This window comes from Rhineura floridana, chromosome 7 (genome assembly GCF_030035675.1).
Source record: "Rhineura floridana isolate rRhiFlo1 chromosome 7, rRhiFlo1.hap2, whole genome shotgun sequence".
NCBI lineage: Eukaryota > Metazoa > Chordata > Lepidosauria > Squamata > Rhineuridae > Rhineura > Rhineura floridana.
In genome coordinates, this window is record NC_084486.1 from 11,173,057 (window position 1) to 12,254,858 (window position 1,081,802).

Consider the following 1,081,802-nt stretch of genomic DNA (forward strand, 5'->3'; position numbering starts at 1 on the left):
CTCTCTTCCAACACCACATTTCAAATGAGTTGAAAAGAGCATACAACATGTGTTTATTAGGAGAAATTCACACTAAAATGCTAAAGACTTTTCATGAGGATTTTAAAAAAAATCCACAAATTGCTACAAAAATGTGGAGAACTGAATTTAAGATTGGAAAAATGAGAAATGGAGAGAATCAGAATTGACAGATCTTTCCACCTCTAGTGGCGTCACCTCAGAAAGGATATTGCAGAGCTGGAAAGGGCTCAGAAAAGGGCAATCAAAATTATCAAGGGCCTGGAGCCTGGAGTTCAAAGTCACTGAAATTAGTCAAAATTATTTATTTGTAAAGCACCTAAGCTTTCTTGGCATACACAAAGATAAAAAAGACCGTTCCTGCCCACACCTTATACTTTGACATGATACAAAAGCTGTATTTTAAGGGATGTGGAAGAAAAAGGAAAGCAAGCACATTCCAGCACTAATTCTTCATGAAGTTACAGCAGTGTTTAATGACCAGGTATAATGGCCACTGAGGCAAACATTTCTGTTGCTTGAGATGGCTGACAAGCAGGTGGGCACTTGGCACTTTTAAATTTTATTAATTTTTAATTTCATTAACATTTTAAATACATTAAAATAACTTTAAACATATTGGCTCTTCACTTTGGCTTATGACTTCACTCGCCCTGAGTGCCTTTCTGCTCTTCATGATAACATTTCTGGAGAGAGTAATTCTAAGCTCCCAGAAAAGGCAGCTGGGAAGCCACTGGATGCTGGGTCAATGAGCTGAGGGAAGAGAGTGTACAGTGCACTCAGTCACCTGCCCCCCCGGATGCACAGTGCGAGCTGTCAGAGACTGCTACTATGGACACACACCCCTCACCCATGTCTCAGGTGCCACCTTGTCAGCTTGCTGATCCCCAGCCAGGTGCCCAGCCACTTCCCACGCCAGAGCAGGTTGCTAGCCCCAGAGGGGGAAGCTGAGATCCACCCCCCTTCGCCCCGTTCTCGATGGCTACTGAGGCGCGAAGACCAACATCCGGGCTTAAGGGGGAGCCAGAGCCTCCAAAAGTCAAGCCTTCTTAAGGAGGCACATGGGGGTGTTCTTTGCTGTGTTAACATCTGTGGCTATGAAGACATGCTTAGTCAGAGTTAGTTAGGGAAATTAGTTCCTAGAAAGCATAGTTAGGTGCTTTTGAAGTTGCTGTAGCCTTAATAAAAAGAGGAAAACTCACAGAACCAAGTGTGTCTGAATTTCTCGGCTTCGGGCAGGACAGTGGTGTTCTAAGGGCAGCGTCAAAAAGACAGCAGAAGTGGGGAGGCTTTAGATCTTCCAGATCCAAAGAAACCTCATTCTCCAGATATACCTCCAGACTGAGGGCAAACTAAGTCAGTCCTGAAGCTGGCATAGTTAGATTTGTTGTTGTTGTTTTAAAAAAGAGGAACTGGTCAGGACGAAGGAGGAGGGAAACACAGGTAAAGAGCTACACTCAATTCTCATGGGCAGTTTGCTTCCACTAGGGTTTTTAAAATGGTGGTTCCTCTACCACAGTCGCTCCCCACCACCAGCCTCTGTAATATTGCCCTGTCAGTCTACAATCCTGGAGTAAGCACCAATGAACTCATTAAATGGCACTTAGGGAGTTGTAGTAGCAGAGTAGACAAGTATTGGTTGGTGCTGAAAAAGGCTTTATTCTCACCCTATCAGGACATACAATTTGTACTGAAAACTGCAAAATCTTACCATTTCCATTTCAAAATTTAGACCTCAGACTTTAAATAAAGAGTTTTACAGCCAATCCTGTTAGAATTGGAAGTTTGATTTTCTGATCCAAATTAAATTATGCTCTATTGAATATGTTGTTTAGCAGTTCTGCCAAAATCAGCTGCAGCAGAGAGAGCCCCAGGCTGTATTTGTCTCACCTCTAATTTCTCTATTTTTTATACACACACACACACACACACACACAGAGAGAGAGAGAGAGAGAGAGAGAGAGAGAGAGAGAGAGAGAGTTTCTTTTTATAAGAGCAAGAATGAATAATGACAGCCTAAGGAAATATGAAAAGTATTTTTTTATTTAATTGATTTTGAACACAAATGTCATCTTTGGTTGTTTAGTGGAAGAAAAAAAGACAACAGCTAATGGCAATGCAACCTTTTGCAAGGAAATTTTGCTATTTAAACAATAAATTTCAGTATTGTAGAAATGTCAACAGTCTTTATTCTGCATACATGTTTTGAAGTGAACCAAATATCATTTAGTCGTCAGTATTTTACATGCAAATAACTAAATGTTTGTCCTAGATCATGCTCCAAAGGCACAAGAAGTTCTTCTACAAAGGTCTAGCTTTGCAAGCCTGGATGGGAGACTGTCTGGGAACCATATTTATGATACTTTGGGAGGAAGAGTGGAGTAGAAAAAAGGGGGAGTTAGAAATTGTAGTAACACTGGACATGTGGAAGAATGTGTGTGTGTGTCTGTGGGGCAGGAAATACTGGCTTCAGTTCAGTTTAGGTTAGCCATACTTGCCCCATTGAAATGAAATCAGAGTAGTAATAACTAGTTAAATAGATCAGGGCACTGAAAAACATGTGTATTGTACAGATACCCTTATCAAGAAGCCATGACTGTCTGCAGTTCCCTGCTGTGTGTGCATGCAATAGCAAACCTGGGTTTACCAGTATGTAATTTCTGAAATAGCCCTGTGGCTTTGAGATTTCAGAATGCAGGCAAGGCCCTTAGTGTTATATTTATTTGTTTGTTTTAAATTTCTAAACTGCCCTTCATCCAAACAGATCCCAGGGTAGTGTACAATAACACATACAATAATAACCTTGTTTTCTTTTGCCATGATTTTCTTTCCACCACCTCCCGACAAAGGTGTTACTTTTGAACAACAGATGCTGCTGTCCTCTTCCAATGTGTTTATTTCTTAAACTAGCCAAGAATAATTTATTTCCCTTTCCTTGGTTTCTCTCTAATTCCTCTGCCTTTTTACCAGGGCAGCTCTTAATTGCTCACTTTTCAAACGAGGTTGAGTCTTATGTTTAAAACTCTGTTGCCTTCGACCAAGAAAGTTTGCTGCCCTTCTTCTCCCTTAATGAATGCCAAAATCATCATGAAAACATACTTCATGAATAATACATTGTGGCCCAATTAAATGTGACTGCTGCTTATTTATTGCAAGGGGTATATGATGCCAACAGCTACCCAGTAGTCAGTAGCACTGTGTTTTGACAGACAAATGGACAACCTGGAAACGATGTAGCTGGAATTGTATAAATTAAAACTGCTCCTGTTTAAAAATCTTCATCTTAAATATGATTTCCTCTCAAATACATTAACCACAATGTTTAACTTAAAAATGTGAAACTATCTTCATCTATCTTTACACTAGCGGCGCTTGCAATACAGAAGGATCTCACAATGTCAAAACACAAGAAATGGTGATGAGGGGGATTCAGATGGTTCTTCCAAAATAGCGTTGTGAGGTGGAGCTAGAATTGCAATTTGAACTGAGATGGAGACAGAGAAGCCAAGAAATGTGGATTGGATAAAAGGGGATACACCTTAGGTACAAAGGCTCTCTTTGGAGATCCAATGCAGGGTTGGCTGATATGCTGCCTGCAGTAAGACTGTTGGTTTTCTTCCAATAAGCTCGGCATGTATATTTGTAATTAAAACAAACATTCCAAAAGATGCCGTGAGTCTTCAGTGCTATCTCATCCAGTGGAAACTAAACTCTGTAGTGCCGCCCTTGGAGCTTTTCACCATATGGAGAAGTGAGATACAGATAAGTATACCTTATCATTTGTTGGAGGGAGCACACATTCACTTTTAAGGTAAGAAGTAAGGGCTTCTCCATGATCACTTTAATGCCCAATAAGTGACAGGTGCCATATACAGAGGGCAGAAACTTTGGTTAAACAAGAGTTGGGCAGCAAGCTGACAAGGGATACAAGTTTCAGGGTAGCAACAATTCCTTTGAGAAACAAAGGATGCAGCAACTACATCAAATCCAAGTAATGTTGACCACTGCTGCTATTATATCAACTGAGCTGATGCAAGGGATTTAAAGAGGTGGTAGTGCTCTGACATTACAACCATACACTATGGCACCATTAGATGGCCCCAAATTGTGCACATTTTCTTATATGTCCTCCAGAAATGTAATGCTCCCCTCACAAAAAGCTTCCTGATATGCTACTTTACTATTTGTACAGGGGTTTTTTTTATGATGAAAAGCATTAAAAATGCAATACCCAGTTTGCATTCTGAAATGATACAGCTGAAGGACATTGCCACATGATTTTGTTAAGCATGTAATTCAGCTCTTAGAGGTCCTTGATGTGCTATTATGTACTTTAAAAATAGTTTGGGTTTCTATAGTTTAAGAAAATGTGTATTTTTTAAATGTGGAAATAATCTTGTGTAGGTAGATCTATCACTGTTGTATGACTGTATAAAGACTATACAGATAATGAGGCTAAATTTGCAGTTATTAGAGGAAAATAGTGTGGTGTTTTTAGGAAATATAATTTTTCCTACATTCATTAAAAAAATTATTGTACAGTAGCTCCAAACTTAGAAAGCTTAATGGAGTACAGTCATAACTCATGCAAAGAGTTAAAAAGGATTTGAAAGACTGGGTACATCTAACACCATCCTGGATGAGAAAGATGGCAACTGTTAAAATGGCGATATTGCCTAAAATCTTGTTCCTGTTCTTAAATGTCCCATTACAAATACCATTATTAAGTGGCAAAAATTATTTTGTATAGGGTAGGAAAAAGCCAAGAGTTACTGAAAAGACTTTGTTTAGAGCCTTTGAAAAAGGTGGATTGGCATTCCCATGTATTCCCATCAGGGGGCGGGACTTCCAGTACGGGGGGAGTTGACTTAGGGTGCAAAGGTACTATCTTCGTGTGTAGTCTGGATATAATGAAAGTAAAAATCAAGAGCTGGCATGGCGTTGCCTCCTGGCTCTGGGTTGCTAATGATGAGAACTGTGGCATTTGCTGAAAATGGCTGCTGCCCAGACTGTAAAGTGCCAGGAGATGACTGTCCCCTGGTGTGGGGTTAGTGTTCGCACTGTTTCCACATGCATTGCATTCCCAAGTGGCTTAACTCCCAGCAAGTCCAGCAGCACTCTCCAATGTGCCGACAGGAGTGGAAGTTCAAGCAAGATTTCATGGCAAGATTTCCATGGCAAGATTTCTTCCTCCCCTTGCAACCCTTGGATTTTATGGACTACTGATAAAACTTTCTAGGGATTTATTACCCTCCCCCTCCCCCAAGCTTGGAGAACTTGCTTGTTTATACAGTGTTTTATATTCCTTCTGCCTTCCCAGAGCTGCTGAAGTGTATTTTGTATTTGTGTTTATTTTTTATTTTTTGTGAGCTGCCTTGAGGGCCTTTTGGCCAAAAGGTGGCATAGAAATTGAATAAATAAATATCTCAAAGTATTTTGAGGTGGCTGTGTAAGATTTTGGTACCAAAATAACAAATCTCTGATTCTTGAACAACGTGATTTGACTTCCGACTTGAAATTTTTATTATGGCCTCAAAAAGATAACAGAGATAAGAATTTTTGCTTTAAAAAACTTGTTTAATATTTGGTATAAATATGGAAGGAAAGTATGTCGAGACTGTCTCCATGCATAGCAGTATACTACAATGTAATAATTGAACATCCAACTATTCTTGGAAAATTAACTCAGTGGAAAAGGTACCATCTAATTGAAATAGTGAAGTTAATGACTAATGGATTGATCAAGTTATATATGGAAATTGTTAATATAACGGGAATGCCCCCTTTATTTCCAGTATCTCCAGCTCAGGAACATAATAAACAGTATAGTAACTAAATATGGCCCAATGTGTGAAAAATCACAGTTTGAAGATCTAGTAACAAAGCATATATTACATAAACCACTAAGGCTACAATAAACATTTACCTGGAAGTAAGTCCCATTGAACCCAATGGAGCTTACTTCTGAGTAGATAAGTTTTGGATTACAACCTAAGTAAGATGTATAAAATAATTACGAGCTTAAATACAACAACAAATAACTATCAGACTAATTGGGAAAGAAATTGGGGACAGCACATTCTTGAAATTACATGGAATTGGTTATGGAAAAACATTCCAAATCAAATGGTTACCTTAAAGGATTCTCCCCCCCCAAAAAAAACCATTTTGTTTAGATTGAACCTTACACCAGCCAAGTTGAATCAAATATATGGTCAAGGAATACCTAATCACTTTGAACGAGTTCAAATCTCCAGGGCCCAATAAACTGCATCCTAGAGTATTGAAGGAAATGGCTGAAGAACTCTCAGAACCGCTGTCTATTATCTTTGCAAAATCATGGAGGATTGGTGAAGTGCTGGAGGACTGGAGGAGAACTAATGTTGTCCCTATCTTCAAAAAGGGCAAAAAGGAGGAACTGGGGAACTACAGACCAGTCAGCCTAACATCAATCCCTGGAAAAACTCTGGAGCAGATTATAAAGCAGCCAATCTGTAAGCACCTTGAAAGCAATGCAGTGATTACTAGGAGCCAACATGGATTTATGAAGAACAAATCCTGCCAAACTAATCTCATCTCATTTTTTGATCGGGTAACCTCCCTTGTAGACTGTGGGAATGCTGTGGACATAATATATCTCGACTTCAGCAAAGCTTTTGACAAAATACCCCATGATATTCTGATTAGCAAGCTAGCTAAATGTGGGCTGGGTGGAACAACTATCAGGTGGATCCACAGTTGGCTCCAGAATTGTACTCAAAGAGTGCCTATGAATGATTCCTTCTCAAACTGGGCAGGGTAATGAGTGGGGTACCATAGGGCTCGGTCCTGGGCCCGCTGCTCTTCAACATTTTTATTAATGACTTGGATGAGGAGGTACAAAGCATGCTTATCAAATTTGCAGATGATACAAAGTTGGGGTCATAGCTAATACCATAGAAGACAGAAACAAAATTCAAAGGGATGTTGATAGGCTGGAGCATTGGGCTGAAAACAACAGAATGAAATTCAACAGGATAAATGCAAAGTTCTGCACTTAAGAAAAAGAAACCAAATGCACAGTTATAAGATGGGGGATACTTGGCTCAGCAGTATGACATGTGAGAAGGATCTTGGAATTGTCGTTGATCACAAGCTGAATATGAGCCAACAGTGTGATGCAGCTACAAAAAAGGCAAATGCTATATTAGGCTGCATTAACAGAAGTATAGTTTCCAAATCGTGTGAAGTACTAGTTCCCCTCTATTCAGCACTGGTTAGGTCTCATCTTGAATACTGCATCCAGTTCTGGTCTCCGTACTTCAAGAAGGATGTAGACAAACTGGAACGGGTTCAGAGGAGGGCAACAAAGATGATCAGGGGACTGGAAACAAAGCCCTATGAGGAAAGACTGAAAGAACTGGGCATGTTTAGCCTGGAGAAGAGAAGACTGAGGGGAAATATGATAGCACTCTTCAAGTACATGAAAGGTTGTCACATAGAGGAGGGCCGGGATCTGTTCTTGATCGTCCCAGAGTGCAGGACATGGAATAATGGGCTCAAGTTGCAGGAAGTCAGATTTCGACTGGACATCAGGAAAAAAACTTTGTAACTGTTAGAGCCATACGACTATGGAACCAATTACCTAGAGAGGTAGTGGGCTCTCCGACACTGGAGGCATTCAAGAGGCAGCTAGACAGCCATCTGTCGGGAATGCTTTGATTTGTATTCCTGCATTGAGCAGGGGGTTGGACTCGATGGCCCTATAGGCCCCTTCCAACTCTACTATTCTATGATTCTATGATATGTGACCTTAAATAACAAATGTTGGACATGTGGTGATGTGCATGCAGATATCCTGCACATTTTTTGGTCCTGTTTGAAAATAAAACTATTTTGGGTAGAAATACTAGTAGAGTAATATATTACAGGTTATGGTCTACCAGCAAACCCTTTGATAGTTCTTCTGGGACATATTAAAAATCAGTATTCCCGGATGGTATTAAAATTGCAACTTACCTGTTAGTAATTGCTCATCTCACAATAACCTTAAAGTGGAACAAAATAATCCCCAACCCTCGATAACTAGATTACAAAACTATTAACCAACAGAGTGAGGGAAGGTCGGCAAGTAGATTATCATTTCATTGAAAGATGGGCACCTTTTCGTTATGTATTGGGCTAATAAGATACAGAATAGGTGGAGCTGCAAATCGTACTAGGAGTTTTGTGATAATTTTTTTTAATCCTTTACTGAAAAGATGAATTCATGGAGAAAAAGTATATAAATAATAAGGCTACTTGTTTGAAGTCATTCATCTGTGTGATGAAACATTTTGTATTTTTATGTTTTGCTTATTAGGTTGGTTGTTTTCTGTGTTCTTTTTAATTTTTATTTTATTTTTACTTTATCTTTTTTGTTTTGAATGCTTTGCATGTTTGCCATTTATTGTTGCATAAGTTATATCATGTGATTTTGTATTTAAAAATAAATACATATCCTCTCTCAAAAAGAATAATTTGTTAGTGTTCAGATGTATAAGTTTAAGGCTTTTCAAGATTTAACAAAACAGTGTTCATAGCTGCTGATGAAGGAGGCTTTTCTCTGAAACGTATCAAGCTAAATAAAAACTTATTATAAGAAGCAAAAAAAAAATTGTAGCATGATTCTTCACACTCATGAGCACATGCCCACAGAAACACCCACCCACACCCACACATACTAATATTGATAAGCAGTTTAAATGTGAATTAATCATCAAGTTCTGGCAACATTATGATTCATGCCAATTATTTCAACTATTTTGCTGGAAATGATTTGAATTAATTGCTACCGAAACAAAAAGATTCAAGAGCAACATCCTGCTTTTGGAGTGACAAGACTCTCAGTTAAACTCAAAAAATGTAATGCTTCCTTGCAGCAAGAGGGGGGAAAGCGTTATATCATTTGGTTTCCAGATCATGTGAAAATTACAGCATCATCCTAATGAAATAATTCATGATTCATATCAATGAAAATACTTATGATAATCTTTGAAAGAATTGGTCTGATAGTATCTTCACAAGTGGTATCTGAAACAATATGTTGTCACGTATCCCACTCCTTAAGAGGAGTTTCTCCTCTTTTAGGGCTCCAGCCAGCCTGGAACAGAAACCTTGTAGACTTGTTGGGGTATGGAAGCGGTGGTGTTGGGGAGAGTGGGAATTTTAAGGAGGGGAAAAAGGGAAAATTAGCCTTTTTTCTTTCCTATCCCTTGAGGACTTCCCCTTCTGTGATATACAATAATAGAGGGCTTAGGTTAGGGGTCCTTAAATCTGAGCATTTTATAGCTATGTAGGGGGGAAGAGAGAGGGAGGGATGAGAGTGGGTTTTCTTTCCTTTCTCCTGAAACATCCCTGTACAGTGCAGGGCCAGGGAGGGGATTGTTTCTTAACCACACAGCACATATCTCCCCAATCCTAATCCCTCCCTTCAGAATATTTACTATAAGGGACTTGAACAGGCTCTCTTTCTCAACCTCAACCTCCTTTTCTTCCAACAGCTATCACCTTAACCTTCAGTACATCCTGGAGGCTTACAGGTACTTGTCAGGCTCTGGGTGTATGTGTTTAAAAATACCCTGTTAATTCACAAATACCTGGGCTCAAGCCTGAGTACACAGCCAGGAGCCACTATCCCGCTGTAATGAGTTTGCTGGACACTTCCAGAATAAGATCTTATGCATCCGCCGGGACTTAGACTCCCAGTTTATAGCAGATGATTTGAATGAGGCGTCCGGAGCACAGTCTTGTCATGTTTTATTGGATGAGTTTCAGTTGGTTCAGCTCGAGGACGTGGACAAGGTGCTTGGACAAGTACGTGCAACCACTTCAGTACTGGATCCTTGCCCCTCTTGGCTAATAAAAACTAGCAGGGATGGAACAGCCGGCTGGGCCAGGGAAGTGATAAACGCCTCTTTACGAGAGGTAGTGGTCCCTGGCTGTCTGAAAGAGCCGGCAGTGAGACCACTTCTGAAAAAACCTTCCTTGGACCCAGAAAATCTCAACAGCTACAGACCAGTAGCGAATGTTCCATTCCTGGGCAAGATCTTGGAACGAGTGGTTGCTGGCCAGCTCCAGGCGCTATTGGATGAAACCGATTTTCTAGACCCATTTCAATCGGGTTTTAGGCCCGGTTTTGGCACTGAGACAGCCTTGGTCGCCCTGTATGATGACCTATGTCGGGAGATGGACGGAGGGAGTGTAACTCTGTTGATTCTCCTTGATCTCTCAGTGGCTTTTGATACCATCGACCATGGTATTCTTCTGGAGAGGCTCGCAGAGCTGGGAGTTGGAGGTACTGCTTGGCAGTGGTTCCGCTCCTACTTGGCGGGTTGTCTCCAGAAGGTAGTGCTTGGGGAACATTGCTCGACACCGTGGGATCTCCAATGTGGAGTCCTGCAGGGGTCAGTTCTTTCTCCCATGCTTTTTAACATCTACATGAAGCCGTTGGGTGCAGTCATCAGGAGTTTTGGAGTGCGCTGCCATCAGTATGCTGATGACACGCAGCTCTACTTCTCCTTTTCATCTTCTTCAGGTGAGGCTGTCAATGTGCTGAACCGTTGCCTGGCCACGATAATGGACTGGATGAGAGCTAACAAACTGAGGCTTAATCCAGACAAGACTGAGATGCTGTTGGTGGGTGGTTTCTCTGATCAGATGGTGGATATACACCCTGTCCTGGACACTCCCCCTCATAAGAACATAAGAACATAAGAAGAGCCTGCTGGATCAGGCCAGTGGCCCATCTAGTCCAGCATCCTGTTCTCACAGTGGCCAACCAGGTGCCTGGGGGAAGCCCGCAAGCAGGACCCGAGTGCAAGAACACTCTCCCCTCCTGAGGCTTCCGGCAACTGGTTTTCAGAAGCATGCTGCCTCTGACTAGGGTGGCAGAGCACAGCCATCATGGCTAGTAGCCATTGATAGCCCTGTCCTCCATGAATAAGAGGAACTCAAGAAACGGGTTCATAGTCTGGGAGTTTTTTTAGGTCCTTCCCTGTCACTTGAGGCTCAAGTAGCCTCGGTGGCACGGAATGCATTCTACCAACTTCGGTTGGTAGCACAGCTACGTCCCTATCTGAGCAGGGAGGACCTCACATCAGTTGTACATGCTCTGGTAACCTCGAGATTGGACTACTGCAATGCGCTCTACGTAGGGTTACCTTTGAAGACAGTTCGGAAGCTACAGCTTGTGCAAAACGCGGCGGCCAGATTAATAACGAGGACCAAGCGGTCTGAGCACATAACACCTGTTCTGGCTAGCTTGCACTGGCTACCAATATGCTTCCGAGCTGGATTCAAAGTGTTGGTCTTAACCTATAAAGCCTTATACGGCGCGGGACCACAATACCTGCTGGAACGCCTCTCCCGATATGAACCTGCCCGTGCACTGCGCTCTACATTGAAGGCCCTCCTCAGAGTTCCAACTCACAGAGAAGCTCGGAGGGTGGTAACAAGAACTAGGGCCTTCTCAGTGGTGGCCCCCGAACTGTGGAATAGTCTTCCCGATGAGGTGCGCTTGGCGCCGACATTGCTATCTTTTCGGCGCCAAGTTAAAACCTTCCTCTTTTCTAAGGCATTTTAATCTAATTTTAATCTAGTTTTAAAATTTGCTGTAACTGATTTTAGATTTCTTTTCTTTTATATATGTTTTTTGTATTATATTATGGGAACTTATTGTATATATCTGTATTTTGTTGTACACCGCCCAGAGAGCTATGCTAGTGGGGCGGTATAAAAATTTAACAAATAAATAAATAAAAAATCTTAATTTTGTGTAGCCCTGATTTGCTTCCAAACTAGTGGGCTCTCAACTATCTGTGTTTGCTATTAGAGGGGATGATGAGCAACTCATACACAGAGATCCTAAATATATTTATTCAGAATTAAGACCCACTGAATTCAGTGGGTGTTAGGTTTATTCTACACTGCAAGAACTCTGAGCCTGGCTACATGTTATACTCACCACATGACAAGTAGTTTGGCTAGTGCTAAGTATTTGGGCTTCTGAAGACTGCGTCCCAACAGGTGAGGAAAGCTGGAGGGGCTTAACTTTATACAGAGAAGGAGGAAGATGCTCACCCTTCTTAGCCTGTTATTCACTAGTTATCTTGTTAAGGCAATTATCTCTCCTATGCCTCCTAACTGCTGGGGGAGATTAGCTGAGCAAGATATCTAGGGTAATAGAATGGAATTGGTCACTGGAATGTCTCCCCACCATCACCAAGGTAAGCCCTTCTAATGTTCCTGAGGCAGGAGGAGCCTTCAGAATTCTGTAGAGTATCAACCTGGATGCTTTTCTTATGGTGAGTGTAATGAGATTTATTGTATGTTAATGAAAGATCAATGGAAAGAACACTGATCTTTAATTAATCTAATTAAGGCATAGTTACAAAGTCCCTGAATATATTTGACAGTGATTTTTAGATAACATTGACTCATTCCACATTGGCTTAGGCTGTAGGGGAAGGGCTGTAGCTTCGTAGCAGAGCATCTGCCTTCCATGCAGAGAGTCCCAGCATCTCAAGGTAGGGCTGAGACAGAACCCTGTTGAAATTCCGGAGAGCCACTGCTAGTCGGTGTAGACTGTACTGAGCTAGATGGACCAATGGTCCGACTCGGTATAAGGCAGTTTCCTACATTCCTATGGGTTGCATGACAGAGAGGAAATAGCCTTGCGTCAATGAGTTTGTAGAAAATTGAGTGTAAATTAGTGATGGGATCCATTGGCTGGTACCAATGCAAAAGGATTCTGTCAACCTAACAGGCTGGTATTGATTTAAGTTCATTTTTTGTCCACAAGCTGCTTCTTTTACCAATCTGATTTTCCCTCTCAGAAAAAAAATATTGATATCAGTATCAATCTTTTTAAAGGAAATGTCAATATTTTTAAAGGAAATATCGCTAAATTAAAGAATGGCTAGCTCGACCAGTCTTAAGACTTACATAAAAAAGAGAAAGAAGATTGAGTATCAGCTGGCAGTGAATTCCTAGAATAAGAAAGAATAAGAGAAAATGCAGACAACAATAACATCCCCTGTTGTTTGTCACCAGCACCTGATATTCAGAGGTATTCTTATTCTGAAACATGGAGGTTCCAGTTAAATATTATGAGTAACAGCTGTTGACAAGTGGGGCTCTTGTCTGCACAAAATGTTGCAATATGAAGTGCTTCTCCATTTCCAGCCATTCAATTTCTTTCCCCTTTCCCCCAGTTTTCCTCTCCCTGCCCCCAATAGTTAGCATTCCATGGGCACTGAGCATGCTCACTCATTGGCCTGCTTTGAGTTTTCCTCCTCCGTTTTGATTTGAGGGGGGGAAGGTCAGGGTGGGATGGACATACTTGTGCCCAATCTTAGATATATTAAAATCTTGATCTATTGATATCTATAGGTTTTTCTCACTTGTCTTGAGGAACATTTAAAAATAGCTTCTAAGTGTGAACTAGGAGATAACCTATCCAAACAATGAAAAGGTTCTCTTTGTCCTTTTTATATCTATGTGCAGGGCCAGTTCTAAAGGGCGGCTAGGTGGGGCACTGGCCAGAGGGCCCCTAGGGCTACAGGGGCCCCTCTACTCCCCTTCCGTGATTCGTGGCAGGATCGCTGCCGCAGATCACATGGCGAGAGCTTTGGGGCTCTGCCATTCCCTTGCTTAACCTACCTTGTTCTGCAGTTGCACATGCAGTGCTACCCTTAACAAAGATGGCGGCTGAGGTTTCCCTATGGGGCTGAAGCCTCTGCCGCAATCTTGGCTGATGGCATGCATGCATGCTGCACGCGCGCACCCCTACCATGAACCAAGATGGCAGCAGAGGCTTCAGCCCCATAGGGAAACCTTGGCCGCCATCTTTGTTAAGGGCAGCTCTGTATTTGCAACCGCAGAACAGATGAGAAAGGTCAGTTAAGCAAGGGAATGGCAGGGTGTGCAATCCGCGGCAGCGATTCTACCACAAATCACAGAAGGGGAGCGCTGGGGCCTGGGGCAGGCTTGTGCCCAAGGGCCCCAGCATGTCTGGGGCTGGCCCTGTCTATGTGTATCTTCCTCCTACTTCCTTTATCAGCCACTCTATTCAGGCCCAAGACATTTTGCTCACTGGGGTGAAGGACTATATATTCAAAAACTGACTGGACCGGCAGTTAAATTTTACTTCTTTAGGGATGCGGCAGCACCCTCCATTGTATGTGAGGGCAGCAGGCTAGCTCAAGGGGCACAGCGCAGGCTCAGAGGCCAGGGCTGACACAATCAGATGGCACCCCCCCCATTCCAAATACAGAATGCAGTATTATATAGGATCTGACTCCATTTCATTCCCTTTCTCATCTGGATGCTAAAGCTAAGCAGGGTCAGGTGTGGTCAGTGCCTGGATGGGAGACCGCCTGGGAACCATATGTAAGCTGCCTTGGGTTTCAATCATAAAAAGAAAGGTGGGGTGGAAATGTAAGAAATAAATAAATAACCAGAGCTAAAACTTGCAACCTTTGGATCTGTGTGCTGCTGCCTGCCTGCCTGCCCCCCCTCTCCCCCTCCCCCTCTCTCCCTCTCCCTCTCATTTATAAAGCCCTTAACGGCATCGGACCGCAATACCTGGCGGAACGCCTCTCCCACTATGTACCTACCCGGTCACTGCGCTCGATGTCGAAGGCCCTTCTCCGGGTTCCAACGCATAGGGAGGCCCGGAGTGCAATAACTAGAGCTAGGGCCTTCTCAGTGGTGGCCCCCGAATTATGGAATGCCCTCCCTGATGAGATACACCTGGCGCCTTCTTTGTTATCTTTTCGGCGCCAGGTAAAGACCTACCTCTTTGCCCAGGCATTTTAAATTTTAAATTTAATTTTCATTTATTTTAATTTTAATCTTTTGTCTTAATTTTGTTTTTAAAAATGTTTTCTATTGTATTGTACTCATACCCACATGTATTTTAATCTGTTTTTACCCTGTTGTACACCGCCTTGAGAGCTTGTTGCTATAGGGCGGTCTAAAAATGTAATAAAATAAATAAATAAATAAATAATTTATATATCACCTCATAGCCGAAGCTCTCTGTGCAGTTTACAACAATTAAGAATATTAAAAACAAGTATACAAATTTAAACCATACCAAATTAAAACCCATAAAAACCCATAGGCAAAAAACACATGCTATTCAAATGTTGTTAAAATGCCTGGGAGAAGAGGAAAGTCTTGACCTGGCGCCGAAAAGATAACAGTGTTGGTGCCAGGCGCACCTCATTAGGGAGATCATTCCATAATTTGGGGGCCACCAAAGGCCCTCTCCCTTGTTGCCAGCCTCCCAGCTTCCCTCAGAGTCGGCACCCAGAGGAGGACCTTTGATGTTGAGCATAGTGTACGGGTCGGTTTGTGTCGGGAGAGACGTTCCATCAGGTATTGTGGTCCCAAGCCATGTAAGGCTTTATAGGTTAAAATCAGCACCTTGAATGGGGCTCGGAAACATACAGGCAGCCAATGCAAGCGGGCCAGAATTGGTTTTATATGTTCGAACCGTTTAGTCCCTGTTACCAATCTGGCAGCTGCATTTTGCACAAGCTGCAGTTTCCAAACAGTCTTCAAAGGCAGCCCCACGTAGAGCACATTGCAGTAATCTAATTTGGAGGTTACCAGTGCATGGACAACTGAAGCCAGGTTATCCCTGTCTAGATAGGGACGTAGCTAGGCCACCAACTGAAGATGGTAGAAGGCACTCCGTGTCACCGAGGCTACCTGAGCCTCAAATGACAGAGATGGTTCTAGGAGAACCCCCAAGCTACGAACCTGCTCCTTCAGGGGGAGTGCAACCCCATCCAGGACAGGTTGGACATCCACCATCCGGTCAGAAGAACCACCCACTAGCAGCATGTCAGTCTTGTCTGGATTGAGCCTCAGTTTATTAGCCCTCATCCAGTCCATTGTCGCAGCCAGGCACCGGTTCAGCACATTGACAGCCTCACCTGGAGAGGATGAAAAGGAGAAATAGAGCTATGTGTCATCAGCGTACTGATGGGAACGCACTCCAAAACTCCAGATGACGGCACCCAACGGTTTCATGTAGATGATGAACAGCATGGGGGACAGAACTGACCCCTGTGGAACCCCATACTGGAGAATCCACAGGGTGAAGCAGTGTTCCCCAAGCACCACCTTCTGGAGCCAATCTGCCAAATAGAAGCAGAACCACTGCCATGCAGTCCCTCCCACTCCCAACTCAGCCAGTCGCCTCAGAAGGATACCATGGTCGATGGGATCGAAAGCTGCTGAGAGATCAAGGAGAATCAACAGAGTCACACTGCCCATCTCTCTCCCGACAGAGGTCATCATACAGAGTGACCAAGGCTGTTTCCATGCCAAAACCAGGCCTGAAACCTGACTGAAATGGATCCAGATAATTGGTCTCATCCAAGATTGTCTGGAGCTGGCCTGCCACCACTTGTTCAAGGACCTTGGCCAGGAATGGAACATTTGCTATCGGCCTATAGTTATTAAGATTTTCTGGGTCCAGGGAGGGTCTCTTCAGGAGTGGTCTCACTACCGCCTCTTTCAGGTGGCCAGGGACCACCCCCTCTCACAGAGAAGCATTAATCACTTCCCTGGCCCAGCCAGCTGTTCCATCCCTGCTAGCTTTTATTAGCCAAGAAGGGCAAGGATCCAGTACAAAAGTGGTTGTAGGAACCAGTCCAAGCACCTTGTCAACATCCTCTATTTGTACCGAAACTCATCCAAGAAATCAGGACAAGGCTGTGCTCTGGATACCTCACTTGATTCACCTGCTATAACACTGGAGTCTAAGTCCTGGCAGATGCTAAAGATTTTACTCCGGAAGTGCCTAGCAAATTCATTATAGCAGGTCTCAGATGGTTCTACCATGTCCTTGGGGCCAGCATGTAATAGCCCCTGGACAATTCTGAAGAGCTCCACTGGGTGGCAGAGTGATGATTTGATAGTGGCAGCAAAATATTGTTTTTTTGCTGCACTCACTGCCCCTAAATACAGTTTACCATAGGCAATTACCAGTATGTGATTGCATCCACCAGGAGTTCGTCTCCATCTGCACTCAAGTCATCTCCTATACTGTTTCATCGCTCTCAGCTCTGATGTATACCATGGAGCCGTACGAGCTCTACACAGGAGAGGGCTCTCAGGAGCAATCATGTCAACCACCCGGGTCATTTCTGTATTCCACAGTTCAACCAGGGTTTCGACAGGAGCACCAGCCCTATCAGCTGGAAAACTCCCCAGAGACCTTTGGAAACCATCCGGATCCATTAGTCTCTGGGGGCAGACCAACTTAATAGGTCCCCCACCCTTGCAGAGGGGAAAAGCTGCTGTAAGTCTAAACTTCAGCAAGCAGTGATCTGTCCATGACAAAGGGACTTATAAGGCCCCCCACTTTCAGATCACCATCTCCATGTCCAGTTGCAAAAACCAAGCCTAGAGTATGCCCTGCTACATGTGTTGGGCCAGTGGCATATTGGGACAGTCCCATGGTTGTCATGGAGACCATGAAATCCTAGCTGCCTCAGATAAAGTGGCCTCAGCATGGATGAACCAATAGTCTGGGGGATCTCAACAATACACCCGAGACCACCTCCGTCAGTTCAGCTAAGGAGTCTGTTGGGCAGTGGGGTGGGCAGTACATCAACAGAATCCCCAATCTGTCCCGCTGACCCAACACAAGGTGCAAACACTCCAGACCAGTAGTCACATGGACAGGGTGCTTGCAGAGGGAGATGGAGCTCCTATAGACCACAGCAACCCCTCCTCCCTGACCCTCAGGTCTATGCTGATGCTGGACCAGGTACCCTGGCGGACATAGCTGGGAGAAACTGACTCCTCCCTGCTCACCCACCCAGGTCTCAGTTATACATGCCAGATTGGCTGCCTCATCCACAATTAAATTGTGAATGAGGGAGATCTTATTATGCACCAATCTGGCATTTAGGAGCAGCATTCGGAGGTCTGAGAGCTGGCTGACAGGGCAACCAACAAACCTGCAGGTATGGGGAGGACCGGAACAAGGCACAGCCGTTAACTGCCTGGGCTGCATTCCCCTTACCTGGCAAGTCCTCCTCACAACGCCATATCTCCCTCGACCCGTCACTACACTAATTGGGGGCCCTCAAGTCCCCCCACTTGGCTCCGAGTCCTCTCTCCCAGGCACATAACTCAAGATCCACAAATCCCACAAAAAGCCAGGCAGTCTGCAGAGCAGAAGTCCTGGGTACTTGGGGGCCTGGTCCTGCAGGACGTGACAGCCTGCAAAGCAGAAGTCCAACAGGGAGAGGGCAGTGGTGGTAGCCGAGCAGCAGCAACAAGTCAGCCAGCCAGCACAGCAAGCAGGCAGGCAAGCCGGCAGCAGCAGCAGACGGCTATCCTTCTTCCCTGGGTGGTGGTGGTCCCTTTCCTCCTGCAGGCACTGGGTCTCTCCAAAGCTGGAAGGCACACGAAACGCCTATAGGTGTCGTTCCACTATATTTATAACTGAGGCATCCTGGTGAGCACATTGTGTGGCGCCCTCCTGCCCCACGCTCTGCTCCTCTCGCTTGCCTCTCGCTTGGGTTCGTTAGCCACCATGAGGCTGCAAAGATGCTGGATACGCTCGGGGTTGGCGGGGGGCTGGCCGGCTAGGCTCGGGGTATGCATCCCGGCAGAGTGACTGCTGCACCCAGGGGTCCCTTGCTTGCAGTCTGAAGTGCAGACCGCGCTGGAAACTCATACTCTTGGCAGCCTGATAGTTTGATGCAGTGCTTAGTATCCTGCTAAGATGAAGCTCCAGACCTTCCATCACTGGAAGATGTTCAGGACGCAGGTGGAGCCCCTCAGTCAGACTCAGGGAGTCTCAGTCAGACTCAGGGTGTCTAACCTCTGTCACTGCAAGTCAAGAGTTCCTCCTTGGGCTATAATGTGTTCTTATACTCAAGGGTGATTTTACTTATCCAGGCAAGCCATTAATTCCCCCTGATCTGGAAGAGACTATGAACATTTTGTATAAAGATATGCAGGTAAGGCTGGGCCTTTGTCTAGCAAATAGCAGATTCACCTATGCCTGCTTAGCTGTGCGACTTCACTCTGTAAGAGTGTTTGATTTGCGGTAAATAGCTGATGACTGTGGGAAAATGAACAAATATATTAAGGGAAAATAAGGCAATATAATAAAGTAGTTGTCAGTTGAGACATCTTGGGGGTTTTATGCCATTCCTCCCAGCCCGTAATGAGAATGCCCAACAATATTAGCCCTTAGATGAGTCCTACCCTATAATTCCATTCTTCATAGCATCACTACAGGAAAGAATTTAGAGATGGGTAACTTCTTAAATCCATCTGATGGTATTTTCATCTCTGTGGAAAGAATCTAAAAAGAGGGCTCTGGAAGTTGAAACACAAGATGACTTCTAAACAGTATTCTAATCAAGCTGAAAATAGGAAGAGCCTTTGCCAAGACATACAGAAACCATTGCTGAAACAATTTATCTTTTGTTCTAGAAATAGGTTTCAGTCCATCCCTTGATGACAGAGCAAGATGTGAAAGACAAGATAAGGGGAGAGATGACTGACTTAGGGAGGAAGAGGATTGGCCAGTCCAGCTTATACTTCTTCCTACTTCTCATTCAAAGCTCTCATCTGGTGCTTTGACAGGACAGAGAGAGAGAGAAGATGATGTCAGGAAGAGGAACAACACTCTGGGCTGGAGAATCTCCTTTCCCTCCCTTCCCCTCCCCCCTCCCCCAAATCTTGGTCTTTACCACCTTCTCATCTTCTGCACAGAGAAGAAATGGACTGTAGCCATAGTGACTTTATAGTGATCTTTTTATCTTGTTAAAATGTTTTCATAGTATTCACTCAAATGCTTTCCATCTTAGATGGGCAGAGATTAATTTGCTCCAGTTGTTATGCAATTAATTCCTCAGAGGAGCCTTCAAAATATTGATGGCAGATGTGCAATCACACAACTTTACAGGCCAGAAATATAGGAAGAACAGTGATGCCATGCACACCTGGCATATAATCCTGGGAGTGGGAAGACACCTGTATGTTCCAGTTTTAGGTCATGGGAGTGCTCCCACCAAGAAGTTCCTCTAGACAAACAGTCTATCAGAACAGCTCCAGGGCTGTGCCACTTCAGGCTCGGGGTGAGGAACTCTAGCCTAGCTGTCTCCCTGACATTCTAGTGTTGTATATACATGGACTCTCTCATACGATCTTCTGTCTCCACTTCCTTTAAACATTCTACACAGATCTTACCTGAACAGGATCAACCTAACTTGCCACAAAATTTGGATTCTAGCAGAATTCAGTTTATAGCTTAAAGACACAACCCACCACCCAATATTAAAATATATGTAATACTTTATTTTCTTAGTAAACTTACCAATGCTCACTCTCTTACTAAACGTGAACTTATTACGTTAAGACCCGGGAATGCATTGTGCACGTAAAATCATACTGTTTGGTACTGCACTGCTTGCACACTTCCCCAGGGCACAGCTCTTACGGGGTTTGATCTTCCTTGGATTAAGATATCGCTGGAGACTAATGGTGTTTTGTGAAACTATGGAGTTTCTCGCCTCCCTTGATTCGGAATCGGCTAGACGCTCCATCGAAACCCGCATCAATGATATAGATTTTCAAACTGCTCTCCCGATGGCTGCCAAGACTTGCTCCCCCACAAACTTAGGTTTAAGATTCACATTTCCTTTATTTGCCCGGTATCTAGAATTTTTAGTTATTCCCAAATACCGCCAAGCTTTTTCCAAGGCCAGGTTTAATTGCTTATTTTCTGCACTCCTCGAAGGTCGCTTCCAGGGCATCCCCTTTGAACGCAGACTTTGCCCCTGTAGCCTTGTGACCATTGAATCTTTGTCTCACGTTCTTTTTGACTGCCCTTTCTATACTACTGAACGTTCCAGATATTTAGAATCAGTAATTAAGAAATTTCCAGGCAAGCCACCTGACTCACTGTTGAAATCCCTGATGTCAGGTTCCGACAAATCCCTTACTCTTATGGTTGCCAAATTTATCAATGCTGCTCAAATTATTCGTCAGAGATTTAATCATATTGTAACTTACCCTTGACCATGTACTTTGTTATCCTATTTTAGTCAATGACATTGTTTTCTTTTATCTGTACTTAATCTATCCTGTACCGTCTGTACTATGGGTCTGTGACCGCAATAAAGAAAAAGAAAGAAGAAAGATATTTAAGTTTATTTACAAGTATACAGGTTGGGCATAAGCGGAGCCAGATAATGTAAACCCTACAACAGCAAAATCCACTGCCTCACATTGCATTTCTAGAAATAGATAGCCCCAAAGGTACTTTCCAGAACTCAGTCAAAGCTAACCCACTGCCTCTTGCTCAAAACTGCTGTAATTGCTTTCCTGATAGACACAGATCTTGCTTACATCATTCTTAGCTGAAGGGGGAGAGAATTGTATGTATATTGCCAAGATAATTTTCACCTTCCAAATATGTGTCCACCTAAGTATTTGTGGGCCATTTATCTGTATGTCCCCTAACAAAAGATGTGTCTGACAACTTTGCCAATGACTGTTCAAGAAGTTTCAAGCAGTCCTCTTGGATCCATTAACCCTCTCTTATCCCAACCTCCAATCCTACAATATATTTATGAAATCTAAAGTATAAATGCCTTACTCAAATTAAGTTATAATATACTTGGTGTTAGATATGGAAATGCAAGCTGCTGCACCATAAGGTATCTAAGTATAGAAACAGTATGCAGTAGTGTTGATGTTGATAGAAGAGTTCTCTCTCTCTTTTTAAATGCCTTACATTTGAGGGGACTGGCAGGACAAAAGGGGTTTGAAAACCTTGTCAAGTTTTCAGAGGGACAAAATTAGGTATAGGGTGGAACTCACCAGTATAATCTGAGTGGACTTGGGGGGGTGGCAGCAAGAAGACCACTGATGATGCTGGTGACTTCCCCCCTGAGAATCCCCAAAATGTCATCCCCAATTTTGTCACCTGTAAACAAGATTTCTGCTTGCCCTATGTAGACCTCTGCTTGCCCTCCCCTCCTCCTCTCTCCCATCACCTCCTTTTTGCCCCTTCCCTCCCTCTTCCTTCCCCCCTTCCAATCCCCTACTTCCCCCTTGCACTCCTTCTCTTCCCTCTCCCCCTTCTTCCTTCCCTCTACTCTCCCCTCCCCCACCTCCTCCTCCACGGTCAGTTTTATCTATCCTAGTCATGATTGCACAAGAGTAAATCCCATTGAACTCAATAAGCATGCAAATGATCAGACCTGCCTTTCCCCTCCTTCCCCTCTCATCTCCCTTCTTCCTCCCCTCCCCTCTTCCTTCTTCCTCCTCCCCTGCCCACTCCAGGCCTCTCTCCCCATGGTCAGTTTTACCTATTATAAGCATGATTGCATGGGAGTAAATCCCACTGAACTCAATAAACATACAAATGATCAAACCTCCCCTCCTCTTCCCCCTCCTGCCTGCTCCCATGCCCTGTAGTCAGTTTCACCTATCCTAGGCATGATTGCAGGGGAGTAAATCCCACTGAACTCAAAAAGCATGCAAACTTGCACAGGATCCCATTTCTTACTTCCCGGATTAAAAAGCAGAAAAATTCACTAATAGGCAAAAAACCATGCGGTTTAAGAAAGTACGTATAACCAACAGATATTTCTATCAAACTTTAAAAAGCAGGGAAATTGCCCAGCTATAGTGAATGCACCAGGAGAGCAGGAGACCTGACATCATCTCTGAGATATTGTACTGCCCTACAAATTTGTAAAAATGCAAACACAATGTGGGTTGGTCTTTCAAAATCCAATCCATTTCCTGTGTAGCTTGGAAGAATTTGGTAACATGTGCCTCTGAGCATATGGTGAGTGGTGGCAACACCTGCACTCAGCCCAAATAATAGAAAGAAGGCATGTGCTGTGCTGATCTTGCTTTAGCAGGGACGAAACAACAATATGAAGACAGTTGATATAGTTCAGATAGTCACTTTAAATATGTTTGATTTACTTTGCAATTTTAGTGAAGTTTCCTATAGGAAATCATTACTCTTTTGCTTCTGTTTCTGTGAATATGTGAAGTACAGCAACACTTTGCAACACTGAAAAAAATCTCCAAAAACAATTGTGGAATAATTGCACTGACTGTTCCGCAGAATAGTTTCCAATGGACATGAGGAGGGTCTCAGTTTGCACAAGATAAAACAGTGGGAGGTGAAATTCTAGGTGTGCTCTATGGTTTTAATTGACCATGCCCACCATTCCTTAAGTGGAGTAGTTTAGGCATAGCAGGCTGAAAACGTGCATCTTGGGCAGGCCAAGTTTGTTGTCTCCAACAGCTAGAGTCATTGCTTAAGTAACAACATATGGTAGTCTGATTTTACATCAACTGTTAATGCACCCCAAATAGAAATAGAGCATAACCTCCAGTTTGAAACACAAAAGGCTGTCTTCACCATCATTTGACATTGACCAATAACAAGGCTTTGAAATTAATAAAAATAAATTTGACACAGATTTCTAGGATGAATAATGAGAAAAATATAATTTTCTGGGTTAGACTCTCTGTAGAAACAGTAGTAACACAGAAAAGACCATACAAAAATGTAATTCTTCATCTTTGGAGATGGCAGGTGTTGCCCCCACTCACCATATGCTCAGAGGCACCAAATTCTTCCAAGCTACACATGGATTGGACTGTGAAAGACCAACCCAAATGGTGTTTGCATGTTTACAAATTTGTAGGGCAGTACAATATCTCAGAAAGGAGGTCAGGTCTCCTGTTCCCCTGGTGCATTCACTATAGCTGCCCAATTTCCCTGCTTTTTAACATTTGATAGAAATATCTGTTGGCTATAGGTACATTCTTAAACCACAAGGTTTATTTTGCCTATTAATGAATTTCCTATAAGGCCTACATCCATTCCTCTGTTCAGGCTAGCTAGAAACGTCTTCCCTGGGCCAACTGTATGAGAGTGGCACCTGTCAAAGATGCAACCTCTGCATTTGTTGTAACCTTTTCTAATGCATCTCAGGCAGTCACAGAAAGCTATGTGTGTGCAAGTCTGCATTATGCATGATGAATGACTCCTAACCCTCATACCCTGCTTGCCTGAGCGGGTGCTTCTTTTAAATCACCCATCTTATCTTGAAGAAACACATCTTGTTCTGTATCCGAACCAGGTTGCTTATCTCACCTCCAGAGACTGCCCATCAACATGAGGGTGTGAAGTGAAATGACTTTGCCAGCTATCGGCTCAATTTGCAGTGAGCAGCCCACATCTCTATACCAACTCATAATTCAGTTGGTTTTGGCAGATTGCTAAAAGAAATGCTAGAATCACACTGCCAGGGACACTGAATTATATCAACTTGAGACAGAATCTGAGCCCTGCAGACCAGGATTTGAGGACGCTAAAGGAAGCTGAAGCTTATATTTGCAGCAGCTAATATTTTGACATGTGGACAAACAGAGCCCAAACTGTAATGGTGATTGAAGTTAACCTTCCTCAAATTTTTGCAGAAAGAATTAAATACAATATTAATGTTATCAGCTACAATTTACAATTCAGCATAGAAAGAAACAGATGTATAGGTTGTTCCTCAGTGTATTTCAAAATATGATCATTGTCAGGGGAAAAAAGATTCTTATATTATTCCTAAAACTGGTAAGAAGCTGCTCAAAAATCCTTCGTAGCTAAAGCTAGCTCAGGCAGGCAATTTATAGCCTGAGACCTTAAAAATTGCTGGGCATATCTCTACCTATACTCAAGGCTGTGTTTTGCCATAATTCCATGAGAGTATAGAAAAAGCACAGAATGGAACACAATATTTCCTTGTGAAGTTTCCTGAGGATGTCAACCATTTTTAAAAGCAAATTTCTAGCCCTTATGAAGATATGCTTGTTAAAATGCATGGTCAATGCCTTCTGAACTCTCAGCAACCAGAGAGATGATTAAAATACACTTCCAGTGCGATTTCAGTATCCTGTAGAGCTCCTTCATACGCTCCTTTACCATTTTTTGTCATATCCCTTTGATCCATTTGCTTGCAATTCCTTTTCTGAATTGGCCCTGGGTTAAATTCCCCTGCTTCCCATGCCACAACAAACTCTGTCCCAAGGCTTCAGCTTTTAAAATCAAATAAACCAAGTCACTGAGAGTAGAACATATTGTTATGGGGCTGTGAGTGGGGCTATTGGTGAAAGTTGCCTGGGACAATACTTGGACACACCATTAAAATTTGACAAAAGAATACTAACAACCCAGTGATCTGAAGGTGCTGGTTGACACCCCTCCTCCAAGTTCTGAGAGAGATCTGTTGAAGTATTTAGCTACACCTGCACCTATACTCTATTTGTAAATACACAAATAGTTCAAAATAGCAATACATCTCCAGTGACCTTTCCAAAGGAAACCAAACTTGAGTAAGCATTGTTCCCCTGGAACTCAGAAAATTGTGGCATGCATAACAATATACTTTTAATTAACAGTGGGCCGAAGTTGCCTTCCCATTTTTGCAGGACCATTTATTACACGTTGCTCTCCTAATTCAGATGGGGAAGGGATGAAAGAGTGGACCATTCAAGCTGATAGCTCGTGCAATCCATGCTTTCAAAGTACTCTCAAAGTGTTGCTTAAAAATACCCTTGAGAGCCACACTACAGTGATCATGTAGCATATCTCCCAGGAACATTATGGCCAAGCCTCCAGAAAATGTGGCCCTGCCTCATGCCACTACAAGTGGTTGAGGCCTTTTTTTAAAAAAAAGGTTAAAGAGCCACTGTGTAAATCTAAACAAGGTAAGCAGGGCCAACCCCTCACCGAAAACTTTTGGAAAATTTCTCCTGCCCCCTCCCTTTATTAGGGGCTTCATGAACAGCAGAAAACAGCTGGGACAAAAATATTTACCCCACATTTCTTTTTATTCCTCACAATTAAAAAAAAAATTGAATGGCAGTGATCCAACGATAAATACCCATCTAGAAGCACTTTTAGTTTTCCAGTGTCAGAAAACATTTTATCAGGTAACATTTTTGCTCACCTGTACTGTCACATGAGAACCAAGTTCCATGCACGTGTGGACAACCCTTCACATCTTGAAGTGTGCTTCAGATCACAGTTTCAGATGTGTGGTTTGACTGCAATCCAATACCCACTTACCTAGGAATAAGCCTGAATGGAGCTTACTTCTGAGTAGATATGGACAGGACTACACAGTCAGTGAACAGCAGCTCTGTAACAAGGGAGGGTGTTTTTTTTTAATTTTGTCATTCCAGAATCCCACTTCTTGCATTCAGCTGCTTGCATCCATATTGATGGAGAGCAGGATAAACAGAACAAGCTAATTTGTAATCCCAGATAGAAAATGATGGCTCGACTGTTTCCGTCATTGAGCGCTCTGCCAGTTTAAACAGCTGATTAGTCAGCTTCTGTGGAATCGATCTGAATCAGTTCCACCTCCATGCTCCCACCAGGAGCCACTTTATTGTAAATCAATCATTCTGAAAACAACTCACAAAGGGGCCAGTCCTCACTAACAAGCCATCAATTTGACCTGTCTGTCTGGAGCACACTGCCAATTAGGAGTGCAACAAACATTTATTTAAAAATTATGGGCAAGTTTATATAGCTTATTTTTCTTCTTCTTAAGAATATATTTTGCTATATCCTGTTTTTTTGTAAACCTTATTTGGGGAGGGGCAGTTTCCAGAAATCACAACATAACAGAGTTTTTGGAATGTGCCTGAGAAAGAAAACATGTTCAGAATTTTAGCAAACAGATGGGACAGTTAGCCTTTATTATTACTAAAAGCCAATGTTAGCAGGAACTCAGAAGCTTTATGTCCTGCCCTTGAGGCCCTAGGGTGTAAAGATCAATCCTGGAAGTGAGAGAAGTTCTTCTCAATGTTTGACATGATGAATTGCTAAATTTTGTCCTTACAAATAGTGGCTCATCCACCTGGCTGTGGTTAGAGAAGCTGCCTTAGGAGAGATGTGCAGATATATGGGTTGGTCTTTCAACTTTTCTTTTAAGATAGTTCAAACTATACTAAATAAAAGGGAATGACAAACATATATTCTAGTTTTCTCCCCTTTCTTTTTCTTGTTTTTAATTGGCCTGTCTGGGCAGTCCATTTGTGTTGACACAAAAAGTGCAAGAACAGTGTTTGGAAGATGTGTGTCATGTTTAGCATCTCAGGAGTCTGAGTCTTAAGTCTCAGCCAACAAGGTGAAGGAGGAATGGGCGGGCCTGGGAGACACATATTGCTGTGAGCTTTAATGCCAGTCTTGGTGCTCTTATAATGTAGTTGAGTACGGTACTAACTGTATTGTCAAACTGTGCTTTGTAACTTGTAAGAAGTATAAGAGTAACTGGAATACAGGAGGCAGCAGCCATGCAAATGAGGCTCTGTAGATGCAAAGCAAATTTCCCCAGCCTTTTTGCGAAGGAGTAACATACAATGGCTGATTCCCCATCTGTGGAAACACAAAAACCAGCTGCTTAAATTATTCAAATAATCAAAGAATACTGTTACATAACAAAGTAAGACTGTCTCCATTTGCCATCAGGATAAAATAATTTATAATTGCTGCTGCTGAAAGGCTGAGAGAAGAAACCATCCAGTATGTGCCCTTCCTCAGCATCCAGAGACTGAAGCAGGAAATTGCCAGTCCTTCTCATGTCTCTTCTCTTGGCACTACTTTATTACCACTGCAGTCAGCCCATTCTTCAGAAATGATGAAAGTCCAAGGAAAAAATAAATGGATTCTTTGGCCTGTACTTGTCCTGCCAACTGATCCTTGGAATGCATTTTGCCATAACTCACTTTCATTCTAGGTTGAAATTATGGATGCTAAATGCTGAAAAGCGGCACCAAATGCTTTGTAAATCCTGTCTCAATGACTTTCACCATTACCCTCAGTTTGCAAGTAACGAGAGCTAGGCAGGGGCCTGGATAGGATAGGGAAGGATTTACAGAATCAAACTGAGCTCAAGCTCTGTTCATAAGGTCAGTGGGACTTACGTCTGAGTAAGCACACATAGGATAGGGCTGTACCTGTCAGCTAGGATGGGGAACCTATGCCCCTCCAAATGTTGCTGGACAACAACGCCCAATTTTCCATGACCATTGGCCATGCTAACTGGCAGAGGTGGATGGAATGGTGAGGTGGAACTGTCCTCCGAACACCAATATGGCTGTAGTGTACCTGATCTGTGCTGGGATAGGGCAGGGTGGCAGTCTAGAGCTGTGCAGATACACCAGCAGATTACACATTTTGATTACTGGAAAAACAAACCACATCCTTCAAATATTCTAAATTTTGCCTTTGATGTGTTATAAATTGCACACACATTCTACCTATATTCCTTCAGGTTGCAGATGTGGTAAAACAGAATAATTCTTGTTCACATGTGATGGCAAAATTCTTCAGCTACAGGATCAAAGGTTGTGCTTAGCAAAGGGTTTCTCTCGCGCCGTGTCTTAATTACAACTTATATTGTTCTTACTGGGAAGAGTGAGAGAATAGACTAATCTACTAGCAGCAGATGGCTGGAGCCAAAGCAAAGGAGTGACAATTTTAATAAGAATACACCTCTATTAGGTAAGCATCTCAACAGAAGCAGATGAACTAAGGCAGAGCTGTGGCCTTGACTGAAAGGAAACTTCTCTTTAATGTGTATTTTGTATTATCCCCCCCCCCGCCCATGCAGTATGCAGGCATGGCATGGTTCATGCATAAAGAGTTTATGCTCATACACAGCTAGATAGGGCAGGTAGGGTTGACGTCTGGCTGGCAGCAGCAGTGGATGAGCAGTTGCCACGTAACCCCTGTTGCCATTCCTAGCTTGTCATTAACTACTCATACCAAAAGTCCCTGTGTGGGTACTTCAGGAGTGGGCAGAAGCACTGCCTGGCTCACACTCACTTCGTGGTGGTGTTTGTAAGACATGGTGTCTCCACATTGGGGCTAGATGCACAACAGTCACAATCTGAGCAACAACCACGCATATAGCTTCTCACAAATGGCTCTTGTGTATGAAAAGAACCCAGCCCTGAGGCTACAGTGTTGGTCCCATGCGCTCCTGACTCTACTTTTTTTTTTTGGAGCAGGGCAGGGGGAGAGGCATCGTAAATGTGAACATAAGGTGAGCCTTGTTGGAACAGGCCAAAGGACCAGCATCCTGTTTCTTACAGTGGCCAACCAGATGCCTTGGGGAAACTAACAAGCAATACGTGGAGCATTGGTCCTCTCGTTTTTTAATGACTGGTATTCAGAGACATGCTGCCTCTGAACCCGGAGACTGCATATAGCAATCATGACCAGTTGCCCTTGATACACTTTTTGTTCATTAATTTGTCATTTAAATCCATCTAAGCTAATGTCCATCACTATATCTTGTGGCAGCAAATTCCATAAATAACTGGGTTGTGTAAATAATTGCTTTCTTTTGCCTGTCCCTGAATTTTCCTGTCAATTGCTTTCATTGGAAGACCTTGGATTTTAGTACTATAAGCAAGGGAGAAAAACTGCTCTTTGTACACTTTCTTCATGCGAACCATCCCGTTTGTCTCTCTGGATCAGTGTTCCTTAAGTTTGCCCATCTCCTGCTTCCTACTTCTCTCTCTGTCATGCCCTCCAGTTTCATTACTCTGGCACTAGATTACCTGTAGCTTAAAGTCTAACAAAGTTTGGACTTGAAGCAGGAGACCTGATGTTTCATCTAGTGCAGGGAGGTGAATAAATGGTCATACTTTCTTCCTAGCTGACTATAGCATAGCCTCATAATCCTCAAGAGGCAATTGTCTGGCCATTACTATTTGCTGCTTTTAGAGCCAGAAAGAGTCTACTTCTGATGGCAAAAGAAAAATGCTCTTGCTACTAGGGATTTAAAGGCAAATTTTATTTAATTCACACTTTCTGAAACAATATGTGAATTATAACACAGACATCCTTTGAAATTTGCACTAGGACTAGGTGTGCCAGCCCGAGCCATTCTTCTCTCCCATTCCTGCTGTGAACTCCTCTTCTGTGTTCACAGAAGCCTGATGACTACTTGTTTACTAGGGAAGGAGAAGAGCTCCCTGAGTTCTGCAGCCAGCACAGGACCCAAGTGGTTCTGTCCCTCCTTCACCAGTCTCTGTGCTGGTTGTTGAGAAACAGAAGCCCCTGCCTCTGCCACCAGCACAGAAACCAAGCAATCTGCTGGTGGAAGAGGAGGAGCAATCTCTGTCAGCCTCCTTGGTTTCTGAGCTGGTATCTGTGTGTTTGTTTTTCTGCCAATTTACGTGGGAGAAAAGAAGGGAATACAAAAAATGTGCAAAGGGGTAACAAGACTTGAAGACATGCCCAAGGCTAATGGGAGGTTGTGTGTGTAAGGAACTAGATAGAAGGGGGAGAAAGAGGGGGGATTTGAACCCCAAGTAGCATATTATTGGCTTGAGATGGAGAGCAGATGAGCGAGAGGGAGAAAAGCCTCACCCCCCACTCAAGGGAATGAGGCCCTTGACGACAACAACAACAAAGGTTTTGCACTCCTTGAGCAATGGAACAATGTATCATTTTGTCTTCCTTTTGGTAGTAATGTACTTGTTAAATCTCTTCTTTTGTTTCTAATATCTCACTGTAGTACAGTAGCTCTGCAACCCTTCTCATGCATTTTGTGATAAAAGGAACACATTTACACAATATGTGGCTGTACATAAATGATCATTTTTGGATGTTAGTGCTATTGCACTTGTGTGTGCATGCACAGTCTATTGCAATATTGTTTCTTGCTTGAGCAGGCTGTAACTAATGAATGCTAACTCATATATGAAACAAGGTTACAGCATCACAAATAATATAATCATTAAAACAATAGAAAATTTGTGCACATGCACAAACATTTGAAATAACTTGTCTATGCTAACCAGGTATAATACTGAACATATTCACAGAAATTAAGTAGAAATTTGGACTGAAGTTGTTAAAAAGTGATATTAATTTTGCATTTAACAAGCATCCATTCTGAGCAAGATTGTTTATAGTGTCGATGTGAATGTTCCCATCCACATTTGTCCCCCTGAAAGGGGGTATTCAGTGACTTTGAGGAGTTGGGTGACTTCTGTTATTTTTTGGGAGGGAGGCTTGCAATTTTTTTTAAGATAAGGAGGTAGCGCATTTCTACTTTTTCTTTCTTTAACAGCAACAAAAGCTTTGCCACTGTTTTAAGTGGTGTTTGAGCTGCAATGAGTAGCCTGGCAGCATTCCTTATTTACTGCAACCATCCTGTGACATCCTCCTAAAATGATCTTTTTGTGTTTGTGATTTATTTGCCAAAATTGACAATAATCTATTGGCCAACTATTTCATCTCAGCCACTGTAGGAAGAAAGGAGCCTAGTGTTGTGGAGATGTTAGATGGGAGCACTCAGGAGTAAAGATGGATGCCCCCTGAAGGCTGCAATGCTAACACACTTACTAAGGGACTAAGCCCCATAGAACTCAATAGGACTTACTTCTGAGTAGATACGATTTGGATTGTGCTGTTGGTAAGACTTGACTAGGGATCCTCTGCAAAGATATTGATATTCAAGCAGGGTTGGCAACTCCCTGCCTGGAATGGCCGCTATTGGGCAAGAAACAAACCGACATGCAACCAATAAGGTGCATCATCAGTGGGTTTAAGGGGGTTGAGGTGAGCACATGGAACTACTGTGGTTGCTTCTATGGATGTAAGGGAGTGAGGTTAAAGGTAAATGAAATGCAAATAGGAAAAGAAAAACAAAAGACAGTGTTGATTTCTTAAATGCAATACCATACTAACCACAACAAGATTCCTATGAGTAAGGCAGAAAACTCAGCATCCCACAACCAATCAGGACTCCTAACCAAAACAACCCCCCCAAAAAATAATCCTGGCAGCCAGTCAGCCAAGGTCACAGAAATCCCTATGTAGCACAACCTAACCCAGAGGCTGCAGTTAGTGCAGAATGCTGTGGCACGATTGCTGACATGAGTGAGACCCTATCAGCACATAACACCTCTGCTCTGGTTGCCAATTTGGTACCTTCCCAGGCATGTAGAAGCTATGATGTTTTTTATGTTTTTAAATCATGGTTGGTTTTTTTATTTTGAATGTTTTTAAATACCTGTCTTAAACTGTTTTTGCCAATAATTTAATTGTTTTAATTCCTTCTGTAAACCTCTTTGAGGTTTTTTTTTACAATAAAGAGGTATATAACTGTTGTACATAAAACATAAATAAATTTTGGTGTCACTGTGGCCCTTGGGCCTCTTTCCACTTTTAGGAACAAAGGAATCTGCCTTATACCAACACAGGCCATTTGGTACCATCTAGCTCAGTACTAATCACATGGCATAGCATTTGCTGTCCAAGATTCCAGCGAATACTCTTTTCCAGAGACTGGATTTTGGACCGTTGCATGCAAAGTATATGCCCTACCACTGAACTACAGCCCTTCCTGTTTTAAAAAAAGTATCTTTTAAAATGGTTCTTTTCAATTCACTAATGAATGCACTGCATACCTAGGGCAGATCCACACCATTCATTTAAAACACATTCAACACACATTTGAAGCACATGAATCGCACCACAGAACATGGGAACTGTAGTTTGTTAAGGGTGGTGGGAACTATAACTGTGAGGGGGAAACTACACTTCCCAGGACTGTTTGGGGGAAGTCATGTGCTTCAAATGTGAATTGGATGTACTTTAAATGTATTGTATGGTTCGATGTCATAAATTTTGCCTGCATGTAAATTGTTTTAATTTTTTTAAATGGAAATGAGCAGAGCTTGGAAAAGTTACTTTTTTGAACTACAACTCCCATCAGCCTAATCCAGTGGCCATGCTGGTTGGGGCTGATGGGAGTTGCAGTTCAAAAAAGCAACTTTTCCAAGCTCTGGGAATGAGCTATAAAGGAGACCATGGGCTACTCACCATCTCTCAGCCTAATCTGCTGCTCAGGATGAAAACAAGAGAGGGGAACCATGACCACCCCAAGGAAGAAGAGCACACTTCAAATGTAGAGGAAATTATGCACAGCCACATTGAGACAGAGTATGAAAAAAAATTAAATAAGCATGACTATTAAAGATATGTATTATTTACACAATCTGTAAAGATATTTATAGTGCAATCCTATGCATGTTTACTCAGAAGCAAGTCCCAATGTTTTCAATGGGGCTTACTCAAAGAGGGAAATGTGCACAGAACTGCAACCTCACAAACCCACACTTCAGAATCATGCCACTTTTTGTAACTGTTTTGTAACTGTTTTATACTTGTTTTTATGGTTATTAGATTTTAAAGTGATTTATTTCTTGTTGTGAGCTGCCTTGGTTTCCAATCGGCACTCCTGCCTCAAAGGGATGTTGGAAAGACTCCATATACACACACACTGGAGATGTAAAATACATACACCACATATAGTAGTTTATTATCAAACCAGTTGGTCATTGCAGAACTTTTTTTTTAAATCACCATTCGTTTCCTGTGTAATAAAAGCAGTGACGCCTAAGTAAGCCCTGCCTAATTACTTTAAAAATAGGATTGGAAGGGAAGAGAAAGATTTACAACACAAATACAATCCTTGGCTATGTTCACTCAAAAGTCCCATTAATTTAAGAAGTCATACTGAATTCAATGGAGTTTACTCCCAGTATGTGAGATTAACATTGCAACTTTACTCCCAGAAAAACAAGCATAGGCTTCAAGCTTTATATTGGGAACGTTTTCAAAACACTGCCCTGTTTAACAGCCCAGGAAAATTTAAACTTGTTTGACCCCTCATAATTATAAAAGCATAACACGTTGCAATGGCATTAAGATCTCCTGCACACAAGACAGAAAAAACTTTTGCTATTGATGAAAGCTATAAACTTACTGAGATTTTCAAACAAGCAGGAAAAAACAGTTTTTTTGGCCTTGCAGTGGGTTTTAGCTATTGCCTCGACGTGAACAAATTCCTTGTCAATCACAACCCTGACTTCACTTATTGGCTACAAACCTGAAAGTGTGGGGTTAGAGCAGCCAGCTATGAGCTAATTTAACAGAAGTTGTGGGGGCAGCTGCTGACATTTTGGTCTTTTCTTTTGAACTAGACCACCTACAAACTTAATTTTTGTTTAAATGAAAGCTGAAAGTCTGGAGATTTAAGTGACTCACCTGGAAACCCTTAGGAGACCCCAAAAATCTGGAATATCTAGGCAAAAACCGGAGACCTGGTAACCCTAGTTACATTGCAGTACAAAACACACAGAACTTAATTGTTGATGGGGGTACATGCATATACAGTAGGTGTTGTATCAGTAGATTCTTGATGTTCATCAAAAGGTGTTGATGAGAACTTAGCTGCAAATATTGTGTTGGCAGGTGGTACATGAGGTACATCAGCTAGCAGAGCCACTGTAGGTAATGATTTTGGTGAACTGTTGGATGCTGCTGCCCAGAGCTGTGGGGAGTTGGTTTTGCACCAGCAGTCTTGAACTAATTTTTCCCCCGTTCTGGTTTAAAGTTGTACAACAATTGACTCTGGAAAAAGAATGTTTAGGTTGAAAGAATATATACAAAAGATTAGCAAGTAAATCAACTGATTGGAATGTACAGTAGGACCCCAGTTGTCAGCGCCCTGCTTTTTGGCGTTCTGCTAATACAGCACCGCCAGTGGGGCAATCAACTGTAGTGCAGGGAGCTCCAGCCACCACACTCCAGCTGACAGCTATCAGCTGGAGCATGTGAGCTCCCCATACTACAGCTGATCACATGTTCCAGCTGACAGGGATCAGCTGGAGCGCACGAGCTCCCCACGCTCCAGCTGATCGTGCGCTACAGCTGACAGGGATCAACTGGAGCATGTGAGCTCCCCACGCTCCAGCTGATCACACGCTCCAGCTGATCAGCTGTAGCGTGGGGAGCTCGAGCACTCCAGCTGATTGCACACTTCAGCTGTAGCGCAGGGAGCTTGCGTGCTCCAGCTGATCACTGTCAGCTGCAGTGTGGTGGCTGGAGCTCCCTGCACTGCAGCTGGTCGTTCAATCAGCTGTAGGGTGGGAGCTTGTGCGCTACAGCTGAGTAGCGCCCCCCTTTCTGGTGTTTTTCACTTTTCGGTGGGGGCCCAGAATGGAACCTGCCGTATGAGTGGGCCCTACTGTACAGGTTAAAAGAAAACAGTAAAACCAATTTTTCCTCTCTGTCCCTATCTCAACATTGCTACAAATACACACTTTGTGCTTCTCCTTGCCAGCAAGGAACTCCAGAGGGAAAGTGGTGCAGTTTAGTGTTCAGCAGCCTGTGGTTCAACATCTGCAGCAGCTTACAGTTCTCCTCAGGCCTTGAAGTACCTCCTTCCTGCTCAGCCTTTCAGTTGGCCAGGTAGCACAGTTAGTTCTGTCTCTTTTAACAGGCAGCTTGGAAAATCACAGGACAGGCTCCTGACCTTTATTTCAGCCCTGAGTGGGGATTCCTTGTTCTTCCTTCTCCAACCCTACACTTTTCTTTTCTCAATTAAAAAACTTCGCATAGCGGAACGCATTGACTAACATTGTCTAAAATGGTGCCCGATGTCCGAAAAACGCCATAAAAATGGAACAAGCACCATAGGAGCAGGGCCTTTCTGCAATTGACAGCCATCTTATCAGTGGAACGCTGCAAAGCGGAGCGCTGCAAAGCGGGGCCCTACTGTATTCATAAGTGTGTGTCCTGGGCCTTATTGTAGACAGGTTTGTAAATAACGCATGGGTGAGAGACCCAACAGGCAGACAGGCTTTGAGCAACCATTTTGTGAAGGCCTTCCATTAACCCTTAGTATACCATAACAGCAAATATAAACAGAACCTTCAATATATTTTATAAGAATAATAGCCATTTTATAACGGTGGGCAGATCCTAGTAACAAAAGTTATAATTTGGGGTAGGGGCTTAGCTTCATAGTTATGCTTTGCGAGGGAAGGGAGTCTCAGTACCTAACTATAGGTTAAGGAAGGGATATTATATCTTCCCCCAAATAATTGGAGGGTATCCCCTTACTCACCCATTCTTTTCAAGGCACCTCTATTTTTCTTGTTGCCACACTGTCTTTTCATTTCCCCAAAATTCCTCTTTCCTTCTGTTACTTTCCCCCCTTCCTGTCTCTTTCTCTGTTAATTCTTATTTTCTCTTCCATCTTTCATGTTATTTCTTTGGTTTACAAAAAGTTTCGGGGTGGGCAGTGTGTTGGCTGCCTGTACAGTAGGAGAAAAGCTTAGAATAAACCCTGCAATGTAGACCATTGTTAATAATGCAGGTCAGAGGTAGGACTGAGGATGGTTTGGATTTCCAGAATACATCCACACCATACATTTAAAGCACTCTTGTACCACTTTAATAGCCATGGGTTTCCCCAAGGAATCCTGGGAACTAGCATATGAGGGCCAGTGTAGTGCATTGGTTAGAGTGGCAGCCTGGGATCTGGGAGATCCATGAAGCTCACTGGGTTACCTTGGGCCGGCTACTATCTCTCAGTCTAACCTACCTCGCAGGGTTGTAGGGAGGAGAACCATGTTTAGCTGCCACCTTGAGCTCCTTGAAGGAAAGGTGGGATATAAATGTAAAAAGAAATAAAAATAAAATAATTTTACATATAATTAGTCATTGGTGGTTTTTAAAACAGAACAAAATATGACAATGCATGAGTGGCTCATACATAAGTTGTTGATCAATGCAAGAGGTAACCCAATGTAAGCAAAGATTAGGCCAGAACCACCAAATTCCATGTATAAATCCATTTATATTGGATTCCTTCTCAATATCTGGTAGGGGGCTCACCAGTGACTTTATGGCCTGAGGCCTAAAACATCCTAGAACCAGGCATGATTGCCAATCTATGTCACCGCTGTTCTTGTAGCCTGCAGGTGTCAATACAGGCACCAATAAATATGAACCAAAAAGGATAAGGAAAGGAATTTAGCAACATGAGGAAGTGTGTGTTGTGGGGGGAGAATATATTTTTCATGCATAAGTCGATCAAATTCAGCAGCCTGCTGTGATGGGAAAGATACATAATATGATAAAGCTTGGTAGCAAAGACGTGTGTGATTGAACAAACCAATGAAGAGATAACATTTGAAAGCTTTACAGCTCGGAAAGCTGTTAGCAAGCTGGGGTCCCCTTCATCATTTTTAATTTTAGTTTTACTGCCCTTCATTTGCTTTGACAGGTTGATGTTGCCATGGTGCAGTTGAAATTCTCATAAAAGTGCTGTTACCCTTTGCAGGATGGCTATTTTTTTCCAAGGGTTTATGCCACATTTTATAGTTATGTCAGAAGGTTTACTTGGTTTATGAATTCTGCAAGCGGTAGGATTGCTTTGAAAACTCTGGGTTGCATTTTGGCTTCTGCCATCTAATGGTTTAAGCTTTAAAAAAAATCACATCAATGTGTTATGTCCTTTCAATAATTAAACTCATTACAAATTTATCCTTTCTTTAATAAGGGCACATAAAAACCATTCTGTGCTTACGCTACCCATTTAATACAAAAAATATTTGCTGCAGGATTTTTCTGTGTGCATGTCTGTGAGCTGTCATGTATCCTTAAAGCTTTTAAATGATTATCAGATATAGGAAGTATAGTAAGCAATGATGTAACAGGTATGCTTTTACTGGCTGCAAAAGAGCATGGCTGATTCACACTCGGGACTAGATTAATCATTATGCTAAATTTGCTAGAGCAGGGGCAGGGGACCTCTGGTCTGGGGGTGGGGGCAAACATGGCCCTTCAGACCTCTCTATTTGGTCCATGGGACTCTCCCCAGGCCCCACACATCCCCACCCACAGGCCACATGCTCCTTCAGTGCTTTTGAGTGGCTAGAATCTATTCATCCATTGCTCTCCCTACTTTTGCATCTGGCCTTGTTCCCTACTCTTTTGCAGCCTCCAGAAGGTTGCACACAAGGAAAAATGCAGCCATTGGTGCTAAACGAGGTTCTCCACCCTTGTGCTAGACGGTTAGGGTCCCTGTTGATATTAGTAGGATTAAAAGTGATTCTTGAAGAGAATGTGACTGTCCTATTTCCACTGAATGAACGGTTTAAAGCTGTCCACAGCTAATTGTCTCTGCTGCTTGACTCCAGAACACTGTTAATGGCTGTGTTTTGATTCTCATTTTATTTCGGGAAGGGCAAATTTGATTGACTTGGTTTTGAGAATGAACTGAATTGAATTTCTCCTCATCCCTACCTGGGAGTAAGCTCTATATAACACTTCTAAATAAACATGCATAGTATCAGACTACATGGATGGATGCAATCCTGCATATACTTGCTAGGAAGTAAGTTGCATTGAAGTAGGTGAGATTTCTGTGTAAATCTCCTTAGGATTGCACTGTAAGCGACTTGGTCAAAACATCACAAAAAGCCTGCAGCAGAAGACTACTAGTAGCTTAATAGACTATTAGTAGGCTAGTAGCTTTACTGCTGATGCACATTTCTTCTTTTTCTATTTTGTGGGGAGGCGGTATAAAATGTATGTCATTACATTAAAGGCATCTCTGATTCAAACTTTTTGTAATAAGAGCACTCTCATTATTTGTACCCCTCTCTCTTCAGTCACTTAGGCAGGTCACTTTTGTTCAGAGCTTGGAAGTAACTTGTTATTTTTAACGAGTTACTTGTAATTTGTTACAATTTTAAATAATGAGTGGGTAATTCCATTACATTTGGCAAGTAACGGAACGACTAGTAATTTCCCTACTTTTCAGCTGCAACTTTAACGTTTCCACGTTAGGTTGCACGTTACGTGGGGGCGGGAACAAGGGGAAGACAGCTCCTGGCTGTGATTGGTTAACACAAGACATGTGCCTCACACTGATTGGACCTCTGTGCAGACTCTCTCTTCCCTCGTGATCTGTGTTAGGATGCACGAGGGAACAGGTGAATAGGCAGGGCCTGCTAGCATCTGAGAGGACAAAATGGATGCTGGAGGAAAAAGCCAGGGCAAGGACAACGGAGGAGAAGGCAGCAGCAGAATGGCAAAGAGCTGTGGAGGTGAGTGACGATGATTTGTGTGTGTGTGTGTGTGTGTGTGCCCCCCGTGGCACCATTCTGCCCCCCCGCCCCCCCACAGCACCGTTCTGCCCCCCCACTGCCTCTCCTTGCCTCTGCCGCCCCCTCCATCAATCACAAGGCACTTCCGAAACTTCGGCCTACTCAGAGCTTGGAAAAGTTACTTTTTTGAACTACAACTCCCATCAGCCCTAGGCAACATGGCCACTGGATTAGGCTGATGGGAGCTGTAGTTCAAAAAAGTAACTTTTCCAAGCTCTGGCCTACTTCTCTTCCTTCCCCCCCCCTTTTGAACTCTCGCCCTTGTTTGCTGTATTTATCCAGACAGAGCACTCCTGCCTTTTAAAATGCCGGCTAGCTTTTTATTGTATATTTATTTGAACTCCATCTTTCTTTTTATTTGTATTTTTGTCCTGTTTAATCACAAGACTGAATTGTATGTGGGACAAAAACTGTCTCAGTAATAATAATAATAATAATAATAATAATAATAATAATAATAATAATAATAAAAATCATTAGGTGTATAATAAATGGTTTAAGGCTGATTTTTTTGTTCTTGGCAGAGATGAGGTGAGAAGTAGGGTCCTTGCAGCTCCTCCTCTCAGTCCCCCAGCTCTCAAACTCATGTCCTGTGAGAAAGAGAGAGATTCCCAGTCCCAGAGAGAGATAGACTGTTGACAATCTCTGCTAATATCTATACAAATGTACATAACATGCATCACCTGAACTCACATGATCTAGAGTTACCTTAGAACTTGCAAGATTTGCAAATGAGAAGCAATAGGGTTTTATATTAGTTCTGATTGTCTATTGGGCTATCATAGGTTATATGTTTTTTTCATTTTCTATGGCAATAACTCCAACTTCAGTGGAATTTATGTGATGTGTTCTAATCATTTGAATTTGGCTAATGAATGCTTTATTCTTTCATCAGAACTTTAGCAGTAGTACTAAAATATTAATAAAAAAGAAAAGGGAAAGAAAAAATACTTTACATACATCATTCAGCTGTATTGCTAATTATAGATATAGATATAAAAGATAAACGGCATTTTGTCAAAAGTATATTTGTCTACATTTTATACCTCATCCTTGGTTTTCCAAGCTTGGCATGGAATGCTTCTCATACAGAATTAATTTGAAATGCTGCATATTTATTATCATAATCATCATATTCAAAATAAAAAATATATGTACCGCCTTCAAGTTGATTCCAACTTATGGTGACCCTATGTATAGGGTTTTCATGAGGCTGAGAGGCAGTGACTGGCCCAAGGTCACCCAGTGAGCTTCATGGCTATGTGGAGATTTGAACCCTAGTCTCATTTTGTTCTCACAACAACCCTGTGAGATAGTAGGTTAGACTGGCCCAGGCAGGGTTATTCAGTGAGCAAAAATGATGCAAATAGGATCTCTTTTAATTGTGCTATCGACCTGCTTACTTCCACTCTGACTGGGGGATCTTGCAGCATGGGGAAGAGATGGGGGCACATCACAGCTGAAGTTCACCCATATAGGAGCATTATCTCTTGTTTATTACAGAGATGCCTGTTGCAGGTTTTGCTGCTGAGAGCAGTAGTCAGTTAGTGCGGCCACTTGAGTCACAGCTTGTTGATCCCGAGGAGGCAAAACTAGAAAGTGAGGTTCAGAAAGGAGGCCCTGTGCACGAGGAGGAGGAGGGCATGAAGCAGTGCCAGTTGCCCACAGCCACATCTGCAGAACAGCAAGTACCATGGTTTGGCTTTGAGAAAGCTTGTACATTTGTGAGCCAGAGTGGGAAAAATGTTGTTGTACAATGCAATTACTGCCTTCCAAGGATCAAAAATCTGAGATCAGCTGTTTCCTCCTCATCCAATGTGAAGAAACATTTTGAGGTAAGCCTTTGTCATGCTGGTCCTCAAAGAGTGTCCATTGTCTATTTATGTTTAAATTGTGAAGTTCCTCTTCCCTTTTTTCTTGGATTCATGCTTTGTTCTTCTTCCTCAGAGGGCACACCCTGAGAAGCTGAGAGCAATTGAAGAAGCAATAAAGGCAAGGAGACGTGGCCTTCCTGAACCAATGCATGACACCCCTCCTCCCAAAATGCTGAAGCAGCAGCAGACAACCCTTGAGAGGTGGGGGTTTGGCAGGGAGCCTGTCACCCAGAGCAATCTCGACAGGAGAACCATTGATTTCATTGTAGAGGAGACATTACCACTTCAGACTGTGGACAGACCATCATTCATTAATCTGGTTCGCATTGGACTCCCCAAAGATCTCACCATCATATGTGCCAAGACTCTGAGAGACAGAATTGAGAAGAGAGCATGCCACATGAGAGAAACTCTTGCAAACCAAATGGGTGCTGTGGCATATATAGCAACCACTGCAGATTGTTGGACCAACGGCAAGAAGAGTTACTTTGGGGTAACAGCCCACTGGATCAACCCAACTACCCTGAAACGTGAGGTCGGGGCCTTGGCTTGTAAGCGTCTGAAGGGGCGCCATACATACAATGTCCTTTCAAAAGCACTGCATGATGTACATGTGCAGTACAGGATCCACAACAAAGTTATGTGCACTACTACAGACAATGGCTCCAACTTTGTGAAAGCGTTCAGAGTTTTCATGGCCAAAGAACCAGTGGAAGCTGCAGGCACCAGTGATGATGATGGTGATAACTAGGAGGAGGAGGAGGCTGAGGTGGAGTTTGTGCCTATCTGTGAGATCCTGGACACAGGACCTGAGGCAGAGGAAGAAGCTGCAGACTCAGGAGAGGATTTTGTTTTACCACCACACCAGAGATGTGTTAGCCACACCCTCAACCTTGTGGCAACACAAGACATAGAGGCCATGCTTTCTGACTCCTCCAAAAGTAGTCTTCTTGGTCCTTTCAAGAAACAGTTTCGTTCCTTGATGGGAAAGTGCAGCAAGTTGTGGTCCAAGCAGAACCAGTCAGCTCAGATTGCTGAGTATATCCATGCGCAATGCGGTGTGTATCTGAAGGTACCGAATAAGACCACGTGGAATTCCACCTTTGATGCGTTGAAGCAACTACATGAGCTCCTGTCAACTGTGCCACTAAAAATGCATGCCATAATGGACCACTGCTCCTTGTCCAGGATCACAGCTGCTGAGATTGAAGTGGTACAGGAATACACAGAGATTATGGAGCCACTAGCCCAGTCCCTAGATATCCTGCAACGGGAGAACGGCATGTTCATGGGGTATTTGTTACCAACGCTCTGCAATCTGGACCGCAAGTTAGAAGGACTGGAAAACAAACCTGAGAGGTACACATAGTGTTTTCAGCTGCTGAGAGGTGTGCGCGAAGCCCTAAGAAAGTGGTTTGCAGCTATCTGGGAGGACAAGAGGCTTCTTCTGGCAGCCTGCCTACACCCTCGCTTCAAACTAGATTGGCTGGAATCGTGTCAGGCCGCCACCCATACCAACAAGTAAGAACATTAGGGAAGCCCTTTGGGTGGATTACTCCAAGGGAAATGTTGTCTCAAGGGAGGCATCAGAGGGCTTAAGGTGGTAGGCAGGGGCTCGGCCTTTTCTTCCTGGGGCTCCTCATCACAACCTTGGGTTGCTGCAGGTAATCCTTAAGGGTCTGCTGTGCTGCCCCATGAGTGTGGTGACTTGGTCACCTTCCTACCTTCCATGTCATCATCCACAGGCTCAGGCTGGACCCTGAACCAGGGGACATGACAAGCATCAGGAAATGAAGAGCAGATGATGGTTTCCTAACATATATGTGTTACCATATCCTCTCTCTTTCTTAGATACACAATGGAAGCCTTGTTGAAAGCTGAAATAAAGATGGGTGTACTTAATGAGGACAGTGATCAGTCTTCAGATAAAGACCAGGAAGGAGATGACTTAGCAGATGACTTCTTTAACTTTCTGCCCCAGGGCAAGAAGTCAGCAGTGGACACTGCTGAGGAGGAACTGGTGGGGTAGCTGAGGTCTCCCAGCAGGGAAGTGTCATCACTCCATGGCTTTCCATGTGTGCTGCGGTGTTTTTTGCAGCACAACACAGGCATGCCTTCAAGCGCCGCAGTAGAACGCCTGTTCAGTACTGGTGGCAATGTAATGACTGTAAAAAGACATTCCTTGTCTGACATGCTCTTTGAGCATCTTTGTTCTTTTGAGACATAACAGAAACATATTATAAAAGCATTTCAAGTGTAAAATCTGATTTCAAGAGTTGGGGTATCTTCATTGCTTGGGGGGATGTGAGATTCTGTTATGCCATTATGTTAATCTTATGGATAATTTTTTTTATTCTACTACCCCCTGTGTGTGTGTTTATTTTTAATATTGTTTTAGGCTTCTTAGATGTGCAGCAGCCAAGGCCAGCACCTTGTAGGAGTTTTTTAAAAAAAGTAACTGAAATGTAATTGTAGTGATTACTTTTGAGAAAAAGTAAAGTAATCAGTTACTTTCAGAGCAATTGTAATTGTAACGGCAATTACTACTTTTTGGGCCAAGTAATTGTAACTGTAATTTATTACTTTTAAAAAGTAATCTTCCAAGCCCTGCTTTTGTTGCAGCTTTATAATCATGCTTTGTCTTTAAAAACAGTACTCTGCCATTGGTCCCTCCTTGCTCAATACTTTCCTTCTTAATTGTCTTTCCATTCGAGCCAAAGATATATAGTAGCGACTGCAGTATGGTGCAAAAAAACCCATTCATTGTTATCAGTCATAGAGCCTCCTACAGGAGCACCTTAATAAGAGCCATTTCACGACGAGTTGAAGGCACAAGATGGATGATGTTCATAGTTTATTATTTGAACAAGGGTATCTGACTTATGGCAAATCTATCTGAGAGTGTGTTGTAGAATTCTATTTTATCTTTAAGAATGGTGTTTTATAAAAGTAAGATATTTACTTCTGTTGCAGTGAAGAATTTAAGTAGAAAAATTCTCTCTAATGTTTGTTTGAATCATGCTAAAATGATGAGGCAGGACCAAGCCATACATCAAGCAACCAAAATGGAAAAAAACCCCGTAAGGATTGTATTTTATTTTGTATCAGAAGAGGAAGCCCCATGCTATTGCTGGCCATGTTTTGTCCTTTAAAAACACACTCATTGTCAATGGAATGAATGTTCTCTTTTCTGCTTGGCCATTCCTCATATTGCATAAATGCCAATGTTTGGTAAGTGTTCTCTCAACAGTTCCAGCTGTTTTATTTCTCTCTCTCTCTCTTCTTCCCTCCCTGTGCATGTTTGTGTGTTTTCCTGGCCACACCAGGTGTGATAAAGTCATGGGAAATAATTATTAAGTTCATAGGCATAGTTAGATTAGATAAATAGCAGAAAAGGAGGGGAGGATTCCCATCTCTTAGAATGGTTCAACACTAGACTGCTGCTATATCAAGTGATAACTTCCAGGTGTGAATGAGCTATAATAAATATAACATGAGAAACAGAATATCTCATATTGCTTCACCTCACCTTCTCTGAGGAGACTCAGCTAGAGATAATCAGATCCCTCCCATCTCCTCCATTCCATTCCTTTATTGTTTGCGCTGCTTTGCATTCTGCTCCTCCAGAACTGAAATTCCAGAACTGAAACAAGCACAGTTTGTTGTAGCTTTCTGTTCCTTCATTTCTTTTGAATCTCCTACTCTCTGCACTGGTGATGGACACTAAAAAAAATTATCTTGATGAGATTGTCCATATGATTGGATCAAATCCTTTTTGTGCAGTGTTTTACTGATGTGCACATGTGCTTCTGTACACCATGCAAAATAATCTTGATACAAACTAGCCTGTAATGACCTTGAGATTGGTTTGTTGCAGTGTTTTATCACTACTCACAACTGCACATGCATGTTGGTAAAACACTGCACAAGAAGAATCTTGAATCTTGATAATATGTAGGAGCACTTAAACACATAGGTTTTTTTGTATCATACGAGCAACCCCCCAACCAACCAACCAAACACACCCAGAGAGCATGTGCACTCTGTTTAGGTGGGGATGGGAGACATGAATGGTAGGAACTGAAAGCTGAGTGAAACTGAAATTGAGTATAAGCTGTACTCTGTACAAAATTTAAAAGTAAAAAAATTGAACTGAGGATCCCTAATGCATCTGTTCCACTTGGAAAAAAAGACAAGACACAGTAAAACCTTGTTATACTGTAGGGGTCAAGGGACACAGGATGCACCTGCAATTTTGGGGTTCTGCCTTGTAATGAAAACTGCACTGTAAGGGTTAAAGCCAATGAGTTTTGGAACGTAGTGCCTAGAGAGGCAGAAAACAAACACACTGTGGCTGAGGGAAGGAAGAAGTAGGAAGGGGTAATGGAGGGAAAAACCAGTGAACAAAAAATTACACTCCATAGACCAGCCTTTCCCAACCAGTGTGCCTCCAGATGTTGTTGGACCACAACTCCCATCTTTCCTGACCATTGGCAATGCTGGCTGAGGCTGATGGGAGTTGTGGTCCAACAACATCTGGAGGGACACTGGTTGGGAAAGGCTGCCATAGACAGTAACCTGATAACTTGAAGAAGGCTTGAGAAATAAGCATCCCGTAGGGAAAAAATGCCAGGAAGGAAAAGCACAGGAGGGGAGGGGGATGTCAGGAAATAGATTTTTAAAAAGAACACTCAGAGGAAAAAAGACTCAGAAACACCCAGGAGAAGCAAACTGGAAACAAAGACAACAGAGAATTAAAAAAAGAGTATACAGTATTTTACTCGGGGAACATGGTTACACCCACAGCGTATCTGATTACGCGATACACTGAGATGCATCATGGCAAGGTTCAATATCTGATGAGGTATTCAAATGGAGACAATTTCAGAAGCATGAAGCTTCCCCAGCCTCTTATAACAAAGGTTCACAGTGTTTAGCTTTAAGGGTAACGCCAAGGGTAACTGCAAGCTTCAGATCCAGGAATGAAGGCTATTTGGGTTTGGAGAGTTTTATTGAAGAATTAACTTTCTCAGGCTCATATCAGTCCTAAACATGCAGTTGACGAGCATTTTATCATAGGAAAAACCTGAAGCATTTGAAGAAGTGTCCTGATACTGAGCAAGTGACACTGCTTTGCAGTGACGACTCTGAAGTGCAAGCATATCACAAATCATTTGGGCTGCAGAAGCATAGCTGAACTGATGTACATCAAATGGCAAATGTGTTGCCATTTAATGTGGCTTCCCAGCAAACCTTTCATAAAATTCATGATTGTAGCTGACCTCTGTTACTGGGCTCTTGTCTCTTTCTTTTTTAAAGGCCTATAAGCTGGCTATGAAAAACTGTGCACTGGAAAAGTGATGTGTAGAGAATCATGTTCTCTTCAGCAAAAGATGCAGGAGGTGAGGCCCCAGTCAAACAGTTGATTAAATGTCACAGTGCATTGCGCCATCTTCTAGACCGTGATAGGATTTATTTCATTCTGTCTGCACAAAAAGAACCTGATCCTGCACTCTTCTAACAATATAGCTGCCACTGGAATTCTGAGTGAAGTCAATTTTATCTATTAATTTATAAAATATATTGCCAACTCTTCTCCCAAAGGTCCCAGGGCAGGTTATGTAAAAAGTAAAAACAAAAAACCTTTTTTTATATAATTACAGTAAATATACAATAAAAACATCAATACAGCAGAGAGGGTTGAGATCTAAAAATGTTACCTCATCCTACCCCTTCAAAAGACTAGGCAAAGAGATGCAGCTTTGGAGAAGCGATCTATCTTGGGAGAGACATCTTAGGAACTTTAAATTAAATCAACACATTTTGGTAAGACTAACAAAAAAATTCAAGAGTTTCTCCTCACATTCCTCATCTGCCATGACATGGAGATATGCTTTTCATTACCATCAGTTAATTATCACTAGGAGTGTGCAGAACCAGTTTTGTCCAGATAGCTGTTGATTGTGGCTTCTTGTCCAGGATCTAGCATCCTTAGTGGGAAGCTGCTCTGGAGCACCGTAGTCACCACTTAGTCCTGCTGATTGCCATCTTTTATACGAGCTCATCTAAACTGATTCCCATATAGGGGAACTTCTAGGACCAAATTGAATGCCCTCACTAAGCTGGACCTCCTCTCAGACACTCTTTTCACTTCCTTTAGTGCAACATTTTATCAAGCAGATATGTATGTAAAAAACTCTTTTTGCTCCCACAGTTGCAATAACTGGGAAGAGAGTCCAGCCACAGGGAGCTTTCAAGTTCCTTTCCATGAGGTCCTCTATGTGTTTATCGTGGATGTGTACAGGAGACCTTCTGAGCCCTATAAGGAATCCAACAGTGAAAAGTGTTATGGTCTCCTTGGGCATAAATACTCAAGGGTCCCCAGGGAATTCCTCATCCCAATACGTTCGGGCAGACCACACCACCACCACCTGGTGCTGGAATGGATCTTTAGCAGATTCTGATGGCAACTCTAGTCACCTGCTAACTGCTGCATATCAAGCTGCAGTTAAAGGCACAATTACAGAGGCCTGTTAAAAAGTTGGCAGCCTACGATCAAGGTGTGACTGTGGAAATGAACCTTGTAGGCAAGCTACTTTGGACATTGAGCCTTGGCTTCCTGTCCTTTCTCAGTCCCTTCTCAATGCCAGTCCTCCAGCAAAACTAATTAATGCTGACCAGAGTTGAAATTAATAGAATATTAGGGGAGAATTTGGAGGGTGAACATAAGAACATAAGAAGAGCCTGCTGGATCAGGCCAGTGGCCCATCTAGTCCAGCATCCTGTTCTCACAGTGGCCAACCAGGTGCCTGGGGGAAGCCCGCAAGCAGGACCCGAGTGCAAGAACACTCTCCCCTCCTGAGGCTGCAGGCAACTGGTTTTCAGAAGCATGCTGCCTCTGACTACGGTGGCAGAGCACAGCCATCATGGCTAGTAGCCATTGATAGCCCTGTCCTCCATGAATTTGTCTAATCTTCTTTTAAAGCCATCCAAGCTGGTGGCCATTACTGCATCTGGTGGGAGCACATTCCATAGTTTAACTATGCGCTGAGTAAAGAAGTACTTCCTTTTGTCTGTCCTGAATCTTCCAACATTCAGCTTCTTTGAATGTCCACGAGTTCTAGTATTATGAGAGAGGGAGAAGAACTTTTCTCTATCCACTTTCTCAATGCCATGCATAATTTTATACACTTCTATCATGTCTCCTCTGACCCGCCTTTTCTCTAAACTAAAAAGCCCCAAATGCTGCAACCGTTCCTCGTAAGGGAGTCGCTCCATCCCGTTGATCATTCTGGTTGCCCTCTTCTGAACCTTTTCCAACTCTAGAATATCCTTTTTAAGATGAGGCGACCAGAACTGTACACAGTATTCCAAATGCGGCCGCACCATAGATTTATACAATGGCATTATGATATCGGCTGTTTTATTTTCAATACCTTTCCTAATTATCACTAGCATGGAATGTGCCTTTTTCACAGCTGCTGCACACTGGGTCGACATTTTCATCGTGCTGTCCACTACAACCCCGAGGTCTCTCTCCTGGTCGGTCACCGCCAGTTCAGACCCCATGAGTGTATATGTGAAATTCAGATTTTTTGCTCCAATATGCATAATTTTACACTTGTTTATATTGAATTGCATTTGCCATTTTTCCGCCCATTCACTCAGTTTGGAGAGGTCTTTTTGGAGCTCTTCGCAACCCCTTTTTGTTTTAAAAACCCTGAACAATTTAGTGTCGTCAGCAAACTTGGCCACTTGACTGCTCACTCCTAATTCTAGGTCATTAATGAACAAGTTGAAAAGTACAAGTCCCAATACCGATCCTTGAGGGACTGCACTTTCTACAGCCCTCCATTGGGAGAACTGTCCGTTTCTTCCTACTCTCTGCTTTCTGCTTCTTAACCAATTCCTTATCCACAAGAGGATCTCTCCTCTTATTCCATGACTGCTAAGCTTCCTCAGAAGCCTTTGGTGAGGTACCTTGTCAAACGCTTTTTGAAAGTCTAAGTACACTATGTCCACTGGATCACCTCTATCTATATGCTTGTTGACACTCTCAAAGAATTCTAATAGGTTACTGAGACAGGACTTTCCCTTGCAGAAGCCATGCTGGCTCTGCTTCAGCAAGGCTTGTTCTTCTATGTGCTTAGTTAATCTAGCTTTAATAATACTTTCTACCAGTTTTCCAGGGACAGAAGTTAAGCTAACTGGCCTGTAATTTCCGGGATCCCCTCTGGATCCTTTTTTGAAGATTGGCGTTACATTTGCCACTTTCCAGTCCTCAGGCACGGAGGAGGACCCGAGGGACAAGTTACATATTTTAGTTAGCAGATCAGCAATTTCACCTTTGAGTTCTTTGAGAACTCTCGGGTGGATGCCATCCGGGCCCGGTGATTTGTCAGTTTTTATATTGTCCATTAAGCTTAGAACTTCCTCTCTCGTTACCACTATTTGTCTCAGTTCCTCAGAATCCCTTCCTGCAAATGTTAGTTCAGGTTCAGGGATCTGCCCTATATCTTCCACTGTGAAGACAGATGCAAAGAATTCATTTAGCTTCTCTGCAATCTCCTTATCGTTCTTTAGTACACCTTTGACTCCCTTATCATCCAAGGGTCCAATCGTCTCCCTAGATGGTCTCCTGCTTTGAATGTATTTATAGAATTTTTTGTTGTTGGTTTTTATGTTCTTAGCAATGTGCTCCTCAAATTCTTTTTTAGCATCCCTTATTGTCTTCTTGCATTTCTTTTGCCAGAGTTTGTGTTCTTTTTTATTTTCTTCATTCGGACAAGACTTCCATTTTCTGAAGGAAGACTTTTTGCCTCTAAGAGCTTCCTTGACTTTGCTCGTTAACCATGCTGGCATCTTCTTGGCCCTGGCAGTACCTTTTCTGATCTGCGGTATGCACTCCAGTTGAACTTCTAATAGAGTGTTTTTAAACAACTTCCAAGCATTTTCAAGTGATGTGACCCTCTGGACTTTGTTTTTCAGCTTTCTTTTTACCAATCCCCTCATTTTTGTGAAGTTTCCTCTTTTGAAGTCAAATGTGACCGTGTTGGATTTTCTTGGCAATTGGCCAGTTACATGTATGTTTAATTTAATAGCACTGTGGTCACTGCTCCCAATCGGTTCAACAACACTTACATCTCGCACCAGGTCCCGGTCCCCACTGAGGATTAAGTCCAGGTTTGCCGTCCCTCTGGTCGGTTCCATGACCAACTGGTCTAGGGAATAGTCATTTAGAATATCTAGAAACTTTGCTTCTTTGTCATGACTGGAACACATATGCAGCCAGTCTATGTCCGGGTAGTTGAAGTCACCCATTACTACCACATTTCCTAGTTTGGATGCTTCCTCAATTTCATATCTCATCTCAAGGTCTCCCTGAGCATTTTGATCAGGGGGACGATAGATCGTTCCCAGTATTAAGTCCCTCCTGGGGCACAGTATCACCACCCACAAAGATTCTGTGGAGGAGTCTGCCTCTTTTGGGGTTTCGAGCTTGCTGGATTCAATGCCTTCTTTCACGTATAGAGCAACTCCACCACCAATACGTCCTTCCCTGTCCTTCCGATATAGTTTATATCCAGGGATAACTGTATCCCACTGGTTTTCTCCATTCCACCAGGTCTCCGTTATGCTCACTATATCAATGCTCTCCTCTAAGACCAAGCACTCCAGTTCTCCCATCTTGGTTCGCAGGCTCCTAGCATTAGCGTACAGGCACTTGTAAGCAGTGTCTGTCTTCAAGTGTCTTTGGCACTTGTGGTTAGGCCTGTGGTAATTTTGCTTTTCTGAATTGATATCCTGTGCCCCTGCTCTCACAATGCCTACTTCTAGGCCTACCCCTTTTAAAATTTCATCATTTCTTTGGTTTTTATCCCAGGGGGGAGGTTTATTCCGAACCGGACCTTTCTCAGCTCCTGTCGGATTTCCCCCTTCAGTCAGTTTAAAAGCTGCTCTGCTACCTTTTTAATTTTAAGTGCCAGCAGTCTGGTTCCATTCTGGTTCAAGTGGAGCCCATCCCTTTTGTACAGGCCCGGCTTGTCCCAAAATGTTCCCCAGTGCCTAACAAATCCAAACCCTTCCACCCGACACCATCGTCTCATCCACACATTGAGACTGCGAAGCTGGGCCTGTCTGGCTGGTCCTGCGTGTGGAACCGGTAGCATTTCAGAGAAAGCCACCTTGGAGGTCCTGGCTTTCAGCATCCTACCTAGCAACCTAGGTGGTGTTGGTTTCTTAAACTGTGATGAAATGCTGATGATATTTGGTGAGCCAGACAGTGTGCTGAGTGGATGGAGGTGGATGGAGCTAGAGATAAACTTTGGTCTTTTTGCTAAAGCATATTATGTATAATTTGATCCAGTTTAATATCAGTGTCTTTTGAACACAATTACATTAAATGGAATCCATGCTATGTTTAGCCTGGTCCAAAAACTGAAGAGTCCACATTCTAGTTACTAGCTTCCTGGGAAGGGAAGGGAAATTAGAATAGGCAGAAAAAAAGGCTTATCCACATGGAAGCATAACTTTGTGCTAAAGATGCTGTTTTTACCTCCATTTTCTGTTTGCACCATCCATAGTAAGAGCTCAATGCCAGCTGCAAACATCGTGTTTTCTAGTTACACTTGAGGGGAAGCATCAATCACACAGTTTCCTAAAGACCACACCCTCTAATTTAACATTTCCACTACTTCTGGTTACCTGGCAACCGAGCATTCTCAGTTTGTTCTACCAATAAGTTTCATTTTAAAAAAAACCAACCTGGAAGTGCGTTTATTTGTATTTTCACTGGTACAATACAGCTGAAATACAAACCTTAGTCTGAGGAGTATTATACTTTTGTGCACAAGTGTGGGGGGGGGAAATAAAGGCACCATTTGCAAGAACATAAAAAAGGCTTGCAGAATGGGAGAAAGCGGCGGAAGTTTCTCTTCAGCCCTCAGGAAATGAAATTAAAGGGAGGAGGAGAGAGTGAGCATGTAGAGGGGAACAATTGACACACCCACCTAAAAGCATCAGAGCAAAGCATTTGCAAGCCCCAGAGATACGGAGTGAAGACGTTTTTTCTTTCCTTTTTGGATTATCAAATGATTGGGTTAGTACGGATTTATAGGGGGAAACTGTACGATAGCTTCCGTTTGCCAGTAACATCATGAGAACCATGAGAATTAAAAGGGGATGCAAGTAGCACCAGACACACAGTAAAGCCCTGTGTAGAGGGTGTGGGAATTGAGGAAAATACAAGTGAAGGAGAGGCAGTTTGGTTTAACATCTTCCCTTTAAAAACAGTTTGCTTTTAACATGTAAAGAAGCAAGAACAACCAGTCAGGAATATTACATACCATAGCAATAACCAATCCACTAGATGCCAAACTGAAAATAACACAAAATATAATACCTGAAACTGCTTGCTTTAGGTGGAACTCAATTGGTTGGTATGAAATTACCTTTTAAAAAAGAATTAAGGAATGTTGACATGAGCAAATGCTCTTTGCCCCATCTCTTCACTTGAATAGTTAACAAGTAAGAGCATATGGCAAGGTGTTCAGCATAGGCAAGGAATATCCACCCCCACTAGGAACTTTTGAGAGAAATAGCACTGTTTTTTTTCTTCCTTTGTTACATCAATAGCCGTGACCTCAATCCATATGCAGCTGAGATCTGTTTGAATGTTGCCTACCAACAAATCTGAGATAAGACATGAGATTGGTGCAATAGCTGCTGGTGTCACAAAAGGCTCTGCTTTCATGCCTGCTATACACATACCTAGTCACCAACCTTAAGAATAGGGTTGCCAGGTTCAGGGCCTGAGACTGATCCTGTACCTTTAGGAGAAGAGAAAGTCAGCCAAGTGCATGTGTTCTTACAACACTGTAATGGGAAAAACCAGAAGGTGGAATTCTCCCCCCTGCACAACTTTTAAAGATACAGAAGACCTCTTGGTTGCCAGGCACCAGGAATTCCACCTTGTGGTTTTTCCCATTACAGTGTTGCAAGAACACCTGCACTTGGCTTACTTTCTCTTCTCCTAAAGATACAGGATCAGTCTCAGGCCCTGAACCTGGCAACCCTACTTAAGAACCTAAAGAAATTTATCAGAATCAACCCCAACATTCTGTCAGCCCTATGTAAGGAAGTAGGAAGAGATGGTTGGGAGGCTGGCAAAGATAGTTGTTACTGCTGCATCTTGTATTCCAGTTTGATCTTACTAACATTTGTACTGTTTTCTTAGATCATCTGGCTGCTCCTGACTTGACACTGGATTTCTCCATGCGGGAAGGGAAGAGAAGAAGAAGGCTTGGGTCTGAGGAGGTAAGGCAGCAGACAGAGGGAAAGAAAGACAAGGGCAAAACAGGCTGGGAAGGGATGTGGCCAACAGTACCACCACATTTCCATTATAATTGTGGGCTTCCTGCTAACAGTTTAACCAGAGTAAGGAACTTTTTTCAGCCCAAGGTCCAGATTCCCTTCTAGATAACCTTCCAAGGGCCACATCATGCCAATGGTAGGTGCAGCCAGAGGCAAAAGTGGGTGGAGTCACATAAGTAAAATTGACCTTTATACAGGAGGCTAGTTTACACAGAGAGAGAGAGAGGGAGAGGGAAAGCGATAGAGAGCAAAAGCTCTGTATCCTCCATTGAGGTATACAAGAGCCATTATCAGAGTGCAAAGACACATTCCAGCCAGGTAAAACCACTCTGGAGTGTGAAGCAGGGGCAATGAGGGATGTGATCTGGGGAGAGTTCTGAGGGCCAGATAGAGAGGCTTTGAGGGCTGCATTTGGCTCTTGGGCCTGAGGTTCCCCATCCTGGAATTAAACCATAGGCTTTTTATTGGCCCCATGCCAGAGGTCAGCCATTCTTCATCAGTTAATGAGAACAGAAATTCCATTTGAAATTATCAAAGCAGAGAAAAAGTTTGGTGGTGTGGGTTCTTGTTGCACTTACCTTACTTTTGAGGTGGCTGAGGGTTTTGTGAGAGCTCTTTTTTTCATTCTACCGATCACCTTTCTAGTGATCTGCATTCTGCAACTTTCCTGGATGCTACGATTCCTGAAAACCCAATGATATCCTGAGCTGGGCTTTCCTGTAACCACAGGAAGTTAGGGAAGCTAACTACCATGCTTCTAACTTCTTCTTTTTTAAGTGAACTCTTTATACTTTAAGAGAAATCAGTGCACCCCCCCCAATAAATAAATAATAAATAAATAAAAAGGAAGGGCTACCCTTAAAAACAAAATCAGTGAGCTGTCCAGTCTTGGTCACTTGTTAGCCACTTTCCTTAGCCTGTACTACAAATAAAACTGAGGGAAAGACATCATGAGGTAACTCTTCCTATGGAGCTTTTTCAGATCAGGAGGTGTGGGCAGCTGGAGGAGCAAGGAGATCAGTGGAGAAATGTTTTATGGAGATAAACACACACATGACCCTTGTCTACCTTGCAACGATAATTCTACATCTACCAAAATTCTAAAGAAATTCTAAAGCATCCTGGGAATAAGCCAGAAAAACAGAAGCCAAAACAGAAGTGAGGGAAGAACATGTTTGAGAAATTAGAGAGCAGGTTTCAGCACAGCACTGCATTTCACTCTGGCAGCTGGGAATAAAGAGCAGCAGCCAACTGTGGTTATTCCATTGTTCCTTCATTAAATGATAGCTCTGCAGAATTTCCTCAGTCCCATCCCAGTTCCCAAGATTAGCAATACTCAGTGGAAACCTTCATCTGATAGGGATAGGGGGGAAATTAGATTCAGTTCGCATTTGAAGTTGAATTTATCAAATTTGCATTTTCCAAAACAACACAAGAACCGAAACACAGCCAACCTTTGAAATTTGCACTTATTTTGCAATGCTATTCTCCAGCCAACTAATGTTTACAAAAATACATATGTTAAAGGAAAGGTGCTTAAAAATGGATATATTAGTGAAAAAAATATACAAAAATGCATTATATTAGAAGAAATTGCTTGCAAAAATGCCTGCATTAGTCAAAACTGCATACCAAAATATGTTTATAAGGAGAAATGTGCACTAAAATGCTAGAGAATTTTCATGAAGATTTTTTTTTTAAATTGCAAATTTATGCAGAAATGTGGAGAATTGAATTTAAGACTGGAAATATAAGAAACTGAGGGGACTGATAATAATAAGGGTATAAAGCAGGGATAGGAAACCTGTGACCCTCCAGGAGTTGTTGGACAACTCTGACCATTGGCCAACTCCCTGACCATTGGCCAGGCTGGCTGGGGGTGATGGGAGTTGTAGTCCAACAACATTTGGATGGCACCAGGTCCCCCTGTTCCTAGTATAAATATATATTGAAATAGAACTATTTTTGTAAAAGAAAAAGAATGCTAGAACCACATTTTAAGCGTCTTTATTTCTACTACCAAGCTGAACTATCATAGCTGCCACCTGCTTTTACTGCCTTCCTTCAAATAAATATGAGTGGGTTTACCTGGCAGGCCACAGTATGCAGCTCGTAGACTATATTTGGATTGAAGGTTCACAAGGTCTGCAGGCTTGCTATAGCAGAGTTTACTGTCAAAATGCAGGAAATTCATGTAAGCTGTAATTCTAGAGGGAGACGCTTGTTTCAGCCATTAAGGGCATAAGGCAGGTTTGTGCGTGTATTGCCGAGTTCTTTGAGGCTGGCAAAATCTCCTCTTTATATTACAAAAACTATATGCTTTGTACATTAGTAAATGGTGAGGACAGTCCCGAGAGTGACTGCAAGGGCAAATTAGCAGGACATAATGGCGAAGTGCAGTCTGTTAATTGTAGTAGCGGAAAAAGCAGTACTACATGAACTAGCTCCTCAGCTGCCATCCTCAGCCCAGACAATATAAATGTGATGATGTTAAATGCTTTCATTTATATATGAGGATACAAAAGAATGATCTTTAATTATTTCTGGCATATGTCCTTTAAATTCAAAGCTGGAGAATTGTAGCAGGCAAAGGGTAATACTTCTTAACAGGTTACACTTCCCTTAGGATTTCTTGATTGACATCAAAATTGGTTTCCCCCTCTCCCCATCTGATTGACAGGATGGCAGGTGTGAAGTGATGGTGGAGTGCTATAATAATGTGTCAGAAGACCTTAAATCAAGACTAATGTGGCTTCCATGATAAGTTCCCAAATGGCTGCTATGGAATTACAGGACGGACTCATCCAGAGACTGTTATTTTTGGAATATCTAGATTATTTAATAGTTCAGTCCTGAAGATGAATTTGGACATCGCTTTAAGAAAAGCATTTCTAGAATTTGACTGGGGGAGTGGGCTCTCTTTACGAAGATGGGAGAGGTGTGAGGGGGTGGGAAATGCACAAATCTTTATGAGCTGAACATAGGAATGTGAAAAGTTTCTTTGGGAAATTTTATTATTCTGGACTAGGGATGGGCAAGAAATTTGATTCAGTTTTTATTTCAAGCCGAATCTATCACCTTTGCATTTTCCGAAACAATATGAGCACCACAACACAGCCATCCTTGGAACTTCACAGTTATTCACATTTTGCAATGTAGTTCACCTATCAAACAATGTTTACAAAAATGGATATATTAGGGGAAAATGTGCATAAAAATGAATGAGTGAAAATTAAGATACAAAAATGCTTTATATGATGAGAAATTGCCTGCTAAAATGTGTGCATTAGTCAAAACTGCCTAAATGTGTTTATTAGGAGACATTAGCACCAAAATGCTGGAGAATTTTCATAAGAGTGAAAAAAATGCAAATTGTGGCAGAAATGTGGAAACAGAATTTAAGATCTGAAAAAATGAAACTGAGAGAACTGCAATTAACAGATCTTTTCATCTCTGTTTTTCACAAAACTCTCTCTATAGCACAAAGTGCCAAATTCACCTGAAAGTTTTACTTCAGATGAAAGTTGGGAGCAACTTTAGTCAGAGGCCTTATCAACTTTTCCCACTGCATGGAGAGACTTTTTCCCCCCATCAGCGCTGAACTTCCAATAAGGACATTCAGCACGTGTGAGAGGCCAATGGTACCCACAGCACAGTTTGACTATAAATGTTTACTGTATGCCTAATATCTCTCTAATATATCCAGTATCTCTCACAATGCTCTTAAGCATCCCTTGCAATATTACAAAGTTTTACCTGAGAAGGAATCTCAAAATTTACCTCAGATGTTCAGTTTGGTGAGCGTTATTTATTAACTTTTCTGTCACTTATTATTCTGCTTACTTCCACCAGTATTAAAATGTACTTAACTTTCTTGTCTTCTGTAGACTAAAGCAAAGATAGGGGTTTGAAAGAGGGGAATAGAGACAGCTGTGATGTAAGGTTACTGTTTCCCAATCAATATGAGATCTGTTCCATTGATGAGCAAAACGTTTTATTTCTCTTTTTTTCTCGTTATATTTTCTCATGTTACGCACAAAGTATCTTTATTAATGGACGACAACAACAATGACTACTACTACTACTACTACTACTGATATATAACAAAGGCTTGTTGTGGTAATCTAGTAGGCTCACTTTACAATACAAATATTGTTGTTCTGCTGGTGTGGACTATTTTTCCAAAGCAGATTTCTGATTCTGTCCCGTGAACTTTCTGTTATGAAAATATCTGAAGGTATATGCACAGCACAGACCTTTGTGCAGGGCCGGCTCCAAAGGGCAGCCAGGTGGGGTCCTGAGTGAGGACCCTGCACTCCACAGGGCCCCCTGAAGGGTCCCTCATTATGGTGGTGGAGTAGCGCTCTCCTTCCACAGTAGGCTCCCTGCTGTGGATCACAGGGAGAGAACTGCCTGCCCGCTTGCCAGCCCGCCCACACTTGCTCACTCGCTCTCACCCCTGCTCATCCTCTGCCCTTGCCCACTGCCTCACTTGCCCTCCCCCCACCAGCTCGCCCTCCCCCACCCACTTGCCCTTCTCCCACCAGCTCACCCTCCCCCGCCTGCTCGCTTGCCCTCTCTCCTGCTTGCCCACTGTCCCCCTGCTTGCTTGCTCCCCTGCTGTCCCCCCACCCACTCTCTCACCCGCACTCCCCCTGCCACTCGCCCTCCTCCCCACCCGCTTGCTTGCTCACCCTCCCCCCTGTAGAAGTTAAGAAATAGATTTCACACAGCCCAAACAATAACAATAAATAATAAATGGTCCCATGTTTACTGTAACTCAGCCTGTAACCAAGGTCAAGCAAGTGAAACTAAAACAACCACACATTGCTTCCCTGTTGATCCCCCTGCCTTAATTTCTTTCCCCTTCCTCTAATGTTTCCCCTGTGCTGAATTTCAGGTTTGTCCACTCTTCGGAGCAGGGACCTATCGTACTATGTTAAGCACCATGAACACAAATCGATTATAAATCTCACCTCCTTTTTCTTGTGGGGGCACTACTAATATTAAAATTCACCAGTGGACTGCACCTGGTAGCTTATATAACAGTACATAAAGGGCACATCCCACCCCAGATTAAACACTTTTCTGTTCCATTTATTTCAATGGGAATGTTTTAAACACAGGCTTAACTCTCCAGCTGAAATCCATGGAGCATCACTGTCATTAATTTTGATGGGACTGCTTTCCCTTTCATATACAGTCACTGACAGAAGCATATGCACTCTGGCTACAATCCAAAATGATGTCTGAGAAGCACAAATTCAGCACACCTGCTATGAAAAGTATGTTGTTCTGTCTTGTATGGATATGCCTGTTTTGAAATAAATAATTTAAAAATGCCCCCAGTAGGATCTGCCATCAAAGCCCATTAAGGGAGTGAGTCCCATTTTCACTTAATTGTGTATCAGAATAACACATTTCTCTAGAAGTCATACATGTGTATTTGTTTATTCTCACACAGTTTCTCTTAACTCTTTCACAAGAGTAGTGCAGACACAGAACAACAATGGTCTGGGTCAAAAGAACTGAGCATATAATCCCATACATCCAAAGAGGCATCAAATTTGTCCTTCTCTAGCAGCGGTTTCTGGTGTTGCATGGCAAACTGCTTTTGAAATCAGGGGAATCTGTAACAAGCATTTGTGATGTGGCATGACAGTTAACTGTTCAAAGAAAAAAAGAGAGAGAGTAGAAAATCAGCTGGGTGTTGCCAATTCCTTGGCATATTTAAAGTAGCTCATTGAGTTTCAGATTGCAGATGGGGGGTTACATGAATGAATGCTCCATATAAACAAGCAAATAAAAATCCTTCCATGCAGAAAACCAGATATCAGGAAGGAAGTCTCTAGCCTAGTCTTTCCCGGTTGTCTATATGAAGGCAATTCTTTTAAGGAGAAGCAGTCAATTGTGTGAGGTTGCACCTGCAATCTGAAGTGGTACAGTGGAGGGGGTGAAACATCCTCCCTCTTTGATATTTTTGAAGCTTGTGGTGCAAGCTTTGGAGGTGATGAAACACTGGATCTGTTCAATGGTCTCTCAAGCTGATTTCTCAGCTGCTACGAAAAAGTTGTGTGTATGGGAGGGGCGGCTACCATTTCCCCTCAAAATGGATCACAGTATTCTGGAAAACCATAAATGGAAACCACCAGCCTGACAAGAGTTTTGAAGAGCTTTGATAGGTTTTGACCACCCTCTCAAAAATTCACCCATTACCAGACTGCCATCCCATTTAACCATGAATGCCATATAATTGGGGGTGGATGAGATTGTCCAGCCCTAGTAAATTCTCAGTGAGAACTAGGCCTCAGTTAACTCTTCAAAGAAAAAAAGAGAGTGGAAAATCAGATGAAGGGGGTAACCAACAGGGATAAAATCTACTTCCACAAAGAGAGTGTGCCAGTTGGATTGTGTAAGCCATCCATCCATCCAGTAACAATGCCACAGGGTGATAATTTAGACTACAGTGTTTCCTTGTGTACCAGCTTCTTTCAGTCTTGCTAAATGTGTCATGTTCCTCAATAAAGTTGTCTCTGTTTCCATCTCCAAGTTTTCCTTCTGCTTATCTTGATATTTTTTTATTTTCAGTAGACACTAGCAAAGTGGCAAGATCCACTTCCCACCTGACAGACTGCATTGTGTCAACCAAATAGACAGATGCAGGTATGTGGGTAAGTGTTTTCTTTGCAGAGGTTCATTTTATCGATTTGGTTCCAAAAAAACCCTATGAATGCATACACACAGTGTACAGGACATGATAGATAGAAGCTGTAGACAGAGGATATGATTTTTTTTTTTTGCATCCTCGTACAACAATGCTTTTTTGAATAGCTGACAATAACGTGGGCCAATCCAACAGTATGCATGAACTTTGAAAACGTGAGTATCTGTGTGGTGCTCGTTTGCTTTGTACAATCCTATTGAACTTTGTCAGATTTCTCAGTTTTGTGGCTAAAACTTAATGTACTGTAAATGGACTCTGGCCTTTCTTTGTGTCCATGAGTTAGCCTTACATTAATTACAGCTGTATGCTGTCCTCTCATCTTCTCTCTTTCTCTCTTGCTCCTAGTTCCCTTAAGAGCAGGCTGTTTCCAAATATGAATAAATCTGAATGTCAAACCAAGCTTCCCTTACTGCTTCAAATACTAATCTGAATATGAATGTCAGGACCCTGCACATGCTTAGTTTTTTGTATGAGCATTTCTTGCCCATCTGGAGGAGCGATTTGACTTCTCTGTATTGCATTAGACCACTGTCATTAACGACAGGGGTGTCATTTTGATGTGATCTGTGAGGCAGCCGAAGCTTTGAAGTTGAAAGATAGAACAGACACGGATAAATTGTGCTCAGAGTATGCTGCTATTGCAACCATTATTGCTGGCAATTATTTCACCAAGTGACACATCTGATAAGAAGTCATCCGGCTTGCTGAAAGGGGGGGGGAGGGTGACCTCCATTCATTGCAAAAATGTGGGAGATCTGTTGATTTTTTAGGTTTTAAAAACAGTCTGATAAAAGCTCATTAGATTTGAGAATTGGTTCTGCACCCGTTTTTTTTCTTGTGCTGTTCTTTTCTAAAATACATTTTATTTATTTATTTTTATTATTTATTAATTATATTTCTATACCGCCCAATAGCCGTAGCTCTCTGGGCGGTGCACAACATAAAAACATCCAATATACAAGTAAAAACATATATCAACAACTTAAAAACAATATACCAAAAGTAGTAAAACATAATTAAACATATAAACAACTACAACACAAGCCTAAAAAATATTAAAAACGTATTAAATCAGTTAAAAGTATTAAGATGTTAAGATGTTAAGTAATTAAGATTACTAAAATATTAAGAGCGTAAGTGCAAATGTAGGTGTTACAATAGATGTTAAAAATGTTAAAATGTTGTTAAAAGATCGCAAACATATGCTGGATAATGGAACAGACCAAGGAATTTCAGAAGAAAATCACCCCGTGCTTTATAGATTACAGCAAAGTCTTTGACTGTGTAGATCATAAAAAACTATGGAAATGGGGGTGCCACAGCATCTGATTGTCTTGATGCACAACCTATACTCTGCACAAGAGGCTACTGTAAGGACAGCATATGGAGAAACTGATTGGTTCCCAATTGGAAAGGGTGTGAGACAGGGGTGTATTTTATCACCCTATTTGTTTAATCCAGTGTTACCCAACCTTTTTCAACCCAACGCCCCTTTGCAAAATCTTTTCGTGTCCAACGCCCCCCTCAGATTAAGTATATGCCAATGCTTCCTATTCTTTCCTTAAAATATGAGTAATGCATAAAAGGTATTTTCAATTATCATGCCTTTTTATTGCACTTAGATTGCACATTGAATTCTTAGTATGATTTATTAATATACATACATAGTTATAGAAAAGTAAATAATAATAATAATAATAATAATAATAATAATAATAATAATAATAATTTAATTTATGTGTCGCCTATCTGGCCAATGGCCACTCTAGGCGACGTACATCTCGGTTACAATGAAATACATCATAATAATACAATACAAACAATAAAAACTATAAACAGTGACAGTTCAGAGTAATAGGCAATTTGTCATAGAGATTAACCCTCCCCGGAAGTCCCAAAGGCCTGTCTGAAAAGTCAGGTCTTCAAGGGCTGGCGGAATACATTCAGGGAAGGGGCATACCGAAGATCATACAGGAGGGAGTTCCAGAGAGTGGGGGCCGCCACTGAGAAGGCCCTCTCTCTAGTCCCCACCAACCTAGCTGTTTTAGTTGGCGGGACTGAGAGAAGGCCCTGTGTGGCTGATCTTGTCGGGCGGCATAATTGGTGGCGTTGGAGGTGCTCCATCAGATAAACTGGGCCGAGACCGTGTAGGGATTTAAAGGTTAATACCAACACCTTGAATTGGGCCCGGAAAACAACTGGAAGCCAGTGCAGGTCGAACAGCACCGGGGTGACATGCTCCCGGCGGCGACAGTTTGTAAGTAGTCGAGCCGCCGCACCCTGCACAAACTGCAACCTCCGGACCGTTTTCAAGGGCAGCCCCACGTAGAGCGCACCACAGCAATCCAAACGAGAGGTGACCAGGGCATGTACCACCAATGAGATTTATTATAAAATACTAGTGTGATCCTTGAGCTTGATGAATTTTGGCTAACATCACAATATCTGGCATATACTTGCAGTGGCGGACTGGCCAGGGTGTCAGCTTGCCCGATGGCAAGTGGGCCCTGTGGGCCCCTGATGAAGTGCCCCCCCTTAAACATTAGACAATATGTTAAAAATGTTAATGACCTTTTAGTAGCTTGAAAATATAATAGAAGTTCCAATATTATTACTGTATGCAACTAAAATTTACGTTGTATTACTATTTTAATAAAAAGGTAGGGCTTCCTGTCACTGTTGATGACCTTGGGTCAGTCAGATTTACCTTTCAGCATTTTGGCCACCTCTCTTATCTTTTCATGCCTGCATTTATGTATGTTAACTTATATACAATTTCATTTAATTTTTATCTGCTCATTTAGGCATGAGCAAATCCCATCAGATCTCCTTTTAGTTCAGACTTAGTTTATTTTCCTGGATACTGAAAGAGTACAAAGGATTTTTTTTTTCATTTTTTAAAATTGGGTTGTGATTGTCTCGGCCATATGGACCATGCCAGCACAGCTCTAGCCTACCCAGCCCACCTTTCCTTATAATATCCATTATACACTGTGTGGGTACGGCACAGCCTTGAAAGTGGGCAGAACTAGTTGGTTCTGGAAGTGAGCTCTGAACAGCCCAGTACTGTTCAACATCTTTACTAATCACTTGGATGATAGACTAGAGGGGATGCTTGCCAAATATGCAAACTGAAAGTATAGCTGATACTTTAGAACAGAGTTCTTCAATCATGGGTCCCCAGATGTTATTGGACTACAACCCCCATCATCCTATATTCTTCTGATTGGCAGAAGAGGGGGGCTGACTGACTGTGCATGTGTGTGTGCACGTGCTGTATATGTGATGAGTGTGCATGGGAGCAGGTGGGTATTGTCCACTTTGGCAATGTCCACAGCTAGCATGGGAATCTCAGAGGGTTGGGCAACCCTCAGCGTGACTTGGGCTGAAAAAGTTTAGCCACCTCTAATTTAGGGGTTTTAGGAGAACAGAAGCTAATCATGAATTAACTGTTCAGTGCAAAGCCAAAAATACTAATGCAATTCTAGGCTGCATTAACAGCAGTGCCAGATCATGAGAAGTACAGTCCCGCTCAGCTTTGCTTAGACCTTCCCTGGAATACTCTATCCAGTTCTGTGATCCATAGTTCAAGAAGGGTATCAACTAAGATGAGGGCAACAAAGATAATGTGGGGCTACCAGTGGTGGCTGGTGCCCATTGAAACTGGTAGGGTGGAAGACAAAGAGGCCAACAGTAGGTGGAGTGAGAGCTAATGTGAGGCAGAGCCAACTAATTCTGATTTTGTCTCCACCCACCTCCCTACTAAGTTCTATAATGGCTACACTGAGACTAAGGAGTCAGTGCCACCCTCCTGGACTGAATGTAAATAACAAGGCAGGAAGGTGGGGGCTGAGGGCAGACTGAGGTTGGTGGGGCAGTACCCCATCTGACCTAATGGACCAGCCTCCATTGGCAGTCACCACTTCCTGTGATGAAAGGTCGAAGGAGCTGGGTACAGTTAGTGTGAAAAAGAGATGATTAAGAGGTGATAAGATATCCAGATGATGGGCCAAATGTTTTTCATTGGGTTCAAATTACAAGAAAGGGTTTAAAAAAAACAAACACCTAAATGTTAAGAAGAACTTCTTAACAGCTGCTTGACAAGTGAAAGAGACAGCCTCAGAAAGTGGTGGATTCTCTTTCATTGGAGATTCTTAAACAGAGACTGGATGGGCCATGTATTTTACTGAATTTTGATTTTATCATTTTAATTTATTTTTTTTCACTGTATCGAGTTTTTTTGTACACCACTTAGAGATGATAGTAATTAAGTTGTATTGATTGTCTAATAAAAATAAACAAATATCAGTGAAGTTTTAGCAGTGGATTTCCTTCATTGCCATAATGAGATCAGACTAGATGGGCTTCCAACTCCAGATGAAGTCCCTGTGGGCTCAGTGGTTCTCATTTTGGGAACTCTAAATCAACATAAATATTTATTTGCTTGTCTGGAATTTCTGTTCATGGGGTAGATACACTATTCTTGGGGGGGGGGGAATAATACAATGCAATGTTTCCCAATCATATATTAGAAGCAAGATGGCTTGTGAGCCATATTTCCTGCTGATTTGTCTGATCTCCACCTCCCATTTTAAAATTAGGACTGATGGTTTCAATCTGCCTTTATAAGGGACATGTTTCCGTTATTTTGTCTTGCCTCCCAAATCAGAGTTGTTGCCCACTGTGGAAGCTTTGTCAAGCAGCATTAATTCTGCTATCCACACTGTGATGGCACAAAACTTTCTTAGTAATAATAAGGCACATTAGCTTCTACACAGCTGTTTTATATGATGCTGAAGGAGATTCTTCTTCTGCAACCAGCTACATTATATTTGGATAGTTTAAAAATACTGCAGGCCCTGGAGTTATTAGAACTGATTTAAGGTCAATGATACCTCCCTTGTTTATTGCTTTACAGAACAATTATTAACAGAAGAACAAAAGCCTGAACAGACAAAGCCCTCCCTTGAAAGGCATTCTTCCTCATAGTGGTTAATGTGTAAAAAGAGAGGTGTCAGATTTTGAGTCTGGACTCATGGGAAGTTTTTTCCAAATCTAGATGTGGAGGGTGTTTTCTCCATTCTAGGATTCCTCAGGCACACTTCTGTTGCCTAAGCAAGGCCAGCGTGCCAGGCTCCTGGTATTCAAACAGAGCGCACCTGACCAATCCAGGAGCTTCAGGCTGTTTGCCAATTGTGGGGACCAATATTGCAGACTCCAATTCCCTTCTGAGCCCTATGCATGCATAGCTGTGTATCAGCTAAAGAGATTTCTGATTCATACCTTGACTAATGTTCATTATTACTCTCTGGTAAAGAAAATGCACTCGGCACACATGAAGAGACATCCTCTCATTTGTTTTTAAAAGCTGAGCTCAGGCTGTTCCAGGACTGAGCACTGGCTCAAAGCAAGCCCATTTGTTGCAGCTATATCCTGCTAAAGTTGACATTTGGGCCTCCATGGGCGGATATTTTAGTATCTCTCTGTCCTTCTTGCTATATGAACAGCATTGGCACAGGAAGCCCATTGTCATATGGGGTCCAGTCCAGCTGCTCCAATGTCTCTTTGCAGTAACCTGTCCAAAGGTGTACAAACAAGCCAGTTCTCAGAGAGCGAGCGAACAGGGAGCTTAGCAGAAGAGGTGTTGGGAGGAAGAGACGAAGTCAAAAATGGCTCTGAAGTTATGTGCTCTGAAGTGCTCCATAGCAGCTTGATTAGAAGAGGTGTGGCCTAATAGCTGCAGAGTACAACTAGGAGCAGCTGTGTGTGCTGGGAGTTTTCATTCTATTTCCTGACTCCTAAGTGAGCAGAGCAGAGGGAGCTGTGTGTCTTGCCAATTGGCTAGGTTCTTGTGGATTCAGAGGCAATAAACTGTTGGCTTGTGTGCGTTGTTGTGTGAAGCAGCATACATTACGTTGGAGTTAAGTTGAGCAAGAAACTTCTTCAGAGCATGTTAAGAGTCTTTTTATTGAAAGACATTAAGGCCAGAGGCTTAAGAGTAAATACTTGTAGAGATTCTTCAGTCACCCCCCTTCTCTCTCCATAGATAAACACAAAAGACAGCCTCTCAGCTCAGAGGCATAATTCAGAAGAGAACAACACATAGACTCTGTTAGAACTTTCCCAGTCGCTATCAGATGGCTACCATAGCAATGACCCTGGCAGTCCGTTCCCAGACAGAGCATAGACATAACTCCCCCTTAACCACAGTTATGTCTTCACACTTGCAGGCTTCATGGAAAACTACTAGAGACAGTAATGCCTACTGGTCACCAGCCCAACAGCCTCCCTTTTTTCCATTAAGACTGCAAAATACACATGAAATACATCTCCATAATACATAGTCATACAGTCATACATTTCTACAATACCTCTTGCAATACATTTCAGTACATTGCATTTTCAGTTCAGTACAGTTCAAACTTACATCTCAATACATAGCAGTACATTTCAGAAACGCTCTGTACATTTAGCTAAAACGTTGTTCAATCAAACTTTGGTTCAACACATGTCAAATAAAGTGTCTCAGGATCCATGTCTACAACTTTATTCATGCCAGGACTTGTTATTAATCCCACAGTAAATCTGTCAGGCGGTTTGCCTAAATTCGCTCTCGTGGAGCGTCTTAAAGGAACCAGAGCCTCGGCTCTCTCTGCCCCCCCATTTGTGCTTGTGCTTGGCACAACCTGCACAGGAGCTTCCATTTCCTCAGCTTTTCGTTTCTTTGATCTGCGTTTCCCAGAAATGAGCTCATGCAAAGCATCTCTGAGAGGTATTTGTGTACCTTCCACTTTAATGTCAACATCTGGCTTAAATTTCTGTGATTGTGTTCGTGTGTCATTTGTTCCTGTAAGAAGGACTGTCTCCCTTTGATCCCAAGGCTTTTCTGAGACTTTAATGCTTCTGCTCAGAATTAACTGCTGTGTTTCTGGACACCAAACTCTGAAATATGCATTCTGAAATCCCAAAACAAAACCTTGCTGTGGTCTGGGCGCAAGCTTGCCCCTCCTTTTTCCCTGTGGAATGTGGATCCAGCACCTTGCCCCGAATTTTGGAATGTGTTGTATTCTAGGCTTTCTGCCAGTAAGTTTCTCATAAGGAGACATTCCAATAGCACTGTGTAACACCCTGTTGTGAATGTAATTCGCATAAAGAATTGCTTCTACCCAGAAAGAATTCCCTAAACTGCAATCCAGCAGCATGGCTCTCATTGCTTCCCCAAGCACCCTATTTTTTTTCTCAGCAGTTCCATTGGAAAACGGGCTGTGTGGAGCAGTGAAATTCTGGTTTATTCCCTTACTCTCCAGAAAGTCACTCAATGCTTTACTCGTAAATTCCCCACCTTGGTCTGAGCGTATAGCCCCCACCGTGACCAAGTGTTGAGTTTCGATTCTCTTAATGAACAGTTTCAGCTTCTGCTCAGCTTCACTTTTATGCTTTAACAGAAAAACATGACAAAATCTTGAAAAATCATCTACCAGTACCATGTAGAATTTTGCACCTCCTCGTGAAGCATTTATTGGCCCTGCTAAATCAACATGTACTAGCTGGTAGGGAGCTGTTGTGGTTCTCTCAGCCTCCCGGTTTATTGGTGCAATAGTCATTTTAGCTTGATTACAAGAATCGCAATCCATTAACTGCCCACAAGCTTTTAAACGCATGTCTTCACTGTGCAAAGGGGTTTTCCTTATTGTATCAAGGTTTGCATGCCCCAGCCTTTGATGCCATTCATGGACGCAGCCCTGATGTACCTGTGCCTCAGCGTTTAACACAGCACACCCTCCTTGACTGCTCTTTATTACAAACTGTGAATCATTAAGGCTTCCCTGCATGCACATTTCATCTCCCCTCATTATAAAACATTGGTCTTTGTGGAACAAAATTGAATAATTACAACTCACCAGTTTGCCCACTGTTAAAATATTATGAGCCAAGTCCAGAACGAACAAACAGTCTGTCATTATGCCAAGTTTGTCAAATTTAACCAGACCACATGCTTTCACGGATTTCTGTGATCCATCAGCAAGTAAAACAAAGTCCTGCTCATCTGTAGACGTGTAAAACAGACTCCTGCCTTTAATTAGTATATGGCTTGCTCCGCTGTTGAGCAACCAGTTCACAGGTCGTAAATCTTGAGAGTTCTGTTTACAAACAAAGTTCACACTTCCCTGCTTCAAGCCTCCGTCCCTGGAGTTTCGCTTGATTGCACAATCTTTACGGAGATGCCCACGGGCCCCACAGGCAAAACAAGACTTCAGCCGCTGCTGCTCCCGCTTGTTTTCCTGTCTGCTTTCGGCAGCCTGCTCCGGTTTGGCACATTTCTCCTCCTTGCTTCTGACAGTTTCCACCGGCTGGGCTCTCTGCGCCTCCTGCCTCCGCTGCCATTCCTGGGACAAATCCTGCAACGCGCCCCACATCTGTTTAGCCGATGGCTCATCTCTCACACACATCAGTAGAGAATCCGATAGAGCCAAGATTATAAACGCCTGCGCCCTCTGGTCTCGACGCTTCCAGGCCGCGGTTAGTACCGCCGGGGGTTTTTCCTTAATCACATCCCATAAATCCTCTGTTATCAGCAAAGCCCTCATCCTTGGCTTCCAGCTGGCAAAATTCTTTTCATTAAGACGTTCCATCGGCAAGCCTCCCCCAGACAGGTTTACAGCCATGTTGCTCACCTCCGTCTGGTACAATCAATCAAGCTGCCCTCTCTGGAACTCCGTCTGCCATTCAGACCAGCAACTTACTCCGGTGTAATGCACTGTGGAGCGTAACCATCCTCTGCTACCACTGTTGGCTTGTGTGCGTTGTTGTGTGAAGCAGCATACATTATGTTGGAGTTAATTTGAGCAAGAAACTTCTTCAGAGCATGTTAAGAGTCTTTTTATTGAAAGACATTAAGGCCAGAGGCTTAAGAGTAAATACATGTAGAGATTCTTCAGTCACCCCCCTTCTGGTACATCTCTCTCCATAGATAAACACAAAAGACAGCCTCTCAGCTCAGAGGCATAATTCAGAAGAGAACAACACATAGACTCTGTTAGAACTTTCCCAGTCGCTATCAGATGGCTACCATAGCAACGACCCTGGCAGTCCGTTCCCAGACAGAGCATAGACATAACTCCCCCTTAACCACAGTTACGTCTTCACACTTGCAGGCTTCATGGAAAACTACTAGAGACAGTAATGCCTACTGGTCACCAGCCCAACATAAACACACAGGTAGGTGGAAGTCAACGATTTTATTAAATAGCAGGCAAAAGGATACAGACAGCAAAATCTACTGAGCTTACTTTCTCCGTTCAGTTGTTGGGAACTCCAAGAGAATGAAAACAGAGAACCCAGCTGATGGCCTGTATGTAGTACCTCACCAGTCCAAGGTCTGTGCTGAACGTCCCTGGGGCAAAAATCTTGGGAAAATATATGTAGTTAAAAGCCCCAAAGGCTATGTGCTGATTCTCAACAACTTCATCAATCACACCTGTGGTGACTATCATGTTCTTAGTCTTATCATTAATTCCAAAGATAAGTCTAGTGAGTGGCAAATTACCAAGATATGTTGATACGAGATCCTCCCAGACTCCAAGGTTGTACCATCCTGAGCAGATGGCCACTTTTAAGAAAACAACAAATTAAGGGAAAAAACCTTGCAATCTCTTAGAGAGTCAGGCATGAAGGAATAATGATCACAGGTCATTCTATGTCCTTGATACAATTAGTCTACTGGTCAGTTTCCCTACACTCCACCTGTTGACAAGTGCAATTTTCCCTTCATGTCTTTCCATTTCTTTTGGTCTTGCCATGCCAAATAAGAGTCTGTACTTTTACATGTAATTGTTTAACTTTGATATGCAAAATACACACCAATAGAAATAATATTACAATAGCTATTAAAAAGAGAATTGTAGGATGCCATACTAAATTCAGAAAGTTTTTCATTGTTGGAGAAGTGGCATTGGCTAGTAAAACCAGGAAGTGGCCCCTGGCCCTTTCCTGAGAACCTCTCCTACTTAATCTGGTTGATTTGGGTAGACACTCACACCTTTTGTCCAGGGGTACGATTGGCATCTGTAGCGCCAAATCCCCTACCTCCACGGCTTGTTGGTTGGCCAGGACCTGCTATCTGCTGGATTGCAGGTATATTGAGCTTTTCACAAATTAGCTGGGCCACCCGCGGGCCAGCTTGAAGGACTACATAATCAGCATGAGTGTTATGTAACAGCACCTTTATTTCACTTTACTCCACCACCCCTCCTAACACCTGTATACTTTTAATAGCTAGCCCAGATCATGGTGCAACTTGCCCATAGATTCTGTGGGGTGTTGTAACTCCTATGGCCAGGAGTACAGTGACCCACTTTCCAGCAGGTACCACCACCCCTTCTGGCATGGTGAGATCAGCTCCTGTACTGTCAGGTGTTGCCTGGAGGGGCAGTACACCATATGGCTGAATCTTCCACACCTTTAGGTGTTCAACTGGTGTAGGTGCTGTTAAACCAATCATTCACTGCAAGGGTGTTTGGCCCATATTTAAGGGGTGGTTATTAAGGTCAAAACCAGCTTGTTCCGAAAGAGCTCCCCACTTTTTTAAGGTATGGTCCAGAATTAATTCGTTTAATTTGTTTCAACAGCGCATTCATTCTTTCAATTAACCCAGCTGCCTGGGGATGATGGGGAATGTGATATATCCACTGGATATTCCATTCATTAGCCCAGTCTTGCCAGTGAAATGACTTCTATTGAAGGAGAACTCTATATCTTCTTATTAAAAGGTCTAACCCCTTGATAGTATTCTGCTGAGTTGCTCGGGCACACGGGTATACTAATAAATATCTTGAATAGGTGTCTATCATTGTCAGTAAATATTGCCACCTCCCAAATTGTGGCAAAGGGCCCACATAATCTATTTGCCAAATTTGTCCTGGCCCCTTACATCATTTGTCCCAATGGAACTCTTGAGACAGACATTTGTTTGAGTTTTGAGCATAGCTCACATGTGGTGGCTGTTGTAGCTGCTGCATCCACAGGGCAGGAAATGCCTCTGCACAAAGCCCATTCCCAAGTAGCCTTGGCACCTAGATGCACAGATTTCTCATGAGGCCATCGAGCTAATACCAGCATCTCATCTCCCTGATCATGCACAGGCAATGCAGCTCAAATTTTAGCCAACTGGTCAGCATCCTGATTATACAAAGCTTAGGTGTTCCCAAAGCATGCCCATCCACATGACCCATGTTCACTTTAATATGTTGAAGCAGCCAACTGAACTGCTGCCATAGCTACTGGCCCCATAAGGGCCAGCTATGAATACAACACCCATCCTTCCACTTAGGAGATGTTGTCAGTCCTTTATACACTGCCCATGAGTCAGTGTATATGTAAACTGCATCCCCATGCTGCTGCACAGCATGTTCATTTACCATCATTACTGCCATAAGTTCAGCATACTGGCTGGACTTGCCTTTTCCAGCTCTGGTTAATGTGATTTTTTTTTTTTAGGATTCATGGCTGCAGCTCACCATATTCTCTCACTCCCCTGGTATCGGGCAAACCCATCTGTAAACCAAGTCTCATCTTGAGTTATTTGGGCATATGGTGGGGCCTCCCTCACTGGAGATTCCTCTGTTTCCATTACAGGGGTTTCTGGAACCGCCTTCTTAGTAGGTGCCAGGGCTCATACTTGTTCCTGAAGTGCACTCACCCCGTGAGGGCCAGGTTTTGCTCACTCTGCAATATACCATTTCCACTTGACTATGGAAGACTGCTGTGCCCATCCAAACTGAGGGCTGGCTGACTCATCTTTTACCCTTGCCATTATTGAGATAGAAGGTCTCAGCATTACTGGGTCTTGACCAGTTAACAGCTCAGTATCCACAAGGGCCCAGTAACTTGCTAAGAGCTGTCTCTCAAAAGGAGAGTAGTTGGCATTGGGTAGTTGTCAGGACCAAAATCCCAATGGTATCTGTTTACTTGTAGGTCCCTTCTGCCATAAGCTCCATACAGCCACTTCAGAATTTGTCGACACCTGTAGCTCAAAAGTCTGCCCTTCGGTAAGCAGCGGTAACGCAGCCGAAGCTCTGCTCACGGCCGGAGTTCGATTCCAACGGAAGGAGGAAGTTGAATCTCTGGTAAAAGGGGTCGAGGTCCATGTGACGCCCTTCCCTGGCTCTCCCTGTCAGGTTCCTACCTGCGCGTGGCTACTGCCTGTCACTAGGCACCACCAGGGACTCCACCAGTCCGGACTGTCCTTTTCTATTGTTTCTCTCCCCGCTCTAGCACAGATCTCAACAGATCCCCCTGCTAGGCAACCACCAGTCACGTCCTAATATTAGTATTCCCAGAGACTCTGAATACTGGTATTGTTATTCTCTTCACCGCTGCCACCATTTGTTACAGTTTCCCTTCAGCCTTGGTCATTACCTTACCCTCCCTTCTGGTCTGTGAAACCCCAGCCAAGGATCAGGCCTTTGGTAAACCAAATTAAGTATTTATTAAAGATAACAAAGATAACAAGATTAACAAGATTTCTTCTTAAGGCACATAAGCATATGGTTTTATCTAATACTAATCCAAACTCCACCCCCCTCCTTCTCCACGCTCTCCTGACAAACCACTCTCTCAAACCCACCAAACAACCCACTCTTTCTCTTCTCCCCCCCAGATTCCACTGTCACTCTTCCTTTTATACTGTCAGCCATTTTAAATATTCAGCCAATCATCCAGCATTCTACTGCCCATTCACTCCCCCTTCCTCTTACATTCCACTTACCATGTATCTCCTATACAAACAGCACTTACCATATATATAATAATAGAGGATCATCACATTTCCCCCCCCTTAAACAACGGCAGTGTATTATTCCTGTTCCAGGATTTATACGTCGCGTTAACAAATAAAAGTCTCTATGGGGAAAATGTCTTTCTTTGTTCCTCCGTCTGGTCACGTCACTGCAGTCCCAGCCACTTGCCTGGAAAGTCCATCGGCCAGTACATTGCCCTTGCCTTTGATGAACTGGAAGTCCACTTGATAGTCCTGTAGGGCCCAGGACCACCTCTGCAACATAGTGTTATGGTTTTTCATAGTCTGCAACCATAACAAGGCCCGATGATCCGTTGTTACCGTGAATCTTCATCCCCACACGTATGGGCGCAACTTGTTCAGTCCCCACACGACCGCTAGGCACTCCTTCTGGACCGACGAATAGTTTTTCTCCCTCGGCGTCAGCTTGCGACTCAGGTACGCCACTGGATGTCTGGTGCCTTCTCTCTCCTGTAGCAAGACGACTCCCAGCGCCAGGTCCGACGCCTCTGTAGCCACGATGAATGGTTTCTCATAGTCTGGTGCTATTAATATGGGTCCTTGGCACAAGGCTTGCTTCAGTAGATCAAAAGCCTTCTGACATTCATCCGTCCATACCACACGCTCAGAACACTTCTTCTTTGTTAATTCATGCAAGGGGGTTGCTATTTCCCCAAAATTTCTCACAAACTTAAAATCCAGCCACACCCAGAAATGCCCTTACTTGTTTTTTGGTTAAGGGGATCGGCCACGCTTGTATTGCCTCCACCTTGCTCCATAAGGGGGTGATTTTCCCACTCCCCACCTTATGTCCTAAATAGATTACTTCCTTTAGTCCAAACTGGCATTTCTTAGCTTTTATTGTGAGGCCTGCTTTTCTTAAGGCCTCCAATACTGTTGTCAGGTGTTGGACATGCTTAGGCACCGACTTGCTAAAAATGGCCACGTCATCGATATAGGCCACTGCAAAATCTGACACGCCTCGCAACACAGTATTGATTAGCCTCTGAAATGAACTTGGTGAGTTCCTTAGTCCCATGGGTAAGGTCACAAACTCATATAACCCATCTGGTGTACTGAAGGCAGTTTTGGCTCTGGATTGCTCGTCTAGTTCCATTTGCCAAAATCCTTTACAGAGATCTAGTGTAGAGATAATGGTTGCTGCCCCCAATAACTCTAACATTGCGTCTACCCTAGGCATAGGATACGCATCTGGGATAGTCATTTTATTGATTAGCCAATAATCAATGCAAAACCTTGTCGTTCCATCTTTTTTCGGAACCAGGACAATACTTGAGGCCCAGGGACTGATGGATTCCCTGATCACTCCTAATTCCAGCATATCTTCCACCTCCCTTTTGATCTCATTCAAAACTTTCCCATTCACACGGTACGGAACAGATCTTTTTGGGGCATGATCTCCAGTATCAATGGAATGTATAACTATACTAGTTCGGCCAGGTTTGTTGCTAAAGAGATTCCTATAGGTTTTCAAAACTCTCAGAATCTCTTCTTTTACTTCCTCCTTCACCTCCTCTGACCATTCCACTTGATCTACCCCTCCTTTGTCTTTGCTTTCCTGTACCAAATCTGGAAGTTCAGGCCCACTTCCCTCAGGGAATAAGGTAACTTGCAACACCTGTGCATCCCTGGTATGGTAAGGCTTCAACATATTTACATGAACCACTTTGCTTTTGTTTAATTGGTCTGTGGTGATTACATACGTCACTGTGTCAAGCCTTTCTCTGATGGTATATGGTCCTTCCCAGTTAGCCTGTAATTTGTCATGTTTCCTGGGTATGAATGCCATAACCATATCTCCCACATCATACACATGATTCCCTGGCTGTTCTGTCATACCAGTAACGTTGCTTCTCCTGTGCTTGACTCAAATTCTTTTCCACCACCTCCATCATTGATGTTAATTTATTGCGGAATTCCAATACAAAATCTACTACAGATGTTTTGTACTCTCCCAGGGTTCCTTCCCATGAATTTTTTAATAGTTCCAAAGGTCCCCTCACTTTTCTAGTGAACATGAGTTCGAAGGGTGAGAAGCCTGTTGACTCCTGAGGGACTTCTCTGTATGCAAATAAGAAGCATCCCAACCGTTCATCCCAGTCTTGTGGGTGATCTTGAACATAGCTTCTCATCATGCCACAGGCCTAACCACAAGTGCCAAAGACACTTGAAGAGAGACACTGCTTACAAGTGCCTGTACGCTAATGCTAGGAGCCTCCGAACCAAGATGGGAGAACTGGAGTGCTTGGTCTTAGAGAAGAGCATTGATATAGTGTGCATAACGGAGACCTGGTGGAATGGAGAAAACCAGTGGGATACGGTTATCCCTGGATATAAACTATATCGGAAGGACAGGGAAGGACATATTGGTGGCGGAGTCGCTCTATACATGAAAGAAGGCATTGAATCCAGCAAGCTTGAAACCCCAAAAGAGGCAGACTCCTCCACAGAATCGTTGTGGGTGGTGATACCATGCCCCAGGAGGGACTTAATACTGGGAACAATCTATCGTCCCCCTGATCAAAATGCTCAGGGAGACCTTGAGATGAGATATGAAATTGAGGAAGCATCCAAACTAGGAAATGTGGTAGTAATGGGTGACTTCAACTACCCGGACATAGACTGGCTGCATATGTGTTCCAGTCATGACAAAGAAGCAAAGTTTCTAGATATTCTAAATGACTATTCCCTAGATCAGTTGGTCATGGAACCGACCAGAGGGACGGCAACCCTGGACTTAATCCTCAGTGGGGACCGGGACCTGGTGCGAGATGTAAGTGTTGTTGAACCGATTGGGAGCAGTGACCACAGTGCTATTAAATTAAACATACATGTAACTGGCCAATTGCCAAGAAAATCCAACACGGTCACATTTGACTTCAAAAGAGGAAACTTCACAAAAATGAGGGGATTGGTAAAAAGAAAGCTGAAAAACAAAGTCCAGAGGGTCACATCACTCAAAAATGCTTGGAAGTTGTTTAAAAACACTATATTAGAAGTTCAACTGGAGTGCATACCGCAGATCAGAAAAGGTACCGCCAGGGCCAAGAAGATGCCAGCATGGTTAACAAGCAAAGTCAAGGAAGCTCTTAGAGGCAAAAAGTCTTCCTTCAGAAAATGGAAGTCTTGTCCGAATGAAGAAAATAAAAAAGAACACAAACTCTGGCAAAAGAAATGCAAGAAGACAATAAGGGATGCTAAAAAAGAATTTGAGGAGCACATTGCTAAGAACATAAAAACCAACAACAAAAAATTCTATAAATACATTCAAAGCAGGAGACCATCTAGGGAGACAATTGGACCCTTGGATGATAAGGGAGTCAAAGGTGTACTAAAGAACGATAAGGAGATTGCAGAGAAGCTAAATGAATTCTTTGCATCTGTCTTCACAGTGGAAGATATAGGGCAGATCCCTGAACCTGAACTAACATTTGCAGGAAGGGATTCTGAGGAACTAAGACAAATAGTGGTAACGAGAGAGGAAGTTCTAAGCTTAATGGACAATATAAAAACTGACAAATCACCGGGCCCGGATGGCATCCACCCGAGAGTTCTCAAAGAACTCAAAGGTGAAATTGCTGATCTGCTAACTAAAATATGTAACTTGTCCCTCGGGTCCTCCTCCGTGCCTGAGGACTGGAAAGTGGCAAATGTAACACCAATCTTCAAAAAGGGATCCAGAGGGGATCCCGGAAATTACAGGCCAGTTAGCTTAACTTCTGTCCCTGGAAAACTGGTAGAAAGTATTATTAAAGCTAGATTAACCAAGCACATAGAAGAACAAGCCTTGCTGAAGCAGAGCCAGCATGGCTTCTGCAAGGGAAAGTCCTGCCTCAGTAACCTATTAGAATTCTTTGAGAGTGTCAACAAGCATATAGATAGAGGTGATCCAGTGGACATAGTGTACTTAGACTTTCAAAAAGCGTTTGACAAGGTACCTCACCAAAGGCTTCTGAGGAAGCTTAGCAGTCATGGAATAAGAGGAGAGGTCCTCTTGTGGATAAGGAATTGGTTAAGAAGCAGAAAGCAGAGAGTAGGAATAAATGGACAGTTCTCCCAATGGAGGGCTGTAGAAAGTGGAGTCCCTCAAGGATCGGTATTGGGACCTGTACTTTTCAACTTGTTCATTAATGACCTAGAATTAGGAGTGAGCAGTGAAGTGGCCAAGTTTGCTGACAACACTAAATTGTTCAGGGTTGTTAAAACAAAAAGGGATTGCAAAGAGCTCCAAAAAGACCTCTCCAAACTGAGTGAATGGGCGGAAAAATGGCAAATGCAATTCAATATAAACAAGTGTAAAATTATGCATATTGGAGCAAAAAATCTGAATTTCACATATACGCTCATGGGGTCTGAACTGGCGGTGACCGACCAGGAGAGAGACCTCGGGGTTGTAGTGGACAGCACGATGAAAATGTCGACCCAGTGTGCGGCAGCTGTGAAAAAGGCAAATTCCATGCTAGCAATAATTAGGAAAGGTATTGAAAATAAAACAGCCAATATCATAATGCCGTTGTATAAATCTATGGTGCGGCCGCATTTGGAATACTGTGTACAGTTCTGGTCGCCTCATCTCAAAAAGGATATTATAGAGTTGGAAAAGGTTCAGAACAGGGCAACCAGAATGATCAAGGGGATGGAGTGACTCCCTTACGAGGAACGGCTGCAGCATTTGGGGCTTTTTAGTTTAGAGAAAAGGCGGGTCAGAGGAGACATGATAGAAGTGTATAAAATTATGCATGGCATTGAGAAAGTGGATAGAGAAAAGTTCTTCTCCCTCTCTCATAATACTAGAACTCGTGGACATTCAAAGAAGCTGAATGTTGGAAGATTCAGGACAGACAAAAGGAAGTACTTCTTTACTCAGCGCATAGTTAAACTATGGAATTTGCTCCCACAAGATGCAGTAATGGCCACCAGCTTGGATGGCTTTAAAAGAAGATTAGACAAATTCATGGAGGACAGGGCTATCAATGGCTACTAGCCATGATGGCTGTGCTCTGCCACCATAGTCAGAGGCAGCATGCTTCTGAAAACCAGTTGCCGGAAGCCTCAGGAGGGGAGAGTGTTCTTGCACTCGGGTCCTGCTTGCGGGCTTCCCCCAGGCACCTGGTTGGCCACTGTGAGAACAGGATGCTGGACTAGATGGGCCACTGGCCTGATCCAGCAGGCTCTTCTTATGTTCTTATGTTCTTATGCCCTTCAAAACGCCATTGAATCTCTCTGTTAACCCATTAGTGGCGGGATGGTAAGTGGTGGTCTTTAGATGTTTTAGACCACAACATTTCCACATACATTGCATCACTTCTCCCATGAATACACTACCTTGATCCATCAGCACTTCATGAGGGAAACCCAGCCTCATAAAGATTTTTAATAAAGCCTCTGCCACTACAGGGGCTTCTACAGATCTTAGTGCTTCTTCGTCTGGGTACCTGGTGGCAAAATCCACCACCACCAATAGATATTTCTTGCCATGCCTTGTGGGTTTGGAAAAAGGGCCCACCAAATCTATTCCCACTCTATAAAAGGGTTGTCCAATTATAGGAAGGGGCTTTAAGGGTGTCTTAGTCTTTACTCCACTTTTCCCCACCTTTTGGCATATTCCACAAGATAGACAATGTTGTTTTACATCTTTGGAGATGTTTGGCCAATAATAGTGTGCCGCCAATCTCCTCTTGGTCTTTTTTATTCCCAGATGTCCTGCACATGGGACATTGTGGGCTACCTCTAGCAATCTGGTTCTGTATTTGCTAGGTACTATCAATTGCTTCACTGGTTCACATTCATCCTTTCTCTCAGCAGGCACCCACAGTTTATATAAAATCCCATTCTCACACACAACTTGACTCCTCAGCTTGTCAGTGAAAGGAATCTGTTGGGTCAGGGCTTGTTCCTTTATTTGGTTCAAACTTATATCTTTATGCAGCTCTTCCCTGAATTGATCTGCTTCTTTATTATCAGAGACCACTTGATACAGTTTGTCTCCTTCAGCAGGCCTGCTAGTGGTTGCTATGGTGACCTGAGGCTGGTTAACAGATTCCACCCTGTTTGTTTCAGCCCCCCTTAATATGGCTTCTTTTTCTCTGCCAATTTGCTGTCTGGTCACTACATATATCTTTCCTTGGGCTCCCATTACATCTCTTCCCAGTATTACTGGTTCTTGTTGCTGGGCATTAATGCCTACTTTATATTCTCCCCCTTTTCCTCTCCACTCCATTTTCACCAGGACCACAGGCAAGCTTTCTGGTTGACCCCTCACTCCTTGGATAGTCACAGTTTCCTGAGGTAATATTTCCTCAGATTTTATTAAATCTGGCCTCAGTAATGTCTGAGCGGCACCAGTATCAAGCAATGCCCAATAATTTGCCCCTTGAACACACACTTCCTCTCTTAGACTCGAATCCAAGTCTGTTACTTTTGTCCAGTTTATCTGACAGAACTGAACCTTTTTCGCTGTTTCTAAAGCCTTGGGCTCTATTTTCACTGTTGTCTGAGCAGGATTACTAATGGGGTTGGCAACCTCACATTGAAAATGTAGGTGGCCTGGCTTCCCACATCGGTAACAGATTTTGTCCTCTGTTTTAGGGAACACAGACCCAAACTGAGGTGTCTTGTGCCCTTCTGATTTTATTTGAGGGTTTACTCTCTGTGGTACCACATCTTTTCTGCCATTGTTATTTGGTCTAGCTTTAAAATCTCTTTGTGGTTTTGCCATCCACCCAGATCTGTTTGAGGTGAAATGATCGGCCAGCTCTGCTGCTTCTGTTACAGTTTTAGGGGAACGATCTTTCACCAGCAGCCTAATTTTGGGCGGCAATTGATGGTACAACTGATCCAATATCATGAGGTTTTTCACCTCCTCCACAGACTGAGCTTTTGCACTTGTCAGCCATTTCCCAAATATGTCCATCAGTTTTGCCCCCAGCTCCACGAAAGACCTCCCTGTCTGTATCTGGCAGTTTCTGAAAAGCTTTCTAAAATAATCAGGCCCCAGTCTGAATCTTTTAAACACTGCTTCTTTGAATTCAGCATAGGTGACGGGCCTGTCTGAGGGGAAATATTGGTATACCTCAGCCAATTCCCCTTTAATCAGGTTTCATAAATACTGCATAAGAACATAAGAACATAAGAAGAGCCTGCTGGATCAGGCCAGTGGCCCATCTAGTCCAGCATCCTGTTCTCACAGTGGCCAACCAGGTGCCTGGGGGAAGCCCGCAAGCAGGACCTGAGTGCAAGAACACTCTCCCCTCCTGAGGCTTCCGGCAACTGGTTTTCAGAAGCATGCTGCCTCTGACTACGGTGGCAGAGCAATACAGAGCATGTATTTATCTTCAGGTAGCCCCCACAACTGAGCTGCTATTTCAAAGGTGCTGAGGTAAATTTGAGGATCTTGACCAGGCTCATAGACAGCAAAGTCCTTTGGAGTAATTTTTATTTTTGCTCCATCTCTGTCCTTTCTTGTTTCATCAGAATGAAACTTCTCTCTTTCAAATTTTAACTTTTCTACTTGTAATTCGGCATCCACTGCTCGTTGCTTCTCCCTCTCCTCAAACCCCATTCTCATTCTCTCAGTTTCCAACTTCAACTTCTCAGTTTCCAACTCCCTCTGCTTGTCTTTTTCCTCAGCCTCCCATCTTAACTTCTCTCTCAAGTACTCTATATAAGCGGGATTGCTTAAGTATCCTTCTCTGACAGGTTGTTTTTGCTGGGCAGTAGCAAATCCTATAAGTGCTACCCTCAATTCATCTACCCCTTTACCCTCGTGAGGTAAATTGAATGTTATGCACTTCTCCACCAGCTCCTCTCTTTTCATTTTTATGTATTCAGCCATGGTGTTTGAGTTCACTCACTCTTTGCCACACACTCTTTGCCAGTCACTCTCACAAGAAATCTTGTTTTGTTATTTCTGTTTGCCACACCACTGTTAGGGATTCTCTAGTATTCGTATCTGGATTCTCTGTTGTTCGTATCCCACCGCTACTGCCACCACATGTGACGCCCTTCCCTGGCTCTCCCTGTCAGGTTCCTACCTGCGCATGGCTACTGCCTGTCACTAGGCACCACCAGGGACTCCACCACTCCGGACTGTCCTTTTTTATTGTTTCTCTCCCCGCTCTAGCACAGATCTCAACAGATCCCCCTGCTAGGCAACCACCAGTCACGTCCTAATACTAGTATTCCCAGAGACTCTGAATACTGGTATTGTTATTCTCTTCACCGCTGCCACCATTTGTTACAGTTTCCCTTCAGCCTTGGTCATTACCTTACCCTCCCTTCTGGTCTGTGAAACCCCAGCCAAGGATCAGGCCTTTGGTAAACCAAATTAAGTATTTATTAAAGATAACAAAGCTAACAAGATTAACAAGATTTCTTCTTAAGGCACATAAGCATATGGTTTTATCTAATACTAATCCGAACTCCACCCCCTCCTTCTCCACGCTCTCCTGACAAACCACTCTCTCAAACCCACCAAACAACCCACTCTTTCTCTTCTCCCCCCCAGATTCCACTGTCACTCTTCCTTTTATACTGTCAGCCATTTTAAACATTCAGCCAATCATCCAGCATTCTACTGCCCATTCACTCCCCCTTCCTCTTACATTCCACTTACCATGTATCTCCTATACAAACAGCACTTACCATATATACAATAATAGAGGATCATCACAGTCCACTCAGCCTTCCATCCATCCGTGGTCGGTAAAATGAGTACCCGGCATATGCTGGGGGGTAAAGAAAGGCCGGGGAAGGAACTGGCAATCCCACCCCATATATATGGCCTGCCTAGTAAACGTTGCAAGACATCACCCTAAGAGTCGGAAATGACTTGCACTATAAGTGCGGGGACACCTTTACCTTTTTATTCGATAATGGTTAGGCCCCATCTTGAGTACTGCATCCAGTTCTGGACACCGCACTTTAAGAAGGATGCAGACAAACTGGAATGGGTTCAGAGGAGGTCAACAAGGATGCTCAGGGGACTGGAAACAAAGCCCTATCAGGAGAGACTGAAAGAACGGGACATGTTTAGCCTGGAGAAGAGAAGACAGGGGAGATATGATAGCACTCTTCAAATACTTGAAAGGTTGCCACACAGAGGAGGGGCAGGATCTTTCCTCAATCGTCTCAGAGTGGAGGACATGGAATAATGGACTCAAGTTGTAAGAAGCCAGATTTCGACTGAACATCAGGAAAAACCTTGTAACTGTTAGAACAGTATGACAGTGGAACCAATTACCTAAGGAAGTGGTGGGCGCTCCATCACTGGAGGCATTCAAGAGGCAGCTGGACAGCCACCTGTTGGGTATGCTTTAAATTGGATTCCTGAATTGAGCAGAGGGTTGCACTCAATGGCCTTATAGGCCCCTTCCAACTCTACGATTCTATGATTGTATATTTGATTATAAAGGGTTGTCTGTGTTCTGTGGAGCTGCAAGTTCATGCAGAATCAAGCATCCCTCTGGAAGCTGACTTCAACATAACTTTATAAACGTAACTAGCACATGGAAGAAGTATCATGTACAGAGTGATCTGGTTGTGGGTGAGATCAATTTATCAGCAATGTGCATGTTAACTTTATTGTCGTGTATCAGAAGCAGAGGACAGGGACTTCTGCCACCTGCTTTTTGTACTTTCCCCCCATAAATCACAAAGGCTAGATATGGGAATTTGATTGCAAGAGAAAACTTAATAACAGGTGGGGAGTATCCAGTGAAGACTTGGGAAGCAGAGAGAGAAGGGTTAACTTCGAGCAGCCAGGAATTGTGCTGTGTTTATTTTACCCTGCTCTGTCAGCCTTTTTTCCTTCCTACCCAAAGACTGAGGATGAATGAAGAAATGCCAGAGGATGCCAACTCACGTAGGGTCTGGGGATAGAAGGGAGAGACCTGTTGGCAAGATAGACAGTGTGGTATAGTGGATAGAGTACTGGACTTGGACGTGGGTTCAAATCCCTCTGAAGCTTCCTGGATGAACTTTGACCAGTTGTATATCTTAGTCTAATGTACCCCACAAGGTGGTTGTGTGGATAAAATGGCAGAAAACCATGTATACCACCCTGAGCTCTTTGAAGAGTGTGAAGAATGATGATGATGATGATAAATAGATAAGTCACCTGGAACTCTGTGAATCATGGAAGCAAAAGAGGAAAATGCTGCCTTTTATCTATGGATTGTGCTGGCTTAATGAAATGGCTTAGAGCAGGAGTGAGGAACCTTTGGACCTCCAAAAGTTGCTGAACTACAGCTAGGGTTGGGGCTTGCTGGCTGGCCCTGGTCTGACTGCATTTCCGACAAACTGGAATGCAGTCTTGTCCCATTTTTTTTTCATTTCCACTAAGTGCTGCTTTAATCCTGCTGGAGGAAGATTTGCTCATGGAGTGCTAGCTAGCAAGCAAGCAACTCTCTTTTTCTTGCAAGCAAGCATCTCTGTCTTCTTGTAAGGAAGTATCTCGCTCTTTCTTGCAAGCAAGCAAGCAAGCATCTCTCTTTCTGTCTTTCTTACAAGCAAGCAAGCAGGCAAGCAAGCCTCAATCTCTCTCCCTTTTCCATTTCCTATCAATTAGCCAGTGTGGTATAGTGATTAAGGTGCTGGACTATGGCCTGGGAAACCAGGGTTTGAATCCCCACATAGCCATGAAGCTCACTGGGTGACCTTGGACCAGTCTCTGCCTCTCAGCCTCAGAGGGAGGCAATGGTAAACCTCCTCTGAATGCCGCCTACCATGAAAACCCTATTCATAGGGTCGCCATAAGTCAGGATCGACTTGAAGGCAGTCCATTTCCATTTTTCAGCTTGCTGTTAGTATCTCCTATTGGGATAGAACAAAAGGCAGAAAGTCTTGCCTGCTTGTGGAACACCGCCCCAAACTCTCTGGCTTCTCTCTCCCTGTTACCAAGGGAGGAAGGCAGGCAGGAGGCTGGGGGTGACGTCCTTTATCCCTGCCTAATAGCAATTGCATTGGACAAGGACATTCCACCTTCCTCTAGCTCCAGAGATAAAGTAAAGGGAGCATTAGAGTGATATCTCACTGAAGCTTTCTGAGTTCACTACAGAGGAAAATCCAGTAACAGGGAAATACTGCAGAAACTGGAACCCTCCAGGATCAATCCGCAATCAGAACAGACATACGAATTATCAGGAAGTTCAACCCCAAGTCCGATTTTTGCGAAATCGGACTCCATCTCTAACTACAACTCCCATCAGCCCCAGCAAGCATGGCCAATGGGATGATGGGAGTTTTAGTTGAATAACGTCTAGCAGAGCAAAGGTTCCCCACCCCTGACTTAGAGCATACACTGTGGCTCAGAAAGTTCATGGTTCAAAACTCACCTCATTTACAAGCTCATCAGATGGCCCAAGGCAAGCCATTATTATCTCAGCTCCTTTTTCAGTATAGAAATAATATGAACTTACTATCATTATTTAGTAAGGCTATGGTAAGGATTCCTGCAATAACGGAATTGACACAGTGTGAACACTTGAAAATACAACGTTACTCTATTGTGATGCTAATGTAAGTTTGTCAGCAGGTCTCTTGTTCTGTATAATTTGCATGTAATTTGTTGTATTAATCGACCACCTAGAATCTCATACTATTTATGAATTACATTACTGATTTTTTAAAGTTCAGAATCTCATTTGATCAATATTTGGTCATTCAAAGAACTTTTATGCAATGATACATTATGACTAAAGGCATTACAGGAGAAACAAGTGATAGTTTTATTTTAATATATTTTGTGTTACTATTTCATCGGGTTCTTTGATAGTTTTGTTTGGTAAATTCCCAGAATAACTCAGCTCAGAAAGCTCACTTTTGAGGTCTCACACTGACTGTGCATTGTGTCGGCCACCATATCATCTGACAGATGGAATGTGATTGCTCAGCTTTCAGACATGCTGTCTGGGATCTATATTGGTTCTCTTCTTATAATGTTAATTCTTTCTGCATGGCTCTGACTAGGTTTTTGGGCTTCAAATATAACCATTTTGAATAAACGAGAGAAATGATCCTCTATTTTCATGGGTATGGATCGTTATGGTAAATACAGTTTTGGCTCATTTTGCCTTCGAAAGAGAGGCAGTTGCTGGAGCATCAAAAGGGAAGGATGGCCAGACAGTGCTCTTTTATCCAGGATTCTGCACTTAATAATAATAAAAAGGATCTTTCATAGCATTACAATATAGTATTTATGTAGCTTACCCTGTAGATTTCTGGGCAAAATGCCCACCAACTTGGCTTTCAAGTGGACATTGGTAAAAATGATTCTAGGAAGGCCTGGTGACTATGTTGAGTTGAAGGAGAGAAGGATTCTGCCTCAGGCAAGTGCCAGGCACAAGGCAGCATCAGAAGACTCTAGAATAGTCCCCCACCCCAACCATTTTGCGTCTCTGGGTACATTTGCAATTTTAAGAAAGTGCCATGGGCATCCCCACAAAGCAACCTATAATTTGATGATAGTTTTGGCAGGGTCCCTTAGAAAAATCATGAAGATCCATAAGGATTTGTGCCTTGCATCCATTTTTTTTTGTGCCATGGCAGCACAATAAAGCACTGAATCTTTGATTGTTACTTTGCAATCTATAGATAACTAATGTAAGCTCTAATGGTTTGGAGTGGGGAGGGTGATTCATGTAAAAATCAGGCAAATGCAAGAGGAATTTAATTTTACCCGAAAGGTAAACCCAAAGCAAAGGGTGTGGGTGAGTGCGCTCTGTGTGTATGTGTGTAGGGGGGTTCTCACTTGTTCCGCTTTCTTCCGCTTTTCTGTGGGCCTTTTTTTCTCTCTGGGTGGGTACTTTTTCTGTCTGGCTATGTCTGTAGGTGAGTGCTGTGTATCTCTACCTCTTTTACTGCTTGTTGCTCTACTTTTCCTCCTCCCTCGCCCCACCCCCAGACATTGTTACCTGAGTGGGTAGCAGCAGTGCTACTGTATTGGAGCCAATTGGCTCCCATTCACAGTAAATTATGGCTATCTCCCAAAATGTATTGCCTGATTTTCACAATGCAGGGGGATCTAAGATGGCTGTCATTTATCACGGATAGGAGCTGAGCAACTCTCAAACAATAGTGTCATCGCCTCCTTGGGTGAGGACATCTGGGTGAGATGGGTGAACAGCAGCAGGGATGGGGGCAGTAATAGTCTCATGGGTGCCACAGATGTTGCATTGAGGAGAGATGCTCTAGAACCTCGGCCCATACCTAGTTATGGAAGAGCCACTTTGATGGGATATGGTAGCTTTTAGGGCCTTCCTCTTTGCCTAACCCTTTCTGCATACCTCTCTTGCTTCTGGAATGGTAATGAGGGGAATTAGACTTGGCTCTGGGATCTCCAGCTGCTGATGCCTTCTTTTAAGTGATAAAAGAAAGTATCCTTGCAGCAGCCAATCCTCTCTGGATGGTTGAGTGCCTATGAGCATGTGGAGATGGACTAGGGATGGAAAGATCTGTCAATTTCAGTTCTCTCAATTTCCCATTTTTCCAATCTTAAATTCAGTTCTCCACATTTCTTCAGCAATTTTCAGTTTTTTTTAAAAAAAACCCTCATGATAATTCCCCAGCGTTATAGTGCAAATTTCTAATAAACACATTTTTGTAGGCATTTTTGACAAATGTACACAATTTTGCACACCATTTCTCATCATGCATTGCATTTTGGCATGTTATTTTCACTCATATATTCATTTTCATGCACACTTTCCCCTAACATATGCATTTTTGTAAACTTTGGTTGGCAAACTGCATTGCAAAATCTGAGTAAGTGTGAATTTTGAAGAATGTCATTGTTGTTCTGGTTCTCGTATTGTTTTGGAATATGTGAATTTGATAGATTCTTCTTCAAATGCAAACTGAATTTCTCACTCATCCCTAAGATGGACGTAGACATGGTAAGGTTTGTTCTTGGCTCATAAGTTTAGTGAGGAGAGAGCTTAAGCACAAGTCCTGGTTTGGGGGACACACTAAGCCAAAACTTTGCTTAGCTCAGTGGAGCATGGAAGGGAAAACAACCAAGGAAGAGTAAAATGGGTATGAGCTCATCTCTGGGAGCCCGCATGTTCACATGGTTTCAGAAAGCAGTCATTTGGCTTATCATGTCACGTGAACCAGCTCACTAAGTTTTCAAGGGTTCTTTATAGAAAAAACCTGTTTCAGTGAAAATGAAGCTTTCAGTTGCAGAAATGCCAGTCAGAAATACTTTATCATTATAGTTATACCCCACCTTTGGTTACACACACACACACACACACACACACCCCTACCTGTTATACACGGTGGTGTGAAAATCAGTGTGATATAGAGAGTGCTGGACTTGGACTAGAGAGGGGGTCAAATTTCTGCTAAGCTGTGAAGCTAAATGCCTGGCCTTGGACATATCACAGTCTCTCAGCCTATCTGACATGAGTTACTGTGAGGGAATAATCCCACGCAGACCACCCTGAGCTCCTTTGAGGAAGGACACAATACAGATATATTAAATATTATTTATACAGCTGATCTTTAAAACACAGCACTGATAATCCTTCTTCAAGCATTTATTATTTTTGAGCCAGTATTCCTATAAACTATTAATTCCTGAAAGTAAAATAGGCAGTTCAGGTGGCTTCCTGATGACCTGCCTATTGAGCCTTCATCCTGATTTGGTTGCATAGTTTATGGGGAGGGTGGGCAACACCAACTATTTACTGAGCATTCGTTCTGATTTGAGACATGCTACATGATATTGCATCAGGCCATCATTATCCCACACTTTCCAGTGCATTTTCCTGTCATTTTCCTTATCACAACTTAAATAGCACCACCTGAATTTGCTAGTATGTGATTGAATTCCTCCTAAAAATTATGAGGGTCTGGAACTGCCCTTATTTTGATGAGAAAATGCATAACAAACGTAGTGGTGCTCCCCTTTCTTTCTTTCTTTCTTTTAAGTATTAAAAAGTCCTTGCTGAAGTGGAGCATATACGAGACTGATTATGCCAAGGCGCAGGGCACTGAAAAGAACAGCATCACTGTGTCAAAGTTCTTTGGCCTTCAGCTGATGATTCTTGGGAACTGGGCTGGATCAGAAGATCTGGTTCCAAATGGGCTTTGTGCCATAGCTATTTGCAGGGCACATAGCAACACATTTGGTTTATGAATGCATAGATGCTTCACACAAACCCATACTAACACTACACAGGAATATACTAACAGCTTTTATAATTGATATAAGTCAGCAGACAGCCTGTCTGATTGTATGGAGCCGTATTAACTGTGTCAGTTTTTGGTAGTGTCCCCCTCCCTCGTGTGACTGTGGGTAGTTTCTACCAGGTTAGAAGGAACTTCTTGACAGTAAGGGCAGTTCGGCAATGGAACCGACTGCCTAGGGAGGTGGTGGGATCCCCTTCGCTGGATGTCTTCAAGCAGAGGCTGGACAGCTATCTGCGGGAGATGCTCTAGCTGTGGATTTCCTGCTGTGAGCAGGGGTTTGGACTCAATGGCCTACAAGGCCCCTTCCAACTCTATGATTCTATGATTCTCTAATGGCAGAGTAGCCAGATCTCCTGAACCTTCAGGATTTTAGCCTCTTTTTCAGGGCCTACAGGGGAAGGGCTAAAATCTCAGATGAAGGGTCCAAGTCAAGAGGGCAGGCTGTTTTCTGCTTGACTTGAGAGCTTTTACTATTTGCTCCACCTCCACGGCCATTAAGATTCACCCTGGAGGTGCCTGGAACAGCCAGGGTTTCCCCTCAGCCTCCATCAGGTACCACCAGGCTCTGCTATTAGACTCCACCCTGGAGGTCTTAAGTTCTGAACCTGAGACCTTGAACCCAGTGTGAGAGAAACATGCCTAAGAACCAATCAGAGTGCAGACCACAAAGACCAGGCTTTGCGTTTTACAGCAAAGTGATGGCTGCTTTTGGTCACTGAAGATTTGGAAAAAGGAATCGCCTGCAAGCTTCCTTTCACCAGCTGGGATCTGTGTACCTTGGAAAATGAAGGGAAATAGTTTTGTTCCATTGCCACTGTCACTCAGGACACCACCCACAAAACAGACTTTACAAATACTAAGTGGGGAGGGGGGCTTGCTTTCCATTGGTTCAAATACATAATCTCCCTAACCTCTTTTTCACTGTTTCCCCACCTTAAATGTTATTTATAAAGTTGTGTCCTAAAAGGCTTGGAAGAAAGTAGAGTTTGGCAGTGAATCCTTGACAGATGGGGCAGTTAAGAGTTTAGGGGATCTCAGGTAAAGATATTGTGGCAAATTAGAACTCAGGACCTCTCATTCTAATTCATTTTCTTTGGGGCAGGAATAAAATGGATTTCTCAAGTTACAAGGAGATTGTAAATACTGCTGACTCACCTTACAAGGTTGTTGTATGGATTACTGAAACCATGTATGTGAATACTTTGAACTCTCAAAGCATGATTAATTTAATTTTAGTTGACTGTGAAGTCATTAGTCATTCAATTGCAAGATGATGGGTTAGGGCTTCAATTTATCACTGTGCAGAGCAGTCAGGGCTACATTCCTGCAGCCCTATAAGATACGATGGAATTGCACTTAGCTTCCTGCTCCAACATCTAAACAGATGAGTGGCACAAATGTACCTTGTTTTATATATGGTAGATATGCTGACAGATTGGGCTAGAAATCATGTGTGGTACTTGTGATGTCCCTGTATATATAATACTGTAAATATGGTAAGTGTTGGTTTATTAGAGTATATGTAGTAAGTAGACTGAGTGAAAGGGGGGAGTACATGGGTTGGAATGTTGGAGAACGTTGTAAGATGATTGGCTGAGCGTTTGAGGGTCTGAAGGTATAAATGAGAGGATGACAGCTGAGAGGGGGTTCGTTCGGGTGGTTCTGTGGGTTGGTTTTAGAGAGGGTTGTAGGGTGGATTGGATTGCAGGTGGTGAGGCACGTTATTGATGACTAAGAAAAATAAATGTTGACTATACCTTTAAGTAATCTTGTTATTCCCTGTGTATATAAATAAATATTTCTTGGTTTACCAAAACGCCTGATCCTTGGCTGGGTTTACACAGGCCAGAAGGGTGGGCAGGACATATACCAAGGTTGGGAAACAGTATCAATGGTGGCAGCGGTGAAGAGATAGTGTAACATCATCAGGTATCCAGAGCAACCCAGGGCTGTATTCTTTATAGGCACAAAGATACAGGGGGGTTGAGGCCTGCAAGTGCACCCAGACAGAAAGTAGCAATAAGCCACGAGGAGACGAAGGCAAGGTCTCAAGGCAATATTGTTTACAGGGAGTATCTGGTGGTGCTGCCTAGCAGGGGGATCTTGAGAGATCTTTGCTAGAGCCGGTGAGAGAACCGTTTGGAGAGCAGAACCCTGAGGTGGGACCGTGCCAAGGCGGTAACCACAGGAAGGGGCCTGACAGTACTCATTTACACACATATTTCCCTAGCCAGCTGGGGATATGTGTGTGGATGTCTTCTTCTTTACGCATATGGCCCCCAACCTAAACAGGCATGAAACTCTTTTACACAAGACAACAATCATAGAGAAAGAAAGAAAAAGGCACAGAGATAAAGCTCCATGGTTTTTAGAACACAAATACATAAATTTTTAATCTGAGAAAAATACAAAATGAAACCATGTACAAGTTATGTACAAACCCTTTTTACAAGACAATATATTTAATCACTGGATATTACATATGACAAAGTCAGGTAGATCATTTCTGAGCACCAGCATTTGCACACTTTCTCTTTCTCTCTCCAATGCTTAGTCAAACAAAAGGGAGGAAATGATGAAACCACACTCCTTTTTCTTGATGAACTTTGAGATAATGCCCCTGGCTTTTTCTGTTGTTCCTTTGGGAGAAACAGCTGGCTAAGACAGTTGACTCTGTAAGTCATAGTCCTGTATTTGCTTCATTGATGGGGCGTAGGGAGAATGGGTAGGCCACCTTTGATAGTTCACTAGATTTTTAAATCTTAATTGCAGGGTTTACATGGCAATCAGTTTAACATTTGCCATTTCTATTAGATATGTGCCATGGACACTATCCCAAAAGAGGGTTTTTTTTTTAATGCATTGAAAACATAACACAAGTCTATTAAACCTCACCTTTGGAATGTCTGAGGACTTTTCTTGAATGCTTTCCCCCCCTATTCTGGTATTTCTTACTAAACTACATTAAGATTCCAATTTAGTATTTTTTCTTGAAATTTAATTAGATGCATTTGTGTATTTTTCTTTTCTCATTTAAAAGCCTCTAGACCAGAAATTAATTGGGAATGGAAATGAACCTGGACTAAATGGAACATGCCACAATAGCTGTCACAAAACAATACAAAAATTTGCTTGCCTCTCAAACCCACTGGAAGCATGTTTGGGTGATCAGTGCAGAGAGAACGGAGCACGTTGCTGCAAGATTCTAATGCTGATGCCTGCTGTCGGGGGGCACTTCAGCGTGGGCATGTCACCCAGTCAGTGAGGAAGCCTGCCAAAGTGAATGCAACTAAGCAGCCTTAAGAGGGCTTCACTGGTCAGTGCTAGAGTGTTGTTTGCATGTAGGGTTGCTAGGAAACAAGGAATGCTTTGGTCCTGTAGTAACTGAAACCAGGATAGTTCTTTGTGGAATCTGTGGAAGTGTGCCCTGCAGGAGTAAGGGAAACCTGGTTACCCTGATCCAGTATTGAAGCAAGCTGCCACATGTACAGCTGCATCATGCTCATCTGACACTCCATGTTACATTCTCCGGAACTGTGATATTCTGGAATAAGGGGCGATCCTTTAAAGTATAAGTTAGCTGGTGACCCCGACAGCTGCATGCCACAAAATGGAGCCCTTAAACTGATGCTACTGTGTGGTGTACTTGTTTTTGAAGACCATGTAAGGTACTCATAAGGAGGAGATGGCCAACCTAGCTGTGGACAGTGTTGTGCATACTCAAGTTTGAAAGCATGGCTAATTGACCCAATTATAAGTTATTGCTGTTGTTATGTGGTCGGTTCTGCAGCTCATTATTGCAAAGTATTTAAGCGCATGTTTCTGCAAATAAAGCCCTCAAGTTTATCCATTTTGTTTGCCTCTCAGGGGCATCCACACCAGGTTAAGAGTTGGAAGCGAACACTGTTTCCTGAATTTCCTTAAAAATATAGTGAAAGCTTTCTCTGATTGCCTTCTGTATCACTGCTAAATAGTGTGCTTGAAGGAATGTTTTTCATCCTTGCATCCTTATCTGCTGTTGTTTGCTTTACTTTTCATCCTTAGCTGAGTCTTAAGAAATAAAGAAAAATGCATAAGTAACAGGTGTGGATTTGGCAAAGTAGGCAGGGAGGGACTGAGGGGAAATGATATAACTTCTCCCTTGTGTTGCTCCTATTAGTTTTTCAAGGCAAATTGTTCTGATCTGTTGGTTCCTCATTTCTGTGGCCATTTCCTCTAGATCTAGTATGGCTAATTATTTGAATGGAGAAAGATCTCATAGCAGTTTCTTCCCCAATGATTCTTATTAAATAGTTTTGGAGGGAGCTGAAATGAATGAAGAAAAACTCTGCTATAATTCGAAATCACAACTGTGAATGTCACAGTGCAAGAATTCAACTAAAAGAAGCAGCTAATTGCACAGTGTGCATTTTAGAACAGAAGAATCTCTTTGTAGTCCATTTAATCCAGCCCTCTGTCTCCAGCAGTGACCAAACCCATGCAATACAGTAACGAGCAGGGCATAACGAAGATAACCATCCCATGTTGTTGTTTTATCTGGAATCTAGCAGTTAAAGTATACTGTCTCTCAACTTGATGGTTGCATTTTTGGCTAACTTGGATTATGTTTAATGTTTAATCCTTCATAAAATCCTGTGTGCTTCTTGAAGTATTCATGTCTTGGGGAAAAAAACATTAAGAGGCTGAATCTTGAATTTTATGGTGTGGTTGGTGTTCCAGACAAATTCTGATTTTATGGATGCATAATTCAAGGGGTGGGAGTAGTACATTCATTAACTTTCATTTTCCACCACCAGAACAGAGGTTTGACTGACTATAACAATTCACCAATATGCAAATCAGAGTGTTTTTTTAAAAAAATGTGTGACAGTTCCAAATTTGTATAATTTTCCTTTTCATTTCATCATCACCTAAAGCACAGAAAAGATGTCTTTAGACTTGGTTTTAGCCTTCCACGATTCTTAGCACTAACAAGCCCACCAGCTAGCCTTTAGTTCTTTAGCTCTGTGCACATATTCAAAGTGTGTACTGATGGGCACATGGAGATCATAAATTGGGGCCATGTCTGGCAGATCTCTATGTGTTGTGGTCCTATCTGTGCAGCAGCTGATGTTTGTAGTCTTTGCCTGTGAGAGAGCTACTCTGAGGTAACTGCAGAAAAAGATCACTTTCTGTTGGATATAGGGATTTGTGAATATGTCCATAGCTGACTTTAATTTCTCTGTTATCTAGACATTGGAAGCTGGTGCCCATTGGGACTGGTAGGGTGGAAGACAGGATGCCCCAAAGTGGGTGGAACATCAACCAACAAATTCTAGTCTCGTCCCCATCCTCCTCCCTAATAAGTCCTGCAAAAGCAGAACTGAGACAAATGAAGGCGACAGTAAGTGCCAGCTCCTGAACTGGTTGTAAGTAGAAGGCAAGCAGATGGGGGATGGCTGAAGGCAGACTGAGGTTGTTGGGGCACTGTCCCATTCGCCATAATGGACCAGCCTCCACAGTATCTAGATTTGTAGGCCCAGTTCACATTCATGGTAAGAATAAACCTTGATTATAGCTAGGGATAGAAGGATCTCTCAATTTTGGTTCTCTCAGTTTCTCAGCTTTCCAATCTTAAAGCAGTTCTCTAAGGCCTGGGACTAAAATTGCCACCAACATTCACCTCAGGGTGAATTTGGCACTTTGTGGTATAGAGAATTAACGTTTTGTCAAGAATAGTGATGGAAAGATCTGCCAGTTTCAATTCTCTCAGCTTCTCATTTTCCCAATCTTAAACTCAATTCTCCACATTTTTGCTGCAATTCGCATTAAAAAAACAAACATACTTGTGAAAATTATCCAGCATTTTAGTGCAAATTTCTCCTCATAAGCACATTTCTATGGGCAGTTTTGACTAATGTATACATTTTGCTAGCGACTTCCCCTTATATAATGCATACTTGTATGTTATTTTCACTCAGATATTCATTTTTATGCACACTTTCCCCTAACATATGCATTTTTGTAAATACTGCTTGGCTGGAGAACTGCATCACAACATTCGAATGAGTGTGAACTTGGAAGGATGGCTGTCTTTTAGTTCTCACATTTTTGAATGTGTGGCTTTAATAGATGTGGCTTTAAATGGGAACTGAATAGAATTTCTCCTCCATCCTTACATTTCATGGTTTGTCTGGAGTGAGACAAGCCACAAGTGTGGTTTCAGACTTAATGCTAAGCTAAACAATGGCTTAGCCCTGGATAACACGGAGGCACAGGAGCTGGGGGAGAAGCACGCAGGCCATGATATTTGTTCTGGGAACCCATGCATTTGCTTGTCTACACTAAACCATGTCTTGCTTAGGTGTTACACATCAGATGAGTTGTAATTATTCATCATCTTTGCCTAATAATGTTGCAAAAACACTCTCCTGGCTCATAGTCTGAAGGCTCTTGATGAAGCTAAGCAGGTTTGGAACTGGTCAATGTCTCTATGACTGACTGTCTGGAAACACGTACACTGCCTTACGTTCTATCATGGAAGGAAAGTGAGATATAAATGTAACAGTTAAATAGAATATCACTTGTAGAATAGATCAGTTCACACATGAACCTGTCCTCCTCATATGGCAATTTCCAATTTTCCCAGGATGCATGTTCATGTGAACAAATAGTGTATGAACAGGACAATCATGGCAGACAGCAACTCCTATAACCATGGAAGAAATGCTGCTGTTCTTAAAGGAATTGTTACTGATGAAGTCTGAGCTGGCTCTTCCTCATGGGTGTGTGTACTTTATGCTGATATAACGTATTAAAAATCTGTAATCGCCCAGTCTAAATTCTCCACCCAAAAAGCTGTGATTTTTACAAATCATGCAAATTCCCCACAATTTCTCTTACTCTGCATATGTGATTCTGCAATGTTTGTGATCTTGGATAATGTATTCTGCTTTGCTAGACTTGGGGAAGGGCAAGAAGCTGTGCTTAAAGGGCATAGAAGCCTCTTCCCTGATTTTTGAAAATTATGTCAGCCTTTCTACCTGGTGGGTGAGATTTCAGCATACATTACTTATAACCAGATACTTTCAAACATACCTTCATAACAGTAAGGGCTAGAACCTTGTTTATAATACATAGATACATAAGAAGAGAGCCAGTGTGGTGTAGTAGTTAAGGTGCTGGACTACGACCTGGGAGACCAGGGTTCGAATCCCCACACAGCCATGAAGCTCACTGGCTGACCTTGGGCCTGTCACTGCCTCTCAGCCTCAGAGGGAGGCAATGGTAAACCCCCTCTGAATACTGCTTACTATGAAAACCCTATTCATAGTGTTGCCATAAGTCGGAATCAACTTGAAGGCAGCCCATTTCCATTTCACATAATAGAAAGTGACCTGAGTTGCTCAGGAACTTTGATCTGAACCCAATGCCACATCCCAGGCATGTTAGCATGTGTTTTTAAATTGCTTTTTTTAAAAATGTGTTTTTAAATTTTTATATTTGTTTTTAATGTTTTTAATTGTTGTAAACTGCCCAAAGAGCTTTGGCTATGGGGCGGTATACAAATGCAATAAATAAATAAATAAATTTTGCACTTTTTCTCAACCAACTGAACTGAAGTACACAGTCCTCATTTAACCGTATTTATATATTCAGAGCTATTAGCAGTCACAAGAAGGAAATAGTAAGAAAGCTTCCATTATAATTCCAGTCTGCATTCTTCTTTGTATGGATCTCTTGGTTTGTTGTATTTATTTATATACTTGGACTGACCCAGTATTTACTAACATAAAGATGTACTGTACTGCTGAGCTAGGAGTGTCACCATCTACTATTCCAACGTTATTGTTATGAAACTTTCTGTTTTATGTAATGTGGCCTAAGAAATGGAATGATGAGCCTTTTTTTGAATGTGCTTTGTCTGATTGTAAGAGTTCCTATGCTTTGCTCTCAAAGCAAACAACTTAAAAAGACCCAGTACACATGGACTGAAACTGAGTGAATTCTCTTGGCATTGAAATATATTGTACTTTTTGTGTCTTGCAGTTCATGAATGAAAAAGGAGTACAGACTCAGGCGCAATCCATATGCTTTTGTTCAACCTCCATAGGCTGCAGTTGGGCCATCCCAGACAGTCTTGGTAGATTGTGCCCTTTGAAGAAATTGTTTTAAATGACCCAAAGCAAAATCCAAAATACAAATTGCAGCCTACCTGTAGATTTACACTGGCAATACCTCTCAAAGTGAAAAACCCACCTTGTTTTGAGATATTGTGATATGGGTAGGGAAAGAACAAAACTGCCGTTTGTTTGCTCATGTTTAGAAAAATGGTGAAATAAGTACTTTTGATAAGCAGTCCAATTTTCCATACATTATATTCACAGTTCTGTCTCTTTTGAATAGCTAATTCTACAAAGCATAATGATAAAGTAGTCACAGTCCAAGAAGTCACTCCGGAATTAAGCCTATTAGGTGTGAGTATGAATATATTTGTACTGCAGCCAGTAGACAAACATTAAAGCTGAGATAATTTTAGCTTAAAATATTGGGTTATATAGTGGACACCTTTATCTGCTCAGTACTTGTTTGATTCACTGATATTACTCTAATGATAACAATATCACAGAATGTTTAATCTCGGCATTTTTACAACTTTGCACAATTACAAAGCCTAAAATTAGCTTGTGTAGTGGAACCTGATTCCATCTTTGCTTCAGCCTGATTGTCCCCCTTGTCTTCAGGAGATCATCTGCCCCAGCCCAGCCTAGATCAGCAGTTTATAATTTAAACCGCAGAGAATTGCTAAATTATTTAGAGCCTCAAATGCTGGAGAGACAATATGCTGCAGCACAGATATGAAACATCACCATTTTGTCTGATGGCTAGAAAGCTTGTCAGCTGTTTTGTGAAAAACAACAACACTTGATGGCCTTTCCTATAGGCCTTTTGTTTGTTCATTGAATACATTCATTATTCTCTGTTACTACGTTTATGGTTGTTTTGGTATTACCTTTATGGGAAGAATCCCAAAAGCCTGGAAATTTAAAAGGAAGACAGAAATTAGTTGGCTGTAGCATAGCATGAGCGATGCCTGAACTACAATGTTTGCATCACAGTTAGGGCTCATCTAATAACAGGTCGTGAGAGGCTGGATTCAGCTTTTACAAGCACAAGAGGCCATTGGCAAGTTATGTGCTGCATTTTTGTTTTATGCCAATGTCCACTACTTTATTGCCACTGACGATTATCCATTTATGTTATATTGGACCTTATATTACCTGTGAGGAAGATGCTTTGTATGAACATCTGTAGTAACTATTAGTGCAATCCAATGCACATTTACTCAGAAGTAAGACTTATTGTGTTCAAAGGTGCTTACTTTCAGGTAAGTGTATATGGGATTGTGCTGTCTCGTAGCAGATCAATAGATAATTTCAGAAGGATTGTTAATTTTACAAAAATATGACGTTTCCACTTTATTCAAAATAAATAAGCTTCAGTTTATTAAGAGCTGGTGTCAATGCTAAACAAAATACACGTCTTCCAGGAAAGAAACATTCTAGTATGCTCTCTTTGTTACTTCTTTGATTTACTAAAATACAAGGTGGACCTTTTTAAAATACATTATTTATCTCTTTAAATACATTTTTGCTTTGAGTTGTGACCATCATTCTCCTGAAAGACATGAAAAGGAGCAGGAATATTATATTATTGGAGTCTGGCCACATTTGCAGCTGTTTTGTTAAGGGAAAATAGTTGACAATGAAATAAAGAAAAAATATATTTTCTTTTTAATAAATAAAAATAATTTAAAACACTAGAGGCTATACATGACTGCTTTGATTATGTTGTTTTATAAATGAAATAGTTTCCAAAATACATGGAAGCAAATATTAAAGGCAGATAAACAAAGATCTGTCTACTTTGCTTTCTGGCAAACACTTGCCTTTTCTTAAACTTTTTCCACCAGTGGCTCGGCATGAAAGAGGAACAAATGTCACATCACCATTCATGAAGTCTGTCAGGTTTTTTTTTAAAATAGTTCTGGCCTTCTGTGAGTCAACATTCATCTTCAACTTCTCTGATTGGTGGTATCAAGCTGCTGGTAGACTTATACTGATTGATCTGATTGGCCATATGTGTACTCATGGGCTTGATTTGAATGTTTCTTGGATACACATTATCCGGCTCATCTGTAAACCATTTCTTTTCTGCTAAAGAGCAAAATGGATAGAAAGACAGAAAAAGGGAAGAGGAAAATGAAAAGTTTAATTAGTGCCATGCCAAAAGCAGTTGAGAACAGTGCATTTAGGGGGGGGGGGAGCAATCAATAGAAAGTGGCTTTGAATAATGGCTAGCAGTGCAGTGCTGTAGAATTTCTAAACCCAAGAACATTGATTAGAAGAGAGGATGAAAAGTTTGCAGTTGTGAAGGCAAAGGGTTAAAAAGAACTGGCAAGTGACAGAGCTTTTAGGTGACCAGAGTTTTTAACCACAGTGTCAGAAGTGCTGCCCCCTACTTTAATGTGATTAGTGAAGTGACTAGTGATTGACTTTTAGGAAGGCACTACATGGTTTAGATTAGAACTGAATGAATTTACTCTGATAAATTTCTCCTGAAGAATCTTCACTATGAATTTCGATGTCAAATACTTTCTGAATATTTGGTTATCTGAATTTCCTTGGTAGTGGTACTTGATTTCAGTGTTTGATATTTCACATCTGAATTTAATGTTTGACAACTGACATTTGACGCCATTAGAAAGCTAACATGCAAAGAAGAAAAACAAAGAAAAATAACACACAATTTTTATTTGGGAGTTGACATACTGTGGCTGTATCTGATAGCTGACATGGTGCAGTGATGATGTGCAATGATATTAGTATCTGACAGCATTTGGTAGATAATGTATAATGGAATTTGATAGATGACAATTCATGAGATTTTAATTTGATGCCTGCAAGAATCAAGTTCAAAGACACCAAAATGTCCAAATCACACACATTTTGAATTTTGAGATTTACATTCAGAATAATTTTATATTTCAAATGTGTAGTGTCAAATTCAATCTCTGAATAGCCAAATTGAAACATGCACAATTTCAGCTAGAGCGAAATCTGGCTTTTGGAATTCCTTCTGGACTGGGGCTATTATACGTTCCAGCATTTATTTATTTATTTTTTAAAATAAAATAAATTTATTGACAAATAGTTGCTGTTATCTGTTCCTACATTTCCTCTGTGGTAAGATGCAGTAATCCCATGACACTGCAGGAGACGTGCTTACCCTGAATACAGTTGTGAGCAGCTTATTAAGCACTGAGGAACCTATAAGGATAATCCCCTTCATCAGATCCCCTATTCTGTAAATAATTAGATATATATAAAATCAGTATAAGGTTTGAAAGAGATACTGCTCATACAATGGTACACACAGTGGGCTCATTCTGTGCAATCAGGAACTCTGCTTTATCAACAGAGTTTCTTTCAAATCTTATCATGAACATATGGACGAAGAGCATGCAGGATCCCACTGCCTTATAGTGGGATAGTTAGTGGTTAATTTTACTAGTTCCTAATGTGCAGATTAGAATTTAGCTGTCTGCTGTATTTCACACTTCCTGAATGTTCTGATGAAGTTATTGGGTCAAAAAAGCATTAAAACATTTTAGGGTGCAATCTTTTGGTCGTTAGGAGGGAGTTCCAGGGGCCATAGGATAGATCAAATCTACCCATAGAAAGCTCTGATGTCGAAGAGGTGGATCTGATCTGATGTCAAAGTAGATCCTTCCTCCCTGCTGCTGCTGGCTCTTCTGAAATCCTAAGCCCAGCTAATATTATAGGTTCAGTGTTGGAAGCCCCCCTAAGAGGGTGTTATGGAGGTATTCTGGAAAGCAGCTTGGATGTGAAGGATCCAAAATGCCCCCTGTTCCCTAACATGCCCCTAAACCAGGAGGAAATGTAGTTATTCTGGGGAGGAGAGGGGAGGGAGTTAAAGTAGCCTTTTTTCGAAGCTTGGAAATGGATGGAAGAATTTTATCCAGTGCCCTACTGGGCTTCACCAGCAGGCAGCTGCAGTTGTCCTTGCCAGTGCAACCAACCCCAAAACACAGACAGTAATTTAATGTGCATGGGAGCATTCACACAACTCCTGCATAGAGGAACTAGAGTTGGATTCCTTTGGATGTTTTACACAGAGAATTGTGTCTGAAGAAGTTGCTGTGGCGGTGTCAATCCAGTATAATTATTTATGCACATGATACCCACAGAAGTCACTCCTGAGCCCTGCTGCGGGTACATATTGCTATTACTCTGGAATTGAACCTGGCTTTTGGGGAATGTGTGTTATTTTTCTCAGATGCGCAACTTAAATATATGTGCTAGAAAATTAGCTGATACATGGAGGTTTTATTTGTGTAGCAGCTTCTTATGTATAATTTTATGTTGCTTCTGGAAACTTTTTAGTTAGCTAATTATAAACTGAAATTATCCTCCGATTTAAAGAAAGAAAAAGCTAATACATTTTCCTTTCTGCATTAAATATATACGTATATAGAGTATGCTTCCTTACTCAAAAAAGTATGTATGATTCTGAACCAGGTTCTTCACTCTCTAATTAGGTTTGCTCTGATTTGAACAGATTGGCTGATAGGAATTCATAATGTTAAATCCTGCACAGCAAAGCTAACTGATTGAGTGCCTTAAATTATTCTTCCTGACAAAATGATAAAGTTACAGTCTGTTCTAAGATGATCTACAGCTTGCCAGACTCTTACAGCTTCTTTCTATATTCATTTATCTTTTTTGTCAAGCTGGGTTTTATACATACACATATAGCTATAGATCTTTTAAAGTCATCAGAACATCTGAATTGTTAATGAGGCTTTAAGGGAAAGATTTCTGACGGGCTGGTTTCAGAAAGGTTGTAGGGGGGAAGTTCTGGGAAATGTGTACACATCAAAATAATTTCAGCTCCATTTAAAAACCATTTAGTTCAAGTGTGACACATGAACCATTATGCATTTGTGGAAACCAATTTTGTATGATCTACGATTAAACTAACCTTTCAGAGAGGTGTTAAAATGCAGTGGTTCTCATGTTTTAAAAGCCTTGCAAGATCACACAAACAATTTCAAACTAGCAGTTTTTCAAATACTTTATATTTAAATTGATTTTGAGAGAAGTTAAGCATGTGTACTTTTTACCTCTCTTTTTTATCATTACTTTTTGCCAGGCATGCTGCTTTACAAACTTTGCTTTACACAAGGGAGAACTTGGGGGCAAGGTGTTTAAAGTCTGGGAGTATCCGAAGATGGAAATAATGTTGCATTCTGATCCAGCAGGAGAAAATGTGCATGCTGATAAATGTTGTATGTACATTTCCCTGTGCTGAAAAGCTGGGACTCTGGGTCTGGTCATCTGAATCTGCTTCTACTCCCTCCCCACAAAGAGGCAATCAGCTCCTGGAATGGGATTTTCGCCTTGAGGAAACTTGTATGAAGAACCTATTTGGACATGTGTTTCCTCCTGTTGGGATCTGTCTGTTGTAATGGTGAATCATAAGCTGCCCTGAAATGGGCAAATGGTTGTTTCTATGGCCTGAATGTTAGAGGTGTACAGCACTTTCCTGAGACATTTGGATGGTAATCTCAAAATTCTGTTTGCTTCCTTTGAAATTCCTCAGATATTTTCCCTGACCAAGACCTCAAATTTTGGTTGAAGCACAATTTGGTAGTAACAGTAGAATTTCAGGTGAATTGTGTCCTGAGTTCTTAGGATACTTCACTTTCCAACAACTGTATTGTAATTTCGGTGCTACCTATAATTAAATCCTTTCTTCTTCTTTAGTAGTGACCCTTCCTGAAAACTGGATGAAGTTATCAAATGAAATGAAGAAAGCAAGCTCGGATTGTTTTGGAAGGCTTTACATTCTAGGTTTGTGCTGCAAAATTACCAATTGGTTTGGGACTAGAATGTGGTTCATTCAAAACCGACATGCAACTTTCTTCCCAGGATTCTTCTATTATTGGTTGGAGCCAGACTAAGTAAGTTACATTTTTGTCTTAAATCAGTCACAATGGGACTTCAGTTAATCATGTTGAGTAGTTTGTCCTATTGATTTCAATGGGATTAAAGCTTTACAAACTTAGTCTGGATCCAACCTGGAAAAAGAACTTGAAAACAGTTTAAAAAATCATCTGAGAGCTGTTGCTCATTTGCATCAGGTAATCCTACATGCCGCCCTTCATGGATCTTGGATGCAATCCAAAGATTTTTTCCCCCAGTCCCCTTGATGTCAGTGGAAGAAATTTAAGTAGGGGCTACTGTGCTTTACTATGACTAATTATATTCTTAAATTTTAATTTTTTTCTAAAGAATTTATAGTTAGATGAAGGTGTGATGGGTATACGGAATACCACTGGGCACAACCTTTCCTGTGGACTGTAGTTCCACAAAATACATATTTGTTACAGGAGAGAGAAAAATACTTTGCTTTTGTTGTTTTTTTAAAAATTGGTATGTATATAGCAAAAGTAACAAGTTTCACAGCAGCATATGTACAATTAAATAGCAAACTGTGTGTTGGGGGATACCTTACATGAATTTTTCTCCCCCCCTCTAAATGGTATATTAAAAGTTCTACACCCCCAAGCTTGTTTGTTTGACAAGAAGCATTTTATATGCAGTAGGGAAGTGAAAGTGCTCTCATTATCTCTGAACTCCTTTCATGATTCCTAACTTAGTTTTTCTTTGCAAATATGTTTTATGGCATAAATGATTTGGTGTTGAAATAAACAAAGATGCCCTATAAAGCTTTCATCTTCCACAAGATTTCTACTCTGCTTCACAACTGTGGAGTGGTAGGTTGCTTCTTCTCTCACATTCCCATCCCAGGTTTAAGGCTTCATCTTCTTCAATTTTCTAAGGGCCAAATGAGAAGAGATTACCAACTGCATTGCTTAAGCATGTGTCAGTCTCCATTAATGTATAAAACAGGGTGTATGGCTCCAGTTTTACCCCTTTACCCATCTTCCATATTGGGAGTGATCCTGTCTAGGAGAAAAATGAATTGGGTGCTGGTCCACATAGGGGAAAAGGATGAGGGTTTCAGCAGCCCTTGCTCAGTCACCCATTTTGATGTTAAAATCACATATTTTAACTTCTCTGTTTTACACATCAATAGGACAGGCACATGATTCAAGAAATGTGGCTGCCACCATCACTGCTAGTTTGATCCTGAAATTGGGAAAGTTTTCATTTTTCAGTCAGTGATTTTTCTGACTGAAGATCGGGACCTTAGTTCTCTCAGGATACACATCCACCACTTTCTGTTGTGTTTTTTGGCATGCTTTCCACAGACTATAAATTGACACATTATCATCACCACCACCTTGTATTCTTATATCATTCTAGTCTTCCTGTGCTTGTGGAGCTGGAGCCAAAACTGCACCCCACCACACACACAACAGAGAGATATCAGGCTCAGCAGACTCAAGGTATCCTCAAGGTTTGCAGACAGTCTCATATCTTTATAAGAAAACCCTAAGACAGCAAAACAGCTCCATAATAACTCAGTGGCATGGAATATTGACTGAATGGAAATGGGGGGGGGTAGGGATGGGTGAGAATTTCGATTCAGTTCACATTTCAAGTAGAATTTATCAAATTTGCAATTTCCAAAACAATATGAGAACCGAAACACAGCCATCCTTCGAAATTCGCGTTTATTAGAATTTTTGGATGCAGTTCGCCAACTGAACAACATTTACAAAAATGCATATATTAGGGGAAAGTGTGCAAAAAAATGAATACGTGAGTGAAAATAACATGCAGAAAGGCATGAAATTATAAGCAATGGCTTGCAAAAATGTGTACCTTTGTCAAAACTGCCTAAAAATGTGTTTATTTGGAGAATTTGCACTAAAATGGTGGAGAATTTTCATGAGGCTTTTTAAAAAAAAAAATCGCAGATCGCTGCAGAAATGTAGAGAACTGATGTTAACATTGGAAAAATGAGAAACTGAGAGAGTCGAAACAGGCAGATCTCTCTGTCCCTAGGGAGGAGTGGCAACTTGGTGGAAGAAGGGATGGAATGGAGTAGAGTTGGTGAAAAGAGAAAAGACCTTTTAAAATTAAAAAGTAGAACCACCTCATTGTTTGGATAGATCAGTTCCTGATTCACACTGAAGAGTTATTTTAAAATATGGATGGACAGCATGAAATCAATAGAGAAATTGCCCCCCCCCATTCAAACAGGCCAATGAGGGGACTGAGCACATTCAGTTGGGCACAAAATGCTGACTAACTGTTGGGGGAAGGAAAACTGCTGGGGAGGATAATGGATAAACCCCTGAACAGAAGCATTCCATTCTGCAACATTTTTTTACATTTAATATTTGTTGAAACATCAACACACACAGTGTGAAAGGGGTATGACACATTTGAAGTTTACTAAAGTCAGATCATGGACTAAAGCCTCTATGTTCAGAGGTGGATAATGTAGACCTGTAATAATGTAAGAGTAGCTTGAGAATCCCCAACTTTCATTTTCAAAACCAAGTATTTATCTAGCCCGCATTGTCCTAATTCAGAGATGTTTGAGGCCAGCACCCTAGCATTTTGTGCCAGTGCAAATTCAAAATAAAAACAGTTGGACAACACATCTACCAACTGCAGTTTAACCATCATTCATGTTAAGAAAAATTATGTGCAAAAGAAAAATTAGGTGCAAAAGATGTTCCTGTTGCTGAAATATGCAAACTAGCTGTGCCCCACTAGCTCGTGAAGAGTTCTGCCTTCAATGAGGAACTAGCTGTCCACGTCTGATCTCAACATAAATGCCCAGCCCAATTCAGCAAGGGAAATCACATTGCAATCATTATCTGGGCCCTAGTGAATGTTGCTGGGTGCATCTTTCAGTGTGGATAGCTGTCTTTCAGCACATCTCCATTCCCATTTCATGCCACCACTTGTCTAGTTGCGTGTACAGAGCTCAGTGTTTTGTGATATGTCCAGTATTAGAAGTTACGCTTAGGGCTGAACATTTACAGAACATTTTCAGCATGAAAGAAAGCTTGAGGGCTCAAAAATGTTCTCTAAAAGTTCCCTGCATGTTTGCCTTTTTTTTTTTTTGCACTGGTTTGGAGCATCTTCACAGTGTCAATTGTCTGCTTCTGCTGCAGTGCCATTCATTTTCTAAAACATGTCTCTCTACCCCCCCCAACAAGCAAGTCAGCATATAGTCAATCAGATTTGACATCATCACTGAGGGCAAACAAAGATAATTCAGAGTGAGGGTAATACTTCCTGACTCGCTGCCTCTGCTGGTACTTTTTAATAGTGCTGCTGCGGCAGCTGATCACGGCTGTGAGGATGCTTCCTCTGGAGTCCAGGAAAGGGAGTCTGTTATGTGTGTTGGTGTTTGCCCCTTTTGAGCCCTAGCCTCTGTATCGACATGTGGAAGACATCAAGGACTGTGCAAAACCAGTCAGTTCTGGTAAACATCTTGGGTAAGTGTGCAACCTGGGATCCAAGAAATACCCTGTTCAAGTCCTATCTAAGCCACAAACTCAGTGAGCAGTCTAAGGTGAGCCATTCTATTTATTTAATTACCTTTTATACAACCCTTTGCCAAAGGAGCACAGGGTGGTATACACATTCCTCTACAACTTCATTTTATCCTCACAAGGGCACGCAGACAACATCACTGCTGAGTGGGGATTTGAATATAGATCTCCTTGATCTTACGCTGACAATCTAAATAGTACACAACACTGTTTTAACTTGAGCTCATCCCACTTTCTGCTATATGGAGATGGTAATACTAACCTATGTTACAGAGCTGTTCTAAGTATTACTGAGGTATTATATGTAAAGCATTTTGAACACCTGGAAGTGCCAAATAAATGCTAAGTATAACTGAAGATTCTTAACATCCTTTGTCATCTGCATACCGTACCCACAAATCTGCTAAGCCAGGGCACCTGAAATTACAGTCCAAATTAGATGAAGGGATACACATGGAATGTAATAGCATTTCAGATGGGAGACGGCAAGGATAGGAGGAAAGAATAAGCATATTATTTGGTGTTTCCCCACACAGTCTTCACATCTGTTTTATGTTACAAAGCCTTACGTGCTTAAACACTTTAAAAACACTTGGGCCTTTATTCAAAGACAAGGTTCTCCAAATAAATAAACAAATCAACAAACAATCCCATGCACACTATCTCTACTAAATGAAGCTACTTGTATATTGAAAGCAGTGTAAAAATGGGTGGTGAGATAGGGCACAATCCGGCAAGCAAGGAGGGCTAATACCACTCTAGTGAATGTATTGTGTTCCTGTGCTGGATCTCATTGGGAAAAAATGGAAAGGTCCTCTAGCAGCAGCTGTATTGCTGGACTGAGCTCCGTAGAGGCCCAATTTAAGCATTTTCCGGTTCTTTCTTTGTTTCTTTCTCTAATGCCAACAAATTATCTACAATTGCCTCAATTTTTAATATACAATTATACATTTCCTCCAACACGTTCTTTGCTGTCAAATTCATGTGACAACTGCTTTCATATCAACATTCCTTCCTCAGCTGGAGGAAACAGGATGTAGCATTAACAGAAAAGCAGGTCAGGGGTCAAACAGGGAGTGGCATCTCCACCCCCCACCCCCAAAGTTAGTGTAGATAAATTGATAGCATAACGTCAAGTCAATATCCGCCACTTGAAAGAGAAAAATGAATGATGGTGAACATACACTCGGCAACAGTGGTGGGATAAAGTGACAAGATGGCACCACAGGAAAACAGTTTCGCCACTGAGCACCTAGGTGGTCAGTAGGAGGACACATGCAGTTGGAAATGAAATGCAAGCAGCTGAAAGGGTTGAAAAACAAAATCACAAATGAGAGTTGAGTAACAGCAGCAGCAATAGCCAGTTTACTTTGGGTTTAAAAATAAAGCAATAATAACAATAATAATAATAATAATAAAATTACTACAAAATTAAAATTAAAAAACAAACTGAATAACTGAATCAAGTTTGGTAATGTAGTTTTTAATGTGTCACATGTTTCCACAAGGACAAAGTTATAGAAGGAAACCCCACAGCAGTTTTCTAGCTCATGCAGAACCATCAATTGTCATACCTTGGCCCATTCTATTCATCCTTGTCGCACTTTAGAAAGAGAAGTAAGCTATGTAAGTTTTACAATGCTTTTAAACTGTCACGCGTTCTGTTGAGCACTTTAACTGGCACATCCTTGGTGTGTGTTTGAAAATGCCTGAAGGCAAACATCAGGACCTTCTTTTGAAAAAGTGCATAAATTTATCTTCAAGATCAAATTCAAGAAGAGGAGGATGGCAGAACGGCTTTGGAGTTGGGGCTGAGGGTGGCTTGCTGATGGGAGAGGGTCAATATTAGTCTGAAATGTTTTCCAATCAACCAACTTACAGACACCCTTCAGTATATGTGATTGGGAATTCCCATCACCACGAAGGAGGAAATGCTTTACGCATAACCCACATTGTCCCAAACCACAGGTTGTCAGTAAAAGTGCTTGGCTTCATTGTCAATGCACACAGCAAGCTTCTATAATCATCATGCTTTTTTGGAGCAGGAGAGGGAGGAAAATATTTATATAAAAACTCCCCACATCCCCAATATAATTTCTAAAACATAGAGCACATGCCAGGCAACCAGCTAGCTAGTATTTATATATAGGGAAGGGATAGGACAGGGGAAGAAGGCGACAAGGATTGGTGTGCTTGCAACGAACTAGCCGCCTGCAATTGATAAATAAGGTTGTGCAGGACTCCAAGGTGCAATCCTGATAGTTTAGAAACATGTTCTGTGAGCATTCAGTCCTGATTCTATTCCTGTGAACCACATTTAATTCTCTGTAATATTATTAGCTTGGCCAGCATCTTGCTGAACTACACTATTAAGCACATGTTTCTGAAACTACTGAATAGGATTTATTGACAAATGAGTTTAGGAACTGTATATGAATTACTGATCTGTGCAGAGGGTTACAAGATGTCAGTTCAGAGATCTTGCCTTAGTACAGCGATTCCCAAAATGTTTGCTGAGCACACCAGCAGACCGGAAGGAAGCCTGCCTTGGAAAATGAAGCCATTTTGGTTGGTTACATTCACCCCTCTGTGCCTGTTGCTGCAGGGAGGCCTGTTTCTCCTCCCCCCCTCCGCCAATTTATGGGCAGTGGAAAAATAGGGAGCTGCCTTATACTGAGTCAGATCATTGGTCCATCTAACTCAGTATTGTCTCCTCTGATTGGCAGCAACTTTCCAGGGTTTCAGGCAGGGGCATTCCCCAGCCCTACTTGGAGACCAGGGATTGAACCTGCAACCTTCTGCATGCTCTACCACTGAGCTATGTCAATGACATAATTCCAAGGGCAGGGGAGAGAGAACATACCACAAATCCCTCACATAGCCCTGCCTGCACTACAGCTGGTAAGTGAGGAAAAATCCATGAAGTTTCACCAATGTCCAGAAAGTATGATAATATTAATTTCTCAGAGTCTTCCTTGATTGGTCAAAAGGGAAAACAGGATACTGGGGGGCCATGGTCAGGGCTATTCCCAGTTCTAAGCATGTCTGCTGCTTTGGTAATGGATTGGAAAAAGCATATCTATCTTTTTGGAAAAGAGAGTGAAGCATTCTTCTAATTTTAATCCAGAAACAATTGTTCCCAAATCTTGATAATTTGGGAAACATTGTCTTAATATTGTTGTGCCCCAGGTGGAGGGAGAGATAGATCAGGGAGGGGTCAGATGAGGATGAGGCTCCTTGGGGAGCTGGGGAAAGGAGATTGGTGGGGAGGATTCTGGCAGCCCTCAATCTCAGATGCCCAGCACCTCCACCGAGGAAGCTCCTGCCCCGCCTGCGAGTCCAGTGCCCAAGCGGTTGGGAAGCAACTCTCTGATCTCACTATCTGCTCCCGAGCAGGAATCCCCACCAGGAACTTCAAAAGCTTCTCGGCCAATCAGCAGCCCACTTCCAGAGACTGCGCTGTCACCTAGCGAAGCCCTGTTGTCGGATGGGTCATCTGAGACTCGCCCCCCCTCGCCCCGTGCGAGGAGGTGCGAGAAGAGAGACTTTCAAAGGGTGAAACTCAGGCTTACACACAAAAACCTTTCCTACTTAAGCCGGTGTCTCCCAAGGCACTAGTGCTGAGTCAACTCTTCCCCAACACTGCAGAGACTGCTCAGTCAGGATAGTTAGAGAACGTAGTGAGTCAGAGTAGACAGGTATATGAAGCGCACCGCTTTGGATGTAAATATAATGTTAATAAAAGGAGATAAAGACTTCACTTTGCCTCAGTCTGAATCCTTGCCTCTGGCCAGGACAACTTGACTAAGCCGCCACCTGCCTTCACCAACGCTCCCATGACAGAACCCATGGAGGCTGGTGGCCGCGCAGAAGGGGGTCTCCAGAGAACAGTCGAAGCCTTGTATACAGAAGTCCAGAACATCTGCACATAAATTCAGAGTCTCCATCTTGAGAATCAAAACCTCCAAGCCGTTTACCCAAGCTGCTCAAGGGGGCACGCCTGAAGTGGCCACACTGCCCGCCCATGTCAAAGTGCCAGTGGGATTGCCCCGTCTGTTATGGTGGCCACAGTGGCCAGTTTGCCATGTTCCTTGCCCAGTGTGAACTGTACATGCGAGTGTGTCACGCCGAGTTCCAGAATGATGATGTGAAGGTGGCTTTCGTTATCAGTCTCTTGGAAGGGGAAGCTGCCAAATGGGCTACTCCATTTTTGGTAAGAAACCAAAGTGGAGTGGAGACCCAGTATACCACGTTTGTCAATGCCATGACCAAGATGTTTTGTGATCCTCAGTGGAAAGAGACTGTGTCTAGGCAGTTGGGAACCCTGAAGCAAAGGAAAAGCACTGTGGGGGTGTACACCAACACTTTTCAGGTATTAGCTCAAGAGGTGGACTACAACAACTCTGCCTTGATGTACGTCTATTGGAATAGACTCAACGCAGAGGTGCTGGACGAACTGGCATGTACCTCCCTGCCGAGCAGTCTTGCAGAGTTGTTCCAGTTATGTCTGCAGACAGCCAGCTTGAAGGTCGCCACTTGGAGCGCAAGGCAGAAGCCCCTCATTCCCAGGCTCCTATACCACTTCTCCACGCCTGTTTCATCCCTAGCGTGGAAACTTCAACCCCGTTGGGGATGTAATCCATGCAGATTGGAGGGGCCAGACCACGCCTGTCAGAGGAGGAGAAGCACAGGAGGGAGGAGCTGTGTTTGCACTGTGGGAAAGGGGGACATCTATCTCAGGGATGCCCCTCCGAAGGAAAAAAGGCTCTGGTGCAGGAAAACTCCAAATCCCAGCTCTCGTAGAGGCCAATGAGTTGGAGGCAGAGCAAGCACAACAGCCTCGCCACCAGCCCCTTCCACCGCAGCCAGCACTCCGCCTGCCAGTCCGGCTGGTTCTGCCTTCGAGACAGAGCCTCCATGTCCACGCCATGATCGCTTCTGGAACTTCCTCGAGATCTATGGACTGGAGTTTTGCTAAGGAGCATGGAGTGCCCACTCAGACACTAGAGAAGCCCTTGTCTGTTGAAACCATTGATGGGCGGTCCTTGAAGTCGGGAACTGTTACTAAGGCTACAGAGACACTGTTGGAAAGCAGCATGAGATTGAAGTTTGCACAGATCATCAGCATCTGGAGAATCTTCACACTTCACGCAAGCTGAACCAGAGACAAGTGCATAGGGCTCAATTCACTTCAAAATCCATTACATTCCACAGGCCCAGAATAAGCAAGCAGATGCGCTGCCTCACAAGCCGGAATATCTGGAGAATCCAACTTCGAGGCCACCACGACTCATTATACTCAAGAAGATGGTGTCAGGACTCCTGGGTTGAGGAACTGTGCATGGTGCAGGAACTAGATCCTTTTGCTAGGGAGAAGTGGCAGCCTCCTGGAAGCGCCGCTGACTTCGCAATAAGAGGGGGGTGTCGTATCATTATGAAGCTATGTATGTGCCCCCGGGAGACTTGATAGCCAAGGTCCTATGCCAGTGTCATGATTCGCCTACTGCTGGACATTTTGGAGTTTTTAAAACCTTGCAAGCAATTACAAGGGAGTTTGGTGGCCATGGATGAAACTGGAGGTAGAGCATTACATCCAGTCTTGCCCCACCTGTGCCAGAGCCAAACATGCTATGGGCTGGCCAGCAGGACTCGTAGACTGCTCCCTACGCCTGAGAGACACTGGCAAATGGTGACCATGTATTTAATCACTGACCTTCCCCAGGGCCGTATTAAGCTGAGGAGGGCCCCTAGGCTGATTGGTGTTTGGGGGCCCCTATCCCCACGCTTCACCTACCTTTCAGGTTTTTTTATGGTGTGCGCAGGTTTGCCATCAATCAAGATGGCGGCAGAGGTTTCCCTAAGGAGCTGAAGCCTCTGCCGCCATCTTGGTTGATGGCAGCGACGTGCGTGTGTAGCATGCATGTGTGCCATCAGCCAAGATGGTGGCAGAGGCTTCAGCCCCTTAAGGAAACCTCAGCCGCCATCTTTATTGATGGCAAATCTGCACACTGCAAAAAGCAACGGAAAGGTAGGTAAAGCGGGAGGATAGCAAGGGGATGGAGGTGTGCGGATGCTTCCACGGATTGTGGAAGGAGAGTGGAGGGCCCCCTGTAGCTCCAGGGGCCCTCGGGCCAGTGCCCCATGGGCCCCCAAGAGCTCCGGGCCCCTAGGCTTCAGCCTACTAAGCCTAATGGATAATCCGGCCCTGACCTTCCCTCCTCCCAGGGGAAAACAACAGTCTGGGTGGTTGTGGATGCCTTTACTGAAATGGCTCATTTCATTCCATGCTTGGGGCTCCTACACGCACGGGAGACAGCTCAACTATATGTTCAGAATGTTTACCGCCTACACGGGCTCCTGAACAGTTTGGTTTTGGATTGGGGCCTGCAACTTACGGCTCGGTTTTGGCACGCTATGTGACAACTCCTGCAGAGTGAGCTGAGACTGTCGTCGTCTCATCACCCACAAATGAACAGGCAGACGGAGAGAGTGAATGCCACTTTGGAGCAGTACCTCCATTATGTCAATTACCAGCAAGACAACTGGATGTCCTTCCTGTCTCTAGCAGAATTTGCTTACAACAATGTGGTGCATCCTACCACACAGAAGACACCTTTCTTTGCTAACCTGGGTTATCACCCCCGTTAGCCTGGCTAACGTCAGTCCAGCCATTCCAGCAGCTCAGGACTTTGTACAGGAGCTTTGGGCTATGCAGCAGCTGCTGAAAGAACAGTTACAGAGGGTGAAGACCGAATACAAGACAGTAGCTGACCAACATCGACAGGAGGGACCCGAAATTCTGGTGGGAGATAACATGTGGCTATCTACTTGCTATTTGCCAATTTGGGTGTGATGTCATAAACTGGAAGCCAGAAGATTGGGACCCTTCAAACTTGAGGCTCAGATCAGTGGCCTTTCATCTGAACTTGCCTCCCTCCCTCAAGATTCACCTGGTGTTTCATCACTCTTTGCTCACTCTGGAGCAGCCCCATGACCCCCATAGGATACAAGAAGTGCCACCTATAGATGTGGACAGGCAGGAGGAGGACGAGGTGGAACAGATTTTGGACTCGCAAAAGCGCTTAAGGCAACTGTGATACTTGATCCATTGGAAGGAGTATGACCCGGCTGAGCATTCATGGGAATCAGCAACTGACGTCCATGCACCAGATCTGGTAAGAGAGTTCTGTGAAGCCTATCCAGATGAGCTCAACCCTGGGGAGTGGGGGGAAATGGAGCATGGAGGGAGGGATGATGTTGTGCCCCAGGTGGAGGGAGAATTAAATCATGGAGGGGAGTCAGATGAGGATGAGGCTCCTTGGGGAGCTGGGGAAAGGGAAACGAGTGGGGAGGATTCTGGCAGCCCTCAAACTCAAGATGCCCAACACCTCCACTGAGGAAGCTCCTGCCCCGCCTGCGAGTCCAGTGCCCAAGCGGTTGGGAAGCGACTCTCCGATTGCTCCATCTACTTCCGTGCAGGAATTCCTACCAGGAATTTCAAATGCTTCTCAGCCAATCAGCAGCCCACTTCCAGAGACTGAGCTGTCACCTAGCGAAGCCCCGCTGTCGGATGGGTCGTCTGAGACTCGCTCCCCCTTGCCCCATGCGAGGAGGTGCGAGAAGAGAGACTTTCAAAGGGTGGAACTCAGGCAGGGCCGCTGCTTATGCACAAAAACCTTTCCTACTTAAGCCGGTGTCTCCCAAGGCACTAGTGCTGAGTCAACTCTTCCCCAACGCTGCAGAGACTGCTCAGTCAGGATAGTTAGAGAACGTAGTGAGTCAGAGTAGACAGGTATATGAAGCGCACCGCTTTGGATGTAACTATCATGTTAATAAAAGGAGATAAAGACTTCACTTCGCCTCAGTCTGGGCAGGCCAAATAGGTCTTAGGCACTGGAATCTTGCAACCCTATTTCAAGAATTAGTAATGTCTGGCAATCTGTTCTGTGAGTTCCTTAAATCTTTCACAGTAGCTGGCTCATTGCCATGAAGTTCAGCAGGCGTTATTCAAGCTATGTACCTTAGCTAAAGTCATCAAGTAAACATGACCCCAGATTTTCTTAGTTTTTATTGCACAAAATTAAGCTATCACTGTAGAAAGAAGTCTGTCGCTCAGCCCAGAGGACTGATGCGTAACCAAGGAAAGCTACTTGCTGTTTCTCAGTACTATGAGCATGATCCTTTGCTTTGTGGGGAAGGATTTGTACCCCATTTATTGGGTATGTCAGGTGACTAATCTACCTTTTAATAGATATAAAAGTCTCAGGAAGGAAGATTCTAATGAGCTGCATTCAATATTTATGATACACATGGCTTTTCATCCCAAATGTCAAAAGTGAGAAAAAATATAGTTATTCATGTGACAGTATAGACAGAATTTAATATGCAATTAGAATATTTAAAAATATTACACACCTGGTCATATTTAGCATTTTTGCATTAAAGTGAAGAAGGCACTCATTTTGTTAGGAAATCTTCTATTTTTTTAAATGTTGTATGTGCAAAAGAGACCCTGATATTGCTTTGTTATATTAGCAGGTGCAGCAGAACTATATAAAATGGTGTGAGGCTCATGCTGTTTCCAACACTAAAGACTGAGTCCCCCCCCCCCCATAGTACATTTGTCTGAAGCTTAGAAAGCTAACCAGTTAGGAGATGAGCCCAAATGTCATGTGTGTTCTTTATTTTTACATAAAGTCCCCCTTTTACTACATCATCCTTGCATTAAAGAACTTTCTGTAACCGACATCACAAAGTCGCTGTTCACACTACATGTACTCTATCCACTGACACCCAGAGCGGTTCTGGTGGGAAATTATTCACATCTGCTCTTAACTTTTCCCCACCTGCTCTGCGTCATGAATAATGTTTGGTCCGTCTGTTTTGTTGCTGTTGTGCTTAAGGGGTTTATGGTATTGAAATAAAAATGACAATCACATGCACACTTTACATATGTAAAATATGTGTAGGAAAATGGGAACTCTGCAGGGGAGGACTGGGGAGAACAAGGAAGCTACTGTTGGACACACAAATGGGAAGGAGAAGGGTGGTGGATACAGCTTCACACACGGTGGGAGTGGGTACACATATCAAAGTCTATCTTCCTGCACGTACTTCTGCTTTTCCCGGGAGTCCCTGGTCTTAGTGCGATTCTGTCGGTTTGCGGTTGCTGGGATAGAGTGAACCGAGGAGCTTTTCTTGCTAGAAGTATAGGAGGAATGGGAAGAATGGGAGAGACTGGCTCGGGATTGGCCAGCATTGTGGTCATACTGCATCAAACAGAAGATCCAGTCTGTCGGCACAAGCTCAAACTCATAATGTGGGTTGGCTATAACAAAACTGAAAAAGAAAAAGAAGAGCAGTTTTACTTCCTTTCCATGCTCCAAGCTGTCACTAATAATATTATCAGCTTGAGCTCCTAACGTTGTAAGGCCTAGAATGAGCTTGCATTTTACAGTCATGGCACAGGTATCTATTAAAGGCTAAAGAAGTGCTGTAGGGCTACTTTTCCATATGTTCCTCCCATAGCACTACTGTAAAGGTTCATAATGACATGTGTGGTGCCAATCATGAGGGTCTTGCCTTTGAAATCTACTGCATGTGAAACATACAAAGACTTAAAACAGTTTCAATGAAAGAAACAACAGTTCTCAGGGTTTTTTTGTTGTTGCAAATCTATAGTTTACATTTTGTTAATTGGAATTTGAAGCAAATCTAGAGATCCCTCCTCAGGTAAATCATCTAAGGCATTTCAAGACATGCCCAAAGATTATCAACAAGCTTCTCAGAATTTCTCAGAATGTTTCTGCACATTGCTTGCCACCAAAATAATGGGACATCCTTTGACATTCAGGAGGATATGTGCATTAGCGCAAGAGAGAAAAAACAGCTGATGAGATCAGTTGCAGTTGGGTGACTAGTATCGAGGTGGCTTCATCTGTATTTGTAATTACTCTTTGCACTGATGGGGTTTCCGCCATGAAGTTTTGCTCTCTTCATCACTGCAAAATATTTCTGTCAAAAACTGGTGGCAACATGGTGGAATGGCCTGATCCACAGAACAGCTGCCATGCAGATGCTGTTTCAAGCAGCCTCCAGCATTCAGAAGTAACATCACACAAGTCACTGGTCAATTTGGTGGAATGTTGTTCCTCTGACCACAATGAGATGAATTCATTTTGGAGTGGGCTGCCTTGATTGCCATAGCTGATAACCTTTCGTATCCACTAAATATTGATATCCTCAACATGAGCGGTATTGGGAGTGGCAGTTAAAAAACGTCCATACCATCAGAACCAAGATGGCAAAAAATGTAGTGGCCCAGTCACCACTGGTCCCTTAATTACTATATATGTGATGGGAACTTGGGAAATTACATTTCTATTGCCCCTTTTCCCATCTCTGTACCTCTGTCACTGGTTAAATTGTCTGAAAGATAGAAAAACACACAACTTCTGCTAACACTGCCTTACTGCAGCCTTTCCCAACATGGGGTCCTCCAGATATTTTGGACTACAGCACCCATCATCCCTGACTATTGGCCATCCTGGCTGGGACTGACAGGAGCTACAGTACACAACATCTGGAGGGCACCAGGCTGGAGAAGACTGCCTTACTATCACAGCAGCCATATCTGTAGCAAACTGAGATTTCTCACACTCAAAAGCTGATAGGCAATACAGAGAATTGCTATGAAGTAAGAAAAGGTGGGCTGCATAGGCTTTTCTGTCTCAGAAGCAGTTGCCTGTAACGTGCTAATGTCTGGGATTGTCCTCTGTGCTGGATTAAAAAGGCTTCTGCTCTGCCACAATGGGTGGGGCAGAAGAGCTTGTCCTGCAGTCTGTGGACATTTTGATCAGTGAGGAATATAGACTTCTATTTATATTTTGTTGTTGTTTGCATCTTCATCCTTTCTGCTTGTTAGGCTTACCGTCAGTATATCCTTCTCCCTAGTTTTCTTTTCCCACCCCTTCTCCTCCTTGACCTTCACTAACCAGAGAATTGCAGAGGCTTTTGGAGATGAGCTTTAAATCCTATGCCTGTTCTAGAGGCAAAAACATTGTTAAGAGCAAAACAGAAAACTGGGTGATCTTGTTTGTGGCTGCTCACTGCCCACCCCTCGGCCCCTCAAATGTTTTGGAAAATGTGAATGCTTGCATCTGCATGGTGAACGTTAGTTAGGCCTGTGAGAAAGGGTTGTCTTTCTAGTGGCTATATTTTATATTTTGCCTCTGTGCCTGGACAAGAGGATATCTGCGGCCATGAAAGGACATTTAATAGACACTTGCTGCTATTGTGAAGTTTACAGGAATGGTTGAAAACACCACTACCAATAATGACTGGCCAAGAGACTAAAGTTTTGCACATACCGCTTGGTGCATTGGCTAGGTGTGCTTAGATTGAAATCTCTCAATCGGTATATTCCAAAGCAAAGCATATTGTATGTTTTCAAAGCTTTACAAAACAGATCTCCATAACAACCACCATCCTAGGAGACAAAAAATAGAACAAAATTAAGAGGATTCCCTGTCCCCCTGCCCCAGTTACAACAATTATAATGAAGTGGAGGGAGATATTTTAAGTCTGTAGTTCTATGCCAAGGGGACACGGTGTGATGCAATCTGATTTTTACTTGTCACAAGTGAAAAACAATTAGTCAAGGAGCTGTCTAATTTAAATATTTAATCTTGAAACCAGCTAATAAATGTGTACATGGGAATGTGTGTAATCCCAGTGATTGTACTGCCAAAAAACCCCCCAACCTGAACTGAGAACAGTGACTAACTCTTATTTTAATGGAACGTGTAAGCTTGGGGGCCAGCGAACAGCTATTCCACAAATTAAGAGCAATGTAGTCTGAACTACTGGATGATTAAGAAGGTGTGACTTTTTCTTTCTTGCTCCAGTCTTGGAAATTACTGTGTCATATGGCTCAGTTTATTTAACTGTGTTGTCAATTTTCACCAAGATAGTTTGAATTTCACTGGGGATATTAACACTTAGGTAAGAATTCCCCCTTCACCCTTGAAAAAAATTATAATTAGATAAGGGGGGCAGGAAACATGTTTCCCACCTATCAAGATTGCCTTTTGTCCCTAAGCCAAGCATTTGTTTTGATTAGGGGACTCAGTTGGCATTCAGTATGGCAGATACACTGGTGCATGTATATAGCGAATCGAACTTTTAGCTTCAGCATCATGTATAAGTAACATTAAACTTAGAGCAGGCTTACTGCTTCACAATTTCACTTCAGTTTAGTAACTGCCTGAAGTGATCACCATTGAAAGAACAACAGGGCAATTCACATATACAAATAAAGTTTCATGAGAATCCTTTGTGCACGAAGAAGCATCGGGGCATAGGATGTAATTTATGATTCAGGAAGCATACACATATCTCTATATTCTCATTTGTGTAACCATTCTTTCTACAAATGAGGTGTTATGGCCTGAAGCTTGGAGGAGGAGTCATCCAAGTCCAGGGCTGCTTTATACCACCAACTGGGGAATTGAATCAGGCTCCTGATTCTGGTGTTTTAGAGACAACAGAGCCTAAGGCTATTGGTTTGGAGCCCATGAAACCTAAGGCTGGTGGCCCAAAGCCTGCAGACCCTGAGCTGGGACCTTCACAGATGTGCTTCCCTGAACCTGACTCATCAGAAGAATCAAGAGCATCTCATGCTATCACACCTGCCCAACAGGTGTATGGAACATTCCAGGCAAGCCGGAGAATTGACACTTTAAGAGCCACAGTTCTAAGTCAAAGGGGTAGTGCCTGGGAAAGGTGGACCGGAGGAAGAGATTTATACTCCTTTGTTGGAGTATGTTGCCCACATGGAGCAATCTGTGGTGCTGCAACCACAGGTCTGCCTAGCACCTGATTAAGATGGGTCAGAACAATAAGGGGAGCAAGAATCAAGTGTATGAACATATGGATGTGAAATCTTTTATCTGGTTTGGTTTTATTCCATTTACATGACTTGAATTGTCACTGAAGTGAGGTTTGACCCACTGCAGATACAGATGGGGATTGTGTGACTGAATATTCTTCCATATATCTCTGCACATAGAGAACTAGAATGTCAGGGAGAAGGTTAGAGTTGAATCATTTCTGCTTGACATTGTTTTCTATGTTTTTATATAAAGGGTCATTCAGTCATGTTTCGATGCTACCACCAGCAGTGCTATAGATCCCAGATTGAGGTTTACTAAGCCCAACTCTCAGAAGACCAGTTCAGGTATTTATTCATCTATTTATTTAAAGAAAATTTACTCTGTTTTTCTGTATAAAATAAACCATAAAATTAAAAATATTAGCACAGTTAAAACAGCAGTAATAACTAATAACCAATCAGTGCAACAGAAGCATAGTAAAGAGGAAGTGATCCATCCCAATTGGAGCAAATAGAAAGGAACCTCCCCATGAAACTATGTTTTTGCAAGGTTGCAAAAGGAAGATAAAATGGGGACTGGGAGATCTTCCTTGCGGACGACATTCCCTAATGTTGGTGCCACAACTAAAAAGGCTCTGTCCCTTGTACATACCCACTAAAACTCAGCCAGTGAAAGAACCCAGAGCAGGACACCAGATGTGCTGATCCAAGTGTGCAGGAGGAAAATATGGGAGAAAGCTATTCTTATGGTACCCAGGTCCTGAACCGTTTAGGGTTTAAAGGACCAGCTCTTTTAATTAATCCCAGAAATAGACAGGACAGGAAGTCAAAGGTGATCATACAAGACCAAAATATGCTCTGTCTGGGGACTACATGTTGGACCAAGTTCTCAATCATTTTTCAAGGACAGTCCCTCATAAAGCATGTATAGTTCCAAGAATACTCTCTGTGTGAACGGGCAAAATCAAGTGAAACTGATCTGAATAAAGATCAGATGATTACAGAGATAACAGAGACTTTGAAGTCTCAAGTACTGACCAGTTGGCAGCCCCCGAGTCAAGGCAAAGCCAAGAATTATAAAAATGCTATCTGTATTGTTATATTTATGATGCCCCATCCTCACGTGAACGTTATCACTTCATACAGTAGTGGTGAACTAATCTTTAGTGCATGGGTGGGGAATCGGGGAATCAGGGAATCAGGGAATCTTAAGTTCAGGGGCCAAATGTGATCCTCCAGGCTTCTCTGTCCCTTGGGATTCTCACCAGGCCACACACTCTTCTCAGCCACACCCCTTCCCCTCAGACCACACCCCTCACCAGCCTTGCTTCACAGCCTCCTTGAGTGTTTTTGCCTCAAGGAATGTGTGCTTGATGACTGTTGCTCATCTGGATAAAGGATAAAGAGGGGGGTGTCTGTGAAAAATAGCTTACTGTACAAAGGTAAAATTTACATTAATTGTTCCACCCCCTCTTGCCTCTGGCTCCCAGCAGGTACTCAGTGAAATTGCCTACACTTGAAGGTTAGTACCCATGTGCTTTTCTGTGTGAAAAGCAAAGCTTTTCACTGAACTGAAATGGAAGATGAGTTACATCCCTGAGCCACCACCAGTTGCCTATCCTGAGATTAGTAGGACATACAGTCCCAAAATGGTTCTGTTCATTCTACAGCTCTGGGTGGGAGAATCAGAAAAGAAAGGTTACCGTTGCCTCGAGAGTTATATATCCTATCCATAATGATCAGTGAGGAGACAAAGGCAGCTATAGAATGGCTTCTTTAGTTTTCCTTTTGCTCTCCCGGTCTTACCCCGAGGTCTGCAAAAGGCCCATCTAGCAACGCCAACTGAGCCACCCGACACCTGTCTCTGTTTGCAAGTGTCTGGGGTGTGCTGTAGCCTCCTCTCAGCGCATTCTCCTCCGCAATCAGTGACTCTAGCTCCGGCGTGGCTCCTCCTGTTACCAATGTACGTATCAGTGTGAGAATATTGTCATTGAAGTATGTCTGCAGAGAGAAAAGAAAGCTCTTTATGCAAACACCATTGAAGTCACAACTGAAGACATCCAAATTACAACTTTTCTGGGTTTTCGCTGTTTAAAGTTCTTGGCTTGTCTCTTCAAATAATTTCCTATCGGAAGTGAAAAGACAGCAGCCCCCAATTACTCTATTTTCTTCGGTCCCATTAGGCTTCTGCTCAATCTTCCTCCCCCCACCCACTTTTTTTTATAATCCAACTCACGGCTGATTTTTATTAAAGAACAAAAATGTAAATCATTTATGTTTCCTATAATTGGTGTTAGTGGTGAAGAAATGACTGCCTTCCTTCTCATTGCCTTCATGTCTAATAACAGCCTTTAGGACATGTAATTGTAAAAATCCAGACCACATTTAAAGCTTACACAAGCTAGATTGCCTTTTTATCCTTGTCACCAATCCATTGGGGAGCCGCCTCTGTACTTGGGATGTCATTACTTATTACTGTGGCTGGACCTGAGCAGTCTTCCCAATGTATTGTACTAAACATCTTATTATGAGACTTGACAGTGTTCAGACACAAGCATGTATCAATTAAACATTCTGAAATGATTCCAGATAAATGTATGATGAGTTTAGGGTCCTGCTGGTCCTTTAAAAAAACACTAGGGTATAGGGTAAGTGTAGTTTATTAGGGAAGATTTTCTCCACAGTGACATTTTGCCAGCATCAGCAACTGCTTTGGCCTGTTAGGCAACAATGGGCATATTAAATATTAATTAGATGCCAGTGGAAGGAAGTTCATTTAAAAGTGCACAGGTCTGGTAAAAAGATGCTTCCTTACGTAGCTAAAATCTATGACTGACAGAGTACAATAATTTTTTTAAAAAATACAATGATCTCTAATCCTAACAATGACCACTGTATTGCCATGGAACACACCCATACATTGCTTCAGATTTTGCTTAAGGTAAAATTGGATGAAAATCAGGGATAAATAAACACCCTAGCTTCCCTCAAATTCTTCACAATTCTTCAAATTTGCTTAGTAGACACATTTTTGTTAGCAACTCTAAACTACTGTCTTTCAAGAAATTTTGCAGATACAGCAGGATCAGACGAAACCTATCACTGACAGGCACCCTGATCCAAAACATTTAAAGTGCTGCATGCAACTGACGTTGCCTTGTGGACTGCAATGGCATGGTTTGTGATGATCAAAATGCCTTAGACGTTTGCATTGGTTGGCACAGGAGGTCTTGCATCATTAGTCTCCAACTGGTGGATCAGAATACACAAAAGGGCCACACCTACTTCAGGTAGGTCATAGCAGTGGTGCTGCCACTATTTGCTTCTCTCTTAGTTTTGGATTTTTAAAGAGAAGAAAGAAAGATAAAGACCTGATCTGTCCCATGCAGGAGAATGAGGTGGTAGAGTGGACGTATGCTATTCCATAGTTCACCACAGTCTGAGGTAGAAGTTTCTGCTCTACCACTTCACGATACTACTATCTCATTCCTGTCTCATTCTAACGCTCTGTAAGTAGACTGGGAGAGGGAGGACCTTAATTAAACAGAGACAGTGCTCCTTAGAATGGTTGTGCAGAAGTGGACATTTCAGCAGGTGTAGCCTTTTCCAGCTCTGCATGTCAAGCTGCACATACAAAAATGTCCTCTTCTACATGCAACCATTACAGGTGGAGAAGATAAGGGAGATCAAACAATTGGGCCCATGTTACAAGTTAAGGTTAAAGGCAGATCCTGGGTTGGAAAAGACCGAATGGTCTGAGCAATGTTGGTTGCTAGGGAAACCGGATGCAGAGGGTGGGGCTTCTGTTCCTTCAGTGGCTGTGTAGAAGAGGGAATTGTGGCAAATGCATCCCTGCCAAACAGCCTCTGTTCTATCCAACTGTAAACAGTGTGAGAACCCTACACTATGAACAGCAAGGCTGTTGTTTGTGGTTAAGAAGATGATTGTTGGTTTGAGTTTCAATAGGAACGGAGTAGAGGTGGCATCACAGAGACTTCATGCTGTTTGACAAATATGTTTTTTACAGAGCCAGATTAAGTATTTTAACTCCCAGAGAGTTATATCTCCTATATCTCTTACTATCCAACTATTTTATATTTGGTAGAAAAGGTAATTTGGGCAGATGCAGCTTGTAAAACTGAGGTAACAAAAGTTGTTACCTGTTGAAATTCCTTCTATGTAACTGTTAAAGATATGTTCAGTAACCCTGTCCTTTGCATCTAACCACCCTCTTGTTTTTTTTATCGCAGTTCAATTTACTTTGGTAGTGTGGGAGTTAATGTTTAACAATTAGATGATGATGATTGCTACCACTACTGCTACTATTAATAATAATAATAGAGTAAGAGTAAGTCTTCAAATGTAAACTCTTGTAGCTGCCCCAAACTCCAAAAATTCAGAACATTTTAGGGAACATTTTACCATTGTATATAAAGTTTTTGACCTATAAATATAACAGTAAAGCCATATGGAAAAATGAATTTGAAAACTATTTTCTGATCCATCTATGGGAGAGGCCACACAACTGAAATCTGCTACTCAGAATAAGAAAATATTCTGAATACATTTAGAAAGGTCTAACTAATACAATCCTTTTAGACCAAATTCCTGTTTACTATGCAGTAGTCCCCGCTAAAGACTTTTTAATCTGCAGCCACAGTTGCTAAGTAGGAAAATCATGTGAGGTTGCCTGCAACTGTTCCAGCGTGAGGAACAAAGGTAAGCACAACCTAGACTTACTATAACCTGGGTGAAAGACAGCTGTTTCTGATCTCTATATTTGAGCTTGAGTGCCACCTAGCCCCTTTTTCTGCATTTTGTCAAACCTCTTTTGGAGCAAACATATGGGGCCTGCTTTCTGGGTCCCCCCCCCCACTATTTTTAAAGTAAAATAATCGTAAGATCTTATGGTTCACCATTAATGCTGTCATGCTTTTTAAACTAATTGGTCTCTTACAGAAAATTTAACTGAAAATTAACAGATCTCTTTAATACATTCTAATGACATTTTGCCTTTCATTTATAATTACTCTAAAACTGTCGTTTTCTGTGTCATAGCTGCCACATTTAGCTTAAATTCCAGTGTCTTTAGTTGTTCTGGGTTTTTTTGTCAGTATTTCAGACAAATCATGATATATAAATGCATTTTTATGTGTGTAGTCTCTTTGAAAAAGAACAGATCTCCAAATGCTGACAGTCCTGAATTGATGTCATTATCTTAAAACTAGTGACATTACAGGGAGTGAACCCTTAACAGAGCAAAAAGAATAATACTTTCTAATGTATTATCCTATAAATCTACCACACAGTAGTATAAGGTATTATATGATATTACCATAAGATAAACCAGTGTGTTTTATTGCCTGATAATCTTTCTGAACAGCAGGAAACAACAGTGTAAGTCTTGTCTTTTCATTGTGGTTGTCAACTAACATTAAAAAAGATCTTATCAGATGTATTGTCTTGCTTTTGACTAATTGACTAAATGTAAATAAATTTGCATACTGCAAAATCTAAATGAAGACACTTCTTCAAGGATCGTGAATGAAAAGATAGTTTCTCTTACACATGAGAATTTATCTTATTAGGGAACTATTACTTCCCCAGCAGTGGTTCTTGTCATGCCTGTACTTGGCCATATTCCTGCACAACAGCTTTGCTAGACTGCTTGCTTCTACCATGTCCTTTTACCCTTGAGACGCTAACAATTCTCCACTGCTTGCTTTGGCTCCTTATCTCAGGTACCTGCCTCTTTCCCATATTCAGTTTAGGAGAGCTCATATAGAGCCATCCATGAACATGTATAGAATCATGTTGAGGGACAGATTAATTCTTGCATTACGAAAAAAGATTCTTTAACGGGGAGGTGGGGGTGTCCTAAACCCTACAGAATGAGTCCCTGTGTCCCAATGCCCTGCCCACTCCTGCAGGCATTTGTTCCCATGGTAGCAGTAGCAATTCCAGACCTCCTATGAAAGGCAATGATTGTTCTCTGCCCAGGCTATAGGCAGTACATTTGAGCTGAGGTTGCCAGGCAACATTTGAATTACATAGCATGGAAGAAAATTAGTTAGTTGTAGGTGTTTCTAATCATGCAAATAGTTGTGGGCTGAAGAACAGAGGCTTGGCTTTATGTCATTTGAGCCACCAGTCTCAGATCACCTTGCTTGTTTGTCCCTATTGCAGTTCCTATGGCAAATGGAACACTGGAAGGCTTCCTCACAGGTGAAAAGTTGCATGTTCCCTAAATGCTGCTTATGACCTCCCCTTCCCCACAGGTTTCCCGTTGTACCTCTCCCACCTGTGCTGATAGAAAAGTTCAGGATGTGCAGGCAGAGATGCACATACAAATGTGAGACATCAGATAGATACAGGTTAGAATGGTAAATTTTCAAGCTGGGAGGAATGTGGAGCTGTGATTGGAATGGCAGGTTTCAACTCTCTCTGTAAGGATGCTTACTGCGCTCATCAGGGAATCCAACACGCTGACCGCAAATGCAGTTCCACAGGCAAAAGGCTGTGTGAGATAAAGTTCTGTATCAGGGTCGTCATCATCATCTTGGTCCAGAAACTGAACGTTTGAATCATTCACTAAAAAGATAACAATTTAAAAAATTATGTTTTTTTTTCAAGTGCTAGATTACCTTTTTATGTTACAGGTGAAGAAAAAAAATGTTTGTGTGTGTCCAGAAACATAGGCATGTCTTGTATGTTAATGAGAATGAAATAAAAATGGATGTGAAATTAGCATTTGAAGAGGAAACAAACACATACCGATTGATCTTTATGAATGGTGAATGTCCCTGAAGAGCAAAATCAACTTTTTCGGGTGTGGAATCTCTTGGCACCATCAGGCATTCAGATATCTAACTAAGGCCAGAACTGCCTTGTCAGCAGGAGGGAACAACTCCAGTTATACCATATGCAATAGAGATCACACAAATTACTCTCTTAGCTCAAAGATAAGTAAAGGCCCAGTTGGCTTCCTATAATAGTTCTGTTGTGGCACATTTGAGGAATTTGACTTGAAATTAAATTGTATCTCAAAAATAGGAACAGTATGGTGAAGATTTTTTTAGCAGTTTTATTAACAGATTTATGGCTAGGGGCCATCGAAGTGGTGTACAAGATAAAAAAGATGGCCAGAAGGGGCAATGAAAAGAGAAAAGGCATTGTCCTGAACAACATTCTCTGGCACTAATAGCTGGGAATCCCTTTCTGGCTGGGTTTCTCCTCTACTGTGTATAGAATAGCCCATGTACAAATAAAGGTTACACAGTATAACACCACAATGTGCTTTACATGTCTTATTATGGGCACCACTTCATCCGAGGCAAAATTCTGGCAATCTTTTGATACAAAATTAGGCTTAGTTCACGCTAATATGGTTGTGGCTGGGCCCTACCATTACAGGCTGCAGTTGGGAACAAACCCAATTACCTGCTGTTGTTTTCATTTTAAAAATCACTCTACATAGAAAACGATGGTATGGAGATATGTTCTAGGCTTCCCTTCTCACTGACATACTAGTTTTTTATGTATAGGAATCTCTTTTTGAGGAGAAGCATTCCCTGAGCTATCACTTCCTGGCTGATGTACAGCCCAGGCTCATGAGCACTATCCACACGATCACCGTGAATCCAAATGCGTGGAGTGGAGACTGGGGCTGCACCTACCGACCTTGTTTGTATCACTGCAACTCAAGTCCACAAATTCTGCATGACATCTGGAAGGTACACCTATGCACTATTAGTTAAACTGATCTAGCAAGATTCGCAATCATGTGGAACACCTACACTCACACAGCTGTACACTGAATGCATATCCTGTTCCCCTCTTGATGCATTTAGTGTATGCCTGAAGTCTACTGTGAGTAAAGCCCTAAATGGCTCTTACATCACACAAAACAAATTTGTACCACTTTAAACCGGGGTTGAACAGATGTGTTAGAATTCTGGTACCACAAAATTCTTCACTTTGTTCTGAAGAATTCCCACCTCACTACTTTTTTTTTTGGTCTTTTTCTTTCAATAAGCTGGTGGTTACATTGTGTCCACATGATCTAATCAATCACACAGTATCATGGCTAAACCCCTTGCTGGATCGTCACCTTGTAGTGGTGAGTGGGCTTGCGTGTTCCAATGAACCCTGTGAGTGATGCTGTTGGGAGTCATGTACTCCCAGGAGGGTCACCCATGGCGGTAAGGTCAAAGGAGAAGAACCAGACAAAGAACGATCCAAGAAAGTCCTCAATGGCAGAACAGGCGGAGGATAACAATGTGTACGTTACAATGGTTGTGAAGGCGGTTGAAGCCTGCAGCAGATAAAAGACTTCCAATCATCGTGGTATCCATGCCATTGGATCAAAGCCTTTTTCTGTCAAGATTGTATGTTGATCGTCGTGAGCCGATCTCCCCACATAAAACAAATTCACGCACAGGCATTTTCCAAGCAAACCAAACCAAACCAAAAGTCCCATGGCGATTGGCGAATGGCAATGGGGGCAGGACTGTGAAATCCAGAAGCCCCTACCGGCACATGGGCGGTGGATACAGACTCAGTCATCCTGGTTCAAAGACCGAGGCAGTTGAGTAGTTCGGCAGCTATATCCACGACTGAGCAGTCCTATTCAGGATCCACTCTGCTCACCCCATATGGGGAAGGGGCTAGAAAAGGTGCCCTAAACATAATCTGCCTCATCTCTCTCCCTGACTGGATTACCACGTTCAGTGGGGTCACCACTTAGCAGTCGCAAAAGACAACTGAATTTTGGAACATGGAATATATGGACACTGCTGGACAATACAGATAGTGAACGTCCTGAATGCAGGACTGCCATAATCGCGAGGGAGTTGAGACGTTTTAATACAGGCATACCCCGCTTTAACATACGCAATGGGACCGGAGCGTGTATGTAAAGTGAAAATGTACTTAAAGTGAAGCAATTATCTATGCATGTACTGCACTTCAATCGCCACTAGATGGCAGCGGCGTCATGCCATTAAGTGTCCGTTATTGCGAAGCGCTTACGTTAAAGTGGGGTATGGTGGAGTATGGAGCATGTACTTTATAGCGAGGCAACTTTAAATGAAGCAACTTTACGCGGGGTATGCCTGTATTGACATAGCAGCACCCAAGAAACTCGAAGAGCAGGAGAAGGGCAACTGAAGGAAGAAAAAGGAGGTTATACCTTCTTCTGGAAAGGACTGCCTGAACAAGAATGACGAATACATGGAGTAGGCTTTGCTATTAAGAATAATCTTGTGAAGCTCTTGTCAGAAGTTCCTATTGGCATTAATGAACGACTCTCAACTCTCCGGTTAAAACTTGCCAAAAACCAGCAGGCAACTATTGTAAGTGCTTATCCACCAACATTAGATGCTGATGAAGACATCAAGGAAACTTTTTATAACCAGCTGGACACCATCTTATTAGAGATACCTAAGGAGGATAAAATTATCCTCTTGGGTGATTTCAATGCAAGAGTTGGGCGTCATTTCGATTTATGGCCAGAAACCATTGGGAAAGAAGGAGTTGGCAATAGCAACCTGAATGGCATTCTACTTCTGACTAAATGTGTAGAGCATAATCTTGTTATTACAAACACAGTCTTTCATCAGAAAAATAAATTTAAAACATCATGGAAGCACCCTCTGTCAAAACACTGGCATCTCCTGGATTATGTAATTGTCCGTGCCAGAGATTGTCGTGATGTACTCCTCACTAGGGCCATGACGAGTGCTGATGACTGCTGGACAGATCACCAATTAATTCGATCCACTATGGCCATTAATATTGATCCGCAACGTAGGCTCCAAGAAAACCAAGGTGTAAAATGAACATCCATGCCCTTCAAGATTCTCTTAAGTGAGCGTGCTTTCAAACAACTCTCAAGAAACATCTACCGATGAGACTCCCTGAAAATGTCGAGGAACACTGGATTAAACTGAAGACATCCATTATTGCAGCATGTGAACAAACTATTGGATACCAAACTAAGAAACATCAGGATTGGTTTGATGAGAATGATAGCGAGATTGAACATATTATCGACAAGAAAAGGAAAGCCTTCCAGAAATGGCAGAAAGACATAAACTGTGCTGCTAAGAAAAACATCTATGCCAGTGCAAAGGCTGAGGTCCAAAGAAGAACTAGAGAACTTAAGAACACCTGGAGGATAAAGAAAGCTCAAGAAACCCAGCACTTTGCAGATGCTCACAATGCATGGGGTTTTTTAATGCCACAAAGGCCATCTATGGACCAACAAATTATGGTACAAATCCCTTACATTCAATGGATGGTTGCAAACCTCTTAAGCATAAAGAGTCTATTGCACTGTGCTGGAAAGAGCATTACCACGACCTCCTTAATCATAACTCTATTGTGGCTGATGAGGTCTTTTCGCAAATTCCACAACAACAAACTAGAACCAAACTTGCAGTTTCTCCTAATTTGGATGAAGTCAGTAAAGCCATCAATCAAATGAAGAACAACAAAGCTAGTGGACCTGATGGGATTCCTGCTGAGGTCTTTAAAGAAGGTGGGCCTGAACTTACACAACAACTTCATAAGCTCATCGAAAAAATCTGGATGAGGAAGGAGATCCCAGAAGACTTTGGGGATGCCATAATTATCACCCTTTTTAAGAAGGGTGATAGAACAGATTGTGGGAACTATCGAGGTATTTCTCTTCTTGCTACTGCAGGTAAAATCCTTTCAAGGATCCTCGCAAATCGCCTCCTGCCAATCTCAGAGGAAGTCCTCCCCAAATCTCAAAATGGTTTCTGCCCTTCCAGGGGCACAGTGGACATGATCTTCACTGCACGACAGCTTCAAGAAAAATGCCGGGAGCAGAATCGACCTTTATATGTGACGTTTATTGATCTGACTAAGGCCTTTGACACTGTAAATTGAACCGCTCTATGGACCATCCTTCTCAAAACTGGATGCCTTGATAAATTTGTGAATATTTTGTGACTCCTTCATAACAACATGACAGCAACAATTTTGGACAACAATGGCTTTCAGAGCGATCCATTCAGAGTCGGATCAGGCGTAAAACAGGGATGCGTCATTGCTCCTACCTTATTTGCTATCTCCATTGCTATGATTCTGCACCTTATTGAGGGGAAACTTCCTACTGGTGTGGAAATCATATATTGAACAGATGGAAAGCTTTTTAATCTCAGTAGGCTGAAAGCAAAAAGTAAGGTAATGTCAACCTCTGTCGTAGAACTTCAATATGCTGATGATAATGTAGTCTCTGCACGTTCAGAGAAAGTTCTTCAAACTATCCTAAATGTCTTCGCAGAAGCATATGGAAAGCTTGGGCTCTCACTTAATATTAAAAAAACCAAAGTGCTTCATCAACAGGTGCGAACTAGTCCCTCTGTAGCACCATCCATCCAGCTTAATGGTATGACACTGGAGAACGTTGATCACTTATCTTGGCAGCCATCTCTCTGTAAAAGTTGACATCGATGCTGAAATTCAACATCGTCTGAGCTCTGAGAGTGCCGCATTCTCCCAAATGAAGCGTAGAGTGTTCGAGGATCGGGATATTCGCAGGGAGACCAAAACGCTTATTTACAAAGCCATTGTACTACCGACCTTACTGCTGGATCTTTCCTTCCCTAATTCCATGTCTCTTTTCCCTTTGCTATAACTAGTTTAGATATAGCCAATGAATAAGAATAAAGCAGATTCATTTCCAGAACCCCTCTAACAATAAAACTGCTTTTATTGTACAATAAAACATTCTTAGGTTTCTTTTCTTTTCTTTTGGAGGGGGGGAGGGAAGCAGATGCCTGTTTAGGAGAGAGCATTCCACTACAAAAATGGACCTCTGGGAAAGAAAGAGCCTTTTCTCAAATGGTAAATTAAACTAAGGCACAATTTTCAGTAGCACTGTACATTCCGCTTACTACTAGTAGACCTGAAAGACTAGTAACTCACACAAGGCTAATACCTTGACACAAAAGCTTTTCCACCTGTGACACGGTGGCAGTTTCTGAGTCACAGCAAAATCTCATGTGAACGTTGCAAGGGTAAGCCTCTGCCTCCAGCCTCAGTAGTTTTATCTTCATGGCCTACATTCTCCTGCTAGGATTAGTATGAAAGGTCTCTGAGTTAAGATGGGAGCAGAAGTGGGGTTGGTTTAAGAGTGCAGAGCTTCACCACAGGAAGTGCTAATCAAAATTTCACTTTCCTGAAGAAGTCTGTCTAGAAGCTTAGCTGGTTTCAGGACTTGAGAACCCTGAGCTTCTAAGTGGAAACCTAGCCCACAAACAAACAAACAGCTTAAGGGAAGAGATGAGGCTGGGGTTTGTTTCTCCCCCATCTAAAATATTTTTTATTTCTTCTTTGGCTCCTCTGAGAGTTGTGAAGATATGTCAGTCAAATTGACAGATGGCTAGAAGTTAAAAAAAGAAAGAAAAGCAGAAGAGAGAAAAAAGGTCTAGACCAAAGAAAAATGATTTGGTGTGAAGATGCTATGGAAACAGCCGGCAGGTCAGATGAATGTGATCAAAGATTTAGTGATGCTGCATATGGGGGAAAAAATCATTAAGAAAAGCAGGAACAAGACAGTCGATTTCAACTGGAATAAAAAATAAAACACATTCAAAGCGGTGCTCTGAGGGTAGGCCCCTCTGATACAGCCAGATAAATAAAAGAGAAAGCCGATGATGGTAGGAACAACAATAAAACAAAAGATATCTGATGTGAAGGAAAAAGACACTTCTTACCCAGTTCAGTTATCATTAGTATGTGAGTTCCACTGTTTTTTTCCTGACTGATTGAAACCAAAGGCAGAAGTTTGCCAGGCTTAGCTAATAAGTAAAGTATTTAGGAGGGGATTGGGGTGGAAGGGGAAAGAAGGCACAGAAAGAGAATAAAGTAAGGGAGTAAGACAGGTAAGGTCTAAAACTAAATGGAAAGAAAATAAAAAGGACAAAAGGACTGCAAATTAAGCTTGTCTTTACCATGAGAAACAGAATGGCTTTCACACTTCACACAGCTTGACAACACTCACTATTCTAATGCCGCAGCAGAAATGGAAACAAGCAAAGGGTCGCCACATTCTCCATAACAGCACTCCCAACGCTATTATGGAACAAATGGCTTACTAATTTCTTGGCGTAAGAGTAGAGGGATGCACGACTATATCTTCATTTCTAGTTAAGACACAGGTAGCACAGGGCTACTGGCTGCATTTCCTCTGCAACCAAAGAGCCACACTGACTATGGCACGTCTGCCCTAATGAACACCTGCAATCCTCGATCTACCCGCAGCAGTGCTGTAATACAGAGGGCAAGCGTATGGGAAAGCTCTCCCCCCCCAAATTGTGTTCAGGTGGTTTTGCTTGTAGTCTTGTAGCCCAAAGGGAAGATAGCAGTGTGGAAAGGTGGGCAGTAGCCTGTGGACCTTCCAGATTTTCTTCAGGCATGCCACAGATCCCACTGCCCATGCCAGTCACGGCAATTGTGCTGCAGATTGGCCAGCCATGTTCCAATGCCAGCAGAGTACTGCAGTGAATGACTTTGCCTTAATGTAATGGTCTGTGCCCCATTCTTAGCACTGATTCCTCCCCCCACCCATCCATGCTGCAGTTCGTTGTGTTATGGAACAAATTCTGATGTGTTTTAGATTGTCACCAAACAAGGGAAGAAGTAAAATTATGTTAAGGCTTCAGTGAAAGAGCCTGCTTAATCATTAATTTTTTTTTCCTTCAGAAGGATAATTAAACACCAGCACATTAAACGAAAGGTATTATGAACAATGTTCATTTCCTTAGGTTGGCAAAAAGGGAAAGAACATAGATGCAGAAATGAACATATAAGGATAGAACTCTTTTAATTTCTCTTACCTAATTCTGTTATAATAGGGATATCAATTCCTGTTGTAATGGAGTGTTGGCGTAGGAGGCCGTGCACTGGGCTGTTGTCTGGTGATGACCTGTCCATTCCTGGTGGTGAAAACCCTGCAAATAAAACATAATGGCACAATTTAGATGTGCCATAATGGCAACGAGACACCAGTTCTTACACACCTTCAATGGTTCCTGGTCCATTTCTGGGCAAAAGTTGCACTGGAAATTTTTATTTGCAAGATGGGATTAAAACCTATCAAATGAAATTATTTCCCCAGCAACTAACTATTTCAGAGGAAAAATTACAGACTTGTGTTTTGTGATAGATGGGCAGCCTGATCTACACCCTTTGGGTGTCAGTGGCACTAAGCTTAAACCAAATTCCAGTACTTTTTGTGGATTAGTTGTAACTGGTTCATACATGTGAAAGTTCTCTACGTGGCACAGTCCTGTGCAATATGTGGAAAAGTATCATGAGCAACAACACTGGCAACCAGATTGGCAGGAGCAACTTCTCTATGCCAATGCATGCAAGTTGGGCAGTTGCAAAAAATCCTCTATCCGCTATACTGCTCTGGTTGTGATTGTTCCAAGGATCTCAGAATGCTAAATTAGGGATTCTCAGGTGAGTTGTAGTACTGACCAGACCTAATTCACTTCAGACATAACAAAGGCACCTGCAGACCACTGAATGGACTTGGAATTACCTCTACTTGTGCATTTGTACCCACTGTTCTTAGTGAACTGAGATCTCTGTATTACCTTTATGACTTTTGGACCATAAATCTTACAGCCCTTATCATATAACAGCATGGTTAATCAGTTCAAAAGGTAGTTAAAGCTTTCTCCCTGTGATGAACCTGGAAAAGAACCATGCTGCTCTCCCTACCCCTGGCATCAGGCACTCTATTGGTGCCACTTCCTGAACATCCATATGATGATGCAGACATCTATAGGGAGGAAATCTATGTGTTTGCATCTCCTGATCAAGAAGTGAAACTCTTCGACATTTTTGCTTTATTGTTGTCTGAGTGGGGAAGGCATGTGGCTCATGTGTAGTTCCTGCACAGGGTGAGAGCCTGTGCAGTGAACTGAATGATAAGAGAAAGTCACCAGATGCCTTCAGAGTGAGAGTCTATAACTGGCAGAAGGCTGGCCCTCCCTGGGTGTGAGACGGGGGGAGTAGATGTGCCCTGTGTGAAAAACACTAAGTGCAACTTACTGTTCCTAATTCTCGCAGAAGCCTACTGGGATAATTGGCACAGGTAGGTTTTGTTGGTGGGCTCTTGTTGGGTCCATATCAGGTGTTTAGGAGACTTAGTAAGGAGGGACATGGGTGACGCTACCCCCATTTCAGTGATCAAGGGTAGAGGAAAGTATAGCCATGGGGATGTAGTGAATTACCATAGAAGATGAAGGCAAGGCTATCTGCACCTTGTTCCTTGCTGCCACTCCTCTCATGGATGGGTTCCTTGTTGCTCATCTGCTGTGCCCACTGGCCTGTGTGTGTTGTTGTTTAACGCCAGATCGGTATACAATAAGACCACTCATCCATTATCTGATTATGGATGAAGGTGCTGGTTTGGTGTGCCTTACCGAGACCTGGGTGGGTGAGCTGGGAGGAATAGATCTGACTCAGTCTTGTCCACCTGGATACTCGGTGCAACACCAGCACAGGGATGGGGGGATGAGCTGCTGTGGTCTACAGAACTTCCATCTCTGTCACCAGGAAACATCTCAGTCTTGGAGCTGGCTGTGAGGGCCTGAACCTGGTGTCAGGCTGAGGAGACAGTAAACTAGGGCTCATGCTGGTGTACTGTCCACCCTGCTGCCCGGCAGCTTCTGTGACTGAGCTGGCGGAGGCCATCTCGGCTGTGGTATTGGAGGAGCCCAGAACGATAATCCTGGGTGATTTCAATGTCCATGCTGAGGCTGCCTCTGTGTTCCAGCTCGGGACTTCAGGCCTGCATGACAACCATGGGGCTGTCTCAAGTTCTCACCGGCCTGACGCACAGGGCAAGGCACACCCTCGACTTGGTTTTTTTCCAGATGGAGGAAGGGGTGGTCTGAAGATGGGGGGGATGTCACCCCACTATCATGGTCAGACCACTTCCTAGTGAAGTGAAGTTTAGTTTAGCTCCAATCCTTCCCTGCAGGGGTGGTGGACAGATTAAGATGGTTCGCCCCTGGAGACTAATGGAATCCACTGGATTCCTGCATGCCCTGGGGGAGTTCCCAGTAGACAGAGCTGGTGACCGTGCTGAAGCCCTTGTCACGCTGTGGAACAGCAAGGAGCATCGGCCTCTTAACATGGTTGCCTCCAAGTGCCCTCTCCAGCATTGTGGAGCCCGGTTTGTACCTTGGTACAAAGTGAGTTAAGGGCAATGAAACAGGCTGGATGATATCTAGAGCGCAAATGGCGAAAGATGTGCTGTGATGCTGATAAGGCACAAGTAAAACATCATAACCGTGCCTACTGTGTGGTGGTGAGGGCGGCGAAGAAGGCCCACTTCTGTACCTCCATCGCATCCTCAAGTAACCGTCCAGCGGAGCTTTTCCATATTGTCAGGGGTCTGTTGACATCAACTCCAGGAAAAGGAGTTTTAGACCCTTCAGAGGCCCACTGTGAATTGTTTGCAAGACACTTTGAGAGTAAAGTTGCTCGTCTCCGTAGCAGTCTTGATGCCCCATCCACATCTACTGTAGTCCCCAATGAGGTGTCCAGTGCAACGTCTGCAGCAACTTCTTGGGAATGGTTTCAGTTGATGTGGCCTGATGACATAGACAAGGTGCTTGCGATGATGTGGCCAGCAATGTGTCCTCTCAACCCATGCCCTTCTTGGCTTATTAAAGCTTGCCCAAGGGGTTTAACCGAGTGGATCCAGGGTGTGGTCAATGCATCATTGCGGGAGGGAGTGGTTCCAGCCACCCTGAAAGAGGCGGTGATCCGACCACTCCTGAAAAAGCCCACCCTCGACCCACTGGTCTGAGACAATTACCAACCGGTTGCAAAAACCCCCTTCTTAGGGAAGGTAATTGAAAGGGTTGTGGCGCAGCAATTGCAAGTACTCTTGGATGAAACCCATTATCTTCACCCATTCCAGTCTGGGTTCAGGCCTGGTTATGGGACTGAATCGGCCTTGGTCGCCCTGGTGGATGACCTTTATTGGGAGAAGGACAGGGGGAGTGCGACCCTATTACTTTTACTTGATCTCTCAGTGGCTTTTGATACCATTGACCATGGTATCCTTCTGGGCTGACTTGGTGAGCTGGGTATTGGAGGCACTGTTTTAGAGTGGTTCCGATGCTATCTCCAGGGTCATTTTCAGAGAATAGCATTGAGTGATTGTCTTTCAGCCCCCTGGCAGTTGTGCTGTGGGGTGCTGCAGGGTACTATCTTGTCCCCCATGCTGTTTAGCATCTATATGAAGCCCTTGCGAGCAGTCATTAGGAACTTTGGGGTGAGGTATCAGCAGTACGCTGACGACACCCAGCTCTATTTCTCTGTAACATCTGAATTGGGAGAGGCCATGGAAGCCCTGGACCACTGCCTGGACTTGGTGGTAGGCTGGATGAGGGTCAATAAACAGTCTGAATCCAACCAAGACGGAGGTGCTGTGGGTTGGTGGTGCCCAAGTTCAGATAAATGGTCAATTGCTTACTTTCGATGGGATTGTACTCCCTCTGAAAGAGCAGGTCCATAGTCTGGGGATGCTCTCGGATCCATCTTTGTTGCTAGAGGCCCAGGTGGCCTCAGAGGCTAGGAGTGCCTTTTACCATCTTTGGCTGGTAAGACAGCTTTGGGCGTTTCTGGACCGGGATAGCCTGACCACTGTTGTCCACACACTGGTAGCCACTAGGCTTGATTACTATAATGCGCTCTATGTTGGGCTGCCCATGAGGTTGGTCAGGAAGCTGCAGCTGGTGCAAAATGTGTGGCAAGACTGCTCACTGGGGCAGGGTATCACCAACATGTCACCCCGCTGCTGAAAGAATTGCACTGGCTGCGCATTTGCTACCGGGTCAAGTTCAAGGTTCTAGTGTTGCTGTACAAAGCCCTATATAGCTTGGGACCAGGATATCTGAAAGACCATTGAGGAAAGATTTCTGATCTCTGGATCTTTAACCTACTGAAAGGGGAAAGTTTCTTTATGCTTGGCGTCTATTAAACTCTTTATTTTGGCTATTTGAAGCTACAAACTTAATCCCTACTGCTTTTAAAAGTATCTCAACGTTTACCGTTTTAACAAAGTAAGCCTGCCTGGAAAAGAAAGTATGAAACATTGTGACCTTGTGAAGGTCTGCGGTTAAGCTAGGATGATAGCAGAAGGACACCAAAGGACAACTTCAAGTTAGAAGAATAAGGGAGGTTTTTGGCCTAGTTTATGAACATTGAATGTAACATTTTAGGATAACATCAGGGACTTCCCTTCTTTGACACATGGATGGGCAATGCTGGAATGTGCCAGGGTGACTACTCAGGTGGGAGGGCACGGGCATAATGATTGGTAAATTGTATCTTAATTATTAATGTATGCATGATGTAATCACAGTATAAAATGCTATGCACAACCTGATTTCCTTTAGAGTAAGTTCTACGGAACTTCTCTCCCAATGCATTGGTCTTTGCTATCTGTTCTTTTTTTTATGTTATCTGTTTTTGAATAAACTCTGTCCTTTGGAGCACAATAAATCGACTGGAAAGTTTTTCCTTCCACACCATCTTAGCTCTTATATACCCAGTCAATCACTGTGCTCTGCAGGTGAGGGCCTCCTGCAGATACCATCTTATCAGGAGGTCCGTTCTGCACAACATAGGAAACGGACCTTTAGTGTGGCAGCACCAACCCTGTGGAGTTCCATCCCCTTAAATATTAGACAGGCACCATCTCTGTTATCTTTTCGCCGGCAATTGAAGACCTTTTTTAAAAATATGTTTTTAACCTTTTTTTAAAAAAAAGATGTCTTGAAATCTTTTAAAAAATGTTTTTAAAGATGTTTCGTTTTAATGTATTTTAAAGTCTGTTTTTATGATGTTTTAATGTGTTTTTAGTGCTTTTGTTTGCTGCTCTGGGCTCCTGCTGGGAGGGCGGGTAGGATATAAATCAAATAAATAAATTTTATTTATTTATTTATTTATTATATTTCTATACCGCCCAATAGCCGTAGCTCTCTGGGCGGTGCACAACATAAAAACATCCAATATACAGGTAAAAACATATATCAACAACTTAAAAAACAATATACCAAAAGTAATAGAACATAATTAAATATATAAACAACTACATCACAAGCCTAAAAATATTAAAAGCGTATTAAATCAGTTAAAAGTATTAAGATGTTAAGTAATTAAGATTACTAAAATATTAAGAGCGTAAGTGCAAATGTAGGTGTTAAAAATAGATGTTAAAAATGTTGTTAAAATGCCTGGGAGAACAAAAAGGGTTTTACCAGGCGCCGGAAGGACAGCAATGTTGGCGCCAGGCGTACCTCGTCAGGGAGAGAGTTCCATAGTTCGGGGGCCACCACAGAGAAAGCCCGTTTTCTTGTTGTCACCTTCCGGGCTTCTCTCTGGGTGGGCCCCCAAAGGAGGCCCTTTGATGTTGAACGTAGAGTACGGGTAGGTTCATATCGGGAGAGGCATTCCACCAGGTATTGTGGTCCCAAGTCGTGTAAGGCTTTATAAGTCAAAACCAGCACTTTGAATTGAGCCCAGAAGCATATAGGCAGCCAGTGCAAGCGAGCCAGAATCGGAGTTATATGTTCACATCTCCGAGTCTCTGTTAACAATCTGGCCGCTGCATTTTGCACGAGCTGCGGCTTCTGAACTGTCTTCAAAGGCAGCCCCACGTAGAGTGCATTGCAGTAGTCCAATTTTGAGGTTACCAGTGCATGGACAACTGAAGCAAGGTTTTCCCTATCCAGATAGGGGCATAGTTGGGCTACCAACTGAAGTTGATAGAAAGCATTCCGTGCCACCGAGGCTACTTGTGCCTCTAGTGACAGGGATGGTTCTAAAAGAACTCCCAAACTACGGACCTGCTCCTTCAGGGGGAGTGCAACCCCATCCAGAGCAGGTTGAGCCTCTCCCATCTGGTCAGGGGAACCACCCACTAACAGCATCTCAGTCTTAACTGGATTGAGCTTCAATTTATTCACTCCAGTCCATTACCGCAGCCAGGCATCGGTTCAGCACCTTGACAGCCTCACCTGAAAAAAATGAACAGGAGAAGTAGAGCTGCATGTCATCAGCATACTGGTGGCAACGCACGCCAAAACTCCTGATGACCGCACCCAGCGGCTTCATGTAGATGTTAAAAAGCATGGGGGATAATACTGACCCCTGTGGAACTCCGTATTGGAGGACCCAGGGTGCCGAGCAAAACTCCCCCAGCACTACCTTCTGGAGACGACCCGCTAATTAGGAGCAGAACCACTGCCATACAGTACCTCCAACTCCCAAATCAGCGAGTTGTTTATTGCTTATACAGTATATTGTGGTATTTGTGGTAAGAGTTGGTTGGTAGATAAACAGTGTAGGTTCAGTGTTTGATTATTATTTGGGGTTAACACTGAGGAGAGGTGGAGGTAGATTAGGAATATTATAGAGTGAGTAGGATAGGTAGGATTTTAAGAGTTTAAAGAACTTCTGATAACTTCAGTGAATGACCAAGAGGAACATATTGAAGCCATACACTTATGAACACAAAGTGAATTTGTTATTTTTAATAACATCTGTACTTAAAACAATATTTAAGTACAATATTAATACAAATTAACTATACGTTTTCACACATACTTTATCATTGGCTACTCTAAGGGTGAATCAGATCCATTTACCTGTGATGCCGGCAAGTACCTGAAGGGGTCATATAGTATCAGGTTACAGGGGCTCAACTCAGAGCTGTGGGCTTTAAAAAGAGAAAGTGCTGTGGGGGAGTTGAGGCATGCCTAGACCCCTGAGTCATTATAGCAACAGGGCTGAGGGAATGTAGAAAGGAATCCCTAACAGAGCATTGCTATATTTTGGTGTGTAAAAGTAGAAAATGTGTCTCCCTCTGCTTAAAATAGTATGTTAGCAAGGTGGAGACATGACATTGCCCATTAAGTGTGTCCCACTTGCAGTGATTGGAAGAAGAAAGTCTTTGTGAACAGGAGAAAATCATGCTAATGTAGTTGGCTGTGTTATGCACTAATTCAGAGTCTTTCCAAGACAGAACTGGCTATTCCTTTACATTCTTCCCTATATTGCAGAATATGGCTGCAATATAAATATGTGGACTTTTCCTACTCACTGCAGCAAGCCAGCTTTTAGCCTCACACCTCATCCCCTTTTCCAATGTTTGTTTGAAACACATATGACATTACTGTGAGACAGACTGTCAGCAGCTTTATAATTTCAAATTGCATACACACAGCAAAAGCAATAAAGAAAGCATATTGCACAGCCTGCATTTTCTGCCTAAATGAAAGCTAGTCCTATACAATTATATACTAATGTATTTATTTATTTTAAAACATTTATGACTAACTTTTTCACTCCAGCAGAGCACTCGATGTATTGCACAAATATAGGGGTTGAAGTTATTCAGCTCCCCACGTCTATAGAATCTATTTAAAAACCAGGTGTGCCAGGAGGTAATTAATGAAAAATGGATCCATACAACCTGTCAGATTTCTTTGGCCTTTATGTATGTGATTAGATTATTTTACTCTTGTGTGAAGGACTACAAATGTGCAATAGGGCCAATAATTCCAATTAATTTATTTCCAGTTGCCTATGAACATTTATCGGGGTTTTCTCCTCGAAGAAGCAAACCGGCTACAAAACTGCTAGTATTTGCCTATATCTGGTTCTCAGATTTACAAAGCCAAGCAGCTATGGTTAAAGCTTGCAGGGTTAGCTATATGAAAAAGTCAATTTCCAAGGTTTAGGGAGAAGTGTTGAGGGCATCCTCCTCTTTACTTTTGTCAGCAGAGAGGGAAAATCACCACTGTCATTGAGGGAAACCCAGGGTAGAAGTGTGTTTCTGCCAATCTCCTAACCTTGTGCTTTTACACTGTTCCCTACTGTATACATTTTAAAGCACAAAAACACTTGTCACCACTTCTGGTTGGCAGTTAATACTTAATATTTAATAATTAAAACTTCTATTTCAGCTCTCTACAAATTTGGAGATGCCAGTTTCTCTTACAAAACCAAAATCTTTAAGACAGGTGTAGTCAATGTGGTACCCTCCAGATGTTGCTAGACTACAATTCCCATCATCCCTGTCCATTGGCCAGGCTTGCTGGGACTGATGGGAGTTGAGGTCCAACATCTGGAAGATTCCATATTAGCTACCCTGGTTTAAGACACTGTTTTTCAACCTTGGACCCCCAGATGTCCTTGGAGTACACCTACAGCCAGCTTAGCCACTAGTCAAGGGATCAGAGTTGTAGTCCAACATCTGGGGACCCAAAGTTGAAGACTGCTTGTTTAATATATAGGAAGGTGTAGAAGATTAATCCAAAGGCAAATCTTAGGAATGTAGGTTACGGGATTCATAACATTAACAAATGTATTTTGAGAAAGCTCTCTGCTGCTGGAATATAGAGTACATATTTGCTTGAGTTAGAGGATTCTAAGTCAGAGTTTCAAGCCCTGTCCAGAACACAGGACACAGACAATCCTTCGTTGCTCCAAGCTTTATCTGGGAGAATAAACAAACAGGAGAGGGGTTTTACTTAAAAGAAAAAGCATCTCCAAAAGAAAGTTCCAAAACAACTTTCTAACTGAATCCTCCTGGGAACCTTTAATATGGAAAACTTGTCACAATTGGTGAAAGGGTGACCACACAACCCTTACAAGTTCAAGAAGTGTAGCTTTGCAAAAGTCAGTCTGGGATGCCCAGTGTAGAAGTCCCTGAATTAGTTTGACCAGGTATCAGAAAATTCCCTTACACCACTTATAGATACTAAGGATAACTGGAGAATGCATGGAGAGCTACACAAACTGCCTTGGCTACCAATCTGTTACCTTTATGATGGTGCTGACATACTAAGAAATACACATAATACACAGTAGCATGGAATTTGCCAGCTATGGCCCTTCCTGGACAGAGATAGCCTGGCCATAGTGACACATGCTCTAGTAATCTCCCAACTGGACTACTGCAATGTGCTATATGTAGGGCTGCCCTTAAGATGAAAGTCTTGATTTTAACAGAAGCAAAAGCTGAAACTAGCCATATGAGCACCCTGGACTGCAGGAAAACTAATTTTAATAAACTCAGAACAATTGTAAGTACAGTTCCATGGCAAGCAATCCTAATGAGAAAAGGACTTCAAGATGGGTGGGAGTTTCTTAAAAAAGAAATTCTAAAAGCCCAATGGCAAGCAATTCCATCGAGGAAAAAAGGAGGAAAACGGCAGAAGAAGCCAATGTGGCTTCACAAAAAGCTTAGAGATGACCTGAAAACAAAAAAAAAACACATACAGGAAGTGGAAAGAAGGCCAGGCCACAAAGGAAGAGTACAGGCAGGTATCACGGAATTGCAGGGATGGCGTCAGGAACGCTAAAGCTGAGAATGAGCTGAGGTTAGTGAGAGATGCTAAAAGCAACAAAAAAGCTTTCTTTAGGTACATCCACAGTAAAAGACAGAGACAAGAAAAGGTGGCACAGCTACTCAATGAGGATGGCAAAATGATAACAAATGACAAAGAAAAGGCAAAAGTGCTCAATTCCTACTTTGGCTCAGTCTTCTCCCAAGAAAGGGTCTATGACCTTCCCAGGAAACATGAAGTGGAAGGGGCAGGATTGGAGCCTGAGATTGATAGATAAACAGTCACGGAATACCTAATCACTTTGAACGAGTTCAAATCTCCAGGGCCCGATAAACTGCATCCTAGAGTATTGAAGGAACTGGCTGAAGAACTCTCAGAACCACTGTCTATTATCTTTGCGAAATCATGGAGGATTGGTGAAGTGCTGGAGGACTGGAGGAGAACTAATGTTGTCCCTATCTTCAAAAAGGGCAAAAAGGAGGAACTGGGGAACTACAGACCAGTCAGCCTAACATCAATCCCTGGAAAAACTCTGGAGCAGATTATAAAGCAGCCAATCTGTAAGCACCTTGAAAACAATGCAATGATACTAGGTGCCAACATGGATTTGTGAAAAACAAATCCTGCCAAACTAATCTTATCTTGTTTTTTGATCAGGTAACCTTTCTTGTAGACTGTGGGAATGCTGTGGACAAAATATATCTCGACTTCAGCAACGTTTTTGACAAAGTGCCCCATGATATTCTGATTAGCAAACTAGCTAAATGTGGGCTGGATGGAACAACTATCAGGTGGATCCACAGTTGGCTCCAGAATCGTACTCAAAGAGTGCTTATCAATGGTTCCTTCTCAAACTGGGTGGAAGTAACGAGCGGGGTACCACAGGGCTCGGTCTTGGGGCCAGTGCTCTTTAAAATTTTTATTAACGACTTGGGATGAGGAGGTACAGACATGCTTATCAAATTTGCAGATGATACAAAATTGGGGGGCACAACTAATACCCTGGAAGACAGAAACAAAATTCAAAGGGACCTTGATAGGCTGGAGCATTGGGCTGAAAACAACAGAATGAAATTCAACAGGGATAAATGCAAAGATCTACACCTAGGAAAAAGAAACCAAATGCACAGTTATAAGATGGGGGATACTTGGCTCAGCAATATGACATGTGAGAAGGATCTTGGAATTGTCGTTGACCACAAGCTGAATATGAGACAACAGTGTGATGTGGCTGCAAAAAAGGCAAATGCTATATTAGACTGCATTAACAGAAGCATAGTTTCCAAATCGCATGAAGTATTAGTTACCCTCTATTCAGCACTGGTTAGACCTCATCTTGAGTACTGCGTCCAGTTCTGGTCTCTGCACTTCAAGAAGGATGTAGACAAACTGGAACGGGTTCAGAGGAGGGCAACAAGGATGATCAGGGGACTGGAAACAAAGCCCTATGAGGGGAGACTGAAAGAACTGGGCATGTTTAGCCTGGAGAAGAGAAGACTGAGGGGAGATATGATAGCACTCTTCGCGTACATGAAAAGTTGCCACACAGAGGAGGACCGGGATCTCTTCTCGATCGTCCCAGAGTGCAGGACATGGAATAATGGGCTCAAGTTGCAGGAAGCCAGATTTCAACTGAATATCAGGAAAAACTTCCCAACTGTTAGAGCCATACAGCAACGGAACCAATGACCTAGAGAGGTAGTGGGCTCTCTGGCACTGGAGGCATTCAAGAGGCAGCTGGACAGCCATCTGTCGGGAATGCTTTGATTTGGATTCCTGCATTGAGTAGATGGTTGGGCTTGATGACCTTATAGGCCCCTTCGAATTCTACTATTCTATTCTATGATTCTATGGTCTGGAAGCCATAGATGGTGTAGAATGTAACCACTTGTGTTGAGAGTGGTGCAGCAAGAAGGGAACTTATCACACTGATCCTACACAAAGTGCCCTGGTTACCCTCTGCTATCATGCTCAATTCAAGGTGTGACTTTAACATACAAAGTCCTAAATGACTTAGGATCCAAATACTTGATTAAACATATCTCTTCATATCTGCCACATCAGACCTTGAGGTCTGCACAGGAAGCTCATCTCACAGTCCCTTCAGCAACTATGTGGTGACATGAGAGTAACACTGCCTTCTCAGTGGCACCCCCCATAGTCAGTGGCACTATTGATACAAAGTTGTCCCCCTCCATGATGACATTTAGACATCAGCTTAAAACACATCTGTTCACACAGGCCTTTGGGAGGTTAGTGAATGTCCATGCCCATTTGAGATGTGAAGTATGTAATGTTTTTATTCTGTAATCCTATCTGGGACTTGCTATGAAGAGTGGTATATAAGTTAAAAAAATAAAACAATCATATAAGTCAGTTAGGACTAATTGCTGTACTATGGGCACTGTAAAATGGCAGTAGCCATGCCTAGTGATCTAGGTCAGTGTTCTTCAACCTAGGGTTCCCAGATATTGATGGACTACAACTCCCATGATCTCTTGACCAGTGGCTAAGCTGGCTGGGGCTGATGCGAGTTGTAGTCCAAGAACATCTGGGGACCCGAGGTTGAAGAACAGTGGTCCAGAAATCACAGCCTCTTCTTCAAAGGGATACTTCTTGAGAAAAGAAAGCATTTCCTTCAGATAGGCCCTTGAAGGTCTTATATCCATCAGGCTTCATTTTTCTTTCACTTACTGGCAATGCTGGACATCATGGCCTATCAGGGAGGACTTGAGCTCACAAAAGAAACTAGTATGTATGTGTGTGTGTGTGTGTGTGTGTGTGTGTGTGTTCATGGTTTTGTGCATTCTTCAGTATATCTACTTTTGATTATTTATACTGACATTTCTTTCATTAAAGTGTGAAACATATGCACCATCGGTTTTTAAAAAAACATTTCTCTTAGCATAGTGGTGAACAGACTGAGTTTTAAATCAGGAAGTCCCTAGTTTGAATACAATGTGTGTCAAGAACTCTGTCTTAGGTGAGCCAAGCTCTCCCAACTCTCCCATCTACAATAATGCTTGCCTACCTCACAGGAGAGGCAGAAAAGCCCTCTTTTTTGCCCTCCAGATATTGCTGAACTACAGCTTTCATCAGCCTTAGCAATCCTGGCCTCATGAGGAGCTTCAGGGGCCAAAAGCTATCAGCTGGAGTGTGGCGGCTGGAGCTCCTCGCGCTACAGCTCTAGCGCACTACAGCTGATCACGCCGGCGCAGCAGCAGTCTTCGATCAGCTGTAGCACGGGGAGCTCCAGCCGCCGCGCGCCAGCTGACAGCACTTGGCCCCTGAAGCTCCCCACTCTACAGCTGATTGTGCCACTGCTCCTGGAGGAGGAGAAGAAGGGGGCGGAGGATGGGGCTCATGCCGTATTAGCAGAACGCTGAAAAGCAGGGCCCTACTGTAATTGTATTGCCTAATTCACTGTGTATGAGTGCACAGCTGAGGAGTGGAGGAGGACAAGGAGAATGTGTAAGAGAAGAGCATTAATCTCTCTTGTTCAGGGTGTGTGTCTCAAGTGGAGAATGAGAGTATTTTTTATGTCCGTGGGGGGACATAATGGTGAATGGAGTGGGTTGCCAATGACCTGTAGTAACCATTCATAGACCTTGCCCCCCTCCTAGAAATATTTCTGCAGACACTCTTGGTCACATGGGAGGGAATGAAGGGGTTGTAGCCACCAAATGTTAACTAGAATAAAATATTTTTAGCATTCTTCAACTGCTAAACAAACAAGTCACCAGTGGGGTGAATAATCTCTCTTGGACTCTTTTTCCCATAAGCAAATAAATTAAACTAAACTTTTCTATTTCTCCTCTATAGAGAAGCCAAAGGTATTAGTATCTTAATTTTTTCAGGCCCACCCAAAATGCTTTCTTTTCCTGCAGCCTAAGCTTAATGTTCATAAATAATTTCCATTGGGTTTACTCTTCAGTAAATTTGCAGTGGAATGCAGCTTCACCGGCTCAGTTGCCCAGCAGTGCCTGCTCAGTAACGTAAAAAGGCTAAATTATGCGCGTGTTTTTTGTCTTCAAAGTGGCTGGCAACTCCCCACAAAAACACGTAAGAAAAAAAAGTTGCCTGGTTTGTCAATCAAGGAGGTATGCCATTTATTTTTCAATAAAATAAGTGAGTGAAACCTTTCTTCCCCCCCTCTTTAGGAATGGAACAGTCCACTCCATAGTTGCTGGGAAAAGCTATTTACTTTAAAAGAGCTATTTAAATGTTAAATATTATTATTTCCATTCTCTTAGAAAGGTGGCAGGGAGAAGAGAACCAGGCAGCAGGTCCTCATTCCAACCTCAAAGAACATTTGCTTTGTAGCCAGCTTTCCAGCCCAAAGCATAACTTTTAGATGCTGTCCATTTTCTTCCTTAAAAAAAAAAGTGAAGGAAACAAACTCTTTTATCACCACTTTCATTTGAAAGTATGAAAAACTGCAAGTGACAGCTGTGCGAATTCAGTGAATGTGAAGTTTTAAAATTTCTTCAACTTGACAAGTAAACACCTTAAATCGGTAATGCTCTATATGCATAATACATGGCCTGTATTTTGACATCCATCATCAAATGCTGACTTGAGAAAATACAGATTTGTACATCAAGGAATAGCACCCACAAAGCAGGAAGAAATTCAGGTCACAGGGTATTAGGGAAGAGGTATTTCATTACAGCACCAGAAACAGGCCAAGTCATGAGATGTATGAGCTGCTTAAGGATGTGAAAAGATTCTCTTCTACTTCACAGAGCCTTCCTTCATTCAGAAGTGACATACTTTACTCAAAGACCCATTTTCATTTACCTTCTCATATTTTCAGTCACCCAAACTCAAATATTAGAGCTCATAAAACTGAAGAGAGGAGACTACTATTGTTGATTTTCCTTTGATTCATAAAATGTGCCCACATTAATTAGGAAATACAGTGCTAGCAATTGCTTCTTTCTATAGTCTAGAACAGCAGCTCTTATACTTCCCACCGTCCTTTGCAAGTCATCTGAAAATGGCTAGGGATCTTGGCAGACCATATAATAAAACTTTTTCAGCACCAGCATCATAATCAAAGCTATGGCCATATTATGGAAATTATAGGACCTAGGCCTGAGAAAAGGGCCCTTTTAACTGGTAAATTGCTAGAGAAAAATTAATAAATAGTACCAGCATCATATTATGGTAACAACAGGCTGTAGGCTATGTCGTTAGTTTTTTCAGTAAACCTGGCCCTAGTCAAAATGACCTCTCTCTATTTATATTCAATAAAAATGAATGGAGTGAAGATATTTTCCAATGTTCACAGACCACTGTTTGATAACCTTTGATCTTGAAGTCATACTGCTAAACATATTTTCAGAAAGACTGAGGTCAGGGCAAGAGATGCAAGGTATGATTATGAGTTTGCAATTATGAAGAGGGAGCACCCCTCCCTGTCACTTCTTTGTCACTGTGTGTGTGTTTGCACTTATTTAACATTTTCCTTCATCTTTGTCTTGCTAGATGAGCTCTCCACCTTGTGTTGGCTGGAACATATATAATCTACCTACCCAAATATCCTATCTCCAACAGTATACAGAGGTAGATGCTTTTGATGAGGAATTCTAAAGCAACAGAAGAACACTTCTGTCTCTGTCAATCACCTCTAACATTCAGCAGTCCAATGGCTGAGGAATACTGGGAGATTATCCAGTTGACTCAGTTAACAACATTTCAAATGTTAGCTTTTGTCTCAGTCTGAAAATAGCATGATGTGTTCAGGAGTTTCTGCTGATTACATGTTTTAGTTTATTTAATCACCTGCCTTTTAATCAATGCAATTAATTAAATTAAATTATTCACTTTAAAATTTCATTTTGCCAAAAGCTGTATATGGGCCCTTCTTTGAGCTACTGTAGGCAGTGTGGGGCACCTTATAATTTGATAGCTGCCACTCATTGTTGGAAGGAAAGGCCACACTTATCATTTTTAAATAGTATTGAAGGCATTGGGTTGGACCCCATGAACCACAAAGCTATGTTCCACTCAGGCTATGGGCTTTCCTGCCCCATTTCACCTGTAGCCTCTAAGCAGCCACTCCTGATGGTCACAGACTCCAGAATGTGTGGTCAGAATGTGAAGTGGAGCAGAGGGCAAGAGCAGCAACTTCCTGGCACAAGCAGAGTACCTTCCAAACATGCAAAAGGCTCTTTGGATCCAACCCACAGAGATCCAATAAAAGACACCTTTACTGTTTTCTTTTAATCCCAATTACAGCAATGCACTAAACTAAAATAGCTTTTAAAAGCTCCAGTTATGTTTTGGAAGTTTTAAGGGAATATATTGTTTCTGTTTCCTGAAAGGGCACATACACTTGAAAGCAGCATTACTTTTTACTCAAAAGACCCATTTAACCTCAGGCCCTCTGTTGTTCAGCTTCTGCTAACTTTGTGGGCACCCCGTGAACACACTTTTAGGAAGGGTTCAGTCCAACTTATACACCTATCATCAAGTAAGTAGAAAAACTAAGTTTTACAAGCCAATTTCATAGACTACATATGGGAATCACTTAACTCACCACTAAGGTGTACTGAACTCTAGGGCAGTGTGCTCCTTAACTATTAAACTCTGCACAGTAGACAGCAGTATTTCTGAGGAGAGACAAAAGTGAGTCATGTATTTAGCTAGCATGGACATTACTGCTTCTCAAACTAAAATCAACCAGACAGCTAGGGTTAATAGCTATATTCTAGCTATTGTTTTTTGTGCCACTCTCACATATATACTCAACATCTAATGGAAAGAGTGGAGTAAATACTTTCAGATTCAAGAATGCTGAAATATAAGAGGAAAGTCAGGATATCATTTTTGTACAGTACTATGCAAAGATACACACATACACATCCCATGTTCAATATTTGACCCAGTTTTATCCCTTGTTTTCATATATGTGCCCCACAAAACGTGTCATCTCAAAGCTATTTCACATTTAGATAGCAACTGTTTGTAGCTAAATGTTAAAACGTTTAACAGCATTGCTGCATTTCAAAAGTTTAACAATGGCTATGGGGGGCTCAAATCCAATAAGGGCTACAGGACCAGGTGTTTAATCCTCCCCCCATTTCCCAGAGGGGAAACGAATACAGGAATGACACAGTGTATGTTTCTCCTTCAGGACAGCTCCAGAAGGGATTTGCACAAGGAAACAGTAGGCAGTATGGTGGGCATGACCTATTAAACCTTTAAAACAAGTGGTAAATCCTATCACAGCTCTCCCAGTATAACATCTAGTTGTGCCTTCATTTTTTAAAAAAAGTTGTCATTGAATTATTACAGTATTCAGAATAAATTTGGAGGTTTCTGTTCAACCAAACATACAAGGTATTTTGAGGGGAGCTAAAAAAGTTTCAACAAAAAAATTATTGGGATGGATGGATGGATTGCCTTCGTTGATTCTGAGTTGCTTATATGCCTAAATACATTTCCTATGGATGTATTTAGTCTTGGTATTAAATAAGGGTGGCCTGTGCTCACCTATTCAAATAAATAAAACTGCTTCATGATGTTTGCTAAGACTGGCAGTCAATAAGTGGCAAAATGGAAAGTTCACTGTTTTAAAAAGAGTTCCTTTTAAACACAAGTTAGAGAAGCATTCTATATGCACCTGGCTTCTTTTTAATGAGAGTGAGGACAGTGGAGAAAAGCAAAATAAAAACAAAAACATCAGTGCAAACAAAGAACAAAACATTTTTTTTTTCAATAATTTTTATTCAAATTTTCATAAAACATACAAGACGAAATCATAAAACATTCAAAGACAAAAAACAAAATCAAAAATAGTTAAACAAAAAAAAAAATAAAAATAAAAATAAAAATAAAAAATAAAGAATAAAATATTGACTTCCCATTTGTCAAAGATCAGATCAGTTATAAGTCTATAATATATAACAATCCTGTCTCTTAAGTCATATTATAAAATCACTTTCCTCCAATAGTTATCTTACTTAATCATCAAATCTCATAAACATTACTTTATTCTTTCCACAAAAAGTCAAAGAGAGGTTTCAATTCTTTAAGAAATATATCTATCAATTTTTTTTCCAGATAAGCATATCGATTAATCCATCTCATTACTAATTATGATAATCTTATTGTCATAACCATAGTCAAAATAAACATTTCAATTAATCCATCACATCAGAATCTGTTAGGTTCAGTAATTTCAGTAGCCATTGTTCTATTATCCCTATTAGTTCCATTTTCCCTCTTCCATCTTCAGTAGTCTTGTTAAGTCCAGTAATTTCAGTATCCAATCTTCCATTATCAGTATTCCATAATAATCTTGCTGTCAAAGCCATAGTCATATAGTAAGAGTCTGATGGGAATTACCTCTATCCCAAATATTTTCTTGCCATCCATTCTAGATAGGTTGCTGAAATACTGCTGTAAAATCATATCTCTGTTCTTTTTTTCAAAATACACTGGGTCATCTCTTGAAAGTTTTTCCATTGTCACATGGCTGCAGTTAATTCCATAGATTTTCTCTATATTGGGCTCCATCACGTCATTCCAGTCCAGAAGACTATCCATGCCATTGATAACTTTATCTCTAGAATCTTCATTAATTTCTTCAGAGATAACATTGAGTTCCAAACAATAGATTTTATTTCTAAAGTCCATAGACTCCAAATCTTTTTCCTGTTCCACGTTTGTTCCAATCTCCGGGGTCTCCTCTCTCACAGGGACCCCTGTTCCAGTCTCCAGGGTCTCCTCTCTCACAGGGACCCCTGTTCCAGTCTCCAGGGTCTCCTCTCTCACAAGGACCCCTATGTCTTTAATCTCCTGTGTCTCCAAACAATAGATTTTATTTCTAAAGTCCATAGACTCCAAATCTTTTTCCTGTTCCACGTTTGTTCCAATCTCCGGGGTCTCCTCTCTCACAGGGACCCCTTCCAGGGTCACCTCTCTCACAGGGACCCCTATATCTTTAATCTCCTGCGTCATTTTACTCAATTCAATTTTCAACTCCTTACAACCCTGTCGCAGGTTTTGTTTCGTTATCTCAATCTCATCCATTATTTTCTGAAACATAGTTATTTCCAGATTCTCAGCCACTTTCTTAATTGCCATTTTAAAAGAAAAATATAGGAAAACCACTTCTTATTTCAGCAACAATTGGGTTAATACTCCAAACTTGGTGACATCACAGTATAAACAGAGCAGACAGCCTTATCTCTCCATAGTTAAGTAAACAAAATGCAGTTCCCAGGATCGAAACAATTAATGGCAGTCGTCAGAAAACAGATTCATCAAAATAAAATAGACCAAAAAGAGAGTAGTCTCAGACAATATAATATAATATTCTTCAAAATAAAAATCTGGAATAGAAATCCCTCTTCTGTGTATATCTTTAGAATGCAAATCCAGGACAGCTTTTTGCAACAAAAACAGAGATAAGCTATTAATTAGTGCGTAGCAGAGAGAAGTTATGGCTCCCCAGTGAGATGTCAAAAACCGATCAATCTGGCAAATCTCTTTTAAACAGCAACAATTTAAGTCAAGTAAAAGAAAAATATAGAAAGAAGGGTGCTTGCCTGTTAGTGCGTTCTCTCTTAGAAGATAAGGTGAACGTTCGCTTTATCAGATAGAGCTTGCTGTTGAAAATCCGTCCCACCTTCGTCGGCTGGACCTCGTCCCATAAATTAATGAGATCTGGTCGCCCCAACAAAAATAGGCTTTGAGGTTAATCTCTTCGTTTCTCCCTACCCGGGAGAAGTTTAATCAGTCAAAAAAAAAGAAAAAACTGACTGATATATCTGAATAAGCTTCTTTTGAGGCAGGAGCCCGTCTCAAAAGCAGGCACAGGCTAAGTTATTTTGTTAAGTAAACGCAACAGTGCTGTTTAACACATGATTGGCAACTACTGAAACATAAATTATAAAAATTTCCCATTGCCACTTACGGGGAAATTATGCAGATTAGAATTTGATTAGGCTTATTTCATGAGACTCAGTTTGGACTTTTAATCTATTAAGCTCCAATAAATGAGGCATCTGAATAGCTCCCCTGAGCAGCAGCTGTAATAACCACAGCAGTCTCCCCCCCCCTTTTGCAATATGTATTCCAACAATTTCTTTAGCAGATGATGTTAACGGAAATTCCAGGTCTCTGAGTACAATTACTTCTTAACTAGTATGAAAATGTCAGGTGTACAGGGTAAGGCAAATGGAGCCTTAAAATGTGCTTAAATGGCATTTTTATGGACCTCAACATTCATCACATTTGCTGGTGCTACTGTTTCCCCTCTCCATTTTGATCAGCTTCATGTAGTCAGTAGAGCCAGCAGATGTGTAAATGAGTGAAACTGCAACTGAGTTACAATTAAACCGGCAAAAAAAAACACCATTATGCCAGGCAGTGTGTCCATGGAGGGAGGGCCTGCATACTGCACTCCCCCCATGGGAGACTCTTTTCTGTGATGACTTGTTAGTGGAGCCTCATTCTGGGTTCCATGTCTTGATTAAGCTAGAGCAGGCTTGGGGCCAGACCTGTATGTGGCCCACCTTCTCAGGGCTAAATGGGTGAGGCCAGAAGCAGAGGGAGTTGGGCCAGAGGGGAAAGCATACACAAAACACTATTTTATTAATTTCACCCTTTTCTCCCATAGAATCTTATTAAATTCATAATAGTCAACTGGGGATGGAAGGATCTGCCAATTTCATTTCTCCCAGCCTCTTATTTTTCCAATCTTAAATTCAGTTCCCCACATTTCTGCAGCAATTTGCAATTTTAATGCCAATTTCTCCTAAGGTACACATTTTTTGTACGCAGTTTTCACTAATGTACACATTTTTGCAAGCACTTCCTCCTAATATAATGCATTTTGTATGTTATTTTCACTAATATATTCAGATTTGTGCACATTTTCCCCTAATATATGCACTTTTGTAAACATTCTGTGGTTGGAAAACTATTGCAAAATTCAGATAAGTGTGAATTTTGAAGGATGACCATGTTTCAGTTCTCATATTGTTTTGGAAAGTGCAAATTTTATATTTTTGGTTTTAAATGTGAACTGAACTGAACTTCTCTCCATCCCTATTGCCAACTAACAACTATCCAAAGACTCCGGTGTACCAACATAAGATACAGCTGTCTGAGGTATGACTACTTGTCACTTTATTTATTAATAAATGAATTAAATTTGATGTAATTTTATGTCATTGGTACTTATACACATACCACAGTTAAATGGGAATGCACCATATATGGGGGGGGTGGCTGCTTGTGAAGGGTGGGGGTGGGTCAAATCAAAGGCTACCTGGACTATCTTGGAATACAAAAAGTTCTAAAGAAATGCTATAGTTAAGTTGACAAGACAGAGCAAGTTAAATGGATAAACGAGTAAGCAGTATGTGTTGCAATGAAGACCCTCTCCCAGTTGTCCTTAAACTTCTAGTATCACAAGACAGTATGCAGTTCCAAGGACAAGTTGTCACTGTGCAGTAAAACAGTCTACTCATCAACCTATTTGGCTTCTAGAACAAAGTTGACTACAGCCCCCTAATAGTACATATATGAATCCTAAGGGTAAACATGTTCATAACATTTGTAGAGCAGGGGGAAGTATCGAAGTACCCTCACTATATTCTGTCTAAATATATCCAATCTGCCTCGCCACCTCTAAGGATGAGCTCTGGGGAGCTGGGAGGAGGGGGATACAGTTCTGCAAATTTGCTGTTAAAGCCACTTGAGGATGGCACTGATTCGCTACTACCATGACATCATTAAAACACCTCCCCAAAGCGCTTTTTGCAACTTACCGAATCACTTATTTATTTGTATAATGTATCCAAGGAGCTCAGGGTGGCATACATGTTTCTTTCTCCTCCCCATCCCCATTTTATCCTCACAACATCCCTGTGAGCTAAAGTTAGAATAAGAGATGGCTGAAGGTCTGCCAGTGAAGATGTTTCCTTCTTAAAACATTGAATATATGCATGGCTAAGTGCAAATGTGCACATTTTTTGAAGGGAGGCAAGTTCTCTGAAGCACAGGTGGAGGGGAAAGACTCATGGCTGACCCACTATTCTAACTGATAGAACGAAGGTCTGCATCGTATATTGCAAGACAAGGAAGTCAAGCTCACACTGCTGGTGAAAAACCCATGTATTTTCTCTTTATCTTCCTCCTAAGAGCAAGAATATCTTATACATTTGTATCTCCATGTCAACATGAAATATAACTGGCTTTCATCACATGATGCCAGGCACAGGCAAATTGTAAACTTGCTATGGAAGAAATAATGGATTCACAATTTTGATTTACCAGAATAAACTCCAGGAATTTTTTTAAAAAGTGATTATGATCCTCTTCCTTGACTGATGCCAATCACAGCCCATAGTGGATGAGACAATTAAGGGTGCTAGCTTTTTTCTAGATTATCTATGGCACTTGTTGCCCATTTGGACCATTAGTTGGCCTGAATGCCCAGCTTTCATTTTAAAAAAGAGTGAGTTTCCAGTCCAGGGATGAGAAATCTGTGGCCTTCCATTATTGCTGGGACTCTAATTCCCATCATTCTCAGCCAGCATGGTCAGGGATGATGAAAGTTGTACTCTAACAATATTTGAAGGTCCACAGGTTCACCATTCCTGTTGCAGCCATGTAGAAGTTGAGATACAAGTTAAAATGTCCTGGCAGTATTCTGCCCAACCATTTTATGAGAAGTGTACCATTCCCACTTTCTACTATTCTTACCCAGTAAAGGAAGTCACAGCTATAACTGACATTAATGAAAGCCATGATATCCATACCGACAAAAAAAAAAAAATCTAGAGTGAGACAATCACTGTCTGGTGAAGACACTTTCACCAGAGAAGGTGAAAGGGACTGCTGACAAGACAAAGCATCAGAGAAATCCAGGATGTTATACGGCTCTTTGGGTGCCTATCAGAAACACAAGGAAGCAACAAATACTATAATTCATGCTCTTTCTGACTCAGATCTTATTTAATATGAAAAACAACAACAATACTTTTGTTTGTCATCACTGGATATATTACCGCATCAATGCAAATGGAAATAAAGTCCACTGTTAATATACCCATATTGCAAGTTACGGGTAGGGGAAATATGGCTGAGAAAACATGTGAAACCAAGTTTGCATATGGGGTGGGGTGTTGAGAAAGTGGTGCACAACCATCTGTAGTGCAGCCCCCAAACAACAAACAATTATGTACAGTTTGAGCTTCAACCAGCAGACCCTGTAGTAGAACCCTGTAGTAGACATTCTTACAACCTGCATCACCTGGTCTTTTCTGTCAAAGACTGGTTGGGATTTCCAGCCAAAAACATCCCCACCGACCCACACGTTGGGTCACAGCAAAGATCAATATTGCTCAGTTGCCCTCTCAGAACCCTCCCAGCACAAATTGAATGCTCAATTGCATGCAGAAACCTTATGCTTCATTGACTTGTGCACAGAGTTTTTGCACTTTAAACTGCTTATAAAACTCAAAAAAGTACATGTTCCACACAAAATTGGTATAATGAGCAAACAATTTGCACAATATGTAAATTAAGACTAACTAGACTTGAGGAACTGGAACATGACAAAAACCATAATTTGAATGCCATTAAGTAGCCACAGCCAAACATTCAAGGAGGCAGGCCGAAAGCTGTTGTATTGTTACATGGCCTGGCAATGCAGATATAAGGATACTGCAGACGGCCTATATGGAATGAAATGTGGTTACAGAATTATGAAATTGTCCACCCCTAAACTGCTATTAATCCAGGCATCCCAAGGCTAACAGCAGCTTTGGTTTGGGGTGGGGGGGATAATTTTCAAGTGGAATGAAAGGGGGAGGGGAAAGGATTATCACTCTCCCTGTGACCTGATCCTGCTTTCTCCCTCCTCCCCCCACCAGCTGCTATTGTTAAAAGGAAAGACATGCATGTAAACGCATTCATGTATTTCACATCACATCTGTTTTGTCCCTAAGTTGTGTGAAGGGCAAGAGGTTTTTGTAGTTACACAGAAAACAAAGGAGATACTGAGACAGCATAAGAATGAGATTAATGGACCATCTTATCAGGAGGTTTGTTCTGCACAACATAGGAAACGGACCCTTAGTGTAGTGGCACCTACCTTTTGGAATCCCCTCCCCTTAAATATTAGACAGGCGCCGTATCTGTTATCTTTTGGGTGCCTACCAAAGACCTTCCTCTTTCAACAAGCCTTTTAAGTAGAGACCTTATCCCAGTCTGCATCTGTGTTGGAATTGCTTTTTAATGTTTTTAAACCTTTTTTTTTAAAATTAGATGTTTTAAAATCTTGTTTTTAAAAAGATGTTTTTAAAGCTCTTTTTAAAAAAATGTTTTTAAGGATGTTTTAATACATTTTAAAGTTTGTTTTTATGATGTTTTAAAGTATTTTTAGTGCATTTGTTTGCTGCCCTAGGCTCCTACTGGGAGGAAAGGGCGGGGTATAAATCAAATGATAAATAAATAAATAAACAATAGCCAGAAGATGATAGGTGCTTTGTTTGTGCTTTTATAGGGAACAAACAAATATAGGGAGATTTAAGCTTCTCTTGGTTCAGCCTTGAGGGAAAGGGTGAAGTGGCAAGGTTTGGATGTGAGGAAAAATGGACTCCTATAGTTTTTAAATACTGAATATAGTGATGTTGGGCTGAACCTTGCGTCCAGCATACCATTTTTTCCCCTTTGGTCAATACAAGTACCTTTAGTTATATTTCTGACCTACACGGCAGCCATAAGGGAGCTAAATATATTAAGCAAGTGCTGTGTAAAAAACAAAAGTACTTCCTCATAATTGGGATTAAAAGCGCTAATAAAATCTGTATCGTTTGCAAGGGTACTGAACAGAAATGAGACCATTTTCAGGTCTTCTTTATAGTGAAATATAAAAAACACTTCAGAAGCATTATGCTCCAGTGCCCCTCACTGAAATACCTATTATGCCACTGTCTTCCATTAAAATAAATACCTTTTACAAGAATATATGAGAGTATGGATTTATTTTACCTGATAATAAGTACAGCTTGATGGATAATAATGACTGTTATTATTGAACAAGAGTTTTATACTACATATGATGGCTAATCATCAATTACTTCATGCAGGAATGACATTGTTCTACAAGTATGAGATAAGTGAAGCCTCACTTTCTTATACACACATTATCTCTGTAACTTTTTCAGTTATGCTTTTAAGATGGCAAAGGCTATCAACAGGAAGGCTTTATTTGTGCATAGTCAATGAGCAGGGACACAATTTCCTGGGCCAAATGGAAGGGCTGAAGCTCAGTGGCAGACCATGTGCTTTGCATGCAGAAGGCGCCAGGTTCAATTTTTGGCATCTCCAGGCAGGGCTGGGAAGAGACTTCAATTTGAAACAATGGAGAACTGCTGCTAGCAGGGCTGGCCCCAGGCATGCCGGGGCCCTTGGGTACCAGCCTGCCCTGGGCCCCTCTGCTCCCCTCTGCGATCCGTGGAACTTAAGCATCCACAGACCTCAAGACAGGAGCTTCCGCGCTGCCCACCATCTCCCCACTATCCCCACGCTTCACCTACCTTTCTGTTGTTTTTTGCGGTGCACGCAGGTTTGCCATCAATCAAGATGGCGGCAGAGGTTTCCCTAAGGAGCTGAAGCCTCTGCCGCCATCTTTGTTGATGGCAGCAATGTGCACATGTAATGGACTGCGGAAGGAGAGTGGAGGGCTCCCTGTAGCTCCAGGGGCTGTTGGGCCAGTGCCCCACCTGGCCGCTCTTTAGAACCGGCCCTGGCTGCTAGTCACTGTAAACAACACTGAGCCTAGAGGGACAAATGATCTGATTCAGTATAAGGCAGCTTCCTCTGTTCCTGTGGCACCATTTCACATTTCAGGAGAAGAGGCCTAGAGACTTCAATTTGGTTTGGGGATGTGAGGTGGGAGCAAAGATCCACAACAAGTTGCAAATGTGTAGGCTTGGATACATTCAAAATTAAATTGCAAGAAAAATAATTAAAAACCCTTCCAATGGCCATAGTTGCATTAGGAGAAGGGATGTGCAGAGGGTTCAATGGACCCTGTTTCCTCCCACTGCTTGCTCTTTGTCAGTGTAGGTATTCAGCACTGTGGATGTCAGAAAAGACCCTGAGAATTTTCACTAGTATTATACAAAATCTTTGCTTTCCTTTAATTCCTCCCAAACACGAACTTCCAGAGTTAACTCAAAAATTTTCTTTAAGTGAAATTTGGCACACGCCCTAGCTCTTATCAACTTTGTGTACTGTATGGAGAATGTCTTCACTAGTTCCAGGATTCCAATAGGAATCCCAGGGCTAGAGGGAGGCAGATAGCACCCACATGTTTAGATTAACAAATGGTTCCCGATGACCCATGGGAAATGTGCATCTCCCCACTTGGAGAAATTTTGTGAAGCCTACCAAACTCCTTTTTGTTTCTGAGCTGTTTTGCCAAGTTTGATTTGAAGCTTCACTTTAGGTGGTATCAGTGGCAAATGCTTATGTGAAGTGTGCTCTGAAACTGGGAACCTACTACTCATGTGAGTAAGTGAGTAAATGCACATCTGCAGACAAAGGGGATGTGTGAATCATCCTTCAAAGTCCATATGAGATGCCTGACAGGGAAGTTTGAGGAGGAATTTGATCTTTACAAACCTGACCTAGTCTTACCTCTCAACCCTGCAGATTGGAACATAGCTATCATGGGATTTCTGAAAGTTTTAGAAACATATAATTTTTTAAAAAACAACAACATTAAATGTGTTTCTAAATATGATTTTTAAGTATGACTTTTCATGTGGACTTTAAAAACAAAATCCACAGATTAATGCAGAAACAGGATAGAACAGACAGAGTGCCTAAGTGAAATGGACTGAAAATAGACTGATCCAAACATCTCTACCTGAGCTTTGGATCTTTTTTGATGGGGCAAACTATAAAATTTAGAAATACTTTCCAGCCCCCCAGTCAAACATGAGTCTTAAAAACGGATGGCTGGCATCTCCTTTTCAGAAGCCCACATATTCACAACATAGAATGTGATCAGTGTCGCTTCTCCAAGTGCAATTCCAGAAGTCTTATGATTTGAGACAGTCCATGGCTGACAGCTGGAGAGAGTTGAGAGGAAGCAAAACAGATGTTTTGTATGCCACGTTCAATCCCTAACATCTCCAGTTAGAAGATAACTAGTTAAGGCAGGAGCGGGGAACCTTTTTGGTTCTGTGGGCCAGATCAGTATTGGCCTTGTGGACCAAATTTGACAGGTGGGTGGGTGTTCACTGTCAAAAAAAAAAGCCTTTTAAATGCAGGCTTCTTTCTTTCCTTCAGCCCCACCCAGGGGGAGGGGGAAATAAACTGCTTTGGTAAGTGCAGAAAAAGAACCACTATGAGAGGGCTGATCCTTGCAAAGAGGGTTCTTTTTCCTCTGCTTAGCCTGCACCTTTCTCTCTCCCTTCCTTGGGGGGTGGGCAGGAAGAAGCCTGCTTTATGTTTCGGCTCTCTTGGTTTCTCATTTTTCCAGTCTTAAATTAATTTATCCACATTCCTGCAGCAATTTGCAATTTTTTAAATCCTCATGAAAATTCTCCAGCATTTTATTGTGAATTTCTCCTAATAAACACATTTTTATAGGCAGTTTTGATTAACGTACAAATTTTTGCAAGCAATTCCTCATCATAATGCACCTTTGTATGTTATCTTCACTCATATATTCATTTTTATGCACACTTTCTGCTGACATATGCATTTTTAAAGTGTTGTTTGGTTGGAGAACTGCATTTCAAAATTCAGGTTAGTGCAAATTTTGAAGGATGCCTGTGTTTCAGTTCTTATATTGTTTCAGAAAGTGCAAATTTGATATTCGGCTTCAAATGCAAGTTGAATTGAATTTCTTGCCCATTCCTATTTTATGCAGGAATCTCTGAAAGAGACTTCATCATGCAGAAAATGCAGAAAAAAATCCAGGTCTGCTTGCTTTCACTTCACGTACCTCTTTCCCGTTTTTTTAATGCTTTCTTCAGCTGTCTGCATCAACAGGCGCACTAAGCAGGATTTAAGTCCCACATCAGCTGTTGAGCAGAGGTTAAATCCTGCAGCTCTGGTTGTGAACACTTGCTCCTTGCTGAATGTTCAACTCAAATGTCTAACTGAACAACACATCACAATAATCCCATATCATACTGTAAGATTTTTGGATTACAATTATGGCCATTATAAATAAGCATAACTTCTCATTAAGACCAACTATTTTTGTAATACGGGGAAATTGGAGGGAACCAGACTCGTTCACTTTTAGAGTAAGCTAAGACATGCTGGGGAAGCTGAGGCCTGTGAGACATATAGAAAAAATATGAAAGACAGAGTTGTCTTCCAGTGAATCAAATTGAATGAACCACAGAAAAATTCCGTGAAACTAGAATCAGGCAACTAAAACCACTGTGAAATTCCAGCTAAAGTGAAAATCAAAGCTAATTAGGGGATCTATCTGAGGGATTTTGAAGGAAGCTAAAAGAGTTTGTTTTGATGAGCTTGAGAGATGTTGAGTGGGGACGTGTGAGGGTACTTGTTAATTTATATTAAGTGCTATGTATTTGTATTATAGTTTTATTACAGATGTTTATAACATTTGTTGTTGTTTTACCCTTCCGTACACTGCTCAGAGATATTTTATATATCTATTAAGTGGTATAGAAATAGCCTAAATAAATATTATTTATTTATTTATCATTTGATTTATATCCCGCCCTTCCTCCCGGCAGGAACCAAGTAAAATATATAACATCTTCGACTAGTGAAATTTTTCAGGAGGGTTCTGAACATCCTTAGGTTGTCATTAGATTTCATTATCATCTAAAGTGAAATTCCAAGTTAATCTGGAGGGTCTTCCTCAGGAGAAATGTTCAAGAGAAGCCAGAAGAGTTTCAATAAGAGTAGCAACATTTCACAGTAGGCTTCTGCACATCGATACTGCCAATGTAAGTGTAAACTGAAGCCACTTGGGGAAATGTGGGATCTAAGGCATGGTGGTAGCAAAAAGAAAAAAGGTGCAAGTTCCACTTCAAATTCTGAGTAGTTCAGATCCTATTGAAATTAATGCTACTTACTTCTGCATAAACATACACTGGACTGGACTGTAAGACTGAGGTATTACTCTCCAGTTCTATGCATACTAAGCAAGACTATGCATACTATAAAATGGGGCCAGCAGGCCAGAACCTTATTTCCATATACCCCTCTGGGCCATGTTTGACAGGTGGATGTAAATGATGTCCAGGGTATAGGGCAAATGGGAGTGGCTTGGCCAAAATGGCCTCATGGTACAAATGGGGAGGCCTGGAGGCCTAACTGAGCCAGAGGTTCTTCAGCCTGCTATAAAAGAATCCAAAATTTACCAGCATAATCCAACCAAAATCAGGATTATGCACTAGAGGAAGCAACATGAACATATGTTGTGCAGCAGCACTGCCTGGTCAATCATGCACTAAAACAATAACATGGACACCCAACTTCAACAAAGGCTTTTGTTCCTCCGATTGTATCTTGAGAGCATCTTGAAGTTAACATTGCTTTAGAAAAACATTCTTTTGAGCCAAATAGAAAATGCTGTATTTTTAACATCATGAACTGGCCTAAAATAATTGCCCAAATGCATATAAATAACCATTTATTAAACAAACAATATGTTCCAAAACAAGGAAACATCCTGGAATTATGCTCGGGAGGATGCCTGCTATCAGCCATAAGTTCAAACCTCTCTCATAATCTTGAAATATATTATCGATATGTTCCATTTTGTTGAAGCTATCTTCATAATCAAGATACTATCACAGCCGCCATGGGCATTGGAACTATTTTTAATTTTAATTTAAAGAGCAATTAAAGAAAGACAATGGATACACAAGATAATAAAGAAAGTGATTAGCAGCATGCAAATGACACTGGCTTAATGATAATACCTACTTCTATTCTCTAAAGGACCTGTCAAGAGAACCCTTTTCCTACTCAGGGGTTGTTCGGCTAATGTGCCTCAACCTACAATTACAACATTGCTGACACCATTAACCACTGAAACAACAACACTTCGCGAAACCCTTGTTGTCTCATTAAAATGTAAAGGGTCAGGTAATTTACCAGCTTTGTAGGTCTAGTTTTGTTGTTGATAATTAGCAAGCATTACCCAGGATACACTCCCACTGGGAACTAGTGAAACTTTGTGAAATATTAAAGAGGAAACTCTTTACATTTTATTGAAAATTGAAAAGGTTTGCAGTTGGCTCTGACAATAACTAGACACCTAAAAAGAGGATGTGCCATTGTGCTACAGCTCAGTGATAAGTAACAATTTTAATTTTATAAAAATAAATGATGATGAATTGAGTCAACATAGGCAAGTTATAGATCAACCCACTGAGAATGGCTTATACAGAGGTCGCACCATAATGAACTCAGAAAGAACACAAAGCCAAATTCATACATACACTTGGAAGTAAATTCCATTAGTTTCAATAGATTTACTTCCAAGTAAAGGTATTTAGCAGCATTAGATTAAGAGTTTCTATGCCTCAATGTGATTTAGTTGCATTTGTTAAAACAAGGAGATTGAAAGAGTACATTCTGAAATGCCCAGTCCCCTTTTTAATATAACTTTCCTACAATAATTTTAAAACAGCTCCAATAACATTTACCATCAGTTAATATGTTGTCTGGGAACTGAGCAGTGTCCTGTTCTTTAAATGGATCTTTTGGAACATAAACCACATTCCAATAAAAAGTGAACAGAAAATTATGAATTCATTAAACCACTTTGGTATCTTTGGTACTACATATAATATTTATATTCCAAATCCTGTAAAAATATGTTTTAATATCTTTAGGCAACTATAACAGCTTAAATATTTATAAAATGGCTAAAGATAAAGCATAGCCCTCTTATTCCAACATACAGATGATGTAAGGCGTGCAATCAAAGACAATAACACTTTCAACCCATTTGTCATCTTAAAGGAGCCTTTCGACTTTGGTTCCCTTGTGTGCCATCTGCATGAGAGTTGTTGCCTGCACAGGGCACTCCAGAGGAGTTTGCTCCTTAAAAACTACCAAGAGTGCTATACTTCACATAAAACAGGGTTTTCGGAAAACGGAGACAAAACTATAAATTTGCAGGTAAAACAGCTCCAAGAGGGACTTCAAAATACTGCTGTATTTATCTCTGGGACAGCTGGGAAACAGGAAGCATTTGATTTAATATTTCATAACACAGAGGCAATTGCTTCCTTGCCTGGTGTATAATTAATGCTCATAAAGAGCGGTTATGTGTGTGTGTGTTTAAATTGTATTTCTCAGTAACAGATTTATATATATATATATATATATATATATATATATATATATATATATATATATATATATATATATATATGCACCTGCATATTAAAAGGTTTTGTTTCCCTTTTGAGATGCCAAATAAATACAACTAAGTCACAATTTGTTTTTCTGGTATTATTATTTATGTTTGCAGTTAATGGGCAACACCGTATGCTCAGTAGTAGATTATATCCCTCCTTTGTCCATTTTCAGCTTTTTGGTTTGTTCACTTGGCCAGAGCCGGCTTGCCTTTAATTAGGAGCAGAGAGGCTGTGATCACAGATGTCAAAGGTGTACCCAACTAAACTCAATTGATTTTCATACAAACCCATCTTTTTTCAGAGTCCTTTGTTTTTTTCTCCCACACACAACTGGGCCAGTGGAGACATAATGCTGCCACCCTGTTCACTGAGGTTAACACAATGGGAACCACCCTCAGGAGTGCACATTCCCTTCCTTCAGACATTTGAATTTCCCTAACCCCAGGATCTGAAACCCAATTCATACTGCCATTTTAGATCCTTGGTTAATAGAAAAATCTGGTTAACATAAGTGATGATCATCGACTTGTCCACAGTTAAATGGGGAAGGTGGATTCAGCTCTAGGGAGATGAGAGTTGGTAGCTGAATTGCTGTAGCACCAGGAAACTGGAGAAGACCTGCCCTAGGAGAGTACTTGAGCATCTGGGTGCTTGCTTGCTTGCTCCTTTGGGTTGCTGTCTCTGGAGACAGCTCAAGTCCCTGGTAAGAGCTGCAAGGACTGGGACCTCCTGCCTGACCCGGACTCCAGAGAGAGGCTGCAGTCAATCTTGCAGCCTACTGCATCAGCTCCTGGTTGGGTAAGGAGTCATAAAAGCCCAGCTGCCCTTCAGAGGTGGGTCTGCTGCCACAGGGGTCACCACCGTAGGAGCAACACCAAAGGATGTCATCCCTTGGGGATCCTCAAGGAGTCCCAAGGGTGAAGGCACTACCCCCTTCTATTTTTAAAAAAAACAATCCAGAGGAGATTGGTAGTGAGGAGGGCATACAATGCATGTGTAGTTTCTATGCAGGATGAGAGCCTGTGCAGTGAACGGAATGATAGGTAAAAATTGCCAGATGCCTTCAATTGGCACAAGGCTGGCCCTCCCTGGGTGTAAGATGGGGGTGGGAGTAGATGTGCCCTGTGTGAAAGACATTGGGTCTGACTGTTCCCTATTCTCCCAGAGGCCTACTAGGATAATTGGCTCAGGTAGGTTTGGTTGGTGGGCTCTTGTGTCCATATCAGGTGTCTAGGAGGAATCTTAGAAAGGACATGGGTGATGCCACCCCAATTTCAGTGATCATAGGCAGAGGGAGGTATAGCGATGGGAAGGTTGTGAGCTACCATAGAAGATGAGGGCAAGGCTATCTAATGCCTCATTCCTTGCTGCCACTTCTCTCATGGATGGGTTCCTTGTTGCTCATCTGCTGTGCCCACAGGCCTGTGTGTGTTGTTGTTTAATGCCAGATCGGAACACAATAAGACCACTCATCCATTATTTGATCATGGATGAAGGTGCCGACTTGGTGTGCATTACCAAGACCTGGGTGGGTGAGCTGGGAGGAATTGATCTGACTCAGCTTTGCCCACCTGGATACTCGGTGCAACACCAGCACAGGCTGCAGGGATGGGGAGAAGTAGGGATTGCTGTGGTCTACAGAACTTCCATCTCTGTCACCAGGAAACCACTCTGTCTTGGAGCTGGTTGTGAGGGCCTGCATCTGGTGTCGGGCCAAGGAGACAGTAAACTAGGGTTCCTGCTGGTGTACTGTCCACCCTACTGCCCAGCAGCTTCTCTGACTGAGCTGGCGCAGGCTTTCTCGGTTGTGGTATTGGAGGAGCCCAGAAGGATAGTCCTGGGTGGTTTTCAATATCCATGCTGGAGCTGCCTGTAGTGTTCCAGCTCAGGACTTCATGGCCTCCATGACAACCATGGAGCTTTCTCAAGTTGTCACCGGCCCGATGCATAGGGCAGGGCATACCCTTGATTTGGCTTTTGCTCCATATGGAGGAAGGGGTGGTCTGGAGATAGATGGGGTGGATGTTATCCCATTGTTGTGGTCAGACCACTTCCTGGTGACATTTAGACTTACAGCTCCAATCCTCCCCTGCAGGGGTGGTGGACAGATTAAGATGGTCCGCCCCCAGAGACTAATGGAATCCACTGGATTCCTGAATGTCCTAGGGGAGTTCCCAGTAGATATAGCAGGTGATCCTATTGAAGCCCTTGTCATGCTGTAGAACAGCATGGTGCGTCGGGCTCTTAATACGGTTGCTCCTGAGAGCCCTCTCCAGCATTGGGGAGCCCAGTTTGCACCTTGGTGCATCAGTGAACTAAGGGCAATGAAACAGGCTGGATACCAGTTAGAGTACAAGTGGTGAAAGACATGCTGTGAGCCTGATTGGGCATGAGTAAAACATCATAACCGTGTCTATTGTGTAGCGGTGAGGTCGGTGAAGAAGGCTCTCTTCCCTGCCACCATCACATCCTCAAGTAGCTGTCCAGTGGAGCTTTTCCGTATTGCCAGGGTTCTGTTGACATCAACTCCAGGAAATAGAGTTTTAGACTCTTTGGAGGCCCACTGTGAATTGTTTGCAAGGCACTTTGAGAGTAAAGTTGTTCGCCTCTGTAGCAATCTTGATGCCCCCATCCACATCTACTGTAGTCCCCCGTGAGGTGTCCAGTGCTATGTCTCCAGCAACTTGTTGGGATCAGTTTCAGTTGATGTGGCCTGATGACGTGGACAAGGTGCTTGCAATGATGCGACCAGCAACATGTCCTCTCGACCCATGCCCTTCTTGGCTTATCTACGTTTGCCGAGGGGAATTGACCGAGTGGATCCAGGGTGTGGTCAATGCATTGTTGCGGGAGGGAGTGGTTCCAGCCACCTTGAAAGAGGCAGTGATCCAACCTCTCCTGAAAAAGCCCACTCTGGACCCATTCGTTTGTGACAACTACCGCTTGGTCACAAATACCCCTTTAAGGGATGGTGATTGAGAGGGTTGTGGCACAGCAATTGCAAGTACCCATGCCAATCTTGGTTCAGGCCTGGTTATTGGACTGAATTGGCCTTGGTCGCCCTGATGGATGACCTTTATTGGAAGAAGGACAGGGGGAGTGCAACCCTGTTATTCTTACTTGATCTCTCAGCGGCTTTTGTTACTATTGACCATGATATCCTTCTGAGCTGACTTAGTGAGATGGGTATTGGAGGCACTGTTTTACAGTGGTACTGATCCTACCTCTAGGGTCATTTTTAGAGAACAGAATTGGGTGGTTGTCTTTTGGTCCCCTGGCAGTTGTGCTGTGGGGTGCCGCAGGGTACCATCTTGTCCTTCATGCTGTTTAACATCTATATGAAGCCCTTGGGAGCAGTAATCAGGAAATTTGGGGTAAGATGTCAGCAGTACACTGATGATATCAAGTTCTATTTCTCTGTAACTTCTTAATTTGGAGAGGCTGTGCAAGCTCTGGACCACTGTCTAGACTCGGTGGTGGGCTAGATGAGGGCCAATAAACTGTCTGAATCCTAGCAAGACAGAGATGCTGTAGGTTGGTGTTTCCCAAGTTCAGATAATTGGTCAGTTGCCTGCTTTGGATGCGGTCATACTCCCTCTGAAAGAGCAGGTCCGTAGTCTCGGGGATGCTCCTGGATCCATCTTTGTCAGAACAGGCCCAGGTGACCTCAGTGGTTAGGAGTGCCTTTTACCAGCTTCAGCTGATAAGACAGCTCGGCCATTTCTGGACCTGGATAGCCTAATGGCACTGGTAACCTCCAGGCTGGATTACTATAAGACACTCTATGTGGGGCTGCCCTTGAGGTTGGTCCGGATGCTGCACCTCGTGCAAAATGCAGTGGTGTGACTGCTCAGGGTATCACCAACATGTCACCCCACTGCTGAAAGAATTGCACTGGCTGCCTGTTAGCTATCAGGCTAAGTTCAAGGTTCTGGTTTTGGTGTATAATATCTTATACAGCTTGGGAGTAGGATAACTGAAATATTGTCTTACCCCTTATATACCAAGTCAATCACTGCACTCTGCATATACCATATTATCAGGATGTTGTTCCGCACAACATAGGAAGCAGACCTTTAGTGCAATGGCATCTACCTTTTGGAATTCCCTCCCCTTAAATATTAGACAGGTGCCATCTCTGTCATCTTTTTGGTGCCTTCTGAAGGGCTTCCTCTTTCAACAAGCCTTTTAAGTTGAGACCTTATCCCAGTCTGCGTCTGTGTTGGAATTGCTTTTAAGATGTTTTAAAAGATGTTTTGTTTTAATATGTTTTTAAAGATTTTTTTTGTAATATATTTTAAAATCTGTTTTTATGATGTTTTAGAGTGTTGTTAGTGCTTTTGTTTGCTGCCTTGGGCTCCTACTGGGAAGAAGGGTGGGATATAAATCTAATATATAAATAAATAAATAAAAATTGGGTAAAAAAAGGTGTCTCCGCACTTGTAGTGCGAGTCGTTTCCGACTCTTAGGGTGACGTCTTGTGACGTTTACAAGGCAGACTGTATATATGGTGTGGGATTGCCAGTTCCTTCCCCGGCCTTTCCTTACCCCCCAGCATATGCCGGGTACTCATTTTACCGACCATGGATGGATGGAAGGCTGAGTGGACCTCGACCCCTTTTACCGGAGATTCGACTTCCTTCTTCCGTTGGAATCAAACTCCGGCCATGAGCAGAGCTTCGGCTGCGTTACCACCGCTTACCATTAAATCTGCCCTGGGCCATTCTGCCTTCCACCATGCTGGGAACAACTACCCTCTCTGTTAAACTTCCCTCTTCTTTTTCAAAACTTATGCCTTTAAGAAAGCCATCTCTGAGCCACCACACCTTTTCTGCTACTTGGGCTGTAGTGAACCCTACTCCATTTTTGCTACTGCTTACACAGCCTTCCCTTGTGTATTGTTCAATTTAGACTGTAAGCTAACAGGGACATAGGCAGTTCTCTTGTGTTTGGCATAGTGTCTAACATACATTTATGTTAAACAAGAGTTCAACAGTTAACAGTGGTAGTGATCACATTGGGTTAAATAATTTAAACAACTTCAGATTGTATGGAATGCTAGAAGTTGGGGACTGACTACAGAGGTTAGCTATCACTATAATGTTCTGCTGCTTGCAAGATCCCAGGGGATACCTGTCTGGCCATGATGGTGATAATAAAACTGGCCCAGATAGATCACTGGTCTCTTATATCTTATGGGGGTGGGAAATGCCATTTTCTGTTCTCAACTGTAAACTTTATGTATGTGAATTACCACAAATTCTGGGAAACTTTCAACATGAATTCAGTTTCTCCACTCTTAGCGCTAGATGAGGAACAACTTTCCTCTTTCAACAAGCCTTTTAAGTTGAGACCTATCCCAGTCCGTGTCTGTGTTGGAATTAGTTTTTAATATTTTTTTAAAAAAACAATATGTTTTTTAACCCTTTTTAAAAGATGTTTTAAAAGCTTTTTTTTTAAAGTTTTTAAGGTTGTTTTGTTTTGGTGTACTTTAGGGTCTGTTTTTATGATGTTTTAAAGTGTTTTTAGCGCTTCTGTTTGCCGTCCTGGGCTCCTGCTGGGAGGAAGGGTGGAATATAAATCAAATAATAAATAAATAAATAAACATACAACTGTTTGCAACTTGAATGCTTACTATTCCAACTCAGACTACACACAGACTATAATGCTAATACTTATCTTATAGGTATTATTTATTCATTTTCTATCCTGCCCGTCCTCCCAAAGGAGTCCAGGGCCACCACACAAGATAACTGGGGGACGCAGGACTCCGGCCACCCTCCGGCTGCTGTTATGTAATGCCAGGACTGTAGCACAAAAACCATCCCTCATCCATGACATGATCTTGGATGAGGGCGGAGACCTGGCATGCATTACGGAGACTTGGTTGGACGAGGCCTCAGCTCCTACACTTGAGGCCATGTGTCCACCGGGTTTCCAATATGCACAGCAGCCGAGGGTGGGAAGGCGGGGAGGGGGGGTGGCAGTTATCTACCAGGGGTCCTTGGTTTTCACCAGACCGCCTCTCCATAAGACCAGGTTTATAGATTGCATGTACTGGAGGTTGGGCCCGAAGGGCAGTTTGGGGATTCTGCTTGTGTACCGCCCACCCCGCTGTGCAGCAGAATCCCTGACCGAGGTGCTGGAGGTGATCTCAGCTGTACAAACGAGGTCCCCTGAACTGTTGGTGATGGGTGACTTCAATGTGCATGCTGGGACCGCCCTCCTTGGAGCCCCTTGGAGCCCCTCGGGATTTCATGGAAACCATGACTTCCTGGAAACTGTACCTTAGTACTACTGGGCCCACCCATGTAGCCGGTCATGCGCTTGACCTTGTGTTTGTCCTTGGAGAGGAGGGAAGTGCTCTGAAGATAGGGGCTATTTCTTCTACCCCTGTGTCATGGTCAGATCACTATTTGGTGCACATGGACCTCTTGATGCCACATACCCTCCGCAGGGGAAAAGGACCCATTAGGATGGTCCGCCCCAGACGCCTGATGGATCCGGATGGATTCCAGAATGCCCTGGGGGAATTGGAGCCTGCCGAAGGACGCCCGGTCGAAACCCTGGTGATGGAGTGGAATAGAAAACTCGCCCGGGCATTAGACCGGGTGGCTCCGAAACGTCCTCTCCTCCTGAATAGAACTCAATTGGCGCCGTGGTACACTCCAGGACTGCGAAAATTGAGACAGGAGGTGAGACGACTAGAGTGCCGGTGGCGGAAATCTCGCTCCAAAGATGATCAGACACAGGTCAGAGCAGCAATAGCTGCCTACCATGTGGCAACAAAGGCAACAAAGAGGGATTTCTTTGCTGCCTCTATTGCATCTGCAGAGTGCTGTCCCAGGAGGTTATTCCAAGTGGTCCGAAGTCTGGTCGGTCCAGTCACTCAGGAGCCCATGGAATATTCCAAAACCTCCTGTGACATATTTGCAAAGCACTTTGCCGATAAAATTGAACATTTAAGGAGCTTAATCCCATACACCGTGGATGCAGTAAGCGGTCCAGAGTCGGCCAATTGCAATCCAGTCTTGTGGGTTCGATTTCAGCCTCTTCCTTCTGAGGATGTGGACAAGGTGCTCTTAATTGTGAAGCCGACCACTTGTTTACTTGATCCTTGCCCATCGTGCCTCATTATGAGCTGCAAAGAGAGGTTGAGCGAGGGAGTCAAGGCAGTGGTAAATGCATCCTTGGAAGAGGGTGTAATGCCATTAGCCCTCAAGGAGGCAATAATAAAACCCATCTTAAAAAAGTCCTCCTTGGACCCCCAAGATCTGAACAACTTTCGCCCAATCTCAAATTTACCATTTCTGGGCAAGGTGATTGAACGAGGTGGCCAATCAGCTACAGACACACTTGGATGAAGCGGATTATTTAGATCCATTCCAATCGGGCTTCAGGACTGGACATGGAACTGAAACAGCCTTGGTCGCTCTGGTGGATGAAATGAGGAGGGCATTAGATAGGGGTGAATACACGTTCCTTGTCCTCCTGGACCTCTCGGCAGCTTTTTTTTTTCTTTTTTTTTTTACAATAATTTTTATTCAAATTTTCATAAAACATAGAAAACAAAATCATAAAACATTCAAAGACAAAAAACAAAACAAAACAAAAATGATTAAACAAAAAAAAAATAAAATGTTGACTTCCCATTTGTCCCATATCAAATCAGTTATAGGTCTACAATATATAACAATCCTGTCTCTTAAATCATATTATAAAATCACTTTCCTCCAGTAGTTATCTTAATTAATCATCAAATCTCATAAACATTACTTTATTCTTTCCACAAAAAGTCAAAGAGAGGTTTCAATTCTTTAAGAAATATATCTATCAATTTTTCTCCAAATAAACATGTCAATTAATCCATCTCGTTAATAATTATAATAATCTTATTGTCATAATCATAGTCCAAATAAACATTTCGATTAATCCATCTCATCAGAATCTGTTAGGTCCAATAATTTCAATAGCCATTATTCCATTATCCCTATTAGTTCCATCTTCCATCTTCAATAGTCCTGTTAGGTCCAGTAATTTCAGTGTCCAATCTTCCATTATCAGTATTCCATAATAATCTTGCTGTTGTAGCCATAGTCATATAATAAGAGTCTGATGGGAATTTCCTCTATCCCAAATATTTTCTTGCCATCCATTCTGAATAAGTTGCTGAAACATTGTTGTAAATTCATATCTATGTTCTTCTTTTTTAGAAAATGCACTGGCTCATCTCTTAAGAGTTTTTCCATTGTCACATGACTGCAGTTAATTCCATAGATTTTCTCTATATCAAGCTCCATCACATCATTCCAGTCCAGAAGATTATCCAAGCCATTGATAACTTTATCTCTAATATCTTCATTAATTTCTTCAGAGATAACGTTAAATTCCAAACAGTAGATTTTATTTCTAAAATCCATAAACTCCAGATCTTTTTCCAATTCCACATTTGTTCCAATCTCCAGGGCTTGTATCTTCCCTTTATTTTTTCTTTTCTCATCTCTGATCTCATTCTCCTCTCTCACAGGGTCCCCTATTTCTTTAAACTCCTGCGTCATTTTGCTCAGTTCAATTTTCAGCTCCTTACTGCCCTGTCACAGGGTTTGTTTCGTTATCTCAATCTCATCCATTATTTTCTGAAACATAATTACTTCCAGATTCTCAGCCACTTTCTTGATTGCCATTTTTAAAACCACAAAAACAAAGCAAAACAAAAATAAAGAAGAACCACTTCTTATTTCAGCAACAATTGGGTTAATATTCCAGGCTTGATGACATCACAGTATAAACAGAGCAACCTGCCTTATCTCTCTATGTTCAAGAATGCAAAATAAATTTAGTTCCCAGCATCAAAACAGTTAGTGGCGTCGTGAAGAAGCAGATTCGTCAAAATAAAATAGACCAAAAAGAGAATAGTCCCAGACAATATAATATTCCTCGGAATAGAAATCAGGAATAGAAATCCCTCTTCTGTTTATTATCTTTAGAATGCACTTCCAGGACAGCTTTTTGCGACAGAAACAGAGATAAGCTGTTAATTTCGTGAATAACAGAGAAGAGCTATATCTCACCCAGAAGTTGTCCAAAGCCGATCAATCTGACAAATCTCCTTTTGCTGCAACAATTTAAACCAAGTAAAAAAAAATAATAGAAAGAAGGGTGCTTGTCTGTTAGTCCGTTCTCTCTTTCAAGAAAAGATAAACGTATCGCTTAAGCAGATAGAGCTTGTTAGGAAGTCCGTCCGGCGTTGTTGGCTGGACCTTATCTCATAAATTAATGAAATCCAGTCCTCCCAACAAAAACAGGCTTTGAGGTTGATCTCTACGTTTCTCCCTGCCCGGGAGAAATTTCATCAGTCAAAAAAAAAAATGTTCTGACTGATTTATATCTGAATAAGCTTCTTTTGAGGCGGGAGCCCGTCCCAAAAGCAGGCACAAGCGAAGTCACCCTTCCCGGAAGTCGACCTCTCGGCAGCTTTTGATACCGTTGACCATGGTACCCTGTTGGATCGTCTGGAGGCATTGGGTATAAAGGGCACCGTTTTATGGTGGTTCCACTCCTTTCTCTCCAATAGACACCAACGGGTAGCATTGGGGGATGAGGTCTCTGACCGTTGGCCTCTCACTTGTGGAGTGCCACAGGGCTCTATCCTCTCCCCCATGCTATTCAATATCTATGTAAAGCTGCTGGGGGCCATCATCAGGAGATTTGGGCTGCAGTGTCACCAATATGCAGATGACACTCAGCTCTATCTCTCGTTCAAGTCCTCACCAGAGTTGGCTGTGAAGACCATGTCCAATTGCCTGGAATCCGTGAGTGGTTGGATGGGAAGAAACAGACTGAAGCTAAACCGTGACAAGACTGAGGTGCTACTGGTGGGAGACAAGGCAAGGTTAGGTGATATAGACCTGGTATTCAATGGGGTAAGATTGCCCCTAAAAGACCAGGTTCGCAGCCTTGGGGTCATTCTTGACTCCCAGCTGTCCATGGAGGCTCAAATTTCTGCGGTGAGCCGGGCAGCTTGGTATCAATTACATCTTATACGAAGGCTGCGACCTTACCTTCCTGTTCATCTGCTCCCGCCGGTGGTACATGCCTTGGTCTCCTCTCACTTGGATTACTGTAATGCGCTCTACATGGGGTTACCCTTGAAAACGGTCTGGAAACTGCAACTAATACAGAATGCGGCGACACATTTAATTAAGAACAGCCATTGCTATGATCACATCACCCCAGTGTTGGTAGATCTACACTGGCTGCCAGTTGCTTACCGGGCCCAATTCAAGGTGTTGGTGATGACCTTTAAATCCCTATACGGTCTCGGCCCAGCTTATCTGAAGGAGCGCCTCCAGTATCACCAATTATGCCGCCAAACAAGATCAGCCACACAGGGCCTTCTCTCAGTTCCATCAGCTAAATCAGCTCGGATGGTGAGGACTAGAGACAGGGCATTTTCGGTGGCGGCCCCTACTCTCTGGAACTCCCTCCCGTTCGATCTTCGTCATGCCCCTTCCCTGAATGTTTTCCGCCGGGCCTTAAAGACCTGGCTCTTCAGGCAGGCCTATGGGATTTCTGTGGCGAATTAGTTTTGCTGCTGCTGTTAATTATAGTTCTTGGTTTTAACCTATTAATTATTGTGTTTAATTATTGTTATATTGTATTTTATTAATGGATTGTACGTCGCCTAGAGTGGCCGTTTTTTGGCCAGACAGGCGACTCAGAAATAAAATTTTATTATTTATTATATTTATTATTATAAAACAATTCCCATACAGATGCAGATTGGTAAAGATCTGAACTTGAAAGGCTTATTTAAAAAGGAAAGTATTCAACAAGCACCGAAACGACAACAGACATGGCACCTGACTAATATTTAATGGTGGACATTACAAAGGGTTGGTGCCATGATACTAGAGGCCCAATTTCTACATTGGATATTCAATGCTAGTTCCACTTAGACTCATTGAGGTTAGCAGACATGATTCATTTAGGTGTATTAGTTTCAGTGGGTCTACTCTGAGTAGGACTTAGTTGAATACAACCCATTGCGCAGAATGGATCTCCTAATAAGATGGCATCTGCAGAAGGCCCTCTCCTACAGAATGCAGTGATTGATTGAATGTATAAGATGCTCTTTCAAGTACTTCACCACAGGACTCCAGACAAAACCATACAGAAGAAACCTCAACTCCACTCCAGCAACTGAGGGTATAGGGACTAGGTAGGCAAGGGAGGGGAGAACCATAACTCAAAATGATTATTGCATATGCTTCTCATGTTCTGCACACACCCCACTTTTGTAATATGGGGGATTTTATTAGCTGAACAATAATCCTTCCCTTAACAGTCAGTAATACTGCTTCCCACACAAGGAACACAGAGCAAGAATGTACTGTTCAGAAGAAGGAGCACATTGGCCATGAACCCCCAAATGCAAGTAAGCTCCCACCATCGACCATTGGTAGCCCTGTGCTGATCATTTCAACGAGGTCTTTTCCCCCCAGACATTCATGGTAGAAGGGGTTACAAGAAATTGCCCTCAAAAACTGGGGAAAGACATTTTGGTGATGTTTTCAGGGGTGTGGGATTTACTGAGGGACTTATGATGTTACAAGGTGGCTGAGAGTTATTGTGTCCTTCCTTTAACACATTTGTGTTCTTCCTTGCTCTGAGTGGTATGTGTGTTTTTCCTTTAACTTAGAACAATACAGTATTTATGTAGTGCTCCTCAGCTTCCCTGGCTACTCATGCTTCCTGGAAGGCATTCCCCATTGGAGGGCTGCCACTCTCAGATGCTCTAAAGGCCGCCTCTCTGAATATCCTTTCATGGAGAATGCATTCCAGGAAGTGTGGGCAGCCACCGAGGCTGCAGAGTACTACACAAGGACTGCAGGGGAAAGGGCATGCACATGCCCTCATTCAGTTCACTGTGCTAATAAAGTAGCTTCCATGCCAACCCCCCTGTGTTCCCCTCCCCCAAAAATCACCTTTTGCAAAAGAGGGAGAAAAAACAGCTGCCCAGTCTCTCTGTCTCTCTCTGTGTGCGTTTGTGTGTGTGTGTGTGTGTGTGTGTGTGTGTGAGAGAGAGAGAGAGAGAGAGAGAGAGAGAGTTTCCTGAAAACAATGGGTGAGATTCGGTACAGCATTTTCAGGAAGGCAATGGGAGTCACACCCACTTTTCTGGGTGAGCATGAGTCACTCCACTCCAAGTATTACTTCTAGCCAAATGCAATCCCTTGGTTATTGGTGGTGTGATAAACCATGAAGCTGGGCTGGTGTGGAGAGGGGAGAGAGGAATTAAGGTCTGCTGGGACAATAAGCAATAGTCGCTGGCAGTCAACCATATGAATAAGGGAGAGCTATGGCTAGATGGGATGACATGCATCTTAAGGCATGTGAGAGCCAGGAAATTGTGTGAATGGGACCACTAATCTATATACTGTTCCCTTTGATCAACTATGATATGGCACTGCATTGCATAGTGGAGGGTATGGTGGTATCTTTGTGTCTGCCTGGTTGTGCTGTCTGTGTGATTGGCAGGGTGATATAATGGGATCATTCAGCCATCATCATGCATTGACTGGGGATCCTTCTATGCATGGATAATGTGGGGGTGTCATTGGTGCAGAACACCATGATCAAAGGGTGCTATAGTGTTGATGCTACAGAAATATCTGTCAGTGTTGCTCTGTTATCTGTTTAAAGTGGTATCATTTTGCTGTCATCTCTGCTGCTGGGACTCCATAGGATCCCAGTTACATTATGCCAACATAATACTGCTGGAGTTAGAGGCTGCTGGCATTGGGAGAACCATAGGATTGCCTAACCTGAAACTCATTTTCTCTGACTCATCTATTTTCCTCTATTTATTTCCCTTTACACTTGTCGCAGGACCTATTGCAAAAATTGTAAATGCAGCTCGCAACTGCATTACTTATGTGGTTGAAATACAGTTCCCAGGGAAAACTCTCATAAGTTGAAGTCATTCAGAGAACTGTTCTCTGAATGTTGCTGTGCTGAACTACATCTGAACTGTTACACTGCAATCTGTCTTATAATGCCTTTGGGGGGGGGAATGTTACTGTGCAATCCCTTCCACCAGCACCCTGCAATCCAACTTCAGAAGTGCTCAAAGACATAAGGTGGTTTTATTGTTTGAGAAGTGGCTTTTAATGAAATGCATTGTTTTTATTCTTTAGGATTCAAAAAAACAGCTCAAATCATTAGACAATAAACTAAAATTATTGGACTAAGTATCCAAAGTTACTACCTGGAGGCAAATCCACTACAGTACACATAAAATTCCTAAACAGTTAAGTGTAATAATTGTCTTTATGTGTTTTGGCCAGGAAGCTACCATGCAGTTTCTGTTACAATATGGGAAGAAGGCAATGCTTTGAATTTGCTCCATTTCAGTAAGTACCAGCAGGTACATAAGAAAGATAAGAAAGATACATAAGAAATTTAAAGAGGGAATGCTAAAAAAAAAGAGGGGGGATAGGTACTATATTTGTGACAGTGTTGTTATGTAGTGTGTACAGTCTGCTCCAACTTTTCAGTTCACCGTTGTTGCACCATCCAATACTTATACTGATAGCCCCTTCTCCTAAAAACTGTTGATCATGCAAGATGGCTTGCATATACGTTCATGGCCCACACTAGATGACAGCCATATAGCAAATGATGCTTGCACATATGAATGGGCTATCACACATATTGACAATATAGATGGAATGTGCACTTCACATCAAAATCAATTCTTTTCAAAAAGAGTCAGTTTACACATTCAGTTACCAGTGATCAAGTGTACAGGAACCAACTAAAGTGCAAGTGTAAATCAGACCTATGCCTCCCCTGTGGCTCTGAAGCAGCAGGAACTTTAGAGTGAAGTGAAGGCCCTAACCCTCACCACTTAACAACTGGCACCTCAAGGATGCTGATTCTGTGGAAAGGACCCACTGATCAATGTAATCTATCACCATGGGAAAATGGCTCCTATACGGTTGCATCTGGGGTACTTGCGTCTTTTCCTGGGGGTGGAAAAAGAACTTGGGTCAATTTTGAGCAGAAAAACGGCCAGGGGAAAAAGGATTCTGTAGATTCTTTCTCCCAGCAGTCCTCCACCAATGACTGCAACCTCCTGCAGCTGCTTTTGGTTAAAAAAATGTTGTGGAACGCATGCATGCAACTGTGTGGCATGTATAGTTTCAGCTTGAGTGCAATAAACTATATTCGTATGTTGCCCATTTTCCAAGATTTCTCAAACCAGAGTGGTGATTACAGAACTTGATGGAAGGATACACCTGATGAGCAGTCACTAATGGACAGTGTACCAAGCTGGGAAAAGGTACAAAGTGATGTAACACAGAAATTTCTCCTGTATCTAAAAGTCATTCTTTTGTACTGTAAATCTTTGTAAATCGACTTGAGACACATGTAAAAAGCAATTAATTCATTAATCATTCTTAAAGCTCATTCAATAGTTTGAATGAAAGAACTGTGAGTGGAAAGTATGATCATTAGTTTTGCAAAAGGATACAAAACTAGGAAGAAACTGAGATACAGGATTGCAATTCAAAATGGCCTTGGTGAACTGGAATACCAGGCTGTAAAAAGGAATAAAATGGAATTCTACAAAGACAAATGAAAGGTATTAAACACTAGAAAGAAAATCAATTGCAAAAACACAAAAGAGGGGGAAACTGGCTGGGTTCTGCAATTGTACAATTTTCTCTTAGTTTAAGAGAAAAAAAACAGGTAGAGTTGGTCCAAATTCTGTAACAAACAGAGAAACCAAGAGCTAAGGCAAACAGTGTATTTTGAGTTTAATTAACTGTCTGTTCTCCCAAAAGTGCTCAAATGATATTAAGCAAAGATGCTAAACCATGGCTGGCTAAACACAGAATGAAAGAAAAGCTGGGAAGAACAGTAATACCTAACATAGAGTCGCCACTGAAGTTTACTAAAAAAGAAATTTTGAGTCAAATTTGGAGGCTCCTTATTAGCTGAAACATCCAAATAACATCATGTTATCTCATTTCTTTGTATATCCTGGACATCACTCAGCTGCCACTGAGATTTGCTTACAGTGAAATTTTGAAGCAAATTTAGAGGTTCTTGCTTAGGTGCAAGGAATTTTGAGGTAAGCAAAAAGAATTCTAGTTGTTTAATGAGTGAAACTTACCAAGGGAAAGAGAAAGGGGAGGAGGTAAAATTGTGTCTTTGCCTCCCTAAATTGCCATTGTGTTTTGTCTACAGTGGAATGTTAAGGCTGTTTGCACAAAACATACAAGGAATATTGTGAGAATCAAAAATACTAGAGATGAGACTAGTAACATTTCTCAGAAGCCTCATCTAGGATATGGGGATGGGCTAACAGGTCACTGGGGACAAAGCAGTAAGTGCAGATAGCAAAACAAGCTGGGGGGGTGGGGGATTGAGTGAAATCCAAATATCACAAGAAAGTCTACTGATCACATGCCTCAAAGGGAACTATAACATAACAACAGGGTCCAAAATGTATTTATATGGAGTGAGTCATACACTCTTTCTAGCTTGGCAACTGCTGGGTGCAGAGGACAGCATCGTGCATTCAAGTGGTTATATGACTGTTGATTTTGTGTGCAGAGTTTGGTGAGAGTAATTGACAAGAATAATATTCATTCAGTGCCTAGTCCCACCAGCAGCACACAGGATTTCCTACCCTGGCAGCGGTCATGTCACTTGGCTCTCAGTGATGAAAAAAATGAACACTTATGACTGCATTTTAGCTAAGTTATTTGGTTGTTTACCACTCCATATAGTGAAATTCAAAGCAAATTTGTGAGTTCTTTCTTCAAGTAAAACATGTAAGAAAGTTAAAGAGAAGTTGTAACCATTTCAATTCCACTAGTATTGTCAACTTCCTTCACAAGCAAAACATTTGAAGGAAAGAACAAATGAGTTTCAAGAAGACTAGTGAAATGTATTATGGGGGTTTTGCTCATCATTGCCTCAGAGTAGACTTTTGTTTCTCAAAATGTTCCTGTCCCTGTCTGACTGATTCTGGCTCATGTTTTCTAAGTGTAGTGGAATGTCCATGATTAAAGCAGTCAACTATGTGAGAGAAATGCCAAAAGCCACTAACAATCCTCACAGTTCCCAATGTTATGCAGTTCCTTTAAAACAAGTCATGGAAATGCTTCATGTGCTCTGTTTGTAGATACTCAGATTAATACTGAACTTTAAAAATAATTAGCCACTTTTATAAGGAAAACTATTTATTGGCCTTTTTTAAAAAGGAAGACTAGAACCCCTCTTTTGTAGGGCAAAATTTCAAAAACGCATGTTACAAAGGGGTTCCCCCTTTTATAAACTTATCTTAATAAGAGATGGGACTGCATGTTTTAAGTTTGTTTGTTTGATCTTGTCAGTTTCAAAGGTGTTCCTTAACATTCTTTTGAAAAGCCTGTTAAAGTCCAGGTTTTAAAAAATATGTTTTTGAAATGACTATTTGGCTCTAACAATGATTTACTGCCTCAGAATAAACTGTTAGGATTACAAACAGCTGTTGAAACAGTTGATGGCAATCCAGCTTAGCTCTGTGCTGGTTTAGGGAGAGGTGAAACTGACAAATTATGGTTGGGACATTTTCCCTCACTGTCAGACAAGAATGTAATGTACAAAGCAATCTATATAAAGCAGTTTTAATTTGTCAGGATGCACCTATAGGGAGCAGATAGATGCCCCCACTCACCTCTGCCCACACTTAACCAAGAGGGACTCCCCATTCTGCAGTGCAAAATGGGGAGGATAAGCATGGGGGGGCAGCTGCCCTCACTGGGCAGGACAACAGTTGCCACTGAAATTCTACATAAAGCCAAGCCCAACGTGAATTTCTTTGAAATTCCTCAGTGAAACAGCTAAGGGTTTTCTAGGGAAGCCAAAAGAATTCTGAAGCTAACATTTCTGGGGAATGGGGTGGGGGTGGGAGTGGGACCCCCACTATCCCTAATTAGGGTAAAAATTGGAGGCTCTCTCTCAGGCAAAATATCTGAGAAGTTTTCACGAGAATAATTAATGGGGGGGGTCACATGCTTCTAACCAAGAGGATTTACTGTATAATGACACCTTCCAAAGATGTAAAAAAACCCGGAAGTAAATGAACAAATAGGACACTGAATGGCATCGGTATTCCATCATATCAGAAAATCAAAGTATAGCAAAATCAGCAAATACTTTGGTGCATAACAAACAAGACATACATTTCTGTCCCATAAATGGTTCAAATTACTTAACGCTGTATTAGTCCTTCTTTGCAAATGCTAATTACATCAATTCCAAAATGGTCATCACATGTAGGCTACAATTCTATACTCACACACACTTAAGTGGGAGTAACCAAGTCAATGAGACTTACTTAGGAATATATATATGGTTATCCAAAGAGATTCTGAAGGCAAAATTCACTTCAGTCTATGCAATGCTTTTTAAATCATACGCATTGTTACAATGAAATTTGGCATCCTTTGGTTCCCTCCCTTAGTTGCTGCTTCTTCTCGGCACCATTTCCTTCCTCTTTTGTCCTCACAGTCTTTAGCTTAGTTTGCCCACACTTCTGGTTGAATTTACTGGCTACAGTGACCCACTTGACTTTTGTTTACAAATCGTATGGTGTTCTCACATCAGGAGTCCTTGCATCACAATGATATGTTGTGATGTCATTGACAAAAAAACAAGTGGATGGATTCGTGGAGGCTAAGGAGGAGGAAGAAAGAAGGTGTATCACACAGGCACATTCAACAGAACTGTTTGAATCAGCTGCAGCTTTCTGTTGAGTGTACAGTTGGTGGCCAGACTGGAAACTACATACTGCTGTATAATATGTGAAACAGTCAAAGCCTTTGGTCTGACCCAGCAGATGGACGGTGGGAGCAGAGGGGTGCTCAACCATTCCAACTCTGTGCCCATTCAAAAGCCACCTCTCCCAGCTCCATTCCTACTCATAAAGGGGAACAATTCCTGCATTCTCATATCTTTCTCCCTGTGTGGAGAACTGCAACTGGAGAGGGCAATCGGGAATAGACAAATGGCGGGAGACATTGCCAAAAGGACACCAGTTTGCATAAGTTATTTGCATATGCTAATGTATAAATCTATAGAAGCAAATTTTGAAATTATTACTATAGTTTAAATACAATACATTTCAATACAATAGTGGGGAACACTGGTACCAGGTGGCCTGTATGCCTGCTGGTTTGTCTGCTGTTCGGGTGCTAAATGTTGCCGGGCAACTTTATCACTCCTATTCTCCCCTTGTATGGTCCTTTATCTTTAAACTGGACTTGGACCAGATTCCTTTCAAGTAGGGAACTATATAGACAGTCTTCCAGGGTAGCTTTTCTGTAAAAAAGACCCCACCAAACTCTCAGGAGACATTTGATGCATCTTCTATATAACATCTAGTTTGTCCCTTAGAAAGTGATGAAGAGCTGGAGGGATGGGTGGGTAAGAAGAGGTCCTGCTGATGTGACTTGGGGAAACAAAATAATGAAGGATAGCACATTCAGATATGATAGTGAGGGACAGTTTTAGAAATTAAACACTAACCTTGCAGCTGCCTCTCAACAAAACTGATGCTTTGTCAGCAATAAATTGGCATGTGGTAACTGGCCTCCTCCTAGGTGGGTAGCTAGGCTGTTCAACTCATTTAAGTTTGATCTCTTCATTCTATATTTGTAGGTATATACTTACAGAACCCCACAAATTCATGTGACCAGAGCATTGCCACCATTATTCTTGGTACAGTAGGGCCCCACTCATACAGCAGGTTATGTTCCAGACCCCCACCTAAAAGCAAAGCCCCCCGAAAAGCAGAACTCCATCAATAAAATGGCACCCAACGCCTGAAAAATGTCGTAAAAGCAGAACAAGCACTGTATGAGTGGGGCCTTACTCTAATTGAAAACTGCAGTATTAGTGGAATGCCATAAAGTGGGCCACTGAAAAGCGGGGCCCTATTGTATACAAAAATGAAGTATGTGAGGTTTTTCTAGTCCCTGTCTAAGAACATTTCTGGGTGTCAAGCTGCTATTAAAAGCTCAGAAGCATGGCCCAAAAAATAAAAGGTAGCAATGATATGTGGCCACTCCCTGCAAAGAAAATGAGAGAGAGTGAGAGTGCAAAATCTCACCGCCACCCTTCTGGTGCAAATCCAGCTGCCCTGCATTTCAAAGCAGAAAGCTATGCCAAGCAATGGATCAGGGTTTGTACCAAATGATGTGAATCGAAATGTTTTCCCAGGATAAATAATGCACAAACTTGTAAGCAAAAGAAAAGTGACAGCCAGTTCTGCAAATAAAAGCACTTAGTCGCCAGTAAAGAGCTACAAAGTGGAGATACTCTTTGCTGATCAGCAGAAACAGGACCGCTGTGTGTGTGTGTGTGTGTGTGTGTGTTGCTGCCACTGTGCATCTTGTATATTAAGGACAAAATCTGTGGGGAGGGGGAACTCTTCTGTGCAAGCCCCCATTGACATTAATATTCAATAGGAGCTTGTGCAGAAGAGGTTTTTTGCTGGATGGTATACTAAAACTACATCTCACAGACAAAAATGTCATTCCAAATACAATTTCCAGCAAAGTTTATGCCACCCCTTTGATCTAATTGCTTTTGACAATGTGAACCATGGTATTTAAGTTCCTTCAAGAAAATCTACTGCTCTGCTGTGAAAGCACAAAAACAAGATCAGACGTAGTGCAGACATAAGTGGCACAAACCTCCATGAAGCTAAGTGTTTTCTTACTGGGTACTTTGGAATTTTAAAGAGTCATCTCTGAGCACTGTTCCCACTCAGAGTTGCCTGGCTTACTGCTTGTGAACCCCCATTCTCAATCTGACCAGGCCCTTTTTTACTCCAATCTGGGAACAGGGTGAATAGAGACAGGGAGATAAGAATATTTTCTGGTCTGTGTCAGTTTCACATATATTCATTTGTGAGTCATGACAGACATTAATATGCAATTTTTAAATTTAAAAGACTACATGAAAATTCATATTTAAATACATATTTGAATGTATTTTCTTCCAAAATACACATTCCTGAATTTATTTTCTCCCAAAGTACACATTCTAAATTCTATCCTAAAATACGCACTTTAATATGCATTTCGGTATGTTTTTAGGCTATAATTTTATTATCATAAATTTCAGCTAAATACGAAATCCAAAAAATAACTGCTTTCTGATTAGCCTTGGAGCCATTAGCCTTGGAGCTGCAGAACAGGCCAGTTCGTATCAGAATACATGAAGAATGAATTCCTCAAGCATTCTTAATGTTGAAATGCTAGGTTTACAACAGATACTGGAGTGAGTTTTTGAAGTGGCTATAGTATCATCAATGAGTAGTTCAGAGAGTTAATACAAACACCTTGTTTGATCCCAAGTATTTGTGATCAAATAGCAAACCTCACTAACATATCATACTTACAATGGCATTGACTGTTAGACCAGATTACAAGGGACACACAAAAGAAATCTAATGAATGCACAGAAACATCTAATTTGGTTCCTAGACTCACATTTGACCCCAACATTTAATTTTTTACAATATAGGTATGTCTGATGCTCCTCTCTCTGCTTCCTTTTCCTTCTCACTTTCCTCTTAAAATACTTAAAACAACAAGAAGAATTGTAATAGTGACCACTAGTATGATCAGCCTTAGGTTGGGTTATGACCCATCAGTTAAAGATTCACTATTCTATTAGTGATTATAATGATCCACCAACTCCAACCCATATAAGGTGCAATGCAAACTATTGGCCACGTGATTAATTGACCCCAATTTGTCTAAATAGTTTCCATGTATAAGCAATGTAAGCAATATGATGAAGAACCAGAAATTTTAGAATGTGAGGTGAAAGCTGCTCTTAAAATACTTGGAAGAAACAAATCACCGGGAATAGATGGCATACCAACAGAGTTGCTACAAGCTACTGAGACTTAATCTGTCCAAATTTTGACTAAAATCTGTCAAGATATATGGAAAACTAAACAAAGGCCAACAGACTGGAAGTGTTCCATAGACATCCCAATTGCAAAGAAAGGGGAACCCAGGGGATGCAGTAATTATTGAACTATTGCCTTAATATCCCATGCAAGTAAAGTAATGCTCAAGATTCTACAACAAAGGCTATTGCCATATATGGAATGAGAAATGCCAGACGTCCAAGCTGGATTTAGAAAGGGAAGAGGCACCAGAGATCATATCGCAAACATATGTTGGATAATGGAACGGAGCAAGGAATTTCAGAAGAAAATCACCCTGTGTTTTATAGATTACAGCAAAGCCTTTGACTGTGTAGATCATGAAAAACTATGGAATGCTTTAAAAGAAATGGGGGTGCCACAGCAACTGATTGTCCTGATGTGCAACCTATACTCTGGACAAGAGGCTACTGTAAGGACAGAATATGGAGAAACCAATTGGTTCCCCATCGGAAAAGGTGTGAGACAGGGGTGTATTTTATCACCCTATTTATTTAATCTGTACGCAGAACATATCATACGGAAAGCAGGATTGGACCAAGATGAAGGAGGTGTGAAAATTGGAGGGAGAAATATCAATAATTTAAGATATGCAGACGATACCATACTCTTAGCAGAAACCAGTAATGATTTGAAACGAATGCTGATGAAAGTTCAAGAGGAAAGCACAAAAGCAGGACTACAGCTGAACGTCAAGAAGACTAAAGTAATGACAACAGAAGATTTATGCAACTTTACAGTTGACAATGAGGACATTAAACTTGTCAAGGATTACCTTGGCACAATCATTAACCAAAATTGAGACAACAGTCAAGAAATCAGAAGGCTAGGACTGGGGAGGGCAGCTGTGAGGGAATTAGAAAAGGTCCTCAAATGCAAAGATATATCACTGAACACTAAAGTCAGGATCATTCAGACCATGGTATTTGCGATCTCTATGTATGGATGTGAAAGTTGGACAGTGAAAAAAACGGATAAGAGAAAAATCAACTAATTTGAAATGTGGTGTTGGAGAAGAGCTTTGCGGATAACATGGACTGCAAAAAAGAAAACTAATTGGGTGTTAGAATAAATTAAACCAGAACTATCACTAGAAACTAAAATGATGAAACTGAGGTTATGATACTTTGGACACATAATGAGAAGACATGATTCATTAGAAAAGATAATAATGCTGGGAAAAACAGAAGGGAGTAGAAAAAGAGGAAGGCCAAACAAAAGATGGATTGATTCCATAAAGGAAGCCACAGACCTGAACTTCCAAGATCTGAACAGGGTGGTTCATGACAGACGCTCTTGGAGGTCACTGATTCATAGGGTCGCCATAAGTCGTAATCGACTTGGAGGCACATAACAACAACAAAATAAGCAATGTAAAATGGATTAAGTCATCAATGGAACTTCTGCTAGCAGGACATGATTTGATAATCAAATTGCAGCTCATGGAAGTCACCACTGCATATTCTGTGAGGACTATCCCACATGCTCATGAGAGCTGACCACTTGGCAATTACTTATGCAAACTAGGGCCTATTTAGAACATATGAATCCGTTCTTGATGCCACAATGGATATTCTGCACTGAAGTTGAGAGTCAAAGTATATCAGCTTTTATATCTTACAAAACAAAACCCAAGTTTCTAGCTCCTGTTGTTATGGTGCATGGCTTGACAAACAGGTGTATGCATGACACATTGCTATACTACCTTGGAATGCAAACGGAGTTACTGGCTTGAACAGATTTTCCAACATGAAATGCATCCACAATATTAAAAGCTTTTCCAGCCTTCTGAAATGTGAATAACCCATGTGGATGGCAAGCTTGATATACGTGAATGTTCAAAGCAAATACTCCTCCATATACATTCTGAGGAGTTGCAATTATGCAAAGAATGTGCCCCATGATTGCCTTATATTTTCTCTTAGGCCGCATTCATAGCTGCAGTGATTCACATTGCTGGCTGCTCATAACACAACAGAATGGGCAAGAACTCCACATATGCAGTTCTTCTTATGAGGTTCTGGCAGGTTTTCAATACACCAACGCAAATCCCTGAAAAAAGAGGCTATGTTTCAATTTGCCAAACCTCACAGAGGACTGTTCACAAAGGGCTTTTCTAGCCAGGGAGTTCCATACAGTTACATTGTGAGCAGCCACCCAGTGGGATTGTAGTATACCAGAATGAGAATAAGAAGAGAGAAGGTTGGACAGAGCTGCGTAGATATTCTTCCTTTCCATAAGACACTTTGATTATTTTAAACAGGCAAGTGGGATATGAAAAATGATTGCTGCTACTACTATTTATTATTAATTAATTATTAATTAATTAATTAAATTGATATCTTGCCCTTCCTCCCAGAGGGAGCCTAGGGAAGCAAACAAAAACACTAGAACACTAAAAAACACTAAAAACATATTTAAAATATCTTTAAAACAGAACACCTTTAAAAAAAATTCCAACACAGATGCAGACTTGGATAAGGTCTCTACTTACAAGGCTTGTCCAAAGAGGAAAGTACAATTATATACTCCTCCTCTTGGCATCTCATCTCCACAGGCCATCAAAACTTCAATTTCTATATCCAACATCTCCATTTTCCATCCTCTTCAATTCCATTTCAATCCAAGCCTGAACCTTATATATTTGGGTTGGCTTCTGGAGTGTCAGTGAAGAATGGAGATTTTTTAATTATCAGTTCAAGGGGAGGTTGCTTTTGTCACCCTGAGCCTTCAATATAGAGTTGGTAACACACACACACTCTCTCTCACACACACACACACTAAATAAAATATTGTTTGCCACAAACTCCAGAGATTTGTACTCATTTTGCATAATTTATATTGGTTTGTTTTTCCACATTGCAATATTAGGATCTGATGGGAGGCACTTAGGAAATGTCCATTGTTGTTTGTGTATTACCATTTTATAGTGTTTGTTTTGCTTTTATAAGTGTTTTTATCCAACCTACAACCTTGGGATAACTGACGAAAAAGAAAATAATGTGGAGGCCCAGAACAAGGACTGTATTAATCCTCCATGCTTTCTGATCTAGAAATCACAGAGAATTTTAAAGAAACTGGGAATTTTCATGCAGATTTTATAAAGCCCCCTCTCCAAACTCTTCCTGTTATTCTTCTTTTCCCCCCTTTAAAATGTATTATTATTTAAAATGTGCTATTATTGTGCTGTGTTGCATTTGGCTGCTATATTGCAGACAAAGCAAACACCCTTGTCAGACAGCGGTTGCAGTTATCCTGTTTTGCATCCAGCGTGGGGACAAGCCACCTCTGGCTATGCACTGTGTAACAATGTGCCTTTATTGCTACAAACTTGGAGGCAGCAGAATTTTACAAATTTAGCAATCACCCATCTGAGAGTCAAATTAAATTAAATTCTCCTTCAATCAATTTTTGCTTCCTTGCTAGGATTGCCAAAATTTGCTTTTGTGTGTGCCCGTGAATGTATGGTGCAGTGTTGCAACCGTCCCTTTAAAACCCATCATACCAATCAGCAGGTTAAACTGTCAAGCAAGCTGATGTAAGGTCCCTTTGAATTACTGAGTGAGGGATATTCTTCCTGCCAGGTTCTGTCCCCTGTAGGCACTATGGAGAAGTATTATAGGGCAGTTCTTACCTTGGGAATTAGCCTGCAAGACCCCAATGCTGTCATCAAACTGCATAGACTTGATGTTGAGTGATGCCAAGATGCATTCCTTGTCCTGCAGCGAAGTATCATCAATATTATTCTGATTGGCTGACAGGATTACGCACATGTCGCAGAGGTTGATGTTGACAGCCCTTAAATCAGCTCGACTTAATGGTGTACCCTTCGGCAGAGAGTGAGAGAGAGAAAAAAGAGAGGGGTGGGAGAAGAAATGGAAAAAAACAAATTAAATACTGAGAAGGAGCTTTGGGAAATTATATAACAAGTATCTTTTTTATGCTCTGACATTAAGCTGGTCTAACTATGTGCCAGGGAATAGAAGAAATGTGCTAATCTAAAGGGTAGTTGGTGCTGATGGCAGCATTTTAGCGTTAAGTCTCAATACTCAGTCAAGCTATTTCTACAAACAAGAAATAGGAATGATGTCAGCACTCTGCATCTTGTCTGCAACTCAGAATCAACTTAATTCCATTCACCCTTGTGTGGCAAGGTCTGGCTTTCTAAGCATAGCAAGGGGTATGTTCAGATATCAGCTATTCAAAATGTCAGGCCATGTTAATCCTAGGAAAAAGAGTAACCATTTAAGTAGGATGCTTTATATACCCAAATGCAAACAACACACATACTACTTGAAGCAATTCCAAAGAAATTGGAATCCTTTCCTAGTCACCCCCCATGTGCTTAAACAAACTAGTATTTAAAAGTGTGTGATTAAGCCCTTTAAAAGAAGAAGGAACCACCTGTCATTCTCCAGAAGCAAAATTACCTATCAGAAGTGAGGTTCTGGGTGCAGCCATGTGCTGGGACTAGATTGTGGGGTTGTGTGGCTGACCCCACAATGAGGAAGGGAGCAGCTCTTGCTGGTTCTTGTGAGAGTGCTTTGACCTCACAAGAATCCCTGGGATCTCGTGGAGGGGCAATGCTACGACTCCTTAAAAGGCCTGGCACCATGCCATTTCACCCTCTTCTTATCTCCCTTGCCAAACTTGCCTAAGTCACCCACTTTCAGTTGGAGAGCTCTCACGGAGGCTTTATGCAGTTGCTGGTTGATGGGGCCAGAAAGGATTTTTTATTCCCAAATGGATTTTTTCCTTTCTCTCTGTGAATAGCTATGTTTTATTAGCCATTACCTTCATTTGTCACAACTCCTGTGGAAATGGCATTGGGCAGGATCCCTGACATAAGCAGGACCCCCTCATAGGGTGTGGGAGTAGCATTTAGAGTCCAGCCTGAGCTTGGGGGGAGGCAAAGCTGAAGACATGTTGCTCAGGTTGCCAGTAAGACTCCAAATGCCTGGCACGCACCACTGGGTCCTTTTGTGCTGTCCAGTGCTGAGGTGCTCCTCAGCAGACATGCTGAGGCACTGGTCAGATAACAGTCATGTTGTTATAAAGGATTCAGATCCTGCTCCCATGCCATGCCAACCCTGTCTACATATTGTAATCAATAAAGTTGTGGCCTGCTTCAACCCACACCTGGTTTCTCATTCTCATTGCCATGAGGGGCAGCACAATGTGCGTACAACCACGATATAGCAAAATGTTGTGATGCTCTTATGGCATTTACTGACATTTACTTGAAAATAAGGGATCATTAAATCATAATGGCCCCTATGTGAAGGCCACCAAAATGCATTTATGCACTTCACTGTTCCAGTTTTAGAAGGTCCTTTCCCAGTACAATGACACATGGATGTATATGAGCCACTGCAAGGGAAAAATACCAGTGTGCTATGCCATCTACTTCATGTATGACCATAGATGAGTGCCTCTATTTAAATAACAAAAAAGTTCACATTAATTACATTCACACTAGGGCTAGAAAGACCTGTCAATTTCTCTTGTCTCAGTTTCTAATTTTTCTAATCTTAAATTCGGTTCTCTACATTTTTGCAGCAATTTGCAAATTCTCCAGCATTTTAGTGCAATTTTTTAAACTAATGTACACATTTTTTCAAGCCATTTCTCATCATATAATGCATTTTGGCATGTTATTTTCACTCATATATTCATTTTTATGCACACTTTCCCCTAATATATGCATTTTTGTAAACATTGGTTGGTGGAGTGCATCACAAAATTCAAGGAAATGTGAATTTCAAATGATGGCTGTGTTTCAGGTCTCATATTGTTTCGGAATGTGTGAATTTGATACATTTGGGTTGAAATGTGAACAGAATCAAAATTCTCACCCATCCCTAGTTGATGTATAGTATTTACATGTACAGTATTTACTATATATGCTAGCATGATTTACATCTAAGCCATAGCTGGTGTGCAAATACTGCATGGATAAGGGTCAGCGGTCAATATAAATATAAAAATGTGTTGCTGAATTACAGGGAATGTAACATAGGTATGTGCATTACACATGCCCAGCACCTTGGAGAAACTGGGTGTGACTGAGAGATGCATGAGTAATTCTTGTTAGTTGTCTTTTGTTTTGTGACAGTGGGGTGACTCCTCATGAGATAGCTGCAGCTTTAAGAAGAAACATGAAGCAGCTTGGACAGACTGCAAGCTGGGTTTTAAGCCTTGTCGCTTTTAGGCAGAAAAGAAAACAGGCAGTATTAATGCAAAGCATTTGATGTGGAAATCATCACAATACTCTTGCTGCCTTGCCCCTTGTCCGGTGGGTGTAAACAGCAACTTAATAGAAATTTGCACTATCATTAGCAGTAAAGCATATACGGCAACACCAAGTAGTGAAGAATTGGGGCCCTTTCAATTCAGGACTCACTGTGTTAGTAAAACATTTGTATCATCTGACTGTATACCTCCTTAAAAAGATGAAATGCCACTGTCAGGCTGTTAAATAAAGCAAAGCCAGCAGGCCAGCCTTTCAAAAGTCTTTATGGATGCAGATAGATAGACAAATATTACAAAAACATTTTCAAAGGTTTCATAGGCATAAATAATGCCATAAGTAATGACTGTCATACTGTCAGAAAAAAATCATAACATCAAAAATGGCTGCATGCGGGGCACTCAAGCAAGTGTTTAATAGATAACATCGCTAACGTATTTGATAGCAGCTGAAATTCATCCTTGACGAGGGACTGAGCACGTCTGCAAATTTCTTCTAATAAGGTCTCCCAGGGCTTAGTTTTCACAGATACAACAAACAGGGAAAAGGCCGTCCTGAGGCCTATAACCAGATAAAAGAAAAGAAGCACAAGATCAAAGCTAGTGTGATTCTGTATTTAAAAGAAAGAAAGAAAGGCTTTAGACTTACAGGCAAGATTGAGACCTTGGGGAAGTTATGCATTGTCTCCCATTCTCTCCTCAAGTATTCAAGGGAGCCCACAAACACAATGTGCTTGAGCTCATGGTAGTGGAAGTTGCTGGCTCTTAATGGCATCACAAAATTTCTTAGTCCTATCAGTGCTGATGTCACATCTCCAAATATGCAAACCACCACATGGCCACTTAACACTGTCATGGCTGCTTCACTTCGAGTCTGGAAAAGGAAAACAAATTCAAGAAAGAAGGCAATAGAGAAGAAAATGAGTTTGTTTATTTTTAAAATATAAGTCTGGCCTTGGAAACTGAAGGCTGATCTCTGAGTTACATACTTAGGCTTCTTGTATCCATTTTTCTGGCAGTAAGCTTCACTGAACTCAATGGAACTTACTTCTGAGTTGTATGGGATTGTATGGGTTGTATGTATGGGATTGGACAGTGACTATCAAGGTAATACAGTTGATCATAATACCAGGGCAGGGGGATGACATATGTAGAAAGCAAAAGTTGATTTTCTGCAAAATGCATACTTTAAGGTCCACCTTTAGAGAAGCAATCTCTATGGGCCACACAAGCACACTGTGTGTTTTCCAGGATATCCGGCATGGGAATCATTCACAGGAGTACGATCCCCCAACAGAAAAGGAAATGTCTAAATCAGCCCTAAATCTTATGAATGCAGTGGAATTCCTTTCGATTTAATGCATAATTTATTGCTGGCAATCAGATATTCAATGGGAATTGATGGACCATTGCTGCTGTACTAACATATCCCATTGATCTCTGTTATCCTGTTCTTTCAAGAGTGGCATAGGAGGCAACACACAGGAAATAGAACACTTTGACAAAATCTCCTGCCCTAGCCTCTTTAATGAGCAACCAGCTGGAGAGAGAGAGAGTGTACACATGCCCATCCACATTTCTATATATTATTTACTGCTGTTCACATATTTGCACTATTGGCAGTCACGCAGAGCAAAACTAAATAAATTATTTCAGTCTCAATCATCATCAGCAAAATTGTATAGATAATGGTTTCAATTACAGGGCAATCCAAAAAGACTTGGCAACAGTGACTATTGCATAGATAGGTTAATCCTACCTCCAATACATATACAAAACAGAAATATTTGAATATTAAGTAACTCCACTCTTCCATCTTTTTTCTCAGCCACAAGAAGGTCTCTTGCTGTTGACACAAATCTAACCTTTCTTCTTCACCATCCCCTTTGTGTGCAGCTCCAAACTGAATATGGTCAGGGCATTATCTTTCTCTCTCTCTTCTCCACTTCAAATTTATCCTGAAAACCTTTTTCATGAAGCCTTGGCTTAAAAATTGATTACAGCTGGAATGAGGATTATGGTATTTACATATGGGGCATTTGCCACCTTTGCCTCTATCTTTAGGAAAAGGCCCATAGGTCAGTGGCAGAGCATCTGTTTGGCATGCAGAAGATCCCAGCTTCAATCTCTGACATCTCCAGGTAGGGCTGGAAGAGAACCCTGCCTGAAACATGCGGAGCTGCTGCCAACCCGTGTATGCCAGGGGTAAGGAAACTTTTTGGCTCTCGTAAAGATCTGGTCCCACTCCGTGGCCAATTTTGTCAGCTGAGAGGGGCAACCCACCTGTCAATCACATGTCATGATGATGTCCCACCCACCTGTCAAAATCCCCTGCACAGAGTTCCCAAGCTTGGGAACCACAATGCAAGGCTCGTTGCCAGCCCTATGGTTTGCAAGCTTCCTTGTATTGCTCCTTTTCACCTCCGATGTTGCAGGTGGAAAGAAGGAGGGCAGGGAGGCTTCAAACAGCAGTGCTGGGATGGAGAAATGTTTTCTATAGAATGGAAACCGCTTCCCTCAAGCAAAGGTTGGGAGTGTGCCTTGCTCCAGCAAAGGAACAACCAGGAACCCACTTTAAGCTCCTTATTATTCATTTGAAACCCCACACTTACCCACCCCATACCTGATGTTGTGTATGACATCAGGTGTAGGGTGGGTGAGCATAGCTTCCTCAAAATTGCCTGGCAGGCCAAATGGTTTTGCCCATGGGCCAGAGGTTTCCCATGCTGTGTAGACCATACTGAGTTAGAAGGATAATAATCTCACTTTGTATAAGGCAGTTTCCTATGTTACCTCCCTCTGTTGATTTCCCTGTTGTCTAGTTTAGATTGTAAGCTCTTTAGGGGCAGCAGGTATTTTTTTAATCCCCAAAATTTGGTAAGCTGCCATGCACAGTAATTGTGCAACCATCACCATCATCATCTTTATCCAGCTTTGTCACTAGAGACCAGAGTGGGTAGGAATGCCTCTCACCAGCTCCTGCTGGTACAACAGCTGTGGCCGTTCCTGGATCAGGACAGCTCAACCACAGTAGCTGAGGCACTGGTAAATTCAAGATTAGATTATTGCAATGCACTCTATGGGTCCCTTGCATTTGGTCCAGAAACTGCAATTAGCACATAATGCTGTGCCATGATTGCTGACAGGAGTGAGACCCTGTCAGCATATTACACCCCTGCTCAAAGATCTGCACTGGTTGCTGATTTGTTACCAAGCCAGATTTGAGGTGCTAATATTAGTATATAAACCCCTCAACAGTTTGGGATCACTTTGAGGACTGGCTTACCCAATGTGCCAATTCAACCACTTAGATCTGCAGAACTGGCACTTTTACTAATGCCATATAATATTTGTTTCACATTTGCAAGGAATCAATCTGTTAGTGTGGCAGCACCTATTCTTGAATCTTCCTGCCTATTAATATTAAGCAAGCTGCTTTGTTGTACTTTTTCTGATGCCTACTGAAAAACCTTTTTGTTTAGGCAAGCCTACCCGTATATGTGATTTTATTATGAGGATTTTCTTTTTAAAGCTGTTGGTTTTATCTATATTTTAATTATTTTATTATGTCTACTTGTTTTTAATGTCTGTTGATTTTATTGGTACTTCCTTATGGACATTTTATATTATTTTATGAAACCTGTTCAGAGGATTTTTTAAATCTATGTTATTAAATTTTATAAAGTAAAATAATAAGAGCAGACCTGGGAAAGATCATGGCAAGGATCTCAATAAGCGATAAGCATACACAAAACCAAAGTGTATGTGCAGATCCTTGGTTGCAAGTGGCCTGACTTTTAGAGGGCACTGTTGCAACAAAAACAGAAAATGTAACCTGGCTGCACATGCAGTTGTTCCCTGCAGCCATTCCCTCACACATATGCATCTCTTATTGGGACCATAGCACATCCCCAAGAACCAATTTATTTAACTCAGTACAAGCCAGTCCTGTGTAGCAGGGCTATCTTCTAATGTTAAAAAAAAAATACAGCCAATCCCACTGAACGAAACAGACATAAGGGGACTGTGGATTAAACTGAAATAAAAAGTAGGACTGGAGACAAAGTATTTTTTTCAGATAGTTGAAAGTAACATGAAAGAGCCATCACTGCCTGTAGTATATGCACACTCATTTTTTCAAAGTCATCTGTCTCCAGAGGTGACATTTTGCTCACACATGTTCTTAACAATGCATATGTTGACTATTGTCAGCTGATTTTAAGTTATTATTTGTATGGTTGCTATGAAAGGGGTCTCTCTCTCTCTCTCTCTCACACACACACACACACATACACACACACCCCTTTTCCATGTGCAAATGAAATGAAAAATGTTGTGTCACAACCAGACCAGGAGGCCACCCCAATGTCATTTTTTTCACACACAAACTTTTTGAAGTGGAACATTAAGGTCATTAGCGTCATGTCTGTTTGAAATATATTTAAAATATTCTAGTTGACATCTGTCGCCCTCAGTTATTTAAGAACATAAAGGAAAGTTGTCTCTGGTGGTCTAATGAACACTATGGAGTGCATATCAGTTTAAACAGTTTTGAATCAAATTCGTAACAATTTACTCAGTGGAATTGACTGGTTTATCGATTGCTTAAATGCCAATATTGCAATTCTAGACAATGTCATGGTTATTATACAAACTCCCTGAGGAACCTGAGGAACAAGGTTTTGTCTCCCAATCGTTAGACTAAACCAGAGCTGTCACCATTATTGGTTGCACCATTTAGTGGTGCAGGGAAATCTTGAGGAAGCAGACGTTAAAAAAAAGCTGCATCAACTACAACAGAGTGAAAACTCACCAGGGAGTTCATTTCACATGTCATCAGTTTTGTCTATGAGATGCGGAGTTGCTACTCTTTGATTCAAGCACATGAACATAACGGCAGAAACTTTCACTGAACCTAACAAACTAGAAAAGGCCTTTTAATTATATTTAATTAGTTGAGTCAGTTCGATGACTGGCCCCACAAGGAATAAAAGGAAGATGGAGAGTGCCCAAATTAAGGACTCTGATAAGAAGAATAGCAGCAATACACTTCGGCTTGCTGGTCTGAGGTTAGAACTTGATGTTGTGGGAGGCACAGGGCTATTGCTAAAAATGGCACTCTGTCTTAAAATTCTTTACCTCTGTAGCACATAGAATTTCTCACCCGAAGTCGCCAATGCTGTGCAAAGTGGAGCAGAGGAACACACAATGCCATGATGTCACGACACAGGGTTTTACTACATGATACAGAGCACGAAGGGCAGAACTCAACATGGAAACGCTGTTTATAGCATCAGCCTCATGTTTCTTGCAATGTCTAAAATTGCCCTGCAAATGTGTGAAACAGAGGTCACTGCTTAGTGATAATGGATAAACATGCTGGCTATTGGGAGATCCAAGATAAAAATATTTTCTTTTGCATTGTCACCTGGTTCTGAAAGACCAGCTGGCACATCTAGGCTTTTAAGATGCATACACATTTAATCTAGTGAAGTTCTTGAACTTTATCATTTGACTGGTTTGAAAAGAGAATTTCAGTGCTGTAGCTATGGAAACTTACTTTAACTTGCATGTAGCAGAAGAAGAGCTCAAAGGACACCATAGATATTACATTATGGTAATCAAGGCTGCGGCATTGATCAGATTAACTGTAGATGAATCAGCTAACTCATATATCACATTTAAAATGCTGATTCTGAACTGGACTTTAATATTATGAAGGCTATTCAATCATGCTAACTGCACAGTTGTAAAGTATCTGTAGCAAAAGATACACGCTAAGGAATCTCTTGATCCTATTGATTTTCCATATAACAAATGACTTGTTTATATATATTTAATTAAGAAACCCATAAGTGAAGTCTCAAATTATGTGAACACTCAGTATTGATGTAGGTATTTTATTCCCTACAGCTACTTATAGCTCCCAAGTTGTGAAGGTACAGGATCTAAAGGTAAACTTGTGGTAAATAATTACATCAGGCAGCATGAAAAGTAAAACTTGACAGCAAAGTGGGAACCACAGTTGTAGAACATTGACATGGAACAGGAAACCTCATTGGGCTGCGCACCAAAACTTTTGGACCTACCAACAGTCAGGAAAATGTGTTGTATAAGGCACAAATGACCTACAGTCCATAGATTTTTCATCCTGAAGTTCATTAATCACTGAATTGGTTATAAGCAAGATAATAAAAAAAACTGCTAACAAATTCAACATAGTGCGGTCTGATAGTATGGTATGACTTAGGAAGCGCTACTTCATTCCAGATACCCACCAAAATAACCTTGTCAATCTCCTTGGCTGGAGACCAATGAAACATTCCCGTGGAGTCATATTTTTTCACATTGCAATCCATGTTGTCAACTTGTTCATTGCCGGGTATTAATAAGGGGTCATGTCTAAAGAAGAAAAAATGTCAAGGTGAATATCAGTGGAGCAGTGTCTGTAATATGCTTTGACACACCTGTTTTTAAGATGCTAATGAAAGAATGAAGTTATATTTAAAGTTGGGGAATTCAGAGGCAGAGAAAAAAGAAATAGTCTCACAATAACCTTTTATGAAAAATAAGTAGTTCCCGCACCTTATGACCCATGAATGTCCCCACTCCACCCTGGTCTTCCTTCCTTCCCCAAATAAACATCAAAAGAGTCCCTATCAGCATCTGCAGTGAAGCAGAAGGGATAGGTACGGAGCCTCCATGCTGGCTGACTAGCATGAGGATGGGAAGCCAATTGCTTGCTTTTACTGCATACAACTTCTGACGTAACACTCTTCGAAGTAAAAGCTTTAACAGGTTGCACTTTAAATATCTTAGCCATTTGCCCAATTGTATTTTGCTTTCCCAAACTGAAGCCCTTTAAAGATTCAGCAGTGTGTCATTTTACGGCAAACTGTCTAACAAATGCCCACATCTAGAATACATGATTTTAATACTAAACAAAAATGCTCATTTTTATGACAGTTATAGCATGTGAAACAACCTTCAAAGCATTTCTGGCAATAATAATAATAATAATAATAATAATAATAATAATAATAATAATAATAATAATAATAATAATATCACCCTCACATATTGAAGGGAGGCCAGGAGGCAAAAAGACTGAAAAATCTTCCACAATGCCCATTCCTAGCATGCTGCATTGATCATGCCCCCTTGGGTTTCCAGCTTTAATGAGGTTAATTAACTAACCGAGCATATTTTAACTTTGATTTCTGAAGAGCTAACCAATTTTGTAAGTCGTATAGCAGGGATGGGGAATCTTATGGCTCTCCCAATGGTGCTGGACTCCAAATCCCATCAGTCCCAACCAGCATAGACAGTGGTTGGGGATAGCAGAGTTATAGTCCCGCAACATCTGGAGGATCACATAATTCACCATTCCTGTCATATAGCCCCAGTGATTCTCTGATCCTTCTGGTCTTCCAATCTTGGCCTGTTCTCTCCCCTCGGCAACACTGCTGGCTCTTTCTAATGCAGGACATTGTAGTGGAGCCCTGCCCCTCCTCCCAACTGCCTTTCCCAGAGAACAAAAGGAGAGCCCTACTGGATCAGGCCAGTGGCCCATCTAGTTCACCCTTCTTTTCTCACAGTGGCCAACCAGGTACCCATGGGAAGCCCACAGGCAGGACATGAGCACAATAGCACTTTCCCCTCCTGCAGTTTCCAACAACTGGTATTCAGAGGCATGCGGCCTCCAACCATGGAGGAACAGCATAGCCAACGTGGTTAGTAGTTATTGATAGCCTTGTCCTCCATGAATTTGTCTAATCCTCTTTTAAAGCCATCCAAGTTGGTGGCCATCATTGCTTCTTGTGGGAGCAAATTCCATAGTTTAACTATGTGCTGTGTGACGGAGAACTTTATTTCGTCTGTCTGTCCTGAATCTTCCAATATTCAGCTTTATTGGATGTCCATAAGTTATGAGAGAGGGAGAAAAACTTTTCTCTATCCACGTTCTCCACACTGTGCATAATTTTATACACTTCTATCATGTCTTACTCACTTTTTTCCTAAACTAAAAAAACACAAATGCTGCAACCTTTCCTCATAGGGGAGTCACTCCATCCCCTTGATCATTCTAGTTGCCAATTTCTGATCCTTTTCCAACTTTACAATATCCTTTTAAGAGTTGGAAAAGTTTCAGAAAAGGGCAACCAGAATGATCAAGTGGATGGAGCAATTCTCCTATAAGGAAAGGTTGCACCTGCAAAAAGACTTCTGGGTGAATGTGTGGGTCCCATCCAGGTGTTGGCTGGTGTCTGGGATCACCTCCCAGGCAGTGTGCCTGCCGGTTGTGGCTGCTAGCACAAAGTGTGGGGCCTGGAAAGGCCAATTCCCCCCCTCATGGTTCTGATCCCAAGTCACTCCAATTCTATATTCACAAGTTCCTTTTGTGGAGGTGAAGCTTAATGCATAAGCATAAAGATTTTCAAAATGTGTTCTGCAGTCCAAGGTTCCTCGGAAGCATGTGAATTGTTTGTCAGTGAAATCGACAGTAGTGTTGGAAAATCTTAGTGGAAAACACATTGTCCACCATGACCAATTTCCTCCTGCAATGCACGGCCGCAGAGGAGTACTGGGTGGGTGCGCTGAAGGGTATACTCTCAGCTACTCTGCAGCAACACCGAGGCCCCATAGGCTTGGTCAATGCCCCAATGCAAAGTAAATGCATACTCTGAAACATACCATAAAATGCTCTATAATGCACACAGGTTCTGTGGCAGATAAAGTTTCTTAGTAGACATACTGACGTGAAGTGTTTCTGAAGCTGAAAAGTATGAAAGCCACTGGGTTTACAAACATAATTAGATCCCACATATTTGGGGAGTTACTTCAAATCTTTATCTCCTCACCCCCTGCATGCTTGCACAGGATTTGGGCCAAATCAAATGAATGTTTCCATCCTCAATCTAAGTGTCCTTATCAATGAATGTAGCTTGGGGTAAGTTGCAATGCTGCAAAGGTGGTAATGGGGAGTTTGTTAAAAAAAATCCTGCAGGAGGGGAAGACCCCCCTCACATGTTAGTAATTAAGATCATTATTTTAACCCTGATGGCCAGTAAAATGTAAATGTACTGCCTTCAAGTCAATTCCGACTTATGGCGACCCTATGAATAGGGTTTTCATGAGGCTGAGAGGCAGTGACTGGCCCAAGGTCACCCAGTGAGCTTCATGGCTATGTGGGGATTCAAACCCTGGTCTCCCAGGTTGTAGTCCAACACCTTAACCACTACACCACACTGGCTCTCTGATGGCTAGAGGCTGTAGGATTTCAGTGCATAGCAATATCCATCATTTTGTGCAAGGAAATAAATAGAAACCAATTGTATGAGCTGCAGAAAAGCTATCAAGCTACTTTTCTCACATCTATATCTCTAACAATATATATAGTTTCTCTGTTCTTATGGCAAAAATTATGTGTGCCTGAGTTAAAGTGCAGAGGAAAGTACAGTCTTTTCAGGGTTTTGCGGAGCATATAATGCCACTTATCAATTAAATTCAAGAGCGACACTAAATGCCATGCTACAGCTGCAAACCCAAAAAGCCTGCCTGGAAGACAACAGCCTAAAGCAAAACCACAAATCCTTTTCCCAGCAAACCTGCTGCGAGATAGCTGGCATTATATTTTAAAGAGCCCTTCTCCCCTTGCAGCATTTACAAGTACTCTAAACAGATTCAATTGGCGTTTTCAACTTTGGAACTTTTCTTCTGACTGACCTGGAAATGGGGGGAAAAGTCAAAAGAATGAAAAAGGCTCACGTCTTTCTTTTCTCACCCCCCCCAATTCTATTTCATTCCTTTTACCCTCTTCAAAAAATTAGCCCTCTGTATTCTGGGGGTTCTGTTAGTTTAAGGCAAGGATGGCTAATTGGGCCTTCAGTGGCCCTGCCACATTTTAATCAGGATATGTATAAAAATAAAAATTGATCACAATTTCACTTGTATCAAAAAAGGTGAGCAAAAGTACCATGTAAAAGCTTTGGCTGGTGGCCGAGCTGCAACCCTATCTGGAGAGGGACAATTTAGCTTCAGTTGTCTGTGCTCTGGTAATCTCTAGGTTAGATTACCACAATGCATTATACTTGGGGCTGCCTTTGAAGACAGGTTGGAAACTTCAGCAAGTGCAGAATTCAGCAGCCAGATTACTGACTGAGACCAGAAGGTCTGAACATATTACACTGATGCTTGCCTGACTGCACTAGCTATCAATTAGTTTCAGGGCTCAGTTCAAAGTGCTGGTTTTGGCCTTTAAAGCTCAGGTTTTGGCCTATACAGCTCAGGGCTGCAATAGCTCAAGGACTGCCTCTCCCCCTATGAACCAGCCCAGATCCTGTGGTCTTCATCAGAGGCCTTTCTCTGTGTACACCACCCAAAGGAGGTTCGACAGATGGGTGCCTTTTCAGTGAAATATACCTGGCATCATCATTGTCAGTTTTTAGGCAGTAGAGTAAGACCTTTTTGTTTACCCAGACCTTTGGTAATGAAGTTGCCTCCTATGGTGGTGCTCATCTTTTCGTGGTGTGGATAAGATTTGTCCTTATTACTGGATAAGCATTGTATATATTTTGTATTGTTCATTGTTTTAAAATTTTCTGGTTTCAAATTGCTATGATGTGATGTATTTTATCTTGTCAAGTCACACTGAGACTTTTTCTTTTGCATAAAGCAACTGAAAATGGAAATGGACTGCCTTTAAGTTGATCCCGACTTACGGCGACCCTATGAATAGAGTTTTCATGGTAAGCGGTATTCAGAGGGGGTTTACCATTGCCTCCCTCTGAGGCTGAGAGGCAGTGACTGGCCCAAGGTCACCCAGTGAACTTCAGGGCTGTGTGGGGATTCGAACCCTGGTCTCCCAGGTCGTAGTCCAACACCCTAACCACTACACCACACTGGCTCTCAAAGCAACTGATATATGTAATAACTAAATAAATAGTACAATAATGAATTACAACGGTATGTTTTGGAATTCTGTTAGGAACCAACTATTAAGAGTTGTGGCCACATGCAACTCAGTGAGACTTGCCTCTGAATAAACTACAAGCATAAAATGTATCAACAGTGCCCCAGCCAAGAATCAAAGGATGACCGCATGGTCTTATGATACTAACATATCTTATGGAAATTTGCCCCCAATGTTTGGGATGACAAATCACTCACTCCATGGAAGTCAAGGGGGTAAAGGCCTCATCAGCTCAAAGAATCATAGAATGGGAGGGCGGTCTTGTAGGCCATCCAGTCCAGGCCCTTCCTCCATGCAAGCAATCTAGAGAGACAGCATCCCCAGCAGAGGGCTGTTCAGCCTCTGCTTGAAGATCTATTGGAGATTTTATTTTTTTATTTAACAAATGTATATATCACTTGAATGTAAAGACCTCTACAAAAAATATTAACAATTGTCAATAAAATAGTTTAAAACAAATAATTAAAAACATATTTAAAACAAGAAAAACAGCTGCTAACTAAGATTAAAACAGATAAACATCTAAGTATCTGGAAAACTTCTTCTAAGACAGTTGCCAAGTAGTCAGCAAACACCTGTTGTGGTCTCCTGATCTTGCACAGCCTTAATCTACTGTTCCTTGCCTCTCCCATCCAGTCTTAAGCCACTGTATACCTCTTGTGTCAGTCTTATAAAATTTATTGCACAGCTACCTTGTGAGCATTAAGGACAACTCCTAATCTGCTTCTTAAGAAGGTGTTTCATTCTTCAACCTCTTTTCAGTAGGTTCATCCCAATTGGATGTGCTCTGTGTAGGTGAAACATGTCTTGGAAAATGACACTGACTTTATAACAGTCTGACACCCTGTGAATGAGTTAGGGTTGTTCCAGCCCTCAGGGTTGTTCTTAGTCTTCACCTGGAGATGTTCCCAGTTAGTGAACAGAATGGCCCCTAAAACACAAAAGTTGGCCATTCCCAACCAAAGGCTATATGCTGATGCCCGTCTTGTATACTGAAGTGCCAGTATTTATTTATTTGTTTATTTAAATAATAAATATTTATTTCACCACAAGATCCCTGGGTGGGTAACAATAATATAATCATACAATATTAAAATCCAATAAAACAACTTAAAACGAACCAAAGAATGTACATTCAACAATAGAGACAGTCCCACAAAAATCACACACATTTTAACTGTCAAAGACCAGGATAAAAAAAGAGTGTCTTCAGTAAATGAGGGTGCCTGACACACCTCTATGGGGAGGCAGTTCCACTTTTTGGGAGCTGCTACAGAGAATGCCCTCTCCCAGACTATCACTCCAATGCTTCCAAGACAGCTTATAGTTTGTTTGTACATATTAATTTGCATATTTCTTGTTGAAGGTCATGATCTCAAGGTAAATGATGCAACAAGCTCATTGAACGTAAGAAGGTTTGGGGCCTGGTTAGGACCTGGATAAGAGATCACCTAGAATCCCTTTGCATTCTGTCATCATGGCGAAAAGACAGGATATAAAGAAAATATATTTGCAGCCATTCAAGTTAGCAAGTAAAATGCTGTAGTAACTTTTGGCTGTCTTCTAAAGAAAACTCCTACGTTATAACTATATACATCATTATTACTGAGAATCATATTCACCATACCAATAGCACTATTAGAATGCAGAGTATACATTTAAGCCTTATTCCCATTTACATCCCCCATATCATAGATGGACAACCGAGACCAAGAGATAGTAGCTGAGGACATAATCAAATTATATCCAACAATATACCCACTAGATCAGTGGTTCTTAACCTTTTCCACTGCCAGCACCCCTTGGATTTCCAAAATATGCTCTCGCATCCCCTGAAAAAATACTGTTCATTTTTTAATTTAATTTAATTTAAATGTGTGTTTTAGCCTAACTTAGCTAAGATAAATGACAGTTTTCCAAAATCTTTGGTTGTTCTCTTGAACAACGCCTCGCACCCCTAGAAAAAGTGTATTGCACCCCCGGGGGTGCATGCACCCCAGGTTAAGAACCACTGCATTAGATCATACTGGCTTCGGTTAATGGAAAACCTCTAATATGACAATCAGATTAGATGCTTGTCTTGCCTCGCGAGGTTACCAGGCTTTGCTTACCTCCTAACTTGACTACTGCAATATGCTTATGTGGGACTACTTCTGAAGATCATCTGAAAGCTACAGCCAGAGCAAAATGCAACTGCCTAGATACTGGTGGGGACCAGAATATCTGAACATGTAACTTTAATTTAATTTAATTTTCAGTAGATTTCCAGGCCCAATTCAAAGTGCTGATTTTTAAAGCCCTAAATAGCTTGAACCCAGGTAATCTGAAGAATCACCTTCACCCATATAAGCATGCCTGCACACTAAGTTCTACTTCAGCAGTACTTCTTGAGTGCTCGCTGTTAAGATCAGCTAGACTGGCATGCCGAAGAGACAGGACCTTTTGTGTGGTGGCCTCAAAACTATGGAGCTCCGTTCCAATGGGCTTGTGCCTTGATCCTTCAACTCTAGAATTTAGGTAGGCCTTGAAGATCATCTTCATGACTGCCTTTTGTTATTAATAATGTACATCTTCAGTACAGCTTTTCATTTTAAACTGTACTTCTGTTCTGCTCTCATTGTTTTTCTGTTGTAACTTGCCTCTCACTTCTCTGTATGTTGCTTTGTGAGGGTGTAGTTCTAAAAAATGGCTTAAATTACTCTACACAGGTAATATGAGCAGGCTCGCATATGTAAATAGCCAGGAATTCTTTATTTGCTGTGAGAAATAACATTAAATGTTAAAATGTAACATTTTATATAGTAAGAATGCACCACCAATTCACAGGGTTTCCTTCCTCTTTTTCTTCTGAGGTGACTGCATGCTATATATGGCTAGGGCGCAAGAACAATCGCCAGAGGAGAAAAAGCAGGTGGGGAAAGGATAAAGTACTCCCTCCCCAAGCCCACTGCTTCTCTGCTCAAATCCTCCTTCCACAACTACTTTGGACTTTTGTTACACATTTGTATACATCATGGATAGGCCATATTCATGCTGCAGAGGCCTGCCCCTCCCTTCAGTGCATTAAGGAAATGTCTGATGTGAAGGATCCATTGTAGAGTTGTGTGTGGGTAGGCTCAGTCAGCTTGATTCTTTCTCAAAAGAGAGTGGGAACCCATACCAATGTGCTGTGCATGGTCCTCTCGCCTGACATATGTACACGGTAGAGGTAGTGCAAACCTCTCCTTTACCATGCAAAGAGATTCCACAGCCCAGGCATGTTTATGAACCAGACCTATGTTTTAACAACCTGGGAAATATTTAGCAGCGGTTGCTTTCCCAGAGAGTAATTTGTGTCCAGAGCTTGGAAAAGTTACTTTTTTGAACTACAACTCCCATCAGCCCAATCCAGTGGCCATGCTGGCTGGGGCTGATGGGAGTTGTAGTTCAAAAAAAGTAACTTTTCCAAGCTCTGTTTGTGTCATTTGGGAGAAGATGACTGCATTTTGACTCTACAAATGTGCAGTTTCCAGCTTGCATGCACTGAATGTAGTGATTTTGTTGGTTTGTGGGAAGCTTGGAAAAGGGACAGGCACCTTGTAGATCTATTAAATCTAGATGCAGTGGATAACATCTCCTGCCTTTCACATTTTCTCTTACAACCACCCTAACAGATTGTGGCAATTAACATGCTGTTAGTGTTAGATGTAGGCAGAGAATGCAGGTGCTAATAATAGGAAAAGCGTTTAGAGCTTTTACACCCCAGCTGAATATTTCATAATGTGCTGCATGTTTCGCTATTTGCTCAGTGGGTCTCTGTCACTTCAATCTTCTCTGACTGCTTTGATTGGCGCTCCAAAGCTCCACCAAGCCAAGACTGATGGCTTGTCACAGGCAAACTCCTCTGACTACTGTGGCAGCTCACTGAGACTGGCTGCAAAGGTTGTCACGCTGTTCTGATGGGACTTGGCAAATGTTTTGTGACTAATACACCCAACATTTGTCAGCTAACATTAGCCATTCTCCACGACCCTTTCTAGTCTATACCAATGGCATTAAGTCGTAATGAGAATCTGGAGCCTGTGTGTGGCACTAATGACACTTTCTGGCTGACCTTTACTTTTACAAGCCTAATCAGCAATGAAATTTCCAAGGATTCAGAGCACATGTGAAAGCAGCTTTGTCAGGTAAAAAGGGGCACAGTGATAAAGAAATAACTGCTCCCTTCTCTCTCTGCTTTTACATTCCTAACTCTTAGTTTCGCTACTGGTAACTACCATGCGCTGGCCACGAAATGGGAGCTTGGTCATTCCTGTCCTAGAAGAGTTTAATGTGTAGGGGACCTCTTCAACACTTGATTCGTTACACGCGACAGGCTCTTAATTTGCTTTCAATTTGTGTTTCAATCCTGAATACATCAAGCATATTGTACCGGAAGCCTTATGGTATCTTAAGTGCAGTTTACATTTTGTTGCCAAGGTTTCCTATATAGATAAGATTTGTCCTCATGGCTCCCAATTTGAACACTCTACATGAGGCTTCTAAAAGAATGATGTGGGTTTACTTAGCCTTTAGCCTCTTTCCTTTTTCTTCTGTCACCTGTTTTCAGAAATTAGGTAATTTGGCAATTTGGGGGAAAAACACCTAACAAAAACAATCTGCAGAACTGAGTGTCTGAGAATAATTATTCAACGAAAAAGTCTTCCATTTGACTTCCTTTCTGAAATACAAACATTCAGTTTTTCTCTAAATGGAAGACCTGTTTACATGATCCAACCTGTGTTAACTTTAGAGAAAAGTCAGACAGTATTACATCCAAACTGACCAACTGTGGTTTGGGATGCTGACTCCCTTGAAAGCCATTGTTAGGAAAGCGTTGATTAAGGAATATGAGGAAAGAAGGAGGAAACCAAACAAACCATGGTTTGCCTATATGTCTGGAACAAAAATCATATCTTGGAATCTAAAACCATTGTTTCATGTTATATCTGAATCAGCCCATTATCATTCATCATTTATCTCCACTCTTTAAAACATTCCTGTCCTGCTTCATAAACCATAATTTGAAGCTGGCTTGTTTCAATACACCACAATTAAGACTAACCACAGTTTGTTCAGGTTTGATATAACACTGCAGTTAGTTAAAAACAGAAGCAAAAGTTTATATTCTTATTTTGCCCATGCCAGAGGAGAGGGGAGTGCATGAGTGTAAAGCTTATTTATGTAATACTAAATCATAGTTACCATGTCCAAATGAAGCCAGTGAGTTATGAAATTCTCCTTGGCAACAAACTGGAAATTTAGCAGACCCAGTGCCTCTGTGATTCCGGTGTGTGATCAGGGCCACTAATGATAATGACTCTTTTCTGAGAATGCTGCTTGTCTAGAGGCCAATGTCAAGTATACCATTCAGTTTGGAATGGACAGGGACACACTATTTGTTTTCTCTTCATACCCTTGGGCCCTGTCACATGCTGTTTGCTTCTGCATTAAGAGGCATCGTCTCTGCAGGTCTGACATTTCCTCTGTGCATTGGACACATGAAACTGCAGCTGCTGAAGTTCTGGGGACTAGAGGTGCAGTCCACTTGGATCTTTTTCTTGTGCAAACCCTATTGCAACAAATAGGACATAATACAAGAACAAGCATGCTGTAATAAAACTCCCATTCATTTTAATGGGCTTTATGCATGAGAAGCTGGATTGTAGTCTCTAATGTTGCCAGCAGCTGTTTTACACACACTGTTCTGTTTGGATCTGGAAGCTTCCATAGTTTTGCTTAAATTGTCCCTATAGATTCAGAACAATTCCTTCTTGATCACATACACAAGGGAACACGTTAAATACAACTGTAAATTGCTATATTACTCCATTAATCAGTGCATTTCTTTCTTCTAATGCACAAATCAACTGATTTTGTGGGGAGGCAATATTATTGTCAGTAATGGCATGTAACATTTATTTCAGGCTCTCCATTGGGTTCCAAGGAAATATGGATATCCTTGCTGGACAAACTCTAACATAGTTTTAGACTTAAAATTCTTAATTTCTTTTACATATCTCTGAAACTGGGAAGGTGCAATGAAGCAACACTTTAAAATGAATTTCTAGTAACTAAACCCACATTTGCCTCATCTACCTTCTTTCTGAAGTTCATACTTGGCTATTTCATGCCACTGTTAAGTTACTTGAAGGGGAGCTTGAGTGTCAACCTCTTCTAATGCTGATGCTGAATAACTACAGATAATGCAGATCAGTTTGCAATTTAGCTTATGTTCTGCTACTGTTTCGTATCCCCATAATAATTTTCATAATTGTGGGTGCCAGCTGAATTAATAACTGTTTACTTGTTGTCTCAAGATACAACTAGATATCTCCAACAACATCTCTTTCCTCATCCACTCTTCCATGTGGCATGGAAGCACTGAGCCACACTGTAACTCTGGAAATCGTTCTGGATTTATTCATTCATTTATATGCTACAATAGCACATAGTAGCTCAAATGAGAACTTCCAGTACAAATTTCAGGGGATCTGCATTTCCCCAATGGGATTAATTTCAGGGTGAAATTCTTTAAAAGTTTTTTTTGGGGGGGGTGTTACCATAAGTGGGGCACTCTAATGGTGGACCATTTCGCCTCTTTTTTAAAAAATCTATTTTTTTGTCAACAAGCACCAGCTGGCCGGCACCACCACCCACCACTCCTCAAATGTCCAGACATATTCAAGGAAACAGTTTTGGGCCACCAGGGCCTTGTGTCCCAGCTCACTGCCACAGCAGCATGCCAACTGCTGGAGAGCGAAGCAGCTCTACTTGTGGCACTCTACTGTCCCCACAGCCCTAACCACATACATTATGTTTAGAGGGAAAGGGGATGGGAGTTGGACAGATGGGATGGGTGAGAGGGATCTTGGATTTTAATCAGAGCTGAAGAGGAATTCCATTCCTTTCCCCACCAACCCAGTCAGGGGACAAATCATCCCCAGCTGACCCACATATATGGCTGCTGCTCTGGAGCAGCAAGTAAAAAGAATAGGAAGAGCCTGGCATATTACTTTGCAGTGTATCAAGCCCAAGTAGACCTGGAAAATGTAATTTTCCCAAGAACAAGTGACAAGCCTGACCCCTTCTATTTCCTGGATTTAAAAAAAAAAATAGGCAAACTTCTCTGAGTAAGAGCTGCAGCAACAGCCCCCAGATAAGTGGATGGGAGGGAAAGGAGCAGTTTCATAGGACTATTAATCCTAATATTAATCCCAAAGGTGTGCTCAAAATAAATATCACATGCAATTAGTGATAATAATCATCAACATTAATTCATTAAAATAAGCAGCACTTAAACTACACTTTCCCAGTTCAAACATCTACAGGAAACTGTGTTTAACAAACCTGCTGTAAGCCGCCCAGGGAGCTTCGGTTATGGGGCGGTATATAAATGTAATAAATTAACAAACCAACCACAATACCTTCCTTGAAGCTTGGATGTGAGAGTGGAGGGGAGGGGTAAAGAGGATGCACGTGGATACAAGGCTAATTCTTGATCTAATTATTTATTACACTGATACTCTGCTCTTCTTTTAAGAAGCTCAGAATGGCATCCCTCCCCTTTTATCCTCCAAAACAAACAACTTTGTGAAGTAGGTTGGCTGAGAGATAATGACTAGCACATGATCACCCAATGAATTTCATAGCTCAGACTATGGAGATTCAGGCTCAAATCCCCACATTCTAACAATTACACCACACTGGCTCCATGGTTTACTGGATCAAGATAAATACATTTGAGCTAGACCCCTATCTTATGAATGTTTTGAATAAAGACCATGAAAATTGATTCAAATTGATTTTCGTTATGAAGAATGGAGTTCTCCATAATACAAACAGCCAGTTTAAGACACTCAGAAAAAAACACAATATATACCCATGTACATTTACTAATGACCCTTTTAAATTAATTATAGGGGAAGTGCTCTAATTATACAATTGCTTATAGGTAATATGCCTATAAGCATAAATATCAGTAACCTGTCGAAGAGTTGTTAATCAGAGTCCTCAATAATTATAAATGATTCCAATTTGTTCCATATATAAATCTCAATGGCCAGCATCCCAAGTGCTATTTTAGGTGTGCCCAAGGCCTTGTGTATAGCCAGGTGATTTATTGGCTTATTTTTCTTTAATTGGCAGACTTCCATGCCATATCAGTCCTGTCACTTTCAAAAGCACTGAAAGTCCTGTCACTTTCAAAAGCACTTGACAGGAGTCATTTGGGGTGGGACTGCTGTTTGAGAAATCCCTCCAGGTGCACAGACTATGGAGATTTCCTGAAGTCACTAAGGGTCTCTGATAAAACTAGCAACATTTCCCATGGAGGCTTTTGTCCATTCTGAAGTTGTCACCCTAAAGTGAAATTCAAGCCAACTTTGGAAGTTCCCATTCAGTCTCTCTCTCTCTCTCTCTAAGATATTTCAAAGGGAATTGGAAAATGTTGCAACAAGACTAGTGAAATTACTCTTTTGTGCATAAGCTCAGTGTGCATATAAACTCAATAAACTGGGCAAGAGGAACCCAACTGGGGTTGTTCTAATATTTCTTTATAACTTTGTAAGATATAAAAAGCATATTTCTGGTTCACACAAATTTGCATTAGGATACAGTAGTTGATTTTTTTTTGTATTCTGATGTATTTTCCCATGGGCTTCATAAACATGGAGGTCCCAATGGTACCAATCTAGGTCAAGGAGAGAGGGTGCAAGGGTGTAGGGTCAGCCACCAAGGATGGGTCACTGGAGTCTCGTAGACAGACCAAGCAGGTAACAAAACAAGTCTGGTTTTGGCAAGCTTCCCACTCATTGCCCTACCTATGATTAGCAATTCTGATCTGTTACTGAGCAGACAGCTCAAGCTTGGGATGAGTAATCTCCCTTAGTCCCTCTTCAGCAGGCAATGAAAGCAGGCTCCACTTTGAAAATTCTTTCCCCATCATGCAAGCTGACATAGGAATGCTTTTCAAAAACCCACAGCCAATCTGTTGATCATTACTTATTTACAAAGGCCTTCGGGCAGAAAGTCCTGTAAAAACCATACTTGATACGGTATACAGTAGCTTTTTTGGCTTGTGGAAGGGGGGGGAGTCCCCTTAAGGCTACCTCAAACCATCACTTTCTATTGCACATAAAATGTACCGTGTAACACTAAAGTATTTAATATATATGGTATAATATATCTACAGGAAAGGCATTTGTGTAGAAGTGTGTTAGCCTGTATTTGGTAATTTGATGTTTTGCTGAAGGCTATGACTTGAAAAATCCTGCACCTAGTGCCGAGGACCTGTCATCTCAGTACCCAAGAGCCAGTAGAATAAAGAAGTACCCTAAAGCAGCAAAACTTTGACACAGCTTTGAAGCATACGAAAACAGTATAACTCTCCAGAATTATTATGACTCAAGATCAAAGAAATGAGGCATACTTTACATAGCAAACAGGGACAGTGCACTTCACTCCAAACGTTGCTGTGCCCCCTTCCCTCTGACACAAACACACTCTCTCTCTCCTTTTATTTCACATTTATGTCCCTACATTTATCAGATGATAGAACTGGGCGGGGGGAACTCCCTACCCCCTTTCAAATGGATAAAATTAGTGGAGATGAGATGACTTAAAGATAAGTGGACTAGAAATGATGGTGGAATGACAACATGCACCATACAAATGGGGAAGTTCTCTCCCCCCCCCTAAACAAGCATGTAAATTAGTACTGGAACTTAAAGAACATTTAGAACAGCAATAGAAGACCCACGGGGGGGGGGGAGGAAGGACAGAACCAGGTGCATTTCCTCTTGGAGAATCAACCTTGCTTTTGGGGGGTCCTGCAGTCTCAATGAAAATGGTTTAGAGATATGATGATGCTCTCAAAAGTGCCTTACACTGCAGAAGCAATGAAATGGATATTTCTCTAAACGATACTTGAAACTCTTGATTTAAATGGCAACAAAGTGTGGGGAGTGGGAGATATGGATTTATTCATACCCATTAGAGGAATATTGACCATTGCCAGCTTGGGATGCTTGTAAGAATTCAATCTTTGTGAGTTCCAATGCGAACTATTCTGATCTGCACCTCCCAAACCAGTGTGAGGATCAGAACACAGTTATCCTGATTTTGCATTTCTCTGAATTCTGTAAATGCAATTCTCAGCTCAAAAACAAAGTATGTTTAGAAATGTGTATTATGTGGAAAAAACAGATTCAAAAATATGCATTTAAATATGTATTTAAATGTGAATTTTCAAGCAGATGTTTTAAAAAAAAGAATGTACATTAATGCCGAAATGCGACAGAACAGAATTGTAAACACCTGTGAATGTGACAAAGATGTGAAGCAGATCCATCTATCCCTACTTCCAGTAAAATTAGACGGCAGTTAAGCTAAACATCATACATGTGTATTTGCCTCCATTGTTGGAGGCAATATGCCTCTAAATACCAGTTGCTGAGATCCACAAGCAGGAGAGTGTTGTTGCAGTCAAGTCCTGTTTAGGGGCTTCCCATAGGCATTGAGTTGGCCACTGTGAGAACAGGATGCTGGACTAAATGGGCCTTTAGCTTGATCCAGCAGGGTTTTTATGTTCTTAAGCAAACACACTCACTTGCCTTTCTGCTGATATAGGTGTGATGATTTGGATCTAAATTAGTAATGATTTGCATCAACATTTCAGCTTCACAGGAAAATCCATAAAGGAAAATGGACTGATATCCTAACCCAAAATGTTTGCAACAGCACCATCACAATGTCAGCCTAACACTGTTTTGTAGTGTTGCAGTCATGTAGCTGTGGATACTCTGCATTCTATGCTTGCATATAATGGCATAGCAGTTCTTAAGATGGGATTCTAAAATCAGCCTATTGGCAGGGGGTTCCCACCAAGTGAAACTTCACAGACTTCCAAGCAGCGCATTTTAAAAATTCAGTGGGGTATCTTATGCAGAGTTGCTAGGGTTAGGGTTAGCCAACAGTGAAATCTAAAGTGAATTTGGGGCTTCTTCCTGGAGCAAAATATGAGCATTTTAATAAGGCTACCAACATTTCTTGGCAGTAGGTTCCCCAGATCTCTGTATTGGATCGTGCAGAGATTCTCTTCAGGATAAACATTGAATTAAAAGTTTTAATTAAGATGAATGAAAGCAGTGTCACAGGTCATCACTATCACTATCAGCATACCATAGGGGTGAGGAACCTTTTCCAGCCCAAGGGCCACATTCCTTTCCAGACAACCTTCCAGGGGCCATTTGCCAGGGGTGGGCAACAGCTACAGGCAAACGTGGGCACAGTGACAAATGTAAATCTTACCTTTGTACAGCAGGGTACTTTCTACACACCCTCACAGCCCCCTCTCTGTCCTCCATCCAGGCAAGCAAGAGGCATGATCAGAGTTCAAGGACACATTCCAGCCAGGCCAAAACACTCAAGTGAAGAAAGGCCAGTGAGGGATGTGGTGTGGCAAGAGAAAGCGTGTCTGGGGATGGGGTGTAGCCTGGGCAGAATTCTAAGAGCCAGCCGGAGAGGCCTGGTGGACTGCATTTGGCCTCTGGAGCCAAACAGTTCCTTGTTCCTGGTATACAGCATAAGATGGGCTCGCAGTATCAGCTGTAGAGAACCTTTGCTTAGGATTTATCCTATGAAAATCATTTATAGTGGTGCTCTATTGGAAACAAATGCTGCACATCTGACAAAACATGGGAGGGGGAAATCACTAACATCCATCATCTGTTTTCATCACCTGCCTTCATAACATCTACCATCCTTATAAAAAAAAACATCTTCCATAATTAATAATTCTTTTAGCCTCCATAAGCCTACATTAGTTTTGAACTTTGCTTTGGCAAGTACATAGATTATTAGGCCCTTAAAAAAAAAAAAGTCAGTCAACATCAATTAGGAGAAATTTGATTTCAATCGACAAGATAAAAGGAAGGTAATATTCAGGTTCATTTTTGATTGTGACGATACATCTCACATATGGCCTTAAGCAGAGAAAACAGTACTCAGAGGGATTCTGACAAAAAGAGAATTGCCCAAGGCAAACTAACCACATGAGTTCTTCTGATTGGTTAGTGCTATCATTAGTGCCACTGCTGTTTAAGAACTACACATGGACAGGACACGGTGACAGCTAAGACTTTAAAGCCTATGTATTTTTCAAACAGCTTTTCAAACTGTTTTTCATGACATATTTTTCCCCAGCTCTATCATTAACTGCTGACAAGCTGACAGAATAAATACTTCAGCCTTTCAGAAATCATCTAACAATCTTCTACTTTCCCCACCACCCTGCCATAACCCCCGTTTTTATTGGGTGAGGGGGGTAGGTTGAGAGAGGAGATAAAGATATGAGTCGCTTAGAGTCTTACCTCATCAGCTTGGGTGAGGAGTTGGGTGAATTTCTCATGCCTCCATTTCGCTGCTTCTTTTTGGGTGACAACGTCGTTGGCTCCTCATCTTCAACTGGAAATATAGGCAACTCATGAGGTTATGAGCAGCTCAGATTGCCACATGAAATGCAGGTGAAATAGCCAAGAACACACACAATTCCATTCACACACTAATACTTCATTGCTATCTTGTTTATGTTCAGTAAAGATCAAATTGGTGTTAGTCAAAAGAGATCAATTTGAAAGACAAGGAGAAGGAAGAAGAAGAAGAAAGAAAAGCAAGCTATTGACTGAAGAAGTTCTGAAAATGTTTTTGTGCTTTCATAAAAGATCATCTTTTTTAGTTAAGCTGTGTTTTTGTAAAATGGAAATTAGTGTCCTGCTGCATACACTAAATATATTTGGAATCCAAACAGTGACTGCTGTCAGCCTACACTTTGCTAATGAACTTGATACCTATTGGTTCTGACTTCTTGAATGCCAGACCACAGAGTCTTAATGAAGAGATGCATAGCATTCAATGCTTTGATAGTCGATGCTGCAATAAATTAAAACTATGCAATTATACACAGATCTTCAGCACAACTCAGAACTCATCCCTTCACCCTTTATCACAAAAGGGGATGCTATCACAGCAGCAGGTGGAATGAGACTAAACGACAAGAAACTCTCCTATATAACAAAGGATGGAAATTGTGGTAGAGACTCTTTTGATGGGGATGAAGAACACTTTGGAAGATCATAATCTTAATAACAAGACAACAATGACGACAACAACAACAAACTACCTTAAGATTGTTATAAACAGAACAGCCTTTGTCTAAACTCCACAGCTCAAGAGTTTTTACCTTAACAATTACAGTGGGTTTCCTGTTAAGCTAGGGGTCACTGTTTAACCACCATCATAATGCTCTACCATTTATGATTATTATCAGATCAGAGCTCTGCCAGTTAAAAAGCTCCTCTGTCAATGCCCAGTTTGGGAAATTTACAGCTGCAAGAAAATAAACTGATTTATTCAGATTAAATACAACCAAAGTGACCGAGCCTCAGGTAGCAGTTACCTTGAAGTTAAAAAGAAAATTAGGAAGGAGCAACATTTATATTAATGAACAAAAACAAGATCTGTGTTATCAGCCACTTTAAGAACTATAGTCAGAAGCCAGGACAAAAATTAACAAAAGAAATAAAGAACGCTGTGGATTTTAAAATTGTTCCAGTTTAACTGAGAATGAGTTAAGCACTAATTTTGGGGCCAATAGTTGTGATTGACTTAAGCCTCCTTGATTTCAACATGATTTAGGCATTATTGGGTTGGGGCCTCTGGCTTTAATCTTCTAATGTTGTTGTGACCTGCATATTTCTATCTGTTCTCCCACCCACCCCAAACAGATGACAAACTCAGTAAGCATGGGCACAGCACAATATTGGCCTACGTATCCAGAAATGATTGGTGGAGCAAAGTAACTACAAAGTGCACCTACTGGCATCAGGATGATCCACTTAATAGTCTGATTTCTAAGACTAATCCATTTTCCCAGTTCTATAAAGTGTATCTTTCTAATAAAAAAAAAAGTTCACTTAGCACACTACAAGTATTGCAAAATCTGCTTAGGCCAGTTCAATTGTATGAAAAATCTCATGATGCTGAAAGTTAAGTGCTTTTATATAACATTGATTTCAGTGGCAACATTAAGCACATGCTTAACTCTCTTCCAATTAAATCAATGGGATGTAGAAGTTCTTAGGTTTTGGCTGGATCATACATGCCCTTCGTTATTTATGATCTATGTATACATGCAGCATGCATGAATACATGTTTTCTCAAGAACCTTTGTTGTCAAAATAATACAGACCCATTTTATAATGAGTTCACATTTCTGAATCCTGAGCGCTATGTTTAATTTGCCATATTTGCTCCATGCCACAAAAATTCAACCCTGGGCATTTTTACAGCTAAAGATGCCTCTGAAAACCAGTCTTGTAATATGATGTAACAGTGATGCAGATCTGTCTCCTGATATCTATTTAAATGACACTCAAACTCTGTTTATAATACATACACTCTTAGGGCATAATGCAAACAAAATCAAGACCTTTTAATTCTCATAGGTTTCAATGGATCAGCTGTGCTTAACATTTCTTCATTTGAAATTGATGTGACTTAAAAGTGCTTAACTTTGGCTAGATCATGTTCTCAGTGGGATAGAAACCAAATAAATAGATGGTGACATGATGGTTCTAGCTGAGCCAAAACTGGGGATAGGATATGATCCATACCTTTGTGCACCTGGAAGGTAGCCTTTTGGTGATTGGTGAGGAGCTTGCAAAGGCACAAAACTGTGATGAGCATCCCCACTGCTAAAGCAACTGGGCAGGGGCTTGCTTTCTTGCCACACTAGGCTGAAGTGGTTTCATACCCACATTTGTACCAAAACAATGCAATCTGGGGAGTCTGTTTCAAAGCAACTGAGTCAATGTCCTCACTGTGGTGCAAAATTAGATTAACAATGGCTCCACCACAGTGCAGCATTACAAGACATTACAAGACACATGTGCTGTCTATCCATTTAGAGTGAGGGCAAAATAACTGGCTTCCTTTGTGCTCATTGTCATTTTGGAATCAAATATGATTGGTCATGTGGAACAGTCATGTCATTCTTTTTCCTATGTGGTCCACTTAGGGAAGAAGAATATTTGGGGGGCGGGGGCTGATGAAGACAGCAGTAAATGGGAAAACAAGAGCTGTAAATTGCTCAAACAGCAGTAAAAAAAGTACAACTGAAAAAGGTACGTAATGTGACCCCTGAATTTCCCTCTTTTTTCCTTCAGAAATGTTTGATGGTGAAAATTTGGTGCAAGCTAAAGTTGCAACCAATAAGTGAGATCTAAGATGTCAGGAATCATTATATGCTGTGTATGAACAGTCCTGTGCAACGTAGTAATTGGAGGAGACAGTAAATCTAGCTATATTTACAAGGATACAGAAGATGACCACAAACTGCTGTTTGTACAAAGCATGTGCCAGTTACAGATTTCTCCCTGCCAGCAAAGAGAAACTCAAAAGTCACTTAATTTAATCTGCCTCTGCCATTAAAGCATGTTTAGACACAACACAGTGAAAAATGTACAAGCACTAAACCATCTACTGTGGGCCTAACTACTACAAGGTGGTCTAAAAACCAGGAGGAGCAACTTAGTTATTTATATACCTACTGCATTTATTTGCTGATTCCCCAGTTAATTGCTTATTGACTGAAGCAATGAACAACAGATATAAATTGCAAAAAAATACAAAAAGAAATAAAGAATAATTTCTAAAAAAATCTACTACAGATAATGAAAAACCAGCATCAGCAACACGAAAATCTTACAACTCCTCAGACAAGCCCGTTGTCTGTACCAGTCTGGCAATTCCCTGGGCCTCAGAGAGCCCACCACAGCTGATGCTTGCTCCCTCCTTTTTTTTTTTTTTTGAACAGACCTTTTGATTACAAATCTGAAGGCCTGGTGCTGAGTAGCAAACTGTTAAGCCAGGTAGCTGCAGCAGCTATCCTTTTCTTTCCTCCAAATGCATCTTCTTCCCTCAGTGCTGGACCCACCTTTGAAAAAAAGAGTGGGGATAGGGTCATCATGGTCACTGACTGGCTCTGCCACTTTCCTTGCTGCCCCTTCCACAAGTTTACTGGGTGGCAGAATGGGGGGGGAGTGGCAGGGACAGTCAGTGGCGCTGAAATGCCCTGCTCCCCTCCACCCGTTTTAAAAGTTGGGCTCAGTGGTGAGTGCAAAAGAGGTATTTGGGGGAAAGGAGAGGATGGTCACTGCAGCTGCTTGGCCTGGGGCTTCTTCACTCAGCACCAACTTTTAAAGGGAAAAAAAATAGAGTGAGGCCAGGCATGCTAGCATCCCCACCATCTTGTAGGCTTATGGGAGGTAATTGTGGGGAACGCTCTGGGAAGGGGCCTGGAGGATACCTTGCACAGGGCCCCATGCAAGCTGGGGCTGGGGCATTCTCCTCAGGCACTCTCCATGTCCTCACCACCTGCACCTATCTTGCGGATGCAAGTCAGAGCACAGCCATCAAACAAGGTCTTGTCACCATTATCTGTGATGTGATAAACTTATGTGGTAGGAGCATGGCTGCTCTTGCGAGACTGCCCAGGATTGTGGGTGATCTCGCGAGAGCCGGGTCATAAATGGAAGGATTCTAACTCCTTCCTTCCGTTGCTGCCTGGGGCGTGCCCCACCCCACAATTAGCACCCCGTGCGGAGGCTCAAGGCTTGACTTCTAACAAGATTTCTGCAACATGCTTGGCATGGGGCAAAGCATCCATAAACAAGAAGAGGTGCCGATTCTTCTCTCTTTTGAGCATCAAGTTAAATTGGTTTTAATTGGGTGAGTGTTTGGGGGAAGTGGGAGAAATACCAAGTCCTTTGATTCCTGCTTGATGCTGTTATCCCAACTTATTGTCTTGATGTTTAGCAATACTACAGTATTTTAGTATTTTTATGACTTTGATTTACTTGTTAACCATCTCAGATATTTAGGCTACAAAGGTGAGAAACCACTATTTTAAGCAAATGGGGGGGGCTATAGGGGAGAGGATCATTCCTAAGTAACAGCAGCCCAAATCATTTTGAGTTTGATACAAATTAGCTGGTTTAAAATGACACCAACAGTAACTGGCAGTTTCAAATGCAAAGGACAACAACAGCTAAGTTTTAATTTGCATGAGCTAGTTCTTGCACAAGATCCTCCGTGGCACAGAGTGGTAAGCGGCGGTAATGCAGGCGAAGCTCTGCTCACGGCCAGAGTTCGATTCCAATGGAAGGAGGAAGTCGAATCTCCGGTAAAAGGGGTCGAGGTCCACTCAGCCTTCCATCCATCCGTGGTCGGAAAAATGAGTACCCGGCATATGCTGGGGGGTAAAGAAAGGTTGGGGAAGGAACTGGCAATCCCACCCCATATATACGGTCTGCCTAGTAAACGTCGCAAGACGTCACCCTAAGAGTCGGAAACGACTCGCACTACAAGTGCGGGGACACCTTTACCTTTTTTAGTTCTTGCGTTGCAGTCCCCTTGATAGAAAAATGAGACCTTGGAAACTCACCAGCCACTTGGCCTGATCTCCCTGAGGAGGTAGGCACTGGGTTCTCCATATATCCCTGGGGTCGTCACACCTTCAAAGTTCAGAATACCATAATTGGTGAAGAATACTATGAAAGGAGTCTTTACTAAGAAAAGGTACAAAGTGGACTCCCACACAAGCAGAATTCCTGAAGTGGAGCACAACTACTTTGGAATTCCTCCAATACAAGCAATGGGGCTTGTTTGGAAAATGGGCCCTGAAAATGATGTTTAGGAGGATTCACAACACTAAAGCCAAGCAGGTCTCATTCTAAGCTAAACCTGGGAGACTCTGGGTTGTATTCAACTAAATCCTACTCAATGGAGACCAACTGAAATTAACAAACCTAAATTAGTCATGTCTATTGACTTCAGTGGGTTTACTCTGAGTAGGATTAGCATGAAATACCATTTCTGTAAGAAAGAGTTTCGGATACAAGGCAAAATAAATACAACATCAGGTCTATAGGTAAGGTTTAGGGGTTTTCTTTTCTGCTATAATTTTTATTTATTTTAATTGTGTGCCTCACCGTTGTTACCGTCTGTAATTTTCTGCAATATTCCAGTGTTCTTAATACTATTTCTGTATCAAAAACCTGCTGAGTCTCCTTACTTTGATGTGTTTTGCTTATGCAAGGAGAAACAAGCTTGTTTTCATTTACAGTGATGAGAAATCACCCTAGTTGCACAACATTCAAATCAGATTTTAAAATAAAATGTATGTCAAAAGAGTTTATTCTACATGGTTCACTTGAAAATTGGTTTCTTCCTTTACTAGTTTGAAAATAAACACAGCTGAGATATGTAACTCGAGTGCATATAATAATGTGAACCAATATCTATTATCTATACATTTTGCCACAACAACTGGCAAGTAGCATCTTAGTAGTAAAGGAGGATATCAGTCCTCATTTTAATTATTATCTTCATGCATTCCATTTCCCAGAACTTTGCATTAAACTATATTAAGAGTAGCACGTGTCACTTCCATTGACTCAACAGGAAGCTCTTCTTTTGAACAATATGCCCAAGAATTCCCTAATGGATGCTCTAACACTTACATCTATATCATTATGACACACAATAGCCAATTTCACAAAAACTCCTCACATTTTCAGTGGGGGAAGTGGGGCCACACAAGCTAGTTGGCCTAGCTAATTGGCTATTGGCCATTCCATCTGACAGTCATGTGACAGAGAAAGGGAGAGGTAGGTAGGTATAATGAAGTCTGTGGCACAACAGGTATTGGAACCAACAACCACTACTCAGCTATCCCTTCCTGGACTAACTCCATCAGTGGTGATTTCACATGACAATTTGTAAATATAAAGTACCAAAATTGCTTGCTTGTTTACTATCTTCTTCCTTCCCATGTCCAATTTTCCTTTTGTCTTTTCTATTAGATTATAAGCCATTCTGAAAGGGTCCTTTCTCTTTTATCCTTTGTATGGAATTCAATGTTGCCTCTGGGTAAGCAGAACAGATTTCTGCTTCTGCCACATCATTTTCTTCTCCTCCTGCAACCCTCTGTGCACCCTCAAAACCTGCTGCAGAAAATTGGGGGACCCTCTGGAGGCACACTACCAGTTTTTCAACGGATGATGTATTCTACACTTTCTGTTGAAAAAAGCAGAGCAAGAAAATTCTGTAAAACAGTGTTTACTTGTTCCTGTAGCAGCCAACTGGATTTTGGGCTGAAATATTTGATAGCTTCAAGCCTGACACCAACAGATGGCCATGGTCCCAGGATATGGTCTGAAGGCACATAAAGCCAGCTCCCTGCTGAAGCTAAGCAGGGTCAGGTCTGGTCAGTGCCTGGGTGGGGGACTGCCTGGGAACCATGTGTAAGCTGCCTTGGGTTTCTATCATGAAAAGAAAGGTGGGGTATAAATGTAATAAATAAATAAATGTTGGGCCCTAGCCGAGGGTCCCTGTGGCCCAGAAGGGCCCCCCCTAGCTGGGAGGGTGGAGCTCCCACTCTACACCAGCATTGGGTTGTGGGACCTCAGTGACCCGATGCTGCAGCAGATCAAGAGTGGAAGCTCCCTGACAACACTCCCTGATACAAGCGCATGGGCTTAAATAAACCTACCCACTCACCCCTACCTCCTGTATTGCTGTGTTGACGCATTAGCATGCTGTGCTCGCATGCCTGCCATCACCCAAGATGGCGGTGGGGGAGTCCCTAATGGGTTGATGTCCTCACCAGTGCTGTGGAGGCAGTACGCCAAACCTTCGACTCCGACTCCTCTATTTTTCTACTGTCCAACTCCAACTCCGACTCCACCCAAAATTGCTCCGACTCCACGACTCTGACTCCACAGCCCTGGTCCTCACTGCTGTCTTGGGTGATGGCAGGCATGCATGCACAGCACACATAGCACAATGACAAGGTAGGTAGGTAGGGTGGGTGGGCCTATTTAAGCTCAGCACTGCCAGCATCGGGAGGGGTGTTGGGAAATATGATGCTGTGGGCTCAGGAAAGGCTAGTGCCAGCCCTGGATAACTTAACTATTAACACTGCATATTTACTGAATTGCCTGTTAATGAGCATGTGTTCCCTTTTTGCTGAACTGATAAGCTATTCTTGCCTTTTCTTTAACATTCTGGAGAAGAATCTGACATCAATGAACATAGAGAATTAAAAACGCTTCCTTTATCAATTCTGAAATACAGAGCGTTGCAGGAATTTGCCAAAAAATAACACAGGATATGAACTCCAACCTATGTCTGTACTCTCATAAAATCCAAGACCTTGGCTTTCTGGATATCATTAATTGTAATACATAATATACAATTCTTGCAACAATCTAGAGCTCGCTTTTGCCTAACAGGCATAGAATCAAACTGTTTTATCATTAAGAAAGACTCAGTGTCAGAGAAGCATCAGACAATGGCTAATGAGGCTTCAGATCCTCTGGTTAGACTGCAGTTTAGTTTGAAAGTCACAAGGATTTTTAAAAATCTTTGCTTATGCCTAAATTATATATATAGAAAAGATTCATTATTTCAATGACATAACCTCCAGACAATGTTCTATGAATTGATTTAAGATGTGCTGGTAATTTTAATGGTCTTTGTGCACAGGCGAACATCTGAAACAACATCTTACTTGGCTTTTATCCTCAATTCTTCCTTTAAGCACAATCAAGAAATGTCTTCAAAGGTCTTTAGCTATTTAAATTATTTTAATATGTTTATAAAAATAAATCTGTCACCGTCATTGTCTCATCTATGTCACCAACAACATAGTTAACAGGGGCTTTTAACAAAACCCAACTTTTTACTGACTCTAAAATAAGTTGTAACAGCTAACAAGATTAATCAGACATTAATGCAAAGTTGTATACTTGCCAAGCCTATTGGTGAAAAAGGTAAAGATTTCAAAGCCAGCCAAACAGGAAACACAAAACCAACCAGAAACCATTAGTTGACTAGCTATCTCGATTAAGGTATTAATCACTACATCTGGAGAAACCCACATCTGCAAGGACTTAGCAGAGCATTAGTAATGTCATTTTCACATTGAAAACGCTCAGATTGCGTAACCCATGCACAAAATAATCTCTGTTGCCTGATGCATCCTGCTACGGGGCTACCTACGGAGCTCTTGCTTCAACCCCGGCTTTTTGTTCTGGTAATGGTGGCATTTGGCAGGTAGACTGAGTGCCCTTTGCAATCTACAGTAGGAAGTTTTTCCTTGCTCAACCGAGCCCAACAAGTTAAGATGCAGCCGCGAGGGATTGTTGGGTAGAAGGAGGCTTCCTTTACGGTTATTAACAAGCGGGACTGGTTCCGGGATTCCGTCAGTGGACTTGGTGCCAACCACTGCATGGGTACTTGCGCTCTTGAACTGAACTGAGCGGTTTGAGTAACTTGGTTTAGCTTCATTCTTTACTTCTAAATAATAAGGAAAAAGTGTAAATTAATGCTTTGTGCATTAAAAGACTGCCCAAACTATATAAATGAATCAGATTTACGTGGCAACCTTGGGCTCATGGTAGTTGCCTCCAAAACCCCAATTCACATGGGTTCCAAACTTCGTGAAGGGGATTTACCAGGAGGTTCTGGAAATCTTCACTGTGCCATCAAACTGCATGTGCACACATATCCACAAAAAGGAGTTTAACACTGTTTCTATAGTTGAAGCAGTTGTATGGCTGGGATCCATGCATGTGCCTTAAGCTTCTTCATGTGCAGGTGTGGCTAGAACTTTTTTTTTTTCATTCCAGCTGCAAACCCTTGTGCTGTGTTGGAGTCACCCCGGAAGATCCCCTATAACTCAGACGTTGCTTTTTTCAAGGGGTATGTGGCAGGGTGCACACACAGAGAGAAGCTTTGGATCCTCGCCTACATGTGCAACCATCTTAATTTCTTCTAAAAATATACTTTTGTAAAAATAAATATAAAAGAATCATTTCACTATATTATCATCTGTAAGCAATAATCCAGGAAGTGTGTCCAAAGCAATTCTTATTTCCTACATGTTGATAAAATCTCAAGATTTATTCATGGCAGAGAGAATAGATTATCTCAGTCCACCAAAATTAACAGGTGAAGTATATATAGCTATGTGAATGGAGCTAGGTAGCTCCATTTCTAACATTTTTGGGCAATAATCCATGAAAGCCATTTTACTTCAGTATTTAATAGGACTAAATGATGCTGAATCCAGTACTCTTGACTTTAGTAAAGTGGGTACTGGTCTATACAGTTGTAACGTTCAAGCCACTTTGAGAGAAAAAAACACTAATATCTCAGGACAACTCCACAGCATAGGATCTGAGGGTGAGAGCTAAAATGTGAATTTAATATTGTGACATCTTTTTTTTTCTTTTGAAGATGCATAACCGAACAACACTACTAATCCACCCTGAATCTGACAAGATTCCAGGGCAGTTTACAACTGGCACATTACAACAGCAATAAAGCCAATTCTAAAACAATCCTTCAAACAGGTAAGACTATACAATTAAAATAAACCATATTACTGCACCAAACTGATTGCTCTTCTGCACGTCTTTGTCAATTCCCCCCGAAGGCCTTGGTGAAAAGACATGCCTTCTAATGGCACCGAAACCTGAATAGCAAAGGTGCTGCACACACCTTTCAGGGGAGGAAGAACAGCCTCTTCCACTTCCCCACCAAACAAGCTAAACCGATTTAAGGCTTTATTTTATTTATTTATACATGGTTTTAATCTTGAATATTACTTTGAGTATAATTTTATAGAAATGTGATTTATGGTGCAATTCTATGGTGCCTGTTAACTTGAAAGTAACCCCACTGTGTTCAATGCTGCTTATTCATTTGTTGTTATGTGCCATATTTGCCTGAGAGCAGACCCCATTGAGTAAGCATTCATGGGATTACTCTGCAATTCATATCATCCTTAGGACTTCTCTGTTTTATACAAACACACACACTAAATAACACAACTATCCCCAAAACAAAACCATGGTGATCTCTTTTTTATGCTTTCATTTTGAACAACTGCTTCAAAATGTTAATAAAGCATATGAATTAATTGCAATTAAAGAAAACTTTTAAATTGTGACATATTATTACATTGGTAATGAAAAGGGACCACAGGGAATTAATATGTCGATGAGCATATAATTTTGTATGCTCTGGAAGATATACAGAGTTCTGCAATCAAATAAATGGAAATTTTTTTAAAAAACTCTGCTCAAATGTAAATTGCCATTTGGAAAAGTGTACATAGAACCCAGATGTCAACCAGTTGCTTTCTAGAAACAGGAAACACGTCTCTATCACAGAAAGCTTATCACATGCAATCTACACCAGACACATTAAAGCTTGAAAGAGTTATTCCGGTTTGTTTTTTAACAAATTCCATAGGAAGGGCTTAATCTGGTGCCTGATTCTGGAGACAGAATGATGCTTTCAGCATAATAATATTTTACATCTAGGGCCTAGCTCCTGGAGTAATTCCTAAGGGTACACACATGTGAACATGTTTCATTTGAAAGATTATCTGAAAGACTGCTTGCATTCTATCTTATGAATGACAACATCAAGGATCCCAACCATGACCTTCCTTTTGAGCAAAAAGCAAGTAATGTGTGTGCCATTTTGGTTTCATATGAGCTACCCTTGGAATAAAAGTGCCAAGTACAACTAGTACCAAACCTAAACTGCAATGAAACATGCCTCCAATCATGTCACACAATAGAAAGGGTTCATACCCTTTCTTGTTAAGGTAAAGCAGGGCTAACTGTGAAAAGACAGCATGGGACAGATAAACCCAGTATGAAAAGAATATGTAGGACTGATAGGGAACAGGAAAAGGGCTGCAAAGTCAAGAGGTAACATTTTCCAGGAACAGTAAGGGGAAGAATGAGCATTCCCACCTGATATGGCCTTGCCTTCAGGGCCAGTTCCAAAGGACAGCCAGGTTGAACACTGGCCCGAGGGCCCCGCAGCTCTAGGAGCCCCTGGGGGCTCCGCTCCCCTTCCGCGATCCCACAGATCGCAAGACGAGCTTCCGAGCCGCCCGCCATCCCCAGCGCTTCACCTACCTTTCTCTGCTGTCCACGCAGGGTTGCCATCAATAAAGATGGCGGCCGAGGTTTCTGTAAGGGACTGAAGCCTCTGCTGCCATCTTGGTTAATGGCAGCAATGCGCGTGCTGCAGGCCATCAACCAAGATGGCGGCAAAGGCTTCAGTCCCGTACGGAAACCTCGGCCACCATCTTTATTGATGGCAACCCTGCGCGAACAGCAGAGAAAGGTAGGTGAAGCGCGGGGGATGGTGGGCGGTTCGGAAGCTCGTCTTGCGATCCACGGGATCACGGAAGGGAAGCAGAGGGGCCCAGGGCAGGCTAATGCCCAAGGGCCCCCGCATTCCTGGAGCCGGCCCTTCTTGCCTTGGTTCGATATGAACATAAGGAGAGCTCATCCGGATCAGACAAAATGCCCACTTAATCCAGCATCCTGTTTCCACAGTGGCAAAGTATCCTGTTTCCCACTGAGGAAAACCCACAAGCAAGACTTGAAGGTAATAGCTACTAGCTTATATGTCTTTAAAAATGGGAAATATACAAATTCTATTTGCCTTTCAAATTCAAAATATTATCACAGGGGCTGCCAGTGTGATGCCCTCCACACCCATAATCTACTATTGGCCATGCTGGCTGGGGCTGATGGGAGCCGAAGCCCAACAACATCTGACAACATCTGGATAGCACCACGTTGGCTACTCTTAGACTATCATTTGCAATTATACATGACTGATATATAGAACCTCCATGGTGAGAGGCAATATACCTCTAAATACCTGTTGGGGTATCCACTATGGATGGCTATTGCCCATGCCCTGTATACGAGCTTGTAGTGGCCTGGTTGGCCACTGTGGAGAACAGGACGCTGGTACTGATTTCTTCATGCTTGGAGGGTTCAAGTATATTAGTTTGTGAATTAAAAAAATGTTTTTTTGAAAAAACAGCCCCCAAAACAGCCCAATAAGGACTTGTGAGCTTCCAGAAACTATGGAATGTAGATGGTAGTTGAGCTATAGAAATAGCAGAAACTCTCATCATTGCTACCTTTTATTTGGGTGGAAGGTGAGATGCTGCCCAATCACAGCTATATAAAAATCCTGGACAAAACACAGGACATGACATCATCATCCAAGAATCTTATTCGCCCCTGCTCTGTTTCATTAGCGTCACTAAACAATACCAAGAAGAGTGAGAGCAAGATGCAAAGCAAGTGTTTTTGGTAGCAGCCCATGTCTACAAAAACTAGTTTCAACCTGGGTGCCTAACCTACGGTTATAGAATAGGGATGGAAAGATCTGCCTGTTTCGGTTCTCTCAGTTTCTCATTTTTCCAATGTTAAATTCAGTTCTCTACATTTCTGCAGTGATCTGCAATTTTAAAAAAATTCCTCATGAAAATTCTCCACAATTTTAGTGTGAATTTCTCCAAATAAACATATTTTTGTAGGCACTTTTTGCAAGCCATTTCTGATCATTTCATGCCTTTCTGCATGTTATTTTCACTCATGTATTCATTTTTATGCACATTTCCCCCTAATATATGCATTTTTGTAAATTTTGTTCAGTTGGCGAACTGGATCCCAAAATTCTAATAAATGCGAATTTCGAGGGATGGCTGTGTTTTGGTTCTCATATTGTTTTGGAAATTGCAAATTTGATAAATTCTGCTTGAAATGCGAACTGAATTGAAATTCTCACCCATCCCTGATATGGGACTGCCTTCAAGTCGATTCCGACTTATGGCGACCCTATGAATAGGGTTTTCATGGTAGGTGGCATTCAGAGGTGGCTTGCCATTGCCTCCCTCTGAGGCTGAGAGGCAGTGACTGGCCCAAGGTCACCCAGTGAGCTTCATGGCTGTGTGGGGATTTGAACCCTGGTCTCCCAGGTCATAGTCCAGCACCTTAACCACTACACCACACTGGCCTCAAGGATGTTATTTTGATCATAGCTATATGATTCCAGTAGAGCTCTCATTCCAGTGGCACCCTGGGAAGGATGTCATGCTTAATGTTTGAGTTATGTAAAGACAACTCCAGACTTTCATCTGTTTTCTTTCCTTGATATTTATATGCTACATTCAAGATAATTTTAATGATAATCAAGTCCGGGAGCATTTTTTAAGCAACCAATGTGGATAATTGGGTATTTCCATGCCTGTGGCAGTATCTGCTATATTCTCTTTGAATGTGCACTTGCCATAACAAAAAAGGGCTTTATGTAGCTTTAATTTAAATGTAACAAGGCAGAATACCAGTGCAGCATTTTGAAACAAATGGCTGAAACTAGCTTCTGTGTGATTTGCCTGGAAGCAGTGCCAAGAATGCATTTAAAATAAAATGGTTTTTCATATATATAAAAAAGAAAAGAAATTCTCCCACTGCCAGCGTCACTATTTTTGGAATTATTCAACATCCAATAATCACCATGTCTCCAGATGCTAATGTTGTATTAATCTGTATTTATGGTGGAAACCTCATATTTATTTCTCATCCTCAGTTCTATTTAGGGTTGCCAGGTGTCCAGTTTTCACCCAGACACTCTGGTTTTTGGGGGTCCTCTCTGGGTCTCTGGGTGAGTCACCCAAACCTCCCGACCCTTAGCTGTCTTTTTTAAAAAAATCAGTTTCTAGGTGGTCTGGTTCAAAACATTTTTCAACAGAACTTTTAAAAAGTGTACATGCTGCAGCTTGTGATACTGTTGCAATCTGCTATACTTTTCTAATTAAGGAGTCAAACAAGTTTACATTTTACTGGACTGTTGAAGAGGACAGTTTGTCTTATTCATAACCTGTTTTGAAAACCTTCCCAATATGACATTTTTGGGGGGTAAAGCTGCAATGCTAATTCCACATACCTGAGAGTAAACCCCAATGAATTCAGTTGGACTTACTTTTGAGTAGACATGGTTAGGATTGTGCTGAAAATGAATAGGACTTTTGTGTGAATATAGCAAACGATTGTGTTTTAAATCTTTCCCTCTGATTCTTTTTTTTTAACCAAATGGGTAGGGTTTACTTAGGTGTCACTGCTTTTATTTGGTAGGAAACTAATATCGATTTTTAAAAAAATGTTCTGCAATGATCAACTGGTTTTGACAATAAACTATCATATTGGGCGAATGTATTCTTACATCTCCAGGGTGTATATGAATATTTCCAACAAGCCTGTGAGATAGGGTTAGAAACAGAGACCACTCACAACAAGAAATAAAGCCATTTAAAATTTAATAACCATAAAGTAAGTATAAAACAGTTGCAAGACAGTTTAAAGTGGCATGATTCTAAATTTTGGATTGGATGAGTAAAGTTGCTTATCTCTGAACTGCAGTCCTGTGCATGCTTGCCTGTCTGAGTAAGCCCCATTGAATACATTGGGACTTGCTTCTGAGTAAACATGCATAGGATTGCACTATAAATATCATTACAGGTTGTGTAAATAATAAACATCTTTGACATTCATGCTTATATAAATATTTCTTCATACTATGTCTTGACATGTATCTGATTTCACACTATGGTTGTAAATTATTATTTCCTCTACATTTTAAGTCTGCCCTTCTTTCTTGGGGTGGTCATGGTTCCCCTCTATTGTTTTCACCCTGAAGGGCAGATTGGACTGAGAGATGGTGCATTGCTCATGGTCACCCAGTAAACTTTGTAGCTTATTTCCATTTTAAAATTTAATTAAAATTATTTATGTGCAGGCAGTTTATGAAGTAATGCAGCACCACATAATACATTTAAAGTACATCTAACTCACATTTAGAGCACATGATGTGCCCCAAATAATCCTAGGAAATGTAGTTCCCACCACCCTTAACAAACTACATGATTCTTTGTTGGGATCCATGTGCTTCATATGTAAGTTGAATGTTGTTGTAAACAGCTCAGAGAGCTTCGGCTATGGGGCAGTATACAAACGCAATGAATGAATGAATGAATAATGTGGTTTAAATGCATGGTGTGGATCTGCCCTTATGCTGTGCATTCATTAGTGAATTGAAAAGAAATAATTTTAAAAATACTTTTTTAAAACAGGGGAAGGGCTGTAGCTCAGTAGTAGGGCACATGCTTTGTATGCAAAGTTACAAAATTTAATTTCTGGAAAAGACTATTGCCTGGAATCCTGTAGAGACAATGGGAGTCCAGGTACATGGTACCAAAATGGCCTGAGTCGGTATAAGGTAGATGTGCCTAAAAGAGGAAAGAGACCCAATGGCCACAGTGACTCCAAAAATTATTTATGTATTTTATTTACAATATTTACATACCACTTTATTGTAAAAATCCTCAAAGCAGGTTTATAAAAGGAATTAAAACAATAAAATTATTGGAAAAAAACAGTTAAAGACAGGTATGTGAAAACATTCAAAATAATAAAACCAACAATGATTAAAAACAGATAAAAAGCATCATAGCTTCTACATGCCTGGGTAGGCTTGCCTAAACAAAAATGTTTTTAGCGGGTGCTAAAATGAGTACAATGAAGGCACCTGCCTAATGTAAATAGGGAGGGAGTTCCAAAGTGAAGGTGCTGCCACACTAAAGGACTGATTTCTTACAAGAGCAGAACAAGTACTATGTGGCACCTGTAACATGGAAAGCACACCTTGAACTTGGCCTGGTAGCAAATCAGCAACCAGTGCAGTTTTCAGAGCAAAGGTATTATGTGCCAATAGAGTCTCACTCATGTCAGCAATCGTGCTGCAGCATTCTGCACTAACTGCAGCCCCCATGTCAACTTGTGCTGCATGGGGATTTCTGTGACCTTGGTTGCCAGGATTTTTTAGTTTTGATTAGGAACCCTGACTGGTAATGGGATGCTGATTTTTCTGTCTTATAGGAATCTTGTTGTGGTTGGTATGGTATTGCATTTAGGAAATCATCAGTCTTTTGTTTTTCTATTTGCATTTCATTTACCTCTGACCTCACCCCCTTAAATCCATAGAAGCAACAACAGTGGTTCCATGTGCACAGCTCAACCCCTTAAATCCACTGATGATGCACCTTGTTATTTGCATGATGGTTCGTTTCTTGCCCAATAGTTGTAAAAGAGAATTCACATACTGGGAAGTGTGGCTTCAGTTGCTGTTGTTCCCAGTCTACAGCCTGTGAAGGTAGACCAAACCATGTGTGTTTTCTCTCTGTCAGTTATTACACTCACTAGAATTAGGTTGGCTGTCAAAGTGAGTTTTTAGCAGCCCACAGAGTAGGCAGGAAAGAGTACAGAATCTTCTTAACTCATAGTCATTTCTCAAACCTCCCTCTGCAGTGAAGGGTCAAGTGTGTAAAGAGGTTTGGAGCAGCCAAGTTAAAAGGCAGGCAGGACATTCCAGGTAGGGGGTTTCCAACCCTGCTTTGATATGCATATCGTTGCAGAGGATCCCTAGTCAAGCCTTACCAACAGCACAATCCTAACCATATCTACTCAGAAGTAAGTCCTATTGAGTTCTATGGGGCTTACTCCCTGGTAAGTGTATTTAGAATTGCAGCTTTCAGGGGCATCCATTTTACTCCCGAATGCTCCCTTCTCCACATTAGTAGGCTTTCTTCCTACAATGGTCCTCTGGTGACCGGCCTAAACCTTTCTTGCTAGAAGCAAGTAGGCTGGATTAACTGTTTCTTACTCTGGCTCTCTAAGCAGGTGAGAAGGAATGATCCTGTCACTTCAGCTTGTCTTGGGAACATTTAGCTAAGATTTCTATCTTAATTTCCAATCAAATCAAATCCTTTATTTGCATTATCCACAAGCCATTGCAATTGGAATATATAAAAACAATAAAAAGCAGATATACAGCTTAATCATCTTATCCTACTAAATTTCCAATCATAGCTTTTTGTTTTGTTTGAGTGGTATGCTCCAAGCAACTCTGGTTGATGCTTAATATATCATACTTAATGACATCACTAGAGCCCACCCCTGTGACATCACTAGGGCCCACCCCTGTGACATCACTAGGGCCCATCCCTGAAATCTCAGGGTTTGGGATGCTTCTGACCTGGCAACCCTAGATCTACTTAAGCATCAGAAACTATGACTGCAAGATAATATACTTGTGTTTTCCACTCTTTGTCACCACAACCTAATCATACTGTTCTGCCCACTCTTTACAGTTCCTTACCTATTCTTCTAGAGTTACAAGTATTCTTATCACCAACAAACCAAGTACTAGTCTTTTCAAAAAAGCCCTCTTCAGCTGTTCTCTAAGTGTATTAAATAAACATTCAGTGAAGGGTGGGCAGTGTGGACAAGTGCCTTCACTCCACATCCTGTTCTCATTGCCCTCGACAAATTGCAACATGACTGTCTGAAGTAGGGAGTCTGCTGTACTCATGGAAACTCCCTGAATGTTTTAGAACCCAGAAAAATCAAGTGGGGGGCCCTTCACAGCTCAAGTGGCTCTCCCCATCAGATAGTCCCCTCCAACCTGTGGAGGGTAATGAGAACAATTATGGGGGCAGAGCGACCACACTCATCCGTTATCCCTGTTCCCACACATGCTTATTTAATGTGCCTAGAGAACATGTGAAGAGGGCTAAAGTGATGTGCCTTGGTGGGTTATGAGGAGATGCATGTTATGAAATGCAAATAATCAATAATGATCAAGGTTCTGGTGGCCAAAGCTGTTTTTGATCGAGGCATCAGTAAACATGCATGTCTTCCCATTTTTCAGACGTATCTATTTATGACTCTGTGAATCAGGCAACTGAAAATACCCACAACAGTTCTCCCAAACTGTCAGCTACTGCTGTGATTTTACCTAGGACTCTCTGTACAAGACAACAGATTAACCATTAGACTAGATATGTTGAAAATATACAGCTTCAACCTTTACCCAGCTAGCTCAGAGCAATATATGGATGATTATTTCAACTGTCAGCTGCCGCATAGACTTAAACTCTTGCACAATAACTCCTGGATTCATCTGCCCCTTGTCAAACTCACACAGCCTTACTTTGAGGATACGTGATATGGCAGTTTCACTGCAGATCCAGAATAATCCACATGGCTGCTGTCTCTTTGTTAACAGGAAGTTGAACTGATGAGTTTCTAATGCATTTCTTATCAAAGGTAGTTACAAAAAATGCACTCATTTTGGGTTGGAGTTTATCATATACTTAAAAGAGAGTTAAATCAAAACATTTACATTTTTGTTTAGAAAGAAGAAATTCCTTGTGAGTTTCTCGGGGAAAAATATTCCAGTTGTTTATTTATACGTTGGACATTACTTTATATCTTCTTTTTCCTAGCAGTGAAATATTGATTATTAGAAGTACAAGGTAATGGTATAGTTCATTCTTTAAAACTGTTAATATGAATGAAAGGGAAGGATTGCAGACTTGTTTAGGGACAATGCAAATATCTACAAATTCCTTTTCCATATGAGAAGAGCTGGGAGCATTTGCTGTTGCACTTAAATGCTCTAAACAGGCAGAAGGCTTGACAATATTAATCAGATCTGTGAAAGAAAAACAAGTAGATGTGCAAGATGATGCACAATTGCATAGCAATTGCACAATAACAATCCAGACCTCCAAGGGTGGAGGCAGTATGCTTCTGAATACCAGTTGCTAGAAACTGCAGGAGGGGAGAGTACTGTTCTACTCAAGTCCTGCTTGTAGTGCGTGCTTCCCATAGGCATCTGGTTGGCCACTGTAAGAAGAGCATGCTGAACTAGACAGGCCACAGGCCCGATGCAGCAGGCTTTTCTTATGTTCTTATGCATTGTACTACTCAGAAAGATGTCAGTGCTATTAAATGGGAAACATGATGTGCAATTAGGCCTGATGCAAGCAATAATATGCATGAGATGCGCAATAATGATGCAGACCTGAAGATACATGTTCTAAACATGTGGGTGGGAAAGTAGGGCAGATTTTGCACATCCTAGACATTGTTATATGAGGGCACAAATCACCAAGAACATGCACCTCATGTTTCAGTATCACATCTGTTACCTGTGACTGGGAAAAATGTGGTTCATCTGACTAAGCCAAGAATGTAAACAATGGTTTGAAGATGACTTTGTCAAGCAAGCCTCAGTTAAAACTAACCACAGTTCATCCCAGTTCAGAAATAACAGCAAGCCAAAGTTAGTTGAAAACAGAAGCAAATGCTTCCAATTTCCTCCTTGCAGCCACATCAGATGAGAACAATGGGGGAAGTGCATGAGCCTGAGGCTCATTCAAATAGCATTAAACCATAGTTTAGTGTTATATCTGATCACAGGCACTGTGTACAGTCTTTGTATAAAAGAGTTTGAAGCTTGTTGGAAAGGATCAATTTGTGTATTTTCAAACTGCTTTTTTCCCGAGCCAAACTGCTCATTTCCAAGCCAGTAGTATTATTCAAAGTTCAGCTTTGCGTAGTTCTTTTCCATAGTACAGACCTGTACAACTTGTGACCCATCTTACTGAACACATCCACCCAACTTTGTGTTTTGGCCTACTATCTGCCTTGACAACCCATTTTGCAGTCCTAGCAGGCATGGAAAACAAAGAAACAGGAGGTCTATCAAACCCCTGGTGGACCACCATAGAAAATTGCAGTCAGTTTGATGGGTCACAACATATGGTGGCCTGCCACAGTGACTTGCATCACTCCATCTGCAACTTTAAACCTCCAAGAAGAAAAACTACAGACAGGCTTTTCATTTTAAAAGTAGGGTGTCTTGCAGCCTGTCACTCCTCTCTGCCACGTTCAGTTGCAAACTAGATTCCTGTTGTTCAGTAATATTAACTCCTCTACATTACTTTCAGCTTTTGTTTTTCCCACCTGCTTTCATTTATTTCTAAAAAATATATATGCATATATTTTATATGCATGCATATAAACTACTCCATTCTGGTTTGCATATTGTTCTGGAAAGTGCTAATTAGTGAGTTTGCCTTTAAATGTGAACTGAACTGAATTGCTCCCTCATTTCTACCTCTGGAAGGGTGTGTGGGACTTGGCAGTAGCAGACATGCTTAGTTCTGCTTTTTCTCCTAACGTGCCAGTTCTTTACTTCCTTTTGCTGGATTTCTATGCCTGGCTCACCCCATGTGAACCATGTCTCTCCCTCACTTCAGTGTTTTCCCCACTGCTGAAATTTGGATTGTAAGCTCTTTAGGGCCTGACTTTTTTTGGGGGGGGGTGCTAAGTTTTGCTTGTTTAATTATTATTTTGCAAAGCACCATATATGCTGGTGGCACTATACATGGGTCAGGATCAGATTTGGCATCAGCACCGGCATTCTTGGACAGCTCTGCGGGGTCCAGTGCCCTAGCAAGGACACTGGCCCTGATAACTGCCCTGGGCCTCCTCGAGCAATGCTACTTCAGGCACTCTGGGGCACTGTAGGAAAGTTTAAATTGTGGCTCATTGCCACCTGCAACAGGCACCAGGTAAGTCCACTGCCAGGGCTCCCACCAATGTAAGAGGGGGCCCATGGAAAGCACTTTGCTGAGGGACCCCTCAAACCTAAGTAGGCCCTGATCCCAACTGCTACACACTATCCCACGTGCACACATGAGATTTGCAGGCTCCTGCAACCTCTGAAAGTTCATCCCCCAAAGAGGGATGCTTCAGAGTGGCTCCCCATGAGATGAAATGGGCTGCCATCAGGAAAGAAATCCACTCTCCCCCCATGAGTGAACAGAAGACCTTTCTGCTCATACATAGGGTTGGCTGTTGTGATCAATCAATCAACCAATAAAATGACCAGTTTATCACCATATTCATGACATCAATGACTAGGCAAACAACATTCTTTTTCTCCAGTACTCCAGCAACCAGTCTTAAATATGAGCGAGAAGGAGACAGTTGTGCACATGCAGAAATGATGGTGCCAGTGTTGGAGCAATAGTTACAGGTTGCCAACATACAGGGCCGGTTCTAAAGGGCAGTCAGGTGGGGCACTGGCCCGATGGCCCTTGGAGCTACAATGGGGCCCCTCCGCTCCCCTTCTGCGATCCGCAGTCCCCCCATACCCCCCACTTACCTGTCTGCTGTCTTTTACCATTGCCCTTAATGAAGATGGCGGCCGTGGTTTCCCTAAGGTACTGAACCCCTGCCGCCATCTTAGTTGATGGCAGAGATGCGCGCGTGTAGCACGCATGCGTGCCATCAACAAAAATGGCAGTGGAGGCATCCCCTTAGGGAAACCGCGGCTGCCATCTTTGTTAAGGGCAATGGTAAAACACAGCAGACAAGTAGGTGGGGGTGTGGGGGGCCCGCGGGTGTGCGTGTGCACACACACACGCCGGGGCCCAGGGCAAGCTGATGTCCAAGGTCCCCGGCATTCCTGGAGCTGGCCCTGCCAACATATATTGGATAAATGACACTATTTTTGGCCTAAATATTGTGCTCCTATGTGCAGTGAGATAACATTGAATGCTAAATAATAATGCCATCAGTTTGCTTTCTCCCTCTCATATGCTTGCACTAAACATTAAGTGCTAATTTGTGGAAAGTTAGAATCAAATACAATTTCAATTTTGGCATGTTTATGGCCTTATTGAACCATGCATATTTTGGGATTTTTGTCCTCTGGTTTGGCTTTTCAGGCCTCTCTACAGTGCAGACTTCCCAGTCTATGAATCACTGTCTGTTTATTCAAGTCATTAAAGTGTTATTGGCAAACTGTCCAATGGAAGCTTTCTAAGATATTAGGGGACATTTTTCTCTGTCAGTTTGACAATCCATACATATTCATGCTGCCATGATATAAAAAGGTATGATTAAATTCTTTGGAAGAAAAAAGTCTTCCTCCATGCTCTTTAGTACTATTAAATTGGAATTGAAAGTTCTTTTAAGCAAGGCTGGCCTATTATTATTACACAGAATGAGGCGACTGCCTCAAGTGGAAAATGCTGGGGGACAGCAAAGGCAGGTCCCCAGTTGCTGTTCCTCCTGAACCCCTTGGTCATATCCTTCTTTTGCAGGAGAGAGCTGTGCGCCATCATGTGGCTTATCCTACACCCCCATAACTAGCCTACTGCCTTCAGATGCAGTAAAGACCACTATCTGTTGCCAGTATTGAGAATTCAGCTGCCAGCCCAGTTGGCTTCTGTGTATGGACTTCAGAGAGCAAAATGTCTTGGACCAGACGGTTACAGATCATGGAATTCAGATCAGGTTCTCCCAATTTTTAGGGAATGTTCAGCTCAAGATTTATCTTTTAAAAAAGGTAGAAGTGCAGGGTTGGTGGGGGAGAATCAACCCTGCCTGGAGAAGTTTGTAACAAAGAAAAATATAATTTATGAGAATCACATTTTTCCATCAAATATGTTTCTGGTTATTTTTTAAACATTCAGTCTAAAACATTTTCATACATGTGCATTAAGAAATTATGTTCAAGCTATAAACCAATTAAATATAATTCTGGGAGGAAGAGCAGGATATAAATAAATAGGTCCAGATCGAACCAGCAATGAACAATTGTGCCAATCAATTGTTCAGGCGGGAACAGGGACACTAAATCAAAGTCAAATCAAATAACTGATCTCTGGTTTTCTAACAGGGATGTGTAATTCTCCTAGCATCAGAATTGTGGCTGCTGTTTGGCATATGTAATTTCTTATCTAGCTAGGTATATGCTGGATAATCCAAATTCCTTCTCCCTTGCATGTATGGCTTCTAGCTGGACTGGGACAAATAAATTCAAATAGATTACCATACTTTTGCTGTTAAGAAGAAAAGAGCCTTCCTGGATCAGAGCAAAGGCCAATCTAGTCTAGCATCCTATTCTCACAGAGGCCAACCAGACGCCTATGGGCCTGTAAGCCAGACCTCAGTACAACATTGCTCTCCCCATTTGTGATTTCCAGAAAGTGGAATTCAGAGACACTAGAGGTAGAACTTAATATTCCTTCTTTTTTTTTAAAAAAAGTAACCTTAAGAGATACATTACAAAAAAAATGTTAGAGTTGCCACTGCTTTTCACCTGAGGCAACATTTCAAGGGAAATGTGTATATCCCTGTTCAGGAGGAACATCTGATGAATACTGAGGGGAACAGCAACAAGAACAGAAAAGAGTTTCCATATACCTAGATAAATTTCTCAGAAAAGAATCCTTCTACCCGGGACTTATAGCAAAAACGGTAATGGAAACTTGGCAAACTGGAAAAGATCAGCACCCAGCAAGCATCACCACCAGCAGCAAACTTCCCTTTGCCTGGGCTCTGACCCCATGTAGATTATTGTTAATCACCCAGTATTATAGCTTTGGTATTTATCTGGGAAATTTCCTTTCATTATATGGAATTATCCTCAAGCTGTAACCAAATTCCAACTATTACAGAATCTGAAATGAATGTGGGGGTTTTGCCTCTTCAGGCAAAACATCTTTGTTATTATTTATTTATTCTGTTTGTATCCTGCCCTTTTCCTCTAAAAAGAATACGGTAGCGTACATGGTTTTGCTTCTCCCATTTTTAAAAAAATCCTTGCCACAACCCTGCACCCAGTACGGTTGTGGCTGAGTGATCATTTGAACCATGGCTCCCCCTGTCCTAGTTCAACACTCTAACCATCACTACACCACACTGGCTAAGGCACTTCACTAAGAGATAAAAAGTATTTCAATGGGGTTAGCTACATTTCTTAAGGATTTCCGTACATCACTAGGTTGTAACTACATTTTGCAGAAGGCAAAATTCAAAGCCAATCTGGAGATTCTTCCTCAGGCAAAATAGATGAAGACTGTTCAAGGTAGTCAAAAGCTTTTATATAAGGCTAACAATGTTTCTCAATGTTTGTGTACACCTCTAGATCACGTCCTTAAATTCAGGCAAATATCCCACCATATAACCCTTTCTTAATCTAAAAGTATGCTGTCAAAGCTTCCAGTGACTGTATGGTGTTGTTGCTGTTGCTGTTTTGTTGATTTGTTTTTACAGTATGGATATATTTGTTTTTGTTTTTAACAGTGTTGTAAGTCGCTTGGAGATGTTCGGGTTGCAAGCAGCTAATAAATTTAAATACTACTACTACTATTAATAATAACATCAACAATAACAGATATTGCAGATATTAAAATGAATGGCACTGCAACTTTTCTCTTAGGTGTCTCATGGTAACCAGTTATTTATTTAAGTTTCTTTTTAATGCACTAGAGTCTGAAGCTAAACCATAGTGTTAAGATTATTTGCACCCACAGGTTTGGGTTTATGCACTGAGATACAGAGGGTGTCCTTCTTTAAATATATAGCTAAGAAAGACATCCTCTGCCCTTTGTCTTGTTGCCTGAGAGGTTTTGACATCAGTTACAAGAGAAACAGAAGCAAGGAGTAACAGCGTCAGAAGCATTAGTGGGAATGGGCTGTGAATACATACTAGTGATCTGTCCTGCTGCTATTGTCTGTAAGACACTAATGGAGGTTGCCCCTTTGTGGCCAAACAGACTGCCCAGTGATCAGCCATGTTAAGATCATGGAAGCTTCCAACATGTTCAAAATGTAGAGGACCAGTGGCCTATATTTAAAAAGGAGTCCTCTAAAACTCACCAATACTTGTACTTGTTTGGGGTCCTTAACTATTTATGCTGCTCATCCAGCTTCACTAAATATGTGTCGGAGAGAATAAATTAACAAATATACAAGCACCACATTGGCAAAATTGAAAAAAAGAAAAGAGAGAGAGAGAGAGAGAGAGAACAAGGCCCTTGGTGATTGTTCTGTTTGCCTTGATTTAGAAGCCTTGTATTTACTGTGTACAATGCATCTGACAGGAAACTAAAGTTATTTAGTAGGGAGGGAAAGGGCCCAGCAATACACACATGGATATTTCTCTATAGCACTTAGGTATAAATCTGGACTCCAGCTCAAACTTTCTTTCTTACTATCAGAGACTCAAGCAACTGCAAGTGTAATTCTACCCCAGACAATGGAGTCAGCTTACTGTGGAGGGTGATGTGCAACTAGGTTGTGAGAAGGTACCAGTGGGCATTGAAACCACACACTCAGAAGAACTAAGCTGCATATTTTTAAGTCATAAGCCTTCAAACCTTTCAGACTCAGGAGCCACCTTTAATCCTTGTCTGAAACATGGCACAAACACTTTTTTAAAAATTACACATGCCTGTCTTTTTCTTCTCTCCTCTTTGTTACTTTATCTTTCCCTGTCCTGTTCAATCTCTTTAAAACACCCAAGTAACCCAAAGACAATAAAATGATTATGGTGTCACTGGTGTGCTCCACCTTCAATGGGGGTGTGATCCACTTATGGATCTCAATCACTGAGTCTTCCTTTCAAATCTGCAGTGGAATGCTTGGGATCTTTTTGGTAGGAAAACAAAGCTAACAGAGATTCACCATTATTAAGAGATGTGAAACAATCCAATTATATTGTTGCACACCTCCCCCAATCTCTGAGCGGTGAGATTTTGGGGGTCCCTGCGCCTCTCCAGGGTTTGGTTTCCTTTGGGAAGAACGTCAGTGGAGACTGCGGTGTCTTTAGGAAATATGGTTTATTTATTTACACACATTCCAACCTGAGCTTAAGGATGGAGGGGTTCAATGCAGCAGCAGTCCAATATCCAGCTTTTCCATCTGGGTACAGGGGCATCCTATAGCCATGGTGCAGAGGGATAGCCTCTCTGCGTGCCTGCAGCCCCAGCCATTCTCTAGAACACACTAAAACTACCAGCATGCCTCTGCTAGCTGCCAGGAGAGGGGGGGGAGGCCCTCCTGCAGAGTTTAAAATGACAAAAAGGGGTCTTCCTCGCCCATTCACTGTTGCTAGGCAACTGATTGGCCCATTATCTTACCTGGCCAATCTAGTTGGTTAACAAAAGACTCATTTGACCAGCAGAGAGTTCCTCATTCCAAGGCACAAGATTCCAAATCAGAGGCTGGAAAGGTGACCCATAGAAATCATCCATTCCAACCCCCCTCCATGCTCATAACAATATCATTTGGGGACAATTCATTTCCTATTGATTTTTTTAGCAAAACCATCCTCTATTCCTTATTTTTTTGGTATTAAGTATAATTTTATACAAAATTATTTTTTAGGAAAAAAGCTAGGGGCCACTTCACACATTGATTTTTTTTAAAAAAAAACCATATTAGATCTGCCCCTAAAAATGTAAAGTGTGAATGCAATAAGCATGTCTTTGCAAACCCAGGGTACAGAAGCTGGAATTGACTGTGGCTCTCCAGAAAGAATACATTGTGGCAAACTTGGGTCTGTTGCATAATGTGTGAAATTTAATAACTCGTATCCCAAGGTGAGCAGCTAGGCTTTTAAAACACTTGTTCATTTCTGCTATGTTTTATTTACTGCTATTCAGCGTATCCTTTCTTGATTGCTAAGACCAAACTATATGTCATCTGTGTGCCATAAGCAGAGGTATTCATGATGTTTTCTCCATGGTTATGGGAATTCCTCCCCACATATGTTCCGCAAAGTCTGAGCATCTTCTGAAAAGTGTCGTTAAAGTACTTTATTTAAAGCAGCTTCCTGTGAAGTAGCATTGATGTTTGCCTGAACACATTCTAGAAATAATGCAGTTCCCTTTTATATATGTGCTGGCATCTGGAGACCAAAATTGAGGAGATAGGGTTGGGGTCATTTTGATCTACTCCATGTTACATCACCTATTTCATATGTTTCCTTGTTTTAAAAATATGTGGTTATGGAACTGGGGGAGGGGCTCAAAACAAATACTAAGGTTGTATTACATATAATCGATCTTGTGGTAGTGTTACTTAAGCCAGCAGTATGGAGTAGGCTAGCAAACTTTTTTTAAAAAAAACACCTATAGTTTGTGAATCTAACAGTGACGGTATTTGTTTTAATTTGACTGGTGGACTATAGTTTGGTGAGGATTAAGAAATTTCCTGTTAGAGATCTATAGTCCTTCACTTCAGGTATGTTGAAATAATAATAATAATAATAATAATAATAATATACAGTTCTTACATATATACTAGAGTGTGACTATAATGTTTTCTGCAGCCTATGCCAAATGTTCACCCACAAATATTTTCAAGGTGAAAGGGTGGCTGGTGGTGGCCTCCAAGTATTTCTGCAAAGCTCCCAAGTATAACCTTTTGCTCCTGTTTATACCTGTTGTTTCCCTTCCTCTTTGGCTCTACTCTTCCCTACTTTTTTCCCCTTGATCACATATAATTGGGGATCATATAACATATGTGTTCAGTATGGCTATGTGACAGCATCACAAAGGCAATTCAGACTGAAGACAATGCTTCCTATCATCACTTTGAATGCATTAATACTTTAGCAACCCCACCCTGAAAAATCACAGAAAAGGGGGCACTCCATTAAGAGAGCTTCAGTGAAAAATGCCCCCCTTTGGCCTACACCTCGATTTGCATACAAATACAACATAATACAAATATGTATATGCTTGTATATATACTTACACAAGTGATGATAGACATATTTCTAATTTTTCAAAAGTACTTTAATCGGAAAAAGTAATTTTTACTCTCTCTCTCCATACATATATATATATATATATATATATATATATATATATACAATCACAGCAATTATTTGATTCCTAAGGTGGCAGCACCATCTGCTGGTGGTACTGAGTCCAAAGCTACCTCCACAATTTTTAATTTAAACATCTTTTTTGAAATTTACCTTTATATAGGTAGCCATATTTCTAGGCCATTGTTAAACGGGACTTTTATTAACAGATTTCAAATACACAGGCTATAGTGTACTACCTCAATTATGCCTTCCATAAAGAGAAGGGAATTTTAATTGCTCAGAAACCTAATTCTAATAGTCTAATACTATGTCACAACAATTACACATCCAAACAGATAGATAAATAATCCTATTTCAGTAAAAGCTTGCAATTATAGATACCGCTAGATTGGATAGTGAAATTAAATACAGTTCACAATAAAGAAGCATTAGGAACTATGTTATGAAATATGAACATTTCTCTTTCATGATTATGAGATGGCAGAGGGTGAAGTCAGAAGAGAGAGCCTGCATTTTGCAGAAACACATTGCACTTCCAACACTGAGCCACTGATAGAAGGGCTGGGATGGTATTGCCATTACAATGTTTTCTTCACCTTTTTTCTCATATGGGTGAACGGCAACCATTTACTTGTATGGGAGAAAGTAAAGAGGAGAATTCTGGGAAACATCTAGGATGGGTGATTAAACCTGATTTTTGCATTAGGTCACCCCATAGTCAGGGGGGCAGGTTTTGTCCACATTCAGCTGTGCCCCAGAAAGCAGGCTTTTGCTTTATCCCACAGAATTCCCCAGGGACCACTGAAAACTCAACCACCCACTATCTACACAGCCTCACACCTACATGTCCTTATCCTTGCCCTGGATACATTTCTTGCTGTGACACTACAGTGTGATGGAACCCTGGGACCTGGCTTCTATATATATTGATTCAGACATATATTATTACAGGCTTTGGTGCTGCATGGTTCTATTTCCTTCTAACTAAACCCACCAAAAACAGATTTGTCAGTGAATGTATTAATGCAGTATAACCCCAGTTATAAATACTGAAGATTAAATCTGTAAAATAATAGTAAAAAGTGGCAATAGAGGAAAGCATAGCTGAAGCTTATTTCAGCAATATGGAGTAGCGGAACATGCATGTCTATCATTTTTGGTAAATGACGGCAAGAGAGAAAAGGCAAAGTAACACAATAAAATGGAGCAATGGATATGTGATTCCTAAATGTGATTACATTTGCAAAAAAGAAGAGTGAGAGAGCGCTTCCATAAAGTATACTAAAACATCCACCAAAGTACATAGTACTTTGGCTAAAATTGATTGTTATGGGGGTGCCCAGACTGGCAATTCCATGAGTGGAAAATAAACTGTAAGCTTAGAAATCTAGCAGTGATAACTAATGGCAGTGATACTTACAACGGCGATTTGATCTCTAACAGAAAAAGTACTCTAAAGGATGGATGTATGCAGTCCCGGTCATTTTTTCATATAAAAACAAAATAGGATCAAGACGCCTCTGCAAAATAACAAATGGCTGCTATACGTTTCCACTGATTCAATCGCTAACAAAAATATTACACCAATAACACTAAAATAGCTCCAGAGGGTAGCAGCAGACTACTTATGACTGTGACATGAAGGAATGGGAGTGTCATTTCACATATATATGTGAAATGTGATATGCTTTAAAACTTATGGAAATAATCCCCTCCCCACTTAAAAAAACCCAGTATGTCAGAACAATCACCAAAAACTTCATTCTTTGAATAAATTAAAGTACAAAGTCTGGTTATTATGGATGTGCATGGAGCATAATGGGCATACCATCTGCAGAAACTAAAGCAACTACTAGATTGTGTTGCATTTGATTAGTTTGGTTGAATTGTTAATTAACTCTGATTTATCCTGAAGGATGTACTGGTTTCTGCTATTTTCTGTGTAGTCATAACTTTTTAAAAAAGAAACTGCATTTTATGTAATCGTATTTTGGGTAGTTATGTATATTATTTCAGTTTTTGCATATGTTTAAGTTACACATTTTGTAAATCTTCATATGACCATGCTCCTAAAGTTATGCACAGCTGTGATGTACTCAGCATGACTTTGTACTCAAATAGCCCCAGAGGCATTTGATGGGGCAAGCATGTGCTGCTGCTGCTACTACTATTACTGCTACCATCACCACCACCACCACCACTACTACCACCACTACTACCACCACTACTACTAATAATAAAAACAATGAAGTCAGCTGCCATGATGTGAGAATACTGCCACGTATCAAATACACATAACTGTGCTGCCAACACAGACGGCTTGAAGGCATCTAAAATGGTGGCTTGGGCAAGTCTTTGTTTGGTCTGCCTCTACCTCCTTTTTGCCTGCGTACATGCTCTTCACAGAAGTATGCATCGCTCCATCACATCAAACAGTGGCTCCAGTCTGGCTTAATGGACTAGTTCAACCAGTTGCACTGATGGAGGATGCTATGTTGGCTTGTGGTACCAGGGCAAGACACCAGAGATTGTTTAATAAGCAGGATTATGTGGGACAGGAAAGAAATGAGCCATGGGGAAGCTACTGCTGAAAGAAGGAATGAATAAGCAGCAGCAGCAGGAGACAGGATACTAGATTTAACTAGATTTACATATAACACATAACTGTGTTGTGGTTTGTAGCTATGTGTCAAAGTGCAACCAGATCCAGAGGGCAGAGATCCATTACTTTTAACAGCTGCATAAGATAGGGAATGTTGGCAGCTACAGCTTATTATGCAGGGGTGGGAAAAGCAGCATCTTCCCAAATTTGCTCCTCTGCACAAACATTATAGATACAGAAATCTTCTCCTCTTTGCATGTGTCCAGCCACGTGAGCATTTGGGTTTGGGTTTCTTCTGGCAACCTGCTCACTTTGATCAAGCAGATCTGTTGCAACGCAGAAGGAAAAGATTGAGTTGCAAGCCAGGAAGTCCCCAGTTTAAATGTCACACATGCCATGAACTCACTAGCTGGTATGGGCCAAATTACTATTTTCTGTCTCAAGCTGAATTTGGGGGATGATAATAATACTGATCCACTTTCTAGATTTGTTGAAAGGATTTCTGATATAATGTCTATCAAGAACATTCAGAAGCAGTTTTACAAGTGTTATTGTTATTACCAATATAATCATTGCCAACATAGTGTAATGCCTAAAATGTAAAGAAATAATTGCTGATATTTAGGGCCAAATTACAAGTAACATGGGAGATCCATAATGCTTCTCTCAGTGTTGTTTTCTAAACTGAAAGGCAGCCTTGCGGTATAGGAGGGTGTGTATGACTAAATTGTGAGAGCAAGTCACAGATCTCCTACATCTCATGTTATTTTGGCCCTTAGAAAAAACTAATTTTGGGAAGTTGATGAAATCTTATTACAAAATACTATAATGATACTAACAAAAATGTGTCTTCTGAATTCAAGCCATCTAGCTTCAACTAGTTTACTTGGTCTTTAAATTGGAGGGATAGATGACAGCAAAAACAACTGACTTGTGTACTGAAGATACAAAAAAAACCCAGTGTGCAACCTACTAAGAGACTTTTGAATTCCTCCTAGACAAGATGTTACGGCAATGGGCACTCTCTGGAAGGGCATGTGAGACCTAAGCCTTGGGGCTCACTAAAAGCCTGAATGGGTTCATAGGCATTTCCTTAAGCGAACTTTGCAAAACATGTGTTGCTTTTTATTGAACCACCTCAAAAGGGAAAATTCAGAACTGTGGAGGTAAAGAATTGCAATTTCTAATAAGGTCACTCAAAATTCAAAGCTTGTACAGAGACAGAAATTTATAATATCACTAAGAAAAAAGTCTTTGCCCCAGTTTTGGGCAATGGGTTTTGAATGATTATCAAAAGGTTTTACTAATGCTACCAGTATCACTGGCCAGCAGATTGATTGATTTCCTGTGGACCTAGGAGTCACAGTCTGAATGGCAGGTGTGGGAAACTAGAGCTCTCCCTATCCTGCAGGCCACTTTGACAGGTGGGGAGGACTACCCACTTGTCAGTCACCCAATGTCATTACAATGTCTGGCAACAATTTCAGAGGGGCTCCCTGCTAGTGCCAATCAGCTGATCAGTGCAGATACAGTAGGGTCCTGCTTTTTGGCGGCTCACTTTTCGGTGTTCTGCTAATACAGCGGCTTTCAGTTAGAGTAAGGCCCCACTGATACGGCACTTGTTCCGCTTTTACGGCATTTTGCAGGCATCAGGCACCATTTTATTAGTTCCACTTTTCAGCGGGTTTCACTTTTAGGCGGGGGTCTTGAACATAACCCGCCATATGAGTGGGGCCCTACTGTAAGCCCTTTTGAAGGCATGCTGATTGGCACTGATGGCGAGTTAGGAACTGATATTTCCTCCCAGTGATTTTTTTTTAACCATGGCAAGAATTTTAAGATTAGAAGAGCACAAATGGGTAGGAACAAAGGATAATGTATTCTGTATTTCAGGCATGTAGGACCTACTTTGTGATGGTCCACCAGTTGGAGCCTGACACAAACGACATACACTTGATGAAAGAATTCTGAGTCCAGAAATTTGTTTTGATTACCAGAGCTGAACGTAGCTGAATATTCACACAAAAATCCACACAGGCTTTCTTCATTTCAGTAGAATAATTTAGAGCAGGAAGGTGGTCATTTTGTCCTCCTACCTCATAATCTGCTTCCAATAGGGAGACGCCAGATGGCTCCAGGACAGCAACAGCTTCCTCTCACTGTATGCCCCTACCAGTGGTCCCAGCATCTCATATGGCTAGTTCTCTTCAACTATCATGGCTAATAGCTATAGGTAGAGCTATCCTTTGTGGATTTATCTTATTAATTAATTAATTAATTAATTAGTCGCCCATCTGGCTGGCTGTCCAGCCACTCTGGGCGACGTACAAAACAGGCATACAATAGCTAGACATTAAAAATCTAAAAACAATGAAGATAAAATCATCAAAGTCATCAAAGCCAGTAGACATCACTAGTCAAATTTAAACATGTTTACATCATGCCTTGAAATGAATGGGACTCTGTAATTAACTCTGTAAAGCATCTATATATCTAATGAAGTACATTGTTGCATCCAAGAACTCATCTTAAACTAAATAAACTTGACAATGCTGCAACTAAGTTATAAGACTATGTAAATTCAGTAATTTATAGAAAAGCATTAATATTTCAGAAGAACTGGTCAGAAACACATGGATGTCATCCCTTCCCTCTTCATAATGAGTAGAAGAACATCCATCATGTCTTGACACCATTACTCTAATCATGTTTCTACTCTTACTAGGCAATATAGTTGATTGGGGGGTAGGGAAACATACAATGTTATGGCCAGAGGGCTTGGCACAAGTTGTACAACTAAGAATGAAAGGGCAACTTGGTCTGAGGCTGACTTTTTTATTTAACAGCAACCCCAAGTTTCTTATAACATATAGTTCTGCCTAGAAGTGATAGCTTTTTTAAAAAAACAGCTCTTTTGTTGAATTTTTGACAGAAGACAAAGTTGGTCCTCAGGTCTGGCTGCTACTGAAATCCTTAAGTAGCTGTGCTACCACATGGGTAGTGATGGGGAAATGCTTTGCTGTACTGCAGTGACAATGTAAAACAATTTGAGTTTAGAGAAACAAGGATAAAGCTGTGCCAGCCATGGAGACAGTGACAACTAATGCAACCAATGTCTGTTACGCAAGAGCAGGCATGGAAAATTGTACAACAAAGCCCAGAGACACTGTATTACTTCAAAGATTTTATGTGGCAGTTCCATCTCCCTTATTCCACCCTCTTGCACCCCTTTTTATGTTGTTGTTATGTGCCTCCAAGTCGATTACGACTTATGGCGACCCTATGAATCAGTTCAGGTCTGCGGCTTCCTTTATGGAATCAATCCATCTCTTGTTTGGCCTTCCTATTTTTCTACTCCCTTCTGTTTTTCCCAGCATTATTATCTTTTCTAATGAATCATGTCTTCTCATTATGGGTCCAAAGTATGATAACCTCAGTTTCATCATTTTAGCTTCTAGGGATAGTTCTAGTTTAATTTGTTCTAACACCCAATTATTGGTCTTTTTTGCAGTTCATGGTATCCGCAAAGCTCTTCTCCAACACCACATTTCAAATGCGTTGATTTTTCTCTTATCTGCTTTTTTCACTGTCCAACTTTCACATCCATACATAGAGATCGGAAATACCATGGTCTGAATGATCCTGACTTTAGTGTTCAGTGATACATCTTTACATTTGATGACCTTTTCTAGTTCTCTCACAGCTGCCCTCCCCAGTCCTAGCCTTCTTCTGATTTCTTGACTATTGTCTCCATTTTGGTTAATGATTGTGCCAAGGTATTCCTTGACAAGTTCAATGTCCTCATTGTCAACTTTAAAGTTACATAAATCTTCTGTTGTCATTACTTTAGTCTTTTTGACGTTCAGCTGTAGTCCTGCTTTTGTGCTTTCCTCTTTAACTTTCATCAGCATTTGTTTCAAATCATTACTGGTTTCTGCTAGTAGTATGGTATCATCTGCATATCTTAAATTATTGATGTTTCTCCCTCCAGTTTTCACACCTCCTTCATCTTTGTCCAATCCTGCTTTCCGTATGATATGTTCTGTGTACAGATTAAATAAATAGGGTGATAAAATACACCCCTGTCTCACACCCTTTCCAATGGGGAACCAATCGGTTTCTCCATATTCTGTCCTAACAGTAGCCTCTTGTCCAGAGTATAGGTTGCGCATCAGGACAATCAGATGCTGTGGCACCCCCATTTCCATAGTTTTTCATGATCTACACAGTCAAAGGCTTTGCTGTAGTCTATAAAGCACAGGGTGATTTTCTTCTGAAATTCCTTGCTCCGTTCCATTATCCAACATATGGATATGATCTCTGGTGCCTCTTCCCTTTCTAAATCCAGCTTGGACGTCTGGCATTTTTCGCTCCATATATGGTAAGAGCCTTTGTTGTAGAATCTTGAGCATTACTTTACTTGCATGGGATATTAAGGCAATAGTTCGGTAATTACTGCATTCTCTGGGATCCCCTTTCTTTGGAAGTGGGATATATATTGAACACTTCCAGTCTGTGGGCCATTGTTTAGTTTTTCATATTTCTTGACAGATTTTTGTCAAAATGTGGACAGATTCAGTCTCAGTAGCTTGTAGCAACTCTATTGGTATGCCATCTATTCCTGGTGATTTCTTACTTCCAAGAATTTTAAGAGCAGCTTTCACCTCACATTCGAAAATTTCTGGTTCTTCATCATATGGTTCCTTCGTGAATGAATCTGTCATCCTGGCATCTCTTTTATAGAGTTCTTCAGTATATTGCTTCCATCTTCCTTTTATTTCATCTCGGACAGTCAGTGTGTTCCCCTGTTGATTATTCAACATCCCTACTCGTGGTTTAAATCTCCCTTTCATTTCTCTAATCTTTTGGAATAGGGCTCTTGTTCTTCCCATTTTGTTGTCCTCTTCTATTTCTATACAATAACTATTGTAATAGTTTTCTTTGTCCCTACATACTAGTCGTTGTATAGTTTAAAGCCTCAAACCTGTTCCTTATTTCATCTTTATATTCTTCTGGGATATTATTTAAATTGTATCTTGGCATTATGAGTGCTTTGTTCTTCTTCTTTAGCTTTACTCTGATTTTCGATACGATCAGTTCATGATCCGTACCGCAGTCTTGTTTTTGCAGAAAGTATGGAACTTCTCCATCTTCTGTTTCCAATTATATAATCAATTTGATTCCTATATTGACCATCTGGTGATGTCCACGTGTACAGTCATCTTTCTGGTTGCTCAAAAAATGTGTTTGCAAGAAACAAATCATTGGCTTCACAGAATTCAATAAGTATTTCTCCTGCTTCATTTCTGTCACCTAAGCCCCATTTCCCCACAATTCCTAGTTCTTCTCTGTTCCCTACTTTTAAATTCCAGTCCCCCATGATTATCATCATATCTTGTTTTGGTGTGTGATCAATTTCCTCCTGTACTTCTGCGTAAAATCTCTCCAATTCTTCTTCTTCTGCATTTGATGTTGGAGCGTAGACTTGGATGATGGTTATGTTAATAGGTTTCCCGTTTAATCTCATTGATATAACTTACTCAGACTGTGCGTTATAGCTCTTAATCGTTTTTGCTACATCACTTCTCACTATTAATGCAACCCAGTTTCTTCTTGATTTCTCATTTTCTGCATAAAATATTTTGTAGTTGCCTGATTGAAAATGTCCCATTCCAGTCCATTTTAATTCACTCATGCCAAGTATTGTAATGTTGATATGCTCCATTTCTTGCTTGACATTTCTAACTTTCCCTGGGTCATGATTCTCACATTCTCACATTCCATGTTCCTATTGTGTGTGTCGTACAACTCCAGACTCTCCTTTCGCATCTATGAGCGTCAGCCTCTGGGCTTCCTTTCGGCTTTGACCCAGCTGCATCATTAGTCACAGCACTACTCGTAGTTGTCCTTTGTTGTTCCCCAGTAGCTTGCTGAGTGCCTTCTGACCTGGGGGTCTCATCTTCCAGCACTATCTCGTGTTGCATTTTGGATACTCTGTTGATAGGGTTTTCGTGGTAAGAGGTATTCAGAGGTGGTTTACCACTGCCTTCCTCTGAGTTTGAATGCATCTTAGTCTGGTGTCTCAGCTTTGACCATTCTGCCTTGGGTGCCCCTGCTAGGAGTCTAGACTCTTGGTCTAGACTCCTGACAGCATTGCTCTTAGCTTCTTCAACACTCTCAAACCCCCTCACCATGTTAAGGTGTGCATCCTAAAGGGGGACCCCTTTTTATGGCTTATATTAAAACTAGATATTAAAAGTTGTTGAAAATTACAAAGAATTTGTAATTTGTTTTCTTCAAACTGATTTTCTCAGCAGGAACCTGAAAGGAAAGCTTTCTTTCAGAGTAGAAATATCTGAAAATTTTCTTTTGTCATTCCCCCTAGCAAAGACAACGTGGAACGAAAGGTTCAGACAAGGCAAAGAGCAGATAGAAAAGCATTACTATGAAGAAAGCAGCTTTGTACTATAAGGCAAGTGTTGTGAATCTGTGCCCTCCAGATGTTGCTGGACTACAACTCCCATCATCCCTGACCACTGGATATGTTGACTGGGGCTGTTAGCTGTGGAAGCTCAACAACATTTAGAGGGCCACACGTTCCTCCAAGGTCCATTCAGATATCCAATTCCTGTAACAGTTCCTGTGATTTCCTGAGCTCTGAATGCACCACACACATTTCTGTAACATTGGTGGCTATACAGGCTCTCATGCATTGGACCCCATCAAGAATCCTAGTGCTATGAGAATCTCAGGGCACTGTAACAACAAAAGCAGGGATAGCACTCTAGGAAAATGGTGAATGTCTGAATGAACCCTTAGAAGCTCCTTTGTAAAATGCAGTATGGCTCAAGGATACACTTTTAGAATGTGACTGCATTCCAATTCCAAATAGTTGCTGAAATTCAAATGAGCACTTGAGCTCTTCTTGAGTGTATTACTATTTCAGTAGTTTCCTAAGAGGTAATAACCCTGGAGTTATTGGTCTGACACTAATTTGCAGCAGTGCCCAATCACACTGCTATAAATTAGCTTTAGACACCAAACAGTATTCAATTTAGGATGGGAGGGAGGCTGGGTGGGGGTGGATGGAGAATCCATACTAAAATTGGTGCAAGAAACTTCCCAGAACATTTGATGTACTTTCTTGATCCTGCAGCTGTTTCTAAATGCTTCCTCCCAAAGGCACATTTAGGACTAAATTAAATGTAACTTTGACTTAATTAACGTTTTAAAAGATAATGAACACAATGTAGATTCATAGGAAGCATTTATATTGTGTTGTAAAAATGGATAAAAATTTAATAACTCTTTGTTAATAACTGATGTCTCTCCAGACCTGTAAAGCCTAAGGCAGTGCAATGCTCTACTCTAAGGTCTAATCTAGGTTTCCTACTGCAGGTGGAAGAAAGAGTCAGAAGCCTGGCTTGACATTTGCTCTAAGCCTGCTCTGGATCAAGGCTCTGCTTGTTCATAAGTACTTTATCTCATATAAGTAAAGGTCAGAATTTGGGTTCAAGGCAGGGCTACGACAGAAACGTTCCAGAGGAAACCAAGCTAGCCCTGGCATCTATCGCTTGAGATAGCTGAGACAGAAAGCTAACTGGCTAGCATCTGTCCTACACCGAAGAGGTAATGGAGAATCTGCTGCCTGGTGGTAAGAAACTGTCAGGGTGAGATTCATGGCAACCAACCACACTGAGGAAATAAAAATGCAAACATAATTTCCATGTCACCTTGCATAAGGTCCTCTCTGAAACCCGCTACACAAGCTGGAAACAGCTTTTCCCCGCCCCCTGACCTGTCCACATCAAGGCAATCCGGTCACTAGTCACTTTCCTGTGATCCTGGTAAGAAACACTACCCAAAATCAAAGCTTGAAGGGTTTTCCCAAAAAGACTTTTCTCTGCTTCTCCCATGCTCCCCTCCTTTCAACTAACTCTTCAGAAATATTTGCTACAAGATTTAGGAGTATCTGAAGCTTGCACAGAAGCTACTGCACATGATATTCTTAGGGTTGGGGACATCATGAAAAAGGCAAATTCCTTTGTGTTACCCCCAACAGTAAGCACCTTCACTGCAGTAAACCCACTTCACTGCAGAACAAAATCCATCTATTTCATTGCTCGTGCATTATGGTAAACTAGTCAGACTATCTTGCATTTGCTCTTCTATTGAACAAGAAGCAACTGGATTTGAATGGAATTTATCCCCTTCCCCTGCCACTAACTTCTTGCATTTCTCCAGTTTATCGGTTATTCAAATCTATATTATCCTCAAAAGGATCCGTGCCCAAAACCATCCACTCAAGTACATGCATAAAAGAACTAAATATAGATTTTAACTAATATTCTCCAGAAAGAATTGGATGAAAAATGATTGTGGCAAAAGAGTTTGCATTGGGTTAGCACAAGGATAGGGAACCTATGGCCCTCCAGATGTTGACTGGCAGCTCACAACATGTAACAGGCTGGTGGGAACTGAAGTCCAACATCACCTGGAGGGCTACAAGTTCCCCACCCCTGACTTAGCAAGTTTGAATCTCTAACAAAGGCTGCAATCCTATTCTTAAGAATACCTGGGATCAAGCACCACTGAACTCAATAGGATTTACTTCTGAGTAGACACACCAGATTGCACTAACATTCTAAATCCTGATTAGTTTGCTTGAAATATTCTTTGTGAGCCACCTTTATTTATTTTTGAAAGAAAGAAATAGGCTTTTTTCCTTCCCAAAACACACAAACCCTATTACTGCTACTGCTACTACCACAACTACCACTGAGAACATTCTTATTAAAGCAACAGGTACTACTGTTTATCAGTCAATAAATTGTTCAGGGCAGGGTCTTTCTCTTTTGATGATGATGATTATGATTATTATTAAAGTGCTGGCAATGATTTATTCTGAAGCAAGGGCTTCTTGTTCATTATTCTACAGCGTGACATTTACTGTGAAAGAAGCGATTCATACATGGTGGATAAAACATCAAGTAGTTGGTTGCTGGAGCCTTGTGGGTGGCCCATCATGCTGCTAGCCGTTTGTATTGGGGCCATAACAACACAAGATCTTGAAGAGGGCTGGCAGTCAGGTCAGGGGGTTAACTAATAAAGTAACATGCAGGTCTCAAACAAAAGCAAAATCGCATTGGTGTTTCTACCCAAGTCAAAACAACAGCATTATTAGAAGGGTGTATTACAGCTTCCGTTTGCCTATTGTTTCTTTACACAGAGTAAAGGATCCAGAAAGTATCCCTTTTTAACACACAGGGTTTACAACACAAATGAACTGTAAATTAGAGAGTTATTAGCAAGATGTCCACCAATGATGAGAATGCTTTGAAAACTAGCTGATCTTGTTATTCAGGGCTCAGAATTATGCAAATAGGATAAAGGAATGAAGGACTGGTCTAGTGGGTGTTGATGTAACTACAATCCTTATTCCAATGAGAGGGCCTTTCATTCTCTGGAAGTTTTTACTGTTGCTCCTAACTCAAGGAGTTCAATTCATATAAATGCCACAGGTCTTCCAAATACAGTTAGCTTTCTGTTTCTGCTTTGCCCATGCTGGTGGATCCCTTGCACGTGGATTTTCAGATTTGTATGGAAAAGACATACAACATTCTGAAGACCAGGTGCCCAATGCATTTTCACTTTGGAGTAAGATCCACAAAACTCAGTGGATATTACTTTTAAATAAACACACATAGGATTCTGCTACAAGGCAAATGCAACTCCTTGACTTCACTGACAGCTAAGGGAATAGGTGGAAATGTCACAGTAGCCTCTACTGAGTAGAGGAAGGAATCTTTTTTTATGTTTTTGGAAGAAGCCAACCTAAGCAATTACATTCATTATGGATTTCCTATATAGCTAATGTCCTTACATTATCAATATAATTCCATGTCTTGCAACCAACACAACAGCTGACATCCCTAAGCTTCTATTTTCTAGTCCATCATGTGAGGACAAGGCCATTAGACCTTCCTTGTTGTACGCCATTGGCTCTCTTTACAAAGGTTGGATATTTGTGACACATATACTATGTGATTTGTCATCTCGGTGGGCTTGAATTAATACAATTTTTATTGTGTCACTCTGCCCTTGATTTAATTGTCTTTTTATATTAGTCTCGTTAAGAGAATGTCAAGCCAAAGTAATTGTAATGTTCTCCAACAGAGACCAGTTTGGTTGTTTCATAAAATTTAGTTTAGAAAAACACAGCTGCCTGATTGCAATCTCTTGCACAGCCCTAATAAGATTTTCCTAAAGGGTTTGAAATCATTTCATTTTTCTTTCTAGAGGTTTTTTCTCAAAGCATCATGCTGGGGTCCTTGCTTCTTTTAATGGTGCCATCCCACCAATGTCACCCCAAAGATATTAATAGCCAAAGGTTCATGGGATGCTGAAAGGGATCTACTCCATTACAGTGACATTTTTTTAAAAAGGTCAACAATGAGCACAAACTTAAATACAGTTTCTTTGTAATATATCTCTGTTCTTTTTATATATATATAAAACACACATGCAGCAGAGGAAATAATTTTGGAAACAGTTTTTCTATCCAACTCATCCTATGCTCTAAAGGTTAATGGTTCCCCAAAATAATACTTTTAACATTTGTACTGTATAGTGTAATTTCTCTTACATTATCTCATTAATCCTTTCAGAAGCCTTGTAAAGTAGGACAATGAGTTCATGAGTTACGATCCCCCCATCCCAACACTATGTGCCTCCTAATGCAGAGGAAACCATTTTTCAGTTTATCCCATCTTCACAACAGCTATTTCGACAACACGGTCATCCATACTAATATTAGAGCATCTCTAATGCCTTCCTATCCAATGATTCAAAGCAGGAAAACATGCTATGATGAAAATGGATGAAAACAATGTCAGTGTGATTAAATAAAAAGGCCAGGCATCTGGAGTCCTTCTGGCAACCAGAGCTATAAGCTCCCTGAGCTTGGACCACACTCTGGCTGCTTTCACACATGGGGCTAATAGCGCTAGTTTACCAGATTAAAAAGGTAGCGCTTCGTTCCATATTTCAAAAATTCCTTTCACACTGTAGTACCTGTTATATCGGCATTTTGCACAACAGTCGTTCACACACAGAGCAGAGTTTTTCTCCCCCCCCCCATTCGGCCTCACACGACACTGGATGAGCTGGTTTGAGGCCTGTTTTTTCGGTACATGGGGGGGTTGAAAGAGGCGCGATGGCGATCAGCTGAGAGGTGCGGCAGCGCAGTAGCAGAGGCTCTGGTTGAGCACAAGCAGCAGCAGCACAGGCTGAGCAAAGGCTGCATGCTGGGAGGGCTGTTGGTAAGGGTGGGAACGCACTGCATGCTGGGATGGCTGTCATGTGAGCAGCGGCAGCTAGTGCAAAACTCCTGCAATCTTCCAGTTTCCCAGCCTGCTATTGGAATTTTTCTGGTATCATTTATTACGGAAATTAGCACTAAACTTCCAATACATTCCACCAGAATTCCGGAGCTACCCGTTATGTCGTGTGAAAGCTCAAATTTTATGTGCAAATTAACGGGAAATAAATCATCAGAATAACGGAATAAAGTGCAGTGTGAAAGGGGCCTCTGACAACCATCCCTAGACCCCTTCTGGGGGTCCCCCTTATGTTAATTATCCTGCCCAACACCATTTCAGTCATTTAAACGTTCTGACAAATGTATAGATAGCACCTAACATTTTTTTGCTAATCACTCAGAAAAAGGCAAAAACAATCCTTCTTGAGAGTAAAAAACCAGAAATTTGTCTTACCGTAAACTTTTGTTTACTGGGGATGATGGATGACATTCTGATGACTCCTCCTACTGGATGGAACAGGCAGGGACCACTAAAGCCTTTTGCCTCCTCTCCAGGGGAAACAGTCATCCCTCTCACCAGACCAACTGTCAGAGCAGACAACTCCTTGATCCCATGCCGACATTCCAACTTCAACTCTATTGATCCCTGAAACCTAACTTTCACAAACCGTGCAGAACAGAAGAAGAGAAACCCACACGGAACAGAGAAGCACAGCAAAAAAGGGCTTAACCATACCAAAGTAGAACAGCTGCCCCCAAAACCCAATGGAACACAAACATGTGGAAAGGACAGAAAAATGCCTAACCATATGTACGGCGGCAGCAGGAGCCATATACCACGCCCCTCAGGTTTCCCACAGAGGAAGGAGAGGTGGGTGGAGTGTCATCCATCATCTCCAGTATACAGAAATCCTTGGTAAGACCATTTTTTGTTTTTACCTGAGGATGATGGATGACATTTCTAATAGGGATATAACAGAGCAGATTCCAAGACCTAGGTGGGCTTCCTGTCCTCCTCTCCTCACTGACTTACAGCCATCTGAAGGACTTTCCTATCAAAGGTGATGCCAAAAATGCACCCAGTTTGTAGATCTCAAAAAAGTGAGAGGGGAAGCCCAAATTGCTGCTTTAGAAATCCTCAGCACAAGAAATCTACCCCTAAACATAGTTGAAGCCACTGCACCCCTAAAGAAATGGCCCATGATACCACTTAGTGGTTGCCTGTGCAATGCTACACAGGCCTGGTCTATGAATCTTGAAGGCAAAAGCATGATCAGCACCATCTGCCCTCTCAGCACATATCTTAGCCAGCTCCATAATGGCAGGAGAAGAAACTCCAGGGATAGGGAGAAGAACAAGAGCCCACAGAACTGCTGCTTGTGAGATCTCATTCTCTTATACTTCCTGGAATAGAGCCTTACTCACCCCTCCATATTCTTTCCTTTATGGGCTTTCTGTGAAGAGGACCTCCCCCTTCTCTGGTACTGAGGGAGGGAGTTCTTAACCTCTTGGAAAAGCACAGGCATACCCATGAGAGAAACACATGTAGAAAAGCCCATGACTGACCTAGGAAGCAGAGTGACTCACCCCATCTGCTGAAGCTTCTGCCTCAGAGTGCTGGGCACTGTCAGAGAAGAAGGCATTTGAGTCTGACCAGTCCCCTCACGGACGACCATAGTGGTCAGAGGTGGCAGAAGCAACAGGCAAAGCCATCGAGGCTATGGTACAGCTATCCCACACAGCCAAGGGCGGGGAGCAGCTGGATGCACATGAACACTATCTATGTGCCACTCAACCCCATAGCAATTCTCAAGCCCAAGAATGTTGAAAGGGCAAGAGAACGCTAAAATTCAAAGCCTCTCTGATTGATGATGCAGGGAGGGGCGAGCAACAGTGAACTTGCAAGGATCTGGTTTGCTCAAACACTTGATTAATGGAGCACTTGGGGTAACACAACAGCTGGTATAGCACAGTGGGGAGGAGAGCATGGCTGGGTGTTCAGAGTCTGTGAGTTTAAATCCCCAGTCGTGTCTCCCAGGTGTAAAGGGCCAGCTAAAGATCACCGCACAGTGAGTGGCTCAGGGGTTACGTGCCCTGCCACCTGTGCAGCCGTGGGCAAGCTGCATAGTCCCAAGGAGACCAGTTGCCCCCCAGCTGGCAGATGCGGACAAGGAAGGGACTGGCTTGTGCAGCTGTGGCAAGCTGAGCAGGCCCTAGCCAGCTAGGGAGGACTAGCCCCAGAGGGAGGCAATGGTAAACCCCCTCTGAATACCGCTTACCATGAAAACCCTATTCACAGGGTAGCCATAAGTCGGGATTGACTTGAAGGCAGTCCATTCCCATTTTGGGGCAACACAATGATCAAACAGAAACAGCACTGCCACTAAGGTCAGCTCAAACAAAATGGTGGTCCCACTTGAGGTTTACTGTGGGACCCGACAAGCTCCATGCCCTTCAGGAACTGAGAGAAGAGCTTCCTCCAGGGAATTGAATGAAGGCAAACGTCCTTTGCAACAACCTGACACTCTTCCCCCGGGCCACAGGGGTACAACAGAGGGAAGGGAATAAAAAAGACACAAGACACACATGCAGACACACTTAGAGCAAAAGATGTACTGAGGTAAAACATTGTACTCAGTGTAACAAACAATGTAGTAGCACCAAAGGGGGAGAGCAGGAAGCATAGTAAAAAACACAGACTCAGAAAATAAATGATAGGAGAGGCACAAGACCAAAAAAGGCAAATACTAAAGAGAGCACAAGAGGAGCCAACCACCACCAACTGCAGGGGGGTTACTCTGGTGAGAGGGATGACTCCTCCCCCTGGAGAAGAGGCAAAAGGCTTTGGTGGACCCTGCCTGTTCCTTCCAATAGAAGGCATCAACCCTATCAGGAATATCATCCATCATCCTTAGGTAAAATATGTTTTCTGGCCCTTTGACCAGCTACCGATTAACACCTCAGGGGGAGCTTCTATCCTGACAATGGGTGGGTTGGGTGAAGTCTGCGAGGGAGGGGATCCAAAAATGCCAGGATGGCACCATGACAGACCTGGGAGACCAGGGTTCAAATCCCCACATAGCCATGAAACTCACTGGGTGATGTTGAGCCAGTCACTGCTTCTCAGCCTCACGAAAACCCTATTCATAGGGTCGCCATAAGTCGGAATCGACTTGAAGGCAGTACATTTACATTTTTAATGCTGCCAATGTGCAGGATCCCATGTGATCTCATGACAGCCACAGCACCAAGTCCCAGTGTGCAGCTGTGTTCAAAACTTAGTTTCTGCTCACCTACGGGAGCTTGGACATTTATTTCTTATACAACCTCCCATGATACGTGAAACATCTCTTTTGAAACTGATGGGATTTGCAAAGGGGGCAGGAGTAAAAAATTCCATCAAGCACACCCAAAATGTCTCCTAATGTGCCTCTTTGAATCCTGCTATTTTTCTGGAAAAAAAACGTAACAATATTTGAATGCTACCGTGTGTCACAAAGAATTTTTCAGCTATTGCTATGTTTCCTGTAGAAAGATCATACAAGGCCCATGCCTTCAGCTACAGAAGGGTAGTCAGTTCACAATTCTGCTAGTTTAAATGAATGTTTAAAATAAAAGTTTTCACAGGGCACTATCTAGCAAGAAGTACTCCTTTGCCAGATCCATTAAAATGGATCAGAACTGAAGAAGAATACAGGTTTTACAGTTTCTGTCCATTTAGTGGACAAATTTCCCACAGGATTGTGACCAAAATAATGTGGTAAAAAAATTTCTTTCAGCAATTTTCCCTGTTTATTATTATTATTATATGAGTTTTCTTTTCTCTTTAAAATGAAAAACCAGGAGAGAGAAGGAGAGAGAGGGAGAAATGAAAAGCACATTAAGCAATCTTAGAAGCACAAACTAACTCGACGGGAGAGGGAGGCTGTGACCAAAGCCAGCCCTGTAATAGTATAATGACCTTTAATGAGTGTCTTGGGAAACAATACAGTTCTAGCATGAAAGACAAAGGGCAAAACCGATCAAGGTTCTGCTGACGCTAATTCAAAATGATTTTCAGAACAACTGAAGAATGTAAGAGAAGTAATCTGATCCACCAATCTGACCTCACTTTGATCCCAAGGCCTTACTGCTGCCATTTCTAATTGTCAAGCACTCTACATTTCACATCTGCTCATATTTAATGAAAAGACAACTCTCACCACTGTTCTTTGAGCTAACCAGCTCTTGTCAAGATAGGCATTGTCTGACCTCTCCTCACTGGAAGGAAAATGATTTTTATTGAAGCACTGCCAATGAGATTTCAAGGGTATATGTGTGTGAATATGGAGATATAGATATTACATACAATTGGGGACACCACCAGAGAATAAGCTAGCATTGGTTTACAAAGGGCATGGATTGGTATTGATGTTTGTTTCTTCTTATTAACTATCAAAGGTTGGTGTTCTCACACACACACACAGAACAAAACTTTGTTCTTGTGCGATGGCATGAATGATGGATGGATGGAAGGTGAGAGAGGGAGGTACAGAAACTAAAGACCTTCCAAACCATCAATATTACTTTTATGTCTGATTTTTTTTTTTTTTTGCTGAATAGGCAATGCAATCCTAACCTAAATGTCCCTTCCTTTCTCCTACAGCCAGCACTAAAAATGGAAAGCTACAACAACTTTCTATGTTATAGTTTCTTTTTTACTTGGCATGTGCTATTATGGGATGGATAGAAAATGGATAGAACATCTGATTGCTGTGAACATCCCCAATGATGTGCTAGCCACAATTCAGTAATGAATGGCAAGTGCAATACACACAAGCAGTGCGAGGTGAACAGACATGCAAGGCATCAGCTGAACCACACGTGGGGACTAGAGGTAGAGCTGTGTCAGTGGTAGCACCTTGCTTATGGAATACCCTCTCCAGAAAAATCCATCTGGCACGTCTTTGTAAACCTTCATGCATTAGGCTAAGATATTTGTATTTCTCTGAGCTTTCAGTAAACATAGAGCTTTATTTTATCTGCACAGACTGCTTTATTTGCTTTTATTGCTGATGCTGCTTTATTCTGCTTCTTTAAGTTTCACATGTTGTTATATTTTAAATGTGCTGTTGTTTATATTATGCCACTTGGTTAAAAACATGGAAAAGAGAAATTACATTTTTTAAATAAATAATAAATATTCCTGGGCCCTTCATCCTGATGATGCCCACTCTCTTCCTAGAGTCAGACAGCCACATGAAGGCATTCTCCAGGTACATGCATATAAACCATCAGGCTGGAGCCATACTAAATTAGTTACTCTTAGTTCCCTTTGAAACCAATGGGACTTAAGTCATGACTAACTTGTCCTATTGATTTCAAGAGGATCTAAGATCAATTAACTTAATCTGGATCTAACAAAGGGTAATGAAGCAGGCTGGATGATGGCTAGAGCGCAGGTGGCAAAAGGCATGCTGTGAGGCTGATTGGGCATGAGTAAAACATCATAACCATGCCTACTGTGTGACAGTGAGGGTGGCAAAGAAGGCCCACTTCTCTGCCTCCATCACATCCTCAAGTAGCCAACCAGTGGAGCTTTTCCGTATTGTCAGGGGTCTGCTGACATCAGCTCCAGGAAATGGGAGTTTCAGACCCTTCAGAGGCCGACTGAGAATTGTTTGCAAGGCACTTTGAGGGTACAGTTGCTCACCTCCATAGCAATCTTGATGCCCCATCCACATCTACTGTAGTCCCCAGTGAGGTGTCCAGTGCTATGTCTCCAGCAACTTGTTGGGATCAGTTTCAGTTGATGCGGCCTGATGACGTGGCCAAGGTGCTTGCAACAATGTGGCCAGCAATGTGTCCTCTCAACCCTTGCCATTCTTGGCTTATGACCAAGTGGATCCAGGCTGTGGTCAACATGTCATTGTGAAAGGGAGTGGTCCCAGATACCCTGAAAATGGCGATGATCCAACCACTCCTGAAAAAGCCCACCCTGCACCCATTGGTTTGTGACAACTACGGACCGGTTGCAAATATTCCCTTTTTAGGGAAGGTGATTGAGAGGGTTGAGGTGCAGCAATTGCAAGTACACTTGGATGAAACAGATTATCTTGACTCATTCCAATCTGGATTCAGGCCTGGTTATGGGACTGAACTGACCTTCGTTGCCCTGATGGATGACCTTTATCAGGAGAAGGACAGGGGAAGTGTGGCCCTGTTATTCTTACTTGATCTCTCAGCAGCTTTTGATACCATTAACCATGGTATCCTCCTGGGCTAACTTGGTGAGATGGGCATCAGAGGCATTGTTTTACAGTGGTTCTAATCCAATCTCCAGAGTCATTTTCAGAGAATAGCACTGAGTGACTGTCTTTTGGTCCTCTGGCAGTTGTGTTGTGGAGTCCTGCAGGGTACTATCTTGTCCCCAAAGCGGTTTAACATCTCTATGAAGTCAGTGGGAGTGGTCATCAGGAGATTTGGGGGGAGGTGTCAGCAGTATGCTGATGATACCCAGCTCTATTTCTCTCTAACATCTGCATCGGGAGAGTCCGTGCAAGCCCTGGACCACTCCCTGGACTTGGTGGTGGGCTGGATGAGGGCCAATAAACTGAGTCTGAATCCTACCAAGACAGAGGCGCTGTGGGTTGGTGGTTCCTGAGTTCTGATAATTGGTCAGTTGCCTGCTTTAGATGTGGTCATTCTCCCTCTGAAAGAGCAGCTTCATAGTCTGTGGATGCTCCTGGATCCATCTTTGTCACTAGACGCCCAGGTGACCTTAGAGGCTAGGAGTGTCTTTTACCAGCTTCAGCTGGTTGGTCTGGAAGCTGCTGTGGGTGCAAACTGTGGTGGTGCAACTGCTCACTGGGGCAGGGTATTGCCAATATGTCACCCCGCTGCTGAAAGAACTGCACTGGCTGCCCATTAGCTACCGGACCAAGTTCAAGGTTCTGGTTTTGGTGTACAAAGCCCTATACAGTTTGGGACCAGAATACCTGAAAGACTGTCTTACCCCTTATGTACCCAGTCAATCACTCGATCTGCAGGTGAGGGCCTCTTGTAAATACCATCTCATCAGGAAGTCCGTTCCACACAACATAGGAAGTGGACCTTTGGTGTTGTGGTACCTACTCTTTGGAATTCCCTCCCCTTAAATATTAGACAGGCACCATCTCTGTTATCTTTTCGGTACCTTCCTATTTCAACAAGCCTTTTAAGTAGAGACCTTATCCCAGTCTGTGTCTGTGTTTGAATTGGTTTATAAGATGTTTTTAAATATGTTTTTAAAGTTATTTTAATATGTTTTTTAAATATGTTTTTTAAAATATATTTTCAAGTCTGTTTTTTAAGATGCTTTAGAGAGTTTTTAGCATTTTTGTTTGCCACCCTTGGCTCCTACTGGGAGGAAGGGTGAGATATCATCATGATCATCATCATCTAACCCACTGCTGTCAAGGCCATCAGCTATCACTGGCCTCCTTGCCTTGGAGCCTGCCTTTTTCTACAGTATCCCTCCAGATATACTTTGTGTGTGCATGTTATATATGTTGAGTTAATCAGAAGATAAAACGTTGACCTATGCCACACTGGGTTATCAAATGGGTAGAAGTAAGGCTAATGCAAACCCAGTAGGCCAAAGTGGAGGCAGGGAGATACATGTGGAGATACAGAATGCATGCAGAAGGAAGCAGGTTCAGTCACTGGCATCTCCCAGTTAACAGATTTCAGGTAGAAGGGATGGGAAAGTCTTAGCTAAGTCTTTGGAGACCTACTGCCAGTCTTAGACAATACTCGGTTAGATGGATCAATGGTCTGACTCAGCATAAGAAAATGGATTATGCATGGTGTATGGCAGCTCCACAACTTTGCTCTTTTAGCTCTGAAATTTAATGACTTTTCAGCTCCCGGAACTGATTAATGAAAAAAGAAGTTTTAACTGCCCACCCAAATGCTCACATGGACAATCAGCACAAAACATGTAACTAGCTAACTGGCCCCTTAATTATACAGAGCAGACAATGTCTACAACATCCACCAGGCATGGACTGATACTGGCAGTATTAAATAATAGTCAGATTATGTTAGTTGAGACAAAAGATGGGCAGACCTCCAGAGGTCTTGATGCTAAACAAGTTGAATATTACATAGAGAGCAAACTGTGCTAAATCTGCCTAAAACAGCTATAGCATTTCCCCCCCGTAATTGTTGTCCCTAGGTCTAGGTCAGAACATAACTTGCCTACCACAGACATTAGGAAAGCTTTTTACCACTATTGTACTGTGCATATGAATCAGAAACAAATTGTCACAAAACTGCACTACTGTCAAGATGCATGTCCCCCAACACAACAGGAGCAGAGAGCAAGAATTGATCAAATATATTTTTTTCTTAATGAAGTACATTGAAGAATATATAGAGCTGTATAAATTAAAGTAGTTATAAGGGGGGAAATGCTGACTCACTGCATTTTTTTTAAAAAAACACCCCAAAACAATAAAACCACAATGTACGACACAAGACAGGGATGATACCACAGACACCACAGACATGGAACAGTGTGTGCTGGTGTTAAAACTTACAGGCACGTAAACTGGTGGAGCAATCATTAACAGAGACAGAAGAAAGTGGAAAGGCTCTCTCAAGGGTGTCCATGTTACTATGCACACTGCCTGACATGCAAGAGCAGTCACGCTCAGAGCGTCCGCAATCAAAACAACATGCCAGTTTGATTCTCTTGTAGATGGACATCTTGGCTATAACCATGGGTTGGATGGGAGGAGAGGAAGAGTAGCAGGTTAATGGAAAGGTTAGATATAACAATGCAGCTGGAAGGTCATTTAAGGGATTTAAGATACAGGCCTTAGTTTATGGCAGCCTTGACCCAGGGAAAAATCATTCTGATTATTAATAGCACTTTGGTTGTACATCAAATGTATAGTAAAGATATATTATTATTTATGTTCTGTCTAGGGGTGACACAGAACAAAGACTGTTTTTTGAGGGAGGGGGAGGAAAAAATAAGAACTACCAAGAAAGGACAGAAAATTATAAAGACTTTCCCCCAACTTTTTGACCCTAAAACCATGAAAGGAAGACAGGTGGATAGGTGAATAGTGCCATTACATTCTTTCTCTAGCTAAATTTGGTTTTGGTCATTGTTTCTCCGTATTAAACAATACCTGAGAAGATCATAATCCCATTTAATGAGTATATACCTTTGAGGAAACAAAACTGATTTGATAATATACCAAATTCTGTCTACCGTAAGAGATGCTGCCATTAACAGCAAACAGGTTCAACATTAAAGGCAGTTCACATATAAGATATCACCAGAGCACCCCAGCTATGGGTCCATTGGAACATGATGATCCAATCATATTTTCTTTTCAGCGTCTATGTGTGGATTTCAGTACTGAAATCACCATAACAAATAAATTTGAAAAGCCATTAAATGTCATCAAGTCACTGATTCCCCCCCCCTTCAGTTGGGTTGACGAAATTCAGTGTGAATTGACAGTTCAACTTGAAATGGTTTCAGGTTTCAGTGTTCCTTATAAGCTGTCTTTGTGAAAGCCCAGTTTACTCAATTCTTCTAAAATGACTTCATTCACAAATAACACATCAAGGTGAAATCAAAGTACAATCTTATGATTGTTTCTCACGTTGCACTGGACCGTATTTTATTGGTAATGGCTTATCATGAACTAATTTAATTTAGTGACATTGAAACTGATTGCTGGTAGCCAAAAAACACAACCCTTATGAGCAGATTTAGCCCAAAAGTAAAAAGTAAACAGTCACAATTCTCATGTTAATTTAAAACATTTCCCATTAACTTTGGCTTTAAAAAAAAAAACTTAGAAAGATGACATAAACCTTCCAAAATGGGTCAAGTCCTGTTCTAAGGCCTCTATGACTTGCCATACACAATATATTTGTCAAGCAAGGGGTAACATGTCATGGTTGGGGGAAAACAGGCATTGGGGGAGATGGATGAGTGATCTCTCCAGCAGTGACTCCATTCCTCTAAAAATTTGCTTGCATTTCTTGTGGCATATGCTCTTAGCATTCTCTTTGAATTATCTTGCAGCTGTTTGGATATGTCAACATGCAACATCAGGTTTGGTCAGCACACCATACATCATTCTCCAGAGCTTGATTTTTAGAAGAAACCAGGTTTCCGCTACAGCTTTGAATAAGTAGCAGTTAGACTTCTAAAAGTTTGATTGCTAATAGTTCACCAATTTCCCCCTCTTATTCTTTATGTTTCCCCAACCCATTTAAGAATTATACAGAAAACAGATGAAAAACATGTCTTCATTCAACAAAATTATGTTTGTCCAAATTTTTCTATTTTTAAAAAAGTTGTTCTTTTGCTTTTGCTTCTTGTTTAAGGAAAAATTAAGACCTAGTCTGAAATACACTCTGATTTGGTGAAAGAAAAATGAAATCTCTTCCATGCTGATTATACAGTGGCTTTGAAAAACCTTCTACTAAATCCAATGCTGTAGTGAAATCAAAGTAGTTGTATAGTATGTTTATACTGGTTAGTAACAGTCCCTGGTTTTCATTTCTATCTAAGGTGTATTTTGTCAAAATTCAATAATAAAAGACACTGGGGGGGGATGGAGGGTAGAGAAGAGGAAAATACTTTAAGAACAATTTTCTTCAACAAGAATTTGTATTCCTCTATTCAATAGAAACTGGTGCAAGGCATATTTCAAGACCCAATACATTTCAGGGACTGGTTTTCATTATTAATATCAATTATTCTGGAGACCATGCATCATTTTATAATTCATTTTGTTAACATGCAGAAAACAGTCTTGAATCTGATAACAACCCTACATCAAAAGGACTTTCTATGAAGGGGCTTTAATCAATTGTTATATGAGCAATCACATATCAGAGCAACACAGTTTGTAAGGCAACATGCTTATAACTCTTCATTCCTGTTACACAGTCATTTTGCATTCATACCAAATAGAAGAAGAAAATAAATATTTTTAAATGCACCCACACATATTAAACGATGGAGCATTAGAAATAATGGTTGCTGAGCCGATTAAAGACATGATGGAATGATTAAAGCTGGTGCAGCCAAACACATATTGTTTCCCATTAAACCGCCATAAATGTTAATTAAATATGGCAATTAGCAGAAAGGCAGGAGACTCTTCTGTACAATTTCATTAATTTTGGTGTCATGGTACTTACAGCACCTCTAAAAATTCTACAAAATCCAACCATTCTCAGTCATACCCTTGGAAGAAGTCATCTGGCCACTAAACAATATTGTCACTTTGACAAGTAAAACAAACAGGGATAAAGGCCTCCTTCTTCTCTGATTACCCGTTTTTTGTTACCATTGTCTCTCCAATGCTACCACTCCTCTGCCTCCATCATCAGTGGTAACAAAAAGTAGATCTATGAGGACATCTAGTGGATCTCCACCAAACAACAGCTGGCTAAAGAAAACCTGGAGTCCATGTCAGTCCACTGGGGGTGAATAGTAAAAAAAGAAAAAGGAAAAAGAGCTGGACTACCATTATGAATTGAAATGGATACAATGTCATTTCAATTCAACTTCTCTTATGATCCACAGCAAGAGGTAAATGACAACAAAGGGAAACTTCACAAAGAAATTATGGTCACAAAGGAACCGCAGTGTTACAGGAACAGCTAGATTGATTTAATTTGCCTTGTGGGGACGTTGGTTAAGATCATCAACCTAAAGAATAGCAGAGTTCCCCACAGCACAGTTTCAGCTGTTTAAAAAAAATACAGCAGTGTGTCTTAAAACTGGTTGTGACAATTGAGTTTCTCTGTACTCAACAGGCAGAGTTGTTTTGCCTCTATTTCATAGTATGCCAGGGAAACTAAGGCTGTCAGCTACAGCCTTCATGTTCCTTCTGCAATTTTTGAAAAGTTTCTGGCTTTTAAATAATATTAAAGGGAATGTATTAGCTGTTTCCGATCACTGGGACTGTCAGGGTTTTGCAGTCAAAACCTGCTTATCTATGAGGACTCAAGGAAATTCTTTGATCATTTTACTATACAGTGGTTTTCCTAATGTTTCATAATATGCTTAGATTAATGGTGTTTAACAAAGCAATTAACTTTTTCTATTCCTTACCCTTTCTTCAGCAGACATTATGGGGTAGTAGAATACTTCCTATTAAGCAAACATCTACACCAAGCTTATATTTTAAACTACAGATTGAAATACCACTGAAAATCCTCTATCCAATTGCATTACAATAAAGAAAAGTGCTAGATATTGAACATATTGGACCTTCAAGGCACTCTTATTTGTATATAGAATGAGCTCCAATGTAATGTGAGCAGGCATCCACTCATGCAATGGGACATCTCCTTCCTCTCCTCCCTGCAGTCCCCCACACACCCAAACTCAATATGGGATAGGTTTAGAGTTGTATGGGGATCACTGGATGTTGCCCATAATTCTGAAACAAATTTGGTTGGGTATAGAGTTTTCCCTAGTTCAGAAACCTACCTAGACATCAATCTATTTTCATGGTAGCAAATTAGGCACTGCTCTTTATCATGTCAAATAAGTGCTCCACATTGATGCCTGGCCATCATTGCAGTGGCTCAAATAAAATTTTACTTTAGGGGCAGGGGTTTGTGGCAGCTACACCACCATGCTAACGGATAACGGCTTGGGTAAAGTAACTGAGTTTTTGTCTACCATACTTTTAATTTTTAATTTTTAAGTTATTAAGTAATACCATCTCACATTCAAAGACATTTGCTCAAGAGTTACAAATTTATTTACACAAGGATTTTAATTATTTTATTGCACTGTGGCCCTTGCTGCAACTCAAAAAGAAGCAACAACAATAAAGGGTTTTAATGCCTTGCACAAGCATTGTTTCTGATGCAATTAATTTTGCTACTTTAAACTACTCTAAACTAAATACTATATTTCAACATACCACTGTAGAAGTAGGCTACACTACCCCTTGGTAATTATTATAGCTTCTCTTTTCTAGAAGTAGGCTTTCCACCATCTAGGCACAACTCTTTGTACTGGAGTAACGAGATAAAATATAATGATTACAACAACCCTGTCATTGAATTAGACCTGAATGGGGACCTGGAGACCACACATGCCTTTTTAACAGCTTTGCAGCAGTGAAATAAAACATTACTGGCGTGTCTTCCACCTCACTCCTGTCTTCCCAACCTCTAACTTGCTAAAGGCAGATCCTCTGCGCTTCAGAAGGAAAGGGTGAGAGTGGGTGACAGAGTGGAGCAGAAGCGAACAATATAACTTCTTTTGCTATCATAGAGTCATTGTTTCTAACACTTATTAATATTTTATATTATTAAAATGTGAACCAACAATTTTTGTGAACCAACCTGAGTAAGACAATTAGAGAGACATATTATATAGATGTTCATATACAAATAACATAAAGAAGCAGTCATGATCTCTGCATGCACAAGCTTCTTGGTTTCAATGAAATTAAGTGCACTCCTGCTTCCTGATTTGTGGGTAAACTGCACACATAGCCTCAGAGAGGAACCTACATGACAAAACTCTCTGGTTTTAATGGCTCTGGGTTGTTTGGATCATTAACTTTGTGCATAGCCACTAAAGGAAAGTTGGACTCACAACCTTCCCTTGTATCTATCAACAGTTCCATTCATCATGGCTCTAGCTAAGCTCAGAATAAGAGTGTTGATGTGCAAGACAGAACACATAAAACCTAACTTTGAGAATGTTTAGGGCAACATGGAAAATCTTTTTTCTGTTGAGTTCACATTACCTTAGGAATAATCTGTTGAGGGCCACATACTGACTGTGGGTGAGCTGAACCCACTGGTGGCCAAGGCCAGAGCCAAAAGGGGCATAACTACCCCCTCTCCCTTTCTGATACCTCCTTCCACCTGTTATCTTCCCCTCTTTCTTCTGATCCAGTAGGCTGCCAGGGGAACAGCTGATGTCTCTTAACAAACTACTGAACTAACCACTTGCAGGGGGGGTGTTGGAAAGATAACTGGGGGTGCTTAAATTAAACTGAGGGCAACATATATCCCTAAGGCTCCTCACCACTGCTTTAGGGAATTTGCACAGTCTACAGTGTAAACGTTGATGGAAAAACTGATGGGAAATCTGATAAAATAATGAGCCATCAATTTCATCATTATCATACTATTATTTATTTATTTATTTATTTTATTTATATCCCGCCCTTCCTCCCAGCAGGAGCAATCAATTAATTTCCTTTCATATATATTTCAAGGCAATTTATAGCCATGCAATAAGACAGCTAAACAATGGAAATAAACACAGTAGTTTTGCTGGTTATACACTCATAGTTTTACTGTACAGGTTTATAAAATTTCTCACTTTGCTTACAAATCCTGATATGTTTCAGGTGAGAAGATTTATTCTCAAAATCAAAACATTACATGTAGTCACTTTGTGAATTCCTGTACTTCAATAGTATTTTATGATACCCATCATGGGGCAATGAGGAACACACAATTTCTGAAAAGTGCTGATAGTTCACATTCATGGCTTAGCATCCATGAGCAATTGAGGGATCAAATTACTTAGCTTGTTCAAAAAGATCAGTGATGGCTGAACAGAGCTATGATCACTGCCTTGTAAAGAATGCATGAAGTATGGATTCCTGGAGTTAAATACTCTTGTTGATTTAGTTTGAGATCGATTGCTCTGAATTTGGCACCACTTGAAATATTCTCTCTCTCTCTCTCTCTCTCTCTCTCTCTCTCTCTCACACACACACACACACACACACACACACACATTTTACATTTATGATTTTATAACTTTATTATTTTATAGTTTTACAATGTTTTAATGACAATGTTTTATTATCCACCTTGATATTTTTTATGAGTTGGCAGTTTATAAACATTCTTATGAAAATGCAGATATAAGGCTTAACTATGGTTAGCAGTAATCATGGATGGTTTGTTGCCTTAACCCTGGTTAAGACCCAAGTGTACTTTAGCACTATGGCCTAGCTTGCCAAGCTGAACTCTATCCTCAGATAGCATGTATATGTCATATTGCACAAAGAGGCTGGAGAAGTAGAGAAGCTATCTTAAGATGTAAAATTTAACCATGGTTAAGGAAAACAAGCCATAGTTAGCATTGTCTGCATAACGCTGTTAATTTCTGCACATGCCAGATTTCATTTCGTGTATTTAATTATGACTGAACTTCTTCTAGCTTTACTCTTAATATTAATGTTAGTTTGCTTTTCTTTTGAAGTGCCAATTCTGTAAAACATCATCCCAGACAGAAACTTGATACTTATGAAATTATTTAACCCTTAAACACCAAAATATTCAATTATTGACAGGGGAATAAATCCACAGTCCATGAAAGGCATTACTTGTGCCAATGAATTGTTAGTCCCAGTTAACAGACAAGGTTTGAATAATCAATCAATCAATGCACAACTTGGGAACCAAATTTTAGTAAATCTAAATATTGTTCTTTGACATTTAAATTTGTTTCCTGAATATTTTGTAAAATCCAAAAGCAGATTTTTGGAGAAAAAAATCCATTCCACCTTATTTTCAGAAGAGACTCAAGGGGGATAGATTTTCTCACCAATTCCGTTTACAAAATCTACAATCATAGTTGTTGATGTGAGTTTAAAGGATTGTATCCAAAATGGCACTCTGCTTATGCAGCAAGACTTCCCCTACCTTCCCTCCCCCCCCCCAATTGCTCCAGAGGGTCCTCAAGCTTCCTGGAGCAGATTTTGAGGATGCACAATGGGCTGGAGAGGAGGGGGAAGTTGCGTTGCACAAATGGAAATCTATTGTGGGAGTGGAATGGCAGTGCTGGATACAACCCAAAGAATCCTTGGATAATTTATCATTCAATGAACAATGGTAGACATGGTCATGTGTTGTTCTTTTTATTTTTTACAGCATAGCAATATATCCCACCCACCTTGGAAGAAGAAAGTATCTTCATGTTTTCTTTTCCATAAAGCATTTGCAAAGCACTTGCTCTCTGGATTTTGTTACAAACATTAAGTGGGTCAAATACTGGAGTTTCCAGGTTGCCATAACATCATATAAAAGCAGTGAATAGACAGGCTACATGATTCTTCCATTCTGTATTTTTTTAAATGTCAAAAATGCACTCAACTTGGGTGGGAAGGTCACTCTGCAAGAAGCACTATTAAATGGAGCTTCTTGTGCACACATATGGCACTGACCATGGTTGGAGGTAGTGTGCTTCTGAATACCAGTTGCTGGCAACTGCAGGAGGGGAGAGTGCTGTTGCCCTTGGGTCCTGCTTGTGGGCTTCCCATGGGCATCTGGTTGGCCACTGTGAAAACAGGATGCTGGACTACATGGGCCATTGCCTGAACCAGCAGGGCTCTCCTTATGTTCTGAAACTGCAGCTTCCTTTCACCACTTCAAAGTTTCTTTTCTTTTTAACTTCAGGCGGCTTATCAAGCCTGTTGCAAAGGTCACACGGGGGTTGAGGGATTTATATTTCAGGAGAAGTCAGCAGAATACCTCCACTGTTTAGGATGATTATCCAGCATACATCTCGGGGAGGCCGAGGCCCCAATTATTTTTCACACTCTTTCTGCTGACAACAAAACACCTACTTGCCAATTGCACTGCTTTACCAGTATGCCATGGGGCTGGACTATGTGAAATGGCTGGCATGTTTTGTAAATCTTGATTTTGGGTCAAAATCTGGAACTGATATTACATCCAACAGATCTACCAAACAGATTGGATACTTCCTATAGTCCAGTCCCACAACTCTGCAGGAAAATGATGCATTTTTTCTCTCGGATCAAGTGAACTTGATTCCACAAAAGCTTATGCCATAATAAAGTTGTTAGTCTTCTAAGGTGCTACAAGATTCTTTGTTGTTTAACTTTCTTAGAGTATGCCATAATGTCCTGGTGCTACTTAACTTTTCTGTCAAGTTTGCAAAGGCTACCAAGAAGTTCTGATATAGCCTGAAAGCATCCAGTGCAGATTCTAATTCCCTAGATGCTACATTAAATGCATTTTCACATTTGTGTGTGTGTTTTTAAAATGGAAGACATGGAGGAGGCCCTGATCTAGACTACGACCGTTGTACAGGATTGAGAGATAGTTTAACCCTTTGCCCCTACATTATAGTCTTGAAGAAAAGCACACTAAAGCTGCTATTTGCCTCAGGATGGAAGTAACTATTGGCACAAACACAGGGCATTTTTTAAAAGGAATTGTTACTGGGGGTCCATTTTGTTTTCATTCAAATGGTTTATACATGGAAGCCTCTCAACCATGTACAAGCCCTGACATTTGGATTGAGGTTAAAGTGGTTCAAATGAGAGAGAGAAAGAGAGAGAGACTACCACTTTCTAAATGCATTTACACAAGTTATTAGCCTCAAAAAATTCTTACTAGCCTGCCCACCCACCAGTAAACATCCATGAATGTAAGACTGTTTGCTTCACTGAATGGCACAGGAACTGCCACTTATGATCCACACCCTGCTGCAGCAAATTCTTACCGAAAAAAAGGAAAAGAACAAAGATACAGAGAACCAGACACTGTGTATAGGGAGAGAGATTTTGTTAAGATGTCTTTCAGAAAGACTCCTGGTTTGTAATAGCCCTAGAGGATTATTGTGTAATGTACCCCTATGTTCTACTGTTTCTATTTAATTTCATTAACATCCCATATCTCTACTCAGTGTTTCAGTGGCTTGCAATCTGAATTTGTGTTCTTGGTTCATTGATTTATGTGTCCATTTGTGTCCACTGCATGTCCAAAGGCTAAGACTAGGTGTCCATTTGGACACACAACTATTACTTTAAAAATGCATTGCACGAATAACAGCTTTCCTACAGGGAGGATCAGCAACTTCAGGCACAAAGGTAAGGGATTAATACCCCCCATCTACTTGTTCCGGTCCCTATCCAGGTCACACCCATTCCCATGGATAGTATTTAAAACACACACAATGCAACAACGCATGTAAACCAACGTGTAACTTGGCCCTAAGCTACATTTTTCCAGTCAATAATCTATAGTTTTTCTTCTGAATGTACTGGCTTTTAAAACCCAAAGATAAAGGAACAGCAGCACCAGAGACTGATTTACACATCAAGACGCAGAGCTTGGAAAAGTTACTTTTTTGAACTACAACTCCCATCAGCCCCAGGCAGCATGGCCACTGGATTGGGGTGATGGGAGTTGTAGTTCAAAAAAGTAACTTTTCCAAGCTCTGACAAGAGTTATATCCCAACACTGTGCACATGGAGTTCCCCTCGGGCAGTGGAACTTCCCCTTCATCTCCTGTCTCTGTGTGCCCTCAAAATCTGCTCCAACCCTCTGGTCAGGAGAGAGGAGCGGAAAGTTCCATTGCACAAGTGGAAGCCTGCTGTGCTAAAAGAACAACATCATTAGATACGACCCCATATTTTTTGGGTGTACACCTAAAAATTTTAATGTGTGAATGAGACTTAGACACATTTGGAAAACAATGTATTTCATAAGAGTACAGATATCTAGGATGACCTGCAGCTCTCCAATTAAACACATAATTGGTTACAAACTGGGGTTTGCTGTCATCTGATGACGAACTCTGTGCTTTGACACATTATAGAAAATGTCCTACTTAGGACTGTCACAATGCTAGTGTTTATTTTCTGATAGAGGTTTTCTGTAATTGTTATTTTTTTAGATAGCAAAAAGTTCATGACTAAGTTCAATGGGGAAAAACTCTACACCAAACTTGCCCACCTGCACACTGCTCAGTACTCTTCATTATATATACCATGGTTTATACTAGACTGATCTGGATTCATATCTGTTAACGTGTGAAATCATATGTATCCAGATAAACATCATACTGTAGTGTCCTTTTACACATTTTCACAACTGCATGAGAGCTCCTTAAAATTTATGAGTAATTGCCTTATGACTGATGGCAATATTTCAATGGTTCAAATATGTATATGGTACCTTACTGAGAGTTTCCTGGCCATGGAATTGGTATCTTGCTAGGAATGAATTGGTATTTTGCTGGAAATTAATTGTTGATTCACATGGAAAGAGTCATGCAATCAGACCTGCACATGTGAGTGGGCCATTTAAACGTTCTCCCAGCATTGTGGGAGCCACTACAGATAAGTGGCTCTCGAGTGTTTTGGAGGACGTATAAAGAACATCTCAGTGTGTTAAGAAAAATATACTTGGGCCATACAAACATGATTATCAGTTTTGCAGAAAATAAATATTTATGGACTAAGGAAATATTTAGTAAGAATCACCTATTTCTGCTTAAGACTTTCCTAGTGCCTCACTAGTACAAGTACCATCACAATATTTAGTATATCAATGTGGCTTAACTAGAGCACTCTTTAGTATTTGCTAGGTTTGAACATCAGAAGGTGATAGCAAAAGACATTCATTGTCTGGGTGTTTTGTACTGAATACACTGCATGCATCTTTGATTGGGAACTAGAGCTGAACACCAGAGGAAATTAAGGGCATATCTACAAAACAAATGTATACTGATTTTACATCAGGCATGGCTTTCCCCAGCCGTCCACAAAAGACTGCTAAGAATGGTGGGCTGGAGGATTTTCACTTGGAGACCCTCTTAGCCCTTCTTAGAACTACACTTCCCAAGGTGCCCTGGGCAGAGGGATGGCTGACTGTTAACCTACTTTGTAGTGTAGCTATGCTGCAAACAGGGATGGTAATTTCTCTCAGCCTAATAGTACATAAGGAATTAGAGACGTTTGAAGTTTTGGGGATGAAATAAATGTCTGACTTACAACTAGGAAAAAAATACAGTTGGGTGGGTAAGGGAAGAAAAAGTAAGAGAAGAGGCCAGGGGGAAACAAGCTGAAAGACTGCTGTATTTTCTTCAACGTTGCCCTGACCCATGTGGGTATAAAGAATGGGAAAGGTGTTGGTATGGGACACCACTGGTACATGCAACATAAAAGTATAAAGAAAAGAATCAGAATACTGAACAAATGAATACTCTCTACTGGAAGAAAGACAGGCTGGGTTGCACTCTGGGCTACAAGGAGCCCGTTTTTACTCACAATAGATCACTACCAGTGTGTAGTTAAAATATAGTAGGGGCCGTGTTCCAAGGCAGCAAGAGGAAAAATAAACCAAAACATTGTCAATTATCACAAGTTAATGCAATATCCTTCAAACATTATCAGTGTACTCATGATCTGTACCTCAGGGGTTTAATAGCCCCCTTTTGGAAGGAAGCATCACAGCTGGGGGAGGCAGAGGGGAAGCATTACATAATTATACTAAATTAGTTAATACAAGAAGAAGAAACCAGAGTGATTATATCATCCAGGATCGGAACTTTCATCTCAGCGTGGCTGTAGCAAATATCAACTTCGGGACAGTCGTTCAGTTACAGAAATCAATCATGTAATTTTTTGTTGATCACTCTATTAACTAATAGAGTCAATCAGCAAACATTTGAATATGAATAAAACAACCATTATGCAGGGGATAAAAAGAACATTCTTTGTTTTTAGATGATGCATGCACACATTTCATAGTAACTTAGCAGGCATTATCTTATAACAGGGATCCATGTGAGAGAAAGGTAACACAATACTCATTAGCACTTGTATTAGACATGACCAATTTTTTGTAAAAAAGCGCTGCCAAATTAATCTGGGGCAGCTGTTTATATTGTCCAAAAGATCTCTTGTTAAATCAACTAAATGTTGCACTCCTAGTAAAGGTATATTTATCTAACTGCAAGATGTACCTATCTATTAATACTTGCTCCTTGCTGGAAAGCTGTAATGAAATTAAAACAAGAACACAACTAAAAGCAGAATATATCACGAGGGTACCACAATCATCTGGAGCACAGGATTTTCACACCAGAATTTCTTTTTGGACAGCATCACATGAAAGTCTACAGATTATTTAAGGAATGTGGAGAGGAAGGATGGGGGGGGGGAGCTGTGAAAGGAAAGCCCAGTTACTCTAATTATCTCTGGCTTTGTGGAGCTGCAGAGCTCTGTGCTGAATTATTAATACTAGGCCTAACAGGTTTGGACAAATAGCTATGTAGGTCAGGCTCACTTTTAGACTCTGACAATACTGAACCTAATGTTCAGACAGCATCTGAAGGGATGTGAAACCTCAGATGCATTATTAAAGGACACCGCTTTCAACTATCCCAGGAAGCTGAATGTAATTAATGCCATAATAATTAAGATTTCCATGAAAAAAGATATTATTTCATATTTCATTCACCTGTACATACAGGTTTATTCTCATGCCTTCGTTTCCTCTGATGTATAATTTCCATTCAATGTTTCTGATTTTTATTATGATGCTCATTAATTAGCAAAAGCAAAAATGTGTGTGCACGTGGGGCAGGGGGAGAGCAGGGACAGGAGAAGTTCACTTTCATTGCCATCATAACTAAAGGTGATGAACTGAGTAGAGAATGTAGCAAAAGTCCAAATCTTGCAGCTTTATAGAGTCCATTGTCAGTACTAATCTACCTATTTGACATTTTACAACAGATTAGTCAAATTCTCCTCCACACAAAGAAGTGGGATGGAAAGGAGTGGGAGAGGAGACATTGGAAAGATTCCTCCTGTCTCCATTGACATGTTTTTCTCCTCACATGGCCTGCAATCCTGTACACAATGAAGACTCCTAAAATCCAACTGAAATTAATTAGATTCCTTCCATCTATTCATGTGCAGTATTTACATAACTTTCACCAGATGGTGCTAGCATTCTCAGTGCCTCTGCCAATTTACAGATAGCTCAGTGGGAGAGTAGATGGTCTACAGGTTCAGAGATGCTTGGGGAGGGAGTGGAATCTCGGGTAGCAAGACCCCAGGCTTGCTGTTTGAGGGCTGGATTGAAGAGCTGTCACCAGCATGACTGAGCTGCATCAGTGGCTTGCTGGGAACGCTGGGGTTTCTTGGAAGCTTACTAGCTGTCTCCTCAGTGAGAAGATCATGAAAAGATTTATCATATATAGTGTGAAGATATACATTCTTGAAAGAAAGCTTGCCCTCCAATACTGATCTTCCCCTGCAATGCACACCCACAGGGAATTCTTGTTGTGTTATGGGGAACATTCTCTGTTTATGTAGAGCAGCAATGATATATGGTCAGCATGAAATGAGTGAAATAAGTGCATGTTGTAGAATTCTTCCCCAAATCCTCTCCAGTACATGCAAGGCTATTGTGGCAAACATGCAGAGGTTTCTCAAAAGACCCATTCATTTGGAAAGGGTTCCCAGAAGACACTTTGAAAACCATTGGTATACTGCTCTGAGAAAGCAGTATAAAGGTTCTTATAGTGTATACATACATGTCTGATCTATGCATAACCATGTATTGTCTTTTAATATAAGGCAAAGTTTGGGCAGTGACATACTAAACAAAACAGAGATGTTAACTGTTATCATAATTTTGGTGCCTAATGTATGGTTTCCCTTTAAGGATTCTAAAATCATCACGAGATGAGGAAGAGTGGAGACAAGTCGTCGTCGTCGTCCCCCCCCCCGCTGTCCCACTCTCTGACACTATAATCCTTCTGCAGTGGGGAGCCTTTTCTACTTGTGTACATTCCCCTGCAATGTAAAAACCTGATTTTCTAGGGTTCTAAATTGCACAGGGAGCCTAAACGAGTAGAGCACGTTCCCCATTACAAAATGTTCATTTGTGGAGGCCAACAGGGATGGCAGCTGGAAGGTGGAGTGGCTTATCTTCACTCTCTCTCATCATACATTACTGCTGGGCACACACAAAATTGCAAACAACTCTCAACAGTCTTTGTTCACTGGCAATGCCTTAACCAGTTTACAAGTAAGAGCCCAGTTACACTGAGCTCTAGATTATATCCATTGGAATCAATGGGATTTGATCATGCATAATTAAGCACTGGTTATTTTGTCATGAGGGATCACTTATATTCCATATGCTTCGAAATACTGGAACTTTGTGCCTGGAACTTCACAGTTATGTGGCCAAGTTGCCTTTCCAAACCCTGCTGCCGCTTTCCTGCTATAAAGTGGGTTTTGGTAGGGGAAATGTGCAGGCAGATCCAGCAGGTGGAAGACAAAACTGGTTTCTGTCCCAATGCAAACCCTCTTCCCAAATTCCAAACCTATATTTGCATTGCAAGCACACAACTCAGAAATGCAACTTCGCAATATAATATGCAATTCTGGCCTATGTGTGGGCTGCATATGGGCTCACACACAAATAAGGAGACTTAGGCTGCAATCCAGTACATATCTACTCAGGTCCACTGAATTCAATGGGACTTACTCCCAGGTAAGTGTGTATTGGATTGCAGCCTTAGATTGGATCTGCACTCCTATACAGATTTACCTGGGAGTAAGTCTCATTGGAATCAGTGGGACTCACTTCTGAGTAGACATGCATAGAATTGCACTGTGGGGAAATGATCAAAGGAAACAAGATTTAATTTAGCTACCCATACCTTTCCTCCCTTCTACTCTCCCAACCTGGCTGGTTGATTCTATGCTCAGTACAATGCTTCTGACATCTTCCTCCTTTGCCATCCTTCATTTTCTTGTAGCGTCTGTCCAACAGTTTTTCTTTCACCAGAGTGACTGATGCTTGTAATCACTACACTATTGCCTATATGCAGGAGGCTGTCAGTTTGGTCCTCCAAAAGCTTTCCTATGGTTTTAGATCCACCTTCTGGTGGAAGGCATGTTGGAGGATTAATTTCCAGTTCTTTAATTTCCTCTCTTTGACACCCAAAATGTTTGTTCTCCTGTGTCCTTCTGCTATCTATCTATCTGTCATAATATTTCTGAATGGCCAGTGACACAAATATGTCATCTGCAGCATTCATCTAAAGGAGCAGATTATATGATCAGCAGAATTGTGGTAAAGCTTTTCTTTTCTTTTCTGGGTTACACCACTTCAGCCTGTGATAAGGGCTGCATTCTTTCCTCCTTCCAAAAAAACTCCCTGCTCGCTGTGCTTGGAAAAACACAGAGCTTGGAAAAGTTACTTTTTTTGAACTACAATTCCCATCAGCCCAACCTAGTGGCCATGCTGGCTGGGGCTCATGGGAGTTGTAGTTTAAAAAAGTAACTTTTCCAAGCTCTGGAAAAACAACATGCAAATAAGAAAGATAGGAAGAAATATGCAGGGATGATTTTGTTATTCTTGAGAACCATTCAAACATGCAACCCACAGCTCTCAAATGCAAGCCGAGGTGGTACAGTTCAGGAAAAGTGTTGTCACTTGATTCTGCTGATGACATAAACTGGCCTGAATACTAACTAGTTTAGAGCAGGGGTGGTTAACTTGTGGCCCTCCAGATGTTGTTGGATTATAACTTGCATATTCTTTGATAACTGGCTGTGCTGGCTAGGGATGATCCAAGTTGGAGTCCAACAACATCTGAAGGGCCACAGGGTTAGCCACTCCAATTTTAAAAACCTCAATTTGGTAGAACTCCATGAAGCCCATTTAAATGGGAACTAATGTGCTGAGCACTGTCTATTTCATCACTGCTGTGTGTGCATGCAATGTGCGTGGGGGGGGGATGAGAAAACACTAAGTGTTTATAGATAATTTTGACAGCTACACATAACGTTATAATTATCTAAACTTCGTTAGCTTGGATCCCAAAAAAGGATGATGATGCGTGACCAAACGGCGTGAAATTTAATTTTAAAAATATGCCTGCCTTGGATATTGCCAGAGACTGTTATTAGCTGTGTTGGTACATCCTAGCTTCTCTCTAGCACTATACAAAATGTAGAAATACATTTAAAGAGGTTCCTTAACGCTTAACAGTTCTTGTAGAGTAGGAAAACTGGGGGGGGGGGACATTACTTACGTCGTTTGCAGCCACATTTTTTTATCCTTTTGGGATCTGTGATGTCATCGTGACAGGCCTTGCAGTAAAAAAATGCCCTAGAGAGGGAGGGAGAATGGAAAAACTGACACATTTCTTAATCCATACAAATGAAATTAGTCCCACATTTCCTCCTTGCTACAAGTGTCAAATTAATGAAACATGCCAGCACTAATTTCTTTTAATCTTTTGAACGGTTTAGATATTTAAAAAAGGAAATGTTTGCTACAAGACAATTAATTTCAAACACAAGACCGGGTGATTCAAGTTCGTGCTTCTTTTAATAAATTTAACTTGAAAATAATTGGGGGAACGGTTAATAAATATGACACGGTGAATCAGATCATCCAGCTTTCATCTTGGAAAGCAGCCTCCAAAGTGACTTTATTATCCAAACACACAAGAGATGGAAACGCTGTTCTTGGCAGGGGAATTGCTGATTCAAAGCCCCATGACTTAAAAAAAAAAGCAAGAAAAACAGGCAGCAGAAGATATATAAGGTCATTTGTTCCACTTAGTTTCATATAGCTTAATATTTTGGTGGAATTCAGATACTGTAATGAAACAAATGCAGAGTGATAGTACTACGAAGCTTGCTATGGCCTGGACTCACATTCTACCATGTTCCCAATACTAAACAACATGGCTACATCTACTTTGGGCATGGAGAGAAGAACACAGACCTGCCTTTCATGCTATGAACAACAATGTGAGGCTGAAAACTGAGGGAAATGTACTAATTTTGTACATGAAACTGTTTGCTTTAATAAATCAACATGTAATCAATCTAATGTGTTAGTGGGACCATATTTTAAAACTTTTTAAGTAGCCCAGTAAACACTTCTAGTTAAGTCATGTGTACTCGTTCCCTGAACGAAGTCATTGTCTCTTCATTACAGTCAGCCATTTTACAAATTAACTAGAAATAAGAGACCTCTTAGGATTAGAAAATCAGGTATCTTAGTTTAGTTCGTTCACTATCCAAGCACATGAGCTATGTAAACACAGAAAATGAGATCATGTTGTGGGGCCAGGTATTACAGACGGTTATGCATAGTGCTCAAGGCTAATAGGGCACAGAGTTGTTTCTGGTTTGACTATTTGCCAAGGACTCTAACATGTTTTTTCTAATGTTATTTGTTATTTAGTTTAATTTGTAAATTGCATTGCTTTTATTGTTGTATTTTTATACTTGTGTTTATTTTTCTTTGTAAGCCACCTTGAGGGCCTTTGGCCAAAAGGCGGGGTATAAATAAATTTAATAATAATAATTATTATTATTATTCTTGCAGTTACAGTTCCTAGACACCTCTGGTGCTTTACAAATATTGTCTTGGACTTAAAGATTCCTCTATGCGAGTGAAAGATATCCTACTCATACAGGGTATGTGCGTGTGACCTATTCACTCTTTTCTGCAACCCTCCATGTCTCCAAAACTGGCAGAAGGTCAGGGCCCCTTTTGAACCCCTTTCCCTAGATCGTAAAAATGGAGAAGGGGGAATTGGCAACTTCCTGCCTGCACAGTGGGGTCTCTTGATCCAAGGCATTATTATTTATCAACAGCTTAGGTCCAAGGTACCTTAGAGACCATCTGACCCCAGCTCAGCTACTGAGATCATCTGCAAGAGCATCATCAGTCATCCCGAGTTGGCGAGGCTCATTTGACAACAAGAAATCAAGCATTTTGTATCATTGGCCCAGTCCAGTGGAATGCTCTGCCAATAGAGATTCAGCAGGCACCTTCTGTTTTGACTTTCAAATGCCTGCTGAAAATTTTTCTGTCACCAGGCTTATGAGAAGGTATCTTTCTGCAACAGTTAGTTTTCTGGTTTTAAATTTTTATATGATTTTATCGTGTATATATATTGCAAACCGCTTTGATTTTTTTCATGAACAGCAGTATATAAATATTTTTATTATTAAATAAAAATAATATTATGGCAGATATCCTGGGTTAGGGCTAAATGACTCTCCTCCATATGAACTGCCTTTTTAAAAGCCAAATATGTCCAAACTCTGGGTAACATAAAATCTGAAACTATGTACAGATATTTTGCACCATGGTGGGGGCTGGGAATGTTGCAGAAGTTCACGTGCTTAATAATGTCATGTGTGAGTTATGGAGACTGTGCATACAGATGTAGGCATTATTTTTTGTTTATATTTATTTGTAAAAGTATTTATATACCACGTATCATAAAATAGGGTGATGTACAGCATTAAAACATAAAACTAAGTAACAGATCATCGTTAAAGTGAACATTATTTACTTGAGACATGCAATTCTTTCCTCCCCTAAAGAGTGAATGACATGCATCAGGTGAAGGATTCCTAGGCTCACATATGATACCATTTGTACAATATCTGACGTGTTTAAGTAAGATTCAGTGTAAGCAAGTGCAAAATAATGCATACTGAGGTAAAAAATTACCAGCTGTGGCTGGTTTGCCAGCTATGAACAGCTTATGGCCAGAAATAGCCTTGCCACAGTAACTCATGCTCTGATAACCTTCTGAATGGATTACTGCTATGTGGGGGTGCCCTTGAAAATGGTCCAGAGACTGCAATTAGTGCACAATGCAAGTACCAGTGGGTCATACCTAGAACATTGTAACACTGGTCCTGAAGAACTAGTTTCCTACATGTTTCCAAGTACAATTCCAAGATGTTAAGAAAACCTAAATGACTTGGGGTCCAAATATTTGAAGGAACACTCTTCCCTATACCATGGTGTCAGTCCATGTACTAAGATTAGTGTGGGGGCTCTCCTTGTTATCCTGTTTTAAGTCAAAACACATGGCACAGTGCACATGGTAAAGTGCTTTCTCCACTGTGGTGCCCTGCCTTTGGAATGCCCTTCCCTTTAAGGTGTCTCTGGCACCGACATAGTTAATTTTTCAGAGTTAGTTTGTCCAAGCTTTTGGAGAGGGATGAACAAGGCAAGTTGCTATCTGTAGCGTACAGTATAATTTTGTCTGTTTTAGTATTTTTTCCGTCCATGTCCTGTGTGTGGGCTTCTCAGACGCATAAGGCTGGCTGCTACTGGAAACAAAATGCTGGATAAAGGCCTTCTTTATCTTTTATGTGCATTCTTAAGGGTTTGCCCCATTCCTCACCAGACAAAGGAAATTTAGGTTGGACCAGATTCTGAAACGTTGTTGGCAAAGTTGACTTAATCATCTCAGATAGTTTTAAGTTGCAACATATACTGTTCACCTACGCACACACAAATAAAGAAATAGAAGATTAGGCATATCTAGGGTACAACAACAACAAAAACCGAGAAAGCATTACCTTTTTACTTCTTTGGCATCGCTTGCAATGAAGAATCCTAAAGTACCCTCCTGAATCTTCACATGGTTTCCAGGATTGATTAATATACTGTCCGATAAAACAAAACAAAACAAGAACAAACAAACAAAAACCAAGAAGACAACACTATGAAGTCATGCTGCTTTTCAGTTGTGAAATCAAACAAATCGTTTATCTTTCTTCTGTTATAGGGGGCCCATTAGTCGAGAAAATCCAAATAATAAGTCTGGAAGCCATATTTATTGAAATTTTAAAATCTGACCAGGGATCCAAGATAAAGAATATTAAAGGTACTTAAAATTCAAAGACAAAATTATGGCAAAAATCATATAACTCAACTCTCATGATAGGGACTGCATATCTTAAATTAAGGAAGGAAAAAAACTACAAAGCTTCTCAGAAAAGCTTTGATTTTTTGCTCCACATTAAAGGCTGACAAAATCATAATGATTGATGTAAAGAGAAGTGATTCCCAAGGAAAAGAGATGCTTGGAAAAGGCTCTCTTTTTCACACATCTTACATCTTCATGTCAATTTCTTTGGAAAGAGGGACATTATTAATGGGCCCCCTATCTCTATATCTCACATTACTTACAGTACAATACACATATATACTCCAGGGGAATGGTACAAGACAACTAGTTACTGTTGCTAAAGAAAACATAAATGAGCATAATGGTTAATAATTCCTCCATCCCAAAGCTCCTTTTCAACGCGTCGCCAATGGATAAAAATAAATTACTCATCCTTTCTGGAAAATGAAAACAGGTATACTTGAAGAAGGGGAATTATGACTAATTACATTGTGCAACCCCTGTGAATCTCAGGTGTGACCATCAATATGTAGTATTTTGGACTTTGGGCAACAATCAGTGCAAACCTTAGTGCCAGGGCAGGAGTCTTGGACCCAGTGTTGCAACTACACAGGGCTTGCAGGAAGTAGGGTGAATACAGATAGCATTTGGTCAGTGTTTAACTTGCAATGGTTTGTGGGCATGTAAACATTTGGCAAACCAGTTGTGTCTCTTATCCAACCAATGGTTAATTTTAATCTCAATTTCAACACCTGGAGATGGAATAAAATTATCTTCAGCACAGCAGAACAGCACAGACCACTGGCTTACTGGCTGAATGCAAACATTCAGTGGAAAGGTACCACTTGATAAATGGCTATGTCTTTCTTATACTGTATAATATACCTTTTCAGAATTCCTGGCTCATTATGTTAATGTTATGTAGGATGAATATCAGGATGGGAGCTTTAGCATGTTAGTAATGATGAAGACTGGATTACTCTTCCCCTGATGTTATATGCTAATCTCCTGATGACCATGGGTGTGCATGAATACTTATCCTGCCCCAACTCCTTCCCATGAGAAATCAGGCTCTCTTACTCCAATTTAGAACTCCCTAGGAATGTATTTGGGACCTGGGGGGGGTATCCCCAGCACGAACCTTTGCATAAATAATAGCAGAGAGTTTAAATGTTAATATAGCACTGTGTTCTGTCTGTGGGTAGAGACACACTCACTGTTCTGCCGGTTTCACTGCATCTCTACCTCTCTCTTCTGAAAACCGGGGCACATGATGCTACTCAAACTCCACCCCTTTTTACTGTTGAACCTGGTGGGAGCAGCTTGAGGTTTTTTTTTTTTTAAATGGCTTCAAAGAGATTTTGCAACTCAAAGGCAGATCAGCCAGTTCTCCCTCTGGATGTAGCTAATGGAAACACTTTGATCTGGCAACTAGAGTGTTTACAGCCTGTGTTAACTAATTCCTGCCATTAAAATTTCTACTTTGTTCTTCTGAATTCAGAAAATTAGTTTGTTCTGTGAAATGCCAAGCAACCCTTACTTCTTCTCTCTCTCTCTCTCTCTCTTTATGGCTGTGATAGAAGATAAGAGGCAATGTTTCAGATTATACTTTTAAAATTTATTATGGTTACACTTTTGTGTTCCTGTAGTAGCCATTTTCCTCCAACAGCTCCACTCCCTTAAGGCAATCTGTGAAACTGAACCAATGCTATCTTATCAATTGACTGGATCATCTGAACTATTTTGGAGCTTATCCCTTTTTGTGGCAAAGCCTCAGAGTTTTCCAAGTAGTTTAATACTTTGGTGTAAGGAAAGTGTTTATTCTGCCGCTTCATCTTTGTCAAGTCAGAGGAGAGTTAACATCCATGCAATATGAGTTAGCAGAAAACATGTTTTTAAAGGGATGAAGTTAATAGGAGGACAGTTAAAGCACATACGTATGAACACATGGCACAAACAGTGCTGGCCACACATGGTACAGTTTCCTGGCAGTATCCTTCCAGAGTTGTTGTGGGATTGTTGTTGCTGTTTTCAAATTTACTGCTAAATTGTTCACTTGGAAAACTTTAATACGTGCAAGAGATTCTGCAGCACATCGTATTGCTAGAAACAATGCTGGGAAGCAAGGACTTATTTCAGATTTACTGAAATGCCTGCAATATCTAGTATCTGTGTTATTTTTTCTACTGGGAGCAAAATAACTGATATAATTAACAGGGAAAGGAAGCACAGAAATCCACCTCCTTCTCCTTCACAGATCAATACATGCAATAGAAAGTAATGAAAGATGACATCATTGCTTCAGTTACCTGCCAATCATATAAGTGCCTTTACACTAATTGGCCAGAACCCTGGAAAGTAGAAAGATGTTTACTTCTTACAGAGCAAATGAGTAGAATTGGAGTTGCCACTGAATTTCACCTGAAGCAAACATCAAATCTGGAAGTTCCTACTTGGGCAAAACATTGAAGAAATTTTAGAAGAAGCAAAATAGGTTTGCTTTTTTAAAACTACAACTAGCAAACTATCTCAGGTGACTTTTCCACTTCTCTTCTTTGGACCCACACAGGAAACATAAATGCAGGTTGTTATATAAGCTACGCTGTAGTTGTCATGTATCTCTCACCAGCCCTGGATATTCTGGTGGAACTGAAGTAAAATACCCACTTGGTAGTGGGCAAAGCTGATAAAACTGAGGGCTAGTTACCACTGTGCCAAAACTGAAATGAATTCAGGATGAATTGTGAAGGTTCCTGTTCAAGGAATTTCAAATGAAGCAAGAAAGAGTTGCAGTACAGCTAGAGAATTTTATCAGGGAAAGAGAGTTAAACAAATCTTTAAGAGTAGAAATATTGCCTGCATGTTTTTCCTGTTGCCTCCACAAATAAAAGGGCTACAGACCTTTAAAAAAATGAAAAATGAAAGTTCAGGATAAGGTGGCTGGAATATCCATGGTGGGGCATTGTCCTGCATGTCCAACTTGGCTCTGGTATACATAGGCTATATTTGAATAAATATTCATGACAGGAGGTAGTGTTTTTCAAAAAGACAATTGGGAAGGACAAAATGTTGGATCCAAAGGGATGCTAAAGTGTTTTACAAGGAGCACACACTATATCTAAGGTGAAAGGAAAGCTGGATGTGGATTGCTAAAATGTGGGACTGGTGATAAGAAATATCAATCCCAGCTATTTTCACCATACACTGACATATCATGTGCCAAAAACTAATATATCAAATCAGACAATTTCAGGTGGATAATAAAACTCCCTAAAGACTTACTATAATCCACAAATTATTTATGCCAACTTGATGTTGTGGTTATATAGATTCTATTCAGTTTACAAAGCCTGAAGATTCTTGGTCAAGTGAGGCCTATCATGTGTCCGCTTGATCCTTATGCTTCCTGGCATATTTGATCAGTCACAGTTACCCTGTCTGATCTGGAAAAGTGAATGCCTCCCCAAGAGAAGAGAAGATCCTTGAAGATTTAAAGGAAGGTGTGATGAGAGTGCTCTTAAGAAAGTCTTATTTGGAATCTAAAAATGCAAACAATCACTAATTTCTAACATTCCATACATGGACAAAGTCTTAGGGCTTCTTGTGGTGCTCAAATTTCCAAGTTATTCTGTATTATGCTGATTATGCAGATTAATTTCAAATTGGTTTTAGACCTCTGGCACCAAAACTGCCTTGGCTGCCAGAGTGGATGACAGGCTGAGAACTGGACAGGGTGTGTGTGCTACCTTGTTCCAGACCTTTCAGAACCATTTGATATAATAAGCAATATCCTTCTGGGCTATTTGGCAGGTATGGGATGTTGGGGTACTGTGCTCCAGTGTCTCTAGCTTCTCTTGGAGGGTAAGTCCCAGAAGGTGCTATGAGACTGTTGCTCTATCCCACAGCCTTTGACTTCTGGGGTTTCACAATTGTATCCATGTTTACTCAGAAGTAATACCCATTTAGTCTAATGAGATTTACTTTCACATATTGTGTGCACAGGATTGGAGCCTTTAAAAGTGTGATCCTAAGCATGTCTACTCAGAAGTAATCATCATTCAGTTCAATGGAATATACTTCCAGTTCACTTGTATAGGATTTCAGCCTAAGTGTACTATAAATTAGATACTGGGGGGTGGGGGAATTATCAAAATCTTGGCAAATTTTAAATATTGACACATCTATTCAAACTTTACATCAGACAATCCAGATTTGAAACTATAGGTTACATTCTAAATCTACTGCTGTCAAATGCAGTTTCCCACTAAAGATGAATTCAACAATATCTATCAGGTCTTGAACAACAGGAACGCTAAAGGCATGTAGATCTAAACTAGGATTGGACAACAGGCCACAAGGAACCCCATGTAAGCTACTTGAGCTTTCTAAAGAATATGCATAATTAATTACTGTGCTATTGAGTATGTCGTAGGAGGGACAGATCCAGCAGGTATGAATTATGTAGAGGAAAGCTGTACCTCCAAATTTATCACTGTCATGCAGCTAGGAAAGTTGCAGAAGAATATCTTTGTGTCCAGAGTTGGCATCCCCAGTTACAGACCAATTCCTGCCTCAAGTCTGTAGAAACGGTCTGGTAGGCCCAAATGCACACCAAGACACACATAAGTCCTATGTACGTATATTCTGAGTTCATGTATAGGACAAATAGCAAACTTTTGATGGGATGAGTAACAAAAGCAAAAACGAGCAATTCCATGATACGGTAGATGTGCTGTACCATTCCCCATGCAATTAAGAACACAACAAATATATTATTCACCATTATATTGCAATAGTTGTATTTAACTTATTAGACATGGGATGTTCTTGATGAGGATTATCACAAAGTCAAGACATAGTTGCTGTTGGTTTTCTTTTTAAAGATTTGATCCATGGGCTGATCCATGATCCATGATAAGGCCTGATCAAAATGTGGCAAACAGCTCCTTAAAATGAACTACGGTCATTAGAGCAATTATGAATGATAGAGGTGTTTTATTTTTATCCTTATGGCTTTTGCAAAACATATTGTCAAACAGTATGGGAGGCATGCACACACATCTCACTGGGGAGCTGTGTGTCTCCCAGCTACTGCTTCTTTCTTTGGGGCTTTTCTGACTAATCTTAACACAGATTCCACATCTTTATATAGCCAGAAAAATTCCACTAGAGACACTGTAGAGAATGCAGACAACAAGGCAGCTCCGTAAAGCTACAGAATACTGAAGCTCCATTATCACCAAAGCAGACAATCGCAAGAGTTGCTCCCAGGGAGTTAAAGCCCTTGGGTAAGAATGTCAACTGCCAACAGATTGCATCATCTGCTCCTTTACCAAGAGCATGTCCAAACTTGTTTTAAGTAAAATGGTGCTGAATACAATATGCTATTAAGCATCCAAATTGTTCATGTTCATGAATTGGATTAGCCACATAATATGAACAAACCAACTTAAAGCATAATGCTGTTTTATTCTGGGAGCAAGTCAGTGCACTTTGTAAACCACACACTTTTCTCACACTACTAAGCATGCCTTTACCACGAGGTTAACATTACTAGTAAACAAGAAGCCAAATAAAGAGGTGCAACAACTGCAGATCCTTGAAGATGCCAAGTGTTGCAGTAACTTCTCTGCAGTTGGATCATATGAATAATGCCAAACTGACAGGAAGCTACCTCTCTTTTTCGCATATCTACTCCAAATCCACAGGATATCAGAACTAAAAAGAAAGAATGTTACAAACTACACAGAATGATATGAGAGAAACAGGAACAGGAAAGATAGGAAGGGAAAAGGGAAAAAAACAAAGGTTGGGGTAACACAAAGCAAGAGGAAATAAAAATAAGTTGAGAAGGTCCCAGTGGGCACTGTAAGAAGTTCAGGCTAGTATAACATTAGAGAAATAAAAGGGATTTGGTAGTTCATGCCTTACTTATTTCAGATTCAAAACAGCAGGATGGCATGTGAGCTTGAGATGGACACTGAATATCAGTCCATTAAAATAATATGCAAAACATGCCAGCAGAAGGTGGGGGAAAGAAGCCAACTCATTCAAAGGCCCCAGTAAATGGCCTCCCATGTTGCTATGAATATGAACATGCAGTACAAAGAGCTACTCAGGGTGCATGGATAAAACAATATAGCTGCTTCTCTGTGTGGCACTGTATTGTAATTAATCTGACTGAATGTTATATCCAAAACTTAAAAACAAAAACAAAACAAAATCAACACATTTGTACCCTATTAATGGAAGGTGAAACTAAAGGACATGAAAAATACTGTGCGGAACACGTATGCTGAAGGAAGACTAGGGATCTTTCAGCAAAGGTGCGAATACAACAAAGACAATGGGGCAGCGCAGAGGTTAAAGGGAGCAGACACTGTGGCAACATAAGGAAAGTGCATAAAACAGAGTGGGGGTGCAGGAAAGAGTACGGAACAGGAGAGGCAGTTCTACTGTAATAATCTTGTGTATCTCTGGCATCTTAAGTCAAAAGCCTGGGATCAAAATTTGATGTATATATATATATACACACATTTATATGAATCTCTCTCTCTCTATATATATATATATCTATATTCCTGCAAAGAAGTTAGTGCAAGAGTCACAAGAACCAACAAAGAAACAAACTGTTGCTATAGAGTTCTCTCTCCTCTTTGAAATTGTGGGGGCGCTCATATATAAAGATACACATATATATGTATGCACACATGGATGTGTATATACATGTACATATGTACATATATCGAGAGAAAGATAGACAAAGATATCTTCCTGCATTCTTGGCAAGGGATTAGTCCTGAAGTTAGAAGGAGTGAAGGTAGGGTTGAGGTTGTAAGGAAAGGTAACGAAGAGGGCATACCGCTTTCGGCTTCTGCAAACGACAAGAAAAAAATTGCAAATCAAACACTTTGATAACAAATCAACTGATATCAAAACAAAGGCAAAAAAACCCCTTTTATTTCAAGTCCTCCACAGGTTGCAACATGTTTTGCCCCCTTTTTTTAAAAAAAGAAGAAGGTAAAAAAAGGTTTTTCTGCTGAGAATGAGGACGAATGAAAAGGAGAGACTGGGAGAAAGTTCAACGGAGGAGTAAACATGGGGTATATGAGAGAGAAGGGTGTTGATTCTCTTTTCGTTTTTAGTTTCTCTGATAAAAAAAGAGAGGGGGACACTGTAAACATTTCATTTGAGGAAGGAATTTGTATTCTGCTGGTGAAATAGCTAGTTATTTGATTAACTTTTCCTCTACGGTGCTGTTAGACCGGATGTTTCAGTTCTGCTTTGGGTTAAAAATGATGGCTTCCTTGAGGCTCAAGGACATCAAGAAACAAACCAAATGCATCCATTTAAAAAGTTCAGCAGTGTGGGTCCAGCTGGCCTAAACTATAGAATACAAACTGTGGAAAAGCAGATAGAAGCCCCCTTTCAACCAAGTGCTAACACTCATCCTTAAATAGATGTTCTTGTAATCAAGTTCCACTGACTTCAGTGGAACAGACCATAGCTTGTGAGATACTTGAAGGTGATATGTTGATCATACACACATTTATTTCTTTTTATCCTGTTTCAAAAAACCCAATACCAGAGACCATTGTGGAATGGGGGTGGTGGTGTCATTATATATACTACATTTAATGGTTCTGCTATTATTACTGACTTCAAAGAATACTGAACAAACAACGCCAATATGGATAGGATTATGTCACCATTTCTGAATGGCTCAGCCAGACAGTTAATGGCAGCAAACTCTATTGACCAGTGACTTGGCTGATAAATGTTGCGATAGTCCAATGTATAGGGAGACAATAGCCACTGGAGATCTAGCTTGTTGGTTCACACAAGCAAGCTAGACATCATTGCTAGCATTTCCTAGACTACTAACTAAAATGGGAAAACAGTTTTACCATGGACTGGGAGCAGGAAAAGTGGTGATGCAGCTTGTTTACAATAGGCCACACCATTTTCAGTTCTGCTCATCAGAAATCAGGATGCTCACTTACGCAAGTATCCCTGGTCAAATTCTCACAATACCCCTAAAAAAAAGTTTAAACAATTTCATTGGGCATGCCCAAACTCTTGGGTGTGCCTATAGGTAGGTCTATGTATCACAATCTTAATATCTAAGAGTATGCTCTAGTATGCAACTTAAATATATTTCCTGTCATCTGTGGTGAATTATTTATTTCAGATTCCTTTGAAGAGCATAAAATCAATCCCACTAACTCAAAAGGAAAACAGATCGTCCAGTGCACTACTGAAGGGAGGCTCAGGGAAAGGTACCTTTGTTATGCATATATCAGTAAATGGCAATAAAAGAAATCACGGCAAAGACTCAGAGCAGGAATTCTTGAACCAAGGGCAAAATAATCTTCTGTAAGCAATTGTTCTGAATGTTGGTATTGTGTTGTCCATTCTAGTGATGAACAACAGTGGTGGCCAGGGTGGGTGGGACTGTGATACCCTCCTGACACCGTTGTCACTGCAGCTTACCTGAACGGGCACAGCTGTATGGGTGCACCAGCGGCAGCACCAGATTGGTTCCCCTGGTGCACCCATGCAGCATCACCCTCATCATTGCCCTGTCCAGGTAAGCTGTAGCAACACTGGTGTCTGCAGGGTGGCTCTGCCCTACCACACCAGCACCTACTAATGAGCAACACTGATCAAAATCCAGTATTGGCTTTACCTTTGCTAATACACCATTGGGGTGCACAATAGTAATATTTATTTGGGCACGCATTTGAATGAAGCTGAAAATACTTTGCAAATTTTTGAAAATGGGATGCCCTTGAAATAAATAGACATTAGTATTTGACAACATAAAACAAACATTTGGGATCACATATATCCTTTTTACATATCATTCGTCAGCAGAGTGGTACAGGAGATATGTAGGACCAAACGTGCATGTTTTTGCTCCAAACATTAGCATAACAAATACTGCTGAATCTGTGTTTTCAGATACCCTTTAAAATGTTATGAAAGTTTGACAAATTTGGCATGTTTCTTTTAAATGAATGACTGGCCTAGGCTCTCCCAAAACAGTTGCTTCACAGCAGGACTATCTTTAAGCATCATCTAAGAAAGTTTTATACATAGGCCAAAAAACAGAGAATCTAATACATTTCAACCATAAAAACTCTTCAGGAAGAACAGTTTAGTTAAAGTGGTAAGATGTCTTTATCGGATCTAATCAGGGCAGGACCAAAACTGCTTTTCCTCACTTTGCACTCATATTTGGCTTTGTGAATGTTGAAAGGTACTTCCTATTCACATCCATTTTCTACAACGGTTGCAAACTCATGTTCATACTCTAAGAGCGCAATCCAACTCATATTTCTGCCGGGCGGGGAGGTGTTGGATGCAGTGGCCCCCCAGATGTCATGGAGCTTTTTGCTGGCTCCTCCTCCACTGCCCCCTGCCAGCTCCCCATCATTTGAATCACTCTGCCCATCCTGTTCTTCTGAAGCTATTTCTTTCTTCTGTGTTGCCATCATCCTCATTTGCTCACGCTGCTGTTTATGCTATTCACTTGTGGCAAACCACATTATTTTGCCAATAATTTCACCACATGGTATCTGATATGATGGTATCACAACGTTTTGAATGCAAGATACTGTGGGTCACCACTAGGAATGGGTGCACTTCCCAGATCCCCCAAATTCTTTCAGAGTGGGTGGATGGGAAGAACTTGGATAATTTTTCCAATCTAATCCAAGGGCCTGTCTTGGCTTTGAATTCTTTTTTCAAGTTCCCATTGGAACTAATCAGTTATATTTACCTGCACACATAACCTTCTGAGGGGACTGTATGTGTACTACCTTTTTTCCATTTTATCTTGAATTATTGTCTTTGCTATATTTATAACTTTATGTTGTACACTCCATTAGTAAGAGAGCTTCAGCTATGGGACAGTATACAAATACAATAAATAAATAAATTAGGTATATTTTAAATATAAAGTTGCATATAAACAAAATAAAATAAAAGTTTCATTAGTTCCTATGGGGACAAGAAAAAGACACTATAGGGCTAAAACAGATGTGGGGATCAAAAGCCACCTCTGTGCATGACCTACAGAAGGTATCTTTTAACCTGCAGCTCCCTGCAATATCTGATCCCCATAAGAACAAATGGTTACCTATGGGGCCTAGGGGCAAAGTGCTGCAGGGGTGAATAGGGGATGTGGACCCAAAGCCTCCCTCTGCAGGTCATCCATGTGAGTGCAGCTTTTGGATACCACCCTCTGATTTCACCCCTGAACTTCTTAAAATTAGTCCTGTACAATGTAGTGGAGCAACCTGGCTCCATTTTATTTATTTATTCAATTTGCATGCCACATTTCCACATAAATGCACCCAAAGTGACATAGAGCCAACTGTAAGAGGTATGTGAAGTCTTTGGGGGCCATCACCCCCAAGATCCCTGGCTGACAAAGGTTTTGCTCAGGTTGTACACAGCATTTGTCAGCCATGAAAGCAATTCATCTCCCATTTAGATTTCAATTTGAGCAAAGGGAAAAAAATCTGTGGGGCTTAACAGCTTGCCTCTCATTTGAGGTGGACTTTTATGAGCCCCTGATGTTCTTTTCTGAGCCTGGCTTAGGAATTTCACTGGCATCCATAGTCCCCCCACAACAAATCAGATTAAAAGGCAGTAAGGGCAAATGAGGCAGAGGTCTGTAAAAGTGAAGATGGAGAAAGGCATGCTGAGCCAAGGGAACAAAAGAGTACTGGACAACATTAAGACACGAATGTCTGGCAAGGTCTCCCCTCAATACTCTGTTTAGCTTTGTCAAAAGGGCTGTTTTCAAAGTCAGTATTGAAATTATGCGATACTCGGCACTGAGCGAAATTTAATCTTTAAAAGAAATTATCATTGCTGATAACTACACACACTTCTGTAACAGATGTGTAATTTAGAAGGGCTAATCTGAACCATCTGAAACATTAGTTCAAAGTAAGAAACTTTTTACAATACTGATAAACACTGCAAAAACAACAACACCAAAGTGGATGAGAATATATGTACAATTACATCAAGATTGGCTTTTTTGCAGTGTTTTATCCAGGGGTAGCCAATTTTTTCCCTTCCAGATGTTGTGGACTACAACGCCTATTGAGCATGGCCAATGGTGAGGGATGATGGGAACCATAGTTCAGCAATATCTGAAGGGCACCATGTTGGCTACCCCAGGTTTTTCAATACACATATGTACATCGGTAACAAAGGGGGGGGGAGATTGCAAATGAACAAGAGGAATGGAAAGCTGCAGCAAGTGTTCCTGTTCCAGAATTTTTAGAAATTGTCCTAGTTAAACTAGAATTCAGGATGAGTGGAATGCAAGACAGAACCAATCCATGGATTAATAAAGGAATGAAATGGGGGAAGGGAACCTCTCATCCCTAAGTGAACCGGAATGTTGGAATTAGGGCTATGTAAACACAACAAAAAAGACAAGTGAAGTATTTTCATTGAAATGTAATTGAAAGGAGGAGGACTCTCTAAATTTGATTGGACCAGTGCTGTGTGTGGGCAGCCCTTTCACTGAAAAACATTTTCCTGAGACAATCTCTGCCAAGCTGGTTTTCCACCCACAGAAAAAATGGTTTATTGATTTAGTATCTTTCCTGTACTCCCTTGCAGATGGGACACTAGTTTTGGAGGATCACTTTTGATCTGGGAAAGGATTAAGCAGTTCCCCCTCCCCCCCCCAAAAAATACCTCTGCTCCAATTGGTTCTGGAGTCTCAGGAGCTGCACTTCAGTAAGGGGGGGGAAAGATCAGGCGGTATATCACATGCCTCTTATGTCACATCTTCTTAGATTGGGAAAACCTGTATTCAAATCTCTATTCAGCCATAAAGCTCACTGGATGACCTTGAGCTAGTCATTAACTCTCAGCCTAGCCTAATTTACAGTGTTGTTATTGTGAGGAGTGGGGGGGCAGGATATGAGATCCCATATATGCTCTGAGCTCCCTCAAGGAAGGGTGGGATAAAAGGAATGAAATAAACAAACAAACAAGTGTCTGGCAGATCCAGGGCCTATGAGTCCTGCTGGTCAGAAAACCCTGGCCTGAAATAATCATTGGAGAATCCTGGGAGCTGGGTCACAATATGTGCATTGTTCCCAGATGTGTGTGTGTGAAGGAAGTGCCTCTCTTGATGGAGAAATGAGCATGTTCACCTTCAGATAACACCCATGTGTGGGGTGCGTGGGTGGGGGAGAAGCATGAATTACTTGTGTTTGTTGCTCACTGCCCCTTTTCACGACCAAGGTGACCCTGGATGGTGCCCTGGTGTCCTCCTGACCAGGCTGAGAAACGACTGTGTGACTCAGCCTTCTGCCTTGCCTTCTTCCATCTATCTCTCTCCTGCCTGGCAATTTGCCCCTTGTGCTGAAAGCAGCACAGAGTTACAGAAGCAGTGTGCAAATCTGTTTAAGTACTTACAAGGCAGTGTGAGGGTTATGCGCCACCTCCGTTCCTCTAAAGAAACCCTCTTTTCTTTTAAACTTCTAAAATAGGACATCCAACAGCTCACATCCTGAAGCAGCACATACAGAAACTCCCCCTGGGAGCAAAGGGACTTGTTCCATTGCTCTCAGAGAGAATTGTATGAAAGAAATATGATTGCCTCCATATAAACAGTGGGGACAGCCATGTTTTATCTCTACAATTCCCCCTGAGAGCAATGCAATATCACAGGTCCCATTTCTCCCAGAGGGACTTGCTATGTGCATTCCAAGCTCGCAGTGGCAAGGAGTCCCATGTGTTAGCCACTTCTGGCTGTGGGTGGCTAAGGTCAAATTCTTTATCACAGTGCGCTTGGTGGGAGTCACTCTAAAATTTAAACAAAGATCTTAAAGTAATAGAAATTAATATACTGTTCTTTTCAACCATCCTCATGTGAGTCTTGTTCGGAGGAGAGATGGTGCAGCCATTTGGTTGGGTTATGTGAGCTGGTGTAACGATACCACAGTGAGTGGGTTTTAAATGTTTTCATAGATATAAAGATCCATTCAGAAAAAAAGAAAGACTCTAAGCAGGCCAAGTTATTAAAGGTGCATTATGAAAATGGTTTTGCGGACAGTTACATACCTGCTTTCCCGTTTTTCCGACTTGTATTCTATGGCTATCATTAAGAGCTTTAGCTTCGCAAACACCAGTCTGTCAGAAGGAAGAAAAACAAAGTCACCCTATCATGGTTAAAAATGATACCTTCTTCATTACAAATGACATAATCTAAGTTGACAAAGGTGACACCACAGTTGCCGCTAAACCAAGTAATGAGTTTGTTGCTTCTTCAAAAATTACACTTACAGTGCAATCCTTACTCAGAAGGAAGCCCATCTCAGCTGAATGGGACTTGCTGCCACTTAAGTGCACACAGAATTACAGCCTAAGATTGTATACAGATAGACCCTCCTCCAGAAGCGATGTTGGGTTTCCGGCTGTGGGGTGAGCTCTGTTCACAAAAATTTTGTTGCTCCACTGACACTCATTCCTGGCTTTAACTCCAGCATGGAGTTTTGTCTCTTCGTGCCATGTTTCGTGCAGGTGTTTATTCATTTTTTCCCATTTTTTTTATTTCAAGCATTTTTACCCTATTCTTTAGCCAAACAAGCTCTCTCAGATCAGTAATAAAACATTTGGCAATTGATTTACATTTTTCAGATGTAAATAAATTATATATTGGTCCAAAAAGGAGTCAGTAAGTGCAGATTAGGAATGGGGTTTGCTGCCTAGTTCCAATCCGCTTGTATTCGAATAATCTGTCATTCAATCCTGATCTGCTTTTGTTCCTTTTTCCTTTTGCACTTGTCAATTTGATCCACTGGTGCTGTTTTTTGGCAGTGAAAAAAATTACGTAATTTTTAACATAAATCCTTATGTAAATCTATGAAAGTTAATGGAGTGATTGCAATTATGAAGATAATTAAGTACAGTTGGGGGGGATTTGGAAGAAAAAGCCGTGCTGATTACAGCTGTGGTCTGCCGCAAGAAATCAGTGCTGGTCTGAAAAGACAACAGTCTGTTGGATTCAGTCAAAATCCGGTACTAAGTCCGATTTAGCGGATATTCTCCCCCATCCCTATTGCAGATTGACGTCAGGCTCACCAATCAACATACTTATGCATAATGAGAGATTTGTAACATTTCCCCCTCTATTCTCCCACTATTTTGTCTTCACATCCCTTTGAAAGTGTAGCCAGCCAAAGAGACTACATACTTGATCATTTCTTTTTTTAAATAAAATAAAACTGCCTTTCTGTATTAAGGAAAAATATGCCTACCCTATAGACCAGCCTTTCCCAACCAGTGTGCCTCCAGATGTTGTTGGACCACAATTCCCATCTTTCCTGACCATTGGCAATGCTGGCTGAGGCTGATGGGTGTTATGGTCCAACAGCATCTGGAGGCACACTGGTTGGGAAAGGCAGCTATAGACACTTAGTGGGCTGGTTTACACATCACCATAAACCATAGTTTAAAAACAACATGGTTTAATGTGAAAGAGAATGGTAGTGTACACAGCTCAAAAGACTATGCTTCACTCCTCCCCCAGTCTTCAGCGCACCAGGGGAAACAAATCAGACGGTGGCTTCATATTAAACGCAAGATACTACGTAAGGCTTGCTTCCCCAAACAATCACGAATGGTGAGCCAAGAACAAAACTTTTGGGGAAACAAATCATGAATGCTGGCTTACGCTCAAATGAGGACAGGCTAGAGTGGGGGAGATACACAGTACCTGCATTTTCAGCAGCATACACCAGCATGCTGCTTGTCCACTTTACACCATAGTTACGGGCTGTGTGGTGCTCCCTCCAGTGTGAATTGCACCAGTGTGAAAATGCTCTGTTTTCTTTTTAAAACAATATGACTGTAGATGTAAACCCAAGGGTTGATTTGCACATTAAATTATTCAGACTTAATATATATCCCAAAGAGGGATGGATTGATATGTCAGTTTTGGTTCTTTCTTTCTCATTCTTCTAATCTTAAATTCGCTTCTCCACATTTCTTCAGGAATTTGCAACTTTAAAAAAAAAAATCCTCATGGAAATTCTTCAGTATTTTAGCATGAATTTCTCCCAATAAATACATTTTTGGGTCTTTTTGACTAATGTACACATTTTTGCAAGCAATTCCTCCTAATACAATGCATTTTCATTATGATCTTTTCACCAATATATTCATATTGCGCACACTGTCTTCTGATATATGCATTTTTGTAAACATTGCTTGGTTGGAGAACTACATCGCACAATTCAGGTAAGCGCAAATTTCAAAGGATGCCTATGTTTTGGTTCTCATGTTGTTTTGGAAAGTGAAAACTTGATAAATTCGGCTTGAAATGCGAACTGGATAGAATTTCTCCCCCATCCCTGTGGACTCCATGCACTGAAATACATGAAAATGTTTCATGTGAAGGAACAATATGCATGCCACAAGAGCACCCCAAATTGTGGATTATGAAATGTAGTTCACAAATATATTAGGAAGCTATTTGTATTATTCATACTAACAGGCTGTTAAGTACTGAAATTCAAACTGAAGAATACGGAAGTTAGAATTGGCTTTCTAAGATTCGAGGAGAAGGAGCAGCAGTGCATATGGTGGGGTGGAGCCATCCTCCTGACATGGGTCTTATTGCTGCTTACCTGGTCAGGGCTGGGGTGAAGTCAGCCTGTGGTGCCCCCTCTGGTGTCCTCACACATCCCTGATCTTGCTGCCGCCACCCCACCCCAGTAAACAGCATTGACACCGACATCAGGAGGGTGGCTCCACCCCACCACACATGCCATTACTGGGGAGGGATGTGCATTGCTTAAAACTACCTGCTCTTTAACATCAGTGACAATCTACACCAGCCTTCCCCAACCTGGTACCCTCCAAATGTTTTGAAGTACAGTTCCCTTTTGCCTCAGCCAGCATGGCTATTGGACATTTACACTGTGAATAAGCTCTCAAACGCCAGTCAAGATTTTATGAATTTGTGAAAAAATGCTCCTCCTCTTTGCATTTTGAGAGTTGTAGTTCTGCAACATCTGGAGGGCACCACATTTGTTACCCCTGCATTAGGCAATGCCTTAGCAAGATCTGATTCTCTTTTGTGTTGTATTGTTGTAAGTCTACTAATTTCATACATACAAGATTAATGTAGCCAGTTTTAGAAAAGAATGTTTAAAAGTTAAGGGAATATAACAAAACGCGAGGGAGAGTTAAAACCACTTTTTAAAACAACTTCTCACAGCTTATTGGCCGATGACAGCTGGAGCAGGTTGCTTCTTGGGACTTACCAAATTCATCAACCCAGGACTTCCCAACTTAGGGCAACAGTAACAAACATAATAGCTTCAATAAACAGCTCAGTCACTTTCCCCCATACAAGCACTATGGCAAGATTCACAAAAAGTGAAAATGGCATTACTGAAAGGCTTAATCTCTTTCCTCTTTTAAAAAAAATATTAACATCATTTATTAACGACAGCAGTTTGAACACAGATGTTCATGAACAAAGGCTCTGAAGAAGCCAGGACCAACTGTCTCTACCTACCTAGAGAGAAATAAATTCTTCTTCTAATTAAAACAGAATTTTTGAGGGGATGAATTCATCACTTGCATAAAATAGATTTGAAGCATTCTGTATTCGTCTAAAATATGAATGTACCTATCATTTCCCCCTGTATTATCATCTGTTTTTATTGTGAAACATTCAGATACAAATATGGAATGATGTTGGTATTTTGGGAACTTTAATGTGTAAAGAAAAAGTATAGTCCTGTACTATACATTCAACTTGCAGTGCACAGGTTGAGAATTGTCTTTATCTCAAAAGGCAAGAACATACAAAATCAAACAATTCCTGCCTTGACAGTAGCATTATATGTGCACTACCACATGTGGTAGTAAACAAAAGGTCCACAGTCAGTTCCATAAAACCCTCATTAATTGGACACCACAGAAAAATTCTGCAGTGATAAAATAAAACCTCAGCCCCCCCCCCAAAAAAAACTTTTTGTAAAAAAATTTTTTTACTACCTACAAAATATTAATTTAGAGCACATGGATATTAGCTCAATTAAATAAACATGCCTTTTTAATTAGTTCTTAGAATTAAGGGTAGGCCCCTGTGTATAAACTTTTCAATCTCTTACAGATATTGGGGGGGGGGGAAGGCACTGGAACTACCTAGTGAAGTTTCAATCTACTAGTTAGAACAAGGACTGCAAACTGATGACATATGGACTGAATCTCGGCCCAGAAATGATTTTTCTTCTGACCTAAAGTGACCCTATCAAATTTTTCATCAAGGATTCCTTGTCTTCACTTTCACTTTTTTGATAAGGAAAGAATGTTTCTGAGTTGTTATATATAAAAATATTCCATATTGTAATGTTAAATATCTCTTTTTGATTTTGTTTTTAGTATCAACATGAAACTGCACAGACATCTGGGGAGAAGTGTCTTCAGTAAGCTCTGCTCTGTTTCTTCTTTTCTTTTCTATTTCTTCCTTTCAGTGGAGCCAGATGAGGCTATGGAAGCTCTGAACAAGATGACTTACATCAGAGATAGGCTAGATATGGGTGAATAAATTAAAACACAACCCAAACATGATGGAGATGTTCATTGTGGGAGGCCCAGTTGATCTGGGAACTGGCAGTTTCCCTGACTGGGACATCACACTCCTCCACTAAGGATGAAGTATGTGGTCTGGGTGTGCCACTAGACCCAGCACTTCTCTTGGGTTCCCAGGTAGTGGCTGTGGCTAAAAGTGCCTTTTAGAAATGGTTTTTCACTTATGGCCACTGTAATGTCCCTGTATATCTATAATACTGTAAATATGGTAAGTGTGGGTTTATCAGAGTAAATGAGGTAAGTGGACTGAATGGGAGGGGGGAAGTACATCGTTGGAATGTTGAAGAATGTTGTATGATGATTGGCTGAGCGTTTGAGTGTCTGAAGGTATAAATGAGAGGATGACAGTTGAGAGGGGGGTTGTTTTGTTCTGAGGGTTTTGGAGGGTTGGTTGGTTTTGGAGAGGGTTGTTGGGTGGATTGGATTAGGCGGGTAGTGAGGCAGGATATTGATGACCAAGAAACATTAAGAGTAACACATCTTATGAAACCACACGCTTGTTGACTAAACCTTTAAGTAATCTTGTTATTCCCTGTGTATATAAATAAATATTTCTTGGTTTACCAAAACGCCTGATCTTTGGCTGGGCAGGGCATATACCAAGGTTGGGAAACAGTATCAACGGTGGCAGCAGTGAAGAGATAGTGTAACGTCATCAGGTATCCAGAGCAACCCAGAGCTGTAATCTTTATAGGCACAAAGATACAGGGGGGTTGAGGCCTGTAAGAGCACCCAGACACAACGTAGCAATAAGCTACGTGCTGCTGCCTGGCAGTGGGAACTTGAGAGATCTTTGCTAGAGCTCGTGAGAGAACTGTTAAGAGACCAGGACCCTGAGGTGGGACTGTGACAAGGCGGTAACAACGGGAGGGAGCCTGACAGCCACACCTAGAGGAAGATAGCAATGGTATCCTCAAAGCTGGAGTAGTGTAATGCACTCTATATGAGGTTGCCTTAGTATACTCTGAGAAAGTTCAGTTATTTCTACATCCTCAAGGGCTATAAACAGTTCTTCCTGCCAATTCCTCCCTCTCCCGAGTACAGTATTGAGGGATGGGTGATTGCCTTTCTACTCATCCCAAATGTGCTCAGAGCTTTTTGAGTGTCAAAAAAATTCCTGTGGACTGGCCACCATCACTGCCTCCTCCCTCCCCGTCTGTCTCAAGACAAAAAAAAATCTTACACTGGAGGAGAAGGACAAAGTGGCAGTTGTGGAGGCAGGTGCTCCCAAAGACACTTGGAACATAGAATTTTCCCACCACAGACTAAGAACTGATGGCAAATCCCAGGATTCCTAGTGGGAAAATTCAACCTACATGTCATTTACCGCAGGAGCTGCTGCATATAGTCACGCCTCTGTCCTTGGTGGGAAAAGACATTACTCCACTGGTCTATAGCTGAACCTACTGACACCTCCCCCTTCTCTCTCTCATCCTTTTGCATTGGGAGAGGGCTAAGTCTTTGGCAAAGGCAGCAGTGGGCACTCAAGAGAATGCAAGCAGTATGTGACCTGAGGACTGGTTGCCCAATGGATTGTTTATACTCTCTCCCTCTCCCTCTCCCTCTCCCTCCCTCCCTCCCTCCTACACACACACACACACACACACAAAATAAGACTCTCTGGAGACCCTCTGCCAAGTCCCTACTTTGGTCAGATTGGTGGGGGAAAGCAGAAGACCTCTCTCAGTGAAACTCACCCTGAAATGCTTTTTCTCTGTCCTTCCCTTCGAGAAAGTAGTGCATGAGATTAAACCAGACTATGTGCTATATGCAGTAAAACCTACACTTCCTGAATTCTACTATGTAGAAGTCTTATTGCTACATTTTGTTCCTGCACAGTGCCAATTTGGATGAGTAAAAACTTGCCCTGTCCATGCAACATTTTCATGGGGTGGAAAGATATCTAGTTGTGCAATTGAGTAATTATATTACTGCAGACAGGTAGGCATTCATGCAATTGAGCCAGTATACAGCAAATCTTTTATCTGTATCCTTTTGCCTTGTTAGCGGCCCATACATCTCTGACTTTGTGTGTGGCATCAACCCTTATCAGATGGACCAAAGAAACAACCCCACCCACCCCCAAAAAGCCTCTGAAGTGACTCTGGCTCCCATTTTTAACCTATTATCACCATGCAGATCACAGAACCCAAGGAAAAAATACTCAAGAAAAAAATACTCATTGGACCTACTTCTATTTGCTCCAAAAATATCACTCTCATATTATCCAGCCAACCACCTCACCAACTGCTTCCCTCAACATTATTTGAAGCATGTTAGCCAGACAGAATGTGCAGTCTGTGTTATGAGTGCATCTTGACACCACTGGACAATGGCAATGTAAGGGGTACCCACATAGACACTGTAGACTGGTGGGTTAAATGTAAGTGGGACAGGGAATCTGTTCTGGATTTTAGTCTGAATTTTGAATCATAGTAGAGTTGGAAGAGGCCTACAAGGCCATTGAGTCCAACCCCCTGCTCAATGCAGGAATCCAAATCAAAGCATTTCCAACAGATGGCTGTCCAGCTGCCTCCAGTGCTGGAGAGCCCACTACCTCTCTAGGTAATTGGTTCTATTGTCGTATAGCTCTAACAGTTAGGAAGTTTTTCCTGATGTCCAGTTGAAATCTGGCTTCCTGCAACTTGAGCCCACTATTCCGTGTCCTGCACTCTGGGACGATCGAGAAGAGATCCCGGCCCTCCTCTATGTGACAACCTTTCATGTACTTGAAGAGTGCTATCATATTTCCCCTCAGTCTTCTCTTCTCCAGGCTAAACATGCCCAGTTCTTTCAGTCTCTCCTCATAGGGCTTTGTTTCCAGTCCCCTGATCATCTTTGTTGCCCTCCTCTGAACCCGTTCCAGTTTGTCTGCATCCTTCTTGAAGTGCGGAGACCAGGGATGCTTTCACACATGGGGCTAATAGCGCTAGTTTAATGGATTTAAAAGGAAGCGCTTCGTTCCAGATTTCAAAAATCCCTTTCATGCTGCAGTACCTGTTATACCAGCATTTTGCACAACAGTCTTTCGCACACAGAGCAGAGTTTTTCTCCCCCCCTTCATTCGGCCTCACGCGACACTGGATGAGCAGGTCTTCACCTACCTTTGGTTTGAGGCCTGTTCTTTCGGTGCGTGGGGGGGTTGAAAGAGGCGCGATTGCGATCAGCTGAGAGGCGCGGCAGTGCAGCAGCAGAGGCTCTGGTTGAGCACAAGCAGCAGCAGCACAGGCTGAGCGAAGGCTGCATGCTGGGAGGGCTGTTGGTAAGGGTGGGAACGCACTGCATGCTGGGATGGCTGTCATGTGAGCAGCGGCAGCTAGCGCAAAACTCCCGCAATCTTCCGGGTTCCCAACCTGCTATTGGAATTTTTCTGGTATCATTTATTGTGGAAATTAGCACTAAACTTCCACTACATTCCACCAGAATTCCGGAGCTACCCGTTATGTCGTGTGAAAGCTCAAATTTTATGTGCAAATTAACAGGAAATAAATCGTCAGTATAACGGAATAAAGTGCAGTGTGAAAGCATCCCAGAACTGGATGCAGTATTCAAGATGAGACCTAACCAGTGCTGAATAGAGGGGAACTAGTACTTCAAGCGATTTGGAAACTATACTTCTGTTAATGCAGCCTATTATAGCATTTGCCTTTTTTTGCAGCCACATCACACTGTTAGCTCATATTCAGCTTGTGATCAACAACAATTCCAAGATCCTTCTCACATGTCGTACTGCTGAGCCAAATATCCCCCATCTTATAACTGTGCATTTGGTTTCTTTTTCCTAAGTGTAGAACTTTGCATTTATCCTTGTTGAATTTCATTCTGTTTTCAGCCCAATGCTCCAGTCTATCAAGGTCCCTTTGAATTTTGTTTCTGTCTTCCACGGGATTAGCTATGCCCCTCAATTTTGTATCATCTGCAAATTTGATAAGCATGCTTTGTACCTCCTCATCCAAGTCGTTAATAAAAATGTTAAAGAGCACTGGGCCCAGGACTGAGCCCTGTGGTACCCCACTCGTTACTTCCGCCCAGTTTCAGAAGGAACCATTGATAAGCACTCTTTGAGTATGATTCTGGAGCCAACTGTGGATCCATCTAATAGTTGTTCCATCCAGCCCACATTTAGCTAGCTTGCTAATCAGAATATCATGGGGCACTTTGTCAAAAGCTTTGCTGAAGTCGAGATATATTATGTCCACAGCATTCCCACAGTCTACAAGGGAGGTTACCCACTCAAAAAATGAGATGAGATTTGTTTGGCAAAGTGCTTGGACAGCTTCATGAAAGTTTGGACTAAAATTGGAGCGAATTCTCTGCCCCACTGACATTGGAGCCACCAGTGTCCGCTGCATATATGTCTAGAACCCATATGCCCATTTTTGCATCAACCTAATAAATACTCTAGCCATATTTTTGTCATCCAATCTCAGTTGGCCCTCTTAAAAATGTAACTCCTCCAGGGGAAAATATCAGCATAAATTATTTTATATATAAACAATGGTCTGTCTGGTGGGTAGGGTGGCCACTTGCACGTTGCTAAAAAAAGAGGAAGTGCATCATCCTGTCCCCCCAAACAGGACACAGATTTGCTTAAAATCTACATATGTTAACTTACATGTATATATGCAAATTTAGAAATAATTACTATAACTTCAAAGAAAAGTACAGCACATCCCACCATGGTGAGTGAAGACTGTGGACACCTGAGTGTCTGCTCATTCTTCTGTCCAGCTGCTAGCTGTTGATGGGCAACTTCAAGACCCTTGCTGCTTTCCCTTCTTATGGTTCTTGGATTTGGACAGGACAGCTCCTTCAAATAGAGGACTGTTCACAACCTTCAAATAGAGGCTCTCCTCTGTAAAACATGGCCACCCTGTTAATGTATGCCTGAAGATAAGCCCAATATTTAGTGGCATGAATTACTCCTTGGATCAGAGGAAGCTGCCTTACACTGACTCAGACCACAGGTCCATCTAGCTCAGTATTGTCTTCTACCCTGGCTGGCAGTGGCTCTCCAGAGTTTCAGAAAGGGGTCTCTCCCAGCTCTACCTAGAGATGCCAGGGATTGAACCTGGGACCTCCTGCATGCAAGGCAGATGCTCTACCACTGAGGTTAAAAAAAGGATTTATCTTTCTAGCTTTTTGTAGATTCAATATAAACTAAAATATATATTTTAGTTGAATACTGACAATTCACTGTAAAATTAGAATCTTAACGCTCTCTCAGCTCGGAGAAGAGATACCACAGACATCCCTTTTGGCCAATCAGATGAAATATAATTTTAAGTTTATATTTTGATTCATTACTGCATGAGGTGGGGAGAATGGAACCAAACTTGGAGAATGGTGACTAAAGTCTGAAATGTTTTAAAGCACATTCAAAGAGCGTGCACACCCCAAAGAATCCTGGCAATTGTAGTTTGTTAAGGGTGCTGGCAATTATAGCTCTGAGGGGCAACCTACAGTTCCCAGGATTCTTTGGGAGAAATTGTACTTTAAAGGTATGGTATGTACGTAGCAACACATACACACACTTTTTATGGTTTTATCCTGAGCTTCCTGGAGGCATTTAAAAAATCCTGCTTTATCCCAAAGCATCACTGTTATGTGACACAACAGCACTTGGAATCTTGTTTGGGTGGCAAGTTATTTCCCCCCCCCAACACCCATTTCAACAGGAAAGTACAAGAATATACAGGGTTGATGTAATTCATTTGAAGAACTGTTCCCTTTCTGTGCCAGTACCTAAATTTGGTGTATCCCCAGCTAAAATGATGCAGCTGTCATGCATGCATGAAGCACCACTGCCCCTAAAGAAAGTTTATAAAGAGAAGGAAAAGGATGCAGTGTTTAAATCAGTTTCACATTTTGCCAGCTTAAATTGCTGAACTTTCCCCTACTTCTTTTTCACTTGGAGTTGCCCTAAATGGCAATTTACATGTCAACCTTGATCTGTGTTTTTTTTAGAGTTGAGATGTGTGAAAGCCCTTTGAGAATTTTTCTTGCCTAATCAGAACTCTTCCTTTGAAATTCCTCAGATGTTTTGCCTACGAAAACACACACACAAAATTCGCTTTCCATTTCTTTTAGACAACATTTTGGTGGCAATCTTAGAACCAGATGCTCAATTGATATCAAAACAAACTATTTTAAAGCATGAAAGGCTATTTAAGGTGCTGCAACTCTGCATATTATCTTAAAACAGCTGATTATAGGTATGCCACCCAAGTTGATTATAGGATAGGTACAATCAGTTCATCTTCCTTTTCACGAACCACAAGCACATTTTGGTATCTTCTGCGTTATCATGAACCAAAACAGCAATTCCTTCATGCAATGAAAACATTCATGCTCCGACCACCACATTCTGATTGCCACTGAGCTTTAATTAACCTGAACTGAGCAATCATGTTATCATTAAAGTGTTTAAGTTAGAACCTCTCTTTAATTTAGATCAGAAAACAGATAATTAAGCTTCCAGATAATCAAATACTTCAGGAGCATGCCAATGTTTAGGGGATGCTCTTAAAACTCATTAAAGGCCCCCTTCTTTATTATTCTCAGTGCTTTTTTTTTTGTAAAAAATGAGGTGTCAGACACATACCATGAGAAAAGAGTTGTGAGTACCAGCACAAAATGGCTGTCATGGACAGGGGGGAAAAATGCTGGTACACTCTACTGGTGAGTTCCATGACAAAATAAGCACCTATTATTCTATCTCAGTACACAATACAAACGAAATCCATAGACTCTTATTTACCTCAGCTACATGTTTCTCCCCTCTTTCTCCCAACACACACACATATGGTTTTATGTCTTTTCATCTGCCTCTATGGCAACCTGACTATGACACAGCTTTCTCATTATGACACACCACACACAATTCTTGCCCCCCTGCATATGAGCATCAGTTGATGATAGCATTTGATCTACCATCCTGCTGGGATGAAAGACTAAGTTGAGTTTCTCAAAAAATAAACAAATGTCTCATCTCTTACAGGCCTCCAATGATAAATTCCAAATTTGTTCAATACAGTGAATTAGCTTAATATGATTGTGACATTGCTTTTTAATGAAAACGTAACTATTTTTTTTAAAAAAAACACATTTTAACTGAATGTTACTAAAATACCCAAATGCATTTTGTCTAAAGCCTTTCTCAGCAGTTCTGAAAACCAATATGTAATATTTTTGTAATGTGTACCGTACTGTGAATCCAGAGATCGTAGATTGATTTAAGAACAGCTACCAAGGAAGGCTTTCACTGAAATGCATTTGGCTCTTCTAATGAAGTTCAGTTCTAATCATGTTAAGCTGATTTATCATATTGGACAAACCTGGAATTTTTCATTGGAGATATTATATGATGGAGATGACAGATTCAGTTTGTCACTTTTATTGAATGCACTGTGAGTGATGTTTAGTAATAAACTCTCTTGCATGCAAGACGACTATTGAGATAATTGTTATAAACCAAGTTTTTGTTTTTCTGCCTTCATAACTCTTCATCTTTACCATATGTACACCTCAACCACATGAGCAACAGATCAGCTACAGCTACCCACAGGCAATATTTCTCTAACGATTATTAAACCAGAGGAAGCTTGTCAGTAAGTTCGTGTCCAGCCACAACCAGAGTCCATTCTCTTCCCCATCTCTCACACACCTATAAGTCACTCACACTTCTTCCTTGGCTTCAGCAACAGCAACCTGCAGTCAGTTACGGACAGCAGAGACCATCTGCGTCTTTCATCTGTCATACGGCTTGCCCCTGAGCCTGCCCCAATAATTCCAGGGGATAATAAAAACAAAACAAAAAACCCACCCTCCACAGGATTATTTAAAAAAAAACAACACAGTGGTTACTTCCACTAATGGAAGGGACATTTATACCTAAATAGTTGCATGATGAAATTAAAACTACATCAAAGACTTTGCGCAAGCTCTTATGCAAGCATGAGATCTATTATAGAATTTACCTATAACAGCACTGCATAAACCTTTCTACTCATTCAGATGATTGCAGGACAGCTTATGTGGCTGTTTACATTCTGTTGATGAGTCTTTGGGTCCAATCCTATCATAGGTGCAGAGATATATATAATGGAAAGCCTATAAAACGCAAGGACCCTACATATGTCTCAAACTATGTAGCTCTCTTCTTCATGAAATGTATCTATATGAAAATTAAAAGAGGCATCATCTTGAGATTGATACTAATCATTTTTTCCCTTCCTGACTGTTGTTTATATGGAAGCAATACCCCATGTAATCCCACCCTGCAGTGTATGCTTGACTGGATGTAAATAAATATCAACATTCTAGCCAAAGAAAAGCTAGATTTTGTGACCTGCACATTTATTGCAAAATAATATCCCTCCCCCAAGATTTGCTTAATTTATTCTGCTTCAACTAGTCATGGTAGGTGGGGCAAAGCATTGTGTAGGGGACTGAAGCCCCACCTGACCAATGGAAATCCTACTCAGCTCACCACCCCCAAACACACACACACATTTTCATAGTCCTATGGTCTAGACACTAAAAAGGAGGCAGAAGACTCCTAAGTGTCCTGGGCCCCATGGAGAACACTTGGCAGGATCGGGAGAATGAGGAGGGAGTTGCAGATGCTGGAAAAGGGACTGGTAAGACCATAGAGGAAAGACTTCCTGAAACCCTTGTCAGTCCTGTGCCCAGTGGTCCTGCTAGTGTTTCTGCTGAGGAAGACCTCAGCACCCACCCACCCCAACGTGTGAGGGAGAGTGAGGAATGTAGTCTGCCTTCATCACTGGCACCTAGCCCAGACCTATTCGTTGAGCAGCCAGGCCTTAATGAATCTGTTGGACAATTCCAGAGAGAGAAAGAAGGGGAATCCCTCACAGACTCAGAGCTGACAGTTTCCTTAAGGTCATGTAGATGGGAGAAGAGACAGTTACAACTTGAGAAATCATCCTCTTTCCCCAAGAGAAGCCTACACCTTGCTTCAAAGACTGGAAAGCGCTAGATTTAGCTCATGCAAGTGGAGTGCCCATCACCTCTCTCTCTCTTTTTGGAGTGGCTTGGGATTGGAACTTTATGGTGACAACTTTCTATTGATTTCACAAGCCTAGCTGCGCCTGCTGGTGTTCTGTATCCCAATTCATACCTAGTATGTTTTGATGCTACATTCCTGTGCTAACCTCTAGAATAAAGCTCTGTGCAAACCCCAGTCTTTGAGTCCTCAATCTGCTTCTCTGATCAGAAGCCAGGACACTTAGAAGCTCACTATGCTGAATTTCATACCAAATGCCAGTTTCTGTGCTTGCATACTTATGACTGCAAAATATACAAAGCCCTAAAATAGCTTCAAGAAATGAATCACTACTAGCCTGTTTTCAAAGCATTTTATACTGATTCTAAAGACATTTACATGAAAAAAAATCTGTATTTCAAGAAATATTCTAGAATGCTACTGCCTCCCCCCACACACACACATTTCAGCAGAGGCACCCACGATATCTGGATTTGGAACAAGGAGCTTCTGCTACCATTTGAGAGGAAGAACATGAATGGTTGTATAAAATACTTACTCACAAACAGCAGGGAATGACAAACCGACAAAGGCACTAGAAAGATACTCTGTATACATTTCATTAGCAACTCCTTCCAGGTAGTATTTCTGCCACGTATCCTCCTCAATCTAGAAAGGAGAAAAGAGGGGGGAAAGGGGGGGCAATTTCAAAGTTTGCAATCACATTCTGCAAAAATAAATGGAGGTGATTAAAAACAAATCAATTTTGAGGTAATTAAACAGTATCTCAGTTAATTATTTTACTCTTAATGCTGGTTAGGTTTCTATGGAATGTTCTCTCTGCAATTGTCAGCAAAGAGGAACAAAATAATAATAGAGACAACATTTGGAAAACAATGTGTTTTGGATCAAAGGAAGGAGAAAAGTACTATGAATTGCAGGAGGAATTTGGAATGTTTAGTGAGAAAAAAAGTTTGAAGAGATGTCTTGAATACAAAGGCTGACATACTACATAGGACTTTCTCCCAGTAAAATCAGAGGCATTTCTGAGCAAACATACATAGGATTGAGCTTCCAGTTATAAAAATAAATCACAGAAAAGTACATCTGTTCCAATTCTCCTCTATAAGAAAATGTTGTCTGTCCCCTTCTGGACTACCAAGTAATGTATTTTTTTTAAATCAGCAAATTGATGGGTCTATATGAAGGAATGGCTAAGCCTTGTAGGGCAATTGCATATTTTTTATAGATGAAGCTCTGAAATATATATCTGTTACGTATATGCATGTGGTATACATTCCTTACAGTGAAATATGAATGCATATCTCCAGCAGTACTCAAGCAAAGTATTAAAACACTGAACTGAAGGGACTTGATGAAAGGTGCCAAAATTAATTTTGTAGCCATCTGGTAATCAATTGAAAACATCCTGAAGCAATGACTTATTTTTGCCTGTCATGTCCAAGGACAGATGTTTCAGAAAAGCATCAATGAAAGTCAGCTTTTCCACAAAACACAAGACTAAAAAAAAAAAGAAAATCCAAAGGCTTCTTACTGTAGAATAGATGCATTTCAGGTCATAGAGCTAAACCACTTGTCAACTGAACACTGTTTGCTGTGGCAAGCATTTCTTTTCAATCAAAGACATCAATGTTTTTGCATGGCCAAATACAGAATATTTCATTCCTTTTGCTTCTTTGAAGCTGACTATTTCTGTGATCGAAAGACAACAAAGTGGTGTGCGTGCATGTTTGTGTGTGTTTGTAAAATCAGATCCATTAAAAAAATAAAAATATTAGTTAAAAGAGCCAGTTATTTCCCTCCAAACTGGAAATGAATTAGCAAAAAAATCAGTAACTATTTGTGCCCATTGATTCTATTGCACAGAGACAACCTGGTTTGACCTATGTAGATGGCAAAAGGGCATTGCTGGAACAAGGTAGCATATTATTACATGATATTACAAGTCAGCTCCAGAAAGTTGGGGGATCCTCTGGAGATTTGAGGGACATGCGCAAGGAGGGGGAGATGAGATGGAAGTGTCTCTTGGATACAACCCTATGTAATATAAATATTCCACTCTTCTTTTATGTTGTTGGACTACAGCTCCCATGAGCCCCAGCCAGCATGTTCAGTAATCAGGGGTTATCAGAGCGATAGTATAGCAACATCTGGAGGGTACCATTTGACCTACCCCGGCTTACAGACAGGTTTCCCAGTAGACTCCCACCAAGGTACCGATCAGGTCCCATACCCCTATTCACTGAGATGAGTTCTCTAAAGTAACAGTGGCTTTGCCTCTGACCTCACATTGTGATACCTTAAACTCACAGTTTGGCTTAGGTTACAATATAATATATGACTTTGCAGCTGCAGCATAACACAAATCCTTTCCTAAAAGAAATGGCAAGTGCACTCCTGCTGGTTGGGGGAGGGATCACACAAGAAATGTCGTTCCTAATTAGGGGCGTATTTGCCTCCACCATAATTACAGGGAAGACTCGGGAACATTCTCGAATCATATGCTAAGAGCCACGTGGGATCAATCATCCAATCAAGGAAGGCGCAGAGCAGCAGATATAAGGCTGCTCCGTCCTTCCCGCTCTTGCCTTTTTTGCCTCGCGGCACCCACCCTCCCTCCCTTGTCAGTACGGGCTTTGCTGGTTGCCTGAATGGGGCCGAGTAGGAATTTTTTGGGGGGGATCCTGATTTCAGAATCCCTTTGGTTTTGCCTACTCCATACTGCTTGGGTTTAATTCAATTGGCTCCTCGGTTGGGTGGGATGCGTCTGCTTTGGCTGGCATAGAATTCGGGCAGGTGAGGTATATGGGGGTTAAAAATTACATAGTTAAGGCATCATGAAAAAGGGGCACTCCCTAGGGAACCATCAGGGCTTTGTGTCTGGTGGGGATCTGGGTTGTGTCCTTGTGGGACCTGCTTGCGCATCATGGTGAACGCCTGTACGGCGGGGCCATGGTGTGTAGGTTGGAACCACACAGCTGGCTCCAAGAGCAAGGAGGGAGGAATTCACCCACATCCTTGAGTATGGAGTTACGTGATGATGAGAAGTGATGCCTTTAGAAGGTGAGGGTGTAATCCCTCGTAGTTAGGTTTAGCCTCACCTGCCCGAAAAGATATAGATTTGAATAATTGGCTGTATTGCATTGGATTTAGGATGTTATATTTTAATAAATATAACATTATTCCAGTTTGGTGTCACGAGTCTTCTTTGTGTGGGGGCAATAATGCCACTAGCCAAAAATTTGGCATGTGCATATGTCCTAGTCCAGCTTTTGCCAACCTGGTGCCTTCCAGTGTTTTAGGTTATAACTCCCATCAGCCCCAGCCAGCACAGTTATGCTGACAGGGGGATGATAGGAGTTGTAGTCCAAAACATGTTGAGGGCATCAGATTGGCACAGCTGTCCTAGATGATTTCATCATTTCACATGTTATCAGAGCTGTGTGGAATGCAACTATAGCCAAGTGGTACCCATAAAACTTGGATAACTTATAGACTGGGACCCATTAATTTAGGGAGTAGAGGCCTGACTTGGGAGACTCTTTTTTGAAGTACTGAAAGATTTAAGTAGTGGAGATTGGTCCATTAGGGCAAATGGGGCACTCCCCCACCAACCTCAGCCAGCCTCCATCTGCCTTCTTACTTTCAACCAGTTAGGGGTTGGCTCCACTTGTCACTGGCTCTGACTCTACCTACTGGTGGCCTTGCAAAAGCAAGTACCCTTACTTGAGAGGAAACAGGATGCTGGATTAGATGGGCCTTTGTTCTGATTCTGCCAGGCTTTTATTATGTGCTTAAGGCGAGCATAAAGCTACTCGTGCTGGTTTTGTGAGCCTCCACCATCGACACCACCTCTCCTTTCCTCAAAGCCCAAGAACTTGCTTTGGGGCAAGGCAAAATGATGGCATCTGCTGGTGCTCCCTGAGTTCCAGCAGAGTAGAATTTCCTGCTGAGGACAGGACAGGGACTGCCAGTTTACTGTTACAGACATTTCTGTAAGATTGTAATTCACTTTCAGTGGAAACATAAAAACTGACCCGTACTGTCAAAACTTTTTTAAGAGCTGAATTTTACTCTGATGTGCTTTTTCAGCTTTGTCACTTCACAAGCAGAAGAGATCCATCTTCCACAATGTATGAAAACCTTTGAGGAATATATCACCCCAACCTCTAAAACAGCTAGCACATCCAGAGAAACAACAAAGAAGGGGCAATAAAAACTTGGTTCTCCAGCCCATGATATCGGAAAGAAACAAGCACATCTATCTTCTTCGACTCTCCAGTACTTAATAAGGAGAGATTTATACCCAGTGCCTGATGAGTTTATTCAGCCAAACAAGCAAAGGTTTTACAGCTGAAACCTTTGCTCTGAAATTAAATCCATTGTTTCTCGTTCAACCTTACGAGCCAATAAGGGATGCTAAAAAAGAATTTGAGGAGCACATTGCTAAGAACATAAAAACCAACAACAAAAAATTCTATAAATACATTCAAAGCAGGAGACCATCTAGGGAGGCGATTGGACCCTTGGATAATAAGGGAGTCAAAGGTGTACTAAAGAACGATAAGGAGATTGCAGAGAAGCTAAATGAATTCTTTGCATCTGTCTTCACAGTGGAAGATATAGGGCAGATCCCAGAACCTGAACTAACATTTGCAGGAAGGGATTCTGAGGAACTGAGACAAATAGTGGTAACGAGAGAGGAAGTTCTAAGCTTAATGGACAATATAAAAACTGACAAATCACCGGGCCCGGATGGCATCCACCCGAGAGTTCTCAAAGAACTCAAAGGTGAAATTGCTGATCTGCTAACTAAAATATGTAACTTGTCCCTCGGGTCCTCCTCCGTGCCTGAGGACTGGAAAGTGGCAAATGTAACGCCAATCTTCAAATAGGGATCCAGAGGGGATCCCAGAAATTACAGGCCAGTTAGCTTAACTTCTGTCCCTGGAAAACTGGTAGAAAGTATTATTAAAGCTAGATTAACTAAGCACATAGAAGAACAAGCCTTGCTGAAGCAGAGCCAGCATGGCTTCTGCAAGGGAAAGTTCTGCCTCAGTAACCTATTAGAATTCTTTGAGAGTGTCAACAAGCATATAGATAGAGGTGATCCAGTGGACATAGTGTACTTAGACTTTCAAAAAGCGTTTGACAAGGTACCTCACCAAAGACTTCTGAGGATGCTTAGCAGTCATGGAATAAGAGGAGAGGTCCTCTTGTGGATAAGGAATTGGTTAAGAAGCAGAAAGCAGAGAGTAGGAATAAATGGACAGTTCTCCCAATGGAGGGCTGTAGAAAGTGGAGTCCCTCAAGGATCGGTATTGGGACCTGTACTTTTCAACTTGTTCATTAATGACCTAGAATTAGGAGTGAGCAGTGAAGTGGCCAAGTTTGCTGACGACACTAAATTGTTCAGGGTTGTTAAAACAAAAAGGGATTGCAAAGAGCTCCAAAAAGACCTCTCCAAACTGAGTGAATGGGCGGAAAAATGGCAAATGCAATTCAATATAAACAAGTGTAAAATTATGCATATTGGAGCAAAAAATCTGAATTTCACATATACGCTCATGGGGTCTGAACTGGCGGTGACCGACCAGGAGAGAGACCTCGGGGTTGTAATGGACAGCACGATGAAAATGTTGACCCAGTGTGCGGCAGCTGTGAAAAAGGCAAATTCCATGCCAGCGATAACTAGGAAAGGTATTGAAAATAAAACAGCCGATATCATAATGCCGTTGTATAAATCTATGGTGCGGCCGCATTTGGAATACTGTGTACAGTTCTGGTCGCCTCATCTCAAAAAGGATATTCTAGAGTTGGAAAAGGTTCAGAAGAGGGCAACCAGAATGATCAAGGGGATGGAGCGACTCCCTTACGAGGAAAGGTTGCAGCATTTGGGGCTTTTTAGTTTAGAGAAAAGGCGGGTCAGAGGAGACATGATAGAAGTGTATAAAATTATGCATGGCATTGAGAAAGTGGATAGAGAAAAGTTCTTCTCCCTCTCTCATAATACTAGAACTCGTAGACATTCAAAGAAGCTGAATGTTGGAAGATCAGGACAGACAAAAGGAAGTACTTCTTTACTCAGCGCATAGTTAAACTATGGAATTTGCTCCCACAAGATGCAGTAATGGCCACCAGCTTGGATGGCTTTAAAAGAAGATTAGACAAATTCATGGAGGACAGGGCTATCAATGGCTACTAGCCATGATGGCTGTGCTCTGCCACCCTAGTCAGAGGCAGCATGCTTCTGAAAACCAGTTGCCGGAAGCCTCAGGAGGGGAGAGTGTTCTTGCACTCAGGTCCTGCTTGCGGGCTTCCCCCAGGCACCTGGTTGGCCACTGTGAGAACAGGACGCTGGACTAGATGGGCCACTGGCCTGATCCAGCAGTCTCTTCTTATGTTCTTATGAGCCTGTATTGTGCAGAGATTGGGGGGTCCAAGATATTGAAAATCAGCTGTCATGGGGCTAAAGTAATATGGACTGGAGTAACATTCTCAATGAATGGTGCATTCATATCAGGAAGGAAAAGTTCTGCTTCTCACATTACTCCAGGTACTCTTTCATAATGTATATATAATTTCTTTAATAACCTTTCTAGTTCAGTTAAACTTGACAGTTACTTTGTTCTCATGTGACTTTTAGAGATCCAGGGCAACCACTGGATTTTGCATTCTGTGTTTAACCAAATCAATCATAAATACTTCATGGCTAGAAACCAGCAGCCAAAGAATTGGCTGGTGAGTTCAAATCAATATGCGAAATTCAGCCCCCAACCTCTCCACTGCTTCTGACCCTCTCATTGCCCCTTTAAGGTTGTCAGGCAACAGTGTTGCAGTGCCAACATAAGCCATAACTGGCTTAGCTTCACCTCTATGCAATTCTTAAAAGAACAGGAGCTCTGATAGCTCTAAGCCAGAGGTGTGGAATATGTGGTTCTCCAGATGTTGTTGGGCTCCAACTCCCATCAGCCCCATCCAACATGGTCAATGGTCAGGGATGATGGGAGTTGTAGTTCAGCAACATCTGCAGGGCCACAGGTTCCCCATTCTTACTCTAGGTCAAACATCTCTTGGACTCCGTCCCACAATTCCAAGCCCTTCAATCCTCTTTTGTAGACAACATGCCCTCTTCCATCCTGCAAATAGTGCACAGCCTCTTCCTGTCCTTGTTTCTTTTCTTCAAATGAATAACTCTATCATCCATATCCTTTGGCCTCTGTTTCTCAGCTCACTCTCTACCTTGCATGGGTTTACATTTTTATATCAGATTTGCAGGGATCTAGCATGCATCTAGCAATACCACTGCAGTTCAGAGGATGTTCACTTTTATTGACCAGCTGTCCTCTGAAAGAAAAGATGAGACAATTCAGAAACAAAGATCTTCCCTCTCCTGCTCCTCAAATACATATTCCAAAAAATATTAGTCTGAAAGTTGTGTGGAGATTTTGCACTAGAAATTTGTGAATTGTATGTTTTACTTTGGTATTTACTTTTGGTATTTACTCTCCAAAGCACATTACGTAGGCACATTGACTCATTTTGGCATTCAAAGGATGACAGTGTGATCTCCCCTTCTCGTTATGGGCAAAAAGCTGCAAGCAGCAGATCAAAAAGATACAAAGGGGAAAAACAGCACTAAAAGCAGGCGTGGGGGAGTGGACAAATAATCACAGCGCATGGTGGAAAAGAGGTCAGGATAATCCAGTCTTACTTGTGCAGGGCTTCAAAGGAACAGCATGAAGAGGAGCTAGGGGCAGGGCAGAAGAGCAAGGGCGATCTTTCAGAGGGAAAAGATGAGTGCAGAGGACAAAGCAAGACTAGACACTAGTCTGGCTTGTAAACATTATAAGAAGCTGGTGCATTTCATATAGCCACCCCTGAGAATAAACATACTGAGACACAGGGAAGACAATGTGTAGGTTTGTACCCTCAGGCCACTTCTCAAGCAACAGGAAGTTCTGGTGGTAAATTTCCTTTGGATGCAAAAAAAGGCACTTGTATGATACATTTATGTACAGACAGAGAGGTATTTCTGAGGTGCAACTTGCAATCAAATAATTATGTTGCTTCAACTCCTTGGGAGTGCAGCTCTTCTATTTGTCTTCACGTTGCAGTATGTGCTTCCATAATTGCCATTCTTATGGGCACACAAGAGGGGATGCCAATTTCAGGAGCCTGCCTGCAGTGCCCTTCCCAGATTTTGGAAGGCTCTCTCCCTAAGCTGGTCCACCTCCTCACTGCCATGGCCACTGCTTCCCATTTTGCTTGCCCAGGGAAAGGTGAGGGGGAAACGGGGACTCATGCAGAAAATGTGGCGCCTTCTCCTCTCATTGCTTTCTCAGTCATAAAGGGCAAGTGCACATGCAGCCACAGCAAGGTGAAGCAGCAGCAGAAGAGCCAGGAGGCCCAATAATGATGCTCCAACAATGGGCCTTCTGGTCTGTGCAGTTGTTATGAAGGATGGAGTTGGGTAAGGGAAGAGTTCTAGGATCCCACAGTGGGCACAAAGAAGGGTAACCCCCTCCTTCCTGTCTGTGCTTGTCCCACGGTTTCTTGGAGACTTGGAGATGCACTGGCTGTGCAGAGATGGTGCACAGATAATTCCTGGCTGCAGGATTGCAGTCAGTCATTCAGCATTTAATTGTTATACTAATCAATTTACAGCTATTTCTGCACACAGCAATAATTCTACCAAGTCCTATATGTACATATATAGGTATGTATCTGTATTTTTTTACCTATAACTCTGATGTAAGTACATGCTATGGATTGCTTGGAATTCTGTTTTTTTTCTGTTATGTTATTTAAAACGTCAATACCAACTCTTCCTCTATCCCTGTATGTGTGTGTGTGTGTGTGTGTAAGTATTTTCATAAATGCACAATTGCATGTTATGTACTCTGATTATCTTGAATTTATTTTCCTTTGGTCAGGTTTGATGCAAAATAAGAGTTTCCATATGAAGAATGCTACTAAAAAGAAAAAGAAAAATATTCAACTTCAAAATAACATTTTAAGTTTTCCAAGTTTGTTTTACTGGCAATGTTGGGCAGAGAGTTTAGACAAATAATTTGGTTGCCAAGTTAAGCCATAATCAGTTAAATGTGTTCAGTGTCACCAATGATCATGCACATTTGTCTGTGATTGATCAAATATTTATGATGTATTATACTGCTTTGTAATCAGGCTGGGGAGAATGGGGGAAAGAAACTCTCCACTTCAATCTATTTTCCAAAAATGACAAGATGCTAAGATTTCACTGGCAAACTTCTAACATTGTATATTTCCAGTAATATTATTTGCCTGAACCATTTTCTATATGGTCTTGGAACAACTGAAAAGAACTGGAGCCGGGGTGGAGGTAGGGGGTGGACACTGCACTCAGCCAGCAAAAAAAAATAAAAATAGGCAGGGCATTCAAGCTTCAACAATGCTAATATTTGTTGCTTTTTTGTGGCCCTTTTGGTGACTGCAATCACATTGACTGCTGCCGAGTGCTTTTTTAAAAACAAATCAAAACTTTAAAAACACACAGGACTTTTTTTTTTTTAATGGATAAGAATTCAGAGTAAGGCCAGGAGGTTTGAAGCAACGCAGAAGTACGGGGGGATTACTTCTTGTCCTTACTCTAGAGTTCTGTGAGTTAAAAATTAGCACTAAGCAGAAAATGGGAGTTCAACCACCATCAACACCAACTGTGCTCCGTATAGCTTATCTCTGTCTGCACACATACCTTCAGCAGCCCACCAACTTTTGCAGCCTGAGAACAGAGTGGTGATCTTGGTGGAGAGGGGCTTGCTCGGGGTGAGCTTGGAGTCCAACAAAGTGTACGTTCACAAAGAAATCTATTTAACTTGGAATTCAGCCATAATTGTAGTATCATGTGGATGTCCCTGCACTGTTTTTGTTAGTTTCCCCTTCTGGAAAATGTGATATTCATCATCTGTTAGGTATTTATTTCTTCTGTCACAACTTAAGGCAGAATGGCATCCGGCAGGCTCAAACATAAGCAGGACCCCATACAGAGTCTAGCGGGGATACACATGGGCCATACCCCTGGCTTGAGAGGGGTCATGCCATTTCCATCATGCCCACCCCCCCCCGGTTGCCCAGGAGGATTCTGGAAGCATGGCCTGCACTATGATGGGGTCTAACGCTGGCCAGCTTCCAAGGTTGGCATCCAACTGGTTAGTTGGGACAAGCATTCCTAGAGAAAGGGCTTATAGAATGGACCTTAACCCTACTGCCATGCCAACCCGACTTATTTGCTGTAAACCAATAAAGTTCTGTCCTGTTTCAACCCATAAACACTACTGACTGTATTTATTCCCATGGCTGGCGAGGAGCTGCATCCTATGACTGCCACAGAAAAGAAGATGCAAAGGGGGATGAAAGTGTTCACAGGGCAAGAATGCATGTAAGTATTCCCCTGCATTTCTCTCCTACTTATGACTCTCCCCAGTATCTGGTGATGCCGGTACTTCAAAATGACGTGGAGCCCCTTCACAGTCAGAATTGGCTGCAGTTTCAGCTTGGTTCAAAATGTCTTTCTTCTGCTGTTGAGCCCCAGCTCTCCCAGGAGGATCAGGGAGGGGAGTCGGTTGAGCCCCAGCTTCCCCAATTAGAGCAGGAAGAGGAATCAGAGGCAGATGAGGCTTTTGGGGGCTATGAGGGAGGGGGTGTAGCAGCTTTCGAGGACAATGAGGGAGGGGGTGTAGTTGACAGTCTGCCAGTTCCCATGGACAGTTCTCCCACTGAAGCAGACCTCGCTCGACCTACAGTTGCCCCAACAGAGCTGTTGAGGGATGACCTGGTGCACACACCAACTCCACACCCCGCAGGACTCCCACCTGGCATTTCAAATGCTTTCCCGCCTACTGAAGCCGAGCCGGCACCTATCGAGCCTGTACTGTCAGATGAGCCGGAGGAAACTCGCCCCACACAAGATGCCATGAGAAGCGGGTCGGCCAGAAGGTGGAACTTTGGAGAATTACGAGCGAAGATCTTCCCTACTTAAGGCAGCGCCCCACTGATTGGGGTGCTGAGTCAACTTTCTTCACATGCTGCAGAGTATGCCTAGGTAGCTTAGTTAGGGATAGTAGCGAGTTAGCATAGCTAAGTCTATGAAGCACATTGCCTTTGATGTAACCGTTACTCTAATAAAACAAGAATTAATTCCAGTCTCACCTCTGTCTCACGCTCTGGGCAGGACAGTAACATAGGCAGTCCAGTCCAATTTGGTCATTCCAGAAGATCTCAAGATGCATTTCTGGGCCCCGGAAAGACAATGGTAGCTCCTACACCCCCACCCAATATGGGATGCCCTCACTCCTAATTGCTACATTTGCAACCAGTGATATTGTAACATAGCTAAATCTGTCCTGCGTGAAACTACGGCAATGTTACTAGGCAGACGGTGGCCGTGATTGTTGTTTTTTAATGGCACCAAAACTGAAAACAATCAGAGCAGCAAACAAGCAAAAAGGTAGGCTTTTGAGGAACTTTTTGGGAAACATTTCAGCACCTTCTTATTTGCCAAGGTTATGTAATGAGATAAGCTAATGCAGTTGTCTTTGCAGAACCCAAACTCTAGAAACGCAGGAGAAAAGCAATGCACATGAAATGTGAAATGGGGAAGATGGGGAGGGGAGGTGGCAGAAACTTATGTAACCCAAAACAGCAGAATATAAGAACATAATGTAAGAATTTTGTTGTATTGATTTTAGACTGTTTTTATGTTTTATTGTTCATATTGTGTCATTTATAGTATTTCCTATGTTCACCGCCCAGAGAGCTATTGCTAGTTGGGCGGTATATAAGTTTAATAAATAATAAATAAATAAATAATAATAACATAAGAAGAATTCTGCTAGATCAGATCAAAGGTCCATCTAGTCCAGTATCTTGTTTCAAAGAATGGCTGGATTGATGCTTATAAGAAGCCCACAAGCAGAATTTGCAAGTAACAGACCTCCCAAATTGTTTGTACCATGCTTCTGAATGTGGATGTTCCAATTACTGAATATAGCCAACAGCTTTTGAACGTCCTATTTAACATGATGTCTTGAGCTCCTGAACTCCCTGTCAGCCAACTGCACTGGGTAATGCAGAGTTCCAGTATCAATGGGAAAACCCTGCAGTAGTGACACAAAGCCTAGTGGTGCTATAAGAGCAGGGAGGGATATGCCAAAGTTGTCTCTTTATTTCAGGGTATTTTAACCTTTCTTCACCATGTGCTGGGGTGGGTCAAAACAGCCATCTCCAACTCGTAACCCCATTTGCAGGTGGTGAATTGGGGCTGGCCATTTCAGGGGACACAGTTTAACGTTTGAAAGTGTTTCAGAGGGGAAGGGGCTTACAATTCTGGTGCAAGGCTTTCTCAAAAAAATTCTTTTAAAACATATACAAGAAAAGAAGATAAAGAAAAATAGAGAAGTCCATCCCACAATAACGTAAGCCACTTTCTTCCACCAAACATTTTGCCCTTCTTTTGTTTTAGTAGCACGGGAGACAGATATTAACTCCACAGTGTGGGTCTTCCAGGAATGACTCCCTTCCTTTCCTCACACAATTTAAAGCAAAAATAGATTTTATTTAATAGCATTCTTGTTTGCAGGACTAAATATGCTCCTTTTTTCTGTTGCGAACAGATATTTATGGCATCACATCTAGGCCATCCACAGGCAGCCCTTTGGGGCCTCAGCTGCAGCCCACATGTCCCCACTTCCTCCCTCATCTCTGTCCTGAAAAATCCGGAGTTGAGAGAGGAAGGGGGAAAGAGTAGCATTCTTCCCACTTCCTCTCTCACCTCATGGGCTTTTTTGGAATGAAGATCAGAAGCACGGTGAACAAGATGAAAGACAATTGAACACCTACGTATGTTTCCTGCCTGTGTCATCTTAGGAGTAGGGAGGATGGAAGGCGTGGAGAAGGCAGGCAAGGGCGGGCAGGCTGGTTGGCTGGGGCAAGCAGAAGATGGAGGTCCCAGAAGGAGTCTGTCTGCATGACAGAATGGATGGATGGATGGATGGAGGATGAATGAAGGGAGGGGGAGAGAGAATGGATTAATAAAGAGAAGGGGGGAAGAAAAAGGGGGTGACCCCATTCACTATGGGCTTTGGCTTTGCCCATCATTGGTATGCAGCCCTTGACCACTTTCCACTGTAGGAATGTGGCCCTTGACCCTGAGAATGTTGCCCACCTCTGCTATACATGATTAGGGTATAATAAAGACTCTAGATGACTATTCTCTGTTTGCTGTACAAAACAATTACTGAAGTCTTCCATCCCCTTTGCTTTCGTAAGTGCAGCCCCATTTCTTTGCATTCCATTTGCCCAAAAGAATCAGCCTAAATTTCTAATCTGTAGAGAGTGGCCAAAAATAAATGAGAGCAAATTAACACTGAGGGAACAAGTGAGGATTTTGTCAAGCAACCTATTAAAGTTGCCTCCAAATGTTTGAGAATTATTCGGCTTTCTTATTTATTATTATTTTCATCAACGAGGGGCTCGTTGATTGATGAGAATAAATGAATTATTATTGTTGGAGGTTTGGGCTTTGGTACAAACACATGTTTTATATTTATACTTGCAGTGAGAGATCCATTGGCCATTTGATGGGTTGGAAGCGGGGTGGAGGGCAGGGAGAAGCCAAGAAAGGAAAACTATTGTGTCTTTTTCTCTCGGCACTTTGTTGCCATATGGATTGGATATTTTTTTAAAAACTGTGGAGGCTTTCTACATTGATAAACATGTGGTTTATCTGAAAGAAATAAAGAATAAAAAAAGATTGCACTTTGAACAATCTTTAATGGCCGTGGATGTGCCAAATAAAAACAAAAACATAATTTTGAATGAACCTGGCCTGCTGCCCAATTTGTATCAGACTATGGTCTTTATTTTCCTTTGGAGTATGTTGTTTTATGTTTTAACCATCAGAATTGATGTACTTCTCTCTGTTTTGAGTTTAGACCATGCACTCTAGTCAGCCCTATGACAAATTGAATCCCATGCTAATGTCCTGTAATAAGATGAGACATTACCTTTATAAATGACCTCATGGAGAAGAGGTTGGCCAACATTGTCGATAGGCCTGGTGCCAGGCAGCTCTGGGCGATGAAACCCAGCTTGAGCTCTGCAAGGCATATTGCATCATCCCCTTCTTTCCAATTCCAGCTTGGGATATTTAGCAGATGGGCCTGCAAAGGAAAAACACAGGTTAGAAAGAAAGAAAGAAAGAAAGAAAGAAAGAAAGAAAGAAAGAAAGAAAGAAAGAAAGAAAGAAAGAAAGAAAGAAAGAAAGAAAGAAAGAAAGAAAGAAAGAAAGAAAGAAAGAAAGAAAGAAAGAAAGAAAACCCCTAACATTTGCATCTGGATTTTGCTAATGGGATGAGACTGCTCTAGGAATGCCAGTTTTTCATTTAAAAAAACTCTGACCCCTCAAATTGACTATCTCAGAGCATGTGCAGTGTGTCTTTCCTTTGTGAAGTTAACAAACTACTATTTAAAAATAGTTGGCCTATTATTATTATTATTATTATTATTATTATTATTGTATCACACTCTTCCAAAAAGAGCCCAGGGTGTTCAGTTTTATTGAGTGTACAGAAAGAAACCTAAAAACACAGAACATACAGCTTGTTTGTTTGTTTGTTTTACTGACAAAAGACCAGGAGGATGACAGATTAGTTTAACAGATTAAAAAGGTAGTGCTTCTGATTTCTAAAATCCTTTCCACACTGCAGTACCTGTTGTGTTAAGGAACAGCAGCTTTTTCAGCCGATATACTGGCATTTCGCACAACTGTCTTTCACATGGCTTGTTTTCATCCCTCACCCATGCGCACTGTTCCCCACTGTGTAAGAGGTCTAAGATCTCATCCCGTCACCATGCAAGCCCTCTCCCTTTAGGATCTGACTTTTTAAATTGTTTTAGTTGTATCAAGACAGGGGTGTGTGTGAGAAATGCGGCTGCTGTTTGCGCCAATGCTGGAATAACGGTTCAACGTTCATCAGGCAACCCCCCCCCAGCACAACTAAAGGGCGGGAACGCACTGCATACAGGGATGTCTGTCACATGAGCGGCTGCAGCTAGCGAAAAACCCCTGCGACCTTCCGGGTTCCCAGCCTCGCTAACGGATTATTTCTGGTATCATGTATCACAGAAATTTGTCCTAAACTTCCACTACGTTCCACTAGAATTCTGGAGCTAGCTTGTGCGTCATGTGAAAGATCAAATATAATGCGCAAGTTACCAGGTAAGAAATCGTCAGAATAACAGAATAAAGTGCAGTGTGAAAGCAGCCTTTGGCTAGTTAGAAAACCTAGCTGGCCCCAAGAGAAACAATGGATGCCAGAAGTGTAACACTTTAGCCCCTTCACCTCTTACCCTCTGTCATAGCTGGATCAATTCAGAAACCTTCTCCCAAAGTATCAGAGACTGTACTTCGCAAACCAAAAGGCAGGTTCTTACAGAAACTCCTCCATCTCTGACCTTTCTCCTTCCAAGTTGGAGGAATTACACGCTCTTAAATTGTTCCTCCCATGAAACAAAACACTTCAACTTGCACTTAGCATCTCTTTTCACTGAGTGATGCCCACAACATAGTTTGACTTCCACACTGTGCACAGCCAAGAGACATAGGCAAGGGCATACAGCTGTCCTCCCCACACACACACACACCGCTCGCTCTTCCTCCTTCTGGAATGGACATGGAGGAGAGGGCAGGGAATACCTAATTCAGAGTTGCCAAACTGAATTTCTTTACAGCTGATCTGGCTCATCCCTGTTTCACTGGAAATATGTTAACAAAGGAACAGCTGATGTGGAGAAAGAGAAGGCAACAATATACATATGGCTGGGCCCTCCTGAAAAGAGAAGCTCAGGAATCCTTCCTGCCTCCCACATCCTCTTTTCCAAAAGACACTTCCAGGAAGCGTTTATGCAGGGCATGAACAGGGAAAGTTCTATAGGTAGCAATTTATTAAAATGAAACTGTTTTCTTTGAATTTTAAGCTTTCAGGATATGAAACCACTAATGGACATGGTGTATATACTTCTCCTACCCAGAAAAGCCTTCCATGAAATGCCTACTTGGAAATCAGGTGCCAGATTAAAAGTTGTGGAGGCTACAAAGCAGGGAGGGGCAAACCTCTGACCCCAGGATTATAAACCAGAGGAGGGGGCAAGCAAAAACCTAGCTCACTCAAAAGGGGGCTTGAGGCATTGTCATCAGCTGATTGGTGGTGCCTGTGAGGTCCTAGGCAAAGCGCTTTCAGAGCACTCCATAATATAAGCTTGGCAGGTCTTGCAAAGCCCCTATCTTGCAAAGCACTTTGAAAGAGGTTTTTGTGGAGTGCTTTGCAAAGTGCTCTTCCAGACCTGTGCAGGATAGGAGAGATAATGAACTTGCCCACCAGCCAGCTCCAGTTCCCTACCCCTCTATAAACCAAACCAGACTCAGTATGCCTCTGCCCTTCTGGCAACATGAACAAGTGCATGCAAGTACGCAGAAATGAACAGAAAGGGCCTTTTTCCAGTCTCAACCTGAAATCTCCAGCAGTACAGAGAGCAGGACCATTCTGCTCCCTGCACTGAGCTGATTATGGTACATTTGATACATTACCTCTCCAGTTGCCACTGCAACACAGCTCTCCTCTGACTGGCTCACACACCATATTAGTGGGTAGCTTGGATAATGTGAGTAATCTCTATGCAACAATGTCCCAGTAGAGGGAGCACATTAGTCTGACATACTCATGCGATTTGGGTTACCACCTGATCAGAGCATCCATACTTTGAGTGCAGTGTGTGAACCAGCCACAGGAGAGCCAAATGAATAACAAATGTTCCTTTTTGTCATAATAGTGGAAACAGACTGCCCCACGCTCATGCCATGAGGGAGCCACCACGATGGCCTGGTTCATATATTTACAAAGTCGGTGTTGCTTTTCATGTGATGGAAAAAAAGTTTGTTCCCCTCCTCTTACACACATAAACATGTTCCCCACATGGAGACACTAAGTGCCAATTTGTATGATTCTCTCCCATTAAAAAAAAGTCACCAGCCTCACAAATTTCAAAGCATGCCTGATGGTTCATGGTTCCTCTGCCAGGCAAAGATATGTGGGGGATGCCCTCTTAGCAGTGCCACCTCAACATGCAAGAGAGGGCATTCTCAGTGCAGGTGCCCCAATTGTGGGATTCCATCCCCTTCTATATTTGGATGGTATTGAATATATAAATGCAAGACAAAACTCTGGCAAGAGTTAGCTGTGTGATAAGCAGAGCAGCTGCAACTGTTGTGAATGAATTTACACTGCAGGATTCCATGCAAATGTGTACCAAGAGGGTGGCTATAGTAAAAAAACTGATGTGTATATAAATTCTCACATTAAAAAAGTAGCAACACATCATATTATTTCTGTGATGGTTTTGTCAACCTCGTGTTCAATAGAATGTCACACGATTGCAACCTGCCATCATCATCATCCATTGAAACCTGGATGGGCTACACCTGTAATCAACCAAGGTGAGTAAGATGCCACAAAATGTCTCTGGATTTCATGCACAGCCTCCGTACTGTGAGCAACTAGCATGTTAATACAGACCCCATTTGCAAAGGAGGGGAACTACATTCCATGTGAAAATTAAAAGTGGAAATGCAGGTTTAAGATTAATCACATCAAAAAACAATTACAATTTTACTACATATTTTACCCCACATTCAACCCTGATGCACAGAAAAACTATCCACACTGCTTAGCAGCAAAGAAAGCTCAACCTGAAGTAGTTTGTTTATCTGTTTTTTAATCAAGACTTAACTGATTAGACTTGTTCCAGAAATCCCTTACAGATGAGGAAGCTATCTTGGGGTCAGCTCTCTCACCCTAGAGTAAGCGTAGCCATTTGTATCATTCTGCCAGGTGGTGGTGAGAATTTTACAACTAATTAAGTGTAGGTGGTGGTCATATGTGCAACAAAAGGTTGTAACCATCCTTAAAGGTTTGAAAGGTATGAAAGGTTACAGTTTAACCAGAACATAACTGTGTTAGCTTTATTCATAAATTCCTGTGCACCAGTGAAACTTATGAGAGAGGTGTTACAACAGAAAGCTTGAAGATGAGCATCCCTCAGGCTTTCTATTACCTTGTTGTGATACTGGAGCATCTGGGTGATTATTCTTATTTTCGGATGATAATTCTTTATGGAAATTACTCTAAAAAGAAATAAAATAAGTCAACATTTGTCATTTTCATTCAACAACAATTTTACAAATATGACCCTATGACCAAATATGACAATCTCAGGGCTTGTCCACAGTTTAGCATTATTTAGCTGTTAATCCACATTTTCCCCATTAAGCCACATCCACTTTTTATTCTCCTGGGCCATTCATTGATCATTGTGTTTCTCTATAGAACACATACACACCAGCCATAATACTTCCTGTCATTATTTACATGATAACTTATATCCCAAGATGAAAGTGAGGCAACAATTAAGATGATGCTATATTCTATCTGCTGGAAGGAAAGCAGGAAGACTTGACACAATTCTGTATTTCTAGGGAAGCAAAAAGTAACCCCCACCAAAAAAGGAGGGCATTATGACTCATCTTTGAACTGACCCCTTTGTGATAATGCAGATAATGATGACTAAGGGACAAGTTTCCAGATGTATGACAAAACAGGAACAGTTCAGCACCCACGGGGTGCAGTGAAGAAGAGTCCTCTTGTCTTTCTCCCGTGCCCCATGTAATATATCTCCAAAGACTCCACCAAAGAAAGAGACATTTGGTCTTACCGCGAAATCGGTCTTCTCTGTGCATATCAAAAGATGATATCAGGTGGGGTAGCTAGCTCCACCTAGCGGTTGAAGGCAAAAGAGCAATGTTGACTTTTTTTGCAGGTCCATTCCTGGTCTGTGCCTGTTCCTGCCTCAGTTTTCAATGACAAGCCCATAAATGAGCAAGACAGAATAGAAAACACACTAATAGAGACAAGACAACAGTACACATACACTCTCTGCCAAAGGCCTACTAGTGCTTATAATGGCAGCCCAGTCCCACTAGGGAGTGGCCCTCATACCATCTTTTGACATGCACAGAGAAGACCGATTTCATGGTAAGACCAAATGTCTCTTCTCCTGTGCATGTAAAAGATGGTATCAGGTGGAACACACCAAAGCTGACCCATGTAGGGTGGAAAATTTGCTGGGCTGTGGCTACTATTGGTCTGAGAGGATGGGCTGTAGCACTTTCCTCCCAAAGGCTGCCTCAGCCGATGCATAGGCATCTATTTTGTAATGTTTAATGAAAGTATTGGCCGTGGCCCATGTTGCTGCCCTACAAATCTCTATTAGAGGGGCACTGTGAGAAAAGGCCGCTGATGTGGCTGCCGCTCTTGTGGAGTGAGCCACTATCCCTGCTGGCTGGGCTAGTCTTAGAGAGGCATATGCCAAAGAAATCCATGCCTTGATCCACCTGGCTAGTGTAGAAGTGGACACCTTATTCCCCAGATATGCTGGGTGAAAGGAAACAAACAAATTATCTGTTTTCCAAATCGCCTTTGTCTTGGAAATATAAACTTTAAGGGCTCTCCTCACATCCAGAGAGTGCCAGGCCTTCTCTGAAGGATGGACAGGATTAGGGCACTAGGATGGCAATACTAGTTCCTGTTGGCAATGGAAGGTAGACAGTACTTTGGGATGAAAGGAAGGAACTGTGTGTAGGACTACTCTATCCTTATGAAACACACAAAAATTTATGGACAGATAGGGCATTCAACTCAGACACTCTACGGGCTAAAGTAATGGCCACAAGAAATGACACCTTAAAGGATAGCAAATTGTCGGAAGGCAGAGCTGGGGTCCCAATCCCGGGGAGCTGGATCCCGGAGAGTTGGGAGAAGAGTATTCGGATGGATGGCAGAGGGAAGGGGGAGGAACTTCCCCCCTTTGGAGCGAAGACGAAACAGAGGAACTGCCAGTGATAAGGTCGCTTAGCAACGGGGAGCCTGAGCCCTCCCTGGACATTCTCACGCCTCCCCCTCTTTCAGGCTCAGAGCAAGAGGGGAAAGAGGGAGGGCTGCTCACAGCCGAAAAGCGGGGAGGCAGTTTACCATCAGCCCCTCCCCTATCCCCCATCCTGGAATCGGAAACTTCAGAAGAGGAGGGGGTGATGCTTCCCCCCTCACCGCGCACACGCAGACAGCTGAAAAGACAGGAGAGAAGGGGGGGAAAGCGGGCAGTACCTGAGGGGCAGTTAAGGAGGAGCGAAAGATTGCACGCCCGTTTGGCCCCTTCTTAAAGAACAGGCGGGAAGAAGTCCCTTGCTCTGTCAACTTTCTCCCAATGCCGCAGGACCTGTATCCCTGTATTGCTTCATGAGAAAACGCAGTCTTTGTTTGGACATTACCCTAATAAAACACAAATTAACTACAGCCGTTGGTCTGGTTCCTGAGTCACATCCTGGGCCTGACAGCTTGACAGAACCACCTAAATCACCCTCAACGCTCTCTTCACTTGACTGGGACAAGATGTCAAAGGGAGCAGCGGGGGGGACGAACCCCACTTCTGAGACGGAAGAAGTGGAACTCTTGAGGACTAAGGTAGCTGATTTGCAGACGGATGTTCAAGCCCTGCTAGCAGCAGTCAAGGTGCTGAAGACGGATAATCAAACCTTGAAGGCCACGATAGACCAGATGCGAACAGCCCCTCCAGCTGCCGTAGTAAAGGTTCCCATTGGATTGCCCCCAAAATACGCGGGACAAAGTGATCAGTTGGCAACCTTCGTGGCTCAATGTGAGTTATATCTGGATGTCAGGCACACGGAATTTCCAGACGATGGGGCTAAAGTAGCTTTCGTGATTAGCCTCCTGGAGGGAGAAGCTGCAAAATGGGTGACTCCGTATCTCGTGAGAAAGGATACTGTCTTAGGAAGGTACAGAGGATTTATACAGGAGATGACCGAGATGTTTCAAGACCCGCAAAGGGCTGAAACAGTAGCGCGGCAACTAGGCGCTCTGAAGCAAGCTAAAGGGACTGTTTCCAAGTACACTAACACTTTTAAAATTCTGTCCCAGGAAACTGGTTACAATGACGCCGCCCTGATGTTTATGTACCGGAGTGGATTAAATGCTGAAATCCTGAATGAGTTGGCCAGGACCTCCCCCCCCCCCCGCTGACCTACCAGGGCTCATCCGGCTATGCCTACAGATAGATCACCGGATGGAAGGAAGGCGCCTGGAAAGGAAGCAGGAGGTCCCGAGATACTCAGCCTTGGCATCCCGCAACAAGACCCTTCCCACTGCAGGGATGGCAGGTAATGCAACTGAGGGACAGGGAGGGGCTAGGCCAAGACTGTCGGAAGAAGAAAAGGAAAGACGACGCCGGGAACGTTTATGCTTTTATTGTTCAAAGCCGGGCCATGTGGCCAGAGACTGTGGACTGAAAGGGGGGAAAGCCGAGCCGTCGGGAAACTAGAACACCCAGTCCACGTGCAGGCCGGTGGACTGGGGGCAGCGTTGTATAAAGGCCCCCCAACGATCCAACCTCCCTCAAAGGGGGTGTTGGTCTTGGCTATTCGGATTACAACTTCCAGAGGAGTGGTGTTTAATTCCACTGCCTTAATTGACAGTGGAGCCTCCACAAATTTTATTGATGCAAAGTTAGTCAAGCGTCATGGAATTTCCCGGTGGAAACTGGATGCTCCCCTAGCTGTGGAGACTATCGATGGGAGACCCCTGAAGTCAGGAGGGGTGACACAAGCCATGGAGGAAGTGAAACTTCAAATCCCTGGGCACGAAGAGTTCATTTCGCTATACGTGTCAGATCTCTCGAACTTTGAGGTGATTCTGGGAATGCCCTGGCTAGCAAAGCATGAACCCAAAATAAGTTGGAAGGAGGCGGTGGTGTGGTTCACCTCACAGTATTGCCAGGAGAACTGTCAACCTGAAGGAATCAAGAACACCTTAGCGGGGGCAGTGCAAGAGATCGAGCAAGTGACCCTGCCGCCAAAGTATGAAGAATTCAAAGATGTGTTTGATGAAAAAGAGGCAGAGACTTTACCCCCCCACCGCCCTTATGACTGTGCGATTGACCTAGTGCCAGGAGCCAGCATCCCATCAGGGAGAATCTACTCTCTCACAGAGAATGAGAGGGAGGCCCTGAAGGAATTCCTGGATAAAAACCTGAGGCGAGGATTCATACGCCCCTCACAATCCCCTGCTGGAGCGCCACTATTGTTTGTGAAAAAGAAGGGGGGGAACTCAGACCCTGTAACGACTATCGCGCATTGAACCAGATCACCATCCCCAACAGCTACCCGCTGCCCCTGATCTCAGAGTTGCTGGACCGACTGCGCTCTGCAAAAATCTTCACGAAGTTGGATTTGAGAGGAGCGTACAATCTGATCAGAATGAAGGAGGGAGATGAATGGAAAACAGGATTCTTGACCGCTTACGGACAGTATGAATACCTGGTCATGCCGTTTGGGCTTTGTGGAATTCCAGGAATTTTTCAAAAATTCATGAACGACGTGTTTAGAGACTTGTTGGACACGTATGTAATCTGTTACTTAGATGATATCCTGGTGTTCTCAAAGAACCAGGAAGACCATGACCAGCATGTGAAGACGGTGTTGAAGAGACTGAGAGAAAATCACCTGTATGCTAAATTAGAGAAATGTGGATTTGACCTCAAGTCTCTAGACTTCCTTGGATATCGAATCTCAGCGGAAGGCGTGGAGATGGACCCAGGGAAAGTAAGCTGCATATTGGACTGGGGCCAACCTGTCACCAAAAAGGATGTACAACGGTTTTTGGGGTTTGCCAATTATTACAGAAAGTTCATTCCAGGGTTTTCCAAATTAACAGCTCCTCTGACTGACTGTTTAAGGGGGAAGAAGAAGTTTCAATGGACAGAGAACGCCACCGAGGCCTTTGAGGAGCTGAAGAGAAGGTTTGCTACTGAGCCCATTCTGCGCTTTGCTGATCCGAACCGCCCTTTCATAGTGGAAGCAGATGCTTCAGATTTTGCCATCGGGGGCTCCTGCTACAATTAGACCAAGAAGGGAAGGAGCTGCACCCCTGTGCGTACTTCTCTCGCAAGTTAAAGCCTGCAGAGAAGAACTACACAGTTTGGGAGAAGGAGCTGCTGGCCATCAAGGACTCTTTTGAAAACTGGAGACAATACCTAGAGGGGACCTCTCATCGAATTGAAGTGCGCTCCGACCACAAGAATCTTGAAAGCCTCCAAACAGCCAGAAAGCTGAACCAGAGACAGATAAGATGGTCCCAGTTCTTCACTAGGTTTAACTTCCAGATTACTTACTATGCCCAAGCCAAAAACCAGAGAGCGGATGCCTTATCCAGACAGCCACAATACAAAGAAAGTGAATCCGAGGACCAGCCTCAGTACGTAATCCCGCCAGAGAAATTAACGTTGGGAGTATGCCAGCCTTCATGGGAAGAGGAACTCAAAAAGGCACAACAAAAAGATGCAGACATGCTAAAATATCAGCAGGAGACGGGACAAGGTCAAGACTCAGAAGTAACCTTTCACTGGAGAAATGGACTGCTATGGTTCAAAGCCGCCAGATATGTGCCAGAAGGGGAATTAAGGCTCAGAATCCTACGCCAGTGTCATGATTCCATCACAGCGGGACACTTTGGGATTTACAAGACCATTCAGAACGTGGCCAAGGACTTCTGGTGGCCTAAAATGCGTCGGGATATTGAGAGTTATGTAAAGTCCTGCTCTGTCTGTCTGCGGACAAAAACACAAACAGGGACACCAGCAGGACTGTTACAACCGTTGCCTGTCCCACACGAACCCTGGAAGGACCTCTCCATGGATTTTATAACTGTCCCAAGTCCCAAGGAATAACAGCCATCTTAGTAGTGGTGGATCTACTTACCAAAATGGCACACTTTCTTCCTTGTGCAGGGGCCTTAGAGGCTAAAGAAACGGCCAAGTTATTCATAAAAGAAGTCTACCGGCTGCATGGATTGCCAAACAGCGTAGTCTCAGACCGAGGAACTCAGTTCACAGCCAAATTTTGGAGAGCAATGTGGAAACAGTTGCAGACGGAATTAAAACTCTCCTCCGGCCATCACCCCCAGACAGATGGGCAGACAGAACGCTTGAACGCCGTTTTGGAAAGATATTTACGAAGTTATGTGTCCTATCGACAGACTGACTGGGTATCATATTTGCATTTTGCAGAGTTCGCCTACAACAATTCTCTGCACTCCAGCACTCAACAAACCCCGTTCTTCGCTAATTATGGATTCCATCCTAAAGTCTTTCCAAGCAGCTCAGAAGGAATGCTGGTACCGGCAGCTGAGAACTTCCTTAAGGAATTGCAAGCGGCGCAACAGACACTGAAACAGCAGTTAGACGAAGCCAAAACGGAGTACAAGCGAGTTGCTGACCTGCACAGGAAGGAGGGCCCCCCCTTCAACCGGGAGACCAGGTATGGCTGTCCACCCGCTTCCTCCAGATGCCGGGCAAATGTAGAAAATTACAAGACAAGAGGGTGAGTCCTTTTGAAATAGAAACTCAAATCAATCCCGTGGCGTACCGACTGAAGCTGCCTGACACGTTTAAAATACATCCTGTGTTCCATCGATCCCTCTTAACGAAAGCCACCCCTCCCAGTGAGTTACGGCCGGAGGAACCTCCCGGAGCTCCACTCCTGGTAAATGAGCAGCTTGAGTTTGAAGTTGAGGAGATCTTAGATTCCAGGATCAGATGCCACAAGCTGCAGTACTTGATTCACTGGAAAGGCTATGGGGTGGCTGACAGATCATGGGAAGATGCAGCTGATGTGCATGCTCCAGAATTGGTAAAACTTTTCCATCAACGTTTTCCCCACCGTCCCAAGCCAGACAAGGGGAGGGGGGCACAGCCTGGGAGGGGGGATGGTGTCGGAAGGCAGAGCTGGGGTCCCAATCCCGGGGAGCTGGATCCCAGAGAGTTGGGAGAAGAGTATTCGGATGGATGGCAGAGGGAAGGGGGAGGAACTTCCCCCCTTTGGAGCGAAGACGAAACAGAGGAACTGCCAGTGATAAGGTTGCTCAGCGACGGGGAGCCTGAGCCCTCCCTGGACATTCTCATGCCTCCCCCTCTTTCAGGCTCAGAGCAAGAGGGGAAAGAGGGAGGGCTGCTCACAGCCAAAAAGCGGGGAGGCAGTTTACCATCAGCCCCTCCCCTATCCCCCATCCTGGAATCGGAAACTTCAGAAGAGGAGGGGGTGATGCTTCCCCCCTCACCGCGCACATGCAGACAGCTGAAAAGACAGGAGAGAAGGGGGGAAAGCGGGCAGTACCTGAGGGGCAGTTAAGGAGGAGCGAAAGATTGCGCGCCCGTTTGGCCCCTTCTTAAAGAACAGGCGGGAAGAAGTCCCTTGCTCTGTCAACTTTCTCCCAATGCCGCAGGACCTGTATCCCTGTATTGCTTCATGAGAAAACGCAGTCTTTGTTTGGACATTACCCTAATAAAACACGAATTAACTACAGCCGTTGGTCTGGTTCCTGAGTCACATCCTGGGCCTGACACAAATGGAGAGAAACTTGACTCAGAGGTTTAAATGGAGGTCTTTGAAGGGCTGTTAACACTTTGTGCAGATCCCATGTCGGGTAGCGATGAACAGTAGGTGGTGCTGATATCGTTGCTCCCCTGAGAAAAAGTTTGATGAAAGGATTAGATCCCAGTGGATTGTCCAGAAATCTGGAGAGTATCGTCAATAAGGCTGAAACCTGGCATCTGAGGGTGTTAGGTCTGAGACCCAATGCCAAGCCATCTTGCAGGAAAGATAAAGTCTAGTTGATCCCCGCATTCTGAGGAAGAATTCCTTTTTTCCGTGACCAGGATGAGAAGGCCTTCCATGTGCCTTCATATATTCTGATTGTGGATGGCTATCTAGAAGCCATCATGGTTTTCAGCACTTGTGAGGAAATACCTTTCTTTAACAGTCGCTTCCATTCAAATTCCATACATGAAGTGCCAACCACTCCAGGTCTGGATGAAGAAGCTGCGCTTGAGAGAGCAGGTCCTTGTGATGTTCCTATATTAATGTATATATGGTAAGTGTTGTTGTTTTAGAAGATACATGGTAAGTGGAGTGAAAGAGGGGGAGTGAATGGGCAGTAGAATGCGAGATGATTGGCTGAGTGTTTAAAATGGCTGAATGTATAAAAGGAAGAGTGAGAGTGGAATCAGGGGGGGGAGAAGAGAAAGAGTGGATTGCTTGGTGGGGTTTGAGAGAGTTGTTTGCCAGGAGATAGTGGAGAAGGAGGGAGGTGGAGTTCGGATTAGTATTGAGTAAAACCATATGCTTATGTGCCTTAAGAAGAAATCTTGTTAATCTTGTTAGCTTTGTTATCTTTAATAAATACTTAATTTGGTTTACCAAAGGCCTGATCCTTGGCTGGGGTTTCACAGACCAGAAGGGAGGGTAAGGTAATGACCAAGGCTGAAGGGGAACTGTAACAAATGGTGGCAGCGGTGAAGAGAATAACAATACCAGTATTCAGAGTCTCTGGGAATACTAGTATTAGGACGTGACTGGTGGTTGCCTAGCAGGGGGATCTGTTGAGATCTGTGCTAGAGCGGATAGGTAAACCAGAAGAGAGTGCGGTCCGGACTGGTGGAGTCCCTGGTGGTGCCTAGAGACAGGCAGTAACCACGAGCAGGTAGGAACCTGACAGGGAGAGCCAGGGAAGGACGCCTCACAGTCCTCCCTTACAGGAATTTTCCATGGGGGTTCCACCAACAGTTCGAGGAGATCTGGTCTCCTTGGCCACCAGGGAGCAACTAGTAGAACTGCTGTCCACGACATTTTTGGATCACCCTAGGAATAATTGGTAGTGGAGGGAAGGCATACAGCCTGCCTGGAGGCCACTGGGATGTTAAGGCATTTATCCCCTCCGTGTCTGGCATTGCATACCTGGAGAAGAATCTCCTTACCTGCCGATTGCGACTGGTGGCAAACAGGTCCACTTGAATTCAGCCAAAATGTGCTACTATCTGATGAAAGGCCCCCAGGTGAAGCATCCATTCTCCCTGATTCAGTTTCTCCCAACTGAGCCAGTCTGCTTGGCTGTTGTCCTCCCCCTTGAGATATTCTGCCACTATAGAGTCCACATTCTTCTCCGCCCACTGGAAGAGGAGAGATGCTTCCTTCTGGAGAAGGTGGGAGCATGTGCCCCCTTGACGGTTTAAATAAGATTTGGCTGACACGTTCTGTTCTGATGAGCACCGCTCCTAACCACCTGCCCTCCACAAAGTGTCTGAGGGCCAGATGGATTGCTCGAAGTTCAAGAAGATGGATCGGCAGTATGGATTCCTGTGACGACCATGTGCCCTGAATCATCTGACCATCACAGATGGCTCCCCACCCTGATAGGCTGGCATCTGACGTAATCAGGGTTCGAGGGGGATCCTGGAATGGAACGCCTCTTAACAGGTTGTGTTCTTGAGTCCACTAGACCAGCGACTGCCGAATCCATGGTGACAGAGCTACTTTGCGATGGTGTCTGGATGTTATGTCACTTTGGAAGGGTAGGAGTGCCCATGGAAGTGTGCAGGAATCATGACATGCCCATGGTGTAGTTTGGAATGTGGAGACCATCAATCCTTGAACCGCTGCTAATTCCATTAGGTCTGCTGCGTTGGAGGGCAGGATATTCGACGCTGCTTTGCATATCTTGTTGACTCTTTCTTGGGACAACCTTAAAAGGCCCTTGTGCGAGTCTATAGTCGCTCCCAGATGTATTATGCATCGAGACGGAAAGAGGTGACTCTTGGATTCATTGATTAAGAAGCCATGGTCCTTTAGACAGGCCAAGGTGACATGGAGGTCCTCCCAGGCCTTGTCCAATGACAGGGAGCAGATCAGAAAGTCGTCCAAGGGAAGAGATGAATTCCCTGTGTCCTGAGATGTGCCACCAAGGCAACCACGATCTTCATGAATGCCCTGGGGGCAGATGACAGGCCGAATGGCATAGCCCTGAATTTATAATGGTCTTGTCCCACTGTGAACTGGAGGTTAATGGGGAATATTATACATCCACATATATATATATATACATAGATATTAGACAATATGTTTTAAAATCAAAAGGAACCAAGTAAAAATCCAGAGGCCCTAAAATCAGGTGCGTGGATAAAGAAGCAGGCAGCGGTCACAGGGACCTTCTGTTTCTTTGCCAAGACTCAGCCGATGCATGACTGACATATATTAATTGGTCTGTTGTTCTAATTCAGGCAAGCATTTAAATTGGTAAGCAGTGATTGATATGATATTGGTTTTGATCCAAAGACATAGGTTTCTTGTATAGAGGAATAATGCCATCTAGCGGGGAAATTATGAAACGTGTATTAGAAGTTATAATGAGACAAACTGTGTGATTTTACAATGATTTTAAAATAACCCAGTGTGTTATATTTACAACTTTATAAGTATGTTTTCATTAAGTAAAAGGTACTCTGGGGTGGCCTGCCTCCTCTATATCTCTGAGGCTGAAAGATACTAGTTAGCCAGAGTCACCCAGTCTTTTCCTTAGTCTGTGTGGCTTCAAAATGTGGCTCAGTGGTTTAAACAAAATCCTCTTTCATAAATTGTGTATTTTATAAGCAAGGAAATGGGATTTCTGAGAAAGTATAAGAACATATAAGACCCCTATAGCTATTAAAAACCTGTGATGCTCATGAGATTTCAGTTACCTGAGTTGAGGTAAAACCCAAGCAGGTGTACCTGAGTCAGCCTGACCCATCAGAAACAATGAAACAATGGCTGTACCAAGTATGCTTGAAAGCATATTCACAATAGTAACTGTTCCAACTAGCCCCCAAATTCATTAGTCTTGAAAGACAGCAGAGCAATGGTCATATTAACAAGATGGACAGGATCTTGGAATCAGGAGCTGGATTGCCTAATGCTTTCTGATTGGTTTGGAACGATTGTAGAGAGGAGGAATGTGATGTTGTGTGGGCAGGAACTCGTGAGATTGGTGAATCACTGTCACATGCTGTAACTGTACACTATAAAAGAGCTTGCACACAGTGCCTCAGTGCAGTCTCTCGAAGTTTCTGGGAAGGTGACCCTGCATTTGCTTGTAAAGAATAAAGGCCTACCTTTTTGCTTCAAGCCTGTGTCCTCAAATATATTTTTTAAGGAACCCCAGCAAAAGATCCCAATGGAGAAAAATTCTCCATCAAGGTATTACCTGTGAGGTGGGAAGATTGGGACGTGAAGGTAGGCCTCCATGAGGTTGATAGATGAGAGAAAATCCCCATCCTTAGGGCCTCCTTGATTGAAAGTAAGGTGTCCATGTGAAACTTGCGGTATTTTAAGAATCTGTTTAGACCCTTGAGGTCTAGTACCACCCTGAACGATCTGTGTTTTTTCGTGACAGTGAAGAATAGAGAGTAATTTCCCAAAAATCTCTCCCCTGCTGGGACTTTCTCTATAGGTGCAATTTGTATGTGATGGGAGACCGCCTGCAAAACACTCTTTCCCTCTTGAGTGGAGAAATTGAGAGAGGGGATGGAATGAATCTCGGCGGAGGGGTGGAAGTGAACTCCAACCATAGGCCATACCGAAGGGTGAGAAGGACCCATTGCTCTGAAGACGTGTCCTTCCACCCATGAGCAAAGCATTGGAGATGACCTCCCACTGGCGAGATGGAGGTGTCAGAATTGATGTTTATTTCCCTGTGACTGGGACCCAAATCCCAATTGACTGGGAAAGTGTTGTTGAGCTTTAGGATGGTTGTGTTATTTGTTCCAGAAGGGATGGCTGGAGCAGGCGTCCTTTGGTCTTCCATGCGGCCTTGAGCCTCGAAAGGACTAAGACAACTGATATGGGTGGAATGAGCGACGAAAGGACTTTCTGTCATCCTTTTTCCTGGAGGACAGCATTGACTTTTTCTTTTTCTTAATCTCCGAGACATTAGCTAGGTGCAGGGAGCGGTGTTGCATCTAAGAGGCCTGTAGATGGGCCCTGCGAAGGCTGTGATCCAGTTGGAGCCAGAGGGGGTGAGGGCGCTGATACTTCCTGTGAAAGAACTTGAGGAATAGATGGAGAGGACAGATCTCTAGCCAGATCCATTAAGAGGGAATCCCTGAGTTGTTCCTTTAGTTGTTGAATTAAGTGAGCTGAGAGGTGTAAGTGAATAGGCTGAGCTTGAGAGTAAGAAGACTGGAGCCTTTGCCCCCCCCCTGCCTCTTGGATCTTTGGTTCTTCCAAAAAGCCTGTGAAGGCTTCAGGAGAGGAAGTAGTGGAAAAAGTAGTGTCCAAAGAAGGGTGAGGCTGACTGCCTTCCTCATCAGATAGGGATTCCAGGTCCCTCTGGGTCCTTGGCTGTTGAACAGGGCCTTGCCTGTCTCTACTAGTCATCTTATTGGAAACAATATTGTCTTCCATAGCCACCCTGCCCACCATAACTTGTGCCTCAGCCACCTCGTGCCTGACAGTAGAGGGGTGGGCTACCACTGTTCCTGAGTGATCCCCCGAAGTATGTGACTGCCCTGTGACCTGGCTGGGAAGGGGCACTGGTGCTGCGTCTGCTGCAGGTGGGGGCGGGAGCGGCTTCATCCTCTTTGAGGGGTTCTCAGTTTTACGGGTTGCTTTCCCCATGGGAGCAACGCGCTGTGGGGCTTACAGGGGTAAAAAGGGACCCGTGGAAACTGCTGCTGGAAAGACATGCGGGGGGGTGCCCCTGCAGGTGGTGAAGTTCACAGCTGCCCTCCTAAAAGGTTGTTAACGTGGTGGCTTGGGGGGGAAAGGCAGATCCCACCAGCAGCTGTGGCCGTCCTCTTCACTGGTTTTCTGATGGGGGGGAGACGGCAGTTGCAGGATGTGGGGAAAAATGGCGACCGTCCATCGCTTCCTTCTACCACTGAAGCGTGAGAAAAAAGGGCTGGCCGTTGGCAAAGGGCGCAAAAGCCTCAGTGTGTGCTAGGTATGCTGCCTCCTCTGGGAAGGCAGGTGCAGACGTTAAGGTGGCTGCTGCTGTGGCTTGCTCCTAACGGAGACAGAATCAATGTTGGCGTGGGAGGGAGGGGGGGAGCGTGAAGAGGCCAAAGGCTCCCAATACTTGGGGGGGCACTGGCGGATCCTTGCAGTGAAGTAAACTTTCAAGAAAAGGAACACAAGGTCTTTTTTTTCAACTTGGGGAAAGGTTAGTACAAAAGACAGAACGCACAGTAAAGGAAATAACACCAATCACTGAAATAACGCAAAAACAGCACACAAGAAAAACAATACAGGTCTGAACCAATGGAGGCAGAGACAGTCCAACCATGTTCGGTGAAGGCAAAAGAAAACTGAGGCAGGAACAGGCACAGACCAGAAACTGACCCACAGAAAAACTTCAACAGTGCTCTTTTGCCTTCAACCGCTAGGTGGAGCTAGCTACCCCACCTGATATCATCTTTTACATGCACAGGAGAATGAATGTTATGGTAGCAATACTACAAATGAAGATTCCTAGTCAGCTACTGGGGGTGAAGGGAAATGTATTCCTCATATATTCCACAGCCAAGCATGAACTTGACAAAATTGGTCGCATAGCTTCTTCTGACAAACAAGCAGTGATTTGCAAAGATCTTTATCCCACTCTAATTCTCCTTTTAAAACTTTTTTTAACTGAAGCATTTAATTAAGCATTCAGTTTTACTGAATCAAACTTGTTTGTTCTGCAAATACGCAAGAGGATTCTGTTCACCCAATAACTGTTCGCCCATATTGCTTTTTTAATTAAACACATGGAATCCATTTAAACGGTCACTAACCTGCGTCTGGATTTCTCTTTAATCTATGTATATAATTTAAAATCAAAGCAAGAGTTCTACCAGATTAAAATGTGGCTTCGGAAAATGAAAGAAGCAGTGTGTGTGTGTGTGTGTGTGTGTGTGTGTGTGTGTGTGTGTGTGTGTGTGTGTGTGTTGGGGGGACATATTCCACAACTTTGCTGTCTGTTTAGCAACCAAAGTTGTTATATCTCCCCCCCCCCGAAAAAATAAATCCAGTCATACTCAGGGCCCACAAGCAATGTGTCCTGCTGCTATACTGCTGCTTCTTCTGGAAACATGACCATGGCAAAGTGGAACTGTTTGAACTGACTAGTTCCCAGCTGGGGCTGCTATGGTTAATCAAATCACAGCCCAGACATGAGCAGGGAAGCACTGGTGGTAGTTCTGTACCCACACTCTCTGGCCTGGGGATAATATGCCCACACTGGCTTGTGGGGGAAGAAAAGGTGTGAGTTATCAGTCATATCATGCCAGGGCTATAGGTGGCTGTACACAAATCCAGTCTGTGTTCTCCAACCCAGAGTCCCTGAGGTCAATTGCTTAAGTTGGGGGTTGGAGCCTGAAGTGTAGAAGGCGGCATAGGCAGAAAATACGTTTCGTTGATATTTATACCAGGCCTGGCCACTTCAGAGGCTTCATATCCTGTCTGCTAAGCTTAGGGACTGAAGTTGCATACTCTTAGTCCCCTGTTTCTGAAGAGGACTCTGCCTCCTGAGCAAACACAGTCCCAAATAGCTCACTAGACTAAGTCATAGCTTTGGCCATGAGGTTCTTCGTTTAAGCCCTAGAATTGTTGATATTACAAATGAAACATTGCTGCTATTCAACTTCAGTTGGTTTTCACTGGGGCTCACGCAAGAACTCATTGCAAGCCCCATCCAAATGAGCAGAGATTCTGCAGCAGCTGTGCTTGCTTACTGTATTGCTCCCTTGAGAACCTCTCCTCAAAATGGCAGTCAATACAATTAAAGAAGAATGGGCATCACCCCCCACCTCAGTGTTCCTTGAATTTAAATTGCTTCTCCTGGCTGTGCCTTCATTTTGCGGGATGTGTGTATGTGGCAGCTCAATAAAATTAGTTCAGAACACAGGCCAATTCACTGTGTTAGCTCATTTTTAGTGGATCTCTGACATTTTAGTTTTTAAAAAGGGCAGATTGGTTCCATTAAATTAGATCTGTATGAGCACAATGCAAATAATAAGAAAGCCTGTCTTATTATAACTCTACATTTGCAATTTCTTTGCTACCGTTCTGCCATTGAGCTGAACCATAACATTTTTATTTTTTAAAACACACACACACACACATACACTCACAGCACCACCCACACTGGGAGCCATATTTTTCAGGGGTGAATAAAGGTTGGGCCAGGCATAAATCCAGCAGTTTATCAAGGCAAGATAGAAACAAACTGTTTCTATCATGGTTGCTCCACAGCTAATTGGATTCTGAATCAAGGCTTCCCTCTCACGTGGTTCCTATAACAGAGATCCATTTTTGTTATACGCTAAAGAGGCTGCTCAAGGAACCACATAAGTGGAAGTTTTACACAGACTCGTAAAATGTGTGACAACAATAGTGAAGGTGACTGCAATCACATTGGTTAAGATACTTGGGGGGGGAGAAGAGGCAGATTCTGACTCTATGAAGTATGCATTGCATTGCTGGTCACTCAGTAAAATAACTCACAAGCACTGGGAGGGGGGGCGGCAGAGGAGAGGAGAGGGCCTCAGCAATTCTTACCTATTATATTGGACCTGGAATCTGAGCAGTTCCTATTTTGCCAGATTCCAATTTCTGTGGTTAGGAAGCATTTCTTCCCAAAAAGGAGAGAAAGGAAGAGGAAAGTATTATCAGTAATAATATCATCCTCACTAGGGACAGGATCCATTAGCTAGTGCCGGTTTGAAAGCATTCCACCAACCTAACAGGCTGATATTGATTTGAGTTTGTTCTTTTTCTACTAGCCACTGCTTTTACTGATTTATTTTTCCCCTCACAAAAAATATTTATATTAATATTGATATTTTTACAGGAAATATTGATAATTTTAAAGGAAATATGGATATTTTAAGACAAATATTGAAATTCTGAAATGAAGTATCAATAAACATAAGGAAGTATCGATAAAATTCTTGTCCTTAATATTAATATTTTAGAGGCAGATGGGTTTTTTAAAACCCTTTTCAAAAATAGCCACAGAAAATTGCTACTTAAAGATCCGATCAGCAATGACAGATAATAAGCAAATTAATAGAAAATTCAGCACCAAATCTGAATTGGGCGGAATTCTAGGACATCCATAATCCTCACCACCACCTTTAACTCACCATATTCCAAAGGTTCACAGTAGATGTCATATATAAAAGGAAACTCAGTCTAAGAACTGTGTTCATGGCTCTGGGCTTCTGCATTATTTGGTAGGCCCTTTTGTAGGGCCATCTCAAGACATTTTTATTTTTCATTTTCCACATTCCCCATTCCACATACAGAAGCTGAATCTTAATTCACCCCTGGTCCTCCACCACATCTGAGGCAGCAAGCTAGTATTGTGTGTGTGTGGGGGAAAGTAGCACATGATATGTAGCATCTATAGCTCTGTTCTCCAGGGGAGAGGAATGGCCAACGGCTTCGAGAGGAAAAAGCAAGAAAGCTGTTGCACCCCAGCATCTGCCCTCTAAGGTGACTGCCTCATGTTGCCAAATGGAATAATGTTTATTTTGTAAAGTAAGATCAAATTAAAATACCCTCTTCTAAATTACCTCATAATATTGGAGGCATCTTCAGCATCTGGGTCAGCGCAGTATTTGTTGGCAAGGATTAGGCACGCGTCTGCTGACTCTATCTGGACACGAAAGAAAACACAAATAAAGAGCAATCTGATGTTTAAAAGAAATTTATCCAAACCTCATGAGCTTTCATGGAACCCGCTAATCTCTGCACTGTGTGTGTGTGTGTGCAAGTGCATGCAGGTAACACCAAGGAGGTCTCTCCAGTCCTTCAAATCCACCACTCTAACAGCATATCGGCTACACAAAGGAGCCTAGACCCAAAAAGCCTGCATTCCACAATAACAGCATTCCAGAAAGAGGAAGACTCCTAATGATCAGAAGCAGCTCACCCAGTGAAGTGGAGGTGCAACATTAGCTTCCAGGCAGCAGCGTGACTGCCACTCATCCAGAGGGGAGGGGTGAGACCGTAGAGAGGTCAGACACATTGGCAGGAGTGCCAGATTGGCCCTGCCAGTGCACACTCGCACAGTCCCAACCTTCCTGCCATTCCCCCACACAGTAAGCAACAGCCACACTACAGCTGGGAAGCCAGTGTTGCAGTTCTGCTCCACCAAGCAAGCCACTTCTGCTGATGATGGAAACTTCATAGACATGGGTAGGGTAGAAAGCCGGGAGGGGTGGCACTTCTCCTTGGATTGTGGGGAGGGATAGAAGAATCCTCTGTGAAGTTTTTGACAAGCTAGAAGAAAAGTTATGAAAAGTACCAGGAACCCTAGGAATTGGTCCTTCAGACTATTGCAGGTCAAGAAATATCCATGACAGAAAACAAGGGGATTCATTTGCCTCAAAAGAAAAGCTCCAAGGATGGATGGTATGGGTGATATAATGTCAACTCTTGAATCTTTTCATAAATTAGGTATAGGATCTCCCTTCACATGTTATTTGCGCGAAGAGAATCCACACACACACATCATGTTGTTGGTCTCACTTTTGACATTTACGCATTAGGAGTGGATGTCTCAACTGGGGAAACATATCCATTGAGACCTCTACGGGTTAAGGTTTCTATGGGAACTGGAACTCTATGCGGTCAAGAGTCCCATAGAAGTCTACATGCATATGCTTCTTGGCTCAGACACCCATACCTAATGCATGGACATCAGAGGCAGGGGCACCAGTGCAACTCTTCTGCCTTCTTTTACGTGTGAATCTGCTTCACAGGAGGAACACAGGAAGGAGGCTAGGATCTCAGTCTGGTAGACTACAGTGGCAGAATTCTGGACTGTACCACTTCAAACTGTAGGGGGGCATGTCTTTAATGTTTTCTCATGGAAAAAAAGACACCACTCATGAAAATAGCAAACGTTTGCATACCTTTATTGCTGTTGTGCCAGTTTATATATTCCAGAACACTAGCACACCTCCAGCCTACCACCTCTTTTCCTGGTGATAATCAACTGAAAGTTTTCTTTTGATCCACTCTGAAGTTGGAAGCAACAGATTGCTTAGAGCTTATATCTGTACTGCAAACCAGTATCACTTTTATACCAGTTTAACTTCCATGGCTTTGTCCAAAGCACCTTGGTAATTTTAATTTTGCTGTTGGAGATCTCTAGCCCTCCCTCACAGAATTACACTCCCCAAGTTCCCCTGGGGAGACAGCATAGCTATTATTTTGTAGTACAGTTATACCTTTAGTTAAATACAAACACCAAAGAACATGGTAGAAAATGGAAGGGAGCCATTACCTTTACTCTGGCCAGGTCATGCGGATTGAGAACTGAACCCTGAAAAAATTCCACCTGAGTGAAGTGCCGTTTAAAAAGAGCTTCCAACTCAAGGTTAGGGGAGATACTAAATTCAGAAAGAAAAAGACAAAACAAGCAGAACAAAGTCAGTTTCTGAACATCACCTCTTGTATTTTCTTAGTTTTATAAAATTCTGTAATAGGTGTGGAGCCTATTCTGTAGGAACCATGAGTGGGTTGTGTTCTTTGTTCTCTTTTAATTTCATTTCTATCTCCTTTAAGGTTGTCAACAATCCAGAATTTTACTGGCCCTATCAAAATGTTATCCTTCTGGCAAAATACAGTTTTTAAAAAAACAGGAGTGGAAAAATGTGCTCTTTATTTTCATTGTTATTTCCCTACTTTCTGTAAAAACTTTTTTAAAAAAAATAAAACATGGCATCCTTCTGAAGAAAAGAGATGGCACGTACTCAGAGGCACTTTGTCTATACTCTTGATTTAATTAAGAAGCTAATTCTAATCAGCTGGAAAGAGTCTGGACATGCTCACTTTGCATGTAGATACCTGTTTAAAATACAGAATGGGATAGACTCTACATATGCTGAGGCACACAGCTCAAGATGTCAGGATTGTCTTATACAAATGTTGGCAACTCTGTTCCCCTCAGCTTATCACTTCCATTTTGCCATCCTAATGTCTATTGTCCTTTGAAAATGTAGTCATTGGTGACTACATTGGCAACAACCACCCTGGCAGCATATAAATTTAATAAACAAATGAATCCAAAATGCTCAGAGCTTTGAGGTGATCCTTTCTATAGTAATTTTCCACTTTAAGAAACACAGTCACCCAGCTTGGATATAATACTAAGCAAAACCATAGCTTAGCGTGAATGAACAAACGTGTGGGTTCTCCGTGGGAAGACCATGGCCATGTGGATTCTCCTCTGGTGAAGTCATGCTACTATGAGCTAAGCCATGGTTTACCTTAGCATTATCTCCAAACCGGGCTCATAGTTTATCTCGCTACAGACAAATACTAAGCTGCAGCCAAGGTTTGTTTTATGGCTTACTGCTCATGATTTTTCTGGGACAGACAAACCGTGAGCCCAGATTGAGACATGATATTAAGCCAAACAATGCCTTAGCTTACAGCACTGTGGCGGCAGCAGGAGCAGAGGAGTAACATGCCACAATTTTCTCACTGAGAGCTCATATATTTGTCCATTTGCACCAAGACATGGTTGGCAAACTGGGCTAATCTGATTTTTTAAAAACACCACTGTGCCATTTGCACTTTGCCTTATCACACACATCTCTGATAATTATAACCCATTCAATTATTTTTGACTGACAGGATAAGAAACCACATAGCTTTGTGTCAAGGGCATTGATATCACTTGTTTCAAAATTGCTCCCAGCACTCAACGGATAACAGGCAGGTCAAAACTGCCTTGCAAACAGCTATTTTAAAAAACTGTCTGGCCTGTAAGACATGCCAGTTCTGATGTGGGATTTTATTGTAATGGCATGATCATGACAAACAGCAACTACTTTAAAGCATTTATTACTATTGGCAAGGACATTTCTGGGTAATTAATAATGTTTGTCTGGAGAAGCTGAGTTCCAACTATTTTTTTTAAAGTGAGTATGTTTCATAGCCATGAATAACTAACACTGCTTCCCCTCTGGAAGCTTGTAAACATCAAGCCACCCATCTAGCCACCTGTGGCAAGCCAGGATCACCTCCAGGAAAGCAGCCAGGAAGGATAATTTTCATACTCTGTATGTGTGTGGGTGGGTGGGGGGAGAGACAGAGAAAGAGACAGAGAGCAGCCCTCTTTTTTCTTTCTATCTTTCAGGATGCCACAAATGATTTAGCATTAAGTAAGTGTGAGCAAGTCAGATAGTAAAAAAAAAATAGTGTACTAGAAACGTGTGGATTTACTTGCAAGACTGGATAAAGCCCGAGATAGAATTTAAAATACTGTATGTACAGCAATCCAGTGTTTTACATGCATGTATGAACCAGCTCCCCCCCAAAATGTTTAATTTGCATTTAAAACTGTGGATTTTGGAGGAATGTTTTGACCTCAACATAAGCTGAAAAGATCAAAACAATAGTACCTGGGAGAATGGATAGCAGAGAGTCTGTAACAGGTTCTTGCATAAGTTAAAGGTTATTTGGGCCTGGATATTTTCTAGAGCTTGGCTAGACAATCTCAGGGATCGCACAGCTTCTTGTTTCCAACTATCCAGTCATTCCCTGCGCTTCCCCAAACATTTATTTAAAAGCCAGTCTTTCAGATTGTTGCCTTACCACAGTCTGGGCTATGATTAATTTTCAAGATGGGGACAAAAAGTAGACTTATGCTAAAAACACATTCTGTGCATGAACAAAACCATATTTTACATTCTCAGTTGTAGAATAACTTCTCAGGAAAATCTCTGATTGATTCATAATGTATTTATCCTTTATTACCTGGGCCAATTCATATTCTGAAATAAGTAATGACAAACTAATTTGAGCCAATTTTGCATCTGTTCATTGAATGTTGGACATTCCTTCCATACATGCAAAATATATAAAACTTTTTGTGGTCTTCTTCTTGTTAATGATCATAACTGACTTTGACGGGGGCAGGATCTTTGTAGTACAGAGTGAAGGATTTTTGGTTCCAAGTCTTAGGAGTTATAGGATGACAGATTTTAGAGTAAATTTGGAGCCATGATCAGTTTTCTTAGATTATTTGAATGAATTCCTCTTTAATGAGTAGTTTAATGAGAGTCAATGTGGTGGTGTGGTTAGAATGTTGGACTAGGGCCTGGGGGACCAGGGTTCAAATCCCCACTCAGCCATAAAGCTCACTAGGTGACCTTGGGCCAGTCACTGTCTCTTAGCCTAACCTACCTCACAGAGCGGTTGCGAGGATAAAATGGGGAGGGTGAGAACTATGTGTGCTACCTTGAAGTGCCTTGGAAGAAAAGCAGATTGTAATAGTAAATAAATAAATAAAATAACATCTATAGTTATACTAAAGCAGCAGGAAAAAAGTAATGGGTGGAATTTAACGTAACACTAGTGCAAGGAGTTTGAGAATTGATGTTGTTGCACAAGTAGTAGCACACAAAGTGTAACTGTTACCACGTTTTATAACCAGGTTCAAGGTCTTTGTATTAATTTACAAAGCCCTGAGCAACTTCAGTCCAGGGTATCTTAGGGACCACCTGAACCCTTATATCCCAGCTCAGTCACTGAGATCTTCTGCAGGAGCAGCTTTGGTCATCCCCCGAGTTGGCGAGGCTCATTTACGAATCACATGAAATTGAGCCTTCAGTGTCATTGGCCCAGTTCTCTGGAATGCTCTGCCAACAGAGATTCAGCAGGCACCTTCTGTTTTAACTTTTAAACGCATGCTGAAAACCTTTCTGTTCCACCAGGCTTATGCAGGCAATTAAGAACATGCTTTGTTCGCAACAATTGACCTTTGTTTTTATTGTATTTTTAATGGTTTTTAAATTCTATGGTTGTTGTTTTAAACGTGTTGTAAACCGCTTTTGAACAAAATAGCAGTATATTGATTGCACTATGGGTTGTAAAACATCTTTTGGATTTGACTGTTCCATTGCACTAAGAATTGGGCTCCTGCCAGTGGAATGGCTGTTGTGCAAGTGAGCTGACAAAGTTGGATATCACCTTGTATTATATAGGCCAGTGGTTTCCAAACTGTCATCGAAGAATCATTTCCATCGACTTGTCTACTGAAGAACCCTTACACATTTACAACAGATAGAACTTCTGCTTCTCACCAAAGATTCCTGGGCATCTTCTAAGTGCATATAGACACGCAATTCCATTGAGGTACTAGCTGTGACTGATAGGCCTCATCCTTGCCCCACATGAACTGACAACCATTCTCCTTATGATTTTTTTAAAGTTTAAAAAACCATGCTTAAATAGGCCATTTTTTGTTTGAACTTACTTATGCAGAAAGACAATTTCTACGTTCACATCATCCCTGTCCTTGTGCAGGAAGTCCTTCAGGAAGTTGGACACACTTTCCAGTGTTATGTGGCCACAGACAACAATATGCCTGGGACAGAAAAAAAGGGCACAGTGAAGTTTACTGAGAAAACCACCAGGCAGGAATACAAGCAAGCTCATGAGACTGAGAGAATCATTGCTTTGTTGTGGTAAGAAAAGGAAAGAAGCATTAATCTAATCATGTGTCTCCAGTTCATTCCTGAAAAAGAGAAAAGAAAATACCAACATCCAAAAGCCCAAAGAAACCAAAGTACTCCAGCAGTCTAATTTAGCAAAGGATTATCACAAGCAAATAGCCAACTTTCCTCTTCTCCCAGGTATTTTAGCATGTGTTTTCAATTGTTTTTGAAATATGTGTTTTTAAATTTGCATATTTGTTTTTAATGTTTTTAGTTATTGTAAACCACCCAGAGAGCTTCGGCTATGGGGCGGTATATAAATACAATAAATAAATAAATAAACTGGTTATGTGCATATTTTCATGAGACACAGGCCCTTTTGGAGGTAACCATTTTTCTTTGTTTAACTATGATTTAGCAGGCCAGGATAGAAGTGACAGGCCCAGGCACTCCTCCTTCACCCCTTCCCTTCACACACCAGCTTCAGTGCTTCAAATCTGGTCTGTTTAAACTAGGAATTCCCATTTACATTCAAAAAGGGGAGCTCTGGTTTAATATCTGTTTACCAGACAGATCTGAGTCTGGCCTAAAACCAGACGTTTCTACTGTTGCTTGCTGAAAGGCTTACAGGATGCTGGAGATTTCTGTTTATTGTCAAAGGTTACTTCCGTTAATACTGCTTGCTGAAGACAGATTATTCTAGATTATAGTCTTCTTGCAGGAGTTTTAGTTGTGAAACAAATAAACTCTTTACCTAGCCCATGCACTGGTCAAAGGCATATATTCAATGCATAAAAAAACCTACTTTCCTAAAGCTAGACTTTCTTCAGCTAAATAATTATTCTTCCGCTATATTCTCAAGTTAATACGAAAATATTCTAATCAGCAGAAGACATGATTCAGGCTTCTTGCTTTAAAATATCCTTCCTTTTATCATTTGATGTTTCTTGCCAGTACATAATTTTACTACAAAACCTGAAATGTGACTCCTACAAAGTTGTGATGGCAGGTCTTTGATTCATTTTCCTATTCTAAACAAAGTCAACCAATCTGTTTACCAATGGTGGAAATCCCACACTCTTGGGGGGGGGATGTAGTGGGTCAGAATGACCACCCCAATCACCCCTCAAATCCTTACAACAAGGCAAGCCAGTATCATTATCACCATATGGTGGCTGGAAAGCTGAGGCATAGTTGTTTTGCTTCAGACCACTTGTTGAAGAAATGGCAGAGGTGAACCTTGAACTGGAGACTAGCTTGCAGGTAACCATCCTTAACTGTTATACTCTGCAGACACAGAAGTCTGCTATGTCCCTTTGAGAGTCACAACTTTCTGATATTTACATTCAGTTAAACTATCATTATAGCATAACAGTTACAGCAAGATTAGAAATCTCCTTGAAAAGATTCTTACATGTAAAGAAGAAAGATTTTAAGTTAAACCCAAATATTTTTTTTCCAAAAGAAGGCAGAGGGTAGTAGAATGACTACTAAGGGTTTGGGGGTTACACTGCAAACACATATAAAATAAAGTAAAAAGTAAAAGAAGCGCCTCCTAAATGCAGCAGAAGCATTCACTACATAATTACAGCTCGATCCTTAATTTGTTTACACAGAACTGTGTCTGAATACAATGGAACTCATTTCCTAGTGACTAGGATTAGGATTGTGGCCATGACATACCACTACAAAGGAGCATCCAAAGGATCAGATTTGACAGAAGGAAATATGACCACGTTTTATAATGTTCCATGACACAGCCTCCAGTGCCTTACATCTCAATCCTAATTACTTTTACTAAGAAGTAAGCATCTTTGATTTCAGTTGAACTTCTTTTCAAACAACTATGCTGCAGATCACAAGGGGAAGGGAGCTGGCAACTCCAACCAACATCAACGAGATTGATTTCCAAGTAATATAACAGCTTGTGATCACTGTGGAATGTTGGGTTTTTGTTAGCTATGTAGTGTGTAAATTAGACTTCAAAAACTGGGCTGAAATGATCAACTGAGGGATGGACATTTCCATCACAACACAGATTAAAGTATTGTTTTAATTCCTCATAAGTATCCAAAAGGTTGCTGCATATGCAGTACTATACTTCCATGCCTCCTGCCATTAATTTTCCATGCCGCTCCTAATATTCCTTGGTAAAAAACAGGGAAAAATAGAGATGTTATCTTACTGACATTCTACTACAGTGCACATATGACCAATTGGTATGCCAGACATCTGCATCATCATGTCAACTAGTGTGAGAATATTATAAGTCTCATGCTTCTCCTGATCTCTTATCAGGTGTGAAGTATAGGGAAATTATCTTCATGACTTGGTAGGACAATACCAGTGACCAACTTACAAAGTTGGTACATACATAGCACTTTCTAAATGGTTATCTATATTCACCCTTGGTGGAAGAAGCAGAATGGAGCATGGCTGACATTCATTTTGTTAAAAGACAATGGCACCACACTATTCAGGACACTGATTTCATGGAGGGTCACCAAGCCTACCTCTTTGTTGAGTACAGTGCTAATACTGCATTCTTTAGCTGGCAGCTGAACTGACAGCAGGTGGCAGATAATGAGCAAAGCACTTTCAAAGGTACCATTAACCCATCCAGGTCACTCCTACTTTGTAATTGTTCTGAACACATTCCAATAAATATGTGTAGGGGAAAGCCACTGACAAAGCCATGAGAGACAGGCAGCAAGCAATCACCATCCATGTAATTTACCATTAGGGGCCTTTATGAGTGCCTGCCCTTGCTTCATAATTCAGTGCTTGACTAAGGATGTGAGAAATAACTGTTGGGGTCTTGTTGGTGGGAGGATAATGATGCAGAGCATTGGATAAATCAATAAGAAGCACAGAGACATTATTAAAATCACCATCCAACATGGTTACACTTGGAGTAGTGCATTAGTGACAATGAAATTGCATCATTATATAAAGTACATCTTATATAACATTGCTTTCTTCAATGGGCCAGAAAGAACTTGTTAACTACGTAGAGTTTTTTTAAAAAAAAAACATTCTATGTTTAAATCCAGGGCTTTTATTATTAATTGTGTATGCTCCACTACCATAATCCAATACAGACGATACAATAAGGTACGCACAGGGATTGCAAGTGCGTGGTGGAAACAGGAAGTGCATTAAGACCCCGAAGAATATAGAGATGGATACATGGTAAAAAGGTGGCTGAAAGGGGAGGGCTGAGACAGGATGGAAGGGAAAACCCAATGGTATAAAAGAAGGAAAGAGAGAAGCCAGTGTAAGTGAGCAGAGTGGCAAAGGATAAGCTGAACCAATATCTCTTTGGTGGAGCAGTAGATGCCACCTGGGGAGCAAGGTGCTGTATTTATTTCTGAGGCCACCTCTGCTTTCCTCCAGGGGGAAATCCCTTACTCTCTGGTGGGGGTTCCACCCTCTTCTATCAACATAGGAAGAGTTTGTCCCCCTGAAGGAAAGCAGAGGTGACCTCAGAGTTTGTTCTGAGTAGTGTGGCCTTAGATAGATCCCAATGTGATCATCTCCAACTTTCTCCAGACGGTCTTGTCACAATAGTCCCTGAAATGACATAATTAGACTGAAACAGACAATTGTTGCCATGCTGATCCTAAGAAATGAGATGCAGAACAGGGAAGGTCTGTTTAAATAATAGTTTTACTATTTTGAACATATTTTTTTAAATGACGGTTGTTCTGCAAGAACATAATAACGAAAATCCATATTACATACGTCAAGAAAATTCTGAACTGGGTACCAGAACTGTGTTATGCAAGAACCTTGTCAAGGATCCAACTGAAAGCACAGAAGAATAGGAACCAGCCTTACACCAGGTTAGAATATTTGTACATCTAGCCAAGTGCTGTCTGACTGGCTCTCCCCATCATGTGCTACCTGATTCTTTTAATTGGAGATGAGACATTTGGTCTTACCATGAAATAGGTCTTCTCTGTGCATGTAAAAGATGATATCAGGTGGATAGTTAGCTCTACCTAGTGGCTGAAGGCAAAAGAGCACTGTTGAATTTTTGCAGACCCTTCCTGGTCTGGTCATGTTCTTGTTTCAGTTTCTCCATGACAAGCCAATAAACAAGGAATAGGAAGAACACACTAACAGAGGTAGACAACAGTACTCATACACTCTCTGCTAAAGGCCTATTTGTGCTTGCCATGACAGCCCAGCCCTCCTAGGGAGTGGCCCTGATATCATCTTTTGACATGCACAGAGAAGACCAATTTCACGGTAAGACCAAATGTCTTTTCTCCTGTGCATGTAAAAGATTATATCAGGTGGGACATACCAAAGCTGACCCATGTATTGTGGGAATAACGCTGGGCTGCAAAACTCAGTGGTCTGAGAGGACATGCTTTAGCACTCTCCTCCCAAAAGCTGCCTCAGCTGATGCATGTGTGTCTATCCTGTAATGTTTAATGAACATATTAGGAGTGACCCATGTAGCTGCCCTACAGATCTATGTTAGAGGAGCATTGAGTGAAACCACCGCTGATGTGGCCGCTGCTCTCATGGAGTGAGCCACTATGCTGGCTAGCCGGGCTAGTCTTAGTGAGGAATATGCCAAGGAGATGCACGCTTTGATCCATCTAGCTAAAGTGGAAGTGGAAACCTTGTTCTCCAGAGACGCTGGGTGAAAAGACACAAACAAATTATCTGTTTTCCTAAATGACTGAGTCTTAGAAATATATACTTTAAGGGCTCTCCTCACATCAAGTGAGTGCCACACCTTCTCCATGGGATGAACCAGATTTGGACAGAAGAACGGCAGTACCAGTTCCTGTTGGCAGTGGAAGGTGGACAGGACCTTGGGACGAAAGGAAGGGACTGTATGGAGGACTATATCCTTATGAAACACACACAGACTTTTATGCACAGACAGGGCATTAAGCTCAGACACCCTACGGGCTGAAGTGATGGCCACAAGAAACAACACCTTAAAGGACAGCAGACAAAGAGGAATTTGACTTAAAGGCTCAAATGGGTTTTTTTGAAGGCTCATTAACACTTTGTGCAGGTCCCAGGTAGGGTAGCAGTGAACTGTAGGTGGCGCTGATAAGGTTGCCCCCCTAAAGAAACACTTGATAAAAGGATGAGAGCCAAGTGAGTTGTCCAGGGATTTGGAGAGTATGGATGATAATGCCGAAGCTTGGCACCTCAGGGTGTTTGATCTGAGGCCCATAGATAATCCATCTTGCAGGAAAGAGCTCGATGATTCCCGCTTTCTGTGGAAGAATTCCCTTCTTCTGTGACCAGAATGAGAAGGTCTTCCATGTGCCCTCATATATTCTGTCTGTGGAGGAACGTTTAGAGGCCATCATGGTTTCCAGTGCTTGGGGAGGGATGCCTTTCTTCAAGAGGTGCTTCTGCTCAAATTCCATATATGAAGTGCCAACCACTGGATGAAGAAGCTGCCTTTGAGAGAGCAGGCACTCCCCTAAGGAAATTTTCCATGGGGGTTCCACCGCCAGGTTGAGGAGATCCGGAAACCACAGATGTCTTGGCCACCAGGGAGCTACCGGGAGAACTGATGTTTTTTTGTTTTGGAAGTTGTGTATTACCTTGGGAATAATCAGGAGTGGAGGAAAGGCATACAGTCTGCCTGGAGGCCAGACATCTATTCCCTCTGCACCTGCCATCACGTACCTGGAGAAGAACCTCCTCACCTGTCTGTTGCGGCTGGTGGCAAACAGGTCCATTCGAATCCTGTTGAATCGTGTCACTATCTGTTGGAAGGCGTCCAGGTGAAGCATCCATTCTCCGTGATCCGATTTCTTTTGACTGAGCCAGTCTGCTTGGTCGTTGTCCTCCCCCTTGAGGTACTCTGCTGATATCGAAACCACATTGTTTCCCCCCACTGAAAGAGGAGACAGGCTTCCTCCTGGAGCTGGTGGGAGCGTGTGTCCCCTTGATGGTTCAAATAAGATCAGCACCGCCCCCAACCGTCTGAACTCTGCAAAGTGTCTGAGGGCCAGACAGACCACTTGAAGTTCCAGGAGATTGATTGGCAAAGTGGATTCCTGTGGAGACCATGTGCCCTGTATCAGCTGACACTTGCAGATATCCCCCCAGCCTGATAGGCTGGCATCTGACGTGATCAGGGTTTGAGGAGGATCCTGAAATGGTAGTCCTCTCAACAGGTTGGGTTTGTGAACCCACCAAAGTAACGATTGACGTACCTGCGGTGACAGTGACACTCTGCAGTGGTGCCTTCAGGCTATGCCACTTTGGAATGGCAGAAGGGCCCATTGAAGTGCCCAAGAGTGATGACGTGCCCAATGCATAGTTTGGAATGTAGACACCATCAGCCCCAGGAGAGCAGCCAGTTGCATCAGATCTGCTGAGTTGGATGACAGAACGTTTGACACCATTGCGCGTATCTTGTTTATTCTTTCCTGGGATAACCTTAAGCTTCCCTCCCGCGAGTCTATAGTGGCTCCAAGATGAATTATGCTATGAGATGGAAATAGCTGACTCTTGGGTTCGTTGACTAGGAAGCCGTGGTCTTTCAGACACACCAAGGTGACGTGGAGGTCTTCTCAGGCCTTGTGTAATGATGCGGACCGAATCAGGAAGTTGTCCAGATAGGGAAAGAGATGAACCCCTTGTGTCCTGAGGTGTGCCACCAGGGTAACCACAATTTTCGTGAATACCCTGGGGGGCAGATGACAGGCCAAATGGCATAGCCCTGTATTGGAAATGGTCTAACCCACCACAAACCTGAGGTAGCTCCTGTGGGGAGGAAATATAGGAACAATGGAGGTCGGCTTCCTTCAGGTCAATCGATGAAAGAAAGTCCCCCTTTCTCAGGGCTTCTTTGATTGAGAGTAAGATGTCCATGTGAAACTTGCATACTCGGGCCACGTCCTGCTGCAGTCCATCGAGCAGATCCTCCAACAACAGAAGGGAAGCTCCAGCAAATACCGAGAAGGCTGCTGCTGCTCAGATTGACAGTGCACTAGCCTCGTGTATCCTTCGAAGACCCTGATCCATTTTATGCTCTGTGGCATCTTTCAGATGAGCATCCGAGTCCTTTGGGTTCAAAGATGGATTTAGTAAATTCACAATGGGAGGATCTATCAACGGGACCTTCAGTTGGTCCATGATGTGTTGCTCCAGCATATAATATTTGTTGGCAATCAAGACTGACTTCTTGCATTGTAATGGAATGTCGAACTCTGACTTGAGTACTTTGGGAAGCAGGGAAGGGAGATTCAGGACTCTAGATTTGGATTTCGGGTGAGGACACACTGCTGAAACCCTAAAGTAGAAGGGGCAGGAGGATCTTCTGCAGAGGTTAGCGTCAGGGCTTCCACTGCCTTACACAGGAGGGGGAGAAAGTGAAGCTCCTGGAAAATCCTAGTGGTTGCAATCTCTTCAGATTCAGAATCCCCACTCCATTCCTCTTCATCCAGGATCATTAAGTCAGTGTCCAGGTCCAAAGGAGCATCATCTGGAAGGTGAAGGTGCCTGCCCTGGGCAGTGGCATGAGGATCCGGAGATGCTGTGTTCCGTGGTGACGCGCATTGTTAGCTGTGTGGTCCACAGAGGGATCCTGCAGTTCCAGTCTTCTAGGAGGTGCCTGAGTGGGCAAAGGAGCTGCAGTTTCCTGTGATAGGGCCCACAAATGGGCAGATGATGCAGACAGGTCCCTGGCCAAGTCCATTAAAAGAGAGTCCCTGTGTTGTTCCTTTAACTGCTGAATCGGTTGAGCTGAAAGGTGTAATTGAATGGACTGAGTTTGAGCACCAGAAAATTGCAGCCTGTGCCCCGCCCCCCGCCTCTTGGGTCCATTGAAGAAGTACTGGTTCCTCCAAAAAGCCTGTAAAGGGTTCAGGAGATGAGCTAGTAGAAAAAATGGAACCCAAGGAGGGATGAGGAAGATTGCTTTCTTCATCAGATAGGGGTTCTTGGTCCCTTTGGGATCTGCAGGTAGTGCTGTGCAGGGCCTGGCCTGTTGATCCTGACTGCTGATCAGGGTCCTGTCTGTCTGTCCCAGTGGTCTTGCTGGAAACAGCACCTTGCCTTCCCAAGCCACCCTGCCCACCATAACCTCAGCTACGTCGTGCCTGCCGGTAGAGGGGTGGGCCATTGCTGCCCCTCACTGGGCCACCAGAGGATATGAAGGAACTGGTCCCTGGAAGGATAGAGGTTCCAAAGCTGAATCGGATGCTGGTGAGGGGGAAGCGGTTTCATCCTCTTAGAGAGGTTAACTGATATGCGGGTTGCTTTCCCCATGGGTGCAACACGCAGCAGGGCTTATGGGGGCAAAAGGACTCAGACAGTTCTTAGGAGATGTGGGGTGGTGGAAAAACCTCATGTTGGGTGAAAAGGCGCCGCTGCCCTGCTTAAGTTGAGGCCTGTCAGGGGAGGTCCAACACAGCCTCCCTGCTTGGCGGCTGCCAACCTCCTCGCTAGTTCGGTGGCAGGGAGGGATTCTAAGGGTGGAGACTGTTTCTCCTGTGGACACGTGGGAAGAGGCCGGCTGCAGTTGGGAGCTACTCACCTGGTATCATCTTTTACATGCATAGGGGAAGCTATGGACTGTGCCTGTGATATTTACATGCAAAGCAAGTGCTCTAGAACTGAACTGTGGTCCCTCCGCAACTGTACAATAATCAATTTTAGATAACACACAGAACAAAACATAGACCAATCATCCAAGGCAAGAACCACCGTGCAGAAGGAGAAAAAGATACCGTAACATTTTTTACTAGGTAGGCCAAAATTAGGCAAAAGCCTCAAATATGCAAAGAGATTAGCAGCCTTAATAAATCCATGGCCCAATCAGGTATATAATGGCTCAATCTGGCTGTGCCCACCTTTGCATCAAGTCACTGGCCTCAATGTCCTGCAGCTCTCACCCAATGTAATCTGCTCCATGGACCTACCAGCTGTAACCCCCTTGATGATTCCATTTAACTTGGTCTGCAATCTGAGAACTCTGTCTTGCACGGCAGCCTCCCCTCATGCTCAGGGCAGCACACAAACCTCTGCAGTAGTACAAAGCATACTCAAGCAAAACCAGGGCCCTACTGCTGAAACTGGGCCTCTAGTAACTTGTGGGGAGTGGCACTGACAAGAATCCTGGATCCAAGTGACTAGGGTCACTGATGCAGCTGCCATTTTAATTTCCACACTATGCAGTGCCCACAACATGTACCTCAATGACTCATTCAACTGAGTGATTCAAGACACAGACCGACAGGAGTGAGCTGCTGAGGTTCGTAAAGTGAGTACTATTACAGAGCCTTACCAATATTGACAATGGAGGTGGAGGTGGAGAGGGTAAAATAAATATTTGCCAGTGTTTCTTTTTTTATCATTAATTTTTATTCAAATTTTCAAAAACAAAACAAAACAAAAATAATTAAACAATAAAATAAAATGCTGACTTCCGATTTGTCGCAGATCAGTTATAGGTCTACAATATATAACAAACCTGTCTCTTAAATTATATTACAGAATTACTTTCCTCCAGTAGTTATCTTAATTAATCATCAAATCTCATAAACATTACTTTATTCTTTCCACAAAAAGTCAAAGAGAGGTTTCAATTCCTTGAGAAATATATCTTTCAATTTTTCTCCAAATAAACATGTCGATTAATCCATCTCATCAAATCTATTAGGTCCAATAATTTCAATAGCCATTCTTCCATTATCAATGTTAATTCCATCTTCCATCTTCAATAATCCTGTTAAGTCCAATAATTTCAGTAGCCATTCTTCCATTATCAATATCCCATAATAATCTTGCTGTCATAGCCATAGTCATATAATAAGAGTCTGATGGGAATTTCCTTTATCACAAATATTTCCTTGCCATCAATTCTGAATGTGTTGCTGAAATATTGTTGTAAAGTCATATCTCTGTTCTTCTTTTTTACGAAATGCACTGGCACATCTCTTGAGAGTTTTTCCATTGTCACATATCTGTAATTAATTCCATAGATTTTTTCTATGTCAAGCTCCATCACATCATTCCAGTCCAGAAGTGTATCCAAGACATTGATAGCTTTATCTCTAATATCTTCATTAATTTCTTCAGAGACAACGTTGAATTCCAAACAATAAATTTTGTCTCTAATATCCATAAACTCCAAGTCTTTTTCCAGTTCCACATTTGTTCCAATCTCCAGGGCTTGCATCTTCCCTTTAATTTTTCTTTTTTCATCTTCTAATGCTTGTCCAGTTGTATCTCTGATCTCAACAACCTCCTCTCTCACAAGATCCCCTATTTCTTTAAGCTCCTGCTTCATTTTGCCAAATTCAATTTTCATCTCCTGTCTACCCTGTCTCAGGGTTTGTTTCGTTATCTCAATCTCATCCATTATTTTCTGAAGCATAGTTACTTCCAGGATCTCAGCCACTTTCTTGATTGCCATTCTTAAAACCACGAAGAAAAAAAAACCACTTCTTATTCCAGCAACAATTGGGTTAATATTCCAAGCCTGATGACATCACAGTGTAGACAGCACAGCCTGCCTTATCTCTTATATGTTCAGGAATGCAAAACAAATTTAGTTCACAGCATCAAAACAGTTAGTGGCATCGTGAACAAGCAGATTCGTCAAAATGAAATAGACCAAAAAAAATAGTCCCAGACATATAATACTCCAAAAGTTCATAAATCAGATTTATTTATTTTTTTCTCCTCGGAATAGAAATCCCTCATCCGTTTGTATCTTTAAAATGCACAAATTCCAGGCCAGCTTTTTGCAATAATAACAAAGATAAGCTTTTTCAATTTCTTTCCTCCTTAATTTCGTGAATGAAAGAGAAGAGTTATAACTCACCCAGGGATTCTTTATAGCTGATTCATTGACAAATCTCTTTTTGCTGCAACAATTTAAACCAGATGATAAAAATAGAAAGAAGGATGCTTGCCTGTTAAAATCCGTTTTCCTTTGAAGAAAAGATAAACGTGTCGCTTAATCAGTTAGAGCTTGTTTGGAAGTCCGTCCGGCACTGCTGGCTGAACCTTCTCTCATAAACTAATGAAATCCAGTCCTCCCAACAAACACAGGCTTTTGTGGTTAATCTCTACGTTTCTCCCTGCCCGGGAGAAAGTCTTTACCAGTAAAAAAAAAATGTTCTGACTGATTTTAAAACTGAAAAAGCTTCCTCTGAGACGAGAGCTCGTCTCAAAGGCAGGCACAGGCGAAGACACCCTTCCCGGAAGTCGCCAGTGTTTCAAAGTAAGCAGGATTCTGCCAAAGACTCTGTTTGTCAGCTTCAGGGCTGGGGGCTGGGCAGTAACGAAGCAGCCGGCAGTTAGCTGGCAATAAATCAGTCAAGGCCAGGCAGATAACGGAGGCCGGCTGGCAGAAGAAAGGTTTGACAAACTAACCAGTAGCAATGTCCAACAGCGTCGTCCAGGTAGGGAAGCAGAGTTCAGAAAGCCAGGGGTCCAGTTCGAAGGTCTAGAGCAGCCTTTCCCAACCAGTGTGCCTCCAGATGTTGTTGGACCACAGTTCCCATCTTTCCTGGTTATTGGCAATGCTGGCTGAGGCTGATGGGAGTTGTGGTCCAACAGCATCTGGAGGCACACTAGTTGGGAAAGGCTGGACTAGAGGCTAGCAACGGCGTTACACGCAAGGGGTCACAACCGACGTTGTAGTCAGCAGTCTGCTGCAGCCATGAACTGCCTTTTATAACAGACTCCCTAAGCCAGGTGCCCGTGATTAGTCTCCCAGCTGCTCAGAGCTGCTTGTCCTTAAACGACCCGACCTCTTCCTTCGTTGCTGTGCTACTCGCTGGCGTCTCCTTTCTGCAGGGGGAAGCCTCCTGTTGATGCCCAGAATCCGATTGAGGAGCTTCAGCCAGGTCCTGGACATTCTCCAGCTGGGGAAGAGCCAGAGTTGTGTCCTCAGGCGTTTCACTAGTTCCTTCTCCTGGGTCTGCCAACTCTGCCTCTTCCTCCTCCTCTGAAGGGGCCATGACACTGTTGCTGTTCACCATGAGAAGGAGACCACTAAAGTGGTGGTTTTCGGTTCATGCAAGAGTGAGGAAGTGGGTGGAATCAAAGCTATTAAGCCTTTCAGCCCTTGCTCAGTTCAAAATATGGCCCCAATTAAAAATTAGTTTTCAACAAAAGTTAATTTTTCTACCAATCACATTTTGAATAAAAAAGGCCTGCATAGATATGGCATTAGAAAATCCTACGTACACATGTTCAGTTGACATCATCCAGCGGTCCCTCCCTTCTCTTCTCAGGTTTATTCCCATGTGAATGCCAATTCTCCGACAGCATTCTTCTTCAACTGTCACATCATGAAACCAAATCCACACCTATAGAAGCATGAAACTCAGATACCTCACCTATTGGCTATACTCACTTGCCTTTCTCTTTATCTCTCTCTTTCCCTCCCTCCATCTTTCTCACAGTTTCTTGCTTACTTTTAAAACACTCATTCTAGCAGCACAATCACAGTTTTCCTTCACCGTGCTTCATTTATGCAGCCAAATCAACAATAATCTGCCTGCATGGCGTCACACTATACAGACTACCCTTTGCCATGAGCTGCGCAATTGTCAAAAGGAAATGATGGAAGAGAATACAGCATCTTATACAGCAAGCATCTACTGATATCCACATGCCACTTAGCCAATTCAAAGGTGTGCACAGCAGGTCAATGTAGCAATTATGCAAAAACTTGCCTGCCTGACTGCCTCCATTCTCCAGCTGTCCTCCCATCTCCAATACATGCCTTCTATCTTTTTTTGCCTATAAGCAACACAACCTGAATTCTATAATGATGTGAATGCCTGTGTATTCATTCGGTCCTTGACTTGCTTTATTTCTCCCACAATTCATTGCCATCTGCCTACATCATATGCTTCAGTCCAAAACTGGTTTCCTTTGAACAAACCATGACCTAATAGCAATAATAACTTTGTTTAGCCCTACTTGTTGAATTTCCTGCAACCTTCTCAAGCATTGCACACATTTCCAGTTCAATGTTCAGCATTTATACACTGTAGATCAAGTAGCATTCAAGCCAATGCTGAGAGCTACTTCAGGTATGAAGCATTTCCCTCACAAAAGCACAAAAAGCTTTTATTAATTCATCTAAAAAATTTCTAACCCATCTCTTAATCTTACTAATTCATGAGGCAGCTAATATAAAATCGCAACAAAAGATTAAAATGACAGCAGTAAAAAAGAACTCGGACTGACAAATGCTATCAGAATAAAAATAAAAGTAGCAGCAGCATTGTCATATTAGAAGTTTAGAAAAATCATCAGGGATGGACGCTTAGCAAATGAAGAGGAAAAGAGCATTCCAGAGGTGAGGTACCACAACCAACAAGGCTCTGCTCCTTGCTGCCACCTACCTTGCTTCAAAAGGTGGGGCACATTGAGCAGGAGCTTTGAAATTGAACTCAGTAGTCAGGAAGGCGTGTGACAGAGCAGAAGGACCTTCAGGTAACCTGGTCCCAAGCCACTAAGAGCAGTTTTAAAGGTTAAGAACAGGACTTTGAACTGTACATGGAAACTAAGGATGGGGCAGAATATTCACTAAATCATATTACCAGATTTTGACATAATCCGACAATCCGCATTGTTTTCGGACCAGTATGGATAGGAACCAGCTACCAAACCCCATCCCTAATGGAACCAAACTGGCAATCAGTGTGGGCTTTTTAAAAAAGACCTAGCAAGGTGTGAAAGCTTGTGAGCAGTCCAACTGCTACATTTTGCACCAAAGTGTAGTTTCTGAAATTGTCTTCAGAGGCTGCCCCATGTAGAACACATTGCAGTAGCCCAATCTAGACATTATCAGGACATATATAACTGTGTTCAGGTCATATTTTTCTAGAAAAGGCCACAGCTGGCAAGTCTGCCAAACCTGATTAAAAAAACCATTTAGAGGTCTTTACATTCAAGCAGTATATAAATAAATAAATAATATTGTAATGGGATACAGAGGATACCTGAGCATCAGTTTCAAGCCCAGATCGAATATCACTCACAAGCTGCAAACTTTATATTCTAAGGCAGCCTTTCCCAACTAGTGGGCCACCAGATGTTGGACCACAACTCCCATCAGCCTCAGCCAGCATTGCCAACGGTCAGGAAAGATGGGAATTGTGGTCCAACAACATCTGGTGGCCCACTAGTTGGGAAACGCTGTTCTAAGGGAAGTGAAACCCCATCAAGAACAGGTTGAATTCCAGTCCCCTAGTGAACTAAATCACCATCCAGAACTACTTTAGCTTTATCTAGATTGAGCTGCTATTTACTGGCCCTTGTCCATTCCATTATCGCTTCCAGACATTTGTTTAGTACCTCCACAGCCTCACTTACAGTAGATGGAAAGTTGAATGTCATCAGCCTCCTCATGACACTTTAGCTCCAAATCCCTAGACAACCTTTCCCAATGTTTTCAAGTAAATTATGAATAGCAGGAGGGACAGGTTGGAACCCTGGAGCACTCCACAAATAAATGCCAAGGATTCAAGCATCAATTCCCAGCATCACCTTCTGAAACTGCTCAGCCAGGTTGGAGCTAAGCCTTTTGAGGCTGATGCCCCCAATTCCCATCTTAGCTAACCAGCCCAGAAAGATATTGCTATTGATGTTAGTGAGTGTTATTGGGTACAGGTGACCCAACATGGGTGCACTCCCTCATTGCTCTCTTAACAAACATCATCCACAAGAGCAATCAAAAACATTCAGGCCCAAGTCTAGGCTGGAAACTGATCCAATTCATCTAGATTATTAGATGCAGCAGTTGACCTACCACAATCCGCTTGAGCACCTTACCCAGAAAGGGAATATTGGGCAATAATTGTTAGTGCTTCAGATTCAATTAGAGGAGTTGGTTTTTCAGGGGTGGTGTCACAGCCATCTCCAAGACACAAGGAACCATCCTTTCTCAACAGGTTACAATCAATCACAATGCACTGTGTGTGGAGTATGCAGTTCATGTATGGATTTAACATGTTTTGTATATGTCCAGGAACATAAGTTGCCATTGGCACCAATGGCAGCTGCGTGTGTTTGTGTGTGTGTGTGTGTGTGTGTGTGTGAGAGAGAGGGAGAGAGAGAGAGAGATTCAATGGGAGTACAGCACAGGGGGAAATCATTAAATCCCCACACCATATACCATTGTTCCAATCCAGATTCTCATCCCCTACCCCCATGACTGTTATTTTTATTGCAAAAATAAGACATATATCCAAAGTTGGAATGAGCAACTGTATCTGCAAAATGCCTTGCAAACAAACCTCCAATTGTACAGTGTTATAATTTGGGGGGGGGGGTGATACAGCATTATCCTCACCTCTCAGGAAAGCTCCACTGATTAATGCTGGTTAAGCCGGAACACCTAGGCCACTTCGGGAGTGGGGCAGTGAGGCAGTCATAAGGACTAACAAGATTCCAGGGCTCCTTTTCAATACTCAGCTGTTCAATGCAGCAAGAAAGAGTTTATAAAGAACAGCTAGTACACTAGTTGCATTGCAATGAGAGTGCCTCCAAGTGAATCCAAGATTCAGCTCTTAGGTGGTTGACTGGGATCAGCCAAATGGAACACATATCAGCAGTTAAACAGCTGCTGGCTGCCAGTCCATTTTGAGCCACAGTTCAAAGTGCAGGTCTCTACCTTTAAAGCCTTCAGTGGCTCAAATATTTAAAGTATTGCCGCCTGCCCAAGTGTTAAAATTGTCCTTCTCCAAATTCCCCATCTTCTGGAAGTTAGGTGTGTGCCTAGGGACGCTGGAGAATTTAAAACAAAAACAGAAATGGGACCAGAAATTGCCAGTGTTCACTTATTCATCCCATGTCCAGAATAGAAATCAATCCGGCAAATACAATTGGTATTTGGTGGTGGTGTTGCTTCCAGTCGCAAATGATGTGTGATTGATTACTCCCCCTCTCTGCATTTCTTTTGCATTGAAATGAATGGGGTAGAATAATGTGATGAGAATGTAATTTACATAATTTATTCAATTAATTATGTAAATTACACACATTACATAATTTCGCCTCAGTGGACAGTGAGACGAACAACATAGTTTTTGGCAGAAGATGGACTGCAACAGAACAGAAACAGTGCTGCATATGGGAATTAGGGGGAAAACAGAAAAGGGTAGCTTCTTAATTCAGAGGGGGCAGACCCACCCAGACCCTCAACTTTAGTTCAGCAATATGTATACGAGACAGAAAGACAGGCAAGAGGAGTGACTGAGCAAAGAAGTTCTGAGAAATGTAACTGCTAGAACTGCTAATACCACTAACAGCCTGTTTAAACTGGTAAACATGTTTCTGTACTTTATACTGTGAAATTCCATTGTCTAACAAAAGGGGAAGCAGATAAGCCCTGCCTTGCTTCAGCTGAAACACTATATAATCTTACTGAGAGCCACTTGGAACAGTGGGGGAGGCCCTGCTGTCAGGTGTTCTCTCCCTGTGAGCTCGTATCCTGGTTGCAACAATAACGGTGCCTCTGGCTGACTTGTTCTAAAATCATTTTGTGTGCCTTTTCCGCAACAATTTCTTGTTGTCAGAATTGGGATGCAAACATCTGGTAACTGACTGGTGAGGACCACAGATTGCTTCCTCCCAAAACCTGGTGCCACATTTAAGGTAAGAGACCTTTTAAATCTCTATCTGGGATTTCAATAGAAGGCTGTCCGTCGGCTCCCAGTCCGTCCATAGGCTTACTGCATCCTGAACCTTGAATCAACAAGCAGTCCAGACTCACCTCCAGGTATTTGTATTGTGTACATTGGCCAGTCTAGGCTGGGCTGTACCTGGATATGACTGGTCCCTCTGTATGAGTGTGAAATAGAAAGTAGTGTTGGCTGAGTCCAAAAGGAACCAAATCAAGATGCCATGTCTGAGTGACCAATTGATTGCACGTGGAATTGGCCTCCTTCTGGACATGGTTATTCAACACTGTAGAGAGTTGTGTCTTATCCCTTTTATGAGCCAACTCAGTCCACTGTCGGCCCACAGTGCTAATCGTAGACTGATCCTTGGGAAGACTTCGGTGACTGGTTGGACTTCCTTTTGTGCTTCCTTTTCCTCCTTCCCCGCCAAATGAGAGGAATATGAGCCACTGTCAGGTACGACAGTCTCGCCAGAAAGCAGCGCGGGCTGCTAAGGAAGGGCACACAGCAGCATGGACTTTCTAATCCTTAACCTTTCCTCGTCTCTGGTATTAATGGAAAATGGGGAGTGGACAATCAAAAGATGTTTCCCTTCCCCCAAAAAACACTCCAGCATATTATACATACACATACTACGGCCATCAGACTTGTAAGTTTCTGAACAAACGGAATCGTTATACCAGAGATGACCCGAGTAAACAGTTTTCCTTAGAAGGAACTTTTAATTTGGATAAAATAGTGCACTTGAGAGGGGCATTTGAGTCCCAAGATTCAAGAATCTCACAATCACAGCAGGATGCCTATTACAGTTGTTACAAAGAAAAGACAAAGAGGCGCCATGAATCTCAAGTGAGGAGTCTAAAGGACTCCCAAGAGAAACGGAAGCAGCAACTAAGAGGAACAAAAGAAAAACTGTGCTTTTCCACAGGTAGCCTGCCATCACTTTGGGCTTTACTGCCATCTAGCGTCCGAAGGCAAGAATGCACTCGAGTTAAAACCTGGGCCCCCGGGCCCTCCCACTCCAGTTCCATTCTTGCCTCCGTCCAAAGCATTTGGATTCCTGATAGCGTAGCTAAGTTTCTCTTTTTTCCTATATTTGCTGTTCCCTTTGTATTTTTTCCCTCTCCCCCCTTTGGTTTGGGAGCGTGTGGGATCTATTGTGTTTGTTTTTTACCTTTTCGGGAATTTTTTCTCCGGTTATTTTTATTTTTTACCTTTTATTTTTGGTGACCTGTTTTTTGCCTCTCCGTTTGTGGTTGCAGCGTGACTGTTTCCCTTTCATTTGGGAACTTGCGGCTGCGGCCTCCGTTAGCAGCGCTGCTCGGCTTGGCGCAGGGTAGCTCGCAGCTGCGGCTCCCTCCTCAGCCTTCTCCCATGCCGGCTTCTGGGCAGCGCTCTCACCCTCCCAGCCAGGAGCCAGCAACTTTTTTCTCTGCCTTGGCTGCTTCTCCTGGCCTCTGTTTCTCTGAAGCGGTAGCTTTTGTTGTTGTTGTTGTTCCCTCCACACCGCCGCAGCTTCTCCGGCGGCGTGTAGCCACGTGGAGGCGCCTTCCTCGGTTCTAGTCGGCAGCGTTTTTGTCCAGCAGCCAGTTAAACCTTGCAGGGGCTTTTTCTAGGAGGCCTGCTTCCTAGTCCTCCATTCGTTTTTTGTTTTTGTTTTTTACCTTCTGTTTTTTCATATATCAGCTGTATTTCTCTTCAGTGCTTTTTATATAGGTTGCAACACCACACTGCAGCGGAAAGCTGCACACCTTGTGCAAGCTGTGTTTTTTGTGACACCACACCTTCCCCATTGTGTGTGTGTATCTATTTGTGCACTCAAAAATTTTTACGCACAACTTTTCTGCTGCTACTCTAGGCTCTTTGTACACATTGGCGGTACCGCACCTTCCCCATTGTGTGCGTGTATTTAGCCTTGGGCCACGCTGCGTTTTAAAATTTATTTATTTATTTATTTTATTAAATTTCTATACCGCCCCATAGCCGAAGCTCTCTGGGCGGTGTACAAACTAAAACTTCCATCTACAATTAAAAGGCAATTTTTTCCTGGCAGTGTATTGTAGCAGTCTCGCACCTTCCCCATTGTGTGCGTGTACTTAGCTTGTGGCCAATATTGCAGCTGGACTTACTTTTCTTGGCTCCCTGACTGTTCAGGGCGATATTAGTACCTCTCCTGTGGAAGGGTTCCAACCCCCACCCATTTTTTCAGTGCCATAGTGAACCAGTCAATTTTTCTCTTGGCACCTGGCGCTCTATTGCACAGCATACTTCTCATCACCTCACAGCATACGAGTGTTACTGCACCTTCCCCATTGTGTGCGTGTATCTAGACTCCACCATGGCAGATCAGCAGCCGCAGGGGGCACAATTCGCAGGGCCAAGTCATCAGCGCATCGCCTTACCTCAACACAAACCTTCTAAGCATAAACGCTCTAAGGCGTTAGCCAAGACTAAACATTTATCTGACCACGGCGCTCCCAAGAGGGCCCGTTATGTTTCAGCTCCGACTTCAGAGAAGCTTGCACAAGAAACAGTATCGTCAGAGGACGAATTTGAAGGCTTCCCCAGTCAAACTCCACGCTCCGATGTTCATCTGATTCTGACTTCTCCAGTGCAGCCTCTTTTGCCTACACAAGAGCATTCTGTGCCCTCTGCTCCCTCTTCAGGGCTACAGTTGACTCTGGAATTTCTTTTACAGCTGCGTGAGGTACTTGGGTGTCTCTCACAAGCTCAACCTCAGCCTCAAGCACAGCTGCCACCTCAGCCCGGAGTTTCACGGCAGTCCAGCTCTGCACGGCAACCGGGTTGCTATGATGATGTCCCTCCCTCCTCGCCTAATCCATTTGATGTTTCTAGGGGCAGACTTGGCGGTGAGCCCCCAGAGATGCAGGACTACTTACCTTTCCTGCAGGCTGATCCTGATGAGTGGAGTGGAGAATCTGATCTAGATGAGGACTTCTCCTATCGCCTCTTCAACTCAGCTGATTATCCCCCGCTTTCACACAGAGTAATGGACACCCTGGGCATTTAACCTGCTCAGGCGCAACCTACCACCCCCCCAGTCAAGGGCGCTAGAGTTCTAAAGTCCCCCAGATCAGTGGAGCATTTTATCCCTGCGCCAGATCCCATTAACAAGCTAGCCAGGGAAGAATGGGCCCGTCCCTTGCGCCCACGTCGCTTCTCACTGTTGGCCAACATTGTACCCATTGGCCCCGGAATTTATGTCTCTCCTGAACGTCCCTGGGGTGGACCAACCAATCTCCAATTTAGTTTCTCGATCTTTCCTTCCTAAAGAGGGAGACTCACAGCTCAAAGACCCCTCTGAGAGGCGGCTTGACTTCGTACTATGGAAAAACCATGAGGCATCCGCTCATTCCATCCGGGCCTCTGCTGCCGCCTCCATCTTCTCACGCGCCTCCATGATGTGGCTCGATGACCTGTTGGATGATCCCAATCCTGACCCAGCCAAGTTGCGTAAAAGCCTACTCAAATTGCACAAAGCTGCTGCCTTTGTGGCTGATGCCACTTTGGACGCGACCCACCAAGGAGCATGGGCCCTTGCGGCTGAAATAGTTGTTCAACGAACCCTATGGCTCCGACATTGGGATGCTGACACTACCGCCAGAACTAACCTGTCCATGGCCCCATACTCGGGCTCTATGCTTTTTGGTGACAATGCCCTTAAAGCGGTCTTGGTTGACCCCAAGGACAATCGAAAACCTACCTTAGCCACAGTCAAAAGAGATGACCACAGACCTTTTCGGCGACTTACTCCTTACTGGCCCTTCCAGCCCTTTCAGGGGTCGCAGCCTGGTGGGCAGGGACAAGACACCAGGTCCACAGATTTTCGCTCCTCCAGGGCACCCTGGCCCAGACAGCGCTTCCAGGTCAGACCCCAATACCAAAGCAGGCAAGCTTCCTCCTCTTCTTATGGTAGAGGAGCCCGTCAGCGTAGGCAGTTCTGATGCCATCCCCATAGAAGGCAGACTGTCTCTACGCAAGTTCCTGGCTGGCCCTGACTCACGTCTCTTGGGTCAGGGTCATCTTCACACAGGGTTACAATATAGAATTTTGGCAGAACCCCCCGGACAGATTCTGCCCCTCCCCCGTTTCCAACTCACGCAGGATAGTTATGCAGGATGCTCTATGTCATCTACTCAGCATAGCCGCTGAAGAGCCAGTACCACCATCCAAAAGGTTGCAAGGCGTCTACTCTGTTCTCTTTGCTGTCCCCAAGCGAGACTCTTCATGGAGGGCGGTCTTAGACCTCAAGTTTGTCAACCACTTCGTGAAGTACCACCGCTTCAAGATGGAGTCGCTGGCCTCAATTGTGGAAGCTCTGCAACAGGGGGACTTCCTAGCATCCATCGACCTGAAGGACGCCTACTTACACATTCCAATCTGCCCAGCTCACAGACGTTTCCTGAGATTTTCTCTCGGCCAACACCACTTCCAGTACCGCGCCATGCCATTTGGCCTTACATCGGCTCCCCGAGTTTTTACCAAAGTGATGGCCACCATGGTAGCCTTTCTCCGCCTACAGGGGGTGCATATTTACCCCTACTTGGACGACCTTATTCTCCGAGCGTGCTCCCGGGACCTAGCCGACAGACAGCTCCAGTTCACTCTAGATGCCCTAACTTCACACGGCTGGCTGGTCAACGTCAAAAAGAGTCACCTTCAGCCAACCCAGCGCCTCCTGCACCTGGGAGCCATACTGGACACGTCTCTAGCCATGATCTTCCTGTCGCCAGACCGTATCGCCTCCATCACAGCCATGGCAACTTTCCTGACTCATCGCTCAAGGGCAGATCTCATGTTTTTGGCACAGATGCTGGGGACGCTGGTCTCTACCATTCATATTGTTCCGTGGGCCCGACATCACATGAGACCTTTACAATGGGCCCTCCTACCCTTTCAGGCGGACATTGCCAAGTCCAACCACCGCGTGATTCCGCTGGAACCCTCGCTGAGGGCTTCATTCCGCTGGTGGGCAGTGATGGCACACCTCAGCAAGGGTATGCCCTTCCGGGAGCCTGTCAGGGTCATCATCACTACAGATGCCAGCCTATCAGGCTGGGGAGCCCACTGCAATGCCAGCTTTGTCCAGGGAGTGTGGTCCCCAGCAGAACTAACTCACAACATAAACTGGTTGGAGCTCAGGGCGGTCCATATGGCCCTTCAACATTTCCAGCCACTGTTCTCCCTGCAGCACGTGCTGATCTGAACGGACAACGTTTGCGTGAAATCTCATCTCAACAGGCAGGGGGGGACCAGGTCCAGAGCTCTTCAGGCAGATGCGGCCCAAATCTTCGACTGGGCCGAAAAACATCTATCTATATGGGTGGAACATCTCAGCAGGCTGCTGAATGTCACCGCCGATTGGCTCAGCAGACAGCATGTACGCCCGGGAGAGTGGAAGCTTCATCCGGCAGTGTTCAATCTTCTCCAGTTCCGGTTCGGCGCCCTCTTGGTGGACCTCTTCGCATCGAGACACAACTGCCAGCTGCCTCGCTACTTCTCGAGGTACCTGGAGCCAACGGCGGAAGCAGTGGATGTGTTGATGGCACCTTGGCTAGGCGGCCTCCTGTATGCCTTCCCCCCGATCTCCCTACTGGGCAGGACCCTGATGAAACTCTGGCACGAGGGGACTCGGATTCTCCTGATAGCCCCGTACTGGCCTCACCGACCTTGGTTCTCAGATCTTCTAGCACTGTCAGTCACGGATCCCTGGACCCTCCCTGTCAGGCCGGATCTTCTCGCTCAGGGACCAATTTGGCATCCGGACCCGGCCTGGCTGAGTCTGACGGCCTGGCTTTTGAATGGCGGCAGCTGACTGCTGCAGGACTTTCCCAGGGGGTAGTGGATACTACCCTAGCATCAAGACGACCGTCAACAAATCGCATTTATCGGAGTACGTGGCGCGCATTTTCCAAATGGTGCACCTCTAAGGGCTTCCCAGCTTCTCAAGCCAATATACAGCATGTTCTCCAGTTCTTATACAGAGGACTGACTAAGGGACTGCGGCCGAACACCCTGCATCGCCATGCCTCCACCATCTCTTCAATACTGTCCGTCTCCTCATCGACCGACCCCGTGGGCACTCATCCACTCATCAAATGTTTTTTAAGAGGAGCCGCCCACCTTTCCCCAGCCGTGCACCACTACTTTCCTTCCTGGAGCCTCTCGAAGGTCCTGAACGCCTTACAGCGCCCTCCGTTTGAACCCCTTGCCTCGGTGCCTCTCAGACTGTTATCTTTCAAGGTCCTGTTCCTCGTTGCCATTACCTCCACAAGACGGACATCAGAACTACACGCCTTGTCTTCGGCCCATCATCTCTACATTTTTCATAAGGATTCTGTGGTCTTGAGACCAGACCCATCCGCCCCAAGGTCAACTCCTTATTCCACTGTAGCCAGGACATTGTGCTTCCATCATTCTGCCCAAAGCCAGTACATCCCATGGAAAAGGCCTGGCATTCGCTGGATGTTCGGAGAGCCCTCAAACTTTATCTCTCTCGCACCCAAGACATTAGGCAGACAGAATCCTTATTCGTATCCTTTCACCCTAGGACCTTGGGGGAAAAGGTCTCCAAATCCACATTGTCCTGCTGGTTACGGGCGTGCATTGCCTTGGCTTATCAGTCCCTTAACCTTCCAGTGCCGGCTAACATCACGGCCCATTCCACCAGATCAGCGGCCACTTCGGCTGCATTTGTAACTAATGCACCCCTTGCAAACATATGTAGAGCTGCGGTTTGGTCTACCCCTAACTCATTTGTGAAGCATTATAAGATCGACCGATATGCCTCTGCTGACGCCTCCTTCAGGAGACGTGTCCTCAAACATGTCCTCTCTGAATAGTAAACTGTTTGTAGTCCCTCCCTATTAAGGGGGCTGCTTTGGTACATCCCAAAGTGATGGCAGGCTACCTGTGGAAAATGGTCCATTGGACTCACCTGAAGGGTGATTTTCACGGGTACGCCTGCCATCACGTCCCTCCCTTGTGGGGGTCTCTGGTGGACTGGTTCCATCTTTATAGTTTATTTGCTGTAAGTTGTTGTGCCTTGCTCTGTTTCCCTCGGTTAAAACCTCTACTCTTAGGTTGCAAGTTCTGTGTTCTCCATGTTTCCATACTTCTTTCTCTGTTTTCCTTGCTGTTTGGGCCTGCGGCCTTCTGTTCCTTTCAGATTTGCCGCTTCGGACTCGTCATGAATGAAACTGGAGTGGGAGGGGCCGAGGGCCCAGGTTTTAACTCGAGTGCATTCTTGCCTTCAGATGCTAGATGGCAGTAAAGCCCAAAGTGATGGCAGGCGTACCTGTGAAAATCACCCTTCAGGTGAGTCCAATGGACCAACTCCTCAACTAACCCAGACTGCAGCACTTTATCCAGTCCTGAAGGGCCCTAAGCCTCAGGAACCGACTGAAAACATTATTGATTTCTTTTCATATTCAACACTCCAGGGTATGCGTGTGGAGCCCCAGATTGCCCCATCTACTCCATGGCCTCCACCTCCTGCCTACTCAAGCCCCGACTCAACCCAGGTGGAGGATGGAAACTTGCAAAATGTTTTTCCTCAAACACGCAGCCTACTTTTGAGGGTTTTCATTCACCCACAAACCCATTTTCACCGCCCACCACTTCTACCCCTCAGAGAGCCCTCTCCTTTTCAGCCCCTGGTTCCTTTTTTGGCATCTCTGAGGCAATTGCCCAGCATAGGCAGAGATGGCCAAAAGTTTGTCACCATCCATGTCTGTGGACTCTTGGAGACCTCTATAATCTGGTTCAACGCTTCCCCAACATCTGTGAGGATCCAGCTAAATTTAAGGAAGAATTAGAGACTGTTATAAATTGTTACAACCCCACATGGGCAGTATAAACCAATTACTGCACTCCGTAATGATTCGAGAGACTATGCAGAGGCTGTACTGTGAGAGTCAATGGCCAGAACAGGAGCCTGGCACTGGACCCAAAGTGCAGAGTATGTCTGATGTAGGCACCAGACTGTATCTATTTGGGTGTCCCAGGCCCTGAGGAATCTGAGGTATTGGCAGGGTTAGAAGCCCCTGAACCTTTATATGAGGGCCACACTGAAGCCAGTCCATTGGCACTGCAAGAGACCTGTTGGCAAGGGTCCTGTCTAACCTCTGGTCTGCCTGTGCTAATGAGGCAGGCCTAGTTCTCACAGCCCAGCCTGTGAAAATCCACCTCAACCCTGCCAAACCTCTGCCTTGAGTGCCACAATACCCAATAACCAAGGAAGCCAAAGAAGGCATCCAACCTGTGATTTCTTCACTCCTGCAACAAGGCTTTATTATCCCTACTAAGAGTCCTTGTAATACACTCTTCTTGCCAGTAAAAAGCCTGGTAAAAATACTTACCGCTTTGTCCAAGACCTACATGCTGTCAATGCTATAGTTCTGCTTATTTTTCCAGTTGTGCATAATCCAGGCATGATTTTCTCTTGCTTGCCGCCCACTGCCTATTACAGTACACCATTGGATCCTGTTGCTGCTGAACTTCCACCTTGCCTCTGGCCAGTTGCTGCTGCAGCCATTCTGATAGAGACTTTTTCCACACCTGTCTTAGGATCATCATTGATTGTTTCTGAACCCCATGCTGTCACCGCACTGCTTCTTAAAAGCAAAACGCAACATCTCTCGAACTCTACAATCACTAAATATGAGACTTTGCTCATCTCAGCTGCTACTGTCACTTTGGCCCGCTGCCCAGTTCTCAATCCTGCTTCTCTCTTACCAACTGCTTCAGATGGAGAGCTCCATGACTATTTAACTGATACTACCCAGCTCTCCATACCTTGCATAGACTTCAAGGACCTGCCCCCTAAAAAATCCAGACCTTGTGCTGTATGTCAGTGGTTCCTGTTTCCAAAACCAACAAGGGACTCTATTAGCTGGATATGCAGTCTGCAGTCAACACAACATTCTCAAAGCCCACTCTTTACCCTCTGTACACTTCTCTCAAGTCGCTGAATTAGTAGCCTTCACACATACATGCACCTTAGCTAAAGATCAGCCTGCTACAATACACACTGGCTCTCATTATGCTTTTGCCCTTGTCCATGACTATGGGCAACTCTGGACACAACGTGGCTTCCTCACCTCAGGAGGAGTAAAGATTAGAAATGGTCCATATGTAAATGCTTTTCCTGATGCTTTGCCTTCTGAAATTGTTATTGTTAAATGTGTTGCTCACCAAATCCCTTATGATGATGTTACATGAGGAAATGCCGTGGCCCACAGGCTCCTAATCATCTTCTTTTGTATTTTTCAGACTCCCAGTCTCCACTTGCAGGCCTCAAGGAACTTGTATCTCTCCAAGATCAGGCCTCAGAAATAGAAAAAGAAGCGTGGATTCTGGACAGGTGCTTTTTGCATCCTGACACAATGTGGTGCTCTCTGGACAGCCACCTGGTGGCGCCTAAGAGTTTGCTATCCTACTTTGTTCATCCCACTCGGTGGCAGACATGAGCAAAGGGAGAATGATTGCTGCAGTACAATATTGGTATACCCAAAATTTTCCCTCCATGGCACAACATTACTGCAGCTCCTGCCCCATTTGTTTAGCTTACAATTCTAAATATATATAGGGTGTGGACATTCATTAATATCGAAAAAAGAGAGGGGATGTCCCCAGAATGTCAAGGAGGGAAGTTCCAAACTGTATAGATTTATTTGTTTATTTTCTTTAAAAGAGAAAAAAAATCTTCTTAAAATACCCAATGCGTTTCAGCCTTATAACTAGGCTTTCATCAGGGGCTTATATTTATATTTATATTTGATTTGTAGCCCCTGATGAAAGCCTAGTTATAAGGCTGAAATGCGTTGGGTATTTTAAGAAGAATTTTTTTCTCTTTTAAAGAAAATAAACAAATAAATCTATACAGTTTGGAACTTCCCTCCTTGACATTCTGGGGACATCCCCTCTCTTTTTTCGATAGCTTACAATTCTGACTAGCGGGTGAAAACCAAACCTGTAGCCCATTCCCCTCCCTAGGGTCTGTTTGTAAACCTTCGGATTGATTTTGTCCAAATGGCCAGATGCTCTTCCATTAGCCCTAATGTATATTAGAAATACTGTCAACAGAAGACATGGACTCTCTCCACATGAGATCCTCATGGGACTCTCCATGAGTCTACCAGTTTCACTGCCCCACCTCCACATCAGCTGGACCTCCAGCTGACTTATGATAGTGTCGTTCTTTCATATTGCAAGGCACTAATGAACTGTGTCAGGTCTTTTCACTCACAGGTCCAAGAAGCACTGCCGAAGGAAGCAGATGGGCCCTGCCACCCACTGCAACCTGGCAATTGGGTCTACATCAAGGTACATCTAAGAAAGGACACACTCCAACCCCAGTGGAAAGGACCTTTCCAGATCTTGCTGACAACACATACAGCAGTCCAGTGCAAAGGACACCAGGCGTGGATACACACATCACACTGCAAGAAAACGTCACCTCCTCTGGACGTAGACCAACTAGTGTTTGTTCTTAAGCGCCATAATAATGTGGTTCAAAACCTAGCAGTGAGCCTAGCACCAGCTGGTGAAGAGACTCCACATCATGAAGTTGTTGCTGTTCAGCAGAGCCAGTACCACCTCCGAGAAAGGGGGAAGGGGCCAACTGCCTAGATCCCATTTTTCAACATGGGTGTGGCTATTTTCTATCTGGCTTCTGTTGCCCATAACAGCCTGCTCCATTGTGTTTGGAACTGGCTCCTCTTGGCTCTTCCCACCTGTCAAGATTAACCTGCAATTGTTTGACAGTGTCGGATGACCACTGAACAAGACTGATTATGAACCCATACAGTTGGAGCCAAACTTCTTGGAAGACAAGATAAGAGGGAGACACATCCCTGGTTTGATCACACTAACACTTTTGTGGATGCAATGGCTCAGATAATAAAAGATCTAAATGTACCTGGGTGCTGGATATGTAGCCATGTTCCCATTCATCCATCTGGGGGGGGGATACCCATGATACCTATTCCCCTTAATGGTTCCCAGATGACGGCCCCTTGGTACCCAGATTTCAACAATAGTGAGACTTGGCAAGATATACATTGTAATTATTCTGATTATGTACACCTAGCAGGTAAACTGCCAGGAGAAATTTGTTGGACATGCAATGGCACCAGTTTTCTGCTAGGGAATAGCAGTTGTGCTCTAAATTATGGGGTCCTGTTTCCAAATGGAACCTGACTAGGTGGTGCAACAACCAATCAGAAGCGTAATCTTACTGGCTATTACTTGCAGTGGGTGATGTCAAACCAGTGTAAAAAAGGTTTCACTGCACTGGCTGGACATTATTTTGTGTGCGGGAACAAGGCCTATAAACATCTTCCTGCTGGCTGGGGAGTGTTATGTAGCTGTTGTGGCTCCTGCCATCAGCCTGGCCAACACCTTCCCCAAAGGACGGAAGCAGCTAAACTCCATGAGAGAAACAACTGGGACATTGGCTCATGGTTTTCCTCCATATTTGGCTCCCTTGTGTCTACCATAATACATGGTAAATGTAAATGTACTGCCTTCAAGTCGATTCTGACTTATGGCGACCCTATGAATAGGGTTTTCATGAGGCTGAGAGGTAGTGACTGGCCCAAGGTCACCCAGTGAGCTTCATGGCTATGGGGGGATTCAAACCCTGGTCTCCCAGGTTGTAGTCCAACACCTTAACCACTACACCCATAATACATGGTATTATGATTTGCTCTAGTAGCCTTGTGTTGCTATAATAATGATAGTCTGCTGTTTCTTAAGCTGTACAATGTACAATGAAACAAATATCAAAACCTTTGAACCTGGAACAAAAGAAGGAATTTTTAAATATGTATGTTGAAATTACAGAATTAAAAAAGTATGAGGAGGAGGAGACTGGAAGTTTAGGGCAGTAAATTGTGTCAAACAGGCACAAAAGAGGGGACTGAGGGGGCAGACCTACCCAGGCCCTCAACTTTAGTTCAGCAATATATGTACGTGACAGAAAGACAGGCAAGAGAAGTGACTGAGCAAAGAAATTCTGAGCAATATAATTGCTAGAACTGCTGGAACTGCAAGGATCTGTGCTTTATGCTGTGAAATTCCACTGTCTAATTAAAGGGGCAGTAGATAAGCCTTGCCTTATGCCAGTGGTTCCCAACCTGGGGGCTGGGACCCACAGGTGGGCCACAAAGTAATCCAGAGGGGGCTGTGAACAGTAAAGAAATGATTTATTATTTTTTTTAAAAAAGTCTTCACTCCCTCTACACTGTCTGCTTTCCACTGCCACTGCAGATGACACCTCCCCCTTGCTCCAAACAAGAGGGGAGGCCTTTTCTGAAGTGCCAGAGCATCTTTCAGGTGCACTAAGGGCAGGCATCTGCCTATAAAATACATGGCAGATGCCAAAGGAGGCTGAGGGTGGAGCTACCAGGAAGAAGAGGGGATTACTATCACTGATTCCCATCTCCTTGCACTGCTGCTACTGGCAACACCCTTACTCAGAATAAGAGGAGAGGGCTTCTTGTGAAGCAAAAAGAAGCAAGCCTGCAAAGAAAGGCTGCTTTCCCCCTTCCTTCCTGGCAGCCAGCCTGCCTCCCTGGGGGGAGGGGGTCACAATTTTTTTTCAGCTTGTAAAGGGGGTCCCGTGCTCATAAAGGTTGGGAACCACTGCCTTATGAGACTCGAGAGAGCCACATGGAACAGTGGGGGCAGTCCTGTCGTTGAGTATTCTCTCCCTGCGAGCTTGTATCCTCATTGTAAGGATAAAGGTGCCTCTGGCTGACTTGTTCTAAAATCATTTCATGTGCCTCTTTTCCACGACACATTCCTAATGCCTTTTCAGTTGTGGCATGACACATGTGGGAGGCCCTCTCAAGGGAAGCTCACCTTGTCCTAAAATCTGAAGTCCTTTCAGCGTAAGGGTCAGATTTTTTTTTATAATTCTCCCAGGCTTTTTCAAGCAAGTTACCTAAATTAGTTTTAATATTTTTGATTTCTTTGGTTTGTGTTTGTTTTTACTGATTCTACTGGTATTTACTGCTTGGATTTTTTTATTGTTTGATTTGATTTACTCGTTCTGAGTATTTTAATTTATTTTTTTAAATATATATTTTATTACTAGGATATTGCTTTTAGAATTGTCATAAGCTGCCCTCAGAGTTGCCAGACTAAGGGGTAATGTGCAAATATATCAATGGAACTAACTACCTAGGGAGGTGGTGGGCTCTCCAACACTGGGGGCAGCTGGACAGGCACCCGTCAGGTATGCTTCAGTTTGGATTCCTGCATTGAGCAGGGAGTTGGATTCGATGGCCTTATAGTCTCCTTCCAACTCTACAATTCTATGATTCTATATTTACTGAAGAATGTCATCACACTGGAGAGGCAAGCCTCATCTCCACTGAAACATGGAAGGGGGAGAGCAAAGCAGGCATGTGACCTCTGAATGATGTCTGTGCATATTCTACTGAGATCCTCTCCTGCCCTGATAAAGCAATGAAGATAGAGAGGGACAGTAAGAAGAGGAAAGTGGTGGTTTAAAATAATAGGAGAGGTTTTAATAGATTGGGAAGGAAGGAACACCGAGGGTTGGAATTAAAAAAAAAAAGTTTTAATGAGGAGAAATAGAGTTGGGTACAACACAGAAGCTAACACCAAAAAGTTAACACTGGTACAACAGAACCTTTCCCAACTCCCTTCTTGTTATATTCAGACATCTCCTGTTGTTTAAAACCAACATTTTCCCTCTCACATTCCTCCAGCTTTATCCATCTCTCTCCTGTTGTTTTAAATTGTGCACGTGCAAAGGGGGCTGCAGAATAGAAGGGGGAGGAGGCATGGAAATGGGGGTGGCAAAGGGGAGTTGAGGGAAGGAGAGAGGAGGAGGGGGAAAGGGGGTGAATGTGAAAATGGGGGCAAAGGGGGTTGCAAAAAAGGAGAGAGTGGGAGGTATGAGAATGGGGGCAAAGATGAAAACAGAGGCACAAAAGGGGCTGAAGATTAGTGGCTTCATAATTAGCCAAAAGGTGGAAAAGGTGCTTAGTAATATAGTGCATGGGAGGAGGCAGAAGTTACCATGGGGATTGTTCGTGTGCATGAGGGGTTGCAGAAAAGGAGGGTGAGGAGGAGGAGGCATAGACATGGAGTGAAGATGAAAATGGGAGCAAAGTGGGACTGCAGAATAGGCTTCAGAAATGGGGATGGAAAGATGAAAAGAGAACTTAGGAGTTGCATGGGGTGGAAAGGAGAAGCTCTAAGGCAGCCTTTCCCAACCAGTGTGCCTCCAGATGTTGTTGGACCACAACTCCCATCAGCCTCAGCCAAAATTGCCAATGGTCAGGAAAGATGGGAATTGTGGTCCAACAACATCTGGAGGCACACTGGTTGGGAAAGGCTGCTCTAAGGGGTAACCATGGCAGGAGTAGTAGGGGTTTGTAAGAAAACTGAACATAGCTGCAGCACCTAGTCTTTAAAGAAACAATATTTAGTGCTATATAGTAACCCTGTGTGATAATAAAAAGTAATAAAAATGGAAGATTTTTGCAACATCTGAACATGAGGGCAGGCATAGGGAGATTATGATCGCTTTTGCTTACTTTTCCACTTTAAAATAGGTTTACAGAACAATTCTAAGTGAGGGAGTGAGGGAGTGAAATGGCAGATAATCCAACAATTCCAAAGCCTTGCCAGCTCTTGCCACTCAAAGCAGGAGGTGGAGAGTGGATTTTCTCAGAAACAGGTCAACAGATTTTTTTCTTACCCTCTCACCACTGAAACCAATTGGGAGAAGATTACTAGCTCAAGCCTGATGTAGTTGACAGGAACAATCCTCGGGCCTCCCAGTGGAATGATGCGCAGCCCGGTTCTGAAATGCCTCATTTTGCATACACTTGTATAAATCTATTCCTGCAGAGCTTTCTGTAGGTGTACCCATGTCCTCTGTGATGGATGCAGCCCCACAGGTCTGCAGGATAAGACTGCACTATGAGTGTGTAATAACTTCACTTTAAACTTTAGCTGCTCAGCAGAAGAATTGTAAGAAGAAATCAACTGTTTCTAGATTGTCAGCTTGGATTGAAAAGAATTATTTTTCTCCTGCTAGAATAAATGAAATTTATGCTACAGATAAGATCAAAAACAGATTGTCTGCATGCCTAAAGAATGTTATTAGGTACACTATTTTAGAAACCCTGGAGAAGCCATATTGTTCCAATCAACTGATCTGAAGATTTACAGATCCCCCTGTCTTATGCCAAAATTCATGTCTAAGTATTTCTTACTTCAGCTTCATTAAAACAAAATGTTTATAGACGCCAGCTTAATGAAATTAGAGATGCTGACAAAGCTCATTAGGCTCAGGCCCATATATGAGCTTCAGGGACTCATATGCTCACAGCTGAGCATCATGATGCCCCTGAATTCTTCTCAATTCAGATTAAAATCTGAGCCAGAGAAGATTCCCTGGCTTACTACAATGTTAGTTGAGAAAAAGTATTTCCCAAGGGCCACCAGGGCCTACACAGCACACCAACCATAGGAGAGAGAGAGAGAGAGAGAGACTCTGCTTTTCCTCACAGTGCTGCTGTTGATGCCATCACTGCCCTTATTGATAGTTGCAGTTTAAAAGGTAGGGGAGGAGCTTGGAAGGATTGGCAGTCTGGTCCAGTAGGTAGAGGGAGATCATGAGGGGTTCACTGGAATGAATTTGTATTGTCTTGGAAATGAGTTGAACTATTTCCAGACTTTGGGAGAAACTCCTTGGCCTCTTTCAATCTAACATGAGCCAGGGTGGACTGGGTCAGCCATCACTAATGAAAATATTTGTAATCAATAATTATAAGAAAATTCTGGAGCATTAATTTGAAAGTGGGTCAAATGTCTTGCTTTCATAGAAAAATGTTTTAAAATGCAAGATTATATTAAAAGTATGAAATGCAATCTTCCACTCTCAGTGTAGGATATATATATTATTTTATTGTAAATATTCAGCAGTATATAAATGTTTTAATTAACTGATTAATTAAATAGTTCTTCAGTAAAAGATGTAAGGGCTTCCTAGTCTTAATACGCTAACCTTAATCTTGTCTTTATTAAATTTAATAATTTAAATTATTTATTGTTGGGTTTATTTGTAATTTTTTTGACTTATTTTTAAATTATGAGCCACTTTGGGGACAGTTTCTGTAGAAAGATTGGATATAAATTCATCATCGTCATACTTTTTATTTGTATGCTACCTTTCCACAAAAAAATGTGCTCAGAGCAGCTTAAAACAAAGTAATCAGCAATTATAAAAACAATGTCATAGTAACAAAAATAATAAAACAGCAGTAACAGAACGGTAACAGTAGTATAACAGCAAATATTACAGCAAACACAAACACCTTTCATTACTATAAATATAACAACATTACATCTGTTAGCAAGGAACATTACACTTCCTGGCAATATAGCAAAAATAAAAGGAAATTGTGATGAATAATAAAATTAAAGTAAAACCTATTTTGCAGAGGTTAAAAGAAAACAACTGTCCTAGTCAAACACTAGGAGCTGCTTGAGGAGAACAAATAAATAAATATATTTGTTCAATGATCATTAACATGCAATAATGGAGCCAAAATCACTGTTCCATACTGGATCCTAACAATGCACCTCTTTATTTATTTATTACATTTATATACCACCCCATAGCCGAAGCTCTCTGGGCGGTTTACAGCAATTAAAGCACCGAATAACATGTTTGCTTAATTATTAACTGCCTTGCTACAATTTATGATGATTCTTATTTATTCTTCATTTGTGGTGTTGTTATATGTAGAGTAAGGGGAAGGATAACTCAGAACACTTTGTAAGCACTAGGCCTTCAGATAATTATTGTTTGGTTTAAAAAACCTTGTTCCAAATTCCCATTACACCTGTACTACAATTGTACTCAAAGATCGAATCACTTCTAGAAGTGATTGCTAATACGGCGGGGCTTCCACTTCCCCACTGGTATTAACAGCTAAGTAAGGCAGAGCTGCCTCCTCTGCTGCTTGCCTAGATTACCCTGCTGCTAGATCCCAGACCCAGCAGAAAAAGCTGCAGGGACAGGGAATGTGTGGCTGTTCAGATGTTACTGACCCACAACTCCCAATTTCTGTCCCAATTTCTAACATTCCTCTCACACTCCCATCATTCCTAATTGTTGGTCATGCTGACTGGGGCTGATGAGAGCTGGAGTCCAATAACATTAGAAGGGCCACACATTATTGTTGTTGTTGTTGTTGTTGTTGTTGTTGTTTATACCCTGCCCTTTTTCCAAACTGGAACTCAAGGCGGCTTCCAGATAAAAATAAGTACATATCATTAAGAACCTATAAAAATATAAAACATATAAAAATATAAAATCAGCATTCAAACAGGATTAAACTATTAAGATGTTAAAACCAATTAGATATACACTTAAAATACTGCAACCCAGTTTAGGAGTATACAAGTAAAACAATAACATACAGCATCCTCTCCAGTCACTACCCTTAAAACCTTCAGTTCCAAAGGCCTGCCGGAAGAAAAAAGTCTTTAGCTGTCGGCGGAAGGACTGCACAGAGGAGGCCATTCTTGCCTCCCTAGGGAGGGAGTTCCAGAGCCTAGGGGCAGCCACCGAAAAGGCCCTATTTCTCAGGTAGAGTTTAACCAATACTGGAATCTCCAGTTATTTTTAGTCCAGACTAACACCACAGCCTTGGGCAAGAAATTACTTCTCTCCGTTTTTTCCTTACTTGCAATCTTTTGGGGCCACTTCTTATGTTAAGGAGTGACATGGGTGCTGCTGTTACATCAGGCCTGCACACATGATCTACCAAGTCTTCCCAGCCTCCAAACCAAACTAAAACTACAAACCCACTGCTATTTAACATTTAGCACATTGATGTCTTCCAAACATCTAGTAGCAGATGCATACCTTTTTTCCTGAGTTAGAAGTGCAGACACATTTTACTGTTAATACCCAAAGGTTTACTTTTAGAAATGTAAGAGTAAGAATGACAAGCTGTCAGATGATTCCACCTACATCTTTTGCTTGAGTTCTGGGCATACCTCCTAATTTCAAGGAAGCAATTCCCAGAGCAGTGACTCCTGCAGTGAAGCAACAGGCATTTTCTCCCAATGGCTGCAAGGCCAGATCACTATATCATGCAGAGATGTGGTGGCAGCCCTTTCTATGGGTGGTTATTTTAGATTCACAGGAGCCTTGCAATTTTAAATTAATTTATTTTTCACGGCACATTGCTCGCACTTTCATGGCACACTTGTGTAACCCAGTGTACAGTTTGGGAAGTGCTGATTTAGTGCGAGTGTGAATGCATGTGAACAGAATAGGACACAGATTTTGTTTTTCCATACGAGTATCTTTGCCAACAACAATTATCAAACCAGTTCCATCTCCAACAAGGTATGTGACAACAAAGCCAATGGTATCTGCAGGGAAGTACAGTAAAGACCAGTTAGCCCCATGTAAACTACACTCCAAATGAAAACAATGGCAATCTCAGTACAATCCATGAGGCGGGATCTTTCCTTTCTGCACATTCACAGGCAAACAATTCAAAATGCAAAGCTCCCTTGGCTGTTTATTTTCAAAGAAAATTACATCCATTCTATTGGAACAAATATAAAGAACCTCTTAAAAAGTCACCCTTGCCACCTCCATCATTTTAAATCACAGACAGTAAATTGCAAATTCTGTTCAACATCCACTGACTACATTGTGTTCATTTTGTCAAGCAAGTAAATGAAATATGACATATATTGATCTCTGTATAAGTATAATATTTATATCAAATGCATATGTCTGAGTGTCTTTTCCCCCCAACTTCCTTCTTAGCTTTCTAATTGTGCATTCATCTACTGGCCGCCCACCATCTCCACTCCCCCCTTTCCGGTTCTCCCCTTCTCTGTCTGCCTGTACTCCAGGGGCTGGCAAGCTTGAAAAAAAAATCAAGGTATAATGCAGATAAGGCAAGGCCAAATCCATGCGTAGATAATTATTACCTTTAAAAAAAACTGTGTGTAACAATATTCCTAATAACTACTTTCTTTGCTAAATCTATAATGTAACACCCTTTCACATAAGTAAAACCTGTGAATGATTCATCATACAGATTGAGCAGATAATCCACTTTTGGCTCAAATTCTCGGGGCACAGGGTCAGACCTGGTTCAAGAAAAATCTTAAAACCATCATTCTTTCAATAGTTCTGTTCTTTCAAACCAAAGTTAGATCAGAAGATTGCTTCATTAGGAATGAAAGAACTCAAGCCTTACATGAGAAGTCACAGAAAGCAATCTTCAAAAGAAAACATAGCAGAAAACTGTAGTGAAGATCTCATTAAAACACACACACACACGTACACACACACTCTTTACCTGCCTAAGATTCCTAGAGGGACTGTGGGAAAGGAGAACAGAGGTGATAACACTTGATTTTTAAACACAGGAATTAATTTAAGCCTGGGTCTAGCCCACAGGTACATGGAGATAAATGCCTCCATGTATCTCATGTGAAAGGACAATGGTGACTAACCAGGAGCTGGGCATCAGCCTTGTTTGGTGGGCTGCTTTCAGTTTAGGAATTCACAATCTGTGAAGGCCTGTTCCACAAGGATATTCAGGAAACGTACATAGTGTTTACCTTATCCAAGGTCTGCATGACTTTTGATCCAACAACCATACCTAGCATATCACCAGCTATGTGTGAGCGGCCCACTTGAGAGAGATAAATTAGCTTTCTGAAAGCAATGCTTCAGCTTTGGCCCTCCCAACAGCCCTTTCGTTTGTGTTCTCATCTCTTTCTTGGTTCAAACTCTTAAATCCTATGTTTGAATTTGAGTTATGATCCTGATGGTGTGCATTTTTCAGATTTGAGATTTGCTCTCAAATTTGAGCTCCAGCCCTACACCTTAACCCCGTAGCAAGTTCTGACACTATAGTTTGTCCTGAACCTGAGGGTTGTCAGCTCCTGAAAGAAGAACCCAATTCAGATTCCAGTTTCACTGTCCCTTGTGTAGTGGTGTCAAGGTTGCAAAAATAGGAGGTGGTGTAGCAAAGCTATTACTATTCCCAGAACAGTTCCTACATCAGCCATGATACTCTCTAGGGTGGCCTTAGGCAAGCCACTCTTTCTTAGACTCAGCACCTCAACTGCAATATGGGAATAAAAATACTGACCTCCTTCACAGGTTGTTGTAAGGATGACCAAGACCATGCATGTACAGGGTTTTCTACATTTAAAATGCTATAAAAATGTTAGTATTATCCAGGGATGTGAGCAAAAGTGTCATCAATATATGGCTGCCATCAAGTTCTACATCTCCTTTTTATCAAATCTAGATGAGGTTATGGGTGTTCTGAATCAGTGCTTGGGCATGGTAATGGAATGGATGAGGGCCAATAAACTGATGTTCAATCCAGACAAGTCAGTAACACTGTTAGTGGATGGTTTGTCTGCCAAGTTAAGTGGTGTTCAACCTGTTTTTGAGGAAGATGTTCTCCCCATTGAAGGAACAGTTTTGTCATTTGCTCTTGGATCCAACACTGTCGCTTGAGGCACAGACAGTCTCAGTGGCTTGTAGCAACTTTGGGCTGATATACCCATGACAACCCTATCAAGATAGATCGAGCTTTGCAATAGTTTCCCATGCTCTAGTAACCTCCTGGTTGGATTACTGCAATGTGTTATATGCGGAGGTGCCTTTAAAAATAGCTAGTCAGCTAGTCTAAATTAGGGCAGTGAGATTATAAATGGGAAGTAGTAGTCATGATCACATCACACCAGTGCTTTGTCATCTGCAACAGCTTCCAGCCAATTTCTGGGCCCCATTCAAACTGCTGGTAGCCCTAAATGCAGAAGCAGCTGGTGAGGCAGCACACACAGGGCAGTGTTACTCACCTGGCTTCCCAAGGCTGCATGTTGCGGCCAGTTACTAGGAAGGGGAGGGACAAGGCAGTAGGGAGTGTAAGGACAGGTTACTTGAAGGATCTCCTCCTCCTGCCCTCTCCTTAAAATCTCTATCAGAGTCAGGATGCCATTTGATTGCATGTTTGTATTTTGATTCATAACTTTTGTAAACTACCCTGGGGACTCTGATGACGGGAAGTATCAAAATGGAGTTAAATAAATAAATTCAGTTGTCAACACTGTGTATCTGGTCTATATGCGTACTGTTGCACTGTTATTCTCTCTATACATTATTCTTTGTGTATATTTGATTTTGCTTGATTATACACTGCTCTGATATGTATATTGTGAGCAGTTTATACATATTTTAAAATAAAAATAAATGTACATGGATTGTTTCTAGTTAAAGTGGTTCACTTCTGTGAGGGCTCCAGTGTCAAAACTGAGGCAAGCTGGCTGGGGTGGGATCCAGCGCTGCTCCAAATTATTTGTGATAAATGTAGATTATATCCTTCCACAATCTGAGGGGGAAGTTCAAATTCCAGCTGCAGAGGAACGATTTCCAGAATGATGGTTTCTGAGTCTGTTCTGGAAACAACATCCAAAGCTATACCCAGCATGTTCTAAGACTAACCACAGGCTATACCTAACTCTGCATGCCCAGAGGGTGCCTGTAGGTCAAGAGGACAATGATCCATCACCGGACTCAATGGAGACTTGTAGTTCAAATGTCAGTGGGGCAATGAATGTGCTCCAGGTTTTAGTCTGAAACCACCTTGGACAGCTCCTTGAAAGTTAGGACTAAATTCCAGAGTGGATTCACTGCCTCATTGACATCAGAGCCACCAATTTCCACTGACCTCAGGCCATGGCCAGACAGGATTGGCATGATCTGGATACATCTCAAGCTATGCTACATCTCTCCAAGCATGTCTGCAGTGGATTATGGAACATATTCAGCATTCAAAAATCCACTCTGGAGTTTGAATGGATGGGGGGGGGAATTAATGTACACCAGGCCTGCACAATGTATGACCCACTAAGCCAATCATGGCCCACTGCCCATATGCTGATGCTGATGCTGATGCCATGAGCGGCTTCCTGAACCTTGCCGCCTATCAAGAGGTGCTGTAGTGGAGGTGGAAGGGAGCTTGTGCAGGCTTGATGTAGTCAAAGGAAAAGTTGTAATGTGTGTGTAAAGTGTTGTAGAAAGCTAAAAGAGCAGCGCATTTGCTATGGTACAGTGAAATCAAGATCGCTGAGGAAAGTCATAAATCTTAACTGCAAGGTGTGTTCCCCCCCTCTTCCCTGCAAATACCCAGATGTTTTGCCTGAGGAGGAATCACTAGATTCACCTCAACATTTTGCTTTGGGTAAAGCTTTAGGGATGCATTTAGAAACCTCTAAATTCACCTCATATGTCGCTTTAGGCAAAATTCTGGTAGCAGCTCTATACTGAATGGTTTTGCACTAAAAAAAAGCAGTAGTGAGGGGTAGCAGGCACTCCCCCCAAACAATTTCCCGGTACTCCATTTGCTCCCACAGCTTCCACTCTCAAGGTCCTACATGGCATGGGTTAAATCCTTGCTTCCCTGATAATGATCTTTGCCACCCCCTTTGCTCCCCCAAACTAGTTTTTTTTTCTTGAGTTGCCCCTGTGACCAAGGCTATATCAATAAAACTTAATTCAAGCACAGTCCAGGATAAATACTCTGTCATTTGCTCTCAGGCATACTAACTTTGGCTCAACTACACACAATCTTGTTTTTGTATCACATACTGTGATCGAGTGGACGAATAAGAGTCTAGATCTTTATTCTCTAAGAACTTAGACCAAAACCAAAAAAGAAAATGTTAACAGCTGTGAACATGCAGTTACCACAGGAGTAAACCATACTTCCATCACCAACAGTTTAGCATCAACCAGACTTCTTTATACTGCTCTTATCCTTTGAAATCCCAGTATTTCTTGAGCTTCCAGAAGCAACAATTGGGACACACAGGAGACACCCTGCTATTATTAGGCAATCTTTTTTTGTTCCTCCTCTCATTTTACAGTGTTTTTCTTATGAAATTGGCCTCGTAATAATTTCAGCCACTCCATAACTTAAAATCCATCTTTACATAGTTCACATGGTATCCCGAGGGCTAACTTGCAATACAGATTTGGAGTTATAATTCAGCTTCCCAACACTGACAGCTACTCTTTTCTAGGACTGCCAGTTTAATTGGTAGACTAATCAACTAAAGCATGGGTAGTCAGTGTGGTGCCCTCCAGATGTTGTTGGACTCCAACTCCCATCAGATGCAGCCAGCATGGCCAATGGTCAGAGCCGGTGGAAGCTGTAGTCCAACAGCATCTAAAGAGCCCCACAGCAGCTACCCCTGAACTAAAGGATTGATGTATTAATTGGCAGAGGTCAATTTTAATCAGCTGGGCTGAGAGCTAATGGTATGTTTATTATCTCATTGCAAGATGATGGGTGTGTGTGGAGTCCTTAGTGAGAGAATAACTGTGTAAATTCACCTCTTACTATGTTCCTCTCTATCAGACATGTCAGTGTGTCAGATATTTAACCTAAAGGTGGAAGCCAACACACCAGGTCCATTATATTAGCCTTGGATTTCTGACAGATGATCTCACATTTTTGTGCTGTGATTTCTTTTTTGGGGGGAGGGGGGATAACAGAGATTATAAAAGGAAGGAAGAAAATCACATTTGCAGGATATAGAATCATAAAAAAAAACCAGAGTAGAAATTCACAGTATTTTGAGGAAGCTGTCTACAGGCTTCACAGTGGACATACATTAGCAATTAGACAGAGGTATACATGGATACTGGGGGAAAGTTGAGAGAATTTTTTTCTTTTAACCAGTGTTTCTTTTATCTAGAGAAAAGTAGAGCAATATTTTCACCTACTCACAACTGGTGAATAGTTATGCATACATGTAAATCTGAGAGAGCAGCTTATTTAAGGCTAGAGAATGAATTCATGAGTTGAGATTTGGAGAATTGGGAGCACATAGCTCATGCTCTTAACCATTACAATACACCAGTATTTCTAACTGGAACTTCCATTGAAGCTGAGAAGCATCACAGGAACTATTAGATAATTTAAAAACATCACACAGGACAGATATTAGTCTAGGTCATATTCTCATTCCAATAAAAATGTATAAATTTGCCTGTTCTACCCACTCAGTTGGTATTGCTATCATGTTTTTTCTGATACAGTTCTGTCTCCCACCTATGAGAAATCTAGAGGCAACTTTCTAAAGATTAAGGTAAAAGAAAAAAAGCCATTTTATATTTCACAATCAATTCACTATATCTAATCAATCCAAGGTGTCCTGTCAATTTAAATTATCTGTTTGTCCGTCTGTTTACTCTGACTGCCTCTCCACATTTTTTTTTTTTGTCTGAGAAATGCAGCTATTACGTCTCATGTTTCCTTGTGGAAGGAATCTCTAACAGATTGTCCTTCTTTGTGATACGTTGATGGTTTGGTCACTTGTGGCTTATAAATGAATCTGAAGAAATCTCTGAGAAGCAGAGTGGATTGTGGGAGAAAAGAAACAAGATATAGTTTTATATAGCACAGGATTAAAGCTAGCTTACAAATAAATGGCTCTTAGACATATGAATGAACTTTAAGCACTCCTGGTCAATCCATTTTGTCACTGTTATTCACGTTGATTTGCACCAGAAATGCACATATCCTATGGTGCAGCCACATTTGGAAAACTGAGTTCAGTTCTGCTTGCCTCACCTCAAAAAGAATAGTGTAGACCTGAAAAAGATTCAGAAGAGGGCAACTCCCCTATGAGGAAAGGTTGCAGCATTGGGTTTTTTTTAGTTCAGAGAAAAGAGTAAGAGGTGACATGATAGAAGTGTATAAAATTATGCATGGATAGAGAAACATTTTTCTCATGACACTAGAACTCATGGACATCCAATGAACTGAATGTTGGAAGATTCAGGACAGACAAAAGGAAGTACTTCTTTACACAGCACGTAGTTTAACTATGGACTTCGCTGCAACAAGAGGCAATGATGGCCACCAACTAAGGTAGCTGTAAAAGAGGATTAGACAAATTCATGAAGGAGAAGGCGATCAGTGGCTATGTTCTGCCTTCACACTCAGAGGCGATAGGCTTCTGAATACCAGTTTGCTGGAAACTGCAGGAGAGGAGAGGGCTCTTACACTCAGATCCTGCTTGCAGGCTTCCCCCAGGCATCTGGTTGGCCTCTGTGTGAGCAGGATGCTGGAACAGATGGGACACTGGCCTGATCCAGCAGGCTCTTCTTACGTTCTTATGTTCCTATAATCAATAATTAGGAACACAGGAACAACAAAAGAAGCTCCCTTATCCTGAGTCACATCATTGGTCCATTTAGATCAGTATTGTCTAAAATGACAGGCAGTGGCTCTCAAGGATTTGAGATGAGGGGTATTCCCAGCCCTACTTCAAGATCCTAGGAATGGAACCTGAGACCTTCTACATGCAAAGCAGATGCTACACCACTGAACTACGGCTCTTTGCTTTTTCCAAATATAACTGTGCCTGGAGTAGGAACATGCTAGAATTCTGCCCAATCCAGATTTGGCACCGAATTTTCCATTAATTTGCTTATTCGCTATCATTACAGATCAATTTTTTATGTAGTGATTTTCCACGGCTATTTTTGAAAACAGATTTTTTTTAAAAAATCCACATCTAAAAATTGATATTTATCAATATTTTATTGCCATTTCCTTCAATGTATTGATATTTCCTTTAATTTATTGACATGTCCTTACAAAGTATCAATATTGTCTTTGAAAATATTTATATTAATATAAAAAAAATCTGAAGGGAAAAATGGATTGGTAAAAGCAGGAACTGGCAGACAAAGAATGAACTCAAATCAATACCAGCCTGTTAGGTCAATGGATTGCTTTCAAACCCGCATTGGCCAATGCATCCCATTCCTAGCCTAGAGCGAAGTAATGAGTAGGAGAACAGAGCTGGCCTCAAGCCTTGAAAGTAGACATTTATTATGGAAAGATGGCCCACTGTGATTCAACCAGGGACAAAAGGTGTTAAAAAGGCTAAACAACTCACTCAAAAATGAGTTCACTCAGGTTTTAAGCTGTGCACCAGAAAAAAAATTATCCACAACGATGTGGTGATGAATGACACTATACTTGCTCACAGATGGATGTCTGGTTGCATGCAAGTGCTTGTATCGGACTCTTCCTTATGCCACTCTCACAAGATTTATCATGCAGGGGATACATATTCATGGAAGAATCGCCTGAAGAAGGAAGCAAAAATGGTGCAGAACATGCCTCACTTTCAAGAGGAAGCTTACTTGTACAATAGAAAAAGATACAATCATGATACTCAATCCATAGACTGGGTATACAAACAAGAAGTGAAGTGAGAATTATAGTTGCAGTTTAGCACTAGTGATTGTAGTGCTTGAACATTATTTTCTTGATGCACCCTTAAAGTGCAAAAGCGCTCTATATCCTTTATTTCATTCATCCTCACAGCAACTCTCTGAGGTAGACGATTCTTATTTATACTTCAAAAATACAGAACAAGCATCAGGGTGAATTTACCCTATTGGTTAATACAGTTGTATTTCTATGGGTGCCTAAATTAGTATGTAGGCTTCTGTCTAAATGTTCATCTTCTAACTTTGGCTGCTACTTGAACATGCTCTGGGTGTAGTTCTGGCACATGCTGTCATATAATTTCTCAAATGGAGATTCTACCATTCTTCTTCAATTAAACAAAAAGGCCATTTTGGTCTGTCCAAAGAAGATGGCTGGTTGCAAAACTATTGGGGGTATTTCCACAGCAGGTTGCTAGGATATCAACAGTAGTTTACACTAAGTCAGATTATTTATTTATTTGTTTGTTTGTTTATTATTTGATTTATATCCCGCCCTTCCTCCCAGTAGGAACCAAGGGCAGAAAACAAAAGCACTAAAAACCATAAAACATCATAAAAACAAACTTTAAAACATATTAAAACAAAACATCTTTAAAAACGTTTCTTAAAAAGAACTTTCAAAACATCTTCTATGATTAAAAATATTTTTAAAAAGAACGTTTAAGAACATATTAAAAAGCAATTCCAACACAGACGCAGAGTGGGATAAGGTCTCAACTTAAAAGGCTTGTTGAAAGAGGAAGGTCTGCAATAGGCGCCAAAAAGATAACAGAGATGGCGCCTGCCTAATATTTAAGGGGAGGGAATTCCATAGGGTAGGTGCTGCCACACTAAATGTCCGTTTCCTATGTTGTGTAGAACGGACCTTCTGATAAGATGGTATCTGCAGGAGGCCCTCACCTGCAGTGTGCAGTGATCAACTGGGTATATAAGGGGTAAGACGATCTTTCATGTAGTGAAAGCAGGGAGTTCCCCTCCTCCTACTTTTACTGTCCCAGGAATCAATCCCCAACCTTGGGCAATTGATCCTAGCAAACCTGGTCTGCTAGGGCTGTGTATGCTTACACCAACCCTGCACGGTAGTACTGCCACCACCCTTCTATTGGTTAAACACTCTGGGGTGAAGGGACCCCCAGAGCCCACTGAACACTCAAGCCGCTCAGGACCAGAGGCTCAATACCCTCTTGGCCCCTTCAGAAGTCTTAAGTGAAAATATTCCTCTAGTACACGGTAGTTTGGTCAAGCAGCCAGGACTGAACTTAGTAACTGAACCCCTTCTCTGGAATAAACACACGTTGCTTTAAAATAAGTAAAGTTTATTAAAAAAGGAAAATAAGAAAAGGGGTAAAGGGTACAAAAGATAAAAAGGTACATACAATTAGTTGGAGCAGCAAATCAAATCCTAAAACCAACACCCAAAAGGGGCAAGGTATATAACAAACAAGATATAAAGGTTCTTGGCACAAAAATGAAAATAATAAAACTAACTGCCTCAATTGTACTTACAAGCCTCAGCTCTTTCTCAGGAGTTAGTATCTTTCCCCTCAGGGACGGTCAGTCAGGAAGTATAGTGGAGCCACCGCAGAGCATCACCATAAGCAAGGTGGTGCCCACAAGTGGAACACAGCCCAAAAGTCATGCCAGTTGATCCCCTTAATTATTTTCCTGGGTCCCTGGTCATAGATAGTTAAATCCTTTGATCCCAGAGACCCGGTGATTTTTACAGCCCCAGCTGTATTAGCTTATTGCAAATTGGCACCTCTTTATCAGCAAGAGGGGCCTGGTTCTGTGGGAACATCGTTTCATCATTCCTGTGTTGGAACTGCTAAATTAGTTGATTGCTCCCAGCTGAGGCAAGGATTTTTCTCTATAAGAGAAGGCCTCAGCTCTTGGGCTGTGTTCCACTTGTGGGCACCACCTTGCTTATGGTGATGCTCTGCGGTGGCTCCACTATACTTCCTGACTGACCGTCCCTGAGGGGAAAGATACTAACTCCTGAGAAAGAGCTGAGGCTTGTAAGTACAATTGAGGCAGTTAGTTTTATTATTTTTATTTTTGTGCCAAGAACCTTTATATCTTGTTTGTTATATACCTTGCCCCTTTTGGGTGTTGGTTTTAGGATTTGATTTGTTGCTCCAACTAATTGTATGTACCTTTTTATCTTTTGTACCCTTTACCCCTTTTCTTATTTTCTTTTTTTAATAAACTTTACTTATTTTAAAGCAACGTGTGTTTATTCCAGAGAAGGGGTTCAGTTACTAAGTTCAGTCCTGGTTGCTTGACCAAACTACCGTGTACTAGAGGAACATTTTCACTTAAGACTTCTGAAGGGGCCAGGAGGGTATTGAGCCTCTGGTCCTGAGAGGCTTGAGTGTTCAGTGGGCTCTGGGGGTCCCTTCACCCCAGAGTGTTTAACCAATAGAAGGGTGGTGGCAGTACTACCGTGCAGGGTTGGTGTAAGCATACACAGCCCTAGCAGACCAGGTTTGCTAGGATCAATTGCCCAAGGTTGGGGATTGATTCCTGGGACAGTAAAAGTAGGAGGAGGGGAATTCCCTGCTTTCACTACATGGTGGTAGCGGTGGGATCGAAAAAGACTGAACCTATCTCTGGTTAAACATAGTTGTGGAAAAGGTACAATTGGATAAATTACAATTATTAAAGATTCTGGCACAAAGGTTTGTTGTTTTGGAAAGTCAGGATGGATACAAGATCTAAACAAAAGAAGGCATTAGATCAGGTTTCCACTGAGAGTAGTGATGAGGAACAAACAGAGATGTTACCTCAAGGCAATTTTGAAGCAGCAGGAGGCAGCGCAGAGGGGCTGCCAGTCCAAAGCTTTACTCCGGAGGGAGAACGAGCACCGTCACCGGTACGGGGTCGACGGAGTATGGATAGCCAAGTTAGCCAGAGTGGGGGTGTGCCACCCATGGATATGTGGGCAGAAATGCACAACTTCTTCTCGAAACAGATGGCTCTTATGACTACCCTTGTACAACAACAACAAGCTTTTGCCCCACCAAGCCAAGGACTGAGGTCTGGCAGAGTGTGTTTGGGAGGAGCGGATCCAGCAGATTTTCCGTTTTATCAAGCGGGAGAGGATATCTCCGAGTTTTTTTTAATCTTTGAGCAAGCGTGTGTGGACCAGTCTTTAGACAAAAAATACTGGATGAAAATTCTACGCACTCAAGGAAAGGGAGAGTTAAGAAGTCTAATGTGTAAACTCCCGAGAGAGCTAGCTGATGATTATGAAAACTTTGTAAAATTGGCAACAGCCCAGTTTGCACTATCCACCAGGGCATGTTACCAAAAGTTTGAGACTTTGACAAAAAAATCAAAAGAGACGTTTTCAGCATTAAGCGCTCGTACTGCTCAAGCTATGGATTTGTGGATTGCAGCTGCAAAAGCTAATACTTTTGAGCAGTTGAGGACTGTGTATACTCTGGAGAAATTTTACAAAATGTTGCCAAGAGAGCTTGCCGCAGCGGTGCGAGGCAAAAAGCCAAAAAGCTTGCAAGAAGCCGGTCATTATGCTGATGAACTAGATTCCTTTCAGGACAAAGAGGAATTGCCTAAAGCATATGTTAAAAAGCCGGGCAATTACAAAGGGAATCAACCAGCGGATGGAGGAAGTGAGTGGAAGAAAAAAACGTGGCCATCTGTAGTTAAGTCGGAGGACAAAGGGGAGAGCTCTGTTCCTGCTGCTGTCCCCGTGCGTCCGTCAGTTTACCAACCGAGTAAAGCAGTTTTGGAGAATTTATGCTTTCTATGTAAACAACCGGGGCACAGAAAGGACCAGTGTTCCCAACTGATTAAGAAGCAGAATGTGAGTGTCAGCAAAGGGACTAAAATAGCGGTAGTACAGAGAGCCCGTGATTATGAAGAACCAGGAGGGCAGTCATCTCCGGAAATTTCCCGTTGGTCGTCTTCGGATTCTAATTCCGACCAGGACTGGGAGTTTTCAGCTCCTAGTACTGAGAATAGTCCCATCACCCAAAGGAAAGGAAGTAAACAGACTCCTGCGGTGAGTGTTATTCAACTGGGAGAAAAGAAGGGGGGTGGAAGGAAAAAGCCAACCCAGGAACTACTCCAAAGCGGGAAGGGAGAGAAGGAACGACTCCCTGCAGACAACGTTAACTATTCCTGTTTGCCTGGCCAGATTGCTTGGTCCAACAAAATGTTTAAAGAGACTATTTTTGTGAATTATGTTAAGTTAACGGCCTTTCGCGATTCGGGCAGTGAGGCATCGAGTTTATCTCGCCATTTAATTCCGCCTGAATTAATTTTACCAGGGATTAAAGCGTCAGTACATGTTTATGGGATGTCTAATAAACTTTGTGATGTGGCTGATGTTTGGATTTCATATAAAAACTGGTCGGGAAAACATAGAGTATTAATTCATGATTACTCTGACCAGTTTTTCGATTTCCTGTTGGGGAATGATATTGCCTATGCACATTATTTACATAATCAGAAGGCTGGAGACGTGAATGTAAATGTTTTAACTAGAAGTGCAGTTAAGAAATTAGAGCGCGAACCTGATATTGAAATTTTACCACTAGATGGTGCTGTGACACGAGAAGTTGATGATTTAAACCAGCCGCTGCCAAACGGAGCTGGGAATAGGGATGATGTTGAATCTCCTGAGGAAGAGTTGCAATTAAATTCTGTTCGTTCTAAGGCGTTTAGGGAAGCTCTCCTACAAGATGAAAGTTTGCAAAAATGTAGGGAAGCTGCAGACAATGCTCCCTTGAAATTGTCTAAATCTGTGACCGTAAGATTCTATTGGAAAAATGGGTTGTTATACAGAGAGCATGTGCCGCAGGGTGCATCTGTGGATTGGAAACCTGTTAAACAACTGGTAGTTCCATCAGCGCATAGGCTGGAAGTGTTACAATTGGCTCATGATGCTATCAGTGGAGGCCATTTGGGAATAAAAAGAACTTTAGCCCGAGTAACTCGTTGCTTTTATTGGCCCCAGATTGCAAAAGGGGTGCAGGATTTTTGTAAAAGCTGTTTAACCTGTCAGCTAGTAGGACATGCTAGGGATCACCCTAAAATGCCTATGCAAGTTTCTGAGATCATAGCAGAGCCATTTGCCCGGGTCGCAGTGGATATTCTTGGTCCACTGAATGTGACGCCTAGTGGGAAGAAATTTATTTTGACTTATATAGATTATGCAACACGATTTGCTGAAGCAGTAGCTCTAAGCAGCATTACTGCCACGGCTATTTCAAAGGCTCTATTAGAGATTTTTTCTCGGTGGGGATGCCCAAAAGTTATCTTATCAGATCAAGGCCCAGGTTTTGTAGCTAAACTCACTAAAAAGCTATGGGAGATTGCTGGGATAGAACATGTGATGTCTGTGCTTGGACAGCATGAATCCAATGGACTTTGTGAACGTCTGAACCTGACTCTAGGAAGAATGTTAAGGGCACATGCTGTAAAACATTCAGGTAACTGGGATGTGGCCTTGCCGTTTCTTATGTTTGCCTATAGAGATACCCCCCAGGCCAGTTTAAAATCTTCTCCAAATCAGTTGGTATTTGGCAGGGATATTACAGGTCCCCTGTCTTTGTTAAGGGCAGATTGGGAAGGAAAGATGGAATTCTCTTCTGTACCAGTAACCACATATTTACAAAACTTGCGTGAGACCCTAAAGGATGCATTGGAGACTGCCCATGAGAATTTAGCAGAAGCCCAGCAACAGCAAAAGGCTTATTATGATTCTCACACTAAGGCACGTCGTTTTGCAGTGGGTTCAGAGGTGCTGGTGTTAAAACCACAATCAGGATCTAAGTTGTCAGTAGCCTGGACTGGGCCTATGCTGGTTAAGGCACAACTGAGTGATACCAATTACTTATTGGCCTATCCTGATTCAAAAAAGAAACCAAGGGTTTACCATATTAATACCCTTAAGCAATTTTGGCCTAGGGCAAAGCTGGTTTTGGCCTGCACTAGGGCGAAAGAGCAGGAAGAAGGGTTTGTGGACCTAGTGGCAGAAAGTCAACAAGAAGGGGGTATTGATGAGGTTTTTTTTTCTGATAACTTGGAATATGAACAATGTTCACAACTACGCCAAGTTTTGGTGGATTTTCAATCTTTGTTTTCTAGTAAGCCAGGGAAAACACATTTGGCAAAACATTCTATTCTGACAGGTGATCATCCACCAATGCAGTCCTCCCCTTATAGGGTAACTGGGCCACATGCTAAAGCGGTGGAAAAAGAAATACAGGCCATGTTAGACTTAGGGGTTATTGAACCTTCTGTTAGCCCCTGGTCTTCCCCCATTGTGCTGGTAGCCAAGAAGGATGTTAATGAAATTCGTTTTTGTGTGGATTACAGGAAATTAAATTCAATCACCCAAGTGGATCCATACCCCTTACCCAGGATGGACCATCTGATTGAAAGGTTGGGGGCTGCTAAGTTTATCACCACCTTGGACCTAACTAAGGGTTACTGGCAAGTACCCCTAGATGAAGATGCTGTCTTGAAATCTGCCTTTGTTACCCATATGGGCCTGTATCAATTTAAAATGATGAGTTTTGGGCTTAGGAATGCTCCTAGTACGTTCATGAGATTAATAAATTCTGTCCTGAATGGTTTAGGAGATTACGCCTGCGCCTATCTTGATGATATCGCGGTGTATAGTGGGGATTGGGAATCCCATGTGAAACACTTAAGAACTGTATTTCAAAGGCTGCAGGACGCAGGACTTACCATTAAAGCCCAGAAGTGCCAATTTGGGTTGGGAGAGGTTTCCTATTTAGGCCATAGGGTGGGTAGTGGCTGTTTGAAACCTTTGGATGCCAAAATTGAAGCAATCACTAATTGGCCAATACCTCAAACCAAGAAACAAGTTCAGTCATTCTTGGGGCTTGCTGGTTACTATCGGCGTTTCACTCCCCACTTCAGTAGTCTTGCCGCTCCTTTGACTAATTTGTGTAAGAAATGCAAACCAGCACGAGTGGTGTGGTCGTCTGATTGCCAACAGGCCTTTGAGGCTTTAAAGGCTGCATTAATAAATTACCCTGTTTTAAAAGCCCCAGATTTTGCTGAACCCTTTGTGGTACAGACTGATGCTAGTAATTTTGGTTTGGGTGCTGTACTCTTGCAGAAGGATACGGATGGAGAACTCCACCCTGTAGCCTATCTGAGTAAAAAGCTAATAGAGCGAGAGCGCCATCTAGCGACCATTGAGAAGGAGTGTCTTGCTATAGTTTGGGCCCTGGAGAAATTAAGGCCGTATCTTTGGGGACGTCACTTCCAATTGCAGACGGATCACTCTCCCCTGTGCTGGTTGTCCAGAATGAAGAATTCAAACCAAAAACTATTGAGGTGGGCTCTGTTATTACAAGATTTTGATTTTACCATAAATCATGTGGCTGGGAAGAATAACAAAGCCGCCGATGCTCTATCTCGTATGTATCCTTTAGATGATTAATGCTGATTTTGTGATTTGTAACTGATCTTGCCATGTTATGCCTGAAATTCTTTTTAATAAATGTATAATTTAGTTTTGTATTTTAAGGTGATAATCTTTTTTGATGTCTTCTAGAGCGATGATATCAAAGGTGTTCAACCTTTGATGTCATCTTCCTCGAAAGGGGGCGTGTCATGCCAGTTGATCCCCTTAATTATTTTCCTGGGTCCCTGGTCATAGATAGTTAAATCCTTTGATCCCAGAGACCCGGTGATTTTTACAGCCCCAGCTGTATCAGCTTATTGCAAATTGGCACCTCTTTATCAGCAAGAGGGGCCTGGTTCTGTGGGAACATCGTTTCATCATTCCTGTGTTGGAACTGCTAAATTAGTTGATTGCTCCCAGCTGAGGCAAGGATTTTTCTCTATAAGAGAAGGCCTCAGCTCTTGGGCTGTGTTCCACTTGTGGGCACCACCTTGCTTATGGTGATGCTCTGCGGTGGCTCCACTATACTTCCTGACTGACCGTCCCTGAGGGGAAAGATACTAACTCCTGAGAAAGAGCTGAGGCTTGTAAGTACAATTGAGGCAGTTAGTTTTATTATTTTTATTTTTGTGCCAAGAACCTTTATATCTTGTTTGTTATATACCTTGCCCCTTTTGGGTGTTGGTTTTAGGATTTGATTTGTTGCTCCAACTAATTGTATGTACCTTTTTATCTTTTGTACCCTTTACCCCTTTTCTTATTTTCTTTTTTTAATAAACTTTACTTATTTTAAAGCAACGTGTGTTTATTCCAGAGAAGGGGTTCAGTTACTAAGTTCAGTCCTGGCTGCTTGACCAAACTACCGTGTACTAGAGGAACATTTTCACTTAAGACTTCTGAAGGGGCCAGGAGGGTATTGAGCCTCTGGTCCTGAGAGGCTTGAGTGTTCAGTGGGCTCTGGGGGTCCCTTCACCCCAGAGTGTTTAATCAATAGAAGGGTGGTGGCAGTACTACCGTGCAGGGTTGGTGTAAGCATACACAGCCCTAGCAGACCAGGTTTGCTAGGATCAATTGCCCAAGGTTGGGGATTGATTCCTGGGACAGTAAAAGTAGGAGGAGGGGAATTCCCTGCTTTCACTACACTGGTCCCAAGCTGTATAGGGCTTTGTACACCAAAATTAGAACTTTGAATTTGGTCTGGCAGTAAATGGGCAGCCAGTGCAATTCTTTCAGCAGCGGGGTGACATGTTGGCAATACCTGCCCCAGTGAACAGTCTTGCTGCCACATAGAGGGCATTACAGTAATCCAGCCTGGAGGTTACCAGTGTGTGGACAACAGTGGTCAGGCTATCCCGGTCCAGAAACGGCCACAGCTGTCGTACCAGCTGAAGCTGGTAAAAGGCACTCCTAGCCACTGAGGTCACCTGGGCCTCTAGCGACAAAGATGGATCCAGGAGCACCTCCAGACTACGGACCTGCTCTTTCAGAGGGATTACGACCCCATCCAAAGCAGACAACTGACCAATTATCCGAACTTGGGAACCACCAACCCACAGTGCCTCCGTCTTGCTAGGATTCAGACTCAGTAGGTCCTCATCCAGACGTATGGAATGCAAATTTTAATGTATGACAACTTTTACTATACATGTGAAGCATGCTATATAGAATGTGGTCTTTAAAAGTGTTTAGCCATATATTTTTTAAGTCTCAGACCACAATGTTGTCTCCATGATTGATTTTAGTTTGTTTTAATGTTTGTAGCTCCTGAAGAAGGATTACTCCGAAATGCGTTGAGCCTTAATAAATCTACCAAGCACCAGAGCCTGCCTCTCTTTTCTGCCCTTCGTGTGGTGCTTCTCCCTTTCGTTTTCACCTCATCCAGACCACCACCGAGTCCAGGCAGCGGTCCCAATTCAGATGTTACAGAAAAATAGACCTTGGTATCGTCAGCATACTGCTAACCCAAATCTCCTGATGACCGCTCCCAAGGGCTTCATATACATATTAAACAGCATGGGGGACAAGATGGTACCCTGCGGCACCACACAGCACAATTGCAAGGGGATCAAAAGACAGTCACCCAATGCTATTATCTGAGAATGACCTTGGAGATAGGATTGGAACCACTCTAAAACAGTGCCTCCAATACCTATCGCACCAAGTCGGCCCAGAAGGATACCATGCTCAATGGTATCAAAACCCGCAAGAGATCAAGTAAGAATAACAGGGTTGCATGCCCCCTGTCCTTCTCCCAATAAAGGTCATCCATCAGGGCAACCAAGGCCGATTCAGTCCCATAACCAGTCCTGAACCCAGACTGGGATGGGTTAAGATAATCTGTTTCATCCAAGAGTACTTGCAATTGCTGAGCCACAACCTTCTCAATCACCTTCCCTAAGAAGGGGGTATTTGCAACCAGTAGGTAGTTGTCACAAACCAATGGGTCCAGGGTGGACTTTTTCAGGAGTGGTCAGATCGCCGCCCCTTTCAAGGTGGCTGGAACCACTCCCTCCCACAATGATGCATTGACCACACCCTGGATCCACACTATTATTCCATTTATTACACCTCAATATAATAATAATAATAAATAAAATTTTATTTGTGAGTCGCCTATCTGGCCGAATTAACGGCCACTCTAGGCGACGTACATTAACACAATAAAATAAAAATACAATATAAAACCAATACAACCACACTCAATAATTAAACTAATCACCCCTCTTACATTTAAGCAACAGCATTAAAAACTAACCCACCCCAACGATCCCATAGGCCTGCCTGAACAGCCAGGTCTTCAAGGCTCGGCGGAAACCTATCAGGGAGGGGGCATGGCGAAGGTCGAAAGGAAGGGAATTCCAGAGGGTGGGGGCCACAATCAAAAATGCCCTCTCTCTGGTCCGCACCAGCCTAGCTGTTTTAGCTGGTGGGACCGAGAGAAGGTCTCGTGTGGCTGATCTTGTCAGGCAGCATAATTGGTGATGCTGGAGGCGCTCCTTCAGATAAACTGGGCCAAAATCGTATAGGGCTTTAAAGGTCAACACCAGCACCTTGAATTGGGCCCGGTAAACAACTGGTAACCAGTGTAGATCTACTAGCACCAGAGTGATATGATCACGGCGACGGCTGTTCTTAATCAAGCGTGCCGCAAGGAGCAAGTACTTGAGGTGATTACATGTTATCCTCATAACGAACCTGTAAGGTAGGTTAGGTTGAATGATAGAGAATTGCCCAGGATGACCAAGTAATCTTCATAGCTGAACCAAAATGTCAGTCTGGGTTTCCCAACTCATCTCACTCTTGCACGCATGCTCTGGCCTACACAACATGTGATATAGACTGGCTTGATAATTAATAATTCTCTTCCCCCCCCCCACTGCCATCCTGTCCAGATAGATGGCAAAAGCAGGAGGTTCCCATATATGGTTGGAGGGCTGAACCTCACTTGGTAGGATATAAATCTTGTGGTACACTTCAGTGGTTGTCGACCTAGGCCAGACAGGTCTGCTGTACTTCACTGGCTCTCCATCTAGGTCAGGATTGTCTGACAGTTCTCCAAGAACTCATCCAAAAGTCTTTTCCAAACTTGTTACCTGAGAACTTTTCAACTGGAGATGCCAAAGAATGAGCCTATGATCTTATAAAAGCCAACTGAGCTTTTGATGAAAGTATTTACCACTATCACCAAGATCTCCACTTGCTATGGCTTCACTCAAGCTGGTATCTTATTCTTCAAGCCACACCACTGTGGATTCATGACTCCTACATGATCTGAATCACATTTGGAGACTGAAAGAATCTGCATAAGCCACGAGCTTGATTGAGGTCCTGTCTCCCTTCTGAAAATACTGGTAGAAAAGCCCACAAATTCCAGATCTCTTGAGAGGGAACTGCAAAGTAAATTCTTAATTAATCTATCTCCAGTATTTCAAGTACTGCCATTCATGAACAAGTGTAAAGTGTTCACAACTATACTTCACCTCATTTTTTAAAAAAATAATGACGCAACCCACAAACTCCAGAAATAAACAATAAAAATGGCATTGTGCCCTATCATGAACATTCACAGCAGGTAACAAGAGACTGATAGATACTGTTCCAATAAGATACCCAGCTTTGCATAATATCCAACAAGAGAGAGCTCTCAAAGTGTGGAGTAGGTTCTTTATGTATCTCCACTGTTCATACTCAATTGGTATATTCTCTAAAAATGTCCATGAACCAGTGAGTCTATCATGACCATCTCCTCCTTCTAAACAGCTACAACACCATGACAGGAGCGGTACAGTTAGGCCACATTGAGACATGGGTTTTACTGCATTCATTTTACTGATTATAATGGTAGCACTTCTGTCCCAATTTCTAAAGTTCCTTTCACACTACAGTACCTGTTTCAACATGGAACTGTGGCTTTTTGACCAATATAACACCATGTCATGCTAAATTTCATTCATACCACTGGGTGTGGTGTGACACAACAGTGAATGTCATTGGACATGTCACTACTCCCCCACCCTTTCCACACATACGCACATCTGTTCCCCCATGAAAACGACAGGAAAGAACTATATTCTGGCATACTGCCCCAAATGTCATCACTTTACTCCCATACTTTTCTGGGTTAATGGGGTTGCAAACAGTTTTTTTCTGGAAGCAATTTCCAGAAGATCAAATAATATGCAGAAATTACCAGGAAAGGAACCATCAGGGAAACAGAATAAACTGCTGTCTGACTGCAGCCTCAGAAAGTGGAGAAGGACAAAAAGACAATAGATTGTGTTTAGGAAGCCTATAGTCTTTCACATAAGAGAGCTCCACAAACTCTTTGTATACAGAGAGATGAAACACTGTCACATCGACAGCCAGTGGACCAAACATCTCCCTTTCTCTATGTTCAAAAATACCAGTTCGGAATGGAATGCTGGGCCATGTTGCAGGCTTTAATCATTCCACTATTTAGTAGGATTCTTGCTCATTGTTTATTATTTACATTTACTGATTATTAATGAAACACTTTTAGTGTGTCCAAAGTATTTCACATATCAGTAATCAGCTTCTGTAATTCTTACAACAATCCTGATAAGGTAGGCTAATATTGTTATTGTTATTATTATTATTATTATTATTATTATTAGTAGTAGTAGTAGTAGTAGTACTGCTATGCTGCAGATGAGGGTGAACTAAGACTGAAAGACAGCAGCTTGCCTAGTATCAGCAAATGAGTTTGCTCCTTCAGTCCCCACTACTATACTCAGATCTCTGTTAAGTGAGTATTCTCAGCTGACCTTAGCGATTGTGTCGGGGATACGGACAAAAATAGTCCCTGTGTAGGTCTGCACAACTTGAGTCTCACCAAACTGAATGCAGGCCACCAGCTATGTGTGGTGATCCACTAAAGACTCAGTGAATCTCCATCTACAGTTTTACTGCCTGCCTCAAGATTGCAAAATTGGGGAGTTTGTCAAGCAGTAGGCAGGTCACAAGACAAGGCTAGTGAGCTGCATTTGCCTTGTTAGGTAGCAAGTCTTGCAGGCCTACTTCAAGCCTTTGTGCCAACACACAGCTGGATCGTATGCATGTTTGTGCAGGAGAAAATCACACAGAAGATTCTCTAGTAAGTCTGCACAGGATTACAGCCTTAAAGCTTTATGGATCAAAACTATACTGTCTTCAGAAGAGTGGCCTGTTGGCAGATAAGCCTTTGTTTTATGCTTCTAACTCTGCATTTTTTAAAAAAAACTTAAATAATATGCATAAACAAAGGAGCTTAATGTATTTTTCTTCCTGGGAGAAGGAAATGCACACACTGTTTTAAGACTCTGAACAACATCTTTCAACAAAGTTTAGTGGCTCCAGTTTTTGCAAATGCATTCAATTTTAACTGGAAACTTTTTGACATTAGAAATTGCAGCACTGTAGTTTCTCATTATGTTTGCTGCCAGAATTGTTGCTGAGCTGCTCAGCTAAAGACTTATATTGCTAATTATTACCACATGCCTCCTATCCCAAGCAACAGAAAACTTATTGGTTCTGACAACCCATTCTCTCAATGCTGAATTCCAAAGGAAAACTCAAATTTTTGGCCAAACATAACATTTCATCAATCTTGTACTACTGACTGCAAAACCAATATCAAACGCAAGATGCTAATGGTTTTTTACTGTGCCGTTCCCAAGCTTATGTACTCTGATGAAAGATGTACGTGAGCAAAGGGCTTCTCCAAAGTACTTAGAAATTAGCTTTTTGAACCAGGAAACAATGCATAAGGTTAAATCGAACAGTCTGTGCACTGATGGCAGAGTTCAGCTTTAGTCAACAAAATATACAGGCAAATAGAGACAGATGAACAGAGACAAATAAAGAGTATATTTTTAAAAAGAAAGCAAAAGCCCCCAGAAGTCAAATAATATTAAGCAAGCCCCAAACTAGCAGCAAAGCCTGCGAGCTAGCTGTTAAGGATCAGCAGGATGTGGGAATTTGAAGATCATGTCTAAGTTTAGAGACAACAGAGCAATGCTGGGTACCAGTGACAAAACATCTTATGTTACAGACTAGCTTCTTGAAAATGCTGTTTATTCGGGCAAAATGTCAATGGATGAGATATCTCTATAATTATATTACATCAAAGTACTTTATTCAATGTTTAAGCAATTTCAGCTGCAATCCTATGCATTCCTTCCCAGGGGTAAGGCCTTCCTTGAACTCAGTGGTGCTTACTCTTAGTAGATATGCATAGGATTGCAATGCAAGATCCGGCCCCTTCCAAAGACTTGGACTTGTTCAAGAGTAAAGAAAAGTCCTGCACCAAACCCTCACTGAGGGAAACTACCTTAAAAATGAAAGAACTTCAACAGAAAACGTAAGGCTAAGCCAAACCATGGCTTAGTGCAAATGAGCAAATATGTGGGTTACTGTGTCCTGTTCCTACCTGGCTCCTGTAGGAGGTGAGAGGCTCCCCAGCAGAAATACAAGTGAGGGCAGCGCAAGGGAAGTATCCAGGGTCAGTCCGAAGTCAGAGTCCAGAGTCTACCTCAAAACCAAGGGGGTCAGGCAAGAATCAGGGTCAGAACAATCCGGGGTCAGAAGCCAAGCAATCTTTAAGTAATGAAGGTAAGGGACAAGTCTTCTAATTCATCCTTCCAGTACTTAGACGAGGAATAGAAAGGGAAAGAAAAATACTCCAGGTGAATGACTGGCTATGAAGGTGGTGCCAATGCAAAAGATTTGGATTCTGGGACCACAGGCTACACTTCCTGGAAGATGGACTGCTGACAAGTGATGGGTTGCCCCTCGCAAGGATTGAGAAGAATGTGTTTGGACACAGCATGGAGTACTTCATCAGGAGGGCTTTAAACTGAATCCTATGAGGGAGGGAGGGAAACTTGGAGGTAAAGATTGACGAAGTTTTATGCACAGGAACTGAGAGAACATCTCTAATGGAGCCCAATAATAGTCTTCGTAAAAATGTAGGAGTGAAGTCAGACTGTAAAACACATGGTCTTCGATGTCTGTATAATAATTTCCAGAGTACGGGAAACAAACAGAACAAACTTGAACTCTTAATACAGAAGGCTAAGTACAACTTGATAGGTACAACTGAAACTTGGTGGGATGACTCCCATGATTGTAATACAGCAACTTAAGGATGTAACTTGTTCAAAAAGAACAGAAGGAATAAAAAGGAAGTTGGAGTCAAGCTATATGATAAAATATATATCTCTGCACAGAAGTACAAGAGGATGAGCTTGTTAGCCCCACTGAGAGTATCTGGATTAAAATAAATGGGGCAAGTAATAAAAGACCATGGTGGTTGGAGTCTACTACCAACCACCCAATCAAGGAGAAGACAAGGATGAAACCTTTGAAGAGCAAACTGCCAATGTATCGAAGAGGAATAATGTAGTAGTAATGGGGGACTTCAATTACCTCAATATCTGTTGGGAGACAAATTCTGCCAAGCATGGCTCCTCCAAGAAATTCCTGACTTGTGTTGGAAATAACTTTCTTCAACAGAAAGTGGAGGAAGGAACTAGAGGATCAGCTATCCTTGACTCTAACCTTGATTCTAACTGATAGAGATGATTTAGTGGATGAAGTGGCAGTTATGGGAACTCTGGGGGAAAGTGACCATGTTATACATGAGTTCTTGGTGTTAAAGGAAGCAAAAGCTGAGAGCAGCCATACGCATACCTTGGACTTCAGAAAAGCCAATTTTAATAAACTCAGAACAATGGTAAGTAAGGTTCCATGGCAAACAACCCTAATGAGAAGTCCAAGATGGGTGAGAGTTTCTAAAAAAGAAAATTCTAAAGGCATAATTCCGACAATTCCAACAAGGAAAAAAGGGGGAAGAAAGCAGAAGAAGCCAATGTGGCTTCACAAAAAGCTTAGAGGTGATATGAAAACAAAAAAGGACAGATAACAGGAAGGCCAGGCCACAAAGGTAGAGTACAGACAGGTAGCACAGAATTGCAGGAATGATGTCATGAAGGCTAAGGCTGAGAATGAGCTGAGGTTGGGGAGGGACACTAAAAGCAACAAAAAATCTTTCTTCAAATATATTCACAGTAAAAGACAGAGAAAAGAAATGGTGGTACAGCTACTCCATGAGGTTGGCAAAATGATAAGAGATGACAAACAAAAAGCAGAAGTGCTCAATTCCTACTTTGGCTCAGTCTTCTCCTAAAAGAGGGTTTATGACCCTCCTGGGAAACGTGAAGTTGAAGGGGCAGGACTGCAGCTTGAAATTGATAGATAAATGGCCAAGGAATATCTAATCACTTTGAACGAGTTCAAATGTGCAAGGCCCGATGAACTGCATCCTAGAGTATTGAAGGAACTGGCTAAAGAACTCTCGGAACCACTGTCTATTATCTTTGCAAAATAGTGGAGGATGGGTGAAGTGCCGGATGACTGGAGGAGAGCTAATGTTGTCCCTATCTTCAAAAAGGGCAAGAAGGACGACCCTGGGAACTTTAGACCAGTCAGCCTGACATCAATCCCTGGGAAAATTCTGGAGCAGATTATAAGCACCTTGAAAACAAGGCAATGATTACAAGAAGCTAACATGGATTTATCAAGAACAAATCTTGCCAGACTAACCTTATCTCATTTTTTGATCGGGTAACCTCCCTGGTAGACTGTGGGAATGCTGTGGATATAATATAACTCAACTTCAGCAAAGCTTTGGCCAAAGTGCTCCATGATATTCTGATTAGCCGGCTAACTAAATGTGGGCTGGATGGAACAATTATTAAATGGATCCACAGTTTGCTATAGAATTGTACTCAGAGCGCTTATCAGTGGTTTCTTCTCAAAGTGTGGGGAGATAACGAGTGGGTACTGCAGTGCTCGGTCCTGGGCCCAGTGCTCTTCAACATTTTTATTAATGACTTGAATGCAGAAGTGCAGAGAATGCTTATCAAATTTGCAGATGATGCAAAATTGGGAGGGATAGCTAATACCCTGGAGGACAAAGTTTAATATACACCTAGGAAAAAGAAACAAAACACACAGTTATATGATGGGGGATACTTGGCTCAGCAATACGACATGTGAGAAGGATCTTGGAATTGTTGTTGATCACAAGCTGAATATGAGCCAACGGTGCAATGTGGCTGCAAAATGGCAAATGCTGTTTTAGGCTGCATTAACAGAAGGATAGTTTCCAAATTGCATGAAGTACTAGTTTCCCTCTATTCAGGACTGGTTAGGCCTCATCTTGAGTAGTGCATCCAGTTCTGGACATTGCACTTTAAGAAGGACGTTCAGAGGAGGGCAACAAGGATGATCAGGGGACTGGAAACAAAGCCCTATGAGGAGAGACTGAAAGAACTGGGCATGTTTAGCCTTGAGAAGAGAAGACTGAGGGAAGAAATGATAGCATTCTTCAACTACTTGAAAGATTGTCACACGCAAGGCCAGGATCTCTTCTCGATCATCCCAGAGTGCAGGACAAGGAATAATGGGTTCTGGTTACAGGCAGCCAGATTTCAACTGAACATCAGGAAAAACTTCCTAATTGTTAGAGTGATACAACAACGGAACCAATTATCTAGGGAGGGGGTGTGCTCTCCAGCACTAGAGGCATTCAAGAGGCAGCTCACCTGTCAGGTATGTTTTAAATTGGATTCCTCCATTGAGCAATGGTAAGTTGGACTCGATTATAGGCCCCTTCTAACTCTATAATTCTAAGACAAGAAACGGACCCAGGGTCTACAGGCAATCTTTAGACGGGTCAGGTGCCGAGCTGGAGTATAGATGTTCCACCAGTTCTTCCAGCCTAGCACTGGGGGTTTTATGCTGGAGCTGCTGAACCACATCCCAAATCTCAGCTGACTCCCACTGATCACCTGCAGCCAGATCTTTACTCCCAAAGAATCCAGGCCTATAGTTGGGCACACCCCTGGTTGGGTCAGGTCTCCATCTAGTGTCTGAGGCAATGCCTCTCCCTTGGGGTCAGGGGCTGCCGAGTCTTGATGTCAGAGGCCAGAGACAGACGGCCTCCTGGACATCATCACAGGACCCTGGCCCCTCACCCTCCGATGCAGCTTGAGGTCCATTTATTTATATTCCAGGGCTGGGTCCAAGACCAGAGCCTCCTGATCTGCCTCTGATGAGGACTTCCCTGGCCGGGACCTAACTTACTGGAGAGAAGACTGCTTTGCTCTTCCGTCAGTCCTGCTGCTGCTGCATTGATGTAAGCTAAAACATGGTTTGGTTCCCCCAGACAAACCACAGAACAGCCACTGGATACAGTTTGTGATTTTTCTACAGTGAGATAAACCACAAGGCAAGGTTCGGACGTAACTCTAAGCCAAACCATCGCTTAGCTCAGAGCAGTGTGGCAGCATCAGGATAGGAAGAGGAGCAGTCACAATTTTGTTTCCGGAAACCCATATGTTTGCTCATTCACACTAAACCATAGTTTGGCTTAGCTTTACATGCCACCTGGCTCACTGAGTCATGTAAAAATCAAATGTGAAAAAAATAAAATAAAAAGGCATACTAGAGGGGAAAAACCTCATGGTGATTAAGTCCTACAGAAATCAGTTGGACTTAAACATAACTAATGTAAGCCTCTTTTCATTACATTCCATGGAACTTAAAAGCTCATTGTGCATAATAAGGTGGTAGAATTCTGGACTACCACTTCAGACTGCATGTGAGGGATGTAATATTTTTGAATACTCCCCCATGTTCCCAGCATGTAATAAACTACATAGTAACAGAAAAACATTTAAATAAAATGTATCTAAAGGAAGACATTTCCAAAATCCTGGAATCCCATTCGCAATAGAAGGAAAGCTAGTTTGGAATGAGTTAGGTTATGATTATAGGTGTCTTGGGATTTGTCAGCTGTGGAGGCAAAGAGGGATGGATCCAATATCATCATAATCACATCACATAGTTTAAAAAAAGCCCACAACCCCCCCCCCAGTAAACATGGTTTATGGGTTGAGAGAAAAGGCAGCAAGATCCATTAAAAAGGAAATGGTCAGAAGATTCACTTTTCTATGTACTATATACTATGGCAAATGGGAATTTAAGTTATTTATATGGACTAGTGAAGAGAATTTGGGGTTTGCTGACAAGCTCTTTCCATCTTTTTTCTGTGGAATGGCAGAACACACATTGAACTGAAGACAGAAGGAGACAAGAAGACTGAGTCAAGGACAATTGGGAATGGTTAAGGCCCTGGACAGTTTTTCTGAGGTAAATTCCTCAGCAGGTATAATATGCAGTTTTGTGTCTGGTGACCTGATCTTGGTAGTAATTTGGTCAAAGTAACTAACAGTTATTCGACAGATTGCACAATTAATTTATGAAAATTAGTGCAACCAGCATCATTATAGGTTAAATGTTGCTGCGAACTGAAGAAGGATTTTAGCACTGAAGTTATACATGTATTTATTCACTATTTATCATCAGCATAAATTCTGTTTTGCGGAGGGAGACAGGGTGGAGCCTGGTTTTTAAAAATACTGGGCCTAAATCTTCAGAAACTCCAGATGTTGTCAATAAGGGTGAATTTAAAAACCTAGCTAAAATAAGTATTAGATTTGTCAAGAGAAAATCAAATCAGTGAAGGGCTGCATCTGACATTGATTTGACATTGATTATCTCAACATCAGTGTCATAGTCACTTGAGACGATTTAGATATGTTCCAATATCATCAATGAGTCAAATGTTCATGGGGGGGAAAGGAAGCTGGTTTGCGGAATACCCTGGATTGAGACACATCCATGTGGTCTCTCATGACATTAACACAGGAGTGGCTCACACTTACAGCACTACCCATACAAGTAGCCTGGATGTGTGCATGCAAGGGCCACTCCAGGCTCAGAACTGAGCAGAGCTGATGTGGTGCTGCTTGTGAGAACTGGTACCTACACACAGAGGAGCTATATGCTTTGATCTGCAGGGTTGTGGCTTCTTCAGGCCATTGTGTGACAACCATGGTTGTCGACCCACTGTGGAAGTGGCAGTTCTCAAGAACAGAACCTTTACATGAGCATAGCCTAGGTGATGACCGCTACAAGGTACCAAGGTACTCAGATGTGGCCACTGCGTCAGTGTGAAGTGGCTTACAGATTTCTTTGTAAGATCAGTGTTCAGAAAAATCAACCACAGAAGTAGCCCTTCACTGACATAAACATGTTTGATACACCAACAACTTTGTTCTGTCAGCTGACTGCATATTAATAATAGCAGGGTCATCTTCCAGACTGTGTAAACTGAGTTCTAGTATTTTCCACAGTTCCCTTGGAGAACGGGAAATCATTGTGACTTGTACCTTAGCATGGCCCAGGTCTCTAACACGCTGTGTGACAACCTGGGGAGGGGAGGCCATCTGATGTCAACAGGACACACACACAAACACGCACACATAGGTGCATCATGGTGTGTCCGTGAGTCAGATGCTACCACCATGGTGGGTTCTTTTAATGTCACACAACCACACATGGTTGCCTTCTTTTTTCTTTGCTTTTTTACTCTTTTTTAGACTTACTTTCTGCCTCGGGTTGAGTTAAAAGTCCCGCCGTATTTCTTCCGATTAAGGATGAGAGCAGCAATTTCTGGCACGTAGCGCGCAAACATTGCCTACATGCATGAAACAAAAGCACAAAGAAAGAAAATGGCATGCAGAGAGTGTTCTACTGCACCAGAGGCAGCAGAGCCTCTTGGAATACTTACTTTCTTCCACTAACCGCACTATAGGAACCACCATATTTCTTGCGGTTTCCTATTAACTCTATGATTTCAGGGACGTAGCTGGCAAACATGGCCTAAGGAAGAAGATAGGAGACAGAAGAAAAGACTAAAAAGAGAGGCCAAAGAAAGGGGGGTGATGAATATTTTAAGAAGACATATCATCTTTAAGATCTGAAAATGCAAAAGAGATCTATAAAGTTTTTTTCCTTCAAAAAGGTAAAAAAAAGGTTGTTGTTTTTAATAAAATTAAAACAAGAAAGTTTGACATAAATGTTGGGTCTTGAAAGAGATGTACATCTGATCAACTAAAGAAAATGGTCCAAAGAGAGAGAAGGACACAAAATAAAACAAAAAAGCCAAGAGCAAAATGAGGTCAAAGTGGCATCCAAGTGATAATGCTATGCTGCATTGAAAAGGGGCAAGCAGGAATATCCAAATATTACACACTGCCAACCCCCCCCCCAAAAAAAAACAGAAAAGAAAAGAAAAAATGCTTTATTACTAGACTGAGGGTTACTATTTTTTTTTTTAAAGTGAGGGTTTTTCCCCCATTATCAAAGAAAGCAAGATGGTAGCAGAGGCTTTCCTTCCATGGACATGAGAATGAATACAGTGTGGCTAAAATAATATTTTTTAAGTCTGCTTTTTTAAAAAGTTCATAAGAACATGTAAGAATGTAAAAGGGGAAAAAAGCGACAAGGAGGGTGGGGGGAAATGGAATCTGCCATGTTTTGTCCAACAAACATTTTGCTTGTGACTGGACACTTCTAAGAGCTGCTGCCAGTGAACATGGCCTCATTTTTGGTACGCAAATATGGCACCTATTTTGGAAATAAATGCATATAAATACCGCATTTATAAAGCACCTAGAAGATGCCAACATCCCTAAAAAACAGTTGTATATAACATATACCAAAATATGTGCAAATATTTAAAATATTTATGTGATTGTAGATGTACATTACATATGTTGCGGGTTGAAGTTACTTACCTTACAGAATGTAAATCTTAATGCTAGGGCCGCTGTTTAAGACAATTTAAGACATACAAAATTGCAACAGTTGCCATAGTGTCTTTGGCATTGACAGAAAACTAGAGGCAATTTGATTAGAGACAAGATAAGTACATGTAAATATTTTTGTTGTTCAATGTACTTACTCAGTTCCACATGCACAGTAGACAGTGCCGGTGCTAGGCTATTTTGCACCCTAGGCAAGGCTAACTACTTGCACACACACACCCCAAAAATGGCTAACTTCAATTTTCAAAAACAGATGTCTTGTAGAAAAAATGAAAAGCACAAAACTTGAAATTCCTAAATTTATTTTAGTTGCATTTTTTCCAAGGGTTAAAAAAAACTAATCTGTATAAAACTGTGCTCCTCAAAGGTCAGTACTGCGCCCCTCTGAGGTCTGCGCCCTAGGCGGCTGCCTAGTTGGCCTAATGATAGCACCGGCCCTGACAGTAGAGACATAACTTACTGACCCCCCATTAGGAGATTTGCAATGACTGTATGTATTAGTAGCATGTTACTTCTTAAATGGCTGCCGTCTGTTGAAATGAAAGAGAACATAGTTTTGCCATCGTCTGGAACGGGAGGCGGCTCTTTAAAGGTGGTCCTAAGCCACAGTGTTTGTTGGAATATTGGAAAGGAACACAGAGGGTAGGGAGGGTTCTTGAAACTGCAGCTAACTTTAAAATTATCATCATCATAATCGTCAAATCAATGCAGTTATTGCTAATTTAAAAGTTAAAACTGTAAACTCCTTTCTGAATCTGCATGCATTATAATCTTAAGAACACCACTGCATTCACATTTTAGTTAAGTAAATGGATCTGCAAAATGCAAACTTTGCATACATAGTTTGAAATGTTATTCATCAATTTGCTATAATTAAGGTTACTACACTGGGGGGGGGGGAGGAATCCAGCAAAAAATAACAAGAATTTTACCAATCCCCCGAGGATGAAGAAGACCATGAAAAGGCGACCAAGGGTTGTTTTTGCATAAACATCTCCATAACCAACAGTGGACATAGTAACCATTAGTAAATAAACACATTCCCAATATGTAAGCGCCTGGTTATTTTGGAAGTTCTCCCATGGATCCCCTGAGTTCTCCACCTACAACAAAAGAACAGCAGATAAATGACTCAGACCCCACAAAGCAGAAGAGTAGAGCAACCCTTTTCATATATTCATTGCATGGACATAAACAGCATGTTGGGTACCCTTGGAAGACACAACCTCATATTCCCATTCAGACACAAATGCCATTGGCTCATTCTTTTCTTTCTAGCTAGTGAATAATTAGTTACATCTCACAGGGTTGTTATGACGTTGAATGACATAAGGATGGCAAAACACCCTTAGCATGCTCCCTTGGGCTGGGAGAAGCATTGGTTTCACATATATAATATGAACCAGGACAATTTGGTGGGTAGAGTGTTGGATTTCTACTGGGGAGACCCAGGCCCATATCCCTACACTCTGCCATAAAGTGCATTGGGCCAATCCCTATTTCTAAGGCTAAGCTACCTCACAGGGTGATGGAAACAATACAACAGTGTATTGCTCTTTGGAGGAGGGCAGTATAAAAATGTAATGACTAGTAGACCATGGAGAAACTAGGAATGCAATATAAATCACATTTTTTCTTTCTCTCTACACCTCTCTATACACGTACACCTGCTACCTGAGGACAACACTTGATGCATTTGACCAGTGAGCCTCTAGCCCGCCCAAGCTTGTGCTGTCATAAATGTGTTAGTCTTTAAGATACAAGACTCTTTCTCATTTTTGCTGTAATAGACTACTCCCTGGGGAAATGATATGAAATCACAGTTTTGCCCCCCAAGTGTGTATGGCTCAATCTCATAGTATGTATTTTTCTTTGGTTAAAAGCAGCCATGGGGTGGGGTGGGGTGGTAGAGAGAGGGTTTGATATAAACTAGAGCTGCAAAAACGGGGGGAGGTTAAAACCCTGTCCTTCCATGCCATTTTGTGAGATGGAAATCACCCTCACCCCCAAAATATGCTATTAGTCACTGGAAAGAAAATATACAGGTGCCCATATAGCACCTGCCTCCCGCCCCCCCCCCCAGCTCTGTGGCTAATGGCAGCTTCAGAGGACGTCTAACCAAAGTAAAAGATAATGAGAGATCTTCCATATTGCGGCTAGTTTGGCCCTAAAAGATGTGACCACAACTCAGCTATCTTGTTCTGATGTGACTCCCTGAAGTACCAGCGGAAGCAGTCAAGCCCTGGCAAACCTTGGCATACCTCAGGTCAGAGATACCACAGTCCACAGTCTGAGCAATAACAATCATCAAGGGCATTGCTAACAACTGATCATGGCAGTCACACAAGTTCCTGACCAGAACAGGGTGGCAGCAGCTCCCATCTCCTAGCCAGGGGCTGGCGCAACTGTTCTGACCAGGAGCAGCAGGTATCAAATTGCTAGGGCTGCAGATGATGAGGAGATGGGTGTGAGTGAAGATCATTATTATTTATTTAGCCTTACAAAGAGACAATATTTGTTAAAAGTACTTTGCCTTAAATGGTTTGTGTGCTGGCCTTAAAAATGCTGATTTGGGAAAAACATGAAAACATTATTTATATAACAATTAAAATATACTTTGAATATTTTTATTCTTAAATGTTAGTCACATATAAGCTGCTGTAGTATTTAACATGTCTTGCCTTGGTGACAAATTTTTACTTGCTGTTATTAAGGAAACACTGCCACCTTGTGGTTACTTAATGTTAATGACTAAGTAAAATTCCAGAATTATTTAACCTTAAGGGCCAAACCACACAGTACAAATACTTCTGTGATTGTTTTTCCTGCTGGGTTGTTTTCGTTGCGCAAAGCAGTCATGGGTGGCTTCATATTGAATGGAGGGTGGGAATGACTGCTTAATCCTTTCCTTTGATGTTTGTCTACTAACTTGGCCCTCCCAACAGCTTTTCTCACCAAGAAGGAAAAGATACAAGAGGCCAAATATTCCTGAAAACTATTTGAGGCATGCATCCAGCAGGCATCTGCAAATGGCTGTGACTCCTTGGCACATGTCCACAACATGTCTGGAAAAATATGGACCCCATTTACAACCAACGATGTACCAGAAGTATGTCTGCACTGCCATAGAAAGTGTGAAGTGGGTCCATGATGCCTCTTAAAAGACTTTCATCTATATTCGTCTCAGTGTATTAGCCTGGGCAAGCCATGTTTCACATACATGTCAGTAGCAGCAGCAGCTGATCTGCAAACGTCCTCCAATAAGTGTTTTCAAAGAATACTTACCAAATGTATAAATCCAGCTGCTGTCAGCCATGTGCTAATGAATATTGAGCACAGATTCACCAACTTGATGGAATTACTGGTTTAAAAAAAAGGAAAGGGAAAAGGGGGGGGGAGAGAGAAACAAACAAGATGTCCTCAGGGTTTTTTTGTTTTTGCTTTAGCTAAGCATCCTTTACTTCAGTGTTCTTCAACCTTGGGTTGCCAGAAGCTGTTGCACTGCAACTCCCATAACCCTGGACCACTGCCTAAGTACTGGGATGATGGAAGTTGGGAGCCCAACATCTGTCCCAGCCAACACAGCCTGGTGTCCTCTAGATGTTTTACACTACAGCTCTCATCAGCTGATTAGTTGTCCGAAACTTCTGGAGGGTATCAGATTGGAGAAGGTTGCTCTGAACAGACATAGCATACGTAGTTCAATTTGGACATGATTCCTCTGTATTACACACAGACATGTAAGTATATAGAGTTGTGCTGCATGTTCTTATTCTGTGGACCACCTTACACATCTATATATATCATGGACTCCACTGAAAATCATGGTCTCTGATGTGATATGAAAGTTCTATAATGGCTGATTTACACATGTAAATATCACTGGCTGTAAGAACACAGATGTGTGAACCAGCCCCACATTTCAGATATTTGTGTACTTCTCCACTCTGGAAGTAAAATATTTCTGATTTGTGGGAAGAGCTTTTCAAGGGGCAATAACCTATCAACTGGCATTCTGGAAATGTTTCAATGGCTCTTTTTGCTATAGGTTATATCTTGCACTTATATCCAGAACTGCTTTCTGCCTGTGTATGAGATGCCTTTGTCTTTTTGGTCAGGGTTCTAAATATAGATGGAAGGATTAGCCACCAACAGTTTCCTGCTCTTTAAGCCATTTGTGCAATCCCTAATTCTGACCGAGTCCAGTCTAAGCCCCTAAAGTTTTGTTAAAGCCTCCTTTAAATCAGCAATGAGGGAAAGAAATAATCAATTTAAATTGGTTCACATAATTCAGTTTAGTAAGTTAAGGGGGGGAAGGGTACCCCTGGAAAAAACAGTATAATTTCAAAGGTAACTGTCTTAATTTCAAAAAGTAATGTATTTGTACTTTCTCGATGAATTATTATCAACAGTTCCTGGACCAGATCCAGCTAGAAAACATTAGAATACTGAAACAGGTGTCCATATGGGTGTCCTTGCTGGATGAGAAATGTTGTGCAAATGGCTACTGGATGCAGTGATTCTAGTGTGATCCAGTGGCCGAATAGTGAGAGCACCAGTCTGCAGTTCAGAAGGCAAAGAAGGGAATTCATTGTAACTCTCCGACACTCTCACTCCCCAGCTAATCAATGTCATGGCCTTTAATCTGACCAGGGCTACATGAATTGGTAGTTACAGTTAGTAATGGGGGAGAAATTAGATTTTGCTTGCATTTCAGTGAGAAACTATTTAATTTGCACTTCTTGAACCAATGCACAAACCAAAACACAATTATCCTTTGAAATTCATACTTCTCCAGATTTTGTGATGCCGTTCTCCAGCAAAACTCTATGTACAAAAATGCATATATTGGGGGAAAGTGTGCATAAAAATTCATATATTTGAGAAAAAAACATACATGCATCATATTAAGGAAAGCTGCTTGCAAAAATGTGTATATGTAGAAACTGCATACAAAAACCTGTATATTAGGAGAAATTTGCACTAAAATGCTAATGAATGTTCATGAAGATTTTTTTTTAAATCAGGCATTGCTGCAAAATGTGAATTGAATTTAAGTCTGGAAAAAGTGAGAAAAGTCAGAATTGCCAAATTCGTCCATCCCTTGCTACAGCAGGACTCCTTTAACTTCTGAAGAAACGGTTAAAGAAATATCTAAATACTGGCTGGGGAATACGTTTAAAAAAATTACGATTCCAACTGCCAGCTGATAAATTGCTCTTTTCATTTGCATAATGATATAATTGATTTTCTAAGCATTAGAGTATTATGAATGGCCTTTTCACTGATTGCATGAACAACTTTCTTTTGCCCCAACAATCCTTCACTAGACTGGATTTACTCAGCTTTTCTCTCTCTTTGACTTCACACATTACAAAACAGTGTCTTGTGACCTGAGATCTCAAGTACAAGAGGGGAGGAGGAATAGGAAAAAGAGAGTCCCAAAGAAAGGAAGCCCCCTGTCTCTCCAGTTGCACTTGCCATGATGTGCACCTTCTTTCTATAGGAAAAGAAATCAATTGCTATTTAAAAGCCAACTATTTGCTCACTTTAAGAGTCCTGGAATGGGGGCAGGGGGAGAGAGAGAGAGAGAGAGAAGGAACACATATATGTCACCAAGTTTTATACTTTTGAATTTGTCATCCTGGTGCAGTTCCTGATGGATGGAACTACCCAGGCTGCAAAACATGCAGCTATCGCAGAAAACAGCAGCCCCAGTTTGCATTCCCTCTCCCATCCCATAGCATTGGTAGATAACGGGGGTTGCCAATCTTTTTGGGTTGTTAACAGAGGTTGTCAACCTTTTAGGGTTGGAGGGCACATTAGTAAACTAGAGAAACTGTTGTTGGCACGACACACAGACCACAACCGATCTCACGCTGCAACCTGTTCAACTGGCTGCAACAGAATGGTTCTTTCAAATTTAGCTTCTTTGGAGAGGGGACCATGTGGGAACCAGGGAAAGCCTCTGTGGGTGCATCTGTGCCTGTGGGGACCACGACGGCAACCCCCAGTGTAGTAAACCTTACTTTATGTCCAGAGCTCATTACACTGTGCTTTCCATGCCCCTTGCCCACAGCAGTGGCTTGCCACTGGCAGGATGCATGTGTGCTGTTATTATGCTGTAAATATTCTTACATTTTTTTTTTATGTTCCAACAAGCTCCCCACATCAGATCATAAAAACCTAAGAACATATGAAGAGCTTGCTGGATCAGGTCAGTGGCCCATTTAGTCCAGCATCCTGTTATCTCAGTGGTCAACCAGTTGCCCATGGGAAACCCACAAGCAGGACCTGTGTGCAAAGAGCACTCTCCCCTCCTGTGGTTTCCAGCAACTGGTATTCGGAAGCATACCACCTGCACCTATGGAGGCAGAGTGCAGCCATCGTGGCTAGTAGCCACTGATAGCCTTATCCTCCGTGAATTTGTTTAATCCTGTTTTAAAGCCATCCAAGTTGGTGGCCATCACTGCCTCTTGGGGGAGTGAATTCCAGAGTTTAATTATGTGCTGTGTGAAGGAGTACTTATTAATTTAAAATATTTCTCTCCTGCCCTTCTACCCTACAATAGGGCACTCAGGGCGGCTACAATAAAATAGTACACATATATAGTAAAATACACAATAAAAACACAAACAGTACAGTAAATTAAAATGCATAAAATACAATTAAAATACATAAAATGCATTATGCTTACACATACACACACACACACACATGTATATATGTATATATGTGCATACACATATAAAAGAGTGAGAATAAAAGAACTTAAAATATAAAAATAAAAGATAAAAAACTTAAAAACAGTGTCTTTTCTTTATCTGTCCTGAATCTCCCAACAGTCAACTCCACTGGATGTCTACGTGTTCTAATGTTATGAGAGAGGGAGGAAAGCTTTTCTCTATCCACTCTTTCCCTGCCATGCATAATTGTCTACACTTCTATCATGTCACATCTTACTCGTCTTTTCTCTAAACTAAAATCATATACGGCTGTCAAAAGAAGGGGCTAGCAGGACTGTTCAAGTGGCCACATCCTAAATTTTGTGTCTCCTTAAAAGGAAACCGAACAGAGCTACACTGGAAATACTTGCTTTGCATAGAAATTCTTCATTGAGACAAAAATGGCTTTTTTATATATTTTTAAACCTTTTAAACTGTTTTTAAAGCTTTTTAAAAAATGTTTTAAGGATGTTTTTGTTTTAATATGTTTTTAATGGTTGCTGTGTTTTAATATATTTTGGTCTGTTTTTATGATGTTTTAAAGTGTTTTCCGTGCTTTTGTTGGCCGCCTTGTGCTCCTGCTGGGAGAAAGGGTGGGATATAAATAAAATAAATAAAAAAATAAATAAAGACATTTCTCCTGTTCCTCCGTTTGGCTCTTTGAGGACTGGGTAAAAAACACTGCTTTAACATGACTCATTTTTCTTCTTCTGAAAATGCAGGGAAGTCTTGTCTTATTCTGAAAAGAGGAACTGATTCACTTTAAGACAGATCGAAGTGCTCATTATTTAGCAAAAGAGCAATTCCTGGATTATTAGTTTATTATTATTATGGGGGGGTAGCAAGGGTTGGAAATTTCCCAACGAGTGAAAATTACTTTTTGAGGCGCTACAGAAATGGTTTTGCAGCAACTGCAAACTACAATATGGCTTCCAGTCTATTTCTGGGCAAAAGGCTAGGTTATGCAAAGGATCTTCTTCTCCCACATGAACCTGCCTGTCTTCATCAGAGCCTCTTCTTCAGGTGTTTCCTCCGTCAAAGACAGGACAGGTTGCAACCAGAGACACAACCTCTGCAGTGGAAGCAAACTGTCTATGGCAGGGGTGGGGGAATCTCAGGTGAGGGGCCAAGTGTGCCTCTCCAGGCATCTCTACCTGGTCCTCAGAACTCTCCCCAGACAACACCCTCTCTTATTAAGTCACACCCCCTTCTTGGCACCCTCCTTGTGTATTTTTTCCTGGCTGAAATGCATCCTTGAATTCTGATAATGTTTCTTGCTTCCCTGAATGGAGGAGAGCGTGTGAGTATGGGTAGAATTTAGTCAACTGTACAAAGGTAAAATATGCCTTTCTTGCTCTGCCCACATTTAGCTCTACCCACCATTGGCGTGTGACCCTCAGAAGGTTGCCCAGAAGCCTTCAGGCTGAAAAAAGGTCCCCCACCCTTGGCCTATGGAATACTCTTGTAGAAAGGATTGTCTTCTTTCCTTTTGATAGTTTAGATTACAATCTGAGCCAACGAAGAACTTCTGAGAGGGATGTGCGATACCAGCAAGCATTAAGAGCAGAAATTCATATGCTGAGAGCCAGGTAATTCAAAACTCTGGCAACTTCACTATTGATGTGAGTAGTCTAACATGCTGGGGGCTCCCTTCTCCATGGGGAGGAAGGGAAAGGTGGCAGATAAACCAGCATTTTAAATCTCTCAGGCCTTCTCTGACTTTAAGGAGCGTCTGCAGATGGGATACCTTCAGTGAAGCTGAGCCATCCGGTTACTACCAGAGCAATATGACATGTAAGGCTCTGAGATCCACCCAATTTTTTTTACAGTGGTGGAATCCTCACACTAAATCATTGTTGCAGGTGTCCATTTGATTGCGGATGCATGGGGCCATTAAACATGCTCACATATTTCCATACGCACATGTCTTTCAAAAGATATCGCATGGGGATATAAAAAGTGAATGGCTGTGGCATGAAAACTTGTTAGATGGACATGTAGCAGATTTAGTGGAAACTCGGTGGGCTTTGTTAAGGGGAAAAACTTTCAAGGTAAAGACTAACAAAGTAAGATTCAGAGTTGATTGAACTTGTTATTCTACCAAATATCTGGTGGCAACTTTATTCTACACCAATTTTCATCACCCACTCTTGACAAACGGCAGGGCATATTAAAGCATATTAGCAGTGGCTTCCCTTTCCCTGCTCCTTGCCCTTGCCAACTAGGCACCATTATCATGCATTCCATACCACAGCACTGCCACTACCACAATGTTCCAAAGGGGCCACTTGCTTATCCAGCAACACTTCTGAGGTTTGAGAATTTATTTTATTGAGAATTTATTTTGAGCCTAATAAATCAAAGTAGATGGATGTATTAGATCAAATATTCAGTTATGTGCATAATACATGTAATTTGCGTAATGTATTTCTATGGAACTTTCCTCAGGAAATTCACACACGCACATATACACATATACCCTCATTGACAGTGATGTGGGCTTTCCAGAAAGCTGTGAACTGGAAATTTATCTGAAAACTTTTCCTATGCAAATTAGGGTGATTTGAATAAGATAATTTGCACTGGAAAATTTTAGTTTCTATCTGGAAATTTTTGATGCTCTAGACCAGCCTTTCCCAACTAGTGGGCCACCAGATGTTGTTGGACCACAACTCCCATCAGCCTCAGCCAGCATTGCCAACGGTCAGGAAGATGGGAGTTGTGGTCCAACAACATCTGGAGGCACACTGGTTGGGAAAGGCTGCTCTATACAGTGATCAAATTTAGCATGACTATGTTACTTCTGCTTAATAAACAAAGCTAAAACTTTGAAGCTGCCAAGCTTGCCTAATATTGTGTTTGCAGCTGGCACCCATTCATTGTTACTAATGAACTTAAGAAATGAAAAATGTCTAAGGAGGAAAAAAAGCACTGGAAAAAGTTCCACCCCACATCATGGATTGCTTTGTTGCAACCTGGAAATTATTACTATAATAACTTTTGCAACCATAGCTGTTCCTAACCTTCTGCCCTGCTCAAGGTCCATTTGTCTGCCTCTCTTCTAGGAGCTGCAAACAGGCATGGGAGAGGACAGATAAAAGGACAAAAAGAAATGGGTAGAAGAAACTCTGGACTACTCCCATAGATTTCAGTGGGACCAAAGTTCAACTAACTTAGGGTGAGATCCAATGTTATGTCAGTGCAAGACATTTGAGGCTTGACACTGCTGCATAAGCAATAGCACACAGACTTCATTGTCAACTGGTATAATAAATAATAAAAGTGGTTACTCGACATTTATTGCAAGCACAAGACACCCAGTGAATTTGTGCTATTCAAACGAGGCAGAATGGTCATTTTCTATGAAGTGGGGAAAGTGCAATTTAGAAAGCTGAGGTTAATTCCCATTAATGCTACACTGGCTAAAATCATTAACTAGTCATTACCTGAATATAAGTATCAGAAGAAATTTAAACAGAACCTTTGTTCTTATTTAACAATTAGACATACGTCTCCTCTCCCCGATGCTGTTCAACATCTATATAAAGCCGCTGGGGGCTATCATCAGAAGATTTGGGCCGCAGTGTCACCAGTATGCAGATGACACGCAGCTCTATTTCTCATTCAAATCTTCACCGAGGTTGGCTGTAGAAACCCTATCCAAGTGCCTGGAGTCGGTGAGTGGCTGGATGGGAAGGAATAAGCTGCAGCTGAACCCTGACAAAACCGAGGTACTGTTTGTGGGAGACAAGGGAAGGTTGGGGGATGTTGACCTGGTCCTCAATGGGGTACAATTGCCCCTGAAAGACCAGGTCTGCAGCCTGGGGGTCATTCTAGACTCCCAGCTGTCCATGGAGGCTCAGGTCTCGGCTGTGTGCCGTATCAACTCCATCTGATACGGAGGCTACGCCCCTACCTTCCCAACCATCTGCTCCCATCTGTGGTACATGCCCTGGTCTCCTCTCGCCTAGACTACTGTAATGCGCTCTACGTGAGGTTACCCTTGAAAACAGTCCGGACGCTGCAACTGGTACAGAATGTGGCAGCTTGCCTGATTAAAGGCAGCCGCCGGCGAGATCACATCACTCCAGTGCTGAAGGAGTTGCACTGGTTACCCGTTGTTTTCCGGGCCCAATTCAAGGTGTTGGTTCTGACCTTTAAAACCCTATATGGTTTCAGCCCAGTCTATCTGAAGGAGCACCTCCAACATCATCAGGGATGCCGCTCAACAAGATCAGCCTCAAAAGGCCTTCTCTTTATCCCACCAGTTAAAACAGCTAGACTGGTGAGAACTAGGGAGAGGGCTTTTTCAGTTGTGGCCCCCGCTTTGTGGAATTCCCTCCCAAATGATCTCCGCCATGCCCCCTCTATGATGAGCTTCCGTCGGGCCTTGAAGACCTGGCTCTTCAGGCAGGCTTTTGGGGTGGGTTAGGTTTTATTATTATTGTTGAGATTTTTAATGTTTTAATGTATTGTATGTTTTTATTTTGTACGTCGCCCAGAGTGGCTGGACAGCCAGCCAGATGGGTGACTAATAAATTTAATAAATAAATCAATAAATCTTCTCCTTTCAGTACCCTGAGAAACTGTGACATTAGCCACTGTGCAAAAGGTTAAGAAAAATACATTAATGCCTTACCTTGTTTTAAGGATATTCAGAAACTGCAAAATTTCTGAGAACTGTATCAGCCTAAGAGCGCGTAAAAATCTTAAACCTGTAATTTCAAAAGGGAGAGAGAAAGGGAAGAAATAAGATTTTTATCCCTATGTGAATTCCAATGGCAGCTATGAAATTAAAAGTGACTAACATGGTGAATATCAAATACCTTTGAAATATTGCTCCATATTGATCATCCCCAAATATTAGCCAGCTCTTTTCAGAAAAAAATAGATTTCTTTCCAGAGAAATGAGTATGAAGCATTCAAACACATAATGTGTTAAAACTATTTTAACTGTAAAATGTATGCAGGAAAGAGCCTTAGTTCTGTGATATATTCCTAGAAGCTCATAAGTGCCCGCACCCAAAGCTTCCTGAAAAATGAGTGATTACGTGCAAGAGATCAGAAAACCTGATTTTAAAGGGAACCAGACAGTACATATGCGTGATTAAGATGATAATACTTTATTATGTAAAATCTTTTGTTGACACATTATCACAAGAAACTTTCTATGTTCTGATGGGTCACCAACACACTGTAGCTTAATTTAGTATAGGTTCATATTACCATTTTCAAACCAATGCTTTTTTCTAAGAAACTACAGTGAAATCAGGTTGCACGGATAGCAACTGTATGGATGGCTACACAGGGACAGAGAAATACTCTAAAAGATTAAAGGCTTAAATTATTAAGGGAGTCTTTATATACCCAGGAAACAATTTTGCTCTAAATCTCTCTCACAGGAGTAAAAGTGCATTGGTTATTACACATACAGTTTATAAAGGAAAGAAGGAAGTTTAGAAGACAAATTTGTGTCTTTGTGCAGTTGTGCAGAATACTGCATAACTATGTGCTCAGCGTAGCTTTTGCTGAGACTCACAGCACATTATCATTTTTCTGAGTACCACCATTCCCTCCAACAGGAACACAACCACCTATTGTTATCAATTTGGAAGTAAAATGAAGCTATCCAACAAATAAGGTACTAGTTCTTATATACTTGGGAGATTCTCTAGGTATGCATATGCATGAACGTTTTACATTTAAAATAGTTGTTTGTCTGTTTGTTTGTTTACAAAACTGACAAAGACCTGTGAATTCCTGAAGTACAGAATTTGCAAGGGGAAGGGAGGAAAAGGAAAAAGCGTTGTTCAGAACTCTAATTGCTTACAGTAAACAACCTGGAGAGGGGGAGATTAAGGATTAGGGAACGAGTGCCCTGAAGTTGTTAAAAAGACACACAACCTGATCGCCCTGCCATATATACACAAGTGACACTGCACTCATCCATGAAGCTCACTAGGTGACCATGGCCCAGCCACTGTCTGTCAGCCTAACCTACCTCACAGGGTTGTTGTGAGGATAAAATGGAGAGGGAAGAACCACATGCACCACTTTGAGCTCCTTGGAGGAAAGGTGGGATATAAATGTAATAAACACATGCTCCTGCAGGACACAGATGCTGCCAACTCCGCTCCAATCTCCCAACTGCCCTGTCCCTGTCCAACATAATGCCACTGGCAGGAGGGTGCCACTGCCACCAACCCCCTCGCACACCGCTGCTGATTCCAGACTGATCAGAGGCCCAAACAGGAGCACTCTCCTTATTGAGTGGATATATACAGTTGGCAATATTCTGTTGCAGATCCTGCTTGTTAATGTTTGCTTACAGTACCTAGGGTGGGTTCTAAAGAATTAGTCTGTGTCTGTGTTAGAACTGCTTGTTAATATGTGTTTTTTAAATATGTTTTTAAGCCTTTCTTTTAAAGACGTTTTTAAAGCTTTTTAAAAAAATGTTTTTAAAGTTTTGTTTTAATGTATTTTAAGGTCTGTTTTTATGATGTTTTAAAGTGTTTTTAGTGCTTTTGTTCGCCGCCCTGGACTCCTGCTAGGAGGAAGGGCAGGATATAAATCAAATAATAAATAATAAATAAATAAATTACATTAGGCAGGCCCAAGATCTGCTAGGTGTGCTCAGTGGATGTGTTTTTAATTTTTTTTTTTACTTTGAACAGCAGATCCCCTCTGTTTTGAAACTCTCCTCAATTTTGTCTTGCAATATGCTAGGCCAGCAAGGTGAGAGTATATCAAAGGATATCATTTTTTAGGTTAGAAGCTAGCACATCCTTAATAGGACTCTAAATTCTGAAGCTAGAAGGCATTAAGATATTCCCATTATTTTACCAAAAGCATATTTTTAAAGCTTCCAGATTGGTCTGGAATAATTAGTTGATTTCAGTGTAATGAATGGCTCTATTTAATTGTACAGATGAAAGGGGTCCTGATAAGCTTACCTAATTTTATGCATGAAAAATGGTTTGATTAAAAAGTTAATGTGCTCAGAACATTCAAATTGGTTGCTTAATAAAAACATTTCATTGATGTTTTCATGTTCCAATTACTGCCATGTAAGTGCAACCTAACATCCCTTACGAAGAGAAAGTAAATGTTATTATAATAAAAGCAAAATAGAATCTTTCATTTTTAAGATACTATATTTATGCACACAATAACAAAAACTGAAAATATCAGACTATAACTGTAGCTATTATACAAAGTTCGAGTTGGTAGGAAAATGCTATATCAACAGCTATATCATTGAGCAGGGGGTTGGGCTTGATGGCCTTATAGGCCCCTTCCAACTCTACTATTCTATGATTCTATGAAAGCCTGATTGAGAGTTGATTCAAAGGTTTAAAAGAGTATGTGGCACTTTCACAGGTCTGCACCACCCATCTCAGGTTGCAATCCAATATACACTTACCTGGGAATAAGTCCCATTGAACCCAATGGAGCTTACTTCTGAGTAGACATGTACTGAATGCAGCCTCAGTTGGCATGGGGAGATTATTAACAGTTACCTCATCGCACATAAAATATCTTTGGAAAGCCTTCTTCATCATGTGTACATTTTCACATAAATGGAGATTCTGATGGGAGAATGGCACTTTCAAACAAACAATGGCTCATATACATTCTGTGGTGGTGAAGCGTCCTCTGCAGAATTTAACCACGTGCACACTTCCCTGCTGTGAGCTATGAGTGTTAAACAATCAACATACTGTAATGATTCAATCAACAAAGGCAAATGCATCTTTATTTTAAAGAATTAAGAACCAATAGCAAACATTTTAGTAACTTACTGTTTTATTGACTTTTTTCATAATACAGATAATATAGAAAACACTGAACAGAACTCCTCTGCTCTCCCTACAAATAGTGAAAATAATTATAATTACAGTTTCCCTTCTCTGGCTTGGTTACTGTTTTACTTTGGTTCACTTAGATTAAAACACACACACACACACACAGAGCGAGAGAGAGCGAGAGAGCGTAAAGCAGCATCTTCTAAGAGACGGCTGGGGAACCTCAATTGTGGGGCTGAATACTGCCATCCAGGCCATAACCCTTTCCCCTGAGCAACACCTCTCACTGGGCCTGCTTCAGAGTATTTTGGCTGGAATACCTCCTTGAACTCTGACAACGCCTCTTGCTTGTCTAAATGAGGGGGGAGTGTGAGTATCTGTTCAAAACAAGACTACTCTACAAAGATAACATTTACATTAATTGCTCTGCCCACTTTTGCCTCTGGCCGTGCCCACCACTGGCACATGGCCCCCGAAAGGGTTGCCCAAAAGGGAATGCAGCACCCGGGTGGAATCCTGTCGGTGCCCTGACACTCATGAAAGGGGTTTTGATTCAGTGGAGGTGCCTGCCAATAGGCAGGGAGAGGAGCACGGAAGCTGCTATCTAACAACATCTGTAAAAAAAGGGTACTTTGGGAAGGCACCCATAAATTTTGTTCCATTATGTTCCAAAATCACAACAGGCTTACAGTGGCCCCACATATCTGAAATAAGAAGCAAAGGGCTGTAACTATCCTAGGAATTCTTGTAATATTGATGAGACTGTTTATTTGGTGGCATAACAACAAATTTCAACCACCTTGAAATCTATGACTCTGTAACTACATCATAATGTGCAAAAGTGTCCTGCTTAGGGCCATTATTCATCTTTGTACTTTTAAAAATAATTATAATGTTTTAACATGCCAAATTCTTTGCAATCCTGTTGCAGTACCTCTTCACAACAGACCTGTTTTATCATATGGATTATTCCATTCATGCAGGTGGATGAGTCTGAGAAGTAGGAACTTACACTTGCCTTTCTATCACATTCAAGAATTGCAAGGCATTTCAACCCAGATCTTCAAAGCCAAGCCCAATGCCCTGCAAGATTTGGTTTCACACACCAACTACCATTAATGATAAACAGCTGAACAAGATTCGGAGTACATACTTTTTATCATGTTATTTTTTTCCTGCTCTTTCCTGAAAGCATTTTAACATTATCGATGTTAACTGAGCTTACACTTCCCTAGCTTATTCAAGAAAATACATCCCAGAGAAGCATTTAATAGCATCTAACCAAATGGGTTCTTAACAGTGCGCTCCCCTTCTGACCTGATCCAGAAAAAGCAACTACATGCAGCCTTCTTTCACTGATAGACATCTTATCCCCTGCTCTCTAGTGCTGTATCACTTCCCTTGATAGCATGGTGCTGCAGTCCAAAAGCTTAAGGACTACAGAGATCTGAGCTATTTTTTAAAACACAATTCAGAGATCAAGTGCTCAAAGAAAACTGTAAAGAATAAACTGCATTCGGATGAAATCAGCATATTTTTGTTATTGAGATAATAAAAACGTACAGATCACCTTATTTTGGGGTTGGATTACATGGCTGAGTAAAAGCAGGGGAGAGTTTAACTAAAATCTTCATCAGAATTAAAAGAGGCCCCAACTTTTGGTGATTTTTCAGGAATCATCAAGATAGAGCAGTGAAGAGCATATTACATGTGTCAGCAAATGGGTCATGTACACCAGCTTGAATTGGTCTGCCTCTAACACATTTGTGTCATATCTAAGTTTTCTTATTATACCTAAGTTCAGGAGACCAGTTTTGTTGTCTTGTTCTATTATCTTGCGCTCTAAGATTCCAGATGGCAGATTTGCCAAATTTCCCTTCAAGGATAGGTGCTGTCATTGTAACCATTCAGATATTGAGACAGTATCTCATGTGTTATTCTACTGTAAATTTTATGAAGGGATTCAGGAATGTGTAAGTTATCCTCTTATGAGGAGGTTCTTAGGGACCCTTTTGAGTACCTTCCTTGCGGGGACTAATAAATCTATGGCCCAACAGGTGGTAAAATATCAGAATGTTGTCATATCTCTTACACCTGCTATGATTGTTAGCTCCTAGCTTGCCCATCATTAATAACAATAATTAGTTCAGCTGAGGTTGTGACTGTGTATTTTATTTTATTTTATTTTTATTTGTCAGGCAGCTGACCATAATAAAACACTTGATTGACTGAACAAGGATCTTCCATGTGACCTGTGTAGTAACCCTCACTCTTCATGTGATTCATATGCTGTGTAATCAGCAAATAGCCAAATCTGATGAGCTACACAGTGTGATGTCATCACATCCAGTATATGATCCCTGGTGGCACTGGATCACTTATGTCCATGTTGCAAGGTTTTTTATATTTATTTGAGACTTTTCTTATCTCACTCTTCAGCCAAAGGGCAGCTAACAAAGTTTTAAAAGAAATATATCAACAATAAAATCAGTACAACAACCAGTGCATTTAAGTGCCAGAGCAAGTTAAAGCAGCAATCTAAACATGTGCAGATCTTTAAAAAGGCATGTGCAAATACAAAGGTCTTCACTTGTACCAACAAGACAATCAAACTTGGCACCAAGCAAATATTCTTGGGGAGAGCATTCTACTCCTGCAGTACCACAACTGAAAGGGCCCTATCTCAGGTCACCACTTGTCTCAGCTCCAAAGCCTCTGATGATTATCTTAATTATTAGGTATGCTTATGTGAGAGGTACTCTAGACCAAAGCTAGCTAGGGCACTTTGAATTTTGTCTGGGAGCTGGCCAGGAGCCTATGCAGTCATTTTCAGGTAGACAGGTAAGTTCTATTCAACTGTCAGTAATGTAGACTTTGTATTTTGCACTAACTAAATCAGAAATTGAAACCTGCCTCCTTCCCCTAGCACCATGAGAAAAACACTGGCACTAGGCCAATTTAAAGAGGCTGTTTATCCCCCACCCCAGATGAACAAGTGAAATTAAGGCACAGGAGCCTTGAAAAGCCTTAATGGTGCTGCTCCTGTAACAGGGTTTTATCACAAAAAGTCATCATAAATCGGGCCTGGAAAAATGCAGGAAGATACAATACAATAGGCTAACAATTATGTCATATGGAAGCTATGAAAAAACTAAGTGAAAAAAGAATGGCAATTCCAGGTTAAAAGGCTAGTCAATGCAAAATATATTTTGACATATGCATTAATTACCAAAACCTAGGTAGATGAGAGAGCTCTTGGGGTTTTTTCTCTTGAACTTCATGGAAAACCCAGCACCATAATTTAGGTTATGAAAACTCTGTTGCATCTTTCCCCCCCTCTATTTAGGGAAGTTATCAAATGTGATATTTTAAACTGCCATCTGTGTCTTACTACAATCTACTCTGTTATATTTTTGATAGGATTAGTTAGCACAACAGGAGATGGTGCTGTTCATGGGCTCTGAAATCTCAAATGAAGGGAACTCCTCAGTAGGATTATCAAAATATAAGTGAGAAAAGAGCTTGGAAAATACCCAAAAGATACATTGCTGTGTGGCTCTAAAAGGGTTTTGTCAAGGCTAACAAGCCGAAAGAACAATTAGGCAAGCTGGCAGGAGTAACAAGATCTGATAATCTTCAAAAAATTTAAAATAAATGCAGGGTGGAGGGTAGGGATGGAAAGATCTGCCAATTTCAATTCCCTCAGTTTCTCATTTTTCCAATCTAAATTCAGTTCTCCACATTTCTGCAGCAATTTTGCAATTAAAAAAAACTCATGAAAATTCTCCAACATTTTAGCGCAAATTTATCCTAATAAAAACATTTCTGTAGGGAGTTTTGACTACTCTACACATTTTTGCAAGCCATTTCTCATCATGTAATATATTTTGCATTCATTTCTATGCCTACTTCCCCCAATATATGCATTTTTGTAAATACAGTAGGGGCCCGCTTTTTGGCGTTCTGCTAATACGACGGCTTTCAATTAGAGTAAGGCCCCACTCATACGGCGCTTGTTCCGCTTTTACAGTGTTTTTCGGGCATCAGGCACCATTTTATTGACGGAGTTCTGCTTTTCAGTGGGTTTTGCTTTTTGGTGGGGGGCTGGAATGTAACCTGATGTATGAGTGGGGCCCTACTGTATTATCTGGTTGGCAAATTGCATTGCAAAATTTGAATAAGTATGAATTTTGAAGGATGACTATGTTTTGGTTCTCATATTGTTTCAGAAAGTGTGAATTTAAAAACTTGGCCATCCCTAGTGGGAGAATTGGAGCCATGGTGCTGGCAGAGGGTTAATCCTTTCTCTCCCCATGCTGTTCCCTCCCATGCAAGTGGCTAATATGGTTCCTGTACATTTCCCTCTTAACACAGGGATGGGAAACCTGTGGCCCTCCAATGTTGTTGGACTACAACTCCCATCATCCCTAACCATTGGCCATGCTGGCTGGAGCAGATGGAAGCTGGAATTCAACAACGCCTGGAGGGGTGCAGGTTTCTCATCCCTGCCCGTAACAGAGAAATAGGTTTGGAAAGAGGGCAATTCTAGTCAGAAAAATGGCAAGGGGAAAAGAGTTAATCACCCGATAACCACTGATCTAATCTAATAGTCTGCTTCAATACCTCCCATTCCCAGCTGCTTTTACAGTTAACTCCCTGCAAAAAAACATGGAAGAGCCAATCACGGATCTCTCACTGTCTCATTTGCCTTACATGTTTATTGAAAGGATTATGGATACAGTGGGTGAGAAGAAGTTCAAGAATGTTAAATGCTGCCTACTTCTTAATGTTAATAATTAAATAATACTATCATTTGAAAAAAGGTTTTCTCTCCAAAGCAGAGAGAAGAGACTCTTAGTCCTCTCCAGCTTGAGACCAACACTAGTGTATTTCAGAATGATGGAAAGGGCAAGGAGAAATCCCCTTTTGGATCATCTTCTTACATTAACCTGAACAGATCCTTGGAGATAAATGCTGGGTCCAAAGCAACACAAGCTAATGCCCCCCACTAGCCCCCCTCCCCTGCCCTAGGCCACCCCAAGCTTTTACCAGAGAGCCTCCCCTTTCAACTTAAGGAGTATTGGGGGAAAAGCAACAGCATTTCTACCTGCCAGATCCAGCAGTCAAAAATGGTTCCAGCCTCCCATCTCAGATCAAAGCAAACGGTTGGTCCCCTGGGAATTGTGTGCCCTGAGAATCCTCCCTATCTTCTCTAGGTCATGATCCAGAAGTTTAGACAATGTGTCTTTTTCAGGCTTTCAGTTCTAGTCATATTCAGGACACTCTACTGCAAAAGCAGATGGACGCCATTTTATTTTTATAGTATCAGGCCAGTACAATGCAGCTGCAATGGGGAAAATCTTTGTGAGGGGATACACCTAGGATGTTGGAGAATTCCACTGGAAATGGAAACAGAAACAGGAATGGAAATTGTCACAATTTACATGTTTACCTGAGGTCAGGAACAGAAATCATGTAAGCAAGTAAAAACAGTATTTGTTATTGTGCTTTTTTTACTCCATGAACATTACATAAATTATTATGCACTGAATGCATTGAACTTAATTATGTAATTGATTACATAATTAATTTTGTTTTTGCCTCAGCAGATAGCGAGACAAATATCATAGGTTTTAGTGGAAGCCAAACTGTAGTGGAACAGAAACAGAGCTGACTGCAATGACCATAGGACGGGATGGAAATCTCTGCCTTCCTACATCCCTACACCTGTCCCTGCATGTGTGCCATCAACCAAGATGGCGGCAGAGGCTTCAGCCCCTTAGGGAAACCTTGGCCGCCATCTTGATTGATGGCAACCCTGCAAGTGCAGTGTGTGCAGCCGCAAAAAACAGCAGAGAGAACGGCAGGTGAAGCAGGGGGGTGGCGGGTGGCTCGGAAGCTCCTGTCCTGTGATCCTGCGGAAGGGGAGTGGAGGGGCCCAGGGCAGGCTGCTGCCCAAGGGCCCCGGCATGCCTGGGGCCAGCCCTGCCACTGCTTTCTGTTTTTTACCCTCCTGAAGATATCTAAATATACCAACAGGCGCTTCAGGGCTTATATTCACCATAGCAAATACCTAATTTTCATTTTGGAAATGGAAAATAATATATATTTCCTGTTTTCCTACTTATAACCTAACGCTCACATCATTAACACCTCAGATATATGCAAATTGTACCATTCTTTGTAACAGTGAACTCACTTGGTGAGTCCTGATAGGATTCGAGTCAAAATGGGGCCATTCTTTCTGAGAAAGAAAAGGAAGGTTTTGGCATGTTTAAGCATGATTCCCATGGTGTGTAGAAGTACAATATCTTAATACCCTGTTGTGTCCCCAACATCCCGAGGAGGACTAAGCCTGCTCCAAGAAGCATAGAACGTTGAATATCCACTGGAAAAAGAAAAAAGGGAATCCCCAGAAGAGACAGAACAAGTGAACTGGTTTGCTTGAGCTTCTTCCAGCTTATAGTATCCTGAAGAAGGACATGGATGACTGGCACCCTGAGTATTTCTGTTGCAGGCAGGTCCCATGCATGTGTGCCCTTGTATACATAAACACACACACGCATACATATATATATATACATATATATATACAGAGAGAAAGAGAGAAAGAGAGAAAGAGAGGAACTGCGACAAAATGTTGTAGAGTTATCTCCAACTCCTACCAGGCATACTCGTGCCCAGTGTTTCTTCCAGAAAATTTCATTTCCTCTCTCTCTCCTGCAGTTTTCTGTTCTTCTTTCCAACTGACACTCAGCATTCAATGGCTGTGGGGCACGTTCAGTCCTCCTTGGGCTGTTTTTTGGGGACAGGGGTTTGGCTCCTTAGGTTGTTTTTTTAAGTTAAGCACAATTTTTTTTTGTACTTCTGTAAACCTTAAGATTTCTCTGAGCATACTGACACCTACCTCTTGTTTGACAGTGGCCCAATTTGACTCCATTTCTGTCAGGACTCCACCACTTGACTTGGCTATTTTGTCAGCACTCATCACCTGACTGTGTTCAATTGGTATGCTTTAGGAGAACATGAAACAGTTTGCAATATGGCAATACTTAAAATAAAGAGAACTAGGGATGGGGTTCACTCTTTGGTTCTGGTCCGTGTTTTGCTTTTCTCAACTGGCTTGTGGTGCCGATCTACAACATTTTCCCTCCAATTTTTTTTTGCCATTTCCGATCCACTTGTAATAGCTAACGAAATTGCTAATGCTGTTGGCAATCTTTCTACCTATGGTCTCTTGGGTTTTCTATTTAAATTTAAATTAGGCAGATCATTGCCTGTCAATTCTGCCTCTTGCCTCAGGTTACTGTGGTGCTGACCAAAGATGTTAATAGTGATTTATCACCTCATTGAGACAGAACTTCAAAAGAATACACATTGCAGTGCTTCAGAGTTTATGTTAATAACAATGTTTATGTTAATAAAGCTGTTTATGTTAATAACGATGTCAAATTAGCTGTGGATTTTTAAAAAAAACAATGTCACTGACAGTTGCAAGCATTAGTCAAACGCAATCCAAAGACATACAGGATTTACGGATTTTGACAGAATTTGGTAACAAATCTGAAAATGCTGAAATTTGCCCCCATCTCTAAAGCGAACACTATTTAATTCATAGTCCAAAAGAAGCAGGGGCGTGAGAGAAAATATAAAACACAAGAACCATGGAAAATATTAATGGATCTATACTAGTTAAAATATATTAATCAAGCTCCTTTTCCCTTCTGCCATTAAATACATTCTCCCAATAAAACTGCATCCTCCATTTTACAAAACAGAAACATTAGAGCTATCTGTAGTACATTACTGGAAGAAAAGAATAACTTTGCTTAGGGAAGTTTCTATAGGCATGAAGATGAGAGCTCCTCAGCCTTGCAAAAACATTACAAATACAACTAGAAAAAACATTCTTATTTGGAAAACAGTAATATAAGCATCATGCATTCAACCATAGATGAAATTATACATGGGGAGGAAGTAGATGAACTGTTTCTGTGTTCCTTACCCCAGTAGGAGCCAACTCTATAACAAGACACCAAGGCCTGACGATAAGTATGTTGCTCTCCCTTTTCAGCGACACTATGCCCAGGTTTGATTCTGTATCCATTTTTGAATAAATCTCCATGAGACTTCTTAGGACGCTGGGTAGTTGTGTATGCTTCTGTCCATGTGAGGTTGTGATAGACCAAAATCTTGCTGGGAATCTTCACAGCAGAGCGTCAGGGTTGGGAGGGGACCAAAGTTTGACCCCCGAAAAAGTGTTTCCTCTAAGGCCTAGGCAAAATTTGCCAGAGTGTAAAGACTCCCCCTGCACTATACACACTAAAAAAAAAAAGTATATAAAGTGAGGGAGGTTGCTGAGGATCAGCCTGTCATCCTGGAAACTCTTAACTTGTGAAGGGATTGGGAAAATGACAGATTCTGCATTTGATATTGTTACAAAAAACAATTTTAAAATAGTCTAAGCAGAAAAGAAAGAAAAAGGGTAGAGACCTGAAGAAGAAAACAGAACAAATTACTATCCCAACTAGCACTCCCTAAATGACAGAGACCACCACCAAAACAGGGACTGAGGCAGAAAGACTGGCTGTCCAGATGCTCTTCTGAATTGTGCACGAGCAAGACTTAAAAGGCATCTACTGTCCGGATATTGCCATATAAGCTTCTTTCGTATCCCCTCTAACCTGCTTCATCCTCAGCAGGAGAAACCAGAACGGATTACAGTTTCTGCAGAAAGGAGATGCTTTGATCCACAAATCCACAGACCCACAATGCATTTGGTTGTCACAGAAATTGTTCCTTTGGCAGCATTACAGGCCCTATCTTAGGTTAAAGCCAGTGCACTGCAGAGAGGTCGTACAATCTGCCAACTCTTACAGGATTTAATCTTCATGAATTGGGGTGGTGTGGGGGGGAAAAGCTTCTTCAACTAATCCTAAATACCAAATATTTTAAGCTGTAACAAGAAGTAGCTAGAAACAAACAATATCTGATAGGTTGTGATGGCCAACTTTCATAAATCTCTTGCTTCCAACGAAGGCCTTACCCAACATATTCAGGTTAAGAAAAGATTCATTAAAATATTTTAAAATGAACTCTTTTCTAGCACAAAAGAAAAGAACTAAGGACTGGCACAGCTGTCAGATGCTATGGCTTATACAATCCATCGTGAATTCAAATGCAGCATTTTTTCTTAAGCTCCTTTTTCACATAAAAACTGTCATTCCAACCCCCAAAAGCTGGGCTAATTCAGGAGGTTGTTTACCCAATGCATCTGTTTCCGTTAGCAAAAGCAAGAGAAGCCTATCAGTGGCTGTTTAACATTCTAACCAAAGGAAACCTACTTGTTCCAAGATAATTTGGGCATTCAGTTCTCCCATGTGATTAGACTTGTTTGAGGGAGAATGGGAGCGTGCTTGCTAGCTTTGCCCCCTCCACCATGTCCTTCTGCCCAGACCTGCTGACCTCCACACACTGTGGTATGAATGTCTGCAGCAGGGAGCCTTCTGTACTCATGCAGGCTCCCCACACAATCAGGGCTCTAGATCAAGTGAGGAGCCTCCACAAGTAAAGCAGGCTTCCCCACAGCAGAGACTCACCCTCCAACACATGAAAGGCAGCAAGGCTAGGCATGGGATGTGATGGTGGGGGCAGGGTGGAGAAAACAAAAGCACCCCTCTCTCCTTCATGCAGTTCTCACTGGGGGGAATGCCAACGTGGTGCCCTTCAGTTGTTGGACTCCAGCTCCCATCATTCCTGACCACTGGCCCTTTCGATTTGGGCTGATGTGAGTTGGAGTTCAACAACAACTGGAGGACTACCCCTACTAATTGTGTGGGGGACTGAACACCCAGAAAGGGCGAGCCTCTCTTTCGAATCCCAGAAGCTGGGAGCAAACAACAAAGAAGAGGAGGGAAGAACAACTGCAGAAGCAGAGGTAGCTGAAATAATCAAATCTGCTTAGGAGGGAAGAAGGGAAAGCCAGCCTTGGAACAGGCCATGCCTAATGAGCTCCAAATCAGGCATCCTCTGCATGGCATGAGAGACAAGCACGGTGAGCAGCAACACCAGGCTTGGCTTTGCCATTCTCCCTTCATCTGGTGCAGTGACAGATCTCTCTTCTGAGAGGAATAGGTGTCACTGCTGCAGAGATGCTGGGACAGCAAGGGTAGAAGGAACTGTGGCCCAGCCTGGACTGGCCTCGGCTTCTCTCTGGATTACTGCAGACTCCCACATGACTAGAGTGCGCTGAAAACACACTGTGCCTGTAGTATTGGTTTGGGTGCACAGGGTTTGTTTTGCAGTTGATGGGAATGTTTATAGAAATGTGGCCCAGCTGGTTCTGCCCTACTTTTTTAAAAAACAATAATTTATAGCAGGTAGGTAACCAAGTACAACTGTACAAAAAAAATGAACAAAGAAATAGAAACAATATTGTTCAGGGGTGATACAAGTAAAAAATAACAACTCGTACTTCTTCAATACAGGACTGGTATAGAATCTCACTCAGTTTAATCAGAAGTACTAGGCATCCCAGCTTTCGAAAGATACTGTCGGAAAGTGTACTTGAAGATTGTTTCCACTAGTATACCAAAAAAAAAAAGGGCCACCACCTTGCGCAGAAGATTAGAAAAATGAACTTTAAACCTTTGTTTAAATTGCTGGATTCTTCCAACACTCAGCTATCAACAGTACAACCTATCCGCTAAACAACGTAAAAAATCGATCCCAAAAAAGGGTTCATCCCAGACGGAAGGAATTACCATCTCCTCTCAAAATGATGACAGTCCAGTTTTTACCGGAAATCACGAGCCTATACAGGTGGATCAGAAGGGGAATTACCATTGCAGGCTTTCCCCCCTTTATCTGCTTAAATGTTTATGTCCCCCCGGCTAACTCAACAAGGCCAGATTCCCCCTGGCCCCCTCTGGAGAATTTTCTTGAAATACTCCAAGTTAACTACCCCACCTACACGTTTCTCTTAGGTGGAGATTTTAATGCTAGGATGGGCTGCAGCTACCCTAATGACCGCGATAATGGACTGGATGAGAGCTAATAAACTGAAACTTAATCCAGACAAGACTGAGACACTGTTGGTGAGCTCTTTACCTGCCCAGATGGTGGATGTTCATCCTGTTCTAGATGGGGTTACACTCCCCTTGAAGGAACAGGTTCGTAGCTTGGGGGTCCTTTTTGACCCTTCCTTGTCGCTTGAGGCTCAAGTGGCCTCGGTGGCACGGAATGCGTTTTACCATCTTCGCTTAGTAGCCCAACTACGCCCCTATCTGGACAGTGACGATCTCGCCTCAGTTGTTCACGCTCTGGTAACCTCTAGACTGGACTACTGTAATGCGCTCTACGTAGGGATGCCCTTGAAGACCGTTCGGAAACTTCAGCTAGTGCAAAATGCGGCAGCCAGGTTGTTAACGAGGACCCGCTGGTCTGCGCATATAACACCTGTCCTGGCCCGCCTGCACTGGCTGCCTATTTGTTTCCGAGCCAGATTCAAGGTGCTGGTTTTGACCTATAAAGCCTTACACGGTGTGGGACCACAATACCTTGTGGAACGCCTCTCCCGCTATGAACCTACCCGTTCACTTCGTTCAATATCCAAGGCCCTCCTCCGGGTACCAACTCATCAGGATGCCCGGAGGATTGTTATTAGATCTAGGGCCTTTTCTGTGGTGGCCCCCAAACTGTGGAACAGCCTACCTGTGGAGATACGCCTGGCGCTTTCGGTACTTTCTTTTAGGCGCCAGGTTAAGACCTGGCTATACTCCCAGGCATTTTAATGTTCAATGTGTTTCATTTAATTTTTTTTTCATTTAACTTGTTGCTGATTTTATTGTAATTTTATTGTAATATTGTATTTTAATCTTGTTTTGTTCACCGCCCAGAGAGCTATTCGCTATGGGCAGTTTAAAAATGAAATAAATAAATAAATAATAACGGTGGTATTCCCTGCGAACCACCTGAGGGTACCCCCCTCTTATTTCGATCAGCCAGAGATAAGGTTGTCAATAAGTATGGAATGGCCCTTTTCCAACTAATGCTAAAATTCCATCTTATTTGCCTAAATGGTTCCCCTATGGACTCTTCAAAAGGATTTTTCACTTACATAGCTCAGGCAGGTGCTAGTGTTGTTGATTATTTCCTAGGCTCCTCTTTACTAACAAAACGGGTCAAGGAATTTACCGTCATCTCGAGACCAGAAAGCGATCATCTCCCTTTAAAGCTAGTTTTCCTGGCCTTTCCAAATCCCCAAGTTGTTCCTTGTCTGGCTCCCCATTTAGACCAGTTACATGGCCTAAAACGACTTAGGTGGTCCATAGACATAGGCCTAAAAGCCCACTGCCTTCTAGCATCGGACCCAATAGTAGATCTTCGACGTACAGCTATAACAAACCCTGAGGAGTGCCTTTGGGCATATGAGTCCATAATAGCCCAGCTTACTCCCCTGATTGCTTCATTAACCATCACCCCAGTTCCCTTAAAGCCAAAAACATGGTTCGATTATGAGTGCAAAATCGCAAAAAAGCAACTCATTAAACAAATTAGACTAGTCAGGATCACAAACTGCCCAGAGACTTTTCATACTCTAATACTACTTAAAAGAGCTTATAAAAAACTTTTAAGAGATAAGAAGCAAATCCATTACGCTGCAAATTGGGCGGCGTTGGATGTGGCAGCGAATACAGGGAATGAGGCTGAATTTTGGAAGCTATTACAAGGATGCCTCGGATCAAATAATTATACCTCCATCCCTCCAATATTACAGGAGGAATGGACAGCGCATTTTCATTCTATTTTTGGGAATCTACATACTTCCCCACCGGTTGCTATAGTTGATGATCTGGTCGATCTTCCTGCTTGGCCCCTGGTAACATCCGTGGAAGTTAGGGATTTAGCCAAATCTCTCAGAGCTGGAAAAGCCCCCGGTGAAGATATGCTTCCACCAGATTTTTTGTTGCAGGACCTTTCTTGGTGGGCCCCGGTTTTGGCCTCCCTCTTTACACACATTAATAACACCGGAGCTATCCCGGTAGGCTGGCTGACCAGTATAGTGGTACCTATCTTTAAAAAAGGCAACCTGGCGCTTCCTTCAAACTATCGACCCATTAGCCTGTTGAACGTGCCCATGAAACTGTACTCCAGATTACTATTAAATAAACTGAGAGATTGGGATTTTACCAATTCAATCATATGTGAAGAACAAGCCGGCTTTTGGCCTAAAAAAAGTACTACTGACCAGGCATTTATACTATACCATCTAATCAGGAAAACAAGAATTAAAACCTATAGATCCCTATATATTGCCTTTGTCGATTTCTCAGCAGCTTTCGACTCTGTAGATAGAGAGCTTTTGTGGGGGAAAATGGCCCAATCTAATATTGACAAAAGGCTCTTATGGCTTATTAGGGCCCTCCATCAGTCAAATGTAATCCGAGTTCGATTGGGGAGAAATGGCATCCTCTCCTCAAAAATCCCGGTGCACAGAGGAGTTAAACAGGGGTGCCTTTTGGCCCCCTTTTTGTTTAATTTCTTTATTAACGACATAGTGGAGGAGCTCTCCTTGCCTGCTTTCTTCCCGCCCTCAATTGGTCAGAGGAAGATTCCCACCCTATTATACGCTGATGATCTGGCCTTATGTTCTCTAACTAAAGTCGGCCTTAAACGTATGATTTTGAAATTGGAGGAATACTGCCACAAACAGAAGCTTATGGTCAACCAGTCTAAAACCAAAATAATGGTCTGCAGGAAATTTATGAGGACTCGAATTTCTTGGTCATTAAATGGAGCCCCTATTGAACAGGTCCATACCTTTAAATATCTAGGTATTCACCTTTCTAACACCCTCTCTTGGACCTCTCAAATAAAAGCTGTGTCCCTTTTAGGAGCCCGTGCACTAGGTCAAGCAAAAAGTTTTTTTTACTCTCGTGGAGGTCAACTCGTCGTCCCCATGGTGAAAATTCTAAAAACTAAAATTCTCCCAAAAATACTATACGGCTCCGAACTATGGGGAGTTCTTGCCAAGTCCAATTTAGAGTCTATTCAAAACACATTCATGAAACAAATTCTTGGACTCCCACCGGGAACCCCTGCCGCCCATTTAAGGGCCAAACTTGGCCTCCCCTCACTTTCCACGCGTTTCGATCTGGCTTACTTGCGCTACTGGCTGCGAATTACCAGTCTTGACGACTCTTCCTTGACTAAACAGTCCTGGTCAGAGCAACTAAAACTTGGTGGGTGGGCCCAAGAATGCCAATTGATTCTTGACAAGTATAATTTGTCCCACACCAAATTCTGTGAATTAAGCAAGGCTGCCCTACGCAATTGGATTTTCGACCATGATGCCAACCAAGACCGAGTTACTATAGCGACGGCACCGTATTCAATTTGGTTTCCAAATATAAAGCCCAACCACTCTCTCTCTACATATCTGGGTGTATTATCATTCACTCCCATCAGGAGAGCATTTACTGCCCTCAGATTCCAAACTATGTCCTCGGCCTTCCTTGAAGGCCGTTATTGCAGTATTTTGCCCTCCCAACGTCTCTGTATTTATGGATGCCAGGCTATTGAGGAGATCTCACATTATCTTCTCTACTGCCCTTTATATGAAGATCCTTTTATTTCCTGTTCTTGCTCCCTTTGTATCTTGCCCTACTGAGGAACTGGTGTTTATGTTACTGGCAGATAATCATAAAGTGGTAACCCTAGTGGTGGCTAATTTTGCATTAGCGGCACAAAAACTCAGAGCGAAATTTTCCAATGAAATTCTTTAGTAGGAATTTCAAGCTTAAATGGTTTTTAATGATATTTGGTTTTATGTATCCTTGTATTTATTGTGTTTGCACATGGCCTATGGCTACGCTTGCAATAAAATTTTACTTACTTACAGAAAGCTAGGGGTTTTGCTTTGCCTAGCAGACGTCTCTTAGAGTGTGTTATGGTGCAGACATTTTAAAGCTATAACGAAAGAGTTAAATTCTTAAGTGTCTTCCATGTTGGGGTAATGGTTAACCATGCAGGTCTTTGGATTTGATGTCCATATTTGCACCTTCAGTTCTGCCCTTCTTTTGATCCCACGCTCTACCAGAGGGATAACCAACATGGTGCCTCAAGCTGTTGTTGAGACTACCAATCCCATCACCCCACTGGCAGTGTGAAGTCCAACATCATCTGGCAGGCATCATGTTGGCTACCCCTGCTCTATCTCTGGGGAGTCAGGACCTTTGCCTCTTTCTGTCTGCTACCCCATCTCTAAACCTACACTCACTCCAGGCTTCATCCTCCTTTTCTTTCAGTTTTGTTCAGCTATAGCCCATTCCTGTGGCCATGTTAATTAAGGAAAAAGCAATGTCTTTGTGACAGCCGTAGCCTTTGCATAAATTGCCATATTTATCTCAGGTTCCTTTGTACATTCCCTTGCTGGTTGCTAGCCATGCAGATTGGTTCTGAGTTGAACGTGGGGATTGGAATAAGGGCTGCTGATATCACAAAGGTCCTGCTTTTCCTCTAAAGCAGGGGAAACCAGTCCTACTTTCTTGTGCAAAGCGGAAAAGGAAACTTGAGGGGAGGGATCTCTCTGAGGGGGAATACTGCACATGTTCCTCAAATAGGTTGTGTCCATACCTATGCTCTCTAACGGAATCCATTTACTCCAGCAATAAGGTACTTCATTTTGATAGAAGCAGACACAAGGCATCAAAGAGAACAGTAATAGTTTGAAGCATCTGCACGTACTGAGAGAAATTGAACTACTTTGTAGCCAGAGGAAACTACTGTTTATAGCTGTGAGCACATCTTTAATCGCCAGCTGCCACCACAGACTATTTGGGCTCTTGCACAACAAAAACTCGCTTCCAAAACAGTGGGGGGTTGCAGTAAGAGGTGATAGGAAAATGCACAGGAAAGTGTGGAATAACAATGGCTTGATGGAACATAGTTTTACCTCCTCACAAACAAATTATTATTTATTATTTATTAAATTTATATCCTGCCCTGCCTCACAAAGGTGTCCAGGGCAGCAAATAAGGATGAATGCTCAATAAATGGCTTCCATTGTGTAAACTCTGTGCAAACAACTAAGGATAAACACTCAGTAAAGAGGTCGTCGGGAAATTATCTCAGCTCCCCTATCTATCCCTGCTGGCAAAGCTTGCTCCGAGGCAGGGATGGGATCTGTTGGCCGGTGCTGCTTCAAAAGCATTCTGCCAACCTAACAGACAGTATCGATTCGAGTTCATTCTTTGTCTGCTATCCATTGCTTTTACCAGCCTTGATTTTTTTTCCTCCCAAAACTATTAATACAGATATTTTGAAAAAAACTAACAATATATTTTGAAAGGAATTATCAATATTTCGAAAAGAAAGCAGCTCCACCTGCTCCTCCACTATTATAGGCTTGGCTTGTTTCCGACCCGCTTGAAGCTTGGATTATTCAAGTGGAACAAGGGTGGCAGAGAGAGAGAGAGAGCTGTACTGCTGTGTGCTAGAACTTGTTGTTATGTGCCTCCAAGTCGACTACGACTTATGGCGACCCTATGAATCAGTGACCTCCAAGAGCATCTGTCATGAACCACCCTGTTCAGATCTTGTAAGTTCAGGTCTGTGGCTTCCTTTATGGAATCAATCCATCTCTTGTTTGGCCTTCCTCTTTTTCTACTTCCTTCTGTTCTTCCAAGCATTATTATCTTTTCTAATGAATCATGTCTTCTCATTATGTGTCCAAAGTATGATAACCTCAGTTTCATCATTTTAGCTTCTAGTGATAGTTCTGGTTTAATTTGTTCTAACACCCAATTATTTGTCTTTTTTGCAGTCCATGGTATACGCAAAGCTCTCCTCCAACACCACATTTCAAAGGAGTTGATTTTTCTCTTATCAGCTTTTTTCACTGTCCAACTTTCACATCCATACATAGAGATTGGGAATGGTCTGAATGATCCTGACTTTAGTGTTCAGTGATACATCTTTACATTTGAGGACCTTTTCTAGTTCTCTCACAGCTGCCCTCCCCAGTCCTAGCCTTCTTCTGATTTCTTGACTATTGTCTCCATTTCTGTTGTCATTACTTTAGTCTTTTTGACGTTCAGCTGTAGTCCTGCTTTTGTGCTTTCCTCTAACTTTCATCAGCATTCGTTTCAAATCATTACTGGTTTCTGCTAGTAGCATGGTATCGTCTGCATATCTTAAATAATTTATATTTCTCCCTCCAGTTTTCACACCTCCTTCATCTTGGTCCAATCCTGCTTTCCGTATTATATGTTCTGCGTATAGATTAAATAAATAGGGTGATAAAATACACCCGTCCCACACCCATTCCAATGGAGAACCAATCGGTTTCTCCATATTCTGTCCTTACAGTAGCCTCTTGTGCAGAGTACAGGTTGCGCATCAGGACAATCAGATGCTGGGGCACCCCCATTTCTTTTAAAGCGTTCCATAGTTTTTCATGATCTACACAGTCAGAGGCTTTGCTGTAATCTATAAAGCACAGGGTGATTTTCTTCTGAAATTCCTTGGTCCATTCCATTATCCAACTTATGTTTGAGATATGATCTCTGGTGCCTCTTCCCTTTGTAAATCCAGCTTGGACGTCTGGCATTTTTCGCTCCATATATGGTAAGAGCCTTTGTTGTAGAATCTTGAGCATTACTTTACTTGCATGGGATATTAAGGCAATGGTTCAATAATTACTGCATTCCCTGGGATGCCCTTTCTTTGGAATTGGGATGTATATTGAATGCTTCAGTCTGTGGGCCATTGTTTAGTTTTCCATATTTGTTGACAAATTTTTGTCAAAATTTGGACAGATTCAGTCTCAGTAGCTTGTAGCAACTCTATTGGTATGTCATCTGTTCCTGGTGATTTGTTTCTTCCAAGTATTTTAAGAGCCGCTTTAACCTCACCTTCTAAAATTTCTGGTTCTTTATCATACAGTTCCTCCGCTGGTGAATCTGTCATCTTTGTATCTCTTTTATAGAGTTCCTCAGTGTATTGCTTCCATCCATCTTTTGTTTCATCTCGGTCAATCAGTGTGTTCCCCTGTTGATTATTCAACATCCCTATCCTTGGTTTAAATTGTTAGAATAAGCAAACTTGCATGTTCCCTTTAAGGGATATTTGGGAAATATCCCATGTACCTGTTTACCAGTGATGTAACTTCCTAAAGGGTGGGGTTACCTGGCTTTCTCTTTCTCCTCCTTTGCCTGGTAGTTTTTGTATATTCTCCATTAAGCCTGAGGAGAGTGAAGCATGCATATGCTCCTCTCCAAGATGACCATTATTATGGACTGAGACTCCTTTTATTTCATCTAAGCTAGAGCCTATGTTTCCTGAACATATGAAAGGTTGTGAGTAAACATTCTTTACCTTTTACTTAAGAAGATTGTATCTGTTATTATTTGTGTCTGAGGGAAAGGGTGGCCTGGTTGATTCTCATCCCGCTGCTTGCATTTATATCTCTGCTAAGAAATAGGACCACAAAACTATTCCTATTTCATATATATTTTTAAAATACTAAACATAAATTTCCCTTTAATTTCTCTAATCATTTGGAATAGGGCTCTTGTTCTACCCTTTTTATTGTCTTCTTCAATTTCTATACAATAACCATTGTAATAGTTCTCTTTGTCCCTACGTACTAGTTACTGCATTATCGCATTTAGGGTTCTAACCATGTTTCTACCTCTTTTTGCTTTCCTTCTATTATAACCATTTTAAGAGTTTCTTCAGTCATCCATTGAGGTCTTTCTCTCTTTTTAACTAGAGGTATTGTCTTTTTGTATTATTCCCTGATAATGTCTCTGACTTCACTCCATAGTTCTTCTGGTTCTCTGTCAACTAAGTTTAAAGCCTCAAATCTGTTCCTTATTTGATCTTTATATTCTTCTGGGATGTTATTTAAATTGTATTTTGGCATTATGAGTGCTTTGTTGTTCTTTAGTTTTACTCTGATTTTCGATATTACCAGTTCATTATCTGTACCACAGACTGCTCCTGGTCTTGCTTTTGCAGAAAGTATGGAACTTCTCCATCTTCTGTTTCCAATTATATAATCAATTTAATTCCTATATTGACCATTTGGTGATGTTCACTTGTACAGTCAGCTTTTCAGTTGCTCAAAAAATGTGTTTGCAAGAAACAAATTATTGGCTTCACAGAATTCGATAAGTCTTTCTCCTGCTGCATTTCTGTCTCCTAAGCCCCATTTCTCCACAATTCCTAGTTCTTCTCTGTTCCCTACTTTTAAATTCCAGTCCCCCATGATTATCAGCACATCTTGTTTTGGTGTGTGATCAATTTCTTCCTGTACTTCTGTGTAAAATCTCTCTAATTCCTCTTCTTCTACGTTTATCGGTGGAGCGTAGACTTGGATGATGGCTATGTTAATTGGTTTCCCATTTAATCTCATTGATATAACTCACTCAGACCATGCGTTATAGCTCTTAATCGTTTTTGCTACGTCACTTCTCACTATTAAAGCAACCCCGTTTCTTCTTGATTTCTCATTTCCTGCATAAAATATTTTGTAGTTGCCTGATTGAAAATGTCCCGTTCCCATCCATTTTAATTCACTCATGCCAAGTATTGTAATGTTGATATATTCCATTTCTTGCTTGACAATTTCTAACTTTCCCTGGGTCATGATTCTCACATTCCATGTCCCTATTGTGTGTGTCGTACAACTCTGGACTCTCCTTTCGCATCTGTGAGCATCAGCCTCTGGGCTTCCTTTCGGCTTTGACCCAGCTGCATCATTAGTCACAGCACTACTCGTACTTGTCCTTTGTTCTTCCCCAGTAGCTTGCTGAGTGCCTTCTGACCTGGGGGTCTCACCTTCCAGCACTATCTCGTGTTGCATTTTGGATACTCTGTTCATAGGGTTTTCGTGGTAAGAGGTATTCAGAGGTGGTTTACCATTGCCTTCCTCTGAGTTTGAATGCATCTTAGTCTGGTGTCTCAGCTTTGACCATTCCGCCATCAGTGCCCCTGCTAGGAGTCTAGCCTCTTGGTCTAGACTCCTGATGGTATAGCTCTCAGCTTCTTCAGCACTCTCAAACCCCCTCACCACGTTAAGGTGTGCATCCTAGAGGGAGAGTTATCTTCCAGTAATAAGGTAAATTTATAGCTCTTCTCCATGGCTAGCAGTGTTTACTATACAGCCGACAGGATCAGAGGTAGCAAGCCTCTGAATACCATTTTCTGGGGGGAACCATAGTGGAGGAATTCTATTGTCCTTGTGTCCTGCTTGTGGGAGAGAATGCCAGACAGGCCTTTAGTCTGATCCAGCAGGGCCCTTCTTATGTTCTTAAATGCACAGTAAATTATGAAAGATAATAAACGTTTAGTGGTAAGATCAATTACCATTTACAGCATTTCTATCCTGCCTCTCACTAGGTGGTTGTAAGACCGCTTACAGTGTAAACCACTGTTTTCCAACCTTGGGTCCGCAGATGCTGTTGGACTCACTCCCATTATCCCTGGCTAGTGGCTAACATTATAGAAGTTGGTAGTCCAACAACATCCGGGGATCCAAGATTGAGTCCCCATCCACATTTCTCTCTGAATTTTGGGTGTACAATTTACCTAGTCCTATCTGTGGAATGTGTTAGGAATCCACCACTCTTTAATTTTGATTTCTATGCTTTGTAGATAGAGTCTGCTGCACTTACAGTTTCCAACACAGTAAATTTTCTATTGATTGTTCTCTTCCTCCTCCAGCACAACCCCAGTCAACTTTACTGATGTGCACAAGCAGTTGTGAAGCAATATAAGACAGAGGGAAAAAATAAACTGGATGCACTTTTGTGCTCAGCTGATTGTGCAATCATCCGTGCTTAATTTCATCAGTAATCGCCTCTGTGCATTAGTAAGGTAGGAAGAAAGAACAATAAAGACAAATGTAAGGAAATGCACCAGCTCAGGAGCTGATTTTAGACATTCTCAGCGTTTTAGACATTCCTTTCAGAAGAAAGTAGAGTGGATTGCTGGGCTAGATGAACTTGTAGAACAAGAGCAGAATAGAACTGGGGAAATCTGCTCAATCCTAACAGGGACAAAAGAAATAAAAAGCTTTGCTTTCAAGTTCATCAGTAACTTCCTGGCTCTAATACAATACATGTGGTACTTTACTTTGGCTTTATTTTGGACCAAGAGACTTGTTAAGACAGACACCTTTTAATGATCCTGCAACAAGGAAGCTGGCAATTGGAAAATGAAATGCTCCTTCTCAGCGAGCTAACCTTGCAATAGAGGTAGCTTTAAAAATAAAAGAAAACTCATTACAACTTTCTGGAAAGCACTTTTGCTTCACAGAAAGTCGTAAGTCAGCATGACTTTTTAAATTTTATCTGGCTACTACCATGAACCTATCGTCCTAAACCAGGACTTCAGGAGAGGTTTTAACCGATGGACAGGACAGAACGACAGGGAAGAAGGCAGAGGAGGACAGAGGTCAGCCACAAGGCCAGGTTTACGCTGCAAGACACTGTTCTGATGAAGATCACCAGTGACATCTCCTGTAAATTACAGAGCATGAGTCACAAGGAGAGAATGGATATATATACAATTAAAGGAGACATAAACAGGAATTCCACACACCAGATGTCATGCAGAATGCCAACTGGAGCAATGTGGTTGGGTGGATGTGTTAGATGTATACCTTGGAAAACGGGCATCTGAACAAAATTAGGTTCCAATCCTATCACTGCACTGGTCTCATATGGGTGGCCCAAGACATTCCTCTTCAATTAGTGGGTCAGGGCCCACAAGTGGGTCATATCTCAACCTCTGGTGGGTTATACAAGTGTCACTACCACCATTTCCGTTTTTGTTGTTTAAGATGCTTTTTTTAAAAAAAAAAAAGAGGAGAAATAATGGAGAGTAGAGAAAGAGAAAGAAATATATCATATACAACAAATTAAAATGGCTCTCGTGTTGTGGGTTGGAGTTAAAACCAACCCACAGTAACCCTGGGTCTCATGGCAAGTGCTTGGTTTTTCCATGATAATGAACGGATGCCAGTAGTAAACACAATATTTGGCAAGCTTAGCAGTTACAAAGTTTTTTTAGTTTTGTTTATAAAATATATGTAAACTAAATATGCTAAATTAGATCAGCCTCTCGGGCATCAGAAAATCTTCCAGTGCAAACAGGACATTTTCTGATGCAAATTAGCTTAACTTGCATAGGCATTTTCTAATTCAACATTTTCAACAACAACAAAATCACTAAGGGCTCAATATTTCTTACCCACATCTTAAAACTGCCAAAAGACAGCTGGTATAGCACAGTGGGGAAGACAGCCTGGTTGGGAGTCCAGAGTCTGTGAGTTCAAATCCCTGCTCGTGTCTCCTGGGTATAACGGGCCCGCTAAAGATCACCCCCACAGTGAGTGGCTCAGGGGTTACATGCCCTGCCACCAGTGCAGCCATGGGCAACCTGCATAGTCCCAAGGAGCCCAGTTGCCCCCCAGCTGGCAGTTGCGGACAAGGCAGGGGCTGGTTTGTGCAGCTGTGGCAAGCTGAGCAGGCCTTAGCCAGCTGGGGAGGACTAGCCTCATAGGGAGGCAATGGTAAACCCCCTCTGAATACCGCTTACCATGAAAACCCTATATATAGGGTAGCCATAAGTCAGGATCAACTTGAAGGCAATCCATTTCCATTTCAAAACTGCCAAATCTTGTTCATGTTTACTCTGAAGTTCATTCCCAATGACTTCAATGGATCCTACCTCAAGTACGTGGGCACCGGATTTTAGACTGACTTTCACAATGTACAAATTATGTGTTGGCCTATCACATTTTCAGGACACATACACAATGCAATTTATCTCTTATCCTATTTGAATAGGGCTGTGGAAGTTTGCCTCTAACCATTGGTACTTACTGGAATCCAGTACTACTTAACCAGAGGTCCCTACCTCTTGCGTAAACCTGAGCAGGTGGCTTCTATTTTTTTTAAAAAATCTACTTAATTATGTGAATTATTTCTTGGGAGCAGCATTTGGCATAGCAACACTCAGCTCAAGCTTAGAAACGTTTGCAGTTGCATACTCTGATCTCTCTTGAGATCTAGTAAACCTTTCAGGTTTAACTAAAAATGTCTACGAAAAGGAACATTCATGATTGTTTTAAGAACTGCTTTAAATCCATGCTTTGACAAGGCTCCAAATAAGCATCATTTGGATACATCTAGGCAGAACTGTGTCCAGAGGGAACTGGTCATCTCTCCTACCAATATAAATTGGCCAGTTTTCCAAAAGCACAGTTCTATCTGGGCTCAAAAGAAAAGTGACAAGCACTATGCTCAGTGGTTGCAGAAATTCATGATCTTTTTCTTTCCACAAATAGAACTGCCACTGTAAGGAAATTCAGCCCTCTAAGTTCATTGATGGTCCCTCCTCCCGAAGTCTGTTCATTTGTCCAACTGAGAAAATGCTCCTTCCGTATCTGCAGACTTTAGGATCTCCACGCTATCAGTGTCTTTTCTGTAAATACCACCCTGTTAAAGGATTTTTTTGATTGTAAAGTGGTGGCACCATTTTGGGTCCTGAAGGACACACTATCAACATTTCAATAGCCAGTGAAGGGCAGCAGATAGGAGGGGAAAGCTGAAGGGAAATAGAAGTCATTAGGTTACTGTCATAGTGATGCAGCTGAAGGGAGGGGGGAGGGAGGGAGGAGCAAAGAAATCAGCAACAGGATAGTAACGGTCTGTTCAGATGCCAATATAATCTGGATCTGAGGCTTTTTGCAGATCCTTTTAATTTGGACCGTTTGCATGAAGTTTTTGCCAACGTGATTACATTCAGCTGCTTTTGCCTTTAACTCTGGATTAAATAGATGCGACAAAACCCCAAAATTGCTTTTAAAATCCGCACCTGCTTCGGTGCGCTTCTACCTTTTAAGCGCCTTTTTTTTGGCTGCACAGTTTCTTCGCCATTAGATCCTCCCTTTTCTCCACCCCTTTAACTGTCTCTGGGCATTAATTTGTTTCCTGCCATTGACGAAGCAACTTCCGGTCGCTCTTGCCTTCCTTTCTCCCACTTTCTCCCACTTCCCCCCCCATACATTTCCTCCCCTGCTCCTTTAAACAAAATCATCTTAGTTGATGGCAGAAATGTGCGCGTGTAGCATGCACGTGTGCCATCAACAAAGATGGCGGCGGAGGCTTCACTCCCCTTAGGGAAACCACAGCTGCCATCTTCATTAAGGGCAATGGTAAAGACTAGACAGGTAGGGGGCTGTAGGGGGGCATGGGGGGGCACGAGTGCGCCCACACACCCACACCCACAGGGGGGCCAGGGCAAGCTGATGCCCAAGGGCCCCCGCATGCCTGGAGCCAGCCCTGCAAGTTACTATGGTGGTTTATGCACTTGATGGAAGTTGCTCAGCAAAATGGTTAGTTTATTTTCTCATGTTTGTGCATGGGTACGTATACAGATATGTGGTTTTATGTTGACCATCTAGTTATTTTTAATGAGTTTTTTTAGGCTACATCTTCAGTTTTATCAGTTTTGGGGGTTGTATTTTTAAATGCCTGTTCTGTTTTTAATGTGGCGTGTTAGATATTATTTGTGTTTTTTACATATGTTCTTGTAAATAAGTTCTTCATAATAATTTTGTTTTACACTTGTTTAGCCTGAAACTAGAAGGATCGTCCTGAAACAGGCCAGGCCTGAAGTAAAACTTTCTTTCTTCAAAGCACCTTTTCCCCTCCTATGTTTCAATAAGCAAGCCTGAACTGATAATTTACAAATGCTTGGAAAATGTACATACCAAAGCTCACAGATCTAGCTCAATGGAACCTACCCAAACAATTTCAGTGGGTGAGGTAAATAATTTTTGTTTGTTTGTTGCTGTTGTTACTACTATTTATTGCATTTACATCCCACTTTTTTTCTAAAGAGCTCAAAAAGGTGTGCATGGTTCACTCCCTACCTCATTTAATCCCCACAATAACCTTGTGGGGAAGGTTAGGCTGGGAGGTAGTGATTGGCAATTAGCTAAGGCAGAGCTTGGAAAAGTTACTTTTTAAAACTACAACTCCCATCAGCCCCAGCCAGCATGGCCACTGGATTGGGCTGATGGGAGTTGTAGTTCAAAAAAGTAACTTTTCCAAGCTCTGATAAGGGAGGTTATGTGCAGCAGTGGTGTCCTGCACTATCCACTCATTGATTTGGGAAAACTCATTGCCTCCCGCCCCCCAAAAATACCCCACCAGATGGTTATTATTCTGACTCTTTTGCAGCAATGGGAGAATTTCTGTATATTTTACAGAGTGCCTTAATTACATTATGAGGTAGCCAACAGCTGTGGGCAAGAAGAGCTTCCCTTTATTTTTATTTTTTAAATCACTGCACCTTTCTCCAATGCTCTGCAGGGCCAGGCTGTGGAGTCGGAGTCGTGGAATTGGAAGCAATTTTGGGTGAAGTTGGAGTCGGTAGAAATGTACCGACTCCGACTTCAAAATAAAATTAATATTTTAATATTTATATTATATTAATTATATAATTATAATTATAATATAATATATATAATATATATTATAATAATTATATATAATTATATTGTATATAATATATATTATATATAATTATATTATATATAATTATATTATAATATAATTAATTATATAATTATAATATTATATTAATAAATTAATATACATTTGCCATTTATGAAGGAGTCAGAGTCGGAGTTGGACAGCAGAAAAATAGAGGAGTCAGAGTTGGAGTCGAAGGTTTGACGTACTGACTCCACAGCCCTGCGAACCTCTTCCACTCCCCCACTGACCTTGCTTCCTGGTAAAATTGAACATCCTCCAGTTGGCCTTCCAGGAAGTGTGAAAATTGAGGGAGGCTACAGAGCATCAGAGAGCAGCACAAGTGTTGCTTAAAAAAAAAGAGAGTTAAAGTAGAAGGACACTCATACCCCTTGGCTACCCCTCAGACTTTATTAAGGAAAGCACTCCCAAATTTCTTCCAAATTCTTTCCCCCTCCCCAAATTTCAGGAGTGACTTCTTTTAACCTCTCCTCCCTCTTCTTTGAATGCTGGGGGAGGGGGAAGAAACTCCTGTAATTATCAACACAGTACTATTCTGAAAGCATCATTCAGTATTTCTAGCGGTAGCACTCCTTTCCCAGAATCAAAATCCGAACAGGCAACTGAACTCTTATTGCCCAAAATTGCATCCTGTGACAGATTATCAGAATGCTGCCCTCTATTACAAGGTAATCATCATTCTCCACTGTGAGATATACATTAAAAAGAGCTCCCACTTTTAGATTCTTCTAATGATCATTGCTGTTGTTCAAGATGTTACAGTTTTTGTTCAACAAACCACAGGAAACTGGTTTGAGTGCTGATGATTCAAACCAATATTTCCCGACCTGGATTCGGGATGGGATCCGCTTCGTGGTGCTAGTTTGGATCTCATTCCACCGAACCAGCAGGTACTTATGGTCCATTTTCATCATTTTTCCGCTACCCTTTGCTTTACCAATTTTTCCCTCCCCCCAAATAATGATATTGTTATCATAACAATGTTTTCCTTTTGGAAAGGAAAGAAGTTTTCTCTCTGCCCCATGCCCACCTGCCCAATCCCCCCCTTTGCTGCCACATCCTTCTCCTGAATTGTATGCCCTGTGCTGTGGTGCTGTGCTAAGTGAAGCTGACCAGCATGAGCCTTTGCTTGGCTAACATAAAACTGACCAGATGATCTCTCCTTTTCTTCCATGACGGGACATGGGGGAGAGATCCAATACAAGGATAATAACATTGTTATATTTTATGAGTTTTTTTAAAAAAATCCAGTGTCGGGAAAAGCCACAGAAGTTCGCAACATCAAGGATAACAAATGTGCAAATTATGGAGAAATCTGGTGCCAAATTTGCTTTTAGCTAAATTCTCACCTGTCCCTAATCTGGATGCCACAACAAACTGTGCTTTAACAATGCACTAAGTCTTTGACGAAGCTGGGCCCACAAGGGGAGAAAAGAAGGGAAAAGAGGAGAAGACAGGAGCTAGGTACATGGTGCTTTCCAAATCCAACATTACATGTCTTGTTGGACCAGGAATGTGATGCCAGAACCAGGAATGTGATGTCAGAAATGTGTCCTGGGCTACATGTGCTTAATTTCAGTTGTGTGTTATCTGAAAATACCTTAATGACTTTGGGGTACACTTTTAGTACCCTGTTTTGAAGGACAGATACATCAATGTTCCATTTTCAGATTTATCTAGTAATCAGGATGCCTTGGACTATAAGTGTACCACATTTCACTGTGCTAGCTTACTAGGAAGTATCCCAACAATTTCAATACCCCAGGCAGGCCCAAGCATCTTAGAATTTGATCAGACACCTTCTATTCTAGGGTCATAACTGAAGCATAAGTGAATCTATTCTGAACACATGCTTCACTTAATTTTACTGAAGACCATAAGCTGGTATGAACCTTATTTATAGCTAAATTCCTCCTAATTTAAGAGGGTAAAAATGTAAGTAGAACATAGCATAAAGCATTTTTTTTAAATACCACACACCACAGCAGCTTGATCCTCATAGTTGACAGGTCATTATAGATATAGTATTCCCAATTTCCTAAACTGTCATTAGGAGACTGGAATTATGACACTGACTCACTCCCCCTCCCTCCTTATTGGTAAGAATCCTCTCTTTACTTCCATGGTTGGCTCTGCCCATGGTTCAGCTTGATATATGTATTGCCACAAACCATGGTTCACATTACCCAAGATTGCTAGCTGCTTCAGATATTTAACAAACTCTGGTTATGAGGGTAATTTTGGATTGTGCCAATGCAAGCTTAATGGTGCACCATAAGAACATAAGAACATAAGAAGAGCCTGCTGGATCAGGCCAGTGGCCCATCTAGTCCAGCATCCTGTTCTCACAGTGGCCAACCAGGTGCCTGGGGGAAGCCCGCAAGCAGGACCCGAGTGCAAGAACACTCTCCCCTCCTCAGGCTTCCGGCAACTGGTTTTCAGAAGCATGCTGCCTCTGACTAGGGTGGCAGACCACAGCCATCACGGCTAGTAGCCATTGATAGCCCTGTCCTCCATGAATTTGTCTAATCTTCTTTTAAAGCCATCCAAGCTGGTGGCCATTACTGCATCTTGTGGGAGCAAATTCCATAGTTGAACTATGCGCTGAGTAAAGAAGTACTTCCTTTTGTCTGTCCTGAATCTTCCAACATTCAGCTTCTTTGAATGTCCACGAGTTCTAGTATTATGAGAGAGGGAGAAGAACTTTTCTCTATCCACTTTCTCAATGCCATGCATAATTTTATACACTTCTATCATGTCTACTCTGACCCGCCTTTTCTCTAAACTAAAAAGCCCCAAATGCTGCAACCGTTCCTCGTAAGGGAGTCGCTCCATCCCCTTGATCATTCTGGTTGCCCTCTTCTGAACCTTTTCCAACTCTAGAATATCCTTTTTGAGATGAGGCGACCAGAACTGTACACAGTATTCCAAATGCGGCCGCACCATAGATTTATACAACGGCATTATGATATCAGCTGTTTTATTTTCAATACCTTTCCTAATTATTGCTAGCATGGAATTTGCCTTTTTCACAGCAGCCGCACACTGGGTCGACATTTCCATCGTGCTGTCCACTACAACCCCGAGGTCTCTCTCCTGGTCGGTCACCGCCAGTTCAGACCCCATGAGCGTATATGTGAAATTCAGATTTTTTGCTCCAATATGCATAATTTTACACTTGTTTATACTGAATTGCATTTGCCATTTTCCGCCCATTCACTCAGTTTGGAGAGGTCTTTTTGGAGCTCTTCGCAATCCCTTTTTGTTTTAACAACCCTGAACAATTTAGTGTCATCAGCAAACTTGGCCACCTCACTGCTCACTCCTAATTCTAGGTCATTAATGAACAAGTTGAAAAGTACAGGTCCCAATACCGATCCTTGAGGAACTCCACTTTCTACAGCCCTCCATTGGGAGAACTGTCCGTTGATTCCTACTCTCTGCTTTCTGCTTCTTAACCAATTCCTTATCCACAAGAGGACCTCTCCTCTTATTCCATGACTGCTAAGCTTCCTCAGAAGCCTTTGGTGAGGTACCTTGTCAAATGCTTTTTGAAAGTCTAAGTACACTATGTCCACTGGATCACCTCTATCTATATGCTTGTTGACACTCTCAAAGAATTCTAATAGGTTACTGAGACAGGACTTTCCCTTGCAGAAGCCATGCTGGCTCTGCTTCAGCAAGGCTTGTTCTTCTATGTGCTTAGTTAATCTAGCTTTAATAATACTTTCTACCAGTTTTCCAGGGACAGAAGTTAAGCTAACTGGCCTGTAATTTCCGGGATCCCCTCTGGATCCCTTTTTGAAGATTGGCGTTACATTTGCCACTTTCCAGTCCTCAGGCACGGAGGAGGACCTGAGGGACAAGTTACATATTTTAGTTAGCAGATCAGCAATTTCACATTTGAGTTCTTTGAGAACTCTAGGGTGGATGCCATCCGGGCCCGGTGATTTGTCAGTTTTTATATTGTCCATTAAGCTTAGAACTTCCTCTCTCGTTACCACTATTTGTCTTAGTTCCTCAGAATCCCTTCCTGCAAATGTTAGTTCAGGTTCAGGGATCTGCCCTATATCTTCCACTGTGAAGACAGATGCAAAGAATTCATTTAGCTTCTCTGCAATCTCCTTATCGTTCTTTAGTACACCTTTGACTCCCTTATCATCCAAGGGTCCAATTGTCTCCCTAGATGGTCTCCTGCTTTGAATGTATTTATAGAATTTTTTGTTGTTGGTTTTTATGTTCTTAGCAATGTGCTCCTCAAATTCTTTTTTAGCATCCCTTATTGTCTTCTTGCATTTCTTTTGCCAGAGTTTGTGTTCTTTTTTATTTTCTTCATTCGGACAAGACTTCCATTTTTTGAAGGAAGACTTTTTGCCTCTAAAAGCTTCCTTGACTTTGCTCGTTAACCATGCTGGCATCTTCTTGGCCCTGGCGGTACCTTTTCTGATCTGCGGTATGCACTCCAGTTGAGCTTCTAATATAGTGTTTTTAAACAACTTCCAAGCATTTTCGAGTGATGTGAGCCTCTGGACTTTGTTTTTCAGCTTTCTTTTTACCAATCCCCTCATTTTTGTGAAGTTTCCTCTTTTGAAGTCAAATGTGACCGTGTTGGATTTTCTTGGCAATTGGCCAGTTACTTGTATGTTTAATTTAATAGCACTGTGGTCACTGCTCCCAATCGGTTCAACAACACTTACATCTCGCACCAGGTCCCGGTCCCCACTGAGGATTAAGTCCAGGGTTGCCGTCCCTCTGGTCGGTTCCATGACCAACTGATCTAGGGAATAGTCATTTAGAATATCTAGAAACTTTGCTTCTTTGTCATGACTGGAACACATATGCAGCCAGTCTATGTCCGGGTAGTTGAAGTCACCCATTACTACCACATTTCCTAGTTTGGATGCTTCCTCAATTTCATATCTCATCTCAAGGTCTCCCTGAGCATTTTGATCAGGGGGACGATAGATCGTTCCCAGTATTAAGTCCCTCCTGGGGCACGGTATCACCACCCACAATGATTCTGTGGAGGAGTCTGCCTCTTATGGGGTTTCGAGCTTGCTGGATTCAATGCCTTCTTTCACGTATAGAGCGACTCCGCCACCAATACGTCCTTCCCTGTCCTTCCGATATAGTTTATATCCAGGGATAACCGTATCCCACTGGTTTTCTCCATTCCACCAGGTCTCGGTTATGCTCACTATATCAATGCTCTTCTCTAAGACCAAGCACTCCAGTTCTCCCATCTTGGTTCGGAGGCTCCTAGCATTAGCGTACAGGCACTTGTAAGCAGTGTCTCTCTTCAAGTGTCTTTGGCACTTGTGGTTAGGCCTGTGGTAATTTTGTTCTTCTGAATTGATATCCTGTGCCCCTGCTCTCACAATGCCTACTTCTAGGCCTACCCCTTTTAAATTTTCATCATTTCTTTGGTTTTTATCCCAGGGGGGAGGTTTATTCCGAACCGGACCTTCCTCAGCTCCTGTCGGGTTTCCCCCCTCAGTCAGTTTAAAAGCTGCTCTGCTACCTTTTTAATTTTAAGTGCCAGCAGTCTGGTTCCATTCTGGTTCAAGTGGAGCCCGTCCCTTTTGTACAGGCCCGGCTTGTCCCAAAATGTTCCCCAGTGCCTAACAAATCCGAACCCTTCCACCCGACACCATCGTCTCATCCACGCATTGAGACTGCGAAGCTGGGCCTGTCTGGCTGGTCCTGCGCGTGGAACTGGTAGCATTTCAGAGAAAGCCACCTTGGAGGTCCTGGCTTTCAGCATCCTACCTAGCAACCTAAATTTTGCTTCCAGGACCTCACGGCTGCATTTCCCCATGTCGTTGGTGCCAACGTGCACCACGACCACTGACTCCTTCCCAGCACTGTCTACCAAACTATCTAAACGACGGGCGATATCCGCAACCTTCACACCAGGCAGGCAAAACGCCTTGCGGTCTACACGCCCATCACACACCCCACTGTCTATGTTCCTAATGATCGAATCACCCACTACAAGGATCCCTCCACCCCCTGGAGATATATCCTCGGCACGAGAGGATAGCTGCTCATCCCCCAAGGAATGGGTCCCTTCTAAGGGATCGTTTCCCTCTTCCTCAGCTGGATGCTCTCCTTCCCCGAGACCATCGTTCTCCATGATAGCAGGAGAGCTATCATTGTTGGAGTGGGACACAGCTATAACGTCCCTGAAGGCCTCCTCCACACACCTCTCTGCCTCTCTCAGCTTTTCCAGGTCAGCCACCTTGGCCTCAAGGAAATGAAGTCGTTCCCGGAGAGCCAGGAGCTCATTGCACCGAGAGCACACCCACGACTTCTGTCCAACAGGCAGATAGTCGTACATGCTGCAGGCGGTGCAAAACACTGGAAAGCCCCCACACCCCTGCTGGCTTCTTACCTGCATAGTGTTGTTTAAGGTTTATTACGTCAATGGGTTGGAGACTGCGGTTTAGTTGAGGTCAGGGAACAGACGGGCAGAGTGGGGGGCCCTGGCCTCCTTGCCCTGCTGCCGAACTCGCTCTGCTGCTTAACTCGCCTTGACGCTTTGTCAGCTGGGGCCTTGACGCTTTGTCAGCTGGGGCTCCCTCTAGCTCGTGGAGCCATATCCAAAGCAGGACATGAGTTCACAGTACATTCTTCATCTCCTGCTTATCATTAGGAGACTGGGAATATGTCTGCCTTGGACCTCTAAAGTGAAGGATACGTGGAGAAAGGAGGCCTGGACAGAGAATTCAGATTAGATCAGATGTTATTGCCCAAACAGGCATAAGTGTACACAGACATAAAACATCAAAATGAATACCCATGAAATGTAGTGCTATTATAAAAACTGCTTACAAGCATTCTCTCACAGAGTCTGGTCAATGTATATTAGTATATATATAATCTTCAGAAACAATCAATAACTTCCTCTTTTCCAGGGCCAATTTAACAATTTTGGCAATTCCGTGTGATGGATAGTAGTCTGTGACAGCCAGTAAAAATATAGTTACACTGAAAGGGGAGTTGTTGCTAATTTCAGCTAATAAGGGCTCAAGATATTGAGTCCTCAGATCAGAATACAGGGAACAACAGTCCATTACGGCAGTCTTTCCCTTTCCCCACATTTTGCTGGACTAAAGTTTCCATAATTTCTGACCACTGGCCATGCTGGCTGGGGCAGATGAGAGTTGTAGTCCAGCAGCTGGGGACCCAAAGGTTGGGAAAGGCTGTGTTAAGAAATGCATCAGATCCTCTACCTTGACGCAACCAGCTGGACAGTATCTACCACACCATGCTGAGCTCCCTTCATCTTCATTAACTGCAAGGCACTCAGTCTACATGTAGTCAAGAGCCTCTCGGCAGATAAGGGACAACTATGGGGACACCTTTCCAGGAAGTATAGCAAAGCCTTCATATAACAATTTGGAGTGGCATCCAACTACAAGTGCCATCGTAGTCAATGTTATGTAGTCATCTTTAGATCTCTTCTTGGGCACCTTGCAGACAAATGGGCCAGTGAAAAGCCTAGCATAGAATTAAATGAGCACATCTTAGCTGCCTAATAGTTCCTCCCCATGTCCTCATATGCCAATAACACCAAAGGTGAAGCTAGCTGAAAGGCTATCTTAAGCCAAAAGAAGATGGCTGCTTTCTGGACAAGCTTTCCCACTGAGTAGCAAGCTGTCTCTAATTGGACGATGGCCTTAGATGTGGATCAGGGGACTCCTAGCACTCTGGACAGAAACTTGTGCTGTGTTGATTTCAGTGCTGCATTATCGGAGTGGGCCCATACTGGTGCTCTATATAACATCTGGGGAAGATAGCCTTATAAAGCCCTATTAAAGGGACCACCGTCTTCCCACATGGGTCAGCCGAAAAATGAAAGATAGCATCTGCAGTGACATTAGCTGCCAGAGCTGTAGCTTTCAGGTGTGCAGAGCACGATCCTGAGCTTTTAAATGTCACACCCAAGTATTTTGACCTGATTAAGTGACTGGTTATCTAATTACCTTTGATATTTCTTCCTCCACGTCCCAAAAACTAAAAGTTTAGGTTTAGCATAATTGACCTGTAGAAGTTCCCTGGCACAATATAAGCCTAAAGCCCTTCAGAGTCTTTGCATCCGCACCTGGGTGTGTAGCCAAAGAACAGCACCAGCTGCATGTAACAACACTGAAATACTCCTATCCCTTAAATGATGGGAAAAGAACTCTGATCCAGATAGGGAGGAAACAATGTCGTTAAGATACAAATTAAATGAAAGAGGTACCAATATACACACCTGGCCACCTGAAAGGTCACCACTTTAGGTAACTCTCACGTGTAGTTCTCACACAACCCCTGAATTCTCCTAAGAAGCTTACAATGTATATTCAGAAATTCAGTTTATGCCAAGGGCGTGGCTGGGATACGGAGTCAAAAACTCTTTAAAGTTCTACAAAAGCAGCAAAGAGTAAGTGATAAGGGGGAGATGTATATTTTCCCACCATATGTTGTAATAAAAAGGAGTAGTCAGCTGTAGATCTACCACTTTGGAATCTTGCCTGTTCCTCAGCCAGAAGGTTCTCTGAGAACACCCAACTTTCTAACTTGTCCATAAGGTGTCGTACATACAGTTTGCCAACGACCTCTGGAAGGCTTACAGGAAGGTAGTTCCTACAATCTGACTGTTCCCGTTTCTTATAGGTAGGAACTACGAAGGCCACTGCCCAATCTGGGGGGAATTTCCCACTTCTATCAATAGATGTAAATAGGGCAGCTAGCATTGGGAGCCACCAGTGGGGGCAGTCAATCAAGAAATCAGGTGGAATGCCATTCCTTCTGGGGGCCTTTCCCCTCTTCAGCTTCCTTACCAATGTTGCTATCTCCTCCCAAGTGACTGGGGCCCGGCAGGGTAAAGCTGGGTTGCCCACCTGCAGAGGTGGAGAGCAGGCCAATTCATCACGAAAGAGAGAATGGAAATGTAGTTCCCACTCATGTGCAGAGATACAGTTACTGATACAAAGTTCACCTGTAGGGACAGGGAATTGTGCAGAAGTTGATCTTTTCACACCAGGAGTTGAGAATACAGCATACCAGCAAAAAAGAAAAAGAAACATGGGAAGAGAAACAGACCTGGAAATGCCTAACATATGAACATACGAAGCTGGCAGCAGTTCTGCAAGGTACTCTTCAACACAACTGTTGGAAACCCTTTTTACCAAAGTGAGGGACAAATCCTATGATTGACTGCCTGCCTGCAATGCACATGCTCTAGTAAGCTTCCTCTCCTCACAGGGGTCTGGAGCAAGGGGCCAGGTTCAGTTATGAAAGAGGGCTCTGGGCAAAATGACCACGGGTGGTCCCCTCTTCTGTCAGTGGGCCTCCTTGGGCTTACTTGGGGTGGCAAACAGAGACACTCCGTACAGCACTAGGATGATTGAATCTAGCTGTCATTTTGATTGCCCACAATGCCCCACTGCTACATAATATGCTACATAATGTAGTGCTGCTACATAAAGGCCTTGTGGGAAATCAATATGGCAGCTAGACCGAGTGTTTTTTAAAAAAGGCCCCAGGGTGAGATTCAGCAGAGTTTTGCCCAAGATGCCAGGTGCTGATGCCAGCCCTGGTCTGAAGTTGGTGATGTAAGGACTGGTTTAGCTAAATCAGTTTGCCACCAGCAAGTTTGTTCCTTCAAAGCCAAGCAGATGTCCACATATCCAAGGGGGCCACAAGCCAGAGGAGGATCCTTCTTGGAATGCTGTTGCTAGCTAATCTCAAAGCAATTTCCTTCCCTTTTGAAGGAGAAGGAAATTGACTTGGAGCAGAGCTTGGAAAAGTTACTTTTTTAAACTACAACTCCCATCAGTCCCAGCGAGCATGGCCACTGGATTAGGCTGATGGGAGTTGTAGTTCAAAAAAGTAACTTTTCCAAGCTCTGACTTGGAGAAGGAAATTCAAAATAAGGAATGCCCTAAGGATGCTATTGGCATGGTGCATCTAGCTGGAAATGTAGACACTGCTTCCACTAATTATTAATTTTTGCTCTATTATATTGGTAAAACTGCAAAATACCAAACTTCGTGGCCTGCCATATTCTTAGTACCCCATTTTTTGCTCTCCTAGGCAGGCAGCAACGAACAGGAGGTTAATCAAACCTCTGGTGGGCTACCATACATCACTGGTCAGCTGAGTTGTTTGGTCCCATTATAAACTATGATGAACCTTGTACAACCTTTTTATTTCAGCTTACTGTTTGCATAGAGTAGTAGTATTTCTTTTGTTTCACACACTTAGCTGTGTCAATGCAACTATTTCACACTTTTCACAATTTAAAGGTTTGGTTTCAGAAGAGAGGTCACACCTCATGTTGACCACTAGATGGCAGAAGCACACAATTTTTAAATAAATTTAAGACTGGAAAGTAGAGTAGCAGTATTGTGGCAGTTTCTAACATCTGTGGCTACAGAACCAGCAGATTAGATGGATCCTCAGGCTAGCAAATTTAAAATAAAGTTATGAAGCTTATAATTATTTTTGTGCATCATTGCCACTACTCAACTCCATTTTTATTTATTTATTTATTTAATTTTATTTTATTTATATACCGCCCTAAGCCCGAAGGCTCTCTGGGCGGTGTACATAAAAGATAAAATAATAGCTACTAAAAGTTCTAAATGTGTCTATGAGCAGAACTGCATTTTCTTCTGACCCTGCTATCCTCTCTTTAACAGCAACCTGACACACAGAAATGTGAGTGAAGCAGAGAGATAAAGTGAGGAGGGAAAGGATATACCTGGTAAAGTGCAACATGTGATAAGCTGCTGTTAAAGCAAAAGAATGGGGCCTGTGATTTTTAAAACAAAAACAAAAGACAGCTCTAAGAGCAACTACATATGAGGTACAAGAAGGGGAAGAGATACCCAGGACAAGTGCTTGAATAGCACATTTATTCCCCAAGGCTGCAGCTTAACGGAAATCACACCATATGCATGGCTTGTCTGACATTACTACTTTTTAGTAGAAAAAAGTAGAGTTAGTAGAGAAAAGCTGAGTTAATGCAAGAAGGTAGTTTAAAAACAAAACAGTGAAATAAAATCTAAACAAGCAAACACACACACTGTAATGTTCCACCTATGATGTGAATGGACCTGGCAATTTCTTGAATTTCTTTAACAAGATACTCCATGGATTTCAAGAGCAACAATCCAGTAAGTTTCAACCAACCTTTATGGACCTTCTGCATAAATCTGGAGCATCTACTTAACGCCCAAGAAGAAGCACAGCAAACAGCTGCAACAGTCAGTGAGTCCAGAAGCCCCAAGGAGTCGGGAAGCATCCATTCACAATGCATTGGAGAAGGGCCATAGCCCAGGGGTAGAACATCCGCCTTGCATGCAGAGCATCCTAAATTCAATCCCTAGCATCTCTACGTAGGGCTGGAAGAGAACCCTGCCTGATACCCTGGAGAGCTGCTGCCAGCCACTGTAGCCGACACTGGGCGAGATGGACATTGGGTCTGACTTAGTATAAGGTGGCTTCCTATGTTTCATATGTTCCTGTGCATGGCTTATGTATTGAGGGACACATCAGTAGGAAAAATGCAGTGAGTGCTCACAAGCAGTGGGGTACAACAAACACTGGGCAAAGATATTCCTTTCCACACTTCGCATTTGTTTTTGTATGAGTGAAAGGCTCTCTCAGCCTGTTCAGATTATACCCCCAACTTTTTTATTGCATGGATGGAGATCAGGCTAAGATCTTGCACTCATAACCTGAATAGGCCAGGGAGTGTGAGGGTGAGCATGTGTGTGTGCAGCACACACACAATATAATTCAAGAGGATGTCAGAGCATGTCTATCTATCATAGTGCATAGCATCTAAGAGCCAAACCACATTGAAATGCATGTAATAAAGCCCTGACAGCCATTGTTTTGAGTTAAAAGCACCTTTGGGAGAGGGCCATGAGTGAGGAGCACTGAAGGAAGGGGTACTTAACCCTTTCCCTGAAGCCTATTTCCCCACTTCAAATTACTCCATCACTTCTGCAGAGAGTGGAAAGGTGAAATATAACCCCCCTCCTTGTCTCTACATCCAATAGCCCCCTCCCAAAGTTGCTTTTCTTCAGAAAAAGTGGTCATTTGAGGCTGTGGTAGATGCAAATGTATGCAATGTGTAGTTTGCCCCCAAATAAACTAAGGAATACCACAATTCTTCTATGCTTGGAGTAGCTTTTTTAAAAAAAATGGAGGGGAAAGACCAGCCTATAAAAAGGGCTGCCTCCAAAATAAACCAGCTTCACTCCCCTTCCACCATAGTTTGAGCTCATTGCTGTTTAAACGTAAACACCATGCCATTAGGCATTTCCATTTGGGCAACAACTCTGGTTTATCAAGAATCATGCCAGTGGACACCATCACCCATATTTTTGCTGCAACCCCCCAAACAGTGACATCTCTCATCTCATTTTGCGGGAGCCACAGACCAAGGGGCTGCTCTACCAAGCTGTGCCTGGCTTTAGTCATCTTCAAGTTAGTTTTGTGTGTTTTTTAAAATGCCATTTACTTACCCAGCCAACTTCTGTTTAAATACACTGAAACGAACACTGGAGGGACTGTGAAGAAATCTACCACCGAGTTTACTTCCAACCAGAACCATAGCTTGTCGTTAGCTGCTATGAACTGGAGAAAAAAGAGAAAGGAGGGAAAAGTGAAGAGGATAAGGATGCCTTTATATATACAGGCATACCCCACTTAACGTTGCTTCACTTAACGTTGCCTCGCTATAACATACGTGCTCCATACGTCTCCATACCCTGCTTAACGTTCGCATGCTTCGCAATAATGTACATTTTGTTGGCATGACGCCGCTGCCATCTAGTGGTGATTGCGTGCAGTACAAGTGAAGACAATTGCTTCACTTAAAGTAGATTTTCACTTAAAGTATACTCTCCGGTCCCATTGCGAACGTTAAAGTGGTGGGGGTGGGGGTGGTAGAATTGTTTTGTAGGAAAGAAACAACTCAGGACTTTTTGTTCCTGCCTTGGAAATAACCGAGGCACCATTTCATGCCCTCTAATAAAAATACACCATTTTAAAAATAATTTATTATTTTAAACTATTTTAACCTGCCTTTCAGGGCACACTTGCCCACACAAGGCAACTTAAAATAATAAAAATACCATGAAAATGCAAGGACACAGACACAAAACCCAGCAAGAGCTATGTAAACTACTTTGATGTTTCAACAATTAAGCTTTATGCAAATTTTGCCAGTAAATAAAACACATAAATTACAGTACAATGCAGAGTAAGGCAGGCTTGAATGTGTATGTCTTCAGTGCTTTTCTTTAACCAACCACAGTGATGAGATGACTGAGAAAGCCCTATTCCTAGCACCTGCTAGCCTGACAACTCTTCTTGGCTGGCTAGAGAGAAGGGTCTTGGATGATGATCTTAATGCTTAGGAAGGGTCCATACATGGGTCCTTCATGTAATGGACGCAAGTCTGCCTTAGCATTCATAAAACAAGGCAAGGAGGCCATTAAACACCTTATCTGAGGACAGTTCACAGGTACTGTAGTGCTGGAATTTGTAGGAGCTGGCATGAGGCAGGGGGAGGAGGAAGGACTGAGATGCTTCTACAGCATTATTTGTGCCACAGATTTGAAGTGGATTAATAATCATTCCCTATTCTAAGGGAACCAGAGAATTGTGGTTCTGTGAGGGGGTGGGGGATTAGGTTCTTTATTACAGAAGTCTCAGGAACAATCACCCCAACTATAATTCCCAGGATTCTTTTCCATGATTCTTTGGAGGAAGCCACAGTAGTTGAAAAGAGTGCTCTATACATTGGCAACCTCACAATTAGACTACTATAATGCACTTTTACGTGGAGCTACCTTTATGCTTGGTTCAGCGACTGTAGTTAGTGTGAAATTGTGCTTAGTGGAATACCCAGCTTTATATATCTTACACCACTGTTGATAGATTTGCACTGGCAGCTACCAACCCAGGTTCAGGGCAAGGTGGATAAAAATCAAATGATTTTTTAAAATGTAAATCAGATTTCAAAATGTTCTTAAAACAATAAGTAAAAAAAGAACCTAGGTCAAAGATATCATCATGAATATTAATTATACAACTTCTAATTAAATTCTATGAATATGTTAACAGCAGTTCATGGAGATGGGAGATAACCTGATCAGTCCTATTCTGCAGGTGGTGTACATTAAGTGCACACACTCTCTCAAGGCCTTGCCTCTCTAAGTGCAAAGATAAAAAAGCTCAATGTCCAACTAATCTTATCTCATTTTTTATCTCCCTAGTAGACTGTGGGACTGCTGTGGACATAATATATCTTGACTTCAGCAAAACTTTTGACAAAGTGCTCCATGATATTCTGAATTGCAAGCTAGCTAAATGTGGACTGGATGGAATACTTATCAGGTGGAACCACAGTTGGCTACAGAATTGTACCCAAAGAGTGCTTATCAATTGTTCTTTCTCAAACTAGGAGGAGGTAATGAGTGGGGTACCACAGGGCTCAGGGCTCTTCAACATTTTTATTAATGACTTGGATGAGAAGTTGCAGGGAATGCTTATCAGATTTGCAGATGACACAAAATTGGGAGGGATAGATAATACCCTGGAGGACAGAAACAAAATTCAAAGTGGTCTTGATAGGCTGGAGCATTGAGCTAAAAAGAACAGTATGAAATGTAACAGGGATAAGTGCATTGTACATCAAGGAAAAAGATACCAAATGCACAGTAAAAGATGGAGGATACTTGGTTCAGCAATTCTATGTGTCAGAAGGATTTTAGAATTGTTGTTGGTCACAAACTGAATATGAGCCAACAGTACAATGTGACTACAAAAAAGGCAAATGCTGTTTTAGGCTGCATTAGGCTGCATTAAGATAAGTATGGTTTCCAAATCTCGTGACGTACTGGTTGCCTACTATTCGGCACTGGTTAGGCCCCATTTTGAGTACTGCATTCAGTTCTGCATACCACACTTAGAGAAGGATGAAGGCAACCTGGAAGAGGTTCAAAGGAGGGCAACAAGGATGATCAGGGGACTGGAACCAAAGCTCTATGAGGAGAAACTGAAAGAACTGGGCATGCTTAGCCTTGAGAAGAGAAGATTGTGTGCAGATATGATAGCATTCTTCAAGGACTTGAAAAGTTGCCCACAGAGGAGGGCCAGGATCTCTTCTTGATCATTTCAGAGTGCAGAACACTGAATAATGGGCTCAAGTTACGGGAAGCCAGATTTTGGCTGAGCATCAGGAAAAACTTCCTAACTGTTAAGAGCATTACGAAAATGGAACTAATTACCTCGGAAGGTGGTGGGCTTCCCAAGACTGGAGACATTCAAGAGGCAGCTGGACAGTCACTTGTCAGCTTTGCTTTAACCTGATTTCCTGCATTAAGTTGGACTCAATGACCTTAAAGGCTCCTTCCAACTCTACTATTCAATGATTCTATGAATAGAGAATTTGGGGAGATGGAGTAGATCTGTACAAGGAGGAGATTACTGAAGTTGTAATCCAGCTCTTAACAAATGTAGCCTCTTCTGCAGTTGTAGAGATAATTTTTTCTTCCTTTGGGCTAATTCATTCTAATTTAAAAATAAGCTGGGAACTGAAAAAGCTTGTATTTCCAGACAACGAACAAAGACGACAAAGGTGAAGAAGACTAAGTTAACTGTACCATATTTTAATATTTTAGGTTTCACATGTTGACTTAGAATATAAAGATCAAATAAGGAACAGATTTGAGGCTTTAAACAGTTGACAGAGAGCCAGAAGAACTGTGGAGTGAAGTCAGAGATGTTATCAGGGAAGAATGCAAAAAGACAATACCTCTAGTTAAAAAGAAAGACCTCAATGGATGACTGAAGAAACTCTTAAAATGGTTAAAGAGAGAAGGAAAGCAAAAGCAAAAGGAGATAGAAACAGATAGCTAAATGCAACAATACAGCAACTAGTACGTAGAGACAAAGAAAATTATTATAATAGTTACTGTATAGAAATAGAAGACGACAACAAAAAGAGCCCTATTCCAAAAGATCAGAGAAATGAAAGGCAAATTTAAACCATGAGTAGGGATGTTGAATAATCAACAAGAGAATACACTGACTGACCAAGATGAAATAAAAGGAAGATGGAAGCAATACACCAAAGAACTCTATAAAAGAGATGACAGGATGACAGATTCATTCACAGAGGAACCGTATGATGAAGAACCAGAAATTTTAGAATGTGAGGTGAAAGCTGCTCTTACAATACTTGGAAGAAACAAATTACCAGGAATATATGGCATACCAATAGAATTGCTACAAGCTACTGAGACTGAATCTGTCCAAATTTTGACAAAAAGTTAACAAGAAATATGGAAAACAAAGCAACAGCCCACAGACTGGAAGCATTCAATATACATCTCAATTCCAAAGAAAGGGGATCCCAGGGATTGCAGTAATTATCGAACTATTGCCTTAATATCCCATGCTCAAGATTCTACAACAAAGGCTCTTGCCATATATGGAGCAAGAAATGTCAGACTTCCAAGCTGGATTTAGAAAGAGAAGAGGTACCAGAGATCATATCGCAAACATACATTGGATAATGGAACGGAGCAAGGAATTTCAGAAGAAAATCACAATGTGCTTTATAGATTACAGCAAAGCCTTTTACTGTGTAGATCATGAAGAACTATGGAATGCTTTCAAAGAAATGGGGGTGCCACAGCATCTGATTGTCCTGATGTGCAACCTACACTCTGGGCAAGAGGCTACTGTAAGGACAGAATATGGATCGGTTCCCAGTACAAAAGGGTGTGAGACAGGCATGTATTTTATCACCCTATTTGTTTAATCTGCACGCAGAACATATGGTATGGAAAGTGGGATTGGACCAAGATGAAGGAGGTGTGAAAATTGGAGGGAGAAATATCAATATTTAAGATATGCAGACAATACCATATGCAGAAACCACTAATGATTTGAAAAGAATGCTGATGAAAGTTAAAGAGGAAAGCACAAAAGCAGGACTACAGCTGAACGTCAAAAAGACTAAAGTAATGACAACAGAAGATTTATGTAACTTTAATGTTGACAATGAGGACATTGAACTTGTCAAGGATTATCAATACCTCAGCACAGTCATTAACCAAAATGGAGACAATAGTCAAGAAATTAGAAGAAGGCTAGGACTGGGGAGGGCAGCTGTGAGAGAACTAGAAAAGGTCCTCAAATGCAAAGATGTATCACTGAACACCAAAGTCAGGATCATTCAGACCATGGTATTCCCAATCTCTATGTATGATGTGAAAGTTGGACAGTGAAAAAAGCTGATAAGAGAAAAATCAACTCATTTGCAATGTGGTGTTGGAGAAGAGCTTTGTGCATACCATGGACTGCGAAAAAGACAAATAATTGGGTGTTAGAACAAATTAAACCATAACTGTCACCAGAAGCTAAAATGCTGAAACTAAGGTTATCATACTTTGGACACATAATGAGAAGACATGATTCACTAGAAAAGACCATAATGCTGGAAAAACAGAAGGGAGTAGAAAAAGAGGAAGGCCAAACAAGAGATGAATTGATTCCATAAAGGAAACCACAGACTTGAACTTACAAGATCTGAACAGGGTGGTTCACAACAGATGCTCTTGGAGGTCATTGATTCATAGGGTCACCATAAGTCGTAATCGACTTGAAGGCACATAACAACAACATGTTGATTTGGTTGGAATTGCCTAAATTTTATTTTTTAACGAACATTACATTTATCTAAAAACTGAAAAAGTTAACCATCCAAAAATCCCTGTGCATGTTTTGTTAATGTTGTTGCTTTAAGAAATCCTTATGAAAATACTTCAGCATTTTAGTGCGAATTTCTCCTAATATAAACACACTTTTGTATGCTGTTTTGACCAATGAGCACATTTTTGCATGGAATTTCTCCTAGTAAAATGTATATTTGTATGTTATTTTCACAAATCTATTCATTTTATGCATGCTTTCCCGTAATATATGCAAGTTTGTAAACATTGGTTGGAGCACTGCATTGCAATATTCAAATAAATGCACATTTCAAAGAATGGCTGTGTTTCGATTTTCATATTGTTTCAGAAAGTGTGAATTTGATAAATTTGGCTTTAAATGCGAACTGAATCAAATTTCTCTTCCATCTCTAGTTGAAAGTGAGAACTGGTCAGGAGTTTTGGCCCAATACGAAAAAAAATTACGGTAAATGATGATCTACTTAAATAGCCCTCTCACACTTCCAATCCAAATCCAGTGCTCAGTTGCATGTGAAAAGCTTGTGCTCTGTTGACTTCCATGCAGTTGTCTTGCATTTTTAAATGTTTTAAAACTAAACAAATAAGAAAGGGAAAAATTACATTTTCACATGAATTAAGACTTGAGTTAGGAAGAACACAAACTCCTATTTTTACCACTACCTTCTTTTTCTGGGTGGATATGCTCTGACAAATGACAGCTACACTACAGCCCTGGATTTTTCCATTGTTTTCTATGGAGAACTCTTAATGCTGCCGAAGGGACTGAGAAAAAACAATATAACAAGACACCACGGAGCGCCATCTCCAGATAATGGGATGAATTAATCTAATTTCCTATCTCTATAGGTTCATTTAACCTCAACATTGAGGAAGCCTTGAAAGCTCACATCAGATTGTTTGGAGGTTTTTCTTTATATATTTCTTTCAATTTACAAATGCAGATTCTTTGCATACCTAGGGAGTCCTCCCATGTAGAAATCACAAGTTTGTTTTTGAGTTGTCATGTTTTGCTTCTAAAATGATGACCACTTGACTATCTTGGTTTACTATTGAGTAGCGATGGATGAGAAATTCGATTCAATTTGCATTTCAAGCTGAATTTATCAAATTCACACTTTCCAAAACAATACAAGATCCAAAAAGGCCATCTTTCAAATTTTGCACTTAATCGAATTTTGCAATGCAGTTGGCCAACCCAATCAATTTTTTAAAAATTCATATGTTAGGGGAAAGTGTACATAAAAATGAATAAATTAGTAAAAATAACATATAAACATGCATTATAGGATAAGTTGCTTGCAAAAATGTGTACATTAGTCATAACTGCATACAAAAATGTATTTATTAGGAGAAATTAGCACTAAAATGCTTAAGAATTTTCATGATGATTTTTTTAAAAATAACAAATTGCTGCAGAAATGTAGAGAACTGAATTGAAAATTGGAAAAATGAGAACCTGAGATAACTGAAATTGACAGAACTTTCCATTCCCACTATTACGAGTGAATGATGATGGGCGGAGGGATTTTGGTGCAATTGCAAGTCACTGACTGACTGAAAAAAGGAGTAAGTTCTGCAGTAGACATAGAACAAGTTTGAGCTCTGCTGTTGTATATCCATAAGACTCTTAAGGCTGAGCAAAGGTTTATTGAAGTAATTCCTGTTCTCAACATGGCTTGGACAAAGTCTTCCTCTTCAGCAGAAATGGCTAATAAAAAGAACCTTTATGAACATGATATGTTTCTTTGACAGATTTGGCTAACCAAAAACAAGGGGCGGGGCACCAAACACCAATTTGCTGAAGCAGAGCCAGCATGGCTTCTGCAAGGGAAAGTCCTGTCTCAGTAACCTATTAGAATTCTTTGAGAGTGTCAACAAGCATATAGATAGAGGTGATCCAGTGGACATAGTGTACTTAGACTTTCAAAAAGCGTTTGACAAGGTACCTCACCAAAGACTTCTGAGGAAGCTTAGCAGTCATGGAATAAGAGGAGAGGTCCTCTTGTGGATAAGGAATTGGTTAAGAAGCAGAAAGCAGAGAGTAGGAATCAACGGACAGTTCTCCCAATGGAGGGCTGTAGAAAGTGGAGTCCCTCAAGGATCGGTATTGGGACCTGTACTTTTCAACTTGTTCATTAATGACCTAGAATTAGGAGTGAGCAGTGAGGTGGCCAAGTTTGCTGACGACACTAAATTGTTCAGGGTTGTTAAAACAAAAAGGGATTGCGAAGAGCTCCAAAAAGATCTCTCCAAACTGAGTGAATGGGCGGAAAAATGGCAAATGCAATTCAATATAAACAAGTGTAAAATTATGCATATTGGAGCAAAAAATCTGAATTTCACATATACGCTCATGGGGTCTGAACTGGCGGTGACCGACCAGGAGAGAGACCTCGGGGTTGTGGTGGACAGCACGATGAAAATGTCGACCCAGTGTGCGGCAGCTGTGAAAAAGGCAAATTCCATGCTAGCAATAATTAGGAAAGGTATTGAAAATAAAACAGCCGATATCATAATGCCATTGTATAAATCTATGGTGCGGCCGCATTTGGAATACTGTGTCCAGTTCTGGTCGCCTCATCTCAGAAAGGATATTCTAGAGTTGGAAAAGGTTCAGAAGAGGGCAACCAGAATGATCAAGGGGATGGAGCGACTCCCTTACGAGGAAAGGTTGCAGCATTTGGGGCTTTTTAGTTTAGAGAAAAGGCGGGTCAGAGGAGACATGATAGAAGTGTATAAAATTATGCATGGCATTGAGAAAGTGGATAGAGAAAAGTTCTTCTCCCTCTCTCATAATACTAGAACTCGTGGACATTCAAAGAAGCTGAATGTTGGAAGATTCAGGACAGACAAAAGGAAGTACTTCTTTACTCAGCGCATAGTTCAACTATGGAATTTGCTCCCACAAGATGCAGTAATGGCCACCAGCTTGGATGGCTTTAAAAGAAGATTAGACAAATTCATGGAGGACAGGGCTATCAATGGCTACTAGCCATGATGGCTGTGCTCTGCCACCCTAGTCAGAGGCAGCATGCTTCTGAAAACCAGTTGCCGGAAGCCTCAGGAGGGGAGAGTGTTCTTGCACTCGGGTCCTGCTTGCGGGCTTCCCCCAGGCACCTGGTAGGCCACTGTGAGAACAGGATGCTGGACTAAATGGGCCACTGGCCTGATCCAGCAGGCTCTTCTTATGTTCTTATGTTCTTAATTTACTCAAAGGGCACTGGCAACTACAGAGGCTTTCATAAACCTTTGTACATTCACAGCAATTATGTTACTACTTAACACTTCCAGGATTCTGGCCTTTTGTTCCTAGATATCCTCACAAGTGCCTCTGAGAAAGGCACAGGAGCACCTCATCCTCCCTTGAAGCCAAGCAACAAAGCAATAAAGAGGTAGAGTACTTACCCGCAAGCCAAAGTAGAGTAGGAAGAACACGTTGAAAGCCATGTCTATCTGTAACGTGAAATCTTTGTAGAAATTCTGGCAAGATTCTATTGGGCTATTTGAGAAAAGAAAATATCAGAGTTAACTAGAGGGAACACAGTTTGTATACAAGGATTGTGTCAAAAATAGTCTTCTGACCACTGTTAAAATTTTGATTAAATAATGGACAGATTTCATAGTTATAGACTTGCTTCTGGCCCTCCCATTCTTTCAAAAGCAAGCAGGCATCTATTCAATTTTTTTATTTTATTTGAAAGAAAAAAACGTGTATTGTCAGCCATTCTTACTGTTCACCTGTTCAATTAACAGCTGAACCAGAAGCATGCAGGCACTTTTAAGGAAGGACAAGCAGGAAACTCTGTTAGATTTCCTAAATCTCACATTAACCCTTAAAGAACTGGCTTCTTTCTACAGGGTGCTTAAAGCTATTACAGTTCAACAATCTAAGCTTTTTAGCAAGCCCGTGCTCCTGTGCCTTTTACAGCACCTTGAACTGCAGACACCAGCAGGTGACAATGCTAATCTCCATGCTGTGAAGAGCTGCATCTACTAATTCCTGCAGATCGAGCTGCTGTTATAGGTACAAGAGCATGCCAGACTAGTTTTTTCTGCTTAGCTGGTAATCCTAAATCTAATACAATTTGGTTTGATTATACAAAGCATTGTGTATTTTGAATAGAACAGCATCTTATAAATAAGTAGCATCAACAGTTTCAGGAAGCCTTTAAAAATATCAAATTAACATCATCTTATATTTTACAGTCCCCCTTCTGGTTAATAAAATAAAATAAAAGGAAGTAGGTGCTTAAGCAACTTGGGGGAGATTTCCTTGCTTCTTTATATGGACAGTACCATGAATCTACCAGAAAGAAGAGTATCGCCCACTGTTAGAATTAATGCAGAAAAACTAAAATTAGAGGATTAGAAGCAGGACTGTAAGGGTTAATTTTCACATGCAGCTTTAATAAATACAATTTCCTCTCTCTCAGGCAGCCAGTGCAAATTCTAGTTTAAGAAGTGGGACATGTCCAACTCAGTAGCATCCTCTATACAAACTGGTACTGTGGTATCTTTAATATACCAGCTCATAGCTAATTGAAAGAGAGAGAGAGAGTTGTTTGTGATGGTCCTATGAGATGGTTGGGAAGACTGAAGATTACAGCCCCCACCTTAAGCAGTATTTTCAATCAGCATAAATGTATATAAATATTCAATCAGCATAAATATATAAAGGTCAGGAATGATTTATAGAAGTTATTTATTTTATACTGGGAAAAGGAAAATATATGCACCTGAGAAAAGAAAAACAACAACAACAAATTCCATGACTCTTCGTTGTACAAATAAATCATGAATATAATACCAGTTAGTATAGCTGCACTTCTGCAAATACAAGGCTAAATTGATGAACAAGCAAGATTCTATGCATTCTGAATGTCAGTAATCTACCTGAAGGTAGAAAAGGAAATTAGCTGGACTTTGAGAGTATCGTACATGCAACTAGGTTCCCATTTATTTGCAAACATTGCAGCTCCAACAAGTCCAATAACAGCATGCCCTTCCTAATCCTCAGGCACATTAGAATTATCAACATTTTCCTGATAGACAGTAATGTACAGTTCTAAGACTCGGTAGTAACCAAAGCTATATTCAAAGTGCTTTGAAACACTATTTGCAAATGTTGTATCAAATTATTAAATACACTAGTCTTATATAAAGAGTCTTAATTACAAAAGAAAAAAGTGGAGGAATAATATCATATATTTATGGTATTGACATTAGCATCTCATACCATCTTGGTAGCAAAGCAACCTAAAATAAAGCTTGCTTTAATATATTAGAGAGAGCCAGTGTGTAGTGGTTAGGGTGTTGGACTATGACATGGGAGACAAGGGTTCGAATCCCCACACAGCCATGAAGCTCACTGGGTGACCTTGGCCCAGTCACTGCCTCTCAGCCTCCGAAGAAGGCAATGGTAAACCACCTCTGAATACCGCTTACCATGAAAACCCTACTCATAGGGTCACCATAAGTCGGAATCAACTTGAAAGCAGTCCATTTCATTTGTTAATATATTAGAGAAAAGGGAGGAAACCAGAAAAATGAATGACTTGTGCTTTCAGTCCCCACCCCACCTCCACTTCTCCTCAAGCATGCAGAATGGGACTCGTGCATCTCACCTGTGGTCAGATCCTGCGGCTATCTGGAAATCATGGATCTGACAAGGGATGAAATGTACAAGTCCTCACACTGATAACATGATATCATAGAAATGGGGAGAGCAAAAATATGAGTCATTCATCCATCTGCTTTCCAAGCTTGCGGGACACAAAGCAGCCCTTCAAACAGAAATCCCTCAAATACAAAAACTAGTAAGGAGAAGGGTTCTAGCTGGCCTTGTTCCCCAATTATTATGGATGAAGATTTGCCAGTGAAGATGATCCAGACATGTGATTCCCCCACCTGCATTTTAAAATGGTATAGTGATCCAAGACTGAGTCAGTGGGATTGGGTAGGGACTGATTTTTCACAAATTGATTGGAACCAGTCAGTTCCTTGACCACAGACTTCTATGGTTACTGTAATTATCATAACAGAAGTCTGCAATCAACTGGATGCAATCAGACACCGCATGAAAGACATAATTGTATGGAACCTTTCTCCAATGGAGTAGTCGTAGTGGAAGTAACTGTTGATAGGCCCTCAAGATTACGGGCTGGATCCAGATTTACGGCACAATCCAACTCACATTTGGGATGAGGCAGGTTGAATGAGGCAGACCTCCAGCTAAGTTAGCGGGGACGCAGCTCAGCTGGGCTACACCAGCATAAGTCCTTCATGCCAGCTCAGCTGTCAAGGAAGTCCACCAGGGAAGACCTGCCTGGTGTAAGGAGAACTAGAAGAACCTGGAGGAAGGCCTACAAAAGGGGCATTCTGGGGGGGGGTTGGAGGAGGGCCCGGGGGAACTTTCACGATATCCAGGTCTCATTCAGCTCCCTCCCATGGCCCTCTGTCACACCAGCTGGTAAGCTGGGAAAGGAGATGGCAGAAAGAAGCGTGTATTTTGTTTTCTTCCACCACACCCTGCCAGCACAAGCCAGAGTCCTCCCCTCCAAGGAGGGGATATGGATATGGTGGCCCCTTCTGGATGTGGCGGCGCTCCCGTCAGCCTCCAGCAAGTTGGATTGCTCTGCCCGAGTTGGATACATTGAAATCAATGGCATTTAAGTTAGAGTACACGCAGCATAACCACCAATCTGGATCCAACCCTATATTTATGAAGAGATAGTTAAAACAACGAAGCATGCTTAAAGCACATGGCTTCCCCTGAAGAATCCTGGGAACTATTGTTTGTTAAAAGTCTTGGGAATTGTCGTTCCATGAGGGTTAAACTTCAGTTCCCAGGATTCTTTGAGGCAACCTATGTGTTTCAAATGTGTTTTAAATGTATGATGTATACGCTGCTTACCACAAGGCGAGTACAGACAGATGCTGCTATAGAACATCATTCTCTCTTTTCACCTCCGGCAATTACTTGGCAATGGAGGTGGGACAATGAGCATCCTGTCACACAAACTAATTATGCAAATTCACTATGACAAGTACTGGGCTGATGCTACCTGATATGTGACTTTTCTTATACAAAGCTAGGCTATAATACAGTACATAAAACCATTTCATACCAAACATCTCTTAAACATAAATGAACAGTACAGATGAGGGGTGGCTACATTTTGTACCCTGTAGTCATTTGGGCCAGTCAATTCACCAGTGACCTGAGATCCAAGGTATATGTGGCTAGACCACCCAGTTCCCTGATGAGTTGACAAGCTCTTTCATAAAGATTCCAAGTGTCCGCTGTCTGCCAAACTCAAAGAAAGATGTTAACACTAAAATTCATTCATTACAATTTTTGAAAAACAACATTTGTTTTTATTAAGAACATTTTAAAAACAGCACATCCACATGTCTGTTCCGAACGAACTTCAGTGTCACTCAGTCCTGAGTTTTAGTCATTATTTCCTTATTTATAGAAATATTTTTATCTTGATTTTCCATTTTTTAAAAAGAAATCATCCAAGGTGGCTCACAATTTGTGCTAAGAACAATCCAAGAGGACTAGCCAAAGGACCCTCCAGTTGATCTTAAAGGATAATATTATGAGCACATCTCTTTCTCTCCACCATCTCCATACAATTCAGAATTATGTACATCTCTGTCATATCCCTTAGCTGTCTTTTGTTTTCTAAACTAAAAAGCCCCAAACATCTTAGCTCTTCTTTGCCAGGAAGATCCTCCAACTCCCCAATAATTCTGGTTTCTTTTTCTCTGATTCCTGTTGGAGATGGGTTGCCTAGAATTGTGCACAGTCTTCCAAATTGCCACTTTCTCCCATATGAACTATCCAATCCATGGGATTTGCAACAGAAGCCCCTCACTTGGTGTCTCATTGGAGGCGAAGTGGATAGGAAGTGGGAAGAAGGCTTTGGCACCTCACTTATGGAATGAATTCCCCAGAGAAGGAAGCAAGGGGTCCGCACTACTATATCAGGTGCCCGATTAACACCAACTTTTTAATCTTTTTAAAGGATGGTTTAGTTCTGTGACAACATTTGAAATTATATTCTGCTTTACAATTTTATTGCATCATGTTTTACTGCTATCTTTCTTCTTTATTGATTGATTTTTAGTATATTTTTAGGGATAAACAAAATTAACCCCATCCTCCAAATTGGCTTCATAGAGGGATTCCCTGGGCCTTTTTTAACAGGAAGGTGCTTACTGTGGCTGCAAAGACTTCCCATTTTTCTCTAGTTTTTAACTGAAAAGAATGTTAGCTCTTATGCCATCAGTGGTGGCAACAATCACAGACCTCTTCCCAGCAGTCACCATTTCCCTCCCCCCACCCCCCATGTTGCACCATTCCTGGGAAATTTGGGTAAAAGGGAAATGGTGGCCCCTAGCTAGTGTCCACTGAGAGCTCAGCAGCAAAACATTCATTTTCAGTTTAAAAATAGGGGTAAAGAGGAAACCACCACAGTAACTGCCACCCACCAAAACCACTAAAAATTGTTGCTCTCCAAATCATACACCTGACCCCACAAAAATCACCAAGAGTTTGATTTTGGAAACTTTTCATCAGCCTCGGATATCATTGTAATCAGTACAGGCTGTTAAATTAAAGAGTGGCACATAAATATTTAAATAAATAAAATCTGATGGTGGAGCTGTACCATCTGCTTATTTAAATACATTATTTTATTAGCTGTTTTATTTTCAGTCTTTTCCTTAATAATAACTGAGACAGAGTTTGCCTTTCCCACCACCGGAGGAGTAAAAGATAGATAAAAACAGGAATAAAAAAGGGAGGAAAGCTCAATAATGCACAGAAGACCATTTATTGCCTGCACATTTCAAGTATTAAAACTCTTCTTCAGGGGCTCTGATTTAGTACTTTCAAAGAGAAGCCAAAACTATCTTCTGTACTATCTAAACATGACCATACTCTTTCTTGCCTCTGTCAGTTCACCACACTGGCATCATTTTGGACTTTAATGGATAAACTAAGGTATACATTTTAGCCGATTATTCCCACGGTATCTATTCAGACACCTGCACTCGTCGCCTGTAAAAAAAACCTGAGCAGAGGGCACACCAAGCCCCTCTCCTTCCGGAATGCTACCTTTATTAGGTTAACAGCCCTCCATGAGTTTGAGCGTGAAGGTCTGAAGCAAGGAGCCCCCTCTTTGTGGTGGACGATCCCTGAATGATTTAGAAACTTGATTGTACAGGGTTCTAATACTGCATGGGGAACCTCCTCAAGCAGAGAAGGCTGGATAGGCAAATCTCCATATGGCCAGTACACCCTTCAAAAACATTTTTACGTTGCTAATGATTAACTTCCCCAGTATGAAGTCTTCACCACTCCCAGGTATATCCTGGATGTGAAAAAATATTGATTCATCAGTTGAAAGCTGGACTCCTTCTACTAGATCAGGGTGAGGACCTTCTACCCCAGGATCCTCCTTCTTCATCCATAATAGCCAGGGAGCTCTTGTCATGGAAGTGGAAGGAAATTCTATAAAGTCTACCTGAAAGTTTTGTCTATGTCCACAATGTCTCTGAAGTTCTTGATGTGTGTAATAATCTGTGACACTCAGCTCCTGCAGCTTAGGCACCTTGACCCCAAGGGAACAAAGTTATCCCCTGAGGGCCAGGAGCTCACTGATCAACCACCATACCTACACAGTGCCAGGGTGGTATAGTGGATTAGGACCAAGAAAAACCAGGTTCAAATCCCTACCCACACATGAAGATCACCTTAGTCCAGTCCCCATCCCCCATCCCTCCCCATCTCACACAACTCCAAGAATAAAATGGGGGAGGGGGACATCACTTGCACCACCCCCAGATCCATGGAGAAAGAGCAGAATAAAAACTTGTATTTTTGTTTTGTTTTACCTTAGGGTAGCAGGCCTACTTGTTCTCCTACATACCTTTATCAGTATTTTCCTCCTAACTCATATCATGAACAATTGGGAATAAATTGTTTCTTTTTCTTTTACAGAATTATTAGAGGAACCACAGTGTCCCAGACAAGGGGCTTCATATCATCTCACTGCAAAAAACAGAGGGCCCTATAGAGTGGCTTTCTATATATCCTCCCATCCTACAAACTTGGTTAGAAGTAATTAGCACTGGTGAACGTCTTAAAAAAAAGCTCCATGGTATTCCAATTAACAATTAGAAAGAGTACAGTACGGGCAGGTGGTCATTAAAGCTCAAATGAAACATAAAAATCTGAGTGACTGCAGAAGGTGGCATTGATAAACAGTAAATGTAAAAGGAAGAGAAGCCACTATGACCAATATATCACTAGCAGATTAATAAGTAATCAAGGAAAATATTAACTGCCAGTGAAAGCCCAAATGACTTTGTTCACATGTCCTGAAACCCCAGAATGCACACATCTTGCAATGCCAGTTAACACCATGGTAAGAGATGAGGCTCAGGTATAACTAAGTTTGGCCCAAGACATTTTAGTGCCCAAGGTAGAAAATCTGAATGGTATTCAAGGGAAGCTTTCCTATGCAAGCCCCATTGAAAATAATATCCTTGAACAACTCCTGTTCATTTCACTGGCACATAGTTGGAACATGCCAGTGGATTGTCCCCTGTAGGCCAGATCATCTGCCTTTCATTTCATCACAGCTATATTCATAAATGCATTTCTGTTCCACCTTTCAGATCTACAATGGACCCCTCCCCCAAGCAGCCAACAACTTCCATTTCAGTCAACTTCACACCAATCCAATTGTGTCCAAAATCTGCTACTTCACCTTGCCTCATGGATTGGATCGCTTTTGGGTTCAAACAGATTTTGATCTTGAACTACCCCTTAATTCCTTCCAACTCCATTGTACAAAAGAGGGACACACTTGGGAACTAGATTTGTTACCTAGGGAGTCAGTGATGAATTTATGAATGTCTCCTAAACTAAGACACCCATCTAGCTGCCCAGTGGAAATCTTGGCTTTGCTCAGCGTAGTGTGGGAGTGAAAAAGATGAAGGAGGAGCAAAGCCCGCATAATTGTGCTGTCCCAGTAAGCCATAGCTTAGCTTACTGTACCATGTGAATCAGGAAAATGTCTGGGATACAGTGTTTTAATATTACTATTATAATTTCTGCTACTCGTTTGAAAGCCTTACCCAAAGCCATGCACTTAAGCCAACAGATATCAATGCAGCCAATGGAAGCCAGATTGCAGCCACTTCCTCTAACCCACTATTCTGTTCTGGGCACATGCCTCAAATAGAGGGTATGAAAAGTAATTGATATTTATTCCTTTCACATCTATAAGGGCACACAGATGTGTTTGTCTACAGAATTCAGAGGAATTCGTGTGTGAGAGAGAGAGAGGTGTAGGGGCAGGGACCATTTTGAACAAGCATGGCTATAGCAGGATGAGTCTAGTAGTTCCCTTTTATCTCAAGGATCCTGCTTTATTTGAGCCTAGATGCCACTAGTATATCCTAGTAAATGTTTCCACTTTCCCACCTCCCCCACAGAAGTCAACCAAAGGTGTTTCAGAGAACAGTGGTACTACTCTGCTCACCATATTCTGATAGAATGAAACAATATAGTATTCAACATTTTAAATTACCCAGAACCCAATGTTTAAAAATCAAGGCTGGTTACAAATATAAACATTTACAGTTTTAAAATGTTCAGTTAAGTCTATTGTGAGCTTTCATTACCAATGGAGAACATTATTATGTTTCAGTGGTTATCTCTTTTGAAGAAAATATTTAACAATTAGCAATTAAACCAAAGCAAAGATGCCTATATGAGATAGGAAAGATTTTAAAACTAGCTAGGTAAAATTTTAGGAGGCTATTTTTATTATTACTTCAGTCAGCTTCAACAACTTCATATTAACTTACCCTACAAATGCCTAACTTGTTTTTCACTTTAAAAATTAGACACAATCCAAACCCCATTTACCTGAAAAAGGTAAAGGTGTCCCCGCACTTATAGTGCGAGTCGTTTCTGACTCTTAGGGTGACGTCTTGCGACGTTTACTAGGCAGACCATTTTTGTATGGGGTGGGATTGCCACTTTCTTCCCCGGCCTTTCTTTACCCCCCAGCATATGCCGGGTACTCATTTTACCAACCATGGGTGGATGGAAGGCTGAGTGGACCTCGACCCCTTTTAACGGAGATTCGACTTCCTCCTGCTGTTGGAATCAAACTCCGGCCGTGAGCACAGCTTCGGCTGCGTTACCGCCGCTTACCACTCTGCGCCACGGAGGGTCATTTACCTGGAAGTAAACCCCAAATAATTCAACAGGACTTACTTCTGAGTAGAGGTCACTGGAATTGCATTGTAAATTAAGCAATCTTAAATTCAATTTATTTCAGTTGGAAAGTTAAAACATATTCTTAAATATTTCCCACTGAAATCAATGATATGTGACCTGGATCATGCCCTAAATAATGTAAGCAACACATTATATGCCAGCAGCCAGATCTTAATGCCAATCTTACCTATATACTATTTTGGTGTTTACTTGCTCATCAAACACCCCTGCAAAGTTACATAAGCAGAAAACATATAATCAGCCTGGACACCTTTGCTGGAGCCAGTGTTTTAGATCAGAGTTAGGGTGCTCAAATCTCAGTTCAATCTCAGTTAATTTGGATTAAGGAACTGACTATGGACAAAGTCATTTTCTCAGTCCTTTCTTTTCAGGACAGTCTCAGGCTGCAATCCAATGCACACTTATCTGGGAGTAAGTCCCATTGAATCCAATAGAGCTTACTTCTGAGTAGACATGTACTGGATTGCAGCCTTAGTCTCTTACCTTTTCAGTGAGGTGTTACTTTCAAACGTTTTCACAGTGGCCTCTAGTGGGGAAGAGGATTAGTTACAATTATGGTTAAATTAATTTGACCTCCATTCTAAATACAATTCGGAAGCAGATGACATTGATTTTAATAGAAAATTTCTAACAAATTGTGTACTCTTTTAAAGTGGTTTCTTTCCATGGGCAATATAACAAAATACAGCATTTTTACTGTCACTGTATTGTCATTTCATTTATTCACCGTATTACCATTAATATGCAAGGGATGTGTATGTTTAGTGTCATATTCTTGAATTCACTATAACGTGTTTCAATGTGTTACTGATCAAGAGAATAAATAGTACAGATCATCATGATCACAGGTAGGATGTAATTCTCAACCATCTTGCTCCAGCTGTTTTCCAATTATATTTGTGGAATCATGCCAGGTAAAAGTGAATTTAGCTCTAAGTGTTGCGGGTGAATTTTTTTTAAAAAGGAATGATTATCCTAGAGAAACATGGCTTATCAAATTCACCAGACTGTTGCAACATTTATATGAATATTCACTGGATAGCAATGCCTGACCTCCTACCAGGTGGAAGCTCACCAGGTACAGCTGCTTCCATCGCTACAGGGACATTAACAAAATCTATCACAACATTATTAAGGGCAAAGGGAAACAATCTGTGAGCCCAACCCAATGGACATAGAATAGTGAAACATCTGACTTTGAATACCAGACGCCCTTGCCATAGAAAGGCCTCTCAATGTCTGTATGGCATGGGAAGCCGAATTAAAAAAAAAAATCAACTGCTCACTTGGGCACACAGAACTAGTTGCACAGCTCTTTGGACATCAGCCTCAGTCAACTGAGGCAGTACTACGGGATGTGCTTCTGAAATCTCTAGAAACTAGAATGAATGGGTAGAATCCACTTGGTGCCCTTGTGTGCACAGAAGGGTTAAGAACATAAGAACATAAGAAGAGCCTGCTGGATCAGGCCAGTGGCCCATCTAGTCCAGCATCCTGTTCTCACAGTGGCCAACCAGGTGCCTGGGGGAAGCCCGCAAGCAGGACCCGAGTGCAAGAACACTCTCCCCTCCTGAGGCTTCCGGCAACTGGTTTTCAGAAGCATGCTGCCTCTGACTAGGGTGGCACAGCACAGCCATCACAGCTAGTAGCCATTGATAGCCCTGTCCTCCATGAATTTGTCTAATCTTCTTTTAAAGCCATCCAAGCTGGTGGCCATTACTGCATCTTGTGGGAGCAAATTCCATAGTTTAACTATGCGCTGAGTAAAGAAGTACTTCCTTTTGTCTGTCCTGAATCTTCCAACATTTAGCTTCTTTGAATGTCCACGAGTTCTAGTATTATGAGAGAGGGAGAAGAACTTTTCTCTATCCACTTCCTCAATGCCATGCATAATTTTATACACTTCTATCATGTCTCCTCTGACCCGCCTTTTCTCTAAACTAAAAAGCCCCAAATGCTGCAACCTTTCCTCGTAAGGGAGTCGCTCCATCCCCTTGATCATTCTGGTTGCCCTCTTCTGAACCTTTTCCAACTCTATAATATCCTTTTTGAGATGAGGTGACCAGAACTGTACACAGTATTCCAAATGCGGCCGCACCATAGATTTATACAACGGCATTATGATATCGGCTGTTTTATTTTCAATACCTTTCCTAATTATCGCTAGCATGGAGTTTGCCTTTTTCACAGCTGCCGCACACTGGGTCAACATTTTCATCGTGCTGTCCACTACAACCCCGAGGTCTCTCTCCTGGTCGGTCACCGCCAGTTCAGACCCCATGAGCGTATATGTGAAATTAAGGTTTTTTGCTCCAATATGCATAATTTTACACTTGTTTATATTGAATTGCATTTGCCATTTTTCTGCCCATTCACTCAGTTTGGAGAGGTCTTTTTGGAGCTCTTCGCAATCCCTTTTTGTTTTAACAACCCTGAACAATTTAGTGTCGTCAGCAAACTTGGCCACTTCACTGCTCACTCCTAATTCTAGGTCATTAATGAACAAGTTGAAAAGTACAGGTCCCAATACCGATCCTTGAGGGACTCCACTTTCTACAGTCCTCCATTGGGAGAACTGTCCGTTGATTCCTACTCTCTGCTTTCTGCTTCTTAACCAATTCCTTATCCACAAGAGGACCTCTCCTCTTATTCCATGACTGCTAAGCTTCCTCAGAAGCCTTTGGTGAGGTACCTTGTCAAACGCTTTTTGAAAGTCTAAGTACACTATGTCCACTGGATCACCTCTATCTATATGCTTGTTGACACTCTCAAAGAATTCTATAGGTTACTGAGACAGGACTTTCCCTTGCAGAAGCCATGCTGGCTCTGCTTCAGCAAGGCTTGTTCTTCTATGTGCTTAGTTAATCTAGCTTTAATAATACTTTCTACCAATTTTCCAGGGACAGGAGTTAAGCTAACTGGCCTGTAATTTCCGGGATCCCCTCTGGATCCCTTTTTGAAGATTGGCGTTACATTTGCCACTTTCCAGTCCTCAGGCACGGAGGAGGACCCAAGGGACAAGTTACATATTTTAGTTAGCAGATCAGCAATTTCACCTTTGAGTTCTTTGAGAACTCTCGGGTGGATGCCATCCGGGCCTGGTGATTTGTCAGTTTTTATATTGTCCATTAAGCTTAGAACTTCCTCTCTCGTTACCACTATTTGTCTCAGTTCCTCAGAATCCCTTCCTGCAAATGTTAGTTCAGGTTCAGGGATCTGCCCTATATCTTCCACTGTGAAGACAGATGCAAAGAATTCATTTAGCTTCTCTGCAATCTCCTTATCGTTCTTTAGTACACCTTTGACTCCCTTATCATCCAAGGGTCCAATCGTCTCCCTAGATGGTCTCCTGCTTTGAATGTATTTATAGAATTTTTTGTTGTTGGTTTTTATGTTCTTAGCAATGTGCTCCTCAAATTCTTTTTTAGCATCCCTTATTGTCTTCTTGCATTTCTTTTGCCAGAGTTTGTGTTCTTTTTTATTTTCTTCATTCGGACAAGACTTCCATTTTTTGAAGGAAGACTTTTTGCCTCTAAGAGCTTCCTTGACTTTGCTCGTTAACCATGCTGGCATCTTCTTGGCCCTGGCGGTACCTTTTCTGATCTGCGGTATGCACTCCAGTTGAGCTTCTAATAGAGTGTTTTTAAACAACTTCCAAGCATTTTCGAGTGATGTGACCCTCTGGACTTTGTTTTTCAGCTTTCTTTTTACCAATCCCCTCATTTTTGTGAAGTTTCCTCTTTTGAAGTCAAATGTGACCGTGTTGGATTTTCTTGGCAATTGGCCAGTTACATGTGTGTTTAATTTAATAGCACTGAGGTCACTGCTCCCAATCGGTTCAACAACACTTACATCTCACACCAGGTCCTGGTCCCCACTGAGGATTAAGTCCAGGGTTGCCGTTCCTCTGGTCGGTTCCATGACCAACTGGTCTAGGGAATAGTCATTTAGAATATCTAGAAACTTTGCTTCTTTGTCATGGGTTTTTGATCTAGCAGACACCTTCACTAATGAAAGAGGAGAGGACCAATTTAGGCTGATTCCCTCCTTCCCATGCCTCCTTCCATGCTGTTCTTGACAACCCACCAACTCTCTGGAGCAGACTTCTGGGTGCTGGTGACTGCAGGAGGAAGGGGGAATTAACATTAGTGGAGGTGTGGATCAAAAGTCCTTCAGTGAGCACAACACCACTAGTTGGATTCCTCCCAATGTCTCAGAAGATGGACAATTAGACCCATAGGACAAAAAATCAGAGAGATTGATCTATGTATATTGCAGAGCATATATTAAATTCTATAAAGAAGATAAGCAATTTGTGTGTCTGAACAATAATTCTTGGTAACATCTTATAGATTGAATGCCAAAGGCTGTGTCTTGTCAAACTAGATTTTATATTTTCTTCTCATGCTAGTCAGTTCGTTTTCAATGCCAGACTAAAACTGGGGCTAACACGAAAAACTCAGCTATACAAAACAAATTACTGAATATGGATTTCTGTTCTCCTTTGTGGATTCAGAACAATACATTGTTCTTGGGAGCAGGATAGTGATTCACTGACTTCATGAAAGTGTTTGATGATATATCAGCCTTGCATGTAAATGTCATCCGCTACTCCATTTTACTCTAGATGATAAAGAATGGTGCAACCCTAAAAGCAAAAAGATACACTTGTCAAACCTCTTACTCTTCAACAGTAGATATTAATATAAAGAAACATTCAGGTTTGAATTTAGTGAAAATCCTGCAATGTGACTGTCTGCAAAACACTATGAAGTCTAAATATGTGGAACTGCACTTGCTCATATTCATCTCTTGTTACCCTTTCCGTCTCCCATCACTCTATGCTCTTTCCACAGTCAGGCAACCTAGGATGAGTTACTGGCCATGTAACCTAGAAGTCATCAGCTAGATCGGCACCCACTCCCAGTTGCCAATCAAAAGAGATGTGTGAAGGAGTAGAACTTGCAGCAAACAGACTGCTCAAAATGTGCCTTAGGGAAAAATATTTGCTAACCATATAGTGGACTGTAGTGAACCCATTGACTAAAACAGGAATCTGACAGATCTTTCCAATCTTATACTGTGAGTGGCTTTGCCCTAGACCAATATATTGTCTACCTTCAAAATGGAATACTTTCCATTTTGATGCCTACCAAGGAATCCCTATGCAATCTGAAATCAGGCCTACAATGCACCCAATATGCTCTGGCATCTTCACTTTACAGAAGATTGGTAGTGGTGGCCAAGTTGTCTCTCACTAATGTGCCATTACTGCTCTCTTCACTGAAGAACGCTTGATAGGTTTTCAAGGAATCCAAGGGTTTCCTCAGAACACCATTTGAAAACCAGTATCCTTTACATAGCAGCCGCAACAGGATTCTTCGCCTGCCCATCATCATCATGCAAAGAGGGTGCAATCCAAAGTACAGTCTAATCATTCCACATACCATCAACAGGGGCCACATGGGGCTTGTATGTAGTCATCCTCGAGGCCAGTCATCCCCAACCTGATGTCCTCCAGTTGTTTTAGACTACAGCTCCCATCAGCCACAGCATGGCCAATGGACAGGGCTGATGGGAGTTGTTATTCAAAACACCACAAGGGCAGCACACTGGAGAAGGGTGCTTTAGGAGCTCTGTGAATAATTTCTCATAGTGGTCAAGTGTTAGAACCAGAAGGCATGGAAGAGCAAGGCAAATTTCAGTCCTACCATGTTGTAGGAACTGGCAGAAGTGTTAAGTAGAGTAACCCAAATAAGCCAAGAGAGGGGCTGAGAGGGTGTGCCAAATCCCAACAAAGGGAACTGAAGAAGCTCAGGATGTGGAACACAAGAGGCCTCTTTATATGCCTGTTAAAAGAGCCATGCTCTCTCTCTCACTCCCATCTGAAAATTTACCTAAAGCACCAAAATGCCTATGATTGACATATGAGCAAGGACAGGAGGAAATATATGGGTGGGAGAAAAGATGGTAGACAGATAGCCCACTAGACAACAATCTTTACATTTTTCAAAAATAAATAAAGCCTTATCATCATCTTAAGTGAGAGAGCAGAAACATTCATTCTGAAAATTGCTCACGTTTAATTGTCATGAGATCCCCATAGTAAATAAGACACTCAAAGTTTAAAATAAAATAAAAAACTGAGACTCAAGTTCCAAAATGGCATTCAGGTAAAGCAGTCAAAGATGGCTGTTTTAGGAGCGTGCTGACTGTAATTGCCATTTTTTCAGTGGTTTCTCTGCTCTCGAAGAAGTGGCCTTCAGAGGGCAGCACTTGGTGCCTGTTGCTCTGCTCCAAGAGATTTGTTTTGTGGTACACTGCCAGGTTTGGCCTCGTCCCCCAGGTTGTCTAAAATCTATATGCAATTGCTGGGAGAAATCTCTTGTTAGGTCACAGTTAGTGGCTGCAGTGACCAGGGCTGCCATTCACTAGATAACACTGTTGATCTGTCAGCATCCACATCTCTCTTCATCCATTCTTTGGGAACTTAGCATGTAGCCTTTTGCAATGCTCTCTATCTGGGGATGCCTTTGAAGGTAGTTCAGAAGATGCAGTTTGTGATGACAGACGGGGGTCCTCCCCCCGCCTTTCACCATCCCAGGAACCAATTCCCTACCCAGGGCAATTGATCCTGGCTAGATATCATTCTCTGCCAAGGCTGTGCATGCTCACAACAGCCCTGCAGGGTAGATAGCTGCCACCACCCTTTTATACTGGTTAACCACTCTGAGCCAAAGGGAAACGCAGAACCCAGAAAACCTACCAGAAATTCCAAAGAACAAGAGCCAAAAGGACACTCCTTGCTCCTGGAGCCTTAGGAAAACACCCAGTTATACAGCAGTCATGGTCAATGGCCAAGGTATCAGATTTAGAACTAACCTTCTCCTGAAATGAGCACACACTGGTAAATACAAATAAGTTTATTAAAAAATAAAAGAGATGCACAGTTACAGCAGCAAAATAGTTCCTTAGATCCACACCCAAGAGGGGCAAGGTAAAACACAGAGAGTTCAAACAACAAAGAATAGCTAGCCTAGTCTAAAACTTACAAAAACGGCTTGCAGTTGGTTAGCCACCTCTCCTCAGAGAGATAGCAGTCAGGATAGTCAAGGGCAAGATGGAACCTCACCGGGCAACATCAAGTAGGCATAATGGAACCCAGAGGCGGAACAAAACTTAGAATTTTCTGCCCATACTTATGGCAAAATCCTCAGCAACAAGCTGGAAGCAATTATGCAATCTGGGACTTCTTTATGAAGTAAAGGCTTATTAATCACCGGCTAAATGGCACGTGCTCCCTAGCGCTTCCCAGGCTTTATGACCTTGATGGAACCAGGGCCTTTACTGATAAGAAGGTGTTAGGCTGGGCCTTTGATTACCTGCAGCTGGACAGTAAAACTGCCAACTCATGCCGGTTAACAAAAAGCAAATGTTAACTTGTGAAGATTCCACACTGTCAGAAGAAACCCCACAATTCCCTGCTCCACAGCCATCTTAGATTCAGGTTTTCATGACACAGCTAGCACAGAATGATGTGGCTGACCTCAACAAAAAAGAGTTGTAGAAGGATGTCTGAGCAATTCTAGTTTAGCTGCACCGAATAGCTATTACCTTCTGCTATATCAGCCTAATTTAAAGTGCTGGTGATTACACTAACAGTGCAATCCTACGCGCTCATACTTGGAGTGCAAGTTCCATTGAACTCAGGGGGACTTGCATCTAAGTAAGCATGCATATGATTCCACTGTTAAAGCCTTAAATTGGGAGTGGCTAATCTGTGGCAAATCAGAACTTGCTCCACCAACCTTGGCCTACCGTCAGCCAGCCCCCATGTCTGCCTTCTTACTTACATACAGTCCAGGAGGTGGCACCTCTTTAGTCTCAGTGTTGCCAACAGCAAGGAGGAAGATGGGTACAAAACTAGAATTAGTTTACTTTGCCTTGTTATTGGCTCTGGCCCCACTTCCTGTTGGCCTCTCTGCCTTCCACTCCACCAATTCCAATGAGCACCAGCCACCACTGCTAGCCAGTCCTGCCCTAAATGCATATTATTTTGGCTGCTGATGGGATGAGACAGCACTCTCTCGCTTGTTATCTAAGAAAACCAAGACAGACATTTTAAAAGGAAATAAAAGGCCTTTATACTTTAAAAACCTAATTTCTCACATATTCCAGCTCCTCCCCATTCAAATGAGATCTGTGGTGGGAAAGCTTTTACACCATGGTTTCCGGGGTGAGGGCAGAGTTATGCCTTTGCCATGGTGGCACCTATGCTCTTAGAACGCTTGATCTAAAGCACATTGATTCCATCCTAGTAATCCTTCCACCATCAAGTCAGAATTGTACTTCCAGCTGTTTTTTGGGTGCTCTATTTATATTTTACTTGAATTTTTACAGACTGCATTTCTTGGTGGTTTTTTACATTTGTTTTATTGAATGGTTGTATGTGTGTTACGGCTTTCAGATTGTTTTGCAATAGATTATACACTGCCTTGGTGGCAGAGAATGAGGAGTGCCAAATGAACAAATATTTCCACTAACTTTTGTTTTTTTTTTTCAATAATTTTTATTCAGATTTTCATAAAACATACAAGACAAAATCATAAAACATTCAAAGACAAAAAACAAAATCAAAAATAATTAAACAAAAAGAAAAAAAGAAAAAAAAAAACAAAAATAAAAAATAAAGAGTAAAATATTGACTTCCCATTTGTCAAAGATCAAATCAGTTATAAGTCTATAATATATAACAATCCTGTCTCTTAAGTCATATTATAAAATCACTTTCCTCCAGTAGTTATCTTACTTAATCATCAAATCTCATAAACATTACTTTATTCTTTCCACAAAAAGTCAAAGAGAGGTTTCAATTCTTTAAGAAATATATCTATCAATTTTTTTTTCCAGATAAGCATATCGATTAATCCATCTCATTACTAATTATGATAATCTTATTGTCATAACCATAGTCAAAATAAACATTTCAATTAATCCATCACATCAGAATCTGTTAGGTTCAATAATTTCAGTAGCCATTGTTCTATTATCTCTATTAGTTCCATTTTCCATCTTCCATCTTCAGTAGTCTTGTTAAGTCCAGTAATTTCAATATCCAATCTTCCATTATCAGTATTCCATAATAATCTTGCTGTCAAAGCCATAGTCATATAGTAAGAGTCTGATGGGAATTACCTCTATCCCAAATATTTTCTTGCCATCCATTCTGAATAGGTTGCTGAAATACTGCTGTAAAATCATATCTCTGTTCTTTTTTTCAAAATACACTGGGTCATCTCTTAAAAGTTTTTCCATTGTCACATGGCTGCAGTTAATTCCATAGATTTTCTCTATATTGGGCTCCATCACATCATTCCAGTCCAGAAGATTATCCATGCCATTGATAACTTTATCTCTAGAATCTTCATTCATTTCTTCAGAGATAACATTGAGTTCCAAACAATAGATTTTATTTCTAAAGTCCATAGACTCCAAATCTTGTTCCTGTTCCACGTTGGTTCCAATCTCCGGGATCTCCTCTCTCACAGGGACCCCTATTCCAGTCTCCAGGGTCTCCTCTCTCACAGGGACCCCTGTTCCAATCTCCGGGGTCTCCTCTCTCACAGGGACCCCTTCCAGGGTCACCTCTCTCACAGGGACCCTTATATCTTTAATCTCCTGCTTCATTTTACTCAATTCAATTTTCGTTATCTCAATCTCATCCATTATTTTCTGAAACATAGTTATTTCCAGATTTTCAGCCACTTTCTTAATTGCCATTTTAAAAGAAAAATATAGGAAAACCACTTCTTATTTCAGCAACAATTGGGTTAATACTCCAAACTTGGTGACATCACAGTATAAACAGAGCAGACAGCCTTATCTCTCCAATAGTTAAGTAAACAAAATGCAGTTCCCAGGATCGAAACAATTAATGGCAATCGTCAAGAAACAGATTCGTCAAAATAAAATAGACCAAAAAGAGAGTAGTCTCAAAACAGTATAATATTTTTCAAAATAAAAATCTGGAATAGAAATCCCTCTTCTGTGTATATCTTTAGAATGCAAATCCAGGACAGCTTTTTGCAACAAAAACAGAGATAAGCTATTAATTAGTGCGTAGCAGAGAGAAGTTATGGCTCCCCAGTGAGATGTCAAAAACTGATCAATCTGGCAAATCTCTTTTAAACAGCAACAATTTAAGTCAAGTAAAAGAAAAATATAGAAAGAAGGGTGCTTGCCTGTTAGTGCGTTCTCTCTTAGAAGATAAGATGAACGTTCGCTTTAACAGATAGAGCTTGCTGTTGAAAATCCGTCCCACCTTCGTCGGCTGGACCTCGTCCCATAAATTAATGAGATCTGGTCGTCCCAACAAAAATAGGCTTTGAGGTTAATCTCTTCGTTTCTCCCTACCCGGGAGAAGTTTAATCAGTCAAAAAAAAAAGAAAAAACTGACTGATATATCTGAATAAGCTTCTTTTGAGGCAGGAGCCCGTCTCAAAAGCAGGCACAGGCTAAGTCACCCTTCCCGGAAGTCATATTTCCACTAACTTTTGTAAAAGACAAATGACTAAGATGTTTTTCTTAGCACCTCTGCAATCTTATTCATCTACATAATTTTCATTTTCATGCTCAAGATAGCAATAAAAGACTAGCATCATTCAAAGCTCTTTTCAGGAGTTAAAAACATGCACATTTTCCCTCCCATTTGTCATGGATTTCTACAGAACAGCAATCAATCTTGACATGAAAACTGGCAGATTATTATATTGCAACAGAATACAGAAAAAGCTCTGTGACCAATCTCTAGTACCAAACGGAGGTTAAAAATGAACTGAAAGTAACCAGTGACAGCAGTCAATCAAGATTCATTTTGCTAAAGTGTTGCTAAATTTTTCATTTCCTCCTGATTTTTAGGATGCATTTTCACTAACATTTCTCCAACAGAAAATTAATGTTTAGGATGGTTAAGAGATGAAGACTGCAGTCTTACAGTAAGCTTCACTGAACACAGTATGATGGATTTGTAAGTAAACACATACAGGATTGTATGGTCAATTCTTCATTTCAAACCCCCATGTACTGTTTTGCTGATTGAAGTTTCAGTTTTGAGCATACTTACCTGGAAATATCCCACTAAAATGAGTAAGACTTACTTTTGAGTAAGGACTAGGCTCTGAGCTTCTGTTCAGGTACTTGTAACAGGCAAACTAAGACGACTGTTCAGTTGTTCTCATACTCTTATCAGACCCAGCTGCCATAGCCACGGGTCAGGAACAATGTAAGAACCGGGCTCAGTTGCAACCCTTTTTTTTTACAGGGCTTGCTGCTATGCATTTAACAGAAGCCTGAAAAGCAGACATTTAGCAGGTGACGCTTTCCTGGCTTTGAGATGGGAGTGACAGGAAAATTCTTACTGCTAATACCTCAGTTAACAAATCCTCCAGGAACAAAGCTTCTTTTAAGGAAGGCTTTTTTTACAGTGAAACTGACCAGCTTTGCTTTGCTATGGATAAACTTTCAAGCCTGTGCCTTTGCTTTGCTAGGGTGAAACTGATAAGCCTGTGCCTGTGCCTTTGCATTCAAGAGATCTCTTGTGTTCTCCAAGGGCTGTGGAGGGAAGGATCCAATATGATTCAGAGGAGGAAGAGGAGGAGGAAGAGGGGTGGGTTCCAGGTAGGCACCCTTTAAAGACCCCATTGAAGCTGCCCCCACCATCTAGGAGCGGGTTTAGGAACCTATCCCTATTCTTTTATTCCTACCTCTGGTACCAGAGTTTCTGTAATGTCCAGGAATGCATCTACTTTGTTAACTGAGGTATTATTGTATTCCGTGGGTCAGGGTGGTATGAGAGCAGGGCCAGTAAAAGATTGACAACTCCATTTGCACAGCAGGGTGAAGCTGTGGGTGAAAGAAGAGAACTCGACTTGATCTTACATACCCCTCAGCCCTTCCTCTCTTGCTTCAGGACCCCTTTATGCTTCTCTTCCAAAGCAATTGCTTCTCATTCCAAAGAGCATTCTCCCCCTTCTGCATTATTCCACCTCCAGATACCATACAACTCCTCCTCCCAGCTCCAGCAGCTGAATGTATAGTGCCTATGACAGGACTGGCAACTGGCAGAAATATCTGACCCTGGTCACATTACAGATAGTTATCATTACCATTACTTATACAGTGCTATCAATGTACACAGTGCTTTTACAGAGGAACGTAAGCACAAGAGAGATAAAGGCAGGCCTCTGACACAAGGAACTTGCATGTATTATTCCCTTCACCTATCTCATGTTGTACTTTCGGTGTAACAGAGATGCTCAGGATGGGTCTTTAACTAGGCAAAAGAAATCTGGATTAAGATAAGCCTGGAGTGAAGGTAATAGGACTAGCATGGGTCAGGGTTTCTAATTATCACTCCTCTTCTCTCCCCACCCATATCCATCTCATCAAATCCTGGTTTTTTATGTCCTTGTTCATTCATTATATAGCCAACAGTAAAGTATCAAGCAAGAATGGAACCAACGAAGAATCTAACTTGAAAGACAAATTGCTGCATTACTCCTATTAAGATATTAAACATTATAAGCATCATTTATACTCAAGGTTTCACAGATCCATGGTCTCAATTCTGGTTCATGCACTTAATGCTTAGACTGCATTCAGTGTATTGGCTGTTAGAATAAGCACAATGGCATGCACCAAGCACTTTGCAGACAAAGTTTACATTGGTCTTAGGAGACCCCCAAAATGTGAAGTTGCATCATGCAGTGAAACCAACAGTCTGGTCTTGGCTGCCATGCAGAGGGGTAAGACACCTACATCAATGAGTCAGTAGAGCGGCTCCTAGGTAAGAGTTAACATGAAAGAGGTGGGTTATTTCAGCAATGAAGACACAGATTGCAAAGTTTACACTAATGTACAAATACACTGTACACAGCACAAAAGCAGAAACCTAGGAAAAAACAAACAAGGCATAGATTAAGTATCAACAAACACCCATTCTCAAAATGCCCACTTGTGAAGCAATTGGGGAACAGTTCCAACTGTTAAAACAAATATATTTAAAGGTGGCTTTCCAGCACAGGGCCTAACAAATCTGAAAGCATTTTACTTGCCGCAGATATCAATGCACAATGTACTGAACCAACTGAAACATAAACTAGAGGGTTCTCAAGCTTTTTTTGCTCTTTAACAGATGAATGACCTTTTTGTTGCCAGAAAAGAATTAACACTAACTCCAACAAGCCACAGGTAACATTATTTGATTTACCACTTCATTTGTGCTCCTTGGGAATCTCACAACTAACTAGGCTGTACTATGTGACACTGAGGGTTGGGAGTGAGATATTACATGTTTGAATACTCAACCATATTTTTAAAAAATTGCATCACAAGGTGAGTGCTAGTGCTACAACCTTCCGCTCCGACATGCTAGTTTTGTACATGTTTTAAACAATTAATATATAGGTGGACTATGCAAACATTTAATTCCCCAACATGAAGTGGTATAGCCTAGCAGCAAAAATATTATGTGAGCCCAATGACTGAAGTACTGAATGGTGTTTACCTATTACAAATACTACAAGTAATGTTGTACTCTGTGGCTGTGCTCTATAAAAAGGCGGTCACTCTATGCATACATTAGGGCCATTCACAGGAGGAGATCATTTCAGGTGCTCTTTCTCAGAAGAGCTTTAAACATTAATTAACATTAGGCATGAATAACAGCAATGTCACTGCAGTACTTTCCAAGCTACTTCAAAGTACACTCCTTGCACAAAAACAGAAACATAATTCATGATTTGTCTATGGGCACAATCCCCCACACACACACCCCAAAGTTCTCCTGTGTAACCCCCACTGAAATAGCATTTTATATTATGTCAGACATATTTCAGTAATATGTGATCTAGAATCCATTGTCCTTAATACCAGAAACCGCTTCACATGGTGCATTGTTATGATATGGCAGTTCTCCTATGTGGAAAACATCACATGGGAACGTTTGGTAGATCATGATACATACACACACACACCAGCAAGACAAACAAGGGAAGAAAAAATGGTTTGTAAATCCTTGGAATTCCTATAGCTTTCCACAGGAAATATGGTATCAATTCCCCTTCCCCGGTGTATTTTCAGAGACAAAAGCAACTTGAGCAATACTCACCAGTGTCATACAAGATTAAGTGACATGGGATCTAGCCTGCCCAGGAGTGTGTACACTCAGAAGCCAGAACTTTCTTCACTGACAAGATGGAATAAGGGTGTGTAACATTGGCTCCTATGCGTGGCAGGCAGATTGCTGCCTCTAGATTGGTATAAATGCCTATGAGTCTTCTTTGGTCAACAGAGCAAGATTGCCTGCTTGCTGCATTCCAGGCATTAGTTCTCCAACTATAGGGAACCTGGTTGGAAAACATGTACTTCATATTTGGTCCCTAGTTTAGCAGGTCATGGCCCTGGTGCCACCCAGCCCAGGCAACATAAAAGCAGGTCTGTTAAAGCCACATGCCTGAATACTTGCCTTCAAAATAACTTGGTTTCACACGCTTCATTCTCACAGTTGCCCTTCTGAATTAGAATTTCCCCCCTAAGCTTACTTTATTTAGCTCTTGCTTCTTTCACAACTGCTTTGAAAATGTCTGTGGAAATCCCTTCAGCACGTTCTTTCTTACGTTCTTTCTTTCTTTACAAGGGCAAGCGAATAAAAGCCAAAGATTACACATCCTGAGGGATCCTTAAACTTCTCGTGAGGGTGCGTGAACAGAATGTTTTTTTCTTTAACTGAAAGAAGAAATCCCTTCATGAACAACTGAACAGGACATCCTTCAGAAGTCACTTTACTTTACTTTAAATCAACTTGTGCCATACCTGTACTATCAGAGAGTCAGTCAATGGTATATTTCCAAATATTTGTGTTTGTGTATGCACGCACGCACACGCGCACACGCACACACACAGAGAAAGAGACTTTCTCTGCATCTCCCCAATTTGTTTTACTTATTCTTACTTCCCAACAGAAACTCACCTTTTCTTCTTTGTTCATGATGCTCTTTCCACACTGTACAATCCTTAACAGTGCAGGCCTTTGGACCAGACCTAAATGCTTAGAAGTGGGCAGGGCTGCACAGGGGACATAGTGTGGTTACAGCAGGCCTGCACAACTTGTGACCTGCTAAGCGAAATGTAGTGGACCAGTCGTGTATGGAGGCCCACCAGGGATACAATAAATTTACTGTTTTAGCTGCCTACCTAGGGCTTTGGAAACCAAGAGGTAACACATCTGGCAAGCCACGCTCTCTGGCATTTGGTTTGAGTATGTGTGCATATGTTACAAGTTCTATAGGCTTGGGCTAGAAGCTATGATGTGGGAAACCAGGATTAAACCTTTTCCCTGTTCAGCTATGACGTTTATGAAGTGGCCTTGGGCAAGTCACTCTCTCTCAACCTTAAACCAGGCACAAGTTCATTGAGGAAGGCCAAGATAGAATTGTAACAAATTAATTCTATGGGCTGCAAATCAAACATGCCGAATGCAACACTCCATACAGTTCAGTGATTCCTAAACAAGCGCCTGCAGACTGCATTTGCCCAGTGGGGAAATGCTACAAAATGCTACAAAAGCCCACTAAAATTTTAGACAGCCAGTTCAATGGGATGCTGGAGCTTGAAATTCTTTCTCTTATACCACAGTCAAGTCACAGATGCAATAAGAACTAAGATCTCCATTTAGGTTTTTAAAGGATTTCCATGTAACTAGGAAACAACTTTTGAATTTTATCAAGTACCCACACACATGCACACACTTTTAAACATGAACAGACACGTATAGAAGCCCTATGCATGTATACACAGTTAGGTAAGTGCTTGCTGGTTGATTCAAGAAAATTATAAGCTCAGCTGACAAAGCCAGCAGTTCTGGTTGACACTGTGCAAGGCAAGGAGTTATGGGGCAAAGTAACTTAGAAGTCATGCCTGCGAACTTCTAAGGTGCACAAGCCAAATAGGTAAGTGCATTCAGTTTATACATAATATGAGCCACATATATATAATATAAACTATTTGTAGGTATTATATATGTAACTACACATTGCTTAGAATATTATTTCATACATGGAGGGGGGAGGGGAATCAAGCAGTCCTAAGATTCTCTGCTTTTCAGTTCTGTAAATCTGAATCCAGAAAAGAAAGTGAACAGGTTTTAGTTATGGGGTGTGGGAGTGGGGACTGGAGAGGAAGGATCATTCACATAAAAATAAACATAAACTTAAGTAACATTTTCTGGTCTGGTCTGCTATTATACAAAGGTTTTCTAGTATACAGGTTTGAGCACATAATCACTGCCCTAAAACATGTTCCAGAAACTGAGGATGCATGCTGGAATGTATGTTCTAACCACTTCCACTACACACCAAACATTATTCTGTCTTCAGCCTTGAAATACACCCTGTGGTCTAAAGTAGGCTTCCCCAACCTGGTGCCCTCCAAATGTTTGGGACTACAATTCCCATCATTCCTGACTATTGGCCATACTGTCTGGTGCTGATGGGAGCTGTAGTCCAAAAAAATATGGAGAGCACCAGGTTGGGGAAGGCTGATCTAAAGCCAAAGATTTCAAACACAGGTCACAATACAACTTCCTTATGCATTACACTATGAAATTTGTATGTGGGAAAGATAACAAAACAAGTTCTCTGTGGAGTTTTTTTTATGACAAATACTCTACAAAGTCGCCACATACATAATACAATCTTCAGAGCTTTCACGGATGTATTTCCACAAATGATTTGGGTATTACAAATCCCATCATTAACTCCATCTTAAGGAGGAGCAGTAACTGCAATTAAAGTGTGCTTATTGACAGTTTTGGGGTGACAAATATTCTCTGCATATAAAAATATGGATGTCATACAGATAAGCTTAAGTGATGTAATAAAAAATAATAATAATCTCTTTTATTAACAAAGTCATTAACACAGATCCCAGTCTGGTGAGCCATTAACAGATATTTAAATGCATGGGGTGAGGAGAAATGAATTTCCTTTCCCACTGCATATTTTGACAAATGATACTAGCACAAACATGTAGCTTATTAATAACTTCTTTCACTAGTTAAAATGCTCATGGCTGACAGTGAAAATGAAGCTTTGCCATGATGGTAAATGAGAAATCTTCACTCTAAAGTACAAAACATGCATTTGTCATAATAATTGTTGAATGCACATTGTATTTCTCTTATACTAATGGTAACCCACTGGCTGGGCATAATCCATCAAGCTGTATCATATTCAAGCCCCACAGATTGCCCAGGAACACAATGCAATAAAATGCATGGCCAGAATCTAGACTGCCAATGTTTGAACTGTTCCCTGTAGCTTTTCTTTTAACTGCAGTCTGATCCACAGCAATGAGCAGGTAATGTATACTTATCTCCATGCCATAAAAAAATCTCAATCTGCTGATTTCTGCATATCAAACCTTTATTAAAGGTAAAGGAGCAGGCCAACCCAGGTTTTGTTTCAATGCCAGATGGCAATCGTACTAAAATCCAGAAGGCTTGGGTATACCCAATAGATTTCCTCCCTTTTTTTCCTCTGAAGAGCAGACCCTTCTCTCCAATGTAATATGACATACAACTCACTGTTGATCTAAAGGCCCTTCCCATTTCAAAAGAGATCTGCATGAGGAGCTGCTGTTTTCAGAAAACACAAGCCAAAAGTCACTTTGGGAGCACAGAACTAGTTACATTGTTTTTTGGATCACAGCTTATACACATATTATCCATTATACTGAAGTGGTACTAGAGGGTTACTTAATTTTTTCTTTAAGGAATATTCACTAGTTACACAAGTTTACATGAAAAAATCTATCATTTTTTGTCTTTCATATTTATTCATTCATTCATTCATTTATACCATTTCTATACCACTTATATATAAATAAAACTCTAAGCGGTATACAACATAAGTCAAAACATCTTAAAACAGCAGATACAAAAAAACACAATCAATAAAATACAATTAACTGAATAAACCATCCTCTTTAATATCAACATATAATATAAACATTGCATATAAAATTAAGTACAAGAAATGCAAGAAAAAAATTGTAACAAACTACTAGACTAAACAGAATATTCCCTGAGCTTCAAGAAAAAAAAACCAAGTTAAAACAAACTTATTGTTAAACTTAATAAACAAATCAACTCATTTCTTAATCACAGTATTTAAAAGGCAAAACAATTAAAACAGCCAGCCCCCTTTATAACAGAATGTCATCTAACTATAGTTGAAAAAAGATTTAGTTTAGTTTAGTTTAGTTTATTCAAACACACCCTTACAAGACCAGCACATTCATGTTTAAACATATCAACATTATAAACCAACACACTCAAGCTTACTATTTTAGCACACCTCAAATCACACTCTAGAAGCATTCACATAATTCAACCTCACATCCTAAAAACAATGCACTCACATATCCATACCATGAGAGCCACCATGAGAACCCCTCAAATCTACATACAGCCAAATAATGTACACACACATTCTAAAAATAACATTCATACCAAACACTCCCCCTTGTCTCTCACTCAAGGGGACCGAAACGATGCCCACCAGGCTCTCATCCATGGGGGATAGAAACCACTTTTTTCCAACACAGTAGGCAAATGACACTTCCCTCATCTCTCAACTGAGGAACAAACACCATTCAAGTATCAAATATTCACCCTAAAGAAGGGCAGGCTTTCAATCACAACAACTTGTTGGTTTGTCTGTCTCTCTCCAGCACTTGCAGCAATGATTTTTCTTGGCAGGTGATGGATTCCAGACTCCAAGACGACTCCAAGTCCAACTCTAAGTGCACACTTAGCGTCCTACTTTGCACGACACCAAGGCACGCACTGAGATGCAGTTGTTCCTTGCTATATTCTGGCTTTTATCAGGAATCTCTGGTTGAAGGTGAAAGCTGATTGTAAAAAAATTCCTATTCTTATGCTAAAAAGGGAAGAATACTAAATGAGCTCTAGGAATGATGAATGAAATGAAATATTCATTTGGGGCCGAGGGTTGAAATAAGACACAGACACAGCAAGCTGGGTTGAACAAGAGCCACTTTATTAAACTATAACCCCTTACACTATCCTGCAGAGGGGAACCGAGGTGCGGGAAATGTCTATAAGCAGGCGTTTTTACTACAGTTCTCGGGTGACCAGCCCCTACTGGTGCAAGGGCAAGCCATTCTGCTTACCCCTTACCCCCGCCATATAAGCTCTAGGAATGATGAACGAAATGCAACAGTTATTTCTATCTGCAATGGGTCAGGTGTGTTATATAGCGATTTCTCCCTTGGAGAGCTGGGATTGCTTTTCCCCAAAGTGTTCCAATTATGGCTGTACCTGGCAAACACTGCTTACAGGAGCATAGTCAACTTTTGCTTTCACCATTCATGTGTTGTCTCTTCCTGCTAGGGGGGATTCTGGGACCCTAGAATCGAAGAGCTGGAACAGCCAGGGGACTTGCAACAATTAGGCATTACTGGTGGTTGCAGAGACTTCCAAAGAATTCCAACTGCTGTCAAATCAAGCAAGGCTTTGGCTTTGGCTATAATAATGTTCTTATTCTGAACAGAATTGTCCTCCATCTTCTTCTAGCCCAGCATTCTGCCTCCAGTTTTGGCCAGCCAGATGCCTCCAGGAAGCCCACAATCAGGACATGAAGGCAATGGCCACCCTCCCGCCACAATTGTTTGCCCCTTGACAGTTCAATGTGGCTGTGATGGCTAATAAGTGTTCAGTGTTGATAGCCCAGTCTTTCATGTCTAACCCATTTTTAAAGCAATCTAAGCTTTTAAAGCCATCTAGGCCTTCACTAAATCCTATAGCAGGAATTCCAGAAGCTAATTATGCATTGTGTGGAGATGACCTCCCTCTTGTCAGTGCTTCAACCTACTGCCAAATCTGTTTTATTAGATGAAGTGCCTAATGTTGTTGTATGTGTCTTCTTATGGGTCTACACTAAAAAGCCTCAGCCTCTTTAGCCCTTAATCATCAGGATGATCACTCCCCTTAACCACTTTAGTTGTTATTTTCTGTACCTTTTCCAACTCTACGATATTCTTTTTGAACTGGTGGGGCAACTAAGTGGATAGAAAATTAGGCTTTAAATGGGAAAGGGTTTTCACTCTCCCTTGCTGCATTTTATACATGTATAGAATCACAAAGGCACTATAAGCAAGCAATAGGCAGTGACTTACAAAACTTTTATTTCTAGATTACTCCAAATGATTTCAGAGGACTACTCAAAAGGAAGGGGGTTTGAGGACTACTTTAAACTATTTTTAAGAGTCTATACTTACAGCCCAACTTGCAATTCAACTAATCCAAAGCACGTGGATTTAAACAAATTCATTGTTGCTTCTCAGGATATGGGTATCCCAGATGGACCATTAAAAAGGCCTATGCATGGCAGCTGCTCAATTCAGTCAAGCCCCCACCATGTGGTTTGTTACCAAACATTTCTGGGGGCAACTTGTGGCTGAACAGAGACAACTATGGAGAGGAGACCAACCAACACTTGTAGCAAGCCTGGGCCCATCATTATCTCACCATATGGAGCAGCTACCACAGAAGAAGTTTCAAGCTGCTTTCATAAAATAGTTCCACACAGACAGATGGAGAAGGATATATTTCTATATTGCTTCTTGTTTAGATGAAATACATACGCAATGGACAATTTTCTGTTATTCATTCAGTGACCTGCTGATTTCCCTGAGGCTTTAAGATTGGATGCATTTATCTCTCACACCAGCAGTAACAAACTGAAGGTTATAAATTATTGCAGATTCACCCAAATAGTTTTCTACAATACATGTAACACACACACACACACACAGTCTGATATAAAAATATGCACTCAAAAAACACAAGTAAATTGAGAAATGCCCTCTTTGTTGATGATGACATTAATGAATTTCCACTCATGTATCAGAAAAGAGGAAGGGAACTTTTTGTATTTTATTAGCAGATCAGGAGGTCAGCAATAAGCTGCCATACTGTATGTCCAGATCATCTTGCAAAGGTCCTGAAACAGAACAATTGATTCTAGGGTTCTAATTCCAAGCTAGCAAAGGTGTGGTATCTAAAGTGTTAACAAGACATTATTATCAGTCAAATTGTTGGTCTGTTGCATTGTGATTTCTCCCAAATTATGGACTACTGTGTCCTCAATTTTATGCTTGCTTTCAAAATGAAATGCTGATTAATTAGCATCTGTGGAGAGTGGGATTTAAACAATAACATTCTGTAAGTTTAGGTAAGAATAAACTAGAAATAATAAAGGCAAAATGGCATGGAAAAGGCAGCAAAGTCACCAATAATCATAAAAGTCACCATATAAATATCAGAGTCTAGAAGTGGGCAAAATCCTGAGGCCCGGACCTCTGGGGGCCTGGACTGTGAAAAAAAAAAAACTATACTTGACAAAATAATGTTTGGTATCTCAGCAGATCAGAGAGCGGCTATAATGTCTGTTGCTATATCTCAGCATATCCAAGTCTTCTATAAGCACCAACATTTATTAATATGATTCAGACATTACAACTAGCGTTACCAGATCTCCGGATTTCAGCTGGAGTCTCCGGCTTTGGGGGTGTTTTCCGGCTCCCCGGCCAGACCACCACCCCTGTCCCTGGATCTCTGGTTTTCTGGCATGGTGTGGCATGGCTACTCAGCAGGGCTGGCCGCAAGGCGGGAGATCCCAAGCCACCTGCCATTCCTCCCTCTACTTACCTTTCTCTCTGCTGTTTTTTGAGATGCATGTAGGTTTGCCATCAATCAAGATGGCGGCCAACGTTTCTCTAAGGGGCTGAAGCCTCTGCCACCTCTTGGTTGATGGCACGCATGCGTGCTACACACGCAGATTGTTGCCATCAACCAAGATGGCGGCAGAGGCTTCAGCCCCTTACGGAAACCTTGGCTGCCATCTTGATTGATGGCAAACCTTTGTGCGCTGAAAAAAAAACAGCAGAGAGAAAGGTAGGTGAAGCAGGGGAATGGTGGGCAGCTCTGAAGCTCCTGCCCTGCTATCTGCACCAGCAATCCTGCCGCGGACTGCCGAAGGGGAGTGCAGGGGGCCCGCAGCTGGTCAGCCATTGTAAGAAGAAGATGTGCTGGACTGGATGAGCCCATATTGGCCTGATCCAGCACTGCAGGGCTCTTCTTAGGTTCTTAACCCACCATCCTCCATAAGGACTAGCGAGCAACCCTTGATTCCTGGTGCTGCTCCCTCCCCAGGACTGACAGGGCGCTGCCTGGATTAACCATCCTCTAATAGTTTCCCACCCCCCCATCCCAAAAAACAAAACTGAACCAAACCCTCCTTGCACACTTGGGTCAATGCAGGTGGGCACCCCCTCATGCCACACCTTCTTGCAGGTTGACTTCAGTTTGGGCTCCTGCCAAAAGAGCCCCCCTCCCCCAATTTCCCTCCTCCCTCAAACATGCCTTGGGCCACCCCTGGCATCCTCTCCCCCCTCTGGAACTCCCCGCACTCCCTGGGGAAGGACTGTGGCTGAGTGGGCAGAGCACCTGCTTCACATGTAGAAGGTCCCAGGTTCATCTCCAGGTGGGGCTTGGGAAGTCTCCCTGCCTGAAATGCAGGAGAGCTGCTGCCAGTCAGTGTGGGCAGTACAGGATAGATGTACCCAATGGTTTGACTTGGTGGCAGGCAGGCAGCTCATACACTGAGGCTCAGGTACATGGGCCCTCATTTTGCCTTAAGATGCTGCTGGTGATGCACACACCATGCACTAATTAATGCATGGCATATCTATAATTATTACAGGTTTGTAGAATCTGTGGAACAACTGCCCTGGTGTGCTAGACTAGAAGAGATGTGTTCCATACTTGGATTTAGGCCTCTAGTGCTTGGAGCTCTCCAGGACAACACATTTTAAAATAAGAAGCATGTGTGGGAGAGTGAATAAACCTAGAAAATGTAAAAAGTGGAGGGGTTTTTAAATAAGACTACTAGTGCTTCCAGCATAAGGAAAATATATTTCAGAAGTTCTGTAATTAATCTATATGTCATTTATAAAATGTAGTAAAATTTTATAGGAGAGCTTTAGATTTTAACATCACAGGATTTAGAAAAATGTTACTGGCTGAAGCAGAGGGTAATGGGAATGTACAACGTGGTGTGCATAGTGGAAGAACTATTTCTCCGAAGGATTATCACAGTTACCTAAAATAATTCCTGCAGTACTTTGATCTTCATCAAATCTGAACTTCTAGGTATTTGTGCAAGAGATTGGATTTATTATCTGGACAGACCATATTCATATAGTTTATATTATTTGGTGGAGCTAGTGTTAATGTTCATTTATTATTATTATTATTATTATTATTATTATTATTATTATTATTATTATTATTATTATTATATCCCACCCTTCCTCCCAGCAGGAGCCCAGGGCGGCGGGAAATAAACAGGACAGATCTGTCCTTTAAAGAACCTCTCTCTCTCTCTCTCTCTCTCTCTCTCTCTCTCTCTCTCTCTCTCTCTCTCCAGACACCCCTCCCAATATCCCTAGGTGTCCATCTCTGGAAGTTTGCAAAGAATTTACTGGGTTCTTGCACAGAAGTCAAGAGAAGGTGTTTTGGACAGGAAAGGCATTCATTTTTTGTTTAAATGGTATGCTCCAAGCAACTGTGGTTGATACTTAATGTATCATGCTTTATGACATCACTAGGGCCCACCCCATGACATCTCAGGTTTTGGGTTGCTTCCGACCTGGCAACCCTAATTACAACGACCTTGACAATCTCAAGCTTAGACCAGAACTACTAGGCTCCAGTTCACAAAGCTACTAGACCCCAGTAGTAGGCCCCAGATTACAGTTCACAGAACAATTAGACTCCAGTACTAGGTCCCAGTGTAGTTGATAGAAATACTAGGCCCCAGTAGTAGGCCCCAGTTCGCAGATCATTGAACTACTAGGCTCCAGTTCAGTTTACAGAATCACTATGCCCCAGGAATAGGCTCTAATTCACTGAACTACAACAATCCTTTCTTATAGCTCTCTTAAACAAACAGTACACCATCACAGTGGCAGATAAAGAGAAAGCTAATACATGGGAGTGCGTATCACATCTTATTTGGTCTAGAACATGTCTACATGTGTTTTGGCATTGTTTTAAGGTGAAATTAACATTATGGAGTACAAATACAAGACTGGAACACAGAAAAGAAAAGTGAGAAAAATATGAAAAAGCCAAAAAAATAAAGAAGAAAGGCCAGACTTTGTTTAAAATTTATCATGTTGTGATGAGGGAGATAGTGAAAGCCAGTTTTTGGATGCTCAAGCATTATTAGAAGAAAAAGCAAATGAGGATTCTGCTAAAGAAGAACAAAGATACACTAGCACTATTCAGAGTAAGAATAGATTGGTCTCATATCTCATTATTGCTTACTTCATTTCTCGTGAGCCATGCTAGCCGGGGGTAGACCAATGCACAGGATGCGGGGAGGAAGATTTAGACTGGGACGCCCTAGCTGGGGAAGGATCCAGTGGGGGGGACATCGAAGCAGCCCCCACTCTGGACGTTGACAGGTCACCTTCAGCCATCCCAGACACCCCCTGAGAGGGATCCCCAGACCGGACCCTTAATCCTCCTTCTCCTCCACCACCGCCACCAAACAGCTCTCCCCTGCAGAAGGAGACTACAAGCCTGAAACTGAGACTGTGCCTTCGTCCAGGTCCAGGCGGGTGCAGTGGGAGATTCAACAAGCCCAACTCAGGAGGAGTTTGCACTTATGCATCTGCCTCCAACCATGACTCGGGGTACACACAAGCAGGGGGCTGCCCAGCCCTAATTAAGCTGGGCAAGAGTAGAGGGTAGTTGCTGAGTCAACATCTTAATGCTGCCAAGTTGTGCCTAGTTAGTTAGAGAGGGACACTGAGTTCTGAGTAAGCAGTAGGTAGATTCATGAAGAGCACTGAACTGAAACTTTCTGTTACTTCAATAAAAGAAAAAACTACAGCTGTGTCTGAATTTGAGTTCCTTGAGTTTGGGCAGGACATCACTGTGGATTAATCTGCCCATACACTTAGCACACCATAAGAAACTGGCATATGTTTTACATTTTCTTTCACTCTTGTTAGTAAAACCTGTTAGAATAAGCAAACTTGCATGTTCCCTTTAAGGGATATTTGGGAAATATCCCATGTACCTGTGTACCAGTGATGTAACTTCCTAAAGGGTGGGGTTACCTGGTTTTCGCTTCCTCCTCCTTTGTCTGGGGCTTTGCATATTCTCCATTAAGCTTGAGGAGAGAGAAGCATCCACATGGCTTCTCTTCCAAGATGACCATTATTATGGACTGAGACTTCTTTTATTTCTATCTAAGCTATAGCCTATGTTTCCTGGACATATGAAAGGTTGTGCGTAAACATTTTTTATCTTTTACTTAAGAAGATTGTGTCTGTAATTATTTGTGTCAGAGGGAAAGGGTGGACTGGTTGATTCTCATCTCGCTGCTTGTGTTTATATCTCTGCTAAGAAATAGGACCACAAAACTATTCCTATTTCACACATATTTTTAAAATGCCAAACAAAACCAAATATGAAACACTTGTTCTGCCAACATCAAGTTAATATCAGTGTATGGTATGGTACTAGTCTACAGTACTTGCAGAATATTTAAGTCCACCATGAATTTTCTGGAGCACCTTTGTAAGTCCTGTACTAAGTTTAAAAAAGGGGGAAAAAACTATTTATATGATTGGAAACAGCATAAAAATTAGCCTGAACTGATGTAATGTACATGTCTCAAAATCTCTCTCTCTCTCTCTCTCTCTGTATGTTCATGTATCTCACAACACTTTTTTCAATGCAACAATTACGCATTTTTAAGGGTTATATTGAATAGTGTTATTTTTGATCAACATATGAACTATCCCATTCTGATAAATATTTTAATTTCTTTTCAGATTTTCTGTTCTAAGAGAAACCTGAGTCACTTAAAAACTTGTTTAAAGAAAGTAGTACCATTTGATTTGAAGGAAGATTTGGGTGGGAGGCTCCAATCATGCATCTTGCCCAGGGCTAGCTCTCAGCAGCCTGAGGAAGGAAAGACGTGCCAGAATTCCTAACCCTGACACATGAGGAAGCCATATTAACTGGGCAGTCCAGCTGCAAGGAAGATGTCCACTTGCTGTTTCAGAAACTGATCAAGAAAATATTGGCATATGTTACGGTGTGTAAGAGTGAAGTATGCCTGTAATTTTAAGCCTAGAGGGAGGGGAAGAAGAAGGGGGGGAAAGGGGGGAAAGTATCAATCAAAAGTTCAGAAAACACTAATTTAATCTCTTTGTCTTTCATAGTGCTGTAGCCATGTTCTCCTACAAACCCTCTAGGTTTTTGAAAGCCCTGCATCTTACACAGTTAACAAGAAGGTCTTGTTCAGTGAGTGGGTGCTAAGGAGCTCCTGGAAAGTGTCACATCAGTCTATTTCCCAATCCTGCTTCCCAACCCAGTTGTGCCCCCCCTCACACACACACTGCCAGTACCTCCTCTTTTATCTTGCCTTCTGGTTCAATGCAGGAATCCTGTTCCTACTATGACTGCTTTCCCCATAATCCTAGCCCTTGCAAAAGCCATTTGTGCTCCAGCTTACTATAACTTCACAGACTTGCACAAAACCCCAAAGCACTAATTAAATTCAAACTGTGCATTCTTTCATGTCAAAAATGGTATCACTAAAATGCTATTATTTGACCTAACCAATGTCCTTTTTCTCTATTCTTGATAAACTACATTTTTTTCCTCTACCCACTCCTTCTGGAAATGTATAAAAGGTCTCTGTGGGAGTTTGACTTGCACTCTAATGGCAGGAGTAGACTCTGCTTTGTTACTCAGTCCCATGGCTTGGAACTGTGATGTTTTTACTTTAATGCTGAATGTTTACACACACAAATAATACCCATGATGTACTAACCAGCATAAAATCACAGACAGATTGTTAATCAACTCTGTATTTGAGGAACCCTTTTTAGGTTGCTGTTTTTGAAATTGTGTATTACAAAGATACCAGTAATAACATCTTTATAGTCTCCTTCTCTTAATAAACTTTGGGATATCTCTATAGTTATCCTTGGCTCTTAAATGTTTTTTTCTACAGGGATCGTTCTAACACAAAGGTCTTAGAGCTGCAACACATTTCCTAGAATGCCCCTTTCCCTTGCATTCCTTGGCTGTATGATGCATTAAACACAAGGTTACTTCTGAAATGGCCACTGTGCTTTAATTTCCCCTTTCCTCATAACATCCAGTACAGCATACATATGACTATGTCTTTACATCATAGTGTTGTGGGGCAGGAATAAGGAAATGTATATTGTTTGCTGGTGGCAGTTGGCTGGTGGCATAATGTCAAGGACAGCTAAGTATACATTATTAAAGGGGAGAAGAAATGAGACATGTAGTTATGGTTAAGTTTTGGACTTGGACTACTAATATAAGAATTGCATCAGAACCTCTCTACCAGAAAAATAAATACTGCTTTGGTAGACTACAAGAAAATATGGAAGTGATAGCTTTTTGACAGCACTGAGTCATATGGTATGTAACATCCTGGCTATCTAATGCACACTAATGTGGATGTGCCTCTATCTCACAGTGCTATAAACCCTTAAACTCATAACCTTCACCTTTACTTGATCCTAGATGCTCTAACAAATGTCATTTCAGCTTTCGGTTTTAAGAGTGCAACAGTAACCCTAAATACATAATCACAGCAACAGCCACTCACAGAATGATGCACATTAGCCAGGAAACTATGGAAAGAGTTGGCAAGAGATGAAGGGGGCATGGAGAGCATGTGTTAGGAATAAATTTATTCTCGACCCCAAAATATTGCCTAGGGTTGTCAAGAGTGGTTTAAAAGAACCTACATTTCTGTTGAACCAATGTTGCACTGAATTCTGGGACCCAGAGAGGGGGAGAAACACAACTCAAAGTTCAGTTTCTTCCCATGAGAAATAACACACATAGGCACCTCTCTGGCTGGAATCATAATATCTTGGAAAGATAAAATGTATCCCAGTTGATTGTTAATAGTTTCTCTTGTCTTGCTTCATTTTTTCATACACACCCTGACATTGTAGCTAAATAGCATAACAGAACAAGTGTTCCTACACACTTTGCTAGAATGAATCCATAGTTTTACGTCATACTGCTGACACAAGCACACTAAAGCCTCATGTTTACCTTTTCACCAAATGTCAATCTAACCCTCTTACTCGCATTTCCTCAGTTGTTATCTCATATTAAGCTGCTTAGATTGACCTGTGTATGAATTATTTATCAAACTCTCGCTTTTTAGAATTATGAGAAATGTAACAAAGGATAAGAAAACGCGCTTGTTTTATTCGGTAATATTGTATTTTTATTCTATGATTTTAGTAAACATTGCATCTTGTTTTGCTTATGAAACCTATATAAATGAAGCTTTGGGCTAATAAAGTTTGTTCTCTCTCCTGACAGACTGTGGTCTGTATGGTTAGAGACCCTTTCTTGATCAAGCAAGTAATTGTCTGTGTGTCTGCTTTACTTTTGGTATCTGGTGGGACCACTAACAGGTAAAATAAATTATTGAGCTTGTGTGCCTAATTAGAATTACGGTATACGCCTGCTCACCCCTCCAGAGAAGGGAGGGGGTATTTAAATTTGTTCCTAACACATGAGTATGTCAGCTTTACCACTAGATGTTTATCATTTATCATGGAACTTCCCAATCTGTCTTTCCTTTCCTTGCCTCTTCTAAGACAGGGCCCTTGGGAGATAGCGATCTTTATCTTGCACCATATCTAACCCACCTGGAGTCCTTCTTGGACATGGAAATCTTTATACCTTAATGAATAAAGAAGCTACCAAGCAGCTCAGGGTGAATTATATGAGACTCTCTCATTCTACCCTCACAACAATCCTTAGAGGTAGTTTAGGCTGACACATAGTGATTTTCCCATGGGTAGGTTTTTGTGCCGCAACAGTGTCATGGCTTTAATAGCAGTGCAGATATAAACACACTCACTGATTATCCATATATTCACCAAACACAGCTGCACATTATTCATTCAGATCCATATAACTGCATTTTCTTCCTCCATTTCCCTTCCATTCTTCTGTTCTCTAAAACCCTTGGTGGGGATCTGTCCTTTCATTATTTGTAAAGCACCATGTACAGAGACAGTGACTACTACCACTGCTACTATTATAGCAACACAAGCCCCATTAAAATGTATGGGTGAATAGTAATCATAATGACAGCTATATAATATTTGCATAGCACTTTGTACACTCCATGCTGCTATCAAAGAAAATTGGCATTCTCTCTGTATCTCTCTCTCATTTATGACTGTACAGCAACCATTCATAACTTAAATTAACAACAATTTTATGTTCTGTTACTTTGGTATAGGTTTAGATTGATAAGCAGTTATTAAGATACTGAGTGCAAAAAAAAAGGAGAGTGAGAACATGCATTTTCCCAGTGTTTCTTTGTAAACAGCACCTCGCTTATGGCCTCAATCAAAATGTGGATATTGTAGAGCAGCGATGGGAACATAGGAAGCTGCCGTATACTCAGTCAGAACATTGGTCCATCTAGCTCTGTACTGTCTACACTGAATGACAGCAGCTCTTCAGGGTTTAAGGCAGGTGGCATTCTTAGTCCTACCTGGAGTATCCTGGGACCTTCTGCATGTAAAATACTGTAGATGCTCTACCACTATGCTATGGCACTTCCCAAATGTGCATTTGGTACTTTATCCTCTTCTCACCCTGTTATTTCACCCTCCAAAGAGTTTCACCCTCTAAGGGAGTTCTACAATTGCCCTGCCCCTGTGTAACCACCCACTGCAATTTAGGCAGACAGGGAATATTAGGCACGGCCTTCCAGCAGTTACCTAGCATTTTGTGCTCAACTGTAAAGAATCCCCACACAGGCTGTGCTGGAGGATGTACTAAAGCTGCATCCCTATTTACCTGGGAGTAAGTCCCATTAAACTCAATGAGACTTACTTCTGAATAGGCATATATACAATGGAGATGCAAGGCATGAATTACCATGTTCAGATCATTCTAACAGCCATTTACTCCCTGCACTGCTGGAATGTTTATGAACATCCCCAGTCTACATCTGTATTGCAATTGTTTTTAAGATGTTTTAAATATGTTTTATTGTTTTATCACTTGTTGTTTATGGCCCTGAGCTCCTCTGGGAGGAAGGGTGTAATATTAGACAGACAGACAGACAGACAGATGTGCATGAAAGAGTTAAGAGCCTGAGACACTGCACTGGTCTACTTCCAGAAAGTGACAAAAGGGAATGCTACAAATTCTTCACCTTATAAGCTAGATCTGTGTTGAGCTGGAGCAGATTTCAGCAAGTCTAAAACAGCCTTCCGCAACCTCGTGCCCTCCAAATGTTGTTGGACTACAACTCTCATCATCCCTGACCACTGGCCGGGGCTGATGGGGGTTGCAGTTCAAATTACCTGGAGGGCACCAGATAGGGAAAGACTGTTAAAATTTCATTAAATGGATCCAGGGGTGGGGTGAGATAGCAGACGACTAGAATCTGGTACCCATCTGCCCATTCTGGACTTTATTGCCTTCACTATCTGCACAGGTGTAGTTCCCATAATGGGATTGTACAGAGTCTACAATGAGAAGCAGAGGATTCAGTGTATCTCTTTAAAACAGTTTTTTTAGAAAAAGTTGAGATTGCCAGTACATTTGACAAGCAGCAAAAGACTGCTGAAGCAATTCTATGAATAATCTATCATAGTACATAGTGGATATAAAGAATATAAAAATTGTCCTTGCATTTTTCACATCTGTTCTGTTGCCATTTAAGTAAGCGGCAGGTAATGATGAATTATGTTGAATGAATCCAGTAATGATGTACTCAGTCAAAAATAGATTATTGCTTTTGTTTTCTCAGCCTTCTGGAGTCCAGACAAAAGGAAGTGTTTTTCTTTTTCTTCCCTTTTTAATTAAAATTTTAAAAGATTGGAATGGAGAAATGCAACTGAAGCGGTTTGGTCTCATAATGACTAAGGGCAAGCATGAATTTTAATCCTCATTTCACAATGTGGCCTTGATCAAGCAATTAACCTTACCTTTCCATTCACTCTCATCTATACAATGGAGAAAGGGTTGTATGTATTTATCTCTTATATGTAAGATTTTCAGGGTTGTTTTTTTTCTTTGAGAGATTAGCATTAACAGACAACTAATTTCTCTGTAAAACTCATAGAAACAAAAGCTTTTCATTCTTATGATCTGACCAAGAACTGCCAAACAGGTGAAGTTTAGCAGTTTATTTAATCCTTCAGTCTAATCAGGTAGATTTACTGGCTCAACTAAGTGAGACTTTGGTGTAACCTACTTATTTGTACATTTCTTTGTAATCCAATATCTCTGTTGAACAATGCGATATTGGAATGAAATTTGGTATATATGATCAAGACACAATTCTATGCCAGTAGTCCAAATACAACCTCAGCCCCCAAACATGCTTTTTTGGGGGGGGGATACAACATACATTATAATCTAATATCTGGAGTTTTGAGATTTTGGAATGAACATTGGGACACTGTTCTGTCCCATGTTTGAAGCTCAGACTGAAAACCATGGAAGAGGGCAGGAAGGCAGTGAAAACAAAATGTAAAAGACACTGCAGTTTGACATCTGACTTGAAGACTGAGAGATCACAGTGAAACTTTGTATGTAATTGTATAGCATAATTCACTGATGTTGAAATGCCTACTCAATGTCCACAACCATTTTTCAAAGAAGTAATGAAAAATCCAAAATATATTGCACGGCAGCCAACATGGTGTCCTCCAGATGTTGTTGACTCCAACTTTTGTCAGTCCCAGCCAGCGTGGCCAGTGTTCAGGGATGGTGAGAGTTGTAGTCCAACAAGATCTGGAGGGCACCATGTTGTCTAACCCTACTGGAATGTCTCTCTTGAAGTCTGAGATACTGTGATTTGTTAAGCACATTTAGGGCATCATTCTACATTCCATGTTCAAATCTGGGGTTAATATCCCTCTCTCACACACACACACACACTTTCAAGCAGGACAAGAAAGATATACACATTGCATCAAACATATCTTCTCAATAAATATAGTTATGTGCATTTATAGCACAGTTCAGCATCTCAATTTCCACACTTGTTTGCTTGGAAAGAAAGGATAAAAATATATGTAATGAAATATCTGCAGTAAGGCCTCTCAAATGCTCTTTTACTCGTTTATGTAAGACACCATTTCTTGCCTCCCAGGCACTGCCCCAACTCAACTCATGGACTTCTCTGACAGTGAAACTGCACCAAAGGGATCCACCCTGGAAATGCCATACCACTAAAACATACCTGAGACACATTGAAGGCCAAGGAAAAAATGTTAGCAGCAGCTGAACCTGGGAATAGCAGTTCAGCTCCTTCAACTGGAAACAGATACATCAACTGGAAACTGCTACATCAACCCTTCTAGTCCCCTCTCCTACAGGCCTCCAGCAGAGGAGGCTATAGATACAATGAGCTTATTCAGCCTGTGTAATAGCTGTAAATCAAAATGCTTTTAATGTACTCAGAGCTGCTCCAGATGCTGCTAGCCCTGCTATATCAGCACTGATAGCTGCTATTCAAAAACTCAAATCCCTTGTCACCTTGCTCCCCATCTCCTTGCTGGGGCAACTGGGTTGGACTCATCCTGATCTATATGCCATTTTCTTCTTGCCAGTCTGCTCTGCTGCCCTGTTTAGGGGTTGTCTTCCTTCCTCCCCCACATCTGGACCAGGTACAGGTTTTGCTCAAGATCTGTCTTTTCCTATATGTATCAGTTCATCTCCTATTTAAAGCACCATTGACCTCCTATGGCCAATGTCTAATTAATTTTAATGAGTCTGGATTGCATTGTTGGACCACTATAATCTCTTGGCTGCTGCTCCTACCCACAATCATTGTCCGACTCAGTTTACATTTACAAGGTTAATCAGCATGGGCATAAGTTGAAATACAGAACAAGATGCTCTAGTTAATTGTGGACTTTTGACTGCCATTTGTTTCATCTCATGTGACCAAATAAATAATAAACATGCTAATTATCGGGTATTTAGAAGCAAACAGAGTAATAGTGAAGAAAAGTTGCCATAATTAGCCCAAGTTAATGGAATTCCTTTTCCATGGGGGATAAACTCTGAATGACCTTCATGGAGATTTGACTATGTCAAACAAGCCATCCGCTAATCAGGGAAGGTAATCTTCATCTCATGAACCTCTCTCTTACCTTGTACCACTGGAAATTTTTTAAGCTGCAGGAAATAATCTAACCCAAATGTCTTTATTTATGTCACATTGCAACAGAGACTCTTATCTTCCATTATGTGTGTGACACAACCCCATTTCTGAATTCAGCTGATAAAAATCTCACCAAATTTAAGGATGATTACGGAAGATGGATCCTATTCATTTGATAGCTGGAGTTTTCTTTTCCACTAAAATATAGTGATAAATGCATTTTATAAGATGAATGACTAATAAAAAACACCTCCATTACTAGTTTCGGCAGTGAAATTTTGGTGAGATGTGCAATAAAAATGTTACATTAGTTCTTATCTATGCGGGACTGCAGAGAGCTCTGGAAATATAATGGGGTTTATGATAAACAAACTATGTTTTCTCTTTAGAAAACATTTTAGGCATACAAAAATTGTCACTGTAGCTCAGCAAGATTTTTTTTTTCAGGATGCCATCATGAATGCTTGATGGATTAACTATGTAAAGAAGGCAGGAATCATTAGAACTTTGGGGAACTGTTATCATACATTGGCATAAATACATTCCTGTCTTTAAAGTAACTTATTCTTTAAAAACATGGATTGTTAAAAGAGTGCATGCAGTAAATATGCCAAAATTCTTAGCAATGGTGGGGTGGTGCAAGGGTTCTCCTGAACGTCACATGCGTATGAACTCACTTAGCTTGGAAACCAGCAAGTGGAATTCAGACAGAATTCCAAGGTCTGGGAAAAGCTCAGCTACCCAGAATTCCACACTGGACAGGTAAAAGCTTTGGTCCAGTGTACCTATACAGTTATGCATTATCTGACTATCTGCATTTATGCATGTGTTCTGATCTCACACAGCACAGTGTGCATCATCATTTTCCAGAGTGCATGCTGTGTGGCTTGGCTTGGCCTGAATGGCAGATTCTTATCTGTGTGTGACCAAAAATGTATCCTGAAAACATGGCAGAGGGCAAAATAAAACACACCTAAAAAAAGAACAGCAAAGTTCAGGGGAGAGAGGTTCTAGTGACTAACAATTAATTTTTAAGTTCTCTAAACATCCCAGTCCAATGCAGATTTTCACAATGCCATCAGGGCCACAACCAATAATGTTTTAAATTGTTTTTTAAAAAGTTAATGCAGCAACCCTCTGGACAGCTTGTAATTCCAGGTTCAGCATCTTACAGACTATTCTTTAGGAGATGCACTGCAAAAATATACATGTGAAAAAGGGCACCTATTTATTTATTTATTACATTTGTATCCCGCCCTTCCTCCCAGTAGGAGCCCAAGGTGGCAAACAAAAGCACTAAAACACTTTAAACCATCATAAAAACAGACTTTAAAACATACTAAAACAAAACATGTTTAAAAACATTTCTTAAAAAGCTTTAAAAACATGTTAAAAAGCCATTCCAACACAGACGCAGACTGGGATAAGGTCTTTGCTTAAAAGGTTTGTTGAAAGAGGAAGGTCTTCAGTAGGTGCCGAAAAGATAACAGAGATGCCGCCTGTCTAATATTTTAGCACTGAATTCCTATTCTTTAAATCCCAAGGTTTCAATGAAAATGCACGTGAGCAAAATGGTGGCAAGTGCAGATTCAGATCTGATTGACTTGGAAAACATGCTGAACATTTGAGTGTTTGACAGCCCCCCCCCATTTTTCATGAATAGCTGTTTCTTCAATCCAAAGAAAGCTTTGGGAAACGTGCCCATCCCCACACATTATGGCTAGCACTACTACTTACCCTTCAATGGTTATCATTTCTAGATGCACCTAAGACACCCTCTTTAGGTGAATTCTTCAATGGATGTAGAGAAGAGTACTCCATGTAGTTTTCAGAATAACAAATATTACACCTGTTGCTATTATTAATCTCCCATTTCTGGCACAAAGCTCCACATGGCACTTCAGTGGAAAATGAAGAAAGCATTCCTAAAATGATGGTGAACAGAGTGCACAATGTAGGCAGTGAAAGAGTGTGAGAAAAAGGCTTTTTGTACAGCAGGTTATTATCTCTCTGCTGTTGAAGCAGAAAAGCCACTGCCATATGAAAGTAGCTGTGGAGAGCATCAGAAGCCCCATCACTAGGTAGATTCAGTAGTCAGCAAGCAGATCAGCAGCAATGGGGAACACTGCAACTCAGGTATATTAAAACAGCATAAAATATCAGGACCCTGGACAGAGAACACTGGGAACTGAAGGCAAAGCTAACACTAATGGGCAAAGAAGTAGCCTAGAATGTTGCTCTAGCAAGCTCTGGTCAGAAACTTTTGTTTTATACAGGATGGCAAACATACATGTATTTTCATCTCTGCTTCCCTGGAGATTAGCTCCGAGTAAAAGGGTATGTGTTCTGCTTCCAAGCTGTGGGCTCCAACAACATTGGTAGGGCATCGTCTGTACCTTCAGCCTTCTCTTAGAGCAGGAACCTTCTCTTACAGAGGCATCTCCAGGGATCATAACTGTTTCAGCCCATTCCCAATAATGTCTCATTGAAGGCACAATAAAGGGGGGGATTCATTAGGAAGAATAATTAGCCAAGGGTGTCAGGAGGAAGACATTAATGAAACAGCATAGCCCTTGTGGGGTTCCTCTCACTCCACATCTATGGGGGTCTCTGCAAAAGAAGAACCCTTGCAGCTGCTTTCTGAGATGGGCCAGGTGGAAAGTCTCCAGTCTCTAGGTGATCAGTGTCCCCAAATCCCTCCTCCTCCAGTGCTGAGATTCCTGGGCCATTCTATTACTTCTTCATCACAACACCACCATTTCAGAAAGCACATATCCTTCCTTATTTGATCTTTTTACCCTGAGAGCTGAAGCTGTGTTTTGGTTTTCTGCCCAAGAACTAAAATAATGTTAAAATTGCAAACTAACAGGGATGGGCTTTTAAGGTTTTGATTTTGCAGATACCATGTTATTTATGTTATGTCCTCATAGCCCTCTCTTAACACCAAACCAAACAAAAACAAGACTACTTTGAAGAATGTTGGGGGGGGGGACATTTCCTGTCCCAAACAGCAGTTTTGAGGAGTACATTCGCTGATGGTGTCCCTAGAGAAGATAAACCTTTTAAAGCTAAAATAATGGACAAGAGTTCTGTCATGCTCTCACCAATTTAGTCCACAACAAATACTCACTGGCCAAATCAAATCCTGATGGAATAACAGGGCAATACTACGCATGTTTTTTCAGAAGTAATTGAGTTCAAAGGGACTTAATCCCAGGTAAGTGTGTATATAGAACTTTAGCCTAAATGCTACACTTCTAACATATGGCCTTATTAAAAATGAATGCAAATCCTATTTATGACAAAGAAGGACATATTGGCACACTATTCACCCTGGAAAAAAAAATAGGTGAATGTTTGGCATAGACTTGGGCTAAGTCTTGAGATAATATTACTGGGAGTGGGGATCTCATTTAGTTAACACACAAGACCACCAGATGGCAATATTTTACACTCATCCGTACCTTTTAGAGCTTGAGAGTTGACTGGCACATTGATAAACAGACTGATTTGTGCACTGCAAAAGCTTATTAATATTGCTAACACACTTCTGATCTTATTATGACTGCTAATAATCATAATCAGCTAATACATTTCTAAACACTATTGTCCCTCAGAAGTATATTTCTGGTCTATTGACCGGCATTAGTGATATGAAGGGTAATTTCCAGAGGTCCCAAGCAGGCCATAACAGCAAGTCTATCCTATGTTTAAAAAATAACTAAGAAAGTGTCTTGAAAATACATCTCGACACCAAGTGATGTGTTCACAATATATACTATACACAATTTGAAAGGAACTTCTTGATCCTAACTGCATATGCTTAGGGGTACTCCCCATTAGGGATAGGATCCATAGGTCAGTGCCACTTCGATAGCATTCTGTCAACCTAACAGGCAGCAGCAATTTGAATTAATTCTTTGTCCACTATCTGCCACTTTTACCAGTCTGATTTTTTCATCTTCCCAAAAATATAAATATCAATATTTTCTTTCAAAATATATTTATTTTGAAAAAAAAATTGATAAATGAAAGAAAATATTGATATTTTTGGGGGGAAACAATATGTTGAAAGAAGGTAATGATATTTTGAAAGGAAATATTGATAATTTGAAAGAATTTTTTTGTAAAGGAAAGAGGCTCTGCCTCCTCCTCCTCCTCCTTCACCATGACTGAGGCTGGTCAGTTTTCACATTAGCAAGCAGAGACTGGAAAGAAAAGAGTGAAAGCAGATTTCAGCAGCCCTACCGCACCTGCTCCTCTGCAAGCCCTGAGTCCTTAACATGGGCAAGACTTGGCTTGCTTCCTTCCATTTGGAGCTTGGATTATTTGAGTGGAGGGGATAGCAGAGAGAGAGAGAGCTGTGCTGTGAGTAAAACCAATAAAAGAACATTACATTTGAGGGAATATTTGAGGGGAAATCCAGTGTCGGGGGAAAGCCGCTGACCATTGAAAAATATGATGCTGAATCTGAATTCAGCAGAATTCATGCCCATCCCTATTGCCCATTCATTTTAATTGGACTTACTTCCAAGTAAGCATGCACAGGGCTGCAGCCAATTTGAACTTGTGCCCCATAATTCTAAACATGCTAAATGCATACGTTCGGTAGAACTTATCCACTAGTCAGTTTACATAGTTTGCATTTCAGTTTACACTGCAGCCTTACAGACCAAGCCTATGTATTTACTGAAAGGTCTAGCGAAGTGAGTTCAACAGGGCTTTTTCCCGAATGTGTTTGTACATAGGTTTGTCACTTTAGGATAATTTGTCAGCATTCAATAGTTCCAGCACTCTTTTGTTTTGCTTTTTTTTAGAAAATTTGTACCCCAAACCAAAAGGGTTCCCAAAGCAACTTTCAAACTTTAAAAGAAATATAATAAAAATAGATTTAAAAAAATACAATACCCGAATTAAATAATTAAAACAGCAGCACAAGAGGGACAGAAAACAATGGGATCAGTTTAAATACATTGCCACATCAGGAAACAGATCAAAGGCACAACAGAAGAAAAAAGTATTTTAAGGAGGGGGCAACCAAACCTTTTTTGGGAGAGAGTTACATAAATTGGGTACTCTGTTGTCTTAAATATTAGACAGGGCCATCTCTGTTATCTTTTCGGCGCCTATTGCAGACCTTCCTCTTTCAACAAGCCTCTTAAGTTGAGACCTTATCCCAGTCTCCTTCTGTGTTGGAATTGCTTTTTAATATGTTTTTAAACCTTTTTTAAAAAACAACAACACAGTATGTTTTAACCTTTTTTAAGACGTCTTGAAAGCTTTTTTAAAAATGTTTTTAAAGTTGTTTTGTTTTAATGTATTTTAAAGTCTGTTTTTATGATGTTTTAAAGTGTTTTTTTAGTGCTTTTGTTTGCCGCCCTGGGCTCCTGCTGGGAGGAAGGGCGGGATATAAATCAAATAATAAATAAATAAATGAATAATGAGAAGGACTGCATTTCTGTCTGCCATGATTTGAGAGTCCACTGAATCTGAGCCAGCAGGTATTGAGCCTGCTGAATTAGATTTTATAGCACCAGGGCCCATAGAACTAGGACCCTCACAGGGACCTTCCCCTGAGCCCAAGGAACCAAGTGCCTTCCACACTATCACACCAGGTGGGAGGTCACATAATGAATAAGAACCAGCTGTCTTTGGGCCTTTAAAAGATTCTATAGTGCTCCATCAAAGGGGGCAGAGGCAGAGGCTCAAAAGCCGTCAGTTCACTTTCAGCCCTCATGGGGAGCAAGTTGCTCACTAAGAGCTCTCCTTGGTGCTGCAACAACCAACCTGCCTTGCCCTGTAGGCTCCTGATATCGTCTCCAGTAAACACACTTCTATAGGTGGCAGGACATGGAGCAGGACATCAGATGCTGAATGCAATTCATGAATAGGTTCAGGTGGGAGACGGTATTCTGTGAGATAACTTGGTCAAATGCATTTAGAGCTTTGCAGGTAATAACCATGAATTGTTCCCAAAAATGTATCAGAAATGAGCAGAAATGAAAAAGAATACTGTAATGTCCTGAGAAGTAAACATTGGAAGGATCTCTGGCTGTTGGATTTTGAAGTAGCTACAGTTTCTGAAGGGCAACCCCTCCCCCAAATTGAATATGTGGCAGCAGTCCAAGCTGCATGTGACCCAGGTGTGAGTGGCAATAACTAGATTTGCATAACCCAGGAAAGATGATGCATAAGCCAAACCTGAGCAAAGACACTCCTGGCTGCAGCCACTACCTGGGCCTTCAGGAGCAAGGCTGGGTTCAGGAGCACTCCCACACTGTGCACCGGATCCTTCATGGGGAGTGCTTTTCATTCAGCACAGGTCATAAGTTCAAGTCAAAAGTTCCTATGAAGGACACAGTAATTTTTCCTACTGACCAAGAGTACTTCTGTCTTGTCCTAAATTAAGAATCAGTTTATTAGCCAACATCCAATGCATCACTGCACCCAGACAACAGTTTGGCACCCTATGGCTTCCTTGGCTGTAAAAGAAGAAGGAGAGAAAGAGCTGAGTGTCATCTGCATATTGATGAAACCCAACACCAAATCCCAAAACAGCCTCCCCCAGCAGTTCCTTGTAGTTGTTAAACAGCATAGGGGACAAGACAGAATTCTGCAGATCCTCATAAGTCAAAGGCTGTAATAAACAGGAATATTATCGTAGGGATGTATCAACATAGTGTTAAGCAAATCGTTCTATCAGTGCAAGGATTTATCCATGTGCAATAGAAGATTCTCTCCATCTCCTCCCCCCTTGCACCTCCTAAATTTCTTCTGGGATTTCCTCCAACCCTCCACAACAGATTTGAGGATGGAGCAGGAGGACACATATGAGGGAGGAGAGAGGAGAAATCCTGCTGCACTAGTGCTAATCCTCACACTCGCTCCTGCTTCCCCCTGCTCACTTCGCTCGCCAACTCCCCACCCCCAAACACACAGAGGGACTTTGTCGCTCACTCAATCACACACATACACAAACACACATAGCTCAAGCACCTCCAAACACACACACACACACCAGGCACTCCCAAACACACACACAGGAGCTCACACACGCACAGAGGCACTCACAAACCGTTCCCCTCTCCCGGACACTTATAAACCTTGCCAGCCTCCCACCTGCCAGACTGCTGCTGTCACCACCACTGCCCCAAGCTAGGCCTCCCACTGAAGCTGCCATTGCTGCTGCTACCACGTGAGCTGCTTCCCAGCCTCTCTCCTGCCCTGGCCTTGAGCCCAGCATGGCTAGGCCTTGCTTCCTCCCCCACTTGCGTCCTTCCCCCCTGCCACCAGCTTTGAGGGCAGGGCGGCTGCAGTTCGCCTCCCATCCCCCTTTGCCTCCTACTGCTACAGCAGCCACTAAAACAGGCAGCTGAAGCATTCACACTGCAGTTCTGCCAATTATTGTGCAATTATCAGCAATTATTGTGCAATTTATTTGTATATTAATATGGATCCCACACATTAAAAAAAAAATCCATGTATAATAAGTAAAGGCGAAGAACTCCCCCAGATAAATAGAAGGGCAAAACACAGAGGCGGATGCCTTCCGCCAGTATGTGATTAATATTTTCACTATATGTAGGCATATCTACATGCTTAGGCTTCATTTACTCATATCTCAAAGTTTTAAAATGATAGCATATTTTCAAATGAACTAGACCCCTGAAATTCAGGACGCAAATAGTTCAGAACCTGTTGATTACAAAGGGGGGGGGATGAAAATATTCTACCTCTTCTTTAAAACATAAGACTCAAAGTGCACCCCCAAATAGTTAAGCCTTAAGGTAATTCCAGGACTATGAAACAGATTAAATTCAGAACACAGCTAGTCTTACTCATCAGATCACCCCTGCCACAAAATGGTTAAGCTATTTCCAGTTCACCTAGAAAGCCACAAATAGACTGACTGTTAGAAAAGCCTGCAAAAAAGGGTGTTTTAATGCCTATTTGTTAAAACTTCGGGCATGAGATTTGCATCATAGAGGCCAGCACTGCAGTACAGAGCATACTAAGTCAGACCCAGAAAAGAAGGTTGGAGTGTGGGAGACCCATTTCCTCTTTAGATATTGGGGGAAAGGGCATTTCCTTTTGCAACAAAGAACAAATATCTATACTTGTAGAATGAAAGCTTCACTTGCTAGCAGAGAATTAACAATAAACCAAGAAATATTTAAATACTGTTGTTAAAAATAGCAATCTATTTGCTGTTTGTCTCTAACTATTCAGCTCCCACCTCTTTGTTGATTCGTGTATGTCCGTGTTTTCTTTTTAAACAAACCAGGCTAAATAAACTGACAAAAAATTAACCTTGTATTGTTGTCCATAGTGGTTTCACTGTGGTTACAGGGCAGGCACAATGTTTACCAGGTTAAATGTTTTTTGCCAACTCAAGTTTGTAATTTTCTTTAAATATCCTGGTAGTGTGTGTTAAAACTGTGCCCACAGTACCAAATTTATGTGTTCTGTGTGGGAGGCTTTTCACATTGCTGGGAGAAAAATAGTTGACCAGTTTGCTGTCAAGCATGCCATATTCTCTCCACTCTGCACCCCTCTCAAAATATTTCACAATTCTGCCAACAGGCATTTCCTGAATCACATGGACCAACTCTAGAAAAGATAACAGAATGGAATAAGGATGGACTTGCAACAAAATGTCACAGTATATCTCCAGGTACTAACAGGAATGCCATGGGGGATGCCATTCCCCCCTCCCCCAAACAATGCACCTGGAATAATGCTAGTCCTGTTCAAGGTGGTATTGTAGGGAAGACATGGCCTGAGGGTGTTTTTCTCCTGCCCTTCTCTGAAAACTGCATAAAATCCTCCCCTTTTGTGACCCATGAACAGGCCAATAAAAGTGGGAAGGCATTTTTGGCACAGAACTACAAAATCTCTAGGTCAGCCTTTCCCAACCTTTGGTTGGGTCCCCAAATGTTATTGGACTACAACTTCCATCAGCCCCAGCCAGCATGGCCAATGGTCAGGAATTATGAGGAATCCAGCAACATCTGGGGACCCAAATGATGAGAAAAGCTGCACTAGGTGTTGGAGTAAAAAATCCCAAGTATATACAGATGGCACCTGAGCTACTGGTGACTAACCAACCAGGACAGAGATCTTAGGAGTCACTAAAGATAGTTCAATGAAAATGCCAATCCAGTGTGCGACAGCAGTGGAAAAGACAAATGCCATGCTAGAGATTCTTTAGGAAAGGGGACTGAAAATAAAATTGACAGTGTCTGAATGCCCTCATTTAAATCTGTGGTGCAGTGGTATTTGGAATACTGATTGCAGTTCATTTGGTGAGTTGGAAAAGGTGAAGAAAGGGCAACCAGAATGATCAGGACATTAAAGTACCTTAGCTACCAATTAGAAAAGGCTAAAACAAATTTGTCTTTGTTTACAAGAGACATGACTAGGGGGACAAATTGTACATGGGATACAGAAGAGGTGAGCAACTTTTTTTCTGTTGAGGAATGCATTTCTTTTGGGCTGATCTGTCAAGTGTCCACATGCCAACTGAGTAGGGTCAAATCCTGTGGTAGGTGGAACCCAGAACAAATAATTGGGTAGGACCCCTTGGGTTGCATTGAACTAAGTTTTACTTAGAGTAGACCCATTGAAATTAATGAATCTAAGTTAGTCGTGTCTATCAATTTCAATGGGTCTACTCTGAGTAGAACTAGCATGGAATACAACCCCTTTTCTCGTTTCACTGACATATGGTTCTTTACAGAGGTCTGACCTGATTGCCTGTAGGTGCTTTTGAAATTAAGCTGAGGGCCACAGACTGTCCACCTCTGATGAAGAGAAAGTGGACAGATTAATTCTCCTTTCAACACAATTGTTAAAACTGCACGAGGCTTTAGTGGGAAAACAAACAAACAAACCATGTAACAGTAGGACAGGTGGGAATTCATATAATATAATATAATAATAATAAATGTTATTTGTTAGTCGCCCATCTGTCCGAGTTAACGGACACTCTGGGCGACGTACAACAATGTAAAATACAAGCCATAATAAAAACATATAAAATCAACAATCAGAGTATTAAGATCACATTATCTAAGACCATCCCTTCAATAAAACAATATAAAAACCTAACCCACCCCAGAAATCCCATAGGCCTGCCTGAATAGCCAGGTCTTTAAGGCTCGGCGAAAAACCATCAGGGAGGAGGCATGTCGGAGGTCAAATGGAAGTAAATTCCAGAGGGTGGGGGCCACGATCGAAAAAGCCCTCTCTCTGGTCCACACCAACCTAGCTGTTTTCATCGGTGGGACCGAGAGAAGGTCTTGTGAAGCAGATCTTGTTTGGCGGCATATTTGGTGATACTGGAGGCGCTCCTTCAGATAGACTGGGCTGAGACCATATAGGGTTTTAAAGGTAAGTACCAACACCTTGAATTGGGCCCAGTACACAACTGGCAGCCAGTGTAATTCCATCAACACTTGGGTGACATGGTCCCGGCGACGGCTCTGCTTTATCAAGCGAGCTGCCGCATTCTGTACCAGTTGCAATTTCCAGACCGTCTTCAAGGGTAACCCCACGTAGAGCACATTACAATAGTCTAATCGAGAGGCGACCAGGGCATGTATCACTCGTGGGAGCAGATGTATAGGAAGGTAGGGTCGCAGCCTCTGTACCAGATGAAGTTGATACCAAGCTGCCCGGCTCACTGCCGAAACCTGAGCCTCCATAGACAGCTGGGAGTCCAATATGACCCCTAGGCTGCGGACTTGGTCCTTTAAGGGTAATCTCACCCCATTAAGTACCAAGTCTAAATTTCCCAACCTTCTCTTATCCCCCACTAGTAACACCTCAGTCTTGTCGGGATTCGGCTTCAGCCTGTTCTCTCCCATCCATCCACTTACGGACTCCAGGCAATTGGACAAGGTATCCACAGCCAACTCTGGTGAAGATTTAAATGAGAGGTAGAGCTGCGTGTCATCCGCATATTGGTGACACTGCAGCCCAAAACTCCTGATGATGGCTCCCAGCGGTTTCATATAAATATTGAATAGCATGGGGGAGAGGATAGAACCCTGTGGCACACCACAGTTGAGTGGCCAAGGGTCTGAAACCTCATCCCCCAACGCTACCCGTTGGTATCTGCCGGAGAGATAGGAGCGGAACCACTGTAAAACAGTGCCTCCTATTCCCAATCCCTCCAGGCGATGTAAAAGGATACCGTGGTCAACGGTATCGAAAGCCGCTGAGAGATCCAGGAGGACGACGAAAGTGTGTTCTCCTCTATCCAATGCCCTCCTCATATCATCTACCAGAGCAACCAAGGCTGTTTCAGTTCCATGTCCAGTTCTGAAGCCCGATTGGTAAGGATCTAAATAATCTGCTTCCTCCAAGTGTGTCTGTAACTGTTTAGCCACCACTCGCTCAATCACCTTGCCCAAGAATGGTAGATTAGAGACTGGGCGAAAGTTGTTCAATTCTTGGGGATCTAAGGAGGGCTTTTTCAAAATAGGTCTTATCACTGCCTCCTTGAGGGCTGATGGCATTGCACCCTCCTCCAAGGACGCATTTACCATTCATAATGATCTTTGAGCTGCCAGGGAGATAACTGCAGTCCTCTCTCATCCGCTGCAGTTGCCCAGCGGAGCTCTTTAAAATTGTACGAGGGCTTTTACATTCTGGCCCTCGGGATAGTATAGATTCATCTGTAGCCCGCTGTGATGAGTTTGCTGGGCACTTCCAAAATAAGATCGCATGCATTCGTCGGGACTTAGACTCCAATATTATAGCAGTTGGACCTAATGAAGCATCCAGATCACGGCCTTGTCCTTACTTATTGGATGAGTTTCAGTTTGTGCAGCTCGAGGATGTTGACAAGATCCTTGGACTGGTGCGGGCGACTACGTCTGTGCTGGATCCTTGCCCCTCTTGGCTGGTGAAAGCTAGCAGGATCGGAACCGCCGGCTGGGCCAAGGAGGTAATAAATGCCTCTTTAAGAGAGGGAGTGGTTCCTGACTGCCTAAAAGAGGCGGTGGTGAGACCACTCCTGAAGAAACCCTCCTTGGACCCAGATAATTTGAACTATAGACCTGTGGCGAATGTTCCGTTCCTGGGCAAGGTCCTGGAACGGGTGGTTGCTGGCCAGCTCCAGGGGCTCTTGGATGACACTGATTATCTTGATCCATTTCAATCCGGTTTTAGGCCCAGTTTTGGCACTGAAACAGCCTTGGTCGCCCTGTATGATGACCTTTGTCGGGAGAGGGACAGGGGGAGTGTGACTCTATTGATTCTCCTTGATCTCTCAGCGGCTTTTGATACCATCGACCATGGTATTCTTCTGGGAAGACTCACGGAGTTGGGAGTTGGGGGTACTGCTTGGCAGTGGCTCCGCTCCTACTTGGTGGGTCGTCGCCAGAAGGTAGTGCTTGGGGAACATTGCTCGACACCCTGGACTCTCCATTGTGGAGTCCCGCAGGGATCGGTACTGTCCCCCATGCTTTTTAACATCTACATGAAGCCGCTGGGTGCAGTCATCAGGAGTTTTGGGGTGCATTGTCATCAGTACGCTGATGACACGCAACTCTACTTCTCCTTTTCATCCTCTTCAGGTGAGGCTGTTAACGTGCTAAACCGTTGCCTGGCCGTGATAATGGACTGGATGGGAGCGAACAAACTAAAGCTCAATCCAGACAAGACCGAGACGCTGTTGGTGAGTGCCTTCACTGCCCAGATGGTGGATGTTCATCCTGTTCTTGATGGGGTTACACTCCCCTTGAAGGAACAGGTTCGTAGCTTGGGAGTTCTTTTCGATCCTTCCTTGTCTCTCGAGGCCCAGGTGGCCTCGGTGGCACGGAATGCTTTTTACCATCTTCGATTGGTAGCCCAGCTACGTCCCTATCTGGACAGTGACGACCTCGCCTCAGTTGTTCACGCTCTGGTAACTTCTAGATTGGACTACTGCAATGCGCTCTACGTTGGGCTGCCCTTGAAGACAGTTCGGAAACTACAGTTAGTCCAGAATGCAGCGGCCAGATTATTGATGCGGACCAAAAGGTCCGCCCATATAACACCTGTTCTGGCCAGTCTGCACTGGCTTCCTATTTGTTTCCGGGTTAAATTCAAAGTGCTGGTTTTGACCTATAAAGCCCTACACAGCATGGGACTGCAATATCTGGTGGAACGCCTCTCCCAATATGAACCTACCCGTACACTGCGCTCAACATCTAAGGCCCTCCTCCGAGTACCATCCCATCGAGAAGCTCGGAGGGTAATGACTAGAACTAGGGCCTTTTCACTGGTGGCCCCTGAACTGTGGAATAGTCTCCCCGATGAGGTGCGCCTGGCGCCGACGCTGCTATCTTTTCGGCGCCAGGTGAAAACTTTTTTATACTTCCAGGCATTTTAAACTGTATTTTATGTGTATTTTATAGTGTATTTTAACAGTATTGCATTATTGTTGTATTTTGGTGTAGTTTGGTTCCTTGCTTGTTTGTTGTATTTTGATTCTATTATATCTATTGTATTTATATATTGTGCTTGTTTTATTTCTGATGTACACCGCCCAGAGAGCCTTTTAGGCTTAGGGCGGTATATAAATTAAATTAAATAAATAAATAAAAAATAAAATAAATGATAGAAATTCCTAAGCGGACAGCAGTTGTGCAGGAGGGCTGTCAAAAATGACAGAAAGTCATAGTGTACCAGGTGATATTGACACAACTTTAGAGATACTCATAAAACACACCAGGCTCAAAAATGTTTAATTAGAAGAGTCTTATACAGCTATGTGAAATAAGGATGGAAACTACCAAGTTATGTATTACACACATGTGTGGCTTACAATCAAATGTTACACTGCGGAGTTCTCTTGTTCAAGATTCTTTCAAGATACTGTTTCATTTCTCCTTATCCCAGCTTCCAATTCTCCTCCCCTCAACAGTGAGTCAGCAATTCAGTGCCTACAGAGCATGCGTAGTCTTTATTGAGCTGGTTTTGTCCACCCACCCCCGCATACACTTTAACAGAGGTTTTTATAGCATTACCAAAACACTTCGGCTGATATTTCTGCAAACCTTGGGGTTTCTCCAAAGCTGCTGATACTTTCCTTTTGTGTATGGATGGTACCATTTGGGTTACTTGGGGAGCAGAGAACCACTCTAACATCAGCATAATAATCTTTTGCTTTCTGGCATTAATCGATCTCTACAGAACTGTAAGTGATCTACTATTAAGAGCATGTTTAAAAAGTTGACAGAACCTCTATGTTTTGTCAGACAAGTAATCCATTAACACCTGGAACAAGTACTTGGTCTACATTGTGGAAGAAAGAGTTTCACATTGCGTTGAATCAAGTCCAGCTCTGCTCGCCCGCACGAAGCCTGGGCGGGCGGTGCTTAGTTGCGGCTAGGGGGTGAAGCCACAGCCGCCATTTTTAATAAGGGCAGCATTGCACGTCACACATAATCGGCACACGCGATGTGCTGCATGGAGGGGTGGAACGCAAGGGGTTTATTTAAGCCCATGCCGCACCCTCCTTCCTTCTCTTTGCCTCGCGACGAAGGAGAAGACAGACAGAGCGGCGTGGGACAAAGAGCAGCGGCCATTTTGTTTTGGCCGCACAGTCGGCACCATTTTGCTTCATGTCTGCAGTGTGGCGGTGGCTTGTGAAGGCTGCATTTGTTGGCCTAATTGGCCCATCCGTGGATCCCTTCCCCCTCTCGGTAGTAGGGGAGGGTGATAGCGGCCACATGGGCAGCGCTAAGGGTCAGCGCTGCTGTGCAGTGGTGTGTGGCCTTGTTGTAAGGCTTGGCCAAGTAAAGGAAGAACACACACATATCCCCCAGGGTTGTTGGCTGCTCCCCTCCCATTAAAGGGAGGAGGGAGTAGGAGTAAAACAAGAGCACATACAAACACAAGGTTAAATAATAAACAAATAGATAGACAGAGAGACAGACAGATAGATAGATGATAGATAGATGATAGATAGATGATAAATAGATAGATGGATGATAGATAGATAGATAGATAGATAGATAGATAGATAGATAGATAGATAGATAGATAGATAGATAGATAGATAGATAGATAGATAGATAGATAGATAGATAGATAGATAGATAGATAGATAGATAGATAGATAGACAGATAGATAGATAGATAGATAGCAGCCTAATGCCTCACAAGAAGGGGAGAGGGGAGCCGAAAGGGAGGGCCGTTTGGCCCCCGCCTAAGCACCCCCGGTGGCTGGATCCTCAGAAGATAATGAGGCACCACCTTGGGCGGTTATTTTAGGGTGTCTGGAGCCATTAGAGAGGCAGGGGAAGGGTTTGCAAGGGCGTGACTCCACGCCCTCTGCCCCAGGGAATTCGGCAGGGGCAGCGGAGTCCAGGGGAGTGGGGCATGACACCATACCTTCCTCGTTGGCAGTGGGGGCACCCTCTGCCCCGGGAGTTGGCAGGGGCAGTGGTGTTCAGGAGAGCTAAGACTAGGAGGCAAGGCAGCAGTTCCACAGGGCAGCAGGCAGGCACTAACCAAAATGTGGTTGCTTTAATCCTAGCCCACCTCGACGCCTTGGAAGCCGGGCCTAGCTCGGCCCTACCGGCAGCCAGGGGGGTGGAAGCTCACCCACCCCCTTCGGGACCATCTGGAACAGTTGGAGCTGTTCAGGCTCGGGTGTCTGGACCGTCAGAGGCTACAGCTGAGGAGGGCTGGGCCACAGAGGTGCCACGGCCAGTAGCAGGGGCAGGTGAGTTGGTCAGGCCTGCTCAGGCGAGTGAGTGGCTGGGTTGGGGGTGGCCCCTTGACTGACTCAAGCCCAGCATCACAAGGTGGACAAAGAGTGGCACTGGCACAGGCAGGTTCTCAGTCTCCTCTTCAGGCGGCTTGCCAACAAGTTTGGCAGCACGCTGGTGGAGACGGGGTTTCTGCAGTAGCTGCTCCCGTGGCAGGAGCAAATTTGCCCGCTATGATGGCAGTTGAGCAACAGACCACAGCTTCTGCTTCCTCAACAGCTTCGGATCCGTTCGGATCAATTGCTGCGAGTGCTATTCCTTTCGGGGAGGCATCTGTTACCCTAGACTTCCACCTGCTCCCAGCAACAAGAGACAAGATCTGGTGTGGAGAGTATGTGGACCTTTATCGGGAGCAGCCTAAAAGGGATAGAGAAAAGGAGGGAGACGTGGAACACAAGAAGCCGAAGCGTAAAAAAGTAGACTGGACCTGGCACAACTGGTTGCCGGCCTACTTGATTTACGCTGGAGTTATAATGGAAAAGCTGCCTCAAAGGGGCCCCATTTTAGTGAAATACTTAGACATAATTTACAGGGCCTACGTTGAGTTTTCTGGCTTGGCATGGCTGTCTTATGATGAGGCTTTTCATATGCGGGTGGCATTCGATAGGGCACTCCCATGGGACAGGAAGGAGCCAGAGCTATGGCTGCAGTTCATGGCAGCAGCCCGCACCATGACTGGGGACAGGACTGACAGCGGACACTTACTAAGCAGGCAGTCAGCTGCTACCCTGCCCCGCAGGAATGCGGGGCAAAGGGTTCAACAATGGCTGCTGTGCTGGGAATTCAGTTCCCGGGGAGTTTGTGCCCATAATTCATGCCGCTTCCGGCATGAATGTTCAATATGTGGGGCAGAACATTCCTGCACAAACTGCCCTCGGGGAAGGCCATTTAAAGGGGGGGAAGGGACCACCCAGGAGGCAGAAGGCAGCCCCCACTGGGAACAGCTCAAGGAAAAAGGTCCCTCCCCAGTTAAGTTGGCAGTTTTACAGCACCTGCTGGTGGGCTACCCAGAGGCCGGGGGTGCGCGTTTTTTGTTACAGGGTTTTTCGTTAGGCTTTCGGATTCCTTATACCGGTCCATGGTCTGCCTTCATGTCTCACAACCTTAAATCTGTAGCGGGCATGGAGGCAATTGTCCAGCAGAAGATCGACAAGGAAGTGCTGGCTGGGCGGGTGATTGGCCCTTTCCAATCACCCCCCATCCCAAATCTTAGGGTGTCTCCTCTGGGTACTGTTCCCAAGAAGACAGCAGGGGAATTTAGATTGATTCACCACTTGTCCTACCCGCGAGGACAGTCAGTTAATGACTTTATTCCAGATAGTTTGTGTACAGTCCACTACACGTCCCTCGATGCTGCAGTAAGCATGGTGCGTGCTTGTGTTAGGGGGCACTTATGGAAAAGTGCAACATCAAGTCCGCTTTCCGTCTCCTGCCAGTCCACCCAGCGGACTTTGAACTGCTGGACTTTGCCTTTGCCGGCCAGTTCTATATGGACAGGGCACTGCCAATGGGCTGCTCAATTTCTTGTGCAGTGTTTGAGCATTTCAGCTCTTTCCTTGAGTGGGCTGTCAGGAGGCGAGCGGGTTTGAATGCAGTGGTGCACTATTTGGATGACTTCCTTTTTGGGGGTAGGGCAAACACAGGTGAATGCCAGCACCTAATGTTTCAGTTTGGTGAGCTGGCAGGGGAACTGGGGGTTCCCTTGGCCTTAGTGAAAACAGAAAGTTCGGCCCCAGTCCTGACATATTTGGGTATTGAGATCGATACGGTGGCCCAGTGTTGTAGGCTGCCCATGGAAAAGCTGAACCATCTCCACATTAAGATTACAGAGGTTGCAGAGGCTAAGAAAGTTTTTCTTTCTACCCTTCAGGAACTGGCCGGGCACCTGAACTTCGCGTGCAGGGTTGTCACGCCAGGGCAGGCATTTTTGCGACACCTTTATGGTGGGGCTTTCATGGCCCCGCCATAGTTTCAGGGTCATGGCGGCCTTACGCAACCTAGCAGTATGGTCCTCTTTCCTGCAGGATTTCAATGGAGTATCCTTTTGGAGGCAGGAATAGTTACTGGAGGCAGAGTTGCAAGTCCACTCTGACGCTTCAGGGTCTTATGGATTTGGTGTGATTTTTGGGTCTTCCTGGTGTAATGGGCGCTGGCCAAAACCTGGATTCAAGAGGGACTGGACAAGGATCTGACCTTTCTTGAATTCGTCCCCATAGTGTTGGCAGTATATTTGTGGGCAGAGAGGCTGCGGAAGTCTACTGTCCATTTTTGGTGTGGTATCAGGGCTACAGTCCATGTTATCAATTCCCTTACATCCAGGAACACCAGGGTTATGGGACTCATTCGGTCATTTGTTCTCCAGTGTCTATGCTTTAATGTTCTTTTTCAGGCACGGCATGTTCCTGACATTGACAATAGTGTTGCTGATGCTCTGTCATGGAACCAGATGGAGTGTTTTAGGCAGCTGGCGCCGCTGGCCAGGGCTCAGCTGGAAGCCATGCCCCCCACGATTTGGGAGACTGGAGAATGGAGTTGGAGAGGGCCATAAGCCTTTCCACTGCCCCCAGCACACTCACCAGCTATCAGAGAGCAGGTAGGGCGCTTCAGGAGTTTTGGGCCAGCAAGGGCTACATGCCTGAGTGGCCTATTCAGGTGAGTCATCTGCTGGGATTCATGAAAAGGGCCCTGCAGGGGCTAGGAGTGGACCCCTCAGGATTTGGGACTCACTCTTTTAGAATTGGAGCAGTGGGCCTTGGGTTTTCACAAGCCAGGTTTGCAGGCAGTTGGACAGTGGACTTCTGGGGCTTATAAGAGCTATACTCACCCTATGGAAGGGCCGGGTAATCCGGCAGCCTAATGGTTTTTACCTTGTTTTGGCAGGTTGCTGGACGGCGATGGAGCAGACGCGCATCCTAATCTGCGGCCACAGCATGATTTTCTTGGCAGGCCAGAGTGGGCTCGCAGCTGGGGCTCAGTCAATGGGCTACAGTGCATTGGCTTGGCCGACGAGGGATGCGCTGGGATGGGCTCCTATCCGTGTTGTTCCAGCAAGGTTTAGTGCGGGCAGTTCCACAGGTTATGGTCATTCACCTGGGTGGTAATGGCCTTGATTTACTGAAGCGCAGGGCCCTGACTGTTCAGGCATGTGAAGACATGCAGTTTATAAGGCAATGTTGGCCTTTGGTTTGTCTGCTGTGGTCAGAAGTCCTTCCACGCAGGGAGTGGTGTGGTGTATGGGAACCTAGGAGGATAGATTGGGCAAGGAAGAGAGTCAACTGGCAGATTTGGTTGGCTCTTCTTGAGGATGGGGGGTTGGCTATTTCCCATCCACGCATACAGCACTTTAGGGTTGAACTTTACAGGGCCGATGGCGTTCACCTGTCAGATGCAGGGAACGACATCTTTTTGGAAGACCTGCAGAGGTGTCTGCTGGAAGTGCTTCTTGGCAGTGGGGAAAAGGGGAACTAAATAGAGATTTGTCCCCCTTTTTGTGGTGGTAAGGTGCGGGAAGGGAAGTAGGTAAGGACAGCTAGGTGGCCCCCTTAGGCACCTTTGGAGGTGATTGGTGGTTCCGGAGGCCTGTCTCTTAGGGTTTTACGACACAAGGGCAGGATATGGGCTGCATCTGGGGCAAACTGACCTCATCCACCCGAGGGTTGTATGGCCCTGGGGGGGTGATGTGGGAAAGCCCCCCTACTCACCTACAAGGTGTGGCTGGAGCAAGGGGCAAGCTTGCCCTTTGCCCCAGCAGGGGCTGGTCGCCTGAGAGCTGTTGGGCAAGCTGCTTGCCTATAGTTTGTTCCCGCACCTAGGTTTCCCCTCTGCAGGTCGCTTTAATGGGTTCTGTTGTAGTTTAATAAAGTGGCCTTTTGTTTCAACCATAACTGCTGTTGTCTGTGTTTTATTTCACTCATCGGCCGCAACAAGACCTGCCAGAGGCACTTTTATTAAAAGAAAGCAAAACAAAGCAAACAAGCGACTGCTTGGAGAAAAAATTCAGACAGGCATAAGCCCCCTCAAAGGTTTTCTGCCTCAAACACTGTCCAGCACATTCTTAAAGTTTTCTTTCAGGGGCAAAAAGAAAGGTGCTTTCTTATAACACAAACATTTTCAAGCTACTAAGATAGAGCATCAGGGTCACATGCTTCTTGGAAGGTCGAGCCCCAGCAGTTCTCCCGGATCATTCAGTGGCATTTCCTTGTAACATCCTGTCAGCATATTTCAGTGTCACTCTCCCCATCACCCCCTTCGTACTTGCAGAGTCTTGACCAAAGCTGGGGTCTACAAATTTTTATTCCACAATATTTAACTGATGAAAACCTCTTGCCGTAAAGAATAAGAACTTTTTAGAAATTGTGAGAACTTTCCTCTTCTAAAAAAAAGACTGACTGCTATTAACAATATTCATTATTCTGGTAACATCTAACACAAACACTAAAATGACTTTCCTATGTGTCCACTTAATTATCTCTATCTCTGCACTTGAGTCAGAATACCAATTAATATTCAATTAGCAATTAACAACTAACCAAAATGATGAACTATTGCTAAATTAAGGATTATTCTTGAATCTATATACAATCTAGATTCTGATCAAATTAAATTAGTGTATCTAGAAATAAAGATTTTCACTTTTCTCCCTTCATAGATCTCTAAAATTTCATATCTTTGTATTAGATATTAACTACATACTGTTCTGCATTATGTTATTGTTTTATGCATTGGTAATTGATTACTGATTATTCTGCATGTCTGGTCCTTCTCTAATCTTTGCTTTAGAAGCTATACATGATTGAATTTATCAAGTCTGCTGACATACCTTATTTAAAAATCTAATAATGTATATGATCAGTTTAAATAATTTATATCCCTCTGTCTTAGAATGAAATATTTTAATTATACTAATATATATTATAACCCTAACCTACAAAAATATAGCCAAGTACACCAATATAATTTGAAATAACATTATAAATTCTTACCCCTTTTGCTTAAGCTGACAACTCATAACATATTACAATGCATCAAAATATTCAGACATATTTGTAGGAATAAAATATACAAAAATACAACAGAGTTAAGGAAGTGCTTGAATTTTGCAAAATTCAAATTTGACACAGGATTTACTATTTATTTGCACTTTTTTTGTCCTTGCGGATTGGGTTTTTTCTAGAGATTTTCTGCAGCTGAAGTGGATTTTTTTTAATTCACCTCAAAAATATTAATATTAATATTAATATAGTTACTTCCCTCAAAATGATATTAATAATAATAATTCATTAAATATTGATTTTTTAAAAAATCTATGAAAAATGATATTTTATGAGAAAATACTATTGGTATTTATAGCACATTGCAAACATTGGTCCCTGATGAAGCGGTACTGGAAGGAAGTTTGAAAGAGCAAAAATCGAACCAGCACCAAAATGTAGATCAGTGGCAGCTACACCTAGAGGTCTAACTACAGAGGAGAACAAAACAATATTGTTAACACAATTTAAAGAATTTGAACACAGGATTTTTTAAAAGAGAGAACAAATAATCCTGAGAGTCATTGAAGAAAACTGGTAAGGAAGTGAAAATAGACTAGGAAAGTTAGTTGCAGAAAAAAACAAGAAACTACGGGAGGAAATTGGAGAGCTACGGGAAACAATACATATTTTTGAAAACAAATGTTCTAAAATACAAACTAAAGTAAAAGCATGTTTTACTGATCTAGAGGCTTTAAAAACAGAAAACCAAAAATACAATTATGTAAAGTAACAATAGAACAACATAAACAGAGACAAGATTTAAACAATATAAAAGGAGAAATAGAATTTTGGGACCTGACTGCAAGAAAGTACAATTTAAAATTATGTGGGGCAGTGAAGAGATCAAAGGACAGGATTTAGTAGAATATCTAGAAAATGTATTTAAAGTTTACTTGGAATTAGATCAAGGGTGTGTGGTAAGGACAGAAGATGCTATTAAATTCCAGATATATCAGAAGAAACAAACCTCTGTGGGATATCTTGTAAAATTCATGAGCTGTTCAAATAAAAATAAAGGCTGGTTCTCCATTCAAGGTTAACGAAACTGATATTCCCTAAAACATTGAAACCATGTTAAGAACTAAAATTTCTGACAATCTGCTTAAGACAGAAAAATAAGATATTGGTGGGGGATTCCTTTTTCCTTGAATGTCGTATTGGATAAGGAATGGGTAACAGTTATGCAACTGATGAAGGACAAAACTTTTTGGAGCCGATTATTTTAAAAAGCAACCTAATTTCCCCTTTTTCTAAATACTTGACCTTTTTTAAAAAAAATCAATAAAAGAAATAACAGTAAAAAAAGAAGGATGACAGAAAAACAAAAAGAGGAAAGAGAAGGGGGTAATTATACATAACTGCTATGCGTAAAATAAAATAAAATTTATTTTATTGTCAAAGACAAACTCCACCCCCCCAAAATTTTAACTATGAAGAAAAAGCTTCAACAAACCTACTCCATGAGACACATATAGAAAAGGATGAACAAAAATACCATGAAGCTTTGAAACTTGGCCAAGCATGTTCTCACAAGAAAAGAGGTAGCTATTATTATTGTTAATGATTGTAGAGAACTAAACTCCACAGAATGGCTGAACGATCCAGAAGAACATTACATTTTTGGATGTGGAACCCTTCCTTCTAGGATGCATCTATGCTCCCAATAAAAAATTGACAAATCTTTAATAAGAAAGTCAATAATATAATAGAAGCAAACTCAGATAAGGAAAACTGGACCCAATATACAGAGAGAGCATACCCCCATAATGCTAGAGTGATCTGAAGGCAAACACAACGATTATAACAAAAAATGGTGTCTGAGTAATTCCCTACTTCATACTGATGAGATAAAACAATCAATAAAAAATAATTATTGGAATACTTCAGATTCAATAATATCACTGAAATAGCTCAAACCATAAACCACTGATTCTAAGACAGTGATAAGGGGGGCTTTTATACAAGACAACATACACGTAAAGAAAAGGAGACTATGCAAGAATTTACTGTACAGATTTTTAAATTAGAAAAAGATCATAAAGTCACCTGCTCATCAAGAATATACAAAAAATGAGAGGCTACAAGAAAGCAACTTGATCTTACCAACTGAGGCAACAATATTTTGAAAAATGTAAAAAGCCAGACAAGCTTTTAGCTGCTCAGAAAAACAAAGAACAGCACATGATTTTAAAAAATATGGTAACAATAAGAAAAACCTTACAAATGCATCAAGAATAGCTAATGAATTTACTAATTTTTACAGTAAACTTTAACAGAAAAGCCCTCTAATGAGAAAATTTGTGGTTTCTTTCTGTTAATCAGCCCCATATGATAGCCGAAGAGGCAGAAAATCTCAAAAACTCTTTCACAATAGATTAAATTACTACTACATTCAAAACCTGAAGAATAAGAAGTCACCTGGACCAGATGGTCTTATAGCAGAATATCACAAGATGTTAGCTGTTCTGTTAAAACCCCTTCTACAAGCATTTCATGAAATAATGACAGAAGCTAAATTCCCTAGAAGTTGGGAGGAAAGTCATTCCAAGATCAGGAAAGGAACCTATGAAACTAGAATCATATGGGCCAATAGCCTTATTGAATCAAAATTTAAAAATATACTAGCTACATCACAGAATTTCTTCATGAAAAAATATATCAAAGATAATCAGACAGGGTTTAATAAAGGCCGCAAAATACCCACTAAAATTAAAAAAAAACTTAATCTGATTCATGCAATATTTTTTTTTAAAATCCCACACACCCTAATCTTTTTAGATGCAGAGAAGGCTTTTAATCACATGGAATCTATTTATACAATACAACAATTTGGATTTAACACAGAATTTATTAAAATGATTAAATTAATTTACTCCAATCCAATAGTGAAAATAATGGTTAATGGAACACCTTCAGATAAATTTTCTTAAAATCACCTGACAAGACTGCCCATTGTCTCCATTTTGTTTAACATTTTCAATGAGCCATTAGCAGAACCCATCTGAATTAATCCAGAAATAACTGGATTTAAATGTGAACAAGAAGAAATAAATATTACTTTATAAGATGATGACATCTCATTAATTCTAAAAGAAGCTGAAAATCATTTGAAGCATTGACAACAATTTTAATTGATTTTAGTGATGTTTCAGGATATAAGGAGAACTTTACTAAATCAGAATGGCTAGGCTTTTATCTTCCCAAGGCAAAGACAAGATTAAAAATAAATTCAAAATTCCTTGGAAAGAAAATCTTGTGAGATATCATTGCAGTTGGATAAGTTGAACAACTAATACAGTACAACCGTAATGAGCTTTTTTAAAAAAGTAGAAAAAGATTATACAATTGGACAAACCTAAAGATATTGTGGACGGGCAGATTTTCCTTCATCAAACTGAATATACTTTCACAGTTCTTGTTCTTATTTTTAAATATCCCTTTAAACGTAAAGGATAAATGGCTTAATAAATGGCAGAAATTATTGTCAAACTTTAAATGGCGGGGGGGGAAACAATATATACTGTATATAAAAACAAAAAATATAAAAACACTCCATCAGTCTGTCTCTTTTGGCATTCCCATCTATAAAATCTTACTATCATGCTGCAGTGCTAACATACTTAAAAGAATGGTCTCAAAACTTGGTGACAGGTTTGGAACAAAAAGATTTATCTGTTCAGCTGAAATATATTATATGATTTAATAATCAGAAGGATTACTCCACCATCAAAATGAATCCATGCATCAGTAACATCTTCACAACATAGAAAAGACATACAAATAGATTAAGCCCTGGACTTCCACCATTAATAGCCATATATTACAACTCTGAATTTGAAAAAAAAAGATTTATTGGGGGATATAAATCAAACCTGGTATGAATACATTTACCATTAATACAGTATTTGCAAGTAAAAAATATTATCAACTATTAAGAAAATTTGGGACATTAAGAGACATTATAGCATTTGAAGAACTAATAACTAACAGAAAAAAGGTCTGCTTGGAAAAATCTATAAAATTATAGAGAATTCACTAACAGGCAAAAAAAACCCTTGTTTTTAAGAACATACCTATAGCCCACAGATATGTCTATCAAACTTTAAAAAGCAGGGAAATTGGGCAGCTATAGTGAATGCACCAGAGGAGCAGGAGACCTGATCTCCCCTCTGAGATATTGGACTGCCCTACAAATTTGTCAAAATGCAAACACAATTAGGGTTGGTCTTTCACAGTCCAATCCACTTGCTGTGTAGCTTGGAAGAATTTGGTAACATATGCCTCCAAGAGGTCTTCTGTATCTTTAAAAGTTGTGCAGGGGAAAAAGAGAATTTCACCTTGTGGTTTTTCCCATTACAGTGCTGCAAGAACACCTGCACTTAGCACACGAATTTGTTTTGAGTTCCAAAATTGAACTGAGCTCACAGTATTTCCACACAAAACTCCACTCCTGATTACCCTCCCATTTTCTTCTTTTCAGCAGCATAATGGTGGGGCGGTCATTTTCTTGTTTTCATTGTGAAACAGGAGTCTGGAATCCTCACTGATCTTCTGCAAGTCATCCTGAGATACACCAATACATTTTGATCTACTTTCTGCCCACCCTGCATTTAAAGTGCTATCCAAAAGCTAAACATTATGACATAGACCATAAAAAGTTACTGATGATCACTTTTTGATACTGAGCTACAACAATTTCCACTGAAAAACCATAAAAACCACAGTGCATAGCTTTCCAAATACCAGGAAAGGCTTTCCAGGGGACAGAGTATGTTACAGTGGGAGCAGCAGGCTAGAAAGCCCAATTGATAATTTTCCCCACATTTATACTTTGAGTGTAGTTTTGTGTATTAAAACACATGATGTCCTCAAGAAAGAATCAGGTGTACCATGTTGGAAGAATAGTTTCAGTTCATACTCTTTTAAGCAGCTTGTTTTTGTTGCAGCCCCCTTCTCAAAATATTTTCATATATAAATATTCAATATATTTAGGTCTGCACTTTCACAGATTTATCTATGAGTAAGTCCTATTGATCTCTATAGGACTGTATAGACATGTATAGGATTGTCCCATGAAAGCCTACATCAAAAAACCATACATACTCTAATGACAGGCAATGAAAAATCCAATATTTTAATAACTATAATTATGATAGTTACAGGCTGGTATTTTCTTTTAAATAGTTGGTGTTTTGATTTTAAGAATCTGCAGGAAAAATGAAAAGAGTAAAACTACATTCCCATTTCTGCCAAAACTCTTTCTATTGAATGTACCCCTTGACGGGAACCAGTTTCTGGAAGTATAACAGACCCAGCATGCCTTGTTGCCAGTAAAAGGGAATTGCTTCAATGGAGCATTTAATAAGTGTCATTGAAGCCATTTTCTTTCCCTGGCAGCAAAGGTGTACACTTGTTGAACATTACATGTGAATAACTGTATGAGTGTACAGTCCAGCTACTTGTGTATTTAGGTACATAGACTGTACACTCGTTGAATGTTACATGTGAATAACTATATGAGTGTAAAGCCCAACTACTTGTGTACCCGGGTACACAGACTGTACACTCATTGACTAATGTATGAACAGGGCCATAGTAAGTGGTATTCAGAGGTGGTTTACCATTGCCTTACTCTGAAGCTGACTGGCCCAAGGTCACCCAGTGAGCTTCAGGGGCTTCATGGCTGTGTGGGGATTCAAACCCTGGTCTCCCAGGTCGTAGTCCAACACTGACCTGGGGGAGGGGCAGGGAGAGAAGGAGGAGGGGGAGTCTAGGAGATTAGGTGGGTGGGCACTAGGCAGAGGGGAAGCCCCTTTCCTTTCCAAAAGGAAAACATTGTGAACAGTATCATTGCTTTTCAGCGTTTCCTCCACCTTTTTATTCTACAGCAGGCACATGTAGCGTTCCACCCACATTTAAACTATAGCTGTCCCTGGCCACATCCACACCAGACCTTTATTTCACTTTAGACAGTCATGGGTTCTCTCAAAGAATCCTGAGAAATATAGTTAGTGAAGGGTGCTGAGAGGAGACGCCATGTTCCTCTCACAGACCTTCTATCAGAGCAGCTGACTGTTAAACCACTCTGGCCACTGGAGCTCTGTCAGGGGAATAGGAGTCTCCTCTCAGCACCCTTCACAAACTACACATCCCATGATTCTCTGAGGGAAGCCATGATTGTCTCATGTGAAATCAAAGTCTGGTGTGGGTGTGGCCCCCTGATTAGACAAGCCAAACAGCTGCGGGTCTGGCTTTTAGAACTCTGACAGTTGGTTCTTACTGAGCATGCCCAACACTATCATTGAGTTCAAGGCAAAATTTATTAAATTAATTAAAAATCAGCCAGGCATTTTTCAACTTTTAAATTGCAGAAGATGAAGGTCAGAGTATGGGGCAAGGTCAGTAATAGGATTATAGGTACTCTGTGAACATGGTTGATTTTTAATGAATTTCAACAGATTATGAGAACTCTCAGAGAAAAAAGTCCAAAAGGGCTCTGGGGTTTTTTTCTCTCTTTTTAGACTTTGAACTCTCTATTCTCTCTGACTGTTTTGTGTATCACCATGAAAATTTACAGGGTTGTTAAGCATGCGTTTCTGAGTTCAGGACTGTAATTTTTGTAAGGTTTTGTTTTGAAATGAGCTTATGGGAAGCATCAGAATGGCATGGAGAGTATTTTCAATTTAACATTGCGGAATGTGAAAAATCCACACTGGCTATAGTATACAGCCACTCTTGTGGCTGTATAATTATGGAGCAGCTCATACAAGGAAAATGGAAAGCAAATATGCAAAAAAAAAAAGGTATCACATAAAATATGAAAGTGGTTGTGGGAAAAGTTTCCAAAATTTACCTACTGTATGAACCTAAAAGAGAACTATAGATTGCTAACAAGGTGGTATCTTATTTTATTTATTTATTTATTATTTGATTTATATCCCACCCTTCCTCCCAGCAGGAGCCCAGGGTGGCAAACAAAAGCACTAAAAACACTTTAAACATCAAAAAACAGACTTTAAAATACATTAAAACAAAACATTTTTAAAAAACATTTTTTAAAAAAAGCTTTCAAGACTTTTTTTTTAAAAAGGTGAAAAACATTGTTTTTTAAAAAGTTTTAAAAACATATTAAAAAGCAATTTCAACACAGACACAGACTGGGATAAGGTCTCAACTTAAAAGGCTTGTTGAAAGAGGAAGGTCTTCAATAGGTGCGGAAAAGATAACAGATATGGCGCCTGCCTAATATTTAACATTCCAAAGACTTAGCAAGATATATCCTAGTGTAAACAGTGAATGCTGGAAATGTCGTTTCCCAGATCAGACATTTGCCATATTTTTTGGACTTGTCCTAAAATTAAAAAGTACTAGGGACAAATATTAGAGAAAATCAAGGGATATGAATTATTAAATGACCCTTTAATAATATTATTTGGATATGTTAAGGAAGAAGTTGCTCAAGAAGACAAAGAAATTATTATTCATTTACTAACTGCGGCACAAATGATAATAACGCAAGCATGCAAAAAGTCAGAGATACCTAAGATAGAAAACTGGCTAATAAAGATCTGGCACATTGCACAAATGTTAAACTTGATTGATAGCATCAGGGTAAGACAGAGTAGGCAGCATGACAACTACTTTACTGAAAATCTGAGTCTTCTCATAGCTTATTAGAATGAAAAATTGAATGCTCCTGGGTGACTTAAGTACAAAAATTGTTATGCTCCCAGGTATAATGTGATATTACAATAGTATAATATAATAACCCTAAAATGTAAATAGAGATACAAGAACAAAGAACAAGTATGTAAATATAAATGTCTATGCACATTTAAATATAACATACATTCTCACACAACCTAAATAGTCTTGGGAGAAAAAAATGTATATATCATCTTAATAATAACAACAAAATATAATAATATATGTATGTATATCTTAATATATTCATATATTTGCAGATCATGTCTACCTGAATGGGGGGAATAAAGCATTACTTTAAAAGATTTGATAAATGAACAATAGGTAATAAAGCAGGTTATACATGTAATTTATATACTAAGTATTCAGAATTCTGCTGATATTGAACTACTTTATATTTAATGTATTTCTTATATATAGAAAAACAAAAACAAAAAAGTATCCACACTTGGAGAATGAATTCATTCAGTCCAGTAATGTTTGTAATGACTGGCAGGGATTTGACTTTCTTCCTTTGCTTGGTAGTGTTTACAAATATTTGCACTCAGTCTTTTGAGCCACAGAATCCCCAAGGTGGCATTAACAATAATGATAAAACAGTAAAATATTTAAAACATTCAAATATTAAAACTATTACCAATTTAAAAAAAGTCCAAAGCCATAAAACAAAGAACAGAAATAAATAAGCCATGCAGCAAAAACTAAATGAGGAGGATAAAGAAACCAGCAAATAAAAAACAATATAATCAGGAGTCCATAACAGCCCTCTGTAACAATACTGAATTTTTAAAGCATCTAAAAACCACTAGGAAGGAGCAAACAAGGCCTCCCTTGGGAGGGAATTCCATCATTTTAGTGCCACTGTTGAGACGGCTCAAGATTCTTTAAGTGGAGAGGCTAGGGACAGATCCTTATGCATGCAAAGCATGTGCTCTACCACTAAGCTATGATCTTGGCCAATAAGGTTTTTGCCCAGAATCGTTTATTGCAATTGGAAGCAACATCTTATGACCTCAGATTCATTAACTCAAGGGGTCACCAACATGGTGCCCACAAGCACCACTGTGTCCACCAATACCCCCTATAATTGTTGGCTTGTGTGCGTTGTTGTGTGAAACAGCCTACATTACTTTGGAGTTAAGTTGAGCAAGAAACCGTTCCAGAGGCATTAAATCATGTAAGAGTCTTTATTGCAAGACATTAAGGCCAGAGGCTTAAGAGTAAATACATGTAGAGATTCTTCAGTCACCCCCCCTTCTGGTACATCTCTCTCCATAGATGAACACACAAGACAGCCTCTCAGCTCAGAGGCATAATAATTCAGAAGAGCACAACACATAGACTCTGTTACAACTTTCCCAGCTGTTATCAGATGGCTACCATAGCAACCACCCTGGCAGTCCGTTCCCAGACAGATCATAGACATAACTCCCCCTTAACCACAGTTACGTCTTCACACTTGCAGGGTTCATGGAAAACTACTAGAGACAGTAATGCCTACTGGTCACCAGCCTCCCTTTTTTCCATTAAGACTGCAAAATACACATGAAATACATCTCCATAATACATAGTCATACAGTCATACATTTCTACAATACCTCTTGCAATACATTTCAGTACATTGCATTTTCAGTTCAGTACAGTTCAAACTTACATCTCAGTACATAGCAGTACATTTCAGAACTTTATTCACTCAAACTTTGGTTCATTCCAAGCCTTGTCACCAGTTTGCCAAATTTCTCCTCACACAAAGGCTTGGTCATTATGTCAGCCACCATGTTGTTAGTGTCACAAAATGTTAGGTTAACAAACCCCTGCTGCACACAATCCCTTACGTGAAAGTATCTGACACTAATATGTTTTGTTCTCTTGGTATGAGCTTCTGATGTGGCTATCTTAATGCAGGTCTGATTGTCTTCATATACAGTAATCGGCAATTGCATATCAATGCCTATCTCCTGCATGAGCATTGCGAACCACTGTAGCTCATTACAGGCCTGTGATAGGGCCACATACTCAGCTTCTGCACTTTATGTTGCAACCACATTTTGTTTCTTGCTACTCCAGTCAATGCATGACCCGTGCCACATCACAACTATGCCAGAGGTTGACTTACGACTGCTCAGCTCCCCTGCATGATCTGCATCCACAAAACATTCAAGACCTCCTGTCTTTGCTCCTGACAAAACCAGACTCTTTGTCTTCGTGCCTTTCAGATAACACACTATCCTTTTAATCCCTTGCCAGTCAGCCTCTGAAGGATGCTCTACCTTCCAGCTTAAAATACTGACTGCATTACATATGTCTGGGCGAGACACCTTCACCAAATATTGCAATTTCCCTATTATGCGCCTGTACTTCTCAGGATCTGTACAAGGCGTCTCCTGCACATTCTGTTGGAAAGCCACAACCATTGGAGTCTTCACAACATTGCATTCTGTCATGTTGCATTCTTCTATGATCTGATTTATTTTACTTTCCTGACTCAATGTTATGCTTCCGTCTTCTGCACGCACAATATCCGTGCCTAAATAGTGTGTGACAGGCCCCAAATTCTTTGTGTCCACCTGCCTGCCCAGTTGCTCCCTTTGATCCCAAGGTTTTTCTACAACTTTAATGCTTCTGCTCAGAATTAACTGCTGTGTTTCTGGACACCAAACTTTGAAATATGCATTCTCTTGTGCTCTAGGTGCACGTTTGCCACGTCTCTTACCCTGTGGCTTGTAAACTCGGCTGCGATGCACTCTTTCAGGCATCAGCCTGACTGCATTACATGAATACTGTGGCTGTGTGCTTTTAACAGCTGTCTCTTTACAGCTCTGGCTGTCATTCTCTTTCCGCCCCATTAAACTCAAGGCATCAGCACACTTCACACCCATGGTCATTTTAAACTGCCCTTGTGTCATGAAACCCTGACAGACAACATATTCTCCTCTTTGCACCCAACATTTTCCTTTATCAAACCAGACTGAAAATTGACAACTCACCAGTTTGCCCACTGATAAAATATTATGAGCCAAGTCCGGAACGAACAAACAGTTTGTCATAATGCCAAGCTTGTCAAATTTAATCAGACCACGTGCTTTCACGGATTTCCGTGATCCATCAGCAAGTAAAACAAAATCCTGCTCATCTGTAGACGTGTAAAACAGACTCCTGTCTTTAATTAGTATATGGCTTGCTCCGCTGTCGACAATAAAGTTAATTTGTTCCAAGTCTTTAGACTTCTGTTTACAAACAAAGTTCACACTGCCTTGCTTCAAGCCTCCGTCCCTGGAGTTTCGCTTGATTGCACAATCCTTACGGAGATGCCCACGGGCCCCACAGGCAAAACAAGACTTCAGCCGCGGCTGCTCCCGCTTGTTTTCCTGTCTGCTTTCGACAGCCTGCTCCGGTTCGGCATATTTCTCCTCCTTGCTTCTGACAGCTCCCACCGGCTGGGCTCTCAGCGCCTCCTGCCTCCGCTGCCATTCCTGGGACAATTCCTGCAACGCGTCCCACATCTGTTTAGCCGATGGCTCATCTCTCACACACATCAGTTGAGAATCCGATAGAGCCAAGATTATAAACGCCTGCGCCCTCTGGTCTCGACGCTTCCAGGCCGTGGTCGGTACCGCCGGGGTTTTTTCCTCAATCACGTCCCATAAATCCTCTGTTATCAGCAAAGCCCTCATCCTCGGCTTCCAGCTGGCAAAATTCTTCTCATTAAGTCATTCCATCGGCAAGCCTCCCCCAGACAGGTTTACAGCCATGTTGCTCACCTCCGTCTGGTTCAATCAATCAAGCTGCCCTCTCTGGAACTCCGTCTGCCTTTCAGACCAGCAACTTACTCCGGTGTAATGTGCTGTGGAGCGTAACCATCCTCTGCTACCACTGTTGGCTTGTGTGCGTTGTTGTATGAAACAGCCTACATTACTTTGGAGTTAAGTTGAACAAGAAACCGTTCCAGAGGCATTAAATCATGTAAGAGTCTTTATTGCAAGACATTAAGGCCAGAGGCTTAAGAGTAAATATATGTAGAGATTCTTCAGTCACCCCCCCTTCTGGTACATCTCTCTCCATAGATGAACACACAAGACAGCCTCTCAGCTCAGAGGCATAATAATTCAGAAGAGCACAACACATAGACTCTGTTACAACTTTCCCAGCTGTTATCAGATGGCTACCATAGCAACCACCCTGGCAGTCCGTTCCCAGACAGATCATAGACATAACTCCCCCTTAACCACAGTTACGTTTTCACACTTGCAGGCTTCATGGAAAACTACTAGAGACAGTAATGCCTACTGGTCACCAGCCCAACAATAATGCCCACAAAAGATCTCTGTACATAACTCTTAAATACCCACAATACATTGAGACCATTGTGCTCTTCCTGCCCAGTTTTTGTTTGCACTGACTCGACCTCACCTACATTGACACAAACATGCCTACATTTCACTAACACTCACCTTCTCTTCCATTCTGAACAGAGGAGAGGTACAAAGAGCTTCTCTCTGTGATCATGCATGGCAGTGACTGATATAAGTGCCCTTTCTGCACTGATGATGGGGGCATGCCCACACCATGTTGTGGTTCTTCTCTTTTGCTGCTCTTTTAGATACTTGGTGTTCTGTCACACACTCTGTGGCATCCATTTTGTGGCTGGCACCAACAGCAGTTTATCAAATTCTAGATGTGCCAACTGGCCCCCAAATATTGATGATCTCTACTTTGACTGGTGGGAGTTGAACCTTATCTATGCACGTTGCATGCTCTACCATTCAGCTGTTACCCCTTCCTGTTTTTCGCATGGAGGCATTTTCCATAGTGCAAATCTGTTTTCTGCTCATCATGTAAGCTGTAATGTGATTCATACGTTGTTTTAGCAGAGTGGTAGATCTCATTGGTAAGATTAGTGGGGTACTTAAAATCAGTACAACCATGCCACAACTGCATGGATACCACTGCACACAAAATTACTTTCATGTGGTACAGTCCTCATGTGATAAACAGGAGCTTAAAAGTCAGACATGGACATTTTTCCATGGTGGAAGCTATCTGGGTTCAGGGACACCCATATAGTTGTGGTATAAATGCATTGATTTTAAGCTGCCCAACTAATCTTGGCAATTATAATGACCAGAGCAGAACTTCTGCAGCAATGACTTACACTTAAGCTGAAAGTATAGCCCCCTTTGAGGAAGATGTCCAAGACAGGCATCTTTTCTGTGTCTTAAAGAAGAACACTCTACCAGGAAAGAAGTATGGGATGTAACAGGGCCAAATCAAAGGAAGGAAATCTGGGTCACCTAGGGATAACTAATGGCACCCATGAAAATAGAACAGTCTACAAACCACAGCATAAGAAAAAGCTTGATTGTATTATTGGTGTGTGTAGGATTTAGGTTTGCTTTGTCAAAGCAGTGAAAATTGAATCATGCCGCACACTCTGAAAAGAGCAGACCATCAGGTTTTTTTGGCACAGCTGACAATCCCTCCCATGCTGCTGATCCAGTGTATTATTGTTAACATTATAAGCATTATATGTGCTGTGCTATTTCTGTGCATGGAATGTTATACACAAATAATGGGACAGATGGGAACGGTAACTATGTTCAGCAATGACTCATAGGCATTAATGTATGGCTCAGAGGACTCCTGTTTATGTCAGTTCCATTAAACATTCTAGCAAGAAACAAAACATAGAATTAGAATTTGTTGGGCAAATCAGAAAGGTGTAAATTAACAGCAAATTTCATTCGCTCCAGGTTAGCTATTTGCATTGCACAATATTCCATATCGTTTGGTTCACATTGCTCAGAATTTGACTTGCAATAAGCTATTCCTTCCACATCCATGGGGTTACATGTCATGGGCTGTCACTCATGTTTGTAGGTGGGTGTTGCTTACCTGTCTCCTGCCTAGGTCCCAACAGAGTGCTGCAGGAGAGCCTCCCTGAAGCTCAGGATGTGCTGTATGTGCAGCATAATTCAGAACTTGAAGGCCCAGACAGTGGCCTGCTGAGAACCCTCCTCACTATCAACCATCTCAATACATTTGGTGAGAAAGTGTACAGTTACGGGGCGGGGTGGGGGAAGAGATTCTCACTGATCTAAAACAGGTTGCATTTCTAGGTGCCTCAAACTCTGGAATACAAACTTCTGCATACAAAGCAAATGTTCGACCACTGAGCTATGTCCCCCATTGGATTTTTTTTGTAGAATTAATTCTAGTTTATTGACAAAATAAAATGAGATTAAGCTCTATGTGCATTCCATCAATGTCAAGGTCATTTTGGACAGCAATTCAAATACATATTTCAAGCCTAAGACAGGTCTGCAGCTTTTGTCCACCCCCACCCACCCCCAGTAGCTTTTGACCTGTAAATGAGACAGTTGTGACATATATTTTGATTGGAAAGGAACAAACATTTAAAGTAGCAGCTATTTAAAACACAGGAGAGGAAAACTCCTGTAACAGTGCCCAGCAGTACTTCAGGAAGTGGCTGTGTCCCAGGAGAATGGGTTGTTTATCTGCTTCTCCTTTTGCTAACAGTGGTATTATTTGCAGCGTTTTATGTCTGCAGTTATTCTCTTAAAAAAAAAGTTTGAAGAGAAAAAGCAAGCTAAAAAAAATAGTACAATGGTGTAAGCCTTCATACGGCCAGAGCTCAAATATGATTATTGGTCCGTCACTGGGATCATTGAGGGAAGGGGGGAATACTGTGTTTTTGGAAAAAGCAGTTGTGTATTTCCACTCTTTGTGGCTAAAGCAACAGGTCAGGCTTCGCGCAACAACCAGCCTTTCTCCTCAGCTAAGAAGGTCTCGGTGGAAACTAATTTCTTAACATGAAACAGCAACATTTCTTCTGCCCAAACATGACCCACAGAAACTGAGACAAAGGCAGAGAACACTCCCTTTCTTTTAGCATGAACAGCAGCAGAAAGCTGGGGAAAGCTCTTCCTTCTAGGCACCTCAACTGCCCAGCTCGTACCAATTGCATCTCGGCCTGCACATGTGAGTGTAAGCAAATGAGGTACACAGAGATATGCCCTGCCAGAGACTCTATTGCGGTTCACAGTGGAAAGGACCAGGGCCTTTAGCCATGCCTCAGCTACGGAGAAAATGGTGGAGGTGCATAATAGCGGCAGGACAGGACTTCTATCAGAAGCTAGGCTGACAGATAGATGAGAAGCTTTGCAGACCAGATTTGACCCCCCTTGCTTTCAGCTGCCCGTCCATACACAAGAGATTTTAAGCAAGAGGAGGGTCACAAGAAGAGATACAGCAAATACAGTCTCAGAGAAATATTCATGTCAGCTTGAGATGGCATCACAGCTCCCCTGACATGCAACTGGGATTTCTGTCAGTGAAACCAATGGCAGCAAGGACCCCCTGTTATATTGTGGGGAAAAGCCACAGAGGGAGTCTCCGTCACTTCTTCCTACAATATACAAGGACATGCATCAGAGCATTCTCAATTGTCTCAGGATTGCATGGAAATACACTGACATAAGATGGGGTGGGAGCAGAGACAGGAAGATCTGGCAGCTGGCATGAGTGGGAATAAGCAGCCTTAAGGACAGTGTACAAAATACAGCAGTGAATGACGCTTCAATTTTTATCAGAAGCTTAGCTTGGGGAAGCCTTAACTGCAGAACATGATCTGCTGCCTTAATATTAGGTTTTCTAACCTGTACACTTATTGTGTTTCCCCCCTTATGGCTGCTTTTCATATCTGAAGAGAATTCCCTCCTTTCTACTGCTCTGTGAACAAACCTTGTTTGCTTTTAAGGTATCTCTAGTCTAAGAGTGCAACCCACTTTACAGAGAGCTTTTTTCACTACTCAGATGTCACTTCAGGGTTGGTCTGATAGGGGAGAACATGAATGAAAAAATAAATAATATAACTGGGGATGAAGACGCCCCTATTTTCTTGTTTGCTCACAGAGGGAAGCATTTCATATAAAATCTCCCTCTTGTTAGAGCTGCCACTGAAATTTTCAAAAAATCAAAATTCAAAAACTTTGGAAACAGATGAAACGCCTAAGAGAATTTAGAGGTTTCACCTCAGTGAAACATCCAAGGAATTTTGAGGGAGGACAACAACATAAAAAATAAAAATTCAGGAAGACTTACTGAATTTTCTCAGATAAGGGGTACGGTCACACCGTTTCATGAAACAGAAAATGAGGTTGATCTATGAAACACTAGGACAAAACCAATTGCCAGTCTTCTCATCATTCAGGTGAATAACAACTTCAGACATTCTGGTTATAAGCTATTTTGCAAAGACTTCTCACTGCCTTCAATATGTAACTGTGATGAGAACTCCTTAGCCAGGGAAAACCACTTGTCAGGTCAGATCTGTTGAGATTGAGACTGAAAAGCAATTTCTTACTATAAAAAATCATTTATGAAGGCAGCCTGTCTCAAATAATTCCATTTCTTTCTCTTTAACAGGGGAAAAGAAGAGACACCTGATGGGAGGAAATCCACAACGTGACCACTGGGGGTCATTCATCTTACGCAAAGATGTTAGCACAGCACAAGAGCTTGGGACATTTGTGATGGGTGATGACTGGGGGGGGGGGGATATAAATCACAGTTTTCTCTAATGGAAATAATTCCTTTCTAACAAGGTGAACGTTTTAAGCAACTGCAATTTCTCACTTAAGCTGATAAAGGAAAGAAGCACCACAGCTTAAAGTTTTTCCCTGCTCCAGTTTCTGCTAACCAACATTCCCTGCTCATAAGTGAAAGATTAGTGAGAATTGTGGTGGAAGAGAGCGAAAGGCTTTCTAGCATACAGATGTCTCAGGATCAAATTACACACACTGGTGGCAGTCACATTTCATGTTCACATGTCTTCCCCATTCACGTATAAAGCAGGACATATGTGCCTAATTTTTAGCATTAAAAGGGATGTACAGATAACAGGAGTGGAGCCCTCTCCTGCCTTAGCTCCCCATGGTCTCTTCCTGGACTCCTGTCGCCCCACCCTGGCTCCAATATGGCGCCTCAGGGCTAGGTTGGCAAAGGCTAGAAATAATTCCTAGGAACGTGGCCTTTGCCTCATCAGTAGTTCCTTCTGCTGCATCCCCGGTTCCCCACTTTGCCATTCTCCAACCACAACTAAGCTCTCCATTCCAGTCCCAGGCGCTGAGCTCAGTGACCTTGTTGTCCATCCCCTAGTCCTGTCTGAAGTATCAGCTGCTGTCCATGGCTCTCTCTTGTTCCTGACAGTCTCACAGGTCACCCCACAGGTCATTGAAGAGTGCATTAATAAAGGTCATGTCTAAAACTGCATCATAACTTTTGAAAGTGAAGGAAAAGCAAAGTAGTTTATTTTAAAATGTGAAGAACAGAGTTCCCCAATAATTTTGCTTCTTTCCCCACTGTCAATAATAATAATAATAATAATCTTGCCATCATGCTCTCTCAGGAGTATATTTTCTTGTTTATGCAGGTGCAAAAGGCCCTTTAGTATTAATCGGAGCAGCACATATTCATTAGGAACTGAATAATAGGCTCAGTATTTTTTTTACATCAATGGTGTTATAGGACTTGTGGATTATACCAACTGATTTATTGTCCTTTTAGTCAAATGAACTGTCAAGCATGCCTAACAAACAGCCTGCTGCCTGAAATACATTGACACCACACATTATATTTTAAATATATATTTTAAAAGCTGCAAAACAACCACATTTTTATGACTTAGATCCTACCCAGCTTTTCTCTTCACATGCTTGTACATGCTTGTGTTTGGCACACAGTAGCAATGACTACTCAGAGAGCATGTTGGACTTGGCAAACAGTTTTGTTTTCTTTTGTCAAAAGTGGAGGAAGTGGAAGAATCTTTACCTAAGTGCTGAATGTTAGTAGCTCCCACGGTAAATGTTCCGTCGTATCAATTTACTAGGTCAGCCTTTCCCAACCAGTGTGCCTCCAGATGCTGTTGGACCACAACTTCCATCAGCCTGCCAATGGCCAAGAAAGATGGGAACTGTGGTCCAACAACATCTGGAGGCACACTGGTTGGGAAAGGCTGGGTACTTCCCTTTTTATTCAAGGCATAGTCTGTCTAGCTATAGGCTACTTGTCTATGGGAGATTCATATACTGTACAAGTGTTGTGACACCCAAACTTGATACTGATTCTCACTAGGGATGAGTGAAACCTGCCTCCTTCTTTTCACAGAGTTCTCTGCTTATCTTCCCTATTGGTCTTGGCTATTGACAATCTTCACAAGGTATCCTTGCATATAGGAACTGGAGGCACAAGTCGAATATATGCATCCAAATGTGGATGCTGGCCATTACTTTCAGTGAGGTGCACATTCAAATGCACATCCCCATTCTTAAGCTAGATTGCTTAAGAGTCTGACCTGATACTGTACATCCCACCCCTCAAACGATAGAATTAGACACAAGGTGGGTTCAGGATAGCTGTCTGCACCTGGAAATACAATATCAAATCTGTGGATTACACAATCCTAGTTCTTCTTAATAGACATCTCCTGCAGAAAGATGTATTTACCTGCCACCCTTTCTGACCATTAGCCATTCTGGCTGGGTTTATAGAAATTGTAGTCCAAAACTTCTGGAAGGTTGCTACAGTAATTTGCTTACCTATCATTCAGAAACAAGCTAAAAGATTCTTGTTTAAGCAAGTTTTTAGGATGGAATTACACATTATGCTTGACACAGGGCTGATTGCAAAAACAGAATGTCCACGTTCTTTTCTCCCTCTTCCTTTGTGATGTATAGAATTGTTTACAGTGTGTGCTTCCTTGCCCTCATCAGTCAGTGATGTGGTGTGGATGTAGAAAGATATATATACAACACATCACAACATGAGATAACGAATCCTACACATTACAAGTGACTTGGAAAGAGATCCACATGGGAATGCTGTCTTCAGTTGTAGTGCTCTGTTGAATGCTACATGCAACTTCTTCCTTAATTTCCCAACAGAGTTGGAAATGATCAGGCCTTTACTTGTTAAATTGTAATGTTTCTTTTTTCATGGTTAGGGTGTACTACTACTGAAATCACCATCATTATGACAGGTGGCACACTGTGGGGTAGTAGTTTGTATATTGGGTGTATTAAACCATACCAGATATAGGGAACCTGTGACCCTTCCGGATGTTACTAGACTTCAGCTCTCACCATCCCTGCCCATGGTGAGGGTGGCTTGGGCTGATGGGAACTGAAGTCTAATGACATCTGGAGAGCCACAGGTTCTCCATCCCCCTATGATACAGAAGAAAGTAAAGATCAGGCAGAAGCTTTGCTCATATGTTGAGCAAAATCCAGTTAAATTTAAAATGGTCCACAATGAAGTTGATAAAACAGAGAAGCCAGAAATGTCAAATCATAAACTAGAGGTGGAAACTATCACACTGCAGTATCCGTTATGTCTAAATATAAATGTAACAGAAGCGTTCCTATCATGTCTCTCAGCAGCTTACACATAAAGTAAAACAAAAACAGCTAGATACTAACTGCCGTTGCTTTATGTCTGCACTTCTAATGTTTAGGTGAGGAGTTATTACCGCTTCTCCTTCTGTTGAGAGAGGTGTATTTTATCAAGAAATTAAGATAGGCATCTAATTAACTAGGCATTCATATGACTCTCCAAACCAGGGGACACATCTACTGAGAAGAGGAAATGGATTTTAAATAGAGGTAATTGGAGACCTGCTCCTAAAGGTACTATTCAAGCTTTCTGCTTGATCAGATTTTAATGATGCACCTGAATGCCTGAATAGAAAACACAATAAGGTCATCAGGATCTGTCTCAATTCTATTGTTCAATGCAAAGAAAAAAGGGCACCTTTGTAAAAATGGAGCACTGGCATCACATTGCACTTCCTGCAGTGCAACATTTAGGATTAAAACATCAGGCTCAAAAAAGGCATGTGCGAACTTGTTTCTCATTAAAGATTTGAAAAGTGTTAGCTGGGATAGAGACTGTTTTCCATTTATGTCCTGGAAATAGCTAGCCTGCATTTTAGCAATAATGTTTAAACAGACTTTCTTCACCTAAATTGTTTATATCTATTCGTCTACATCTCTCATGTGTTTAATGACAACTTGCACATATTAATATGCCAAGAGTTACATAAAAGTTTATTTAATTCGAGAATATATTGTGACAAAGATATTTACATAGCATAACAACGGGCATGATCCAGGCAAAGTATACATCTTGAAGGTGCAATGATTTCAGTGGAGTCATAGCTGTAACGAGTTATTTCTATGTTCAGATTGGGCTCCAAATTCCACCCTGTCACAGGGTGAATTAAAAAAATGATTTTGGACCTTTGAGTACTGCTCCTTATTTATTTATACATAGATTTATATTCTGCCCTTCTACTGCTAAACACACCATTTAGGGTGGCTAAAACCATTAAGTCCAGCTATGAAATAAGGTAACATTCCAAAAATACAGCATAATAAAAACAGAGACAGGTGCAAAAAAAAAACAGAGGCACTGGATATTAAAATTATCTATCTGATAAACAAAAAGCCTGCCTAAAACAAAAAGGGCTTTGCCATATGTGAATCATCATAAGAGGGGGAGCCAACCATGCCCTTTCTCCCATCTCCCCCAACTGAGCTTCCATTGTAGTCAGGACAAACACAAGGGCCTCTCCACTCCATCTAATGCAGGAGGCATCCTGGTATGGTAGGCAATGGACCTAAGCCATTCAGGGTTTTAAAGATAATCACCAACACTTTGAATTGTGCACAGAAACAAATGGTTATCTAGTATAGGGCTGATTCACACGGGAGCTAAACTTCATATTAAAGATGAAGCTTTTCCCATCGCGATAGATTTTCAACATTCACACGCTGTTTATAAAAGTCATTTCCAATTTATAGTACATAAAAACATGTAGCCAGTACTAAAAGCCACAATCACAGTAGCCGCATTCCATTTCCCTACTGAACACATAAACCTATCCAGTTTTAACTATGCTGTTAAAAAGGAGTTTTAACTTATAGTGCACTTCAAGGCTTCGCACACATTTTTTTTTTAATATAGCATTTAGCCCTGGGTTGTTGCCATCTGCCCCCAAGTTAGCCTAAATGTAGTCTGAAATTACCAACTAGGAATTACCCTATACTGAAAAACAGGTGGAGTAGAGAAGATCACTGCCATCTTTGTGGACCAACTGTGATGCTAGAGTAGAAAGACTTTGAAGGTAGAACAGCATGCTTTGGCTGGTCATGCGGACATGGTAGAATTAATAGGTAAGCAAGTCACCTAAGGTGCGGTGGGGGGAAGAAATGGGATCTGTGGGCACAGGACAGATTTGCAGGGGAGGATCAGTGAGTGGGGAAAGGGTGAAGCCCTTGCCAAATCTCCTCCACAAACACTCTCACATTACTGTCATGAGGGAAACACTAGTCAAAATTCTATGTTTACATCACAATGTACATTTTCTCCCTCCCTATTCCACAGAACTCTTCTTCAAAAAGACATTTTTGCTTAAAAAACAACAACAACACGTGCATCACACAACATTCCGGGTAAATTCTGAAAGTAATTGAGAGAGAGAGAGTGCTTTGGCCTGCCAATGTATTTAGACTAATAACAGAGATCTTGAAATCTGGACTTTTTGGAGTGGGGGCGGCTCTTGAAACCATTGCTCCTCTGCTGGTCTCTCCCAGGCTTAAATCACTTTACAATCTCTTCGTGTTGCTCTGCACATCCTCCTCATCCTTGGTTTCCTCCTGCCCATTTGTATCCACATATCAGCTCCCCTTTCTTATAGATTACTTAGGCTGCAAACCAATACGCACATACCTGGGAGAAAATCCCATTGAACCCACTGGAGTTTACTTCTGAGCAGACAGTGTTGGATTGCAGCCTCAGTCCTACTGAGGCATTACCGGAAAGCATCTGCGCTAAAACTGGGATGGGGTGTACATACCCCATATCCCCCCATACACCAGCTCCACTCTTCACAGCGAGTGGGAAAATGTGAAAGGAAATTCTGAAGTGCTCTACACTGGCCCTCCTGTTTCAGACATTTAGACTTAGGTTCCCTTACTAGGAGCCCTCTCGCCATCTCCAAGATGACATGGGGCCTTTTGGGATCCTATCTGTAAACCCACAGTATATTACCCAAAGAGTAGATATTTAATGGTGTAGAGCAGGGATGGCCAACTTCTTGACTAGCTATAAGTGATGCCAAATAGTAAACACTGCAGAATAAACTATGCAGAATAAACTATCCAATTTGCCTCAGGGCCTGAGAATGATTCTGTATCTTTAAGAGAAGAGAAAATCCAGGCAAGTGCAGGTTTTCTTGCAACACTGTAATGGGAACAACCACAAGGTGAAATTCTCCCTTCCCCCTGCACAACTTTTAAAGATACAGAAGACCTCTTGGTTGCCAGGCCCGGCCTCCAAGAGGTCTTCTGTATCTTTAAAAGTTGTGCAGGGGCAAGGGAGAATTTCACCTTGTGGTTGTTCCCATTACAGTGTTGCAAGAAAACCTGCACTAGGCTAAATTTTCTCTTCTCTTAAAGATACAGAATCATTCTCAGGACCTGAGCCTGGCAACCCTAGTTTTTAATTCTGTGCCACACATCTTTTCTTGCAACAGAATTTGAATTGACTTTTAGTGCATTCAGAGTAGCAAACATTTAGACTTTTAAAAAAGGGCAAGCCCGATAAATGTATTTAGTAAAAGAAAAATCTACACCTGTTGAGACTGGACCCTTTAGTTTCTAAATGAGAATCTGAGGGCTATTTAGCACTACTGTTTTGTTCTTCTACCTGTCCCCTTGTTGACCATGGTATGTCTGGGAGAATCAATAGGGACACCTGAATGAAAACCACAGCCATGAAACCATTAAGGAAAATTAGAAACATAAATTTTTGAAACTTATAATGCTTCAGTCACTAAATGTCTCATTAAGTTTATGAATTAACCTTGAATTCTGCTGGCAAGTGAAGCTTAACTTTAAACTAAAAGAGACAGACAGTAGCAAACCATTCCAGCAAGCACTCCTGCAGTGAGAGGAATGAGATGTAAAGGGGAAAAGGCTCCTGCACCTGTAGTAGTGAAACAGAAGAAAAAGTTCCAGCAAGCAACTAAAACAGAAGTAGCCAACAGAGTGCATTCCAAATGTGTTGGACTCCAAATTCCCATCAGCCCCAGCCAGCATGGCCAAAAGTCAGGGATAATGGGAGCTTAACTCAATGACATCTGGAGGGCACCACATTGGCTATCCTGTACTACTGGCCATAGCAGGGCAGGGGGAAGGAAATTTGGCTTCTGTTTCATACAGCAAAATACTGCCTGAGCTGGCACTGTACTCAACAACTGGCAACCAAGCGATGAGAAGGGCCACTTGTGTAGGTGCCCTTGTGATTCAGCCTCCAAAACCCCTCCAATAGTAATCTTGAGCAGAAGGAAACCACTATGTAAGTCCCTAGCTAAGCCTCTTCAGTAGATTATGGTGAGGTACCACCTCAAGGCTTGTCTCAATGGCGCAGAGTGGTAAGCGGTGGTAACGCAGCCGAAGCTCTGCTCACGGCCGGAGTTCGATTCCAACGGAAGAAGTCGAATCTCGGGTAAAAGGGGTTGAAGTCCACTCAGCCTTCCTTCCATCCGTGGTCGGTAAAAAGAGTACCCGGCATATGCTGGGGGGTAAAGAAAGGCCTAAGAGTCCTAAGAGTCGGAAACAACTCGCACTATAAGTGCGGGGCCACCTTTACCTTTTTTTACTGCCTCAAGACCTCTCAGAGGAATGTTGTCAGCTACTGAACCTTGAGGAAGCAGGGAATCTAAACACCTTTACCACCTCAGCCCACTCAACACCTAATCCTATCACCCCCCTTCCCTACAAAAGGCAACAACTTGGAGCAATCAAATGGTGCCACAGTGCCCTGATAAAAAAAACAGAGTACTGCCCTTTGCATCTTCAGTTTAAGGAATGGAACCCTGATAGTAGTCAGCCCTGCTCAGGGCTCACTGGCAATGATCTTGTCTTTGTAGAAGCAATATGGCTGAACTGCCTTTGGAGCTGGCTCAGGCACTGTCATCCTTGCCACTGATGTGAGTACCTACCACTTTCCAACTTGGAGCCTTTGTCACCTTGCTGCTGATCTAGCTGTGTCAACTTGTCCAATCCTGTTTTGAGCTTGTTGCTTCTGTGTGCTCTGCCGCCATGGCTGGCCATTCAACATTCTGTCTTCTACCAGGTATGTGTCTACCTGGTATGAGACAGTAGGCTTTCTCTCAGGACTGAGAATCTTGAGGTGGGCAATTTGAGGAGGGCTGTGTGTGTGTTGAGATATCTTCAGTGCTGAGATGCCTCAAGATTTCAGGAAGTCTTGTTTCTGGGAGAAGAGAATTATTGTTGCCCAACCTTCTTTCCTTCCCATTTACTCAAAATACTGTGGGAATTCAGGTTCAGAACCTTAGACTAATACATACAAGGTTGTGTCATTTTACAGGTGTCAGAAACAAACGTCTCAGCATCGTGCCAACAGCTCGTTCTAAATGCACACTAAAGTGCAGTGAAAAGAATGAAGACAATGCATGTTTAGGTTCTCTCAAGCTGTTCAGGGCAAATGCCTGGCTCTCACTCAGGATTCAGGATTTTCAAATAACTTTGGTAACATCAATCCCCCCCCCTTTCTAGGTCAGGATCTCCTTGTACCTGTGGTGCTATAACAACTTTATTCGAGCTAACAAACAATCCCCTGATTTCAAGAGAACTTTTTGTGCAGGGAAGAAGGTCCTGGTTGCAAAGGAGGGAATTAATGCAACACAGAGCTCTAGTAATTCATAGCAATCAGCACCCCCTTGTACCAATAAAACACACCAGATCAGATATACACATTCACAAATGCCAACTCCTCCCCACATCTCCTGTGTTGGGCAAAAACAAAGGCGGCTACCCTCCCCATGCTGATTAACTCCACCCCAACCTCATCCTGAGACATCAGAATGTGTATCTTAAAAACAAGAACTACCATACCAAAGTCTCTCTCCTTTTTTGTGTTTTGGTTTTCTTGCTTCATAATTTTCCCTGATACACTAACACAAATGAATTAGTGTGATTCAGGGTGGAAGTTTCTGTGTTTCCCAGATTAAACTTTCAATAGCTAACATCATTAATAAATGATGTAACCTCCAAATTGGAATCTATCCTCTTTATGTCAGTTTTACAGAATAATAGGGGGAAATAGCTTCATGTAACAATCCCTTTTCTACTGAACTGGCAAGCTGTTCCCCTGAGTAAAAAGGTGCATTTGATCATTGTTCAATATTATGTTGCTCTGCATTCTAGCCCAATTTATTTATAGGTTTTATGGCTGGTTTATACTTACTGGTTTGTTGCTTGATGCAACCAACGGTGTCATATGCCCAGAATATTTATTTCAGAATATTTATGTTCTACTTTTTCATCAAAACAGGAAGCTCAGACATGGATCATTCTTTTTAAAAAATCATACTTGTGCCAAGCTGAAAACTTTCCCTGTTTGATGTTTGCCTTGAAAGCCAAAAGAAAGTTCTTGAACCTGGCTCTTTGCAACTGTTCACAGCCACTCTTTCCCTTCTATTTTCCCTCTCTGCTGCTGCTTTGGTGGCCTCCCCCTCCACACCTTCTCATTCTTTTTTGAATGATTCCAGTCAATCAGAAATCATATACGGGACACGAATATGCCACAACCATACATAACCAATCAATTTTTGTTAATTGCTGATGTCAGTAAGGTCATTTTTATTGTATATTTATTTATTAAATTTATATCCTGCCCTTCTTCCTAAAAAAGCCCAGGGTGGCACTGCTTTGGGGGCACTTTAAATAAGCCATTGCTGTTGTTATAAATCCCATTCCCTACACACAGAAAACAACTGTAATGTAGGGGAGAAGGCTTGGCTAGAAGATTCTTCTGTCTTATCTGCAGTTGGAAGTTATACAATCGAAGAGTCTTACCATGTGGCCAGACTTAATGCTGTATTAATCTTCTAAAATGTGCTGAGAGCCATATACCAAATTCTCAAATGTTTTTGTTTCATCTCCTAAGCTTGCGTCCATTTTTATTATCCCTATTGCCTATTTAGGCTTGAACGGATTGTTGTTATTATTTTACCAGAGAGTTGAAGGAAGGATGAAAGAGGGATTGTTGCTCACGGTGTATACACTCGCCCCGCTTTTGCCTCTAGTAAACGGGTTAGCATGTTTTGTTCTGCTTCAAAAATCTTCAAAACTAATCTGAGGAGAAGTGGCAGTGGGGCAAAAGAAGTATGTACATCATGAGAAGCAATGCCTTTTATTAGGGGGAAAAAGTGGAGAGTTTTATATATTACAAGCACATTAAATGGTAACACATTGGCAAGCATTAACTAATCACAATCCACATCATATAGTGGTCTAATAGTGTTGTGTCGAGCCTCTGAAAAATGAGCCCAGAATGGAATCGACTTTACCCATTTTAACTGGAAACTTCACTCATTTTAAATGAAAACTATTCATTCTGATCATGCTATTTTTGATCCTTTAAAAGTTATTTTATTTATAAAAATATTTATTATTATTATTTAAATTAGGTTAGTGAGCTTCACTATCAGTTAATTTTTCAGTACTCTCTCGGTGCATTTCCAGTTCTTAGACATACTGGGCCCAATCTAGCAAAACATAAGCAGTTTCAAGACCCACTGCTTTTAGTCAGAGAGATTTCAGTGTGTGCTTAACTTTCCTATTGAATTAAATGGGAGTTTAAATTGCTTAAATTTGCTGGATTTTGCCCACTGTCTGTCTCTAGTTTTAGACACAGGCATGTGTATTTATATAGATCCTGCCTCACTTCCACAATAGCTGTTTCAGAATTGCCTCAATTTGTGAGCAAAGGCTCCCCTCACTCTTCCACCAATAATGTGACATACTTGGCACTATGACTCCATCAGTGCAGTAGTGACATATGCATCAAAAATGGAATGGGTGTCCTTGCTGTGGGGAAGTCTGTTTTTAACTATGAATGACTCATTAACTCCTGGGGTCTCCCAAAAGCTACATCTGCCAAATTGTCCAGGGGAAAGAGGAAAAAGCAAGGCCACGTTTCCTGGAAGCTGATAATGGGTATGTGATTATTTTTGCTACATCACATTGAAAGGCAGCGATCCCTGCAAATCATCCTGTTTTGATAAATGGTTTGTCACAGAATTTTTCTTTGCAAAAGCCATCCCATCCTTCCAAAACCACCCTGGATTATTTTATAGTTTGCACTGCACAGCTTTTATATGTCTGTTAGCAAAGACAAATTCTGCATGCATAACTAATCAGGCCACAGGGGAAATGAACAAGGAAGGCTTGCAAAATGCAAGCTCAGATTCAAAATAAAATCCTGAGGAGGATGGGGTTGCAAACATCACTGCCTTGATAGGCTTAAGTTATGCTCAAAATTTTTGGATGCAGGAGCACAGAAACTAAGAAAACAGCATAACTATTATATATACTAATAGCAAACTTAGTTCTCTGCCAGTCCTTAGGTAGCCAAAATGGCACCATCAGGATCGAGGTATCAGCAGGATTGAGTGAACCTCAAGGTTTGCAGAAGTAGAAAAAAGTTTAGGAAAAAACCTTAAAGTGAGGGACCGCAAAAAACACCCCAATGACGAATGGTCAGAGGGCTTGGAATGCTGACTGACTGTTGAGGAAAAACACAAGAAAATGGGGGGGTTGGAGTGGATGAAAATCTGAACAGAAACAGTTCACATAGCAATATTTTGTCACAGACTCCACTTGTGTGTGTGTCTCTCTAAGCCATTTTCCAACAGTCTATTGCTGCCCTGGGCTCCTGCTGGGGGGAAGGGTGGGATATAAATCAAATAATAAATAAATAAATAGATACATAAATATCCCACTCTTCCCACATTCCATCCCACTTTAGTGTGATCAAGGAACAAAACTCAATTTGGGGATGTGTAGTTAGGACCACCTGGGTCCTGGGGCAGGTAATAAGTTTAGCCTCCACGCCTAAGCTGTCCCTGGGTGCATCCTTTTACTTGTCCCTTTATCATTGGTATTTATTCCGGGGGGGGGGTTGTAAAGTGTTGCATATGTCAACAAATCAGTCATTGAGGAAAACCCTGAACCAATGTCCCTGATACCAATTGGCCCAGCCTCTACTACCACCAAGGATACCACCAAGGATGCATTCCTCCTCCCATTTCTGAAGGCAGCTCCAAGATTGTATGGTATGCCTATTCCAGCCCAGTGCCCTTCATATGTTTTTGACTACAATTCCCACCATTCTTGATCACTGACCATGCTGGCTGGGGGTGATGGGAGCTAGAGTCCAAAACATCTGGAGGGAACCAGCCTGGGGAAGATTGGCCTATACTATTCCTTTCTCTACCCATGACACTTGACAGATCTGTAACTTATATAAAAAAGCTGCTTTCCAATATTCTGCCACTCTCTAAGCATGAACAAAAACGTTTTACAACTGTAACTTCAAACCTACTGAAGTGTGTCCTCTGGATAAAAGACATATGATACTTCTAATCCACTACAGAATCAGATTCTGTACCCTAGTTACCCTGGCTATGACTTGAGCAACACCATGAGAATGTAAAAAAGAAAGAGAAGATTTTGAAAAGAAAATAATTCAGCGATGGGCCTTGAAAAGGATGAACTATTTTTTAAAAAACTGCTCCTTGGGGCAACCACTGATTTAAAAAAACCTGATCTTTTAAAACAAAGAAACCAAGCGAGAACAAAGGAAAAGCCCTTTTGTATTAACTTTAACCAGCTCTTTTGTCCCCCTTTTGTTTTCCTGATAAAGTCAAGTGAATTTTACATTTCCCACAGGATTCTATTCTTAAATAAATGAACTGGGCTTCACATCCTCTTTAGATAGTTCATTCTTTCCACCCTGATTGGGTAGCATTTGAAAATCTGGAGAGAGGAAAGCTGACAATTGTAATGAAACGACTCTTTCAATAGATTGCACCTCAAGGAACTGGGGGAACACTAGCATGGAAAGACTACTAAAGTAGCTACTGAACTAGCAGAAATGACTACTGTGATGAGTGGAGGTGAGCAGTCATCGGAGACAGGAATGATTCCAGATAGAAGCATAGAGCTTCCAAGACATACAGCTAAGAATCCAAATTTGTCATAGGCTTCAAGTTCTGGGTGGGCACAGATGCTGTCTTATTGCAGATGTCTCTAACCTTGCCCATCACTTTCAGATAGGTTGCCTCCACTCCAATAGTCAAGAGCAGCTGTTGACTTAGAAAAAGCTGTTTCTCAACATCGAAGATGGGGAGGCTCCACCAATAGAAGGTTCCTTTTCTCCAGCAGAGAAATACAATGAAGCTGTGGCTTCCATTATTTCACACTTAATAATCTGAAAAAGAGGCTGAAAACATTACCTAGTATACAAAGAGACCCACAAATAGGAATATGTACCAACCAAGATGGGTTCAATAATTATTTTCCATATTCACTGTTACAACCTTACAAAACAGGTTAGCTGACCTGCCTTCCATTGACCTGCCATCACTGGACAATATGATTGCCATGGATCCTTTGCATCATTGTGTGACACTTTTTATTGTTTTATCTTATTATTAACAGATGATACTTTTCTAAAATGTGTGGCTATACAACATGGCTACTATTAATCGAACCTGACCTAGTGCTTGTAACATACTCATTATCATATCTTCCTTTCTTGTGCATAACATTTTATTGGCCATTATTGTTTTCATTGCCCATTAAGGGGTGCTTTTTCTTATTGCTTTTCTTTTTTTTACAATAGGGGAACAGTCCTTTCTTCCTTTCTTGTTGCTTATCCATACTTTGTTTTTCACCCATCAAAGTATTCGATGAAATGTGCTGGCCGTAAAAATTCTGGCATGACTTCTGCTAAACTCAAGACTTCCCTGGGAATTGTAATAGGATAATATTTCACTCTTTTTGATTGTACGCCGGCCTAATAGACCTTGCGCTCAGCCCTTTAATGTGAGAAATCGAGTCAGAATGTCTCACTCTAGAGAGCTGAGTGCAGCGTTTCTGTGTTGCCAGTAGACGTGATGGCAATTTCCCCCAAATAAAGGAAGGGGAATACCAATAGCAACTTAGTTTGACATTCTTCAAGATGGCAATTTTCTTGCTATGAGCTTTCATTCACTGTTCTGCTATTTTCAGAAGGTGAAAAGCAAGACTAGGAGCTGACGTAAAGCACTGATTAAGAGACCTATATAAATTTCAAGCAATCCCAAAGGCATCTCTTATTATTAGGAAAAGTTCCTTATCTGAAGAAGGGAATTAAATACTTTTAATCAAAGAGCTTCTGGAAGCCCACAAGCTAGGCAGCAGGCTCCTCAGCTAGTTCAATTATTAGTAATAGCTCTGATGTATTACAAAGCAACATCAGAGCTTCCAATGCAATTGGCATTGGATTTGGCTAGAATCAAAACAAGAGATGAACCCAAATCATTTACACAAATGGATTGTTTAAAATTGAGTCAGGCACGCTGCCCACAAGGGAACATTCCACCTTTCAGTGACCCAACAAGCCAAATACAAGCCAGTTGGCCATCCTCCATTTTTGCAGTCCCAAAGTGACAGCACAAACAGGAAGTTTACTGAGCTTCCACTGGACCATCAGACATGGTTGGAGGGTTTTGTTTGGCTTGGTGGGTCTATATTAGTAGTTTTCAAACTGTGTGCTGAGGAACTCTGAGGTTCTTTGGAAGTTCATCAGGGTTTCTTAATATGAATCCATAACAGTGGACTAATTTATCTGAAAGACAGCTTATCTACCCACAAATAATCTTGCCCTTCAACGCCTGCCTGGAGGGGCATGTGCACTGTGTTCTTCTAGGTTGTCAGTGGGCAGAACATTGATTGTCAGTTACTTGCAGCTTTGGTGTGAATCACTTCCACTCTCCCAAGAGATGCCGGCAGTCTCAAGTATGCCATGCTCTAACCACTTGTTATTCCAATGAGAAGTGTCATGCCAAGAGTTGCAGGGGAAACAAAGCCATTGCGTTGCTGCCTCCAAGGCAGCTCTTGAACTCTTACACTTCACTGCTCCTGTACTACTCTCAGCTGCTGGTGATGCACCAAGGAGAAGGGATTCATGCCACTGTGCTGATGCCTCTGCAGTGTTCCTTGGATGCCACTGTACATGGATATCTTCCCCTTGGTGGGCCAAAGGCAGTCTATGAGGGGCCGTGTTTCCATATGGAAACAGTCACTAAGGCACCAGCTAGTAGCTCAGAAGCTGCCTTAAAAGTTGTAACCCAGCTGCTGGTTCATCCCTGCTCCCGGTTGCCAAATAACATTTCAGTGAAATAAAAGGCTATTAGGATGCAGCATATCCAAATGGTCAGAGAATGACAAACAGCCTTCAGTTCGACCAGACAAAAGCAGCGTGCCTTGATGTTCCTGCTCCCTCCATTCCAATGTTGTTTGTGTTCTTCTACTGAGTTCTGATCATCTTTGCGGCAAGGAAGGAGGTAGAAGGTCTGTGCTTTAACACTGCACTTCTATACACATTTTTCTCACAAGTGGATGAACTTAGTTTTAAGTAAACTTTCAAAGGGCTGGGCTGGAAGGCTGCTAGTGTAACACTCAGAGAGACTTACTTCTGAGTAAAAATACTCAGACTGCGCATAAGAACCATCATTTGCACATTATGTTCTGGAACTGCTCCTACCGGGAGAAAGGGTGGGATAGAAATAAAATAAATAAATAAATAATAAACTGCTCTCATGAAAAAGGATATTGGACATCAGGCATTTGGATCCTGTTTAACCACTCTATACTTCATTCTGTCATCATTAATCATTCCTAAATCTAGTTTTCTGAGGTGTGTCTGGTGTGTTTGGAAGTAAGGACTTATAAGGAATCTCTTTGTACAAACCCCTCACTGCTATGTGATCCTATTAAAATGTGCACAGCATTGTAACCAAACAACAATTCATGAGGCCAGATGGTGCAAAGAAAATGTTTCTGAAAAGCCTCTAGCCTCCTCTTCTCTGCCCTGTGACTTGGCTTGAGTCCAGCAGCTGTTACTGATGGGAGTGCAGCAAATGCTTGGTGGTCCACAGGGTTCTAGGAAAAACAAAAGGAGGCCATGTGAGCCTGAAACTTGCCCACACTGGCTCTAGAACACAAACTCACTCCAAAAAGGGTGTCAGTGAGGTGTAACGCGCTGGGCAGTGCCCCACATAAACGGAGTGTGTGCCCTGTAACAGACACATGCGATTCTTCTGCAGTGCAGTGGTGTTGCATTCAAGGACTTTTCAGCTGATGAGTAAATGGAAAAAAGAGTTTTCTAAACATTTTACAATCAGGTATGGACTAAATGTCATGGAGGGCTTGTATTGAGTCAGATGCTGGAAATATCCATGCATCTGATCCACAAACTACTTTGTCTACTCTACCAGCATTCACACTCAAAAGACAACCCCATACAAACACAGGAAGATGCCTTTTACTGAGTCAGACAATAGGTCCATCGACCACAATATTGTTGACACTCACTGGCAGCTGCTCTCCAGGGTTTCAGGCAAGAATCTTTTTCAGCCCTACCTGGAGATGCTAGGAATTGATCCTGGGACCTTTTGCATGCAATGTATGTGTTCTGGCACTGTGCAGCAGGGCAAGGAGGCCAGGGGAGACAATTCCCTCCTCCCCCTTTTAACGTAACAAATCTGAAGCTGCAAAGAAAATTAACTCAATAAACAGTAGCAACAACAGCTATGCATTTAGAAAGCGTGTAGGGACTATGCAGGGTATCGTACAGAATGTCAACATATATAACTATCTGCCTGCTAGACAGAAGTCCTCCTCTGCCACGGAGAATGACAGTCTCAGGAAGGAGGACACCACACTGAGAAAGAGGGAAATGATCTTTAAATACATTAGAAGCAGGAAATCAGCTAGAGAAGTCACTGGATGTCTGGGTGGCGAGGGAGTCAAATGTGTGCTAAGGGAGGAAAAGGTGATCAACACATTATTTCCATCCACCTTCACAGCAGAAAATGTAGGGCAGATCCCTCAACCAACTTGTCAAGCAATGAGTCCAAGGAACTGGGGCAAATAGTGGTTACAAATTTTGAAGTTTTAGGACTTACTGACAAATTAAAAACTGATAAATCACTGTGCCAAGATGGCATCTATGCAAGAGTCCTTTAAGAACTCGAATATAAAATTGCTGATCTATTAACAAAATATGTAACTTGTCCCCAAGATTATCCTCCATAGCTGAGGACTGGAAAGTGGCTAAGGTAACACCAGTTTTTAAAAAGAGATTTGGTGGAGAATCAGGAAATTAGTGGCCAGTTAGGTTAACATCTGTTCAGGGAAAACTTTCCATTTAGTAATAGAAAGCATTACTAAAGATAGTAAGCATATAGAAAAAACAAGTCTTGCTGAAGCAGAACCAGCATGGCATCCGTAAGGGTGAATCCTGTCTCACTAAGCTTGTAGAAAGTGTCAATAAGCGTACAGATAGGAGTTTAGATGTACTTAAAACTTTCTAAAGATTTTCAATAAAGTCTCTCACCAAAGACTCCTGAGTAAGCTTAGCAGTCACAGGACAAGAGGACAGGTTCCCTTATGGATCAGTATTTAGTTAAAGGGAGCATAGGGTAGGAATAAATGTACAATTCTCACAGTGGAGAAATGTACAGTTCTCACAAGAAGATCTAAGAAGTGAGGTCCCTCAAGAATCAATACTGAAATGTGCGTTTTAACTCCTTCATAAATGATCTGTAATTAGAGGTGAGCAGGGAGATGGCTAGGTTTGCTGATGATATCAAATTGTTCAGGATGATAAAAAGAAAAAGGGATTGTGAGGAGCTCCAAAAGGAGTTCTCCACTGGGTGAATGGGCATTAAAACGGCAAATGCAACTCATCATACGCAAATATAAAGAGATGCACATTGGAACAAAAAACATCTATCCATCTAGTGTGTGGCACCAGTGGAAAAAAAGTGAATTCTATATTAGGGATCATTCAGAAAGACACTGAAAATAAAACTGCCAATATCCTAGTGCCATTATACAAACCTATGGTGTGACCACACTTAGAATATGGTGCTCGATGCACCTCAAAAAGGATAAAATTATGCATGGTGGATAAATATTTTTTTCCCTCTCTCGTAATACTAGAAACCAAGGTCATCCCATGAAGTTGAATGTTGGAAGATTCAGGACCATCAATATGAAGTACTTTTCCACACAGCACATAGTTAAACTAGTGCATTTTCTCTCACAGGATATAGTAATGGCCACCAACTCGGAGGGCTTTAAAAGCTAGACATATTCATGGAGGATAAGGCTATTGGACACTGTGGGAAACAGGATGCTGAACTAGGTGGGCCTTTAATCTGATCCAGCTGGGTCTCCTTATGACCTACAGCCCTTGCCCAAAATGCACCATTGCAGGCCACATAATCTCTCCATCTTTTGAGTCATAAAGCTTCCACAGTATGAGGGTAGAGACATATGTATTGTTGTGCCAGTTCCAGTGCATCTCCACCCCTCTTTTCAAAAACGGGAGCCCATTATGCTAGTCAAACCCCGCCCCTTTTTACTGTAAAACCTGATGAGAGCAGCTCCAGTGCAGGGTTGTTGTTGATTTTTTAAAAAGTCAGCTTCAAACAGATTTCACACTGTAGGTAACTAGTGTGCTCACAGCCTTTGACACCATATTCTGCAACATGCTACTGACGCTACTAGAAGTGAATATTTTTCGGAAGCAGCCTTAAGATGGAGCAGCAGCCACTGCATATTGAACATAGAGATGTCACCTGTCTGGGTTTCCACAGCCAAGATTATTATTATTGTGATTATTACTATGTTGGCACTCATGATTTCTGCTCTGAGCAAGCCCCAGACAGAGCAACTTTGGGAGAGATAAAGTACTGTGCTACTTTCCATTCAAAAGCATCAAATAATACAGCAGCAGAAATTGGCTTAAGATAACAAAGATCAACAGAAAGTGGCTATAGTTCACATAGCACTGACACCAAGAATGAACAACAGTCAGGAGAAAGGCAAGTACATTTTCCTACAGCCGTGCAATTTTGTCATGGGAGACCTCCCCCAAACCAGGCAGAATCAGTAACAAGAATCACCACCAGTACAAGGAGGGTTTGAGGCAGGGAAGACCTGAAAGTGGGAATATCCACTAATGTGAGGAAACATGGGGAACAAAATTCACAGTGTTCTCCAGTGTTAGTGAATGTTTCCACACATTTTTGCAGGTATCTCCAGTCCTTCAGTGTAAGTCCTCTACTGCCATTGGCCTTCCCCACAGCTGATCCCTCTTGCAAGCATAGGTTTAGGAAAGTGGGAGAGGACAGACCAAGAGGGATGGTGCAGAATCAACCCCCTTCTCAGCCAGGCCAAAACTTTGGAGGGGTCTGGAACTGATTTCGAGCAGACTTAGTGGCAATACACACCTTCCTATTCTTACACCAGTTTTCTGACATTTCACAGTATACTGGCAGGTTACTGAATTAGTGGTAAATTGATTTCTACTGAATCTCCAAGGCCTCGAATTTCTATCTAAATAGTGACTCTCTCAGGGACAGGCTACAAGTTAGTATGCAATGGTCTGTGATGGCCCTGTGTTCAAGAGGTTTCCATCCCTATTATCTTTCTCTCCGTCTCATACATGTCAATGGGATGGAGTCTTTCACATTGCTTATCAGCATGTGCCGCTTCTACATCTGCCCATACACAATAAGAAGTATTTGGCATGTTTAGGTGTTGGAATACTTGTTTCTCAGTTAAATCTGCATATTACATGGTTTCAACTTTCCAGTGTTCGAAGAGGGGTCCATTGCCCACCCAGCATGGATAGGACTGGCCATACTATCATCACTACTCCATTCTGTCCCAGTCACATTCTTTCTTTTCCCACATCTAACTAGTGCCAGATGTTTCATGACACAGTGACACCAATGGCCAGCCTTATGTTCTGCAGCGGTGCCATATAAAGTTAAGCCAAAGCTAATTACGTATCGTCATGTTAATTTTATTTATTTATTTATTCATTCATTCATTATTTGATTTATATCCCGCCCTTCCTCCCAGCAGGAGCCCAGGGCGGCAAACAAAAGCACTAAAAACACTTTAAAACATCATAAAAACAGACATTAAAATACATTAAAACAAAACATCTTTAAAAACATTTTTTTAAAAAGCTTTCAAGACATCTTTTTTTAAAAAAAAGGTTTAAAACATTATTATTTAAAAAAAAGTTTTAAAAACATATTAAAATCAATTCCAACACAGATGCAGACTGGGATAAGGTCTCAACTTAAAAGGCTTGTTGAAAGAGGAAGGTCTTCAATAGGCGCTGAAAAGATAACAGACATGGTGCCTGTCTATTGCTCACATTCCATTGTAATTATTACTATTATTATTTAATTAATATCCCACCCTTTAAAATACATTAAAATAAAACATATTTAAAAACATTTTTAAGAAAAGCTTTAAAATCTTTTTTTAAAAAGGTTTAAAAACATATTAAAAAGCAATTCCAACACAGATGCAGCTTGGGATAAGGAGGTCTCAACTTAACAGGTATGTTGAAGGAGGAAAGTCTTCAGTAGGTGCCAAATGATAACAGAGATGGTGCCTCTCTAATATTTAAGGGGAGAGAATTCCACAGGGTAGGTGCCACTACACTAAAGATCCGTTTCCTATGTTATGCAGAATGGACCTCCTGACAAGATGGTATCTGCAGGAAGCCCTCCCCTGCAGAGCGCAGTGATCGACTGGGTATATAAGGGATAAGATGGTCTTTCAGGTATCCTGGTCCCGAGCTGTATAGGGCTTTGTACACCAGAACTAGAACCTTGAACTTGGCCCGGTAGCAAATGGGCAGCCAGTGCAATTCTTTTAGCAACGGGGTGACATGTTGGAGACACCCTGCCCCAGTGAGCAGTCTTTCCAGTGAAATGTGGAACATTATAACATCACAATAAAATCTAAGTTCTGTTGTGGAACTTATAAAATAACAAAATGATGGAAATTCTACTAGATAGTGGAAAGGAGGAGGGATTAAATGTATGGTGGCATTGTTCTGTTGTAGCCATGCCTTTACCCACAATTTCTAATTTGGTCCTCAACAGATACAAATATTATAGTTCTTACAGGTCTATATTTTCATAGGATCACCTCTCCTCCTATCTGATACTATACTGTCGTCCATTAAAAATATTCACAGATATTTAACCTACTGACTGTTAGGATGTGTCTACATTATGCATATTCTGAAAACATAGGAATTATTTCTCTCCCTTCCCGTCACAAAACATGAAAAACAATAATATTATAAAAATTACAGAAGAACTTCCCAGTATCTTTGAAACTTAGTCTGTATCTTAACACGTTCCCCCTTCTCTTATGCAGGTGATGGGTATAAAGCTTACAGCTGAAGCAGATGAAGGGAACAATTTAAAGTCTCATAATTGCTTTAGGAGAGGGGAGGAAGGGAACAGGAAATGTATTAAAATACTTACTTTGACGAATCTATGAAGTATATTACAAGAGCACCAATACTAAGAGCGAAGACTAAGACAACCTGCAAAAGTAAAAAAAGAAATAAATGCAATCACTTTACAGGGTACAGCTGAAGCATTAATTATTTAAACAAACAAACAAGAAAGTGGAAACAGTACATGAAATTTTATAGTTTCATTTTAATTGCCTTCGGCTTTACCGAAAACACAAATAGCACTTGCAGAGCTTGACAAAACCGAGGACCATGCTGGAAATATATACATCCAGAGATAGCAAAATACATTTTGGTGCTCGAGTCAGAAAATACAGATGGTGATAAAATAATAAACATGATAATGGGCAATATACTGCCCTTTAACATTGCCCTGAAATCTGCAGCTGATGGCTGCTGTTTCATGTTTCTTTAACACATTTACTCTCACTGAAAGGTTTTACTAAATGTAAAACATAAGCATGCTCACCTGTGGGTTTGATACTTCTGTATCCATTCCAAATATGTGTGACAAAAAATGACATTTATTTCTGTCCTTCTTCTAGAACATTTTGGAGATGCAATGCTAAGGATGCTGATTTTGTACATGTCATGTTAATATACAAGAATTTTGGAAATGTGTTTAAAAAAAAAAAAACCATTAAAAATAAAACAGGAGATATTATTCAATATACCCCAGAGGGAGCTGCTACATTATTTGCACAACTGAGTAAAAGAGAAGCACAGACAATTGGTGAGTCATCTCTTACTGGATGCAAGATACCTATAACTAAAGATATGATTGGGCAGAAGTGGGATTAAAAGACCATCTGTAGAGGAATGAGTCAAAAAAATGTGGAATTGAATGATAATGAGCTAACTAGTAAAAAAAAAGCTTGGTAATAACAGAGCTATGATTAGCTTTGTAAATTATTGGGAGGGAGAATATTGGAATAGAAATAACCTTGGTGAACATATTTGGTTTATAGCAACATAAGCTGGGTACATCTCTACCATTTGTCTCCTGCTAGTGTACTGAGGCTAGAAGCACACACAGCTTTGCCCTGAACAGATGAAAATCAATTTTGTAAGCACAGAAAGAAAAAATGGAAATCAACCCCAAAAGAAAATACTGTTCAGGATGATTAAAAATTGCAACAAGCCACTCTAATACAAGATACCCTAAACCAGTGCGTTGAGTTGTGAATTTCCAAAGACTTAAAGAATCCTATCTGAAACAAAAGCTCCCACTCCACTTGCTAAATCAATTATTTGAATTCAGAAAATTGCTTAGCCAAATCAACCACTTAGGAAAGCTACTCAGTCAAATGTACAATTTCTTTTTTGCTTAATTGACCTGAACAGAGGAAATGCTTAAAACTAAAAATTGTTAGGAGAGTCCCCCCATCCCGCTCCCCGGTAGAAGAGCCTCAGAATTACAAATAAACCAGGAAGGGATTCAAAAGACCCACTGCATAGGAAGATATGTATTCTGCAGAGCAGCATCAGTTCCCTAATGCCTGGTGAATCTGAACCTGTCAACTGGGAATGGGGAACTGAACAACCACACTCAGAACCCTTCTGGTCATTTTTCCTTTGCATACCCTGGAATGCATACCCACCATAAGAAGAAGAGCCTGCTGGATCAGGACAATGGTCCATTTAAGTCGAGCATCCTTTTCTCACAGTGGCCAACCAGATGCCTCTGGGAAACCTGCAAGCAGAACCGGAGGACAAGGAGCTACAGAGTTCAGTGACTGGGAGTAATGGTACACCAGTCAACCATATCGGCAGCTCTGCATAACACTGGCCTGTATGGGAGGGTGGCAAGAAAGAAGCTGTTACTAAAAAAGTACCATCTGAGAGCTTGTCTGGGGTTTGCCAGAAAGCATGAGAGTGCCCCGGTTGTGATGTGGGAAAAGGTTTTGTGGTCAGATGAGACCAAGATAGAGCTTTTTGGCCAAAACTCAAAGCGCTATGTGTGGCACAAACCTAACACTGCCCATGCCTCAAGACACACCATCCCTACAGTGAAGTATAGTGGTGGCAGCATCATGTTGTGGAGATGCTTTCATCAGCAGGGACTGGGCATCTTGTCAAAATCAAAGGAAGAATGGATGGAGCAAAATACAGGGAAATACTGCAAGAGAACCTGCTTTAGTCCACTAAAAACTGAAGCTTGGGAGGAAATTCACTTTTCAGCAGGACAATGATCCCAAGCACAAGGCGAAAACAACACTGGAGTGGCTCAAGAACAGTGAATGTCGTACAGTGGCCCAGTCAAAGTCCTGATCTCAATCCCATTGAGAATCTGTGGCACTCTTTGAATATTGTGCTCCACAAGCAACGTCCAACCAACCTCAACAACCTGGAGCGAATCTGCCAAGAAGAATGGGCCAAAATCCCTCTGACGCTATGTGCAAAGCTGGTACATACCTACCCCCAAAAATTCAAAGCTGTTATAGCAGTGAAAGGTAGCTCTACAAAATATTAATGTGTGGGGGTTGAATACTTATGCAAGCAACATGTTTTGGTTTTTTTAAAAACATAAAAGCAATGTCACCTTACAATAATTGATTTTGAGTTTCAGTGTTTCAAAATAAAATATCATACAGAACAAAATTATAATGTACCATTTGTAATTCAGTAATATGAGAGCATTGGTCAGGGGTCTGATTACTTTTGCAAGGCACTATATGTTATGGGGGTGTTGTTGTTGTTATGTGCCTTCAAGTAGATTACGACTTGTGGCAACCCTATGAATCAGCGACCTCCAAGAGCATCTGTTATAAACCACCCTGTTCAGATGTTGTAAGTTCAGGTCTGTGGCTTCCTTTATGGAATCAATCCATCTCTTGTTTAGCCTTCCTCTTTTTCTACTTCCTTCTGTTTTTCCCAGCATTATGGTCTTTTCTAGTGAATCATGTCTCCTCATGATGTGTCCAAAGTAGGATAACCTCAGTTTCATCATTTTAGCTTCTAGTCATAGTTCTGGTTTAATTTGTTCTAACACCCAATTATTTGTCTTTTTCGCAGTCCATGGTATGCGCAAAGCTCTCCTCCAGCACCACATTTCAAATGAGTTGATTTTTCTCTTATCAGCCTTTTTCACTGTCCAACTTTCACATCATACATAGAGATCAGGAACACCATGGTCTGAATGATCCTGACTTTGGTGTTCAGTGATACATCTTTGCATTTGAGGACCTTTCCTAGTTCTCTCACAGCTGCCCTACCTAGTCCTAGCCTTCTTCTGATTTCTTGACTATTGTCTCAATTTTGGTTAATGACTGTGCCAAGTTATTGATAATCCTTGACAAGTTCAATGTCCTCATTGTCAACTTTATAGTTACATAAATCTTCGGTTGTCATTACTTTAGTCTTCTTGATGTTCAGCTGTAGTCCTGCTTTTGTGCTTTCCTCTTTAACTTTCATCAGCATTCGTTTCAAATCATTACTGGTTTCTGCTAAGAGTATGGTATCGTCTGCATATCTTAAATTACTGATGTTTCTCCCTCCAGTTTTCACACCTCTTTCATCTTGGTTTCCATATGATATGTTCTGCATACAGATTAAATAAATAGGGTGATAAAATACACCCTTGTCTCACACCCTCCGATGGGGAACCAATCAGTTTCTCCATATTCTGTCCTAACAGTAGCCTCTTGTCCAGAGTATAGGTTGCGCATCAGGCCAATCAGATGCTGTGGCACCCCCATTTCTTTGAAAGCATTCCATAGTTTTTCAAGATCTACACAGTCAAAGGCTTTGCTGTAGTCTATAAAGCACAGGGTGATTTTCTTCTGAAATTCCTTGCTCCGTTCCATTATCCAACGTATGTTTGCGATATGATCTCTGGTGCCTCTTCCCTTTCTAAATCCAGCTTGGACATCTGGCATTTCTCACTCCATATATGGCAAGAGCCTTTGTTGTAGAATCTTGAGCATTACTTTACTTGCATGGGATATTAAGGCAATAGTTTGGTAATTACTGCATTCTCTGGGATCCCCTTTCTTTGGAAGTGGGATATATATTGAACACTTCCAGTCTGTGGGCCATTGTTTAGTTTTTCATATTTCTTGTCAACTTTTTGTCAAAATTTGGACAGATTCAGTCTCGTTAGCTTGTAGCAACTCTATTGGTATGCCGTCTATTCCTGGTGATTTGTTTCTTCCAAGAATTTTAAGATCAGCTTTCACCTCACATTCTAATTTTTCTGGTTCTTCATCATATGGTTCCTCCGTGAATGAATCTGTCATCCTGGCATCTCTTTTGTAGAGTTCTTCAGTGTATTGCTTCCATCTCCCTTTTATTTCATCTCGGTCAGTCAGTGTGTTCCCCTGTTGATTATTCAACATCCCTACTCGTGGTTTAAATTTCCCTTTCATTTCTCTAATCTTTTGGAATAGGGCTCTTGTTCTTCCCATTTTGTTCTTTTCTATTTCTATACAATAACCAGAGCTTGGAAAAGTTACTTTTTTGAACTACAACTCCCATGAGCTCCAGCCAGTATGGCCACTGGATTGGGCAGATGGGAGTTGTAGTTCAAAAAAGTAACTTTTCCAAGCTCTGAAATAACTATTGTAATAGTTTTCTTTGTCCCTATGTACTAGTCGTTGTATAGTTGCATTTAGGGTTCTGACTGTGTTTCTATCTCCTTTTGCTTTTGCTTTCCTTCTTTCTTTAACCATTTTAAGAGTTTCTTCAGTCATCCATTGAGGTCTTTCTCTCTTTTTAACAAGAGGTATTATCTTTTTGCATTCTTCCCTGATAATGTCCCTGACTTCAGTCCATAGTTCTTCTGGTTCTCTGTCAACTAAGTTTAAAGCCTCAAACCTGTTCCTTATTTGATCTTTACATTCTTCTGGGATGTTATTTAAGTTGTATTTTGGCATTATGATTGCTTTGTTGTTCTTCTTTAGCTTTACTCTGATTTTCCATACGATCAGTTCATAATCTGTACCGCAGTCTGCTCCTGGTCTTGTTTTTGCAGAAAGTATGGAACTTCTCCATCTTCTGTTTCCAATTATATAATCAATTTGATTCCTATATTGACCATCTGGTGATGTCCACGTGTACAGTCATCTTTTTGGTTGCTCAAAAAATGTGTTTGCAAGAAACAAATCATTGGCTTCACAGAATTCAATAAGTCTTTCTCCTGCTTCATTTCTGTCACCTAAGCCCCATTTCCCCACAATTCCTAGTTCTTCTCTGTTCCCTACTTTTGCATTCCAGTCCCCCATAATTATCATCATATCTTGTTTTGGTGTGGGATCAATTTCCTCCTGTACTTCTGCGTAAAATCTCTCCCATTCTTCTTCTTCTGTGTTTGATGTTGGAGCGTAGACTTGGATGATGGTTATGTTAATAGGTTTCCCATTTAATCTCATTGATATCACTCGCTCAGACCTTGCGTTGTAGCTCCTAATTGCTTTTGCTACATCACTTCTCACTAATAAAGCAACCCCGTTTCTTCTTGATTTCTCATTTCCTGCATAAAATATTTTGTAGTTGCCTGATTGAAAATGTCCCATTCCAGTCCATTTTAATTCACTTACGCCAAGTACTGTAATGTTGATACGCTCCATTTCTTGCTTGACAATTTCTAACTTTCCCTGGGTCATGATTCTCACATTCCATGTTCCTATTGTGTGCGTCGTACAACTCCGGACTCTCCTGTCGCATCTGTGCGCATCAACCTCTGGGCTTGCTTTTGGCTTTGACCCAGCTGCGTCATTAGTCACAGCACTACTTGTACTTGTCCTTTGTTCTTCCCCAGTAGCTCGGTGAGTGCCTTCTGACCTGGGGGTCTCATCTTCCAGCACTATCTCGTGTTGCATTTTGGATACTCTGTTGATAGGGTTTTCGTGGTAAGAGGTGTTCAGAAGTGGTTTACCCTTGCCTTCCTCTGAGTTTGAATGCATCTTAGTCTGGTGTCTCAGCTTTGACCATTCCGCCATGGGTGCCCCTGCTAGGAGTCTAGCCTCTTGGTCTAGACTCCTGACGGCACTGCTCTCAGCTTCTTCAACACTCTCAAACCCCCTCACCATGTTAAGGTGTGCATCCTAAAGGGGGTATGGGGATGTAGGATGGGATTTTATATTGTGGTAAATTTTGTCTCAGTCTTGGGGTCAAGGAGGAATATAGGAAGTTGCCTTACACTGAGTCAGACCATTAGTCCATCTAGCTCAGTACCGTCAAAACTGACTCCCAGCAGCTATCCAGGGATTCAATTATGGGTCTCTCTCAGCTTGACTGGTTATACTGGTGACTGAACCAAGGACTAGGGATGGGTGAAAATGTTGATTCAGTTCGCATTTAAAGCAGAATTTATCAAATTTGCAATTTCCGAAACAATATCAGAACCGAAACACAGCCGTCCTTCGAAATTCCCATTTATTAGAATTTTGGGATGCAGTTCACCAACTAAACAACATTTACAAAAATGCATATATTAGGGGAAAGTGTGCATAAAAATGAATACGAGTGAAAATGACATGCAGAAAGACATGAAATGATGAGAAATGGCTTGCAAAAATATGTACCTTTGTCAAAAGCGTCTACAAAAATGTGTTTATTTGGAAAAATTTGCACTAAAATTTTCATGAGGATATTTTTTTTAAAAAAAATTGCTGGTTGCTGCAGAAATGTAGAGAACTTAATTTAACACTGGCAAAATGAGAAACTGAGAGAACCAAAACTGGCAGATCTTTCCATCCCTACCAGGGACCTTGTACATGCAAAGCAGATGCTCTCTACCACTGACCTTCCCTCGTCTCAGAACATCTCGTGCTGTCAGATGAATCCCAGGAATAGGGTGAAGGAATCTGAGAAAACTACTGCTCTGCATGGATATTTTTTATCCTCATACATGCTCTGTGTGTGTGTGTGCACATGTGTGCGTGCCTGTCTGTCTGTCTGTCTCCTCTCATCCTTTCTAACTGGCCAGTTCTCAAGGATCTCATTCTATAGAAGCCCTGTGGCTTTCATAATCTCCTGAACAGTGTCAGCCCAAACATTTAGAAAACTGCTGTCTCCATCCTAAATACGTTTACCTGGAAGAAAAGTCTTGGTTTTGGCAGAGCCTACTTCTCAGGCAAGTGTGTTTAGGGACTGTGGCCTGCATAATTTCTGAATATTTTGTCATAGGGCAGATTCACTGTAAGATGAGATGGGGAATAATTAGCAGTTATTCCAAGGGAGATGGGGAAAAAAACCAAAGGAAACAGAGCCTCTTCTTCAAACCATCACTGAGCTGTGTAATACTACTTTCTGAAGTGGGGATAACAATTATTATACACGGCATACTGAAACTCCATGGAGGAACAGTCTACTGAAAAACTAACTACGCCTTGCATTATTTTGTTTTTGTCTAACAAAAGAAAAACATTAATTCTTTGGTGTGCAACTTTTCTGCACTGTGCACATCAGCTGGGTTGAAATGATTCACAATGATGCTCGTAAAATCCAAAACCAACAGATTCAGCTGTCTTCATATCCAAATTTGTATCCTCATTAGAGCCCTTTCATTCAAATTTTACGCCCCTATCTGAACAATGCTTTACTATTCATTTTGATAGAGCAGGCTGTTCTTGCAGAATTTGATGCAGCTTTCTCATCCAAAAGAACAAGTGAAATAAAAGAGAAGAGCCATTCCTCAGGTAGAAACAGTGCTCCTCTTTTGCTTATCGCAGTGCATCCCAATAGGAGGAGTGCTGGACTTCATGAATGGATACTTCAGCAGTCTAGGAGCTGCTTCTCACATGACTGCTCAGACATCGCTAAGATAAGGTCACAAATGAAACATATGCTGACATGGTCAAGGTGGCCCTCTGTGATTCAAGACCAGAAAACCTGGCCAAACCACACTGAAGGAGGCTTTATAAGCTACCTATGGGAGCAAGCAGCCATAGAAATGCTAGATGTGTAGGCATTGCTGGGGAAATATTTTTTCTGACAAGGGCCACATTCCCTTGGGGGTAATCTGTTGGGAGCATGGAATGCCAGTGGTGAGCCAAGCAAGAGCTGATGACAAACGGAGTCAGAGACAATATTGTTCTAGATCACGTGTGGGAAACCTTTGGCTCGCCAGATGCTGCTGAACTACAACTCCCATCAGCCCCAGCAAGTATGGTCAATGGCCAGGGATGATGAGAGCTGTAGTTCAGCAACATCTGGAGAGCCACCGGTATCCCACACCTGTTCTAGATTAAATAGTCTAGAATAAAAATTGACCTGATTTAATTTTCATCATGGCTACCTCAAATTCTGCGAAGGTAAGTCCTTCTGAGTTCAGTGGTATGAACACTGCATCCAACCTTATTTTGTGATCTGCAAGATTATAAATATAGGCAGCAGTAACTTTAGAGATCAATTTTATGTCCCCGCCTTAGGAGTAAAAAAAACTGCTTTAACTTCTCAGTGATAGGGACTAAAAGGGTGTAACCCTAAATGCACTTACCTGGGAATAAATATGTGGAGTGGAATAAATATGTGAATAAGATCACCATCCCCAACAGTTACCCCTTATCAACAAGATGCTGGAGCAACTGCTAACAGTCAAGACCTACACCAAATTGGACCTGCGCAGAGGCTACAGCCTTGTCAGGATCAGGGAAGGGGATTAGCGGAAAACTGCCTTCAAGACCAGGTATGGCCACTTTGAATACCTAGTCATGCTGTTTGGGCTTTTGAACATCCCAGCTGTCTTCCAAAATTTCATGAATGACATCTTCCAGGACTACCTGGATCGCTTTATGATAGTTTATTTAGATGACATCCTTATTTACTCTGACTCCCCAGAACAGCATGAGACGCGTGTGTGAGGTGTGCTGAGAGACTGAGACAGCACCATCTGTATGCCAAGCTGGAGAAGTGTGGATTCGATTTGACCATCTTGGACTTTCTGGGATACCGAATTACCCCACAGGTGTAGAGATGGACCTGGGGAAGGTGTGATGTGTGCTTTCTTGCCCCCCACAAAATAAAATAAAAAAGACCTACAGCAATTTCTGGGGTTTGCCAACTACTACAGACATTTAATCGCTGCCTTCTCCAACATGATAGCCCCACTAACAGACTGACTAAAAGGATCTGGTCCCTTTTGTTGGACAGATGCAGCCTAATAGGCGTTTGAGCAACTAAAGCTGTTGTTCTCCTCAGAGCCAATACTCCAGCATGCAGACACCCACCGACCTTTCATGGTGGAGACATGGATGTAGCCATTGGAGCAGTATTGTTACAGCCAGCCAAAAAAGGGTGGGGAATACAGCCCTCTGCCTACTTCTCACGGAAACTACACTGTTTGGGAGAAAGAGCTGTTAGCCGTCCGCGACATGTTCAAGACCTGGCGGCATCTCCTGGAAGGGGCTTGACATGTGGTGGAGGTCCACACCGACCATCGGAACCTTGAGAGCCACCAGATGGCCCACAAGTTGAACCAACAGCAAGGGCATTGGGCCCAGTTCTTTGCTAGGTTCCATTTCCACATTAACTATGTTCCCCAGGAGTAAAACCGCCAGGCTGATGCCTTGTCCCACAAGCAAGAGTACAATAAACCCTGGCCTCAGTCCCCGCTATGTCACGTCATACCCGTAGAAAGGCTGGTGGTGGCGGCCTGTCCCAATCCATGGCTCGAGGAACTGTGCCGCGCTCAAGAACAAGACCCTTTCACTCAGGAGCGTGTGCGGGAGCTGGAGCAGCTCCCCCAGGACCGCACTTTGGGATTCTCCCAGACAGGGGGAATGACCAACCATTATGAAGCCCTGTATGTGACCCCTGGAGAGATCCAAGCCAAAGTTCTTCGACAATGTCATAACTCCCCGGCCGCAGGGCATTTCGGAGTGTTTAAAACATTACAGGCAGTCACACATGAGTTCTGGTGGCCAAGGATAAAGCATAACTTCGAGAGTTATGTCCAATCCTGCCCTACGTGTATGAGGGCCAAGTCTGCCCCTGGACAACCAGCCAGGCTGCTAGAGCTGCTCCCCACACTTGAGGGTCCATGGTGAATGGTGACCCTGGGCTGTATCACAGACCTACTCATCTCTCAGGGGAAAACCACTGTTCTGGTAGTCGTGGATGCCTTCAATAAAATAGCTGTCAGTGTGCCAACAGCCACAGAGACCACACTACTATTTATTCAGCACATTTTCCAGCAGCATGGGCTTCCAACCAATCTGGTCTCGGACTGGGGGGGCAGTTCACTGCCCGGTTCTGGTGCACCCTGTTGCAGCTGCTACAGATCAAGTTAAAGCTGTCGTCCTCACACCACCCCAGACGGAGGGACAGACAGAGAAAGTGAATGCCAGCCTGCAGCAATATCTCCGCTGTTATGTTAACTGCGAGCAGGATAACTGGGTGTTTTTATTGCCCTTAGCTGAGTTTGCCTACAATAACTCTATACATGCATCTACCCAGCAGACACCCTTTTTCGCCAGTTTTGGCTCTCACCCTCGTACTTTCCCCGCTCCCAACTCTACCCTGGCCATCCCTGGGGTGGCGGAGTTTGTGAAAGAGTTGCAGGCAATGCAACAACTGCTGCAAGAGAAATTAGCCAGAGCTAAGGCTGCCTACAAGAGAGTTGCTGACCAATACTGCCAGCCTCGCTCCGAGATACAGGTGGGGGATAAAGTATGGCTCTCTACACATTATTTGCCAATGAGAGTTCCTTGCCACAAGTTAGAGTCTTGGAGGGTGGGGCCCTTCGAAGTAGAGGCTTTCATCAACCCAGTCACATTCCGCTTATGCTTGCCAGCCTGCATGAAGATCCACCCAGTGTTTCAATGTTCATTGCTCACACTGGAGAAGCCACCGAATCCCTATCGGGCACCCAATACCCTCCCCCCCCATCACAGCTGACAGACAAGATGAGGTGGAGCAGATCCTCAAATTTCGCCGGCGCAGAGGGAAGCTGAAGTATTTGATCCACTGGCGGGAGTTTGGACCAGAGGAAAGATCCTGGAAGGCAGTGTCAGATGTCCACGCACCAGATTTGGTGAGAGCGTTCCATGAAGCTTGTCCCAACAACCCAAGCCTCCAGGGTGGGGGGAGATTCAGCATGGAGATGAGGGCCATGTGGCAAAACGGACTTAGATAGGTTCCAGTCCTTGACAGCTCCGGCCCCACAACTCTGGACAGCCCTGTGGGAGCTCAACCTGGCCTGTCAGATGCTTCCCAGCTGGGCACCCCCCCGCTCCCCATGCCCAGGCTGTCAGTTAGCAGCGTCCCTCTGTCAGAGGGGGAAGACAAGAAGGCGGGTGAGGCCCCTCCTTCACCTCACGCCAGGAGGCGAATGAAGCGGGAAATTCAACAGACTCGGTTAAGGCGGATCCTTCACTTACACTCAACATTGACAGTTGGCACACACAAGCAGGAAGACCGCCCAGATTTATTAAACTGACTGCGGGGAAGCAGTTGCTGACTCAATGTCTTAAAGTCAAAGTCACATTTAGCTAGTTCTAGAGAGATGCAGAGTTCTGAGTAAGTGTAGATTCATGAGGTGCACAGAACTGAAGCTGTCTCTTACTACAATAAAAGGAAAAACCACAACCGTGTCTGAGTCTGAGTTCTTCAACTTTGGGCATGACAGTCAAAGCCCTTTGTGCATTGTTGGGTTTATTTAGTTTTTTAAAAGACCAACTGATCTGTGTGTGTGTCTGTGTCTGTGTGTGTGTGTAATAAGTATAAAAGAGTGAAGCCCCATGTAGTGCACATATGGTGTTATTTATTGATACAGTTGTAGGCTTTTTATGATTACTATGTTCTGAATTGTTTTTATTATATTGTTTTGTTCTTGCTATGGAAGCCACTTTGAGGTCACCTGCTGATGAAAAGCGGCATACAAATATATGAAATAAATAAATAGTACTATATTTCTGCAGCATAGGTTTATAACTATTAAACCTATTTTTATACAGTTATATGCTTTGCTATATATATCTGTTTACATGCTGAATACCTTAAAAATAGGTAGTGTATATGCATATGGTATTATACGTATAATAATGTGTATAATAGTACATATAATTTGCAAAAAAAAGCATTATTAGTGGAGCTGGTAAAAAGCAATCCTCACCCTTTATCAAGATCAAGGAATGATATTAGAAAAAAATCCATGTGAACAAGCTCAACTTGGATATTTTCAGAAAATTCTATCCCTACTGCAGATAGCCCCTGCCTCTTAGACTAAATAACCTGGACTCAGAAAGACTGAGGGATCCGGAGGACTGGGATTACCAAATCTGAGACTTTATTTTGCTGCCTGTTGCTTAGTCTGGATAAAGGAATGGTTTTTATTGAGGAATAAAAGACTATTGGATTTGGAGGGCCATAATCTGAAGTGGGGATGGCATGGATATCTATGGTATGATAAAGTAAAAGTTAATGTGGACTTTAATAATCATTTTATAAGACGTTCTCTGTTGAAAATATGGAATAGATACAAAACAAGGTTTTATTCGAAAATACCATTATGTGTTTCAAGTCAAGAAGCATTTTACAGAAGAGAAATGGCCGGAAAAGAGAAATGGCTAACTTATCAAGAACTTTCAGAAAATGTGCATGGAGAATATATAATGAAAGAGAGAAAACAATTAATAAAGGAAGGATATAGTTCTCAATGGTTTGCCTATCTACAATTGTTAGAAAGATACAAAATGGATAAGAAAATGTATAGGTTTGAAATAAGTAAATCTGATTTTGAAATAGGTTTGTGTACAAATGATGAATGTATAATTGCAAAAATGTATAAACTTTTGTTGAAAATGGATATGGAAGAAGAACAAGTAAAAGACTGTATGGTAAAGTGGGCAAAAAAATTTGGTTACAATATACAAATGGATCAATGGGAAAATATGTGGAAAAAAGGTCTGAGATTTACATTATGCTATAATCTTAAAGAAAATTTCTATAAAATGATGTACCGTTGGTACATGACTCCAGAAAAGTTGTCAAAAATGTATAGTAATGTTTCTAATGTATGTTGGAAATGTAAACAACAAGAAGGATCATTTTATCATATGTGGTGGCTGTGTAAAAAGGCAAAATCATTTTGGGCACAGATAGGCAGGATGATGCAAAAACTTTTAAAGATAAATATTCAGTCAAAGCCAGAATTTTTCTTATTGGGTTTTATGGACAAACAAATGGAAAAGAAATATGGAAGAATAATATTATATATGATTACGGCAGCAAGATTATTATATGCACAAAAGTGGAAAATGGAATCAACACCAACAACGGAAGAATGGCTATTGAAATTAATGGACTTAGTAGAGATGGATAAATTGACATGCCTACTTAGAGAAAAATCGATAGATACATTTCTTAAGGAATGGAAGCCTCTTTTAGACTTTTTGTTGAAAGATAAAAATGAAATGATGATAATGGGATTTGATGATTAATTAAGATAGACTATGGAGAAAAGTGATTCTGTATGTTTTAAGGGACAGGTTTGATATATATTATATATTTATAGCTGATCTGTGACAAATCGGAAGTCAAGTTTTTTATTTTTGTTGTTTGTTGTTTGATTTTGTTTTGTTTGTTCTATGAAAATTTGAATAAAAACTATTAAAACAAAAAAGAAAGACTGAGGGATCCATACACAGAGCTTAAAAGAAAAACTGAACTTCTGCTTGAGTGCAATGAAGGAAATGTGTTGCTGTTTCATTATGCAAGGAGAACTAGCCCATCTTTCCTTTCCTTTCATCTTAATAACATGAGTTGGGCTAAGATAGTAGTATCCAACAATCCTGCAGTGTATCTCACTTTTATAGCCTTATTGAAGGTCTGAGGGCTGTGCTGAGAATGAGTAGCTTACAGTAGCCCTGCAGTGTAGTCCATTGTTAATGCTGCAGGCCCAAGTTAGGGCTAATGTTATTTTGGTTAGTTTCCTAGTAAAAAACCTCTCATACCTCTCCAGTAGCAGCAAGGGCCAATCTATTTAAATTTGCCCTCAGACCTCCTCCAAACCCTTAGTCATTAGTGATGGTAACTATAGAAGTGCATGGTCACATTCCTCTTTTTGAGTGAGGAGCTGCTAAACAGAGAAGAGATTCTGCATGTTGCAAGCAATCTAGTAATCCTAACTATGGACCCATCCTTTCATACAGCCCACAACCACCAGTGTGAAAGAAAGAGGCTTGAGCAACTAATTGGTCGCTGGGGGGAAAGAATATGAGAGTGTGGTCAAAAGACACTACAGTAGGGCCCCGCTTTACAGCGCTTCGCTTTATGGCGCTTTGCTAATGCAGCGGGCTCAATTAGATGCAATTAGACTAAAGCCCCACTCATACGGCGCTTGTTCCACTTTTATAGTGGTTTTCGGGCGTTGCACGCCATTCTATTCAATAAGTTCTGCTTCACAGCAGTTTTCGCTTTACAGCGGGGGTCCAGAACATAACCCGCCGTTATGAGTGGGGCCCTAATGTATAGCGAAGATGCAGGACAAGGTACTCTACATTCACCTGGAGTAATATGATACATCTGATGGTACTGTGCCACTCCTTTCTCATCCTTGTTGTTCTGAATTCTTAAACTAGCCATCTAGCAGTCCGTGTATTTATCCCTCTGTGCGTGTGTGTGTGTGTGTGTGTGTGTGTGTGTGTGTGTGTGTGTGTGTGTGTGTGTGTGAAAGAGAGAGATCCTCGATTTTCTGAAGTGTATCCAATGAATGTATTCATACCTTGTCCCCAATATAAGAATCTCATTAGTTTTCCAAAGGGAGAGTGTGTTATGTTGGGTTTAATGAACAAAAGAATGTTGTCCTAATCTCATTCATTTTTCAACAGATCATCCAGACCATAGATCATTAAATCTTGGAAATCCTTAGGGAAGTAAACCACAATATGGTAAATTTCTTTCTAGACACCAATTGAGGCACCCATAGCTCTCAATCAGGTGTCAACTGCTGCTGATTTCCATTCACTAAAAATAGTTCTGTCATCAACAAGAACAACAGCTAATGTCTTGTTTTTAAAAAAGTAACTAGTCTATAAATATTATTAGCCTACCCACTGACACATGCCTATGATAGACACATGCTTTTCTTAGTTTTCCTAAAAAGTTAAAACAAGAAACCATTGTTCCCCCAAAGCTTTCCTGCCATAGAGAGCTTCGGCTATGGGGCGGTATAGAAGTACAATAAATAAATAGTACCATAAGTATCTAGATGAGTGGCTATTATTAAGAGACTTGCATTAAGCACTTGCTAAACTGAACTAAAAAGTTCATGGAAATATATTGGTTTAATACGAACATTGTTTGTGATAGAGAAAATACACCCACCCCTTTATTTTTCAAGCAATCTGAAGAAGTTACATACAGAGAATGAAAGCAGCCAACCCCCACCACACATCCCACTTTTGAAAATAGCAAATAATCAAGAATAGAGACATTTGAATATGTAGTTCTTATACAAACATCTTCCATTGGCATGGGTAAAGTAGCTACTTTTCAATCGCTCAAACAAGCAAACTAATTCTCACAACAAATATATTCAGAAAACGCATTATAAACAACACTGTTGTGGTCTCAGCTTGAGAATTCAGGCTCAGACTAGGTTCTACGCATGTTTAGGCTGATATTCTATGCACATTTATCTGGAAATAAATATGAGTTCAGTGGGTCCTGCTTATGCATATACATGAAGAGGAAATGGAAATGGACTGCTTCCAAGTCACTCACGACTTATGGCGACCCTATGAATAGGGTTTTCATGGTAAATGGTATTCAGAGGAGGTTTACCATTGCCTTCCTCTGAGGCTGAGAGGCAGTGACTTGCCTAAAGTCACCCAGTGAGCTTCGTGGCTGTGTGGGGATTCGAACCCTGGTCTCCCAGGTCATAGTCCAACACTCTGACCACTACGCCACAAGCTCTAAATGTGCTGACTGCTGCAAGGCAAAAGTGATAACAACTTATGTATCCAATTTAAAGTTGGATATGTCTGAAAAATGCATGTACAATATAATGAAAACTATTGTTCTACTTTCAAAGAGAATTATTGTTTTTTATTCTTTATAAAAGACCTGACTAAAGCTGATTAACTTCTGCCCTCTGACATATTTTTCTCTACTCTCCAACAACTCCCCTCCCCCCTCCAAATTATTGGCATTTGTTACCTATAGTAACTGTAGGAAAGCTGACTTTTGAGCATAGCTGGTTTCCTCCTATGTAACGTTGAGTGGTTTAAGAAAGACAATGGAAGATTTCAAAGAGGAAGATCACTAGGAAGGAAAAATGGTCCTCTGCAATTAAAGAAATGAAGTTGGGTGAAAAAACTAAAAAGCAAGAAGATGCAAGAAGGGGAAATGACCCAGGAGGACCCAGGTCTGGCATCGGGAGCTGGCATCGCTGGGCAGCTGCCAAGGTCTGAGGTGGGGTGGATGATCAATCTGTTTCGGGTCCACTGCAATTTCGAATATGTTCATTCATGAGTCTGTTCTGTCCAGCTTCCATATTAATCTCTGGTTTTTTTAATTTTTAATTTTTAAAGTTGTCTTCATCTAAGTCCTACTAAGAGTAGACCTATTAAAATTAATAACCCAAGTCAGCCATGTCTGTTAACTTCAATGGGGCTACTCTGAGTAGGACTAGCATTGAATAGCACCCTGTGTATTAAATACATATGTATTTAACCTCAATGGATCCATTTCTAAATGTATTTTACCTGAACACTTTTTTAGTATGTTTGAGCTGATAGCTGTATCGCAAAAGTTGGATAACTGAAGGATGATTACATGCATTAGTTTTACATGCATTAGAGATGTTAATTAGTTCCTTCTGCTTTAGGCAGGCCAGATGACACTCTCTTCCATCCCTAGAGTAGGGCCCTTTGGGGGGGGAGGCACAACGAATACCTGCCCTGACCCACCAGGCAGCTGGGTCTAGCCACCATTTAGATTCTCCACAATGATCCAAATGTACCATCACTACAGAGCATTCTGGGAAGTAAATGGCAGCCACATCCAGCCACCCAGTGCTGCCCAGAGCACTACTGTTGCTGCCCCTCACCACAGCCAGGTAAAGCCACCAGGATTCATCAACAGAGGAAGAGGTCCAACACATCACACTTTGCTCAGGGACACCCTCCCCACAACAAAAACCTTACAAAATGTTTGTAAAACGTAACCTTCCAAAACTTTTATTGGCTGATTATCACATGAACAACATTACAGTTAACGGAGAAACAGACAAAATTTAAGATCATAGCTATATGCAAAACCTGTATCTTTATTTTTATGGATTCTGCCATTTTCCTGCAGGCTGGCACTAGTGATGTTGCTGAACTTCATCATTACCTGGCTCAGAATACAAACGCACAATACAAATCTGCATAGCTTGTAATGCTCAGCTGTATTATGAATCAACTCAACTGTCATTTCCCTGAGTACTTTAACAGCTCAGATAAAGCAAGACTCTGCTCATATGCAGACTGTGCTTTTGGTTGAAGCCTACTTTTTGTCCAAGACTGAGACCAGTCTTCCCCAACTTGTTGCCCTCCAAATTTTACAGAGGGCACCTGACTGGAGAAGGCTGACTGAGACATAGCTCACAGCTCAGACAATGCAAAATAAATATTCTGTAGAGGGATTTTTTTTAAAAAGAATTCTAGGGATTTGTGGGCAACCTCAGAGATGTTCTGGAGCTGTGGGGAATTTAAAAAGTAGCAGGGACTGGGAACAGCAGCAAGCAGTATCCTCTCTTCTCTGTGTGTGTGCAGTGGACTATATGACCACTAGAGTATGCAGACAAGTACATGCATTTATGGGCTGTGTATCGTATATATCAAGCTTACATGCACAGGGCCCATGTGGATGACTAAGCAAACATGCACAGGTTGGGGATGATGTTGCCCCCCTGCTCCCCTCAATGTATGTTCATTCTACATGAGCCATCAAATGAATAGGATCTTTGGGCTGGGGGTCCGTCCAGCACTTCATCAGTCAAGATCAACCAAAAGGGAGGCACTTTGTGCAAAGGAGCATCTGTGAGGATCCTGTCTCAGGTTCTGCAGGTTCCTGAGCACTAGCTTTAGGTTCAGTATGAGGAACCTGGTCCACTTCCACAGCTCCTGGTGAAGCAGCCCTGGGCTTGGCCAGCACATCATCCTCTGACTGTGCACTTGAGGCACTGAATCCCCAGCAGCCACACATTAGGAAGATCTGAGACAGGGATCAGAGTTCCTTCTTCTGGGAAGAAGAGTGGGATATAAATTTAATAAATAAATAAATAAATCACACAGGGATTTGCATAGAGTAGGCTCCTCACTTCAGAGCTCTCCCCCCTCCCCCCACAACATGTGGAGGGCAGTGGGGCCAAGCTTAATGAAAGTAACAGATGGGGCAGGACCAGTAAATGCAGCCCTTTAACTGTTTTGGCAAATACTTTTATTGTTTTAATTCCTTCTATAAACTGGTTTTTTTTACAATAAAGCATATAAATGTTGTAAATAAAATACATAAATAAATTTCAGAAGCATTGTAGCCCTTCGGTCTCTTTCCTCTTTTATTTCATCTCAGGCCATTTGGCACCATCTAGCTGAGTAGTGATGACATAGACTAGCAGTGGCTCTCCAGGACTCCAGGCAATAGTCTCTTCCAAAGATTGGATTTTGGACCTTTGTGTGCAAAGCTTGTGCTCTACCACTGAGCTACAGCCCTGTTTAAAAATGTATCTTTTAAAACTGTTCTTTTCAATTCACTAATGAATGCGCAGCACACTAGGGCAGATCCACACTATGCACTTAAAGCACATTCAACATACATTTGAAGCACATGAATCCCACCACAGAATCCTGAGAACTGTACTTTGTTAAGGTTGGTGGGCACTATAACTGCGAGGGGGAAACTACACTTCCCAGGATTCTTTGGGGGAAGTCATGCGCTTTAAATGTGAGTTGGATGTGCTTTAAATGTATTATGTGGATCTGTATTACTTCATAAACTTTGCCTATGTATAAATCATTTTAATTAAATTTTAAAATGGAAATAAGCTACAAAGTTTACTGGGTGACCATGGGCTATGTACTATCTCTCAGCCTAATCTGCCCATCAGGGTGAAAACAACAGAGGGGGATCATTACCATCCCAAGGAAGAAGGGCACACTTATAATTTAGAGGAAATAATAATTTCTAAATAATAATTTACAACCATAGTGTGAAATCAGATACATATCAGACATAGTATGAAGAAATATTTATATAAGCATGAATTTGTTTATTTGTTTATTTATTTATTTATTTATTAGATTTATATACTGTCCCATAGCCGAAGCTCTCTGGGCGGTTTACAGCAATTAAAAACATTAAAAACAAATATACAAATTTAAAAACACATTTTTTTAAAAAAAAACAATTTAAAAACACATGCTAAAATGCCTGGGAGAAGAGGAAAGTCTTGACCTGGTGCTGAAAAGATAACAGTGTTGGCGCCAGGTACACCTCGTCAACAAGATCATTCCATAATTTGGGGGCAACTACTGAGAAGGCCCTCTCCCTTGTTGCCAGCCTCCAAGCTTCCCTTTGAGTAGACATCCGGAGGAGGGCCTTGGGTGTTGAGCGTAGTGTACGGGTGGGTTCATGTTGGGAGAGGTGTTCCATCAGGTATTGTGGTCCTAAGCCGTGTAAGGCTTTATAGGTTAAAACCAGCACCTTGAATCAAGCTCGGAAACATACAGGCAGCCAATGCAAGTGGGCCAGAATCGGTTTTATATGTTCGAACCGTCTGGCCCTGTTACCAGTCTGGCCGCTGTATTTTGCACAAGCTGCAGTTTCCGAACCGTCTTCAAAGGCACCCCGACGTAGAGTGCATTGCAGTAATCTAATTTGGAGGTTACCAGTGCATGGACAACTGAAGCCAGGTTATCCCTGTCCAGATAGGGGCGTAGCTGGGTCACCAACCAAAGTTGGTAGAAGGCACTCCATGTCACCAAGGCTACCTGAGCCTCAAGTGACAGAGATGGTTCTAGGAGAACCCCCAAGCTATGAACCTGCTCCTTTAGGGGAAGTGCAACCCCATCCAGGACAGGTTGGACACCTACCATCCAATCAGAAGAACCACCCACTAACAGCAATCCTGTAGTGCAATCCTATGCATGTTTACTCAGAAACAAGCCCCAATCCTGTACAGAGAAAGTACTCTTTATTCTGCTGAAAGCTATATATTAACTGAATTCCTGATGTGAGACAAGCAGGAACAGAAAAGTGTTCTCAGAACCTGAAATGAGGTTTAGCTATTGCTATTGTCAATCACAACCCTGAAATCACTTATTGGCTAAAAACCTGAAAGGACAGGGATTAGAGCAGAAGGTACTAACAGAAGTTGGGGGGGGCTGGCAATTTCGTTTATATTGTTTGAACCAGACCACCTAGAAACTTTTTTTAAAAAATGAAAGCTAGGAGTCCAGAGATTAAGGTGACTCACCCAGAGACAACCCCCCCCCCCAAAAATGGAGTCTCCGAGCAAAAACCAGACACGTGACAACCCTAGAGTCGATGCATTTGCCCGCCCACCCACCTTGTCCTTACAGGGTAAAGACTGCATAAATCAGGCATGTAGAAACGTATGTGTGTTCATCACATTACCTCAGCCATCTTCTGCTCTCTCCCATCCACTATAATGTTGAATGTGCTTACTCTGATTCACTACAGGGCTAGAAAGCAGTCCAGGGCCTTAGTAAGGCAGCGGAGTTTCCAGAACCCTCAACTGCTTTTCTCAACAATTCAGGGCAGGGGGTTTCCTGAGCCCCTTTCTTTTTTCCAAATCCTGGCTGCCAAGCTCTGTATCCCCAGGGCCTTAGTGTCTGTTGTATCTTGATCAAAGGTCTCCCCAGTTTTACACATTCAGTAGATACCCCAACACCTCTTCCCATATGTACCTTCCATTGGGACCTCCTGCGGGTGCTCCCTCTATCTGAAGTACAGAGGCTGGTAACAAGAGAAAGGGCATTTGTGGTGGTGACCCCCTTTGTGAAATGCTTTACTTAAAAAAATCTTCCTGACATCTTTTCGGCACCAGGCAAAAATCTATCTCTTCTCTCAGGCCTTTTAAAATAATTTTAACAGATTAATATTATGATACTTATCTCTGTTTCTGTTAATCTGATGGGGACTGGAATTTTTCTTACTTGTGGGCAGGATTTAAACTTCGATATAATTACACTGGAATTGAAGTTGTGTAAGTTGCAGCTCAGTTATGCTCTATTTATTAATATCTGTATTTGATTGCATTGGATGTTTTTAATTTGTTTTATGTAAGTCACCTAGAGGCTCCGGAGGTGACTTATTTGATAAATACAGTAATAAATAAATATTTGACTGGAGAGGTGCTAATGATGACTGAAGATTTTTTAAAATATCCTTATTGTTTTTTTAGTAGCCTCATGACAAAAAGTTTGCAGAAAACAGAGGAGAACAGCTGGGAAGGCTGGTGTGTGTGTATACATAAACACCCACACAGATACAGCATCCATGAGCAGAATGACTCTCATCCTGAGAAGACATAATTCTGTTCAGAAGACAGTAGGATTCTTACTGGACTCTATTGTCAGGATGCACCAGCAGATGAATTGTCTTCATGCAGATGTGTCTTATTTATTTATTATTTATTATATTTATATCCTGCCCTTTCTCCCTGTCGGAGCCCAGGGCAGCAAAAATAAAGCACTGAAAACACTTTAAAACATCATAAAAACAGACTTTAAAATATATTAAAACAAAACATCTTTAAAAACTTTTTTTTTTAAAAAAGCGTTAAAAACATATTTTTTTTTTAAAAAAAGGGTTAGAACATATTAAAAAGCAATTCCAACACAGATGCAGACTGGGATAAGGTCTCTACTTAAAAGGCTTGTTGAAGGAGGAAGGTGGTGAGTCACTGTGGTAAGTCATACAATACTGGTGAGCTGAGGGGAAAATAAGCAGTCTTGTGTCTCTCAATGCATCCAGACCTTTGGGCCTTGTCTGTTTGCCTTGCTGTAATCTTGCCCTGTGCCTTCAGCTTCCTTACAGCCTGCATACTGTTCTGTTTTGAATAATACATTGTCTTCAACTGTGGCCAATAAACACTTTGAACAAACCCATTCTGAACGATGCCAGTCCCAAGATCATCAAGGGTGGCTACCTGAGGCCACTTGTGCTGTGAGGCTACGAGGTTTGGACCAATTTTTTTATAGAGCCTTTCTGCAGAAACATTTGGTACATTGGCTCTATCTCCTTTCAGGCTTTGCCAGACATCACTCTTTAGTTCCCAGGCTCTGCCCCCTCCCCGTTTGCCTATTTTACCCTTTTCCCCCTCTAAGACAGACAGAAAACTATGAGATATAAGCCCTAGTCCCTATTTACTTTGCCTTCCTAGTCTACTTCAAAGCCTCTTTTTTTGTATTCCGTTCCTAACATGCACAGTAATCAAAGTCGTCTGGCACCTTCACATTTCTGATGGAAAAATACAGGAGTCCAGAAATGGGCCCGAGTTAATAAAGAATGATCTCATTCACACCATTTACTTGATTGACTTGGGCATAAATCTGAATTAGTGAATTCCAGTGATGTTGGCAGGATTTATGAATTGTTACTCAGCATTAGGATTCTAACTTTCATGTGTATCAATTATTATTTCTCCTCAGTTTACACTAGTGTAGCACTCTTCATCCTTGTGTCTCCAGATGTTGATGGAGCTGGACTACAACTTCCATTATCCCTGAACACTGGCTATGCTGGCTGGGGCTGATGGGAGTTGTAGTCCTACGACATCTGGATACCCAAGGATGAAGAAGGCTGCAGCTACTGTAATTATGATGGAACTTAAGTAGTGTTCTTGTAAAAGAATGCCTTAATGTTCCTTAATTTGCTTGATAAGACACATTGCGCAAAAGTAAGCAGAAAATGCAAGTGTAACACCCAGTAGTGCTCTTGCATATATCTTATTCATTGCATCTCATTCAATCCCAGTGGATTATGGCTGAGAACATCCCAATGGATTGTGCCTAGTGTCAAAAACCATAGGGGTGGATCCTGTGTAGACTTAGTCTTAGAGCAGTCTCACTGAAATCAATGGAAATTAAGTTAGTCATAACTAACCTAAGCCCCGTTTATTTCAGTTAATCTGCTTGACATATGACTAAGTCTGGATCCCAACCCATAGTATGTTAGCCCACATATAAATTGTGGTAGTTTTGGTTACCAGAAATCATATGAATATACAGCCATTTTATAATTGCCATCATGTGAGAACATAAGAAGAACCTTGCTGGGTCAGACTGAAGACCTAATAAGCCTAGCGTTCTGTTCTCACAGTGGTCAACCAGATGCCTATGGAAAGCCCACAAGCAGAATGTGAATGAAATAGCACACCCTTGCTCATGAACCCCAGCAAATGGAGACTGTATATAGCCATTATGACTAGTAGCCACTGATAACCTACCCTCCACAAATATGTCTAATCCTCTCTTAAAGTCATCCAAGTCGGTGGCCATCATTACATTTTTTGGCAGCAAACTCCGCAGATTAACTATGAACTATATGAAAAAGTATTTCCATTTGCCTGTCCTGAATGTCCCAACATTCAGCTTCATTAGATGACTCCCAGGTTCTAGCATCATGTGAGAGAGAGGAAATCACAGTCTAATCTTTGATATGTTCTCAGCAGCAAAGCTGAGGATAGTATTCTTAATAAAGCATCAGAGGGTAAAGAATGCTAGACAATGTAGACACATAGCTCCAAAATGTGGATTTTATAGTTAAGCAGCTGTTGTGCCGTGTTGGATATCAGTAATCATCCTAACCAGCATGACTAGCAAGGAAAGACTTCAGACGCTCGTACTTCCATTAGCCTTGCTTTCCAGGCTGAAGATAGGTGACAGTAATCCTCCCCCCCCCCTTGCGCAAATTAAAACAGTATGATAAAGGCATTGTTGCTTGCAGTGTGCAAAATTATTTCTGATCAAACAGGTTTGTAAGTTTTTCTAGTGCTTTGAAAGTGATAATGGGACAACAGGAAATGGATGCATAATGAGAGGCAACAATGGCTCTATCAAACCATCTTTAACTGTCTTAAAACCCACTGTCTGACTCCAGCCTCTTAAGTAATAAACCTCCCAACACTGAAATCATTACAGCCTGCTGACATGCACTCCTTGCCTTCAGTTCAAAATTCATTTATTATTAAGATATCCTCTCAACAGGTGAGCTAGTGCCATGAAAGTCAATGAGATAACAGGGTATTTAGAGAAGAGACATTTCTCCTTTACAAAATGATGATACAGTACCTGTTTAAGACAATATATACATACACACATATGCACACATGCACAGGCCTACCTGCAGTATACACTTAAAGCAGTATATTACTTTAAACAACTACAGCTTCCCCCCAAAAATTCTAGGAACTGCAGTTTGTTAAGGTTGCTGAGCATTGTTAGGAGACCCCTATTCCCCCCACAGAGGAACAATTCCCAGAGTGGTTTAACAATCAATCCTTCTTCCCAAGAACCTCTGAGAACTGTAGCTCTTTGACATATCTCCTCTCAATTCCCAGGATTCTTTGGAGGAAGTCATGTCTGTTTAAAGTGCTATGATACTGCCTGAAACTGTATAGTGCAGACACTTCTCAGGATCTCATTAACTCCATAAAAGACTTCTGCTTCCCTTCTCCACTTAATGGGATACATGTTATTCATAAAGTCACCAATAAATATTAAAACAATTCAAATGGCTACATATGCCATATAAGTCATTCTGGTTTTCTGAGCAAGCTGAAATCACTGAGGAGGGGGGAGTACCAGCATCTTTTCACAATATATCTTGAGTTTCCACTCACTGCTTTCTGTGAATATTCTTTATTTTTCAATGACTCTTGAAGCACTTGGCTGAATGATACATGCTGTTCTGAGCCCAGGGTTCTGAAACCCACTTTGCCAGACAGTCAACTCAATCTCTTTAATCAGAACTATTTTATCAAACCAGAAAAAACAAGGTATACAGAAACTTCAGAGAAAACGTACAGCCTCTGGGGATGGTGAACTGAGGATGGTAATGATGATGATGAAGGTTGATGGCAGGTAATTATATTGTAGAATTGTTGAAGAGGTAGATTCAACAGAGGACAGATAAATTCTGAGAGAGAGAGAGCTTCTGGAAGAGGCAATTCTGGCAGAGGAATAACTTCCGAAAGAGAGAGAGAGAGAGAGGGGAGAGAGAGAAGGAGTGTTGTCCTCTGGGGCTACTAGGCCTGCTGCTAGCTTCACTAATGACTAAAACAAACTGAGGCAGGTTTTGGAGTGAAAACTAACTAACCAATTAAAGAGAGGGGTGATGTCGCCTGACAGGAAGTTACTGTAGGGCTAAGGGAGACAGACCCTCAGAGTTCCATAACTCTAACCTAATAAATACCTTCTTTAGCACAACAGAAGGAGTCTCCCTGCGGAGGGAGCACACATGCACTAATAAGAATCTGGAAAATTACAGTGAATCATAGAATCGTTGAATAGTAGAGTTGGAAGGGGCCTATAAGGCCATCAAGTCCAACCCCATGCTGAATACAGTGCACTCTGCTCACCGACAGTCCTTATTTCCCATTTCCACTTCACAGAAGCATTAGAAGTGACCAAGTAGCACATTTTTGCAAGAGTGGAGATGGCATTGTTCCAGGAGCAATCAGGGTGGCATCTCATCACTTGCAATCTTTCCATGACCTCCTATTTCTTTGCTTTTTCAGCTGAACATCAGGAAAAACCTCCTAACTGTTAGAGCAGTACAACAGCAGAACCAATTCCCTAGGGAGGTGGTGGACTCTCCAACACTGGAGGCCTTCAAGAGGCAGCTGGACAGCCACCTGCCAGGTATGCTTTAAGTCAGATTCCTGCATTGAACAGGGGGTTGGACTCGATGGCCTTAAAGACCCCTTCCAACTTCTACTATTCTATGATTCATGAAAACTGAAAATGAATGGCTAATTGTAACCAATGTTCTCTTTGAAAATGTTTAGAAAGACATTGCCAGAAAAGAGAATGCTATCCTGACTGCTTACATGAATGGTATATTTGAATGGTTCTTGAAGAGAACACTGTTAATGTACCAAATCTGGCTTTGTGCTCACTTCAGAAAGAGGGCCATTGGACTGGATGAATAAGATACAGCAATTGTATTCCCTTCTTCAGTAGTTCATGGCCTCATTAACAGGATGACTGCTAGGTATGATAACTTTAGACCTGGCTTGCCAAGCTGGACAACATGCCTTAATAAATAATATTATTACTGTACTATTCAGGCGCTATAACAGTCTTCCTCCAGATGCTATTGGACTACAATTCCTATTATTCCCGACTATTGACCAAGCTGGCTGGGGCTGATGGGAGTTGGAGTCTAACAACATCTGGAAGGTACCACGCTGGTAGTTGTATTTAGCAGTTGGTTTACCAAACCAATTTGGCTTCCTCAAATGCAAGATAAATTTACCAGGGACTCCTTGGTTCCCAGTTCATTCTCTTAGACACTCCGCTACACTAGTTCTCAAGAGGTCTGCATTTTTACTGAACCTAATCACATTACATGAAGTTAAGTGTCTCTATTGGTAGAAAGGCAGGTTAAGTTCTGCTGAAGTTCTCAGAGTAAGTAAGAAACCAGTGAACCAGTGAATTCTAGAGCCAGTGGCTGTAGTCTAGCCCTCATGTGCCCAATTGTTTATGGCAAGAAAAAAAGCTTTTGTGCAGTACAAAGCTGTCAAATGGGGGGGAAACTATGCTCACACAGAGCACTGGATCACAGCCAATGCATTTAGGATTAGAGTGTCAAAAAGATTAAATTATTCCATTGGTTTTATTTTTAATTATATGGCAGGGCCTCAAAAAGAATAAAAAAGCCCTGAATCATGTTCAGGTTTTGCTGATTTTTAGGAAATTAAGTCCAAAAAGTGTACTGCAACTGTCATTATTTAGTACCATATTCTTTATATATATGGGTTTAAGGCAGGGTTTGTAGCATGCAAAGGTCCCAGGTTCAATCCTTGACATATCTAGGCATGGCTGGAAAAATCCCACTTGAAACCTCGGAGAGCCCTCCCAGTTAGTGTAGATGAACTAGATGGGCCAATAGTACAACACAGTATAAATACAGGATAAGCATTAAAGCAGCATTTCAAAAACTGAACAATGCAGGGATAATCACTGAGACTTAAAAAAAACAGCTGGTATTTTAAAGGAGCACCTCTTAGCAAGTCACATTCACTGGTGCATGCCCCATTAAAAGAAATAGGAACACAGCCAGAGCATGAGAGTGCTCTTACAGATCCATTCAAAAGGAGATTGTGGCCCACAGTGAATTGCTCTGAAGCTCATTTTTGCCATGATCCTTCTGTGGAGTTAAGGGGATATGTCTTGACTGACATATAACTTCAGTATCAGCACAAAGACCTGATTATACATTCAGGAATTCAGCAGTAGGCAGGAAGCCCATTGAACATCATGCATTGTGCTTGGCAGTTTCCAGCTTCCATTCAAAGCCTCCATAATTGAAAACCAAACAAGAGTATCTGCCATGACCTCTAGTTAGCGATGCCCACTTCTGACTCTGGGTTTGATGCTGTTAATCTACCCTTTGTCTGTTAGTACAAAAGAAAAAGTCTGTGTTGCCTTTCTCTGGTGCTTGATTGTTTCATCTTGTTTTGAAAAAGGCAGTTTTAATAATAATAATAATAATATATATTTTCTGCCTTTCAATACACATGTACAGCTTTTGAGAGGTGGGTGTGTGTGCGAGGGAGAGAGAGAGAGAAACTTAACCACATTGGACAGAGAGTCCTGATCCAGACATAAATTCTGTTAACAAATGCTTTTCATGAATGGTGAATTACCCTTTCCTTGACAAAGTAAAACTACTATAGCAAGGTCTGCTCTGCAATGTTGGATACCCATGCTCTATGAGAAATGCATTTGCCTTCAATTTGGTTTGTAGACATGAAATTGAAATAGGCAACACCCTATCATTAACCTAGCCAACATGCCACCAGGAAATCTATGCTAGAGAAGGCAGCTTAAGGGTTTTGTATTTTTTTGGGGGGGGGTTATCTAGCGTTCTAGGGATTTTATGACTGACATTTTCAGCTTAGCACTAAAACAGTTTGATAGGAAGCCGGAAATCTGTGGACCAGATCATAACAGCAACCTTGCTGTCTTGTTACAGCATAACCACTTCTCTGACCTTGACAGCTATCTCTGACTTCAGTTTTCTGATGTATTTGTACCAATTCTGTCTTGCCATTCTTCAGCCACTTGCGTACAGTAAATATGTGAGGAGATGGCCCTGGAGGAGAGTCCTGGAGGCTCCCCATGGATTTTAGAACCCTTAAAATCAGGCTGCAAAAGCACACGGGAAGTCTCCTTGAATAGAACTAGCAACCCACTTTGGAATGGTTCTCTCCAGCTCCTAGAGGGTGACCAGAATGACAACTGGGGGGGAGGGGAGCAGAAGGAATGCATTCCTTCCTACAGCCCCATCTTGCCTGTTCGCTGCCCACACAATCTGAGCAACCCCCACCCCAGAACGTTTTATTAAAATACAGGCATTCCTATTTTCACACCAAAGATAACTGCCTGAGTCCCTCATGTGCAGTAACTCTGCACTGCTTTATGCATTAATAAACCTTTCTTGTTGAAAACATTCTTTTTGTGAAACATGCCATGAACATTTCTCTTCCCCTCAATACGAGGGGCATTACAACTGCTCTGTTCCTAATATATTAGAGCAAAACAAAAAATAGCTTGGCAACCCTAATAATCAGGGGTGTAGTCATCCAGGGTCCAGGGAGTCTTAGACTCCTTACTTTTTTGGTAGCAGAGACCCAGCAGGGTCCCTATGACTCGTGTCCTTTCCTGCTGATTGCAGCCAGACTGAAAGGAGGCAAGTCAGCCACTGAGAAGACTCTTTTCAATAGCTAACACACTCTCCAGTCATGCTGATTGGCTCCTAGGGATGTCTGTGGTGGGAGAAGGTGCATGGGGGAAAGACTGAAGAGTGTGGAGACAATGGTGGAGAGCATGCAAGCAAGGAAAAATGGAAAGGGAGGTACAGAAGGGTTAAAGGAGGTGCTCTCTCTCTCTCTCTCTCTCTCTCTGCTGCATGGCCTCCACTTTGTTTGTTTGTCCACAAGGATCTTATTCTCAACCAGCAGTAAAAAAAAAAAAAAGGGGGAGGGATGTGTGGTTTGTTCCAGCCAAAAGCCAGGAGTAGTAGGGGAGGAGGAAGAAAAGAGAGAGAGAAATACACTAGGGGGAAATGTGTGTGATGGTTTTCAGCTTTTAATAATGATATGTGTGTGTGTGATGAAAAATAATTTGAAATACAAATGAATATGCCTGAGAGGGGGGGGGGTGCAGGAAACACCAGAGGTTAGGATCAGGAATTTCCATGTTTAAGTTTCCTCCTAAAATTCATAAGCTCTGCCCAAATGCAGTTACTTAATACAACAAAAGAAGTGAAACTCAGCAAAGGAAGTTCCTTATCTTACAGCATCTTAGCACATTTGACCATTTACGTGCACAGAAAATAGTAGATCTAGCTGAAAGGCAACAAATGGAGATTTGCATTGATCATTGCAATGCATCGCTAATGGAAAGTACTTCAAACATAGTAAGAGACTGAGAGTTTATTTTATTGTATAATCTTAGAAGGGAGCATGGCTGTGGGGTGTGTGTGTGGCTTGCAATCATGAAGGGACACTGCACTTCTAAATGTGTCACTACACTACTGCTAATAACATGTTTAAAATAAAATTTATAAAATATAAAATGAGTATCTGCAACCCATGTGCATAGGTTTCTGGAAGGGAAGCTTGCCGATTAAAAAAAATCCACCTCTAAAATATTGATAGTAAGAACAATAATTTTATTAATATTTCCTTTCTTGTATTGAGATTTTCCTTTCAAAATATTGGCATTTCCTTTAAAATTGATATTTTCCTTAAAAATATTGATGTTAATATCAATATTTTTGTGAGGGGAAAAAACAGATTAGTAAAATCAGTGACGAGCGGACAAAGAATAAACTCGAATCGATACTGGCTTCTTAGGTTGATAGAATGCTTTTGAACCAGCACCAGCCAACGAATCCAATCCCTACTCTCTAACAGCCAATGAACTCAGTGGGATTTGCTTCTGAGTAGACAGACATGCCTAGAATTATGCTGCTAAAGGAACACTTTTTTTAAATGAGTGAAGTGTGTGGCTCGTGTGTCCCAATGTTCCCTAGCCTGCTGCTGGCACTATCCTCACAAAGTACCTAGAAGAACTTAGAGTAGCAGACCTCCATTGTAGTAGTGTGTTCTGGCAGCAACACTAGCAGAAATTAGGAGTCCGGTCAGGGACTGCAAGTGCTGTTTGTTGCCAATGGTGGTCCTGACAAATCCTGATCAAACCAGGCTGGTATTGCAATGCTCCTCCATAATCCTGAGGGAACACAAGGCTAGGTCATTTGAATCTGCAGTGAGATACAGAACACGATGAGCATGCACAAGGGAAGTGGGCGTAGCAGCAACCAGGAAGTTCCCACTTCTAGGGATGGCTCCACTTTCTCCTCCTCCACCCCCAGTCTCATGATGCAGCTGCACACACAGCACATTCCTTTGGATAGTAAAACAGCAGGCAGGCAGTCTGTCTGGCTTTCTTCTGCAATGAGGGTCAGGGTCAGGTGACTGGAGCCAGTGATGTGGGCATTCTGGAAAATTTTGAACTGCAAAATTCAAATTCAAAGGTAGTTGGCATCAGATTTTTTTCAGTGCTCTAGAAGGTGATCTAATGTTGCCTGCTTATTTTACTTGCATTTAGTAAACAAAATTAAAAACACTGAAACTGCCAAGTTTGCAGTTGGCATCCATTCATTATTACTAATGAAATCATGGAACTGAAAATTTTCTACAAAAAAGTAAAGCACTGGAAAATGTTCTGTTCTGCAATATATTCTGGCCCACATCACTGACTGGAGCAGAGGCAGGGGTACTTGTGGTGGACAAAAGCACCCCATTGCTGTTGGTAATGCAGCAGGATCCAAATGTTCCCCATCCCCCAGGTCCATTGCCAGCAGTGCCACTGAAGCCAGCCAGAAGTTAGGTCTGAAGGACAACCAAGGATAATTTTTTTTAAAAAAGCTCAGGATTACCTTATTGCATGAGAGCAAGGCTTTATAGCACCCTCTTATAGACCTTCCTGTCTAGGAAGAACCCTAATAATTATAGCAAGGGTTCCATTTTGGTTGGAGTCGTCCCTCTCAGCAAACACCAAGAGCTAATTCAACCCAGAAGCCAAATAAAAAACTGCAAGCAAGGAAGGAGCATTTTCTTTGTCCAGAGCTGTCAGTTTGTCTATTTATTTATCTTTTTTTTGGCAATGAATGATATTAATTCATTGCCAAATAAAACATAAGCACTGGCAGCTTGCTGAAGCAAGCACATTAGACAGGATTCTATTTCATCCAGGCAAATGGGCTTGCAGAACTGCCAGGAAAACAAGTGCACTAGGTATTCCATGTAAAAAAAAAAAGCAAGCTGGTTAATCCCAACCCCACTTTGTATGCAACAAACAAAAGAGAAGACAAAAATTGTTGGCATGGGAATCTTCTTATATCCAAGAAATGCTGGAAACCAAATTAGCTAGCCAGTTGTAGCCTTTAAAAAAAAATCCAAATGTGATTCACATAAACATAATGTTAGAGGGAACTGACAGATGTGAAGAAAAACATATAGGATTTTTGTGCAGGGGAAAGGGAGAACTTTTTATCAAAATCAGCATTTAATAATGTCTTCTCCTTCTTTTCTTATACCTTGTTGTATCAGAAAGGGAATCTTTTTTTTTGCTAAAATGATGCAAAAACCATCATCAAACCAAAAAAACCCCCACGAACTAGTCAAACAAGTCTTATTCAACATTTATGTAAGTTACATTGATTTCAATGGTTGAGTAAGTGCATGCTTAATCTCTCTTAAATCACATACTGAAAAGTGCTGAACTTTGGCAGGATCATGCTCTTTATATTTTTTTATGAGCTGTTCAACCAACGATTTCAATATACTTTTTATATTGAATTAACTAAACCCCATCAAATGTCCTGCAAGTATGTCCCTATTTATTTAGCTGCAGAAAAGATGGCTAGAAGTAGTTATCTGTCTTTCACAGACTGAGTATGCTTGTCTGTGCCAACTGAAACCATTCCAAAATACTACTGTTCAGAATACCATCTGCACTGGCATTACCATTGCCATCTCCTATCCATAACATCTACCAATTTAAAAACTTCCTGATGGTCTTCATTCTCCATCTGAGCTATGGGTAGAGGAAGGGCCTGTATACTTCAATGAGACATATGGCACCCACACAGAGTCCCTGATGATAGAGGTTGCTGTACCAACTGCCAATTATGGTTGGTGGCTTTTGAACCCAATGCAACACTATCCCAAAGTGCAATGTTTTGTTTTCCCATAGGAATTAATGGCAGCCATTCACACATCAATGGAGAGGCTACTACATCAGCTCCTGGTCACTCCAGTGTAAAGTTTCATCCCCAGTCAACTGTATCCTAGGTAGTAGTCCATTTACCTTGTTTTACAGAACACAATGAGAATGATTGCAAATTGAGCCTACCCCTCATCTTATTAAACCCAACCCTTCATCTTTTTAACCCTGTCTGCCCTGCATTTGATGTCTCAGCATGATGCTAGAATGCAGTGAAGCCATAACATCTGCATTGGCAAAAAATGCATATTTGTTGTATTGTTTTAAGGGAAGTGGCTGCTGCTTACAGGAGCTGTCATGAAGAGCCAATGCACGTCAGAATTTACGATTACACCATTGCTGGAGAACAGTGGGAGAGAGCTGCTTAAAGGCTTCTCAGAGGCATCTGACTGGCGGTTTTGGGAAACAGAATGCTGGACTAGACAGGCCTTTGTTCTACTATGAGCTGGAGCCCTCAGCATCTGAGGAAAGGAATATGACCTCTTCAGGCCAGAGAGGCGCTGGCATAACAGGCTTCTTGGGTGCTGGATCTCTAGGAGTCAGGGACATTAAAAGCCTGTTCTGAGGACAAATCCTTCTCCTGGTGCAAGATGTCCTCTGTATCCACAGCTTCCTCCCTTGAGGATGGGGAGTCAGAACCCTAGAACATGACAGCCTTTGGTCTGATGTGGCAGGGCGCTTCTAAAAGCCATCAACTTTGACATGTGGGAATAGGGGGTTCCAGTCCTTTTCCTATCTTTCTCCATTCCCCACCCCCATCCTCCTATGCATCAAGGAGGGCAGTGCCACAGCCTCAGTGAGGTCTGCTCTTCTCCAAAACAAAGCCTTGTATTTTTTGTTGAAACAATGCACTATCACTGTGAACTAGATGGCTTAGCATAAGAAATAATTCAGCATTTACAAATCTATATTTGAATATGATTCAAAAGCTTCTCAACTATGTTTGGAGTTGGTATTTGTCCCATAAAGTCTCTTTGTATTTAAATAAATCATTGTTGGGTTTTGGGGTGTTATCTAACTGTCAAAGGAAGAACTTCCCTTAAAAACAAAATCAGTGACCACATCAGCTTCTCCCTGGCTTATTGTGCTTCAGTTAAAGCTCAGGAGAAAATGTTATGATGTAACATCTTCCATGGGACATTTACAGAAGAGGGAGCATAGGCAGCAGGGAAGGATCAGAGCAGTAATGTTTAATGGAAAGAAAAGCACACACCACTCTTGGGCACCTTTCACCAACATTAAGGTAAGCTCAAACTGCACCCCCCCCATGATAAAGAAATTCTACAGTGCCCTGAAAAGGTGGCAGAAAAATGGAACCCTCTTTCACAGGGGAGGAACACTTTAGTGAAATTGGAAGACACATTTTGGCACAGTGCATCAACAAACAAAGCTTATTGGCAATAAGTGCAGCTACAGAATGTATGTGGAATTCACTACTATAAGAGGCAACGATGGCTTCTCACTAAGACAGCTATTTTAGAAAAGAGATTAGACATTAATGGAGAGATAGGACTTCTCCACATGGGAGCATTGCTTTGTACTAAAGACACTGTTTTCACCTCGGTTTTCTATTTGCACAGTCCACAGCAAGATCTCAATGCCAGCTGCAAACAAACTGTTTTCTATTCATATTGAGGGGAAGGATCAATCACATAGTTTCCGAAAGACCATCCCCTCTAATTTAATATTTCCACTCCTTCTGGTTGCTTGGCAACTGAGCATGCTTAGTTTGTTCGACCAGCTGCAGTAGGTTCCATAAAAAAAAAAAGACCCGGAAGTGGGATTATTTGTATTTTCACTGGTATGATACTGTCAGCTTTTCACTGAGACAGCAGCGTCGGGGGGGGTGCAGGCAGGGCTGGAGATTCCGTGGTAATTGCCAGGCCGTAAGTCCTCAGCCAGCAGCTTGGCTATAAATCTGCCAGGCTAGCAAGGAGGAAGCAAGATAAGGGCAGAGGCCGTTCAAAGCTTACGTGCCAAGCCAGAAATCCGGAAGAGACGTCAGTGAAGGTCCGGGTCTAGTTTGCTGAGACATCAGTCCAAGTCAAGGTTCAGGGGATAGGAAGACACACAGTGGTCACGCCTGACATTGTAGTCAGCAACACGCTGAAGCCAGGGTCTGTCTTTTAAAGAATACCTCTGCAGACAGGTGGGAACAATCATCCCTCTGGCTTCTGCAAGCGTGCCGGCCTTAAAAGGACAGGCCGGCCCCTCTGCTACCTGAGTTTCTGTCGTCTTCGCTCTGCAGGTGGGAGGGGAGCCTCCTGGTCACTACCTGACTCTGGCTGAAGAGTTTCAGCTGTGTCTTGGACACTCTCTAGCTGAGGGGGAGTAGGAGCTGCATTCTCAGGAGTTTCCTCTGTTTCCCCTTCTGGGTCTGTGGCTGTTACTCCCGAGTCATCCTCATCTGACAAGTCCTCTGAAGGGGCCATGACACGGCCAGCCCTCCCTCCCCCACCCGGGCCTGGTTTGTCCAGGTAGTGCTGGTGGATCCGACGAACCAGACGAGGGGCATGTACCTGCAAAGCATCCTCCCGTGAGAGGTCCTCCGGGTCATACCCCTGCCAGTCTATCAGGTACTAGAATCAGCCGCGCAGCCTCTGGGAGTCCACGATCTGTGCCACTTCAAATTCGTCCTCCCCCTCCCCCTCTATAGGGGCCAGAGGCCGTGGCCTACTACTCAAGGGGTGAGGTGGGAGGGCAGGAGCCAGCAATGACTATGGAAGACAGGGTGAATGCGAAGGGATGCAGGGAGTTGCAGCCGGAAAGCCACAGGGTTGATCTGCTGGGTGATACGGAAGGGTCCTATGTTCCGAGCTTCCAGCTTCCGAGATGGGCATTGTGATCACAGGAACTTGGTCGAGAGCCACACCCGGTCCCCTACCTTCAGCGGCGGGCCTGGTTGGCAGTGGCGGTCAGCAAAACGCTTATACAAGTCCTTTGCCTGCTCCAGCTGGTCCTTTAGGACTGCCTGCAAGGCCTGCAACTCCTGCAGCATGATATCCGCAGCGGGGACCAAGGAAGGGGGTCAGGGTGGTAGCCGTAGAAGGCAAAGAATGGGGTTTGGCGTGTGGAGGCATGAACGGAATTATTATACGCAAAGTCAGCCAGAGGTAGCAGATCCACCCAATTGTCCTGCTGGAAGCAAGTGTAACATCACAGGTATTGTTCCACGGTGGCATTGGTATGTTCTGTTTGTCCATCTGATTGAGGGTGGTGGGCGGAGGACAAATGGATCTGAACGTTCAGGGCCTGAAACAGTGCCTGCCAGAACCGAGCAGTGAACTGGGCCCCTCGGTCGGATATCAGGTGGTCCGGAAGGCTGTGCAAATGGAAAACCTGGGTCAAGAACAACCAAGCGGTCTCTGGGGCGGAGGGAAGTCCGGCACAGGGGAGGAAATGGGCCATCTTGGTGAATAGGTCCACCACCACAAGGATGGTGGTCATCCCCCTGGAGGTCGGCAATTTTGTGATGAAATCCAGGGAGACCTATCGCCAGGGCCCTGGGGGAGTAGGCAGCGGGAGCAGGAGTCCCGGTGGCTTCCCAGGGTGTCCCTGCCAGGTAGCTCCAAGGGACCAGCCACCGGGGCTGGGGCTCTGCAGGCCGGCCAGGGTCGAATAGCCGCACACCTGCTTTCCAACCTCCCGTCAATCTGGAGGCACAGGCGTATTAGGGCTTGCAGGGTTCCAGGACGCTCCACCCTAGCCAGCTCGTCCAAGAGCTCATCGGACAGCCCCTCCTGAAATTGGTCCATGAGAACCACTTCATTCCACCCCAGGTTTTGTTGTAATAAACGAAAATCAGTCACATTCCACCAGGGGGCGCCGGACTTGCCGCAGCCTGCGTATGCAGCGGTTAGCAGTAGCTGATTTGACTGGGTCCTCAAACATAGCCCTCAGTTCCCTGGTGAAGGTAGCTAGGTCACTTAGCACTGGGCTACGCTCGAGGAGCAGGGGCGTGGCCCATCTAGCTGCGGCCCCGGTGTACAGGTTAATTAAGAATCCCACCCGGGTTTTATCATTCAGGAAGGCCTCTGGTCATAATTCCATGAAGAGCTGGGCCTGGGCCAGGAACGCTGAGAACTGATCTGGAGCCCCGGTGAATTTCTCTGGGAGGGTCACAGGGCATTTGACTCTCCCTGTAGGTGGGGTGGGTGGTGCTGCTGCCAGCTGGGCTTGCAAGGCTTAGACGGCCACCAGCAGCTGGTCTACTTGTGATTGCAGGAGCAAGTTTTCCTGCTGGAGCTGCTCCATGGTAGGCACTTCCTCCTCTCTCATGTAGCCTGCGTTTTAGGGCTGACTACAAACTGTCAGCTTTTCACTGAGACAGCAGCGTCGGGGGGGTGCAGGCAGGGCTGGAGATTCCGTGGTAATTGCCAGGCCGTAAGTCCTCAGCCAGCAGCTTGGCTATAAATCTGCCAGGCTAGCAAGGCGAAAGCAAGATAAGGGCAGGGGACGTTCCAAGCTTACGCGCCAAGCCAGAAATCCGGAAGAGACGTCAGTGAAGGTCTGGGTCTAGTTTGCCAAGAGATCAGTCCAAGTCAAGGTTCAGGGGATAGGAAGACACACAGTGGTCACTCCTGACGTTGTAGTCAGCAACACACTGAAGCCAGGGTTTGTTGTTTAAAGAACACCTCTGCAGACAGGTGGGAACAATCACCCCTCTGGCTTCTGCAAGCGTGCCGGCCTTAAAAGGACAGGCCGGCCCCTCTGCTACCTGAGTTTCTGTCGTCTTCGCTCTGCAGGTGGGAGGGGAGCCTCCTGGTCACTGTCTGACTCTGGCTGAAGAGCTTCAGCTGTGTCTTGGACACTCTCTAGCTGAGGGGGAGTAGGAGCTGCATTCTCAGGAGTTTCCTCTGTTTCCCCTTCTGGGTCTGTGGCTGTTACTCCCGAGTCATCCTCATCTGACGAGTCCTCCAAAGGGGCCATGACAGATACAGTTGAAATACAAATATTTGTTTCAGCAGTGTTATGCCTTTGTGCACAAGTTAGGGGGGAAAGAAAAATAACGGTACTGTTTGCAGCAACATAAAAAAGGCCAGCAGAATGGAGGAGGGCAACCAGAAGTTGCTTGTCAGCCCACAGGAAACAAAATGAAAGAAGGGAGAAGGAGACAGTGGGTGTGGAGAGGGGAACGATTGACACAGCCACCTAAAAGCATGAGAGCAAAGCATCTGCAAGGAGGAATGCAGCACAGTGGATATGCTTTTTCCTCCACTTTTCGTATTATCAGCGGATTCAGTTAGGAAGGGGGAAAACTGTGTGATAGCTTCTGTTTGCTGGTAACTTCATGTGAACCATGTGAATTAAAAAGAGATGGGAGTAGCACCAAACACACAGTAAACCACCCTGTAGATGAGCCCATATATCAACAGCTATTAGCTGTCAACTAAATTGATCTTCCATGTACAGAGTCAGTATACCTTTTAACACCAGATGACAGAGACAGAAAGCCACCTCGCTAATGTCTTCTTTGTGGCATCTGAATGGCTGCTCTTGGAAATAAGAATCCTGCACTAATTGGAGCTTGGTCTGGATCTATTTCCAACAGAAGCCATTCAGAAGGCCTTACTTCCTTATATAGGGGGAGCCAACCTGGTGTCATCCAGATGTTGTTGGGCTACAACTCCCATCATCCCTGACCAGTAGCCATGCTGGTTAGGGATGATTAGAGTTGTGAGTCTAACAATGTCTAAATGTACCACCTTGCCTGTCCCTGAAATGCGCAGTCCATCTAACACTTAGAAGAAGTCATTTAGCTGCTTATAGGTATGTGTTTTTAAAAACTTTTTGGTATAAATAAAAAAATAAAATTAATGGGGTTCACAGGCCCTTATAAAGATTGTACTATACAGCTCTGAATACACTATCATTTTAGTTTCTAAGCCTGACATCAGAACTCATAAAGTAAAAAGAAAGACCTCTTCTCACTGTCCTTTACAAGTGCTGGACCATTTCAAAATACAGCTGCTTATATAACTAAAATTGTTAAGTCACCCAGAGGTACCTTCCTCCCAAAGGGCAGACAGGCTTATTAACTAGCAAAAAATAAAATTATATATTCCTTCCTGTAAGAGTTTCCATTTTGCAAAGGGACTCATTAGAATTTGCTTTCTAAAACATTTAAGTTCATTGTTCCAAAACACAGAAAGGAAAAAAAAACCTGGATGAGGCATGTATAAAAAGAAGGAAGGGGGAAACAGGGAGAATTTGCTTGAGGTGCTGCGTCAGGAAGATATCGCAACAGGGAAGACATTAGCAGGTTGTACTTATTGTCCCAAAGTGCAACGGAGTGTTATAGCACAGCAAGGCAGTTGATGAATAATGCACAGCATCAGGACAAGGGTCTGTAGTTACTGCAATGTGGTGCGTTCAAACTTTCCTGTATGGTAAAACTTTCAATATAGTGACTGATTTATCAACATGTGTATAAAGGTTACCCTGCAAGTTTGATGAGGTACCATGTGAGGTTATTCTCCATCTCAGATTTCTAGGTCTGTAAGTGTTTTAGCAGATGATGTTCTCCGTTAGCTGAACATAGTTAACTGCCATTTGTCCACATTCTCAAAGACTGCATATAAGACTTTAATCTGAGGATGAGGAGACTACAGCTCTCCAGATGTTCTCATCATCCTTGGCTGGTCATGCTGACTAATGAGTTCAACATTATCTGGAGTCGGAAGGAACAGAGGTTCCCCACCACTACTTTAATCCAAACCCATTTGGTCTCCAAGTGATTCTCCAACCCTGAACTATAAGGATTGTAGTGGACTGCTTGACTGGGTCACTTGGTTATGGTGTGACTGTCAGTTCCATTTAATTCTTAATAATATAGCTTTTTAATGTGATTCTTCCACATTAGTCCACTGAGGTCCAAAAAAGTCTACTCTACAAGATCTTATAATGCACTGTTTTCCCATCTTCTACTGCCTCAAAAATTCCCACCTTTTGTCATAGGAAAGTTTGATGGGTGAAAGATTATGCACGGCTCAGGCTAAGTTCTGACTCTTACATTCTGGGAGTGCCATGGCACCACTCCCCCATGGCTCCATCCCTTACCGCTCCCAGTAACATATGAGCAGGCTCACACATGTGTGTTTGTCTTTTGGTGACTGTGACATTAAATCATATTTAAGCGGGCCGTCTCAAATCTAACGCCATCAAATTGAACAGCATCACCACCAGAGGTTGCATATCCCTCAAACACAATGCCATTCAAATGAGTCAGTCTGTTTTCCATATTCAGTATTAGGAAGTATCAGACTAGCCAGAGATCCTGAAGTAGTTTCACCTATCCATATATCGGATATCTTGGCTAAACTGCTTGAACCATCCAGATTTATTTGTTTTATTACATTTTTCCTGGCTTGTTGGACTCTGGCATGGTGCCCTTTGATCACTCTAGCTCTCCGCTGGGAAATCATAATGTGTAGGGGATCCTAACACAATGCAATGGTTTAGAATATATTAGTTTCAAGACTTTTTCTGGTCCACAATGGTTTTACCTCAATCTTCTTTATCACTATTTTAAATATATATATTAATGAGATAGATTCAGAACTTACTGCAGCATTATTAAAAGCAGCAGAGCTGTTAATAATGGGTAATTAGAAATTTTCAAAATAGGGCAGATTTCATGCAATGATACATGAATATTTGGAACATAGTTTTCTTAACCAAGTTCATGTATTATAGGAGGAGGAAGGCAGAGAAAGCAGTTAACAAATATATTGAAAAATTGTTAATAAATTATTATAATTTGAATTTTCAAGATAATATTCATCAATATGTTCTGTTTAAATTAATTTGAATGATTTATGGCTTAGTGAGGCTGTTTTCATACTTTCTTTTAAAAATAATTTTTAAAAGTTTTATTCTACACTTACAACATCAATCTTTCTTTAATGTTCAAAACATTTATATGAAATTTCCTTATGGGTGAAAATGTGCTCAGGATGATAGGCTAATACACAGCAAAGTGGCCATTTTTCATAGCAAAAGCTGCATCAGGGCAAAGAAGCAGGGAAACATGAGCCTTTTCCAACATGACATACACTCGCTGTAATGATAGGAGAAAGTGTCTTGTGAGAAGCTGCATGGCAGGAAACAATTATGGGGAAAACCAGCAGAAAACTGAAACCTAGGGGCAGCAGGCATTTTGAAATCAGTTTTTAAAGTTGCACAGTGATAAGCAGAGTTTGTTAGTTGCATACTTCAGTCTCCCATGGGATCAATTTACAAAGTTTGTAGCAGCAACTATTAAACACATTATTTTTAGAGTGAACCATGAGTGAGCTGGAATTGCTTTTGGCTAGATTCGTTATGACACAGATAGTGTGATACACATGAAACATCCTATACTTCTATCTGCATATTTGATTGGAAAGAATCCAGGTTATTACCTACACATCAAAACCCTTTCCAATGTTATGCCAATCAAGTTGGCTCAATTATAGGAACATTCTGCTGACTTGATTAAAAAAACATGGCCACATATGGTTAAAAGAGCATTCAGTGCTTAGTGAGGGGGAGGGCGGGTACTTAATTAGTTTTTAAATGTCACTCCTACAACACAAAACCTCCAGATAACAGCATGACAAAAACTGGCTCATCCATTGATGAACCTTTTACATTGCAACGCTCACTGATGCCTTCTTTTTTTTTTTAATTTAATGATTCTACTTCCACAATTTGGCATTTGTGATCATAACATCTCTTTTCCCATTGAAGCCCTTCTGGGAGATTTTGAAGGCAGAAAAGGATGAAGTTGATGGGAACCAAAGAAGTCCTGTGAATCTAGATCCGGCTGTGGAAGGGAAGCAGTGTAACATAGTGGCTAGCACCATGACCCAAACTCGAGATCCGACAGGACAAGCAAGTTTGGAATAGGTGGATCTGTCCAGGCTCAACCAGGGCTATGCTGCCAACGTAACTGACTCATCCCAGCATAACTCCCTCTGCCAGCATTGGGCCAGCTCCTGCACAGAGACTGGAATAGAGGTAACTTACACCAACTGAACTTAAACTGGAGGGAAGTTTATCATTACTGCTTGGGCCGTAGGCCATTGCACATAAAAGCAAGAGGTTTGGCAACGTTAAAACAATCAGACTGTTTTCAGCAAATATAATATATAAAAACAAAAGATCTACATATCTAATATTTAAAGATATAAGATATTTAATTGTCGTTAACAGAAAATTTAACTACTTATAAGGTTAAAATACATTATTATAATCTAAAATTAATAAACCAATTAGCAGGAGCATTAGATCAATGTATCCCCAAAACAAGTGACTGCATTATCAGTAATAAATTTTTCATGGATTCTTGATGCTGCCAAAGCAAAGAGAGAGACCCTGTGAGTGACAGTAATATCTGTATTGGACAAAAGAGGGAAAATTATCTCTGGCACAGAATTGAAGTACAGGAGAGACAAAATAAAACCCAAGAACTTAGATCGTGGGTCTGAATACAAAGGACAAACCAGCAGGCAATGTGACAGATCTTTGATCTTCGGGGTGCCGCAGATGCAAAGGTGTTGTGCCAAAGGAGTCTAGGAGTATCTACCATCAATCATAGCTGTTGGCATTGTTTGAAATGGAGGGCCATAAAAGCTTTGATAAATAGGTGGCTCTTTGATTATTGCATTTGTAAAACCTGTACCATTTAGAAAATTTTGAGTTAATAACAGCCTGTCTATCCAGAAAGGCACTACATCCAAAAACACCTTCACAAAGCCTCTCTTTTCAGTTCATGGGGAACAACGCATCAACTGAAGTAAAATAGATCTGAAGCAAATTATGACATCTTGAGGTTCAAGATTTACATTTCAACAACTGGTCATAACAGAAATTGGGAAAAGCCCTAGCTGGAGATTCTTTTAAAGTTCTCCAGTTATTAAGCAAAGGATAATGAATGAGGGCTGTAAAAGTGAGAAGGACTGCCTCTGCCTGAATCCAGGCTGCAGGAATGCCAGGGAGCAAAACAAAGTTTCCAAAGTTTTGAAAAACTTCTAATTTAGCTAGTAAAAAATCATTCCCCTCCCCGCAAACTGCCATACCATATAAAATTTGGACAATTTTCTTGCTCTAGAAAATTTTCAAAGCTGGATCAACTAAAAAGCCCCCGCAGTGCGAAAGAATTTAAGGATGGCTCCAATAGTTCTTAAAGCCATTCCTCTAGTTGCTTTTCAAGAGCTTCCCAAGACAGGTTTTCTGCAAATGACGGTATTTAAATTCCTGGCATTGTTCAATCTGATGACCATCAACAGACTGTCAAGATAATGAATGTCTCTTTCTAAACACCATCACCTTTATTTTGGCATAAATAAAAATTAGCTTTTATTTAGTACAGCAATCGCTAAGCTTGGATAGCAGCCTTCTTAGACCTGTTCAGGTAAGTCATAGTAAAATCATATCTTCAGCATATAAAAGAATGGAGACCTTTCTTGACCCAACTGATGGAGAAATGAATTCTGGGACAGATAGCTTTAGAAGTATATCATTTAGGTATAGATTTAAAAGTAATGGAGCCAAAAGACACCCTTTTGATGATGGAAATGGGTTCAGTTAATGAACCAGGAATCCCCACTCTAACTCTTGCAAATGTGTTGGTATAGAGTTCTTTAATCAAAAACAAAAGGTGTTTATCAGTAGTGGTAATGGACAATTTAAGCCACATCTGATCTCTGTCAATTGAGTCAAATGCTGCAGCAAGATCAACACAGGTGACATACAAATGTTTGGTGGGGTCTGCAATGCCCTGTTGGGCTAAAAAGTAAAGATTCAAACAATGGTCAACAGTATTTTTACCTTTTCTACAAACTAGCCTGTTCAGGGTGGATAATATGAATAGAGGTCTCCCATGCCTCTAACTTATTTAAAAGAAATTAATTTAGAGTCAATATCCAAAAGGCTTGTTGGCTGGTAGTTATTAGGATCACGCTTACGCCTTTCTTATATACTAGAAAAACAATGCTCTGTTTCCGTCCATCTGGAAATATACCTGTCCTGTTAATTTGAGTAAACACTTTAGCCAATAAAGGGGCCCACCAGGCAAAGATATGCTTGTATATTTCACGTGGCATCATGTCTTCACCTGAAGCTTTGCCTGGCATAAGAGATGCAATAAGACGGTTCGAACATATAAAACCAATTCTGGCCCGCTTGCATTGGCTGCCTGTATGTTTCCGAACTCGATTCAAGGTGCTGGTTTTGACCTACAAAGCCTTACATGGCTTGGGACCACAATACCTGATGGAACACCTCTCCCGATACGAACCCAACAGTACACTACGCTCATAAGGCCCTCCTCCAGGTGTCTACTCCGAAGGAAGCCCGGAGGGTGGAAACAAGGGAGAGGGCCTTCTCAGTGGTGGCCCCCAAATTATGGAATTATTTGGTTGACGAGGTGCGCCTGGTGCCATCACTGTTATCTTTTTGGCACCAGGTCAAGACTTTCCTCTTCTCCCAGGCATTTTAGCATGTGTTTTTTAAATTGTATTAATTTTTTTAAATTGTGTTTTAAATTGTTTTTAAAAGATGTGTTTTAAATTTGTATATTTGTTTTTAATATTTTTAGTTACCGTAAACCGCTCAGAGAGCTTCAGCTATGGGGCGGTATATAAATACAATAAATAAATAAATAAATTTATCTCAGATACAGTGACAGAAGGCCACTGAGGCAGAATAGTTGGTGAAAAGGAAATGACAGAACTATTCTCAACATGAGTGGTCCCATAAATCATACAAAAATGAGTATACCATTCACTTGCACATATTTGTCCAACTAATACATGTCTAACAGCACCCATGTTAAAAGAAACAATGCCCCCAAACTGGAGCTCTTTCTTTTCTAGCACTGAGAAGCCTGGGTGTTGCCATTGTAATTTAGCAAATTCTCCTTTGTTTGTTTTAAAACTGGTTTATAAGATGACCTCTGGGACACTAGATATTTCAGGGAAATGTCAGTTCTATTTCTTGAGGCCTGGCAAGAATAGTTCATTAAAAATTTCCTGGCATTACATTTCCTGGCACTCTACATTCTTTATCAAACCATCTATTAATTAATGGTCTGCTGGAATTAAACTCTTTGTTATGGACCAGCATAGGTCTGAGATTTTGAATAATGGTTTCGTAAGCTTGTAAAACATCTGAATCAGAGACCAGAATTATCTTGGCAAAGAGATTTATTACTCTCAAGTGTCTAAAAAATATAGGGGCACAGTTTGCTTGACCAATGTATAGTTCTGCAGGCTTCCTATACATAGGATTGTTCTGTAAGAGAGTGGCCTACATAGCAGGAAGCCCCTAGTTAAAAAACTTCACCTCTGCCATTAACTCAGGCAGCTTTGGGCAAGCCATTCTCATGCAATTTATAATATGATGACATAAATACTAATGGACCTTACAAGGTGATTGTAAGGAAAGTAACAAAAGAAATGTATGTGTGATGTGTTTTGAACACTCAGAAAGTGCTACATACATGCTTACCATTATTTATTTGTTTAAAACATTTATGTGCCACTCCATAACCGAAGGTTCTCTGGTTGGTTAATAATGAGAAGTTAATAGATTTTAAAATACAATGTAAAATCAAAGAAAGAAAGGAATCAAAGAAAAAACAGAGCACGTCATAGAAACATTAGGCATTATTCATTTGTATGGGCTTATCACTACGCATGCATTACCACAGCTCTGTGGGACTGTTTGCCCATGGCCCGGTCCCATGGCCCCCTCTTCATACCTGCCAATGAGTGGGAGGGTGCCATATACTACCTTTTTGTTATTTACTATAGCAAAGGTCCCAACTTTCCTATGTATTAGAGCTACAATTTTCCTTCAGTCTTGGGACAAGCCATGCTATAAATATAAAACCATATTTCCTTCAAGTCCTACCTTGCTATGGCTCCCTTTTAATATGTATGTTTACAATTTCGGCTCTTGTGGAGACATGGTTTAAATTTAATACACACTGCACCTAATAAGTGTCGGTGAAGACCAGTGCAACCCCAGATGTAACAAGGATTATGACCCCAAATAAACAAACATAGGTTTCTTGACAGATTTTTACCCAATCCAAGGCGTGTATCATCTCTTCTGAGTCACACTGATTCACTACAGAAAAAGACAGCCTGTCTATACAATAACCAGTTGTCATGCTCACAGCCATCATTCTCCAAACACAAGCATACAGCATGAGAATGTTGGCATCTATGGGCTGGGCTGGGAACTCCCTTCCACCTTTCTCCTACCTCACCAACATGATGGTGAGTGGCAAGGAAAGAAAGGACAAGATCTCCCCATCCCATCTCACCACCACCACAAGAATCCCCACCCTGTTTGTGAAATTTTATGGACCTTTTACCTAGCAATAAAGTAAATGAGCAACGTGCCTGCTGTTACGGCCTTGCATAGCAATAGCAAAACAGGAAAAAAACAAAGGAAAACAAACCAAGACTACATTACAAATTCTGAATATTTTAAAGCTTGGATTTTAAACTCTCTCTCCTATTCAGTTTTATAAAAATGAAACAAGAACTCTGTGGAATTATTCCTTTAAAAGGCAACCGTTTTTGAAGAAATGCAATCAGTGGTGGTCCTGTAAAATCAAATTCTCTGCATGGCAAATAAACAAAGAGCCAGACTGTCTCTTCAATCACAAGTACCCTTTTCAGCTGGAAACTCCCAATGTCTTAGTGGCAGCTTTTATAAATAGATCTTGACCTAGATATCGTGAGATTAGGAAAGCCCCTTAAAGGGCCAGCATTAAAAGCATTACCTGCCTGTGGATTAGAGCAGAGAAGTAATCATGTTTTCTACCCAGTAATGATCATCTAATGTGAATGCCACCTTCATTTAGGAAAGTATCTGAAGAAGATAAACGGTGCTGGTAGCAATACATTTGATCCAAAAAACAAGCTCAGCAGATAAAGGAGCCTTCTGCAAAAGCCATGCTGTTTATATCACTCCTCTTCAGTGGTCAGGGAGATGGATGGAAATGCTCCTTGGCAAGTTTGCTTCATAATGCACTTTTGAGTTCTTGTCACTCCTAATATGGCTTGATTGTGTTTGGGGGACTAATTCAGTGCATCTATACTAATAATAAGGCTGTCAACTTCAGCTGATTACTTGGTTAAAAGACTGATCAGTAGTCAATGACAAATCAACTGAATTTAAATAAATGTGCATATTATTTCCAATACCTCAGATAGGTCTCATATTAGGGAAAGAGCCATAGCTCAGTGGCATCTGCCTGGCATACAAAAGGTTCCAGGTTCAATCTCCAGTATCTCCAAGTAGTGCTGGGAAACACTCCGGCCTAAAACCCTGGAAAGCCACCAGCCAGCAATAAAGAAGCATATTTGTTTGCCTGCAGAAAGAAGTAAGAGTTTGTTTATTCCACCGTTCTCATGATGAGTAGAGCAGGACTGGGTGCTAATTGCTAAAGGGTAAAATAAAAAGATACATTAAAATGATCTGGGGGGAAATTTACCCTTTCCTCTTTTAAAGCACTCACTATACTTGCAATCATAATGGCTATTTTTTCTTCTTTTTATTGAATACTTGATGTCAAAAGATAAAAACAGCTCTGGAGAAATAGAAACACTGCTGTGCACACTACAGTTAGCTGCCTGGCTAGTTAGTCCTTAATACAGCAACCAATTAAAAAGTTTTCCCTTCTTGTTTCCAGTGGGGAAAGATTTATAAGAGCCTGAAATAATACATTGGCTTTGTGATGAAATGTTGATGATCTATTTTCTATACGGTTATTTATTTGTCTGTTTATTTTGTATGTCTTATTACAATTCTGCTGTGGAGGTTTTTTTCCGCTCTTTCTTTTTTATTTTTCTTCGCCTTTAATTTTTAGTGTTAGTGTTCATTATACGGTTTAAAAACTGGATGATATCCATGACTTTTTTTTGCTTACTTTGTTTATTCCCATGTATGATACCTGACTGTCTATTTTGATGATGAATGATTCTTTTTGTATTTCCTTTTTTATGAAGTAATAAAATATATATATTTTTTTTAAATTCTCTTGATTTTCCAATAGGAAGGGAAATCTAGAACTAGGAACTAGTCTTGTCAGGAACAAGACAAGATGGAGGGACCCAAAAGGGTTAACAAACTCAAACTGAAGTATTTATTTTCTCCCTGCCCTTTGCTAAACTTGCAGTATGAGTAAGTTTGTTTTTGGGGTAGAATCTAAAAAGAGGATTGTAGCTATAGGCAAAGTCAAGGTTTTGAGTCTGATATTCCTGGGGATCTCTCTCAAAAAAAGGTGAGACAATTCAACAGATTAAACTTCATTCATACCCGAAGAACAGTGAGGGCCATAATTTCTGACAAGAATGATTTCAGAAATATGAACGGTTAGCATATGCTAAGCTCCACACTAATTTTTAACTTCTTAGTTATAGCGTAAACTATTTTATTTATTCTACACTTTTTGGTATCCCCTTGTTCACTACAAATCCAGAAGTTCCTTCTTTAAAATTTGCCTCTGCCATGAACTCACAAAGTGGCCTTAGGAAAGCCACTCTCTTAGCCTCAACCCCCTCATCTGCTACATGAGAATAATACTGGCCAACCTTAAAGGGTTGTTGTAAGGTTCAGAAGATCATGTAAGATAAGCACTTTGAAACATTCTGAGAGGGAGGGTATAGAGAGGGATACTTAAGAATGGTGAAAACACCGTGGAACTGCCCTCACCTCATTTTCATTAGATGTACATTTTTTCCTGAAGGATCACGTTCCGGACAAATTGGTTCTGTTAGCTGGTTCTGTGTTGGAATTGCTTTTTAAAGGTGTTTTTAAAGTTTTCTTTAAAAGATGTTTTTTAAAGATGTTTTGTTTTAATATATTTTAAAGTCTGTTTTAAGATGTTTTTAGCATTTTTGTTTGCTGCCCTGGGCTCCTTTCCTTCTGGGAGGAAGGGCAGGATATAAATTGTTTCCAACAGCAGTCAGCACCTCTGAGTGACTAGTCCTTGTAATGTCACAAAGCTACACACCACCAGAACAGTTGTTCAAGTTTGACAAATCTTAACGGTGTTTTTGTTTTTTCAAGTCTCTGAACAAACAACCCTTTATAAATCTGAAAAGGTGCTTGATTTTTTTTAACAAAGGCAAAAGACCTTTCTTAAGTACAGGGGATATGAGCGAAAAGATCAGGATTTGATTTTTAAGCAAGTGCACGCGTGATTTGAAGAGTTGAGGTGGGGGAAAGCTAAGCTCACCCAACAACAGGAAAAACAACAACCCTGCATTGATTCCTGTTGGTACACACCATCTCTGCATACACCTGTAGTAGTTAAGGCTGCAATACAATACACACTTACTTGGGAGTAAATCCCATTGAACCAAGTGCAGCTTACTTCTAAGTAGACATGTATTAGATTGTAGCCTTAGTCTGGTAGCTTGCCACTATTATCTTCAAGTCTCCAACCCCTAAGAAAATAAACTTAGGAATGCAAACATGCCCCTAGAAATTTAATTACAATGACATGATTACCACAGTACCTTTCAAACTGTTCCAGAGAATCTTAGGATTCCTTGGAAGCTGATTCAACATTCCTCAAGAAAAAGGTAAAAAATTATGAAGAGGGGTGACTTTCCTTGTGGAGGGGTAAGATTCTCAATGAGAAAACTCATAGGTTCTTCAGTCTGATCCATTGGCAGCCATACTTCTTTTCCACACTTCTCAACTGTCTGTTGGTTTGAGCAGCTCAGCTACTTTGATCACAGTCATCATAAGTACAGGGATGGATCAAACAGTTGGTTTCCAATTGGATGTAATTTATACACTTGTTCACCCATAAGTCCATTCTATTCCATTTCTGCATTTATGTCTGAATTTTTACAAATTCATGCAAAAATGTATTTTTCCTTAATAAACATTTCAAAACATTTTGATACATATTTTGAGCCAGCAATTGTGCCAGAACATGCAGGGCATGGAAGAGCTATTAGACAGTTACATTCCAATCATGTACATTAGTCCAAGAGGTGTGCTTCAAATCAGCTTGTATCAGAATTCACAAAAATCAAATTCCTCAAGCATTCTTACATTCATAGCAATGAGTCTCTTCTACAAAAGGGAGATGTTCTGGGGAATAGAATCCCAGGAGAGCCAGCCATTCTCCATGGCCATGACAGTTAGCCAGAGATCACAGAGAAGGCATCAGGTAAGAGGGTCTGGCTGTGCTATCCCCATCATCCAGAATCTGGAAGATGATTTTGTAGTAGGGATGGGCGAGATATTTAATTAAGTTCAGTTCAAGCTGAATCTATCAAATTCCCACTTTCCAAACAATATGAGAACCAAAACACAGACACTTTCAACATTCGCTCTCATTCAAATTTTGCAATGCAGTTTGCCAACCAAAAATGTTTACAAAAATGCATATGTTAGGGGAATGTGTGCATTAAAATGAATATCTGAGTGACAATATTATACAAAAATGCATTTTATCATGAGAAATGACCTGCAAAAATGTGTACATTAGTCAAAACTGCCTACAAAAATTTGTGTTTATTAGGAGAAACTTGCACTATAATGCTGGAGAATTTTCATGAGGATTTTTTTAAAAAATGCGAATTGCTGCAGAAATGTGGAGAACTGAGTGTAAGATTAGAAAAATGAGAAACTGAGAGAACTGAAATTGACAAATCTTTCCATCCTTATTTTGAAGTCATCAGTATTGGGGAACATCTGCTTTCGGAGTCCAATCCCAAACCATCTCTGAACTGCTGACAAGTATACAAGTTTGAACACCCAGGGCCAATTTTCAACATTCTCACTAAGAGCGAGCTAACTTATAATCAAGACTACAATCCTATGTACAGTTACATGTGAACAAATCCTACTGAATTTAGAGTAACTTACTTCTGAGCAACATGCATAGGTTTAGGCTTTTAAAGCTACACCCTAACAGTGCTGTGAAGCCACAGCAAAGGTAGTTAGCATCAGTCGTATAATGGTTGCATTAAGCTAATTGTAGCATTTAAAGGCCCTTTCCATTGTAGTTATTTACCTCTAATAGAGTATCAGACAACAGAGGCAAACAGTAGCTCAGTCATATATAAATGCTTCCCTTGTCCTCCATACTGCTAACAGTATATTATATGAACAGTATATTATATGCAAGCATCCTTGGATTACACAGATTATTTAGATACATTCCAATCTGGGTTCGAGTCAGCCTTGGTTGTCCTGATGGATGACCTTTTTAAATAGTGAAGCAGGAGGAGTATAACCTTGCTTCTGCTTCTCTATCTCTCTGCAGCTTTTGATACCACTGACTACAGTATCCTCCCAGACCGACTCCATGGAATGGGAATTGGGGCACTGTGATAACACCAGTTCCAGTCCTACCTACAGGACTGAGCCCAGACAGTGCATTTCAGCCCCCTGGCAGTTGTGCTGTGGAGTGCCGCAGGGGACCACATTCTCCCCAATGCTATTTAATATCTATATGAAGCCGCTGGTAGCAGTCATTACGGATAGGCTAATGAAGGGCTATAATGAACAGAAAGCTTCACTGGTGACTTGATCCCAATAAACCACTAGAACTTTGCATAGGATTATAGAGTTGGAAGATACCTCGAAGGTCACCTAGTCCTCACAGCCCCCACCTATGTATAAAACAGAGCTTGGAAAAGTTACTTTTTTGAACTACAACTCCCATCAGCCCTAGGCAACATGGCCACTGGATTAGGCTGATGGGAGCTGTAGTTCAAAAAAGTAACTTTTCCAAGCTCTGGAATAAAACCCACAACTACACCAACTCTAATAGGTGGCTATCCACACTCAGCTTAAAATGTTTTAATGAAAGAGAGTCTACCACTTTCCAAGGCAGTCTGTTCCACCATCAGACAGCTTATGCCATCAGGAAGTTCTTCCTAATGTTTGGTCTAAATCAAAGTTGCTCCAATAACAGCATGTGTGACAGCCCTTCAAATATCTGAAGATGGCTAATGTAATTTTTCTCATTTTGCCCCACAAGTGGAATGAACGGCTAGACTAGCCATAATTTTCCAGGTTAAACAGCAGCAATCTTAAACTGATACATGAATTTCAGCTACTGTACTGGGTGGGGGGAGCAGGTAATAAGCTTTACATTATAGTTGTAGACATCAAATCCACTGAACTATAACATTCAGTTACTAGTAATATGGTACAATTTTCAGTAGTTTCTCAAAATCACTTTATTTATTGATTGATTTGATATATATCCTGCCCTTTCTCCCAGTAGGAGCCCAGGGCAGCTTTGCCACCTCCATTAAACCAGACAGTAATCAAATTGATTATATAATTGGCAGCAGAAGATGGAGAAGTTCCATACTTTCTGCGAAAACAAGACCAGGAGCAGACAGCAGTACAGATCATGAACTGGTCATATCGAAAATCAGAGTAAAGCTAAAGAAGAACAACAAAGCAATCATAATGCCAAAATACAATTTAAATAACATCCCAGAAGCATATAAAGATCAAATAAGGAAAAGGTTGAGGCTTTAAACTTAGTTGACAGAGAATCAGAAGAACTATGGAGTGAAGACAGACATGATCAGGGAAGAACACAAAAAGACAATACCTCTTGTTAAAAAGAGAGAAAGACCTGAATGGATGGCTGACAAAACTCTTAAAATGGTTAAAGAGAGAAGGAAAGCAAAAGGAGATAGAAACAGTCAGAACCCTAAATGCAACAACACAGCGACTAGTACATAGGGACAAAGAGAACTATTATAATAGTTACTGTATAGAAATAGAAGAGGACGACAAAAAGGGTAGAACAAGAGCCCTATTCCAAAAGATTAGAGAAATGAAAGGCAAATTTAAACCAAGAGTAGGGATGTTGAATAATCAACAGGGGAATACACTGACTGACCAAGATGAAATAAAAGGAAGATGGAAGCAATACACTGAAGAACTCTATAAAAGAGATGCCAGGATGACAGACTCATTCATGGAGGAACTGTATGATGAAGAACCAGAAATTCTAGAATGTGAGGTAAAAGCTGCTCTTAAAATACTTGGAAGAAAGAAATCACCAGAAACAGATGACATACCAACAGAGTTGCTACAAGCTACTGAGACTGAATCTGTCCAAATTTTGACAAAAAGCTGTCAAGAAATATGGAAAACTAAACAATGGCCCACAGACTGGAAGCATTCAGTATACATCTCAATTCCAAAGAAAGGAGATCCCAGGGAATGCAGTAATTATCAAACTATTGCCTTAATATCCCATGCAAGTAAAGTAATGCTCAAGATTCTACAATAAAGGCTCTTGCCATATATGGAGCGAAAAATGCCAGACGCCCAAGTTGGATTTAGAGAGGGAAGAGGCACCAGAGATCATATCACAAACATATGTTGGATAATGGAAAGGACCAAGGAATTTCAGAAGAAAATCACCCTGTGCTTTATAGATTACAGCAAAGCCTTTGACTGTGTAGACCATTAAAAACTATGGAATGCTTTAACAGAAATGGGGGTACCACAGCATCTGATTGTCCTGATGCGCAACCTATACTCTGGACAAGAGGCTACTGTAAGGACAGAATATGGAGAAAATGACTGGTTCTCCATCAGAAAGGGTGTGAGACAGGGGTGTATTTTATCACCCTATTTATTTAATCTATACGCAGAACATATAATACGGAAAGCGAGATTGGACCAAGATGAAGGAGGTGTGAAAATTGGAGGAAGAAATATCAATAATTTAAGATATGCAGACGATACCATACTGCTAGCAGAAACCAGTAATGACTTAAAACGAATGCTGATGAAAGTCAAAGAGGAAAGCACAAAAGCAGGACCACAGCTGAACATCAAAAAGACTAAAGTAATGACAACAGAAGATTTATGTAACTTTAACGTTGACAATGAGGACACTGAACTCGTCAAGGATTATCAATACCTTGGCACAGTCATTAACCAAAATGGAGACAATAGTCAAGAAATCAAAAGAAGGCTAGGACTGGGGAGGGCAGCTATGAGAGAACTAGAAATGGGGCTCAAATGCAAAGATGTATCACTGAACATTCAGGATCATTCAGACCATGGTATTCCCAATCACTATGTATGATGTGAAAGTTGGGCAGTGAAAAAAGTGAATAAGAGAAAAATCAACTCCTTTGAAATGTGGTGTTGGAGGAAAGCTTTGCACATACCATGGACTGTGAAAAAGACAAATAATTGGGTGTTAGAACAAACTAAACCAGAACTATCATTAGAAGCTAAAATGATGAAAATGAGGTTATCATACTTTGGACACTTAATAAGAAGACATGATTCACTAGAAAAGACCATAATGCTGGGAAAAACAGAAGGGAGTAGAAAAAGAAGAAGGCCAAACAAGAGATGGATTGATTCCATAAAGGAAGCCACAGACCTGAACTTACAAGATCTGAACAGGGTGGTTCACGACAGATGCTCTTGGAGGTCGTTGATTCATAGGTTTGCCATAAGTCGTAGTCGACTTGAAGGCACATAACAACAACAAGCAGCTTATAGTAACATGTACCTACAGTTGCATTTATTTGCATGGTGCTCCTCAGGACAAGCAAAGAAACCCTCTTTAGCAATGACTTAGAAATCTATGGGCAGACTCCATTAAGCAATAGGGCCAGGCACAAGCCTATTAAAATTGCAGGAGATTTCTGGGCAGCATTTCTCACTGGACTGCATGCTATAATTTATTCTGAATGCAAAATTTACATCTCTGTTTAAGAAGTCTACTTGTAGAATTAAATTCCCAGCTTTACTCTCAAAAAGTTTTAGTAAAGAAAGTAATTCCTTCCAAAATAATCATACTAGTAATGGTTTGTCTTCTTCTCTCACTTACCAGTCTGAGACCAAGCTAACAGTCTAAAATATATGAGAAGTTGGAGGATTTTGTTTTGTTCTACAGCCTGAATACTAGGAATGTTTTCTGCACAATTACAGAACGGCTGTGGTTTTATGATGACCCTCTTCTATAGCATATATAGACTTATGAAGTTGAATATGAGCACATTAGGAAAACTGTGGCTCAATTTAGACATCATACCAAACAATGCTTAAAGACATTTAACTATGGTTGGGTATGTCCATTGACAAACCATGGTTTATGATTGTTTGGCAAATGAGAAAGAAAAACCATGGTTTAAAGTTTGTTGGCAACCTTGGTTTGTACCAATTATGATTAGCAAATCATAATTACAACCATTAGTGTACCGGCAAATTCAGAAGTGCAGGGTCCCATCATGATAGTCACAGCCACACACCCTCCTCCCCTTTTCACTGCTGGCTTTAGAATGAGATGCTTGCTAATGCCTTCTTCCACAACAACCAATGTACTTAGGAACCAATCAGCATGAATGGTAAATGTGTTAGCTACTGAAGAGAGTCTTCTCAGTGGTTTACTCTGATTGGCTCCATTCAGCAGGAAAGGGCAAAGAAGCATGTTAAAAGACTTTTCTCAGCGGCTAACACATTCCCCTTTTATGCCGATTGGCTCATCGAATACTGGAGACATAGGGATCCTGCTGGGAACCTACTCCCAAAAAAGTAAGGGGTCTAAGACACCCCCCCTCGAGACCCTGGATGACTACACCCCTGATTACAACTATTCTTATACCTCCAGAGCCAACTGCACTTTGGAGATGAGAATGAGCTTATGTATATAAGAGCTGAAAGGACAGAAAACAAAAAGCACAGAGCAGCTCTAAACCCTGGTGAGTCTGTAGAACATTAGAAATTTCAAACCCTGGCTTGAGTTATAAACTATGGCTAACACAAACCATGAGTTGGCATTGCATCTGAACTGAGCCAGGGCTTTGAAGAGGGGCCCAGCCTCCTTAGTTCTAATTATGGCAACTGCTCCCTGGATTGAGTTTCCTTTTCTCCTGGTGTCTATCCTATTTTAACTTTGTCGTACTTTCCCCCACCGCACCCCCAGAGCATGGTAATGGGTATGAAGGACTAGAGCTGGGTTATTATAGTGCCTGAAGTGAAAAGCACTCCACAGGCTTCCTCAACCCTCATTTTAATTGGTCCTGATTTAATCAAATATCCAGTAGCCACAGAGCTGTTCTCTCATGTTTTAAAGTGTAAACTGTTTTTAAGATGTTCCCATTAACTGCGATTTAAAAGCATCTAAGAGTTCCAAGTTTGTTTTCATGTGGACTACTGCTTTCTCCTAGAATTAAACATTTAGCAGCAGATGAAATGTTTCTAGCAGGACTGCAGCTTAATGATACATTTCCTCATGGGGATCAATTACAGCACAGTTAGGCATAACTTTTTCCCCTAATTTGTCAAAGAACATAAGAACATAAGAAGAGCCTGCTGGATCAGGCCAGTGGCCCATCTAGTCCAGCATCCTGTTCTCACAGTGGCCAACCAGGTGCCTGGGGGAAGCCCGCAAGCAGGACCCGAGTGCAAGAACACTCTCCCCTCCTCAGGCTTCCGGCAACTGGTTTTCAGAAGCATGCTGCCTCTGACTAGGGTGGCACAGCACAGCCATCACGGCTAGTAGCCATTGATAGCCCTGTCCTCCATGAATTTGTCTAATCTTCTTTTAAAGCCATCCAAGCTGGTGGCCATTACTGCATCTTGTGGGAGCAAATTCCATAGTTTAACTATGCGCTGAGTAAAGAAGTACTTCCTTTTGTCTGTCCTGAATCTTCCAACATTCAGCTTCTTTGAATGTCCACGAGTTCTAGTATTATGAAACAGGGAGAAAAACTTTTCTCTATCCACTTTCTCATAGCCATGCATAATTTTATACACTTCTATCATGTCTCCTCTGACCCGCCTTTTCTCTAAACTAAAAAGCCCCAAATGCTGCAACCTTTCCTCATAAGGGAGTCGCTCCATCCCCTTGATCATTCTGGTTGCCCTCTTCTGAACCTTTTCCAACTCTAGAATATCCTTTCTGAGATGAGGCGACCAGAACTGTACACAGTATTCCAAATGCGGCCGCACCATAGATTTATACAACGGCATTATGATATCGGCTGTTTTATTTTCAATACCTTTCCTAATTATTGCTAGCATGGAATTTGCCTTTTTCACAGCTGCCGCACACTGGGTCAACATTTTCATCGTGCTGTCCACTACAACCCCGAGGTCTCTCTCCTGGTCGGTCACCGCCAGTTCAGACCCCATGAGCGTATATGTGAAATTCAGATTTTTTGCTCCAATATGCATAATTTTACACTTGTATATATTGAATTGCATTTGCCATTTTTCCGCCCATTCACTCAGTTTGGAGAGGTCTTTTTGGAGCTCTTCGCAATCCCTTTTTGTTTTAACAACCCTGAACAATTTAGTGTCGTCAGCAAACTTGGCCACTTCACTGCTCACTCCTAATTCTAGGTCATTAATGAACAAGTTGAAAAGTACAGGTCCCAATACCGATCCTTGAGGAACTCCACTTTCTACAGCCCTCCATTGGGAGAACTGTCCGTTGATTCCTACTCTCTGCTTTCTGCTTCTCAACCAATTCCTTATCCACAAGAGGACCTCTCCTCTTATTCCATGACTGCTAAGCTTCCTCAGAAGTCTTTGGTGAGGTACCTTGTCAAACGCTTTTTGAAAGTCTAAGTACACTATGTCCACTGGATCACCTCTATCTATATGCTTGTTGACACTCTCAAAGAATTCTAATAGGTTACTGAGACAGGACTTTCCCTTGCAGTAGCCATGCTGGCTCTGCTTCAGCAAGGCTTGTTCTTCTATGTGCTTAGTTAATCTAGCTTTAATAATACTTTCTACCAGTTTTCCAGGGACAGAAGTTAAGCTAAAACTTGCCTGTAATTTCCGGGATCCCCTCTGGATCCCTTTTTGAATATTGGCATTACATTTGCCACTTTCCAGTCCTTAGGCATGGAGGAGGACCCGAGGGACAAGTTACATATTTTAGTTAGCAGATCAGCAATTTCACATCTGAGTTCTTTGAGAACTCTCGGGTGGATGCCACCCGGGCCCGGTGATTTGTCAGTTTTTATATTGTCCATTAAGCCTAGAACTTCCTCTCTCATTACCACTATTTGTCTCAGTTCCTCAGAATCCCTTCCTGCAAATGTTAGTTCAGGTTCAGGGATCTGCCCTATATCTTCCACTGTGAAGACAGATGCAAAGAATTCATTTAGCTTCTCTGTAATCTCCTTATCGTTCTTTAGTACACCTTTGACTCCCTTATCATCCAAGGGTCCAATCGCCTCCCTAGATGGTCTCCTGCTTTGAATGTATTTATAGAATTTTTTGTGCAATGTGCTCCTCAAATTCTTTTTTAGCATCCCTTATTGTCTTCTTGCATTTCTTTTGCCAGAGTTTGTGTTCCTTTTTATTTTCTTCATTCGGACAAGACTTCCATTTTCTGAAGGAAGACTTTTTGCCTCTAAGAGCTTCCTTGATTGGAAAGGTTTGTTTTGTTGCCAGAAAGGGGAAAAAGAAGTAGTCCTGTTTACTGTGATGGATGTTTGCTAAGCATTACTGATAAAATGGATTAAAAACTGCAACAAAATAAATTCTGGCATTGCTTCCGCTTCACCTTTTAGCTTTTCCTGTGGTCATTAGCTGCATGTGGAGTCCTGCTTCTCTGAGGGTGGGGGAATCTTCCTGTGGAGATCCTACTAGTGGGTGATAATGGAGCCCCAAGCTCCTCATTCTCAGTCCAAGGGCACCTCCAGATGGACAGCATCTTGTGAAGTGGATTTAAGCACATACCAGGAAATTTAGGTTTGTGCAATTACGGTAGATTAAAGCATCCGGTCACCCTAGAACAGTTGCGGTTAGTAAAATGAGAGAGGAATGCATTGAAAAGTGTGGAATGAACAAATGATTAACAGGAAGATTCTAAACACCCCGCCAGCAAATCAGGATGAGCACTTATGGTTGTATAACTTCTCCGGACACAAATCAGAGCAAAATATCAATCAAGACTGGATATAGCCTCAGCCTAAAGTTTGTGCAAGCAAGTCAGGATGAATACTCAATAAGTATGTTATCTGGAGGAGCCCCAAAGAATACAGCAAAACTTTAGGAAAGGAAAACCAAGCATTAGCCCTTCAAGTTTAAAGAAATGTTTAAATACACTGAAACAAAAAATAAGTCACCTTGTGAAATTCCACAGAAATAGGGGAAACCACATCCAAATGTTGCAGCATCAACCCACTGAGGAACACAGGTTTGTGTAGGGCACAAACACAGCACCACAGAACAGGCACAGATGCAGCCAGGAGCTCAGCAGTATCCAGGTGACATCCAGGGGCCAATAAGGTTCTACTTGGTTCTATAAAGCTGCTGACCTTAGGCTGGCTCCACAGTCTCTGCCAAAATCAGCTGCTCTCAGGCTGGCCTCAGCTGCTTGCTTACACACCCACTCAGTGCTTGCTTTGCCTCCAGAATGCCAGCCATATACACTGTTGTATGCCTAGCTATGCATTTTTAGCCACCCATGTTGAGTTAAAGTAAGCCCTGGAAAAATATATTCTGCTGTATGCCTCTGATTATAATCAGATGCTCATTCACCATGTGTGCAAGTCCAGGAAAGAGAAAAAGAGCCCTGATATATTCATGAATGTTGAATACCCAGCTTCTCATTAAAGGCCCTGTATTTGCTAGGCATAGAACATCAAATCTATACAGCCGAATGCATGATGTCAGCTGCTGTGGCCGGATGCTGAAGAGGAATACAAAAAATCCTGGTGCTGTATTTAAATTGACAAGGGTTACTATATTGGGAGTTTTTGCTGTCTCACTGGGAGCCTGGGGACACAGCTGTCAAACTGAGAAGCCAGGAATGTCCTGAAAATTGAACCCTGTCAACCTCTTTCATTTCTGCAATGGAAAACTTTCCTCGTTGTGTGCTCTTCTTCCTCCTCATGCAATGTCTGGTGTGGATCGAGCTGTTAGGCTGCATGATGTCGATAAATTGAGATAAGGTTTTTTCACTTCTTGGTTAAGAAATAATAGCAGAGCCTACAGCACTGGATTGCGCATGGCAAATGTTTACACAGAAAGGCAACATTCCGAATCTTATAAACATTGGTCCTGACCAGGTAAGAACTAAGAAAGGGAGCAGGGGGAGGAACAAACAGAGCTAATTTTGAGCTTCCAGTCTAGGTTTCAAGAATTGCAGCCTATGGATCAGAGCTGGGGAGTATGAAAGAGGGTGGAGACCTAATTTCAGGGTAGGTACAATGAGTACACCCATTTGTACATTATTATTGGTGTCATGGTTGCTGCTGACAGCACAAACCGCATATACCTTTAAAACTCCCCATGACTTTCTTCCCCTTATCTCCCTTTCTTCATAATCCAATATATTGGGCTCATGACGTTCCCCCTTCTAGCTCCACCAACCTCAGTTGTCCAAAGGTCTTCTGCTACTTGAGACCACTCTACCCGTTACTCCCTTGCTGTCCCCTACACCTCCTTGACCTTCTTCTCAAAACACTCTGATGCTGCCTCTACCTCTTCCTTCAAAACTCACCAGATTCTAGGAAAGCTTTAGCTCTACAGAGCAATCTAACCGCCTCCTTATGCCAGGCTGTGGGGTGTGGGAATTAGGTGAAGGTGTCCATCTGCTCGGCTCTGATGGCTGAGCCAACCTCCTGGCAGCCACTCAACAAGCAGGAAGGAGGCGCACTACTGCTATCCCCACTGTTGGGGGCCAGCTAAAAGCCAAGGAATGGGGAGTTCCAAGGAGGGGGCAGGTCTGAACTGTCCCAGAATCCACTGGATCCCAAACCAGTCTTCTTGCTGTCACACAATGGCATCAGGTCTGATACAGATCGCTGTGCCAGTCTGAAACTGGCACAGGAATCAGGCCCAATTTTCCTCCCCCCTCCCTCTAAAAGCCACCACAAGCGGCTGGGTTATGAATGCAGAGGTGGCTCTGCAAAGGCCCCTGGGCAGGGGTGGGGTTTGGAATGTGCCTTTTTAGGCATCCCAAACACATACACACTAAGCCCAAGGAACCTAATGGCATTTGTGCATATTCTTCCCACGACTCTTGTCTCTACCTTCCTTCCACCTCTGTTGAAATTTAGATTTTAAGCATCTTAGCCAGGGACCTATTTTGCTTTTTTATAAAATGTTTCCCAAGGGATTAAAATTCCATGTGCTTTGGATTCCCTGTGGTAATCACCGTGCAGCATATTGAAAGAATGAACCTAGATTAAGGAGTGCAACATTTCCTGTGTTCCAAACAGGCTCCACTGTGCAGGTGTGGGCTAAAAGCAATCATGCGCAAACTACTCTAAAAAACAAAACACTAGATTGCTGTGGTTCACCAATGTGTTATAAATTTAAAAAGCAAGAAGGCATACTTAGGTTCTCTTAACAGTAAAGGCATGACAAATCTGTTTTAAGCAACGCTGATAACCCACTCCTGATTATGAAGTGACTTGCAGGATCCAACCACACACCTAGGCTAGCACTCATTAGAAGAATTCCAGTGTTAGTGTGATCCACCAGTACAGCCTTGACCAACCTGGTGCCCTCCAGAGGTTTTGGACTATAACTCCAAATGTTTTGGAATGCTGTGTTGGCTGGGCTAATGGGAGCTGTAGTCCACAACATCTGAAGGGCATGAGGTTGGTGACATCTGCACTATAAACTGACCCATAAGCCACAGCAATACTAATGCCATAGGTAATATGAAGATTTAAGAAGCAAATCATATATACCTGTGGTAATTCCCTTGAGACCTCTAGCCAAGAAAAAGGATTGGTCTCTTCTCTCTTCCAGGTATTCACAGTTAGGTGCATTTTTTAAAAAAAAAAACTTTTTTAAAATACTGCATTGTCGAAGTGAGGTAACTGACCACTTCTGCACTAATATTATCATCACTATGCCAAAATTCTCCAGACTGAAAAAAAACAATGCTTGACATAACACTCTTTCACTCACTTTAATTACACAGCAAGACAAATACACTGGCAAAACACATCTGCACAAAGCCAAGGAGAAGGTGTTGTCAAACGTAATTTGATGCATTAAATATTTAAGTCATTCTTTTTATAAAATTCAACAAATGCTGGTGCAGTTCTTATCTACCAGCTATTTAACTCTTCTCTCTAGTATAAACAAAACACCCGGAAAAAGTCTTCACTCAGCAAAGAAAACATGACAAGTTCAGGTAATGTCCATGGTGAGTGAGAGTGAGAGTGAGAGTGAGAGTGAGAGAGAGAGAGAGAGAGAGAGAGAGAGAGAGAGAGAGAGAGAGAGAGAGAGAGAGAGAGAAGATCATTTGAAGGTGAAGGTGAAAAGGCTTCTATGAAGTTGAAGCTAGACACAGTTCACAACAGAATTTCACAAACCTGAATGCATATTCCAATATTATCTCTCCCACTCAGCGCCATGATTTCAATATGAGATGCTATTGATGGTTGGAGATGTCAAAGTAATCAGTTTGACAAGCTGACACTTTATTGCCTTAAAATTCATCAACAGAATTAGCTTAATCAGATCAGCTCCTTACATGTAGCAAGAATTGCTGTTGCTTTATTTGTGTCGTGTCTGTATCAGCACTAAAGTTTCCTCACACAGTTCTGGCTCCATGAGCAGCCAAGGAGGCCTACAGCTGCTCACAATGAAGTGGCAGTCAACTGGCCTTCAGTATGTCAAAATAGCAGGCATTCAACGCTATCACACAGTGTTCCTCATCTATCTCAACTTTTCAACTATTCCTCATCTAGCTCAACTTTTCCTCATCTTGCTCAACTTTTGCAGAACTTTTGCAGTTGAGATCAGAGCTTGGAAAAGTTACTTTTTTGAACTACAACTCCCATCAGCCCCAGCCAGCACTGGCTGGAGCTGATGGGAGTTGTAGTTCAAAAAAGTAACTTTTCCAAGCTCTGGTTGAGATAGATGAGGAAGTAACAGTGGAAGCAGATTTGGGGGCAAGAGAGTGGCCAAGAAAAAAATATTGCAATGTTGCATGGCTTGAGTAACTAGACATATATATTCCAATTAAATTTAGTGTCTATTCCTTTTTTCTTAAAGTTGCTCTGTTAAAACGCTAGAGTTGCTGTAAACCAAAATGAACCTACATTTTCCATGTTACAGTGCTTCGCACTTCCTTAAAGGGCAACATTCAATTTCAAGTACAGAAATATATTATTCATTACGACCCTTGGCTTCTTGCTGCATGCTTGCTCACTCTGGCCTTTAACGATTTCAGTTTGCTCCTGTGCCCTCCCTTGGCACTAACAAATGCCTTACACTCCAATCTTTAGCATTTGAATTGGAGTAGCTGTCGGGAAATTCCTTCCTAAGCACCAACATGCATATCCAGCAAATCCTACGACAGAGCCGTTATTTATTACATAGTTGCAAGAATCCTTGCTTGCCCAAATGTCAGTTTAAATTATTTGTTCAAAACTTGTCTTGCTGTCTTCAGATTAGACTCAAAGGAAGGCAGAAAACCTCCAATATCTATCAGGCTTGTGATAGTTGCTCACCTGGTTGCCTGTGATAAACAAGAACTGCATCTAAGTGACCAGACACATAATTATTTTATTCACTGATTAGAATACAGTGGGATCTTCCTTCCCTTCAAGCTACTGATATTTGAAGTTTGGGCTGGGGGAGGGAGAAGATGGGCTAATTTTAAAAATGGTAAGCTAGTAATTTTTGTGTACTTATCTGGGAGGCTGATGCATATTCTGTGAAAAAATATACCTGAATGATGACTTCTGTTATTAACATAGTTTTAGACTTTTGAGCAATTCAAGCATAAACTCCAACATCCTAAAGTGACATCCAAAAGCTGGAAAAGATGCTGACAGTCAACAGTACATTTATCACAAAAAACTTTTTATATAGGGCTTTTTGCCCTAATAAACTCTTTACGACATACTCAGAACTAATCAAAATCATGAAGGCAGGTTTAAAAAATTATAAACATTAAAATAGACATTAAGAGAAAACAAGAACTGGAAATGAAGACTTCTGTATCATAATAAAAACTTCTTTACTGCCTGCCTAAAAATCATTAGGAATGGGGCTAATCTAACTTCTTCCATAACCGGAATGCTGCCAGAGAAGGCCCTCCCTTGTGGTCTCACCAGCCAAACTTCTTTAGATGGTGGGATAAAAGCAGAGCCTCCAAAGATTAACAGAATCTATAGGTAAGGTTATATGGGAGAAGACAATCTTTCAGATGATATATTGGCCCCAAACCATTTATGGCTTACTTATTGTTGTTACTTATAAGTAACAACCAGCACTTTCTTTTTGCTTTACAGAAAAACAACAGTGGGGTTTTGCTTTTCCATTTGCCTATTTTCTTCCCACTCCAGTTTTTAGCAGCCGCAGGCGGTGTTGATCTGAAACCCCAGACCAGCCTTTCCCAACCAGTGTGCCTCCAGATGTTGTTGGACCACAACTCCCATCAGCCTCAGCCAGCATTGCCAATGGTCAGGAAAGATGGGAGTTTTATTTATTTATTTATGTATTGAATTTATTAGTCACCCATCTGGCTGGCTGTCCAGCCACCCTGGGCGACGTACAAAATAGGCATACAGTACCTAGACATTAAAAATCTAAAAACAATGAAGATAAAATCTAGCCAACCCCAAAAGCCTGCCTGAAGAGCCAGGTCTTCAAGGCCTGGCGGAAACTCATCATGGAAGGGGCATGGCGGAGATCATTTGGGAGGGAGTTCCACAGGGTGGGGGCCACAACTGAAAAAGCCCTCTCTCTAGTCCTCTCCAGTTGGCTGTTTTGACTGATGGGATGGAGAGAAGGTCTTTTGAGGCTGATCTTGTTTGGCGGCATAGCTGATGATGCTGGAGGTGCTCCTTTAGGTAGACTGGGCCGAAACTGTATAGGGATTTAAAGGTCAAAACCAACACCTTGAATTGGGCCCGGTAAGCAACTGGTAACCAGTGCAACTCTTTTAGCACTGGAGTGATATGATCTCGCCAGTGGCTGCCTTTAATCTGGCGCACCATCGTGTTCTGTATCAGTTGCAGCTTCCGGACCATTTTCAAGGGTAGCCCCACGTAGAGCGCATTACAGTAGTCTAGGCGAGAGGAAACCAGGGCATGTACCACCAACGGGAGCAGATGATTGGGAAGGTAGGGGTGTAGCCTCCATATCAGATGGAGTTGATACAGCGCTGCCCAGCTCACAGCCGAAACCTGAGCTTCCATGGACAGTTGGGAGTCAAGAATGACCCTGAGGCTACGGACCTGGTCTTTCAGGGGCAATTGTACCCCATTGAGCACCAGGTCCAAATCCCCTAACCTTCCCTTGTCTCCCACAAACAGTACCTCGGTTTTGTCAGGGTTCAGCTTCAGCTTATTCCTTCCCATCCAGCCACTCACCGATTCCAGGTACTTGGATAGGGTTTCTACAGCCAACCTCGGTGAAGATTTAAATGAGAGATAGAGCTGCTTGTCATCCACATATTGGTGACACTGCAGCCCAAATCTCCTGATGATAGTCCCCAGCGGCTTTATATAGATGTTAAATAGCATCAGGGAGAGGATGGAGCCCTGTGGCACCCCACAAGTGAGAGGCCAAAGGTCCAAAACCTCATCCCCCAATGCTACTCTTTGGTGCCTGTCAGAGAGGAAGGAATGGAACCACAGCAATACAGTGCCCCCTATGCCTAACCCCTCCAGGCGATCCAGAAGGACACCGTGGTCAATGGTATCAAAAGCCACTGAGAGGTCCAGGAGGACAAGGAAGGTGCACTCACCCCTATCTAACACACTCCTCATATCATCCACCAAGGCGACCAAGGCTGTTTCAGTCCCATGTCCAGGCCTGAAACCCGACTGAAATGGATCCAGATAATCCGCTTCCTCCAATTGCGCTTGCGACTGCTTGCAATTGAGCTTGCAACTGTTGTTGTGGTCCAACAACATCTGGAGGCACACTGGTTGGGAAAGTCTGCCCTAGACCTTAGGAAACAAACACAACCTGGGGCTCACACACACACCCCATTACCTTGCGGAGCAAGAACATTCTGAGAACAGCACAAGAGAATTTAAAGGAGGAACCTGAAACACACAACTGAAGACACACTGGTAAGACCATCTAAGGCTGCAATCTAACGTACGCTTACCTGGAAGTAAGTCCCATTAAATGCAATGGAGCTTACTTCTGAGGAGACATGCATTGGATTGCAGCCTAATTCAAAAACAAAAACAATTCATACAACATTCAATTAAAACATCAAGAATTCACTTGTTAAGCCCAATTAGGAAATAGCTCTAGACTAGTCAATCTAGTGTAGCTCTGCTGCTTTTGCAGAACAAAATGTTCTTAGGACTTTAAAATGTTCAGTTGTAAGAGTTATATCTATTAGCCTTCAGATTTTTAATCATTCCCCCCACCCCACCCTCACATTACATATAAGACTCCCAGATAAATAATGATGAGTACATTTTCATAAACCTCAAAATAAAAATACATTTAAAATGCAAACGCTTTAGCACTGTTGCCCTGAGTGCGCCCCTGACCAATGACTTGTCAGCTCCCTGTTGCTTTGATGATATTTCACCTTGGAGGCCTCTGTCTATTTCTGTAATAACCTGAAGAGCAAAAGAAAGCTTTTCTGCTGAGTTTGAGAATTTGATCTGCACCACCTTCTGGTTATCTCTTTTTTAAAATTTCTATACTTCTTTTTATTGTACAAAAATGTGTCTACCCAGTGAATAAAGTAGGTGAGAGATGGTGCCTTGCCCAAGGCCAGCTATGTGGATGAGAAAGGATTTTAAACATGAATCTGCCATCTTCAAATCCAACAGTCCACTGCATCATTATGACTACCCCTGTCCTTTACCTTGAAAATATCCTTTAATTTACAACATAAACTGCATCATATCTTATGTAAAATCAAGCAAATGTGCATTAGAATTGCAGCTGCTCATTTGAATAGCTTGGATAATTAAAAGAATGAAGAGTACATTTTAAAGTGAAAATACTCAGTATTTTCTGCATCTTCTTTGTCATAGGGCCATAGCTCAGTGGTAGAGCTTTGAATGAATAAAGTCCAAGGCTAAATCTCTGGCCTTTACCATTCAAGGATCTCAAGTGGCAGGGCTGGGATCTCAAGAACCTGGGGCTTTGAAGAGGTGCTGTCAGTCAGGCTGGACTATACTGGGCTAGATGGACCAATGGTCTGACTCAGTATGTTTATATATTATGTTTGAAGTTACAAGGCACTTCTCCAATAGTGTATGCTTATTTATTTGCCTGCTGCATTCCAAGGGCTCGATGCAGGCAACAGTAAATTATTTATTCTATGTGGCATACGGTTTTTAATCATTGTTCATCAAGAAATACCAGGGCTTGTGCAGCAGGCTTGGTTAACCTTGCATATTTTTAATATCTCTGACATCTCTAATATGTTGTGCTCCTTGGTCCAAATCACATATCAAATTACATAGACTTTAAAAAAAATCTTTAAACATGTGAGCTGTGGTCAGTTTCCTCTCACAGCTTCGCAGAGTAAATATGTGTAGTTAAGATATAGTTTTCTGTAACAAGGATGAACCATACCAACCTCAGAATTATTCATTTCCACCTTATTAAATGTTCCCACAGCCCAATTGTTACGACTAATTTTTGACTACTAGCTTTCTTAATTTCTTCTGCTCAAAACGCATACTTTCTTAAGGGAAGAAGAAATCTGGATTTTCTTTCGTTTTAAACAGAGGAATATTCACAGGCACTTCACTACCAAAGATAGCATCTGAATCATATCCAGTAAGGAAAGCAATCCATTGTATTTCATTACTAGTAGGAATTCTTAGTTAAGTCAAAGTAAACCACAAAACAACTCTTTTTATTAAAACAAGAAGCAGGAAGGAGCATATCAGCAACCTCTTGCTTTAGAAGTACGCAAGCAAGTACACAGCTTAAACAATGTGAAATTTCACCCGTTTGTGGATGAGCTGGCCATAGGACATCTATGTACAGGTGTTGATTTCAAACAAGATGAACTAGCCTATGGTGCCTCTTCAGCTGACCTCCCTTCACTTCGACTGCCACTCCACAGTGTGGAGGTGCAGTGTGTGCCTCCACAGTGATGTAGGCACAGCCAGCTATTGTCGTGAGCCAAGCAGGGAGGGGGCGGATAGATGAGGGCGAAACAGAGGATGAGGACATGGACTGGGAACATGGAGAGGGGGCAGATGGCGGGAATGACTCACAGGGCACCCCAGCCCCCATCTTGGACAGCGCAGCCCCCTCAGCTCCTGACCCCCCCATGGAAGCACCACTGGTGCTGCTGCCGCCACCGCCAGAGATTCAATCTTGCACATCAGAAATTTCCTAGCCGAGCACTGCCCAGCTTCCCCTGCCCGAACTGTCATCTAGCAGCCCTCCTCTGTCGGAGATGGAAGCTGAGACCAAACCACCTTCGCCCCATGCTCGGAGGCGTTTGAGGTGGGAAGTTCAACAGTCTGAGCTGAGGAGGAGCCTGCCTGTGTGCACAAGATCCAAGCCTATTTAAGGGGACTCAGGGAGGAACCCAGTTGCTAAGTCAACATCTTAGAGCCACGAAGACATGTTTAGACAGTGTTAGTTCAGGGCAAAGGTTCCTAAAAAGAGTAGTTAGGGTAATGAGGCCCACCACTTTTGATGTATCTATAACTTTAATAAAAAGAGAAAAAAACACAGACTTCAACTTCAGCAAGGACAGCTAATGGGGAATTTTATATATCCACACATATATACTCATAGATATTAAGAAGGTATATGTTTTATAATCATAAGGAGTTAAGCATAGTCCTGTAGGCCTATTAAGACCTGAGATCCAGGCTCAAAGAGAACCCTAAAATCCATAAGGCCTCAATCAGACCTGTAAGCAAAACCTGTTGCAACGTCAACGGTCACAGTGATTTCCTGTTTCCTTGCCAAATTCGGCCGGTGCCAAATTCAGCCAGTGCGTGACTGACAAGTGATTAATTAGTCTATTGTGTAAACCCAATCAACATATAACTTGGTAAGCAGTGATTGATAGATTACTGTTTTAATCCAGGGAAATGATTTCTTCTGTAGAGCAATAGCCCCATCAAGGGGAAAAAGCTTCACAGCATAATCAAAGGGTTTAATAAGAGAAACTGTGAGATTTAAAAATTGATTTGTAATATACAGGCATACCCCGCTTAACATCGCTTCACTTAACGTCGCCTCACTATAACATACATGCTCCATATGTCCCCATACCCGCTTAACGTTCGCGCGCTTCGCAATAACGTACACTTTATTGGCATGACGCTGCTGCCATCTAGTGGTGATTGCATGCAGTACAAGTGAAGACAATTGCTTCACTTAAAGTTTATTTTCGCTTAAAGTATACTCTCCAGTCCCATTGCGAACGTTAAAGCAGGGTATGCCTGTAATCCAGTATGTTAACTTGTAATACTACATTATATGTGTGTTTTATGATAAAAAGATATTCTTAAGTAGTGTGCCTTCTTTATTTCTCTGAGGCTGAGAGACAATGGTTAGCCCTGTGCTTTAATTACAATCCTTTCTCTATAGTTATGCATATTTTCACATTAGGAATGGGATTTCTGAGAAAGTATAAGGACATAAGAACCCCTATGGCAAAGGAATAGAACTGGGGGTGCTCATACATTCCCAAACACCCTAAGTTGAGGCAAACTTAACTCAAGGAACCTGTTCAAATATATCCAGGAGTACCTGGGTCAGTGTGGCGGATCAGAACCATGAAAGTACAGGGATGCTTGACAGCACATTCACAATGGTATTGGCCCGAAAGATCATTAGTCTTGAGGGACAGCAGAATAATGGTGACATTAATGAGATGGACAGAATCTTGGAATCAGCACTGGAGTTACCTAATGCTTTCTGATTGGTTTGGAACGATTGTAGAGAGGAGGAACTGTGATGTTATGTGGGCAGGAACTCGTGAGATTGGTGAATCACTGTCACATGCTATAACTGTACACTATAAAAGAGCTTGCACACAGTGTCTGAGTGCAGTCTCTCCTGGATGTTTGTGGGAGGCTGACCCTGCATATGCTTGTAAAGAATAAAGACCTAGCTTTTTGCTTCAAGCCTGTGTCCTCAAATATATATTTTTAAGGACCCCCAGCAAAAGATCCCAATGGAGAAAAATTCTCCATCACAGCTATCAACGGTATAGGGGCCAAGTTGCAATCACTGGGTTGGGAACATATAGCAAGCTGCCCTATACCAGGTCAGATTATTTATTATTTATTTATTATTTGATTTATATCCTGCCCTTCCTCCCAGCAGGAGCCCACGGTGGCACACAGAAATGCTAAAAACACTTTAAAACATCATAAAAACAGACCTTAAGATACATTAAAACAAAACAATGTTAAAAACATCTTTTAAAAAAGGGTTAAAAACATATTATTAAAAAAAACCATTAAAAAGCAATTCTAACACAGACGCAGACTGGGATAGGTCTCAACTTAAAAGGCTTATTGATGTAGCCCAATATTGTATACTCTGGCAGTGATTTCTTTCTCACCTTCAAAGAATCAATCGATCTTAGGCTGTTTTGGGAAGAGTGAAGCAACAGATTCCTTTGAAGATCCAGATTGTCTTTGACAGCTTTTTCCCATGTGGAAAATTGAAGGGAGCTCCTTTCCACAATCCTCTTGGTGGAGTACACTGGGTTCTTCTTCTGCTCACGAAGGCCTGAGGCTTCTCACCATAGGCAAAGAGTCTCAGGAGAAGAGCCCTTGTATGTATTATGATTTATTGTCCTTTATATAACACATTGGGAGAGCAATACTTGGGACAAATTTTAGGGAGAGATGAGGAGAGGTTTGACAATGAACTTGTAATCTAGCTACTGGGTGGTCTTCATATGGAACTATGAAGACCACATTTTCTGTCTGAAGTAGCCAATAAGAGAAGAAAATTAAGAACATAAGAACATAAGAAGAGCCTGCTGGATCAGGCCAGTGGCCCATCTAGTCCAGCATCCTGTTCTCACAGTGGCCTACCAGGTGCCTGGGGGAAGCCCGCAAGCAGGACCCGAGTGCAAGAACACTCTCCCCTCCTGAGGCTTCCGGCAACTGGTTTTCAGAAGCATGCTGCCTCTGACTAGGGTGGCAGAGCACAGCCATCATGGCTAGTAGCCATCTTAAGACAGGCTGCTGTCTTTGTCAGGGATATTCAGACTTTTATGTTTGTTGTATGCTTTGAGTCACTTAGATATTGCATAATCTTATTCAGATTTGCACAAATGCATGTTATCTCATCCTGCTTTACTTTTGTAATATTTCATTTTAATATTTATTAAAAGTGAAGCAATCTTTCCTTTTTAAAAGGGCATGTTATGATCTGCCAGGGAAATCTGGCATTTTAAGTTGGTTTATGTTGGTAGTTTATTTGGATCCAAGTTAACTTCTTTTGATATCCCTTTATGTTGCTTTCATACTCTTATAAACATTTGTTTTATGATGGACTGATGACTGGATGCAAGTAAAAAAACCTGAATCTGAATCCAAATCTGAACTGGCAGAAGGTCTCCAGGGTTTCAGGCAGAGGTTTTTCACACCGCCTGCTATGACCTGATCCTTTTAACTGCAGGTGCCAGAAAACGAGCCTGGGGACTCCTGCATGCACAGCATGCAATCTATCACTGAGCTATGGCCCCTCTGTAAGTATGTATTTCTGTCAGCTCTTTATTAAAACTCCAGTTACAACTAGGGTGGCCATGTGACCTACTTTACAGAGGACAGGCTTCTATATGATGGAGCAGCCCCATCCTCCCATCCAAGTCCAGGATAAAGATAAAGGGCCATAAGAAAGAGCAGGGGCCTTTACGTTTCCCACTAACAGTTAGCATCTGGGCAGCAGACTGAGCAGGCTCACAGGTTTCCTGGCCATAGCCTTCCCCCACTATGGTGAGATGCTCTATATTTCTATTTAAATAATAGTAATTATTTCTAAATTTGCATATACGCTTAAATTAGTGCATGCAAATTTTATGCAAATCTATACCCTCTTTATAGTAATGCATTTCCTTTTTTTAACAGGCATAAATGGACATTCTGTTGATAATAGAAGAGATTAAAGCATATTAAACATTTAACAAACTGAAGTAAACAGTTAGCAAAAACAAGTCCTGTGTTGTATGATGAGCTCTTCCCAGTTGGCATCTCTTTGGAAACTAGTTTTGAAGGCACAGGGCCAAGATACTACTATTACACCTATCTGGGCTCAGACCTGTCTCACAGCTTAATGCACAATGAGAAATCATTAGAATAACAGATTTCGGTTTTGCCCTTGCCCTATTTTTCTACATTATGCATCTTTTCAATCTGTAAAAGCCCAAACTCTACTTGCTAGTGCTATTGGAGAGAAAACTACAACACTATTTCTGATTGTTGTAAGTGCAGAAAGACAAACTAAGTAACTATGCACTGGCTCTTCCGATTCCTTTCTGACAGATGAAAATATATCCACAGCATGTGATGTTATTAACAAGTATTTACTGCTACACAGGACAAAACAGTCTTTTGCAGCTGAAGTGCTTTTATGGGGGTTGGGTAAAGCTACATGCATGCACCTCTCCAATCTAGGTCTCCTAGTTGGCTGGATTGTGTACATGATATTGATTTTTACTCTTGTTCCTAGACAAACAAAAGGACTAAAAAAGCAATATTCCTTTCCTGTGATTTTTATGAGGGAAAGTGTCCAAATTATACAGTTTTGTCACACAATTAAATCAAATGCTATTGATTTTGTCCAAGAGCCAATGAACCCAAATGAAATTCCTGCACACTTCTAGGATGGACTGTTCTTATGTAATGAAATGTGATTATTATTATTATCATTTGATTTATATCCCGCCCTTCCTCCCAGCAGGAGCCTAGGGTGGCAAACAAAAGCACTAAAAGATTAAAACATCATAAAAACTAACTTTAAAGCACACTAAAACAAAACATCTTCAAAAAAATTACTTAAAAAAAGCTATCAAAACATTTGCTAAGATTAAAAACATTTAAAAAAAGAAAGTTTAAGAACATATTAAAAAGCAATTCCAACACAGATGCAGACTGGGATAGGTCTCAACTTAAAAGGCTTGTTGAAAGAGGAAGGTCTTCAATAGGTGCCAAAAAGATATGGCACCTGTCTAATATTTAACATATATTATATGCATATATGTTTTGGGACAAGAACACTGGGACAGATCCTCAGCTGGCATATATCAATATGGCTCCAAGCAAGGTGATCTATAGACACACATGCAAGCAGATGATGAAATGAATCACTATTTAAACCAACCATTCAAGGGAGTTCAATTTTCAGTCTAATCTAGTCCTGCTCATATGTGACACTCCAAGCCAAATATACTGTATACACTTATGTCCTGCCTGGTGCTCAACAACCCCAAGGAGTTAACAAAACTGACCGAATCTCCATACACAGACGTTGGGTTACATTTGGCTTGGGACATCACGCACTGTGTGGGCTTGATCTAATCCATGTGCTACATGCAACCTGTGAGTTTCTGAATGGCATGCAATGAGACCCTACATGTCCAGGAGCAAAGATCAACCAGGTTAGGCAAATTCTAAATCCCAGAGCCCTTGGAAAGGCCAAGTGTACTACCATCTCACTTTGCAACCCCCGCCCCCACCAAAAGTCAGAGTTAATGCAAGTCCCCATTAAGACACTTTCCAGCCACCTAGTGTAAAAGGAGTTGTTTGCTGAGAGATTAGACAATGTCAGCTTATTATTGCGCATTCATTCTGATCTGGTTGCAGAAAGGTTTGCATCAAGCCAATGTTACCGCACATTTTCCAGTGTATTTTCCTGTCACTTTCCTAATTTAAAATGGGTGGGGTTTTGGAGGTCAGCAGAAGCAAGTTTGTTGCACAAGAGCTCCAAATCAACTTTAATTCCACCACCTGTATTTGCCAGTATGTGGCTCAATCCCACCCAAAAGTAGGGACAGTCTGGAAGCAGCCACAGCAGGGTTATGGGAGGGTATCTGCTCTTGGGGCAGCTTTCCCAGGAAGATTTAAGGCAATGCAATCACACCCATACTGTTCCTGCCTTCCAGGACAAAGTGAATGATCTTGGGTACATCTCAATGGAGCCAAGAAGGGGAGCAATACATGTTGCTTTGCATTAGATTTCCTGGAAGACTGGAAAAGTGAGAGAGACAGACAGACAGACACAGCCATGCTACTTCAGCTCTTCCTGGGACCTCTGTAGGACTCATACACAGAACAGTGATATTTCTCCAAGTTCTAGGAGACTGGATGACATGTTCTGCCATGTTTTATTTCTTGACACCGGATTTGGGAGGGAGAATGGGAAGATCCAAGGTAACAGGAACCTTGGACTATGAAATTATGGTTTAAGAGAGAGAGACAATCAGGTTCCAACAAAAAATAGGTTTTTAATTAGCTGATACAGAGCTCAATTAGAGATTAAGTGAAGTAGTCAGTGAACACTCCAACTAATCCATCTCTGTTCTTGTTTGACAAATAGAATGTACATTCTCTAAAACAGGTTATTGAGTTGCCCAAGGAAGCTGAATGGCTCAAAGTCCCAAATCTGACACTAATTCATTATTAAAATATGTTCTGTATTAATTATTAACTAATGTATTCACCAAAACCAGCTCATAAGGAAGTGGAGAGTAGCAGATATCCAATTTTAATTTAGCAGTAACAGAGTCTGAAGTACTACTTGTACTTCAGTAGCTGGCACTACTTGTAATCCACCAAGCCTAACAGCAGCCTTGAGTGCTTGTCAACGTCATTCTTTTCTCAGTCTTGGGCAAAGATCGCAAAACTGCACTAGGAGGATCATGTTTTTTTAACCATAATTCATGTCCGGGTGGGTGTATAGGACATGTTGTGCAGACGGATCCCATCTTTCACAGGATGGATGGATTCCTCTGTTTGGAGAACGTTCCTTTTTTACCTTCCAGTAACCTGGAAGTCTTTGGGGCTGACGAAAAGTGGGGTGGAAGATGACAGTCGTTATTAAGGACATGGGGTAGGTTCCATAAGGCTGCTTGTTAAGAGAAGAGGCATTATCGAGCCAGAAGGAATGTGTGCAAGATAGAGCAGGTGAATTAGAGAGTGTAGGTTTAAGAGAAGAACCAGAGTCAAAACCACAACTAATGATGAATGTGGTTGTATTTTATTGTATTGTGTATTGTATTTTATTGTATTGTGTATTGTATTTTATTGTATTGTGTATTGTATTTTGTTGCTGCTGTAAGTCGCCTAGAGTGTCCGTTAATTCGGACAGATAGGCGACTAACAAATAAAATTTTATTATTATTATTATTATTATTATTATTATTATTATTATTAATGCTGTCCTCTCCAGGAATTCCTGAGAAAAGTAAGCCTGGAAAGCCTTGCACTGACTGTTGCTGACGATGAGATGCTGGATTAGATATACTCAGGCATGACTCAGTTCAGTGAGTTCTTTTGTATTGTAACTTCTTAACCAGGAGAAATGTGTTAACCAATAGATGGGAATGTTAAACACATTCACGGTTGTTATCGGGATGAAAAGAGAGCAGTACCATGTGTTCAGCATATTGTCCTTACTCCTATGTATGGAAAGAGATCTTCACCTGTGGTATTTGTATCAAACACATGCATGACGAAGTTGTACCCTTGCAAGAGATGGGAAAGCTAATAAAGGAGTTATGCCTTTTTGTTTTTGTTTTTATTTTTTAGAATTCATAGGTCTGCAAGTGCACAACAGTTGCCATCCTGCACCCTCTAAAGGCAGACAGCTTGCAACAGATGTTGCTTCCATAAAGCAATCTCTGTTCTAGGTGCTTATTAAGCTGCACAGAACAGCAGCAGACAATTTACTGCTCGATTGCTCACATCCTCCAACTTCCTCTGCCCACAATCAAATGCTGATGTTTGCCTGGCAGATGTAGAATCAAATTGCAGGGAGCCAGGCAACAGCAGACCACAGGCTGAGCTGTTTATAAGGAAAAGAGTTTGGGAAACACTAAAGGAGCAGAACCATTGGGTAGAAAGGCCTCAGAACAGATAAGTCCCAAAGCAGACAAGAGTTTGCAGAGGTCACCTATTTCAGGGCTATGAAGACTTGCCATTAGGGATGGAGGAAAAATCCATTTTAAACAATGAGATTTTCAGAAAATTCCATCCCTACTTGCCATAAAACACTGTAAAGAGCAAGGATAGCTACAACCAAATCCAGACCAGAGATTGGTTTTCTCCCAACCCAGGTCCAAGCTGGAGCCTGGAGTGCAGCATAGATCATCAGCATCAGAATCAACAAGTACAAAGTGCTAGAGCCCAAGAAGCGTAGAATCTAAATTTCAACAGATGGAAGACAACAAAGGAAAGGTAGGGAAATGCAATCAGGTGCAACCAGAGAATGCATATTTCAGATATGTGTACTGTAACTCGGCATGGTTATGGTATATGGTATGAGAACTAAGGAGTTGAGCCAAAAGCACCATGGAGATGGTGGTTTCTGAGATGAGATGTATAGGAAGCAAGAGGGTTGGCATCACAGAAACAGTTCCATGTAGAAGGGGCAACAAGAAAAAAAGAGGTAGACTGACTGGACAGAGCAGATGTTGTTGGGACTACAACATTTGGCAATAGTTCCTCTTGGTCAGGATATCTTGCATACATTCACAAATATAACTAGGGTTGCCGTTCAGGCAGCAAGCTACAGATTCTACCAGGCTCCACTCATAACTCATCAAATTCTGCCTTTGCTCTACTGCCCTGGCTCAGTGCCCTGCCCCTGCCCGAGAGGCCCAGTGTTGGTGAAATTTGAAGCTGGCAACCCTTTTATAGCACTCACTAGTAAATGCCCAAATGAAATTGTTATGAACTCAATGGAAATCTCACTGATCAACCGGAAAGCCTGCGAACTTGCTAAACTATCAGCTTATTGTCCCATGTCAGAAGAGACACAAAAATGAAGTGCATGTATCAATTTTCGATTTGCTTTTTGCTGTCTCACTAAACTGTCTATTTATTTATTATTATTTTACCCTGTCCTTCCTCAAAGGAGACCAGGGCAGCATACATACAATCTAATGTAATAACAGAATAAAACATTTAGAACACTCACATAAAAATTACAGTAAAACAACAATACCTTTCAGCAAGCAGGAATAATAAAACATTTTGGGAAGGGATGTCGCTCAGTAGTAGAGCACATGCTTTGCACGCCAAAGGTTCCAGGTTCAATCCCCAGTGTCTCCAGGTTGTGCTGGGAAAGAATCCTGCTTAAAACCCTGGAAAGCCACTGCCTGCCAGTGTAGACAGTACCAAGCTAGATGGGTAACACAGCTTCCTAAAAAAGTACAGATGGTGGTCAAAGAACAGTTGATGGTGGAGGAAAAAAAGGGTTTACTAAAAAACCATAACTATGATACACCAAAAATTATGAACGTTATTGTATTTTCTTTTATTTCTTTCTTCATAAAAAACTTTCTTCTTCATAAAACAGTCAGACATTAGAACAATAAGAGCAAGGTGAATAACAGTAAGAAAGAGACGTGAATAGGAGAAGTAAAGTCCCCTGACAAAGGCTATTAACAAAAGCCGAAACGCGTTGGGCTGTTTTATGAAGAAGAAAGTTTTTTATGAAGAAAGAAATGAAAGAAAATACAATAACGTTCATAATTTTTGGTGTATCATATTTATGGTTTTTTAGTAAACCCTTTTTTTCCTAACACAGCTTCCTACCAGCCCTTCCCTGAAGGCTCAGACAAACAAGTGAGTTTTTAACCATAGGAAATGTAGTCAAAATGTAACAGTGTGAACATGGCATTCATTTCACTGCACAAAAGCAAGTTAAGCCTTGTTTAACTTCAGTATATTTTTTCTTTCAGTAAAAATCCCATAATTTTATAAATCAGTCTTTCAGCTTCTAATAATAAAGGCTGTAATTTTATTATTTATTTATTTATTTAATTTTATTTATTACATTTATACCCCACCTTTCTTTTCATGATTGAAACCCAAGGCAGCTTACGTATGGTGCCCAGGAGGTCCCCCATCCAGGCACTGACCAGACCTGACCCTGCTTAGCTTCAGCAGGGAGCTGGCCTTATGTGCCTTCAGACCATAGCCTGGGATTTTAATCAATTAAAGTTTGATTTATCAATTAATAATCAACTAAACTTTAATCAATTGGAGTAATCATTTTTTTAAAGAATTGATTAAAAAGGTGCTCCAATGCTGATCTTTGCCAGAGGTAGAATCAAATTACAAGGACCCAGGCAACAGTAGACATGCGAGAAGATTTTTTTTTATTACAATTACTTACAAAAACTATGGCTGGCAACTGCCATTTTAGAAGAAGTACAATGGAAATATGCCCCACATAAAAACAAAGGTTAATTCACATGCAAATTTTACCAGCTCATTCGTCACTTGACAGTGCATACATATTACAAATCTACTTGGAAATAAGCCCTATTGAGTTAAAATGGCACTCATTCCCTGGTATACAGGTAAAGGATTTGACCCTAACTGACTAAAGCTCATACAGTTAATTCTCGAACCATGGGATGGGGTGGGGGTGGGGCTTAGGCCGAGAGAGGGTTAACGTGCACAAGGGCCACCCAGCAAATTCATGACAGAGACAAGATTTGAATCAAGGGTGTCCCAGTTCACATCTGTTATTGTTTTCTGAGAAATTAAAAAAATGCTTTGGTGGGGGTACAGAACTCAACAAAAGTATTTAATAAACTATTGGACATATGAAGGATCCCCTTTCAATGGGGGAAGGTTTGAGATTCCAGGAGCATGCATTCCTGTTAAAGCAGGCCAGACAGGTGTAAGATTTGAGAATATCACCTTTATTAGAATGAAATAATTACAAACACAGCATCCAAATTAATGTCTTGGGCTGCAGTCCTATACTGGGAGTATGTCCCTTTGAGTTCAGTGGGGCATGGATACAGCATACATGTATATATGCACATTATTTCACTGTGTATCTGTGTCCTTCCACTCTGGTTCCTAAAGAGTGAATATGGCTATCTTTAGAACACAGTAGACTGCAGTAATTTCTGTGTCTTTTCAAAATATTCCCTTGAGGTCAGATCCTTGGAATTCCCTTCAGTAGTTATGTAATAACTGATGCATTCCGCTTACATGAATATTATCTGACAGTCCTGCCCTGCTTTCTCTAACTTTTCTGGGTTTTGACCTTTTGGAAGCTTGTACTGGAACGGACTGCATTTAGTAGAAATGTTATTTAAAGTTGTGTATGCATGCACACAAACACACAAACATTTGAGAAGGAGGGAGGAAGAGTATGAATGTGGGTGAGACTGCACTATGCAGAGGGTAACCAAAGGATGAAGAAGTGTCACTGATGATAAATATTAGCCATGTGGATGTTGGCAGAGCTAGGCTGCATTTGCAGTCCTGTTCTCTTGGCCTAGATTCCTGTGCCTAGTAGCTGGGGTAAATGGCACATTAACCAGATGGCACCTTAATCAAATGGCTCATTAATACAGATGGAGTCACACTGCAGCCCTTGGGCAAAGTCCAAGCAGAAGTTAGTTGCATGATGATATCCCACTGAAAGCTACAGAATAGAACTTGGCCTTAATCAGCTTAACTCCACTGGAAGCAATAAGACTGAGTGCCAATGAATATACGGTTTCCTTCACATAACCAGTTCTCGTCACTATGGTTAGTTCCCACACCAGTGCAATATTGTGCAAAACATCCACCCACATAGTTCAGCCATATTGTGTGCTTACACCAGTTGGCTCACATAAACATGACTATTTAGTACTGCCAGACAACCAGGGTGGAAGTATTTATAACTCACTGGATCAACATGAAAGTTGACCATAGAGGTGCTGTGGCAACCATGCAGCAAAAGTAATGAGTAAATCACTTCTTTGTCATGGATACCTTTGACTGGTCTTGTGTCTCTTACTGAACAAAAAAGGAATTTCTTTCTCCGATATGCTAAATATTGCAAAGCAGCAGCAGGCAAAGAATGGCTGGGTTTGGCCCACCCAATATTTTCACCTAACCTCTAAAGTCCCACATTGCTGGCATGTGATGACTCACCTATGGGCCGTTCATTTCAAGGGAATCAGATTCTGGTTCTTATGGTATGCAATGAAATTGCCACCACAAATGCTGCTTAAAATGTACATCTTCTATGTAATTTAACCTTTAACATACAAGAACAGGCTTTTGAACCTTGCTGTGAATCTTGATGAAGTCAGTGTCTCCTCCCCACTTAAACCTGAAAGGATATCCCTAAATCTAGATGTGGTAGGGTAGGCCTTGAATTGTGGGAAAGTCTGATTCCAAACCTTCTTCAGCATGAAGTTCACTGGATTTCTTCATTTACTGGGCATTTCTGTACTGTTCTTCTGTTGTCATAGCAGCAGCACTCAAAGCAGTACACAACAAAAACTGTACAAACCAGTCACAAGAGCAAAATTTAAAATAATTGCTAAAAAAATACAAATAATCAGCCAATTTTTTAAAAAACCTTTACAATAAAATTAATTGGCATAAAATAAATTCAAACCTTTCAGCCTGCACTAAAAGCCTGCCTAGAGAGCCAGGTTTTCCAGCTGCTGAAACATCAAGAGAAAAGTGGCTAGACAATCTTTTCTCAGAAATGCCTTCCACTAGATTGCCTTACTAGGATACGTCACTGTCTTTTATTCTAACTCACCACAGTTACGATGCAGTAAAAACTGTAAAAGTACATTTTACATTGAAGAGCAAAGCTTGGAAAAGTTCCTTTTTTGAACTACAACTCCCATCAGCCCAATCCAGTGGCCATGCTGGCTGGGGCTGATGGGAGTTGTAGTTTAAAAAAGTAACTTTTCCAAGCTCTGTTGAAGAGTACATGGGAAATCTTTGTTTGTCTTTATTAGCCCTAAGAACACACAACTGATGCTGCCTATGTATTTTTGTAGATCAAGCATTTGCTCCTTAATGGCTGTTTGTCTGGAGATGGGTTGGTTGGTGGGAATGAATCAGAGTGAGGCTTGGATGTGGAGGACTGCTAGGGACATATGGGGGGTTACAGTGGGTTAGGGGATGCAGCTCTTATTTTAGTTATTTTTAGTTATGAGTCCTCGGAGGAGTGGCGTGCTGCGGCAGGCTCAGGGGAGGAAACACGCAGGCTCTCCAAAGACGGTGGAAAACTATCGGGACACAGCTGGAGCCCCTTAATCAGACTCAGGGAGTGAACAGGAGTTCCCTCTGGCCCCTACAGAGTGGAGACACCAGTGAGTAGCAGAGCAACGCAGACATTTTGGCCGTTTAAGATGGCAAGTTCCCGGGAGCCCGAGGGCTGATTGCAATCATCTGCACCAGGAAGTTGGGTTCAAAAGGCCATGACAGGCCCTTTGCCCTCCGCTGGAAGCAATGTTGGACATCAGCGTCGGACCTTTGCCAGCCCTGCCTATGACCCAGACCCTTTCGAGTATTTTGGACCCTGGACTGCCTCGCCAGACTACTCTTACTAAATCAAGTGGTGCATTTTGCTTGGGCAACGACCCCAGCTCCTGCTCCTCCCTCCCTTTTCCTCATTACCTCCAGGCCTCTACAGATTTACATCCTGGCCACTGCTTGGCTAGTGCCAGCTAATTGTTTTACAGCGCCATCAGTCAACTCTGTGCAGCCGACAAAGACTGACATCTTTTGTATTTGGTTTTTATTTGTAATGTTTGTTTAAGAAAATGTTTTTTCTGTTCCTTATGCAGTTTTGAATGTATCTTCCATAGTTGACCTGTACCTGTAATGTTTTCTTTTAATATTTTGTGATGTTTTTGTTTCATGCTTTAATCTAGGCTGTAAATCACTGTGATATTCCCCCCCCAAAAAATATAAAGCAGTATAGAAATGACTTAAATAAATAAATAAATGGGGCCTGCATTTTCTTAGAATCATAGAATAGCAGAGTTGTGAATGGCCTATGGAATCCAACTTAAAGCACACCTGACAGGTGGCTGTCGAGCTGCCTCTTGAATGCCTCCAGTGATGGAGAGCCCACCACCTCCCGAGGGAATTGGTTCTACTGTCGTACCACTCTAACAGTTAGGAAGTTTTTCCTGAAGTTCAGTTGAAATCTGGCTTCCTGCAACTTAAGCCCACTATTCCATGTCCAGCACTCTGAGATGATCAAGAAGAGATTCTGGCCCTCCTGTGTGTGATAACCTTTCAAATACTTGAGGACTGCTTTCATATCTCCCCTCAGTCTTCTTTTCTCAAGGCTATATATGCTTAGTTCTTTCAGTCTCTCCTCATAGGGCATTGTTTCCAGTACCCTGATCACTGACAATGGTTGGAAAGTTTGTCAGAGAACTAAATCTCCACTGGCTGGGTAAGATTTGGTTTTCAACACACAATATGGGCACCCTGTCTTTCCCTACAGATTTGTTGGCTTTGCTTTGTCTCAGTTTCTGCTATTTCAGATTTCCTTATCATTTTTTGATGAACTTATCGGCGCTGAGACCTCACAGTGCGGCAGTGCTAAGCTGAAATAGATTTCTATGCAATATGAACTTGGTTGAACCATTTGAAAGAGGGACAAAATTCCCCTCACAGCAGCCTCTGAATATCTCTCTTTTCGTATCTTTTCCCCCTTGTTGGCTCTTCTACTAAGGCCTAGTCCTCACTGAGGTAGGAATTCCCTGGCTAGTCTGTACTACTTGCAGGTGGGGACTCACACAATGGAATGCCCCTCCATATATTTTTATTTTTCAAAAAAACCTTCATATAGAAGATGGGAGATGAGAAGCAGGGCTCATTCCATCAGTGCTGCTGAAACTCCAGCTCCATTAAGCTTCCTCTCCCTCAACTGTCACATAGCAGTAGCCATTCCATTGGGCTGTCTCAATGGGAAAAATGGGAAGCAAGGCTCATTCCACCAACTTTGACAAAAGACCAGCTCCATCAGGTACCTCCTACCCCTGACTTGCTAGTTTTCAACATGCAGGGTATTTAAAAAAATTTGGTATGAAGGAGCAATCAGTCAAGTGACCTCTGCTTTACATGCACACTCACACAGAGTCTGAAAAGTTACAGACGATACACAGGTTGTCAACTCAGATAGAACTAAGTCTAAGAGTCTCTGCTTACAGCACTGTCTGTTTCTCCTTTTCCTTGCTCTCTCCTGTTACTTCCCCACTGTCATTTCTGTCCTGCTTAGATCCTATAAAAGAAACTAGTAATGGGGAAAACATGGAAAGACTACATATGGCCATTAGGGTGTATGCATATATGCTGCTTATCCCTCATAAGCTCCTTCTACAGGTGAGTTGCCACATGGTGGCAGCACAGTCAAGAAAAGCTTTCAAAGCCAGATGAAGTCCAGGTAATTCCCTACCTGGCCTTCCATAATCATTATCATATTCTGCTTACTTCATATATCATTACTCACTGTTGACAAGCAATCAAGAAATATTTGGAAACAGTAAACAGCGTCTGTCTGCCCAGAAAAACAGTCCAGTTTGATTATTGTTTCTGACAACCAACTGCTGGCTATTGTTTTAGACGTTACGTTTGAATGTGATTGGACTGCTCATTTTTATTCAGTCAGTCATCTTAATTGTCTATGCTGAGCATGATTTGGAAACAGCAAACTTCTTAGAACATTTTCATGTGTGAGGCTTAAATTGCCTTTGAGCCTCGCTCACATTGTTTATGAGAATTTACGATTACTGCTGATGCGGAAGAGAAAGCAGCAGAGAGCCATTTGTAAAGGGAATGAGAATTCGATCTGACGTAGGTTTTACATCTGCATTTCAAAATGGACTGAAGAAAGAGCCTCTCGTGTGAAAATACTTCTGTTCCTCTCTCACAATATTTATATGAATGTTTGATAATTGCTAATGTGAAAGAGAGGCATTTGTAAATCAAGAGGGCATTCTGGCTTTACAATCACGAATCAATTGAACTATTTTATACTTAAATGAAAATGCCCTAAGAGAGATATCAGGCTTGCATGACCTACTTTGTTTTTTACTTGAACCTGGAGGTCCACCAGACAGAGTCAGCTGCAAAACAGTGGCTCAGCTGGATGGGCATTTGCAAAGAACTGCAGAACACTGTGAGCACATGTTTGGTCCAGGAATTTGTTATCAGTACCAGAACTAAGCTCACACATCCTTCCACAAACACACAATTTTTTTTTTTTGGCAATTTGTGTGTGGTGGGAAGGGGGAGTTGTTGCTATTGTTAAGATGACTAGGAGTCTTGAAACCCTTGCTGATCAACAGCCAACCACCCAGAGACCTACCAGTAGATCGCAATCAGCCTTCTGCCCACTCCTGTCCAAAGAGGCAGCCATTGCCAAACTAGAATGATACTTTTAGAGACTATCCAGGTAAGAATCAAACACTTAAAACTTTCATGTCTGTGAGAGGGAAATGCTGCTGCCACCACCCTAACAAACAAGAACTGAAAATACATTTGTCTCTGTCTCCTCCAGTAAAATCATTTTAAAATACAGGTTATTGAAATAAAAAATCATCTCCATATTGGGCAGGGAGGGGATGGGGAAAGCTCACAAGCAAGACTGGAAATCAGTCTTGCCTGACACTATTTAAATTGAATCTCTGTGAGCACTACCCACAATTTGCAGTGAAAGTTGAAGTTATTAAAAAGTCTATACCCAAGATTAAAAGTCAGAATGCTGTTTTTAATAACAGAAAATTCTACTACATATTCACGGAGCTGTCATTTCTCAACTCAACCAGCTTTAAAAGCAGTTGACAGATAATATATAGAATTCAGAGTAATTGCACTATTATTTCCTCTCTTTATAGTTTGACAGAAGAAAGATACTGTGTAAGCTGGAGATTAATTGAAGCACAGGGAAATCAACTGAACCACACACAAAAAACAAATTCTTCTGTGGGTATCACTCACAAGTTCTGGTTGCTTCACAAGGAGGAAACACTTAACACTACGGAACTCCAAAGAAAAGTAAGGCTTTCACAGAACCCTCCTACAGATTGAATGAAGCTGATGTAGGCTATGATCTAATGAACACCCATAACACTGGTTCATACATTATGAAGGCCTCAACATGACCGCCTCAGGAGCCATCCTAACTGACTCACAGTCACGCATCTAACTTGTATGGAAGCATCTTGTGTGTGAACCACCATCACTAGCTGGGTAGTATAAGAGGTTGCTGGGAGGCTATGTAATAGGCATCTCCACATGACTGCATCCAGATAACATATGTTACTAAGGCAATTACAGGGCCAAGGAGATACTATTGTTTATGAACTAGCCATCAGGCAGAGCTCCTAAAGGGCTAGTGTACCTAAACCAGTTGCCACCCTGAAATAATTTAAGTAGTTCCCTGTAGCAGCTGCCCCCAAGCGTCAAGCTCACTATGAGGAGATAAATAGTCATCTGGAGAACATCCATAATTTGTATAGTGTGCCACAGCATACACACAAAGAAGGCTTGAGGCATTCCTGTCCACTGGACATGCTGGATGGAGCTGTTGGGAGTTGGGCTCCAGCTACATCTGGAGGGTTACAGGTTAGCCACCCCTGCCCTACAGAGGGAAGCAGCCTTGCCTTTCTTCATTATCTGGCTTCACCATTACCTGATCTACAATGCTACTGCTCTGCTGTGGGCTTCCTGGAGTTGAAATGGTTGTCAGACAAGCTATAGTTTCAAGGGGAAAAAGATCTTGTTAATTTCTCATACTGCCTAGAGATTAAGTGTAGCTGGGCCTTCTTCATAACATTGTACCTTCCTGCAGTGTTCTAACTGTTGATCACCCCCAATGTGGTATGCTTTGTTTTTTAGATGTAGGACATGGGCATCCATTTGTATGCAGAGAGACGGGAGGGGGCTTTCTAATGAGCACAGACATAAGGTATAGGTTACATTAGCACTAAGACGTCTCAGTATTTATTATTTCAAAAATGACCCAAAAAATCGCCACCTATACTATTGGATTGCTTTCAAGGAAATGCCTATATAATCCACAGAACTGGGAAACAGTGACAGTATAACAGAGTTCTGAAGGCTCTATCTTACCATAGTTAAGAGAGTTTTAGGAGATGCTACCCTCTCCCTAACTGATATACATCAGCTACTGGGGCTGATTCTAGAAGACAAGTGGACCTTTTAAAACTAATGTGTCTCCTATCAGATTTAATATTCTGGCATTTGAAATAAAGTTGAAAATATAAACCCAAGAAACACAACACAATAACAGCCCATTAGTGATTACTTATAAAAGAGCCTTCTTTAGTGAAAGTCAACCATCCTTATATTGCAGTGACCCATTCACAGTACAGCTGTATAACATGCCAAAGGGCAATTCAACACATGCAACCAAAGTCTGTTTCAAAGGCCAACCACGGTGGTGGAAACAGGATACCAGAATTTATAACATTTGTTTTTTAAAATACAGAACACTAATATATTCACTGCGCCTGACGTCGAAGGCCCTTCTCCGGGTTCCAACGCATATGGAGGCCCGGAGAGTAATAACTAGAGCTAGGGCCTTCTCGGTGGTGGCCCCCGAGTTATGGAACGCCCTCCCTGATGAGATACGCCTGGTGCCTTCTTTGTTATCTTTTCGGCGCCAGCTACCTCTTTGCCCAGGCATTTTAAATTCTACTTTAATTTGTCTTTGTCTTAATTTTGTTTATATATATTTTTATACTGTATTGTTTTCATGTTTATTTGTGTTTTATCCTGTTTTTATCTTTTGTACACCGCCCTGAGAGCTTGTTGCTATAGGGCGGTTTAAAAATGTAATTAAATAAATAAATAAAATAAATAAATAAATAAATATTCCTCAAGATAGCTGTATAAGTACAAGAAACCCTCAAGGCTCTTCAGCATGTCATCTTGTAACAAAACGTCAGGTTAGTGTCCTGCAGCCTTGCTTCGAGAACATAATTTCCCAATTTTCAGTCATAATTTGATCAGAAAGTCAGTGTTATTGGATGGTCTCATTTAATTCTATTTTAGGTTTCTCTGTGGAACTGGTCTCTTGATTAGAGTGACATTTTTTCTCAAGAAAAAAAAGTTGTTGCTCTTTCTAGCCTAAAGTCATTTTCTTCTGGTGAGGGTATCATGCCCTTTTAATGCATGTATCAACAACATCTTTGGCTCGGTGAACACAAGACAAGACCTGCTACCTCATCAGAGCAACATACATGGTGGGCGGGGGAAAGCTATAGCTTAAAACTTACAAGAAATTCAATTTTGCCACAAGTATTTATTTGTACCTTCACAATACTATCTGGGGATAACCTTCGCCCACATCTTGTCAGCTCCTGTCAAGGCGATGGGGTTTCCAAGTATCCTCTTGGGATGGATCCGAACCTGAAAGGCTTGCCTTGAATGGCCAGCTATGATGGGATTCCAGGGTAGAAGAGCAGCTCTTGAGTTTCCCTATCCCTCTAGAAACACGTGAATAGGGTCTTTCCGCTAGCCAGAGGGTACAATCCACAGCCAACCACAACCTCTCCTCCTAAACTATGCCAATGATGTTGCCTTTTGAAGCCAGGCTTCCAATAGAGTACAGGAAGCTGTTTGCAAGATGTGTTCACACTGGCACTGCGCCCCTGGAAGTACCAGCAGAAACAAATTTGCACTTTCTCAGTGATAGATAGTTCTTCTCTTATTCAGAACAGGTCTGTTGTCCTTCTTGATCTGAAATAGTGATTTCTGGTTGTAATCAAGGTTGACATCCCAGTGACCCAGTGCTGAGTCAAAGATGGCATTCTCCACTTTTAGAATGGGGTGGGGTAGTACACTGTAGTGTGAGATAGCCATTCTGAGTCTGAGCCTCAAGAAGACAGGCCAGTGCAAATGGAAAATAATAGTTACAGCATATACATAAAGACAAAGCAAAGCAGAAGTTGTGTAAATAATTGCAGCAATAGACTTGAATGTAATTTTTGTGCAGAATGGGAAAGTACAAATGCACCCGTCTGTATAGCACCTCATCATTACCAGCTTCTCTTACAAAAAATAAGGTCAGGATATCAGCAATCGCACTTCTTCCAGAGACTTCCCCAGTAGCAGCTTTCAGATTTCTCACTCAAAATAAGGTGTTTTTTGGATCCTATAATCAAGCCCAACTGGACATTGCTGCTGAAAAAGCCATGAATGCATTTGGTAGACTTCTTCTAACTGATCATGGCTGCTATGGTCATAAGCATATAGAAAGTGAACCTATAATGACTCAGAACAGTCTGAAACTCAGTTCTTCAGTGTCAGCATAAGCCTGTTCCAAGTTTGCTATTCAAATCTGGGGACACATCCAATACGTATACCATGATTTGCTACAAGTACCAATTAAAACAAAGGGATGGGGCTTTGTCAAAGCAAATTTAAGTCCCCTTGATTTTAACAAGATTCAATCACAACCACTTAATGCTGGATTGCACCCAGACAGTGCTCTGCCACTGAGCTACAACTCATCCAAAGTAAGAAGTGAATAGGAAACTTCCGGGAAGTGGTGCTGGCTGGTGGTTGTCTCTGAGGGAGCTCTGCCTCAGAGGAAGCTTTTTTCAGGTTAAAAGCCAGCCAAGAGGAATCTTGGACTGGCTTAAATGTTCTCCAAGGTATAGGAGAACCGATCAGATCTTCCACAAGACTTCGTTGAGCTGTCGGCGGCTGGAATTGATCAGGAAATTCCTGAGATAAGAAGGCAAGCCGATCGGCTGAAGACGGAGTCAGGAATTCCACGCAAGCTGAACTGGAATAAAGCGAAGCGTTTTTTCTTCTCTCAAAAAAAACGTTCTTAACCAGCGAGCCCACTTCTGCCTAAACCTTATCATTCGGCTTAAATTACTGCAATAAAAGGGATTTGTTTATGAATCAGCAATTGAGAAACCTGGGTGAGTCATACTTTTTCTCTTTTAAATATAATTAAGGAAGAAAGAAAATATAAACAACTTATATACTTTTTTTACGACAAAAAGCTGGCTTGAATTTGGACTTTTAAAGTTTAAAAACGGATGAGAGGTAATTATTATATTTTGGACTATTTTTCTCTTTGGACTATTTCTTGTTGGATGAATCCGCTGCTCGTATATGCTACTAATTGTTTAGTCTTGGCAACCAGAATTGTTTTGCATCCTTGGAAGCAGATAAGGACTGTGTTGTGCTGGCTGGATTTCAATAATAGGCCTGGAATATTAACTCTTCTTTTTGGTGGAGGGAAAAAAAAGAAAAGAAATAGATTGCCCCTAGGTTTTGAAACAGTGATTAATATTAGAAATTAAAGGCCTCTTTTTGAAAATGACAACTAAAAAAACAACCAAGGCCCAGGGGCGAAGAGGTTCTATTGATACACAGGAAGAGGATATACCCCCAGAAATGTTTCAAAAAATAATGGAAGGGATTAATGCTATAAAACAGGAAATGAAACAGGAAATGAAAACTGAATTGACAGATATAAAAGACTATATTAAAACACAAGTGGATGAGATTAAAGGGACAATTGGGCAAATAAAGGAAGATGCAAAAAATACTAAAGAAAAGGTACAAACCTTGGAGAATAGAACAGATATACTAAATCTGGAACTAGAAAAAAATTTGGACTATTTAGCTGTGACTGAAATGAGAAATAAAGAGCATTGTTTGAGATTCCGTGCAATCCCTGAGGAAACAGGTGAAGACATTAGAGATAAAATTGTTAATGCTTTAGTAAAATTTCTGGACTTGAATGAAGATAGGATGGAATTTGAAATAGACAAAGTTTATAGAATTAACTCCAGATATGCAACAATGAAAAAAATTCCAAGAGATGTGCTTGTTCATTTCGTAAAGAAGACGACCAGAGATATGGTTTTACAGCAACACTTTAAATATACCTTTAAAATTGATGGTAAGGAAATACTGGTGATGAAGGAAATTCCTATTAGACTTTTACGTAAGAGAAAAGAATATGCTTTCCTTACAGAAAAACTTAAGCAATGCAAAATTCAATTTAGGTGGGACGTTCCAGAAGGAGTGATTTTTACATTCAGACAACAGAAATACAGACTGAATACTGTTCAAAAAGCAAGGGACTTCTTGAGAAAAGCTTCAAAAGATATGGAAGAAGATAAACTCAAAGATATGGATATAGTTCCTGGGAAACAAAGTCAACAAGGATATGCAGAGGAGGGGAAGGAAGATGATGGATCAAAAGGAGCATCAGGCAAATTTTAAAATACACGCTTAATGATGGATTACAAATACCTAACTTGGAATATAAATGGAGCCAACACGGCGCAGAAGAGAAAGAAAGTGTTTCATTATTTGAAAAAATTAAAATTGGATATAATTTGTCTACAAGAAACTCATATTCAGAAGAAAGATTCCAAATATTTGATTTGTAAAAATTTGGGTGAAGAATTTATTTCAGCTGGACCAAAAAAAAAAAATGGAGTTGTTCTCTATATTAACCCACAATTGCTTCCTAAATTGGTATTATTGGACGATAGTGGTAGATTTGTGGGGGTTGAAATTACTTTACAAGGTACAAACATTTTGATAGTGGGTATTTATGCCCCCAATGAAGATAAAACAAGGTTTTATACAGGACTTATGGAAAAATTGTCAGAGTTTTCATATGAGCATTGGTGTGTCATGGGTGACTGGAATGGGGTAATCTCACCAAAAATTGATAGGCTTTCTGAAAAAAATATCAAAGAGACACAAGGTAAATTACCGAAGATTTGTTTTGAACTCATGGAACATTTAGAATTGGTGGATACCTGGAGATATATAAATGATAATGCAAAGGAATTTACTTATTTTTCAGAAAGACATAAAACATTTTCGAGGATTGATATGATTTGGATGTCAAAAATTTTAGCGAAGGATATTTTTAAAATGGATATATTACCAAAAACTTTTTCGGACCACAATCCTGTGATATTAACTTTAAAAAAAAAAAATCTTGGATTTAGATGGAGACTAAATGAATCTTTATTACAGAATGATAAAGTAGTACAAGAATGTAAGAAGAAATTAAAGGAGTTCTTTGAATATAATTTATATAAAGGAACAAGTGAAAATATTGTTTGGGATACTAGTAAGGCATTTATGAGGGGATACTTTATTAAATGTAATTCTGAATTAAAAAAAAAGAAACAACAGAAAATGCAATTAATTTTGGAAGAAATAAAACAAAAAGAGGAAGAATTGAAAAAGAATCCAGCTAAAGTTTCTATTGTAAATCAAATTAAAATGTTACAGAAGCAAGTATCAATGTTGACAGTTAGAGAAATTGAAAGGAAATTAAATTTTGCTAAACAAAGGACTTTTGAATTTGCAAATAAACCTGGGAAATGGTTAGCATATAAATTAAGAAAAGAACGTCAAAAAAATATTATTTTAAAGATACAAGAAGGAGATGAGACGCTGACAGATAATGTAAAAATCAAAAAGATTTTTCATCAATATTACTCAACATTGTATAAGTGTCAAGAAATTCCATCTGAAAAAATAGAAGAGTATTTATCTAAACAGAATTTGCCGAAAATTACAGATTTTCAGAGACAAGTTATTAATGGCCCTATTACGTCAAGAGAGATATCTGAAGCTATAAATAAAATTAAATTAGGAAAGGCGCCAGGACCAGATGGGCTATCTGCAATGTATTATAAATGTTTGGAGGAAGAACTCTTGCTACCCTTACAGTCTACAATGAATTCTATTTTGCAAGAGGGAAAGATACCGGATAGTTGGAAAAATGCTAATATAACATTAATACCTAAAGAGGACCAAGATTTAACTAAAACAAAAAATTATCGGCCAATATCTCTACTGAATAATGACTATAAAATTTTTACAATGATTTTGGCTGAAAGATTGAAAATAATATTGCAACAATTTATTCAGGAAGATCAATCAGGGTTTTTACCTAAAAGACAATTACGTGACAACGTCAGGAATGTTTTGAATGTGTTGGAATATTTAGAACAACGAAATGATAAACAAGCAGCTTTGATTTTTTTAGATGCTGAAAAAGCATTTGATAATTTGAATCGGAAATTTATGTTCCAGGTTTTGGAGCAAATGGATTTTGGAGACAACTTTATAAAATGGATCAGATCGATTTATACATCACAGAAGGCCCAGATAATTGTTAATGGAGACTTAACGGATTCATGTGAAATACAAAAGGGTACAAGACAGGGATGTCCATTATCTCCCCTTTTATTTATTCTGGTTTTAGAAGTGCTGCTTAGAGATATAAGGCAAGATAAAAGGATTTCGGGATTAAAAATAAAAAAAGAAGAATACAAATTGAGAGCATTTGCTGATGATTTGATAATTGTACTAGAAAACCCTTTGGAAGGAATTCATATATTGATGGACAAATTAAAAGAATTTGGACCGTTAGCAGGATTTAAGATCAACAATCAAAAAACAAAGATGTTGGTGAAAAATTTAACTTTAAGGGAACAGAAAGAGTTAATGGACAAGACAGATTTTACAATAGAAAAAAAGTTGAAATATCTAGGCATCATCATGACAAATAAAAACTCAAAGCTGTTTCATAATAATTACGAAAAATTATGGACAGAGATTAAGAAAGACTTGCTAAGATGGGATAAACTACAACTGTCATTAATGGGTAGAATATCTGTGATAAAAATGAATGTATTACCGAGAATGATGTTTTTGTTTCAAACAATACCTGTAATATCCTCTGATTTACCTTTTAAACAATGGCAAAAAGATATTTCTAAATTTGTATGGCAAGGAAAAAAACCAAGAGTTAAATTTAAATTACTTCAAGACGCTAAAGAAAGAGGAGGACTGGGATTACCAAATTTGAGACTTTATTTTGCTGCCTGCTGTTTAGTCTGGATAAAGGAATGGATCTTATTGAGGAATAAAAGACTATTGGATTTGGAGGGCCACAATCTGAAGTGGGGATGGCATGGATACCTATGGTATGACAAAGTAAAAGTAAACGTAGATTTTAACAATCATTTTATAAGACGTTCTCTGTTGAAAATATGGAATAGATACAAACCAAGGTTTTATTCGAAAATACCATTATGTGTCTCAAGTCAAGAAGCGTTTTATAGAAGAGAAATGTCTGGAAAAGAGAAATGGTTAACTTATCAAGAACTATTAGAAAATGTACATGGAGAATACACAATGAAAGAGAGAGAACAACTGATAAAGGAAGGATATAGTTTTCATTGGTTTGCCTATTTACAATTGTTAGAAAGATATAAAATGGACAAGAAAATGTATGGGTTTGAAATAAGTAAATCTGATTTTGAAATAGGTTTGTATACAAATGATGAAAACATAATTGCAAAAATGTATAAACTTTTATTGAAAATGGATATGGAGGAAGAACAAGTAAAAGAGTGCATGGTAAAGTGGGCAAAAAATTTTGGTCATAACATACAAATGGATCAATGGGAAAATATGTGGAAAAAAGGCTTGAAATTTACATTATGTTATAATCTTAAAGAAAATTTTTATAAAATGATGTACCGTTGGTACATGACTCCAGAAAAGCTGTCAAAAATGTATAGTAATGTCTCTAATGTTTGTTGGAAATGTAAACAACAAGAAGGATCTTTTTATCATATGTGGTGGTCATGTAAAAAGGCGAAATTATTCTGGGCACAGATAGGTAGGAAGATGCAAAAAATTTTAAAGATAAATATTCAGTCAAAACCAGAATTTTTTTTACTGGGTTTTATGGATAAACAAATAGAAAAGAAATATGGAAGAATATTATTATATATGATTACGGCAGCAAGATTATTATATGCACAAAAGTGGAAAATGGAATCAATACCAACAATGGAAGAATGGCTACTGAAATTAATGGACTTAGTAGAAATGGACAAATTGACGTGTTTACTTAGAGAAAAATCGACAGATACATTCCTTAAGGATTGGAAGCCTCTCTTAGACTTTTTGTCGAAAGATCAAAATAAAATGATGATACTGGGATTTGATGATTAATTAAGACAGCTTATGGAGAAAAGGGATTCTGTATGTACATATTAAGGGACAGGTTTGATGTATATTATATACTTATAGCTGATCTGTGACAAATCGGAAGTCAACCATTTTATTTTTATTTTTTGTTGTAGTATTGTTATGTTTTTTCTTATTTTGTTTTGTTTGTTTTTTGGAAAAATTTGAATAAAAACTATATAAAAAAAAAAAAAAAACAAAGTAAGAAGTGAATAAACAGTCTTCACATGTAATCAATGTGGCAATCACAATGATAATCCTCTACAAAATAGGGATCAGTTAATGTGAATTACTCTCTATAATCAGATAGAGATTAACAGCCAAAAGCTATGGATCATGACTAGCAATCAAACCAAAAAGTGGGCACAATAGTTTCCCTTGCAAACTGCAATGCAGTAGTCAAAGAATAAATTGCAATGACAATCCTGTGGAACCTATGGTTCTTTAAATTTGACTTCACTACACTTAATTGGCAGCTGAATGTATCAACTAACTCCACTGAAAAGCATTGTATTTGCAGTGAAATGAATGTTCTTTTATAACTGGGAGGGCCCGTTCCACATGCAAATATGTCTTCATTTGATGTTTCAGTAACTGAGAGATGAAAATGCATATATGAGCATGCACAGTGTTGTGTACAAATTATCTCACATAACTAACTCATCCAAAAGGAATTTATGTGAAAAATTACCCTTTATGTTGCCTCATTGTTGTGTCACAATCAGTGCACAAAAGACCAAAGAGGTGTACAAAGAGTACATCAGATTCCTACATAAGAAGATTTTCTTTTTTTAAAAAAAAACACCCTCATCATCATATCACCCATGAGATGTCACACAAGCCTTCTAGGGCAATGCTGCTATTTGTAACCAAACTGTGTTGTCACAAATGATGACAAACTTAGTAGTCACCTTTCCACAAACTTTGCAGATGTTAAAGCAATGCCAAGTTTTATTTTCACATCTCTAAAATGCTGCCATTCCAAATTTTAAAACATGGGTTATTTAAGAAGAGTTTATGCACAATGCTAAAAAAGTTGCACTCTTCAATTCTCCTAGGAGGTAACTTTGTAATTCAAACATGAATGTGTCGCCTGCCACCATGCACGCACAATTAATTGCCAAAAGCGATGGCTTGTTCTCAAATTTGCATCCAGCAAATTCATCTGTTGGGAATTCAGTGTGCATGTTTCAGGCAAGATGGGCATAGCAGAGGAATGTAAAAGTAAGTCTGATATGCTAAACTCAGGGTGGGGTGGTAGCAAGGCTATCTTTTCTTACTCGTATAATTGTGATAAAGCTAGACCGAAAAGAGACAGCCTTGCGTAAAGTTAAAAGCTCCTGATGCCAAGGACAGCAGCTATACTGTCATCTGACACCTCCTGCAAGAATCAAGGTGAGGGTTAACTCTTGTCAATAAAAAAGTGGGACTCCTGCTCTTGGTGAGCATTTCAGACATCACAAGCACAGACTGCAGAGCAGTTATACAGCACATAAGTCTTCACGCCATCACTTTTTGTGGAAGTTAATCTAACCAAATCTTCACTCAACATCACTCTGGAAACAAGCAGGCATTAAGCTTTACCACTCGTTTTTCATGTTTAATGAGAAAAAACTGGGACCTGGGCTGGGAGACATTTGAAAGAGCAGGGATAAGTAGGACACCAACAGAAGGAATCCCCCCTCCTTCTCCATCTCCCTCCACACATTCACATAGGCACATATTCTCTCTTTCTAACCCCACACGCAAACAACAGATATATATACAAGTGCCTCCAGGAAGCCGTTCTCTGCTTAGCCATTGTCTCACAGAGGAAGCTGCCTGGTACCGAGTCAGACCAAAGATCCATCTAGCTCAGTACTGTATACACTGGCTGACCTCAGCTCTTCAGTGTTTCAGACAGGGGACTCTCCCAGTCCTTCCTGGAGATGATGCTGGTCAAGCCACTATATATGTACCTGTTTATCCACATTCTTGAGTTATCAATACTGACTTCACCACACTTCGATTGCTAAGTGTAGATGAAATCACCTAGAAATTTCACAGATCATATCAAAATTATAATCACCTCCCTCAAAATTTCTTCTAGCGTTACACCTGAGAAGAACCCTCCATATTCACTGCAGTTTTCCCTTTGGTGAAAATGCAGAAGTAATTTGAAAGAAATGCGGCAGCACATGGAACTTGGGTACTTATACTACTCTTATTTTTAAAAATATATCTTTCCTCAACATTCTTACATGTGGTTTAACAATGAAGAACCCTCAAAATTTTCCTCAATTTTTGTGTTACATTTAAAAATGGAGAATACTTGCAAATGAATTTTCTTCAGCAGCAGCAGCAGCGTCTAAAAAAGGCCACAAGGGGCAGAAGAGAATTAACCAAGTGCTACTTAGTATTATTATTATTATTATTATTATTATTATTATTAATAATAATAATACCACTAATTATTGGTTGGTATTCTGCCCTCCATTCAAGAAACCTAAGACTGCACACATGGGGTCATCCTATAAAGTAAGCTAGGCAGAATGTGATTGACCCAAGATTACTCAGCATGCTTTCCAGCTGAATGGAGAATTATAGTTTTCCTTAATCCAAGTCCAACAACACTATCTACTATACCACAGTGGCTCTTCTTCTGTGCAAGATCCTCCCTCCCTCCCTCCCTCCCTATCTATCTATTATCCTGCCCTTCCTCCCAAAAGGACCCCAGGGCATCACACAAAACACTAAAACACTCTAAAACACCTAAAAAAACAGTCTTCAGTCCCATAACCAGGCCTGAACGCAGATTGCAATGGGTCAAGTTAATCTGTTGCATCCAAGAGTACTTGCAATTACTGTGCCACAACCCTCTCAATCACCTTCCCTAAAAAGGAGGTATTTGCAACCGGTCGGTAGTTGTCACAAACCAATGGGTCTAGGGTGGGCTTTTTCAGCCCACCTCTTTCAGGGCAGCTGGGACCACTCCCTCCTGCAAAGACTCATTGACCACACCCTAGATCCACTTGGTCACACTCCCTTGGCAAGCTTTAATAAGCCAAGGACAAGGGTCGAGAGGACACATTGCTGGTTGCATTGTCACAAACACCTTGCCCACATCATCAGGCCACATCAGCTGAAGCTGATCCCAAGATGCTGCAGCAGACACTGCACTGGACATCTCAATGGGGACTACAGTAAATGTGGATGGGGCATCAAGATTGCTACAGAAGTGAGCAACTTTACCCTCAAAGTGCCATGCAAACAAGCGGGCCTCCAAAGGGTCTAAAACAGTGGTTCCTAACCTAGGGGCCAGGACCCCCAGGGGGGCCACAAAGTAATCCAGAGGGGGCCGTGAACAGTAAATAAATGAATTATTTATTAATTTTTTTAAAAAAGTCTTCACTCCTTCTACACTGTCTGCTTTCCACTGCCGCTGCAGATGACACCTCCCCCTTGCTCCAAATGAGAGGGGAGGCCTTTTGCTGAAGCGCCAGAGCGTCTTTCAGGCACACTAAGGGCAGGCATCTGCCTATAAAATACATGGCAGATGCCAAAGGAGGCTGAGGGTGGGGCTACCAGGAAGAAGAGGGGATTACTATCACTGATTCCCGTCTCCTTGCACTGCCGCTACTGGCAACACCCTTACTTAGAATGAGAGGAGAGGGCTTTTGGTGAAGCAAAAAGAAGCAAGGCTGCAAAGAAAGGCTGCTTTCCCCCTTCCTTCCTGGCAGCCAGCCTGCCTCCCTGGGGGGAGGGGGTCACAATTTGTTTTCAGCTTATAAAGGGGGTCCCGTGCTCATAAAGGTTGGGAACCACTGGTCTAAAACTCTATTTCCTGGAGTTAATGTCAACAGACCCCTGACAATATGAAAAAGCTCCACTGGATGGCTACTTGAAGATGCAATGGGGCAGAGAAATGGGCCTTCTTCACTGCTGTCACCAGCACACAGTAGGCACAGTTATGATGTTTTATTCCTGTCCAATCTGCCTCACAGCACGTCTTTCGCCACTTGCGTTCTAGCTGTCACAGCCTGTTTCATTGCTGTTAGTTCACTGGTGTACCAAAGTGCAAACCAGGCTCCACAATGCCAGAGATGGCACTCAGGGGCAACCATGTTAAGAGCCTAAAGCGTCTCATTGTTCCACAGCATGACAAGGGCTTCAACAGATTCGCCTGCTCTGTCTACTGGGAACTCCCCCAGGGCATTCAGGAATCCACTAGTCTCCAAGGACAAACCATCTTAATCTGCCCACCACCTCTGCAGGGGAGGGTTGGAGCTGTAAATCTAAACTTCACCAAGAAGTGGTATGACCATGACAATGGGGTGACATCCACCCCCCATCCCCAGACCACCCCTTCCTCCATCTTGAGCAAAAAACAAAGCAAGGGTGTGCCCTGACCTATGTGTTGGAATGGTGACAACGTGAGACAGCCCCATGGTCGTCATGGAGGCCATGAAGTCCCGAGCCAGAACACTACAGGCAGCCTCAGCATGGACATTGAAATCACCCAGGATTATTGTTCTGGGCTCCTCCAATACCACAGCCAAGAAGGCATCCGCCAGCTAGGTCAGAGAAGCTGCTGGGCAGCAGGGTGGAAGGTACACCAGCAGCAACCCTAGTTTACTGTCTCCTTGACCCGACACCAGGTGCAGGCCCTCAGCCAGCTCCAAGACAGAGTGGTTTCCTGATGCCAGAGATGGACGTTCTGTAGACCACAGCAACTCCTCCCCACCCGCCCCTGCAGGTTGTACAGCCACAGATTTAGAGGCAAGCAACTTTTACCACTCATGAAATCTACAGTATTCACTGAATATGTGGATGATATTTTCAAGAGCATCAAACCTCTTCCCCTTGGTTACTATCCACAGGTGCAGTCATTACACCCTTGATGATAAAACTGAGCCTCCAGTTTGATGTATCACATTTAAAGAGAGAGTTCGGTTTTGTACCAACTGTGTGAAAAGAGGGCTCGATTCCTGAATTCAAGAGATACCACTGACAGTAGAGCAAAGTTTGAAAGCAATTATTTCTCATTTCAGCTTGCAGATGAATTAATCTATTCACTGTGTTTGCCATGACAAAGGTTCTTGATACGTAGATTAAAGCTCTTTTCAATCTCCACTGCTTCACCTGGCACCCTCACCTCTCATCAAACTGAAAATAAGACCCATTCATTTGGAACACCCTATTAGTTCCCTGTTAATAGAACAATGACCTTCTCTACTCAAAAGGACTATTACTTTCAAATCAGAATGATATTTTTGTCCTCATACATTCATGAATCAGTTCTCTCATTAGGCAACTCTTCTCTTCCAACTTATAGCAGCTTTGTAACTGCTACACATAAATTCCATAATCTGTATTCTTGGCTTAATCTGGCATGCAAAACAACAACAAAAGCAAAATCCTATAGTAAGAATAAGAAACAGTAACCAAATGAAAACCATCACCCACTTAATCATGGAGTTTCCATCTTACTCAAAGGCTGTTTTCCAATGTGTCTGTGTCAGAAGAAAGCAAAATGAAAGCAAAAACAAACAAGCCCAACAACAACAATAATGGTATTTTAATATGTATTTTGTATTTTCCTTTTACATGTGTTTAATTGTGGTAGCCTATGGATCTGAACAGTAAAGATTCATTTCATTTCAATAATAATGAGGAAATCTATGAAATTTATGCTGAGCAGTCCAATAGTAATTTCCACAGATTTATTTTTAATGCAATTAATTTATTTTCCTTCTGTTAGACTCTTCCAATTTCAAGAGAGGAGTGAACTGTTACAGGGGCATGTGCCCATTTCTAGTTCAGCACATCAGAACTAAAATCAGAAGTATGGATCCAGTCTCCTGTAATTTTCCAGGGGTCTTGAACTGGTACTCCTAGCAGCCAAGCACCTGAACCAGAACCCTCATGTATCACCCGAGCAGCAAGTCTGGCTGAGCTGAGCCACAGAGAGAGACCACCTAGGAAGCATTAGGAGGCCCATTACCTGACTCATAAACCAGTCAAGTGACCAAAGGAGCGAATGCAGCTCCTCCAAGCTCTGTAAAGCCTTGGATCCAGAGTCTGAATCATTTGAGCAACACATCTCTTAGTGAGAAGATCTAGCCAGACCAAGTGCCTCCTTCACCTTATGTTTTTCTCACTTTTGTCCACACAGTGTTACTGTCACTGCTAATGGTGAGCTCCACCCCTGAAATTCTGCTACATAATTTCTTATCCCTGTGAATAAATTCAGTGAAATCTCTCTCCTCCCCCAAAAGTTATCTGCCCACAAATAGGATAGAGGTTTTCAATAGGCCATGTGTTCAACACTAGCTCACACACACATATAAGAACTAAATTTTATGCTTTTTTTTTTTTTTTTTACAAAGACCAAGTTCGCACATAATGCTAAGCCAAACCATACCTTTCCACAAATAAGCAAACATGTTTCCCAGAGTGAAGACTGTGACCACTTTCCTCCACCCCTGGTCTCGCTGCTGCCATGCTACCCAGGACTAAGCCATAGGTTGGCTTAGCATTACATCCAAAACTGGTCTTGCTCCAGGCAAACCTCAAGCTGTAACCAAGGTTTATTTTTGGTATACTGGTCATGGTTTGTCTAGGGAAGACAAATCATGAGCTCACATTGGATGTAACAAAAGGACTGTGAACACACTAATCACTTACAACAAAATGTTTCCATTAGCCACACCTGGAGGGGGAACAGGTTGATCTACTGATCAATTGCGAAATCTCTTTGAAGCTAAATTTTTAAAAAATGTTCTCAAGCTCATCCCACCAGGTTTTACAGCAAAAAGGGATGGGATATGACTAGCGTTGTGTTCCCCCATTTTCAAAAGAGAGAGGTGGAGACGCACTAGCACCCAAAGAACAGTGGTTGTGTTTCTACCCAATGCCAACCCATGATGCACCATGGGTGGCACAACATTAGCAGGACTGGGGGAGGAATGCAGCGGCTGTGTGGTCTTCACTCTAGGAACCCGCACATTTGCATGTTTGCACTAACCCATTGTTAATTTGAATGTAAGAAAAATATGGGGGAAGTCATCTTTTCTGAGTTCTGCAAATCTTTTGCTGCAAGCACAGAGATAGTGAATCTCTTCACAGTCTGCTTCATGGATTATCTGATTATTTACTACTTAGACTGATATTCTACTCTTCATCACTGTCATGATTCAAGAGCAGGTAACAGTAATTTGAAAACTATAACAACTTTGAACAATTTACAATAAAGTCAATATAAAACAGCCCTCAACAGCAATTTTCAGAGCCTACCCCAACAGAATATAGCAGCAAATACCCAAATCTTCCCCTACAACATTCTAACAGCAGGTAAATCCCACTAAGTATCTCCCATCAATTCCCAACAAAAGCCTATGGGCATATTTTTAAAAAAATTGGTATTGAAATATGGCTGAAGTCAATGCTAATTCAGAAGGGAGGAAGTTCCATAGGGAGGAGAGTATCACAGAAAAGGCTCTAGCTTGGGTCACCACATAATGAGCCTCACTTTTTGGTGGAACCATAGGAAGGGTCTCTCCTACAGATCTTAACAGCCAAGGAGAAGAGGCACTCCTTCAACTACCTGGAACCCAAGTAATTCAGGGCTTTAAACTCTATGGTTAACACCCTAAATTGGGTCCAGTAGCATACAGGTAGCCAGTCAACATCTTCAAAATTGGTGTAATATGATTCCATCCTATCAGGGTTCTAGCAGTGTTTTGCATTAGCTGCAGACCATCTTCAGGGGTAGTCCCATGTAAAGTGCATTACAGTAGTATATTATTTGCATGAAGGAGCCCAGGTCTTGGCCGTGGCCAGGAGTGCCTTTGCCCATTTAAGACTAGTGCACCAGCTGCGCCCGTTCCTGGAAATGCCTGATTTGACTATGGTGATGCATGCCTTAGTTACATCCCATTTAGACTACTGTAACGCGCTCTACATGGGGCTGCCTTTGAAGACTGTTCGGAAACTTAAACTGGTACAAAGAGCTGCGGCCAGAGTATTAACAGGGGCTGGTTACAGGGACCATACAACTCCCTTGTTACAACAGCTCCACTGGCTGCCAGTTCGTTTCCGGTCACAATTCAAAGTGCTGGTTTTGACCTTTAAAGCCCTATACGGCCCAGGTCCAGGCTATTTGTCAGACCATATCTCCCTATACGAGCCTGCCTGGGCCCTGAGATCTTCAGGAGAGGCCCTTCTCTCAGTCCCCACACCCTTACAAGTGCGATTGGTGGGGACACAAGATAGGGCCTTCTCGGTGGCTGCTCCTAGGTTCTGGAACTCCCTTCCTAGGGAGGCACGAATGGCCCCCTCCTTGCCATCCTTCCGTCGGCAAGTAAAGACTTTTTTATTCCGACAGGCTTTTGGGATAGAAGGTGTTTAAGATCGGGCTTTACAAGGCTTGTTTTATATTATTATTTGTATTATTTTAAATTGTTTTTAGATTTTTAAGTGCCTTTTAAGGTTTTAAGGTTGTGCACAGTTTAATTGTATTTTAATTGTATGATTTCTATGTTTTTAATTACATGTAGTTCTATTTGTAAGCCGCCCTGAGTTCCAGTTTGGAAAAAGGGCGGGGTAAAAATAAAGTTTCAATCAATCAATCAATCAATCAGTGCTGGTAGGAAGGGGCTGCAGGGTAGAAAGGGCCTGTGGGGCCATGCCTTTGGCTTCATCCCAAACAATGCACAGCTCCTCCACCACCACCCTATTTTAATATATGAGGCAGGGAAGCCTACACACATGCAAGTAGGTTTCCTCATCTCATATATCTACACTAATCTGTGGATACAGAGGCAGGGCCACAGAAGCTGTGCATTGTCAGTGCAGGACTAGAGGTATGCCCCCACAGCCTTTTCCCACCCATCTTGCCCCTTCACACAAGTCAACACTTGGAGAGGGCTGGCTTTCTGATCTAAGTACGAGGCAGCATACCTTATTAGCCCAACTCATTTGTGTGTGAGCATGGGAAGCTTTTAAGTTATCCAAATTGATTCAGCATCTTTATTTTCCTTGATCCAGCCATCTGTCCGTCTATCTGTCTAATAATGAGACTTGATATTTATTTCCACCTACAGTGCAAGTAATAGATAGTTTTGGGGGCAGAACAACGGGCTCATCCAGACGACTGCAAAATGTGTGACATGACCGCTTTGTGTTCTCATTATTTTTTGGTCGTTCTGATGACGCCGAGTGCAAAAGCGCGTTTTCGCGCGGTTAAATCCGCTTTCGCACAACCGCGGAAAATGCGATACACTTTTTAAAAGCGTGAATCATCCGCGGTTCCTTCGGCCGCTTGGACGCAATACCGCGGATTTAAGAGATGACGCTGTTGCATGGGCGGTCCTGGGGCGGTTCCCCAGTCCCCCTCCTCTTTTCCAGCCAATCCCGTCCTTTGCACGTTTGCGCTTGTGTGGAAATGTCGCCCGGGAAAACGTGGCCAATCAGTGCTGTTGGATATACTGCGCAGGTGCAGAAATGCAGGTTTGCACAGAAGCAGGAAGTCACGGTTGAAAAGCTGTTTAACCGTTTTGGATTAACGTGATTGCAGAAATGCAAGAAAGCATATTTGTGAAAGCAGCAGAAGGAAGGGGAAACTGGAAGGGGAAACACAAATCACTTTTGCGCCCAAATTATGATGTACTTGCAGGGGCTTATAAATGGCTGCAATAGGGAGTGTTTGGCAAGCCGAAAAGGGAAATATCCAAGAAGCCGCTTACTAAATGGAGTAACTTTTCTGCTTTACCACGAATGCGCATTTCTGTGAGACTTGCCAAGCAGACATGCTGCTATAGGTGCTCTGTCACAGAGCTATAGCCGTTCGCCCACAGCAACGGAATTAGCTGCGATCCTGACTTATGGCTAACTGTAACCAGAGGGAGTGTTTGGCAAGCTGAAACGGGAAATATCCAAGAACTCGCTTGCCAAATGGAATAACTATTCTGGTTTACCACGAATGCGCAGTTCTGCAAGACTTGCCAAGCAGACATGGTGTAAAGTGGGGGACACCGTAACCATAGGTGTTGTTTGTGTGCGATGAGAAGCTGGGTGGGCTGTGGTGTGTTTTTCTCCTTTGTAGCCGTGCAGCCTCGTAAGCCGCTTCCCGCTCTTGGGGCACCCCCCATCCCCAGATGAGTGGCTGGACAGCTTGCCCCCTCTCTGCTCATCAGCTGTGAATCGGGTTTGTGTGAGGTACTTTGGCGGGAGGTTTGAATCCCCTGAGTGAATTCCTTGTGCTGCCCGATCCCGGCTCATCAGCTGTGAAGCAGGCGTGCTCACGGCTTTTAGGGGGGAGGTGCGAATCCCCTGCCTGAGTGGGTTCTTTGTGCTGCCCGCCGCCCTTTCATCAGCCACCTATGATTTTGCCCAGGGCCCCACAGGCTATGGGAGGACTCGTGGCCCCCTCCTCCAAATTCGGTTTGGGCCATGACCTCCATTGCGCCCACAAGAAATTCAAACTTTCGCGCTTCCGTGTTCAAGCACGCATGTGCAGAACTGATAGCAGTGGAAGGGGAGAGGGGAGCAGACGTCATATTTTCCCAACGAATCGGAACATAGTGGGATGTGTCGGGGGCATGGACAGGAAAAAAGCGAGAAGATGCCGCATGTTCGGGCTGCGTGTGCGGCCGGTAAAAAAGCGTGTTTTTAATATCAGCAAAAAGCGGGAAAGGAGTGGGAAAAGGGGCAAGTGAGGACTCTCAGCTGACAGAGCGGGTATGGAAAACCTGGATTATCCCGCTCCGTCTGGATGAGCCCAACAAGAAGAAAAACTATCGCTACAGTTTACTGTGAACTAAAGAAACCAGGGCTTTGAGATCACAGACTCTTGTTCTTTCTGGTATGGAACACTTTTCAGCTAAAAAGCTCGATGGGACTTGCACTGTTTCGAGCAATTTTTTTAGGTGCAGTCATGCAAACCTAGCAATGTTTGCCTGCCACAGCAACAAAAGCTTTCCCATTCTCTAGCACACGGAGGTCAATATTTCACAAATGTTCCATTCTATCTAAGTTCCTTGCACCTACATGTTGATTAAAACATAAAAAGGGTGAAACCCCTAGTATTTCTCAGTTTTCCAAAAGCCCAGTGCTTTTTCCATGTTTCTTCACACACGCAAAGACATTCACTCACAGCCTGGGCCTCTCTGTCTCTGCCTGTACATGTAGCATCACCTGCAATCAGCATGCAATGTCATCTCTAGGGGCAGCCTGAAAAACGAAACTAATAGACTGGGCATTCATCTTTCAGCAACAGCCAACTGAAAGAAATGGATTAATGGTTATTCAGACACGTGGCTCACATGCAAGAACAATCTCCTCTCACAGAACAAAACAAAAGAACCAGTAGGCAGAGGAACAGGTAGGCCTCTGTGGGTAAGATAGAGACTCGAAGACAACTCTGCAAATGGTGAGACTGTCCAAAGAAGAGGTACGATTATCCAGATTCCTGGTACATTGAGTGTTGGTGTCCAATGCTCGATTTGAAGATATTTATGAAGCCCAGAAGCTTGTGTTTGGAGTCTCAGGTAGCAGTCTTCTACATCCCCTGCTACCTGATGCTTTTAACTGGAGATGCCAGGAATTGAACCTGGGACCTTTCCGCACAGAAAGCAGGTGCTTGCAAGGGCTGACATGCTGGCCTGAATTTTTTGTTAGTATGAAAAATCGATCACTCTCAATAACTTATTTTTAATCTCATATGCTTAATTATGATTATGATGAATTCTGCATTGTTTAAAAGCATTCACTTAGTTGTTCCATTATGGCGATTCTTCCTTTCTCTGGAGCCTAACCATCATTTAGAAATCTTGCAAACTTTTTGATTTGGGGTCACTCCTGATCCTCTGAAATAAGCTGTTTGCAGTTTTTAGTTCTTGTCCTATTTTTCTTTTTTAACAAGGAATACCCATTTACCTGAGAGCCAGTGTGGTGTAGTGGTTAAGGTGTTGGACTATGACCTGGGAGACCAGGGTTCAAATCCCCACATGGCCATGAAGCTCACTGGGTGACCTTGGGCCAGTCACTGCCTCTCAGCCTCATTAAAACCCTATTCACAGGGTTGCCATAAGTCGGAATCGACTTGAAGGCAATACATTTACATTTTTACCCATTTACCACAACATTTTATAGGTTTATATCATCTTTCTTTTAAGGGGCTCAGGATGCCATACTTACGATTATGCCTCTTTCCTATTCTTCACATGAATCCCATGGCTAAGTTAGGCTGAGAGATAAAAGGTTGGAGGAATTTATACCTTTGTGTCTCTAGTCTGCCCATCCATTCCTATAGCCTAGGCTTCCCTAATCTGGTGCCCACCAGATACTTTTGGACTACAACTCCCATCAACCTCAACCAGCACGACCATGCTGATGGGAGATGATGGGAGTTGTAATCCAAAATGTCTGGAGGGCACCAGGTTGGAGAAGGCTGCTCTATCCAGTATACCACCTCAGCAGGCTAAAAATTAAAAATAAACTGCAGTAGGAGGGCTCTGCTAAACTGCATACATAAATGCAAAATGGATGCTATAGATTCCACCACCCCATAAATTTACAATAAACATAATTTAATATGGGGTAGAAATTTAAGATACAGTCCTGCAAGGACTATGTCAGAATCAATAAGAGATAAGGCAACATCACAGTTTGAATCCATGTGCTCTATAAGCAGCAAGCACATTCTTGCAAAGTGAGTTAAACTTATGGATTTTGCAGCTTTGGAGTGCTTTATCCTCTGTGGATTATTGAGAATACTCACTGCTGTTCTTTTACTCACTGATAATGTCTGCTCAATACTTTCTTGTTCCCTCATTATATATGGGGCTGTAATGGAGTCTAATCAAAATATCAATGGTAACCCTGAAGGATAATTACGAGTTCAAACAGATCCAGAAATCGTATTGTGTTGTGTTCATTTTATCTATTCTTATCTCTCAGGCACGCAGAGGCCAATTAGCATTTAGAGTTACCTGATGCGGTATCATTGCCTTGACCTAACAAACCAGTTTCCACCATCATTTTTAAAGGATCTATAATCCTCAGAAGCTGTATGTATTATGGGTGTGGGGAGATCTAAACATTGAGGATATCAGTACAACAAGTAAGACTATTTACCATGGAAGCATATATTATTCTCAAGGTAAGCACAGATGTGAAAGGGTGCAACAGCTTTCAATGGCCATTTTCTGTTTTGCAGGTTTTCATAGAGAACAATAAAGCATAATTCAAGGGTGTTGAAAGCAGGGAAGGAAGTGTCACAAGCAGTAGTGTAGTGGCAAATTCAGAAGTGCAGGGTCCCTTCATGATAGTCACAGCCATGCCACCTAACAGCTACACCCCTATTAAGTTTATACAACCTTCTAAGATTATAATGTGGTCAGGTTTGAATACTGCTTTCTGCTTCTCTATCCTTCTTCATGCCTTCTCCCACAACAACAGACATCCCTAGGAGCTAATCAGAATGAAAGGAGATTGTGTTAGCTACCGAGAACAGTCTTCTCAGTGGCTGACTCACCTACTTTCATTCTGATTGGCTCCACTCAGCAGGAAAGGACAAGAAACCATGTCAGAAAACTCTTTTCAGTGGCTGACACACTCCCCTTTCATGCTGCTGCCTCCCAGGAGACATAAAGAACCTACTGGGACCTGGCTCCCAAAAAAGTAAAGGGTCTAAGACCCCTGAGACTCTGGACTACTACACCCCTGGTCACAAGGAAGTTTACTGGGTGACCCTATCTGATTCTTCTCCTAGCACAAGGGAAAAGTATGATGTTTTGCAAGGTCACAAAGTTCTGTCATGAAGAAACCACACTTTAGCATGTTCACACAACCACTGCATATGCATCTGATATTAATCAAGGAAGTTTTCATAGTCACCATGTACACCTTATGGCAGAGGTCCACAAATGCAGTGACCAGATGGCAACAAGTCTCTCTCTCGCGCGCGCGCGCGCTCTCTCTCTCTCTCGCGCGGTCACCTTTCCCAGAGGGGCTGAATAAAGTGAGAGACATGGACACCTCATAAAACACCTATGCATTGCAAAGAATTTGGAAAGGAAGGGATCTTTATGCCAGGTTGAAAAGTTTCACTTCAACCCCTCCTGAATTTTCTAGTGCATATAAAGACCTTGTAGGAGGGGATCAGCCTCGCATCATACAACTTTAGTTACTCAGAAGCAGCAATAATCTCTATATTACTTAATGCTTCCAAAGCCTGGTAAACAGTGCCCCAGCTCTTACCCTGAATTGTCAACCTGTTGTAGGTAACAGGCAGCAGAAGATGGGCTAGGTGTCACACTGAAATAACTGGTAAACCTAACCAATGGAAGTTACAAAAATGAATGAGCTAGTTCTGAATCAGTAACTAATATATGTAATTATAATGAATGAGTAATGAAAAGAATTCAACTTAAAATGAATGAAATAACTAAAGAAAGCATTTTTCTTGCACACCTCTACTCGCAGTACTTCAAATCATGGTGTTTTCAACCCAATCCCCCTCCCCCATTTTTTTTAGTAAAAAAAATAAAAAGAATTCCATTATAAATCATGAGGGAACGTTTTGTTGCTTATGTAAATACCTTTTCCAGCAAAAGCTTATACAATAAAATCAGTCCAACAGATACTGAGATAATGCAGTTCATTCTTTTTACAGTAGCAGCCAGCTTGATTATATCATCGTCACAGCTACCTACATGCTCTGTACTTCCTCATCCAAGTCGTTAATAAAAATGTTAAGAGCACTGGGCCCAGGACCGAGCCCTGTGGTACCCCACTTGTTACTTCTGCCCACTTTGAGAAGGAACCATTGATAAGCACTCTTTGAGTACGATTCTAGAGCCAACTGTGGATCCACCTGATAGCTGTTCCATCCAGCCCACATTTAGCTACCTTGCTAATCAGAATATCATGGGGCACTTTGTCAAAAGCTTTGCTGAAGTCGAGATATATTATGTCCACAGCATTCCCACAGTCTACAAAGGAGGTTACCCAATCAAAAAACGAGACAAGATTAGTTTGGCAGGATTTGTTCTTCATACATCCATGTTGGCTCCTAGTAATCACTGCATTGTTTTCAAGGTGCTTACAGATTGACTGCTCTATAATCTGCTCCAGAGTTTTTCCAGGGATTGATGTTAGGCTGACTGGTCTGTAGTTCCCCAGTTCCTCCTTTTTCCAGATAGGGACAACATTAGCTCTCCTCCAGTCATCCGGCACTTCACCAGTCCTCCATGATTTTGTAAAGATAACAGACAGCGGTTCTGAGAGTTCTTCAGCCAGTTCCTTCAATACTATAGGATGCAGTTTATCGGGTCCTGCCAATTTGAACTCGTTGAAAGTGATTAGGTATTCCTTGACCGTTTGTATATCAATCTCAAGCTCCAATCCTGCTCCTTCTACCTCATGTTTCCCGGGAGGGTCATAGACCCTTTTGGGGAGTAGACTGAGCACTTCTGCCTTTTCTTTGTCATCTGTTATCATTTTGTCATCCTCATTGAGTAGCTGTGCCACCATTTCTTTTCTCTGTCATTTACTATGGACGTACCGGAAGAAAGCTTTTTTGTTGCTTTTAGCATCTGTTGCTAACCTCAGCTCATTCTCAGCTTTAGCCTTCCTGAAGCCATCCCTACAATTCCGTGATACCTGCCTGTACTCTTCCTTTGTGGCCTGGCCTTCTTTCCACTTCCTGTATGTGTCCTTTTTCATTTTTAGGTCATCTCTAAGCTTTTTGTGAAGCTACATTGGATTCTTCTGCTGTTTCCCCCCTTTTTTCCTTGATGGAATTGCTTGCCATTGCGCTTTTAGAATTTCCTTTTTTAGAAACTCCCACCCACCTTGGACTCCTTTTCTCATTAGGGTCACTTGCCGTAGAACCGTACTTACAATTGTTCTGAGTTTATTAAAATCAGCTTTCCTGAAGTCCAGGGTGCGCGTATGGCTACCCTCAGCTTTTGCTTCTGTTAAAAGCAAGAATTCAAGTACGGTGTGGCCACTTTTCCACAGAGTTCCCATAACTGCCACTTCATCCACCAAATCGCCTCTATTGGTTAGAATGAAGTCCAGGATAGCTGATCCTCTGGTTGCTTCCTCCACTTTCTGTAGGAGAAAGTTATCTCCAATACAAGTCAGAAATTTCTTGGAGGGGCCGTGTTTGGCAGAATTTGTCTCCTAACAGGTATCGGGATAACTGAAGCCCCCCATTACTACTACATCATGCCTCCTTGAAACACAGGCAATTTGCTTTTCAAAAGTTACATTCTCGTCTTCTCCTTGATTGGGTGGTTGGTAGTAGACTTTTATTACTTGCCCCGTTAATTTTAATCCAGATACTCTCGGTGAAGCTACCAAGTTCATCTTCCTGTATTTCTGTGCAGGGATATATATTTTTAACATACAGTGCAACTCCACCTCCCTTTTTATTCCTTCTGTTCTTTTTGAACAAGTTATATCCTTCAATTGCTGTATTCCAGTCATCGGAGTCATCCCACCAAGTTTCAGTTATACCTATCAAGTAGTAATTACCCTCCTGTATTAAGAGTTCAGGTTCGTCGTGCTTGCTTCCCATGCTCTACACATTAGTATACTGACATCGAAGACCATGTGAATTATGGCTTGGCTTCCTTATTTCATTTTTCTGAGGACTGTTACTGGGCCCTATTAGAGCCGATCTCTCTGTTCCCGTTACTATGCACAAGCCTTCATCAGTCGTTATCACCGAGTTTACATCTCCTTCCCCCTTAGGATTCAGTTTAAAGCCCTCCTGATGAACTTCTCCATGCTGTGGCCAAACACATTCTTCTCAGTCCTTGTGATATGCAACCCATCACTTGGCAGCAGTCCATCTTCCAGGAACCATAGCCCATGGTCCCAGAATCCAAATCATTCACGTCAGCACCAACTTCGTAGCCATTCATTCACATGGAGTATTTTTCTTTCCCTTTCTACTCCTCTTCTAAGTACTGGAAGGATGGATGAAAAAACTATCTGGGCCCCAAAGTCCTTGAGCTTCCTTCCCAGAGAGTCAAAGTCTGATGTGATTTCTTCATAGCTCCGTTTGGCAGTACCATTTGTTCCCGTATGGATGAGGAGAAAGGGATACTTGTCAGTGGGCTTGATGAGTGATGGCAACCCTTCCGTCACATCTCTAATCTGTCTACCTCCTGGTAGACAGCATACCTGGCGGGTACACGGATCTTCTTGGCATACTTGGGTTTCGATCCCACGCAGTAGGGAGTCTCCCACTACTAGTACTCTTCTCTTCTTGTTGTGGGGTGTGGTTTCATTGCCCCTGCTTGATTGAGCTTCAGCCTCTTGCTCATAGTCACATGGGGTCTCCTCTAATTCTTTCACCACAGGCTGCCCTCCAGTCTCATTCTTGAGTGGTTGAAAGCAGTTCCATAGTTCCACTGGTGAAGGCTCTTCTAGCTCTTCTGCTCCTGTCACCCTGTCCCACGGAGTTTCCTCCACTTCATTGTTCCTCTCCAAAGCAGTCTCCTCTTCTGCTACCACATGCTGTTGCCCTTCCACCTCCACTTCTCTTTGGTGCTGTTGTTCCAGAGTTCTGTCTAAGAACTCTTCATCTTCTCTTTTAGTTCTCAGTGTGGCCACCCGCCGTTCCAGGCCTCTCATTTTTTCTTCCAACAGTGCCACAAGCCTGCACTTGTTTCACATGTACGCCATGTTGTTCTCAGACAAGAAAACAAACATGGCACACACGTTGCGGGTCACAACCATTGAAGTATCCTTCCCATTCATACTCTCTTCTACCTTCTGTTTCTTTCTAACTACTTGTTTTGGAGCAGCCTGTGCTTTCTCCTGCCCTACTTCAGGGTAAACTTGAGAGTCCCACTGGTATGCGGTGTGCTGTACAAGGAGAATTAGTATTTATTTATTTATTTATTTGGGACCTCCCCTTGACCTCCCCTGTGGAACTCCTTTGTCAAACTCCTGTTTGCTCTCCCTGTTCACTCGCTCCCTGAAAGTTGGCTTACTTGTATCTCCTCTCCTGTGGACCAGCTGAGAAGGCTCCCTTTGCTCTGCTTAGTTAGGAGTCAGGAAACAGAATGAAAGTCCCAGCACACACAGCTTGTTGCCCTTAAGAGTTTTCAGGCCACACCCTTAAGCAAATAGCTATCAGACCACACCCCTTCCAATCAAGCTGCTATGGAGCCCTTCAGAGCACACTGCTTCAGAGCACACAGCTTCAGAGCCCTCTTGGCCTTTTTCTTTTCCTCACTACAGCTCCTTTGTCAAACTCCTGTTTGCTCTCCCTGTTTGCTCGCTCTGTTCACTCACTCTCTGAAAGCTGGCTTGCTTGTATCTCCTCTCCTGTGGACCAGCTGAGACAACTCGCTCTGCTCTGCACAGTTAGGAGTCAGGAAACAGAAACATGATACAGTAGCATCATGGATACATGAAGCCATCTGGATATACTTCACATTAACTTTGCACCAAAACAGGATTTTCATACATGATACTCCCTGACTGTAGGGAAAGCTTGTATTTTCCATGCACGTTGGTCAGCAAGATAACAGTATCACCCAGAAACATTTGAAAATAAGTTTTTCTATTAGCATGTAAAATACAGGTGCATGCACACACAAAAAGGTCAGACGTTGCTAAGAAAAAGCAACCATGTGGTCTCTGTTCTTCACAGTCTAAATAATTAATAGTGAAATATATCGGCTTTCAAAAAATGCTCTTAATCAATCTATGTAGAATAAATGCTACCATTTAAACCCTGTTACTCTGCTTTGTTGATCTTTATCCCCGAGGATTCCTCAACTTGCCCATTCCATTGAGATTATAAATGGCTTAGGTAAAATTTAAGCTTTAAACAAATAATGTTCACAATTTGTATCTGAAGACTAAACCTCCACGTCTCTCATTCTGCTAGAAATAATTTCAGAAGCCCCTATTCAAAGGGTACACACAGATGCATTGCAAAAATGACACAAAATACCTAGGCATCGGCATCATTGACATACATTTTATTTCCATCACCAGAGGTATGTATGAAAAGCTGCTAGCAGGGGTGATCAGGGAAGATGCAAGGTAATGATAAGGTGTCTATCTGGTCATTTCCACCCCTCCCTCCCTCTCCCTCTCCCTTGTGTGTGTGTGTGTATGTGTGTGTGTATGTGTGTTTTTAAAGAAATCCCAGATAGAAATCTGGATGTTAGGGAGAAGGGTTCTAGCCTAGCCTTCTCCCTGACAGGCTACTGTTCTATGTACAGGAAATGTTTTGTATAGAGGGCATCATGTGAGCCCTCACTTGTAGTCTGAAGTGGTACAGTCCAGAGACAGGTTTACCACCTCAGTCAGAGCAAGGCCTTAGTGGCTTCAAAATGCAAGATTGATCTGGCCTTATTTGCATACCAGACAACTTGCCTTTGACCTTTCTGAAATGGAAATGGACTGCCTTCAAGTCGATCCCGACTTATGGCGACCCTATGAATAGGGATTTCATGGTAAGCGGTTCTATCCATGCTGAAAAAAACATTCTGATGCTTCTTAGCAAAAGTGGACTTCCAGCTGGAGTAAAGATTTTCCAGACATTCTTTTATTAAAGTATGGTCTGCAGCTGAAAACTCATAATAGAATTGTAAAAATCCCAGGTTGCTGTTCTTGTTTTTTTACAGGAATGCTCTGGTTTTCATGACTGCAGTGCTTTTTAAAAAGTCAAATTACCCTATTAGCAGATCCAGCCAAGTTAATCACTTTAGAAGCTTACAGATCAGTCCAATATATGTCTGCTAAGAAGTAAGCCCCACTGAGTTCAATTGGATTTACTCCCAGGTAAATAGGTATGCAAATCAAATCAAATGCAAAGATGTATCACTGAATACTAAACTCAGGATCATTCAGACCATAGTATTCCCGATCTCTATGTATCGATGTGAAAGTTGGACAGTGAAAAAAGTGGATAAGAGAAAAATCAACTCATTTGAAATGTGGTGCTGGAGGACAGCTTTGCGCATACCATGGACTGCAAAAAAGACAAATAATTGGGTGTTAGAACAAATTAAACCAGAACTGTCACTAGAAGCTAAAATGATGAAACTGAGGTTATCATACTTTGGACACATAATGAGAAGACATGATTCACTAGAAAAGACAATAGTGCTGGGGTAAACAGAAGGGAGTAGAAAAAGAGGAAGACCAAACAAGAGATGGATTGACTCCATAAAGGAAGCCACAGACCTGAACTTACAAGCTCTGAGCAGGGTGGTTCATGACAGATGCTCTTGGAGGTCGCTGATTCATAAGGTCGCCATAAGTCGTAATCGACTTGAAGGCACATATCAACAACAACAACAAATAGGTATGGGATTGTAGCCTTAAAGTCCAATTTATTTCAATGAGAAAGATCTGCAATTAAGTCAATGCACTTAAAAGTAAATGTGACTGATTCATGAGTAAGGATCAGAAACAAAGGAAAAGTTGAAAGAACTCAGAATTTCAGTGGAACTCACTTTCATGCAATATTTTTCAAGATGAAAGTAAATAAAACCAAGCACAAGATATTTATAGCTTCTAAAGCACTCATATCAACTCCAAGTATTATGTGAAGTACATTTCAGTTCTATGGAATAGAGGGTTTAAATCAGAATACAGCAGCTGAAATAATATAATATATTTTTGTGGTGATTACTTTGATCTGAAGGGTTTTGTTTTCAAAATGCTTACTTCTCTGAATGGAAACATGAATGGAGTTCTTCTATTGTTTGGGTCCCCCCCATAGCCACAGACTCAAACAGCAGCACCTAGTGACTTAATTACGGTATTGTCCTCCTATGATAAGAAACAACTGCAAACAGTGACATCTAGTGACAAAACAAAGCACTGCTATTTCTAGGACTACAGGAAAGTGTTAAAATACAGAAAGATTCTCTTAAATAGCCAACTCCTTCCAAAGTATTCTAAGACATGAAACACTCCGCTTCCATGAAACCAACCTGTTAAGCATAGTTATGTCCAGTGAAGCACTGCAAAAAAATCAAGACAGTGAAAGAGCTTCAGATGAAAGGGACTATACAAACAGTGGTAGGAGACCTTTTCACCCATATGGAACTGAACACACACAAACAAATTTCATGTGGAAAACAGGGACAAACGTAAAAACCATGTTGTTATTTAATTATAGGAGTGACCCTCTATTTTCTCTTTTTAAAAACCAAATTTCAAACCTTTGTGGCTTCAAAGAAAAACCTGAAATCATGTTGCTTGGCTTGGCACTTTGCGAGGCACACACAAAACAGAGCACCCAGAGCAAGTGAGACCATTTAAAAACAACTTGGGGAAAGTTTTGATAGGATGAATGATACTCCTTAGAGAGGAGTTCCTCCCAACCACTTTTTTCAGAGATTCGATCTGGGCTTGTTAGGCTTCCCTTTGAGATCACATGAGACTTGAGACCAAGAAAAGAAGGACAGTTGGGCTGATTTTTAGGGCTCATCGCTGACAAAATTGTTAGAGATCGCTGCAGGTATCAAACTTGTTTTCTAGCTAATGCTGACATTATACAGTTTTAAAGTACAACACAAATGACAGCTTCCAAAGTGGGTAAAACAGAAGACATATTACCCATAATATTAGCATTCATAATAATACAATACTAATATGAATTAGCACTGATCTTTTTTGTGAGGGAAAATTATTTCATGGCAGGTCTTGTTAAACTCTGCACAAATATGGCATGCGCATTTGTTTAATTCAAAATGAGACAATAAATATATTTGACCCACATCTGTATTTAATTTGGATTTAATGAATACTAATTAAAATTAACTTGAATTAAATAATTCCATTTTTTCTAAAAAAATAAATCAGATTTCTCTTCTATATTTTCCCCCATACTGAAATATTTTGCTTGAAACTGAGGAAACACTGAAGCCCCCAAACTGGCTAGTGGGGGAGAAGCCCACCCTCTGATGACCATTATGGCAGCAGGGTCCTTGCTGGGGGGGGGGGCTCCAATTGCAGCTGATTTCAGGGATGCAGATTCCCTTCCCCAGCAAGTCAATTAAGATCCCATTGTGGTAGACTTGCAAAAGTTGTAAAAACAAAGGTACAACCCTGAAATCACCTGATGGGGGAATCACCTTCTCTAAAAACCAACTCAATCAGAAGTAAGAGTAGTCACAATAAGGGAGCAGACTTTTTCAGTAACATTGCCTTAGCTATGGAACAAAAAAATCACTATCAGAATAAAATATTCAGCAGTGGGGCACTGGTGCTGGTGGGTTATGCCAACTAACAAGAGCTTCATAATGCTGAGCCACGATCATATCTTTCCTGTATAAAGATAATATATAGTGAGCATCTGTTATAAGCACCAAGGCACTGGCAGCTTGAATAAGGTCAAAGGAGTGGCAAGATACAAATTAAGAAGTCCTGCTACAATTAAAACTTCAGAGCAAGAATACTTCTGTGTAATGATGAATGCAAGACAAAAGGATCCCTCTATAGTAAGACACTGTTAATTGAAGATATTTGCTAAGCAGATCATTTCACTGTCAGCAGAACTGGCTGTAAGGAGGCCCAGTTTCCTTTCCAGGAGGAATGATTAAGACACAGTGTTTTCCATTACCGGAACACACTCCCAGTTCTCTGAAACATGAGTTTCTTTCTTTCTTTTCAAAGATGTTAATAAAGCAATTCAACAAATCCAAAGACTGGGGGGTGGGGGACTGGAAGATTTTTGCAAATTATTTATAGAAAGTAATCATCATCATCCTGCTTATGCCTCACAAGTAACAAGTTCTAAGATAACATAATTTATTGTCATTATGGGAGGGGTGTCAGACCCCTACTCTGGGTCTGGTCTCATAATGGATCTCTCACACTGGCCCCAGCACAGGTCTCTCATGATCCCACTGCTAGGCACTACCACCTGACACTCTGTAATGCAATACTGCTCTGAGACTGTGCCTTAGTCTCCTCCACAGATTGCTACGTAGCGTCTGGGTGCACTTACAAGCCACAACCCCCCTGTATCTTTCTGCCTTTAAAGATTACAGCCCTGGGTTGCTTTGGATACCTGCTGCTGTTACACTATCCCTTCACTGCTGCCGCCATTGATACTGTTCCCAGCTTTGGTATTTGCTCTGCCCACCCTTCTGGTCTGTAATATCCCAGGCAAGGATCAGGCGTACTGTTAAACAAAAACTATTTAATAACACAAGGAATAAACAAGATTACTTTAAGTTCAGTCAACATGTGTGTGGTTACATATAATAGTTTTTCTCTTTATATATATCTTAGTCCTAAAACCTGCCTCACTACCCACCTAAACACAAATCCACCCCTCCAAAACACAGAACCAACAACTACCAACAACCAACTGTCATTCTCACATTTATATCTTCAATCACCCAGACACTTAGCCAATCACAACTCAGCATACCTCAACATTCCAACACATGTACTCCCCCCTCTCACTCACTCAACTTACCACATTTACCCTACAAAACTGACACTTACCATGATTATTGTACAACATTTACAGGGGCATCACAAGGGGCATTCAAGAAAACATGCAATAAATTATGTGCAACAATCTGGATTTAACTTCAGATGTTGATTGTATAACCCCCCTGCCAGATTGTATCTGTAGTCCCCCACATTTGAGCATCATGACAAGGAGTCTGACCCTTAGCAACAATCCCTCATTTTTACTTTCTTAGTTTTTGTACCCTACCAGCTTCATCCACAATTGGGGAGTTCCACACAATGGTCTGTTTGCATGTCGCATTAAACCATAGCTTGAAATAAATCAATTAATGAATGAGCAGTGCGCTACCACACCACCAGGAAACAAGGCAGAGTTTGGCTTGTCATGTCATCGGAAAATGGGTTTATGGTTTGTTTCCTCCAAACAAACCACAAGCAGTGACCAAAATTTGTTCTTGGCATACCACTCATTTTGTTTGTAGGAAACAAACCGCAAGCCCAGGTTCAGATGATATGACAGATCAGACTCTGGCCTGTTTTGTCTGTGACATGCTCAGAGTACTGTGGGACCATAATTTAATGTGACGTGCATCCTGGGCTATTGTATAGCAAAAACAAAACACAAACTGGTCTTGTGAGCCGCAGTACAGCTGAAAAAGAGCTATAGCCAATCCTGGCTCTCTGATGAATATGTTTATTTTTAAATGAGCACAACTTGCCCATCTGTAGATGAGCACAACCCACTAAAACCATAGCATATGAAAGAGCCCTTGGACTGCCACTACACTGGTCAGCCTTAACTGCGATTATTATTTTTTGTTTCCTACTCATTCTAGTTTTACACGCCAAGTATTATGTTACTCAGGGGAAATTTACTTTATTTAGATTAGCAGTTCTTAAAAGTATGATCCAAGGGCCCCTGGTCTTAGGCACTTTCAGCTGGCCTCCAAGGCCACAAAGGGTTGAAGAGCGAAGTGTTTCTTTGGAGTTTCCATCACATGCTGACGAGGCAACTCATTTTTCAATGCAAATTTTAAAAGCAGGTTGCCTTCTTGGCAGCATGGAAGCAGCCTTTCAAGCATCTCCCATATAGGGGCTGTAAGATAAGAGAATGTGGAGGTCTGAAAAGAACAAGCAAGCCAGATAGTCATCTTCAGTACAATTATGTTTAACCCACTGATTAAATTATGCTGTAAGGAGCCAGTGTAGCTTATATAATGTTAAGAATGTCAGCATGACATGTAACTATTCTGCCCTGCCTCACCTCTCTGTGTAAGGAAAACTCAAGAGACAAATGGAAAGGTTACTGTTCTGCCACCAACCGGAGATAACCCTCCAACTGCTGTTGTTCTACAGACTCAGTGAATTCAGAATCAGTCCACAACACTCCTGCATGTTATGTAACTGGATTTTTGTGAGGTTGTGCTAAATATTTAATTTAGAGATGGATGCTTAGAGTAGTTTCAAAATAACCTTGCAATCTCCCTTCTTGAAGGTTATGAGAAGTGTTTTAAATGCCCACCACATAGCTATGTTATTGACATGCAGGTCTAATTCCTCTTGATGCTGTCCAATCTGTAAGCACAGCATGAAAATGGAAACTGATGAACATCTTCAAAGCACAGAGGGAAGCATAGCAGAAAGGTCAGCAGGCTCAGGCACATATTCTGCCTAATTGTCTCAACGGAGTACACCTTTCACACAGGAATTAAAGTTTACAGTAAGGCTTCACTATTAACACTATTATTCAAGGTACTTGCTGGTTTAAATAAACTGCATGTTCATTTAGGCATTCCCCTCCCCCCTTATTTATGACTGATGTGGTTGCATATTAGTCTAAAAGAACAACAGATTGACAGTCTAAAGTAGAATGACAAAGAACATATGGAACTGGCTGGGGAAAAAAATGTCTGCAAAACTTCAGGTTTGCCACTCCCTTCTGTTAATATTGTGGTTTAATAAAAAGTCTCATCTTGACTTACATCATTTACCACAGAAAGCATAAAACCCTCCTGACAATTTGGTATAGGATGGATTCTCAGGGCTAGTGGCGTAGGAAGAGTTAAGCAGAGAGTGGAGTCCACCTATAAGTAAATCTGCCAATGCAAGAGCAATGAGTAGTTCAGTCTGAGAAGACACAACAGAAGAAGAAGCAGCTTTAAAGAGCCAGATGGGATCCTATTATCTCCCTGTGTTTCCTGATCTTGGACTGGAAGGGGAACGTAACCTCCAGCCATCTGTGGTTGTGGAGCAACAATGCAGGAGACACCCAACCAGCAGTTCCTTCAGCTGGTAAGCTGCCAAGGCAGTGCAGGGAGTCAGGTATGCAGGCTCCAGAGTCTCCATTTTGAGGCCAGCAGTGACTTATACAGGCCTAGAGTTAGAGAAAAGGGCCCCAGTACTGCTTGCATTCACATACAGTATCTGGATGCAATTGTACATAGGATTGCCTCAAGATTGTTTATGTCAGTGATGTTATGTTTTATCAGTGCACACACAAGTATCTGACTAAACAAAATGAACCTCAGAGCAATCATAATATGTGATCATACCAAGACTGTAATCTTGGGAATCTTTCCCCCAGTGTTTTCATGAGTGTGCATACTGATATATGGGGAGAAGTGCCAGTGCCATGCTTTAGTGGGCCCTTGGTACCACCAACAGCTACCCCAGCACCAACTTAGACCCCAGCCCGGGGTCCAAAATCTGGAGAGAAATATGTGTGAAAAATCTTTTGGAGGCATCTGTATTTGTAACACCCCGTTCCTGCCTAGCCTAACCTTTACAACCTCAGTAGTCCAGGAAGGGACCCAAGAACAGATAAGATGAATCATACATTTATAGTATCATTGACAAATACTCATTCAGCATATATGTTACAGGGAACATCAAAATGTGGTTAGTGTCAATATTCACAAATGAATGTTGAGAAAAGGGATGGATTTTGCTGAAAAATCTCACTGCTGAGTTTATCCGCACTGGTTTTCTTTAATTCCCATTTTGACCTTGACCTCGATAAGAAACAAATTATTTCCCTCAATTCCCACATATTATATGCATTATTTTACATATAACATTATACATATACACTCCAGATTTCCTAATGTAACCAGCACATACAGCAATGCATGAAACTGTATAAAAATACTTATGTAATACTTTTTAAATTATGCTGCAGAAATATAGGACACATATACTACACACACACATATAATAAGATATATATATAGCATATGAATTTGTTTACAATTTTGCATATAATTTGTTGGGCTTTTTAAAACAACAACAACATGACAATGCATAAATGGCTCGGACTTAAGCAGGCACTGAATGCATGAGGCGATCCAATGTGGGCAAAGCTCAATCACATCAATACCACCAAATTCCACATATAAATCCACCACACCATTTCAAAACCTGGGCTGGCCTGCATTGGCTTGGGTGGGAGGTGAGAGACAACAGGAGGAATTCAACTAACTTTTGGTGCTACTGGAAGGATTAGCACTGGCACAAGGGAATTTCCCCCACCTCCCCCACTGCACCTGACCCATTTGGTCCCCAAATCTGCTCTGAAGGGTTTGCTGAACCCCCAGGAGGATGAGATCATTCTCTCACGCAAGTAGAAATCCTTACACTGATGGAATCTTAGCTGTAGCCCTCTGTTGAATACAATCCAATATTTTCCTTTCTGCTCCAGCAGTTCTTGTTTCTCTAAATTCTCCATGTCCCCATTGAAACCAGTGGGGCAGGAGGGTTACCTATGCCAGCTCAAACTGGCATGAATAACAGGCCCAATCTTGGGGCTTCTCAAGGAAACAGAGGGGCTTATGGATCCAGCAGATCTAAGGTGGCTTTTGCATCACCCTCAGTATTTCCTCTTTTCAGGTTTAACACATAAAAGGAGACTGCTTGATCAGGCAAGCAACCCATCTAGTCCAGCATCCTATTCTCACAGTGACCAACCAGATGCCCATGGGAAGTCTGCGAGCAGGATCTGAGTGCAAGAACACTCTCCCGTCTTGCGGTTTCCAGCAAATGGTATTTGGAAGCATACCATCTCTGAACATGGTGGCAGAGCATAGCCATCATGGCTAGTAGCCCCGAATAGCCTTATCCTCCATGAATTTGTCTAATCCTCTTGCAGAGCCATCCAAATTGGTGGACATCACTGCCTCTTGTGGGAGCAAATTCCATAGTTTTACTGTGTGCTATGTGAAATGTACTTGGTTTTGTCTGTCCTGAATTTTCCAATATTCAACTTCATAGAATCATTGAATAGTAGAGTTGGAAGGGGTCTATAAGGCCATCGACTCCAAACCCCTGCTCAGTGCAGGAAGCCAATCACTGGATGTCCACGAGTTCTAGTGTTATGAGAGTGTGAGAAAAATGTTTTTCTATCCATTTTCTCCATGCCATGCATAATTTCATACACTTCTATCATGTCACCTCTTATTCACCTTTTCTCTAAAATAAAAAGCCCCAAATGCTGCAAACCTTTCTCATAGGGGAGTCACTCCATCTCCTTGATCATTCTGCTTGCTCTTTTCTAAACCATCTCCAATGTTACAATGTCCTTTTTGAAGTGAGGCAACCAGAACTGTACACAGTATTCCAAATGCGGTCATGCCATAGATTTTTATAACAACATTATGATATCAGCAGTTTTATTTTCAATACCTCTCCTAATCATCTCTAGTATGGAATTTGCCTTTATATCCCCAGACATGAATAACTATTACAGCTACATACATTGAATGGAGTTTAAGATCCTAGAATACTGTCAACAAGACACTTCACACTTCCCTTCTTTTTCTGAAACTGTTTTAAAATGTCTATTTCCCTCCCCACCAGGAAAGTATGTTAAGCACCAAGATCCTGACTTTTTTTATAACCTTCCCACACAGTTCAAGCCAATGCCCTTCATCACGATTGCAAGCACCAGCAGCACCCAAAAGCAATTCAGTTCAGCTTAATATCGATGGGGATATTTCACAGAAGCAGCGATTATATTTTGAGTGCAAACAAGTACACAGAAAATGAAAAACATGAAAGTAAAGCTATTTATACATGGTAGGCTAAAGAAAACAGACAAACAAAACAAAGAAGCATTTCTAGAAGCTTAGAGATAGCTTTTTCCAACTTTCAGGGAAAGAAATTGATTTCTTTCACCTTTAAGAGGTATTTTTCATCTCCCAAAGGAAAAACAGAGATGCTTGACAGCTCCTCACACAATTCCAAGGAAATATTGTATTCTTATTAAACTATAGATTTAAGGACATAAGAAGAGCCTGCTGGATCAGGCCATTGGCCCATCTAATCCAGCATCCTGTTCTCACCCCCCAGATGCCCATGGGAAGCCCACAAGCAGGACTTGAGTGTAAGACCAATCTCCCCTCCTTATTAGGGCAGCAAGCTCTGTTAGTAGATTGATCAACTCAAGTTTCCTGTTTATTAAGCCACAAGAGAAAATGCTCAGAGAGGAAGATGCAAGTTAAAAGGTGCCCTTATTTGTTTCAGTTATTTTGGATCTGGTGTGCTTCTGCAATATGGACTGAAAAAGAAAACACAGGTGGCTTTCTCTTCTAATAAGGGAGTAGCAGCTTCTGTTTTAGGTTTTGGTAATATGTACATTGTCAGGACATGTGGCCTGGAGGCAAGTAGGCTGCTCCTTAGAGCTGAACTCCCTTCCTTACGCAGGCCTGACCCTAATCGTCAAAACTCAATATCCTCTGCAAATCATGTAAGATGCTTTGAATTCGGGCAAATATTTAGCAAAAAATAGATTTAAATAAGGCAAATAAGGCACGTTCAGTTCTTCAACCCTAAAACCAGGTGGCATATAAGATTCTTGCCACAGTTAAGATAGAGAGAGCTTGAAACCCAAGTGGTAGGAAAATGCTGAGTTTTAGGTAGCTCAGTAGACATACCAGGAAATCCGGTGCTACCTTAACATGACAATGTTCATAGTCCCATTTATTACTATCTTGTCCTTTGAAGCAGGCAGCAAATGCCCCAAGCTCTAGGTATTTTGAACTGGGCTCTGGTTTTTCAGCCCCTTACCCCATTTTTAAATATGATATTTGTTTTTGTTTTCTTTTACTTTGTTTTGTTTAAATTGCTTATAGTGTGGTGGGCATACTACAAAGTCCAGCGCTGAGGAAACTTCAGCTATCCTCTGTCTTAATTTGCCCAGAGGCAAAACTGTGTTATAGGCCTATGTTCTGAGTCATTTTATTTATTTATTTATATACCAAGCAACATCCCTACCAGAAACTGGTTGAGTATTCAAAAGGGAAGTAGTGTCATAGTGCAGAGGGCTCTTCCTTCATCCGCAAACACAAATTCTCCCCCTCCACCCCACACAGCACCCATGGGAGAGAATAATCACTAGAAATTATTGCATATTTACATTCTTAGACGTTAATTTTTTTTTTAAAAAACAAAACTTTAATTAATGCCCATGCTGGTGGGGCTGATGAGAGTTATAGTCTGAAACATCTGGAGGGCACTGGGTTGGTGAAGGATGTTGTACTGTATTATAAAAATCTAATGTGGAGAACCTATTCCTTGACCAATAACCAAATACAAATGAGCACATGAAGTCAAGGTATAATAAAACATAATGTATTTCTGAAAAAATATGCAAAAATCAATAGTGGAAAATATGGTCTACGTCTGAATGCACAGTAATGACCAATTTCTAATGCACATGCTATTTACTCCCACAAAACACGATGTAAACTGCTTGCTGTGCTGACAAGAAGTACATGCACTCCCAATGACAGCACAGCAGTAAATTACAAAAGTATTCTACTACAGAAGTATAAAATGCAAAGATAAAATACACCACATATCTCAAATAATTTGCCAGACACATTTCAACTTGAGACAAGTCTTCTTCAGTGGCAGCTATTTGGAGAGTTTCTCTTTGTGCGTGGATTTAGATAAGACAATACTTAAAAATATAATGCATTATGGAAGGATTGTGAAGTATTTTTCATAGATGATATTTGCAGCACAAAATAGTTCACATGGTAAGCCTATTCTTTTAATTTTAAGTATATTTTCAATATGAATTGGTATGTTCTTTTATGTTAATAAAAACTATTTTTTATATTTTTAAATATATAGCAGACCATATTTTCCACTATTGACTTTTGCATATTTTTCAGAAATACATCATGTTTTATTAGACCTTGACTCCATGTGCTCATTTGTAATGTATTATAAATCATCTTGAGGTAGGTATAATTTATAACTAAGCGCTCAGGATCCTATCCAAAGAAATCTCAAAGCTTTTTATAGTTTTACCACCTTACGTTCAGTAATACAGAAAGGCAATATACAAATTTGAAATGAAATAAATATATCTGGAATTCTTACCACCTTGTAAGGTAGGTTAATTATACTGCAGATGTGGAGTTATGGCTGAGAGACTGTGGCTATCCTTAAGGCTTATACTCAGTTCTTTAGATACTGAATTTTACAGGTTCTCTCTCTCATTTTCTCTTGTATATTTTTCAATCAAAACCAAAGAACAATAGAGAAATAAAGTCTTTGAGAAAAAGATGTTCAGGACTTTTGATGGAATTTGTGACTCCACTGAGAATTTCATGGGAAGGGAATCACTTTTTCCCTTCAGCACAGAATTTAAAGCATGAACTTTTGAAAAACAGCCTTGAAAGGCAAACAAGAGCAAGCCAGCCTACATTTAGCAGGCCAAAAATTACATTATCTTTGTAAACTGAAGGACATCTAGAACATTTAAAGGTGACCTGTAAAAGAAGCCTTTTTCACTTTAAAAAAAATTATCTTTTCATAGATTCACTTACAGAGTAGCTTACTTTTGAATTGATGTCAGCGTCAGAGAAAATGTTAAGTGTTACATAGTTGTGCAAGAAAATGACCTGTGGAAAGAATTCTGTTTTGACAAAAAACAATGAGAAATACATTGTATAAAGACAAGAATCCTTTTGCCATTCATATGCAGCTGGAACTTCGAATACCTCTTCAATGGGAAGCAGTAATGTAGTAGCAAATTCAGAAGTGCAGAGTCCCTTCATGATAGTCCCAGCCACGTCCCCTCCTCCCTCCTTTTTTGCTGCTAGGCTGGGAATGTGATCCTTGTTATGCTTCTCCCTCAGCAACAGACATCCCTAGGACCAATCAGCATGAAAGGGGAGAATGTTAGCTATTGAGAAGAGTCTTCTCAGTGGCTGACTCATCTCCTTTCACTCTGATTGGCTCCAATCAGCAGGAAAGGACATGGAAACATGTTAGAAGACTCTTCTCAGTGGCTACCCTTTCATGCTGATTGGCTTGTAGGATGCTGGAAGCATGGAGACCCTGCTGCTTTCAAAAATGTAAGGGGTCTAAGACCCCCTGAGACTCTGGATGATTACACCCCTGATGGGAAGGATGAGAGGATAGAAAAGACTGAACCAGTATCTCTGTCTGCTGCTACCACTATCCATGAAACCATGCAGTGCCAGTTCTGGGACCCTAAAGAACAAGTTTGGTATCAAGAAATGAGACAAGCATTAAGCCAAGTATCGCAATTTGTGGCGGAATCTAATTCATTATTAACAATGCTTACTAGTCTTATAATTAATTCTTTAACTAAATCTAAGGACGATACTGCAAAGGGCCCTAAGGAAACAATGGAACAAGGTTCGCAAACTACATCTATAACATCTGAAACCCCTTGGAAAAAAAGGAAGAAATGCGGTAAACACTACTTAAAACAAATAAAAAAGACCAAAAATATAAAAATCCAACGAAGCCCTTTTAAACATCATATGAATTATGGAATACTTTTTAAACTTTTAGATTCTCCAAGATCGGCGCCACGGAAAAAGAAAAAAAGAAAGAAGAAGAGCCGTAGGGTAAAAGACGATCAAGGTGTGAATACAGCGAAAGATATCCCCTATACAGCGGAATCGGTGCAGACCCAAGTTAATTTTTTGGTTAAGGCAGATGATCTAAATTCTAAGTTGTCAGCAAATAACAATGGTCAAGAACAATTGCCATTGGAGTCGTTAGAGACTGAGAAATTGACCAATCCCATAAGCAGAGCCTCAGATTGGAACTTAGTGCTAAACACTAAAATGCTGGCTATGCTAAATTATCCTAAGCCCAGTGGAAGATCCGATCAAGATGAAAGGAAATATCATCTAATGGAATTCTTGAATGAGATGCCCCTGGGCGCTTCCATAGTTCTGACTTTGAAAACATTGAATATCTATTTTTTAATTACACCAAAGCCAGGGCGATGATAACGTTCCATGACGAGAGGAAAGCAAAAGAACTTCTGGAGTTGAAAGAGCGTTTCTTGGAAAGGAACCTTTATATTAAGAGAGTCTTCCACAACACTGCAGGCCCATGGAAGTTAGAGGGTCATCAAAGTAAAGGGCGGATTTCCGTCGAAATGAAAGAACCTGCCGGCCCCATTCATCCTAAGGAAAGGATCGTTAATAACTCTGACCAAAGTGAGCACCAGGCGGAATCGCATCTACTAAGGGAAGTTGAAGTACCTCATGCAAGCCATCAAGTGCAATCTCTTATGCCGGCACATCCAAATATGGACAACTGGGGGGAAAATTGTTTTCTTGATGAGGAAATTATGCTTCTTGATACCTTCACAGGGTTGACTACGGAGGCACAGGTAGAAATTATGAATAAAATTGAAAAGTTAGGAAAGGTGTTAAAAGACCTGAGTGATAAGAGTGCAAATACCGATCGCTCTGAGTCTGCCACCACGATTGAATTGGCCTTAGAACCTGGTAGCCTTCCTGTACTAAATTCTATTAATGCATTATCTGCTGATTGCCCATTGATTTCTCCCATTGAGTTGGAACCATTTAAGGTCCATGCCCAAAATACTTGTCAAACTTTTCAGAAAGGCAATAATGACTACCGCCAATGTAATAGTCTTGGTGTAAAAGCTCTACCTGATTTGACAAGTAGTCCTTGACTAATGCCTCACTTTGAGGAAGTGATATTGAAGATCCTTTCTTGGAATATAGCAGGATGGAGAAATAAAATAGCGGATCCATCTTGTATACTTTTCCTAAAGGACTATCACATACTGTTTCTCCAAGAGACATGGTGTGTGAAAGATATGACCTTAGATGGGTATGTAACTTATCAGTTGTTAGCGGCACCCGGGAGGAAAGGTGGCCGTCCTAAGGGAGGGATCAGCCTACTTATGTCAACTGCGCTCCATGCCTCCATTGTGGAGGTAGACCCTTTGCCAGAGATTGCAGTAGCTGTCATCTTAAAACTAACATCCTGTTCTTTACTTCTGATTAACGTGTATCTACCCCCAAGCAAAGACAGGAAATCTGCAGTAACTAAGATCAAAAAATTATATAATTATATACGCCATTTGACATCCCTACACCCGGAGGTACAGGTAGTAATGATGGGTGACTTCAATGCAAGAATGGGCTCATCGGATGAGGCGCTTTTTGCCAAATACCATCAGGTGACGCCTTCCTTAGAAGGCCCTTTTGACATCCCCTCGAGGCAATCCAGAGATCAGTGTATAACCTACTCTGGCCTTTGGTTTGGCCATTTAATTATAAATTCTAACTTAACTATATTAAATGGGCACACAAAAGGCGATTGGCAAGGAGAATTTACGTTCCTTTCGAGTAGAGGGGCATCGGCGATTGATTTCGGTATTGTTTCACAGGAGCTATACCATCTAGTTAGTAAATTTGAAATTATTGAAAGACCAGAAAGTGATCATTCTCCTGTATGTATGTTTTTGAACGGTATTGATTCGACTCATATACTTTCCCCACAGACCTCTTCACTGGTTCACTGAGAAGTGCGACATGGTAGGGTCAAATGGATTCCTAAATTGGAGACTGAGTTAAAGACTAGATTATACTCCTCTCATATGTTAAATCTGAAGGAGTTAATACTAGCTTCCCCCCAAGCTCAACCTCCCTGGATCATTTTCAGTGCCTAATGAACGCCCTTCAGTTTGAATTTTTCTCCGATGAAAAGTCACCATCAAGTAAGATCGAATTTCACTCCAAAAAATGGTTTGATAAGGAATGTGTGGAGGCAAAAAAAAGTTCTGATAGCTAAATTTAAGGCATACAAAGTAAATAGAACTGCATTTTGTGAGGCAAAAAAATTATTTAAGCTACTGACAAAAAACAAAAAGAAAGAGGGGCTTCAGGCCCTATGGGATCGGCTTGCCTTTGCTTCCCAGTTAAAAAATTCAAACCTTTTTTGGCGAATTGTCACCTCTAACTGGCCAAAATCACATGTTAATATGGGTTGCTATGTGCCTCCTAATATCTGCGAAAATTATTTCAATCAAATGTATGCCTCTGATATTGAATCAGATGAAGTTGCTGGCCTTCCAAAACATCCCATCCCAGAATGGATTCCGGTTAGCTCTGCTGAAATTGCTGATCTTATACTTAATTTAAAAGATAATAAAGCGCCTGGGTCGGATTTTATTCCGGCCGAAGTATTCAAGACCAATGTGCAATGGTGGGCACCTTTATTAGCAAGTATTTTCACTTACATCGATCAATCTATGCAAATCCCCAATGCTTGGGGAACCGCTATAATCGTGCCCATTTATAAAAAAGGCCCGATATATGACCCGGCAAATTATAGGCCTATTAGTCTTTTAAATGTGGTTAGAAAACTTTATGCAGCACACCTCCATACTAAATTACTTGCTTGGATGGAACTAAATGACATCTTGGCCCTAGAGCAGGCTGGTTTTCGAATAGGACGTTCAACTACCGACCATGCTTTGGTTCTTCACCACCTGGTTAATAAATATAAAGGGAATTCTAACAGTGCGCTATATGCGGCGTTTATCGATCTAAAAACGGCTTTCGATTCCATATTGCGGGATAGACTTTGGTCAAAACTCGAAACTATGAATATAGATCTCCGTCTATTGGCTTTAATTCGGAGGCTATATACTAATACATATCTTCGGGTTAGATGTAATAATAAAGGCCTTTTAATGAACCTTATCCCCACCCATAAAGGAGTTAGACAGGGGTGCATTTTGGCACCCTTCCTATTTAACATCTATATAAACTCCGTGGTGCAAAGGTTGTTGCTAATTAATGCAATTAATGCATTACATTAATGTAATGTAAAGTATTACATCCCCCGCTACTAGCTGGAAGCCCTAGACCCATTATTCTCTATGCAGACGATATTGTTTTACTATCAAGGACACCGATTGGTTTGAGACGTCTGTTGTTAGAAGTAGCTAGTTTTTGCTCTGACGAATATTTGATGATAAACTATGCAAAAACTAAAGTAATGATATTTACAAATAAAAGAACCAAACATCTATGGAGGATAAATGGCCATTTAATTGACCAAGTAAATTCATTTCAGTATTTAGGAATAAATTTTCAGGCCAACGGCCTATGGTCAGTCGATATGAAAATGGCAGCTATGCATGCGAGAAGAACAACGAAAGCTTATTGGCATTCTATTATAATAAAGGGGGTCAAATCTTGAATGCTGCGTTAAGGATTTTCAGGGTAAAAATAATACCTCAACTCATTTATGGTGCACAAGCAACGAATTGGACGGAGTGTGACCATCTAGAGGCTGTCCAAACTATTTTTCTTAGATCTATACTGGCAGTGCCTACATGTATTCCCAACTCTATTTTAAGAATGGAAGTTGGATTGCCCTCCATTGATGCTCGGGTGTGGTGTCTTAGAATTAGTGCCTGGCTAAAGTTACTGTTTAGACCAATTGGATTGGCCCCCTCCATACTACAAGATAATTTCCATTCCCAATGGGAAAAGATGGTTATCGATAAAATCTCTAAATTGGGGTTTTCAATTCCCTTTATTCTATCTATGGGCTTTCTGAAAGCCAAAGAACAGATTTTAGAGCGAATTTACGACCTCGATTTCCAACAGCATTTGTTATTAGTTAAAAAGCATAGATATAATGTTAAGCCGTGGGCTATGCCATATTTAACTAATCTAACTATTCCAAAGTATCGGAAGGCGTTTACGTTGGCTAGGTTTAACTGTCTGCCTTCTGCTTTATTAGACGGCAGATTTAAGAAATTACCGTACAGGACTTCCGGGAAGGGTGACTTCGCTTGTGCCTGCTTTTGAGACGGGCTCCCGCCTCAAAAGAAGCTTATTCAGATATAAATCAGTCAGAACATTTTTTTTTTGACTGATGAAATTTCTCCCGGGCAGGGAGAAATGTAGAGATCAACCTCAAAAGCCTGTTTTTGTTGGGAGGACTGGATTTCATTAATTTATGAGAAAAGGTCCAGCCAGCAATGCCGGACGGACTTCCGAACAAGCTCTATCTGTTTAATGCGATACGTTTATCTTTTCTTCAAAGAGAAAACAGACTAACAGGCAAGCACCCTTCTTTCTATTATTTTTTTTATTTGGTTTAAATTGTTGCAGCAAAAAGAGATTTGTCAATTTAATCAGCTTTAAAGAGCTTCTGGGTGAGCTATAACTCTTCCCTGTTATTCACGAAATTAACAGCTTATCTCTGTTTCTATTGCAAAAAGCTGTCCTGGAAGTGCATTCTAAAGATATACACAGAAGAGGGATTTCTATTCCGAGGAACATTATATTGTCTGGGACTATTCTCTTTTTGGTCTATTTTATTTTGACGAATCTGCTTCTTCACGACGCCGCTAACTGTTTTGATGCTGGGAACTAAATTTGTTTTGTATTCTTGAACATAGAGAGATAAGGCAGGCTGCTCTGTTTATACTGTGACATCATCAAGCCTGGAATATTAGCCCAATTGTTGCTGAAATAAGAAGTGGTTCTTCTTTATTTTTGTTTTGCTTTGTTTTCGTGGTTTTAAAAAATGGCAATCAAGAAAGTGGCTGAGAATCTGGAAGTAATTATGTTTCAGAAAATAATGGATGAGATTGAGATAACGAAACAAACCCTGCGACAGGGCAGTAAGGAGCTGAAAATTGAACTGAGCAAAATGACGCAGGAGTTTAAAGAAATAGGGGATCCTGTGAGAGAGGAGAATGAGATCAGAGATGAGAAAAGAAAAAATAAAGGGAAGATACAAGCCCTGGAGATTGGAACAAATGTGGAATTGGAAAAAGATCTGGAGTTTATGGATATTAGAAATAAAATCTACTGTTTGGAATTTAACGTTATCTCTGAAGAAATTAATGAAGATATTAGAGATAAAGTTATCAATGGCTTGGATAATCTTCTGGACTGGAATGACGTGATGGAGCTTGATATAGAGAAAATCTATGGAATTAACAGCAGCCATGTGACAATGGAAAAACTCTCAAGAGATGAGCCAGTGCATTTTGTAAAAAAGAAGAACAGAGATATGACTTTACAACAATATTTCAGCAACTTATTCAGAATTGATGGCAAGAAAATATTTGGGATAGAGGAAATTCCCATCAGACTCTTATTATATGACTATGGCTATGACAGCAAGATTATTATGGAATACTGATAATGGAAGATTGGACACTGAAATTACTGGACTTAACAGGACTATTGAAGATGGAAGATGGAATTAATAGGGATAATGGAATAATGGCTATTGAAATTATTGGACCTAACAGATTTTGATGAGATGGATTAATCAATATGTTTACTTGGACTATGGTTATGACAATAAGATTATTATTATTATTAACGAGATGGATTAATCGACATGTTTATTTGGAGAAAAATTGATAGATATATTTCTTAAAGAATTGAAACCTCTCTTTGACTTTTTGTGGAAAGAATAAAGTAATGTTTATGAGATTTGATGATTAATTAAGATAACTACTGGAGGAAAGTGATTTTATAATATAATTTAAGAGACAGGATTGTTATATATTGTAGACCTATAACTGATTTGATCTGCAACAAATGGGAAGTCAACATTTTATTTTTTTGTTTAATCATTTTTGTTTTGTTTTGTTTTTTGTCTTTGAATGTTTTATGATTTTGTTTTGTATGTTTTATGAAAATTTGAATAAAAATTATTGTAAAAAAAAAAAAAAAAAAGAAATTACCGTACAATGATAGATTATGCCCTTGTGGAGACGGTGAGGTTGAGACTATATCACACGTTCTACTTCACTGTTCACTTTATTGTGAGGCCAGGTGCAAGTTTATTCTACCCCTACTTACTCGCTTACCTGACAGGAACGAAACCTGTTACGTGGACTATTTGCTTGCGGATCATAACCCACAAGTAACTCAATTGGTAGCTAAGTTCTGTGAGGCAGCTATTGCCGCTAGAAAATTATTAATTTCAACAATGCAAGCAGATTAATTGATGTTTTTTAGATATAATCAGTTCCTTATTATTGTAAATATCGTTGTTTGCTATTTTGTTTTCTTTGGTCTTTGACTGTAATAAACTTGATTCATTCATTCAATGTTTTATGACACAGATATTACTAAAAAAACAAGTATTAGTCTGAAGCAAATATAAATAGCATTTCTCTCGATCGATTCTTAGTTTGACCTTTGCAGCTAACACTGCTCTGTGGTACCCAATGGAGGGAGAATTTTGGGGCTCGTCTTTATACTGCATTTCAGTAGCTTTCTAAGGTTAGTTGTCTTATATTCCATTGCTCAATTATTTTTACTCTTTTGAGTGCTTCCCATAGGCACCTGGTTAGCCACTGTGAAAACAGAATGTTAGACTAGACGGGCCTTTATTTGGCAAAAGGGGTATACAAAAAAAAGCAACTAGTGACTAACTCACCAATACAGAGTGATCTGAAATGATTCAAAACTAGTCTTCAGAACAGGCAGTCTAATGGTTGTATGATTCAACTGTCCTAATTATCTCTCCAGAAGGCAGCACATAAAAAAGGAGATTGAACAGGGAGTGGCCAGGCACATTGCATATACTTTACATCCCTCTTCAGAACTTGCCACCTAAGTGTTCAGGAAGGGTGTAGTTGGATTGTGCCTGCTAGCCATACACCCCAGTGTCCGTGCATTCACTGGTAATATGTGGGGGAAGGGTCTATGCTCAAATAGACATATGAGGTTAGTATCATTTGCCCAATGTACTACTTCACGTATCAAAAGCTCTTTAAAAAGATGGAAGAGTAGCGCTAAGAAGGATCTACACCTGTGGAGATGACACTACTGCTCAGTGCTGCTCTATCTTTTTTTTTAAGTTTGAAAATAGAGGAAGCATGGAGGAAACCTGGGCAGCAACTTGATGATGACATCATGTATATGCCCTGCAAAAAAAAAAATCAACCAAGTGTGGCTATTCCATAGTAAGCAGTAAACACAGTAATTAAGCAAGCATTCTTAATTATGGAAAATCCTAGGTCATACTTACAATGATATTAGGAGTCTAGCTTTAATTTTATAGTTATCTCTGCTAATGTATCGACCACTTTCACCAGTTATCTCCAATAAGGCCTTTCATACAAAGCTAACCTGGGAAATGAACTAGCTGTTCTGTAAGCTTGATACATGTGTAAGCTTGGTTACATGCGGTGTGCTGACTACAGACTTATTCATTAGGCTGAATTATTATGTTTTCTGAAACACTCACATCTCTCACAGACACTCCAAAAATAACTTTAGATGGCCAGTTACATACAGAAACAGGCATTCTTTTGCAGTATTGCAAATCCTAAGGGATGGAACAGATATTCCAGTCAAGGATTACATCTCATTCACATCTGCCCAGAAAGAAATACCATGAAACATCTTATTTTATTTATTTATTTATTCAATTTATATACTGCCCCATAGCCGAAGCTCTCTGGGCAGTTTACAACAGGTAAATGTTGCTATTTAACAGCAGCCAGGCACACAAAATTAGCAGGAGATACTTTTGATAATATGCAAGTAAAATGATGGGGAAAACATTACCTGCTCATTTGTGTGCTTCTGCTGTTGGAGGGCCAAAAGCAGGCCTAGTGAAAAAGAAAAAGCTAGCAAAAAGCTGATTCCATAACTATTCCTTACTCTAAAGCAAACACCACCAAAAACAGATGGAGATGTATATGTAACTTCATGGATTTTTGGAGTGTTATGGGCCAGTTAATACAGTTTTATGACCAGGATCCAAAACTGCTGGGCAAACCCTCGTGTACTTGATCAGCTGCTCCTGAATCTTGAAAGGTTTAGGGTTGTGCCAAGATAACCCTCCCTGCTTTGCCGCTCTGTTGCAGGCTATGAAGAAGAGAGTCCCCCATATGATGCTTTTTCATGGGGCGCTGCCAACAGGGCTAAAGCATGTACCTAACTTCCCATCAGCAACAACTGCACTCACTGCTGCTGCTCAACACCAGTTGTTCCTTCTCCACCCTCATCGCCAGGCGAAGCATTGCCCGCCCTCAGATTTAGTTTCACGATAATGCCACATATCCTTGACGGTGCCATAGACCATCTTGACCGTGACTGCTCCAAGACCTTCTCCCAGCTACCTGGCCATCCCTGACTGACTGCAGCAGCCATAAAAGCTGCTACTCCCTGAAGATGCCAGAGACCATCCTGACTGTGGGATGTTGTTTAGCGGCATTTGTTTGGGCCAAAATTTAATTCTGCTGCTCAGTTATTTTTGCTATTATTGGGATCATGTTTTTGTATTTTATTGTTGGACCTCCTTATGAATTATAATTGTATTGTTTCAGTTTATTGTATAATTGGATTTTGTTTTGTAACAGTGAATTACGTAACTTTTCTTCATTTTGCGACCCACCTTGAGTACAGATTACTATGGCAAGATGGCATACAAATAAACCATAATGAGGATGAGTTATGGCTGTACGATGGTGTCCAGAGACAAATCAGAGCGAGGGCACTACTTCTTCCAGCTCCATGAACAGATAGCAAAGAACAGGTGATAGTGAGCAACGGGGCATTTGTGAAGCCTCCCTTTTGAGGCAAATGAGTCCATGGCTGGAAAAAAAGACCTGGACAAACTGCAGTACACATAGACTCCCATAATCAAGGCCTTATTCAGGATCTTCATTGTTGCAGGAATATGCTTTAGAACTGTCTCTTACTTCTACCAAGTCTAAGCTGTTGGCAAGCTGCAGAATTTAAGAGGCCTACATCTGTTCCTAATTAATAGAACAGGCGCTAGCAGTCTATGGCCCTTCTGGGAGTGTGCAAACTTCTTAGAATGTGTCTTGCTTACTCAGATCTTAAAAGTTCAGAAGCTGTCTTTGCTTGCAGGCCCAAGAGATCTCTAGCATACCTGACATAAGAATGAAGATAAGAAGATATGGCCCATCTAATCCAGCATCCTGTTCTCACAGTGGTCAACCAGATGCCTCCGGGAAGCCCACAAGCAGGATTTGCCCCCAACACTGGAGATAGAACATAGCCATTGTGGCAAGTAGCCACTGATAGCGTTATCCTTCATGAAATTCTCTAATCCTCTTTCAAAACCATCCAAGCTGGAGGCCATCGCTGCTTCTTGTGGGAGCAAATTACTATGCACTGTGTGAAGAAGATGAGACAGCCTCTGAGAGAGTAGAGTTACCACTTCTGGGATTCGGACTAAGGCTTTCTGAGATAAAAGGAATGGCTTCCAACACTCCTGAATGCTGACTCTTCTAGTTTTCAAAATTAAGCACTGTGGTGACTGACTGCTTGTTTGAGAAACAGATGTCGTCAGTTCCCAGATCTTCTTTTGCTCTGCTTACAGTCAGATTCTTTCCCTGCCGGCTTTGACTGTGCTGTCCAATGGAGTCACAATCTTTGGTAACCCTCCTAGTCCTGCAGAGACCCCTCCTTTCTAGGTCTGCCTTGCTTAATTCAGGGATGGCCAACTACTATCAGCCCATGAGGCCAGGTCCTGCCCATGAAACACTTTCATCTGGCTTACAGGGGATGAATAGACACAAATGCACTTACCTTAACTTTAAGTTTCTCTTTACGTTTTCTGTGGAGCTGACAGCTACTTGGAGGCTTTATTAAAGAGATGGGGGGCCTTTTTCAGCCATATGAATGGGGAAGGAAAGGCCAGAATTAGGGATGGGGGAGAGATTCAATTCAGTTTGCACTTCACAATACTTTTATCAAATTTGCACTTTCCAAAACAATGTAAGAACTGAAACACAGCTATCCTTTGAAATTTACACTTAGCCAAATGACATACAAAAATGCATCAGACTAAAAGTGCTTGAAAAAATGTGAACCTTTGTCAAAACTGCATACAAAAATGTGTTTATTAGCAGAAATTCACACTAAAACGTTGAAGAAAAAATAGCAAATTGCTACAGAAATGTGGAGAACTGAATTTAAGACTGGAAAAATAGGAAACTGAGAGGGCCAAAAATTACAGAGCCATCCACCCCTAGCCAGAATCAAAAGTGGATGGAGCAATGAATATTAATTTTACTTTTGTACAGCAGGCTTATTTGTACACTCACACATCCCTCTCTATTCTTCCTCCAGACAAGCAAGAGGCATTATCAAATTTCAAAGACAGATTCTAGCTAGGCAAAAGCACTCAAGAAAGGTGCAAAGCAGCAGGGCCAGCACCAGACTGCAGGGGATCTCAGAAGCCGCAGCAGCAACATAACAGCACTAACACTACTACTGGGGGCTTAAATAGGCCCGGCCACATCAGTGCATTACCGTGCTGTGCATGCACATCTACCATCACCCAAGATGGTGGTGGGACATACTGACATATTGGGTGATGGGAAACCAAAGCCCAACCTGGCCGCCCACTGGCCCCAGGCCTGCAAAGCAGGGCCAGTGAGGGGTGAGGTTAGAAGGAAGGTGTGGCCTTAGGAGAGTCCTGAGGGCCAGACAGAAAGATCTGGAGGTCTGCATTGAGGTTCCCCATCTCTGCTTTATTATTATACAGCCACAACAGTGGCTGTATACTATAGCCAGCATGGATTTTTCACATTCCACAATGTTAAATTGAAAATACTGCCCATACCATTCTGATGCTTCACATATGCTCATTTCAAAACAAAACCTTACAAAACTTACAGTCCTGAACTCAGCAACGCTTGCTTAACAACCCTCTCAATTTTCATGGCAATACACAAAACAGTCAGAGAGAATACAGAGTTCAAAGTCTAAAACGAGAGAGAGAAAACCCAGAGCCCTTTTGGATTTTTTGCCATCAGAGTTCTCATAATGTGTTGAAATTCATTAAAAACCAGTCATGTTCACAGAGTACCTGCAATCCTATTACTGACCTTGCCCCATACTCTGACCTTCATCTTCTGCAGTTTAAAAGTTAAAAAAAAAGGCCTGGCTGATTTTTAAGTAATATAATATTTTTTTCCTTCAACCCAATGATAGTGCCGGGCATGCTCAGTAAGAACCAACTGTCAGTGTTCCAAAAGGCAGACTCACAGCTGCTGGGCTTGCCTAATCAGGGGGCCACACCCACACCAGACCTTGAGACAGTCATGGCTTCCCCCAGAGAATCCTGGGAAGTGTAGTTTGTGAAGGGTACTGAGAGGAGACTCCTATTCCACTGACAGAGATCCAGTGGCAAGACTGGTTAAACAAGATCAGCACAGCACATGTCTTCTTTCTATTATTTGGGCTGATTGCAGGTGTTGCCACCACTCACCATATGCTCAGAGGCACACATTACCAAATTCTTCCAAGCTACACAGCAAGTGGATTGGACTGTGAAAGACCAACCCAAATTGTGTTTGCATTTTGACAAATTTGTAGGGCAGGCCAATATCTCAGAGAGGAGGTCAGGTCTCCTGCTCCCCTGGTGCATTCACTATAGCTGCCTAATTTCCCTGCTTTTTAAAGTTTGATAGAAATGTCTGTGGGCTATAGGTATGTTCTTAAACCACAAGGTTTTTTGCCTATTAGTGAATATAGCTCAACTACATATGAGTGGGATTCATTTGGATTGCAAAATAATACTTGTAGTGCAACCAAGTGAATCACACCCAAGTTTTCTCATTATCACATCACGTTTGTTGCTCAATGGAATAAAAGCAGTATGTAACAATTAAACAAAGTGTTGCCAACTCCAAGGTGAGAGCATTGCTCTCTCTGCCTGAGAAGGCCACTGTGCCTCAAGGGGAAGCCATTTGTGGGGGTTTGCAAATATGCTAATTTTTACAACGGGAAGCACTTGTTTAGGACATTCCATACACTTCATTGAGAACCTAATTATTAATGGCAGTTTACATCTGAGGGGGCACTAGAAATGACTTTTCAGTGTAGATCTGGTTTAAATGAAAATGTCTGGATTTAGCTACATTTTAATATTTTAGCATATTTACTGGGACAGATTCCCTCACCCCTTTTCTAGATTTCCTCCAGCTATTTATATCCACAAGAAGCAACACAAGAGCTCATATGGTTGCAAAACAACATTTGTGCAACCTGCTGGTTGATGGGAAATGCTGAAGGGCTCATTTCAACTACAAATACAACCTTTAGGCCTTTTTTACTGCATAAACAATGTCTGAAAATATAATGGCAAAAAAAGAAAAAAAGTAAGTGGGTAAGTATAAAGAATTGGGTTGCCAAGTCTCAGAATTTCACCAGGCATTTTAGGGTTTCTTACTCCTTCTGGACCCTCCAGAAGAATTTAGGGTGAGAGGACAGGACCACAGAGACAGTTATTTTTTGCTTTGCTCAACGACAGCGTTTTGCTATTAGTTCAGTTCTCATGTCAATCAGATTCTACTCTGTGCTGTGCTCTGCGACCCAGTGAGAGTGACCAGGCTTCTCCTTCATCTGAAGGCCTTTGTATACTTACCATTTATAGTGGTATAGTTGCTGTCTGATCCATAGTTTTTAGGGGTGAATTTATAGTAGATTATCTGCACCTCTGGCCACATGAAACTGTTAACAGAGAGTGAGTGCAGGGTTTTTCTTTCCACACTAATGGTGGGTTGTGTCTGAACTGAGAAAAGTTCAATGGTTATACCCCTTACATACCCTCACTGTGTCAGAGTTATGAATATGCCCATGGGAATAGCCCTTTTGCAGTGGGTGTGAAGATATACATATATCCTAGTATTCTGGGGTTCTAATTTTGTGGGAGAATAGGAGATCAGAAGAGGTTAAACAAGAGGAACTACGTGCGTGTCTGAACTATGATGAACCCGATTATTTTGATGAAATTTTATCTGTACACAATAATCTGTCAGGTACCATTTTCTCTTCAGAACAGAAGAACAGTGCCCAGCACAAACTGACAGTTCCCACCAGTCAGCAAGCAGTAGCGTGAAATTGCCATCTCCCAAACCACACCCACCAACCCCATACCCTTCACACAGAAACCAGGAGGATGCTTGTACACATACTACATAAATGAAAATACTGAAGATCCTTTCCACATGTTTCACAAAGTTGGATTTTTTGCAGTAGAAGAAAAGCAGCGTTTTTGAGTATGTTATTCTGGAATACTAGCTGAATAATGGCAATGTCATATAGCAGCATGCCAAACAATCCCAACCACCACCACCCCCCAGCAACTATACCACTACAAATGATAAGTGCAGAAAGACCCTCGGAAACTGAGATGCAAAAACTTTAAAACTCATTTCTAAACATTTCTATAGCAAAACTCTGCAAGGACTAAAATGTTTGCAAGCAACAATATCATCAGGTTAGTTTAACATGTCCCCCAACTGTAGTTTGGAATCTATTCTGTTTTACAATTGCTCAGGGTGGTGTGCAAGAAGAATGCCAATAAGATCAATAAACTTTACAACGCAAATAATAAAGCAACATTATAAAAAGTAACTGCATCAGTCAAAGCTAGCTAGTTGGTATCAAAGAATTTTAAAATAAAAAAACAACATAAAAAGTTTTCACCTGGCATCAGAAGAGATATGATGATATAACCTAGCAATCACAAGTTGTTTGGAGACTCCCAACGGCAGTATACTTCCTCTACCCCAAAAATACCAGTATATCTCCCTCTCCAAGTGAGACTTCCCAGCCAGTCTCAGACAGCTGCATCCAACACCCACCCACCGTTTCTGATGGAAAAATAGGCAGGCAAAATGGCCAGATGGGCAACCCTGCTTGAAGGCATCCCAGGCACCTTCAGGCAGGAATATCCAACACCCACACCCACACACCCCATTCATTCTTCACAAGGGAAGAATGGGCATGGAGAGTGGACAGTTGGGTGCAGTTGCTTGGGAGTGCTTTCAGGCCACTACATCCTATACCTCCAACCCATTGCTCTCCGCTTGGGTGGGGAGACAGTGGCTAATCATGTGTCCCTTCTTGAAGGTGCCCCAAGTCCCTTTCAGGCAGGTACATCCAATCCACACATACACCTCATTCTTGCAAGAAAGGCCTTTTCTGGGGGGCAGAGGGAGCAAGGACCTATGTGCCAAGGCACTCAAGAGCCATGACTATGCAAGAGTCAAACAACCCTCACCCTTCCTTCTACTTTTTGAGCTGGGGTGGTGATACGGAACCCTGTGCAGCTGCTGGAAGGATCTCCACCCACCTCTGCAACTTCAAAATTGTGAGGAAAGCTGGGCTAGCTGCTCATTGTGCTCAGAGGATGCCCAGAGAGGATAGCACTATACTTGCCATGGTGAGTCTGCCAAGCAGAATAACTGAATAATGCTCCCCACACCTCTGTAAATTTGTCCACACCTTTCTTCTAGAGCAGGGGTTTCCAACCTGTTGCCCATGGGTGCTATGGTGCAGGTACCCCAGAATTTGAGCTTTCATTTAAAAAGGAAACTTTCTCCTAGAAATAAGGTTATGGAGCAAAATGTGCAGGTATCCTTCTAAGTGTTTTCTCTGAAATGAGACAGCCTGATGGCACCTGCATTAGTGTTATTACCCAATGAGTGAAGTCAGAGCTGGGACTGATAAGTGAGTTGTTTGAACAACAGGCACTAGCAGTCTAAAAAGCTGCTATATTGCACTCCCTTTTAGTGCACTTTTCCTGCTTCTGGGTTTGGTTTGGTTTTTAAGTCCTTGAAATCTCCATAGTTTGTCCTTTTCCTCTAACAACCAGGATGCATCTTTCCTGTGCTGGGTTCACCTGAGATCAGGTAGTACCTAGCAGTTATTTTATGCCAATACTACTATACAATAAGTGTGATGATGTTAAAGAATCTCCCTCCCTCCAAAAGACAAACGTGAAATCTTTGCAAAGAGGCTTAGGCATTTTTGCTTTGCAGGTGCTAAAGACCAGGGAATCATCAAGAATTCACTGACAGTACTATGGTATACATTTCTACTCAGAAGTAATTTTCTTTGTGTTTAATGGGACTTACTTCAAGGTAAGTAGATACAGGATGGCAGCCTAGGCTTTGGTTTAAGATTGGCATTGGGGAAAAACAGGATTCTTGTGCCTTTAACATCTGTATGGCAGGCAGAAATTCAACAGGTTGCGTCCTTTCTAGTATGAAAATACAATTATGGGAAAAGCTTCACTATAACTACTCTCTAATTTTGTGTTATGCCATGCCTCCATGGCAGCCATTTTGTGACTGGTGCCCCAGCACTCTCTCAAAATTTGAAATGTGCCCTCTGGTCCAAAAAGGTTGGCAACCCCTGTTCTAGTGCTTGTGACAGCATGAGAGGTACATTATAGAAGCTGAAAATGAGAGGGACCTGCAGCCTTTTACTTGGATAAAAATCCTCAGAGTTGTCTTTTTCCATAAGAATTGCACAGGAGAATTACTTGAGAGCACAACTCCAATAAATACAATAGGGCTTCTAGGTAGGCATGTAGAGTTCCACTGCTAAACCAGTTTCCCCCTGCTTTACAGAAAAGGAAACATGTTTGTGATATCAGCAGCTCTTACCCCAATCCCCATGTTGGATAAACGTTCATGTCTAGCAACCAGCACATCTAAGGTAAAAGGGGCAAAGAGGTGAGCTGAACATAGGGATTGGCTGATGCTGCCCTATGTCATAAAGGCACTGTTTTCCCGTTGCCATACACATGCCTGGCAATTATAGTAGCCATCTGTTTAATACTACGCACAATGTTGAGCTACAGCTGAACCAGACAAAGAAGAAGAAATGAGGTAGGGGAATAAGGTATGTGTGAGTAGTAGAGATGAGGCAATGTACAAAGCCAAGGCCCCAAGAGTGGGAAACAGGACGCTACAATCCCTAATATTCCCTTACTCTCCAACTATCATGTTTTAGCCAAGATTGCATTTTTCTAAACCCTTTCCCAAGGGGAAAAAAACACCTTCTAAGTATCCCCATTTTCTGAAAACATTAGCCCATTCCTCCCTTTTTCCCCCCACCCCCCCACCCCCCCACCCCCTATTGTGTTATGCCCCTCTATAACCCTAATGTGAGTATGAATATATGTGTACAACAGCTGAAGCCCAGTACAGGCATCATAAAGCATTTGCCTATAAAGATTGCATATTGGTATTCTTGACATCAAAACATGTAATTGTGACAATTAGTCTGGATTGTCTGTTGGATTACTTACTGTCCATCAGGCTGAGGCACTGGGCTGTTAGCCCCCTCCCCTCATGCACAAGAAGAGTTTTGCTTTCATAGTTGGCTGGTGGGTCAAGCAAGCCAGAACTACTTTTGCTATGCAAATTATCTCCGTTATTTGCTGCCCTGGGCTTTTTTTCAGAAGAAGGGCGGGATATAAATTCAATAATAACCCTGACAATGACCATATTTGATATGGTCATTTACATGAAGCAGGAGTTGACCAAGTATGTATTCAGCACAAAACAATTTGTGACTAGTGAGATGTCCTCCTAATGTTGGTAATGAAACACCACCAACAGTTGACAGATGAAAACTAATACATTTCATGGCACAGTGTGTATGAAACAAGCACAGGACAGTATCTCCCCTCCCTGCATGGGTCTTCTTCACAAATATGGAAAATGGTTGGCATTAAACTTGCTTTAGGGATTGAACCACTAGAGAAAAAAATATAGATATGGCCAAACAAAGTTCAACACTGCAAATTCAGAAGCCAATCACTCTACAAAACTTTAAATTTAAAAATGTCTTCATTTTATTTTTATTGTTTATTTTCTAAAATGCATACCCCACCCTTCACCACCAATCAGCATTCACAGTATGGCTCAGGAAAGAGACCTGAGGCCTGCTCCTGACTTTTCCACACTGATGCCTGAAATAAGAGAAAAATGGAAATGGCCTGCCTTCAAGTCGATCCTGACTTATGGCAACCCTATGAATAGGGCTTTCATGGTAAGCGGTATTCAGAGGGGGTTTACCATTGCCTCCCTATGAGGCTAGTCCTCCTCAGCTGGCTAGGGCCTGCTCAGCTTGCCACAGCTGCACAAGCCAGCCCCTTCCTTGGCCGCAACTGCCAGCTGGGGGGCAACTGGGCTCCTTGGGACTATGCAGCTTGCCCACGGCTGCACAGGTGGCAGGGCACATAACTACTGAACTAGTCACTGTGGGGGTGATCTTTTAGCTGGCCCTTGACACCCAGGAGACACGAGCGGGGATTTGAACTCACAGACTCTGGACTCCCAGCCAGGCTCTCCTCCCCACTGTGCTATACCAGCTGTCTGAAATAAGAGATCCTGTTTTTCTTGGGTTTGTTGTTGTTGTTATGCTGTTTTCATTGTAATTTTTCGGTTTTGAACACTGTTTTGAATGATTTGAGAGGTGGGACAAAAGTGCTTTGAATAAACAAATAATATGCCGAAGAAATGCATGTCTTTTAAGGCCCTGGTTGTCACTGAGGTAGTAAATGTGTCTGAACAGAACTTCAGACTGCAGGTGAAGGAACTGAATGTTCCTCAATTACCAAAAACAAAAACAAAATCCCCTCCCTGTTGGAAAATTACATACTAGGACTTTTCCCAGATATGCTAGTTTTCTAAATGCAGGGATTTATTTATTTTTTATCATATACACCTGCAATCTCAAGTGATACAAGTGATGAAAACTAGGCCAAAACTTTTAGAAGGGAATGGATCTAAAAGCCATCCAACACATTAAATTAAATTCATGTCAGAATTGATAGAAAACATAATGGAAAGCCTTGCTTGTATATTACTGTGTCAAATTATTAACACAAAGTATCCTATTGTGGATAGCCTCTAAAAATAGCTTCCAACTGCAGGTGGTCCACTGGCATGCATACAGCATACATTTATCTGTCCCCTTTCTTAAAAAATAACAGTTTACCTTTTGCCATTTTGGAGCAGTCCGTGACCCTGCATCATCAGTCATTCCTGTATTTAAGACACTTGCATTAATTTATGGGGGAAGCTACAGATTTTTCCTTTCATTTTGCTCTTGTTTCATCCTCCTGTAAAAAGTACACTGTGTCAAGTAGAAGTCAAAGTGCAGCTGTGAATGAATTGAGCTCCATTTAAAAAGAAAAAGAATAATGAAAAACCACAGAGAAGAAGGAATGTGTTCTTGATTTTCAGACTGAGATTTTTTAAATAGAAGTTTATAAATGATTATGCACCTTCCTTTTAACTGATTACTGAATTGATTATTGTCAATGCTGCAGTTTTTCAGTTTAGAGTATTTTATGCAAAGCTGAGCTCCTCTTGATTAAATAATATTTTATTTTTATCTATTTATTTATTATTTGATTTATATCCTGCCCTTTCTCCCAGCAGAAGCCCAGGGCAGCAACATGGAGAAGTATTCATCTTAAAAGCTTTTGCCCAAGTCACAATATCAGGACATTGACTGATTAAAACAATATCACACTGAACAACTTTTTCAGAGGAGAGGTTTCAGTTATAGTATGATGTTAGTTCCACATTTTTAATCCAGTGGTGATGAACCAGTCAAGTATGCTGATCTGTGTTTTTGCAGTCCTAATTTCTAGATTCCCCATCTAAACTCCTGAGGCTGATGTTCCACTTAGAAGGGCAAAATCTGTACTATGGTCAGATGACGATGATGATTAAAAGAAATCATCATCATCATCATCTGGCCACATGAAATGAGAAGTCTTTAAATTTAAAGATCCAGAACTCACCTGTAGCTCCAATCTGCAACTTGAAGCCCACTTTTACTGTGTAATCCAATGCATGCCTACTCTGATGTAAGGTCCATTGAGTTCAATGGGACTTACTCCAAGGCAAATGTGTATAGCAGGAGTGGGCCTCCATATGTTGCTAGACTCCAACTCCCATCATCCTCAACCACTGGCAATGCTGGCTCAGGCTGATGGGATGGATTCTAACAACATCTGGAGGGCCACAGATTCCCCATCTCTGATGTATAGGACTGCAACCTCAATTATTTCCCTCCTCCCCATGTCCACATTTCCTCATCTCTCCAGGATGACAATCTGTAAAAGAAAACAGGGTCTCTTCTCCATATTAGTGTGGTAGTTTTAAAACCCTACGGGCTGCATCCAACTAAATTCTATTTAGAGAATTATTTTATTTTAATGGGTTTATTCTGAGGATGACTAACACTGGATATAACCTTATGTATCCTGGGTAAAGAAGGCAGCAGGTACATGATAAAATTCAAAATCATATGTAACTTGAACCCACACTCCATATTTCTATACTTGTGCTACTTGCTGATTTCTATAGGTGAAGCGTGAAAGATGTCTGTCTCACCTTTCCTTGAACACCTTCAAGAAAGGGGATTTCACAGCTTTGGCAACTTATTCCAGTGCTGTTCTATTATTAGAAAGTTGTACTTTCCTATAGTCGCTTCTCTTCTGCACTAGTTCTCCTAATCGTGAAACTGAAACAGTGTGGAAGGTTGTTTATGGATGGCCTGCTCTTGAAGACCACAAAACGTTGGCTGAAATAAAAAAAAACAGCCCTACTAGATAAGGCAAAAGGTCCATCTAGTCCAAAAGGGGACAAGCAGATGCTTCCCAGGAAGCTCATAGGCAAGATGTGGAGGCATAAGACAATATTTTTGTTTTTATTTATAAGAACATTTATAAACTACCAACTCATAAAAAATAATGGTGTGGTGTACAATAAAGTTATTAAAACTTCATAAAATTATAAAATCAGAAAATACAGAACAAATCACCAACAATGAATTATATTAATTTTTTTAAAATGCTTGGTTTTAGCAGGCAACGAAATATCAGAATTATAGGTGCCTGTTTGATTTCAATAGGAACAGTCTTAGCTCTCACTGAAATTAAACGAATATAAGCAAATTGTGGGACAGGCAGGACAGCTTCTCCAGATAATATATGTTATCTGTGGCACAGCTATAGTTTTCAAAGGAGAATTCAGATCCTCTTGGAAAGTAGGATTTACCATGTTATCAACGACAAAAACTGGCACAGAACAAAACATTTTTAATGGAATGGCATTCTTTTGCAATTTGGACTCCAGAGGGAGTCATTTGCTATAGATATTGCACTAGTAATGGGGTCTTGCTGCAGAAAGGTACATTTTCCCTGTACTTTTTTTAAATTACAATTACTTCTTTTTTTAAAAAAAGGGTTTTGTTTCTGCTGACATCCCATTTCAAATACTCCTACAACTTCCTTTTTAGATAGCATTTTTTTTAAATTTTGAGTTATAGTTTGTCTTATTACAACCATCATTTTCTTGCTTGAAAACCTGCCTTCATATGAAAATGCTTATTAGTGAGCATAGGGTGAAATCATGCTGGATCCTGCAAGTTGGGGCCCTGATTCCAAATACAGGACAGGGCACTGGAACCAATTAAAAATTATGATGATGATGATGATGATGATTAATATTATTGCTCACCTTTACCAACAGGTACCAGGGTGGGTTACAGCAGTCTAAAATTCAGTATTAAAAAGAATTAAAACATTGCATGATATCGTTCTCTGTCTAAATATAAGAACATAAGAAAGGTCTGGCTAGATCATTCAAAGGAAGCCTCATGTCCACCATCCTGTTTCCAATAGCGAGTAGCTAGATACAGGGTTACCAACCTGGTACCTGCAGGCGCCATGGCACTCACAAAGGCTTTGACTGGCAAACCAAAGGAAGTGGCAACAGACTCTCTGAGCTTTCATTCTTTTAAAAAAGTAAGTTACTAGGTCTCCTAGAAAGAATGTCAGGAAGCAAAATCCTTCTAAGTGATTTCTGTGAAACGAGACAGCCTGGTTACTTACGCCTGCCTGTCAGTGTTTTTAGACAGTGAGTGAAGTCAGAGCTATGACTGATGTAAGTTGTTTGGACACGAGGTCCTAAAGAGCTTCTGTTTTCCCTTCCCCTTTAGTGCACTTTTTCTCCTTCTGTCTTATTTTCTAGTAGTCCTAGGAATCTCTGTGGTTTGCTCTTCCTTTTTTCCCGATCAACCAGGATACATCTTTCCTGTGGTAGTTCATCTGAGATCAGGTACTCCTTGGAAGTTATTTGTGCAAATACTATTACATGATGTGCAAGTGGATGTTAAGGAATCCCCTCCCCAAATGGCAAATGCAAAATGTGAAAGCTTTGCAAAGAGGGTTAGACATGTCTCTTGCTGTGCAGGAGCAGATATCCAGGCACTCATTAAGAATTTGCTGTATAGTTAACTTACAATACAATGGTATACATGTCTATTTCAGCAGTAAGCCTCTTTGTATTTAATGGAGTTTATTCCCAGGTGAATGAGTACAAACTAGCAGCTTATGCTTTGGTAACAGCTGTATTTGCATAATCAGGACCAGCAGGACCAGCTGACTTCCCATGGTAAACATGAGGTTGTCCAGGGCAGTGGGGAGAGAAGCAGCAGTGATTGTACTCTCTCCAATTCTGTGTTATGCCACAGCCCTCCGCCATGGCAGCCATTTTGTGTTATGCCACAGCCCTCCGCCATGGCAGCCATTTTGTGAGTGGCACCCTCAGCATTCTCTCAAAATTTGAAATTCCGTCCAGTTCAAGAAAGGTTAGTGAGCCCTGAGCTAGATACTTCCAGGAGCCCAGAAGCAGGGCACAAGGGCAATAGGCCCTCCTTACCCTTTGCCCTCAGCATCACAATTTTACTACCTCTGTCTGAATCTAGAGCTTCCTTTCAGCCATCATGGCTAATACCCATTGATAAGACTTCTGCTCCTGGGATTTGCCTAATCCCCCTTTTACAGCCATCTAACCCAGCTTTTTCCAACCTGGTGCCATCCAGATGTTATTGAGACTCCAACTCCTATCAGTCCTACCTAACACGGCCAATGGTCAGGGATTATGGGTGTTGGATTCTAACAACATCTGGAAGGCAGCAGGCTGGAGAAGGCTGATCTAAGCTACCAGCCATCACCACATACTATGGAAGTGAGTTCTTTAGAGTCAATGATGCTTCATGAGAAGACTTTTGTTTTGTCCCTAAAAAATAACCTTAAATTGAAAATGATAACACTAAAGTAATATTGTCACTGGGGAGAGGCAAAAAGAAATATATTCCCCTCCAACTATTTATAGCAACTTGTCAAGGGGCTGGGTAACTTATTCATTGTCATGACCTTCCACAAGGCTAGATTTGCACCATGACTGTTGGAGTCAAGAGTTCTGGAGAAAGGTAGGAGCTCTCTTACAATCTTACTATTTTCTGAGCCTCTTCATGGGTGGGGGGGCTTTCCTCAAGCCAAAGCCAAGTATGATGCTCCACCAATCCTTAGGAGAAAGATAGGAACAATTTTTTCCTGGCTACCAAGGCCAGCCAAAATGTGTAGACCCCTGGTAACAGCAGTTGTATACAGTAGTTGACCCAAAATGACATCCTGTGGATGTACATGTGTATTAATGGGGTGGGTTGGTAAAATAAGTTTTTGTTGCATCTTTCTAGCTTCATATCTCTGTTTCACAACATAACATCCTGAAATGACAACAGTGAATCATTTTATGATTCATCTAGTTTTATTTATTTACATGGCTTCTCTTGCTTACCTTTTCCTCTTTTTTTAATTCAAACACAATTTGGGGATTTTCAGATCCTGGTGTTGGCTGAATGTGAGTCAGGGGCATAAAAATTCAGACAGTCCCATTAAAATTTGGTACAGACAGCAGTACTACAAGTCTGATGACACTTTGGTATGGACTTCTTAAGTGAAGGGACCAAAAACCATCAAAAACCAAGATGTACCAAAAATACATTTCTGCTTTATCGTCCCCAGAGTTATGCTTGCCTATGCCACATAACAGCCCAAAAAGAATTTCCAAAAATGCATCATAGGTTTGGCAATAATAGCGGTGCTGAAGTAAAAGGTGAAAACAAGCATATAGAGAGAGGGTGGATTAAAGGAAGCTGCAGTTACTATAGAAACCAATGAGACCAACTCAACACTGTGTACTTCATAGCATCATTCTGTGGCTGATGAACTCCAACAGGAAGTATTGTTCCTGTCCCTATGGAAACCTAGGAAATAGCCCACACTGTAGTCACAGGAGATTAAAGCAAACTGGAGCACACATCTTCAATTCAGCAATGAGTAATCTCTCACATTGAGAGCTACCACAGATTTACACACAGAGAGAAAAGCGCATAAACCCTGCACATCAATAACAAACCCAACATGAGCAAAGGTGCTCAGTCTACAAATTAAATGTTAGGAAAGAGGGAGTGTTTGCAAGCAGCTTAACACATCTGAACTCATAGGAAGTGAATTTATGATTGCTCCTAATCCCCATGGCAACCCACTACAAGGTTCAACACTTAAAGTAACTGTTCAACAGATTCATTTTACTAACACAAACCACTACCATTTGATAATTAGCTTCAGTCTTATTATCCCAACACCCCACCCCATGCCAGATGATTATATTTCACATGCTAACTAGGAGCTTCTTCACTAATTATTATACCAGTTCTAGAGACCCAGTGCTAACATATCCAACAGGGACTGTATCTTCCCGATTATTTTCCCCCTGCCAAGGGTAGAGCTTTGAGTGTGTGGGGTAGGGATGGGCGAGGATTCTGTAGAATTTGGAATTAACAACGAATTATTCATATGTGACATTCTCTATCTCGGCTGATTGGATTTTCAACTGGCAACATTCTGCTAATACTTCCAGAATCCCCAAATATCAATATTGTGATCATTTATTTTTATCAACCTTAACCTACTATGTACATTTCTTAAATGTGTATTCCCCTTTAATTCTGTAAATGTGGTGTTGATGTTAGGCACTAGAATTCATTTACTGTTAATTCTTAACCCTTTATGTACTCACGGGGCAGCTGCAGCACAGCTGGAGTCTGTTTGCTGCGCAGCAGCGAATGGAATTATATGCTGCTAACATAACAGTATTGAGTCCGCTTGTCTCTGTCTTACCTTTAAAGTTTTTAACTAATGTGAATGAACATCAATACTAATTGAAAGATGGTAATTAAATATCAATGGTAATATTGATAATTTTATCTGCTAAAATTATAACAGTCTGATTGATAAGGATTGGACTGGAGCAGGAGGCGGCAGAGATAAACGGATGTGTATATATAACGCCTGTAAGGGGGGAAACAATCAAAGTGGAGCAAAACAGCAGATCCCATCCCTAACGTTGGCCAAAAATAGATTGAGAGGAAGGCAGGAAAGGAAAAGACACTGCTTCAAGAGTCACAGCTGTGGAGTGGGATAAAAACTTTACATTAAGTAAATAAACACAAGTGGAAAATCAATGCGCAGTGCAAGCTGGTTGCTACAGCTCTGTTCTCCAGTGAACCCCTACCTACCACCATGCAATATGTAATGCCAGAATCAATCCTTCTATGTGATAAAAAAGATACCATTGTAGGAATGTCAATGTGCATACATATAGTGTCATAGTTAGAAAAAAAATTCTAGTAATGCTGACAGAATGCACAGTTATGGCTAATGATGCTGGAGGAATCTGAGCTGTTAGGTTGAAACACACTCTCTCTATTCAAAAAGAGGAGCTTCATTTTGAGACAAGCTCATGCTCATTTAAGTCTAGCTCCAGCTCAAAATGCGACTCACCTCCAAACTTCACCACTACTTCTTCCTGCCGGTTCTTCCTGCCCTAGCAAACACCCCCCACCCCCCAAAACACATTAATTTTGCAATGGAGAAAAGGAAACCAGAAGCAGTGAGGGCTCACCAGATAGGCCTGCCTAACCCTATCCTGTGCTCAACACTCTTGCTTACTGGTGGGAGGGTTCAAAACTCACAATTTGGTACAAACTGGGTGGTGGTGGTGGTGGTGAATACAATTTTTTTTGCAAACTTTCTAGTTGAATGCTCAAAAAAAAACCCTAGGTGGTTTTCAAAGCAAGCTGGGCAGACGTCTGTTTGTCAACAATTATGGCAGGAATCACCAGCCACCCTGGGCAACTTCTGGGAGGAGGGATGGGATATAAATTCAATAAATAAATAAATAAATAATAAAACTATAGCCCTCTTCTGGCGTTAACACAGGTGGAGCAGGACTACAGGGACTTATGCTGAGCTCTGCCCCATGCCACCCCCAGCTGTATGACTCCCCTAGGAATTTTGGGTGATTACAGTTAACTTCTACAGCAGGAAGCCTTCTGCATCTGTGGAGGCTCCCTGTGTGATTGAGAACCTTGGAAAATCCTTTAGACCAGGAGAAGCAATAAAATACAATTAAAAATAATGCAGCATCCAGCACAGAGTATTACAACTGCTACAACAGAGAGAAAAATTATTGTGGTCCAAGACTCTCGGCAATTTTCCAGTGGTCCATGGGGAAAAAAGTTTGGGAACTAGTGCTTTAGACGTAGGCCTTTGCAATCTATCACACAGGCCACAAAATATAAACCCTGCGACAACTAGCAAAGTTATACTGCACAAAATATAAGCATACAATGTTAAAATTTATCCATGCTAGGTATCAAATTAGGAAAAGAAAGTGTCTGAAATGTTTTCTTTTAACAGCGTTATTTTGGAAGTGTTCAGGATTAATTTAGAACCTATTTAGCTTTCACAAACTGTTCCTGGTTTTGACAGTTGCCCAGGCAAAGGATGTCACATTTTAAATAATTTTCACACATTTACTTGCTAACAAGTTTTCCCATTTTTATAATGTGGAAATGAAAGGGATTAGGGATGAACAGATATCCTCAGTTTTGTGTCATTATTGTTGCATGGCTTCCTTCTGCCCCATACCCCAGCCTTTCCCAACCAGTGTGCCTCCAGATGTTGTCGGACCACAACTCCCATCAGCTTCAGCCAGCATTGCCAATGGTCAGGAAAGATGGGAATTGTGGTCCAACAACATCTGGAGGCACACTGGCTGGGAAAGGCTGCCATACCCTGCTCTACTGGCCTTAGAAACAAATTAAGTTAATTTTGGAACGGGTATGTGTACAGTTTGGTGCAGTTTTCATTTTGTAGTATGTATTTTTTTTCTCCTTAAAAGTTACCAACACACTCAAGCACAATAAACGAAATTGTAAACCTTTTGTAAAAGGTTTCAATGAATGTGCACCCACATTCCTGTGCTTTAGTAGCCTACAAGGAAAGCAAAATAGGCAAACTGAAACCTATGCTAACTAGCACATGTGGGCCACTCTGAACCAAGCCAAAACCAAAACTGAATAATAGTGTAAACAGAATTTAAAAAAATAGAGAATGGTGGGTCGCTATTGTGTTAAAACAGGTCCATAAACAATATGGAGCAATTTGGACACTCATAGTCCAGGTAGAAATTCAGAGACAGAGAGAATTTTATAAGCATCCCTAAAAAAAAGATCCTGTCTGTAAATGGGCTAAACAGCTTTTTATTATTATTATTAACTTTATTTATACCCCGCCGTTTTTCCAAATTGGAACTCTTGGCGGCTTCCAGATAAAAAACAGATACAATTAAAACCTACCAAAGTTAAAAGCATATAATACATAAATAAATAAATATAGACAGATATAATTAAAAATGAACTCTGATTTAAAATAGCATTAAACTGTTTCTGATAATTAAAACTATAATAAAATCAGAATAATTAAAAAATAAACAAGCAAGAGCAATATGACCTCCTTTTGGGCCTATCCTTAGCCGCCTTCGGAATCAAAGGCTTGCTGAAATAAGAAAGTTTTTACCTGTCGACGAAAGTACTGCAGGGAAGAGGCCATTCTTATCTCCTTTTGGTGTATTAGCTACTAAAAAAACCCCTGTTGGTTTTGACTTATAAAGTTATTTACGGCTCAGGACCCTAAAATCTTCTGGAACGCCTCTCCCAGTATGAACCTACCCAGTCTCTTAGATCATCATCTCAGGCCCTTCTCCAGGTCCCTCCTCTAAGGGAGGCTTGGAGGATGGTGATAAGAGAGAGGCTCTTTTCTGTTGTGGCTCCCCATCCATAGAATGCTCTCCGCAGCAAGGTCTGCCTGGCGCCTTCATTGACAACTTTTTCATGCTAGGTAAAGACATATTTTCCCCAAGTGTTTGATAAATGTAGATGTTGTTTTGTTGTTAGTGTGCTGCCAAAATTTCTGTGGCTGTTATAGGGGTTGTTTGATGGATCCAGGCGTCTGATGGATCCAGAAGGATTCCTGATTGCGCTATGGGAATCGGAACCTGCTGAAGGTCACTCAGTCGAAACCCTGGTGATGGACTGGAATACAAAGATCACCAGGACATTAGACCGAGTGGCCCCGAAACGTCCTCTCCCCCTGGAAAGATCCCAGACAGCACCATGGTATGCACCATGGTTGCGTGCTCTGAGACAGGAGGTGAGACGACTAGAGCGCCGGTGGCGTAAGTCCCGCTCCAAAGATGCCCGGACACAAGTTAGTGCAGCAGTAGCTGCCTATCATGTGGCAATAAAGGCAACAAAGAAAGATTACTTTGCTGCCTCTATTGCATCAGCAGAATGCTGTCCCAGGAGGTTGTTCCAAGTGGTCCGAAGCCTGGTCGGTCCAGTTGCTCAGGAACCCTTGGAATACTCAAGGGCCTCCTGTGACAATTTAGCAAAGCATTTTGCTGATAAAATCGAACATCTAAGAAGCTCGATTTCGCATACCGTGAATGCAGATAGTGGACCAGAGTTGACCAGTCATAATGTGATCCAATGGGATCGGTTTCGGCCTCTTCCTTCTGAGGATGTGGACAAGGTGCTGTCAACTGTGAAACCTACCACCTGTCTCCTTGATCCATGCCCGTCATGGCTCTTGATGAGCTGTAAAGAGAAATTGGGCAAAGGGATCAAGGCGGTGGTAAATGCATCCTTGAATGAGGGTGTATTGCCATTAGCCCTCAAGGAGGCAATTATAAAGCCCATCTTGAAAAAGCCCTCCTTGGATCCCCAAGATTTAAACAACTTCCGCCCAATTTCAAATCTACCATTCTTGGGCAAGGTCATTGAGCGAGTGGTGGCCGATCAGCTGTCAGTGCACTTGGATGAAACGGATTATTTAGATCCATACCAATCGGGTTTCAGAACTGGACATGGAACTGAAACAGCCTTGGTCGCTCTGGTGGATGATATGAGGAGGGCATTAGATAGGGGAGAATCCACCTTTCTTGTCCTCCTAGATCTCTCAGCAGCTTTTGATACCGTCGACCACGGTATCTTGCTGGATCGTCTGGAGGGATTAGGAATAGGAGGCACAGTATTAAACGGGTTCTGTTCCTTTCTCTCCGATAGGCACCAGCAGGTGGCATTGGGAGATGAGGTTTCAGACCATTGGCCCCTCAATTGTGGTGTGCCACAGGGCTCTATCCTTTCTCCCATGCTATTTAACATCTATGTAAAACTGGGAGCTATCATCAGGAGGTTTGGGCTGCAGTGCCACCAATATGCAGATGACACTCAGCTCTACCTCTCATTTAAGTCCTCACCAGAGTCGGCTGTGGAGACCATGTCCAAGTGTCTGGAATCCGTGAGTGGATGGATGGGAAGAAACAGGCTAAAGCTGAATCCTGATAAAACTGAGGTACTGCTCGTGGGAGACAAGGGGGGGTTGGGAAACATCGACCTGGTATTTAATGGGGTAAAATTGCCCCTGAAGGTCCAGGTCCGCAGCCTCGGGGTGATCCTTGATTCCAAGCTGTCCATGGAGGCTCAGGTTTCATCGGTGTGCCGGGCAGCTTGGGGTCAATTGCGTCTCATACGAAGACTGCAACCCTACCTTCCTGTCCACCAGCTCCCACTCGTAGTACACGCTCTGGTTACCTCTCGTTTAGACTACTGCAATGCGCTCTACGTGGGGTTGCCCTTGAAAACAGTCCGGAAATTACAGCTGGTACAAAATACGGCGGCTCGTCTACTTACGAACACCCGCCGTTATGATCATATTACCCCAGTGCTGTACAATCTACACTGGCTTCCAGTTATTTTCCGGGCTCAATTCAAGGTGTTGGTATTAACCTATAAATCCCTGTACGGTTTCGGCCCAGTATGCCTGATGGAGCGCCTCCAACGTCATAAATTGTGCCGCCCTACAAGATCTGCCACTCAGGGCCTCCTCTCAGTCCCGTCAACTAAAGTGATTGGGTTGGTGAGGACTCGGGAGAGGGCCTTCTCTGTGGCGGCCCCCACAATTTGGAACTCCCTCCCAATAGATCTTCGACATGCCCCTTCCTTATATATATTTCGCCGAGGCCTGAAGACTTGGCTTTTCCATCAGGCCTTTATGAACCTGAGACTTCTAAGGTGAACTAGCTTCAGAATTGTATTACTGACAACTCTACTAAATATTGTAATTTTGCATTGTGCTATACTGGTTATATTGTTTTTATTGTATCATATTTTACCATGTATTTTATCGTGCTTTATTGTACGCCGCCTAGAGTGGCCATTGGCCAGATAGGCGGCCTATAAATTAAAGTTTATTATTATTATTATTATTATTATTGTTTGTTCTGCTTTTACGGTATTATGTATTTATATTTGTTTTTAACGTTTTGTAAGCTGCTTGGAGACCTTCAGGTAACAAGCAACTAACTAGTATAATAAACAACAACATAGTAATAAAAATCTATGACGAATTAGTGTGCTTGTAATAGTTTTTTTATTAATTAAGAGATGGAAGAAGATTTAACTCTGTAGTGCCTTAGGAATATGGCGTTAAGTCAAATTGGCTTAGTTAGGCAGCCAGTAGGACAAAATCTCTGAAGCTTTCTCTCTATTTTCTCATATTCCCCTTTCCATCATCTCACATTTGGCTTTTCTCTTATGTTTCCAACTCTAGTTCTTAGTAGTACTAGCTGTCTATTTTATTACTGCTTCTGCTTACGCAGTGCCTAATACTACAAGGTCCTAGTCCACTGCGGAAATGCTGTATTAGATAAGCACATCTGCAACCATGTTAACTAGCATAATTTAAGCATGCCTGCAATTAAATTGTTCTACAAAAGCAGTCCTTTAGAAAAATATGGGTGTGCTGGTATTATGTATTTCCAGTGCATGTAATAGGCCACATCATATGTTATAGTTGACTAGAGAATGCCCTGGGGATAGTGCCTGCTTAGCCCATGACATTAACTTACTACGTGGTTAGGCCAGCCTTTGTCAACCTGGTCCCTCCAGATGCTGTGGACTGCAACTCACATCAGCCACAGCCAGCATGGTTGTACTGATGGCTGATGGGAGTTGTAGTTCAAAACATCCAGAAAGCACAAGGGTGGAATCACATATATTGCTTAATAATCGTACTATTAGGAACTGCTCAGGGATCCAATTAATATATTACAATATATAATTATCACAAGATCCAATTAATGGTTCTAATAAGAAAGGCACGGCAAAAATTATTCCTCAAGCATTTCATACAGCTATAGGCACAAATATAACAAAATGTGGAGAGGGGTGGATTTTGCAGATACAGACGGAGGTTGTATAGATTTGTGAACCGATACTAGGCTCCAATTCTCCAGCATGGCCTGTTTATACCAACTAGGTGGGTAGCAAAGCCAGTGTGGTGTAGTGGTTGGACTGGGACCTGGGAGACCAGGGTTCAAATCCCCACTTGGCCATGATGCTCACTGGGTCACCTTGGGCCAGTCACTGCCTCTCAGCCTAACCAACCTCACAGGGTTGCTGTGAGGATAAAATCAGGAACCATGTTTGTAAGCCACCTTGAGCTCCTTGGAGGAAAGGTGTGATATAAAAAACAAAAAATAAAAACAACCCCCCCCAAAGATGTTCCCATATAAGAAAGCAAATTCTTTTAATACCAAGGATCACCCAACAAGGTTTACAGCAAAAAGAAATATTTTCTCATGCTGTATAATTAACCATGGATTCACTGATGCAAAATGGGATGGGATGATATGATTGCCTGCCACTCATGTAGGTGTCTGTTTTAAAAAAGAGAGAATAAAAACCATGAAAGATTAGGCCAGCTTTCCCCAACCTGATGCTCTCCAGATGTTGTTGGACTTTAACTCCCATTAGTGGCTGCCAGCATGAGCAATGATCAGGGATGATGGGAATTCTAGTCTAGCAACAACTGGAGTCATCATGTTGTTGGAAACTGGAAACTGGCACCATCTCTGTTCTCTTTTCAGCGCCTTCTAAAGACTTCCTCTTTCAACAAGCGTTTTAAGTAGAGCCCTTACCTCAGTCTGTATCTGTGCTGGAATTGCTTTTTAAGATATTTTTAAGATGTTTTGTTTTAAAGATGTTTTAAAAGATTTTTAAAATATGTTTTAAAGTCTTTTGTTTTTAAGATGTTTTAGAGTGCTTTTAGTGTTTTTGTTTGCCGCCCTGCGCTTCTTCTGGGAGGAAGGGCGGGATATAAATTAAATAAATAATAAAATTAGGATATCACCCGCTATTAGCCATGATAAATGAAATCTAATGCAGCAGTACTATACATATTTATCTGGGAGCAAGTTCCATTTAACTTAATAGGACTCACTTCTGAGCTGAAATGCATAGGATTGTGGCAACATATACCTCTGTATCAGGTATTGGAAAGAAACAACATTTTTATCATGCCTTGCTTCTGAGTTTCTAAAAAGATCTAGCTAGCCACTAATGGAAAGTGCATGTTAGACTAGATCAATTGTTAACATTAGATTATTTTCCTATTTCTAGGCTGGGATCATTTAAAGTTGGACAGCCCAATCTTAAGTGACATGCATTCTGATCATATGCCATTTTTTCAGAAGTAAGTCCCTCTGGATTTAGTGGCGCTTACTTGCTGGTTAAGTGAGCATAGGACTGCAGCCTTACTATATGTTCTTTGGAATTTTTATCAGGTGCTAGAAGAAACTGGAGTAAGGGATCTCATATCTTTTGGTTTCTTTTAGCATCTATGAATGCAGCTGATTATTTGTTTCTTAGATGGGAAAAGGTCTCAGCTCACCCCATGACCATTGCTTCCAGCTAGCTATTGACAATGGGAGCAGGTCTCACTAGCTTCCAAATTTAAGCTGCCATGCTAAACCACCTCTTTAGCACTTGTGCAATTTGATTACTAGAAGAAAGAGATGACAGCCAAATTGAGCCTGACACCATACAAAAATGGAGAAAAGGTCCTGAAACTATTCAGCTTAGCAGCTCTTACTCTTCCACCATGAGTCTTACCAAACATATTATGCTGCCTTATATGGGTCAGAATAAGCTGGTATAGCACAGTGGGGAGGAGAGCCTGGCTGGGAGGCCAGAGTCTGTGAGTTCAAACCTCCGCTCGGGTCTCCTGGGTGTCAAGGGCCAGCTAAAGATCACCCCCACAGTGAGTGGCTCAGGGGTTACGTGCCCTGCCACCTGTGCAGCCGTGGACAAGCTGCATAATCCCAAGGAGCCCAGTTGCCCCCCAGCTGGCAGTTGCGGACAAGGAAGGGGCTGGCTTGTGCAGCTGTGGCAAGCTGAGCCAGCTGGGGAGGACTAGCCTCAGAGGGAGGCAATGGTAAACCCCTCTGAATACCACTTACCATGAAACCCTATTCATAGGGTAGCCATAAGTCGGGATCGACTTGAAGGCAGCCCATTACATTTTATATAGGTCAGAACTTTGGTTCATCCAGCCTACTCCAAGTGGCAGCAGGCTTCTAAGGTCTCCAGTAGGGGGCTTTACCAGTTGCTTAACCCAAAATGCCAGTAATTCAACCTGGGAGGTTGTGCATGCAGAGCTCTGTGCTGTATTGTTCAGCTATATGACCACTCTCAATTGGAGCCCCTTCCAAGGAAATGACTGATCATACAAGAATGAAAAAAAAGGAGATTTGAAGGAAGAAACATTAATGAAGTTGTGTTTTTAGATCAATGTTCACACCACACCTTGCTAACTTTTTCTTCTTTGCTAGGCAAATAAATCTAGGCATCATTACACAACAGTTTTCTTTTTGTGAGCACGCCAAACCAAAAATCAATTGCTACTTTTTCTTCTCCCTCAACACAAGTGTTCACTGAACCACTTCCTAAAAGTTATTTAATTGTGAATGTGGAAGATTGATTTTGATTTAAACTGTGGCCTACAGTATGAAAAGGTACTGTAATTTCTTCATCTCTCATTCCAGCTGATCTAATTTTGATCTGCAACTGACCTACAAAAAGCCATAATCTTTTACTCAATAAAACAAAATTTTCTGCAGTTGGCTTGCAAGGAAAAAAGATCAGACCTTTCAGAAATACACTGTGCTAAGTCACTAAGAACCAGAAGCAGGTAAATATCTTTAAAAGATTTTCAATAACTATGCCCTCAGTTTCAGCTGAGTTTTTATTTAGAAGATCTACAACACATAAATTCACTGGCAGAAATGCCCACAGAAATACTGAATTGGATGTAGACTGCATTCCTAAATGAGTAGTTAAACAATTTGTTGCTAAGTACATTTGATACTATCATAAGCCATAAGTAGAAGTTACAAATTGAAGGAATTTCATTTTGTTCTGGAGTATTCTGTTTTTAAGGTCTAATAAGTCTGAAAAGTAAAATGTGGGTTATGATTCTAACTAGGGCCATCAACCGGTTAAATATTTTTTTATTGATTAAAATACTGTATTTAAGAAGGTTCTAAATGGCAAACACTGAAAAAATGATAGTCTTCCTCCCTTTTCAATTCTCTTGCATATTAAGAAAGCAAAAAATGCATATTTACAGCTTTGTTTTTCCATAAAGCAAAACCAACCAAATTGATCCAAATTAACTATATCCAAGCCAGCCAGATGGGCAACTAATAAATTCTATAAATAAATAAATAATAAATAGAAAAAATGAATGAAAAGCAGACTATTCATTTTGACTGTGTTTTCCTTATACATTGTGCAAATGGGCTGTGACACTTGCAAACAATAAAAACCCATGGCTTTTTTTTACAGTGGCTGCATGGGTGGGAAATAAAGGTAAAAACTGTTAAAAGTCCATGGTAAGAAGTTCCCTCCAAAAACACTTTGGACTCAAAACTAATAACATAAGCTCTAAATCTCAATTAATTCTAAGTAATTAGCTCTAATTAGCCTGTTGGCTGCGATGTGTCCTAGCAGGCAGCCTACCTAAATTCATTTTGCATTACAAACTAGATTTCTTCCCACAGGGCCTAGATCCAAATTACTTACATCCAAATCAAGAGGAATCTTTCCCTTGAAGGCAAAAGTGTTTAGAATCAGACTCAAATGAATCACAATGTTCCATATTTCTGATTTTCTAATAAAATGGCCCAACTTTCAGTTCATAGGATGACATCTGACTAAACCATGCTCAGAGCAGAGCCAATGAAATCAATGCTAAAGGAACCCGAGTCCATTATTTCAATGGGTCTGTTCTGAGTATGACTGATGTTGGATATCACCCATGGTTTAATAGCAGTTATCCAGAGCACTGTCTATGGGCTTTCTGGGCTTTTATAAAACTAGTTGTGTTCATCGGGAAAATGCTCACAGTTTTACAATACAACTAGGGCACAAATTCAAAATTATTATTAATGCCCATGGAGCTATCCCCAATGGCTGGCGAACTAGCACGGTGGTGCCAACTTACAAAAATGGTGCCAAATCAGATCCCAGCAACTACAGACCAATCAATTTATTGGATGTTGCTTCCAAACTCTATTCTAGGTATATTTTAATGAAACTCAACAGATGGGCCTCTGAGAATGACATCATTGCCCCAGAACAAGCAGGATTTTCCAAAGGTAAATCCACAGTGGATCAATGCTATGTTCTTTTTCACCTCATCCAAAAATACGCGTTCCACAAAAGAAAAGAATTGTTTGTGGCATTTGTAGACTTTTCTGCCGCCTTTGATCAGGTTGATAGGGGGCGCCTTTGGCAGAAACTCGGTGAAACTAACATAGATAAAATATTTATGCTATTACAAATTTTGCACCGTGAAACTTCCCTAAGAGTGAGATTGGGAGCAAATGGCCTTCTCTCTGAGATAATTCACACCACCCAGGAACTTAGACAGGGATGTTTATTAGCACCTTTTCTTTTCAATTTTTATGTTAATAGTATTGTTAAGGAATTATCTGGCCCAGTGTTCTTTCTTCCATCTATTTTATCTATCAAACTATCTGTCTTATTATATGCGGATGATCTGGCCCTCATCTCAATGACCCAAATTGGAATGAGGAGGTTGTTGCACAGTTTAGGCCTCTTCTGCTCAAAAGAGTGTCTCCATATTAATTATACAAAAACAAAAGTAGTTGTGTTTGGAAACAAAAGTTCCAAACACATATGGAGACTAAACGATAAAATAATCCAACAACAACGGAGTTATTGCTATCGGCATGAATTTTTCCTCAAATCTATCCTGGAATCTCCACTGTAATGCAGCTAGGCTGAAGGCTACCTGCTCTGTCCACCAACTATGCCGCTTCTTCCATAGTAAAGGTGGCAGACTGGTCCCTCCTGCTCTGGAAATTTTTAATAAGAAAATTATTCCCCAACTTCTTTATGGGGCAGAGATCTGGGGTTACAGCTTTACCCCTCAGCTAGAGAAAGTCCAGAACGACTTCCTTAGGTCTATTTTGGCTACCCCTCCTGGTACCCCTGCCCCCTTTTTAAGGCTGGAGATGGGATCCCACCCATTGGAGGCATACGCTCATATAGCCTTGGCGTCCTATTGGTTGCGCCTAGCTGGGATGGACGACTCCTGCTTACCCAAAAAGTGTCTTTTGGAACAGCTGCAGTCATCCCATCACTCCTCTTGGATTGATCGAGCCAAATCTAAACTGGCTGTTTATGGGATCTCTATTGTCTCCTTACCTTCCTGTTACTCTCCAAAGGCCAGAAGACTGCTCAAAGAAAGGATCCTTCTATATGCCCAAAGGTGGACACTCTACTCGGCCTTTCTATCACCCTTGTCCCTTTGGTACTCCTTGTTTAAGACAACATTCCATATGGAATCTTATCTTTCTTTCCTCCCCTTCCCTCAGTTGAGAATATCATTTACGGTGCTTCGCCTTCAAACGATGCCCACAGCCATTCTAGAGGGCCGTTATAATAAGATCCCCTTCAATTCTTGGGTGTGTATTTGCCATATGGGAGAAGTAGAGGATATTGGTCATTATCTCTTAAGATGTCTGTTATATAAGGATCCTAGAGATAAATTTCTTGCCCCCATTATTTCTAACCTACTGGACAGACCGGTTTTAGAACAAATTGCCTCCCTATTAGTCGGCACGGATAAATATGTGACTACTCGGGTAGCTAATTTTGCATTGGCGGCTAGGAAGATCAGAGCTAAAGTTACAAATAATGTGGAGGCGACCTGAGTTAATTATTTTTTAAAAGGATGTAAAGAGTCACCCTCTTTACGGACACATTTTACAGATGTATATCTTTTACGTACATAATTCCCCAAGATTGGATGGCAGATATGTTTTACTTAACAAGGTATTTTTGTATATATTTTTTTTAAATCATGTATCATGTCTTTTGTATTGTGTATCTTAACTCTTTTTATTTTATCTTTTTTAACCTTTTTGCGGTGGCTATATAGCTTTAAGCAAATAAAGAAAATGACTGACAAAATTATGAGAAGGACATGCTGTGCCTGGAGGCGATTGCAAAATTGCAGCAAAATGATGGCATCTGAACTTCCCAGCTATTAGTAGGTAATCTTCATAACATTAGGTGCTCAGAACCAAAACATTTCCCAGCTGTGGGAATAAACTTGCCCTCTTCTAACTTCCTCTGCATAAATTAAGTCTAGTACGGTCCAGTGAAAACGAAGATGTTTTCTGAAGACAGTGATGTGTTTGTCACATAATATGGCACTGTGATCCTAACAATGTTTACTGGAAATACAAGTCTCATTTCTTCTGTTTGAACTTGTTCTCAAATACATATTGTTATGAGTATGGGGTTGGAATGAATGATACCTGTGGGTCCCCTTTCCAGCCTCTGATTTGGAATTCTGTGCCTTGGAACGAGGAACTCGCTCTGCTGGTCAGATGAGTCTCTCTTTTGTTAAGCTAATAGAGTGGCCAGGTAGGAGAATGGGTCTATCAGTTGCCCAGCAACTGGTGAATGGGCCAGGAAGACCCTTTTATTTATTTATATTTATTTATTTATTTATTAAATTTCTATACCGCCCCATAGCCGAAGCTCTCTGGGCGGTTCACAACAGTAAAACTTCAATATACAATAAGTACAAAGAAAACTATTTAAACATACTAAACTACGAAAATACTAGTATACTAAAATGCTGAATTAAAATTTAAAACATAGATGTTAAAATGCCTTTTGTCACTGAAACTCTTCAGGAGAGCCTCCCCCCCCCCCCCCGGCTACTAGGAGAGGCTTATGTTTTGAGTCTTGAGGAAGAATTGCTGGGAACTGGAGGCAGGCAGGGAGAGTGGCTCTCTGCACCATGGCATTTGGGGTGCCTCCTGTAACACTGATGGGAAAGCTGGATATTGAACTGATGCCTTGAACCCCTCCATCCTAAGCTCCGGTTGGAATGTGTGTAAATAAATAAACCATATTTCATAAAAACACCGCAGTCTCCGCTGACCTTCTTCCCAAAGGAAACCAAACCCTGGATGAGCGCAGGGACCCCTGAGATCTCACCACTCGGAGATTGGGGAGGCGCGCAACAATATGCTTAGGACATCAGAGTTAGAGTGGATTTTCACCTAATGCCCATAAATATCAAGTAATAGCCTGGTTGTCTGGAGGTGCTATCCTATATTGGCTGTCCTCATGAGGCCATTTCCACGAGCAAGTAACCACCAAAGAGACAGATTAATGCTCATGTGGAGATTGGCACATTGTTAAATGGGAGTATCAACTGGTTATTTGAATCCACCTATAGGAAAAAGCAGTGGAAAACCTGAAGCAAGCATGGGAAAACTCACAAGGACTCTGCCAGTTAAGGTCTGGGCCGAAATCATCACCCCTGCCCAGTCTTTAACAGAGGTCATCCAGCCCACTTCTACTGCCACAACTTCCTCTTTCTCATCTGTGGGCTTCAAGTCTCCATCTGCCTGGGTTTCCCCATTGCTGTTTATCTTCTGGACTTCCTATAAAAGAGGGAGAGAGACAGAGGGAGAGAGACAGAGGGAGAGAAATGGTTAGACTGGCATGGGTTGAGCAACATAGTACCAGATCTCTGTTTATGATCAGTGCATGGAAGATAAAAAGATACCATTGAAGATGGGTGATTGTAATATCTATGTAAGCTACCAAAGAGCTTTAAATTCTCTTTATTGAGGCTTTCCCCTCCTTCCCTTTTGTTTGTCTATTTTATAAATAATGTTTGTATTTTGGTGAAATAACAACAAAAGTTGCAAAAAAGAAAAAGCAGTTATCATCACAACAAATGGCGAATGAGAAAATTATGTTCTTTTGCCAAACACAAAACTGGCTTACCTTCTAGTGGATACCCAAAGAAGAATCATCTTCTTAAAGACAAGTGCTTTGCCAAAAAGGGGGGGGGGAAGCCCACCCTCTCAAACCAAGCCATCAGATTGCACCTTTTGGTTCAATGCACTTTCAACCAGGGCCAGCTCAGCCATGCAGCCACAAGTGGCACCATGAAAGGGGTGGGGAGATGATGGCAGAAACTCGTGTCTGAATGGTGGAGCAAGACTAGTTGGTCCTAAGTGGGGTGGGGGTGGAGGTGGAGGTAGAGGGTACCATTTGGAATCTGCTTTTGGCACTGTCGTGACACTGCTTTCAACAATGAGCTCCATCCATTCTATGAAGCATACTGGTATACCTGTGGATATGGCTTGAGGTAAATGAAGATGAGTTATGGGCAATACAAGGTGACCCCCAGCTAAAAACTCCCTAGGTTGAACAGTTGGCAGAACAGATTGACCTTTTTCTTTCTCAAGTTCTATGCACAATGCACATACAGTGAGTGGTGTTTTGCAAAGGTTGCTAGAGAGATGCTGCAGGTATTTTTGACGCCATGGATGCCAGGCTCCTTTCTCGGATCACATATGCAATGTAGTTGGCACCTGGAATGTGTGTAATCAATGCAGTCACATATTTGTATGGTCCTGTATGCAAACTTCAATGCAAAGTACGTACACAGACAAAATTAACCTAAACGTTAACACACAGTGAATGTGACCGTTGGACCGGTGTCACTCTAATTTATGGTTTCCTAAATGAGTTTTCCAGGGAAGCTCACATGGGGAGTGTGCAAAGCCTAAAAAGCCAAACAGAAACAGAATAGAGAACTGCCAATCTTTCAGCAAGCTGCTGGGTTGTCAAGGAGCCACTCTTTTAAAAGAGAGCTGTATGATTAATCCGAGGAACTCCTCTCTGTCTGTAAGCACTGGCCCTTACTGAGTCACCAGAAGGAGAGAGGAAGAAGCAAATTAACGAGGAGCATTCTACCCGTGCTATGCTGGCTGAGTCACTACTGGCCCTTGCCATTCACATCCATCCAGCCCTCACAGGTACTGCTATAAGGACACGGCAATAAGCTTATAATCATGAACAGCACAGAAGACACTGAGAAAACACCAGAACGCAGTAGCCAAAGAATCGGCTGGTTTGTTCCAATCAATAAGTGAAATTCAGCTCCTCCCACTGCTTTTTTGTCATTCATTATTGTCTCCTTAAGATTGCCACAACACAATGATGCAGGAAAAGACAAAACTGTAAGGAATCCCCCACTCTGTTACCGTATTAGTTTCTAGGCTCCTGATCTAGCAATCATTGGGCCCGCAGTACCCAACTCTTCAAACTTTCCTTGCTTGTCCTCTTCCTTCCTACAGCTAGGACACAGTCCTGCCTGCCCCAAAGTGCTAGGTGAGGTTTATGCCACAGTCCTATTTTCTCCTCTTTTCTTCCACTTCACCACCATTATTTTCTTCAGATTTGTGCTTTTCAGCCCACTGCCTGCTTCACCAAACTTCCTTTATCCACCCTGTCTCTTGGCCAGGTTCTTAAGTCCTCTCCCACTGCAGGCCCTTCTGACATGAAGTGTTGTGAGCCCCCTTTCTCACTAGCCCCTTCTTGCTTCAATATCTAGTTGTCCTCTGCCCTTTTCCCTCAAGCCTCCTTTTCTTCATCTTCTATCAGGCTTCCATTTCCCAGTCCTCTGTCTATTCTATACCCTTTTGTCAGATACCTTGCCTCTAGACACTCTACCAATTAGCTTTCCTATCTTGTGGAACCTCAATCAGTCCTCAGTGTGTCCTTCAAAGAGCAATTTGTGTCCTTAGAGGCTGTTTGAGGTTTTTGTCTCAGCCAAATTGACAGCTTTCCATTCTCTTACAGAACCTGGACTGCAAATATTATTTGTTCTCTGAGCAAATATTTCATATCATCACATCAGCATAGCCAATTAGTGTCAGAGGCTTCCCCACCTCAGAAAAGCAATCCAATATGGATTGAGCCCATATTATTCTGGGATGGCCCTGAATTATTTGAAAGCATTGAGCTTCCTTGCATGCCATGAGCGTGTCTTTGGTGATAAGACAGCAATGTTGTGTTTATTACTGTATCCTAGCATGGCAAACTTTTCTTTGACAGTCCTTGTGAAAATCTGCAGCAACTCTCAACCCCTGTTTATGTCCCCCCACGGATTCTGGAGGCTCTGGATCTCACCAGAGGTTTCCAGGGCATTGAACAGCAAGCCATTACTTTACTTCTGTCACATCTTTCCAAAGATGAATCAATACTGCATTCAGTCAAAATTTACTGAATTCTCAAGATTTTAAATTTGGCATAAAAAGTTTTAAAAGACCAATGCTTCATATTTTAGAGCACTATTATTCAGAGTGTGGAAAAGTTACTTTTTTGAATTGCAACTCCCATCAGCATGGCCACTGGATTGGGCTGATGGGAGTTGTAGTTCAAAAAAGTAACTTTTCCAAGCTCTGCTATTATTGAGGAGAAAAACTCCAACATTCAAATACTCACACAGTTGAAAGGAACCCTCCCCAAACTCAGAAGACACTCAAAATCTCAATCAAATATCCAGAATTCTAAACTTAAGAGTGAGAACTAGTGTACTTTCTAACTGTAATAGGATTTGTTTTGAATACACATTCTTCTCTAAAGCAACTGATTGACTGGTTGGTTTTCTATGTTGCTTCGCATTCAGGTGAATCCCAAAGCAGCTAACAATACAATAACTAACTGACAATAAATGGCTTGGAATGCAGAAAATGCATATTCAAACTGTTTAGATTTAGAAATCTTTAAATTTATGATTTAGAATGACGGTACATGTTCGCATTCCATCTTGAAAAATGAATGCCTGCATCTAAATCATAAACTGAAATATAGCATTTACTCTATGGCCAAAGCAGATTTCAGGCCTACAGATTAAATGAATTTCAGTTTAGATCAAAACTCTGTTTTACACACACACACAGAGCTTGGAAAAGTTACTTTTTTTAAACTACAACTCCCATCAGCCCCAGCCAACATGGCCACTGGATTGGGCTGATGGGAGTTGTAGTTCAAAAAAGTAACTTTTCCAAGCTCTGCACACACATACACCTGTGGCAAAGCTAAAGTTATTTTTCCTTTTCAATTACATATAGCCTTCATTACCTGATAAATATAGGTATGATGAATCAGATATTCTGCATTCAACACTCACGAGTAACACACATTCCACAAAAATTAGTTTCCCTCCTGGCATTTAATACCTACATGAAGCCTCTAAGCGAGGTCACATGGAGTTTTAGACTTGAGGATGATGACAACACACAGCTTTAGTTCTCCTTTTCATCAAATTCAGCTGAGGTTGTAAATGTGCTAAATGGGTGTCTATGGTCCATAATAGTTTGAGCTAGGGATGGAAAGATCTGCCAATTTTGGTTCTCTCAGTTTCTCATTTTTCCAATCTTAAATTCAGTTCTCCGCATTTCTGCAGTAATTTAGACTGAGGGCAAACAAACAAGTGCAATCCAGAGAAGTTAGCAGTGCTGTTGGTAGATAGTTCATCTCACCAGGGAGATAATGTTCAGACTGTTCTAGGTGGGGTTGCGCTACTTGTGAAGATTAGCAGTTTTGACATGAGCTGTTAGATATGGCCTTGACTTTTGGTGCTCAAGGGGCATCTATGACACAAATTACTTTTGGCCAGCTGTGCCCCTCTTGCACAGAGACAGCCTGGCCACTGTTATCCATGCCCCAGGAACCTCCAGCTTTCTTCAGTGTGGCGCTGCTCTTGAGACTACTTGGGAACAAATTATTTAAGCATATGACAGCAAGACTGGGACTAAACAGCTGGAACACATTCCACAAAGTTTTTGAAGTCTGAAAAACCTCACTGTCTTCCTATCCATTCAATGAATACAAAGCGCTGGTTTTAACCTTTAAAGCCCTACATATCCTAGGATCCAGTTGTCTAAAGAACCTCCTGCTTCCACATGAATCTGTCCATGACTTATGAGCCTCATCAGAGGTAAAAAGGGTGATGACGTGGGAAAGAACCTTTTCTTATGGTGGTGCTCTTATTTTGGAACACTCTCCCCAGGTCTATTTAAAACTGGTGCCCAGTTTTATGAGTTGTAAGTGCCAGACTAAGATTTCTTTTTAATTTGCCCCAGACCGTTAATGTTTAGTCAATCTGACGCTGCTTTATGCTTGCTTTTACTGTTTGTTTGTTATTTTTAAAAAATTAAAGTTGTTGTTTGTTGTTGTTTGTATTGCCTTGTTTAATTATAAAGGCTATAACTGTAATCTACTCCAATCAATTTCCTTGGGTGATCCCCTTGTTTTAGAATTATGAGAAAGGGACAGGGGAATTGCTCCTATCGTGCATAATATTATAAGCCACCTACCCCTTAGAAATCTTTTGCCAAACAATCAAGCCCTGAATGCTTTATGCCATTTAACTCATTGATCATACTTCTGCACCTTTTCCAGCTCCATAATTTCCTTTTTCAGCCAGAACTGTATGCAATATTCAAAATGAGCCCACATCACAGATTTTATATAAAATTATTGTGGATGCCCCAAACATAGATTTTCTTCTAGAAAATTGCCATTTTTCTGGGAAATGGAGTACCTTCCATTAGCTCTGGGTACAGCTGAAGTAACGTCTGCTTTTTTGAATATCGCTTTCACAGTGCATAATGTTCACTTATGAAAGAAAAAATGGGAATGTATAACTAGAGGAAATATAGTGTACAGAAGTACCTGGGGAAAAGTTGGAGCCAAGCAAAAACATACTTCCTGTACCGAGATCACATTAATTTGGACAGGATGGCAAGGGTTCCCAATGAATTTTTGTCTACTATGGCTTATCGGTAAAATGGGGATACACCTGTCACAAGTGAAGCCTCTGGTGCCGCATTGTGCTTCCATATGTCACTAGTTGTTACCCAAAGGACACTGAAAGGTGGCACCTATCTACCCTTAACTAATGGAGGCACATGTCCTGGAAGACAGAATGGTTACTACTGTATTAATGTTCGTTCTGACATGAGAGTTGGAGAATTTCAATGGAATAATGGCTTTAATCAGTCAAACCAGAGCAGTGACAAAACGTAACATTCTGATGCAGCTGGACTGAATGTGTGGGGTGAAGAATGAAAAGTGAACGCATTGCTAGGTAGCTCTGAAAAACAGTTTATTGGCTGAGAAACATCTCAGTGCCCAAAACAGCCCATTTCCCCCTTCATTCAGAGCAGGTGTTATCAGGATGCAGACGGGATTAAGGAATTGTAATGGAGTAAACATGGCAGTTCACAGATAAGAAGCACAAGAAAAGTGGTTTCCCAAAACAGCAACATTTCTGAGAATCACGAATCAAGTCCAGTGTCCTTGTAAAGGGTGCAGTCCTGTGCATGCGTACTTGAGAGTCAGCCCCATTGAACTCTGTGGGACATACCTCTGAGTATACATGCACAGGATTGTGCTGCTGCACAGCATATTTCTTCACATGCTAGCCTTCAGAAAGCGGTAACCACATAAAAGAATATCAGGTTCTCACAAGAAGGGTGAGGGTAGGAACATAGGAAGGTGCTTTATGCCAAGTCAGACTGTTTGTCCATTTAGCTCAGTATTGCACACTGACTGACTGACTGAGTGGCTCTCTAGAATTGCAGAAAGGGGTCTTTTCCAGCCTTACCTGAAGATGCCAGGGATTGAACCTGGGACCCACTGCATGCAAAGCATGTACTGTACTGCTGAGCTAAAGCCCTTTCTCAGCCAGATGCTACAAGGCAGGGGAAGAACACCACCCACCCACCATGCCAGGTCAGTAGCCAACTTCGTGAAAGGCCAGATTTGTATCTTGCTTCAAAGACCACCTATATCCTGAATATGGGTAAACATATCCCAAAAGTGTTATTGAAATACAATTGTACTGTGCTATTCATCGATGGCTCCAGAATAGCCATCTCATTCTGAGGAATCTTAGAGTTTCTTGGCAGCTTGTCAGGGTTTCCTCAATAAGAAGACATGTGCTTTCCCAATCCAACAGATCTTGCATGAAATTAGTGCATACCCTAGATTGCATCCTAGAAGCCTCTGCAATGAATGGACAAGAGTTCCATGGTAGACACACTCAGAAGTCTCGGCAAGCTATTTTATGTGAAAAGGGTAGAAGGTTTGAAAACCACTGCTTCATAGAAAGGGAATGAAAATAAAAAATGCTAAGGGGAAAGATACCCTTCTTAAACCAAGAGGGGCACTAGTCTGAGAGCATTTGGTGACATAAATAGACATGTCAGGGCTGCCTGCAAATGTGCACTAACAAAACTTTCATTAAAAGTTGAATTCCAACATTCTCAGTGGTACAGATCTGCTCAGCTGTTACATCTCACCCCAGAGAATTAACTAAATGACATTACAGCCCTCCATGAGCCGGGGGGGGGAGATGAACATTTCAAGAAATGAAAATGTTTTAATTGGTGCCTTATTTAGAGGCATGGCAGGTACATTTTAAGCTAATACTATCTTTATGCAGACTGCTTACCTGTTGTTTTGTAAAGTATTCATTATTTTAATTACTTGATGACAGGAACATATAAATAGAAAGAAGTGGGAGGGTGGTGTATCTCTGCGACTTGGTGCGATGTTGTCTCTCTTACATTTATAAATGGGGAAGATAGTATGTGTTTATCAGAAGGGAAGACTTAGTTAAGTGGTGGGGGATCCATTTTGAGGATGTGCCAGACCCCAGGAATTCCTATTGATAGGAAGAAATATGCATAAAGCACTTTTATTTCATCCTCTAGTATTCTGATATACAAAACTCTGGGTGTTTCATAATAATAAAATAAAATCTTGAAAGTCCCTGAAATACAAAAGGAATTGAAATTCTGTTTCATTGATCAACACCAATGCATTCATTTGTCATATTTCCCCATTGCCCCTACTCCAAAGTGTCAGGATGCAAAAGAAAAGAAAATATTATCCAATGGAGTCTTCTCAATAACTCCGTGAGATAGACTGGGACAGGAAATTGTCATTCATCCAAGACCAGATAGTAAGCTTCACAGTTTGGCAGGTATTTGAACCCAAGGGTAGAAACACATTCACTGTCCTGCTGGTTCCAATGTGTCTCCACCTCTCTCTTCTGAAAATGTGGGTACACGACGCTAGTCAAACCCTGTCCCTTTTTACTGTAAAACCTGGTGGGAGCAGGTTGAGTGTTTTTTTTTTTAATTCAGCTTCAAAGAGATTTCACAACTGATCAGCAGATCAACTCAATCCCCCTCTAGGTGTGGCTAATGGAAATACTTTGCTGTAGGTGACTAATGTCTCCCTGATCCAAATCTAGCACTGAATCCACTTACTCCATACTAGGAATGGATGAAAAATTTCATTGTTTACATTTCAAGCAGAATTTATCAAATTTGCAATTTCTGGAACAATATGAGAACCGAAACACAGCCAGCCTTCGAAATTTGCATTTGTTAGAATTTTCGGATGCAGTTCGCCAACTAAACAATATTTACAAAAATGCATATATTAGGGGAAAGTGTGCATAAAAATGAATATACGAGTGAAAATGACAAGCAAAAAGGCATGAAATGATGAGAAATGGCTTGCAAAAATGTGTACCTGTGTCAAAACTGCCTACAAAAATGTGTTTATTTGGAGAAATTCAAACTAAAATTGTGGAGAATTTTCATGAGGATTTAAAAAAAATTCAGATTGCTGCAGAAAAGTAGAGAACTGAATTTAACACTGAAAAAATTAGAAACTGAGAGAACCGAAACTGACAGATCTTTCCATCCTTACTCCATACTGAGGGCTTAACCACATCGGAGCATAACTTTGTGCTAAAGACTCTGTTTTTACCTCCGTTTTCTGTTTGCACCATCCACAGTAAGGGTTCAATGCCAGCTGCAAACCCGGTGTTTTCTAGTCACACTTGAGGGGAAGCATCAATCACGCAGTTTTCTGAAGACCATGCTGTCTAACTTAACATTTCCACTCCCTCTGGTTACCTGGCAACCGAGCCTGCTCAGTTTGTTCTACCAGTAAGTTTCATTTAAAAAACAACAACCTGGAAGTGCAATTTTTTTTGTATTTTCACTGGTACAAATCAGATGAAATACAAATCTTTGTTTGAGCAGTGTTACGCTTTTGTGCACAAGTTACGAGGAAAAAGAAAATAAAGGCACCATTTACAGCAACATAAAAAAGGCTTGCAGAATGGGAGAAAGAAGCAGAAGTTTCTCTTCAGCCCTCAGGAAATGAAATGAAAGAAGGAAGGAGGGGGGAGTGGGCGTGGAGAGAATGACTGACACACCCACCTTAAAGCTTTAGAGCAAAGCATCTGCAAGCCCTAGAGATACGGAGTGAAGATGTTTTTTCTTTCCTTTTCGGATTATCAAAGGATTGGGTTAGTACGGATTTATAGGGGCAAACTGTGTGATAGCTTCTATTCGCCAGTAACATCATGTGAACCATGCAAATTAAAAGGGGATGCAAGTAGCACCAGACACACAGTAAAACCCTGTGTAGATGAGCTCTCAGACTTGTTTAATCCCAGCTACTGAAATCTTTCAAACATCACCTCCTTTGCTCAATCTGGGAGCTGTCTTCTACAACATCTGTGTGAACACCTCCTCTCCTGTTTCCTTTGAATTCTTCCTCAAAACCCACCTTTTGTCTGTGAAGCCTTTGGCACACACACCCCTCCCAACTCCATGCCCTATACCAGGGGCTGCCAATGTGAGGCCCACAGAATCTTCCTCTGGCATCTGCAAGACCCACTCTTCTCCTGTCATCCAAAATTAGGCTTGAAATAATAATTCCATTGTAGGAGATGGGGGAGTATTTACTTTTTGTATAACAGCTGCAGTTGCCTACAGGGTAGCAGGCAATGTTTACTGCTGCTTGAACACATGCAAACAGTTAAACAGAGCTCTAAATAATTCAACGTCCAAGTGTGATTGCATCTTTTGGCACAGGGAATAACTTCATCCTGAAACTGAAAGCTCCAATTAAACTAAAGTCAAGAAATAAGATCTCAGGTTTGACTAGCATTATAACAATTTGCTTTTAAGACTGCTGAAAGCACAAGATACATATGCATAAACCTGAGTTGTTCTGAACATACCAGAGGCACTAAAGAATATCCCCAAAACACAGCAGATGCTTTTTGGAATCAGTCCAGGTGAGGTGTTTACTGAGCTCACCTAGATTGAATCAAAATCTATGTGTGTCTGTTGGTTGCACAGAAAGTACAATGACGTGGCGGAGGGGGAGTGTTTGCAAAACATTTTAGCATGGAGATAAAAAGACAGTAGAGCTAAAAGCGATTGACTATCACCTAACAGCTATGGCTACTAGCTGACAAACTGGGTTACCACCAGCCTCCCTTTGCATTTCTTAGGTTCTTATTAGGTTGCATTGACATCAGATATCATACTGTACCCCCCGTTTAAAAGGTTGAATTATTGATACCCAGAAAAACATTCTTCTTTTCAGTGCAGAAAGGGAAACAGAGAGTCAAGCGGAAAAGAGATCTGATGAAACAACCAAACGTTTTTTGCCTATAAAATATTCACATGCTATGTAATGTGCTGGCTGCAAATTTGGCAGCTAAAGAAAACCTGCACACAAAACAGATTTTAGTTCATGTAGCATGATCCTAGGCGCAATTACTTGGTAGAAAGTCTCACTGGGCTCATTTAGGCTTATTCCCCAGGAAGTGGGCATTGGATTGTAGCCTTAACACTTCAAGCAGGAGCCATCTAAGGTCAGCTATACTACTGTCACGGATAGCTAAATGGAACCTTATAGATCTGGCTATCGCTTTGGCTCAGTTTAAATATCTGGTATCATATCCTTTCACATAAACTTTGGGGACACTCAGTTTCATGGTGCATATGGGGTGGGGAGTGTCTCACTGAGCGCGCGCACACACACACACATAGAGAAAGAAAAGTACCAAATCCATCAAGTGACTTTCAATCAGTATGATAATTTATTTATTATTTATTTTTAAAACTTATATACTGCCCGACTAGCAATAGCTCTCTGGGCGGTGAACATAGATACAATAAAATACAATATAATACAAAACATCAGTCTAAAATCAAATTTCACAGTCTAAAAACAGCAAAGGCTAAAATCAAATTACAAACATTACAATCATTAACAAAAAAATTAAAATGCCTCGGAGTAGAGAAAGGTTTTAACCTGGCACCGAAAGGATGATAGTGTCGGCGCCAGGCGAACCTCCTCGGGGAGACTATTCCATAGTTCGGGGGCCACCACTGAGAAGGCCCTTGATCTTGTCACTGCCCTCCGGGCCTCCCTATGAGTCGGGACCTGGAGGAGGGCCTTCGTAGCAGACCGTAGTGTACGAGCCGGTTCATAGCGGGAGTGGCATTCCGACAGATATTGAGGTCCCGCGCCGTATAAGGCTTTATAGGTTAATACCAACACTTTGAATTTGGCCCGGAAGCGTATTGGAAGCCAGTGCAAGCGGGCCAAAACAGGTGTTATATGGTCAGACCGCTTCGTTCTTGTTAGCAGTCTGGCCGCCGCATTTTGCACCAGCTGTAGCTTCCGAACTGTCTTCAGAGGTAGCCCTACGTAGAGCGCATTACAGTAATCCAAATGTGAGGTTACCAGAGCATGTACTACTGATGTAAGATCCTCCTTACTCAGGTAGGGACGTAGCTGGGCTACCAATCGAAGTTGGTAGAACGCATTCCGTGCCACAGAGGCTACATGAGCCTCAAGTGACAGGGAAGAGTCTAGAACGACTCCCAGACTACGAACCTGTTCCTTTAGGGGGAGTGTAACCCCATCCAGGACAGGATATGTATCCACCATCTGATTGGAAAAACCATCCACCAACAGCCTCTCAGTCTTATCAGGATTGAGTCTCAGTTTGTTAGTTCTCATCCAGTCCATTGTCGCGTCCAGGCAACGGTTCAGCACATTGACCGCCTCACCTGAGGAAGATGAAAAGGAGAAGTAGAGCTGCGTGTCATCAGCGTACTGGTGACAATGCACTCCAAAACTCCTGATGACCGCACCCAACGGCTTCATATAGATGTTAAAAAGCATGGGAGACAAAACCGAACCCTGCGGGACCCCACATTGGAGTACCCACGGTGTCGAGCAATGTTCCCCAAGCACTATCTTCTGGAGACAGCCCGCCAAGTAGGAGCGGAACCACTGCCACGCAGTGCCTCCAACTCCCAACTCCGCAAGCCTCTCCAGAAGGATACCATGGTCGATGGTATCAAAAGCTGCTGAGAGATCAAGGAGAATCAACAGAGTTACACTCCCTCTGTCTCTCTCCCGACATAGATCATCAAACAGGGCGACCAAGGCCGTCTCAGTGCCGAAACCGGGCCTGAAACCCGATTGAAATGGATCTAGATAATCGGTTTCATCCAATAGCGCCTGGAGCTGGTCAGCAACCACTCGTTCCAAGATCTTGCCGAGATATGGAACATTTGCCACTGGTCTGTAGCTGCTGAAATCCTCTGGGTCCAGGGAAGGCTTTTTCAGGAGTGGTCTCACTGCTGCCTCCTTCAGACAGCCAGGGACCACTCCCTCTCGCAAGGAGGCATTTATCACTTCCCTGGCCCAGCCAACTGTTCCCTCCTTGCCAGTTTTTATTAGCCAAGAGGGGCAAGGATCTAGTACCGAAGTGGTTGCACGTACCTGTCCAAGCACCTTGTCCACGTCCTCGAACTGAACCGACTGAAACTCATCCAACAAAACATGATAAGACTGTGCACCAGACACCTCACTAGGGTTAACTGCTATAAAATGAGAGTCTAGGTCCCGACGAATGCGTAAGATCTTATGCTGGAAGTGCTCAGCAAACTCATTGCAGCGGGCCACCGAAGTATCTACAGTGTCCTGAAGGTCTAGATGGAGTAGCCCTCGGACAATAATTTAATAATTAAAGGAACATCTCAGTGACTTCATTTTGTCACAGAAACCATGACAATTCCACATCCTTCCAAGCCTGCTGTTGTTTCTGGTATGAGGGCAATTTGGTGACATAACACCAAAACACTTTTCTGAAATGTGAAGCAACTATCCGGAGCCCCACTCAGCAGTTAACAGCTTGCAGCTTCTAATGTCACTTCTGAATTGGTCCAGGGAGAAAAAAGAGTCTATCTTTCTGAAACAGCACATACTTGGAATTCAAGATCTAGGTACCGATACATGCTCAATGCTTTTTAAAAAAATACTTTTAATGTCATTTTCATTTCAGAAGATACACAAAGAAATCAGAAGAACAGCAAACAGACTTGGAGGGCTCCTACGAAATGTATCACATACAAGTAAGAGCTCAAACTACATTCAAAACTCAACACCACCATCCCCGCTACCCACAAATAATAACAAAATAAGAACATAAACAAGGTAAAGGAAGCCTTTCTGGTAAGTATTTGGATAAGGAGTGGAAGTAATACTAATGTGCTAAGAGCTGGGGAACTGGGCCGTCTTATACCCTACTCAATTAAAGAAAATATACTAGGTAAAACCACCTAATACATGCCACCCTAGGGATTAATTCAACAACTGCCACAACATATTGTAAACCGCCCAGAGAGCTTTGGCTATGGGGCGGTATATAAATACCATAAATAAATAAACATGTTATCAGGCATTCCATATCTGTACATATTGTGCTGGAGGAACCATGTTATAAGTTTCATCATTTACAAAATTAATAAAATCATATCATTCCCCTATAAAACAATCATTTTTGCTTGACCCGATAATACCTTTCATTTGTGGATGCTCTTTTCTGCCACAGCCAGTTGCCAGATTTTCTTATGCCAGTAGTCAACTGTGGTTCCAGTAAGGTCCCTCCAGAACCTACCTAAGGTCAACTGGGCTGCTGTCAGTAGATGTCTTATCAAGCCTTTACATTTGAAGTCCACGTTACTGCCATCAAACAAATTAAGCAAAGCCAGTTTGGGGGGGAGGTTATGTTTACGGACATACATACCCAATGCTACCCATCAGAAATTGTGGAGAACAAGAAAGTTGCTGCTGCTGTAGGCAAATTTAGTAAATTTGTGACATAGTATGCATTCTATAGAAAAGCAGTTTTAGTTTTAGCGTCCTATGTCGCATATTTGTCAGAGTTTCAAAAATAATATGGACCATAATCCAACAGAGCTAAAATCAACAGGCTTAAACATATTTTAACTCTGTTTTGGATTATGGTAAAGGAAATAGGCAGCCCTTGCTAAACCTAATGGAACAGTTTCTTGGCAGGATAGGATGGAAAACTTGTTAAAGCTCCAGCTAAACTAAGGGAGAGAAGTTCTTCAGGTAAAAAAGGAAAAGAAACATTATACACAAGGGGTCACCAACCTGTTGCCCATGGGCACCATATGAAGTCCTTCAGTGGTGCTCCTAGCAAGCAGCCTAGAATCCAAACTTTTATTTTTTTTAAAAAAGTCTCTAGCTCTCCTAGAAAGAAAGATATGGAGCAAAATGTGCAGGTACCCCTTCTTAGCAATTTCTATAAAATAGCCTGGCTGCTCTTGCCTGTCATACTGGCCTCCTACTAGGAGGAAGGGTGGGATATAAATCTAATAAATAATAAATACTAGCCAACGTGTGAAGTCAGAGCTGTGATTGTGAAGTAAATTGTTTGGTCATCAGGCAACAGGAATCCCTGGGGTCCTAAAGAGCAGCTGTTTTGTTCTCTCTTTTCATGCACTTTTACTGCTCCCATATTATTTTCTAGTAGTCCTAGGAATCACCATAGTTTGACCTTCCTTTCCCCCTAGCAACCAGGATGCATCTTTCCTGTGCTGGGTTCACCTGAGATCAGGTGGAGTCTAGAAATTAGTTTCTGCTGATACCACTACACATGAATGTTAAATGAATCCCCCTTTCTCCAAAAGGCAATTGTGAAAACTTTGCAAAGAGGCTTAGGCATAACTTCTGGTTTGCAGGAGCTAAAGACCAGGGACTCATTAAGAACTGTCTATATAGAACAATGGTACAATGGTACACATGCTTACTACTCGGAGGTAAGTCTCTTTGTGTTTAAAGGAGCTTACTCCCAGATAAGCGGATACAGAATGGCAGCTTAGGCTTTTTGGTTTAGGGTTGGCATTGGGGAGTTCTTGTGCCTTGAACAGCTGCATGACAGGCAGGGATTCAACAGATCAAGCCTTTTGTAGTATGGAAATACGATTATGGGAAAAGCTTCACCATGATTACTCTCTAATTTTGTGTTATGCCATGCCCCTCATAGCAGCCATTTTCTGACTAGTGCCCCCAGCACTCTCAAAATCTGAAAAGTGCCCTCTGGACCAAACGGTTGGTGACCTCTGTTATATACTATGAGCATGATGAAGCTAAAACAAAGGACTTTAAGCCATCCCTATTTTAACAGTAAACTTTAGCCTTGTACTTCAATCTCTCCCATTGAAGTCAATGGGACTTTATAGCCAGCCATAGCTCAGTGGCAGAGCATCTGCCTTGCTAGCAGGCAGTCCCAGGTTCAACCCCTGCCATCTCCAGGTAGGGCTGGGAGAGAGTCCTGCCTGAAACCCTGGAGAATCACTGCCAGTCGGTGTACACAATATTGAGCTAAAGGTAAAGGTAAAGGTGTCCCCGCACTTGTAGTGCGAGTCATTTCCTACTCTTAGGGTGACGTCTTGCGACGTTTACTAGGCAGACCGTATATATGGGGTGGGATTGCCAGTTCCTTCCCCGGCCTTTCTTTACCCCCTAGCATATGCCCGGTACTCATTTTACCGACCACGGATGGATGGAAGGCTGAGTGGACCTCGACCCCTTTTACCGGAGATTCGACTTCCTCCTTCCATTGGAATCAAACTCCAGCCGTAAGCAGAGCTTCGGCTGTGTTACCGCCACTTACCACTCTGCGCCACAGATGATCTTAATATTGAGCTAGATGGGCCAATAGTCTGACTCAATATAAGGCAGCTTCCTGTGTAACTTGGGCTAGGATTGTTTTCCCGTTTGTCACCAGAAAAAGTTCAAAGAAGAAAACAATATAATATAAGAATGAGATAATCGACCATATATTTTGGAACACTGTTTGTCTGTTCGCTATGCATTTGGACATCTCTTTTAAGACATCATGCCCAAATTTTGCAGGATGATTCCTGAGGTCAAGGAGGTTTTTGTCTATGTTTCAATACAATTGGACATCTTTTTGAATCAAGATGGCAGACAGAACCTTGCAGTGGTTCTTTTAACCACTGATTTCAAAACTGCACTGATTTTGTTTGTTTGTTTCTTAAAATTGCTAACCAATACCAGACACTAGGGATGTGCTAGCATTCTGCCTGATTTGGATTTGGTACCAAATTTTCCATTAATTCGCTTCTTTGCTATTGTTGTGGATTGGATTTTTATGTAGTGATTTTCCACTGCTATTTTCATAAATGGATTTTTAAAAAAGAAATCTGTGTCTAAAATATTGATATCAATATGTATATTTTAATTGATATTTCCTTCAATTTATTAATATTTCCTTTCAAAATATTGTTATTAATATAAATATTTTTCTGAGGAAAAAAAACATAGATTGGTAAAAGCAATCTATGTGGCTTGCACACAAAGAATGAACTCGAATCAATACCAGCCTGTTAGGTCAATGGAATGCTTTTGAACCAGCACTGCTAACAGATCCCATCCCTACCAGATACAAGGCTGCTAGGAATTTATAATGTATGAAAACTAAAACAAGCTTTTTGATACAGCAAGTTCTAGGTGCAATGGTATTCCATGTTTGAAAAAATTATAGTCCTACATAACTCAGTGGGGGGGGGACATATCTTTGAACTGTTGCTCTGATTGTTCTAGCTCAGACTGCAGATAAAGTAAAAAGCATGTGTAATATTTAGAAGTAGACTCCATATTTCATGTCCCAGATCACAGTGCAGTACCAATATAGTTTTATATTTTTGCACAAATGGCTCAGTATCTCCACAGGTTGGACCTGGAGACAACCACAAAACATTTTGGGAGGCTGGCTCTAAACTTTTCTTTTACAGAACATAAGATCAGACCCACTGGATCAGACCAAAAGCCCATGTGGTCCAGCATCCTGTTCTCAAAGTGGCCAACAAAATGCTTACGAGAAGCCTGCAAGCAGGACCTGAGTACGACAGTACTTTCCCCTCCTGGGGTTTCCAGGAACTGGTATGCTCAGAGGCATACTTCCTCTGACAATGGAAGTAGTACCTAGCCATCATGGCTATTTTCAACGTTGTTCTTAATTGTCCCTTGCATGGGCTTCACCACGTCTACTGCATTGTGGTAGCCATGTCTGAATGAACCATTACCTCACTCTATCCCCTCCCACACACTGCTGCCCAACAGGAACTTCACTTGTTTAACTATGAGGCATCAAGCAATGTATATGCATGACAGAAAGTGTCACTGAAGATTGTTACATTGTGCTTTTCATGCTGTTGATCCTTACCTGGGAGAAATCCCCAATGAGTTCAGCAGGACTTACACGTGAGCAGGCATGGTTAGGACTGCAGTCAGGAATTGTAGTATTTCTTTGTTTGAACGGACAGCATGGGCTGTCTCTAAAACCTAGGTCAGACTTTCAGCTCCTTGGTAATGCCCTTTACATAACAAGATGGCTGGACTTTGGCAGCACATAGCTCTGCTCACACCATTTGCAAAGTGCCAGGGATGAATGCTGCTGAGGCCCAGAGCTTGTTGTCTCTATCACGAAAAAACACATTACTACTGGGGCTAAATATCTGAATTGGGCTGAGGTCTCAAGGCAGGTAAGATCCTTAACAAGTAGCATGATGTTACATACGCCTCTCTCTGCTGTAAGTCAGAACATTGCTGCTTAACCCAGTTTATTAGGAGAGTCCAAACACTTATTGCTAAAAATAATCCCCCAAAGTTCCCCATTCAATTATAAAGCTGCAGTTGAAAAAAGGGACAAAACAGGCATTTCATTAGATCAAAGTCAAGACATTATTTAAGTCAAAGGTGGCACTGTCATTGTTTTGGGGTTGTGGGTTTTGAGAGAATTAGATAGATCGGCAATTTATAATATAAGACAATGGTTTGCTGTTCACAAAGAGATTGCCCAATAACATTAGCACTATATTGTTTGAGACAGAATTTGGCTTGCTACTCTACTTTAAAAAAACAAAAACAAAACAAGTTATACCTTATTTTTTCTGCTCATACAGATTATGACTGCTTAGTATGGAACCTGATTCAAATTCTGTTGACACCCACATTCCATACACAATTGTGGAATGGGGCAAGGGTTCCTTCCATGATTTCTGTGCATGTTTGGTTATGGGCTGGATAATCCTGGATTGTGCAGGTGGCCTTGCTTGGGCTCTTTGCTACAAGAAGTGAAGTAGGAGGGAACCTGGGTCTCTCAGTTGTGGCCCAGTTGTGGCCCAGAAGTACTCGACTCTAGCCCTTTCCTTGCAGATTGTTTAGGAAAGGATGTAAACCATTTTTTATTTATATGATCTTTTAATCAGCTCAATCTTAAAACTTCTCTGATCTTCATTAAATGCTATTTAATTGGTTTCCTGCTGTGACTGGGTAAGCATTTATCCAATTTAGTTCTATTACTAGCTTTATTATTTTCAGTCTAATTATTATTGCACATTATTTTATGTTACATTGTCTGGGCTTCTTTGGCAGATGAGCAGGATATGAATTATGGAAATTAATTAATGAGGGTTGCCAATAATAAGAAAGGTGGCGATGGTTGTTCATTCCAGAATAATCAATTCTGCATAAAAGGGTGCAAATTTATTCAACTTTATTTGCAATGAAGCTTATGCAGAAGAACATCCTGGTGGTGGGTTGCATAGGTAAGAGCTAGTTCAGCTTGTCTCTTGCTAGAACCACTTTTGGACAGCTGAAGGTACATGGGGAAGTTAGGCTTTGAGGATATTAAATATGAGAGAGAGTGACAGCTTGAGTCATGGAGAGGAGGGGGCCATTTTATATGGGTGTCCAAAGAGATGTGTGAAAGGAAAATTATCCTTGTTGGAAAAGCACACTTCTTTTTTAAATATTTTTTTTTTAAAGCTAGCCAAGTAAGCTTGACTGCTGGTATTATTTTCTCTGAGCATGGATGCAAATGCACCAAGAAATCACATAGGCACACAAGGAAAAGGGTATATTGATCATTAGTATGACATGAATGCAACAGGATTAACTATTTCCATCTAACCCCAAATTGCTACACTGTCACAAAGAGGGAGAAATTTGTCTCAAAATGTCAGGAATTCTTACAAATGTCTATTGTCACTTGCCTTGACAATACTTAAACTCCTACAGATAAGGATACAAAATTAATAATGATATTTTAGTCACCTTTCTATCCTTTGACAGCCAGTGTGGCATAGAATGTTGGGCTACGACCTGGGAGACTAGGGTTCAAATCCTCACACAGCCATGAAGCTCACTGGGTGACCTTGGGCCAGTCACTGCCTCTCAGCCTCAGAGGAAGGCAATGGTAAACCCCCTCTGAATACCGCTTACTATGGAAACCCTACTCATAGGGTTGCCATAAGTCGGAATCCACTTGAAGGCAGTCCATTTCCATTTATATCCTTGAGAAAGGTGACAAACAACTCTCTGTAGAAGGAGAGGAAGCATACAGATGCCCATGAATTTGCCCATATAATGATTTTCCTTTTGAAAAGTAGCACATGCAAATAATAAATCACAATCAGCTGTGTTTTACTGAATAAGTATATTGGTTTCATCTAGCTCAGTACTAACTATTGCAGATCTCCAAGGTTGCAAGCAAAGGGCTTTCCAAGCCCTGCTCCCAGAGTTCCTTTAAACTAGAGACCCCACTCTAGTGGCTTACTCTGTACTTAGCAAGGAGGAGTGTATCCTCTTCTGCGCTTTGAAAATCAAGACCAACCATGATTGTTCACATGAAGCAACGTACCAGAAGGCAAAACATTGCCTTCTGGTATGTTTTCATAAAGTATGTCTTCCCCCAATTAAATGGGCAGCTTAGAGTTCACACATACCCTTTTCTGATCTGCCACTGCAGAGCCCAGATTTAAGAGATAGTAGACAGGGGCACACCACGTGTGGCTTCAGTCCAGAAGATCTGGCTTGCATCTGCAAGCAAAGCATTCAACTAGCACATAGGTATAGACAATTATTTCGTCCTTTCTAGATGCCTGCTGGTTTGAGTCCAACAAGAAATGTCTCATATGAAGACTCTGTAGTGTCCCTATCACAATGGAAGTCTTGATCTGAAATGCTGACCTTTAAGCCTGTCTTGGGTAAATAATAATGATTATTATGAAACAAGGGCAGATTAGTGAAGGCCAGAGGAAGCATTAGTAAGTCTGGAAGCAGGAAAAATCTGTTTCCATATGGCTTCTCTCACAGTCTGCTCCTAGAGCATTATGATGAAACCATTTGAAAACCACTACAAAATGAGCATTATACAAAGCCACATGTTTGGCATTATTTGTCATGTTAATTACTGAAGGAAACAATGGTAGGTCTACAGAACACATTTGTAATGCGTGTCAGCACACGGCTTAAGCAGATGTACTGCACATCAGACATTCAGACTGCAGCTAGCACTAATGGTAGAATAAATGAAAAGGGAGTGAAAAGAAAATACAGACAGACTTCTATATAGGATACCAAATAGTTGTAATATGTCTCCATCACTCCTAATCACTCATTGTCCACATCAACCCAGAGGAAGTCTATTGAATGGAAATGATTAGAACTTTAAGAATGCACCTGCTAGGGTTATTTGTAGCAACTGCAAAATGAGAGGCAAGTGTTTGTCTCAGACCTCACTGAGCTTTGGAAGCATGAGCCTTCCACCTTTCTCTCAGGCTTGAAAGAAGTGCAGGATTCAAAGGTGCTCCAGGCCAATGGCTTCTGAACATCTCCTAAGAGCAACCTATCAGCAACTGCAATGATCAGCCTTCTTCCAAGGTTGGCCAAAGGGAAGGAGTGTGTCCTTCAGAGGCAGACCTCTAACTGTTTCCAAAGGCCTTCAAAGCTCAGTGCATTGACAGAGACAAGACCTTGACCCTCTCGCAAGTCACGTGGGGAGCAGCATTGGGGGTAACCACAAATATAGACTGACTATCATGGACAGCCAAAATGTGTCTGCAGGTAATATACGCATGCTGTAATGACTATGGAATGAAGCATCTGGTGGAGAACTTGAATCAGAGAAGTGGTGAGCAAGGAAAGGATTAGGCAGCCCCTCCCTTGTCCCACTTTTCTGCTTCAAACTGATTCCTCCAAAGATGGCTTTTATTTTCTTTTAAAAAGACACCAGGTCTCTGTTACACAGGTTTGTGTGTAATATGTAGTTAGTTTAGTTACTTGGTCCCTGTCATTTCAAATTTCAAAGTGGCTCAAAGTGGCGCAATGTGGCGCAAAGTGGTGCAGGGGAAGCTCAGTACCTGACCCTATTCAAGCTGACCCGTCAACTCTTTCCTGGATTGGTATCCTCCCAGCTACCAGCATTTGGTTCATTAATTGCTCTCAGTTCTCATAATTTGTTCATTATGGTTTATCTATTTATATGAGCACTTTCAGAAGTGAGAATAAAAAAATTTTCATGTCAAGTTCACCCTCCTACCTCAACACCCACACTGTTGCCTTGAGGAACCTGGGCGTGAGGGAGTGTGGGTTCCTTCTCTGGGTTCAGAAGTGGGCAAAGACGGGCAGGTGTGATGGAAAGGTCTAAGACAACATACCCCAAACTACCCAAAGGTCCCAATGCCCCAGCTGCTCCCTTCCAAAGCAAGAAGGCAGGGGGACTCAAAATATTGGTGCACACAGTGCGCTAGGATTGCTGGACACTTGTGCTCTGATTGCATCTTCCCCTTAGCAGCAGCAACTTACAGCAGCTGAGGGGAGAAGGTGCTTGCTGCTGTTTGTGCTCTTGCTGGGCTGCCAAGTCAAACCCCTAGGGCATCCTTCCCTAACCAAGTACCCTTCCAATGTTTTAGACTACAACACCCACCATTCCTGACCATTGGCCATGCTGACTGGGGCTGATGGGAGTTGGAGTACAACAACTTCTGAAATGCACCCTTCCAGGCCTCTCTATCAGACCCTCAGAAGTCTTCCCATGCCACATCCCACACTGGCCCTGGTTTGCACCCCAAATGTTTTTGTCTGGCTGGAAAGTGTCCTTGACCTCTGATAATTCCTGCAGCTCTCTTCAGAGCCTTTTCCATAGTCCCTTCCGCCTACACCCTCTTTCCATGGTTCCGAAGCACTCCTGGGGCATGTGTGAATTGCATTCTGCCTGTCCCTACTGATCAGGCTGGGTTGCAGTTGCAACTATCATTTAAAATAAAAAAGTGACCAGAAATCAAGTAAAAAAAAAAATAGACAAAGATAACCCGGAAAGAAGTGTAATGCTACAATTTAACACCTGCAAAAAAGAATAAATTAAGGATGACAATTCTAGACAAAACAGCTAGTGTGGAAACACCCTCAATCTGCATAGATTGCAGGGCTCTAAGCAGATCTAGCTGTTGCACCTGTCTTGAAAGAAAGAAAGAAAGAAAGAAAGAAAGAAAGAAAGAAAGAAAGAAAGAAAGAAAGAAAGAAAGAAAGAAAGAAAGAAAGAAGCTTATGATGAATCCAAAGCGTTTGGAATATTATAAAAGGACACATACTGAATCCTAGAAGTTGACCTAAAACCAGCTCATATAAATCTGGTTCTATTGTCACTCTGATTGACTTTTAAGATACGAGTTCTAGTTACACCAGGTCTTTACATTCACTTACATCTTGTCTGTGTTACAACCCAGTCATTTATCTATCTAAAGTGAAGATATGAAACTTACAAGAAATGTATCTACCCGACTAAACAATTTTTGAAGAATGAAAAAAATAACAGTTCTGTTATGAGGGGATTTACATTTGTCTGAAAAACAAGCAAATTATCTTCCAGTCGCTGCAAATTACTCAGTGCAGAGGAAATTGATCAGTGAATTAAAAAATGAAACTAAAGATCTGGAGCCTTTAAGTAACAAAGAGATTCATTACTGAGAGACAGTGATATACACACCAAGGTTGCCTGGCAAGCATGTTGGCAGAGGGGGAACACTATGTGTCTGGCTACTAAAATTCTACATTATTAATAACTGGCATTTTTTACTACTCAACCAATGAATACCCAGGCCATAAATGCAAATATTATTCCTAACAGTGAGATACAAGCAAGGCAAGATAAGACTCTTCCTCTTAGACTGGTCCACTGAGAGCCAAACTAGACATGATGGGGGCAGGTTTGCTGTTTACATGTTTGCCCAACTCTTGTGCAGCATGAGAGGCTGATGTGTTTAATTTTTCTTCCAAAAGGAGGGCATAGGTAACATCCCCATGCTCCATCATTGCAGACACTTTTCACCCACCCCAGCAGAAATGAATTGAGCAGGACAGCAAATGGGTGTGGCTAGCTAAGGTGGGGGAAAGGGGTGAAGCTCCCCTGCCTGATACACATTTTTGTTATTATAAAAATGACACACACACCCATCCCCACTTATCTCTGAATGGCATACGAATAATGAAATGTGGCTGCTCCTATCACATCTAGTTTAGAATAAAGAAAGCAGTAAAATCTCTACATGTGACTGAGTACCCACAAAACTGGTGGATTGCATAGGCCAAGAGGCTAAGAATCTGACATACAGGAGGGTGAAGGGAGTAACCATCTGGAGTGTGGGGTGAGGGAATCTGTTTTGAAATCTGCATTTCCACATACTAATTTTGAATGAGGACCCCTCAGTATTCACAAGCTGCACAACAAATTATCAGTTGGTAGAAAGATGTATTGCTGCAGGGGTGAGACTGCGCTGGGACCATCAAGGGGCAAGCTTTTCCACCTGCTTTGCCCCCTCACCCCTGCTCTTAGTGACGTTTTTCTGGGGACTGTCCTTTAACAGGAAGATGAATGCTTTTGGTTTTTAGCTGTTGTTGCATTTTAGAAATGTTAGGACTTTGTTGACTTGAATTTTTGTAAATTGTGTTGTTTTTATTTGTATTTGTGTTTTTCTATTTGTGTGTAAGCCGCCTTGTGGGCCTTTTTGGCCAAAAGGCAGCCTAGAAATAAACCCTAACATAACATAACATAACGTATGTTCAGCTCTATTTAGAAGCAGTATCTATTAAATCACACCCCAAACACAAACATATTCCTATTTGTCATTGGGGAAGAAAGGAAATTCAGGGACTAGTATCCAATTAAAGCATCTCATCAGCACTAGGATTTCCACTTGCAAAACAGGACAGATTTGTTCTGTAGGGTTGGCGAAACCCCTAGAATAGATTTATCCGGGCACAGGGGGGGGGAGAGGGGGGAAAGTCCCACTGTACAAGCAGAAATCCTTGCGCTGATGGGACCATGATTTAGCAAAACTCTGTGTTCAGATTTTCAGTTAAACACAGGCTGTCACATTGTCTGAACATAAACTGTGGTTCATCTTAAGTATGGTTCACTATAAACAAGCCACCTTTAAATAGTGGTTTATGAATCTGACTCGTTTCAACAAACCACCATTAAGATTAACCACAGTTTACAGTTTGAATAATGCTAAATGGTGTTTGATTGGAAACAAAAGCTTCTGAACTCCTCATAGCTGCACTGGATGAGAGTGGATGGGAGAGCATTTGAGCCCAGGGGAAGAGGAGGAGCGAGGCTTCTTTCCATCATAATAAACCATGGCATGGCATGGCATGACATCCAAATGCAGCCAAAGTCTTAAAGAAGTAGGAAAATTAGGTATTTAAGAACAAATTGATATTTGTTTTTTTCTTGATTTTTTAAATTGGGTGTAGAAGCTGAAGTATCCTCCAAAAAAACTACCCCTAGAGACGTCTACATGATAAAATAGAAGCTGCTACATGAGATAATTTAATCTTCTGATTTGATAACCTACAGATTTAATACAGTTTTCAGTGGACTATATAGATAGACTAGGCTCTGGATTTTCTGACTTTGTTCTCCCTGTCATCATAGGAACATAGGAAGCTGTAGTTCATGTAGCTCTCAGTATTGTCTATACTGGCTGGGAGCAGCTCTATAGGGTTTCAGACAAGGAGTGTCTCCCAGTGCTACCTGGAGATGCCGAGAACTGAATCTGGGCTCTTCTGCATGTAAAGCAGAGCTATAGCCTTTCCATTAAATCCATTTTCGTTAGAATTGTTTCTAAAGCTTAGTTGGTGTGGACAAATTATTCAGTATTGCCTAAAGTGCTAATGTTCCTGATATGCCACAGTGCTGGACATGAACACTAAAACAAGTTGAGACTCATGATACTGATAACGAAGGGTGCTTCCAGATGGGGGCTTAATATTGCACATGATCACTCGTGCAGCACAAATGGATTGTTGGCAACAGGTTTTTTAAACTTATCAGATTTTTTTTTTTTGTGGAAAAGGTAAATCCAGATTGAATGGAGAAAAATAAAGGCTGACATTTTGATGCTGATGACATCACATGGATGAAAAACGTGCATGCTTGAGCAACACTGACCCTACAATAAACACTTATCTGGAAGAAGATACTAATTGCTGGGTTTCCACGTTTTTAGATCGGATGCAACCGCCTTACAATAATATGAAATATCACTAAAAAGATAGCTAATAAACTCCATGGCTTACAATACCATGAACCCAATTCAAAGTCTTAGCATTGACTAGGACCTAGATACTTGTCAGAGCACCTCTCCCTATATAGACTGCCCCAGGTCCCAAAATCAGCAAGGAGAGCCCACTTGCTTTACTGCTGGTGGGTGTGACATGTTGCACAGTAATGTGAAGCAGAGCCTTCTCTATAGTAGTGCCCTGTCTTTGGAAATCACTCCCCTTGAATGTGCAGATGGCTACAACATTACTAAGTTTCTGATGTCTGTTCTTTCAGGCCTTTGGAGATACTTAAATCATTCTGGTTTTAACTGGTCCCCAAGTTTTTAGGCTGCAATTCAGTACACTTACCTGGAAGTAAATCCCAATGGACCCAATTGAGCTTACTTCTGAGTAGAGATATATTGGATTGCAGCCTTAGTCTGCTTGATCTTCTGCTGTTTATCTGTAATTGTTTTATGCTGGGGTTTAGTTTTTTAGAATAGCATGGTTTGATGTTTTTAGATATTATGTTGGAAAACCACACTGTCATTACTTTGTAATGAAAGGTGGTCTATAAATGATGTTAATAAATAAAATAAATATCTACACTACAGACTTAAATTGAACAGAAAAGTTTAGTTCTTAAATAATTTAATCCTTAAACTGGATGCACATTTTAAAACATTGTGTCATTGTCTTTACAATTATGTTTTAGGGACAAAAGATGTTTACTTTTGCTGAGCTGCATCACAAAGATTCCATCCAAAACAGTTTGCAAACATTAACCAGGCACTCAAACAGCACAAGATGGAAACCATATAAGGGCCTGGAGAGCATAAACTATGCAGCACAACTGTACAGCATCATTAACCTCACTTTTTGAGATGGAAATGTTGACAGACAAACATTAAGGCAGCACACAGTGTCCTGTATCAAAACTGAAATCAGAACCTGAGAAACTTCCCCTGAAACAGCTTGTACACAGGCCAACTCAATTAAATACCAAATAAAATTAAGTGCCAATTTTCAGGAGGAAGGCTATAGATCATGTTTCCAAGGTTTCATTTATTGCTTACTGCAAACAGGACTAGCTAAGCCATGATGCTAAATAATAGGGCTACAATCCTAATAAGGGCCACAGCTAAGATGTAATTATATGAGAATTTCCCCGTTTCAAAATGTGCCCATTTGCTTTCTGGCCATGTGTCTAGAAAATCTATTATGTTAGTAAAGAGTGTCCAAGATGATGAGCAAAGCCTTGACTAGACTGCAGAAGGAAGGACTGGATGATAGGGCTGCCACATTCTATTTGGCTTTAGTCCTATGCATTTAACAGGAAACTGATGTATAGAAAGTTAGCAGATGAAGTCCATCCAAATGTCCATGCCAGGAAAAGCCTCACCTGTGAAATTTGTGTATGTCAAGTCGCTGCTAAAGGCACAGGGGTAAAAAAAAATGTTGACAATTGAGTAGGCAGGAGTCCAGCAGCGAGGCTGTGCCTGTACTGAAGTATTGTGCATCCACTTTTTGTATGTAAAAGTCGGTTTGACAGAAGAAAAATATTGGATTGGATGAGTTGGATACTAATGAGACCTTAGAATCCCATTTATCAGAGAACCACACACATCCTCAAATGCAAGACTGGCAACACTATTTTCAAGGCTGTATTTTCCAAATTAAGTTGCAGGATATCTGCCCTTGTTCAGTAATCTTGCTCAGTAAAGGGTTCTGACTCAGAACCGTCATGGATTATTTAAGTAAGAAAACCTGTCAGTTACTCACTGTACAATTTAACACTGTACTCTACTGAAATCAACAGGTTTTGCTAGAGTCCAAACACAGTGATTTCTCTACATCGGTTACGTGACTATCAGTCCCTTTGGAGGCCACTTCCATTAAGGAAGCACAATTATGAAGTTACGGGGGGGCAGAGGGGAGGAAAAAATAAACGGAATTATTTGGTAGAAAGGAAGGCATAAAGCAGCCCTACCAAGCGGTAAGAGACAGAAAAGCAGAAGGTGGACTCATCTAACTAATGGGGCACCATCAGGAGATTCCCCAAGCAAAAGCTACATTCAAATTAATGGGAACTGCACAAGAGCACAACTGTTCCCATTCACTTCACTGAAGTTTGTCCAGAGATTTCTGAGAAGTTTTTCTCCCTCTCTTGTAATATCTAACTTGGGCACATCTCACTGACGGTGAATGTTGGAGGATTCAGGACAGACAAGATGAAATATGTCATACAGTGCTAGGGGTGTGCTAGAATTCTGCTCAATTCGGATTTGATATCAAATTTTCCATTAATTTGTTTATTCTCTATCATTGCAGATCGCATTTTTATGTAGTGATTTTCTGCAGATATTTTCAAAAAGACTTTTTTTAAAAAAAATCTGCTTCTAAAATAGCGATATTAAAAACAATAATTTTTCAATATTTCATTTTAAATTATCTATATTTCCTTTAAAATATAATATTAATTCACTAACAGGCAAAAAACCTTGCGGTTTAAGAATGTACCTATAACAGCTATTTCTATCAAACTTTAAAAAGCAGGGAAATTGGGCAGCTATAGTGAATGCACCAGGGAAGCAGGAGACCTGAACTCCTCTCTGAGATATTGGACTGCCCTACAAATTGGTCAAAATGCAAACACCATTTGGGTTGCTCTCTCACAGTCCAATCCACTTCCTGTGTAGCTTGGAAGAATTTGGTAACTGTGGCCCTTGAGTCTCTTCCCATTTTTAGGAACAAAGGAATCTGCCTTATACAGACACAGACCATTTGGTACCGCATAGCTCAGTACTGATGACATGGACTAGCACTGGTTCTCCAGGATTCCAGGCAATAGTCTTTTCCAGAAATTGAATTCTGGACCTTTCCATGCAAAGCATATGCCCTACCAATGAGCTACAACCCTCCCCCTGTTTAAAAAAGTATCTTTTAAAATTGTTCTTTTCAATTCACTCTTGAATGCACATCATACCTAGGGCAGATCCACACCATTCATTTAAAGCACATTCAACACCCATTTGAAGCACATGAATCCCACCACAGAATCATGGGAACTACAGTTTGTTAAGAGTGGTGAGAACTATAACTGTGAGCGGGAAATGACACTTCCCAGGATTCTTTAGGGGAAGTCATGTGCTTTAAATGCAAGTTGGATGTGCTTTAAATGTATTGTGTGAATCCACTTAATAAATTTTGTCTGCATGTAAATTGTTTTAATTAATTTTTCAAAATGGAAATGAGCTATAGAGTGTAGTGGGTGACCATGGGCTACTCACCATCTCTCAGCCTGTCTGTCCCTCAGGATGAAAACAATGGAGAACCATGACCACCTCAAGGAAGAAGGGCATACTTAAAATGTAGAGGAAGTATTGTACAACCATAGTGTGAAATCGGATACTTATTGGGACACAGTATCAAGAAATATTTATATAAGCATGACTATCAAATATGTTTATTATTTACACAACCTGTAAAGATATTTATAGTGCAATCCTATGTTTGTTTACTCAGAAGCAAGTCCCAATGTATTCAGTGGGGCTTACTCAACCAGGGAAAACTGCAGCCTCAAGTAATAAGTTGAGACCCTATCCCAGTCTGTGTTTGTGTTGGAATTGCTTTTTAATATGTTTTTAAACATTTTCTTTTTTTAAAAAATGTTTTTAAAGCTTTTAAAAATGTTTTTAAATATGTTTTGTTTTAATATATTTTAAAGTCTGTTTTTATTATTTTTAAAGTGTTTTTAGTGCTTTCGTTTGCTGCCCTGGGCTCCTACTGGGAGGAAGGGTGGGATATAAATCAAATAATAAATAAATAAATAAAAATAAATAAATAAACTTCATTCACCCAACCCAAAATTCAGAATCATGCCACTTTAAGCTGTTATGCAACTGTTTATACTTGTTTTATGGTTATAGGTTTTTAAAGGGATTTATTTCTTATTGTGAGCTGCCTTGGTTTCAAATCACCAACCCTACCTCACAGGGTTGTTGGAAAAACTCCATACACACACACACACGTAAATATACACCCCATATAATAGTTTATTGTCAAACTAGTTGGTCATTGCAGAACATTTTTTTAAAAAACAGTATTAGTTTCCTACATAATAATAACCGTGATACTTAGGTAAGCCCTGCCTAATTGCTTTAAAAATAGGTTTGAAGGGGAAGAGAAAGATTTAGAACAAAAATACAATTCCTTGCTATGTTTACTCAAAAGTCCCATTAATTTACAGCACAAGCCTAACCATGTCTACTCAAAAGGAAGTCCTATTGAATTCAATGAGGTTTACTCCAGGTACATGGGATCAGCATTCCTTTACTCCCAGAAAAGCAAGTATTGGATTAAATACTTTCATATTGCAAAGGTTTTCAAAGCACTGCCCTCTTCAACAGCCCAGGGTCTGACTCTTGCACACAAGAGAAAAAAAAAATTAAGCCATATTCTTACTTACTCAAACAAACTGAAAATCTCAAAACCACCATTTTCTGATGTTGCAATGAAGTCTAGGCACTGCCTGGGTCAACAAATCACAGCCCTGGCTTCACTTATTGACTGCAATCCTGCGGGGTTAGAGCTAAGAGCTGCTATAACAAATCTGTTTGATTTAACAGTGGGGGTGGTTGATGTTTTGGTGTATATCTCAGGAACCAGACCACCTAGAAACATTTTTTTTAAAAAAAATTGAAGCTGAGAGTCCGGAGATTAAGGTGAGTTACCCAGAGACCCAGAGAGGACCCCAAAAAACAGAGAATACAGCCGAAAACCAGACACCTGGTAACCCTATACTTGAAGTTCTAACTGCTTAGCAACATTGCCTCAAAGTAAAACTGTGTTTCGCGATTTTTACTTAGTGCAAATGACATCAGAATAGAAACTGGAAAAGAAACATACTTTAAAGCTAATTGAAGGAAGATCATTTTTGTAGTTAGTACCCAAATAATATGTAGAACCTGAAAAAAGTTTACAGACCCTTGCTTTTTGCTACCTTAGCTTATTATTTATTATTTATTTATTTTATTACATTTTTAGACCGCCCTATAGCAATAAGCTCCCAGGGCGGTGTACAGCATAATAAAACAGGTTAAAATACAAAAACACAATAAAACATAATTAAAAATTTTCAATTTTAAATTCAAATTTTAAAAATTTTTAAATGCCTGGGCGAAGAGGTAGGTCTTTACCTGGCGCCGAAAAGATAGCAAAGAAGGCGCCAGGCGTATCTCATCAGGGAGGGCGTTCCATAGTTCGGGGGCCACCACTGAGAAGGCCCTAGCTCTAGTTATCGCAGACAGTAATTAAAAAAACACAGATGAGCTTTGCGCCCCAGGTAACCATCCAGCTCGCCCATCCTTAAGGACAACCCTGTGCATGGCCAACTGCTTTTTGAAAGTGCAGGAACCACTGGGCATGTCTAGCTCCTTAGTGGGATCCCTAAATGTTTGTTTTAATTCCAGGCTGCAGTTAAAGATTTGGCTGGTTTATCACAATGATCCATCAGTTAAACAGAAATAGGAAGAATGTTCATAACTTATCACAACTATTACTGCAGCTGTGTATTGAGCTTCATATAGATAATGAATAACAGTGCCATAATGCTTTATCAGAGAGGCTATCCATATGTCCAAAACCTTTATAATGGTTTGCTAGGAACATGGTACGTTTGTAAAAGGCCTAATTAAGCCATGAGTATACTCTTGGGTATGCTTTTAGGCATTTGTGTTGTTCATCCTTCATAACGATGGGTGACCACTGAAAAGGTAGCTCTTCCATAAGATATCCAAATGTTGTTACTGCAAGAGATAATGATGGAATCTTTGATTAAACCATCTCTTTTTCTTTTCTTTTATTCTAAAAGCTCCTGCAAGTTTTAAACTAAGACAGTTTCTACTTCTGCTTAATCAGAATAAAAACTAAATGGAAGTGAAACCTTCCTTGTGCCTCAAACAACAAAAATCCAGATGATATACCCAAATCCCCCAAGCGGCCCAATTTTTGCATTAAAACTCACTGAGTAGTTGGTTTTAAAGTATCATCTATACCAGTGGTCCTTGTACCTCTTATGCTGAAAATCGCTGTCAAAATCTGGCTGGAACTGGAGTAACAATGCCTGAATTCCGACCTAGATCCCTGAGGTCAGTTCCTGGTGTTGATAGGGTATATGCTTGACACACAACAGGCAGAAGGTAAAGAACTGTTTTCCATGCAAGGGCTGACTCCTAGTTGTAATAGCAGGCCTGGTCAATCTAGAAGCTTCATGCTATCTGCCAGTCACCAGTATTGATACTGCACAAGAATCCTCTGAGGCATATCCCTGACCACCATTATTCTGGTTTGCTTAGACTTTGTGGGCTTGAAATATCCCTCCCTCAACATTCTCCCTGCCCTGAAACCTGATTCTCTCTCCTTGATTCTATTTATCATCTTTCCATTCTTTGAAGTTTCCACTGCATCCATTTATATTGCTGAAGAGGCAAGTTGCTTTTCAGGTCAAGTTTTAAAATTTATCCTGGAAAGTAGTGTGCCTCTTCAGAATGTAGTACAGGCGTGGGGAATCTCTGGCCCTCCAGATGTTGCTGAACAACAACTCCCATCAACATCAGCAAGCATGTCGAATGGCAAGGGGTGGTGGGAGTTGTTCCACAACATCTGGAGGGCTAAAACATTCCACACACCTGATGTAGCAGTACTCAGAAGAAAACAATGGGTCTCTAGCATTTTCTTTTTCACTGTTAGCTTAGGGGCCATCTAAAAGTGCTCCAGGGACCGCAGTGGTAGTAGAGCTGGAATTTAAGAATCCTCAGTCTAGGTTTTGATCCTTATACATATATGGGTTTGACACTTTGGCAGAATCATCCTGGGATTAAAATAATGAACAGATGTGTTTTTCTGGAAAGACTTGGGAGTTAATGGTCTTATGACTTTATCCCAACTAATGGGTCAGCATAGTAATGTCAATCTGTTTGAACTCTTGTAAGCTAAATTCAGCCATCCAGCCAGGACGCAGTACGCTCAGATGAAGCACTTATATTGCGTTTAAATTTGGTCCTGATGGGCTGCAGAATGCCCCCGCTTTTTTGTCTTTTGAAAATCTCCCAAAGCCTACAATTTTCTCAAAAATCAAACTAAACTCAGCTTAGGTATTATTCACAACTGATGGAATTTGGAATTAACTGTTCCAATACAGAAGACCCAATGGCAAGATGTACTTCATTCTATGAAATTAACTACCTTAGATTTATGCTTCCAGCATAACCAACCTTTTTTTGAAAGTACTTTGTTGACATGTTAAATTATACAATCTTGGACTTACTCTTAATGATACTTGAGCACTGCCACAAACTCAATGCCAATTTGGTTCCAATGTTTTGGGGTGCCCTAAACTGATACAATCTAGGAGCTAGAATTAATCTTATTTCTCCTCCTCACTAAATCTAGATTTTAATAGTTTAAACCTGGGCACTCACTAAACAGCAACAGGAACATCTTTTGCAATACGGAACATCTTTTGGCCACTAGAGCAGCTTTGTGAATCCATGCTGCTCTGTGCAATATTGTATTTTGCCCTCAGTGTGGACCTTTAGATTCGTGATGTGCTAGATATTTATGCTAAGGAAAAGATAACCTATATTTTGGCAGGACACCCCTGACACTTTCACACTTTTATTTGGCATGGCTTTTTATATCTTTTTGAACAGTGACTCCATAGGCTATCTGGGTTTCTCTACAGTTGCATCCTCCCTTCACCCCATTTCCCATTGTCTTCGACATCTCCTACTCAGCTTATCTCTCAAAATATCTGGCTGCTTGTTTTAATAGCCTACCTCCTTTTTTCTTTATTTCCTTTTTTTCTCCATTGTCTGCTTGTATTTATCTTCAAACCAATAAAAAATCTTGTCCAAAAAAAGTAATCCATCAACATCTATCTGTCTTTCAAAGTATACTATGACTCTTGGTGACTCTTAGTCATGATGATGCCCATCCACAACAGTTCAAGGTCCTTGTATTAATTTACAAAGCCCTGAATAACTTAGGTCCAGGGTACTTTAGTGACTGCCTGAACCCTTATATCCCAGCACGATCACTGAGATCATCTGCAGAAGTATCATTGGTCATCCCCCGAGTTGGCAAGGCTAATTTAATATCGACACAATATCAAGCCTTCACTGTCTTTGTCCGGTTCTCTGGAATACTCTGCTAACAGAGATTCAGAGGTGTCTTCTGTTTCAACTTTTAAACACCTGCTGAAAACCTTTTTCCTTTACTTTTTGTAAGCTGCTTTGATGTTTTTACATGAAATAGTGTTCATAAATTAGCAAATAGGAGAGCTCGGGGAGAATGGAATGATCTGAGTAGGGGAACTTCTGTGTAAATAGCTGCCACACACTGATATAAGTCAATCCAACAAGAAGAAGCCTGTTTAGCCACACAGTAACAAAAATCAGTGATATAATAAATTGAACAAATATTATGCCTTAACATGTATGATGATTCTGTGGCTTCATAAATAAATATGCAACTATTGAGTCTGATGCCTGGCCCCCTGGGGGGGGATGGGACTGACTAGAACATAAATAAATCCTGTTTAAACGGGAAATGCTCTCTGCCCCCTCACACATCAACCATTTAAGAACACACCTTCTCTGTGAATGACCTTGTCTGGAGTTTACATCTTTTCTCATTTCATTGTACCTTATCTTTGGTGTGCATGTGAATGAATGAATGAAACTTTATTTTTACCCCGCCCTTTTTTCAAACTGGAACTCAGGGCGGCTTACAAATAAAACTACATGTAGTTAAAAGCATAGAAAAACATACAATTAAAATACAATTAAACTATGCACAACCTTAAAACCGTAAAAGACACTTAAAAATCTAAAAACAATTTAAAATAATACAGATAATAATGTAAAACAATAAAACAAGCCTTGTAGAGCCCAATTCTAATGTGTATGTGTGTATGAACAAAACACATTAATCCTTAAAAATACCTGACTGTTTTAACAAAATGGGCCCATGCAAGCTTATTCCACAATAAATGCATTAGTCCGTAAGGTGCCACAAGAGTTCAGACTAGGGTTACCAGGTCTCTGGTTTTTACCCGGAAACTATAGATTTTTGGGGTCCTCTCCAGGTCTGTGGGTGAGTCAACTCTATCTCCAGACTCTCAGCTTTCATTAAAAAAAGGTTTCTAGGTGGTGTGGTTCACAAGGTATACACCAAAACATCGCAGCCGCCCCCCACAACTTCTGTTGAATGAGCTCGTAGCTGGCTGCTCTAACCCTGCCCTTTCAGGTTTGTAGCCAATAAGTGAAGTCAGGGTTGTGATTGACAAGGGATTTGTTGACCTCCAAGCAGTATCTAGACCACATTGCAAGGCCAGAAAACTGTTTTTTCCTGCTTATCTGAAAATCTCATAAATTGAGTAAATATATAGCTTTCAGTCTTTTTCTGTCTTGTGTGCAGGAGTCAAAAAAGTCCTGGGCTGTTGAAGAGGGCAGTGTTTTGAAAACCTTCCCAATATGACACACAATATGAGTCTCTGGAGAGTGATAGCTTCCGCCAAGATATGTATAAAGACAAAGGCCTTCAGATTGCTTTACAATCATCCATCATAATTCTTTTTAGATAGATTTCAATTTTCTCTACGCAAAGATTTGTTGATGTACTTTAAGAGAAAATGTAATAGTCTGTGAAATCTATAGCTATAACACACAAACACATACTTTATACATAATATAATTTTATATAGATAGGTAACTATTAAAAGACATCTGTGCCTCACTGACTGGATGTTTCAGTCTCTTACTCGTGGCAATGTCAAAAATCTTAGGATACTTCAGTAAAATGTGAAAAACTGAAATGTGGTACAAACACAGCCCAAGACTCGAAGTAGCTAGACATATTCAGAGTAGACCCACTGAAATTTATACAACTTAGTTGGAGACAACCCTGGCTAAGTCTGACAAGAGGTACATTTGTACATCTAATGGTCAAATTTCATGTCATGATGTTTACCTTGTAACAATAGGCAGCACAGTCTGCGGAAATGATTTTTCTCCTTCACACGTTTGCATCAGCCTTGGGGGGGCAGGGTCCCACTAGACGGGGAAGGGGATTAATCTGCTCTTTGCCACAGAAGTGAAGTTATCTGCACTTATAGTAGCTTTCTTCTTAGAGCAAATAGCAGCTTCTGGGGGAATTTTTTTGTCAGGAAAAATAATGCAGGGAGAACGGTAACTTCTCTCCTTCCTCTGTCCTACCACATGCCACAGTCCCAAATTTAAATTTCCACCCTTCCCATCCCCTGGAACTCCTATTTTAAAATAAATAAAGATTTGTAAATGTGATCCATGCATGTAACATACCCTCTATCTAATCTAACAGAAGAGCTATTTCTCCTCTGGTCCTCTCTCAGAGCAAAATTGCTCTCTCAAAAGGCTCAAAGGGGGCAATTTTGTGCAAAAAAAGGACTAGAGGGGAAAAGGTTAACTATCCTCTTTCTGTGCCTTTCCTTCACTGCTATCCAAGCTAAATGAATCAAACAAAACAAACATGGAAAGAAAACTAACATTAGAGAAACAGTATGTTAATAGTCACTCAGCCATAGTCAAACACAATAGGAAGACAGGAAACATTTTCCTCCTCTGCCTTGGAGAACTGGTTTAGTTAGTAAGGAAGATATTAATATGGAAGGTTTTAATTCAGTGTGCTATTGCTGGCAAAGAGTTTTACCATTACAGAAGACACCCTGCGCAACGTGCACTCCACCAAACTGAACACACACACCCCACCAAGCCATTCATGCTAATATTTTTTGCAGTCCAAGGCAGCCAGCCACAATAAGAGGACTATTGAGTGCCTGGCTTGGTTTGATTGGCTACAAGTTATGTAGACCTGCTCCAGAAGCTAAAACCATGTCAAATCCAGGATGATCTGGGCTCTCATTTAGAATTTACCAGATATTATGAATCTCAAAATGAGTTTTGTCTTTATCTCCCCAAACTCTAAATTCTGAACTCCTCTATCTGAACTTGTTGATCAGGAGTAGGGAACCTGTGTCCTCAAGATGTTTCTGAACTACATCTGCCATCATCCTGACAAATGGCAATGCTGTCTGTGGCTGATAGGAGCTGGAGTCCTGGAGAGCCACAGATTCCACACCTCTGTCACAGATGATGTAATCATGCTTGGCAGCAGTGAAAATGAGTTGTTGAAAATGAGGTGGTGTTTTTAGTTGTAAGCTGCTCTGAGTCCTATTGGAAAAAGGGTGGGGTACAAATAAAGTTGTTTATTATTATTATTATTATTATTGTGACCTACCAAACTAAAAGCAGCCTAGCAGGGACTCCTGTTACTGGTGCCTGCCAAAAGGTAAAGGTATCCCCACACTTATAGTGCGAGTCGTTTCTGACTCTTAGGGTGACGTCTTGTGACATTTTACTAGGCAGACCGTATATATGGGGTGGGATTGTCAGTTCCTTCCCCGGCCTTTCTTTACCCCCCCCCCCAGCATATGCCAGGTACTCATTTTACCGACCACGGATGGATGAAAGGCTGAGTGGACCTTGACCCCTTTTACCGAAGATTCGACTTCCTCCTTCCGTTGGAATCGAACTCCGGCCGTGAGCAGAGCTGCAGCTACGTTACTGCCGCTTACCACTCTGCGCCACGGAGGGCGTGCCAAGGACTGCAAAATTGGGGGGGGTTGCCAAGCACCATGAATGCCACAGGACTATGATTGACTTGCAATGTATACTGCTAACATTTCACAGATGAAAATAATGAAATTTCCATTCATAAGTGTCATAGGACTAGGGGCAATTCCAGCAGTGTGGACTGGGAGACAATGGCAGGGCTAGTACAGAGTGTCACAAGCAGAAAGGTCATAGATTACAAAAGCAATGAGACAAACTACAAAGCAAGTCCAACCCACATAACAAACATATATGCGTGACACAACATTAATAATATTTAGAGACCACTGGTCCCATGTTCCAGATGAGGAGCACTGTGGCACAGCAATAAATGACTAGCCCAAGAGGAGTATTTGAAACCACTGCAGAGAATAGTTATGTTGAGGTGTGTGTAGAGAGGGTGATGTTTAAGTAATAGTAAACAGAGGATGCTTCCACACAAGTGTTTATTGTGCAAGTTTTTTTGCAAGTCAGCAGAACCATCCTTTGGCATCAAAATGCCAGCCCATATTTCCCCATTTATTCCAGATTTACCCTTACCGAGGGAAATCTAGTAAGTAAAAGCAAAAAAATCTGTTCCCAACTATTTGCTTGTGATATCTAAATATCCCATTTGCAAATTAAGCTTGCATCTGGAAGCACCCAAAATGCCTCTGAGTAGATGAATAGTTGTTTCCCTCACTGCTGGACTGCAGTTGGCCTACTCCTCATAGAACGAAAAGGCAGTGTGCATGTATCAGAATGACTTGCACCTGCTACATATGCAGCCTCTTTCTCCTCCACATACTTAGTGATAGACACTTCAGTTCCAGTTCCAGATACAGTGGATAGGGCCTCTGGAGGAGAAGTGGAGAGTAAACCAGAAAGGAGAGGAGTTTGCAAAGCTGCACTGTACTGAGCACCCACACATATAAAATTCAAACCTTGAGCATGGATGGCGCCTTGGGGCTACCTCAGGGATTGCACAACTCCCTCAAACATTGATTTACTTCCACTCTGATGTCTACTTTGCTGAAAAGGCAACTTTCAATGCAAGAAAAAATCCACATCAGTTTATCTCAGCTCTGTCTCAAAGTATGCCATAGTAAGTTTAAGAGAGGGAGGGAGAAAGGGAGACAGTCTTGGCAAGCACAGATAAGATAAAACAAAGACATCCAGATTTGTCAAGTTGTCCTCTTTGTCCATCAGTATTTTGACCATCAGTACTAAGGTGCATTATCGATATGAATGAAGCATCAAAGACAAGCATGGATGAACTGAAAAAGAAAATGAGAGGGAGATGCTCCCACTTCTCCAGACAAGTGATATTGTCTCCTTAGAGAGGCCATACAGACCTGCACATACTAGGGTAAAGTGTGTGTAAAAATGTATATACTGGTGAAAAAACATGCACATTATGTGTATATTAAGTAAAATTGCATACAAAAATGTGTATATTAGGAGAAAGTCACACTTAAATGTTGATGAATTTTCACACACAAAAATTACAAATGTGGAAAACTGAGAAACTGAGGGAAACCAAAACTGACAATTCATCCATCCCTACATCTAACTGCCTAACATTCCAACCCATATTCCAAGAGTTCAGAGATTCTTGTAACAATTTAGAATCCAGCACTGGTGGGATATGATGGTTACTCAAATGATCCTAATAATTGGTAAACTGGTGTTTTTTTCTTCCAACTATTTTGACCAGTCAAAAAAGATTTAGATGGAGAAATATCATTCTTACTAACTTTCCGAGGAACTATTATCTGGGAAGAGGGGGCTGAACAAAAGAAAAGCCATGTGTGGCAATCACATTAATTTAGGGCTAATATAAGGCTATTTAATTGAGGACTATAGATACACAAATATATAGATACACAAACACTGGGGACACGCTTCTATGATCCTAACCACTTTCCAATCTCTTGAAAGGAAATGCAGTGGACTTGCTGAGGGCACAGACTTTAATGTTCTTCCTTTTTAAACAGTCCTTTTCATGTGTTAAACACAATAGACAAAAGGGACAGCAAGAAATCAGAAGTGTACATTTAGTCTCTTCCAGAGTTGCTCCTGATGGAGAATGATTGTGAGCATCCATTTCCATCCCATGGCTGGGGAGCTAGTTCAGTGATGCTGTCACTCAGAACCAAAGAGAAAGATCTAAGGCAGAGATTCTCAAATGGTGTGCCGGGGCACATTGGTGCACCGCAAGAGGTGGCTAGGTGTGCCGTGAAGATTATGAAAGTATATTATTATTAAGTTATTTTTATTCATAGTTTAAAATATATTAATATATTTTTAATTTTGTACACGAAGTGCGCCAGAATTTTTTTATATATTTTACAGTGCGCCGCAAACCGAAAAAGTTTGAGAACCACTGATCTAAGGTCTTGAAATCTGAACTGAATGTCGAGAAAATGTCAAGGACAATTTACACCTACCAATGTAGCTTGTTATATGCCCCAAGGAAATCACTTCGCTGGAGAAGAGGGTATTCTGACAACTCTCACACTGCAGCTGTCACACTTCTTCACACATACACGCCCATTACTTAAGCTACTTGTAAGGGTCTACACATGCAGCAGAATGCGGTGAGACTTGCATGGTGAAATGCTGAGGTGGTAGACTAAGTTCACCACTCAGAATGCAGGTAGGGGATGCCATCCCTGAATGCTCAATGTTAAAAACCAAAAACCTCCCTGCAAATAAAAAACTAGCCCATCAGAAATAAACACTCTAGCCTAATATTTTGCCTGATGTGCTCGTTTTCTATCTGCAATGATTTTTTTTAACATAGGGGAGTGTCAGGATCCCACCTCAGGCCACCACCTGTCAGGTCCCTCCAGTCAGGATCCTGGTTTTTATTTGTTCTCTCACCGGCTCTAGCACAGATCTTGCAAGATCCCACTGCTAGGCAGCACCACCAGCCACTCCCTATTTCACAATATTGCCTGGGGACTTTGCCTTAGTCTCCTTCTTGCTTATTGTTACTTTGTGTCTGGGTGCACTTGAAGGCCACAACCCCCCTGGTATCTTTGTCTATAAAGCATACGGCCCTGGGTTGCCCTGGATACTTGATGATACGCTATCTCTTCACCGCTGCCACTGTTTCTCCACCTTGGTAAATACCCTGCCCACCCCTCTGGTCTGTGAAAGCCCCAGCCAAGGATCAGTCCTTTGGTAAACCAAGAAAATATTTATTTACAAACACCAGGAAATAACAAGATTACTTTAGGTATATTTAACAAGCGTATGGTTTCATATAGTGTCACTCTTTATGTTTCCAGTCATATACAATCTGCCTTAATACCAGCCAAATATAATCCAACCCACAACCAACTCCAACCCACAACAACCGAACAACCGACTCAACCAACAGAATTGTTTCTCAACTGTCATCCTCTCATTTATACCTTCAGCCACTCAAACGCTCAGCCAATCACAATACAGCATTCTCCAGCATCCTAACCCATGTACTCCCCCCTCTCACTCACTCTACTTACCACATTTACCCTACAAAACCTGCACTTACCATATTTACAGTAATATCTACATACCGGGACATCACAGGGAGCATAAAAAAAAAAAGATCACATCACCACCAGACCTGCCATCTGAGGTAGTCCAGTTCAGTCTACCACTCCATTCTGCTGCATGTGTAAACTAGACCCCCAGCATCAAAGGATGAACTTGCCTGCCTAACTGACAGCTATCACAGAGCACATGCTACAGAACTTTCATATCACCCATCTCACATTGATTCAAACACAAGCATCTCAAAGCATCGGTTCACACATTTAGCTTATTTAAATCATGAGATATCAGTCCATTTGCATACATGCATAAACCAGCCCTAAACAGGACTACAGGAACAGGAAGCCACAGCTTTGGATTATTTGTGGATGGGAGGGGAAAACAGTTCTAGAGAGACAAGTCATTAATTGGTCATGTTGCAGTAATGGAGGCACTGAGGGTATAAAGTACAATAAATTCAGTCACCCTATCACTGTGGCATCTCTACCAGACAGAAAAAGTAATACAGTGCTGGTAATAAAATATTGGCCTCTAGACGAAAGCTCTGATGGTGATCTCAAGAGAGAGACAGAAATCAGGGAAACAGACAAAAGAGGAAGTATAGTGATAATGGGTGACTTCAATTATCCTCACATTGACTGAATAAACATACATTCAGGTCCTGACAAAGAGACAACATTTGTAGATACAATAAATAACTCTACCTTATAACAGTCATGGAACCGACGAGAGGAGGCAACTCTTGATTTAATATTGAGCAATGCCAGGATCCAGCTGAAGATGCAATAGCTGCCCAACAGTTTAGGAGTAGGGCCACAGTACTATCAAATCTGGCATATATTGGAATGGAAAATTGCCTGAAAGTCCAGATTTGGATAATGATGATAATGATAATGATAATGATAATGATGATGATGATGATAATAATAATAATAATAATAATAATAATAATGTAGTGATCAGTAAATAGGAAGTTGAAAGGAGAGTCAGGATGACTTCAATCCCTTAGAAAAGCTCCAAGGATATTTAAAACCCAAAGAAATCTTAACTCGATAAATTGCATGAGTTGTTGATTAATTGACAAAATCTGCATAAATTGCCAAATGATAAAAATACTGTTCTAAAAAAAAAGCATACATTTTAGATGAGGCATGCATGTGTTGTAACAACATCATTTCCCCTTCTTAATAATAATTGCAAAAAAACCCATCTGATTACTTGGAACCACTTTGGAACCATCCATCAAAGTGAGTTTAAATATATTAATCTGCTAATTGAATCAATTAAATATTGCAACCTATGTAAAACCATTTTAAAAAGGGGATCCAAGGGGAAAATGGATCTAAATTCTGTGTCAGTGAAATTGATAGAAAGCATTATCAAACCTCAGATTGTGAAAACACAGAAGAAGAAGCCTTGCTGGGAAAGAATCAGCATTGCTTCTATAAAGATTAGTCCTACCTGATCAACCTTGGTCACTGTGAGAAGAGGCTACTGGACTACATGGCTATTTGACCTGATCCAAGAGGGCTCCTCTTATGTTCTTAACCTTTTAGAATTTTTTGAGAATGTACCCCTATTGGATCATGGGACATGCTTTGTGGCCTGGGATCGATGCCCTTGCTGCCATCTTTGTTGATGGCAGGCATGCACACACACACACACACACACACACAGCATGCTGGAATGCTGGCATAGTCATGTGGGGGTCAGGATGGCCAGGGACTATTTAAGCCCACACCGCCCGCTCCTACAAAGCTAAAGTGGCTGTGGCTTCTAGGAAGAAGAAGAACAACCCCCCCAATAGAGGTTTATAATCATGGGGTCCACATGGGGCCTTTGTAGGGAGAGGGGTGGGGTCTTGTTTGTGATGTCATACTGAGGTCCAGTAGAACCTCAAAGACAGCAAGAGCAAACTACCACCTGAGGCTCTAAGCCAGAAAAGTACCTCACTGCTTTCTGAGTCTCACTGTGGGAGGTCTGAGAGATCCACTACAATTCTCTTGAGTCTTCTGGGGCTTGGGAGAACGATTGGAGAGTAATTGTCAGGGACACCCCCAAAATACCCATCTCACAGGAAACCAAAAAAGGGGAAATTTATTTTTTTAAAAATGTGGAGGGGAAGGGGAAGTTGGTGGGTGCCAAGTGGGGTGTCTGAGAGTGGTGAAGTGCCCACAGGGGCTGTGTTGTGGCCCCAGGCCTGGGGAATATCCCAGACCTTGCAATGACTTTAGAATGTTTCAGAAAGCAGCTGCCTTCTGTCTTACTGCATTCTGATCCTATCTGATGTCATGGAGAGGTCGGAAAGATCTTCCTGCCCTTCAGGAGATCTTGCCAGAGTAATAAAGTACATTCATCAGTGGCAAGCACATTTGTAGACGCCTGCTATAACATCATGAATAGTGCTGAGAAAGTTCTCTCCCCCCTCTCTCTCCTCCCCCCTCTCCCCCCAATTAAAATGATCGGCAGTAGCTTCAAGGCAAGACAAAAGAAAGTACTGTCATATATACTTATTTACTAATGGGATTTACAGACAATGGATGTGATGATAGCTGTTGCCTTAAATGGCTATAAAAGAGGATTAGGTGTGCCCAGTTTTAAGGTATGTTATGTGAACTGTTTACAAGGGTAAATGAGAGAGGTGTCTGAAACTGAGGAGAAATAGATCATATTGTTCTGCTAATTTGCCTTTTGTATGGACTTAGGACAAAGGGCAAAATGTTGTGTGCAAACATTTACAAACGGTAATCTGTTAAGAACAGGATAAATATATGAAAAAATCAGTCAAATTAAATCACCTATTGTTGCTATTACATAATTTGGAATTCAACATGAGTAGTAAACTGGGTTCCTTTAAATTATGGAAGAAGCATAATCTAGATCATTTATTTACACTTAATGCATTGTTAATCAAAATCAGTTTTGGATTTATGAAGACATTAAACCATTAATCCCATTCCTTGTTTGTTTTTGTTAAGAGGACAGAGATGTATGTGGAGTTAGTGTTGCATATGAAAAAATGTTCATATCAAAAAATAGAAAGCTTCCAATCTTTCAGGTTTATGAAGCCCCACTTACCTGTGCAGCATGGATAAGTGGGGCATAGTTGCGAGGAGGGAGCGATGCTGCTGCGGCCATCTTCATTAAGGGCAACGTCGTGTGTCGCAGCGTTATGTGTGCGTGACGTGCGGCAGGGAGGGGAGGGGCCATGGGCCTATTTAAGGCCAGGCCGCCCCTCCTACCTCCTCTTTCAACAAGCGACGCCCACCCTGCCCTCCCTCTTTTATAGTGTGTTCAATGGTCGCTTCGGGACTGAGTAGGAAATTTTACCCTGCCCACCCTTGTTTGGCGGGTTTTTTGCCTACTCCACACTGTGAGTGTGGGATGGAATCGGGTTAGGGGGTGTTGTGATTAATAGGTGAATTTGGCTAATTTGGCTATTTTGTTATGGTCGAAGTTTAATTGCCCTAGGAGGGCAGTTTATAATTGGGGCACTGGTGTGGGAAGGTGCGGAAAGGGAAATAGGTAAGGACAGCTCAGTGGCCCCCTTAGGCACCTTTGGAGGTGATTGGCGGTTCCAGAGGCCTGTCTGTCAGAGCTTTGCGGCTTGAGGGCAGGATATGGGCTGCTTTTGGGGCCAACTTAACTCATCCACCCGAGGGTTGTGCGGCCCCGGGGGGTGGTGACCTGAGAAGGCCCCCCTACTCACCTACTGGGTGTGGCTGGCGGAAGGGGTAAGCAGATGGAGCTTGCCCTAGTCCCAAGCAGGGGCTGGTCGCCCATGAGCTGTATTGCAAGATGCTTGCTTATAGATAGTTCCGCACCTAGGTTTCCCTCTGCAGGTCACTTTAAAAGGTGTTTTTGTATAGTTTAATAAAGTGGCCCTTGTTCAACCCAAGCTGATGTGTCCTTGTCTTATTTCGCCCCTTCACTCGCAAATAAAGTTTTGTTAGAATATCATTATGAAGAGCACATTTTAAAAGATTATCTGGGGACAAACCATATGAAAACCAATAATCTTTGGCATTTGTCAATCTATTTGGAATGACAGCAATAACTTTTCATTATATATGACAGATAATTGTTTTAAAATCTATGGCTAGGCGGTATATTACACCAATGTTTTTTTCTAGCTGAATAGGCATATGTGTTTCAAAAAGTGGATGGTACACATAGTACAGCTTAAAAGTAGAGAAATTAATGTGGGCATAGTGAAAAACCACTAAAATTAAGTTAATATTAGATCTTCTAATTTTGAATTGACTTATACAAAGGATATCCCAGTTTATTGTCAAAGCATGAAACCTTAACATGATTGTCGCTGCAACAATTTATTATGCTAACAATGCGAAACAGATTATCCATTTCTTCTATCTCTTAATGAGAAAATAAAACATGAGAGTCTGCTGTGAATTCTACAACAGTTATTATTTTGACAGATTTATGGATAATAGGTCTATCAGTGGCCGTTAGCCACAATAGCTAAATGGAACCTCCATGTTCCGAAGCAGCATACCTCTGAATATCATTTGCAGTGGAACAACATTAGGGAAAGCTATTGCCTTCAAACTCTGGATATGAGCTTCCTAGAAGGATATGGCTGCCCCTGTGGAAAACAGGATGTTGGACTAGATGGACCGATAGTTTGACACTAAACTGAATCAGATTGGAAGATGCCACTTAGAATGACGAGAAATGAATATAACTTCTTGCTTATGAAAAGTGTGAGACTGGAGTTTCACAACACACTCTGAAGACAGATGGACTGAAAAAGAGGAAAGCACTGACAGTTCAGCAGTAGAACACATTCTTTACATACAGAAGGTCCCAGGCTGAATCTACAACATCTCCATTTAAAGTAGTGATTGATCTTTACTGGGTCAGAGACCCCATTCAGAATCTGATGAAAGCTATGAACCCCCATAAACAAACAAACAAAATTTATTTTATTGCAGTGGAAATTGTTTTTGTTTTGTTTGTGCCCAGTTCATGGAGCCCCTCCAGAGACCCCCTAGGATCCATGGACCACAGGTTAAGAACACCTGAGTTTAAGGGTCTTATACAGCAAGGTGACAAAAGACCTCCACCAGTTGTCTTGGCTGCCATTTCTAGTCAAAATACATAATACTGAGTTAAGACAGATGAATGTCTTGATTCAGTATATAAGGCAAATCCATCATTCAATGTTAAATCCCCAGCCACCCACCGAAACACAGGGATAAGATATGTCTGCCGGCTTCAAGACTTTCCCAATGATATATGGCTCGTACTGATTACTTTGAAGTCCCAAGATGAAAGCACTGCCAGAAGCTTGCAGCGGTATAACATCGCACTGTAAGAACTGGCTTTTACAGTGCTTTTTCCTTACTCCATCGTTTGTGAATTAGAAAGATGACTAGTTAGTAATTTTTCACCATGGCTATGGCTTGGTTTCAACTATGACATGATATGGTTGAAGCTACATATAAACCTGGGGGAGAGGTAGGTGTGTGTTAGGGTTACAGACCTCTGCTTTTCAGCTGAAGACTCTGGTTTTTGGGGGTCCCCTCCGGGTCTCTGGGTGACTCACCTTAATCTCTGGACTTTCAACTTTCATTTTAAAAAGAATTAAGTTTCTAGGTGGTCTGGTTCCAGAGATATACACCAAAACATCAGCCACCCCCCACAACTTCTTAGTTGCTCTAAATTCTACTTTAATCCCTGCCCTTTCAGGGTTTTAGCCAATAAGAAATTAGGGTTGTGATTAACAAGGAATTACGGAGCCAAAAATGTAGACTCAAACTGAATTGTCTGCCTTCAAGTCGATTCAACTTATATCGACCCTATGAACAGCATTTTCATGGTAAGCAGTATTCAGAGGGGGTTTACCATTGCCTCCCTCTGAGGCTGAGAGGCAGTGACTGGCCCAAGGCTCAAAAACGTGTTTTTTCCTGCTTTTCTGAACATCTCACAGATTGACTAAGTAAACTTTCAGTCTTTTTCTCTCTTGTGTTTAAATTTTGAAGAGGGCAGTGTTTTGCAAACTTCCCAAATTGAAGCTTTAATCCAGTACTAGCTTTTCCAGAGTAAACTCCATTGAATTCAATAGGACTTCCTTTTGAGTAGACATGGTTAGGATTGTGCTGTAAATTGATGGGACTTTTGAGTGAACATAGGAAAGAAATGTGTTTGTGTTGTAAATCTTTCTCTCCTCCTCCAATCCTATTTTTAAAACAATTAGGCTTAGTTAGGTATCACTGTTTTTATTATGTAGGAAACTAATACTGATTTTATTTTTTTTAATGTTCTGCAATGATCAACTGGTTTTGACAATAAACTATTATATGGGGTGTATGTATTTTTACATCTCCAGTGTGTGTGTGTGTGTATGGGAATCTTTCCAACAACCTTGTGAGGTAGGGTTTTCCAGTCTGGAAACCAAGGCAGCTCACGATAAGAAATAAATCCCTTTAAAATCCAATAACCATAAAAAAAGTATGAACAGTTGCAAAACAGCTTAAAGTGGCATGAGTCTGAATTTTGGGTTGCATGAATGAAGTTGCTTATCTCCTGAGGTTGCAGTTCTGTCCCTGTTTGAGTAAGCCCCACTAAATACACTGGGACTTGCTTCTGAATAAATAAACGTAGGATTGCACTATAAATATCTTTACAGGTTGTGTAAATAATAAATATATTTGATAGTCATGCTTAACAAATATTTCTTCATTTATCATATTTTTGGTTTTCAGTTAGGAATCCTGACTGGTTGTGAGATGCTTAGTTTTCTGCCTTACTCATAAGAATCTTGTTGTGGTTGGTATGGTATTGCATTTAAGAAATCAACACTGTCTTTTGTTCTTCTTTTTCTATTTGCATTTCATTTACCTTTATCCTCACTCGCTTTCATCCATAGAAGCAACAACAGTGGTTCCATGCACTCCCATCAACCTTCTTAAACCCACTGATGATGCACCTTGTTTTTTTGTTTCTTGTCCAACAGTGGTAAAAGAGAATTCACATACTGGGCAGCGTGGCTGCAATTGCTGTTGTTCCCATGCTACTGCCTATGAAGGTAGACCAAATCATGTGTGCTTTCTCTCTGGCAATTCACTGGAACTGGATTGGCTGATAAAGTGAGTTTATAGCAGCCCACAGGGGAGACAGAAAAGGGTAGAGAATCTTCTTACTCATTACTCAGACCTCTGTAAGAAATTTGTAAGAAATTTGAATGTTAAAAGGTAGGAGCAGGACACCTCAGGCAGGGAGTTGCCAACCCTACTTGGATATGAATATCTTTGCAGAGGATCCCTAGTCAAGGTTTACCAACAAGACAGTCCAAACCATATATACTGAGAAGTAAGTCCTATTGAGTTCTATGGGGCTTAGTCCCTTAGTAAGTGTGTTTAGAATTGCAGCTCTTCAGGGGCATCCATCTTAGTCCTGAGTGCTCCCATCTAACATTTCCACAACACTAGGCTCCTTTCTGGCCTGGCCTGAGGGCACTTAAACCCTTTTTGCCAGAAGCAAATTGGCTAGATTAGCTAGTATTTCTATCTTAATTTGCAATCAGATAAATGTTTTTGTATGAATTGTATGCACCAAGCAACTGTGGTTGATGCTTAATGTATCATGCTTAATGACATCACTTGGACCCGTCGCATGATGTCACTTGGACCCACCCCATGACATTACTTGGACCTGCCCCATGACATCACTCGAGCCTGTCCCCAAAATCTCAGGGTTTGGGATGCTTCTTACCTGGCAACTCTAGTGTGTGTGTGTGTGAGTGTGTGAGTGTGTGTGTGTGTGTGTGTGTGTGTGTGTGTGTGTGTGTGTGTGTAAGAGAGAGAGAGAGAGGCTGAGAATACTTTAGCAAAGCCTGGGAACTGGAGACTTGTTGCCAGTCAGAGCAGGCAACACTGGCAAATCTGGTCTGACTCAGTATAAGGCAGCTTCGCTACAGTGGCCAAGTTTGCTTGTCATACAACCTGATGAAACGCACTCTTCTACACAACTATTAAGGGTGCAGGAGGCATGTTCTCTTTTTCAACTGGACACCCTAAGTTTAATTTGGTATGTGTCCATATGCCTCATGTGTGCTGCAGCAAAAGAGTAGTAACATTGCTGCATTTCAATTAAGTGAAAGGCTTCAGCTAAAGAAATGCATTTGGGGAGGTAAACAACAGAGTTTAGGAACCAGGATTTGCAGTGTTTAGATCAACGATTCTGCAACTATGCCAGCCAAGGCACTGCTGAAACCTACTTTGAACCCATTAGCTAGAGAAGGACGTAAAGCTAATAAACAAACAAACAAACAACATTGCAATCCAAATCCCCTTTGCACCAGACTGGGGAAGCTCATGTTTGAAAAAATGACAAGCCAGTTTATGGCTTGTTCCCCAGCAGTGCCTATTATTTCAGCAATATGTATCAGGATTTCCCACTCCGCAAACTGTACCCCTGTCAGATCATGGGGCATGCTTTGTGACCTGGGATTGATGCCCTGCTGCTATCTTTGTTGATGGCAACAATGAGCACACAGCACACTAGAATGGTGGCATGGTTGTGGGGGAGGGAGCAGGATGGCCAGGGACCATTTCAGCCTGCGCCACCCGCTCCTCCCCCCTCTTGGCCCTTTGGCACCTGCCCACCCTCCCTCTTCCATTGTGTGAGCAAAAGGGTCACTTAGGGGCCAAGCAAGAATTTTTGGCCGGCTGGCCTTGGTTTGCAGCCTGTGGTTGCTTAGGTGGTGCTTGGGTTAGTACAGGTGTCAGCTTGGTGAATAGATCATTTTGGCTTTTTGGACAATGTTAACAGGTCACTTTGGCAGGTAATTTTTGCTATACTCTTAGGCTAATTCAGGCAATCTCACAGGAATATGCAGGAGATGGCAACATGTAAGGACACCTAGGTGACACCTTTAGGCTCCTTTGGAGGTGATGAGCAACTCCTGAGGCCTGCAGCTCAGGACTATAGGATCCAGGGCAGGATAAGGACTGCCTTTGGGGCCACATGCCTTATCCGCCCAAAGTTTTGAGACCCTGGGGGTGGCGATACACGAGGTGCTCCCTGTGCACCTTCAGGGCTTGGCAGGGACAGGGATAGGCAGAATGGCTTGTCTCAGCAGGGGTAGTTGCCCTCATAGTTGCACATAGGCATTGCCTGATATTGCATAAATAGCTTCCGCACTTATAATTCTCCTCTGCAGGTTTCTTGAAAGCTGATTTAAAGATTTAATAAAGTGACCCATTAGTTCAACCCAGCTGCTGGTGTCCATGTCTCATTTCAACCCTCTGCCCCAAACTACTTGTTCACATTAAACCACTGAGTCAAAATTTACTTTTCTATATAAAAGCATGGACAAAAATATGTGACTTTTGAGGTCAAGCATTAGAAATGTGGCATAGAAACACATTAATTCTGTTTATTATTGTGCAAATGTCAACTGAGAAATACCATCCTGCCCAGTTACTATCAGTCTGAGCTTGTGGAAAGTATAGGGCATCTAGTCTTGAAGTCAGTCTTTGAGAAGTTAATTGTGCACAAAGAGAGCCATAAAAAAATTGATTCCACAATTGTTTGCATAAGCTGATATAAATTCCTCTTAGGACATGTTTGTTGACTTCATAACCAAAGGTTTTAGATTATACTCCTGAGAAATATAAAGCCTTCATTTAGTTGCAGACTGGTGTGTTTTAATTGTTATAGCAAGAAATAATTATGCTTGTTCAGGAAACATGAATTAGAAAGCTGGAAATTTGGGATTGTATTCAACTAAGGCCTACTCAGAGTAGATCTACTGAAATTAATGAGCCTATGTTCATCATGTCTATTAACTTCAGTGGGTCAACTCTGAGTAGGACCAGCACTGAACACTACCCTTGATTTAAATCATATAGTCAGCCTTTCTTAGGATTTGCAATCCCCTGATTGAAATGAATGTATCTGCTAGCTAGCTAGGAGCTGGCTGATGGCCAGAAGTACCTTTTACTAGTATCATTTACTATGTAGGCTATGCTCCTTTTTGTCAAAAAAGGGATCTTTCCACATCCATGCTTTTGCAACATCCAGGATATTAATGTGTTCTATGCAGGGCTAGACTTGAAAATTACATAGTAACTAGTCCAGTATTTTGCAGCCCATCTCTTGGAATGTAGGAATGCAGGGAATTACAAATTATGTAGCGAATGCATGAGTTAGGTATTAGTTTCCAGATCTGATTAGTTTCCAGATATATATACCTGAAAACCTTCGTATAAAATTCTGGAGTGCCCAAATCAGAGACACCTACTCTCCGCATGTGACCCCAGCTGCCATGTGTGTTCTACAGGGTGGTACCTGGTGTGAGCAGATCTATGAAAAGGCATAGGACCTTAACTGCAATTGATCCAAGTCTGTGGAACAACCTCCCCAATGTGTTAAATACCTGCTCCGTTCTTACAGCTGTTTTGGAGAAGCTGCAAAACTTAACTTGGCTGACAAGGTTATGGCTGCTGAACGAGCACTGCAGCCTTGCGTTGCTGCAGTTTTTCATTTATTTTTTATTATTTTAATGTTATATTTTATGCTTTCTTGGCGAATCTATGTGCACATGTATTTTAAAAAATAAAAATAGCAGAAATATAGATTCACTGCCATACATAATACGTTACCATCAGAATTAGCAGCAACACAGCTCCAAAAAAAATCAATATGTCCAAATCAGAATACTTTCATTTGCTAGTTTGCTCTCCCCTCCACACAACTTTTAGTACACAGAACAGATTATTCTAGGCTTCACAATCATAAATAAAAGAAGAGAGCTTATTATCCAGGTACCATGTGTGCCTTTCTTGTTCATATAAACAAGGCCAAATGGCAGGCAGGAAAGCAACACAGGAGAGGTTTAATTAACAAACTGCTGAGATTTTGTATTTAATGATTCACAACCTTAAAATTTTTTTAAAAGGCTTTATCTTTCACATAAATATTTGAAGGGAGGCATGATCAAAGCCCTTTCCGTTTTACAGGTATCTCAGAAACATCCTCCCAATTAAACATAAAAATAAGCACAGACTTCTCACATGTACTCAAAAGGTCAACCTACAGAACTCTTGTCCAGCAATTATATAAGAGGACTCCTTTGGGCATCTCACTGATGAAACTGTTCTGTCTGGGCCAACAAACTAGCCAGGTTTCAAACCAGAGGGGAACAGAGGAGGCGTGAGATCTCTCCCCACTCCCCCTTGCCTCAGCAAGGAAAAGCCAGAAGGAACTTGGGTCATTTTTCAAGTCAACTGAAGGCTCAGAAAATAACCCTCTTCAAGGTTTCCTGACAGGCACTGTACTTTTCCTGCACCTCTAAATGGGAACATCTTTTTCAAAGTAGGGAAATGCTTTCAAAGCAGTCACCAAGGCAAAGCAACAAAGAAACCTCCCCTGGAAAGTGGGGAGGAGAGGGCCTACCTGGCACAGGAGAACACATTGTGCTCAAATGCATTTTTTTTAAAAAAAATCATAATGGGTTTGCAAAACTAGACAAATGTGTGTCAGAAGGATCTAATTTTTCTCCTTAATACACAATGAAGAGGATCAAAGATATATCCAAGTTTTCTTTGCCTGTTTAGAAGTTCTCTAGGAAAACTATTGCTACAGAAGATAACTTACTTAATCCATTGCAAAATAAAAAAAATTGACACATGGGCAAAGCAGCCTAGAGTTTAAAAACAGCTCTTTTAAAATTGTGTTCCTAGGATGTCTAGAGTTCCTTAGAATAGTAACAATAGCCTCTCCATAACAATTGGTAAGCTTTCCCAAATACAAGTTGTACATCATTACAGATATTATATATACTGCTTCAGGGGCAACAGTGGGGCCCAACAAGTCTGGTCAGCAGCCTTTGGTAACTGAGAGTGCATCCCGCAACGCTTCATGTCACCCGCTGCAACACACATGGGTTCTGCAGTAAGCCGCCTGAGTTCTCCAGCAAGATATATCTATATGGAATGGTTTCTCTGAGAGCAGAAAGATGGACAGAACATATTGGCTGTTACAATGACTTTCTGAAGTCACACTAGGTCAGGGGTGGGGAACCTGTGGTCGTCCAGACATTGTTGGACTCCAACTCTCATCAGTGCCAGCCAGCATGGCCAATGATTAGGAATGTTAGGAGCTGCAGTCCAGCAAAATCTGAAGAGCCACAACAGGTTACCCACACCTACTCTAGGTGATGGGACAAACTGAACAGTAGGGATGCTTACAAAATTCTACGCATCTGAATTTCTACCTCTATTTAGGGTTCTGAAGCATCTATGTGGTTCCAGAGCAGTAACACTGAATTAGTGATATGCCATTCGTTCATTTTTGTAAATTTCCAGACTGCTCAGTTTGCTGCAGCTTTCAGTTTACATCTCCCCCCACTATTACAGATTATTAATAGGAGCAGATTAAAAGTCTGCACAAAAAATGGAATCATTTTATGATTCATGCTCAACTTTTCCCTGTGCAGATCTGCACTCATATACATTCGTGGCCAGGAAGAAACACAGGCATGAAAACTGCAGCTAAAGTGCATTGGAGCCAATCTTGAAATTAATTTTAGCAATTAAACTGAAAGGCAGGCAGAGCAGAACATGAGGCAGAGCCAACCCACAGAACAATGTTGAAATGGAACAGGGGACATCCACTCATCCCTAGTGAACAGACACATGAATCAAGTCTATTAGAGAGGCCCTTAGGAAGCCCTTTCATGTACTGGTTATTTTTAACAGCAGCTGAAAAGCTCTGAATAAGCATTCCTCTTGGCAGTTTCCCCAGCGACTGACAATACCCATCATTGCTACCTGAATTGGTCCCACCTATGATTCCATGGCACAGCAACACTGGTTGCTGGTGCTGTTTTGCCAGAAAGATACACCGGATTTGTAATGCAATGCGATGGTTTCCTATAAAATGACTTTATGAAATGATCAAGTTTTTGCTTCACCTCCTGAAAATTAAATGGCATAACTGTGTGCAAAAATATAAAGTTTTCTTCCCAGACTTTAGGGCTGTGTTTTTGTAAGATGTACAACAGAATCCACATGGTTTGCGTATGTAGCACAGTAAACCAATGTGCAGTTAGTCAACCACTGTTTCTTCTTTCTCTGCAAACCAACAGCATCCATAGAAATGTAAAAGGAGCATGGCTGCATGAGACTAAGTGTCCATCTGGTCCTGTATGGACCAGATGGACACTTGCTAAGCCAGATTTCTATCAGCCTGCCAAGAGGACATGAAAGCAAACCCCCTCCTCTGGTGTTTGCGCTCCAGCAACAGGCATTTAGAGATATATTATTGCTTCTGAATCTGGAGGTCCTGTTTAGTCATGGACTACACTCAAAAAATCAGACTGTGAGAAATCAGAATTCAGTAAACATAAACTGGTTTATAATGCCTATTATATTATAACCATGACAGGTAACACTGACAAGGAGTGCCTAGGGGTCTCTAACACCAGTCACCGTACTTAGCAGTAGAGGGCCTCCTGCAGATACTACCTTGTCAAGAGGTCTGTTCTGTACTATGTTGGAATCAGGCCTTTAGTGTAGTGGCACCTACTCTCTGGAACACCCTCCCATTGTGCATCATTGTGCATGTGTTATCTTTTTGATATCTGTTGAAGACCTTCCTTTTGCCACAAGTCTTTTAAGTGGAGGTTTTTATACCAGTCTGTATCTACAATGGATTTGAATTTGTTTTTAATATATGAAATTGTTTTGCTTCTGTAATATAAAGTTGCTTGAATTGTTTTTACATCTGAAATTGTTTTATATATTCATTAATAAGCAACAAACCTTGTGGTTTAAGAACGTACCTATAGCCCACAGATATTTATATCAAACTTTAAAAAGCAGGGAAATTGGGCACCTATAGTGAATGCACCAGGGGAGCAGGAGACCTGACCTCCTCTCTGAGATATCGTACTGCCCTACAAATTTGTTCAAATGCAAACACAATTTGGGTTGCTCTTTCACAGTCCAATCCACTTCCTGTGTACCTTGGAGGAATTTGGTAACATGTGCCTCTGAGCATATGGTGAGTGGTGGCAACACCTGCCATCTCCAAAGATGGAGAATTACATTTTTGTATGTTTGTTTGTGTTCGTCTTACTTTGCTTCTTTCCTGTGTTACTAATGTTTCTACAGAGATCTAATCTAGAAAATTTTATTTCCCTCATTATTCATCTTAGAAATCTGTGTCAAATTTATTTTTATTAATTTCAAAGCCTTTTTATTGGTCAATCTCATATGATGGTGAAGACAGCCTTTTGTGTTTCAAATTGGAGGCTATGTTCTACTTCTATTTTGGGTGCATTAACAGTTGAATCTGAAACTGCAGTTTGATGTAAAATCAGACTGATTCCAATATGTTGCTACATCAGCAGTGACTAGCTGTTGGAAAAAAGAGGATGCATGTTTTCAGCCTGCTGTGTTTAAACCACTTCATTTAAGGCAAGGTAGGCACGGTCAGTTAAAAACATAGAGCACACCTAGAATTTTGCTAGAATATATTTAAGCTCCCACGGTTTTATCTTGTGCAAACTGAGACACTCCTGATGTCTACTGGAGACTATTCTGCAGAATAGTCAGTGCCACTACTCCACAATTATTTTTGGAGTTTTTTTAGTGTAAATTTTGCGAAGTGTTGCTGTACTTCACATATTCACAGAAATAGAAACAAAAGAATATGATTTCCTATGGGAAACTTCACTAAAATTGCAAAGTAAATTAGACATATTTAAAGTGACCATCTGAACTATATCAACTGTCTTAATAATGTTGCTTCTTCCCTGCTAAAACAAGATCAGCACAGTACATGTCTTCTTTCTGTTATTTTGGCTGCTACAGGTGTTGCCACCACTCACCATATGCTCAGAGGCACATGTTACCAAATTCTTCCAAGCTACACAGGAAGTGGATTGGACTGTGAAAGACCAACCCAAATTGCCTTTGCATTTTGACCAATTTGTAGGGCAGTACAATGTCTCAGAGAGGAGGTCAGGTCTCCTGCTCCCCTGGTGCATTCACTATAGCTGCCCAATTTCCCCACTTTTTAAAATTTGATAGAAATAGCTGTGGGCTATAGGTATGTTCTTAAACCGCAAGGTTTTTTGTCTATTAGCGAATTTCTCTGCTTTTTAATCCAGGATGAGAATGGAGTGATCATTGCATGCTTAATGAGTTTACTGGGACTTACTTCCCTGCAATCATGCTTAGGATAGATGAAACTGACCACAGGGGATGGGGGGGGAGGAAGAGGAGGGAGGAGAGGAAAGGCAGAGGGGAGGAGGGGAGCAGGCAGGAGGGGGAAGGAAGGAGGATAGGTTTGATAATTTGTATGTTTATTGAGTTCAGTGGGATTTACTCCTGTGCAATCACGCTTAGGATAGGTAAAACTGACCAGGGGGAGGGAAGGAGAGCTGGAGTGGGGAGGGGAGGAGGAAGAAGGAAGTGGGGAGGGGAGGAGGAAGAGGAGAGGGGAAGGAGGAAAAAGGCAGGTCATCATATGTAGGCTTATTGAGTTCAATGGGATTTACTCCTATGCAATCATGGTTAGGATAGGTAAAACTGACCATGGCGGACGAGGGGGGGAAGGAGCGGATTGGAGGGGGACAAAGGAAGTGGGAGGGGAGGGCAGGTTTGATTATTTGCATGCTTATAGAGTTCAATGATATTTACTCCCATGCAATCATGCTTAAGATAGGTAACACTGACCATGGGGATGAAAAAGGGGAGGAGAGAGAAGGGGAAGGAGGGGATTAGAAGGTGATGGGGAGGGGGAGGGAGGGGCAAAGGAAGGAGGAGGGAAGGGGCAAGAGGGAAGAGATAGGAGGAAGGAGAAGGGAGGGTGGGTTTGATCATTTGATACTTTTTGAGTTCAGTGGGATTTATTTCTGTGCAATCATGTTTGAAAATGGAAATGGACTGCCTTCAAGATGATCCCGAGTTATGACTACCCTATCAACAGGGTTTTCATCGTAAACGGTATTCAGAGGTGGTTTTACCATTGCCTTCCTCTGAGGCTAAGAGGCTGTGACTGGCCCACGGTCACCCAGTGACCTTCATGGCTCTGTGGGGATTCAAACCCTGGTCTCCCAGGTCATAGTCCAACACTGACCTGGGGGAGGGGCAGGTAGGGGAGGAGGAGGAGGGGGGAGGGATTGGGTGGGTGGGCACTGGGCAGAGGCAAAGCCCCTTTGCTTTCCAAAAGGAAAACATTGTGAACAGTATAACTGCTATTCAGCATTTCCCCCATCATTTTATTCTACAGCAGGCACATGTAGCCTCCCACCCAAATTTAAACCAAAGCTGTCCCTGACCACATCCACACCAGGCCTTTCTTTCACTTTGGACAATCATGGCTTCTCTCAAAGAATCCTGGGAAGTGTAGTTAGTGAAAGGTGCTGAGAGTTGCTAGGAGAGGCCGTTCCCCTCATAGAGCTTCAATCGGAGTGGCTGACGGTTAAACCACTCTCGCCACTGAAGCTCTGTAAGTGAAATAGGAGTCTTCTCTCAGCACCTTTCACAAACGACACTTCGCAGGATTCTTTGGGGGAAGCCATGACTGTCTCACATGAAATCAAAGTCTAGTGTGGGTGTGGTCCCCTGATTAGCCAAGCCAATCAGCTGTGAGTCTGGCTTTTAGAACACTGACAGTTGGTTCTTACTGAGCATGCCTGACACTATCATTCAGTTCAATGTAACATTTATTATATTAATTAAAATTCAGACAGGCATTTGTTTTTAACTTTTAAACTGCAGAAGATGAAGGTCAGAGTCTGGGGCAAGGTCAGTAATAGGATTACAAGTAATCTGTGAACATGGCTGATTTTTAATTAATTTCAACCGATTATGAGAACTCTGACAGAAGAAAGTCCAAAAGAGCTCTGGGTTTCCCCCCCTTTTTAGACTTTGAACTCTCTATTCTCTCTGACTGTTTTGTGATTTGCCATGAAAATTTAGAGGGTTGTTAAGCAAGCGTTTGAGTTCAGGACTATAAATTTTGTAAGGTTTTGTTTTGAAATGAGCTTATGGGAAGCATGAGAATGGCATGGGGGTATTTTCAATTTAACATTGTGGAATGTGAAAAATCCATGCTGGCTATAGCAATACAGCCACTCTCATAGCTATATAATGATTTTATTGTAAAATTGCTTTGAGATGTTTCATAGGATGTAATTCTTGTATGGAAATACAGAAATGAACAAACAGAATTCTCAGTGCACTCACCAAATTATGCTTCCCAGGATTCTTTGGGGAAATCCACGACAGTTAAAACATGGCATTACAACAGTCTAAGCTCGTAGTGTGGTGTATATCTTTCCTTAACACAAACGCATGCTGAAGGTTACCCATACAGTGTCATGCTACTGGCAAAAATGTGGCTTTTGGAAACTTCTCTGATTTTTAAGTTCCATCCAATACACTTCATAATGACTCCTGCACCTACATTCATATTCTCAGGTTGAGTAAATTAGCCCAGTCAATATATTTCTCACAGTGCATCACTAACAAATTAATTAGGAAACCCATTTCAAGCATTATCTCCACTTATTGAGCAAATTCAGAAAGACATGGCATTTGTTGTTACCATCTGGTTTTTGACAGTCCCAACAATCACACTGATTGTACCTTCAATAAGAAGTTTATCTTCCCCATCAATTTATCTTTAATAGCCTGTCAGGTAAAGGATGGGAAGCAAGACAGATCTAACTCATAGAAATCCAGATAATTATATTTAAATCCTGTAAGCGAATGAGGAAAATCCCTATCCAGAAATCTCTAAAAAAATTAACATTTTAGTACAGATTTTTCTCAGAAAAAAAGTTTTTAGACAAAAAACTAATGTGAGAACTACGTCTGGAACCTTGGTGTGGATTGTTTGAAAACTCATGCTGAGTCTCATGTATATTAAAAATGACCCACTTACCAAATCTTTTCAAATAGAGTAGGTTGGGATAAATCCATGTTCAATCCTATTTCCACATTACAAGACTAGAATTTATCCTCTCATTGCACATTATGGCCTCTAAGAATTGAATCAGACATTTGTTTAGATTGTACGTGAACCAGGGCTTTTAGCACCGTGGCACCAGAAAACTAGAGCACTATTCAGACAGCATTACAGTTTTGATATGCCATCACTTGCTGAACATGTATTTGTTTCACCAAGCATTTTTAGAGAATTCATTTGATTGAATGTTGGTCATTTGTTCTGTATTTTAAGATTTTAGGATTTTATGATGTTTTAATTATTTTATTGCACATCACCATGATATATTTTTTTCAAGTTGGTGGTTTATAAAAATTATTATAAGTAAATAAAATGCATGCAGATTGGGGTTTCCAGGTCTCCGGTTTTTGCCCAGAGACTCTCAATTTTGGGGGCCCTCTCCAGATCTCAGGGTGACTCTCCTTAATCTCCAGACTCTCAGCTTTCATTTAAAAACAGAAACTAAGTTTCTAGGTGGTCTGGTTCACGAGACACACACCAAAACGTCCGCCACCCGCTCCTGCAACCTCTATTAAATGAGCTCATAGCCAGCTGCTCTAACCCTGCCCTTTCAGGTTTTTAGCCAATAAGTGAGTCAGGGTTGTGATTTGTTGACCTCCAGATAGCTAGATCCCATTGTGAGGTCAGAAAACTTGTTTCTTCATTCTTATCTGAAAATCTCATAAATTAAGTATACAGGTTTCAGTTTTTTTCTCTCTTCTATGCAGAAATCAAACAAGTTTAAATTTTCCTTGAGCTGTTGAAGAGGGCATGGTTTTGAAAACCTTCCCAATATGAGGCTTTAATCCAGTACTCACTATTCTGGGAGTAAACCTGAAATGCTAATCCCACATACCCAGAGTAAACCCCATTGAATTCAATAGGACTTACTTTTGAGTACACATGGTTAGGATTGTGCTGTAAATTTATGGGACTTTTGAGTGAACATAGCAAAGGATTGTGTTTGTGTTGTAAATATCTCCCCCTCAAATCCTATTTTTAAAGCAAATAGGCAGGGCTTACTTAGGTGTCACTGCTTTTATTACGTAGGAAATTAATAATGATTTTATTTTTTAAAAATGTTCTGCAATGACCAACTTGTTTTGACAATAAACTATTATATGGAGTGTATGTATTTTTACATCTTGTGTGTGTGTGTGTGTGTGTTCTTTCCAACAACCTTGTGAGGTAGGGTTGCTAACTGGAAACCAAGACAGCTCACAATAAGAAATAAATCCCTTTAAATTCCAATAACCATAAAACAAGTATAAACAGTGGCAAAACAACTTAAAGTGGTATGATTCCGAATTTTGGGTTGAATGAATGACGCTCCTTATCACTTGAGGTTGCATTTCTGTGCATGCTTCCCAGTTTGATTAAGCCCCACAGAATACATTGGGACTTACTTCTGAGTAAAGAAACAGGATTGAACTATAAATATCTTTACAGGTTGTGTAAATAATAAACATATTTGATAGTCATGCTTATATAAATATTTCTTCATACTTTGTCCCAATAAGTATATGATTTCACACTATGGTTATACATTATTATTTCCTCTACATTTTAAGTGTGCTGTTCTTCCTTGGGGTGGCCATGGTTCTCCTCTGTTGTTTTCATCCTGAGGAGCAGATTAGGATGAGATACGGGGAGTAGCCCATGGTCACCCAGTAAACTTTATAGCTAATGTCCATTTTAAAAAATTAATTAAAACAATTTACATGCAGCCAATGTTTATGAAGTAGATCCACACAATACGTTTAAAGCACATTAAACTCACATTTAAAGTGCATGACTTCCCCTAAAGAATCCTGGGAAGTGCAGTTTCCACCACACAGTTATAGCTCCCACCACCCTTAACAAATGACAGTTCCCATGATTCTGTGGTGTGATTCATGTGCTTCAAATGTATGTTGAATGTGCTTTAAATGAATGGTGTTGATCTGCCCTAGGTATGATGCACATTCATTAGTAAATTGAAAAGAACAATTTTAAAATATATTTTTTTAAACAGTGGTAGGGTTGTAGCTCAGTGGTAGTGCATATGTTTTGCATGCAAAGGTCCAAATTCAATTTCTGGAAAAAACTATTGCCTGGAATCCTGGAGAACCAATGCTAGTCCATGTCATCAGCGCTGAGCTAGCTGGTACCAAATCTCCTGAGGCTGTATAAGGCAGATTCCTTTGTTCCTAAAAGTGGAAAGAGACCCAAGGGCCACAGTGACTCCAAAATTTATTTATGTATTTTATTTACAACATTTATATACCGCTTTATTGTAAAAAATCTCAAAGCAGTTTACAGAAGGAATTAAAACAATAAAATTATTGGCAAAAAGGATGAAAGACAAGTATTTAAAAACATTCAGAATAATAAAACCAACAATGAGTTAAAAAATATAAAAAGACAATAGTTTCTACATGCCTGGATAGGCTTGCCTAAATAAAAATGTTTTTAGCAGGTGTTGAAAAGAGTACAATGAAGGCATCTGTCTAACATCAATAGGCAGGGAGTTCCAAAGCGTAGGTGCTGCCACACTAAAAGACTGATTTCTCACAAGAGCAGAACAAGTATTGTGTGGCACCCATAACATGGAAAGCAGGCCTTGAACTTAGTGTGGTAGCAAATCAGCAACCAGTGCAGATTTCAGAGCAGAGGTATTATGTGCTGATAGGGTCTCACTCACATCAGCAATCGTGCCACAGCATTCTGCATTAACTGCAGCCCCCGGGTCTGGTTGTGCTGTATGGGGATTTCTGTGATCTTGGCTGACTGGCTGCCAGGATTTTTTTAGTTTTGTTTTTTGGTTAGGAATCCTGACTGGTTGTGGGATGCTGAGTTTTCTGCATTACTCATAGGAATCTTGTTGTGGTTGGTATGGTGTTGCGTTTAGGAAATCATCACTGTCTTGTTTTTCTATTTGCATTTCATTTACTTTTAGCCTCACACTCTTACATCCATAGAAGCAATAACAGTAGTTCCATGTGCTCACCTCAACCCCCTGAAACCCACTGATGATGCGCCTTGTTGGTTGCATGACGGTGTGTTTCTTGCCCAATAGTGGTAAAATGGAATTCACATACTGGTAAGTGTAGCTGCAATTGTTGTTGTTCCCAAGCCTGTGAAGGTAGACCAAATCATGTGCGTTCTCTGTGTCAATTATTTGTCAGCCAATCCAATTCCAATGAGGAAGTGAATGCCCTGCCTGGCTTTTAACCTGGCTGCTCCAAACCTCTTTACAGACTTGACCTTTCACCGCAGAGAGAGTTTTGAGAAATGAGTAAGAGTAAGAAGATTTTCTACTCTTTCCTGCCTACTCTGTGGCTGCCATAAACTCACTTTGACAGTCAACCCAATTCCAGTGAGTAATAATTGACAGAGAGAAAACATACATGGTTTGGTCTACCTTCAAAGGCAGCAGCTTGGGAACAACAATTGCAGCCCCACTTACCAGTATGTGAATTCTTGGGGTTGAGCTGAGCACACGGAACCACTATTGTTGTTTTTGTGGATGTAACAGAGTGAGGCTAAAGGTAAATGCCCATGTGTTTATATTGACATGCAGGTCTTGAACTGACGAATTTCAGCCACAAAGTCTTCAAGGAATACATGATGAAACTCCGTCTACTTGCCCTCTTCATCTTCTGCCGGAGTCATGTAGCCGCTTCTGAATTCTCCCCATGAAAGAACTAGGCTATTCTGGCATCTATCTCCTCATAAAGAGGAATTTCCTCTATTTAAAATACATTTAGATAGGTCGGAATGTGGTTTTTTTTTTAAAGAGCTGTACAGCTCTTATTCAAGAGAATATTTTAAACATAGCTTTCTTCACAATTAGATCAAACTGTTGCCATTCCTCAAAAAGGCTCAGAGCATAAATTCCAACAAATAAACCTTGATGTTCCCACAACTAGGATTTAAAGTGAAGATACACCTTTTTAGAATGTTTTACACCACATATGTAAACACAACCACCTATGTCTTTGGCCAGCTCAGTGATTTTACCAGTTGTATGACTTTTGTGTCACATTATGAGGTATAAAAAGTAGAAAATAATCACTACAGTGATAATAAAATACGTCTTTTTTACAATCTGAGCATGTCAAAAGTCATAAGAACATAAGAAGAGCCGGCTGGATCAGGCCAGTGGCCCATCTAGTCCAGCATCCTGTTCTCACAGTAGCCAACCAGGTGCCTGGGGGAAGCCCGCAAGCAGGACCCGAGTGCAAGAACACTCTCCCCTCCTGAGGCTTCCGGCAACTGGTTTTCAGAAGCATGCTGCCTCTGACTAGGGTGGCACAGCACAGCCACCATGGCTAGTAGCCATTGATAGCCCTGTCCTCCATGAATTTGTCTAATCTTCTTTTGAAGCCATCCAAGCTGGTGGCCATTACTGCGTCTTTTGGGAGCAAATTCCATAGTTTAAGTATGCGCTGAGTAAAGAAGTACTTCCTTTTGTCTGTCCTGAATCTTCCAACATTCAGCTTCTTTGAATGTCCACGAGTTCTAGTATTATGAGAGAGGGAGAAAAACTTTTCTCTATCCACTTTCTCAATGCCATGCATAATTTTATACACTTCTATCATGTCTCCTCTGACCCGCCTTTTCTCTAAACTAAAAAGCCCCAAATGCTGCAACCTTTCCTCGTAAGGGAGTCGCTCCATCCCCTTGATCATTCTGGTTGCTCTCTTCTGAACCTTTTCCAACTCTATAATATCCTTTTTGAGTATTCCAAATGCAGCCGCACCATAGATTTATACAACGGCATTATGATATCGGCTGTTTTATTTTCAAAACCTTTCCTAATTATCGCTAGCATGGAATTTGCCTTTTTCACAGCTGCCGCACACTGGGTCGACATTTTCATCGTGCTGTCCACTACAAACCCGAGGTCTCTCTCCTGGTCGGTCACCGCCAGTTCAGACCCCACGAGCGTATATGTGAAATTAAGATTTTTTGCTCCAATATGCATAGTTTTACACTTGTTTATATTGAATTGCATTTGCCATTTTTCCGCCCATTCACTCAGTTTGGAGAGGTCTTTTTGGAGCTCTTCGCAATCTCTTTTTGTTTTAACAACCCTGAACAATTTAGTGTCATCAGCAAACTTGGCCACTTCACTGCTCACTCCTAATTCTAGGTCATTAATGAACAAGTTGAAAAGTACAGGTCCCAATACCAATCCTTGAAGGACTCCACTTTCTACAGCCCTCCATTGGGAGAACTGTCCGTTTATTCCTACTCTCTGCTTTCTGCTTCTTAACCAATTCCTTATCCACAAGAGGACCTCTCTTATTCCATGACTGCTAAGCTTCCTCAGAAGTCTTTGGTGAGGTACCTTGTCAAAAGCTTTTTGAAAGTCTACACTATGTCCACTGGATCACCTCTATCTATATGCTTGTTGACACTCTCAAAGAATTCTCATAGGTTACTGAGGCAGGACTTTCCCTTGCAGAAGCCATGCTGGCTCTGCTTCAGCAAGCCTTGTTCTTCTATGTGCTTAGTTAATCTAGCTTTAATAATACTTTCTACCAGTTTTCCAGGGACAGAAGTTAAGCTAACTGGCCTGTAATTTCCGGGATCCCCTCTGGATCCCTTTTTGAAGATTGGCGTTACATTTGCCACTTTCCAGTCCTCAGGCACGGAGGAGGACCCGAGGGACAAGTTACATATTTTAGTTAGCAGATCAGCAATTTCACATTTGAGTTGAGAACTCTCGGGTGGATGCCATCTGGGCCCGGTGATTTGTCAGTTTTTATATTGTCCATTAAGCCTAGAACTTCCTCTCTCGTTACCACTATTTGTCTCAGTTCCTCAGAATCCCTTCCTGCAAATGTTAGTTCAGGTTCAGGGATCTGCCCTATATCTTCCACTGTGAAGACAGATGTCAACCAGTGCAACCCCCTCCATCAAGTACCTGTAGTTAAAATTGAGTTTTACCTTAATAATAGTAGTAAATGGCCCTATGGTTGTCATGGAGGCCATGAAATCCCATACTGGCGCAAAGGCGGCCTCCGCGTGGATGTTGAAGTCACCCAGAACTATCATCCTGGGGTTCTCCAATACCATGCAGAGACTTCCACCTCAGTCAGGGATGCCACTGGGCAACAAGGTGGTTGATAGACCAGCAACATCCCCAGTATGTCTCTCTGGCCCAACACCAGGTGCAGACACTCTAAACCCATCCCCAGTTCAAGACGTTTTCTGGTGAAGGAGATGGACAACTGCAATACCCCCCTCGACCCCCACTCCAGTCTAACCTGGTGCTGTACCAAGTACCCAGTTTGGCACAGCTGAGTTAGGTCAGGAATACCCAGTCTCAGTAATACATGCAAGTCAGTTCCTATATCCATGATCAAGACACAGATGATCATGGACTTACTGCGGACTGACCTGGCATTCAAAAACAGCACCACCAGACCAGAGGGCTCAGTGGATAAGTTACCAGTAACTTCCAGAGGAGTGAGAGGGGGACAGGGACTAAACACCTACGTCTTTGCTCCAGATGGTGGTCAGCCCCTCCACTCTAACTATACCTTTCCCTGCCCACCACAGCTGGCAACATATCTGCAACTCCCTGTTACTTGCCCACCCAGACATATTCTAGCATTATCAACCCATACTACATATATCTGGAATATTAGGGTCACATATGATAAACTACAGCCCAGTAGTGATAGGCATATCCCACACTGTCTGGCGGAAGATAGTAGAGCAACTCCAATACTCCTTCCCCTGTTTCTCTCTTAGGGGGAACACCACCAAACTAAACGTCCCCTACCCCATGCTCTTCCCCTGGCTAAGGGCCACAAGCCTGTCCCCCACAGTGCCTGGCCTACAATTCCATATCTTGGCTAACAGAGGAGATGCTCCTGCCCAGTACTTCCCCAAAGTGGCAACCTGAGAGGGAAATCCCCACTGCAGTCTACCCCATCACACTGTAGCAGAGACTGATTTTATAGCAGACTCCACACACACATCTCCTGTGTCCACTTAGCTAGCAATCAAACAATAACCAACTTTAACATACTCTTACTTGCAGGCAGCTACCTCAATGGAAAACAAAGTGATGCAGGCCAAACAACAACAACAACACCAAAATGGTAACCTCTTGCTAGCTGGGAGAGCAGACTAGGCAGGAGCCAGGATGATGTCAATGTGCCCCTCCCTGCTCAGTCCTCCTGTAGGCGTGCTCAGTGTGAAGCCAGACTATGGGACATACTACCTCCTAGAGTTTTATTTTCAGCTCTGTATCAGTGCCATTCTATGGACACATTTAAATTAATCAATTTCTCCCTCATGTCCCTAAACCTCAGCAGCTGCACCCTCAACATACCAATTATTTTTGGCACTTTGCTTTGTTTGTTTGTTTATAAAAGTATTCATATTGTCCCCTCATAAAATATCAGGGCAGTGTTCAGCAATATATAAAACATTAGAACCATTAAAAGCAGTACAGAACAATCAGTTTAAGGCCTGTTAGCGTAAAAAATGTTTTCAAGGGATGCCTGAAAATCAAACGTGCCTGCCAAATCTCTGCTGAAAGAGTGCTCCACAGCATGGGACCAGTGACACTGAATGCCCAACTTCAATTTGAGGCCAGTTAGGCCTCTACAAACACAGGAGACTTTGATATATACACAATTTTTTTCTGCACATATAATTTCAATGCATTTAAACACAGGAAACTGTATTAGATATTCAGTCAGACCACCGATTCAACTGCCAGAAGTACCTTTTACTTGGCTGTGGCTCTCCAAAGTCTCAGGAGGCAAAAGCATCTCTCAGCTGCTGCCCTGGGCTCCTACTGGGAGGAAGGGCAGGATATAAATCAAATAAACAAATAAGCTGTGCCACCTGAGCCTTTCACTGGAGGTGCCAGGGACTGAGCCACTTGATTGCCTGACTGCTGTCAGTTTCTGTAGTTTCCATTAGGCACTGGACTGAAGTTAAAAGACAGATCTCCACCAAAAGGGAGGAAAGAATGATCCAGGTTTAACCCCATTGGCAAGCAGCATAAAAGACAAGAATGGAATGAACCAGTGAATCACCCAGCAGCCTGAAGCAATTCATCCTCAGGCCAATTATTGTCTGCTCCCAAAATCTAGGGTGACCAAATGAGAGGCTTACTCATACCAGGTGGTTTTTTGGGGGGGGGGGATGAAGGCAATGGGAATCACTTAAGGGCCTGGGTGATGTGGAAGGTATGATGTAACGTCACAAAGGTCTGCTGTGTAGTTGACTCAGGCAGCAGGGCAGGGTCTGAAACTGAACCAAGGTCAGCCCTGTTAGCCATGAGCACTTAATAAAGCAAGAGACTGTGATTATACTTAAAGCTATTCCCTCATCCCTCATTAGAATAATTGTGTTAACTGGTCACTGAAAAGGCAGAGACATTCAAAGAAAGCATGACAGGCTATTAAACATCCAATAGAGATGAGGATGCTGAATGAAACTTTTAGCTACAAAAATTCTACTGCCTAGAAGCAACATCTTGTTAGTATGCTTCACATTGTAGTATTTTCTATATGATAAGAACACAATCCAGAGCAACTGCACATTCCACAACAAACATGGGATGCTCAAAAGTATATTTGCCTGGTAACATAGAGCACTCTCAGGGAGCAAGCCTACCTACTTAGGGGAGAAGGGATGGGGCAGAGATCTGGAGCAAGCAGGGCAGAAAGTGGTGGGGTTGGTAGTTTATTCTCTTTTGTATTGTTGTTTGTTCTTTTGCCCTTCCAATGGGAGGGAATGAACTTGCACCACTTCTAAGGAGCTTTTTGGAGGAGTCCCAGGGAAACAAGTAGCCATAGTGTCCTGCAGATCCACAACCTTGTGAGCTGCCTTGAGGGCCTTTTCACGAAAAGGCGGCATAGAAATAGAATAAATAAATAAACATAAATGCAGAGCAAGAAGCATTTTAGGGGGGAAATCAGCAAGAAAAAGGGGTATTTAACCCTTCCCCTGCCCAATGACTTTCTCCTGTAACTCCTCCTTCCACCAACATTCTATTTTTATTTATTAACTGTTGCTTCTGTGCCAGAAAATCCTCAGTCTTGTAGCCCACCACTAAAAACGGGGTTCTATGGCTGAAAATAAGCCAGGCTGGGTGGGATTGCAAGAGAAAACCAGTGAGCAGGGGAAGGGTTGAGCACATTTAAAATGTGCTTGGCAAGTTTCTTAAATAATATAATACTCTGCTGATCTATATATCTTTCAGTCTGGCTAAATTGTTTTGAAAATTGTTCACATAGTGATGGATTGTACAACACACTGAAGGATTCCCAAGCCTGCTCAATGGGGCCAAGGGGCACAAGCCAGCAAACGTTAGTCAAGACTTTTGAAAGCAGTGCAACTTTATATGTATCTACTCAGATGTAAGCCTCACTAAGCCACACCTGGAAGACAAATGGGTTGATCTACCAATCAGTTGCAAAATCTGCCTAAAGTGGAATTTAAAAAAGAAAAGCAAGAAGCACTCAAGCTGATCTGACCAGGTTTTAGAGTAAAAAAGGGATGAAGTCTGACTAGCATTGGGTGTCCCTGTTTTCAGAAAAGAGAGGTGGAGATGCACTGGAACCAGCACAACAGTAAGTGTAAGCATCTTTAGTCAGAATGAAAGTCTCACTGATTTCAAGAGACTTGGTCAAAAGTAACTTTTCCTGGATTGTAGCCATTGGACGTACCTGTATTCTAAAAAACTAAAATCTAAATTTTCCTCTTCTGCGAACAATAAATATTTCACAATATAAAGCTGACTTAGTATTTTGAAATATGCTTAGTTTTCCAGAGGAAGCATAGCTAGCTAATTGATAGAAAGTATATTCAGAAGCATTAAGCTAAGCATGTAAATAGTCGGTTGGCTGATCAATTGTGATGAGTAACAACAGCCTCAGGGAAACTAGGCAGGGAGCCTTTTTGGTAACTTGGGATACAGACTTTTTTTTTTTCTTTCTAGCTATTGGTGTGCCACAAATGGCTATGCGTTAGCAGGCAGGCATGCTAGTAAAAAGCATTTTTTTTAAAAAAAATGGGTTAGTAGCTTTTGCATTCCTGTTTGCAAGCCTGCATTTGGAGCCTCTGTGATGTGTACACCTCTTCCTGAGGAATGCTCAGGGAAAACAATTTTGAGAACAAACCTCACATATTCAAAAAGCAAAGTTGCTTCCCAGTTATTTTAAAACTCAACAGTTGACACCTATGCATCTCTAGCCATGGTTCTTCTTATGAGACTTTGTCTTTCTGCCCCATAATCTTTCCAGGCCTTGGGAATGCTCCAGGCTGTTCAATTTATCTCTAAAATCCTATGACCCCAGACATCACCATGCCTTGTACGAGGGCTTTTTCTCTTAAGCCTTGCAGTGGCTCTAATGTTTCCCCTCCCCCTTCCGGTTCTTCTTGGCTAGCTAAGGCAATTCATTGATTAAGCACTCCTCCCTTCACACTTCATAATAGTATATTAATTAGTTGAGAATTAATTCAGCAGAGGAATGTCTTCTGAAACAATCTGGGATATTTATCTGTCAATTTGCCACTTCAGACAGGCTATAGCTCAAATTTTGGCCAAGCAAGCACTGAAATGCATGTCCCAGCTGAAGTTATTCTTTATATATGACTGTCTACATTCAAAGATATTGATGCAACATCCATTCCACAGGCAAAGAAGACTGACTGGGATACAGGACAAATGTTCTGCTATTCATTCCTTTTTAAAGTAACCATGATAGATATACACAGCAGTGCTCATGAATGGAAGATGACAGAGCATATTGCATGCTTGCTAGAAGACTCACGAGTGTTGTGTGCACACAAAAGAGATGCAATTCTGTGGAACTCCCAGCTCAGACCAGACAGGCTCCCATCCTGTTGAGCCCCAGGTGCTTGACAAAGACCTTTCTGTTCCAGCAGGCATTTTACATAAGTTGTATTAGGCCCATTTTATGATTTTACCCTGGGTTTTTATTGCTTTAAACACCTTTTGTTGGACTGATGCATTGTTTGATTGATTGTTTTGGAAACTGCTTTGAGACCACTTGTAGTGAAAAGTGGTCTATACGTATTGAAAAATAAATAAATAAGCTCTCTGCTCTTCTGCACAAAGACATTTTGTCCCACCACCAGTTCTCTACTTCCATCGTACTCAAGTCAAAGTACAGTAGAAATGCATAAGCACAACGTCCATGAAGGGCTGGCTGATATATGTGCAAAAGAACCAAAAAGTGCAACGCCCTGATAGGCAGATTTGGTTTTCACCATGACAGCATAGTCAAGTACTCTTCTGCATAGGAATGAATATGATCCACATGTGAGAAAACAAAGACGTCACATTGGGACACTATTGGTGTGGGGCTAAATCTGCTCCCACCCTTTGATGTCCTGAGTCATTAAGGCTGTGAGCATACTAGTTGCCTACAGCAAAGCATTTCCATTGACCACACCCGGAGGGCCAATGGGTTGATCTTCAATCAGTTGTAAAATCTGTTTGAAGCAGAATTTTAAAAAAATCACACTTGAGTTAATCCCACCACATTTTATAATAAAAGGGGGTGGGGTTTGACTAGTGTTGGGTACCCGCATTTTCAGAGAAGATAGGTGGAGACGCACTGGAACCAGCAGAACAAACTTGTTTCCTATGTTCATAGCCCCATAGCTTTATTCCCATAGGCCCAGCAGTCATGGCCCCACGCAGTGAACCAAACTTGACGGATCAGGGCAGGGTGCCCATGCAGGCCCAGCACCAGCAGTCATCCAGGCTGGGCACTGGCCAAGGGTGATAGGGCGTAGAGGGCCCCTCACCAGCCTGACCTGCTGCCCACTCATTTAGTGCAGGGTCTGAGTGGAAATACAAGATTACCACTTGGCAGTCAAACTCATCTTCCATCCACGGTGGCCAGCTAGTCACCTATCTCCATCTCCCTGCCTGCTGCTTCCCTTGGGCTTTAAGCCAAAGGAGCTCTTCTTAGGCATTTTGGATGAGGTAGCCCAGAAAATGCCTGCATCACTTTTAAACTTAGAATTTCTTCTAAAAATGAAAAGCCTTTCTAGCTGCTTCTGCAAACTATGGCAATGGTGCAGGCATTCTTCTGGCCAACTGGCCCAGAATGCATGGCTCTGAAGAAGGAGCCCTCTCAGAGCCCGGGGCAGTGGAGAAACCACTAGTGCTACCACCACTATTGCAGTAGTGAAGAATATGGGGGGGGGATAAGAAGGGAAAGTTGGTGACACTGCTACTGTCAATGCAAAGAGAAGGGATATGGGGGGTTCCAGCAGTGGGGAGGGCATCAGGCAGCCCTGCTACCATGGGGGCCCCACATAGCCACCCCAAACAGCAGCCCAATTCAGAGAGGAGTGGAGTAGGGGAGAGATATCACCAGTCACAAAACCACAGCCAGCTGCCCAGCCAATTTTGTCAGGCAACTGAAGACCCTTGAAATGTCTGCACACATTCATACATCCATCTACCTGTTGCTGGAGACATCTGAGGGCCCATAAAGAGAACATGAAGCACCATAGGAGTGCAGGGCTTCACAAACATGAATGGAGCCTTTAAGAAGACACTCTTCACCAAGGGAAGGTGTAGTGAGGCTGGACTTCAGGATCTGCAGCACCAACACATAAGAGCTCAGTTTGGCACTGGCCATTGTTGAAGTAAGTTGTCAGTCTTGAAGCTGTCCAAGATCCTGCAGCCCATACCTGACTGATCATCTTGCTCCCTAGTCATCTGATGAACTGCTACCTTGTAGCTTGTTCCATTTCTTGAGGTCTTTGTATCATCTCACAGGCACTTGCCTCTGACCAGAACAAAACATAATCCCAAATTTGATCTTGACCATGACCAGTATGACATGATGGAATTCCGGCAACTGGATTTTTCTATATATCTGAATAGATACAGATTATTTGTATAGCAATAAAGTTATTTTCTTGCCGACTCTATTACGAAGGTACTTATATAATTATGACCCACTAGAAATGCCCTTTATCTCCTTTGCAGATGTCATTTAACAATATTACAATGATACCAAAGAGATTAACATGAGGGAGGAGAGAATGGAATAATTACAAAATTTTATCTAGTTCAAATAGCTTTACTGTTGATCCCTCGATTCTTTTATTTTTTTAAAAAAATCCTCATTGGTCTCAAAATAGATCCATCATTTGGCAAGCATGGAGGAGTGACAGAGGTAAGTGGATGTCATGCTCTCAGATGGGCAAACTTCACTTTGTACGCAGTTCAGCACATATCTAATTAATTTGCTGAAGTACTTGCAGAAGCCCAGGAAGGGAACTAAAAATAAATAAATCAGGCAGTCAACAGAGATTTACATTTTAATTTCTTTTTAATTGGATGCACCATTAATGATGCATAAAAAATGCCTTTAAAACCATGTTCCTAATCTTCAGTAGTGGGTGGCCTAACTAAGGAAACTACACAGCTTAATTCAATCTTCTCCTTCAGACTCAATACATCATTCAGTTAACAAGAAATTTAAACTATGACTTGGTTTCCCATATCATAAACTTGATATGAGACAAACCTTGATTTAGCTCAGAATGGGAGTAAAAAAAGTCTGGGGAGTAGCAAAGCATTTATGAACTTGTCTTTGGGAGCCTCCACATCCACACAGTTCCTGTAATCCATAGTTTGACTTATTGAGATGTGCAAACCAGGCCAATTAACTAAGACAAAAATTGTAGATCTTGGGGTTATACAAATAATGGTGACTCTTCAAAGTATCCGCATCACTATTCAGGAGGCACAACTAACAAAATTATGTTCAAGAAATCAAAGATGATTGTGTGTAATAGCAAAACAAAACAAACTTTGGGAACGCACAGTGATGCCCCAATATGTGTTTTGAGTGCTTAGAAAACATTGTTCAGTGGCACAGTGTGATAACCTAAGAGGCATTTTATAAATGATTCCTTTTCATCTATTTTGTCATGCTATGGCGCAGATCAGCTTTCCCTCAAAGTTTTCGCCTTTTCCTAGGCATGCATGAAAATACCTAGTATGTCATCTCTGTGCTTCAGATAGCTAACAGCAAGAATGGTACAGTGGCTACACTACTAGACTTGGACCAGGGCCACATTCACACTGTACATTTATTCCACTATTATTCCACTTTAAATAGTCATGGCTTCTCCCAAAGAATCCAGGGAAGGGTAGTTTGTGAAGGATGCTGAGAGTTGTTAGGAGACCCCTCTTCTCCTCACAGAGCTACAATTGCCAGAGTGGTTTAACAATCAATCCCTCTTCCCAGGGAACTCTGGGAAATACAGGTCTGTGAGGGGAATAGTATGAATGTGGCTTGGGAGCCCCAGTCTCAAATCCCTGCTTAGCCAATGAAGCTCACTGCATGACCTACCAGGCATGCAGTGAGCCCAGTCTAGCCTTCCTCACACACTTATTGTGATGATAACATCGGATAATTTCCATGTATGCTGCCAGAGTAAACTGGAGGTAGAACAGGAGGGTACATACTTGGTAAAGAATAATAAATGGGAGCAGAAAGCACTGTGAACTTGAGGTAAACATGAAGCAAAAAAGGGGAAGATAGAGAACTGGCTTAATTTATTTCTGAAATGTGGACAGGGAAAACTTGAGATCACTACTGCCACACACACAAATGATAACCAAATTTATTTAATACCTGCACCCTGTATTTTTAGCCTAGCACAGATTCTCAAACGGGGTCAGGATTCAAGATGGCCAGTTAATTCAGGTAGTTGTCCCAATTAAGAGACACCTCTAAAACACTTTAATTTATTAAGTTAAATAATGTATTAAAGCACAAAAACATTTTACCCTGCCTGAAAATATAATTTAAAAAATAGTTGCATATGCACACATGCGCACACACACATAATCCCCACTCATGCAGGCTATTAGCCAATGAGTGAAGTCAGAGCTGTGATTGACAAGGAATTTATTAAACACCGGGCAATAGCTAGAAACACAAGTGTTAAAAAGAGCTGCCTTTTCCTGCTTCTTTCTGTATATTTGTTATTGGTATATGTGTGCATATCACGTGAGTTGAGTAAGCTTATAGCTTTCAGTAGCAGCATGTGTGCCTCCCTGCTTGCCCACTTTTCTCCCTCTGTGCACATCCAGCACAAGGTCCAGAAGATCAAAGAAGAAACACATAGCACAGCAGGATCTTGGTAGGCATGCACAGGAAACAATTTCAGCTACAATGATAAAAAAGTGTACATGCAGATAAAAGCGTACGTGCAGGGTTTTTAAAAATTATTTCCAAAAATAGCATATTGTACATTTTACCTATCAAATAATTTTTGAGCAGAAATAACAAGTGCATGCAGTTTATTATGCCATTACAATGGATTATAGTTTTCTAAATATAAGGAATCATACAAGTTTCCCAGGACTGCTGCAGAGCAGTTTGTCTAATTCAGAGGCTGTTTTGAAACCCTCCCAACATAAAACGGTAATCCTCCACTCACTTTTCTGGGATAGAGCTGCAATCCTAATCCCATTTACCTGGAAGTAAACTCTATTGAATTCAATAGGACTTGCTTTGGTTAGGATTGTGCTGCAAATCAATGGGTCTTATGAGCAGGCATAGCATAGGATTGTGTTATTAATCCTTCTCCAATCCTATTTTTAAGTCAATTAGGCAAGGTTTACTTAGCTGCCTCTGCTATTATCTGACAGGAAACTAACACTGATTTATAAAAAAAATGTTCTGCAATGACCATCTGGTTTTGACAATAAACTATTGTATGAGTGGATGTATTTTTACATCTCCAGTGTGTTTGTATGGAGTCTTTCCAACAACCCTGTGAGGTAAAGTTAAGATGAGAGTTGGTTCAATCAATGTGCACATGCTTAAAGTATTTTGAAATTTATTATAAAATATCAGGACTGTTGAAAGTTTCAGTTAAAGCAACTGGGGGGCTGCCTTTGTGAATGTTTTTTTCCTCTCACTGCATGGTTTGTGAATATGACATAATATATTTGCACCATGTGATTTAGAACCCTGAGATTAAAATATTACATAACATTATAAATTATTCATTTAAATATTATTACACAGGAGACAAGATGGAATCCAATAGTTCTAAGTAGGAATGGAACTATCAGAGTGTGGTTCCTCCATTACTCACCCTGTACACTTCATCCTGAAATATATCATAGTCAATGGTACTGAAAACCATGAAAAGATTGAGAAGAATTAACAAGATTTCACTCTCCATGTACTTCTCTTAGAGAACTTAGAGTAAAGAATTTGGAATAGGTTTTCTATCTTGGGAACCAAGACAATTTCCGTTCCAAATGTGTAATGGAAGCGAAATTGAAACAGATCTAGAAATTCAGTTTCATCCTTGGAACTGAGTGGCAACCACCTGCTCAAGCACTTTGCCCAAGAGGGAAACACTGGCCATTGGTGTTCACTTCACAAGGCAAAAACAATAATGACTTCAGTGTATAGTGCCCCTCAATTGTGAGGAGCCTGGACACAGAGTCTGGACACAAAGTCTCAGGTACAGTCTGAAAGCTCATGAGGCTACCACTTTGTTGAAGTTAAGCAGGTCTGGGTCTGGTCAGTGCCTTGATGGGTGACTACCTGGGAACCACATATAAGCTACCTTGGGTTCAATGATGGAAGAAGGGTGAAATATAAATGACACCGTGTCTGGTTGGTCAATAACTGTCAACGTCTTCTGGGCTGTGACCACCTCCATCAAAGCAGCTAGTACCAGTCCTTCCTTCAACAAGGCACTGTGTATTCCAGATCCACTTAACTGTTCCTGCCTAGCTGGATACAGTAAGATGCAATGACCAAGGGTTAAGTAAAAAACAAGTTCACACCCCTATGTATCAACTTATGTTTCCTGAACTTTTATTGGAGTATGATTTATTTAACTACACACACACACACACACACTTTTATTGTTTCCTCTAGTTAACTAATCAATTTTGTGTGAAAGTGGTCATAGTCCCATGAACCTCCCTCCCAAGGGAATCATGCTTGACTCCTTCGCTGTTTGTTTCTAAGCAAGCCTTGAAAATATTTTATTTCAACCTCCTTTTGTTAAAAATGTGAATGAGCTAAGTGTTTGCCTGTTATTGCCCTGTCTTAAATCTGCAACACACTTTTATTGGTATGGATTAAGAATATTTTACGGTGCTGTTTATAGTTTAATTTTTAAAAAATAATAAAAATGCTTTTTAAATGTTTATTACTGTAAGTCACTTTGAGAAAACTTCTGTTTGAAAGGCTGCATATAAATCTTTAAACAAATAAAATGAAATTGTGAATATTAATTTTAAAATCTGAGGAAAATTATTGGTAATCTCCATTAATGCAAACATTCAAACACAAAATAATTATGCTATAGCTTTTCTGGGTTTTAAGGAGCCTCTAAAGCAATACTGGAAACAATAAAACACTGGATGTAGTATACATTTTGACCTATTTAACTCTAAAATAGCTTTGGTCCTACAAAACTCAGAGGACGCCATGGTGAATGGTTATGATACATTCCACTTGAAAATGCTATGGTCAATGTGCAGTGCAATCCTGAATATGCTAACTCAGAAGTAAACTAAATGAACTTCACTGGGGCTTTCTCCCATGTAAGAAAGCGAAAGATTGCAGAGAAAGAAGGCCTTATTGCCTGTATCATTTCTATGCCATGCTTTTACATGAGGATATTGAAGGCCAGTAGTACTAAACACCAGTGAGCAGAATCAAGAGCTAAGGCTTCTTCTGAGCCACATCTCTTCTGTCTGCATCCTTTCAGACAGAAAAACAGCATGTTAGTAAGAGGTATCCACAGTGGTTGCTTTACAACAATGGCACTTGCTGTTAACTTGATCCTGTATTGTAGGGTTTTAAAAGTTATCATAAGCCTTTGCCCATAAGAACCTATTTGAGCCTTAAGATCAATGTTGAAAGCCCTGTTATTTGTCCTACCACATTAGTCTGATTGCTGGGCACCAGTAACATGGGCTTTTCAGTGGTGGCCCCACAACTGCAGAACTCACTACCTAGGGAGATTCGCCAAGCTCCCTCTCGTCTTACCTTTGGGTACACTTTGAAGAGCTTTATGTTTTGGGAAACCATTTATGAGTGAATGATATATTTTGTATTGGACTCAAGGACATTCATGTGTTTCTAATTGTTTATACTGTTCTAATTGTGTTGTACAGCCATACTCCCCTGAACATGCCTGATCTCGTCTGATCTCAGAAGCAACGCAGGGTCAGGCCTGGTTAGTACTTAGATGGGAGACTGCCTGGGAATGCCAGGTGCCGTAGGCTTAGAGGAAGGCAATGGTAAACCACCTCTGAATACCTCTTACCATGAAAACCCTATGACTATAGCCAAAAGATTCATAGGGTTGCCACAAGTCATAATCGACTTGAAGGCATATAACAACAACAATTGTGTTGTAAATTTCCTTGGGAAAGCCTCTGCCTTGAAAAGCAGGGAATAATTAAATGCCTGTAATAACAATAACTCTAAAGCTAAATCATCTTATGCCACATAGAGTGCTCTTGGCTTAGGGCGCAATCCAAGTCACCTTTCCAACAGTGCCATGTTTCACCGACAGTGGCCCTCTGCCACATCTGAGTCATAGCGCCACCAGGAGCCTGCTGATGCTGATGGGGGACTGTTGGGGATGGCCAGCCCGGTGGACAGAGGGCGGGAAGAAGCCCCAAAAATGGGGTATGGTGGGGTAGGAGCCACAGGGGGATTTATGCAAGATCCTCCTCACGTTGAGAGCCCACCCCCAGGTTCTGATGTAGAAATCGATGACGCTTTGTTATTTGACCAAGCTTCTAATTTAAATATATTTTTGGAAAACATGGCCACGAATGCGGAATTTTCAAGGAAAATATCGTCGGATAAATGGGTAGATTACTTCAAAAAAGTGAATAAAAATGTGAGCTCTTAGTTTTTAAAAATACGTTCTTTCATTTTTGCTATACCAAGCCACAATGCTGATGTTGAAAGAGTCTTCAGCATGATGAACGCTCAATGGACTGATGAAAGAAATAGACTGGCTGTCGACTCCTTAAAAAATTTGTTAATGGTTAAATATAACTTCAAAGAATTTGATTGCTTACAATTTTACAATTATTGTACAGGAAACAAAAAATTGTTAGCCGAAGTTCGAAGTAAGGCAAAATATTCATTCAATTAAATTTTTATATTTATATTATAGGTTTTGTTAAAGCTCTAATTATTTATCTCTTTCATGTATGTTTATTGCAAAAGTACTTGCAATGTACATGGTTACCTACTTTAATTTGTGATTTAATTTGATTTTTGTGATGATACTAATTGAAGGTTCTGGTCATTCAATTAAAATTTTATATTTACATCAATAAAAATTATGTTCCAGAAATTTTTTTTATTTTATTGAATACCTACTACATTTTACGCACATAAAAAAATTATACCCCCTCCCTCCGGCCCCCAGATCATCATCATCTTTTAAAGAGTGTACTTGTGTACTCTTTTCTTATGATCCAGGGATGGTAACCCTACTCCACGCTGAAACTCCACTGGCCTTTTGTAATGGGCCTCTACAGGGAGCGCTTACTCCCTGGGAGGTTGATTTGAGGGAGCTGTCGTTTCCTGGCTGGCTCATCCGCACGGCTCCCAATGGAGCCAGTGTCCAGCCAGGCCGGCAGCTCCCAAGCAGGAGGAGGATCCTGTGGATCTTTCCACTGGCTCCTCCTCCACCAGCCCCCCTTCTGCAGCTCCCTGGCATTTGGATTGCTCTGCCCACCTACTTGATATTTCAATAGAAACATCAAATTCAGTATGAATTCCTTGCATTGTTTTAAAATAGCCAGCATAAGCTCTCAGAACTTCAGCATTAGAACAAAAACAACACACCTGACTCCTTTTATCTCTTCTCTCAGTCCCTCTTTGTTGGGAGTCCAAAGTGGGTATAGTAAAAATTGCTATATGTTGGAGAAATTCCCTCCTTTGGGTCTTTTGCTGGGGGTCCTTAAATAAAATTTGAAGACACAGGCTTGGAGCAAAAGGTAGGCCTTTATTGAAAACAAGCAATTGCTTGGAGGAGTTACACAGAGAACAAGTCTCTGTGCAAGCCCCCATCATGGACTACACACCACTCCTGTATACTGTTTTCAAGGATACATGGAGTACACAATTATCACATGGTGATACATAAGCATATGTCATTCAGTACAATAACTTGGCATCAACATTCCTAACTTAGCATAAACATAATTATCTCCTCTAAAATATGCAGGTCAAGATAACTTTTCTCTTCCTTTTCCATGAAACAACTACTCCAACCCCTTCCCTACATTTTCTTCATATCTCCTTTGATAGGTATTTGACCTCTAAAGCAAGCATATATTTATAACCTTTACGCTACTTCTTCTCCTAGCTTTGTAAGCGCAATTTCAGCACTTCCACTAATACATTTTACTAATACTTTTTGGGCCTAGCCACTTTAGAGAGCTCACGCAAATCTGAACCAAAAGAATTCTGCAACATTTACACTACCTTGTTTCAAAAAGTTTGGGAATCAATGGACACAAAATGAAATGAAGGAAGAAAAGGCCTCCAATTCCACTTGTTCATAGAGACAGGAGGACAATGAATGACCTTTCCATCAACAATGTCAATTCCAAATGATTTTTTCCTTAAAACCCAAGAGAAACTAATTTTAGAAGATAAATTATCTGGTCACTGGAGAGATTAGAATCTAGGGAATATGCAAGCCACCGATTATTAAACACTCATTCTAAACATAACTTCAGGGAATCATTACAGAATAGACTCAGGTGAGGCGGGGAAATGGTTGGATAAAGCAATTTCCACTTAATTTTTAGAAGGGATGGGGTGGGAAATTCCTTGCTATCGTCCACAGCAATTATATTAAGGGCACAATGAAGGATATTTTTAAAAACAGGTCAGTTGTGAGGAAAGATGTCAGATTAAAAACTTCGCTCCATCACCAGTTTGAGTATGACCAGCGAGGACACTATGAGGGATAGTAATCTACCACCTTTGGCATGCAGTCAATAGTTTTTGCATGAAGTGTACATTTTAAAGAATGCAAAACCATGAAAACAAGCACATGTATTCTAACACCAGAGCCTGGAAAAGAACTTGGCTGTGAAGCAAAGAGCAGATGACATGGCTACAAGGAGGAACCTTATGCATGGCAAGTTTGCCATCCTTGTTATATTGTATCACAGATGGTCTGGGGTGGCCTAAAATCAAATGCGTCATCTTCAATCTTTCCCTATCCTTCCACTCTCTATTCATTACAGGTGTACATTATGACTTTGTACTTTACTTTTGCAATCCAGCAGCACTGACCTTTCCACTTGTTTTAATGCAATGAACAGGGTGAGCTTATAAAGTCACCACAATAACACAAGTAGTTCCATTGAGCCAGCGTTGCAGTCCTTGCATCCCATTTTGCACACCTACCTCCAGATTCAACAGTCCATAGGACTTGTTCATACATTCTCCTGGCTGTCAATGTCTGTTTACATCCTGGGACAGCAGGAGTGTGCACCCCTGCACCCACACACAGAATGCAACATTTGTGAGGATTTCTTACATAGCCACATTTATTGGGCTATACCACTAAAATTATTGCAGGTGGGGGACTGCATGCTTGAATGCTCCCCAGATATGTACATGTATATTTATATTTAAAAACCTGCACCCTCAAAACAAAAACCTCTGTGAGCAAGCTAAGCTAGAACATTTTCTGTGATAAGGCCAATCATACATTTGCTAGGGATACTTTTTTGGCGGGGGGCTTTCAAAGTTTAGATCCCCTCACCCACAGTTAGAAGCAAGAGACACATTATGTGAAGCTGTCAATTATGCATTTTGCTTTTAATCCCATTCAGGTTACATGTGTATCTAACACCTGAGCTTTCGAAGCCTAACAGCTTGCTTTTATGAAGACCTATGTCAGCAAAAACATTGCAACATGGAGTATAAGGTACACAATGCTGGCTGGATATTGCACCTTTTGGTGTTGGCAGTGACACTTCAAGTTGATCAGGATGTTGTTTCACCACAAAGAGTTTCCAAGCAGAATGCAATGACCCAAGAGATGCAACTGGCACTTGATGCCATTGTAATGTTTAATTTTCTAGACATAAGCACTACGTGAAAGGGTTTGGTAGACAGGGCTGGCTTGCTGCTTATCAAGTAATGGATACCATCAATCAATAGCAGCTACATCACTCTCATTAATCAGAGTGGTTTGGTTATCTGACAGGAAATGTTGCAGAAGAGTTACATGGGGAAGGGATCACATTATCACCTGGGAGTGTTGACAATGTCCACTTGGAGGCCTCGACAAAAGGCTTGGTGTCTGAATCCCTTGCAAATGATAACACAAGGGGAAGGAATCTGTCAGCAGACTCCACAGCACCTACAATAGCCATCTGCCATGTGGACTAGGATTCAGCTTGAGTTCCAATTGTTGACAGGCCCCATTGCCACCTTTCTATATTTCCCCCCTCCACTACACATTCAGCTTTCTCTCTCAATATCAAAAACTGAAGCTTTCACATAAACACTTTGTACTACTTGCCATGTGGCTGTAGATTTTTAATGCCTTGCACATGACAAAGAATTCTGAAATGGTACAGCAGATGAAGGGCAATACTATTGCTCATTGGGAAATTTTTAATGCACAATATTACTTCTTAGCTGTCCCTCCCCACTCCATCCCATCCCAAAAAGCCTCTTAATAGGATTCTAGAGGTCACACTGAGAAGGCTGCAAGATAATTTCTGCTTTCCACCATGTAAAAGGCACTTTTTAACAGGACTCTCTTGCTGTGTCTTTGCAACCACATAATCTGGTACATTCAAAATCCACTGCAAAGCCCACATCTTACTTACAACAGAAACTGAATTTTTTTTTTTACAATAATTTTTATTCAAATTTTCATAAAACATACAAAACAAAATCATAAAACATTCAAAGACAAAAAACAAAACAAAACAAAAATAATTAAACAAAAATAAAATAAAATATTGACTTCCCATTTGTCACAGATCAAATCAGTTATAGGTCTACAATATATAACAATCCTGTCTCTTAAATCATATTATAAAATCACTTTCCTCCAGTAGTTATCTTAATTAATCATCAAATCTCATAAACATTACTTTATTCTTTCCACAAAAAGTCAAAGAGAGGTTTCAATTCTTTAAGAAATATATCTATCAATTTTTCTCCAAATAAACATGTCGATTAATCCATCTCGTTAATAATTATAATAATCTTATTGTCATAACCATAGTCCAAATAAACATTTCGATTAATCCATCTCATCAAAATCTGTTAGGTTCAATAATTTCAATAGCCATTATTCCATTATCCCTATTAGTTCCATCTTCCATCTTCAATAGTCCTGTTAAGTCCAGTAATTTCAGTGTCCAATCTTCCATTATCAGTATTCCATAATAATCTTGCTGTCGTAGCCATAGTCATATAATAAGAGTCTGATGGGAATTTCCTCTATCCCAAATATTTTCTTGCCACCCATTCTGAATAAGTTGCTGAAATACTGTTGTAAAGTCATATCTCTGTTCTTCTTTTTTACAAAATGCACTGGCTCATCTCTTGAGAGTTTTTCCATTGTCACATGGCTGCAGTTAATTCCATAGATTTTCTCTATATCATACTCCATCACGTCATTCCAGTCCAAAAGATTATCCAAGCCATTGATAACTTTATCTCTAATATCTTCATTAATTTCTTCAGAGATAACGTTAAATTCCAAACAGTAGATTTTATTTCTAAAATCCATAAACTCCAGATCTTTTTCCAATTCCATATTTGTTCCAATCTCCAGGGCTTGTATCTTCCCTTTATTTTTTCTTTTCTCATCTCTGATCTCATTCTCCTCTCTCACAGGATCCCCTATTTCTTTAAGCTCTTGCGTCATTTTGCTCAGTTCAATTTTCAGCTCCTTACTACCCTGTCGCAGGGTTTGTTTCGTTATCTCAATCTCATCCATTATTTTCTGAAACATAGTTACTTCCAGATTCTCAGCCACTTTCTTGATTGCCATTTTTAAAACCACGAAAACAAAGCAAAACAAAAATAAAGAAGAACCACTTCTTATTTCAGCAACAATTGGGTTAATATTCCAGGCTTGATGACATCACAGTATAAACAGAGCAACCTGCCTTATCTCTCTTGTGCAAGAATGCAAATCAAATTTAGTTCTCAGCATCAAAACAGTTAGTGGCGTCGTGAAGAAGCAGATTCGTCAAAATAAAATAGACCAAAAAGAGAATAGTCCCAGACAATATAATATTCCTCAAAATAGAAATCAGGAATAGAAATCCCTCTTCTGTTTATATCTTTAGAATGCACTTCCAGGACAGCTTTTTGCGACAGAAACAGAGATAAGCTGTTAATTTCGTGAATAACAGAGAAGAGTTATAGCTCACCCAGAAGTTGTCCAAAGCCGATCAATCTGACAAATCTCCTTTTGCTGCAACAATTTAAACCAAGTAAAAAAAATAATAGAAAGAAGAGTGCTTGCCTGTTAGTCCGTTCTCTCTTTAAAGAAAAGATAAACGTATCGCTTAAACAGATAGAGCTTGTTCGGAAGTCTGTCCGGCAATGTTGGCTGGACCTTATCTCATAAATTAATGAAATCCAGTCCTCCCAACAAAAACAGGCTTTTGAGGTTGATCTCTACGTTTCTCCCTGCCCGGGAGAAATTTCATCAGTCAAAAAAAAATGTTCTGACTGATTTATATCTGAATAAGCTTCTTTTGAGGCGGGAGCCCGTCCCAAAAGCAGGCACAAGCGAAGTCACCCTTCCCGGAAGTCAACAGAAACTGAATTATAGGTGGGAATCAAACTTATTTTTATGTACATCTCACAGCGGCTGTAAACACACTAGTCACCCACAGCAAAGCATTTCCATTAGCCACACTTGGAAGGGGAATTGGTTGATCTGCCGATCAGTTGCAAAATCTCTTTTAAGCTGAATGTTTTTATAAAAGCACTCAAGCTACTCCCACTAGGTTTTACAGTAAAAGGGGGTGAGGTTTGACTAGCATTGTGTGCCCCCGTTTTCAGAAGAGAGAGGTGGAGACGAATGGAACCAGCAGAACAGTGAATTGTGTTTTTACTCTATTCAGAGACAGCCATAGCAAAGGGTTCCTTACCCTTTGTGTTAATATGACCCTTCAAAAGACTGGTAAGAAGCCAAATGGAAATTAAAAGAGTAGAGAGAAAAAGATGGAATTATGATTTAGAAAGTTGATGCATGATGAATATTCAGGGCTGTCTCTATATAGAAACTATGCCTCATCTTCCCTTCCACCAGTCTACAGGACTCTGCATTATGAGGATCTGCTCACAATTCAACCGCTTATGTAGGATTCAGCACTTTCACTCTCCTATCTGCTTCCCCCTTTCGTAATCCAAGTTGGTGCAAATCTCTCCCCCTCCATTCCCTTGTCTGGCCATATTACTGCACTAAATGACCCATTCTCATAGAATCATAGAATAGTAGAGTTGGAAGGGGCCTATAAGTCCATCGAGTCCAACCCCCTGCTCAATGCAGGAATCCAAATCAAAGCATTCCCGACAAATGGCTGTCCAGCTGCCTCTTGAAGGCCTCCAGGGCTAAATTTTCTCAGGACTAAATCTTGGATATATCTAGGAAGCATGTATGCACAATGAGATTTGTCACCACTCTTATGGAAGTTATTTTGTTTCCCTCTAAGTCCCTCAGGGTTTTGCCCAAAGCAGAAACTTCCACATCTGCATCAACATTTTGTTTTAGGGAAAACTTGGAGGCCCCTGAGCAATGGGTGAGACTAAGAAAGTCTCTAAAAATGTTGCTTCCTTGAATTTCAGGACTGGTTTGCTTAAGCGGAAACCTCCACATTCTGTTTGGCATTCCTCATGGGGTGAAATTCAGTGGTAAACTCTAGAGTAGGAGTGGGAAACTTGTGGCGCTCCAGATATAGTTGGACTCCAATTAAAACCCATTGAGTAAATCCCAGTGGCTCAATGGGGCTTACTCCCAGATAAGTGGACAGAGGATCTCAGTCTTAGTTGACTTTAATGTGTGAAACTGTACAGAGGATTCCTGCCTAAATTCGAAAGAAATATATTGCCATCTGTTGGGCAATGCTACCACCTGCTAGGATTTTGCCCCATTAGGAATTATGCAGGCTTGCCCAAAATTACCACTTTAATATTAGTATAATAAAATGACCACTCCAATATTAATATAATGTGGACATGGATGATGGGAGTTGTAGCTCAGCAATATCTGGAAGGCCACAGATTCTGCTCAATGCAGTGGTTCCTAAGCAAAGCCTCCAATCAACTGATCTACAGCAGCAGCAGTAGCACAGCGAATTACTTTTTTACTTTAGTGTGTTGCTGCCTTCTAAAATATGAGGAGTTCACTGTTGCCCAAATGCTGAACACCTAAGTGTACTGCATGATTCTGTAATTCTTTGGTTCTTCACATGTCTGCTCACAACTCTGACTCTCATGAGGCTGAGGAATGGGGGATTGGGGAGGCAGGGAGAGACTCCTCAAAGCAGGAGTTAAGACTGGGAATGGATCTGAGATCAGGCTTTTCACATGACCCTTGACACATCTGTATAATTTTCATTCCTTGATGCAGGTCTTCCTCTTTTACATTTTATCTGATCTAACTATATTGTATTTTTGTAGGTATGGGACCCATCACATGGCAGTTTACTTCACAACAAAGCGGAGGCACTGCGAACTACAGCATGAAGAATCTCAGGAGCCATGTGGAGGTGAGGGCGAGTCAGTGGGCTGATGAGACCAGGTGGAAAAAAGGACAGCAAGCAGGAGACGGGGGGGAGGGGGGACACCAGACCAGAGGGCTAAGTGGGCAGTGGTTGGAGGCAGCCTGCATGAGCCAGGATTCATGAGAAACCATGGGGGGGTAGGAAGGTGACACCAGGCAGAGAAAAGGACAGGAAGAGGGCAGCAGCGTGTGGGGGGCACTAGATCACATGGTAAGCAAGCAGGTGGTGGCTGGCGGTGTCTGTGTGACCCACAGTTCATGGGAAGCCCTGTGGTTGTGGGGGAGATGGAGGGTGGGCAGCCCAGATGGGCAGAGAGTGGGCAATCAAGTAGGCAGCTCCTCAGTGGCAGGAGAGCAGGACTGTTGCTGTGGAGCTGGCCTGGCCTGTGCTTCCTGTGCGGCTCACCTCCACCATCTATCTGCCTCCTTTGCTTCCCCTCTCTGCAGGAGAAAGTATGGGGGTGAGGTGCTTTGGTGGTCTGGGGGAGGGAGAGGGGAGACGTGCCTTGGTGACTTTGTGGAGCAACAGAGAAAAAGCTACCTTGGTGACCTATGGGACGGGGAGAGATTCCTTGGTGACCTGGGGGAAGGAGATGGGGAGTGGGGAGGTGCTTTGGCGACCTAGGGGAGTGGGAATGGAAGTTGGGAGGTGCCTTAGTGATCTAGAGGAGGGGTTGTTGTGCAAAGCACACAGGGGCAGAGCCCCTAGTTTGTTTGTTTATTTATAACATTGGTATACTATATTTCATCCAAGGACTCCTAACTGAGCAGAGACAGCTGTGTCAGCTGGTCCAGAGGAGATACAAGCGAGCCAGCTTTCAGAAAGCGAGTTAACAGGGAGAGATAATAGGAGTTGGGCAGACGAGTTCAGCAAGGGAGGTCAAAGGGGAAGTCCCTATTTTTTTTCTTATACAGTCCACCACATACCAGTGAGACTCTCCTATTTACCCTGAAGATGCACAGGACAAAGCACAAGACATTCCGATACAAGCAGAAAGAAAGAAAGAAATAAAAGGCGGTAGAGACTATGGACAGGAAGGACACCCCAGTGGTGGTGACCTGCAAGATGTGTGCAATGTTTGTTTTCTTGTCTGAGAATAACACGGCATATACGTGCAATAAGTGCAAGCTGGTGATGCTGTTGGAAGAAAAAGTGAGGGGCCTGGAACAGCAGGTGGCCACACTGATGAGTATAAGAGAAGACAAATAATTCTTAGATAGAACATTGGAACAACAGCAGCAAAAAGAAGTACAGGGGATGGAAGAACAGCAAGTTGAAGCAGACGACGAGACTGTTGTAGAGAGCAATAATGAAGTGCTTAGAGATGACCTGAAAACAAAAAAGGACACATACAGGAAGTGGAAAGAAAGCCAGACCACAAAAGAAAATACAGATAGGTAGCATGGAATTTAAAGGGTGGCATCAGGAAGGCTAAAGCTGAGGATGTGCTGAGGTTAGTGAGAGATGCCAAAAGCAACAAAAAAGCTTTCTTCAGGTACATCCATAGCAAAAGACAGAGGAAAAAAAAGGTGGTACAGCTACTCAATGAGCATGGAAAAGATAAGAGATGACAAAGAAAAGGTGGACATGCCCAATTCCTACTTTGGCTCAGTCTTCTCCCAAAAGAGGGTCTATGACCCTCCTGGGAAACATGAAATTGAAGGGGCAGGATTGCAACTTGAAACTGATAGACAAATGGTCAAGGAATACTTTGAATGAGTTCAAATCTCCAGGGCCTGACAAATTGCATCCTAGAGTATTGAAGGAACTGACTGAAGAACTCTTGGAACCAGTCTGTTATCTTTGCGAAATCGTGGAGGATGGGTGAAGTGCCGGATGATTGCAAGAGGGCTAATGTTATCCCTATCTTCAAAAAGGGCAAAAAGAAGGAACTTGGAAACTACAGACCAGTCAGCCTGACATTGATCCCTGGGAAAATTCTGGAGCAGATTATAAAGTGGTCAGTCTGTAAGCACCTTGAAAACAATGCAGTGATTACTAGAAGCCAACATGGATTTATCAAGTGCACATCCTGCCATACCAATCGTATCTCACTTTTATTGGGTAACCTCCCTAGTAGACTGTGGGAATGTTGTGGACATAATATATCTCGACTTCAGGAAAGCTTTTGACAAAGTGCCCCATGATATTCTAATTAGCAATGTAGCTAGATGTGGGCTATCAGGTGGTTACAGTTGGCTACACAATCATATTCAAAGAGTGCTTATCAATGGTTCCTTCTCAAACGGAGGAGGTAGCAAGTGGGGTACTGCAGGGCTTGGTTCTGGGCCCAGTGCTGTTCAACATTTTTATTAATGACTTGGATGAGAAGGTGCAGGGAATGCTTATCAAATTTGCAGATGATGCAAAATTGGGAGGAAGAGCCAATACCCTGGAAGACAGAAACAAAATTCAAAGGGATTTTGATGGGCTGAAAACAACAGAATGAATTTTAACAGGGATAGGTGCATTCTACATCTAGGAAAAAGAAACCAAATGTACAGTTTTAAGATGGGGAATACTTGGCTTAGTAATATTACATGTGAGAAGGATCTTGGGATTGTTGTTGATCACAAGTTGAATATAAGCGGACAGTATGATGTGGCTGCAAAAAAGCAAACACTATTTTAGGCTGCATTAACCAAAGTATAGTTTCCAAATCGCATGAAGTACTAGTTTCCCTCTATTCAGCACTCGTTAGCCTCATCTTGAGTACTTGAGTATCTTTATGCTGCACTTTAAGAAGGATTCAGATAAACTGGATCAGGTTCAGAGGAGGGTGACAAAGATGATCAGGGTACTGGAAACAAAGCCCTATGACAAGAGACTGAAAGAACTGGGCATGTTTAGTCTTGAGAAAAGAACACTAAGCGGAGATATGATAGCACTCTTCAAGAACTTGAAAGATTGCCACACAGAGGAGGGCCAGAATCTCTTCTCAATCGTCCCGCAGTGCAGGACATGGAATAATGGGCTCAAGTTGCAGGAAGCCAGATTTCAATTGAACATCAGGAAAAAACTTCCTGTTAGAATGGTATGACAAAGGAAGGTGGTGGGCTCTCCAACACTGGAGACATTCAACAGTCAGCTGGTCAGCCACTTGTTAATTTGATTCCTACATTGAGTAGGGAGTTGGACCCGATGGCCTTATAGGCCCCTTCCAACTCTACAATTCTATGATTATAGGCTCAGGAAGATAAATATGGAATTGTCCATTTTTAATCTTCGCAACTTTTTAAATTATCCAGACAATAGTAATCACATCCGTCCTAATGCCCAAATAAACTATATTCAAGTATTACTTGTGGGTGTAAAATAAAATTGTCATAGCAAAAGAAGACACTTAGTATACATTCTCTGTACAAACTATTAATTCCAAAGGACTGCACTAGGCTTGAAAATATACTTGGGAGATAATTGAACAGCCATTGTCTCATAAATGACTGTTTCTGGGCTAGTAAAAAAGATGTTGGCTAATAACTTTCATGGAATTACTTGCAATACTAAATTTAAAAAAAGCCGCCTACTCACAATTAAATTTCTTACCATTTTCACTGATAGTGGGTGAGGGTGAACATCATACATACAAAGACTCCTTGGCCCTGCACTCCCTCTCATTGCAAATGCATTCACACAGAAACCTGTGACCTCATAATCTGCATAGGAACCAAGATGCACTTCCCTCTGATGGCAAATGTACGTGTGAACATCTCTTAGCAACAGCCGGATATAAGCAAGCAAGGAAATGCAACATTTCCCACTTCAAGCATCCCACTTACACATATAAAGAAAAGTGAGAAAAGCGGGGGGGGGGTTCACTCAAAGCACTCGCATTGCAAGAAACCACCTTCAAAGAATGAAGGAAGAAAATTGGCCCTTGACCATCCCCAAGTGCTTTCTCCTTAACAAGGAGTGGTGTAGGCGCTTTTGTCATACCGATTTTTCAGGGCCTGGATGAGAAAGAGTCGGAGGCTTTGACTAGGGTAGGCTGCAATCCTAAACCATTTATCTAGGCATAAGCCTCAATAAGGCTTTCTTCTGAGTATATACAGTTAGGATTGGAGCCCAAGATAGCAAAATGTGGGTGCAGACCTGGAAGCTGTATTAAAAGCTTAGAAGAAAGGGCTTGTAATACTGGCCCCTGCAAATGGCAGGCAATATTTTGTAAACCACTTAGAGGTTTTTACAATCAAGCTGTAAAGTTTGTTAAATAAATAAATAAACATGAAGCTTGAGAATTGGTCAGACCTGGAATAAATACTAGCCTTCAACATTTGACTGGTTGACAAGAATCATACTTTCTGCTTCCTGCATTGCAGGGTCCATTTTTGCAGCTCAGGCCACTAATATTGGGGACTCTGAGCTTGAATGCAGGTCTAGGTTTGGGTGTGGTTACCATGGTCTCAGCTTGGCACTGACACTGAGCCAAGGATAAGAGGAGCAGAGGGGAGGAAGATACTATTGGGCCAATAAGGTGAGTCATCTGGAGAGCTGGAGGGGACCCCCAAAAACTGGAGTCTCAGGCTGAAAAATTGAGATCTGGCAACCCTATACAGCTATGACCATAGCTGTATAATTACTGGGCAAGTTTTAACAGTGTCCAGGCTGTGTCATGTGCCCAAATGGACAAAATCAAATCTATTGCTTCTCTCCAGATTCAGTGCTTGCTGCAAGGCCAATAACTGAAAGCTGGTGTGGTGGATGGTGTTATTCACCTGGGAAGGAAAACTTGGCTTCAAGTTCATTTTGAACCAGGAATCTCATTTCGGAAGACCCAGATTCAAATTGCAGCTCAATCCACCTCACAGGGCTGTTGTAAAAATGGGGGGTTACTATGTATGTTACAGGATCCTCATTTTGATAACAAGTGGACATCTTTGTGTTCTCAGATTTTTCTGAATTTTTATTAACATCTTGTTCTCTCTTTTTTCCCCACAAAGCCTCCACATTTTCATTCCTTGGGAGTCATAGTAAAGTGTCCCTATAACAGGTGGCGATGTCATTGATACACAGAAGCAGGAGACACAAAAATATGGCAAGGAAATGTTTATTGTAATTTGAAACTTCTCACACACTTTGTTTTATGTTATGAACCCATGACATCCAATCCTTTCTATTGATCTGTGGTCATCACCACAAAGTGTAAATCAAACAGTGATTTCTCATTGACAAACTAGCATACATTTTAAAAAGATCCTTTGAGGATCCTCAATGCCACATTCCATCAATAACAACAGATGCTCTATCTTGAGAAGACATTAATCTCCCTCATGGTATAACACTAAAGCAGGAAATAGTGTGGATACATACATAGATTAATGTGTGCAATGTGATTTGCATTCAGGGAGCTGCACAGGTTATAAATAAGGATTAGCATAACTTTAGGGAGATTAATGATCCCTAAATTGTTTCCTTACAGCAGAAAAAGATTCCAGGCAATTCTGAATTTACAAATATAATGGGGGGGGAGGAGCTTTTATACCTATTGTGTAGCATGAGAAATTACTACCATTTCTAGAAAAAAATCACACACTGTAAAGTATTATACGTGGGGCTACCCTTGACAACTATTTGAAATTTCAATTAGTACAAAATACAGCAGCTATTATTACTTATGCTGTACACCGCCCTGGGAGCTTATTGCTATAGGGCGGTCTAAAAATGTAATAAAATAAATAAATAAATAAATAAATACTAATCAGCACTAGTCAGATGGATCATATCAACACCAGTTCTATAATGGTCCATTTCAAAAAGCAATTCAGGATGCTGCTTCTTAGCTTTAGACTTCAAGTCGCTGATGGACCATATTCTCTCAAACTAACCTGCCCAAACATTAAAATCATCTTCAATTCTCTGAGTTCCCTCACCTTCAGAAGTAAGATTGGTGGTGATCAGGGAAATGCCCTGATGCCAGTTATGGGATTCTAACTGGATGCCAATCCTACTATTTTTTCAATACCAGGTGAAGTGCTGGACTAGGACCAGGGAGACCTGGATCCAAATCCCCACTCAGCTCACCAGGTGACATTGGGGCATTCACTATCTCTCAGCCTAACCTACCACACAGAGTTGTTGTAAGCATAAAATCATTTATAATACTCTGAACTCCTTGGAGGAGGAGTGGGACATAAATGTAATAAATAAATATATATTCACCCAAGCCTTTTAATATAATATGTCAGTTATATTTTAACTTTGATTTGTTTTTATTGTGAGATTGTCTTGATTGCTGTTACTTTCAATGCTATTTCTTGTTCTAATCTGGGGGAGCCTGTTTTGGCTCAACCCTAACTGAGATTCTCTCTGGGAGCCAAGCTGGTGACCCAACCTAAAATGCAGGATATTACCCTGAATGGGCATATCAAATTATTCTGGTATCTCAGTCTTCACAATATATTCTGCAGCTTTCCTCACTGCTTTGAAAAATGGCTGTAGGGAGTCAAACTGGCATTCAAACATTAATCACAAAATTCTATCATAAATGTACATACCAACTTTCTGATATCTTAGTATTCATCTATGTCACATAGTTTTTATTTTGCCAAGAGACCTAAGTCACATCTGGAATAAAGGAGGATTGTATTGGGAGGATCTAGGTAACAGAGACAATACTGTAGTGAATGATCAACCGTGTATATATATATATATTGCTTCCAATTTTCCAGCCCTCATCTTTCTTCTTACTCCAAGATGCTCTCCACCAGCACCCAGCACACCTTCTTCAATCAGATTCTGACTGGTCAATGAACAATGTTTCTTCCAGCCAGATTTTCTTTAGAAGGAGTCTCTGAATTGCATTGGCCTCCTTGAAAACTATAGCCATCAAGTTGGGCATAACAGAATTAGCTGTCTGGATTACTATGTAGGTTAAGTAGCCCCTACAGTATGGCTAACACCCTTGCTGCTGACAGCCACATAGTAGCTTTTGAAGACATTAAAAATATTCCAGTTTATCCTTGGATTTTGGCATCAATGTTGGATCATAATATTCTGGACACAATTTAGAGCTGAACCAAGAATTCACACTGTAACAACAATATCCTCTGAAAGAGTGGCCAAACCAGCAATATATTCTGCCTCTCCAAAAGCAACGCCAAAATCACATACACCTCAACATTTCACAGATGAAAAATTGGATGTCGCTCTTCTCTGTTTGTCACACCTCCATTCCCATCACCCCAGGAGTTCCCATCCCCACTAAGCACTGCTGACTGGTCTGTTCAGTATACCTTTACAACAGCTGGTCTTGCATTGACTGAAAAGCAAAAAGTGTGCATACTCTTTTGGTTAAAGGTATACCAAGCATAATTATATATTATCTAATATATTATCAACAGTTCAGAGTTAACCCATTTTCCGCTACAGCAGCATGTGAAATGTCAGACCACACTTTGCATGGTATCTTATTTATTTGTTTTATTATTACATTGACATCCCACATCCCATCCAGGAACTTAAGAGGCCATACGTGGTTCTCCTCCCCATTTTATCCTCTCAACAATCCTGTGAGGTAGGTTAGGCTAAAAGAGAGTGACTTTACAGATGAGTGGGAATTTGAACCCTGATCTCCCAGATCCTAGTCCAACACTCTAACTGCTATACCATGCTGGCTAAGAACACTGCCCAGGCATTAATGTGCATTAAAATACACAAAAGTCATCTTGCATCCACCTCCTTCCATGACATTTAACTTACTTACACCTAAAGAAAAAGAGTGGAAGCTCAAGAATGGCACTTCTAGTAATTTGTGCCAACAAAATTCTACCAAAAACAGTCTACAAAAACTCCCTTTAAAAGAGAGAGAGAGAGAGAGAGGAACAGGTACCAGAAAACTGGGGCAGTCCTTCATAGAGAGGGACCTCTGGAGCATATGTAATAAACTAAGCCAGCATTTCTACACTATTCTAACAGCCATTCAGTGAACTTTCACATTTAAATTCATTTCCTGTTTCCTCTTTATTTTTTTGTTTTTGTTTAAAACAAACAAATAAAATCCAGCTCTTGAAAACTCAAGTAACTGTTCACACACACATTAGAAATACTCCATTGGCAACAAAGCAACCCTAGGGGTAGGACCTTCGTCCCAGTAGAATTCAAGCATACTATCTGACAACAACATCAGATAGCTAAGTGGCCACATGGTACCTGCAGTCATCATATGAAAAGCAAGAGCCAGTGATTGAATGTTCCAGTATCATTCTCCCTAAAATACAGCAGATACAAAGCACACTTGTCCTAAATGATCAAATATGAAACAAGCCAGAGAATGGACGAGGGGAGGGGGTGGAGAAACAGCAGGGATAAAATAACTGGCCAGGATTCACAGGCAAGCTTATGTTGGCACAGTTCCTGCTACATGCATAGAAATCTAATCTGCTGGACTGTCCATCTGGGATATTATACCAGCAGCACAAACATTTACTACACACACAGTCACAAACAAAATAAATTTTAACATGATTTCTTTTTTGTCTGTGTGTATGTGTGTGGAGAGGGGCGGGGGAAGCTTGTTGACCTTGACTGCTGGCTACCCACAAAATGACTGGACAGACAAGATAAACTGAAGGGAGAATCCTGCCTATTGTGGTAGGTGTGATTTATTAAGAATGGAATTCCCATTGGTGGAAATAATATTTTGGGGATTAGTGTAGACAGGATATGCAAGGAAAAGAAATCTGCCAAAGAAACAACATAGTCCAGCCCAAACCAGGCCATGCCACAGAACTTCCATGGCCCCAATTCCACATAGCATACACTCTTTTTCAATCATCCCCTATAGCAGGGGTGGGTACGGTTGCCAGGTGTCCAGTTTTTGCCCAGAGACTCCATATTTTTTGGGTCCTCTCCAGGTCTCTGGGTAAATCACTGTAATCTACAGACTCTCAGCTTTCATTTTAAAAAAATTAAGTTTCTAGGTGGTCTGTTTCTCGATATACACCAGAAGTCAGCCGTCCCGTCCCCCTGCAAGTCTATTAAACGAGCTCATAGCTGGATGCTCTAACCCGCTATTTCAGGTTTGTAGCCAATAAGTGTTGGCCTCCAGGCAGTACCAAGACCACATTGCAAAGCCTGAAAACTGTTGTTTCATAAATTGAGGAAGTATATACCTTTTAGTCTTTTTCTCTCTTCTGTGCAGAAGTCAAGCAAGTTAAATTTTCCTGGGCTGTTGAAGAGGGCATGGTTTTGAAAACCTTCCCAATATGAAGCTTTAATCCAATACTCACTTTTCTGGGAGTAAAGCTGCAATGCTCATCCCACATACCTGGAAAAAAAACCCACTGAATTCAATAGCACTTACTTTTGAGTAGACTTGGTTAGGATTGTGCTGTAAATTAATGGGATCTTTGAGTGAACATAGCAAAGAATTGTCTTCATGTTGTAAATCTTTCTCTCCCTCTCCAATCCTATTTTTTAAAGCAATCAGACAGGGCTTACATAGGTATCACTGTTTTTAGTATGTAAGAAACTAATACTGATTGTATTTTTTAAAAAGAAATGTTCCACAATGACCACCTGTTTTTTACAATAAACTATTATATGGGGTATATGTATTTTTACATACATATTTACATATTTCCACTACAAATATATTTACAGGTTGTGTAAATAATAAATATCTTTGACGGTCATGCTTATATTTCTTCATTTAAAGCACATGACTTCCCCTAAAGAATCCTGGGAAGTGTAATTTCCCCCTCACAGCTATAGTTCCCACCACCCTTACAAACAACAATTCCCATGATTCTGTGGTGTGATTCATGTGCTTCAAATGTATGTTGAATGTGCTTTAAATGAATGGTGTGTATCTGCCCTAGCTATGATGTGCATTCATTAGTGAATTGAAAAAAACCATTTTAAAAGATACTTTTTTAAAACAGGGGAAGGGCTGTAACTCAATGGTAGTGCATATACTTTGCATGCAAAGGTCCAAAATTCAATTTCTGGAAAAGGCTATTGCCTGGAATCCCGGAGAGCCAATCCTAGTCCATGTCATCAGTACTTGACTAGATGGTACCAAATGGCCTGAGTTGGTATAAGGCAGATTCCTTTGTTCCTAAAAGTGGAAAGAGACCCAAGGGCCACCATGATTCCAAAATGTATTTATGTATTTTATTTACATTTATATACAGCTTTATTGTAAGAAATCTCAAAGCAGTTTACAGAAGGAATTAAAACAATAAAATTAAAGGCAAAAACAAAGATAGGTTTTAAAAAACATTCAAAATAATAAAACCAACAATGAGTTAAAAACAGATAAAAAAACACAATAGCTTCTACATGCCTGGGTAGAACTGCCTAAACAAAAATGTTTTTAGCAGGTGCTGAAAACAGTACAATGACGTTGTCTGCCTAATGTCAATAGGCAGGGAGTTCCAAAGCATAGGTGATGCCGCACTAAAGGACTGATTTCTTACAAGAGCAGAACAAGTACTATGTGGCACCCGTAACATGGAAAGCACACCTTGAACTTGGCCTGGTAGGAAATCTGCAGCCAATGCTGATTTCAGAGCAGAGGGATTATGTACTGACAGGGTCTCACTCATGTCATCAATTGTGCCACAGCATTCTGTACTAACTGCAGCCCCCGGGTCAGGTTGTGCTGTATGGGGATTTCTGTGATCTTGGCTGACTGGCAGCCAGGATTTTTTTTAGTTTTGGTTTTGGTTAGGAATCCTGAATGGATGTGGGATGCGGAGTATTCTGCCTTACTCATAGGAATTTTGTTGTGGTTGGTATGGCATTGCATTTAGGAAATCATCACTGTCTTTGGTTTTTCTTTTCCATTTGCATTTCATTTACCTTTAGCCTCACTCTGTTACATCCCTAAAAACAGCAATAGTGGTTCCATATGTTCAGCTCAACCCCCTTAAACCCAGTGATGATGCACCTTGTTGGTTGCATGATGGTTTGTTTCTTGCCCAATCATGGTAAAAGAGAATCACATACTGGTAAGTGTGGCTGCAATTGTTGTTGTTCCCAAGCTGCTGCCTTTGAATGTAGACCAAACCAGAGCTTGGAAGATTACTTTTTAAAAGTAATAAATTACAGTTACATGGCCCCAAAAAGTAGTAATTACCGTTACAATTACAATTGCTCTGAAAGTAACTGATTACTTTACTTTTATTCAAATGTAATCACTACAATAACATTTTAGTTACTTTAAAAAAATGTCTACAAGGTTCTGGCCTTGGCTGCTGCACATCTAAGTAGCCTAAAACAACATTAAAAATAAGCACACACACACACAGAGGGTAGTAAAATAAAAAAAATTATCTGTAAGATTAACAGAATGGCATAACAGAATCTCACATCTCCCCACCCCACCCCCAGCATTGATGATACTCCAACACACATATAATTCACTTGAAATCAAAGTTTACTCTTCAAATGCTGCTTTTACAATACATTTCTGTTATGTTTCAAAAGAACAGGATGCTCAAAGAGCACGTCAGAAAAGGAATGTCTTTTTACAGATTATGTTGCCACCTGCGGCACTTGAAGGCATGCCTGTGTTGTGCTGCAAAAAACAATGCAGCATCCCTTTCAACTAAAACACATTTTGATCAATATCAATAAAAAAACTGCAAACTTTAGTACTTTACAAGTTGCCTTTGTAATTTTTTTTGTCAACAGTATGACTTAGAGGTAACTTAATCCTCTACATACTTACCAGGAAGTAAGTCCCACTGAACTCATTGAGTAGACATGTATGCACAATTGAACTGTCAAAAGCAGAACTTAAGAGACATAACGTAGGTAAACAGAAAATGCACATATCAAAAGTAATCTACCAGCATAAATGTTATCCCTTCTCCTGCTATTAAAATGTGGTCTTGCCCAGCATATAGTGAAACTATGGAATTTACCACCACAAGAAGCAGTGATGGGCACCAACTTGGATGGCTTTAAAAGAGAATTAGACAAATTCATGGAGGATAAAGCTATCAGCGGCACCTAGCAATGATGGCTATGTTCTACTTCCACTGTCAGAGACAGTCTGCTTCTGAATATCAGTTGATGGAAATACAAGTGAGGAGAGTGCTGCCTGTGCACTCAGGTCCTGCTTATGGGCTTCCTTTTAGGGCATCTGATTGGCCACTGTGAGAATAGGATGCTAGGCTAGATGGGCCACTGGTTGGATCCAGCAGGCTCTTCTTATGTTCTTGTATGTATTGCAATAAACAACAAAGGTACTTGTGGGGCCTTACAGATTAGGGATAGACAACATGGTGCCCTCCAGATTTGTAGGACTACAATTTCCATCATCCCTGATAATTGGTTATGTTGTCACAACGCTGAAGTTGGTTCCTAGTTCACAGTTCCTTATTTGCTTGAAAGTTCAAAACACTAAAAAACAAGAAAAGGTCACAGCTACAGCAACTCCATAGGAAAGTAAACATGCTTCTGAACCCCAAAATATATATTGGGGTACCCCATATCATATATCACTGTGATCTGGGGACTCTCCCCGTCAAGAATAACAAATTTATTCAATCAAAATTATTAGGCTTCTAAAATGCATAAAAAACTGAGGGTGCCCACCCCAAACTCTACTCTGGGCCGGGACAAAACTTACACCCCAGGAAAGAGGAGGGTATCCTCTACGAGATGCAAGTACGTCCTGCCTGGCCCACAACTTTTGCTGGGTGCAGGGCAGGGATAGGGGCATCTATGCACAACCAAAATGGACACAAAGATGCAGAAAAAAAATAAGAAACTGAGGGTGCCCACCTCACAATCTTCCCTGGGCCAGGACAAATCATACACCCAAAGAAAGGGGAGGATATCTTCTACAAGATGCCAATGCTTCCCACCTGGCCCAGAGTTTCTGTTGGATTCAGGGCATGTATAAGGGCATCTATGCACAACCAAAGAGACAAAAAGCAAAGCAAAGAATAAATATCCGGGGGTGTTCACCACAAAATCATCTCTGGGCCAAGACAAATCAGATACCCCAGAAAATGATAAGGTGTCCTCTATGCTATGCCAGTGCTTACGGCCAGTGCTTATGATCCATGTGGATTTTTTTAAAAATTGTATTGGTCTTCCCTGTTACTTCCTTTGTTGTAGCTCAATTTTTATTTTTAAAAGCCATTGATGTTGGTGACAGAAGGACTTGTGGCAGGGTCAACAAACAATGATTTCTTGAAGAAGATGTAATTTCATAGATGACACTCTAAAGTATGCACGGATGACATCTCATAGAACACACTCTCCCAGATGCATGGAAGTATGATATGTGGTGCCCCAAATCATCTTTTAGGATGGGCACTCCAGTTTCTTATTTTCTTTCCTCTACATATTTGCTATTTTTCTAATACATATATGCCCTTGTCTGTACCATACACACAAAAGAAGCTCTGAACTGGGTGGGAACCCTCTCCTGCATGCATGGATGTATGACTTGTAGTGCCCAAAGCATGTTTTGGGGTGGGAACCCGCAGTTCCTTATACACGTTCTACATTGCATGTTGTGAGTTGATGCACATATCCGTTTCGTGTGTCCAGAAGAAAATCCGTTCCGGGCAGGATGCGGTGGCATCTCGTTGAGGACACTCTCCCCTTTGCTCAAGTGAATGATGTTTCATGACCCACAGCAGTGGGTCACCCCAAATTACATATTTTTCTCTACTTACTCTTCATTATTTTAGTTCTGCACAGATGACCTTATGAGTACCCTGCACCCAGCAGAAACTATAGGCCAGGTGGGAATGACTTGTAGAGGCCACCCTCCTCCTTCCTGGAATGTAAGATTTGTCCTGGCAGCAGGGGTGTAGTTGTCCAGGGGCTCAGGGAGTCCTAGACCCCTTACCTTTGGGGGAGCAGGGTCCCTATGTCTCCAGCATCATATGAACTGATCGGCATGAAAGGGGAGTGTGTTAGCCACTGAGAAGAGTCTTCTAATATGCTTCCTTGTCCTTTCCTGCTGATTGGAGCCAATCAGAGTGAAACGAGGTGAGTCACCCACTGAGAAGACTCTTTTCAGTAGCTAATACTCTCCCCTTTCATACTGATTCTCTCCTAGGGACATCAGTTGTTGTGGGAGAAGGCATTAACAAGGATCTCATTCTCAACCCAGGAGCAAAATAAGGGGGGAGGGAGGTCTGGCTGTGACTGAGAATATCATGAAGGGACCCTGCACTTCTGAATTTGCCACTACACTACTGTCTGGCACAGTGCAGATATTTGGGTGGGCGCCCTCAGTTTCTTATTGTTTTCTGCATATTTTTCTTGCTTTGGGTTGTACATAGATGCCCTTTTCCCTGCCCTGCAACCAGCAAAAACTCTGGGCTAGGCGGGATGCACTGGCATCTCATAGAGGACACCCTCCCCTTTCCTGGGGTGTATGACTTGTCCTGGCTCATAACAGATTGTGGCGTGGGCACGCCCAGTTACTTATCTTTTATGATTTTATGACATCATTATGCCTTTATGAGCATTTCAGAAGCCTGATAATTTTGATTGAATAAATGTGTTGTTATTCTTGATGGGGTGAGTCCCCAGATCACAGCGATATATGATACGGGGCACCCCAACATATATTTTGGGGTTCCGAGACATGTTAACTTTGGCTTGGAGTTACTGTAGCTGTGAACTTTTTTTTAGTGTTTTGAACCTTCAAGCAAATAAGGAACTGGGTACTAGGAACCAACATCAGCATCGTTATGTTATCTGAGACTGATGGGAGTTGTAGTCCAACAGCATCTGGAGGGCACTATGTTGAAGACCCAATTAGATTAACACAACTCCCTTCCCACCTACCCATCTGTTTCAAACACATCCAGAAAAGTATGTCTCTTCAATTCTATGTCTGACAGTGCGTTCCTTTCAGAGGTAAAAATTAATCTGCAATCCTATTTACTTATTTAACTCAATGAGGCTTAATCTGGAGTAGACATATATAGGACTGGACTCCACCAGAATACATTTCAGCATTTCAGGGGCTAAGCTTTATTAATGTTGTACCAACTACAACTACCAACTGCCGCTTATGTACATATATTGTCTCAGCCTAAGCTACCTCACAGGGTTGTTGCAAAGATAAACAGGGGGAGGGAATGGCAATGGTCATGGCATTCACAAATCAAAATAAATCTGGGGAGGGGGCACACACAAGTAATAAGATGTCTGACAGATAGAATGCTAACAGGTGAAGCTTTCCCTATAATCGTATTTTCATACGAAAAAGGCTTGCTCCATTTCATTTCTACCTGCCCCACAGCTGTCCATAAGAGCTTGATCTCCTGCAATGTCACCCCTAAACCATGCAAAGAACTCAAGTTAAAAAAACCCAACCACAGAATTTGGGCATTTTTTTTTTAAAAAAAGAACATCTGTAACTATGAGATATGACATCCTCAGGCAAAGAGAAGTTATGAGACAGTAGACATAAAACCCCACGCACAAAGCCTTGACAAAGAGCGACAAAAATACTTTGAGCATGAGCATTTTCACATTTTAAATTTTTACTCATCATTGTTTTTGCTTATTTATTGCCTTGGGCCCGTCCCTAACTCTCAGCCTAACCTACCTCACAGGGCTGTTGTGAAGATACAGAAGGCAGAATTAAAATGGGAAAGAAGGACACTAAGGCTGCAATGCTATACATGTCTACTCAGAAGTAAACTTTATTGGGTTCAATGGGACTTACTCCCAGGTAAGTGTGTAAGTCCCAATGGGACTTACTTCTGAGTAGACAAGTACTGGATTGCAAGTTAGTCCTTGTATTACATGCATTTACTTGCCGTAACGATGCATCTTTGCACTATAAAGGGTCGTATTTCTCTCCCCCCCCCCGCAAATGGGAGTAAGCTCCATTAAGCATAAAAACTTACCTCTGAGTAGACTTGTATATATTGTACTGTAATTCAGCTATACAATCATTTTTAACAAGTGCCTGGACAAGTGCCTGTTTGAAACTCTTTGCATTTGCCATGGGGGGAGGATTTGCACAAAAGAGCTTCCAAGGAATATCTCCCTCACAAGACGAAGATGCATCCTACTTATTAGGAAGAAAGGAAGGGCAGGAAAGAAAACTGGAAGTAGCAGCTCTCTAGGACTCTGGATGCTTGCTGCTGCAACTTCTGCCTGCCCCTCGCTAACCCCTGAAGCTTTTTGGCTCGCATCTCTCCACTGGTAAGAGAGGAGAGATGGAGAGGGAGGCAGAAGCCATCTCAAGCTTTGTGCGCCCCCCCCACACACACACATCGTCATCTCTCACCTCCGCAGCCAGTTCTTCATGTCCATTTTTCTGCTGCTTCCTTGCCCTCCGGCTGTCTTCTCCCTCCACTCCTGTCCATTTTTAAACAATTGTTTTCTCCACCCCGTCTTGCTTTCCACCTCCTCCCTCGTCGCCTCCTAAGCACCCATAGAGCATGAGGGAAGAGCAACACTGCACAGAAGCCCAATTTGAAGCACATGATTTTTATCCAAAAATCAGAGGAGCAGAAGACTTCCCCTCCCTCCCTCCCCCCAAATAACACCCAAAAGTAACTCTGGAAACGTTACAGTTAAAGCTCAAAAGTAATGAAGTTACTACTCGTTCTATTACCAGCAAAATGTAATGAAGTTACCCACTCGTTATTCAAAATAGTAATAAATTACAAGTAACTAGTTATTTGTGACTAGTTACTTCCAAGCGCTGGACCAAACCATGTATATTTTCTCTCTGTCAGTTATTACTCACTGGAATTGGTTTGGCTGTCAAAGTGAGTTTATAGCAGCCCACAGAATAGGCAGGAAAGGGTAGAGAATCTTCTTACTCTTACTCATTTCTGAGATCTCTTTCTGAAGTGAAGGGTCAAATCTGTAAAGAAATTTGGACGTTAAAAGGTAGGGGCAGGGCATTCCAGGCAGCGGGTTGCCAACCCTGCTTGGAAATTTATACCTTTGCAGAGGATCCCTAGTCAAGCTTTACCAACAGAACAATCCAAACTATATCTACTCAGAAGTAAGCCCTATTGAGTTCTATGGGGCTTAGTGTGTTTAGAATTGCAGCCTTCAGGGGCATCCATCTTTACTCCTGAGTACTCCTGTCAAACCTCTCCACAACACTAGGCTCCTTTCTTCCTACAATGGCCTTCTGGTGACTGGCCTGGTCTGAGGGCACTTAAACCCTTCTTGCCAGAAGCAAATAAGCTAGATTAAATGTTCGCTACCCAGACTCCATCTTTTAGCTAAGATTTCTTAATTTCCAATCAGATAAATGTTTTTGTTTGAACTGTATGCTCCAGGCAACTGTGGTTGATGCTTAAGGTATCATGCTTAATGACATCACTTGGGCCCACCCCTGTGACAACACTAGGGCCCACCCCTGAAATCTCAGGGTTTGGGATGCTTCTGACCTGGCAACCCTAGGGGTAGGGAAACCTTTTTCAGCCCAAGCGCTACATTTCCTTGTGGGCAACCTTCTGGGGGCCATGGGTGGTGGGCGGGGCCAGAGGCAAAAGTGTGCGGAGCGAAGCATGCGCCTTTGCATAGGAGGCTACTTTCCACCCATGCAAAAGAGAGAGGTTTCTACAGACACACACCCCTCCATCCAGGCAAGCCAGAGCCATTATTTCAGTTCAAGGACACATTCCAGCCGAGCAAACATATTCAAGGTAAGAGGCCAGTGGGGTGTGTGGCCTAGGGAGAGTTCCAAGGGCCAGATAGAGAGGTCTGGAGGGCCAGATTCGTACATGGGGTTGGGCCAATTTTATAGAAGAGTAGGAAGGAGCAAGCCCAGTGCCCATGGCTGGCCAGGTTGGGCACTAGCGAAGGGTCCCAGGAACTTGAAAGAGCCCGTCATTTATACAAACTGAGCCATGTCACCAGGCCCACACATGCTTTTCACCATCTGGCAGTTGTGCTGCTTTTGAAGGGGAGTGAAACTCAACTGCCACCCATGGTGGCCACCTACCATTTTAAATTACCCAAAATGTAATGCCCTGGCCCACAGATCTATATCATTTATGGATTTCATAGACCTATGGGCTGGGGCACTGCATTTTGGGTAAGATGCCAGGCACCCAAGCTGTGACCCTGTTCAAAAGTGCCATCACCCATCCACCAGTGAAATATGTCTGGGGGGCCAGTGGAGGGTGACAGAGAAAACATGCGGTGGTCACTGCCATCACCACAAACAGAGCTGAACTGGTGAGGGTACGGTGGCCATCAGTGGCACCATGCCAAGTCCCCCACCCCCAAGTCTGGCCCTGGCAAGGACAATGAAATAGATATGAAGCCAGGGCCACATGGACTGCTGGTGCTAAAACAAACAGACAAGGAAAAGTATGAAAAATTCCAGAGGGATTATTCTGTGTTTGTCTGTTATAACAAAGATTTCTGGTTTCTATAAAACGAATGCATGCAACAAAGCAGTCTCAAAACTCTGAGGCAACAAGAAGAGTTTGTTTGTGAAGGATACGGACACTTGTTTGGAGACCCATATTCCCCTCACAGAGCTATGGTTGCCAGAGTTTCCTGGGAAGAGTGATTGATTATTAACCCTCTCTGAGAATTGTAGCTCTGTGAGGGGAATAGAGGTCTCCTAACAACTCTCAGCACCTTCCACAAATTGAAGTTCCCTGGATTCTTTGGGGAAAGCCATGATTGTTTAAAATGATGTAATATTGCTTGAAAAGAACAGTGCAGATGCTGCCTAGAGTCAATGCAAAGGAAGATAGAAAGCTAAGGCTCAAAGAGAAGGGTCAGATAAGGATACCCAAGGAAGTGTTGGCTTATTGACAGCAACAAATTGTAGACAATGGACAGGCAATGTGTTGCAAAGCTAATGGGAAAATGTGGCATGCTTGGATGGATGAAGGAGCACCTGTGAGTCTGGTTATGGCACTGAGTCAGCCAGCCTCTCTGGCACTAGGCTAGTTAAACTGGAGGCAAAAGTAGGAGTGGCCCAATTTCATACTTTGGACTTACAATGCGCTTGCCAAAAATCATGGCCACCTCCCTTGTAGACCCTTGCCAAGGGCTATGGCCTGACTGAGGAGGTGTTACGTAAGATTCCCAGAGTTAGGCCAAAACCCTACTTGAGAGATCCTTGGAACAACAGAAGAGAGAGTAGTTCTATTGGACCCTGGGCCTACCAGGCTAACCATTTATAATATGGAGTTGAAATGACTTTCGGATTATATTTTCCCCTCTCACATCTCAGCCACTTAACATATACAAAACTGCCACCTTGAGTATACTCCTATGATTACAAGTATGTTCCAGCTCACTGTAAATCACAGGAGATGTTAATGAAGTTCTCTCTATTGCTATTAGATATACCATACACAAAGCAATCATTTAACACCACAGTATCTGCTGCTCTCTGGAGATGCCAGCACTTCAATAATTCAGTTCCCTTTAGTTATAGATCACAGACATATACACATAACACAATGCTCTTTCCTCTGCAAAAATGTCTCTTTCTTTCTCGGCTCAAAATTCCCAGTTTACGCTTGTCTGATGTACTGTTTATGGGCCATTTGTTTAAAAGTAGAAGCGGATGCACCACCCGTGGTTTGCATTAGAAAAATGCTGGGCCATTTCTCAAACATGTATGGGAAATGGTCCAACTCTTTTGTGAACCAATCCAAATTTGGCACCTAGAAGGTCAGGCGGAGAGCCTGCCTCAGGAGAGAAAATGATGGGTATGTGGAGAGTGAGGATGGGGAGAAAGAGAGAGAGAGAACAGTAAAACAATTCTTGTAAACCACCTTGTTCTTTTGCAATGAAAGGTAGTCTATGAATGTTTTAATAATAAATAAATGTATCTCAAGCCCAGCATAAAATGGTCTGCCCACTTCGCTCTGGCCCCTTGTTCTGCAGACCCTGAGAAGATTAAAACCGTGAAACTTCAATGAGACCCTGAGAGTAGGTAACCCCAGCAGACAGACACTATGTGACAGGATGATTACCACAGCATCTGCAGGAAGTTTTCCAGGAGGGGGAAAACAAATACTCCAAATAAATAAACAAACATGCATAACTAACTTCAGAGAGCATCTGGTTACCTGAATTGTTTCCAGCAGAATTCACCTCTCCACCAGGGAGAACAAGCAGAAAAGGCTTAAAAACAAACCTAGATAATGGATGTTCCACTTTAGTCTCCTCTTTGTCTTATTGGTTAGATCATCTTTCCTAAATGTCTTTCATTACTATGACATCATTCATTGGCTAAAAACACTGAAACGTGGGAGCAGGCTAGTTTCCCACAAAACAAATGAGAAGAATAGTGCCTGCACATTTTGCCTCATATCTCAGGTTATACAAATGCTAGAAACTTTGTTTTGAAATGAAGGTTGGTAATCTAGGCATTATGGTTCGGGTGGGGAGTTGCCCTACAGACAGCCCTGATTATTACTTCCCAGTCTGGATCCCTTTGGTTCCCGGGCAAATGCTGGAGGATAGCTATTCACAGTGATAACTGATGACAAACAGGTTAGCATGGATGTAACTAAATTACCAAGTGAATAAGTTGGTAGTTACCAAGAATGCACACATGCACACTCAAAGCATTTTGCACCATCCAGGAACATATGACCAGTTCTTGCATTTACAACCACAATCTACTATCAAATTACACATCTCTGAAGGAAGAAATTGTCTTCCAGGCTGGGAAGAAAAACTGTTGTTGATGATGATGATGATTTGCTGCTGCTGCTAAGTAACAAGTACAAGAGTAAAGGGGGAAACAGCACAGTACATCCTGGGCTGCTGTAAAAATTGCTCACAATTCCTGGTAAAAGCACTGCTTACTCAAAAAGTAATTGTTGGATGTTGCTATTTACATAAGAGTTAGAGGTGCAGGGGTTGGTGATGGGAGAAAGATTGATAAAGCACTCTTTAAATATGTCAAAGGTTAAAATGGAGGTTAAATATAGAATACAACAAATGGCAAACACATTTTAAAAAAAACCTACCAGCACCCATTATCTACAAATTGCAGTATTCACCTTAATAACTGGGAGGATGCATAATCAAAGTCCTTAAGTTTGCAAAGCTGCTGAGAAAACGCACAGTGGGTCTGACCCCTGCCTTTGGCTCAAGCAAATTTAGTTACTTGAATGTGGCTGAGGTTGTCACAGAGGTGGCAAACCCACACAAGTTACAATGTTAAGCTTATGGCTTGAGAGCAAGACAAGGATGTAGTACATAAAGGAAGAACATAAAAATACTGAAGCCCAAACCAAAAAGTAATGAGTCTTCCTCCAGGTCTAGATAAATCTTGATCTTGCAGAATTACTCATGCAAAAAAGTCTTTTTTCTCCAAGCAGGGAAACAAAATAAATACTTGTTTTTCCTATTCCGTACAGTATTTCCTGATTGTGACTAATTCATTGACGTATCTGAGGTCAAGAATTTATGAAAAGCAACGAGTGAAAACAAAGAAATTAGATAGATAGAAGGAAAATCTATAGCCTGATTATTAGTCCACTGCAAAGCAGGCCACCATTTTGAACAGAGCCTGGTCAACGGGCAGCCTGCGTGAGCCAGGCCTGATCCAGAAACAAAACAAAAACAAACCCAATTCAGTCCTGTGCAACTTTGGGTGTATTTAGATGTGAACTTTTTTTGCGTGTTTTCCAGGTTTGATAGTGTGTTTCAACTACGCATTCCACACCATGCATGATTTCCCATTGCAATGTCCTGCAAAAATCACAGTGAAAAGCAATCACACCAACAGCTGTGGCTTGGTGATCACATATCCAAGTATTGTTTTCTCCTCTCCCTCTTGGCCACACTGCCCTACTCCTCCCCTCCCCCTTCCTGCACATCGTGCATGTGCACACAGACTACCTCAGTTGAGTACTTGTAGTGCAATCCTAACTATGTCTACTCAGAAGTAAATTCTATTGAATTCAATGGAACTTACTCCTAAGCAAGTCAGGTTTGCATTACAGACTTAGACTACAGCCTTTCCTAGCTCCTCAGAAACCTCACTCTGCACCCCAAGAAACACAAGTTTTTTTTATAAATGGGAGAGGGGAATGATCTTAGTTCTTTTCCTTGCTGCAAAAACTGGAGAAGATCCAAGGGGAGGAGGGAAGGTTGTCTGCATGCCCTGTGAGGCAGATGCGGCTATGCATGTCTCACTGGCCCAGGAATAACCCAAGACTTTCTTTCCAGCCCTGAAATAAAAACTTGAAAGCAAAGGGAATCACCTGGCGCTCAGATTGTGCCCAGCCTCCTCCTTCTCATTTTTGGATGACTTTTCTCACCCCCACCCTCTCTTCTCTGCTGGCAACAACAGCTCCCCAATCTCTAATGTAACACAAGTTTTTATGAAGGAGGCAGGGAGATGACCTTAGAATCAGAATGGAGGCTGAAGAGGACATTGGGTAATCCAGAAGTCCAGAATGCCAGCAGACCACACCCACTACAGAAATCACGGATCAGGTGGTAAGCGGAGGGCAGAACCACTGAAAGTTTTATCCAGAAAATAAGTGCTGAATTTGGTTTATGAACAATCAAAATAGGTTTTCTCTGTGAGACCCAGAACCAGGAAACCAGAAAAAAAAAAGAAAGGCAGGAAGAACTACGTCATCTGAAAGGACCACACACACAAAAAAAAAGGGGGGGGAGAGAAACGAACGAAACCACCATCTGTTTGCACCCTTTATCAAATTGCAGTCAAGAAGCAGCGAGGATATTTTCCCCAATTCTTTCAGTTGCAAGAAACTAAAATGGATTGGATCCAGATTTCTGAGAGAAATGTACCACTCAGGGCAAGCAATAGGCATGACTGGGCCCTTGGACACCAGCCTGCCCCAGGCCCACAGCACCCAACTGCACACCCCACCTACCTCTCCCATTGCCTCATGTTAACCACTTGTGTGCTGCACACACATGCATGCCATCAACTAAGATAGTGGTGGAGGATTCCCTAATCTTAGTTGATGACGGCAGGGGCGCCAGCCCCTTAGGGAAGCCTCCACTGCCATCTTGGTTGATGACAGGCATGCGCGCACAGCATTCCCACAAACAGGAGAGGTAGGTGGGGTGTGTGTGCGGGCTTATTTAAGCCCTCACAGTCTCTGTGTGTGGGTGCCTGGGAGCTCCCTTTCTGTGATCTGCGACAGTGTCGGGAGTCGATGCCGCCATGGATCAAGGAACAGGAGTGCTACCCTTCCACCCTAAGGAGGGGCCTTTCAGGGGCCCTCAGCCAGGGCCTGACCTGGCCATCCCCTGGCACCAGCCCTAGTTCCACTTACAGAAAATAGCACGCTCTGGTGTCTGCCCTTCCTTTACACTGCAGCCCCGTATTTGTCCTCCTCCCCGCAAAAACACCTCCAAATGGTTGGTAGATCCTCTTGAATAGTGCAGGTCCAGGATGTAGCAAGGGGTTCGAGGGGGAAGGGGAAATCAACAACAACAACAAGCTTCCTCCATTCCCACTTTTGATTACAGTAACTCTACGGAATCCAATGGTTTTCAAAAGCTGTAAAAGACTGACATATTTCACTCTTTAATGCTCTATCTCTCTTTTGGATGCCAAGCTCCAGCTAAATGAATGCACATCAAGTGCCCCAGAACAATGAAGCTTTTAATTCTGTAAGATGCCGTATCTATTATATTGCCTGACTACCTGTGAAGGGGTTGAGCTCCTCAGCAAACACCACATTTAATTCCATTTCTACTTCAGTTGGCCTCCAGGGAATTGTTCTGATAAACAGACCCAATTCAACCTAGAGGCAATTATTTATTTATTTGATTGAGATCCCACCCTTTCCTCCCAGCAGGAGCCCAGGGCGGCAAACAGAAGCACTAAAAAAACATAAAAACATCATAAAAACAGACACTAAAATACACCAAAACAAAACAACTTTAAAAACGTTTTTTTAAAAAGCTCATAGTGTGCAATGGCAAACTATAGCCCTCTTCTGGGGTTCAAAGAATGCATGAGAGCGTAAAGGGACATGTGTGCTATCCCCACCTCAGTGGCCTCATCCCAGCCTCACTCCCAGTTTTCTCCCGCTGAGTGGCAAGGTCTGAAGGGGGCTTGTAAGCACATTTGGCTGAATACACTTAGAAGTCTTCCTTAACTGAGAACCGTGGTAATGCCCTCTCCAGCATTGTGAAGCCTGTTTTGCGCCTTGGTACACTAGTGAACTAAGGGCAATGACACAGGTCAGATGATGGCTAGAGCACATGGCTATGAGACTGACTGGGTAGAAGTGACACAACATAACCATGCATACTGTGTGGCGCAGAAGGTGGCAAAGAAAGCCCACTTTTCTGCCCCCATCGCATCCTCAAGTAGCCATCCAGTGGAGCTTGCTCATATTATCCAGCATCTGTTAACATCTACTCCATGAAATAGAGTTTAGAGCTTTCAGAAACCTACTGTGAATTGTTTGCAAAGCACTGAGGGTAGAGTTCCTTGCCTCCATAGCAATCTAGATGCCCCATCCACATCTACTGTAGACCCTACTGAGGTGTCCAGTGCAATGTCTGCTGCAACTTCTTGGGTCAGTTTCAGTTGATGCAGCCTAATGACGTGGACAAGGTACTTGCGACAATGTGGCCAGCAGTGTGTCTTCTAGACTCTTCTTAGCTTATTAAAGCTTGCCCAAGGGGCATGACAGTACATCCAGGGTGTGGTCATCACATCTTTGCAGGAGAGAGTGGTCCCAGCCACCCTGAAAAAGGCAGTGATCTGACCATTCCTGAAAAAGTTCATCCTGGGCCCATTGGTTTGCAACAACTACCACCCAGTTGCAAATGCCCCATTGTTAGGGAAGAGCCAAACAGGGCTGTTTGCAAGCTCTTTGTTCTTTGCAAAGAGCCCTGCTCAAAGCATTTGATCAACAGATTGGTGTGCACTTGAAAGCCACACAGGGCTCTTTGCAAGCCCTAGGCAAAGAACCATGTTTGTTGCTTTGAAGCACAGACAATCAGCTGAACAGCAGTGCTTCAAAGCACCACGCAGGTCTCTGTGCAACCCCAGGAGGGCACTTCAAAGTCCTGACAACTGTTGAGACTTGAAAGCACTCAATCACCTGCTATCTGTGTGACATCAGATGATTAACAGATGGGCAACCCTACCCACCTGTCAAATTTGGCCCAGGTGGGGTAGGGAAAATAAGGATCTGACTGGCTAGATAGATCCCATGCCCCATCAGTTTAAAATTAATAAATGACAGATGCTCAACACACCTACTTCCTCTTTCCCCCCATGTGACCATCTTCGAGTGTGCATGTGCCCAAAAACACATGGAGAAAATACTGGGCCAAGCAGCGGTCTAATGATTTCCATGATTAGGCCAGATGTATCTGCAAAGCATTTATGTACTTCCTGTTCAGATTTTATTTTTCCATGTGATCATACATACTTTAGGCTAGGCACATAGCATGTGCTAATGTTAAGTAACTGACACTTCTCAGTTACAAGGAAAAGGAAGATACAATGCATAAATATCAAGTGAGTCTATCATACACAGATGGGCTAACTACCTATAAATATTGAACTTGCCCAAAATAAAACCATTCATCTTTTACCAGAATATACAAACTTATGTATATTCATTCAAAGCTAAAAGCTTTTAACGTTAACAGCCCTTTTCATTTTTGCAACACATAATCACAGAGGGGGAAAATGTGGAAAATTACAGGATTAGTCAGGAGGAAGGCAGGACAAGAGTGAATCAACTTGAGTAATACCTCCTGTTTTTGTTCAATGTATATTTATGACAAAAGAAAGCAGTTTACAAAACCCTCAGTACTCCTAGAAATTAAATTAATGTTGCAATATGCAACTGCAAAAGACACTTTTTCTGGCCCTAAAAACCCAATTTGCAACACTGACAAAACAAGACTAATGCAATTATTTCCTGGTCTAACATAAATGGCAGGATGCCTTACCAAGTGCGAGGAGCCTTCATGCAACTCACAAGCTTTTATATGGAGAAGTTGGGGTGGTAATCAAAGTATTATCCCCCTTAATAGGTGTGAAATAAAAGTACATGAAGTGGCGCTACAGTGTAGAGGAAATCAAATGGCAAGAGCTGGGCTGAGCCAAAATTACTTTATTTCAGCGGTGCCAAAACCCTTTGCTTTTTGGGTAGAACTTTGCCATTTCTTTGCAGAAAATTTAATTAATTTTATTATTTATTTAATTAATTTGTATCCCGCCCTTCCTCCCAGCAGGAGCCCAGGGCGGCAAACAAGGCACTAAAAACACTTTAAAACATCATAAAAACAGATCTTAAAATACATTGAAACAAAACAGCCTTAAAAACATTAAAAAAACTTTTAAAAAGGGTTAAAAACATATTAAAGAAAACATATTAAAATAATAATAATAATAATAATAATAATATTTAATTTGTGTGTCGCCTATCTGGCAAATAGCCACTCTAGGCGACGTACATTAAAATGGAATAAAATACAATAATATCAAAGCAGTCATATTAGTTACAATAAAATATTGGACAGTCATCAATACCTTCATAAAACATTTACATTTACAGTATATAATAGATGACAATTCATGGAGATTAACCCATTCCAAGGATCTCAAAGGCCTGTTGAAATAGCCACATCTTCAGGGCCTTGCGGAATACATCCAGGGAAGGGGCATGTCGAAGATCAAACGGGAGGGAGTTCCAGAGAGTGGGGGCCACCACAGAAAAAGCCCTCTCCCTAGTGCCCACCAACCCACCAAGAGACGGCCTTGCGTGGCTGATCTGGTCGGGCGGCATAATTGGTGGCGGTGGAGGCGCTCTTTCAGGTAAATTGGGCCGAAACCGTACAGGGTTTTAAAGGTTAATACCAACACCTTGAATCGGGCCTGGAAAACAACCGGCAACCAGTGTAGATCAAATAACACCGGTGTAATGTGATCACGGCGGCGGCTGTTGGTAAGTAAGCGTGCCGCTGCATTCTGTATAAGTTGCAATTTCCGGGTCGTTTTCAAGGGTAACCCCACGTAGAGCGCATTGCAGTAGTCCAATCGAGAGGTGACCAGGGCATGTACTACGAGCGGGAGCTGTTGCACAGGAAGGTAGGGTTGTAGCTTACGTATAAGGTGTAATTGATACCAAGCTGCCCGGCTCACGGCCGAAATCTGAGCCTCCATGGAGAGCTTGGAATCAAGAACGACCCCGAGGCTGCGGACCAGGTCCTGTAGGGGCAACCTCACCCCGCCAAACACCAGGTCAACATCTCCTAACCCTCCCTTGTCTCCCACAAGCAGTACCTCGGTCTTATCAGGGTTCAGCTTCAGCCTGTTCCTGCCCATCCATCCACTCACGGATTCCAGGCACTTGGATACGGTCTCCACAGCCCTCTAAAAGCAATTCTAACACAGACGCAGACTGGGATAGGTCTCAACCTAAAAGGCTTGTTGAAAGAGGAAAGTCTTCAAAAGGTGCCGAAAAGATAGCAGAGATGGCGCCTGCCTAATATTCAAAGGGAGGAAATTCCACAGGGTAGGTGTTGCCACACTAAATTTAATTTGTTAATTAATTTAAATTGCCCTCACTTTCAGAGATGTCATCATGCATCTAAATCTAATTGGCTACATAGGGTTATGTAGTAAACAGGATGATATCACAATAGAGCACTCTCAGATGTCTGCTCTGCCTTCACGCTGCAGCCCTCGATGTCCTCTCTCCCCAAAAAGCTCAGTCTTCCCCAGGTGCCCTCCAGATGTTACTGGACTACAACTCCTAGCTGTGCTGAGCTGGCTGATGCTGATGGGAGCTATAGCCTAAAACTTATGGAGGGCACCAGGTTGAGGAAGGCTGAGCTGGCTGGTTAACATTTGCCATGTGCTTGATCCAAAAAGGAAGCAGCACCAAAGGGAAACAATGGCATGAAACAAGCTTTTTAAAAAGGTGAACATTTGGACAATATAAGTGTATTCAGGAGACACTGGTACCTCGCTGAATTCTCAAAAGTAAAAAAAAAAGAACATTCTGCACTGCCCTAGGTGATAGCAGATCCCTCTACAGCATCTTTGGTATGTTTCTGTCAAACCTGACTGTCATTAACAAGCTCCATTTGTCATATCAAAATTCCCTCTACAAATATACCTGTCACAGATTTGTCAAATTTTGTTTTTAAAAATGTTGGCACTTTGGGCTAAGTGCCTCTGAGCAAATGAGGAATTCTTTACTCCTCTCAGGCTCCAATTTCCATCCACCCTTCCCATCATGGCCAACGGCCAGGAGTGATGGGAGCTGTAGTCCAATAACATCTGGAGGGCCACAGGTTAGTCACACCTGCCTTATAAATGCCTTAGAGCAGCCTTTCCCAACTAGTGGGCCACCAGATGTTGTTGGACCACAACTCCCATCAGCCTCAGCCAGCATTGCCAATGGTCAGGAAAGATGGGAATTGCGGTCCAACAACATCTGGTGGCCCACTAGTTGGGAAAGGCTGCCTTAGAGGATAAAACCTCTCCACAAGCAGTTTGGGGCACCAAACACAGTTTCTTCCACCACCACCTCTTCCTCCTCACAACATCCCTATGGATTCATTCAGATTAAGAGGAAGCAGCAGGTTCATAGTCATGCAATCAGCTTCATGGCTGAGCAGGGATTTGAAAATAGGTACCCCTGGTCTAAGTCCAACATTCCCCACTACCTCAGCCTGCTCTCTTTTAATCTGCTTGCCTGGGATGGAAGCAGTACCCTAGGCACTCCACTGACAGAGGCAGCTTGGGACAAGATGACAGGCAGTCTCTGAATTGAGAAGGGAGGCAAACAACGTGTCCTGGTGGGCGGGCTCACTTGCTCAAACAGATATGCATTCAAACTTTCAAAATGTTGCCAGGCGTCGCACTTCTTATTAAGGCCTGAAACATTTTGTGGGTAAGCATAAAACATTTACCTGTGTTGCATTACAAATGCCTGGTATTTCATTTAGAGAGGGCCCTCCATTGTGCCATATTACCACACCAGCACAATGCTTACCCAAGCAGACTGTGGAACCCTAGCATGACTGCAGTGCACACGCAACGCCTGAGACATCGGTTTAAGCACTGAGCATGTGCAATGATGCATGGATAGGTTCTTCTTGTCCACATGTATCACTTTAAAACAGGTGTAAGAGGCACCTGTTTACATTATAGAGCCATGAGCATGTGTTTATATTCACTGTGCACAGTCGCCATCAACTATGCTTGACACATTAGTGTGCATATGTATAGTATGATTGCTCAGGCATCTGTTTTATTACCACCAGCAATTACTCAGCTAGAATTCTTAATTTGAGAGGCATTTGCAGGGCCGGCTCCAGGCATGCGGGGGCCCTTGGGCATCAGCTTCCCCTGGTCCCCCCGGTGTGTGTGTGTGCGCGTGTGCGCATACACGCCCCCCCCACGCACCCCGCGCACCCCGCGCACCCCCTACCTGTTTAGTCTTTACCATTGCCCTTAATGAAGATGGCGGCCGCGGTTTCCATAAGGGAATGAAGCCTCCGCCGCCATCTTTGTTGATGGCACACATGCGCTCTACGTGTGCGCATCTCTGCCATCAACTAAGATGGCGGCAGTGGCTTCAGTATCTTAGGGAAGCTGCGGCCGCCATCTTCATTAAGGGCAATGCTAAAAAGCCGGCTGACAGGTAAGTGGGGGCGTGGGGGGACGCAGATCGCAGAAGGGGAGCAGACGGCCCCTCAGGCTCCTGTAGCTCCGGGGCCCTCGGGCCAGTGCCCAACCTGGCCGCCCTTTAGAACCGGCCCTGGGCCTTTGCCTCCTTCATTCCCAACAACCTGATAATAGCCTGTACAGTTCTGGCAGGTTTGCAACAGATTTGTAACTAGGTCTACTGCTGTAGGGCAGAATTCTTTTTATAAGGAAACCCAGGGGGCTTCTAACGCCAAATGTTGCAGTTATAAAATTAATACCTTAGAAGAAATTAAAATTAATGTACAAATGACCCTAAGGCTATATCATTTAATATTCACCCTCCCGTTATTTTTAGTACCAGCTATGTAACTCCAGCATGTAAATACAATTTCATATAACATCTTATAGTTCATGAATCTGCAAAAACAAAACAAAACACCCATCATATTTTACACTTTGTTCTATCCACTAGATGCCACTTCCAATAAATGTTTGCTAATGCTTCCATTAGTTAGATGAAGCATTTTGCCTTTTAATCATTTATCTATAGTGCAGGGCTCTTACAACTACTCAGGAAGTCTAGCCCACCAGTCTGATTGTAACGGCAAAACATAAAACAAAACAAGGTGTTACAATGGTGGAACAGGATTTAAAGCCACTTTGACAATAAGTATTTATAACTTGTTTGGGTACCAAATGAAATAGATGTATTTTATTTGTTAAGGTGGCTGCTTAAGTCTTGCAGGGGAAGTTAAATTCAAGATTGTTTACAGCCTGTTACTTCAACTGGACACTATACATTCAAATCACTAAGATAGCAACTCTTCTATTCCACCCTACAACACATCCACCCCATTTTTTAATCTTCTCCATGTCTCTCAGAAGTTATTTTAAGATAATGTATTATCATTCCGGGATTTCTGAAAAGGGAAGCCAAGTTGGCATAACACAGTTATCCCTATGCCAATGCTGCAATTTAACAAAGAGACATATTAAATGATGGAGACAATTTATGTAGCTGGAATGGGATGAACATTTTGATCCTCTCTGCCCTCCCCTATGAGATTGTCTCGGCACACCTACCAGCCTCAAATGACTTCATCATGTAGATTATCACTAGCAAAGTTGCCTCCGTTGATGGCTAAGGGCAGCTTCTCACACTTGTGGTACACACTGCAAACAGTTTAACACAGTGCAGTCCTATCTGTGTCTATTCAGAAATAAGTCCAATTAAATTCATTGGGGCTTACTCCCAGGTAAGTAAGGTTAGGACTGCAGTCTTAGACTCTTGGAGCAAAACCAATTCTGTGGCACCCTGAAGATGCAGCATAAAATCTGTACCCAGGCAAGGTTTTTCAGGAGTCTGACAGCTTACCACATCATAGGACTAAATCTGGTTTCTGCCATAGGGACTAATTCCAAAAGGGTAGCCATGCTTAATCTCTTGCAGCAAATGTGTTAGTCTTCAAGGTGCCACAGAAGTGTTCTCTTTTTGTTACAAGACAACAATGCCTTTGGGAATGGATCCCTATGGAAAAACACCACATTCAGCAATATGAGGCAGACATCTACTAGTCCCAGAAACAAACTCGCCCAGATACAGTCAACAAATGCAAGTGACATCTCAGTGCAGAATTTGTATCACCGCTTCATTTATGTCTGTATCCAAGTATTTTAAAGGGACAAGAAGCAATAATATATTGCATACTCAATGTCACATGCATGTATTTTGTGCACAGATATCTCTACGAAACAGGATGAAAGAAAACAAAAATGTTCTACAATAAATCAATGAACTGTAAAGCCCAGTTATTCATAAGTTATGATGATGCAAGGTCTTGCCTCAGCCAATCATGCTCTGATAACCTCCCACTTAATTACTGTAATGTATTCTGTATGGGTCTACCCTTGAAAATAATCAGGAAGTTGCTGCTAATACAAGGCTCTGCAGTTCCTCTTTTAAAAAGGACAAGCCGGACAGAGCACTGTGCCTTACCCATTGTTGACTGCACTGGCTGCCAACAAGCTTCTAGGCCCAACTCAAAAGGACTGGGGCATATCTTTCAATAGATGTATATTTAAAGTCTGGGACCCGGGTATCTTCGAGGCTGTTCTCATAAGTAGAGAAGGAGATATGCTGGATCAGGGCAAAGGCATATCCAAACCAGCATGCAGTGTCCCACAATGGCCAACCAGAAGGACAAGAGCAACAATAGCCCACTCTCACTATATTCAGAGGCAGGCTGTTTCTAATCCTGGAGATAGCATATTGCCACCATGACGAGTAGCTATTTGTGTCTCCTCATTCACACAGATCAGCAAGGCCTTTCATCCATATTCCTTCTTTTATTCAAATGAGTTTGAATAGATCACAAGTTGGGGCCATAGTGGTGGTAGCACCTATGCTTTCAAATACTCTGCCAAAGAAAATCCACTCCTTTCTATTTGCATTCTGATGACAAATTAATATGACTCCCTCCTTGCAGTCCAACACTATGTATTAGGGTTGCCAGGTTCTTGGCCTGAGACCGATCCTGTATCTTTAGGAGAAGAGAAAGTCAACCAAGTGCAGGTGTTCTTGCAACTCTGTAATGGGAAAAACCACAAGGTGGAATTCTCCCTTCCCCCTGCCCAACTTTTAAAGATACAGAAGACCTCTTGGTTGCCAGGCCCGGCCTCCCAGAGGGATGGGGGGAGGGAGAATTCCACCTTGTGGTTTTTCCCATTACAGAGTTGCAAGAACACCTGCACTTGGCTGACCTCTTCTCCTAAAGATACAGGATCAGTCTCAGGCCATGGACCTGGCAACCCTACTATGTATCATTGCATCATTCAGGGCTGCCAACTGGGAATGGCAAAAGGGTGCTGGGATGTTCAATAATATGCTCAACTAAGCTGCCTAGTCATCAAGCACCCGAAGCATTCAGTGAAATTTAAGAAGCTGTTAAATTCCAGAATCAAACTTCTATGAAAAATATATATCAATCTCTGCAGAACAGTGTGAGTACCTTTGAAAAAATTAGGAAGCACCTACAGTTTATTTCAAGAGCACTTATTTGGAAACACCCAGGTGGTTTTAGGGCTAAATGGCACGATGCCAAATGCAGCAGATGCAGTTTAATTAATTCACTGCATAAAGCAAAGGGAAATTGCCTTTAAAAACCTAACGCCACACAGAATGACAGAGTTGGTTGGAGGAGCCCAGCTTTGTTTCCACAGAACTTGCTACCACAAGATGAGATGATGAATTTAAAGCAGGATTGGCAAACTTCCACAGGTCTTATCAATGGCTATTAAAATCCTTGTAGCTAACGGAAAACAGTATGTACAGAAGCTGAGTACCAGCTGCAGGAGTCCAAGAGGCTCACTTTGACAAATTCCTCCACATTGTGAGGGTGGTGACAATCTTTTGTGCCTTGCCTGAAGAAAAGGGAAAAGCCCTGCTGTCTCAGGCACTCCCTGTCTTGAAGGAAGTGTTGATCTTTTCAGAATGAAACTTGTTTCTTCATCCCCACTATGCATATCTTACTCCAAATTGCTTTTGCTGAAGATTATAACAAAGCCTTCAGAGCAGAGGAATTAGTTCTCAACACGGAAGTGCATTTGTGCACCACAGCAAAAAAAGAAAAGGACTCTAAACTCTTCTCTCTGCCCTGGTGGCCTTTGCCATCTCTCCACAGAACCCTCTCCTTGCAATTCCTCTCTTTCAACATTTTGCTTCCTATCAAGACTCCTGTATTACTGCTACTGACCTCCTAGCAAAATCCTTGTTGAGTCTGAAAGCTACTGACTGTGAAAAAGGCCCTGGGCTCCTCCTTCTGAACCAGAGGGCAACGGACAGGTGCATAGCACAGAGAAAACAACTCAGCACTCCTCATACACTTATGTGGGAGCAAGTTCTAAACAAACACATTGCTTTTTGCTCTGAGAACACAAGAGAACCCTCATTCCTAGAAGAGGTTTTTAAAAATGGAAGGTTGCATGCCAAAAATTATTTTTCTTCAGTAATTTTTTTCTAGTAAAAGCAAAAAATTTGGTAACTCCTTAAAGACTAATAAATTTATTGCGCCATCTAAGATACTTATTTTCCTGCAACAGAACAACATAGCCAGACCTCCAGAGGTTTTCTTCAAATGTATCTAGTCATTGCTAGACTGTTCAATGCTACTGAGGACCAGGGTTTGCTCTTCGGTCTCTGGTGATCAACAAAGATGTTAAAAATACAGCAAAAATATTAACATTGTGATTACTTGTGTGCTGTATTGATATTGATTAATTTATAATGACTGGCTGCAATAGGAACACAGGAAGCTATCTTATCCTAAGGCATTGGTCCATCTAGCTCAGTATTATCTATTTTACACTGACTGGCAGCGGCTTTGGGGTGTTTTAGGCAGGGGTCTGTCCCAGCCGTACTTTGAGATGCTTGGGACTGAACCTGGGACATTTGGAATGCAAAGCATATGCTCTACCACCACTCAGCCATTGCCCTTCCCAAACTACTTGGAGCTGAAGTCAAGAAAAAATTCTCAATAATATTAATAGATGTGGCCTAGGTAAAAATACAGAGGATCTGCCTTTGTTTTTACCATGGATTGTAAACAGACACTGACCTGCTAGTCTGTGGTAAGTAAGAATTGCTTTCAAACTAGGGTTGCCAGGCTGAGGGCCTGATCCTGATCCTGTATCTTTAGGAGAAGACAAAGTCAGCCAAGTGCAAATGTTCTTGCAACACTGTAATGGGAAAAACCACAAGGTGGAATTCTCCCTCCCCCCTCCACAACTTTTAAAGATACGGAAGACCTCTGGGAGGCCAGGACTGGCAACCAAGAGGTCTTCTGTACATTTAAAAGTTGTGCAGGGGGAAGGGAGAATTCCACCTTGTGGTTTTTCCCATTACAGGGTTACAAGAACACCTGCACTTGGCTGACTTTCTCTTCTCCTAAAGATACAGGATCAGGATCAGGCCCTGAGCCTGGCAACCCTATTTTGAACTGGGGAATTTTAATATTTTGTTCCTTTTCTTGCAAGCCACAAACTACTAGAATAGGCGTGTAGAATCTTTTTCAGCCTTGTTTTTGGCAAGGCAGTTTTCACAATACCAGTGCAGCAGAAGTGTCTGCAGCTACTGTGCTTGCCAATCTTGAGTTCCAGTGCTGACCCTCCTCCCCATCTGCTGAAGCAAGCAAGGCTTTAATGTTACCTCCACAACAGCTGGAGGAGGAAGGCCAGCAATGGAACTCAGAAAAGGACAGGGTAGAAGGAAATGTAGCAAATGGTTCTGCCGCATTTTTACTTGTAAAAGGTAAAGCTTGACAACCCTGTTCTGGACTGCACATTATTGTCTCGGTGAGAGGGAGTAGACTCTTTCTTCTTCTTGTCAGAGTTGGCAGATCTACACTTCAAACTTGGCTCTATTGTTGTTCAACTGTGATGGTTTCCACCAAGTGAACCCTGGGAAATTTAATTTAGTGTGGGTGCTGAGAATTCTTTGTTAGGGATTTTCCCTAGCCAGCCTCAAAGAATTACATACCCCAGCATTCCCTGTAGAATTATTAAGTAAAAGTCTCTAGTGTAGATATGCCTGAGTGTCCATGAACAGCACTTTGCTTGCAAAAGCAAATCCTTAGCAGAGGAAAATCCCAGAGCAACTCTACCTCACCATGAAATGCCGAACAGTGACAAGAGAGGTCTTTTTCTGGGCTATCTCAGATAGCACCCAGGGCCCCTCACACATAAAGCTTAATTATGCATACGATTACCTTACCTTACAAACAGCAGTTATAATTGCACCTAATAACTGTTTGTAAGCTGGTGAGCTCCATCTAGTTTCCTTGGTGCCCTGTTTATGGCAATGAATCTAGCACTCAAATACATGCCATGAAGCAGCACCAGACTGGCAATGAGAAACTCCGCCTTAATCTCATTAACATTGTCTTCCCACTGTCTCAAAGTATTATGTGGTACAGGAAAGTTAAGCCCAGTGCTAGGCATGAGGGTTATCTTGAGATCTGTGAATGTTTTCATTAGTTTATTGTTTATGACTATTGTTTGACTATTCATATTGTTTTGTTTTGGTAACTGCTAAAAATATGTAATTTTTTTAATGTTGTGATTTTTTAAAAAAAATTAATGTCTTCGAGGATAGCTGCTATGGAAAGGTAGCATACAAATAGATGACAACGATGAATCACAGAATCTGTAGGATTGTGAAAGACCAAGCAACTTAACCCACTAAATCCAACACCCCACTAGGGTTTCCATGCATCACACCTTCCATCCCACAAACTGCACACAGGTTAACCCACACAATCTAGGAGACAGGCTCTAGGCTTTGGCCGTGGTGGCCGTGAAGCCAATCTTGAAATCATGCATGCCCGGCCTGCCTAACTTGTTGTTCACCATGCCAAACACAGGCCACCAATCATGTTACAGGCCAGCAAGGCTCCATATACTTCCTGGTTGCTGCCTTCTGGAATTAAACATATTAGTTTACACAAGTTTTTCCTAACTCTAGAGGTAACTTGCACTGCTTACTGTTCTGTTTTAGACTTTTTAATTTTTTACTGTATTATTTAAAAACTTCAATTAACACAGATTTTTTAAATAGTATTTTGATGGATATTTCATTTATTTTTACATTTATATCCCACCTTTCCTCTAAGGAGCTCAAGATAGTGTTGATGGTTCTTCCCCTCCTCATTTTATCTTCACAATAACCCTGTGATGCAGGTTAGGCTAAGCGTTGGTGCCTGGCCCAAGGTCAGCCAGTGAGCTTGGCTGAGTAGAGATTTGAACCCTGGTCTCCCGGTCTTAATCCAGTGCTCTAATCACTACTCCATACTGGCTATGCTTATTGGTTTAAGTTATGTGAACCACTTAGGCATGAGTGGGAAATCTTTGGCCCGCCAGATGATGCTGAACTACAACTCCCAGCAGCCCCAGCAAACACGGCCAATGGGCAGGGAAGATGAGAGCTGTAGTTCAGTAACTTCTGGAGGAACAAATTTTCCACACAACCTACCTAGAGATTGTTTATGTTAAGTAATATATAAGTTATATAAACACATGGACTACCTTCAAGTCGATTCCGACCTACAGTGACCCTTTGAATAGGGTTTTCATGGTAAGCGATATTCAGAGGTGGTTTACCATTGCCTTCCTCTGAGGCTGAGAGGCAGTGACTGGCCCAAGGTCACCCAGTGAGCTTCGGCTGTGTGAGGATTCAAACCCTGGTCCCAGGCTGTAGTCCAACACCTTAACCACTACACCACACTGGCTCTCCTGTTATATAAACAAACAAATAAAATTAAATAGCTAGCAAAAAGGGGGGGGGGAGGTTGGCAGGCACCTCACATGTGCTTTCCTTCATGAGTCACAATGATCCAAAAACCCAAGTTGTAACAATGACTTGTGAATCCTCAGAAAACTGAGGGGGAAGAGAGGAACTGAATCGGCTTCTTTACAGCTAGAAGATGAAATTACCAGCAATACTCGGCCTTTCTGCAGCACTTTCCAATCTCTTCGTATACATTCTCTCACTAATCTTTCCAGCAACCTATTATAAGGTATATCAATATTATTACCCTCATTTTGCAGGTGAAGGGGCTGTGGAGGCTGAGAGAGAGTGGCTTGCCTAAGGTGTGAACCTTAGGCACGTGAAGCAAGACTTGAGCTGGTGACCTGCCAACTTCACAGCTCAGTCTTTTGGCTTTGCCATTATACTGCACTAGTTATCAAAATAATACAAAATAAACAAAAGTATACAAAAAGTGACCGTTTAGAATGATCTATACAGATCACAGATTTGAGCTTTTCTTATCATAGAAGCTGGGTGACCCTTGCACAGAATTTTATCTTCTTTTCTTTAATTGAAAGCAGAGAATGCAATCAACCCTGTTCACCCATCACTATATAACACAGCCTTGCTAAAACCCTCAGCTAAAACGCTACACTCTTGTATCCACTGAGGCATTGCTACTGAATTAATCCTCCCTGATGCCTGTTACAGTGCAATAAAGCACTTCCTACAGAGGCATCTGCCCTGCAGATGCAGGATGGAGACTCTTCCCGACAGCACCAAAATACATACATTTATATAAAGATATTTATATCCTGCCATTTCTCTAAGGCGCTCAGGGTGATGCACATGGTCCCATCTTTTAAAAGTCACAACAAGCCTGTCAGGTATGGTAAGCTCAGAAGGAGTGGCTGGCCCGGCTTCCCCCACTGAGTTTCAGAGCTGAGGGGCATATGAAGGTGGGTCTCCCAGGCATGTGCCAATTCTAGCCGCTCCCTAGCTAGATTAAGACATGAAATCGACATAGGCCTGGGACAGGGGCACCAAGCATAAAGCACCAGGACCTTATCAAGCCCTTTGGGATTTCCAACACCCCTGCCACACACTCTATGCAAAAACCCAATTGGCAAACTGGCAGGTTCACTAGTATATCCTCTACAAATAGGGTTCTAGCTTGCCATTTAAACAACATGTGCTTAAGACAAACTTGCAGCAAGTCAATATTCCTCTCATTGTGGGTATATGAGGCAGGCAAACATCAGATAGTAGACTAATAGCAGACCCCTTTTCTAAGCCTTCTTTTCTTCCAACCCTTGCAGGAGGGTGATAGGCATGATGGAGAGAAGGTTGGAGAATGGAGTTTTATCAAGTGAAGGTGGGGTTGATGTTGGACTTGGGGGGGATTAATCAATGCACATGCACAGTGTGAAATCTGACCCTCCAGCTCATTTGGATTTTACAGCCCTGCACTAGGACAAAGAAGTAGTGCCCTTGCCCTAGGACCTGTGATTGCTTGATAGCTAGACCAAAGATGTCTGTTTTGGTCTTTTGTGGCCTGCCAACTCAGTGTTCGTGTGCATTCAACCTTCCCAACAAACAACTTCATTTCTGCCATCTTCAGCAGGATTTGCCACAAAATGGAAAACAGATGTTTCTGGTTTCTATAGAACCAGGAATTTGGTTACTCTTTTTTTGGCAATTGAATTACATCAAAGTGTCATGTCCATTGATGGTGCCACATAAATAGTAACAAATGCCTCTTTGCTCCCTCACGTGATCCTACTATAATAATTGGTTGTCTGTGTATGTCCAATTTAATTATTTATTTAAGCCATTTATATCCCACCTCTTTCACTGTTCACAGTGGCTTAAAAATCATTAGAACCACAGAGAATACCCATTTTAAGAAAAGCCAGGCACTGCATAATTAATCAATTTATATTTATTTATTTGTTAGCTTATTTATTATTTGATTTTTATCCCACCCTTCCTCCCAGCAGGAGCCCAGGGCAGCATAATTTATAACCCCAGAGCATCAGGAAGAATTATTTCATAATTACAATTAGTATCTTTTTTTAAAAAAAACCCTGTCCTGTTCTGGTTTCAAGAAGCCCACAGGGGAAGGCAACACTGGTTGCCTTGGAACCATGGAGAGCTCCTCATGAGCAACTTGCTCTGAGAAGGCTGGAGGTGAACTGAGCCTCTGTCTCCCGTCCACCGCTTTGAGACTCTGCTCTCTTTGACAGAGCACAAGAGTGTCTTAAAGGACAACCCGAAGAGGAGTGCTTCTCTTGCACTCCTTGGCCTCCCACCTCATGCACTTGGACTGACAAGATAGTGTGGAAGTCATTCGGTTTCTCAGGCTCAAGGGAAGGCATTGTGAGGGTCCAAGCTCTGGTTCAATGAGCCCTGGTGTGGGGGCTCAGCAGACACATGCCTGCCAGCCTCAGGTTCTGTGTGCCCTGGATGACCACCATCAGGCTCAGGGCCAGAAATCTGATCCAGCTCCTGAGCTGGTGTCACTGTAGCCTCTGACTTGGCATCCAGGTTACTGCTGGGCTGCAGAGACATGACAAAACTTGCCTGAATGAACATGCCTTAACATTTTTTCCCTGAATGTTAATAAAAGAGGCACTTTATTTTATTTATTTGTTGTGACATTTATACCCCACCTTTCCTCCAATGGGCTCAAGGTGGCAAATATAGTTTTCCCCCTCCTCACTTTATCCTCATGTCAGGTAGGTTAGGATGTGGCTACAAAGGACCAATTGGGAGCTAAAGTGAGCTTCCAATTGTTCCTTTGCAAGTAGGGCTCACTGACAACACCGATCAGCTGATTGGCACTGACAGAGAGCCCCACTGGATTGGCTGCCCTAAGGAGTTCCCCATCAGAAACTCCCCAGTGAAGTTGAGGAGGATCATTGTCAGCGCTGATCAGATGAATCCAAAACACGCCTGCAAACATCATTGTAACCACTGTTCAGCTGATCAGTTATTACACGGAGTCCCTTTGAACTTTGACAGGTGAACGGACTCATCCATGTGTCAAAGTTGGCCTGCAGGGGATGAGGGCATTAAGGATCTGGCCTGCTGGCTGGATCTAGTCCCCCACCCCTGGGCTGTGTCTGTGATGAGCTTACAGTCCCCACTGTTAAAAGTTCTGTCAAATATTGGGATAGTGTGCCATCTTTTTTAAACAACCACAAAAAGCAACTGTTGTCCATAGAAAATGGTTTTGGACTTTAAAAAAAAGCATCTCATGTACAAGAAAAAAGAAGGCACCACTAAACTATGAACAGTGCTGCAGTTAACAACTTGGCCCCACACATAAGTAATTATGTTGACAGGACTGGCACACCCATATATCATGTTCAAATGGTGCAGCCTCCATTCCACATGCAACATAAACTAAATGTCAAGAGTTCGATTGCCAGACAGTTGACTTAAGTAGAATGAATAGCTCTCCCCACCCCACCCTGACCAAATACAAAGCCAAAACAGATAGCCACATCTATAGAGTATGAGGAAAGAAACTGCTGGGTGTGCACAACTGCAGTGATGATTGCATGACTAACCAGCTCCGCAGTTACCAGCAAACCACATGTGGTGTGAGGGATGGAGTCTGCAACTTTTATTTCAAAATAAATTTAAAAAATCAAAGGCACCCATCTTGTATTCCTATGCCTCCTTTCAAATTTATAAAAATTAAACAGGAAAATAAGCAAGCCTCAGCATCTAACTTACAGTGCAATCTGAACTCAATGGGACTTATTCCCAGCTAAGTGAGTATAAGACTGCAGCCTTGGGACACTTGGAAGAAATACACACGTGTGAATCATACGCAGTCAGGGCCCACTGCTTTACTTTTCAGAGTTGTTTAATGGAGGACGGATTCGCTTATTACAAATTGCTTAGAATTACCCTGTTTCTAGAGGATGAAGTACATCTTAGTTGGCTGGTATAGATGTGGCTATTGAAGGGAAATGGGATTACATGGCCATGAAATACAAAAAGTACAGTCAGTGACAGTTCTGTTTACAAGTCTGTTTACAATTGGCCCCATTTCTCTATAACTATGTCTGCAAACTCAGGATAATCTGATGAAGTGGATTCCAGTCCCTGTTAACTTATGTCACAATAAATCATAGTCTTCAAGGTATCAACAAGACTCCTTGTTGTTATACATGGTGATTAAAGGAAAGCATGGAAGCTTTTTTAAAAATGTTAATTTCCAACACATCCAAGGTGAAGGAAAATATGTGAGCAAGTTGCTGGACATAGCTACTCTCCAGACTTGAGTTTTAATGCATGTATATTCTGAAACACATTCTTAACACAGTGTCCATCTGCACTATATATTTAAAGCAGTATCATACCACTTTAAACAAGGGTGACCTGTAGAGGCTAGGCTCTATTGGGCATTTTCCAGGCTGCTTTCCTTAATGTTCAGTTTTCATTTAAAGAAGTAAACCTCTAGCTCTTACACTTATAGAGATTTTTTTAAAGTAACCTGTATTTATTTAGAGTTTTAGACTATACATTGCATCTATCTTTAATTGTATAAGCAAATGTTTGAAACATTTAATGCATTAGAGTTTATTTTGAACGTATAAGACAACCTTTGTGGTGCTGTTCTGTCCTCACCCACCTTAAATTGCTGGCTACAGTCTGCACACACACACCTGAGCACACACATGAACGCAAACACACACTCTAAATCAGTGTTCTGCAAGCTTGGGTCCCCAGATATTGTTGGACTACAACTCCCATCATACCTAGCTAGTTTTGCCAATGGCCAGGGATGATGGAAGCTGCAGTCCAATAGCATCAGGGAACTCGAGGTTGAAGAACACTGCCCTAAATGATCACATACATAGTGAATGACGATTGAAATAGCATTCTCCAGAACATTACAAAATGTCAGTTTTGAAGCTAACTATCCTTTATGGTGTTACACCAGATTACATACAAGGCTGGGGTTTTTTTTCCCCAGTAGTATGTTTGTTTTTTAATTCTTTGTTCCAGCTAACCAATGAAGCTGGGCATATGTTAAAAATGGGCAGCCTGCCTAAGAGGCATATTCTTCACTCTGATGTGCGTTCCTTTATGGAAACAGTTGAGTAATTTACCTTGCCTACATGGGATAACATCACAACAGTTGCTTTTAAATAAGAATTCACATTCAAGGAGATTAAGCATACTGTGCAGTTCATATTGCCAAACATTCACAGCTGTTTCACATTTTTAAAATATAGCCCACCATCCACCAAAAAACTGAATGTTGCAAAATGATGAATAAAATCCTATGATATCTCTGCGGTGCCTTCAAACACATGCATATTATGCAATTAAATGTTGAGGACACAGAAAAGATCAAGCGTTTGTACCAAGAATTCAGTTTAGCTGAAGACAGAAAAGCAGTTTTGTTTCTTAATGGTCTTCATTCAGTATAAGATTTGCTGTGCCATACAACATATAGGCTGATTGGTGAAAAACCCCACGAGTCTTGCTTCTGAAATTGTACTTTACCCTTTAGTTCTCTTAACTGAATATATCATATCTGTACATCAAGTTTCCATTATTTCATTTTAGCCACTTCATTTATCCTGAGGTAGGTTAGGCTACTTGCTCAAGGAAACCCAGTGACTTCATGCCTGATCAGAAATGTTAATCAGGATTTCCTATTCCTACACCCAATACTCTAGCGACTGCATCATATCTTACTCCACTACCATCCTGGACTAACCATTTTGACCAATCTGATTTTGACTCAATATTTGCTATGCAATCAAATTTACAGAGTCCAAAGGTCATGTGCTTACATGCTGCTGTGAGGGTGATGAAAAGTTATTACTAAGAAAAGTGCCTTCTCATCTCAGATTGCATTCCTTGAGTCATGACAACACTGGCGGAAGCTGGTCTGTTAGGGCATATGGGGTGCTGCCCCACCAACCTCAGTCTGCCCTCAATCACCCCCCACCTTGCCTGCCTTCTTTCTTACAACCAGTCCAGGAAGTGGCTCTGCCTGTCAGCTTCCTCCTCCATAGTCGCAATGTTGCCCTTGCAGAACTCTGCAAGGAGGAAGAGGATGGGGACAAAACTATTGTTAGTTGGTTCTGCCTGTCATTGGCTCTGACTTCACCTACTGCTGGGCTCCCTGCCTTCCACCCCACCAAGTCTGATTGAGCACCAGCTACTACTGGACTAACGCTGGTGGCTTTCAGCCACCATCCCCCTTTCAGCCACTTTCCCTCAATAACTGCACCTTTCCATTCCCCTTCAGGCATCACTAACACCACAGCAGCTCAGCCAATGGCTAACAAGGGAAATAACAAGGCTAGTGGCACATCACCTCTATTATTTATTTATTTATTTATTAAATTTTTATCCCACCCTTCCTCCCAGAAGGAGCCCAGGGTGGCAAACAAAAACACTAAAACCACTTTAAAACATCTTAAAAAACAAAAGATTTTAACATATCAAAACAAAACATCTTTAAAAACATATTAAAACAAAACAACTTAACAACATCTTTAAAAAACAACTTTAAAAACATTTTAAAAAGCAATTCAGCACAGACACAGACTGGAATAAGGTCTCTACTTAAAAGGCTTTTGAATGAGGAAGGTTTTTAATAGGCACAGAAAAGTTAACAGAAATGCCACCTGTGTAATATTTAAGAGGAGGGAATTCCAAGTGTTGGTGCCATAACACTAAAGGTCTGGTTCCTATATTGTGTGGTATGGACCTCCCGATAAGATGATATCTGCGGGAGGCCCTCACCTGCAGAGTGCAGTGATTGACCGGGTATATAAGGGGTAAGACAATCTTTCAGACACCCTGGTCCCAATCTGTGTAGGATTTTGCACACCAAAACTAGAACCTTGATCTTGGCCCAGTAGCTAATGGATAGACACTGCAATTCTTTCAGCAGTCAGGTAACATGTTGGCGATACCCTGCCGCAGTGAGCAGTCACACCGCCTCATTTTGCACCAGCTGCAGCTTCTGAACCAACCTCAAGGACAGCTCCATATAGAGCACATTACAGTAATCCTGGTACATGGGCAACCATGGTCAGGCTATCCTGGTCCAGAAATGGCTGCAGCTGTCTTACCAGCTGAAGCTGGAAAAAGGCACTCCTAGCAATGAGGTCACCTGGGCCTTTAGCGACAAAGATGGATCCAGGAGCATCCCCCAGATTATGAACCTGCTCTTTTAGAAGGAGTATGACTCCATCCAAAGCAAGCAATTGATCAATTATTCAAACTTAGGCACCTTCAGGCTGTATTCATCCCTCCCTCCCTCCCCAAATTACTATTCCTTTTTTCTGTTTTGCAAATCTGCATGTACTGTCTTTTAACCTAATTAGTCCGCAAGAGCATTTTCTGTATATCATTTTAGGACTGAAATAAACTGCGAGCAACACTTAATGCCACCCTCTCACTCAGAAATATCTTCTTTCTCCCCTTTCTAATTTCATTTTGAGCATCCATCTTGAAGAAGAGATCTGCTCAATTTAAAAGCTTGTTAACGTCCACACTGGGGACCTTGGTTAGTCTAATACCGCCTCTGTAGAATTTGTTCTAAAAGAAAAAATGGTATCTTTGCCTGACCACCTGTGATCCTTTAAGACAGGAGTAGTTAACCTGTTGCCCTCTAGATGTTTCTGAACTGCAACTCCCATCAGCCCCCAGACAACATGGCCAATGGTCAGGGATGATGGGAGTTGCAGTTCAGCAATATCTGGAGGGCTGCCAGTTAGCCAAGAGGTGCCAGAGATTGAGCTTGGGATCTTTCAGAATGCGAAGTGTTCTGCTGCTGAACTAAGGACCCCTTCTTTAAGTTTCTCCTATGAGGACTAAGTAAGGAGAATTAAGCAAACAATTCCAGTATATTTGAAGACACCTCAAACACTTCATCCTCCCAAAGTACACAATAGGTTGTCAACATTAATTAAGAACAAAGACTAAGCTTGGATGCATGTCTGGCTTCCATTGTACTTTGAGAACAGGAATCGCACGGCATGTCATATCCAGTCAACAACCCATAAAACTGGCATTGAGCTGCATGGTCGCTGCCAACTAGCTACAGCCATTGCAATCTCTTCAAGGCATGATCCCAGGCCTTTGTCTATATTAAATTTCAAATTAGTGCAGAACATTTTTTTTATTTAAGCCAGTAATATAGAGGGAGATGTCAAATGAACTGGCAAAAGAGAAGAAAAAATAGTGTGTCTGTGGTAGGGGAAGATGGGGATAACCTGTATGGATAATTGAATCACTGTCAATTTGGAATTACTGATGAGTCATCTCTTGCCCTGGATGCTGGCTACCTCTGGGCAAATCCATAGCAGCTTGGGGGGGGAAGTTTGGCTTATACAGTTATCTAAAATAATAACTGTGTTAAATGTGATTTTCAAACTTTCTACCTTTCTTCATTGACTCAACCAGTGCAGGCTGGTCCATGAGGGCAAATGGAGCACTGCCCCACCAAGCTCAGTCCGCCCTCAGCCAGCCCCCACCTACCTGACCTTACTTACAACTTGTCTAGGGAGTAGCCTGGCTGTTAGCCCCCTACTCCTTGGTCTCAGGGTTGCCTTTGTAGAACTCAGCAGGGAGGAGGATGGGAACAAAACTAGAATTACTCCATCTCTCATTCTCTCTGGCTCCATCTACTGTCTGGGCTCCCTCCCTGCTACCCCCACCAGTCCTAATGGGCACCAGCCACCATTGAGCTCACTTCCTGAAAAACCAACCCCTCAGCATGTTGTGAAGAATGGTGAGGGTACACACCGCTTCTGCAGGGCTTGGGCTAGGCCTTTTGGGCCTAGGGAAGTTGCAAGGAGTTAAATGGGAGTGGTGTTTGCTTCCTCATGAACAGGTGAAGGTCAAGCTGCTACAAGCAGCAAGGAAAAGGGTCTACGTGACCAGCACTTCCAGTCACTTTCCCTCTGAGGTTGAGGCTAAGACTGAAAGTCCCAGCTTCCCCTCTAAGGAGTGGGGGTGATATTTTCCCAGCAGAAACACTGCATAGAGCAGGACCTAATTGGCCTGATTCTGCCATTTTCCCCATTGAATCTGTGTTGATCCAGAGAAGGGGTCCTGATTCCGCAGAAAAGGCCTCTGTGATGTTGGCCTCTGTTAAATATTATCCCAGTCACACACAGCTGAATGCATGGGTATGTGGTCCCCACATAGCTGAGTGGGAACACATCTAAAGGACCCCAGAATGAGAGCAAATGCTGTTAGTGATAGCCAGTGTGATTCCTATAGCTTAATGTTACATAGCAGTCCATGTTTGATGTGAAAGTTTCATTCCCTCTTGAAAGGCCAAGTAAATTCAGGATCCCATCACTCTTATTGGCAGGATCTTGTTTTCCTTTTCTAGATTTATATAACAAGGTAAGTAGGGAAAGAGGTAGAATGACAAGGGAGTTGGAGACACTTTTTTCTGCTCAGAATTTAATTCATAAAATCTATCATACCTACCGCAGAGACAAGAATCTCAACTTACCAATTCATCTCTATCTCTCTTTGCCTTCAAGGTGGAAAAAATGTGTTCTCCACAGCTGATGTCTTTTCTTTAAACATTTAGTACAGGCATACCTAGGGCTCCACTCTAGGTATTTTGAATTCCAAAATCCATTGTGACAGTATGAATGACTAGGTGCGTAATTTGTATAGAAAAAAATTATTTGGGATAGCATATTTCCATTAGACCAGTCTTCCCCAACCTGGTACCCCTCAAATATTTTGGGCTATAGCTTCCATCACCCCGAGTCAAGAGAGTCATGCTGATGGGATTTGATGGAAGTTGTAATCCAAACCTTCTAGAGGGGACCAGCTGGGGCAGGTTGCATAGTCACAAGATAGTCACAAGTCACTAGATACACAAGCATATTCAGAAACTCACCAGAATCTACCAGTGAGACATTGGCACCATCAAATACTGAGAGATGGTGCAGTGTAGAGCTTCAATTCAGAAAGTTTACAGTTCAAATATCACCTCCACAATGCATTAACTAGGGGGCTGTAAGGAAGCCACTCTTCCCCAGCTCCCCCTGTGCTATACGGGGATAATAATACTGACCTATTTTACAAGGTTGCATGGACTGCAATAATATACTGGATGTAAAGTATATGGGAGGAAGGGCAGGATATAAATCAAATAATAAAATCAAATAATAAAGTGCTCTGAAAACTCTAATGGACTGCCTTCAAGTTGATTCTGACTTATGGTGACCCTATGAATAGGGTTTTCATGGTAAGCGATATTCAGAGGTGGTTTACCATTGCCTTCCTCTGAGGCTGAGAGGCAGTGACTGGCCCAAGGACACCCAATGAGCTTCATGGCTGTGTGGGGATTCGAACCCTGGTCTCCCAGGTCATAGTCCAACAATCTAACCACTACGTCACACTGGCTCTCTGAAAACTCTAAAGCACTATGTAAATACATTTATAATGGTTTGGTGTCTGAAATGCTCTTACCTAACAACGGTAAATATATCCCAGATGATGTGAGCAACAAACTGCAATGATGAAATTCAAAGTAGTAGCCATTATCAGATAGAGATGCCTTCATTTTGGATATGCATGTGCTTGTATAGTACAGCTGCAGCAGATGGACAGAGGTGGTGGTGGTGGTTTTGAAGCAGTAAAGAAACCCTTTCATATCTTGGCTTCTTCTAGTATCCTTTTGCCTCACCAAGCGATTCAGAAGCCAACATATCTTGGCAGGAGGTTGGGTGTGGATGTCTCCCACAAGAGTCAAAACCAGAAGAAGTGTTTGCCACATGTCTTGACCCACTAAATCTTTCAGATCAACGTTTTCCACACCTTCTAGCTTCAAGGTGCTCTTTCCTGCTGACGAACCCCTGAACATTTCCCACAATATCAGTGTCTTTTGCAGAGGATTCTAACAGGCCCAGCCATCAGCATATGCCAACCTCAGGCACCTGCTGGAGTTCTAGCAACCTGCCAGGGCCAAGTGCTGCACTGGCTGCCCCCCCCCCGGGAAGCTATGAGATGTCATTTTAATTCCCCCCAGTGTCCCCCAACACAGTGCTGCTCTGCGGCATTATGGGGCATTAAAATGCTAAGCTTTTGCACCACTGCATTTTAGGACGTAGATGTTGTGTAGTTACAGGCAAGCTGTGTTTCAGGGAAGTTTCTCTGCAATGTATTATTTTCTCGTTGCATAATCCAATAAGTGGTTCTGAATACTCCAAACCCCTGGTATGAATTTTGCATCTGATATGTGTATATTTATTCTTTCACATAGCAACATATTACTGTATACACAACACCTAGCCCATAATACTTCCACTATATGCATAACCAGTGGCAGTGATCTAGAATCTGAGATCTTTTTCTTCCTGCGGGTCGTATGAAACCTCGTGGGACCTTTCCACTTGGTGTAAACAGCTCTTTACATTACCTCCACTGCAGGCTTCTTCGTTTCTAAAGAAAATTATTGTCAGCAATAAGAGTGATGGGATCCTGAATTTACTTGGCCAGTCAAGAGGGAATAAGATGAGTGACATCCCTCAAAATGACAAACAATTGAGCAGAGCTTGGAAAAGTTACTTTTTTGAACTACAACTCCAATCAGCCCAATCCAGTGACCATGCTGGCTGGGGCTGATGGGAGTTGTAGTTCAAAAAAGTAACTTTTCCAAGCTCTGCAATTGAGGAACCTAGATGATAACGCTTGTTTCTCTCTCACAATTGCTCTTATGGCACTGAATGATGTCAGGTGAATAGCCACTAGCTGGCTGGGGGGGGCAGGGGGGAACACCACATTTATTAACACACCACTTCTCCACAAAGCCTCATTACTCATGCTTGCAGAGATAAATAACAGAAGAGATCATTTGAATTCTGGGAAATTAATTGCTTGCCCCTTTAAAGAAGGTTTTCTTTCCCAAGGTCAGGGAAGATGACATAGTCAAAATAACCACTGGATCTATTTAGTTGCTTACTTCTCCACGGATTAAAAGAACAGGTGAGAGCAGAGAAGTTGCAGAGGGAAGCAAATGATCCTGAAGACTACTCCCAACTTGTCTGTCTCTGGAAACAGCCAATGCCCACACCCCATACCTCTCCAGAGATAGTCATGGGGTTGGTGGGGTAAAAGAATCTCCACAGCTCATACAGGGTCTTTTTTCAACTTTCCCTGAAACCACTTTATTAGTCCTGCCTCCCACTTACAGACCTTTGATTTTAAACTCCATTCACTTTTGTTTAGCAATTATTTTTTCCAAATTAATATTTTATGTCATATTTAATGAATAAGATTTCCCAAACAGAGCTGAATAAGGCTGTATATCAATAGCTCAAATGGCAGCAACAGAAGTAAAGCTTTTGGGCCAACATTTATCTTGAAATGAAAGGCACATACTAGATTATGCTCGTCTTTAATATACATTTAGAAATATAATCTGGATAGTTGAAAATATCTGCACGCCTCATCTTGTTTTACTAGGTTTCATTTCAGCATGGGTCAAGGCGTAAGACAGGGATTATGACCTTAAGGCCAGGGAAAGCATCTAACTTCTCTTGGAAATGTGCCTTCAAGTTCTTATTCATGATCTATTAAAAGGTGCTACTTTTCAAAAGCTGCTGGTCCATTATAAAACAGACCTTGATTTTATCTCTCTGGCTTCTTTTTAGCCTGCCATATAGTAATTCTTGCACACTATTTATTCAAAAAAGGTTTACATAACAACGCTTCAATGAAACGTTACTCTCGCTGTGTCTGCCTGCGGTAAATAAAGAATGGCTCTTTTAGCTTGCAGCCCTGGCTTCATGATGGTCTACTGAAACCTTAGGCAGAGAGCCAAATTCAGTCCTCAGATACAGACACGTGACTGCTGCTAATAAGCTCAACAATCCTTATGCGCTTACTCCCATGATGAAATTTGCCTTTATGTTTTTAATGCCTAATGTAATGGCAATAATCAAATGGTTAGGAGCTGTTTTTAGAAGCAGGCATTGAGTCCTTTCTTTCGTATCTCTAAAAGAGGGCATCAATAATACACGCAGGCAAGTGAAGGCAGAATTTTCCAATACACAGTGCGTAATTCAAGTATCAGTTACACTGAAATAAATGAAAAGTTGTCTTTACTGGAGTCGCCACAGCTACTACCATAAAATCCATTGTGACCATAATCCAGTTTTCCATATTTTAACCTTTGATCCCATGCTGAAATCAAAAGAGTTGCAAGTAGTACAAATTATTCAGTTACATATGCAGAATTTTGCTTCTGTTAGCAAATGCAGGAGGAGGGACATAAAGGTGACATCAATGTGATGATCAGCAATGTCTTTACCTAAGTCCTACTCAGAGTAGACCTATTGACATCAATAAGGCTAATTTAGTCTTGTCTGTTAACCTCAATGGGTCTACTCTGAGTAGACCTACCCATAATACTTCAGGCAACATTTTTTGGTTTGGTCCCACAACTTGCAGAATACATCTGTGGGGCCCTCTTAGCAGCGGCTGAAACTGTTCTTAACAGATATGTAATCCGCACAAACCATACTCACAACTAAGCTTGTCCTCACTGTTTGCAACAAAATCAGGGGCCATCACAGGATCCCTACAACTCATGCAATTTCATTTCATTGATTTATGCCACCTCCCAAGCCATTTTATGTGACTTAAGAAAACAAACCAACATAATAAAAACAATTTACAATATTAATACAATCTGCATACATTAAACGCATGCCAGGGGGCAGGATTAACCACAGAAGTTCAAATAGGAAACTTGAATCTTCCCTCACTTGCCAAAGGTCTGCAACAAGGTAGGCAAGTGAGGGAAACCAGCAGGGAGGAGCATTGGCAAGCATCTTCAGAGAGCGTCTTCCATACCCATGGAGCTACAACTGAAAAGGCTCAGTTCCCATCACTGGCAATTTTGATTTCTGTTACAAATGGAATTAATAGCAAGGCCCTTCAGTATGATCTCAACAGATTGGCGGAAGACACTCCATGTGGGAATAGGGTTGTCAGCATAGGTGACATAGCACTCCATGAATCTCCTTTAAGCAGGACAAAAAGATTGTTGCATGGAAACATCCCAAACTCCCAGCTTAGAACTCGCATGCCTTACTCAGTAAGGCCTAGCGGAACTGTGGAATGGCAGAGCACAGGAAACGTGATTCTTTGTTGGATCACCTTCTGTTACAGAAATATGAGCTAAAGCTACTGGAGGTATGGTCTTTTAGGGGTATTCTGGGCCCCTTCTCTGGCTTCTAAAAAACAAACGATCTCCTCCCTAGAGGGCCAGTAAAAAAGAAACCTGCTCTTGATTTCTAAGGCACTGGGATGGCTGTCAAGCACATTGCCTTACCATGACCTTGTGCAGGTCCTTACTGATTTCAATGTGGCTTAAAAATGTAAATATACTGCCTTCAAGTCCAGCGGCGTCACTAGCAGGAGTGCGGGGGGGGCGGACCTCCGGTGCATGCCCTCCCAGGGGCATGGATGAGGTGGCTGGGCTTGCGTGTGTGTGCACGCTCGAGGCCAGCCACCCCGTCCATGCCCCTGGGAGGGCGCACGCCGGAGGGGCACCCAGCTGGAGAAGGCCTGGGAACGCCGGTGCGCCTCCCTTGCCCCGCCGACACTGCTCCCGGTCTCACCCGCCCGCCTGCCTCCAAGGAGGAGTTGAAGCAGCCTTGCCAGGCAACAGTGCGGGGCGGGGCGGCTCTGGGTGTCACCCCCCTCATGGTGACACCCGGGTGCGGGCCGCACCCTCCGCACCACGGTAGTGACGCCCCGATTCCGACTTATGACGACCCTAAGAATAGGGTTTTCATGAGGCTGAGAGGCAGTGACTGGCCCAAGGTCACCCAGTGAGCTTCATGGCTATGTGGGGATTCGAACCCTGGTCTCCCAGGTCGTAGTCCAAAACCTTACCCATACACCACAGGCTGCAGAATTTTTCACTGGATTGTGTCCTTTAAATTGGGGGGGAAGGGTCTTTGTATATTATAGACTTCTACCCTATAAAATGGAAATTACAAGATTTTCACCATATTTGGGATCCCCTTTGTGAAGTGCCATAGATAACTCTCATGCCTTCTCTGAATACTATTGCAACATCTAAATGGATCCTTGATACATGCTGCCTCCACCCCAAAACATGGGTGTTCCCTTCATTCACAACAAATAAACAATGGTTTACTATAACCCTCTGCAATTAATCTGACATAAACTGCTGCACTAAAGCCATCAACTTCCATCTCTGTATGCAACTTGTAATTTCTGTCATTGATTTCTAAATAAATATATTTAACTGTTCATCATGTAATGGCCCCTAAATGAATTATTGGCATATTTATACACAATCCACCCTGATTATTTTATAGGAACTAATTTAATTATATGAATAATAGGAGGCTAAATTTCCCAAATGGGGACAAAATAGAAAACAACATTTCTGGTCCCTGTGGACTCTGCAATAGAATGGCAAACCTTAGAGGCAGCTTAAAAGCTTTGTGTTGCTTTTGTCTGTGTTCTGTCAGAGACTTTTTAAAGACTCTGCAGAATCCCTTTGCAATTTACAGGTAACAAATATGCAATGAAAAGGAACAGATGTTGATGAATATACACACTGTAAGGCCATAGATGCTGTCAAGGATTGACTGTGTTGGCTGACCTTGGTTGCTTTTGCTTCTTGTTGACCAATTGCAGCCTGGCACTGCTCACACTTAGCATGCCCTCCTGGGAAACCCAGTACCAGCCAGATTTTCATTTTTGTGTTCCTTCTGCTGAGGTCCCTTCTGGACCGCAGAGTAAAGTGGACAACGGACTACAGTAATACTATCTTTTCCAAACTCCAGAATGGCTCCACCCACATACAGTACATTGGCTCTCCCTGACCTGGACTGGCTGTAAATGCGTTCAAGATGGCAAGTCACATATCTTTTCACTTTGGCATCTAGCTGGACAGAGGCATTGCCATCATGCTACATATATTTATATAGAACGTGCCAGCTGATTTATGAAATATGATCTCGTTCATTCCCAGTGGTCTTTGATTGCACAGAGGAGTATGTCCATGAAAGATTATGTTGGAGGAACCCTTCTGCAGAAAGTCTGTGTATTGCCTTCTGCTGCTACTGTTCCTCCTCTGCCTACATTTTTAGCACGTTTTTCAGACTCCCATGCTAACTAACATACATGGATGCTTCTTTCACATGCACACTGGTGGCAAGCTGGAGGAAAACTACTTTTAGTTACCAAAGAAGGGGAGCCAATGCAGTAAAGGGGGAGGGGATATGGAAATAATTGTATCGTACATTTTTAGGCATTTTGACACTACTATGGGGACAAGGGCAAAAGTGGAAATTACTGGATGTTGAGTGTTGTAAGAATTAGGTTACTTACAGCTATCCTCTTTTGGCTCAATTCAGGTCTCAGTAACAGTTGCCTCAATTCAGACATCATGTCAAATTGTGGTTTGTCACAATGTCCACACTGACAAACCATGGTTTGGGATCAGTTGGGAAATGAGATCAGAAACTAAACTTTGATATGAGTTTGCAAACCATGATTTGTCCTAAGCATGGTTTGATATCTAAATTTACAACCTTAATTATAACTGCTATTCAGCCTTCAGAGACCACTGCACCTGAAGCATGAAGGCAAAAATTAAATCAGGAAGCAGGTCTATATTATTGTTTGCTTGCAGATTTGGAAGCTCAAATGATGGGTTGGGTTCTAAACCGTAGTTAGTGCAAAGCATGGTTTGATATGATGTCCAAGCTGAGCTGTACCCAGCTATCAACAAGGGATGTTTTCAAAACTACTAGTTCTTTTAATGTAGTCAAGAAGATGAGATGAGAAAAATCTGGTGAGAGCATAATTTGGAGTTTATTGTCTTCTCAGCCCCAAGCAGGCAAGTGAAAGCAATCTACTGTGAGATTTTCTCTATGCATGCTCCATTGAAATGGAGCTCTTGTGCACTCCCATTCTTTTCAAGCTTGCACAGTGATCAGTGATGAGCTCTGTATGGTTGTCACATTGCCACCCTTAAGGGCACCAAACCTTGAAAGCAGCCCTTCCACCTTGCCTTATGGTAAAAGCCAGCATTGCTGTGGCCTAGTTTTTTCCACACACAGGTTGTTTGGAATAGCTTGTATTTTAATGAATTGCTAGGTCTATTCTGCTCTGTTGTACTGTGACAGTTAAAAATGCCAATGTGGCGATGTCTGTTTTTGAGAACACTATCTGGCAATTGCCACCTGCCAATTAAAAAGGTCTTGCTATCTAAACAATGCTATTTTTTCCACACTGTGTCATATGTGTAATGTATGGTACATGATCTAAAGAACTATGAAAATACTTTCCCATATCCATGAGGGCTATGGACATCTGTTTCTCAAGGAGTGGGGCCTCCTTCCATGACAGATGGCAAGCCAAGGTGGATTCAAAAGCAGCTTGTGATATGGCTGTGGAACAGCAAAAATAGTGTTTATTTAAAACTCACTAGGCACATCCAAATGAACTCTAGCCCTGAGAACTCTTCCTTATTATAGCCTGATTCAGAAAAATCCAGATTCCCCACCCTGACTCCACTCCCTGGAACAATTTCACCATGCTCATTTTGCACAGAGCATCCAAAAGGTCAGAGGCAACTTGGGAGAATGCTCGGTTTGTATGCCTTGCCTCTTCCAGGTTGGGGACGACGACAAGATGTCTTGACTGAGCCCCCCCCCCAATCCTTGAACCAGCATGGGATGTCCAACAAATTGTTTGCTGGCTGGAGCTTCAAACTCAGATATGATATGGGGTGCCTGACACTGAAGTGTGAAAGGCAAACAATGGCAAATTGTTTCACATTATTTATTATTACATGTATGTATTTGTTTATTTATATAATGCTTTCTTTGTGCATAGTGCTTTACAAAGCAAACCATTCTTAGGGAGAAAATGCAAAGGCAATGGGGAGGATTGGGAATCTGCATTAGTATTCTGCCTATCTGCATCAAGCCAGCCAAGAAAAGCACAGCATGTGTGGCAGTAGGAGTTGTGAAGATGACACTCCCTAGAGGGTAAATAGTTTCACCTCTCAGTTCTAGCAGTACAAACTAAAACAGGAGCTGATGTGTGCATTTAATTACTTACAATGGTGGTCTACACGGTCACAGAAGATCCATATCATTTGCAGCAAGTAGGAATGTCTCGTTTTGGAGCACACATGACTCATGGAAGCTATGAGTCCCTTTTCCAAACACTGCACTGTTCACATCAGAAGAGCAGTTGCACAAGCAGCTAAATGTGCACATCAGCCAATTACAGGCATGCCACAAACTGCTTCTTAGGCTATAATCCTATATCCACTTACGTGGCAGCAAGTCCGGCTGAACTCATTAGGACTTAATTCTGAGTAGATGCATAGGGATCACACTGTTAGCTGCACGTGTCCTGCTCTTTGGGAAGAGATGCATTTTTAAAAATTAAACATTGCTTTTTTACATGCATGCTTCTGATGTTTGTCAAAACTGTTTGAATCTACCTGCAAGCAGTTTCATCTCTAGCTGATCATGCTTTAGTTCCCAATTGTCTTGGAAAAGCTCTGTAGAGCCTCAAGTCTTCTTGAAGGAGGGCATCTTGGGACCCCGTCAGTCAAACAGAAAAGCAGCTATCCAAGTGCACAAAACACACTGATTCCAGCACCACTGCTGTGCAAATTCTCCCAGCAAGGAGAAAAAGAGGGTGTTTTGCCTGTAAACATTAGACACAATAATCTAGGAATGTCTTCTGTACAAATCCTAGTCAAAAGACTGGGAGCTGTATGAATTCACAGAGTTTACATGGGAATGGTGTCTATTATAATTTATTTTATTTGTTATTTCCCAGTCATATTCTGAAGAAGCCAATATTGTATGAACCCTATAAGAGCCGCACCTTGGAAAAGTTACTTTTTTGAACTACAACTCCCATCAGCCTCAGCCAGCATGGCCACTGGATTGGGCTGATGGGAGTTGTAGTTCAAAAAAGGAACTTTTCCAAGCTCTGAATGCTATAACTATGTTTACACACCCATAGATAAACAGATATGAATTAAGGGCCTCTAATTATACAAGGAATGAGCTTCCTCACTTTCAAATCAGTTTAGCCTGTCTTTTACTTCCTGAAGATCCAAACAAATGAGAGACTGATGCAAATTAAGAGATTACAGTTTAGGGTATGTGAATCATTGCTTTTTCATTTAAATAAATGCATACTAGTAGTATCATAAAGTTACACTAGAATATTCAAGTAGTGTAATTACACTGCCACAGGAAGATGTGCCATATATATAGGCACAATGAAGACAATATAATCCATCTTTATGCAGGGCAAGAGCATATACATAAGGACGAAAATGATCTCCCCACAGATCCAAATAAACATTATATTCAAGCTTTGGCAGCCGGATTCTGCAACATATTAGGGTAGAACTAGAGTTGCCACTAAAAACAGCAGCACTATGTCAAATCCCACCCATCCATTCTCTGCAGCATTTAGTCACGTCTATCCATGTCAGGTCCTTTTGTTTCCCCACCATGGACAGCTATCAATGTGAAGGACGGGAGAATGCAAGGAGATAGAAGGGGTAAGACTGGCTAAACCCTAAAGGGAAAACCTGGCATAGGCTGACATTTTTCGAAACAGCTCCATGTCAAACATCACATCTAGTTCCCTCCTGCATCTTTTTAACAAAGGGGATTTCCCCACAAAGCCTGGAACCTGTTAGGTGGATAGCCAAGACAGATGAGGCATAATAAAAAGTGCTTTTATTTTCCTAGTTAAAACTGCAACATCGTGAATTCTCCTCATGGACCAAATTAGTTGAGTGGAAAAGAACAAGGATGGCAACTGCTCCAGTGCCAGTCAACCTATTTATATCTGCACATAGTAGGGATATAATTAGTAAGGCCGCAATCTGAATAAAGCTATATTAAACTACAAGAGTTAAAAAGAAGAAAACAAAGCATGCTTTTTAAAAAAACATCCAATGGCTTATGAAAAAGCGCCCTTACAAATTAAGTGGTGTCTTTAAATAGCTTAAATTTCACACTTTCCAGAAAGCTTGATTGCTTGGGTTTCCCTTATTGGAGGCCACCCAGTCTGCTATATAGGGTTTCAAAGATTCCTAGATCTGGACAATAAATACAGTACGTTTGACTGCTGTGGAGGCTTTCACCGGGGGAGGGGGGGTTCAAATAAGGATAGGGCTCCTGCACCTTTAATAGGTGATGGAGCTAACAAATAGAGTTACACAAATAGAAATTCCCTCTTATTCACAGTTATTAAATTGCCCTCTTTTGCCTCTGTCCACCCTACTTTCACCATTTTGCTGACCTGGGCCACATTCACACAACAAATTTATTCCACTTTAAACAGTCATGGCTCCCTCCAAAAATTCCTGGGAAGGGTAGTTTATGATGGGTGCTGAGAGTTGTTAGGAGACCCTTATTCCCCTCACAGAGCTACAGTTCTCAGAGTAGTTTAACAGTCAGTCCCTCTTCCCAGAGAACTCTGGGAATTGTTGTCAAATCTGTAATGTACTGATGGTTTTTGTATCCTTAATGTGAGCTGAATTATTTATTACTATATTATTTCTCTTTCTTTTACATAAATGTTTTGTTTTTCTGTTTTTCTTCTTTGTTAAATTTGCAAATAAAAAAACTAATTTAAAAACTTGGTCCCTCCAGATGTTATGGTCTCCGAACTCCCATCAGCCCCAGTAAGCATTACCAATGGTCGGGGATGATGAGAGTTATAGTCTAAAACAGCCTTTCCCAACCAGTGGGCCACCAGATGTTGTTGGACCACAACTCCCATCAGCCTCAGCCAGCATTGCCAATGGTCAGGAAAGATGGGAATTGTGGCCCAACAACATCTGGTGGCCCACTTGTTGGGAAAGGCTGGTCTAAAACATCTGGAAGGCACCATGTTGGCTACCCCTGGACTAAACAGTCAAAAGAAAGCCAGTGGAGGGGCATAGGAAGGGGGGGGGAGAGCAATCTGAGTATGCCAGAATGGAGGTGTGTTTTATATTGGCATTTAAGCTAATATATGAATGGGAGATGTGATTTAGGTATAAGGTTAGCTAAAGAGAGAAGGGATGTAGAGAAAGAGTAGAACAGAAAAGTGGAAGCAGGAGAATGAAGATATTTCGAAGTCAACAGAAGTTAATACACAATAACACAAAATACGTGAAAAAAGCCTGTCTTTGCACTAAGTAATAAGTATAATAATCGTCCAGTTCTTATTGGCACCACTATAAACTTTGACCAGCTTAGAAAACCCAGCCAAAATAATTAGCACAAGATTTCTGGAGCTCTTCACATTTGGCAAGTGGGTCATGACTGAGAACGAGCTGACCCAAAAGAGAACCAAAAGGAATAACAGATCTAATTAACCAGTGCGGTTGTCTTCTTTAAAATGACTTTTTTCCCCAAAGCTAGGAATTTATCTAATTAGTTATGTGTGTTTTTAATGGTGATTGACTAGCTTCAGAGATAGCAGCTGCAATTAACAGCATGTGTGTCTGTCATATTCTTGTTAGGTACTAGAAATTCTTTTGTAAGCCACTTTAATTATCATAGCTAGAAAAGTGAGGTAGAAATTCTTCAGAGAGAAAGAAATATGTAATAAGGGCTATACAATAGGGCACAGAGTATCAGTTTAGTACTGGAAGTTAAATCAACACAAGATAGAAGGGAAAGGACAGTCTAGGAAGCATGGAGGTTCTTTCCCATGCAGACACATCAGCCTTCAGTGCTGAGTTGCACCCCAACATTCCAATAAATACCACGTCATTAGAACATAAATAGAGAATTGCAACCTACTCTTTATAATCTAACATGTTTTTTCCTACATGTCTTATACAAAATAAGCTCTTACAATGAATTTATTAAAAACAAACATGTGAAAATGTATGTTAAGTTTGCAGACACCATGGACCGCGAAAAAGACAAATAATTGGGTGTTAGAACACATTAAACCAGAACTATCACTAGAAGCTAAAATGATGAAACTGAGGTTATACTTTGGACACATCATGAGAAGACATGATTCACTAGAAAAGAAAATAATGCTGGGAAAAACAGAAGGGAGTAGAAAAAGAGAAAAGCCAAACAAGAGATGGATTGATTCTATAAAGGAAGCCACAGACCTGAACTTACAAGATGAGGAAGAGGAAAAAGAGGCAGAGGGGACAAGTGAGCTGGAGTCAGCCGGGGGGGAAGGAGGATGAAGACCCAACCTCTTTGCCTCAGGTTGTTAGGGATGGGGGGACAGAGGCAATGGCTTTTGTGCCCACCCCTAGAGTAGGATGAGTCACTGGGTACTATGGGAACCACTGATTTAATGGGAGGGACAGCAGAGGAGGAGGCACCGAGGAGGCAGGTTACTGTTCTGTCACCAAGGACTTGGCGCCACCTCTGCCGGCAGAAGCAGTTACGTCCTCCTTCTGGCTGAAGTGTCCATCTCTGAGTGCAGTCTTTCCATGCGGGATGAGAATCCCATGAGTGAGCTCACCACATCTTGCCCTTTTAAAGCTAGGCAAGAAGGGTGAGGAGACTTGTAGGGACATCTTTGTTGCTACCATCCAGTCTTGAAAAGTCTTGCTTTTAGACTCTTGATTTATGATGCCAGTAACCTGAACCTTCCACTAAACCTGTATCAAGCTTTCCTGAATAAAACTTTCTGTTACTTGAAAAAGGAAACTTGTCGTGGTGTTTTGGGATGGGAGTCATGACATAGGGGAAGTCCAGTAATGGTTGGCAAGTTATCTTTTAGGAATACTTGTCTTTTGATTGAGGAACCCCATATGAGTGTCCCAGGAACCCCAGCACAGTTTGAAAACTACTCTGTTAAATTGCACACCCACATCCCTGAAATGTGGGCCACAAGCAGTAGAGGTTTATCCATGAGGACAAATGGGGCATTGCCCCACCAACCTCACTCTGGTCTCAGCCAGCCCACATCTGTCTCCTTTCTTACTTATAACCAGTCAGGAGTGACTTTGCCTATCATTGGCTCGGGCTTCACCTATTCCCCGCCTTCCGCCCTGCCAGTCTTAATGGGCACCAGCCACCACCAGTCACAAGAGAGTATAGTACTGAGATAGGGTTGCCAGGTTCACGGCCTGAGACTGATCCTGTATCTTTAGGAGAAGAGAAAGTCAGCCAAGTGCAGGTGTTCTTGCAACACTGTAATGGGAAAAACCACAAGGTGGAATTCTCCCTTCCCCCTGCACAACTTTTAAAGATACAGAAGTCCTCCTGGAGGCCGGGCCTGACAACCAAGAGGTCTTCTGTACCTTTAAAAGTTGTGCAGGGGGAAGGGAGAATTCCACCTTGTGGTTTTTCCCATTATAGTGTTGCAAGAACACGTGCACTTGGCTGACTTTCTCTTTTCCTAAAGATACAGGATCAGTCTCAGGCCCTGAGCCTGGCAGCCCTATACTGAGAAGTGGCACCCAAGTTGTTACCAGGTTCCACAGATTTATATATTTGCTTTTATATTTGCTATTTATATATTTGCTTTTATGGTTAGCTGCTCCTGCACCCATATGTTCTTCATATATGTGTGTGAACCTAGGCCACTTATGTGTTTTCGTATCTGTGAAAAGTTGCTGGTTCATTTAATCTCCATATACAGTTGCCTGGCAGGCCTCTAAACACAGGGCTACAGCAGGAATTCTCCTAAGGGGCAGCACAGTTAATTCACTGTGCCTGAATAAAACACAGTCTTAATAGATTATTGAGAGGGAGATGGTGGAGGGGACAGTTGTTTTTGATTAGTTAATTAATTAAATTTATATTCCACCCTTCCTCTCAGAGGGAGCCCAGGGCAGCAAACAAAAACACTAAAAAATCTTTAAAAATAAATATTTAAAACATTTTTTTAAAAAAATCTAAAAACAAAGCAACCAAGCACCTCTGCCCTTTAGATTTATTGAAAAATAGTGGAAGGCTAGCTAACTATACAGTAAATACCACATAAGCACAAACAGCTACTATGTCTGCAATCATAACTATGTCTACTCAGAAGTAAGTCCCACTGAATTCAATGGGGCTTATTGCCAAGTGGATTTGGATTGCAACCTAAGACTCAGCAGCCCAGGGAACAGTCTAGAGAAGGCAGAGAGGAGAAACAGAAAGCTAAACACCCCTATCCCCACCAAACCCTCTGTAACCTTTTTAGGGGTTGTGGGAGGCTGAGGCTGATGGCAGTTCACCCCAAAACATATAAACAGTACTCAGCAAAGCTTTCCTGACATTTATATCATCTAGAGTCCTGAAACTATTTTAGGTTGGGAGAGCAATAATACCCAGCTGCCTATTCCTTCCCTCTACAAATTACCAGGAATCCTGATTTTTCCATAAAATTATCCCCGGATTTGCATAAACTCAAAAGTCTACATGACATATTCAAACAGCCTCTACTTATCCGGCTTTTAGATGCATTTGCAACATGGTGAACTGACTTGGAAGGCAGCCTGATTATATTTTCAGAGCACACCTTTTAAATTTGCTTACTATCAGATTCTGGCTGTACAGTCTGTCCTTAGCAGGTAATTAAGTTAATTGCATTGAAAAACTATTTTACAATCACCATTTCTGGCTTGAAACATAACACAATTTATGGACTGGAGGGTCACAAGAATAACAATTTTTAAAAACACACTCAGCAACACCTTAAAATCTGTGGCAATCAATACCATCCTCCATGCTTAATTCTACACTAGTCAGGGAAGCAAAGCCAGTGCAACAATCCCATATCATAAAATAAGAGGGATTTATATCCCTAGAAGGGATAGCATCTTCAAGATAAATCTAGCCCTAATAGAAACATCTGGTCTCCCGGCAGAATATAGGAAGCTGCCTTATATACCAAGTCAGACCACTGGTCAGGGCCGGTTCTAAAGGGCGGCCAGGTGGGGCACTGGCTCAAGACCCCCTGGAGCTATAGGGGGCCCTCCGCTCTCCTTCCGTGATCAGCGGAAGCATCCATGGACCGTCATCCCCCGGCTTTACCTACCTTTCCATTGTTTTTTGCGGCACGCAGATTTGCCATCAATATAGATGGCAGCCGAGGTTTCCTTAAGGGGCTGAAGCCTCTGCCGCCATCTTGGCTGATGGCATGCATGCGTGCTACACACGCACGTTGCTGCCATCAACAAAGATGGCGGCAAAGGCTTCAGCCCGTTAGGGAAACCTCGGCTGCCATCTTGATTGATGGCAAACCTGCACACGCCACAAAAAACAACGGAAAGGTAGGTGAAGCATGGGGATAGCAGGGGGATGGCGGGCGGCACAGAAGCTCCTGTCTTGCAGTCCATGGATGCTTAAGTTCCGCAGATCGCAGAGGGGAGCGGAGGGGCCCAGGGCAGGCTGGTACACAGGAGCATGCCTGGGGCCGGCCCTGCCACTGGTCCACCAAGCTCAGTAACCCCAACATGGACTAGCTGTGACTCTCCAGGGTTTCAGGCAGAAGTCTTTCCCTGCCATACCAGGAGACACCTGAGGTTGAACCTGGGACCTTGTGCATGCAAAGCATGTGCTCTACCACTGAGACACAGCCTTCCCCTGTAGAGACTACCAATGAGAAGGTTAAGACCAGTTACAGAGCTCACTTTTGTACCATCTACTTAAGCTGTCATTGCTACGCACTTACTTCTAATATCACTTGCATTATGCCTGTTCTAAAAACCCATATTGAAAGTTTCAGTCAGCACTACAATGCTATCAAACTACATCAGTGGTTTCAGAACTTTTAGCCTCCAGGGAGCTCTTTCCACACTGACTTGTCTGCTGAGGAATTCCTTCTGCTATGGAAGCCCAGGGTGCTGCAAAAGATTCTGGGCATGTTCTAAAGCGTACTCACCATTAGGATTTCCAGCTCTGATACGTTTCAGAGTTTAAGCCTTCTTCTCGGGGTCTCCAAAGGAAGGAGTGATGCACCAGAATAAAAGAGGGAGGCTGTTTTCTGTTTGGCTTGGAAGCTTTTGCTGCCTGCCTGAACTATGAAGAACTCCCCTTAGCTCTCAGGCTCCACATTGAACCTCAGAGGACCTGACAACCCTACACAACTGATATGACACAAGGTTTGTTAAGGCTCACTCTAGTCCTGAAATGAGAGTGTCTTGTGGTTACAATCCCATCTCATTAACTGTTGAGAGTTCTTTGAAAGTGTCAACAAGAATGCCAACAGGGATGATCCAGTAGACATTGTTCACTTAGACTATTGGTTCTCAAACCTTTTTGGTTCGCAGTGCACTGTAAAACATATAAAAAATTTCTGGCGCACTTGGTGTACAAAATTAAAAATATATTAATGCATTTTATCCTATGAATAAAAATAAACTATAGAAAACTATTACTTACCCTATACAAATGGGTTTCTTCTCATTTTTAAAATATACTTTCATAATATTTGAGGCACACCTAGCCACCTCTTAGGGCTCACCAGTGTGCCTGGGCGCACCGTTTGAGAACCACTGACAGACTATGGAGGCAAAAAATCCCAACTTCACACATACGATTATGGGGTCTAATTAAGAAAGGGATAAAAAATAAAACTGTCAATATCATAATGCCATTATAAAATCTTATCATGTGAACACACTCAGAATACTGTGCATAGTTCTGGTCACCTCACCTCAAAAAGTTATTGTAGAGTTGAAAACGTTTCAGAAAACAGCAGTCAAAATGATTGGGGCTGGGGAAACTCTTCTATGAGGAAAGGTTACAAAGTCTGGGACTTCTTAAGTTAGAAAAAATATGAGTAAGTGGGCACATTACGGAGGTGATAATAGATAATTATCTATTATGTGGAGAAAGTGGATAGTGATACATCTTTCTTCCTTTATCATAATACTAGAACTCAGGGTCATCCAGTGAAGTTGAATGGTGGGACATTCAGGACAGACAAAAGAAATTGCTTCTACACACTGCACACTGTTAAACTTCAGAACTTATAACTTCAAGATGTAGTGATGGCCACTAACATATGGCTTTAAAAGAGGATTAGACAAATTCATGAAGGAGAAGGCTGCCAGTGGTTACTGGTCATGATGGTAATATATTGCCTCCAGTATCAGAGGCAGTAGGCTTCTGAATACCACTTGCTGGGATCATAAGCAGGAAAGACTGTTCTCCATAGACATCTGGACAACCCCTGTGGGAACAGGATGTTAGACTAGATGGACCTTTAGTCTGACCCAGTAGGACTCTTTTTATGTATATTGCAGAAGAAGATTAGTATCAGGAGGAAAGCCTGCCAATGTTCTGCCAGGTTGTGACCTGTCTTGATTCCCTGGGATGCCTGGCTCTGCCTCTGAGTCCTAGCTCAGAGGTCCAGTACTTGTTTGTTTTTTAAATTCAATTAAAAGTTGACAACTCTACTCTTGGCCCCCTCAACTCCCCATACACTCCCCATGATTCCAATAATCATCTCACCCAGAGCAATATGGTAGACAAAAGATATAGACGAATGGGTGATGCTGGGCGACTTCAAAGCACTCCTCAACTGGTCCAACTACACGTTCTACTTCAAGTCTATGGACGATGATTTCGGGGAAGAATCCGATGATGTTGGTGAGCAAATCCTTTGCAACAGCTGCTCAGTGTTTGAGGACTAAAATTCTTGAAGTGGCAGTACTACATTTTGGGACAGATTATCTTTAGGCCTGTAAAGAACCTTTTTTTAAAAAATAATGTTAATATTTTGTTATTTAAAATTGTGTGCACTGTATTCTTTTTTGATGTGTATTTTGTATTTGTGTTTGTTTTTGTGAGCTGCCTTGAGGGCCTTTTGGCCAAAAGGCGGCATAGAAATACAATTAATAAATAAATCAATGAATAATTGATTGTGCCCCATTTTAGTTGGTTGCCAAAGGGAAGCAATGTTGAAATCACTTGATATTTGTGCCTTTTTCACATCCTTGATGCTTTTCCTATAATCATTGCTCTGCGTATATAGAGGTAGTGATGACAACATCCTACAGCAGTGCACAAAATTCCTTAATGTTACCTACCTTACAGTTGACAGGTGTGAGGAAATCCCCAAAGCATCACCATTGCCCAGAAAGCAAAATCCCGTTCCTTAGCCCAGCAGACCATAACTCAGTGAAGGAGAGGGCAAGGGGCAATGTTCAGTGTGTTGCTTCACATCACAGTTGCAAGTGTGCTGCCTACCCATTGTTGGTCAGCCCTATTTAGGTATTCTAAACTTTCATACAAAGATGAAATGCCGGGAAGGATGTACTAGTTCCACTACGCCCCACTGCACTCCAGAAGATGACATTTTCTACTGTGTAAGCTCCCCATGCAATTTAGAACCCTGGTCTTCCAGAGTTCTAAGTTTTGCAGGGAGTTTACATGAGTAGAGGCTCTCTGCTGCAAAGTTATCTCTCCATCTCATGGCAGGTGATGAAGATGGGGGCAAAGTTAGTAGGGGGGAATGCTCAAATAGGAATAATATATCAAAAGTCGGGGAAACACTGGTTTATAGCAGGAGCGGAAAACCTGTGGTCTTCTGGCTGCTGTTCGACTGCGACTCCCATTATATCTGACTATTGGCCATGTGAGCTGGGGCTGATGAAAATTGGAATCCAACAACATCCAGAGGGTCACAAGTTCCCCACACCTACTTTATAGTTATCTAGAAGGTAGAATTTAGAGATATTAACGCAGAACTCTGTGCTAGCACACAATAATGTCAGAAGGTCTTTTTTTATTTGTTTCTCAGATTTCCACCTTCTTTCCCAATCAAAGATCTCAGTGTCAAATGTAAACTGCTTAGAGCTTCCATTTATAATCAAGTAGTACATAAATGTTGTTAAATAAATTAAAGAAAATGCCTGATGCTCCAAAAGGATTTTATGGCAGAAAATAAACATACTGGTTGAAACAACATAGACCACGCATTTACATGTATGTTTCTCTGACTTTAAACAAATAACCAAAACAACCATGAGAGATTGAAATTTTGAGTAAGATAGGGCAGTGAAGAAGCAGCCATTTTTCTGGCTCTCAAACCTCCCCCCCCCAATTGCTTTTCTCCCCACAGAAGAAAAGATACAAGGGTCTTTTTTATCTCTGTGAGCAGAAAGGGCAGAAGGAGTTTTAGCATAATACACAATAAGTCATCTAATTCTGGGTTTGGGTAAATGGGCATTCTGAAGTCAAATTATGTATTCCCCTTGAGAATCTGGTTCTTATTAGTCAACTCACTTTACTCCAAAAAGGTAAAAACAGGATGATGCACAGTCTGTTGGTGGTCCCTTAGTGACTCACCATTCATTTTTTTAAACTTTTATCATGTTGCCAAGTCACTATGGCTTTTTCCACTAGGGCAATTATTTTTAAAGATCTGCATCAAATTGTACATGATTTCATAATGATGGAATTCTACTGACCATTGCAGTTGTTTATCTAGAAAGCAGAGAACGCTGAGCCACTGTTAGACGCAGGGGGGATGGGGACAGGCAAACACCAAACTGTGAGAGTAAGCACATGAATTTGAGCTGGTTTTCTAACGGGCTATCTGTGTATAATGCATTGTAATGCATGTATAAACAAGACAATCTGCATATTTTATTATTATTCAGAATAGTCCTGTTTATACATGAATTATATAATGTATATAATGTTTATACAGATAGTCCTTTTGGGGAGAAGGGCTATAACTCAATGACAGAACACATGGTTTATACGCAAAAGAACCCAGGTTCAGTCCCTGGCATCTCCAGATAGAGCTGGGAAAGACTCCTGTCTGTGGAAAGCCACAGCCAATTGACAATGATGATGATGATGATTTACTACTACTACCACCACTTGCCCTTCGTTATAAGGTCCCGGGGTGGGAACTGACAGGCCAACGACAGACCAATGGTATATAGAAGCTTCCTATGAAAAATGGGTTGCCACCTGACCGGTGGTAATATTCCAAAGAAGAATATGGAAATATGCAGAGTAAACTACTAAAACTACTTTTCAGTACTTTTACCACAAGATCTGGTATACATAGCGTACCAGTTCTCCATGTTTCTGGCTAGTGTTGGCGCAAAGATTCTCCTTGCAAACTGGGAGCTCCACTTCATCCGTGTTTCTATACTTTACAAGGCCTGCATGGACCCACTTCCTGGATGCTTCTGCATGCCCTTTCTAATCTCCACAACAGGCCCCACAGTTCCTGCGAAACAGCCCTTAACAATAGAAATACTGGCTTTTTCCAATTTGGCTTGATTTGATAAAATTACAGCTGGTAAGCAAAGAACAGACACTTCCTGAAGATTATGGGAAGAAGAAAAGAGGCTACATTCTGATGAACAAAATAAGGTTATTGGCACAGGTCTAGCTATCAAAGGAAGATAAAAATCAGTGATATTTTCATCCGCTAATAGTCAAGACAGCTACATTACAAATGATGCTTATGATCATCCGCTCAGCACCGCGCTATTCCAATGTGACATTTTTCTATGAATATATAAATAAGAGACAGAATTGTTCATTTAACTTCTCATTTCAGTGAGAGAGAAAATCATTGTTCAGGCATGCATTCAGAATCAAAATACATGCGTCTCCTCCTTTGACAAGATGAATTGAGGCCTCCCTGTAGGCATTTGGCTGCTCTGATGAGACCAGCTCTGTACCGGCTTCCCTCCTTGCTCCAAGGTGTATGTGTATCATTGCACCTGCCTGAGTGGGCTCTTCCCTCTCACTCCCCCACCCCAAGAAAACGCCATCTCTTCCTCTTTCCTAAACTGCAACTGTCCCCAGTCATGCTTTAGTCCTGACTCAAATCCTGGTAACCGCAATGGCAAACTGGGTTTTAAAAGGTGATTCTAAATTGGGGCTGTGGATTTCAAAAAATGTGGATTTGCATAGGACAGGGATCCAGGAAAAATGTCCCATTTATCCAGTGGATAAGACCTTTCCCTTAATCCCATATGTGTGGGACTATTGTAAGTACTCGGCAGAAACGAAACCAAAGGCCACTCTGCACATGCACAAAAAGTATCAGTCAGTCAATACTTTCCTGAAAATCACTGCAAAACTCAAAAGGCACTATCGTCTTTACTTCACGTGTCTAGGCTAAGTCCTGGCACTGAAAACAGAGTCTAGGGAGCCACTTTTGTGAGCTTTAGTACAAAATGAACACTAATCCCTCCTGCCAGCTACTGACCTGGTGAGCTTCTGTCTGTTTGGAATAGATTTGCATTTGTTTTCTTTGCAAAGCCTGAAGCTGAGGGAGAGTTTCTGGAAGGGCAGAGCTAGGGAATCAGGTGGCCGGACAATGGACAGGAGCCCAGAAAAATAGCTTTCCCTTGGATTCTCCATTTGAATCAAGATGACCTGTATCTTTTCACTAAAAAGAAATGGGTGTAAACATATCAAGTTTACTGAAGCCTGACCTTGTTAAGTGGATTTTCAAATATCCGACACTAATATAAAAACTCATTGCTGAGTGCAGATCCATATGTAGCCAAAACAGCTCCTTCCACACATAAAAGGGAAGTAACAGCAGGCTTGGGATACCCCTAGCTTTATAAAGGTACCAAAAACGTTAGGGAGAAAATCCTAAAACAATTTAGTGGGTATGGAATGCTGACTGACTGGAATGGAGTATCTTGGAAAAGGGCATGGCTGGCTAGTTAGTTGGCTGGAATCCTGAATGGGAACACTCTATGCTGCAATGTTTTGTTGCAGGTCCCATGTGTCCATTATGGGCTTTGTAAGTCAGGCATGTACTGTGCTGAACCAGTGCCTGGCTGCGAAAATGGACTGGATGAGGTCTAATAAACTAAGGCTCAATCAAGGCAAGACTGAGATGCTGTAAGTGGGTGGTTCTTCTGACTGGATGGTGGATGTTCAACCTGTCCTGGATGGGGTTGCACTCCTCCTGAAGGAGCAGGTTCTTAGCTTAGGGGTTCTCCCAGAACCATCTCTGTCACTTGAGGCTCAGGTAGCCTCAGTGGCACGGAGTGCCTTCTACCAACTTCGGTTGGTGGCCCAGCTACGCCCCTATCTGGACAGGGATAACCTGGCTTCAGTTGTCCATGCTCTGGTAACCACCAAGTTAGATTACTGCAATGCACTCTACATGGGGCTGCCTTTGAAGACGGTTTGGAAACTGCAGCTTGTGCAAAATGCAGCAGCCAGATTGGTAACAGGGACCAGACAGTTCGAACATATAAAACCGATTTTGGCCTGCTTCCATTGGCTGCCTGTATGTTTCCGAGCTCGATTCAAAGTGCTGGTTTTAACCTATAAAGCCTTACATGGCTTAGGACCACAATACCTGACGGAATGCTTCTCCCGACACGAACCCACCCGTACACTATGCTCAACATCAAAGGCCCTCCTCTGGGTGCCTACTCCGAGGGAAGCTGGGAGTCTGACAAAAAGGGAGAGGGCCTTCTCAGTGGTGGTCCCCAAATTATGAAATTATGTTTCTGATGAGGTGCGCCTGGCACCAACACTGTTATCTTTTCGGCACCAGGTCAAGACTTTCCTCTTCTCCCAGGGATTTTAGCATGTGTTTTTAAATTGCTTTTTAAAAATGTGTTTTTAAATTTGTACATTTGTTTTTAATATTTTTAATTGTTGTAAACCGCCCAGGGGCGGTATACAAATGCCATTAATAAATAAATAATAAATAAATGTACTATGATAGACTACATGTAAGCCATATCATAACGCCAAAATACAATTTAAATAACATCCCAGAAGCATATAAAGATCAAATAAGGAACAGGTTTGAGGCTTTAAATTTAGTTGACAGAGAACCAGAAGAACTATGGAATGAAGTCAGAGACGTTATCAGAGAAGAATGCAAAAAGACAATACCTCTAGTTAAAAAGAGAGAAAGACCCCAATGGATGACTGAAGAAACTCTTCAAATGGTTAAAAGAGAGAAGAAAGCAAAAGCAAAAGGAGATAGAAACACAGTCAGAACCCTAAATGCAACAATACAGCAACTAGTACGTAGGGACAAAGAGAACTATTACAATAGTTACTATATAGAAATAGAAGAGGACAACAAAAAGGGTAGAACAAGAGCCCTATTCCAAAAGATTAGAGAAAAGAAAGGCAAATTTAAACCAAGAGTAGGGATGTTGAATAATCAACAGGGGAACACACTGAATGACCGAGATGAAATAAAAGGAAGATGGAAGCAATACACTGAAGAACTCTATAAAAGAGATGCCAGAATGACAGATTCATTCACGGAGGAACCATATGATGAAGAACCAGAAATTTTAGAATGTGAGGTGAAAGCTGCTCTTAAAATACTTGGAAGAAACAAATCACCAGGAATAGATGGCATACCAATAGAGCTGCTACAAGCTACTGAGACTGAATCAGTCCAAATTTTGACTAAAATCTGTCAAGAAATATGGAAAACTAAACAATGGCCCACAGGCTGGAAGCATTCAATATATATCCCAATTCCAAAGAAAGGGGATCCCAGGGAATGCAGTAATTATCAAACTATTGCCTTAATATCCCATGCAAGTAAAGTAATGCTCAAGATTCTACAACAAAGGCTCTTGCCATATATGGAGCGAAAAATGCCAGATGTCCAAGCTGGATTTAGAAAGGGAAGATGTACCAGAGATCATACCACAAATATACACTGGATAATGGAACGGAGCAAGGAATTTCAGAAGAAAATCACCCTGTGCTTTATAGATTACAGCAAAGCCTTTGACTGTGTAGATCATGAAAAACTATGGAATGCTTTAACAGAGATGGGGGTGCCACAGCATCTGATTGTCTTGATGCGCAACCTATACTCTGCACAAGAGGCTACTATAAGGACAGAATATGGAGAAACTGACTGGTTCCTCATCGGAAAGGGTGTGAGACAGGGGTGTATTTTATCACCCTATTTATTTAATCTATACACAGAACATATCATACGGAAAGCAGGATTGGACCAAGAAGAAGGAGGTGTGAAAACTGGAGGGAGAAATATTAATAATTTAAGATATGCAGACGATATCATACTATTAGCAGAAACCAGTAAGGATTTGAAACGAATGCTGATGAAAGTTAAAGAGGAAAGCACAAAAGCAGGGCTACAGCTGAACATCAAAAAGACTAAAGTAATGATAACAGAAGATTTATGTAACTTCAAAGTTGATAATGAGGACATTGAACTTATCAAGGATTATCAATACCTTGGCACAGTCATTAACCAAAATGGAGACAATAGTCAAGAAATCAGAAGATGGCTGGGACTGGGGAGGGCAGCTGTGAAAGAACTAGAAAAGGCCCTCAAATGTAAAGATGTATCACTGAACACTAAAGTCAGGATCATTCAGTCCATGGTATTTCCGATCGCTATGTATGGATGTGAAAGTTGGACAGTGAAAAAAGCTGATAAGAGAAAAATCAACGCATTTGAAATGTGGTGTTGGAGAAGAGCTTTGCGGATACCATGAACTGCAAAAAAAAGACAAATAATTGGGTGTTAGAACAAATTAAACCAGAACTATCACTAGAAGCTAAAATGATGAAACTGAGTTATCATACTCTGGACACATAATGAGAAGACATGATTCATTAGAAAAGTTAATAATGCTTGGGGGGGGGAAGGAAGTAGAAAAAGAGGAAGGCCAAACAAGAGGTGGATTGATTCCATAAAGGAAGCCACAGACCTGAACTTACAAGATCTGAACAGGGTGGTTCATGACAGATGCTCTTGGAGGTCACTGATTCATAGGGTCGCCATAAGTTGCAGTCAACTTGGAGGCACATAACAACGATGATAGACTACATTTAAGCCATATCAGAGTGGAAGGGGTCCATATGTTTTAGCATGGCCCATGCAGAGAATTTAAGGGAGGGAAGAGAGGGTAATTTCATATCCCGTTGAGCTGGGGAGCAGGCAGAAGCTGCTTGAGATTCATGCTGTTTCACCTACTCCACAGCTCAATAAGCCATGAAAGAAAACCCCAACAGAATGCACATCACTGAGGGATGGAAGCATCTATCAATTTTGGTTCTCCCAGTTCCTCATTTTTCCAACCTTAAATTCAGTTCTTCACATTTCTGCAGCAATTTCTGCTTTTCAAAATCCTCATGAAATTCCTTCAGCATTTCAGTGTGAATTTCTCCTAATAAAGACATTTTTGTATGCAGTTTTGACTAATGTACCCGTTTTGCAAGCAATTTCTTCTAATATAATGTATTTTGTTTTAATTTCACTCATAATATATGCATTTTTATGCCCACTTCCCTCTAATATATTCATTTTTGTGAACATTGGTTAGAGAACTGTAGCGCAAAGTCGTGATAACTGTAAAATTTGAAGGATTACTATGTTTTGGTTCTCATGTTGTTTTGGAAAGTGCAAATTTGATAGATTTGGCTTTAAATGCAAACTGAATCAAATATCTCCTCCTCCCTACAAGGAAGAAGAGAGAGAACAAGGCGAGAGAAAGGTCTTACATCATTCTGAGCTTTATAGCAGGCAGAAGCAAGTAAGCAGGTTGTGCTAACCCTGCCCCCAATTTGAGTGCCACCCCTAGCTAGCGTTTCTCGATAGCTAACCAACCTGGTTGGGGTGGAATCTTTGAGTGGGGTGCTACCCAATTATTTTTAAAAAATAGACCTAGTCTACCTTATCTTTGAGTCTCAGACTCAGTATTTCACCTTTTACTTCAGTTGGGTTAACACAACGCAAAAGAAAAATTTATATAGTTACATTTCAGTTTATTTTTAAATTATTCTATCATCAAAGGCTTTTGTTTGTATGTACACACACACACACACACACACACACACACACAGGATGTGCTAGAATTCTGCCCAATTCGGATTTTGTATCTAATTTTCTATTAATTCGCTTATTCGCTATTGTTGCGTGCCTCCCCAATCTCTGAGAGGTGAGATCTCAGGGGTCCCTGCACTCATCCAGGGTTTGGGTTCCTTTGGGAAGAAGGTCAGCGGAGACTGCACTGTCTTTATTTATTTACACACATTCCAACCTGAGCTTAGGATGGAGGGGTTCAAGGCATCAGCAGTCCAATATCCAGCTTTTCCATCTGGGTTGCAGGAGGCATCCTACAGCCATGGTGCAGAGGGATAGCCTCTCTGCCTGCCTCCAGCCCCAGCCATTCTCTAGACCATTCTAAAAACACTCAAAGCACAAACTTCTGCTAGCTGCCAGGAAGTGGGGGGAGGCTCTCCTGAAGAGTTTCAATGACAAAAGGGCCTTCCTGGCCCATTCACCAGTTGCTGGGCAACTGATAAATCCATTATCCTACCTGGCCACTCTGTTATTCATCTGGCCAACAGAACCAGCCCCAAGGCACAGGATTCCAAATCAGAGGCTGGAAAGGGGACCCACAGGGATCATCCATTCCAACCCCCATGCTCATAACAGTATCATTGCAGATCAGATTTTTATGTAATGACTTCTGCTGCTATTTTCAGAAATGGGTCTAAAATTTATTTATTAAATGTATGTCCCACACTTCCTCCCAGCAGAATATTATTATTAATGTTAATATTGATATTAATATTGATATTAACATTGATATTTCTTTCAAAATATCAACATTTCCTTTCAAAATATCAATATTTCTTCTAAGAGGGGAAAAAAGGATCAGTAATAGCACCAGCTTGCGGACAAAGAACAAACTCAAATCAATACCAGCCTATTAGGTTGATGAAATGCTTTCAAACTGGCATCAGCCAATGGATCCCATTCCTAATGCACACACACACATATTAAACATACTACAGAGAGCCAGTAAGAACATAAGAAGAGCCTGCTGGATCAGGCCAGTGGCCCATCTAGTCCAGCATCCTGTTCTCACAGTGGCCAATCAGGTGCCTGGGGGAAGCCCGCAAGCAGGACCCGAGTGCAAGAACACTCTCCCCTCCTGAGGCTTCCGGCAACTGGTTTTCAGAAGCATGCTGCCTCTGACTAGGGTGGCACAGCACAGCCATCATGGCTAGTAGCCATTGATAGCCCTGTCCTCCATGAATTTGTCTAATCTTCTTTTAAAGCCTATGGTGTAGTTGTTGCAGTGTTGGACTATGACCTGGGAGACCAGGGTTCAAATCCTCACTTAGCCATGACGCTTACTGGGTGACCTTGGGCCAGTCACAGTCTCTCAGCCTAACCTACCTCACAGGGTTATTGTGAGGATAACATGGAGAGAGAGGAGAACCATGTGTGCCTTGAGTTCCTTGCAGGAAAGGTGGGATATAAATGTAATAATAAATAAACAAATAAATGTTATAAGTACAGCAGGCTCCAACATGTCTCAGATTTTTCAGGGTGCTTCCAGTTTATGGAACATTCATCCTGATTTGTTTGTTGGGTGGTTAGATGACACTGTGCCAAAGCAAGTCTTATTCTACACTTTCTAGGGCATTTTCCCATCATTTTTCTTAATGCAAATAATCCAATAGTTTGGGGAAGCGGGTTTGTTGCACAAGAACTCCCAGTCTCACAACCTGAATTTGCTAGTATGTGATTGAATCCCATCTGAAAATAGCGACAGTGCCCTATCTCAGTATATTTGTTTGGCTTGTCTCTTGGCCTGGGTGCTTAGCACTGAATGATGGCTCATTGGATGCCACAATTTATTGAAAAGTGTTGGGTTAAATCTCTGAACTGATGGTCCATTCACTGTGATGAAGAGTAGGCAAGCAAGTAATTCAATGGCGAGGGAAGAACATTGTCGGTCTCCGTTGCACTAGAACCCCCCTCATAGTCTGCAGCTGAAACTAGTACTGTAATGCTTTTGAGGTCATCATCAGTTCTTTCACATCTTGCACATGCATTCTTTCATCTATTTTTGAATTTATGTTCTAACCATATGATGTTTTCTTCTTCTCCATGACCAACATCTTCATGTGGCCATCTTTGGGGGTCTGAGATTTTCAGATCTACAAGAAGTTCACTCTATGCTTTTTCATTAACATCAGCTCCCTTGTCTCTGCTCACACGGGATGGCTGCTGTCAGCAATCTGGAAGGCAAATTGCCTGCCAATCCTGATAAAAACTGACAAGAGTGTATGGCCTTGTTGCACTTTTTTCCTGGATGAACCTCTTCCCTTAAATGAGTCTTGCTCTAGAGCTCTGCTCACTTTTTGAGTGTTTTTTTCCAAGCCTTGCTTTTTGTACTTCAAAAATGCATTCTTTATCACATTTTTAAGTTGTGGGTCTCTGGTTTTAGAGCTGGAGACTGATGGAAAACTCTCACAACTCAGAGTCCTGAATACAGAATAAACTCCACAGAGAAAATTCTGCAAGGCCTTGTATTTTGCTCTTCTTGTTGCTCCTCTCTTTTCCCCACAGGTACGCTCCTTCAAATGTTTTTGCAGGGCAAAATATGCCATCCAAGCTATTTTAATTGCCTACTTACTCGATGTTTCTTTTCAAACCCATATTTTCTGTTGGAGAAAGAGATCATACCTCGAGGAGAGAGGGCAGAATTCTGACTATTATTAAGTAGAATTCCATCAACCTAACATAACAGGTGGTATCAATTTGAGTTCATTCTTTGTCCACTATCCATTGCTTTTACTAATCCGATTTTTATCAGTATTAATATTGATACTTTGAAAGGTAATATCAATAAATTAAAGGAAATTTTGATATTTGGAAAGAAAAGTGGCTTCACTTCCTTCTCTGTGACTGAGCCTGGTCAGTTTTCACATAGGCAAGCAGAGACTGGCTGTTTCCCATTTGGAAAGGAAAGGAAAGCAATTTTCAGTGACTCCCACCCCCAACTATTGTGTCTGCCTGTCAGTCTATCCATCCAACCATCACACTCCTCTCCTGCCTGTCTACCAGTCCATTCCTCCATCCCCCTGCCACCCGCCCACACACTCAGCCTATTTCTCCCAACTCTTCCCCCTTCATTGCTGTTTCCAGCTGACCTGTATGCTGCCTGGGGTACACACCTCCACCTCCTGCAATGCAGCCACTCACTGCTGCCAACTGCTTGTTGTCCCCCCTCCTTGCTAAATGCAGCTCACACACATGCACACACACTCACATACACACACAAAGAGGGCATGGGAGGGAATTAGCAAGCAAAGACTGATCAATTTCAGACATGTTCTCCCTCCATTTAGTCAATTTCAGTTAGCAAGCAAAGCAGATTGATCAGTTTATCTTATATTTAATGTGGTAAAAATCCTGTCAGGAAAAGCAGTGGAAGTTCCCAAGTTTCAGGATTGGTCCACAAAATAGCGGACCTGTGAATTATCAGGGAGGTCAATGCCAATTCCTATTTCATCAAAATCTTCATCCATCCCTACCTGGGTGCAACAGTGTTGTCCCCCCTTACAATTCCCAGCAACTGGTATTCAGAAGCAGGCTGTAAACAAGCAACACAAATTGTGAAGCCAAACTGAGAGTTTACAATTTTCAATTCAAATGGCTTTCAGTTTAACAGCTGGCTTGACAAGCCAAAACTTAATCTAATCCTGATTTAGCTAAACATGCATCTTGTTTCCACAGAAGACAGAGAACAGAGAATCCTTGATAAATGTTGACAGACTTATATATATTAAAAAACCCTCTCCGCCTTCATAAGCTTTAAACTAGAGAAGCTGTGTGTTTTTAAAAGCTAAGCATTCCCCAGCCTTTGTCTTTAAAATAATTTTAAGAAAAGCTTTAAAAGTGTTAAGAGTTATCATCCCCAAATGTGTTTGCAAGCTACAAAAGCAAAGCCAAAATTCTTCATTTGTATATCTGCCATCAATGTCTACAAGCCAATTAAAGATACTATCTGCCTACCACAGATTTCTAGATCTTTCGCGTAGAGCAAGAGTTGCTTTTTATCCTGTTTGACAGAGGTTGTGTGTCTTTAACTGTGGTACCACATGCAGAAATTAAACCGTTCATAGGAAGCCATGACTGTTTAAAGTGGAAAAAATATCTGGTGTGGGTGTGGCCCCCTGATTAGCCAAGCCAAACAGCTGTGAGTCTGGCTTTTAGAACACTGACAGTTGGTTCTTACTGAGCATGCCTGTGCTATCATAAACTCCAATGTTAAATTTCTGAAATTAATTAAAAATCAGCCAGGCATTATTTTAACTTATAAACTGCAGATGAAGGTCACAGTATGGGGCAAGGTCAGTAATAGGATTACAGGTACTCTGTGAACCTGGCTGATTTTAATGAATTTCAACAAATTATGTGACCACTGACAGAAAACTGTCAAAGAAGGGTCTGGATTTTTTCTCTCTCATGTTATACTTTGAACTTTAGATTCTTTCTGGGTATTTTGTGTAACAAAATGAAAATGAGGGTTATTAAGCAAGCATTTCTGAGTTCAGGACTATAAATTTTGTAAGATTTTGTTTTTAAATGAGCTTATAGGAAGCAGCAGAATGGCGGGGGGGTACTTCAATTTAACATTGCGGAATGTGAAAAATCCTGTATAATCAAGCAACAATTGCCAAAGGTTCAAAATGGCTTCCCCACAATTAAAAACACTTACAAACAAACAGCATTTAATGCAGTAAGAATGAGGAACAGAAAACATTTGCTTTTTATTTATTTATAAAATTTCTGTCCCATTCTTCCTCCCAGTAGGAGCTCAGGGGGGCAAACAAAAACACTACAAACATTCTAAAACATCATAAAAATAGACTTTAAAATATATTAAAACAAAACATCTTAAAAATATTTTATTTGGTTTCCCTCTAAGACAGGTATGGGAGATCTTTGGCCCTCCCTCCAGATGTTGCTGAACTACAACTCCCATCAGCCCCATCAAGCATGGCCCATGACTAAGGATGATGGGAGTTGTAGTTCAGCAACTTCTGGAGGGCCAAAGATTTCCCACACCTGCTCTATATGCTCCTGATCTTTCCTTCGAAGTTGACTCACCTGCCATCATCATGATGCCAGATGACAGACAGGCATGTGGCCCTGACCACTTATCAAAGCGGCCTGCAAGGGCCCGCTGACCATATTCTGTTCCCAATAGCTGGTATGCAAAGATGTTTGGGATTGCCTTATTCAAGCAGGCAGGTATTATGACATAAAAACATAGAATTTGGTGCATATGCAATCCAAGACACCTCAAAAACTAGAAGGACCTAAACACAAGGACATTTATACTTCTCTCCCTCAAACTGGAGGATGTTAAGTGTTTCCCAAAATGGTCAAGGTATTCCTACACCACCCAGAAAGCCAAAATTTGATGCACACACCTGGCCTCAGACAACCCAATTACTACTGGGGACATGATGTTTACCTCAAGCAGAGGATTCCAGCATAGAATAAGCCAAACTACACATGGAATGGAATGTTGGGCTGTGGGAGTTCCATTCCTCTTCAAGCACTAGAACCAAGCTTATATTTGGATGGCGGGGGGGGGAGCTTTACGAGTAGCCAAGAACTTGCATCTAAGCTTGCAGAACACAAACTCTGTTGGTTAATAAGATAACTAAGGTTCACAAAGGTATCCCAGAACTGTCATTAATTTGAAACTAGGAAATGCATAGCACTGAGCACAATACTGCATTCCTGGACAGAATACTCTCATTGTCACTGGAATGCATTCAAGTCAAAGCACACTATCCAACCAAAACGTTTCTCCTCACAGTGCCCTCATTGTAGGCAGCCAGTTCTGCTGGAGTGGAATTTTCCTGCAATGAGCAACAGTAGTTGCCAGCACACAGAGAGGGCCAAGTGGTCTCACCATCCTTTTGTCAAAATAATTTTCAAGGAAGTAATAATTAAATTTGATTTAAATGGCTGTATAGATGTCCCAGGCCTGAAACACAACCTTAGGGGAATCCTCTCTCCTAATGTAGCCATGTGGCTACTAGTCAACACCCATTTTTCAGGTATTTGCCACTGAGGGGTATAGTAAATTTGGGGCAACTAGTGGCTTTTATAGACTTCTTTTCCAGGAAACTGTATACATACCACAACAGGTGTAAGTATAGACTTTTCTCCTCTGCTCACAGGAAGGAATAAGGCATTTAAAGAACCTTCAAGATGAGAGGGGAAGGAGTGTGAGTATCAGAGCTTTCAGGCTAGTGAGAAAACCCTTTCTAGTGAGAGCAGAGGAGGCCCACAGCTGGGCTACAGAGGAGGAGGAGGAGTGGTTTGGTTTTCTGTTTTCTTCATGTGGCCAAAATATGTTTTTAAACAGAATTTTAATTTTTTGTATTAGTTGGGTGCAAGCCTTTTGTATGTTACTTACTGAACTGCAACTCCATTCAGCAGTTGAAATTAAAATAAATACCAACCAGTCAGATTGAGTTTAGTTACTGTATTACATAGAGGGGAAGGTGTGGGATCCTATTTGTGCCTTTATATCAGGTTAAGCTAAGAAGAGATGTAACTGTTCCAGTCAACTTTACAGTGTGGTAATCCATGCCACCTGCCCGTTGGTTGCTGCAATAACTGATAAAGTTCAGTTTTCTTCTTTTAGTGTTCAGAGCCCTAACACCTTAAGTATACATTCAAATAAGATTCTCCTCCCCACTACTATTAACGAAGTGCCTATTCAGAAAACAAACATTTTCAACAGACTTCACCCCTCTCCCAACTCTTTTGGCTGAAGGAGCTTCAGGGTACTTCTTTTTAGACTGTAGGAAAAATGTCTTCTTGTTTCTGTAATGGGTACGTTTACACATTGCTGGCCTTCAGGCTTCTTATAGGCTAAAAATACAATGTTACACTATTTGCGGCACTTGGGACAGCCCTTTCAAGGCACATTTCAATGACTGTGTTTTGGTATTTTGCGTCTTTAAACAGTTAACAGAGGGAAGGTCAAGATTCCTCATTTTTTCTCTGCATCTTTTAGCTGTGTTTACGGTCAGGAGTGGGAAAAGATTCAATAAAAAAAAATGTAGTCAGAATTCACTAATCTTTTAGGATATATCTCCAATGCTGGGAGCTTATTATAACACAAGACTTACAATGCAGGGGGTGATAAAAGGAATATGGCCCTTGAATAACGCTTTCATGCCAGAATGCATCAGGTGTTTTTCTGGTCTATACCTGTAAGGACCTTAGCTGGACTTTAGATGTGAAGTATGCTCATGATCTGGATCCTAAACTTGAGGACGTTCACAGCTGACAGAATATCTGTTGCCTGTTTCTAACAGCCTCATAGACCAGTGCTTCACAGTGGAAAGTCACTACAATCAAAGAACAATAGTTTCAAGAATGAATAGAAAACAAGGGGCTTAAAAAGAAGAAAGGCAACAAGTGAGTCCCAAGTAGAAATAGCTTAAATATTCACAGTGTCCAAAATTTTCAAAGGAAGAGACATTGCACATAATGCTAAGCCAAACCATGACTAAGTGTGAGCATGCAAGCATACGGGTACTCAGAGCATAAATCATGGCTGCTTCACTCCTTCTCAGGTCCTGCTGCTGTTGCGCTACCCAGATCTAAGCCATGGTTTGGTTTACTGTTATATCCAAACATGGTCTAGTGGATTGTCTCCCCTGGACAAACCAGGAGCGGTAAGCCAAGAACGAACCTTGGACATGGTTTGATTTAACCCTACAGGAAAGCCCAGCCATTGAAAAAATGAGATTTTTTCCTCTAGGTAAAGCATACAAATGCCTACTCACATCATCATCTTTTGTGAAATCATCTTACACATACCATTTGCAGTATGCATGCACATTAACATTTAAGGTGGCTGAGCCCATTTCAAACTGGTAATTATGTTGAAAAAGGCATAACCACATGAATGGATTCTGCAGAGAACACATATGTATGGCAATTGCATACATCATGCTGAAATCCTTGCGCCTCTTTGCAAAAACAGCAAAGAGTTTTGTGGCCTTAAAAACAGTTTTATTGTGCCATGTGCTTTCATAGATTTCAGCCACCTTGTCAAATATGTCTCAGCAAAGTAGATCCATTTCCACCTTCCCTAGTCTCCAGTAAAGATTAAAATTTTATTCCTGAGCCCTTCTAGTAAAAAGATTGAAAATAGTCTCAGAAGACTGGGGAATAGTGTTCTTTTCAAACTACATTCTAGAAAATTGTGGGGTCCCCAGAAGCTTATCAGGGTTTCCTGAAAGAGAAGATCAGTACTGCTGGCCAAATTTCCCTGAACAACTGCTTGCCCACTCACCGCTACTAATCATCCTCTGCAATGCCAAACTGCAGCAGAGCACTGAGTTATCTTCTAGGACATAATTCTCAGTTCACTCAGAGTGACAGTGAGGCAATAGACTTGGCCAATGTGAATTTGCCCCAGAATTCTCTGCAAAAACACTGGGGTTCTGTGGTAGATATGCAGGACTTCCTTGACAGTCAAGTGAATGAAGGAAACCTTTCCTAAAAGCAGAAAGCTTAAAAACTATTGTGATGGGGGAAGCAGTGCTAACCTGGACCCATAAATGTATGTACAGTTTACACCCCAGCTACAGCAACATTTACTCAGAAGTGCATCAGTTTTTCATCAGGGCTTATTTCCAAGTCAGAATACTTAGGATTGCAGCCTTAACAAACAAACAATTCACTTAAAAGGCAGTTGAAAACCTGGTTGAAGCAGTAGCAGCTCTATCATATGCCTCCTGAATGCTGAATATGGAGTGGGGGTTTTATCTGCTTGACTCCCAGTGTTTCCAGTTGGAGTCCTGCAGCTTACAACCCCATGTAACCCTGAGCAGGGAGGAAATGACATATCCTTCATTCAGCAGAACTCACAAGAGCCCTTGGACACGCTGACTTCCATATGCTCCCTAATGGCTGCCCTTTACTTTAAAAGAAAGAGGGGTGGGGAGGAGTTACATGAAATGGAAACACCCTGAGCAACAGAAATGGCAGCAAAGCAAAAAAACCCCCGGCAGATTGGATACAAGGCTTTACCAAAGCCAGGGCTGTATTTACTCTGCGCTAAATAGTAACATTATCAGCCTTCTATGAGACCAAGGTAACTCAATTTCTATGACAGAGCATACTGAATTCTGCACCTTGTACTTGATAAGACACTGGGAAAATTAATCTCAGGAGACATAACATAGACAAAACATCGAGCTGGCCTGATAACTCTACACAAGGGAGGAAAAGGCTCTATCATAGTTTCCAGATGTCCTGTTTTTGGCTGGATACTCTGGATTTTTGGGGTCCTCCTGGGGTAGGGTTGCCATACTCCAGTTACACAAATCCGGGCAGGTTAATTTGCATATTATGTAAAGTATTTGCATATTATGCAAATATCTGCATATTAATATTTGGATTGTCCAGTTTTTGTGCCTAGGAATTACCACCAAAAGCTGGGGAAAGATGTGATAAATCTTTTTTTTTAAAGCAAGATTTTCAGCCTTAAATGCCTAGACTCTAGTTTCCAACACTATGGAGTATTTATTGATTGATTAAGAGAATTTATATCCTGCCCTTTTGCTGTTAAAAACAGAGCTCAGCACAGCTTACAAATATAATAAAAACAATAAAAATACACAATCAATATAAAAACATAATAAAAACACAAAATAGCAACAAACATAAAGTAAGTCAGGGCAGCAGTACGGTTAACCATATACAATATATTTCAAAGATGTGGTGGGTAGAGAAAAACAAGAAGCCAAAATGTTAGGAAAAGGAGTCTTTCACACCACATGCTCAGTTGTAAATACTGTTGCAGCAAGCTTTACAAGTTCCTCCAGTATTCCACTGGTGCAGGCACTCAGAAATTCAAAGTATTTGTATGTTTCTTATGTTTTATAAAAGCAGAGCTTTGCTTAACTCAACATTTCTTCTCCCTTTGATCAACCACATCTACACAGGTTCCACCTCCATACTCAAAATGAAACTGGGCCTGGAAGTGTGCAACAACCCCACACATACCTTGCTAATTAGATTACCAATGCCAGGATGTCTGTCTTATCAACTACTCTCCTGCTCCCCCCCCCCCGGGCATCATGAAAGACCCAGTCCTGGGCTCAGAAAGAAAATAAATATCTGGTCCTCTTCAAAGTATTGATAAGCCTCTTGTTTTAATTGAAATAATAATTATAAATTCTTGCTCTTATCACTAATGGGAGTTAATTATCTTGCATATGCTGCTGTTGCTTCTATGGCTGTAACGGAGTGAGGTTAAAGATAAGTGAAATGCAAATAGGAAAAAAAACACAGAAGGCAGTAACACTTTCCTAAATGTAATACCATACCAACCACAACAAGATTCCTATGAGTAAGGCAGAAAACTAAGCATCTCACAACCAGTCAGGATTCCTAACCAAAAACCAAACATATGATAAATGAAGTATTTATATAAGCATGACTATCAAATATATTTATTATTTACACAAACTGTAAAGATATTTATAGTGCAATCCTAGGTTTATTTATTCAGAAGCAGGTCCCAGTGTATTATGTGGGGCTTACTGAAACAGGGACAGAAATGCAACCTCAAGTGATAAGCAACTTCATTCACACAACCCAAAATTCCGAATCATGCCACTTTACGCTGTTTTGCAACTGTTTATACTTGTTTTTATGGTTATTGGATTTTAAATGCCTTTATTTCTTGTTGTGAGCTGCCTTGGTTTCCAACCCTACCTCACAGGGGTGTTGGAAAGACTCCATACACACACACGCACACACTGCAGATGTATAAATACATACAGCCCATATAATAGTTTATTGTCAAACCAGTTGGTCATTGCAGAAAAATCAGTATTAGTTTAAAAAAATTCAGTATTACTTTCCTACAGAATAAAAACTGTAATACCTAAGTAAGCCCTGCCTACTTGCTTTAAAATAGGACTGGAGAAGGGGGCAGAAAGAGTTAGAACACAAACACAAGTCTTTTTTACATTCACTCCAAAGTCCCATTGATTTTGAGCACATTCATAACCATGTCTACTCAAAAGTAAGTCCTATTGAATTCAATGGGATTTACTCTGGGCATATGGGATTAGCATTGCTTTTACAAAAAGCAAGCATTGGGAAGGTTTTCAAAACACTGCCCAAGTTCTGACTCCTGCACACAAGAGGAAAAAAAAACGGAAATGTATATACTTACCTAATTTATGAGATTTCAGATAAACGGGTGGGGGGGGGAACCACCATTTTGTTTACTAGACACTGCCTCAGGTCAATGAAACTGAAACAATCCTGGCTTCTCTGATTGGCTGCAATGCTGAACGGGCGGGGTGAAAGCTAGAAAGTGCTGTAGTACTGTATACAGTACTGTTTAAAGAAAGATTTAACAGTCGGGGGGGCGGCTGACGTTTTTATGCATATCTCGAGAACCGGACCACCTAGAAACTTAATTTTTAAAAAAAATTAAAGCTGAGAATCCGGGCCACCTAAGGGGCTAGCCGGGCGCCGGGTGGCATGCATAGAATCCGGGTAAAACCCGGCTAACCAGGCAATATGGCAACCCTATCCTGGGGTCTCTGGGTGAGTCAGCTTAATCTGCAGACTCTCAGCTTTCATTTTTTAAAAAATTAAGTTTCTAGGTGGTCTGGTTCACGAGATACACAAGAAGATGTCAGCTGCCCTCCCCGCAACTTCAGTGATACCTTTCAGCAGTACCAAAGTCTGGCCAAGAGGTCTTCTGTATCTTTAAAAGTTGTGCAGGGGGAAGGGAGAATTGCACCTTGTGGTTTTTCTCATTATAGTGTTGCAAGAACACCTGCACTTGGCTAACTTTCTCTTCTCCTAAAGATACAGGATCAGTCTCAGACCATGAACCTGGCAGCCATGCCCACATACCAGGAGTAAACCCCACTGAATTCAGTAGGACTTATGTTTGAGTAGACATGATTAGGATTGTGCTGTAAATTAATGGGACTTTTGAGTGAATGTAGCAAAGGATTGTGATTGTGTTGTAAATCTTTCCTTCTCCAATCCTATTTCTTAAAGCAATTAGGCAGGGCTTACATAGGTATCACTGCTTTAATTATGTAGGAAATTAATACTGATGTTATTTTTTTTAAAGTTCTGCAATGACCAATTGGTTTTGACAATAAACTATTATATGAGGTCTATGTATTTTTACTGTGTGTGGGTGTGCAGTTTTCCCAACAACCCTATGAGGCAGGATTGCTGATTGGAAACCAAGGCAGCTCACAACAAGAAATGAATCCCTTTAAAATCCAATAACCATAAAAAGTATGAACATTTGCAAAACATCTTAAAGCAGCATGATTCTGAATTTTGGGTTGGGTGAGTGCTCACTTGAGGCTGCAGTTCTGTGCACACTTTCCTGTTGAATTGAATACATTGGGACTTGCTTCTGAGTAAACAATCATCGGATTGCACTACAAATGCCTTTACAGGTTGTGTGAATAATAAACATCTTTGACAGTCATGCTTATATAAATATTTCTTCATACTAACTCCTGATAAGTATTTGATTTCACACTATGGTTGTTAATTATTACTTCCTCTACATTTTAAGTGTGCCCTTCTTCCTTGGGGTGCTCATGGTTCCCCTCTGCTGTTTTAATCCTGAGGGGTAGATTAGGATGAGAGATGGTGGGTAGCCCATGGTCAGCCAGTAAACTTTATAGCTCATTTCCATTTAAAAAAAATAAAATTATTTACATGCAGGCAAAGTTTATTAAGTAGATCCACATAATGCATTTAATGCACATCCAACTTGCATTTAAAGTGCATGACTTCACCTAAAGAATCCTGGGAGTATAGTTTCCCCCTCACAGTTATTGTCCCCACTACCCTTAACAAACTATAATTCCCATGATTCTGTAGTTGGATGCATGTGCTTCAAATGTGTGTTTAATGTGCTTTAAATAAATGATGTAGATCTGCTCTAGGTATGCTGTGCATTCATTAGTGAACTGAAAAGAACCATTTTAAAATATACTTTTTAAACAGGGAAAGGGCTGTAGCTCAGTGGCAGGGCATGTGCTCTGCATGCACATGTCCAAAATTCAATTTCTGGAAAAGACTATTGCCTGGAATTCTGGAGAGCCAGTGCTAGTCCATGTCATCGGTACTGGGCTAGATAGTATCAAATGGCCTGAGTCAGAATAAGGCAGATACCTTTGTTCCTAAAAGTGGAAAGAGACCCAAGGGCCACAGTGACTCCAAAATGTATTTATGTATATTACTTACAAGATTTATATACTGTTTTATTGTAAAAAATCCTCAAAGCGGTTTACAGAAGGAATTAAAACAATAAAATTATTGGCAAAAAAAGTTAAAGACAGGTAATTAAAAACATTCAATATAATAAAACCAACAATGAGTTAAAAACAGATAAAAAACACAATAGTTTCTACCTGCCTGGATAGGCTTGCCTAAACAAAAATGGTTTTAGCAGGTGCTGAAAAGAGTACAATGAAGGTGTCTGCCTAATGACAATAGGCAGGGAGTTCCAAAGTGCAGGTGCTGCCACACTAAAGGACTGATTTCTTACAAGAGCAGAACAAGTACTATGTGACACCTGTAACACAGAAAGCACACTGTGAACTTGGCCTGGTAGCAAAGTGGCAATCAATGCAGACGTATTACGTGTTGATAGGGGATCACTCCTGTCAGCAATTGTGCCACAGCATTCTGCACTAACTGCAGCGGGTCAGGTTGTGCTGGATTGGGATTTCTGTGACCTTGGCTGAGTGGCTGCCAGGATTGTTTTAGTTTGGGCTTTTGGTTAGGAATCCTGACTCATTGTGGAATGCTGAGTTTTCTGCCTTACCCACAGGAATTTTGTTGTGGTTGGTATGGTATTGCATTTAGGAAATCATCACTGTCCTTTGGTTTTCTTTTTCTGTTTGCATTTCATTTAATTGTAACTTCACTCCCTTACAGTCATAGAAGGAACAATAGTAGTTCCATGTGCTCAGCTCAACCCCCTTAAACCCAGTGGTGATGCACCTTGTTGGTTACATGATGGTTTGTCTCTTGCCCAATAGTGGTAAAAGAGAATTCACATACTGGGAAGTGTGGCTGCAATTGTGGTTGTTCCCAAGCTGGTGTCTGTGAAGGTAGATCAAACCATGTGTTTTCTCTCTGTCAGTTATTACTCACTGGAATTGGGTTGGCTGACAAAGTGAGTTTTTAGCAGCCCACAAGGCAGACAGGAAAGGGTAGAGAATCTTCTTACTCTTACTCACTTCTCAGACTTCTTCCTGAAGTGAAGGGTAAAGAAATTTGGAGCAGCCATGTTAAAAGGTAGGGGCAGGGCATTCCTGGCAGGAGGTTGCTAACCCTGCTTGAATATGGACATCTCTGCAGAGGATCCCTAGTCAAGCTTTACCAATAGCACAATCGAAATCATATCTACTCAGCAGTAAGTCCTATTGAGTTATATGGAGCTTGGTAAGTGTGTTTAGAATTGCAGCCTTCAGGGGCATCCATCTTTACTCCTGAGTACTCCTGTCTAACCTCTCCACAACGCAAGGCTCCTTTCTTCCTACAATGGCCTTCTGGTGACTGGCCTGGCCTGAGGGCACTTAAACCCTTCTTGCTAGAAGCAAGTACGCTACATTAAATGTTCCCTACCCAGGCTCTATCTTTTAGCTAAGATTTCTATCTTAATTTCCAATCAGTGAAATGTTTTTGTTTGAATTGTATGCTCCAAGCAACTGTGGTTGATGCTTAAGGCACCGTGCTTAATGACATCACTCAGGCCTGCCCATGTGATATCACTTGGGCCCACCCCATGACATCACTACAGCCCACCACATGACATCAGATTGACCTGCCCCCATGACATCACTAGTGCCTGCCCCTGAAATCGCAGGGTTTCCTGGCAACCCTACTCCTCAATATTGGTCATGCCCCACCCAGTAGAAGTGAAGTACATGAGCAAGGTGCTGTTAGGATGGGGTCATCAACCTGCCACCTGTGAAAGCCTTTCATGGTGCTCCAGACAGGGGCTCCAGACTCCTGAGCTTTCATTTTTTAAAAAATAAGTCTTTAGCCCTCCTAGAAAGAAAATTATGAAGCAAAGTCTGTACATAGCTTTTGAAGTGATTTCTGTGAAATGAACTCACCTGGCTGCTCTAGCTTGCCAGTGTTTTTGGCCAATGAGTGAGTACAGGATGACAACCTAGGACTGGCATCAGGCAAAGTAGGATTCTTGTGTTCTTAACAGTTGTATCTCCACAATCAGGACAGCAGGAAATCGCTCACTTCCCAGGGTAAAAATGAGTGTGTGTGGGGGGGAGAAATGCAATGACTATATTCTGTCCAATTCTGCATTTTGCCATGCCCCCATAACAGCCTTTTTGTGACTGGCACCCTTGCCACACTTCCAAAATTCAAAATGTGCCCACTGGTCTAAAAAGGTTGGCAACCCTTGTGTTAGGGAAAGGAAGGGACAGGCCCCTGCACTGGGTGTGTCTTCTGGGCTAAATGGCTTGATCCAAAGGGAGGACTCCTGTCTCTTGCCTTCCAGCTTGTTCTGGCCTTGTGGTTTCTTTTTCTCTGGCTGGAGATCTATGATGTTTGCCTCCCCCTTCCTCCTCAATGGTTTTGAGACCTGGAAGGAGAGTAAGCTAAGCCACTGTTGCCCCAGCTTCATCCCATGACTTCCAGCCTTACCCTATTTATGTCAAGCTGGGTCAGCTATACTGCTGAGTTGCAAGAGGACTCCAAGATAGGGTGTGTTCCGATGTAGTGTAAATTTTGCAAGTTAATAAAATGTACGATTTCTCCTATCAGATGCTGATGTCCTCCTTTCCATTCCTTAATCTCTTGAAGGCACATTACTGACCAAATACACTATCCAAAAACACTATGTAGACCAAAAGGAGAAATATTTGGCGTGTTAAGTCTACAGAATGAGGTGAATGAATGGACTACACCATTTCAGATTATGGAAAGGGGATCCTTTCCCTTGCATAAAAATATTTCCCAAATGTATAAAATTAGCACAGCACACTCACTGGGCTAGAACCGTCTCCTTGATGTGCTCTATTTTCACATGCAGAGAATCATTTTACACAAGGAAATATTTCAAAGACTGCATCCCCCACCTGCCGTCTAAAGTGAGAAGTCCTCTCTAGTTACCTCAGGATATAACTATCACTTCATCCTACTATTTGTGTAGACCAGGCCACAGCTAAAATGGCAAATGGTTCGTTCATGGGAGAACTGGCATTCCCAAACCTTTTCTCCAATATATATTTTTTTCTCTCACACACACAAGCATTCTGCCTCACAGAAAAGGTAGATTGGTCAACTCCAAGTTATGACTGTGATGGGACAGGGAGACTAGGCTCTGCATCTCTTCATTGTTTACATATAAGATCCCTGATTCAGCTCTGGTCACACAATTCTAGTTGAGTGCAACAGTCAGTGGCCCCATCTGGAAATATGCATCAAAGGTTCTTCTAACCTGTTCAGCAAGGCCCAAATGAGCATTTTGATGGAGCTGGAGATCTGCATCTACCTGAGATCTGAAACCTAGGGAAGCAGCCATTTTCAGATCAATTGTACTAGGGGCTATAGCGTTAAATATATAGTTTGCTTGCTTGTTCCACATTTCAGTCTCCTGCAGTATCGTTTTGTAAAGTTTGCCCAACACATCCCTCCCGTTACACATTAGACAGGCACCCTCTCTCCAATAGGTGCTGAAAACAATTGTTTTTCAACTATTTTTCTTTCTGTTACAGTAACTGGCTTTTATAGTGATATGATTTGTGATTCCCAGCTGAGCAGGACAGCACATCTTGGGGTCCATATCCTCTCTCCTCTGGAAAGACTGGGGTATGTTCATGAGATGCTCACATGTGCTTAACAAAGGGAAGGCGCACAGCTCAGTCTCAGAGCACATGCTTTGCATTTAAGCAATCCTGGGATCAATCTGCAGCATCCCCAGTTTAAAAAAATAAATGATCTTATGAGGCAAGGCTGGAAAAGACTTCTGCATGTGATCCTGGAAAGCCACTGCCAGAGAGTAGAATACCAATGGGATGGACCAATAGACTCAGTATAAGGAAACTTCTTAAGCAGCAATCTCTGGTGACTTGTTCGGACATTTAAGGGGAAAAGAAGAGTGGAGGGCAGGCACTGGAGCAAGAAGGATGCTGTGTCTTTATACTGATCATCAGCTGCTTGGTTCAGCCCCAAGCAACTTATGAACTATTGCTGGTGCCTGCAGCCAGTGTGTGAGTCATTGCAAATGTACAGGCTGCACTGCCCTAAGAACATTCTGGGTGGAAGTGGAAATTCACCTTGAACCTTTTTTGGTTGAATGTTCCCAGAAACTGCATTCTGCTGTACAAAGTAGATGTGCCTTTTCTTTCTTGATCCAGTGATCACATGGGGGCTCCAGTGGACACATGGAGCTCCACTGATAACGAAAGTAGTACAGTTTGTTGCTATCTCGTTCATTTCTGTCTGTGTCCACAAAGGGTGCACTGGAGCCCCAATCAGGTTTTCATTTGAGTAGAAATGAACAATGTTTTGCCCACTGGTCTTGCTTCCAACTTCCATGTACTCAAGGATCCTGTGTAGGCTTCTGTGTGCACAATCCATACCCTTCATTTTGGGACTTGCATGCATGGAGGCAGGGATGGGAAACCCTGATCCTTCCTCCTTCCACATGTCCATTTTCTACCTGAACGACTGGGCTTGTATGTGCTGTGATGCACACACAACTGGAGTGGAACCCAAGGATTCAGCATTGCTAGTGGAATCCCAGACAGCCCCACAGGGAATATCACCTTTCAGGTACAATAAGCAGGCTGCATTGTTAATGCACCAACTCCAGCTTAAGCATTGGCCTGGCAACTGGACATAATTTAGTTGTAACCCATTCAGCCACTGGTCCTTATGAAATCAAGAGAATGGCACTTTCAAGCAAATGAAAGGAGCAAATAGGGAGAGGAAATGAATGTGTAACTTAATTGCTGCTTGGCTACACAAATTACAGGGCTTTTAAGGCTCTGACAACCTCGGTATTTCATTGGAAACAGAACCAATTTTTTTTTTAATTGTTGTGCCATTCAGATGGAGAAAGTTAAAGCAGTTAGTTAAACAATATGTAGAAGCAATATATCTGGGGTTTTTTAAAGAAGGCAACAGCCATGGGCTATATTGCATTGCTCTACTGAGCCAAATATCAAAGGATGTTTCTGAACGAATCAAGCTCCTGCAATCTTTCCAGTTCCTAATGCACACGGTTAGGCCAATACTGCTTATCAGAGCCAGCCCAAAACATTTGTATGCCTGAGGCACAAAATCCAAATGACACCCCCTCCTATAGTGTTGCTGCTTTCCCATTTTTTCTGGACAGGCTTTTGTGCCAAACAGCCTGCTGTCAATCAGAAATTCAAGTTATCATCCCTGGAGGTGCAGTGATGGGAAGACTCACTGAATGAATTTCTATCTGCCAGGAAAACCTGACAAACGGGAGTCTTGCAGTGGAGTGAGAGAGGAGATGGCAACCCTCCTAGCAGTGACTCATACACAGTAATAAATTAAGTAACTGACCATTTGACACCCTTCAATGGTGCCTAAAATCTGCTGCCCAAGGCAGACACTTCATTCTGCCTAACAGCTAGGTTGGCCCCGCAGTTTATGATTTGCATTAGTGTCTGAATGACAAGATCCAAGGCCATCTATCTTGACACTGCAGTTCTTGGAGGCGGTTTCATGAACAGTATTAAAATGCCACCCTAACGAGTCCCTCAATTAGAAATAATTTACACTGGTTTAAATGGCCTTTTTAATTTAAAATCAATAATATTTTATGTTGTTTACTTCTTAAGTCAATTTCCTATAATAATTATATATTAAAAGAGAGGAAAACTTGGTTGATCTCTGCAGGTAGGCAGTATTCCTTATTATAACACAGAGGGGCTAAGCCCAATTTTATCAAGTCAAATAGGCTCAATAACAATGAGAAATACTTATTCAACAATGGGATTTGCCTGATGTTCTTCCATTAAATCATCTAACAGCACAATTCCATGAAACATTGCACTTGCATAGCAATTTCCTACCATGGAGAGAAGCAGGTCTGCAGACTGCAGTTTAGGTCAGTGACTGTAAGTTATCTAAAAACCTAGATTTTAGCATTAATGCTAACCATAGCTCTAAAATGGGATATGCCCACACAAGAGATGAGGAGGAAGAAGTTCACAAGCCTGTGAGGGTCAGAAAGAATGGATGTATACAATTTTGTACACTGAAGGGGGGATTAACTTGTATTTGAGAGACCAGAGAAAGATATGGGAATATTAATATTTTTAATAGAAACTTGAAAAAGTTATTGATTCTTGAAATAACATTAACAACCTGTTTGTTGCTGTGAGCTTTTGGTTTTAATTTATTGTTTGTTACCAAGTTGGCTGTTATAATTTAAGTGTATGAGTTGTAGACAATTACAAATTTTAAAAAGGGAGGGGAGAGGACAGCACTCTTGATAGTCTAACCATAGTTAGACAGTTTTATGTCACCACCAGGTCAATAAAATGTTGTCCATGACCATGGCTCCTCCAACTCTACCATCCAGGGTTGCCAAAAGGTCCTCTGCTGTCTGAAAGAATTCTGCCCATTCTCCCTTACTGCCTCTTCAACCTGGAAACCCTCTTAGCCTTCTATTTTTCTACCTGTCACTCTTCCAATTCACAATCCACTACTCCTCTTTGGTAAAGCCTTTGCTTCAATCTCTGAGTCTTCATCAACAATTGCCATTGAACATATGAAGCTACTTTATACAGAGGCCATTGATCCACCTAGCCCTACTTCCTAAAACCCTTTTAACTGAAGATGCCAAGGGCTGAACCCGAGTTACAGCCTAAATCTTACCAAAAGCCTAAATCTGTGATCCTATGTGCATATATAGAGCATTTGCAGGCACCGATCCCTTCTTAATCCTTCCCGTTTTTTGTCTTCATCTCCAACCACTATCTAAATTTATATTGTAATTATCCTCTAGGCAGTAACCCGCCTATGCTGTTGTGTGAAGTACTATGTATCCCAATAATGTATCACTCTAACGGTGAACTCAGGTGGTGGGTGCTGTTGGGCTTCACTTCAATCAGTGCATTGTCTCGCTGTGTGCTCTGAATGTATTGACCATTAGGGGCAATAAAGACAGCCAGTTGAAAGGGGCCCCGCTTGAATTCTCTCCTTGTTACTTTTCTCAAGCTTAAGCATGCCTCTGATTGGTGAGACTGATGTTCTCAGGGCGATCTTCACTTCCAGTTCCTTCTCCGTCTTCCCACAATTCTCTCTCCCCCGACCTTTTGCATTCAGCTAGTGTAGATAATTAGGCTTTCCTATCCATGTATACTTTCTTAATAAAATGAGTTTATTTTGTTTAAGATAAACACCACTCTTATTCATATTTTTACCTCCAATGAACTCTGCTGCATAAAGCAACTCTCTTCAGAAACAGAACAGAAATGAAGTCAAAATGGGACTGCTCCAAAACAGGAGGAAGATTCCTGCATGGCTTGGGGGAAAACCCAAGGTTTACATTAAAAAAAAATTTTTTTAAATCTAAAGGGACTAAAAAAACACCCCTTAAAACAGTCCAATGAAGTCTGAATTTGTTCAGTAGAAAAGGAATGAGTGTCCATTGGGAAAGAACCACTGAAAATTGGGGGGTGGGGAGTAGACTGTCCTGCTTGATCTCATTATAAGTTACAGTATGCTGCAAAGAGAGGAGGGCATGGCTGGCTGGCAGGAACCCTGAATGGGAGCAACTCCTAGGAGGTGAGGACACATTGCAATATTTTGTTGCAGATCCCACTTGTGTCAGTGATTTAAAAAAAATCCCATTCCTTTTCAGTTAAAGTTGGACAGTCATAGAAAGCTCTCTGAGAAGCCTAATCATTTGTCTCTCACTTGCTCTGTACATTTGCGGAGCAGAAGTTTTTAGTGTTAAAGAATGAGCTGCCTGGGCATACAACAGGTCAGAAGCGAAAGGTGGATGGGGGAGAAAGGAATCCAAGAGCTAAATCCAAAGTCAGTCGGCACTTGCAGATTGGAAGAAGGAAGAGAGGGTTGTGGTAGGTACATAAGGAATGACCTAGAAAAGTATCACTACTTGAGGTATTCGATTCCTAATCCAGGTCTGATTACATTAGATTTAACATCCGCATTCTGGCGTTGCATACTAGCTAATTCTCTGCTCTACATTGCTCTCAGCTTGCTGTTATCTTGCTTGCTTTTCAATGCTGAGAAGCAGAAGAAAATGTCCCTAGGGCTCCTAACTCAGTAAGTATAACAATTATGTTACAATTTATGCATATGCATATGCTGTAACAGCTACTTCAACACAAACCATAGAAAATTCCTAACAGGGAAGAATAGTGAGCTGATTGAGTTATAAGGAAAGGTTCGTCAGAATCAAAATGGAATGCTAAAGTTACAGTTACATAAGCCAATTGCATAAATCATGACAGCCAATGCAGTGTGGCATTTAGAGTGTTGGACTAGGAGTGGAGAGACCCGGGTTCAAATTCTGCATTCAGCCACAAAGCTCATGAGATGACCTTTAGCTAGTTACTATTTCTCATCCTCAGATACCGCACAGGTTTGTTTTGAGGACAGGTTGGGTGGGGGAAGTACCACATGTGCAACCTTGTGCCACTTGGAAGAATGAGATAAAAATATAACTAAACGAACAATTACATGCATGATCCTAAGCAGCTTAACTCAGGAGGAGTAAACCCCATTGAATTCAGCAGGCACATTCCTTAGTACATTTATCTGGGACTGCAGTCTTAGAAAGAAAATAGCCAGTTTGCCTTCAGATGTATCTGTCATTTCATCAAGGTGGATGATGGCAAAATGAGGTAACAGAGAAAATTCATCCAAAATAGACAGTTAAATGCAGACCTATCTATTCAGAAACACTGTCCTATTCCAAAGAATAAATCAGCCCAAAGGTTTTCAGGCAGCAGAAATTAAGATCCAATTAAAGACCTAAGGCTCAGGGAAAGAAACTTTTATTTATCCCACTGATTCTACAACAAGCCTGCAAAGTAGATCATTATAATTCTCATTATACAACTATGGCAATGACAACACCACCCAGTGACTTTGTCTTAGTGCGTCTATAGCAGAGTTGGTCTATTAATCAAAGTCCTCTGAGGTCAGAAGCAGAGCTTGGAAAAGTTACTTTTTTGAACTACAACTCCCATCAGCCCAATCCAGTGGCCATGTTGGCTGGGGCTGATGGGAGTTGTAGTTCAAAAAAGTAACTTTTCCAAGCTCTGGAGAAGTTATATCTACTTAGCCGTGCTACTTTTATCTTAACATAATCAAATACATTTAGGGAACAAATCTGGTTTATCGGCAGCCCTTTCTCCCTTTGCTGTTCCCACTGCAAGCCCAGTAGGCTGAGCTCTGGACTTCAAGGGTGCCATCTAGGCTGCAGTAACAACCTGCCTGAGCATCTAGTCAATCTAGATCTCATTTTTCAAGCAATTTATCCTAATATAATGCATATTTGTATGCTATTTTCAGTCATATATTCATTTTTATGCACAATTTCCCCTAACGTACGCATTTTTGTATACATTGCTTGGTTTGAGAACTGCATCACAAAATTCAGATAAGTGCGAATCTTGAAGGATCTAGCTGGTCAATCCTGGCATACCTGGCTCAATAAAGCTCTGGGCTCAGAGCTTGCTCTTCAATCCAAGCTTCTTGCTCATTTGAGGAATTGCCCAAGCTTCTTATGCCTTGGATCTTGAATCATGCCTGACTTTTAACAGTCCTCTTATGATTACATCCTGACCACTGCTTGGTTTTGATTAAGCACTCGCCTCTAGCCTGTTTTGGATCATGCATCTGCGTCTGGCTCATTTGGACAAACTACTTGAGCACCTGGAGCTTGACCATCCTATTTCTTCATTTCATTTCCCTCCAGGGTTTATTTAATTATTTATTATTTGATTTATATCCCGCCCTTCCTCCCAGGAGGAGCCCAGGGTGGCCCAGGGTAATTGGTGTGATACTAGCATGCAACTCTAAAAAGGGAAGGAATCTTGGGGACTGCCTTTAATACACATTGTTGTATTAAATCTACTCAACAAATGATAATGACCCCACACAAGCAGTATTTCTTAATGTTTTTTCCAAGTTGTTGAAAAACATAGAGACAATATCTTCCCCCTGCATCTTCTTCCTATACATGGTGAGGAAAATGAGGGAATGTTTTTCCACCACGCCAAACATCCATGCACGGGCACAGTATTGGAATACGTTATATAAAATCCAATGTGCTGAGTCCTGTAAGGCATGATCAAGTTCCCTTGTTCCATAAAGAAATCGATGCGCAATTTGGGCCTATGAATATTAGAAATTTGCACACGTGCCCATATCAAATATTGTGCCCATTGGGGTGGGGAAGAAATTTGATTCAGTTCATATTTAAATTCAAATTTATCACTTTCCAAAACATTATGAAAGACTGCAATCCTTCAAGATTCACACTTATCTGAATTTTGTGATGCAGTTCTCAAACCAAGCAATGTATACAAAAATGCGTACGTTAGGGGAAATTGTGCATAAAAATGAATATATGACTGAAAATAGCATACAAATATGCATTATATTAGGATAAATTGCTTGAAAAATGAGTATTTTAGTCAAAACTGCATACAAAAGTGTGTTTATTAGGAGACGTTCACACTAAAATGCTGAAGAACTTTCATGAAGTTTGTTTTTTTTAAATCGCAAATTGCTGCAGAAATGTGAAGAACTGACGGCTAGCAAAATGAGAAACGGGGAGAATCAAAAATGACAGATCCTTCCATCCCTCGTGCTCTTGCAGGTCCAGTGGGCAAGGCAGGAGTAGGAGATGTAGGAAGACGAGCACAGAGAAAGTGTCATCTGATCCAGACTACCATTTTGATCATGACTCCAAGCTTTAAAGGCAGGGATGGGAAACCTGAAGCCCAGGGGCTGAAGAATGTGGCCTCCAGACCTCTCTGTCTGGCTCTCACACCCTCTTCAAGTGCTTTTGCCTGGCTGGAGTGTGTTCCTGAACTGTTGTAATGCCTCTTGCTTGTGTGGATGGAGGATGGAGGTGCAGAATCCTCTTCCTTTTGAATGGCTGGAATGTAGTCTACTGTACAGAGGTAAGAGTCACATCCATTGCTCCATCTACATTTTTAGTCTGTAGCCCTGCACACCACCTGCATATGGCCCTGGGAAGGTTGCCCAGGATGGAATGCAGCCCTTGGACCAGAAAAGGTTCCCCACCTCTCCTTTAAGGAAACGCCAGTGGCAGGAATGTCAAGTGCCTTCAGTCAGACTATGAACCAAACCTCGTTTGCTTCTATAGATGCTGCCTTGACATGCTAAACAAAAGGGGCCTGCCATCTGTCGCACAAGGACATTTAAGGAAAACGAACAGATTTTATGTTTATTTTGGCTCCCAACACATCACCTGTTCTCTCACCCATTCCCTCCCCTAGCATCACAAGGCACCAAGGCCCAACTAAAAGATACATTTTCCAAATTATTCATTGTGATTAATTGCTGTTGACTCCAGTCTCCCACAGACAGCCCTCTTGCTGCTGTCCTTTCTTGGTTATAGCAAGACAGCCTAGTTGATGCTTAAAGAGATTTTCCTTTTAAGAACAGAATAGTACATTCACAAATGATAGCTGGAGACAGCATGTGTTGCTTAAATGGGCTAAGAATAGCCCTGCCGACAAGACCTGTGTTTAAACTGAAGCCCTTCTAAAATATAAAAGCCAAATTATTTTGTTCTTTAGTTTTCCGTGCACTTTAAAATTTAAACTTTTGAGAAGCTTAACCCCTTAGTATGTAGGAAGTATGCATCTCTGCAGAGGAACATCACAAATAAAAACATTAAAACTTCGGAAGAAAAATGCTACATGGGTGCGGGTGATGGAATTGCTGGGTTTCAGGGAATTCACAGACGCATAACCGCTATGCATCTTGTTGTTGTTTTTAAATGGAACTGATGCAGAGTAGTGGCTAAGAGTGCTCTGAACTGTCAAAATTGGAAGACCCTGGTTCAAATCTCATCTTGGCCATGAAGTCACTAGGTGGGCCTTATGCAACCCACTACTCTCTCAGCTTCCCTCATCTGCAAAGTGAGGATAACAACACTGACCTACTTGCTATACAGCGTTCTGAGAGATTTTCCTGTTGGCAGCTCATTTGAGGTCCTGGTCTCACTGTGGAAAGGGAGAGGAAAAGTGCCATCAATGTAGTCACTCCAAGTCCTATTTTACTCTCTGGTGCCATGGCTCCTTGATGGCTCCTTTATCATTATATAATATAATATAATTAATTTATTTCGGTCGTTGACCAGCAGACTCCTTTATCATTAAATTGGTCTATTTTTATTAACTTTACCTCACAAACATTGGTTCTTAACATATATACTGACTATTTGCCCACTACTCATACTCTTCAAGCACAATTAGTCCCACTGAAACTGGGAGAGTTATTTCGCCATATTGTTTCATGAAGATTAGGAAAAGAGACACAGGAGAAGAATAGGTGGAATCTAAAAATCATGTTTATCCTTACTGGACAGGTGTAAATTTTTATATATATATAGGCAGGTAGGTGCAGATGGTACAGCCATCACAATCACTGATATGAGGTGACATAAGCAGGGGTACTTCCTGTTCCTTGACATCTAAAATCCACTGCTGGTTTAGCTCAAGAGCGTTCAGCCTCTACATTTTGATTGTAGCTCTGGTCAGATGAATACTCATCCACAACTAAAAACTCAGAGGGTACTGAAGCTGCTGTTGTTGTTATTCTCATTGCTATTATTTACTGAATTTATTTGACACTTCCCACAAATAAATCTCAAAGTGACAAAGAGCTGTTTTACTGTTACAGCTTCCTCTAAAAGATCCTGAGCACTGAAGTTTGAGGATGCTGAAAATTGTTGAATATTCCCAAATTTCAGTTTCAGAGCTTGCTGAGCAAGGGGATGACTATTAAGTCAGCTGAAGTCTAGCGCTGACATGCTCAGAGTTTCTCTAGGCAAGATCCATCCCATCTTGCCACAGAAGAAAAGCAACTGGAACAACTCCGTCAAATACAGAGTTGCTGTTCTTACTACCATTCATTTGGTCCTTAACCCTTGCTAATGCATCTTTGGTCTCTCTACACAGTTCTACTCCATCTTCTAAATCGCCAGAAATTTAAACAATGGAAAAGAGGCCCTCGAAGTTTAGCAATGGCAAAAATCACACTGCAGCCAGAGGGCTTTTCATCTGCGGTGCTGTATGGTGGTGGGCTCCCATCCAGAACTGCAGGGCTTCCCATAATCTGCCAACCAGTTGGCTCTAGGTTTCCATTCACAGAGTGCACTGAACATGCTTCCAGCCAGTTGCAAAGGGCTACTTTCCAGGAAACAATGCCAGCCCATACCAGCATTCCATGTACTGTACAAGCATTTTCTTAATTCAATAAAGGCTTCCACAAATCATCAGGTTCAGATTTAGACTTCGCTGAACATCTCATTCACATCTAGTTGTGAATGGATATGAACATACGAAGCTGTCTTATACTGTCTACTACTCTGGCTGGCAGTGGCTCTCCAGGTCTTGGGGCAGAGGCCTTTTCAGCTCTTTTTAATTGGAGACACTAGGGATGGATCCTGATGCAAAGCATGTGCTCTGCTATTGAGCAATGAATTAGAAGAACCAAATTGCATGGGTTATTCTCAATATACCATCCTAGGTTTTAACATAACTGTTTCAGGGCAATCAGGGCAAATTTTGTAGATACCCCTGAAAGATACTTTGTCCCTCTAACTTAATTTGCATCCCACCTAAAATCAATTTGCATGCCAACCAAATACAACAGCCTATCTTGCAGCATGACTCAGCGTTATGTCACAAGCAGCTAAGTGTGGTCGACTTTGCTTGGCCGTTAAAGTACAGAAGAGCAGTGATGTCTGAGCCAGACCCCACCACCACCACCGAGAAAACAGGGTTTTAGGCAATTCCTCCCTCACTATTGGCCTCGCTTAACTACTTAAGGCTGCAATCTACTGACAATGTGCGGACTGGTCGTCTCCTATTTCACCTATCTTGAAGCAGCTTGCACTGACTGCCAATTTGCTTACAGGCCCAATTCAAACTGCTGGATTTGATCTTTAAATCCCTAAACAGCTTATGTCCTGATTATTTCCCAGAATGTCTCCTCCTTACCCAGTGTTGAAGGTCTTCGGAGGATGTCCTAATTTAGTTTCTGAATAGTATATAGAGGCTACAAGGAGAATGGCATATTCTGTGCTCTGGAACTCTCTTCCAAGAGAGGTTGATTCAGCCTCCTTCCTGCTGTCTTTTCAGAGATAACTGAAGACTGTTCTTTTTCAAAGGCCTTTTGATTTTACATACTCCTTGTCTTTATTTCTGTTTGATGCGTTGGTTCGCCTCCTACATACTAAGACTGTTTTACTGATGTTATTTGTCTGCTTTATTGGATATTGTTTATATTATTTTATTTGTAAACAGCTGCAAGTTTTTTAATGAATCATGGTATAATAAATAACAACAACATTGCCATTTCTGGTCCGCCTATTGTGATCAGTGCTAATGTTGAGGCTTTTTTGTATATATTTATACCAGACAGCAGATGAAGTGGGCAGTTCTAAAGTCTCCTACCAAATCAGTCCCTTGAGATTCAAACCCTCTATTGCTCTGATGCAGTTAAGATTTCCTGCTAAGATTTGCATTGGTGCACCTGCTCCCTGCAAACCACACAGGGACTGAGCAAATCCTGCTGAGGGTTACTACTCCAAACAAGCTAGCAGGATCAACATAAGTGGTATAGCCTGGTACTTCTAGTACTAGATTTCTGTTAATATCACAGTCATAGTGACAGGGCTGCATGGACTCTGTCCTTGAAAAAAAGAAATTTAAAATTCAGCACTTCAGATCCTGTGCTTCAAAAGGCTGGTTTCTGCGACCTGTGTAAGCTGTGCAAATTAAGTATATGTATATAACTTATTTTCCACAGTTTGTTTTGGTTGAAATCCTACTGCCAACCACTGAAAACAACCCTCGGAGTGATTGAGATTTCAGCAGGTATTGCCCAAACACTTTCAGGCATACCTTCATAGCTATAAGCACTAGAAACATACTTTTTCTCTTAAATAATAGTCCGGAGAAGTTGAATCTCGTTAATTTACTGCCTTATCTACAGGGTTTTTAAAGCATCTGTGGGATCACAGTGCAGTTGCATGAGGAAAGCTGTTATCTTTGTTCTTATTTCCATGGATATTTTTTCCTTACAAAAAAGTAATATTGCACATCTGGATCATTTGCCTCTAAACACAAAGAGAGGGGGTGATGTTCATTGGGGCAGTACTCTCCTAATGCTCAGTTCACATCTGCATTTGTATCCTAGCACAGGGGTGGGCTAAAGGTAGATCAGGATCTACTGGTAGATCTTTGAGTGATTTGCAGCAGTTCTGCAAGGATTTCTGACTCCCAATTGTTCAACGAAATCTCTCTCTCTCTCTCTCTCTCTCTCTCACTCACTCACTCACTCACACACACACACACACATGCACACCAACCTAATTTGACAGCTGAAAAAGAACACTGCAGGGAAAGAACCAGGAGTGGATTTTTTAGTGAAAGGGCCTGTGAGCTTGGTTCCGGAACTGATCACAAATTCCTGGACTAAGCATGTGTTTAGTGTTCGTCTGAAGTCCACCAAAGTGGATCATTTTTTGCACTCAGGTCCTGTTGCTGCAAAATACTGAGTCCTGAGGAAAAAAACATAAGTATATCCTGAAAGCCTGGAGTCTATCCACCACTATCCTAGCATGCACACATAGTTTCCTTTTAAAACTACTGACTGGCTTGCTTGTGATGGTACTAAGACTGTTGCTTAAGTGTCTTGACTACTGTGCAGCCTTCCTATTCTGAGAAACTGGCCTGAACAACAACTCTTTTCTTTGCTTATATTTTTTCTTCTCAGATCTACACTGCTATTTTCCAGAAACCTCTTGGTGTTGGGGGAGGGGGCAGGCTGGAACACTTATCTGCAACTATAATATATTTTCCTTCAGGAATCAAAAGCCACAGATGTTCATTGCACCCCTAGTGGCTACATTAAGCCATCAGGCTGATAATCTGTGATCCTTCAGCAAAGATTATCGTTTGCATTGAAGGGTTTACTAACGGTAAAGAGAAGAAAATGGATTTATTTTGTTCAACATGCTTCACAGGTATAACTCAGGTATTCATTTTTTGATGCTATAAATGGGCTAAGGAACTGAAGAAGCAACATTCCCTGTGAGGCAGGAAAAAAGAAAAAAGAACAGTGAGGCAGCTGATTGTAAACTGTAACAGATAGGAGTGAGAGGCGTAAATACAGTTGCTTCATCTCTTGTAGGCTGGCTGCCTGAGACACTGCTACCTGACTCATTGAAAGATCAGAGAACATTACAATTACATCTATGCATCTATCTCAATTATTGGATTGCATAGCAGAGAGCATTCAGCACTTGGCTCGAGTGAGAAACCCAGCCTTGTAAAGTGGGTGAAAAATTTTGCTAACCCAAATGCCATCTCATCTCAGGCAAAGCATACACTGAGCACATCCTAAGCCCACCCATCTGTCACTCTAGCTTAGCCTTTCCCAACCAGTGTGCCTCCAGATGTTGTTGGACCACGATTCCCATCTTTCCAGACCATTGGCAATGCTGGCTGAGGCTGATGGGAGTTGTGGTCCAACAACATCTGGAGGCACACTGGTTGGGAAAGGCTGCTCTAGCTGCTTCACCTATATCACTTGGACTGCCTTTTCCTCACTTTGTCTTTCTTCAGTCAGTGGGTTGGTTCACTCATAAACGTTCATCACTTGATGACTGCAACACTGGATGATGATGACCCGCATATAGAGTAATCCAGTGGTGTACATGTATGTAGAGACTAGCTATAGGTTTAAGAACACAAGAACATAAGAAGAGCCGGCTGGATCAGGCCAGTGGCCCATCTAGTCCAACATCCTGTTCTCACAGTGGCCAACCAGGTGCCTGGGGGAAGCCCGCAAGCAGGACCTGAGTGCAAGAACACTCTCCCCTCCTGAGGCTTCTGGCAACTGGTTTTCAGAAACATACTTCCTCTGACTAGGATGGCAATGCCTCTTAGGGTGGTTTCTGCCTCAACATGCCATCTTATATCTAACAGCCCATAAACACAAATGCCTGCTCTACTAATCTTTTCCTCCCTCTTTATTCCCTCCCAGACTGTCCCCTTTTTCACTTTTCTACACCTTTTCACCTTTCATGTAACCACTGCAGCATCCGAGATCATAGCAGGACACCTGCCTTTTCTCTTTCATCTGTTGCATTTAGCCACCACCTGCTGCACCTCCAGTCACAGGACAATGAATGTCCAGATCTTTATCCCCACCTTTACCTGCTAGACTGGGAACAGAAACCCCTGTCAGAGACTGAGATCTGTTCTCTGGTCAAAAGAGCGCTGCCTTGTCATTTTAGCTGGAATTGTTTGTTGAGGAAAGCTTGCATACTTCCAGACAACTTTTTTTCCCAATATGGTTTTCATTAGACAGCCATGAGGCTTATGAACTTGGACTGTGTGTATGGGTATAAAATATAGCAACTTGAGAAACTCAGTTGCAAACATACGTGAGCAATGTCCAGTGAAATCTCAAAAGCCAGAGATGGGCTCAATAGAATTTCCAGTAGTTGGGGGGGGGACAGGGCTATAATGTTCTGTGTTGTCCTTATTCCTTCCCATAACTAGCATCACCAGGGTAAGCCATGAAATATCTGTGGATCTGCATTAATTTGCAGAGGGTTCAGAATTCAGCTTTTCCTGGTGTGTGAATGGAGTCCACTTAGAGCAGAATATTTTTATTTTGTGAGCACAGAATACATACTAGCCTGCTAAAAAATACATTTTGTAAAAGTTTGATCATTTCTAAGATCTAGCAAATGCTGTAGCCATCCACCTTAAGTTTATGTTTGGGAAGCTCAATGAGATAATATATGAATGCTTGAGGGCATGTTCACACACACATGATCATAACTTGATTGATACAATGTCAAATATTGGAAGGTACAGTTGAAAACAGTCGCCACTTGGCATAACGTCTCAGACAAAAGATCTCACATCAATTCATCATAAAACACAATACATTTTTTTCCAATGGAGGCAGTTCTCACTATGAGCCATCAAGAGATGAAACATGCAGCAATGTTCATGTATGGACAGAGATGTGAAAGCTTGGGGAAAAATTGATTTTTTTAAAAATGGGGGTTTTTTTCTGTTCCCCCCCCCAAGAAACCTTTTTTGTTTTTCTGAAAAATTGTGGAGAAAATGGAAAAAAGGGGGGGAAGGAAAAAATGTGGTCCCCCCCCCCACTTTTCCTTTTTTTTCTGGGCCTTCACATCTCTATGCATGTGTGAATTAGCTCAGTTAACCATTTTGAAATGTGCAACTGTCAAATAAAAACAACAGTTCCCAAAGTACTCTGGGTCCCTGCAGATGTTTTTATTGTGTACACCAGCCTTTCCCAACCAGTGTGCCTCCAGATGTTGTTGGACCACAACTCCCATCAGCCTCAGCTAGCATTGCCAATGGTCAGGAAGATGAGAGTTGTAGTCCAACAACATCTGGAGACACACTGGTTGGGAAAGGCTGGTGTACACATTAGTATTTGGGCTCATGATGGTATCGAGGTTGATTTACATGATCCCATTTTCAATAACGTTCGCATCCTACAACAGTTTCAAGGCGGCCATACTGCTTCCTTTCAATCTGTGCATGTCTCCTAACTTAGTGCCGAAATCCTAAAACTTGTCATAGTACAAATGTTCCAGGTGGTGGTGGTTGAGCCCCACTTTTGTTGTTCCATGGTGTAAGAGTGCCCCTCCAGTTGGCAACACTGGGGAAGCATTGCAGAACTAAAAAAGCAGAATGTTGTGTAGATGGTCCAGTAAAAATCTATCACTAATGCAATTTTATTGTGCCAATGATATTTTGCAGAATGCACCTGCAAAAAAAACCAATCTGGAGGGGCCATGAATTCGCTTTAGCTAATGCAAATTACCCCACATACTGGTGCATTTAACCTATATGGGGTGGGGGACCTACATAACTACATCTGAAGCTGCATTTTACACAGGCAGAACGCTGAACATGTAGTCCACCCTTGTCTACTTTGAAGTGCAGCAGCAGTTACTCAAGGACTAAGGCAGATATCCTTTAACTGGAGATGGCAGGGGTTTAACTTGCAACCTCCAATGTGCAAAGAATGTGCTCTGCCAATGAGCCATGGCCCCTCAGAAATATATATTTTAAAATGTTTAAAATATCCTAGAGGTTTATTAAAAGCTTTCATTGAAATAAGTGGGCTAGTTCATGTAGCCTAACTGAGATGGCTATACATTTCTGGTTTTCGATATTTCAGCTTAAGCCCAGCTGTAATTTGAATCACAGGTGGGTTAAGACTACTCCCCAAAACATCTGTTTTCACAGAAACAGTTGCAATGTGGTTAGGTTTTGGCGAATGTACATGATGCCTGCTGGCACTTGGAGAGGTTCTATGTTAAGCCATATACATTTAAGGGTACCAGTGGCCACCAGAGCCAAAGCCAGTGAGAAACTAGCTCCACTAGAAATGTTAAGCTGACTTGCTAAATTTTCAGCTCTTTTTTTAAAATGAAAGCAATCTCCTTTTTTGCTGATGGTGATATAAGAGAAAATGTGCAGACACCCAAATGCCCCTCAAAGGATGGGGGAGGGGAAGCTGGGTGGATCTAGTTATCAATTAATCCTTCATTGACTGAGCTTATTTTCATATATCTCACTGTCATTCCTTAATCAACTTAAGGCATAATCCAATTCACATTTACACCAGGCCAAGGGGAGCTGGATGCAGTGGATCTCCAGCGTAAGTCTCTCAGCCTGGCTCAGCAGGGTTCAGCCAGCTTAGTTAAAACCAGCATAAGTAAAGCCAGCATTAACTGGTTTAAGTCTTGAAAAAGGGCCATTCCAGGGACGTGTCAGGGGAGGGGCCGAAGGGAGGGGCCTTAGGCCACATCCAGCTTGTGTTCAGAGTGCTCCTGCAGGACCCAATTCAGGCAAAAGCTATGCTGGGAAAAAGGTTGGTCTAAGAAAATATATACAATAGAAGACAGTGGAGAAGGCTGACTTCCCTGTAGGGATATTTGCTGCAGCAGACTTTCACTTTCAGATCCCTGTGCACAGCGCCCAGCTGAGCTGGCATTCAGCCAACCCAGAGGCTCCTGAACAGCAACTGGATGCAGTGGAACTTTACAAAGGATCCAAACCCAACCATTACAAAAGTTGAAATAAAAAATTGGGCAATGTGGTATGCTAACTCAAGTATTAAAAATATGTAAATGTGTATTATTTAATAGTTGTCACCATTAAAATGAATGATTAAGACAGATAGACAATATATCATTGGTATAGATATAGAGACACCCCTTTTTTATAGATATTTGGAAGTGTAAAATTCTATATACATATGTTCTAACTATAGGTAATAATAACTACAATTAGGACCTAAAAGGAGGCTATTATTATACAGCACAAATGTTTTCAACAGTGACCACTGAAGAGGACCTGATATAGGTTGAAACTCATATGGTCTTTTGCTAAGTTGACCTTTTATCAAGTTTTTGTATTAAGAAATTATTGTGAAATTGGTATGTCTAGATATATATGCACACAACAGAGTGTGAATGTTATACAAAACTTTCATCTTCACATATAATGGCATATGTTATGTGCTGAAGGTAGTTGTTTTAATTATGTTTTAATTATATTTTATGGGGACAACTATTAAATAATACAAATTTACATATTTCTAATACTTGAGTTAGCATACTACTTTGCCCATTTTTTTATTGTGGCAGAAAATTACTTCCTCTGAGTTGGATTGCTCTGTTGCATCACAAATATGTGAAAGGCTGTCTCCTTCCCTACAGACCCTGTATTAAGATCAGCAAAAGGGTCCCTCTTGGTAGTTCCACTGCCCTTGGAAGCTCAGGGTTGGCAGCCCAAGAGAAGGCATTTTCTATGACAGCCCCTAAGTTGTGAAACTCCCTCCCCACAGAGATGTGTTTGGCACCTTCATTATACAGGATTTGCCATGTGCTGAAGACCCACCACCTTACCCTGGCCTTTCACTTGAGATATTATTTAAAACCCACCCTAGTCTTGTGATTGTAATTTGTTTGAACCTGTTTTTAAAGTTGTGTTTTAAATTGTTGTGACTCGCCCTGGAACCTTATGGTGAAGGGCATGTAGCAAATCAAATAAATAATAATAACAGCAACCTTCTCTTTCTTGTTTAAAAGAAATTAGCCTTTTCCATTCTTTCCTGTTTTGATTTCTTTCTCCCTTAATATCATCACCAACAAAACATGAGCAGGAAACTGAAAACTTGGAGCTAGACCAATATTAATGCACTGTGGGTGTGATGGTAGCAAGGATTTTGCCTCCAGTAAAAGGGGGCGACAGGAAGAGAAAACTGGGTGCCCAGCCCAGTGGTCAGTTACCCTACAGTCTGATAATGCACTTCGGTACCAAGGATGGGGAACCTGTAACCCTCCAGAGGTAGTTGGACTCAAACTTCTATCAGACTGAGTCACCATGGCCAATGATCAGAGATAATGGGAGCTGTAATCCAACAACATCTGAAGGGTCACAGATTCCCCACCCCTGGGATGAGGAGTATTCCCTGTATTCACAGGAATTCTTCTAACATGCATCTAGAAAGTGGGACCAGTTCACAACACAGCCATTGGCCAGAGATAAGTGACTGCTAGGAGGCTGCTTCTCCCTCTCTTCGAAAAGAAATCTAGTTAGATTCCAATTCCCATCAGCCCCAGCCATTACAGCCAACAGTCAGGATGATGGGAGTTGAAGTTCAGCAACATCAGGAGTCCCACAAATCCCTCACCCCAAGGTAAGTAAACAAATAATCCTGAAGCCAAGGCATTAGGCCCTACTCTTCCTGAGGGCAAACTGCATTTATGCCCTTTCAATGGTTACCTGCAATCAAGCGACTCCAGGTGAAGGTCAACACTACCGGGGCTGGCATTAGCACCTTGTGTGCCCACAGCCTGGTTAAAACAAGGTAACTTAGATCAGCTCTGGATGTTGCAAACATTATTCTGAAGCCCAGAAGGACCCCAGCACATTATAGATCTGAGCAATAAGCAGAGTCACGCACAGCTCAGGTCACTTTGACCTGGGATGTGAAGGTGTAGTGCAAACAGATCCGCTGGAAACATCACAAGAAATTCAAACAATTATGGAATCACCCAATAATCATGGACATTTCCTTCTAACGGCAAGGCATCAAACTTCACAGTGCAAAACAAAGATAAATAGTACAAGTGGGACCTGCAACAACCTGCCAGGAATGGGGGTGAGGGAGGACAACTTTGTTTTCTTTCCCTCCAACCATGAGGCCTTCTCCTGCTGTGCTATATAGCGATAACAAGGGTCAGGTTTAGGGATGCATTAATTGCTATGCAGTAAAGGGAAGTTGTGGTATGACAGCGGAGGCAAGTTATTCTAATATTTTCTATTTTTCTTATGTCTCTTGGATCAACTGCTACCAGTATACTGTAAATCCTGGAAGTGCATAGGTCCTTTTTAATCATTTTGGGTAAAAAAATTTCTTTTAATTTGCAAATGTATATACTTCTGCATACCCAGGGAATCTACCTAGGTAGAAACCACTACATTATTATGGGGTAACCCTGCTTCAAAACTAATAATCACACAATCACCTGAGCTCATTATTAGAAGGAATGGTTATATGCCATCTGCTGCGCCTGTAGCTATTCTTCGCATTCATACATGTTATATCCCACTGTCATAAGGAATAACCCATTAATAAGAATTCAACTAGTTCCCCCAAATTTTCCATGTTCAGATATAAAAGGGACCTAGTTAAGGGAAGAACATCAAACACAATCCATATTTCTCCCTAGTTCATCCAAGTTAAAAAGCCAGAGTAATTCTTAAAATTACACAATTAGATTTTTTTTTTTAAACAGCATCAACAATTATATATATTAGGAAATGTGCACATCTCTTTAATAGAGAAATCACTACGGAGAAAAAAAGGAGAATGATTCAGAATCACACAGCATGAAATCTTGACATGGTGGAAGTTAAGACGAAGCTTCTGTTGATTTGGCAGACAGAATTCCACCACTTTGTCTGGGCACCTTAAGAAGATTACCTTCTCCCAAGGCTTCTACCAGAGATTCAGTGGGAGAGAAGGTACTGAAATATCATCAATGATATCCTGGAAATTAAGATTACCAGCCTAGAGTGGCATAAAATGATTCTGCAGCTAAATCAGGTTTTTAATGGGATGTTTCTCTTTCATTTTTGTATATATCAGTCTCTTGAAAAATACAATTCAACAGGCCTGCAATGTGTGTGTTGTGCTGCGTTAAAAGGGCAGGACATGAGGAGCCGATGCAAAACTATGTTGTGTCACCCAACTTCTTCCTGATTTCCAAACCACACATTCTAAGTGTTAATCAGATGCCACATGTAATGTAGTAGTGGACAGTGTGGTTGGGCAAAGGTCCTTACCTGATTGCCTGGCAGGCAAATCACTGCTGCTTACCTGGAGCATCACAGTGTAAACACACTGGCAGGAGCACGGAATTAGTGCAGTTGGTGCATTTGCACCACACCAAACTTACTACCACTTTACCCCCACTCCTCCCAGTAAGCTGCAGCGACTCACCTGCTGGGAGGTCAGGTAAGCGTTACTCCCTCACCATGCTTTCTGCTACTGATGAAATGCCTCTATTCCACCACTCCAGATTATGGTTAAGGATTCACATGACTTAATGTTTCTCTGTACAAAGGGGGGAAGTATCCTTGTGCATAGAAAACTAGACATTAGGGGAAAGGACAGGCTGTTGTCTAACCTGTAGTCTAGGTTAGACTACTGCAATGCATTATATGTAGCTGCCTTTGAAGACAGTTCAGTAACTCCAGCTAGTGTAGAACACAGCGACCAGATTGTTGACTGGGGTAGGTTAGTCCATACATATAACTCCAATTTTGGCACGGCTGCACTGGCTACCAATTAGTTTCCAGGCTCAATTCAAAGTGCTGGTTTAACCTATAAAGCCTTATGTAGCTCAGGACCTCAATATCTCAAGAACTGTCTCTTCCAGTATGAACCGACCCAGACTCTGCATTCATCATCTGAGGCCCTTCTTCATTTGCCCCCTCCACAGTAGGCTCAGAAGATGGCAACACAGCGAACAGGCCTTTTCAGTGGTGGCCTCCTGGCTGTGAATTACTCTTCCCAGGGAAGCCTGATGCCTTCTCTATCCATCTTAGATGCCAGGCAAAGACCTTCCTTTTCACTCAGGCCTTTGGTGTGCTGTTTTAGTCTTTTTGTTTGGGTTTTAAATTGGATATTGCATACTTTTAATTCATTTTATGCTGTGTGTTTTTAAAATGTGTTGTATGTCGCCTAGAGACCACTAGGTATGAGGCAACTAACAAATTAAATAAATAAATAAATGAGAGAAAGATTATAGCCTAGCCAGACTTGCTAGTTGTTTTAAAAAATGTCCAGAGATATTTTTTGTGGGGAGGAGCATTCAATTATGTAAGCTCCCACATGCAGTTTGAAGTGGTACTTCCAGACACAGGTTTACCACCTCAGTGAGAGTCAAACTACGTGGTATGCCAGAACCATGGTTTATCTCCTGACTTTTCTTAAATTCAGTGCAACCACAAAGAGACTGCTAATTTGAATAGGGAAGTGGCCTAGGGGTGTCTAACTCTTTTCCCTATCCTATTGTGCCAATCTAAATCACACACTCCAAGCTGCTATTTGCTCCATGGAGGGAAAAAACAAGAATACAGGCAACTGCTTTCCATCCCCACCCACAAATGGAAGAAACAGAAGTGAGGAGGGAAGGGCTTGGGACAACAGTGCAGGGGGCAAGTATTAAACTGTCTCAAGGTTCCATGCTAAATCAAATTAGCAGCCTCTCCCCCACTGTGGCTGCATTTTGTAAAAACAAAAACAGACCCAGGGAGATGAATCAACTGCAGACCTTCTGATGCAACATGCACTGAAACTGACACCCTGAGAACCAGGCCTAAATGTTCGAAGCGATCCTCACCTTTAAAAACCAAAACATTTTCAAAACTAGCGGGCTTTGCAGGGAAACAGCTAGAACCTTCCTTTTCTAGCATGTTCATTTGTATGATGTGTAAAGAGGGGTATTTTATTTGGGATTCAAACAACTGACACCTTCCCACATATGCACTTGCAATCTGAAAGGGTACAGCTCAACAACAGATAATGCAGTTATCTGTTTCACCTCTTGTATGGAAGCAGTGCCTTACATCTAATAAATCAGCCTTTCTCCACTGCTGCCCTCCAGACATTTTGGACTACAACTCCTATTATCCCTGACAAGGGATAAACAGTGCCTGGGGCTTATGGGAGCTGATGTGCAACAACAGCAGGAGGGCACTAGGATGGGAATGCTGATCTCTAAACACATACGCACCAGTTCCTCCAGTCTTGCTCTAACCTTGAAATCTGCACTCTGAGAGGGTTTTGCCTCTTATATATCCTGATTCTCTGCATTCTACATCTAGACGTTTTCAGCAGTTTTAAATATATGGCCCCTGCGGCAATGTTCTGTGGCTAAAATCCAGAGTAAGTCAACTGCACATAGACTGCACATTTACCAGGGAGCAAGCCCCGATGAACATGGTGGGATTTGCTTTCAAAGAAAATTACGAAGAGCTGTGCTACTACACTCATTGAAATTATAGGATAAAGGGGCTGGAGGGTACATTTTCACTGAAGACAATAGGAGGATCAGGCACCCAAAACCTGCATGGTTTAACAATCAATCCCTCTTCCTAGGGAATTCTGGGAATTGTAGCTCTGTGAGAGGAATAGGTGTCTCCCAACAACTCTCACCACCTTTCACAAACTACAGCTTTGAGGAGTCTTTTGGGGAAACCATGACTGTCAAAATGGTATAACAGTGCTTTAAATGTATTGTGTGGATGGGGCTGTCATCTCCCCAGGAAACCCTATCAGCTGCATCCCCTGAAACCAGCAATTTCTACAGCTGGACAGACTCCCAGTTATATGCCCCACAAGTTCAGGAAGAGTTACCCCTGGATTGACTCTGTAAAGCTCTGAAGAGGATGGGCGCTGCATTCTTAGCACTTCCCCAGACTACAATTCCCAGGATTCCTCGGGGGAAGCCATGACAGTTAAATTAGTATAAAACTGATAAATAGGTTTGTAGTGTAGAATAAATATTCTTTCTCTCAAATGCCCCCAAAAGAACAACTGTACAGAGACAATCCAGGTCTCCTTGAAAATCCTTCCACTTGCTTTCCTTGTCTTCTGCCAGACAAATACTCACAGAACTGAATTTGTTTGCTCCCAGGCATAAAATCATTTCTCCACACAGCGGAAACCAACCCTCAGGAAAGTTAGATGTGTCGGATTGAAAGCAAGGGATGTCAACCAGCAATGAACAGCAACCTCTTCTTTGGTTTCAGCTGCTCTTTCACACATTGGAGAGCTGACTGTTTATAAATCTAGTGTAATTTTTGCTTTGTTCCATCTCCTCTTGAAAATACACCTGACACCTTTTTTTCTTTCTATGATACCATGGCATCAGAAAGGCTGAAGCCAGTGCCAGCCCAAGACATTTCTGAGGCACAGCAGCATATAGCTCTCCTCACCCCAAGTCAAGATGCGTAGCACCCAACACATATTACTATTTTGGCACCCGAGGCAGAAAATCCCATAAGCAGGGATTTGCATAGCTCCTTCCTGGCCATAAAATATAATAATCATAATATGATAATAAACAGAAAGAACTAACAATTATTTGTGTTTTCATAAAAATCACTGCCTTAGATGTCTCACTTTGCCTAATGGTAGGGCCCTCGCTGGGACTTCCAGACATAAGTAGATGGACCATTCAGGAAATTACAGAGAAGAGCTTTCACAAGAGAGGAAAAAAGATGCATGAAAGCATACTAAGCAATGTCTACCCAATGCAGGTCTGAAGCTCCTGTGGCTGGGCAGTGACAAAGGAGAGTTATAAGAAAAAAGGAAACGAGTAAGTTTCAGCCAAACTAAGATTTAGACAATTACTCAACCATGTGATACATTTTAATTGTATGAATTGTATATTTCAAACAACTAACCAAAACCACCCAGTTTGTGTATAGTGTTCTCAATGTCAGTAATGTTAATGAGAGAGGCAATAAGAACCTAACCTACATACAACCTAGACAGGAAGCATCAACAACACATGACATATTCAAAGACTGTTCAGTTGTGTTATTTCAGTTTGGAACAGGCAAGTTTGTGTTCAAAGGCAGTTCATGAAATGCCAGATACAGTAATAGCTTGCTCAGGGGCTTAGTGAGGGCAGCACGCAAGGTGGAGTGCCAACTCTGTCGTTTTTTTCTTGAACTGAGCATAACATGGTAAAAAACAGTTCAGCCACTCTGTATTGGTGATGGTGAATAAGAAAAACAGGAGATGAGAGACCCTCTCCAGATTTTATCAGTGACTCCTCAAAGAATCAGTCTAGGCATAACTCTGCCTGAGCAGGTCAGGCATGTAACTAGCAGCCTACCACGGGTGCAGAAATTACTGTTACAACACTGCTTGGCATCCTTCAAGGAATGCAAGTTTTCTCTGCATCCCCAAGGAGGACCTGGCAGGCCGTGGAAGAAGTACAGGTACTTTGCTTAATTCTAAAACTTTGGGATCATACGGTCAAAGGAAAAATAGGCAAAAGCAGGCAGCACTACCAATAATCTCCAAATATTGTGTAGGTATTTGCTGGTTTCTGGACTCCCTCAAATATATTTCTTATTATAAGCATTGGCGAACACTTGTATACACATATATACACACACTAAGAAGAAAGTCCTCCAGACCTATCTAGCTATTTGGCTTTCCTTTCTAAGAAGCCAGCTACCCTCAAAAATATACATATGTCATCACATAAATACAGTGGAGTGTTACAGCCTCAACAAATCTTTCTTTCCATTTCCCCTTCACAAAAAGATAATCTTTTCAGAGGGAAAAGGCTGTTCCTGTTATTTACTTAGCAAGTCCAACTGAATTTTAGAGCTTCGATTTACCCCATACCTTATGCCGGTCATCCTTTCCTGAGAAAACCTGGTTTGAAACTATGGCAATTCATCTACTGGAAGATCAGAGGCTCTTTTAGGAAACTGACTATTACATGACCTACCCCACCCCCCAAAATAGCAAAGGTAAATGAAGAAGTAATTGCACATGGTGCCATCCATAGAGTTAAAGTGTATTTAAGTCACACTGAAATCACTGGGCTCCCACCTATTCTGATGGGATTTAGATGTGCCTCACTTCCTCAAGGTTGCACTCCGAATTATCAGCATAGTATTTCATTGCAATGGTACTTCTATCATCACACACACATCCCAGCGTAAAATAAAAATGAATCCACATTGTATAGCCAGGTTATGCCATATCTTGGGGGAAGAAGGGAAAGACGATAGCTGAATGTCAAATCATGACAGCAACCTAGCAACCATATATATTTAAAAGGTTTGTGTGTTTTAAGTGTATGCGTGTGCCAGGAATAGCTGGAGCAGATCTATTCTTCCATTCGTAATCCAAAAAATGTGAAAAGGGGAAGGGAGAAACTCCAGCTGCTGGTCTATTTTGGAGGGTCCAATTTGCCTGTCAGATGCCACGTTAGCAAATATAGAGTATTTAACACTTTTTTGGCTAAAAAACATTCTTGCAAATATAGAAAAAAGGCCTCGGTTTCCTAGCCTTCACAACACAGTGGCATTTTAAGCATTTATGTAAAATTGAACAAGGTGGCTGTAAACCACAGAATGCATACTTTGAAAATCAAATTGAGCAGGAAATGGTTGTTGGCCTCAGTGTCAGCATTGACAAGAATCTCAAATCCGCAGCGGGGCAATAGCTTTATTAGAACAAACCAAAAGGTCACAAAATAGCGATCAAGGTTTTGAGCTCTCCAGAATTCTTCATCTGGGTATATGTTAAGCAAAGGTCAGGGGAGAGAGAAAGAAAGCTAGCATTATATTAAAGCCATTAAGTTCTTAGCAAGAGTCATGTCATCTAAGTTCTTAGCAAGAGTCATGCCACACAAAGTTGGCACTCAAGAAAGGAGCAATATGCCGCTTCCAATCGCTCGATGTATTTTTTGTTTTAAGCAAATATGCTCAAGGTCTCAGTGGGCTACTAAAGTTGTGGAGGAGAGGGTTTCTCAGCCCCACTCCATCATGTGCTACTAAGCAGCACAACAGGGTTGGAGCTGCTCACACCCACTAGACTAGTTCACACATCCCCGCTTATCACTTGATGATGAACAAGACATTTCATACCTCAGATGCAATTGAGTCTGTTCACATGTTCAGCTGCACATCTAGCAATGTGTATGCAATCAATGGATTGCAATCCTTTTCGCAAAGTGAAAGTCAAGATGGTGCCATCAATGTAGGAGGAAAATGATTGGCAAAGTCAACAGGTTGACACACAGATATATAAAAATCTTGACTGTCTTGAGACAACATTGTTCTCTTTTCCCCTTTCAGTGGCGATCTCCCATATGTGTCCGCCTCACACGACATACTGGGAACAGAAGAATCATAAACCAAGAACTTGATTTTACCACTTTTCATAATAAACCAGATTTGATATACATGAAGTATTTGTGAGATTATTGATTTTATGCAGCTTTGTGTAGCTGTTGACTATTATTTTTGCTTTTATTCTCACAGTAGCAGAGACCTTCAACTAGTGAGTGGGAGAAGAGATTGGAAAACAAGATGCAGTAGCTGGCTGGCCGGCTCATTGTAGCTCATGGCTTGTGTTGTGCTTGTTTTGCTTAAGTGGAGAGTGGAGTGCTCTAGGGACTCTGTCTGCCCATCATGAGACTAAGGCTACAATGCTGAACACTGTGAGGCTGCTCAAGTCCTATCAAAGTGAATGGAATTTAAGTAGCCTAACTCTACACAGGATAACAGCAAAAGCTTCCAACACAGAAAACTTGTATAGCAATCCTACGCATGTCTACTGAAAACTAGGACCCACTGTGTCCATCACTTAGCCATGCTTCAGTCCCACTGAAATTAGTGGCACGAGTTAGTTGTGACCTGACATTTCAATGAGACTCAAAAGCGACAAACTTTCTCTGGACCTGAGACAAAACTTACAGGAATCCTAGGTGGTCAACAGCACAAATCTGGGAGCCTAAAGACACTAATGTAAAAGTAAATGCCATTGAAATCAATGAGGGACTTACAGTCCAACTAACTGAAAAGAGATCTCAAAATTTCCAGTCCACTGAAATCAATAGGCACAATCCATTGGGAAGCCTTCTGCACAGCCCCAGTGAAGTGAACAGCAGCGGTATGCTCTTCTGTAGTTTCTGTTGGTTTCAAAAGAGCTTGCACAGGAGTAACTTCTCACAGGATTCTATCCAAGATGCATTTTAAGATGGCCCAAATCCCAGATAATTGAGTTAACTGAACACAATGGGCAAAAATCCATTGATTTCAATGAGGGTGAGAAGCTCAAAGTCCTGGCTTCATTGATATCTGTGAGTGGATTCAGACAACCATTTTTTTTCTATTGTTGAGTTATTTTACTTGCCGTATTTCAGTGGTCATCTAAAGGGGGGTAATGTGATCAGGGCGTATCCACTACAACAGAGTTGGCAAGGTTGTATGTGTGTATGTTTGCAATGGCCATGGAATCCTCTCACAATGTGCCCTTTTAGATGATAATTCCACATGGCTTCAAAGAGAAAAGAAAGCCACCCAAACCTGTTCAATTTGAATTCTGACTTTACTGGAAGCAAGATTTTGCTTAAATGTCTCTTTGGGAAGAAGCAAAGGTTGGAGGGGAAACAAATTTACACAGACAAGCATGTGTTGTTTCAAGGGTATTTGTTGATTTAGGGTTTTTTGTTTTGTTTTGCTCTGTGTATACGTACTGCCAGTCTGTCACAGCCTATGAAGAGTATCCTAAATGGCAAACCTTGAATTCACCCTTTGCTCGTCAAAATGTATTCGACGTCATTAAATTTAACACAACTGGACAGTCACGTGATTCAACCAGATAATACTATTTTAAGTCCCTGTTACCATTTGTACTTTTTTTGGCCGCTGAATCCAAGTTGTTTATTAGCGGTGAGTTCATCTGTTGCTTTGTTACAGCCCATGGCTAAATCAAACAAAATGTGATTTAGACATACCAAAATCAACAACACTCACTGTTAAGAAGCTGAACATGCCTATGTGCAAGAGAGACCTAGCAGCAATAACAGTGGGAAGAAATTGACTTGTAAGTTTATTATTACCAAGTTGCAGTTCCTTCTCAGCCTGTTTGTGTGGGGTGGGTGGGGGCTGAAGTAATGATTCAACAAGGTAAAGAGAAACCCCACAACCACTGTTTTGCCTCCTTGTTCACTGCAGATGCTTCTCCCAAAAGAAGTCTCAACCTTTAAACCTCAGCTTATCTATGCCCATTACTGAGCTGCTGGTCCACCACTACTTTTCTGGAATCTGACTTCTACCCTTTGAGGATCATAAGGTCCTTCATTTCATATTTAGCATCAACAAACAAGGCCCACTGCTCTCGCATCCTAATACCAAAGAACCCAGAGGCAACCTGGGGCAGCAAACACAACTCTTCCTGAACTGATGGTTAGAAGGCACTGCCAGCCAGGAGGCTGAATGACAGCCAGCTTCATTATGAACAATAAACCTTGGTTATTAGTCTAGCTTCTATGAATGCTAAAACTCTTTCAGTACCTGAAGAACGGTCTCAGAGAGGAAAGGAAAGAAGGGGGAAATGAAGAGAAAATGGGAGGGGGATGAAGAGAAAATGGGGGGGAGATGGAAAAGGGCAACTGTGTATTTGAAAGATGCAAAAGAAGTGAAGGAAAGAAGGTGAACAGACCCATCCCCTAGTACAGTTACTTGGGATCAAGTCTGCAATCCTAAATCTAGTTACTGAGTCCCCAGAGCTCAGAAGGGCTTCTGAATAAGCATGCTTAGGACTGTGCTGCGTGTGACATTCAAAAAGGCTTCCTCCTAAGTAGATGTCCTCAAGCCCGTGAAGCCTCTGAACTCACTGGGACTGATTTCCCATCAAGCACACTTAAGGATCCAGCGGCATGGCTGCAGGCCTAAGTCACATTTATCTGTAAGTTTCACTGAATTCAGGGTGACTTAGTTCCAAATAACAGCCAGGATGAAAAGGCCCTTTCACACATTCTGAGGCTTAAGCCCTCCTTCCTTCCACTCAACCGCCAATCCCAATTCTCTGATGAATGTACCTCTATGATACACGAGTTTGATTCACACATTCTTTCTTTTATTATTTTTCCGACGTATCAATCACACAACGTGTGAAACAGCCCCAAAGAGGATTAGGCACAGGGGAATGAGGGAAACTTTACCTTCTCCTTGCCCCCACAATGGCAGCAGACGGTCCACAGGTACTTGAGGGTCCTCCAGAGCAGGATAATAAAGAGTCCCCCGAAAAAGGTGACCATGGATGAGGCCAAGAAGGCCCACCACATGCGCTGCCCGCTGTCGCAGGGGACCTCCATGGTCATGGGGATGATGAGCGCGTTGGGAGCCCTGGCGGGCGCCGAGGAGGAGTCCGCGTTCAGGTTGCTGCTGGCGCTGATGGGGCTACTCATCCTAATGCTGCCGCTGCCGCCGCCTCCTCCCGAGTAGTAGCTACTGGAGCCGCTGGAGCCGCCGCCACCGCCGCCGCCGCCGCCTCCTCCGCCGCCGCTGCCATTTGCCATGGCTAACACCAGGCAGGGCGCGCCGCCGGGGCTCCGGGGAGCTCCTGCTGCTGCCGCCGCCGCCAGCGCCCTCCACCAAGCCCATCCCCAGCCATAGCGCTGCTCTTCCGAGGGGAGACGCACAAGCCGACCCTCAGCGCACGTCCAGGCAGGCGGCAGCTCGGGCGCTCTCGCTCTCCCTTCCTCCCTCCCTCTCTCCTTTCTTTCCAAGAGTCCGAGCGTCTTCAAATGAAATGGAAATAAAATTTAAAAAAGCCACCGCCCAGTTGCCAAATTAGCAGTCCCCCATACCACCCACCCCCCTCCCCAAAATCGACCGCGCCACCCCCTACTCCGGCTCTTCACAGCGCCCACAAGAAATTGGACAGGCGCGCGCAGATCCTGGCAAAGATCGGGGGCTGTTACGATTAGTCACTTTGTCTTATTATTATTTAAATAATGATGATTATAGCGAAGAGCCCCCTCTTAAGGTCTGCCCCCTAACACAAAGGGGGGGGGAGAGAAGGAACCTACGCAGCCCTCCGAGTTGTCTCCCTCTTGTAAGTCCAGCCCCTTCCCTCCTAATTCAGCCTCCTCCACTCGCCCAGCTGGGCTTGCGTCGCAGCTACTGCCGCCTCGCCTTCCATCCTTTGCTGCCACACTGCCGCTTTCTCGCCGGTTACCAACACATCGAGCCCGCCGCTGCTCCGTGTCTAGGCGCCGAGGCTTCCCCGGGAGCTGGCGAGGACGGCGGCGGCGGCGGCACCGACTGAGGCTCTCGCTTCGGCCGCCCTCAAGGAGGCTGCCGGGCGCACGGAAGGAGAGAGGCTGCTGCTGCTGTTTCCCGAGAGGGCTCCCTCTCCGCTGGAGGCCAAGCGCGGATGGCTTCTGGGTCAGGGCTGCCTCGTCTCTTGGCTCTCCGGCGCCGTCACCCCCCCTTCTCCAAACGGCCTTGCGCTGTTTCTCGGAGGCTGCTTAAAACAGATGGAGGCCAGCGAGAGACAAACACGCTTTACAGGTAGCGGCGGCGGCGGGAGGAGCCACAGCGCAGCCCGTGTGACCTGTCACTCCAACAAGTCTTCCTCGCCCCAGAGAGAAAGCGAAGGGCTCCCCGCGTTGCCGACTACGCCCCCTCTCCTGGACGCGGAGCCCTTCGAGGATAGAGGGAGGGAGCGAGGGAGACAGGCGGGGAGACAAGCGGATTGCGATGCCAGGTTGCGGCGGGGGGGCATAAGAGAGGAAGGAGGGGTTCAGAGCCCAACGCGATCCTGCCGGTTGGTGAATGGCGTGACGCACTGGCTGTCAGTCGCTTTTCTCTCTGCCTCCCCCCCCCCCGTTTCTCCCGCTAGCTAATATGATTTGAGTGCCAATATACCGATGTTTTCTCAGCCTCTATTTCTCAGCAGATCTCAGTGACTTGCATACCTAATAGTCGGGCCAGAGGGAACGGGCCAAAAATACCAAGAAGAGCAGAGATCGAACCCCTTTCCGCCCCCGCCTCTCCGTGCGCCTCTTTTGTTTGCCATTCATTCTCTCTCTTTTCCTCCTTTCTCCATGGGAGGACCCGCGAGACGTTGATATATGAACAAAAACAAGGGAAATGATACCCGCCGATTAAACACTGGTATTACTTCAGCATTTGGCCGACATTATTATTATTATTATTATTATTATTATTATTATTATAGCCCAGATCTGAAAGCAATATTTTACTGGGGTTGGGGGCAGGGATGAGGCTTTGGGTTCTGGGAAACAGGACGAAAGCAGCGAGCCAGATCTTGCCAGAGTTGAGTTGCAGAAACAGGTGCTTCGCGATGTGAGAAGGGGGGTTGTTTTGTTTTGTGTGTTTCTCTCTCTCTCTCTTTTAAAGCGAAACACCCACCAGGAAACCATTAACGGGAATGTGGCTCATGGTTTTAAAATTGGCACAGAAGGGGGAAAAGCCTTAATCCCAAAATGCAACAGAAGCAGTCTGGGAATGAAACCCACATTATAGAAGGGGGAGAGGAGAAATCAAAGAGAATTTAAAGCCGTGTCATCAATGCTGCATCGATTTGGTTTGGCCCCAGTCTCTCTGCGTGGAATTTCCAAGGCACAAAATCAATGTTTGTGTGTGGAATATTTGTACCCATGTTTGGCACAAGCCTTTCTATTCTTCCGCAGAAATCTATGCAGATCCATCCTCTTGTGCTTTCTCTTCATCAGTGGTAAACATCACTGATGGACATGCCCTCCTGTTCACCAAATCTGTTTATTGCTCCTGCATAAAGCCACCATTATAAAATAACTGTTGCTTAACCTATGACATAAGTGGTGTGCCCATTTTGGCAACTGTCACTGGTTTGTTTTTTAATCTAAGCTATCAGCTACTGAAGACGTTAATGTTTGCTTTCAAATTCTTGTGGGCTGCAAAATAAATAATATTATTTAATCTCCCATGCTAATAGGAAGTGCAATCCAGTGGGAGGTTCTCCTGCACAAGCCCCTTTGAAAGCCCATTCTTGTTTACTCAAAAGTAAATCCTCTTGAATTCATTGAAATTTACTCCCAAGTAAGTGGGTATAGGATTGCAGTGTCAGCCTATGACATGACATTGCAGCAGTGTCTCTCATTAGAGTAAAGCAAATAGTGGTATCCAAAATATTACTGAGTTAACAGGGATCTGATTCCTTCATAAGCTTGTGCAGAAGGGGAAGGACTCTCTTAGCAAAACAAACAATCAGATGCCCTCTTAGCAAAAGGGACAACCCACCTGTACCTTTTTTTCAATTATTGGGAGGGTGACAGGCAGACACAATACAAATGAATATGAATGTACAAATTTCAGTGCTTGGGACTTGAGCCAGCATGGATTCCACGCACCCAAATTCCTCTTAAAATTATCCATGGTGAATTTTGATCCGCTAGATATTCTTTGCATACTATTTTTATATTTTTATATTTTTATTTAACAAAACTTACAGCTTTATTGTAAAAAAAACTCTTAACTGGTTTACAGAAACGATGTACTATTAGTATCAGACATCTGATGATATTTCTCAATATTTGAAAAGAAGAGTTGGCATTTATGTAGCACATTTCAAGTGTTCAAAACACTCTTACAACTCCACTTTGGGCATGTAATGCCTCTGGCAAGGGACTGCCCATGAAGACAGTTCAGCTGGTGCAGAATTCTGTGCTGTGCCTTTTAGCTGTTGCAGGCTACAGGGAGCATTTTACTCTTTGCACTGAACCCCAGTTAGCTTCTGGGCCCCATCAAGAAGCTACTTGTTGTCTTTGGATCCCTAGTGGCTTGGACCCTGCATTCTTGAAAAAGTGTTTTCTCTGACATATTCCCCTCTGTCCTCTGAGGCTGGCGAAGAAGGCTTTGTTCTGGGTTCCCTCCTTCTGGAGGTGAGATTGTTCTTGTTGTGATTAGTATTTGTCGCTTTCCTTGCAAAGTAACCCAAAGTAACCTACAATAATAAAACATTAAAACCAATTGTAACAAGCAAACCCATTAAAAACAAAAAGACGAACACAACAACCTGTGAAAACACCTCAGTACAGATGAAGACAGATCTTGCAAGACTTCCCTTGTTTAAAGAGGCTGCTGATACCTGAAGCACTCAAAATAAGGACCAAAAGCCTGGTGCTTAAAAATGATGGCTCCAGGCGTACCTCCCTGGGGAGAGCATTCCACAAATGGTGGGCCACCACTGAAAAGGCCCATTCTTGTGTTGCTACTCTCTGCACCTCCCTTGGGGGGGCACACAGAGAAGGGCCTCAGATGAAAATTGCAGGGCCAGGGTCATTGACTGATGATATTGGAAGGTCAGCAGAGTTAACACAGCAGTTGCAACGAATCAGTCTGTTAGACCACTGGTAAAGGTGAAGAAGAAAAGTTCAGTTTATTCACTCAGAACATTCATCGCCATCTCTCTGAGTAAGAGCTCAGAGAGACATGTCCTCACAACATGGAGGGAGAACAAAGGAAGAAAGGGGGGTCTGAGAATAAGCAGGAAGAAGGTGCTCAGACAAACAAGTTACAAGGTGGTCTGTGAGAGGAATCCAAACCACACTCATTCTGTCTTGCACCTCCCACTGGTTCAGCTAATTAACTACAAGCACTGTTGCTTCATTCCAACAGATGAGGCCTTGGAACAGGGCCTTGACAGTTGTTGTTATGTGCCTTCAAGTCGATTTTGACTTATGGTGACACTATAAATCAGCAACCTCCAATAGCATCTGTGATAAACCACCCTGTTCAGATCTTGTAAATTCAGGTCTGTGGCTTCCTTTATGGAATCAATCCATCTCTTGTATGGTCTTCCTCTTTTTCTACTCCCTTCTGTTTTCCCCAGCATTATTTTCTTTTCTAGTGAATCATGTCTTCTCATTATGTGTCCAAAGTATGATAACCTCAGCTTCATCATTTTAGCTTCTAGTGATCGTTCTGGTTTAATTTGTTCTAACACTCAATTATTTGTCTTTTTCACAGTCCATGGTATGCGCAAAGCTCTCCTCCAACACCACATTTCAAATGAGATTATTTTTCTCTTACCCGCTTTTTTCACTGTCCAGCTTTCACATCCAGTCATAGAGATCGGGAATACCATGGTCTGAATGATCCTGACTTTAGTATTCAGTGATACATCTTTGCATTTAAGGACCGTTTCTAGTTCTCTCATAGCTGCCCTCCCCAGTGCTAGCCTTCTTCTGATTTCTTTACTATTGTCTCCATTTTGATTAATGACTGTGCCAAGGTATTGATAATTCTTGACAAATTCAATGTCCTCGTTGTCAACTTTAAAGTTACATAAATCTTCTGTTGTCATTGCTTTAGTCTTCTTGACGTTCAGCTGTAGTCCTGCTTCTGTGCTTTCCTCTTTAACTTTCATCAGCATTCGTTTCTGGTTTCTGCTAGTAGTATGGTATCGTCTGCATATTTTAAATTATTGATATTTCTCTCTCTAATTTTCACACTTCCTTCATCTTGGTCCAATCCCGCATTTTGTATGATTATGTCCTGCATATAGATTAAACAAATAGGGTGATAAAATGTACCCCTGTCTCACACCCTTTCCGTATTCTGTCCTTACAGTAGCCTCTTGTCCAGAGTATAGGTTGCACACCAGGACAATCAGATGCTGTGGCACCCCCGTTTCTTTTAAAGCATTCCACAGTTTTAGCTGCACCAATTCTTTGGAACTCCCTGCCCTTCTTTTCAACACATAATTAAACTTAGCTGTTTCAGAGAGAGCTCTCCCTAAGATTGGTTTGGTGTTAATTGGGTGTTAGAACAAATTAAACCAGAACTATCAGTAGAAGCTAAAATGATGAAACTGAGGTTATCACACTTTGGACACATCATGAGAAGACATGATTCACTAGAAAAGACAATAATGCTGGGAGAAACAGAAGGGAGTAGAAAAAGAGGAAGACCAAACAAGAGATGGATTGATTCCATAAAGGAAGCCACAGACCTGAACTTACAAGATCTGAGCAGGGTGGTTTATAACAGATGCTATTGGAGGTTGCTGATTCATAGGGTCGCCATAAGTCATAATCGACTTGAAGGCATATAACAACAAAACCTCTGCTCGCCCCATAAGGCAAGACTATTCTGTATATGAATAGTGACAGTGATGTCCATGTGATTCCAGCACCCAGTACAAGTATCTGGAACTCCTAAATGTGTCTCAGTTAGATTTCAGCCGAACCTAAGAATGCTAGAATAATGAATTTGAGAAATCTCCAGTTGCCTGTGTATAAAAGGGAAAAAGGAAATAAAGTGGACCTTTACAATTATTCCAGTCATGTACACCTCCATAGATACCTTGCACAGTGGTTTTTTTAAAATTTCCATGTTTATTTTGTACTGCCTTTGTAATATATGGAATATTATTTCATATGTGCGGAGAAGTTTTGTGTTATGCACTTTTTATTTTAAAATGAAAACAAATTAAAAAATTAAATAATAATTGTAAAAAAAAAAAGATATGACAGCCAGTGTATAATGCAGCTGGCTGCCAAAGTCCTGCTGGGCCTGATCAGGGCTTGGGACCACAGGCAACACCTGTTTCTTACCAAGTCCAGCTGAGGTGATGGCTTGCCATATAAAGCTCTGAACGGCTTAGAACCTAGCTGCTGAGAGCATGCCTCTCCCCATACTGCACTGCCTCTGCTTTGAGATCAGCCAGGGAGGTATTTGGGGCCTGATCCACTCTGTCCCTTATGTATACCATTAGGCATTCACAACTCACCAGTCATAGTAGAACTATTGGTAGGAAAGTGGATTGCTAGCAGCCAATTCCCCTACACAGAGAATGGGTGAGGAGAGAGTGGATAATGCCCTTGGTGTTTTTCAACAGTAATTGATAGCTGGTATGCAATACCATTTGGTGTTCAGCAGCTGTCTAAATCAAGACAATATCCCCGAGTCTAAATTTCTACTGAAATCTTGGTGTTAAATTTCATATTTACATTTTGAATTTAAATGGCAATTTTTAAAACTTTTGATATTTTTTGTTTGTTTTGTGCAAGATTTCATTCCCCACTAATGTGGATGGTATGCACACCCATAGGGCTGCAGCAGCTGACGAGGAGAAACAACATGAGAACATTTAAAACTAAAATTCCAAAAAAAATTCCAAAAAAAATCTTGAAATGTAAAGGGCTACCATTTTTGCCAGCCTTTAAAAAAACAACAAATTGACGTTTAATTGATTAAATATTTTATTATATATTTCTGCTCTCCTATCATAAAAGCTCAAGACTGATTGCTTCATTTTCAGACTCTACAGCTGCAATCCTATGCCCATTTATCTGAGAGTAAATCCCATTGAAGTCAATGGAGAGTACTTCTGAGTAGATAATTGAGTTGCCAGGCCTCCGGTTTTCACCCGGATATTCCAGTGTTTTGGGTACGCTCCAGGTGAGTCACCCCAATCTCCAGACTCTTAGCTTTCATTTAAAAAAAATTAAGTTCCTAGATGGTCTAGTTTAAGAGATATACACCAAAATGTCAGCCACCCCCCTGATTTCTGTTAAATGAGCTAGTAGCTGCTCGAATCCCCACCCTTTCAGGTTTTGAGCCAATAAGTGAAGTCAGGATTGTGATTGACAAGGAATTTGTTGACCTCCAGACAACAACTAGAACCAATTGCTAGTCCTAATAACAGCTTCCTTTTCCTGTTTATCTGCACATCACAAGTTGACTAAGTTTATAGCTTGCAGCAGCAGCAAGAATGCCTTTTTCTCTGTGTGCATATACTGCACAATTAATTGAGCAGGAGATCTAGAACAAGATCACAGCAAAATCATGGTAGGCATGCACAGTAAACAATTTTAGTTATGATTATAATAAAGAGTACATGCATGGTTTTTTTAAAATTACTTGCAAAAATATACATTTTATCTTTCAAATAATTTTGAGCATAATTTTTTTTTAAAGTGTACATGCATCTTATGATGCCATTACCGTGTGTTACATTTTTCTAATAATAAGGAGTTAAACAAGTATAAATTTTCCTGGGCTGTTGAAGAGAACAGTTTATTTGTCTAATTCATAGCCTGTTTTGAAAACCTTCCCAATATGAAGCTTTAATCCTATACTCACTTTTCTGGGAGTAAAGCTGTAATGCTAATCCCATATACCTCGGAGTGAACCCCAGTGAATTCAATAGGACTTACTTTTGAATCAACATGGTTAGGATTGTGCTGTAAATCAATGGGATTTTGAATTAACATAGCAAAGGATTGTGTTGTAAAACTTTCTCTCCCCCTCCAATCCTATTTTTTAAGCAATTAGACAGTGCTTACTTAGGTGTCACTGCTTTTATTTGGTAGGAAACTAATACAGATTAAGAAAAAGTTCTAGAATAACCAACTGGTTTTGACAATAAGCTATCATTTGGGGGGGGTGTATTTTTACATCTCCAGTGTGTGTGTATATGGAGTTTTTTCAACAACCCTGTGAGGTAAGGTTGCCCATTGGAAACCAAGGCAGCTCACAAGAAGAAATAAAGCCATTTAAAATCCAATAACCATAAAAACAAGTATAAAACAGTTGCAAAACAGTTTAAAGTGGCATGATTCTGAATTTTGGGTTGGATGAGTGAAGTTCCTTATCACTTGAGTCTGCAGTCTTGCGTACACTTCCCTCAGTGAGTAAGCCCCACTTAATACATTCATGCTTATATAAACATTTCTTCATACTATGTCCCAATAAGTATCTGATTTCTCACTATGGTTGTACATTATTATTTCCTCTACATTATAAATGTGCTGTTCTTCCTCAGGGTGGTCATGGTCCCCTTCTGTGGTTCTCACTTTGAGGGGAAGATTAAGCTGAGAGATTGGAATAGCCCATGGTCAGCCAGTAAACTTTGTAGCTAATTTCCATTTTAAAAAGTTAATTAAAACAATTTATATGCAGGCAAAGCTTACGAAGTAATGCAGATCCACACAATACATATAAAGCACATCCAACTTGCATTTAAAGCTTTCCCCAAAGAATCCTGGACAGTGTAGTTGCCCCCTCACAGTTACAGTTTCCATCACCCTTAACAAACTACACTTCCCATGATTCTGTGGTGGGATTCATGTGCTTTAAATGTGTGTTGAATGTGCTTTAAATGCATGGTGTGGATCTGCCTACGTATGCTGTGCATTCATTAGTTAATTGAAAAGAACAATTTTTAAAAATAATTTTTAAACAGGGGAAGGGCTGTAGCTCAATGATAGGGCACATGCTTTGCATGCAAAGCTCCAAAAGCCAATCTTGGGATTGGAATCCTGTAGAGCCAATGCTAGTCCATGTCCCCATGATCTAGAAGAGATAGATGGTACCAAGCAGCCTGAGTCAATATAAGGCAGATTCCTATGTTCCTAAAAAAGAAAAGAGACCCAAGGGAACAGTGACTCCAAAATTTATTTATGTATTTTAATTACAACACTTATATACCGCCTTATTTAAAAAAATCTCTAAGCAGTTTACAGAAGGAATTAAAACAATAAAAGTATTGGCAAAAACAGTTAAAAACAGGTATTTAAAAACATTCAAAATAATAAAACCAACCATGAGTTAAAAACAGATAAAAAACACAATAGCCTGGGCAGGCTTGCCTAAACAAAAATGTTTTTAGCAGGTACTGAAAAGAGTACAATGAAGGTGTCTGCCTAATGTCAATAGGCAGGGAGTTACAAAGTGTAGCTGCCACACTAAAAGACTGATTTCTTACAAGAGCAGAACAAGTACTATGTGGCAGCTGTGACATGGAAAGCACACCTTGACCTTGGCCTGGTAGCAAATTGGCGACCAGTGCAGAGGTATTATGTACTGATAGGGTATCACTCTTGTCAACAATCATGCCACAGCATTCTTCACTAATTGCAGCGCCTGGGTCAGTTTATGCTACATGCTCAGATATGGATGTCTTTGCAGAGGATCCCTAGTCAAGCTTTACCAACAGCACAAACCAAACCATATCTACTCAGAAGTAAGTCTTGTTGAGTTCTATGGGGCTTAGTAAGTGTGTTTAGAATTGCAGCTTTCAGGTGCATCCATTTTTACTCCTGAGTGCTCCCATCTAACATCTCCACAACAGTAGGCTCCCTTCTTTGTACAATGGCCTTCTGGTGACTGGCCTGGCCTGGGAGCACTTAAACCCTTCTTGGTAGAAATAAGTAGGCTAGATTAAATGTTCCCTACCCAGACTCCCTAAGTAGTGAGAAGGAATGAGAAGGAATGACCTGGGAATACCCTCTTTTAGCTAAAATTTCAATCTTAATTTCCAATCAGAGAAAATTTTGTTTTAGTGGTATGCTCCAAGCAACTGTGGTTGATGCTTAATGTACTATGCTTAATGTACTATGCTTAATGATGTCACTAGGCCCACCCCCATGACATCACTAGGGTCTGCCCCTGAAATCTCAGGGTTTGGGGTGCTTCTGATCTGGCAACCCTATATATATGATGAAATTGTTATGCTGCAATCCCATATGCACTCACCTGGGTCAGAAAACACACTAGGACTTATTTCTGAATAAACATGTATAGGATTGTGCTGTTCATAACCAAGAAACGTTTCATGGTTTTTTTTAAAAAAATGCTCAAACCAAATTAGGCTAAAATTCAAAGCAAGCATCACCCCTACCTTGATACCCTGATAGCCAACCAAACTGCACGGGATTTCAGGAGTGTCATCTCCAGTACACCAGTTAATGACCACTAGAAATGAGAGAGAATCAATAAACGAGGAATGCAAGGAGATAAACTGTAAATTAATAACTCAGCAGTGAAACTAAGTACCCTTGCCTCTGCTTCTTCAGCTCCAAATAGCATTTTAGCAGCCAGTAGACTAGAGGGGAATTAAAAAATTTTTATAATCCGTGAATGTCTGTTGTAAATTAGTATTATAATAGCCTGCTAGCCCTGTTCGTTGATGACTGTGCACTCTCTAACCCCATGCAAGTGTGCGTTATCTGGCCCCCATGTAAAGGTGAAGGCAGCTCTGTCCAGCCATTATTTAGGTGTGGCCATACACACCATACATTTACAGCACATGGCTTCCCCCAAAGAATCCTGGGAAGTGTAATTTACCCCTCACTGAGATGCAATTCTCAGCACCCTTAACAAGCTACAGTTCCCCAGATTCTTTGGGGGAAGTCATGTGCTTTAGATGTATGGTGTGTAAGCAGCCTAAAAAGGATGAGGGCAGCGAGAGTGAAACTGTCAGCACACATCTCAGCTGCTGGTCCTAAGAAGACTGGTGAACCTGCCAAGAGCTCTCAGCTTCTCTAGGCTGGCTGCAAGGTGGGAGGAAAGCCATGACAATTCTACAGATGATTTTATCCTTTTTAAATAAATAAAACATAACTGATGACACACTTGGTGACACACACACACACGGAGCTTCTTTGAGAAACGGTGGGATTCAAAATGTGATAAAAGGAGGTCTACTTGCATATTTCTATTTAATTAATGTGATACTCTCTTTTAAGGTAAATGCTACTTTAAGAGTTATTATGCACATTAACATTTTTAGTATTTCAGTCATAGAACCATCAAGTTGGAAGGGACCTACCTCAAAGGTAGCCATGGGAGAGAAATTTGATTCAGTTCATACTTAAAGACAAATTTATCAAATCCGCACTTTTCAAACCAACATGAGAACCGAAACAGAGCCATCCTTCAAAATTTGCACTTATCTGAATTTTGCAATGCAGTTCTCCAACTAAGCAATGTTTGCAAAAATACATATATTAGGGGAATGTATATAAAAATGTATATAAAAATAAATATACTGGTGAAAATAACAAAAATGTGTCACATTAGAAGAAATTGCTTGCATAAATATGTACATTAGTCAAAACTGCATATAAAATGTGTTTAGTGGGAGAAATTCTCACTAAAATACTGGAGAATTTTCATAAGGATTTTTTTTTAAATCGCAAATTGCTGTAGAAATGTGGAGAACTGAATTTAAGATTGGAAAAAATAGAAATTGAGAGAAGTGAATTTGACAGATCCATCCCTACTCAAAGGTCATCTACATAAACTCCCAGCAGGAAATCCACTATACATCATCCAATTTTCCAAAGTAGTCTGTTCTGCTGTCAAACAGCTCATACCATCAGGATGTTATTCCCAATGTTTAGTCTAAATCCTTCTTGTAATTTAAATCCATTGGTTCAGGTCCTACCCACTGGTGCAACAGAAAACATTTGCTCCATTGACGATATGACGGCCCTTCAAAATATTTGAAGACTTAATAATAATATGTAAAGTAAGATCCAGCCAAAGCGAAGCAATTTTAAGTCACTTGATTTCAATGGAACTATAGAAAGTTAGTTAAGCATGTGTTTAAATATCTCCCATAAAAACCAATGACATGCAGTGTTCACTCAAAAGTCAACACAGTGGGTCTTATTCTCAAGAAGGTGCACATAACACTGCAGCCTGGGAAGAGCTTAGCTTTGTTTAGCCTGAGCTCTACTAAAGTAATTATTAATTGCCAATTAAGTAGCATTTGAGAGCTTCAGATATTCCAGATGAGAAATCTTATTAAATCTGCCATGAAAACGCACAAGAGGCATATATAGTTGATAATTGGTAAAATGGTTTTCCCCCGATGAAGTTTCCACAAACATAAAATCTTACACCATGCAATATTGAAATCAGACTCAGCTGAGAGCCCAGTGAACACTGTAAAACTATTTTTCAGTCATTATTATAAATTCCCATTGAGATTAGCTGAAATGTTTCTCACCTTTTCCCCCTAGCAATTGAGGAATATAAGTATTCTCATGTGAGCTTCTGCATTAATATTGTGAATATATCATTTATACCCCAATGTGATTATGTTCAAACTACCTATCTAATCTAGATATTAAAATATGGCTGGTTTTTTAAAGTAGTAATGTTAACTAGGTGCTGAAGCATTCAAATAAATTAGACTCTGGAAGCTATAAAACCAGCAGAAACATCCATGTTTCCACTTACGATAAACTCGGGATGTAACTGAATAATTGCTCTTCTGCAATTAAGTGCCTTAGGGTGCAATAGCCAAATGACTGCACATGCAGAAACTCAGAGCCCATGAAGTTATGGAAATGTAGTAAGGATGCTATGACAGGGACGAGCAGCTCATCTACATGGGAACATTTCTTTGTAGCAAATACACTGCTTTTACCTTTGCTGTTCATTTGCACTGTCCACAGTTCCTGCTCAATGGTAGCTGCCAATCACTTTTTCCCATTCACACAAGTAGGCATTCCTCTGGGAAGGATTAGCTTTGCTGTTTTCTTGGGCACTGCCCTCTAATTATACATTTCCACTCCCTCTGGTTGTTAGGTGACAGAGCATGCTCAGTCAGTTTTACCAGCTGGTTTCTTTAAAAACACCCGGAAATGCAAATATTTATTTATTTATTTATTTATTTAAAACATTTCTATGCCGCTCTATCTTTCTGGAAAGCTCAGAGCAGCGAACAACTCTATAATAAAAGAACATAGACAAAAATATGTTATAATATCTTATAATATTGGTGTGTTCCCTACCTATGGCTGGTAGGATGCACCTGAAATACAAATCTTTGTTTCAGCAGTGTTATGCTTTTGCGCATAAGTTAGGGGGAAAATAAAATAAAAGCCCACACAAAACAAAATTAAAGAAGGAAGGAGGAGATACTGGGTGTGGAGAGGGGAACAATTGACACACCCACCTAAAAGCATTGGAGCAAAGCATTTGCAACCACTAGAGAAACGGAGTGGAGACATATTTTTTCTCCACTTTTTGTATTATCAGCAGATTGGGTTATTAAGGATTTACAGGGGGGAAACTGTGATAGCTTCCATTTCCTGGTAACATCATGTGAACCATGCACATTTAAAGGAGATATGAGTAGCACCAAATAAACATTAAACCACCGTGTAGATGAGCCCTTAGAGTGGGACAAGTATTTAGGGCCTAAGGATGAGCTACTATCAAGACAGACGGAGAAGGTATTTCTTCACACAATGCATATTTTATTTATTTAATTCATGGCGACAAGATCTGGTGCTACTGAATTAGATGGCTTAAAAAGGGAATCAGTGGCTATTAGCAATTATAATTAAATGGAACTTCCATGATCTGAGGTAGTGTATTGCTGGAAAAGCTTTGTTTGTGAGCTTCCCAGAGGCATCTGGCAAGCCATGCTTGGAAAAATGAGGTTAGACTAGATGGACCTTTGATCTGATCCAGCCGACTCTTATCTTAAATGCACATATGCTAGATGGATCAATCATTATACTAAATATGGGATGGCCAGCTGGCAGCCCACAAACAAACGTCAACCCCCCAAACCATGTTATCTGGATCTTTGTAGCCCTGCCAAAAGATCCCATGTTTACATATTAACCCTTTCTCTTGGGATTTTACATGTATTCTCACAACTGTTACACCCAACGAGGGGCTAGGTTCGTGCCCCCCCCAAGTTCGAGACAATTAACTTGGAGACGAGACGAGGATAGAAAATATGCCACCAGGTTTATTGTACGTTTGCAAACGGAGAGCAGCAAGCACGGGCTAGCTCTGACGTTCCTTTTTACATGTCAAGCTTTTAAAGGTTTGTATGATACATGTTTATTTGTTTTTCTTACAGGTGAGGGCTTATCTGTTCCATTTCGGACATGGAGATTGCCTAAGGTAAGTAATTAACACTGCATATTTATTTAAGGGCTGTGTCCTTGTTGCAACACTTATGATTGTATCAGCACCTAAGATTGTATTACCATCTCTGATTGTATCAGCCTCCCATATCACCTTGTATCAACCTTTAATATTACATTGTATCAACATTTTGTATCACAATCCCCCCTCAGAAGCCTCAAAAAGACCTTTTGGTCCTTTTTGAGGTCTTCTACACTCTTTCATACGGTTCGGCATTTTGTACAATACGTTGGTACAGGATCCTTTCATACCTGAGTTGTTGTTTTATCAGTATTCGGGAGAATATCTTCATTACACACGAGATCATGCATGGCATGGTGATTAGAATAAGCAAAAAGATGCATCCTATGATAAATAAGTGTCTCAACCATGCCCAATTGGGTAGCCAATCAGTGAGCCACTCCCAATTCAAACCTTTCCATTCCTGTACCTGTACATGTGCTACCTTCTCTGCCTCTTCCACTAATTGATGAATGACATTACTGTTGTCATCTATCTGCATACAGCAAGTCCCGGAGGTCGCATTTAGGGCTGCGCAGAGCCCCCCTATATGTAGGAAGACGATATCCAACCCCCTCCTGTTATTCATTTCTTCCCTCCTCAGCTGTTGGACTTCCTTGGACAGGGCTAGGATCGCCTGGCTAGTGGCATTTGTAGCTATTTCCACCACTGCCTGTAGGCGAATTATGCTATTGGTCATGGAGCGTGCGCCTCTAATTCCTATAGTACTCCAGGTGAGGGGCTCGTAATAGTCAATTAAATCCTGAGGGGTCCAATATTTTTGCCCCCATTTTTGGTTCCCTGCGTGTAGGGCGCCGCGGGATTTCCGGTACCGGGGGGAGAGTATTGGGGCCCCTGCGTCAAATTTTTGAAAGGCTGGTATTACACATCCCAAGTAACAGCTGCCTACCCATCCCGGAGGTAGTGCGGTATACGCCTGACTTCCACATATGAAATAATGGTGCTGGAGGGCTTTCTTACCTCTCCATGGGAGGGTTTTCCCATTTTGTCCCTCCGTGGGTTTGGAGCCGTTGGGTTCCGATCGGGCTCCTGTTTGGATGTGGTACCACCTGCCGAGGAAGGGGGCACTAAAGAATTTTGGATCGGCAACGCTATAGCTGCATTGGATAAAGGAGGAGTTAGATGTTTTGTTTAGGCATCCGTCACTTTGGCTATACCAACTGTTTTGGAGGACCCATGATTCTTTGGCATACCAGCTGCTCCCATCTTCCCGCCTCCATTTAAGGGAGGTGGAGTTATCCTGTAGGGTCCCGGTTGATATGTTATGCGTTCTGCAAATACACGCTTCCCAAGCTGAATAAGAGTAAGAATTGCAGTGACCTGTGCCTAATTTCTCTTGTGTACACAGTTTTTCCTTATATTCACACCACCCTGTCGCGTTTTTACTGGAATACCGGCGGTGGGTGCCATTCCATCTATCAGTACAATTAATCATTAAGGTAGTCACCGGGTCAGGCTCCCAGGAAAGGGTATAGTTACACTGGCTATGCCCTACCGGAATCGTGGCATTCCCTTCTGATGCCCGTTTCCAACACCAATTGCCCCTTCCTGGTATGACCGTGAGCGACACGTTTCTGACCCAAGTATGGTTCGCGGGGTAATCCACGGCCATTTCCAGAGAAGTCAAGGGGAGCGGTCTTAGAGGGACATGGGCCCTACCCGTTGGTATGCAGACCCAACATTTAGTCAGATTAAATTCCTTGGAAATGTTCCTAAATACATTGAGCACTTGGTTTTCTCCCCCTGGCATCTGGTCCTTAGACCATGCGCTTTGGCTCCAGGAGCTGGAGAGGAATAGGAGGGGAAACCACAGGCACGTTTTTGTTCGTGAGGGGAGCATATTGTCCTGTGCCTGCCACTTTTATGGGCTATTTTGCGCAGGTCAATTTCAGCTTCAGGCTGAGACCGGGGACTGTCTCCGACAGCCACTTGTCTTCGGGCTCTTCTGTCCTACCTGCCCCTGCTGTTGGGGAATCCTTGGCTATTTCCGTACCTGGCTCCACATGAATAGGGGCTGCCGCTCTTTTTATCCTGCTGACGTGGGTCCACTTGGCTTGGCCGAAGACCTTGACTGTGGCCTCAGTGACGATTGCAATCTGGACTGGCGGCCCCCAGGTGGGCTGCAACGCCTCCTTCTTCCAGGTCTTTATCCGGATCCAGTCCCCTGGTTTGAATGGGTGGATTGCTACATCTAGAGGCAACCTCTGGTATTCCCATACGTGCCTGTGGATAGAGGAGAGAACAGACTGCAAAGCAACAACATATTCTTTTACAATGACATCTCCTACCACCTGGGTAGGCTCAAGGGGTCCTGTCTGTGGCGTTGTCACAACGGGAGGCCTCCCATACAAGACCTCAAAAGGGGTCAATTTAGTCTTTCCCCGCGGGGTATTCCGGAGTATGGTAAGTGCCAGGGGTAGCGCTTGCACCCAGTTCATTTTTGTCTCTATGCAAAGTTTGGTTAGCAGGGCTTTGATCGATTTGTTACACCTCTCGACTTGCCCAGAAGATTGCAGTCTCCATGGGGTGTGCAACTGCCATTTAAATCCTAATGGCTCCTGTAGCTGCTGCACCACTTTCGATATAAAATGTGAGCCTTGATCGGATTCTATAACCTCAGGCAGGTAGAATCGGGGAATTATTTCCTTTAGCAGTGTCTTGGCTACCACGTGCGCCGTTGCCTTTCGGGTAGGGTAGGCTTCAGTCAGTTGATCCACAATTACCAAGAGATATTTAAAAGTCTGGGTTCTTGGAAGCTCAGCAAAGTCTATTTGTAGCCTCTGAAAGGGGTAATATGCCCAGGGCCGTCCTCCCATTGGTTGTGGTGGAGTGTTACCCTTCTGATTTACTGCCGCGCAGGTTGGGCATTGGAATGCTGCTCGTTGGGTCTCGACATAGAGTCCGGGTGCGATCACCTGTCTGATGAGGAGATCCCCTAGTGCCCTTCCTCCCATGTGCGTCTGTGCGTGTGCCTTCATTACGATATGCCGCAAAAGGGCCCGGGGAACTGCGATCTGCCCCGTGGGCAGCTGGAACCAACCTGATGCCAGCAAAACTCCCTTTTGTCCTAGGAGCTGATTTGTTTCGGCGGGCGAATACTGAGGTTCATACGCTGTTAAGGGCATGGTCACAACCGCTTGGAGGGGGAGCTCCTCTCGTTCGTTCCCTATTGCTGCTTCTTTGGTGCATGAGTCTGCTGCCGTGTTTCCCTTTCTATGTTCAGGAGATCTTTCCCTTCCATGAGCTAATATGTGCATAATAGATACCTCTGCGGGGAGCTCTACCGCTTGCAGTAATTCTTTAATCAAGTCTAAATTCTCTATTGGCTTTCCATTGCTCCCCGTGTATCCCCTTTCTTTCCATATGGTGGCAAAAGCGTGTACCGCGTTAAATGCATATCGGGAATCGGTATATATATTCACCCGTTCTCCCTTTGTCATTTTCAGGGTTATTATGAGGGCAGTTATTTCCGCTTGTTGTGCTGAATAATGGTCTGGTAGCCAACCCCTTCTCACGCACTGGCCATCTTCCACTATTGCGTATCCTGTACGTCTTTTCCCATCCACCACTCTGCTGCTACCATCTATGTATATTTCCCTGGCTTGGGGAAGGGGATTGTCCGTTAGATCTAGTCTGGGTTTAGTTTGTATCTGCAGGGCGGTTTCGCAATCATGCACGAAGTTCCCTGGTTCTGGTAACAGTGTGGCGGGATTCAGGGTGTTACAAGTCCTTAATTTCACTCCCTGCCTTCCCAGGAGTTGCTGCTCATATTGGGTGAGTCTGCTTGGGTTAAGGATTTTGGATGCTTCTGACCCCAGTATTTTTACTAGGTTGTGTGGTCCTGTTATCTCCACATCCCCCCCCATCATGATTTTGTCAGCCTTTTTGAGCAGCTGCCACCGTTTTCAGGCCGGCCGGCCAACCTTGTGCCACTGGATCTAATTTTGTGGAGTAGTAGCCTACTGGGACTTGTTTGAGGCCGAATTTCTGGGTCAACACTCCCGCTGCCATCCCTCTGTTTTCTGACACGTATAGGCGGTATGGTTTCTTAGGATCGGGGAGGGCCAACGCGGGGGGCTTGTTGGAGCGACGCCTTTAATCGGGAGAAGGCGACCTGGCATTCCTTTGTCCATTTCCACCCCTCCTCCATTTGGGCTTTCTCCAACATCTGGTACAGGGGTCTCGCAATCTCTGCATAGCCGGGGATCCAAGCTCGGCAGAAGCCAACCAGACCTAAGAATTGTCTCAGGGTCCTTACGTTGTGAGGGGCGGGCAACCTACAGATGGCCTCTTTCCTCTCTGTCGACAAAACCCTTCCCTCTTGGGACACTAGGTATCCAAGATATGTCACTTGGGGCTGGCACCACTGGACCTTCTCCCTTGAGACCCAGTACCCCTTTTCTGCTAGGTAATTAAGTAGGTACACTGAATCTCTCTCACATTGGGGCCTATCAGGGCTGCAAAGGAGAAGATCGTCCACGTAAACTAGGAGCGCCGAGGGTGGCTTCCGTTCATACCACCCCTGGGGGTCCATTTGGAGGGCTTTAGTGAATTCGGAGGGGGACCCCAGGAACCCTTGTGGGAGAACTTGCCACGTGAGCTGACAGTTCCTCCCTGTGTCCGGGTCTTCCCATTGGAACGCGAATAGTTCCTGGCTGTCCGGGTGCAAGGGGATCGAGAAAATGCGTCTTTCAGGTCCAAGACTGTGAAACAGCGGGATCCTGCCGGGACTTGCGTAAGGATAGTGTGGGGATTAGGGACCACTGGCAGGTCCTCCTGTACTTTATTATTAATAATCCTCAAATCTTGCACCAACCTATATTGGCCCGGTCTCCCTTCCTTGGGTACCCCGAAAATGGGGGTATTATGTGGGCTGGTCGTGATCCTAACCCAGCCGTCCTTCTTGAATTGGGTTAACAGGACTCCCAGTGCCCTCCGGACCTCTGGTTTCAGTGGGAACTGTTTCACAGGGGTGGGCTTCATGTTTGGCTTTACTCGGACGCGTACTGGTTCTGCATACCTTGCCCTTGCTGGGTTTCCCTCCCTGGCCCAAACCTCCTGGCTTATGGGTAGATCCTCAAGCTGGGGGCCCTCCCTCTTTGGAGTGGGGGTTCCCCCCTCTATTATCGCCATCTGGTAATTGGCCTCCTGTTCCTTTGGTATCCAGATTTTTAATGTCCCATTTTTAAAACTAATCTGGGCCTGTAATTTCGTTAGGAGGTCTCTCCCCAGGATGGCCAGTGGACAGGTTTCCAAGATTAAAAAGCGGTGCTTGACTAGTTGGGTCCCAGCCTGTACTTTTATCATGCGGGAAAGGTGAAGCCTCTGTTTTTGTCCTGAGATGCCCATTACAGTCTTAGTTTCGGGGCTTAGGTGGTTGGGGTCCGCCCCTGGGATCATGGAAAAGGTGGCTCCGGTGTCTACTAATGCCGTCATGACCCTTTCTCCGATCTTGATGGGGATAAGGGGTTCCGGACATTGGGGGCCATCTTTTCTGCCCGACCACCTTCATTCAGATTCCTCCCCCGCGTAATTGATGTTCCCTTCATTTTCCACCCTCTCCTTCCTCGGAGTTTTGCAATCCTTTGCCCAGTGGCCCTTTTTTAAGCATCAGGCACACTGGTCTTTTTCTAGGTGTCTCCGCGGGCCTCCGGGATGAGGTTGGGAGGGTGGGCGGGGGTGATCTTTCTGCGGTGCGGCCACAGCTGCGGCTATCATCGCACACTGTCTTTTCAGCAACTTCCCTTCTTCCTTTCTCTCTTTCTCATCCCTATTCACATATACTTTATATGCTATCTCTACAAGCTGACCCATCGCCATAGCCATGGCGCCGTCCACTTTCTGCAGTTTTTTTCTAATATCTGCGGCACTCTGGCCTATGAATAACGTTGCCAGCAGCCTCTGGTTCTCTTCCCTATCCGGGTCTAGCTCGCTAAATCTCCTCATTGTGTCTTGGAGGCGGTTTAGGAATGTGGCCGGGTCTTCCTGTTTTCCCTGTCTCACTTCATAAAGTCTGGCAAGGTTTACTGGCTTGGGGATGGCCATTCAGAGGCCATGGAGAATGAGCCTCCTGTAGTCCCGTAAGGAGTGTGGCGCCCCTCCCCTTGCGTCCCACTTTGGTTCTTCTGTTGGGAGGGCCTCGTCTACCGGAACCCCCCTTGTCCCCGCATCCGCGAATTCCTGGGCTGCCTGTTTCTGTGCCTTGGATAGGACCAGTGTCCATTCCTCCGTACTTAGGAGGATATTCATCAGGGTCTGAATATCTCCCCAGGTGGGATTGTGGCTCACAAATATTGTCTGCCACAGACTAACCATTTTGTCCGAGTCCTCTCTTAGGGTGGGTGTCTGATTGCGCCAATTAAAGAGATCGGACGTGGTGAATGGCACATATACATAGGAGGGGCCTTGGTCCATGGGTCCTGGTACCTCCCTCATGGGTGCCTGGAACTGGGATTCTGGGGTCTTTTGGGGTCTCCTTTCCCTTAATGTCATCCCTTCGCCCTGCTTCTCCGCTCCCCCGGGATCCTTGATTTCCTGTGGCATTTTGAGCCTATGTTGTTTTGCTTGGGCTTGCTCGGGGGGGTCTATTGGCTCATCTTCGATCAGGGACCGATATGCCCCTGGGGGGGGTAGTACGGTGCGGTCAGGTCTGGTCTAGAAGAGGAGGGGGGAGAAGTTTCCTTTTCTCCTTCTGCCCTTCCTCTATAAGGCGGGGGACAATCGGATTCGTCCTCACTCTGCAGGACAGGCATTTTTTGCTTCCGGGGGGGTATTCCAGATTGTGACAAGGCCATGGCCAGCGCACATTCTGGGGGGTTATTGTCCAGCTCCCTCCACATCAGGGCATATTGGATGGAGTCCCACTGGTGTTGATCCCGCAATACTCTAAGTACTGTCTCAATTCTAGCTAATTCGAACGTTCCCTGGGGGGGCCATCCCACATCCAGGGAAGGCCACAGCTTCTGACAATAAAAGATCAGTTTCCCTTGTTCGAGGGGGTAAGTGGTTTGTTCCTGGATGGTCGGAAAGACGCTGAGTGCGCACTGGAGAGGGGTGTCTTTCCCAGCGTGCTTTTCCCCCGGCTTTTCCCCATTGCCTCTCCTCCTCTCCTTTGAAGCCCCTTTCCCCATCCCTGCACAGGGTTCCTCGTCTATGCGGATGGTAGCGCCAGCTTCTTTGGACGCAGATAGGGGTCAAAGCCACACGCTTCGCTGGGTTCCCAGCCCAGTCCCTCGCGGGAGTAGGGAAACGCGGTACTGCAGCTCCACACTCACTTCGGGATAAATCCCGTCTCATTCACTCCAGTTGCACTTGTTCTTTCACACATGCCAGGAAGGACTATACTTACCCGGGTGGACACCAGCCTCCCCACCCTTCTGTCGTCTCTCTTACAGAGCCACCGTTGTGATACCCTCTCTCCTCCTTCTGAATCTTTGCGGCCTCGGGGCGGACAAAGCTGGTCCGGAGCGCTCTTCCCGACTCTCCGTGGATTCCCCCAAGGGGGAGCGAGGGGTCACTAAGCGGCACCTGGTTGGCTCGCCATTTTTTGTTACGCCCAACGAGGGGCTAGGTTCGTGCCCCCCCAAGTTCAAGTCAATTAACTTGGAGACGAAACGAGGATAGAAAATATGCCAGCAGGTTTATTGTACGTTTGCAAACGGAAAGCAGCAAGCACGGGCTAGCTCTGACTTTCCTTTTTACATGTCATGCTTTTAAAGGTTTGTATGATACATGTTTATTTGTTTTTCTTACAGGCGAGGGCTTATCTGTTCCATTTTGGACATGGAGATTGCCTAAGGTAAGTAATTAGCACTGCATATTTATTTAAGGGCTGTGTCCTTGTTGCAACACTTATGATTGTATCAGCACCTAAGATTGTATTACCATCTCTGATTGTATCACGTTGTATCAACCTTTAATATTACATTGTATCAACATTTTGTATCACACAACCAAGCATGTTTGGTCAATAACTATTTAGCCCTTACTCTCGGCATCAGCTTTTGTGAAAAAGCTTGATCACCTGTAACAGGATAAGATTGTGTGGAAAATAAAGCTTCTGGGCACCACACCTTTGTTTGAAGAATGGACTGGCTCCTAAGCACACAGATCCTCTGTGCTAAGTGCCAAATGTGGCCCTTGTCAAATGGGAGGGGGGCCTCTGCTAAGAGGGAGATCAGGGTTCAAATCCCCACACAGCTATGAAGCTCACTGGGTGACCTTGGACCAATCACTGCCTCTCAGCCTCAGAGGAAGGCAATGGTAAACCACCTCTGAATACCGCTTACCATGGAAACCCTATTCATAGGGTCGCCAAAAGTCAGAACTGCCTTGAAGGCAATCCATTTCCATTTTCAATGTGAGTTTGCTCTGCTTTCTTTCATGCACTGGCCTCCTTCAAACTCTCTGCTAGTTAGGGTTGCTCCTTTTTCATAAGGTAGCAAAGCAGTGCTAATATGCCCAGGGAACTGCAAGGCTACCTAGTCTGTTGTTATCATGAACAGCATGAGGAACTGAACACTGTCTAATGCTGCCTACAGTCTTAATCCTCTGCAATATGAGCAACAAAAACAGTTTATTGCTTGCAAACCTGCATACCTTAATTCTCTTATTTAATATTAGAAGAGCTGGACAATTTTAAAAATAGTATTGCTCTTTGTGTTCACAAATATCTGATGAGTTTTGCATTTGATTCTGCCAGTTCTGTAACCCTGCCTGTATGCATGTTGAAATGCATTTTAAGGATAAGCAAACAACTCATCTTTAGAGTTCCCTCTTGTGGATATTCTGTGTACAGAAAAATACCACAGTGGATTTTTAAAATATTCCTCAGAATGTAGTTCTATATAGTGCCAAGCTTAAAGATGCAACAGTTTAGAAATGCACCAGCAAGTTGTGGGGGAAAGTAACAACCTAGGCCAGCCCATATGAAGATGAATGTTTGCTTTAAAACACATTTCCCTATCAATTTTGCATTGAATAAATAAAGGCCTCATGAAGAAACATTAGATCAATTTATTTGTTGTCCTGTCTGGCATTTATTCATTAGTCTCATGGCATAACTAGGGTCATAACCATTCAGGAATATTCCAGCTCCTTCCCAAATTTTCAGTTTTCATTTAAAAACAAAAGCATAATGGCACAATCCATTTCTCCTCACATGAGACCCAGTTGATGCAGTGGTTAGAGTGTCAGACTAGGGCTGAGAAAACATCATTTCAGATTACCAGTCATCTATGAAACTCACTTTGGACCAGTCACTATCTGTCAGCTTAACCTACCTCACATGATTGTTATATGGATAACTTGACATCTTGCTCACTACTTTGTGACATTTCAGTACTCGAGATATTATCCTACTACAGTGTTTGGATTTTTTCCCTATTGGATCACACATTATGTTTGGAGAAGTTATTGAATGAACTTTGTGGAAGGACCCATCTCTTCCAGAGGATTGAATAGTATAACAACCATAATGATAATGCCAGATTTAAATCAATGAATTCCAATGGTTTCTAGAGGTGGTCAATTATCTGAACAAATATAATTTACTAGCCTATTTATTTATATCTTGCCCTTTATCATATATGTTCTCAGGGTAGTAGGTTACAATAGGAAATTACATTGCCATTAAAATAACAGCTGAAATAGTATTGTTCAGGAAAGGGAATGAAAAATAACATGAATAGTTTTTGAACACAGGAATTCAAGAAGGCAGGGATGCCTTAAAAGAGAAGCTAATGCAAAAGCCAGAATAAAATGTTATACCTCAGGTGGATCCATAAACATTTCTATACCCACACCGTCACAGTAAAGGCTGGTGTCCTTACACAGGAATTGCAATTAAATATTCTGTATTTTATATATAAGGCTAGATGATGACCATAAGCCATTATTCACAAAGCCAATCAATAACTGAAGCTTAAAGATTCAGATAAGCTGCAAATGTGGGGTTGGGTTATAACATGCACTAAGTAAATTTATGTGTATCTCAGTGAGTTACCATAGTTTAGAGCAGTAATTTGCTATGTGAGGTTTGAAAGGGCCTTAGAAAGTGAAACAAAATGCAGATTTAATTGTCCAGGCATTTCCATTAGCTAAACAAATGTAGCAGATAAAAGCAGGCACAGGGAAAGATGAATCACTAAGAGATGTGAAAGAAATCAAAGAGGGTGATCCAAAAGTCAAAAGTAGCTATGGTTTAAAGCCTACGATACTTCTGGAATTGCAGAAGCTGGATTACAAAATTGGGCTAGTGGTAGACTAGCCTGAGTTATTGGAATGATTGGTATAATGTAAACGCTAATGTAAATTTAATACACCATTGAACATACTTGAAAGTAACAAAAATATACAATTAAAATATCATTTGGGAGGGACACTTAAAAGGTACAAAGGGCAATTAAAAACACCAAAAATGTTTTAAAGATATTTTAGTATGCATTACCATAAAGATTACTGCAGAGTAACAGAGCTGATATATAAAGAGTGTCAACAGTGCCCTTTCACATTAAAAAATGGGATCAAAAATGGCATCAAGCAGCAGATCAGGGCAATAATGGCTATAAGCAAGTGTGAAAAAATATGAATGTGTGAAAGGTAGTGTTTTTCATAGACTTTTCATACCCAACGTAATGACGATTTTCACATAAAAATTTTGATCATTACAAAAATTCATAATAGCACTAAGTATGATTAAACAATGACAAAATATTAACTGGGAACTCAAAGTATGGTTTGATAACTGCAGATATTATTATTATTACTACTGTTACTGAACCTCTACATTCTACAACATTGTAATCAACTATGACAACCATATGGAAAGGAATATTTTCAAGATGTGGAATTCCAGAAAACTTAATTAGTAATAACGAGTCACAGTTTTAAGTAGTTAATTTGGGCTTATTAATTAAGCCATGGATAATCAGCAACTTTTTTTCTGCTGAGGGCTGTATTCCCTGAATGCTGGTGGTGGGTAGGACTGAGACCATTGGTGGGCAGGCCAGAGCCAAAGTAGACGGAGGCATCCCTTTGCTCTCTTTCTTGCTCTTCCCACCCTTTCCTCCCCACTCAGCAGGTTGCCGGGGGGGGGGGTCACTCTTGCCAGAGGTCTGAACTGATTGCTTAACTAATTACTTGCACAGGGCTTCTGCTATTACGCCAAGGGCTGCAGGTTGTCAACCCCTGCATTACACAATTAAAACAAATGGAAGCAGGTGGGAACATTTTATCAGAGCATAAATTTGAAATAATGTGAAAGGCCTGATGTTGAAAACTTTTAACTGCAGGGTTTATTTGTATAATATGCTTCTACCCTATGCAGGAACACCTCCGAAACATGGCTGGTTGTCTGCAAAACTGGTAATAGGAAGGCAAAAAATCCACTTCATCTGCTGTCCATATTGATTTGATGAAGAATCATAGCAATGGGAACATGCTGCAGATGAAATAAATCCAGCAACAAAAGAATAAATTTTAATATGAAACAAGTAATTTTCTGAGGAATTGTATCTGCCATACCAGGAACCATCCTGGAACTATTAAGGAACAGTTGAATCTATAATATTACTTTTTTCGACAGATAACAAAGACTTGGTTCAATGGAAGAAACTGATTTCACTGGGTGTGATTCTACTCTTCCCATGGAGAAAAAAGTTCCACATAGATGACTAGGAAAACAGAAATGAATAAGGAAATGAAACAATTGGAAGAAAGGACATTGGTCTGATCTATTCAGCCTTTTTCCATGTCCTCTCCCCTTCTTTGCTGTTCAGGAACTGAGCTCTGAGTATAACAGTAGAGATGGAGAGTTCAATTGTGCAGCCCATTCTACAATCTCCACTCACTGAATATTCTGTTTCCCAATCTCCACACCTCCTCAGGAAGCAGTAGCGGTGTAGGGTGAAGTTTCCAATGGACATGTCAGGCTCCTTGATGAACCCCTACATATATATATAAAACCTGACTAGATTAGAAATCTGAATGCCAGCTCTTGTGTTGATTCTCACTCCAGGAGACCAATGGGGTAACTGCCTATTTTAACATTTTTATGCTTGCAATTTTTTGCTCTGGCAATTTATAGCATGCTTTAGGACTTATATAATTCCTTTCTGTCTTTATTTATTTGCTTGTCTGTGAGTCAAGGCAGTGTGGCCAATGTGGTACCCTCTAGATGCTGTTGAAGCACTGCCAGTGGTCAGGGATGATGGGACTTATAGTCCAACAACATCCCCTGTTTAAAGTCAAGGGCAAAAGTCAACAATGCAAACTGATCCCCCTGGCTTGCATTTTAGGGACATAATTTTCTGGGTAACCTATGTGTGACTCTGGAAATATGAAATGTGAAGTGAGCCTGTCTTTGAAATATTGAGAAGTGCTAGGAAATGACATAAGTTTTGTTCTTTACCTTTTTCTCCTAGTAACTTTTGTATTAAGTGGGCAAGGAAAAGGTGGAGGTTTGGTATACTCGGTGATTGTAATGATGTCCAGTGGTGCTGTGTGTCTGAAGCTTGGTTCTCATTGAAGTAGTCAGGGTTGGCACCAGGCATGACTGGGCCCTTGGGCACCAGCCTGCCCCGGGAGCGCAGCTGCTGCCTGTTCCATCTACCTCTCTCTTATCTCCTGCTGCTGCGCACAAAGGGCTACCATCAACCAAGATGGCAGCAGAGGCTTCTCTAAGGGGCTAATGTCCCTGCTGCCATCTTAGTTGATGGCACGCATGTGCGGTATGCTACACGCACATATGCTCAACTGCCTGCCATCAACCAAGATGGTGGTAGGGGCATCAGCCCCTTAAAGAAGCTTCTGCCGCCATCTTTGTTGATGGTAACCCTGCTTGTGCAGCATGCGCAGCAGCAGAAGACAGGAGAGGAAGGTGGAGTGAGAGAATGGGTGGGCAGCCTGGAAGCTTCCTCCCTGCCATGTGCGGCAGGGAGCCTGCCACGGATTGTGGAAGGGGAGCACTACTCCCCCACCCTAACAAGGGGCCCTTCAGGGGCCTGTGTGAGCCATGGGGCCCTCAGTCAGGGCCCGACCTGGCCGCCCTTTGGTGCCAGCCCTGGAAGTAGTCAACCTGTTTCAAGACTATAACACTTCAAACTTGCAGGGTGGCTCACATGATAATATGTTTCTCTAGACAAAAATTCCCCTGAACAATATAAACCAGATATTAGAGAGAAGAGTTCTAGCGTTGTTACATTTTATATTCGAGAATTCTTTCAAACAACCATATTAAGCTTCAATACAGCAAAACACGCAATCTCATTTGCTCAGTGGAATGTCATCCAAAGTCACCACTTCTGGTTTCTTTTCTATTTCCTTATCTCTCCCACCATGTTTTCCTACTGCCACCTTCTTAAGCAGGAAGTTATGCTGCTGTACAGGTAGTGTTAACTACTATTTAATCTACCTTCAGCTTGCAGAGAAACACACATCAGTAGGTGAGCAAAAAAATTAACAATATTTTTAATTGTTGCATGGTTCACTCACTCTATTATACAACGTGCATGAACATGATGCAGTTATGTTGCTGGTATTGTAGTGCTGCAGATAATGCTCTTTGCAATGAGTTAGCTTCCCTGTTGAAACATCATAGCTCCAGACGTGGCCTGTGCTCCTAGCAAAAACAGTGCCAGAATCTGCTAAATCTATCTGTGTAGTGAGAGATGCTTCCTTGCAGCAAACACAGGGATGGGAGTTTGGAGATGATCCTTGGAGGGGTGTGTTTGTGCGTAGTTGAGAGAAAGGAGCTCCAATAGAAGCTGTTGCGTGGACACATCTGTTTAGCAATAAAACTTTATACAGTATTAACTTCTTCCATGTGACCTTTATGCTAGTGAACCTCCAACTTATTGCTTTCTGCGTGTTCATCTTTGAGTATAAATCATATAAGATCATGTGTTTTCATGGCTGTAGAGGTGTGCATCAGGTCCATTTATGCAGCCAAACCACGGTGCCCACAGTTTTGACAGTCCAGTCCTATGGAAGTGTAGTCAGAAGAAGTACATATGTCTCAGTTAACAAAGGCATTTTATTATGCTGAGATGATAGTTTGTCAGTTTCTCATGCCCTGGAAAGGCTAACTATGCTATTAAGCAGTCAGAGGGTTGGGTGCCACCCCATTCTTTTTGGCAGCGGTGGCACATGACAGAGGTGGGCAGTGGACCTTCCTGACGGTGCTGTGCTCATCAGAACAGGGATATGGTAGGGTGAGGCATTGATGAGCTCAGGGAACCTCTGGACTAGTGGCAGTGTGCATGCATCTGCTAGGCACCACTGCCAGAAACCCAGAGCTTTCCCAACCTCACCACCACCTCTCCCAACCCCATCCCTGCCATGTAATGTGCAGTGCTGTTGCTGGGAGGGTGACACAGCTGCTTTGTACACCATCATGCACTGCTCCTAGCGTTTCGTTCACACATGCTTGGTTTCATCCTGGGCTCTTGCCTTGCTTCTTAATAAGCTGATTGCTATGATTTCTAGAGCAGCATTTGGGCAATTCAGCCTTTATCCCTTCTTGTAGGGTAAGACTTTTGCCACACTGATCCAAGCTTTTGTAACCCCAGGGCATGGCTGTTGCAATGCATTTCACATGGAGCTGCTCTAGAAGATGACTTAGAAGCTGCAATTAGAAGGAAATGCCAAGATCTGGGCGCTTTGTGCAACCTTTTCTTTGTTAGAGTCACTGGTTGCTGGTGCTTCCAGGTCCAATTCAGGATGTTGATTTTGACCTGTAAACTCTACATAGGATTACATAGCCTCGGACTCACAGGCATTAGAGGTTATCACTTTCAATATCAACCCTCCCCACTTAATTGATAAAATTAGGCATTGCTCCCATTACCATGAATCTGCGGGACATAAACATTTTCTGCTAGCAGCAGGATCTTTTCTGCCATGACACTGTGGCTGTGGAATGGCTTTCCTTTGGAATGGAAGGATTTTTCCTCTTTTCTTGCCTTTCAGAAGGACTGTAATTTGTAAAACTTTCCTTTTTCAACTGGCCTTTCATTAAGCTGTTGCTTTTACCTTGCTTTTAATGTTATTATTATAATTGTAGGGGTTTTTAAGCTGCTTTGAACACATGTTGGAAAAATAGCATATAACATTTTAAATAGAAAAACATAAATAAACGGTGATATGCAGATTTCTGTAAAAACTAGTTTTCGCACTGACAGCCCAAAAAGCAGCCATGATTTGGATAGCCTCCCTTCTAAACACAATATAACAGAACAACAGAAATTGCCCTAAATGTCATTTACGTACCTGTACTTTTTGGGCAGAGGGGGGTAAACTGCAAAAGTGCAAAGCAGCACAGGAATGAAGAGGGGAAAGTAAAAATGTGGGGCAATTGGATTTAACCTACATTTCCATGTCTCTGATCCACTGCTTAGCATATCATTGGGACATTATTAAGAGATGACTGTGCCAACTCTGGCACTAATAGTAAGAAAATGCTTGCTTGTTTGCTTTTAAGAAGAAAACTCAATCCTATGCCCACTTTTCTGGAAGTAAAGGCTGGTTCAGGCAGAGATTTAGTGTGGGTCTGGTGCTACTCACAGCCCCTTTTAATTTGCATGTATCACATGATGTCTCAGGCAATCAGAAGCTAGAACAGTTTCCCCTTTAAATCCATAGTATATCAATGCTCTTTTAATCTGAAAAGTGAAGGAAAAAAGTCTACAGTTCATATCTTTTGTGCTTGTAGATGCTTTACTCCGATGCTTTAGGTGCGTGTGTCAATCGTTCGTTCCCCTCTCCAAGCCCCCTCCCTCTCCCTCCCTTCTTTCATTTCATTTCCTGTTTGGCTGCTGGCTCCGTTCTACAAGCCTGCTGCAAACTGTGCTTTATTTTTCTTTCCCCCTAATTTGTGCACAAAATAATACTGTTCAAGCAACTATTTGCATTCCAGCTGGATTGTAGCAGTGAAAATACAAACAACTGTGCTTCAGTGTTTGTTTTTTAATGAAACTCTGGAACAAACTGAGCGTGCTCAGTTGCCAAGGTAACCAGAGGAAATGGAATTTTGACCTGAAGAGGGTGTGGTCATTAGGAAGCTGCATGATTGATCCTTTCCCTTCAGTGTGAATGAAAAGCACCATGTTTGCAGCTGGCTTTGAGCCCCCTATGTCGATTGTGCAAACAGAAAATGGGGGTAAAAGCAGCATCTTTAATATGATGTTTTGCTCCCATGTGGATAAGCCCTAAGTCCTATTGCACTCAGTGAGACTTTCTGTTAGTGATGAGGGAGAAATTTGGCTTGGCTTGAATTTTAAGGGGAACCTCCATAATTTGCACTTCTTGAAACAATACTCAAAGTGAAACACATCTGTCCTTTGAAATAAGCACTTCTCCAGCTTTTGCAATGAAATTCTTCACTCATGAAAAGGTCTACAAAATGTGTATGAAACTGTGTATATTAGGGGGAAGTATGCATAGAAGTGTATATATTTGTGAAAAATAACATAAAATGCATCATATTAGCAAAAATTGCTTGCCAAAATGTGTGTGAAGCAAAACTGCATACAAAAATAAGTATATTAGGGGAAATGTGCACTAAAGTGCTGATGAATTTTCAAATGGTCCTCTAAAAAAAAATTGCAAGTGATGGGGAAATGTGGCAAACTGAACCAGACCCTGCCAGAGATCCAGAGAGGCGCAGGCTCCTTCTAGCTTTTGAGGCTCCTAGCAATAATGAAAATAAAAAATGCTGAGGGATGAAAACAAAATAAGGCACCAAAAAAAGGGAGGAGATGATGGTTTGTTCATATAATCAGTTGATATGAGAGGCCATTCTCATCATGGTCTAATCTTGTGCCAACAGAACACCTATTTTTACTATTACTTATGAATATTTTTAACTCTTTAACACAATAGCAACTATATCAGGGAACCAAAAATAGTGTGTCTTACTGAATCACATCTCTTGTTTGCTTAAATTTTCACCTCTAAGCTGAAAAAGAAGTTGCAAAACTTATTAAATGCCAAAAAATTAGCAAGTGACTAAATTTGAAGTCCCAGGCCAAATGGCTCTCCTGCCCCCTATTTATTTATTTATTATTTATTTATTTAGTTGCATTTCTAAACCGCCCTATAGCTAGCAGCTCCCAGGGCGGTGTACAACATGATAAAACCACAATATTTAAAATACAGCAAGTGTGTATTGCGCAGACAATATAAACATTATATAAACAAAGTGAAAGAAAACTAAAAAAATAAGATTAAAAGCTTAAATACTTTAAAATGCCTGGGTGAAGAGGTGGGTTTTTACCTGGTGCCGAAAAGATGACAGAGAAGGCGCCAGGCGTATCTCATCTGGGAGGGCATTCCATAATTCGGGGGCCACCACCGAAAAGGCCCTAGATCTTGTTACTGTTCTCCGGGCCTCTGTATGGGTTGGGACCCGGAGAAGGGCCTTAGACGTCGAGCGGAGTGAACGGGTAGGAACATAGCGGGAGAGGCGTTCCATCAGATATTGCGGTCCAGTGCCGTTAAGGGCTTTATAGGTAAGGACCAACACTTTGAATCTGGCCCGGAAACATATTGGAAGCCAGTGCAGTTGGGCCAGAATAGGTGTTATGTGGTCGAATTTCTTCGTCCCAGTAAGAACTCTGGCCGCAGCATTCTGCACTAGCTGAAGTTTCCGAATCGTTTTCAAAGATAACCCTAGGTAGAGAGCATTACAGTAATCCAATCTAGAGGTTACCAGAGCATGAATAACTGAGGCTAGGTTCTCCCTGTCCAGATAGGGTCGTAGTTGGGCTACCAGCCGAAGCTGGTAGAACGCATTTCGTGCCACCGAGGCTACCTGGGCCTCAAGTGACAGAAGCGGATCTAATAAGATCCCCAAACTACGGACCTGTTCCTTTAGGGGGAGTGTAACCCCATCTAGGACAGGTCTGACATCAACCATCTGAGCAGAGGGCCCCCCAACTAGCAGCATCTCAGTCTTGTCAGGATTGAGCTTCAGTTTGTTTGCTCTCATCCAGTCCATTATCGCGGCCAGGCAGCGGTTCAGTACAGCAACAGCCTCACCTGAAGAAGATGAAAAGGAGGAATAGAGCTGCGTATCATCAGCATATTGCTGGAAACGCACTCCATAACTCCTGATGACCTCACCCAGCGGCTTCATATAGATATTAAAAAGCATGGGGGACAGAACTGAGCCCTGCGGGACCCCATACTGGAGCACCCAGGGACTCGAGTAGTGTTCCCCAAGCATCACCTACCCCACAATTGGCCCTGAACTGAATTTAAGATGAGAAAAATGAGAAGCTGAGAGCAACCAAAATTGGCAGATTCGTCCATCCTTACTTTTCAGGAGACATGCCTAGGATTGTGCTCTTAGCCGTTCAGAGTACCAAAAAATAGTTGGGGTGGCTCCTGACCCAGCTAAAACTTGTTCTTTAACTGTGAAAGAAATCCTTTATCACTCCACAACTCCAAGCAAAGGGCAAGATTTCAAATTTGCTTTGCCTTTTAGCCTTTTGAGTGTGCTTCTATATAGGCTTTTCCAGTACAGACTTGCTTCTGAGATTCACTTACGTTGCAGGGTGTAAGGAGAAAACTTGTATTTCAAACTCTCTGCTGTGGCAAACCATCCATGAAAACTGTTCTTATAAACCATTGCACTGGAGTGCCTCTACAAAGGAAGTGACCATAGTTATAAAAAGTCTCAACCTCACCATGCTGCATTATCTGTATAAAGCTGTATCAGACGTGGGCTTCATGTAATAATATGCTCCGCAACCGAGATTAATTCCTCCAGCAAGGTGTTTTGGAAGTATTCACGGGTGCCTGGCACCAAAAACCAGTTGTGAGGGAGAAAGGTGAGGTGTGGGGCAGCAAGATTTGTTCTGCTTCAAATGGTTGGAATACTCAGGTTGATTTCTAGAGGAATTAACCTATATGAGCTTTTCTTCAGCTGGTATATTATTGCTCCTTTCATTGTGCATAATGCGTATAGGGTTGTTGTTTTCCTAACAAACTGTGTCTCAGCTTTATTGGCAGCCAGGGGTTTATTTCTGTCTTAACTTCCTTCCTGACCAGGTGAGTTAACTACAAACACAAGAAGCTGCCTTATATGGAGTCCAACCGGGGTCTTATTTCTCCTCACTGGCAGTAGCTCCCCAAGCTCACCCAAGTGCAGACCTTGGAGACTGCTTGCCTGCTTTTTCTTTTCAAAAGACAGTTTCTCAGATCTGCTTCCTGAGATGTTTAAACCAGAGATGCTGAGGACTGAGCCTGGGACTTTATGCATGGAAAGCATGCTCTCTGCCTTTGTGCCCTGGCCCTCTCCTACCGCCAGAGGCTTCTGTAATAAATGAACTCTGAAACCCATCATCAACTCATTTCTAACTTGATTCATTATTCTTCTGAGTCCCATGTCAGTCCATTACTCCTCACTGCCACAGAAAAGAAATGAGCCGATGCAAAACGACAACAACTGTTGAGAACTGTCACTTCATTAAAGAAATCTCAGGCAATTAATTGTATGAATTTTACGGTGAAATTCTATACACACATACTTGGGTGTAAGCGCAGTTGAACTCAATGGGACTTCAGGGTAAGCATTCAAATCCAATGAATTAATCCATTATATTTGCATTTATTTGCACAGAGTAAAGCAATAGTCATGAAGCAAAAAGCATACTTTGTTTTTAAATGATGTTTATTTATTTTTATCCCTCCCTTTTCCTCCAAGGAGCACAAGGTGGCATACACCACACCGGCTGTAATGTGCATGTTGTAGCAGGCATCCTCGAACGAAAGGCATTTGCTTTCATGTGTGAGAGAAGAGGAATGCCTCTTTTAAGATGGCTCTTGCTGCACTTTTTATTAGTGCTTCTGTTATACAGAGCTTGGTGTAGATATATTCTGTTGAGTTAATCTTTTTAGATTATCATTTTTTTTAATCTAACTGATTAATCAATTAAATGTTGCAGCCCTAATTTCCCCTTCCTCCTGCCTCTGTTTCTCTTTTCTCTTTCCCATGTGTTTGGAAGTTTGGACTCCTTACTAGCACTGATACAGTTTTCAAAATTCCCTGTGGGAATGTATTTTACAAATGCACATTGTTGAATTTTCTTTTTTTTAGGAATAATTGCCAGTGTGTATACTGAGGGAGGGGAGAGAAGAGAGATGCCCAAATTGTTTCTTCCACCCTGTAGATGTAAAATAGCTGTTACTGGTCTGCAGAAGAAAATAACATTATTGGATCTACACCTTCCTAATGACCTCGTCATCATCTCCATGCCCTGTGTGTGAATGCTCAAAGACATCTAGCTTGCCATTGATGGAAATGGAATAATAGGCTAATATAATAATATAATAATGTTGTATAATAATATATATAATAATAATAATATAATAATAATAATAAACCTGTAACCCTCCAGATGTTGTTGAACTGCAGTTCCCATCATTCCCGACCAATGACCATGCTGGCTCAGGCTGATGGGAGCTGGAATCCAGCAACATCTGGAGGACCTCAGGCTCCCCATCCCTGGACTAGATGAATCTTCACGTGATCCTCCAGGGGAGTTCTAATAGGAAGCCCCTGCATTCAGGGTTTAGCACCAAGCTCATTCCAGTTGTTTGCATAAGATTTACAGTATGTCTTGCATAAGGTATAGGAGGACTCTTGGGTTGTACAACAAAAGCTCTATTAGGATAAATCCTTCTTAGGGGCATTACTGAACAACACTTCTCAGCCTGATGTGTAAACTACTGTTGCAGCTTATTTCTAAAGCAGTAGCCAGCATATGTGTGTGTGTGTATTTGTATACTGCTTAATCATAAAATATCTAAACAGTGAACAGCACAATAAAATTCTCATAAAACAATATGAATTAAATGCAAAAATTAAAACTATCAGACAGTAATGCACAGATAACACATGGCTGGATCACATTCTAGGGCAAGTCAGAGTGCATAAGTAAGTTTTTTAGCAAATATATGAACTTAATATTGATTGTGCTTGCTTGATATCAATAGGTAAGGAGTTCTACAGTATTGGCTCTGCCACACTATATGCTCTGCTCCTAGTAGTCATGCAATGACCATTGTGTGGCATCATAAAAAGTGCCTCTTCTAACTATCATAGTGGTTGAACAGGAATATAGGGGGTAAGGTGGTCCCTCAAGTAAGTTGTTTAGAGCTTTGTATACTTACACTGAATTTGTCCCTGAAGCATATTGGCAGCCTGAGAGTATAAAATCTATCAGCAAACGTGTCATATGCTGTCAGTGGCCCATTCCAGTCAACAGCCAAGTTGCTGCATTGTGTACTGGCTATAGCTTCTGGACCAGTCTTAAGCCTTACCTCCTTTATCCCTGCCCAACCAGGGAGACACACTTTTAACAATGCCACATGATGTCAGCTGTGTCACTACTAGGAGCAGGGCACAGTGTGGTGGTCTCACTCACATCCACTGCAGGAACACAGGACTTGCACCCCAGGTACTGGACAGGAAGCACCCCACCCCTCTCCTCAGCAGCCATCTTTGCTGGTAGAGGAGCTAATCCACATATGTAAACCTGTTTGCATGTGGATTGACTTCTCCAGGTTGGGGGCATATCCATGTCCATTGTCCTCCCAGAGGCTGAACATATCTCTTTCCACATATTCAAATGCCAAAGTTACATTAAGTGGCAGTTTTGGCTGCAGCTCTGAGACTATAGAAGTCCATAGGGTCATAGGAAGCTGCCTTTTATTGAGTCAGACCATTGGTCCCTCTAGCTCAGTATTGTCTACACTGACTGGCAGTGGTTCCCTGGGATTTCAGATGGCGCATTCTCAGCCCTACCTGCAGGTATCGGGGATTGAACTTGGGACCTTCTGCATGCAAAGCAGATCCTGTTCCGCTGAGCTACAGCCCTTTATATAGCCTGTCCTCAGTCTGGTTTTATATGGCCCACCATCACCATGCTGCCCTGGGCCAGGTTGGAAGTAGCTGGCCTGGTTAGTTTTCTTCAAGAGATGCCTCAAGGAGCTGTGCTGACTAGGCCACACTCATAATGTGGCCAGCACACACACACACACCAGGCTTGGAGCATGGGCAATGACCAGTCTAAAGGCAGGAGAGGCATCCCTCCCAGCAGGCTGATGCCTGCTTCACAAAGGGCCCTTGTGAGATCAGAACTAGTGACACCTCATACCAGGAGAAAAATCTTCTGCTTGAGCCACTTAGCTGGTGGAATGCTGCCCCTAAATTGGCCATCCTGCCTTTGAAGTTCACCAAATCTCCAACATCTTCTAGAAGGGTCTCTCAATTTTGTTTTGAGACAGCATTTTTAGTAGCCATGTTAAAACAGGTAGGAGATATATATATAGTAAAGTAGCTACATAAGTTGCATCTGTTTTAAAGCTATGTTGTCAAACTTCCAATCCATTTGTGCAATATTGAAATTCTACTCTCATCACCGAAGCGAAAACAGCTGCTTCAGGAACGGTCCCTTTGCTACTGGATCAACAAAATGTTTGTAAGGCTGATATTAGGTCACCTTTCCAGTATAGACCAAATACCAACATAAGGTTAAGAAATGGTGGAAGCAGCTATATTCTGTTACGCTAAAACCATAAGCTAAGTGACATTCAGCAAGAGATTGGATTGCATTTTAATAAGCTACAAACAGCCGATAGAGTTGATCCCATGGAAAATCTCTTGAAGATTTTCCACTTTGATCATGGAAAGAGACAATCAGCAAGAATTTCAGTAAATGGAGAACCACTCCACATACTCATGGAGAACCTCTTGGCTTGTAGTATAACCTAATGCTTTTAGAGAAAGGTGAAATAGTTAGGAAAAGTCACAGCGGTTTTAATATGAACTCAGTATGTTGCAATGTAGGGAAAATAGCAGGGAAAGAGTGGGAAGTTCTCTTGCATGAGCCCCACTGAAATGAATGAAACTGCACAGGAGCATGGTACTGCTCTTGTGCAGGTCCCATTCATTTCAGTTATGCAGGAGAACTGCCTACTGGATTTTGAACCAAATCTTTTTTTTTCAATTAATTTTTATTCAAATTTTCAAAACCAAAACAATACAAAAAGAAAAAACACAAATCCATAACTAATACAATAAAAAGAAAAAATATATATAAAAAAATGGACTTCCGGTTTGTCGTAGTTCAGCTATAAGTCTATAATATATAACAAGCCTGTATCTTATAGATTATAAAATCACCTTCCTCCAGCGGTTATCTTAATTGGTTACAAATCTCATTAACATCATATCATTTTATTCTTCCACAAAAAGTCAAAGAGAAGTTTCCAATTCTTGAGATATATGTCCATCAATTTTTTTTTCTAGATAAACATGTCAATTAATCCAACTCATCAAGTCTACTAAATCCAGTAATTTCAAATCGCTCTTCTTCCATTATCCGTATTGGTTCCATCTTCCATTTTCCATCTTTACGCACCCAATAATCTTGCTGTCATAGTCATATAATAAGAGTCTGATAGGAATTTCCTTTTTCACAGATATTTTCTTGCCATCAGTTCCGAACATATCACTGAAGTATTGTTGCAAAGCCGCATCTCTGTTCCTCTTTTTTATATGATACACTAGCACATCTCTTGAAGATTTTTCCATTGACACAGAACAGGGATTAATTCTGTTAGCTTTCTCCATTTCAAGTTCCATCAAATCCTTCCAGTCCAGGAATTTTTTTGAACCGATAATATCTTTATCTCCAATCTCTTCAATTCCTTCAGTGACAGCGCTGAGTTCCAAAACGTAATATTTGTCTCCAGAATCCATCACAGCCAGGAAATCCAAATCTTTTTCCATATCCATATTTAATCCAATCTCCATAGTTTGAACCTTGCCTTTAATTTCTCTTTCATCCTTTTTTGGTTTTCCAGATCCATCTTTATTCTCCTTTCTCATAGAATCCTGAATTTCTTTCAGCTCCTGTCTCATTTCGTCAAATTCAATTCTCCACGCTTGACTATTATTTCTCAGTTCTTGTTTTATTGAGTTAATCCCATTCATTATTTTCTGAAACATGTCTAAAGATAAAGTCCCTTCTTGTACATCCATGATCTTCTTAATTGTCATTCTTAAAGCCAAAGGAACAAAACTCCTTCAATTTTCAATGTCCCAAGCAAAGAGCAGTTTATTTCTTTATCCAGTTACAAAGGAGTTAATCTTTCAAACCAACTGGCGTCACACTCTAGACAGCCCTTATCTCTTATATGCCCAGAAGTGCAAAAACAGCTTTAGTTCACAGCGTCCAAAAAACTAGTAGCAGAAAAAATGAGCAGATTCGTCAAAAAAAAAAAAAAGTAGATCAGAAAAAATAATCCCAGACATATATTACACCAAAGTCTTATAAGTCAAAAAGAAAACCCTCATCCGTTGTAATCTTTATAATGCTATTTTCCATGTCAGCTTTTTGCAATAAAAAAAGATAGGCTATTTTTATTTTCTTCCCCCTTAGTTCCGTGAGTAAAAAAGAAGGAAAGTTTTGGCTCACCCAGGTTTTCTTAATTGCTGATTCTCTGACAAATCTCTTTAGCTGTGTAGATAAGAAAATAATAAGCGTAGACAGGAGGATGCTTGCCTGTTAAACCGTTTTCCTTTAAAGAAAAAAAAAAGGGTCACTTTTTCAGCTGAGCTAGCTAGAAATCCTCGCTCCGCCCGAGCTGCTGGAAGACCTTCTTTCACAGACAATTCTGACGAATTCCAGTCTCCAACAATCACAACAAAGCTGTGTGGGAAATCTCACATTTCTTCCTTATCCGGAAGAAATTATCCCCAGTCAAAAAAGACCCTTCTGACTGGATTTAAAACTGAAAAAGTTTCATCCAAGACGGGAGCCGTCTCAGAGGCTGCACAGGCGGAGGGATCCTCCTGGGAAGTCCGATTTTGAACCAAATCTTGAGACTTTCCAAAGTTTTGTATTTGGGTACTATTGTTATTGGAACACATCCACATGTAAACTGGTTTCACAGAAGTTTCCTCTCCAATGCAGAAACTTGGGAACGGTAACTTTGTGTGGAGGATTAACCAATATGATTTTATAGTGTAAAAAGTGTTCTTATGTACAGTAAACACAAAAATACATCTAAAAATAACTCCTCTGCATATTTACTCAGGCATAAGTACAACTGACTTCAGAGGTGACCTATTTTAAAGTCAGTACACATAAGATTTCAAACTTCATCTGTCTAGAGTGGTCAAGCCGCCTTGAGTTGTTTTGGGATGTGACATGATTTCTATGTGTCAAAACTACTTTTGACTCAAAATGTAGCTAGAAACTCACAGGCACACTGCCATACTTTTAAAAGAATACTATACAATGTACAGTTTGCTTTCCTCTTGAAGATCCTCATTCACAAGTTATGAACCTGGCAGCTTTAATTGGTATTTATGTAAAATTTGTATCAACGAGTGAGAATGAGTGAAGATTGCCACCTTGGGCTCCTACTGGAAAGAAGGGCTATAAATCGAATAAACAAATAAACAAACTTTCAGTGAGGTGTTAAGGTGAAACAAGCAAGAGGATAATATTGTTTAAGAGTAGATAAGGCTTTTAACTAGCAGGCAACAGAGAGAAACATTAATTAGAATTCAAGTCTGAAGGGATTCCAAAGTGTGTAGAAAGAAGAGTTCATTTCAGTTTTGCACAAAATTTTTGTTTGAATGGGAAATGTACTTCGATTGTTGTTTTACTTCTTTGTTGTTACATTTACTAGAAATCTCAACAAAACATTATTCACGAGAGGTAAAAAAAAAAAAAGAACAGATAACATGCAAAAGTTGCACAAACAATTTCTAATTTCCCAGTGTTTTCCAGTGGTGACTTCCTGATTGTGAAACACTGTCCTCAGAGAAACAAGCCTGGCACGTCATCTTTCAGGCACCAGGGAATTTTTTATTATTGTACATTATAATTGTTCTGTGTTTCAGGATTTTGTAAGTCACTTTGAGACATTTTGAAAAACGATGATAACATATAATTAATAATAATAAATTATAATAATGTTAATGTCTGATTGAGTGGGAAATCAGCTCATTTGGTGGAACTGACATTTTTGACAATCTATTACATATAGCTCCTGAGCATTTCCTGGGAATTTGACCCTCTGATCTGCAGATTATTATTGTTAGAGTAATTCCTTGCAGTCACTTTCCTTCAAAAACTGGCAGTCCAGGGGGTTGTCACTCCCTTACAGTGTACTCTGGATTAAGCTCTCACTCAAGAGAATTTCCCTAATATATCTGGGGGGGGGGAGCTTGCCTTATTTAGAATTTTTAAGCAGAAGCCCAAGAAAGCCACATATTTCTTCCATGGGCTCAGGATTATGCTCCAGTTCCTACCTCCATTTATCTCCTCCATTTATTTGCCAAATATCCCACACAAACCAATTTGATGTTATTATGTAAACAAGCCCCCGTCACATTAAAGTAATGGTAGACTTTCACATAAGCAGGCAAAGTTAAATTTAACCATCCAGCAACAAACAATGACTAAATTAAAGTGTGAGGGTAAAATCCAATTGCATTTCACAAGAATGTAGGCAGTTATAATCAACCAGGAAACAATCCCAGAAGGAAAAGAAAAAAATCATGAATGAGATGCTTTCCAGAAAACAAATGTTAATGGCTTGTCCAGCAAGCCAGTCCCAACTGTAGTTTGCTCAAATAAATCTCTATAAGATAATAAAAGTCAAAACCAGAAGGCTTTGTTGTAAAAACAACTGTAGGGCCATTGCTCCACTACCCTCAACCATCAGAAGGTGCCGTAGCAGGAAGGTTCAAGCAAGCACTCTTCATGTGTTAAGCGAAGGGACAGAAGGATGGGGGAGACAGGATCGTACCAGCCAACCCCCTGACACACATGCCAATCATGCCCCACCAGCCATATGTTCAGAAGCTATTCAAGAATCCTGGACTAATCAGTGACAGGCAGGACAGGTGGATGAAGGTGGCCCCCAACCCCCCATGCTTTCAACATGTGAGCGGGTACATCTGAACCACCCTCTATTCTTTTAAAGAACTCTACACTTTCCCCCTTGCTGCTGCTTATGTCTGGAGCTCACTCCCATCAGAGCACCTACATGTCTTCTTTTCTAGCTGTAATTCAGCACAGAACAGCAGTGGTTCCACATTCAAATAGCAGCGGCTGGAAAGGAAGGCTCTTAGACCCTCCCAATTCTTTTCAGTTTGGCCCCATGGGTTTACCTATCCCATGCCTGATGCCATATGATGCCAGGTGGTGGACGGATGGGTATGGTTCGTGTCAAATGGGAAGGGCTATGGGCCAGAGGTTTCCCACTACCGATCTACATGATGCCAGCTGTCTTCCTCAAATCTTCTCTTCAAAATCCATCTTTTCCATAAATATGTTAGTGCAACACTTTTGTCCTTATCCCCTACTGAAACGAAGTCTCGGTATACCAGAACCCAAGGAGACCTATATTGTTCCTTTGCTTACATTGGTCTCCATCTTCCTCCCCTGCCCTCCTCTGTTACTTTTTCCTATGTCCAGATTTAGATTGTAAGCTCTTCTGGGCAGGGACCTGTCCTGGTGAATCCCATTGGAATCAGACTCACATTCGCTGGTGTATTTTTCTCTAGTGTGTTTGATGAGAAACTTCAGTCTAGAAAGTTTCATAGGTCAGCTTACAGGTTACACAAGATTCTGCATCTCTACACAGCATAATCAGGCATTACTACTCGAACCTAAGACATTGTTGCAGCAATCAGATACCCCCCCTACAACCCTTAAATAAGTATGGGCAGGCCCTTTCTACTTGGGTGAGGAAGGTGTCACAGAATGAAAATGTGTGCAAGAACAAGCACTCTTCCTAGGTGGGCAAGTGGGGGCTAGCTGAGCCTGCCGTCGCAGTTCTCTGTGTGTCTGGAGTGATGGGGGTGGTGGGACCTCATTGAGATCCTCCTCCTCTAGAGGAGGTGTACATGATGGCAGCAACTTGGGAGAAGAAGGGGGTGGATGGGAGGAGAAGAGATGGGCTCCTGATCAGCCGGCATTCTCTTTGTTGTAACTGGAGCTAGAGGGAGGAGCGGTCACTGTCAAAAGTACTGAAGCCTACTGCCTCAGCACTTCCTGGTTGCAAGCCACTAGGACCCTCCCCTGGGTCCCATTCTGTATCTTCATCTTCTTCCTCTTCATCACTCCAGAACTACTCCATGGGGCTCATGACAGGACTTGTCTGTCTGTTGTAATTCTGTAAAGCATCATAAACATGGATGGCCCTATGTAAATAAATAATAATACATATAATACAATAATAATACAAATTTGCTCTGTTTTGCTGCATTTCCTATTTCTCAGCACCCTATTTTATTTCTGTGTTAAAGACAAATGTATAAAATGTCTATGCATCTTTATGAAGTCAGCCCTGACTTTCTAAACAAATTTGATTATCTGATAAGGTCCCAGATAAGAATACCAACTTACCAATATTTGGTTGGTCTGACCAGTAAAATAGTGCTCTGTATTGAATTTGGGGCCCAAGGTGCAGCCAACCCCCCCCGCCCCCATCCAATGCATGTTCTATCAGGTAAAGAGTACTGAGGTCTGAAATGCCAATTCTGCCAGGCATGCCATTTTCTGCAAGTCTCCACCCACAGACCACCAGGTTCTATCTTGGCTCTATCCTGACCTCCTTAGTTCTGCCTCTGATCTGCCGGATTCTCTGGCCCTGCCAAGTTCATCTAGGCTCTGTCTCCTGAGGCTCCAACCATTACCACCAGTGTTGCCCCATGGGGTGTTTTTTTTAAAACATTTTTAGAACACAAAGTTAGCAACTCTGATTTCAGAAGTTATAGGAACCGCAGAGAGTGAAATTCTTCAGACACCGTTAAAAAAAAGTTTATGTCCTACTATGTGGGTTTGAGGTTCATGTCAGGATGTACAATCTTGTCTGTACAAAAGCAAGGCGCACCAAGCCACAAAAGTAAAAGCTGAAAGAGCTTTCCAGAGACGCTTAACAGGTCTCCCTGTCACTTGAATGACAGATGTACTCAAGGTCTCGGTGACATTGGCAATGGTCTTTGTTTGTGTATATATACGAGGACAAAGTGTTCTGAACCATTTTCCTAACCTGTCAGGGATACAGATCATTTCCTTTAACATCTCTCAACTAACCAACTCACTTCTTTTTACTGTGGAACTAGTGCTTTTCAAATCCATTCTATTATGGGGAAATACGGACTACCATAAAGCAACCTCCAAAGGACACAGAGACCATGGACAGCCCAACATGGGACTCATTCTGTCTTTGGCTAAACCTCTGGAGGCTGCATGCCACATGGTGGGTGTAGCCACCCCAGACTCTCTCACACAAATACTCTTGCATGCACACACACACACACACACACACAAAGGCAGACATAGACATAAGTATGCAGGCCCCTTCCTCAGCTGATCCATGCAGATCAGGTGAGGAAGAGGGTTATTGCACCCTTTGTGCAGGCGGGGTCTTGAGGGACTAGAAAAAATGCTTGGGGGGATGGATCAGGCCTCCAATCTGGGCGATAGCCACCTCTGGTCTAAATTCTTTATTCTTATTGTCTATAAACTTTATTATTTTCTGGCGAAATATCTGTTGTTATAATACAGGGGTGTTGTGGTGGCAGAGCTTGTACAAAGCAAGGACTTCTGTGGGCCAGTACCGTATATCTTAGTATGCTCTCTGCCCAGGCACAATGTACCTCTATAGGATCAATGTTAGAAGAGACCTCCCAACCCAGTGACAGGTGAAGGGCATGTGTGGCCCTTGTTGTAGTAGTGTCCTCAAGTGATGTGCTTTATAGGATGTAATTGGCAGGAAGTAAAAATGTGCAGAGACAGCCAGTGTGGTGTAGTGGTTAGAGTGTTGGCCTACGACCTGGGAGGCCAGGGTTCAAATCCCCACACAGCCATGAAGCTCACTGGGTGACCTTGGGCCAGTCACTGCCTCTCAGCCTCAGAGGAAGGCAATAGTAAACCCCCTCTGAATACCGCTTACCATGAATACTCTATTCATAGGGTCGCCGTAAGTTGGAATCAATTTGAAGGCAGTCCATTTCCATTTCAGAAGAGTGCACTCAGGAATACTAGTGGGGGCCTAAATCTATTACCTGATCCTAGTGATCCCAGCCATTAAGACCTGAGACTGTTTCTAACTGCATAGTTCTGCTCAGGGCTATGTTTATTGGTCATGCAAGAGTGTAAGAGGCTATTGGAAAAGCAGGGCAGAAATTATCTATCTATCTATCTATCTATCTATCTGTCTGTCTGTCTGTCTGTCTGTCTCAGGGTCTGTATGGCTCCGAATATCAGTTGCTGGGAATCACAGATGGGGAGAATGCTGTTGTGCTGAGGTCCTGCTTGCAGGCTTCTCATAGGGATCTGGTTAGCCACTGTGAGAAGAGGATGCTGGACTAGATGAGCCTTTGGCCTGGTCCAGCTGGGCTCTTCTTATGTCTGCATATGCAGCTTCAAAACTGGGAGACTGCCTCTAGCGGGGAGGAGAAAACCCTCTACCATTGCAGAAAAATATGGGGGAGTCAAAATCTCTCCCCAAGCTGCAGCAGTATCGGGGAGCAGCATTTGCTATTCCCCAAACCACAATGAATGTCCATGGCAGTAGAGGCAAATGAGTAGGTACCAAACCATTATATCTGAGCTCTGGCCTCAAGGTGAACATCATGGAGTGTGTGTGAGGAGGAAAGAAAAGAGGAAGGGAGATGGGTGGGGGGAGAAGAGAAAAAGAAAGGGCCTCCCTTTATCCCTCTGCCATGCCCCACATCATTTTTGACTTGAAAATATAGGGTTTTAGAGCTGAAAGTCATAGAGAATTTTAAATTATCCAACAAATATTGTGAATACAAAAAGAAGAAATAAAACCATACATTAATTTGTTTGCATTTAATTGATTTGCCACTCATGAATATGTTACATGGCCTGTTGAGGTTTATGAAATATGGCACTCCAAAGCTCCTGTCATTAGCATATTTACATTAGCAAATGCAGTTGATATTATGGGCATACAAAATTTCTGATGTTCCTTTGCATAGGATCAGGCTGCATATAATATACCTAACGTACTCTGGTTTTTTATATTCTGTATGGCTTTGGTTTCTTACATTCAATGTAATGAGTCTTGGTATTTAATAATATACAAAAGGATTTTATAAGGTGTTCATGAGTAATCTTCTATTGCAATATTATACTTTTCTATAACTAGTCAAAATGTTTCTTTTAATTAGTTCAAGAAAAATGAACTAACAATACTGAATTATCTGATGGATGTGAAAACATTATGATGGAAATCTGAACATTCATTGAAGGAATAAAATATTTACTTATCTGGAGAAACTTAATGCAGTCTTTTTTCTACAGCTTCAACCTTGTGCATGGTAGACTTCAATGAGATTTAACCAGCCTAACTGTGCCCAGGATTGCAACCTAAACCCTCTCCCCAGACATCTTAACCTTTCTCCAAGATGGTCTGGCCAATACTTTTAAGATGTACGTTGCTGCTACCCTTGAATAATAATAACAATAATAATAATATTAAACATTGTCGTCTACTGCTTTTCATCAAGAAGAAGCTATTTCCAAAGTCCAAGAACAAAATTAAACAATACAATATAAACAATACAATTTAAAATTTAGGTAGATAAGTCTAACAATTCTTGTCTCATCATCTCACCTCCACACTGGATATTTTGTTAGGAATTCATTCCTTATCTGTCCTCCACCTGTCCCTATATTCTCCACTTGGACCCTTTCTTTAGTCCTGAAAGCCCTCCTTCTGAACCTCTGAGAACCATCCCTCCTGGAGAGCTCATCTGGAAATGGTGTTCTTGGTCACATTATTTCTACCAGGAAGGAGGAAGACAGAAAGAACCTATGTGGATACCCCTTTTTTTTGGACATCCCTTTCCTGCTTGCTCTCTTGCCTTGCTGTGACCAAGAATGGAAAGTTGGACTTGAAGTTCCATTTTGGTATAGAGGCAGGAGAGCAGGCCGACCAACTCATTGTTTGGACTTTGGAAGACATGTCGAGGGAAAAAGTGGCATTGTGTTTTGCATAGTCCCCACCGCCCATCCCCGTCAGTGCAGCCTAGCTGGGGACTCTTTAGGAATCCTTTTCTGTTTTTGTTTCCTCTTTCATGTTTAGTCATTAGCCCACTTTAGCCATTGTCTTAACTCAGCCTTGCCAATTTGGTGCCTGTTATGGTCTACAAATCCATCACCACTGACCATGCTGGCTGAGGCTGATCGGAGTTGGAGAACCACTCTATTTTGTGATTCTGGTTCTTTTTAATGGTTTTTAACACTGTATTTTAAAGTTGTTGTAACCTGCCCTGGGACATCTGGATGAAGGATGGGCAATAAATGTTAACAACAACAATAACAACTATATCTGGAGGGTGGCACCTGTGGGGTAGAGCAAATGTTGTTAGTCAGAACTGGCTGAAAAAAGTAATCAGATTCTGGTGAAGGAGCTGAAGGAAGCAAGGCCTTAGTTGGTAATCTTATATCTAGCAGTGTTGTACTTTTATAAAAAATAAAATGTTTTGCTTGTAATCAGAAGTGTAGCAGTCTTAAGTAAAACAAAGCAACCAAGCTGGGAAAGAGTGACTTAAGTGGTACATGTGATTCTCCTAGTTCTCTCTCTCTACCACCACCCCTCCCCATGTGGCTTAATTAATTTCCTGAACATGAGAAGAAACACCACCTCATTGATGAAGGGACATCAGATTTGCTGGCCCCATCTTCAACCAGAGGATGGGTTAATCCTTTCCTGCCTGCTCTCCTGTCTGCATAGCAATATGGAACTTCGTGGAAAGTCCAGCTTTCCATTTGCTGTTTTCTAAGCAATTTGTTTGCTGAGCAGTGAATGTGTGTTCACCACTTTGACTCTACATAGAATGTCAGTCTGTCTTCACTCGTAAATTGCAAGCCCTGTGGTCAAGGAGTGTCCACTTTTAATCTCTGTGAGCTGCATAGATACGATCCCTGTTATACCTACTTGTAAAATTGCGGTTCCTGAAGTGATTATTAACTGCCCCCAAAAGACCAGACTTTATATTTTATGGCACACAGTGAAATACAACATGTCAGCTCCCAGGCTGAGAAATATGTAGCAAATAATGCACAACCCAGCAAGCGAGAGAGGACTTCAGTTCTTCAGATGATTTGAAGGTGTGGGCAGCTAACTATTCTCTCCCCCTCCCCATGAATTCACAGGAACAGACTTAAAAGAGGTTGACTGTGATTTTCCTTCCACTACTTCAGCCTTACCAGAAACAGCTTGTCTCTGGGTCTTATAAGAACACAGCCTCTGAAGTGTGACTTACTGTGCTTTGGAGAGAATGTTTCTTCACCTAAATTTCCTTGAGTGAGAGGGTCAGGGCACCGATCGTTTTTCATCTTCTCTATCAAAGAGCAGAATGACAAAACTTTGGTACTTGGATACCAGTAATCTTGGGACAGGGATAGCCATCCAGATATTGTTGGACTCTAACTCCCATCATCCCTGAGCATTGGCTATGCTGGGGCTGATGGGGATTGTAGTCCAAAACCTGTTGTCTACTCTCAAACATGTTGACTGCTCCTGATGTTAGGAGACTTGTCTACGTACAAACCATACATTTAAACCACATGGCTTCCAACATAGAATCCTGGGAATTGTAGTTTGTTAAAGATGCTCAGAATTGTAGCTCTCTGAGGAATAAACTACATTCCCTAGTGCAGCCTTTCCCAACTAGTGGGCCACCAGGTGTTGTTAGACCAGAGCTTGGAAAAGTTACTTTTTTGAACTACAACTCCCATCAGCCCTAGGCAACATGGCCACTGGATTAGGCTGATGGGAGCTGTAGTTCAAAAAAGTAACTTTTCCAAGCTCTGTGTTAGACCACAACTCCCATCAGCCTAAGCCAGCATTGCCAATGGTCAGGAAAGATGGGGATTGTGGTCCAACAACATCTGGTGGCCCACTAGTTGGGAAGGCTGCCCTAGTGCTATGCATCAGATATGTTGTACAGCAACCTGAAACGTGTGTGCTGAGAATTTACAATTGCTTTCATGTATTTTCTCACTATGTTTTGAACTATTTCTCATAGATTTTTTCTTTTGATCCTTCAGATTTGCACAAAAACAGAAAACTGCACAAGCAAATGTCCAGTTATCTGTGTGCTCTTGCTCACTTTCTTGGAGTTTTATTTTTTAGAATAACAAGGTGCCTGTGCAGTTACTCAAGTACATGTCCTGTTGGTACTTAACTGGCATAGGAGAATCAACAAATTATAAGGTGGAGACAAACATAAAAGGGAACTTCTACTGATATGAATGGGAAAGTCCAAAGTTGCTTCTCATATTCAAATTCAAATACATGTGGGTGTGTGGAATACTCTGGTCTAATTTGAATGGAGAAAAAGTAGATTATCAGCTTAATAATGCTCAACTGGGGACACACCCATTCAAGCCCCAAAGAAGACAAGGAACAGGGACTATGGTTGGAGGTGGATATGAAGATATATTGACTACCTGTTTGCTGCTGTTTTTTAACCCAGCAGTGCCCAACTTTTGGATCACTGGCAGCCACCACAGTTCTTTCTTGGTGCCAGCTAGATTATCAGAATTCTAAGAAGAGCCCTGTTTAATCAAGTCAAAAGCCCATCTAGTCCAGCATGCTGTTCTCACAGTGGCCAACCAGATGGGAAGCCCATAAGCAGGACCTGAGTGCAACTGCAGTATCTCAGCAACTGGTAAATTCAGAGGCATTCTACCTCTGACATGGAGGTAAATTATAGCCATCATGGCTAGTAGTCATTGATAGCCATCACTACATTGTTTGGAAGCTAATTCCATAATTTAATTATGCAGTGTGAAAAAGGGCCTTAATTCTGATAATCATAGCTTATTGCTTTGATTAAAAATGCAATAAGTTTTCAGCCCTCATTGATTGATTGTATTTACTATATTTTATATCGATGCCCTGAGAGGCTGAAGAGCAGCTAATAAAGGTTTCAGTCAATCAATCAATTAAGGATGCAGGTATATATTTAAACCTGTGGCTGTGTATGCATTACCTGATTAAAATGCAGTAAAGTAGTTCTTTCTAACTTTGGATCCAAGCTGGTTTTGAGAAAAATGCATCAAAGCACAGTATTTCATAAGAAATGACATGATAGATACAGGATAGGTATGGATTGTGGATAATATGTGTACACCTCTGTAATGCCAAATGCCCAGCCTTTGCCAAGCACAGGACTATTGAGTTTGGAATTTCAAAGAAATCATGAACACAGCTAGCTGTGGGGAAATGAAGGGTTTATTACAGCGAAGAGATACAAACAGCTAAAATTGAGTTAAATAGCCGTTACAGCAGGATTGCAAACAGCTAAAATGAAACTAAGTAGCTAACATGTTACCACTCCCCCCTTTGCCTCTAAGTGCTCTTATCTCACATCTGTCTCACTGGGTGCTGGAAACCTCCTAACAGCACTATAATAAATCTTGCCTGGGAGAGGTTGAGTCTTCAATCTTCTTGAATGCAGCTACATTCTCAAGGTTGCTTGCTTGTTTTGATTATCAGGCTACTTGTTTACATTAGCCAAGTGAGAACATTCGTAAGCCAATTAGCTCATCACCTCTTCACACCTTGAGAAAACTATAAACAATCCCACCTGACAGAGCAAAAGCGTGGGACAAGCTGCATTGTTTTTGTTTAGGGTTGCTAGGTTCAATCCCTGATCCTGTATCTTTAGGAGAAGAGAAAGTCAGCCAAGTGCAGGTGTTTGTGCAACCCTGTAATAGGAAAAACCACAAGGTTTCCAGGCCCGGCCTCCCAGAGGTCTTTTGTATCTTTAACAGTTGTGCAGGGGGGAGGGAGAATTCCACCTTGTGGTTTTTCCCATTACAGGGTTGCAAGAACACCTGCACTTGGCTGACTTTCTCTTCTCCTAAAGATACAGGATCAGTCTCAGGGATTGAACCTGGCAGCCCTATTTTGGTTACTGAGCAAAAACTTCCCAGACCCTGTATTATTTTGAGCACAGAGGCCTAGGGAAACTTCCCAAATGCTGTTACTGTGTCAGGGAGCCTGCATTTTGAGCTTCCCAGACTCCAATTCTAAGCAGTAACAGAGTACAAAAGCAATCAGCACCCCCATAAATTGGGGGTTTAGGGTAATAATTAGGGAACAGAGGCCATTCACGTGTTATTTCTAATCTCCTTGTTACATTGAAGTTCTTGCGGCAATTGGTAACACAACCTCTTCCCAATCCAGCAGTGGGAGCGCACTGGATGCAGAGTAAATGGGAGTGTGCACATAGTCTGTGATGCTACAATCTGGGGTTATTTTCCATTATGTACCTAGAGGCAGGCCATGGTATTGCTCATGGCACTGCAGAACATGTTTGACAAGAAAATACAGGGTATGGAGTCTCCGCTTTCTTGCTGCTGTTGCTTCTATTACTGCAAAACAGAAAAGAAAAAAATAAACACTCTCTGCCCTTCAAGATTATGGAAGAAAATCTACAGATGTTGAAGCAGTATCTTCTCAGAGCTCAGGGGGGGATGGCATTTTTGAGTGGGTCCAGTTGTCAAAGCTCTTTATAAATGTCCACCTGTTTTCCTCTGTACAACGTGCTTTCTCTTTTAGTTCACAGGAACACTGCCACCTTCCCCGTCAATGAGATTGTCAACCTGATCCTACTATGTTCACTTGAAAGTTAGTCCTAGTTGTTTTAAAGGAATTTACTCCCAAGTAAATGTGCATAGGGTTGCCGTCTTGATGTAGCATCTTGGCTAAAGGCAGAAGCCTTCAGAACCAGGTCGTCCCCAGTGTAAGTGTCACTTTAGTCATGAACTCACAGTGGTGGCCTTAACTCACTTTCTCTCAGCCTCATCCTGCATCTGCAATATGGAAAGAACAACAATGACCTGCCTTTCATAAGAATTAAGGGAAAATAATATAAACATATATGATGCTGCCTTATACAAAGTCAGACCATTGGTCTATCTACCTCAGTATTGTCTACACTGCTGGCTGGCTGTGACTCTCTGGGTTTTCCAATGCAAGCTTTTCCCAGCCCTACCTGGAAACATTTTATTTGTTTGTTATTACATTTATACCTGCCTTTCCTCCAAGGAGAGCAAGGTGGCATGCATGGTTCTCACCCTCTCCATTTTCTCCTCACAACAACCCTGTGAGGTAGGTTAGTCAGAGAGAAAGTGTCTAGCCCATGGCCTCCCGGTGAGCTTCATAGCTGAGTGAGAATTTGAACCCTGGTCTCCCAGGTACTAGTCTAACCACTACACCTAACTAGTTATTAAGGGCTGAACCTGGGACCTTCTGCATGCAAGACATGTGCTCTACCATTGAGCAGAGGTTCTTCCCCATATGTTTTCTCCACATACCTGTAATTTATTTATTTATTTATTGCATTTGTATACCGCCCCATAGCCGAAGCTCTCTGGGCAGTTTACAACAATTAAAAACATTAAAAACAAATATACACATTTAAAAACATATTTTTAAAAAGCAATTTATGTAATGTAATGTAATTGAAGTGCTATGAACAACTCAGAAAGTGCTACACAGACATTATGTTATCATCATAACTGCCATCACAATCCTTTATTATGGGAGTATCTTTGATCATAGAAATACTCTCACATACTCCATAGCAGTTGTTTCTGCCACTAAGATAAAGCAGTGATTAGTCCCATTAATGGTATATGATGATGATGATGATGATGATGATGATGATAAGCATTCTGATAAGAATTGCTCTGTTGGATCAGACCACCATTTATCCTGTTCAGCAATCCATTTTCAACAGCGGTCCAGCCTCTGAGGCTGTGTAATGGCCTTCCCTGTTGTTTGTCCTCAGCACCAAGCATTCAAAGGTATACCGCTTCAATACATGAAGCTTCCATTAGATTCTGTGTACGTCTCAAGGTTTTACATATGATCATATCCTATGGGTAAAAAAAAAATGTTTGAACCAACTGAAGCCAAATCATATTAGTCTGAACACCTGCTAGCATGACAGAGAATCAACAGGCTTGAATTAACGCAGGTGAATCACATTCCTAAAAAGGGTGGAATCAGAGAGGCCAAAAGGTGACCCAGCTAAGATATCAACATCACCAGAAGCCAACTTATATGCTTATTGGCATCACTGTGTTACAGGCAATCAAGTGGATAACGAGATTATCTGCTTAGGTGACAGGAATTAACTGTACCAAAGTATGAGGAAATGCCCTGTACTGTGAATTTATTTTGTCTTATGTTTATTTTGCTTTCCCTTGCTCCAGGCTCTAAGTAAGTCCAGTATCAAATTAACAATGAGCAAACAGGGCAACTTCTTTCAAGTACTCAACTGGACAAGTGGGCCAGTGCAGGAAAATTCCACAGAGTTCCTCAGCAGCTACTTTGAGCTCAGGCAATAAAGAGTCTTGTGGCACTTTATAGCCCAACAGATTACCAGGGCACAAACTAGACTAGAACCGTCCTTGTCAGATGCATGAAGAGTTCCCCTCAGTTGACAAATTATATCTAGATCCACATAAACACAATCTGATAAGAAGTCAAGAACACCTAGAAAGTTGTAAATTTAACAGTCTAGTTATTCACAAAAATAACAAAAATATAGCAATTTCTTATTCACAACTTCTAGACACAATGATAAAAAAGATATTTAAAAGCCCAAGTAAATGCAGCCTGACAGCCTAATTCAAACAGACACTTCAACTGACAATGAGATAAACAGGCTTCTAACCACAATAACGAGATGCAAAGTATAGTGTTATGAGCATGGGGGTTGGAATGGATGATACCTGTGAGTCCCCTTTCCAGCCCCTGATTTGGAATCCTATGCCTTGGAATTAGGAACTCACTCTGCTGGTCTGATGAGTCTCTCCTTTGTTAAACAAATAGAGTGGCCAGGTAAGATAATGGGCCTAGCAGTTGCCCAGCAATGGTGAATGGGCCAGGAAGACCCTTTTGTCATTGAAACTCTTCAGGAGAGCATCCCCCCCTTCCTGGAGCCCAGGAGAGGCTTGTAGTTTTTTAGCTGTGTTCTAGAGAATGGCTGGGGCTGTAGGCAGGCAGAGAGGCAATCCCTCTGCACCATGGCTGTAGGATGCCTCCTGCAACCCAGATGGAAAAGCTGGATATTGGACTGCTGATGCCTTGAACCCCCTCCATCTTAAGCTCAGGTTGGAATGTGTGTAAATAAATAAACCATATTTCTTAAAGACACTGCAGTCTGCGCCAACCTTCTTCCCAAAGGAAACCAAACCCTGGAGGAGCGCAGGGACCCCAGAAATCTCACAGCTCAGAGATTGGGGAGGTGCACAACAACATTGAAAGCCGGAAGGACAAATGACCGGTTGGCCTGTTAGCTGTATTTCCCCAGGTTTTGGAGTAAAAAGGGGCAGAGTTTGACTAGCATTCTGTGTCTCTGACTTCAGAAAATGGGGGTGGAGGCACACCAAAATCAACACAACAGCAAGTGTGTCTCTACCCTTAGAAGGCAGCTCGCGCATCTTGCAGGGTTCAGACAGAACAGGTCAGACTTCACCTATTGGCTTCGTGAATTACAGTCATTGCTGATACAATGAAAGAGGGGTGGGGGAATAACAGATTTCAAAACTGTTGCAAGAAGTACTTGAAAGACGTACTTGTAATTCATTACTTTTTTGAGGAACGAGTGGGTAATTCCTTTACATTTTGATTGTAATAGAACTAGGAGTAATTTTATTACTTTTGTGGAGTAATTGTAATGTTTCCAGCATTACTTTGGGGCATTACTTGGGGCAGGGAGCAGGGGAAGTCTGCTCCTCTGATTTGTGGAGGGAAATCATGGGTTTCTGTGCAGCGTCATTCTTCATGCTCTGTGGGTGGATATGAGGTGATGAGGGAGGAGGTGGAGAGTGACACTGGGTGGACTGGAGAAAACAATTGTTTTAAAAAATGGATGGTGGTGGTGAAGAATGGAGTGGAGGGGGAAAGGAGCCAGAGGGGAAGAACATGGATAAAGGAGGAGAAGGAGGCGGCAGCAGAATGGAGATGAAGAACTGGAGATGAAAGATGACAATGTACGTGTGTGTGTGAGTGAGTGAGAGTGAGAGAGAGAGAATATTGTGTTCACAGAGTACCTGTAATCCTATTACTGACCTTGCCCCATACTCTGACCTTCATCTTCTGCAGTTTAAAAGTTAAAAAAAGTGCCTGGCTGATTTTTAATTTATTTAAGAAATTTAACATTGGACTGAATGATAATATTTGGCATAAAAGCCAGACCCACAGCAGCTGGGCTTGCCTAATCAGGGGGCCACACCCACACCAGACCTTGATTTCACATGAGACAGTCATGGCTTCCCCCAAAGAATCCTTGGAAGTGTCATTTGTGAAGGGTGCTGAGGGGAGACTCATGTTCCACTGACAGAGCTCCAGTGGACAGAGTGGTTTAACGGTCAGCCACTCTGATCGAAGGTCTGTGAGGGGAACAGGGCATCTCCTAGCAACTCTCAGCACCCTTCACTAACCACACTTCCCAGGATTCTTTGGGAGAAGCCATGACTGTCTAAAGTGAAATAAAGGTCTGGTGGGGATGTGGCCAGGGACAGCTTTGGTTTAAATTTGGTTGGGGGCTACATGTGCCTGCTGTAGAAAAAAAAGATGGGGGAAACACTGAAAAAGAATGATACTTTTCACAATGTTTTCCTTTTGCTTCAGAGGCACATGTTACCAAAATCTTCCAAGCTACTCAGGAAGTGGATTGGACTGTGAAAGACAACCCAAATTGTGCTTGCATTTTGACAAATTTGTAGGGCAGTACAATATCTCAGAGAGGAGGTCAGGTCTTCTGCTCCCCTGGTGCATTCACTATAGCTGCCCAGTTCCCCTGCTTTTTAAAGTTTGACAGAAATATCTGTTGGCTATACGTACATTCTTAAACCGCAAGGATTTTTGCCTATTAATGAATAGAGTCTGTGTTGTACAAGAACTCCAAGAGCCACCAGCTACAGCCAACTGCAAAATACATATGTCTAGTATGAAGGAACATGGTGTCTGAGAAGTTGCTGTGTGCAGGTTTATCAGAACTGAGATGAGCTCACAGTCTTTCCACACACAGATCTATTCCTAGTTTCTACAAGCTCTCTTAATTTCATTTGTCAAATTTCCAAACAGCTGTGTGTCATTCTGCTGCTATTAAACAACTAGAAGCCAGAAGCCAATTGACTAAAAATCTCCCAGGTATCTAACAACAGTTTACAGTCTACCTTCTGACTACCCCTGCACTAAATCGTTTGTGTGGACACTGGCCTACCTTACAGGGCTGTTGTAGCATTGTTCAAGGAGTCCTTGCAAGAATGAAACTACAGTGGCAGAGGTAAGACTTCAAAACATTGCCAAAGAAGGCATTCTCAAAGGAGCAATATTACCTTTCTACTGTGTACCCAGAAATTGAGAAGAAAACAATTATGGATTTGCTCATCTCTGTGCAGCTCTCCCCTTTTGCATCAAGTGTCATGCATCAAAATTAGACACACCTGATGGTCAAATGCAAGATAATGTCTGCCTCCATCAGAGACTGCTGCTGGAAGCAGCTGCATCACATGGCTTTATGTTAACACACACCTGCCTTGTAGGGTTGTAATACCCTAGATCAGGATGATTTGTTATGGAATTATTATTATTATTATTATTATTATTATTAAACCCAAGATCCACCAGCCAGAGCAAGCCACAAAACATATACACTTAGAATTAAATCATTCTTAGACCAGGGATTTGTTTTGAGTTCCAGAATTGAACAGAGCTCACAGTACTTCCACAAAAAAAATCCACCCCTGATTACCATCCCCCAGCTTTCTTCTTTTCAGCAGTATAATGGGAAGGGAAATAATTTTCTTGTTTTTCATTGTGAAACAATTAGGAGTCAGAAATCCTCACAGATCTGCAAATCATCCTGAGATAGGCCAATTCATTTTGATCTACTTTCTGCCCACCCTGCATCTAAAGTGCTATCCAAAAGCTAAACATTATGATATAGATCATAAAAAGAGATACTGATGATCACTTTTTGATTCTAAACTGCAAACACTTCCACTAAAAAAACATTAAAACCACAGGGCAGAGCTTTTTTCTTTCCCAAATACCAGGAAAGGCTTTCCAGGAGACACAGCGTGTTACAGTGGAAGCAGCAGGCTGGAAAACCCAATTGCATAAATCTTCCCCACATTTATATTTTGAGTGCAGTTCTGTGGATTAAAACCATGATATCCTCAAGAAGCAATCAAGTGTATCATGTTGGAAGAGTAATATCAGTTTTCAGCAGCTTGTTGTTTTTGCAGCCCCCTCTTCCTCAAAATATTTTCATATATAAACATTCAATATATTTAGGTCTGCACTTACACAGATTTATCTATGTGTAGGTCCCACAGATCTCTGCAGGAGCTGCACCTCAGCAGACATGTACAGGATTGTGCCATGAATGCCTGCATCAAAGAAAACCATATATACTTAAAGAATAACAGGCAATGAGAATTAAAATATTGTAATAGCTATAATTATGATAGTTATAGAAGTTGGTATTTTCTTTTCAAAAGTTGGTGTTTTAATTTTAACAACTGCAGGAAAAATGAAAAGAGTAAAACTACATTCCCCTTTCTGCCTTTCTATTGAATGTAAGCCTTGACAGGAAACAGTTTCAGGAAGTATAAAGCAGACCCAGCGTGCCTTGCCTTATTGCCAGTAAAAGGGAATTGCTTCAGTGGCTTATTTAATAAGTATAATTGAAGCCATTTTCTTTTTCTGGCCTGGCAGCAAATGTGTATGTAATAGAGACAGTACACTCATTGAATGTTACATGTGAATAACTGTACAAGTGTACAGCTCAACTACTTGTGTACCCACCCAGACTGTCGCTTGTTGAATGTAACGTGCCAACAGAGCCTTAGTTGTATCTGAATGGAATAACAGGTTTTGTTCAGTTCTTGGAGAGAGAGAAAGGGTTTCTCTAGACAACCTTTTGTTGAGCTGAGGTTAGGAGTAGAAACACACTCACTGTTCTGCCAGTTCCAGTGCGTCTTCACTCCTCTCTTCTGAAAATGGGGGCACACAATGCTAGTCAAACCCTGCCCCCTTTTACTGTAAAACCTGGTGGGAGCAGCTTGAGTGCATTTTTTTTAAAAAAATTCAGTTTCAAAGAGATTTCACAACTAATTTGCAGATAAACTCATTCCCCCCTCCAGGTGTGGCTAATGGAAATGCTTTGTTCTGGTGACTAATGTATTTACAGCCTAGATTATGTCTGGTCTTTAATAAGCATTCATCCTGATTTGTTTGCAGGGAGGTGTGACAATGAGCATTCATCCTAATTTGCTTGTGCAGTATTTATAGTCTTCCTGTTAATCATTCATTCATCCCACCCTTCTCAGTGCATTTCCCCATAACTTTTCTAACTGCAAAAAGTGGATTTGTTGTGCTAAAGCGACAAGAATATTTTAATCTGCTAATTGTGCAAATCTACCTTTCCCAGTATGTGCTCGAATCTCTCCTGCAAAATACTGACAGTTTTGAGGTGCCCAAACTTCTTGTTTAGCTTCCTTAGTGTGCCTTTTAAGCCTTCTGTGACAAGGCCTATGTTGGAACAAACTCCCTTATACTTAAAAAGAGACGGGATGGTTTAAGTCCAGGCACTCCTAATACAGAGCAAGAAACAGAGTTAAGAATAACAACATTCATGTCTCTAGAACAGGGATAGGGAACTTGTGGCCTGCCACGTGTTGCTGGACTATAGTTCCCAACATCCCTGACTGTTGGCCGTGCAGACTGGGACTGATAGGAGTTAGAGTCCACCATATCTGGAGGGCCACAGATTCCTCACTCCTGCTCCAGGGGTAAGTGAAGATGAACAGGAGAGTGTTCTTCAGTGAGCATTTCATTGGTGGCTTTGGAGCAAGGATACCTGCAGTATGTCCTTGTATTGGGGTGGGCTATGGAGAAGTAGTTTTGAAGTGAAATGTGGCCAGGAAAGGGGCACAGTTTTGCAAGCTGCCAGGGAGAAGGAGCCTTCGTTTATTTATTACTTATTTAAAGTATGTCTATTGCACCCTTCGTTGTATCAGATTCCAGAGCAGTTTAGGAGAACATCAAAACATAAGCAGGATAATGCAATCCACTAAAATGGCCTATTAAAACAACAGATGAAACAGCAGCAGCAACAATTTAACAGTATGGGTAAATAAGCAGTATCCAAAGGTCTTTGCTCTTGGGCACAACTGAAGCTGCAGTGCTGACATTGCCTGCCTGGATACCTGCCTTGCCTCCCAGGCTCAATCTAGTTACTTGTAGACAAAACAGTTTTCACAAAAGTGCTAAAAGCGTCCAGTACTCTCTCTTCATAAGTGTAGTGGCTGTACCACAGGAGAGGGGGATCTGTGGCCCTCCAGATGTAGCTGGACTTCAACTCTCATCAGCCCCAGCCAACATGGCCAACCGTCAGGGATGATGGGAGTTGTAGTCCAGCCACATCTGGAGGGCCACAGGTTCCCAATCCCTAGTTTACCATTTGGGGAATTGGGGAGCTTCCCACCTGCACACAAAAAAGCATTTAATTACAGTGTTGCCTTGTACTATAACAGCTCCCCTGGCCCCATTTAATATCCAACTGTCATTCAGTAGCTGTACATGCCCAATACTCTAACTGCAGTAGAAGAGACTGGCATTTTGCTTCAGGCAAGTACAAGTCAGCTTTCACTAGCAAGACTTCTTTGGCTGCCTCTTAGTGTGAAATTCCTGGTGTGCCTTACTCAGAACATGTGAGGTTAATTGCCTCAAGAGCAAGATTTTTCCCCTTGAAGGAGAATTCAGGATAGTGAAGGTTTTGCCTCCAGATCCCTTTCCATGCCACCCGAGAAACAGCTGTTAACTACCAGATGACTAAAGTGGATGGCAAAACTAGGGGACACATGTTGACTTTGCTATGTGCAACTGTTCCCTTTCTGAAATGCCAGAGAACTCTTGCATTGCTTCACAGTGACAGAGAGAGTGTGTGTATTGTTGTGGACGATGCCCAAGCTCTTTAATCAGGCCACAATTTAGAAGAGGTCAAGGATACTCAGTTGCACTTCCTGATGCCCAGAAGTGTAAGGCATAGGCAGAAGTAATATTAAAAAGAGACTTCAGATGCTCTGCCCATCCGTCTTCATGGCAGAACTGACAGACAGGAGTCTCATCAAAATGAGTGCTGGCTCAAGCTGTCAGTCTTGTTCTTTTTTACACCCACTCCCTCCATTGCTGCTACTTCCTTCTCCAGTTGGGGAAAATTAACAATGCACTCTGCAGCCAAGTGTCTGGGATATAGGAAGCTTCCTGTCTCAAGCAACCACTTGCAGAAACAGGGAATCTGTGGCCCTCCAGATGTCATTGAACTAGAACTCCCCTCATTTCTGCCTGACCATTGGCCATGCAACCTGGGGATGATGGGAGTGGGAGAAGATGGATGTAACATTTAAAAAGAGTTCATTGCACTGTGACCACACTGCAAATGTGCCTTTACACCTGAATTGGACTGATGCACCTATGATTCCCAGAGACTCCTGCCTTTACTGTCACAACTGTTGCCACTTCCTGCTTCTCTGATTGGTGAAAAAATTATTTATATTTATTTATTATTTGATTTATACCCCACCCTTCCTCCCAGCAGGAGTCCAGGGAGGCAAACAAAAGCACTAAAAACACTTTAAAACATCATAAAAACAGAGTTTAAAATACATTAAAGCAAAACATCTTTAAAAACATTTTTTAAAACTTTCAAGACATCTTAAACAAAAGGTTAAAAACATATTGTGTTTTTTTTAAAAGTTTAAAAACATATTAAAGAGCAATTCCAACACAGACGCAGACTGGGATAGGTCTCAACTTAAAAGTCTTGTTGAAAGAGGAAGGTCTTCAATAGGCACTGAAAAGATAACAGAGATGGTGCCTGTCTAATATTTAAGGGGAGGGAATTCCACAGGGTAGGTGCCGCCACACTAAAGGCCTGTTTCCTATGTTGTGCAAAATGTACCTCCTGATAAGATGGTCAAAAATAAACAAACCTTCCTAGTTTAGAGCTTTAAAGCAGAGGTGGGAAATTGCTGGTCTGCCAGAATTCCCCATGTGGCCTGTGATGTCTCTGTATTTTAATATCTGTAAATATCGTAAGTGCGGGTTTATTAAGGGATATATGGTAAGTGACTGAGTGAGAGGGGGGAGTACATGGGCTGGAATGCTGGAGAATGCTGTATGATGATTGGCTGAGTGTTTGAGTGGCTGAAGGTATAAATGAGAGGATGACAGTTGGTTCTGTTTTGTGGGGGAGTTGTTAGCGATTGGTTGTGGAGTGTGGATTGGAGTTTGTGTGGGTTGGATTATATTTGGCTGGTATTTAGGCAGAGTATATATGAGTGGAAACATAAAGAGTGACACTATATGAAACCATACGCTTGTTGAACATTCCTAAAGTAATCTTGTTATTTCCTGGTGTTATCAAATAAATACTTTTATTGGTTTACCAAAAGCCTGATCCTTGGCTGGGGATGCACAGACCAGAAGAGAGGGCAGGGTAATTATCAAGGCTGAAGGGAAACTGTATCAAATAAATGGCGGCAGTGGTGAAGGGAGATATTGTAACATTGTCAAGTATCCAGAGCAACCCAGGATTGTATGCTTTATAGACAAAGATACAGGGGGGTTGCGGACAGAAGGGCACCCAGACACAAAGTAACAAGCCATAGGGAGACTAAGGCGAAGTCTCTAGCAGTATTGTTTACAGGGAGTGGCTGATGGTGCTGCCTAGCAGTGGGATCTTGTGAGATCTGTGCTAGGGTGAGCTAAAGAAAAATAAAAACTATGTTTCTCCCTGGTGGGAGCCACGTGTGGGAGCCTGACAGGTGGTGCTAGGGGAGGAACATTACATGGCCTACCAGGCTGTTTTCAACAAGCCATGCCTACTGCCTTACATACATGACGTCAGGTATGAGGCAGTGCTTGCAAGCCTTCTTTTACAGCTTCCAAAGCACCTGACAACTACCTGACTGTTGGGAGCTTCTGAAGCTTTGCGCAAAGCAGGATTGTACTCCTGCACATCAGCTGATACGTGGGGAGGTATTCCTGCAGGGAACTTCTTTGTCAAGTATCTGCCAAACAATGTTCCTTATGAATCTGGTGCTAGATTGGCCAAAGACCCTGGCACCATTAATTTTCACAATAAGTTTCCATTCTGGCCTCTCTTGCAGCTCCTGAATTTTTGAAAGCCTTGCTTCTTTGTTCCACTTACAATATGGCACTGCTTGTCAACTGCAATCCAATGGCTGGGGTACCTGAGGCCCTGCAGGTGCTGCTGGACTACAACTCCCATAATCCTTTACCACTGGCTGTGCTATCTGGGGCTGATGAGTAATGGCCAACAATGTCTGGAGAACCAAGGTTCCTAACCCCTGATCTAAGGGAAGAACTCTAGAAAATACAGTTTTGGAACATCTCCCTCCAAATATGAAGTCTGAAGTTGCACAGCCCAGGAACAGATATATCAAGTGATATGTTCTATCTAGCCCACCCCATGCTTACAAGCAAGCTCAGGATTTCAACGAAAAGGAAAAAAGTACATTGCAGCCTCTTACATTATAAGTCCTTGCCTGAAAGAGGGCCTTGTTACCAAATTCTTCCAAGCTACACAGGAAGTGGATTGGTCTGTGAAAGACCAACCCAAATTGTGTTTGCATTTTGACAAATTTGTAGGATAGTACAATATCTCAGAGAGGAGGTCAGGTCTCCTGCTCCCCCGGTGCATTCATTATAGCTGCCCAATTTCCCTGCTTTTAAACGTTTGATAGAAATACCTGTTGGCTATAGGTATGTTCTTAAACCACAAGGTTTTTTCTCTGCTTTTTAATCCAGGAGGTAAGAAATGGGATCCTGTGCAAGTTTGCTGAGAATGGATTGATCATTTGCATGCTTATTGAGTTCAATGAGATTTACTCCCCGGCAATCTTGCTTAGGATAGGTGAAATGGACCACAGGGGATGGGGAGGGGAAGAGGAGGAGGGAGGGGAGGGAGGACAGAGGGGAGGAGATGGGAGCAGGCAGGAGGGGGAGGGGAGGAGAAGGGCAGGTTTGATCATTTGTGTATTTATTGAGTTCAGTGGGATTTACTCCCGTGCAATCATGTTTAGGATAGGTAAAACTGACCGGGGGGAGGGCTGGAGTGGGCAGGGCAGGATGAACAAGGAAGGAGGGGGAGGAGGAAGGGAGAGGAGATGGGAAGGAGGGGAAAGGCAGGTCTGATCATTTACATGCTTATTGAGTTCAATGAGATTTACTCCCATGCAGTCATGGTTAGGATAAATAAACCTCACCATGGTGGAGAAGGGGGAGGGGAGAGGGGAGTGGGGTGGGTGGGAAGGAGGGGATTGGAAAGGGAGGGGCAAAGGAAGGGGGAGGGAAAGGGCAAAAGGGAGGTGATGGGTGGAAGGAAGAGGGGAGGGCAGGCTTGATCATTTACATGCTTATTGAGTTCAATGAGATTTACTCCCATGCAGTCATGGTTAGGATAAATAAACCTCACCATGGTGGAGAAGGGGGAGGGGAGAGGGGAGTGGGGTGGGTGGGAAGGAGGGGATTGGAAAGGGAGGGGCAAAGGAAGGGGGAGGGAAAGGGCAAAAGGGAGGTGATGGGTGGAAGGAAGAGGGGAGGGCAGGCTTGATCATTTGCATGCTTATTGAGTTCAGTGGGATTTACTCCAATGCAATCATGCTTAAGATAGGTAAAACTGACCATGGATGAGGAGGAGGGGGAGGCAGAAGGAGGAGATTGGAAGGGGATGGGGAGGGAGGGGCAAAGGAAGGGGAGGGGAAAAGAAGGGAGGGTGGGTTTGATCATTTGCACACTTTTTGAGTTCAGAGGGATGTATTTCTGTGCAATCATGTTTAGGATAGGTGAAACTGATGTGGGGGTGGGGCAGAGAGGGGAGGAGGAGCAGGAGGTGAGGAGATTGGGTGGGTGGGCACTGAGCAGAGGGGAAGCCCCTTTCCTTTCCAGAAGGAAAACATTCTGAAGAGTATCATTGTTTTTCAGTGTTTCCCCCATATTTTTATTCTACAGCAGGCACATGTAGCCTCCCACCCAAATTTAAACCAAAGCTGTCCCTGGCCACATCCACATCAGGCCTTTATTTCACTTCACACAGTCATGGCTTCTCCCAAAGAATCCTGGGAAGTGTAATTAGTGAAGGGTGCTGAGAGTTGCTAGGAGATGCCCTCTTCCCCTTACAGAGCTTCAATCAGAGTGGCTGACTGTTAAACAGTCTGGCCACTCGAGCTCTGTCAGGGGAATAGGAGTCTCCTCTTAGTACCCTTCACAAACTATACTTCCCAGGATTATCTGGGGGAAGCCATGACTGTCTCATGTGAGATCAAGGTCTGGTGTGGGTGTGGCCCCCTGATTAGGCAAGCCCGGCTGCTGTGAATCTGGTTATGTGACAGTTGGTTCTTACTGAGCATGCCTGACATTATCGAGTTCCATGTAAAATTTCTTAAATTAATTAAAAATCAGCCAGGAATTATTTTAACTTTTAAACTGCAGAAGATGAAGGTCAGTAATAGGATTACAGGTAGTCTGTGAAGATGACTGATTTTAAATTTATTTCAAGAAATTATGAGAACTCTGACAGAAAAAAGTCCAAAAGGGGTCTGTCTTTTTCCCCTCTCTTTTTACCCTTTGAACTCTCAGTTCTCTCTCACTGTTTTGTGTATCACCATGAAAATTGAGAGGGTTGTTAAGCAAGCATTTCTGAGTTCAGGACTATAAGTTTTGTAAGGTTCAGTTTTGAAATGAGCTTATGGGAAGCATCAGAATGGCATGGGGGTATTTTCAATTTAACATTGCGGAATGTGAAAAATCCATGTGAAAAATCCAGTCTCATGGCTGTATAATCTCAGAATCATGCAGAATTCTAAATCTCCTGTTTATGTAACAGAATACTTGATAGCTAAAGTTAAAGTCATCCTTTCCTCCATAGGAAATGGTCAGCTTTTACAGAGTCTTGCAGACCTAGGGCCTAATTCTCATGTTACATGCATAGATCATCACAAAAGCTCAACTGCCTAACAACACATTATACATATTTAAATGTAACAAAAGTGCAGTGGCTATTTTCCCCAGGAAAAAGCAGCTTTACAAGGGGAACTGTGAGCAGAGAGGCAGCAGGATGGGGGCTGAAGGGGTGCTTCACTCTTTGTGTGCCTATTGCTCCTCCATTCCACAGCCACTTCCCCACCACCACCACCTTCACATAACCAGGTGGACTGGGAAAGGGTTAGGAACATAGGAGGCTGCCTTATTGGTCCATTTATCTCAGTGTAGTCTACACGGACTGGCAGTGGCTTTCCAGGGTTTCAGATCAGGGTTTCTCCCAGGGTCAGAAAAGGGCAAGCAGAATGATCAAGGAGATGGAGCGACTCCCTTATGAGGAAAGGTTGCAGCATTTTGGCCTTTTTAGTTTAGAGAAAAGGCGGGTCAGAGGAGACTTGATAGAAGTGTACGAAATTTTGCATGGCATGGAGAAAGTGGATAGAGTTTTTTTCTCTCCCTCTCTCATAACACTAGAACTCGTGGACATCCAATGGAACGGAATGTTGACAGATGCAGGACAGACAAAATAAAGTACTCCTTCACACAGCACATAGTTAAAGTACGGAATTTTGTCCCACAAGAGGCAGTGATGGCCACCCACATGGATGGCTTTAAAAGAGGATTAGACAAATTCATGGAGGATAAGGCTATCAATGGCTAGCTACTAGCCAAGATGGCTATGTTCTGCCTCCATAGGCGGAGGCAATATGTTTCTGAAAACCAGTTGCTGGAAGCTGCAGGAGGGGAGGTGCTCTTGCACTCTCAGGTCTTGCTTCTGGGCTTCCCATGGGCATCTGGTTGGCCACTTTTGAACAGTATGCTGGACTAGATGGGCCACTGGCCTGATCCTGCAGGCTCTTCTCATGTTCTCACCTGGAGATGCTAGGGACTGAACCTGGCACCTTCCGCATGCAAAGCAGGTGCTCTACTGGGGACCTATGCAGCTGTTCCCCAAGCACTCCCTCTCCCCTCCTGCTGCTTCTTTGCTGTCAATTCCCCTTCCAAGAGTGCTTTTACTGAGGCTTATGTGATACATGCTTGCAGGTGACTTGTTGTTTTGCTGAGAGGAAGTGTTGAGCAAAAGTTGGAAGGCATCACTCTAGTGAACAGGTGCTTCTGCCGGATTTTACAGGCACCTTATGAAGCATCATGATGACAGACATGCTAATAATGGAGACTCAAACTTCCATAAACTAAACTAAACTAAACTTAGCTATGACATATACATGAAAATCCCATATTCAGAGGCAGGATACCTCTGAATACCAGATGTTGGAACAAGACAGTTGTTTTATGCACTGTTTCAGGGTTCATGGAGGCATCTGACTCTGTGAGGGCTAAGCTATAGTTCCCAGGCTTCTTTGGGGGAAGGCGTGTGCTTTCAATGTGCTTTAAAAGTATGGTATTTTTATATAGAATATAAATATTCCATAACGTTCTGAATATGTAGATTTAAGCCAGTATTTGTTCATTCATGAATGGCTTAATTTATGCTGGTATGTGGAGTGAAGCTGGCTGATTAATCAAAACAATCATATTATTTTCAAAAATCCTGACTCTTAAATTAATACATCAGAAACCAAGTGAAAAAAGAATATAGCATCAGTTTCCCGTTCTTGTTAAACAATCCGTGTGAGACCAATGAAACTCAGTCAGGGCTGCCTGCAGGAAATGAAAATCAATACAAGCATATTACCAAATTATTGGCTGAAAAGGGAATCGTTTTTCTCAAGTCAAAGCTGCAGCCAGTGGGTAAGATTAGACTGTGCTTAAAGAGCCATAAGCCTCCTTAGAGCTTTTTGAGATCGTTCAAAAACTCTGCCATACCAGCTTACCAGGAGCACCACCACAGGAAGACAGAGAAAGGAGGCCGGGAGGAACCAAAGTCAAGGCAGAAAAGACAATGCATTGCTTCCCCCTTGCATGCATCTGAGACCTGCATGTTTTCATACTGATGACAAAATGCAGATAAATAAAAAACCTATTATGTTCATTCAGAGAGTTAGAGGAAGAAGGAACTGTTGCAACTTGATCATGTATCAGCATTACTGCCCATCTCACCTGCACATGGATACATCATTCCATGCAATGACGGACATCCACCCAAAGTGTGAAGGTTAAGCTTTCCTTCACCTTTCTTTCCTGTATCAGCATTACCTCCCATCTCACCTGCACATGCATGTGTCATTCCATGTAATGATGGACATCCACTCAAAATGTGAATGTGCCAATCCAAAGGTAAATGTCTCATTTAATATAAGGTAAACATAAACTTTCAGCAAAAGGTGGATGTCCCACTGATCACCCACGGCCCCCGCCACCCAACAACTGATCTGCCAAATTTCAAATCTTAACCGTTTTGAAAAGGCTTTGCAGTGACAGTGTTTTCTAAATATATGCTAGACTGTTGGGGGTGCCATGGGAGAATTGCCACTCTCTGTCTTTGACCACATGCTTTTGTTTCTCAGGACCACACATCTTTAAAAAAAGTGCTCACGATAAATGTTTGTGAAATTTGTTGCATTGAACAATTTCTTTTTGTGCTTTGGAAGAATGTTTACTGTTCTGAATAATCATCCCATCTCAGAAAGGATATCCAAAATATGTTTAGCTGTTGCCCTTATTCTCTGAGAAATAGGAAATAGGGCATTATATGCCAACAGGAGCTAAGTGTCTAACCAGTAAGGATGGGAGAGAAGTTTGCCCATTGTACATTTCAATTTGAACTTAAGGCTTATCTACATGGGAGCATTTCTTTGTAGCAAATACACAGCTTTTACCATCTTAATAGATTTGCAAGGTCCATATTTCATGCTCAGTGGTAGTTTCAAATCCATTGTTTTCCATTCACACAAGTAGGCATTCCTCTGGGAAGGATTTGTGTAGCTGTTTCCTTGTGGCCCTGTCCTCTAATTTTACATTTTTACTCCCTCCAGTTACTGGGCATGTGCAAATATTTTCGACCTGCGCAGCATTTCCACTCTCTCCTGCCCCCCCACTTCCTAAAGTTTGGCGGTTGAAAAGAAGTGGTGTCATCTGACCCCCCCTTTCTCCACTGCCCCTTGCTGTTTCTGAGTTAATTTTTCCCCGCTGGAAAAACAAATCAACATTATATTGATTTTTTAAAAAATATAGCAATACCAATATCGATATTTTCTGGAAATATCAGTATGGATATTGATATTTTCTGGAAATATCAATATGGATATCGATATTTTCTGGAAATATCAATATCGATATTTTTGAGGTGACTTTTTTTTTTAAAAAAAATCCACTTTAGATTTTTTAGGAAACAAAGGGCTGAAGGAAGTTTGCTCAGGGAGAAAGGGAGGAAAGAAGGAAGGGATGCAGCAAACTGTGAAGGGGGGAGGACAGAGCAGTCAGAAATTGCTAAATAAACTACCAGAAACAAAATGGAATTCATAGGAGAATTAGTGGGCGGAGAAGGGAGAACGGCCATCTGCAAACCGTCTGCAAAGGTGTGTGGAGCGGAGTGGACCCTTATTGTTTTAAACTTCTTGTATTATCAGTGGATTGGTTTAGTATGGATTTACAGGCAGAAAACTGCATGACAGCTTCTGTTTGCCAGTAATTCATGTGACCCATTCGAATTAAAAGGGGATGCAAGTACCACCAAACACACACTAAACTGCTGTGTAGATGAGCCCTTAATCTAATTCGTACATCCTGAACCAATAAGTAAACTGGAAAACATACTTCTCCTTCAAAATTTATGCTAATCTCTGAATATTGTGATGCAGTTCTCTGACGAGAAAGCATTTACAAAAATGCAAACATGAGTGAAAATAACAAACAAAGCTACCTTATATTAGAGAAAATTGCTTGCAAAAATGTGTATATTAGGGCAAATTGAATACAAAAATGCATATATTAGGGGAAATGCGTATCAAAAGGCACACTAATTTTCATAAAGACTTTTTAAAGAAAAAACAGGCACCTCAACTTGATGTGGAGATGGGATGAACTGAACTTAAGGTTGGGGAAACTGAGAAACACAGAAACTGACAGATTCACCCATTCCTCCCTAATAACTACTTGTGCCATGTTCCAAAGCCTTGCCTCAGCTACCTGGAGGGATAGTGGTTTCAACATGATTTTCTCCAACAGCAAAAACTGGTTGACTGGCAAGTAATATCGGACAACAGGCGGTAAGAAGTTTGGTTTCCATTCCAGGTTAGAAATTTGAAGGGCACACATGTGCGCTCACCAAAAGAAGAGGGCAAATATGCATTTTTTTTTTCAATAATTTTTATTCAAATTTTCATAAACAAAAAAAAAAATAAATAAATAAAAATAAAAATAAAAATAAAAAATAAAGAGTAAAATATTGACTTCCCATTTGTCAAAGATCAGATCAGTTATAAGTCTAATATATAACAATCCTGTCTCTTAAGTCATATTATAAAATCACTTTCCTCCAATAGTTATCCCACTTAATCATCAAATCTCATAAACATTACTTTATTCTTTCCACAAAAAGTCAAAGAGAGGTTTCAATTCTTTAAGAAATATATCTATCAATTTTTTTTTCCAGATAAGCATATCAATTAATCCATCTCATTACTAATTATGATAATCTTATTGTCATAACCATAGTCAAAATAAACATTTCAATTAATCCATCACATCAGAATCTGTTAGGTTCAGTAATTTCAGTAGCCATTGTTCTATTATCCCCATTAGTTCCATTTTCCATCTTCCATCTTCAGTAGTCTTGCCAAGTCCAGTAATTTCAGTATCCAATCTTCCATTATCAGTATTCCATAATAATCTTGCTGTCAAAGCCATAGTCATATAGTAAGAGTCTGATGGGAATTACCTCTATCCCAAATATTTTCTTGCCATCCATTCTGAATAGGTTGCTGAAATACTGCTGTAAAATCATATCTCTGTTCTTTTTTTCAAAATACACTGGGTCATCTCTTGAAAGTTTTTCCATTGTTACATGGCTGCAGTTAATTCCATAAATTTTCTCTATATTGGGCTCCATCACATCATTCCAGTCCAGAAGATTATCCATGCCATTGATAACTTTATCTCTAGAATCTTCATTAATTTCTTCAGAGATAACATTGAGTTCCAAACAATAGATTTTATTTCTAAAGTCCATAGACTCCAAATCTTTTTCCTGTTCCACGTTTGTTCCAATCTCCGGGGTCTCCTCTCTCACAGGGACCCCTGTTCCAGTCTCCAGGGTCTCCTCTCTCACAGGGACCCCTGTTCCAGTCTCCAGGGTCTCCTCTCTCACAAGGACCCCTATGTCTTTAATCTCCTGTGTCTCCAAACAATAGATTTTATTTCTAAAGTCCATAGACTCCAAATCTTTTTCCTGTTCCACGTTTGTTCCAATCTCCGGGGTCTCCTCTCTCACAGGGACCCCTTCCAGGGTCACCTCTCTCACAGGGACCCCTATATCTTTAATCTCCTGCGTCATTTTACTCAATTCAATTTTCAGCTCCTTACAACCCTGTCGCAGGTTTTGTTTCGTTATCTCAATCTCATCCATTATTTTCTGAAACATAGTTATTTCCAGATTCTCAGCCACTTTCTTAATTGCCATTTTAAAAGAAAAATATAGGAAAACCACTTCTTATTTCAGCAACAATTGGGTTAATACTCCAAACTTGGTGACATCACAGTATAAACAGAGCAGACAGCCTTATCTCTCCATAGTTAAGTAAACAAAATGCAGTTCCCAGGATCGAAACAATTAATGGCAGTCGTCAAGAAACAGATTCGTCAAAATAAAATAGACCAAAAAGAGAGTAGTCTCAGACAGTATAATATTCTTCAAAATAAAAATCTGGAATAGAAATCCCTCTTCTGTGTATATCTTTAGAATGCAAATCCAGGACAGCTTTTTGCAACAAAAACAGAGATAAGCTATTAATTAGTGCGTAGCAGAGAGAAGTTATGGCTCCCCAGTGAGATGTCAAAAACCGATCAATCTGGCAAATCTCTTTTAAACAGCAACAATTTAAGTCAAGTAAAAGAAAAATATAGAAAGAAGGGTGCTTGCCTGTTAGTGCGTTCTCTCTTAGAAGATAAGATGAACGTTCGCTTTAACAGATAGAGCTTGCTGTTGAAAATCCGTCCCACCTTCGTCGGCTGGACCTCGTCCCATAAATTAATGAGATCTGGTCGTCCCAACAAAAATAGGCTTTGAGGTTAATCTCTTCGTTTCTCCCTACCCGGGAGAAGTTTAATCAGTCAAAAAAAAAAGAAAAAACTGACTGATATATCTGAATAAGCTTCTTTTGAGGCAGGAGCCCGTCTCAAAAGCAGGCACAGGCTAAGTCACCCTTCCCGGAAGTCGAGGGCAAATATGCATTTAATGTGTCTGCTGCTAAAATGATTTGAGACCCTTCCGCCCAGGGAAGTGGATAGGGACCATAATATTATCTTTATGGATGTCAAACATCTTTCCAGTGGCATCGACTTTATAGAATGTTACAATGTTAATTGCATTCAGATAACATCTCTGGATTGGTTGTAAACTAATGATACAGGAAAAAGACAGGTTGCTTATCCCATTACCAAATCCCCTAAGCTACCTGGGGGGGGGGGAGAGTTGTGCTAGGAGCAATGCCATCTGGTTCAGAAACTTCCTGCCTTTCCAAGAGTGTTACTAACATAAAGGGAGACAGCTCTTAACAGTAAATATTCACAAAGTGTGAATCTCATCAAATTAAAGCCATTGCCTTTCAAGGTCCTGAGAAAGGCAACAACACACAAAGGAAAGGCTATATCCCAGCAGTGATGTGCTATATATAGCCCATGAGTGGGGGGCCTTTTTTCTGTCAAGAGCCCCATTCTCTCTGGAATGATATTTCAGGGGCCACATCCTGGTGGTGGATGGGGACACTGCAGGCATTGTTGTTGCTGAAACTAGTAGTGGATGGGGCAGAACCAAATGTGGGTATTATTCCTTTTCTATGTCTCTGCCACACCCCTTCCTTCCTTCCTTCCTTCCTTCCCAGCACTCCCTGCTTTCCTTGCCACCTGCCTGAAATTAGGTCAAAGTCTGCATGCGGCCCTCAGGTTATACCTTGTCCATCCCAGCCATTACCAATTGATGAACTTTTTTAAAAGGTTTCAAAAGTATGCACCTAGGAGAATTCAGGTCATGTGGACCATGTGTTCTTCAGTTAAGGGGGCTGCTACTATTTTTCTGGGTTGACCAGAAGTTCAAAAGGGCTGTAAAATGCTTTAATACGACTGCAGGGACATTTCGCTGGCCTCTTGCATCTTACTAGGACTCAAGGCCACCCTCTGAAGCTAACAGGCAGTAGGTTTAAGACCAAAAGAAGTCAACACTTCTTCACACAACTTGGAATTTAACTTGCAGAATTCACTGCAACGTGATGTAGTGATGGCTCTACCTCGGAGGGCTTTAAAAAGAACTATGCAAGGTTTATATCAGGGATTGCCAATGTGATGCACTCCAGATGTTGTTGGATTCCAGCTCCCATCAGCACTAGGCACCAACAGCCAACACGGCCAGTGGTGAGAGATTATGGGAGTTGGAGTCCAAAAGGTTTGGAGGGAACCATAATGGCTATCCCTGCTCTATATCAATGGCTCTTAACCATGTGAACTAAATGGAACATCCACAGACAGAGGCAGTACACTTTTTAATGCCAGATTCTACGGTCATCATCTTCATGTGCAGCTTGTGGACTCTCAGGGACATTTAATTGGCTGATGCCGGAACACAGTGCACCTACAGGGTGAACTACAGGGACCTTGACTGAATTCAGCAAGGCAATTCTTACATTTGCAACAGGTTAGAAAACAGGTCCGTTTAATGAGTTACTTATTTATAGGTGTGTAAATCTTATTGATCTATAGCATGCACATTTTACATGGCATATTCACCTCGCTCTCGGTGTGGGGAATTCCATGTCTTTTGAAGGAAAACCTGATGCATTGTTTCTCTGTGTGAGGACAAATGTGGGGCAAGCAAGCTTCAGGTTCCATTGGACTCAGACAGAACAGGCTTTGCTCTGGCTCAAATGCAACATTTCAGACCATTTCAATGGGAGTGTTTCACTCCTTCTGTCCTGGGCCAGCTATGGCCAGGCTGTCCAGAAGAATCTATAGCCGGCACACTCTCCTTAGCTGGTGAAAGGTACTTTGTGCCACTGAGGCCATGTGAGACTCCAAGGATTGGGCTGGATCTAATAGCACCCCCAGACAATGAAACTGGCCCTCCAGTGGGAGGATAATCCCATCCAAAGCAGGCCAAGCATCATTTCCAAACGTACCTGGAACAGATCACCTGCCAACAGAATATCCATTGTATTTGGATTGAATTCCAGTGTATTCACCCATATCTAGTCCCTTATCATTCTCAGACATCAGGTCAGCACTGCTGCAGTTTCACCTGAATTCAGTAACAAAGAGAAACTGCACCAAAGTAGTGATGAGACCCACACTCCAAATCTCTGGATGACATTGCTCAGCAGCAGAAGTTTCATGTAGATGTTAAACAGCACAGGGGACAAGACAGAGCCCTGTGGCTCACCATAGCATAACTACCATGGGCAGAACAATAGTCCCCCAGCACCACCTTGTGGAAACAGCCGCGTGCATAGGAGCAGAACCACCACTGAAGGAACAGTGCCCCAATCTCCACCACACACAGCTGGATACAACAGTCATTGGCATCAAAAACTGCCAAGAGGTCCAGGAGGATTATTGCGGTTGCACTTCCCCTGTCCTTCTCCCAGCCTTGGTCATCCTTCTGCACAATTAAAGTTGTTTCTGTGCCAGAATCTGGCTGGAAACCAGAGGGAAATGAATCCAATTAACTGATGTCATTGAATAGTGTCTGGAGTTCCAAGCAACCACACGTTTAAGTATCTTGCCCATGCATCTTTAAAACTGTGTTTATGCACAGAACAGAAAATCTCATCCTTCACATTGAATACCAGCATTTCTAGGGACTTTTAATTCAAGCAAATGCATCCTACATAACACAACTAATGTAGCTCTTTCGATTTCAGCCATATATCAGATTCTGCATCTTTTCCATTCTGCTTGATGAAGAGTTCTGTAAAAGTTGCAAACAGAAGCCTTGAGAGATCCAACTTTTCTTTACTTTTATATCTCTTGTCCTTTAGGCACTTTCTTTCATAGTGAGAGCTTCAAAGGAGCGTTTGTCTTTCTTGATTTCCTTTTAGCTGAAAAAGCCTAAGACATCTGGAGGTGCTGCTCACAAAGCCTTAAAAGGTGAGATCTCAGCCTTGGAATACCTGCCAGAAAAGGGCTACATCAAATAAACAAAATAATATGCAAGGAAAGCCTCTAGTCTACAGGGAGGGCTTTAAAGCCTTAAGTCCCCAAGCATTTCCCCATAACACATCATTGTAAAGTAAGGCCAAAGTAAGGGTATCATATCATCCATATTACCTCAAGGACAAAACTGGAAGTATTTTTAGTATCATTCATCCTATTAAAAAGACACAAAGATGGAATTGTAACTATATATATGTTTCTGAATATATCGTGATGATTTTGAAAATGTGCAGTAATTTTATAGCCTCTTCAAAAAATGTGTTTCCTGTATTGAGACAGCGTAGCCAAAGCAAATGTTTCAGTAGCAGAACTGTGTTTTAGGGTGCAATCCAAGTTGTATTTATGCCAGGCTGAGGGGCTTTGGATGTGGCGGACCCCTGGCTGAGCCGGAAGGGACCTGTCTCCACCAGGCTCCACTGGCAGAAGCTGCTCACCCTGGCTCAGCCATGGTGGAGCTGGGATGCTGGCAGCTCAGCCAGGAGTCTACCGGGGAAGCCCAACCTGGTGGAAGGGGTGCCGGCAGAAGCCAATGAAAGGCCCAAAATAGGGGCGTTCCAGGGGCATGTGGGAGGAGGGGCCGAGGGCAGGTACTTACATAACATCCAACTCCTATTTGGAGTACTTCTGAGGTCCCAATCCAGGCCAAAGTTATGCTGAGAAAAAGGTCAGTCTAAGAAAATAATTACAATGGAAGTCAACAGGGAGCACTTACTCGCTGGTAGGGATATTCATGAGAGTTGCCTTTTTATTTTCCATTCATGCACATAGCTCCTGAACAGCAAATGGATGCCACGGAGCTTCCTACCAGCTCCTCCTCCACCAGCACTCCTTCCGCCAGCTTCCTCTGAGTTGGATTGCGCTGCTGGATATAGGTTCAGATCTCTAGGAAAGGAGAGGGACTTTCTGTATCTGAGACCCTTGAAAGCTGCAGTGAGAGTAAACAAGGGACAGGGAAGCTTTTTCAACCTGAGGTGGGTGGGGCCAGAGGGAAAAGTGGGTGGAGCAATGGACACAATTTTTATCTTTCTGCAATAGGCTAGTTTTTACATACATCCCTCTCTATCCTCCATCCAGGAAAACATCCAGGGAAGAAATTTGATTCAGTTCGCATTTAAAGCTGAATTTATCAGATTTGCACTTTCTGAAACAATATGAGAACCAAAACCCATCCTTCAAAATTTGTAATTATCCTAATTTTACAATGCAGTTTGCCAACCAAACAATGCTTATAAAATGCATATATTAGGGGGAAACGTGCATAAAAATGAATATTTTAGTGAAAATTACAAAAATACATTATATTAGGGTATATTGCTTGCAAAAATGTGTACATTCGTCGAAACTGCATACAAAAATGTGTGTATTAGGAGAAATTCACACTAAAATGCTGAAGAATTTTCATGAGGATTTTTTTTTAAAAAAATTGCAAACGGCTGCAGAACTGAATTTCAGACTGGAAAAATAAGAAATGCAGAGCACCAAAACTGACAGATCTTTCCATCTGTATTAGAAGGTGAAAGACAGATTCTACTAGGCAAAAACACTCAAGGAAGGTGTGAGGCAAGGCCAGCAGGGGGTGTGAGGAGGTGATGTGCTCTGGTGAGGTCCCAAGGGCCAGCTGAAGAGGCTTCAAAGGTTGCCTTTAGGCCCCATGTCTGAGGTCCCCCACCCCTAAAGTGGGCAATGCTGGTTTAGATGGACAAAGTAGTCTTACCTGGCCTTGCCAAATGAGCTTATAATCAAATTTAGACAACTGAGTATGAGAAATAAAATGGGAAAATGAATTGATTGAAGCAAGAGAAGAGCAAAAACAAGCAGACAGAGCCTGGCTGAAATAAATGACTCCACGGTTGCTTTTTAAAAGAGGAAAAGAATCAATTGAATAAATATCAGTAGGTAAAGAATAAATACCAAGAGAAAAAGCATGATGATGCGAAACAGAGGTAGAAATACACAATTTAACAAACAACAAAGAGCCAGAAAAATACAAAGATGAAGGAGAAAAATACAGGCAAGTCAAAGAAGTTAAGCAGGATCTATGTGAAGCTCTGGTAAGTATTGGATTCTCTTGTAGGCAGCAGTTCTCCAGGGTGTCAGGCAGAGGTCCTCTCTCAAACAGTAGATTTTCAAGAGCACTTTGTGATATGGCATCAAGGCAGAAGGAAGGCTTTTGTTTTGGGTGAAGGGCTCTTGGGGGGAAGGCCATGTTCCTCTATTTACTGAACCAGTGATGCAGCTCACATGAGGAGCCCCATTCCCCCCTCCATGCAGATACAGTTATCAAAGTGATTTAACAGTCAGTCCCTCTTCCCAGAGAACTCTGAAAATTGTAGCTCTATGAAGGGAATAGGAGTATCCTACCAACTCTCAGTATCCTACACAAACAACACTTCCCAGGATTCTTTGGGGGAAACCATGACTAAAGTGGAAAAAATAGTTGAATAAATGTATTATGTGAATGTGGTCAGATAGCATGCTCCTCAGCTGTTCCCAGTGCAAATCAGCTGGGTAGGGCCCTCCCGGGGGGAGTGCACCAAACCATTTATTTTCAGACTGGCAGCTTTTTATCCTGTTGGGGAAGAGCACTCTTCTTTGGTGCACTTGGTTGCTCATCACCCCCCCATTTGAGACTAATGTCTATGCCATAAAATCCTGATTCCTCTCTGAAAGAATTAAGAAGTGATTAGAGAGGGGAAAGCCATGCGCCAAGATGTCTGCTGCAGCAGAACTAAAAGCTAACAGGTAATAATGGTTGTTTGTCATTGTTTGATTTGCTTAATAAATGAACATTTGTTTTAGCTCTGAACAGAGGAAAGGCTTATTTAGGTATATTAACTTCAGGAAGAAATTGTCACTGCTGCTGAGATCCTAACCACATGCAATGAATAGATGTGCAATAATTAATGCTGGAATGCTCTGCAAATCACCTTTCAGAGTCTGCTGAATTCTCCCGCTGTGTCAAATGCTGTGAAACCTGCAGAGGTGAAATTGCACCATGGTTTACTGGTGCCAGTTTTCAAGCTGTGCCTCCTCCATACCACAGAGAGATTTTAAAGAAACAAATTAGGAGAACAAATCTCTCTTTTGCTTTCAGTGGGATTTGCATGGTGACATTTCTTCGGGATTTCTGAAAAGCTCACCCACACAAGGGGTAATTCTTTACATCTCACCGTGTGCAGAGGGAGCATAGGAAGTAGGCATTGTTTCCATTTCCCCCAGCCTGGTCCCAACAGGTACACCTGTTGTGCTGCTCTGGTCTCCCTTATATTAGTAAGAGTTATTTCTGAAATCTGTTGTAATGCTTCCTGCAGTCAAATAGCTAGGGAGAGTTATTGCCCTTAGCCAGGACTGTGCTTTTGCAGTGATTCAACAGGAGTGCAAAAAATGACCAGAGAGTAAAACTGGGATGTGGAAGTCAGCTTTCTGAGAATCTCGGCTTTCATTTAAAAAATGGAAGTTTAGGGCCTTCATGGTGGCCAAGAAGTGATTGGAAGTATGTATCTTATGCTTGCTGAATAAAATTTCCAGTAATAGGAGGTGGAATCTCAGTGCTCCTTGAGTGGCAACTCAAAATATAGTAGTCCTTATCACTATGAAAGTATACCTTTTCAAAGGGTGTGATCATAGAATTTTCCAGTGGCCAAAGCAGTTCTTTGTTTGACTATTAGACCCAGAATTGTGCAAAACATATGCATGTTTTCTCACTTTGTAGGGATAGGGTTACATGCTGGCCAGAAAGAAACTAAGAAAGAAATCTGCCCTGGCTTGATCTTTAGCAGGGGTTTGAAGATAGGCAAAAAATAGCAGATGAAACTTTTCCATTGCATGGAGCATAAACATCAGTGTCTCTTTGCTAGAGATAATACTGCTGTTAAAGGAACAGCTACAGGGACCTGTTCCAATGTTGGCAAGGATACCATGGACCCAAATGCTTATAGCAATCCTAAACCATCAGTGCAATCTGTTCTGCTCCATTTCTTCAGCAGGCAAAGCTCAAAAATGCTTGCAGATATATTGCCAAGAAGGAGTCACATGGCACTATGTGATATTTAGTTTAACTTTCTGACCGCTCTTAAAATGGAAAACCATACCAATGTTCCCTGAAAGGATAAATTAATCCCTTATATAGGCAACATTTTAACAAAATTAAATCTCACACATTTCTTGTGAATTAAATCTAATAAACCTGCCAAAGGTGGCAAGCATTGTCCCTATGTCAAGGTCATTGATCTTTGAGCCATACAAGATCAGCAGGCACAAGTTATGCTTCTAATCATAAGGTGTGTGTGTGGAGGGAAGACAACCAGGCACAAATGGATTCTTATCAGGTCAATCTAACACTACGCAGAATGGGAAGTGACAAAACTGGCAGTTCAGATCTGCCTTAAACAACACACAATTATACAGCCATGAGAGTGGCTGTATATTATAGCCAGTGTGGATTTTTCACATTCCACAGTGTTAAATTGAGAATACCCCCATGCCATTCTCATGCTTCCCATAAGCTCATTTCAAAAGAAAACCTTACAAAACTTATAGTCCTGAATTCAGAAACGCTTGCTTAACAACCCTGTAAATTTTATGGTGATACACAAAACAGTCAGAGAGAATAGAGAGTTCAAAGTCTAAAAAGAGAGAAAACATCCCCAGACCGCTTTTGGACTTTTTTCTGTCAGAGTTCTCATAATCTGTTGAAATTCATTAAAAATCAGCCATGTTCACAGAGTACCTGTACTCCTGTTACTGACCTTACCCTATACTCTGACCTTCATCTTCTGCAGTTTAAAAGTTTAAAAAAATGCCTGGCTGATTTTTAATTAATTTAATAAATTCTGCATTGAACTGAATGATAATGTTGGGCATGCTCAGTAAGAACCAAATGTCAGTATTCTAAAAGCCAGACTCACAGCTGCTGGGCTTGGCTAATCAGGGGGCCACACCCACACTGGACTTTGATTTCATGTAAGACAGTCATGGCTTCCCTCAGAGAATCCTGGGAAGTGTAATTTGTTAAGGGTGCTGAGAGGAGACTCCTATTCTCCTGACAGAGCTCGAGTGGCCAGAGTGGTTTAACAGTCAGCTGCTCTGAATGAAGCTCTGTGAGGGGAACAGGGCCTCTCCTAGCAACTCTCAGCACCCTTCACTTACTACACTTCCCAGGATTCTTTGGGAGAAGCCATGACTGTGTAAAGTGAAATAAAGGTCTGGTGTGGATGTGGCCAGGGACAGCTTTGGTTTAAATTTGGGTGGGAGGCTACATGTGCCTGCTGTAGAATAAAAAGGTGGGGGAAACGCTGAAAAGCAATGATACTCTTCACAAGGTTTTCCTTTTGGAAAGGAAAGGGGCTATCCTTCTGCCCAGTGCCCACCCACCCAATCTCCTCCCCTCCCCCACCCTCCCTGCCCCTCCCCCAGGTCAGTGTTGGACTACAACCTGGGAGACCAGGGTTCGAATCCCCACACAGTCATGAAGGTCACTGGGTGATCTTGGGCCAGTCACTGCCTCTCAGTCTCAGAAGAAGGCAATGGTAAAACCACCTCTAAATACCATTTAACATGAAAACCCTATTCATAGGGTCGCCATAAATTGGGATTGACTTGAAGGCAGTCCATTTCCATTTTCAAACATGATTGCACAGAAATAAATCCCATTGAACTCAACAAGTATGCAACTGATCAAACCCACCCTCCCTTCTCCTCCCTCCTATCCCCTCCCTCTTGCCCCTCCCCCTCCAATCCCTAAGTTTCTTTTCTCCAACAGCTAGAGTCATTGCTTAAGTAGCAACATACTGGAATCAGTCTGATTTTACATCAAACTGCATTTCACATTCAACTGTTAATGCACCCAAAATAGAAATAGAGCATAACCTCCAATTTGAAACACAAAAGGCTGTCTTCACCATCATATGACACTGACAAATAAAAAGGCTTTGAAATTAATAAAATAAATTTGACACAGATTTCTAGCATGAATAATGAGAGAAATATAATTTTCTAGGTTAGATTCTCTGTAGAAACCATAGCAACACAGAAAAGAAACAAAGTAAGAAGAACACCAACAAACATACAGAAATATAATTCTCCATCTTTGGAGATGGCAGGTATTGCTACCACTCACCATATGCTCAGAGGCACATGTTACCAAATTCTTCCAAGCTACACAGCAAGTGGATTGGACTGTGAAAGACCAACCCAAATTGTGTTTGCGTTTTGACCAATTTGTAGGGCACTACAATATCTCAGAGAGGAGGTCAGCTCTCCTGCTCCCCTGGTGCATTCACTATAGCTGCCCAATTCCCCTGCTTTTTAAAGTTTGATAGAAATATCTGTTGGCTATAGGTACATTCTTAAACCGCAAGGTTTTTTGCCTATTAGTGAATATTATTTAAGCACCAAGAAACATAACCCCCACTAGGCTATAAGCCACTGTTCTTCACTTTGGGTCCCCAGATGTTGGACTACAACTCCCATCATCTTTGGTCAATGGCTCAGCTGGCTTGGATTGATGGTAGCTGTAGTCTGACAACATCCAGGAGCTAAAGGTTGAAGAACAATGCTATAACCAATGGAAATCCACTGTCTTAAGACTATGGCACAATAGAGAATTAACACTTAACACTTTGAAACATGAGCCTCACAAGTTGCAGCATTTGTAATGGCAGAATGTACCCTCCTTGGATTCTAATTGACCCTACCAGGGGCATCACTATTGGGGTGCGGAGGGTGCGGCCCGCACCCGGGTGTCACCATGAGGGGGGTGACACCCAGAGCCGCCCCGCCCCATGCCATGGCCCGGCAAGGCTGCTCCAACTCCTCCCCGGAGGTGGGCGGACGGGCGAGACCGGGAGCAGCATTGGCGGGGTGAGGGAGGCACGCCGGCGTTCCCAGGCCTTCTCCGGCTGGATGCCCCTCTGGCGTGCACCCTCCCAGGGGCATGGACAGGGTGGCTGACCTTGAGTGTGTGCGCACGAACGCGCGCACGCAAGCCCAGCCACCTCATCCATGCCCCTGGGAGGGCACGCACCGGAGGTCCGCACCCCCCTGCACTCCCGCTAGTGACGCTGCTGGACCCTACTGATGCACATTTTATAGTTAAAAAAAAGTTGTTGTTTAACCTAGTGTTACACATCTTTACCTGCAATGTGTGCTTTGGCCCTCAGAGGGCCTTTGTGTCTTGAATCTAGTGCACAAGAAGGAAGGGTACCAACATTAATGCACCATGCAGTGTACGGTCCACCATTTCAAATATTGCAGCTGGGGAGGCTTGCACTTCAAAGTGTTAAGCATGGCAACATGTTATACAATTAGTATACCTTTAGCCAAAGAGCATGTTTTTGTGATTTTAAGTTGATGCGGGACAAACTAATGCACAGAGCTGAAAAATCTCCACATTGTCCAATAGCAAGGGACAATCCGTGGTGTAAAGATAGGGGTATCATAAGTTCACACGAGTGTCCCTATTTTTCACTGATGAAATGTTGGAAGTATGGGTAACTATACCAAAGTTCAAAGTCCATAAAAAGTTACAGAAGTTGTATTGGCCCATCAGAAAAACATCCGAAGTCCACAGTTGGTTAATACATTTATGAGGACCAACTGAAAAGTTACAGAAACGTGGCAAGCTCTTGAACTCTTCGGTAGGCAGTATGTTTTTACAAAGCAGGGGGCAGGGTGATGCGGAAAACCCGAAACTATTTATTTATTTATTTAAAATCATTTCTATACTGCTGTTCATTTAAAAATGAACCCCTCATTTGTTTATAACAAGACAATAACAACAGTGACAATACTAATAAAACAACAATAAGGCAATAAAACATCACAATTTCTGTATCAGGGTCGTTCCAAGCTGGCATCAATGACTGGGAAATGCTTATGCAAAAAGATATGTCCTTAATCAATCATGGAAGCACCCACCATTGGTGCCTGCTATCTTGTAGAGGAGAGAACATTCCAAAGAGGAGCCTCCTCCACCACGGAGGAAGCCTGTTTCCATGTCATTACAAGATGGGAGTTCTGCAGGTTACAGCATGGCTAACAGGGTCTCTCCTCTGAAGACCTCTGCAGTCAGGCAGTTTGATATGGGGGAAGATAACTTGGTCCAAGCTACAAAAGTTAAACTGAATGTGAGGTCAGCTTGTAGACTTACTTCTAAGGTGGAGATTGCAAGCTAAGTCCCTCCCATGTGCTATACGTATCAGGTTACACATCTAGGAGGTTTACCAAAGTTGTGAAACTCTATGCACTTCTCAGTCAGGATACACTAAATGCATGGTGTGTTTGTGTCTACGTGGGAGAGTAGGATTGCAATAGTAAGCTGTACCCTCAATCTATACACATTCAGTTGGTTGAATGAATGTGCATATCATCTATATGTGTGTGTCGACTCTGTATACAGATTCAGGAACCCTGCATGGTTCCTGCTGTGCTGATAAGTCTATCCCGGTCATTTATACTTGTATAAGTTCTGTTTCTGTCACTTGTAACCATAAGTCAGAGGTGGGGCCTGCTGCCATGATCCTGCTTCCGCTCCTTACACACACTGTTCCCAGACTGATCATATGCACAGGACATCTGTGAACTAATTAGGAGTGCCAGGACTCCAGTTTTAATTTCCAGCATTCTTCTCAGGGTCTTCAGCAGAAAGAGTAAAATCTCAGAGTGAAGAGTTAGAACCAATGACAATGCCTTTTTGTTTTCTGCTTGGCTTAAATGCTTTTACCACCAGGGCATTGTTAGCATTTGCCAGTTCACCAGACTCCATCTCTGATCTGCCAGGATGGAAACACATCTTAGCTCCTTGGCTCTGCCCGTGCACCAGGGTCTGAGTCTCAGCAGACATGGAATACCTAGAGTGGTGGTTAAGGAGTGTCAGGAAGGTAGGGCATTTATTCTAGATTAATTAATCCAGAGGAGGACAGTATACCCTTGTCATGTGTTCTCTTCTGAATAGTTGTGTTAACTGGCATTTTCCTCCCATCATTCTATACTGGAAAGATGCAAACATTCAGTGCAATTATGGCCAATTCCCATATCAAGCAGGTTCCCCAGCCTCTTAGCCACCATCTCTTTGTCACAGTGACCTGTTTCCCAGCCCTCAACACTGAGCCTGCAGGGACTGATAAAGAAGTCCTTCCTTGACTTGTAAACAGAGGAGACTTTATATATGAATAAAGCCATTTCTTGTTTTCTTAGCTGTTGCTATTTTAAGGACAGTGTCATGGAAAGTCAGTATAGATTAGTTGTATGCTAATATCTTCCTTATCTCTTCCAATGTTGTTAGTTCTTAGGGGGTTTATCCAATAGGGACGATCCATTTTTATGGTAAGGCACCCTAAAACATGTATGGGTGCCAGGAAATCCTAATGCTTCTTCCTGCTTCCCCAGGGTTAAACTTGTCCTGAGGATTAATTCCCCTACCTGGAGTTTCAAGATTAAGAATCTTGTGTTATTGTAATTCCCCTTCTCAGCAACTTTGCCAATAAATGAATGATGACTTTTGCCCTGCATGAGGGCAAGGATTCAGACCTGCCAAACTATGGATTGACAGAAGGCAGCAGTAGATCAGAAATTTTGCCTGCCTGGAAGCTTCTCACACAACTTTCTGGTAGCAATCTCGGCTCACAGTTATTATTTGTGAAGCTTAACATAGAAGGCCAGTGCACTTGGTAAATTATTGCAGGTGGGTGTAGCTAAATAAGACCTTTTAGCACTTTCCATGAACAGGGAAACAATTTCCAGAAGTGACGCAGAACCTGATATTCAACAGTGAAGTAGTGTGTAATCCTGTTTCCCATATCATCAAAATAAATTGCACAAGCACAATCTATTGACATTAAGGTCCAAAACTATACATTACATGTAGTTCTGCGATTCCCGTAAAAAAACCCACGCACATACACAACACAGAACACCTGTTGAGGAAACATTGCCATGACTGGCTTCAGATTTGTCAGAAGACTGGTGGAGGAGCACTGCTTAATCCTTTCTTTGCAAGCAGTATGTTTCTCCCAGCCCCAGCTGCTTTTCCCCCTGAGAGTCATATATTTTCTCCTGAGGAAGGGAAGGGGGGGGAGAAAACAGCTTTGAGTGATGGCTTTGAGTGATGACAGGGGTAGGGAACATGTGGTCCCGTCAACTCCATCCAGGATGGCCAATTGTCAGGGGTGATGGGAGTTGCAGTCCAGCAATATCTGGAATAACATAAATTTCCTTTCTCTGGTTTAGGGTTTATGCTTTATTTTTGGTGTTTACTTCTGTGTCTATTATTCGTTTCCCCAAAAAATATGTGCTATAATAATTTAAAATACTGTTTATGTTTTGCCCTTGAGTCCCAATACCAATCCTTTGGGGAGTCCACTTTCTACATCCCTCCATTGGGAGAATTGTCCATTTATTCCTACTCTCTGCTTCCTGTTACTTAACCAGTTGCTGATCCACAAGAGGACATTTTCTCTTATTCCATGACTGCTAAGCTTACTCAGAAGTGTTTTGTTAAATACCTTTTGAAAGTCCCAGTAAACTGTGACTGGGTTGTCAACTGGGTCACCTTAAGCTATATGCTTGTTGGCACTCTCTTGATAGGTTAGTGAGACAGGATTTACCCATTCAGAAGCCATGCTGGTTCTGTTTTAGCAGGGCGTCTTCTTCTATATGCTTGATTATTTTATCTTTAATAATATTTTCCACCAGTTTTCCTGGAACAGATGTTAAGCTAACTGGCCTATAATTTCCAGGATCCAGCAATTTCACTTTTCAATTCTTTGACAACTTTTAAGTGGATGCCATCTGGACCTGGCAATTTGTCAGTTTTTATTTTTTCTATTGGGCCTTGAGCTCCCAAGCAGGGATGGGGGGAAAAGTTTTGTTCTCATTTAAAGCTGAATCTATCAAATGTGCATGTTGCTAAACGATATGAGAACTGAAGCACAGCCATCCTTCAACAGTTGGACTTATCCAAACTTTGCAAACTTTCCAACCAATAGTTAAAAAAATATAATATAAAAGGGGAAAAAGGAGTCTATCAATTAGTGAAAGTAACTTACAAAAATACATTGTAAGAATTTGCTTGCAAAAATGTGTACATTAGGTACATTTGATGGATGTGTTTATTAGAAGAAAGTTGCACTAAAATGCTGAAGAATTTTTATGAGATTTTTAAAAAATCACCAAATTGCTGCAGAAATGTGGAGGACTGAATTTAAGGTTGGAAAAATGAGAAACTGAGAGAACCAGAATTGATAGATCCTTTCATCCCTAATGCCAGGACTTTTGCCAAGGTTGAGCCGTAGTATTCATTTTAAATGTGAGAGCTTAATCCTGGAATATAAGTGATAAGAATACATAAATGTCTTCCTGAACAGATGCAGAGTTCATTCTCCTCTCTGCTGAGTAACGAAAGAGAGATCGTACATAGCAGAGTTTAGGTTAATGGGCTTTCAGAAAACATTTGCCCCTGTATATATTTTTCTATAAATTAAACATCCTTTCTGGTGCAATGAAAGGTCATTGGCATCATTAAACATAAGAAGCTGGATCGTGCCAAAGGTCCATTTAGTCCAGCATCCTCTTCTCACAGTGGCCAACCAGATGCCTATGGGAAGCCCATGACATAAGCATAAAAGCACTCTTCTCAGTTGTGATTCTCCCCAGATGATATATATGTCGCCCTGGGCTTCTTTGAAGAGGAAGGCTGGGAAATAAATAAACAAAATTGCCACCCACATTGCCAGAGACCCCATAGGAAGTGGGGCACTCCCAGATTCTGCTAGGTCCTGTCTGCCATAGCATGCTTAGAGGACTTTTGTTTAGCCAGAATAAATTTGCCATTCAAACAGCTGTAGCATCATACATCACAAAAACAATCAATTACATGTTATCCTTCAGAATCTTAATGTTTTGGCAGCTCTGCAAGCAAAGCAAAGCAAAACACTGTCATTTTGCTTTACAATATTTGGACAATGTTAATTTCTAAAATAATAATTGTAATTATAATTATAGAGCAACAGCAACTTTAATGTCGCTGTGGTTGCATATATCCAATTACTTGGAACCAACTGGGTTTACTTCTGAGTAGACATGAATAGGATGGCACCCTATACAAATGTTTGCTTAAAATATGCAACAAAGATGTCTGCTCTCCAGAATTCTACCTTTGTGTTTTCATAGAAATAGATAATTAAGAATTGGCATATGCTAATATATAAAAACATGCGCTTTCAGATTCACATTTTTCATTAGTCATCACTGAAAAAGTTTACTAATGTCCAAATGGCATACTTAGATTAATTAGCAATTTGTGGTTTAATATAGTCTGTTCCAATGCTACAGACTATAGCTCTCACTTTCTTGTAGGAAACTATAAATTAAAGTACCCAGTGAAAAGTGGGGGTAGGGAAATGCCTATAAAAAAGGATTAGCTTTTTATTTGAGAATAGAGCTAAAAATAAAAAAACAAAAGAAGAACATCCAAAGATGCCATGAAAGGTTATTTTAATTTTAGGAAATTGACCAAGATATATGGAGCATGCTGCTCTTTTTCAAGGGAATAATAATAATAATAAAAATAAACAAGAAAATGGAATAATTAGTCTCATTATCATCATATACGATTTATCCAAAAATACATTCACTAATACGCAAAAAAAACCCTTGTGATTTAAGAATGAACCTATAGCCCACAGATATTTCTATCAAACTTTAAAAAGCAGGGAAATTGGGCAGCTATTGTGAATGCACCAGGGGAGCAGGAGACCTGACCTCCTCTCTGAGATACTGGACACCCTACACATTTGTCAAAATGCAAACACAATTTGGGTTGGCCTGCTTTTTAAAGTTTGATAGAAATATCTGTGGGCTATAGGTACATTCTTAAACTGCAAGGGTTTTTTGCTTATTAGTGAATTTCTCTGCTTTTTAATCCGGGAGGTAAGAAATCGGATCCTGTGCAAGTTTGCTGAGAATGGAGAGATCATTTGCATGCTTATTGAGTTCAGTGGGATTTACTCCCTTGCAATCATGCTTACGATAGGTGAAACTGACAACAGGGGATGGGGAGAGGAGGAGGAGGAGGAGGGAGGGGAGGAAGGGCAGAGGGGGATGGGAGCAGGCAAGAGGGGGAGGGGAGAAGAAGAACAGATTTGATCATTTGCATGTTTATTGAGTTCATTGGGATTGACTCCCGTGCAATCGTGTTTAGGATAGGTAAAACTGACCGGTGGGAGGGAGGGCTGGAGTGGGCAGGGGAGGAGGAAGAGGGGAGGAGAGGAGGAAGAGAAGGGAGAGGGGAAGGAGAGGAAAGACAGGTCTGATTATTTGCATGCTTATTGAGTTCAATGGGATTTACTCCTATGCAATCATGGTTAGGATAGCTAAAACTGACCATGGGGGAGTAGGAGGGGGAGGGGGGAAGGAGGGGATTGGAAGGGGATGGGGATGGGAGGGGCAAAGGAAGGGGGAGGGAAGGGGGAAGGAGTGGAGGGGGCAAAGGAAGGGGAGGGCAGGTTTGATCATTTGCATTCTTATAGAGTTCAATGGTATATACTCCCGTGCAATTATGCTTAAGATAGGTAAAACTGACCATGGGGAGGAGGAAGGGGAGGCGGAGGAGGGGGAGGGGAAGGAGGGGATTGGAAGGGGAGGGGGAGGAGGGGGAGGGGAAAGGAAGGGGGAGGGAAGGGGCAAGAGGGAGGGGATAGGAGGGAGGAGGCTTGGTTTGATCATTTGCATACTTTTTGAGTTCAGTGGGATTTATTTCTGTGCAATCATGTTTGAAAATGGAAATGGACTGCCTTCAAGTCGATCCTGACTTATGGCGACTCTATGAATAGGGTTTTAATGGTAAACGGTATTCAGAGGTGGTTTTACCATTGCCTTCCTCTGAGGCTATGAGGCAGTGACTGGCCCAAGGTCACCCAGTGATTTTCATGGATATGTGGGGATTCGAACCCTGGTCTCCCAGGTTGTAGTCCAACACTGACCCAGGGGAGGGGCAGGGAGGGGAGAAGATTGGGTAGGTGGGCACTGGGCAGAGCCTCTTTCCTTTCTTTTCCAAAAGGAAAACATTGTAAACAGTATCATTGCTTTTCAGCATTTTTCTTACCTTTTTATTCTACAGAAGGCACATGTGGCTGTTCCTGGCCACATCCACTCTAGGCCTTTATTTCACTTTGGACAGTTGTGGCTTCTCTCAAAGAATCCTGGAAAGTGTAGTTAGTGAAGGGTGCTGAGAGTTGCTAGGAGATACCCTGTTCCCCTCACAGAGCTTCGATCAGAGTGGCTGACCATTAAACCACTCTGGCCACTGGAGCTCTGTCAGTGGAATAGGAGTCTCCTCTCAGCACCAATCACAAACTACACTTCCCAGGATTCTTTGTGGGGAGGCATGACTGTCTCACATGAAATCAAAGTCTGGTGTGTGTGTGGCCCCGATTAGCCAAGCCCAGCAGCTGTGAGTCTCACTTTTAGAACACTGACAGCATTCCTGACACTATCATTCAGTTCAATGCAAAATTTATTAAATTAATTGAAAATCAGCCAGACATTTTTTTTACTTTTAAACTGCAGAAGATGAAGGTCAGAGTATTGGGCAAGGTCAGTAGTAGGATTACAGGCACTCTGTAAACATGGCTGATTTTTAATGAATTTCAACGGATTAGGAGAACTCTGACAGAAAAAAGTCCAAAAGGGCTCTGGGATTTTCTCTCTCTTTTTAGACTTTGAACTCTTGATTCTCTCTGACTGTTTTATGTATCGCCATGAAAATTGAGTGTTGTTAAGCAAGCGTTTCTGAGTTCAGGACTATAAGTTTTGTAAGGTTTTGTTTTGAAATGAGCTTATGGGAAGCCTCAGAATGGCATGGAGGTATTTTCAATTTAACACTGTGAATGTGAAAAATCCACGCTGGCTATAGTATACAGCCACTCTCGTGGCTGTATAATAAAACCTGCATATCTATATTATTTAACAGAGAAACAGAAAACCTACTGAGTTCAATGGGACTTATTCACATTTAAGCATAGGTGTTGGACTACAACCTGGGAGGCCAGGGTTCAAATCTCCACACAGCTGTGAAGCTCACTGGGTGACCTTGGGCCAGTCACTGCCTCTGAGCCTCAGAGGAAGGCAATGGTAAACCCCCTCTGAATACCGCTTACCATGAAAACCCTATTCATAGGGTTGCCATGAGTCGGGATCGACTTGAAGGCAGTCCATTTCTTCTTCCTTTTCAAGCATATATAGGATTACACACTAAACAGACATTGCAAAATTATAAAAACTATTCAATTCAAAACAAAGACGTAAAATTTGTTCTTCTTCTTTGAATCTTCCTTGCCATTTTCTTCATAGAAGGACCATTATATACAAGAAATAAATTTAGTAAACAATGCAACCAATAGTTTGAAAAATAATACTACTACTGTATAGTTTTGTGGATGTTTGAATTTTATGCTGGTCTTTGACCGTAATAAATTTATTATTATTATTATAGGTTGAAAAACAAATGCTTTAAAACATTTTTTTAAACTTAAAAGTATCTCCTGCAATTTTTATTAATGTTTTATTAATGTTAGCGTATGCTGCCACCACAGCCATCACAAGGCAAATTAATATGGAACAAAAACCTGGTGGAGGGAGGAGGTGAGGGGAAGAGTCACAGTATGAGTCAGTGCTCATTCTCTGAATTTTCAATATATGGGGGTGTCATAAACCAAATAACTTTTTTTTATTATGCAACATAAAGTAGAAATACATAATGTTCCAATTCGATTACATAAAAAAGGTAAAGGTGTCCCTGCACTTGTAGTGCGAGTCATTTCCGACTCTTAGGGTGACGTCTTGTGACGTTTACTAGGCAGACCGTATATATGGGGTGGGATTGCCAGTTCCTTCCCTGGCCTTTCTTTACCCCCCAGCATATGCCGGGTACTCATTTTACCGACCATGGATGGATGGAAGGCTGAGTGGACCTCAACCCCTTTTACCGGAGATTCGACTTCCTCCTTCCGTTGGAATCGAACTCCGGCCGTGAGCACAGCTTCGGCTGTGATACCGCTGCTTACCACTCTGCACCACGGAGGGTCTGCTCGATTACATAAAGGCATGAGCAAAAAGGATATGGGATAAACAAAAGGAAACATCAAGGGAAAGGAAAAAATAAAAAAAGATAAATAATATAGATGATCATTAAGGTTAACTTCTTACACCTTCACATTTTAAGCATAGCAATATAATAGAACAGTTTCCTATATTAAGGTAAATAAATTAAATGGAGCTATTTCATCTATCACTTTGTCATTCCAGAATTGTATAAATAAAGCCCATTTCTCTACAAACTTATTTTGATGGTTATAATACACCACATTTCTATTATATATCATTTTTATCATTAATACCGTCTCCCAAGTTTTTTTCAAACAATCCATCAATATTGGGGGTTTATTATTCTTCCATTTTTGCGTGATACATATTTTTGCCACTGTAAGCAAAGTTGCTACTAATTGAAAATCTCCATTAATGATTTCTCCACGAAATAAGCACAGAATAATTGTTTTAGGATTTTTTGATATCGTTTGACCTGTAATATCCTGTATTATATCTAAAATTTTGTTCCAAAAAGGTTTTATTTTAACACAGCTCCAAAATAGATATAAAGTCTGCCTTACTTGTTCTACATCTCCAACAGTACATATTTTGATTAAATATTATGCTTAATCTATGTGGTGTTAAGTACCATCGATAAACTGCTTTAAAAATTGTCTTTCAAATTACTATTTGATAACGTAATTGGAATATTCTTAAACAACCAAATCCACTCTTCTTCTGATATGGATAGATTAAATTTCTCTAGATCTCTGTACCATTTCTTTTTCTACGTTGAGTGTAATTGTTGCATACTTAATGAGGAGAGGATTTGATATATTTTAGCAGTAGCATTCTTTCTCTCTGACTGTAATAAAAAATTCTCAAAAGCAGTAGGATGACGTGGATTTCCGTATTTTGTTTTTATTTGTTCTGCTATATGCCTTAATTGAAAAAATTGAAATAATGGAGGCCTCTTATTATTCAAGGTTTCAGCTGCATTTTCATAAGAAATAATAAATCCTTGTTTAAACCAGTCACTATACTTAAGCAGTTTTCCCCATGTGTGGTAATTAATAGTTTGTCATAACTGATTGTTTACAAATTCGTTTCTCAAGACTGAAGTCAGAGGGGAGAAACCTGGGGCCAGCTTTTTTACACAATTAATCCATACTTTGAATACCATGTTTGTAGATGTACATAAATTCTGTTTAGACCTTATTGTTTTTGGCTTAACCCATAATAACTCTTGTAGTTTTCTCCTGTACATTTCTTGCTCCGCCTTTAATAAGACACTATGGCAATTTTCAAACCATTCCGAAATTAACGATAATTTGACTGCTTGGTAATATCTAATAATGTTGGATACTCTGAGTCCTCCATTACTAATTTTTTGATACAGATGTTCATTTGCTGTTCTGCTTGGCTTGTTTGACCAGATAAATTTCAATATATTTTTCTGTCATTGAACAAGTTTGCGGTGCTCTATTTCTAATGGTAAGGTCATAAAAATAAATAAAAGCTTAGGTAGGATCATCATGGATATAGCTGCTATTTTTCCTAGCCATGACAGTTGTAATTTTTCCCATTTCTTTAAATCTTCCTCGATCTGCTTAAGCGATCTATTATAATTATGGTCTTTAATTTGTTGGTCAGTGACGCAGGTTGTGAGACTCACAGACAAGGTTTTTAGCAGAGAGAGAGAAACCTGAAGCAGAAGGGTTAAACTGTGAGAACAGAGTTCCAGACAATCAAGGTCAGTCTGGCTAGCTGAGGGTGTGATAAGCTGGGAACTGGCAGGATCTCGGTTGGTGGGGGAAGAATTGTCAATGGAGGAAGATGTCTCTAATGTCTTTGCCTAGTAAAGACTCTTACATGAAACTTGCCTGGCCTGTCTTATTCCTGTTCTAAATGGCTCTTGGATCCATACCACGTCTCACCTACACACGCAGTGCGCTACAGGGGTTATGGGCCCAGATTATGAGGCGTTGTAGCGGGTTCGAGAACTGGTGAAGTGGCGTTGTTGCAGAGAGAAACAAACGCAAGTGAGAGGCAAGTAAGAGTGAGCAACATGGCTGTAAATCTGTCTTCCGGGATGCCGATGGAGAGACTGAATGCTGTAAATTACTCCAGCTGGAAGTGGAGAATGAGAGCTGTTCTGATTAAAGAGGATTTAAATGATGTCGTGGAAAACCCCCCTCCGGCAGCTCCTTCAGCAGCGTGGCTGAAGCAAGACGAGAAAGCGAAGGCTTTTATTACTCTGGGGCTATCAGATTCACAACTGTTGCTGGTGAGTAATGAGCCGACTGCTAATCAGATGTGGGAAAAGTTAAGAGCTGCACATGTACAGCAAACTGCGGGAAGCAGGCTGTCTTTGGCACGGAAGCTTTATCAGATGCGTTTTACTGATGATGTGACTATGGAAGAGCATTTGGCTGAATTTCGTAGATTAAAAGCAGAGCTGCAAGATCGAGGCGTACATCATAATGACTTGCAGATGGTTTATCTCCTGTTATCTTCATTTGATCAAAAATGGGACGTGCTGGTTGCTGGTCTTGAAAGTCAACCAGACGGGACTCTATCTTTGGACTTTGTGGAACAGAAACTTCAACAAGAGTGGTGTAGGAGACAAGAAAACAAGAAAATGGACTTAAAAGAGGCTGAGACTGTGTCTGTACAACGGAATCAAAGAAGCAGGGAAGAGACTAAAACATGTTATTTTTGCGGGTCACGTGGGCATATACAGAGACATTGTTTAAAGAAGAGGAATTACAGAGACTTTGAAAGTCAGAGGGCAAGCGTGAACTTTGTTTCTAAAGAGAGCAATAAACTGATTAACTCTAAGTGGCTTCTTGACAGTGGAGCGTCTAATTGCCTAATCACAGACTCTAGTTTATTTTACACTTCAAAGCCGACGCAGGAGAAGCTTTATATGGCTGACGGATCTACTCAGAACGCAACAGCAAGAGGAACGCTGAAGATGGGTAATTTGGGAATTTTAACAGATGTATTATTGATTTCTGGTTTAAAATATAACATTCTATCAGTGAGAAAATTGGCTCAAATAGGTTGTAAAGTCACATTTGAAGGGGATAGATGTTTTGTGAGAAAAGATGATGAAATATGCATGCAAGGGAAATTACAGAACAAAATGTTTATAGTTGAATGCAAGATTGATAAAGACATGTGTGCTTGGATAGCAGTAAATAAAGAGAAACATGAGAATTGTGTCCATGAATGGCACAGAAAATTAGCACACGGACATTTTCAAAAGATACAAAACACCCCAAAATATAGTCAAGATTTGAAGTTAACACACTGTGAGCATGTGGATGAGTGTGAGGTATGTTATAAAACAAAAATGACTGTGAAGCCAGTAAATAAGAGCCGTGAAAGCACGACTTCAGAACCCTATCAGCTTATACATGTGGATTTAGCTGGTCCTTTTCAGTGCTCAAAAGGTGGAGCAAGGTTTTATTTAGTGATTGTGGATGATTTTTCCAGATTTACACATGTGTTCTTATTGAAAAAGAAAAGTGATGCAGAAGAGAAATTAAAGACATTCATCCAGAAAACAGAGACACAACATGGGGCTGTTATCAAAAATATCAGATCAGATAGAGGAGGAGAATTTACCAGTAATTCATTTCAAACATATTTGGAAAAGAAGGGAATAATTCATGGTCTCACCGCTCCCTTCAGCCCTTCCTCCAACGGCACGGCAGAGAGGAGGAACAGGTCTTTGCAGGATTCATTGAGAGCAATGCTAGCAGATGCAGATATGAATCAAACTTATTGGGGTGAATGTATACTGTACACTGTTTATATTCAGAACCGCCTAATGCACAGAACAATAGGCATGTCTCCCTATGAGAAACTGACTGGGAGAAAACCCAGGGTGACACACATAGAACGTTTTGGGGCAAAATGCTGGGTACATGTTGCAAAACACTCAAAAGCACAAGCAGGACGCATTTTAGGATTTCAGAATTAATATTACAGAGTTTGGTTACCTGAGAAACAACAAGTAGTGTTAAGCAGAAACATAAAAGTGATAGATAAACCTTGGAGACACAGCCAAACAGTGATCTTAGAGAGTGAAAACAAACAGGAAGCTGCAGATGTTCCTTTCGGGCAGCAAATTCCATTAAAACCTGCATTAACAGATTTGATTCAGAGTGGCAAACGTACTGTTAAAAGGCTGAGAAGTGAAGACATAACAACACATGATACAGAAATGCCAAGTACGAGTGCTGGTCCAACTAAAGTTGAAAGTGAGGAAGAAATGGAAATAGATAATGTCAGGAAATCAGAAAGAAAAACGAAAGGTCAACCTCCTCAGAGATTTGCATTTAATGTTACACAACAGAATAATGAAACAGATGAAATTCCAGAGGAATGGGAAAAAGAGGGGCCTATAGATAAAGAAACAATGGATCTAATGTGGAAGTATTGTGTTGAAGAATGAAATGTAATTGTATCATCAAATAAAAGCAAACATGAATCTGTGAAACTTGTGTAAATAAAGAATAAAGAGAAACTGAACTGAACTGAAACTGTAAATAGAAACTGCAAGAATCCATGTACTGAAATGTATTTGTAATGAAGGTTAATGTTATAGAGATGTAATAATTGTAACTTGATGTTTTGTGGTCTGTAAGTCTCAGGTGGAGGCTGTTGGTCAGTGACGCAGGTTGTGAGACTCACAGACAAGGTTTTTAGCAGAGAGAGAGAAACCTGAAGCAGAAGGGTTAAACTGTGAGAACAGAGTTCCAGACAATCAAGGTCAGTCTGGCTAGCTGAGGGTGTGATAAGCTGGGAACTGGCAGGATCTCGGTTGGTGGGGGAAGAATTGTCAATGGAGGAAGATGTCTCTAATGTCTTTGCCTAGTAAAGACTCTTACATGAAACTTGCCTGGCCTGTCTTATTCCTGTTCTAAACGGCTCTTGGATCCATACCACGTCTCACCTACACACGCAGTGCGCTACATAATTATTTGAAGATTGGGATGTAGCCAAATGCCTAAGTATCTTATTGGTTTATTTTCCCATTGTAAACCCATGTCCCTTAGCTGTTTTTCTATTTGCCTCTTATATATATTAACTCCACAGCCTTCAGATTTAGCTATATTTATTTTCTATCTAGAAACTTCACTATATAATTGTACCACATTGAAAATGTTTTCAATAGATATTTCTGGTTGTGTTAAAGTTAAAGCTATATCATCTGCATATAAGTTTATTTTAAATTCCTCCATACCATATTTAACTCCTGTTAACTTAACGTACAGCTAGCCATGGAAATCAGCATAGACTTGTCATATAGTTTGGTAATCACAGTGTAATTTCTTTAATGGCGAGTAATGATAGGTCTTCTGTCCATTTGTCAATCGCTTGACTTGAGTTTGCTTTGCTATTATTGTAGGGGTGGGGAGCCTCCAGCCTCTGGGCCAATCATGGCTCCCCAAGGGGTCCAGTTTGGCCTCTGAGGTCATTTCCCTAAACCAGGTGGGTGGGATGACAGGGTTTAATCCTGTTTTGGTTGTGCAAACCTGTTCCCAGTAGGGAACAAGATCACACGGTCAAGGCAGCAGGATTTAATCCCTATTCACCAGCTGAGCAGAGATTAAATCCCTGTGAAAAAGTGCCCTTTGAAGCAGGGCTCACATGCGAGCTACTTCAAAGATGCTTTCGCAAATGCTTTAAGAAAGCTCCTGTCCTTCCATTTGCTCATACAGGAGTGTAGGGGCTGCCTTAATGTCTCCATGACCAAGAAGCTAAGGGGGGAGAGGGAGGCTTACAAAAGTGTTTCTCAAGTCTCCTTGCATTTAATTCCCCATGATTGGCGATTTAGAGGGGGAAGAGGGGAGACTTGAAAGAAGCTTTTAGAAAGCATGTTAGCAACATTTTGAATAAGTTTGGAACTAAGGGTTGTTCACCCTGTCAATGGAGAAAGGTATTGCCCAGACTGGGGTCTGATATGAGGATACTGCCATTCATGTACCCTGAAGACAATAAAAACCTTGATGATATTACAGGAGATTTGGAAAATTAAAGTCTTTGTCTTTATTCAGAAACTGGAATTCATGTCACAAAAATCTGGGGTGTTCTGCACTCCATATAAAAGTGATACATGCAAAATAGGAATCTGGGATATAGATTGGTAATCCATGTGTGTATATGTGTATGTAATGGTAATGTAGTCTATCTGTCCAAGTCAGATTTTATATCAGGACATGACCTTTGTTTTCTTTGACCATGGAGGTTATATTGCAAGTTATTTTTACTCCTAGGCATGTTAAGCCCGTGGGCCATAAATGTAGGGGAGATAAAAGGGCATGCTTCCAGGGCCCTGAAGTTCTATGGCCTCTCGCTCCTGTCAATGGCCTCTCTCTTTTCCAAGGGTAGAGAGTAGTGGTGGCAGGTGCCATTGGGTCTGGTAGGGTGGACGATGAGCCCATTGAAAGATGGGATGACTGGCAGAGCCAACTAGTTCTGGTTTTCTCTTCATCAGCTTCCCTGAGGAGTTCTACTAAGGCATCACAGAATTTAAGGAGAAGACAGCTGACAGTCAGTGCCATCCCCTAGACTGGTTATAACGAAGGAGGCAGGGCAGGTGAGGGCTGTTTGCAGACTGAGGTCGGTGGGGTTGTGCCCCATTTGTTCTAATGAACCAGCGATAGAAAGAGAGTGCCAACCTTGGAAAGGGAGATTTGATCCTGAATGCCCCCTTCCTACCACTGCAGGAACTTCTGCAGCCATTTCTCTACCAGTGTTGCAGCTCTGTTGTCAGTAGGGCTGACAAGAGGTCATGCTGGAGGTTTACTGAGGTTGTGTCAGGGACAGAAATCTTGGAACTTAAGGATTCAATCCCTTCCCAGTCCCCTGACAGCTCTCCCCTCAAACTAGGGAGAGAACCCGGCAAGCTCTGTAAATGGCATTGTTTATTTCCCATTGTGAAAGGGGGTGAACTTGTTTAAGAAAAAAACCCCAGAAAGCATCAGAAGAGCACGAGAGTGCTGCTCCAATCTCACTTCTGCCCTGCTGATATGAGCCCCTCAGGGTGTTGGATGAAGTGGATCAACCTCCTTCTATTTTATCTCTCTTGCTTTAGGATTACAGCCTAACCGAATTCATTCTGATTTGGACCTATTTATAGCCTATTCCAAAAGGTTGCCAAATTTGTGAATCAAATTAATTTAAGCTGGTAGTGAAATATCAAGGTCATCAAGAAATAGAAAATAATGAACTCACTTCCCCTTTTTCAACTCTTTCCACAGAGAACAGATTCTCCGCAACGGTACTTTTCACTGAATTGCAAGATTCACATATCTGTGACTATTCATGCAGGGTGGTGAGGACCTTTCTCATAATAAAAGGTAGAGTTCTAAAACTTCATTTAACTGAATTGGGTGATTCAGCAGAGAGTTTTAAAATGGAAAGGCCTTCCCTTTTTTATATACCTTTCATTCTTTGAGGCAATGAAGTTAGTATATTCAAAAGTAAAATCCGTAAGTTTATTTTACTCCTGGAAATCTTTGACTGGCCAGGTGCTTATCCTATGGTTGGAATATGACTTTTATACTCTCCTATTCTTATATTAAGTTTTCTTGATGGAGGAGAGCAAATTGTACTGACTGCATTTTTAGTATACATGTAGTAAAATTCTTAAAATCAAGCCAGCCATCTGCACATGGCATCCTCAGGCAATGTCCAGATCCCTCATGCCATGGCAAGGCCCAATATAACAGGTTGCTTCATTTCTCACAAAGCTGCTGACATATCATTACTGTGGGACATTGTGGGAAATTTAAATGATGGCACCAAGCTGTCCAGTGCTATTTGCAGCAATGCTCCTTCTGTTCGCTGCTGTCACCATGTAAGCCCACTGGGACAATCCATAATCTACAGGGTGCTTGAAAACCGTCACCCTATCAGTCTGCTTATAACTTATATAGGCCTGTCATGAGTTCATGGCATTCTTAGGCAAATGCTGGAGCCCCAAGGCCCTGGCAGGGCCCACAATTGATGCCTGCCTTGGGCTCTCCTTTAAACTCTGCTGGGTGACTGAGTCTGGGGCCTGCCATTTTAATTTTCCCACAATGCATCTGTATATAAAATTAAAATGGCAGGTGCATAAGAAACCTGTTGCTGCTTGCCATTGCCACGTAAGCCCACCAGGTGGAGCCGCTGACACATGAGAGGGCTCAGCAGAGGACACATAGCCAAGGCTCCTTCAAAACTGGAGCCAGCCTTGACAATATACTATGGTGGCCATGTGTTCTACTCTATAGAAGACTATTTGAAGGTTTAGTTTAGTTTAGTTTAGTTTCATTTATAAACCGCCCATAACCAACGGCTCCCTGGGCGGTGTACAACATAAGATAATACAATAAATCAACAAAAATCACGAAATATAAAAAATACAGATACATAATAACAATGTAATATTAAGATCACTAAACCATTAAAACATTAAAATACTTTAACATGAATTAAAATGCCTGGGAGAATAGAAAGGTTTTAGCCTGGCGCCGAAAGGATAACAACGTAGGCGCCAGGCGTACCTCCTCGGGGAGACTATTCCACAATTCGGGGGCCACCACCGAAAAGGCCCTGGATCTTGTCACTACCCTCCGAGCTTCTCGATGAGTTGGTACTCAGAGGAGGGCCTTAGATGTCAAACGAAGTGCATGGGTAGGTTCGTAGCGGGAGAGGCGTTCCATCAGGTATTGCGGACCCGCACCATGTAAGGCTTTATAGGTCAATACCAGCACCTTGAATCTAGCCCGGAAACAAATCGGCAACCAGTGCAAACGGCCCAGAACAGGTGTAATATGTGAGGACCGATTGGTCCTCGTCAACAGTCTGGCTGCTGCGTTTTGCACTAGCTGCAGCTTCCGAACCATCTTCAAGGGCAGCCCCACGTAGAGTGCATTACAGTAATCCAATCTAGAGGTCACCAGAGCATAAACAACTGAGGCGAGGTCGTCACTGTCCAGATAGGGGCGTAGTTGGGCTACCAACCGAAGGTGGTAGAACGCATTCCGAGCCACCGAGGCTACCTGAGCCTCCAGTGACAAGGAAGGATAGAAAAGAACCCCAGACTACGAACCTGTTCCTTCAGGGGGAGTGTAACCCCATCCAGAACGGGATGAACATCCACCATCTGTGCAGAAAAGGCATTCACCAACAGCGTCTCGGTCTTGTCTGGATTGAGTTTCAGTTTATTAGCTCCCATCCAGTTCATTATCGCGGCCAGGTAACGGTTCAGCACATCAACAGCCTCACCTGAAGAAGATGAGAAGGAGAAATAGAGCTGCGTGTCATCAGCATACTGATGGCAACGCACTCCAAAACTCCGGATGACCGCACCCAGAGGCTTCATGTAGATGTTGAAAAGCATGGGGGACAGAACCAATCCCTGAGGGACTCCACAATGGAGAGTCCAGGGTATCGAGCAATGCTCCCCAAGCACTACCTTCTGGAGACGATCCGCCAAGTAAGAGCAGAGCCACTGCCAAGCAGTACCCCCAACTCCCAACTCCACGAGTCTCTCCAGAAGGATACCATGGTCGATGGTATCAAAAGCAGCTGAGAGATCAAGGAAAATCAACAGAGTTACACTCCCCCTGTCCCTCTCCCGACAGAGGTCATCATACAGGGCGACCAAGGCTGTTTCTGTGCCAAAACCGGGCCTAAAACCGGATTGAAACGGATCTAGATAATCGGTTTCATCCAAGAGCGTCTGGAGCTGGGCGGCAACCACCCGTTCCAAGACCTTGCCCAGAAATGGAACATTCGCTACCGGTCGATAGTTGTTCAAATTATCTGGGTCCAAGGAGGACCTCTTCAAAAGAGGTCTCACTACAGCCTCCTTGAGACAACGGGGGACAACTCCCTCTCTCAAGGAGGCATTGTCTGTTTGAAGGGCTGCCCTGTCCAAGTCCAGTTTAAAGACCAAGAACCATAAGATGGGAACACAAGGGCCTTGAAATTGCCCATCAACAACACCTGGATAGAATATTGACTAGGGACACTGTCATCTGGTCAGTCTTCCCCACAAGGATGAGATGTATTCTATTTCTGTTTAAATTAGCACTATTATTTCTAAAGTTGCATCTATATGTATAAATTAGCATATGCATATCTTATGCAAATCTGTGCCCTGTTCTGTCCTTTTTATGTGTATGATGCACATAAGGTGCATCCTAAAATATTAGCAGAATTTCCAGGGGAAAAGACTTCTTGAATTTCAGAATTGATCACAGGACAGGTCTTATGTTGTTATACCACCTTTATTCTCTTGTACATACCACCTTTCCAAGGCTCAAGGTGGTTTACATTTACAAAATACAATAAAACAATTGTGGTTGAAACTATAAACTATAAAACACTACCGCAAAAACAACAAACATAGCACATTCAGCAGAGAAAACATAGTAATTCAAAGCATCCCCCTCCCTCCAAAAGTCACACAAAAGAGGTAGGTTTTGCAACCCATTCAGAAGGCCACAACCAGTGATGCAGATTTTCTTGGGAATTTTGAACTGGAAAATTTTTCTCTGTCTTAAATCAATGGGAATCTGATTTAGCAGGTTTATTTGACTTACATTATCAAACCATTTTTAAAGCATATAATTAATTTAATTTGCTGCATAACTATCTGAAAATTTTCCCGAATAGTCAAAAGCAGTTTTGAAATATTTGAAGTGGTGGGGATAGAATTGAGTAATGTGTACTAGGAAATTATTTTTAGTGGAATACTTATGTTTTCAAACATGACAACTCAGTAACATACATGTCCGTACATGATTTGGATTTTAAGGGAGCAAAATTAAGGCACTGTTAATATATTAATTTTAGCATGGTTCAAGAGCTGTGCACGTAAATATATGGGCTGACAAAGGTAATTACCACTTTGATTTGACTAGTATCCATTCCAGTTGCCCAGTTTGACTTCTATTGTCTGTGTCCATTCATTATGATGCTAATTAATTTTATGAAACAATACATTTCTAAAAGAGGAAAAAATTCACACGGAGAAATATATCCATAAGGAAATCATGCCAAAGACAGGTCAACTGCAGTAAAGCACCCACTCCTGGTTCCTATATCCCACTGACGGAGCCTCTTGGAGAACTGCACTATATATTTTTAAGCCTAAGAATTTCACATCAAATATTGTGGAGAGCTGTATGCTAGAGAGAAGGGCCCCCTATCTCTGGGAATGAGTTATAAATACTGCGTGCTAATTCTGAAGACTTTATTCTTGGAAGGAATGTGAACAGCGTGACGGGACTCCTCAAAAAGCAGCATGTTCTTGAAACACTGAAGAGCTCTCTGTTGTCAGAAGCACTGTATTAAAGATCATTTTCTTAAATGCAGATTGCTGTCGGTGAATAAAAAAGTCAGCGCCATCTGTGATTAGTATTCTATTGTATTCACATGAGCCCATGGGAAGCACAGCCACCAGTTAGTTATAACAAGGTTCCTTTTATTCTTCACATCCCATCTAAAGAGTAGTTGTGAAACATACTTGGTTCCCCCTGCTATATATACCACTGGTGCAATTAGTTGATTCTGTAGAGGACCAGGGACTCAAGACATCATGCCACCACCAATCTCATGCTAAACAGGTCTGGGCCTAGTCAGTGCCTGGGTGGGAGCACCTGGGGATCCTATGCACACTGCTTTGAAGTTGTCATCCCTCATGGAAGAATGCTGGGATATAAATGTACTCAATTTATATTTGGGGGCAAGAGGAAAATGTGGCAATATTTGGAATTTGAGAATGAAAAGATTTTTTAAAAAGGTACCCCACTTTATCATGCTTAGTTGTCTGGGAGAACAGGCAGGAAAGACCAAGGTGCATAAGCCTTTCCACATGGTGTCATGTGAGTTGCACAATATGCACTGACCACAGAAACCACAGAATGGATGTCTGCACTGGTTTTCATGTGGTATTGTGGGGCTGTCTGCACTTTCCTTGTGGCATATCAGGGGATCTTCAGACAAGCTTCCTTGAAAAGCAACTTGTCAGTTATTGATGATAATCTCTCTAATGTGTACATTCAAGCAGTATTTTCTTAATGAGGTGCTGGTACTTATATTTTCATATACGTGCCATAGGTGCCAGCACAAAATGGCTGCCATGGTTAGCAAATAAAGAGGTGCTGGTACTCTGTACCAGTGATGACTACTGTGTCACAAAAAAACCCCCCTCCACTGCATTCAAGTAATGGCAGCTTCAATGCTGGATTTCACCAGAGGGCATGAGAAGGCTGCATTAGAAGCTCTGTCGTTGTTCTTGCCTGCATTGGGCGCTTACATGGTGCTGAAATAGCAGTCTTGTCATTTTCTGAAGCCCCCCAGTACAGGCATCGGGTCTCCTCCCCTATTCAGTAGTGCTGAGCTGTGCAAGCTGGGAATCCGGCAGAAAATCCACTGCATGAGGCATAGCTGGCTGTAGGTGGTCACATTTCCTAGCATGCATTTCTGGTTCATGTAGGGCAACACTGAGTTACATTGGGTCTAGACAATGCTATGCTTGGAAATGAGCATGCCTCTTAGAACACTTCCCATAATATTTTACAATGCACAGGGGTTCCATAGCTGAGAAACCTAGAAAGGAGTTCCGTAAAAGTAGAACATTTGAAAAAAAACGTTGCCATCCTCCAGATGTTGCTGGACTGCAGATCCCGAGAGGACCATATTGACTTGCCCTGCTGATGGTCTAAGAATTGTCACAACCTGATAGGATGAGTTAATTTTGTACACAGCCAATTTGCAAAATATACCACAGGTTGCTTTCTAAAGCCTTCCCTTAAGTGTTATGCAAATATGTTATGCAATGGCCAGAGTAAAAGAAGGTTATTATGGAGCTGTAGAGTTCTGAGGAGGGGCAATAATTTCCTCTAATCAACTAAACTGACAATGTATGGAAAAGTGTGAAGGAATTCAATATTCTGGGGAAACCCTTTGGTGGGTAATTCTGAGAGGAAGTATTGACCAGTTGCCTTGGCAACAAGAGCTGAGTGAAGCTGTAATTTAGAACGTTAGGTGTGGGGCTTTTGTTTTTAAAGCCTCGTATTTCAATAGGAAGAAAAGGGAACTGCTGCCAGGTAGGCATGCCTTGGGGTGTGTGATGATTATGCCTTCTGTGAAAAAAGAAAGGCCCAGGATGATCTCATAAGGAAAGCTTGCATTCTTAAATGAAACTGATTGCAATATATAAGCTACTGGTGGCTGTATAAAATCAACATAATTTTAGACTTCCTATCTATTTCCCTGGGGCTCTGTAATTAATGAGGAACAAAGTATTCTATTTTGATGGAAATTATTACCATGGAAGAGAGATTACAGGGAGAAAACATGTCAATTTCACATTGATCTCCCTGTTAGTTTGGGAAACTGACAACCCAGAGAGAGAGAGAGAGAGAGAGAGAGAGAGAGAGAGAGAGAGAGAGCCCTGTGCACATCTCACAAGACTGTGTGTCAGTCCCCAGAGTCAGTCAGTCCCAAGAGTCCTAGTTTTTGTTTTTTAAAAAGGTTTCTTGCCCTCATGACTGTGGGAAGAAAAATTCAAAACTGTGTGACAGCACAGCATTTCCTTTGGTAGGCAGATTGCTGGTTAATTACTCCAGGATGGGGTAATTAGTTGTTGCTTCTATGGGAGCAAATAGGAAGGAAATAGATGGAAATCTCTCCATGTGTTTGACTAAGAAAACCTGTCAGAGCTTGGGGTAGGTCTCTCTCTCCCCCCCCTCCCTCTCCCTCTCCCCCCCCACTGTATATGTATATATAGAAGCAATACTGCTGTTTTGAACAATCAGAATCAGAGAGAAAACGTTATTTATTAGCTGTAGTTTGAAAGCGTCTTGGGGATACAGGGCTCCTCTCCATGTGTAGACGTGCCTCTTTGCCTCCACTTAGGCACTACTAATATATTTGTTAATAAAGCAACTATTACAGAAAGAACCATAGTAAATCTGCAATCCTCTTTCTTATTCAAAAGAATCGCAGGCAGTCCTGCCCCTGACTTCTCAAGACTCAAGAAAGTGGTGAGCATGAAACACTATAATGGCAATAATTGTTAAAGGGTTGTAAACCTGGAAGCTTATTTACAAAGCCAACATTTAGCGTGATCAGCTCTCATTATTTAATACTAATACATTCAGAATAAAAATGTTGTAGAATGAAGGCAAAACAAGTATCTACTATAATTTGGCACCTGCCAGGTTAATGGAAATATGCAAATATCCTCAGTTAAATACAGCTACAGTTGGTAGATATTTTGCCTTCATTCTATTGTATTGTATTGACCTGCTATGTGTGTAAGTTGTTTTATAATATATTTCTGATGTGGCTCTTAGTACTGAACCTGTTTTTTGACTCCTAGTGTATGAACAGTTATCTCTGTTGCATTTTGCAGCAATATGTCTCTGATGTACATCTTACAATATTTTGAATTGTTTATGAAATTGCATTTCTGCAGGGAAATCATGGTAGTATGGTCCCCCACTCCATTTTGTCTTCACAACGACCCTGTGATGTAGGCTAGATTGAGAGATAGTGACTGCCCTGAGGTTGCTTAATGGTTGAGCAAGGAATTGACAAAAGTTCACCTCCGCCACAAGCCAAAGGCCTTATTCCACTACATCTTGAAATGTGTATTGCCAATATGCCTTTGGGATCTGATATGAGCCAGGTCATTCTTGACATGGGACCCTCAACAGAGGATTAGAGATTTTGTAATCCACGTGGGATCTTATGGTGAAGGGCAGACAAGAAACCAAATAATCCCTCTAGAAACAGCTGCCAGCAACAGGATTTGGAAGCTTCTACACCCCAAGACTCAGTGTGGAGTAGCTGATAGATTAGTGGACTTTTACAAGGGAGAGTAGAGTTCAAATATCCACTCAGTCAAGATGTTATTTGGATGACTTTGGATCCACCACAAAATGTCTGCCTACCCTACCTCACACGTTGTTGATAGAAGTATGGAATGATATATGCTAGGAATGTGGTCCCTGTGACACTTCAGATAACACCCGTCAGCCCCAGCCAGCATGGTCAATGGTCAAGGATGATGTGAGTTGGAGTCCAACAACATCTGGAAGTCCACAGTTACACAACCTGTTATTAAAATATAAATGAGCTGGTGTAGTCTAAAGGCTTAAGAAACTAAACTATGAATGAGAAAGTCTCTGGTTTGAATTTTGCCTCCGTGAGAGCCAGAGTGGCGTAATGGTTTGAGTGTCAGGCTGGGACATGGAAGACCAGGGTTCAAATCCCTGCTCAGCCTTGAAGTTCACTGGGTGACCTTGGCGCCAGTCATGGTCTATCAGCCTAACCTACCACACTGGGTTGCTGTGAGGATAAAATTGGGAGGGGGAGAACCATGTTTTGTGTGCCACCTTGAGCTCTCTGGAGGTAAGGTGGGATATAAATGAAAAAATAAATAAAATAAAAATTATGAACTCACTAGGATGGTGTCAGGTCACAACCACACCATACATTTAAAGCACATAGCTTCCTGTAAAGCTTCCTGTAAAGAATTCTGGAAAGTGTAGTTTGTTAAAGGTGCTGGGAATGGTAGCTCTGCAAAGGGAAAACGAAAATTCTCAGGACTCTTGTGGGGAAGCCATAGTGCTTTATATGTGCTTTAAATGTATGGTGTGTTTGCAGTCTGATCAGAAGTACAGTTGCAAGGGGAGTTTTATGGTGTGGAATGTGACCTTAGTCACTTGGGTAGCAAGCCTGTTTCTTGATCTCAGTCCCCTGTCTACAATATGGGGATAATACTGATCTATTTTATAGGGTTCTTGCAATATAATGTAAATGAAGCACAATGAACACTTCCTTAAAAAGCACAATATAATGGCATTACTGTTATTTTAAATATTATCATAGCTGTAATTTTTCCTTAAGGGGGAAAAATGGAATTTTAAAAATCTTACCCTGAAACTTATCCTCAGATGTGAACAGCCTGATGCTACCTACCACACAGGGACATAATTGATTGCAGTGGATTAGTTTCCAAGACACTTTCAAGTCTTCAGGTGCACATACCTTTACTTAGAAGATATAGAGTAAATCCAGGAAAGATGGTAAATATTGAGAGAGGACACACAAAGTTACTTTTCCACATGGATAAACAGTTAATGTAGAAAAACCATAGGTTTGCAAAATTGTTGTCCCCTATTTAATGTGTTGTGTAGCTAAGGAAACTCCCTGCCTATTGACATCAGGCAGGCACCTTCACTGTATTCTTCTTGGCTCCTGATTAAAACATTTCTGTTTAGGCAAGCCTATCCAGACTTGTTTTAATATCTTTTTAGTCTACTGCTTTTTTTAATGTTTTCAATTGCTTGGCTTTAACTGTTTTTATTGATAACTTTAATGTTGTAAACTGCTTACAGGTTTTCTTACAATCAAGCAATATATATTTTTTGTTAAATAAACTAAATAAGTAATCCAAACAGAACAACTCTATCCCACCTCTCCACCAAAAAGCTGAACCCTATGAGGTAGGTTAGGTTGAGAGACAATGATTGGCCCAAGGTCACCTACATTCATGACTGGGTAGGGATTTGAACCCTGGTCTCCCAGGTCCTAGTCCAACTCTCTAACCACTATGCCACACTGGGATAATTGAGTGTAAACTCCAAATGTCACCTTAATCTAATTATATTGGTGTAATCCACAGTGACAATGGTGAATTTGCTTCAAAGCATTATCAAGTTTTAATAAATTGCTGTATGAGCTATTTTGCTCTATTAATTGTACAGGTACTTATTTCAAGAGGTCTCATAAGCATACATAATGATCGCTAATGAAATAGAAAATCACCTCTGGGAGGCGTTTGCAATCCATTGTTGTTGCCTAAATAAAAAATCCCTTTCACTTGCATAATCTGCCAAATGATAGACAAAACCTGCCCTTTGGCTTGCCTCTTTACTGATATTGATATTGTGATGCACTGAAGGGGTTTTACCAAAGATTGGGATAAAAAAAACCTGGTGAAATTAGCAGATAGGATTGCGAACTGACTCGAGATGGGGAGGGAATTGGCCAGGCTATTAAAATGTTTTTTTGGGGTTTTTTTTCCTTGAGCCAATTGCCAGAATTGTTTATATAAAGTTTGGGACTAGAAGTTTTTATTTTATTTTAAGTAAAAGTATCGGCATTCTCAGTGTGCATATTTGAACCCATGTGTGCTAAGGAGCCAGATGCCAGAACATAGCTGCAGCATACCAGCTGGGCACATGCAGTTGCTTCTTCCTCAGCAGTTCCCTGTTTTAACACATACAAAAATACAACATTGCAGTCAAACTATCTATCTACCTACTTATCTACCTAAATGTATCCATTGAAGGGTGCTCTGTCTACTGCCCCATCCACCTGTCAAAAATGGCCCTCAACGGGTGGGGCAGTTCTAGATCTGATCCTTGAGCTGCAAAAGTATCCCTACCCCTGCCCTAGATGAGATAATAGGTAGGGAGTTTTACCTTACTTGGTTACTGGAGAATCAGCAATTCCAGCTGGCTGCTTGCTAGAAAGGGGCACACTCACTATTTCCATGATTCAAGACCTCTACCAAAAGACTTGCTGGTATATTTATAAGAAAACCTGGCTATGAGCTAACACGGGCAGAGTGCAATCTACCAATATGTAACAATGCCCCAGGCTCTGTTCAGATTTCTCCTAGCCAAGCAATTCCCATCTGGGATGATTTTGTGTTTCTGGGGGTTATCTGGGAGCAGCAGAAGCAAATAGCTACATTGGTTGCAACTCTGGTCAAGGAAGGCACAAGATTTACAGAGGAATTGATTGAATACAGTTTATTTCCAACTCTCCGTGACACAAGAGATAAATGGAGGAAAAGACTTGAGGTCACAAGTTCAGAACCTGCTGTCCAGGCAGCACAACTGCTCTGGAGTACTGAGCCTGAAAGAAATACAGTGAATTGTGCCATAATGGCAACTGCTCAGGAAAGGTGTAGGAGAGGCATTGAAAGATACGTTACCATCTCCTTTCTAAAGGCTTGCCATTTACTGTGGTTTATGGAGACCAGAAATCACTACAGTGAAAGTTCTCACGCCATATCATTGTTCATGCTTTCTGCTAAGCATCATTCTCTTTTCAAAAGTTAGGGGGTGACCAAACTGAAGACTCATAACACTATAGATGTTTCCCCACCCCATCTGTCAAACACACTGTGTGAGCCGATTCAAAGTTACTTTCACACTACTTGTTTTAAATTCAATGTCAAATGTGGGTTACAGGGTGTGACGCTTGCCACCATTAGAACGTTTTACCCTATATTGGGATCTCTATTTACCAGATCGCTGCACCCTTCCAAAAGCTGGTTGAATGATGGCAAGTCGAGCCAGGATCTGGATGCACAACGAACTAATCAGTTGACTGCTTTGGCATAGATTAATCATTGTTCACCATTGGCATTGGCTCTGTGTCCCACATCTCAACCACACAAAAGTGGTTGTGTAAATCAGCCTTCACCTAATTTTCTTTGCATAGGTTCCAAAATGTGCAGTGACTGTTGAACTTGGGACAAACTAGACACTGGATTCCTTTGAGCTGCTGGCACATTTCTCTGATTAATAAGACAACATGACAAAGAAGTTAATAACTGCACTGCTGTGGTTTCATCAGCCACTGCAAAACCCACATACTCCTATATGAAAAAACATTTGTAAACAGCCCATGATGAGATACCGCCACAATCCCCTCGATGCCACCTTAATTCAGCACACACGCTTTTAATTCAGTATGCTATCTTGGGATGAAGACCTTGTTTTGAAGGGTGTTGAATGTGGCTTGGGAGAGGCTTCACTTCCACAGGAACAGAGGATGCTGCCTTATACTGAGTCAAACCATTGGTCCACAAAGCTCAGTATTGTCCCTGCCTTGATTGGCCGCAGCTTACCAGAGTTGCAGTTGGGGGCCTCACCCAGCCCTACCTGAAGATGCCGAAGATTCAGCCTGCAACCTTTTGCATGCAAAGCAGATGCTGTACCACTGAGTAATAGCCCTTCCTGAAGTGTAGACATGTATTTCTTTTGCTTCAGTGTAGCACCGCAAGAATACCTGCTAGATCCGTTTTACAGAGGTGAAAATGGTGTGAATGGACTCACTACAAGCAGCGATCCCTCTCTTATCCTACTTATCTCCTTAAGGACTTGCCAAAATCTTTCTTTTTCCTTTCACTGTGGCCACCTCAATCTCCTTTTCCACTCCCAATGGTGCTGCTATCCCATATGTGTAACAATATGCCAACCTCCTGGAAGGATACTCTTGAGGTATATAAATCAACTAGAAAATTCACCTACTCCTTGTAAGACTGAGTTGCTGACATCACTGCTGAGCTCACAAATGCTGGACTTTTGAGGTCATCAAATGAAAAGCTGGTATATGAAACTGCCAAAGCTGTCAGGTTAAACAACCAAGTACATGCAGTTTAATGTCTATACATATTATTTAATCGGGTTTATTTGGTAAACACTCTGGCATGATCAAAGCAAGCGCATGTGCAAGTAGCCAGAGTAGACTGAATCTAAGAAGCTGGAATCCTTCCAGTCAGCTGTTTGATAGAGAAGGACAAAAGAGAGGTATTGAATCTAGGCTCCCACTTCCTTTCCTACACAACTGATCAGTAGAAGTCTAATTTTATGACTTTGGCTACACATATACTGCTGGATCAGCAGTATCCCCAATTCAGCTAGAGTTATTTATTCATACTTTTATTTTAGTTAAGGAGCGTCTTTGCGTTCACTCAAGATATAAATATTTTCCCAAAGTGACATATAATAAAAATATTTCAAAACAAACATCATTCACAATTAAAATTTAAACAGAAGACCATTTCATTTTAAGCTAACCAAAAATAATATAAAAACCCTAACTTTTGTCTACCCACCTAATTAAACAGAAATAAAAAATTCAGAGCGCACCTAAAAGAGAAGGGACCACTGAAAAGACCCTGTCTCTCATGCTTGTTATTTAAGATGTTTTATCTGACTTTTTGACCAGGGCCACAAAGCGGCTTGGGGAGAAAAAAAAGGGAATATGCACAACAGAAACCCTGCCTTCACATACAAAAAGCTGGATTGATGTGCAAGAAATAATTTATTGTCATTAGCACACGAACAATCCTGACCTGGTAGGCTATTTAGAGATCACCAACAGTAATAACTAGCATACCAGTAGTGCCGTTAACGTCTTTTGGCTTGAGGACACCCATACTGGGGGAGGGTGAAGCAGCATTACCTAGAATAGTTTTCACCAACCAGGTTCCCCCCAAATGTTTTGGACTACAACTCCCACAAGACCCTTCCACTCAACCCCAGGGTGTCTAGATAAGCAGCAGCGACAGCAGTGCCAGGGGGGCAGCTCCACCCCATCACGTGCACTGCTACTGCAGGAAGCTGTCTCAAGAAAACAGGAGTAGCTGGAGTGGAAAAGTGATGGGATAATGGATCCCTGATTTTGCCCAGGAAATGCCGAGTCATTAATTCTCCATAGACTCTCCCTTTTGGTCAGCTTTGGTGCAGAAAGAAGAAAAATACAGACTGCTGGTTTCTTGCTATTTTGAATGCAAGCCCAGTCTTGAGATGCAATTAAATATATTTAATTTAGAAATGGCCTGTTGGAAAAACAAAGATCTCCAAGACTCTTCAGATCTATAACACAAACAATCTGATTTTAAGAAATAACTGTGAAACTGAGGGCTCTTTCTTCTGATTTCTTTATCACTCCTCACTCCAGTAACTCACCACCAAATGGATGAACCAACTCCATTTAAAAAAGTTGCACTGGAAGTGCTGTGAGGTTATCTGATATATCCGTGATGTACCTTTGATGGTTCATTCCCATAGGCCAAGGGTGGCTAACCTTTTCTGGCCCAAGAACCACATGATGTGGGTTCAACCTAGATGTGCTAGGTTGTTCACGTCTGCCCTGAAAATGGAAATGGACTGCCTTCAAGTCGATCCTGACTTATGATGACCCTATGAATAGGGTTTTTATGGTAAGCAGCATTCAGAGGGGGTTTACCATTGCCTTCCTCTGAGAGGCAGTGACTGGCTCAGGGTCATCCAGTGAGCTTCATGGCTGTATGGGGATTTGAACCCTGGTCTCCCAGGTCATAGTCAAACATGCTAACCACTGCACCACACTGGCTCTATTCATATAGAAATGTGAATGTCCAATTTTTATCTCAAAAGAGGTGGACAGATAAAATTACCTGTAGTTATGGGGTGCAGAGATGTGAAGCTGGGGGAGGGGGATAGCATGCCACATTTGATGACATTATCTCCACCCTCCTGCTTTATATGTGATCAGGGCAGATGTGTGAATAAACCAGGGGTGGGGAACCTGCGGCATGCCAGTATTGTTGGGACTTCAAATCCCATCAGCCCCTGAAGCATAGCTAATGGTCAGGGATGATGGGAGTTGTAGCCCAGCAACATCTGGTGAGCCACAAGCTCCCCACTACAGCTCTAAACACAGGGCAGCCATTCAGGACACCACTTCTCTCTTAAGAAAGGAGGGACATGTTCTGATTAAAAAACTCTGAGCAATCTCTTCTGAAGAATGCAAATATTAATCTGTCCAAGTGGTGCTTAATTTATTGAATCTGAAGTGATTGCAGCACAAGGTGGGCTGTATTAGTATTTTATTCCTGATTAACCATTTTTCCTGGAGAGAAAATGCTTTTTATCTGATTAGAAGGAGGCAAGATGTGTCAGCAATTTTTATGCCATCAATATAAATTTCTTTGTACAAGGCAACAGAGAAATAGCTAAGTAATTGTTTCAAGTGCTAGCAAATTCTCACTAAACACATTAGGTTTATTTCATTAGTCAATTTTCTGCAGCTGTTATCCAAAATTTGGGAAATGTATTTGGAGTCCTATCCTGCTTGCACAAAGCCTCTGGATCTGTTATTTTCAACTTTTTTAAATGCCCACTTCAAGTACTATACTTTAAATTCCTAATATAATTACTGACATTAAGCAGGTGCCAATAAACTCTTATATATTAACTATCAGCAGCAGCAATGGAAATACATTTGGTCATCATCCTATAATTAAAGTCCCTAAGATTCTCAGAGGAAGGATATATAAAAGAAGGGTGGAGATAGACAGTTCTACAGGAAGGGTTACTAATTGTTATTGATTTAAATCTGCTATCCTGAACCAATAACAGGAGGCAGATTATACTGGCATAGATTTCAGTGCCAAATTTGAAGGAAGAAACACAGGTTCTCAGAAGCACCTTGGACAGCTGAAGCACCTTGCACAGCTCCTTGAACGTTCAGACTAAAACCTGGAGCAGATTCCACTGGCCCACTGACATGGGGCCACCAGCTGCCACTGTTAAAAAGAAGGCAGGTGATAATTTGGATGGCACTAGGCAATGCATTACAGAAAGAAATGCTGTTGGAGTAGATGGTGTGTGGTAAAAGTAAAAACCTGGATTATGAGTTGCATCCATAGTGTGCAAGATCAACTTCCACTCACAACAATAGAACTTCCCCTTCCTATCCTCCTCCCCGCTACCCCACCCTGGTGCACCCTTAATTTGTCTCCAGTGGGTTGGATTCCACCCAATACTCAGTCATAAGAGTAGATACCAGAATTGGCTTAGCGTCTAGGATCACAAACAGAGGGGCTGGAACCTTGGGTGCAGGGGCATGGCTAGGGACTTAGTTTGCATATGCTTTTGTGCAACCTTTCTGCTTTGCTGTCACCACCGTTGCTTACCTCACTGATGAAACGATGGAGGGCAAGGAGCAGGAAAACAGTGGGAGAACAGGACAAGTACCAAGGAGCTGCCCCAGCCTTTCTTTATTGTTCCTTTGCTGCTCACCTCGGCTGCTCACCTGCATCTTTCTCCCTCCTTTTCTTTCATCTTCCTCATGCAAGAAGGTCTACAAGCTTCCCTTTCAGCAGGGGATGCTGAAGTTCAGAATCTCCTGCTTAAAGTGATTTTTTTCTCCGTTTTAGCAAGGGATGCCATACAAACCTGCAAGGGATCTCCTGCTAATACAACAAGGAAAAACCCTTCCTTTCAGTGGAGGATTCTAAGGCACCCCCCCCAAGAGGTGTGGATCAGAATCTCCTGCTTAAAGGGTCATTTCCCCCAATGTTATAGCAGGGGATTCCATGCAAACTCGCATGGGATCTTCTGCTAAAATCAGGAGAAAAAACTCTTAACTTTCAGCAGGGGATTCTGAAGTATATCCCTGCCTGAATTAGAGAGAGGTGTAGATCAGAATCTCCTGTTTAAAGAGATTTTCTCCTCATTATTTTAGCAGAGGATTCCTTGCAAACCTGCATGGGATCCCCTGCTAAAATGCTGGGGGGAGAAGAGAGAACTCCCCTTTCCCAGTGCCTTGCAATGTCCTTTGAAGCCCAGAGGGATTTTGAAGGATCTTGCACATGACATCATTGTGAACTTGTCAAATTTGGCCTACAGGGCTGATCCTGATAAGGATCTGGCCCATGGAACCAAAAAAGTTCTCCAATCTCCACTCCTGGTATAAAGAGAGTGTGGAGGGGGAGGCTTGGCCAGGTCTAAGGGCAGGGGGATTGCATAGGTCTAGGGCGAGGGGATTTGGTGAGCCTGGGGCAGTGGCGGCTTTGGCAGAAGGTAGGTGGGGTTGTTGTTCCTTTGCATCTCTGACATTGCCGGCGGAGGAAGGAAAAGCAAGGGAAGGATCACAAAAAGTCAAAAGGACCCACATGGGGCAAGCTTTGCAACCATTCCCATGCTCCCCCTTTCAAGCTCTGATGTTGGGATTTTGACAGATGCAACAGACCTGTCAATCGTGTGATGCCACAATGATGTCATGTGACTGAGATAAGGGTTGCCTCACCCACCTGTCAAAGTTGGCCCACAGGGTTGTTGTTTTTTGCAAAGTCTAGCGGGCCACAGGGGTTAGCAAACAACATGAGCAGGGGCGGAGTACCTATTATATGTGTCTATGGCCATATATATCTTACATATAATAAAAATGCAAGAGATCATCACACTGACCTCACAGGAGAATTTGTAGTGTAGCATCACAATCCTGGATTTGCATGAAGTCAGGGCAGGGGAGGGGAGCAAAAGAGAAGGCAGGTTGCACAGCAGCAGTGGCCATGGCATTGGAATTAGAAGGGAAGGAGACTGAAAGGGGGAAAGTGGTGGTCTGAAGCAATAAGAGAGTCTGAATAGATGGGAAAGGGAGGAATACTGACTTTTTTAAAAGAAGTTTTAAGCAGAGATGGATACAGCACAAAAGCTAACACAACAGAGCCTTTCCCAGCTCCCTTCTTGCTGTACTCAAACCTCTGCTCGCTCTACTCAGATCTCTGCCGTTGTTTAAAGCTGCCCTTTTCCTCCTTGCCACTCAATCCCTGCTTCACCCAAACCTCTGCCATTGTTTAAAACCACAATTTTTCTCCTTAATGTTCCTCAATCCCTCCTTCACCCTAACCCCTGGCCATTGTTTAAAAGCTCCGCTTTTCCCCTTTCAGTATCCCTCAATCCCTGCTTCACTCAAACCTGTTGTTTGAAATTGCCACTTTCCCCCCTTTCAATATCCTTCCTTTCTTGCTGTGCTCAAACCATCTAGTCCACACCCTGTTCTCGCAGTGACCAACCAGATGCCCAAGGGAAGCCCTCAAGCAGGACCTGAGTGCAAAAGCACTCTCCCCCGCTGCAATTTCCAGCAACTAGTATTTGGAAGTGTACTACCTTTGCCTATGGAGGAAGAGCATAACTATCATAGCTAGTAGCCTTTGATAGCCTTATCCTCCACAAATTTATCTAACCTTTTTTTAAAGCCATCCAGGTTGGTGAGATGCAAATTCATTTTTTTATTTATTAATTATTAGATTTATATCCTGCCGTTCCTCCCAGCAGGAGCCCAGGGCAGCAAGCAAAAGCACCGAAACACTTTAAAACATCATAACAACAGACTTTAAAATACATTAAAGCAAAACATAGTTAAAAACATGTTTAAAAAGCTTTCAAGACATCTTAAAAAAAAAGTTTCCTGAGAGTAACTCTGTGCTATGTGAAAAAGTACTTGGGAGTTTTGTCTGTCCTGAACATTCAACGTCATTGAATGTTTATGAGTTCTAGTGTTATGAAAGAGGGAGAAAAACTTTTGTCTGTCCACTTTCTCTCTCATGCACAATTTTATACACGTCTATCATGTCACCTCTTACTCACCTTTTCTTTCAACTAAAAAGCCCCAATTCCTGCAACCTTGTCTCACAGGGGAGTCACTCCATCCCTTGATCATGTTTGTTGTGCTTTTCTGAAACTTGTCCAGTTCTACAATATCCTTGTTTGAGGTAGGCAACTAAAACTGTACACAGTATTTCAAATTTGGCCATGCCATAGATTTATATAATGGCATTATGATACTATCAGTTTTATTTTCAGTACCTTTCCTAATGCTCCCTAGCATGGATTTTGCCTTTTTCACAGACTCTGCACACTGGGTCAACATCTTCGTCGTGCTATCCACTACAACCCCATGGTCTTGTTCCTGGTCAGTCAACACCAGTTCAGACTTCCCGGAAGGAGTGCTGGCTGGTGATTGTCTCTGAGTGAGCTCTATCTCAGAGGAAGCTTATTTCAGTTAAAAGTCAGTCAAGAGGAATTTTTGACTGGCGTAAATGTTCTCCTAGATAAAAGGGGAACCGAAGAGATTATCCACGGAACTCCGTCGAGCTGTAGATTGCTAGATTTTGATCAGGAATCCCCCTGAGATAAGAAGGCATTTCTAGCAGCGGAAGACAGAGTCTGGATTTCCAACAGGCTGTGCTGAAAGTAAGCGAGACTTTTTTTCTTTCTCTTTTAAAAACGTTTTTAACGAGCTAGCCTCCTTCTGTCTAAATCTTATCAACTAACTTAAATTACTATCGTAAAAGAGACTTGTTTACGAATCGGCAACTCAGAAACTTGGGTGAGTCCCACTTTTTTCGTATTATACAAAGCTAAGGAAGAAGGGAGCAATTCAAAGAACCTGCTTTATTTTTTATGACAAAAAGCTGGCTTAAAGCTGGAATTACAAAGATTAAACGGATAAGAGGCAACTTATTAGATAAGATTATTTGATTATTTGAAGGAAATATATCTGAGAATATTTTATTTTTATTTTTTTTATTTTGGATTAATTTTTTTTTTTGAACGAATCTGCTGTTCGTGTATCTTACTAACTGCTGGATGCTGAGAACTGGATTTGTTTTACATTCCTGAATGTGCTGGAGATAAGAACTGTGTTGGTTAAACAGGCCTGGAATATTAACTTTTTTGTTGCTGGGAGAAAAGAAACTGTTTGCCTCTACATTGGCTAATAATAGAAAAGGTTTTTTTTTTTTCAAGAATGACAACTAGGAAAGCAGCCAAAGTTTTGGAGCGAAGAGTTTCAGTTGATACACAGGAAGGGATGGACATGTTCCAGAAAATTATGGAGGGATTTAGTGATTTTAAACAAGAGTTGAAACAAGAGATGAAACAGGACAGACAACAAATTAAAGATTAATTTTGCAATATGAAAAAGGATTTTAAAGATTTACAAGATCATATTAAAACAGAAGTGGGTGAGATTAAAAATAACATTGGGCAATTAACACAGGATGTAAAAAATGTTAAAGATAAGGTGCAAACCTTAGAGAATAGAATAGATATTACAAATATGGAATTGGAAAAAAATTTGGACTATATTGCTGTTATGGAACTTAGAGATAAAGAACATTGCTTGAGATTCCGTGCGATTCCTGAGGAAACAGGTGAAGATATCAGAGAGAAAATTGTTAATGTTTTGGCAAAATCCTTCAACAGGAATGAAGATCGGATGGAATTTGAAATAGACAAAGTTTATAGAATTAATTCCAGATATGCAACAATAAAAAAAATCCCAAGAGATGTGCTTGTTTATTTTTTAAAAAAGAGGACCAGAGATATGGTTTTGCAATATCATTTTAACAATGTCTTCAAAATTGACGGTAAAGAAATACAGGTGATGAAGGAAATTCCTGTTAGGCTTCTACGTAAGAGAAAAGATTACGCTTTCTTCACAGAAAAACTTAAACAATGTAAAATTCAATTTAGATGGGATGTTCCAGAGGGAGTGATTTTTACATTTAGACAACAGAAGTATCGATTAAATACTGTTCAAAAAGCAAGGGATTTCTTGAGAAAAGCTTCAAAAGACATGGAAGAAGATAAACTCAAAGATATGGATATAATTCCTGGGAAACAAAGTCAACAGAAACAGGTAGAGGAAGAAAAGGATGATGATGGATCAAAGGGAGCAACAGGCACAGACTTTTCTAAAATACATGCTTAAAAATGGATTACAAATATCTAACTTGGAATATAAATGGAGCTAATTCGTCGCAGAAGAGAAAGAAAGTATTTCATTATTTGAAAAAATTATTTATTTATTTATTTTATTTTATTCAGCTTATATCCCGCCCGACTAGCAAACAGCTCTCTGGGCAGCAAACATAGAAGCATATACAATAATAAAATTACAAGATCAATATAACAAATATAAAAGTACATCATCTAAAATACCAATTACAACATTTACATAAATAACTTAGATTAAAATGCCTCAGAGAAGAGAAAGGTTTTAACCTGGCGCCGAAAAGATAATAGTGTCGGCGCCAGGCGTACCTCCTCGGGGTGACTATTCCACAATTCGGGGGTCACCACTGAGAAGGCCCTAGATCTTGTTACTACCCTCCGGGCCTCCCTATGGGTCGGGACCCGGAGGAGGGCCTTCGTAGTAGACTGTAGTGTACAAGCCGGTTCATAACGGGAGAGGCGTTCCTGCAGGTATCATGGTCCCGACCCGTATAAGGCTTTATAGGTTAATACCAACACTTTGAATCTGGCCCGGTAGCATATTGGAAGCCAGTGCAGGCGAGCCAGAACAGGTGATATATGCTCAGACCGCTTAGTTCTTGTTAGCAGTCTGGCCGCCGTATTTTGCTCTAGCTGTAGCTTCCGAACCGTCTTCAGAGGTAGCCCTACGTAGAGCGCGTTGCAGTAGTCCAAACGTGAGGTTACCAGAGTATGAACCACTGATGTAAGGTCCTCCTTACTCAGATAGGGACGTAGCTGGGCTACCAACCGAAGTTGGTAAAACGCATTCCGTGCCACTGAGGCTACATGGGCCTCGAGTGATAGGGAAGAGTCTAAAACGACTCCCAAACTACAAACCTGATCCTTTAGGGGGAGTGTAACTCCGTCCAGGACAGGGTATGTATCCACCATCTGACCAGATGATGATGGATCAAAGGGAGCAACAGGCACAGACTTTTCTAAAATACATGCTTAAAAATGGATTACAAATATCTAACTTGGAATATAAATGGAGCTAATTCGTTGCAGAAGAGAAAGAAAGTATTTCATTATTTGAAAAAATTAAAATTGGATATAATTTGTTTACAAGAAACTCATATTAAGAAGAAAGATTCTAAATATTTAATTTGTAAAAATTTGGGTGAAGAATTTATTTCGGCAGGATTCAAAAAAAAATGGTGTGGTTCTTTATATTAATTCACAATTGTCTCCTAAATTGATATTATTGGATGATAGTGGCAGATTTGTGGGAGTTGAAATCACCATTCAGGGTACAAACATTTTGATAGTGGGCATTTATGCTCCTAATGAAGATAAAACAAGGTTTTATACTGGACTTATGGAAAAATTATCAGAGTTTGCATATGATCATTGGTGTGTCATGGGTGATTGGAATGGGGTAATTTCACCAAAAATGGATAGACTTTCTGAGAAAAATATTAAAGAGACACAGGGCAAATTGCCGAAGATCTGTTTCGAATTGATGGAAAATTTAGAATTGGTGGATGCTTGGAGATATATAAATGACAATGCAAAGGAATTTACTTACTTTTCAGAAAGACATAAAACATTTTCGAGGACTGATATGATTTGGATGTCTAAAAATTTAGTGAAAGATATTTCCAAGATGGATGTGTTACCAAAAACCTTTTCGGATCATAATCCAGTGATATTGACTTTAAAAAAAAAATCTTGGATTTAGATGGAGACTAAATGAATCTTTATTACAGAATAATAAAATAGTGCAGGAATGTAAGAAGAAATTAAAAGAGTTTTTTGAACACAATTTACATAAAGGAACAGATGAAAATATTGTTTGGGATACAAGTAAAGCATTTATGAGGGGATATTTTATTAAATGTAATTCTGAATTAAAAAAGAAGAAACAACAGAAAATGCAATTGATCTTGGAAGAAATAAAACAAAAAGAGGAAGAATTGAAAAAGAATCCAACTAAAGCTTCTACTGTAAATCAAATTAAAATGTTACAGAAACAAGTGTCAATGTTGACAGTTAGAGAAATTGAAAGGAAATTAAATTTTGCTAAACAAAGGATTTTTGAATTTTCAAATAAACCGGGGAAATTGCTAGCATATAAATTAAGAAAGGAATGACAAAAAAATCTTATTTTAAAGATACAAGAAGGAGATGAGATGTTGACAGACAATTTAAAAATCCAAAGGGTTTTCCATCAATATTATTCAACTTTGTACAAGTGTCAGGAAATTCCCTCAGAAAAAATAGAAGAGTATATATCCAAACAGAATTTGCCTAAAATTACAGATCTTCAGAGACAAGCTATTAATGGTCCTATTACGTCAAGAGAAATATCTGAGGCTATAAGTAAAATTAAATTAGGAAAGGCGCCAGGACCGGATGGACTATCAGCAATGTACTACAAATGCTTGGAGGAGGAACTTTTACTACCTTTACAGTATACAATGAATTCTATTTTACAAGAGGGGAAGATACCGGATAGTTGGAAAAATGCCAATATAACATTAATACCTAAAGAGGAGCAGGATTTAACTAAAACAAAAAATTATCGGCCAATATCTTTACTGAATAATGACTATAAAATTTTTACAATGATTTTGGCTGAAAGAATGAAAATAATATTGCAACAATTTATTTAGGAAGATCAAGCGGGGTTTTTACCTAAAAGACAATTACGTGATAACGTCAGGAATGTTTTGAATGTGTTGGAATATCTAGAACAACGAAATGACATACAAGCTGCTTTGATTTTCTTGGATGCTGAGAAAGCATTTGATAATTTGAATTGGAAATTTATGTTTAAGGTTCTAGAGCAAATGGACTTTGGAGATAATTTTATAAAATGGATCAGATCAATTTATACATCACAGAAGGCACAGATAATTGTCAATGGGGATTTAACGGACTCATGTGAAATACAAAAGGGTACAAGACAGGGATGTCCATTGTCCCCCCTCCTATTTATTCTGGTTTTAGAAGTGCTGCTTAGAGACATAAGGCAAGACAAAAGGATTTCGGGAATAAAGATAAAAAAAGAGGAATATAAATTGAGAGCATTTGCTGATGACTTGATAATTGTATTAGAAAATCCCTTGGAAGGAATCAAAGTATTGATGGATAAATTAGAAGAATTTGGACCATTAGCAGGATTTAAGATCAAGAATCAAAAAACGAAGATGTTGGTGAAAAATTTATCTTTAAGAGATCAAAAAGAGTTAATGGAGAAGATAGATTTTAAAATAGAAGAAAAGGTGAAATATTTAGGTATCATTATGACAAATAAAAACTCAAAGTTGTTTCATAATAATTATGAAAAACTATGGACAGAGATTAAGAAAGATTTGTTAAAATGGGATAAATTACAGTTGTCATTAATGGGTAGAATATCTGTAATAAAAATGAATGTATTGCCGAGAATGATGTTTCTGTTTCAAACAATACCTGTCATATCCTCTGATCTACCTTTCAAACAATGGCAAAAAGATATTTCTAAATTTTTTTGGCAGGGGAAAAAACCAAGAGTTAAATTTAAATTATTACAAGACGCCAAAGAAAGAGGAGGGCTGGGATTACCAAATTTGAGACTTTATTTTGCTGCTTGTTGCTTAGTCTGGATAAAGGAATGGATTCTATTGAGGAATAAAAGATTATTGGATTTGGAGGGTCACAACCTGAAGTGGGGATGGCATGGATATCTATGGTATGATAAAGTAAAAGTTAATGTGGATTTTAATAATCATTTTATAAGACGTCCTTTGTTGAATATATGGAATAAATACAAAACAAGGTTTTTTTCGAAAATACCACTATGTGTTTCAAGTCAAGAAGCATTTTATAGAAGAGAAATGGCTGGAAAAGAGAAATGGTTAACTTACCAAGAACTATTAAAAAATGTGCATGGTGAATATATAATGAAAGAGAGAGAACAACTAATAAAGGAAGGATATAGTTCACAACGGTTTGCCTATTTACAATTGTTAGAAAGATTTAAAATGGACAAGAAAATGTATGGGTTTGAAATAAATAAATCTGATTTTGAAATAGGTTTGTGTACAAAAGATGAATGCATAATTGCAAAAATGTATAAATTTTTATTAAAAATGGACATGGGAGAAGAACAAGTAAAAGAGTGTATGGTTAAGTGGGCAAAAAAATTTGGTTATAATATACAAATGGATCAATGGGAAAATATGTGGAAAAAAGGTTTGAAATTTACATTATGCTATAATCTTAAAGAAAATTTTTATAAAATGATGTATCGTTGGTATATGACTCCAGAAAAGTTGTCAAAAATGTATAGTAATGTTTCTAATGTATGTTAGAAATGTAAACAACAAGAAGGATCTTTTTATCATATGTGGTGGTTGTGTAAACAGGCAAAATTATTTTGGGCACAGATAGGTAGGAAGATGCAAAAAATCTTAAAGATAAATATTCAGTCAAAGCCAGAATTTTTTTTATTGGGTTTTATGGATAAATAAAAGGAAAAGAAATATGGAAGAATAATATTATATATGATCACGGCAGCAAGATTACTATATGCACAAAAGTGGAAAATGGAATCGATACCAACAATGGAAGAATGGCTATTGAAATTAATGGACTTAGTCGAGATGGACAAATTGACATGCCTTCTCAGAGAAAAAACGACAGATACATTTCTTAAGGAATGGAAGCCTCTTTTGGACTTTTTGTTGAAAGAAAAAAATGAAATGATGATAATGGGATTTGACGATTAATTAAGATAGACTATGGAAAAAAGTGAATTTCGTATGTTTTAGGAGACAGGTTTGATATATATTATATACTTATAGCTGATCTGTAACAAATCGGAAGTCAAGTTTTCTTTTTATTTTATTTTTTTTCTGTTGTATTGTTTTTGTTGTATTTGTATTTGTTTTTATAAAAATTTGAATAATAAAAAATTATTATAAAAAAACACACCAGTTCAGACCTTATGGGTATATATGTGAAATTAAGGTTTTTTTTGCCCCAATATGCATCACTTTACACTTGTTTATGCTCAATTGCATCTGCCATTTTCCTAGCCATTTACTCAGTTTGGAAAGGTCCTTTTGGAGCTCTTTGCTATCCCTTTCTGTTTTAGTAACCCTGAACAATTTAGTATCATCAGCAAACTTGCCCACATCACTGCTTACCCCTAACTCTAGATTGTTTATGAACAAGTTAAAGAGCACAAGTCCCAATACCGATCCTTGAGGGACTCCACTTTCTACATCCCTCCATTGGGAGAACTGTCCATTTATTCCTACTCTCTGCTTTCTGTTTACAAGCCAGTTCCTGATTCAAAAGAGAATCTTACATTAACCTATATCATTGCACACGCAAAGAGGGCTACAGAATAAGAGGAAGCATGAAAATAGTCTGTGTACTGGGAGGAAAGGTAGGGAAAGGGGGTGACAGTGAAAATGGGGTGGATGTGCAAAGTTGCCTGCAGAGAAGGCATGGAAATGGGAGTTGAGAAAGAGAGGAGGGAATAAAAAGGGTGCAAATGAGGGATTGCAAAAAAGGAGGGGGGAGGCGGCAGCATGGGAATGTGGCTAAGACAGAAGTGCGGGTACAAGAGGGGCTGCAGAATAGGAGGGGATGGTGGCTTCACAACTGGATGAAAGGTGAAAAGGGTGCTTATTAGTTGCAATGGGTGGAAGATGATGCAGGAAGTTACCATGGGGCGTAGTCTGTGGGCAAGGGGAAGCTGCACAAAAGGAGAGCTGGAGGAGGCAAGGACATGGGGTGAACATGACAACGGGTGCAAAGTGGGGCTGCAGAAAGAATATAAGTGGGTTCAGAAATGGAGCTGGGAAGGGGAAAAGGGAGCTTAGTAGGTGCATAGGATAGGAAAGGAAAACTAGGGAGTGAATGTGGAGGGAGGTTGGTGAGCAGAGTAAGTAGGAGCACAGCCGCGTGTGTGTGTGTGTGTGTGTGTGTGAGAGAGAGAGAGAGAGAGAGAGACTTCTAGGGAAATTAAGATGGTGGGTGGTGGGGTTGGTCTCATCAGCCCTTTAAAGCAAAGTAATTTTTGTTACTGTTAAGTACAAAACAGGGAGGGAAACGGCAGGAGTTTTGTCACTATGGACCTGGAACTTGGTTCCCCAAGGTCACTCCCTAGATGCCTCTGCTTTGGTGACATACTTTTTTTTTGGGGGGGGGGATATGAATGCTGGTACTTGGGGAGTGAAACATTGCTGCTGAAGCCAAGTAGCAGAAGGAATCTTCTGTCTGTCTCTACACACATCCCAAGCCCCTGAATGGGGAACCCTGCAAGCAGTGCCTGGTAAAAGGCAAGTGTCTAAGCAGCCAGGTAAGGCCTTTCACTAAGCAACTTTCATCTTTTGCTGGTGTTCTCCTCAGGCAACTAGAATCACATGAAGGGAGAAGCGGGGACAAACCGCAGGAGAGTGTGAGGAGCCTCAGGACAAATTGGGGGTAGGAAAGAAGGGGTTTTATTCTGTCTTTCTGCAGGCCTTTCCAAAGCTGTATTTCAAGGGAAGCTTCTATTGGCTCCAATGGAGCCTTCTGCTGAAATATAAATAGGTTCAGAGAAGACATGTTTGTGGGGACTTTGGCCAGGATAGTTACATTTTTCCCTTTCCTACCATCCTTGAATATGCTCAGGCTTTTCTGTGGCTGTTATTTACATAACAAAAAATGTGCATGTTAACAGCATTCATGCAATTAATGGCACATCTGTTTTGGTGCATGAGAATCTTCACACTCAAAACTCCAAACAGGTGGCTAGTGCTGTTTTTTTTGTGGGGGAGGGTGGCTACTAGCCCTGTGGTAGAGCACGTACTTTGTGCATAGAAGGTCTTAGCATCAATTCCTGGTGCTTCCAGTTAGAAGGAACTCAGGAGCCAAGAAAGAAAGATCTCCCTTGTCTGAGAATGAAACGTGATTGTTGAGGCAACCCTCCAAACTATCCAAATGCTTAAAACTGCTCTCAAAATGGACGTTTCTATCATCTTCCCCACAACATAGACTCTTAGTAACTGCAGTGATAATTATGTGCAACATAAGAAGCTGCAAGGCGAACTGATTAATGTAACCATTGCTAAAAATACCATAATGGCAGAATTTTGAAAAGACAACCTTGGCTGACTCTGAGATGTCGTTTGTAATAGATCCAGTGGAACTCCCCTCCTGCAATCCCCTGGAAAGGAGGAAAGGCTACATATATAAATTAAGTTGCACTTTCTCAGGTTTAAAAATAGCAAGATGTTGCCATCAGGGTGTCTTTGTGGGGTCAGTCTTGTTTATCTAACATTTCTCATATGTCAGCTCCTCTGTTTAGTTCCAATCTAAATTAACCAAATACTTGGAAAAATTAGGACAAAAGGGTGTAATGACCTTGGGTGCAAGTTTTCAGATCTTGAAAGGAGCCCGATTTTAAAGTGTGTGCACACCACACCGATAATTTCTGGCAGGACAGGGATAGGCAAACACCTTCTCTTATGATCTAGGCCAGGGATGGGGAACCTATGGCCCATCAGATGCTCCTAGCCTACAGTTCCCATGATTCCTGACTATTGGCCATGCCGGCTGGGGCTGATGGGAGGTGGAGTCCAACAGTAGAGCTCCATAGCTTCCCCATCCCTGATTTTAGGTTACTCAGCTTACAGCATACAATTCCCTCTTATGGAAGGGAGATATACAGACAGGCAACTGATTTCATACGGATCAGATAAATCTTGGCCAACTTGATTTAGAGGACTCCCTTGCAGAGAAAGACAATACACACTTCCACATATTTCTGGCATCAGTGAATATCCTGATTTAGGATATATGAGTCAGCAGCCAGGTTATATATTAACAATTACACACATATTCTATATTTCCTCAAGAGCTGGAAAACCCCAGTTCCAGTTCTGGATTCAGCCTGGTTCAAGAGTTGACACCAAACCCCTCAGAGCAGAATGCACATCATCACACAACGTATAGAACAGTTTTCTCAAGCCTGGTATCCTCCAGATGCTTTAGACTACAGTTCCCATCAACACCAGCCAGCATGACTCTATCTCTATTTTTGGATGCCTAAAAATGAGGTAACTTTAAACCCAATTCAAACATCCTTTAGCTGGTTAAATCTTGCAGAGTTCAGGGAACAGCTTACTCAGATAACAAGCTTCGTTCACCAGAACTGGCAATTCTCAGCTCGAGAGCTGACGAAATCCTACCACAAATGCTGATTGAAAAATACTGTTGCTTTTACTCTGAACTTGGCCCAGCTGCTGCGTTTAGCAAATAATGCTTTCTTTCTTACAAGCAAGCTGTTTCTATAACTTCAGCTCAGAGTGTGGTGCTGTGCTTTGAATATAAGCTATGTGAGTATGTTAAAATGAGGTAGATCTAGATTTCCGCTGCTACATAAGCTATTCCTTTTTGGTCCTTCATCCTGAAACATTTTGTTGCAGCTCATGGTGGCTATGGAGTTCACATATCCAAAGAGGACCTCTCAGGAGAAAAGGCATTTGCCATACAGCTGTTCATGCACATGTCCTTTTAAGGTCAGCAACTAGTGACCTGGGGTGCAACTACCAGCAAACAAATCTCAGAAACCTATTAGTCCTTCCAATAAAATTCCTGCAAAGAAGACTAGAGAATTTACAGTGCAATCCTAACCATGTCTACTCAGAAGTAAATCCTACTGAACTCATTGGAGCTTACTCCCAGGTAGCTGGGGTTAAGATTGCAGCCTAAGTGTCCAAATGTGATGAAGTCGTGCTTCTTACATGTCCAGGCTTTTTAAAAATGGATCTGAGGTTAAAAGTTTGAGGTCCAACAAATTTCAAACAAGTTGTTAATATGCACACAAAATCTAGTACACTGTTTATGTGAATGTCCATTATTTCAATTGCCATAGGTCAACACAAAGCCAGATATGGGCTGTTTTGAAGCTGAGGATCCTAAAAGGAACAGTGAGAGGGAGCTAAGATATGCTAATCCTTATAAGGCAAAAGGCCACAGCACAGACCAGCAAAGTCAATGTAAGCCATTATTAAAGTATGTAAAAAGCCCATAAGATCACAACACCAACTGGCTGGGTGTCAACTTTATCCGTGTAAAGGTATGACTGTAAAAGGAAATAATTTTCTGACAAAGTCTACTCTCATGTGACTGAAGCGAGATTTGTTTTTCATCACAAATACACCAGATAGGAGATCTGTCATGGAAGCCTGCTAATGGTACGAGATCTAGCTTGCTGCTGCCTGAAGTTTGGATAAGAGCAATTTTTGTGCAAGTAATTTTTCTTCCCAGCTATTTAATTTATGGGAAATTAGTAACAGCAGCAAGCCCAAAGTGTTTGGCTCAATGACTTAAGCCTGGTGTTCCTACCATGAATGTAATGGTGAGTTCCGATTGTATTCTCCTCCTGGCCAAGAGGGAAGAGGGTTCTGTAACTAAGGAAATGGGGGCAAATGGAGATAAATGAGCTAACACAAGAAGACCCCTACGGCTTTGGGCTAAACATCCATCTTATCCAACTACAGCCACCTGGAAACGTCTGAAAAGTTCACCAACTAGGTATGAAGGGAACAACCCCTTCCTTGTTTATCATCCTAATAGCTGGTATGCAAAGGTGTCCTACTTGTTGACATGGAGGTTTCATTTAGCTACCGTGGCTGATTGATGTTGATAGACCTGTCCTTGTGAGCTTGACAGTTCATTTTAAAATGCTATTTGTTAAAATTAGCTAGAATGATCTCTAGTAGCTGGTCTGAGAAACAATAAGCTGCTGCCGGCTAAAGTAGACATTATTTGAAAATAAAAAAATAAGATTATAATTCTACATTAAAAGGTTCATATATCCCATATCACAAAATTGGAATAAACGTAGTCATGTTAGCCCATAAAAAAATAAGTCCATATTAAGGCAGTACCTTTATTAGGCCAACCAAAATATCTGGCAAGAGTTTGCATGCTAATTTATATTTATATATTGTACTTGAAAGTCTGCACACTATTTTATGGCATTTTAGTTAGCTTAATAAAGTTATTGCCCTGTTACAGCACAAATTTGGTTTCTCTATGCTACCATGTTCCAAAACAAATGCTAGGTGTAACACAAGACAGGACACTTACTTAATAATTTCCTCCTGACCACTGTTTACAATTCCACTCTCCCCAGTCTTGTATACGTGTATCTGCAACTCAGGATAACTCTTAATGCATCTGATGAAGAGGACCAAAGTCCATGAAAGCTTGTGTCATAATAAATTTGATAGCGTTTAAGGTGCCACAAGACTCTTTGTTGTGTCAGTACAAAATAACATTTTGTCAACAATCACAACAGTAAGTTGTGGAAGAAAACAGGATTGCCAAATTCTTGGCTTTAATGGAACTCGTGCACCTTTAATAGTTCCTTGTTATGGAGATGATTAAACATGAGACCTTCTGCATGCAAAGCATGTGCTCTTTCAATGAGCTATGGTCCCTTCCCACTCCAGAAAGAGTTCAGATTGCAAAGTCTTCCTAGAGCCAACTAGGCTATGTCTAGTCAAGGGAAAACGGGTGATGCAATGAAATAATCAGAGCCAAAATGATTGAGTGTTTTGTCCAGCACTGTGCATTATTCCCAAATACAGTCCTGCTGTGGCTTCTCTAGACAAAGAATCCACAACATAAAGCAGGGGGATGAGCAATGATTGTTACTGATCTCCCATCCCAGCACTATGGCACTTTTTAAACCCTAAGATGATGCTGGAGAATTCTACCACTGAACCACCAATGCTTCATTCTGTTTCAGCTTGGGGCCTAACACCAGCCTGAGTGTGGTTAGCACAACTGCTAGCCAAGAGAAGATGAGGTCTCAGCAGGTCCCACAATTCCATAAGGCCTCGCTCTCTCTAAACATTCTGTTGATCTCTCTGACATTTAGTGGCAATCCACACCCTTCCAAACTTCTTGATCAAATTGTTCCTTTAAAAAAAAAAGTTGTTATGAATTTTATTTAAAGTCATTAACGGTTTCAGTGCAAGGATAATCCATAACACTGAAGCAGAACTTAGTGATATCTCAAGGCTATGAAATGGAAAGTGGCTGTAATTTGGCATCTAGCTGCTTGCAACCACGTCCCATTCGGCTTCTTTTTGACGACACTCGTTATTAAAGTTCAGGCTTATAAGGTGCTGTTGCATTTCTCATTTGGCTGCCTGCTTCTAATTAAAGGGGATGTGAGCACAACCAGAACCCAGTTGAAAGCTGCTCACTGCTTTATCTTTTAATTCAGCTCCCTAATGCCTTCCCCCTTGCACATGAATAGGAGCTCATTAATTTCCCACCCAAATGTGATGTGCGCTGTTCCTGAATGCATTTAGCAATGCTTCACAGCGTCTATTACCCTAATTGCTATCGTTCCAAAAGCTTTCTGCACCACAACATACAGCAAGCACTGCTACTTCCTTTCAACTGGAGATTCCTTGGTAAACCTTGAGGTTCCCCCCTCTTCCCACACACAAACATCGTTTGTTTATCATAATTTCTTGTGTATCTAATAATGATTTAATCACTCAGTGCATCACAGCTCAAGGAGCGCCGCCATTTGTAGCAGAATGAGATACGCCTGAGAAAGGTTTCGCTCTGTGAAGTAAATTATTCCAGTTTCATTGGTATTCTTACCGGGAGCATCCATTCCCTTTTAAAGTATCTTCTGCGCAGTCTTCACTAGGACTGTCATCAGCTCCTTGGTTCTCTGATGGTGGTCTTGACTGTGGTATGTGTTTGCTGCACTGGAACACATCATTAGTTTCAACATAACACTTTCAATGATGTTTTTGTTTTGTCAACAAAGCATTCGCCTCATTGCCTTGTTCAACTGCCATGCCTTTTGTGTTCTACATTATGATGTTCAATCTTCAAAACCTTTACGAGATGTACTGGCCATAGCTCTGATCGTCCTTTGCTACCTTCTCCTGGGGCAACTAGCATGGAATGTCACCCACTTGAAGGTTGGTATCTTATGCCAAGACAAAGCCCAGGTCCGCTACCTTATTAGCAATTTCAGATTCTATGCTTGATACCAGAATTGTGAATATACCTACACTGGCCTGTAGCCCTGTATGCATTGTGTTCGTGTGCCCTGTGAGTGTGTATATAGGGCTGTTTACATGTTACATTCAATGCATATACAGTCTGTGTACTTGTGTACACAGTCGAGCTATCTGCTTGTACATTATTCACATGTAACATTCACCGCGTGTAGTCTGTGTACACAATACTTGAGTTGTACAAATCAACAAGTATATATTTCACACAAACATTTCTGTGTAGACAGCTTGTTGTGGTGTTCAGTGTAACATGGGAACACATTTTATGCACCCTGTGTGCGCATGTGGGCTGCACCTGTTAGGTGACCACACACTCTTTTTGCAGCATTGGCATGTGGCCCCCAGAGGGTTAGGGTGAACACAGCCCTTGTGGTGAAAAAAGGTAGACACCCCTGACATTGGAGGAAGAACACTATTTGTCCCTGGGGAGAACTGAGGAAACCAGAGAGAGAAAACTGAATGGGCATTTGTGAGAGCTGGAACAGAAGATGATGATGACTGGCCAGAGAGAAACAAGAAAACTGCCCTCTTCCCTGTGTTTTCTCAAGGTGGATTTTTCTCCTTCCTCTCAGGCCCATCAGTTGTTCCCTTGCCATTCCAGTTCTTACAAATTCCCCTCCAATAGGCTGGGCTCAGAGTCCTTTGACTAGCAGTAATGTTCTACTTTGCAGGTTTTCTCAGTTTTTCTTTATCCTTCTTTTAAAAAATTGTGATATACCAGTCAATGACCACTTTGACACAGCGGTGGCTGCTGCCCATTGGGACTGGCAGGGCAGAGAGCAGGAAGACCAACAGGAAGTGGAACTGGTGCCAATGACAGGCAGAGGCAACTAATTCTAGTTTTTGCCCCTATCCTCCTTCCTGATGAGTTCTGCAATGCCAACACTGGGCCTAATGAGAAGGAAGATGACAGCCAGTGAAGGAGGAGCCAGCTGGACTTATGTAGGCTTCTCTACATGATGGAGAGCCTTGCATGATTAGAGTTCTCAGTCATGGGAAGCCACCTACTCAAGTACAGCTGGCTTCCCTTTCAGATCTTAGTCAAGCACACAGATGCCAGAGAGATGGAGCTGGGCAGGCATTGGCATGGGCAGGATGTGGTGTTGTTGGGCTGGTCCTGCCCCTTCCCCAAATGTTCACCCTCCACACAGAGGGCAAACATGGAAATAGGGCTCTATTGGAGTCTTTCCCAATTGGCAATCTGATTAGACGAGGGATGGGGAACCTGTGACCGTCCAGCTATTGTTAGGCTAGAGCTTCCATCATCCCTGACCACTGGCCATGGGGAAGATGGGAGCTGGATTCCAACAACATCTTGAGGGCCACATGATCCCCCCCCATCCCTGGCTTAGACAGAAGTAACTTGTGTGGGTTTTCTCACCTGCTGAAGTCTCTAACACTGTTCAATGTGGAGTGGCTAAATTTGAAGGATTAGTCACTGTCAAATATGTATTTTATTTATCTATTAATTTATTAAATTTATTAGTTGCCCATCTGGCTGGCTGTCCAGCCACTCTGGGCGACGTACAAAATAAAAACATACAAATACATTAAAACATTAAAAATCTCAACAATAATAATAAAACCTAACCCACCCCAAAAGCCTGCCTGAAGAGCCAGGTTTTCAAGGCCCAGCGGAAGCTCATCATAGAGGGGGCATGGTGGAGATCATTTGGGAGGGAATTCCACAAAGTGGGGGCCACAATTGAAAAAGCCCTCTCCCTAGTTCTCACCAGTCTAGCTGTTTTAACTGGTGGGATAGAGAGAAGGCCTTTTGAGGCTGATCTTGTTCAGCGGCATCCCTGATGTTGGAGGTGCTCCTTCAGATGATAGACAGGGCTGAAACTGTATAGGGTTTTAAAGGTCAGAACCAACACCTTGAATTGGGCCCAGAAAACAACGGGTAACCAGTGCAACTCCTTCAGCACTGGAGTGATGTGATCTTGCCGGCGGCTGCCTTTGATCAGGCAAGCCGCCGCGTTCTGTACCAGTTGCAGCTTCCGGACCGTTTTCAAGGGTAACCCCACGTAGAGCGCATTACAGTAGTCTAGGCGAGAGGAGACCAGGGCATGTACCACAGATGGGAGCAGATGGTTGGGAAGGTAGGGGCGCAGCCTCCATATCAGATAGAGTTGATACAGCGCCGCCCAGCTCACAGCCGAGACCTGAGCCTCCATGGACAGCTGGGAGTCTAGAATGACCCCCAGGCTGTGGACCTGGTCTTTCAGGGGCAATTGTACCACACTGAGCACCAGGTCAACATCCCCCAACCTTCCCTTGTCTCCCACAAACAGTACCTCGGTTTTGTCAGGGTTCAGCTTCAGGTTATTCCTTCCCATCCAGCCACTCACCGACTCCAGGCACTTGGATAGGGTTTCTACAGCCAACCTCGGTGAAGATATGAATGAGAGATAGAGCTGCATGTCATCAGCATACTGGTGACACTGCAGCCCAAATCTTCTGATGATAGCCCCCAGTGGCTTTATATAGATGTTGAACAGCATCGGAGAGAGGATGGAGCCCTGTGGCACCCCACAAGTGACAGGCCAAGGATCCGAAACCTCATCCCTCAATGCCACTCTCTGGTACCTACCAGAGAGGAAGGAACGGAACCACTGCAATACAGTGCCCCTTATGCCTAACCTCTTCAGGCGGTCCAGAAGGATACCATGATCAATGCTATCAAAAGCTGATGAGAGATCCAGGAGGACAAGGAAGGTGCATTTGCCCCTATCCAATGCCCTCCTCATATCATCCACCAAGACGACCAAGGCTGTTTAAGTCCCATGTCCAGGCCTGAAGCCAGATTGAAATGGATCCAGATAATCCGCTTCCTCCAAATGCACTTGCAACTGCTTCGCCACCACCTGCTCAACCGCCTTGCCCAGGAATGGCAGATTTGAGACTTGGCGAAAGTTGTTCAGATCTTGGGGATCCAAGGAGGGCTTCTTTAAAATTGGTTTTATTACTGCCTCCTTGAGAGCTGATGGCATTGCTCCCTCTTCCAGGAACGTATTTACCACCATCTTGATCCCCTCGCCCAGTCTGTCCTTGCAGCTCATAATGAACCATGACGGGCAAGGGTTGAGTAAGCAAGTGGTTGGCTTTAAGGTTGAAAGCACCTTGTCCACTTCATCAGAAGGAAGAAGCTGGAACCGATCCCACACCACCAGAGCACCACTGGCCACCTCTGGCTCGCTCACTGTGTCCACAGCGCATGGAATAGCACTCTTAATATGATCGATTTTCTCCTTAAAGTGCTTTGCAAACTCATCACAGGAGGCCTTAGCATGTTCCATCGGTTCCGGGGCAACTGGACCGACCAGGCTCCGGACCACTTGGAACAGCCTCCTGGGACAGCACTCTGCGGATGCAATAGAGGCAGCATAAAAATCCTTTTTTGCTGCCCTCATCGCCACATGGTAGGCTGCTGCAGCCGCTCTAACCCGTGTCCAATTGTCGTCAGAGTGAGATTTCCGCCACTGGTGCTCTAGCCGTCTCACCTCCCGCCTCTGAGTTCGCAACCGTGGAGTATACCCTGGTGCTGTCTGAACTCTATTCAGGGGGAGAGGGTGTTTCGGATAGATACTGCTTGGCCTGCAAAATCAGCTGAATGGAGAATACTGAGTAATGGCAGTAAGCAATGAAAAGGCAGGCTGTGGGGAAAGGTGAAGGATCTCTGTGGGAAACTGGGAATGGGGCAAGAAGCAGGCTTGAGTGCTAAAGGAATCCCCCAAATTCAGAACAGAAGGCTATTGATAATGACAATATCTGCAAAAATAAAAGGCCAGTTCTAGAGCACAGTTTCACTATGGGGCATTAGCTGTGGCAGTTAATCTGAATATGAAATACCCTAACCGTTCAGATAGATGAAAATATAAATATTTGAAGGGCTTATTAAGTCAGAGCGATCCTTACTAATTCAACCTGTAATTGCAGCCATTAAAGAAAATTCTTTTGTCAAGGTAGGCCTATTAGGGGTCGTATTAGGCCCAACTACGCCCCTATCTGGACAGGGACGACCTCACCTCCGTTGTTCATGCTCTGGTAACTTCAAGATTGGATTACTGTAATGCGCTCTACGTAGGGCTGCCCTTGAAGACAGTTCGGAAGCTTCAGCTGGTGCAGAACGCGGCTGCCAGATTATTGACGAGGACCAGTCGGTCTTCGCATATAACACCTATTCTGGCACGTCTGCACTGGCTCCCTATTTGCTTCCGGGCGAGATTCAAGGTGCTGGTTTTGACCTATAAAGCCTTACACGGCGTGGGACCTCAATACCTTGTGGAACGCCTCTCTCGCTATGAACCTACCCGTTCACTTCGTTCAGAATCTAAGGCCCTCCTCCGGGTACCAGCTCATCGGGAAGCCCGGAGGGTGGTTACTAGATCTAGGGCCTTTTCTGTGGTGGCCCCTGAGTTGTGGAACAGCCTCCCCGAAGAGGTACGCCTGGCGCCTACACTTCTATCTTTCCGGCGCCAGGTAAAGACCTTTTTATGCTCCCAGGCATTTTAATCTTTTAATTTTCTTAATCTTTCTACTTTTAACATGTATCCTTCTTATTTGTGTTGTATTTCGTTTTTGTTGTGCTTTCTGTTGTTTGTTTGTACATGTTTTTGTGATTTTTTACTATGATATACTGTATTTTATCTTGTTTGTTCACCGCCCTGAGAGCTATTCTGCTAAGGGCGGTATATAAATTGAAATAATAAATAATAATAAATAAATGCATTCTGTATTATTTCAGGTGATGGAACACAGACCACTTTACCAGCCAGAGGCAGAAGGCTCCATGGCAAAGGCAATCCCTAATTAAGGGGAGGAAGGCTGCCTCTCTTACTATGTGTAGGAAAAATAGCAAGGCAGCCCCATGCAGCTTCTTTCAAGTTTCCAGCTAGGAAACAGTGCGAAAGGTGTCTCTCATTGGGCACAAGCCCTTCCCAAATGGAATTTGAGCTAATTTTTCACACAGGTGCATTTTGCTTGCCCCTTCCCTGCCCTTAAGCCTGAAACAATCACCTGGGAGATTTGGAGGATACAGAGCCAGCCAGAGCGGTGCCAGCCACATCCTGTACCTCCCACCTGGTGTACGGAATGCCCTTAATGGATAGATACTCACAGACCCTCTACAACCCCAGCACCCTCCACCACACATGGGGACATTTCTTCCATAGTGTAGGCAGGAAACAAACATACCGTGGGGCTCTATGAATAGCGAGGCAGTGAGCTGATAGTACAGATAGGTTAGAGAGCTAACAAAAATGAGAAAGGTTTTTGGGTCTTCAAGAGTAAGGTGTGTGACATCACTCAATCTGTCTCTGTGCTCCCCTCCACAAAACCACATGTACAAACAAAACCCATGTACACCAAATTGTGTGGGATAAGCCCTAAGACAGCAGCCCAGCATTGCACATTTTTAGTAGAAGGTGGAAATGACAATTTTAGCACACCCAAGAGAGGGCAACAGAGGATCTGCTGCAAGATTTTTAATTTGCCAGAAGAGCCTCTGGTGATTAAATAATAATAAAATAATAACAATAACAATAATAATAAAAGTATTCTGTAATGAATTCTGAAGTAAATAGTCACATATTGTTACAGCACATTTCATTTTGGATAAATGAGTGTGGAAACATTCCATCCCCTTGCTGCATTGCCAATATTTGATGCTTGGTCCTTCCTTGTTCCTGATACTGAGGAGGTTGCAAAATTATCAAACCGTATGTTGAATGATGGCATATGAAACTGCCTCATCTCAGTGAGACTGCTGATCTATCTGTCTAGCCTAGAGATGGGGAATTTTTTTCAGCCGAAAGGTAACATTTGCTTCTTGGCATCTTTGAGGGCAGGGAACATGCCAGGATTTTATTATTAAATTTCTATCCTGCCCTTCCTCCTGCAAATAGTACTGAGTGGAGCAATGAATATAAACTTCACCTTTGTACAGGAGGCTAGTTTCTACACACACTCACACCCCCCTCTCTATCCATCTAGGTAAGCATCATTCAAGGACATATTCCAACCGGGGAAAACCACTCCATGAAGGTGCAAAATCGGGCCAGTGAGGGGTGTGGCTAGAGAGGGGGTATGGCTGGACAAAAATTCTAAGGGCCAGATAGGGAGACCTGAAGCCCCAATTTCCCTGGCCCTTATCTACACAGTACTAGGGCTGCCAAGTCTTTTGAGATGCTGGGGTGAGCAGACTTCACTAGTGTCTAGTGCACCCCCTCAAACACTGCTGGAGATAAAATTGGTAGTAAAGCTTTTGGATAAGTACATTAGGAGGTTTGGTACTTGAATCATAGACAAATGGCCAACATTCCATTTGAGCTTGTTCACTCTAGTTCTAAATGCCCGTATATATTTTGACATGGTTGGAGAATACAACTTCATTACATGAGCCGCAGCCTTTAACTGTGCTTAACACTAGACTAATATTCATGTATATCTAGGACAACCCACAGGGATACAGCCACTTTGGCTGGTGTTACAGCTCTCAGGCTTTCCTCTGTGGGTAACACATTCTAGAATACCCTGGAATATAATTTCTAGAAGGCAAGACTCCAGGACAATACACCATTGACCACCAACTGATGGGCTATTCAAAGTTGCAGGAGCAGTGCCACAATCATCCTGAAAAGATGGACTAGAGATATTTAGTTGTGTTCCTTGACATGTGTTTTTCAGAAAAACTCAGCACCCACAATGGGCTGGATCCAAGCTAAATTAGTTGAACATGCTGCCACTGAAATCAATGGGTCAAGTTAGTTATGACTTAATCCCACTGATTTTAATGGAAATTAAATGCAACCGAGTCTGGATTTAACACAGCTCTTTTAAAAAAAGAAAAAAGGGAGAGGAAGCACAAGTTT

General features: G+C 41.8%; 1 protein-coding gene, 1 long non-coding RNA gene and 2 pseudogenes across 14 annotated transcripts; 3 read left to right on the forward strand and 1 right to left on the reverse strand.

Annotated features, from left to right (window-relative positions):
• Nucleotides 1–4,902: 4,902 nt before the first annotated feature.
• Nucleotides 4,903–5,244, forward strand: LOC133388613 (anaphase-promoting complex subunit 11-like; annotated as a pseudogene).
• Nucleotides 5,245–97,423: 92,179 nt separating this feature from the next.
• Nucleotides 97,424–945,968, reverse strand: KCNMA1 (potassium calcium-activated channel subfamily M alpha 1). 13 transcript variants are annotated; one of them, XM_061634879.1, is made up of 30 exons: nucleotides 945,347–945,968; nucleotides 741,862–742,026; nucleotides 577,965–578,026; nucleotides 477,640–477,733; nucleotides 468,991–469,102; nucleotides 427,721–427,796; nucleotides 419,642–419,717; nucleotides 417,289–417,459; nucleotides 415,318–415,409; nucleotides 351,502–351,612; nucleotides 347,521–347,626; nucleotides 345,803–345,885; nucleotides 329,366–329,435; nucleotides 325,261–325,416; nucleotides 311,754–311,863; nucleotides 297,643–297,711; nucleotides 284,207–284,293; nucleotides 280,894–280,970; nucleotides 222,733–223,029; nucleotides 213,981–214,074; nucleotides 196,898–197,021; nucleotides 191,269–191,493; nucleotides 188,005–188,197; nucleotides 132,393–132,506; nucleotides 124,985–125,115; nucleotides 120,331–120,525; nucleotides 117,002–117,120; nucleotides 114,747–114,971; nucleotides 107,207–107,235; nucleotides 97,425–98,277 (listed from the first exon to the last, which is right to left on the reverse strand). In XM_061634879.1, exons 1-30 carry the CDS (start codon nucleotides 945,701–945,703, stop codon nucleotides 98,126–98,128), a joined length of 3,972 nt encoding a protein of 1,323 aa, XP_061490863.1. In that variant the 5' UTR covers nucleotides 945,704–945,968; the 3' UTR covers nucleotides 97,425–98,125. The 13 variants fall into 13 exon arrangements, with proteins under 13 accessions (XP_061490868.1, XP_061490863.1, XP_061490862.1 ...); XM_061634878.1 differs by having other exon boundaries at nucleotides 97,425–98,280; XM_061634884.1 differs by lacking the exons at nucleotides 741,862–742,026; nucleotides 945,347–945,968 and adding an exon at nucleotides 721,922–721,986 and having other exon boundaries at nucleotides 97,424–98,280.
• Nucleotides 818,406–818,524, forward strand: LOC133389789 (5S ribosomal RNA; annotated as a pseudogene).
• A 13,846-nt stretch (nucleotides 945,969–959,814) lies between the features above and the next one.
• LOC133388323 (uncharacterized) lies at nucleotides 959,815–972,502 on the forward strand. The gene is made up of 3 exons (XR_009763738.1): nucleotides 959,815–959,855; nucleotides 967,655–967,698; nucleotides 971,227–972,502. It is a non-coding gene; the product is annotated as an uncharacterized LOC133388323 (long non-coding RNA).
• Nucleotides 972,503–1,081,802: the final 109,300 nt, after the last annotated feature.

Bases quoted from the DNA above. Each gene is read 5' to 3' on its own strand.
- KCNMA1 (XM_061634878.1), bottom strand. From the start codon at position 945,703: ATGGCAAATGGCAGCGGCGGCGGAGGAGGCGGCGGCGGCGGCGGTGGC. The intron at 284,294-297,642 runs GTATGTAACTGT...TTTATCGGACAG, and splicing joins TCGGAAAAACGGGAAAGCAG to TATATTAATCAATCCTGGAA. The intron at 114,972-117,001 runs GTATGTGCAAAA...TTTCTTTTTCAG, and splicing joins CCTAGCCAATGCACCAAGCG to TTTTGTTATAGCCAACCCAC.